Here is a 1,153,433-nt window from a genome sequence, read left to right as displayed (position 1 = left end):
CTACATCAGAGCCACAGCAACGCAGGATCCGAGCCGTGTCTTCGACCTATACCGCAGCTCACGGTAATGTCAGATCCCCAACCCACTGAGCGAGGCCAGGGATCAAACCCACAACCTCATGGTTCCTAGTCAGATTCGTTAACCACTGAGCCACGACGGCAACTCCCTAGAGTGATGTTTTAAAAGCAAATCTGATATGGAGTTCCCATTGTAGCTCAGCGGGTTAAGAACCTCACCACCATGAGGATCTAGGTTTGATCTCTGGCCTTGCTTAGTGGGTTAAGGATCCAGCATTGCCATGAGCTGCAGTGTAGGCCAGAGATGTGGCTTGGATCCAGGGATGTCGTGGCTGTGGATTAGGCCTCAGCTGTAGCTCCTATTCAACCCTTAGCCTGGGAACTTCCATATGCTGCAGGTGTTGCCATAAAAAGGAAAAAAAAAAAAAACTAAGAAAACCCAAAACTGTTCCCATTGCATCTTTACTTAAAACCCTCTATCTCTTCCTGGAGATTTTCATAAAGAGTCCAAAACTCATAACCTGCTTGTCTTTAAGGTTCCAAGTAACTTGACCTTGTCTGCCCCTCCCGTCTCATTTGGCACCACCTTGGCCTTCACTCTGTGTGCTCCAGCAACACTGGCTTACTTTCAGCAGCTTAATTGGGAGGAGGACTCTCTTCCACTCAGGGAATTGGCTCATGCTATTTCCTCTGTCTCGGCTTCCTTCTGATCCTCCTCATTTTTGCCTGGCTATTCTTCTTCAGGTTATCAGCTTAAATATTGCTTAATCAGAGGAGATTCCCTAGCAGTCTAGACATGGATATGTTCGTTCATGTTACCTCTTGTAGTAATTTCTACCTTTCTCAGTAGCCCTTTCCACAAAGGCAATTACTTATTTAGTGCAATCATGACTTATATTTTTTTCTTTCCACTGGACTGTAAGCTCTAGAAGCACAGAGATCATGTCTTTGACATAACATGATATCTAACACAAAATATACTCATGTATGTTGGATGACTTCTTAATGTTATGGCACAGATTGGGAAATTTATAGAATCAAAAAAATCTAGGAGTTTTTATCATGGCGCAGCAGAAACGAATCTGACTAGGAAACATGAAGTTGCAGGTTCGATCCCTGGCTTCGCTCAGTGGGTTAAGGATTAGGCATTGCCATAAGCTGTGGTATAGGTCACAGACCTGGCTCAGATCTGGTGTGGCTGTGACTGTGGTATATAGGCTGGCAGCTGTAGCTCCAATTAGACCCCTGGCCTGGGAACGTCCATATGCTGCAAGTGTGGCCCTAAAAAGCAAAAATAAATAAATAAATAAATAACAAAACCAGAAAATGCATTAGCAGTCATCTAGCCCCTCCTGCTACTTGTATATATTAAGAATATGAAGCAGTGAAAGGTTAATCAGTCATCCAAAGCCTTCTGACTCCAAGTTCACTGTTTTGTCTGGTCTATCAGACGACCTTCCTAAATAACATTTTCAGCTTCTCAATCTGATTTTTCTTTTCTTACTGAGGAAAACAATACCACATCTAGAACTAATGAGCATGAAGGAGGAAATGCATTTGATAATCATCAAAAAAAAAAAATCAGATTTCCTTCCACTGTGTTGAATTTTGTGGCCCAGTTGCATTATTCCAGTGTTCTCCACACATATTCCTTATTTATATTCTGCTAGAGATCATATTAATGAGTATTGTCACTCGGATAATTATCGCAAATAGAATTGGATGCTTTTTTTGTTTGAATTAAGCCAGTGTGGGAGAGGTTATTTGAGGCTTTATTTCTTTGTGCCCTCATAATATTTTGGAATACTGCACTGTAGTATGGAATCTGCCACTGCAAATTTGGCCATGGGTCTATAAAAATATGAAAAGGAAGTTTTAAATCTTCTCCGAACAAGCACATCTCCACAATTACCAAATATTTAGTCTACTGTTGTGGTTCTAAATTTGCTGCTAAAATAAATGATTAGAATTTTACAGCACAGATAAATAGAGGCCAAGGGCATTTTTCATTTAGATAGGACAGATAATGAGGAGTAGTGATTCATTTCCAATCTAACACAGAGCTAGGCACTAGGAAACAACTGCAATTAACAGTTAAGGGAGGTAGAATTTACATTCATTTAAAGCTGAATCATACAACCATTCTTACTTTGTTACTGTCATTATGTGAATTATTTGACTAATAAATGAAAGAAATATGCATGGGTTACCATGTCAGACAGTAGGATAATTATTAAGAATATGACGATTAAGAGGCAGTCCCTTATTTATCAATAAGTTAAGATGTAATGGAAACATTTAGAATGTTAATATGGCTGTGTTTCTGTTTCTCAATATCAAAAATATTCCTCCATCATCAGTCTGTATGTTTACAATCTAATTATAACACTTAGGGTATAGATTAAGCCACTGTAACAAAAGCTCCAAAAATGCAGTAAATTCATCAGGATGGTAGTTTGTTGTTGTTTCTCATATAGAATCCTGGCTGGCAAGGATTTTGCTCTAACTGGTCATTCAGGGACCCAGTTTCTCCTGTTGGGCTGCTTAACTATTTCCTAGAATATGGTCCTAATTCTCCTTATAAAAATTTTTATTGGCCCTTTTTTTTTTTTTTTTAGTCCTGTGAAGGGGGAAAGGAAGAGGAAATGAAATGTAGGTGATTTCCTATTTAGTGAATGTCACTAGAGGTTTAAGACATTACTTTTATGAACATCTAATTGTCTAGAACTTGGTCAGATGCTCTCTTCTTCCTGAAAGGTAAGCTAGGAAATGCAATTGCTTGCTGGACAGCTCACTGCTTAAATAAAAGCCTGGAGGTTATATTATTAAGTGGACTAGGGGAGACTGAATATCCATGGACAGTCTTTGTCTCAATTTTCTCTTCTAGGCACCCAGGTATCTATGTGTCCTCATCTTTCCTCACAAACACACTCAAACCTTCTACAAGGAAGCCCACCTAAAATCCTATCTAGTAACTGCATGCAGCTGAAGATTCAGGTCAATAGGTAGTATTTTGTATCAGGTTCTGGAAGTGGCTCTTTTTAATCTGATAGCCCATCAACTAAACACAACTCATTCGTCATATCTAACTCCAGTATACAATGGTAGAATGGGAACAGGATAACTCAATTTAAAAACCCCAGTTATGATGCCCCAGGAAGGGCTACAACATCACCTGTGGAAGATTCCAATCAAGAATACACACAGGAGTTCCCGTTGTGGCGCAGTGGTTAACGACTCCGACTAGGAACCATGAGGTTGCGGGTTCGGTCCCTGGCCTTGCTCAGTGGGTTAATGATCCGGCGTTGCCGTGAGCTGTGGTGTAGGTTGCAGACACGGCTCGGATCCCAAGTTGCTGTGGCTCTGGCGTAGGTTGGCAGCTACAGTTCAGATTTGACCCCTAGCCTGGGAACCTCCATATGCCACGGGAGCGGCTCAAGAAATAGCAAAAAGACAAAAAAAAAAAAAAAAAAGAATACACACAAAGGAATATTATCAGCCATAAAAAGAAGTGAAATTCTGACATACCCTACAACATAGATGAGCACTGCTAAGGCTGATGCTATGGAATTATGCTATGAAAAATAAGCTAGATACAAAAGGACAATTATTGTATGAGTACCTTGCATGAGCTACTTAGAATAGTCAGTTCATAGAGAAAGGGAGTGCACGGTTGTTGCTAGGTTCTAAGGAGAGGGGAATGGAGAGTTACTGTTTGGTAGATACAGGATTGCAGTTTGGGAAGATGAAAAAGTTCTGCAGATGGATGGTGGTGATGTGTGCACAGCAATGTGAAAGTACTTAATGCCACTGAATTGTACATTTAAGAATGGTTAAAAAAAAAAAAAAAGAATGGTTAAAATGGGAGTTACCACTCTGGTGCAATGGGTTAAGGATCCAGCATCGCCAAAGTCGTGGCATAGTTCATAGTTGCAACTGGCTTGGATTTGATCCCTGACTAGGGAACGTCCATATGCCATAGGTGTGGCCAAAAATAAAAAAATTAAAAAAAAATAAAAAGAATGATTAAGATGGTACAGTTATGTTATATATATTTTACCACAATTATTATTATTATTATTACTATTATTTTGCTGCACCTATGACATGCTGAAGTTCCTGGGCCAAGGATGGAATCTGAGTCACATGAGTGACAATGCTAAATCCTTAACCTCTAGACTACCAGGGAACTCCTGCGATTATATTTTTAATTAAAAAAGAAAGAGGAGTTCCCGTCATGGCGCAGCAGAAACAAATCCGACTAGGGACCATGAGGTTGAGGGTTCTATCCCTGGCCTCACTCAATGGGTTGAGGATCCGGAGTTGCGTGAGCTGTGGTGTAGGTCACAGACGTGGCTCGGATCTGGCATTGCTGTGGCTCTGGCATAGGCCAGTGGCAACAGCTCTGATTCGACCCCTAGCCTGGGAACCTCCATATGCTTTGGGTGCGGCCGTAAGAGGACAAAAGACCAGGAAAAAAAAAAAAAAGGAGAGAGAGAGAAAAAAAACCATCCTTTCAGAAATGCAAAAATGGAAAACTCACAGTAGTTTTGTGCATAGCGGATGTTAAATTATCTTCGCCAGAGTCTGAAAACTTCTTGCTGGTGGAGTAAATTCCTTAGTTGATCCATTTGCCTAGCCCTGAAGTATCTCCTTGTTCATTGGCCCTTGTAGCTTTGTATGTGTGTGGTGGGGGGAGGTGGGGAGATTTTTCCCTGCCCACTATTCATATCAGAACGCAGCAAGAAAGGGTGTGCTCCACTGGGGGCAGCTTTAGAAGACTGAGAATTGTGTTAGAAATTTGACAATCATAGGCTCTTGTACACCAGGCTTGTAATTTCTTTGGTTATAAAATTCCCTCAAAACCTTGATAGAGACATGAAACACTAACTCAAAAAGATATCTGTCCCTTCGTGTTCATAGCAGCATCGTTTACAACAGCTGAGACACAGAAGCAACCCAAGGGTCCACTGACAGATGAGTGGATAAAGAAGTTGCGGTATATAGACACCATGAAATATTGGTCATTTAAAAAAATTTTTTAATTTATTTTATTTTTGTCTTTTTTTTTTTTTTTTTTTTTTTTGCCTTTTCTAAGGGCTGCTCCCGGGCATATGGAGATTCCCAGGCTAGGGGTCTAATCAGAGCTGTAGCCACCGGCCTACACCAGAGCCACAGCAACGCGGGATAAGAGCAGCGTCTGCAAACTTCACCACAGCTCACGGCAATGCCGGATCCTTAACCCACTGACTGAGGCCAGGGATCGATCCTGCCACCTCATGGTTCCTAGTCGGATTCGTTAACAACTGAGCCACGACAGGAACTCCCTTTATTTTTTTTGTTTTTTGTGTTCGGTCTTTTTTTTTTTTTTTTTTTTTTTTGCTTTTTGGCTTTTTGCTATTTATTTGGGCCGCTCCAGCGGCATATGGAGGTTCCCAGGCTAGGGGTCGAATCGGAGCTGTAGCCACCGGCCTACGCCAGAGCCACAGCAACGCAGGACCCAAGCCGCATCTGCAACCTACACCACAGCTCACGGCAACGCCGGATCATTAACCCACTGAGCAAGGGCAGGGACCGAACCGGCAACCTCATGGTTCCTAGTCGGATTCGTTAACCACTGCACCACGACGGGAACTCCCTGTTTTGCTTTTTATTTTATCCACAGGAGATGATGAATGCTGAACATCGCAGGCATGGTTTCACCATATTTGTCAATGAAAGTGTTACGCTGTACACCTTAACCTCACGAAGTGAGGTATGTCAATCCTATCTCAATAAAGTCAGAAACACAAAAACAGAAAAACGTCAGTAGGCTTTGTGACCATTTGTTTCTAGACAGTTGTGCGTGGTATAACCACACTCAAAGACATCTTTTGGACAAATTTCCACTGCGCCTGTAGACGTGTCTCTTGAATTTACTGTCTCCTCTGCTCTGCTCAGCTCTCTTTCCCTCCTTTCATGGCAAGCCACACTAATGCCATCTGAAACTGGAGTCTTGGCAAGTTGGTTGGGAAGTTAATACGCAAACGGATCTTTTCCTCTTGCCTGGCTCTGATGAAAATGTCATATATCATGCTCTTTGCGGAAGAGAAGCAGTTGACTCTTCCAACCCTGTGAAGTCCCAACTTAACGGCATTTTAATCTGCTAAAGTGCAGGTCAAGGGTAGAAATTCTCTCCATGATTAGAGCTATATTCCCTTTCATCTCTCTTTGCAAATGCACCATTTCTCGTTTAACTTTATCTCATGTCTCTTATAGCACTTTGATAAAAATTCCAAGTAGCAGCCAACGAGTACCAAAAATGTGACATTTTTGCAGCCTATTCCCCGAGAGCTACAAGCTTCATAGTAGTGTGGTCTTTTTCCGAGTTCGCATATATTTTCAAATGTCATAACAAAGAGTACTTCTTTCCAGCCTGAATATCTTTCCACCTGCTCCACAACTTTCTAAACGATGCTACATATTTTGATTTTTATGATGATGGTTTGAGCCAGGAGCCAAACTTCTGTAATAACAGCATCCAAGCTAACCTAAGCAGGTATAACCTAAAATACAGTGTTTCAAATAAGGCAGAATTTTATTTCTTTCCCTCACAACAATAAAAAAATCAAGCCATTCAGGGGAGGGGGCCAGCTATGACTCACCTACAAGGTAATCCAGATTCTTAATACCTTATTTCTTCCTAACCACTCAGAGTTCTGTCCTTACCGTCATGTGTGAAAGAAGGGGGAAAGAAGGAAAAAAGAGTGGGGTGCAAGCCATTTCCTTTGTGATAAGGACGTACACATTCTTTCTGCTCACATCACCTTCGCAGAAGCAGAGTCAGTTCCTACTCCCGGCAGCAAGAGAGGTGGAGATGTAATTGCTAGCGAGGCAGGTTTGATCCAGCTGAGACTCTGGGGTGTTTAGTGCTAAAATGAATGAGGAAGTGGAAGATTTGCCACACCAGTGAAATCCCATTCATATGGAAATACTTGGGAAGCAAATATTTGCATCACAGTGCAGTAATCGAATATCTATAAATAAATAAGCATTTGTAAATCTGAACTAAGGACTATGAAAGACCAGGGGAAAATAGTTGCTGCCTTCAGGGAGGATCTGATTCAAAAGAGGCTCCAGATAAAGACTGGATTGAACTTGGAGAAAAGGTAAAAAGGAATGAAGGATACCAACCTTTCCTCTCACCAGAAGTTTCAGTTGTAGCGCCTACATCTGGAACTCCAAGATGTAAGATCGCTTGGGTTTTTAACATTTGATCTCACACAGTGTTTTTCCAAGATATTGATTACTTCTGGTTTCTTCTTTTTTATTTGTTTGTTTTTTTGTTTTTTTAGAGCCTCACTTGCGGCATACGGAGTTTCCCAGGCTAGGGTTAGAAACAGAGTTGTAGTTTCTGGCCTACGCCACAGCCACAGCAATGCAGGATCCAAGCCACATCTGTGACCTACACCACAAATCACAGCAATACTGGATCCTTAACCCACTGAGCAAGGCCAGGGATCGAACCCGCAAGCTCATAGTTAACTAGTCGTATTCGCTAACCACTGCGCCACGACGGGAACTCCAAGATATTGATTACTTCTAATCAGCGAGGCTAAACATAAATGCATACATGCCGAGAGACATTTAAGTTGCTATGTCAGTATAAGCAAGATCAAGTCAATAAGTATGAGAATAAAAACAAAAAATGTTTTTGAAATTTCCATTCTCAGATTCTGGGATAATAAGTAGAGTTTGTCTGAAGGCTAATTTCTATGGCACGTTGTTGAGGAGGTAGGAAAGAAAAAAGTCTTTTTTTTCTTTTCTTTTTTTTTTTGTTTTTTTTATTTGTCTTTTCTAGCGCCGCACCCTCGGCATATGCAAATTCCCAGGCTAGGGGTCTAACTGGAGCTGTAGCTGCCGGCCTATGCCAGAGCCACAGCAATGCCAGATCTAAGCCACATCTGTGACCTACACCACAGCTCATGGCAACGCCGGATCCCTAACCCACTGAACGAGGCCAGGGATCGAACCCGAAACCTAGTTGGATTCGTTAACCACTGAGCCATGACGGGAACTCCTCATTTTTTTCCTTTATTTTCCTGAACTCGTTTTCCATCAAGTCTAGGGTAAAACCATTGCTACACTCTGGACAATGAGAATAAAAATGTAGTAAGTGCTGATTTTCCATTTGGAAAATAACCTAAACTGTTAATGCAGGCTAGAATTTCATTCATTCATTAACTCATTCACCAAATATAAATTTTAAACACTTACCCTATACCAGACTTTAGGTAATGAAAAAAAAAAAAACCCATTTCCTGTCTTCAAAGTGCTCACAGTTCAGTTGGAAAAACAACTTAGAAAATACATCAACAAATTCAGCCTGGTAACTACCCTGAGCCAGGGCTATGCACAGCGGATGTAGGCTCACAAACAAGAGGCTCCTGAGCCCGCTGGGAAGAATCCACGTGGGCCTCTAAGAAAGAAGGATACAGGTCACATGTGCCAGAAATAAATAGCACATACAGGGAATTCCCGTTGTGGCTCAGCGGTAACAAATCAGACTAGTATCCGTGAGGATGTGGGTTCGATCCCTGGCCTCGCTCAGTAAGTTGAGGATCTGGCATTGCCATGAGCTGTGGTGTAGGTCACAGAGGAGGCTTGGATCTCGTGTTGCTGTGGGTGTAGGCTCCTATTCAAACCCTAGCCTGAGAATTTACATATGCCCCACATGTGGCACTAAAAAGACTAAAAAACAAACAAACACATACATCTGGATGACACTGTCTGAAAGAGGATACATTTGGGGAAGAGAAGGAATTCGAGCTGTATGGAATCCTATGTCAGAAAAGGAAATGGTGTGTAAAGATTATAGTGAGAGAAGTTGGGAATTTTATTCTCCTCAAACTAATTACTGAGCATCTGCTCATGTTTTAAACTCTGTCCTTGGCTTTGGAAAAATAAGAATAAACAGAGACAGAAATGTGCTTACCTTTGGGGAGTTCATATTTTATGAGAGACAGACATTTATTAAATAAGCTCATTAAAAAAAATGCAGGCTATCAGTCTGTGCAAAGGCCCAGTGGTATTGGGGAGGGGAGCACAGGTGAGCTCAAAGGACTGAGAAAGGGTTTCAGTCTCCTCACCATGAAATTAAGTGGAAGTTATAATACACTCCAAAGCCATTCCTATTCTGATGTTTTTATGACTCCCAAACTCGTATCATTTAACATGGATTGCAATAGTTACGGCTGAAGATTTTTACAGTATGTTTAGAGACTAGGAAAGAAGTCCAGTCTTATCTCCTCAGTCTTTCAAAGCTGTTTGAGGATGCTCTCAGAAACATAGAAGCAGGTGTTCAGATTATTTCTCTGGTCTCTTGGGACCTTTCTATTTAAAACTTTAAGAACAATAAAATAACACAAACATCCAGGAATTATTCTGTTCATGGCTGTATTCAGGAAATGCCAAACAATAAAATGACAACATAAATAATAGACAAGACAGTCTTTTGAGACAGTACACCGGTAAATCCCTGCACACTTCGGATGACTGGGGAGAGATGCCAACCATGGCTCCATTTGAGGTCTAAAGTTTTGCAGCTCAGGCCACAAGGAAAACCTATTTCAGCAATGACTAAATGATGTCAAGGAAGGAGCGTGGGCACTGGCTTTTCTGGGAATCTACTCCTTAATGCCTTAGTGGCTTTGGGCAAATTTGTTACTCTCCATGTGCCTCAATTTCCTCCTGAAAAAACTCAGGATGAAGGAGTTCCAGTTGTGGCTCAGTGGTAACAAACCTGACTAATGTCCATGACGATGCAGGTTCGATCCCTAGCCTCAGTCAGTGGGCTAAGGATCCTCCATTGCCATGAGCTGAGGTGTGGGTCATAGATGCGGCTTGGATCTGGCTTGGGTGTGGCTGTGGTGTAGGCCAACAGCTGTAGCGCTGATTCTACCCCTAGCCTGGAAACTTCCATATGCAGCACTTGTGGCCCTAAAGAGCAAGTAAATAAAATAAAATAAAATAAAATCAGGATGAAGATAAGAATGGGTCTACCTACCTACCTACCTTGTAGAATAGATTTGAGGATCAAATAATGGAAAATCATCAGAAGGGGGAGAGAGAACGAATGTGGGGGCGAGGGAATCTAATGAGCTTTTATAGAAGTTGAAGTAGTATTTCTTAAAGTTAAGTTTTTGTTAAAAATAAATTTTATTTCATGAGATGGTAATGGTATTTTTGTTCACTTGCTTTCGTTTTATTTTTAAAATCGACCTCCTTTGCAGTAAAAATTTGAATAGGCTGTGTGGGCTTCCCTTGGTACTTGCTTTTTGAAATGTTATTTATCAATGAAATTCAGCAGTTTGGAAAAGTGTTCCAAAGGTTCCAAAAGGGTTTGTAGGGCCATTCGGAACAAAAGGTCGTTACTGTTGAGGGGGATTCAGCAAACTTTTATTAAACCTCTTCAGCCAGGCTTGTTAAACTGCCTTTCACATTTGCAAGCCTTGTTTTCCAACAAAGTGTCTGATGCTTGAGAACATAAGGACCTCTCCCACTTGGGCAGTGTTTCTCAAAAAATTGATGGAGCTGTGAGAGTACATGGTAGACATTCCTAAAGGCCTGAATCAGAAAATGGTCTACACTTGTTTTTGTGTAGAAATGACAATGAGTCACTGTCTGGAACTTGTCCCCTGACTTGTGAGTGTTAAGCCTTTGGGCCATTTCTTACTGGTTCCCTGGGGGGCCCTTCTTCCTTGCCAAGGGGCTCAAGGATAAGGTGTAACCTTTCTCTTTAAAGAGACCGTCAGCTAGTCTGGCCTTTTGGATTCTTTTGCCCATTCTGCCAGTTCTGTTGCCTGTTGGGCAGAATTTCCTACTTTCTTCTTTTCCCTTTGTAAGAAAAATACACAAGCTCTTTTCCATTTTGAGTTTCATACTAATTACTCCTGATAATCAGATATGGGATATCCCAAATAGTAAACTTAATCAAGTCACAAAAGTTAAGAAATCTTACTGAGTTCTCTTGGGTATGAGTCCTGGCCTATAATCTTTAACTTCTTGACAGAAAAGCTAACTAAGAGTTCCAACTTTTTTTTTTTTTTTTTTTTTTTTTAGGGTCTCACCCATGGCACATGGAGGGTCCCAGGCTAGGGGTCGAATTGGAGCTACAGCTGCCAGTCTACGCCACAGCCCTGCAGATCCGAGCCGGGTCTGCGACCTACACCACAGCTCACGGCCACGCTGGGTCCTTAACCCACTAAGCAAGGCCAGGGATGGAACCCGAAAGCTCATGGTTCCTAGTCGGATTCGTTTCCAGTACACTACAACGGGAACTCCTAAGAGTTCCAACTTTTATTTAAGATGAATTTCCTCAAAACTCCTTCTCCCAAGATGGCATATCCCATCAGGAAAAGAAAGTTCACAGCACGGAAGTGACTTGAGATGCTGCAGTAGGCGGAATAATGACCACCCAGATAGATCAGGTCCTGATCCCAGGGACCTGTGTATATCACTAAGGCAAAAAGGAGTTTGCAGGTATAATTAAGTTAAGGAGCTTGACATGGGGAGATTATCTTGGATTATCTGCATGGCCCCTAAATATAATCCCAAGCGTCCTCCTCAAAGAGAGGCTGAGGGAGATTTGATATCCCCACAGATGGAAGAGGAGAGGCTGTGTGATCACTGAGGCAGAGACGGGAGCGAGGCAGCCCCGAGTCAAGGTATGCGGCGGCCAGCAGAATTGGGAAGAGGCAGGGAACAGATTCTCCCCAAGAACCTCTGCAAGGCTCCGTGGAAACAAACCTGACTAGTACCCTTGAGGACATGCGTTGGGTCCCTGGCTCGCTCAGTGGGTTAAAGGATCTGGCATTGTCACGAGCCGTGGTGTAGGTCACAGATGCGGCTCAGGTTCTGTGTTGCGGTGGCCATGGGGTAGATCCACAGCTGCAGCTCCTGTTCAGCCTCTATCCTGGGAACCTCCATATGCTGTGGGTGCTGCCCTAAAAAGAAAAAAAAAAAAAGAATCTCTGAAAGGATTCTGGCCCTGTCAACATCTTGATTTTGACCCAATGGTCTGATTTCAAACCTCTGATCTCCAGAACTCTGAGAGAATAAACACCTGTGGTTTGGAGCCACTAAATATGTGATAGTTTGTTACTGAAACCTCAGGAAGCTAAAATAGGTGCCATTTGTCCCACCTGCATAGCCTATGACCTGTGGTGTAGGTGACACACATTGCAAGAGTCCTTGTCCTATTGGTTATTTTCTGGTAGTTAATTACCAAGCTGAGCAGAAACTGTTCTTACATTACTGTGAAGTTACACCTGAAAAACTGGAGTTTAACAGAGGCACAGAAAGAAGCATAATATGCTTAACGACCATTCTGTTATCAAAAATTCTGTTAGTTCCCACTATGTAAAAAAATCTTTGTCCAAAGGTCTGGGATAAAAATTCTGTAAGTTCCCACTATGTAAAAAATCTTTGTCCAAAGGGCTGGGATGAAAAAATTTTTGTCCAAAGGGCTGGGATAAATAAGACAGGATTCCTGTCCTTGAGGTAGTCAGTTGATAAGAGAAATTATTATTATTATTACTATCATTATTATTATTATTATTATTATTATTATTATGTTGACTGTGCTTGAGGAATATGGAAGTTCCCAGGCCAGGGACTGAACCCACACCGCAGTGGTGACAACAGTGCATCCTTAACTCACTGTACTGCAAGGGAACTCCAATGCTGGGAATTAGACTCACACACCTACAATTAAACTAATACATGGAAAATGCAGTAATGATCACGTGCATGAAATATTATGAAGACGCTGAAGAATGCACAGCCTAATGATGAGTCTGTCTGAGCTTAGAGGTGAGGTGGGCTAAGGAAAGCTTCATGGCAAAGGTGTGCCTCTGAGCTGACACGTAAAGAAAGAGCGTAAAGAGGCAGGCCAAAGGGGGAAACTTACTCATTTTACCTGTGGATTTCATATTTTGAGGGACATCATCCATCCAAAAAAAATTTTTTTCTGTATTTATTAAGTAATAAATAATAGATCAAGAGAGTTTATCATCAATGTAGGGTGATCACTCCTACTTTATCATCATTTCGGCCAGAGGCAAAGGTATCTGTCATTTGATTGTTTTTTTCCTGTGAAGTTTTTTCCCGGTTAAAAGTGTGATTGTTTTTCATGATAATTTTTGGAAAATGATACAGCTACAGAACTCTCTCCTCATTACTTTCAAGGATAGGTTTCTTATCTTGGGAAAGACAGTAACTACTTGCACTAAACAATTTGGCCTAGAGAAAATTATATTGAAAAGCCTTATGAATGAGAGATCCTGCACAACATGGCAATAGCTCTCTTCTCTGGGGACAGCTTGCAGTATTCTTTCTTTGTAAGGCAACATAAACAGTCAGGTCCTGGTCCCTATAAAATAACAGTGATGAATACAATAACCAATGTTGGTATAGAATTCTATCATTTTCTAAAAAAAGTTTTCACAAAAGTATCTGATTATGGATTTTTTTTTTTTTTACCTCTACACGAAATCCTTTTTTGCCATCTCAGGTCCCCAGGGTTCTCTTCTTTCTTTTCTTTCTTTCTTTATTGTTTTTTGTTTTTATTGTGATGTTCTTATTCTTCCAGTTAATATTTTTCCAGCTTTGTTGAGATGTGATTGACAGGTAACACTGTCTGGGTTTCAAGTGTACATGGTGTCCATCTGATGCTCTTACATACAGGGAAGTGATTATCATCCAAGCTTTAGCTAACATCTCTATCACCTCCCATAGCTACCATTTCTTATTTGTGTAAAGAACATTTAAGATCTACTCTAAGCAACTTTCAAGTGTATCATACCATATGGTTAACTATAATCACCATGCCATGTATTAGATCTGTCAAAACTATCCATCTTGTAACTGGACGTTGGTATCGTTTACCCAGCATCTGCCCAGTTGTTACCCCTGCCCCTCCCTGCCCCTTAGGCTAGTTTCTTAATCTCGTTTAGCTTCAGTTTCCTCATCTCTGAAGTAAGGACACTGATAGCCACATGGAGAGGTGTTCTGAGATCAAGGGAGATTTTGTTTATGAAGTACCCAGGACACTGGCTGACACCGTAAGCACGTCCTAAGAGCTGGATCCATTATTTTTGTCTTTTGTTTTTCCTGGAAGAAGTTAAACTTTTCAGAAAATTGTCCTTTTATTCTTCCATTGTTTCATTCCTCCCAACTTATGACCAAACCGAAAACATTTTGCGGGAGCCTCCCCCATCCCCATTTATTGAAATTGTGGCTGGAGGGTGGTTTCCTAAGTGTGGAATTTGAGGACTGCCAATGTGTCCCAGAGTTGATCTGCCTCCAGTGGTGACACTCCTTGGGTTCTCCATGTGCTCTTTTTCTGATCCTTTAGGTATCACATGTCAATAAGAACAGGGTGTTATTTATAAATAATGGGCTCCCTAACCCCAGAGAGACTTGAGGCAGTTTTGGGGATTAGATCATGCATGAAACAGGAAAGTCATTCGTCAAAGGGATGACAAGACTATTGGAGCACTTTGAGAATTGTAACTGGGGTTTGATATGGATTTATGCGTGTTTTGAACTGGGGATTACCATCATTAAGCAGTTCGTAAAATTGAGATAAGTACACTGCATGCAGTAAAATAAGTAAGATTTTTATGAAATCTTAGTTAAAATTTCATAAAAATCTTAGTTTCAGTTATAGATCATACATGTGTTTTAAAATGTATGTCGTTAAAATAGAAAGAGACATTGAAAGCCATGAGATTGGGTTACTAGCGGTTTACTTTTTCTACCACTTATTAGTTGCCAGAGTTGAGAAAGTTCTTGATTTTACAAACCTTTATCCAAGACTTAATTTACATTAAACAGTCTTTCACAGGCATGATTTTTTTTTTCTTCCCTAATGTTGATACGGTGCAGCGTAGGACAGTGGATATACAGCCTGTGAAAATTCCACACTTGAGTCACTCTTCACCTGGCCTCTGGTACAAGTTTGAGAGGATTCTAACTACCAAACAGACTCTGCTACTAGGTAGCAAAACGCCAATTTCTAAAGAGAGTGAATCTGAGCTTCCCTAAAGCCCCTGAGACTTAACGTCAGTTTTAACCATTAACTTCCCTGGACTCTTCATTCAGAAATTTCTTTAAAACCTGGCACCGGTGTGGGTTGGGGTAGGGGCTGGGGGCGGGGGTGGCGGGCGTGGAGAAGAGGGAGATAGAGGGAAGCTTTAGGTGAGGGTGGCACTGGGGCTTTGCTTTGGGGGTAGGATGCCTAGCAGAGGATGCGCGGCAGAGGGGGGACGCTAGGACGCCAAAGGCTATTTCCGGCTCAAATTTCCTCGCTCTCAGAGTGGAACTTTTTTTGAGGAGGGAAACGACCAGCCCCAAAGAACTAGGTGTGTGTGTGTGTGTGTGTGTGTGTGTGTGTGTGTGTGTGTGTGTGGACAAGGGGGCGGCGGGCGTCCCACTCCCTGTCTGAGTACCGTCCTCCTCATCTTGGTGGGTCGTTTGGAGCAGGGCCGGCCGGCCGGAGGCTGCGGGGGACGCCTCCCCATCCCAGCCCAGGACATCCTGAAGGGCGGCAGCCGCCACAACAGACGCGCCCCCAGACAAAGGGGCCGGCGCGGCGGGGCGGACTCGCGCAGCCGGGGAGCACGCGCTCCGAGCGGGGGGCCCGGGCCGCGGAGGGCGCCGCGCAGACCCCTCGCGGGCCGGGGCCGGGGCGTCCGGAAGACCGGGCTCCGGGGCGCAGACCCCGCCCGGGCTGGCGCGGCGCCGGCTCCGGGCTTCCACTCAGTCTTTGACCCTCCGTCCCCACCCGGGCCCTGCCCCCTCGCAGGCCGCAGCACGGTGACCGCTGCCCCGGCGGCCGCCGCTCCTTTTCGGGCAGGCAGGCGGGCGGAGAGCGCGGCGCGGCGGGGCCGGCGGCATGGCTGTGTCCTGGAGGAGCTGGCTGGCCAACGAAGGGGTTAAGCACCTCTGCCTGGTAGGATGGCGGCCGAGGCTCTCCCGGCGTTTTGGTCTCTGGGGCAGCGAGGTGGATTCATTCTCTGAGCGCGCGCGGGTGGGAAGCTGGAAGTTTTGCCTCTCACGCAGACCTTCTCCACTAACAAAACTTTCTGCTGGCAACACCTGGAGATAACCCCCATCCCCTCCCTCGCTTCCTCCTAAGGCTTGGGACGGTCCCTACACTTTGCTGGGAGAGCGGATGTGGAGCCCAGTTAGGGAGCAGAGCTTTCTTCTTAACCCTTTACACATCCTTCTCTCCTTTGCTCTCTTCCCAGGTTGCTTCTGTGGGGTTTGGTGTTTTTACAGCAAAGTGCTGTTTCTCATTAGCTAGTGTTCACGCAACTGATATTTTTAAAGTTGAACAACATACAACGCTTGGGACGTGGTGATGTCAGGTCATTTTGTCCTGCAGGGGTTTTCTGCGGTCTTTGGAAACCTGTCTGCATTCCACCTGCTTAATCTCAGGTGTGCAGGGGCTGAGTGAGGTCAGATAGGTTTTCCGCTGAGTAATTTTCAGTTTGCTGGCCAATTGAGAATACTTTCTGCAATTACTAGTTGAGGTTTGGTTGAAAGTATTGTGGCCAAAGAATGTCTTTCTTTGAGGTTTCCATTCATCAGGTGATGCTTACTGTTAATTTTTGTTTTCTCTCTCCCCTCCTATGATGTAGCTTATCTGGCTCTCCCTGAATGTCCTGCTTTTCTGGAAAACCTTCCTGCTGTATAACCGAGGGCCAGAGTATCACTACCTCCACCAGATGCTGGGGGTAAGTGAGCCTTGGGTGACCTGGTGGCATGGGTTTAATGTGGGCAGACAGTTGTTACAAGGCTTGGTCAGTTTTTCCATTCATTAAAGCAACCCTGGGTCCTTCCCTTCAGAAACAGTGGTTATTCTCTAAAGTGGTCAGGGTTTCGTGATTTATCATTTACATTCGTCCAAGTTGGAATGACTGACTCTTTTAAGAACCAAAGATAACATCTTCTAAAGTGAACTGCCAGACTAGGCTAGTAGCGCCTGAGAAAAGGTGCTACTTACTCCTCACCAGCTGCAAAGTGCCCTGAAGGATCCCCTTCACTAGGGAACCGATACCACGACAGGCTTCCAGTTTTCACTCATCAAGACTTCAGCCTGCCTGTAAGCTTAGCCAGAGGATTTCTGCACCGTTATTTTTCACTGTCAGTTCTCACAAAGTGTGTGTCTAAGGCAGTTATTCATTTCTGGACATTTCTCGGCCACTTGCCCAAAGTTAGTGGTGGATTATGGTTCTAGTGTTCTGGTCTAATAGGAGAACGATACCGTGCGAAACTTTGCTCTGATTTATCTCCTGTTGATGTTTTTCTTTTCTCTATTCCGTGATGTGTCTGTTCTCATTCTTCCTGCCCATCTCTTTCCCACTTGACTCTGAAATAAAAGCCAGTGGCACTGCAGACATCTTACTTTGCATAAGGAGTTAGCTTTTTCTAAGCAACAAGCACAATGTATGAAGAAACATATTGAAAAATCTTATTGCATCTGAAAAAGCAGATTTCGTCATTCCTTTTCGTTGGGGGAAATAAATGCATTCGAAATAGGAGAAGCATGGTTTTTCTTTTTCGTGGTTTAATGACCGTTTACAATTATGATTAGTTTAGATGAATTCGGTGAGTTCAGAAGCCTTCCATTTCCCACTTCACAGTTACAGGTCTCATTTATCTTTAAACCCTCAGCTCTCCAGTGGTGCTGTCACATAGTAGGGGCTCAATAAATATTGATCAGATGAATGAAGACAAAAATGATAAAAGGACTTAATGGAAAACTATGACGAAAAGTGCAAAAGGCAGACGAAAGAAGAGAGAGGTCGTTGTAAAGTAGTTTTCATGGAAACCTGAGAATGATCATAGTGAGTTGACCCTGAACCCATCTAGTCAGGAGTCCACATTTTATGAACAGTCACTGTGGAAAAGAGTGGTTTTATTTCTTGGCATCATGACAGAAGAAGAGAGATGACTTCCAAACTTCCTACTTTTTGGTAATCACCTATGTGAATTGTCTAGTCCTTAATGTATCAGCACCATTTGGAAAGGATACCACCTATCCTTTTCGTGAAAAAGAACTCTAGTTATAGTTTGAGTTTTCGCCTAATGAAGGAGCATTAATTTTATTTGTCCTAGGCTTATCTTTTCTAATCCTTTGATGATTGTGGTATTATATCATGGTATAAGCATTTTTAGGCATTTTTCAATTTGCAAAAAATACAGTATAATAATGAGATAAGTAATTTTAAAGGAAATGTTGCTGACTCCCACATTTTACATGTTTAATAACTGTATCTTATAAACCTAATATAAAAAAAGTTGGAGCAATTTTTCTTAGAACCTATTAAACACTCACGAGAACATGATTCCATCATGACAGAACTGTAGAAACTCTGAAAAGGACATAGGTATTCTGATATTATAAGTCTCTTTTAGGTGAATTTTAAGTTCATAAAATCATGATGGTATTTCTAGAAATAAATTTGATTTTGCTCCTGCTTTAAAACATAAATGGGAACAGTACTTCATTTGTGGAACATTTTGGTAAAAGCATTTAGTCTAAGATGGCTGTTAGTCACCTGTAAAATGTAGGGTAATAGTAAATAGTAAAGTTGAACTAGTTTTATAGGAAGGAAGGGTCCATAGGATACAGCTCATTTGCAGGAAGACATAGACACTGAGAAACAATCAGTTCTTTGTAGTAGCCTGAAATCTCTGCTTTCTATTGAAAAGTGATTTATTCACCTGTTTAGACTGATGATATACTAGTCACTTTCCAAACGTCTTGCTGAAGCGAGGAAACTATTCTTCCCCTTTGCACATGGAGAAATATGGGCTCAGGAATCTGCATGTTTTGTTTGAGTCCCTTTGGCTGATCAGTGTCAGAGCTAGGATTTGAATGAAGTGCTGTCTGGCCTTTGGCTTTTCCTCACACTACACAGATTTTCCAAACCACTTCACTGGCCCATCTTAGGTACTTATGTCACTGATTTGTATTCTCTCTAGTCAGTGCTGACCATAATGTGAGTCATATAGAATTTAAAGTTTTTCAGGAGTACTTTAAAAAAGTAAAAAAAAGCCAGTGGCGTTAACTCTTACAATATATTGTTAATTCATTTACAATATATTTTATTTAAAACAATATACCCAAAGTTTTATAACAGAGTGATGCCTTCGACATAGGGTCAGTATTTTTAAAACATGAATGATATATTTTACATTATTTTGGCCTACTTTTTGAAAGACAATGTATGTTTTCACTATGTACATCAAAATTCAGTCACTAAATTTTCATCAGAAATACTTGACCTGTGTTTAAATTTCATAAAATTTTACAGATGAAAAAGTGGATTCACAAACCCAAGTTTCCCAAACACGTTTAAAGATGTTCCAATAACACAAATGAGTATCAGCTTTTACATTTGAATTAATAAAATCAATAAACCTAAAAATTCAGTTTCTTATTGGCGCTAGACACATTTCACGTGCTGAGTAACCACGTGTGGCTAGTGGTTACTATTTTGGATGGCTGGCTGTGGGAGGAGATATTCCTACCTTCGTGGCCAAATGCTGTCAATATTTTGCTGTAAGACAAACAACTAGCCACCATTCAGCCCAATAAAAAGATATCAGGATGTGTTTGGTCCTTTCGCTCCCCTTTCTCCTGAGCAGGAATTAATATTGGATGGGAAGTTGTAGGCTCTAGTTATTGGTATGTAACTATAAAAATAGCTCTGACTTCTCCCCAGTCTGAGCTTCCTGGAGGTGGGAGCCTTTGAGAATGAAGGTAAAAGTACTTAATTCTCTTTTTATTACTAGTAGGCTACATGACTGTTCTCAGACCAAATTAAGGGCTAAAAAATTACATAAGAACTGACTGGGAAGAGATCTTAAATGACAGAAGATGAAATAATGCTGGGATTTAATATGTCTTGGTAGGAGTTTTCATCATAATTGTTTTTACCCAGACTGGTCTGACCCAGACCTGGAGGCAGCATGGTCACGGCTGGTTTACGCCTGAGTTAATGTGCTTATCAGACTGTGCACTTCCTAGCAGATGTTTAATTATGACATGCTGTGGATATTGGAATCTTAAAATTAGCTAAGAGGAAAAAAGTCTTTTGAAGAAAGCCAAAACACACACCCAAACAAGCAAACAAACCATAACTTTCTTCCACGTCTCATGACACTCTTTCAAATAAAGGACTCCACTTGTTACTTAAGATGAAATCTGTTTTTGATTTATTTATTTTCAAGGAATGGAAAATGTATTTAGTATGTTAATAGAAGGGACTCATGTGTTGTGACCAACTGAGAAATTTAGTTTCCTAAATTTTTTGAAAGATGCTGTCTATATAGCCTTCACATTTATGTTTATCTATTTCTGAGTTCTATTTCTGATGTTTTTAATGATTAAAAGATAGAATTTAATTGATATAAACATTTTAATTTGAGGAAAGAATGCACTTTCTGATATCAGATTCAGTGTGTCTTGGTTTTTATATATTTTTCCCCAAAGCTAACATTTGTGTATGGATCATTTGGTTTCAACCTAGTTTTTCTCCTGGTGCCATGATGAGAATTTAGCTGTTTTGGCTTTGTCTTACAATTATTATTTTATATCTACTGCATGGTCATGAAGATTTTTTTTTTCTTGTTTTAAACTCTTACTGAGATACCTATGCTGATTGGAAAAGAGTTATAAACATTGAGGTTTTTTTCCTCATTTTACAATGATGATCTTTCTTTGGTCAATCATTATCCTTCAAGTGATTTAAAAACATTAACAATTTACCCTCTCAAGAGTCCTAGAAGTTGTATCATAATTAACATTTTTCAGAGACTGAAATTTGATGTCATGTGAGTTTCTTAAGGTCGGAGATTGGAGTCTCAGGACAAATGAACCTGGGATTTTAAGTCAGCAGTGGTTTTATAGCTGGTCTAGGCAGCTTTAATTCTGCTGAGGACTGTATGCCTCCTGTCAGGTTCAGAAAAGGCTTGATTTATTAACTCTTTCCTTTTGTTGCACAGAATATTGGGCTTTCAATTCAGAGGATACTTTTAACTACAGTTGGTGTTTGTGTTTATTCTCAACATTCTGCTCACTGAAAACAGTTTACTTCCTGTTTATTGACAGGCTAAATGGATTGCATTATATTTAATCTATTTACCATAGAGACTCAGAATTTTAGACTTGAAAGAGAGCTTTGAGATCTTTATTTAGATTTCTTCTTCCTTTTCCCAAATAGAAAAGTGAGGTTGAAGTGATTTGCTCATTATCACCCACTCAATTAGTGGCTTGGTCACTACCTTGGCCCATTGGTCCTCTCAATCCAATATTCAGCCTGTTGTAAAGGACAAGTATATAGATTTGTGCAAGACACATTAACCTCATCCTCTATAGACCGTTCTGTAAGCTCTTTATCTTATGTGAAATGCACTTTAAAAACATTAGCATTTAAGAAGTTATGGAAAAATATTTATACCCAAGGTAACGTATATTTCCAGCATTAAGACAAATTGTTTAGACTTGTTTCAGACAAATTGTTCTGGACTTATGAGACTTGCTTTTATTTAAATTTTTTCTGATTCCATGATGTTTGGATGAATTTCAGCTCAACGTTTAACCTCTTTGCTATATTCAGCTAAATGCCCACTGTATAATTCTCTTATCAATACCATCCAAAACAGCTTAGAACTGGAAGTTGGAATTAATTTCAGAGATTTTCAAACCTACCTCATTTCATTATTAATACTATCAATAGCAGATTACATTCATTGAGAACTAAGTACCAGGTATTAATCTAAGAGTTTTGCTTGGATTAATTTATTTAATCTTTTCATCCATCCTATGGAATAGATATTTTTAATTCTTAATTTTGCAGCTAAGACAGTGAATTAGAGAAGTTCTGTCACTTGCCAGTGAATGACAGAGGCAGATCTCTAGCCCCAAAAATCCTGATTCTGGAAGTTGTACTTTTTGTTTGTTTGTTTGTTTGTTTGCTTGCTTTTTAGGGCCACTCCCGCGGCATATGGAAGTTCCCAGGTTAGGGGTCGAATTGGAACTATACTGCCGGCCTACACCACAGACACGGAAATGCCAGATCTGAGCCACTTCTGCGACCTACACCACAGCTCATAGCAATGCCGGATCCTTAACCCACTGAGCAAGGTCAGGGATCAAACTTGAATCCTCATGGATACTGGTTGGGATACTAGTCGGATTCGGGTTCCCCGCAATGGGAACTCCCTAGAAGTTGTGCTTTTAACCATTGGGCTCGTCTGCCTCTAGGCAACGTTAGTATTAGGCTGAACTGTATGGAATTGCCATTTTGATAGAAGAAAAATAATCAAATATCAGCCACTGCATGTGATTCAACCTAATGACAGCCATTACAATTTATTAATCACATGTCATGGACCAGACATTATGCTCTTTTATAATCTCATTTAGTCCTAACATATTTAATTAATCCTTATGCTAACCCTGGACAATAAGGTTATCCCTTTACGGAATTGAGAAACAGATCCCGAGTGGTTAGGTAACTTTTCCCAGGTCACAGAGCTAACAACTGGAGAGGCCCAATTTGAGCCCACACTTGTCACAAACTAAAGATCACACTTGCTCCTCCAGAGAGGTTCTGACACACATAGGGTTAGAACCTGGAATTTTCTACTCTTACCCAGAGTTCTTATGCACCCCACCACAGTGGCTCTAGATAAGACTTTATAAGTATGTTTGTGTTTTTGTATCTATAAGTAAATGTAAGAATGTAGTTTATAGATTATTCTTAAACCTGAAGCAGACTTGTACACCTTCCCCTAACTGATTCCACTGCATTCATTTGCTTGGGCTTCTGTAACAAAGGACCACTGAGGCTGAGTGGCTTCAACAACAGAAATGTCTTTCTTCACAGTTTTGGATGCTCTGTGCTTTCTCTTGGGGAAGAACACTCAGCCTGAGGGAATGGACCGTGTATGTTTTCAGTATGTTGTGGGGAAATGCCTTCGTTAAGGACTTGGTGCAAAGTTAAATATGGACAATAGGTCTATTGAGTCCAGTTAGTGTTTCCAGTTCATCATGGTAATAAACATTGTGTTGATCACGAAATTTATTTTAACAGTGCTCAGGTAATTCTGGGGCAGAACATTAATCATCCCTAATCCCTTATTGACAGTAAGCTTTGGAGCTACATGGATATGGGTTTGAATGGCATTTATCTCGCTTCAAGATTTTGGCAAATTGCTTCCCTGCGTCTGAATTATAACTCATCTATAAAGTCAGGCTTAGGGAGTTTCTGTTGTGGCTCAGTGGTAATGAACCCGACTAGTATCCATGAGGACGTGGGTTCAATCCCTGGCCTCGCTCAGCGGGTTAAGGATGCAGCGTTGCCGTGAGCTGGGGTGGAGGTCTCAGACATGGCTTGGATCCCACATTGCTGTGGTTGTGGAGCAGACCAGTAGCTGTAGCTCTGATTTTACCCCCTAGGCTGGGAACTTCCATATGCCCCAAGTGCAGCCCTAAAAAGCAACAAACAAACAAAAAACAGGCTTAAACCTTCCTCTTGGGTTAGTTGTGAAGATTACATGAGAAAACACAAATGAAATGCTTAGCACTTAGTGCATATGTGCTTAGCAAAGGTAGACATTACTGTAAATATTAAGTAATATTATTTAGCGTTAATAGTATTAAAACTATTCATGGTACTAGGTAGTCATACATTATTTATGTTTATCAACAAAAATATTAAAAGGGATTCAGAGAAATATGAAAATGAAAGGAATTTGCTGAGCATGTGGCAGATGGCTTTAGGACAGAGACTTTTCCTTTCCTTTGGTTGACCTCTGGCTGCCCCTACTCTGGTCCTTCTGGACAAAGGAAGCCTATCCACTGCTATTTGTCGTTGGCACAAGGTCTGTAGCAACTTGGTTATGATTGCAGAGTGGAATTTCAGCTTGAGGTAGAACACATAAAATTCAAAAAAAGGTTTTATTAATCTTCATTGAACCTTGGAGTCTTCAACAGATAAACAAGGGAAATAATACCTATTTCAGAAGATTACTGTGAACCTTAAAGAAAATTAGAAGAAATAATAAAAATAACAACTAGAGCCAACATTCATTGACATGGACTTGTTGGCCAGACACGTTAAATTACATTCAAATCAGAGTCCTGACTAGTCTACAAGGTGGGTTATATTACATAAGAGGAAGCTAAAGCACAGACGTTATAAATAACTTGCTCATGGATTATTAAAGTAACTCACACAAAGCCTATTATGCAATCAGAGTTTCAAAAATGCCAGCTTTCCTCCTCCCCTCCCTCTCCTCTCATCCTTCTTATTCATACACAGCAATTCACTTAACTATTCTGTGGTCCCATTAAAACAGGATGAGACAGTCCTCCTTTTCTCAGGGTGTTGTGCTGAGAATTAAGTATGACTTAACAGATAGGGAACTACTTTGAGGAATTGAAGGCATCATCTCCGATGTAAAAAATAATGATTATTGTTTCATATTATTTCTAGCTCCTATTCAGTTCTCCCAGTTTTTAATGCTCCACCCATTGGGACCCTAACCCTAACCCTAACCCTAACCCTAACAGAGCTCCTTTTGGAACATAAAGAACAGTTTTTGGACAAAGAAATGAGACGATTTCATCTTCGTGACAGAAAAGTGGCAAATGGCTCATAATCCCTAATATGCTTTACATTCACGGTGTTGATTATTGAAGTGGGATCTTGAAGGGCTGTGACATGTTGTAATTAATAATTTCCAAGGCATGAACTGAGGGTGAGTCTTTAGTGTAAGAGTAAATTACCTAGATGAGAAGTGAGCCTACCTCGTTTCTTAAGTATACATGTCTTAATGCAACTTTGTGATGTGATAAAAGACAGTGTAGTAAAGAGTCTTGTGAAATATAGTTTCTTTTCAGTTCTGGGATTAAAGAAAAAGTAGATAGATTAAGGAGAAGGTGGAGTTTTTCAAGATCAATAGAATTTTTTTACATTTTTAAAAATTGGAAAATTGAATTCGACAGCGACTTCTATGTATGAATAAATGAATCTGATTCATATTTTGTAGGGAAAGGTTGCATGCTTTGATGATTTTCATGGATTTGGAAATTTTTAAAAGTCTCCAGATGCATATCAAGAATATCAGAGGTCTTATATAGTTTAAGGCAAGAAGAGATAAGTGATGTACACTAAGTGAAAGCATCTTATATATCTGAGATTGTTAAAAAAAAATGGGTATGTGGAAAGAATGAAATAATGCCATTTGCAGCACCATGGATGCAACTAGAGATTATTATACCAAGTGAAGTAAGTCAGAAAGAAAAAGACATATACCATGTGATATCACTTATATGTGGAATCTAAACTATGGCACAAATGAATCTATCTACACAACAGAAACAGGCCCACAGACATAGAGAATAGACTTGTGGTTGCCAAGGGGGAGGTGGGAGGGCATGGGATGGACTGGTAGTTTGGGCTTAGTAGATGCAAACTATTACATTTAGAACGGATAAGAATGAGGTTCTACTATACAGCACAGAGAACCATATCCAAGCTCGTGGGATAGACCATGATGGAAAATAATATAAAAAAAAAGAATATGTATGTATGACCAAGTCACTTTGCTATATAGTAGAAATTGGCACAACATTGTAAATCAGCTATACTTTAATAAAAAATAAAAACAGATGAAAAACCCAAAGCAGAACAGAAAGATGATTAACTAGAAAGTTACTTAAAATAGTGTCATAAGTTCCTACTGTTAAAAAAAATGGGTACAGCAACACTAAGATAAACTTAAGGAGTGACTATGGTGAATGTTTTTCTAATGATAGTTCTTGTTCCTTGATAGTGTTATCAAATAGCTGATTTCCAATTTCCGGTAATTTTCTTTAATATAATCTTAGAAAACTCCAGTCCATTGGAAGGACCTGAATTGGTAGTGATCCAAACAAGTTTCTTTACATTTTATCCTGAGTGAACTCTGTCACCCCACCTCTTACAGGATCATGAGTTTCAAGGATGCCCTGAGAAGAGACAGTTGTGGAGCGAGAAAATAAGAACTGTCTTCTGTGTACTGATGAGATAGGTGATGAGAATGTTTTTGTCTCTCACTGATTTTTCTTGGCCAAGTTGCTTTTGCTCAGTTACTTTGGGCCTTTGAGCTTTGTTAATTCTCTTTTTGAGGTTTGGAAAGCATGGGCCCCAAAGCACATTTGTAAAGTGCTTGGAGTTATGCAAGCAAAGGTGAAAATGCATTTTTCTTTTCTTTTCCTTTTTCTTCCATAGCTCAAAATATCTAAAGGGAAAACCAAGCAAATATCATCAGTGGTCTATACTAATGGATTCCAACTGGAAAAAAAATGACTCATATTAAACCACAAGAATGTAGAGCTTCGGTATAAAAGTTCTCCCACTTGAGAAATGGCATTTGTTACCTACAATAGAACTTTTCTGGGGGTTGGGCCTTGGTTTGGACTATGTAGGAACCTTCATTGAGCTGTTCAGCTATCTTGATCTGTACTTTTTTTTTTTTTTTTTTTTAATGCAAGAGAGTGAAAAAAATGAGTTCAATGAAAATCTTGGAAGAGTTTAATTTTCTGGATCATAATGGATCTACGAGCTTTCCTTAATTTTAGTTTGCCTGAAGAAAAATAGTGTTAGACTTGTACTGGTTTTAAAGCTTGAGTGTGTCATGCTTAAAGAAGAAAATACACTTTGTTCAGTCCATGGATTTTAGATATATGAAATTTAATTTGTTAAAGTCTCATCTGATATGCATTCTAATTCATGTTAAAGCCAAGTATCTGTTATTGCCTTTTCCTCAACATGGAGCAACTATTAATTTAAATTTCAAATATGGTATTATCTGAAAATTTCAGAGTATCAAGTGGCAACAGTATAATGTAGTGAAAGGAACATGATTTTGTGGATAAATTGACCCAAGTTGAAATATTGACTTCTTAATAACTGTATCTTTCAGTAATTTATCAAAATCTCCAAAGCCTTGCTTTCCTCAGTTTTAATTGAGAATTATATTATTAAATGGAACTGCATGAAAATTCTAATATTGAAACCTTTTAACTTACAAAAGTGGCATTTTGTATAGTGTTAACCTAATTTCTCGCTTATAGAATTATTATTATTTGAGGAGATGGTTAATTAAGATGAGGAAGAAATGAGTGTGAAGCCCACAGATTGTGTTACTTCCCTTCTTTCTTTTTCTTTTTCTTTCTTTTTTCTGTTTTTTGATCTTTTTGTCTCTTTAGGGCCACACCCACAGCATATGGAGGTTCCCAGGCTAGGGGCCTAATCATTGCTGTAGCCACCGGCCTATGCCAGAGCCACAGCAAAACAGGATTCGAGCCACCTCTGCATCCTATACCACAGCTCACGGCAACACCGGATCCTTAACCCACTGAGCCAGGCCAGGGATCAAACCCGTGTCCTCATGGATGCTAGTCGGGTTTGCTAACTGCTGAGCCACGATGGGAATTCCTACTTTCCTTCTTTCTAATGGCAAGTTAGAGTAGACAAATGAATGACATTTGTCTAGACTCATTTCTTTCAAGAAACTGTTTTTTTTTTTTTTTTTTTTGGCCTTGCCCATAATATATGGAAGTTCCTGGGACAGGGATTGAGCTCACGCCACCACAGTGATAATCCTGGATCTTTAACCTGCTGCACCAGCAGAAACCTCCAGGAAATGCTGTTGAAGTTAAGAATGTTTTGCTGTTGAAATCTATTTGTAAATATTTGCTAATGTCTAAAAGTTTCCAGTAACTTAGAGAGGTTAATGCCTCATTTTGTGCAATGTATAAATTCTGAAGTATTTTTAAAAAGATAATGAAAAAAAAAGATAATGTGCAAATGACAATATATATTTTTTCTTTGTTATCGTTTCAAAACCAATTACATTCACAAACCTATGCCTCCCGGCAACTCAAGCTGCTGCACTCGGGTTCTTAACCATGGCGCCACAGCAGGAACTCCTGAAATACTTTTTTTTTTTTTTCAGAAATTGTTTGCTAAGTGTCAGTGTATAAGCTAATCGTATATGATATGATATGATATGATATCAAACATGGTGTGGCACCTGTCACAAAAGAATCATAGGTTGACTGGTATTCATGTTTGGGCCCAGTTATAGTAGTGTTCAAGAATCAGTAACTTTCTCTCTTATGCCCTCCCATCACCCCAATAATTCTTCTTTATGTCATGTGGGGCTCTTTCTTTCCCCTTTATAGCTGTAATGTCATTCATTATAAATTGCTCCTCGTCCCTCTTCCTAGCCTAGTCTATCCCCTTGATCCAGTGCTGTAAACAAACATCTCATTTATCCAAAGCTTGGAAGAAGAGAGGCCAGCAACTTAATGTCCTTCTGAAAGCGTCCACTTTAAGTCATGGAAATATTTGCAAGATAAGTTTTAAAAGTTTATGTATGTATTTTTCAGTATGCAAATAATACATAAAATTAAGGAAAACTGTGGAAAATGTAGAAAAGTAGAAAGGAAAAGAAAATTGCAACTTATGTTCTTTATTTAAAGATAATATGACTCCTCTGATTGTACTTTTAAGACTTTCCCAACTTTATTCTCTTTAGAAAATATGACTTTCTTTTTGCATTCGGTTTTTTGGTTTTGTTTTTTTTGCCTTCTACAGCTGCTTCCCGCGGCATATGGAGTTTCCCAGGCTAGGGGTCTACTCAGAGCTGTAGCCACTGGCCTACACCAGAGCCACAGCAACGCGGGATCCGAGCCGCATCTACAACCTATACCATAGCTCACAGCAATGCCGGATCCTTAACCCACTGAGAAAGGCCAGGGATCGAACCCACAACCTCATGGTTCCTAGTCGGATTCATTAACCATTGCGCCACTACAGGAACTCCTCTTTTTGCATTTGGAAATATGGCAAAATATATTGAAATGCAGTATCTTGGGCCGATAAACAAATAGACTTTAAGGAAATGTTCTATAGTAGGTTCTTAAGTATATCATTAATTTAAGCCAGTTTTAGTAATGACAGTCCAGTTTCTTTTTTAACAAGCCTCCAAAATATCTGTCAGCTTCTTTAAGTCTTCCTTCTGATTTATTCAGTAAGCTCATTCTGCATTTCAGTTTTTTGGGGGGAGGGTTACTTAAGTTTATTTAATTTAAAGGCTGTGATAATTTCTGCTGTACAACAAAGTGACCCAGTCGTGCATATACACATACCCTTCCTCTCTCAGGATCTTTTCCCACGTAGATTCTCACAGAATACCGGGTAGAGTTCTCTGTGCTATACAGCAGGTCCTCGTTGGCCAGTCTTTCCATATACCACAGTGCGCATATGCCAATCCCAAACCCCCAGTCCATCTCTCCCCCTTACCACCTGTCCCCTTTGGTAACCATAAGTTTTGCAGAGTCTATGAGTCTCTGTCTGTTCTGCAAATAAGTTCATTTGTATCCTTTCTCTTTTTAGATTCCACTTTTAGGTGACATCATATGATGTTTGTCTTTCACTGACTAACTTCACTTAGTATGATAGTTTCTGGGTCCATCCGTGTTGCTGCAAATAGGATTATTTCATTCTTTCTTATGGCTGAGTAATATTCCATTGTATATATGTACCACATCTTTATCCACTCCTCTGTTGATGGACATTTAGGTTGCTTCCATATCTCGGCTATTGTAAATAGTGCTGCAGTGAGCTTTAGGGTGCATATATCTTTTAGAATTACAGTTTTCTCTGCATAGATGTCATAGGAGTGGGCTTGCTAGATCATGTGATAGTTCTATTTTTAGTTTTTGGAGGAACCCCCATACTGTTTTCCATAGTGGTTGCACCAATGTGCATTCCTACTAACAGTGTAGAAGGGCTCCCTTTTCTCCACACCCTCTTCAGCATTTATTGTTTGTAGACATTTTGATGATGGCCATTCTGGCTGGTGTAAGGTGGAACCTCATTGTAGTTTTGATTTTGCATTTCTCTAATAATTAGTGATGTTGAGCATCTTTTCATGTGCTTTTTGGCCATCCGTTTGTCTGCTCTGGAGAAATAACTTTTTAGATCTTCCACCCATTTTTTTAAATTTATTTTTTATTTTTTTAATTTGGTTCTTTGTTTTTTGACATTGAGCTACAGGAGGTGTTTATATATTTTGGAGATTAATCCCTTGTCAGTTGCTTTCTTCCAGTCTCTGGGTTGTTTTTTTGTTTTGTTCATGGTTTCCTTTGCTATGCAAAAACTTTTAAGTTTAATTAGGTCCCATTTGTTTATTTTTGTTTTTATTGTTATTACTCTAGGAGGTGGATCTGAGAAGATATTTCTGCAGTTTATGTCAGACAGTGTCCAGCCTATGTTCTCCTCTAAGAGTTTTTTAGTATCTGGTCTTACATTTAGGTCTTTAATCCATTTTGAGTTTATTTTTGTGTATGGCGTTAGAGAATATTCTAATATCATTTTTTTGCGTGTTGCTGTCCAGTTTTCCCAGCACCCTTTATTGAAAAGACTCTCTTTTTTCCATTGTATAATCTTGCCTCCTTTGTCATAAATTAATTGACCATAGGTGCTTGGGCTTATTTCTGGATTTTCTATCATATTTTCATATTTAATATGTATTTTTGTATTTATTTTAGAAAATAAAGTAAAATAGAAAAAATAATTTATATCCTAGCATCTACACATACCTACTGTCATCATTTTAGTGTGTTTTCTAAAGTCAAGGTTTTTTAAAATAATAATATGGTCATTTAGAATAAATAGTTTTGTATTCTTTTAAAATGTAGCATTAAATATTACATCAGATTTATCCCAGTTACCGCAAAGTCATTGTCAAACATGAATTACTTATTTTTATATTTTACTGAAGAAATAAAAACATACCTAACTTAAACATTCTCATATTTTTGGACATCCAGTTGGCTCCTGTTACTTCATTTACCAAGAAAATGCTGTGAAAAACATCATTGTGCAAAATACTCTGCTTTGTTTTTACAGTTATGTCCTTTGGGTGTGTTATTAGGATTTCAAGTTATTTTAACCCATTTAATTTCATTTATTTTGAATTTTTATTGTTTTTTATCCATTTGGTCTTTGGTGCTTAATTGTTAAACTGTATTACATTTCAAAAGAAATACATGCTTCTCTATATTGAATGCAGATGATATAAAAGTAGAAACGTCTCTTTACTTCTCAGAGATAGCCAATCATATTTATAAAAATCTATGTTAATTTCTATATCTATGCCTGTATATGTAGATAAACATTTATATACATGCATGTTTTTAATTCAAATATATATAACAATATTATTTCATTTTGTCCTTTTTAATGCAATTAGGTTCTTACTCTTAGAATTGATAACTTCTTGGGGACAGTGTGTATATATATATATATATTTCTTGAAAGAAAGTCTGGAAGAAATTCAGCATGGAAGTTATGGTTAAAAGATACTCAGCTAGGATTGCTAGTATTTTGAAGACAAAATTAGAACAATTTTATAGATTCAATTAAAAAATTATTAACTAACAGCATTGAGTTCAGCAGTGGCAAAACAAATATGTTGAAGTAGGTTACGCTTGACAGATAGGAGAGAAAAATCTTAATATTGAATATCCTGTATTCAATATATGAGCTTTAATATATGTCATTACGGATCGTCTGTTTAAAATTCTAACCAAGTGAAAGGGTTCTGTTGCTGTGATTGTTGTTTCCTTTCAAGAATTAATCCATATGTTCAAGTTACTAGTATATACGCTTTGTTTTCTAAATTTTAGGAGGAATGTAGAGAAATTGAAAAATAATCACACACACACACACACACACACACACACACACACACACACACAGAGTTCCTGTTGTGGCTCATGGGTTAAAGAACCTGACTAGCATCCATGAGGACGCTGGTTTAATCCCTGGCCTTGCTCAGTGGGTTAAGGATCAGGCATTGCCGTGACCTGTGGTGTAGGTTGCAGATGCGGCTCGGAGCCCGCGTTGCTGAGGCTGTGGCATAGGCCAGCATCTACAGATCCAATTCGACCCCTAGCCTGGGAACCTCCATATGCCTTGGATGCGGCCCTAAAAAGACAAAAACCAAAAAAAAAAAAAAAAGGAAAGAAAAAAGAAAAATGGTTTAAAGATGAGAAAGATACAAGGTTTGGGGATAATCGTTTCTGATGAAAAGTAGCTTAGAGGGGACTCAGTACTCAGTAATTGTGGTCAAATGTGCTGGACCTGTGATGTAGGAGAAATTGGGCCTTTCTCAGCTTTCCAGCCAATCAGTCTCTGCAAAATACATTTCACTCCTGGGCACTTTTCCCTGTGCATGGATCATTTCCTATGAGGAGGAAAATGCAACAGTGATGTACAGTCAAATGCTCTCAAGACCCTTATTGCTGAGCCTTAGAAAGGCGCTGAGGAAAAAAAAAAAAAAAAAAAAGGAGTTCCTGTCGTGGCGCAGTGGTTAACGAATCCGACTAGGAACCATGAGGTTGCGGGTTCGGTCCCTGCCCTTGCTCAGTGGGTTAACGTTCCGGCGTTGCCGTGAGCTGTGGTGTAGGTTGCAGACGCGGCTCGGATCCCGCGGATCCCGCGTTGCTGTGGCTCTGGCGTAGGCCTGTGGCTACAGCTCCGATTAGACCCCTAGCCTGGGAACCACCATATGCCACGGGAGCGGCCCAAGAAATAGCAAAAAGACAAAAAAAAAAAAAAAAAAGAAAGGCGCTGAGAGAAAGGGTTGGACATGAAGGTTGGGCATCTATGACAGGAATGTCATAGATGAATTTTTAAAAAATTCCATTTTAATAATGTTTGTCAGCTAAAGAGGCCAAGTCATTTTCACTTGATATATTTTTACCTTTTAGAACAGTTTTATGACGGAATGTGGAGGACATTTTTATTATTGTTTTGTTGAATTCTTCAATGCTAGACTTTGGAGACAAGTGACCTGGTAGAGGTCACAGGTGTTAGCTGTGGTGAAAATGTCATACCTTTAAATCTGGTGACTGTTCCTTAGACAGCAGTGCCTTTAGAAATCCACGAGTGTGTTTATATGTGGTTCTGACTGCCATTTAAGTTGAACTTTAACTTTTCCAGATAGACACATAGTCTGGAAGTGAACATCTTCTGCTCTCTGGGCTTTTGGCACAGGAAGGACAAGGTAGACGAAATTGGGACAGAACTTCATGTATCAGTCTTGCTTTGTTCTGCTTTTTCTGTAATAGCTACAGTTTCTTCTGATTCATAATAGACTTCTAAGGAGAGACCACATTTCTGCTGAAAATGGAAGTTACTTCATTTCTAGAAATGGCAGCATAAAGGATGATGACATATAAAAGGAAAGATTTGAGTTAAACATAAGGATATGTGGATAAAGTATCAGAATGGACACTATACTTTGGTGGTTCCTTTAGTTACATGCTTCCTTCTTTCAAACTGGTAGCTTCTTCTAGAGGCATTTTTTTTTTTTTTTAAAAAAACAGTTTATAGATGGGAAGAAAGGTCAACTTGAGTCAAAAGTTCCATCATGGTTAAAAATCTCCAGGGCAGTTAGTTGACAGAAACCAGCTTAGGATCATTTGGAATGAATCAGAGTTTTTTTATAATGGCATGAAGGGACATTCATGAGCTTTTGGATATACCCCAAGAGCACTGAATTGGTAGTTTATATATATATTTTTTTTTTTAAAAGAAATAATTACTGAAATTATTATTAAGGACTTTCTGGTTGCTCATGACATGTTATTCATTATTGTTTCCATATGGAACCTTATCAAAATAACTAGGTAATCCACTTTCGAAGTAGCCCTTCATTGAAATGCCTTTTTTCTTTTTTTCTTTTATTTATTTATTTATTTGTGTATTTATTTATCTTTTTTTGTCTTTTTAGGGCTACACCCGCGGCATATGGAGGTTAGGGGTAGGGGGTCCAGTCGGAGCTGTGGCTATCAGCCTATGCCAGAGCCGCGTCTGTGACCTACACCACAGCTCACGGCAACGCCAGATCCTTAACCCACTGAGCGAGGCCAGGGATCGAACCTGAAGCCTCGGATTTGCGAACTGCCGAGCCACGACGGGAGCTCCGAAATGCCTTTTTTCTTAAGTGCAACCGTGCTCCCAGGGAATGTCCACCATATTCTAAATTCATAGCCCTATTGTAATATATAAATGGTACAAACTAAACATTTAAATTAGAACTGAAGTTTTGATTTATAGGTTGAAGAAAAATAAATTGTTCTGATTTTTTGCCGTGGATCCTTTTGGTTACTATAAAGACTATAAAAAAAAATACCTCCTGCTGCTTTGGAAAATCATACAGACTGCTTTACGGGGTTGTCTCTTCTTGTTTATGTATCTATATCATGATGGCTTTCTTTTGGCTTCCACTGCCAGAAGAATATTTTCCCCAAGGAATATTTTTTTGAAATAAGTTTCTTTAGTTTTTCTGGTATGTCCATGCATTTTGAGATTCCCAAGGATAAGAGGCAGTTTGAGCTTTTCCACTTTCTTTGCTGCCACTCACTAGCTTTGTGGAGAAAAAAAGGATAAAATTAGTAAGAAAATCATTGCAGGATAATGGCTTGAGTGTTCCAAAGGAGGCATGGTAAAAGGCAGAAGGGAAGCCTTGAGAAAGATGGTCCAAACTTTTCAGAATATTTGTAAAGGGGGTAAGTTTGGAGGGTATGGATGGGGATGTGGGCCCCCGCAAGGCTTAATGGAGAGAATGACCCTTGGGCTGAGACTTGAAACATAACGAAGGGTTCATCCGGTACTTCGCGTGGAGGTCGGAAGAGGTGGGATGCCAGCACAAATAGGAGAGATGGCAACAGCATGAGCCCTGGAGAGGAAACAGATATGCAGTGAGAGCTTGGGGTAGCTGGTCTGGATAACGCATCCAGGATCTGAACGGAGTCGTGTAATAAATACAAAAGCATAGCTGAGCGAACTTATGGTATCGGCAATTTGGCTTATTTACAGACTTCTAATATAAGTTGGATCGAAAAGAAGTTTGGACTAAATTTTCTATTCAGTCTTGCCAGGGACCTAGAGTGGCCCTGAGGGTTTTCTTAAATGGAGGAGTTCCCACTGTGGTGCAATGGGATTGGCAGCATCTCTGGAGCGCTGGGACGTAGGTTTGATCCCTGGCCCTGGCCTGGGAACTCCATTTGCTGTGAGGCGGCCAAAAAATAAAATAAAAAAATTAGAATATATCCCTGTATTTCTTGGTGATTAAAGAGATAAAAAAGTTTTTTTAAAAAAGAAGCTTTAAAAAACAAACAGGAGTTCCTATCGTGGAGCAGCAGAAATGACTCCGACTAGGAACCATGTGGGTTTGATCCCTGGCCTCACTCAGTGGGTTAAGGATCTGGGCGTTGCCGTGAGCTGTGGTGTAGGTCACAGATGCGGCTCTGGCATAGGCTGGTGGCTACAGCTCTGATTAGACCCCTAGCCTGGGAAGCTCCATATGCTGTGGGTGCGGCCCTAAAAAGACATAAAGGATAAACAAACAAACAAAAAACCCTTTGCAACCAATTAGTATGTTGCTCAGTTCCATAGAGGAGACCCCAGTCTCTAGAATGGTGGGCACTGGGGAGGTGGGGACAGACTTGGTGTCCTGAGAGATGTAGTTTTGATGGAAAGAGCAGGTCCTTACTTCTGATTCTAGATGTGGAGTAGATCTCTTGGGTAAACACTTTTAGGTTTGATTTCTTTTTTTTAATTTCCTAAATGAGGGCATCTCAGAGGTCCACTCATTTATCATCCACCGTATATTTATTGCATACCTGCTAATTACCTAGAACTCTGAATTCTTTGGACACAGTTGAGTGGAATAAAGCTCGGCTCTCATAAGCTCCAACTATAACTAGAGCAGAGGATGGAAAGGCCTGGAAAGAGTGATATTCAGGAAGCTATGCCATAAGAGCATTTAAATTCTGTAACTAGATGTAATGTGTGGATGGCCAGGGACCAGAATGATATAAAATAGCCTCTGTTAACTTCTTACTATATGCCAAGTACTGCACTTAGGATATATATATATGCTCAATAACCCTTTGGAGTAGATGTATTGTTTTCATTTTTTAAAATATATAAGTGAGGAAAATGAGACAGAAATAGTAAGAAAATTGCTTAAGGCCACACAGCTAATAAAAGGACTTCTAATGCAGACTTGTCTGACTTCCAAGTGTGTATTCTCAAACAGTGATAGCCAAGTCTGGTTGTACCTTCTGAGGGGCCCCCCACCCCCCAGGTCTAGAGAATCAGAGTTTCAGGAAGTACAATAGAGATTTGTATTTTTAAATAGTCCATCAAGTGATTTCAAGGTGCAGTCAGATTAGGGAACTCAAGTAGATAAAGATTTACACAAAAGGGACAGGAAAACCTACTGATTGGATAAAGGCTAAGCTACTGATAGAGTAAGAAAATATTATGGTTTGGAAAGAGAACTACACCAAGTGTCTGAATTTGGAGTTCCCGTTGTGGTGCAGTGGAAACGAACCCGTCTAGGATCCATGAGGATGTTGGTTCAATCCCTGGCCTCGCTCAGTGGGTTAAGGATCCGGTGTTGCCGTGAGCTGTGGTGTAGGTTGCAGATGTGGCTCGGATTTGGCATTGCGGTGGCTCTGGTGCAGGCCGGCAGCTGTAGCTCTGATTAGACCCCTAGTCTGGGAAGTTGCATATGCCATGGGTGTGGCCCTAAAAAAAAAGCAAAAATCAAACAAAACAAAACAAAAACAAAGTGTCTGAATTCACATCTCTGTTCTAGGGAGTGAAGTGTTCTTTTCTGTTCTTAGGGAAATGATAGAGCATAAAGGGAGATTTGGGTTCTAGTCCTTGTGTCTTTAGGAACTAGCCATATTAAGTAGGGGCAAAAAGAAGGCTGGATTGGATGACATATAAGGCCCTGTGAAAGAGCTAAGTTCTGTGATTATAAAACATGTAAGAATTAAGTGTTACATAGGCTTCGTTTGGTTTGATTAAAAATATGTCCTTAGAGGAAAAGAGTCAATAAAATTGACCTTAATGAGTACAAATTTACATAATTTTTGACAAACACAAAATATCAAATTATAATATAAAAAATCTTTTAGAAACCTCTATGATAACTTCCATTTTTATTTTTTCCTGGAAATGACTAATCGTTGACTCACCAAGAGTTAGCTAGAGAAATGACCATTTTGTTAAAGCTTACTATTAATACTCTTCTGGCCTTTTCACATCCTTTTGAACATCAGTTTTGCATAGATACATACATGTAGAATGTCATTTTGTATTTCCCTAAAATTGCTGAGAAAATTCCCAGTTGAGAGCATAATGTTCATTTGAAAGTTAATTTAGCAGAAAAGGTATTTTGCGAGTCTTCTCTAGAGACAACTCTTTCACCAGAATTTTGTTACATTTTAATAGCTTTGTCAAGAACTTGGATGACGATGAGGAAAACATGAATGTAAAATTTTCAGCTAAGGCAGAATCGAGAAGGAAATATATCAAAATATAGCATTCACACCCAATGTAATATAATGGGCTATATATAATGCCCATAAATTCTTACATTTATGTGCCTGCTCTCTCACCCTTCTGTTTCTTTTTCTTTCTTTCTTTCTTTTGTTGTTATAGGATAGCTGGATTGTTGCTTAATAGCAGTGCATGTGAGAAAATGGTTGTAGACACAAGATGAGCTATTATGCAATACACTTGCTCCACAGTATAACACAGTCTTAGATTCTGCAGATCTTGTCCTTAGATGTCGATACTGAATTCTGGTGAATTGGGAAAGGCGTCTGAGATGATCATGGAGTCTTAAAAATTATATCAAGCATTTTAGAGCCAACAATTTGTGTTTCGCCTGAAGAAAACCAGATTAAGTTGGGAAACCATCCCACTTTCATCTTTAGTTTTTGAAGGTCTCTTTTAGGAATAGTATTGTCCAGAGTCATCTGGTGGGTAGAAGTTATAGAGACACGGATTTCGTGTAAGTGTAAGAGAACAAAATATAAGTTTTTGACGGTAGAACATTGTGCTGTCTCGGGAGATATTCAACGGAGGGTGGATTACTACCTCTGTTTGGTGCCCTAATAGAAGGAGTTAGACACCGGCTGGACTGTATCACCAATACAGCTGTTGGCTGTATCACCAATTTTATATGTCTATGTTTCAGGAAATTATTTAACAAAGTAAATTTACTGATAAATAAAATATTTAGTCAAAACCGAACCTCTTCTATATGTATGACTCAGCTACGATGGCCATAAAATGTTATTCTTGTCTCAGATAAAATTTCACTTTTGTGATGACTAACCACAGAACGTGCTGTCATTGCCCAGACTGCCACCTCCCATTTTGTTCTCCACACTTCATTCGGGGAGATCATTACCAAATACTCATCTCTTCTCATCTCCTCCTTGCTTAAGACACAATCTGCATTGATTTTAGGATAAAGACACACTTCTTTTTTTTAAGGCCGCATCCGAGGCATATGGAGGTTCCCAGGGGTTGAATCGGATCTGTAGCCCCTGGGCTACGCCACAGCCACAGCCACGCAGGATCCGAGCAACGTCTGCTGCCCACACCACAGCTCATGGCAACACTGGATCTTTAACCCACTGAGTGAGGCCAGGGATGGAACCTGCGTCTCATCCTCATGGATGCTAGTCGGATTCGTTCCCACTGAGCCACAGTGGGAACTCCAAGACACACATTCTGGACCTACAAAGTCCACCAAGGTCTACCTCTACTTGCTTCTTCAGGTTTATGTTGTACCATCCCCCATTTCCAATCCAACCACATTGGCCCAACATTAATTTCTCATGTATACACCATGCTCCCATTTGCCACACATCGGTTCTAGGGCTGTTTATTTTCTGCATATGTGTCCTCATTCCTAGGTGACTTCTGCTCACCTTCCAGATCTCGGTTCACTTTTCATGTAGTCTAGGAAGCCTTTCTGACCTTCCTATTCAGATTGCATTTCCTGTTACAGATGCTCATACTCTGTATTTTTCATTCCCTGCAGTGGTCACTGCGTATTGGTTACAGTTTACATTTGATTAGGCAGCTATATGATTAGTATCTGTTTCCTCTACTAAAACATAACATCCTAAGGAAAAAGGCATTTTTTGTTTTCAGTTCACTATTGAACACTTGATGCCTTGTGAAATGTGCCTATCACAATAAAAAAAAAATGTTAAAATATGTTCAATGAATAATGCAGATGAAACAGATAACAGCTACTATGCAAGTACAGAAGTCAACATTTAGAGAAAAGATGTGATATAGTGACCCTAAGTAATAAGTTAATTTTACATAATGCCTGCATTTTTTCAGACTGGTTTTACTTTTCACAAAAGTCCTAAAAGCTAGCATTATCATATATATTATGCTAATTTTACAGATAAGAACATTTTATCCACCTCAACTTTACAGATAAAGACAGTTAAGTAGCCCAAGATGAATAGTTATTAAATAACAGATTTAAGGTTAAAAAACCAACAATAACAGGCATTTGAGATTTTGGGAAAAACATCTGTTATACCCAGATGTTACAGTCTTTTATAACGTGCTTCAAATGGCACATTTTCTTATCATTTTCTATAGGACTGTCTTAGTTCAGGCTGCTACCGTAAAATGCCATAGACTGGATGGCTTACACAATTATTACACATTTATTTCTCTCAGTTTTGGAGGCTGGGAAGTCCGAGATCAGGTTGCCAGCAGCTTTGGTGTCTGTGGAGATCCCTTTTCCTGGTTTACAGGTGGCTGCCTTCTTGCTGTATCCTCACAGGGAAGAGAAGGAGAGCTCAGGTCTCTTCCTCTTAATAAGGATGCTAATCCCATCATGAGGACTCTACCCTCTTGATCTTATCTAAATCTAATTACTTCCCAAGGACTCCATCTCCAAATACCATCGTATTCAACGTATGAATTTGAGGAGGACACATAATTCAGTCCATAGCAAGTATACACAAGCATCTAAAATATATTTATAATTTTTAAATGACATGTGGAATTCTCTGTTAATTAGGTTTGAGACCTCGACAGGTAGGGTTTGAACCATGAAAGTAACGCTGCCATCTAGTGATAACTAATCTAAGTGAGATTTGAAAATTAGAGTGATGGGCTCAGCTCTCTAGGAATGGTAAAACAGGCCATCCATGTGAAGTGGGAGGGCACATAACTTAGGCATTGAAAGTAGCTGATCCTTATGAAGGCTATGAACCTTGGACACTGGAAGCAGCTGATTCTTAGGAAGGTCAAGAATTAGTGATGACTAAATAAAACAAATCTTAGCCATAGACTAGTACCCATGTAGTAAGGTAGATAAAATGGTTTCCTGTGATTGTGCCACTAAAATGAGATGTCTCCATGTCCTCTCTCTCTTCAATGCTTCTGAATGAGGGAATTTTGTGGTCTAATAAGCTAAGAAAAACAATTTTTCACCTTGGTTTGAAGAACTAAGTATATTCAGGAACAAACATATACAGGGAAATGAGTCCTTAGTAAAATTTCCGGTTAGATTTTGCAAAGTCATGTGGAAGAAGTGGAATGCCAAAATAAACTCCATTTATCCCAAGGGGACACTTAAATCCACTTTGAATTAAATTACTGTGTGATTTAAGGTAAACACAGCAATAAAACACTTCCAGACATGCAATAAATGGTCAGAAAATGCAAAAATAGAAGAATTTTCTTTAAAGACTGAACCACAAAGGACATTTGGATAATTTATTTGTATCTCTTAAGTCCTGAATTTATGGTAGATTTTAGCTGATATATTTTAAGTGAGTTATTTTCCTAGCACATTAAAATTGCAGACAAAATTATCATCTAAAATCCCTTGAGCTAAAATTTTCTTGTCACATGCAGAAGCCAGATCAAAAAAAGATAGCGATTGCTCTATTTCTCTGGAGGCCTAAATAACAAAAACTTATCACTCCGAGATGATAATAATTTTGCTCATTGAAGTGAGAAAATTATATTTAACATTTTTTTAGATAGTCCAGAGAGGATTGTTTTCTTTTGCCCATTTACTGGTGTATTTATTGAACTGTATCCCTGAGGTGCTCAATTCACGATGTAGGAATAGCCTAACTGGAAATATTAATTCCTTTTTCTATATGTCAATGAAAATTACTGCTTTCCTGACATGCCTTATTGTCCCCTCTCCCTTCAGGAATGGTATTTCATATAGTTGACAAGAAACACCATGTAACACGGTTGCTCTTTTGCCAAGAATTAAGTTCGGACTCTCAGGGGAACAAACAATTTTAAGATAAGAAAAGCATCTGACTTACACCCATTTCTTAGTAAAGTCTTAAAGTAGTTTTATGTTTATTTCAGAACAAGTGCACAGATATAACCCCATCTCTTCTTTTCATGTGATACACCATTCCTATGAAGAATGTGGGTGGTACCAGATAACAGCAGGTGTCTATAGCAAGAATTTGATTTAAAATTCATAGCCAAGAAGTTTTGGAATAATACCCAAAGGGACTGATTCTTTGAAATATATGTTGTACAGCGAGGTTGTGGCGAGCTTGGCATGAGGCACAGCTGATCTGGGATTTCTCCTGGGTTGGGGTCAGGGAAGAGCTTTAGAGAGGTCAGATGACCTGAAAGATGAGCAGAGTCAGTAAGGTGAAGAGCTTAAAGACAGATGCTGGCGTGAAGGGAGTTGTGCAGAGGCTCAGACTGTTCTAGAGAGAACACAGATGCAAAACTTCTGTTTGACATTCTTGGTCCCTTGTCAGTGAACAAAGGGTTCAACGCTGTACTGATGTGGAGGTACACAATATGTTGACGCTCTTAGGGCTCTTGAGACCCAGCACAGTATAGTGGGTGTAGAATAAGAAATTGACATTGCACTGAAAGAATGTAGTCAGGTGAATAGAACACTGGTAGCAATGAGAGGAGGCTAAGTTTTATGGCAGTACAGAACAGAAAGAGACCAGTTTCTGGAGTTCCTGTGGGTTAAGGATCTGGTGTTGTCTCTGCAGTGGCTTGGGTCACTGCTGAGGCGCAGGTTCAATTCCCAGCCCAGCCAGTGGGTTAAGGATCTGGCGTAGGTCGCAGCTGCAGCTTGGATTTTATCCCTGGCCTGGGAACTTCCATATACTGCAGATGTGGCCAAAAATGAGGCAGGGGAGGGGAGAAAGAGAGACCAGTTTTTCTTTTGGTGAGAGGAAAATGGAGGGTTATTCATGATTCTGGAAGGAGTTGGCATTTGCCGTGATCCTGTGGGGTGAGGTCTGCACCTATTTGTAGTTGACTTTTGCCCTTGACCGTGTTTTGACCCTTGCCTTTTTTGTTCAGCTAGGATTGTGCCTAAGCAGAGCCTCCGCATCTGTTCTTAACCTCAACTGCAGCCTTATCCTCCTACCCATGTGCCGGACACTCCTGGCTTACCTTCGAGGATCCCAGAAGGTAAGTTCGAAATTCTAGTCGAAGGTTCCCAAATAAAAATCAAGTGTATAAGTGGCATATTACCCCTCCTTAGTTTTCTTCGTCTGACTTTCTGCTAGAGTGGATTTCTTCAAAGATGTTCGTCAAGACCAGGTCACCTGTCAAGATGATCAGTGAGCTAGTGTATAACAAAAGACAAGGCAGCAGATAATAGAAACAGTATTGGGCACTGTGCTAACATATATGTAATTCACATGTGTGCTTGTGAATCCTCACATGATTCTGAGGGTATTGCATATAAAGCACCCGGAGCATAGAGAGTTTAAGTAACAGGACCAAGATCTTGAGACTAGTGAATGTTGGCTAAGATCAGCCCCGGTTCTGAGTTCTTTCCTCTATACTATTCCTCATTGAGATCTTGTATTTTCATTTAATTAAATTCAAGTGAGCAAACCAGAGCTCTTTGGACTTTTTTTTTTTTTTTTTGTCTTTTTGCTATTTCTTGGGCTGCTCCCGCGGCATATGGAGGTTCCCAGGCTAGGGGCTGAATCGGAGCTGTAGCCACCGGCCTACGCAAGAGCCACAGCAACGCAGGATCCGAGCCGCATCTGCAACCTACACCACAGCTCACGGCAACGCCGGATTGTTAACCCACTGAGCAAGGGCAGGGACCGAACCGGCAACCTCATGGTTCCTAGTTGGATTCGTTAACCACTGCGCCACGACGGGAACTCCTGGACTTTTGATCAATGCCCAGGATGACTAATATTGGTGGCAATTGCTTTCTTAAAACACACACCTGGTTTGAGCCATGTAGACGGCTTGCCATAGATGTCTTAAGACGTGATGTCATGTAAGATATCAAGTGCTGTAAAACAAAGGATTTAAGAAAGTAGAAGAGCCCTTTGAAAGTTAAAATTCAACTGAAATTGGTTTTTGTCCTCTCTTATCTGTGTGTGCATGTGTATGCGTGTGTGTTTATTCCCTCCTTCACTTCAGTTTGTTAGGTACTGCTGAATTGATAGGATGTTTTAAAAGGAATTGTTAACATGAGGTCACTTGATGTTCTGTGAGGTTCATGTGAGTGGATTTACTGCGGTAAAACTTCTCAACCTTTTCACAGAATTATATTTAGAAACTCTTTATTTTTAATGCAGTAATTGGGGGAAATAACACGTTCTCTAGGTTGCCAGCTATGGTAAAATGCGAGGATTTGATCCCTGTGGCTGGCCATTGACTTGGTGGGAAGAAAGCGAAGATAAATGGCAGGAAATGAAAAGTGCCCACCTGAGTCTCTCAGTATTTAATAGTCTTAAAGAATTGTCCCCTAATGTGAAACATAGGTTTTCAAAGATGCTTGACATTTCGTTTTTGTATAAGATCAACCAGGCATTTAAACCTGTAGATGCAATTGCTTCTTTTAAAAATAATCTTATTTTTGACCCCCAAAGAAAGTCATATATATTATAAAATTAAAATTCCAGAAATATGCAAAGTAATAAGTGAAGGTTTCTTCTCATACTGCTCTGCCAGAACAACCACAATTGCTGTTTGGGGTAAATGCCTGCAAATATGTTATCATATAATGCCATTCATTTTAAGTAATACAGGATCATAGTGTAGTTTATGTGTTATAACTATTTTACCTAACAGTATATCTTGCACATCTTTCTTCACAATCAGCTTCTCACATTATCTTTAATGGTTTGGGTGTTCCCAAATAGGTATATCATACTTCATCTCAACAATTTTTTTTTCTTTTTCTTTTTTTTTTTTTGCCATTTCTTGGGCTGCTCATGGGGCAGATGGAGGTTCCCAAGCTAGGGGTCCAATTGTAGCTGTAGCCACCGGCCTACGCCAGAGCCACAGCAACGAGGGATCTGAGCTGTGTCTGCAACCTACACCGCAGCTCATGGCAACGCCAGATCCTTAACCCACTAAGCAAGGCCAGGGATGGAACCCGCAACCTCATGGTTCCTAGTCGGATTTGTTAACCACTGAGCCACGACGGGAATGCCCACAATTTTTAATTAATAAGCCTCTGCCAATATTTCCAAAACTTTGTGCATATATCCTATTTACTGCATCATTTTTACCATATCAAATGATTTTTATTTAGGTTCCAAGCAGGAGAACCAGAAGACTGTTGGATAAAAGTAGAACATTCCATATAACCTGTGGTGTTACTATCTGTATTTTTTCAGGTGAGAAAACCAAAACATATTCAATATTATGTTAGAATAGCACATTTTATGAATGGTATTTTTTATTGTTTATAAATCACTCACTGTCACCAACTTGTTTTCTTATTATATAGCTTAGTTTTCTCATCCGTGTGTTTGAAGAGGTTTATCTCGTGGTGCTACAGAAAATAGATGTGTCATAGACAAAAAAATAATGTGTCTATATATATTTTACATTATAGTGTGCAAAGTTTGGCTCTCAAGCTGGTAATAGTTGTTTTCTAAAAGTAATTTAGAAAGTAATTTTCATTTAGAAAGATTGGAAGGAGGCTATAATTTTTAACCTCTAAGTAATGATATGATAGTTCAAATGCATGAAAATTGGAATGTGAAATGTGCATTCATAGGATATGATTCCATCAAAATTTTATTTTTTGAGTGTTTCTTTGATATTAACACTTGGGTAGAAGAGCAAATGTTAAAATTTGTGGAAATTTATCCTGCTCAATTCCAAGTTAAAATATGAAGTGAGAATTTTTTGGTTTTTAAGAGTCACTTTAAAACAAATTTTTTTTTTCTTGTCTTTTTGCCTTTTCTGGGGCCGCTCCCATGGCATATGGAGGTTCCCAGGCTAGGGGTCGAATTGGAGCTGTAGCTGCTGGCCTTTGCCACAGCCACAGCAGCGCGCGGGATCCGAGCCGCATCTGCAACGTACACCACAGATCACGGCAACACCTGGATCCTTAACCCACTGAGCAAGGCCAGGGATTGAACCCGAAACCTCATGGTTTCTAGTCGGATTCGTTAACCACTGCGCCACGACGGGAATTCCTAAAATAAATTTTTATCCTGAGCGTTTATATGGTAACTTTTCAAATTTTTGAAGCAGGAAGTAATACATGTATTGATTAAATGCATGGACTCTGGACTTGGGTCGTGGAGGATCTATCCACAGCTGTCCCTCTGCCTTAGGGTGTGACATAATCTCTCTGATCTTCAGTTTGTTGTTTTGCTTATAAAATGGATTGACAGTAGCACCTACCTCATGGTTTTAAGACCAAAATGAGAACATGCATGTGAGGTTTTTAGGATAAAATTAGTTATTATAATTTACACTCTCGGGGTAAGTTATTTCAATGGTATAGCACTTGACATTTCTATTTGGTCATTATTTGATAGGCGATAGGTGTTTTGATACTAGGGACATTTGATCTGGATATTTGTGGACAGCTATTTTGAATCAAAAGTGTTTTGGTATAGCTGTTACCAGGAAATTATTAAACTTTCAGCTTTTAAAAAATTGCCAAGTGTTGTTGAAAGAGGCATCTTCCCAGGGTTTTATGCCTGAGCATCTTACCATTTGTACTTCCCACCTCTGGAGATGGGAGATGGGAGAGACTCAGGGATGGGCTTAAGACTCCAGTATAGCCCAAGGCTGGGGATGGAGTAAGAGTCCAGGATGAGATGAGGCCCAAGGGTGTGGCAAGGGTCAGGTTCGATTAGAGAGAGGTACAGGTCAAAAATGAAGGAAGAGCAGGAAATGTTGGCACACTTGTAATTTGATTTCTTCTAAACTGTCATTGTGTCCAAATAGTCTGGTCCATTAGAGAAAAACCAAGAGACTGAGATGGTGTCGAGTATTGCCACGAATGATCCAGTGTTTCTAGGTTTGCATTCTGTCACTCATCAGGGGTCTGATCTTAGCTACGTTAACCTTTCTTAACCTTAGTGTTCTTATCTGTAAAATAAGGATGACTCTAACTCCCTCATTCTTTGTTACAAGAATTAAATGAGAAAATCCATACAAAGTGCATCACTTTCTCTCTGCTGCCTATAATTAGAAGCCTTGAATTCTTTTAACCTAATTAGAAACCTGTAATTCTTTTAAGGAAGGTGAATGTGTCCCTTAAGGATGTATCTCATACATCTGTTAGCTAGGATTTTTTTTTTTTGGGGGGGTGGAATTTAGAAACAATGACAGTTCCTTTAAGGATGCTTTTGCACTTTTGAGCCATGAGCTATGTAGTTAGCATGTCAACTTTTCACTGAAAATGAAGGAATCTGGAGTTCCTGTTGTGGCTCAGTGGAAGTGAACCCAACTAGTACCCATGAGGATGTGCGTTTGAGCCCTAGCCTCGCTCAGTGGGTTAAGGATCCAGTGTTCCTGTGAGCTGTGGTGTAGGTCACAGGCATGGCCTGGATCTGGCATTGCTGTGGCTGTGGTGCAGGCCAGCAGCTGAGGCTCCAATTTGACCGCTAGCCTGGGAACTTCCATATGCCATGGGTGCAGCCCTAAAAAGCAAAAAATAAGATAAGACAAGACAAAATAAAATAAAACAAAGGGATCTTTCCCCCTAAAGATTTATTTATCTATCTATCTATTTATTTATTTACAGCCACACTCACAGCATATGGAAGTTCCTGGGCCAGGGATTGAATCTGAGCCACAGTTGTGACCTACACCATAGTATGGCAATGCCAGATCTCTAGCCCACTTTGCCACAGCAGGAACTCTCCTGTAGATTTTAGACATGCTGAAGCTATAGGACCCAGACAGTTTTGCTTTAATAATGTTTTATTCTATTTTATTTTTATTTATGTATTTATTTATTTTTATTTTCCCACTGTACAGCAAGGGGATCAAGTTATCCTTACATGTATACATTACAATTACATTTTTTCCCCCACCCTTTCTTCTGTTGCAACATGAGTATCTAGACAAAGTTCTCAATGCTATTCAGCAGGATCTCCTTGTGCATCTATTCTAAGTTGTGTCTGATAAGCCCAAGTTCCCGATTTTAATAATGCTTTATACCTGTGCCATAGTTGAGTCTCACCTAGACACTCTTTATTACTTTGGAACCCTTTTCCCTGGCCATGCCAAATGAATTTGGCTTCAACTCTAGTAATTTCCAAACATTGTTATCTTTGGTATAAGTTCTGAGTCTGTTGACTGCTTTTTACTGTGCCTCGTAGTTAGGTTATTAAATGGTGATTATTATTTTCCTGAGTTGTTGTCCCATGAAATGGTTGCTGACACTTTTGCTATTGGGTTTAGACCCTATGACTTGAATCTGTGGATTATGAAAAATGTCAACTGGTTAAAGCCTTTTAGTGGGTCTGTATTTTAGGTTGAGTGTTAGTGAGGTATACCAGATTATATAACAGGTTTGGAGCTTTGGGAGAGGTGAAAGATGTAGAAAATTTAAAATACAAGTTTCCCCTTATCCCCTTATACTTTCTAGTGGATGCTTGAAACTGAGCTTAGTACTGAATCCTATAGATACTGTGTTTTTCCCTAAACAAACATACCCATGATAAAGTTTAATTTATAAATTAGGCACAGTTAGAGATGAACAGTTACTAATGATAAAATATGACAATTGTAACAATATACTATAATAAAAGTTACATGAACGTGGTCCCACTTCTCTCCCAAAATATCTTAGGGTACAAATTTACTACCTTTTCCATCTTAACAAACATATACTGTGGCCAGTAACTTCTGCAGTTTGAGGTGGAACAGCAAAGTGAGCAGGAATTTCTTTTTTTCTTCCCAGTTTCCTGGATAGACAATTCATTCCTACCATAGATCTTAGCAACCTCAACATACGGGATTTTTTCTTTCCTTATTAAGAACTTTGACATCTTCACTTAAAGGAAGCACTTTATAGCTTCTCTCTGCATATCTGAATTGCCAGCATCACTGCTCTTGCAGTGTGGGGCCATTCTTAAGTAAAATGAGGGCTGCTCAATGACAAGCACTGGTACCTCCGACAGTTGATCTGATAATCAGGCTGTTTACTACATGACTCACAGGTGGGATGTGCTGGACAAAGGAATGATTTACATTCCCACTGGGAGGGAGTGGGATAGCCAGAGATTTCATCACGCTCAGGAGAGCACAAAAGTTAAAACTTAGAAACTGTTTATTTCTGGAATTTTCCATTTCATGTTTTCAGACGGCAGCTGACTGCAGGTAACGGAAACCTCGGAAAGTGAAACAGTGAATAAGGGGAGCTGCTTAAATAAAAAAATTAAATAAACGCCCCTGTTATTACATACATAAATGTGTGCTTGTGTGTTTCTAACCCTGACTTACTAAGGTTATTCTATTCCCGACTTTGAAAATTCTCTTTCTTTACGTGCTTTCTCATCCTAAAACTGCCTATATTTACGATTCTTTGTGCTTTTAAAACTTCCCTCGTAATTGAACGTTTTATTGTGCATACGGCTGTCACAGTGTGACCCTGTATTTACTTAAGGCGAGGAACTGAGTCCTCTAGCACAGGGCACATCCGGCAACCCCACTGACTCGAGCCTGGTGTGATTCTGTAGGTGTGCACGTGGCTGCCCACCTGGTGAACGCCCTCAACTTCTCCGTGAACTATCGCGAGGATTTCGTTGAACTGAATGCCGCCAGATACCGAGACGAGGTGGGTGGTCTCTGTCTTCTCATCTTCCTTTCACTTGCCTGAGATGACTAAGAAGGGTCTGTGATTTTCATAGAAAATTTGTACCTTGCCGTTCCTTTTGAATGCTTTTAAAATGCACTTGTCAAGTGGAATTTTATTCCCTTTCAATAGAAAATGGAGGTAATTACTGTTTCACAGTCTCTCCTGCTGAAAATGAAAGTTCGGAGAGGGTCTACTTTTTATATTCTGCAGGGTCCTGATGGTTGCCACTCAGGCCTGCTGTCTGCCTCCCAACAGCTTTTGTCTAATTCTTATCACTCAGTGGAGACTGTCAGCAGTGCCTTTTCAGGGGAAGATCCTTCAGTAACTCAGACGCTGTGCTTGGGGGAAAAGGCAGAAAAGAAGATTGATTCTTTGAGGATCCTGGACCATCAGTTGATTTAACTTAAAGTTCTAAGACTTCACTCTGTTTTATTTTGTTTTTATTCCTTAGAATAGGTGATCTTGAACTGAATTCTCTGCGGGGCAATAGCTGATTTAGGGGTGCTTTTCTCCACGTGGAGCTGCCCTTGAAATGAAATTGTCCACGTGGGATGCCAGGCCAGAGCCCAGGGCAAGCACATACACAGCCCTGGTTAGGTCTCTGTGGCTCAGCACTTTTTACAGTGTCCTCAGGCTGCCTTTGATTCCCCAAGCCAAGTCTGCCTCAGCACAGAAGCGGGACGTGTCCTCGGTGATCAGAACCCCACCCTGTTCTGCTAAAGGCTGCTAGTGACTTAATAGATGGCTCCCCATCGTCCCTACTCCATCACAAAACAAAAAGAACAAGCAGCCCTGGACAAATCCCTTGATGATACTAGTTTTTTGTTTGTTTGTTTTTTAAAAAACACCCATGTAATTTCATTGATCTGAGTTAGGGCCAGGCGTTAATATTTTTTTAGAGCACAGCAGGTGATCGTACAGTGCACCCAACACCAAAACCCCAGACAAGCCCAGCTCCTTAGCATGCCAGTGGGAGCTCATCACATGCAATGACTTCAGACCAGGTACCCCACTCTGCCTGTCTCCTACCCCTTCCCCATCGCTCTGTCCCCCTCTGCCCAAATCACGGGGGACCACTTGTGTGCTAGTCCTGCCTTGTAGTTTCCTTTTTTAAATCTTTTCCTTCTTTGCATCTCTCTTTTGCTTTATAATTCACATGTCTTCAATCACTATAATGATTTTTATCATTTTATTGTAATTTATGATTACTTAATATTCCAGTATTTTTAGTCATTTCAACATTTCTAGTTATTAAATTTATTCCACTTTAAGAAATTATGCTCAATGTAAAATATTTTAAAATTCCCAAGTAAATGAAAAGTGAAAGCTTCTCTTCCAGAAATAGCCATGGTTAGCGATTCTATATTTTCTTTTAAGATGTTGTGAGTGGTATTTTATGATACATATTCTTCAGCAATTTACTTATTTCCATAAATATATGTATTGTGGCTTGTTGTATCAGAAAATATACATCTACCTCATCCCTTTGAGCCTTTCCTTATTCACAGATGTTTAGCTTGATTACAAGTTTTGGTCATGAACTGCATGTCAATAATTTTTTTTGGTATGCTTCTGCTAGGCAGATTCATGAAAGTAGAATTTTGGTTTCAAAGGTATGCAGATTTTTTTGGTCTTTTTCTTTTTTTTAAAGGGCCACACTCATGGCATATGGAGGTTTCCAGGCTAGGGGTTGAATCAGAGCTGTAGCTTCTGGCCTACACCACAGCCACAGCAGTGCAGGATCTGAGCTGCATCTTCGACCTACACCACATTTCATGGCAATGCTGGATCCTTAGCCACTGAGTGAGACCAGGGATCAAACCCACATTCTCATGGATGCTAGTCAGGTTCATTAACCACTGAGCCACGATGGGAACTCTTGCACACTTTTTGTTTTGATGGACAAGTTGCCTTCCAAAAAAGCTTCTCCAGTCGACACACTCCACCAATTTTATCAGAATGTTTATTTTTACACCACTTGTTTTTTTGAAAAAACATGGCCGATCTGATGGGTGAAAAATGGTAACTCATTTTCGTTTACATTTTCCCTTTTTGTCCTTCCTTCTTTCCTATCTTTCATATCTTCCTTTTCTCCTCCTCCTCTTCTTTCTTCTAATAAATATTTTCGAGTACCTAGTAGGTACTAGGCCACATGTTGGATAAAGGTGAAAAAATACACGCATACATACACACAGATACTACATATATAAACGGGTATATTCTGTGAATTGTCTTTGAAAAGGATGGGTTAGTGCCATGCACCTTTTTGTTCTTGCTTTGGGTTTCTCTGACTTCTCCGTATCTCCAGTGACCCCTTCATCCTCCAGTTTGTGATGGTGGTGCATTCTTGATGGCCTCATTTCGTCATCTGTGAAACAGTCTCTTCCTCTTATATTTTGTCTTCATTCCTTGGCAACATGAATTTTTCCATCCTCTCAGTTTCCATAGCTATTCATTCACATTTCTGGTGTTACCACTTTGTTCAGCCCATCTTATGTTTTTGCTAGTTATTTATGTATGAGGTTACTCTAGATTAGCCTTTAATCATGTTTCTTACACCAGGGGTAGAAGTCCTTTGATCTAAGTCGAATGAGGAGCTATTCTTGGGCAAATGACCCTTATTCAAGGACCCTGAAATTATATCCTATAAATGGTTTCCTGCTTTGTATATAGCCTGGCCTGACTCCAGATTCAATGGAAACATAAGGAAAGAAATTCTGAAGTTGTATAATATTGGGCACCATTAGGATGAAAAATTAAATCCACCTTCTCCTGGCAGTTGATCTCAGCTTTCCAGAAGATAGAAAGGGAGTTGACTTCAGTCTATTACACCACAAGTATGTATTTTAAAGGAAATATTATAGTAACAATATTAATATTTTATATTTCTGAGTAGCAGGAAGCTTTCCTCTTTATTTAAATATCATTACTATTTCTCACAGTAGCATTTGAGACATTTTAGTTCTCAGTATTCTTTTTTTTTTTTTTTTTTGTCTTTTTTCCAGGGCCGAACTCATGGCATATGGAGGTTCCCAGGCTAGGGGTCTAATCAGAGCTGTAGCCTCCGGCCTACACCACAGCCACAGCCATAGCAATGCGGGATCCAAGCCGCATCTGTGACCTACACCAGAGTTCATGGCAATGCTGGATCCTTAACCCACTGAGCAAGGCCAGGGATCGAACCCGCAACCTCATGGTTCTTAGTTGCATTTGTTAACCACTTAGCCACAATGGGAACTCCAGTTCTCAGTATTCTTTGCACTGAATTTACATGGTATAACCCCCTCTACATAATATTTCATCACTTTTATTTCTCATGTCTTGACACTTTGTAGGTGCATTTTGGCAGTTGTGATAGACAGAGTGTATATTAGTGTTCCCACATTATAGCTGAAGACATGAAGTCTCAGAATGGTCAAAGAGTGGGCTTCAGGCCACTGCCGCCGGCTTATAATTAGCCATTAAGATGAAAGCCTAGGCCTTCTGACTCCTCATCTAACATTTTTCCTCTTTCAGATGGATAAATTTCTTGCAGTTGGATTTTGTACATGTTACAGTCTTCTCTAGCATTGTGAAAACATTATGAAACTCAGGTGGGACTCTCATATTCCATTGGGACAGCAGTATCTTACATACCTAATATACGGCTCTTATCTCTGGCAGACTCCTTATAGAATTTTATATTATCACTGTTTTATTTGTCAATTTTTCCCCCCTTTTTCTCAGGATCCCAGAAAACTTCTCTTCACAACTGGTAAGTTGTTATTCATTGGTCCTTCAGAAGATTCAGGAAAGTCTTTGAAAATAATAATCATCAAATTATACAGCATTTAGATGTAAACATAACATAAGGAAAATTGGCATATCAGAACAAAGGATTAGAGGTTCAAGCATGAAGTTGCAGTGAAAACAGAGGGACTGGGCAACGAGTCAGGGTTCAAATGAATGAAGAGTAAAAGTGAGCAAATGCGTTGGCCTTTCATACATTCTTTCAATGAAGATAACATAATGCCATATGCTTATGGAGGACCCACTATGTGCCCACTGCTGTGGCAAGTACTGTTGGACATAACACTTACAGAATAGGTTTTTGTCCTCAAGGAGCTGGAAAGAAACACCAAGCACTCCGAGTATCAGTGTAGTTCTTATAATTCAGTAATTTAGTGGGATATGTTGTGACATTAAAACCTATAAAGAGGAGGATAAACAGTCATGAAAATAAGTTATTTTTCTTGAAATGTGTCTCCTTTTTCATTAGTGATTTATTTTCCCTTCTCAAGCATATTGTCCATGAAATCTCAGTCTAGGCTCTTAACTTATTAAAGCACCTTTGAACATCTCAAAATTTTGCCCTGATGTTAGTATAGTTCTTAATTATTTTTTTTTCTTTTTCTCAACCTTACATGTTTAATAATGAAAAGTAAACTATTGGGAAAATTTTTAGTATGTATTTCAGGGACATGGATAATTGTATAGAGGAGATGGTCTATCATAAGGCTTGGCTGTACTACTTTTTTTTTTTTTTGTCTTTTTGCTGTTTCTTTGGGCTGCTCCCGCATATGGGCATATGGAGGTTCCTAGGCTAGGGGTCGAATCGGAGCCGTAGCCACCAGCCTACGCCAGAGCCACAGCAACGCGGGATCCGAGCCGCGTCTGCAACCTACACCACAGCTCACGGCAACGCCGGATTGTTAACCCGCTGATCAAGGCCAGGGATCGAACCCACAACCTCATGGTTCCTAGTCAGATTCATTAACCCCTGCGCCATGACGGGAACTCCTTGGCTGTACTACTTTATTAAGGATCAGAATTGCTCATGGAACTGAGGCATGGCTCTGCCAGATGCATTGTGTTCCTTTTGAATCAATTTTTGAATCAATTTTATTGAAAAATGAAAACAATTCAGGTGATTTCTCCTACAGATCACAACTGTATATTCAGATTTATTTATGTATATACATTTCTGTATGATATTTGCCATTTGCAAAGTACACACTTTACCATGTCTCCTTTGGAACACAGTTTAGTTTTGTTTACAGCTTTGCTTATTGAAAACATATTTTTATTTAATCCTTAAGCATTGGATGAGAAGTCGAAGGGACAAAAAGCAGAAAAACAAAACCTTATGTGTGAATCAATGTATTTTTTTGGTTCATATGAATCAATTTAAGGGAAATAAATAAGAACTTTGTTTTCATATTATCTTCTACAGAGAAGAAGAGGTTGAGATTGGGGTTTGGCCTAAAGGACAGGAATAGGACCATAATCCCAGAATATACATACATGCTCCAGGCTGTCTGGGCCTCTACTTCATCTTGAATTCAAACGACTGAGATCAGCTATTTCAGCCTGTCTTTCCAATATGTTTTCCTTGTTCTGCTCTAAAAGGAATGCTCTAGTTAAATGTTTGAGGAAGTATCTGTTCAAATTTAAATTGGTTTTTTGACTTTAGTGCTTCTTTACATTAATGTGCACTGTGGCTATTCAAGGAACGATTGTAGCTTTTTTGAGTAATAGAAATTAATACCTCAAGGAATTAATGTTCAAATAACAGCCTTTGGAAATGATGCCTGTATTCTAAACATACTCCATTTTTTCAGGTGTCCTTCTGATGAAGTGATTTGCAGACTTTCCATAACTAATCATGGCATGTTCAGGACTACCTCGTATGTGGGCACAGTAGACATCCATGAAGGCTCAATAAAATTATTGGAATGGCCTTTCCGACCATAAATTTCACATTATAGAGCCATCTGGGATTCCATCATTTATTTACTCATTTGGTCAAATAAGGATTTTTTTTTTTAATTACTTGAAGACAGGCCTTCTTTTTTTCATCCTTTAATTTATTGTTATAATTGAAGTATTCTAAATTATGTATATATGTAAAGCATGCTATTTGATTGGCTTTGACATATGGATACACATGAGACACTGAGGTCAAAATCCATCATCCTAAAAAGTTTTTTGTGCCCTTCCATAATGCATCTTGCTTTCTATCCTTCCTAGCTGTGAATCTGTTTTCTATTACTAAAGAATACTTTAAATTTTCTAGAGAGTCTATAAAAGGAATCATAGAGCTTATATTCTTTTGCAATTTTTTATGGAGGAGGGAGATCTGACTTTTTACACTCAGTCTGTTAATTTTGTGATTTATCTGTGTTGTCATATATGCATAGGTATATGCATATCAGCATATATGCGTACCAGCAGTTTGTGGCTTTTTTTTAAACTGCGGATTAATTTTCCAGGTTCTAGATAATACCACAATTGTTTATCCATTCATCTGTTGATGGAGATTTGAATTGTTTAAAGACCTTGAATATTAAAAATAAAGTGGCAATGACCATTTTTGAACATTTGGGTGGATAAATGTTTGTGTTTTGGGAGCTGAATAGTTGGGATTGGAAAGGCTTGGTCATTTTGAGGCATGCTGTTTTTTTCAAATAGTATTTTTCTGTGCTATTAGTTCTTTAGTGTGAACTAGTGTAGTTATCTCCCTCTTCTGTAATCGTGGGGAATTAGGTCCTTATCTGGGGCAGTGGGAAAAATGATGGGAAAGAGAGTACCCTGTGAAAGGAGTATAGAGAAAAGATGATTTGGGTTAATAAGCACCTCAGGGGAAGCCAAGTTTGTTAGGTTTCCAAACCTCTGTATTGGAAAGAGTGAAAAAACAGAGAGTACTCAAGTGTTAAGTTCCAAAGCCAACTGCCTTATTTCCCATGTGGCCCTTTACAAGTGGAAACTTGTTTCTACTGCACTGGGGTTTCTAATGTTATTTTCCAATGATTCTAAACCCTCTGTGATCCTAATAGTGCATGTCAGTATTGTTATAGTGTATCCAGCTAGTTGGCTTCTGCTACTGGCTTACAATCCATGATGGCCCTTCTGTTTCATAGGTGGTTCTTTGGCAAGAGGAGTGGGAGGATGTCTGTACTTTTGGAGACAGACTTGTCTTGATACCTTGTCTGCAAAGATTTAAGATGGAATCTCTGAGCTAGGTCCTTTAGTACTTATTGTTGCTTGTGTGATTATGAGAGTCCATAAAGGTAACTTATGGAAAGGATTTTATTTGATAATAATAAGATTAGATGAGAGGAGGCTTTGTGATTTTCACTCTTTTTAATATGGCATATCCCCTGTTTGCTCTGGATGTGCTAGATGACCTCGCGCTAATTTGTCACAATCTATGATGTCCATATGAATTTTGAAAACTGACATGTTCGGACGCTTAAAAATTGAGTGTTACATAATATCAGAAGCACTTATTTCAGCATATTTTTCATATTAAGAGGAAATATATGTCTGTACATGTTCTTGAAACATCAGTACCATAACTTTTTTCTTGAAATTCACCATTTTTTTTTTTTTTGTCTTTTTAGGGCCACTCTTGCTGCATATGGAGGTTCCCAGGCTAGGGGTCAAATCAGAGGTACAGCTGCCGGCCTACACTACAGCCACAGCAAGCAAGATCCAAGCTGCGTCTGCGACCTACACCACAGCTCATGGCAATGGCAGATCCTTAACCTCATGAGTAGGTCCAGCGTTCAAATCCATGTCCTCATGGATCCTGGTCGGGTTCGTTAGTGGCTGAACCCCCACGGGAACTCCTCACCATTTTTTTGTTCTACATTTGAAGTTGCCGTTTTTTAGAAAGGTTTAGATTTTTTTTTTTTTCTTGAAAAGTATTCTAGATAGTGATGCCCAAAAGAAATCTTTTGAAATTCAAAGCGAAGGAGTTACTAGTTCCATCAAAGAGAGGAGGAGAGAGTAAGGCGGGTTTAGTGCTGCGATGGAGGAAACCAAGGCGGGAAGGGTGTTGAGTATCACTCCTGTCGTGTCGAATTAAATATTGACATTTTGGGAGTTCCTGTCGTGGCGCAGTGGTTAACGAATCCGACTAGGAACCATGAGGTTGCGGGTTCGGTCCCTGCCCTTGCTCAGTGGGTTAAGGATCTGGCGTTGCCGTGAGCTGTGGTGTAGGTTGCAGACGCGGCTTGGATCCCACGTTGCTGTGGCTCTGGTGTAGGCCGTGGCTGCAGCTCCGATTGGACCCCTAGCCTGGGAACCTCCATATGCCGCGGGAGCGGCCCAAGAAATAGCTAAAAAAAAAAAGACAAAAAAAAAAATAAATAAATCTGCACTATAAAAATAAATAAATAAATAAATAAATAAATATTGACATTTTGTATAGCACGTACCTGTAAACGTATGCACATAGTCACCATTCTGAGTGGAATATTTGGAAATACAAAAATGGGTCCTTCTGTCAAAGGTGGAAAACTCTGCTTTGTCTTCGTACCTTGACACTAATGCTCATTCAAAAAAGCCTTTTTGGAGAAGGAACATATGAGGAGATACACGACTTGAATCGGGCTTCCCACAGAGCAGCATAGTACTTTGAATTTCAAGGTAATAATTTTTTGCACTTTTTTTCTCTGTTGGGCTTAAGCTAAGACGTACTTATGTACATTTTTACAGTTCCTGGCCTGACAGGGGTCTGCATGGTATTGGTGCTATTCCTGATGATTACAGCTTCAACATATGCCATACGGTGAGTGTCAGAGCCATTATTTTGATGTTTATTTGTCAAATTATTTAGACTTCTTTCAGGTTATCTTCATTTTCATGTGTAGAAACTTTCTTGATTAATCCAAATGCTTAGCCAATGCAATAGGGTGGTTCCTGGACCTTTTTTTTTTTTTTTTTTTTTTTACACAAAAAACTAAGAGGGAGACGGAGGCATTTCTGTGTATCATTTCCTGTTTTTGAAAAATCTCTTTTAGTCAAATATCCTGGGTTGTCAGAAATTGTGTATGGAGACTTTCTGATGATTGGGGAAATTTGAGTTCTTCAGGGTCATCCTTTTGAAGCATAGTGTGTCTGTGAAACTTGAGATTAAATTCAATGTGTATGCACAAGAATATACCACTTAAAATATAGCACACTTCCTGATATGACTTTGTGTTGCTGTAATTTCTTTTCTTTTTTTTTTGTCTTTTTAGAGCTGCACCTGTGGCATATGAAGGTTCCCAGGCTAGGGGTGAAATTGGAACTGTAGCCGCTGGCCTACACCACAGCCACAGCAATGCCAGATCTGAGCCATGCCTACAGCCTACACCGAAGCTCATGGCAATGCCGGATCCTTAATCTACTGAGTGAGGCTGGGGATCCAACCTATGTTCTCATGGACGCTAGACAGATCTGTTTCCGCTGAGCCTGTGTTACTGAAATTTAGTGTAGTATTCTACGCAAACCTTTGGAAGCCTGGTTCATTGATATCTGCTGAAATAATCGGAAATAATTGCATTCACATTTATTCTTCCAGTTAAGAGATTTTGAGGAATTGCAGATAAACATTTTCACGAGCTCTTTCTCATGTTCTTTCTGATGGCTCCATTCTGCTTTTCATAATAATTTCCAGTGTCTTACATTTCTGGTCAGACCTTTTGGTTGAGAAAGCAAAAAGTAAATGCTGTATTTACTTCACAAAAATCTCCAGTCATTTTGCTTATTGAGATGTGAGCTTTAGTGGAAACACACACACAGACACACACACACACTTTTGCCCAACAGCATACTCAAGTGAGTCTCTCCTTGGGCTTCTAAACACATCTCTGCACACCTACACACGTCCCCAAAGCATCATAAAGTAACTCACTACTCAGAAATTAACATGGTACACTTTCTGGTGTTTATATTTACGGACTTAATCCTTTTTGCTCTTGCTTATTCATTTCCCATCTCCCACTTCCACCCAAATCACTCTCTTTCTCTCCCTTTCCTCCCCTGATCTCTCTTTCCCTTCATATATTTATGTATTTTTCCCGAGCAGGATCATTTTATACATACTATTTTAAATCTGCTTTTTAACTTAAATCTGTGTTACGAACATGTTTCACATGAATAAATATTTCTTTATCATTCTCTTTCCTGACTGCACAGCATATAACCATGTAAATATACATATTATTTTCCAGTCCCCTATTGTTGGATGTTTTAGGTTGTATCCAGTTCTGAAACACACGTCTTCATCCATATATCTTTGCATACTTTTGCCATTATGTCCTAGGAAAAAATAACTAGATGTGGAATGACTGGGTCAAAGGGGTAAACATACTTTTAAGAGTTTTCCTAAGAATTAAAAATCACCTTACAGAAAGGTAAATTTCTTTTTTGAAAATAAATTTTATTGGAGTATAGGTGACTTACAGTGTTGCATTAGTTTCAGGTGTACAGCAAAGTGAATCAGTCGTACATATGCTTATATATCCATTCTTTTTCAGATTCTCTCCCCACATAGGCTATCAGAGAGTATTGAATAGATTTCCCTGAGCTATATAGTAGGTCCTTGTTACCAATTAATATTGTGTATAGTGTGTGTCTATGCCAATCCCAACCTCCCAGTTTCTAACATTAGTGCATGAAGGTGCCAATTTTTTTTTTTAATTTTGATTAGGTAAAGACTTTATAAAAATTTTTTTTTTCAGTTTTAGGAGTTCTTGAAGGAAAAGTAAGAATCTGATATATTTATTTATAAGACTGAAGATGTATGAATGTTCTATATCTAGAAAAAAATTCTTAACTGAGAGGTAGTTTTGAAAAATGAAATATAAAGTGTGACTTCGGTTCTCGATTAGCCATTACATTTGTGCTCATAACCAATTTAGTAAATGTCTCTTAATCTTCAGGGCTTTTTTCGTTTGTTTGTTTAAAGGAGATTGTAAAGCCAACTCTTTTTTTCTCCGTGCTTTATTGTGAGAACCATGGAATTCTTAAATGGATCGTGAAGATAATCCTATATTTCTCCTTACCAGTAAGGAATAAAGTGTTATAATGAGGAATTAAGGGAATAAATATCACTCTAATGTTCGATTTCTAAAAGCTGAATATAGTCTAGTAATTCACTGATGGTTCAATATGAGTGAGTCTATTAAAATATGCAGGATATCCTGATAACAAATGAGAGGAATACAAAATATATTTTCATCTCAATAGATTTTAAAATGGCAGTTATTTAACCTGAACTCTAATTCTGGATTAAAATAATGAGTTAAAAAAATTAGTTTCCTTTGTAAAATTAAAGAATATAAAAACCAGAACTGAGATCATACTTACCAGTGAAAAATGACATATAGTCCTACAAAAATTATGAAAAAGCCAAAGTAATATTTAAAATTTTACCATTTACATATGTTAAGAAATGAAATATAATTATTAGAAAGAATAAAACAATAAACTACCATTGTTTTCAGAAAAGTAGATACACTTGTTTAGCCAGAAAATTCAAGAGAATTGTGGGAAAATTAGTGTTATACTAAGTCAAAGAGTTGAAATGCGCAAATGAGTACAAAACAAATAGTTTTTACATATAATAGCTATTACCAGTTTAAGATTTAATAAGATAAAGTGATACCACTCATGATTACAACAAAAGCAAAATATCTAAGAATAAACTTAAGAAATTAAGTGAAAGTAATATAAAAAGACAGGACTTCACTGAGAGAAATGAATAGAGATTTGGGTAAAGACTGTACTGCCAAAATGGAATTCCTCCCCAGTTATTTTATAGTTTTGTTGAAGTTCCAATCAAAACCCAACATCCAAGTACATGTTGCAAAGCAGGATAAAAGCGGGGTGTGGCTTACTAAACACTAAAACCATTATGCTTCTGTACAGAATGGGAAATTATTATGTTGTACACCTGGAATTAAAGTAGTATTATAAGTCAACTGTACGTCAATTTAAAAAAAAAAGCAGAGAAGGACTTACTTGGATAAATGACCAAGACATTGAATTAAATGACAGTTGACAGAAAGCTCTATAAAGGATTTTGCTTTATGTAAGAACCCAATAAGTAATAAAGGTGCCATTACAAACTTATGAGGAAAGTAAGGCTTAAGTGAATAGAATTCTAGATAAATGACCGAGTTAACTAAAAATTATGCCACTAAAAATACAGAAGAAACTTTAAGTGCATATTTATCAGCTTTCATAATGGACTAATGAAAATATAGGAAATATTTAACTATCTAAAAATATGAGAAGTAAAACTCCTGAATGTCAGTATACATTATAAAAATTGCAAGGTAAACGTCATTGGGAATATTATTACACTTCTATGGATAGTACATTCTTAAAATTTGAATACTTTGCCCACAACAATTGAGAAATGTGCTATAGAAATGGGTAAGTCATAGGAGACTTGAAAGTGAGTATCACACAAATGACATAACACCCAATTCCACTTCTGCAAAATACTGAAGATTTGTAGAATGGAGTCTGACTTTGGGGAAACAGAACCTCCTGCCCAACCTTTGGGTTCGTAATTGATAAACATGTTTCAGAGAGCAATGGGCAGTGGGCGTCAAAAGCCTTACAAAATGTGTGTCCCCTGATGTCATGATTCCACTTCTAGAAATTTATTTATTTTTTTGTCTTTTGTAGGGCTGCACCCGTGGCACATGGAGGTTCCCAGGCTAGGGGTTGAATCGGAGCTGTGGCCGCCGGCCTACGCCAGAGCCACAGCAATGTGGGATCTGAGCCACATCTGCAATGTACACCGCAGCTCATGGCAACGCCAGATCCTTAACCCACTGAGCACGGCCAGGGATTGAACCCACAATCTCATGGTTCCTAGTCGGATTTGTTAACCACTGAGCCACGATGGGAACTCCCACTTCTAGAAATTTAGATTCAAAAACATGTATAGAACATGTATGTGTAACATGTATAGAAAGGCACATGTTACAAGGATGTTAGTGACCTTGTTCATGATAGCAAACACTGTGAATGAAGTAATAGTGAATCTATTGGCTATTGCCTACATTAGGGGTTCTAAAAAGTTCTAGGGGTTGTAGCAGAATTATCTAAGCTTTTACAAATACCTGCCCTCACCTCCAAGATTCTACCCAGACATATGAAATAAAGTAACTGTTAATCTTTTTACTTCTCTCAAACATTCTGTGGCTTGTGTTTCTTATACCCCTACTGCTTCACACTCTGTTTATCTTCCACCAGGGCAGGAGCACAAGGTGTTACTTTAAAGTTATATACACTGTCCAGGAACATAACATAAAATTTTAATGAATATCTATTTAATTTCTCTCTATTTGAATTTCCTTTGAACTACTCTCAAAATGCATATTGGGAGAGAAATATTAGTTGTTTCAGAAATTATTTGAAAATTGAAAATATTGACAAAAAGGACAACAGAAGAACATCTTAGCAGACTACTTCTTACTCCTTAGCCTTACATCATAATAACTTTAAAATAAACACCTGAGTTTAGTTCTTTCCATGTATCTTTGTTTGAAATACAAAGAATCATCAAAATGATAAAGTGCTATGTGTAATTTTTTTTGTCAATTCTCTCTGCAATGGTGTGTTAATAAGAGTTTAACATTAATAGATAAATCTCAAATGAACTCATATTTTAACTTTCATTTGTAACATGTGTTTGAAAGGATGCAGGATTTTTAGTGAGATGGAATGTCAAGTGGCATTGAAATTAAGTTATTTGTTTTTTCAGAGTTTCTAACTATGACATCTTCTGGTATACTCATAATCTCTTCTTTGTCTTCTACATGCTGCTGATGTTACATGTTTCAGGGTAAGTTTAAATATTTTTAAAACCATGACCTGCCTATAAATGGAGTAATGAAAGATACATCTATAGAATTTTTCATTGGAAGTGGTAACATTGTTTACTTGGACTTGAAGGTAGTGTCAAAATGGAAGAAACAGTTCTATTTTTGACAGTAGCATGTTTTGCTGAAACTACTATAAAATTGTATTAAAATTGAAAGACAAAGTTACTTCTCCCACAATGTTGCAGTTTAAAAAAAAAAAACCCTTTAGTCATGTTCTGATAAGCTCTAAAATAAAATTAGTAGGAACTGAAGAACTTCAAGAAGATATTTAATGTTTTCCGGAATTCCTTATGTCTTGCTGAGGCAGAGTTTGTAACAGTAGTTACCAGTTGTCAGTTCCAAAAGATCCAGGGGCACTAATGTTTACTGAGAAAGCCAAAGATATACAGAGACAGAAGACAAGGATCTGTCAAAAACACCAGAAAAATCACAAGGACAAAAGAGAGAGTATCTCAAGTTGTTAAAAAGAATAGTATCAAAGAGTATCAATAGTATACTATGAAAAGCACCTGGGCTGGAATGTATGGTACTTAAAATAATTCATTAGGTTAGAGGAGGTGAATAATATCTTTTTGTGTGTGCGTATGTCTGCATGATAATCAGGGTAGACTTGTGGTTTTTGTCTTGACACTCACACTAATATGGCACAATAGGCTGTCTGCCCTCAGGCTCAAATGGATACAGGACAGGAGACATAGAATGTTACTAGGATATTGTCAGGTGCTTCTTCAGTGGGAGTCCCTTTAGATGTTCAGGAAAGATTTTCCACCTTCCCTTTTACCTCCCAAGTGGTAACTTAGTTTTAAGATGAGGAGACCATCTGGATAGACGAGGACCACCTGGCCTTGGGTAAGACTCTTGCTCCACAGGAACCAGTGTCTTATAACAGTCCAAGTCTCCTCAAAGGAAGACCTCAGTGGCTTAGGGCCCACTGCGTCTGAATGCTGAGGTCATACATCCTCCTCCTGGTCCAGATGTGTTCCACCAGTAGTGAACAATGCTGGCTGTAACTCAGCTGACACACCCCATTTATCTTACCCCAAAATGTTTCCAGGGAAACAGTATTTGCAGAAAGGTTCAGACCTGCTGTTACTTTTTTCTTCAGAATGTTTCACAGTGTACTTTGTCAATACAATAAGTCTTACACATAAATTAGATGTTTATTTCATGGTGCGTGTTCAAAACATTTCCCCCCAATTTTGAAGGCCACTGGTTTAGACCGAAGTGTTACATGAGTCTTTATCTCCTATGTTCTGGTTCAATTTGTTCTGTACCATGGTTCCGGAATGTATTTAGAACACTTGAAACATGGCCACATATGATCCTGACTTGCAGCTAGCCTTTCCTTCCATGCAGGGAAGAGGGCCACAGTGGGTGGAAGCTCTGGGTTCTGTTCTTTTCCCCTTGTGGGGCTAACACATTCTGCAGAGCGTTAGGACAAGGAGAAACCCTTGGTGGAAAAAACCTACTTTATGTTCTGTTCTTTAAATGGCCTGTCCAGAGCTATTACCATAAAATGGACTATGAGTAAACAGATGCACTACTACTGATAATACTACTTTAAAACATTTGCATAATGCTTACTATTATTAAAGGATAATCGTTTTATTAGGATAAATAATATTGTTCAAGCCCCTTTACAGTTAGGAACACAGGCTTCAAGAGAGTACATAACTTGACAAAGGTTACTTAAGTGATGGATCCTGGATTCAAAGCTAGACATTTCTGGCTCAAAAACTCATATTGTTTTACTATTAGGCTCTTTTTTTTTTTTTTTTTTTTTTGAGTGTTCTGTACTTCTAAAAATTTTGTCTTAAGATTTTTTTAAAAAAGGTTAATATCTTTACTTCTCTCAGATTGTTCTCTCTTCCTCTGTCTCTCCAGCTGTAACAAATGAGAGAAGAATGCAATAATTTGTAGTATAATTAGTTATACATCATTTTGCCTTTATGTTGTACTAAATTAAAACTCTGAAAAAAATCTCTTTCTTTGTTATTCAAAATAGAGTCATTTTTTTTTTAAAGGTTCAGAAGTTTAAACAGACTTCTGAAGTTGACAGAGTATTAAGAGTTCTTTTTACTATTTTCTTTTGGAAGCAAAACAAGATATATTTGAATTTTGATTTCACTTTTGTAGAAATAAGGGTCGTAAACAGAAAGTGACTTTAATTTATATAAAGAAATCATGAAAGGCCTCTACAGAATAAGTTATATATAATCAATACTACACCAACTGAATTAATAGTTCCTTACCTATTATCGATAAAGATGAAGAAAATTATTCTAAGACCGAAATGTGTTGTGTATGATATAAGCATTCTAGAGTGCACATTTTTCTTTGAAGTTTAATTTTTTATTGAAGTAAAATTGACACATGAAACTGTGTATACTTATTTTTTATTTTTATATTTTTTTCTTAGATGATTTTATTTTTTTCCCCTGTAGTTCGTTTACAGTGGAAACTGTGTATATTTAAAGTGTACAAGTGCATTAGCACATCTATCACTTCATATGTATAGTTACCTCTTTTTTTTTCTGGTCTGACCATTTGAGATCTAGTTTCTTAGCAAATTTCAAGTATATAATACAGTATTGTTAACTGTAGTTACCCTGCTTGTATATTAGATCCCTAGAATTTATAACTAAAAGTTTATAACCCTATGAAGTTTAACTTTTAATAAAGCTAGATAGATTATGCTTCTGGTGTGGGAAAAATGATTACCAATAAATCTTACAGCTTTCTCAAAATGGAGCATTTCTCCAAATGCTCTTTTTTTAAGGCTAAAGGAACTATCTATAAGTAAATTTGTTGAAGTTATTATTTGTGCCAATGTTGAGGACTTAGACATTTATGAAATACCTTGAAAATTTCATTTTTTAGCTTTTGGTTATACAGGTAAAGTGCAGGTATGCAAAACAAGCTTCTTGCATTTACGTTGAGATTTTTGATAAATAGTATGCTTTAGGTTTGAACAGAAAATGACTGCTTGCTTCTTTCTTCATCAGTGCTAAATGCTATAATAAGGTAGAGAAGAGAATGTAATAATATATCATCTTTAGTCTCCTCGCATTGGTAATTAGTTTAAAATTTAAAAAATCTCAGCTGGGGAGTTCCCATTGTGGCTCAGTGGTAACGAACCCGACTGCAGTGCACGAGGACGCCGGTTCAATCCCTGGCTCCTGCTCAGTAGGTTAAGGATCTGGTATTGCTGTGAGCTGCCATGCAGGTCACAGATGCAGCTGGGATCTTGTGTTGCTGTGGCTGTGGCGTAGGCCAGCAGCTGTAGCTCTGATTCGACCCCTAGCCTGAGAACCTCTATATGTCGTGAATGCAGCTCTAAAAAGACAAGAAAAAAATAAATAAATAAATAAAATAAAAAAAAAGTAAAAATCTTAGAAGGACTAGAGGAAATTTTAGATTGCATGTTTTCCAAATGTAAACATATTTTATTTTCAAGAATTCCATTAGTCCAGAGAGGGCTAGAGATTTTAGAAAATTTAGAGATTTTAGAAAATTTTTTATTTCAATGATGAGGCAATCTGAAGTTGTTGACTGGTTTCCTTATATAAGCAGACTTTTGTAGTAAGAAGGAAGAATTACTTCATATAACTTTCCAAGGTCAACTTTGTTTTTATAGAATCTCAAATTTTGAAGGAAGCTCAAAAGATAATCTTGACCAAGGCTCCTTGAGTCTCCCTAAAATAAATAAATTCTGAAAAGCCCATTCTGTTTGGGGAAACTCTAATTTTTACAGAGTCATTCCTCTTTTGAAAGAGAATCTATTTTACTTGAGTCGATTTGAAAGTCTGTGACTCTGGAGGCCATGGAAATTGAGTTCGTCTCCTCTGAATTCTGTTCAAGTCTCAGCCTTATTCTGAACTTTCAGCTTGGAATAAATTGATAGTTAATATTTATCAAACACTTATCTTGCTATTGATTGATCCCGACAACTCTGGCAAAATGCGCAGGTTATTACTACCATCATGGCTATGATTACTGTGGTTGTTGTTGCTACTATTCCCGTTGTCCAGGTCGGGGAGCAGGGGCAGTGAGAAGTGAAGTAACTGGCTGAAAGTCATGGCTAGTAAATAGTAAGAGCTTGGGTTTGAACCCAGGTATCAGATTCCAGAGCCCACATTCCAAACCACTGAATCAAGCTGGCTGCAGTTTGACACGGCCTCCTTGTATCCCTTTTAAAGCTGGAAACCAAAATAAATGCAGTGATCTTGGGGCAAAGTGGAAGTCTTACTGCCTTTGCTCAGAAGGCTGCACTTGGTGTTATTTAGGATCCCATTATTTTGTTCCATGATCATGTGTGCCTTTAGCTTTCATTCCTGTTACTTATGTCTTTGGTTTTTTTAAATTAGTATTTATAAGCAATTCTATTGCATGATACCCTAAAAAACACATTTTATATGCACTAAGTTCAGTTTTCTTCAATGTTTAAATGGGCCTACATCACTTAATAGCTGTATGACCTTGCTAGATAATTTCTTCATTCTTTTTCATCTATTATATGGGATTAGTAGTAAAATAGCTGTATCAAAGGGTTGTCTCAGGTTTAAATAAATGAATGTAGCAATTTAGGCAGAATATAAATATACTCAATAAGTGTTAGCAGGAAAAATTATACATACTAATAGCTGTGTGAGGAAGAAACTTCATATTCAGTTGGTTAAAGAATCATTCTTTTTGATAAGGACGCAGCACTTTGGAAGAGCCCAGATTTTCCTATCAGCAAAGTAATTTAATGAACGTGTAATGAAAACTTCTTAACAGATCAAAAGCATTTTCCTTGAAAGAGAAACAACTTTTATATATTTTTAGGCCTCAAAAATGCAATTGATTTGAACAATAAAAGTTTATCTTGGGACTTGCAGGACCAGCCTTCTCCTGAGGAATTTTTTCTTTTTTTCTGATTTCTAATATATCTTTCTGGGAGGTTGCTATTTGTGCCCTGTATTAAAGATATTTCAATTCAGAAGACATTCTGAAAAAATTTTAAAAAGCAAAACTCTTTCCTCTTTCCAGACATGAATGTAACTGGACGTTACTTTCTTCATTTCCATTTGAAAAACTCATCAGGGGGAGATAGATACTGCCATTCTCACTTACTGATAAAAGGGATATTGTAGGAAAAAGAAATTATGAGTGTCACAGAGCCTCAGCCAAGAGCCTAACCCTACTGCTTTGAAAGGCATGTGGAGGGAATGCATTGTAAATGAGATTTGGCACCTTCGCCTCTCAATTTTAAGACAGTCAACACTCCCACTGGCATTAGCTTGGAAGTGTTGCGTGAGTAGTAATTGTATTTTATTTTTTATTTACATGCGAGAGAAAATATTATATGATAATTCTAGAAGAGATAGGAGATAATTCTGCCTCCTCAAATGTGTGGCTGGCAGTGAGAGTCAAATAATAGTAAATAACTGAGTCAGCTCTACTGGACCTCTCAGACCATATATATATTTTTTTTATATAAATGATACCTGGATTATTCTTTTAGACAGAGCTCTGCCATTTGGGACTACTTGCTGGCAAGAGTCGTTGTAGAGCATGATTTATTTTCTGCTTGAATCATTTTCTTTCAGGGAATTTAAAAGGAAAGGATTTCTATGTGCATGTGCTAAAAGCATGTGTTTGTTAAACCCAGAGAACACAGTGGGCAGGCTTTGTCAACAAGGACAATGAACCAGAGGCACTGTCAGCTTTATAGCAAGTGAAACTCGAGAAGTTAACCTGGAGTAGAAAAAATATTTAGGAGATGAGGCTTATTGTACTGGTTCATCTTTCTACTATGCACTTTGGAGGAGGAATTTAAGAATATACTGTTGGAGGTAGAGGTATTTATGCAGCATAGTTAAGTGTTAAAAGTTGGTGATTCCCAAGAATCTTCTCTTTTAGAAATGCTTGCGCTGAGGGTTCCTTTTGCCTACACTCCTGTGGAAGGAGGAGAGCTTGTGGGATTTTCCTATGGGCACCTGGTCTTCGTAGAATGTCCAATAGGCACCTGGTGAAGCCAAAGGGAAGGAGGGCCCAGAAGCTGTACATTAAGCCAGTTCTATTCTAGCACTGAGGGAGGCACATTTCTTTCCCTGTACGTTCCCTATACTTTCATTTTAGTTTCCCTTTCCTTGCCTCTGGATGTGAAGTGATTATATAATTCATTATCTAAAGCAGACACTTCTGAGAATGAGATGGGATGTTATTAATAATTCAGCTGTGGCTATAGTAAACCAGGACATATGGTTATTCTGCCTATTCTTAGGCGGAGGGAAACGTTCTAGGGAGGCTGATGGACTGGTTTTAAAGTAGGTAGAATCACAAAAGGAGACCTTACCTTGAATAGGAGCTCTCTATAGGTATTGGGAGCCCCAAACCTTAAAATTATAGGCATGGTAGATTTGCGTAACTTGTCCCACTTCAGTGAACGTATTGGGATATCTCTCCCATGGTAGGTAGAGGGTTGAGGATTTGCATGTTCATGATCAAGGCTAAATCTTTTGTGTATTATCTATCACTCTTGCAAGTGATCTGTTCTGAATTCTTTCTAGATGCTTAATTTCTCATGGGTTTGACATGATTACTGCAAGTTTGGTGCCCATTATTTCTTACATTCTTTTTCTTTTTTGGCTGCACCCACAGAATTTGCAAATTCCCACACCAGGGAGCAAACCCACTTGTACCACAGCAGCAATCAAAACTACTGCAGTGACAATGCCAGATCCTTAACCCACTGTGCCACAAGAGAACTCCTGGTGCCCGTTATTTCTATGACGAAATCCTACTTCTCTTTCAATAGAGTAGGAGCTCTCAACTTGGATTCATAATCTCTAGGAATCATTGGATGGATGCAGGGGATCCATGAATTCCTGAAATGCAAACATACATGATATACATACGCATATACATGTATGCATGTTATATATATGCGTATGTATATCCCCTAGCTTTCATTAGATTCACAAAGCTGTTTGTGGCCCAGAATATATTAAAAATTAGCTGAGTGAAACCTCTAGAGCCAGATATTTTCTTAGAGAGTTATAATAATACATTAGCACATTTTATATCTTCTGCTTTTCGGTTTTATTCAAAGTTAAAAACATTGGATTGTGGGGAAAATAAGAACCACTGGGGCAGTTGCTTCTCCCGTGAAGACTAATGTAAATTAGAGAACTTACCTGACAATTGTAGTTGTGACCCTGTCAACCACAGTATCATTTTGAGGATAGTAATGATACTATTCATAATAATTTCCATGGTTTAGATAATATATAATATATGGCAGGCATGGTCCTTAACACTTTATGCACATACCATGAATATATATGTATGTGTATATATATAGTACATGTTCATATATGCACAGATCTTGAGGTTTTTTTAAATGCCACACTATGATGGTAGTACTATTATTGTCTTTTTTTTTTTTTTTGCTATTTCTTGGGCCGCTCCCGTGGCATATGGAGGTTCCCAGGCTAGGGGTCCAATCGGAGCTGCAGCCACAGGCCTACGCCAGAGCCGCAGCAACGCAGGATCCGAGCCACGTCTGCAACCTACACCACAGCTCACGGCAACGCCAGATCCTTAACCCACTGAGCAAGGGCGGGGACCAAACCCACAACCTCATGGTTCCTAGTCGGATTCATTAACCACTGCGCCACGACGGGAACTCCCTGGTAGTACTATTATTATTTCATTTTACAGATTGGAAAAATGAGGCACAGAATTAAATGACTATTCAAAGCCACCCAGCTGGTACCTGCTAGGGCGGGATTTGAACTCCTGACCTGACCCCAGAACCTATGCATTTTATTCCAACCTTTTTCTTGAATTATGGGATTATTTATTCACGGTTTTGGAAGGTACCTTTGACTATAGTATGAATGAAATCTATACGATTTATGTGAAAATATAGGATAGTTTTCCAATTTATCCTGTAAATGGGTGAGAGTGTATGTGTTTAGGCTTGCATGTCTTGAGTATTACATTCAACTGTTTATAAGTTATAGAAGGTGAAATTTAGTCCTCAGAAAACAGAGTCAGATGAAAATGCCTTCTTTCTGGTACTGCTTTATAAATGTTTCTTAAGGTGTATAACCTTGTTATGGCACATAATAAATCTAATAACTATATAATAAATTGAACAATAAATTAGATTTGTGGGGTACTTTAACTTGCAAAATTTCTGCATAACTTGAAAATAACAATGAAAAGGCTAGGTTCTGGAGTAGAGCCAATAAAAATACAGTGAAAAGATACTCTTATCAGTATTTTAATTGCCACACTATGTCTCTGTAGGTGTTCATTCAGCGAATGAGTTGTCCATATCTTGTAGTCTGTTACCAGGTCTTAGAGTGGTGCCTGCCATTGCAAACAGCCCAGATTAAGAAGAATGGGGATTGCATAGAAAAAAGAAGGAAAGAAAGAACCTCTTTATATATTCCTTGAAAATGTCCCTGGGGAAGAGAAATTCACATAAACACCACATAGCCAAAAGTACAGGATAGTACACACTACATAAAACCTTAGGTAAAAGGGAGAAAGTCAGGTTATAGAGAAGTTGTGGTTGGATCGCAGACAATTCCAGTATTCTCTGCTGCCTACCCCCAGTATGACTGAGGTCCAATAAGAATGAGAAAGGAAACTAGCCGAATGATACATGCTAGGTAAATTCGAGTGTTTTTGAGGGCGAGACTGTTTCTTATTCATCTTTATCAATGGAACCCTTTTCACAAGTTATCACTCACTCAGTATTTGCTGGATGAAGTGGAATTGTATTAATTGGCTCTTAGCTAGGAATGTCTTGTCCTTCGGGGCCCTTCCAATTTTGCTCAACTATCAAAGCATTGCAGATAACAATAAAAAAATTATCTGTGTCTTTGTTTGACCATAACTTTGATTGCCATTTGGGGCCTTTCACTTATGTTTAGTGTTATCTAAGTAATAAGTTATTATGGCAACTAGAATGTCAGTTCACGTGCCAGAGGAATTAGCTTTTAAGTCTTGACTACTTTGGTTATCTTGTAGACTGGCAATTTCTGTGGGAGATTTTTGTGTGCTTTCTGGAGCTAAAAATTCTTTGGATCATGGAGGGAAACTTTTTATCTTCTTTTATTTGTTTTCTTTCACTTTTTTGGTTTTTGAATTTTTCACTTAAAATATATGGAGTGAATAAAATTCCTGAGAAATTTAAGTCCTTGTTATACGGTATCCAGACCCCCCTCATATATTTACATATTTTCCATATGTTAATAAATATAATGTTCCGTATGACTGTAATCTTTAGACAGGTTTGTGTTTTTCCCATTTCTAATTTCCCATTCGTAGGATTCGTTTTCATTCTTTTTTTTTTTTTTTTTTTTTGTCTTTTTTTGCTATTTCTTGGGCCGCTCCCACTGCATATGGAGGTTCCCAGGCTAGGGGTCCAATCGGAGCTATAGCCACCGGCCTATGCCAGAGCCACAGCAACGCAGGATCCGAGCCACGTCTGCAACCTACACCACAGTTCACGGCAACGCCGGATCGTTAACCCACTGAGCAAGGGCAGGGACCGAACCTGCAACCTCATGGTTCCTAGTCGGATTCGTTAACCACTGCGCCACGATGGGAACTCCTCGTTTTCATTCTTATGCAAACTATTTTTTCTATGTAATAATTCCTGGCTGAAGTCTTATGATCTGCTTACTTTTGCTGATATTTGCTCCTGAAAGCCAGGTAGGGTTGGGGATTTAGGTCATGGGGTATTTTCTCCCCTCAGGATGCCATATGCATAGATAGATAAAGTAATATACAGAGCATTTTCATGTCCATGAGTTAATTTATACATTAAGCTACACTTATGAGTGAATTTTTTATCTTCTAAACTGTGAGTTTACTTTTCCCCCTCGTTAAGCATAGAAAGAGTAAACTTCAGATGGAATACTTTGTCGTGTAATTTTAACCTCAGTGTTTCCCTGGGATCTTATTTATAATAACAAGTGGTTTTGGCTGGAGGTACCAGATGAGGAAATTGGGGAGGGAGGAGAAGGAGAACAAGGGCTAAATTTACTTTAAGAATTCTTTTCAGTACATCATTGTTTTTCTGGAATATGGAATAATCCTTTTATCCTCACTGCCCTTTTAGTAAAGCCTGAGAGCAGAGGAAATAGTAACAAATATTCAATATTTACATATTTGTTCCTTCCCAAGAGATCAAAGTCCTTTCCTTTATATACCTCCTTTATATTTCCTCTCAACTGAGGAAACTTATTAAGATGACCTGTTTTACTTCACACGCTTAGGGAAGGTTGGAGTCTTGAACCTATGTCCTTAGATTCTAGCTGCACAGTGTCTGTGGCAGCGTACTCAACTGCAAGGCTCAGTGCAAAATGAAAATGCAGGGCCTCTTGATCAGAAATTATTGTGGATTTTAAGATGATGGCAACAGAGCATCAAACCAATTACAAAGCCTTTCTAAGAGCAGGGTCCCAAAAGAACACACAGGTCCCACGCCTACCATGCTGGCCCTGTCTGTGTTGTCGTTCTGGTTCCTTAGGCAACATCATGAGCGCGAGTGAGACACAACACATGCTCCAGTCAAGCTGCAGGATGCAAGTACACTCTGTGGTCTATAGCAAGGGCCCAGGAAAGAATGCAGAGGCAAGAAGATAAAGTGGGGGTGAAGGTAAAAGCTGTGGTTTGATGGGTATTCAGATGCTTAGGGTTTCCTTGAGGCACGCTGGACCCTTAGCTTAGGAAAGCACTCTCTAGATACTGCTAATAAATATCCAAGTCATCTCTCTTGATGACTTGTCTACTTAGGTTAGGATGGGCTTAGGGTCAGGGCAGGGCTGAGATCTCAGATTGGACATAATAGTACTCCAAGGTGAAGAGGGATGCTGAAGTTGCAGATTATTTAATGCTATTCCAAAGCATAATTCTGTTACAAAGGTAGATGTACATACATGGTTTATTTTACTAAATACCATTTGCTGAAGTCTAGACATCTTTATTGAAGTTAGAAGGAGTTCCAACTAAGTCCTGTGTTTGTTGAAACCAAATGACTCCTCAATCATGTGTTTCAACAGCAACCACAACAGAAAGTTTTTTAATATACTTCCAGACATTCTTTCCAGACATTTATTAATACTTTCAACAAATATTTATTGAGCACTTGTTTCAGATTGTAGGCACTGTTCTAGACACCAGAAAAATAGTAGAGGCACAGAACAAATCCTCGACCTTAAGTAGTATATATTTTAGTGGATTCCACAGGATCCAGTGAATTCCAGTGGGTTTTGCAGTATTGAATTTGGGTGTATTTTCTTAAACTCTTTCTATACTGGAAACAGAGTAAAAAGAATGTTCAGAAACAAATTGTTATATCCTCTCTGTAAAGAAAAGAAACATTTTGTATGTTATAGAAAACTAGGTGAAAAGTAGATTCCTCATGGGACAAGGGTTTTTTTTCTCCACTTTAAAAAAGGATTATAATCACCATAAATGTGAAGGTCTCTTAAGTGACACAGCAATTGTTAGACATATGTAACACGCTCCTAAAGAAGAGATGGTTTTGTAATTCTCCTTTCAGCAGGCATGGTGCTTTATAGTATTTAACTTTTGCCATAAAATGTTCTTACGATTTCTATGTTTTAACCTGGTAGGGTTTGTTCTGTGTACGCTATTATTTTCCATAACTCTGCCACATCCAGACATTAAAGAATAACAGTGTGACTATAATACCACTTGGGGAAAAAAGGAAAAAAAAAGAGAAAGAAACTTATTTTGTGGAAACCGTTGAGTGATGAAATCACATCTTGAGATCCTTCTAAGTGCAAAAACAAGAGCAACCACAACCGTGTATTTTGATAGACCACAAAATCCTTGACTTCTCATGATTGAAGAACAGTAGACATTCCAGAGATAACTTCAGAATCTGTCTTGGGGACTTAATGCAATATACCTAAAAAAAAAATGAGTACTAAGCTTTTCTAGTCCCACATAATGTGTGTGTCTGCTTCCCCTACTCACTATGACATGACTGTCTTAACTTGGCACGATCTCTGCTTACCATTCACTAATATCTTTCCCCCTTTTTTCCCTTTCAAATTACTTTTCATCTAATTATGAAAGATAGAACAGTAAATACAAGAAAGCTCCCTTTATTGTAACTTTTAGATTCATGTGCAGTCAACATATTATGTAGCTATTATTTGCTTTTCAAATCAATTCACTAGACTTGCAGTGAAGACTTACTACATGCAAGAAACTTGCTGGAGGGCTGATGAGCTTCGGCAGTGAGTATGGTTATAAGGAGGCTATATCAATGCCTAAGATGTTATTCCTTCTATCGATTTGGGAATAAATGCTGTGCCTTTGTTCCTTCTCCTCTCACGTATTGGAATGCCATTCTCCTATTCTCTAACATTGGAGTCTCGAAATTCTTTGGTTGCTTCCTCCAAGAAGCCCTTCCCAGAATGTCCTAATCAGAGTTTGTCATTTCCATATACTCTCCAGAAGTCACTATACATCTGTATAGCATCACCTATACAGTATGCATCTATACTCGTGTTGTTGTTGTTGCTTTCATGTCTAATTATTCCCATTCACATTGTGCTGTGGTTATTCAATTTAGATTAACTAAAGTGAAATAATATGAAAAATTTAGGGTTTTTTTTTTTGCCTGCACTACCACACTTAGGTAGCTCAAGAGCCACATGTAGTCCTTGGCCGGACAGCACAGATTTAGATGATTTCCACCATTCCAGAAAGTTCTATTGGATAGCAGTGCACTAAATTGTAAGCAGGGGCTATATCATTTTAACTCATAAGTTTTAAATAAGTTTAAATAAATGCGAAACAGGTATATCTCAGTGGTGATGAGGGTCCAGGAGAATGATCAGTGTTGTTTGGCAGATGGACACAGAGCTATGCGTTATTTCAGATGTTAAAGCGGGCTCTGTTGTGTTTGAGAGGTTTGCATTAAACTCTAAAGAAAGACCTGTATGTTATGTCTGCTGAAATAATTCAGGCACTCGGGATTCAAAGAAATCATGAAGACCACAAGGGTATTTTAACTCAATTTTAACAAATGTGGTTACAGTGAAGTAAGTGAATTAAAGAGATGATATCTGATTTTTCTATACTAATCTAAATATCTGTTATTTCTAATATACATTCCTATTCAAAATTCTTCAAAGAAATTACTCTATGGGCTTGAAATATAATTTTTAAAGAAGTATTATATTCTGTTTGCCTGTTCTAAGTTCTGCACCAGTACCAAAGAAATGAACACTTTTATTTTTTTAACCAGTACAGTGAAAACGTAAGTTACTGTGTTTACTTGAACTAGAAAGAGAATATGAAATGATCGGTTTGGTAGAAATATACTACCTCCTTAGTATATAAAATTTTACTCAATGCTTATACTGTACTTCAGTTTCAGAATATTGTTCTGAAAAGATTTATTTATTGCATATATTGTACTTCAGTTTCAGAATATTGTTCATAAGTAGAATGGGGGTGCTGCAGGAGGAGAAGAATCCCTATTCATTGCATAGATTGTACTTCAGTTTCAGAAGTACAGTTTATTCATTGCATATATTGGACTTGCATTTCAGAATTTTGTTCATAAGTAGAATGGTGATTCTGCAGGGGGAGCAGGTCTGTACACAGAAAGGAGCTTGGCCTCTGTGCTCTGACTTGGCCACTGACTGACTCAGGGGTCTTGGGCTTCAAAAGGTCAGTCATTGATCTTTACCACCCAAATGTACTATGAAGTTTGTGGGAATAGGTATTGAAGCATTAGGCACCTGTCTGGCATGTACTACCTGTCCTTCCAATACTAAGTTCAAATCCTGCCAGCGTCTTTCCTTTTGAACCCAACAGTATCTGTACCACCTAAGTTAGCCAAATAACCTGAGATGAGATTCATACTTTTTTTTTTTTTTTTTTTGCTATCATTGTCTGTCTATAGGTCTTTTCTCTCTTTTCCATGTTTCTTCAATGGCAACAATTACAATCTGAACCAAAAAAAATAACATTTCAATAGGGTTTTGAGACAGGGTAGTCTATACCATTCAATTTGAGGATAGCTTAAAATAACATAAAACTCTCAAAAGTAACAGGGATTTTAGAATATTAGATGCTACTTCATATACCAAGAACAGCAACATTGTTTATTCTAAGGACCAGTTAGCATGTGGGGTGATGTCTGCCTGAGCATTAGGACTTAGAAGGAGTAAGTTACATTCCTTTACCTGATATTAAGCATTTTCTTAAATTAGGTCATGCTGTATGTGACCTCATTTCCAGGATTTTGTTCATTTTTTTCTTAATGTCTGTTTCTTTTCTTTTCTTTTTTTTCCTTTTTAGGGCTGCATCTGCGCCATGTGGCAGTTCCCAGGGTAGGGTCTGAATCAGAGCTGCAGCTGCCGGCCTGCACCACAGCCACAGCAAATGCCAGATCTGAGCTGCATCTGTGACCTACACCACAGCTCAAGGCAATGGCAGTGGCAGCACCATATCCTTTAACCCACTGAGTGAGGTCGGGGATCAACCTCACCTCCTCTTGGATACTAGTTGGATTAGTTACCGCCAAGCCACAGAGGGAACTCCAGTTTCTTTTAAACAATTGATTTGCTTTGCATAATATAGGTTTCTGGGGTGAGGAGGATCCAGGTTTCTAAATCCCATGCTTTGAATACTAATTAGTTAATCTCTTTCCTAAACAATAGCCTTGGGTTTCTCATCAGTGTAATGGGAATACAAACACCTTGTATGATTATTTTGTTTTGAAGCTTAAGTGGGAAAGAGATATTTACAAAATTCCTGACATACTTTCTTAATAAATATCCACCTTCCCCTTCCTTACCTTCTTTAAGGGTATGTCGTGGGGAACCAGTAATCCCATGAACTAACATGCTGTAAAATTTGAGTCAGACCTGGGTTCAAACCTTGGCTCTGCCACTTACTAGGTGTATAACCCTGGGGTGTTACTTAATAGATTAAAATCATTTCTTTATTTGTAAAATGGGAATAATAATTCCTATTTCATGTAGTCATGAGGGTAATGTGACTGTACATCGCCTGCTCTGTACTGGACTTGTTGTCCGCTGTTCATTACTAAGCTTTTATTAAATCACTCTACTCCAATTATCATCTCTGGTCTGACTTATATTCAGCTTCTCTAAACTGGAATTTAAGTTCCTGGAGGGTTAGGTGCCAGATTTGACTACGTTTTGAATTCTGTAGCACCACCTAGGATAGTGCCAGTTGCATTATGCCAATGTTTGTTCAAATTACAGCCAATAGAAAAAAATGCTTGAGATGCGTGGCCTACCTACCTGTCAGCTGCTACTTTCACGATGGTCAGTAGGAACAAGTTTGGTAACTTATTACTTGCAATCGAAGCTGAATCGCATTAATAGGTTTTCTTCTTTTTTAATTTCTCAATGAATTTTATTCTATTTATAGTTGTACAATGATCATCACCACCCAATTTTCTAGCATTTCCCTAAATATACTAGGTTTTCCAAATACAATGTCATGACCATTGTATTATATGACCAGATCTCTATAAAGGATTATGTACTTGGATCACATTTGAATATTATCCATTCATTTATTACATACCTAGGTCATATCTATTGCATTACTTTAAAAAAAAATGTGTGTGTGGCTTAGCATGGATATTATGTAACTGCAGCCCACACTTAGAGGTTCCTATTATGGACTCTGTACTCTCTAATGACTTCAGAATGACAACTTATAGGGAAGAAAGTAAAATAAAATGAAGAGAGAAAGAGAATAGAACAGAAGCAAAAGAGGGAAAAGGGAGAATGATGGGGTTGAGTAGATGGGTCTCCACCAAAGACCACCTTGGTGATTGCTTTCCTAACTTTCATTTATTGGATCTACTTATTATTATTATTTTTGTTATTGTTTTTGTTTTAAAATATTATCTTTGTGAAATAACTTATAAAATTATTATAGCTGTGATGTACATAAAGATGCACTTTTAATATCCTAAAATTAATTTTTGGGGGAGCATGGAGAATAATTTACTCTTAGCTGACCAGGAAAAATACTTTCAGAAACCAAATTTTTAATATCTTCAAAGTTAAAATAAATACACTGAAACATTTTCAATGCTTTTCCAAAGGTTGCTTTTTTCTTCAAGATTGGTTTATGCAAAAAAATTTCTGTATAATTTATTGTTTAATGCTCTGTCCCTGTGAGGTAGATCTTACTTAGCTCCTTATGATAAGAAGTACAGAACCCACAAAGTTAAATGGCTTATCTTAAATCTGACAAAATATGAAACAATCAGAATGGGATTTTAGGGTTTCAGGTCTCCTTCCTGATTCATTATTTTGAGCCTTTTATGTGGTCCTGTTTATGGAGAAATTGAAAAATAAACAGGGTTAGAGTCTGACTACTGTGTATTACCTCGCTTTCGGGCCGTAGGAGATGCAAGCTTCCAGCTTCTGTTACTATGTTTGTTTAATATTTCTCTGTAAATCAGCAAGTCTTATTTTGTCTAGTCTTAGCCAAATCAAATATGATCCCTGTACTTTTCCATTTGTGTATGAAAATATAATGAAAGTACTCATCATTATAGTGTTTACTGAAGTGAAAATTTTGTATCAGATTGTATGAATGCCTAATAGACTTGAAGTAAAGGCTGTCAAATTCAAGAATATTTGGAAAGATTGCATGTATCTTCCCGACTATGTATTTGTGGCCTTTTGAGGGGCGTGAACTGAATTCGTTGATTTAGTTCCTTAGTAAAGAGTTTATTAGACATTTTAAGATTTCTCAGTTGCTTTTAAGCAAGATATATGAGATACACTTTTTGGATAAATGCTGTGTAAAGTTAACAAGAAAGAAAGGTTATTTTCTTGTACTGTGTCCTCTGATTTCAATCTCCTTTTCATCTCCCTGTTCTTACTTTTATTCTTAATTTTAGAGGGCTGCTGAAGTATCAGACTAATTTAGATACCCACCCTCCTGGCTGCATCAATCTTAATGGAACGCACTACCAGGATGTCCACTTAGCAGAGTATCTTCCAGAACATGTTCATGAATCTGTCCCTGGAGGATTTTCAGAACCAGACGAGCTTACCCAGCGCACATTTGTGAAGATCTGCATGGAAGAGCCCAGGTTCCAAGCTAACTTTCCGCAGGTCAGATTAATTCTTTGTCTTTGCTGGTCTTTTCAAAGGCATATTCCCATAACAATTGATTAACACTGCATTTAAATATGTTTTTAAAAGTGTAGAAAGCAATTGGTCTTGTGGAAGAGACTGTTTCAGGATGTTTCATAGCAAGCTAGTGCCTGTTGTTCCATTATAGGCAACCAATAGATAGTTCAAGGAGAAAGACCTATGACATTGCGGAATATAGAAACTTCCTGCTTAACTAACACATGATCTTTGCATGCAGGGACACTGGTGCTTATAAGAAAGGTGGAAAAGATACTTTTCTTATGCATTGGGAAAAATAGGTTGAATAAGAAAAATAATAGTGAAAGAACTAATACTGCTAATGATTATTATTATGGTATAATAGTATGATACAGTATCATGTATAATATCATAAACATTAAGTTGTAAAATCAATTTATTGAATGTTTAATATCATTTGCTAGGCGCTGTGCTAAAATGTATTGTATGCATTATTTCTTTTAACATTCACAATGCCTCTTTCAAGCAATTACTATCATCCTCAACTTTCTGATGAGGAAATTGTGGCTTAAAAGCGCAAAATACCCTGACCAAACTTTACAAACTAACACATGGCAGAAGTAGAGTGCAAAACCAGGTTGTTGACTAAAACACTTGCTCTTAGGAAGCTTCTGCCCCAAATACCCCGCTAGTAGTTTGGTAAGGACCCTTATCGCCCCTTGTGGCCATGGCGTTGTCGCCTTGTGGCCATGTCGTACACCTTGAACTTATACCATCTTATATGTTAATTATATTTTGTTAAAAATAAAATAAAATTCTAATCTTGCTCCTGTTTAAAAAAAAAATACCCACATGAGTATTATGCCCTGTACTCTTTGTTTATACCAAATGGAAGTTAGAGATTAGTGATGTTAAATGCTCCGTTTTAAGAAGAAGAAAGAGGAGTCAAAAGGTAGAGTGATGTGTAGGTGTCTTTGGAATGAGTGTGTGAGTCTTGTGTTTATCGTTAGTAATAATCCTCTAGATTTCTGCTAAACTTTGCAAGCTTTTCTGGGCTTCACCGAATGCTACACGCTAAGGAAGGTGGGTATTATGACCACTGTTTTACTTATGCACCACCTGATGGGCCAAGGGTAAGGGACTTTCCCAAAGTTGCAGAGCTTGTCCTGTGACACTTCCTCTTCACACAGTTTCTATCTAAATGTGAAGAAGAGGCATGCTCTGTCTGCATGGAAGAAGGAGGTTCCGGAATCACTCCTTAAATAAGGTTTAAAAATGTGACCATCAAAATCGTTTTGGGTTGGAGGCTTCCAGGTGTTGAGGGAGAGAAAATGTGCAGTTAGAGGAAAAAGGTTGGCCACACAGGCTATGCAGTTATCCTGGAATCTAGTACTGTCCCTCCAGCACACATGCACAATTGTCATGATCTCCAAATTCTAAATATTAGCTTCTGTTTTGTGTTATATTATGCAAAAGTGAGTTGTGAACAACATGCATAGTATATCTCATATTTTATTTTATTTTATTTTATTTTATTTTTTTGTCTTTTTGCCTTTTCTTGGGCCACCCCCACCGCATATGGGAGGTTCCCAGGCTAGGGGTCTAATCGGAGCTGTAGCCGCCAGCCTACGCCAGAGCCACAGCAACACCAGATCCGAGCCGCATCTGCGACTTACACCACAGCTCACGACAATGCCAGATCATTAACCCACTGAGCAAGGCCAGGGACCGAACCTGCAACCTCAGGGTTCCTAGTTGGATTCGTTAACCACTGCGCCACAATGGGAACTCCCATATCTCATATTTTAAAACATAGTGCATGTGCATATTTTATATTGGGTATACATTTGGTATATGTTCATTATGCATATACATTATGTGCAATAAAAATATCTAGGGTTTTATTTTTTTAGCAGATACTCCTCTGGTACATTTTGTTCTAAAATCATCTTCAGATTTATGTGCGCTTTTAATTTCTTCTCTCTTTAAAGAAAGATATTGTATATTACACATGTTTGTTGCACAGAAGGATATATGAAACAAAGTATGTAGCATATACACGCTACTAGATATAACATAAATAACCAATAAGGACCTACTGTATAGCACAGAAAACTCAATATTCTGTAAGAACCTATATGGGAAAAGTATGTGAAAAAAGAATGATTATATGTACATGTATAACTGAATCACTTTGTTACACATCTGAAACTAACACAACATTGTGAAGCAATTATACTCCAATAAAATTATAAAATATATATATATGCTTACATGTTAATGGTAGTTATGGTAGCCTTGGCAATGGCTTGGCGGGGATAGATTTTGGCCTTATTTTCCCTTTTATTTTATACTTTGCTCTTGTTTGAGTAAGTTGCAGTGAGCATCTATTTTTTTTTTTTTTACTCATTTTTCTTTACACTTTGTATTTAAAATATAGATTAAGATTTTATTCCTGTATTATTACTATAACGTGTCAAACAAGCAGTTGGACAGGATATAAAGATTTATACAAGTATTTCTTAAAGTATATTTCAAAAATTCTCTATTAGACCTGGCTTTGGATTTCTGGACCTTTGTGCCTGTATTGTGCCGAAAGACTTTATAGGTGTATCCGGAGCAATAAACCAGTCACCATCATTTCGGTCATAAGTCATCCCTCAGATGTCATGGAAATCCGAATGGTCAAAGAAAATTTTAAAGCAAGACCTGGTCAGGTGAGTCAGTGTCCAGCAACTTTTAAAATACCCTTCATCGCCATTATTGTTTGAAAATTAGCATCACTGGAATATTTGAACTTCTTTCTTCGTCATTTAAAAATTGTTTGTTGCCTTTTAGTATATTATTCTACATTGTCCCAGTGTGTCCGCGTTAGAAAACCATCCATTTACCCTCACAATGGTAAGAAACTTGTTTGTTGATTTTAAAACGTTTTGGATTGAAATGCATACTTTTCTTTTTCGTGTGTGTATTCCACCTCATTCTAAAAAATCATTCAAGGCTGTCGCAATATCCTTAATGTTCAAGTAAGCCATCTTTTTACAAAGAAATGTAATTCTCTATTTAGAAACTTTGTAACTATTTATTGTTTTCTACAACTTTGAACTTTAGGAAGTAGTATATTAAATTTATTAAACCGGTTCAAAATGCAAAAAATTTCTTGGATATTCACACTCTTCCTTTAGTGAAGTGCATACCAAGATGTATGTGTATGATTTTTTTTAGAGAGGTTAAACTTAAGGAAAAGAGGTTTCCTCTGGGTTGAAGTGGAATCATAAGAAAATACTTAGAGAAGAAAAAGCCCAGTGTAATTGGCACCCAGGCTCTGTATGGAGGAGGAAAAGCAAAATAAAGTCAGAAAAATAAAATGAAGCATTGAGAACTATGTCTAGATACTCATGTTGCAACAGAAGAAAGGGTGGGGGAAAAAACTGAAATTGCAATGTATACATGTAAGGATAACCTGACCCCCTTGCTGTACAGTGGGAAAAATAAAAAAATAAAAAAATAAATAAATAAAATAAAAAAAGAAAAAGAAAAATAAAATAGGTTAAATAATGGGGGAATAATAGCATCATGAAGTATTTTTAGCTCATCGTTTAACATTTTGTTTTGCATTATGCAAATGGTATGAGCACATTATGTAAAAGTAAATAATTAACATGTGTTTAAGATCACATTGGACTCTCCTCATATTCCCCACTTCCCAATCCTTTTCTCAATTTTGGTATGTATTCCTTTAAATATTTTCCTATATATTTTGGCATATACAGTCATTTGGCATTTGTTTCCTGGATCATTTGTTTTATAATTTTCTCTTTTTACCCAACAATATATCATAGACAACTTTCCATGTTACCATATTTGCATATGCCTCTTTCTTTTTAGCTGCTGCAAAATATTTCACAGTAGGAAAGTACTGTAATTTACTTAATGTTCCCCATTGATGATGAGGATTATGATTTTATTCCATTTCTAACAAAAGCAACTGAGTCAGGGACCAAATGTTTAAATATATGCTTAAGGAATTCCTGTCATGGCTCAGTGGTTAATGAATCTGACTAGGAACCATGAGGTTTCGGGTTTGATCCCTGACCTTGCTCAGTGGGTTAAGGATCCGACATTGCCATGAGCTGTGGTGTAGGTTGCAGACGCGGCTCGGATCCCGCGTTGCTGTGTGTCTGGTGTAGACCGGCAGCTATAGCTCCGATTAGACCCCCTAGCCTGGGAACCTCCATGTGCCGCGAGTGCGGCCCTAGAAAAGGCAAAAAGACAAAATCAATCAATCAATCAATCAATCAATCAATAAAAATATATGCTTAAGATATGCAAACGAAATTTTACTTAATCGACAATAGCATAGTGAACTCCCACATACCTGTCACCCAGCTTCCACAAAACCAGAGAAGATTATTTACTTTTTAGTTTATATTGCCACCGAAAATTTGTATACTCTCCCAAAACAGGAAATTTAGGAACTTTTCACCTATGGTACACAATGAATAGAATAGAGGCTTCTGGATCTAACCTCTTTGAGTTGGTCAAGGATCCTTTCCGGGGACAAGGGAGAGATGAAGTGATGTGCCTGAAGGGCTTTGTGCAAACGTTCTATGTGGCCTAACCTGCTTCCTGAAAGCTGATTGGATGAGAGCTGGGATACCCCTGTTGCTGGCTTGCAGCACAGATGGGAGGAAAAGAAAAAGGGAAGAAGGACATGTAGGAAGTGGACAGAGGAGCAGGGCCTGGTGGTAGGAGAGAGAGCTGAGACAGGGAGACATATGTGAGGTAAAGGGTAGTTAGTGTTTGCACGAAGGCCGTGAACTTTAGAATTCATTTGCAGCTCTGTCACTGGTTAGTTCTGTCTGTGAGTGGATCTCTGGAGCCCTCTAGGCCTCACTTCCATCATCTGCAAAGTAAGTGCTGATGATACTTCACTGGAAGGGATCTTGTCAGTGTAAGTTTAATAAAATAATGTGTCTAAAACCTTCCCTACGGAGTCCTGCTGTGGCTCAGCGGTTAGGGAACCCAACTAGCATCCATGAGGACGCAGATTCCATCCCTGGCCTTGCTCAGTCGGTTGAGGATCCAGCGTTGCTGTGAGCTGTGGTGTAGGTGGCAGACATGGCTCGGATCCCGTGTTGCTGTGGTTGTGGTGAGGCCAGCAGCTGTAGCTTTGATTCGACCCCTAGCCTGGGAGCTTCCATATGCCATGGGTGCAGCCCTAAAAAGACAAGAAATTAAGAAATTAAAAAAACAAAACAAAACCTTTGTCACATGGTTTGTGGTCAGTACTTGGTATCTGCACTATTAATACTTTCATGTCTCAAAATACATGCTTTTAATTTGGATTATCACCTTCACTTCTGCAGTTATGTTGTTGTGTTTTTGTTTTTGTTTTTTGAGAAACAGGTAGGGAACATGAACATGTGGTTTTTCAACCTGAAAATGAGAAGCTTTGGAGCTATCACAGCAGTCTCAGTCATTTGAAAATCCATCATGTAGATGAAGAATGAAATATGTTTCCTTTGGGATCCCGAGGTGTAGAAATAAGACTAATAGATAAAAAGTCTTAGGGGAATAAATTTTAATTCCATAGAATAAAGAACTATGAGATAAGTCCAGAAACTTAAAAAGCTATCTCATGGGGGAGTTCCCGTTGTGGCTCAGCAGTAATAAACCCACCTAGTATCCATGAGAGTGCAGGTTCAATCCCTGGCCTTGCTCAGTGGGTTAAGGATCTGGCATTGCTGTGAGCTGTGGTGTAGGTCGCAGATGCAGCTTGGATCCTGCTTGCTGTGACTGAGGTGTAGGCTGGCAGCTGCAGCTCTGATTCAACCCCAGCCTGGGAACTTCCATGTGTCACAGGTATGGCCCTAAAAAGCAAAACAAAACGAAAACAAAAACAAAAGCTGTCTCACTCACAGGATTGTTTGTAAGGACTTTTCAATCTAATTATCATTGACATTTGGGGACAGACAATTCTTTGATGAGGCACATTGTCTTGCACATTATAGGGTGTTTAGAGGGTCCCTAGTCTCTAACCACTGGAAACCAATAGTATCCCCAACTTGTAACAGTGAAAAATGTTTCCAGACATTGCCAAAGATGCCTTGAGGGGCAAAATCGTGGGAACCACTGTGCTTGCCCAATGTAGCATAAACTTCTCAAGTGCCCCACAGAGGTTCCTTAGGAGCCACTCTAAGAGGAGAGAATTTAGGAGACAGTAGAGAAGATGAGGGGTGAGAGCACTGAGCATGTATTCTGGGGACTCCAGTCTCACTTCTGCAAAAACAGATAACTTTCAACTGGTTTGCCTATGAGGATTCTGCTCAAATACGCAAGTACTCCAACGAACATCATCGTCTAAGGATAATTTTTGCTTCCTCAGCTAGGATCCTTTCTTGGAAGTCTGTAAAAATTACTTTGGCTACCATGAGTTTCTGAATCCTGTCATGTGGTGTAGACTTCTGAAAGATCATTTCATTGTCAAATTCAGAATTGTTTCCCATTTTTGCTGTGATCGACTCCCAAAGAATAGTGTTTGGATATGAATTTAAAAAGAGAGAGAGGGGAATAGAAGTCTAAGGACTAAACAAGTTAAAATGCCATAAGAATTATCTCAGGGACCTGACATTTTGTCCTGTGAATGAAGGATTATTAAATTTTTCCCGCATGGAATCCTTAGGTCTGAGAATAGGAACAACAAAACATTAATTCTTTTTTTTTTTTTTTTTTGTCTTTTTGCCATTTCTTGGGCCGCTCCCACGGCATATGGAGGTTCCCGGGCTAGGGGTCCAATCGGCAACGCCTGATTGTTAACCCACTGAGCAAGGGCAGGGACCGAACCCGCAACCTCATGGTTCCTAGTCGGATTCGTTAACCACTGCGCCACGACAGGAACTCCAAACATTAATTCTTAATGAATATTGGTTTAGTGACTACTTTGGGAAGTGGGATGTGTTTGGCTGGGCAGGGTAGACCGTCTTCTCAACTTAGTGAGGCTCTGTTAGGTATACAGTCCCCTCGAGTCTCCTATGAGCAGCTTCCTATAAAAAGGACCACCACTGACTCTAGAGGAGGCTGGTGAGTTCTCAGCAGGAAGGCTCCATGTCCAGTGCAGGCTTATTTCAGAAAATTCAGGTCAGGAGAGTGTTGGATGGAGGCCAAGAGGGTGGTTGCTTGGGATTCTATATCCATCATAGGTTTTCTTCTCTCTTACTTACTTCAATTAAGTAAAGCCTTTTCCTTATTCTTTCTACTTCTTCCATGCTACTTCTTCAGTTCTCTTAAAAGAACACCATTCTCTGAAAATTCTCTAAGAAAAACAAGAAAAGACCTAATAGTGCTCAGTGTATGTCCCTTTAAAAAATTCATAGCGCCTCATACCATATTAATGGTTTTGAGATGTTCTTAATCCCATTACATTTTATTCTTATTTATTTAACGCTTTTCTACTTTCCCACTTTTGGATCTTTTTTCTCAACTAATCTTTTTTTTTGGCCCTGGGAACCAAACACTGCTTCTTCCATTTGTTCACACTCCACTAATCTGTCCTCCACCACCTCACTTATTCGTTCTTCTGCCTCCTGTATTCTGCTGATAGCTGCTTCTAGTGAATTTTTTTATTTGAGTTATTGTATTTTGCATCTCTTCTTGTTTAAGTTTTATATCTTGTATCTCTTTGCTCAATGTTTCCTGTAAGTTATCCATCTTTGCCTCCAGTTTATTTCCAATGTCTTACATCATCTTCAGCATCCACAGTCTAAAGTCTTTTTCCTGGAGGCTGAGAATCTCCTCATCGCTTAGCTGATTTTCTGGGGTGTTTCCTTTCTCCCTCATCTGAGTTATAGTCCTCTGTCTTTTCATTTTTATAGGTTTTTGTTGTGGTGACCTTTTTACAGATAATAGAGTTGTAGCCTCTCTTACTTCTGGTGTCTGCCCCCCCCCCTCGTTGGCTGAAGTCGGTATGGGGGCTTGCTGTAGGCTTCCCGATGGGAGGGGCTGATGCCTGCCCCCTGGTAGGTGGAGCTGATTCTAATCCCTCTGGTGGGTGGGGCTTAGTCTCTGGATGGGATTAGAGGCAGCTGTGTGCCTGGGGGGTCTTTAGGGAGCCTGTTTACTGAGGGGTGGGGCTGTGATCCCACCTGGGTTGTTGTTTGCCCTGGGGCTTCTCAGAGCTGCCCGACAGGTGGGGCCAGGTTTTCCCGAAATGGCCACCTCCAGAGAAAGGCAGCTGCTGAATATTTCCGAGAGCTTTGCTTCCAATGTCCTTCCCTCACAACAAGCCACGTTCACCCCTGTTTTCCCAGGAGGTCCTCCAAGAACTGCAGTCAGGTTTGACCCAGATTCCTATGGAGACTCTGCTTTGCCCTGGGACCCAGTGCACGTGAAAGTCTGTGTGCGCCTTTTAAGAAGGGCGTCTCCGTTTCCCTCAGTCCCGTGGAGCTCCTGCGCACAAGCCCCCTGGCCTTCAATGCCAGATGCTCCAGGGGCTCCTTCTCCCAGTGCCAGAGCCCCACACGTGAGGATTTGATGTGGGGCTCAGAACTCTCACTCCTGTAGGTGAGTCTCTGTGAACCAGTTAGTTTTCAGTCTGTGGGGCGTCCCACCCGGGAGGTGTGGGGTTGTTTATATCGCGACATCGCCCCTCCTACCTCTTGATGTGGCCTCCTCTTTGTCTTCTGGAGTAGGGTATCTTTTTTAAGGTTTCCGGTCATTTGGGTAGAAATTGCTCAGCTTTTAGTTATGAATGTTGTTGTTTTTAAGAGAGAAGTTGAGCTCCAGCCCTTCTCTTCCGCCATCTTAGTCCCGTCCTATCTGTTCACACTCCAGATACCACACATTGTCTTGCCTTTTCCCCCATAAGACCCTGTATACTCTCTTCAGCAATTAGTGTCATTGAAATAATCATTTAATGTCTGTCTTCCTCCAAGACCATAAATAAAGCTCCAGGAGACTTTTCAAAGATGCATTTGTATCATAGTGTCTGGCACACAAAGTGACCTGATATGTATCTGTTGAAAAGGTGAATAACACTTAATAGATGGTTAGTGTTTGGGACTTACCCTGAGAAATACTTTCTAGACAGAATGTCTTTTTCTGTCCTCTCTTCCTTGGAAGGTGAAGCCAGAAAATAGGAAAAGCAAGGCGATTTAAGGAGAAAGAGGAAATGCTTATGGCGAAGTGGCTCTCAGTCAAAGGGCAGGCTTCCAGTCAGGTTCTGAGTCGAATCTTTTTTTTTTTTTTTTTTGTCTTTTTGTCTTTTGTTGCTATTTCTTGGGCCGCTCCCACGGCATATGGAGGTTCCCAGGCCAGGGGTTGAATCGGAGCTGTAGCCACCAGCCTACGCCAGAGCCACAGCAACGCAGGATCCGAGCCGCGTCTGCAACCTACACCACAGCTCACGGCAACGCCGGATCGTTAACCCACTGAGCAAGGGCAGGGACCGAACCCGCAACCTCATGGTTCCTAGGCGGATTCGTTAACCACTGCGCCACGACGGGAACTCCCTGAGTCGAATCTTGAAGGTCATGGTGTCTGGTTCCCTTTAGCTGAGAAGAGGAGGGGGGAAAGGTACCATGGCAAAGGTGGTTGAGGAAGAACCAATAAAGACTGGTGACGGGGGGTGGGGGGGCCACAATTTATGGAGACTATCTGAGCAGAGACAGCAGGTCATTTTCCCCCTCCACTGCCCTATTCTCAAGGCTTAAACAGTGGAGAATTAGTTCCTAATTTCTTTTGCTTATTTGATAAATGTTATCAATATTTCTTAGGTTTGCCTAGCAACCCACAGGACGAAATGGATCTTGACTTTACAAGTTTAAGTTTTGTTTTCACATTCATCCTTATTTTAAACATCGTTTTTTGGTATGTTTTGATTATGCCCTATTAAACCCTAGTTTAAGGTTTAAGTGTTTTAAAAAGAATAATATCTCATAGGTATTTTAAATGGTAACAGTAGTTGGTTTCTCAAAGAAATTTTAAGGCAAAGGACATTCTTTTCAGCCCGCCATCTGTGTCCCATGTTCTCTGTGTAGCCTTGGGAAGTGGTTTGTAGCCTTCCCAGATTTGGGGAGATTGCTAGCTGGCCCTCTCCTGCCATCCCCCAAGGGAGTTTTTTTTTTTTTTTTTTTTTCATAAGAGGGAACAGACTTACTGCTGCCTGGAAATGAATTTGAGTAAAACAAAAACATTTCTAAGCTAACTTTTACATTATGTTATTATGTTGTTATTATGTTAATTTACTGCCTTTTCCTGTCATTTCCTTCTTTTTGTCCAATTACTTCTATTTGGCACATACCTGTAAAATGCATGCTTTTCAAACATTTTCACTAGATAGTTCCCTTAAGGGTTCCTTTGACATAGAACAAAGCAAAACAAACTTCTCATATGATGATTCCCACTAAAATTGTGTACACACCACATCTTTGTCAAGCATAGCAGTCCCTCCTAATTAATTTTCTTTTTTTTTGTCTTTTTTTTTTTTCCATTTCTTGGGCCGCTCCCACGGCATATGGAGGTTCCCAGGCCAGGGGTTGAATCGGAGCTGTAGCCACCAGCCTACGCCAGAGCCACAGCAACACAGGATCCGAGCCGCGTCTGCAACCTACACCACAGCTCACGGCAACGCCAGATCATTAACCCACTGAGCAAGGCCAGGGATCGAACCCTCAACCTCATGGTTCCTTGTCGGATTCGTTAACCACTGTGCCACGACGGGAACTCCAGTCCCTACTAATTAAATGCCTAAGAGGGTCCTTCATAATCTTTAAAGATATTATATTAATCAATTCTCCTGGATTCCTATGAGATATGCATTGTTAACCCTATATGATACAGAAAAGAAATGTGACTCACAGATACTAAATAACACACAACTAGTTAATGGCACAGGTAAGGTAGAAATATAGACCTTCCTGGCTGAAAGATGTATTGTTAGATATTCTGCCCTGTCTCTCTTCTGCCTCACTACCCAGCCATGTTCAAGGCATTCCTGTTTCTAAAACTCCTGTTGCTTTTGGACGAACTTGTTGGAGTCAACAACAGTAGCCAAAATTACCATTTAAAGGAGAAATTTACTGAAACCAGAAAATGTATTTTTGAGAGAAACATGCACCTGAAATTTCAGATTGTTCACCCCGCTAAGCTCTTGTAATAGTGTGGAGAGTTGAAAGGCAAATAAATTCCCCTACTAGAAATGTCTAATACATATTTTAATAGACTGTGCCAGTGTAAGGAAAAATCCAATCTATAAAATATACATTGATCACAAATTCAGTCGCTTGAATTTCATCTCATTTTTAAAAATGGAGTCTAAGCTTTTAGACCTGAAAATGCAAAAAATTGGGATGACAAGAAGGCACAGAAGCCCTATAATATTTTTCATAATTTCAGTCAAAGTAATGCTAAGTTTTGAGTACTGATTTAGTTAGAAACCCGAAGGTTGGAGTTTTCATTACTTAAAGTGCTTCAACACTTCTTTTACTTGACCTTGACTTTGCTACACAAGGAAGGCATGCCAATTTAATGGGCTTTTCTAGGAAGTTGTGATTATTTTCTGCTATAGCACTTGCATTCTGTCAGGGTGCAGCCAGCAGGCACATGTTTGCTGACAGAGGTTGACGGAGATCAGAGGGCACTGTGTAGTGTCAGAACATAGATTTTGGAATCCTGCACAACTGGGGTCGGAGACCTGGATCCCCCACTTATTAGTACCGTGACCTTGGACACGATCATCAACACACTTACTTTTGGTTCACCTCTTTATAAAACAAGGCGCGTCCCTGAGGAGCTCTGAATATGAATTAAAAATATAATCAAATGCTAAGCTTGGTGCCTGACATACAGTAAATCCTCAGTCAGTTAGAAGTTGTTATGGTTTTTATTTCCAATTATGGCTGGGTAATCAAAAGAGTATTAAACCGAATTTTTTATTTTGTTTCATTCTTTGACGTACAATAACTGACTCAACTCTGGCCACAGGCTGGTTTAGAAAGAGTCACTTCAGGGACTGGGGATTTGCCTCTTGTGGTTACTAGCCCTTAGGATGATGATGTTTCAGGTTGGGTTTCCAGACCGGGAGTGGAGCAGATCTGCGAGAGGTTTGCTGGGAGGTGTACTTAGACAACACCTGGTAAGGGGTGAGGGGCTAAGAAGGTGAACTGGCACATGGTCTCAGCAGAGGCCTCAGCAGGTCAGACAGGAGCTCTGCAGGTAAAAGAATAGTTTAGGGCTATCCTATCTTGAAGCCAGACGACAAATCTTTGTGCCCCCCAATTATAGTTCTTGGATTTGATGCGTAGACCTGGGTTGGGGAGGTTTTCTTCTGTGGATGGCAGTTCCTGGGGAGGGTGTCAGTTGTGAGCTCTCAGCAGCAGGGAGATTGGGGAAATGGGGGTTTTGATCCTGGAAATGAGCAAGAAGGGGAGAGGAGAAGACCTGAATAGTGCACCAGTTTCTACAACAAATGACACTTTAAATAGATGTATTTAAACGTATATATTTACGTACCTATACAGATATGAAATGTATATTAAAATATATGTTTTGTGAGATAGTTCGATTTTTAAATTTTTTATTTTTAATGGCTTCCCCCACAGCATATGGAAGTTCCCAGGTCAGGGATTGAATCTGGGATACACAGCAATACTGGATCCTTTAACCCACTCTGTCATGGCGGGAACTACAAGATAATTCTCTTTTTAATACCTAAAAAATTTGAGGCACATATAATTTCCAGTTTATCTAAATTCATCGAACTTTAAAAATTTGTAGTCCAAACACCAGATTTATTTGTTTCTTCGGTGATTATTGGGGGAAGGAGGTATCTAAAGCATAAATTGTTTAAAGGATCTAAGATACCCAGTAACACAATTGACAAAGTTGGAACCCAAAATTGGGTTTTCTGATTCTTCTCCTTCTTTATTAGCTTAAAACCTGGTTTGAGTTTTCATTTTGTTTTTCGGCTATGTAGTAGATCTCTAAAAGTTTTTTTCTAGCTGTGTGCTGTAATTGTCAAAGTTTAGATATTCCACCAGAACAAATCTATTAATGTATGCTCTCATCTAATTTAGATATGCAAACCAGAGAAGATTTTAAAAAGTCCAAATTTAAGAAAGCATGAAACCTACTGCTTACTACAACATTTCTTAGTAGTGTTTAGCTGAGGTGATATTAATTGGTTTATTTTTCATGGATTCTCAAATAAAGAAAAAAATGCAGAATCTGCTTTTTTTATAGTAGTCATTGAAGTTTGCATAAATATCTCTACATCCTTCCATTATTATTTTTATTCAGAAACACACATGTGCTTTCCTGACATCTGTATTCTACGTTATGTGATTCATTATTTTTAAACTTGGAGAACCTGATTTCACATATTTTTCCATGAGTCACAGGAAAGTCTAGTTGTTAGTTTGTTATTGTCTGTATTTTTACATAGCATTCCTGCACTTGCCGTCATTTTTCTGCTTTTTGTTTTTAATCTCTCAACCAGTCTCTTTGGGAATAGTCTTTCCAGTTTTCAATGAAAACCAGACAAGGATGACTATGGATTTCTTAAGACTGGCAAACTATTTTTGTTATTATTTATTTAATTCCATGGGTTTAAATATAACCAGGAAGTCTGCATCAGTTGTTTTGATCTTAGGTCTTGATCTCATCTATTTAACTCTTAAAAACTGCTTTTCTCTAGGGTTTCACAAATCTTTTGCTTGGCTGGCTTAGAACTCAGCTGGGATAGATGATAGTTTAGCAAGATGATAGTTTAGCAAGGCAACAGTGTGTCTTAATGTGAGAGCAGACACAGTGGTGGAAATTGCTCCAGAAGGTCACCAGTGTTCAGGAAATTTAACAGGGCATCTGAATTCTCTGAAAATTAGACATTATCTAACAGTTCTAGTTTGACTTTTTTCCAGGAGAAAAGAAAATATTCCTTTGGTGCCTAATGTGAGCCTTCACCATCAATATGAACTTAAGTATTCAGAGCGAAGCTGTTGTTTAATATTAAACTTGATTTATTCAGTTGGTGGTTTGGGATGCATCCTTTTACCAGGGTACCAAAGAGAAAATGATGATTCAAAGCTCCTTTCTTGACTTAACATCTTCTTCCAGCTACTGCCACATTTCTCAGTTCTTAAAGTCCTTTCCTCTTATTCTCTCTAAAATCCACCACCTTCTGCCTATACCACTCAAACATTTCTGAGGTCAACAATGACCATGTTATTGCTAAGTCCAAGGTTATTTATTAGTCCTCAAAAGCATTGACCTCTCAGCACCATTTTGCACAGCCAATCACTTGCTTTATTGACATATTGCTTTCATTTTGCTTCCAGGATCTCCACTCACCTTGTTTTTCTTATAGGTTTCTGAGTACTTTCTGGTCTTGTTTGCAGTTCCTTGTCATACCCTGACATCTAAAGATCAGAACAGTCCAGTGTCCACTCCTTGAACTCCTTTTCCTCTCCCCTGAAGTCATTTCTGTGGTGATCTTATCCAGTCTTAATTGATTTATCTGTATGTTATCATCTCCCAAATTTCTATTTCCAGCCCAGGCCCCAGCTCTGAAATTCCAATTGTCTATATCCAGTTGTTTACCAGAAACTTCCACTTGGATGTCTAATGGACATCTTAAATTAACACGTCTAAAATTGAACTAGTCTTCAGTCTTCCAGCCTCTTCTACCCACCATCTTCTTCCAGTTTGTTTAATGCCAACTCAGTTGTCCAGGTTGCTAGGGCTGAAAATCTGGACATCGTTCTTGACTTTCATCATTTAAAAAATATACCCAGTCAACAATCCACTCCCAAATTTTCTTGGCTCAACCTTCAAAATATGTCCACCATTTCCACAGCTGCCACCCCTGATGGTGTGGAATCTACTACCAGCTGGATGGCCTCCTATCTGATCTCCATCTGTCTGCCCTGCCCTTATTCTCACCTATTGTTTAATCTTAATAAGCAGCCAGGATGGTTATTTGAAAATGAAAATTAGATCATGTTATTTTTCTGTTCAGAAATCAGGCAGTTTTCACCTTGAGTTATACTTGATACCTCCTGACTTGTATCTGTGTGTGTGTGTGTGTGTGTGTGTGTGTGTGTGTGTGTGTGTGTATGAAAAGGGGAGGTCAGAGGTGAGTGTGTCTGGAATACACTGAGGAAAAGGAAGGGGGTAGGAGATAATCTCAGAGAAGTCCTGGGGAGTCAGATTGTGTAGGTTTCATATGACATTGCAAGGGCTTTGGTTTTTACTTTGAATGAGGAAGGAGCCACGGGAGGACTTTTGGTAGAAGAAGGGAATGATCTGGCTTTTTAAGAGAGTCACTCTGGGTGCTATGTTACAATTAGATGAAGAGAAGAAGAAGTAGAAGCAGAGAGACCAATTAGGAGGCTGTTGTGGTCATCCAGTTGGAGTGTGATGGTGATTGGACCAGGGTTGTGACAGTGGAGCTAGTGAGAAGTGTCAGGTTATTAATACATTTGCAAGTTAAAGTTAGCAGGGTTTTTTGGTAGACTGGGTATATGATGCGAAAGAAATACAACAGTCAAGTTGTGGTTTTCTTGGTCTGAGCAACTGGTGCTGTATTAATGGGGGAGGAGGTGCTGCGGGGAGAGCAGGTTCTGATGAGAATTGGTAGAACTCAGTTTCGGATATGTGAATGTGTGGTGGCACTTAGTCTGCTTTCATTAAATATTTGCTGAGCAAATGAATAACATCTCAGCCCTACTTTCCATAGTATAGTTTATTCCTGCATCTTGAGCCCTTTCTGTCCCATCTCTTCTTATCCTTCTTGTCTTTGGGTTTGTAGGGGCGTAGTTGCCTGGCTTGTGCTTGGGGTGAGGTGAATCCAGGGGTCAGTTTGTCCCATATACTGACATGGGCACAATTCTTCCTTTTGTAAATTATTTTTTTTGGCCACACCTACAGCATGTGGAAGTTCTTGGGCCAGGGATCCAACCCACACCACAGCAGTGACCCAACCTTCTGCAGTGACAGTAACAGATCTTTTACCCAGTGTGCTACAGGAGAACCCCATTCTTTTGTTAAAATTGTAAGCCCAACCCTAGCTTTCTTCTGTTATCACCAAGACCTGAGTTTTTCCGATGTCCTGTGGGAAAGATGGGTTTGCCTGTCAAGGTGATCCCCTTTTTTGAAGGTTGTGGGATTTCAGCTTTGGTTATTTTTTTCAATCAGTTCCCAAATCACAGTTCATCTTTTGAAAGGTGTTGACACCTCTCCATTGTTGTCATTCCCTGTTAGCATTGATATTGCCATCTGTACTTTATATTCCTAAATGGATATTCTAGTGTTTTGCTTTTTTGAGAGAATTGTGAAAATGCACACATGTCATTGAAGTAGCAAAAATCTCATTTCCATACTTTTCCAGGATCTTGCTGCTTAATACATAGCATATTTCTCATGCAAATATGCAAATAAACGCTAATTTTTTTCCTTCAAGTAAACAAGTCAGTGTTGGAATGTGATATTTTTTGAAATGTTTAGAGTCATGATGTTGCATTAATTGTGATGGATTTTATGCTCCTGGCTCATTATTTCCTCTCTTACCTTTAGAACAGTCCTCATTTGTGAAATTCCATGAGCTCCTAGTATAGTCTGTGAAACTTTTTAATACTCGCTACATATTTGTTGAATGTTTGAATGAACGGTAGAAAAATTGCCCATTGTTGAAGTTCTATTCATTCTCAGGTTAGTTCTTTAGTATCTTATTATCTGATATTCGGGTCCACACCTATTAAGGGATGTATGATAGAAATAGTTAGAAATAGTACTTGATCTCAAGGCACTTACAGCATATTAATAGAGGAAAAAATTACACAAAATTTAAGAGTTAGACTGTAATGAATGGCATAAAAGGCAAGTAATTTGGAGTTTCAGGGAAGTGAGGAATTTTTGTAATGGGAAATGAGAATTTCTTCATGAAAGTGGTGGCATTTAAAGAATTTTTGTAACAGGGGAAATCAGAATTTCTTCATGAAAGTAGTGGCATTTAAAGAATTCCTAGTGTTCAATATGAGAAAGAGGAATTAAGTCATTCAACACGAGTAGACTAGTAAGTGGGGAAATGAAGAGACAAGAAAATGTACTAGTTGATCCATGTTGCATTAGTTGGATTAGAGAGAATCAAAGAGGGATAATGGAATATAAAATTGGAAAAAATTTGGGACAAATATGATTGGTCATAGGCTGTAGGAAAGAAAGAATGTGCCTGTTTTTCCATGGGAGGACACAAAAGGTTAATCACTAGAAGATTGCTGTGATCAGACATTTTCGTCGGTAATATTATTTGAAAGGGCTTGAAAATTGATTGAATGCTGGCAGGAAGAGAAATACTTGTTATTATTCTGAGTTCTGATTCTTTGTTCTGGTAGGATGTAGGTTCTATGTCTAGACCTAGGGGGATCAAGAAAAGATAATCTGGGAAATAAGGTAACAGCAATTTTAGAGAGATTACATTTAGAGTGAATTTCAGGTGGAAATAGTCTAGCAGGCATAGAAAATGTGAAACTAGAGCTTTGGAAAAGAGGGTTAAAAAGAAAGGCCTGATAATAAAGATTAAAGAACATCGTATTCTGGGGTCGTTTTCTTAGGTTTAACAAATTCGTAACATTGAAAATGTAATATATTTTTTAAAAGTAATATTTAGTATAGTAACATCCATTTTAGAATTGTTTTCATTCCTGCAAAGCTCTTGATCTAAAAACAAACACATTGTGGCTTTTAAATTTATTTTCCACGTTGAATAAATCCTTGTGCAGTGACATCACTTTTACATTTTGTTCTCAAATGTAAGATGATTATGTAATACCTGTTTATATTTCTGTGGAACTATTATAAAGTCATTAGTCATTTGAGCACATTAAAAACCCAATGCCATTTTGAACAAATAATTTGCAGGAAAAGGTTGTTTTTCTCCAGGATATCAAAGTACACATTCCTCCAGGTCTGTTGTAAATTCTGTCACTTTATTTTCTTCTCTTTAAACTAGATGGCTAATATTCTGATATTTATGTTAACATCAACATTAGCCAAATTCCATTCTCTTCATCTAGGAAACTTAGAGAGACTAAAATAAGACTCAACAATGTTTTAATGTTTATATTTCAAATTAAACATTTAAAGTAATAACATTAAAAAGCCTAGGAATACATTTAAAAAAAAGATGTGTATAAAATGAGTTATTTTCTGCCTTCCATTTTACTCCCTAGAAATTAATATTCTTAACAGTGTATTATAATATTCTCTTCAACAATGTATTTCTATGTATAGAGAAAAACACTATTATCTGTTTTTGTTTTAACGTGAACTTAGCTACACATATCACCCTGCAACGTTTTTAATTGAAAACTTAGCATATTTTTATTAATATTCTAAGAGGAACAAGATAGCCATAGATATGAATATTTTATTATTTCTTCCCTTTGAGAAGTTTTCTAAACACTTTTATTTATTTTTTAAAAACAGAGTAAATTTTACTCTTGTAACCAAATGTACATATAAACACTTTTTAAAAGATAGTGAAACAACATTAAATAATCACTACACTGTGCTTTAAACATTAGTGAATCTGAACATTATTTGTGCAAAGCTACTAAATTCCGTTCCTAAGATTTTCAGTCCATGTTTCAAACCACACATGCTGAAGCCATTCTCTGTGTTATTCGGTGCAGGCCCTCCTCCAGTTTGCGGCTGATTGGGTAAAGGCTCTGTTAAAATCTGTCTTCTTAATTCCCAGCTCGTTTGAACAAATACTGATAATTTATAAAGACAGCATTCCCAAGAGTTTGAGAGAAACAACACTGTGTTTTGTCTGTTCACAACCAGATCAGCTTTAAAAGCTGTCCTGATACACTTGGCTAGTGCTTAGAAGAGGGAGGTTTATAGGTTCCCATAACACCTGAGAGAATGTTAAACATCATATGTGATTATCTTTTACAATGTCTGCACTGAAAAAAAAAAAAGAGATATGAATATCTGGCAAAATATACATTTTCCTTTAGAATACATTATAAGATTAAATCAAGCCAGATGCACACTCAAACATACGAAGACTAACACCTTGTTCCGTATTCTGTCGTCTTGGCTTAGATCTTCTTTCCATAACCTAAGATTTAGGTTACAGTAAGGGAGACGTCAAGAGACTGTGGCGAGTCAGACTCCTGGCTTAGAACTCTGTTGGGATTCTTGCTTTCTGGAGCTACAGTGTTGACTGCATGAAGGCTCTGGTCAACCTTAAGCAGCATGAAGTGAAAGCGAAGGGTGGTTTTTACTCATCACCTCATCTTATTTGGAGATTCACTAATGATAAAAACTGATCCTTGAGTTATTAAAAACTAGACTGTAAATAAATAATTAACTATTAGAGTCACGATTATAAAGAAAATAATATTTTAATGATATAAATAATGTTTAAATAATATAATTTTATAGTGTATTTGCTTTATTTTCATATTTTAAACTGCTCTTAGTAGTAATACTCCTATTAGAAACATTAATTGTGGAATAGTAGTTTGGAAAGTCCATGTTACAATAATTCTCAAGCCTGAATATGTGCTTTTTAGTTTGGGATTTGTCATGAATAAATGATTAATACCTAACTTTTAATTTAGGGTTTTCATTGATTTCCAAGCTCTCTTTGGAAGAGTTGTTTACAGATGTCCGTGGTGTCTTCACCTTCCTTTATTTCTTTTCCTTAGAGCATCCTTATTTAACCTATATTAATTGGTCAACACAGTGAGTCTGAGGATCTTTCGCTTTCTTTATGGCATCCATTCTTTATCACAGGGCCTTCAGGGCCATTGCTGTTTTCTTTAATCTGTGCTTCACCTTCAGCCCATATTTCCTCTTAATTCATATTGTTGTAGATTGACTCTTCTCAGCATCAATAAATCCTTTTTTTTTTCCCTACTCCATTTGATTTTTCATACAATCCTTATCCCTTTTCCATGTCTTTACTTTAGTGGAGACGGTTAAGAATGTCAGACAGACCTGTATCCAAACTCTGTCTTGTCTTTTTGCTGGTGGTATGATCTTGGACAAGTTTATATATAGTTAAGTCTCAGTTACTCAATTTCCTTAACCCCAAAATACAACTCTCCAAGGTCATTGCGAACTTTCAGAAACGAGGCACTTAGCCACTGCCTTTGGTACTTGGTCTTCAGTGAACACTGGGCAGTCATATGCACATGATTCCTTACCCATAACCCGTATGTTAGATGTATTTTCAGAATTGAGAATTTCAAAGATTTTAAAAAGGTATGCACATTTAATGTATTCCATAAAATCTCTGGCAAGATATGAGGCAGCATTCTTAAACAAATGGATATTTCTGTAAGAAAATACTTCTGTCTAAACTTTTATGCAGAAGTATCTGCCTCCCCTTACTACCATTCCATCGATTCAAGTCAGGTAGTACCACCAAATGGGTTATGAAAAAACTCATTTTCGAGAATTTTGGAATTGTAGAGAGGGATTGAGATTCTGTAAAATAAAAAGAGATTCCGTATTATTGTGAAATAAAAACTTATTCTCATTTGTACTATGTGGCTTTTTCTATATTTCCTAAACATGGGACCACAGACACGCTTTCTTACCTCTAGTATCACAACTTACTCCTCTCCCCAGGTAGCTTCACCACTTTACTCCAGATTTCTGCTGAGAATTAAGTGAGGGAATGAAATCAAGCTCTTTTTGTAGGAGTTTCTTCATTGGATACAGGAAATTCAGGTCACATTGATTTTTTTTTTCATTTCTCTAAAATTTATTAGGATGTGAAGAGTATAACAATATCTGCAGAGAAAAAGGCACTAAAATCATTAGTCTCCATTTCTTCCTTTGTGGTTAAAAGCTGTGTCCTCTTAAATATTTTAACTCAAAAGATACTTTAAAAAGATTTGTGGTTAGCTTTACTATACTGGCAGTTTTAGACTATGTACATTTTTTGTTTTATATAAATACATATATGTTTTTAGAGAAAACCATGTATATGTATACTGTCTTACTGACTGGTTAGCATCGCTTTTTTTCTCCTTTTAATGAGCATCAGTATAGATTTTTTTAGTTCATTCCTTTCTATTTGCTATTGATTTTGGAGATTTGCTATGAGAATAAAAGTAGTAACTAAACCACACTCCAGTAATACATAATTATTATTCAGAATTGAATCTAGTATTTTTTTATTCTTTTTCAGTGTCCTACTGAAACCAAAGCAACATTTGGGGTCCACCTTAAAATAGTAGGAGACTGGACAGGTATGTAGAACAGAGAGTTTTAAGATGTATGCTTTGAAAATAATGGATCATATAATAATTTGAATGTGTTTGAGTAGTGAAACTACTGGCATGTGTAGAAATGTGTATGTGTTCTCAAAAAGTCATTTTGTTTTTCTTCTTTGCTTGTATAGTTTTGACATTCATGTGCTTTTTCATCTTATAAGATGTGTTTTTGGAGTTTGAAAACCTTGGATAAAAGTAATTGTTAGGGAGTTCCCGTCGTGGCGCAGTGGTTAACGAATCCGACGAGGAACCATGAGGTTGTGGGTTCGGTCCCTGCCCTTGCTCAGTGGGTTAAGGATCTGGCATTGCCGTGAGCTGTGGTGTAGGTCACAGACGCGGCTCGGATCCTGCGTTGCTGTGGCTCTGGCGTAGGCCGGCGGCTACAGCTCCGATTCGACCCCTAGCCTGGGAACCTCCATATGCCGCCGGAGAGGCCCAAGAAATAGCAAAAAGAGAAAAAAAAAAAAAAAAAAAAAAAGAGTAATTGTTAGTAATGTATTACTCACTTGTTGTAAATCGTAGATTTCTACCTGCTTTTCAGATGTACTGGCAGTAGTGGGAACACGGAGATTTTTTTTTTTTTAAAGAAACGTAATTTTGAAATTAGTGGTTGGTTTTATTTTCAAAATAATCAATACTTGGGATTGAAATCACAAGAATCTTCCAGTTCTTACATGACCTTTTTGTGGTATTATCTATATATATATACCAACTCTACAATATTTTGAATAGTGGTCATTTATAATAGCAGGCCTATTGGTGATATTTTACTCATTTATTCAATAAATATTTTTATTATCTGAGAGATGCATTCTATTAAGAGTTCTGAGTACATAAAATAAACATTATTCTTTCTTATATTCCCTAGGCCCAACAGAGTGACTGACAAGTGAGTGCTAAGTAAATGTTAACTTGTTGGCTGGTTGTTTATGTTGGTTACTCAAAGGAAAGGATGCAGTTGTACATTAAAAATAATTTTTAATGGGCTGTTAAACTAAGAGTTGATTTGTGAAAACTATAGGGAGTCAGAAAAAGGCAGATTCAGTGTAACCTAGGGCCATAAGAGAAGCCTCACAGGGAAAGACAGAATTTGACCTGAACCTTGAAAATCAGGCAGATGAAGAAGAAGGTCATTTAAGCGAAATCCACAACACTGTCAAAATTTAGGGAAGGTAATGATTAAACCATACTTGAGAAGGGTGAGTCAACCAGGCTAGCAAAAGCTAAGAAGATACTGTTCTGGGGAGAAGCGTGGAAAAACCATTTAAGGTTGCTGTGGTGAAAATCTTGAGTGCCTTGACAAGATATTAGAACAACTTAGAGATGTTGGGGAACCTTTGAAGGCTTTGGAGCATCGTAATGAAAATGGTAGTGATAACTTGCTCATTGACTGACTTAGGCTGAAGGGAAGACTTATTGGCGGAGGAGAAGGAACCAGAGGAGGAGTGAGGTTGGAAACTGGGGACTAGAAGGAATGTATTTTCAAGCCCAGCTTAAGAAATTAGTACTGGAAGGGAGGAACTAATTTCTGTAAAATTCAGGAAAGGACAAGTTATTATGGAATAGGAAAGGGATATTTTAGGAAGGACAGTTGAAGGAGCTTATGTTATACAGTTAAAAAATAATAATGTGTATAAAATTCTTTGTAGAAAGGACATTCAGCTTGGAATTGGAGAATTGAAGAAAATGGAGAAAATATGCACTGTAGGATTAAATGGCCAAACAATGAAATTAATCCAAAAATCTTTGAGCAGTAATGACCTGTTTGGAATTATGAAAACTCAGGCTTAATCCACATTTTATTCATTTGATAGCATTCAAAAGAGACCATAATAGTCCATTGTTAGAAAAATACTGGTGTGGTGTGGAAATAATTCTCATGATAAGCCCAGTACTAGCTGATATAATCTAAATTGTTTTGCACTGTTTGACAAAGAATGAGTGAAGTTTTTCTCTGGTGTGCATCTCAATATAGTAAAAATTAGCCTCAGTAATGGATGGTAATTGATAGAATTCTATATCTGAAGGGAAATAGCACAATGAAGTCATAATTTAATTCATCAGGATAAGCAGAAACTTCGTCATGCCTTATTACTAGTTATTGTTACTGAGTTTCTTCATAAAATTATTGTCTATTGTCATTAGCTTATTAAAATATATTTTTATCTCATCATTTATTTTAATCTCTTGTGGTGGGAATACCTAACCATTTTAATTTTATTCTCCTGTGTCATTGAGGGAGAAACAAGACCATTCTATTCAGAGAGTTCAGTTCCAGTTAGATGCTTTTCAATTAATAGACTTACTTGGTTGTTGACTTTAAGTATTTGTTGACTTTGGAAAATATGTCAAGTATTCATGAAAAGAACCACTAAATAATTCTACTGCTACTTGGCACTTCAGTTTAAAAGAAGTTTTAGCTGTCTTTAAAAAAAAATGGAATTATAATTATGAAAGGAAAAATGGGAATACCATTGCTGATATCAAAAATTATTGATTTTTTATTCTAAAAGAATTGATTATTAGGTATTACTCAGTAGGAAGAACAATAGGTATAAAAGTCCCAAAGAAGTTGAGTATCAGAGGTTTAGTTCTCTAAAGTGACATAGAAATATTTTACAAGTACTTTTTCTCCCCTGAAATATATTCTCCTGGACAGGTCTAAAGAACAAGTTTAAGACGATTTCATAGGTTTAATACAAGGTTAATCAGCTACACTCAACTGTAGAGTGCCGCAGAAGCAAATGAAGAAGTTACATATAATATAGGACAAGGAGGAATCAAATTACATATTTGTTGCCTAGCTTTTTATTTTAACCAGACCTCTAGTTGCATCTCCTAAGTGTGTGACAGACTCATTAAGTATAGAAGGCTCTTCAAAATTCTTAAACACGATACAGATATTTTCTTTAAAAAATTATGGTAGAGGGGTATAGCGAATTATCCGAGCAGATTTCTCTTTGAATTGAATTAATATTTTGTTGCATTTCTAGAATGAGTCATACTTTCTGACTTAAAATATGTCGTCATATTTTGATTACCAGTTGGCTTGATTATCATTCTAACTATTCAAAATGTCTTGTTACTTTCCTCATTAGCTATCACTACTATTGAATAATGTCTCAGAGTTACACCCGTTATGCCTGTTGGTTATTTTAATGATCTAAATAGCAACTTACTCTAGAGAGATTTGAGTTTTATTGCAAAATATTATATACCTAATATACATATGTAATTAATCCAAAAATCTTATCATTTTTTCATTCAATTATTAGTGGATTAATGATGATTGGATAAACACGCAAAAAGAGCTCTCTGCATGCATCACATGATACTTTTCCTTGAAGCATGATTCAGTTCCCATATTGTACATTGATAAATTTTCCAACAATCAAAGATTATGGTTAACTTAAAAAAAAGTGGGAGTTCCCTCGTGGCTCAGAGGGTTAAAGATCCAGTATTGCCACTGCTGTGGCTCTGGTTACAACTGTGGCTTAAGTTTAGTTCCTGGCCCAGAAACTTTTACATGCCATGGGTGTGGCCAAAAAAATATATATATAAATACGTAACACTTAAGGATTGAAGGTGGGAAAATAGACCATATAACATCATGGATTTCCCTTGATAAAAGAATATATTGATATTCACACTACAAGTAATCTTAGAGCTTTGGTATTTTAAGTATTTTTTTCATTTTGGGGAGCTTTTTCTAAGTTGGATTATGACTTCTCTAAATTATAATGTTATTATTTTCTAATGATGTGTTTTGGAACAATTATGACATCCGCACTGCACTCGACATATCTGTGAATGGCTTTTGGTTGTTACAAAAAAGCAAACCAATAAAAACACTCCTGTTGAAGGACATGGCAAAAGAAGAGATCTATAGTGACTAGAAATACTCCTGTTTCTAGGACTAGCAAATTATAACAGTCATTTGAGGAAGATAACATTTAAACAATTGTAATTTTGACTAAGAATCAAGTATTTGTTAAGCACTTGCTCTGTGCCAGACACCGACCACACTGGTTTCTGGAGATACAGCTTTGATCAAAACAGACAAGGTCCCTGCTCTCACAGAGACTGTGTTCTAGTCAGTAGGGATCTTCAAGAGGCGGCACATAGTGTGTTAGATAGTGGTAAGTGCTATCAAGAAAAATAAAGCAAGGGAAGGGAGTAAGACAGATGGAGGGTGGCAGTGCTATCTTAGAGTGTTTAGTTATGGATTTTCTTTCCTTTTCTTTTTTTTTTTGTCTTTTTGCCTTTTCTAGGGCTGCTCCCTCGGCACATGGAGGTTCCCAGGCTAGGGGTCTAATCGGAGCTGTAGCCCCCGGCCTATGCCAGAGCCACAGCAACGTAGGATCCGAGCCACGTCTGCGACCTACACCACAGCTCCCCGCAACACTGGATCCTTAACCCACTGAGCGAGGCCAGGGATCGAACGTGCAACCTCATGGTTCCTAGTCGGATTTGTTACCCACTGGGCCATGACGGGAACTCCTAGTTATGGATTTTCTGAATAGACATATTAAGTAGATGAGGGAATGTCAGGTGGATTTCAAGAAGTGTGTTTAGGCAAAGGAAACACTAAGAGCAAAGTCCCTGAGGTGGGAATAATTTTGTATATTCAGGGAACTGCAAGGGGCCCGTGGGGCTGGAATCCGGACAGTGAGGGGGATAGTACTGGGAAACGAGATCATAGAGAGGAGTGGGGAGATCAGACTCTGTCGGCTATAGAAGGACTTGGATTTCATCTGATTGAGATAAAAGGCATGATTTTGAAGTCTACATCTGAATTATTTGTTGTCATGCAGATGACCTAGTGTTTGGCAAGCCAAGGTTATTTTTTCTAAGACAGTTTAGGGAGATGGAGAAAAAGATGATTCTCCTGAGCATTGTAGAAAACTCGTGAAAAAAAAAAAAAAAGAAAACAGGTCAAACATTTTTGGTGGAGGGGGAGATGAATCCTCATTTTGAGACCTTGGTAGTGGTTCTCTCTCCTGCTTTATGGCCCCGGTTCATGGGTTCTAGTAGCCTCACCTGCATCCTGTGTCCCACCAGCTCTTACGGATATAGTAGCTGCCAGCACCTCTTTGGGTTTCTCCCCTATCTTGGATATGACTTCCCAGTTCTTACCTCACTTGAGTCACTAGTTTCCTATATCAGATTCCTCCCATTTAAATTATATCGAGCCCTTCCTGGTTTTGGCTGGACCCAGATTATTAAAGAAGGTCAGCACATCCTCTCTGAATGGAGCACAGAATTACTGAGAGGATTGACAGATGGGACAGATAAGAGGAAGTGTAGAAACCCTGAAGCAGTCAAATGGACCAGTGAAAAGTGCACAGTATTGTTAGGACTGAGTACGTGGGACCGTTACAGGGAATAAAGTCTGACAAATACCCATGGACCAGATGTGACAGGCATTTGCAGACTTCAGTTGTATTCTAAATGTTATGGAGAACGATAGGAGAACTTCAATTAAGCTATGATTCATATTTCAAAATAGTAACTCCGGCGGCAATGTAGAGAATATGGAGGTGGGCAAGAATGGAAATTAAGGATGAGTTCAGAGAGAAGTGCTTGCTGATGTTTGGACAAGAGAAAATACTGGTTATGCATAGGGTAATAGTAACCGGGTCTTGAAAAGTGGATGCATTTTAAAGGTGTATCTGACAAGTTTTGTGGATGCATTTTGAAGGTGTATCTGACAAGTTTTGTGGATGCATTGGAGGTGGGGTGTAAAAATACTAGGAATCAAAGGTAATTCCAAGGTTTTTAGTTTAATAAATAAATGGACAGCATTTCCACTTATAGAATAAGATAAAGAACACTGTGTCATATTGGGGGAGCAGAGTAGACATTCACAGTTCTGTACATCTTATTTTATGTTTTTATTTTAAAAACTTTTTTTTTTCCCCTTTTACGCTGCACCTGTGTCATATGGGAGTTCCCAAGCCAAGTGTTGAATTGGGATTGAACCTGCATCCTTATGGAGACTACATCCAGTCCTTAACCTGCTGAGCCAAAATGGGAACTACCAGTTTTGCACTTTCTTTTTTTCTTTTTTTTTTTTGTCTTTCGTCTTTTGAGGGCCGCACTCATGGCATATGGAGGTTCCCAGGCTAGGGGTCCAGTCGGAGCTGTTGCTGCTGGCCTATGCCATAGCCACAGCAACGCCAGATCTGAGCCACATCTGTGACCTACACCACAGCTCACGGCAACGCCAGATCCTTAACCCACTGAGGGAAGCCAGGGATCGAACTCACAGCCTCATGGTTCCTAGTCAGATTCATTTCTGCTATGCCATGACAGGAACTCTCAAGTTTTTTACATTTTAAATTTGAGATGCCTCTTTAACTTCCAGGAAGTCATATTGAATAGGCCTTTGCATATGTGAGTCCAGAGGTCAAGGAGAGGTCTAGGCTATAATCTGAATTTGGGAATCACTGTCGTCATGGATTTAAAGCCTTGAAGCAGATGGGATCACCTAGGGCAATAATTCTCAATTGTGTGAGGTCCAACACCTTGTTCTATGACATTTTTATATGCCCACTTTACATTTTTAAAATGTAATTTACAGGTACTTCATACACAAAATAATTTATAAAAAAAATCAGTATAATGTCCCAACCTTAGTATAAGGGAGCTATGTGGATAATTTATAGTAAATTACATTCCGTATTTAAGTTCAGCATTTACATTTAGTATTTAAAATTTCAAGCGTGACTATACTCGAAGTCATAACTAGGTGACTTGTACCCACGTAGAGAGTGATCGTGAATATGACCAGTTCTAAAAGGAGGCTCCTGATACAGTTCAAATACCGTGAGCACTAGTTCTTTTATGATGTGTTTCTCCAAAATGAAGAGCATATTTTGGTTAAGTTGTAGACACAATAGAATACAATATTATTTCAGTTTACACGGTGGTTGCAATCCTAGAAATCACAGTGCATGTTTTAATGGTGCAAAAATTTTGCCTTTTTTATAATTATAAGTGAGTTTTTCATCTACATGGCTGTCCAGCCAGTCACTGGAAAAGCATGCAGAAGCCAGACAGTTCCTCGTGGCACAGTATTCTCCACAACATTGCAGAGTGGCTGCTCTCTCTGACCCCTCCTCTCTAAACCTCCGTAACGACTTGTTATTATGATGAGAACCAAATTGCCTCCACAAGCTCTCAAAACTGCCTCTAGGAGGTGGCGCTGTCCCATCCACAGTGACCAATTTAAGGAATGTGTCTATAGAGAGAAGAACTCTTACAGAGGGCTGAGCCCTGAGACATCTCTACAAGTAGAACTCAGCAAAGGTGACTACGCAGGAGGGACCACCGAGATGGGAGAGGGATCAGGCAAGCCTGTGTCCTGGACACCACAGGACACAGTTTCAAAACAGAGGAATGGATCCATTGAAACAAATGTTGCTGAAAAGTGGAGTAGAATAAGGGCTGAGCTAATAACCTTAGGAATCGTGTTTTTGATAGAATGGTGGGAACAGAAGCCTGACTGTGGTCATTTCAAGAGATAATAAGAGTAAGAGAAGATTTGGAGATGGTTAAGTATAGACAAATCCGATAGTGTGTTGGGACCGGCTATTATGAGCTCACTGGGTTTTCAAGTGCTTCTTTTCCAACTCTACACTCGGTGAAGTTTGATAGCCTTAAATTATCTACAAGCTGAGTATCTGTTCCATAGAAATTGACAGACACCATAAAGTAGGCATTAAAGCTTTTTTATGAACCTGGCTGTTAAGTATTTGCCAAAGTGCTAGTGGACAGATTCTGAGGCGTTTGTACATAAAATGAAGTTAAGAAAAATTGAGAAGTGGCTAAAGAGAGAGGATATAGGGACAAGGCAGATATACATTTAGAGTACACTTACAGTAAATATCTACATGCATTTTTATATATTTATATATACATACACATATTTAATGGGAACTGTTGCATTGATGTACATCTAGGAACAATACAAATAATAAGAATGAAGTAGAGATGGAAACGTCGATGGTGTTGAAGAGATGGAGAGTCTAATTACAGGAGCAAAGTCCACGAGGGTCTCCTAATGGATTCCAGAAGGACTGGATTCCAGTGTACACGTGGAGGAGTTGACCTCACACCTGGCATCTGGGCAGTTCATGCTCTGTAGGAAGACAGAAGACATGGTTCTAGAGAATGGCCGCAGATTGGCTGGTGGACTTGGAGTGCAAGGAATGGGAATTCTCTTCTGATTCCTTCTGTCCTCTTGGTGGAATAAATAGGAAGATGATCACTGAGAATGGAGAATGGGGAGATCACACTGGATTTTATGGAGATGGAAGAAGGTGTCATGTATCATTTGAAACAGCAAATTGATGAGTGAAGCGTGGTGGCCCTTCTGAGTTGTGCCAAGAGGCCTACGGAGATATGTAGTCCAAAATTTAAAGTGAAACAAGTCGAAACAATTGTGAGATTTTTCCTGGCCAGGTCCACTTCTTCATATTAGCTCTTGAGCAGCTGGGGAGCCATATTTAAGCAGCATTGGTCCACTCCTAATTAAATTCACTGTGGCTGTCACCTCCAATCCATCCTCTGCACTGTAACCGTAGAAACTTCAAAGCATGAATCAAATTAAATCCCTGCTTTTGCTTCAAACACATTAATAGCTTCCCATTGCTCCTAGGATAAGCAAAAACTGCTTTATGCCTAGAGTTGGCCTAGAAGGGCCTCCTTGCTCCGGCCCTGACCTACCTCTCATATTGATTCAATGCGTTTCTTTTTTGCACAGCAGCACCACTGGCTTTTCTGTTACTTTTTTCCCTTGGCTCCCTCCACCCTATATACATCCTGATGCCTGTGTCCACAGCATTCTCCACCACTCCTTCCCACCCCTGCCTGTGCACCTGGGACCTTCAAATCGTAGCTCCGGAGCCACTTCCTCTGAGGAGCCTCTTAAACACCACAGTTTTATGTGTTGTTTCTTATGTGCTGACATCACTGTATTTCTTTCTTTCTTTTTCTACTTCTTTGGCTGCCTGGCAGTATATGAAGCTCCCAGGCCAGGGTTCAGATCTGAGCCACAGTCACAAACTAAGCCGCAGCTGCGACACTGGATCCTTAACCCACTGTGCCGGGCCAGGCATCGAACCCCGCCTCCCAGCGCTCCCAAGACACTGCTGATCCTGTTGCACCACCGTGGGAGCTCCCTATATTTCTTTTCTTGAGAGCGCTTATTCTTATCCCCATAGGTAACTATATGCTCAAAGTGTGATTGTTGGTGAAACAAGTTTTCTCCGATATACATAAGCATTATTGTGATAGGAACCTGTATGTCTGCTTGCTGACCATTGTACTCAAGAGCCCATTAAAACAGTTGTTCCTAGTAAATGTAAATATGTGATAAGTGAAGAGAGGAAGGAAGGAAGGGAGGGAGGGAAGAAGGGAGGAGGGAGGGAGGAAGGAAGGAAGAAAGGGAGGGTGGGAGGGCGAGAAATCTCATAGGGGAGCAGGCAGATGTATCCTGTGCATTACTGAAAAGTCACAAGCAAGGGGAGCAGGGCTCAGACACGACGTAATACTGTGTCCACAGAAATGGAGGCTGCAGATGCATGGGGAGGGAGACTGGGGAGCCTTTCCAGGCCAAGGCGAGTATTAGGGATAAGTAAGACTTGCCTAGAGTAGGAGATTGTTCCCGAGAGAAAAATAGCTTGCATAATAGCTCAAAGGGATGCATTATCATGGAATGTCAGGCAAATGTCATGCTGCTGGAAGGCAGGCGGGGGTTGTATCCAGAGGTCATGTCATGGAGGCGCTTGCAGGAATTCTTAAGAAGCGTGGTCTTTTTTGTCCCCTAAAGGTAAAAAAGTGAAAGGTTTTTAAACAGGAACTGAAATCAGATGTGTGCTTTAGACGGGTACAGATTGGAAAGGAGAAAGACCACGTGAGAAGCAGTCACCAAATTAAAGATTTGTCATCATGTCAAGGAAGCTGAGGAGCACTAAGTTCTGCAGAGGGAATGAGCTAAGGTGGCCAAAGAAATAGGGCTGAACAATAACTGTGAGAGGGGATTACTGCCAGCATTATAAGAATCATCGTTTTGAGAAACTGCGAGGGAGAGGTCTGGGGATGGTACAGATTGCTGAGAATTACTGAGTAAAGCCGAGACCACTGAGTAGAGTCAGTATACAAAGAGAAATAGGCTTATTTCTAAATTCTTCCTATTTCTAAATTCTCTCCGAGTTCTGAGAGTGATTGGATTTATCCCGATCTGACCTGTTACGAGCAGTGCGAGATGAGTAGCAGTTGCGTATGCAGTTGCGTGTGTATCTATCTAGGCAGATGTGGACAGGATGAGGATTAGCATATTATGTCCTAAAGTCTGTGTTATTTGTGAAATGAAACACTACAACTCTATCCTCATGTGAGTCTATGTGGAAATCATTGACAATTAATTAGTTAATTTAATGGAATTTAACATAACTCATTTGCTATCATGATATAATAAATCATTTCACAAATATGAACTGCAGTTAAATTCCATATTTCATAGTCTCAGAATTTCAAGGAAACTTTTCTGTCAGGGAAATGAGACATTTGTATTACTGCTTAAATGCCCATCTGTTCTCAGGAGAGAGGATAAATTGTTTTCCCCTTGGTTTCTCAGTTTATGAACATGAAATCTATGCTGTTGTTTTTTCGTAGATGACAGCTCACTTATAATGCCACAGAAAATAGAGAGACTGCTTAGGAAATGATTGGAATTCACTCCTCGTTACGTTTTATTCCAGTTCACTCATTTTACAACCCCAAAGATAAGGAAAGCACAAAATTTTTGTTTTCTGTCCAATTAAAAAATGCTGCTTTTTATTTTTGAAAATAATCGAATTATAAAGTTTCTGGACTGAAAGATTTTTTTTAGCGAAGTGGTTTGTCTGCATGGATATTTATTATAAACTGTCTCATTCTTAAGTTTGGATTCTCTATTATTTACTATGTTATGCTTGATTTTACTATATAGTTAGTATTAAGGAAAATAAGAATAGTGAGGAATTTTCTTGGTAACATAATATCTTAAGCAATGTCAAAAATATGACAGTCACGAAGTGGGTGGTCAAGAAGGAATATGTTATTTTGCCAAATCAGTCTAGTGGTAATGGACTAAATAATCTCAAAGCCAAAGACAAGGATTTCTGTGCCATTGTCATTATCCTGAGGAACATTTTTAAGTAATCATTCACTTGATGTAATTGCTAAGTACTTTATAAAGGAAACTAAATGAGTGTAGTTCCTGTTCCCTAAACAAATTGTAATTTTTAATTTTAAGCCTAATTATAACTCTAGTCATGCAGTGCTCTTTACTTTCATCCAAATGAACACACCTAAGACATTAAGTATGCTCATACCAAAGGACCGTACTTATCTTCTGTGGATTCGAAGCCCATCAAGTAAGAGAACATTGAGGGGAAAAAGGCTAATAAAAATGCTCTTGCTTTTATTATGATTTTTGAACTTTAGCAAAGGAGGAGGGCGGGATTTCATAAACAGATATAAATAGAAAGGGGAGAGTAAACTCTTCCATGAAATCAAAATTAAAAAAAATTTGGAGATGACAATAAAATAATGAACATGCAATACTAGGAAACCCCAAGAAATGTACCTAGACTGAGTAGTAGAATAGATAATAGAGTTAAGCGAAGAAAAGTTAAAATGGCCTGTGGCCATGTGATGAAGAGCTTACAAATAGAAGGAAATCTTATTTTTTGGCACTGTCTTGAGAAACCAGTAAAATGTCTTGGGATGTAGCTACCAACATAATTAGGAAGGAAGGGAAAGGAGAGAAGATCCACAAGAAAACTTTGCATATCCCGATGTCTCTAGTGACAATACCTAGAAGAAAGTTATGCCTTTGATTGGAGCAAGTAAAAAAATATGTTTTCAGAGTTAGACTGTCCTTCAAGAATAGTCAAGTGATTTGTCCTTTCTTTCTTCTCCTTCTGATTTGTGATGTATTCCTCTGACAATAGGCTCTCACAATATCACTGAAAACCTTTTGTTGCTGCTGCAGTGGTGGATTGTTCAGTGGTGGTGTGGAATAGTGTGTCTTTGCTGGTTGAGATGTATTACTCAACCACACAGATGTCCAGCGTTGGCAGCAAGCATGATGGAAAAGACAGCCAGCGTTAGAATGCAATCCCAATAAAAATGGGAATTTATCTCTGTTCTTTTTTTCAGGCCTGGGAATGAATGTACATAAATGAAGACTCCTATTTTTTTCTTTTGCCACAGAGCAGAAAAGGAGGAAACATTTTCCAAATCATCTCTTAAAAGAGATTCTTAGTTGTCTGTATTATATATTGTACTTTCTTGTTGATTTAGCTAGAGAAGTTGGCCTTTATAATGTAAACTTCTTTTTTGAGGGGGGCACCCATAGCATACGGAAGTTCCCAGATCAGGGATTGAACCTGTGCCACGGCAGTGACCTGAGCCATAGCAGTGACCTGAGCCACTGCTGTGACAGTACTAGATCCTTAACTGTTAACCAGGGAACTCCTTTAAACTTCTAACAAAAATTTTCCTAAGCTCATCAAAGGCATCCACTGGGGTTGCTATTTTTTCCACATTAAGAAGTCACAGAGGGGAAAAAATGATATAACTTTAATGAGAATTGAGAATCAAGTGATATAAAGAAAATTAAAGACTTTTTTTTAAAGAATAGAATATTTAAGAGAGACATGAAGTTTTTCTAGCTTTATAGGCAAAATATTTAAAACTCTTAATTCTTCCCCAAATAATTTATAACTTTAATAGAATGTCCATTAAAATCAGATCTCAAGATCAAACATAATATTATTTGAAGAAAACTGAGTAACAAGAAAATCTAGAAAAATTTGAATAAGACTGACTCTATTAAAACATTAAGTGAAATGGACTTTACAAACTAAGACCTAAATAACATGCCTTGGAACATGAAGCTATTAAGCTGCTAAGTTGAGATTTGATTTCAGGCTCCTCTTATGGTAAAGCCTGTATAACTTACCACACCACCTACTGTAAAGTTCAAGTAGTATGAGGGCTGTGGTACTAGGGTAAAAGTGACAAGAAGTGTATTAGCAAAGGGGAAAATAGCCTAGAAATAGACCCTTTAATTACAAGAAAATACATCCCTTATGATAAATGAAGTGCCATAGATCAATATAAAGTGTTAGTTTATAAATATTCGAACCATTTGGCACTTAACTATTAAAAACATTAAATCTTTACTTCATACGCCTAAAAAATAGTTCTAGATAGGTGAAGTGCGGTAACATAAAAAAATTAATCTGTAGAGGCATCAGAAGAAAATACAGAAATTAAACTCTCCATATGAAAGGCCAACCTAGGGTAGAAGAAGTCACACAGACAATGAAGTAGATTTAATGACATAAAATTTTTAAAATCGTGCCAAAATTAAAAGATAATTAAACAACAACCAAAAAATCACTTATATATGCAGTAATACATATACATAACTCTTTATACATATATAAAGAGTTCCTTTAGTTCAATAAGAAATAAGCTGAAAAAAGAAATGGATAAACTATGTGAACAGAATAAATCATGACAGTCAAATAGATGTTAATTAGAATAACTATAATATTATATTTTACCTATCAGTTAACAAAGATTTTCTTTATTAAGAAATATGCCTTTATTAAGATAATATCTATTGCTAGTGAGGATGCAAAATATTGACACTTTATGCTAAAGGATATATAATTCTTTAAGACAATGTAACTTATTCTGCCATGGGAAATTAGAAAATTTATGTAGGTATAATGAGTTGCATTTGAAAAATGGAGCTTAAAGTAGGAGCTTTCTAGGCAGAAAGGGGCACTGCAGGAAGAAAGAACACATTGCCATAAAAGGCATATTGTCATTAGCAAACAATAAGATGTTAATGCAGCTGAGCTCAGAGTTTATAGTTAGAAATATTAGGAGATAAGGCTGTACAGATATGTAGGAGACGGTTTTTTGTTTTTTGCTTTTTTTGCTTTTTAGGGCCACACTTGCAGCATATGAAGTTCCCAGGCTAGAGGTCTAATTGGAGCTGCAGCTGCATGCCTACACCACAGCCACAGTAATATGAGATCTGAGCCACATCTGCAACCTGCACCACAGCTCACAGCAACACCAGATCTTTAACCCACTCAGTGAGGCCAGGGATCAAACCTGTGTCCTCATGGATACTAGCCAGTTTTGTTACCGCTGAGCTGCAACAGGAACTCACTGTAGGAGACAATTTCTTTAAAGAATATTGAATACCAAGACAAACAAATTGAATCTAATTCTATCCACAAGAGATTAAGAATCTCTCTTCCAGTACCTAAACTTACCATGCTGAAACAAAAGTAAAAATTATTACTGGTAGGCATAATTTGTGAAGGCCTCTTCAAAGAATGGGAATCTGAGTTGGCCCTGAAATCTTGGACAGGGTTTGATTAAAGGGGGGACAAGCAGTCCTGGCGTGGGGAATGCATATGCAGAAGAAAACCAGAGATGTGAGGGGGAACCCAGACCTATCCAATGAAACAACCTCATGGAGGAAACAAATTCATGCATTTGCTTGTTGCTCTTCCCTAATCCATCATTTCATTGGCTTGTTCTTTGACCAGGAGGTCCTGTATTTAAAAACAGAGAAGACTCCCTTTGCAGGGTTGGTTTTGGTAGGTTTCAAAGGACCATATATTTTCCAGGGTATTAGGTGTGAACTTCACAAAAACATAAAAAAAAAAAAAAAAAAAAAACCCTCCAGTTTCTTTGGATCTTGAATAAAATTGCCTTTTCCTTCTTGAATATGTACCCAGGGGGTATTGAGAGTTTGTGCAGAAAGCAGGGTCTGAATTAGTATCAAGCTGAGGCTTGATCACTTTGAGGTGTTTCTTTTGTTGAATGCCAACATTGTCAAAAAAGTGCATTTGCTGTGACAAATGAAAAGAAAACATTTTTCCTTAAGAGGCAGATTGTGAAAAGCTTAGTAGCGATAATGTGCGCATCCGAAAATGCCTCCCTTACTTGCTTTCGCTTTCCTTGAACCTCTGGTTCTTTTTCCTCACTCTGTCAATTTTTGTAGTTTAGCTTCAGTGACAACAGGAGAGAATTTATATTTTATAAGAAAGCCAGTTGTAGACATTGATGCATTGATGTATTTAGAGGCAGTTTTTTCAAAAGCTACTTTTGACTTCTTTTTTTTAAAAAAATAGTATGTTTAGCAAGTAGGAATTAGAGTAATAAGTATTAAAAAGGAATAGACTTTTATCACTAGGCTTGCTCTGAAAATAAAAGGATCTGTTAAATAGTTTTCCTTTGTGTAATATTGCATTGCCTACCCTCAGACCCTACACTTTTGAAAATAGCAGGTATACAGATTGTATATGAACTCGCTGCATTTTTCTGTTATTATGTAATCCTTAGGTAAGAAGAAAATAAAGGAGGAAGGAGGGAGAAAGGGGAGTAGAGTATTTTCTCTTTTGAAAATGATGTAGTGGAAAGAACACTGGGCTGTGAGTTTTGGTGGGGGGGCTGTTTTTTGCTTCTGTTTTTTTGGGGGGGAGAGAGGGGGTTGCTTTGTTTTGTTTTGTTTTGATCTCTTTGCCTTTTGCTAGCCATAGGGCCCTGGGCCGGTGCATCAGCCAGTCTGGTATTCAGTTTTCTCACCTACAACATGTTGCATTGATGAAATTTTCTCATTTCCCAGCTCATTGATGATGCAAAGCTGTGGGATTGTTTTTAGAGAAATGTATCTTACCATGAGGATAATTTAATTCCACAGAAAGTAGGAATGATAATAAATTCACTGGGGGGAGGGTTGAGACGATCTCACAGGGAGTATTGTGGAGGATAAATGCCAAGCATGGGACTTTTAGTTTTGTTTTCTTGCTAGCTCCTATTAGGGTTCATCATCATTGAATTAGCTCTGGTTGTGTATATTGCGCTTTGTGTTCACATCTTCTGAGTTGCAGGTGTGGACTTGTCCCCCCAGGATAAGACAAGATTTTTTTTTTTTTAATATTCCTTTGACATTGGGCTTAATATCTGTGGAGAAGGTAGTTTTATATAACCAGGGCATGCAGCTGATTATATTTTTCTTCGAGAACTGCAGTCCATTTCCATGTGAATTTTACCATCAGGAGGTTTGTCTATTTCTTTAATAGGAAAATATTCTTGCTCTGCAACTAGATTTTCTGATTTTTCTAAAATAGTGTTAATTTGAATGCCTTTGATGTTGCTTTGAAAGCAATATTTTAAATAGAAACTATTGTTATTCAATACTGGGTTACCATGGTAATAAAGAACAGTCACTTGATTTAAACTTTTCAGAAAAGGAAAATTTATACTCAGTCTTTCTGCTTGGTGTGCTGGTCCTCTAAGTCTGCCCTTTAACTCTCATTTTTGAAGTAATTTGTTTTTTTCTAAAATTAGTGTGCATATTTCTTTCCTCGGGAAAATAAAACATTAAATTTTGACAAACCATTAATTTCTTTGAATCCCTAGGAGAACAGCTTTGCTTTTCTTCAGTAAGTAATTTTGTAATTATATTCTAAATTAATTTTCAAGTTGATAGGGGGAGGAAAACTTTTTCCTTCTTCCCTTCTATGTTCTTTGGTTGGCCTACTAATTAATTGACATAAACAGATTAACAAGAAAAAAAATGTAATTTCATATGTATGGGAACCCTCAAAATATAGGGGTCCCTGGCAGTCAGGCAGCTGAGGCTTATATACCATCCTGAGCTAAGGAGAAACCAGACAGTTCAAATTTGGGGGAACTAAACATTGACTTTAAGGTGACACTATTTTTGAGGAACCAAAACGTTATTACCAGTGACACTGCCTCAGAGGAAGTTAACAGAGTTTTGGCTTTAGTCTGTGTCACCGTGGGTGGGCCTGTGGGTCTTTGAATCCAGCCAAATTCCAGAATGCATGCCTTGAATAAATGTATTTAGCCAGAATACATCAGAATCCCCTTATCAAAATAATGTCCTTTTTCTCCCTCCTTTATGTATTTTTTTCCCTTAATCTACTCTTGGTTTTTAGTACTTGCAGGTAAAAGAAACATTCTTCATGTTTTATTGTTAGTCTTAAATTCACCTCTTCATCCGTGACATTGCTTCTTCTTCTTCTTTTTTTTGGTCTTTTTGCTATGATTGCTTCTTCTTTAACTCCAATAGGTAGACCCCACTCTTTTGTATTTGTGTAAAAATTGCTAAAGTGTACCTTCTACATACTTGTGTGTTAAATTATCATCACTGTACATAGTTTCTGTAAAATAATGAAAACTTTAACGTAGATGCTGATTCATCATCAACAGATGTGAGCGTTTTCATGTGTTCACTGAAATGATTATGGCTTCCAGGGTGGTTGGCAGATATTGACAAACATTTTGTTTGTTGCGTATTCATCACCAACTTCCTTGAAAAAGAAAACTAGTTAGTATATACTTTTTTAATTTATAATTATCTTTTCTGAGCTTAATACTATTGAAATGATTTGTTACATTTCATTAAAAAGGACAAAAACACTATAGTAAGAGTGTTCAGGCTACTCTGTACATTTTAGAGTGTTTATCCTCTGTTTCCTATACATTTCTCATATCAGCTTACACTATCATTTTCTGTATTTCCCACTGATGTTGTCACAGCTTCATGGCTGTGTGCATCTCATGGACTACAGCATGGGCCATGGTGCAGCTGGCTGGTATACCCCTTGTTTATTTCTCCTTCCATCAGCCCAGGCTTGTCTCAGGGTATGGCTATCTCAGGGCGTTTCTGAGAGCATTTCTTTTTCACAGTGAGCATCTGTACTGGCAGTGAAGGTGTTAGTTACCTTTCCTCTGGAAAGATCTGGAAACGAAAGGATTTATTCTGACTTAAATCCACACACGTGCATCTTCCTCCATATTAGCCAAGAACATGGACGATCTTTAAATACCAAGTGGAAGTCAATTAAGCTCGCCTCTTGCAGGTTGGGTTCACCAGAAACGAACTCTGTGAAGTAATTGGTAAATATTAAATGCTTGTAAGGGTCAACACCTGTGAATGGAAGAGGAGGGCAGTGGGATTGGGTCAAAGAAGTTCCCAGAAACGCCATGTCACCTCTACAAAAAGTGTGGGAAGCTCTGGCGCATATATTACCCCTCCAAGCTGCTTATGTTCAGTTAAAACACCCCTGCCTTGTTCAGTCACTGGATTCCAGCTGTTCTGGGAAAGCCATTTCCCCTGCACCTAGGAGGCAGACTCTGATGTAACTAACAGCTGGAGGCTACCTGCTGACTGCTTTTTTCATTTTTTTCTTCCTTTTTTATAGTGGTAGGGAGAAGATTTTATTTTCTCATTTCAGGAACATATTTGCATAGTGCTTTTGTTGTTATGTAGATTCTTTTGTGTTTGTTACATTCTGCATCGTGGAGAGAATCACCAATCGACCATTTTTCACAAAGGGGAAGATAAAGAACTTGGGTCCCAGTGAATGTACAAAAAAGTTTGAATTAGAATTAGAGTATTTTATTTTTCTCATCTTTGTTTTCAAATAATTAAGTGTATTGTCTCACAGTTGGTTGTCCAGAGAACCCAAATTAATGTAATTGTGTGCAGCATGTCATCCAGGTTTCAGCATGTCAGAATCCTTCTGTTGATTAAATAAGAGAAAAGAAGAGTGGGTGAAAGGCTGCAAAAGCTTGTGTTAATTAAGATATATTCCCCCACTGGTAGAAAATCATGCTTGGACATTATCACATCATTAGTCAGCTCGTCACAAATATCATTTGGCAAAAAAATCCTCTGATTCTTTTCAGTGACTGTAATGAAATTGTTCTGAGAAACCCTGTGGAAGGGCCTTAGTCTTTGGATAACTGCCATTTTCTTAAGAAATGGACTTTGGGCCTACCGAGAAAGCGGATCATTTGGTGTGACATTTGCTCCAAGAGAAGAAGTATTACTTTAGAAATGTTGCTACTTCATGAAGGAAACATCAATTTGGTTTCTTCCTTAGCATCAGATAAAGAATAGGATATTAATTAAACAGTTGAGATCTAGAAGGCTAAAGAACAACTAATATAAGCATTGGAAACGTTTTTTTTTATTTACTTGGGCTTTTCTAGGGATAATTTTTATTTTTTTTTTATTTTTTTTTTATTTTTTTTTTTTTGGTGTGTGTTTTTGCTATTTCTTTGGGCTGCTCCCGCGACATATGGAGGTTCCCAGGCTAGGGGTCTAATCGGAGCTATAGCTGCCAGCCTACGCCAGAGCCACAGCCACTCGGGATCCGAGCCGCGTCTGCAACCTACACCACAGCTCATGGCAACGCCGGATCGTTAACCCACTGAGCGAGGCCAGGGATCGAACCCGCAACCTCATGGTTCCTAGTCGGATTCGTTAACCACTGCGCCACGACGGGAACTCCCCACTTTTTTTATTCTTATAAACAAAAACTAAGCAATCATACTTCTGCGGGAAAAAATTAATTATTCACATTTAGGAATTTGTCAATATAAAGATAGAAATTTTAAAAAGGATGGTTTTAGGTATTGTGTATATTTTTTGTTTCTGTATATGTGGCCTTTTTTTTTGATAGTCGCAATAGCTATTCAAGAGTCTTCAAGTTCCCTGGTATTCTTTGCATTTATGATATTCAGATTAAAGGGTGCTCCAAATCTAGGAATATTAACTATAGATTGTATAGTTTGGGCGCTTTATGAGTGATCTCATAGGTTATTTTTGCTTGGGGCAGGGGGGAGTTGTTTTTTGTTTATTTGTTTATTTTTTTAGTCTTATCAATGTAGTGTCATCTTCAGAGATTTTCTTCCAGATTTACAATCAATGAGCTTTGTGATTTTACAGGGAGAGTTGATGGCTGTATTATATTATAGTTGTTTATATTAATAATTCTAGTTTTACTTTGCATTGAAATCAGTTTGGGAATCATTCAGTAAAACTTTAACTAATATTAATTTTTAGCACCCAAGGATATATCATATTTAATATAGCTGTTTGAACAGTTCTTTACTTGGTGTGTAAAGTTCATGATTGTTGTGGATTTGGGCTTTATTTTTCAAGACCCACTTTAGGAAATCGGTAAATGAAGGGTAAAAGAAAGAAAAAGAAATATTGCAAATCACTCATTTAATGTGATGCTACGTAAATTGGGAAGCAGACTGAAAAGCAAGGGCCTTATCATCAGAAAAATTTACGAGTCATTTCATTGAAATAAGCATTAATTTGGTTGATGAAAAATAGTATATCAGTTAATAATAGAACATAGCTTTAAAAAATATGAACTCAAAGATTACATGTGCTTAAAGGAGAAAAATAAAGTATGCTGTCATGAATCTGTGGACTCTGGGGGACAGCCACTTCTGTTTAAATCTTCTTTGCTCCTTTCCAAGTGTATTATAAGAACTGTAAGAATGGTAAAAACAAAATGCAGAGTAGAGGTCAGTTAAACATCTGATTTGATATTTTAATACATAAGAACGTAAAATCCACATCTTTACTCTCAGCTGTACATTGTAACCACTGGGCTCACAGGTGTGTAACACCTCGCTGTTCAGTAGCCTGGAAATGGTGATTGTCATCGAGTGTGAATTTTCAGTATTTTCTAGAAATTACTCGCTTTCAGTTAGTGATGGGTTTATTGCAGCTTGGAGTTTCAGCTGTCTACTCTATCTCACCCTGATGGTGTGACTTTGTCAAGGCTGGAGTTCAAGTCCCCTGGCTATTTATGGTGGATGGATGAGCAGTTGGCCTCTTCTAAAAGAATGAAGATTACCCTTGGCAAACAATTTTCTACAGACAGTAAAAATGGAAATTGGAAATAGTCTCTCAACTAATATTTATTTAGCACCTCCATACGTATCAGATAGTGTTGTGTGTCCTGGGGGCACAAAACCCATCTGCTGGGAAGAGACGGAAGGGTCGATAGACAACTGTGTATAACAATGCAAGTGTAATGCAGTACATTCCATGAGAATGTGAGCAGAGAGTGTACTAGGAGTACCCAGTAAAGTCGTCTATTCCAGATTTGGCAGCAAGAGAGAGAGAAAGAGGAGGGGTCATGATTCTAGAGGTAATGACCTAGAAACTTGGGGTCAGGATAGATTACTCACTCTGTCAGTGCAGATAGCTTTGCCTTATAACTATTTTTAAGATAGACCTAAGGATTCTTCCTTCCTCTGCACTCTCTTTTTCCTTCTCTCTCTCTTTTTTTTCCTCCCATTTTCTGGCTCCCTCTCTCCCTCCCTGTCACTTTCTCTTCCTCTTTCTTCTCCTCCTTTTCTCCCTCTTTCCTTCATTATGAATTCATAAGCACAAAATTGTATTAATCAAATTCTTGATTCATGGTCCACTGTCACCATTGGACAATTCCTGGCCGTCGTTCATTCATTTACTGATTTATGATCAATACTTATGAAATTATTAACAATTACTTACACCTACCTTTTGGCTTTTCTTCTGTTTCCCCTCCTTACCCCTCCTAAGAGGTAACCATTATCCTGAACTCTGTATACCATAGCTTTTTTCATTGGTTTGCTTTGTTTCATATGTAACGTACCTAAATAACACCTTGCTTAGTTATTTTTTTTTTGCTTTTTTGGTGGGGGGCATATCGGCAGCATATGAAGGTTCCCAGGCCAGGGGGTGAATGGGAACTGTAGCTGCTGGCCTATGCCACAGCTTCATCTGTGACCTACACCACAGCTCACGGCAACTCCGGATCCTTAACCCACCGATTAAGGCCAGGGATCAAACCTGCATCCTCATGGATACTAGTAAGATTTGTTAACCACTGAGCCAGGACAGGAACTCCAGTTATTTTTTTAACTCAATAAAAAAATAATAATTTTCTTCTCTATGTAATATTCTGATACTTTTTACACTCAATATCATACTAATATAACTCACTATGTTTCTATTTGTAACTGAATTCATTGTTTCACTTTAAGGAATATTCCATTGTGCATATATACCATAAATCATCCATTCTTCTGTTTATAGGCAATTGAGTGGTTTCCATTTATGTTGTTCTGAATGGTGCTGCTATGAATACTCTTTCGCTTGCTGCTAGAGACATATATGAAAGTTTCTGAAGATGATATACCTAGGAATGGAAATATTGGCTTATGGGGTATGCAATGGTTGAGCTAAGTCAGACAGAGAAAGACAAATACTCTATGCTATCACTTATATGTGGAATCTGAAAAATACAACAAAGTAGTGAATATAACAAAAAAGAAGCCAATTCACAGATACAGAGAACAAACTTGTGGTTACTGATGGGGGGCAATATAGGAGTAGGAGAGTCGAGGCACAAACTACTAAGTGTAAGGTAGGCTCAAGGATGTGTTGTACAGCATGGGAAATATAGCCAATATTTTGTAATAGCTGTAAATGGAAAGTAACCTGTAAATATTATGTAAAAATTGTATAAGAATTTTTAAAATTAATTTTAAAAAAGAATACCAGATTGTTTTTCAAAGTTCTTACACCAACTGGCATCCCCACCAGAACCATATAAGAACTTATTGATGTTGATACACACTCTCTCTAATACTTGGTCTTGTGAGATGAATTTCTGTTAATTGAATGTCACTTAATGTGAATGCTTTTTTTGTTGTGTGGTTTTTAATTCTCACTTCCCAGGGAACCAATGAGATGGTGCGTCTCTTGGTATCGTCATTGGTCATGTGTTTCCCTTAATGTTTCATTTATAAAATTTCAGTATTTGTCTATACTAATGAATACTTGCCATTTTTATATAGGCATTTGTTATATCATAATCATAAAAAGACACATGGTCATAGAGTTGAAATAAAGCCATATTTTAGTAGTGTATAAAATGGTGGGTAAGTTTCTAGTAAAAGATGTGCAGTCGAAATAGTTAAAGAGTTAAAAGAATAGAAAATAAATCTATTTTAAAATGATTTTATGGCCTGTTTTTCACAGCTTGATGTTTATTTTTCTTTTGACAGAACGATTTCGAGATTTACTGCTTCCTCCATCCAGTCAAGACTCTGAGATTCTGCCCTTCATTCAATCTAGACAGTATCCCAAGTAAGCAGTAAGAGTGCCCTGGGAAGGGACTGGGCATAGTGATGGGAGAGATTTGGGAGGGCAAAGACCAAGTGTTTCCTTTTTTAGAATTTCTGAAAAAGCCCAAATAACCTGTCCTCACTAAATAGGGCATCTCCTGCCATATATAATGTCTCAGCTGCTCACAGATGGGTCAGAGAAAAAATGTAGACCAGCTGCAGATGTACTCCAGCTCTGGCTGGGGAGCTGCTACTGCCGAGGGCAAACTATAAAGTGCCTGCTTCAGTGTCTGGGGCTGCTTCTTTTTGCTTCTGCTGTATCAACAGGGACGGATACTTTGTAGATAATTGCTCATCTGCTTTCATGTTTTCTGTCCTTTAAAAGTAAGAATTTATATCTAAGAAGTGGTTTTCAAAAACATGCTAGATAGGATTTTAACAAATTCTGTATCTTCTCCTTTAGCATCTTGATAACTCTTAAATGAGACAGACTTTTTCTTAGATGCCGCAAGGGTATGTGTTGGTTAAAGCAGTGTGTCTTCATCTTCCCAGAGAATAAGGAAGTACCAGGTTTTATTAGGCATCCTCATCTCTAAAAGCCGACGTGTGCTAGTATTTTGATCCTTCCTGTAGAAGCTTGAAGCACCCTCTACTTTTTGCTTTCTTTCTTTACTAGCTAGTATCCAGCGAGCTAAAGAATGAATGAACTAGTCTCTGAAGTAGAAAAAGGAAGGTCACCACATTAAAGAACTGGAACTTGGTTTACACATATTTTATCAGCATTGGTCACGAAGTTAAATGATTGATTCTTTGATCAGTAATTTCCCCCCTTCATACTTAGCTTTGGTAATTTTATTTAATTCTGATCAAGAAATAAATATAGAATTCAAATTATCTGTTCATTGTCTCAGATATTAGTCCAGGTTTACTCTCTAGCAGGAAGCTTCCAATCTCCTTGCAGTTCACACAGGGACATTATGGGTGTGGACAAGCTTTGCGGAGGGATGCATTATTCACAAAGTACGTGTTGTCAGGGTTGTCAGGGAGTGTGGAGGGGCCAGAAGAGATCCATGCCTGTCTGTCAGTATTTTTGCTCACAGTGCTACTCGCAGGGGCCAATGGTGCTTGCTTTTCTGCCTCTTTGGCTTACTGTCTGCCTGACACCCTTGCTTGAAGAGGGGCATCTCAGTGGCTTCTCAGCTGGTAATCTGGATGCATCTGTTTTCCTAGGTTTCCTTAGCTCTACGTCTTATATCTTGCTTGTTCTTACCTTTCTTTTTTTTTTTTTTAATTTTATTTATTTATTTATTTATTTTTATCTTTTTGCCATTTTTCAGGCCGCTCTCGCGGCATATGGAGGTTCCCAGGCTAGGGGTCGAATTGGACCTGTAGCCACCGGCCACAGCAATGCAGGATCCAAGCTGCATCTGCAACCTACACCACAGCTCACGGCAATGCCGGATCGTCAACCCACTGAGCAAGGGCAGGGATCGAACCCGCAACCTCATGGTTCCTAGTTGGATTCATTAACCACTGTGCCACGATGGGAACTCCTTGGCTTTTTTTTTTTTTTTTTCTTACTTTTCTGATAGTGCTGTGATCCTTTCTAATATTTAACAGACATAGTGAGACCATCCTTTGTCAGTGGCCAACCCTTGGGGTGGATATTCTTTTTGACATCTGTAGATTAAAAGAGTAAAAATCCTTTATTAATGCCACACTCACCACATTATGGCAATTAAGAGTTTAGACTCTGGGAGTTCCTGTTGTGACTCAGTGGTAACGAACTCAACCAGTATCCATGAGGACATGGGTTCGATCCCTGGCCTCACTCAGTGGGTTAAGAATCTGGCGTTGCCATGAGCTGTTGTGTAGGGCGCAGGCATAGCTCAGATCCTGTGTTGCTATGGCTGTGGCGTAGGCTGGCAGCTACAGCTCCAATTTGACCCCTAGCCTGTGAACTTCCACATGCCTCAGGTGCAGCCCTGAAAAGACAAAAAACAAAACAAAACAAAAGGAGTGTATCCTCTGAAGCAGACTGCTTTACTTGTTGACTTGGTTACCTGGAGCAACCTAACCCTTTGTGCCTCAGTTCTGCTTGTGTGAAAAGAGGGAGCTAATAATGCGTATCTTCAGGAGTGTTGTAGAGATTAACTGAGTTAATAAACAAAAATATTTTGAACTGAGCTCGACACAGAGTAAATTCTGCATTTTAGCAGCAAGTGTTATTTATGGCTATTCATCTAAAATTGCATATAGAATTAACTAGATTTGAATGTTTTCCAAACACTGTAGGAAATAGGTTGTTCATTGATCTTGTGGGATAGCTCTTGTGTCAAGATGCTTTTGTCAACCCACCCTTAGTAATATTTAGGGAAGCACTATTTATTAGTATTTCAAAATCACGGCCAGATGCTGATGTGAGGCACTGCTTAGGTGACCACCTAACGTCTTTATGAGCTTCAGTTTTCTGAACTATCAAATGAAAACACACTAATTAAAGGGTTCTGGGTGTGAATAATATTTATATAAAAATTCTGGGTTAAATACAATTAGTTTATTGGAGTTACAGAATATTAAGCGGTTTTTTGTTGCTGATTTAATGTCTGGTTTGGCAGAATTTTAGGAGGTGCTGGGAGAAACGAGAAGGAAGAATACAGTTCTGTTTGCACTGTGGCCTAGGCAGCGTTGAGTTAGTCCAGGAAAGGGCATAGAGGCAAAAGCTCTGCACAGGAAAACACTGCACATGAAGACTGCTGGAGTAGAAGAAGAGAAAGCTGTAGTAATGGCCAATGAGTAAATACGAGTGGGCAGGGGTCTGTGTTATGTCTAGACCTAATTTAAACTAATTTTGTATTATTCATGATTTGAGATATTCTCATTTATTTTCTCATTGATATTCACTCTCAAATAACTCTCCTTTATTCATTATGGGAAGATAACTAAAAGTCAAGGAATTTATCATTTTGTGACACACCAAAATTTCTGGAATGCTGATAATTAATCAAGCCATTAGTATTTGTCGCTTTCGCTCACAATGCAGTATACTTATTCACATTAAGATTTTTCCGATTCTTTTACTGACTCATTAAATATAGACTCCTTTAGGGAGAGATGTGCTTTAAGAGCCAAAATATATGCATGTGATGTATTTGTCTTCTATAATGTGAAAGAGTGAAATTTACAGAGGACCGTGTAGCTGACATTCTTTAGTGAGACTCACACTGGTTAACATAAACTGATGCATGGACTGTGGTCATTTGGATTGAGGATGGGTTATCTAGTCAGCATAGTGCTTCTATAATCTTTTTTTTTTTTTTTTTCTTCAGGGCTGCACTCACGGCATATGAAGGTTCCCAGGTCAGGGGTTGAATCAGAGCGGTAGCTGCTGGCCTATGCCACAGCCACAGCTACACCAGATCCAAGCTGCGTCTGCGACCTACACCACAGCTCACGGCAATGCCAGATCCTTAACCCACTGAGCAAATCCAGGGATCCAACCTGTCCTCATGGATATTAGTCAGATTCGTTACTGTCAAGTCACGATGGGAACTCCAAGCCCCTATAATCTTAACCATCTTATCAGGAGACACCTAACAGATAGTGAGATGTGGAAAGGGTGTCATTTATTTAAGGGGAAAATATTCATGAAGAGAACTGACTAGTTCTTGAAATGTGTGTTTTAAGGGAAAGCCATTAAAAAAAAAAATCACCTGTGATGGTGCTGGGAGACATTGTTCTAAAATATAGTAACGTTAATTAATCACACTCTTATACCCGTGAACTCGAATTTGACCCATTGCTGAAGTCGGGCACATCCATTCTCATCAGAATGTCATAGGGGACACTGCACCATGAAAATTCTCAGAGCATGAATAGGTGTCAGAAACAGACAGATGAGTGAAAAGAAGGAAATGAATGCATACTCAATACCCCAAAAAAATGTTAATTCATAAGTTAGAGGAAAGAAATGGAAACAATGGAACTTACTTTTTGTTGCTCAAGTCTTAGCTGGCATCATTGTTATTAACTTTGAAGGATTTAGGTTTATAATATATTTAGACCGGAGAGTGGCGGTAAATATTCTTATCCTTTTAAATGCAGCTTGGCAAAATAAAATGGTAAAGGACATGCTGCATAGTTTTACTCCCAAATGACTTGCAGCCATTTTGGCAATTGGGTGAGCAAAACATATTGTAATGGCTCTGAAAGTTTAATCGTGATATGTATAAAAATATTGTAAAAAAATGTGAATAAAATGTTGCCTATCTCTATTTGGTCCTCATAAAGATCAAGTTCTTTGAAATGCTTCATGTCAGAATAGTTTAGAGAGGAGAGTATTATTAGGACCAAATTCAGAGCTCTTTCTTTTTGGCTTGGTTTGGCATCACAGGGCAACCTTGAGTATTTGGACAATAAAAATCAATGTCTCAACCCGATGCCGTTTCGAATGGCCTGCTTAAAAATGACTTCGAGTTGTGATCTTGGGTAATATACTTAAATTGCAGAGCTTCAGATGACCTTAACAGATTTCATCTGTTCTCTGCATTTTCTTCCTTTCTCTCCTCAAAGGAAGTTTTGAATTCCTCTTCTTCCAGAGACCCTTCCTCTCCAGTGATGTTTGTCTAGTCTGCATATCTGTAATATGTTTGTCGTCTCAGCTAAGTTTTTCCCATTCATCATAAAAAAGAACAACATTTAACCCTTTCTACATACCAGGATTGTGTCATGTGCTTTATAGGTGTTATTTCCTTTAGGAAATACCATTAGGTTAGTACCGTTTCCCCGGTTGTACAGATTTTATAGATTAGGGGACTACAGTTTAAAGGGGTTAAGTCATTTACTCAAAGTCACATGGCAGAGCTACGTCTCAAACCCACATCTGTTTGGCCCCCAATTATATCTAATTGCGCTATACTGTTTCTCACTTATTCATCTATCCATTTTTCCATTCTTCTAATATTTATTGAAAAGTTATGTGTCCTAGAAGCAGTCATAATTACTGAAAATACCAAAATGATTAGGATACAGTATACGGCTTCAAGGAACCTAAAGTCCAGTGAGGGGGGAGCAGAATCAGAGTTTAATGGAGAAATTTATAGCTGTACAATCAGTTTTATAAATTAGAGAGAAGTAAACTGAATTCAGTGAGGAAAGAGAATATAAAAAGCCTTCTTGTCTAGATAATTCATGTAAAGTTTTATTTTCCCTTTGGGTACACTCCTGACAAGTGCTATGAAAAGGATGAAGAGGCTTTTTAGATGGAACAAAGAGCATAAGAGCATATGGAGGTGGGTGGTTCATTGAGAGATAATATTTTATATTCAGGAGGGAAGTGATATAGGATCAATTCTGTCATAATAGTAACAGAGAAAAGCAGGTAGATGTTTGAGGATGTTTGGAGGCTCAGTTGGCAGAATGGAATGACTATTGGACAAAAAGAAGAGGGAGGGGGAAGGAGATGAAAAGAGTGAGAGGAGGGAAGGGAAGAGGAAGGACTTCAAGGAAGGAGCTCAAGGGAGTTCCCTTCGTGTCTCAGCGGTTAACGAACCAGAGTAAGATCCGAGGTTGGTTCGATCCCTGGCCTTGCTCAGTGGGTTAAGGATACGGCATTGCCATGAGCTGCGGTGTAGGTCACAGATGCGGCACAGATCCAGTGTTGCGGGCTGATAGCTGTAGCTCTGATTACACCCCTAGCCCAGGAACTTCCATATGTCATGGGTGCGGCCCTCAAAAAAAAAAAAAAAAAAAAGGAGTTTAAGCTTTTACCTACGTGTCACCTCCTGGCTTATTGTCCCCATAACTGGAGATAAGTGGCAGGTCTCTCTGAGCATGATGTTTTTTTCTCTATTTCAAATATAATATTAGCACCATAGGAAAAACTCCCTGCTTCTCTTTACTGTCATATACATATTACTTCTAACACCAGATGTGTGGGAGTTTTTCCCACAGCAGCCAATTCGATACCAGCTAGGTGTCTGGCAGTTCAATTCAGTGCTGACATGAGCCAAAGTTGGTTGTAAACCCCACACACAGGTCAAGGGCTCAGTCTCGTGAGATTTTTCACTCCCACTTCAGATGCCAATCACAAGTAGTAGGTCCCCAAGTTATTCACAATTTCTGCCCACGGTGGCTGCAGATCAGGGTTCCCACGACTCTTCCTTGGATCCTATCACTGGTTAGAACAATTTGTAGAACTCAGGGAAGCACTTACAGATTTTTTATACAATAAAGAATATGAAAAAGCACACAGACGAACAGCCAGATGAAGAGCGAGGTCTGGAAGGGTCCTGAGAGTGGGAGCTTCTGTCTCCAGAGAGTTGGAGTGTGTCACCCCTTGGCATGTCAGTGTGTTCAGCAACGGGGAAGCTCTCTAAACTCCTTTTCATGGAGGCTTTGTCACAGAGGCATGATCAGTTATTAACTTCGTTTCCAGTTCCCCTCCCTTCTTCAGAGAATAAGGGGCAGAGCTGAAAGTTCCAAGTTTCTAAACATGGCCTGGTGTTTCTAGTGACAGCCAGCTGCATCCAGAAATTCCAGGAAATTCCAAGAATTTAGGAACCATGTGTCTGACGCTCCTACCCTTCAGGAAATTATGAAGGTCTTAGGAACTCTGTGTCAAGAACAAGAGTCAAAGAGTAAATACTAGAACAAAAGATTCTCTTAGCACCCTTGTATGTGAGAGTTTTAGAAGCTCTGTGTCAGGAACCAGGGACAGAGACCAATCCATATATTGTGGACAAAGAAGGTCGCCTGCCATATCAGTAAACAAAGGATGTTGCTACCAGCAGCCACTTCAGCCACCTGAATGGTGCACCGTGAGTGGTTTCTGGACAGTGAAAAACAGGATGCTGGCCCTAGATAGTTAAGGTGCATGTCAAAGGAACAATTTCAGTAGGTCCAGACTCTTACATCTTCCCATAAATTAAAAAGTGCTAACTAAATTCATTAACTTCAGATATCTGGTTTTCTTCAATTAGCAGAAATCTTTTGATGTTCCAACTTCCTGGAGTTTCTTTCTTTTCTTTCTTTCTTTTTTTTTTTTAAATGAAACCTCCTTTGATATATCCTGGCTCCTTTTTTTTTTTTTTTTTTTGTCTTTTTGCCATTTTTTTGGGCCGCTGCCACGGCATATGGAGGTTCCCAGGCTAGGGGTCCAATCAGAGCCATAGCCACAGGCCTATGCCAGAGCCACAGCAACGTGGGATCCGAGCCCCTCTGTGACCTACTCCACAGCTCATGGCAACGCCGGATCCTTAACCCACTGAGCAAGGCCAGGGATCGAACCCGCAACCTCATGGTTCCTAGTCGGATTTGTTAACCACTGCGCCACGACGGGAACTCCATGGCTCCTCTTTTAACCTCTTTGGAACAATCTCTCAGAACTGAGAACCTGTCTCCCGAGCTTCAGTCCTCAGTATATCTGCCAAAGAAACCTTAATTCTCAACTTTTTGGTTGTGCATTTTCCCAGTATTCTGCATACAGAATATACATATTAATACTTATACGTATGTATATTTCAAGTACCTTCCTTCTAATGTTACTTTGAGGCAGGCACAGTACCCAGCATAATTCTACCTTGTAAGGCTTTGTGGTCATTAATAAAATGATGTAAAGCACCTGGCCTTTTGCAAATCTGAATTCCCATCACCATCCCCATTCCCAGCTCTAGTCTACCTTTTCCCAAAGCTATGCCTCACCTCAAAGCTGGAGGTGCAGGGTCGGGGGGTGGGGGGGTGAGGTTCTATCACGTGGTCTGCCTTATTGTCTTCATTCCAGTCTAGAGCTTGCCAAAAAGGGCATGTTTTTCTGCACAACAATGAGGGCTGGGCGATGGGATGTGTTTGGAGAGTGATTCATCAGGAAGGCGCTCTCTCTATTGTGTGCCTGCTTGTGCATGGTACACAGCTGCTCTAGTAATTTCTGCAATCGCAGCTATTCATAACATTCTTCAGAATATCCATAATAGTAAAGGACTACTGTCTCTCATTTTCTCATCCCTAAACTTAGGTTTTTCTTTTGTATCATAGGTGATATTCCAACACCTGGCTGGCAGGAGATCTCAAAAAAAAAAAAAAATTATATTCTGGCTAAAATGTGGAATGCAGTTATTAGGATTCTTAATTCTTGCATATTTTAGAATCTACGCAAGCAAAAATGTCAGAATTTAAGCTGATCCTTCCATAGATAGTAGGTCTCAGCCCCATGGGCTGGGATTAACAAGTAAAGATCCTGTCATCAGAATTGCAAAAAGCCAAGAAACCCAAACAGTCCTACAAAAACTGAGGCACTGCTGAAACTGTCAGACTTTGCTGGGACCTATGGTAAACCAAGGTACTCCACTGGGGCGAGTCAAAAAGACAAGGAATAAGGATGCCTCAGTGCTGAGTGAGAGATTAACTCATTCTGGACTCATATGAACTGGTTCAAGGATGGGATCACGATGAGCCTATAGCTGTAAGGTCAGGCAGCTGAAATCTCAGAACAAGCTGAGGAAGTAAACACTTTCTAGGAGATTAAGTTAAGCACATTGGAGTCTCTGTCTAGGGCCTTTGAGAGCTATTTACTTTCTTTGTTCTGCCTCATCCTGCATTCTCGGCTGTCCTACATCTTCTCAGACATCAGTTGTTTTCAGTCTTTTGATTTTTTTGTTTGTTTGTTTTGACTCAGCAATGGTCTGTCGGTTGAAAGAGGAAGTGGCCCGAAATTCTTCCTTTGTTAAAAATCTTAAAACCCTATCTTAACATCCTTGGATAGAAACAAGCTCCTTTTTGAGTAAGGTGATATATAGCTCCTCAATAATATTCTCAGCTCTAGAAGAGTGAGATGTTAGCAGAGTTAAACCATGGTTTTAGAAACAGTTTATGAATTCCATGGTGTAAATGCACATTAAAAAAAAAGTTTAAAATTAACCCATAATAGTCATGGTAGTCTAATTTTGATAATATGCCTGCTTTAAGGGAATTCCTTGCCAAAGAGTTTTTCTCCTCACAGCCCCTAAATTAATTAAGTTTCTGTTTGTAAAGCTTTGATTGGCTAATTCAGACACCTAAGAAACAGACATCAATCAAAGCAGTTTTTCAACTAATATTGCTTTTGTTTATGCATGAGATTGCCTTAGGTAGTGATCATTCATTAATTACAGAGATTCCTTAGCCCTCTGCTGGTGAAGTATCTTTCCTTAGGTTGTTCCTAAAGTCCAAACAATGTGGACCTCCACCCACCACCTCCCACCAAGGCTTAACTCAGATGATAAGGTCTGCCCAGGTCACCATATTTAAAATCCCCACCAGCACCAGCTCACTTTCTACCCTCCTTAAATGCCCTTCTAGCAACGTCAACGTCGTATTGGATATTATCAGAAATACAAATGTTTTATTTTTTCCAAAGCACCTTCACATGTGGCATTTTGTTATATCCATGTATTCTGTGTGTTGCACTTATTTATTGTATAATTTTCTTCTTGTTTATTAAAAGCCTCTCATCAATTGAAGAGTAGCCATAGGAGCTAGAATGGCAGAAACGTAAAACAGTAAAGTGATTATTTCATTCTGTCTGAAAAATGTTGCAGCTGGTAAGCTTCGTCCCAACTGAAATCCAACATTTTGGGGTTCTGTTATTCTAGAATCACTTAGGGAAGAGAAAAGTGATGGCAAGAGAAGGGAAGACAAAACATTAAAATCTAAATACTCGGAAAATATGGTAATACTACATTTAATTCCCTAAGGCTGCGCAACTTTATAGGTTGAGATTTTGTTGATGGTATTTCTCAATTCTTGCTTTCTTGGATTATATTTTATTTATTTATTTATTTATTTTTTATAATTTTTTTTAATTTTCCCACTGTACAGCAAGGGGGTCAGGTTATCCTTACATGTATACATTACAATTACATTTCCCTCCCCCCTTTCTTCTGTTGCAACATGAGTATCTAGACAAAGTTCTCAATGCTATTCAGCAGGATCTCCTTGTAAATCTATTCTAAGTTGTGTCTGATAAGCCCAAGCTCCCGATCCCTCCCACTCCCTCCCCCTCCCATCAGGCAGCCACAAGTCTCTTCTCCAAGTCCATGATTTTCTTTTCTGAGGAGATGTTCATTTGTGCTGGATATTAGATTCCAGTTATAAGTGATATCATATGGTATTTGTCTTTGTCTTTCTGGCTCATTTCACTCAGGATGAGATTCTCTAGTTCCATCCATGTTGCTGCAAATGGCATGATGTCATCCTTTTTTATGGCTGAGTAGTATTCCATTGTGTATATATACCACATCTTCCGAATTGGATTATATTTTAAAATATAGTTCTGTTACATTGTTTTGGTTGTGTTTTGTTTTCAGAGACTACAGTGATGGATGTACTTTGGACATTACTTTCCTAGCTTCCTTTTCAACCACTTTTCCTTTTGTTGGTATTTAATCATTATTTTTCTTCAGCAGTTATCCTCTGTCTCCTGGTCATGCTGAAATTATGGATTATATGTGATTTTATTGGCATTCCTTCTTGATCGTACAATTGGAAGATTTACATCCAGGTAGTAGACATTATCCTCCAGATCTTGAAATAACTAAACCATCACGTTCAAAGTGTTGAACAAGATAATACTCACAGAATAGAAAAGAAAAATAGAGGGAAAATCCACTTTATAATTGACATTAATGGAGTTCTCTGGAAAGATGCACTAGAGCAGTTCTTTTCAGACTTCAGTGTTCTTAGAAATCACCCAGTGGCCTTAGTAAAACAGATTCTGGAGTTCCTGTTGTGGCTCAGTGGAAACAAATCCAACTAGTAACCATGAGGTTGAGGGTTTGATCCCTGGCCTCGCTCAGTGGGTTAAGAATTGGACATTGCTGTGGCGTAGGCCAGCAGCTATAGCTCCGATTCAACCTCTAGTCTGGGAACCTCCATATGCTGAAGGTGTGGCCCTAAAAAGCTAAAAAAACCAAAAACAAACAAACAAAAAAAACCAGATTCTAATTCACCGAGTCTGGGGCCAGGCTGAAGATTCTGTCTTTCTAGCAGTTTCTCCAGTACAATTAATGTTGTTGGTCCAAGAACTACACTTTGGATAGAAATGTATCACATCACATTAGTCAAAGCCTAATGAAGGGCTTTTCATTCCTTTCAAGGTCATATTTTCTCATGCCTGTCACCTGGGATGACAGAAGTGCTCAGCATGCTGAGCAAAAACGAGTAGAATAAAGAAGTCTCTCTCGTCATGGTCACCTATCTTTGTGACAAAGAAAAATCTGAAAGCACACCCAGCTGAATTATCAAATGACTACTAACAACACATCTATAATACTTTATCTGGTCTAAATATTACAAATATTTTGCTTTTGTTTGAATTGGCCTCCTAAATCTTGATCCTTTTATAACTTTCAACTTTTAAGTACCTTTTAAGTGCCTCTCTTGAAAAGACCCACTGCTCTGTTTTTGTTTTCTTATTCTAGTCTGACAGTGTTTCCCTTTGAACTGAAGATTTTAGTTCAGTTACATTGAATTATATTGTACAACATTATTTTGCTCTGATTATTTGTCCCACATTTTCTGTTTCATCCCCTACCCCCCCTTTTTTGGCTGTGAAGACAAGATGCATAATAATGATAGAAGCCATGGTCTATTTTCTAATTGCATCGAGCTCTCTACAGTAATGGAAAAGAAATAGCAAAACAAAATATAGTGCAAATAAATTTGAGGCTTAAAAGTTTACTCCAGCTGAAATTAGCCAGCAACCAAGATAAGACCCCCTTTACACCTTCCTTTCAGGAGGAGGATAAGTTGCAATGTGGAAAAAAGAGGAGAGTTAGGAAAAGATGGAATGATTTCTTTGAGAGGAAAAAAAAAAGACATTTGACCCTAAATGCAAAGAAATGGATAGAGAATAAAAAAGATTCACTGTCATTTTCATAAATAACAATTCAAATGAAATATAATTTTAAAAATAGCACTCTTTTGGAAAGGCTGATTGTAGTATAAAAGTCTAAAGATCTAAACTCAATCTCAGAGTGTTTAACTGAATATACTCCTTCTAAAAGCTTTCAGAGGTAATTTTATTTTAGTATGGCTTGCAGCTGTGTTTAAATATATGTTGGAATGGGGTGCGAAGTTTGGGCAGGTGTTTTATGTGACAATTCACTTATAATTGGTCAGCTTATGATTCATGTTTTCAGTTAGCGACCTAGTGTGTGAACAGTTTGAAGAGTTTGGTAGCTTTTCTTTTACATTATTTGAACTAGTTTTTGCATATTAATAAAAAATCTCAAGTCTTGTATTAGCAGATCAAGCCTACATTAGCCAACACACACACACACATACACACAAACAAAATAAAATCTAAGGACAAAGGAAATTCTCTTTAACTTTCAATAGGAACTAAGTCTAACAGTGGGGATCCATCTATATGTTTATGTATGTGTATGTGTGTATTTAAGAGTGAGAAACTATCATAGTAGCTTCTTAATAATAGTCTAACTAGTACAGAAAATCTGAGCATTTCAAGCACACACACATTAATAATTTTAAATGCATGTTGGAGATGGTAGGAGATGAAAATAATTGCTTGGGGTCCTAAACCATAAGGAAAGTCCTACCTAGATGAATAAATGAAGTGAGTGTTAAGGCTCATATTTGCTCTTAATGATGTATCTATTTATCCCTCAAAAGGTTAGAGCTCGTTTCAACCATCTGTGGGTTATATGTGGGCTGGTACAAATGGCCCAGACATCTCAAGTACTACCTCCTTAGTGAATAAAGAGAGATTAAATAGTCTGTTCTGCAGAAGGAGATGTTGGAGATAATTGACTTATTTTGTCTTTGGTTCCAAGAGGAATTTGAGAAGAAATCTCCCCTGATATTTAGGAATCACAAGTTCCATTTCACTTGGGTTGGAACAGTGAATTCATACTATGTATATAGCCCAGTAAACACAGAGACCAAAATTTAGTTTAAAGTTATTCCAGATTGATGGCATCCTCTTTTGGCTTTGGAATAAGGCAGTATAATGGGAAAAAATTAAAATCATTATAAAAAAAAAGAATAAGGCAATAAAAATCCTCTTTTGGGTGACATGTTTTAATCCTCAAAGGATTCCTGCGCATGAGACACCAAAGAATATAAGCTCATATTTTTACATAAGTGATTTATTTTAAAATATGAGGAATTAAAAAAAAATTTTAATGTGGAAACAAAATACTATGAGTACCTGTTAGGAAAAGTTATATATTTAAAAGGTACAAGACAAATGTTTAATATGTTTAAAGAAATAAAAGAGAGGATTAAGATCATGATTAAGAGACAAGGGACAATCAGATTTCTCAAAGCCCTTGTGAAAAAGAGCCAATAGGGCTTCTAGAAGTGAAAGATACAGTATCATACACTTGAGTAAGTTAATCACAGCCATGGAGAGAATAAATGAACTGTCAGAACCAAAACACTATCCAGAATTCAACACACAGAGACAAAGATATGGAAAATATGAAAGAAAGGTCGAGATATAGTGGAAGGAGTGAGAAGTTCATGCATTCCTTTCCACCAGAGGTCCCAAAAGAAAAAGAAGAGTGAAGGAGATGTAATACTTGAGGAAATAATAGCCCAAATTCAGGGATACCAATAAATCCCAAGCAGTATTATAAAAATAAATTCATCCTGGGAAAAATCCTAATTTACTAACAGAAAAGTAAAAGCAGAGACCAACACTTAACATGAAAGTAGTCAAGAAAAGAAAGGGGCAGGAGAGAAACAAAGTTGGGCAAACAGAGCAAAGTGATATTGTGGTAAGTAATTCAGCATAATTGAACTAAATTCTACAGTTCAAAGGAAAAGGCTGTCAGAATGGAATAAGAAAATAAAATTGGATAATAAGCTGTTTTCAAGAGATTCTCTCACAACATGAAGAAGACAGGCTGAAAGTTAAAGAAGATGAAGATTATAGCAGAGAAATTCTAACCAAAGAGAAATTGTTTCAGAGAAAATACACTTTAAAGTAAAAATATTTTCAGACATAAAGAGCATTCATATTCAGTGAAAACAGGTTCCATTATTTCTCTGACTGAAAGAATTAGAATGAACTCCTATTTGGGAACACAGATTTGGTTTGTTTGGTTTCATACACAGAAATGGAGTTCATTCTAGCGGTAGATATGAACTACTTATCAGCTGTGTGGCCTTGAGGGACTATTTAAACTTCTAGCACCTCAGCTTCCTAATCAATGAAATGGAATAATGCCGTTTAAACTCTTGTTTAATAATTCCAAGTAATTCATCTCAAGCACATAGCTCCGTGTCAATCACATAGCTCTACAGATGTCAGCACAATCAAGGAAAAGATTGATGGTTTTACCTTGTAGTGCATTTGCATAAACGGAAAGATGAGGCCTATAAATTACTTTGGTTAGAAAGATAACCCTTGAACTGTCTAATTTCGTTCAAAGATATTCTTTTATAGAAACCTTGCTGCCCCAGAGGCTTGTCATATTCTGAAATTTCATTAAAAAAATAACATATTCTTTGACATCAACCCAGATAGGCTACGTGGAAGAATATGCCCATTTTTGCCAAACACAGGATTGCTCTGAGATCAAATCAAGGGCTTTGGATGGAAATGTTCTAAAATTAGGTTGTGATGATTGTTGTACAACTATAAATGTAATAAAATTAATTGAATTAAAAACCAAACCAAAACAAAAAAACCCTTTATATAGATGTGTTTTGTAATCCTTAAAACACTATAGAGTCGTGTTTATTATCCACCTAAGGCCTATTAAGAAAAAAAAATTTATGTATCTTTGCCTTTAAAGACTGTCCTCTCACAGCCTGCTCTTTCATTGGGTACAGTTAATAGTCACAAGGTCTTTTGTCTTAGACTAGCTCATTATATCCTTTGTTTATTCTTTAAAAATATCTATTGAGTAAAGTAGATTCTTTTATAATACAATGTTTTAATTCCTAAGAACCTTACATATTTCAAAACGTGTAATTAAACAGTCATTTTATGGTCACAGAGAAATTGGGGACAGAGAATTTCAGCATCATAACAATGAAAACTACTCCACCCCCACCTTCAACCCCTTGCTAGAATCTCCATAATCAAAGTGTTTTATTGTTTAACTTGTAAGTGAATGACTATAAGACTTAGAACACTGCTGAGCAATTCCAGCACTTGACCCCCATCTTGCTTTTGCTGAGAGTAATTGTAGCTCTTAGATTGTGTGTTTTTTGCCCCGGTCGAATAGTCTTTGCAGTGATAGAAAGGAGGCGATTACTCAGAGAGCTGTGAGGAACTGTTCCCAAGAGGTAAGCTCCAGGGGGCAGGATATGAGTGATTTTTGCGGAGGGGTATGTGTGCTGCGTCATGTAGAAGGATGCTGCTAGCCCCAAGGGACAGATATGCCAGTTAATGCTTTTCCGAGAATGCGAAGATGGGAGCATCCAGGTTCATAAAAAATTTCTCCTGAAGTATTTCTAACCATCTGGAGGCCATTTTGCCTCTTTTCCCAGAGCACAAGTTGCCTCATCCTGATCTTGATGCGAGAATCCAGGTTCATAAAAAATTTCTCCTGAAGTATTTCTAACCATCTGGGGGCCGTTTTGCCTCTTTTCCCAGAGCACAAGTTGCCTCATCCTGATCTTGGCCCTGATCTCCTCTCGGGGTGTACTGTGGGTCAGCTCTGCAGCGGCTAACGACTTGGTTCTTGCAGAACGGGATATTCTTTGCCACTGTCCTTGGCAAAGTGTCTGTATACGTTCTTTTCACTCTTCTCACCTGCCTGATGGAGTACATGGCTGCTCAAAGCAACTGCACAGCAATGGTGCTTTTCCTTTCCTGCTTACGTCTAAGCAGTGTGAATTGCAGATAATTCTCACACATAGCCAATGGAGTCACCAAAGCGTATCTTATTTCCAGGCAGAAAGTTGTATTTGGATCTGTGCCTGAGATGCACAACCTAACAGGTTCTCTTTAAGGACCAGATGCTGGTCTATCTCTCCTCATCTTTTACCCTTCCTCAAACCTCATCCCCCACCCCACCCCACCCCAATATTCCATCTAAGAGGCATGGAATATCCAACTGGGCATGGCACTGATCTCAAGTTCCTCCATTGTTATGTGGACATAGTAATACTGTACCACCTCATAAAGTGTTAAAATTATAACATGATATATGAAAAGTACAAAGCATTGTGTGTATAATATGGATATGTAACCCACTTAAGTTACTTCTCAAATTGTGTCTTACTTCATACTGGCATGTGTTTTTGTGTTAACTACTTCCCTTTTTATAACCTCCTTGAGGACTGAAATTGCAATTACTCAATTACTCATCTCTTTCCGATTTTTTTCCTTTTCTTTCTTCCTTCGTTTTTTTTTTTTTCTGCAGCAGATATTCATGTGCCTTACTCAGAGTAACCCTTCTGTTATTACATGTTGAATTACATAAGAGCACATTAATTTCCTCCCATTTATTTAATCTGCTTCCAACCAAATTCTTATCTACATTTCTCATCTCACACTGAACTTAGTTCATTTCTCGTATTGATGCTGGACTTCCCTGGGGGCTTGATGGTGCACTGGCAGAGCTCACTGATGCCATCCATTGAAATAAAACATGTCTGCTCTTTGTGGCCCTCTACAGTTCTTAGTAGGCTTGTGTGTGTGTGTGTGTGTGTGTGTGTGTGTGTGTGTGTGTGTGTGTCTTAACTTGAGTGGTACGTTTTTAGATGAAGAAAATCAGAGTTAGAGAGGACAAGTAACATGCCTGTGATCCCAACCCTAGTAAGTGTCTGGAACCCCAAATTCTTGTCTTCTTGTCCAGAGTTATTTCAAAATACCAAGGAGTAGCTATTTCGGGTGTAGGGTGGGTATGTGTGGGTTGTGTAGGGTGGAAAGAGACAAGTAGGAAAGTGGTGATTTCATGACTCCTCTCTCTCTCTCTCTCTCTGTGGTCAAATAAATGTCTTTGTGTTTGTTATCCCTTTGAGGAAGTGTTGAGGATGAGAAATCATTTTCTCTTTACCCTTCTAGGTTCTTGGCTGGGACCCCTCTCTAGTAAAAGAGAGATTAATGGGATTATCAATAAAGATATTGGCTGTCATAAGGCTGACTATCCAAATTTACTTTTTTGGACAGTTACTTTTTTTTTCTTTTTATGAGGACCTCGCCCACGGCTTACAGAGGTTTGCAGGCTAGGGGTCGAATCAGTGCTACAGCTGCTGGCCCACAGCACAGCCAAAGCAACACCAGATCTAATCTGCGTCTGAGACATACACCACAATCATGGCAACACAGGATCTTTAACCCACTGAGTGAGGCCAGGGATCGAACCCACATCCTCATGGATACTAGTCAGGTCCTTTACTGCTGAGCCACAATGGGAACTCTGGATGGTTACTACTTTTCAAGAAAAGTTTTTCATTTTTTTAATAATAGGGAAAAAAAACTCTAAAATTGCAAGGTCTTATATATATAAGTGTCTTTTTCTAATATAAAGATATCTGGAGCTAGGCTGTCCCTAAAGGGTATGGCAGTTTTGCAGTCATTCAAAGATGAGTGTTTAGACCACCAGGTTAACATTTCAGGCACAAGGAAGGAGGAAAGAAAGAGACAATGATAAAGAGATGTAATTTCAACTGAGTTTCCTTCAAAGAGACTTCCAGTTTTTCTAACGCACTTCTGTTTGTATCATATGAAGCGGAACAAAGCCACACAGCCAAAATAGTTGCAAGGCGGTCTGGGAAATGTAGTGTCTTGGCGGAGTACTTTGCTTCCCTGAATAGCAATATCTTTGTTACTAAGATAGAATGGGTGGATGAATATTGAGTGAACAGTTAGCAAATTTCATTGTAATTATGGATTTCACTCACTCACTCACACACACACACACACACACACACACACATTTGAATATACAATCACAAGTGGAGGAATTGGAGATTCCTTTGAGATTATTCTCCAGCCATGTCTATACTAAATAAACCTAACCAGGGAAAGAAGGAGAACCAGGTTAATGTCTTTTCCGTTCACATGGTAGAGGTTTCAGGAAATATTTCTGCTACTGACTTTACCATCGCGACTACCATTATTGAATTTAGACACAGTAAAACAGGATATTTTAATGTAGTCCAAGATAGTTATATAAAGCTTTAACTCATCCTCAGCTATCCATCATGGTCCTTTCTATATTTCCCTACAGTTTAAATGAATGCTTCCCTCAAAAAAGGCGTGCTTTGAAAGAGATGTACTTGTTTCAATATTGACAGTTCGTAAACACGATTTCTACTTCCTTCAGGCTTATCGCTGTGAGAAACAATAGAACGTGACGTAAGCCATCACGAAGCTTAGACACTAGCTTTAGCATGTTTGCCACATATTATAGACACTTGATTTACTTTCATTTTTCCCACCTTTGTCTGCCTTCTCCACAGGCTATACATTGATGGTCCCTTTGGAAGCCCCTTTGAGGAATCCCTGAACTATGAGGTTAGCCTCTGCGTGGCTGGAGGCATTGGAGTAACTCCATTTGCGTCAATACTCAACACCCTGCTGTATGTCTTTTCCATCCATTTTATTAGTCTGAATAGAGAACTGTCAATATTTCAGACATCTCTCTTAGTAAGAAGTAATTCCAACAGAATTCTTCTACTCGTTGTTCAAGGAACTCCACTGATTTATTGATAAGGAGAATAACTGAGTGATTCTCAATATGTGGTCTATGGCCTTCAGCATGCTGTCTTGTAAAATAATGTCAGTATCACAGTTATGCATTCCTCCAGCCTTTTCCTCTATTAAAGTCTTCCTACCAGCCGCTATTTCTTTCCTTTCTCGTAAGGGGTAAGTAGCATTCCTAATTGATTCAGTCAACAAATATTTTTGAGTACACATAGGTCTTAACAGTTACTGGTAATATAGCAATGACGAAACAGAGTCCCTGCCCTTAAAAAGGTTCCATTAAACTGGGGTAGGTAGAAAATAAACCAGTGAGAAATTCGTAAATATCATTACTTCAGAAAATATTCGAATTCTGATGATGAGAAGAGAAATTAATGGTATATAGAAAAAAAGGGCTAGGGCTATGATAGAAGTCTGGTTGGGGAAACCCTTTCCAAAGAGATGAAAAACGAGCATATCATTCCTTGGTGTATTATTCAGCAAGTTTATAACAGACTGAAGAATTGAAATTTCAAAGGTACGATTGCTTAACCAGGATACACTTTTTCAGTTACTTTAGTTCTAGGATTATAAGTAAAAATTAAATGATTGATAATCATTGTTATGAAACCAAACACAAATGACAGTAGGAAGTTATTCTCAAATCTATTCCATTCACTTTTCAAGAAAACACAATTTGCACTAGAAGTCTGTTTTGAATAACAAGCAGAAGTGATGTGTTTGAGTGGTATTTAATTTCTTTTTTTTTTTTTGCCTGCACTTGCATCACACAGAAGTTCCCAGGCCAGGGATTGAAGCACATCACAGCCACAACCCGAGCCACTGAAACCACAACACCAGAGACTTAACCTGCTGCACCACAAGAGAATTCCTAATTTCAATTTTAATACTTGATATAAATACTTGATATAAATACTTGATATAAATTGATATTAATCAATTTCAGTACTTGATATAAACTTGATATAATACTTGATATAAATTTTTATAGGAACTTTTTGGAGGTTCCTATAAAAATAACTATATTCCAAGCCAGAAATTAGTTGTTTCTGAAAACATTAGACACCTAAATTTTAAAAAAGGGAAGAATGCTGTTTTAACCTCAAGCCTTCCTCAAAGTTATAAGGAGGAATCCACCTGGAATTGTGAGTTGCTGGAATGCATTATATAGTAGGTGGTTGTGAAGTCTCTTTCTTTAATTATGATTAAGAGGATAAATAACCAATTTTCTGGAATGGTGTTGGCTCATTTTCCCTAGAAGCCAGGGCAAAACTGATGCCCTGCTGAGTGATAGAATTTACTGAAAATAGAGAGCTTTTTTTTTTCTTTTTCTGAAATGCAGACCTGACATTAATCTGACCCAGGATTTTAGTTTATTACCTTCAACTGGAAATGGGTAATATGTATATAATATTCACAAGTGTGAACACTTAAGTTCGTGGACTATATCATATCTTTCAGGGAGTATATTGCATTTTAAATTAATTTGGGAGTTAAAGTGCTATGTCAGATGCTAGAATGTAAATGACTGGCTTTTCTATAGGTTGTGTACTAATGAGAAGCAAATTTTCAAGGATACAGGGTTTCTTCATCCTTTTGCCATCCTAATCACTATCATGTTATTTTAATTTTAAAGGGATGACTGGAAACCGTACAAGCTTAGAAGACTGTATTTTATCTGGGTCTGCAGAGACATCCAGTCCTTCCGGTGGTTTGCAGACTTACTCTGTGTGTTGCATAACAAGGTAAAATTAGGCTTGGTTTTACTTTTGCACTTTAAAAATTTTTAAGAATATCTATTTTATGTTACATTATGAAAGTAATAAGTGCTCACTAGGGAATAAAACAGAAAATGTGTGGATAAGTACTGAAGAGGAAAAAAATCCCTCAAACTTAAGAAAACAGAGATAACATCTGTTAATAATTTGGTATATATCTTTTCCAGATATTGGTAAATGTAAATTTGTGTGTATATCTATGACATGTTTTAAGATAGAATTTCTAAACCTAGAAACGTATACATATAGCTGATGATATATGCCTATAGGATACATATGTATGCAAATGTGAATGCAAATGTATGCATACGAGATTATGCCAGAGAACAGATGGAGGAAAACATCAGCAGACAATTACTGCCATACCTTCCATGCTTTGTTCTCATAGCTCTTTTCCCTGATCTCTACCCTCAGTATTCCAAGTGGATCATCAGTAGGCTTTTGGCACGGTTTACAGAATTTCAAAAATCCCTATTTCTAGATTTTATTCCTTTAGAGATGAAAGCAGGCATTTTTGTCTTCCTACGTGTAACCTTTTATTTATCTATTAATATACCTATCTTTATTTTTAAGGTATAAAGCAATACACATATGACTCTTTGCTACAGATTTTTCAAATAATCCACATGAAGCAAAATCCCTACCCAATCTGTGTAACCAGATGTAACTCACGAGCATTCTATCAATTCTATCATCCTCTTTGTGTTGTTCTGAAAATTGCTTTTTAAAACTTTATTACCATGTAACCAGACACAAAAGGACTTAAAAAAATGTGTGATTCCACTGATGTAAGGGACCTAGAGTTGTCTAATTCATAGAGACAGAAGGTAGAGTGGTGGTTACCAGAGTTTTCAGGGGAGGGCAAATGGGGAGTGACTGTTTAATGGGTACAGAGTTTTAGTTTGGGAAGATGAAAATGTGCTGGAGATGGGTTCGTGGGGATGGTCGCACAACCATGTGCATGTATTTAATGTTAATCAACTGAACTGCTTAAAAATAATTAAAACAAATTTTATGCTATGTATATTTTCCCACAATAAAAAAAAAGTACAGGAGTTCCCACTGTGGTGCATTGGGATTGGCGATGTCTCTGCAGTGCCAGGACACAGGTTCAATTCCTGGCCCAGAACGGTGGGTTAAAGGATCCAGCCTTGCTGCAGCTGCATGTGGCTCACAGCTGTGGCTCAGATCTGATCCCTGGCCCAGGAACTCCATATGCCTTGTGGCAGCCGAAAAAAAAAAAAAAAAAAAAGTACAAATTCGTAGGACTCATCAAGGGCCTGCTAAATTAGGAGGGAAAAGGGGGGAGATTTGAGAAGTTACCAATCTTTTAAATTTTTTTTTTTTTTTTTTTTTTGCCTTTTCTAGGGCTGTTCACGTGGCATATGGAGTTTCCCAGGCTAGGGGTCTAAGTGGAGCTGTAGCTTCCGGCCGGCCTACATCACAGCCACAGCAATGCCATATCCGAGCCTTGCCTGCAACCTACACCATAGCTCACAGCAATGCTGGATCCCTAACCCACTGAGCAAGGCTAGGGATTGAATCTATAACCTCATGGTTCCTAGTTGGATTCGTTAACCACTGAGCCACGACAGGAACTCCCTTAAATTTCTACTCCTCTCTTAAACAGTGAGATCTCATTGTATTTTTCCCTGAACGCTGGTGAGATTAAACTTCAATTCCTAAGATTATTAAACACTTGTATTATTTCTCTGATTTCCTAATCCTACCTTTGCCTATTTTTTCTAGTTAAAAAAAAAAAAAACAACAAAAAACTCACTTGAACTGATACAGAGCTTATACTTTTTAAAAAATGTTTATTTTTTGTTTGTTTGTTTGTTTGAGGGCTGTACCTGCAGCATATGGAAGTTCCCAGGCTAGGGATCAAATCAGAGCTACACCTGCTGGCCTACACCACAGCAAGGCAGGATCTGAGCCGCATTTGTGACCTACACCACAGCTCACAGCAACGCCAGATCCTTAACGCACTGAGCAAGGCCAGGGATCGAACCTGCATCCTTATGATGCTAGTCAGATTCGTTACCACTGAGCCACAATGGGAACTCCATACTTTTTTAAAAATAAAAGTCTACGATTGGATCCAAAATGTAGAAAAGCACATTTGAATAACAGTCTTTTTATAAGGCAAGTAGCAGGGCAGGAAAGGAATAGAGGAAAGAAAAAAACATAAGTGGTTGGACCTTTAAAGTGGTTGAATCTTAAGATTTCTTCCTATGCTTTACCCATAGGATTCCACGGAATAAGTAATATGAAAGCCCAAGACTAGTGTAAACAATGTGGTGATGATTATTTTCTACACACACCCCTGCATTTGTGTTTTGATTTTTCACATCAAGAGGATGAACACTGGTCCTTCAGTGGTGCATCTGAGGATGATGTTAAAAAGAAAAGGCTTTTATTATTCTCTATGTTGGCAGCTGCATTACCAAGTTCAGTGTGTGTGTGTGTGTGTGTGTGTGTGTGTGTGTGTGTGTGTGTTTCTTTAGTAGATAGTGCTGCTTATCTTCAGTGAGGGACAGATTAAAATGGAGACATAGGAATCATTAGAAGTTCTTGCTGTGGCTCTGCAGGTTAAGAATCCAACATAGTGTCTGTGAAATCATTAAATACATTATTTAAATTTGAGTACTTCTCTCTGGGGGCTTTGGGCACCCAACACCAGTTGTCAATGTAGGAGTTATTGGGGAGATATCAGAGCAGCATCCTGGTAGCCATTTAAGGCAAAAGTCAGTGCAAGTCATGTGTTTTGTGAGTTGTTATCCATTATTGGCACCTGGAAATTCCTGTTTCCTCACAATTAAAACTCAAATCCTGATTCAGTTCTCAAAGGGCCTTAAAATGAGTGTAGTGTTTGGGTAAAACTCAAAGCAGCTATTAGATGGAATTTAATGATTATATTTTAAGAATATTATGAATGCGAATCATCAGATATCCCTTTCAAAGTAAGATACGTTTTTATTGGGATTTTATAATTTTGAGTTGCTGTCTGTCAGAAGATGTATAATTTTAGATCTGGAAGAAACCTGTGAGATAATGTCATTCAACCCTATTCTTGTCTCAATGAAGAAACTGAGGCCTTTATAAGTTGGGTAACTCCCTAGAAGTCTCAGCGTCAGATTTCAGGGTCTCTTAGTCACCTGCCACGTGCACTTACTGTTATTAGGGGTGCCAGACAGGTGGTGAGATCTCATTTAATCACTTCCTATTTGCAAAATGACTTCTGTTTCTACTTTGAGTCCCAACATATCCATTAAAAAATCATCGCTTTCACCCTACATAGAAATAGCACTTGAAAGTAGTTGATCCTTTTGCTGCAGTAAGGTCCAGCAAAGCCATACCATCTCAAGCAAAGTGTTGTGCCCATTAATGCTCAAGAAATAGGCTGGCTGTTGAAGACGTGCTGGTCTCTTGTAGGCCTGTCCTAGTGTTCTATACATCAGATACTCACCTCCGTTCTCCCGAGCACACCGTGGCTGGCTGTCATGTTCCTTCCCTTCTTCTACTTTTGATTCCCTTTCCTTACCTTTCAGCATCTCCTTATTTCAGGGTGGTGAAAGGAGACTTTAAAAGAATAATGTTTTTTAAATGTAGATGTCAGACATCAGGATTCAGGCGGGGCAAGATTCATTAGTAGATTCATTTCCATCTTCTGGAAAAAAGAAGTGTATGAGGACAATACCCCTTTAAAACCCCCTTTGCTGAATTTATTTTCCTTCAGATATTTTTCTTTATCACTTTATTTTTCAAGGTATCAAAATATCTGAGATTTTTCTCCAGACTCTTTTATTTGGCAGACTCATTTCCTGCCTCGTGCATTTTTATATAAGGGAAACCAGTGCTGAATAGGAAAAAGGTAGCAACTGGAACCAGATTTTGTTTGTTTTATTTGTTGTGATTCCTAGCGTGCAAATTAGACATCACTTTTGACCTTTTATTTATTTAGATTTTCTTTTGGAAAATCATGTTTCTGAGTGAGCTCTTGCGTACAGTTTGGAGACTCTTAAGGAATAAAATAAGAAATAAGCAAGACTCTTAGAGAATAAAATAAATAAGTGGGGAGGCTTTAGGGGCGTATTCATGTAGCATTTAGCATGCATGATTTTGTTTCTATAAAGATCGCAGAGAATTAATCCCTTGCACTGCTGTCATCACAACTAATGAAACCGGTAGGTGGCAGGTAATGTTCCAATCTGCCATGAATGTGGTACATATGTATGTATGTATGTGTATATATCTGCTTGCAGATGTTGCCTGCGATGAGGCAGTTCACATCTTAACCAATTGTAGAATCACATATGTTAGGATAGGAGAGGATCTGTGACTACAGAACAAATGTTACCGTCTATTTACTTTTATGTCCTCTCAGTTTTGGCAAGAGAACAGACCTGACTATGTCAACATCCAGCTGTACCTCAGTCAGACAGATGGGCTACAGGTATGTGATTGGATGCTATTGTAAATTAAACAAGCCTCTTGAGAATAGAAGATTTATCACAGGGGCTGTGCTGGAAGACAATTTCTGCAGGTGGTTTGAAGAGACATTTCCCAGAAGAAGGTCTCTTTTGGAATGTGTTCCACAGACCCGTGGTTTGCCCTTACAGTCAGCTGTACTCTGCCTTTTGCTTGTCCTCCTCTTCCCTGTCGCCTCATCTAGAGATGCACGTAAAAGCGGCCAGTCTTGTGGCTGCGTTCATGGAGGGGAGGTTTTATGTGGAGAGAGAAGATATAGGTCTTCACAATTAAGCCCCTTTCTCTTGGAGGGAAACTGGAAAAAAAAACAAAAAAACAAAAAACCCAGCCGTCATGCACTGTTTACTTAACTGCTGGATACAGTGCTAAGCATTTCCTCCACATTATCTCTTGTGATTCCACCAGATTCGAAAGGTAGATGGTATTGTGATCCCCAAATGATAGATGAAGAAACTGGTATTTCTATCGCTGAAGAGCTGCAGAACCGTATCAACCTGGCATGCATGCTTTCACAAGTTTTATTTTAACATTTTGCCTCATATATTTTCTATCATACTTTGAATACAAAATATCAATGCTTGTCAGTTACTTCCAAACAAATCTAAGCCTATTTTTTTAGTCAGATGTCTACCCTACTTGGTATGTAAAAAATATTTTATTTTATTCCTCTCATGAAGCAAGTCAGTATCATTATCCCTCACGGTTTCGCTGTAATTAAGGTACGGAGCATAAATTACATTTGGTGCTCAGTTTGTCTGCCTGGGAATCAGACACTGTCTCCTCTCTTCTCACTCCACTCTGACTCTTTACCACCAATTCAGATCGAATATTCTGTTAATTGCAAACATCAGTCCATTAGAAGTTGTTTCTTGATAGATCCCAAATTTGGAGCTCTTCTATTTTAGGCTGTCATGTCTAGGATCATTTCCCCAAATTTATGGTGACAATTTATAGTGTTTTACTCACATAATGAACCAAATGACAACTTTCAGTACAGAAATGCCTCAGTGACGCTTATGTGCTGTGCCCTGGTTGAGTAGGCAATTAGAATTGATATTCTCTAACTTTACAGTTACTTAAAAATGAAGTGACTAAACTGAGGTCTAGGAAAAATCATCCATTTGTAATAATGACATTCAAGAAAATAATGGATTTCAAAGGAAAAGAGGGAGGAAATGATGCTTCTAAATGACTGTACTTAGAGGTTGCCATTTGATACTTATATTCTTTATATCATAGCAATTTGGTAGGAAGCCAGAGCACCAGCAAAGATGATGTTAGAGAAATAGATGATTTGTCCAGCTCTATGTCCTATAAAATATAGTGCTTTCTTTTTGGCAGAAGATAATTGGAGAAAAATATCCTGCACTGAATTCAAGACTTTTTATTGGACGTCCTCGGTGGAAACTTCTGTTTGATGAAATAGCAAAATGTAACAGAGGGTAAGTACTGGTCCTCAAAGGAATATGACATGTGGCTAACAATCAAATTAAAATATCCCCAAGCCATGACATGAAGTTTTAAAAGATTACTTAACAATGTGTTTACAAATTATGGTGTCATTTAAAGATTCAATTATCACCACCAAAGGAGGAAGTAAGGCAGAAACCACCTCAAGTGTCTCAAATGCCAACTAATTAAAATTTGGCTTAGAAATGGTCTAGAAAGTGTTTGTGAACTAGACTCTCCCACTTACTTTTAAATTTGCATAGATCCATATTAAAAAGGGTGTTTATTCCCACAGCATAAATCAAGTGATCATTGGAAAAGTTTTTTTATATCATGTTAGCAAATGAGGGAAGTCTTCAAATAGCTGTAACAAAGAATGCACTTAAAAATCAGATTTTTGGTACCTTTTTACCAGAATGAATATATTTTTTAAATTGTTAGTTTTAAAAAAATTCTTAGAGACTGTAATATTAAGTTTGAAAAATATTTAGAAACATAATTTTTTTTTCTTGAAAACTATCATTCTATAAAGGATCTTAGCATGGTAGGCTATATGTCCATGATCTAAAGAGGTTACTATTGAAGGAAAGCATTCATTTTAGGGCACAGACCAGGGAGCCCATTTGTCTTCTGTGAAATTATTACAGTGCAGGGCAGTGGTCTATTAAGAATTCTAAAAGCATTTTGAAAACTATATACCCTATCACACATTTTAAAGTTGGCATTGAAAAAGTTTCACCATAAGTTTAAATAGTTCCAAAGCCTGTAATTTCTAACATATGGCAGATATTGACATTTTAAAATTAATATAACTCTTTTTAACATATCTGCTGGAATCTCAATATAGTAGTTTCTTGATACCAACTTCATACATTTGTATCTTTTTGTAGCTTTCATTATCAGTTGGAAATTTTACATCACTCTTTTGTCTACTTGAACTTGTGTTTCTATCATGTGTAACCTCCAGAATTTTGATAGAATTCAATATAATTTTACACTTGAACTAATCATACTTTTGTTGCCAAACCAAACACCCTTTTGCAGTAGGATGTAAACTGAAGATTTAGTTCTTAAAATTTTCTGCTACTCTAAGACTTAAGTACTTATTTTTTTCTTCTGGATTGAGTTATCCTTAAGTTATTAGCATGTAGTTGATTAATTCATAATTTAAAAAATATATATATATTTTTTTAATGGTTTATTTATTTAATTTTTTTTGTCTTTTTGTCTTTTTTGTTGTTGTTTTGTTGTTGTTGTTGCTATTTCTTGGGCTGCTCCCGCGGCATATGGAGGTTCCCAGGCTAGGGGTTGAATCGGAGCTGTAGCCACCAGCCTACGCCAGAGCCACAGCAACGCGGGATCCGAGCCGCGTCTGCAACCTACACCACAGCTCACGGCAACGCCGGATCGTTAACCCACTGAGCAAGGGCAGGGACCGAACCCGCAACCTCATGGTTCCTAGTCGGATTCGTTAACCACTGCGCCACGACGGGAACTCCTAAAAAATATATTTTGATAAATATGAAAAAGATATCTGATTGTCAATGAATGAGGCAGCTTATTAGATGGAGAGTTTTTTTTAAAAGCCCCACTTTATAAATTTATGGATGGATATGATTTATTGAAAGAATCATGGCCCCTTGGCGCCATCTTCAGAGATTTTGCTTTAGAAATCATAGTATGATGCCCCAGAAGAAAAATCTAAAAGGGAATATAGCTACCCGTGTAATTCAGATCAGAGCCATGTTTGAAAGCACTTCTGTATTTCCTTTCCTTGGTGAAATAATTCAGGGTTAAAGAGGGAAGCATTATTTAGAAAGCAGAGGTTCTCTGTAACATGCAGGGCCCTAGTTAAAGGTGAACTATAGAAAAGAAAAAAGTCAGTGTAGTTTTGATTATATTTCTTTCCCTTCTTTCTTCAAAATCCACCTTAGATGTGATATTCTCTTCATACTCACTTGGATCTTGCCATGCACTGAGGACTCCTCCCTTTATAATGACATTTAACTGATTTCTGACAAGTTTTCAAAGTATAGTGCTAAAAAACTTTGATCGTTTGTGTCTTTGTTTTGTTTATTTGCTTTTGCTCACTTCTGAAACCAAAGCCCGAAACCGTAGAGGATCATTTGCAAGAAATTGGGTTGGGATTATTGGTTCCTTTGGTTCCATCTTAAGAGTTCTCATTTATTACACAGTTCATATTGAGGGGGATTTTTGTATGTTTATTTGGTATGCTTGTAAACAGCAAAGTTGGCTCAAGAAGAGCAGATGTGCATCATCTACTGTTGACATTTCATGCAACACTTGCATTTTGTGTATTTGCTCTGAGCAAGCATCTAAAACGCATTATTTTTTAAAGGATTTTTATGTAGCATAGTTCGGAAAAGAATGGATCAACATCTTAAGGGTTCATTCACTGGAAAAAAGCACTGTTTAAATGGAAGACTCCATTTGAGCTGTAAAATTTTGGTTAGCCGTGTACATAAATTGCTGAGAGACTATAGGATCCTTGACCCACTGAACGAGGCCAGGGATTGAACCTGCATCCTCATGGATACCAGTTGGGTTTGTTTCTTCTGTGTTACAACGGGAACTCCACAGCTCTGGTTTTAATGGTTATCTAAGCTTTACTAAGTGTAAGAATTTATTTTCATACTCCTTTATTATTTTCTTCCTTCTGCCCACTTTGGATTTAATTAGTTCTTCTTTCACCAGCTCCTCAGTGTGAAACCATATGTAGGCCACTGATTTTTAAATCTTAGTTCTTTTCCAATAAAAATGCTTAATACTATAAATTTCCCTTTAAACACCACTTTAGATACATACCACAAATAGTGATACGTTTTGTTATCATTTTTATACAGGTCCAAATATTTTTAAATTTTCCATATGAATGACTGACTTTTTTTGACCCATTGGTTATTTAGAAGTATGTTGTTTAATATTCAGATATATGAGTATTTTACAGATATCTATTTGTTCTTGATTTCTAGTTCAAGTTGGCTTTAGGAAAGCATGCTCCCTGTGATTTCAATCCTTTAAAAGTTGTTACGACCTGTTATACTACCCAGAATATGGTCTGTATTGGTTCATGTTCCATGTGCATTCCAAAAGAATTTGTATTCCATTGTTTTGGGGTAGAATAGCCTATAAATATCAATCAGTTCCAATTGATTGATAGTGGTATTTAAGTCTTCTGTATACTTACTGATTTTCTGTCTACTTGTTCTATCAGTTACTTAGAGAGGCATGCTGAAATCACTAACTTTAATTCTAGATTTATCTGTCTGTACAGTCCTATCAGTTTTTGATACATGTATCTTGAAATTTGTAAGTTCTAGGCTTTAGTTGTAGTGTGTTTATATTACATCTTGTTATTACATTGAGTTCATTACAAAATGAACTCATGAATTACATTTTATTATTGGATTAAAAATACGGTTGGTTTTTTCAGCTTTACTGAGATATACCTGATATATAATCTTATGTAAGTTTAATGTGTACAGCTTAATGATTTGGTATGTATGTGTTGTAAAATGACTAACACAGTAAAAGTTAGTTGACATACCTGCAGAAGTTCCCACCAGGGCACAGCGGGTTAAGAATCTGACTGGAGTGGCTCCAGTCGCTGCAGAGGTGCACGTTCCACCCACCTGGTATAGTGAGTTAAGGATCTAGCGTTGCCACAGCTGGGGCATAGGTCGCAGCTGTGGCTTAGATTCAGTCCCTGGCCCAGGAACTGCCATATGCCATGGGTGTGACCATAAAAAAAAAAACACAAAAATGTACCTATCACCTTACATAATTATAAATTTTGGGTGTGTGTGGTGAGAGCTTTTAAGATCTGTTATCTTCCAAACTTTCAAATATACACTATAGTATTACAAACTGTAGTCACCATTGTGTGCATTACATCCTAGAACTTACTCCTTTTATAACTAAAAGTTTGTACTCCTTTATCAGTCTTTACTCATCCCCTACCTCCCCTGCCTGCCTCTCGAAACCTCTAATCTGCTCTCTGTTTCTATGAGTTTGGGTCTTTTAGATTCCACCTATGAGGGAGATCATACAGTATTTTTTGTCCTTTTGTCTAATTGATTTCACTAAACATGATGCCCTCAAGGGTCATCCATGTTGTTGCAAATGGCAGGATTTCTTTCTTTTTTGTGGCTGATTAATATTTCAGTGTGTGTGTGCATCTAAGTGTCTGTGTTGTGTCTGTATCATATCACATTATATTTTCCTTGTCCAGTCATCCATCTATGGACATTAAAGCTGTCTCCATGTCTTGACTATTCCAGATAATGCTGCAATAAACACAGGGGTGCAAGTAACACTTCAAGAGAGTGACTTCATTTCCTATGGATATATACACAGTGGAGGGATTGCTGGCTCCTATGATAGCTTTATTTTTAATTTTCTGAGGAACCTCTGCACTATTCTCCATACTGGCTGTCCCAATTTACTTTCCCACCAGTAGTGTACAAGGGTTTCCTTTTTTTCCCACCCCCTTGCCAATACTTACCTCTTGTCTTTTAATTTTTTAATTTTTAATTTTTTTTTATTTTTTGTCTTTTTGCCTTTTCTAGGGCCGCTCCCGCAGCATATGGACATTCCCAGGCTAGGGGTCCAATCGGAGCTGTAGCCGTCGGCCTACACCAGAGCCACAGCAATGCAGGATCCGAGCCGAGTCTTAAACCTACACCGCAGCTCATGGCAGTGCCGTATTCTTAACCTACTGAGCAAGGCCAGGGATCGAACCTGCAACCTCATGGTTCCTAGTCGGATTCATTAACCACTGCGCCATGACGGGAACTCCTACCTCTTGTCTTTTGGATGATAGTCGTTAACAGGTGTGAGGTGATAACTCACCATGGTTTGATTTGCATTTTCATGATAATTAATGATGTTGAACACCTTTTTCCATACCTGTCGGCCATTCGAATACCCTTTAAGGAAAAATATCTATTCAAATCTTTTGCCTATTTTTAATTGGATTATTATTTTTTATTGCCATATTGTTGAGTTATAATATTGTATTCCTTTCAGGTATACAACATAGGATTCAAATTTTTTGTAGATTATTCTCCACTTAAAAATATTATACAGACTTCCCATTGTGGCTTAGCAGGATATGAATCCGACACTGTCTCTGTGAGGATGTGGGTTGAATCCCTGGCTTCATTCAGTGGGTTAAGGATCCGAAGTTGCCACAAGCTGTAGCGTGAATCTTAGACACACCTTGGATCTGGTGTTGCCATGACTGTGGTGTATGCCTGGGAACTTCCATATGCCACAGGTATGGTGATAAAAAGAAAACATAAATAGATAAATAAATAATTAATAAAAATATTATACAACATTGACAGTATTCCCTGTGCTGTACAGTACATACTGGTAGCGCATTTATTTTATTCACACTAGTTTGGACCACTTAATCCCCTATCCCTGCCTTTCCCTTCCCCACTTCCCTTTCTCCACTGGTAACAACTGGTTTGTTTTCTATACCTGTGAGTATGTTTCTGTTTTGTTATACTATTCATTCATTTAACTTTTAGATTCCACATATAAGTAATAACACAGTATTTGTCTTTCTCCATCTTATTTCATTAAGCATAATACCCTCAAAATCCATCCATGTTGCTGAAGTAGCAAAATTTTCATTCTTTTTTATGGCTAGGTAATATTCCATTACATACATATACATATATGTAACCTTCTCTATCCATTCACCTGTTGATTAACACTTAGATTGCCTCTGTATATTTCCTATTGTAAATAATACTGCTGTGAACACTGAGATGCATGTGTCTTTTTTTTTCCAAAGGCAATAATTTGCATCTATTAACCTCAAACTCCCAGTCCATCCCCCTCTCTCTCCCCCTGGGCAACTGCAAGTCTGTTCTCCAAGTCCATGATTTTCTTTTCTGTGGAAAGGTTCATTTGTGCCATATATTAGATTCCAGATATAAGTGATATCATATGGTATTTGTCTTTCTCTTTCTGACTTCACTCAGTATGAGAGTCTCTAGTTCCATCCATGTTGCTGCAAAAGGCATTATTTTTGTTCTTTTTTATGGCCGAGTAGTATTCTATTGTGTATATATACCACATCTTCTTAATCCATTCATCTGTCAATAGAAATTTAGGTTGTTTCCACATCTTGGCTATTGTGAATAGTGCTGCAGTGAACATACAGGTGCATGTATCTTTCAAGGAAAGATTTGTCCAGATATATGCCCAAGAATGGGATTGCTGGGTCATATGGTAGTTCTATGTATAGTTTTCTAAGGTACCTTGATACAGTTTTCCATAGCGGTTGTACCAGTTTACATTCCTGCCAACAGTGCAAGAGGATTCCCTTTTCTCCACAACCTTTCCAGCATTTGTTATTTGTGGATTTATTAATGATGGCCCCTTCTGACTGGTGTGAAGTGGTACCTCATAGTAGTTTTGATTTGCACTTCTCAAATAATCAGTGATGTTGAGCATCATTTCATGTGCTTGTTGGCCATCTGTATATCTTCTTTGGAGAAATGTCTATTCAGGTCTTGGGCCCATTTTTCAATTGGGTTGTTGGCTTTTTTGCTGTTGAGTTGTGTAAGTTGTTTGTATATTTTAGAGATTAAGTACTTGTCAGTTGCATCATTTGAAACTATTTTCTCCCATTCTGTAAGTTGTCTTTTTGTTTTTGTTTTTTTTTATGGTTTCATTTGCTGTGAAAAATCTTGTCAGTTTGATTAGGTCCCATTGGCTTATTTTTGCTTTTATTTCTATGTTAAGGTATGTTCCCTTTATACCCACTTTGGTAAGGATTTTTATCATTAATCTTTTTGAATTGATGGTTTTTTTTTCTTCAGATATATACCCAGGAGTGGAATTGCTTGATCATATGGTCTATTTTTAGTTTTCTGAGGAACCTCCGTACTGTTTTCCACTATGGCTGCACCGATTCACATTCCCTCCAATGTGTATAAGGGTTCTCTTTTCTCCACATCGTTCTCAACATTTGTTGTTAGTATTCTTTTCGATGATAGTCGTTCCAGTAGGTTGGGGTGATATGTCATGTGATATTGATTTGCATTTCTCTGATGATTAGCGATGTTGAGCATCTTTTCACATGCCAGTTAGCCATCAGTATATCTTCTTGGGGAAAAGATCTATTCAGTTCTTCTGCCTATTTTTTTCTCATAAATTTTTTTTTTTTTTTTTTTTGCTTTTTAGGGCAACACCTGCGGCATATGGAGGTTTCCAGGCTAGGGGTCGAATCAGAGCTGTAGCTGCTGACCTATGCCGTAGCTACAGCAATGCAGGATCCAAGCTGCGTCTGCGACCTACACCGCAGCTCATGGCAATGCAGCATCCTTAACCCACTGAGCAAGGCCAGAGATTTAACCTGCAACCTCATGGTTCCTAGTCAGATTCATTACCGCTGCACCACAACAGGAACTCCCTTATGCCTGTTTTATTGTGTTGGGTTTTTTTTGATATTCAGTTGAATGAGCTGTTTATGTATTTTTAATATTAACCCTTTTTCAGTCATATAATTTGCATATATTTTTTCCTATTCAGTAGATTATCTTTTCATTTTGCCAGTGGTGTCCTTTGCTGTGCAAAAACTTTTAACTTTATTAGGTCCCACCTATTTCTTTTTACTTTTGTTTCCTTTGCCTTAGGATACAGATCCAAAAACATTACTATGATTTATGTCAAAGAATATTCTGCCTATTTTTTCTTCTAGAAGTCTTATGGTCTGACATTTCAGTCTTTAATCCATTTTGAGATTCTTTTTCTATGTGATGTGAAAAAAGATTCTAATCTCAGTCTTTTCACATGTAACCATTCAGTTTTCCCAGCAGAACAAACCAAATTCAACAATACATTAAAAAGAATGTACCAACACGATCAAGGGGGATTTATCTGAGGGATACAGGGACGGTTCAATATCTTCATGTCAACCAATGACTATGTTAGCAAATCGAAGAATAAAAATCATATGATTATCTCAGTAGATGCAGAAAAAGTTTGTGATAAAATTCAACATCCATTTACGACAAAAACTTTCCAAAAAGTGGGTATAGAGGGAACAAACTTCAACATTAAAAGGCCATATATGATAAGCCCACAGCTTATATCTTATTCAGTAGTCAAAAGCTGCAAACATTTCCTCTTTTTGGATTATTATTATTATTTATTTTTGCTATTGTTACATGAATTTATTATATATTTTTGATATTAACCCTTTATCAGATATGTAGTTTGCAAATATATTCTCCTATTCCTTAGCCTGCCTTTTCATTGCGTTGATTGTTTCTTTTGCTATGCAGAAGCTTTTTTTTTTTTGTCTTTTGTCTTTTTAGGCCACGCTTGCGGCATATGGAGATTCCCAGGCTAGGGGTTGAATTGGAGCTGCAGCTACCGGCCTACACCACAGCCACAGCAATGCAGGATGTTTAACCCACTGAGCAAGGCCAAGGATCAAACCTTTGTCCTCAGGGATACTAGTTGGGTTCGTTAACCACTGAGCCACAATGGGAACTTCTGCAGAAGCTTTTTAATTTGATGTAGTCCCACTTGTATATTTTTGGTTTTGTTGTTTATATTTTTGGTGTCCCATTCATGAAATCATAGCCAAGACCAGTGTCAAGAAGTTTTTATTACCTGTCTTTTTTCCCAAGATTTGATGCTTTAAGGTTTTATATTTAATTCTTGAGTTAATTTTTGTGAGTAGTGTGCAGTTCTAGTCTTTTGCATGTGAATATGCAATTTTCCTAGCATCATGTATTGAAGAGACTGTTTTTTCCTTATTAAGTATTCTTGGCTCCCATTGATTGAGTTTCAGTCCAGCAATTTACTGTTGCCTTTTATTTATCTCATTTGCTCTTTCCCTTTCTTTTTCTTTATTTACCTTCTTTTCAGTTATTTGTCATTCCATTTTTTTCTCTTCTAATACCATATTAGCCACATTTCTGTTTGTCTGACTTTAGTGATTAAAGGAATTGGTTCCCAAACTGCAGTCCTTGAACCAGCATTACCTGGGAACTGGTTAGAAAATTCTCATAGTTTATCTAAGATCTGATGAATTAGAGGCTCTGGGAATGGGGTCTTGCAATCTGTGGTCTATGAAGTCCCTTAGGTGATTCTGATGAAGCTGAAATTGGAGAAGCATTGCTCTAGGTTTACAGTGTATGCCATTAGCTTATCACAGTATACTTTAAATAATATTATACTAACTACCTCATGTACATTCATTCCCTCTGCTTCTCTTTGGCTCTTGTTCTTATTCATCTTTCTCCTTCCCCAAGTTCACTTGGTTTCCTCTCACACAGGAGACAATTAGTACTCAGCCAGAGACTTGGGGATGCTCTTCCGCAGAGCTCCGGAGCTTCTTTCTTTTGATATCTCCTCCTTTACATCTCCTGCTCTACAAGTTCTAGCTGCTTTGGCCTTCATGAACTCCATCCTCTTTAACTCAGTATGACCACCAGTCTTTGCGAATATCTCTCTATTCTGTGTTGCAGCCTATACATTGCCTTCAGGCAACAAGCGGAGATAGTTGCTGGACTCATCCTGTTTTTTCTTTTTTTCTTAGGGATCGCAGTTCTGCACTGCCTGTTGTCTAGCATCCGGAAATAGTTTTTTCACATATTATTTGTTTTCTCCTATTTTTTTTAATGCAAGAGGGTAAAATCAGTCTCTATACTCCATCATGGCTGCAGATAGTTTCTTTTGGGGGTCTTTGTTTCATTTTTCAAGATGAAAAGTTTCAATAAAACTTTTTTCAATATTTATTAAAATTTTGGTCCTCATTTAAATGGAGTCACTGTCTTCTTTTTCAGCACCAGTTATTCTCAGATAATGAGACATACAGTTTGTGCAAGACATGATAAGAATTATTAATCATTTTGATATCCTAGGAAATGCAATGCAAATCAACCTACTTTGGAGGAAATCAATGTGAAATGCTAGTCATTTCCTGGGAATTATTTATTCTGTTTGTTAGGGACATGTATAATGTATCTACTAAAATTTTATGCCATTGAATAATAAATCCTGCTTGACGTATGTTACAATTATTGCAGCACATAAATAAAAAAGAAAGTGTATCCAGATTCATATGCTTTTTGTTTCAGTATGGATATAAATTAGTCACTTAAAAATATCCCTTCAAACTGGTAATAGCTTTCCTTTCTTTTCTCTTATTCACCATGGCCATGAACATCCATGAGATCTTTAGGGGGGAAAAATGTCTGTAAAGCATCTAGTATGGAAAAGAATTAATATGGTCCAGGGTGGATGGACATCCATTCATATGTCAGGTGTGGAGCAATTGACATCTGTCAGTAGCTATTCTTGACTTGGTTTCTGCCCCCACCAATGACATGCAGACTGCTCACTCTGTCTGATAATATGTGCGTATATCTTTGAATTATCTTGATATTCTTTGAATTATCTTGATTTCTGGTATGAAAAGCAGGAGGCAAATAAACTATCTTCCTGGTGGCCATTTACATTTGGAAATGATTGGAAAATTATTTTCAACATGCAGAGCAGCAAGAAATTAATACAGCTCAGTGGGCAAGAACCCAACTAGTATCCTTGAGGATGCAGGTTTGATCCCTGGCCCTGCCCAGTGGGTTAAGGATCCGGTGTTGCTGTGGGCTGTGATGTAGGTCACAGATGTGGCTTGGATCTGGCATTGTGGTGGCTGTGGCATAGGCTGGCAACTGCAGCTCCGATACAACCCCTAGCCTGGGATATGCCGCAGGTGGGGCTGTAAAATGACAAAAAAAAAAAAAAAAAAAAGAAAGAAAGAAAGAAAGAAATTAACTTTGTTAATACCTTAAACATGCCCTTAAAGCGTACTTCGTGTCATGTTCTGCCTAATTTTCCACCTGACTTTCCATTTTCTCCCTTTCTCTTTCCAGGAAAACAGTTGGCGTTTTTTGCTGTGGACCAAATTCAATTTCTAAGACGCTTCATAAGCTAAGTAACCAAAACAATTCATATGGGACAAGATTTGAATACAATAAAGAATCTTTCAGCTGAAAACCTTTGAGATGAAGCAGGACTCTAAGGAAGGAATGAGTGCAATTTTTAAGCCTTTTTGAAATGCAGCTGAATCAAACAGCTGTGTCATGCCAAAGAATAGCAAGGCTTTCTTATTTATGATTATTTAAAATGGAAATGCAGAGAATGTGGCAAGATGACACATCACATTTTGTGTTTGATCTGGAAACCAAAGAGGCCCTGAAGAATAGTTGATGTGATTATTCACTTTTCACTGCTCAAATTAAAAGAAAACTATTAGATGCACACTGTTGATTTTTACGGCAGATTCAAGAACCCCTAGAGAGGAGCTGCACTTGCTCACTGTGAGGCTGATAGCCTTGGTCCTCTTTAAATTGTTTTTGGTTGAACAAATGCAAGATTGAACAAAATTAAAAATTCATTGAAACGCAGATTACATTTTCTACGTGAGTATAAACAGAGAAACTTTGATTTAGAAAAGCTCCAGGCAAATATATTAGATGTTTGAAAATACAGCACAGGACTCTGTATTGATACGGGTACTTTGTGTCAATATCTCATCTTGCTCACTACTGATGCTAATACCCCTCTACTGGGTATCTATCGCTTTTATGCACCATGAACCTTGTGCAGATGTTGATACATCTATTTTTTATATATTTCTTTCTTCTTTATTCCTGTGTCGTGGGAAATCTGCCCTCCCTTGGCATGTGTTAGACACAGTGATTCAATCAGTCCTCATCCCGAATGTATTTAATCAATTACTCTTGCTTTGTAATGAGGAAAATATCATTATCCTAAATTATAAAGGGACATATAGACTAGTTGCTTTTTTCCTTTTTCAGCATTTTGGCCTCTATTATTTTTATTTACAATTTTTTTCCCCAGTGCAGTTTAGCTTAGTGGTTGGCCTCTTAAGGTGCTTTTAGTTTGCACTTGGAAGACCCAACGGTGTTGTGTCTGTCAGTGGTCACTGACATATAAGTTCTCTCGCTTTTTGTCACACATGGGGTTATGCTGGAGGCATTGAAAACGGAGTCACATCTCTCTAGAGGAAACCTGTATTTTACTTTTTACACAAGAGGAAATACTTTATTGGTCATTGAAATTTATTTAAGTGTAGAATCAAGATTATTATTGTTGCACTGTCTTGTTATTCTGGATAAAGAATTGCTGAGTTTCAGGTCCCTGTTGGGACTGTGTGATCCTATTGGTTTTCACTCCGGGGCCATTATATTCTCAGCTCAGAGGAAAAATCCACTTCACTACCTTTTAAGAATTAAGGCATTTTCTTTTTACAATGTAGTGATTTTCTTTTGTGGACATCTATCAACTATCCAATATAGCACATTGCTGGGATCAGCAGCATAGCTTGTCTTGCCTTTGTTAAAATTGTGCATGATATAACATAACATGATAGATGCACCTGTCATTTTTTGCTCTGATTCACCAATAGCAATGGAGCATGTTAAACCATCTAACATTAAACGCCCATAAACATATTACTTACAGCTATTTCTTCCTTGCCCTGGAACTCTTTCTTCTTCTGTGGAAGGAAAGTGAGTCAGAAAAAGATACGGGAAATGTGCAATGTTCCTGCAGATTTAGCTCTGAAAGCATATTTAATAACCAGTACATCTTGGCAACCCTTTCTAAAATAAAACAATTTTTATAAAAAACACATAACAGAAAGAACTTAAAAAGGAACGAGTTAGTACAGGCTCGACATGCAATTTACTGACTCTTTACTAATTATAATTTATTATGTGATTATACTAATACACCTGATTTCAGTAAAACTGGTGGAAGATTTTTCCAGAAGATTGATCTTTCCAAGTAGCTTGGCTATGCTAGATGAGCCTCTTTGCTTATTTTAAATTCCAACTGATGTTCAAACATTCAGTGTTAACATAGGCAATTCTTGCTTCAGTAGGTAGGCATGAAACGCAGACTTCATCATACGTGTGTAAGAGAGCTTTTTGTTTCGTTTGGAGGGATTCTTTCTCCCGGGCTAATTCTTGTCAGTCAGACAGTAATTGTAATGGCAATAAATGTTAAAATTGAAATGGTAGCCTTGAAATCGCTATAAACTTACTTTACATTTGCAACAAATAAAGCAGGCAGAGTTTCTTCATAAGATGACCCGAGTTTAAGAAACTTATGTAACCTATTCAAGTGTGCACCAGCATGAGCAGACGTGGGGATTGGGGTTCTGGACTGTCAGTGTTGCTGGCTAGTGGCGTGACTATGGCAAATTGCTTCTCTCTCTGGGATTAAGATTTCTCATTTGGACTAGATCAGTAGTTATTAGTTCTTTTTAAATAATGTATCTTTGTGAGAACCTGACCAAAAATTAATATTATGACACATCTATAAAATATTACACACAGTTTTGGGGAACCCACAATCTCCAAAAGCAAAGACCCTTTTTTAAGAGCCTCTGAACAAAATCAACATCGCGATAGATTTTTTAAACCTGTGATTTTTCTCTGATTTTTTGGAAGAAACTCACTTTTAATAGTAGGTTTATACTAAAAAATGAACTATGTGGACAAAGGAAAGGAAATTCTGTTTATATGTTCCCAAACAGAGAACCCAATAGACTCTTCCATTCAGTTTTTTGTTCATTGGTTTGTTTTTTGGCCGCCCCAGCAGCCTATGGAACAGTACAGCAGGTAATGGATTTAAACTATAAGGCATTGTCAGAGAGGCTTGCTGGAAGCAAATAGGCCAGGGTTGTCTTCAATAAATAATGTTGGTACTAAAGAATGTTCATTATATTTAAGAGAAAAAAACTTTAAGAAAAAAGTTTTTTTTTTTTCTTTCCCCAATAAGGATGGTTAACTCAGCTGAACAGTGATTTTTCTAAACAAACAATGACACCCATTTGAAACTTCTGCTCATGATCAATAAATCCCTTTCCCTGTTCCTATCCAGTTACAGAAACATAAAATGCTGAAGTTTGGAGTCCTCTTATTTTACAGTTGAGGAATCTGAGGCCCAAAGGGAGATAGAAACTTCAAGTCATCCACTGAGGTTGTCACGATGTGGAAACTGGAGTCCAGCTTTTCTGATCTCTGCTATGAAAGTCACTTCCCCCCTCTCCCCGTGACATATACATCTAATAAGTCACATCTCTTAGTCTGAAATTCCCTTATAAACTTTCTTTAGTGCTAGGTGGAAAATAACACGGGAATGTTAATTCCAGATTCAGATACAGAAAACCACAGTCTTGGAGTCCCTGTCTTGGATACTAGTGGGGAAATGCACCCCACTAGTATCCATGAGAATGTGGGTTTTGATCCCTGGCTCCACTCAGTGGGTTGAAGATCCGGTATTGCCCCAGCTTCCACATAGTTCACAGGCAAGGCTTGGATCTGGCATTGCTATAGCTGTGATGTAGGCTGGCATCTACAGCTCCGATTCGACCCCTAGCCTGGGAACTTCCGTATGCTGCACTTGAGGCCCTAAAAAGGGAAAAAAGAAAAAAAAATCATCATCTTTTTTCCTGTATATTTTCTGATTCTAAATTTGTTAGTCCGTTTTGCTTATGAGAACCTATCTCCAGATAGCAGTTTTAAAATCTGACAATTGTGGTAGAGAGATTATGTCTTCTAGGAAGTTTTTAAGGAAATATACATAATACTAGAGTTTCTGGGAAATGTTAATGTTGTAATTTTAAATTTAAATTCATAGAAATCCTAACCTCACCGGCTTTCTAACCACCCAGGGAAATGTTGATATTAAAACAAACGACCCTTCTTCTCTACTGCGTGCCCCTAACATGCTTCTTGTTCCGGAGAAGAGAGTCAGCTTTTTTGTAAACTCATGAGACAGGAAATAAATGAAATCAAGCATAATGAGACCAGCATTTACTTCAACTCCCACAGAACCATGAGACCACGCCGTTTCCTTCTGTCTAAATCTCCCCTCCATTACCTCAACGTCTTTATTTCATTCTGTAGTATTCTCAAAGGACAGAGTTGCAAAAGCTGGCTAGAGGAGGTTTTCCAAAGAAAGAAGCAGATTTCCACTACGTGACAAAGAAGGGTCCATTAAGGCAGAAGAGAAAAAAGACCATGCGAATCACTTGAGGTCAGCAAGAGAGTTAAGCAATGTTGTTTTGGAACAGACATCAGTAATTTTTTTTGAAGCGAGTATACAGAATTTTAGTTTCTCCCATACAAACGTTTGATGTTCATAGATTCTAAAAAATAGATTTTTTAATTTTATTATAACACTGTAGCACTGTCCCTGGTCATCTAAACGCAGTGTTAAAGCTACAGTGTAAGAACTGGTAAGGGCAAGACGTGCTTCATGGGAGCAAAACCAGGAAGGAAAAAAGGGGAGTCAAAGAAAGAAACATTACTGAACAGATCAGGACACGTCAAGGCATTTTTTTTATAGCGGAGATGAAAATCCGCGGCAATACTAGCTAGTCCTCTGCGTGGGGCAAATGTGAAGAATGTAGTGTTTGTTTTTAGGAATCCTTTCACACTTTCACTGCTGCTAGAATGTTAGCAGAAGCTTTACTTTTGATCAGAATTCTGTCTGGCTTCTGTAAGAATTAGAGCTTTGATGAGCTGCTGCTTGACCTAGAGACAATCCCAACATTTAGATGAGAACCAGAACCACGGAAATGTTCCAGTATATGTGGCCATAAAGAGGGGGAGGCCGCCATGCATTGCTTCAACCGCAGATGCTGAATGTTGACGTTCCCTCATTGCAAGGTCATATTTCTCAGATCTTTTATCCTTCCTCCCAGGGAAGGAAACCTTCCTAACTACACAGATACTGAGGGAGAGAATCTCTCTGGTGTATCACAACAGCTTCTCTGTTCACCTGTATCAGCGCATGCATCTGAACCTAGTTATCATTTTTAGGATGATCATATAATTCATTTTAGTGGTGAGGGATATCCACAAGGCCTGCTTTAAAAAAAAAAAAAAGAAAGAAAGAAAGAAAGAAAAGAAAAACTGGCAGCCAATCCGTTGGCTAGGGAGAAAGCAGTTAAATCTTCTTCCAGAACCTCCGCTCCAGCTGAGCCTTAAGGAATGTAAAATACCTCACCACACACGTGTGGGAACGTGACCCGCGTTGCATTCCATGCTCAGCATTAGATGTGCTGCACAGTTGATTCTTCAGACTCCCAGGGACTATCCAGGTCAGGAGAATACCAGCTCTGGATCAGCTGGGCACCTTTAATCACATTCTGGATACCCAGTAGGAGCAATTACATCCTTATTTGAAGGTGGTGATTATCTGCTTACCAAATGATTTTAGCAGGAAACTGTTTTCTTCTCTTTTCACTAAAATGTCATTTAAACTCAGAGTTGGGAAAAGTAGGTGTCACTTTAAAAAGTGAGAATAATTGGTGGCACTTCTGTTCTTCCTCGAGTGTGCTGATTTCATCATTTTATTCAGGCACCTCCAGGGTGTGGGGCGAACAGGATGCTGGGTTAGAAGTCAGGAGACTTGTAGCCTTTATCCCTGAAAAGTATCAGGCTCTGTGTATAAAAATAGGAATAATATCTACCTCCGCTAAACCTACAGGGATGCAGTGGGTAAGAACGTGGGGGAGAGGAGGAAAGGATGGTGAAGAAAAATATATCTCTTGGGCAAATCTTCCTTAATAGACTTTTTGATGGCACAGTCAAAATAAAACACTAAGAAAGTATAAACACAGGCTCTTGTGAGTTACAGTCCCTTGTAACTGAAAGAATCAGTATTTGTATTTTCTGGGCAAGTAAAAAAGTACCCTCAAGCAACTCAGCACCCAATCTCTCTTTGTTCTTCTGAGATTCCTGTAAGTAAAGTTACCTGTTTGTCCAGTATCAGTGCCTTCAGAGTTCCTCTGAACTATTTTTTTGGTCAGCCCCAATGTGGCGAGAGATGGCTATATTGATCTATGCCATCTGAGCTAGGAATTGCTAGAGAGCGATAGAAGTTACCTACTTAGTTATGATGTGATGGAAAAAAAAACCAAAACAAAACAGCAGGTGTTCTTGAGACATCCTACTGAATTAAAACCAAGGCCTTTATCTTTGAACTAGAAGTAATTCTAAAATAGAAAAAAAGCACTGCATTTTATTTCCTAGATGGAAATAAAATAAATTTATCTTTTTCTTATTCTTAACAAAGATGCTTCATATTATATATTTTCCTCAAAGCCTACCTTATTTTGTAGATATTTATATTTCAATTATGTATGTGTAAGGGTGAGAGATTATGTTTATGAAGGACGGAAGGAAAAATTGCCTATATGAAATGACATTCTGCAGTTGTGTATAATGATACTTTCCAACTTTCACAGGAAGCATTCAGTGGCGGCAGATTCACAGCTGGAGGAAACATAGTCCAATAATCATGATGTGAGACACTCAGTATTTTAGGGGTGGCATTAGATTCTCTTCAGGCTAAGCGCAGGTGTTGGTTTACACAGGATGGAGAAGAAGCACTAACTCAGATTCAATACTTGTGAAGAACTGGAGAAAAAACATTTATTTTTAATGCAATTGTATTATCATAAAGCTATAGTATTTTGTAGAAAACCTTTATTGTTTTGCTAAATGACAAATATACTTAAAATTCCTTTCATTGCCAATTAATCGTTCACCTTTGGCAGTAATAATCAAGAATTTTTTTCCAGGATTTGGGGAATGGGTTAAGGTTGTTTTCATCCTATGAAAAGACCAAATGATCACATCCGTCTTCCTTGTGAAGATATTAAACAAGTAATATTTAAGACATGTTCCTTTGAAAGATTTTGAACCTGATGCAATGCCAGGCTGCTCAACACTCTGATAACTTTTAGTTCAGCGGGATATATAATTAGGAATTACGGAATTCTGATCACTAAAGTTACTATGCTGGGTTTGGGATTTGGATGTGATTTTTGGTTTCATTGTGCTTTGGTATGATTATTCTCAAATCTCCTAACTGTGCTCATTAACACATTGAAATATTTATACAGTTTTTCACATGGAAAACTATTCATCATTTTCTTCACAAAATTTAATAAAATGTAACATGTTCATTATAAATTCTAAATGTTGAGTGTTTCTACTTGATCATTTAGGGTTTCTGTTTTAGCTAAACATTGACTGTACTGTAAATATTTATACCTATATAAAAACACCTGCTTAAAGGATAGTTTTTTTATTCATTATATCAACATCTCCCTTTTTTAAAGTTTGAAGAATTTCAAAATGAAGAATAATAAGAGAGTATCTCATAGATGTGTCTGACATTTACATAGGTGGAATATGAGCAGTTTGCATAAGCTCTGTCTTAGACACCTGTGTTCCAGTCCCATCTGAAAACTAGCTGTGTGATTTCTCCACCAGAAAAATGCAGACCAGAATTCTCTCTGAGATTCATTCTATTCTGTTTCTGTGTTGGCTGTGAACCTATAATTTTAGAGTGGGCAGACGAATAAAAATGCTCCCATATACACAATTATGGTCAGTTTTAGGTCCCAAGATACACCTAGTCAGGCATACAAAATTGGGACGACTTCTTGCACCAGAAGAATGGGAAGATATTTGCTTCAGAGTAAATGACATTATGCTTCACATCTCTAAATATATGCTCTTTACATTGAATTATTATTCATTGTTTTCTTTCAACTAAAAGCCATTCATAGGTCAAATCAGATGCCACAATGCTCTCATGTATGGAGCTATTAGGAGTGGTAATTTGTATATAGGGTTTATGCAGGTTACTTCCCTATGTGGTACTGCACTTTTTTCAATCAATTCCTACCACATTATAATCCTTCAAGTGATTTGTTTTCAGTGAATCTGCTTTCCTGAGATGGTGTCTTGCCTCCTGTATTTTGCCAAGCTGTCATGCGTTCTGTAATGGGCATTCCAATAGGTCAAGTTCAAATGCATTTAAAAAGCAAGATTAGCAGTTATGTGCTTACATTCCCCATGTGCATTATTTGCTTTGTGTCTCATTGGGGTCATGAGTGCATGTTTTAATAGCATTAGTGTTGTAAAATTACTAGGCAGCAGCAGCCAGTGTGGGAAAAGTACAAAGGGTAATTGGGAAAAAATGTTTTTTGGGTGTGTGTGTGTGTGTGTGTGTGTGTGCGCAAATCAAGGAGACTTTGATGCAAACCTCAATTCTGAAGATTAAAAGTTCCTCTCAAATGCCTTCCCTTATTCATATTGATTACCTTGCTGTCAGGAATGTGTTTGCTAGAGCTTAAAAATATGAAAATGTGGGACAATAAAAGTTTCTCATCAGACTTTTTATTAGGCAGTAAAATATATAAGACATCTTAAGTGACTTGTGTTGCAGAGGTCCTCTTTGCAGCCCCGATAAATATGTCATCATCTGGGAGAAATAACCAGGCATCCAAACATGTTTTGCATTTCAAATGCAGACCTTAAGATATTGTGTTAAAAATTCTTTTTGACTTAGAGTGACGGTTAATTGTGAGATTTCCAAGTCACCTTATAGGCACATTGACAAGGTGATTGAATTTCAGTTTTGTTCTGACAAAAGACTTTGGTGGGAGGTTTTGATTAGTCAACAAATTGAGACTTCAAGTTTTGAGAAGAGCTGTCTGTCTACTAGTCTTTTCCTTCATGTGGTGGTGAGGAGTTAATTATTTAAATCTCTAACTGGATACTTGGGGAAACAAGTACATTCTGGTCTCCCAAAGCCGACAGAAATAATATGTCTAGGAATATGTTACAACTCTGTAGGCTTTGTTAAGCTTTGCCTTTGGAGTTGTTACCTGTACCCTTTAGACACTGATCTGTTAGTAAGAAGAAGGGTGTCCTAAATTAGATCAGCTGGCAGACGAGCCCTGGGAATCACAGCCGTACTCTGCAGTTGTCCTGTGACTATAATTTCTTTTTCAGTGATCAGGATAGACTCCTTTCCTCATCTGTTTCCTCGAGCCCAGCTTATTTTTTTCCCCAGAATTCATTCCTTTTTTTTCCAGGATTACATGAAGCTTTATTAAAATGCTTTTAAAAAAAAAAAAACTATTACAGTATAGTGGATTTACAATGTTCCTTCAGTTTCCAATGTATAGCAAAGTGACCCAGCCACCTACTGGGTCACTTTGCTATACTACAGTATACACACTGGTTTTTGGTTTTTTGTTTTTTCCATCAGGTTCTTACCCAAGAGACTGGATATAGTTCCTTGTGCTGTACCGCAGGACCCCATCGCCCATCTGTTCCAGATGTAACGGTCTGCATCCACCCATCCCAAACTCCCCGTCAGTCCCCATGTCTCCCCACTGCCGCCCTGGCAAACACAAGTCTGTCTTCTGTGTCCACAAATCCAGCTTTAACCTGAAACTTTATCAGGAATCCTATGTATATATTTTCCCTATTGGTTCCTTGGCTCAGTTATAGACCTTAGAACCTTGAGGTCCTAGTCTATACTTGGTACAGCCTATTTGTGTGAGTCTTTAGAGGAACCCAGGTTTTGCTTCTGTTTCCCGTTCAGCCTCTGAATTAACCTGTTGTTCTTGGTTCTGGGTTTTCCTTTGCCTCAAGGCTTAGGGGAATCATTCATGTGCTGGCCTTCCCCAGCCACAGCCCCTCTGTGCCCATGGTTGCTATCACTGCCCATCACATACCAGCGTACTACAGAAAGGTGTCTTTATGGCAGGCTTTGTGGTAGAGTTTATTTACATAGGAAGTGATGCTGCAGGTACAATTGAGTCTTGTTTCTTCCTGGTACTTTTGTTCTATAAAGATCACACGCACACACAGAATTAATGAATATTGAATAGTTGCTCCCAATTAAGGTCTTGGGAGCCTCTGATTACAATATATTTATCAACCAATCAATACAAGACCTTGTCTATGTGTGACTCTATTTAAAGACACCTTATTTAATATATAGGGTCAACTCATTAATGGTGAATTCATGGCCAACAGCCCTATAACTCATGCTGAATGAAGCTTGTGATGTATTCTCCAAAAGGCACATCACAGCCATCTCGCACTTAGGGACACTAGATGGGACTTCATGTCACTTGGGGGCATTTAAACAGTGAAATCACCAACAGAAAGCACAAGCATGCAAAAAGCGTGGCCCTACCTAGACCATGAAAAGGATAATTGATTATGGTGGTGAAATCAGGATTAGCAGACACAAACTACTATATACAAAATAGATAAACAACAATGTCCCATTGTATAACAAAGGAAACTATATTCAATATCCTGTAATAAACTATAATGGAAAAGAATATGAAAAATAATATGTGACTTTATGTATATAACACTGAAAGTAACACAACACTGTAAATCCACTATACTTCAGTTTACAAAAAAGAAGGCAGAGTGATGTCTGGTTTGACATTAGCTGGGTTCATAAGCCTCAAGTAACCCCAATTTTTTGTCACTCTGTGTCTGCAAATGACTGTGAAAGTACAGTGAGTATGAATTGGAGGTTATCAAAAATTCAGCTTGTAGATGATTCGGGGGGAATCTATGAGTAGAGAGGCTCTACTGTATCCATTTTTTCCTGGTTCTGATGACTGGGAAGGAAGATCTGTGCTTTTCAATAGTTTTAGTCTTTATTCTTCCATTACTGGTTTTGAACTCACTTGAAGGAGCATTTCTGTAGGGGAGAGAGATGCTTCTCCTTCTTGGTCTGCTTCTCTTCTCATCCTTTTCCTTCCACTTCGAGAATAGATAATATTTGATTGGGTAGACTGTGAAATTCTTATTGGCTCACATTTATTATTAGTAGATATGGTTATTTGGTGTAAAATATTTGTGCTCACTTACGGTCAGAAAAAAGTTAACCTACCAGGTCTGAGATTGCTGCTTTTCTTAGGAAGGCCTTCTTGTAGGATTGATCGTTAGTTGGCATCTGGGAACTCAGATGCCCATGAGCATTTCACCACCCTACCTGCTAGGAATGACTCAGGGTAACTAAATGTGCAAACAATAAGTTTTATACTGAGCACCTGCTTTCCTTCTGAGAGTCTGGAATTTTGATGAGTGCTAGGCAGAGGCAGCCTATGTGATCAACCTCCACGAAAACCATGGACACTGGGTCTCTAATGAGCTTCCCTGGTTCATAACATTTCACAAAGTTTGTCACAACTTACTGCTAGAATAAGTCTCTGTGTCTTATATGGCTTTTCTGGAAGAAGACACTTGGAAGCTTGTGCCTGGTCTCTGGATTTCACCCCACACACCTTTTCCCTTTGTGGATTTTGCTTTGTATCCTCTCGCTGTAATAAATCTTAGCTGTGAATACAATTATATGCTGAGTCCTCTGGGTCCTCCAGAAGAACCAGCAAACCTACGTCATACTGAGCACCCCTGACACAACTTGCATGACTTCTAGTACCTCTGTATCCACAGATTTTGCCTCTGAGGATCCAGCTAACCAGATCACTTCAATTCAAGGTTGGCTGAAACTGTGGATGTGAATTCTGCAGACTTGGAGGGCCCACTGCATTTGTTGTGCTGTCCTTGTACATAAGGGACTTGAGCATCTGCAGATTTTGGTATGGATGAGGTTGCTTGAAACCAATCCTCAGTGAATACTGAGGGACCACTGTACCTTTTTCTCTCGCTGTTCATCCAGATGCCCGGGAGGGAAATGGGTGCAGGACTTTATGCCATACTCTCCGATCTCCCTTCCACTTCTTCTACTCCATGCATGCGGCTGATTCCTTCAAGTACCTTGCTGTCTTCTTTGTTGTGTCATTTTTCTCTCTTTGCTTTCTTTTTCCATCTGACAGGCCAAGGTCAGTAAGTGCCCCAGATTTGCTAACCGTTGAAGGCTCCATTTGAGACTATTTTTTAAGCCTCATGCACCAACCTAGCTTTACCAGAGAATCCCAGATTGGGGTTAGACACTGGTCTAGTTACTAATACAACTTTCTTTTCTCTTTGAGAATTGCGTATTGTATATACCTCTTATACAATACCTGACACCCCAAAATAAGGAGTACCTGACACAAAACAGGCAGGGCAGGATTCAAACCTTCTTTGATGCCCCTTTTAAAGGATCATTAAAACACTACCCCAAACCCTAATGCTCCTCATTCGTTTTTCTCTTTTTGCTACCCTTGTTCAGCGTACGTATTCCAGTCTTTTCCTTGAGTGGATTGTGGTGAATCTGGTTCACTTTGGTAGATGGAGCTGTTCTCTAAGACATTCCTTTTTCTCTTTCCTGCATTTGCCAGCCCATCACTTTTCATCAAATCGCATAATTACAACCATAACCTACAGAACAGGTTATATTCCCCAGAAAAACAAACTTTACTTCATCAGTCATTCTTTAGAACACTTCTGAAAACCACCACTTACCAGTTTTCCGACGAGTATTTGCTTTATTTCAATACAGAAAGTCACTCTACCTGAGATGCAGTTTTAGATTCAGTATGTGACATAGTGATGCTGATGTGACTGCTTATCAGTTTTTAGTGTTACACTTTATCAAGGAGCCTTTAGATTTCTGTAAAGATGAAGACTGATGATTTGTTTCAGCAGACTTCATAAACTGGCATCTTTCTCAACCTGCAGAATTCCAGCATTGGCCATATAATGCAATAGTTTGAATTTCTTTTGAGACAAAACCCCTGAATTTTAGAGAGGCACTGGTTAAAAGTTAAAATCTTGTCATCACTAACGTGAAGTTATGTTGGGCATTTTTTTTTTTTAAATTTATCAGCTTTACTCTTCTGGTAAAATGAGGGTTAATACATGTGAAGTACTTAGGGGCATAGTGTAAGTACTCATTGCTATTAATGATACTGATAATTTTATTATTTTTTTAAATTTTTTAATTTTTTTGGACTTTTTGCCTTTTCTAGGACCGCTCCCGTGGCATATGAAGGTTCCCAGGCTAGGGGTCCAGTCAGAGCAATTGCTGCCGGCCTACACCACAGCCACAGCAACATGGGATCCAAGCCACGTCTGCAACCTACACCATAGCTCACAGCAACGCTGGATCCTTATCCCACTGAGCAAGGCCAGGGACCGAACCCGCAACCTCATGGTTCCTAGTCACGACGGGAACTCCAACAATGATAATTTTAATAAATAAAGATAAGTCTGAAAGTCAGAAGCAGTATGGTCTAGCAGGTAAGTATGAATTCAAAGTCCCGGTCCTACGCTTTTACTTATTTTGTAATCTTTTTTATTATTTACCTGCGGCATCTGGAAGTTCCCAGGCTAGGGGTCGAATCAGAGCTACAACTGCCGGTCTACATCACAGCCACAGCAACGGCAGGGTCCAAACCACATCTGCGACCTACACCATAGTTCAGGGCAATGCCAGATCCCTGACCCACTGAGCAAGGCCAGGGACTGAACCCTCATCCTCACGGATTCTAGTCAGATTAGTTTCTGCTGCGCTACAAAGGGAACTCCTTGTTTTGTAATCTTTAGGCAAGTCTCTGTGCTTCCAGTGTTGTCCTCATAAAAATGAAGATAATATATCCACTTTCAGGGTATATGAGAATGAGCAATTATATAAAAATGGTGTTTAGAGTCTTATTTAGCATATATTAGAGAAAGATGTAACTATTATAAGTATTATGGAGAAATTAGGCCAGCCTAAAGGTATCATGTAGTAGATCATGGATAACTCATTACTTTTTCTGTGTTATGAACGTATGAAAATATGTTTTAAAATGTTGTTCTGAGGTGATTATATTTCCATTACAATTTCATAGTTACTTGTCTGCTGGCCTGTCACCTCCACTAATTGTTCATTTCTTCAATGTAATACACAGTTTTAGGTCTTAATCATCTTTATATTCTGGTTCTTAGCAAAACAGCTTATTCTCAATAGGTTCTAGTAACTGTTTGCTAAATTAAGTCTAATTCTAATTGTGCTATTACAGCTAAGGAGCATAACTAATAGAAATATTGGATATTGTTAGAGGTGCTTACAAGCATAGAAAGACTCTTAAAATGATTGCCCTAAAGAAAGATATATAAAGAAAAACTAGAAGGAATAGGGTGAACATTTATACAATCAAAAGATTATTTTTGGTACTTGTATAGTAACTGTTTGACTAGCTAGGGAAAAGGTATATATTCAAAACTTGAATATTCATTTTGATTATTTCTCTCTGTTAGTTATACCACCAAGTCCTCTTATTGTTTCCTTTTTAGAATCTCTTGCATCAGTCCTTTCTTCGTCCCAGATCCACCATTCCTAGTTGTAGATACAACCTCCACACCAGCTCATTGATTCACTGGCCAAAGTACAGAATAGCATTAAATTTGAGACTGCTTACATTACATAATAGAAATGACTTTTTCATGTGTATTTGAAAACATTGCTATTAAATAAAATCAAAATCTCTATCTCCTGGCCTTCTTTTCTACTTAATACCAGTGACTATACTCAAAATTCTTTTAGGCAGCAACTGAGGATGCATCACAGTGAAAAATTTCACAGAAGGTTCACTCCCTGCCCCCTGATCTCTAGTCACTTGAGGGGCAGGAGAATATTGTTTCTTTTTGCCTTGCTAGAAAACATCTCTTCTATCAAAGAAAACCAATTCAGTATTTTCAAAGACATGCTTTTCTATCTTGCTTTCAAGCCTTGATCCAAGACATATTAGTCATATGAATAACCAGAAAGATTAGCTTAAATGTATTTCCTTCCTTGAACTTTTCTTGATACTACCAAATGCAAACACATACACAGTGTACAATATCACACATGTGGCAATAAGCTATACCAACATGATATGTTAGAAAGTGCATGAACCTGGAGTCAGATGTAGGTTTGGATCCCAACTTTGCACTGGAATTACAATTTGAGCATGCTACTTAGCGTCTTGGCATTCTAGTTTCCTTATTTTTTAAATTTTTATTTATTTATTTATTTGTTTGTTTGTTTATTTTAGGGCAGCACATGTGGCATATGGAAGTTCCCAGGTTAGGGGTCAAATTGGAGCTGTAGCTGCTGGCCTATGCCACAGCCACAGCAACGCCAGATCCAAGCCATGTCTGCAACCTACACCACAGCTCATGGCAGTGCCAGTTCCTTAACCCACCGAGTGAGGCCAGGGATCAAACCCACATCCTCACTGATACTAGTCGGGTTCATTACCGCTGAGCCACAATAGGAACTCCAAGTTTCCTTATCTTTCAAGGAAAGTGAGAATAACACTAAACTCACAGAATTTCAGTGACAGTAGAATGAGATCAAATGCACTAAACACTCAGATTCTGACATGGCACATGACAAAAATTCTCCCTAAATACTAAGCCTATAACATCTTTCAACTTTTATAATTCTTCTCCATTGACCATAAGCCAAAGCTGCTATATTTTTAGTTTGTGCGTGTAGGTACTTCTTACTTTTCTTCCTGGACTCTAAGCATCTCACGGGCAAAACTTCTGTCTATTCACTTCTGTATCCTCACAAATCCAAGCCTGGATATGCCTAATTCAGCTCATGCTTTCACCCATTGCTTTCTACCAGGAGTTGTTCTGAGCTAGACTGTTTTTACAAATCATTCCACTGTTGTTTATCACGAATGGTCTTTTCATCATGATTTATCAAGCTATGGAATATCTAGTGGGAATGTTCACCAGAACACTGTCTTCTAGAGCTGCTAGCAGATTTATCATGTCGTTATGCTTTCAACTTCTGCTGAGGGTTTTTTCCTACAAGTATTTCTCTCTTCTCAGGGTCACTATCTTCACCAGCTTTAGCTCTCCATCTTCCCTTATTAGGTTTCCCGAGTTTAACCCAAGCTTGACTTTTTCCAGAACTATCAGCAGCCCTTATTTTTTAGAAGTCCTTAATATGCTGAGGTGGAGCTGATCTTACTATTTTCTAAGAGTAAAGTGCATTTATTCTATTTTTATTTTTCTTTATTTGTGAGTTTCACTTTCATTCTACCATTTACTATTCATCACATGCCTACAAGGGTCAGAAATATAATGTCTGAAAACCAATACAGGCCTTGTCTTCATGGAGCGTATAGTTACAGAAAATACTTGAAACTATATGTACACAAATAGTATATAATGAAAGGTATAGTAAATTGTATGAAAAAATATGTAATGAGAGGTTATGAAAGAAAAATATGAGTTGTATTAGGAAGGCTGTTTTGAGAAAGCAGCATTTAAGAGGGAGTGGGATGGACTGGGAGTTTGGGGCTAGTTGATACAAACTATTGCACTTAGAGTGGACAAGCAATGAGGTCCTACTGTACAGCACAGGGAACCATATCCAGACTCTCGGGTTAGACCATAATGGAAGATAATATAAGAAAGGGAAGGTATCTATACGTATGACTGGATCACTTTGCTGTACAGCAGAAATTGGCACAACCATTGTAAATCAACTATAACAAAAAAAATAGATGAGATCTAAAATATGAGTAGGAATTTGGGGCAAGAGTGAGGTGAAGACAGCAGGAGGTCCAAAAATTGTAAGAAGAATCACACTTTTAATGAGCTAAAAAAATATTAAGTGGCTGGAGCACTGCAAGTAAGACGCAGAGAGGTACTTGCTTTGCAAGACTACACACACCTCTTTCAACATTCTGAAATTCTCATCATGGACATCAGACCCATAACTAGGGTCAAGTGGCAATATGATCTGCTTGCGGAACTCCCTAGAGGTCAGTTAAAAGATGGAAGGGTTTAGCTAATACCTACCAGGAAGGTCTGAGGGAATATGGATGGGTCTAGATCCTGAGGGAGTTGGTCAAGTGGGAAGAACCACAAAGGTGGATAAAGAAGAACTCATTGAAATGAGAGCATCTCCTATTATAAAGAATTTAACGTCTTTGAAAGAATCCCAGAAGATGGTGGGATCACTTTTGGATGTTTGAGAAATGTGTGGCCTAAACTAAGTAAAAGAGCGATGTCAGATCTTCCATGGTCGATGGAGAAGAAAGGATCAAAGAGCAATTCAGAATGGAAATCATAGACCTGGCTGGGAAAACCACAGGGAATTTCACTGCTTGGTATGGCTTCAGTAAACCTCTGTTTAGCAAAGTGATAACGAATTGCTGATGAGAAGGCCATCAGTACTTTTGAGAAGCTCAGTGGTGTCTGTGCTCTGTTAGTCCTGGCTAATGGTAGGAGATGTAGTTTTAGAACTGGAACCCCTGATTCTAGTGGGCATCATAGGAGACTAGCATATATGGGAAAGAGGATGGAACAGTGGGCGCATGATCATGGGATCCAACAGTTCACCACCAAGAAGCTACTTATTTGTCCATTTGATGGTAAATGAACAGGTAGAGCATCGGTGGCCTGTGAGTGGCTCAGTGTGTGGAGCGTCTAGTCTTACCACGTGTGATGGCTTTTGCTGCGTCACCTTGGCTAGGATGAACTATAGGTCCCTGAGTTGCCTTTCTGGGTATGCTTCTAGTATGGACCACAAAGAATTTTCTCTCACAAAAATAGGAAGAAGAATTTTATAACACACATACCTTTTCTCCAGTTATTACATCAAAGTGCTGCTGTGATGGGATTTTGCAGATATGATGAAAGTTTCTAAATCAGTTGATTTTAAGTTAATCAAAAGGGGCATTCTTCTTGGTGGGCCTGACAATGGGTGCAAAGGTTTTTAGGCAGAATTTTGGCCTTTCCTGAGTAAAGACACTCCCCCTGGGGAACAAGTGTCACCTCATGCTCCTGGGGTTCTAGTTTGCTTATCTTCTCTTCCTAACAGCTTGTCCCAAAGACTTCAGATTTATTTCATCAGCCTCCCATAATTGTGTATGACAACTCCTTATAATAAACATACATATATTTATAAATATATCAATTTAATTAATTAACTAATTTTACTTTTTTGCTTTTTAGGACCACAGGTGCAGCATATGGAAGTTCCAAGGATAGGGGTTGAATCGGAGCTATAGCCACCGGCCTATGCTACAGCCACAGTGATGCTGGATCCGAACTGCATCTGTGACCTACACCACAGCTCACAGAAACGCCAGATCCTTAACCCACTGAGGGAGTCCAGGGATCAAACTTGCATCCTCATGGAAACTAGTTGGGTTTGTTTCCGCTGAGCCACTATGGGAACTCCTATTTATGTATTTATGGATGTATGGATGGATGTATTTTCATCTTGGATGCACAGCTCCGTGTAGGGCTGGCTGAGGGCTGGCTCTATGGTATTATGTTTTCTCTTACTTCCACACCCTGCTTCTCTCACTCCCTTAGAGGTATTAATCCTGCAAGTACTCCCGAACATATCTCCTCTCTTTTTTCAAGACAGTTGTGCTAAGTTAATGTGCTCCATGAGAATTTGTTAAATAACATTTACTGGGTACTTATATATACTATTGGAAATGCTTTGTGTTTATTCTTCGGATGATGCTGAGGAAAATGCTATTATTAACTACATTTCAAAGATGTGAAGGAGCTCCCATTGTGGCTCAGAAGGTTAAGAACCCAACATAACCTTGTCCATGAGGATGTGGGTTCAATCTTTAGCCTCGCTTAGTGGGTTAAGGATCTGGCATTGTTGCAAGCTGTGGCATAGGTCACAAATGTGGCTCGGATCCCGTGTTGCTGTGGTTGTGGCATAGGCGTCAGTGCAGCTCCGATTTGACCCTTAGCTTGGAACTTCAATATGGGGCAGGTGCGGCCATAACGAAGAAAAATAAAATAAAATTAAAGATGTGGGAGTTACTGTTGTGGCTCAGCTGGTTAAGATTCCAACTAGTATCCATGAGGATACGGGCTCAATCCCTGGCCTTGCTCAGTGGGTTAAGGATCCAGCTTTGCTGCAAGCTGCAGTGTGGGTCGAGGATGCGGCCGGGATCTGGTATTGCTGTGGCTGTGGCTTAGGCCAGTGGCTATGGCTCCTACTCCACCCCTAGCCTGGGAACCTCCATATGCCTCGGGTATGGCCCTAAAATGACACAAAACAAACAAATAAATGGTTGTTTTTTTTTTTTTTTTTTTTTAAAAAGATGTGAAAACTAAAGAACAGAGAGGCAAAGCGAGGTAAAGTAATTCAGACAAGATCACACAGCTAGTGAGAGATGGAGCCAGGAATCAAATTCATAAAGTCTGACCTTAGATGCCACTCGTGTAAAAGGTTTTTTTGTGTCTTAAACATGCTGAATATCAGTCTGTGCCATGTTAACCCCGCAGGAAGAACAAGCCATCATTTGGCCAATTCTTGTTCATTTGGGGGTCAATACTGTAGGCAGAATAGTGCTTTTGCCGACCCTCCCTCCAATGTCTCCACCCCAACCCCGAGAACCTGTGACTATGTTACTTATGTGACAAAAGGGGCTTTTCAGATGTGATTGAAGTGAAAGATTTGAGACGGCTTCCACAAGAGTACCAGGTATGCACAAACAGTTTACACGAACGCCTAAAAGCAGGAAAATTTCCCAGCGGCAGTCAGTCAGAGACTGCGGAATAATGATCAGAGTGATACAACATATCTGGCTTTGAAGACAGAGGAAAGAGGCCTCGAGAAAAGGAATGCAAATAGCTTCTAGAAGCTGAAAAAGGCAAAGAAAGGCTTTCCTGGAGTTTCCACAAAGAACATAGCCTGACTGCTCTCTGGATTTCAGCCTTTTGGGACCCATACCAGATTTCTGTTCTACTGAATTACAGGATAACAAATTTGTGCTGTTTTAAGTTGCTGTGTTTATGGTAATTTACTGCAATAGCAATAGAAAACCTATATAGTCAGCAACAAAATTCTCTGGTATCAAGAGAGGAGAAAAATTTTCATTTTTGTATTTTCTGTTTCCCCCTTTCTCTCTATCCACATACACTTACACACTCAAACAGACACATCTCCTCTTTACAGTTCTTCTGGCAAGAGTGTTTAAAAATGATAGAGTTCCAGGAGGTCCTTCAGGCTCAACGGGTTAAGGATTCTGAGTTGTCACTGCTGTGGCTCTGGTTACAGCTGTGTTGCGATTCTGATCCCCGGCCCAGGGAACTTCCACACGCCATGGGTGCAGACAAAAAAAAAAATTACATGATTCCATAAGGAAGACTGACCAAATTCCAGGTAGTGGGTGCAGCCAAAAAAACCCCCAAAAACAAAAACACAATTCCACAAAGAAGGCTGACCAAATTCCAGGCAGGACTGCAGTACTTGCTCAAAAGGTAGTAAAAATAAATTGTTTAAACTCGACATGGACATGGGCTTGGTTTTCAGAGCCTTCCCAGCCTTCTCTGACTCTGACTCTGCTTTGATTCAGACTATTTTGATGCCTATACTTATTCTTCCAAGTGTGGATTTCTGGTTTTGCTGTTTCTAGTCCTGTGTGTTTCTGAAAGGCACTCACATGTTTCTACCTAGCCAAGAAAGACACGTTTCTGAAACTACCTTATTTGGGGACCAATTTACATGCATACTCTTCCCTGTCTTTCTAAGATGGATCCACTCTGTATTTTCTTCTAATTTTAATAAGAGAAGATGCTCATTAAGTAGATATAGTTTGAAAAAGATTTACGAAAGCAATACTTGAAGGGGCATTAAGGGTTCTCGAAGAGAATTATACCTCTTCTCCCTTCTACGTTCTTTACCTTTTCATTTTCTTCATTTCTTTTCATCTGTTTTGTTTAGATTCCACCTCTTTGCATTTTTAAACCTATGCAACCCTTTTCAAAAGCAGTGTGGCAATTCATTACAAAAGCCATGAAAGTATATGCTTTAACCCAGAGATTCTACCCTAGAAAATAATTTAAGTGAAATCAGATGCCAAATGCACCAGGGTATTCATGACTGAACTAAACAGAATTTCAAAACTAGACTAACCTAAATATTCGTAACATGGAAATGGTAAGTTATGATACGTCAACACAATTGAGTAACAATGAAATTTATAACCGTGAGTCATCTAGAAAGAATTGGATTCAAATCCTGGCTAAATTAAGATTATCTAAACTACTAAACAAACATGAAAACAGGCAAGGCACATCACCTATTTAAGCCAGAATCTCCTTATTTAAAATCATTAATAATAGTTATTCTCATATTGATAACATGAAGATTAAATGAATTAACATATAGGATGTGTATAGCACAGTTCTTGGAACATTATAACCTCTCAGTACATTTAATACCTTGGTTATTTATTTTTAAATAAGAAATTAGAAATTGCCATAATAATGATTATGAATATACAAAATTGGCAGATTAACATGAAGTTATAAGAATTTCTTACCCTGCTATTAAGAAAATTCATAAAGTAATTAGATAAACAGGGACTATAGAGAGTTTTTATAAGGCTTTCATTTAAAAGAAAATACTTAAAATATTTCTGTATTGTCATGGTCTGTGCATGTGGGTCAGAAGAAGAATTTCTGGACTTACAGTGAGGTGAAAAGAAAGAAGAGTTTATTGAGAATAGCAACACTGCTAGCCCAGCAGGAAGACTTCCTGGTGAGTAGGGAGAGCCAACTCTGGCTGCCTGGTCGTGTCTAATTTTGTAGCCCAGGGAGAGAGGAGAGGGCTTGCAATACACCTGCTTACCTGCTTATTGGTTGGGGAAAGATGGGGTCTTCTGATACACCTGTTGGTTGCTTGGGGGCATATATTGCCCCTATAGGGGTGGGGTGAGGAGCGGGCCACATGCCTTTCCTGGTAGGGGGCAGGAACGAGTAGGCCAGGTTGCTTAAGGTGGAGGAGTGGGCATTACAACGTTTGGCCAGAGGCTTTGAGTTCTATATCCTTGAGGAGGCCTTGAAATCCCACATACATTGTTTTCAACAGTTGACGGATTCGAAAGCCCTTAAGGCCTCCAGTGGTTATTGAAAGCAATTTTATATTCATTATATTGTACAAGCTGGCAAATGCTTTTGAAAATAAGCAACACGAAGTTAAAAAAAGAAAAAACTCTTTTGACTTGGCATTTTAGCAGCTTTCAGAAGACGTCTAATCAGAAGGCACGTGGACCTTTGTTCTATTGGCATGCCCTCCAAAAGAGCACAAGCTCACAATAGGTGGCCCCAATGAGGCCTTTTTTATGATGACAAAAGAAAACTGTTCCTACAAATCAAAGCCCATATAAACAAGGAAAAGGCTATTTAAAAACATTCACAATCAATGTCAGTTGTCAGCCTGCTAGAGACACTGGCTGAAATGACTTGTACCCACCACATATTTATGTCTACAGATGGAGAGTTATATATTTGACTTGTTGGAAAGGTTGGGTGCTAAAAATACTCTTTTTAAAAAAAATAAAACACAGAAAGAGGAACAAAAAAACGGCAGCTGCTTATTTCTTTCTCTGTAACAAAATGTGACTTGTAATGTAGCAATGAAAAACAGCAGAGCAGAAAACAAAGCAGTTTATAAAATCCACACTATAAAACAATGCCTCAGAATATAATGTTGATTAGAATTTAATGAAACCGCCAAGTTTCTTGAAATATCAGTCATGTAATTTTGGTACCTTATTGAGAAAAATTATGGAATCAATGTGGTGGTGGTTTTATCACAGATGTTGCTGCTACGCACACAGATAACTTGGGCCTCTCGAGAAACAAAGTGGTTTCTATATAGAAGTTCAGTGATAAAGGAGGGAATTGCCTTGTGATAAGGAAGAGAACAACTTTGTACAGATCCTTGTCAGTAACAACGAAAATTCCCTGGGTTGACTATTATTCAAGATGCTTTGTAAACGATTTAAAAAATCACCGGGATTGAAATTTTGCCTTCACAGCAAAACTAGCTCAGTAATTGTTTTGCATTCTGAGGTCAGACTAAAGGCAACTACCATCACCGTTACTGCTTTTCCAGAATCTTCCTCAGGCTTTATCCAAATTTATTTCCCACTCCTTGCTCTCTCAGTTTCACTAGTTCCAATTCCAAACTAAATTGAATCCAGTCATCAAATGCCATTGCTAATTTATTTTAAATCTTGTATTTCTGGTTATGTACCAAGTGGAGGATATAATCATTAATATTTGCCCTCTAATCCCATAAATCTTCTCTGTGTTGATAAATATACTATTCCCATCCTTTGTCTGACTTTTCTCCTCTAGACATCAGAAATTTGACAAACCAGCAAATGATGTCTGACAGCTGAAGTGAGTTAGAAGATGAATCTTGTTCTATTATTGAGTTTATTAACTATTAGTAATCTCTGAGACTTGATGACATTACTTCAGCAGGAACTGTAAGTTCTTAGTTGCTCTAGATGAAAATTAGCCAAAATCTACAGCAGAAATTGGCAGAACATTGTAAATCAACTATACTGTAATAAAGAAAAAAATAAAATTAGCCCAAATCATTTGTCCCATATGGGTCAATAGAGTGATTTTGCTTTTCTCTGAAATCCAAATTGGGACTAAACAAAGTATAATCATTTAAAATTATGCGATCTTGGAGTTTCTGTTGTGGTGCAGCAGAAATGAATCTGACTAGTATCCATGAGGACGTGGGTTTGATTCCTGATCTCGCTCAGTGGGTTAAGTATCCGGCATTGCCATGAACTATGGTGTAGGCTGCAGACATGGCTTGGATCTGGCATTGCTATGGCTATGGTGTAGGCTGGCAGCTATAGCTCTGATTAGACCCCTAGCCTGTGAACTTCCATATACCGTGGGTGTGGCCAAAAAAGCAAAAAATGAATAAATAAAATTATGTGATCTTGATTTTAGGCTTTTCTAGATAAAGGCATTTTCAAGAGCTCAAACTTCTTCATGAAAATCATTTCTAAATGCCTTCATCAATAATCTGAACACTACACTGCAGGCCTTATGGGGATTGTAGGATATTTTAGTTGAAAGGTTCCATAGAGGTCAGTGGGTCTCCTTGAAGATATCAACTGAGAGATGTAGAGATTTAGGTGCCAGTCTCAGGCAGGTTTCTGGAAGCTTGGATTGGACAAGTCTGTCTTAAAAGTTTGGCCATTTTGAAAGAGTGAAAATACAGTATTTACAGATAAGGCTGGAAATATAAGGTAAGTAGTCAAACTGAGGTACATACTTGAAAATGCTGAACAGAGGAATACAAACTACACACAGAGACCTAAAGAGACTTGGGGATACCAGGACAGAGTGCTTTGAGTTTGGATGAGAAGGTAGAAGGGAATCTGGTGAAATGCCCTGAAAAACAGTGGCAGGATCACAGGGAATTGTTAATAGAGCATATCTGGCCTTGCTTCTGAATGGGGAGTTGTTATAAGCCTGAGTCAATTTAAATAAGTATGACTGTAAACTCAATACTTAAATTTTCTATATAGAATTCCATGTCAAGTTAGCCATCCAACCTATATGTGAAGAATTCTAGTGGTAACCACGTAGTATTCTCCAAGTTTGTCCATTTTGGTTTTGAAACCTCTGAATATTGGTCAGTTTTTCCTTTTATTGCACTTCTTTTTGGATCCTCTATAACTTCGACCCACCGGTGCTCATTGTTTATGCTCTACATAGTTATAATACAAATGGAGTATCAATTGGACTATTCAATAAGCAAAATTGTCTGGACATCCTAATTTAAGGTCCTTTAGCCAGGAAAAACAGCAATAAGTTATTTTATTAGAACTTCAGACTGGCTGATGGTCACAAAATTGTTCTCTACTGTCAAATGCTTTGCAGCATTTTAAACACTCCTAATAAAATTAAGTTATTCTTAGACGATAAAAAAGCTCTTAATAAAATTATTATCATCATGATCAACATAGTTAATGAGCACGTCTTGAGAAAGGCACTTGGCCAGTTTCGTTGCAGGGGAAGTGCCCTTGTGTTCAGTGACCTTCAAATATGCAGTGGGACCTATGGCAACAAAGAGCTGAAGACTGTATTCTCCTTGAATCCCATAACACACCTTGGAGCAAGAACGTAAAATGTGGAGGAAGTATTATGCTTTCTTAGGAAAATAAAAATGTATTTCTCAAGCTCACAGGCATCATTTCATATAAATTCATCACTAAAATTTTATTAAAATTAAAGAAAGTAGATAATAAATGAAACATGCCATCAAACAATCAGGAGGAAAATAATCAAAATTGTTTCCATATTTTATGAGAGCACTTTCATTCAGAATACAACTAAGAGTTATTCATTACCAAATGGCATCCTTTCTTTGGAAACAGGGGCTTTGAGGAAAACTGCAAAAGGGATGATCAGAATACAAACAAAGCAAGCACAGGTGGGGTCTACCTGAGTTGAAGGAGGAGTCCGCTTTGCCTTTCATTACAGTGCTGATCATCTGCTGTGTTTCTGCTGGGACACCTTCTGGGGACTTGAACACCATTAAGCTAGAGTGAGGTCAGGTCCTCCTCTATGGCCAAAGCCTGTTACAAATGGCTCTGATACAACAAGCTGTCGTAATCCTCCTTTTCCATAAGGAGTGGCTGCTTTTCTTCAGGAAGCCGCTTTCTCTTTCGACGACAACATAACCGCCTTGTGATTCCTCCCAACACCGCAGTGAGGACAGACCCTACCACGGCTGCCCCAAGGAGCCATGGCCAGATCCTACTTGCTTGTTCTAAGTAGGGCTTAATGTAATCTTGAAAAAAGTCCGGTTCTGAAATAGAAAGACATTCCATCGTTTTTACCATCATCATCACCAGCAGCAGCAGCAGCATCCTTGTCTAGTACTTTGGATTCAGATGCTTGGGTATGAATGCCAGCTCTGCCACTTACTAGCTATGAGAGTATGGGAAAGGTACACCTAATACTCCTAAGCTCCCGTTTCTTCATCAGGAAAATAGGAAAACAATACCACCTTATTGGGATGTTTTCAAGTTTACAGTTAATATGTGATCTGTAAATTGTACAGTGCCTGCCCCCCAAGTCAGCTACTGTAATTCTTTGAGCTATTTATTCTGGTATTTGGCTCCATATTTCTAAATAATAGGCAAATAGTACTATCTCTAAATTCATCAAATTTATCTCTGGAATTCCTCATATATAAGCAATGATTTTAGCCCTCTTATAACTTCCCTTTCAATTCCTCAATCTTTTTACTACAATAATAACATGACTTGGGGGCAAAGCCACATCTAGGATATTCATTATTTTTAGGATTTAAATATGATTCACAATTGAACCAAATATTATTCTATGATTACATTTCATTGTTTTCCTCTTGGAGTTAATAATTGATTACATCCATTTGCTTGATTTTAAAGTATTCATCACTATTTATAAGATACTCTAAGACACTCTATATCCATTTTGCAATATAAAAAAAAGAAGAGAGTGCCATCTTTGGGCTTACCTTGCAGCAAATTATAGCTATGTGATTTCAGTCTTGGGCAAAAGTAATACATGCAGCTTTGGGGCCGTTCTCTTAAAAAGAAAAGGTATGCCTTCTTTCCCCTTTTTCCTGCTTAGCTAGAATGTAGATAGTATGTTGGCGAGCCATCTTGGGTCATGCGATCAAGGGAAAACCTAGGTCTTGTAGAACTACAAGGAAGAAGCAGCTCTGGTCTCTGAAATTATGGAGCTTTGCATTTGACAACATACCAGGACTGCTATTCGAGCGATACATAAACTAACTTATTTAAGCCATGGATATTTGAGCCTGTGTCTGCTCCCCATTCACACCTACCCCATCCTTACCTTCCCACTCTTGCTGATGTGGGAACTCTAACATTTTTCATGACCCATTTCCTTGGCTACAGTTGATTAGTTCACAGTGAACTGCTGGCTCAAGATGAGCCAATCAGAATCACTACTCAGAATTCACTGTGCTGGAATTGGGAATCAGGTAACCTAGGAGCTGATGGCAGCCTTAGCGGTAAAGAGAGGGAGGAAGAGAGGAACAGAGGAAGAGAGAGAGGGAGGGAAGGTAGGGGAGAGGGGAGCAGAGCATGAATCTTTAGGCCCATTAGTCCTGGTTCCTGCTGTTCCTCAGTCTCAGGTGCATTTCTCTTTCTCACATTTTGAATGTTAAATCCTTCCTTGGATTTTGTAAACCAAGGCATTTGGAAGTTCCCTGGCCAGGGATCGAATCCAAGCTGGAGCTGGGACCCGCACCACAGCTGCAGCAACTCAATAACTCAAAACGATTAAAGCAGGAGAGTTTGTTAAAAGTTTACTCTATATTAAAGCCCAATATTGATTCAAAGAGATAAAAGTGGAGCTTCCCTGGCTTTAGTGGGGCTACAGGGCTAAAACCCTGTTCATTTCTCCTGTGTTTTTCTCCTTTTCTGTCCTTGGCACTGTCCTTTTGCCAGCTGTCACTAAGATACCTCTAAAATTCTTAGGATGCATTAAGCATAATGTGAACAATTTGGCAAATTAATGTTTCTTTTCATTAGGAAGGGACAATGAGCTGCAAAGAATGACATTACAATATAAATTATAAGAAAAAGATTTATAACACAGATTGACATTAATTTAAAATTAATAAATCCAAACAACAAAAGCTAACAAAGCTAAAATAAATTTTTAAATGTGAGTTATTTTCATCAAACATAAAAGTTACTGCTTTTAATACATTTTTAAATTATATTGAAAATGAGACTACAAATGCCTAGTTTACATTGCTATTTGTCACTTCAATATATAGTACATTTTAAATGTCTGACAAAACGCAGAGTACACAGAGGTTACATAATAAATAAGGCTTAATTGCTAAGGCTCAGACGAAGTGCTTTCACAGTTTCAAAATATTATTTCTATGTTTATCCTTCGTTCTCCAACTTCTCTTATTATTTCTTTACTTCAATTGATTTTAAGTGGTCTCAAATTTTACTGTCATGCATGGACTCTTTGAAATGTTCTGTATTTCTCAATGGCTTCAACAAAAAAATTAGATTTTCCTTTCTCAGTTATTTGCTTTTGAACCTCAATAGTGCACCTTTATATTCTTTCTTTCTTTCTTTTTTTTGGACTGTGTCCACAGCATGTAGAAGTCCCCAGACCAGGGATCAAACCTGTGCCACAGCAGCGACAAAGCTGGATCCTTAACCCACTGAGCCACAAGAGAATTATTTCTTAATGTCAAAAGTTATCTATCCTCTCTATCTGTGACTCTGCTTCTGTTTTGTAGAGAGGGTCATTTGTGCCATATTTTAAATAGCACAGGGTACTATCTCCAGTCTCTTAGGATAGACCATGATGGAAGATAATACAAGAATAGGAATGCATATATATGTATGACTGGGTCAGTTTGCTGTACAGCAGAAATTGACACAACATTGTAAATCAACATTGTAAATCATTGTATCCTTTAATTTTAAAAAATGTAAAACACGGGAAGTTCCCATCCTGATGCAGTGGAAATGAATCTGACTAGTATCCATGAGGATACGGGTTCGATCCCTGGACTCGCTCAGTGGGTTAAGGATCTGGTACTGCCGTGAGCTGTGGTGTAGGTCACAGATGCGGCTCAGATTTGGCGTTGTTATGGCTATGGTGTAGGCCGGCAGCTATAGCTCTGTTTCGACCCTTGGCCTGCGACCTTCCGTATGTCACAGATGTGGCCCTAAATAAATAAATAAATAAATAAATAAATAAAAAGTAAAAAACAAACAATGCTGCAAACACGAAAAAAAAAATGTTCCATTATTTTTACCTGCTTAAAATTCCATTTTTCTTGTTGCCCATTCTTTTCAGAATAATTACATAGTTATTTTTTGTGCTCTGTCATTTCCAAAGCTTATTCACATGCCCCCACAATAGACACATGAGGTAGTTAGGAATCACTATCCTAATTTAATGAATTAGCGATCTGTTAACCTAGAAAATTTGCCTGTAATATTTAAACTCTACAATGTACGTATAACCTTTGGTATGATGTGCTTCACATAAAAAGTAACTTATAGCTTTGAATGACTCTTCTTAGTCCACAGTAATTCCATCAATATTTCAAATGAACCAGCTTCCTATAAGAGTTTGTCTCTCTCAAAGCTGCTTTGATCATTGATTCATCTCAGCTTCCTTTACTGGATCCCAGACTCCTTCTTTGCTCCTCCGTGACCTTTGGCACGACGGTCTGTGTGTTGTAATTGCTTATCTGTTGCCTTACTTTTCAGGCTTGATCACAAACCCTTGAGAGTAAGTAGTGTGCCTTATGTATCTCTCATTCTTCTATTCATTCATTTAGTCAGTCAGCAATGTTTGCTGAGATACATTACATGCCAGGCAGCAGCTCAGGTACCACATGTGAAAGGAGGAGTGAGCAGAGCCCCTGGCCTGAGAGAAACAACAACTGGAAGAGGAGGCTGACAGATCAATGAATTATTGTTGCAGTGAAAGCATGTGGTAGAAGAAACAGTGGGATCATGGGGAAAAGATCTCTAGATCTGTCCAGGGAGTTGGGGAAGGCATCCTGGGAGATTATCCTACTGAGTAGAAGAGGGAGTTGGACCTTGAGTGTGGGATGCTGATGGCGACAGTACACACCCATGTATGCATGTAGGCAAGCACAACTGAACAAATCCGTGACTTAATAGTCCTCATCGGATCCCATGTGCAGAATGAGACACTCCAGTTCCTGTGAACATGTCTCCTCCTCTTGTTTTTAAAATCAAAAGTCCAGGTCTTTTGAACTATATTGGAAGAAGGACACCCTTAAGAAAGTAGTACCATGTAGAAAGCAGGATTGTATGTACCATCAAAGATGCAACACTTCATGAACAAGGGCTTTTTGGTCTCACCTTTTAATCAGTTATGCAGGCATCAAAATCACCTCCCACTCAATTTTTAAAAGCATCACTAAATTCAATTATAAAAGAAAATGTTTGACTAAGGCAAGAAGAGACATCAGCTGCCCTTTAAAGAAAACACTAAAGTAATTATAAACCCGACTACCTAAAGGATGAATAATTAACTGCCTGAACAAAATTACATCAGGAAATTAAAGAATTTTTTAGTAAGCTTAAAGTTTAGCAGTGAACACAGATAACCTGTAAATTCCTTGAGTGTACAACAGAACAAGCAATAATACATCACATAGAAAATAGGCATTGCTATTGCTTGTTTTAAAGTAAAACTTTAAAAGTAGTGGTGTCAATTCACAGCTGTATGAAAAGTACTCTAGAAAGAGAAACCATTGAAAGTAATTTAAAAACTCTGATTTTTTTTTTTGCCTTTTTTTTTTTTGCGCCTTTTGAGGGTCGCTCCCGCACCATATGGAGGTTCCCAGACTAGGGGGCTAATCAGAGCTGTAGCCATCGGCCTACACCAGAGCCACAGCAACACCGGATCCTTAACCCACTGAGCAAGGCCAGGGATCGAACCCGTAACCTCATGGTTCCTAGTCGGATTCGTTAACCACTGTGCCACGACGGCAACTCCTAAAAACTCTGATTTTAAAAAATTTAACTATAGACTTGTTGTCAAGGGGGAGGGGGGAAGAAGTAGGATGGATGGGGAGTTTGGGGTTGATATATGCAAACTCTTATATTTAGAATGGATAAGCAATGAGGTCCTGCTGTACAGGAGACTATATCCAGTCTCTTGGGATAGAACATGATGCAAGATAACATCAGAAAAAGAATCTATATAGATGTATGATTGGGTCACTATGCTGTACAGCAGAAACTGGCACAACACTGTAAATCAACTATACCCTATTAAAATGTTTAAAGGTTAAAAAACTTATCCTTAAGGAATAAATACCTTCAAAGGCTAATGTGATTCTTTGAGCCTCCTTTCCCTTTTCTCCTCAGTAAAAAGGACCCATTTGGACATGAGGGAAGGAGCAGTGAGGTGGAACATACATGTACAAGATAGACAGCTATAAAGAGAATCCTCTCTTTTGTGGAGTATTGGAGAAAGAATTCATTTGGGCTTCAGTATTTGCCAGTTACGAGCTCTGTGACTAATTCTAGGTCACTTTATCTTCCTGTTCTCAATCTAATTACCTATAAAATAGAATAAAAGCACTACTATATAAGATCATAAAGATTGGCAAAGATGCTAATTTATATGCTGATGTCTCTCATGTTACTATCTGCACGGCAGAATCTCCTCTGAGATTCTGGCTACCAGCTGCCTCAGAGACTAGTCACCCCGATGTCTCATATCACCCCATTCCACTGGGGAACAGATACCGTGGGTAACAGTATACTGGGGAACAGTAACCGTGAGATTCCTCCTTGCCTGGCCCTGCTCCTGTTGTTACTATCTCAGTGAATCCCATCACCATTCATCATGTGCACAGTAGAGACAGGTGCATCTCTAAATAAATGTCATTGGGTTAATAGTGGCTTAAGGCCTTTCTCTTTCACTAGGATGCAAGCTCTGTGAAGACAGAGGCTGCATGTTTACCGCTGTATCCACAGTATCTAAGAGAGTGCTTTGTACAAGGTACTTAACATATGTCTATAGAAAGAGTAAATAAACCAGTAAAATCATCTAGAAAATACCTAGTGTGATAGAAGACTTGAAATGCGTTAAAATATTTTTAAAAATGCCCTGGGCATTAAGAGAAGTGACTTTTTTCTAACAAGCTTTCCTTCTATGTATTGGTAAAGAGACATGATCCTTCATGATGAATTTCACTTGTATACAAGTTAGTTCATTGATTTCACCCCATACCAGATACCCTTTGGTACTCAGACTGGAGTATGGTATCGATTCTGATTTTGCAAGGTATCAGTTCTGATTTTGTAGGGTTCACAGCTTAGGTAAAGAAGGGAGAGGTTCACAAGTAGAAAGATGACTATGTGACTCTAATAAAGAAGTGACTAAACATGACAATGTATATATGTAAAATAAGTTTGTATCTCAAAGTGTGACAGATGGACAGATAGGATCAGAAATTAGCCAGAAAAAATAGTATGATCAAAAGCATGAACCCATGAAAGAGTCTGTTATGTTCTGGAAGTAGAAATTATGAATCCGCAGTGGCGAACCTTTGAAAAACTGTTACCAATATTCTCTTTTCTTTATGTACTGTGGCTCTTTTGGAAGGAAGGGAAAACCTGTTACTTGAGTCTGCCCTTTTGTGGACACACAGGAAGCCCTCCCTTGCCACACCCCCGCCCTCTGCAAAACCCTCTGTTCTCAGTGATCTCAGGATTCTCAAAGAACTGATCTCTTCTACCAGACATTTTAGTATTCCTTCCATTGGTTATGAGCTTCAGATAAAGCCAAACAGGTCAATCAAACCTGTATCTGTCCAACTAACGATTCCCCAAAGGGCAGGAAAACGTTGATGAAATACAGATTCTCCCTTTGCCCTTAAACTGTGGTTCTGCTTTGCCTCATAGTAGCTGGGTGGCCTGGGACAACTAACGTATATTCTTTAAGCCTCTGTTTTCTCATCAGTGATCAGGGAAAAAATAATAGCACCTACTTCATAGGGTCGTTATGAAGGTTAAAGGAAACAATGCATATAGCAAACCTAGAACTCCTGGCGCCTAAAAAGATTCACTATGTGGTAGCTATTATGAAATGACTCAATTTATCTCCTCAGTATACTTTTCCCATTGCTCTTAGTACTCAAACAGGAGATTTTAGCATTCTCCAAATACACAGCATATTTTACACCTCTATTTTTGGTTATTCTATTACTTTAGAATATTCCCTGCCCTTTTCTACCCGCTACCCTTCTGCTCATCCTTCAAAGCCTTGTCTTTCTAGGTTCAACTATTCCAAAATCATTGCTTTCTCCTCTGTGCTCCTGTAGGCTTCTGTTTATGACTCCTTTACTGCACTTAGCACAACCTGATGTCTCACACTTTCTTGCACAATTGTCTGACTTCCACACTGAATTTAGAGGTCCTCAAGGTCGGGAACTATGGTCAGTCAATTATGTGTCACTAAAGTCTAGCACAACAGTAGGAAGCTGGTAACTGACATTCATTAATTTATCTTATTTTACTAATGTGTTTATGTTTCCATGAATTATCAATGCATATAATGAAATGTCAACACTTGTCGAATCCCTCTTATCCACAAGCCACGTGTGGTTTTAACTGTTGTTTAATTGTTGACCATCTTGTGTTACAATGGAGAGGACCCTGTGGTGTTGAAATCTGGCTCTTCCACAGTCTGGTGTTTGAGATTGGGAATGTCATTTAAAGTATTTTAGCATCAGCATCCTCACCTCACTCTAGGTATAATAATACATGCCTAACATCTGGTTGATTAATAGTGCATATATGGTACGTAGCAAATTCTCAGAGATGGGGAGACATTACTCTCTGTTCCTCATTCATCAAGAAGAAACTGACATAGTTCTACTCAGGTAGATTATATAAAGCCCAGATTGAATTACAGTCCTAGGCTTTTATATTACTACCTTAATCATAGTCATAACAATTATTATTATTATAATAGCTGTTATCATTATTATTAATTGGGTTCAACATCACAATGTTCATGAGTTCTCTTGGTAACCCCAGCAGGAAGTTTCAAAGATGATTCCAAAACTGCTAGATGTTTATCTTGTGCTGATTGCACTAGACTCTTTAACATATCACATTCATTGAATTATTACAACATCTCCTGGGGGTATTCTGATCCTAATATTTTAGGTTAAGAAACTGAGAGTCAGGGAATGGAAGTCAAATTTCCAAAGGTCACACCAAAGTCAGTTTATAGTGTCAGATCTCACACCTGTTTTTTTTTCTGATTTTAATTTTAGTGCTCTTCCCATGGTTGCCATGCACAAAATGCCCTGTATTAAGCAGAATGGACAGGAATTTAAAGACGCTTGCAACCTGGTCCATGTAATAATATTTTTTTATTTTTTATTTTGTCTTTTTGCTATTTCTTTGGGCCACTCCTGTGGCATATGGAGGTTCCCAGGCTAGGGGTCGAATCGGAGCTGTAGCCACTGGCCTACACCAGAGCCACAGCAACGCAGGATCCGAGCCGCGTCTGCAACCTACACCACAGCTCACGGCAACGCCGGATCGTTAACCCACTGAGCAAGGGCAGGGACCGAACCCGCAACCTCATGGTTCCTAGTCGGATTCGTTAACCACTGTGCCACGACGGGAACTCCTGGTCCATGTAATAATAAATCAGTGATGAGCTAATGGTTGCAATGCACTTCCCCAATTTAGGGAATTTGGGGATAACACTGTAAAAACCTAGGGTTTTGTGCTCTCTCAAAAGAATCTGGTCACATGAGACTCAGCAATTGTGATGAAAGAAACTGAACTTTACCTGAATCTTGTAGGTAGCTGTAGTCATAGCCTAGATCTCTGGATGAAATAAAGAAGTCACCATTTCTGTAGAGAGGTATAAATGGAACCATGTAAGATTCCCGGTTGTGTCCAATGGGTGCATTGGCTTCCGGATACACTTCAAGAAGAGGGTGGTGCTTTCGAAGCCACTGTTCAAAAATACTGCAGAGGAAAGGAATATTCAGAGTCAGAAACGTATTGTTTGTAAAGAAAAAATGTGGACCTCTCAACTTAAAATAACAAGGCATATCTTAATATCTCAAGCCATGTAAAGATGCCAAATATAGTTTTCATGCTTTGAAAATATTTCATAAAGTACCAGTTCATGCTGTCAGGCCCTGACAAAGCTCACTTACTTGAGATACATATTAGAGGATAACTCTGAAAAAAAGAATTTCTTAAAAGATAAATGAAACTTACATGACAAGTTTAGATGCTTCAGAATGCCACAGCACAAGTGTAATAATTATTGGTTGAGTGACAACTGAGACACAGCTGTAAATTAAATATGTTTCTCATCTCAAAGAAAGTTCACCCAAAGAAAGAACATGTAAAACTAAATTGGAATCAGTACTGGAATTTGGCCATTTGGGGGGTTGTGGTAGCTAGCACTCTTTCAATTATTTCAGCCTCCTTGTTATATTTGGTGAAATGTATGCTTAATGAATCTTGTTGGGATAAAGAATTCATCTTCTATGATAGAAGCTAAAAATATTTACACTTGTGGTTTCTCAACTTTCCTGGAAGCTATAGCATGACCACAGGATCAATACCAAGCCAGTCAGGCAAACCTATCTAAGGCTTGGAAACTGGAGAAGCTGACACAAAGGCAACAAAAACCGTTCTAAGAGTGGGCAATGGCAGTTGTGCCACCAACATCCTGTTTTTAAGGGCAGAGAACCAGAGGTATCAGTAAAGGTATTCACTGTCCAAGGGCACCCTGTGTTCGGCAGAGCAGTTTTAGCAAATGATCTGGTTGCTGCCCTCCTTCCTTGTTCCCACCTATTTCTCAACCTACTTCTCCATGATTTCCTGACCTAGCCAATATCATCTCAGCATATTTATTTCCTGTTTAAATCTGCTAGAGTTAGTTTCTGTTGCATGCAATTAAAAACTCTGACTGAAACCAAAGCTAAAAAACTAAGGGATCAAAAAGGTCCCATAAGAATGGAAGTGAAACTAGGCTATGGAAGAATCGATAGTGGATAATTAAAAGTGTGACAAAGAGAATGGCTTTGTATTATCAGACCTTGTAACAGAGGAAGGAACACTAGGTCTGAAATCAGAGAAATCCCCTTGAGTCCTGGCTCTGTGATTTATGAGCTAGATGACTTTCAACAAATCACTGAACCTCTTGAAGGCTTCGCCTTTTCATCCTTAAAATGAAATTAATAATATCTGTCCTATCTGTTTCCAATGAGATAATCTTTATGCAACTGCTAAAAAGATAAGCTATTGTTACTTAGCTCTAGAATTTAAGCTCAGAGGTAAAAAGTTAGTGAATGATGTGAGGGGTGGTGTCTAAAAAAGAAAGTGATAATGCTTCAAGCAAACAAAAAAAACCCCTTGAAGCACAATAAAAAAGGGAACAAGGAGAGCTCCCTGGTGGCTCAGTGGGTTAAAGATCTAGCATTATCACTGCTGTCGCTGTGGTTACTGCTTAGGCACGGCTCGATCCCTGACCTGGTAATTTCTGCATGCTATGGGTGTGACCAAAAAAAAAAAAAAAAAGAGGGAGAGAGAGAACAAGGAAGACAGATGGTAGCACTGGTGCTCATTTTTTCCATGATGAAAAACAATTCTATTTGCTTAGAGAATCTGGATTTCAAATACTAGCTGTGGTCAAAGTTGTTTTTAATTGTGAATTAACTGAGGGACTAGCAGGCTGCTGTAGACACTGAAAATCTGGTCCATGAATGCCAAATGCTCCTTAAATAGCTCAAGTATTAAATAAGTTTACTGAGTACTTACATATGTTAAGTTTGGAAGAAACATGAACCTGTGTGAAAAGCTGAGTTCTGTGGGTTGTGACAAGGGTAATTATTAAAATGTATTAACCTGTTTAATATCTTTTATTCATCTGCAGAGTGGATGAATAAAAGATATTGTAAGGACTAATTAAGTAACCTAAATGTCCATCACCTGATGGACAGATAAAGAAGATGTCATATATGTTACTTAGTCATAAAAGAAAATGAAACAATGCCATTTGCAGCAATATGGAAGGACCTAGAGATTATCACGCTAAGTGAAGTAAATCATTCAAAGACAGATACCATATGCTATCACTTATATGTGGAATCTAAAAAATGGTACAAATAAATTTATTAACAGAACAGAAACAGACTCACAGACTTTGTAAACAAACTTATTGGTTACCAAAGGGGAAGAGAGGGGAGGGATAAAATAGGAATTTGGGATTAACAAATACTATATATAAAATATATATTAACAGATACTATATATAAGATAAACAACAAGGACATACTGTATAGCACAGAGAACTGTGTTAAATATCTTGTAATAACCAATAATGGAAAAGAAAGTGAAAAAGAATACAGATAGCCAGCTAACTAGCTAGTCAGCTAGATAGTTAATGTATAAATGAATCACTCTGCTATACACCTGAAATATTGTAAGTTGACTGCACTTCAATTAAAAATTAATTAGGGAGTTCCCATCGTGGCGCAGTGGTTAACGAATCCGACTAGGAACCATGAGGTTGCGGGTTCGGTCCCTGCCCTTGCTCAGTGGGTTAACGATCCGGCATTGCCGTGAGCTGTGGTGTAGGTCGCAGACGCGGCTCGGATCCCGCGTTGCTGTGGCTCTGGCGTAGGCCAGTGGCTACAGCTCCGATTCGACCCCTAGCCTGGGAACCTCCATATGCCGCGGGAGCGGCCCAAGAAATAGCAACAACAGCAACAACAACAACAAAAGACAAAAAAAAAAAAAAAAAAAAAAAATTAATTAGGAATTCCCATTGTGGCTCAGTGGGAACAAAGCCGACTAGTACCCATGAGGATGCAGTTTCAATCCCTGACCTCGCTCAGTGGGTCAAGGGTCGGGTGTTGTTGCCAGCTCTGGCGTAGATTACAGACATCCTGCATTGCTGTGTCTGTGGTGTGGGCCAGCAGCTGTAGCTCCGATTCTACACCTAGTCTGGGAACTTCTATATGCTGTACCTGCTGCGCTAAAAAGATAATAATAATAACATTTTTTAAAAGGATTGATTAAAATAAGTAAGATATATGTCCAAGTGTTGGACAAATGGTAAGCAGAAGTCACCATTATTCCCATAGCACTTCTTTCTTTTTTCTTCTCCTCTTGATTCATGTTCTACTGGAAGAACTTTATAACTGGTGAGAGACATGAGACATGCTGTAATAGAAATGCTGAAGCCATGTGCATTCGAGCTGGGTCTTTAAAAAACGGTATTATTCTTTAAGCAGAAATGTGAAAACTGAGGCTTCAAGAAGCTTGGTTTTTCTATGTGTACCTCTATTTCCTCAACTGAAGAAATTAGGGACTGGCTTACCAAATAAATCCCAAATTCTATTCAAGTCTTGTAATTTTATGATTTAGTCTTTTTATTTTAACGTTTACAGTTTTCTTCTTTTCATGAAAGCATTGCTTATTTAGGATATACAATTCAGAAAATGTAAATAAGAAAAAGAAGAAAAGAAAAAATTCACACTTAACTGCTCCCTATTTTTGTTAGTTTTTAAAATATGCAAATATAATAATACATGCTATTTTATAAGACATTATATTTGTATTAAACAATACTTATATGATATTAAATATGTTTAAACAATGTTAATCAGTTTTAAAGTGGTAAGTCTATTTTTTAAGGAGAAGGAGTTCCTATAATAATTGCTCTCCCCCCATTCCTATTAAACTTTGGCTGATTTAGAAACAGCCCAGTAAACAATATGCTACTAGATAAGAGCTTGAGGCAAAACTTGTGCCTTTTATCAACTGAGAAAAATTACTCCGATCGTGCAATTTATAAATAATCTTGTTTCTGCCAAGAAATGAAAAGTCTTTACCTAGGTAGGACAAGGACATCGATACTTAGCACCAAAAGATATAATGGATGAAACTATCCATGTGCTCGCCCACCTTACCAACCTTTTAAAATGAAGGTATTAATCTTGTTTAAATTCTTCTTCAGTGGTTCTCATTTTCAGTTAATTTCATCAAACTATGTCTAGAATGGCTCACCTCGGGATACTAAGGTTTAACTTGGATAATCATACTGACATTTGGGGAAGAAAATTATCTTCTCACCAAAGGTTCATTTAAACTGTATCTAGATGGTTTTCTGGAAGTCTAAGCAACAATTAAATGCACACTAGAGCGTTTAGGAAAAGGTTAAGATGATCACAGATGGAAACAAGGAGCGATGTGTTTTATGCATAAAAGTAAACTGGATGTCTGGTCAGTCCCATCCTTACAACAAAACAAAGGCAGATAAGTGGAAAGTCAACAACTTTTCTTGGACTCATAAGATAACTGAGGTCACAGGACAAACCCCTTCCCCCCAAACTGCAGAGGTAATGCATCCAGAGGAATTCTACTTGCTTTGCTATCAGGAGGAGAAGCAGCTGAATCCATAAACTTAAACACTTTGATGAATGGCTGGAGGTTGTGTATGGACAATTCCTGATGGTAAGTCTTGGGAGCCATCGTCTTGGAGGATTCCCTCACATGTGGGGGTTTTACCTCTAGGAACTCTGCCAGATTTTTCACAGTGAAGATCTGAGAAATACCCTTTCCTGGCTCTGTTGGGGGAGGGAGAGCATGACCACTGCGAAATACCTCCAGAGTCTTCTCTGTAACAAAGCCCTTTAATCCAGGGGAAGTAACTGCTAGAGCCTCATCCCAGTTGGAGGAAGGGAATTTCTCTGAGTCCAGCCTCCGTCAGCCTTCCTGTCTCACCTAACGGGAATTAAAGCATAGGCTACATGGGTCAGAGCCCCAAGGAAATACATAGGGAACTGCAACTAAAAAAAGAGTAGAAGACAAAGGGGGAAAGAAACCAAGATCTATCCCATTGGGGGAATGCTCGCGAAGGTCACAGCCCCCAAACACTGGCCAACTAAGAGACAAATGTAACCAGAATATTGTGGAACATGTTCCCTCCCCTATACTTTACCATAATACCAACAGAGTCTGGTATAAAAACAGTGGCTTAGAGCTAAATGATCTGAAAGGCACATAGTCTCTGAGAAATAGTTTCAACTTGGGTCACAGAATAAATATTGATTATAACCAAAATTATAAAATTAGTATAGGTGAGCCCATACTGATATATTATACATACATAATACATACATACATACATTCAGATATACATGCATACATCTACCATGTGGAAGAATTCAAAATAAGTATGTAGGCATTTTGAGTACGTAAAGCAGCAATATTCAACTCTTTACTCCTTACGTGTGGGCCATGCACAGAAACTTTCTTCCATGGAGTATAGGATGGAGGGAGGATATAGTCATTTAGGAGTTTGAGAAACCTGACAAATATGACATCTGTCAGGTGGTCAAGGTTAACACCAACCCTGGTAAGTGATGTTGAGAGCATGTACCCTTGATATGACATGAAGAGAATGGTGCTTTGCCTCTGTTGTTTTCCTCCCCCAAACATGCAGCTCCAGTCTACATGAGGAAAACATCAGATAAATTCCAATAGAGGGGCATTCTATAAAATATCTCAGCAGTATTCCTCAAAACTGTCAAGGTTTCCTTTCAAGGAAAGTTTGAAAAACTGTCATGAGGAGCAATTTTTTGAAATTGAAATATAGCCAAGAGGATATATTTCAATATTTTGAAATATTGAAAAACAGGCAAGAGGCGGCTCAGGAGACATGATCACTTAATGTAATACAACATCCTAGATGGAATCTCGAAAAACAAAAAAGACATTAGATCACAACTAAGAAATCTTAATAAAGTATAAATTTTGCTTAATAAAAATATATCCATATTGTTTCATTAATTGTGACAAAACTTCTATACTGATGTAGGTTGCTAAGAACAGGGGAAACTGGATGTGGGGGTATATGTGAACTCTGCAACGTTTGTGTAAACAGAAAATTATTCTTAAAATTTATTTGGAGGAGTTCCCATCATGATGCAGTGGAAACAAATCTGACCAGGAACCATGAGGTTGTGGGTTCGATCCCTGGCCTCACTCTGTGGGTTAAGGATCTGGTGTTGCCGTGAGCTGTGGTATAATCAAGTAGGTAGGCCTTAATGTAGTCAGATATTAGGGAACTGATTTGCTTTAGTACATCACTGCTACAATTTAGAATGCATAAATATAACAGAATTCGTTTTCATTCATTTATTTAGCCATTTCATAAACAGTTGAACATATATTCAACTAGATAGTATAGATAGATAGATAGATACATAGATAGATACATAGATACATGGATAGAGATATATATTATGAGCACCTATAATAAACTGATTCTGTGCCAGATATTGAAGTCCTCTGTCCTCGTCCTCCTTGGAGCTAATGGTGGAAATAAACACCGATAATTTCAGAAATGAATCTATAATTACAGATTAGCAAATACTATAGAAGAAAGCAACATGGCAATACAATTTAATGGGGAGTCCCATTGATTCCACAGGCTTTAGGAAAGTCTGATGATGTTGAAGACTGACTATAAGCATACCGAGTATAAGAGTATGGAAGTGTATAAGAATGTTTCTACAAAGGAGAACAGAATTTGCAAGGGCCTTAAATGAGAGGCCCATAGCAAGTTCAAGGACCTAACAAATGACTGATGAATCTATGGAAAGCACAGTTTAAGGTAAGACTAGAGAAGAAATGGGGGCCAAATCCTGAAGGGCAGTTGAGGACATGTGAGAAATATTTGTAATTTTTCCTAAAAGCAATAGGAAGTCACTGTTTCTATCTGTGAAGGTGGAGGTAACAGGATCAGATGACTCTTTAATAAAGAGTGCACAGGTTGCATGCAGGGAAGGGACTGAAGGATAGTCAGAGTTGAGGTGCTAGGAACAAGGGATGAAGAAATCAGTAAAAAAATTATACCCAGGTAAAAAAGATGATGTGTATCTAAACAAGAAGTACAACTCAGGGGTGAGGCAGCATAGAAGACTCCACATTTTTCTGGCTGGATAGATATTTTATTCCCAAAGACACAGATGCGTGGAAAAGCATAGCATAAGGAAGGGATGTTGATATCATGATTTTTGAAGATGCTATGTGCTGATCTCGAAGAGGCTTTTGGGACATTCCGATGGGGATGCCAGTTGGGCAGCTGGATATTTGGACCTAGGAGGTCTCAGCAGAGCAAGATTTGCTCTGTAAATATAAATTGAGAACCTCTCAGCCTGTAGATGATAAGAGAAGCTATGGGAGCAGTGAGACAGATAAGAGAATCTGGGATCATTTTTCTCAGATGTCATCTTGCCTGAAGGCCAGAAGAGATAATCACATTGTCTTTGAGAACCATTGTTTGAGATGCCTCTAGCCAACCAGTCAAAAGTCTAGTCAGTCAAAACGCACTGAAGTGCAGCTATGTAACGTCAAGACCAGTGGTTTTCTATCTTTTCACCCTTTTGGATTTTTTTGTTTCCCAGTTTTGAAATAGTTATCAATTGGAAAAAAACCTCATTATTAAATGATAATAAATGTCTTTGTTTAAACATAATTGTGGGGCTTCAAGGCCTCTCCAAGAAGATAAAATTCAAAAAGCTCTGGCCCACCTCAAACAAGAAAAAGCTCAAATAAACAAGCTAACTTTACATCTAAAGCAGCTAGAGAGAGAAGAACAGACAAGACCTAAAGTTGTAGAAGGAAAGAAATCATAAAGATCAGAGCAGAAATCAATGAAATGGAAATGAAGAAAACCATAGAAAAGATCAATGAAAGGAAAAGCCGGTTCTTTGAAAAGATCGACAAAATTGATAAACCCTTAGCTAGACTTATCAAGAAAAAAAGAGAGAAGACTCAATAAAATTAGAAATGAAAAAGGAGACGTAACAACGGACATCACAGAAATACAAAGGATCATAAGAGACTACTATATGCAACTATATGCCAATAAAACAGAAAACCTAGAAGAAATGGACAAATTCTTAGAAAGGTACAATCTTCTAAGACTAAACCAAGATGAAATAGAAAAGATGAATGGACCAATCACAAGACCTGAAATTGAAACTGTGATTAAAAAACTTCCAACAAACAAAACTCCAGGACCAGATGGCTTCACAGGCGAATTCTATCAAACATTTCGAGAAGAGCTAACACCTCTCCTTCTGAAACTATTTCAAAAAATTGCAGAGGAAGGGATGCTCCCAAACTCATTCTGTGAGGCCACCATCGCCCTGATACCAAAACCAGACAAAGATACCACAAAAAAAGAAAACTATAGGCCAATTTCACTGATGAACATTGATGCAACGATCCTTAACAAAATACTAGCAAACCGCATCCAATAATACATTAAAAGGATTGTACATCATGATCAAGTAGGATTTATCCCAGGGATGCAAGGGTTCTTCAAAATCTGCAAATCAATTAGTGTGATACACCACATGAACAAACTGAAGAATAAAAACCATATGATCCTCTCAATAGATGCGGAAAAAGCCTTTGACAAAATCCAACACCCATTTCTGATAAAAACCCTTCAGAAAGTGGGCATAACGGGAACCTACCTCAACACGATAAAGGCCATATATGACAAACCCACAGCAAACATCCTTCTCAATGGTGAAAGGCTGAAAGAATTCCCGCTGAGATCAGGAACAAGACAAGGATGTCCACTCTCGCCACTACTCTTCAACATAGTTTTGGAAGTCCTAGCCACAGCAATCAGAAAAGTAAAAGAGATAAAAGGAATCCAAATTGGAAAGGAAGAAGTAAAACTATCACTCTTTGAGATGACATGATACTATACCTAGAGAACCCTAAAGACTCTATCAGAAAACTGTTAGAGCTTAATCACAAATTTGGCAAAGTCACAGGATACAAAATTAATACACAGAAATCAATGACATTGCTATACACCAACAATGAAAGATCAGAAAGAGAAATTAGGGAAGCAATCCTGTTTACCATCACATCCAAAGAATAAAATACCTGGGAGTAAACCTACCTAAAGAGACAAAAGACCTCTACTCTGAAAACTATAAGCCATTGATGAAAGAAATCAAAGATGACACAAATAGATGGAAAGACATACCATGCTCTTGGATTGGAAGAGTCAATATTATCAAAATGACTATACTACCCAAGGCAATATACAGATTCAATGCAATCCCTATCAAATTACAAAGGACATTCTTCACACAACTCGAACAAAATATTTTAAAGTTTGTTTGGAAGCACAAAAGACTCAGAATAACCAAAGACATCCTGAAAAAAGAAAAATGGAGCTGGAGGAATCAGGATCCCAGACTTCAGACTATACTACAAAGCAACAGTCATCAAAACCATATGGTACTGGCACAAAGACAGACAGACATAGAGATCAGTGGAACAGGATAGAAAGCCCAGAATTAATCCCACACACCTACAGCCAACTCACCTGTGACAAAGGAGGCAAGAATATACAATGGAGAAAAGACAGCCTGTTCAATAAGTGGTGCTGGGAAAACTGGACAGCCACTAGAAAAGAATGAAATGAGAACACTCCCTAACACCATACACAAAAAATAAACTTAAAATGGATTAAAGACCTAGATATAAGCCCAGACACTATAAAACTCTTAGAGGAAACTATAAAACTCTTAGAGGCCATCCACTCTCTGACACAAACAACAGCAACATCTTCTCAGATCCACCTCTAGAGTAATGACAGTAAAAACAAAAATAAACAAATGGGACCTAATTAAACTTAAAAGTTTCTGCACAGCAAAGGGAAGCCTAAACAAAATGAAAAGACAACCCACAGAATGGGAGAAAATCTTTGCAAATGAATCGACTGACAAGGGATTAATCTCCAAAATTTATAAACACCTTCTGTGCTCCATACCAAAAAACCAAACAACCCCATCAAAAAATGGGCAGAAGATCTAAACAGACAGTTCTCCAAAGAAGACATACAGATGGCCAAAAAACACATGGAAAGATGTTCAATATCACTCATGATTAGAGAGATGCAAATCAAAACCACTCTGAGGTACCACCTTTCACCAGCCAGAATGGCCATCATCAAAAAGTCTACAAAAAATAAGTGCTGGAGAGGGTGTGGAGAAAAAGGAACCCTAGTACACTGTTGGTTGGATTGTAAATTGGTGCAACCACTGTGAAAAACAGTATGGAGGTTCCTCAGAAAACTCAACATAGAACTACCATTTGATTCAGCAATCCCACTTCTGGGGATCTATCCACAGAAAACCATGACTCGAAAAGACACAGGTACTCCAATGCCCATTGCAGCACTATTTGCAATAGCCGAGACATGGAAACAACCTAAAAGTCCATTGACAGAGGAGTGGCTCAAGAAGATGTGGTACATATACACAATGGAATATTACTTAGCCATTAAAAGGAACAAAATACCGGCATTTTTAGCAACATGGATGGACCTAGAAATTATCATGCTAAGGGAAGTCAGTCAGACAATGAAACATCAACCTCAAATGCTATCACTGACATGTGGAATCTGAAAGAAGACAAAATGAACTTCTTTGCAGAACAGATACTTACTGACTCACAAACATTGAAAAACTTACGGTTTCCAAAGGAGACAGTTCGGGGGGTGGGATGTGCTTGGGTTGTGGGATGGAAATCCTATAAAATTGGATTGTGATGATCATTGTACAACTATAAATGTAGTAAATTCTTTGAGTAATTAAAAAAAAAAAAAGCCTCTGGCCAAGCGAAGAGCTACCAGACTCTTATCATTCCACTGCCTCGTTGTAATTGTTACAGACTTCCTGAGCACCCCCCCGCCCCCAACCCCTAGAACCTGGCCTCTCCTTCCTGCTTCCTACTAGGAAAAGTATGTGCCCCACTCCTCACCCTGCCCCTGGGGGCATTCTACTTCCCCAAGAAACCCACAAGTATGTCATAAGACCCCTCTTCCCCCAACCAATTATTAGGTCAGGTCAGTCAGTCTCTCTCCCCTTTGTCTCTGGGCTACAAAAGCAGACATGATCATGAGCTGGAGTTGGGTCTCCCTGATCATCAGGAAGCCATCCTGCTGCCCTAGCAGTCACTCATCTCAATAAAATTATTTTTCTTTTCACCCCACTATGAGTCTGGAAATTCCTTATTCAACCATCACCTACAGACGACACCAATAATTAGAGAAATCCCTCTAAGCTTCAGTATACTCATATGTAGAATTGATATGTACTGTGGTACTATCTACTTTGTTGTTATAAGGACAAAAGTGAAATAAGGAGTAAAAAGCTGAATAATATAAAGGGTAAAATGAGACAATATTCATAAAGCATGTGGCCTAGTTCCTGAAAGCAGTATTAGTTCATGTTTTCTTTCCTTCCAAACCCTTTATTTTACAGAGGAAAACACAAATCTAAATGTCACAGCTATTTAATGGCACACCCAAGGCTATAATGGAGTGGTCTTGACTGCACTCTGTTACTAATTACAGTAAATGCCCTTACCCTCTGTGGGCTCACATAGGGTGATAGCAGTGCTTCTGCAGTTGTAGAGTCTCTTTAGGTACCTCCTTAGGTACTTTCCTTAGGTACCTCCCTAAGGAAGGGGGTCTTCTTGACCTTCCTCTTGAAATGTAAGCTGTCTATTCAGTAGACACCTGCATTAATTGCACCATAATTACCCTAAGTGTTCCTTTGTTTTCAGGATTCATACAGTTTATACTCAAGGAACAGAAACAAGTACAATACAAAAAGATCAGGAGAGGCTGTAGATTAGTATAGCAAATACAACAAAAGAGATAAAGTGGAATCGTAATCAAGAAGAGAGCAGAAAAAAAGGAAATAGCAAACAAAGTTGGTAAGGCGCTTGGGGTAGGTGTGAACCCAGGTCTTCTGGCTGATATACCTGGGCTTCTTCCTCTGACGCTCCACTCATCCCTGCCTGGAATTCTGTTTTCTCCTTCCTTTTTCTCCCTGAGTGAGTCTGAATTACTTCTGTTACTGTCTGAGGCCTTGCATCTGAGGTCAGAGTTTGTCAACAGGGCTAGAAAGGTACAGAAAAACAGCTGCTAGAATATCAGTTAAACACTGCACCTACTTCAAAGATTGACATCACCCTGTTTTCTTTCACTGTGGGAGGGACAAATCCAAACTGAGACAGAGACATTGTTTTCAGAGCAGGCACGAGTACATAGGAGAATATCAGTGCTACCTGCTAGCACAGGAACCACATCTTTTTAATCTTCCTTTACTCTGTGCCTAAAACATAGTAGGTGTTCAATATTTACATGAAAATTGGTGCTGATTATGGGACCTCAAGGCCTCTCCAATGAGATAAACTCAAAGAACTTGAGATAAAAAGTACCAGACCCTTATTGCTCCTTCTGTCCCACTGCAATTGTTACAAAGTTCTTGAGCTCCTCCTTAGTAACCTGGTCTACTCCTTTCTGCCCCCTTCTAAGAAAGGTATTTGGCCCATTCCTCACCCCTACAGGGGACTTATATAGCCCCAACAAACCAGCAAGTTTATCCAAGACCTCTCCTCTCTCCTTTGTCCTTGGGCTATAAAACAGACAGGACTACAGGCTCAGAGTCTGCTCTCCCTGATTATCAGGAAGTCTCCCAGCTGTGCCAGCAAGCATTTCTTATCTCAATAAACTTATCTTTCTTTTTACCCTGCTCTGTGTCTGGAAATTCTTTTTCCAACCCATGCACGGCCACAACACTGCTCTCTTGAGTTTTAATCTAACCCAGGAGAATGAGTTCATAGTGAAGCAATTTCTGTAACATAACTTCTTGATATAGCTTGCTTATTTATTTAAGACTCAGCCTATCAAGGAGTAACTATTTTACTGATCCCACTTTATAGAAGAGAACATTGAGTCAGAGTTGAAGGTCTGCCAATGCTCACTCAACTAGAATGCAGTAAAAAATCTGGTGTTTCATATCAGATTTATGAGAGCTTTACAATTATAACCAGAGCTAGGGCCAGAGCCCAGGTGTTCCATTCCATTAACAAGCAAAAAACTAGTAATAGGTAATTAAAGCAGAAAGATGCACAAAGCTTTAATGCTTTGTTCCAAGCATTTTAGAGCAATACACTAAAGTGGGACCTAGACAGCCTTTGTCATTTTACTTTAGCTGAGAAATGAACATTTGATTACAAAGCCTCTCAGGAGTGCAGAGATAAATGCACGGTTGTTAAATATTAACATTAACATCTAAAGACTTGTGTTTTTTTTTTTCTTTGTGGAACTAAAGCCCTTTTTACTTCCCTCCACAGGCCATGAGCACCAATAGACCAGCACTGGCTTAGTAAGTAACAAAGTGGCAACAGAGAAGGGAGCCAAAGAGAATGGCCTTGACATGAGATAATGGACCTAGGCCTTGACCTATCCATGAGGACTAGCTTAGAATACCTCCTGAGGGAGGCCAGTGAGCACCTTTGAAGTGACTCTGAAAGTGCCGAGTCTTAACTAGACAGCTGACATTCACAGCAAGGAGAGAGAGGCGCTGAGGGAAGAGGTACAGGACATGCTGTGGACACAGGAGAGCCCTGTAGAGTGGGTGAACAGACAAAAGGGCAAACCCCAACTTCATTCTGTTATAAGCAAAATTTATACAAGGAGTCCTAATTTTGATCCTGGTGAGGCAGAATAATAATTCAGGGAGTTAGTGTAGGAACATGGGCTTTGATATATTCTTTAATATGGTCATTAATTAATGTCTGTAACTTAAGGGTTCCATGGAATAACATCCCCACTGGTCTTGTTTACTACAGGGAGTATATCTGTTTTACATCCAGATGAACATTAATCTCTAACCCACCCCTCAACTGATAGAAAAGGAATGAGAGGAATGGTGACTCCCAGCGACTCCCAGTCTAGAGAAAAGAAGAACAAAGAAACCCTAAAGCTTAGGGGGCATGTGCACCTCTAAGACCCCTATTGGTGACAAGGACTGATATAGGTAAGGCCAATGGGAAAAAGAACTGATAGCAGGACCCCATGTTGGAACTCCTGTCTTTAAGAGATTAAAAACCTCCAAAGAATAGAAAGTGGGACTCTTCTTCCCCCTCCCAGTGTCTGTACTGGAAGCTATTTGCTTTCCTGTAATAAAGACTTTTGCTTGCTTGCTACCTGTGTGTTCTCAAAGTTCATTCTTCGGCTTCTGGTAACATCTTTCTAGTAACACTGGGATTTGGGGGTACAAAAAGAAGGCATAAACATAAAATTTCTTCTTGAGAAATCTTGATTCAAATTTCCAGTATTGGTTTTGTGAGAGGATAGGATAATCTCTATAAGCCTCAATTTACTCATCTGTATAATATGGATGATAACAAACTTCAAAGTCCTGTGAGAGAAAACTGCGATGAGGTTTGCAGCACACCTAGAACTGTGCCAACATGCAGTAAGCATCCAACAGTGGTTAACTGCTGCTCTTCTTACACACAGTGGAAAACATCATTTCTGCAATTTAATATGAGGAGCCAATTTTGATTACCTTAGAGGGTTTCAATTTCTGCTCCTTGGGAATTTTGGAGTACGACAAGCAGGGTTGAGTTGTCTTAACAAATAAATATGTCAGTGAATTTTATTTGTCATTTTAAAAAGAAATTATATGAACAGAGTGAATACATGTTAGAGGTTAGCTTCATAGACTCTGAAGCTAGATTGCTTGCATTCACATTGGGGTTGTGACCCTCAATATCTGGGAAAGCTACCTAACTTCTTGTGCGTCAGTCTCCTCCTCAGTATAATGATGACTATGGTATGCTATGGGTTGAATTGTATGCCCCCCTCCTGCTCCAATTCATATGTTGAAGTTCTCAGAAAGTGGTTGTATTTGGAGATAGGGTCTTTAAAGAGTTAAGTTAAAATGAGATCCTTAGAGTGGGTTCTAATCCACTATGACCACTGTCCTTATAAAAAGAAGAAATTTGGACACAGGTACAGAGGAAAGACCATGTGAAGACACAGGGAAAAGAGAGTCGTGACGAAACCATGAAGAGAGGGCTCAGAAGAAACCAACTCTGCGAACACCTTGATCTTGAATTTCTATCCTCTGGGATTGCAAGAAAGTAAATTTCTGTTGTTTACGCCATGTAGTCTGTGGTACTATGTTATTGTAGCCCCAACAGACTAATACATAATAGTACTTATCTGAAGAGATTCTTGTAAGTGTTAGTGAATTAAGATATGTAAAATCATTTAGAATAATGTGTAGAATACAGTAAGAATTACTGTTATTAATATTGAGATTAAAATTATAATTACTGCATTTTTGAGTTTTTCTTCCTTAGAATTTCCCTAAACTTTTATTTTCTATTACCTCTTTTGCTTCTTTAAAGCTTAGGTCAAATGCTACCTTCATGAAAACATCAATGAGACTTACTGTCTCCCTCCTTTGATTGTTACATTTGTCCTGCTGTATTGTAATAATGTGATTATGTGTCCAACAGTGTATGGAGAACCCACTAGAGCAATGAAGTTGTCTTATTGATCACTGCACACCCAGTGTCCGTCCATCACAGTGTTTACTCGCTAATGAGAGGGCAGGATATGTACAGTTCAAAATATGTAAAATTTATGAGGACTGTGTAGTCTTCTTGGGAGAGAGGCCAAATTTTTATCCAATTCTCAAACCAAATGTGAATTAAATATTAAAGAACCATTTACTTAGTGGTTAGCTATTAGAACTGAAAGAAGGAAGAATCCAAGAGATGCTAATGGTTTCAAGTGGGTGTTAATCTCTGTAGATGGTGTTATTCTCTGATCCACATCAGTTAGCACTGTATCTGCCATGTAATAAGCATTGTTACAGGTGCTGGAAATACAAAGTCAAATGAGGACTTGTCCCTATCTTCAAGAGAGTTGGGGTCTGGTCAGTCACACAGCACAGTATAGAATGAATGACATGGGAGGAGAAGGGCCATTAATAGCTTGCATCTTGGAAGAACAGGGAAAGGAGGGAGGAGTTAACATCTGATTAGGTGGGAGATGGGTAGTGTTTCCCTTAAGAGTTCTCCAGAAAAACAGAACCAGCAGGATGTGTGAGTGTGTGTGTGAGAGAGAGAGACTGTGTACAGTTAGAGTGAAAGAAAAACGAAACAGAGAAAGACAAGAGAAAGAGAGAGAAAAAGAGACAGAAGAGACAGAAAGAGGCTCAAACAATTGTGGGTACCTGGCAATTCAAAAATCTGCAGGTTAGGTAAACAGGATGGAGACCCAGGTGAGAGATGCAGTTAAAGTCCAAAGGCCATCTCCTGGCAAAAATCCCTTCTTTCTTAGGGAAATTGGTTTTTTCCTATGAAGGCCTTCAACTGACTGTATGAGGCCTACCCACATGATAGGGGTAATTTACTTTACTCAAAGTCTACTGATTTTAATGTCATATCATCTAAATAATACCTTCATGGAAACATCTAGAATTATAGTTGACCAAATGGTTGGGTGCCATGACCTAGCCAAGTCGACACATAAAATTAACCATACAGGTGGTATCAGGTAAGGTGCCCCACCTCAGGTGACACTTGAACATAAGTTTTGAAACATGAATAGCAGAAGTGGTCAAAATGATAGGTAGGCAATAATAGGAACGTTCTAGGAAGAATAAAGCATAAGCATGAAAAACCAGAGGTATGCTTTGGAGGACTTACAAGCAGTTCAGAAGGGCTGGAAAGAAGAAAGTACGTGGGTACCTACAGCTAAAACAAGATAATGTAAGGCCTTTCTACACATTATGAAAGGTAAAAACTCTGACTATTACTCTGAGTATCTATGGAGGCAGTGAAGGATTTTAAGCGAGGATGTGACATAATCATGTTTAATGAATACATAATTAAATGAACAGCCAATTTGGGGGCCCAAAGGAAGTAGCCAGATTATAGACATACAACCTACTTGTGCTAGAGCCTTTCTCTGAATTTGAAATAAGTGTCCAGGAGTTCTTTACTTCATGTTCCTAGTTAATGATAGAACTCATTTAAGGAGAATTTGGAAATTTTTATTGAAAAGCAATATTGTTAAAAGAAAAGGACACTTTAAGAATATTCGGGAATGAGTAACTACAAATGAGAAGCATGTTAAACAGCTAAGAAATTCAACTGAGAACAACCTTGATTGGCTACAATTTCAAATATATACTATATTCTAACTTCTTAGCTTAGTTGAAGAAAGAGCAAACATGTCCTTGGGGAATGTGTAAGGGAGTGGAAACCAGGTTAAAATCACCTAAGCTCATGATGAAACTTGAAAGAACCTAGTGTGCTAACCAAAATATCAATGATAAGGAACCAAAAAAACCCCAAAGAACCGGAACTCTAAGAATGAGCAAAAGAAGGTATATATGTATGTGTAACTAGGTCACTTTGCTGTACAGTAGAAAATTGACAGAACACTGTAAACCAACTATAATGGAAAAAATAAAAATCATTTATTAAAAAAAAAAAAAGGCAGTTTCAGAGCTTTTTTTTCTTTTCCCATAAACACTTAGGGGTACATTAAGTGGTAAGGCAGCCTGCTATGAACTGCTTCGAGAGGATTCAAAGCCATAGTGCTCCCCATGTGATGATAAGGTACACCCAAGATTGAGAGCCATGGCATTAGGCAGAAATTGACTCAAATCAAATGAGCCAGGCTGCACTCACAGGCCACTGCTAGCTACAGTGAATCTGTGGAACAGTATCCTAAAGGGCCAGCCCCTACATGATGTTCAGTGGGAGGTGGGCTATTTATTTGACTCTCAACAGATGTTCCTGACTGACCTTCAAATTCTCGGTACTCTTACCTGGGGAGTGATGATAACAAAGGATAATCAAGCTGACTTTATTCCCTTCACTGAGCTCCCCATTTACTTATTCACGAAATAATCTATCTTGAGCCCTGTACACACCAAATGCTAAGCAGGGATAAGAATGGTCCCTACCCTCATAGATATAACTCCAAATATTGATAAAAAATACAAAAAACTTCAAAGCCATGTAAATGATGCTCTTGGGAGGATGTGTATAAAACCTATGGGATTACAGCAGAAGCAGCTAGCTAACTACTGGAGTCCAGAAAAGCATCACAGAAGGGATGGTGTTTAAGCTGGATGAGTAGATTATGGGGAAACCACTGCACTCAAAGCATAGACTCATAGGGAGCCTGGGCACAGATGCAATTGAAAATGAAAGTGGTTTTTGTATTAAAATGGAATGTAGAGTAGTGCAGGATCAATAGGAAGTGAGACCAGAAAGGTGAGAAGGGTCAGACAGTGAAAGACCACCTGTCCACCAAGGGGACTCTGGTTATGAGGATGGGGAGGGAGTTTGAATTGATCCTCAGAATTAATTCACTATCTAAGTGCATTAGATAAGGAGTGACCATGATTGAATTTCAATTTTAGAAATAAAATTATAGCAGATGTTATATATTAAATTAAATAATAATGTCAACATGTATTACTTCCATCTTTTGGGGATTACAGTGTATCAGCGGACCAAGAGTGAAACATATGCAGATAATATTAGTTTTCTCAAGATGGCCCTGAAGCCTCTCTTCTTTACAAAATTTTTCTTCCCTTAGTTTGAACTTTTTCATCACTTCCTACTATTCATCATTAGAGTGACACTTCTGAGGCTCATAAAATAATGAAAAACAATGAATGAAATCAGTAATTACTAGGTAGTTATGTATCTGGTACTAGGCTGGGGATTTTGACATACATCTTCATATTATTTCTCCACCAACACTGCACAAGAAGGATTAGTACTAGTAGCAGTAGTGAGAGTTAGCTCACTTTATGTCAGGTACTGTTCTAAGTACTCCTCACATAGGAACACATCTCAAAATAATTCAGTGAGGAACGTTCTGTTGTTCTCCCTTATTTTACAGATGAGAAAACTCCAGGATAAAGATGGTTAAGATGCCCAAGTTTACACAGCTAATAAGTGACAAGTGGCAGGATTCAAAACCAGGAAGCCTAATTGCAACACCTTCTCTTAGCCCTAGTAAAAGTATTACCAATGATGGTATTCACATTAAAACATACAAAAAAACCAAGCAAATAGGAAGCGGGTATTTAAATAACTTCTCTCAGTTCATTTAGTTAATAAATGTACCAGCAGGAATCATGGCCAGTTTTGCTGCACTCAGTGCTTTCCATGACAAGTGCTTCCTTTTTTTTTTTTTCTTTTTTTTTATTACTCAAATGAATGTATCACATCTGTAGGACAACAAGTGCTTCCAATGGTATGTGTTGTGTGCAAGCGTGCGTGCACGCGCGCGCGCGCACACACACACACACACACACACACAGAGTAAACCTGCATGACTTGCACATTTTCCAGTTTAGTCAGGAGAGGAAAAGACTGTTTGGAAAAGAGCTTTTAGGTGGAAAAACCTGTGGCATTTTGCATTAGAAAAGAAAGCTCAATGTGTTCACTGCTACATTCATAAAACTTAGAATAGTGCCTCTACACAGCTGGTACTCAATAAATGTTTGATAAATAACTATCCCAGAGGGATTCCATAATATATCTCCTGGGAATAAGGAGAGTATGTTGTATACATTCACTGTCTAGTTATTGAGTATCTCCCTGGGCAGGCAAGTATAGGCAGTACATATGGTAACGTGGGACATAAAAGGTTGCAAAGGGCAGAGCCCTTCCCATAAGCAATATTTAGGGAGGAAAGCCATTTATACCACTTCTATATGTATCTTTGCATCTTTGGTCAAGGTGCTGGGACGAGTATCTGATGTGGAAAAGTATTTTTAGGTGCTTTATTATTTTCTTTTTGTCTTTTTGGTGCTACTCCCACGGCATATGAAGGTTCCCAAGCTAGGGGTCTAATCGGAGCTGTAGCCATTGGCCTACACCACAGCCACAGAAACACCAGATCCGAGCCGTGTCTGCCACCTACACCATAGCTCATGGTAATGCTGGATCCTTAACCCACTGAGCAAGGCCAGCGATCGAACCCACATCCTCATGGACAGTAGTTGGGTTCGTTACTGCTGCACCACCATGGGAACTCCTTTAGGTACTTTATTTATTTATTTAAGGAATGTGGTTTTTTTTTTTTTTTTTTGGTCTTTTTGCTATTTCTTTGGGCCGCTCCTGCGGCATATGGAGGTTCCCAGGCTAGGGGTTGAATCGGAGCCGTAGCCACCGGCCTATGCCAGAGCCACAGCAACACGGGATCCGAGCTGCATCTGCAACCTACACCACAGCTCACAGCAACGCCAGATCCTTAACCCACTGAGCAAGGGCAGGGACCGAACCCGCAACCTCATGGTTCCTAGTCGGATTTGTTAACCACTGCGCCACGATAGGAACTCCCTTTAGGTACTTTAAAGTCATCATTCATGGTAATACAATAAAATAAGTTCAAGGTGAGGATAATCAGTATCAATACCATTTCACGGATCCAACATTCCTGTGATGAGCACCAGACAATACCCTCTGGTTTCCAGTATTCTCTGTACACTATGCTTTTAATACCATATCTCTAAGCCATAAGCATCAACTTTCAATATGATGTTAACAGCTTTACTGCTTTCCCACAGTCATGCTAGAATTCACCTGATTCTGATGGCTACAGTGGAAAGTCCATCATATTTCTATTACCTGTAGATGGAGACCTCTTTTATTTTGGAAGAAAACTCTTGCCTCCAGACAAAAGGATATTACTACCATTTTGGCATACGGCCCTTCAGACAGAGCTCTAACTCTTTCAACCTTGCAAGGAACTGGGAGTTGTTTAATGAGAACTCAGAGAAGTTATGGAATTATTCCTTCACCTAATAACCTACATCACAACTACAGACACCTGCATTCACAGTTCCATCAAGGCTATAATGCCATTAATCATTTTATTTCCCTTGCCAGTAAGAGTCCCTGCTAATAGAAATCACTAAGAACCTCATTTTTCGTCTTGGATTACTAATAGGACATTGGTAAATTTATCAATATCCGTACCTGGCCTGCATATTTTCTGGTTTCCCTCTCTCCTCCAGAACATATAATGAGAAAGATGAAGAGGTTAATTTGGTACATATGGATAAAAAAGGGGGAAGTAGTAAGAAAAGTGAGCATAAAGGAACAAAATAGCAAAAAAACCTGTGGTGTCAGCCTTAGGTGTTTGAATTGATTCCATATGTAATGAGAGTTACTACTGATATTTGAGAAGGTGAATGACATGAAAAAAAAACAAAAACCCCTGTGCATAGATGGTCTTTTTTGAAAGTGTTGCACTTTTTCTACTTAGAGAAATTAGAAGGTTTTTTTTGTTGGAGAGGTTAGAGATAAGGGGCCAAAATTCATTAATGTAATACACCCACAATCTCCTAACAAAAGAGAATAACGGAATTAAGAAATGAGAGTAATTTTTAATTAACATTAGAAGAGATTCAGTATTACCATAGAGGACTATTTCACAACACTTCAATAAAGCTTAAAAAAAAAAAATAGCGGAGTGTATTTTAAGAAGTTCCAAATGTTTCTCTCATCACTCTTTGAAGTTGGATCAGCAGATACTTTGGGAAAGTGATAGAATTACAGTTTGGAAGAAAATATGTAGAATCACAAGTAAAGCAAGTTTGGACACTGCCTTGGTTTTAGGCAGGTAAAACCCTGAGCAGGGAATCCAGGGATTAAAACATGAGCATTCAAAGGGACGTGATGGACTCTGGTTTGACTTTGACCCAAACTGACCCATCTTGAAAATTCATTCCTTGGACTTATTTCTCCAAATCTTTATATGAATGACATTTCCCCCTAAACCTAGCTACATTAGATACTTCAATACAGTACTATTTGGTACTACTTATATGTTTAAAAAAAATGTGTGGAAGGATCTAATTGGGTGTGAGCTCTGAGGGTCAGGGGCACACAGATGCTAAGGTTACAGTTTCAGGTAGTCTGTCTGCTTGACATTTCTTTAGCTGTGACAGAGGTTTAAATAGTGTCAACCTTCTTGGAAAAAGAGGATAAGAAGAGTTAGGCAAGATAAGAGGGTCCGGCCCAAATATCCTTCACAAGGAATTTGATTCTTAGTATGAAAAATGCTAAGCCAGAAAGAAAAGACCAGCTATGCAGAGAAGAGGTTAATAGAATGCTCTATGTCGGTGGATTTCTGTGTTCTTAAAATTCACTTTTGGACACGTCTGTGGTTATGTAAATGTTGCTAATTCTAACCCAGTCATTAGGAGCAAGAACACAGCAGTTCTCAGCCATTAAAATGCTTATGCCCAGGACTCCATATTCATTAAGTAAGAAGCTCTGTGTCTGGAGGCCCGCATCTGGGTATTTTTAAAAAAGGTCTTGTGGATTTGAGCAGCAAGGATTGAGAACAACTTTCATAGTAGATTACCTATTCTGTCAGGTCTGATTTAGAAAATAAATGAGACAGACATTGAGCAGAACATATTAAGTATCTCAAGCTGAGTGCGGCGGCCAAAGCTACTGCCTAATTGGTTTTTTAAAAAGAATCCATTCACATTTCTCATAAAATTAATAATGTGTAATTGCGTTTAGGTGAAAACAAAATCTCAAGAGATCACTCTAATTATTTCCATGGTATTTATTTTTATGTCTTTTAATTATTTTGAGGGTTTTGCATTGTGACAATGGAATGCATATTGATTGCTATGGTGAAAAGTGAAAAATCTTCTCAGATGGAGACACCACCCGAGCATAGACAAGAAAAGTTTTTTTTTTTTGTCTTTATTTTACTATTTATAACTTTAGGAATTATGACATCTGATATCTAGAAGGCAATGAAGAGGAAAAATTGTGTTTTCATATTAGCTGTCTGCATCAAATCAAGCACGAATAAAAAGAAAATTGATTTCTTGGCTTGAAGTCTGATGGATACAGTAACCTGTCTCAAAAAGGAAACTAAGGAAAAATTTCCATCACCTATATGCCAACATCCAGCCCAAGGAAAATGTGCAAAATGAAAAAAAAAAAACCCACAATAAAATAAGTTGGGGGTTGCTGCTTAGTTGGTGTGAAAAATGAAAAGACTGTAAATACTTTTAAAAAGATTTTAGATACTAAGCTAGAAAAAAATGAGGATTTATGCATCACCTCCTTTGGCACCTTTGATGATGTGCATCACAGACTCTACTGGGGGAAACATTCTCATGAAATTATGTTTGGGATAGCAAATAAATGAATAAATAACTAAACAAAAGCAAAACGTAAGATATTGGAGGGATTTAAGAAATGTTTTTATGGCATACAAAATAATTGTTACAAAGTTAATTGTAAACAGAGTAAATAAGCACTGACCTATTTTTCCAGGCCCCATAAACCCTTTTCACCCACATCTTGCTTTATTTCTCTCCTGGGCTCCGGGTTGTCCCAGTTTTGAGGACTGACCTTGATCTCTATGGGAAGGACTGGCAGATCTCCCCAACATACTTAAGGCTTCCTTGATCATGGACTGACCCTAACCATTTATATCCATTCCAATAACTGTGCTGCTTCTTTTCGGCCAGGTTTCCATGACCTGGCTACTATCTTATTAACTTATTGGTGAAGTTCTTTTAGAATCAAGTCTCTACCTTTAAAAATAAAAGTTCTCTTGACAGTTGGGTGTCTTTCCTCAAGTTAAACCTATTTGAGTAAGCAATTTTTATTTCTAAACAGATTGGAAATCTTTCAGCTGCAGCTAATTGTATGATATCTGGCCATCTTCTGCATAGGATAGAAGCTTAAATCAAGGGTCAGTGTTTGTTAACCCAAAAACTCAAAGTCTCCACTTAAAATTCAGCAAATGTTTCTGCATGGCTACTATAACTCTTGCACATAAAGACCTCAGAAATATTATCTCTGCAAGTAAAAGCACCACAGTCTAGAGGAAGATAGACATGTGACTATGAAGTTCTAATGTATATTAGGACAGAACTAAGCAAAATGAAGTGATCAGCTTTGACTGAAGGGAAGGAAAAAGAGAAGAACAAGGTGTGAGCTGGAGCTCAAAAGGTTGCTAGACGCCTAGGGGGTGAATGAAGACGGAGAAACTGGTTGAGAATTTCAAGGAAGAGATGGCAGTTTGCACTGCACGAAGGCTCCTTGGAGTGGGGAACATGTGCAATGATTCCACTCAGGCATATCTCGATTCTCCAGAGTTGAGGGGTAGATGAGTATACTTTGCCTTCAACTCTCTATGCTTTGAGTTAAGGTATCTACTTTTCATTCTCTTTTCAAAGGATGTATATATACTGCTCTTCTCGGCATTTAGAGGCCTGTAGGCAATAGGAAGAGCTTCTTGATTCAGTGTAACATACCAAAATCTTTTAGGTCTGTCAGTCTAAGAGGGAGTGAAAGACACTTTGGAAAATATCTTACTTGTCTTTCTCCATAGAAAGAATTCTCAGGGGAGGAGTCTCCGAGGGAATTTACACTGGGCGGCGGGGATAGATGCTATAGAGTAAAAGAATTGTATATTAGGAAACTGTGACAGTTGTTAAGCTATTATTTTATAGACCCAAATACACCCTGCCATTTTCAATAATAAGATGGATAAAGTGATACCTTCTGTTGATGTCATTCAGCCTCTTCCCTAAGTTCCAACAATGTTTGCTCAAAAAATCCATGTACGAAGTAGCCGTATTGACAGCAATGGAGGTCAGGCATGTGTTCAATGATATAGTTTTCCTTCTCACAAAGACTGACCTAGTTACCACCGCCATGGAGTGCCAATTCTGCTAATACCGGAGATCGACTATGAGTTTCTGATAAAATAACATCCCTTTCAAGCAGGGGATAATTTACTCACCTAGTACACTGATTATATTGGAGTCCTATCATCATAAAGCATACCTCAATTGCTCTCCCCAGAACAGATGAAAATCTGCATATGGATTTGATTTCTCTGTAATTCTTCTGCCAGTACCATCACCCATGGACCCATGAAATGTTTCTTTATTGTCACATTCTCCTACTTAACATTGCTTCTGACTACTAAACTCACTTTACAGCAAAAGCAATGCAAAAGAACTATTCCTATGGAATTCACTAGTTTTACCACACACTCCACTACCTAAAAGCAACTAGCCTAATAAAACAATGGCCTGGACACTGAAAATTCAGTTAGGGTACCAGTTGGGAGAAAACATCCTAAAGCATTGAGATCTTATAAAAATTGTATATGCTTTGAATTACTGACAAGTATTTCTTCAGCATTCATTCTCTACAGGTGCTAGAAATAAGAGCAGAAATGAGAAAGATTCCTTTCATAATGACATTTTATAACCCATTTACATATTTTTTTCCTGTCACCATAATTTTGAAATTGTCTTGGGTTTGGGTATTATTTTCTAAAATAGAACGACAAGTTTCCCCATGGGTACATAGAAAAACTGAATTGAATTGGAAGTTTAATTGAAGGATATTTTCAATGCTTCATGTCACTGAGCCTATGTATATGAAAGAAGGATATTATGTTGGTTAATTAATATTAGTAATTAATATTGTGCTGAATAATCCTGATTATCAAGATGTATTTGGCTTTCTGCCACACAGTAGTACAGGAAATACTATGTAAGAAATTCAGGGAATTCTCTGGGGAGTTTTTCGTGTTTCCATATTGAATAGCAAAATTTAATGGAAGCCTGTAGCAACCGAAGAATGGCAAAATAACTTAGCATTCAGATCCTCTAGCAATAAAAGTTTGATGCTAGATAGCCAATGGGTGAACTCTGCTAGTTATTAGCTGGTATGGCTCAGTCCTAAAGATTCCCTACTCTACTCCACCTTGTGCTACTGGGGCTGAGACTGTGAGCTGCACGTCTCTTGCCAGCTCGATCCCTGACAGACTGGAAGAACAGGGGTTGCTCCCTCTTGCTTATTTCAACAACTGCTCATTACCCTCAGAAAAGCAGTAGAGCTCAGCCTCCAGCATTGCTTTTTTGTTTTGTTTGTTTTGTTTTTTTGGAAGAGCAGCACTGTTTTTAATGAGTTTTAGTCCAGAACACAAATCGAGGTGCCAGTTTTTGCCTCAGCAGTAGAACAATGGTAAACAATGGCTTTTTCTTCCTCCATTAAGGTAGTTACAAAAGTGTATCAGATGGACAGGATGAGACATTTGAATCTGTCTTTTGAAAAGCACCCAGAAAGCTAGTCATAGTGTTGCAGTTTAAAAGGCTTTCCATGTACCCTTTGCCCCACACCCACCCTATTTATTGATGCAAACTCTGGAACTTTCTTGATTTTTCTGGCAAAATTTCTCCTTTAAGAGCTTTGGCGTGCAAGGGTCATTTTGGGTTTTTTTTTTTTTTTTTTTTTTTTTTTTTTTTGGTTTTGTTGCTGATGTCCTTGAACTTTCCATCACTGGATGAGTAAGAAAGCCAGCATGATTCTTTATGGCTTCTTCTGAGGAACTTGACGGGTTGCACTTCAGTGTACGCCTGCAGCCCATACTCTCCTAGCTCCCGGCTGCTCCCAGACAGCTTGTAGCCTCCAGCATTTTTATCATACTCCCAGAATCATCACTGTCTTTCCCTCTAAGAAGTTTCAACAAAAGTGGGCTACATTCCCCCCACGGAAGCCTGTATCTAGTTCTGTAAAATCCTGCTGAACATCTGAAATATCAGGACCAGTTGATGAGAGCCCCCTATGTAGAGGTTTGAGTTCCTGCTCCATGAGCCCCCTTTTCTAATATCAAAGTACCAGAAGTACCTATACTAGTTAAACAATATCCGCCCCCACCCCTACCAAAAGTCGGAGTCCACTTCTGTGAATACCCTCCAAATGCAACTGGGTTATGATATCACTAGCAATTTCTTATTCTTCCCCGCCCTAGAGGGGGTACTGCTTCCTCCAGTTCTTATCCCTGCATCTTTCAGTTTCTTTTTTCACTTTTAAACTCTTTTATCTGTTTAACCTATTATTCGCATTACATTATTTATATTAAGATAACTGATACGGTTTCTGTTTTCTCTCACGGAATCCTTATGGCTGATATGAAACACAGACACATACACACACCTCTATAATTTTCAATAGTAAACTACAGAAAATAAAGTTCTTCTAGGATTTTCCTGGTGCCCTGTTAGGGATCCGGTGTTGTCACTGCTGTGGCTCAGGTTTGCTCTCTGGCCCAGCAACCTCTGTGTGTAGTGAGTGCAGCCAAAATAAATAAATAAATAAATAAATAAGAAAAGAAAAGAAAAATCATGGGTTGTTTTTCTGACATAAAATTAAAAAAAAAAAAACTAGTAAGTAATTTTAGAGTATACCTTGAAGATGTAAGACAGAGGAAAGTACCAGAAATACTTGAGATGTATTTAGATTTCACACTCTTTACAGTTGAAAACATATACATGCACATACTCAAATTGTTCCAAATATGTTTTTCTACAATAGAAGCACACATTCATTTTTTTCTTTGTTTCTTTTTCTTTTCTTTTCTTTCTTTCTTTTTTTCTTTCGCTACGCATGTAGTACATGGAAGTTCCCAGGCCAGGGGTCAGAGCTACAGCTGTGACCTACAGCATAGCCACAGCAACACTGGATCTGAGCCACATCTGCAACCTACACTGCAGCTTGTGACAACAAGGGATCCTTAACTCACTGAGTGAGGCCAGGGATCAAACCCAAATCCTCATGAATACTATGTCAGGTTCTTAACCCACTGAGCTGCAATGGGAACTCTGCACACATCCATTTTCAAATTCACATTAAAAATGACATTCCTGAGTTGCACTAGTAAAATGCTGTGTGCTCAATAGCCAAATTTGCAGACCTAGATCACTAGCTTTCTTACTCTACTGGCCTCTGATGATAGAACAGCCTCTGAATAGAAAGTTTGAGCCATATGTGGCAGTTGCATGATGCCTACGATTAGAATACAAATGACTGCCACTACTTAATGGTATTTCCATTTTTCACCTTTGTTCTGACTTTACATGTGCCCACAACACTGACGGAGGAGGGAAGCTCAGCTCTCCCACTTCGATCCCACAGTGATAACAGTGTACTCAAAGAATTATTCTGGATGGAAGATGGGAGCACAGCAGCGCTGGAGCTTTTTTAAAAATTTCTTTATTTCTGAACTCTGATACTTTCCCAGGAACTTTGATTTTTAGCCTTATACCACTCCAATTCAGCAGTTCCTCTGACATCATGTCTGTCTCAACATCTGAACACATTTGTATGTCTTAGCCATGATTTGCTGCTCTCTTAGGATCCATGCCTCACTCCCTAGTCTTTGCCCCAAGGTTTTTGGTGGATTATGTCTGTCTTGACACTTAGCACTGACACTATTGCCTTCACTTGGTGACTGAAAGGAGAAAATGAATACTTGTCAGCCATCAGTTCTGTTTCTGCATAAGAGGTAAAAGTGTTGCAAAAGAATGTCATCCCCAACTTAACAATAAGAAAAAGGCGTAATTAAAGAAAAACATATTTTTGCCTCATCAAAGAGCTAGAGTCACCCTGAAACCACGCAAACTGATTTCAACTGGTGACGAAACATGTTGAGAAGAGACAAGATATGCGAACTGTCTCAGCTTTGGCAGATTATGAGAGGGAAGGGGAAAAGCTGTAAAACTCAGTAAGAGGGAAACAGCTGGAATTTTGAAGAATTGATAAAATTATAACAAACTGATTAAACTACATGTGGGCTCTGAACAGCTTAGGATTCCTGAGAATCTAAGACACAGACGAACACATGACCACTTCTCAGCTCCTTTCCCCAGGCCTCCACTGGACACCCACGCAAAGACTGGGAGACCTGGCTCAGCCTGAGGGTGAAGGAGGGTGTCCCTGGAGAGGCCCCATTTGTGCTGCTAAGCACAGGATGTTAACTGGCCACTGGTGAAGGAAGGGCAGAAAACCTGCTCAGACCACAGATCTTTCTTGCCCATTTTTTGTTTTTTGTTTTGTCTTTTTAGGGCTGCAGCTGCGGCATGCATAGGTTCCCAGGCTAGGGGCCAAATCCAAGCTGCAGCTGCCAGCCTATGCCACAGCGACAGGGATCTGAGCCATGTCTGTGACCTACACCACAGCTCATGACAACACTGGATCCTTAACCCACTGAGTGAAGCCAGGGAGTGAACCTGCATCCTCGATGGATACTAGCTGGGTCCGTTACTGCTGAACTAAGACAGGAATTTCGACAGATCTTTCTTTTATATGAAGAAAAGATATCAACCACTGGGAAATGGGAGGTGTCGGTCGGTCTGCAAACCACCTCTGGAAATTCCCAGCTCCCTTAACAGAGGGCAGTGAGAGACAGAAGAAAAAGGCAGACCACCTCTGACTGGTAGGTGGGGTTTTAATAAGCTCGGGAATTTATAAGGGAGCGTGTCTTAGGAGGCTGCAAGATGCACAGATCTCTATACCTGGCTCACCAGAATCCTGAAAGTTTATGCAGATGCTTTAGCTGGGTTCAGTCACATAAGCCCTCCTGCTGATCTCAAGAGCATCTCATGCTCTAGCTCTCCAGGTTAGATCCTTGGGGCAACTCCCACTGTGGGAACGAATGGTGGGCAGACTGCACATGCCAAGGACGAGGAAGGGGTGAGGAGCCTGAGTGCCTGGGTCCAGCTCAAAGGTCAAATCAGTGGTCACATCTTCTTGATGACGTCCTCGAACAAGGGGAAGCATTTGCTCCTCCACTCCCATCCCTGCCTTGAGGCCAGACAAAAATGAGGTGCCCCTGGGAGAGGGAAAAGAACTCTGCCATCAAACTCCATGCTGTACTGATAGAAGGCAAAACCCCGCATTATGAATCTGGAAGCTTATTCTGCTTCCCCCCCACCCCGAAATTAAAAGGGCCCTGCTGTTTCTTTGTTCAAGGAAAAGGACTTTTCTTGAAAACCGCTTTTCTTTGGGGAAATATTTATCTTTCTCCCTATGGATTGCTTTGTATAAGGACACAGCTACAGAAAACCCTTTCTCATCACTGCCATTTCGGCTTCGTGAATCTGGTAATTTGTCTTTCCTGAGACTCCAACAGATCCGCATCCTCATTGTTATTTCTAGATTATTGTGACATTTTGTTCTTGACAGTAGTTATCTTGGGCCTTGTTGATTCCAGGGTGGAAATAACATTTGTATTGTACTTTCTCGGTCTACTCTGTTCTCTGCTTTGCCAATCCTACACGCAGAAATTTTGTTTTGATGTTTCCAGAAACCCTCATATCATCTAAATTACTTTAATAAAACAAAGTCATGAGAACAAGACATTTTATGAATAATTTGATAAATGAGGTTCTGGATATAGCATTTCCAATGGATATTTTATACATCAGTTGTCCTTCTTTGATTAGTTATTCCTTTGGGGGACATATGGGCTACTTTCCTCCAGATAATGATCTTCTAGAATTGAAACCATGTATTTTTGTTCTTAGTTTACTTTTCAAAGAATTTCAATGTGCTTCGCTTTTAGTGTTTTTTTCTGTTTCTTAGCAGTTTTCCCTTAAATTATAAATTCAGTCATGCATCTCTGATTGTTAAAAAAAATTTCCAGAAAACCTTTTTTCTTCTTCCCCTCCAACAATTTGCTCTCCTATCTATTTCAGTTTGTTGTCACACTTTTATTTTTATTTTTTATTTTTAAATTTCTTTTTATTAGAACAGGCACAGCTTCCTTTCCTTCTACTCTTTTCTTTCCTCCCTATAAGGACAAAGAGCTACTTGTTTTTGTTTTATTTTTGTTTGTTTGTTTTGTCTGTCTTTTCTAGGGCCACACCCACGGCATATGGAGGTTCCCAGGCTAGGGGTCCAATCAGAGCTGTAGCCGTCAGCCCACACCAGAGCCACAGCAACGCCAGATCCGAGCCGCGTCTGTGACCTACACCACAGCTCACATCAATGCCGGATCCTTAACCCACTAAGCAAGGCCATAGATCGAACCTGCAACCTCATGGTTCCTAGTCAGATTCATTAACCACTGAGCCATGACGGGAACTCCTGTTGCCACATTTTTAAAACTCTGGTCTAATTTGACATTTTCAGTTCCTAGACTGTCTTCATTCTTCTACTGTTTGATGTCCATCCTCATCACCTGTTACAAGCTGAAACATGCTGTCCCCACCCCAAATTCACATGCCGAGCTTCTAATCCACAGGCCTTAGAATGTAACTATTTGGAGATAGAGTCTTTGAAGAAGTTAATTCAGTTAAAAAGAGGTCATTAGAGTGGTCTTTTATCCAATCTGACTGGTGTCCTTAGAGGAAATTAGGACACAACCATGTACTGAGGGAAGACCACGTGAAAATAGTGGGAGAAGACAGCCATATACAAGCTAAAGAGAGAGAGAAACATATCCTGCAGATATCATAATCTCAAACTTCTAGCCTCCAGAATCATGGTAAAATAAATTTCTGTTGTATCATGTATGGTCCTGGGTATTATGCTACAGCAGCCTTAGCAAAGTAATATACCACCCCACACCCCAGGAAGTGACTACCAGTGATCTCATAATCGGTATAATGATAGAATTGGAAGACAGGGACTTCAAGTAAGACTAGTGAGTTAAAGTCCTATTTCAGTCACTTAATGAGCTCTGAAACTCTGGGTACACATTTCATCTTTCTGAGCTACCATCTTCAAACTTCTAAAAAAGGGGGTAATAAATACTTATTTTAAAGATTAAAAAAGGTAATATATTGAAAATGCCTTGCATAGTACTAAATAGTAATGAAATTCATGATATATTTATTTACTATAGTCTAACCAGAAGGTTTCTTTAACTCAGCAGACTAGTGCTATATTTCATGACATAAATAAAAGGTGATTTATTAGCTAATGTTTTTTCTCAAAACTTCCATAGACTGTTTTCTATTATCCTTCCAGTCGGGCCCTACCCCCCTTAGAGCCAGTGTCCTCTGCTCATATTTCAGCAAGAAAAATAGAAATAATCAGATCAGAATACCTTAATTTTGTCAAAACTACATTTGCAAACACAAACGCATCTACACTCTATCTTTTTTCTCCATCCAGGTATAAAGGAAGGCCCATCTCTCCGAAGGGCTTTGGACCTCAAATCTCAAGAACCTCTGGCAAAATTTCCGTCACTACCATGTCTCTTCCTCTGTCCACTGTCATTCTCAATAGTGTACAAAAGTTCTTTAATATCCTCTAGCTTTTTTTAAAAAAAATTAAAGAGTTCCTATTGCGGCTCAGTGGTAACGAACCTGGCTCGTATCCATGATGATGTGGGTTTGATTCCTGGCTTTGCTCAGTGGGTTAAGGATCTGACGTTGCCGTGAGCTGTGGTGTAGGTTGCAGACGCAGCTTGGATCCAGTGTTGCTGTGGCTGTGGTGTAGGTCGGCAGCTGTAGCTCCGATTCGACCCCTTGCCTGGGAACCTCCATATGCCGCAAGTGAGGCCCTAAAATGCAAAAAAAAAAAAAAAATTTACCTTAAACCATTTAACTTCCCTAGTACTAAGACATATTAATCCAGTAGAAAGTTGGGAGATTCCCCACATTGTAGGAGGACCATTCTTTAGATTATTAGTTATAATACATGACCTCTTTGCCATCTAATCAAGTGCATCACACTTTAGTAAGTATTTAATGCATGTCTCTTTTATGTGCTAAGGTCTTTGTCAGGTGCTTTCATTCTTGTTTAGATGCTACAGATGATCAATTGATCAACGCATAGACCAGGACTTAAAGGAGCTCAAGACTGAGTCAGAGAGACAGACAAACCTACAGATATATTTAGCCAAAGCAGACTGGTATCAAGAGCTAAATCCAGTGATAACAACAACAACAAAATGAGCTGTGAAAGTGTGAATATGTATGATTATAATGGTGTAACTGCTACTTGTTCTAGGGAATTAAATCTAGGGAGTATTTTTAAAGCTGGTCAGAATCCAGCTTTAAATATGAAAAACAAACAAGAAATAGAGAGGGCCTCCTCTACCGTTCCATCCAATTCCTAGAGCAGGAATTTCTCTGGTTTCTGAGTTTACCTCCTTTCTTAACCCTGGGCTTTCTGTCTTTCTGAGCAAGCTTCAGCCTTGCAATCACCAGCAGGCAGGCAATCTGCTGTTCATTCCTGAAGCTCCAGAGACCTGCCTTCTGCCTGGACTATTTCTGGGCTGCCAAGTTGGCAAGGCATTTGGTCTGCAGGCATGTGGGTCGGGGCAGCCTTCTTAGCAGGATGGCCCAGGGGAGGCTTGGGGAATAGAAGGGAAAGGAAGCCTCAGCAGCAATTACAGCCAAGAAGTCACTCCAAAGAGTGTAATTAATCCATAGCTGCAGAGCGAGGCAGGCCTGCCATCCCTGGAATGTTTTGCCTTAGGTTTGTACCTAACCAGGATTCCCCTGCACCCAAGACACAGGCTATAGGAGAACCAAGGAAATGCTGTTGATCCTGTAGAGTGCTTGCAAAAGAGTGAGTACAGAACAAAAGGATTATGAGGCTTTCTAAAAGTCCCTGATACTCTGCTCTCCTTAAAAGAACTAGTCGTCTGATAACATGTTATAAACCATAAACTCCCATTCCTATGAGAAAAGTAGTGATATTACCACCATTTTGCCAGTGAGGAGGCTGAGGCTGGGAGAGGGTCAGGAACTTTCCTGGAGTCACACAAGTTATCACAAAGCAGAGCCAGGACGTGCTCACAGGCCTTCTGACCCCAGATCTCATGGTTCTTCCACGAGAGGACTTCTCATCCACACTTAAGAGTCTAGGAACTAGATGTGGGCTGCTAGAAGCTGGGTGTTCCTTCTGCCTTCTCCACCTCTGCCTTGCTTAGTTCCTGAGTCAGTACCTGCTCCCCACAGTGAGCCCTGCCCACATCAGAGAAGGGTTTAAGAGGAATAAAGTTGTGCTGTATGTACAATGGGATACCACTCAGCCATACAAGAGAATGAAATAACGAACACTGTTTGCAGCAACATGGATGGACCTAGAGATGATGATACCAAGGGAAGTAAGTTGGACAGAGAAAGACAAATGTGATATCACTTACATGGAGAATCTAAAAAAATGATAAAAAAAAATGATAAAATGAACTTATTTACAAAACAGAAATAGACTCACAGACATATAAAACAAACTTATGGTCACCAAAGGGGAAAGGGGGGTGTAAATTAGGAGTTTGGGATTAAAATATACACACTATTATATATAAAATAGATAGTGAGGAGTTCCTGTCGTGGCTCAGTAGTTAACAAGCCCGACTAGTATCCATGAGGATGCAGGTTCGATTCCTGGCCTTGCTCAGTGGGTTAAGGATCTGGCATTGCTGTGAGCTGTGGTGTAGGTCACAGATTTGTTTCAGATCCCATGTTGCTGTGGCTGTGGTGTAGGCCGGTAGCTACAACTCTGATTTGACCCCTAGCCTGGTAACCTCCATATAGAGTAGGTATGGCCCTAAAAAGATAAAAGAAAAAAAAAAAAAGCAAAAAAACCAAAAAGGGCCTGCTGTATAGCACAGTAACTACACCCAATATCTTGTAATAACCTGTAGTGGAAAATAATCTAAAAAATATATACATATAGATTTAGATAGACAAATTAAGTGAATCACTTTGTCGCACACCTAGAACTAACAAAACATTGTAAATTAACTATATTTCAATAAAAAATTTAAAAAATCAGTTAAAACATCTTGTTTAAACTTCTAGGCACTCTAAACGGCAAATCTTACTCCATACTTTTGCCCCGTCTTTGTTCCCCTTCATATCCCCACCCCAGACTGCCTGGCCCCCACTTGCCCCCTGTACGCCCCTTGCCCCCTGCTTAGTTTGAACTTGTTAAATTTTTCACCAGCTTGTTCTCCTTGATCAACTGGCCTTCTGCGGCAGGAACCACGCTGCTTGTCTAGTGTTCAAAATAACTACCCATAGGAGTTCTCTTCTGGCACAGTGGGTTACGGATCCAGCATTGTCACTGCAGCAGCTTGGATCCCTGTCCAGGTAATTTCCACATGCTTCAGGTATGGCCAAAACAAACAAACAAACAAATTAGAGAACCACCTAACCTGTCAGCTCTTGCTCTTGGGTTGGGGTAATGGTATAGTCTCCCTCACACACTCACACACACACACACACTCACACTCACACACACATTCATGTCTTCTGTTAATTCTCTCTCTAAATCCTTTATGAAGCAGCGTAAGTACAGGTTAAGAACACTGGTTCCTATCCTGTCAGGTTACTAATCTCTGTACTTTAGTCCATTTGTCCCTACGATGGGGATGATAGTGGCATTGAATTTAATTGCTGTAACTATCAAACGAGTCAACCCATTGATGCTCTTGGCATTTGGTGCACAGTTAACACTCATACATATGCTGTGGTTTTGATATTTTAGTAGCATTTTAACTATTACCTATTTCCCGGAGTATCTCTTAACCTCACATTTCTGTGCCTTCCTTATTTTGTTCCTCATGAATTGAATGTTTTTACTACCAAACTGCATGAGTCCAAATCCTACTCATTCTTCATAAAGCCACCAGTCATAAAAGAATTCCAAACACTGGAATCTAACAACTATTCATTGACATCCAGTCTGTGCCAGGCCGGATGGTCGGTGGTAGAGATCCAGGGGTCAAAGAGAATCCCCCCCCACCACCGCTGCCCATGGTCCCTGTTTCTTTGATGCTCTTTTCTTCACTGTCACATTCTCTGGCCTATGAAAGCATGGCAGAAGTTACATTTTGTTTTATGTTACTTAGTCTTTTACATATTTGGACCAGGAGGCATTAGGTGAAAAGGAGTAGCACTAGTGACTGCTGCATCCCCATGGCCTTACACAGCACACAGTGCAAAGAGGGGACTTAGCGTTTGTTGGATCAACAGCTGAATGAATGTATGCATGCAGAAGGGTGCTTGCTGTTGTCCACATAAGTCCTCCTTGAGCAATGAGGTATCAAGGAAAAGGAAATACTTCTAAAGTCCTCTTTCTGTTGCTCTGACATTTATCCAGAGTGCACTATGCCAACACTCATCTTCCTTCCTAAGGAATCTAAAAGCAAAAAGCTCCTAATTCCACTGCCAAAGCATTAGCTTTGCTTGATGGATGCTGTAGTGTTAGGTTGGTTTAAAAATTTCAAGTGTCTGTCTTTAGCATGCCCCAAATCTGATCTTCTTAGAGAAAAAGAATAAACAGCATTCCAGTCTATCCTTTCTTTTAGGATGATTATTCTTCAATCCTCTCTCCTTGTCAGAAAGTTTTTTACAAATCTGAGAATAGCTTAAAGCCCCTGTCAGACCTTAATCTGAATAGCAGAGGAAAATAATTTATACCATGAATTGGACTTATCTATTTGTCAGTTACCTATTAATCATAACTAAAAGCATGATTAAGCTGTCACTAAGAAGCCCGCTAAAACCCTGTAATTGTACTAATGCATTCTACTGTCATTTCTTCAAAAACACATTATCCAAAGGACTGTAAAGTCCAGAAAGAACTATGGAACTTTAGATCAATTCACTCTTTTTGCAGAAAAGAATACTGAGGAACAAAGAGTTAAAGACTCTGAAGCTGTGAACAGAAGATTGAATATAAACGATTATATACAAAGATCATATATTAACATCTGAATACCAAGAAACATACCATTAATATTTAAATGATGATTAACAACTGCAGAAAATATGTGTAATGTTTATGGCAAAAGAGCTAACTAAAAAATTATGAAGAGCCTGTACAATTCAATAATAAAAAAGACAAATAAATCTAATAAAAATAGCAAGATTGTAGACAGATATTTTAGAAAAAAATACAATTAATTTATAACATTCACGGGAAACAGAAAAAGACAAATGAATATTTTCCTACTTTTCAGAGTAAAACAAGATGAATAAGTTGGATGATATCTCATGCAAACAAAGGTGTAGGGTGGCTGACACACGCTCATTCTCATCCTCTAGGTGCGGAAATGTAGCTACTAGCACCGTCATGTCTGAAAGGCAGTTTGGAAATTTTAAATGTATTTAACCTCTCATCTTTCAATTCCAATGTGAAAAACGTGTCCTTTAACTGTACTCACCAATGTTCACAGTTTTATACACACACACACACACACACACACACACACACGCACATAAACATTGTTTAACCAAAAACAGAGTAAAAAGAAACAATCAAAATGCCTGTCAGTAAGTGATTAAGTGATTAGAACTATTGGTGAATCCATACAATGCAATTCTTTTAAAAAAAGTATTGATTCACTTAAAGATAAACAAAGCCTATTTTTATTAATATCGATGTTAATAACATTGCATGCTAACAACATCTTAATATTATAATGAAAACAGTGCTGACTTTGTGGAGCCTTTCCAATCTGACTTTTCTTTTTTGACTGCACCTAAGGAATGCAGATGTTCCCAGGCCAGTGAGTGAACCTGTCCCACAGCAGTGACCTTAACCACTAGGCCACCGGGAGTTCCATGAGCTTAGCTTTCTCTAGAAAGCATGTAATTTTCAGGACAGAGGTTAAGTTCTTCCTTCTCTGAATTCATATACTTCTTATACAGACTGTAACACATTGCTATGTTTTCTTGTTCGTTTTGTTTTGTTCCTTTTCTGTCTTTTTTGAAGGACTGTAAGCCTCTGGAGGTCAGGCCTCTTTATTCATATCAATAAATAAAAAGGCATGGTACCTGACATGGTATCTAGAATGTAGTAAGAAAATATGTTTGATGAATGAAATAAGAGCAGTCAGAAGGAAAACTCAAATTTGGACTTTCTAAGAAATTCTCCGTAGCAGTTAAGAACATGGCTCTATATTAAGACTGCAATGTTTTACTCTCAATTCTGCCTTTTACTAGCTCTATAATCTGGAGACAATTACTGAACTTTGCCACGTCTCTTTTTTAATCTAAAATAGGAATATGTTTTGTTGCTCCAAATTAAATGAAATATAACTTGTAAAGAGCTTATAACAGCGCCTAGCACATAGCAAAACTAAATACATATTATCATTCAAAATTTTTGTACTAGATCCATTCTGTCATTTTTCTCTTTTTTAACTTAAAAGCGGTAGAGAACTAAATTGGGTTATGTCTTTATTTACCCAACAATGGTATATTTTGTTGGCTTACTAACTGGCCACTGTAATCTTATCACTTTCTCTGCAAAGGAGCCTTGAGGCTTATTTTCCTGTTTTGGAAGCTAAACTTCTTCCATTTTCTTCTTCAGTTCATATTTTCGGTTTGTGCTTGGTTTCAATGAGGTAAGAGTTATGCTCCTGATCCTTGAATATCCATTCTTGTCTTGTAGGCCTGCTGCTCTTCAGGGCTCCGTTCATATATCATCCTTTTTATGTAGCTTTCCAAGAATGTCTTCTATGATTGTGCCTGAATTATAATGTACTATTGTTGTTTAGTTGTTCGTATTTCTCACTAGACTAAGTTTTTCAAGCCAGTGATCTTATCTCATTATTCTGTTTAATCAGTGCCTAGAACAAGGTCTAATATAAAGATGCTATCTCTTAAAACATGTTTATAACATTGAATGATTTGTATTTTATGACTTGCAAAAATGTTTTAGTTAAATGGCTTCTCAGTAGTTTCCTTTGTAGCTGTGATAAATGTAACTTGTTAAGGTTTTTTTCAATCATTTATTTATTTGATAGAAGTTTATTATACATCTACTAATTACATGCTAGACAAATCACTGTGAGAAAAACAAATATAATTCAAGGCATGGGCCCTGCCAGGAAGCAGCTCACGGATTAGTGGTGGAGACAAAGCAGAAGTGAGTAACATAATCAATAAGAACTATATAAATAATGTGTCCAAAATAAGAAGTAGAGAATGTGCTTTGAGTTAATAGATGGGAGCAGCAGTGTGCTGGCCATTATTTTAACAGCCAGCTCTCTGAGAGTAAAGGCCTCACTTTGTAGCATTTGCCAGTTTCCTGGTGTAAACACTCCCACCGATGCTGGTTTCAAGCTACAACTTGAGGTCATTGAATGTAAAGCTGGGAAAATAGGTATGTAATTTGATCTTGCTAGCCACTCTGGGCGGGCCCCAGCACACCCTGGGAGGGGAGAGAGAGTTTTGGATTGGGGCAGGGTCTAGCCATTCTTTATGGAGGAGCTAAAAATGAAAATGAGTCTTGAAGAGTCTAATACAAATTAGATAATTTAAGGAAAATATGTTCCAGATTTGGAAAGCATAGCTGCAGTAATGAATATTCACGGTAATGTACTCAGCACACAGGAAGTGCTCAATAAGTACATTTGCATACTTATTGAGTGAGTATAAGGATAATTGAACATCAGTAAATTGGAGAAATGAGTCTGTGTAAGAAGAGACCTGAAAGAAAGGCTCAGATGCCTCTGTATTTTGTGGCAATCCACAGATCTCTCCTTCTTTATAATGATGCTTTTTCCTCCCTCTCCATCCCCAGAATCTTCGTTAGCTTGGCTATGTGGGCTGAATGAGAAACTATTGGACATTTGCTTATTATTTTTGATTTACTCTGGTCATTATACAGATATCTAATAGTAAGACAGGATTAACAGAGACTTCTGAGAAAAGAGAAATTTTTAATTTTCAAAGGTGGGAAGAGTGGATTCTAATAGCTTTATCTCTGTTAAGAAAAAATGCCTCCAGATCCTGGATTAAATTATAGCATTTTTCTACAGGAGGACTAGCTAAAGATCAACCTTTTTTTCTTACCTGGCATATAAATATGAAATTCTGTGGTTTGGTATGGGTTAGGAAGCTTTTTCAGTAAAGGGCCAGAAACAAAATATTTTCTATTTTGTGGGCCATATGGTCTTGGTTCAGCATTGCCACTGTAGCGTGAAAGCAGCCATAGACTTTATGTAAATGAATGACTGTGGCTCTGTTCCAATAGAACCTTAAGTTCCAAGTAAGGTAGGAGATTTGGCCTATAAGCCACAGTTTGCATATTCCTTGCCTGGAACATCAAAGTATCTAGGAAATCTAGGTTTCTTTAAAGTTCATGGGATGGCACTAAAGATTTTTAAAAAATGCCAAAAATTCACAAGGACCATGTGCTATAAAAACGGCTTAGTAAAAACAGTATAATCTATCTTCTCTAAGATGTTTTTTCCAAACACTCTTCTTCCCTCCTTTATGTATAGGTTTTATGGTTTTGATGTTATATGCTATCATAATTTTGATGCTTATATACTTAAAAACTGATTTGACATGGATATTCCTTAACTCTTACATTAGAATTGCTAGGAAGGCAATAAAAGTCTGCCTAATAAGCTTTCAAGCTAATGCTCACTTACTTATTTGATATTATATTCATGTTCCTGGGAACATGAGTGAGGTGGAGATGGTGACAACTTCATCCATTCACCCACTGACAGACACTTACATTGTTTCCCTGTCTTGCTCATTAAAATAATGCTGCTATGAACTTGTGTGTGTGTGTGTGGGGGGGCATCCATTTCAAGTTAGTGTTTTGTTTTCTTTGAATATATTCCCAGAATTGGAATTCCTGGATCATATGGCAGTTTTCCTTTTCATTTTTTGAGAATCCCCCAAATTGTTTTCCTCAGTGGTCACACCAGTTTCCAATCTCCCTGGTGGTGTACAAGGACTCCCTTCTCTCCACATCCAGGCCAGCATTCATCTCCGGTCTTTTTGATGATGGCCTTTCTAACAGACATGAGGTAGTATCTCATTTTTGGTTTGAATTTGCATTTTCATTATGATTAGTGATGTTGACCCCTTTTTTATGTCCCTGTTGGCTTTTCATATATCTTCTTGACAGTCACTACATGTAAAACCAATAACCACATAATTTATGAAGAAGTGTCAACCAACCTGTCAACAAATGCATGATGAAGAAGGAAAATGGGATCGTTGGCAGAGCCCTGTACCTGGGACATGGTTCCATTCATGTAGATGTGCAGGGCATTGTGCATACTGCTTTGAGAGGCATCTGCTATCCCAGTCAGTGGGCTAGCAAATCCTGTTGGCAAAAAGAAAATTGAAAAAAAAATTAGTTTGTCTTAATGATTGAAAATCTAAGTGATTTTCTCATTTGGTTTACAACTACAATTGAAAGCCTTACTCAAAATAATGAAATCAATGACAACATTCACTCTGTATCGGGATTCTTTACATTCTAGATGCCCAGTAGGTAGTTAATAAATCTTTGTAGAGTTGAACGGTGTTAATCTGATCAAAATAGATTGATTAACAAGATGGAATAGGCTGAGCTAATCTGTGTTCCATTCTGTTGCTTCTGCCTATTATTCCTCCTTTAGATCCTTAAAAGTAATAAGACCTTTTTACAATAATCAGCACAGTCACTCTGGCTTCACTCTGTAACATCACTTGGAAACAAAGATTTCCAGTCTTTATGTGTCCCTTTGCGTTCCATTTCTGGTGATTACTTTTAATATTTTTCTGGCTCCAGAGAAAGCATAAAATTTGTGACCTTCAACACTACAACTCATTTGCAACAGTCTGGAGGTCATCAGGTAATATGTTTGATTTTGCAAAATATGTATTTCATAAGTTAAGCAGGACTCCATTAAATGACTCCATTCATTGCATTAGGAATAATAATTATAATGAGTTACTACTCTGAATGTTAATCGAGCTATTGCTTTTTACAACATAAGTCCTACAGCCTTTGTTAGTAAGTTTCTTGATTAGAAATTATCCCCTTTGGAAAGAAGAAAATACTGAGGCTCAGAGAAGTTCTGAGTTTCCCAAGCCTACACAGGTAGTGGTAGAGTTGGGATTTTAGCCCATATCAATTAGATTTCAACACCTGAGCTCTTAATGTTTTGTGTTCTTTCCCACTTACTCCCAGGGAAGAGGTAGCATATGATATCATGCTAGAATCCATTCAGGGAAAACATAAAACAGAAGTAGAACTCAGATTTAGAACCAAAGAAGCAGGAGTAACAGAGTTAAAGAGTAAGTAGAAGCCAACTAAAGGGAATACAGCCAAGGCATATTGAATTTCAAAATTCTGAAATATCAAGAAAACAGAAACTGTAAGACTATGATTTTTTTTTTTTTTTTTTTTTTTAGAAAAAGTAGGATAGAAACAGGGAAGGCATTAGGTCTTGGGCAGTGGAACTCTAGCTTCATTTCACACAATTAGGATTATTTTGTTGTCACCCTCTTCATTTTCAAAGTGCAACCCTTGATTTTCACATTTGATGCTTTAAGCCCTCCCACCACTGCGGCTCACAGTATTTCTGCCCCCTCAGCTGATGATTTTTTCCCTTTTTGAGCTTTTTGCACTCATTCTCAGAGACCAAGCCTGACTCCCTCCAGCATCTTAGCCCAAGGACATACACTTCTCTTGCCTCTGAAACCTCTTGTCTAAGACAACTTTTATGACTGAATATACAAGGCACTTACTATGTGCAGGAATTTTTCTAAAAGTTTAATATGATTAATTTCATATAACCATCAGAATGATTCTACAAATTAGGGAGCCTCATAATCTCCATTATGTAGATTTGGATAAAGGAGTTTAGAGAGCTTAGGTAACCTGTCTAAGATTAAAAAGCAAATAAGAGAAGTTAAGGTTGGAACACAAGTTTTATTCCAGAACTTAAGCTCTTGAATGCACTGGTTTACTGTCTTTCCTATTAGCAATTAATCACATATCATGGAAGGAAAAGTTCGGCAGAGCAATGGTCTGTAAGCTTTTATCCTTGAGCAACACCAAATAAAAGTTTTAAAACCATGCTCTATGTATGCTCTCACATAATTTTAAGTAGATTCTGAATTGCTTTAACCATAATTGTAAACAGTTTCAGAAGATAGAAGTTCAGGGATAGATGCTGCAAATAGCATACATTTTAAAATAAAAATTTAATATCACTTTATAAAAATGCATCCACCATAATGATTTGATAGTCACCATCATCCATATCAAAAGTACCTAAACAAACTTATCTATTATAGTCTGAAGTTTTATAGGCTTTCCTTTTTTCACTTCATCTTATGTTTTTATACTATTTTCCCATAGCATTATATGTAAATGTTATAAAGTTATGCTTGAAATATTTCTTAAAAACGCATCAGTCTTTCAAACCTTTCTGCAACAAAAAAGGTATAAAAATTAAAATTACTTTAAAAAATTTAATGTGGCCATTAATGTTCTGGATTATTATCATTAAAGTTTTTGGTAATATACAACTTATTAAAATGACAAACATTATTTTACAAAATAAGCCATTAAGTATATAAGTAAAATTTTATTGAAAGTTTACTTCTGAACATTTATGAAAGATTATGAATTAAAAAATATTGCATGTATCGATGGATATTATTCATTGATAGAAAGGATAAGGCTTAGCACATTTTCTATTTTAAATTTTAAAAAATAAATTAAGTCCTTAAAGACTTCATTCTCATAAAAAAACTAGATAATGAAAGGATTTAATAGGAATTTCACCTAATTACTTGAACTTTTTTTAGTTATATATGCCAAAAATGACATAACTGATTCAGCATCAAAATAGTCTGATCCATCAATGACAACTCAATCAAGAATTCTTCAATGAAAGCAATCTTATAAATTATGAATCTATTTACAAGCACCTGACTTTCAAGACCTTTTTATCTATTCATTAAATTCATTCACTTCAGTGACACTGGCACTAATATTTTGAGTTCTCCACTTGTTTGGTACTTTGTGAGTTTTTGTTCCTTCTGGGAATGTACTGTGATAAGAATGGATTCAGTATCGGTCAGAGGTACGCTTTCTTCTGAAAAGTCAAAGGGAGGTTGTGCAAGGGTAGGTGGTAAAGGCAAACCTTCAGGAATCTTCTCATTCAGATTCATTTTAGAAAAGTAGAGTTGGGAGGAAGATCTGGAAATAAGCTTCCTTAAAACTCTGTGCCCTGTACCCTTTAGAAAGTCAGTGAAATTATACTAGTGTGTCTATCCCAATTTGAAGATACGGCTGTAGAGAAGAGATCTTCAGAGCTAAGGAACCTGGGTTTAAATTCTGTGTTATTACAAAAGTAGTACATTTGTCAAGTTATATTTTATGAGCCTCAGTTTCTTCATTGTAAGAGAAAGAATAATTAATGCCCATTATCTACTGTTCTGGTGAGGATTAATTTTGATAGCAGGTATGATGCACCTAGTATAGAATCTGGCACAAAATGAATGCTTCCTGAATGGTAGCTAGCATTTATATAAACTTGTTGCATTTGATAAACATGTGCCTATCATGAGAACTGCCAACCAAGAATATGGGACATTCCCGTTGCAGAAAAGCCTCTTTTGCCACAAATTTCCACCACCAGGGTCCATCCCAGCCCCATACACCTCTCTCCTCTTGAACTCCACTTCTCTGCAGAAACCTGCCTCAGTCAACATTAGATGCTTATGGTTTATCCTAGAAACTAGGATCGCCGTTCTAAGAGTGTTTTCAGCAAGGCTAGTGTTCCTTTGCTCAACTTCTTTTGCTAACTTGCCAGATGCTGAACTTAGGGAAGTCTCCAATGTTCTTATGAAGGACATCTGAATAAGAAGCACATGGGGTTTGTCAGAATATATTGTGTTCTGTGCTCAGAAACAGTTCAAAGGTACAGGTTGAACAAATACCCAACCTCTTTGTAATAAGTACAGATTGCTAATACAGACAATCTGAATACATTAACAATTTTAAATGAACTATGTATATCATCTCTTAAAATAGACTGCAAATGTCTCAGAAGTAGAAGTATTTCCTAGTCAAAAACAAAGCATTGCACATCTCTGCATTTAAAAGAAAAGTAAACATAAAATACTTCTTGATGTGGTGTGTATACACAAACACACACACATAATGGAATACTACCCAGCTATATAAAAGAATGAAATTTAGCCATTTGAAGCAACATGGATGGACTTGGAGGCCATTATGCTAAGTGAAATAAGTCAGACAGAGAAAAACAAATACTGTACAATATCACTTATATGTGGAATCTAAAAAGTCCAACAGGAGTTCCCGTAGTGGCGCAGTGGTTAACGAATCCGACTAGGAACCATGAGGTTGCGGGTTCGGTCCCTGCCCTTGCTCAGTGGTTAACGATCCCGCGTTGCCGTGGCTCTGGCGTAGGCTGGTGGCTATGGCTCCGACTGGACCCCTAGCCTGGGAACCTCCATATGCCGCGGGAGCGGCCCAAGAAATAGCAAAATAAAGACAAAAATAAAAAAATAAAAAGTCCAACAAACTACTGAATATAACAAAAAAGAAGCAGACTCACAAATATAGAGAAAAAACTAGTGGTTACCAGTGGGGAGAGGGAAGGAGGGAGGGGAAATATTGAGGGAGGGGAAAAAGCGATCCAAACTATTAGGTATAAAATAAGCTACAAGGAGATATTAGGGGAATGTAGTCAATATTTAATGATAACTATAAATGGAATATAACCTTTAAAAATTAGGAATCACTGTGTTGAATACCTGTAGTAACACATAATATGGTACAGCAACTATACTTCAATAAAAAGAAATATCAGGCTTGAAAAAAAATACTTAATCCTTCACTAATATCCTCCTATGAAGACTGGGAGTAGGAAAGATAACATTTCTCTCCATAAAATCTACAAAGGACCTTTGAAGAGCTCTACTCTGCCACTTGTTAAGTGGCAAAATTGAGAAAATGTCATGGATGTGACAAATATAAAAATGTGAATAAATTATTTGCTATTTTACTTCTTTACACAATTCATTTTTTGGAGGCGGGGCTGGTAAATCACCAAAAAAATAGAAATTACATCAGTAGTTTCTCTTGCTGAGAATTATTTTTCTTTTTTTTTCTTCTTCTTTTTTTTTTTTTTTTTTTTTTTTTTTATGGCCACCTCTGGAGCATATGGAAGTTCTCATGGACACTATGCTGGGTTCTTAAGCCACTGAGCTACAACGGAAACTCCTACTTGCTGAGATTTATTTCCTTTTGGAAGAGAAAGTCAACGAGGAAATTCTAGGCACAAATAATAATTATTTATACATCGAACTTTTCAAATATCATTCATGTACCTGATCTTATTGAATCCCGGGGCTACTTGTGATATGAATATTATCATTGTCCTAATTTTACAGATGAGAAGACTTAAGTTTATACAAGTTAAATAAAAGCACACCTAAATCCACGCTAGAAACAGAGGCCATCAAGGAATTGAATATAGCTCTGATTTCAAATCCCACACTCTTTTCTGTACCAGAGTAGGGTAGTATTTATACTGACTCGCTGACACACCTTGAAACCCTCTTTTTATCCTGCACTATGAAATGAATTTACTGACTTGCTATTTTCATCCCTTGAATATCAGCAAGGCACAGAATGTGTTATTGCCTCTCTTGTCCAAGGATTCCCCATGGATGGGAAGTCTAATAAGCCAGCAGGGACCTTGTTAGCAGTCACAGATGCCAAAATGGCTCCAAGTTCTTTGTGAAGGGCAATGACAGTTGCCCAAATTACTCTGTGTTATGCCTTCAAGTCTGCGTGCTACATTCCTGTGGGAAATTAATAAACACAGTTTCAGGCTGATGATAACAACAGGAAACTTCAACTTGTCAATCCAGATCTTTTTCTCTTTTGTTTTTCCCCCAATAGCACTCTGGAGAGTTTTTGTGTTTGGTTGGTTGTTGGTTTTTTGGGTTTTTTTTATTATTTTATTTTATTACTATTGATGCCTATCTCTGACCCCTGGAGATTCAGATTTAATTGGTACAGAGTGGGGCTCAGGCATTTGGAATTGTAAAAACACCCCAGGTGATTCTAATATGCAACCAGGGTTGAAATTCACTGATTTAGGCAAAATCTCTCTCTATCCTCTAAACTTGAACTCACACTTTAAAAACTTTACCTCTGAGTAAATTATTTCCTTCACTTGAAATATTCTCCTTCTACATTCTGACAGCCTAAAGTGCTTCTTCTTTAAAGTTCCACATCATGAATGTCTGCCATGAAATATTTTTCATACCGATAACTGTTCCAACTATACCCTTAAAAATGATGTTGAACAAAATTGAGCAACTACTACATAGCAGGCACTGGGTAGGCATTTTCACATATGCCATCTTATTTAATTCAGTATGTTCCTTTCTAGGAAGCTGGGCTGCAGATGTTGCACTCTATCACGCTTGTTGGAATTTGAAATGTGAAAAAGTACATAGTTAAATCTTCAGAACAGAGTACATTTATTTTATTCAATTTTAAGTGCATCTCTAACCTCTTATAACATTTCATAGAGCTTCAGAGATATAACTGGAGACCAGAAACCTAAAAAAAGATAGAAAAAGGCACACTCGTGCATCCAAAGATTGAAGTAAAGGGTAAAGGGACACTTAGACCCCCCTGGCTATATTCCCTCTAATTCATTCTCCTAATGTGCAATTTTATTCTAGAACTATGAAATGCATAGCCTCAGAAGGTTACACACAATGATTTTATGAGTTTGTATTTAATGGATGAGTACTTTTAAAAAGCTTTTAATTTAAACTACTTGCAGCAGAAATATGATACTGCAGATCAAAAAAGATCCTTGGGTCTAAGCAAGTCCCTAGCTAGGTATAATGGTAACATTAACTTTCACTCCAATTTCAAGTTTTCTCAAAGTGCTAGCTCCACAGCTATAGATATAATTAATTAGCATTTACATTTATTAGAAAATACTTTTAATTTGACTCAGGACATTTTTGGAGTAACAGTTTCCTTCACATATTTCCTTCTGTATGGAGCACAGAGCAATGAAGCAAAGAGAGTGGTGGATGATTGTTTCGGACCATATAATTTTAGGTGACAGTTAAGGTCGCAAATGCTCCACAAATTCTGTGGTTTTCAAAATATTGTTCCCAGAGCCAGTAGCGGCTTCTATAAATTCGTTAGAAATACAAATACACTAGCCCTACCGAAGAACTACTGAATCAGAAAGTCACTGGGATTCACAGCTTGTCTTAACAAGTCTTCCAGGTAATGGACACTGCAGTTTCCATTAGAGAAACTCTGATGGAATTATACTCATTGTTTTATAAAGACAATGGTGAATCAGTCATAATTACAGTCATCGCCATAAACTCAATAAAAAAGAGCAACAGAATTATTTTATGTTATCACCTTAAATTGTTTATTATTTTAAACATCAGACTAATTTCTCCTCTTGGTAACATCAATGTGTGAGTATATGTGTGTATTATGTATGTTTGTAAAGAAAATGATTACATTGTGTGTAATCCAAAGTATATACATGACTTATATCACCCAGTGATTTTTTTCAACATTTCTTAGCTCTTATCTCCAATTTATAAAGATAGCTATAAAGTGATCTTACACATTAAGAATAATGGTCCATTCTTCCTTTAAAATTTATCTGGAAGTTGTTTCAAGGTAAAATTTCACAAAATCTTTCTATATTGTAAGATTAGAGTTGTGTGTTGGGAAGACTCAGGAGTCAGAGCAGAGTCACTGAGCTCACTAAACTGCAGAGACTGAAACAAGCAAAGATCTTTATATACTAAATGTTATTCAAGCTCTCTCTCTTCCCTGTTCTTACTTATGACTGAATTGATAGTCCCTGATGCAAGTGGTATATTTCATTGGTGCAAAAACTTTGATAATATATTAATATTAACGCTAACTATTTTTGAAGGAAAGTAGTCCCTGTTTGCCCCAGACTGTTCTGATTTTGGCACTGAAAGTCCTAGATACAGCCAGCTTCATAAGCATGCAACTGAGTGTTCCCCACCCAGACCTATCCATACTTGGTTTAATGCTTGCTCTTACTATCTTGAAATTTTTAAGTTTTTTTTTTTTTGGCTGTGCCTGCCAAGGCCAGGAGTCGACATGGCACCACAGCAGTGACATTGCCAGATCCTTAACCCACGGAGCCACCAGGGAAGTCCATTAATTTTTGAACAAGGTGTTTTCATTTTGTGCTGGAAACTGAAAATGATATAGTTCATTCTAATCCTGTGACACCCCATGGTCCTGGGCAAATAAGGATGGTTAGTCAACCTGCAAAAGTTCTAACATCCCTTTATTGGTTTGATTAGACAGGGCATTTCTAGAATACACAAGTCAATTAAATAATTTAAATGTGTCCTACAAGCTCATTTATGCCTTTGCTTTTTAATTAGACAAGATCATTTAATGACATTTTCATATGCAAGTCACAGATGCTCCATCTATAATTTTCCATAGTGAATATTATAACATATTTGCATTACATGCTATAGTTCACAAAACACTTTCCGGCACATTTTCTCATTTGACTTTCTCAGAAGTACACTAGCAACAGATTAATAAGCAGATCTCAGAGGGAAAATATGAATGGTGGTGGAGAATATGTTGATTTGTAGCATCCGTCAGTTTCCACGGTGTAACTATTCCCATGATTGTTAATTTCAGGGTATCTACCTGATGTAATTGAATAAAGAGTTGAGAAAAGATACTGTCAACTCTCACAACAAATATGTCATCACACCTTTGGATGTTATGTAAGGAAGATGAGAGTAAATATCAACATGCTTATATTACAAATGAAGATATGGGGATTGGGAAATCTAGGTGACATATTAAATGTCACGTGTCTTCTTAATGGCTACTGCCAAAACCGTATCAATCATCTCATTCTAAATCCTGTGCTTTTCCCTCTATGTCATTCTGTTTTTCTTATCTCTCATATCTATAAATTTGTGTATCAGGGTTATTGATGTGAATGTATAATGAGGGCATACATATTCATGGATGAAGAAATTAACATAAAGTTAGTTCAGAGAAGTATAATTAATAAAGATTCTACTTATATTAAAATAAGGATAATTATTTTTAAGATGCTTTGATTAAAATCACTTGAAAACATGTTCGAATTTTTCAGAGGTGTGTTTGCATTTATAAACCCTCAATTTCAAATAGGGTCTTTCCTCTGCTAACAAATCACAAAGCCTTATTGTCACAGTTTAATTATAAATGGAAATATGATTCATAAGTTTTCTTATTTCTCTTTATTACTACTTAATCTCCACTTAGCAACAAAAATCACTGCTATTACTATACTTTCAATACCTATGTGGTCAGCATTAGGCTGTTTCATTATATTCATATGGAACATAATTTTCATAGGAACTCTGCAAATAAGATACCATTAAAGCAACTTTCAGGTTGTGAAACTAATGCTCAACAAGGCTAGGTGGTTTATCCAAGGTCGCTCAACAGCTAAGTGGCACAGCCGGGACTTGGACTAATTACCTGACAAATTTCTGCTCTTAATCATTCTGTTACACTCTCTTAGTTGGTGGAGCACTATTAGTTGTACTAAAATATAAAATCATTCAGGTGACAACAGCTCTTTTTTTTCTAGTTTCAAGAGTATCCTTGTTTTAATTCTTTTCATGAAAAAAAAATTGAAAAGAAAAAAAAAAACCTGAGGCATCTTATTCAGCCCAGTTTTCTATAATATGCTCTTTCAGGATAGAGGTGGCCCTATTATGGAGGTTCTCACTCTCCCTCCTCTTTTGCATGAGTGCCTTACAAGCTTCCTATCACAGGACTTCACATGCATGCAGTCAGCAGGATCAATCAGATTGCTGTCATAAAACACAAAGAAGGTTGGAATTCCTTGGTAGTGCCACCAATACTTAAGGCCAGATATTTACATTCTGTTAAATTTAATTCCTTACTGAATTTGAAACATCTGTAGACTATAGATATAATTGCATCTCAAAGGTTGCTTTTAAGAGGCATTCTAAGTAGAAAGTACTATTATTTTGTTATACTTTGGATATTGGCTCCATTTAGAACTAATGCTGTTCTGAAACATCTTGTCCACCAGAGGTCTCAAATACTCATCTACTCCATTATTTAGAATTTGGTTTCTATATGGAGCTTGAAAATTAGACTGCGCATTAGCATGCAAGACAGTGACTTTATTATTTAATGAAACTTTTCCATTACAGAGGCTGTTCTAAGTTAATTACAGATATCTATAAAGATCACGTAATCTTTATAACAATAGGTAGGTATTGTGATTATCCTCACTTTGTAAATGAAGAACCTCAAGTAAAGGTAGGCTAAAGTCACCAAAAGTCAGCTGGTGAGTAGTAACAGAATTTTAACCCAGGTAATCTGACTGTTAACCACCACTCTGTTTCCTCTGAAACTGTCTATTTGGAAGACTTGTTGTGTAACCTCCTCTGTTGATGATGTAATTTTGCTACCTTCTGAGAGGAGTAACTAAGATAGGGTGCAGGAGGTTTTTAGGAACTAAAAAAGTAGGGATATATATATATATATGTATGTGTATACACACACACACACACATATATATATATATTTTTTTGTCTTTTTGGGGCTGCACCCATGGCATATGGAGGTTCCCAGACTAGGGGTCAAACTGGAGCTATAGCCTCTGGCCTACACCATAGCAACAGCAATGGCAGGTCTGAGCCGCATCTGTGACCCTACACCACAGCTCACAGCAACGCTGAATCCTTAACTCACTGAGCAAGACCAAGGATCAAACCTGCGTCCTCTTGGATGCTAGCCAGATTTGTTTATGCTGAGCCATGATGGGAACTCCAGCAGTTGTTTTTAACTACAGAGAGATGTTGAGTTCCTCTGACAATAAACACTTGGCTAGGCCCCTGTATAATTCCCTCTTTTTAATCATTTATTTCCTTTGGATTATAATTACCTACTCATGGTCCAGTGCTTAGTTAGACTGTAAATTCCAAGAGAGAAGGATCTGTATCATATTCATTGGTTATTCCTAGTGTAGCACAAAGTCTGCACACAGTAGGTGCTTTATAAACATATGTTAAATAAACCTATGTGGGATATTTTCTTTTCTTTCTAAAACATGTAACTCCAGTTTGCAATTTTAAAATCAGTTAAACTAAAAAAATTTGGAACATGCCCATAATGTTTCAAAGCTTATGACTGAGTGAAATGGATCATGACCCTGAATTTGGCTCTTACGCTTTCATTTAATATGTGATTCTCTCAATATTTTCCTGATGGAATAATTATTTAGAGAGTCCTGGGTGGTTTGTATTAAAAAAAAATAGTTCTGGTATTGCTCAGTATGAAGGGCATGATAACTGACGTTAGGAGAGAAGAGACAGGCAATTCTTCATTCAAACAAAGCATTTTTATAGAAATAATTACCCACAAATTGCAGAATATATTTTCGTAGGTGCCACTGGGAAAGAAGAAGATGGAATGGCTAGGTGAAACAGAATTTCATGGCCTTTTAATATTTGGTGCAAAATGAGATAGAATGGGAAAATTATAGAAAAGGGAGAAAAGAAAATAATGGCAAATGGGAGAAAATCAATTATTTTTCTCTTCAAGAATTGAAGCTTCAAAGTGAGGCATCCTAGCCAAAAACTAAGACTCCCAGCAAAGACTGGATCCTAGAGGGGAAAAAACTGAAAAGGCTCAAACAGAAATCCCTAACACACATCCATTTAATATGTTCACAAAACCCGTTCCTCAAATTCCTAATGCACAACCAAACTCATATTTAGATGGGGCCTGGGAATGAACTGTGGAAAATGGAATGTGAGCAGAAGGTAGATAGACGACTTCCAGGCTTGACGCCTATATTACTCCTCTAGAACCCTCCAAACACTCTGCTTATCTCCCAGAAGGTGGAGAAGATCCATCAGAAAGCTGGGGGATAGCAGAGTCACTAAAAGGGCCATGTAAAAGGCTGCTCACCAACCATGAACATCCAAATGGACATGGTATGAGCCTCACAGTTTTGAAGGCTGCAAGTCAGAAATTAGGGTGTCGGCATGGTCAAATTCTGGGGAGAGCCCTCTTCCAGGTTGCAAACTGCTGACCTCTGGTGGTATCCTCCCGTGGTAGAGAGCAGAGAGGGGAGGGAACCTCTGTTGTGACTCTTATAATGGCACTAATCCTATTCATGAGAGCTCCACCCTCATGACCTCATCTAATCATAATTAAATCCCAAAGGCCTAGGTTCTAATATCATTATGTTGGAAAAGAAAAAGGCTTTTAATATATGAGTTTGAAGGGAACACAGTCAGTCTAACTAACATCCTAGCATGACACTCTGATACATCCCAGTTTCCTAAGTTATAAAATAAATGTTCACAAGTTGAATAAGGTGAAAAGTTGGGAATAAAAGAGTATTTCGACACTTCATTTCCCATTACAGAATAAATGTTGTTTTATATGAAACGTATCAGGCAGAATACTAGGGTAAAGGGGTATGACTTAAATTTGCACATTTCAACAAACACTAGGAAAAGGGATGGTGACAAAAACTGCTACTTTCCTCACAAATACCAATTCTCCTCTTTTTCTTGAATACACTAAATGTCAAGCACATGGCTACAACCTAGCGAGAACATTTTCCAAATTCCCTTTAGAGCTAAGTGTGACTGTTAGCTAAGTGTGACACGGCTGTTTGACCATGGGGATAAAATAGAATTGCAGAGAGACGCTTCCAACCTTGGTCTTTAAAGAGGAATAGGCAAGTACTCCCTTCCCCCCTTTGTATTCTTCCTATTGATTAAGATGAGGACATGCGAATGAAGAACTGGAGATGGAGGCTGGGCGTTGAGGACCATAGAACTGCACTACCAGTTTACTTCTGCAATGTTTCATGACAGCAAAATAAATATCTATCTTTTAAAAGCCACCTTATTCAGATTTTCATTCTTACAATATCTTAACAGAAGGAGGGAACAGTCTAATTCAGCAATATCCCATGAAACTAATGGCATGTGGAATCTTAGAAGGAATCCTCAGAAACACAGTTGCTTTGGGCGATACTTTGGGTGACGGTTCTTTTCCTGATTCATTACCATATTTCAAGTATTTATGAAAACATCCTTTTTAGCAATACAGTCTCTTCTACTTATCTAAGTACTAAAGTTATCATTCCAAGTTCACAAGTTTTCAAAGCTTCTACCGTTTAAGTCACCGACTGTGAGGTCACTGCCACAAGATTCTAAATTTACTAAAAGGATGACAAAGAAAAAGAAACAGAGTTTGGGTTAAAATTATTGACCAAGGGAGTTCCCGTCGTGGCGCAGTGGTTAACAAATCCGACTAGGAACCATGAGGTTGTGGGTTCGATCCCAGGCGTTGCTCAATGGGTTGAGGATTTGGTGTTGCCTGAGCTGTGGTGTAGGTCGCAGATGCCGCTTGGATCCCGTGTTGCTGTGGATCTGGCGGATGCCGGTGGCTACAGCTCCGATTAGACCCCTAGCCTGGGAACCTCTATATGCCGCGGGAAGTGGCCCTGGAAAGGGCAAAAAGACGGAAAAAAAATTATAAATAAATAAAATTATTGACCAAAGATAACAAAATTCTAATATTTTGAAAAAATCCTCAAAAATATTTTCATCTTAATTTAACAGAGGCTGACCACATTGAACAAACATTATCTTATTTGATATTCACATGAACACTCAGATGTAGACACAACAGAAACGTTATTTCTATGTTACAGAGGAAAAAGACGTGCAGTGTGAGGTTAAATAACTTACGCAGGTCTCAGGTCTCACGTTCAAGGGATCCTGTAATAAGGGCGGGGCGGGGCGGGCGCGCAGCCGTGAGTGCGCAGCCGTGAGTGCGCAGCCGTGAGTGCGCAGCCGTGAGTGCGCAGCCGTGAGTGCGCAGCCGTGAGTGCGCAGCCGTGAGTGCGCAGCCATCCTGCTCTGCCTGCCATGACGGGCCTTGAAGTGGTGCCGGAGGTAACCTCCCGTCACAGTCGAGGGACCAGACCTTGGCCCCCTTTTGTGCAGTCACCTCAGAGCGTGGCCACCCACGAGGTGGGCACCATGGCTTTTAAGAGCTCTGGGACAGCGGGAGCGCCCCGGTGCTACAGAGAGGAGCCACCACCACCGAGGTGACCTGTGGTAGTGCCGGGCACTAACCGCCCAGCAGGTGAGCCAGAGCCTGGTCTGACACTCCAAGGATACACCCCTTCTCCAGCTGTTACCTTTAAGAGCATTACATTTTTAGATAAAAAATAACAATAATATTTGTCTTGTTGGAGGTTTAGAGGAACATTATGACCTGACTGTGACCTGACCTAGGTGGACAGCTGCAAGAACAAAGGCTCCAACATTAAGAAGTTTGCAACAGGAGTTCCTGTCAAGGCTCAGTGGAAACAAATCTGACTAGCATCCATGAGGACCCAGGTTCGATCCCTGGCCTTGCTCAGTGGGTTAAGGATCCGGTCTTGCCATGAGCTGTGGTGTAAGTCGCAGACCTGGTTCAGATCCTGCGTTGCTCTGGCTACGGTATAGGCCGGTGGCTACAGCTCCTATTCGACCCCTAGCCTGGGAACCTCCATATGCCATGGGTGCAGCCCAAATAAGACAAAAACTTAAGAAGAAAAAGAAGTTCGCAACAACTAACCATGTCCTTTTCTCACCTTGCCTTTACTTTTTAAAATATTTTATTGGAGTGTAGTTGATTTACAGTGTGTTAGTTTCAGGTAAGCAGCAATGTGAATCGGTTTTATATATATCCATTCTTTCGCAAATTCTTTTCCCATATTATGTTATTACAAAATATTGAGTAGATTATCCTATCGTAGGTCCTTGTTAGTTATCTCTTTTATATAAGGTACTGTGTATATGTTAAACTTTGACTTTGAAAGGGCTTTGCTGCGGAGTTCTCACCTTGGCACAGTGAGTTAGGAATCAACTGCAGAAGCTCAGGTTGCTGTGGCCGCAGGGGTTCAATCCCTGGCCCAGTAAATGGGTTAAAGGATCCAGTGTTACTGCAGCCCTGGTGTAGGTCGCAGCCCTGGATTGGATGCTGCCTGGCCCCAGAACTTCCATATGCCACTGGTGGGGCAGGGGCTGGTTTCAAGTCTTGAGCCATCACTCTCCTTGCATGGTCCTGCAATAAAAGCTTCCATACGTATTTACATTGGTAACAATTGCTCTTCAAGGATCATGGTATCCTAACGGTGTTTCTAAACACTTCCTAATGAGATTATGTGCAGTATTTGGTATTGATTTTGGATCCCAGCTTTTATGATATGTGTTGCTGTAAGCAGATGATTTCACCTTTTGACTTTTTTTTTTTTTTAAATCTGTAAGGATAGTAAATAGAACTTACTACTTAGGATACCATTGATACAAGTTAGGTAAATTGTGTCCTGAAATACCTAACATTTAGTATCCTCTCAGTAAATGTTAGCTATTAGTTTTTTGTTTTACTTTTTAATAGATTTTATACAGTAAAGATACATCACCGTAGGAAGTACCATTTACATTACATTTTATGATAATTTTATTCCCTAGAGCACATACAACAAAATTGGATGGTGTTCCCTACAGTGTTTACACTGCTGTAAACTTAGCTTTTTTTTTAAAGCACATGAATGGCTTTTATCTTGAGAAAAGTGGTATCTCATCACATACTCAGCATTGGAGATAAGCATCTATTTCACACGTATTCTCTTGGATCCAGCTAAAGCTATAATATAAATTTTTGCTGAAATTGATACCTACATAAATAAATAAATAACCTTGGTCCTCCTAAATTTAACTGTAGAGAAAGAATGAAATATTTATAGTCTCTGGCATGAAATTATTCGCTCAAAAAGATGGAGGTGAGAGTTAACCCTTAGTGTTTGTAGCTGTGTTTGAAAACCAGATTTTTCCTAAGTAATTTCCTTGAGATTTACAAATCAAGAATTTATTTTTTAAAATTCAGTGAGGTAACATTGGTTTATAACATTATATAAGTGGCATGTGTACAGCATTATATTTCAACTTCTGTATACATTATAGCAAAAGTTTTGTTCCATCCTTCACCACACAGCTGAAACCCTTTATCCGTTCTGCCCTCCCTCAACCACTTTCCTTCTCGTAAGCACTAGTCTATGCTCTGTATCTACCTGTTTGTTTTCCTTTGGTTTTGCTTGTTCATTTATTTTATTTTTTATTTGTTTTTAGGAAAATCATTGGGTCTTTGTCTTTCTCTACCTGACATGTCATTTAGTATAATACTCGCAAGGTCCATCCATGTTTTTGCAGATGGCAAAATTTCCTATTTTTTTATGGCTAAGTAGTATTCCTGTGTGTACACGTGTGTGTGTTTATCTCATCTTTATTTCTCATCCACTGATGGACACTTTAGTTGTTTGCTTATCTTGTAAATAATGCGGCAGTGAACATATAGGGGTGCATATATCTTTTCAAATTAATGTTTCATATTCTTTACATAAATACTCAGAAGTGGAATAGCTGAATCATATGATAGCTCTAATTTTTTGAGAAATCTCCTGCTTTCCATAGTGTCTGAACCAATTTACATTCCCACTTGCAGTGTAAAGTGTTCTCTTTTCTCCCCATCTTCTCCAACACTTTTGATTTCTTGCCTTTTTTGATAAGAGATATTCTAAAGGTATGAGATGATAGCTCATTGTGGTTTTGGTCGCCTTTCCCTAATTATTACTGATGTTGAACATCTTTTCATGTGCCTGTTGGCCATCTTTGGAAAAATGTCTATTCAGTTCCTCTGTCCATTTTTAAATTGGGTTCTTTTTCTTATTGTTGTTGAGCTGTATGATTTTTATATACTTTGGATATTAATCCCTTATCAGGCATATAATTTGCAAGTATCTTCTCCCATTCAATAGGTTGTCTTTTCATTTTATTGATAGTTTCTTTTACTGTGCAGAAGTTTTTTGGTTTGAGATTTTTTTTTCATTTTTAAAAAATTTTTATTAAAGTATTGTTGATTTACAGTGTTGTGACAATTTCTGCTGTTCAGCAAATCAACTCCATTACATATGTATATTCTTTTTAAAAAATGTATTGGAGTATGGTTGACTTAAAAGTTTGTGTTAGTTTCAGATGTACAGCAAAATATATCAGTTATATATAAATATATCAGATTCTTTCTTCATATAGGTTATGAAGTAGAATTAAGTACATTTCTCTGTGCTATCAGTAGGTTCCTCATTACCTATCTTTTTATATATGGTAATGTGTGTCAGTCCCAACCTCCTAATTAATCCCCCCCCCAACACATTTCCCCTTGGTAACCATAAGTTTTGTTTCAAAATCTTTGAGTCTGTTTCTGTTTGTATACATTCTTTTTTATATTCTTTTCCGTCATGGTCTATCCCAGAGATTGGATATAGTTCCCTGTGCTGTACAGTAGGACCTTGTTATTTACTCATTTTAAATGTAGTAATTTGCATCTACTAATCCCAACGTCCTGAGTCCATTCCCCTCCCCTCCCCCCTTTCCCTTGGCAACCATAAATCTGTTCTCTATATCCATGGGTCCGTTTCTGTTTTGCAGATAGGTTCATTTGTGCCATATGTTAGATTCCACATGAGTGATATATGGTATTTGTCTTTCTCTTTCTGACTTACTTCACTTAGTATGATAGTCTCTAGTGTCACCCATGTTGTGTAAATGGCATTATTTCATTCTTTTTTGTGGGTGATTAGTATTCCATTAATCCATTTCATCTTAATCCATTCATCTGTCAATGGACAGTTAGGTTGTTTCCGTGTCTTGACTATTGTGAATAGTGCTGCTGTTAACATTGCAGTGCATGTATCTTTTTGAACTATAGTTTTGTCCAGATATATTCCTAGGAGTGGTATTTTTGGATCATATTTTAATTCTACTTTTAGTTTTCTGATATCCTTCATATTGTTTTCCACAGTGATTGCACCAACTTACATTCCCTCCAGCAGTGTAGGAGGGTCCTCTTTTCTCCACACCCTCTCCAGCATTTGTTATTTGCAGATTTTTTAGTGATGGCCATTCCAACCAGTACAAGGTGGTGCCTCATCATAGTTTTGATTTACATTTCTCTAGTAATTAGTGATGTTGAGCATCTTTTCATGTACCTACTGACCATCTGCATGTCTTTGGAGAAATGGCTATTTAATCTTCTGCCTATTTTTCAGTTAGGTTTTTTGTTTTTTTGTTGTTGAGTCACATGAATTGTTGTATATTTTGGAGATTACGCCCTTGTCAGTTGCATCATTTACTTTTTAGTTTGAGATAGTCTCATTTTTAAAAAATTTTTGCTTTTGTTTCATTTAACTGGGGAGACATATTCAGAAAGATATTGCTAAGATTGATGTCAAAGAGCAGAAAAGAATAGGGAAAAAATATATCTAATCCACTTTCCCAGAAGTAGAAATCTGTGTACTTTTATTAGTGTATTGACTAAAATTCTTCTGTATTTTTGGCCATCTAAAATATCCATTGTTTTCATGCAAGAATTTCTTCTAAAATTCCTGTATAGAGAGATTATTTCTGGGCCATATAACTAATGCAGGATTGGAAATATATCAGAGATCTAAGTTCTGCTCTGGCAACCTAGCGAAGCTAGAATGGGACACACATATGTAATATTTCTGCTGCATTTTGAAGTGTGATGCTTACCTAGATAAAAAAACATTTGTGCCATTGTTTGTGTTGAGAGCTGAAATAACCATATTCTTCATGGAATGCCATTTTTACCCCTATGCATAAATGAGAAATAAACTATGGTTATTCAGATTTAAGTATTTGGGAGACACTTTTTTGAATGTAAATATGTCACTTTAAAGAACTAATGACACTTTTTGCCAATGAGAAAATTTGAACTTTCAAGCAAAAAATTAAAATTTTGGAACATTTTATTCCATCATAAGTTTGGCAGGCTCTCAGTTTTTAAAGACATTTCTGATGAGATTGTTGATGATATTAATAAATGTGATTTTTAAAAATATTATATAATGATATATTTCAATATCTCTAAGATTTACATATCTCAGTGAACCAGTATTTTTCAAATGACTCATGCTTGATATTATAAATAAATATAGGAACAGTTTATTCCCAGTATAAGATTGATCAATGAATTTTAATATAACAAATACAAAAAGTTTATGAATATGCTTTCAGCTTTGACAGTGCAACTAAACATTTAAGAAATTACCACTAGTCAAGTTTTAATGTTGAAAGAGAAAGAAGATCCAGATTACCAAAAAATATTTTTAAAATACTGATCCTTAGTCTAATTTTATATATGTGTGAAGATGAATTTTCCTCAAGTTCTTCAACCAAACACCAAATCATAATGTATTGAGTATAGAAGCTGACATAGAATCCAGTTTTTTTTTGCAAGTATATAAATCAATGCCAAATCATTTATGATTTTCTGGAAATATATTATGATTATGTTATTTATACCGTATGTAATGATTAATTTTCTTATTTTAATGAATCAATAAATATCTTAAAATCTTCTGTTATATCAGTATAACCCACATAAACAAAAGCTCATTGGAGTTCTCCATATATTGTAGGAGTTGTAAACAGATAATATAACAAAAATGTTTTAGATGAACCACTGTAGAGGATTATAAAGCAGTCCTAATCAGTAGTCCTAAATATGAGGTATAACCAAATTGTCTTTGGTTCCTGAAGTCTCTTTACTCATACTTGTTAAATGAATAAATGTGTAAAATAGAATTCTTCTTTTTCTTTGCAGTGTTTATTGCTAATGAGTAGAGGCATTTTCTCCAGGATTTGTCCCAAGGACGTGAAATCTCCATAGACCTAATGCCTGACTCTACATTTACAAAATGTATGTAATTAATTTATTTCTTAAAGATTTTCTAAGACTTTAAGTCAAATTATTCAAAAATGAGATTATCCTTTCACAAACAGCCATTTTCCACAGGAGTGAATTCAAATGATGAAAAACTAAGTGAAAGCTGCCTATTATGAACAAATATATACCATGAAGGCTGATAACCTATGCTAAATTATAGGGAAAGTTGGGATGACTACTGAAGATTGCAGAGAAGAAAGGAGAAAGGGAAAACGGAGACATATCTTGTGTATCTAGTAGGAGCTAGGTATGCATACATCCTCACAATAACCTAAATGTGTAATTATTAAATACATTTTAGTGAGGGAGAAGAGGCAAAGTTATAATCGATGCTCAAATATAGCGCTATATGCCTTCAGAATTAATATTTCAATCCACTTTAAAGGGTCCAGTCCCAATATGGGATGTTTTTCTCTCTCTGTCTCCAATGTAGGTTTCTAAAATGGTATTTTCCAATACATAATACCAGCACCTTTTAATTCATAGCACAGAGGACATATGCCTTAAGTAAATTACTTTACTTTCTCAACATTCACGTATGGCAAGAACAGTTTGCATGCCAGTGCAGCTGGTAGAAGAAGGAAGAAGGCAAAAAATCATTTTAAAATGTATAACTATATGGGGACTGACACTCTTTTTTTTTAACAAAAAAACACAAAGGGGTCTAGGCTATATCCTGATCACATTGTTGTTAAAAATTTACTGAATATCAAGCAATAACAGCTCCAAACTTTAAACTCATGCCTGCTTTTAAGGGTTTTTTTTTGTTTGTTTTTTTGTTTTTTGTTTTTTTTTTTTCTGATAGAAATATAAAACTGTGAGTTTCTATCACCTGGATAGATGAACAATGTTATTGAGTCTTAAAAACTTGTCTGCAAAATTTAAAATGCTACCTAATTCTCAAATGTTCATAGTTTCCAGCAGGATCCCCCTGCACTCTGACCATAGAGTTTCTAAGGGCCAGATAAAATGAATATATTCTGGTCTTACCACCCTTCAGCTTTGGAATGCAAAGCACTGATTAAGAATTTAAAAGGCACTTGTATATCTAGGAATTATGCTTGGCTCATTTCTTGTGAACCTAGTACATTAAGTATTAACTCTTCCTTGAGAGCAGCTTCTGCTGTAGAAATCCTAAAAACATGCTTACATATTCATAAAACCTTCTCCATAATATAGCACTCTGCATTATTTCAGGCTTTTTTTTTTTTTTAAGTAACATTATATCCCAGTAAAAGAATCACAATTCAAAGCAAACCCACTTAGAACGTAATATGCAGGATACTTGTTTGAATTTCTTACATGTAAAAAGACGGGTCCTATTTTCCCTGAGAACTTTGGAGTAAAAGAAAAAAGGTTATTCTTCAAGTCAAAGGAGTTGAATCAGCTCATTCAACTGGAAGGAGACAGACTGTCTCCTAAACTCCTTGGAATAACAACTTCACTGAAGATGGTGCTTGAGCTTAATCAGTGAGTATTAAAACATCACAGGACTGTTGTGAGGATTAAGTAACAGAATGTGGAAAATGAGAGTGCCTGGCACATCGGAATTTTTATTATTATTATTATCGGGATTATTACCTGTTCAGAATACTAACAAGGTTGGCAAGGTGGTAATTCTGAGTCAACCCAGGCTCAGAAAGTGTTTCCTGGTATGTATGAACTCTTTCCTCAAAACGTTCACTACAGTCTGAGTCAGTGTACACCATCTATACCAAGCTACTCAGCTTTGTGATTCCCTCAGAATTGCTAAAGAAGATGTGCAGGGGAGGGCTTGAGCCTTCCCATTGCTAGACTCTTTCACCCCCCCCCCCCCTTAAACAACCTCCTTGGCATTCTGGTCTACACAACGTCTCATTTAATTTATTTATTTATTTTTTTTTGAGTTTATGTGACCATTTTGGGGTATGCCAAGAAAGTCTATTTCTTAGGCAGGGAGACTGGAAACTAGGTCATCCTTTGAGACTTTATCGTGACTGGGCTTTCTCTTCAAGTATACACACGATTGTCTTAAGACTTCCTTCAGATTTTCCAAACCTTCACTGACTTTCTTTAAAGCCCAGAGCTCAGTTGCTATTTCCTAGCCTGTTCCTCAAGAGATTCTAGCAAATGAAGAGGTAAAATACTTCCCAGGGAAATGTTAGGTAGTCGCAATAAAACAGAAAGGGTGGAAGAGCTTCAGGGGGAAAAAAAAAGGTTCTAGAGAATCATAACAGAAGGATCTTTTTAGAAGAGCTGCTACATAAAGATAAACTCAATTTTTCACTGGCATATAGCTTAAGAGGACAAAACAAGGACCAATTATTAAAAGTCAGTGTTAAACATTCCATAATCACTCTCAACAGGATGCTTACCTTTCTGCCTCGTATTTAGTCACCAAGAGTTTCTGATACTCTATGCTCTAGAATACACAACAATTTCCACACTCATCTTCATCTCATGCCCCCTACCTTGAAGAGACCACACCATTTACCATCTTCCCAAAAGTTCATTGATAAGCCTTTCTGCATTCTGCTAAGAGCACTAGCTTCATACCTTTCTGAAATGTAGATAGAATTACATCAATTTCCTGCTTCAAACCCTCCCTTGACCTCCACTATCTATAGTGGTATTTCGCAAAAGTTACTTAGACATGTTGTTGAAGATATGAACATTATATCATGATTTTTAAACATTGTGTTTTCAAACATACCTCTTTTACAGGGACACTATGAATAACTTTTACAAAGAATAAACTTTGATCTCTTAATCCCCTAGGGATCTGTGGACATATTCTTCAGGTCCTTATTTATTTATTTATTTTTTTAACTCCAGAGAAGACTTAGAAACATGGGTATTCAGAGTATTTTCTAAACTCTCTATACCTCTGTTATTTCCCACTACAAACTTAATATTTTATAGAACTTTTCATTTTGTTGTGTCCAATCTTGTACTTTCATGCGTCTATCCCACTGCATATGTTGTTCCCTCTGCTAGAAATGACTTTCCTCCTCTGCTCTTCTTGGTGAGAAAATTATTGATATTTTAAGATATATTTTCTCACCAGCTTGGGAGATATTTCTTGTTTAGCTTTGGGTTCTGACCTCATTTTATAGCGACCCTTGTACTGTGTTTTCCTAATGGGTTCGTGTGAGGTCTTCTCACTATATGGTGAGCTCCTCAAGGTCAGAAAATGTGTAATAGTCATTTTTGCATATCTTTGTACATCCACAATTTCCCGGAGTGTCAGGCTCCTGGAGAGCTCTTTAAACTGAATACAATTAGATTTTTGTCTTACCCTAAAGAATTTCCTGTTCACCCTTGTGAGTGGGTTGATCTCTGTCTTTGAATGGCCACATAGAGATATTATCACAATGGGCATCTCAGCAAAGTGAGGGATGTTGAACTGAATACACTGAGAATTGTCTTCCAACTATCAGATCCATGGGTCTAGGTTGCACTGTGCTTGGGGGTGAGAACATACCATTAAATTAGATTTCTTTCTTATTGTTATTTTCCATTTGGGTAACAGGAGCTGCCTTTGCTCTTGTCTCTTTGCTTCTGGGAATTCTCCCTGGAAAGCAACAGCAGTTATCTCCAGAAATGCTCTCTTTCTGAGGCAATCTCAGAAAATTTTCTTTTCTATCCTTCCTTCTTTTCTCTACACCTAGCACATCATGGTCTGTTTTCTCAGGACTCAAGTCTATATGAAGTTTCTAAGTTAGTCGTCAGAAAAATTAATGACTGATAATTGAGTTGTCAAACACTAATTCCAGTTTAACATAATAATAGCTGTCATTTATTGAGGAAACGTCACATGTTCCTTAAATGTATTGTATTATTTAATCCTTACATGAACCCTATATATTATTATTCTTATCTACACTTTACAGAAGATGAAATTAAGGCCCAGAGAAGGTAAATAGCTTACTCAGGGTAAAAGATCTAAGAAGTGGTAGAGTTTAGATGAAATCCCAGTCAGTTTGATTACCTCGAAGCACATCGCTAAACTGCCAGTCCACTCTTAACACCCCATACACACAGCAGTACTAATTTTGCATTAGCACTATTATAAACTGTGACATACAGGGCACCGTGGGTAGTTAGAGATTTGCATGAGAAGATCCTTCTTTAAATATAATAGCCCATAATACAGGGACCACCTATCTAGCCTAATAAGAAGACTACCTTTTATTTATTTTTTATTTTATTATTATTTTTTGTCTTCTTTGTCTTTTAAGGGCTGCACCCATGGCACACAGAGGTTCCCAGGCTCGGGGTCGAATCAGAGCTGTAGCCGCCGGCCTACACCAGAGCCACAGCAACCCAGGATCCAAGCTGCGTCTGCGACCTACACTACAGCTCATGGCCACACCAGATCCTTAACCCATTGAGCAAGGCCGGGGATCAAACCCACAACCTCAAGTTTCCTAGTCGGATTTGTTTCCGCTGAGCCACGAAGGGAACTCTAAGACTACCTTTTATAATGCATACTGCTTTGCTTTATCTAAGAACATGCATCTCTTTTACTCAGTTCATAAAATTGCACATCTTCGATCTTTACTTCAGTATTTAAATCTAAAAGAAAAGCTGAGGTTATATACATAGCTTCAGCAGACCAAACAGTAACAGTCCCTCTACCCCAGGACTGGTTGTGGGAATTTGTTCTAGATAAAATAGAAAAAGATAAAATAGAAACGGTAAGTGAATCTGGGTAAAAGGAATACATTATATCCTTCTCACAAGACCCAAAAGAAGAAGGGCAGCAGTAGCTGTGAGGTTCGATCAAAGCTGACAATTTAGTTCCACCTGAGCTTGTTGAGAGCAGAGGGCAGTGTTTGCCTGGTGCTCCTGCTTCTCCTGTCCTGCTCTCTTAGCTGCTGTCCTCACTTGAGCACTTCCTGTAGGCCAAGACCTCCCACATCCCCACGCAACCTTCTAGTTTTGAGATAAAACGTGTCTCGAGAGCAAATGTTCTCTCCGTCTTTGTCTCTGTCCCTCCCCACTGAAAGGAACCAATGTTTCTTGGAGATGTGGCTGATTTTAGGCCTTGATCAGTGTAGGTATGAGGTGACTCTAGAATATTTTGTCGTACCAGAAAAAAAGAAAGCTGAAAAATAGGTTAGGGTCATGAAATAGAGACATGAGAACCACCTTGCAGTTTTGCCTAATGATGAATCTGAGACTGTGCTTGTACAGTGGGGAATCTGGACCACACCTGGAAGAGGTGATCAAATTAACATCACCAAAGTGAGACAGATGGTCATCATGTACTTTCAGATGTTATACTCTCTTAGAAGGATGCAAAATGGAGTTCCCATCGTGGCTCAGCAGTAATGAACCCAACTATAACCACGAAGATGTGGATTCGATCCCTGGCCTTGGTCAGTGGGTTAAGTATCTGGTGATGCTGTGAGCTGTGGTGTAGGTTGCAGACATGGCTCCGGCTTGGATCTTACATTGCTGTGGCTGTGGTTTAGGATGGCAGCTGCAGCTCTGACTCGACCCCTAGCCTGAAAACCTCTATATGCCACAGATGCGGCCCCCAAAAAGTGAAAAAAAAATGCAAAATCCCTTCTGTAAAATTTGGCCTAGGAATACATGACCTTATTTGGATCCATTCTATTAAAAATAGGAACATTCTATTAAAGAATGGGGGGACTCTATTTTCCAAAAACGTGAATTTTGTTAAAAATGAAAGGCTGCGGAAATATTTCAGATTAAAGAAGGCTAAAGAAATATGACAGCTAAATGTTCCCTGACCCTAAATTGGATCCTGTTACAGAGGAGAAAACATTGTAAAGGATATTATTAGTCTATTGAAAAAAATTGCAGTAGATATGAACAGTAGATTAGATTAAAGCATTATACCTATATAGAATTCACTGAAGTTGATGACTGTTCTGAGGTTACATAAGAGAATATTCTTGTTCTTAGGAAAAACACACTGAAATATCCTGGGCGAAAGGGTTCTGATCTGTGCAACTTACCTTCAGATGGTTCAGAATGGGAGAATGAGAAGGAAAACAAGATAAAATAGAAACAGTAAGTGAATCTGGGTAAAAGGAATACATACGGTTTTTGTGCAGTTTTTATTGTAATTTTTTTGTAAGCTTAAAATTATTCATAAATAAAAGCTTAAATAAAAGAGTCAATAAATGTCTCTCTAGTTAGGAAAAGCTCTCGTTGATGGTTTAGATCAATGTTTTCTAACATTTTCCTACTGGTAAATAGGTTTCATACAACAGGCAACAGGTATAGACAAACTAAATGTTGGGTTGGGTACAATTGAAAGAGCCCTAGATATTATTTATATGTTTTCAGTTATCAAACATATTGAACATCTATTATGTGCCAGACAATGTGCTATAATGTTTTTTCTCTCCTTCTCAAGAAAGCATACTAGACTATGTGCAAATATGAATACATTACCGGAATAAAGAAGAAAATGATTCACAAACATAACTTATTAGTATTAGTAAATTACTCACAATAAACCTGATGCTCTCTACTGACTTCTGTGCATTAGAAACTCATTTGAGGAGTTCCCGTCGTGGCGCAGTGGTTAACGAATCCGACTAGGAACCATGAGGTTGCGGGTTCGGTCCCTGCCCTTGCTCAGTGGGTTAAGGATCCGGCGTTGCCGTGAGCTGTGGTGTAGGTTGCAGACGCGGTTCGGATCCCGCGTTGCTGTGGCTCTGACGTAGGCCGGGGGCTACAGCTCCGATTGGACCCCTAGCCTGGGAACCTCCATATGCCGCAGGAGCGGCCCAAAGAAATAGCAAAAAAAAAAAAAAAAAAAAAGAAACTCATTTGAAAGCCACTGGCTGCGATGTCATGGCTCAAGCCACTTTTCTCTTTTGACTTAAGGCTCCGCTACCTTATTTCCATGACCAGCCTGTGACCCTCATGGTCTCTCACTGTTAGAAAATCTGCCTGAGTCACCTGTGATGTACTATAATCCCCTTAAGGATGGAGTCCCACTTTACAGTGTCATTAGGTCAGCAGCTGGAGTCCTGCTGTTAACGCCTGCATAGTCTGACAGGACATCCAATCCTCCCACATGGTGACGGCAACTTGACTGTACACCTTTGTCACAGCCTGTAGGTTCTGAGACTCCTGGGCACTATGCATTGCCTTGTTATATATTGACAGACCAGCCTGATATTGTCCAACTTCAAGAAACTCTTAACCCACTCAAGGTCATCACAGTCTAGAGGAAAAGACTCTTGGATTTTGGCACGCGACAAATCTAGGGGTAGATTTGGCTGAGCCACTTACTGAATGAGTGGTAGCCAAATTATCTAATATCTCAATCCTTATTCCTTTCTTTAAATTAGAAATAATGACACTGTCTTCCTCAGAGGATGGTTGTGAGAATTAAGTGAGATGATACTCTATAGAATCTTTGGTGCATGGTGCCTTGCACATAGTGAATACTTGAAAATGTTAGTTATTTAAGGAAAATGAACATATTTTTAATTTTAACAGCTGCACCAAGGAGCCTCTTTAGGGTGATACTCTCCTTGTTTAAATTGCTTCTGGGGTAGAGCAAGTCCCCAAGGCCTTCTGGATTGGAAAGTCACAGGAAAATTAAAGAAACAGTGAAACTGCTCTGCACAGCTGAGCAACAGCAGTCAGAGGATAAAGCAGGAATCACAATTAACAGGAAAATGGGAAAATAAAGTTAAGGGGGAAGAAATAAGCAAAGAGAAAGTTTCATCTCTGTGGTAGGATGCCAAAGAGTTTTTAGGAGGTAGATTGTTGAGTGTTATATTTTGGGTTATCTCCCTTGCCATGAGTTGGCCCCCCTGTGACTTCGCGGAACTCAAATCTGTAACTTGAGGGAATGTTTTTGTTTTTTGTTTGTTTGTAGGTTTGTTTCTATAATGACAATTGAGGTGGAGAAGATGGGTTTCATGACTGGGACAGTGTTGAGCAGAGAACAAGTGCAAGCAAGGTTGAGAAATTTGCAGGCATAAGTAGGACTTGGAGTAAGACCGTGAGAAGGAATTGCTGATGAGGCACGGAGATACCAAGGGATAATGGGATGGGGCCTTAACCTGACATGGGGATTGTATCCTTCTTATAGTTGAGGGGATGGACTTGCCTCAAAGATCCTAGCATCCAGAATATTTTAAACTAGATAAATACTAAAAGTTGGAAAAGTCTGATAGGTCTGCAGTCCAATATTTCCAAAATACAAAAAGGTCTAAAAATTGTTTTGGCAGCAATATTTTTAGTGGCAAACCTGACTTTATTCTCCATTAGGCTGCCTCTTGTCTCTATTTATTGTCATGGTGGGTACATTCTTACATTTGCTCAAGAGTTATTCATGTTTGGGATTCTCTGTGTTGTGCCACCACACTCTTGCTAGGGTTATTGGCTATATATGTATGTATTCCACATGCCCTTACTTAAATCAGAAAAGTCTGAATTCTCAAACACTTCTGGGCACAGGGTTTTGGATAAGCAATTGTAAACACGAATTCAGGAAAAAAAAGTAAAAGAAAAGAAAATTTAAATGATTGAGAAAAAGGGATTACCTTCCAGTGTATTTCTAAAGCTGAAATTGGCAGATTTATCCATGGAACCTGATTCATACTGGGTCAGACTCAGGCAAAATTCCACATCGGCTGAGGAGGGGAGCCTTGGAGTCCTGGATTTGTCGTGGTTTCCAGGATTGCGCAGTAGAGGTCCCTCGGGAGTCCCATTGCATAAAGCCTGACGGCTGTTGTACTCCTCCAGTCGGCTGCAGATGATCTGCACAAAACACCTCTAGGTTAAAGGAATCTTGTCTCCATCACTAAATCAAAGATGAAAGGTAGGGAGGTTTGGGTTCTTGATTTCAGTATATGGATTTCTAACCATCAGTGTTTTATTAAAGTAAATGGTTAAAGGAAGCAGCTTTCTGAGGGTTGCAGAATCAGCCATGAAAGTTAAAATCCAGAACGGAGTTCTAGTCTAGCATCTACCACTTAAGAAAATGAATCCCATAGCCCTCATTGAGCAAAGGAGAATAATGACTTCAAGTAATTGTTGTCAGATATTTATTTGGTGGGGAAATTAATTTGACAAACATCCATTAAATATCCGTTGTGTGACTTCATGAGTTCTGTGCCCATGAAGCTAGCTCTAACTCAAATTTTAGGTCTGTACCCTCTTATTTCTCTATATATCTTCTTCTTTGCCTAGAATAACCAGTTTCATGGCTTTTATTGCAACTACATGATAAGAACTTCCTATCTCTAGTCCAAAAGCACTCTTCTGAACTTTATATGCATCTCCAACTTCATATTTCAATGTTATCTCACAGGCATCTTAAAATTCAAAAATTGGGTCCTCTCCCTATACTTCCTATCAAACCAACTTTCCTGCAACTCAAATCAGAAGCCCATGAATCTTCATTTTTAAGGCAGAGACTGTTGTCCTTTGTATTTTGTTCTCTTTTATCTTTCACACTGAAACCATCAGCTCATCTTGTCAGGTCTACCTCCAAAAGACATCTTAAATCTTTATTTGCTTACAAATTCTGTGATCCAACTGCTAAGGTCAGACTGGCTACTCTTCCTTGGCCATCACCTTTGCTTCTCCATCCTATGCCTTTGTTCATGCCTAAGCACGCCCTCTCCTTGCCATAAATCTGATATTTCATCTACAAGGCCAAGGCAAAATTTTGAAAAATGGAAATGTATCAACTTTGACTTAAAAAGTAATTCCAAAGGGTCCGACTCTAAATATGAAAGAATTTTAGAAATCATTTACCAAATTATTTTGTTGATAGTTGCACATACATGTGGATAGAAGAATAAACTATGATAAAATATTTGACTAAAAGAATCAATAGGAGCTATTCCAATAAATATAAAATAAAAATGCCAAGTGATTAAAAATATCGCATTTAATGGGCACATTTATTTTTAATTATCAGTGGTATATAAGTTAATTCTTCATCTCAAAATCATTAATGCCCTAGGTTCAATGAGGGTAATTAACCAGGTAGCAAGGTATTCACCCCAAACCAAAACACAACATGCTGGAGAGCCCACCTGCCATCAGTGCCTGTTTGCAACAGGCATTTGGTCCATATGAGGCCTGAGCCCACTGAACAGATAACATTGCTGTTTATCAAACTTGATTCATATAAATTTCCCTTGATAAAAGAGTATCACCTCCTTTTCAAACATGTAATCTCTATGAGAATAACTTTCTTTTTTACGTTATTATTCTTTCTCAGAATCTAGAAGAGTACTCAGTAAATATTTAGTGGGGAAGTCCCCTTGTGGTGCAACAGAGCAAGGACCCAGTATTGCCACAGCTGTGGCACAGGCCACAACTGCTGTGTGGGTTCCATCCCTGGCCCGGGAACTTCCACATGGTTGGAGTGTGGCCAAAAATATAAATAAATAAATATTTAGAGGAAGAATTAAAAAAAATCAAAGGAAAGGAATTCCCTTTGTAGCTACAACTAATACGAACTAATTACAAACCCAACTAATATCCGTGAGGATGTGAGTTCAATCCCTGGCCTCACTCAGTGGGTTAAGAATCCCATGATTGGGATTGACATGTGTTGTGGTGTAGGTTGCAGACACAGCTTGGATCTCTTGTTGCTGTGGCTGAGGTGTAGACCAGCAGCTGCAACTCCAATTCGACCCCTAGCTTGGGAACTTCCATATGCTGCAAGCGTGGCCCTAAAAAGAAAAAAAAAATCAAAGTAAGAACCAGTGAATCTTCAACTACTAACATGTGTCGAATGCTTTTTTTTCCTAGTCCTATTGTCGGAACCATCTTCTGCCCTAGAAGATGGTTCCAAAAATGTATCATTTGTATTAAACATACACTAAGTCCTCACTCTCAATAAGGAAGGTATCTGTATACATTTTTTTAAATTCACATTACTGCCTTGTAGGTTTATGTGATTTTATCCCTATTTTAGTGATGAGGAAACTGAGTCTGCATGTAGAAGAGTATAAAAGGCTAGTAGGATCTAAATCCCTGTATTCTGATTAATGATTTTATGGGCAACAGACAATACATGGAACAATATTTTAAAGGTAAAAAATCTCTTGGTCAACTCGTTGCACCACAATTAAAAACAATCCTGTCAGTCTTCTGCTCCAGTGAGTTGGTGGAGCTATAGAGATGTAAAAGCAAATTAACTCAACATCAAATAGAACTGAACGAGCCTTGTCCCTCAGAAATGGCTGCTTCTATATTAAACAATAGGTACTTAGAGAAGGTTTTACGTTTTGGTCACTAAGATATCACTTATGAATTGAAGCATTGAGTGGTGGAAAGGAATTAGGTTCCAAACTCAGGTATGAGCTTCAATTCTGGCTCAGCTCCGTATTAGCAATGTGTGAATGAGTAGGTTGTTTAGGCTTGCTGAGTCTCACTTTCTTCACTGTAATATGAAAAAATAAACACAATATTATGTCAATATATAATTTATATCTATTATTATATTAATAATATAATACAACACAGTTTCTGGCTCAACAAATGTCAATTTCTAGTTTTCTTCATACTTCATGAGATTCCTCAATCCTTCGATCCATGCATAACTGAGAACTTGAATTGTTGGGGACCTGTCGCAGGTCACATGACATTCAGAGCCATGGATAGAACATTAATTCACAGTCCTCCTGATTCCACAGCTATATCCAATACCTTTATTATGCCTGTAAATGGCTTCTGAATGGTTGAGTAAAGCTAAGATAACTTTAGCATTGAATGTAATATATTGGATTCTTTCATAATGTCGGTTAACTAGACATCACAGACAGTATATAGATGAAATCATTTTCATTCCTGTTTGAATAATATACCTTTTCAGGATATTTTCAAAAGATCCGACTGCCTAAAAGACTCCTACAGCAGACTCAGTTAAATTATAGAAGTTTGAATGGAACTATTTTTGCTGAAATGCCAACTGTCAAGTGACTAAATGTTCAGATGACTGAATATATTAGTAAAAAGGAGGAAATCTACCCCAGTTCCAGAAATAATTTGAAAAACTTAATCTCAAATCATTGAATTTACATTTGACACAGGAGGGGAGGCCGTCTGTGATAAATTGTTAATGCTGCGGTTATGATCATGGAGATGGCAGTCAGACATGGTTTCCAGTACTGACTCTATTAGCTACCTGACCTTGAGTAAATTACTTAAGCTGTCTGAGTATCAGCGTTTTTCATCTGTAAATGGGAACCATAACAACTTTTTCCGAAGGATCAAATACTTTACCTAAAAAAGGACCTCATATATAATATCAAGTACAGAGTGCTTAATAATGATAGCTATTATATTAATACTGAATACAAGATTATTGGGCAAGCCACCAAGTTGTTAACTCTGGCTCTATAACGCTGGATGAATAGTCATTATTGTAATAACTAGCATGGATATATCATATAAAGATATAATATGATAATATCTTCTATACATGGAATTCAAAGAATATGTCAGAGACTAGTCATTTTACATGAACAGATTTCATTTAATCTTTTCACAATAATGCTTGAAGACGTATTATTCTAATTTTAAAGAAAAAAGTTCTCAGAATAAGAAGTAACTTATCCAGGATCTTATAGCTTAGGAAGTTACAAAAGCCCACTGAAATCATTTTTTTTTTATGATTCAAAAGACTATATACCCTTTCCACTGCATTGTTCCTCTTTCCATTCCATTTAGCATTTTCAATAACAAAGAAAACACTCATGATAGTAATTGCACCCCGTTTTTTTTCCATTGAGAAAGAACAAATGTGAAACATTCCAAATGATTTGTCCAATATTATCTAGTAAGTAGCAAAAGTCTTGTGATGAGGAATTTGTTCCTTTTCTGTTTCAATGTAGACGACTTGTCATATATTATGGGAGGGTGTGTGGAATCAAGTGTCCCAAGTCAGGTGAAAAAAAAAGAAGATAGAAAGAAGAAACAGTGGTATTAATGGAGAAGGTGAACTTAGACAGTGTCCTCTTAAATTGAAAGAAATAGCAACGAATGACCAGTTATTAAAAGCTTTAGGAGCAAGGATTCTATTATGGTATTAGAGCTTTATCTTAAAAAAATGTAAACCATACGACATTCCACAGAATCTTTTTCATAAAGAAAAAAGAGAAGCTGTTATTTCACTGAGCTGTTGCCATGGTTACCTAAAACCCATGACTCTCTGCTGAAATGTAACTTTTTTTCCTTCCCACCATTTGCTTCCATGTGATGTGCTTTTCACCTGGTGAGTGAATTCTCTGGCCACACTTCATTCATGTCCATCATCTAGGAAATGTCTTTTCTTTTTTTTTTTTTTTTGATCTATCATGACAGCTACCCTTGATGTAATTTTTCTTCTGATGGCAAGCTTATCGGATGCTTCCACAACCTTAGATCTAATTGTGTTGAGCGTAGGCATTTGTACTTTAATGTTAGTAAAGAACCCCCACCTCCAAAAATAGTGGAATGCTTTAATTGGTGCAAACATGTTTCTAGTTTAAAATCCCTTGGCATTAAACAAACCAAAAAATAAATTAACAAATATACAAAAAAGTATATGATTTCTGAATATAAGTTCTAATAAAATTATATAAAGTATATAATTTTTAATATTTTTTAATAAAAGGCCTTACCAGTAAATATTATTAATCTCACTTAAATAACACTCAAGTTGGTACTTACTTGATTGTCTCTATTTGTGCTTTTTTTTTTTGCATGCATACAGACACACACAAGCCTAGAGAGAGCTAAACAAAATGTTTTATTCCAGACTATAAGTTACTGCTTATTTTGGCATTCATTATTTTGACTGAAGCTCAGGGATCCAGGGCTATAAAGTATGGTTTAAGGTTCTAGAAAAAAAAAATCTAGCTATGTCTATGCAGCATTTTATTTTATATGTATGTTAGTGTTGGAGCTAACATTTCTATGATTTTCAATTTTGTTCAACAAACATTGATAAAGCCCACTTCATGTATGTATTATGTTCCTGGGCTCTGTGGATATAAAGATAAATTAGAAATGGCTTCTACACTGGAGCATCTGGCAGTCTGCAAGACAAAGATAGGTTTGAAAACAATTACATGTACTGAAGAGTCATAGGTGCAATGATATAAATCTATACAAAGTGCAGTGATGGTGAAAAGGGGTGAAAGTTCTACCTGAATAAGGGATATGGATAAATAAACATCTAATGGAATATGTTTATTTTAACATGAATGAAAAAGACTACATCAGAATATCTGCCCCCATTGTCTGTGCAATTGAATTTTAAGAGCATTAAAATGACTCCAATCAGAATGCATGTCCATAAATCAGTGGCTTATTTGATCCTTTATGAGCCTAAATGGCTCTTTATAAGTAGGAAATAACATGGTTTACTTGAAATAGCATTGGAGTCAGAGGCACTGGGATTTAGTCCTCTGCTGTGTGAGCTTAGACAAATCACCCTACCTTTGGGTGCCTCGCTATCATCTTTTACAAAACGTAGGCGCTGCACCACACACCAGTGAAGGTCTTTCAGCTCAGAGTTAATAAAGCCCATGAATTTCTTAAAAAGGCTGTTATTTATGTCAAGTAAAAGATATCTGAAATCAAGGGTGGGAGGGAGGAGGCTTTGTATCAAAGGGGGTAATAAGTCTTACTAATTTGGAAGGTATTAATAAACTCACCAAGTCTGGAACCTATTTGATCTCATCATTTCACACAAAATAGTGTAGTTCTTGATTAGAGTATTCAATTCAGGCAAAAGCATTTAAACTAGTGGTGTGTTTATTATAGAACCTGAGTTTGTAAAGTGAAAGAGATACCAGGATAATTTCCATATTAATTAAATCAGTGATTCTTAGCGCAGGCTGTACATTACAATTACACTGGCAGGTTTTAAAAATAAAGACCCTCATAGTGGACCCGCAGCATATGATTTTCTGCCAGAAGGTAGGAGCGTGGAGTGCATGTAACTTTTTAAGCTCCCTAAGTGATTTAGATAATTAGAACTGCTGAATTAAATCAATATAAATAACTGATATTAAATTTTAAAGGACTGTGACCAGAGGGGCTGTGCAAAGGAATGAAAACAGCCAACTAGAACTTCACAAATGACACCACTCACAGTAGGTGAACAGAGATGCTCATTCATTTCACCTGCCTTATTTAAAGAGTCTTCTACTCATTTTTCTTCATTGATCTTTGTCCACTTTTATGTCCTAATTTTATTTTAAACACCAGTTACTGCACAATAGTTCAATCATAGAACAACTGTTACAAATCTAATGTAACAATTTCAACCTGTGTTTACTTAACTAGACCCAAAAAGTTTTCTTTATAAATAAATTTGGACACCATCATACAGAAAAAAAAAGAGAGAAAAAGTTTTCCACTCAATGATCAATAAATGAATAGAAAAAAAATTACAAACATAATTTGGGTATCACCAAGAAGCCTACATCTCATGTGATTAAATATCAATTAGTATTTATCTATTAAGCTTCAGTGTGGCTATTGTAACTTTTTTGATAATTTAGATAATCCTCCAGTTTTTCTGGGTCAAGCAAAGCTGTACAACTAAGGAAAGCATTATAACTGACTGAAAACTCCACATCCAAGCTTGACAGTATTTTCAACATTAACAGAGGATATAAGAGTTAGAGTTTTGCACTTTATAGATTAAGATAGGAGGTCTGAAGCCTTATTGAAATAGATTTTTTTCAAGCACATTTTTTCCAGCTTTTAATGTCCAAATACACTCCTTACTCTTGGTAAACAGCTGACATTAGTGACACCAGATATTATAGTGGCCATTTTTCAGTGAGCTTCAATAGGCTCCATTTGGAAGGTGTATGCACCTAGTGGAGGGGCCAGGTGTGTGGGAAGTCATCCACATTTCAAAATTGCAGAGCGCCAGGTGAGAATGCAAGATTCTTCCCACCTCACTTAAATATAGGGCTTAGTGCCATAAAGCACTGCTGGTCAAAAGCTCTGTATTAGAAATGTTTAGAATGTAAGCAGAAACACGTTCCTTCCACCTTACAGTTTTAAAATGATGAATAATTAAAAGCATGTTTGTTTAGCTACCTGTTATCCCTAATCAAGAGTGAAAAAAATCAGAATAGGAGAAATACAAATTAAATTTCAAAATAGAAATCCCTTATCCTGTACCTGAAGTTTTCACATATTTAGGGAAAATGCTAAATTCTCCTGTGGTCTAATAAAAAAAAGTGAGACATGGATGGGTGAGATCCTCCGGCCAAAGACATCGTAGCAGTCGTGTCCTTGGAAATAGTCTAGAGTGGTCATGTGGCCAGGCTATCTGAGAACAAATCTCTGCTACTTCCTTGCTCTGGATCTTGTACAAGTTACCTATTATCTTTATACCTCAGATTTTTTTTTTTTTTAATCTTTAGGATGAGGAAAATTTAATGAGAGTATTGAAAACACAATAGGGCCTCACACATGTTAATTTCTCAATGAATATTAACTATTTTCATTATTTACCTGTTTGAACTTCAGGGTCTTCATATAATTTTTTAAAAGAAGATTAAATCTAAGTGATGTGCACTTAGATTACTTTCCTCATGATAATAACCATCACAGGCATTTAGCAAATGATGTCTTCCCAGGACCCTGCTGTGAAGGGAGGAATAGATCTGGGATAGATCTGAATGGGTCTGGGATAGGGCCAGAAATTTTTGTATTTTTACTTTGTGCCTTGCAAGAATTTTATTGTAAGGAAAATTTAAGAAACATTGACCTACATTATTTATTTCTTTAATCATCTAAATATGCCTTCAGCCATTTGTTCCACAAACACCTAATGAGCTCTTAGCATTTTTTCAGGCACCATCCTAGGTGCTGGGAGATACAGGGATGAACCCAGTACTTTTTATTCATTAGCTTTTAGGAATATATAGAGGATATTAGACAAACAACGCCACAAATATTTATGTAACTACAATCGTGAAGTTTACGATAAAGGAGAAGTATAAGGTATATTGAGAGCCCTTAACAGGAGACCTTTCCTGGGCTTGGCAAGGGACAGAGATGAGAAAGGAGGTTGATAAAGACCTGCCAAAAGATGTGATTGTTAAGGGTTCTTTTTTGCCCTGGTATTGTATTTCCAGCGCACCTTACCTGCCAAGAGGAGAAGAAGGATGCTGGGCTGAGTAGATTAGGGTTTGCAGGGTTGCGTCCTCCCATGTACTCATCTGTGCAAATGTCACAATTTTCTGCATCTCGCCAATCCCAGTATGGAATAGTGAAGTTCTCATCCCCTGTCAGCTTCTGGATTTCTTGTTCCCATACCAGCAAGAAGAGTCGATGCCAAGGCAGGAAACCTGGTGCTTCATGAGCAAAATCAATGTCTCTCCAGATTTCAGAGCCCCCAAGTAGTGTGTCCCTAGACACGTAATAATGCATCCAGACAAAGAGGTCATAAATGTTGATGTCACTAAACATGGGTGTTGATCCATTATTCATTTGGCCATAGGTGCCTGTGGGGATGACGAAGTCTGGGCTGGTAGTATGTTTCGCTAAAGTGAGGTAGGCAAGAAATTTGTTCTTCTCTGGCACACTCAAATCAAAGATGTTTCTTCTGACCAAAAGTCGCCTCTCTGTGCAGTTGGGTCCCTGAAAGCCAAACTTACAACTTCCACAGTTAAATCCCATGAAGTTGCCAAAGCACTGGCAGGTCCTGTTGTAAAAGACGGAGGGCCAAGACTCCCGTTCATCCACCCCGGTGAAGGGGAACTGAGGTCCCAGGGGTGCCTTGGACAGAATGATGTCCTGACAGGAACCCCTGCCTGAGAGCTGGCCACAGGGACTCCCATCACCTCCCCAGGGTGGGCAGCATTCCTTCTCCATCAGGTTCTTGGAGGAGGCACAGGCTCGAGGGAAGTGTCCGGCGGAAGTCTGGAAAGTCCAGAGCAGGCAGTACAAAGCAGCCAGGAGCATTCTTCCTCTAGTTCTCACAAGGTCTGTTTGAGCTTGTTAATTGAGCCACACACTTCTCTTTCCAGCTACCCCTTCAGTCACTATCACATGTTTTGGCTAAGACCTATGTAATACCACTCCCACCTCCATCATCAAACACTCTCAGTCTTTATCTTAAGCTTTCATCTTCTGAAATCCACATGACTGACTTTTCTTGGAAGTTGGCATGTATCCCACCAGTGGGATAGGCCTATGTTAAAGTGAGAAACACTATCCACCATTAATAGTTTAATTCTTGTGGTTATAATTAAACCATCATCTGATCTAAATAAACCTTGTTAATTGACTATAAATTAGTGATGATTTGAATTTGAGAATGAAAAGTCGTGTCAGGAATAGAGGTTCTTTTATTAAAGAAGTTCAGGAAATATTAAGAGATTTTGGGTGCAAGATGGTTGTTTCTCAAAGACCATAAATAAGCCACACCATTTATAGAATTCAGTTTTGCAGAAAGAGATACTTTTCAGAGCCTGGAGATTATTTTTTATATATGCAACTTGTTTATTTTATACAAAGTATCAGAAAAAAGATCTTTCTAATACAATTCCTGATTATCTTGATGTTATTTGCTTGTTAGCTGTCTGATCATTCATTTTCTGATTATTACTAAGGATAGGTCATTTTGATAGCTGGGCGGTCTGCTTTATTTGGGGGAACTTTTACTATTTACTATTCCAAAGGAAACTTAAAAAAAAAAATTGAAGGAGTTGCCATGGTGGCTCAGGAGAAACAAACCCGACCTGTATCCATGAGGACATGTGTTTGATACCTGGCCTTGCTCAGTGGGTTAAGGATCCAACATTGCTGTGAGCTGTCGTATAGGTTGCAAACATGGCTCAGATCTGATGTTGCATAGGCCCACAGCTGCAGTTCAGATTTCACCCCTAGTCTGGGAACCTCCATATACCACAGATTTGGCCCTAAAAAGACAAAAAAAAAAAAAAAATGAAGTATACTTGATTTTCAATATTATATTAGTTTCTGGTGTACAACATGGTGATTCAGTAATTTTATAGGTTATAGACCACTTAAAATTATTATAAAATATTGACTATATTCCTTGTGCTGCATAACACATCTTTATTTATTTTATATAGAGTGGTTCATACTTTCTTTTATTTTAATGCTGTAGCCATCTTGTTTCACCCATAAATTCTGGAAATCAGGAATTCATCTGAAATTTTGTTGGTGATATGGTCTTGCAGAGGAGTTCTCAGGGTTGTGAGTGAGTGAACAAGGATGAATATATTTCTTCAAAAATATTGATCATACAAATTTTTTCATTTTTTTTCTGTGTGTATAGTAAGCTAGATAAATTGAAATCCATGAGTAAAAACATTATTTTACACTATGCTAGTTTTCAAACGAGTAGTACAGAAAATAAGAACACCAGACTTTTCGTGGAAGGACGTCTTTGTGAACTGATGTTACTGGAAAGGATATCTTAGTTTTGGATAATAGTATGCAAATTTTATTATGGGGTGCCCCTTGAGTCAAACCAAAGGGTAGATATAAGTTGGAAAGACAAATGAGAATGGAGACAGTACTTCAGGCAGGTCAAACTGTCAAGGGGTGAGAGCTGTGTTTTATCTGCTGATTTAGAGCACTGACTTCAGATAGCCACCCCCCCTTCCCCGCACTATAGGGAATTAAACCTGGGCCCCACCCTTGCAGAGACTTAAAAACTAAGTGGTTTGAGTTAAAGTGTCTTGAAGCACTAGAGGTTGAGCATGATCAAGTCCAAGTTACCTCTGAGAGACTTCCTCCCTTATTCTGCTCCATACTTAAAGCTGGTGGTCCCCTGAACTTGGGGAGCAAGTGAGAGAACGTGTGAGCTCCAAGGAAAGCAGCAGTGTCTGGACTCTCAGTGCAGGGATCCAGGGAAGGTCATTGCTATAGGTGATGCTGGAACGTGAACCTTTCCGCTCTCTTTCCGTTCTGCTGGATTTAGTCTCGTTATTCAGAAAGATCCTTCTGCATAGCACTGGGAACTATATCTAGTCACTTATGATGGAGCATGATGGAGGATAATGTGAGAAAAAGAATGTACATATGTATGTGTGACTGGGTCTCTTTGCTGTGCTGTGGAAAATTGACAGAACACTATAAACCAGCTATAATGGAAAAAATAAAAATCATTAAAAAAAAAAAGAAAAAGAAAAACATCAAGGCTCCTCTCTACAACTCTCTTGACACTCAAAGCAGCCCTTTTAGGTGGAAGGAGCATTGTGTAGGTGAAGAGGAAGAGAAGTTTCCATGGAAATGTGACCTCTGGCTGGGATCAGGAAGTCACCACATGATCTCCACAAGGGGGCTTAATCTTTTTTCTTCCTTCTTTCAGAGGCACAGAGAGATTAACAGAGGGCTTCTTGTCCCTGGGGAGTCTCGGTTCTCTAATACTTACAACCACATGTGGCCTTTTATAATTCTGTACCATCTACTTGCAGGCAGAATTTAACTTCTCATGTTCAATTTAATTAAGAATTTTACTTTATATTTGCCCCCCCCCCCCAAATTCAGGCTTCCCAGTGAATAACTTAGAAAGCCTCCATCACACCATTAGGCTTCTGCGTCTGTTCTGCCAAGTCTATTTTTCATAATATTCAGAGCATGCTTAAGAGGATGCCTAAAATGTACCTTGTCCTATTAATTTCCTTCACCAAGTTTATTTCTTTAAATTGACAGACCTCTTTATTGCTCTCAAATATTGGACACTATCTTCACTGGCCCATTTGTAAGACAGTCTCATGGTTAGTACAGACTTCTTGCATGTCAAACCCCGTTTGGATTCTTCCTCCCTGATGTACATTCTCTAGGTGTCTCTAGTTTACAGAATTTGAAGTTGTTCTTTCCTATCTTGGGAGATTATTGCCTGAGTTAACACCTGAGCTGATGCAAGACTCTATTAGTCAGAATTAGGGCCTCTGTAAATATTCTGCAGGTATTTATGGAGCATCAATTATCAGGCATATGGTAAGAGATAAGAGTGCTCTGGTAGGCACAACAGAGATTTCTACCCTCATGAAGCATATTGCCTATTAAAATGATATTTTAAATTTAGTAATTTAAATAATATTTATAACTATGTGTATTTTAAATCATCTTACATGATTAAATTTACTGTATTTTTTAACCATTTTAAAAATTGAAGTAGTGTTAGTTTACAATGTTGTATTCGTTTCAGGTGTACAGTAAATTGATTCAGTTTTACATATATATGTATACATGTAAAATTTTATATATAAAATTTTTCAGATTCTTTTCCCTCACAGGTTATTATAAGATATTGAATATAGTTTCCTGTGCAATCTATTTTATGTATGATAGTGTTAATCCCAAACTCCTAATTTATCACCCTCCCTTTCCCCTTTGGTAATTATACCTTTGTTTTCTATGTCTATGGGTCTGTTTCTGTTTTGTAAATAAGCTTATTTATAATCACTTTTAGATTCCAGATATTAGTGATATCATACGATATTTGTCTTTGATTTAACTTAATATGATCATCTCTAGGTCCATTTATGTTACTGTAAATGGCATTATTTTGTTCTTTTTTTGTGGCTGAGTAATATTTCATTGTGTATATATCTACTACCTCTTCTTAGTTCATTCATCTGTCAACAGACACTTAGGTTGCTTCCATGTCTTAACTATTATAAATAGTGCTGCTGTGACCATTGGGATGCCTGTATCTCTCAAATTTTACTACACATTTTTAATTTATTAACATCAAACTCCTCGCCAGCAGCATCCTGATTCATGCCTGAATGATGCTTACCTAACATATAATTTCTTTAAGGTGTGTTCCTTGTGGTTAGAAATGCTAGAAACACATAAGCGCCATGCTTGTGGGCAGTTTTGGACCACAAAACCACCAAGAAAAAAGCACAAATGTGGCACTAAATAGATCGTGGAAAGAATATTTGTTTACAGTGTGAGAGGTGAAACAAGAAGGCAATGTGATATCATGCACACTGAGTGACTCTCAATTCTTTGTGGCTCCGGCCATCTATGAATGAGTATAAGAATGTTGTATTGATTTGAGTGTTTCCAATCTTAACAAGTAGGCAAATTTGCTTCTTCAATTGATAGTTTAAAAAATTTTAAACCTATTAAGGAAGATGACAGAGGGACTTATTTCGTTTCATTGAGGCGTAGTTGAGAAATGTTTTCTGGCAGATGTTACATTTCAAGTGACATCTGAAAGATTATTTGAAGTCTGTTTGGTGAAGAAAATAGTGGGAGCATGAGCATTCCAGGCAGAGAGAACACAATATGTAAAGCTTCCAACGTGGAAGCAGCATGGCTTGTTCAAGGGTCCTAGGTAGCTATAGCCTCTGAAGCTATGGAGATTGTGATATAAGTATAGAGGTGTATAGATGCATGAGGTCATAGTCCTTGAAGGGTTGGAAACTGTGTTTTGATATAATCATATGCACATTTAAAATATTTCACTCAAACCACTGAGATGAGAACAGATGTAGGAGTAGGAGCAAGAGTAAATGTAGAAATAATTTTTAGGCGATTATTGCAGTAACCCAGGAAATAATTATGTGGCTTGGACCAGAGTGATGATCCCTGTGATGAATAGAAGTGAATGGATTAAGAGATAGGTAGAGTGAGAGGTGAAGAGAGATATTTGGGGTTGAATTTCTGCCTTGTGCTGATAACTCAAATAAGAAAAAAGAGAGGGTAAAATGTAAGTGGGAATTGAATATAGGCTCAGTTTTAGAATATCGAATTTGAGTTTAAGTTGCAGTCTTCCCACAAACAATTGTCCTTTTTTTCCTGCTGTTTGCACTGATCATTCACCTACCCACGGGTTTTGACCTAGCCAAACTTGCTCTTTTCTCCTACTCTGGTCATTTGTTTTACCCCTTTATTTGATGGGAGTTTGAATCTTCTTCGCCAGCTTTTTTAGCCCCCTTCTCTCGATTTTAACAGTAGCCACCATTTCTTGAGTATCAGCAATGTAATTAGCTCAATTTGAGTAGCTACCATTTTAAAATAAATATAGCTACGGAAATAGTTAAATATACTCAAACTAGGAAAAATAGCATACGGAATTTGCAGGTGCCCATCATCAAGCTTCTTCAACCTTTTTCTTTCTCACAGTATTGTTTCTTGAGTTCCACCTACATAAAAAGCAAAAAGTTCTTTAGTATTTTAAAACAAATCTCAGATCTCAATCTTGTCCATAATGTCTCAGTGAAGATAATTAACAATTAAGACCTTAAAAATATAACCATAGTACCAGTACAACATCTCAGACAAAAGTAGGGAATAATAATTCCTTAATATCATCTTATTTCAAGTCTGTGCTCAATTTACTTTAATTATCTTAAAAGTGTTTTTTTCCAAGATCCAAACATGGCTTATATATTGCTTTTGGTTGATATATTTCTTAAGAGGTTTTGTTTTTTTTTAATTCAATGTTTCTTTTCTTTTTTTAAACGTTAATTTACTTAAGGAAGAAAGCAGATTTTGTCCTATAGAATTCCCCGCTTTTCAGAGTTAACTAATTTTATCCTGAGGCATCATTAATGTTTCTTTATCCTATATTTTCTATTATTTCATAATCTCATATTTTTATAATTGGGGAATTATGTACAGAGGTTTGATTAGATTTAGGTTCAGTTTTGCTTTTGTTTTTGTTAAGAATTATTTCATAGGTGTTTCTGTGCCCTACCTATTCAGAGACATCAGAGGAACCTATTGTCTGGCTTTTGCAATATTAGTTTTTAAAATTGATTGATGGTTTGAGGTGACATCAGATCATCTTTTTTATTGTTAAATAGCTCTCTAACAAACTTTTACCTCATGGTTTTATCATTCACTACTAGTTGTTTCCTACATCAATCATTTCAACCTAAGAGTATAAAAATAGTGAATTTTGTGATTCTACCATTCAATTTGCATTTATTAATTGTGATTCTTTTGTAAAGAATAACATTTCTTCATCAACTATTTGGTTATTTTGAAATACTTCCTGTATGAGAAAGGTGGGATAAATTTTAATTCTTATTCTTTATTTTTCAATTTTTAGAATAATGATTTGGCGTCCTAACAACCTCTACACAGAACCTATATGTATTTTTTAAATATCATGAAGACTCAAAGAGTTTTATGTATTTGGTGTGTTTCTTTTGGGGGTAAAAATTAATAAATCTTTGTCCAATTTTCAGCTGATTAGTGGATATTAGCCAAGCTACATTATGGTATTTTAGGCAGGGATTATTAAAATTGTGTTTCGGTGTATGCTTGTGTGGAGTTGACGGGGTGGGGGGAATGTAGCCACCAACTTTCTTCAGTTTAAGTTTAAACTCATTAATGTATTCAGTAAATATTGAGCATCTATGTATCTAAGGCCCTGTGCGAAACACCTGAGGGATGCAAAGTTGTATAAGTCACAGGTTTCAGCTGCTCCTGGATTTTATGCCCTGGAATCACACTCCGAATTTTCATCTAAAGTCTATGAATTGTGTGTTCTTAGGCTCCACAGGAAGAGAAAAGGAGGAAAAGAATAAGCACATCCTTAGGACTTGTTCAATAATTTCACTTGCCACAGCCTCAGTGTACTCAGCCATACCACATAGGGCTCTTTTGAGTTTTAAATGATGTAATACATGTTAAACACTCAATACAAGGTCTGACACCTATTAAGTACTCAGTAAATGTCGAAACTGTTATTATTAAAGACCATAGATTGGGTACATGTTGTGTTCATCGTTACAGGTTTCTCATTACTTCAAGGTCTTTTCAGTGTAAAGAACTGGGAAATAGCTATTTTATTAGATATAATTAAACATCTTTGTTATAAATTGGCCCCGTCTTCTCTACCCAGCACCCTCCCTTGCCCTTTTACTCCAATTAAAACCTTATTTTCTAAAATACTGAGATGTCGTGTTTCCTTAGGATTCTGAGCTTAGCATATACTCTTTCCCCTACTAAGAATATTCCCTTTTTTTATTCACTTTCGTAATCTGGGTACACTGTTAGATTCAGCTCAGATATCAAGGAAGCCTTTGCTGATTGACAGGCCTCCTCCAAGGATGAGTTGGAGGACTTTATTTTCTTCATTCTCTCATTGTACCCCAGGTTCGCTTTTGTCATTGCATGCATCACAATGCATTGGAGTGATCTATAAGTTTGCCTTATGCTTCTTTCACATCATGAATCCTTTGTGGGCAAAAACGTGGTTTTACATTAAGTACCTGGCACAGTGCCTGGCACATTAAGTATATTTATATTAGATGGAGATTGGAGGGTATCTTTGGATACTTAGCCATATCCTTGATGGGCTTCTAGAGTATAGATGAGTTTTAGCCAGCCCCTGCTCCAGTTTTAAGGTGGTCTTTTGTGAGAGATTCTCTCCATTAGGTACTAAAGCTCCTCTCAAACTGGTCCTCATAGACTGTTGAGTGTTAAGTAAATTGCGGTCCCCAGGAAGCTGAATGATTCATATTTTCTTTGCTTCAGTTGTACTGTCTATAAATTATCCAAAAGGCAGAGGGTATTAATCTTCTGGGTCCCTATTTCCTAACTGTGCATATGTCCACTATATGCAGAACTAGTTCTTCTATTATTTAATTCCAACCCCACTGGTAATTAAATCTTTCTTAGAAATTACCTAAAAACATTAATGAAGAGCAAAATCTGCATTATAAAAATAAAGGGTATAATTTAAGCCACATTATAAAGAAAATGGGTTAGTAGGAAGACACAACTGTAGGGTGGCTTCTGAGAGACAACACAGTCTCTGGTGACATTAAAGCAGACCCAGCCAATGAACAAAATGCAGAGCTAAAATGCATAGCCTTTGCAAATGGAAAGAAACTTGTTCTAATGTCAGTAAATGGTGTAGATCCTCTAGGAGAAAGTATGTCTCTCATTTTTTATTGAATATAAATAACAAAAACTATTGGTTTCATAATTCTCTTACATAAATGTATATTTCCCTTTTCATAGCAGTGTGTATGTACATTTATAAAATACTAAGCATATATGTTCAAGTGACAGAAACTGCTCATTCCACACATAATGTGGGTTATTTTTGAACATTCAGGATGCTAGTTTCTCACCTGGTTTCTTCAAAGGGCTCTGTAGCTAATGATCTGGGAATCGCAGATATAGAAATATCATCCAACATTGTGGGTAGGCTTTCAAGATTAATGTCCAGGAGGACATTGAAACTTAAAACAAAATGAAGGTTCACTTAAGCAATCCTCAAGTGTTATATCAATAAATGTAATCACCTGTTTTCAAAAAACCTCTCATATATGTGTCAAAAACTATCACAGTAGCCAAGACATGGAAACAACCTAAATGTCCATCAACAGATGATTGGATTAAGAAGATGGGTTATATATATACAATGGAATACTACTCAGCCATAAAAAAGAGCAAAATAATGCCATTTGCAGCAACATGGGTGGAACTAGAGACTCTCATACTGAGTGAAGTAAGTCAGGAAGAGAAAGACAAATGCCATATGATATCGCTTACATCTAGAATCTAATATAAGGCACAAATGAACCTTTCTGCAGAAAAGAAAATCATGGACTTGGAGAACAGACTTGTAGTTGCCAAGGGAGAGGGGGAGGGAATGGGATGGTCTGGGAGTCTGGGGTTAATAGATGCAAACTACTGTGTCTGGAATGGATAAGCAATGAGATCCTGCTGTAAAGCATTAGGAACTATATCTAAGCACTTGTGATGAATCTATACATGTATGTGTAACCGGGTCACCATGCTGTACAGTAGAAAATTGACAGAACACTGTAAACCATATATAATGGAAAAAATAAAAATAATTATTTTAAAAAGTGTCAAAAACTAAATAAAGTCATTATAATGGAAAATTAACATACAGAACTCTAAAAAACAAGAAAGGCTTTGGGAAAAGGGCCTATGGTAAAGTCAAATAAACAACTGGGAAACACTGGCATAGTCATCCTGGTAGGGTGGAGAGTACAGAGCCACACATTAGTTCAAATTAGTTTTGATGTTGCCTGGTTCTGTGTGACTTTGGGCAGAGCACATAACCTTTCTGATTTTAACCTTTCATGCTTATAAAATGAAAGTGATATTTCTTGCCTTATCTACTTCCAAAGGTTGTTAATAATATACTGCTGCTTTATTATAGCTTTAGATAACAAAACCTTGATCTCCTTGTGTCTTAATTTTTAAACTATTTCATCCAAATATGAACCCTCATCACAACCCACAATTTTTGATTGGCTATTTTAAACCAGTTGTCTTCCTGAGCAGCTCCTATTGCTCCTGGGTATCCTATGATCCCAGTGATAAATAGAAAATGTAATTCCCAACATCAGTCTTACCCCCACCAAATTAACATTATTAGCATATCTCTTATAGTGAAGAGAAAAAAAAAACAAAAAAAAAACCTAGTGTTGATGCTTCAGGTGATATCTTTCCAAATGGAGGCACCAGAATAATATTTGGTGCAAGAGGATGCTTGAAAAAATGTTTACCTAAGTGATCTATAGAATGCTTTCCTTCTCAATTCACTTTTCTCCAAATAGTTGCATAGATTACTAAGCTAAGTATGGGTTTATGAACATATTCTAATCTCAACTTTTGTGTCCTCTCTGAAGTTCAATGAGTCCTGACTATCATTTTAAATTAATTTTATATGTTTAAACTGATAGCCTGATTTGACTGTTCCCAAGATTAATGTGCCTAGAAACATCCCTTTTAATCATCTTATGCTCTTATTTCTGGACAAATTCACATTCGTTGAAGCAAATATTTATTAATGTTATCCTGTGTGAAGCCATGTACTCAGAAGAATAAAGGGCAGTGCTTATTTTTAAGGGATGAGAATAATATGCACTCCTTACTTTTTTCATTTAATCAAACAACAAACATTTATTGAGTGTTTGTTTTGCCAAGTAACATATGTGACAATAGACGATAACAGTGATAATCCCATGATCCCTGCTCCAAAGTAGTTCACAGTCTGGCAAGGGATTCAGAGAAATCAAGAGAAAATTATAGAACAATTTGTTAAGTGCATATTGTTAATAATATTGAATGCGGTATCTGTCAGGGCCCTGGCAGGAAACAGCTGACACACTCAAGTTGACTCGAGTTGACTTTTTGAGAAGGGTTTAATAAAGGAACCATTTATAATGTCAGCAGCAGGGTTAAAGGAAACGAACATAGGATAATGCAGTACCCTGGGCATTGAGGGCAAGGAAAGGGAACAATTATAGGAACACAGAGAAGGTCACTGTATTGACTGAGCCAGCTGGCAGGTGCCCTGGCCTTGTAGAACGATGCAGGACACCCCTGGCTACATGGCAAAGAAGGACTGGGGAACTAAATCCCCTGACCCTTAACGCCACTTTCCTTCTGTCTTCTGATCTTTCTGGCTGTGAACCCTGTGGATGAAGCCAAACTCAAGCCAGAGAAGCAAGAGACTCATTAATGCAGAGCTTATAAATCAGCTACTAGGGGCCTAGAACAGGGTACAGAAGGCAAAGAATGGCCTGGGAGGCCAAAGGAGTGAAAGCACAAAAGCCTATTCTGTGCTTTCCACATAATGCCATTTATCTTTACATCAAACCTGCATGGAATGGTTGTTCTAATCTTGCAGGTTAAAAAACAAACAAACAAACAAACAAACGAGATTCAGAAGTTATAAATAACTTACGAAAGGGCATGCAACTCATCACTGGTAGATCCAAAGTTTGAACACACCTAGTGTATTTACACTGTTTCTGTTCTTTTCAGCAGCAGGTCTACATGTTGGGATTTATGTGCAGGGAAGGAGGGGAACACAGTGGAGACACATAACCCATGCCATCTTGTGAAAAGGCCTGTGGAGTTAAGATTGTCAGAAAGGCTTCCTGGGGAAAGATGATGCCTGACTTGGGCTTTGAAGGAAGATTGGTGTAAGTAAATTGATGAAGGGAAGCAAGTCTAGTGTGGGGAGAGGGAGCAGCAAAATGTGGATGTGCCAAGATATGATTAACCGATTGTGGTTGAAACAGACAAGGCAGAACCATGATAAAATGTGGCTTATATATAAGCAGTGAAAAATTGATTTGATTTAAGATTTAAGGACTTTTAGGTGAGTTAAAGACTGGATGCTCTCACCTCACCGTGTATAGATATTGGGGGCTCATCTGGACAAATGAATAGGGTGAAAATAAGAGAAAATGAGATCTATAGAGAGGTCATTACAAACAATGGTACAACATGTTTCCTCATTATTGAAACCTAACCTTTCACCATTCTTCAATTCATCACCCTCAGGCACCAGGCCATTGTTTTGTAGAAGTTCCACCATAATAAAATTTATAATTCTTATTACTGCACAATGTAATAATTGTGTGCCAGCAATGTGGCTGACATACCTAACTAAACCCATTAAAATGTACGTGTGTTAAAAAAAAAAAAAAAAACAATCAATAATGTAAGTCTGCAAGGAGATAGTAAGACTTCTGGCCCCAAAATTCTATAGTAGCACATTTGTTATAGCTTGATTCTAACATAATAATGAACTCTATTATTTTTTCAATTATCTGCCTCTTATCCAGTGGCCAATGATAGAGCCTTCCATATAGAATCAACCATGATACATGGCAAAATCCAACAAATAAACAAAATTGACTTTAAAACAAGTGAGTCTATCATCCAAGACCACAGTTTTGTCTTATATAAGCCATTGACCTCATTTTGAGCCTTGGTTTGTTTGCTTGTTTGTTTATGGTGAAATAAAGGTTATAAAATCAATTCACAGGATTACTGTGAGAACTTAGTGTCTTTAAGATAGAAGACTTCCACCTCGCAGATCCTAAAATTCTCCAGACCTTTCCCCTTTGTATTTTACACATTTCTTTTCTGGAAGATATGCCATTATTGACTTCAAAAAGACAGATGCATTTTTTAAAATGTAGAATTCATATATATTCATTTTGTTCCTCTTATTAATTCTAAAAGATTGTCAGACAATGAATATGAAAGAATTATACAGAATTTTGAATTATCCACTTCTCTTTCATCTTACATTATCTGGATTTATTAACAACTGAGCTTAGTAATAAATATATCTTTGTGCTACTAAGATTATACATCACATTTTTTATATTTTATATGCTAGAGAATCAGAGCGTTTGAGGGATTAAGAAATGCTTTCTTGATCCTCTGAGTATTTCACAGTTATGACTGAGTTCCCAGGCATAGAATTCCCCATTCTCTCTGAGTGCTTTGCTCCTCAAGTATCTACTATTTGTAAAACCCTTTGATAGCATCACATGCAAACTGCTACTGTTCACAAAGGCGTATTTATATCATATGATCACAAGCAGTGAAACATGGAGAAAACATGCTTTAAGCCACAGGCAAACAATTCTGATGCGGCCTAAACTTTTTGGCCCTCTCTTGGTCTGGAAGAAGCTGGAGATGAGACAAATGCCTCACATCTCATTTATTTTATGAATTACGTCTGAGGAAAGAGGAACTCTGGAGAATCTGCTGGTTTTCCATAGAAGCAGGAACTTCCACTTACAGCATGTTATCCACACTTCATTTCAGGCGTGTCCTCCCAGTGGCTTGACTGTAAAACCAACCTGCCTCCTTTCTTTCACCCTGCGGAGGGATGACAGCTGATTGTAAACTAGGAATGTACAGAGCATTAACAGCTTTTAGGCACACTTTCACACCAACTAAGTCTCAGTTCCACTTTTTTGAGGACTACTAATTAAATGCAAAGCCAAGGGAAGGCCATGCTCTACCAAGGGCGAGCTAAGGACACGAGGGATATTTCAGGATGTCTGAGGAATGGGCAGTTTTCCTTTGATTTGACCGCTTAGGCCCTACCTCAGAGTCAGGCTTCCTTGTCTACTCAGCTATTTAGTGGTTTAGCATCTTTCCAGCCAAAAGCTGGCCTAAAAGGCTTATCTTCGTAGAGAAAGTCATATTATTTTCTTTTAGTATCTAAATTAAATAAGAAAAGACATCAGACATAAACTTTTTGTTGTTAGACTCCTAGGATATGTGTGATTACTTTCCTTTTTCTTTCCAGATTATAAATGTAATATATATTTATAGAAACATGAAGTAAAAAATTGAAGCAGACTCTCAGCTTGCTTTAAAATAAATTTAATTTTTTTTTTTTTTTTTTGTCTTTTGTCTTTTTGTCTTTTGTTGTTGTTGTTGTTGTTACTATTTCTTGGGCCGCTCCTGCGGCATATGGAGGTTCCCAGGCTAGGGGTTGAATCGGAGCTGTAACCACCGGCCTACGCCAGAGGCACAGCAACGCAGGATCCGAGCCGCGTCTGCAACCTACACCACAGCTCACGGCAACGCCGGATCGTTAACCCATTGAGCAAGGGCAGGGACCGAACCCGCAACCTCATGGTTCCTAGTCGGATTCATTAACCACTGTGCCACGACGGGAACTCCTAAATTTAATTTTGAAAAAATATTTAAAAATACATTAATTGGTGGAAGTTAAAGACAGACAGACAGAAAGAAAGAAAGGAGAGTGAGGGAGGAAGGGAGGACGGAATGCAGGGAGGGAAGGAAAGAAGGGAGAGGGAGGAAGGAAAGAGAAAGAAAGAATTGAACGTAGTGTAGGAAACTTCTCCCCTCTTCCTTTTCAGCTTTTTAGGCTGGTCTAATAATTAAATTGATGTGAGACAGATTAACAGGAGAAAAATCTAATTTTGTGCGTATAGAAGCTTATAAAAATCTCAAACTCAAAGAAGGGATGAAAGCAGGCAGCTTTTATACATTTTAGACAAAGAATCATTTGTGAATATTTGACATAAAAAGCTTTGGGCTTGGCGTAGCAAATTAATATAGAAGTAACAGAGTTTGATTACACAGCCTTCTTGGCCTTGAATTTCCTGTCTCTGGTGGTAAGAATGCCTTCTGCCCCTTGGGTGTGGGGAGAGTACCCTCACCTGGGAGACTTATTTCCTGCTTTTAGGGGACAAAGGAAGGTCAGAGTCTCCTTGCATTGGGTATTCCTTAAGTAACTTTAATTCGAAATAATCAACTTGCCCAATTGGCATGTTTTGGGTGGTGCATTTTCTCCCCCTCAGAATGAAAGAAAGAAAAAGAGGAAGGAAGAAAGGATGGATGAAGAGAAGACAGAAAGGGAAACAACTTCTTATATATAAATTCAATGTTATTAATTTCCATTTAATAGCATCTTATTTGTATAATAAAAATTTTAATTGTGTTTTGTGGTGTAATTTTAAATATTTTACAAGTATACACCAACAAGTGTAAATTCTCTATACTTTTATACTCCCCCCATTTATAGAGTGAGCATTGACCAAACTGAACATTGATGTTGAAATATCCAAAATCATAGCCGGGATCTCTCAGAAACTATTATACCAAAGTTCATCATTTTAGTAAAATATGAAACATAGTAATAACTCACCATCGACTAGGCCAAAAACTAAATCTCAACAAACACTGAATAAACAAAATTATATAGCTGTCCTTTGTGATGATACTGTAATAAAAGTGACTAGATACAAAAAGCCAAAAACACATACCAAACATTTATAAATGTTCCAATTATAGAAGAAATCAAAATAGACATTACCACTTATTTGGAATTGAATACACAAGCTTACTATAACAAAATCTGGAGGATGCCAGAAAAAAAATGCTCCTTAGAAGGAAATTTATGGCTCAAAAATGCATATAATTACAATATAGGTAACACTGAGAATTGGTGACTTAAGTGCTCAGTTGAAGTTCTAGAAAGAAAAGGAAGCCAAAGAAACTATAACAAAATAAGATTTCATTAGTGATTTTTAAGACAATGAAATAAGAAAGAGTATCTTTTTTGAGAACTACTAAATTAGTTAAATTTCTCAGAAGATTGATAAGAAACTCAAATGAAAGCACAAGTTAACTCCACCAAATTATAAAGGAAGCGCAACTATAAATGTAGAGACATTAAACAAAATCATAAAAAGAATTCTATATAAATTATGATTAAAAACTTTGTTATAGATGAAATGTATACATTTGGGGAAATATAATAAACAAAATTCATTTTATAAGAAATAGAGAATCTGAATAAACTCTAAAACCATTCAATAAATTTACTCAGTAATAAAATATATATTTCAATAGTGCTTGAAAAAAGCACTATTCCCTAATAGTTTTATAATTGTTTTGTCGAAACATCTAGGAACACATATCTTCCATATTATATTATAGAAATACAAATGGGAAACAATGTTATAATTTATTTTATGAATCCAGTTCTGTTTATTTTAAAACCAATCCAAGACAATATGAGTAAGAAAGACCATAGGGGAATATCACTTATGCAAAATTTTCAATTTTAGCAAGGAAAAATAGCAAGGTAACTAAAAATAACACATTATAACAGACTAAGACTCATCTTCATAATTAGAAGAAAATTTCAAATTATAAATTCATTACTAGGTTTGGTCAATCATATTTAATTTTACTTATTGCTAAAATCATACACAAATAACTGACCAAAGGATTCTTAAATGAATAAATTCACAAGGATATGACTAAAAGAAGATGAGACAGTGACACATCCAGGAAGCGGGGATGTAAAGGATGAATGGTCAAGGCAGCAGACCAACCAACTTGACTCAAGGCAGAAGAAAGGAAATCAACAAAGCTATGGAATGTGGACTAGAAATTCTGAGGGGTTCAGGAATTGACAGCACAGTGCCCCCTGGAAGTGGGTGTGGAGGGAAAACTGAAAACAGCATGATTGTTTGGAAGTCACTTGAAGATGCAAATTAATTCCAAGATCTTTAACACTAGTTCTGAGAGACCGTCTCCTCTGCACTGCACTGTCCCTCCTGTAGAAGCCAGATGATGCTTCTCTGAGAAAGGCCTCTGAAGCTCCACAATGAGACATGAAATGCACAGCTGAGGATGGAGTATTGTATTGAAAACAGAGGAAGTGGGAAAAGCCCATCTACATATTGAAAGATGAGCCGCAATTGTCAAGCCTTATCCTCTCCTTGACTCATAGATTTCCAGCAGCTTTTTTTTTTTTTTTTCTTCTAGAGAAGAGATTGGAGAAATTATCTGAAAAATCTGAGCAGCCCTAGAAAACAACCCAGTCTTTCCAAATGAAAAGCTCTTTCATTTACTACCTGTGATTAAGTTTACAGACTACAAGTCCCTCCCATGGACTCATGTTTTCCAATTCATTTTTTTTTTTTAATTCAAATTGAGTGCGAGCAAAAATTACACAATACCAAAGAAGTCTTTAGTATTAAAGAGACAAAAGAAAAGAGGTACCAGTAACTATGAACCTGATACAAGATTTTGTCTTCCGGAAACCTTAATGTCGGAAGATTTCTCCATCAGAATATAAAGATGCATAACCACAGACTTCACATATTTGCTTTTACAGAGAAGTGTGAGGGCCACCTCATTTTTATTTCTTTACAGATAACTTATTTCATCTGTTTGGATTCTTACAAGATTTTTTTTTTTTTTTTTTGTCTTCACAGCAAGGATCAGAATTTTGTGAAGATTTTGTAAAAGAGGAAAAAAAGAAATATCATTGAGCATTTGCTAGGGGCTCTTTCAGGAAATTCTTATACAGAAGATCATAATGAAATCTTGCAGTGTAATCTCCCTTTTGCTCCCTCTCTAACATAAATAAAGATAGATAATTTTTAAAGATTTTGACATCGGTTTTTATATTTATTTATTTATTTATTTATTTATTTTTCACAGTCACACCTGTGGCATATGGAAGATCCTGGGCTAGGGATCAAATCAGAGTTGCAGCTGCCAGCCTTCACCACAGGCACAGAAACACCACATTCAAGGCACATCTGTGAGCTACGCCACAGCTTGGGGCAACACCGAATCCTTAACCCACTGATCGAGGCCAGGGATCCAACTCGTATTCTCACATATACTATGCTGGGTTTTTAACCCGCTAAGCCACAGTAAGAACTCCAATTTTTAACTATTTTTGATGGAATACCATGTCTCTAAGACTGTTCAAAAACAGTCCCAGTTATATTTGGGTAACAGGGGTAAATAAGTGCCAACAATTTTTTAAAAAAATGTTTCCTTGGAACTGCCATATCTTTATGGGTATTTTCATATTTGGGGGTTATGGGGAGTAGAACGGTAATCTTGCATATCAGACATAGCCTCCAAGAAGAGGTGCCTTCTCATTTTTCCCTGTGGAAAAAAACCTGTGGCTGTAAATGGGAGAATTCTAAATTGACAGGAAAGAGAGAAAAAATAATTACCTCCCTAGCTTCTTTCAAATGAATAGGAGATGATTACGAAGAAGACACTTGATGATATTTGTTTGTGTATTGGTTTATCTTAACTAACTCTATCAGTCTTATAATTAGCAGAAATTCTTAGCTTTTATACTGTTACTGTCCATTTAAATGATCAAATGAATTTTCTTTATCCAGGACCCTACAAGTACTTTGGTGGTAAGTTTAAGAGGCTGTGTCTGGAATTTGCTAGTCAAGTGTCACTTTAAATGAGAAGTCTAAGTCATTGTTTAGTAGTATTGGCAATTCCAAATTAAACATTCTAAATTAAACATTTAGCTTCTTACTAAAACTCTCTAACTCTCCAGTGGGAGAAAATGATTTGAAGTATTCATCCATATAACATATTTTTTTTTTTATCACCGTGTACCAGACTCTGTGTTTGGCCCTAGGGAAATAATTATTAATATGGTATTACTTCACCTCCCAAAGGGACACCAATCTAATTGAAGACAGCCGTATAGCAGATTAAATCCAACACAAGTGGAAGGAGCTATAATAGAGGTCAGCATGGAGCAGCTTCACACACTCCAACTTAGGGAATCAGAAAAGATTTCTTGGAAGCAATAACCAGGGTCAAGCATGGATAGAGCATTCTGAATTCCCATCATGGCTCAGTGTTGCGGTGAGCTGTGGTATGGGTCACAGACACGGCTCAGATCTGGCATTGCTGTGGCTGCGGCATAGGCAAACAGCCACAGCTCTGATTCAGTCCCTAGCTGGGAACCTCCATATGCGGGCATGGCCCTAAAAAGACTATATATATGTGTGTGTGTGTGTGTGTGTGTGTGTGTGTGTGTTTTCCTATTAATTTAAAAAAAATTTTATTGGAGCATAATTGATTTACAATGTTGTGTTAGTTTCAGGCATACAGCAAAATGATTCAGTTATACATATACATATATCCATTCTTTTTCCATAAAGGTTATTGCAGAGTATTGAGTAGTATTCCCTGTGCTATACATTTATGCCTTATCAGTTATCTATCTAATATATAGTAGGTGTATTTATGTTGATTCCAAACTCCTGATTTATCCCTCCCCCCACCCCACATTCCCCCTTTGGTAACCACAAATTCATTTTAAAAATCTGTGAGTCTATTTCTGTTTTAACTTAACTCATTTAATTTGTAACACCTTTACTGAAATATAATTTATATACCATACAATTTACCTAAAGGGTAGAATGTGTCTGTTTTTAAGATATTCAAAGACATGTGCAACCATCTCTTTAGCCGTGCCCTTTAGCCATTACTCCCCTGTATTCTCCCCTCCACTCTCAGCTGAACACAATCATTAATGTACTTTCTGTCTATAGATTTCCTTATTTTGTACTTTCAAATGAGTGAAATCATACAGTATGTAGTCTTTGTGACTGGTTCCTTTCTTTCACTTAGCATAATGTTTTCATTAAACTGGAGTTACCATGTGACCCAGCAATTTTAATCCTAGGTGTACATCTAAGAGAAATGAAAACATATGTTAACACAGAAATGTGTACAAGAATGTTTATAGCAGCATTATTCATAACAGCCAAAAACTAGAAACAATCCAAGTATGTATTTGTGGACAAATGGATAAACAAAATTTGGTGCAAGCTTACACTGGAATACTATTCAGCCATTAAAAGGAACGATATTCCACCTGCATTCTGAGATAGAGAGGATAAGGATAAGGGATCTAAAACAGGTTAGGACTGCAATCATCACCAACTCCTGTTGACCTAAATTGCATTGTCCACTGGCATACTGTCCCTCCAAAATCTTCGCCCATGTCTCTCAGATCATAGGCGGCCTTCTGAGAAAATATAACGTTATGCAACTGCCTTTGACTCAGAACACTTTGTCATTTAGATGTGTACCAGGTTGAAGAGAAATGTAAAAAAAAAAAAAAAAAAAAAGTGATAATAGGGTAAAAGAAAAGAAATAAGCAACTCCAGGAGATGACATTCAGTTAAATAGAGGAAAGGAACTATTTTTGCTTAAACTTGCTGATCACCAATCCTTCCCACCCCTGGACCATGAAAAGGCCCTGTGGGGATTGTTGGAGGAGGTCATGGAGAGGATGTGACCAGGGTTGACCCTTGAGCTAGACCCGGGCAATCCAAGTGTCCTCATCCCCCTCCCTGGTCCTTGGAATGTGCATTCTGTCTGCCATTCCACAATGAAAGACATTGTCAGGGACAATTTTGAGAGTGCAGCGTGCTGTTGAGATCACGTGGACAGCATGTGACTGATAGTTCATATTAAGGCTTCTGTATCGACATATATATATAAACCTGGCAGGTCTATGCAGAAATCTCCTTGTCTTGCATCCACGCAAAACAAGCCTTGTATTTAAGTTCCCTTGCCTATTAAACATGCCACATACCAGTCTGGAGTGATCAGTCTCTTTCTTCAGCCTTTCATTGACCTCTGTGTACAGGGGCAAACCTTCAAACCAAAAGAGATAGAGAAAAGGAAATAAAAACATCAGTCAGTGCAGTTTGAACAACAAATTCCTTCTTGTTGAATTGTCTGCTTCCAGTGTTTCAAGGTTTTCAAGATTTACGTTATGCTCTATCTTGCTTAGTGCCACAGTACAGATTATCCACTACTATGATACTGTCCTACCATACCATTACCATTACAGTATATTATTTTTGTCACAAGATCCAGAGTTGAATTTGATCTCTTTCTCTCTTTGTCTCTGTTCTGGCTCTGTCTCTCTCTCTTCCTCCCCTAGCCCCTCAGTGCCCCTCTTTGTCTCTATGTGTTCTCTCTCTCTCTGAGAAATGTTTATGCCTATTGGGGTTAAAAGAATTGCTTAAGATTTTGGTGTCCATTTTCAAAAGCTTAGTGACGCATTTCTTATTTACCCAAATCTTAGTTTCATGTACTGCATTCAATATAAGTACCAAAAAATTTTGAAGCATAGAATTTTTTTTTGGAATAGTAATGAAACGTAAAGATGTTTTAGTTCCTTTCACTCTTTTGGAACACGAAAATAAGGGCAAAAGAGGTATAATAAAATAGTCAAAAAATTACAGTCAGATAGGAGAGAGCAAGCAACAGAATCCAGGCTTCTTAACCCTTCCTTACTGCTCCTTATACTCTTCATCTCCACCTGTTGTGAGAAACTAGAAAGACTTCAAGACATGAAGCTTCAAAACTGCCTGTCTCCCATATCTGTAAACCGAGAGCTAATTCCCCATGTGCATTTGCTTCTGAGGCACTTCCAGACCCCATGCTATTGTGAGATTTTTCTCCTACCCCCATTGAGTCCTCCTGGTAACCCATAATGATGGTGAACTCAGTACGCCTGCTATGCAGGCAGGCTTTTACCTCTTCCCAGAGACCTCTCTGCTCACAGTCAGATGTTGGTCTGGCAACAATCTGATTCTACGTGCAGTGGCTATGGCATTGCCACTCCCAACAAGTTTGTGAGACCTTAGATTCAATTCAATTCAATATGATTTTAGAGTGATAAAAAATACGGTGTCATTGAATATCAAAGCCTTCCAAATACCCTCTTCCTTCTTAGTTCCTAGCCTCTCACTGGGACTTGCTGGGAAAACATTCTGTTCAAGTTAACATATATTTATTGGATAAAGATATCTGCTAAAAGCTTTGGGAAATAAGAAACATACTGAAGAGGCACTTGATGGGAAGAGAGAGGGAGTAAAAGCCTTTTTTCAAACTAATAGAAAAAAATAACCTTACTTTAGTTCAGTGATGTACGCCTCTTATATCTGAATGCAGACATGACTGCAAGCATGCAGGAGAGTCACCTGCACAGTATGGCAAAATTCAGATTCCCAGGCTCCGATGTTAAAGGCTCCAGGCTCCAGGAAGAAGTCAGAGACTTTATTTTTTAAATCCCAGATGATGCTGATAGGAAGCCAGAGTTGATTTCTCTCAACAATGCTTTGTGGTTTTGAGCATACAAACTTTGCGCATCCTTTTTAACACATGTTCTGTTAGATTTGTTCATAAGAATTTAATGCATTTGGATGTAGCCATAAGTGGTGCCATTTATTTAATTTTAGTTTTTCAAATGCTCATTGCTATTGTATAAATATTCAACAAATTTTCTTTGTGCAGGTTTGAGCTTTTTTGTACATTCAATCTTGTCACTTGTGGAAAAAACAACAGCTTTTATGCCTTTCTTTTCAATTTGTATGTTTTCATCTCTTTTACTTGCAGTGCTGTACTGGCTCTGATTTGTAGTGCAAGCTTGAGTATGAGTGATGAACGTAGATGTCATTGCCTTGTCTCTGATCTTATAGGAAAAGAATTTTGTCTTTAAGAATTGGGAATGGGAGTTCCCGTCGTGGCGCAGTGGTTAACGAATCCGACTAGGAACCATGAGGTTGCGGGTTCGGTCCCTGCCCTTGCTCAGTGGGTTAACGATCCGGCGTTGCCGTGAGCTGTGGTGTAGGTTGCAGACACGGCTCGGATCCCACGTTGCTGTGGCTCTGGTGTAGGCCGGTGGCTGCAGCTCCGATTCAACCCCTAGCCTGGGACCCTCCATATGCCGCGGGAGCGGCCCAAGAAATAGCAACAACAACAACAGACAAAAGACAAAAAAAAAAAAAAAAAAGAATTAGGAATGGTTTTACCCATAGGATTTTTGTGGATAATGATTTATCAGTTTGATCAGGTTGTGAAGTTTCCTTCTATTTCTAATTATTTGACAGTTTGGGGAGATTTTAATTTTGTTTTGTTTTGGTCATGAAATGGATGTTGAATTTTGTCACGTATTTACCTTTCTATCTCTTGAGATGGTTACATTTTTTTACATAATTTACCAGTGTGTATGGTGAATTATAATATTTGATTTTGAAAATTTGATTAAACCTTATAGTCCTGGGATAATAAACTCCATTTGATCATGGGGTATTTTACTATTTATAAATTACTGTGTTTGATATGCTTACATTTTCCTAGGGATTTTTGCATCCCTGTTATATAAATATGATTGTAGAGTTCATAAGTTAAGTCCTGAGCTAAATTCTGACCCAGAATACGAAATATGATTTATTCTAAGCCATTGCTGTTCATCTTAACAATATTAATAAATATCCTTTGCTTTTATCATCCATGTATGCTTTAATATTTCTTTCTTTCACAAGCATTGTTTCATAAGATTGTCATGGTAACTCTGGAAGAATGTGCTTTTTTTCATTTTTCAGATAAAGCAATTGAAATTTGAAAACATAAAGTGATTTGCTCAAGTTCTCGCAGTTTACTAATTCCATTAGTAATTAGGGGACTGTACTTCAATATAGCTAATAGTTTGGAATATGACATTTGTAACTTTGAATCAGTGTTTTTACATTCTCCCACCCTCTTACAAACACTTTGGCTTATACATTTAGCCAGATATGTTGGTTTATTTCCACGCTCCTGGCCACCATGCTCTGTGCCATTCTCTTTTCGTCGCCCACATTTGGTCCTGAAATCCTGGGTATTGAGGGTATACATAATCTATTTACCAAATCCTCCTGACACACCCCAACACATCTTAACCCTCACAACTCTTCGACCTTTCTTTCATAGCATCTTCAAAAACTGTCTTTCACCAAATCTAAGACACTCCTGGTTATTAGATGCTTTATCGGTAGCAGCATTAGTTTGTGTACTACTAGCAGAGAAAATTATTGTTGCAAATTACACTATGAAATAATGCCTTTTTATTATATTCATTATGATCCCAATAGTGGAAATGTTAAAATGGGTAAAAGGCTGCTTCAGTTATCTATTGCTGTGTAATGATCCACTCCCAAATTTAGTGACTTCATATAAAAATTAATTAGTAACTTTTACAGTTCTGTGGGTTGACTGAGTTCAGCTGATATATGCTCTCTTCAGTTCTTCAAGTAACTGCATTTAAATGAGAGCTGTGACTACAGTAATTCAGGGGCATTGCCAGGATAGGTGTCCCAGGTGGCTCACTCACATGGATGGCAGATGAGCCTGACTGTTGGACACGATCTTACCTGGAGTTATTGAGTAGACTACCTAGTCATAAACTCTCCTCATGGCATGTGCTTCTCACAGCCTAGAAACTGGTTTCAAAGAGAATTTCCAGGGAGTTCCATTGTGGCTCAATAGGTTAAGAACCCAACTAGTGTACATGATAATGCGAGTTCAATCCCTCGTCTCTCTCAGTGGGTTAAGGATCCGGTATTGCCACAAGCTGCAGTGTAGGTTGCGGATGCAGCTCGGATCTGGTATTACTGTGGCTGTAGCATATACTGACTGCAGCAGCTCTGATTTGACCCCTAGATTGGGAACTTCCATGTGCCACAGGTTTGGCCCTAAAAAGGAAAAGAAGAACAGGGAGTTCCCATTGTGGCCCAACGGTAATGAACCTGACTAGTATCCATGAGGACGCTGGTTAAATCCCTGGCCTCGCTCAGTGGCTTAAGCATCCACTTTGTTTGCTGTGAGCTGTGGTACATACAGGTTGCAAGACTTCCCCACTTCAAGTGAATAGAAAAATAGACTGTCTCGAAGGAGGACTGGCAAGTGCGAATACATGTTAAATATGAATATACCTCTATGATTCAATAAAAATTTGAGAATATACACTGAGCTTGTTAGTTGTGATTGCTGCCAGGTAGAGTATCAGAAGGGTCACTGCCATCTTTATAGAACTAAAATTTAAATGTTGGAATTCTAAAAGATTTTCACTTTTTGTGTTTCCCAAATACATTTAAAAGAGTATTAAACACATTTTGAATTAGTGTTGACTAACTGCCCACCCTCAATTTTGCCATGTCTCTTCAAGGAGTAGAAGTGGATATCACTATGGGAATTATAGTTTGTCTGGATATTCCTCAGTTCTTTGTGTTTTTAAAAAAATTGCTTTAGAACACTGTTGTTGCATTTTTGGCCCCTGCCCTTCCACAGGAATCTACCCCTCAAAGAAGTAAAATGTAGTTCTTTATTTTTCAAAGCCCATTGCCTGTATTTTTGGTAATGGAGTCTTGGAAATATAGGGGGAACCGTTGGAAAAATTAGGGTTAGAAATCTTCACTCTTCATCCTTTGCATTATATGGATTTCCATAATAATGAGAAGATGAAAGAATTGAGGGGGACTTTGGTGGTATTATTTAGCTATTTCAACACATTAACTCTTTGTGAAATCTACTCTTTCTCAATTAGCCTTGGTCTAGGTAAGGCCAGGTATCAAGAAAATACCTAAAATCTTCCACATAAATGGCTTCTACTTTCTCTATATTTTTTTTTCATCTAAGAACGTCCCCTTCCCATTCAAAAGGCAGAATCTAATAGAGAACAAACTAGTGGTTACTGGTGGGGAGAAGGAAGTTGGAGGAGAAGCTTTAGGGAATTAAGAGGTGCAAACTACTGTGTGTGCAGTAAATGAGCTATAAGGATATTTGTACAACACAGAGAATATTGCCAATATTTTATAATACCTTTAAATGGAGTATATAATCTGTTAAAATACTGAATCACTATGTTGTGTAATTGAAACTAATATAATATTTTAAGTCAAGCATACCTCAATTTAAAAAAATAATCAATATTGAGGCATATTTTGGGGCAGCCTGCCCTGGGTCCCAAGAGCACATTTAATTTGAAAACAAGAACTAGGATGAGCTATTAAAAATTGCAGAAAATTGGGGAAATCTGAAAATAGACTGAGTATTAAGGAATTACTGTTCATTTTTCTAGATATGAGAATGATACTAAGAATATTCTCTCTTGGAAAGGATACACTGAAATTGTATTAGAATGCCATAATGTGTTCAACATGTGTTGATTATGCCTTTCTTTCTCAAAGTCATGTTTAAAAAATTTAACAATAAATAGTTGAATTAAAAAAAGATTAATTCTGTAAGCACTATTGGGTCACTATAGGCATCAATATTATTATTAAAACAACTTTAATTCTTCATCTTATTTTTAGTAAAATTTCATCAGGTGAAAGAACTGAGCATTAGAAATGGAGGCTTCTGAAGATTTCAAAATGAAATCTCTGAGAGTTTCAAGATTGACATGCCCTAAATCCATCATAGAGGACCCTGTATATATTTTTTTTCCATTTGCTGTGATGTTTTCCCCTTGGGCCACACTACTTTCTGAACTTCTACTCAAGCATGCTATAGCAGTAGACACTGGAAGCAATGGGAAAAAATTTTTGCAGTATTTACAGTTAATTCACCCTTTCCTGGTTTTCTCCCTCCCTGATCATGAAACCTTAAGAAGTCTACTGATCAGAGTGACATTGAGTAAGGTATAACCAGAGTTTGAGCCTGAATTTGTTTAGACAGGTAATAGATCACTTGAAATTCTTACTGTATTTGAGAAGGTGTCAAAATCACTTTTATGACAAGATGATGACAGGTATTACTTTTCCCTTCAGATGACAGGAACTTTCACACTCACCCCAACTTTAGAATGGTTGCTGAACTAAGGACCCAATTCCAATAAAATTTTTATGATATTTCTTGTCATCTGATTTGTGGTCATGAAGAAGCTGGAGTGCTGAAGGTACTGATATTGGGAATTTTTTCATATCTTTTAATCCATAGAGAAAGCATTGTTATTAATCTCATAACTATTCCCTATCCTTTTTTTATACAAAATCCCTTGATATTATTTAATATTTCTCTCCTAGATTCCCAGAGTGACATCACTAGGAGAAAAAAAAAAATCACAGGCCTGTGACCCTCTAGTCAAATACAAGTTAAATTTGTTCAACATTAGCTGGAACTTCAGCGTGCTTATTCAGCTTTCCTCTAAGTACTCCAAACTTTTTTTTTTTTTTGCACTTTTATTTATTTATTTTTTTGATAGTTATTTCCCATACAATTTTTTTTCTACTTTACAGCATGGTGACCCAGTTACACATACATGTACATGTTCTATTTTCACACATTATCATGCTCCATCACAAGTGATTAGACATAGTTCCCAGTGCTACACAGCAGGATCTCATTGCTTATCCATTCCAAAGGCAATAGTCTGCATCTATTAACCCCAAAGCTCCCCATCCACCCCACTCCCTCCCACTCCCTGTTGGCAACCACAAGTCTATTCTCCAAGTCCATGATTTTCTTTTCTGTGGAAAGGTTCATTTGTGCCTTATATTAGATTCTAGATGTAAGCGATATCATATGGCATTTGTCTTTCTCTTCCTGACTTACTTCACTCAGTATGAGAGTCTCTAGTTCCATCCATGTTGCTGCAAATGGCATTATTTCGTTCTTTTTTATGGCTGAGTAGTATTCCATTATGTATACATACCACATCTTCCTAATCTGGTCATCTGTTGATGTCCAACAACATCCGAATTCTCAACAACAAATTCTCCAAACTTTTTAAAAACACACTTGCATCTTCTTGGAGAGGACCTGATCTTTTACTTTAGCTAGAAAATCCTTCCATTTTGAGAGAAAGAGAACTCTGTGCTTTTCTTCCCATTCTTTGATTTCTCTTATGACCTACACTTTTGTTCTTTTGTACCTCCTCCTTAGCCCTGCTACCCTCACCACATCATAGCCTACCCTAGTCTCTGCATTCTGCTCTGAATCTCATCAACTCTTTCTTCCTTCAGTTATAGAAGAAAACACTTGATGAGGTTCAAAGACAAACTTTAGCTTGCCTCTCTTAGATTGCTTTTCCTGGCCTTCATTTCACAACCTGAGTCTCACTTTCCCGCATCCTCTAATCTGACCGTAGTCCCTTCATGGTGGTAAGAAACATCTCTCACAGGTCACTGGTAGAGCTCTACAGTTGCAACAGTGACTTTTTCTTAGGTCTCATTCTTTGGCATCACTCTGTACATTGACTCTCTTATCTTCCTCCTCTCTATAGAGAATCTCTCTGTTAACAGAGAGGGAGCCCTTCCAGGGCCCAAGAGTGGGCTCTTGTCTGACACTCAGAAATGAATTGTCTGAGGAGACACACAAAATAAAAGTCTTTATTAGAAAGGGGTGCTGGAGTGGAGAGCAATAGGGTAAGGGAACCCATGCCGTCTCATGTTTTATGATAATGGGATTAGCTTTCTGGATTGCTTCTGGCAAATCGTCTTACTTGTGCCCATATTTGGCTTGACACAAGGTATTTCTTGGTGGCACATGCATCTCTCAGACAAGATGGATTCCAGTGGGAAGGTTTCTGGGATATTGGCAGGACCTATTATGGGCTGGCATTTCCTCCTGCCTTTCATCCCTTCCTGAATTCTAGTTAGTTTTCAGAGGCAGCACTGTGTTCCTTTTGGAGAACTCCTGTTGTGAGACACCTCATGTAAACAATTACTATTGTGCCTAACCAAGGGAGGAGGTTTCAGTCAACGGTTCCCTAACATGCCCACTTTGGTTTTCTGTAGTTTCCTCCTCCTCTGATCATTCCACCTACTCCTTTACTTTCTTTTCATCCTCTTATCATCACTTATGTAGAGGTTTCTCAAGGTTCTTTTCTCAACCTTTTCCTTTAATCCATTTATTTTCTCTCCCTGGGGGATACCTCAATTTTTATAGTTTTAAGTACCTGTTCTTTAAAAGATATTTCCAAATCTTTATCTCTTAAATTGTTTCTCTTGTATTTTAGCTTCCTAAGCAAAATATCTTAGAGCTATTTGTAAAACTTTCCACTCTCTCATTCTCTCCATTTAGACCAATAAGCACTGATGAGGAGTAGAAACTGCCACCCCAAAATATGTCTCTGTGCATAAGGATTATCTCAAGCTGGCAATTTTTTTTTGGAAACAGCAGACACAGAAAAGCTCTGAAAACCAAGTAGAAGTTATCCTTTTGTATAGGACACTTACGTTATAAGAGAAATCTCCATTTGTAAGGAGATTCTCTCTCTGTAAAGAAAAGAGAAGGATGATAAATTCTCTAGAAAAATCGTATCAATGATGAAGAAAAATCATATCAATCCTTAAACTATGTAACAACCATACTCATGTTAACTGGATTTTCCTGATAGCTTTCCTTAACTGGCTCTCCTCACCTCCTCAACAGCTTCTTTTTTTGTTTTTGTTTCATTTTGTTTCGGATTTTTTTGGTCACATCTAAGGTATGCAGAAGTTCCTGGGCAGGGATTGAACCCATACCACAGCTGCAACTATAGCCACAGCCGTGATAATGCCAGATCCTTAACCCACTGACCCACAAGGGAACTCCTCAACAGCTTCTTTTATTTTTAGCTAGAGATTTTTTTTTTTTTTTGGTGTGTGTGTGTTTTTGCCATTTCTAGAGCCACACTTGTGGCATATGGAGGTTCCCAGGCTAGGGGTCTAACTGGAACTGTAGCTGCCAGCCTACACCAGAGCCACAGCAATGCAGGATCCGAGCTGCATCTGCGACCTATACCACAGCTCACGGCAACGCTGGATTGTTAACCCACTGAGCAAGGGCAGGGATCGAACCTGCAACCTCATGGTTCCTAGTCGGATTCGTTAACCACTGCGCCACGACGGGAACTCCTGGAAATTGTTTTTAAGGTGGTAGTTTAGGCCATTTCATTTACTCAGTTTTCATGGGTAGCTCTCAGTATACAGAAAGTATATATGTTCATAAACCACTGCTCATTTTTCTCCTGTTAATCTGTCTTTTTATTATGGGAGGAAGGAGGATCTTAGCCAAGAACCTAGAAGGGTAAAGGGAGAATTGTTTTTCCTCCTCTACAACATCTAATCAAGACTCTAGCTCAAAAATACTCTTCCTTGACTCATTTCTTTCATCCTGAGTACACAGCTCCTGTTTAAAAAGTCATAATCTCTTGTCTGGACATGTGAAACAGTCACCTAACTATTCTCCAACCCGTGCTTTATCATCCCTGCGTATTTCTCTAACAGATACTTTGCTAGAATATTCCATCTAAAAAATGAGTCTAAACATGTCTTTCTTTTGCTCGTAGAATTTTTTGCGATGGCTCTTCGAAGTGTGCCAAAATGTAAACAAATGTAAGATCTATTTATCTTTCAAATTATTATTAGCATGAGATAAATCAATGTCTGCTTATTTTCTCATTTCTCCATGGGAAAAATGAAACTCGAGAGATATAAGCCTGAGGTTCTTCTGAGATTGTAAAATAGGTCAGAAAAATATGATTATAATCCAGATTTCAATTTTTTGTTTATCATGCTGATTGTTTGTACTTATTCAAACTCATAATTTTCTAAATAAGTAAACAAATTAAAAAATAATTAAATGTCCATAGCATCTGTCATGATAAATGGATACTCATTAAATAAGAGGCAGTAATAATTCAAAACAGTTGTTGTCCATCTGGTTGGATGTTAAAAATCACCTAGGGAGTTTTCTTTTAATTGATGTAGAAGCTTCACCAGAATCTCTGAAGGTGGGGTTTCGAGATAAACATACATATATGTGTGTGTGTATATATGTATATATACATTTTTTAAGATCCCCAGTTGATTCTTTTTTTTTTTTTTTTTTGTCTTTTCTAGGGCCACTCTTATGGCATATGGAGGTTCCCAAACTGGGGGTCCAGTCAGAGTAGTAGCCACCAGCCTACGCCAGAGCCACAGCAACGAGGGATCCGAGCCTCGTCTGTGACCTACACCACAGCTCATGGCAATGCCGGATCCTTAACCCACTGAGCAAGGCCAGGGACCGAACCCGCAACCTCATGGTTCCTAGTCGGATTCATTAACCACTGCGCCACGATGGGAACTCCTGATTCTAATCACAGGCAGGGTTGAACCAACAGTATCCCATGCTCCTTAAAGTGTGATTACATCACCATTTGGTAGTAATGTTATCAAACACAAATTTGTATGCCTGATGCACAGTGAAGCCCAAAGAAACCAAAACATCAGAGTTTGGAGCAGGGGAAAATTTGTTGCTGGACCAAGCAGGGAGAATGGATGGCTTATACACAAAGAAACCTGAATTCCCTGAGAGTTTCCAGGGAGAAGTTTTTAGAGGCAAAATTGGAGTGAGGACTTTCCTGGGATTGGTTGATGGTGAGGTAACAGGATGATGTCCCAGAATCTTATCCCTCAGCCTGAAATTACCATCTTCCAGCCTGGTTGGGGGCCTTAGGTCCTACAGAAGAACTCAAAGATACTGTTATGTCTATTCCTTCAGGAGGAACCAGGATGCTGCCTCATTGCTCTCCTGTTGTTTCTTATCTGCTCCTCTTTTTGTCTGTTTTCCCTCATTTCCCTGATTAGCAACTGCCTGAGTCTGCCCTTTGGAAATCAGGGAAGGTCTAGGAGACTGAATGAGGCCCATTTCCTACAAGCAAGAAATGAGGGTCACTGAAAGGATTTGTACCTGGGAGTCCCCACAGGATCCAGCTTGGTTTAAGTAATAGTATTACTTTTCTTTTGTTTATCATTCATTTACATATATATATTTTTCTACTGTACAGCATGGTGACCCAATTACACTTACGTGTGTACATTATTTTCTCTCACATTACATGTTCCCTCATAAGTGACTAGACAGAGTTCCCAGTGCTACACAGCAGGATCCCATTGCTAATCCATCCCAAAGGCAACATTCTGCATCTCTTTACCCCAAGCTTACTCTCAGAGCTCATTTGAAACGCAAAATCTGGGATATGGTCTCTGATTTCTGAAGCAATTTCTGAAAACGGTCCAGGTGATGTTACAGAGAAACATATTTAAGGAGTATTGAATTTTATAAAGTTAAACAGAACTGTTTAGTGTTTTTAATACGCAAATGTATGAAATGCCTCTCCAAGAAGTGGTATGGTATTCAGAATTGAACAAACTCCCTCATCACAGAACACTGTTATTTTGGGGTTTTGTGTCGTCGTTTTGTTTTTCGTCAAATTTCTTTAGACTAAAATGTTCCACAGAAACACCTTAGCAAATATTGGTATAGCCATATTTCTCATGGAGAACTCCTGGTATTTTGGGCGGCAGAGTTATATTGGCAGTTATTATGAAAGGCCTGTCCTATACATTTCAGGAAGTTTTGCCTCCCAGAGCCCTGTTCACTAAAAGTCTCTGCACTCCCTAATGATTTTGGTAATTTAAAATATCCTGATAAATTACCAGATATTCTCAGAGAGGTGGTATTACCAGGCTGGGAGCTATCTTATTGCTAGTTGGTCATTAGGCACAAAGAACACAGGAAATCACATTTATTAGTTGGGAATGGTTTTCACTGCAAATCTGAGTCTTGTTAACATTGTTCAATATCTTTTTTGTCTTTGTTTGTCCCATTATGTAAAGCATTTGATCCCTGCTAGTGACGTATTTAGATTGGTCAAGCTCTCCTTCAGAGCATTTCTAAGGCTACAGAGGCTTAAAGCTCTCAGAAGGTTTTGTCCTTTGAAAAGATCACAGAACTTCAGAGTTGATGGGGAGAACTGCACCAACAATTCAGATGGGATTACCTGGCCCACGTCACAGTTGTGTTGCAATCACACCTATTTTTGCCTTCCACCCTCAACTTCCACATGTCTACCAGCGGTGTTTTTCCTAAATCATTAGTCAGATTATGTTATTCCTCTACTAAAAATATGTTTTTGGTTTCCCTTTGCTAAGATTAAAATCTGTATTCTTAGTGTGGCACTTTAAAAAAAAAGCATAATGTGTTAATAAATTTCCTTTTGCACATACATTCACACACACACACACACACACACACACACTTTCCATTTCTCTCTCTGTCAATTCTAGTAAAATGTGCCTTTTCTGACTGAACTCTTACTATTTGAAAAATGGCCGTACTCTGTATCTCTATGTTTTTGTTCTTGTGACCTGGAATGCACTTTCCAACTTGACTGCCTAATAAAAACCCCACTTAACTTTCAGAACATCTGTGTTAAATGTCACCTCCTCTGCAAAAAATTCTCCAACATTGCTACCTATCAGTCACTTCTTTCTGCTCATGGCTTCGGACTCATACCACTCATGGCAGCAATCCACTTAGAATTATAATGAATGGTGGATATGGTGGTGTTGCCAGAAGGGAGTCCCTTTCTGGAGCCCAAGAGTGGGCTCTTGTCTAACACTCAGAAATGAATTGTCCAAGGAGATACATGTGCTGACAAAGCAAAAGACTTCATTGGAAAGGGGCCCTCTAGTGTAGAGCAGCAGAGTAAGGGAACCCAGGAGAACTGCTCTGCCGTATGGCTTGCAGTCTCAGATTGTGTGGTAATGAGATTAGCTTTCTGGGTTGTCTTTGGCTAATTGCCTTTGTTGTGCCTATATTTGGTCTGACTCAGGGTCTTTCCTGGTGCATCTTTTTGCCAAGATGGATCCCAGTGGGAAGATTCCTGGGAGGTTGGCAAGACCTATTATGGCTTGTGTTTCCTTCCTCCTTTGGCCCTTCAAATTTTGCTGGTTAGTTTTTGGCAGTGGTAGCACCATGTTCCTTATCTGGACCTCCTATTGTGAGACAACTCATGAAAACGCATTATCATGTCTGGCTAAGGCTCTCGGTCTCAGTCACTGATTTGCTAACAGTAGGCAAAAATCTTTTTCCCTTTCCCACATTCCCACTTGGGCTCTTAGAGGAGAGCGCTTCGGTAGATGGTGTGTCCTCTGGCATCATGCTGAGAAGGCAGCTTTCATGTCTGTGAATGGCTTTACTTCTCCCAGCTCAGAAGAGAAGCGGTAGTTTAACTTATGAGACGCTGGCATGAACTGAGCAACACTGTTCTACTAGCTCATAGAAGTACTTTGCATACATATGAGAAAAGACATGTCTTTTTCCTTGCATTGTGTGTCTCAGATGAGAAGGAAGGTCAGTGGAACAACTCTTCCCTTGTTTCCCTCAGGTGGTCAGAACCCTTGTGTCAAGGTCGTAAAACTGCCTTCTAAAGGTAATAACCTCAATCTCTTCCTGTCTTTCTCTCTGCATACCTTTCTCTGTGTGTGTGTATGCCTGTGTGTGTTGTTCCTCTTTGCCTCCTCTTTCTTCTCGCCTGATTGAGTGTGTTCTCCATTTCTATGTCTTCTTCCCTCCTTTCCCCGTAAAGTAACTGGTTAGTGTGGAAGGCCTGAATTATTTGTAGGTGGTAAAGTCAACGCCTCCCATTGTTGGGTGTTCCAGGGTGTAAATATGGGTGGGTTATAAAAGGATGCTATTTGACTTAAACCTAAGCCACCTTTTTCAGTCTACTTTTACCTTGAGAGACTTGTTCTTTGGGGCCATCGGGGACTTGCTTGGCTGATTAAAAGGTTTTCACTTTCTTGAATCTTGTTTCAATTTTCCTGATGGTACTTGTAGAGAAGCCTCCCACTTTTTCTCCAATAGGTTGGAATATTGATAGTTACAGGGAGTGCTAGGAAGGAGGACGACAGTAGCCCTATTGTGGTTATATTGATTCGGATTCTTTGGAAATGCAGAATAAATGAGAAAGCTTGGGTATTCAGAAAGCAACTATTATAAAGGAAACCATGTTCCTTTCATTTCTTTATTTTTGTCTTTTGAGGGCTGCACCCAAGGCATATGGAAGTTCACAGGCTGGGGCTCAAGTCGGGGCTACAGCTGCTGGCCTACACTACAGCTCACAGCAACACCAGATCCTTAACCCACTGAGCGGGGCCAGGGATCAAACCTGTGACCTCAGGATCTTAGTTGGGTTCATTACTGCTGAGCCACAAAGGGAATTCTGCATGTTCTGTTTAAATAAAACATGCCTTGGATGAGACCAAGAAAAATAAAATATTGGTACTAGAAGACATTTGGGCTTGATGTAGGAAGACACTATCGGGCAAAACGAGTAAGAGCTGGTGTCTAAATGTGACACTATTGCAACTTTTTAGGTTTTGAAGGAATATGAGAGCATTTTGGATTCTTCATATGGTTTTCCTTTCCAATTCTCATCTCCCCAAATATCATCTAAATATCTTTGTTATGATTTTTTTCGTAATGATAGACTGACGTCCTAGTTGCTAGGAGCAAAATTTTGCTAAGTATAATTTTTTTAAGTACTATATTGCTTTTTGTAATTTTTAGAGAGGAAAAGCATGTCTAGTTGTAGAGCTGATTATGCGATATTCTTGTGAGTCTTTTTGACTTTTTTTATTCTTTATAGAAATGAAATTTAACAAGGGTCTTAGAGTAGGATTAATATAACTCAAGATGCTGAAGGAGTTATCTCTATGCTGAGGAATCCAGATATTATTTGAGAGAAATCCTTTGAGTTGAGACTGAGCATATTAAGATATTAAGTAGTTGAAAAGTTCTGATTTGAATTTCTTTAAACCAGAAAGAGTGGGTGATTTCATTTTCTGGACTTCAATTTTCTTACCAAGAAGAGACAATTAATAATATTTAAACATCAATTTTTATATTGCAAAAACTGTGTTATTTTGATAATCTTATGCCACCTCATAGCACTCACTGTTCTACATGCCCTGTGAGACCCACTTGACTACATGACAAAGAAAATTTAAGATTGAAAACTAAATTAGAATAAGATGTAATTAATATTCCTTTTTCACCCATTTTAGATTCATCTGAATATAAACACTGAGCTACATGAGACGTATCCTAGGAGAGTAGAGAGGATTCGTGGTAGATGTGATTAGGGAACAACATGATGAATATGAGTGCAGATCAAGCGTGATTTGTTGTCGGTCTTTTTCCCTGATGGACTTAGAAATATCCCTCGTTGACCATAGATATCGATATTGACGATGAGATGAAAGAAGAAAATCTGAATGTCAAAGGAAACCTCCTTTTTTTCTGATATTCTCACTTTACCCCCTCTACAGAAGTGCTCTATGGGAATTTCTGTCTTACTACCCCACCTTTCCTTCTTGCTCATTCTTGCATATATCAAAAAGAACAAGTAATTGGACCAGTGAGAATCTGTCATTCAATAAGCTGTATTTTCCCTTACAAGTTGATGTTCTATTTCCAGAATCACTGCTCTGGTAAGACAGGGTGTCTTGCTTGGATTATACTGGTTCTCAATCATAGTGGGTACTCACGTGCTCTTGTCTTCTCAAATATGTATTGTTTCCATGAAATAAACATGACATCGGATAAGGATAGATCTTTCTCTTGACTTTACAACCCCCCACCCCCGCCTTAGAATCTGGCCAGGCTTTCTGGAACTCCCCACTTTGCAGGAGCAGATAGATACCTGACAAAGTGGATAAAGCTTGTGCTACAGGTCGCCGGTCCCCATCATTGTGCCCCAAGGTTTAGAGTCAAGGAAAGGGTAAGATGGCCCATTATAATACCAATTTAAATCCATGCAGTCTAATCTGGTATTCCAGAAATCCTGCCTTCAAGGACAATTGAGTACCAACTCGACTGTTACTAAATTTATTCTTTGATCTCCATTCAGACTGCCTCTGTGTTTACAGTTTCTATTATGGGGAACATGGATGAACGGAGGGCTGAAGATGGGCTCTTGATGGTCCCTCTGTCTGAAGTGCTTGTGTCCTAGATATTTACATGGCTTACTCCTTTCTTCATTCTGTTCCCTGTTCAAATGTCCCTTTTTCAGAATGTCTTCATTTGACAATCCTCACTAAATTCATGTTTATCTCTCTTTGGCTTCTTTTCTAATTTTCTAACCTTGATTAATTGGTTGATTTTGTATAGCCATGCTGTGGCATTTTTCTTAATTTTTGTTGCATGTTTAATTCTATAAACACATTATATATATATGTATGTATATATAATTATATTAAAATATATAGTTATGTAATACAGAATATCTAAAAAGAAATCATGATTCATATACTTAAACATATATAAATAAACACATACATCCATGTTTAATCAGTTAAGTTTGAATTGAGAACTATGTACAAAGACCTTAAATAGATTATGCATAGGGTTTGAATTGTTAGTAATTACTGACAGCAGTATCTCTAACTTGCAGGAGGTTATATATAATATATATTACACACTTATATATCAGATTCGAATTTATAGTTTGGGAAGTGGTTTGCAATGTAAGTTATGCCCTATTTAAAGTCTTTGTGCATGGTTCTCAATTCAAACCTATTTGTTTGATTGTGTGTGTGTGTGCATGCATGCATATGTAAGCATGTATATATATGTATATATTACATTTTTCTTTTGACATATATAGATAATGTAGTATATTTCTTATTACGCAATGATTTATTATGAATCATATATAATCTATAATTCACCTTACATAAGTCAACCTTCACCATAGGAGTACAATTTTTTTTTTTTGGAAACATTGCTAAATATTTTTAAAGTCTATGTCGTTCTCACTCAATTTTCACTTTTTATTTGTCATCTCACTATGAGTCTCAGGCTGGAGTCTTTTTGATTGGGTTGACTTTAACTTTTGGTTTTATGAAAGAATTATAGAATTTCAGAGCTGGAAGGCCTTGCTGAAGATTGAAGGACTAGAGCTGCCTATCTTTGAAGCAGTCAGATATTCTTAGACTTGGCCACAGGCTCTGTCCATCCAGCCTGGCTTGTCTGACCTCGTCATCGGGAAGGTTTTAATTCACTTTTGTGTCCTGCTGGCCTCAGACAACTGTTACTTTGTGTTCTTCAGTAGGAAAACAGAAAGAAAAGTAGAAGAAATAGAATGTGGACTCCCATGTGTTTTGCTGCAATGCAAACTCTCATTATCTCTACTAGCTTGTCTTTGCTTTGATAAATTTGAGCAGGTAATTCCAAGCAGCACCTCACAATTCCTGTATTGCTTGGTCTTAGGAGCAGCAACATGACGGTAGGATGGACCAAGGTGGCCTTAAATCTTCACGTGCATAGAATGCACACAGTTTTTATTTAGATTCTGTAATGCAAATAAACGAAAAGGGTACATACACTTTACAAAAATAACTTTTTTCAGTTTTATTTAAAGTTGAGAAAATGTCCATTGTATTTCTAAATTAGTATTTGGTGTTGTGATTTGTGTGTTTTTGGAGACTACTGTGGGTGCTAAAGCCCTCCTCCACAAACTATTTTTTTGGCACCATCACTAACCAAGCAATTTGACTTCAAATAAATATTTGAAAAAGACCTATTTTTAATGACATTTATTGCAATATCAACTAGCAAAACTTGAAATCCAAGGATAATGAGGAATAATTTTTTAGGAAATTTTTTTTTTTTTGCCTTTTAGGACTGAATGTGTGGCATATGGAAGTACCCAGGTTAGGGGTTGAGTGGCAGCTGCAGCTGCCAGCCTACACCACAGCCATAGCAACAGGATCCAAGCCACATCTGAGACCTACACCACAGCTCACAGCAATGCCAGATCCTTAACCCACTGAGCAAGGCCAGGGGTCAAACCCGCATCTTCGTGGATACCAGTTGGATTCAATCTCACTGCACCACAATGTGAACTCTGTAAGGAAATATTTCGTTCATGGGAAAGTCATCCATTATACCAACAACTCTTCACCCGAAATCCAAGTGTAAATGAATGGACTTCAGCTTATCCAGGAATACCTAAAATTTAAGCAAAATTCCCTTGGACATTCACTTTTCTGTAGAGAAGATCTATAATTCCATAGAACCACACTGGATTCTACTGGTTCATAGGATATTTGTAAAGCTAAATATGAGAGAAATCTAACATTTTAAAACCTTAACATGATGAGAACTTATTTCTCCCTCACCTAAAATTCTGAGCTAATACACTGACTTTACATTCTGAAATGGTCACAGACTCAAGATCTTTCTCATCTTTTGTTCCACCATTCAATCATATTTATTTCCAGATGGTTCATAAGTAGATCAGCATTTCAGCCAATCAAGAGACCCCTTCCCTTTAAAGGCCAACATGAATGTCATACCATGCTTTCAGTGAATACCCTATTAATTAAAAATTAAAATATTCATTCTGGGTTGCTACGCATCTAGCCAAATATCAAGCATTCTATTACCTTACAAGAGGAAGAGAATGGATAGCAGGGAGAATCAAAAGTCTTTGTCACAGGAGTTCCTGTCATGGCTCAGTGGTTAACTAACCTGATTAGTATCCATGACAACGTGATGCGGGTTCAATCCCTGGCTTTGCTCAGTGGGTTAAGGATCCCACGTTGCCATGAGCTGTGGTGTAGGTCGCAGACGCAGCTCAGATTCCATGTTGCCGTGGCTGTGGTCAGCAGCTACAGCTCCAATTTGACCCCTAGCCAGGGAACCATCATATGCCATGGGTGCGGCCCTAAAAAGACAAAAATAAATAAAGTCTGTGTCACAAATGTACATTGTAAAGTACATAGAACAATTTGGTGCATAATAAATGTATAATAAATAAATATTTGCCCTTTTATCCATGGGTTCTTTCAAAGAGCTCTATCTTATAAAGGCTGGAAAGAAAGCATTAGTAGCAGAGGAATCAAGAGAATGTGGTTTGGAAATTAATTACTCCACATAGTATTACCTTCTTCATTTTAAACATAATTTGTTTGCTTTCTGCCTTGATAAGAATTACGTAGTAGAGTAGGATCCATAGCTGTTTCACCCACAGTGTTAAGTATGCAATAAAGGACTTACTGGCTGATAAAATTCCAGAATGCTAACTTTAGCTTGTGATCATTGATAAGAATTCTGTCTAGTGGGAGACTTTTTTTTTGGCGGGAGGCTAGGGGGCGAATCAGAGCTGTAGCTGTAGGCTTACACCACAGCCACAGCCACACCAGATCCGAGCCTCACCCACAAACTACACCACAGCTCACACCAACAGCAACACTGGATCCTTAACCCACTAAGTGAGGCCAGGGATCGAACTCGAAACCTCATGATTCCTAGTCGGATTCATTTTTGCTGCGCCATTACGGGAACTCCTGGTGTGAGACTTGAGTCTTACTCATATTTTTCCTCTACTACATGGGAACAGATATTCTATATTTGTACCAAAAAAAAAATGTTCTACACTGATTATTTTATGCCACCCACATTGTTCTATTTAATGCAAGAGGCAGGGTTCCTGATATGTTTTTTAAAATTTCTCAGACCAAAGAAATACAGCTTTGTGTATTTCAAAGCAGAGGTCCAAGGTATTATACGTTAATATTTCTAAACTGTTACAGGAAATTATTATCATGTAAGTATTATTATTACCATATTATTATTGATGTTAATTTTTTCTACATGAGGAATTTATAATTAGCATCTAATCAAGAATAAATTAGCATCTTTGAAGATTCTGAACATCATAAAATCTATTTATGAGCCCCATAAGAAACCAGATCCATTTCTTTCTAAGCATACCACACATTTGGAATCAAATAGCATTACTATTTCCCTTATTTAGTATACTTAGAATTAAACAAAATTTATTATTCCCATCACTATGAAAAACAATGTTATAGTAAACATCGATATTCATTTGATATTTGTTAGAGATATTATCAAAAGCATTCAAGTTTCATATGGGGAATTAGAAGAGGTTTCATTGCTCCTTTTGGCTCCAGAAGCTCATTAACTTGTTATTTTATCAGTTATAAGGCCTTGATTCTAATTCCAGTTCCCCTCCTAACTGTGTGATCCTGGATGAATGACCCGAATTTCCAATTCCCTAAGACCAAATAATCCACTTCTAAAAATCCAAGATTTATAATCTACATTGCATCATTAGGAGTATTAATTTGAAGGAAATACATTTTAAAGAATGCATTAATGAAAACTTTGTAATTTTATTTGCAAGTAACAGAAACACAATTTTAAATAAATTAATAAAATAGGTAGAAGAGGGATTTATTGGAAGGCAATGGAGGCATTTATCTTTGAACACATTTTATGACCAGATGACCATAATGTCTAGGTTCAGGGGATAAAATGATTGGCAAGTCTTGGGCATATGTCCACCTTTGTGCTTGCAGTCATGTCTTGGTCTCTAACCTGAGAAGAAGAAAGGAAAGAAGAATATTAGATGCACTGACTTGTGGGTGACCGTCTTCATGGTCACATGGAATTCTCCCTACATACATGTCCCTGTCCCATTTTTTCCTTTTTATAACACCAGTTATATTGGATAAAGTTTCAACCAAGTGACCTCATTCTCACTTGATTACCTCTGTAACTACCCCATCTCCATGTAAGGCACATTCTGAGGTACTGGGAATTAGGGGTTCCAACACATGAATTTTGAGGGACAAGGACACCCATAATAACTAGAATAGGTCTACATTTAAACTTTAGTTACAGATACATCTCTTTTTAGTAGTTCACTTTTTCCTTTACATTTCCTATGTTAGAAGAAAGTGTACTATCCCTTTTAGTGTAGCTTCCTCCCTTGAGTTGCATAGTTTAAGAATTCCATGATTTATTCAGTCCAGGGGGCCAGTCTGCCTGAGGATATTCAGAGCAAGAAACCTAATGATTTTGGTCGGTCTAGTAGTGGCCTTTTTTCCTGCTGCCATTTGTTCTTTCACTGACACACAATGTCACGGCTGTAAGGAGACCCCGGAAAATAAAGATGTTCTCGTTGCCGCAACTCCAGTTTTCTCTACTGGTCAGGCAGGAGTTTCTAAAGTTATGGGACAGGAAAGAAAAGATTTGTACAAAGTATTATGCTTGGCAGTTGTGGCCATATGGACAGTTTGGGCTGTCAGGTTGACTGTCCTTGAACAGCTCATGTGGATATAGATCCCTTCACAGTCTGAAGTGACTCTTAGCTGGAGAATAGCCAGAATCTCTCTGCCGTTGGGTCTCCAGAATTACTATTTTTTATTTGGCCTTGTATGTTGAGTGACACTTCCCAGAGCACTCCCTCTAGACCAAAGTAACTGGGGTGTCAAGTGTGGGAGCAGAAGGTTTTTTGTCTTATCTACACAGTTTTTGTCTCTGTGATACTCTTTTTCTCCATAAACTTCCGGTCTTGGAAGTGAGCCTGATTCATGTGCCAGCACAATTCCAGGGGCCCTTGGATGACCTTGATGTGCTTTCTGCCAGCCTTCCTTACCTGACTGATTTCAAACCATGGGACCAGAGAGGTTTTAATATAACTGAGCCTTGAAAAGAGGGGGGTTGAATATAAGCTTGAGCCTATGTTTTTCTCTCTTAGGTTCCTTACCTCTATGTAGCTATTTTGACCCACTTGCCAGTGATATGAAATGGATGTGTTATCAAATAATCACCACAACTTACCAATAATGGTTTAGCCTACTTTTTTTTTTGCTGGAGTGATTTTTGCAAGGGCCCCCTTTTCTTTCTGACGTTAGCTGGTGGGGAGCATGCCAGAGATTCTTTCTGGAATAACAGTGACATCAAAAAGGTCCATTCTGTCAAAATGAAAAATTTTAGGTGTTAAAAAATGGTGATTCTTATACAAATATGTATCAAACACGTTTCAAACATTTATTTCTTTGAGGGAGCCAGCAGGGTGGTAAAGTTGGTTCCAAGAACATTTGGTTATCTCATAGATACAGAAAACAAATTCGCTGTTGCCAGAGACAGGGGATGCAGGGTGGGCGAAATAAGTGAAAGGGATCAAAAGATACAAACTTCCAGTTATAAAATAACTAAGTCATCGGGCTATAACCTATAGCATAGTGATTGGCTACAGTCAGTAATACTCTATTGCATATTTGAACATTGCTAAGAGAATAGTTCTTAAAAGTTCTAATCCTAAGAAAAAAATGAGCAACCATCTATGGTGACGGATACATTATTGTGATTTGATAAGTTATTGTGATAAATCATTGTGTTGTGCACACGAAACTAATGTAATGTTATATTTCAATTATACCTCACCAAAAAAGGATTTTTACAATGGGTTCCTACTCGGCAGTAAGAATAAGCAAACTATGATTATACACACAACTTGGATGAAACTCACGTATTTAATGTTGAATTAAAGCAGGTAGGAAAGAGCACATACTCTATGACTATATATATTAATGATATATATGCTCTAGATAATTTGTCATTACATATAATTTGCACTATATGTATGTATGTATATTAATTATATACATGTATAATGCAAAACTAATCTATGTGAGTAGAAGTCAGGTGGTGTTTATCCTTTTGCGTCTAAGCTGTGATTGGAGGAGCTTCTTGGATGGTAACCACCGTCTGCACCCTCATCTGAGTGCTAGTTACATTTGTTGAGTTTGATTTTTGAAAATTCATTGAACTGACTCTTTTTTTTTTTTTTTTTTTTTTTTTGCTGTGCCTGTGGCCTGTGGAAGTTCCTGGTCCAGGGATCGAACCCGTGCCACAGCAGCAACCTGAACACTGGGTCTTTAACCTGCAGTGACAACACTGGGTCTTTAACCTGCTGTACCACAAGAGAACTCTGTGACTCTTATTCTTAACAACTGCCCCAAAAGAAAACCCCAAAGGACATTTGTAGAACATTTGTTGAACATACTTATTTTCTCTTCAGCCAGAAAAGTGTAAGTACATGTGCTAAGTTAGATACAAATCTGGCTGACTGATACCCTGCATATCAGTAATACTATAATCTTTGGGTTTTTTTTCCTACCAAACAATTATTTTTTTTTAATGGACAAAAAGTATTTTCAGTCTAGGAAATTTCTAATAGTTCAGAAAGTTTACAACTTTATTTTACAGAATCTATGAATAGGGCCCTAATTAAAGTAACTAGTAAGTCAAATACACATTCGCTTAGGAAATAAGATAATCCTGGGGTTTGTGTCTAATTTAGCAGTTACCTCTGCATTATTTTCCTTACTGACTATTTGAGTCTATTTCTCAGACACTCTTTGAATTCTTGGATGAGTCTGTTAGACAGTGCCTGAGTATGACATTAAAAAACGTGAAATCATCTTTTTGTGTATTTCCATTTTTGAATGCTTTTATCTTAGTTACTCTAAAGTTATATGCTGCAAGAATAATAGCCTTAGGAAGGAAATCGATCTTCAAAATGTAAAATTCTTTCACTTAAAGATAATTAAAAAAATTTTTACATCACTAGTTGCTCAGCTATCTGTCAGTTATTATAAACAATCAAGGCCTTAAACTTTCTCAGTATCGCCTTATGTTACTACCCTTTCAGCAGGGTAATGAATTACAAAAAATTAAAAAGTTAGTTTCCTCTAAAACATCTACTGACCATCAAAAATATGCCTATTTATTGTGGTAGAAGATTATTAATCCTTGCAACAATTTGTCAAGGTTGGTATTCGGGTGTCACCAATTCACCCAAATATTTAAGTAATTAGCCCAAGATCACTTGACCTATAAGTAGTGGAACTGAATCATAAGTCCTCAGTCTTTTCCCAATATTATCTCAGAGACAACTTCTCAACAGCTTGCAAGGGGGCTTGTTGGAAGAGGGAAATTTAATGAGGTGATTATCAAGAGTTTAGTTTAAAAGCTCTAATAGGATGAAAGCAATTTTGTTTGAAATGGCTAAGTGAGTGTTAAAGAATGTCAACTATTCTAATTCCACATAATGGAAAACCAATGTCTGCTTCTTTTCTGTCTTACAGAAAAGATATGTCACATGTCAGATATGATAAATGTGGAAAAAGAAGGACAGAAGGTGATGTTATTAGGATTAGGGTTACAGTCATTGCTATTGGCTTGAATTGATTGATGATCTTTTAAAATCTAGGAAGAGACCTAATGAAACGAGTACAGCCTGAAGATACAGAATAAAGCTGGAGTCCTAGGTTCCAGTCATATCCTACCATCAAATCTGCGTGGCTTGACCAGGTTAATGATCCTCTCTGGGCTTCAGTTCTTTAGTGTATAAATTAAAATAGTAGAGCTAGGTGGTCTCTAAGGTCGATTTAATTTTTTTTTTTTTTGGCAAAGCCCATGGCATACAGGAAGTTCTAGGACCAGGAATCAAACCTGAGCCACAGCAATGGCCCGAGCCACAAAACTGACAATGTTGGATCCTTAACCCATTGAGCCACCCGCGAACTCTCCACTTTAGCTTTAATATTCCTTGAACCCATTAAGGAGTCAATACTAGAAGACAAACAATATATACACATTAACATCACTTTCTTGCTTAAAACCTTTCAATGACTTCCCCACTGCAGTATAGCATCGTAGTTAAGAAATTGTTTAATTTCTTTGTGTTCCAGTTTTCTTACTTGGGCTGTTGTGAGGATTTAAGTAAGATTAAGTATGGAAAAAAATACCATCATGCTTAGAAAATGGAAAACTTTCAGTAAGTACTCGCTATTACTATTGACTTCATGATTAAGTTAATTTTTCACCTAACTTACCTAACAAATTTTAATCTGGATTTTGCCACCTCACCAGCATTGTCTCTCACCATTGTCTGCCTTAACCACCCTGTGAGAAACACGAGTCTCTACTTTTCAGTCATTTCCGAAGGATCATTTTGCGGAGTAAAGAATTCTACCTTAGTAGTTTTTAATCTCTCAATACTTTAAATATTTCACTCTACTCTCTTCTTGCTTGCCTTGTTTCTGAGAAGTTAGACGTAATTGTCTTTTTCCTCTGGCTTCTTTTAGGATTTTTTTCTTTATCTTCGATTTCCTGCCATTGAAATGTAATATGCCTAGGTGAAAGTTTGGGGCATTTATTGGGCTTGATGTTCTCTGAGTTCCTGGGTCTGTGATTTGATGTCAGACATTAAATTGAGGGATATTCTCGTTGTGGCTCAGTGGTTAACGAACCCGACTAGCATCCATGAGGACTCGGGTTCGATCCCCGACCTCACTCAGTGGGTTAAGGATCCGGCATTGCCATGAGCTGTGGTGTAGGTTGCAGATGTGGCTCGGATCTAGTGTTACTGTGGCTGTGGCGTAGTCCGGCAGCTACAGCTCTGATTCGACCCCTAGACTGGCAACCTCCATATGCCATGGCTGGGGCCTAAAAAGACCAAGAAAATAAAAAAATAAATTAGGGGAAAATCTCAGTCATTATTGCTTCAAATATTTTTTATGTTCCTTTCTAGTTTCCTTCTCTTTCTGGTATTCCCATTACCAATATCTTGTGCTTTTTTATTTGTCCCACAGTTCTTGGATATTCCAGGGTTTTCTCCCCCAGTCTTTTTTCCTCTTTGCTTTTCAGTTTTGGCAATTTCTACCTAGATGTCCTCTAGGTCAGAGATTCATTCCTCAGGGTCCACTCTCCTAAGAAGCCCATTACAGACATTCTTTAGTTGTTGTTTTCTTTTTTTTAAATCTCCGGTATGTCTTTTTTTATTCTTTCTTAGGCTTTCCATCTCTTTGCTGACAATGCCCCATCTATTTTTGCACATTGTTGTCTTTATCCAACTAGAGTTCTTAACATATTAATCATAGTTGTTTTTAATTCACAGTCTGATCATTCTAACATGACTGCTCTATTGGAGTCTGGTTGTGTTGCTTGCTCTATCTGTTAAACATGATGTATTGAAATGATGCGTTAGGTTAGAGAACTCCTGTAAATAGGACTTTAGTAATGTGGTGGTGAGGCTTCAGGGTATGAGCCTTCTATCACCCTGTGATGGGGTTTTGAACTTTTAGTGAGCCTACGCCTCTGAACTGTACACTTCGCGAGTGTTTCTCAGGTCCCCCTGCCCTCAGGTGGGAAAGGATGTCCAGTGTGGGTTGTAGTTGGGTATTTCCTTTCTTCCACAAGGCCAGATAGAAGAATCTGGAGGTAGACATTTCTCTTCTTGTCTGTGGACATCTAGAGCTGGCTGGAGTTGTGAATTTCCCTTTCCCCAGGTCAGTTGAAAACCCCACCACGTTAGTCTCTGGTTAAATAGTTTCTCTGAGGACAGATCATGTTAAGAAAAACAGAGTGCTTTATCATATTTCAAAATGGTAACTTTTCCCCTTCCTCTGCAGAAAGCAGGAGATTTTTCTCTGGCATTTACTCTGAGAACCTGGACCAACTCCTGAGTTAAAACTTATAAAGGTGTAGGGACCTCCCTTCTTCATGACTGGAGCCCCCTGAATTATGGCCTCTCAAACTTGACCACACTGAAACTAATAATTCATCAATTACAGTTTAGGTTTTCCTATCTCAGCGCTTGTTTCCTCAGAGCCTTCTGCTCATAGGTTTCTGCTCTGCTAAGTTGTGATTCTGGGTATGTCCCTGTTTTTCTCTCCAGTTTTGGGGACAATGGTTTTCCCTGTGACTTCACTTTTCTTATGGATATAAAAGGAGTTACTGATTTGTCAGTTCATTCAGCTTTTTACTTATTAGGATGAAGAGATAATTTCCAGGCTGCGTGCATGCCAGACCAGAAATTGGAAGTTGCCTTAGTGAAATTTGAGAGCATTGCTTTGTACATAAGTCAAGATGTCCATCAGATAACTAAAACTTGACACTGAGAGTTCACAGAAATCTGAATGCTAAAGACATCAATGTGGAGAACGGGATGGGAGTAATATGAAGGGGATGAGTTTTCCCAAGTAAAGGGCATAGAAAAGAGATATGGGATGCTAAAGTCTTGGTAAAATTTTTGACAAGGTAACATAACATTCCTTACAGTGTGTACCCTTTCTGTTTTAAAGCTTTGATCCTGAGGTAGTTTGGAACCTGGTATTAAATAAGATATATAAGGCAAATGCACATGTCATTTTAAGACACCATTTACATGGAAAATCCACAACTCTCAGGTAATAGTTTCATCACACGAGACTTAGAAATCTTCTTGATTTCACTGACACTTTAATTATCAAGTGACATGTCTAGCCCTAAAGTAGGAAGTCTGCATAATCAGTTATTTGACTTCACGCACTCTTACTAATCTTCATACTCTATGTGCCAGTTTGAAAATCTGTCCTCTGCCACGTGAAGAGCTCAGACAAGAAGTTTAATATACTTATCACTTAACATTTTGACTAATTCTTTCCCAGTGAATTTAAAACCTGAGAAATTTTGTCTTATGAGAAAATTTTGTTGGTTTGTTTTACAGTGATGTTGGCCTCTAGGTGTGTTTGACTTTGTCATGTCAGAATAATCAACTGTTTGATTTTATCTCTCATGGTCCTTTTAATTTTCTCTTGGAATATTTCTTTCCTTACTGCTATCATTCCATTCCTCTCAGTGATCACTGTTAAATGAGGAAATATTTACCTATTTCCAGGTAATGTACGAATACACATTTGCTTTTATTGTTGGTCATTTTGTACCCTATTCTCCTTCCTCTCCCCCCCCCCCAAATTTGTGATGTCACTTGTGAGATAATCTATTTAAATATGATTCCTCTGGTCTTGGAAAGAATAAGTACTTCCCCCGACATTGAATAGTAAAAAGAATTTAATGCATGGTTCTTAGACATTGAACAACGAAATAGAAAATATTCAACATCCTATCTAAACAACCTATATCTCTTGCATGACACTTGAGCGGCCAACCAATACTACAGAAGGGAACTCCACATTCTATATTTTCTCTGATCCCTAATGTCTTTCTAAATCGGTCACTCCCTTTTTTAAACATTTTTTTTAAATTTCTGTTTTTGTCTTTTTAGGGCCATACCCATGGCATATGGAGGTTCCCAGGCTAGAGGTCTAATCGCAGCTACAGCTGCCAGCCTACGCCAGAGCCACAGCAACGTGGGATCCGAGCTGTGTCTGTGACCTACACCATAGCTCACGGCAACGCCAGATCCTTAACCCACTGAGCAAGGCCAGGGATCGAACCCGCAACCTCATGATTACTAGTCGGGTTTGTCAACCACTGAGCCATGAGGGGAATCTCTGTTAACTCCCCTTTTGCTTGCTAACAACTGAAGAAGCAATTGCATCATCTATCAAAGAATAAGTAAACAAAAGTCATTGTGAGTCATGTGTCCAGACCCTTTACATCTGCACAATCCCCAAAAGAAAATCAATGGGGTCACCACTCCAAATTTCATTTCCACCAAAAAAGCATCAGCCCTGAATTCTCTATGCTAGAAACCCTTGTTGGATAAAAGCTGAACCACTGAAAGCTCTGCAGTGGTGTCAAGAAGGGAACAGAATCCAGGAGAAATTTAAGTACTGACAAGGCCACCTCACCTGAGAAAAGGATTCCTTCTGTGTTAAATGGTTTTACTCTAAAGTAATGACATTACTATGGAGCTATGGAGAATTAACTCCTGAACAGGAATAGGACTGATTTATAATCAAAAAGCTTTCAACATTTTCCCAGAAGGATCCCGAACTTCCAAGAAATAGGACTCCTATGTGCCACTCTGTCACCCTTTTTTGAAAAGAAATGTAAATGTATGTAGAAGTTGTTCTATGCTTATGTTGGATGTATGAGGGCAGATAACTAGTCTCATTAGTTTATAAGACCTCCAATGGAAAGGACCTAAACTTCAGGATTTTAACATATGAACTTATGTCCCAAGATCCTTATTGGCGGAGCCTCCACTGATCCCCACTTCCTTGTACTCAGGTCCTTGTATAGTCCCTACTTACATGATATCACAGATGCTCTGCGTGAGCAATAGAATAAAACAGAAGAGACATTGTGAAACTTCGGAAACTATAGGTCATAAAAGACATTGAATATTCATACCTCTCTCCCTCTCTCGCCCTCTCTCTCCCCCCGCCCCCCCTTTCTCTTTTTCCCTCTAGGGGAAACCATCTACTATGCTATGAGCTTCGCTATGGAACTGATACTTGAATGAGATTCTCCAGCCCAGGTCAAACCTCCAGATGGTTACAGTTCTACCTGACAGCTTGACTGAAACCTCATGACAGATCCTGAATATAAAATATCCACTTGAGCTGCTCCAGGATCTCTGATCCTCAGAAACTGTGGGGAAACATGTTGATTGAAGTTACTGAGTTTGAGAGTACTTTATTAGCCAAAAGGAGATAATTAATATACCATGTAAGCAAAGCAATGGCCTGAGCATAACTTTGTCTTATCTTTTGTCTCACAAGATAAAAGATACAGCAGGAGATGGTAGAATCCATTATAAGCACAGAACAGCAGTGGCATCTAAACATGGCTTTGGTGTATAATTTGCACTCAGTTATTCCTTACAGGACCACAGGAGCCTTACCTGGGTAAGATATACCGTGAATTATTGCCCACCTGCTAAGTCAACTCTGCTTCCATAACTTTCATGTTGCAATCTATACTTTACCTACATAGAATTACTCATTTCCACCCAATGTGTCATATATTTTTGATATCGTTGTGTTGGATTTCCTTTATCCTGTTGTCTTCTTGTGCAACTAGCAAACCTCTCATCCTTATTCAAATATTTCCTCTTTTATCCTTCTGCAATGCTTTCAAGAAAATTGGCTCATTCCTTTGCCTACTCATGTACCTTGAGTATAATTTTTCCTGATATCTATCACACGACAATATCTCTATATTCCCAGTGCTTCCTGTAGTGCATGCATGGAATAGGTGTTACTATTAAATATTTTCTGCATTAAGGAAAGAATGAACAGATAACTCTCAGGATACCTAATGGATATTAAATTTATAATAAAAACTTAATAAGCTTAAGTTCTAGAATAAAGAGATGTAGTCTGAATCTAGGAAGTGACAATTCTTATTATTCTCTTTCTAAATGTGTTGTTGCCTTAAAAATATAAATATTTAACATATTACAAAGACAGGCTACTTGATTAAATAGAGAATTGGATTTTTATTTTTGCAGGAAAAAGGCTGCATTTTCCTGTATTTGCTGGAAAAAGGCTGTATGGACTAGCTGAACATAGTAGTTATAAACTCTTGTATCCCATTTATATTCCCCGAGGTCATAAATTATGTTTCATGACCAGCATATCTAGCAATGGCGAAAGAGAGGCCAAGCAATTGGACTCAGCCAAATTGAATCCCAGATTCCAACGCACTTTATAAAATAGCAAGCAGCAGGGCCAGGGAGAGGGCTTCCGTTAACTTCTCAGTACACATTTACTAAATATCTTCCATGGGCTTGAGTTTAGTAATGGGTATGGACTCTGCCCATTAGGTTCTTACAACTGAATATGAGAAATTAGGAAATCTGGCAAAGGACTCTAAGAAAATGATAGATAAGATGCCGTAAGAGATGTAACAAATAAACAGAAATTGAAAAGAATAGTAGGCCATGGGATAGATGTATACGTATAACTGATTCACTTTGCTGCACACCTGAAACTAACACAACATTGTCAGTCAACTGTACTCCAATAAAATAAAAAGAATAGTGGACCATGAAGAGCATAATGGAGAACATGGGATCTCAAATAGGTTTTGAAGTATAGACACATCCATATAGTCAGTCATTCATTCAGTGATCACAAGAATCAGTATAGCATGGGATTAGGAGTATTACATCGAGAGCCAGAAAGAACAGATCTAGAATTGTGCTTTTCTTTCTTACTAATTATATGACCTTGGATATATGTTGTTACCTCAATTTTATCTTATGTAAAAAGCAGATAACAACAATTGTCCTTAGAATGTCAGAAGGATTATGTAAGAATGGTCAAAGATGTTCACCCTGTTTTCACTGAACGTTTGAACCATGCCATCAGCATCTTACTACAAGATGGCTTGTTATACGAGAGTCACAGTTCATGACTATTTAGCAAATTTGGTTTTCTTGCATCCCAAACACTCCTGGCTGACCTATTAACCATCCAACAAAGCCCTTCTAGATGATTAAGATGCAGGAGACACTACAAGGCATGATGAATTTGGTAGGTGAACATAGCCCCATTCATTCCAGAAGATAATACTCCAAAGGCTCACCTGATACCAGATTGGGAGTAAAGAGGAAGACTGCCTCCTGGATTCAGACTGCAAGCCGCTCCCTCCCTTTCCATTGTCTCCATGCCTATGACAGAATCTGAGTTTCCTCATTGGTAAAATGGAAATAAATAATAAAGACTCTGAAATCTATTGTGAAGAATAGATACAATAATGTATAGAAATTTTCTTCCATAGTGCCTGGCAATAGCAATCACTCATTAATTGGTAGATAGTTATGTCATTATAGCATTATATTATCATTTTCAATTCCCCAGTTATTTACTATGTAATGAACTAGTCTTCTTCTTCTTCTTCTTTTTTTTTTTTTTTGTTTGTTTGTTTGTTCTGCTTTTTAAGGCAGCACATGTGGCATATGGAAGTTCCCAGGCTAGGGCTCGAATGGAGCTGCAGCTGCTGGCCTATGCCACAGCCACGGCAACATGGGATCTGAGCCATGTCTGTGACCTACAACACAGCTCACGACAACAACAGCAGATCCTTAATCCACTGAGGGAAGCCAGGGATCAAACCCACATTCTCGTGGATACTAGTTGGGTTCATAACCTGTCGAGCCACAATGGGAACTCCTTGAACTAGTTTTCGTATTTGAGGTATTAATGCCCCCTAGAGAGGACTCAAATATTTTATTTATTTTTATGTGTGTATGTATGTATGTTCTATTTATTTTTGACCCCTCTCTCATACCCCTAATCCTATCTGCCAACCAGTTAGAGCCCAGCTCAAAGGAAAGTTTATTGAATTGCATATTTCTGGAGTTCCCGTCATGGCGCAGTGGTTAACGAATCCAACTAGGAACCATGAGATTGGGGGATCAATCTCTGGCCTTACTCAGTGGGTTAACGATCTGGCATTGCCATTAGCTGTGGTGTAGGTCGCAGACGCAGCTCAGATCCCGCGTTGCTGTGGCTCTGGCGTAGGCTGGTGGCTACAGTTCCGGTTAGACCCCTAGCCTGGGAACCTCCATATGCCTCTGGAGTGGCCCTAGAAAAAAAGTAAAAAGACAAAAAAAAAAAAAAAAATTTCCAAATCACCTTTAGGTATAAAAGCATCATTTTTACATATTTGAGGCTGCTTCCATGATATAAATGTAAAAAACCCAAGAGTTTTTTGTTAAATAATTCTATCATACTAATTTATCCTTGGAAGTTAAAGTTTCTAAAAGTTAAATAGGAACCTAAGCTTTTCCTTGACATATACATTTAATTCCTAGGTAGAATGAAGAGAAGTTTGTAAACTGTGAGAGAGTTTCATCAGAATAGCTTATTCTTATTATATTTTAAATGGTGTTAATAAGGAAGCATCCCAACTAATGGCTCTATTAGCATATTTCTTGGAAGTCATGTTAGCTCCGTGTGACAGAGTTGAATCTAAATTAATGAATAACTTAGAGATAAAAAGTTTTTGCCTTAACTATAATCATATTTGCAAATTCTTAAAATTATGGAGCAGAACAGTTTTTAAGGTCGTAATCACCAGGATCAAAGAGACCTATCTGATCCTATTTGGATTCTGACTATTTCACATGGGATTTTGAGAAAAAAACCATAATATCTCTATGACTCATTATTCATTTTTAAAATGCTAATAATCATTATATTCACTTAATTGAGTTGTAAGAATTGGATAAACTCATGTATAGAAAATGCATTATATAAGACTGACATATAGTAATTGCTCAGTAAATACTGGCAAGTCATACTGTGGATTGCAAGTATAATCTAGACATCAGTTAGACTCTCCTTTTTTCTTAATATTTGGATTGGATTAGCTTCATCAACCCCTCTCCACCTCCCCAGCTGCTGCATACCAAGTTTTTTCTCTGCTATTTCTGAAGTTCCGAGGGAGGTTGATTTTCATCACATTTCACCGTGGACTTCATGTTCGTTGAATATTTCTCTCTGTTATGAATTTCAGGATTTTTCCCTTTACTGATGTTTAGTGTTAACTCAAGCAAAACAAAACACATCCCCCTGATTTTCTTATGCGACAAATTTAGTTCTTACTTAGCCCTACTGCTAACGTCAGCCCTAAATTCTACTTTCGTATAACCATATCATTAAAAACTCATTGATGTGCTGTGCCAAACAACTGGACTGACCAACCACTTGGTTTCCATGTCTCACCTCCTTATCTAATAATAATTACGTCACTGCCACTTACTTCCCCATCCCCTCTGTACATGTTAGAAAGCAGCAACAACTGTGATTATTTTGTGTTTATTTTTTATATCTTTTCAGCATTTTAAGTAAAGGAAGTACAATTTTATATGTTTCTAATCACCTTATGTATGGGCAGGTTGAGTTGCTGTATGCCCCCGTCTAAGACTAGAAGAATTGATCTTATCTTGCAAAGAAAACATGTTGGCCTGTTCTTAGTTATAATTTGAGCAGCCTGACCTACTTTACGAGGGCCAGGCCATTTGTTTAAGGAAGATAGGACTCACCGTCAAGATTGATATGCTCCTATTCTGGCCTAAGTCTCCTCATCTGCCCGAAGAGAGAATGAGTATTTTTTTTTATCTGTCTAATATGGTGCTTATGATGACTACATCGGAAAATTAGTATTAATGTATTTTATAAATTACAAAACATAATACGTGGGTTACATTGAATTGAAGCATGGCAGAACAGAAAAAACATGGATTCTGCCATCAATACACCTGGTAAGTGACCTTGAATCAGTCTTTTTGTCTCCCTTGACTTCCCTGTCTTCTAAAAATTAGGCAAATAATAATATCTTTCTACAGATCTGTTATAAAAACTAAGAAAAATAGGAGCTCCCTGGTGGTGCAGCAAGTTTAGGATCTGGCATTGGCACTGCTGTAGCTCAGGTCACAGTTGTGGCACAGGTTTGATTCCTGGCCTGGGAGGAGCTTCTATATGCCATGGACACAACCAAAAAAAAAAAAAAAAAAAACCTAAGAAATTTTATAATGTTTTGACTATTTTTTTTTAATACAGCATGGAAGGAAAAAGCCCAGTGAATTATATTCCTTTTCCTTTTTCATATATTTGGCTCCTGGAATCAAGAGTGTTCTGTTGCTTCTTGCTCAGTATTCCGTTACATCTGGTCCTGAGAGGGATGTTACTAAATCTGCTGCACTGACAGGCGGCAGTGTCCTGGCCATCAGGAGCACAGAGGACAGTATTGACCTTTGGCCGTGTCTGCACAGAGGGTCAAGGGAAGATCATCTGAAGAACATTCTGCTTTCCTCCAATGTGTTTTTAGCTTCATTTGTTCAATGTCCCTGTCAGGTTGCTGCACAGAGAGATCAGCAGATGAGAGGCTTCCTACTTGGTGCTGCTGACAAAGGGGGCATCACATCTGGTCTGCCGAACTTAAGGTAGAAATGACATTTGTCATACCACTGTCCCTTCTGAGAAAGAACTTTAAAAACTGCCACCTGGGTTAATTGCCTTCCATAATGATTTGAAGCCTTGCAGTAAATAACAGTGAGCATCCATAAGGTACCCGGCATTGCGCTAGCTGCTGAGGTTGCAGAGAACTCCATGTGGTGTTCTTGTTCCTGCTTTATGTCGTTCTCAAACAAAGGGAGGATCTGAGACTCCAGTCTTAATTCTGTATATGCTCACCTTAAGCTGGAGACTCAACATGAATAAATGTTTACCACAGAAGGAAAAGGTTTGACTCTTGAGCTCTCTCAGCACACTTAGAAGCCATGTTGTTTTTAATGGGGTGGAATTTAACAAGGGTAGAGCAAATTGGCGCACAGTAGGGGCAGACATGTGTGTCATGGGATCCATGTTATCTAGCAAGAAACTCAATGTTTGTGAGTGGGTTAAGAGAGCTTATGAGAAAAGTGCTTGTGAATTGTCTGATACACTCGGCTCCCCCTTTCTTCCAGGGCATGTGTGATTCCATCCTAGTCCCAGCTCTTACAAATGGTGTCACCGAGGCCAATGCTTTCCCCAGTGGACTCACCTTTTGACTTCAGGCTCCCTTCGAACAGAGCTCCATGGGGGTAAGACATATGCCAGCGGCAGCTTTTACTCTGCAACCCTCTGCTACCCTCTTCTGGTGGGAGTCTATCACTGCAATTAGCCCTTCAAATCCAGGTGAATCTATCCTCTCTAGGTACTTTTGGTAATGGTCAAACTGGGGAAATTGACATGAAGCAGGCCTCACAGCCAGACCCAGCTCCAGGCTTTAGGAGACCAAGTCCCATCCCAGAATTTGACATGTGAAGGCTATGGTAAGAGACTTCAGGCAGTGGGCCCAGGCAAACTGTCCGTATCAGGTGGTGCCCCATTAAATTAGTGGCATGCTCTCCAAAAGAGGGTAGACAGGACACTCACAACAAAAAGATTAAATTTCATTAGGCCACATTAGGAAGCTAAGGTAGCAGGTAGACCAACACCTTCTCATGAAACCTTTCCTGATCATTCTATTTAGAATTATAATTTTCCTACTTCTATCTTCTTTTGCATTCCATTTTTTCTCCATAACCCTTAGTCATCCAACAGCCTACGCTTAATTGTCTAATTTTGTTAATTGTCTGTTTGTACTATTAAAAAAGCAGGAAAGCATGACCTTTTCTTTTTCTGTTGTCACTGCTGTATCCCTAACACTAAAATTAGGACCTGACACCTATTCGTTGCTCTATAAACACTTTCAGAATAAAGAAATATCGGGAGGAATCAGAATCTGGTCACTGAACTGAAGGTTGGCACCAGAATCCTCCATTACAAATACAATGAAGTCCCCCATTTCTGCTGCTAAGAAGTGAGAGCCAGGCACAGGGCCATAGATATGAATTGAATGATCAAAATTGGGTTTATGATTAGTCTCACTTTGCTAAGTGGGATAGGTGGATTTGGCAATTGTTCTCAAAGGTTATAAGAATTACCTAGAAAGCTTATTTAAATACAGATTCCTGAATTCCTAGCCCAATCCAGTATGTATGGATTGTGGATCTGGATTTTTTAACAAGCATATCCAAGGTATTCTCATACAGGAAGTCCACTGATGACTCTTTAAGAAAAAAGCAAAACATAAAAATGAGTCCTTCATGATTAAAAATTAAAATTATTCTTAGAGATTGAGGAAGATCCTTCAGGTAGGGATTCTTCTTGTGGAAAACAAGGGTTGCAGAGGTTGCAAACAAATGGAGCCTGAGGGTATCAGAGCATCGATATTAAACACCATTTCAGCACTTGTTAACATATACTTTCTGCAGTCTTATTTTCAGGGGTTACATTTTAATATACAACAGGTGATTCTGATGTTAGAAACACAAAAGTCGTACTTTGAGAAATACTGGCATAAAGGGAAGGGAAGGGGAAATTTTAAAAAAAATCTATTATGTGCAGGTGACAGGCTTTACACAGAGGTAAATACTATGACCATTATTTTATACATGAGAAAGATGAAAACCACACACTATGTAAGACCCTGAGGTCACACTGATAGGAAAGAGGTGAGCTCTGACTCAGATGAAAGAATTCCTGAATTCACGGCCTACGGTCCTTCTACTGCACTTAGTTTTATCAAGTATTAACAGTGATCATCTTGTAGTACTTACATAATTTGGCCAGTGGTAGTCATGCTTTTATATAGTCTTTTGTGTCTTGATTACTGTAGCATCACTGTAAACTAAATCAGTGAGTCTGAATCCTCTAACTTTGCTCTTTTAAGTATCTGCCCTATTCCAGTTCTTTCACTTGTCCAAATACCTTTCAGATTAAGTTTGTAAGTTTCTGCCTCCCCCAAAATGAAGTGGAAAACTAGCTGAAAGGTTGATGTAGCTTGAATTTAATCTATGGATCAATTGCAGGAGAATTTGGTTCTTCTAATCATTGAATTCAATTTAAATCTTCATCCATCAACTTAAATCTTCATTAATTTCTCTTAGCTATATTTTACACTTTTAGCATGTAAATTTTGCACATGTTAATTACATTGCTAAGTATTTCAGACTTTTGGTGCTATTATAAACATTATTTTTCTTATTTGAATTTCAGATTGTTTTTTGCTAGTCCCATAACCCTGAAAAATGAGTGCTTTCTTAAATTTTGTACTCTTTTGTCTCACCTTAATATCCCCTGGCTAGTATATAGAAAGATAACTAGATTTCATATATTGAACTATATCATGGTTTTGTTAAACTCGCTTATTGGTTCTAATAATTTTTGGTATATTTGGAGGGGTTTTCTATGTAGACTATAATGTCATATACAAATAGTCATTTCTTCCTTTGCAAGTCATATGCATTGTTTGTCTTAATCTTTTCATATTGCTTTAGTTAGTATCAACCTCCAGTACAGTAGTCAATAGATTTAGTAAATGAAGAGAGTTTTTACTTGTTCTTGATTTTTAAGGGAGAATGTATTTAATACTTCACTCTTAGGATTTTTCGCAGATGATTTTTATCAGACTAAGGATATTCCTTTTTGTTTTTATTTTACTGAGTGTTTATTATGAATAAATGCTGAGTTTTTGACAAATATTTGTATATATTCATTGAGATAGTTATAAAGTTTCCTTTTGGGGGGTATTTTGTTCATATGCTGAGTTAAATTATTTTACAGTGCTGACATAATGCTGCATTTATGAGGTAAAACCTATTTATCATGATATGTTATGCTTTTTACTCTATCACCAGATTCAGTTTACTGATACACCAGGAAAATATTAGCCAAATTATAACCTAATTGACTTAAGAATAAGTGACAAAGATGGGCATTATATAATTATAAAGGGTCAATTCAAGAAAAATATCTATTAATCCACAATGGGTATGCGCATAAACACAAAAAGCAAAAACTAATAGAACCAAAAGGAAAAGTAAACAAATCCGCAACTGCAGTTGTAGAGTTCTGTACTCCTCTCATAATAACTGATAAAATAAGTTGACAAATTCTTTTAAGAATTTAGGAGACTAAACTATCGACTAACGTGGCCTAATTTTTTTGAATCGAACACAATAAGCAACAAAACATAAATTCTGTGCACATGTTTTCAAGTGTGCACAGAATTCATCAAGATCGATCATATTCTGGACCCCCCCAAAAAAAAGCCTCAATAAATTTAAAAGGATTGAAATCACATAAAGTATGTCTGTAAACCTCAATGGGATAAAACTGAAAAAAATAGAGTACATTACTGAATATTTGAAAATTAAAAGAACACACTTGTAAATGAAACATGGATAAAGAAGAAATCACTGTGACATTAGAAGACATTTTGAAATAAGTCAAAATAAAACAATATATCAAAATTTATTAGACAGTTTAGAGAGAAATCTATAGCACTAAAAGCAGTAGAAAATAAAAAGCCTCAAATCAATGTTCTGTGACATTGACTTAAGAAACTATTAAAAGAAGATCAAATTAAATTCCAAACAGAGAAAAGGAAATAAGAACTGTAAGGCAAGAAATCAAGGAAGTAGAAATCAATGAAATAGAAATAGAAACCTGAAAAATAATAGAGAAAATTCGATGGAACCAAAAGCTTGTTCTTTGAAAAGATCATTAAAATTGCTTAATCTAGCCAGACTGCAAAAATATAAGCTTGCAATATTAGGAATGAAAAAGACATCGTATTTGTTAAAGAAACAGTAATTTATATGAAAAGGCAAAGGATCTGAACAGCTAATTCTTTTTTTTTTTTGTCTTTTCGCTATTTCTTTGGGGCCGCTCCCACAGCATATGGAGGTTCCCAGGCTAGGGGTCGAATCGGAGCTGTAGCCACCGGCCTACGCCAGAGCCACAGCAACGCGGGATCCGAGCTGCGTCTGCAACCTACACCACAGCTGACGGCAACACCAGATCCTTAACCCACTGAGCAAGGGCAGGGACCAAACCCGCAACCTCATGGTTCCTAGTCGGATTCGTTAACCACTGCGCCACAACGGGAACTCCTGAACAGCTAATTCTTATTTTATAAATTTTTTACTTTGATAAGAAACAACACAAAATTTACCCTCTTAACCATTTTTTTTGTATTCAGTATAGTAGTGTTAATTATATGCACATTGCTATACAACAGATCTCTAGAACTTTTTCATCTTGCAAAACTGAAAATCTATACCCACTGAAAAATAACTCCCCTTTCTCCTTTTTCCAAGCTTCTGGCAACCACCACTCTACTTTCTGTTCCTATGAGTGTGACGACTTTAGATACCTCATCTAAACAGAACCAAGCTATATTTTTTTTGCAACAGGCTTATTTCACTCACTATAATGTCCTTAAAGTTCATCCATGTTGTAGTATGAGACAGGTTTCCTTTTTGAAATCTGAATATATTCCATTGTATGTGTATATACATATATATATCTCGCATTCTTTATCCATTCATCCTTTGATGGACACTTTGTTTCCATGTCTAGGCTATTTTAAATAATGCTGCAATGTACATAGATACACAAATATCTCTTTAAAAAATTTTTTTTAATTCTTATGGATGGATATCTAAAAGTGGGACTGCTGGATTTCGTGGTTGTTGGTTTTAATTTTTAAATAAATCTCCATAATTTCCAAAGTAGCTGCAACATTACATTCCCATCAACAGTTGCACAAGGGTTCTGATTTCTCCACATCCTCACCAACACTTGTTATTTTACGTTTTTTGTTGTTTTTTTTTTTTTATAGTGGTCATCCCATTTGGCATGATATATCATTATGGTTTTGATTTGCATTTCTCTGATGATTAGTGATGTTGAGCATTAAAAAAAAAAATTGATATCTTTCAGCCCAAGGGGGATCTAGTACTCCTTCGGCACTGCAGATTGAATCCCTGACTCTGGTGCCACCTCTGTGGCTCTCCTTACCCCCAGCTCTTCCCCGAGAAATATCTACTTAAATCCTTCTTACCTTCTTCTAGTAACTTGAAGGGATGTTCTTGTCCAACTGATCTATCAAAAAAAAATTCTTAGACAAAATTTCCTCTCTGGAGACCACAAATTAGAAGCACCCATACTGTCTTGCTGGCTTCATAAATATCAGCACTCATCTTGTGTGCGGACTGATTCAGAGCTTTTATACACCTACAGTTCTATGCCAAAAATAAGATGAAATCATTGTTTCCTAGGCAACGATTTCATGGAAAATACACAGTTTTCCTCTGAAGGTGTTTTAAATGGCAAAATTTACTATTTACTATTTCAATGTGTTCACCTTTTAAAGAGACAATCTATAAACCAAATGCTTCAGCATGCATGGATTCTTAAATTAGGCGACTAAACTCAGACCAGGTTCTAACTTGTGCACAAAGAGGGCCAGGTGTTATTTTCTGTGTGAATGCTACACCACAGAAAAAATGGGGCAGGGTGTAAGGATGGAAGAAAGGGTGGAATAAATGAAGGAAATAGGGACTGAGGGAGGAATAATTACTAATGAATACCTATGGGATTGTTTTAAAGATCAAAGCAAAATTCTCTTAATGGTGCTAGGCACCTGTTATAGGCTTAGCAAATGATAACATTATTGTTTTTTATGTTGTTAAACTAAAACCAATTATTTCTGTGTCAAAAACTTAGGCAAGCTCTCAAGGGTAAACGTATCAGGACACATGTTCTGCAGCGTGTCTGAGACATTTTCTTTCTTTCTTTCTTTCTTTCTTTCTTTCTTTCTTTCTTTCTTTCTTTCTTTCTTTCTTTCTTTCTTTCTTTCTTCTTCTCCTTCCTTCCTTCCTTCCTTCTTCTCTTTCTTTCTCTTGTCTTTTTAGGGCCACACCCACAGCATATGGAGGTTCCTAGGATAGGGGTCGAATCAGAGCTGTAAGTTGCTAGCCTCTACACCACAGCTATGCCAGATCCAAGCTATATCTGCGACCCACACCACAGCTCATGTCAACGCCAGATCCTTAATCCAGTGAGCGAGGCCAGAGATTGAACCTGCGTCCTCATGGATGCTAATCAGATTTGTTTCTGCTGAGCCAAGACAGGAACTCCTGAGAGAGTATATTTTCATTTATGACATCGATGGAGTTAAGGCATTGATATATTGGGGCAAACAAATCTGTACTTTGTTGACCTAAACAGATGTTAAGATGTAGAGATACGAAGTCAGGGTGAATTTCACCCAATTCTTCCATCTGTTTAGCACCTCATGTCTAGGAGGTTTTATATGAAGAATTTTATATGCAATAAATCTTTAAATTCTAATACCTAGAGAAGAAAGATGTCATTGTTAATACTTTAAAGGTATAAAACAGATGCTCAGAGATTTTAGGTGATCAGATCAAGCTTGCATATGCTAGTTAGGTGGTAGGGTCTAGACTCAAGCTCAAGTCAGATCCTTGATGTCCAACTACACACTAATCTAGAGGTCCTCTACTTTGTCCTTTTCCCCAGGGAATGAAGTGTGGCACTTGAATAAAAAAAAAAAGCAGCTAAATAATATTTGACGAAATGTACTAGACAAATCAGGTATGGCTTATCTAGGAGAGTAAGGAGTTAATACTCCTTAATACTCCAGGCTATGAGCAGGACACACTTCAAAATTATAAATTACTTTGGTAGTACTTTCCCACTAGAGATCTTTAAAGCTATGCTAATTATAGAATGATAAATACATTTCATGTAATTCATGGTGTCATTATTTCAAACCTGAAACCTTCCTAGGTTCATACAGATGCCTCAGAAATACAATTACTACAGAATAGATTCATGGCAAACTCTAGGACAGAACTACATCCTGTCCGCTTTTTTCTTCCTTCATCTTAAGTCACTTCAAAAAAGAAACCTCAGAGGAGTTCCCTGGTGGCTCAGCAGGTTAAGGTTCTGGCATTGTCACCACTGTGGTGTGGGTTCAATCCCTGGCCCTGGAACTTCCACGTGCCATAGGTAAGGCCAATGCACTGAAACAAAACATTGATGAAACCGTTAAATGAACTGGCACCCAACCCTCAGCTAGTTTTATAAACTGCAAAATTATTACTTCATTTAGTTTACATTCGATTTTCTTACTTTGATATATTTATATTCGCATACTTTAGAGGAAATAACTTATAGCAATACCAGGTAAGTTGTCTTGATGTATTTTTCAAACTATCAAAACGTAAGTGTTTTTGTCAGGTAAAAACATATTTTCCTCTATCTTTTTTCCAGAGTTGAGTGCAGTCCTCCTGTAGGCTGATGACATTTGGTGTGTTTTCATTTAAGAGCTGCCATGGACAGAGATATTCAGCTGGTTCACCTTTCCCAGCTCTCTCCCTGGGATAATAGCTGAAAATGTCTCCATTTCCTTTGTCAGTTTGGATCCAGACCATTAGTGCCATGTTGACAAATAAGATGCTCTGGGAAGTTTCAGTTGATCAGGCTCTGAAGCTGAATATGCTTTTGCTGAAAATGAATCAAGCATTTATACACTCTCTTAACCATGTTTTAACCATACTGCCCTGGGTGAGGTATGGGGAGGCCAGCCACAGATCACCAGAGAGAGACTGGAAAGTGTTTTACAATTTTGTCACAGTTCTCTGGGAAGAACCCAGCATGCCACACAGCTCCATTCAGGAGAAGCACCAGAGTCGGTCGTGAGGCAAAAGGAAAGAATGGAACTGCGGACCAGAGTCTTTATTGTGGTTTCTGTAGGAAAGCAGGTGTAGGATTAGCTACTTTGAATAATTTCAGTGTGCTTTAGGGCATAGGGGCTGCCCCTGGTTGTCTGGTACCTGGTTTGGGGAATATTCGGGTTGGGGTCTAGCAGCCCAAAGAGTGAGAACCTGAAGAGGAAGCTGGTTGGGAGTATGGTCTGAATTGTTTACTTAAGAGGAACTGACTGCCCTCCAGTCAGGACCTCAAAATTGGGTCCAGACAGCATTTTTCAAATTACACTACCAACAGACATAGGAAAGAAGTTAAGGTATGTATCTTATTTGGTGTTGCTTGTTATTGCCTCTCAGATCCTTCACTTTTCTTGTGGGTTAGATGATAAAGTTTCCCTGCCAGGTGTTCGACAACTCATTGCATCTTCCTTCTGGGTGTAAAGGAAGATTATGGCTCACCAACATCCCTTATAATTAAGTTGGTCCATTGGACTTAATTCTGGTGAACAGAGTATGAATAGAATTGGTACCACATTCCAGTTGTATCATACACCCCTCACCTTGGCTTTTCCATTCATAGATATTCGGGTATTGAAAATAAGTGCCACGAGGTAGAAGTTGCTTAGGTCCTACATTACTATGCAGCAGCAGAGACACCATTTCCTGAATGGCAATCCCCGACTGCTCTGCTGTCTCTGGAAACAGGAACAACCCACATGTCTTTTTGAGGGTTAAGGATTTCTCTGTTGCAGGAGAGCTGGGCTTAGTCGTGCTAACAATAATTAACTTGTCTACGGGTTCTTGGTCTTTTTCAGAGCAATGACACTGTTAGATGGGAAAATTTATAGTTCAAATCTCATAGAGTAGAAATTATGATGCTGGTAACATATGGCACTAACGTTGTAACATTCCGACATAGTACAATGAAAACAATACTTTTCTCAGTAAATTTAGGAAGCTTGTTTTTTTCTCTCTTTACTATTATCCATTAAAATTCCTTGGTTTTGCAGAAATCATGTTGAGATAGGAATTCTTGAGGCACAGGAAAGCTTTTTCCTGGGCTTTAGATTAGGAGCTTCTGGAAGGCAGGGATTTCTTTTTCTTTTTTTTCCTTTTATCCACACTCTATGCCAACTCAATCTCTCTCTAACACACAAACACACTGGTGCATATAGTAGTTTTGTATTGTATATTTGTGTGTTTAATTTTATGGACACTTTTTTATTGTTGCTCGAGTCATTTAAAGGTCTTTTTTCCATAACTAGCCTGACAAGCATACTTGTGGAAAACACTGCAATGCGTCACCTGTTAGATTTTAAAGTATGAGGCCAGGATGCCCCCATTACATATTTTTGCCATCCAGGGTGCCTATCACTGCTCTTCATGGTTACTTTTAGATTATTAAAAACCTGGAGTTGCCTTGTGACTCAGCGAGTTAAGCTCCAGTATTGCCACTGCAGCAGCTTGGGTCACTGCTGTGGCACGGGTTGAATCCCTGGCCTGGGAACTTCTGCATGCCAAAAAAAAAAAAAGTAGATTATTAAAAAGCTGCTTCCAGGGACTATGCTTATAGTTATAATTGATTGAGCCTGGTAAAGCTAGACAAAAGCCTGAAAAGTATGATAATCGCTTCTCAAGTCTTTGGGTTTTCCTATTACGCAAAGGTTCTGAGAAGCAAAGGAATCCCTGAGAGATTGTAAAACATACTCATTCCCCAGATTTTAAGACAGTTTATGTGTGTTTGTTTTACATGTGGTATATATACATATGCACACACAATAAAATTAGTTTTCTATGTTTTTTTTTATTTATGCTCTCTAGAGTTCCATCTCCATTCTTGTTAGAAATAACACATACTGTGTATTACTGAAGGAACAAAACTGACTAACCCCTAAACATTCCTCACATTTCCTACTATGGCGACTAAGCCAGCCAAACTAATGTCATTTTCATCTGCCTCCAAGAATTCGCTATTTCCTCCCTTGTGCACATGCAATTATCGCTCTGTCCTTTCCAATTCACATGTTGCCACTCCTTCAGAAGGTAAGAGTGTTTTCTGAAAAATGCATCACTCTGGAATATTAATTGGATCTGTAATTTATAAAGCTGTGCTGTTTGGATGCCTCTGCATGTTTCACTGTCCTGAGATGGGAGTCTTGTTCAGAGCAAAATTGTAATGAATGTGCCTTGAATGACTTCAAATCTGCTTCTTAGAAATGTCCTCTGCATGCCTGGTCATGGACATTACAAGGTAAAAACTAACCTGTGTAACTTGCCCCTGACCAGTACCTCAGTCCAGGAGCTTATGGATCATAGACACTTCATTTATTTAGCCTCTGTACTAGATTCTGGAATAGCAACAACAACGTGTTTAAGATATATAAAGCTATATAATAATATATAATATGTACCATAATGTATTAGCTGGAGTCACACTATTTATCCTCATGGCATTTACTCTAGCAGGAGAAGTGAATAAATAACACTACAAAAGCTTATTTAGTTTCTATTGTAAAAAACTAATGACTGGAGTGCACAAGAGTGCATAGTAGGGAGGCTGCCCCTGGCCTGAAGAGTTGTAAATGGTTTCCCCGATGAAGTAACAGTTTAAACTGAGAACTGAAGTGTGAATAGGAGCAAGTCCGTAATTAGTTTTACCTGACTTCAATATTATTCACTGAATTCCTAAATGTGACTTGAATTATTTACTGTCACTTAAATTATTTTTTGTTAGGTAAACCTTTTGGGGCATCAGATAGTTTTTAAATTAAAAATGTGACTCAAGAGTTTCCTTGTGGCACAGTGGGTTAAGGAACTGGCATTATCACTGCAGTGGTTCAGATGACTGCTTTGATGTAGGTACAACCCCTGGCCCAGGAATTTCATGCTATGGGTATGGCCTAAATAAATAAAAATGTGACTCAAGGCTGAAGACTGGACTGCTGTGCAGGAACACAATGTAAGCATTTTAAATTCCTGATTCTTTTCAAAGAACCTCCAACCTAAAGACTACATGTAATTATCCATTTGGTCTGTTTTCTAGTGAATGCAAAAGAATTTGGGGAATGTAGCAAGGTCCCTGTTGGTGCTGCCCTTATGGCTGTGCTATGCTCGCTTGTCTTCATATTAAGTAGATAAATTCCGTTGTTTTTTTGAAAACAAATAGTTAAGAAACAGTTTATTTTTATTGCAGATTATTCAAGTGTGACCATATGCATTGTAATTAGTTACATCATATGTACAAAAATGTACCGCTGTTTACAACAGGCACCCTATATGTCCGACAGGGACTGTTTTGAGCTTCAAATAAGAAAATAAATATGAAAGAATCATGAAAAGGATAAACCAAGTAAAGGACACATATTATATTTGTGATTTTTTTCCCCCACTCTTCTGGTTATTTCAATGTACAAACATGAGAATTTAGAATTTATTTTCATGATATTATTTTAATGAAGGATCAATGTTAATAAGAAAAGAGAAAAAAGAAACAACCTCCACAGAAAATAATTTTAAAAAAAATCAGCTATAGATAACTTCAAAGATTACATTAAATTATGAATACAATGATCAAAGTGATTACAAAGCACAAAAATGAAAATATACTTAATGCCAATTAACTTTAAAATGGTTAAAATAATACGTTTTATGTTATATATATTTATTGCAATATAAAAAGTGATTGTATGGTTGATAATATAAAATTTTAAAGTGTTTCACCAAATACAAAATGGTATTGAAGCAAAAATTTTAAATAAAATATTAATAAATAGAATATGACAGAGTAATAAAAGTATAATAAATCCTTATGAGATGAAACTTATTCCAGGATGAATGTTACCTATTTTACCAAGAGTGACAAATCACAAGTAATCTCCAAAAAATGTTATAGAAATTATCTGAATAAGCATCAGTTTTTGATAAAGTAGCAATAGATAAGAGATATATCATGTTTATTAGAAAACATTATTCTCATTAAAACCAGAAACAAAACAAGGCTGCCCTTTATTACCACTCTTATGTAGCTTTATTCGTGAGTTATTGGACAGTGCAATTGGACAAAAGAAGGAAAGAAAGTTATACAAATTAGAAAGGATACAAAATTCTTGTTCTCTGGCGATCATATAATTATTTACTGTGAAAACAATTTTTTTTCTAGAATTTTTAAAAATCACCTTTATTAGGTCTTTACAAAGGATAAGAGAATGTATTAAGCTGAAAGTAAATTTATAAAAACCAAGCTGTTTAAAAGTACATTAAGAAAATATAATGAAAGTAAGAGTCCTATTTCCATAAAAATTTTAAAAAGTAAATTTTATATTTAATTAATTTGTTGAAATATAGTTGATGTACAATATTGTATTAGCTTCAGATATATATCAAAGTGATTTGGATGTGTGTCTGTGTGTGTGTGAATACATGTATATGTATGTGTGTATCTTCCCTTTTAAAAGTTCTTCTCTATTACAGGTTATTATAAGATATTGAATATCACTATAATATAATGTGCTATACAGTATATCCTTGTTGTTTATATATTTTCTATTTGGTAGTATGTATCTGTTAATCTCATATTCCTAATTTATCCCTCCCCACCTTCCCCTTTGGTGACCATAAGTTTGTACTCTGTGTCTGTGAGTCTGTTTCTGTTTTGTAAATAAATCATTCATACTACTTTTTAGATCCCAAAATAAATGATATCATATAATATTTGCCTTTCTCTGTCTGACTTATCTCGGTATGGTATTCTCTGGGTCCATCCATGTTGCTGTGAATGGCAGTATTTCCTTATTTCTTATAGCTGAGTACTATTCCACTGTGTGTGTGTCTGTGTGCGCGCGCGAGCGTGCGTGCGTGTGTGTGTGCGCACGCGAGCGTGCGTGTGTGTGTGTGTGTTCCACATTTTCTTAAACCAGTTATCTGTTAATGGGTGATGGTCATTTGGGTTGTTGCCATGTCCTGGTTAGTGCTTCTATGAACACTGGGGTGCATGTATCTTTTGAAATTAAAGTTTTCATCTTTCCTGGATACATGCCCAGGAGTGGGATAGCTGGATCATATGGTAGCTCTACTTTCAGTTTTTTAAAGTAACTTCTGTCCTATTTTCCATAGTGGCTGTATCAATTTACATTCCCACCAACAGTTTAGTAGGGTTCCATTTTCTCCACACCATCTCCAACATTTGTTATTTGTAGACTTTTTGATTATGGCCATTCTGATTGGCTGGAGGTGACACCTCATAGCAGTTTTGATTTGAATTTCCTTAGTAATTAGTGATGTGGAGCATCTTTTCATGAGCCTGTTTATTATCTGTATGTCTTCTTTGGAGAACTATTTAGGTCTTCTGCCAATTTTTGACTGTTTTTTTTTTTTGTTTGTTTGTTTGTTTTGATAAGCTGAGGTTTTTTTTGTTTTTGTTTTTGTTTTTGTTTTTAGCTCGAGTTTATTTGAATTTGGTTTCAGAGTTGTGTAGGGGGTGAGAAGAAAAGTGATTATATGTTATCTCTTGTTGGTCACATTGTTTGCAAATATTTTCTCCCAGTCCATAGGTTGTCTTTTTATTTTGCTTATGGTTTCCTCTGTTGTGCAAAAGCTTGATTAGGTTTGATTAGGTTCCATTTGTTTATTTTTGCTTTTATTTCTTTTGCCTTGGGAGACAGACCTAAGAAAATATTGCTACAATTTATGTGAGAGGATGTCTTGCCTGTGTTCTGTTCTAGGAGTTTTACGGTGTCATATCTTATATTTAATTCTTAAGCCATTTTGAGTATTTTTTGTATATGGTGTGAAGGAGTGTTCTAACTTCATTGATGCACATGCCTCTGTCTAGCTTTCCCAACACCTCTTGTTGAGGAGTCTGTCTTTTCTCCAATGTCCTCTCGTGCCTCCTTTTTTGAAGATCAACCGACCCTAAGTGTGTGTGTTTATTTTTGGGTTCTCTATTCTGTCCCATGATCTATATGTCTGTTTTTGTGCCAATACCATGCTGTTTTGATTACTGTAGCCTTGCAATATAAAAATATTTTGTATTTTATAGTTGCTATTTGAAAATAAGTAGGCAGACATCATAGAAATAAATAAGAATCATGTAGGACTTTTTGCCCTGTTTTTATAGACAGTTATTTGTTTGAGTTTTATATGAGTATGTACCTTAATTATTTGATTCTTTGGGGGCCTCTTAATTCATCTTGGAATAAATCTGACCCAGTGTCCAATATCCCTAGATGACATCCTTTCCCTCTTCCTTTATGTCATATTAGTCATATAGTATCCACAATGAAGTTTCTTCTGAGGGTTGACTTTTATGAACCTCCAGCACACCTGCCTTTTAATGAAAACTGCATAACCTGGTCCTGACCTTCTGTTGGAGGCATACAAGATGTTTGCTTCTCTTAGAGTTTCAGGAGATCAACAGGAAATAGAATGTGTCCATTTACCTGACTGCAAGTATCATCAGCCACTTGAGTGCTCTGTGTGTGCCTCCGACTGCTTCCTGTCCATCATGATGCACACCCAAACCCAATTCAACTTTGCTGCTCTTCTTTGCTCACTGCAGACAGCGATTCTGGTTGCATTTACTCTTTGAGGCAAGATCTACGATGTGGTCCTATTCCATAGCCTCTGTGAGTTTGCATCTTGGCTGTGAGAATCCCAGTTGGCATAAGAAAGAAACCTAAAAAATACTTGCAGTAGAAGAGGATAAGAAGAACAACCAGGGGAGTGAGGAGGGATTCATTTGTTTATTCTAAAAATATTTTTTGCTTGCCAGCTCAGTGAAAGCCACTGTTTCTATGTTAGAATCATTGAGATGAGCAAGGCCTGGTTGCTATTCTCAAGCACTCAGATATTATTAAAGTACCTTTCATCAATATTATTGCAAATTTTCATAGAAACTGCCAGAGGCTTCATAACAGATGCTTTCATGCATTTTTAAAAACTCATCAATGGCTATGTTGTATTAGTCTAGGTGTCACTTTTTGATGATGCCTCTTTGATATCTCCTGTAAGTAATTTCTGCAGGATCACTTTGATATCATGAACCACAGGTCCACAAGGCACCTTAAAGAAGAGCAAGGGCTGTTTCAAAATACCTGATAGGATATTTGTAATGGCCCTCTTCTGTGATACTGCTTTTGCATCCCAGTTTTATGTATTTGACTTTTAGTATAAGTAATTATGCGTAACTGTAACTTTCTGACATTTGATCACAAGATCTTAAATTTGTTTCTCCCGGATACTTTCAAAGTGCTTGTAATCTGCCTTCAGGTACCAGCTTTACATTGCTCTATCCTGACACTTATCTGACTATATTGTCACTGTTTTCTCCCTCATGTTGCTTATTGGAACAACACAAGGGTAGTTTGAATATATGGCTTAAAAATAAAATGACCAGAGTCAGTAAAAAATACAAGACACTCATTTAAATTTTAAGTTCAGGAAAATAAAATGTAGTGTAAGTGTGCCCCCATGAAATATTTGAGACATAGTTATATTACAAAAATGAGCCATTAATCTGAAATTAAAATTTAACTTAGCTTCCTGTATTTTGTCTGGCAACTCTACTGCAAAAATATCTTAAAACCTGAAGATCTTGTAATTCTGTTTTAAAATATTATTTAAAAATAAAGGATATGATTTAATCAGAAGCAAGGGGAATTTTAAAAATTACATCAAATATCATATTCTAATATATGTATAATATACACATTGTTTTCAGAAATATTTATACACATATAAATATATATATATATAAAAAATACATATATATGACATGACAACATGGGATCAAGTCTTTACATACAGATGGAAGGATAGCCTTTCACAGACATAGGCTTTTAGAACGCTGGGCTTAGTGCAACATAAAGTAGCCTGCAGAAACACTAATGTTGCAGGTCTGTTAAACAGTTCAAGACACATCACACACACTGGGTATAAGTCCATTCACTAAAAGAACACTGGGCCAAAATTTTCTTTGATATAGCTATAGGCTTAATATTATAAGATCAGTTTTTTGACCATAGTCTTAATGTGTATTAATTTCAGTTTCTTCATGCATTCACAGCTTACCAAAGTAAATGAAAATCAATTCATGTACTCTTCAGTAAAGATTTAAGCTGCTGAAATGGGACAGCCCTCACCCAAGCAGGGTCCTAACCAGTGAGAAGAAAATGAACATTCATAGAAATGAAAATGACCATGTGTTTAGGGAGATAACATTGGATGATCCAAACAATAGCTAATAACTATATTTTGGAATTCTGTGATTATAAAAAAAATTGTGGCACTTTGGGAACAAAATAGGAGGTAAGCTACATACTTCTGAGTGGGGAAGTGGTCAAGCGATAAGAATGAGGTGGAGATACCAAGGTTACATGGGAAAATCTTTAGTTTTTTTAAAATTTCCTATTATTCATATCAAATTCACTGTATTATTTACCTATTTTCAGTTGGTAATTGATTTTTTTTACAACAAAATATATGGGATTGTCAAGTAAAAAAATCAGATTAAGCATTATAACAAGTATGGATACAAAAAATTGAGAGCTTAAATTTAGATAGAGCATGTTTATCATAGAACATGTCAAGGTTTCTAGGGAAATTTCTTAATTGTATTTGGCATATTATTTGATGCAGGAGAGGCATGTTCAGAATGTTTTAAATTAAAAAACCAGTTATAGGCTATTAACTTTATCCCCCCAAGTTATAGGCTATTAACATTATTCCCCTGAAGCACAGCTTATGCCCTCAATATAGTTCTGTTTCCTCACTTGTCCTTTACTGGTGTTACAGTTTCTATGTTTCCATGGAAGAAGGAAATCTAAATTGATATCCATTTCATCGGAGAAATAAACACGATTGTTGCACTCTATCGTCTCTCTATTTATCTAAAAATTTAGCTTGTAGTGAGTGCTCCACACCTCTTGCTTACTTCTCTTTCTCATACTTTAAAAAAAAATTAAGGTGATAATTTATTACCTAAGTTAAGGGTGTTTAAGTTAAAGACAATCTTCCTTGGGATGCCAGGAGGGAGAAAAGATTCTAAGATTCTGAAAGTAAGTGAAGAGAGAAGATAAATTTTTCTTATTATTTAAAAGACTCATGAAAATGGTCACCATGGAAACCAGACATGAGTCCATGGAACATCAAGAGATCAGAAGAGAGGTCTTGAGCTGAGATTCTAAGTCTTAAATTTGGAATGCTGACATAGATTTTAACCCTAATTTGAGGATAACTTCATAAATTGTGTGATTTATTTTAGCTTACACAGTCTTGGGATTTTTTTTTTTTTTTTTTTTTGGTAAAGTTCCAATCTGTGCTATTTTCTCTTTTCATTTCTCTTTCCCTCATTCTCTTTCTCCCATCCCCTTTTCTCTCCCTATTTATTTTTCTTTCTTCCTCTCTTCATTCATTCTTTTTTCTGTTCTTTCCCCCTCCTTTTCTTTTCTTCTTTTCTTCTTCATCTTCTTCATTTTTGATTAACAAGCTACTGGTGAGATATATGAAAAGAAATAAGATGGGAGAAAATGCCCTTGGATTTTCTACACTTAGAATATTACTAAGAGCTGTGGAAAATAGTACAACATATTAAAATCTGAAATGAGAGTGATATTTGGAAAATATATCATCTAAATTTTATAACCAAGTGAATATTCTAGCTAGTTCAGAATGAACTCATAATTTTTTAAATGTTGATCTTTTTTTGGAGAGTCTCCTTATATAATAACATATGAATAAAATAGAATGATGTATAGTAAAAAAAATCATAAATCAGTATACTTATAGGAAATTGTTTAGAAAACAATCTCAAGTAGAACAACCAAAATACATTTATATTTATGTACAATATAAATGTAACTAGACTTTCAGAATGTTGAGGTTATTGCACTTTGTAACCCCTGTATTTAGTGCAAGGACTGACACGTACAGCTGTTCAATCAATATTTGCTTAAGAAATCTATAGATATATCGAAACACACAATACACACATGCACATAAACACACACATAATTTTAAGGAGTTGAAAATAAAATGCTGAAAAATTAAAAGCTACTGTATCTCAAAGTTATTGGTCCATAAAAATTTTTTCTTCATCTCTTTTTCATTTATAATATTGAATCAATAATATTGCCATATTTTGAGCACTTATTCCTGAATATTATTTTCATAAAATTAACTGCTAATATGACTTTATTTTTGCTTTCTTTCACTTTCCTAGAAACGAAGTAACAACCTATTTAGTTAAGAGTTTATAATAAAAATATTTTATTCTAGAATATATGAATGAAGTATGCCAATATTTAAAATTTATACAATGTATGTGTCAAAGGGTAGGGGTGTTTATAAGTCAGCATAATATACTGAAAATAACATGTGAGGGGTTTCAGGATGTTATTTTACTTTTCAGACTTGCTATTTTAAATTTGTGTGATAAGGGCAAACTATTTACCTCTGAGTTATACCATCTACTTCCTACAACTGATAAAAAGAATATTTGGAGATGATAGATGTGTTTCTGATTTAAAGTATGCCTTTAAAGTGTTTATAAATGTGAAATGTAAGAGTTCATTTAAAAATAAAAATAAAAGATTCCCATACTCAGAAGAAGCTGAAAGGACCTTAATCTCATAAAAGTTATTTTACTTTCTTGTGGTCAAGTTATGCTTTACTTAATAACATGGGCACCTACATTCTTATTTGAGATCATTTATGCCATGTGAGCTTAAACACAAAAGGTTTGAAATGGACTGGCAGTTGTTCTGAATATTGGCTGCGCACTAGAATCATCCATGGAGCTCTCTAACAGCGAATGCTTGGGTCCTTGCCTGATACCAATTAAATCAGTGATTTAAAAAGCTGTAGATGATTCTGCTGTGTATCCAAAGTTCAGACTCCGTAAACTAGAAAGTCTACAGATCTGAACTCATTTTAGCTTGCTTTAGAATCTCACTTATGAGAATCTGGATTGATTGATAGAGTGTATTCATTAACTTATGCATTAAATGTATGTCTCTAACCCTGCCTGGCAGGCACAATTCTAGGTATTGGGAATGCTTAAATATATGATGCCTACCCCAAGAATGTTTGCATTAAATCAGAGAAGGTGGGGACCTAAATGAGTAATTATGATGTAATATTGTATATCTTATGCTAGGGATTTTAAGCCAAGTTCAGTGGTGGCACAAAGAAATGATGGGTAGCCCTTCAGGAGGGTCAGGTGTTGTTTCAATGGAGCTAATTTTTTTTTTTTTTTTTTTTTTTTTGTCTTTTTGTTGTTGTTGTTGCTATTTCTTGGGCCGCTCCCACGGCATATGGAGGTTCCCAGGCTAGGGGTTGAATCGGAGCTGTAGCCACCGGCCTACGCCGGAGCCACAGCAACGCGGGATCCGAGCCGCGTCTGCAACCTACACCACAGCTCACGGCAACGCCGGATCGTTAACCCACTGAGCAAGGACAGGGACCGAACCCGCGACCTCATGGTTCCTAGTCGGATTCGTTAACCACTGCGCCACGACGGGAACTCCTAATGGAGCTAATTTTGAAGCATTAGTATGCACTTATTAGGAAACAAGGAGAATTAAAAAAGGAGCCTTTCAAAAAGATTTTTTTTACAAAGTCATGATAAAAACACATACAGTCCTAGGGAATGGCAAGCCAGTTGAGAAGAGATTTAAAAAGAAGATAGAGCCAAACAAGGAGGAGACCCAGGTACTGTGCTTCAGAATTTGAACTCTATCCTATGTGTATTTTAGAAATGAGAGTATAAAGCATTTTTAAAAAAATGAGATTAGTAAGACCTTCTTTCTGAAGGTCCTAACGATATCGGTTCCGAAATAAAATTTAGAAAGCCCAATGGTTCATGGTTCCTTGGATTACAGGTTTCAATACAATTATAGAAAGCTTTTTAAGCCGAATGATGACTGTATCTAAAATACACACCAAATTATTATATGCTAATAATAGCTAATATTGCTTGATAACTATGAGCAAAGCACTGCTCTAAAGACTTAGCAGTAGTCATCTCCTTCAACATGAGCAATGACCTTGTGAAGTAGTTACCACTGCCCTCTGACTATTTACAAATAAGGAGACTAAGGCAGGGAAAGGGGGCATAATTGGTCCACACACACCTGGTAAGCCACAATCAAGAGTCAAATTCATGAAGACTGGCTTCAGCTGTTGTGCTCTTACTCATGTGGTATACAATGTCTCATCTGTAATAACTACGACTAATGGTATTTCAAATGCTTACCATGTACCAAGCTCTGTGCTTTACAAGTATGACTTACTTAGCCTTCACTGTTAACTTATCGAACCAGTGTTTCCCCCATTTTACAGATAAGGAGGTTAAGCAACAGAATTGAATGCCTTTTTACTTCAACTGTAACACATGGGCTTTTGGTCCACCAGTCAGTGTTCTTGAGAGTTCCACGTGGTTAGCACAATTTAACTTTTCTGCTAAATCTTGAACACATGTAAAAACCAAGTACTTACTGAAAAAAGAAGGTATCGGTTAATCCATTTTCAAGTTTTGGGCATGGCACTGATTCCTACATATCTTCAAATTACCTACTTTAGCTCACTTAGTTACTTCTAAGAAAATGAAACATTGAAAAACAACAGAAATTTCCTAAATCACTACAGTGAATGCAAGAGAGAGCATTAGAGTTCAGGTGATTGAGATAAGATTCCTTATAATTAGATGTGTTAGGAATAGTTGAAACAGCTGTAGGTATACCAGTGAGACTGTAATTGTCTCTTATGTATAAGTGCAAAGTTTCCAGGGATTCCGTTAAGCACTGATTCCAAGGCCCTGTTTTGAAGCATAAAATTCTCTGTATAACCTTATTTGGTCATTTAAATGCAAATCAGGATGCTGCTGCCATTATATTTCATCTATCTTTGATTGTAGATGGAAAAAAAAAATCACTGCCTTTGCCAAAAGTATCAATGGAGAATACCACAAGATTTTGCCCTGTAATTTAAACGCACTAACAAAGAGACGAACTCTACTAGACCAGAAGGTGTTTTCAAATTTCTGAGTATCTAACACTAAGAGTAGACCTCAAGTCTCGAGCTCTATGTCTAGTGCCTTGTCTATGCTAATGTATAGGATGTAAATAAGTGGAAATGAAAATAAACTAATCCTCATTCCCATCTTGTCATCACCAAATGTCATGCACTTACCACATTTCAGGGACTCTGCAAGTGCTACACATCCATTATTGGTTATCTTGGCAGCAGGCCCACATATAGATACTATTATTTATGCTTTAGAGACAGAAAATAAGCAAATTCTAGCCAATATGAAAACAAAATTGAGAGGAATTTTCCATTGCTATTTATGATCCTAATAATCCAACACTATTATCAGAATTCTTGCTTCCACATAGTATTGTCCTGGAACAATTCTTTCGATTGTGAGGGAATGTGAGAAAACAAGAACTGTGATTCACCTAAGGTCTAGATAACAAACTGACTGTAGTATATATAACCAAGAGAATTAGGCAATTTTTAAATAATACTTTCCATTTCTTTCCATTTCCAAACATGGAAATGAGGTTTTGCGATTCAATAGCTCGTCCAAGTCCCCTAGTCAAGTAAGAGCCAGAACTAGTTTTCAAATGCCAATCTGTTAGGCTTGAAATCCATTAGGTAAGTCTAGGAACCACACATGGAAATAAAAAATAAATGCAAGAGACAGGTGAGTGTGCCGAAGTTGGCAAAAGTGCTGTCACTTAGTAGTCTCACAGACCTCATACATTCATGTGATTATGCTAGCAGGAAAATGAAGGGCAGCATGTAACACGTATATATCTCTATTTTCATAAACACTTTTGTAAACATTCAAATGTATGTATTTAGTGGCTTCTAGGTGCCAGAATTATCTTCTGAGTGTGTGGAATATATCAGTCAGGCAAACAAAGATTCCTTCCTTGGGGAGTTTACATTCTAATGGAAGGGAGGGGAAGAGACAAACAATAACCATAACAAATAAATACATTATATAGCACATGGGTATCAAGCACACTGTGATTGTGAGCGAGAATAGTCTACAGTATTAGTATTTAATACTGAAGTCTTCATTAGGGAGGTAAGATTTTAGCAAAGATTTGAAGGAGAGGAATTGGCCCAATGATTACTTGAGAAGCAGCGTTCCATGCGGTAGGAAGAGCTAATGCAAAGACCATTACATTGGAGCATGTGAGGTGTGTTTTAAGAAATAACGGTGGAGTCCTGGTGGCTGGAATAGAATGAAAAAGAGGAAAAGTACTAGGAAATGGGTTTAGAAAGGTGATGAAGTGGGGACAGATACTGTAGAGTAATGGTAAAGATTTGGGCTTTGAGTGAAATGGAAAGTTACTGGAGGATTTTGAATTGAACGAACTTCTTAAATTAAACGGACTCTGGCTGCTGTCTTGAATATTAGGCTGTGGTGGAAGAGTGAAGCTGAAGGACCAGTTTGAAAGCTACTGCTGTAACCAGCTAAAAGATGATGGCGGCTTGATTCCACCCCGTTATCTGTGAAGGTGGTTAGAAGTGGTTAAGATTCTGGATATATTTTGAAGGTACAGCCAAAAGGATTTCATGACATATTGTGAGAGAAAGGACTCAATGGGAGATTCCAAGTTTTAAACTTAAGTATAAATAACTTTTTCATTTTTTTAACTATTCTACATAAGAATTACAATATTTTGATCACTAATAGCTCATCCTAAGGCAAAAGTCACATCCTTAAGCAATTCACCATCAGAATTTACTTTGGGGACTTAAAACATTGTTTTGATGCTCCTTTTAATTTTAATTCTTACCTAATTCAGCACTTTACAGTTATGAGATAAAGTTATATTGTTAAATGCCACCAAGTAATTTAAGATTATATAATACTGTTTTCCTTCTCATCTGAAAATATCACCTTTGTTCAACAGGGGGAATGTCCTTTGGATTTTTAGCTTTTAGAGCATAGGAACTGGATATGTCTTGATAAACTATATAATACATTTATGGAGTGCTTTATCATTTCTGGCATGCTTTGAAATATCTTATCGCGTCTCATCCTCTCCACAACCCTCAGAGACAGAAGGGCAGGAAATATGTGTAGGAAATGGAAAGAGTTTAAGTGGCTGAGTAACACCGTGAGAACCCCTTCTTACATAGGCTCTGCCTACTCACTTGAGTGCTCTGAGCTAGTTCTTAATGATGAAAACCGATGGGAAACACTGTGGTCCACGTTCATTCAAAGCTAAGTGCCCTCCCCCCTCCCCAAGGATCCAGTCTATGACTTTGCATGGCCTATGCCCCAGCCAATGGACTAACATTTTATACATCAGACTTAATCACATGGCCAGAATCATCTAGTCATTAATGCCCCTTAATTTTCCTCACTATTTTTGTATTTTCTCATCTATACCACCTTTCTCATCTTTCTTATGCAAGAGGATCAACCAGAGCTTTGCTGGCCTCTCTACAAAGTCATAAAGCTTGCTTTGTGGATTGCAATGGAAGAATCTCAAAAATGAACAATGCCACCGTCAGAGTACACATGAAAACGGGGAGAAGAAAGATGCCACTGTCAAGATCAACAAGGTGTGATAGATCCGTATCTCTTTCTTGTTGAATATTGAAGCTATCAAAGAACAACTTGCCTTGCTTTCAAGGGTCTTGTGGGAAATCTACATTAGCAACGTATACATTATAAACGACCTCCTGACTTCAGTGTCTTCATCTTTTAACCTTTCACCCAATTGCTGCAAGCACGTGGCTCGGGAAACTCTGGTGGTAATAAACATCATATTGCTGCAAGGCCTTTCCTTTCTTTGCATTAAGCCATACGATTAATTTATACCATTTTTTTTTTTGAGGAAGTAGAATGGAAGTCTGCTTTTGAATTCAAAGATAACCTCAGCATTTTTTTTTTTTTTTTAAACAATCTCGGTCAGTTTCAGGGGTAGTAGTGAGAAGGGGAGCAAATCCATTTAAGGAAGTAAAAGATATTTAATTGCTGCGGGGGGGAAGAAATTTTAATGGATGTAGAAAGACTCATTTGTAAGAGGTGCAGACAAATGCAAAATGGCATTATTAATAAGTAATGCCATTAGAGAGACCGTTCTTTCTAACCACTCACACCTCTGAATCATCTTGGGGTTCCCTGACTTCCCGGTACCTTCTCCCCTCCAGCAGAGACGCTCCTTCTCCCAATCATTGTCAGGGGTTTAAGTGCCACCGTCAGAAAGAAGCTGATTATCTACCTGCTCCCCCAGCTTCTCTCAGAGTGACACGCCACCCACGCCTCCCTGCATAGCTCTTCTCCTTCCGCGGCTCCCAGAGGCTTCCCAAGGAGCTGCAGAGGGAGCCCGAGGCTACCCTCGCCCGAACCCCATGACTACTAGGCTTCAAGACCCTTGTCAACCACTGAGTGCGCGCCCCGATCGTTCTCCCGCCCCCGCCGCGCGCTGCAGGAGCAGGAGCCCGCCCGGCGCTGCGCTGCCAGCTGCGTCTGCCCGAGCGCGGCACGTGCTCCCGGCGCTGGCGCAAGAGCGCGGGCGCCGCCGCCGCCGCCGCCGCCGCGGGCCCGGGAGCCGCTCTGCCTGCTGCCTCCGTTGCCTCCGTCGCCACCACTAGCGCTCTAGCTGCAACCCAGGCCGCTCCGAGAGCGCGGGGAGCCCGCGAGGAGCGAGTGGCTGGGGGCGCCAGGTTCCGGGCGCGCACCTGGTAAGCACCGCGCGTTTTTCTTTCTTTTGGCTCTAGGGTCGCCGCGGAGGTAGGAGACCTCCGGGGCCCCTCCCCCAGCGCAGGGATGGAGAGCAGTCCGGCAAGGGGCGGGAGCTTGGGCTCAGGGACCTAGGAGGGCAGGTGGTGGGCAGGTGGAGAACTGGTGGAGCCAGGGACGCTGTGAGGTCCTGCAAGTTTAGAAAAGTCACCCTACAAGGACGTGTGGTGTGTGAATCAGACATGACTCTTTCGTCGGGAGCCCAGGCTACCGGGGCGTCGCTCCAAGGCGAGGTTTATGAAAATCTTTTTGCTTGTATTTACATAAGTGAGGAATTTAAGTGGGCTCGTTTCCATAGAAAACGAACTAAAAAAATCAGAGGAGAAAAAAAAATCAACATCTGAGCCAAAGGGAACGTTTGGACATCTCTCTCTTTCTCGCATACCGATACATATGCACGAAAGGGTGCATTTACCAAAGGAGGGGAGGGGGCTTCTCCATCTTTGAAGCCATTAGGTGTCGGTTCGGGGCTAATAAGAGCATTTGCTGGTGCTTCACCCTGAAAAGAGACAGCAAAAGAAGGACCTGGTTGGGTGTAAATGCCAGTGTTCCATTTCCAAAATGACACTTCCATGACTACACTACTGGGAAGGAGAGGTTTTCTAGAACAGGGGCCATTTTAAGGGGGAACACCTGCAACTCTGGCCCTATTAAGCTCAAGTTTATGTACTCCCAGCGGGGTTAGGAAGACATCCTTACTCTAGGTTCCTTTATGGGACTTTGGCAAAAGGTGGGGTCAGAAAGAGGGATACAGAGGGAGCCGGGGTGGAGAAAGGAGCGGAATGTGACCGAATGGGCTGTGTGGGATGGTAGAAGGAGCAGGAGCTTGAAAGTCGGGTTTGGCATCACTGTTTTCATTTAGTATCACCCTGGGTAGTCCCTGGGCTAGCCTCTAGGAAAATATGTGACCTTGAACAAGTCTCTTAACCTCTGTGTACTGGGTTTCTCAGTCTGCAAAATGTAGAGGCTTTTCTGTGTTTTGGGACATTAAGGTCCCACTCAATGTCTGTCTATGATTGTATGGGTTTGAGGATCTGCATACAAGGGAGGAAGAGCACCTCGAAAATCCAGATAAAGGAAGCTTTGGAGCATTCTCCCTCAAAGTAGCAAAGGCATTTGCAAGCTCCTAGCTGTGCTGTTGGTGTAATGCATGCCAAGAGGTCTGTAGAAATGGGTGAGAAGGACACTCAAGCACCTAGCCTGTAGCCAAGAGAACCTGGAGTTCTGAGTGCTGTTTGGAGAGGTTCCGATCCACAGAGCCTGAAGTCACATGCTTTTTAAAAGGTAGCAATTAAAGAAGGGGGTTTGGTGGCAAGCCGTGATGCTCTTTGAATGAGGGTTTGGGAAGTCATCTGGAATTGATTCTAGCAGAAGGAAAATGAATGGCATCCCTTAGAGGTTGGGTTCTCAGGATAACTATTGTTGAAGAGTGAGATTTGAGAATACCGTAATCTGAACAGAAGGGTTGGGAGAGGGCAAGAAACATTCTAACCAACACAAGGGTCCCTAGACTCCTAGAAGGCTACTGGCATCTGCTCAGTGTCCTTGACACCTCTGCCACTTGTCTGAAGAGGGAACAGGTGCACATTCCCCCCTCCCACCCCCCAACAAGGTCCTCCTTAGAATTTAAGGATCTGAGCCCTAGGCATGGAGATGAGAAAGCATCCGTGGGAAAACCCAAGCCTTGGGGATGTTTCCCAGTCCCCCCACATGTGAACATCTGGCTGTGGAGCTGCTTTACCCATCCGGATTCCACCCGAAGTCTGTGTTCCTAAAGGAACTCACTGTGCCACTTGGTGGCACCAAAAAGTTGCGCTGAGAACTCTGTTCTCTATAAATACAAACTACCACCCCTCCCTCCTCCGCGCTCTCCCCTTCTCCCCTTCCCCCCTTTCTCAGTAACAGGGAGATTGCTGCACGCGCCGCCGCCCTCAGCTCTGCTGTTCTGCGCAGACTGAGCGCAGAAGATGAGCTTAAGATCATCTTGTGGGGGAGCCCGGGACTGGAGAGGCCAGCTCTGCCCCGCTGATCCGAGGGGCCCAACTTTATGGGGGGCTAGCTAGACCGCACTTCACCGCCCGCTGTGCGGCCAACAGGGGGGTAAGCTTGCTAAGTGTCTGTGTGCCCAAGTGTTCCCGGGAGGGGAAGGATGTGGCAGCTATCAGCTTGTTGGGTAGCTCACTGTCTGGTTTGGAGGAGGGGGACGAGGGTGGAGCGGGGGTGGCCAGAGCCTCGAGGCTGAAGTCTGCTCCATTTGTGGATGGCTTCAGTTAAACCTGTTGGGGAGAAGGGCAAGAGCAATGGGATAAAGAAGGGAATGGCTGCAAGGACTGAGAAGGGGATTCTGCATGCCTTCGGATACGAGTTCCCGCTCATTAAGGCCAGGTGCGGGCGTTTAGATTGCAGACTGGCCTCCCGCGAACCACCCGAGGGCTCCGAATTCAGAGGAGCGAAGGTGGAGAGGAAGAGGAAGGAGAACCGCTTCCCGGGAGATCGGTTAGTTGCGGCGACCGGGGCGCCTGCTGCTGGAAGAGGGGGGACAGCGGGTGGTGCTGAAAGCACAGTGCTTTCACTCAGGCTAGCGTACCTCTTTCTGAACCCCAGTCTGCGCCCTCCCGCTCTTTCCTCTCCCGTGTAAGTAGCTTTCCCTTCGGGCACAAAGCCTGCTCATTACCCCGGAGCAGCAGCATGAGCAGCATGTTGGGGAGGGAGCCCAGGGTACAGCGACTTGGGGAAAGAACGGGGGGGCAGGTCCACCAGCTAGCCCGTGACCAGAGCCTACGCTGCACTTGGGACCTCGCAGAGAAAATGAAGCGTCTGCCTGGAACTCGGGAACTGGTGCTGGATTTCCAGGTGCCCCCATGTCCCTCCAGAGCAGGTGCTGTGGGGAAGGGAGATTGAGGAGAGGTTAACAGGTGCTGGTGCTTAGTTAGACATTATTTTCGTGCTGTCTCAGCTCAATCGAAAGCTGGAGTAGCCAGCAGATAGATTCTCCCACACTTTACTTTCTGCTAAGAACCTGACACAGGCCAGTGGGAAGGCAGTGCCTTTCTTCCACCTTCTCCTTGCCTACATAGTGTTTCATTGTTCTAAGTCCCTTGAGACTGAGTTAGAGCTAATCTGTATCCTTAATGCTAACCACTGGCCTTTTGAGGCAGCCAGGGGAGCATTGCCTTGTGCTATGCAGTCCCTTTCCCTCCCACTCCTCATGCCCCATGGGGCTGGGCTGAGTTTCCCGTAGAATCCTCTTGGTTATACAGTATTCTAGACATTCTCTTGAGTTTTGGAGATTCAGGTATGCAACCTCTTATTAGGTGTATTTTGTGCCCCTCATTCCCCTCATGGAGCCCAGAACATTTCCTCCTATAATTTCTATCTTATATCCATGCAGTGACACATTTAAGAATCTGTTGTGACTATTTTTGTCCTTTACCGATGTCTATTTCTGTTTGAAAGGATCTTTGGTTGGGACTTAAAAATACTGCTTCCTGAACTCATCAGGTTAATGCACATCTCACAAAGTCTCAAGCCTTCTCCTGCAGAAACCTTTTCAGCACTCTGGACAGATCCTACAAGGTTTTGGAGGTTTTTTTGTTTGGTTTTGAAGAATGTGGATAGAATATAGTCCTTCCTGCATGTAGTACTTTCTCCATAACTGCGTAACTAATTCTTCAAGGGAAAAGCTTTCCCTGGTAATTTAGACTCTGCTTGACAAAAATATATCATTTAGGTATTTTCATTGCACCCCCTAGATCTCTGCTATCCCATGGTCATATTTTGGCTATTGGCTATGCTAAAAAGGAAACCAAATTCTTTAATGTTTATTTGTTAAAGGGCATAATGGAGTTATTTGAGGGAGAGGGGAGGTATTTGAATATCCAAATACCTGCCTAAATCTTTACTTTCTTAGGTATACACAAGGCTCCACCATTACATCATAGTACCCATGATGAATATGATGACAAATGCCAAGGCGAAAACTGAAAAATTCACTCATAAGTAGTATGTTCAGCCAGTACAAAATATACAGACTTTGGGAGTATTTGAGCAACTACATAATATTCTCAGTTTTTATTATGTTGACATTGGTATTTTCCCTACTTCAATAATTTATCTCACTATACATGTTTACTTTGATGACTAAAGGATTTTACTCATTCTAATTTTTGTACATTCCTAGAAAACACGTTGGGGATGTTCAGTGAAGTCATATTACATTATCTTTTATGGACTCGCCAGAGCATTTTATATAGAAAAGCTAAATTACATGTCAGTGGAAGGTAGGTGAAATTATAGGTAGAAAAAATGAGATAAAGTTAATCATGAAAGATACTGGAGTACCATTCTCTCCCAGGCTTTCTGTCCTCATGAGATGAAGAGACACACCCAACTATTCCTCCTTATCCTTTTTGCTGTTATTTTAGTAGGTACGGTTTAAACTAACTTGATAAATTAATGAAGACCACCTTTTGAAATATATTGATATATGCTAAAGCTGATCCGTTTGGGATATGGATAAATGGAAGGTGTATTACTACAAAGCAGGAACATTGCACAGTTGAGAAATGTGCTATTTTAATATTCAGAGCAATGTTAATCCTCATCCTGAGGCATTATTTAGTCATCATTTTTGTCACTTGGAGTTTGGAGACTAGGAGAGTATAGGAGCATAGAGAAATATATTTTAGTTTATGATGTGCTTATATAACCCAAGAAAAGTGAATTTAAATTTTGATTTTGTATTTTCAACTAGTTGTAACTGAGAACACATTTTCTTGACATTCCTTCATCTCAGTCGGTTAAATGTAGTTCTAAAAAACATTATGCCATAGGCTTTCTTTCATTTCCTTTAAATTCTCAAATAAGAGGAAAACTATCTAGATTCTGCCAGTTCTAATCCCATTTGAATTGTATGTGCCTTTAGTCAGAAGGGGAACCCAAGCCAAAGTCTTGGTGCAGGCTCATCTCTGCTTTAATAACTGTCATTTATTGAACATATCAGGCACCACGCCAAGCACTAGATGTGTTATTTAATCCTCATAACACTCATACAAGGCAATGATTTTTCTGTTGTTAAAATTGAGGGTTTTTTCCTTCCACTGTCATGTAACAGGGAAATGGAAAAAATTATATGCATATATAATTTTATACTCTTATACACATACATCTGATTTGTTTGGGACTCAGATTTATCCTGCTTCCATTTTATTAGCTAACTTTGATCTATGGTGTGTCTACACACCGAGGACTTGTTGCATTGTGGTTTCCAGTGAGTTGTGCTACGGTTGGGAATATAGAGCCTTGCACAGGATTGCCGGAGTTTGAATCCCAGCTCTGTGGCTTATTAGCTATGTGACCTTGGGAAAGTTACTTAACATTGCTCTGCCTCTCTTCCTCATTTTAAAAATGAGGAACAGGTTGTAACACAATTAGCCTCATTGAGGGATTATGGTGAATTAATTACACAAATATAAGTAAAGTGCCAGACCCAGAGTGAACTGTACAGAATTGGTCGTTATGGCTATTAATCACATCCAGGCCTTTGAACATCAGACGTTTCCTAGGTTTCCTGTGTTACTGAATTTAATCTTCTCAACAACCCTATGGGTGATGCATAGTTGCTGTTTCAAATAAATTCTCTTGTTTTAGTCAAACTACTCAAGAAATTTAAAGGAAAGAGTTAGATGCAAGAAAATGCTTTTTATCTAGATGTGATTCTGTTGGTTTTGTAAAGCTATGAGGCCTGAGAATAATTCCCTAATCATTAGTTGTCACAATAACTCTAGGTATAGGCCACTGACTTTAAACTTTTGAGCATAAATGTTCTGAGGAATATTAAAAGTTCATGATGACACTAATTGGCACTGTAATAATAATGCTTCCCATTTACATTCATAATATTTTGCAGAAGAATAATTGAAAAATATTTAAAAAATCCATTTGTTTTAATACAAAGTATTATGTAATACAAGTGATGTAGTAAGTAAAATAAGATTTTGAAAAACCATTGGATAAATTACTATATAAAATCATTGTTCTTTATCTTTAAAAAATTTTGATGAACTTTGTATTTCATGTAGCGTTTGAAATGGCAAAGTGTATTATAGGATACTCTTCTCACATTCATTTTTTGTAATTTGTGAATACTCAGAACTATGCTTATTTAATGCAAACAGCATTTTTGACTCTCACAGTTTAAGCTGTATTTCTCAAGTTGAAATTGCAAGCTTCAAGACAAGATAACGAAGATAATGCAGCCAGAGACAAGTTTCAATGTAAAGAAAAGGAATAAGGCAGGTCCATTCCAAACTACTCTCCTCAGAATTATTAGGACATTTCAGAAAAAGGCTTTGTGGGACTGACATATCCAGATGGCTCTTAGTTGTCCTCTTTTTTGATGATTTAGACCTTGCCAGGATGAGTTGCATGTAAATCAGCAGTTTTCAGTTGGGAATGACTTTGACCTGCAGGGAACATTTGACTGTGTCTGGAGACATTTTTATTCATCTCAACTGGGGGAGGTGTGTGCTCTTGGCATCTGCAGACCAGGGATGTTGCTAAATATCCTCCAATGCACAGGACCAGAACCCCCCAAAACAAAAAGTTGTATAGCCACAATGTCAACAGGTCTAAAGTTGGAAACTCTGATCTATATGATTCCAGGAAACAGTTATCTATATTTATTTGATTGGTTTGAATGGCTTCTGGATGTAGCTGATTGACGTTACACAAGAATTTAGTGGAAAGGAGAGTCTCCAGAATGTTTTGCAATCAGTGCATAAGGTTTAACTAACCAAGCCATTTGATTTGGTCAGATGGGAAAACAATATCATCTGATTATGTTGAGTGTGGGCTTTGATGCCAGAGAGAATTGGATTTGTGTCATGACTCTGCCATTTATTATATGTATGAGACTTCTGGCAAGATTCTTCACCTCTAAACCTCAATTTCTAGAGATATTTATGTAGGTAGTAATCATATCCACCCCACAGAGTCATTGCGAGACGTACATTAAATTATGCTTATATATTATTTAGCACAAAGTAGGCACTCAATAAATATTAGCTATTAATAAGTAACTAGAGATCGAGTTAGAAATGCAAAACCACATTTTCAAGCACCTGATGATAGGTGATATAATATGCACGATAATGCCTTACAGTCTTTAGAGGTGTGCCATAAATAACAAGAAAGCAGCTGAAGGCTGCAGAATGGGAAGAAGTTTAGAATCCCTATTTGATAATTAAATTGAGACTAGTTAACAGTGGCTTACATCATTTTTATTGCTTTGCTATTGAAGGCTGTTTTGGGTCTTCATGGACTACTAAACCAGTTGTTTAATGGTTTACAATGATTTAGTGAGCTTTATTCTACTGCCAGCGCCTTTTAATTAATGCCTAAAATTACAGATTTCACTTGTGTACAGTGTTATTTTATGGCCCCTTTTTTGCTTTAAGGGGATTTCAATTAAAATATGGCATTTTTGCTCTTGTTGTTCTGGGCTAAAGAGAGGGGCTGTTGGACTTTCTTGTTTACAAGGTCACAGATGTGTGCTTGAGATAGCTATGACAATGGAGCTTTCCTCAGACTATAAAGCTTTCAGTATCATTATACCTTGGAGTGTCTCTTATCTATGGGATGCACTTGTTTTCAGGAAAATATATCAAAGTATCCATAGCATTTGCAATAAATATTGACACCCCTGTTTGTGATGAGGCTATTGCTTAAGCAGAAGGAATCATTTTAGTGTCGATGTCCTGAGCTGTGTGATTTGCTTGTGTGGGGATTAAGTTATATAAGAGACATCTGTGCCAGAAAGATGGTCAGCATTTGAGAAGATTGTTGAAAATAAAAGACTATGTGAGCTGTGAATCTGATTACCATGTAAGTTCCCATTTATGGCACATTCAACCCACCATATTTCCTCTTCATATTCATTTAGGGTACATTGTGAGACCATATGATTACCTGAGGCAAAGTACTTTTGTGCATATTAAATATATGTATGTTGTCTTGTATAATGGGGCAGTAATTAATTTTATTATTTTATGAACCCAGGATATAGAATATAAAATATTGAATAAAGCAGCCTAGTGCTTCTGACAACAAGACCCTGGATCAAAATATCATAAAAGTACTATTTATGTAAACTTGTTATCATTTACTACTTTTAACTGAATTAAAGTACCCCATATTTTTAGACCATTGATCTGTAGCATTTTGAAAGCTTTTTAAAATTGTTGTATTAGTTAATTCCTTCTAATTATAGCAAGAATATATATATATATGATATATATATTAACATATATATGAATTCATATATATATACGAATATATATATATATATATATATATATATATATCTACCAACCTATAACCCATACCACATCAGAGTTATAACCTAAAGCACATAATTTATTTTCTTGGAGACTTTATTTATTGATATATGAAAAGAGGATAATCAGACTTATTAGCAGTAATTGTGTTTGAGGTTGAAATGGGATTAATAAAGGGAAAGGCTCTGTACACTGAAAATAAAATAATACGGTTTTACTATTCCCCCTACTTTTTTTTTTTCCCTGCCAGGCCCTCGTAAATGAATAAATGAACCTCCTGGTGAGATAGCTAAGGAGAAATAACTATCTGAACTTGCTATTATGAACCTGTGTAGAAGCAGGAGGGAGCAGGTCCTCATGGAAAAAAGCATTGTGTAGTACCTGGAATCCATAAGCTTAAGGAGAAAGGACTGAAAGTGAAGTTAACGCAAATTTTTACAATCTAAATTGATAGATTGTGAAATGTGGAAACATTTATGTCAGCAATGATACTGTCCTATAGAAATACTTTTGAAATAAGTCAAGCACAACATTGTTTATGATAATAGGGGAACACTATTAATAATCTAAATATCCAAACATGGGAGTAATTAAATAAATTTTGGTGCATTCATATAATTGAATATTCTGCAACTATTCAAAAGAAATAATTGTGGCCCTGCTACTCACTTGCTTTGGAATCTTAGCCAAACCATTGTACCTCTCAGAGTCCCAGATCCTTCACATGTAAAATAGTCATAAAATGATCTTATAGTTTTAAAAATAGTTAAGTGATATTTCAAGTGAAATGTTATCATAGTGCCTAGAACATAATAGCTCTGTGTATATTTTAATCATTATCTCCCTCATCAAAATGAACTAATATCAAAAGGTATTTATGATACATTATATAGAAAAGAATAAAAATATATTGCAATATAGATTTCATACTAACATTCCATTTAAATTTTTTTAAAATCTATGTATAAAAGATTATATGCTTAGAAAATTATAGAAGAGAAGACAATAATTTGCAAAATATGATTAAATCTGGATTTTGAGTTGATATTTTGCAGAATTTTGGCCCTAGGCTTGCTAAAGACCATTTATTCTTCATGCATCTCAGTTAAACTGAATCATCTACAGGATTTTTTCTAGTTCTATGATGCTCTTTTCCTTAATATATTGAAGAACCATTGGGAACACTAAAGGTTTCTTCTTCCTACTTTGTCAGTCCCTGCTTCTCTTTTTGATGTCCTCTGTTGCCTGGATCCACTGGACAAAGGGAGTTTCATTATCCATTTTTCAATTTTCCACAGTGGGGCAGGGGGCACTGTTTCTAAAACTCAATTGAGTAGCTGATCAGAAAGCCAAGTGGAGGCAATTCCTTTTATTGACCTGTTCATTCAGCAGGATTTATTGAATATCTGTTTTTGTGCAGGGATTATACCAGGTGTTGTGAATGGCAAACATTTAATCTTTAAAGGGTTTGAAGTCTGTTGGAAGACAAAATGTATCCATAAATAGCTGTAACACTAGCTGAATAATAAGGATATTAAAAAGTATGGACAGAAATGTTACTTGAATTCAGAAAATAGAGCAAATTCTGCAAAATGAGATACCTGGGAAGATTTTATAAAGGGACTATTTAAAATATGAGTTCATTCAATTTTCATTAAAACTCTTTGAGGTAGGTACGATTTTCATTCCAGTTAGGCTCAGAGAAGCTCACAGCCAACAAATAGCAGTGCCAGGATTCAAACCCAGGTCTACTTGACTCCAAGCTCATGCTCTTAAAAATTCTGCCTTCAGGCCATGAAAGAAGAACACATCAGGGGATAGAAGCAGTGTGAATAGAACTGTTGGGGCAAAGGGGAACATGCCCAGAGGAGGCACACATTTGACTTGACTAGCAGACTCCCAGGACGGGCAGGTTGAGGAGACATAAGACCGCAAGAGAGACTGGGGCAGACCTTTAGAAAGTAGGTCCTTCAGTACCACACTTAAAAATTTTTTTTCACAAATAATACAAAGTTTTGATAGTAGAAATTTAGAAAATAATGCAAATAAAGGCACAGAAGAGATTAAAAAGTATACATATTCCTACCACCCCAAGAACATACCAGTAATGTCATGTGCATGTTTCCAGTTTTTGTGTGTGCAAACATACACACTCATCGTCTTTCGTGTGAAAACACAACCCTGTTTATTTATTTATTTTTGCTTACTATAACGTGAGGACTTCACATTTCAACACCCCCTCTCCACCCTGCCACATTCACACTTTACAAGATTAAGTTTCTGTTCAAGAATTTTTTCAGGAATTCCATTGTGGCTTAGTGGTAATGAACCCAACTAGTACCCATGAGGATACGGGTTCGATCCCTGGCCTTGATCGGTGGGTTAAGGATCTCATGTTGCCGTGAGCTGTGGTGAAGGTCACAGATGCAGCTGGGATCTGGCATTGCTGTGGCTGTGGTGTAGGCCAGCAACTGCAGCTCCGAATCAACCCCTAGCCTGGGAACCTCCATATGCTGTGGGTGTGGCCCTAAAAATAAAAAAAAACCCAAACAAACAATTTTTCAGTCTTTTTACTGGTTTCCCCTTGTCTCAGGGAGTCAGCATTTAAACACTGGAATTTCCTGGGGCTCAATCCCAGAGCTAGTTTCCTTTCTGTTTCCACTTCCTAGATGATTTCATCCAGTTTCCTGGTTTACGAAAAAGAAATACTGATGCCTCCTCCATTTATATCTCTTATGTAAGACCTCACTCCAGAAATTCAGCCTCTTGCATCCAGGTGCTTATTAAATATTTCTTCTTGAATTTCCAACAAGTTTTAAAAAATTGATATATCAAAATTGGACTTCGGTTATCCCCCTTCAGATCGGTTCCTGCACAGTTTTCTCCACCTCGCTCAACATGATACCATCTTGTGTTTGCTCAGACTGAAAATCTTAGCATCCTCATTGATTCTTTTCTTTCCTTCACATCCCAAGTCAGATCTGACAGTAAGCCCTTTCACTCTGTCTTCAAGATTTAGTCAAAATCCTACCAGTTTTCGCCACCTCTGCTACCATCTCCCTAGTCCACTCCTCTGTCATCTCTCCCATCTGAATTATTGCAGGGAGTTTCCTCATTGCCTTTGTCTTTATTCTTGTTGAAAAGTTGGTCCTTCCCTATTGAAAACTTCCAGAAAATCACTCTCACATAATGTTAAAGCCAAAGTCTTTTCAAGTCCAAAAAGATTTAGATCATCTGACTAGCTCTCAAACCTCACTTCTTCCTCTCACCCCATTTTTACTTCACTGCAGTCACACTGGACTCTTTGCTGTTTCTCAACACACTAAGCATAAATATGCCTCAGGGACTTAGCATTTACTTTTTTTTTTTTTTTTTTTGGCTTTTTGCCATTTCTTGGGCCACTCCCATGGCATATGGAGGTTCCCAGGCTAGGGGGTCTAGTTGGAGCTGTAGCCGCCAGCCTACGCCAGAGCCACTGCCACATGGGATCCAAGCTGTGTCTGCAACCTACACCCCAGCTCACGGCAACGCCAGATCCTTAACCCACTGAGCAAGGCCACGGACCGAACCTGCAACCTCATGAATTCGTTAACCACTGCGCCATGATGGGAACTCCTTTTTTTTAAAAAAAAAAAAAAAAAAAAAAAAAAAAAAAAAAAAAAACCTGGAGCATTCATGACTCAGTCTTTTACTTATTCTAGGTATTTACCCAAATTTTACTTTTACAGTTTTTACTTCTTTGGCTATCTTATTAACCATTTTTCTACATCTCTGACTTTCTATCTCCCTTCCCTGCTTTATTGTTTCTCTTTAATGTTTTTATGACTGTGTAGCACATAGTATTTTGCTTCCTTATGTTGTTGATGGTCTGACAAACCAGGTTGGATCACAGGCTCCACGAGGGCATGAATGTGTCTGCTGTGTCTATAATTGAACCCTTAGGGACCAGAAGAGTGCTTAGTACAGAACTGTCACGTAATAAACACTTATTGGACAAATGAGTGATGCTGCTAGAGCTAGGATATACCCTGCCGGTCTGTTTGGCATTTATGCTCTATTAACTTCTTATATTGGGGGAGTACAGGGGATGACTTGTTGTTTAACCTTATAATAAGCTGAGTTGCAGCATGATTCTGTCAAATTTCTAAGTCATACATTATTTCAAAATATTCTTTCCAGGTATCTGAGCTTCTTAGCTAGTGTCAATAAAACATAGCCATTGTGTGCGTTCAAGTCAGATTATGAAGAAGTCGTCATTTTTAATCCGGCAGGTCATAATCTAGCAGGGGATGACAAGGCAGTAAAAAAATGCATTTGTGCTAGATAATCATGCATATTTATACCTTCTTTGTGCTGGGCAGCCCCTCCCACTTTCCAGGGACTTTGGAAATACCTCTCTTGAAGGAAGGGGCAGTAAGCTGACAAGGGATGAGGAAGAGCATGTTAGGGAGTCAGTAGGCATAGGCCTGGGTTCTAGTTCTATCACTCTCTAAGTTTTTAACTTATCAAAACACATTATGTCACTAGGAGGAATAGAGTAATAAAATAATACCTACATCTTAAGGTCGTTAGAGATTATTGGCGCACATAATACCGCATGTAGAGAGACGTGCACGCAGACGCCCAATGCACATTGAATATAATATCTTCTGGGGGAATGAAGGGCATGAAAGCCTTGCATATGTATGTAAATAGAAAGTACCCAGGACATTCTGTTTGCTTTCTCTGTTATCACATGTTCTTACTTCCTCTCCTTTTTGAGCTGCCTCTGTTTCCTTAGCTGGCTTTTCCACACTCACCTCTCTGTGGAGCTTACTTTTCAGCTCTGCCTTTTCTGTATATTTGCTCTCTAGATGATGGCATTCATTCCAAAAAGTTTATCTCTCGGTGACCCTCACTTTTCATCTCTAACCCAAAATGCTATCCTCAGTCCAGCCGTGCATGTCTGCCTTCCTCTTTGACAGCTATACCTGGATGCTTCCAGAGCATCTCAAATTTAACATGTTCAAAAGAGAATCAGTTAAGTTTTCCTCTGCCTCCATTTCTTTTCCAGTCAATCTTCTCTCTTTTAATGGTACCAAAATACAGCTGTAGTTTGTTTGTTTGTTTATTTATTTGTTTATTTATTTTTTGTCTTTTTTGCTATTTCTTGGGCCGCTCCCGCAGCATATGGAGGTTCCCAGGCTAGGGGTCTAATCGGAGCTGTGGCCGCCAGCCTACGCCAGAGCCACAGCAACGCAGGACCCGAGCCGCGTCTGCAACCTACACCACAGCTCCCGGCAACGCCAGATCGTTAACCCACTGAGCAAGGGCAGGGACCGAACCCGCAACCTCATGGTTCCTAGTCGGATTCGTTAACCACTGCGCCACGACGGGAACTCCTTATTTTTTTTTTTTGAACTCAAAACCCATGAGTAGACCCTGATTGATCCCTGCCTTACCCACCTGTAGTCCATCAGCAATCCTGTTGATTATACGTGCAAAATATATTCGATTGTCTCCACTTTTTGTCTTATCCACTGTCACCAATAATAGCCAAGCCACTATCATCTCTTACCTAGAGTCTTATAAGAGTCTTCTTATCAGATTTCCCAAGTCCATTATCCAGTCCAATGAGCAGCTAGGACAATCTTTTCTAAGGTCGAATTGTGCCAGTCATTTGTTTATACCTCCTCAATGGTTTAAGCTACAAATTCTTTTTAAGAGCCTTCGAGATCCTATCTGGTTTGGCCCTTTCTTATCTTTCCAGCCTCATCTTAAACCACAATCACACCCATTCTTTATGCTCTAGCCACACTTTTCACATGAATAACTTCATTCTTCATTTTATTGTTCTTTGCATTCATCAGGTTCCAGCTCAAGTCACCTTTTCTAGTACTGGTCTTTAAGCCCCGTGAGTATAGGGAGCATGTATACCCCATTCTCTCTTGAATGTTTGATTCACAGAAGAGAGTCATGGCATAAGCAGGCCGTAAATATATGTTCAATGAGATAATGAATAAATGTCTGGTGAACAGTGGGTGCTCAGTGAAAGATGCTGGTAATTATTAATGGACTTCTGTACTGCTTTGTTATATTAGTCGCTCTCCTACTCTGTAGTTAATATATAGTTGTTAAATGAGGTAAATACTGTATTCAGTCTATTATAGGAAGAATATATATATATTCTTCATATATATAATATATATTCTCAATACATGTTGCAAGAAACAAATAAATTGCATGAGATTGATATTTTAGTTTCATAAGTTTGATGAGCCACTTCTAGTCTCCCACATCACTTTGATGGTCTTATGTAATAAAAATGAGTCCTGTTTTGTTACTGATTTACTCACCAATGGTGTGGATCTAGTGAAAATTTGTGGCACCTTTTACTTCATATTTTTCTTTTTGTTTGCAGTAGAATTCACATGATCATGAGATTAAGCATTGGTCCCCAGGTCTTTGGTCTAAGCAAAGTGAAGGGAAAGCTTGAGAATATTCAGATAATTTCCCAATGAGAAAATAAATATCAATTTTTATTCCCTTCCTCCATCTACGATGCCAACTTCCATACCAAAACTGTTTTTCCCCTAAACATTGCTAAACATCTAGTTATTCTGAAACATCTAGCTATTTGATGAGGTTTTTAAAATTTTTGCTGTTTGGCTCTATACAGAGGGAGACTTTCTCTGTTTCTGAAGGAAACAGTGAAAATGAGGGTGAAAGTGATTAGAAGTGGGATTTAGATAATATGCATTTTGTGTCTGAACTAGCGTTTTTGCAGATCTGATGAGATTTGAAAACCATTAGTATTCTTGAAGAAGCATCATAATTGCATAAATTCCTGAAGAAACATCATCTGTCTTTGAAAGGTGGTGCTTAGGGAGTTAGTCACTTTAAAACAATTTGAGATCCTTGGCTGGCAGAGCTGATGACTTACAAAATAAGTCTCTTAAACAATCCTTTAAATAACCCAAATCACCTGTTTGTCAGTTCTCTTTTATAAATCATGCTGGACTTTACCGTAGGTAACTTGGGACAGAATTTTCTTCTTTCCGGGAGTTTAAACTGAAATAGATGACTGTGTTCATAGCTCTTCTAAGTTTCTGCTTGGAAGTATAGTTCCAAATATGCACCCTTCCAGCCTTTTAAGTCTTCATGATGTAGAAATTTTTCCTGGGTCAGGGATAGAGAACTGATTGCTGTGAATTGTTTTTTTTTTTTTAAATAACTTTTTAAAAAATTTTCCCTCTGTACAGCAAGGGGCTCAAGTTATCCTTACATGTATACATTACAATTACGTTTTTTTTCCCCACCCTTTGTTCTGTTGCAACATGAGTATCTAGACAAAGTTCTCAATGCTACTCTGATTGCTGTGAATTATATTACAAGACTCTGTAATTACTTTGAAGACTCCAGAGAACCCATTGGGTTGCCAGGGAGTTTTCTGTCTTCCCCACCTAGCCACAGAATGTCCTTAGAAATTGAATAACAGAAAAAAATCATGCCTTGAATATACAAAACCCTTTTCAGTATACAAAACATTTGCATAATGGATATCTCATATTGATTTCCATAAGGGAAACCCAGCACATATTATCCCCATTTTTCAGATGACAAAATTCTGGTACTGAGAGGTCACACAATTTACTAATAGTTCTCAAGAGCAGAGCTGGGAATTTGAATCTGAATATCCTTTTCTGCAAAAACTGATACCCTTTCTTACTATGCCTATGTACTGGGGGGCATTTTACTTCCAACCTCTTTCTTCTGTCCTACAGTTCGTTTATAGAAATACTCATTTGTCTTTATGAAAACTAGGCACATTATGTATTTATTGGGAAGATTATTCAATTTGCTTTACTGTGCACTTAAGGAGAGGATATGAAGGCTTTTTAAAAAAGTAACTCAATTTTTTAAATTGCATGATCGATACATTCCCAATGGTGGACGTTTGGAAAGAAACAAAAAGCATTTCTAAAACAAACAAAAACAACCATCATTATTGGAGATCACCAATGTTTAGTATTTTGGGGGTTTTTTGAAGATTTTTGTTCATGGCATACTTCCTTTAGGATGCTTTTCCTCATCTTCATGTTATAGTTCAGCCTGACACACATAAGATTTGACTTTATGTACTCCAGATAAACAAATGAAAAAAAAATTAACCTAAGCAAAGCAGGATCAAGAAGCTGTATCAGGAGTTCCTGTTGTGGCTCAGCAGGTTATGAAACCCGACTAGTAGCCATGAGCATGTGGGTTAAGGATCCATTGTTGCTGTGAGCTGTGGTCTAGGCCACAGATGCAGCCTGGATCTGGCATTACTGCGGCTGTGGTGTAGGCTGGCAGCTGCAGCTCTGATTCGACCCCTAGCCTGGGAACTTGCATATGCTGTGGGTGTGGCCCTGAAAAAGAAAAATAAAAAAAAAAAAAGAAGCTATATCAGCTGCTTTTATCAGGCCACAAAGGAGACAAAGAAGAGTCTGGAAGATTTTGGATTTTTTTTTCAAATTATCCACATTATAAAGACCTCTCTTTCTCCACTACCATAGATTGTCAGAGGTTCCCAAACTAGTTGCAGTTACATTATTAAACACCTATTCTGCTTTCTTCCCCCAGGTTTTGAAGTTCATGACCACATGGATGTATCTAAGAACTGAAGGATACCTGGGGACATGGTGGTCCTTTAGAGAGCACATCTAAATTGCTGGCTGAGTGTCCAGTTTGCCACTCAACATAGGACATTGTGCGGTTCTGTCTGTCGGGAGGCTCCTGCTAAATTTCCCCCACCATGCTGTCTTTATTAGCTTGAACTCCTTTCCTAAAATGGTCCTTCTGTTGATCCTGTCAGTCCTGCTTTTGAAAGAAGATGTCCGTGGGAGTGCACAGTCCAGCGAGAGGAGGGTGGTGGCCCACATGCCGGGTGACATCATCATTGGGGCTCTCTTTTCCGTCCACCACCAGCCCACGGTGGATAAAGTCCACGAGCGGAAGTGCGGGGCGGTTCGCGAGCAGTATGGCATTCAGAGGGTGGAGGCCATGCTGCACACCCTGGAAAGGATCAACTCAGACCCCACGCTCCTGCCCAACATCACGCTGGGCTGTGAGATAAGGGATTCCTGCTGGCATTCGGCCGTGGCCCTGGAGCAGAGCATTGAATTTATAAGGGACTCGCTCATTTCTTCAGAAGAGGAGGAAGGTTTGGTGCGCTGTGTGGACGGCTCTTCCTCTTCCTTCCGCTCCAAGAAGCCCATAGTTGGGGTCATTGGGCCCGGCTCCAGTTCCGTGGCCATTCAGGTCCAGAACTTGCTCCAGCTTTTCAACATACCTCAAATTGCATACTCGGCAACAAGCATGGATCTGAGCGACAAAACTCTGTTCAAGTACTTCATGAGGGTTGTGCCCTCAGATGCACAGCAAGCCCGGGCCATGGTGGACATCGTGAAGAGGTACAACTGGACCTACGTGTCAGCTGTGCACACGGAAGGTGAGGTTTCTTTAATTTTGTCCTATGCACCTGTTAGCGTCCCAGTTAAACTTTCAGGTTTTGGTGGGCTAAAATAGGCCTCCTTATTAGGGATCTTGTGAGCTGCTCAGTTACACCAGTTATGTAAGAAAGTACTGGATGACAGCTGTCTAGAGCAACATAGATCTAAGCTAACATGAGTGATGATGTGGCCATCATTTGGCAAAAGTGGAAATGTTTGGGATATGTATTGAATTATTTGTATATCTGCTATAATGATGCTAGAGAGCTTTGAGTTTTGTAGATTTTCATTGAACTCACATTTTTAACATTTTAAGGTTGCTCTGCGTGCCTGTTTTTTTGTTTTTTTTTGTTTGTTTGTTTTTTGTTTTTTTTTATAGTTAAAGGGAGATATGCATAAATACACACCAGGACTGAGGGCAGCCAGTTCTGGCCTGGATATGCTGTAGTAGAAAATTCCCAAACAGTTTAGTCTTACAACTATTTTTCAATAGCATGTATAGTTAAATCTGAAATGCAGATCTGTGTGAATTAGTTCTATCCTTGTATAGGACATACTCAGGAAGCATAAGTTTTAATAATTCAACATTGGTTTGCTTTGAAATGTATGCTTCCTTATGCGCAAAACATAGGAAGGAAAATATGGCTTGAGGTTTTACAGCAGATAGTAATAATATTAGCCCTTATTATTACTGATGGTGCTTTTAAAATACTTTTGTGTACATTATTTGTTAGTTTTCAACCAAGACTGTTGAGCGTAGGTTTGGTTTGACCTACAGAGGTCAAGGTCCCCACACTGTGAGGCTTACTTATTATGCAACACTCTTTCTAGGATAACATATTGCATATACTAAACTCTATAGCATACCAAAGAAAGTACACAATACTTTGTGTAGCTCATTAATCATTGTTAGGACTAGTTGAGATTTTAAAATTCTACAACAACACTGTTCGAAACCATCAAATCTTGGGGGTTGAATTATTAGGAAATTAATGAAGTGACCAGAATCAGACTGCTTCAGAAATTGGGTGCCAATCACCAATTAGACACAGCATACTTTTCATTATCCAGGGGCATAATATGAATTTCACTGCATAGTCACTCTTAATAATTTTCACAGCTGCACAAACATAAAATTTGCTTCTAAACTGGACTGAGACTCCTTTGTCTCTGGAAATTTTCATGCATAAATTTATAGTTTACTTGGGTGTTGATACAGAAAGATTTGAGCAATGGCTGGGTGAACTGGGAGACCTTTGATATTTTTTTTTCTAATGCTGAGCTCTTTCTTAGAAAACCACTGTTTCACGTGATTCTCACAACAAGCAGTGATATAGCTAATCCAAATATTTTATGCCCATTTTAAAAGACAAATGTTGTAAGAGTTTAAATAGTTCATCCGATAAATACCTGAGGGCAATTTCAGAGGCAGGAGCAGGGCTCCTAACTTCCTAACTTCTGCTAACTTCTAGTTGACTGACTTATTATAATTTAGTGGAACCCAATAGAATCACACCCAGAGGATACATTGTTGTAATACATATTATTAAGCCCAAATATAGAAGAGGCCCTCTGATGTCCTTATGTTTTACACAGCACTACCCTCAGTGGACATGCAGTCTGGCACAGGAGGTGAATAGATGCACTGATGCTTACATAATGCAAAATTCAAGATGACACAGAGTTACAAATATGTTTCTAAAGTATGGCAGTTCACCAAAAAATTAAAAATAGAATTATCATTTAAAAAAAAGTAAATCGAAGCAGAAAAAAAGTCACATCCTGCTCTGTGGTGACAGAGGCCACGGTGGAAATCTTAAAGAAGGAAATGAACGTGACAGTGGAATTTTAACAGGAATAATACTGATAACGGGTGAAAATTAAGGAGGCATGGATTTCTGGTAAAGGGCATGAGGAAATTTGAGAAGGTGAGAAAGTAAAAAAATATGTTAGCAAAAGGCCAAGGATGAAGCTGTGTTTTGGTTTGCCTCAAATCAATCATAAATTTCATTAAGGACTTCCCTCTAGCTTCCGAAGAGTAGGTCCCAGTCCCATTGTAGGAGATGCTAATCCAAGATTGTGTTCAAAGAGAAACTCATCATCATGAATTTTGAGTCTTGCTAATTTCAGCCGTTTTTTTTTCCTTACCTAAATGTACACCAGTAGTGAGTGATATAATAAGATAAATTATAATGCATCTGTACAATGTATTTTCACACAGCTATTAAAAGGAATGGAGCACTCGATATATAGTGAGATCATAATGCTCTCCAAGATCATTTTAAGTGAAAAAAAGGCAAAGCACAGTTCTGTGTATATGGTACGTTATTTGCATATAATGGAGTTGGTGAAAACCATTTGATTGGATATTCATGGAATTGTTCTCGGAGAGAAGCAAAACTGATAATAGTTGCTCCTTCTGGGAAGCAATTCTAAGGAGTTAGGGAATAGGGTGGTATGGAAGAGACTGTTGTGTAATTTTTACATGCAGACGTTGGAAGTTGTGTATTATAAGCATAGGCTACCTATTGCAGCATAACAATTAAAATAGTCTATTTGTGGACCAAAAAATAAGTCGGAAAATTTGATTGCTAAATTCAGGCAAATTTAATTATTCTTCCAAAAAAATAGACCAATAGAAATTTTGTTGCCATATTTTGTCAAAATATTTGGAATATACCGCCAGGATTCAGGGAGAACAAACTGAATATGGACATTAAGGACTAGAATAAATACTCTTATTGTTTTATGTGGTTTGGTCAAGAGATATTTATATTGCTTGGATCCTAAGCAAGTATGTGGCTAATGAAGTTATGTGGTATTATGTCTTATAGGAGCAGTGTGGTAGGAGGTTTTACAAGGTAAAATTTACCTCTAGGATGACAAAAATGCTTGAGTGTAGCAAGATACAGCTCTGTTGGGTACTGTGGAAGTCTCCATGGTAATTGATATGTGGCTTTCTGTCGCCTAGCCCTTCAGGAAGCCCCTGCAGAATTTTCCGTGAAATGACAAAGCCAGTTCTTACGCGAGCTTCCTTCTCTTGGCTGGATTGGGGCAATTCGCTCTAGTCCTCCATCACCCAATCCCGGTATCTCAAACTTACTCCTTTATCTGTTTAGTTATCTTCTTTTGCTCAGTTGAGATTCCTCTTTCTTGAAATGTATGGGAATTTCCAGATGCTTTCACCCAAAGCATTGAGGTCTATGAAAAGATGTTTCCTTATTTTCAAAAAATGCCTTTCTCCTCCCCTGTTGCCCATTTATGTTATACTTAAACGTGGAAGTATTTTGTCACTCAGGCCTCTGGGCAGCTGTCACAAGGGGTTCCTTCACGAAGGTGTATAGTATCACAGAATTTCAGAGGAGAACACAGGGGGACCTGGGTTTCAGCTTCAAGGTTAATCTCCTATACTTGTTTTCTTCATTTATGTTTTTGGTAGGCTACAGGACTATATATTTATGGTGGCTTGTTCTACAGAAATATTGCCCAAGATTTCAAGACAAAGAGATTAAATGTATGAAAACAAAGAAAAAAAAATATATTTTAAAGGCAGACCATATTAGCTCTTCAACTGTATGGAGGAAAGGAACATGCAATGACTGAGGAGAAAAAATTGTACTCCTTTTAAAGGAGTCAGTCCAGTTGCCACACAATCTGCTCTAAGAAAACGTTGAGGTCCTTTGCTCTTAATCTTTGGAAACCTTGGTGCTGGTGCCTATGATGGTACAGTCAGTGGTGCTTGCCTGTTTAGGGATGTGGCAGATCAATACCTTTGGCTCTGATGACTTCTATTTTTGACCCGTTTGGTTTGTAACTTGATAATTCCCTTCCACTCTCAGGGAGTACCAGCTTTGTGACTGCTGTGGTCAATAGAATTTGGTGGAAATGAGGACTTTCTTCCTAGTCTGTCTGTCTTGGAACCCTGAAATCGCCATGTGAATGATGAGCATTGCTGGGTTTTTCAGATAAGGCTGTCTACAATCACTTGACCTCAGCGGTGTGAGAGCACCCAATGAAGGGCCACCATTGCCTTCTTAACCCTCGGTCAATTTCATTCACATAATAGAGCCCAACTGAAATAGAAACATTACCCACCTAACTGTAAATTCATGTGCAATAATAAACACCTTCAAGATAGAGTCCAGTACAAGCATTTTCATACCAATGACTTTAAACTTGACCCCCCTCCCAAATAGGATACTACTACAGTGTTTAAACTTCAAAATCAAAACAAAACACATGCATTAATATTCTTGGAATAAATGCCATGGGCAAGAAAGAACATTTTTAAATGCTTCCCCTATGCTTCTTGTTCAAAGCTAGAAATTCAATTATGCCTTTAAAGTTGGAATGCTTTAAATAGTCGGGCACTTGCATGTATTCCATTATTACATGCTTCTACCTGATATAGCTCAGTTTCCTTGAGAAAAGTAATTAACAATTGGCTTTTATGCACGAACCATATATATTGTACTTTATGGATGACTTACAGGATGTTCATACTTCACAATTTTTGCTGACTTTAGTTGAAACTTCACTGTACATCCCCAGGGCTTGTCAGAGTGCCTAGCACATAATAGGTACCCAAAGATGGTTTGGTGAATAGATGTATTTGTGCTAAAATAGTACCTGGTGGAGTTCCCACTGTTGAGCAGTGGAAACAAATCCAGCTGGTACCCATGAGGATGCGGGTTCTATCCCTGGCCTCGCTAAGTGGATCGGGGATTCCTTGTGCGGTGAGCTGTGGTGTAGGTCACAGACGCAGCTGCAGCTTGGATCTGGTGTTGCTGTGGCTGTGCCAGCAGCTGTAGCTCTGATTTGACCCCTAGGCTGGGAACCTCCATATGCTATAGGTGTGGCCCTAAAAAGCAGAAAAAAAAATAGTACCCGTCTTACTATTAATAAATATATAGCATGTGGATAAATAGCAGGCACTTGTAATTTTTCACAGTTTTGCTTCTTGATAAAAATGAAGTGCCAGAATGCCTCCCTTGATTAATTGTAAAATGCTATTCACACCCCACTCCTTTTGTTGTTTGCACTCATTCTTGAATTTGTTTTTTCCACCTAATGATAAAGGAATGCTAATTTGTTCTAGCCACAAAAACATCTCCGTGATGCTCTGAGGGAAAGAAATGTACCAGTAAGTTGTATTGGAAATGTGACATCACCAAAACATTATCTTCAGGCTAACTTTCAAATTATGCTATGGTTTTTCCATCAACTATTTAAAAATGTGATAGCAATCAAGCTTTGATTGAAAGACCTTCAGTGTGATTCATAGTCTGTGTGTTTAGTATGCCTTGTAAAAAGTGGGAACACACTCTTCCTATCCTACCTTTTCTACTAATTGTGATTGCATCAAGACCATAATTTAGTTTGGGAAGACGAGACGTGTCATACATTACTGAGTACTTTTTAAAGGGGGTTTTCATTTTGTTTCTCTAGGGATTGAATAGTGTTGAGAGTTGAGATGAGTGTTGAGATGGTCATGATGATAAATGCGACATAAAAACTGCTCTTAGCTTTATAGAATATTAGCACTGGAAGGGTCATAGGCGAGCATTTAATAACCTCTTCGTCTTATATTAAAAAAAAAAGAGAGAGAAACAATGAGGACAAGTAATTTGACCTTACTTGTACATAAGCGTTAACAGAGTTTTGTCTTGGGTCCAGAATTTTGTTTCCATGTCATTGTTGAGGATCGTTACTCTCCATTGTGCCCTGGTATTAACTCTCCGTTCATTGCTTTATTTCTTTTCCCTTCATCTCCCTGATGCCAATCTGCTGAAAGTTTTAATGCCTATTTTTAAATGGTAGCAGGGACACAAATGAATTAGTTGATATAAAAATTAGCTTGGAGACATAGCCTGGTCTCTTTGCTCTGTTTTTTTTTTTTAACTTCTTAAATATTTTTATTTTATTTAACAGCATCAACTTTAAGATTATTATTATTTTTTTAATAGTTATTTTCCCAATACAATTTTTTTTCTACTGTATAACATGGTGACCCAGTTACACATACATGTATACATTCTTTTTTCTCACATTATCATGCTCCATCATAAGTTACTAGACATAGTTCCCAGTGCTACACAGTAGCATCTCATTGCTAATCCATTCCAAAGGCAATAGTTTGCATTTATTAACCCCAAGCTCCCCAACCACCCCACTCCCTCCCCCTCCCCCTTGGCAACCACAAGTCTATTCTGCAAGTCTGTGATTTTCTTTACTGTGGAAAGGTTCATTTGTGCCAGATATTAGATTCCAGATATAAGTGATATCATATGATATTTGTCTTTCTCTTTCTGACTTACTTCACGCAGTATGACCTGTACGTCAAATGAAGTGCTTCTTTGCCTAGGTCATTGCAGGTTTGCAGAAACCTTGAGTATCTTTCCTTTGCTTCACAAAAATTCTGAAAACAGTCCCCCCAAATCTTATAAATATGAATTGATTGGATAATTATGTTGGTTACTGTGGATCACAATACATAAAAATCAGATGCAGAGACTTCTGGGTAGCATTCTTCATTAAATTATATCATGGATCCATAATCTGGGAGACACAGTGGTAACGCTCATAGTAAAAAGCAGTTTTTCATAGTCATTCATCATTGTAGGAAACTTCATTGTTGGTAGTGAAAGAAATACAAGTAGCACCAGGAAGTTGTGTTCAGTGGGGGTGCTACTTCTTATCTTTCCTTCCAGATAGAGGAGCCTGTGGACTCTTAGCTGGCACCCTCTAACCTCGCTCATCTTAGCTGGCACCCTCTAACCTCGCTCATCTTAGCTGGTACCCTCTAACCTCTCTCAGAGATAAAAATGAGATCCATTGACATATCTAGCTGTGGCCAGGGCAGGATCTTCCCTATCTTCAGGATGGTGGTTGTTGTTATTATAAGTTCCTACTTAATCTCTGACTTACCTATAAAAGAGCCATGCCTGAGATTACATGCCCATTTCCACTTTCTCAGGCATTACTGCTGTCTCTTCACTACTGAAAATCCCAGAATTTCCCCATGAATACTCCACACCCAGGACACCTATGGTGAGGGAACTTTGTTTTCAGAGGATGTCACCATACTGCTCCCCCAACACACACAAATAATTGGCTGGGGTGATGTGCAAATGTGGGCACTGCAGTTCCGACTAATCAGGTGCTTCTTTCCATGTGCAGATAATCTCAGAGCAAGTATCCCTGTTGGGTATTTGGGTTGTACCCATTTTAAGGATGGGAACGGCATGAATTGTGTGTTTTTCCTTGGTCTTCCTTATTCCAGGAATCACAGAATGACGTTATTGTCCGAGGTTTAGAATTTCAGTATTCAGAGGTCTGTTCATTCTGTTTATTGAGCTGGTCTGGTGACTCAGTTCTTTGGTCATCATAACCTTATTATTATTTTCTAGGTTTATAATGTTTCATAATGAGTAACAGACATTGCTTTTGACTGAGGAAAGCTGTGGGGTAGGGGGACATGGTGTGAGGTCTTTATGGTGCTAAACAATTTCTGCACAGCAAACTCTACCCTATGTACCTGAAGCAAGCACATTAAAAAAAAAAAGGATAGAGAGCCAAAAAATTCTAGAGAGAGAATCTTTACCCTTCTTTTTCTCTCTTTCTCTCTCTTATTTACCATATTTTCTTCATCTCTTCTTTAGGTACTAGAAGTTTTTATATTTTATAGGCAGTTTGGTTATTCTGGTCAAGAATAATAACCTCGTTGCCCCACTAAATTGAAAGTGGATGTATGAAAGATGAGGATAATATTAATAATATCTCAGAAGTGGAAAAATTAAATGACAAGGACAAGTTTTACTAAAAGAAGTACCACTGATATCAGAGCTAGGAGTATTGCATAACTCTGATAAAGTCACTTCAACTCCTTCATTCATTTGTCGCATTAAAAGGATCTAGAAAGGATGATCCTGAATATTCCTTCCAAGTTTTGCCTTCTGTGACTTGCTCTTCTCATGCTTCCGCCAACCACATCTGGGCTAGACTAAATGTTGGGCATCGCATTTAAAATAAACTCAAAGGAGAGTGTCCAGAAGGCTCATGGGATTTGAAATCCTGTCTTCAGAAGATAAATTGAGCAGAGAGATTGTCAGGGACCTGACTCCTACTTTTAGGTATTTGGAAAATTCAGGTGGAAAGAAGCTGGACTCACTCACTATATGACTGGGAGCATTACAACGAGAGCTAATTTCTGAAATGCTGGTTCAATTTTAAAAAGGATATTTTTTGTTCATTAACGGAACCATTCAGTGAAAGAATTGCCTCTCTTAGGAGGTAGTGAGTCAGTTCTTAGGAACTCCTTTGCACAAGCCTGCAGTACATAACCACAGGGAGGGGCTTCAGAAGGATGAGCTTAAACCTCAGTTGCAAGAGGAGGGAGTTGGACTGTATGTCCTTTATGATAACGCCCATTCTGCGCAAATGTCAGTTAATTGAGATTCTATTATTCTGTGAGTTAAAACATGATCACATGTACTGTAACATTGTCATTACTTTCCTAGTTGATGCCTTTCTCCCATAACACAGTCTGATATAAGCTACCGTTTTTTAGGTTAGAGAACAGATATGGAAAGAGGACGTGATTTTTCACATAATATTGCAGCTCCTCAGTGGCAGACCAAGAATTTGGACCCAAGGCCAGCTCTCTTTAATTACACCCCTCCTTTTATACTGGGAGTAATTGAGGCCTCAAGGAAAAGTAGAATGCACATTTACTGATTTTCTCCCCTCCATAGGAAACCAGAAGACACTGTTCATTTCCCTACTTAGAAAATCTTTTGAGCATATTTCGTCTGTCTTTTTATCTGGCTTTGAAAGCAGTGCCTTTCCTTATTCCCATGGAAGGATTTAATGACAGTAAAAAGTAAATAAATTAAGGAGGAGGCATGTGGCAACAAGTTGACCTGATAGAAGACCTTTTAGTGAGTCTGATGATAAGTACAGACTGTACCTGGTTGTTTCTATTTGCATCTCCATTGCAGACGGCACAGCCACAATCCATCCTTCGGATGCCAATTATGAGAGGAAGCCGTATGGTGCGAATTTTTTAAGAGCAGGAAGACATATTGTGAAATGCTCTAGCCTTATGTATGAAAAACTTCTTTGGAATTCATCAGGACTAGGAGTTATGAAATCTCATTTTGGAACATTTGCAAATACTCCAGAAAGACTTCTCAATTTAACCAAATGTTGAATTGAGAAGACTTTTTTGGCAACAGATGTGATATGCTCATCTTAAGGGACTTTGAAACCAGAGATTGTGCCCCAGTGATGCATTTTAGGCATCAGTTTTCACACATACACAAAGGATTTTTACAAGGAGAGAATGGCTAGTTGGTGTTTTGCTTTGTTTTGTTTTTTTTTTCAAAAACTGCATCACGACCCATGAATTAATTGTAAAAACTGATTTAGCGGGCTGAGACCAGCAGTTAAGATAGAGTAGAATAAAATAGGATAGAGTAGAATAAAAATATCAGCATATTATATGACAGTAAGAGTAGGTATTTCTTGTAAATTTTTATTTTAGTTGCACAGGGCTGTATGTGTACTGTGGTTACCATTTACATTGTTTTTCTTACTATGTCTTATAGCTTAAAAGAAAAGCTTAAATAATAGTTCCCATTGTGCCTTAGCGGTAATGAACCTGACTAGTATCCATGAGGATGTGCTAGTTTGATTCCTGTTCTCGCTCAGTGGGTTACAGATCTGGTGTTGCCATGAACTGAGGTGTGGGTTGCAGATGCAGCTCAGATCCTGCATGGCTGTGGCTGTAGCTGGCAGCTGCAGCTCTGATTCAACCCCTACCCTGGGAACTTCTATCTCCTCTAGGTGTGGCCCTAAAAAGCAACAAACAAACAAGCAAACAAAAAACAGAGAAGAAAAAAGAAAAGCTTTCAAGCAACTTTACTTTTCTCCTTAGCATCATTAATAATTTCTTTTGCTAGAGAAATGCAATTCACATACACAGGTTTATTTCTTTGGTTATATAACTTCTTCTGTGACAGTGTCATTTGGTCTGTCTCTCCTGGATGGATGGGGTTTAAGTTTATCATCAGAAACAAGCAAGGATTCCAAGGCACCCATGGTGGGAAATGGTAGAGACTTAGAGCAAAATATAAGTAATTTACATATGGTTAATGATAAAGAGCATAAACAGCAATATGGGACAAGGTCCAAGACATGAGTCCAGGAATTAGAGGCAACGTCCCAGTCCTAGTTTTAATCAGAGAATAAAACAGGCTTGGGGATGTTTTATTCTTTGAACATCCCCAATACAGTATGGGAAGAAATAAGTGCCAGAATATATTAGTAATTTTGGTATTAAAAATTTGCATATAGCACATTAACACATCTGACCCCCTCTAACACAAATGTACACATAAACACATAAAATACAATATGATTCATTTGTGCTATTTATAAGGTGATTCCTTGGGTATATAAAACAAATCATGACACATACATCATGTGATGTATGTAAGGAGGCACAAGTTTAAACCTATAAAGTGACGGTCGTCTTTCAGTTTTCTCCGTGTTTCCAGTGTTTATATGTCTAATTTCATCTGATATATATCAAATCTAATTTTAAGGTCTCTTTAGAATGTGAAGATCAGGCCAAATACCATTAGTAAAATAAAGTGAGGTAAGATGTGAGGGGGCACCTTTAGCAGTAAAAGTTGTACCATGAGATGGGCAAGCTCCAGTGGAGTCATGACCTTAAATTAAATTCAGTGTGTTGCAAAGACATCTCAGGAATCTGTGGTTCTTGACCCTTTGGAAATATTCCAGTAGGAACGTCAGCAGGTTTGAATGAAAATCCTGGTTAATGTTCTTGCTAGCTGGAGGGACTTTGGACAAGTCACTTAATTTAGTTCCCTCCTCATCAAATTGAAATAAAATAATACTTGCCCCATAAGAGTGTTGTGAAAAGTAAATATAAAGCAGTTAATGTTAAGTTTGGCACCAAAACAACGTACTCACTGAGGACTTTCTGAATTAGGCTGCCAAGGACTTGCCTTGCCTTATCTTGGACGTGAATAAAAACCCATCAATAATGTTTTGGTTTGGCTTTGCTGAGATGGAAAATTAGCCAGGAAAGGGACCAGTAAATATAGGGAGTTTTATATTCTTCCTGATTTTCCTTTTGGAAGGTGTGTCTGGAGTTGCATAACATAGGGTACTTAGTGTGTTGGAACAATTATAACTAGATCCCACAACCTCTCCTCCAGTTGCTGAGGCACATTATGGTGTCGTAAAATGAGCAGGGTCTGGAAAGCCCCAGAGCTTTTAGACTGTTTAACACAGTTATCTTTGTGTGTGTGTGTGTGTGTGTGTGTGTGTGTGTGTGTGTGTAGGGGGTGTGGAAACAGGAGATGGAAGGAGGAAAGCTTATGCTGTACTTTAAGTGCTTCTGAATTGTTTTCACTTTTATAAAAAGCATGAATATATTTTGTAGCACAATGCTTATATAACGTCTTTGTAAATTTCAAATTGGACATGCTCAACACCTCTACTAGACAATACCTGCAATGTTGTTCAGGAAAGCTAAGTTATGGCATATCGAGGCATGTCATAGGCTTGAGCATAGAGATAAAAGGCTATCATTTGGACCTTAGGAAATAAAACAGACTGTATTTAACAGCCATGCTAGTTTGGAAAAGAACCTGATGCTCTCTTACACATCATTGTAGCTCAAATATAACAATGACAATGATAATAACTACTGTTTATCAAATATTTAATGTTATAAGAACTCACATTTTTATAATCTATGAAGTGATATCAGGGTATAAATTGTGGTGCTATTATTAGTATGTGATTAATACTGTCTGAAAGTTAGTCCTTCCTCAAAGCCGCAATGAAAAATAGAACATGGAGGAAAAAGAGTGTGTCCTTGTTCCTTTTCTCAAGGACTCTAAAAACAAGTATTTGTAGCCTTTGACAGTTTCTTCATAAACTTCCATTTCTTTGGTTATATAACTTCTTCTCAAATGTTACGTATCTTTTTTTTCCACTAGATTTGGGTTAGAATTTCAAGCCTCAGCTCTCCCTAATGAGTGTAGAGAGCCGTGTATTATTAAGGAAAGCTGCATTATTGCATTGCCATATGATGGCTTTTTATCCTTAAGAGAAGCTGAAGAAATATAAAAGACATCTTGAAGTGTTATGTCAGTTTAATTTCAATTTCATGGAATTTGAAAAAAAGTAAAGTAAAAATGAAGCCGATCATATGTTTTATTGAAGTTAATTGAGAAAAGAGAAAAACTATATCAAGACACTGAGAAAAATTAAAGATGGCTATATTATTTGTAATCAAACTTAATTTGATTATTTTCACTACTCGAGTTAGTACACTCATCTCTTTTACATAACCATAATTCTCATTTTTTGTTCAGAGGAAATAAAAATGTATAAACAATCATTAATTTTCCTCACATGTAATGTTAAAACTCTTAGTTTTATTAGAGAATACATGCTGAAGCATCAAAGTAACGAAATTAATTATATAAATTATATTAATATGCACTTGAGAACAGTAAACTGTCATATAATAAAATGAAAAAAATCCCCAAATATTGAGAGTTTGGAGGTAATTTGCTTTCTAAATTTCAAGAAGTTATAAAAATAATTAAAAACTGATAGCACCATTTTTTGATGAATTAAGAAAATATTACACAAAATATATTATAACTTTTGGACACAATGCAGTGTATTTCAGTGCAGCTATACAGTATATAAAAATGTACCTAGTAGCGTTTGAGGTCCATGTGATGCTACAACAAATGAATTAATTTATTTATTACTTTAAAATTATTGGGAATATGTTATGCGCTAGACACTATTGTACACACAATTAAAAAATAAAGTAAAATGGAAGCACTTGTCAGCACGTGACTTTTCTCAGATGCGTTCTAAGCCGTGGTCTCATCCTAATATAAAATTTACTTTCATAGAAAGGGTATAGTTATGTGTAAGCACGACTCATAATGTGACACCTGTGTGGCAAGGGATGTGTGTAATAAGCAGCTAGATTGGAAGAAAGACATCTTTATTAAGTTTAATTTAGAAAATGATGGAGCGCTTAAAGATTTTTTTTTTTTCCCTAAGAAAACAGTCCTCCCTTGTCAGTCCTTAGCAAATAATACCCCTGAAATATGTGAGCCTAGAAACAGGATATTTACATGACTAAGGTTGAATAGGGATGGATATCTCTGTGGAAGTAAAGAAAATAAGAAAGAAACAATGTACCATCATTTTAACACAATGTGATTTTATATCTGCCTTGTGTTCATTATTCTGGGACTGAAGGGAACCATGCGGAGCACCATGGTGACCTAGTTACCCAGTACCCCCGATCTAGTATGAAGTTAATAACTATTGTTCCATTCAACATAGGAGGTCAGACTTAGGTGCCATTAATGTATTTTTATATAAAAAGGTAAGATTTTTAATCTTTCTCAATAGTGGATATAGCGGACAACTTCAAACATTAAATTACCAAATACATTATCACTAGTAATTAAGACACTATCTGGCTTAAGAAAATTGAGATGATTTCTTTTTATGAATTTTAGACTTCTGTTAATTATCTATGTATGTGGGACCCTACGAAAACTTAAACATTTTTTCTCCCTTTTAATCATATTGCATTTTTCCTGCTACAAATTTAACATTTTTCACATGTGAAATTATTCACAGTCTCAAGCCTGTCTCTGATTTTGATGTTTCTTGACGTCTGCTTCTTGACATTCTCAAGCCTCTCTCTCTTCTCTGAGTCTCTTCTGAGTCTTAAACTCTCAAATATGTCTCAAGTTCTTTTGAGTAATCAGTAGAATTAATTAATGGTTGTACAGAATTGATTTCACCTACTTGAAAAACGCCTTCGTGGAATGAGGCTATGCTGTTTTGTGACTATAGCGAAGAGTGTTGTCAGGAACGTTCTCTCCCAGCTTCAAGGCCTGTTACATGCTTTTGTTTTATACCTTCATTCTGTCAGAAGATGGCAAATGATTGCGTTGGGTTAGAAGGTTTGGAGAGGCTGAGAAGAGTATTACACTTGTGCCATCAACAGAAAGAAAGAATATCATTTACAAACATGACAAAGAAAAATAAGCTCTCAAGCTTTTCATACACAGTACACTAAAGGAGCCACGAGTGGACTTTTCAGAGAGTGTCCACAGTTTCTGATGAAAGGCAGCTGAAATCACAGTCTAAACCATTCCTGAAGAAGAGCAGACACTCACACTGAAGTGACTGAACTTGAATATGGAAAACTTGACCTCTGATCCACGTGGCGCAGTAAAGAATTTGGTTTTGAGGTCAGTAGAGAGAGCATTAATCTTGGAATTATTCTGGAGACCGTTTTTGATTTCCCACTTTGGGATGACCTTGGGCAGTTCATTGAACCTTTCTGAATACGCGGCGCCTCATTCGCAAGATGACAGATGGCTATATCTGTACTCTCTGTGCTCATGTTTTGTTATGATGGTCAATTGAATAATCAGTTAATGCGCTTTGTAAATCTAAAGCTGCCTGATGTATTAATTAAATATTAAATGAGCAGTCGCTGTGTGCCAAGATCTGTCTGCTTGGACTACACTTTTCCAAATATTGAAAATCAGTTGCTTATCAACGACGTCATTAATGATCCCTTCACCGCAACAGTAACAATAACCATACCAATAAGTGTTTAAAAAAAATCTTGGTTGTTGGTATTTTGTGTTCTTTTTTTTCAATCTCTTCATTGTTAGAAGAGAGAAACTCAGGTTTTAGAAAGTTAAACCACAGATCTCCTGGTGCCAGGACACCGACTGGAAAGTAAGCAAAAAATTCAGAGAATTTTAATTTTCAGGACACTCAGTTTTACAAGCAATTATCTTTATAATTGAAATATTTATTTATGTACAGCTTTTATTGTCGAGGGAAAGGGCTTCGACTCTTCAGTTAAATAGACCAGAATTTGAACAAGTTACTAAGCCTCTGTAAATCTCAGCTTCATCAGTTGTTCAGTGATGGTTGATGGTGATGGGGATGATGCTGAGCAGTTGCAAGCCCTTCACCATGTGTCCTCGTGCTTATCTGAGTACTTGCACACACATGGATTCATTTAATATATACATTTTATGAGGCAGTACTATTATTATCATCTCGGTTTTTTAGACGAGCACACTGAGTCACAGAAAATGAGAATAATGGTAGATCGACACCAACTATTTGTACAAATTAGATGAGCATTTAAAAATACATAAAACAATTTACGGTGAGCAGTTCACAGTATGTAGTAAATAAGTAAAATTATATATATTATTAATATATATTTAATATTAATATTAATATTAACATATCTTATATATAATTATATATTTTATAATAATAAATATAATCTTTGGATACTAATTTGGTTATTATAATGAATTTTTGGCCTCGTCATGGGTTCAAATGTAACTTCTTGGGTTACATTTGCACTTCACATTATTCCCCTTCTATCATTGTGGTGTCTAAAAACAACTTAAGTGATATTAAGTAAGAATAAGGATGGCACAAATGATATATTTTGAAACATATGTATTATTCACAAATTTGAAAGTCATATATAGATGTTATGTTTTACTTTGGAAAAGAAAAAAATTAAAAATAATATTGCGACAGAAATAAAACATGTGATATATTATGTACCATTTTAATAACTAGTTATAACTAAATTTTAATTTTTGTAACTGTGTTCACATGTTAAAACTTAGCATTGTAAAGAGAATATTTTCCTGTATTTTCCATACCCATTATGAACATTATTAATCATATCCTATCTTTTTTCTACAACATTACAGACTTAGGAGCCTGTAGGCTGTTTTCATTTTTTTACAGTTCTAAAAAGCATGTAAATGAACATATTTTATAGGTTGTTTACCTCTGTATTTAAAAAAATTTCTTTGCTAAATTAACAACAACTATAAAAACCATAAATGAAAAAGAAGGTTAAATTCCTATATTAATTTGGAAAGGTAGGAACAATTTTAAGACTTAACATTTATAAGACTTTTAATATTTATATTTAAAACAAATTATGGTTTGCCAATAAATAATTTCTGGCATAGGGAAGTTCAGTGAATAGAAAATGTATATATCTAACTAATAGCTTACTTAGGAAGGAAAACATTCCATTTCTCCCTGCCCATGCATAACCCTATCAGAGCTGTTTTAAAATAAAATCTTTGGTACTGTGAAATCAATTTCAAAGATTTAAATATATAGAGTAAACATGTGCCAAGTATGAGGTAGTTATTGAACTTGTTAGACCTCATCTCTAGGGTAAGTCATCCTTTAATATTCCTTCCTAAATCCCACTTTTAACCATACATATACATTTTATTGCAACTCTTGCGATACTCATTTTTTTGGTAAAGAACAGTTATATTGAGGTATAACTGGTATATAAAACCCTGCAAATACTTCATATTTACTCTGATGCTCTCACACACATACATCTGTGAGACCATCTTTTAAATACGTCTACATTGAATGACCTTCTTCCTCCTGACTACGTTTTCTCCATCTTTGAAGCCATGTTTGCGCCAACTCCTCCATGGGCTACTTAATCAAACCCACATAGAGCATTCTTCTCTATTTTCTCCCCAAACTTTGCAGTGTTTGTCCACATTATTACAATATTTTACTTGTAGTTTGTGTTACTGTCATTATGAAATACAGTAAGGCAAAAAGGCACAGAATTTGGAGTCAGATCTTTCCAATCTAAGAGTCTCAATTTTATACTAACTGTGGAATATCACATAACCCATACTAAGGACTTTGTATATATGTTTTAAAAGAGTTATTCTTTAAATATAAGATTACTTGGGTTGGTGGTTGTTGTTGTAGCTAAAACTGAGTACTTTGTTCCAGGAGCTGTAGTTCTCTTTTGCTTATTCTTTAATGATGTTGTGAGTTAGGTATAATTATTATTACCATTTAACAGATGAAGAAATGGAAGCATAAAAAGGTGAAATAAAAGAACATATTTGTCAAAATGCTCCCTGAAATAGTCACTTAGTAGTTATTCATGGTCTTGTGATTATTGGTGCCTCACTTTTTTTTTCATTTTGCTTGAGATCTTCCCTAGTATGGATGCATGTTGAGACTTTGGTATTGTAGCAAAGCTTTATGGCCGCCAATGGAGACAGAGACAATGAATTGTATAAAAAAATTTATTCGGGCACTCTTACAAAGTGCAGCTATTCTGAAGACACTTCTGTTGAAAAAGTAACAGAATAGAATAATTAGAAATAAGCCCAAATATCCAAACTTTGCCATTTAGAAAATATATCAGGGTTAGCTGATTAAAATGAGTGAGAAGTCTCATACTTGCACCCATTGTGGTAGTATTACTTGGAAAAAGGTGACTTCTGCTTGCTGGATTTTGTGGTATATGTCATGCTCCCTGTGTAATTATTGGTGTCTCTTTTAGACTTTTTTTTTTTTCCTTTTTAGGGCTGCACCTACAGCATATGAAAGCTCCTAGGATAGGGGTTGAATGGAAGTTGTAGCTGCCAGCCTTCCCCACAGCCACAGCAATGCAGGATCCAAGCTGCATCTGCAACCTACACCACAGCTCAGGGCAATGCTAGGTCGTTTAACCCACTGAGCGAGGACAGGGATTGAACCCACGTCCTCATGGATCCTAGTCGGGTTCATTACCTCTGAGCCACGAGGGGGAACTCCCTGTTTAGAATTTTTAAAAAAGCCAGTTAAGAGTAATAAGCTATAGATGACAACTTAATGGGAGTAAAAATTGTCCTATTACATGATAAGATATATACACGGCTTCTGTTGATTCCTTTTCTATCGACTCTTTACCCCCCCTTTTGCCTTCCCTGGAATGCTATCCAGCTTACCACCTTACTGTTATTATTCAATATGGAAATTTTATAGCAAATTCTGTAGGGAATTTTAACTAAACAATGCAGAGGCTCCTTAAAACAAGGCATTTAAGGAAAAAGAAAATGTTTCTGCCTGCACCATCATTACCGTGTACCACCGCGGTGATGTCTACAAAATCTGATTAGGGATGCATCTGGAATAATAAAGTACACATTATTTTGATGATAAGAAAATTAAAAAAAACCCTCAAAGGACTAAATATTTAAATGTTAATTGGTGTACTTTTAACATCAGGGTGTTTGTGCTGGAAGACCAGAAAATTATAAATTTATTGAAATACTTACTTAATATGTATGTCTAGGGAAAAGCAGTTACCACTCAAATACCTCTGGCACAAAAACAGACACATAGGCAGTAGAACAGAATAGGGAGCCTAGAAATAAACCCACATATCTATGGTCAGCTAACCTATAACAAAGGGGGCAAGAATATACAGTGGAGAAAAGATAGTCTCTTCAGTAAATGGTGCTGGGAAAACTGGACAGCTATATGTAAAACAATTTTGTCATGCCATATACAAAAATAAATTCAGAATTAATTAAAGACCTAAATGTAAGATCTAAAACCGTAAAACTCCTAGAAGCAAACATAGGCAAAACACTCTTTAACATAAATCGTAGCAATATTTTTTTAGCTCTGTCTCCTACAACAGAAGAAATAAAAGCAAAAATAAATAATTAGGACCTAATTAAACTTAAAAGCTTTTGCACAGCAAAGGAAAACACTGAGAACAAAAAGACAATCTACTATATGAGAGAGAATATTTACAAATGATCTGACCAATAAGGGATTGATATTCAAAATATATCAACTGCTCATACAACTCAGTATTAAACAGACAGTCTGATTTTTCCAAAGAAGACATAACAGATGGCTAACAGGCACATGAAAAGATGCTCATTTAAGTGGAGTTTTGTCCAGATAGATGCCCAAGAGTGGGATTGCGGGGTCATATGGAAGTTCTATGTATAGATTTCTAAGGTATCTCCAAACTGTTCTCCATAGTGGCTGTACCAGTTTCCATTCACACCAACAGTGCAGGAGGGTTCCCTTTTCTCCACAGCCCCTCCAGCACTTGCTATTTGTGGATTTATTAATGATGGCCACTCTGACTGGTGTGAGGTGGTATCTCATGGTAGTTTTTTTTGTTGTTGTTGTCTTTTGTCTTTTTTGTTGTTGTTGTTGTTGTTGTTGTTGTTATTGTTGCTATTTCTTGGGCCGCTCCCGCGGCATATAGAGGTTCCCAGGCTAGGGGTTGAATCGGAGCTGTAGCCACCGGCCTACGCCAGAGCCACAGCAACGCGGGATCCGAGCCGCGCCTGCAACCTACACCACAGCTCACGGCAACGCCGGATCCTTAACCCACTGAGCAAGGGCAGGGACCGAACCCGCAACCTCATGGTTCCTAGTCGGATTCGTTAACCACTGCGCCACGACGGGAACTCCTCATGGTAGTTTTGATTTGCATTTCTCTTATAATCAGCGATGTTGAGCATTTTTTCATGTGTTTGCTGGCCATCTGTATATCTTCCTTGGAGAAATGTCTATTCAGGTCTTTTGCCCATTTTTCCATTGATTGATTGGCTTTTTTGCTGTTGGGTTGTATCAGTTGTTTATATATTCTAGAGATTAAGCCCTTGTCGGTTGCATCATTTGAAAGTATTTTCTCCCATTCTGAAAGTTGTCTTTTTGTTTTCTTTTTGGTTTCCTTTGCTGTGCAAAAGCTTTTCAGTTTGATGAGGTTCCATGGGTTTATTTTTGCTCTAATTTCGATTGCTTTGGGAGACTGACCTGAGAAAATATTCATGATGTTGATGTCAGAGAGTGTTTTGCCTATGTTTTCTTCTAGGAGTTTGATGGTGTCCTGTCGTATATTTAAGTCTTTCAGCCATTTTGAGTTTATTTTTGTGCATGGTGTGAGGGTGTGTTCCAGTTTCATTGCTTTGCATGCACCCGCATGTTCATTGCAGCACTATTCACAATAGCCAGGACGTAGAAACAACCCAAATGTCCATCGACAGATGATTGGATTCGGAAGGTGTGGTATATATACACAATGGAATACTACTCAGCCATAAAAAGAATGACATAATGCCATTTGCAGCAATATGGATGGAACTAGAAAATCTCATACTGAGTAAAATGAGCCAGAAAGACAAAGGCAAATACCATATGATATCACTTATAACTGGAATCTAATATCCAGCACAAATGAACATCTCCTCAGAAAAGAAAATCATGGACTTGGAGAAAAGACTTGTGGCTGCCTGATGGGAGGGGGAGGGAGTGGGAGGGATCAGGAGCTTGGGTTTATCAGACACAACTTAGAATAGATTTACAAGGAGATCCTGCTAAATAGCATTGAGAACTATGTCTAGATACTCATGTTGCAACAGAAGAAAGGGTGGGGAAAAACTGTAATTGTAATGTATACATGTAAGGATAACTTGATCCCCTTGCTGTACAGTGGGAAAATAAAAATTAAAAAAAAAAAGGATGCTCAACACTGCTAGTCATCAGAGAAATGCAAATTGAAACCATACCTAGGTATCACCTCACACCTGTCAGAATGACTATCATCAAAAAGAACACAAATAACAAATGTTGGCAAGGGAACCCTTGGACACTGTTGGTGAAGATGTGAATGGGTGCAACCACCGTGGAAAACAGTATTGGGGTTACTTGAAAAACCAGAACTAGGACTGTCATAAGATTCAGCAAGTCTGCTCTTGAGTATATATCCAAAGAAAATGAAAATACTAATTGGGAAAGATGCATGCACCCCAGTGTTCATAGCAGCATTATTTACAATACCAAGCTATGGAAGCAGCCTAAGTGTCCATCAAAAAAGTAATGGATAAAGAAATGTGGTTTATGTACACACACAAACACACCCCCTCAACAGAATATTACTCAGCCATAAAAAAAAATGTTCCATTTGCAACAACATGAGTAGAACTAGAGAGTGTTATACTCAGTGAAGTAAGTTAGGTAAAGACAAATATGTTGTATTATCACTTACATGTGGAATCCAAAAAATAAAACAATTGTAAATAACAATAGAGGAACACACAGATATAGAGAACAAACTAGTGGTTACCAGTAGAGAGAGGAAAAGGGATGGAGCAGAACAAGGGTGTGGGATTAAAAGCTATAAACTAATATATATATATGTGTGTGTGTTTGTGTGTGTATGTATACACACATATGTAATATATAAATATATATATATTGGGAAAATAAAAAAATAAAAATAAAAATTATTAAAGGAATTAAGATACCAAGAAAAAATAAATAAGTAAATGGCCTTATGCATTAAAAAAATATATAAATATATAAATTAGGTAAGTAACATGGAATTTTTTATATTTATATACAATTTATATATATATATATACATACACACACATAAAGTTGCACAGCACAGAGAAAAATATAACCATTGTTTTGTAATAACTTTAAGTGGTGTATAGTATATAAAAATATTGAATTCCTATGTTATACACTCAAAAAAAAAACTATAAAATTAGAACTTGGGTTTAGCTTGAGAAAAGTGAATCAAGGAGTTTCCTGGTGGCTAGCAGTTAAGGATTTGGTGTTGTCCCTGCTGTGGTCTGGGTTCAATCCCTGGCCCAGCAACTTCTGCATGCCATGGGCATGGCCGGAAAAAAAAAAAAAAAAAAAAAAAAGGAGAAAGAATCCAAAACTTCACTGATTTTTCAGGCATATTTATTATTGTAAAAGCAATCTGTGTATTTGCATATAATATTCTAAATAAGAACCATCTGCTCATAAGAAAGCTAAGACAAGGCACAGCTCACATCAAACAAAATATCTATTTATTAAAAAATGTTTGCATAAAAATAAATGGTACCTGCCATCAAATGGCACAGAATCTTTGGAAAAAAGTACTAATTATTAAGGTAGCCTAAGTTTTCCTTTAATTTTCCCACTTATTATGGATAGGTTTTTTATATGTCACTAATTCTTTCCACATTGTTTGCTTTTTCTTGAATTATTCCTCAGGAAATACAGCATACTGACAGAATAATCTAAAAATATTTTAGTAGTGCTTCTACCAAATAATTTTTAGCTTTCCTTTCCTTGTCAACTCTTTAGGTTTATTTGTATTATAATTTCTATAATGCTTTGATTAGAAAAAACACCATGAGAGATGTACCAGGGTGCTTTTTAACACATAACATTATGTTATGTGTTTATTTAATGCCACTAAATACTTTCATCATTGTCTTATAGACTAAAAAGTGTAGAAGTTCAATTCTGGCATTTGAATTGTTAAAAAATTAAGTAATAATTCTATTGGAGTAAAGTGTTACATAAATATTAATTATAGTTAGTGAGAATAGAAGCTTCTTGCAGTAAAGGATGAAAAATTTCTTTGATGTCTTTCATAGCATTTGTCATAGTTCTGAGTGTATGCTATCAGGTGAATACATATTGAGTTATATTTCCTCAAAGTTGAATTTAAATATCACCATCTATTCTAATAAGGGCATAAAAATGCTAAATAATGTAGAAAATTTCCCTCTTAGGACCAAGACGTCACAGTATAATTTCATTGGCTAGATTTGACAATTAATTTATGAGAGCTTGACTTGTACCACAACTTTGGGGTTTTTGGTTTCATACCAACATGAAAATCTGAAACTTTGTCAAAGTAATTTTATCTAATACACCAACTGTTCTTGGCTTTCCTTGTTTCAGTAGCCTGTTGGGCACTACAACTTAGTTACTAACTGCTAGACTTTTGGTTAGTTGAATGAGTATCCCGATGTGGTGTGGAACAATTAAGGTTTGCAGGCGCGGCTAGTGAGCAGTCATCCATTATGAAAGAGGAAGTGGAAGGCAAGAGTGAGAGTAAGCTTGTCCCCACCCCTTGAAAGAGGATGACGAAGCCCGTTTCCTTTTGTCCCGTATACAATCACCTAACCATTCTTCATCACTTCTTCTGTGTCACTTGGGTTACTTACAACATATGGCTTTAATAGTATATAGAATATTGGAAGAATATTTATGGCACTTAAATAGTTGTGAATACTAATTTGCCCACATGACTTGCTGTGCTACTTTGTGGATTTCTTTTTTCTTAAATTATGTTTGATTCACAGGGAATAAAATTCTACTTCATTTCTTCCAACAGGGACTGAGAATAAGATAAACGATAACGTTTCACACATTGAATGACAGTCATGTGTATATTGTTTCACATGTGTCATCTCGTTTGATCTTCCCCTTGACTTGTGATGCGGGTACAATGATTGTCATTTTATAGGAAACAAGGAAACTAGAGGGAGAACAAATAATATTGTATGGTTCCAGTATGGCTGCAACAAAATTTTATTTTAGGCATTTCTGATTCCAGTCTCTTTGCATTATTGTCATGCTATATTTAATGTTCCAAATTCAAATGCTGCAGAAGTGTAAAGTGTACCTATGAAACCCTGACCCGCCAGTTCCACTCATGGAGGTAACTACTGTTGAATGTTTTGTTTGTAATTTTCCACTTCTTCCTTATAGCTTTCCAAAATCCGTTTCTTTTTCTTATTCCCTCTTTTTCTCCATACTTGGTTAAATATATCTTTCACAAAAATTCAGTTCGGTTTACTTTCTTTTGTAGCTTAATCTTGAAAGCAGCAATATGTTGTAGATACCTTTTCAATTTGGTATGATCCATCATTAAGCTGTAAATCACGCCCAGGTCATTGTCCAGGTGCTATTGCGTTGCTCGCTTGTAATTTTATTGACTACATTCTTTATGTCTGTATTACCTGTCTCATATTTTCACAGGTGATAAAGTCCTCAGCATTTGACCTCTGCTTTCCTTTCCGCTGTGTTTCTTGTTGCCATCCTCAGCAACTTCTAGACATAAGTTTGTGTCCATCTGAGTTCACAATTCATCTTCACAGTAGGTCCAAAGTATTATCACTTGAATGACTACATTTTTTCCCCCGGAAGTCAGGGACACAACAGAGATTCACCCTTTAGAACAAGGAAGTATTGCTCATGTTCTTTTTTTCCCATAGCATACTACTCTACATATCTTCACATCATAAGAGGTAGAAGGGAAAATGCAAGCCTGTATAACATACGCACAACTTTGTGGATACAGTCTCACTATACTTGGATTTCAGGTTTCAGTGTCTCCTTGCCAATGTCTTATAGATTTCTAGCTGAAGAAGGACATCACGAGGAGAGAAATGCATGTTTCTTGGTATAAGACTTGCCTAATCATGGTGTAGAATTGATTTGATTACTTGTCATTTGAGATCATCACCCAGCGAACAGCCAGTTCAGATTATTTAGGGTTCTACTATAAAGCAGGACTGGGCCAAGTTGTAGACGATAATTTATAAATGAGCATTAGAGCCCAATATTAAGTTACAAGGCTTGATTCATGAATTTCAAGCTTATAGGCCAGGATATTAGATTTTTTCATTTCAGTTACACAAATAAAAATTGAAAATATGTCACTAAAGAGATGAACAAAGTAGAACGCATTGTTTTCCAATATTGTCGGCCATGATATGCTGGAATGGAATACAAATATTTTCTGTTATTTTGATTTTGAGATCTTTGAGGCTAAAAAGTGATATGGAAATATGAGTGAACATGTCTGCTGGTATTTTGTGTTTAGTAAGGGCTATATCAATTGAAAAGCAAAATTCTATTATTTGGAACAATTAAAGAAAAATTACTTTAATGCTGAAACAGGCTGCTTTTTATTTATTTATTTCTTTTTATAATGATTTTTATTTTTTTCCATTATAGCTGGTTTAAAGTGTTCTGTCAATTTTCTGCTGTACAGCATGGTGATCCAGTTACACATACCTGTATACATTCTTTTTTCTCACATGATCATGCTCCATCATAAGTGACTAGACATAGTTCACAGTGCTGTATGGCAGGATCTCATTGCTTATCCATTCCGAAAGGCAAAAGTCTGCATCTATTAACCTCAAGCTTCCAATCCATCCCACTCCCTCCTTGGCAAACACAAGTCTATTCTCCAAGTCCATGATTTTCTTTTCTGTAGAAAGGTTCACTTGTGCCGTATATTAGATTCCAGACATGACTGATATCATGTGGCATTTGTCTTTCTCTTTTTGACTTACTTCACTCAGTATGAGAGTCTCTAGTTCCATCCATGGTGCTGCAAATGGCATTATTTTGTTCTTTTTTATGGCCAAGTAGTATCCCATTGTGTGTATGTATGTGTATAAATTATATATATACACACACACCACATCTTCCTAATCCAGTCATCTGTTGATGGACATTTGGGTTGTTTCCATGTCTTGGCTATTGTGAATAGAGTGGCAATGAACATGCAGGTGCATATGTCTTTTTTTAAGGAAAGTTTTGTCTGGATAGATATCCAAGAGTGGGATTGCTGGGTCATATGGTATTTCTATGTATAGTTTTCTATGGTACCTCCATACTGTTCTCCATAGTGGTTGTACCAGCTTACATTCCCACCAACAGTGCAGGAGGGTTCCCTTTTCTCCATACCCCCTCCAGCATGTTATTTGTGGACTTCTTACTGATGGCCACTCTGACTGGTGTGAGGTGGTATCTCGTTGTAGTTTTGATTTGCATTTCTCTACTAATCAGTGATGTTGAGCATTTTTTCATGTGCTTGTTGGCCATCTGTATATCTTCCTTGGAGAAGTGTCTATTCAGGTCTTTTGTCCATTTTTCAGGTTGGCTTTTTTGCTGTTGATTTGTATAAGTTGTTTATATATTCTAGAGATTAAGCCCTTGTTGGTTGCATCATTTGAAACTATTTTCTCCCATTCTGTAAGTTGTCTTTTTGTTTTCTTTTTGGTTTCCCTTGCTGTGCAAAATGTCGGCAGTTTGATTAGTTCCTATTGGTTTATTTTTGCTTTTATTTCTGTTGCTTTGGGAGACTAACCTGAGAACACATTTGTAGGGTTGATGTCACAGAATGTTCTGCCTGTGTTCTCTTCCAGGAGTTGGATGGTGTCTTGTCTTATATTTAAGTCTTTAAGCCATTTTGGGTTTATTTTTTGTACATAGTGTGAGGGTGTGTTCTAGTTTCATTGATTTGCATGCAGCTGTCAGGTTTCCCACCAATACTTGCTGAAAAGACTGTCTTTTTCCCATTTTATGTTCTTGCCTCCTTTGTCAAAGATTAATTGACCATAGGTGTCTGGGTTTATTTCTGGGTTCTCTATTCTGTTCCATTGGTCTGTATGTCTCTTTTGGTACCAGTACCACACTGTCTTGATGACTGTGGCTTTGTAATATTGCTTGAAGTCTGGGAGAGTTATGCCTCCTGCTTGGTTTTGTGGTTCCATATAAATTTTTGGATTGTTTGTTCTAGTTTTGTGAAAAATGTAATGGGTAATTTGATAGGGATTGCATTGAATCTGTAGATTGCTTTGGGTAGCATGGCCATTTTTGCAATATTAATTTTTCTAACCCAGGAGCATGGAATATTTTCCATTTCTTTACATCTTTTTAAATTTTCTCAATGTTTTTTAAATTGGTAGAGTATCATAATTATTTGTGATATAACAATTTTAAAATCAGAGACAGCTGGGGGCCCAATCAGCACACTCCCTCAGCATCTCTAGCATGGCAGGGCTAGCTGCCTGAGTCTTTATTTGTATAATGTTTCAATAAGTATCACCGGTGTAAGAGGAAAGACGTTTTTTATGAGAGGGGCAACCTTAAGAGTAAGGTAAAGATATATAGATACAAATATAGATATAGATAGATATAGATAGATATTTTTTATATTTATATATATTGTTTTTTTAGGGCTGCACCCATGATATATGGAGGCTCCCAGGCTAGGCATCGAATCAGACGTGCAACTGCCAGCCTATGCCACAGCCACAGCAGTGCCAGATTCAAGCCATGTCTGTGACTTCCACCACAGCTCACACAATGCCAGATCCTTAACCCACTGAGTGGGGCAGGGATCAAACCTGCATCCTCATGGATACCAGTCTAGTTCATTACCACTGAGCCATGATGACAACACCAAGTAAATATTTTAAAATTTATTTAGGAAGCCACCCTAAGGAAAAGAGTACCAAGGAACTGTTGGAACATGTGTGACTGGTCAAGGAAAAACCCTGATATGTCTGGGACTGGAGTTCTAAAATAGGCTGTATGACCTTGAGACTGAAGAGTTTCTAATGACCTCAGTGGCTCTTGATCCCAATTTGATAGCAGTATTCTATTAACATTATGATGGGAAGGATGGGTCTGGGAAATAGAGAGAAGAAAGCAGAAGGTCCATGTTATATAAAATGGAAAATAGGAACGGGGTAACATTTTTTCCCTAGTAGTATAGTATGGACCATTCTCCAACTTTATTCCAATATTCTGCATCTACCCATGTAATGAAAACACACATACATACCACATATCCCTTACATCTATTTTGTTTATGCCCCTTGGAAGAGCAGGGAGGATGCAGTGACATCACCATGGGATACCATATATCACTCTTTGGGAGAAATAATGGAAGACTTTCATGAGAATCACTTGGTGACTTGTCAGAAATACTCATTCTTGGGCCTCACCCCAGACTTAATGAATCAGAAACTTTGGGGGCGGGAGTCAGTGACCTATGTTTTAAGCATTTTGATGCAGACTGCCTGAGAAATTCTGAATTAAGTTTCTGGGAATTTCATTTTAAATGTTATTGTTGAAAAGCATTTGCTCCTACATTTACATTTTTAAATCTTTCCAGATCCAGTTCAAGACCCACCTCCTCCTTCAAACTTCCTTGAACCCTGTTACAAATGAGCTCGTCTTCCTCTTGACCTACTGAGAGCATTTCATATAAGGATTAAGGGGCCTTCTTAGGCACTGTTTTGTATTACAATTCCGTTTGTTCACCGCTTGCATCTTTAGCTAGACTAATAAGGAGAGCAACTTTGTTTTCCCTACTCTTTTTTTTTTTTTTTAATCTGCATCACTCTAGCTTGTGGTGAATCATATTAAATAGTTGCTGAATACTGATTATAGAGTCAAGGTTCTGTAATAATGCTTGCAATTTCAGTTAGCCTGAATAGTGTACACTGAATTCTTGAGGGCAAGGAAACCAGCTTTCACAGGTATAGAAAGAAAATTCATGAAGTGAACTCCTATTGGGAGCCAGGCATGCATTCATTTAAAATTTATGTTGAATAACTGCTACAAACTAGGCCGCATGTGACATACTGGGGAAAAAATAGATGGCATCTGCCCTTAAGAAATGTACAGCCTATCTTTACTTAACATCTCTCATGTAGCCTTCTCAGTACCACTCCATCCATGCCAGGCCACACCCAATCTAAGTCAACCCTGAAGACACTATCTGTCACCTAACCTTATTTTATTTTCTTAAGAACATCTATCATTATCACAAAATTTAATTGTGGTTTTGTTGTTGTTGTCCTTTTGTCTACCCCTCTCCCAACTCCATTAGAGTAGAGACTTTGCCCAGTATATTCACAGCTGTATCCCCAGTGCCTGAAAAAGGACCTGGTACATAATATCCACTCATTAAATATTTTTGAATGGATGAATGACTTCAATGGAGAAAAATGTTGTGAGGAAGATAGTATAACTCCCATTATAGGTAAGGAAACTGAGGCTTCAAGAATTTAGGAGTTCCTGTCATGGTGCAGCGGAAATGAATCCCACTAGGAACCATGAGGTTGCAGATTCGATCCCTGGCCTCACTCAGTGGGTTAAGGATCTGGTGTTGCTGTGAGCTGTGGTGTAGGTTGCAGACGCAGCTCGGATCTGGTGTGGCTATGGCATAGGCCAGCGGCTATAGCTCTGATTGGATCCCTAGCCTGGGAACCTCCATATGCCACAGGTGCGGCCCTAAAAAAGACAAAAGACCAAAAAAAAAAAAAAAGAATTTAAATGATGTAGAGTTTGGAATTCAAGTGAAATCCTTTCCAATTCAAAAGCATGAATTCCTTGTTTGTACCATTAGTCTCCATGTGATTTTTTCCCTGGTAGTGTCTCTGTCTTGTTTTTTTCCAAGGGTGCCCAGGAATTTGAGCTCAGTTCACAATACAGCTTGCCTGTGCTTGAAAACCGTCTGCTCAAAATGTTAGAAAGCTTTAAATTAAGCATTTCTATGAATTAAAATACCTAGGAATGCCACAGTCTTGTAGAGAACTAGTTCTTCCAGTAGTTTTGGTATTTGCAGTCCCAGCTGGTGGAATCTTCCTTGAACTGAATCAAGGAAGAAGAAAGATGGGAATAAGGAAGCAGTTAGCCAGTGTATTTCCAGCCCAGTGAACTGACAGCAGGAAGGAACCATGTCCTAGGCTGCTTTTAAAGAGGCCTGTGCAGGTGATGGGGTGACCTTGGTGGTGATGATTTTTTCCCTTTTCCTAAATAGTTTGCTTTCGGTTTATGATATTGAGGGAAGCAGAAGGCTCATGAAGATAGGAAGCTTTTTCTTTTTAATAGAACTTCAAATGTCCATCGACTCTCATTCATTTTAGTTCTTTTATGGTATAGGCATTTATTTTTTTTCTTTTTATGGCCATACCTGCAGCATATGAAAACTCCCAGGCTAGGGTTGAATCAGAGCTACAGCTGCATGCAGTCCATGCCACTGCCACGACATCACCAGATCCAAGTCCCTTCTGTGACTTATGCCACTGCTTGTGGTAATGCCAGGTCCTTAACCTACTGAGTGAGACCAGGGATCAAACATGCATCCTCATGGAGACTACGTGGGGCCTTAACCTGCTGAGCCACAATAGGAACTACAGTATAGGCATATGACCTTTTTCACATTCACTTCAAAATATTGAAATATTGAGTATCAGATTGTTATAAAAACAAATTCACTTTCTCAATATTACCTTGGTTATTCAGGGTCTTTTTTGTTTCCATACAAATTTTAAAATATTTTATTCTGGTTCTGTGAAGAATATCAGTAACTTAGTAGGGATTGCATTGAATCTGTAGATTGCCTTGGGTAGTATAGTTATTTTGACAGTATTTATTCTTCCAGTCTAAGAGCATAGCATATCTTTCCATCTGTTTTTGTCATCTTTGGTTTCTTTCATCAGTGTCTTAGAGTTTTCAGAGTACAGGTCTTTTGTCTCTTTAGGTAGGTATATTATTCTTTTTGATATAATGGTAAATGAGATTGTTTCCCTATTTTCTCTTTCTGTTCTTTCATTGTTAGTGTGTAGAAATGCCATAGATTTTGGTGTATTAATTTTGTATCCTGCAACTTTACCAAATTCATTAATAAGCTCTAACAGTTTTCTGGTAGTGTCTTTATGATTTTCTATGTATAGTGTCATGTCATCTGCAAATGGTGATAGTTTTACTTCTTCTTTTCCAATTTGGATTCCTTTTATTTATTTTTCCTCTCTGATTGCCATGGCTAGGACTTCCAAAACTACATTGAATAACAGCGGTGAAGTGAAAGTGGATATCCTTGTCTTGTTCCTGATCTTAGCAGAAATGCTTTTGGTTTTTCACTGCTGAGAATGATGTTAGCTGTGGGTTTGTCATACATGGCTTTTATTATGTTGAGGTAGGTTCTCTTTATGCCAACTTTCTGGAGAGTTTTTATCAGAAATGGGTGTTGAATTTTGTCAAAAGCTGTTTCTGTATTTATTGAGATCATAATATCGCTTTTATTCTTCAGTTGATTGATTTGTGGATACTGAAGAATCCTTGCATCCCTGGGATAAATCCTACTTGATCATGTCATATGATCCTTTTAATCTATTGTTGGGATTTGGTTCACTAACACTTCGTTGAGGATTTTTGCATCTATGTTCATCAGTGATATTGGCCTATAATTTTCTTTTTCTGTGGTGGTATCTTTGTCTGGTTTTGGTATCAGGGTGATGGTGGCCTCATAGAATGAGCTTGGGAGTGTTTCTTCTTCTGCAATTTTTTGGGAGAGTTTCAGCAGAATAGGTATTAACTCTCCTCTGAAATCAGGTTCCCTGACTGCAGACTATACTGCAGAGCTACAGTAGTCAAAATAGTATGGTACTGGCACAAAAACAGCAATATGGATCAGTGGAACAGGATAGCCCAGAAATAAACGCAAGCACCTATGGTCAACTAATCTATGACAAAGGAGGCAAGAACATACAGTGGAGGAAAGATAGTCTGTTTAATAAGTAGTGCTGGGGAAAACTGACAGCTACATGTCAAAGAATGAAATTAGAACATTCTTTAACACTGTACACACAAAAAAAATAAACTCAAAATAGATTAAAGATCTAAACATAAGGCTAGATACTATAAAACTCCTAGAGGAAGACATAGGCAGAATATTCTGACATAAATCACAGCACTCTTATTAGATCCACCTCCTAGAGTAATGAAAATAAAAACAAAAATAAACCAGTTGGACCTAATTAAACTTAAAGGCTTTTTCACAGTAAAGGAAACCACAAGATTGGTTTTAAAATCTGTGAGTTCATTTTTGTTTTTAAAATAAGTCCTTTTGTATCATTTTTATTAGATGCCACATATAAGTGATATCATATGATGTTTGTCTTTCTCTGACTTAACTTCACTCAGTATGATAATCTTTAGGTCCATCCATTTTTCTGAAAATGCCATTATTTCATTCTTGATGGCTGAATAATATTCCGTTGTATATTTGTACCACATCTTTATACATTCCTTTGTTGAGGGACATTTAGGTTGCCTCCATGTCTTGGCTGTTGTAAATATTGCTGCAATGAACATTAGGGTACATGTATCTTTTTTAACTAGAGTTTTCTCGGTATAAATGCACAGAAGTGAGATTGATGGGTTGTATGCTAGTTCAATATTTAGTTTTTTAAGGAACTTTCTTACTGTCCTTCATAATGATTGCCCCAATTGAAATTACTACTAACAGTGTTAAAGGGTTCCCTTTTCTCCACACCCTCTCCAGCGTTTACTGTTCATAGACTTTTTGATGATAGGCCTTTTTTTTTTTTTTCCCACTGTACAGCAAGGGGATCAAGTTATCCTTACATGTATACATTACAATTACATTTTTTTCCCCCACCCTTTGTTCTGTTGCAACATGAGTGTCTAGACAAAGTTCTCAATGCTATTCAGCAGGATCTCCTTGTAAATCTATTCTAAGTTGTGTCTGATAAACCCAAGCTCCTGATCCCTCCCACTCCCTCCCCCTCTCATCAGGCAGCCACAAGTCTTTTCTCCAAGTCCATGAGCCAGAAAGACAAAGACAAATACCATATGATATCACTTATAACTGGAATCTAATATCCAGCACAAATGAACATCTCCTCAGAAAAGAAAATCATGATAGGCCTTCTGACTGGTGTGGTATGATACCTCACTGTCATTTTGACTTACTTTTTGTTTTTTTTTTTTTTTTAATAATCAGTGATGTTGAGCATCTTTTCTTTTTTGGCCATCTGTATGTATTTTTTAGAGAAATGTCTATTTAGATATGCTTATTTTTTGATTGGGTTTTTGGTTTTTTTTAATATTAAGATTCATGAGATGTTTGTATATTTTGGAGATTAATCTCTTGTCACTTGCTTTGTTTCTAAGTATTTTCTCCCTTATAGTTACCGTAGGTGAAACCATTGGGGGGAGGGAAGAATTGGGAGGGCGGGAATAACGTATACACAATACTGTATAAAACAGAATGATTAACCTGAAGATATTGTAAAACATAGGAAAATCTACTCAACAGTTTGTAATAACCTATATGGGAAAAAAGTGATATATTTGTATGTATGACTGATTTACTTTGCTCTACACTCGAAACTAATACATTATGAGTCAACAATTTTTTTTTAAAAAAATATAAGCCTACTAAAAGTATAAACATTAGTTTCTGATGCATTCCCACATTCACTCATTTTTGACAAATGAGGTTGTACACCGATAACTATGACAGGAAACATAGATTGTCAAATGAGAATTTCCTCTTCATGGGACTCTCACAGTGTTTTGAGAGGGCATTAGGCTTAATAGGAAGGATGTCCTGGATTTGAGTCCTAGTTCTGCCACCATCAGAAAGCACTCATCCTCACTAAGCCTTAGTTTCTTTTTCAGTCAAATGGGATTCATCAGGTTTACATGGCAGGGATATTTGAGAATCAAGTGAGATAATGATTGTGAAGGTCCTTAGGACTATGGTCAACACATGGTAGGCACTACATAAAGGTACGTTCGACTTACTGTTTTAACACAGGGTAATATGTATTGTTATATGTACACTGAGGTGTCTGAAATGACTGGCCAACTGGGACCTGCTGTAGAGTACTAGGAACCCTACCCACTCTCCTGTGATAATCTATGTGGAAAAAGAATCTGAAAAAGAATGAATATGAATATGTGTATAACTGAATCACTTTGCTGTACAGCAGAAATTATCACAGCATTGTAAGTCAACCATACTTCAATAAAACTTAAAAATGAAAAAAATATATAGTGAATCATCTCCAGGTACAATGGATCAATAACCCTTCAAAAATTAGACTAGGGCCTAAAAGCTGGATCTGATGCTCCCTGAAGTTCTATGTCTAGGTCAGGTAGGCTAAATTATCTTGAAATCGTTACAAAGGCTCCCTACTGGTCTAATTGAATGAGGATCATCAGAGCCATGCTTTGGTTTGGTTTTACTCCTCTAGATAGTAGCACTATAGTTGGATTTTTCTAACTCTTAAACCCACTAATCTTTCATAACTCCAAGAGTCTGTCACTAAATTTTGCTCTAGTTCACATTCTTAATACAAACATTTTTTTTTTTTGCTTTTTAAGGCCAAACATGTGGCTTATGGAGGTTTCCAGGCTAGGGGTCGAAATGGAACTGCAGCTGAGGGCCTATGCCACAGCTGGATCTGAGCAGGATCTGAGCCAGGTCTGTGACCTACACCACAGCTCACTGCAATGCTGGATACTTAACCCACTTAGCAAGGCCAGGGATTGAACCCACATCCTCATGAATACTGGTCAGATTCTTTACCCCTGAGCCGCAACAGGAACTCTTGAACCTCTTTTATTTTTTTCCACTCACTTTTTTCCTGTGAAAGATGGAGGCTTAGCTTAAGAATGATGGAAGTGATATAAAATTGGGTTGTGATGATCATTGTACAACTATAAATGCAATAAATTCATTGAGTAATTTTTAAAAAAAGAATATTTCATTTGGTGAGCATTTTGTACAATTTCTGTGGTGGTAAAAAAGAAGGGCGTATATTATTAAAGTTGGGTCTTTGCTTTAAATATGTTTTGGCACTCTAAACACGGGATCGGGACTCCCAGCACCACTTGCTATCTGGTATGATCTGAGACACTACTCTGCTGTAAAATAAGGCCAGTAATGCCTGCCTCTCAAAATTATGTTGGATCAAATTAAATAAGATAATGTATGTTTAACACCTTAAAGTGAAAAATTAACAGTTGTTTATGCTTTTGCTTCCCTCCTTCCACAAACCATGCAAGGCTGAGTGCCACCCCTCTCTCTGCCCAGATTTTGCATTGATGAGATTATGAGGCACGTCCTAAGGATGCTGCAGCCCATAAAACAGAGCCGTGTGTGTGTGTGTGTGTGTGTGTGTGTGTGTGTGTGTGTGTGTGTGTGTGTAAAAATTGTAGTAAGAGGGCCTTCCATAGTCTCATCACTTCTTTGTTAGCAATGCAACATCTTCTGTTAAATCATATGAATACTTAAAGCAAAGGTCACCAATTCATCACTCTATTGAAACTGTCTGCAGATTCCAGCACCAGATGTAATGTTCCCACGCTGAAATTTGGGAAATATTTGGGAATTTTTTTAATGTGGCATTTTTCTCTGTACTAAGACCTTATAGTATGAAAATTTGGAAAGAGAGGAACTTTACAGTGAGAAAACATAACAGACACTGCTTCAGCCAGGTGATCAAGTTTAACATAAAAAGTCATAAATCATATTGAGAATATGTTCCCTTCATATGACATGATGAGAATGGCTCTTTCTCTAATGTGTCTACTTATCTTTTATTCACTGTGCATTGTTTACAGACTAGATCCCTGGTCATGACCGGGAGTCCAGTAGTTCAACCCTGATGGTCTTGGGAGTCCTTTTAGAACCTGGATGCATTGATGAATTCTTACCTGTCAATAGAGTCAAACACAGGCTTACTCTTAGGTAAAGTCTGTGCTATCGTGATAGAATGTTAAAAGTTGGAAGGGGCTGGAGACCCCTCAGGTTCATTCTCCTTATATCCACCTCTGTGTAGTCATCCACAAGAGAATATGAGTAACTTCTTGGTGTTTATGAATAGTGCTAGTCTTACGACTTATTCCTGGTGGTAAAAACATGTAGCTTCACTTTCTACCAGCAGTTTTAAATACCCTCAATTTATCTCATCAGAAAGCTGATCTGCACAAGGCTATTATCCAGTTCCATTTCCCTGTGAAAAACTGAGTGGAAGCAATATTTGCTTTAGGATGGTATGTTCAAGACTGTTTTATCCTTTTCCCCGTCTAGAGGTAGAACTTGGTATCCATGTACCAAATCTCCCGAGCTTATATATTCCTTGTTGGCTTGGCCTTTCAAGAGGAATGTGTCTACTGAATTATGTCCAGGTGTATCATGATAATGCCTTTATATCCTATCAGCTGATTGACTATACGGAAATCACTTAGCATCAATAAACGCTGGTTTCTTCCTCTCTAGAAATGGAGATAATAGCATTTACTTTTCAGAGCTATTTAAATGACTATAGAGTATATGTGAAGGACTTCACATTGGTCAGCAAATACCATGCCCTCAAAACATTGAAAATTTTTTTCTAATTTCTTTCTATAAGACAGTTATTAGAGATAATATAAATCTTATTCAAAGTTTCATATAAAGGAACATCAGCATGAAAAAATTTTAACTGGAACAAATTTTATAAAATTATGTCTACATGGAAAACCAGTGTTTTTCCAAGCGCATATAAATATATTTATAACAAATATATAAAATAATTGGAACATGGGTGTTATATATTTATTATGTTATATATAAGTACATATGTAAGTATTTAACTATAACATATAAATAATAATGATAGGGAGATGGAAGTTTTTTTCTTTGTACCTAAACTTCCAGGGAGCTCAGTGCTAAAATAAATCTTTAAACATATTATTTTTTTCTTAGGTGACTGATCCCTTTAATTCTCTTTCCTTCCAACTGAATTTTGATTGATCAGTTTTAGAAATCTGCCCCTTTTATTGTAAACCACATTAGATCACTTTTAGAAGCAAGGACGACCTGAGTTGTAAACAGGTCATGCCTTTTCTTTCAAGAGAAAAAAATGAAAGCAGTGAGATTAAATGACATTTTCCTTAAATCAAAATCTTAGCTAAAGGCAGACTCAGGGTGAGTATAGTTAGGTGCTGCCTGGGTTCTTCCAAACTATTCTGTGTAGTCACACTCAAAAGTTTTAGTGAGAGCTCATGAAGCTGTTTTCAATCACATACTTTTATCCAGTCAGGGAAGCTGTTCTTATGGAAAGTTCAGTAAATAGCATCCAAGGTCAATAACACATATACTGGGAAATGGCAGTTAGTGCTAACTGAGCACTTAAAAAATACACAGAAGAAAGTATTGCCCATGTGGTATTTAATAGCTTCAGAGAGAAAAAAAAAAAAAATGAACTGACAATTGCCAGATGCAGAATTAGGCTCTGAGACATCCACATGAGGGCAGACTCATATCCAGAAAACTTTCTGTTTGCCTATGAGCAACTTCCTCGGAATGTGACCCACAGCACACACCTTCTGAATACTGCTGGCTGACCCCCATTGATTTCTTTTCAGTCATAAGTGGCAGGAAGAAACACAATAAATACATTCCCCCAGGGCTGGCACCAAAATGGTATCATGAGTTTCTCACTGTGAAGGAAAATGAAAGTAGTGAGATATTGGCCTACAAGTTTTAAATTTTATGATCTGATATTACTGACTTCAGTATAATTAAGTTTATGAAATTACATAATACAGCGATTTCATGAAGTGGATTTATGGACTTTTAGAATTGTGCTCATTTAACCAATAAGGAACTTGAGGTTTAGACAAACTAAGTGGCCAGTCCACGTGCAAATAAATATTAAGCTATGGAATGATAGAATGTTATTAAAACCCATGTCTTTTGACATCTAGTCCTCATCTCTTTCTTTCCTTTTTTGCTATTCATTTGATTTTTAAAAACTTTTCTGTTGTTTTTTTATTATAGTTGATTTACAGTGTTGTGTAAACATTTTTATAATAATCTTTATTTTTAAATTTTTATACAGTTTTAAAACTTATACTCCATTTACAGTTATTACAAAATATGGGCTATATTCCCCATGTTTTATGGGACATCCTTGTAGCGTGTCTTACACCCAATAGTTTCTCCCAGTCCCCTACCCCTGTCTTGATCCTTTCCCCTTCACTGGTAACCACTAGTTCATTCTCTCTATCTGTGTGTCTGTTTCTTTTTTGTTATATTCACTAGTTGTATTTTTTTTTATTCTAAGTGATATTATACAGTATTTGTTTTTCTCTGACTTGTTTCACTTAGCATATGCCCTCCAAGTCCATCCATGTTGCCACAAATGGCAAAATTTCATTATTTTTTATGGCTGAGGAGCATTCCATTGTGTATGTTTGTATATGTATGTATATGTATATCACATCTGCTTCATCCATTCACCTGCTGATGGACACTTAGGTTGCTTCCATGTCTTGGCAATTGTAAATAATACTGCTATGAACATTGGGGTGCATGCATTTTTTTGAATTAGTGTTTTTGGTTTTAGAGGGTATAGACCCAGGAGTGAAATTGCAGAGTCATATGGTAGTTCTATTCTTAGTTTTTTGAGAAACCGCCGTACTGTGTTCTGCAGTGGCTGAACCAATTTACAGGCCCACCAACGGTGTATGAGGGTTTGTTCCCTTTTCTCCACATCCTCACCAAACCATGTTATATTGTGTTTTGTGTGATTCCATTGACTGACATGAGCAGCAAGCTGTGATTGTTACAAGGGACTGGCCACGCCATGAACCAGCCTTGGTGAAAGATGAAGCTTACGTGAGTGAGCACCTGCAGTGGGCACTCTGCTGGAAAAAAAAAAAAGTTAGCAGAGCCAGAACCAGATGTTCAAGTATAAGTGAAGCAAAGAGGAAGAAGCAGCCCCATCTGCAGGGAAAATGAATTTAGGCAATCACTTCTAAGTCGAGTTAAGATCAGCTTAGCAAACTTCCTTCGTGCTTTTATTATGTGCCAGCATTATTGAGCAGGAACACAAATTACTTTCTATACATGTGTTGTGATACTGTCTCACAGAAACGGTCCATGATCTTTGCCATTTTCTTTCCTTAAGCATGTTAAATTTTTTTATTAAGACATAGCTGTTGAGTTGCTGGCAAAGCAGTTGTGAAATGGTAAGGAAAGATGTCTGTAGTGCTGTGTGTGAGTATATACATGTATTGCTTGTGTGATGCACACAACGCATATGCAGTCCCAGCACGTGTGTGCATGTGGTCAGGGCTGCTATGGGTGACACTGCTGGCAAAAGTCTTCATTAGAAGACCTGATTTGCTAACATTGGCCACTGTGTCTTTTCTGAACTAGAATAAAAATATGTGTAGAGCGTTATAAACTCAAATCTGTCCACACCTTTCACATATAATGTACTTTGTAAGGACTGAGAGATCCCACAAATATGTATCATATAACCTCTGCTCACTAGACTTACTCATTCTAGTCATTGAGCAAAAGCACATGCTTGGATAATTTCAATAATCATCCGTTTATGCTAAGTGCTACAAAAGAGTTACAATTGCTGAAGGATCATAGAAGAAGGATATTAGATTTGCACTTGTGGTATAAAACCCATTTCTTAGTAGAAACAACATTTGGCTAAACCCTTAATTTTGAGTAAGTTGTTGCCATGCAATGAAGAGCAGCCTTCACAGCTTACAGCTATTGCTGCCACCAGAAGCCAAAGGAATCCTGCCTAAAAGTAGTGTGGGGGTAATTCTGCCCTTGTAGAGCAAAGATTTGTAAACACTTGAGAATATTTTGAGTTCTTGGGGGGCTGGAGGGGGTTTTTGGTGTCTGATTTTTATTATTCACTCTCTATAAGTATCCCAACCAAAATATGATACCTATAAAGTGCAATTCAGGGAGTTCCTGTTGTGGCTCAGCAGGTTGTGAACCTGGCATAGTGTCTGCGAGAACACAGGTTTGATCCCTGGCCTCACTCAGTGGGTTGAGAATCAGCCATTGCCCCAAGTTGTGGTGTAGGTCTCAGATGCTGCTTGGGTCCAGCGTTGCTGTGACTGTAGTGTAGTCTGGCAGCTGGCAGCTCTGATTCGACCCCTAGCCTAAGAACTTCCACATGCCCTAAAAATAAAAATAAAAAATAAAATAAGGTTAAGATGGTAAATTAAAAAAAAAAAAAGTAAAGTCAATTCAGAGACCCATAAATCAACTTTATTCAAGCATCACACGGCAGGTTCTACCCTTTCCCCTCTGGTGCTGTTTTTTGGTTTTTTTCTTTTTTTAAAAAAAGAGGAGTTAGAGACAAATATAGATGTCTCTGTCTTTAAAAATTTTTTTTCTATTTATATATTTATTTGGGTACATCCATGGCATGCAGAAGCTCCTGGGCCAGGAATCGACCCCACGCCATGTCAGTGACAATACCTTAACCCGCTGAGCCACCAGAAAAATCCCTGGAAGCTTCCTTCTTGTATCTCCCAGAATATAGCTGTAACTATGGGTGTTTTATCCCCCATGGGCCAAAGCAGTTACATGGCTGAGGAGAGCCTAAATATTTTCCCCTAAAATAGTTGTTGACAAATATAGAAGAATAAAATGGTTGTTTTACTTTTTATTTTTTTCATTCATCTTCCCACATTTACAAAACTCACATGAGGCAAGCTAACATCATCCCAAAGACTGATCTAATCCAAAGTGGAAAGGGAAATAAAACTGCATGTATCAATTTGGTCCACGGGGACTTTGATTCAGTGAAATATGGAGAATGGATCATATTACACTTGTAATGATGCAGCTAATGAATAATGAATGTTCTGATGCTATCTTTGGGTAATCATCTGCAAACATATGTTTTTTTTTCAGGACTTCATGGGATGTTGATTTTATGCAAAGTAGAAATTCTCCACCATCTGTAATGGAAAACAAGTTTTCAGTGCTTTGGCTAATAATAGATAGAGCACCAAGTGAATTTATCAAATTATTCAACAGTATGGGGTGATTTCTTCAAGTTGTTCTTGAGCATTGCTTTCTAGCTCTTTGACCATTTGGGCTGGCTAGAATACTGATGTGCTGGAGTCTTGAATTTTTAATGTTTGGTCTATATAGGGTCTTCCGATTTTTTTCAATTTTGAGTATGCTTTGAGTGCATGTCTCCTACGCATTTCTTTCTTTTTCATCTTAGGGTTTGGGTTGTCAAAAACTTCTCTGCAGTAGTAGCTCTTGCTTCTTTTAATAGACTTGGCCCAAGAGACAGAATTCCATATGTACTCAAGGTAGAATGATAAGGCACTTAGACCTTTCTACGTACCATGGATTGTTCCACATAGGCCTCAATTTGCAAAGAGTAGGATAACCAGTTAATTCTTTTAGCATGCTAGGTTATATGATTTACACTTTGCTCGTGGTAATTTGATGCCAGAGCTCATTGGATTGGACCCAAATGCTCTGACCTAAGGAATGTGAACTAGTTTGTTAAATTCCTTCTACCTCACTAGATATTCACTTGCAAGTATATTTGCAGGCATATTGACCTTCTTTTACCCAAAGCTTCATCATAGCAAAAGCCCGCCTTACTACACTCTTTACTTTGGCGTCAATTTTTTCTCCTTTGATCATAGATTCCCCAATGAGTACATTGTAAATTTATTATAATCTTCCTTTTTCTTTCTTCCTTTCCTTCCTTCCATCTATCTGTCTTTTTAATCAATATGGAAAGTATATTCACTAACTTATGCATTACTGCTGTCACACAGGTAACACGGAAGACAAAATGAAATAACCTGGTGATTAATAGAACTAACTTTGAAATCAGAGTAATTTGGGATCACATCCAGATTCTGTTCCTTCCTAGTTATGTGAGAAGGGACAAATCATTTAACCTCCTTAACTGTAACTTTCCTCATCTATAAAAATACCTATGTGGTAGTGCTATAATGTACGTGTTGACAGGAATAATAGCATCTATGTAATGGCAATGTCATAAATATTACATAGAATAATGTGTGTGATACATTTAGTATACTGGCTCACAGTAAAATCTCAATTAGTGGTTACGATGCTGTGACTGTCATTGCCAGTCTGGTGGTAGCATTGGTGGTGGTTGTGGGGGTAGTGATGGCAAAGATGGATCTTTGTGCTTTGTCAAGGGTATCGTATCCAATATCCTTTGAAAGTACATTGCAAAGTTCAAGTCATCAGCATTGGGGTGCCATCATGACTAAAAGGACAGGTGTAAAGTTCTGGTTTTCAGCAATGATTTAGTATTAATTTTCACATGTAGGCAAGCTGAAGTATTCTCCAGCAGCTCCTGCCTATGTCTTTGTGATTCAGAAATACTCAACTAGACACCACTGAGCTGATAATGGAGATATCATCTCTCCTATAAGTTATCCCTATAAAAGCTCTAATTGCCTTAGCCTAAAAACCTTGATGGATATAACCATTTTTTAAAAGTGCTTTTTCTTATCCCTCTAGCCTCACAAACCAACATCCTAATTAACACTAAAACATTGAAATAAGGCAAGAAACCTAACTGTAAATTACTGAAAGTTAATGAAGGCTAACAGGAGCTGTAAAATGGGGTTGGGGGAGGACTAATGCATTAGGGAAGCTGAGCAGAGGCAATGCGAACATTAATTACAGCTCACTGAGGTTTTGTTTACTGAGGTTAGCAGGTTCTAAGTCATTGAGTTTTCTTAGAAAATGGCCAGAGGTAGCTTTGCACTGTCATTTCTAAAGCAGAGGATATTGTTTCTTTCTACAGATTGGACCGTGTGAAATTGAACACAGATTTTCTTTTCAGTCTCTTGAAAAACAAAAGAAGGACCAAGAGTCCCTTCAGGATACTTAACACTTTCTCATTTCTATGTGCCATCTTCAGCAGGTACCAGATGAATTTCGCAAACTCATGATGTGGGGTATTCCTTGTGGCCTGTGGTGGGGAGAGAGTTCTTGAATAGGAAGGAGGAGACCTGTGTTCTAATACTGTTCTCCCACTTTCCAGCCGTATGGATCCCTTAGTCCAGCTCTCTGTGCTTCTACTTTCTCATCTATGAAAAAAATTGTTTTATATCACTAGTTCTTAAACATTTTCAAACACACCCCCCTCTTGAGAATACCATGGGATCTTAATTTTCATGCCAGAAATACAGAATTTTACAAAAATATATCTACATGCAGTTTCAATAGTTCTACGCCACCCTCAAGCTCCTCCCACTGCATTGACCTACGCTAATAAGAAGCCTTCCTCTGGATCATTGCTGTTGTCCATCCTAACTCTATAATTCTGCAGTCCTTGGGCATTTAAGAATGTTCCCTCAAATAACTTATACCTTTTAGGGTATAGTGGGAAAATGCATGTAAAAAAGCTCTAGTGAAGAGTTCTGAGACTTGGGTATGTCCATTTTGTACTTCCTCTAGCCTTGGATTTACTGTGAGATTTAGGCAAGTTATACATTTCTTTGGGTTGTCTTTATGGGGTAAGATAGTTGTGCAAAAATCTTGGACTTCAGCATCAGATGTCGATCCACATTGTGGTTACTTCGCATATTCATTCTGCAACCATAAGGGAAAGTACTCCGCGGGCGTATTTTCACTGCATGTTAATCGACCTAATAATTTGTGGTCTTGGGGATTAAAAATATTCTCATTAAAAGACTGTGAGGTGGGGAAGATAAATTAGGAGTTTGGGATTCACAAATACACACCATTTTATATAAAATAGATAAACAACAAGAACCTACTATAGAGCACAGGAAACGTATCAATACCTTGTAATAACCTATAATGGAAAAGAATCTGAAAAAAATATATACACACACACACAACTGAATCACTTTGCTGTACACGTAAAACTAACACAATGTTGTAAGTTAACTATACTTCAATTAAAAAAATAAAAAATATTTGCCTAGTGTTTACCTCAATCCCTTTCAACCGATTCCATCTTAAATCTGAGAATGTACGACTTCGGATCCTTCACATATCTAATCCCAGTCCTCTCTCAACGCGTTCCACATTATCCTCAGGGCATCACTTTCTATTTTGGAGCCAGGTGTGGACATAGACTGTGATATGGTGAGCTCATAGCAACTATGAAGTTTCAGATATGAGTAACAACACAGGTCAATGCCATCTTAAGACATTCGTAAGCCGTGGGTATCCTTACATGTAAAATTGTTTTCCCAAAGTAACATTCATAGCATACTTTTACATTCCACATTTTAAAAAGTTATACATTACTACAAATGTGTAAGTATTTTTATATTTTATAATTCTGAGGTTTGAGCTTTAAAGTTTTATTTTTTCTGTGGCTTTTTTTTGTGTGTGTGTGTGTGTCTTTTTGCCATTTCTTGGGCCGTTCCCACGGCATATGGAGGTTCCCAGGCTAGGGGCCAAATCGGAGATAAAGCTGCCGGCCTATGCCACAGCCACAGCAATGCCAGATTGTTAACCCACTGAGCAAGGGCAGGGATCGAACCCGCAACCTCATGGTTCCTAGTTGGATTCGTTTACCGCTGTGCCACGACGGGAACTCTACTTTTTCTGTTGCTTTAATACGCACATATGCATAAGTATATATAGGTGTGTGTGTGTGTGTGTGTGTGTGTGTATAGAGAGTGAGTTGTAGCTAATTGCTTGGTGTATGTCGAATTTGCAGATGTTACATTAAAACTGTAAGCTTTTTGATTTTACCTTTTATTTTATGGACTAGAAGCAATCACTGTTTTTGTTTAGGTCTTAACCTTTTTCTTTTAATGGCCACACCCATGGCATATGGAAGTTCCTGGTCTAAGGGTCAAATTGGAGTTACAGCTGCAGGCCTGCACCGCAGCCACAGCAACACAGGATCAAATCTGGGACCCGTGTCACTGCTTGCAGCAACACTGGATCCTTAACCCAGTGTGAGAGCCAGGGATCAAACCTGGATTCTCACGGTCACTATGTGGCGTTCTTAACCAGGTGAGTCATGAGAGGAAGTTCAAAACTTAAGCATTTTTGACTGTCTTTACAATTTTATGTGTGTTTTATTGTTTTACCTAATGGATACAATGGCTCTGTTTTTTTTACAGCTTTATTGGAGTAGAATTGACAGTTAAATTATAAGAGATTTGAGGTTTATATCATAATGATTTGATATATATGTATACATTATGAAAGGATTCCTTTGTTCTAGTTGATTAAAACATCTATCACCTCAATATGATGGCTATGGTTTGAGTCCTAGTTTGCTATTAAGTCAGATAATTTGGGTACATTCTTGCATTTCTCTAAGCTTCAATTTTCTCAACAAGAGTGCTCTTTGTCATTCAAGGAAACTTAGGTTAATTAGTGATTAAAATATAGCTGAATATGATGATCTAATTTTTGCCTGTTCGATTTTTTTTTTCAAAATTAAAATTAGTTCATTCAATTTGAAAAGTCCTAAATATCAAAGAAGGGAAAGAGCTAAGAATCTAATTTACAATTTAGTGTCGTCCATCTGCATATGCTAACATATCAGTTTACCTTTGTGTTGATGAATTAATTCATTTCATAAGCTTGAAGTCATTTTTTTAAACACTGAGATTATCCTCTAAATTTTGGTTTTGTTTGTATTTTGTTTTTGGTTGGAAGATTCAAAGGAAGAAGAGATACGTAAGGGGGATTAGGCATTGACAGTGTCTTTTATATGGTGCTTAAAATAAATGTTAGGGCCAAAGGCAATTTAGACTCTTAGTTACTGATAAGTAGAGAGATTTCCTTCATCAAATGATCAATATACAACTACAGATGTGATAAATTCATTTGAGTAATAAAAATAAATAAAATTTATGTTTAATGTCCTTAATTGGGAAACTAAAGAAGCAATGAAGACAAATGAAAGTACAGGCATTTTAAAGGAAACTGTGCGTTCATCCCTTCTCTTCTCTAAATGTACTTTCTCTTAATTGCTTTTACTGAAACCCTTATTTGTGCATGACCGGCTGGAAATCATAACTCACTGTATCTTGTGAAGAAACAAGAGTTGTCTTGAGTTTGAATCAGAAATACTACAAGACATCTTTGAACTTAAACCAGGGAATACAAAAGAGTGGAGTAGACCAAGTTATTTTCTCCAACATCAGAAACTATAATAAAATTTTATACTGTGTGAAGCTAGAGAAGTTAAATTTAGAATGAAAGCAATAACAGCCATAAAACTATGGTGCTTATTGAATTTAATTACCATTGAAAGGACTAGCAATTGCTGAATTATCATGCCTTTTCCAGCCGTATGCGCTATTATCAAAAGCAAATATTTTACAGTCTTGATGACTCTGCAATCATAGCCATGAAGAGTATCATTTAGATGGGGGAATACAGACTGTGTAGTGAAACAGTTTTACAGGAAAATAGTCTTTGTTTATTCACATATAATGGAGAGAAATAACAAGGGAGAAAGAAAAATGTGTAACTTATGATAGAGATCTGAGCATAGTCAAATTTGATTTGACTTGGAACATTTGCATAATTATCCAGCTAACCATAACTCTTAGTAAAATCGATGGTTTACATAGTAAATATTTGTGATTTGTTTGCTTATCAGCACTGAATGAGGCTTTTTTTGTAGCATAGACTTTCAAAGAATAAATTTTGATCCAAAGAGATTTCATCTCTGTGCAGTACAGTTTTTCTACAGATTCCTTTAAATCAGGACTCAACCAAAAGAAAAATGTGATTTATTCCATATCTAACAGCAAAAATAGATATTTTCTGAGTATATAGTTATCATACTAAGTTTTGGAATTCTATTTTCTGGAGAGTCCCAGGACTGCTCTTCTTTTATTTATTTTTTTCTTTTTTGTTTTTTCGTTTCACACCTGCAGCATGTGGAAGTTCCCAGGCTAGGGGTCGAATTGGAGCTACAGCTGCCGGCCTGAGCCACACCATAGCAACACGGGATCCGAGCCACATCTGCAATATACGCTGCAGCTTATAGCAATGCCGGATCCTTAACCCACTGAGCCAAGCCAGGGATCAAACCCCCCATTCTCATGGATACTAGTCGGGTTTGTAACCCACTGAGCCACAATGAGAACTCCCAGAATTACTTTTCTTTATTTGAAATTAGGGATGCTTTAATATTATGAGTGATGACACAATTAATGAATGAAAGATTGCCACTTTAACCACCCAAGTGCAGGTATTAATGACATAGCAGTGAATTCAAGGAGACTAGAGAATCAGTAGCCCTAGTTCAGTGACTATTTTTATTTCTCACTTTGATTACATAAGAGACTTCTATCTATTGTATATAGGGTAGTGTGTATATGTGTGTGTGTGTGTGTGTGTACTATACAGCATAATGACTCAGTCTTACATATACACATATGTATATATACATATATACACATAAACACGCACACACATCCTTTTCTCATACTATCTTTCATTGTGTTCTACCCCAAGAGACTGGCTATAGTTCCCTGTGCTATACAGTAGGACCTCATTGCTTATCCATTCTAAGTGCAATAGTTTGCATCTACTAAACCCAAACTCATTGTCCGTACCACTTCCTCCTCTCTTCTCTGTTTGTGTGAATTTGTTTTTGTTCTGTAGATGGGTTCATTTGTGCCATATTTTAGATTCCACCTATAATGGATATTGTATGGTATTTTCTTTCCTTTTCTGACATACTTCCCTTAGTATGAGAACAATGCTTTTCTGCTTTAACCTCTTAACAGCTTCCTCTTATGCGCGTGGATAAATCCCATGTTATGTTGCAAAGCATACAAAATGCTCCATTAGCTGTTCCCTTTCCACTTCCCCAAGCATTATTTTTCCTTTCTCATTGATTCACGTCTGTACTTAATTTATAAAAAATTTTAAACTGTTTAATGTTTAAACATTAAATAACAGCAGAATAGCAGTAACAGTCACAAAAACCACTCCCATTGATCATTACCACCAATGTGATCAATCACTGGATTTGGAGTTTTCGTGTATTCATTCATCCAATCAATACATGCTTCCTGAATGCCTACCATATACTTGCATTATACTTAGCAGAGAGATCCACTGTCAAGCAAAGAACCCTAGTTATACATGTCCAGCAACAGCAAGTACATTCGATGCCCTCCTGGAGTAGCAGTCTGGCAAGGGGCCATGGGTGAGAGGACATTATCCCCCAGGCAAACGCAAAATCTCATTTCAGTTGGGTGTTAAGTCCTGGGAGATTCTATGATGAGGCACATGCCTAATCAGAAAGGATAGGGAAGGTACATTTGATAAAAGAGTTGAAGAGTGACTAGAAATTACACAGGCAAAGTGGGAGATGCAGGAGTGCTCTGTAGAGGTAATACGCAAATACATAGTAGGAGGGGACATAGATGCATGTGAACTGAATGAAGGCCAGAGTGGCTAGACCACGGATTGGAGGAAGGTAAGTCATGAAAGTGACTTTGACAAGGTAGTCAGAGGGCAGATCATGCACAACCAGTAAGCCCATCATTAATAAGTTGGTGTGTGGGGCAATGGCAAGTCATTTGGGGCTTTTGGATGGAAGTGTAACTTTCTCTGGTGTTTATTTTGAAAGGCCCCTCTGCCTGGTGGAGGATAAGTTAGAAGCACCAATTGGGTGTAGGTGAGGGTTCGAAAAAATGGCCAGAGTCCAACAGAGAGGATGTCAACTTATGCTAGTTTGAAATGGTGAGTTTGAAAAAGAAACATAGGAGTCCCCATTGTGGCTCAGGAGAAACAAATCTGACTAGTATCCATGAGGACGCAGGTTCGATCCCTGGCCTCGCTCAGTGAGTTAAGGATCTGGTGTTGCCATGAGCTGTGGTGTAAGTCACAGACTTGACTCAAATCTGTTGCTGTGGCTGTAGTGTAGGCTGCCAGCTACAGCTCTGATTCTGCCCCTACCCTTGGAACTCCCATGTGCTGTGGGTGTGGCCTTAAAAAGACAAAAATAAATAAATCAATAAATAAGAAACATATATTTCTGGAGTCAAATACACCATCTCATTTATGCCTCACAACAATGCTGTGAAGTAGATCTTATAAAGTCGATTCTATTGATCAATTGAGGCTTAAAGGTGTTACATACATTTACTTAGTCCCATAGAAATATGTGGCATAGGTCCCAGAAACCAGGTCTCTTGATTCTAAATCACGTTCTGTTTCAACTGTGCTGCTCTTTTCCCACTTTCCTCCGTGCGTGGCTTCTCAAAGTGCTATACCTTTTCATTTACTCTTTCTTCAAACTGCAGCCCCCTTCCACTTCATGAATTCCTGGAAGTCTTCTCCAATCCTTTGCCCCTTCATGCTCCCAGTCTCTGTTAATATCTGTCCCTCATGATTTCATAGCACATGTTGCTTCCCTACTGTTGCTCATTTCTTTCTCTAATAGCTTAAAAGCTCTTAGAGAGTAGGACTTTTATTTTTATAGCCCCAATGTCTAGCAAGAGGGCAAGTGTCTAGTAGGTGAGCAAAAAAATTTAAAGGAGTGCTCATGATAATCATCTAGATCAAGTGCTCAAATACCCTGTGGCTCCCCTGTTCAACACTCCTGCCAACGAAGGCATGAAAGACACCTGCCGTTACCCTTGCTGATACATTATTGACCACTTCCTAGGTCCCAAGCACAAAACTAGATACTTAGGACATTATCATAGTGAATATTCACGAAGTCTTTATGAAACACTAGGTATGATTACATTCATAATACAGATAAGGTAACTGAGTAACTTATCTAAGGTCACCAGCTTCAGAATTCAATTCGAATTGCTCTGAATTCAGAGATCTTTGAACTCGCTTATAATGCATCCATTCTCATTATACTTGTTTGGTCTTTTTCAGCTATTCAGTCCAGACGGGCGGGCTATCACACCTTGACTTTCCTGACCCTAGACCCTCGTCTCACAAATTACATATCTTCTCCATGCCAGACAAACCTGATAGAAACAAATGATTCTGACCCCTGTTGTTTCTGCTCTTTCCTTTTTTTTTTTCCTACTTCATAGGTTTTTTAATTTTAAATGATTTTTTTTCCCCATTATAGTCGATACTAAAATTGGAGCAATACAGAGAAGATTAGCAGGACCCCTGCACATTTTTTTTTTTTTTTTTTTTGGCCTCCCCATGGTATATGGAGTTCCTAGGCCAGGGATCAGATATGAGCCCCAGTGGCAACCTGTGTCAGCTGCAGCAACACATTTCTGCTCTTTCCAACTCATTGTACTTATGAAATGTGTAGCCTGCTCTTGGTATAAGTGACATGCCTTCAGCTTCTGTTGAAACAATGAGATATCTTTCAACAAGCTCTGAGAACAACTGTTAGAAAGCCACTCCTTTTAAAAATACATTTTATTTTATTTTTTAATCATTTATTTATATATACATATTTTTTTCCTCCTGTACAGCATGGTGATCCAGTTACACATGTATACATTCTTTTTTCTCACATTACATGTTCCATCATAAGTGACAGAGTTCACAGTGCTACACAGCAGGATCCCATTGCTGATCCATCCCGAAGGCAACATTCTGCGTCTGTTTACCCCAAGCTCCCAGTCCCTCCCTCTCCCTCCCCTTCCCCCTTGGCAACTGCAAGTCTGTTCTCCAAGACTCTCATCCTGAGTGAAGTAAGTCAGAAAGAACAAAAGAACAATATAAATGCATTTTAAAAATATGAGACAGAGTAAAATATTTTAAAAACCCATTGCGGAATATCACTCATCAGCAGAAGTCTAAAGATAGATTTTACCTGGGTAAAAGTTTTGCTTAATACTGGCCCTGCTCCCAGAGTGTGAAATCCTGCAGTCCTGGAAGGAGTAGTGTCCTAAACCCAGAGTAGTCTGGCCTGCCAGAATGTTCCAGTTTGGGACATAGAATTGTTGTGTTCTCAACTGCGTGTAACCCATATAGTCTCTCTCTCCAGGATTAACAGCTCTCTGATTGGACCGAGAAACTGGGCAGAGCTCTGTTTGAAAGACAGATCTCTCTACGATAGGCAACAACAGGCTTCTAGGCTCACAACATGAATTTTGCACCCAAAGTATTGACAAATTGCAGATTTGGAATGGATCTTAAGGTTCATGTAATCAAATTCCTTTTCTCACCAACCTCTTAAGTGATTACCTTGGCAATGCTTTATAGAGGAGGAAAATGATTCCTAGCAAGATAAGTAACTTCCCCAAGTTGCAAATGATTCCAGAGCCTAAGCTTTTAAACATTAAGACTTTGTCCTTAAATGTGCTTTCCTTCAGTATCTTAGAACTGCTCTATTTTTCCTTTGGTTTCAGGTTAAATATCCCCAGACCCTATCAGCTTTCCTTACATGATGTATCTTTATTCTGTCCTCACCAGTGGTCCCTAATCCTAGTTAATAACTAAGGGGGGAAAATGATCACCCTCCAACCCAAGTGCAAGAGGTTTTTAAGGGTATCAAAAGGATAACTATTACAAACCATGTATTCTTCCTCAGTGAAATGAGAAACCTACCTTGGAAATGTCTCTCGTGATTTAGCATAAAGGGCAGTAGATCATTTGATCCAACCTGCGGCATTTAGGGGAAAACTGCAGTATATTCATTCATAAAATATAGCATTTAGAACCTACTCATTTGCCAGGACCTCTGCTATTTTATCTAGCTGTATTCCTCTAGCACGCCCAACTCCAGTAAGATTTGGTTCCATCAGGACCTATAACTCATTGACCTCAGTTACCTTTTGATATCCATTATCCTTCTCAGATCCTCACTTGCATCTTATTTAGCCTATATTTCAAGTTCAACTTTAAAAATTAGTTATGGCCAATCTTTATTTTCCCCTGTATATCATCCTTGCCACCATACTTGACTGATACAACTCCAGCCTTGGCTAAGCCTGATTTCTCCTTTTTAACACTTGCCCCTGAACTGCTGAACAGGGCTTGAGAAAACACACAATGATACTGATTGGTTTCACTTTAATTTATGATCATAAACCTTATGAGGCCTCAGTTTACTGCCTGTCAGTCATACAACCACATTTTATTAGGCAATTCACTTTCTCACTGTCCTGTGTTACTATTTCACACCTGTTCCTCAATTCTGAAATCTGTAATATTTCTCTTACTCTTTATACTCGAGAATGACCTTGGTTCTTATTTCACTGAGAAAGTGGGGAAAATCAGGGGAAATCTTAATTCATTCACCAACACAACCATCAAGCTCTCTGGAATTCTACCTGTACATTTTTCCTTCTTTCCTATTGTAATAGATGAGCAGTTTACATGGCACTAAGGATTATAGTTCTGGGGGTATGGCTTGTCTCCTCATGGAATGTACCAGCTAATGGAGGTGTTAGGTATTAAACACCTGACTGTGCGTGACAGTGTCCAAAGAGTTGGGCAGAAGTTGTTCATATTTCATTAACTAGCTATGTAACTTTGGAAGTAGATAAAAGTAAATCCTTTAAACCACAGTTCCTTGTCTTGTAAAAAAGAGGCAGCAGTGTCTGTTACCAGTATTATAAGATTTAATGAGATAACAAACATGAATGTGTTTTGTAAATGATGAAACATATTAGCGTTGTCAGAACCAGTGCTACATGGTCAGTTGCGTAGGCTGTGGCCCACACTAATTGGGTGGAGGGTGAGCAAAGAGGCTTTCACATAGGTTTGAATGTGGCAGCACCAGTTAGACTGGTGCTACATGGCTGCCCTGATGGATCCTTACAAATAACAAGTTGTTTAAATGTTCAAGGAGAGCGTCTCAGCAGCCATCCTTTGCAGCTCTCTCTGGCTTTACAATTTGCAAAGTACTGGCAAAAATGTGTCATTAATTGTTTAAGGCTCAGTTCAAGTATTACTGTTGGAGCCACCCATTCCATCTAGGCAGTCCTTCCTCCTTGCTTCAAGAATCCCTATTTTTTGCATTTATCTCAATGCACACAACATTGTATTGTTTTTCCTTTTATTTTTTCCTCTCTCTCTTTTTGTACCATTACACAGTAGAGTATTTGATCCCATAACCCTTAAGGATTTTAAGGGCTATGTTGTGTTCTGTTGTCTTTCTATCCCAGGATTTAGCGAGAAGAAGCCTGGTGCTATAGTGCATGTTGGACTGAAGTACTACAGTGGTCTGTCTGTTTTTAGTACCCTCCAGTCCCTCACTTTTTTTTTCTGTACTAAGAACCATGAGGGCAAATGCTGTGTCAAGCACGTAGCTGCTTCCACTGCTAGTATGATGCTGGGAACATAATGCATATTAAGCAAATGTTGGTGGAAATATGGCACAGCAAGAAAAACATAAGTTCTTCCATTTATGTAATGCATTTTTTCAAGCACATTATCTGTGCTTAGGAGAAAAGTATTGAAGGTAGAGCAGTGGGAAAAAAAGCAAATAAAAAGGCCTGTTTTTTAGAGTTTGTATTCCAGTGGTGAAGATGGACAATGAAGAAAATAAATGAACACTGAACTATGTTAGCATGGGATAGGCCAGATCAAATGTTAGACACAGTTCCTAGGGCAAGCCTCACTGGGAAGAGGTCTTTGGAGCCTTGAGTTCAAGGTGGTGAGGGAGTGAGGATGTGGCTATCCAGGGGAAGAGCATTCTGAGAAGTGGGGATAAGTGCAGAATCCTTGATAGAGATGGGAAACCTTTGGAGGGTTTTAAACAGAAGAGTGAAATTATCTGATTTATGCTAAAAGCCCTATTTATACACATATGCATATGTACAGTTGTATACACATTTATTTAAATGAAACTATAGGAAAGTACATTGATTGTAAAATATATAACTGATTTTATTAAGTACTAATTACTGTTGCTTCTGTGTATTTTACTGATGCAGTGCACCTGCAAAACAAGGTTGCTCTTGTTACGAATAATCTATTTGGTGCATATAGTCACCAAAGAGATTCGTCATAGAATTGATGAATTTTAGCTAATGAACTTGAATGAGAAGTTGCAAGCGGATGGTCTACCAGGATTCATTGCATAAGAGGCCTGTCTTTATGTAAGAATCAGAGACAACAAAACCAGTTGTTAGCATCAGCACCTTCTCATTTTTGCAGGAAATAAGGATTCCAGAACAGGATTTTCTGCGTCCTTTACCTAATGTTCTTAAATGGCAAGATCAATGCACATCCGGTTGGCTAAATATATCCACCAGCTCTTTCCCTGATGCAAACAGCTTACACATTTTCATAAAATCCTTTAGTTCCTTCAGTTATGACTTTATGTAAAGTATAATCTTTTGGAATGCTTAATTGTACCTACTTTGGCATCTTACGTTTTTCTTAACCTAAATCCAGTTTTTTTTAAAAAAACCCACAATCCAAAAATAGATAAATTTGACATAGAAGTCAATGCTTTTAAGCCAAGAGGTTTAGCAGACAACGTGCACTCCAGGCACTTGCTTTATGCCCACATGCCCCTTAAAGTGTTATCACCGTATTTCCAGAACTCTCCTAGGGAGGAAGACAGCTCCAGTTCCAAGAAATATAGGTGCTTCCTGTTTTAACATAAGGAAAAATCACACTGAAGTGAGAACATGAAGAGCAAATAGATGTGGCATTTTTGTTTTAATAACGACCGTCTGCCTAAAATACATATTTTGGTTTCATTGGCAGTGTTATGATTCATGTGAGGTTATTTAAAGTTTCGAATGCTTTATTTTGAATAAAGCCAGATGCTGATGGTAGGAGCTTTGTAATATCAACCTTTAATTTTGGAATCATTGCAGACTCACATGCAGTTTGAGAGAAATGTACAGAGAGATCTCAGGTACACTTTACACAGTTTCCTCCAACCGTGACATCTTACAAAATTGCAGTACAAGTCATTAACCAGAATAGTGATATTAAGGCAGTCAAGATACAGTGCCGCTCCGTCAGCACAAAATTTCTCATGTTTCCTTTTTCTAGTGCATCCACTTTCCTTCCCACTTTCACCTCCTGGTCCCTGTAAACCATTAATCTGTAATTGTGTCATTTTGAGAGTGTTATATACATGGAAGCATACATTATATGATCGTTTGGTACTGGCTTTTTCCCCATACTTAATGTAATTCTCTGGAGATTTATATAGGCTGTTGCATGTGTCTGCAGAGTGGTCCTTTTTACTAGTGACAGTATTCCATGGTATAGATATAGGTATATCAAGTTCATTTAACCATTCACCATTGAGGGACGTGATCTGATTCCAGTTTTTGGCTATGATGAGTAAAACTGCTGTAAATATTCCAGAACAGGTTTTTGTATCAACATATGTTTTCATTTCTCTAGCATAAATACCCAGAGGTGCCGTTGCTGGGTTGTATGATAATGAAAAGTTTATTTATTTTTTTCTCCCAAGAAACCTCCAAACTGTTTTCCAGAGTGGCTGTACTATTGTACATTCCCTCCAGTAACATATAAATAATTGGTTGTGTCATTACTCATTTTTTTAAAATTTTAGCCACCCTGTGAAGTGTTTAGTGAAGTCTTAAAGTTTAAGAAGTATTTCCCTTGATGGCTGTTGATGTTGCACGTCTTTTCATATACTTGTTTGTCATCAGTATATCCTCTTCCGTGAAATGTCTCAGCAGGACTTTTACCCATTTTCTTTCTTTCTTTCTTCTTCTTCTTTTTTTTTTTTTTTTTTAATGGCTGCACCCCTGGCATATGGACGTTCCCAGGTCAGGGATCAAAACTGAGCCCAAGCCACAGCTGCCACTTATGCCACATCTGCAGAAACACCAGCTCCTTAACCCACTGTGCTGAGCCTGGGTTTAAACTGACCTCTCCGCAGCAACCTGAGCCACTGCAGTCAGCTCCTTAACCCGTTGGGCCACAACGTTACCCATATTCTAATTGGAATATCTGTTTATTTATCTTGACTGTTGAGTTTTGAGAGTTTTTAGAATATGTATTCTAGGTCGTATTCCCTTGTCGGCTTTGAGGTTTACAAATATTTTCTCCAGTCTGTAGCTGTCCTTCTAAAAAACCGTTTTAATAGGATTTTGTGCAGAGTTTTTAATTTGATGAAGTCCCACTCAATGTTTCCTTTAATGTGTCTTACTTTCCCTCTCAGGTTTTTCCCTACCACTAAGACCTGTTTCTTTCTTTCTTTTTTTTTATAGTTTCAGGTTTTAGTTTAACTTAATGATCCATCTTGAATCATTTTTTGGATAAACTGTGAGGTTTAGGTGGAAGTTCTTCTTCCTTCCTCCTTTTTTTGTCTATGGGTGACGACTTGCTCCAGCATCATTTGTAGGAAAAGCTCTGTTTCCTCTTCCTGAGCTGCTTTACCCCTTTCTCACAAGTCAGTTGGTGTATTTGCATGGGTTTATTTCTGAGTTCTCTGCTCTTTCCCATTGATCTATGTGTCTCTCCCTCTGCTGTACCAAGCATGGTTGATTACTATAACTATATAATAGATCTTGAAACCAAGTAGACTGACTTCATTCTGCCTCTCCAAAATTGTTTTAGCTCTTCTAGTTCCTTTACTTTTCATTATGAATTTTAGAATTAAGTTGCCTGTATCTATGGAAATTTGTACGTATTTTGTTAGATCTGTACCTAAGTACTTCATTTTTTGAATGATTATAAAGAATATAGCATTTTTACCTTTTGTATGTATAGGATCATTGCTATTTTTTTATATGTATATCTTATATCATGCAGGCTTGCTGAACACTTTTAATAGTTTAAGAGTATGTTTGTAGAGTCTTCGTGATGTTTTATTTAGACAATAATGTCATCTCCAAATAGGCATAATTTTATTTTATTTATCTTCTCAATCTTCATACTTTTTATTTACTTTTATTGCCTATTGCGTTGGTCAGAGCATCCAGATCTATGTTGAATAAGAATGGAGAGATTAGGAGTTCCCTGGTGGCTTAGTGGTTAAGGCTCTGGCATTGTTACTGCTGTGGTGTGGGTTTAGTCCCTGACCTGGGAACTTCTACATGACCTGGGAACAGCCAAAAAAAAAATGGAAAGGTTGGAATCTTGCTTTGTGCCCAGTCTTAAGGGAAAGCTTTCAGTCTTTGACCATTAAATATAACATTAGCTAATTTTTTTGTAGATACCTTTTATCAAGATGAGGGAATTTTCCTAAATTCTTATATTCTGGAGAGTTTCTTCTTTTTAATGAATTGAAGTTTTGCCAAATGATTTTTCTCATTGAGTGATATGATCATGTCATATGGTGTATTACATTTATGATTTTCAAATATTATACCAGCCCTGCATCCCTACAATAAATACCATTTGATCATGGTGTTTACTTCCTTTTATGTATTGCTGCTGAATTCTATATGCTAACATTTTGTTTAAATATTTTGTGTATATATGCATGAAGGATAGCAATCTTTAGTGAGTCTTTTTCCTTTTCTTTTTTAAAGAAATTTGGTACTAGTTTGGGTATCAGAGGAATACTTTTTCTAGCTTGGGTATCATAGATTATTAGATTCATTAAGCAAATAAGGAAGGGTTTCCTCCTCTTTTCTGGAAGAGATTGTGTAGCCTGTGCTTTAATTGTTTGACAGAATCCTTTAATCAAACTATCTGAACCTGGAGATTTTTTTTTGAAAATTTATGACTTCAGTGTCTCTAATAGTTATAAAATATTCAAATTTTCTATTTGCAGTTGGATGAGTTGTGTTTTTGTGTGTGTGTGTCTGTTGAGGAATTGATTCATCTGAGTTGTTATATTGATAAAGTTGTTCATAGTATTCCTTTATGACCCTTTTGATGTGTTCAGGTTTTATGTCATTATCCCATATTTCACTTACTGCATTGATAATTTGTGTAATCACTTTTTATCAGCCTTCTTAGAGGTTTGTCGACTTTTATTTTTTTTTAAAGAACTAGTTCTTTGTTGCATTGATTTTCTTGATTTTTCTGTTTTCAGTTTCATTGGTTTCTGCTGTTGTTTTATTATTTTCTTTCTGTTTGCTTGCTTTGGATTTACTTTACATATTTTCTATCTTTTTGCTTGCTTTGGATTTACTTTACACTTCTTTTTCTTCTTAAGGTGGGTATTTAAATTACTGATTTGAGACTTTTCTGCTTTTCTAATGTAAGTGTTTAAGTAATGTACATTTCTCAGCCCTTTATTAGCTGTGTCCCACAAGTTTTGCTTTGTTATATTTTCAATTTGATTTTCAATGTTTTTTTAAATTTTCTCTTGAGATTTCTGTTTGGCCCGTAGGTTACTTAGAAGTGTGTTATTTAGTGTCTAAGTGTTTGGAGATTTTCCTGTTATCTTTCTGTTGTTGATTCTAGCTTGATTTATTTATGATCAGACAATAAACTGTGCAGGATTTCAAGTCCTTTATGTTTGTTGAGGCTTGTTTTTATGGACCAGAATAAGGTATATCTTGGTATATGTTCCAAGGCACTTGAAAAAGGAAGTTTATTCTGCCGCTGTTGAGTGGCATGTTCTATAATCGTTCATTAGATTATTGATATGTTCATTGGTGTTGTTCCTTCCTGCTGTGCCCTTACTGCTTTCTGTCTGGTTGTTCTATCAAATATTGAGATAAGAATGTTGAAGTCTCCTACTAAAATGATGGATTCATCAAACTCTCCTTTCAATTCTGTCAGTTCTTTCTTCACATATTAGTAGCTTTATTGTTTGCTGCACACATATTGAGGATTGGATTTCCCTCTTTGTTATTATGTAATGTCCTAACTATCTCTGATGATTTTTTGTTTGTTTGCTTTGGTTCAGGTTTCTTTTATTCAGCTCCTGAAAAACATTTGATACTTCTTTCTGGCCTCCTTGGTTTCTGGTAAGGAATCTCCTTTGAGTCACATTGCCCTTTTTTTGGCTTAAGTAAGGTGCTCTTTCAGCCTTATTTCCTTTGAGGATTTTTGTCTTTATTTTCCTGGTTTCATGGATATGCATTTCACTGGGTTTATAATATTTGGAGTTCTTTCCACTGAGGCATCCTGTTAGTGGAGACTGTGACTCTGTTCTTGGTCTGCAGGCTTCTTGAATCTGTAGGCTTATGTTTCTTGCCAAATTTGGGAAGTTTTAAATCATTATTTTAATACTACTTTTTCTGTTCCATGCTCTTTCTCATCTCTCTCCAGGACTCAAATGACATGAATGACAGGAGGATTAGGTCCCTTCTTACAGCTTGGTAAGAGTGGAAGTGTAACCTCTCCCATAGCCTTTGCTAATGTAGATGGGGTATGGGGAGAAGTTTTTGCTTTATATTTTTGGATGGAGTAGAGTGATTCTCAACTAAAAGTTTTATGTTTTGTTGGGCTACCCCTTTTCTAGTCCAGTGGCTGGAGAGTGCAGGCTTTTGTTAAGGCTTTTTTGACAATGCCTACTGGCATTTCCAGGATGTCACTCTCTTCACATCCAAATCTGGGATACATGAAGCAAAAAGAAAGTCCGAGGAACCCACCACCATGTTTTTCTTTAAGTCTTGATGTCCAACAGCCAATCTTCCTTCCTCTCTCTACTTTAAATATTTTTTAAAAAATATTTATTTTGTATGTAATTCCTGAGGTTTTAGTTTTTTCTAGTGAGATGAGTGAGAAAAATAGCATTATTCCATCTTTCCAGAAGCAAAAATTGGTACTTGGTTTTGAAAATCTTGACAGTTTGAATCATTGAGGCAAATATAAATCTTTTAAATCCTGTACAGTAAGTTCATGTGTAAAACGAAGAATCTTATTTGACTGGGAAGATGAAAAGGGAGAATTAAGCATTGAGAGTTATGTTCTCATAACTGGTGAGACAGTAGATCATAGGATCTATGCGAAGGCACCACTTGGAAACTTTAATTTGTGTACCAATTCTCTTCTTAAAACTCTTCCTTTTTGTGGCGGCTATGAAACATCATCCTCTTATTTCTGATACTCTACTTCATCTTTCACTATTTTTTTGACCCTAGTATCTAGTATAATCTCTAGAATATATTCACTGCTCAAAAAAAGGTAATTAAATAATCTAAACTTCTCTGATTATATAGACCCTGCATTTGACCTCTAATTACAGGTATTTGCCCTGGTTCAGTTGGTTGCTCAGTTTCTTTCGAAGCATTTGTTCTCAAAGCCATCTCCATTTTGATGCTTCTCAAGTGTTCAAACCCATGCCAGCTTCTCTTCTATTTCTAGACTTCTAGGGTCTGTATAATCAGCCTTTACGTTATGAAAACATGGATGAACCTGGAGGACATTATTTAAGTAACAGAAAGAAAAACACTATGTATTTCTACTTATATGATGTATCCAAAATATCTAAACTCATGAATATTTTCTCAGGTCAGTCTCCCAAAGCAATAGAAATTAGAGCAAAAATAAACCCATGGGACCTCATCAAACTGAAAAGCTTTTGCACAGCAAAGGAAACCAAAAAGGAAACAAAAAGACAACTTTCAGAATGGGAGAAAATACTTTCAAATGATGCAACCGACAAGGGCTTAATCTCTAGAATATATAAACAACTGATACAACCCAACAGCAAAAAAGCCAATCAATCAATGGAAAAATGGGCAAAAGACCTGAATAGACATTTCTCCAAAGAAGATATGAAGATGGCCAACAAACACATGAAAAAATGCTCAACATCACTGATTATAAGAGAAATGCAAATCAAAACTACCATGAGATACCACCTCACACCAGTCAGAATGGCCATCATTCATAAATCCACAAATAACAAGTGCTGGAGGGGCTGTGGAGAAAAGGGAACCCTCCTGCACTGTTGGTGGGAATGTAAACTGGTACAGCCACTATGGAGAACAGTTTGGAGATACCTTAGAAATCTATACATAGAACTTCCATATGACCCCGCAATCCCACTCTTGGGCATCTATCCAGACAAAACTCTACTTAAAAGAGACACATGCACCCGCATGTTCATTGCAGCACTATTCACAATAGCCAGGACGTAGAAACAACCCAAATGTCCATTAACAGATGATTGGATTCGGAAGGTGTGGTATATATACACAATGGAATACTACTCAGCCATAAAAAGAATGACATAATGCCATTTGCAGCAACATGGATGGAACTAGAGAATCTCATCCTGAGTGAAATGAGCCAGCAAGACAAAGACAAATACCATATGATATCACTTATAACTGGAATCTAATATCCAGCACAAATGAACATCTCAGAAAAGAAAATCATGGACTTGGAGAAGAGACTTGTGGCTGCCTGATGGGAGGGGGAGGGAGTGGGAGGGATCAGGAGCTTGGGTTTATCAGACACAACTTAGAATAGATTTATAAGGAGATCCTGCTGAATAGCATTGAGAACTATGTCTAGATACTCATGTTGCAACAGAACAAAGGGTGGGGGAAAAATGTAATTGTATTGTATACATGTAAGGATAACTTGATCCCCTTGCTGTACAGTGGGAAAATTAAAAAATAAAATAAAATATCTAAACTCACAAAATCAGGGGCTGGATTTTTGGAGAAGTGAGGAGTTATTGTTCAGTGGGTATAAAGTTTCAGCTATGCAACATGAATAAATTCTAGAGATTTGCTAGACAACATGGTACCTATTGTTAACAGTACTATATTATATACTTCCAATTCTGTTAAAAGTGCAAGTCTCATGTTACATGTTCTTATTGCAATGAACAAACAAATGAAAACAAAAGTGACAAAAGAGAGCTCTGAGAGGTGTTAGGTCTATAACTTTGACAGTGTCAATGGTATCACAGGTTTTGCATTTGTCCAGATTTATCATATTATACACTCTAAAGAGGTGTGGTTATTTTTATATCAATCATACCTCAAGAAAGCTGTTAAAGGGATATATACATTGGATTTCTATCATCATCCCTAAATCTGCATATCGTAACACTTAAGCAATCGTCTCTTTATTAAAAATAACATGTTTGCTTTTGTGATTCCAACTTTAATGTCAAAGATACTACTTTATCTGTGTAATTAGGACTTGAAATATCAGTCAGACTTAATTCGCCTCTCTCCCTTACCCTTTGTGCCTCATTACCAACCAAGTTTTGTCAGTTTTTTTTCATCACAGTGCTCTGACATCTTTGTTCCTTATTTCCATTCTATTTCCGTCAATCATTGGAACCCAGGTCCCTAATCTTTTGTTCCTGGAATACTGTAACTGCCTAATTGGTCTTTCTGTCTCATTGCTGGGTCAGTCCAACCACATGAAATTGCCATATGCATCTTATAAACATAAAATTTCTCCAATAATAACTGCTTGATGGCTTGCTATTACCCACAAGATTGAGTTCAACATGCTTTATCTTGAAATTCTGTGGCATTTAAAATTTAATTCCTGTGCATCCTTCCTTCCTTCTCTTCAAAACTTACAGACAACCACGCATATACACCTAAAGTGGAAAGAGTCCCAGAAGACAGTCAAATTGAGTTTTAAATACAGCTCTGTGATTAACTGAGAACTTGGACAAGTGACTTCATTTGGTGATTTTTTTTTTAATCAGTCAGTCAAGGCTATAATTAGATAATCCCAGGGAGTTCTTTTGTGGCTCAGTGGGTTAAGGACTCAATGTTGTCTCTATGAGGATGCGGGTTCAATCCCTGGCCTTGACACTAAGGATCTGGCATTGCCATAAGCTGTTTACAGATGTAGCTTGGCTCTGGTGTTGCTATGACTGTGTCATAGGCCTGCAGGTACAGCTCCTATCCCAGGAACTTCCATGTGTCACAGGCATAGCCAATCAAAGAGAAAAAAAAGAAAGAAAATCCCAAAGGCCAATTTATTTCCTACATTTGAATATCCAATTTTCTCTTCTTTTAGCCAGTGGAATGCTGAGTAAGTCCCATTGGTGGGTTTAGAGACAATTTTTTTTTTCTTTTTATGGCCACATCTGCAGCATATGGAAGTTCCTGGGCTAAGAGTTGAATCAGAGCTGCAGCTGAGGCCTATGCTACAGCCACAGCAACACCAGATCCAAGCCACTTCTGTGACCTGCACCACAGCTTGCGGCAATGCTAGATCCTTATCCCACTGAGTGAGGCAAGGGATGGAACCTGCATCCTCACAGAGACAACACCAAGTCCTTAACCTGCTGAGCCACTACAGGAATGCCTAGAAACAATTTTATGTACAAAAACAGAATTTTTTTTTTTTTTTTTTGTCTTTTTGCTATTTCTTTGGCCGCTCCCGCGGCATATGGAGGTTCCCAGGCTAGGGGTCAAATCGGAGCTGTAGCCGCCGGCCTACACCAGAGCCGCAGCAACGTGGGATCCGAGCCGTGTCTGCGATCTACACCACAGCTCACGGCAACGCCGGATCGCCAACCCACTGAGCAAGGCCAGGGACCGAACCCGCAACCTCATGGTTCCTAGTCGGATTCGTTAACCACTGCGCCACGATGGGAACTCCAAAAAAAAAAACAGAATTTTTTAATGAGCCAAAAAAGTATAGGACCAAAGAGCATAGAAATATCAGAATGCATTAAATGTAGTGAAAATAAATAATTTTGTTATTCTTTTTGTTCCAAATACACGGACACACACACACACAATGGGCATGATGTAAAACATGATTCTTACTATAAGTCAGTGAAGTTGAAAGTCATAGCTTTGATCCATACACCACACATTCATAGATGCAATGTTTAGGTGATAGCAACTCCACTGGACAGCTTACTAAATGGTAACACTAAGCCTTCCTCCTATTATCCAATGCTTTCAGCCCAAGTAGTATTATCTCTTTCAACCTGTTCCTGACTCAGCTTCAGACCTCAGATGTAATAATGGTCTCTGGCACCCTTTATTTGGTACAATGTAGAGTCATTCTTGGCTTCTAGCATCATTACTTCTTGTGTGACCTGTGATCATTCTCTTAGATCTTGACATTCCATGTGTCTCAATATAGCTGCTGTCCTGATACAGCTCCTGTTACATCTCAGACACTCCCCAGATGACTGGAAATAGACAAAGTAAAACAACTAAGATAAGGGAAGGGGGGAGATGTAACTTTTTTTTAAAACATGTTTTAATTATTAGGGTTAGGGTTAGGGTTTTATTATCTTTCTTCTGAAGCGCAAAGGGAAATAGCACCTCTTTATGGCATTCAGAATCCATCATCATTCAAATTTGTTCAGTTATTTGTTCTAGTCATGCACGGTGTTTGTGTGTATGTGTCTGTGTGTGTGTGTTAAGTATATGTTGTTTCAACCTGAACTATTCTGCATGGGTTATAAAGCTCAGGTGCACCACCAAATGCTATCATTTCTTCTCTTCAGGGGCCCTTGAAGTGGTTTTTTGGAAGCTCATCAGCATTTTCCCTTCTGTTTTTGAATATGAAGTATTTTTTTCCCAAATGTAGACAGCATTTCTCATGGACTTCAGAGACAGACATAGTTGTAATCAAATTTTGTGCATAGAAAATAGGCCATTTTGTAGTAAGACTCTCCCACAGGATTTTTCAAGCTAAATTGAACTGTGAAGCTAATAAATTGAGTGATAATTAAAATTTCCCTGAAAAATGTGAGGCTGTAAGTGCTCACAAAATGTATGTTTACATTAACAACTACATATGATTGTCCCTCTGACTGTCAACTTATTTTTGTTTTTGTTTTTCTGTCTTCGGTTTTAAAGACATGTCTAGGGTAGATGTTAATTTCTGGGACCTCTCCGGATGAAGAATTAGGTGAAGAAAGCAATTGTATGGTTCCTCCCATTTCCATGCCCAGGCTCCAATTTATGATCACTCATGCCTTTGTACATGTTTTATTATTTGGAGTTTCAAGGCTTGCTGGGCACTCTTCCCATATTTGATACAACTTATATACTATTCTTCCTATTGTTGGAAATCAGAACTTGTATTTAGAAAATGAACACTCTCTTGCCAGTGCTTGGGTCTTGATCCTATGGAATCTAATGTACACTTGAGACACGGGTTTAATAAACAAAGCCTTATGACATAAAGTAAATTCAAATCCTAGTCAAATCCTAATCATACCAAGGACACCAATAGAGTATCTTCATGTTTTATATAATTTTATGTTGAATGGCCAAGGATACCTTGAGGGGGCCCAAAGATACCTGCAGAGGATTACAATGTCAAAATTATTTTCATAACAGTACTTAGACATTGTAAAAATATAATAGTGACAATAATTTAAAAGTCGTAACAAAATTAATAATAATGTAATTGAGTTTTTGTGTCAGACATTTTGCCAGATACTTTAAGCATTTTCTCTCATTTAACTTCACAACAAATCTATAAAGTAAGAATAATAGTCACTTTTCCTAATAGAAGAAGAAATTGAGGTCCAGAGTTAAGTGTCATACTCAGGTTACAGAGTTAAAATATGTATGAAGAAGAAATTCAAATCCAAGTGTACTTTAACTCAAAGCCTATGCTTTCTCCCTATACTATTTTACTGCTTTATCAGAGTTTCATGGAGAAGAAAAGCATGGTAACAAATCATCAGTCATGTAAAAGTATGGTATTGTTTCTGTGTATGGTAATGAAGCTAAAGATTCATCAATATTGTCGTGAAGATAATTAAGGAATGATTTATTTTAAAAAAAAGATATTCTCTGAGCTGGGTGTTTAAAAGATACCTAGGTTTTACCAAGTGGAAAGAACGGGAAGAGCAGAAGGTTATTCTTGACAGAGTGACTAGTCTGTATAAAGGAATAAAAGTGTTGACCTAGCAAAACATATTTGAAGAACTGCAAAGCACTCTGTATTGATAAAAATTCAAGGGCAGTAGATCAACTGCTAGAGATGAGTTTGGAGAGGCGACAGGAGCTAAATTACAGAGAACCTTGTTTGTGTAGATAAAATGTTGAGTATTTGATTAGAAACAATGGATAGGGGACAAGTCTTACCCATAGATTTTTGTTCAACTCTATTGGGGAATGATTTTAAGCTTGCAGAACCAGGTACAGAGAGAATAGACGATTTCCCCATACCCTTCATCCAGCCTCCCCTAATGTTAACACCTTACATACTCCTGGTGCATTTGGCACAAGTAAGAAATCAACTTTGGTTTAATACCATTAACGGAATGACAGTCTTTGTTTGGATCTCAACAGTTTTTCCACAAATGTGCCCCCTGCCCCTTTTACCCATTCAAGTATCCAATTCAGGATATTGAATTCCCTTTAGTAGATTTTACTAATGTTGATACCTCCAGTATTTGGCAGTTTCTCAGTATTTCTTTGGTTTCTGTGGCCTTTCCATCCTTTTGAGGAATATTACTTCCCCACAGGTTTTTTTTAAATTAAACCGTTTATTTTGTGATAAATCTGAATTAACAGTCAGTTGTAAAAAATAATACAAACAAAACCTCTGTATCCTTTACCCAGTTTCCACCAATGGTGATATCTTATAAAACTATAGTTTTAAAATTGCCTCCAGGAGTTCCCGTCGTGGCGCAGTGGTTAACGAATCCGACTAGGAACCATGAGGTTGCGGGTTCGGTCCCTGCCCTTGCTCAGTGGGTTAAGGATCCGGCGTTGCCGTGAGCTGTGGTGTAGGTTGCAGACGCGGCTCGGATCCCGCGTTGCTGTGGCTCTGGCGTAGGCCAGTGGCTACAGCTCCGATTCAACCCCTAGCCTGGGAACCTCCATATGCCGCGGGAGCGGCCCAAGAAATAGCAACAACAACAACAACAACAAAAAGACAAAAGACAAAAAAAAAAAAAAAAAAAAAAAAAAAAAAGAAAAAATTAAAAAAAAAAATGCCTCCAGCAATATATGAATGACTGGTATTATCATTTTTAAAATTTTAGATATCCTGATAGTTATGTAGTGATAACTATTATGGTTTGAATTTATGTTTCTCTGTTAACTAATGGTATTGAACACTTTTGATCTGCATATGCTCTTCATATCCTTTGCCCATCTGATAATTGCATTATATGTGTGTGTGTGTATGTATATATGGTGTTCAATTTCGGTTTTGAAATTTCTTTGTATGTTGTGGATACCACTCCATCATCATGTATGGTTTGCACATACTTCCTCCCAGTCTGTAGATTGTCTCTTCATTTCCTTCACATGGGCTTTCACAAAACAAAAGCTTTTCATTTTGATGCAGTTCTATTTATCAGTTTTTATTTTATGGGTCATGCTTTTGGTGTCAAGTCTAAGAACTTTTTGCCTAGCTCTAGATACTGCAGATTTTCTCTTATGTTTTTGGTTTCTTGCCTGAGAGTTTTGTGGTTTCATGTTTGACATGTAAGCCTCTTATCTACCAAATTCGTTTCCATATAAGTCATGAGGTTTAGGTTGAAGTTCATTTTTATGCCTGTGGATGTCTCCAGCATCATTTGTCAAAAAGAATCCTTCCTTTCTTTGAATTGACTTTGCATTTCTGCAAAAAGCTTATTGGGAATGTTTGTGTGGCTCTGTTTCTGGGTTTTCTGTTTCATGACCCACGTGTCTATCCTTCCGCCAGTGCCACTCTGTCTTGATTACTGTAGCTAAATAGTAGACCTTAATATCATTAGTCATAGATTTCTGAAGAGATAAAGCAAAAATATCTTTATTTTCTTCTTAATTGTATATTGAATCCTCACCAAAGGCAAGTGATTTTTACTAACTCTATAAATCTAGAATTGAGACAACAGGGTATTACAGAAAGCATTCTAGACACAAATCTAGGTTGGATTTTGGCTTCTTTATTCTCTGGATCTGTGATTTTCATTATTTCACTTAAACTAGGTCTTTTCCTAAAAATCTGCATCAAGGGGTTGTTGTAAGGCTGAAATACAGTAAACTAAGAAAGCAGTTTTCACATTTTTTGATCTCCACACTTCTTTACATTCTTAAAAAATAACAGGCCTCTAAAGAGCTTTTATGTAGTTTGTATTTATTGATATTCACCATATTAAAAACACTGAGAAATGTTTTTAAATATTTATAGATTAATTTTAAAACAATAATGTAATAATTATATATTAAGTCAGCAACAATTTTTGCTAAAATTTTATGTTCCCAAACAAAAATAATTATTGAAAAGAGTGGGCTTTTTAAATATATATGTAAATCTTTGAAATATCTGGCTTAATAGAAGACATCTCAGCTCTCATAGCTTCTTCAGCATTAAGTCTTTTCAATATGTTGTTTTGTTCTAAATATTTAAAGGACTTCTAGAATCATGCGGTTACATAAATGGAAAAGAGAGAAGTATTTTAATATTTTAAAATGATTATGAATTTTTCTCATTGGTTCTATAAAGAAAGGATACAAGTGGCAGCTTCTAAAAGGTTAGTTGGAGAGTTTCCATCATGGCTCAGCAGTAACGAACCTGACTAGTATCTTTGAGGAGCGGGTTCAATCCCTGGCCTTGCTCACTGGGGTAAGATTCTGGTGGTGTTGTGGCCATGGTGTAGGCTGCCGGCTGCAGCTCCAGTTCAGCCTCTAACCTGGGAACTTACATATGCCAGGGGTGCAGCCCTAAAAAAAGAAAAAAAAAAGTTGGTTATACTATAGCATCTGATAGGCATAAAAGTGAAAATTTTGTAATCTTTGATATTAAATCCATTGGCTAATTTTGTCCTTTGAGTGAACTTTTGCCTTTCTGTTTTTGTAACTCTATCCATTGTTCATTTGGAATATATTTGTGAAGATTTTTCAAATGTTGTTATATTTTATTGCATACTTTCAAATACCTCACTTGTTAATATCACCATTCATCTCATTAGTGTAGTCTTTAAGTGTTGAGAAATTTTTAAGTTCATAGTAGTGTATAAAATTCTCCCCAAATTTATTTTTTTTCCCTCATCTCAAATTTTATTATTGGCCTGAAATGTGGTCGGTTGTTCCTTTGAAACTCTAGTCACTTTGTTGAACTTGAAGAAAATATTGGTTAAATACCCACATCTAAATTACCATCATTTGTATATCAGTCATTCTTTCAAATAAAGTTGCACTTACATGAAAAAGTGACTAGTTGATCTCACAATTCAGCCTCACAAGTGCTGTTCCTGGAGATAACTATCCTACTTTGTTATGTGGCAAAAGTGCCTTATGAGTACCTACCATTTCATCAGACAGAATTTTTAAATGAGGTGCATTGGAAAGAAGGATTGTTATGAGCAAAACCGGAATTTTCTTTTTAATTTTTACTACAGATATGTAGTGGTGAAAAAAAAGTTTCCAGTTTGATACTACTGTCTTGATTCATATTCATGCACCAGCAGTTTTACCAACCACTGCTTTTGTGCTGTCAGCGCAAGTGTCCGTACGGCGGAAAACCACAAACAGTGCCTTAGTAGTATGATGAAAATAATCTCAATATTGTGGATCCTCTGAAAGAGGATTCAGGATCCCCAGGGATCCATGGCCATCCTTGCAGATTTAAGCATTAAATAAATCAATTAAACTGGAGAACACTCTGTGGTGCTCTTAGTTTGATTAGGATTTGATTAAGATTAGGGATTGAATTTACATTATATCAGAAGGCTTTGTTTATTAGAACATTTGTCCCAAATGGGCATCAGTTTCCATGGGATCAATATCCAAGGACTGGTGAAGTGAGGTCTGAGAGCCACAAAGCTCTCCTGTTAAAATGAGTTACAGCTTTAATTATTCATAATCATCCTAGAGAACTACCTTAGTTAATGCTCTGAACATTCACCTATTATTTTATCCACTCCCACAATCATTATTAAAATGAAATAATGTAAAGGGTGTTTATTATGTATCCACAATTTGTGAGAATCTGGGGATACATAAATAAAAAGACTGAGTCCTGTCTTGCTATAATGGCAGAAGGTGGGGCACTTAACATTTAGAAGCTGTGGGCACGTGGACAGTCAGAAAAAAAATTTCCAGAAAAATGATGACACTACAACCAGGTCTTAAAAACATGATGAGGCTAAGAGAATTGAGAGTGAGTGTGGGCTAGCAGGCTGTCTTCCTGGAGGGTAGCATTTATGACTCTGTGTACTTAATCCTTAGGGCCTAGTGTCAAAAGCACTCAATAATTTTTTATGGCTGAGTAATATTCCATTGTATATATGTACCACATCTTCTGTATGCAATTCTCTGTTGATGGACATTTAGTTTGCTTCCAAGTCTTGGCTATTGTAAATAGTGCTACGGTAAACATTGGGGTGTATATATCTTTTCAAATTAATGGTTTTCTCTGGATAGATGCCCAGGAGTGGAAATGCTGGATCATATGGCAGTTCTGTATTTACTTTTTAAGGAACCTCCAAGCTGTTCTCCATAGTGGTTACACCTACAAAAATAGATAAGTAACAAGGATCTACTGTGTAGCACAGGGAAATCTACTCAATATTCTGTAATAACCTGTATGGGAAAAGAATCTGAAAAAGAATGGATATATGTATATATATAACTGATTAACTTTGTTGTATCTCTAAAACTAACACATTGTAAATCAACTATGCTCCAATGATTTTTTTTTATTACTCAAATGAATTTATCACATCTGTAGTTGTATAATGATCGTAACAATCTGATTTCACAGGATTTCCATCCCACAGCCCAAGCACATCCCCCCACCCCCCAAACTGTCTCCTCCGGAGACCATAAGTTTTTCAATGTCTGTGAGTCAGCATCTGTTCTGCAAAGAAGTTCAGTCTGTCCTTTTTTCAGATTCCACATGTCAGTGAAAGCATTTGATGTTGGTGTCTCATTGTATGGCTGACTTCACTTAGCATGATAATTTCTAGATCCATCCATGTTGCAAAAAATGCTGGTATTTCGTTCTTTTTAATGGCTGAGTAATATTCCATTGTGTATGTGTACCACATCTTCTTGAGCCACTCCTCTGTCGATGGACATTTAGGTTGTTTCCATGTTTTGGCTGTTGTAAATAGTGCTGCAGTGAACATTGGAGTACATGTGTCTTTGCAGTCGTGGTTTTCTCTGGATAGATGCCCAGGAGTGGGATTGCTGGATCAAAAGGTAGTTCTATTTTTAGTTTTCTGAGGAATCTCCATACTGTTTTGCACAGTGGTTGCACCAATTTACAATCCCACCAACAGTGCACTAGGGTTCCTTTTTCTCCACACCCTCTGTAACACTTCTTGTTTGTAGACTTTTGGATGATGGCCATTCTGGCTGGTGAAAGGTGGTACCTCAGAGTGGTTTTGATTTGCATCTCTCTAATAATGAGTGATGTTGAACATCTTTTCATGTGTTTCTTGGCCATCTGTATGTCTTCTTTGGAGAACTGTCTGTTTAGATCTTCTGCTCATTTTTTGATAGGCTTGTTTGTTTTTTTGATATGGAGTTGCAGAAGGTGTTTATAAATTTTGGAGATTAATCCCTTGTCAGTCGATTCACTTGCAAAGATTTTCTCCCATTCTGTGGATTGTCTTTTTGTGTTGTTTAGGCTTTCCTTTGCTGTGCAGAAACTTTTCAGTTTGATTAGGTCCCATTTGTTTATTTTTGTTTTTGTTGTCAATACTCTGAGAGGTGGATCTGAGAAGATGTTGCTGTCGTTCCAATGATTTTTTTTTAAAAAGTGCCGAGCCCAGCTCAGCAGGTGAGGGCTGAAGAACAGGTTCTGTGAAACTTAAGAAGAAGTTAACATAAAACAGGACACAGAGACATTTATCTTAATCAAAGTTGGGGACCGGGGGACTCAAGGTCTCAGGCACCAAGAGCACTGCCTCAAGAAACCACACTGCTTTTATTGTGCTCTTTAGGATTACATCAAGTGGGGAGGGGGTTGTAGGTGCAGGATATAGTTCTTTTATTATTTTAAAAGTCACATAGCTAGTAGATGGTTAAGCTTTTATTCTGACCTTTAGGCATTGAACAGTCATTAGCATTGAGGAAGCTTGGCGTTAGCTGACTATGCATAGCATCTAGAGAATCATCACTGTGCTTCCTATCTGTGGCAACCTTAGGTTTGCACCTTGTTCTCCTTGCTGATGCATATTCTGCTAATGACCACTCATAAACCCCCTGGGGCCATGAGGTTCCTCTATCTCTTATTTTAACAGGACATATCATGCTGTGCAAACAGCATGCCAATCTGCACAGGTCTGGCATGCCTAGACCAACACATTATGTCCTCATTCAGCTGACCACATGAATAACTTATGCCTTTTGGCCTTTGTTCTCAAGCTTAAGTTATTTACCAGCACTGTGAGTGTTTTTCAAGCAGGAATATGGGGTAAAGTAATGCAGGACAAGATGGAGTTTTCAGTATAGAAAATAGAAACAGGGAGGCTAAGAAAAGATTGTAGGAGTTCCCATTGTGGCTCAGTGGTTAACGAATCTGACTAGGAACCATGAGGTTGCGGGTTCAATCCCTGGCCTTGCTCAGTGGGTTAGTGATCCGGCGTTGCCATGAGCTGTGGTGTAGGTTGCAGACGTGGCTTGGATCCTGGTTGCTGTGGCTGTGGTGTAGGCCTGCAGCTACAGCTCCAATTGGACCCCTAGCCTGGGAACCTCCATATGCCGCAGGAGCGGCCCAAGAAATGGCAAAAAGACCAAAAAAAAAAAAAGATTGTAGAAATATGTCTCCTGACAGAAAAAGCACTCAATAATTGATGAGGTTGAATTGAGTCAAACTGAACACCAGATTTTTCGTTCCAAATAATCATGCAATCATAAAGAAAATGAGTCAAATTGTTAAAATGGCAATTTAACAGAAAATCTCAGACATAAGTTTAAAATTCCCTTTTCATGATACCTTCAGGCAGGTGTTCTTAGATTTAAAGTAATGAAATGCGCTCTTGCTGTGGTGCAGTGGGTTAAGAGTCTAACTGCAGAAGCTCAGATCACTGCAATGGTGTAGGTTCAGTCTTTGGCCTGGGACAGTGGGTTAAAGAATCTGATGTTGTGGCAGCTACAACCCAGATTCAACCCCTCACCCAGGGAAATTCCATATGCCCCAGGTGTGGCCACTGAAAAAGAAGAAAAAGAAGAAATGAAATGGAAAGTTTCTTTGAGATGCTATGCCCTAGCAAGTAAAAGTGCCTAGAGGCTAACTTTAGGTTTTCCCGCCTGCCTGTACTGCAATTCAAATCTTAGCCTTCCTTTCTGTTGGAGCCTTTAATAAATCATCTGGGTATTGTGTGGATTTTAAACCCTTTGGATTAAATATATAGATGTAGATAATACAGATATAGATATTTCCTACAAATGTTAAGTGAACTTCATTTAGCCTGGTTTTATGATCTTTGTTTTTGTTTTTTTTTTTAATTAAGGGAAGTAACTCTTTTAGAGTTGGAGAATAAAGATATTGCTAATTAGTTGCATCATATGTGTATATATATATGTATGTATATATAATTGCTACACACATGGATGCTTTAGCTGTTAATTAAGATAAATTGGGAAAACAACCAAGGACCAAATTGAGTTTTATTTGTGTGTAAGTCTAGTAGCCAGAGAATTGCTATGAGGCAGACAATTTTATAATGAATTAATCCAAAAGTTATGATGTTCACATTGCAAAGACGTGTCTGTTATTACTGTAGCATACATTTAAAAATGTAAATATGAACTTTTACAAAAGAAGAATTGGAGTTCCCGCTCTCTCACAGTGGGTTAAGAATCCAGCTGCAGTGACTCCTGTCACTGTGGAGGTGCAGATTCAGTCCCTGGCCTTGCTCAGTGGGTTAAAGTATCTTGCATTGCCACAGCTATGGCGTAGGTTACAGCTGTGGCTTGGACTCAATCCCTATCCCAGGGAATTTCCATATGCCATAGATGTGGCCATAAAAAAAAAAAAAAAAAAAAAAAAAAAAAAGAATTGAAAAAGCAGACTATACCATGGTTATAAAGGTTAGCTAAAATTATAAGTTCTTTGGAAGAAGAAAATCAGCAGAGAAAGATAAAGGAGAACAAAATCCTTTGACTCAAACTAAAACAAAGTGTATGAACATGACCTCTATTATAAATTATTCTTGTGTTCAATACGTTTATTGAGTAACTACTCTGTGTTAGGCATTAGTCAAGGGACAGTGCAGCAAGTAAGGTGGATTCAAGTTTCCAGCCTCAGGGTCCCGCCCCCCACCACCAATTGGCTCATGAATCTTTACTCTTCCAAATTGCCCCAAAATTACTTAAAACCAACATACTACAACAACCTAGCTCTATCTCATTTGTTTTCAAATTCTTGTTCACATATGCACTAAAATAAACACACACAATACATACATGCACATTTTTGTATATTTTTATGTTCTCTGAAATGTTATGTTTGAATAGTTACAAGGGATATAATTTATGTTATATTGCATTTACATTTAAAAACAAACCATAACATCATTGATTGAAATGTAACAATTAAGGTCTAAAAACTGTAGTGGTTTCATATATAGCATTGAGTCATTTAAAAATACAAGTACAAATATTTAATTAATAGCCATACAATTAACATTATTCCGGTTCCTCTTGAATTTGTATTTCCATTCTAATTCCTTCACAAAATGTTATCTTAATGTACTATAATTTTAATTTTATCTTAATATATTTTAGTATGTCTCTAAAACAACAAAAAATGCAAATTTTGTGTGTGTGTGTATTTTTCCTGTGTGTAAAATTTATCCTGGATTGAGTTATTCTCATAAATATTTTAGTTTTAAATTTATCATAACATCATAAATGTATTATAAATAATGAACTAAAATCATTACATTTATGAAAGAATAATTTATTGGAAATGTTAATTTTTTAAGTCAGATGAAGCTTTTTGCCCCTATTATTTATGAACTTGTGACTAAATATTACTTAGAATTGAGACTTAGATTAGCAAAAGATTTACATATCACTTTTTTCTTATTTTAATTTTATAAATATCAGGACTATGGAATACTATTTATGTAAATAAGGAGAAAGGCTAGAACTTCTTTTATTCTAATGGCACTAAATTACTGAACTACGTATTTGCCAAAAAAAATCACATGATGATCATAAGAAAGCAGTTTTAATGACCAAGTGATCTGATAAATCCACCTTCAGTTTTGATAAAAGCCAAGATTATAATCCATCTGGGTTGCAAAAATATTGTTTACCGAACAACACTATGATTTTGAAATGCCTTTTGTTTGCATTCCCCAAGGTCTTCATACCTTGGAGCAATACATCACGGTGAATTTAGGAAAGAAAGTGCTCTGTGTCTTGCATTTACAGGAGTTTTTTTTTTTGTTTTTTTTTTTTTTTGTTTTTTTTTTTGTCTTTTTGTCTTTGTTGTTGTTGTTGTTGTTATTGTTGCTATTTCTTGGGCCGCTCCCGCGGCATATGGAGGTTCCCAGGCTAGGGGTTGAATCGGAGCTGTAGCCACCGGCCTACGCCAGAGCCACAGCAACGCGGGATCCGAGCCGCGTCTGCAACCTACACCACAGCTCACGGCAACGCCGGATCCTTAACCCACTGAGCAAGGGCAGGGACCGAACCCGCAACCTCATGGTTCCTAGTCAGATTCGTTAACCACTGCGCCACGACGGGAACTCCCCTACAGGAATTTTAAGGGGAAGAAGAAACCAGCTTGGCTGATCAGTATCAGAATCCAGCTCAGGTTCAAACTTGAATCAGCCTTGACGATGCCCGTTTCTCCCTTCACCTTCCTGATCTCATTTAACCCTCATATTTATGATATAAGAATTTATCCTAATTCTATAGATGAAGAGAGTAAAGCCTACAGAAGGTAACTGCCCAGCAGAAACTAAGGCAAGAGCTAGTTTTGAACCGGCTCTTTTTACTTAAACATGTTGCCACTTACCACTTTCAATTCTTTTTTTTTTTTTTTAAAGCCATTTTCAATTCTGTCATCTTAAAATAAGAACCTGATGTGTGTGTGGTGGTACAGTGACTTGAGAAGTTTTTAGTTCTACATAATATTTGAGGATGATAAATGTCTAAGCCAAATGACTATCTTGATACATTGTTTGGGTAGTAATCCTTTGATAATTCATTCCAGTGTTATGTCTTTAAATGGTAAAAGATCATTGTTAATAGGAATATCTTACATTTGAAATCCATGACATAGAGCACAAGAGAACTCCACGCAATATTCTGTGATAGTCTATGTGGGAAAAGTATCTGGAAGAGAGTGGATGTGTGGACATGTATAACTGAATCACTTGCTTGTACAGCAGAAATGATCCCAACATTGGAAATCAACTATACTTCCAGAAAAGTGTTTTTTTGTTTAAAAAGGTATCCTGGTTCATAACTATTTCAAGATGGGCAGTTTTAGGTCTGAGATTTGAATTCACAAAGCCTTGCATATATTGATGCTTTATTGAATATATGAGGCGCTGGGTGAGTTATCTAATCTTTCTGAGCCTTAGTTTCCTCATCTGTCAAATGCAGCTAATAATGGGGCTCACATAAATTTGTAATGAGATGAGACATCGACAGTGCTATCAGAGTGAACGGAGAGGAGTATTGAAGAGAAGGCCAGGGCAGGTAGGCACTGACAGGAGATGGGGCTAAAAATGCAACAGAAGCCAGATCCCAGAGTACCTTGTATTCCTAAATGCAAAACTTAATCTTTGAGTAGAGATAATGGATAAGGCATAGTTCCTACTCATAGATTAAAATAAAAGAAGACTCATTTATTTGGGAATAATTTTAGATTTATAGAAAAGTTGCAAAGATAGTCCCTGCAGTTCCACTATACCTTTTACCCAGTTTCCTCTAGTATTAAAATCTTAACGTTGTCAAAATAATGAAAGAACGTTGTACAGTACAATTAACTAAACTATTATTGGTCATATCATTTTTTATAATGTAGACACTACTAAGAAAGTCAAGAATCCCTTTCTTCTATCAACATAACTCTTCGGGGATGTATTTCTTAGACCTTCATTTTTCACCAACATTGGGTTGCCATTTCAAATGAGTAGTCAGGACTTTTCTGCCCTGGCTTAATGCTCAGAAGGCAAATTTGGTAAGTATGCTCCTAATTAGATTAAAAATTGCAGGAGTTCCCACTGTGGCTCAGCAGGTTAAGGATCCAGCGTTGTTCCTGTGGTGGCTTAGGTTTCTGCTGAGATGCAGATTTGATTCCCCACTGGGTGCAGTGACTGAAAGGACCCGCATTGCCACAGCTACGCTGTAGGTCACAGCTGTGCCTCAAATTTAACCCCTGGCCTGGGAACTTCCATATACTGTGAGTGTGGCCAAAAAAGAAAAAAAAAATTGTCTAATTATAGTTTACGTCTTGTTAATTAATCAGACAATATGTAAATTCTTTTCTATTTTTTTAGGGCCACACCCATGGCATATGGAAATTCCCAGAGCTAGGGGTTCAATCAGAGCTGCAGCTGCCAGCGTATGCCACAGCCACAGCAACGCCAGATCCAAGCTGTGTCTGTGACTTACACCACAGCTCACGGCAACACTGGATCCTTAACCCACTGAGCGAGGCCAAGGATCGAACCCATATCCCCGTGGATACTATTCGGGTTTGTAACCCACTGAGCCACAATGAGAACTTCCAAGTTTTTGTTTGTTTCTTTTTAATGTAAAACTAGGAGGTAGTTATCAAAAGGTGCACAGAAGGTTTACTCAGTGGATAGAATAATAGATGTGCAGGATTCATACTTCTGCAAAGGGAAAGCCTCTCTCTATTTGCCTTCCAACATTCTTATCTACCGAATCTCCAAATCTTTTACCCAGCATTTAAAATTTCGTAGTCCTTTATCAACCAAATAACTCAGACAAAAGAATGCCTTTGATTTCCCAGCTTTTTGCTGTGGTTAGGCCCATGTGGGCTCCACAGTAAGAGGCTGGATTGGAAAATATGTTCATGTTTGTTATAGGCCACCACGTGTCTGCTTAGTTACCCATTATTTTCAGACCAAATCGCTACCAGGAACTGAGTTTTCCCACAAAAGGACTTTAGAATGGCTCCTCTGTACTGCAGAGCAGAGGAGGGACAGACAGGACTATGCAGAAGCATCCAAGTTGAACACAAAAAAACCAGCAGAACTAGAGTATCAAGCAGATGGACTAAAAGACAGCTTTGAGCAAAGCCGAAGCCCTTTCTGTAAATCGTAGGAAAGTCCCTGAGACAATGCAGAGGGGCTGGGACCTTTAAAGATGAGTGGCAGTGATGAGACACATATGAAAAAGAAAGCCAGCCCAAATAACAATAGTTCTCCCAGAAAGGCTCCTTTTTTCAAAAGTCTGTAAAGAAATGATGTGGAAATTTCTATCAGACTTACAGAACATGTATGTTTGATATGCATATTTATATTTAAGTTAAAAAATAAATGTTTAGCTCCTTATTTCAGGCAATGGTTGGTCCTGGTGTCTCAAAAAACCATTTGGTGTACTCTTTGGAATCATGAGTCAGATCCTCCAGGTCTGTGAAAGCATGATGATGAGACTAGTTTGACCCTCCGTGACTTCAGAGGCTTCTGTTGCTTTAACAGACTGTTTGCTGTCAGGGTGAACTAAGCATTCATCGCAGACTCCAGGGCCCTATTCTCTCGTCACCTGCCTGTGACTCCTGCCACTGCTGAGAGTCATTCATTAGGTTTAGATTATTTAAGAGTGACCAGCAGCATCAGGGGTGAAATTTCATTGCTGATCAGGAAAATGAATTCCAGATCCTTGTGAAATGGATTTTCATTAGAACTGGGACTGTTTTAGAGAACGTGGAGGCCCGTGAAGGATCTTGAGACACCTTATTCTGGTTATGCCTTCTCGACCACAGGAAAGAGCTTGATATTTTAAAGGCCTTGAGGTTAGGAATCGCACATTGCATCTCAGCTCTTCCACTCACTGGGTTGGCATCATGTGATAAGTTACCTCCCCTCTCTGAGCCTCAGTCTCCTCATCAGTAAAATGGGGATAATAGACTCCTAAGAGAGAATGTGAGGGTTCTATAACATAACAGATCTGTAGCTTCCTGTATGGCAATGACACACAGGAGGCACTCAAAGCACCAGCTGATCGCTTCCTTCTCTCCACCATCAAGCTTTCAGAGCAGGCTAATTGCGAGCAAGATCTCTCTGCTACTAGTGAAGGAACTTAACCACGACAAATGAAAATGTGCAGAATTTTCTAAATGATATCAAAGCAGATGATCTAAATTATTATAAATTTAAGGATTTATAAATAGAAATGATAAGTGTGAGGGGAAATTAAAAAATTCTGCCCAAGATTTCTATGAGGTTGAATGCCTTGGTGGCGGAGTTACGTTGATGGACAAGAGAAAGTAAACCTTCTCTCTGTCTTTACCAGGGCATTTTGAAGTTAAATCAAGTGCCATCATAGAGCCTAAGAGTTTGAAGAGAATTCTATGCCTATTAAATGTCTTCCTATGCAAGATTTCCCGCCATGGCAAATGCTCCCTCCTTCAACTCTGAAGGTGACACAATGTGATAGCTTAAATTAAAATCTCCATCTTGTAACTGCAGAAAGTGTTCTTACCTGCTGTGGTCACTTGTTAGGGCTAGTCTCAACCTCTAGCACATGGCACTACTTTCCATGCTCAAGACCTTCATAGCTGATAGCAAGTAGATAATACCTTTGAAATATAAACTTGTGCCTTCTGAGTGAAATTTATTTTTTTTTAATTGAGCCCAATCTTTTAAAAGATTTAGCTACCAATAATTATCAGATATTTAAAGATGTCTTGTATTGAAAGCATCTGGATGCATTTCTCCAATTTATTTAAAATGTTCCTTCAGTGACAGAATGCTCCTTCAGAGAATCGTCACATTCTCTCTTAGGAGTCGGTTAAGGATCCAGCGTGGTCTCTGTGGCCTTACAGGCTTGATCCCTGGCTTGGTGCTGTGAGTTAAGGATCTGGTGTTGCCACAGCCATGGCGTAGGTCACAGCTGTGGCTTGGATTTGATCCCTGGTCCAGGAATTTCCATATGCTGCAGGGGCGGACACACACACACACACACACACACACACACACACGCGCACACACACACACACACACACACGTTTCTTCATTAAGCCAAGGGACTTTTTCACATTTTCAAATGGATCTATTGCTTGAAAATACAGTTGTGCTGACATCTCATTCTGGGCATTCCAGAAATAATATTTCATTCAATCTATAAGAAAATTAAAACGAAGTATGCTCCAATATTGACCAGCTTACTGGAGATGAAATTCTTCATTTACTCGTTCCCAGCAGATTATTTAGGGCAAATACGCTAAGCCTAGAGGGAAAATCAGCATACCTCGGTATTTTTGGTGTATTTATAGGAAAACTTTAGTGGGAATAAGCCTTCACTAGCAGTTCACTGAAAGAACTTCCATTTTTATATCTGAAAAAAAAAAGAGAAATTTGTGTTTGGATTTACTGCTAAATTGCACTGCTGCAATATAAAAACTTACTCTGAATTAAGATTCAGCAAATAATTATTGTGTTGCTTTTATGTATAATGGAGTGCTACTAATCATAAGAAATATGGTGTTGAAACATTCGGCATCATCAACTTCCTCACGGAGCCATTGTGGGTAAAATTTACATAATAACAGCTATTATTGATTCCTTTTGTGCCAAGCCCTGTGTTCACAGCACTTGGATTTTAAGTGTATTTCTTATAACAATTCAATTTATTAGGTGTTATTATATCCGTTTATTAAAGAAACCACGTCTCTGAAAAATGAGATTCAGGCTACCCAAGACCTATTAAAAAAATTAGAATTTAAAGAAGTAGAGGTAATATGAGACTCACAAGACTCATAAGATTAAATTACATTTTAACAAGAATTTAGAGCTTGTTATCCTAGACATTTTGAGAACTCTGAAAGGGAGACAGTAAATAATAAAGTTTAAATAAGACTCATATCCTTTTTAAATACTTGAGAAATGCAGAATTATGAGAATCGGTAGGTATAATACATCTGAATTTTGGCAAGGCAGGTGACTAAGGTAAAATATTCTCCCATCTAAGATGTCAAACTGTGGGATGGAAGATTCAGGGAGATGCGCAACTGGCTTGCTAATGTAATAAACATGGAACGTTTGTAGTGGGTAGGAATTTGGATTCCATATCCAGAATCACAATTGCCTTCCTTGCGGTACCTCAGTTTCTTTGTAAAATTTTGGTACCTCTCTTATTGAATAGCTGTAACACCTTTGTCCTTTTGTCCTGGATTTTACTAAGAATGAATACGTGCGAAATATTATTTATTTAGTTCATTAATTATTTGCATTTTAGGGCCATGCCTGTGGCATATGGAAGAAAACAAGCTAAGTGTAGAATAAGAGCCACAGCTGCTGGCCTATGCCACAGTGACCGCAAGGCTGGATCTGAGCTGCATCTGTGACCTACACTACAGCTCACACCAGTGCCGGATCCTTAACTCACTGAGTGAAGTCAGTGATGGAACCCATATCCTCCTGGATACTAGTTGGGTTCGTAACCCACTCAGCCACAACAGGAACTCCCTGACATATTATTTTAAATTAAATAATCTAGGACAACCTGGAAGTTACCTAGTTGTATACCATAAACTTTAATCTCAGCCATGGACATATTAGATTTGGTTATGGTAGAGAGAGAATGCTGATGAACTGAAAAGATTCAAATCTTTGAGATCCTGTCACAAAAATATTGGCCATAATAGTAACAATAACAATGGAAGTATAATATTATTTGTTGTGCCCCAATTATATGTCAGATACTTTTTTTTTTCTTTTTAAAGCTGTACCTGCAGCATAAGGAAGTTTCTGGGCTAGGGGTCATATTGGAGCTGCAGCTGCAGGCCCATGCCACAGCCACAGCAATACTAGATCCAAGCCACATCTATGACATACACTGCAGCTTGTGGCAGTGCAGGGTCCTTAACCCACTGAGCTAGGCCAGGGATCACACCCGCATCCTCACTTACACTGTCAGGTTCTTTCACCCACTGAGCCACAGTGGAAACTCCCAGGATACTTCTTATACATTATCCCGTAATCATCACAGTAACACAGAAAGGTAAGCATTATTGTCCTCCTTTTACATGTGAAGGACTTGGGGCACAGAGAGGTCAAGGAACTGACCTTCAGTCACACAGCAACAAAGCCCCAGGTCTATTTCACACCAAAGCTTGGATCTTTCTGTTACATTCTGCTGTCCCTAATGAGATGACATTTTATGGATATAAATACACTTTTAAAATTTTAGCTAAAACATACTATGCTTGAATCTGAATGGAATAAGATATCTGTGGCTTCCTAAAGCTCTCATTTAAAAAATATTGAAGACTTTAATTTACTGTAAATTAAACCTGAACCTATAAAATGGTGGTAATTTCATGATAACCATGGAAAACTCTAGGAATTAGAATAGATGTACTCTGTAAAGGATCTATCTACCTTAGGCGTGGATTCATGGGAGACAACAAATAGTAGTAATGATGATGATAACGATGGTTCTTTACACTAAGCAACCTACCCCAGTAGAAGTGTATTGCATTGTGAGTTCAGGGGCACTTATTTAAGAAGGACCCAAACTGGACTTCCTGTGTGATCACAAGAAGGACCCAAGCACACTGGTAATGGCTCAGAGAGGAGAAACTGGACAGGTTTCAGTACTATGCCCCTTAAGGGTGAAGAAACTAGAAATATCTGGCTTCAGGAAGAATTGATTAATGGATGTTATGATAGTATCTACAGAGCTAAGAAAGAGACGGAATCACAAATAATAGTGGGATAATTAAGTTTAAGATTAGAAAGAAAACCTGGGGAATTGAACTGAATTGTCTCATGAAGTAATGAACTGCTCATTACTAGAAACATTCAAACAGAAATCACATGAGTATCAAAAATATAAAAGAAGGTTGAGAGTAAATAAACATTGGCAAGATGGCCCTACTTCATGTTACCTCCTCTCTGAAAATTTGTACATGTGCATGTACCGTTTGTACGTTATACATACACAACATACTCATACAGACACACACATGCATACCAGAAGTATGTATAGAATTAAATTATAATGTTTGACCAGCTTAAGATTGTGGGGGAAAGCAGTGAATTATCAGAATGTAAATTTTATATAGCCATTCCTTCTATATCTTTAAAACTACAGTAGCAAAAAATAATGTATTGAGGAAATAAAATAAATTAAAAATTAAAATAAAAATGAAATAAAACCCATAAGTACCACTGAAAAAAATAAAACATAAACCTTAAAAAAAAACAAACCTAAAAGATGTTCTCCATGAGTTCTGAGTAAAACTCATATCATATCATATTCAAGACCTCAGCTGGCATAATGATAATCTAATACCATGAAATTTACATGCAAGTTATTCAAGAACATGAATAGCTTTATCATGGTTCCAGTGCATAATATAGATGGTGGCTGTGACTGAATCTTTCAAAACACAGAAATAATTTTGGGAAACCCTCCTAGATTTCATTCAATGAGTATAACATCGTTGAGTCCAATAGCATAGGCTCAATAAATTTGTTCTTCAGAGACGTCATCAGTAATCTCATAATCTTGCCCTGCCTTAGGCAATGGTAGGCTTCACTGATCAGGCCTTTGAGCATTTTCCTAATATTAGCTATGTCTATGGTTCCTTTAAGCCAAATAGAGGTTGAGGGAGCAAGTGAAGGCAAACAGCTGCTGAGTCAGTGTCAGCTTTGTTTAACTTTCCCACTAGCACTTTTACTAACTCCCTTCTTAGCTCAGGAGACTTTAAAGCTTATCAACTCATTAGATCTAGAAGGAGCCAGAACTCCTAGATCTTGGGGGTAAATGACCCCTTTCAGGTTTACAATTGGGATCTTTGCCAGAACTGTATTTCTTCGCTGCCCTTCCATCTCTGCTCCTGCTGGTATCTCTCAGACTACCAGAGTAAAGCCTGTCCTAGACTAAGCTATCTTTGTTTTAAATTCAAAGTGAATTTTGTTATATTTATAGCTGTACAATCATCATCACAACCTAATTTTAGAACATTTCCATCCCAAACCCCCAACTCATCCCTCCCCCACAATCTGTCTCCTTTAGTAACCATAAGTTTTTCAAAGTCCGTGAGTCAGTTTCTGTTCTGCAAATTAGTTCATTGTATCCTTTTTTTTAGATTCCACATATAAGTGATAGCATTTGTTTGTGTCTCCCTAACTTCACTTAGCATGATGTCTGGGTCCATCCACATTGCTTCAAATGGCATTATTTTCATTCCTTTTTATGGCTGAGTAATATTCCCTTGGGTATATGTACACATCCTCTTTATCCATTCCTCTGTCAATGGACATTTAGGTTGCTTCCATGTCTTGGCTATTGTATATAGTGCTGCCGTGAATATTGGGGTACATGTATCTTTTCAAGACATGGTTTTCACTGGACAGATGCCCAGGAGTGGGATTGCTGGATCGTCTGGTAATTCTATTTTTAGTTTTTTAAGGAATCTCCATACAGTTTTCCATAGTGGTTGCACCAGTGTGCAGCCCTAGAAAAGGCAAAAAGACAAAAAAAAAAAAAAAAAAAAAGAGGAAATTCTCTCATCATTGCCCTGGTAATGCACTCATCTATCCCGGTAATATTTTCAGTGCCCAACAACAGTGTAAGAGGGCTCCCTTTCCTCCACACTCTCTTCAGCATTTATTGTTTGTAGACTTTCTGATGATGGCTATTCTGGCTACTGTAAGGTAGTACCTCATAGTAGTTTTGATTTGCATTTCTCTGATAATTGGTGATGTTAAACATCTTTTCATGTGTTTTTTGGCCATCTGTAGACTAAGCTGTCTTTAACTCAACCTGTGGTCATCTTTTGTGATTTTACCCAATTATGGGAACCTTCAGTGAAGCAGTATTTAGATATAAACTATTGGGATCTTTGAGCAGGTAAAAATGACAAGACATGGAATGAGATGAGTTTAGGGTAATAACACTTGCAGTATTTAAGCAGAATCTGAATGATCATCTGACAAGAGTAAAGTAGAAAATGAGACAACCTAAAAATTCCCTTTCAACTTTATAAGACCAGAAGAGCATGAGGTTTCGAGCAGTACCAGTCCTTCTTAGCCAGTCCAACTGTGTTCCTTTCTGACTGTTCCCTGTTAGACAACAGGAAGTCAAGGCAGGTGACTCAAGAGGAAATTCTGGAGTTCCCGTCATGGCTCAGTTGTTAACGAGTCCGACTAGGAACTATGAGGTTGCGGGTTCGATCCCTGGCCTTGCTCAGTGGGTTCAGGATCCGGCATTGCCATGAGCTGTGATGTAGGTCGAAGATGTGGCTCGGATCCTGCGTTGCTGTGGCTCTGATGTAGGCCAGAGGCTGCAGCTCTGATTGGACCCCTAGCCTGGGAAACTCCATATGCCACGGGTGCGGCCCTAGAAAAGGCAAAAAGACAAAAAAAAAAAAAAGAGGAAATTCTCTCATCATTGCCCTGGTAATGCACTCATCTATCCCGGTAATGTTTTCAGTGCCATAAATGTGTTAATTAATGTAGCAGTGTGTTCTTTAACTTTTGCAGGGATTTTTGCATAAGAAGAAGCTTTTCTTTGATGGGAGTACTAGACAAAAGGCTTGGAACATTATTTGGCTAACTCTTCTGGGATAAGTGTTTCAAAATACACTTGAGGGGACTAACTAGTGCTTACATTGAGATGTCATGGCAGTTATTTTTCACTGTATAAATTAAAAGTCCACATCTCTAGGAATGGATAGTATGTTAGGGACTAAAGTAGAAACTTGACAGAACACTAACCCAGCTATAATGGAAAAACTAAAAATCATTATAAAATTAAAATAAAATAAAAATATAAGTGACTGCAGAGTTCATCACAGCCCAGTGCTTTTATTTAGGGTTATGAAATGGAACACAGAGAAGCTCAGAATCAGGCTGCAGAAGTAGAATTGGAGAGTGATTTTTAATTTAAATATTAAAGTTTTTAAGTTCTGGAATTAATTGAATACTTTTATTTCCTATTTCTTAAAATCTGTTTTAACGGGTAAAGTCCCATCTCTTAAGTCTTGGAAGGACTTGGACATTTACTGAGGAGTGAATGTGCTATTTGGGACTGGAATAACCTAGCATTTTAAAAAAAATATGATTGATTAATTGGCTGTGTGATTTTATATGTAAACAGGAATTTCCTCAACTACTTTATGTCAACTTTAGTAGAGCCGTTTCCAGACATTAAATCACTCTTAAAATATGGTCAGTTTTTGAGGCAATTGATGTAAAAAGCAAAGATTAAAGGCAGCAGGAGGGGGGAAATCCTATGCATTGCTTCATCAAGAAACAATCAAAATATAGAAAGTTATAAGAGCCTATTATCATGATCACTTCAAAGAAAAAGAACTGCTGAGGGGGTGTATTAGTTTTCTATTGCTGTGTAACAAATTGCCCCAAGATTATGGAGCTTAAAAAACATTTATTTTCTCACAGTTTCTCTAGGTCAGGAACCTGGGAGCAGCTTATCTTGGTGACATGGGCCCAAGGGTCTCTCATGAGTCTCCTATCAAGGGTTTGTGGGAAGAGCAGACTTTCCCAAGCTCACCTGTGCATTTCTTGGCAGGCCTTAGTTCCTCAGTGACTGATGCCCAGAGACCTCAGTTCCCCACCGCAAGGGCCTGGCACAGGCTACCTGAATGTCCTCATAACATGTCAGCCAGTTTCTGGGAGACACAATGTGCCTAATTTGAAAGCCTCAGTCTTAATCACGGAAGTAACAGATCCATCACTTCTGCTGCATCCTGTTCATCAGATGTAAGTCAGTCACCCCGGGCAACATTCAAGCAGAGGGTAACTATGCTCCATTTATTGAAGGAAGGAGTGTCAAGGAATTTGTTGACATAATTTTAAACCTGCCACATGGACATCTTCAGGGAGAAACACTTGCAGACCAGTATGTCTTCATGCAGCAAATTCCAGCATTGGGAGAAACAGTCCAGTATAGAGGAAAAAGCACTGCTCAGGAGAGTGAGGAGACATAATTTCTTTTTCTTTTTCATTCATTCATTCATTCTTTCATTCATTTATCTTTTTTTTAGGGCTGCATCCACGGCATATGGAGGTTCCCAGACTAGGGGTCAAAACAGAGCTGTAGTCGCTGGCCTACACCACAGCCACAGCAACACCAGATCCAAGCCGTGTCTGCAACCTACAGCACAGCTCACAGCAACACCAGATCCTTAACCCACTGAGTGAGGCCAGGGATTGAACCTGCATCATCATGGATCCTAGTCAGATGCATTTCCACTGAGCCAGGATGGAAACTCCTTTTTTTTCATTTATTAAAGTTTCATTGAAATATAGTTGATTAATAATGTTGTGATAATTTCTCCTGTGTAGCAAAGTGATTCAGTTATACACATGCACATAGCCATTCTTTTTCAGATTCTTTTCTCATGTAGGTTATCACAGAATATTGGGTAGAGTTTCCCGTGCTATATGTTGACCATTCATTCCATATACAGTAATGTGCACACACCAATCCCAAACTCCCAATCCACCCCTCCTGCCCTCCTACCTGCTCCCTTCAGTAATCTTAAATTTGTTTTTTAAAGTCTGTGAGTCTGTTTCTGTTTTGCAAGTAAGTTCATGTGTATCTTTTTTTTTTTTAGATTCCACATATAAATGAGCTCATATGATATTTGTCTTTCGCTGTATAACTTCACTGAATATGATAATCTCTAGGTCCATCCATGTTGCTGCTAATGGAATTACTTTATTCTTCTTTATGGCTGAGTAATATTCCATTGTATAAATGTAGCACATCTTCTTTATCCACTGCTCTGTCAATGGACATTTAGGTTGCTTCCATGTCTTGGCTATTCTAAATAGTGCTGCAGTGAACACTGAAATGCATGTATCTTTTTGAATTATGGTTTTCTCTGAATAGATGCCCAGGAGTGGGATTATTGGATCACATGATAGTTCTATATTTTGCTTGTTAGGGAACTCCATGCTGTTTTCCATAGTGGTTGTACCAATTTACATTCTCACCAACAGTGCAGGAGGGTTTCCTTTTCTCCACATCCTCTCCAGCATTTATTATTTGTAGACTTTTTGATGATGGTCATTCTGACTGGTGTGAGGTGATACCTCATCATAATTTCTTGTTCTAATACTAATTCAATGAGCAATTGAAGTTAATGCTTCTCAAACTTTAGTGGGAACACAGATGACCTTGAAGCATTCGTAAACATGGATTTCCGTGTCCTCTGCCCATTATAGTTTAATTCAGTAGGTCTCAAGTAAGGCGAGAAAGATTGGACTTCTAAGAAGGTCTCAGATCACAATGATGCTGCTAGTCTGGAACCAACTTTAAATCTCAAGACTCTAATTGAGCCAGCTTCCTCAAATTGTGACCCTTGGGCCAGCAACATCAGCGTCACTAGGTAGAACTCAAATCTTGAGCCCTAGCCCAGATCTAAGGCATTAGAGGCAGCAGTTTAACAGTATCTCCAGGTGATTCATAGGGACATTAAAGTTTGACAAGCACTGCAATCTAGAAGGTATTGCTCAGCATATCCGGACCTCAGTTTTAGCATCTGTTGAAATGGTGTTATTGATCTCATTTTGAATCCAACTGACTGTGGGGTGAAAAATTAGGATTTGAATCCAGACAGATGGGAGTGAATTGAGCTTCCACTAGCCTTAGTTTCTGACTGGGTCAAATGGGGTCCATAATAGCCTCTTCCCTTGGTTGTGGTAAAAATGAAGAAATGCTGTGAATATAATGTGCCTGGCTTCCGTTGGAACAGTCTGACATTCATTTTTACATGCATATTCAGGATGCAGTTCTCACAGAACTGTTTGTGAAATTGCTTATTTGTTATGTTGGTTCCACCTATTTGATTAGTTAATTTGGTAAATTTAATGATGCTTTAAGTGAAATTATTCCAGTTAATGATTATTGATTTGAACCTCAAGAAGAGGGAAATAAATTGATTCCTAGGTAATTACAACTTAAAATACATACGTTGAGTGTGTGCAGATGCTGACTGATTAAAGAAATGAATATTTAAAAATGAATATAAAATTGGGACCAAGTTGCAGGGAGGCAGATTGTAGCTCAGAGAGTAATTAAAACAAAAATGAGAGGTGACTGACCAAAAATTAAATGGGTTCGCCTGTCAGGTGGGGTGCTCTTCAAGCTTAGATTAGATGCCCTGCCAATGTAAATGGTAGAGAGGTTTTTGCTTTGAGAGACACTTTTAAAATAAATGATTTCCAAGGCCCCTGAAATTCTAAATTCTAATTTGTAGCATCTGCACTTATTTCTCCTCCTCCTGCTCTTTTCCTTCATGTTCAGGGAAGTATGTGTTTCGATCTATAATTATTGTCTTCTGAGAGTTATTGATGAGGTCCCCATACAAACAGCAGGTTGTATTGTTGCGTAATGAAAAGTACATTATCAGGAATCAGTCAGAACAGACTTAGAATCAAAACCCTGCCACTTACAAGCTATGTAACATGGGCAAGTTATTATATACCTGTCAGCATCAATTTCCTCATCTGTTCATAGGTGTGAGAGTAGTGCTTGAGTCCAAGGGTGCTGTGAAGGTCATAGCAAATAAGCCATAGAAGGGATTTAACAGAATGTGACACATGGTAAGCTTTTAATAAACGCTAGCTATTCTTATCTGAAATATTTATTTAGGACATATATCTCTTATCACCTTTCAGATCCCTCACTTCCCTTACTGGTCAGGATAAGGACAACATCATTATAAATGAAGTCTTTCCTGCATTAAACTCTGATGCTAAATTTCACCATGACCTTTTTTTTTTCCCCCCCTGTATCCTCATTTAATATACCAGGTGCCCAGAAATAAAAATATTCACATTTACTAGGACCTACGTATTTGTTTCCAGTGATGGGTTTTATTTGACTTGGAGATTTTTTTTTTTTTTTTTTTGTCTTTTGTCCTTTTAGGGCTGCACACTCGGCACATGGAGATTCCCAGGTGTAGGCTGCAGCTGCCAGCCTACACCGGAGTCATAGCCACGCCAGATCTGAGCAGTGTCTGTGGCCTACACCACAGCTATGGCAATGCTGGATCCTTAACCCACTGAGTGAGGCCAGGGATTGAACCCACACCCTCATGGTTCCTAGTCGGATTTGTTTCCGCTGAGCCACAACGGGAACCCCTGATTTGGAGATTTTTAAAGTTGGTTTGCAATAGGATTTTAGTTGAACAAACATGCTTAACTGAATTTGGGAGCATGCCTTCACTCTTCCCCAGGCCTCTCCTCCTTTCCACTCCCACAAAATATCTCCCTTTCTCTATTTTTCTCATGTATCGTGTACCATTGTTCCAACTAAGGTATTTTACAATCAAATCTATGACCATATGTCACATCTTATCCAATTCAAACCTTAATTCATTTAAATTCCTTTTTGGAGTTTATATAACCCCTTCTTCACATATTTCCAACGGATACTTCATTGGTAAATATCACCAAGGGATTCTGAATTGCAGATCCAAGGCCTTTTTTTGATCATGAATCTTCTGCGCATTCTTGTCCCATTTAATTGGTTAAGAATCCCTAAGCGCTTTCTTCCTGTGGCATTCATGGCCTCCTGTTTCAGTGCCCCTGCTTTTGTTCAAGTAACAATGACTAGTGGAGTTTCAACTCCTTTTCTAACCAGGGATAAATGGATTACACTTTCTTGCGTCTCTCTCCTCACTTGTAAACTAAGATGGCAATAGGAATTTTGTACAGTATATAAAGGAGCCACAGCTAAATCTAGCTTCATGGCGCTTTGCTTGTGCTGGGAAATGGCATCTCTTTTTACTTCCTTACAATTTCTCTTTCAATTCCCTACCTGCCATTAGGGCTTGTGAATCTTCAAGGGTTTACTCACAGGTTGTTTTTTTGTCCCCCCACTTCACACTTTCTATATTTTTGTTTACCTTCTCTGTTCACAAGCTTCAACCACCACATGCAGAAGGATGCCAAATTTATATCCCGTTCTAACTTCTCTTCGTTTAAGGCCCAAATGTCTAATTCTTAACCATTCGTTTGCCAAAGGATGTCCCACAGGCACATCACGTTTCTTATGCCTGAACATCACTCATCCGTTTTACGTAATCTGCTTCTCATCGATTAATCTCTTCTCCTGTGTGATTATTCCCGTCCACTTCGTTATTGAAGACAGAGCCTTCAGAATGGTTATTGATTCCCTTCTCAGTCACTCCTTATGCTTCATTATATACCAAGATTTGCCTTTCCTATTCTCCCTCTCCAGTAAGTGCTTACGTGGTTGCCTCATCTAATGGGGTAAGAGACAAGATAGGGAAGAAGTGAGAGCTAAGAGATTATTTCAACAATTCAGGCAAGAGCTTGATAGAGTTTTAATCTAATTCCATAACAGCGGGCATAAAAAGTGAGTCCAGAGACAAGTCGTCATGACACAAAATGTACATAACAAAATGCAAATGATGGCATAGGCGTAAAAGTATTTGAAATAACGAAGCTTTCAAAATGATTCTGCCTTGGGGACTATGTTCTAATCAAGCTGATATTTATTCACATGGTTAACATGATTTTGAAGTATTAGGTTCCCACATTCATTCATATGTGTACAAATTAATTCTGTAAGCATTTACTGAACACACTTAAAGCATTGTGCTAGTATCTTTAAGTAAATATGTTTAAGGTGCAAACAGTCTTGCGATATCCACACAAGAGCTGGGAAAGCAAATGCTCACCACACTCTCTTGAAGGTACATAGGTATAGTTCTAGCTGTTGAGACTGAAACAGAAATTTTCTGGGCATAGCTAAAAAACTTCTGCTTTTTTGATAAAAAAGAATAGACTCAACTGCAGTGACTCCCTTTTCCTCTTTCACCACACTTCCTTTTTTTTTTTTTTTTTTTTGGCTTTTGTCTTTTTAAGGCCGCACCTGTGGCATATGGAGGTTCCCAGGCTAGGAGTCCAATTGGAGCTGTAGCTGCCGGCCTACACCACAGCTGCAGCAACGTGGGATCTGAGCTGTGTCTGTGACCTATACCACAGCTCATGGCAATACCGGATCCTTAACCCACGGAGCGAGGCCAGGGATCGAACCTGCAACCTCATGGCTCCTAGTTGGATTTGTTTCTGCTGCACCACAGCAGGAACTCCCTCACCACACTCCTTGTCCTGAAGACAAATGTGGTATCTGTAGATATTATAGACACCTTTCAAGGGGGAAGTAAAGAGCTTTAGGATAAATTCTAACGATAAAGTAATAGAAATTTAGGAGTCTGAATCTCTCTAGAATTTTTTTTTAATCTTCATTTTCATGTTACTTGAGAAATAGCTCTTAACCTCTATCAATTTAATCTTCTATTTTTAAAAGTTTTTTATTTTAAAATAATTTGAAGTTTATCAAAAAGTTGAAAAGGTACACAGAGCTCTTGTATATCTTTTCCTAGATGTTTTCTTAACATTGCTCTTACTCTGAAAAAGTTAAGAACAAGTTTCAGATATGATGCCCTGTTTTCCCTTGTGGGGCAGCTGCCAGTGGGCGCCGCAACAAATAGCTACAAACTTGGTGGCTTCAAACAACGGAAATTTATTCGTTCACCATTCTGGAGGCCAGAAGTTCAAAATTAGCATTATCGTGCTGACCCCAAGATGTCAGCAGAATAGCGCTCCCTCCAGAGGCTCCAGGGGAGATCTGTTCCTTGATTCTTCCAGCTCTTCTGGCTGCCAGCTTCCCTTGGCTTGTGTCCACATTGCTCCAATAAATACCTCTGTTTTCACAGTGTCTTTCCCTTTTCTGACTTTGTCAAACTTATCCTTTCCTCTTTCTTACAAGACTGCTTGTAATGTCATTTTAGGGCTCACCTGGATAATCCAAAATAATCTTCCCACCTCAAGAAAATTAATTTAGTTGCATCTGCAAAGACCCTTTTTTTGATTGTAAGGTGGTATTTACAGGTCGTAGGTATCGGGCTTGACTCCTTTAGAAGATCATTATTCTGTCTACCCTACTCCTTGATTCTCTAATGTATACTTTCCAGGTACAAGAACATTTTCTCACATAGGCATAATATATTCATCAAAATGGGGAAGTAAACATTCATTCAGTGTTATTATTTATCCCAAAGATGCTGTTCAGATTTTTATTAGCCTAATTATATCCTTTTTAAAATCTAAAAGCCCATCCAAGATCAGGTATTCCATTCATTGTCATATCTCTTTAATGTTCTTCAATTTGGACCAAGTTCCTTGGTCTTTTGTTTTTCATGGTCATAACATCTTGGAAGCATGTAGTCTAGTTACGGTGTACTGTGTCGAGACCACCACAGAAGTGATCCTGGGCTCTTCTCAGTGCATTGTATCAGGAGGAACATGATACTAATATGTGCTTTTTCTGTCCCGTTGCTGTGCCATCAACAGGTGGATCCTCATCGCAGCCAAATTCCAACTCAAAGAAAGGGCAAGTCTCAACTATCCCTTTCACGTATATGTTGATCACCCTTTTATTGATTTAAGATGCATTTTTTACTTTTCCCATTCTGCTGTGTAATCCGGTAGATGACCTTGGCAGGCAGGGTTTTTCTTCTCTCCCTGTCTGCCTTAAGTGGCATCCACAGGGCTGCCCTTCCTTTGCCCCTGATCTCAGACCCATGGCCCAGACCCCATAACACACTTGGTTCTCTCAGTTCCCAAGCAGCCACTGAGAGGGAACTTTGGTTTCCTGACTCTTCCTATTGTCCCTCTACGCCTATGAATTGCAGTGATGTCCTTCTTATTGTTAATCTTTAATAGCAGTAGAACTGTTCAGCTTATCTGTGTCTCCTTTAGGAAGTTCGGATAGTTTGTGATTTTTAAGGAATCAATTGTGTTTGGCTTCACAGATCTTCCGTCACTGTGTAAAACATTCATTCTATGAAATACTTTTTGATTGAAACATATGGACTGGTCTCTGTTTGAATTGCTGACTTATGCCTGAGAGAGAGCATGATATTGGGTTCCACACATCGGTTTTGCACTTCTGTTGGCCTAGCTGCATGGCCATAGCTAGTTTTAAAAGATGATGTGGAATTCCTTGCACACAACTAAAAATCATGGATCTTATTCTGTGAGAGAAGAAGACACTGAAAATGAAAGACACCCAGCATTACCTGTCATGCTGTGCTCCTTGGTCACCCAAATGTATTTGTTCCCCCTTCCTCCCACATAAAGAACACATCCATCTGACAACCAAGAGGGACAACCTCCAAGTCTCATCCATTTATTGTATCTGGCTTGAAGTTCATGATCCCTAGGTTGTGAGTACTCACCTGTAACAGGTCTGGCTGTGGTTCTTCATGATCCTGTGGCTCATAACATACCCAGAATGTAGCACTTCAGTAGGAATGGGATGACGACAGAAAAACTCTATCTAGCTAGTCAAATTCATGGACACTGAATTGCTCAGTTTTTATTTATGAGACTTTTACTGTCTAAAGACATATAACGACGTCCCTTATTTTATTCTTGATATGTATCTTTTGTTGTTTTTTGTTTTGTCAGCATGACTAGGGCTTCATCAATTTAAAATTTTTTTCAAATATCCTGCTTTTAATTAAATTTACTTTTTCTGTTGCTTTTCTATTTTCAATTTCAGTGGTCTCTGCTCATAACTTTATTATTTCCTTCTTTCTGCTTAGCTTGGGTTTCATTGTCTCTTCTTACTCTGATTTCTCGAGCTGCAACTTAGATTACCGATTTACGATCTTCATTCTTTTCTAAGGTTAAGTGCTTAATGCTATAACAATCTCTCTAAAACTTTGTTTGGCCTCATCTTACAGATTATAATAGTCTTGTTTACATATTCATTCAGTTTTTCCCTTGAGACTTACTCATTGGCCTTTGTCAAACTGTGTTATTTAGAAATGTGTTGTTTAATTTTCAAATATTTAGGGATTGCCCAAAAATCTCCCTGATATTTACTTCTAATTAAATTAGGTCCTAGAATATACTTCATAGGAGTTTTAGTGTGTAAATGTAAAACTTATTGAATTCCTCGATGTATAGTCTATGTGGTGAAGTCTCCATGTGTTTCTGAGAACAATGCATACTCTGGGTAGAGTATTCTAGGATATATACATTAGGTCAAGTAGGTTACAGATGTTTTTGAGGCATTCTACTAGTTTTCTGATTTTTTGCCTACTTGTCCTGTAAGTTATTGAGAAGAGTCCTAAAGTATCCAACTACAATTGTGGATTTGTCTATTTTCCCTTTCTGTAAGAATAGTTTTTTATTTTTGTGTTTTGAAGCTATGTTGTTCCCTGCTACTCAGTTAAGATTATTTTTATGTCTTCTTAGAGAAATGACGCCATTGTATAATTTTTTAGTCCTGATGGTATTCCTTGTTCTGAATTCTACTTCGGTATTAATATTGCTGCACCAACTTTCCTCTGACTACTGTTTCTTCGTTACATCGTTTTGCATCCTTTTACTTTTACTAATGTTTTTGAGGTCTTCTGTAAGTGTCCTGATTTTTTTGGCTACTTGTTCTGTAAATTTTTGAGAAGAGCCTTGGAGTTTCCAGCTGCAGTTGTGGATTTTTCTATTTCTCCTTTTCTGCAACAGTTTTGTGTGTGTATGTGTGTGTGTATGTACTTATATATAAGGCTTTATATTTGAAGCAAGTTTCTTGTAGGTAGTGTATAGCCATATGCCTTCGATTTTTTAAATCTAATTTGACAATTTTTAACAAATTTTTAGAATATTTCCACTTAATGTTATTACTGATATGGTTGAATTAAAATCTACAGATGTGCTAGGTATTTTGTATTTGTTCCATCTGTTCTCTGCTTTATTTTTCTTCTTCTTCTGCCTCCTCCAAGTTAACTGTGCATTTTTAAAGGGAATTTTCATTTTTTTAGCAATTTAAGATGTCACTCTATCATCTTCCAGTTTGCATGATTTCTGAAGAGACTTATCTATAATTCTTATTCATATTCCTCTGTATATAATTTGACTTCACTCTTTGGCTACCCTGGAGAACTTATTTTTGTCTCTGGTTCTCAGAAGCTTGAATATGATGTGCCTAAAGTCGTATTCTGTGTATTTATACTGCTTGTTGTTCTGAGCTTCTCAGGTCTGTGATTTGTTTTCTGTCAATAATTTTGGAAAATCATGTATGGTTTTTTGTTTTTTGTTTTTGCCATTTCTTGGGCCACTCCATGGAGCGCATGGAGCGCTCTCAGGCTAGCACATGGAGGTTCCCAGGCTAGGGGGTCGAATCGGAGCCATAGCCACCAGCCTACGCCACAGCCACAGCAACGCGGGATCCGAGCCACGTCTGCAACCTATACCATAGCTCACAGCAATGCCAGATCCTTAACCTACTGAGCAAGGCCAGGGATTGAACCTGCAACCTCATGGTTCCTAGTCGGATTCATTAACCACTGAGCCATGGCAGGAACTCTGGACAGTCGTGTTCTCCTTCTCTCTGCAGGCATGTCTCTATTTGTAGATTTTGGGACAGTTGGTTTCCCTTAACCACAGCACTTCAATGAGTTCAACAAAATTTGTAAACTTGCTATTTTCTTGGCTTGTTGTTGTTAGATTGGAAGTAGTGTACATTCTAACTCCCTACATCTTTGAGCAAAATGTAGAATTTAGTGTAGTTGTAAGTCTGGGAAATTTCGGCTTTAAAAAAAAAAAAATCCTCTGTTAAGTCCTGTCCATCCTACCCCCTCTTCAGATAGTGTGGCCATCTCAGATTCATCTGAGACAACAGATTTGGATGGAAAGATAATACCTTTAATTTGATTTTTACTACTATATGGCTCCAGCATCTGGCTCACTTTATTTTTTCTTTTTTTGAGGTTTTTTTTTTTTTTTTTCTTTAATTGGAGTATAGTTGATTTACAGTGTCATCTTAGTTTCATGTGTACAGCGCAGTGATTCAGTCATACATACACATATACATCTATTCTTTTTCAGATTCTTTTTTATATATGTTATTACAAGATACTGAATAGTTCCCTGTGTTGTAAAGTAGGTCCTTGTTGATTATTTATACAAAATAGATAACTGGCATGGCTCACATTTTTAAAGTAAAAAAGGCTTGGAATTCTCTGGTGGCACAGTGGGTTAAGGATCAAATGGTGAGCTGTGGTGTAGGTCACAGACACAGCTCAGATCTGGTGTTGCTGTGGCTGTGGTGTGGGCCAGCGGCTACAACCCCGATGCAATCCCTAGCCTGGGAACTTCCATATGCTGTGGGTGCAGCCCTAACAAGCCAAAAAAAAAAAAAAAGGATCCAGAGTTGTCACTGCCATGGTGCAGGTTCAGTCCCTGGCCCAGGAATTTCTACATGCCACGGTACAGCCCTAAAATAATAACAAAAACAAAATGTATTAGATGTTGCACACATCACTCCTGCCATATACATAAATGGCAGTGTTTAACTGCAAGGGAGGCTGAAAAATGTAAATTTAATTTTATGTAACTATTTGCCTGGCTTGACATTTCCCATGGCCTGCAATGATTGTTTCCCTTGCTTTCTGACTTGTCAACTCATATTTCTTTTGAAACTGCATTCATATATCACCTACTTGGAGAATTCTTTTATTGAATTACCTCTTCTCTCCATACCACATAGTTGTTTTCTCCTCTGCCGCTGAGCACGTTTTCTAATTCTTTAAACTAGACTATAAAATAGTCTAGAACAGAGACCATGTCTTATTCATTTTGGTATTATGTGTGCAAGGCTATGCTCCATAAGGAGCTGAATAATAGTAATAAATGAATATATTTTTAATTAATAGATAAATGTGTGAGTGAATGAATGGATAGATTGTAAGTAAATTAATAAGTGAATGGGTGACTAAATAAATGGACAGGTTTGCAAGGGGTCCAATATACAGATGAGTGGTGGAATTAATGAGTTAGGCAATAATTGGATAGGTGAGTAGTTTGATGAATTAGTGGATTGTTTAGTGAGATGAATGGATGGGTTACATGTATGGATAGGTAATGAGTGAATGAATGGATGACAGGGTGAGTGCATATGTGAACAGATGAATACATGGATACCTGAGTATATTGGTGAGTGAATGGTGAATATATATATTGAATTGACTCTTCTGCCTTGTGGTATGAGTTTCAAAGAGAAAAATCTGACTGGATTTTGATCACACCTCTGTTACTTAATCTCTGTGCATCTCAATTGCCTCATCTCTAAAATCAAATTATAATAAATACCTTGAAAGTTTTTGTGAAGGAAAAATAGCATTATGTAATGGTTGGTGCAAAGCATATGCGTATAAATAGTAGTTGCTATTCCAGTCGTCATTATCATCATCAAATACTTAGCCAATTCTTGTTTCCTGCACAGACTTGGACTGATTCCTGGGCATACATGGAAATATATATGTAATATTGGCTCTGCCTTCTAGATCTCCCAGTTACTCTGGGTAGACAAGACATATGCATTAAAGAATAACCATCATTAAAATGAAGGGAATGCTCAGTGCCAGATGATGAATTTATGAAGAACTGGGAGAAAAAAGAGAGAAAGATCATGAAAAGTCAAGCAAGTCTTGGAATGTTATGTTGAAGTTTAGGAGGTAGAGAGAAGGAAGATTAAATTAGCAGAGGTGAGATGATAACATCTTACCCATACTTCTTATTATATTGCAACTTTTCTCAAGTATCTAAAAGGAAAAATGAATAAGTAGCAAGAGTTCCATTTAACTGTGAAAAAAAAAAAAAATTGAGGTCTCAAAATGGTTGAATGAATAGCCCAAGGACAGACAGTGACTTTGACCCTGGCACAGTTGCAAATGGCAGCCGCAATTCTTGGCTGCTGTGTTTCTTTGTATTTGCCAGTATTCTTAAAATGAGCAAAATATTTTTTTAATGCTGTAACATTTTTCTGAGGACAACTTGGCTGAATTGTTTTGACTTTAAAAAGTAATCCACTGGGAACAGCTGAGGTGCTTGTACATTGCACACATTTGTTTACCTACCTGTCTAGATGCTAAGAACAATATTCTAAAACAGCAAATTCATATATGCTTCCCAGTCTCAGAGTTCTCCTTTTATCCCACCTGGCTCTGGTCAAGCCTCCTAGATTAACTTGATTTATTTAGTTAGGTTATTCCTAAAGAATTTCTCACCCAGAGATCCAAAGACTCCTGAAAAACTATAAATCAAAGAGTTACTGATATAACTTAGCAGTTATTTTAGGCCCTGAAGTCAAACCCAGTTGGGTTCAAATCTGAACTCAACAAGATGTAGCTATGTGTACTTTAGCATATCTTCCTAATCTCTCTGAGCCTTATCAGTATCCTGTCAATATCACAGAAAAGCTGTTATCTGTTGACTCACTCTGGTAAGTCTAGAATTTTTTTTCATACAGTAATAAAGAAATAAAAGGTGATTTTACATGAATGCATACTAACTGCTGTTCATAGGCTCACTTGATTTTAGATCTGGGCTCTCATTCTCCCGGATACTTTTACTGCTGTTTTTATCCCATGCTATCAATTGTAACTAACTCTACTAGGTCACTAGCAGTGAAGAAGAATTAAGGAGAAATCAACCCAAACACCTCTCAGTTTCCCAATTATCCCTAAATTCTTGGATATTGTTTACCAAATTGTCTTCCTGTTCCCACATTTGTTCTGCTATTGTCTAATCTCAACATACAGAGTGGTCCCTTTATGTCAGAAATTAGTTCCATTGCATTGAAACATTAGCCAGGAATACCCTTCAGTTAACAGTGGATATTCCTTCCCAGAACACTTTTTCTGTCTAAAGGTGGTTTAGAAAACCAATCTTAAGAACCCTATAAAGCTCTTTTAATGTTTGGCCATATTCTTTTTTAAACTAAAAATTGTATATATTTGAGATACATGATTTTACATATATATATATACACACACACATATATATATTCATATATATAAATGATTACTAAAGTCCAGGTAATTAACATATCTCCTCATTTTTTTATTGTGATAAGAGCACCTGATCTCTACTCTCTTAGCAAACAAAGTTGCAGTTATTTGTCAATATCGTTATAATGCCTGCTTCTTAGTATTGTTGTGAGAATTAGATAAGATTATGGAAAGTACTTAGACAGTGCCTAACACATAGTGATTGTCATATTTGATAATTATTGGATACTGTCTCTGCTCTGTTTACAATCTTTCAGAAAGTTCCGGAACTCATTCATAATAAATGTAAATCAGCCTACACATTCTGATCCCTCCTACTTCTCTGACTTCATGCCCTCACTTCACTCATTCACCCATTTAGGCAAATAGTCTACTTGGTCTTCCTCAAAAACTGTAAGCACAAGTCTGTCTCAGACCCTTTGCAAGTGCAGCTCTGTCTTCAGCATGCTTTCTCCTGGTAGTCTGCTTGGCTTCCTCCCTCCTTTCCTCTGGATGTTTACTCAAATGCCATCTTATCAGTGAAAGCCTTTGTTGAACACCATATTTTGAGTTGAAGATGTTCTATGGAAAATAAGAAAAGAAAGTCTTTCCAAATTCCAACTGTAATTTTTTTTTTCCCGTTAGGAAAACTGTTTGCTTTAATGATTTATTATAACACATCTCATCTAAGCATAGACGTCTGTAGTATGATAATGACACGCTGGCTACTGTGCTAAGGAGGCAACTAGCATAGGCGTCTGTAGCATGATTAATAGCAATACATTGACCTCTTGCCACTTTTCCTCTGTCTTGTCTGGGCAGTGGTTCTATCCCAGGGCTCTATGTTTCCGGTTGACTCAACCAAAGTCAATACCTAACACTTTCCCAGATAAGAGGTAACATCTTGTGTGCTAGGTGTTTCCGTGTGTGTGTGTATGTATGGAGGGAGTAGCGCCTCTTGATTCATTCCCCAAATAAGAGTATCACAAAACTACTTTAAAAGAACGACAGTTTTGATGGGTAGTACCTATTTTTCAGTTCATACCTGTAGGACTGTGTTTTCTCTGGGAAACACCTTCTATCTTAAAATTTACATTTCACATGGATGTCAAATGTAAAATTATTCTAAAAAATCATATTTATGTACAGTAAGGCTAAGTATAAAAGCTCTTTTATATTGAGTACATGAACATTAACAATTGTATAAGCTAAATAATTATTATTGGTATAATTTTATCAGTCTAGGCACATCTGTCTCGAATAGGATCATTCATATTTTTCTGAGTATATTTATTTCAATATAAATCACTATTTTAAATTTTTCTGTAAATTGTTACAGTCATCTCAAAATTGCATTTTGGGTAACTAAAGTTTAAATTGATGGCACCTTCAATTGACTTTTCCATAAAGAGCAGCAGTTACCAACATGTGGCCTCAAAACTTCTGGGGTGTCTCAAAATCCTTTCACTGGGTTAATGAGATCAAAACCATATACATATGTAAATGCATATATAAATAATACTAAACTGCATTTATCTTTTTTATTCTCATTCCCTCATGAATACAGAGTAGAGTTTTCTGTAGGCTTCTTGACATGATATTATAATAAATTATAATTCAATTATAATAAATCAAATGCAGAAGCAAATAGGAGAATCTGTCTTCTCTAAATCAGATACCACATAAAATTTGAAAAATGTACAAAAAGCCTACTCTTCCTCACTAAAAAGTTTTCCTATTGAAATATGCCCATTTTTTAATCAAAATATTTATGTTAACATGTAATGGTTTTATTATTATTTTAAGTAAGTTAATTGTTTCAATTTCTAATTTGGTAAATATCAATATATATCACCCACATAAACAAGTCATTCTTGCTACCCAATAGTATAACCATCAGAACAAATTCTACAAGTGAAGGATGTGTTCAGTTATGTTTGTATATTGAAATGTGTATATATTTATATATATATATTGAAATGTGTATATATTTAAGCCCAAATAGTCTTATAGGTATGGCCTTTTCCCTTTCTCAAGAATATTTTTTAGCAAATATTTTTTCAGGACAAAAATCACCAAATAGGTTTTTTCTATGATTCTTTTAATTATCTTAGCAATTTTAGACACTGAAAAATTCTGTAACTATTTTCTCAGTTTTTGTCCTTTGTGTTATGAAATATAAATTTCCCAAATTAAAATAGGAGCCCTGGAGTTCCCGTCGTGGCGCAGTGGTTAACGAATCCGACTAGGAACCATGAGGTTGCGGGTTCGGTCCCTGCCCTTGCTCAGTGGGTTAACGATCCGGCGTTGCCGTGAGCTGTGGTGTAGGTTGCAGACGCGGCTCGGATCCCGCGTTGCTGTGGCTCTGGCGTAGGCCGGTGGCTACAGCTCCGATTCAACCCCTAGCCTGGGAACCTCCATATGCCGCGGGAGCGGCCCAAGAAATAGCAACAACAACAACAACAACAAAAGACAAAAAGACAAAAAGACAAAAAAAAAAAAAAAAAAAAAAAATAGGAGCCCTTAAAAATATTCTCCCCATAATTTGAGATAGGATAAAACACAATTATAGAATTTAAAAATTAGGACATTATGCACAGTTTAAGCATTCTTTCTCATCTTTTTTGCTTAGGTAGGGTAAACTTAAATATTTTGGGGAGTAAGCTTTATTGTCATTTGCAGTTCTACTAAAAATTTTAAAAGTCATTATTTTTGTACTCCAGTAATTGAATAGTTTGATTACTAATTCTGACTTAACTTTGAACAAGATACAACCAAAATTTATACAACTCATTTATGAAATTCATTCAATATCACAAAAGGAAATAGAGATTTACGTAAAATTAGTTCTTTGAAAGCTGAAATGTTTCTAAATCTGATTGATGATGGGCAGCAAAAAGACAAAGGACATATGGCAACATGCTGAAATTTTAAAAATTCAATATCAGCTACATAACAAATATTTTGAAGTTCAGTTACCCTTTGCATATATAGTTGTGCTAGTGACAACTATAGATTTACTGAAATTAGTAGTCTATAGTAGCTTGTTTGTACTCTTACATTTTATGTGTATATCACAACAACTTGCAAGTGTATTTCTTTTTCTTTCTTTTTTTTTTTTTTTTTTTTTTAAGGGCCACAGCTGTGGCATATGGAAATTCCCAGGCTAGGGCTCAAATCAGAGCTGCAGCCTCTGGCTTACGCCACAGCCATAGTAACGCCAGATCTGAGTCATGTCTGCGACCTATACCACAGCTCACGGCTACGCCAGATCTTTAACCCACTGAGTGAGGCCAGGGATTGAACCTGCATCCTCATAGATACGAGTTGGGTTCTTAACCTGCTGAGCCACAATGGGAACTCCCTAAAAGTGTATTTCTGATGCTTACTTTTCTTTATATAATGAGAATATTGCTTTTCCATGGTACTGTGCTCTATCAAAACTTGTACTTTCATTAGCATTCCAGAAACAAGCCATTTTATCTTCACTGCTTATCTTTTTAACTGAATTTATGATACCATCCACAGTATTGCCAGATATTTTACCTTCAGTGGAAAGAAAGAACTTCCAAAAGTATATTCCATGGAATGGAATAAAAAATTAGAAACCATTAGTAATGGGATCCAGCTGTGTAGCACTGAGAACTCTGTCTCGTCACTTATGATGGAACATGTAATGTGAGAAAAAAGAATGTATACATGTAAGTGTAACTGGGTCACCATGCTGTGCAGTAGAAAAAAAAATATATATAAATAAAAGATTAAAAAAAAATAAGAAACCACTGAGTCTGCTATGAACTTCCTCATTTAACCATTGCAGTTTACCACTATAATTTTATTTTTCTTATCTATACAAGACAATTTGAAATGCAAATGGGCAAAATTAATATAGAACACAGGTATTTGATCTAAATGAAAAGTCATGGACCTTCTGCATCTGTATGTGAACTGCATTTTTATCTCAGGCATAGTGTTCTTAGTTTGACTAGCCTGGAGAGCAGGTGCTGGCTTCTTCAGAGGATTTGTGTCATCAAGTTTTCATCTGGTCCAGCTATGACTAACATGTTAGATGGCAAACGTCCAAAAAAAAAGTTTTTTTTTAAAATTTTTGTTACATATCGATTTCTATAGAAGTGGGAACACAGTAACTTTTCATTAAATGTGCACCTCTATGTTTTAGGTCATTGCTGCTGAAACAGGCTCTTTACAGAATGGAAAAGCATTATAGCAAAATTAAATGCATGCATACTTACAGATTGATCCCATGCACAAATGACTAAACTACGGCATTAAAAGAGTTCAGATTACTTTCTTACACTCATTGACAGGTCTGCTTGATCTCTGCTGAATATATTCCATATTCACTTGTTCATTTTTCACTTTTCCTCTAATATAGTGGCTGACTGGCACACCAGATACCAGACAGCATCCAACATAACCCCTACAGCCACCCCAGACCAGGAAAAATTACCTATCCCAGCCGCTTGTCAAAATATGCCCTGTTTGTCAGCAAGGATCCTGCATGCTACCTTTGAGAGGAAAAGTTAACAAGTTATATTGTATCTGAAAAGTCAGCAGAGGAGAGAGGAACTGTTTTCTTTCATATTTAACCACCTTTTAAAGTGAAAACTGTTAATTGTAGGTTCCTTTAACACATTACTAGATGAGGTCATGGACAAAGGTGGAAGTACACAATGGAGACCTGTCAGAACATCCTACCTCCTTTAATACAGGTGTTTTTTTTTTGTTTGTTTTTTGTTTTTTTCCCAAATGAGAAAGATGTTTTGTTCTCTTGCATGCAGTTGAGAAAGACGTTACAAGGAGGGTAGGCTGTCCAGAGCAAGTAGGGGCTCTGCCCTGTGAGATGACCGGTGGACAGAGGTTGCATCTGTCTGGCTGCCCTCCAGTCTCATGCAGTGTTGCCTTCACCTCATGGTAGATGATAGCTGGTGATTCCCATTCACATAGGAACCTGCAGGAAGAGAAGAGAAAGGGCAAGACAAGCAATTTCCTGTTCAGATACCAAAGCTCTGTGCACTTCCTTTCTGCTGATATCCCATTTGAAAGAATATAGTCATGGACACCATTAGCTGCAAGTAGATGAAGAAATATCTGAGAAATGTTATGGGGAAAATACCACAAACCCATCACTTGAAACCAGGATGGTGCTAATTAAATGAGCTATATTATCAACAGGAAGGAAGGAGAATTCTTACCAGCCAGACCTCAAACCACACAGTATTTTCCTTGAGGTTTAAGGCAATCATTAAAATAATACTTCATTAAAAATGAAAAATCCAGGAGTTCCCTGTTGTGGCGCAGTATGTCAAGAATCTGACTGCAGAGGCGCAGGTTTGATCCCCAGCCCAGCGCAGTGGGTTAAAGGATCTGACACTGCCGCAGCTGTGGCGTAGGTCACGGCTGTGACTCTGATTCAATCCCTTGCCCAGAAACTTCTGTATTATTATTCTCAGTTTCTATGTGAATGAACAGGAAGGGTGGGCGACCTCCACAAAGGCTACACAATTGCTAACAGATTCAGGTCACCAAATTATGCTCTTTCCACTAGGTCAAATCCTCTCAGTTAATAAGTTCTAAATGAATGCTTATCAGAAAATTGAAGAGTATTACAGGATTAGATAATGCTTCAAAAGATTTTTGCCCTTGGGGATAATATTGCTTTTTATTTTTATTTTGAGTTGTCTTAATATTTTATTACTTTTAATATTTAAGTCCTGGTAACCCAGAAATATGTCATTTTTTGTGTTTACTACTTGAGAAAATTCTCATGCAATAGTGTACATAGTAACCAAATCAGAATAGCACTCATCTTATGGGACTAAATTCTCCCTGCTGTCTCTAATATGATCTAGTTAGGTCTCAAACAGTGATTGAAATATAATATTTATTATTAGCACTTGCCATTCATACCTTTGTATATCCATTTTCATTACAGTACGTGGGTGAATATGGCTTATTGAGAAATATACTTTCTTCCAGTGTGTTGCTATGGTGATAGCTCAAGCCCTGTTACCATCATTCCATCATTTGATCCTTTCCTATTTCTCTCTCATGTCCAACTATGTTGTCTATAGCCAAATTTGGAGTTTTGTTGTAGATGGCCAGGGATCACTGAAATCACCTCCCAACTTATTTTTTCATTTAAAATGTAAGCTCTCTGAAGTGTCTTTTGTAGGAGTTTCTGCCATGGCTCAGCAGTAACAAACCTGGTGAGTATCTATGAAGGTGCGAGGTTGATCCCTGGCTTCACTCAGTGGGTTAAGGATCCCTTGTTGCCCTGAGCTGTGGCGTAGGTCGTAGATGCAGCTCGGATCTGGCGTTGCTGTGGCTCTGGTGTAGGCCGGCAGCTGTAGCTCCAATTCAACCCCTAGCCTGGGAACCTACCTATGCCGTGGGTGCTGCCCTAAGAAGACAAAAAAAAATAAATGAATATTGTCTTTTGTAAACTGTAGCCAAACTGATCTTTGTAAAATGGAAATCCGTTTACAGCCCTCCTCTTCTGCATGTTTCTTGGATCCCTTTGCCGTGTTCCACAGCTCCTTCTCCTGTGCTGCTTACAGATCTCTGAATATATCCTTCTACACTTGCTTCCTTCATGGAAAACAGCCATCCCTTTCCCAGTGATGTCACCTGGAACATTCCCACCCATCTTAAAACCTTCCTTTCAACAGTGTTTCTCTGAGAAGCCTTCTTCCACTCACTCTGACAGAATGAGGGCCTTGTCCTTTCATATTTGCAGAGCAGACTCTTTTTTCTGGGTGGGAGGACTTTTCACCTTGAATTGCAGTTATTACTACTAATATTTACAGACACTTACTCAATTCCAAACATTGGGCTATTTTAGGTATCTATATACCTTGGTTTATTTAAGTGAGGGTTGTTCTCTTAGTATCCCCCATTCTAATAGAAGAAGTAGGTGCAAGAGAAGCAAAAGAAATTGCCCAAAGTTAATGATTAGTCAATTATGCCAGGGAAAGAAAGCGTGTACTTGGAGTTGTGTTTTAACTGTGTGTGATTCTGCCTCTCCTATCAGACTTTGAGTTCTTGAGAACAGGTGCGATGTAATATTGATAAACAGTCTCTAGCCTAGCAGAATGCCTACCACATATAATGCGTGCTTAATGAGGTATTTGTGGAATAAATGAAAATGTTTATCAAGTCACGGTAAGTATGTTTTATACAATAATAACTGGGCAACAGAGTGACTCAATTAGAATAAGTTTTACTGTGATAAATGTCACCTATCACTAAGATTTATTCTTTGACTGCTTTACTTAAGAAGTCTGTTAAGAGAGTTGCATTCTGAACACTCTAGTTTTTATGTGCAAAGACTTAAGGCAAAGTGTTAGGTGATTATTTATTCTGACAAAATTATCACGCTGAGGGGATCCTTTGCTAACCTGCTACTCTAAGTTTTACACTTTCTCGTTCTCACTTATGAGTAGTATCAAGATTGCTGGAGTCGAGGTTTGAATTGCTTCTGATGCTGCTTTGGGAAACTAGTGGCCTAGAGTCAGTAAGACAAAAACCAGTGAAACACAAATGCCATTTTTACATCTTGATTTTTAAAAAATTCCTTACAACCGCTGTTATGTAAGAATCAATTTTATAGGCAGGCATCTTGGAGGGATTCAAACGGTCCTCACCTCAAGGTGCATTTTGACTACTAACCAGAAACTCGTGCATTCCAGCCTATATTTATTGTCCAAAACATGATGTCAAGGTCAGAACTGCAAAGGAACCTTCGAGGAGGGAGTGATGAATTCTGATGAAGGAAAAGACTTGCTTTTAATGGGAGGCATCTGATCTAGGTGCTAAAAAATGTAAGATTTAGTAGGTGGAGGACTGGTGGGAAGAGAAACCCCATATATAATGTCAGAAAAGCAAGAAAGTTCAGGGTAAATTTGGAACATGGAGAGGAACAAGGTGTGATTCGCGTGTAGGTGAGAAGTGAAGACATTTGATAAAAAGAATATAGGTTTTTAAACTCATAAAGAAGTTGAGTGTAGAGGAAGAAGTATGACAAATCATTGTTTATCTGCTGGGAAAATACAGATATTTTTAAACTTTGTAATCACATATTATATATGTGTGTGTGTATATAGTTAGCAAGAGGTTATGTATTATGTATGTGTATATATGTACAGTTTTAGTTAGCGAGAGATAATGTACGTGGCATAAAATATTTGCTGATTTTCAAAGTAGGGTAATCGACCATGCATCCTATTCCACTTGCTTGTCAGCTTTTTAGTTGCTATTGTTATTAATATACAATTTAAATGTGGGGAAGGCTCTAAGTCATTCCAAAAGTTGTCCACATCACTTATCTGAAACTTGGTAAATGTGAAAAGGCATACTGTTTTAGAAGGAATACTAGATTAAAGGGTCCTTTTCTCTGTAGCCTGTTAAATTTTCATCCGTCAGCCTTTGCTGTTACAGCCTTCCTTATCCCCAGAGCCTTCTCCCCAGAACACACTATTCGATGGTGAGGCTGGAGAACCGTTATTGCAAGCAGACTGAGCTCCTGACAGCAGTGACAAAACCAGCTGGCTGCTAACAGGACAGATCAAAGAGGAAGTGACCAGTGCCGCTCAGCCCAATACAATAGCGACAAGCCACATGTAGCTATTCAAATTTAAATGAATTAAAACTAAATGAATGAAACATTCCGTTCCTTAGTTGGTCCTAAGCACATTCCAAGTGCACAGTAGCCACAGATATCGGACAGCTCAGATTTATAGAACATTTTCCTCATTGCAGAAAATTCTACTGGCCAGTATTAGACTCTAGTGTTAGGCTTGCCTGCAGTACTAAGTTGTTAAATAATCATTCATCAGTTATTGTATTCCTTATGAGCATCGTTTTTCTTTATATAACATGATAAAAATAATAACATTGGTTTTACTTACCTGAGGGAGCATATGAATAATAACATTGCTTTTACTTACCTGAGGGAACATAAAACCCTTTTCAACATTGTATTAATGATCATTATAGTGTCAGGTGTCACTCTGTCATTTAGGAGGACGCATGAGTTTGATGGCAGCTTTTTGAGTCTTGCACCGATCTCATTTTGGCTCTGCATCACTGCATCTTAAATGGGACATTTTTGGTACAGTTAATATGGAGGGTACCCATGCAGTTTGCTACTGTGCTTTCTTCGCTCTTCAACGGAGAAGGGAAAGCGTTTTAGTTAAGCTGTGGATCCATACCTAACATTGAATGAAACTGCTGAAAACTGGCCAAAATGTGAATCTAACCCTAACAGAAGTTGAATAGCATGTTGATAACCATTCTTTAAATAGTAACTTGGTCTATACCAATTATGACCCCAAAAGCTAAAGTAGCATAAAACAGAATGTGTTTCTTTCAGCAGTGTTTAGAGAAGCCTTTGCTCTATGACATGCACATTTAGGTGAAATACTCTTGAAACGTTGTAAGGCAGGATGCCACATTACAAAGGTCATATGCAAATGGATGCCGAAATATCTTGAGTAGCATAAAACATTCGGTTATATAATTTTCTGCCTCACTGTGAATTCATTACCTTTTTCTTTCTGCGTAAGATGACATTTTGTATTTTTTCCCCATAAGTTATGTGATTAAGCAGCATTGATTTGGGATCAGATTGCCAAGTTAGGCAATGTTGATACCCTGGAAACTGAGGATTCTGGGGATATTGTGCTTGCCTGATGGAGGCTGGCTGACAGTATTTGTTCAGGGGGCCAGAACATCCCACAGAGCCACAACAAGCAAATGAGGGTGCAAGTCCTATGGTCTTAGGGCTTAAAAGAGATCAGGATGTGTGATTTTAAGGAGCCATCAGAATATATATATATTCAGGTTATATTTCTGCTTAACACACTTTCTTGTACTCCTTTAAAAATACTCCATTAATGAAGAGGAATATGATACAAAAGGCTTTTGCAATTTAAAGAAACAAGTTAGTTCTTCTTATGTTCTTGTTCTGAGGGCTTATTCTGAGAACCACTTACAAGCTAGGAGCTTTTGATCTACTTCCAGAGGGCTGTGTGTGTGTGTGAGAGAGCATGCATGCACACTGTGTGTGTATACATCACAGTGAATGAATAAAATTAGTTTAGAAACTGGAGTGTTGATATTCATGTCTCGATCCTCCCTCTTTTAACCATCAATCACTATACATGGGACTCTTGCAAACTGCAAGGTGCTATTATGGGCTGCAGTGCCTTTTATCTGTAACATCCAGGGATTTTATTTTATTTGTAGCAGGGGAAATAGTAATTCCAAAACCTGGGTGCTTTCTTCACTTTCTATTCACTTTATCTAGTACTATAAAGACAATTTAAGATTATAAGAAATTTTAAAAACAAGGAAAAAAATAACCCATAATCCTAACACTCAAATACATGCGACCATTACAATTTTATTTCTCTATCTTCTCTCTCTTAATGTTTAGATATTCTACAGATAAAAATAATCCTGGGATAACAGATGGAAATAGATATCTCTTCCTCTGTTTTGTTTTTATTCTCACGTAAGAAATGGAAGCAGGTGCCCAAGCCTGAAGATTAATTGTTGTGATTTATTTTTTTGAAAAAATACCCATTGTTCTGATTTTCCTTTAGACATGTACATTGATAGGATAGTAGAAATTTTGACACCACTTGATCCCCTTTGACTTTCCAGGTTCAAATTGCTACTGAAAAAGCTCTTTTTCCACACTGGTCCTTTTCCCACTACTATGGAATTTACAGGAGGTAGTTGACTGAGAAGTTGATGACAGAAAGTTTTTTACACATTTTGGAATACTAATGTATTTAGTATACATGTATTTGTGTGTATATTAATGTATTTGTTCAGCCATTCAACCAGTATTAATTGAGTGCGTGCTACATGCCATATACTGTACTGGCAATTAAATGGTGAGAGAGTGAGAAAGTCTCTGATTTTTTTTTTTTTTTTTGTCTTTTTGCCTTTTTTAGGTCCACTTCCCATGGCATATGGAGGTTCCCAGGTTAGGGGTCTAATCGGAGCTGTAGCTGCCGTCCTACACCAGAGCCTTAGCAATGCCAGATCTGAGCCACATCTGCGACCTACACCACAGCTCACGGCAATGCCGGATCCTTAACCCACTGAGCAAGGCCAGGGATCGAACCCACAACCTCATGGTTCCTAGTTGGATTCGTTAACCACTGCACCATGACGGGAACTCCAAAGAAAGTCTCTGCTCTTGAATGGCCTCCAGGCTTGTGGATGAGACATACATTTAAATGGGCAATTACAATCCAGTCCAACCAGTGCTACTCCAGAGACAGTAGAAGTCCAGGAGCTGTATGGGCCCTTTAAAGACTCTAGGAGGTCAGAAAAGCCTTCAGTGAAGGAATGTGAAAGATGAGTAAGAGATTTTCAGAGAAGGGACAGAGACTGGTATTCCAGGAAGAGAAGATAGTATGAGTGAGGTCTCAGGAAAAGCAGAGCATGGCCCATTATAGTGTGTGTGTGTGTGTGTGTGTGTGTGTGTGTGTGTGTGTGTGTGTGTGTGTGTGTGTGTGTGTGTTGGGGGAGGTGGAGGAGGAGACATAAGCTTTGCTGAGAGGTAACACTGGAGATGTTGGCAAGGGCATGACTACAAAGGCCCTCCCATGAAACTAATCACCTTATTAAAAATTCATGCAAAAAAAAAAGGCTGCAAATTTCAGCAAGGTCTAAGGAGGGGAGTGGCAGGCAGGGACCTGCATTTTCAAAATCTCACTCTGCCAGAGGTGTGTGCTCTCACCCCTAGACTAGACAGTGACAGGAATTGTCAATACTGAGCAGTCAAATCTGAATGGACTGAATGAATCCCCGTGCTTGAGAGATGAGGTGATGCATAGTTTATTTAATGATGAATAAATACATACACACAGACATAGATCAAAACCCAAATCAGTAATCATAATAGCACTTAGTTATCGAGCCTCAGTAATCATAATGTCACTTAGAGAGTTATGGCATTTAGTTACGTGCACCAGCAATTACAAGTAGTATATCTTTAGCTTCTCTAGATCCTTGCGGTATAGGTATCACTGTGTATAATTCAGAGAAAACTGAAGCTCAGAGGGCTTCTTGCCTAGGCCTTTCCTCTATTAAATAAATGACGCATGCCTCTCTACCAAAAACCTCTATTGTGTCTGCCAAACTACAGTCCTTCTCTATTTAAGGGTTGGCCCAAGAGAACAGATATGAACCATTGTTGCAAATGCAATACGAGTCAGTTCTTACCTCCCAACATAAAGAGTAAAGAGGAATCAACCAGCTAAAGGGCAGAGACATGCTTTCCAATCCAGGGAGGCCTAAGCATCCACAGCAGGCAAAGGCTCTTTCCTGTTAGCTTCTCATACCTCTCCAAATCTAATTTTTCAATACCCCAATGAGTCCAAAGATAGTTTCCTTATATTCCAACCTTAGCCCTTACCTCACAGTTTTTCAATAAAGTATTTGAAAGCCCAGGATGTTCTGGAAGTGGAATGAGCCTGGAAATATTAATCACACTCTTTCTGGTTTGGATTCAAAACAGTTTTGCCTCCAAAGGCTAAAAGAAATAGATGTGAGTCTCTATTTACTGGTTAAAAGAAAAAGGAGGCAAACTCTTTCTCTGTCTGTCTCTCTCTCTCATTCACATACACACCCATACCCCTGCCTTTTGAGGAAGAGAAATTGTGGAGCAAAAATTCCTAGACCTACTCTTTTCTGTAGTAAATAAAATTCGTTTTCTGGTTTCAGTCCTGGTTCTTTACCAACACGGATGGTATCAAATAGCTGGACTATCATTCATGGGTGCATTCTTACATTCAGACATTTCCCAGTTCTCTCACAAATAGCGTCTCCTTTGATCTTAACAATAAACCTGTGAATTAAATGTGGAGTTAGACTTGTGAGGTGGAAATTCTCTTCAGTGATCGCAATAGCACTGGCTTTGCCCAAAAATAGCTTTTTAGCTAGGTACATGCAAAGAAAATAATGCCAAGGGAAGAGTTTTCTTATATTAGGCCAGGATGGTACTTTGGACTATCTGGTGGAAGCCCTGGTCATTTATTCTTAATATTTTTCTAATTTTTAGTCATGAGTGTCTATCTGCCATTCTAACAAGACTGTCCCATGTCACATGCTATCACTTTATAAATGCTTGTATTGTTTTCAAGTTTTGTGACTCATTTTATGGGTCTTTCTTTTTTCCTTACTGTTAATATATTTATTGCAGAAAATTTAGAAGGTATTTCTGGGTAAAAAAAATAAAATTTCCTTAGGGATAATTTTTCTATTGTCTCTGTCTTTTTGACCCCTCCCCTCATGCACATTATACACAAACATATGTACAAACACATTATACACAAACATATGTACATACAATACATGCATATTGTTACATAAATATTTCTCTTAATAGGCTCTTTTATAAATATTTTATCTATATTTTTTCCATTGACACTACTGCATAGATTTGAGAGAGTTACTACTATGTGCCAGGAATTTTCCTAGACAGTTATAGAACTATAAATGAGAAAGAGCATTTGTTCCAATGGGCTCCAATAGATAACAGAAGAACTACTGAATCACAAGTGATATATACATCATTTTAGACTTCTAAAATATTTCTTCTGATGATTATGTACTACTGTTGTATGAGTATATGTATTGGTTATGTATGTATATACATAGCTATTTTTTAAAATGTTGCAGGAGTTCCTGTTGTGGCTCAGTGCATTAAGAACCTGATATAGTGTCTGTGAGGATGCCGGATTGATCTCTTGCCTTAGTGGGTTAAGGATCTGGCATTGATGTGACTCAGATTCTGTGTTGCTGTGGCTGTGGTGTAGGCCTGCAGCTGCAGCTTGGATTCAACTCCTAGACTGGAAATATGCCTCAGGTGTAGCCTTAAAACAAATTTGCAGTGAATATCCTTCTAGATAACTCTTTCACACATCCAAAATTATTTTAAAAATATTTCCAGCACCACTTGCTGAAGAGACTTTTCCTCATTTTATATTCTTGCCTCCCTTGTCAAAGATTAATTGACCATAGCTGTCTGGGTTTATTTTTGAGTTCTGTATTCTGTTCCATTGGTCAGTGTGTCTGTTTGGGTACCAGTACCACACTGTCTTGATTACTATAGCTTTATAATATTGTCTAAAGTCTTAGAGAGTTACGTCCCCTGCTTGGTTTTTGTTCCTCAGGATTACTTTGGCAATTCTGGGTCTTTTGTGGTTCCATATTAATTTTTGGGTTGTTTGTTCTAATTCTATGAAAAATGTCATGTGTAACTTACTAGGAATTGCATTGAATCTGTAGATTGCTTTGGGTAGTACGGCCATTTTTAGCAATATTGATTCTTCCAATCCAGGAGTATGGAATATCTTTCCATTTCTTTGAATCGTCTTTAATTTTCTTGATTAATGTTTTATATTTCTCAGCATATAAGTCTTTCACATCCTTAGTCAGGTTTATTCCTAGGTGTTTAATTTTGGGGGGGTTACAATTTTAATAGGCATTGTATTTTTATATTCTTTTTCTAATATTTCACTGTTAGTATACAGAAATGCATCTGATTTCTGAATGCTGATCTTGTATCCTGCTACTTTGCTGAATTTGTTGATCAGTTCAAGTAGTTTTTGTGTGGGCTCCTTAGGGTTTTCTATATATAGTATCATGTCATCTGTATAGAGTGACAATTTTACTTCTCTCTTCCAATTTTGATGCCTTTTATGTCTTTTTTTTTTTTTTTTTTGGTCTGATTGCTGTGGCTAGGACTTCCAATACTATGTTGAATTACAGTGGTGATAGTGAGCATCCTTGTCTTGTTCCAAGGATGCTCACTATCACTTTTAGTGGGAAGGCTTTCAGCTTTTCTCCACTGAGTATTATATTTGCTGTGGGTTTGTCATAAATGGCTTTTATATGTTATGTTCCCTCCATACTCACTTTGGTAAGAGTTTTTTTTTTTATCATGAATGGATCTTGGATTTTTTCAATTGCCTTTTTCTGCATCTATTGAGATGATCATGTGGTTTTTGACTTTTTTTTGTTAATGTGGTGTATGACATTGATTGATTTGTGTATGTTGAACCATGCTTGTGAACTTGGGATGAATGCCACTTGGTCGTAGTATATGATCTTTTTTATGTGGTATTGGATATATTTTTAAAACCTCACTTAGATCAGTTGGATAAAATTTTGTTGAGAATTTTTGTATGTATAGTCTTCTAAGATATTGGCCTATAATTTTCTTTTTTGGTAGTATCTTTGTCTGGGTTTGGTATTAGGGTGATGGTGGCTTCATAGAATGTCTTTGTCCTTCCTTTTCAATCTTCTGGAAAAGTTTAAGAAGGATGGGTATAAGTTCTTCTATGTATGTTTGGTAGAATCCACCTGTGAAGATATCTGGTCCTGGACTTTTGTTTGTAGGGAGTGTTTTTATTACATACTCAATTTCATTTCTAGTGATCGGTCTGTGCAATTGATTTATTTCTTCTTGACTAAGTTTTGGCAGGCTATATGTCTCTAGAAAGTTGTCCATTTCTTCTAGGTTGTCAAATTTGTTGGCATATAATTTTTCATAGTATTCTTTTATTATTTTTTTATTTGTGCAGTAGCCATTGAGATTTCTACTTTTTCATTTCTTATTTTGTTTGTCTCTTCTTGGTGAGTCTGGCCAGAGGTTTGTCAATTTTGTTTACCCTTTCAAAGAGCCAGCTCCTGGTTTTATTGATTTTTTTCTATTGTTTTTTGAACCTCTATTTTATTGATTTCCTCTCTGATCTTTATGATTTCCTTCCTTCAACTGAATTTAGGTTTTGTTTGTTCTTCTTTTTCTAATTATTTTAGGTGGTAGGTTAAGTTGTTGATTTGAGACTTTTCTTCTTTTCTGAGGAAGGCCTGTCTCTCTATGAACTTCCCTCTAAGAACTGATTTTGTGGCATCCCATACATTTTGAATGGTGTGTTTTCATTATCATTTGTCTCAAGGTATTTTTAATTTCCCCTTTGATTTCCTCGTTGACCCATTGGTTTTTTTAGTAGCATGTTGTTTAGTTTTCATTTAGTCAGTTTTCTCATGGTTGATTTTTGGTTTCATGCCATTAGTTTGGGGTTAGTAGATACAAACTATTGCATTTGGAGTGGATAAGCAATGAGATCCTGCTGCATAGCACAGGGAACTATATCTAGGCACTTGTGGTGGAACATGATGGAGAATAATGTGAGAAAAAGAATGTATATAAATATGTATAGCTATAACTGGGTCACTCTGCTGTACAGCAGAAATTGACAGAACATTGTAAATCAACTATAATCAAAAAAATAAAAATCTTAAAAAATAACATATTTCAAAGGTTTCTTTAAGGTTAGACCTAAGTGTCTTTAAACTAAAAGTCTTTGTGCCCTGTTATTTTTATATCTGGTAAATCATAAAAACTAACTGGTACTTCATAAATTGTCCATGTTACAGTGCCTCACTTTCAACCATTGATCTGAACAATTGCTTGAAATATTTCTTCAGATAGAATAATATTTCATGATTATACCTTCTGTGGTAAAATTTGTTCATTTAACAAATATTTATTTAGTAAATCTACTAGAGTTGCAGGATACATGCTGGGGATGTAATGAAAATCAAGTAGAAGAGAATATTTCCCTCATTGAGTTGATAGTAGTGGAAGAGACATAGCAAACCAGTTTCAATACAGTGTGATGATGGTATTGATAGAAGAAATTCAGAGCTGAAGGAGCACAAAGGTAGAAAAGTTCAACAGCGAAGGGAAAACAGTTGGGAGAGTCTGAGCTCATGTAGGAAAGAAGGTGAGTTCACTCCAGATAGCACTCAGATTTAAGTTGAGATATGATGCCTTCCCCACTGTATTTTTTTTTTTTTTTTTGCCTTTTTGCTATTTCTTGGGCCGCTCCCGCAACATATGGATGTTCCCAGGCTAGGGTTGGAATCGGAGCCATAGCCACCGGCCTATGCCAGAGCCACAGCAACGCAGGATCTGAGCCACAGCTCATGGCAACACCGGAACGTTAACCCACTGAGCAAGGGCAGGAATCAAACCTGCAACCTCATGGTTCCTAGTCGGATTCGTTAACTACTGAGCCACGACGGGAACTCCCCCCACTGTATTTTTGTTATAAACTCTAACTAGAGTGCTCAGAGATTGCTCATACATCTTAGGAGAGTAGCTTCAGGGGACAGCCAAGAAATCAAGTATCTGCACATTAGTCATCATCCAGACAGTAATAAAAGAGCAAGGAAAGCTGATTCTGGGTTTGATGTTTAGTTGGGCACAAAATAATGTCATTCCAGATAGAAAATGGGAAGGCAGCCATATTTCATTTCCCATCACTTGCCCCAACTGAAAGCAATCATTCTTTTTTTACTCCCCTTTCACTTTATTTGCATGTTGCCTTTATTGCTCTTCTTTTTTCTATCGTATTACTTAGGTCTAAATCTCCTTTTCCCTTTTATTCTATTCTTTGAATGATTTACTTCTATCTCTTTGAGATCTGTTCTTTTACACATTGTAGAAGACCAATAAGTATTTCTTAAATTCATGTGTTCTTTTCATAACAGTGATAATCAAAAAGAGGTGTGTGAATATAGGGGTGAATAATGGTATTAAAAAAAAAGATTGCTCTGTGTAATAGATACTCAGTGCTTCTAAGAACATTATGAGATATTCAAGACTTGGATTCTGTATCCAGCCAGGTTATACCTAGGTTAACCAAGAAGCATAATGCTTTCCCCTCTATCTGGTGCATTTCATTTATATATATAAGAAGGAAAGAATTAATATGGTTTCGTTTTTCACTGTCATGAGTGAAGTTTTATTTCTAGTCATTGGAAAATTGAGTAAACTTGAAGCAGTGTGTCATCCTTAACCAAAGCACTGACACTGCAGCCATCTGTCTTTTGTGAACCACACTGGGAGCTTAATTAAAGAAACCTGCACCTGACTCAAACTGCTTTGAATACCAATTCATTAATTGGGAATAAAACTCCTAATTCTTTGAGCCACTAATAAGGGAAGTCAGAATATTATTAATACTAGTAATTTTGACATTAAAAATAATTAAATCAGCAGTTACCGTCTTTTCTTTTTAGAAAGGGCACCTTATACAGAAGCTTAATATAGAACAGATAAAGGTGGGACTGCTGCGGCTTAGATGGAATTGGTTGTCCAAAGCCCCTCTCCCTTCTCCTTTCCCATCGTGTTTGTCCTTCCTCTTCCTGCCAGTCTCCCCATTACCTTGGAGGCATTTCCATGGTATTGGGGGTTTCTGCTAATCACATTTGAAAGCCGGGGCTGCACAATCTCATTTTCTGGTTCTGGCTCTAGAGCTTAGCCCTTAAAAACAGTTGTTTCCAAGGGATATCTTCATACACATGCAAATTATTGACATGGCTATTGGTAGTTTGAGGGAAAAAGTAGGAGGTTTGAGGTGATTTGTATGTAGTAGACTGTTTATGTACCACACTTTCCTTGGCTCCAAACAAGGTTGTTCAGTAAAAGATGAGCCCTGGTATTCTGTCTCCTCCATCCAGTAACAGCAGGTCTTTTCCTGTGTTATTGACGTATGATATTAATCTATCAATCAACCGAAACTACACCAACAGCAGAATTGGTAGTCAACTTCAAAACAGGAGATGATGTTTGAAAGTTAGAGTAGAGCCTTGAATGACGAGTTCACTCAGCAAAAAGTATAGAAGAGATACTAGGAAAAGAGAATAACAGTTGACCGGACACATAGATAAAAACAACACACTATATGTGGCTAAACCTCCCTGGTGTGCATGTGCCTTGGTAAGTACAGGAGTTCAGTCAGGAGGTAAGGCCTGTGAGTGACTTTATTGTCCTCAGAAGTTTGCACTTATCTCTGGGAGGTGCTGGCATGGGAGTAAATAGGATTTTTTTGAGGAAGTTGACCAGAGTTAACTCAGCAAACATTTTCAGCTGAACAGACATGCTCAAAATAGAGACTTCTATCAACTTTAACATGCAAGAACATCAAAGTATTAATGCAAGAGGTGGGATAAAATGGAAAAATTGTGTATTTAAGTCATACATAAAGCTTCACAAGTGACACGATCACCTTTCATAATTCTAGTTATAATCTCCCATTTAGTCATCCTATTAAATGTTTTCTAAAGTATGTGCTTCCTATTTCCTTGTTTAAAAAATTAAATATGTTGGAGTTCCCGTCATGGCGCAGGGGTTAACGAATCCAACTAGGAACCATGAGGTTGCGGGTTTGATCCCTGGCCTTGCTCAGTGGGTTAACGATCCGGCGTTGCCATGAGCTGTGGTGTAGGTCGCAGACACAGCTTGGATCCTGTGTTGCTGTGGCTCTGGCGTAGACTGGCAGCTACAGCTCCGATTTGACCCCTAGCTTGGGAACCTCCATGTGCCGCGGGAGCAGCCCAAGAAATGGCAAAAAAAAAAAAAAAAAAAAGACAAAATAAATAAATATGTTCAATCCATTTTTAAAGCCAAAGAGTGCTTTACTGATAGAGTTGTAAGATTTTTCAGCGCGTCTACCCATGCAAAGACTTTCCCCGTAGGTAAACGTCCTCACTCCTAGAGGTAATAGAACAGTTAGATTAAGAATGTTCCAGGTGATATCTCATTAATTGGCATTCCATCATAGTAATGTCAGTGCCATCCTGCTCATTTTGCTCCCAGAATCCTGTAGAACCAGATTGAATAACTAACCTAAAGTCATAATGATGATATTTTTTGAAAAAGGTCATAACAGTTTGGACCCTAAAATAATTGATTACTTTGTCTTCATGGACAGATCCAGAATAGATGACATAGAAAATTTAAGGAAGCCATCGTACATAAATTTGGTGTTTGTATTTATTTAACTGATAATTTACAAATTCTAAGCATCTTCATAAATTGCAATCTTTGTTTTGGGCTCTTTATAATTCAGTGCATTTTCTGTCTGGAATTTGAGTCAAAATGGCTAGAAATAGAATTATAAAATTGTTAGAGTAGATGAAGCTGCAAGCCACACACAGCTGTCTTTTTTTTTTTTTTTTTTTTTTGGCTGCACCTGTGGGATGTGAAAGTTCCTGGGCCAGGAATCGAACCCACACCATTGCTGTAATCAGAGCCACAGTGACAAAGCTGGATCCTTAACCCACTGAGCCACCAGGGAACTCCAATAGCTGTTTTCTTTTAAAAGATAAAAGGATAACTAAACAATTTATTTCCCCACTCTGACCCAACACACACACACACACACACACACACACACACACACACACACACACACACACACACACACAACTTGATTATGCTTCTTTCCTACTTAAAAACCTTCATTGGTTCTCTATCATCCCAGGTCCTGAGTTTGTCACAGAAGATTGTTTATAATCTGGCATCTCCCTGTCTTTCCAGCTGTAAGTTTAGCCTGCATGCCTGTGCATCCTTTGCATCTATCGAAGTAAACTTCCTCACCCTGTCACAAGACAAGCCTGTAAGGATGGGACAGTTCCCTCCTAAAAAGCCTTTTTGTGAGTTCACAGCAGTGACCAGTTTAACCTTCAACTATATTTTGTTTTCGGCCACACAGCTTTAGGAACATCTGTTCTCTGCCCAACATCTCAAAGTGCCAAGCATTTGACATTAATTATTCGTAGTTCTTATTCACAACTTCTCGAGGTAAGGTTTGCGATGTCCATTTTAGAAAAAAGAAGGCTGAGGCCCCAAACAAGTGAGGGTATGGGCTCAGTTCAAGATGCAGACAGAATTTGGATCCATATCTATTGACATGATGCCAGATTTGCCAATGTCTATTACGTTGCTGTTTGCACGACCTTAAGCTACTTCCCACAGTGGGTGAGAGAGAGAGGAAGAGAGAGAAGAGATGAAGCGTTCTTACTTGGAAGCCTGGTAAAATATCATTCATTGATGAAGAAATCACAGAAGGGAGAACATTTTCATGGGAGATAATCTCGTTTTTATTTTGAGAGGTTATCAGTGAGTAATAGCAACATTACGTGATATTATAATGCACCAGCAGACCTCGACGTGCACATTTCAGGATTAGTAGCATGTGTGCACTTAGGTGGTGAAAGAAGTGGATGAGAATATCTGATTGCTGCTAAATCTGAAGGTACTTACAGAAGAGAGACTTAGATCCACTTTGTGATGGTGTCCACTTGTCCAGAGACATTTTCGGCATATCTAATTTTCACAAGTGAAAGTTGGCTGATTAAATGACTGCTGTACATTGTAAAACTGTGCAGAATCAAAGTTATTACCTAACATAGGAGAGGTAACCCTGGTCTTTGAGTTCTTGACTCACACCCCCTGTGAGAAGCTGTGTCAGCACGCTGAATCTCTAAACCTCGGAGTAATAACAGTTACTAATATCAACAACTTTTACATGCCCACGGGAGACCGCTTGCCCCTTGCTTCCTAGGGAGTTGTAAGGATTCAAGAAATGGTGCCATATCAGTAGGGAAATTGAGTTGCTTACTTGATACACGGAGTAGCCTAAAATTTTTGGCTGAGGCCTCTCCTTGCATTCTGCAGCTTATGAGAACAAAAAAATAAGAGCCCTGGATGCCAAGGGTGTGGGAACCTATTTATTGAGATACTGAAAGAACAGATGACGTTAAAAAATCAATTAAGCTCTAAACATCAACGGTATTTCAAAGCAGTGTCACATGATGTTTTTGAATTCCTGTAATGTCATTTTAAAGGAAACGTGAGATATCTAGGTCATCAGATCTTCAAATGGAAGATCTTTGTATGCTGTGTTAAGCTTAAAAGTTGTCCTGCAGGACAGCAGAAGTCCTGAAAGTATTTTGAATAGTTCATTGACATGCTCAGATTTAATTTATAAATACGTGATTCTGGAAGAACCTTTGAAGGACATAAATACGGGCAGAGGATTAGTCAGCCCCTACTACCGTGTTCATTCGAGAAGGAAATAGGCACTGAATGTTACTCTGGGTTTTAGGATGGACTCTCGCTGTCACATAGGATCTTTAACGTTACTTGTTTTTCACTTAGAAAACTATCAAACTTACAAGTTGGTACAATGTATACTCATATATCTCTCACCCAATTCCCCATCTGTGAACACCTTATCACACGCTTCCCTTGTGCCATCCATCTGAAAATACAGATGTCATTACATTTCACCTGTAAGTACTTCAGTATGCATGTTTCAAGGATGAACAACTTCAGGAATTCCCATGGTGGCTCAGCGGTAATGACCTGACTCATGTCCTTGAGGACATGGGTTCAACCCTTGGCCACTGGCCCCACTCAGTGGATTAAGAATCTGGCACTGCCATGAGCTGCAGTGTAGGTCACAGATGCGACTCAAATCCTGCATATCTAATTTTCACAAGTGAAAGTTGTGGTTGTGGCATGGGCCGGCAGCTACAGCTCTGATTCGACCCCTAACTTGGGAACTTCCATATGCTGCAGGCATGGCCATAAAGAAAAAAAAAAAAAAAGAATAAACAACTTCAGTCCAGCCAACCTCACCACCCTTACCACACCTAAGAAAATCAACATTAATTTAATAAAAGCACCACTACACAGCACATACAGATTTTCCCAATTGTCTAAAAAATGTTCTCCGTGGCTATATTTTGCTTTTCATATTCTTGTGTTTTTTTCTTTTTATATATATTATCCCCTCACATTTCATATGCTCACATTATCTCTCTCAGCCTCGCTCTTGATCAAGCAACAGTCTCCTTCACTTGCATTGTTTCTCCTGTCGTTGAATGACTGAAAAAGTCCAGGCCAGTTGTCCTGCCAAATAGCTCAGAGGATAGGTGTGCCTTCCTGTCTCTTCATGAGTACATGAAAGGCAAAGATTTCAGGCAGGGACACTCTGTTGGTGATGCTGCCTGTCTCTCCCGACATAACATCACACGCACAGAATGCAGCGCACTCTGCTTAACATTAAGACCATTAGATATCTCCATTGTATAGGCATTTTTTTCCACTTTGTAAAGTGAGAATTAATACTGTGTTCCCCAGCAACATTTTGGGCTACGGTTTAATGATTTTGTCTGAAGTAATTATGACTCCCGTAGTTCCGCATTTATAGTTGGCATTGTTCTGGAAAGGAACTTCATTCTTCATTCCCTTCTTTTCTCTTCTCTTCCCTCTGTTTGTCTCTCACTCATTGTTAGGTATACGTGGTTTCTTTGGTTTTTTTTTTTTGTTTTTTTTTTTTATTCAAATGCATCATATTCCATTATCATCACCATTCTTTCTGATGCTCCGCCGTTCCAGTTGGGTTAGTGGGATCTCTTTTAAACTGGCTGCTATGTTCTTTTATAATGTCCCCATTAGACTTTGGGCATCTCCTGATTTTCTGGTATAACAAGATGTCCAAGGCTCCTCTTGCACTTTTTTCTGCCCCAAACTGGAATCAGCCACTTCTCCAAGAAACTCTGGTGTCATTATTAAAAAATGCTGATCAGAAGCAAAGATCCAAGTTCTGGATATTTATTTCCTCTGGTATGTCTTTGCTTTTCGGCCCTTTCAGGGGTTTAGTTAGGGAAGAAATGTGTATTCATATATGTGTGCGTGTGAGCGCGTGCACGAGTGTGCTTATACCACTGGTTCATGCTGAAATCCAGCACTGCAGGGTTCTTTCTCACCTTTCTCCGTTTGACGTTTACGGTGTTTCTCTTCTGCAGTTAATACTCACGTTCCCTCAAATATCCATGTTTACCTGTTTTTTCAATCCACAAGTAGTTTTCAAATTATACCACCAAGACCACTACAAGGAGGTCATCTAAATAACGTTTAAGATTGTTTTTCAATTCTTTTTGTTCCTATGTTCTATTTCTCATAGATTTTACATTCAAAATACTGTGTTTGTAAATTACTGTTTTTCTCTGTGTGAATGTTTTATCAATTTTGCATGGAATTCTCTGTTTCTATTCACTTTTGGAGTTTGGGATTTTTTTTCTTTCATTTTTGTATTTACTGTATTTTTGAACAACGAAGTTCTCTCCATTGTTAAGTTATAATATATATAACATGATAAACTCGGGGAACTCTCTTTCCCATCCTCATTCCCATCAAAAGATTTCCTTTTTCCCAAGAAAATGAAGTTAAAAATGATTCCTGACTGTCCCTGGAGGCTGAAATGCTTTTAAAAGTTCTCCCAAAAAGACAGAAACCTGGGATGAAGTCACAGTATGTGGGGTGATTTCAGATCAGGAAGAGAAGGGCCACTCAAATAATGTTGCAAATTGAGGCTAAAGCACCGAGAAGAAAGAAAATCACAGTCAGTTCATTGTGGAGAATTTTGGAGTGTGTCAGCTGAGGCCTGAGCCACTATCTGGGCCTTTTCTGGTGTACCCAGACTGGCTTATTTAATTGTGTGTTAAGAAGCTCCAAGTTTGAAACTAGGCCACCCAGGTCTGAGAAATGATAAAACATCCATGAATAGTAGTTGACCAAGTCAACATAAAATATAGCAGACGTTCTGCAGCCTGCCTCCTTCTATTTCTGCATTTCAGCTCGTCACGTTATCTTTACTCTTTCCACTAAGGCATTTTTGGCCCTTTTACACACTCTTTTACTTCTCCTATCTGCTTTCATCCATTGCTTGGAGTGCCCCTACTCTGACTTCTATTTTCAACTGAGAAGCTGCTGCTTCTACATACAAGTATTAATTTAGACCTCAGATGTTTTGTTTCCTTCATGTCTCTCAATGTGTGTTTAACCCACCACCTGCTGAATGTCAGCTGTGCTCTTTTTAATTCACCAAATACACACATACTCGCAATTAGTTTGGTTTTGTGTTTGCTTATCTGTTCTAAATGGTATACTCCTTAAAGGCAGGCCTTAAGGGCCTGGCATAATGCCAACCGCACGAGGGTGTCCAATAAATATTTGTTACCAAGTAAAAATTACTAAAACAGGATGATCATGATTTCTTCCTCTGGAGCCTGCATGTGGAGGTGAAATACACAAACTACAATTTTTAATATTATTTTACTTTTAACTTTACTGGAATATAGTTGAGTTACAGCGTGATGTTTGCTCTAGGTATGCAGCAAAATGAATCAATTATGTATATTCATATATCCATTCTTTTTCAGATTCTTTAACCGTAGAGGTTATTACACAGTACTGAGTAGAGTTCCCTGTGCTATACAGTAGGTCGTTGTTACCTATTTTATATATAGTAATGTGTATATGTTAATCCCAACCCCCTAATTTATCCCTCCTCCCAGTGTTTCCCCTTTGGTAACTGTAAATTTGGTTTCAAAATCTTTGAATCTGTTTCTATTTTGTGAATATGTTCTTTTGTATTATTTTGTGTTAGAGTCTATCTATTAGCAATCTCATTTGATATTTGTCTTTCTCTGTCTTAGTTCACTTAGTATGATAATATCTAGGTCCATCCATGTTGCTGAAAATGGTATGTTCTTCATTCTTTATTATGGCTGAGTAGTATTCCATTGTATGTATGCACCACATCTTAATCCATTCATCTGTTGATGGACACTTCTCTCTCTTGGCTGTTGCAAATAGTGCTTCTATAAACATTGGGGTGCATGTATCTTTTTGAATTATGTTTTTCTCTGGATATATGCCCAGGAGTGGACTTGCTGGATCATATGATAGTTCTCTGTTTTTTAAGGAGCCTCCATACTGTTCTCTATAGCGTTTACATCAATTTACAATCCAGCAATGTAGAAAGGTGTCCTTTTCTCCACATCCTTTCCAGAATATACTGTTTATAGACTTTTTCATGATGTCTATTCTGACTGGTGTGAGGTGATACCTCATTGCAGTTTTGATTTGCGTTTCTCCAGTAAATAGTGATGCTGAGCATCCTTTTCATGTGTTTTTTTGTTTGTTTGTTTTGCCATCTGTTTTCTTTGGAGAAATGTCTGTTTGGAACTTCTGCCCATTTTTTGTTGTTGTTTTGTTTGTTTGTTTTTTGCTTTTTAGGGCTGCACTGTGGCATATGGAAGTTCCATGGTTAGGGGTCGAATCGGAGCTATAGCTGACTGCCTACACCACAGCCACATCTGCAGCCTACACCACAGCTCGCAGTAATTCCGGATTCTTAACCCACTGAATGAGGCCAGGGATCATAGCCGTATCCTCATGGATACTAGTTGGGCTCATTACCACTGAGCCACAACAGGACCTTCCTGACCATTTTTTGATTGAGTTGTTTTGTTGATATAAAGCCAAATGAGATGTTTTTATATTTTGGAGATTAATCTCTTCTCAGTTGCTTTGTTTGCAAAAATTTTCTCCCATTCTGTGGGTTGTCTTTTTAACAAACTACAATTTTTAAAAGTTCTTTGCTTCAAATGTCCTTTTATCATATTTGGCCTATTTTTCTCTAGTGCTATCCCTAGGAGCCATGGTAGGATAAGATTTGGACCTCTTGTTTGTTTGAGCTTCATGAAAGTACAATTAATGTGGGCGACCTTGGCTATTTGATGTGAAGATTGTTTTGTATTCTAAAGATACTGTTTTAAAGTAGGTACACCTGGCACCAAAGTTTTGGTGATTAAAATATAATACAAAACAAAATTGAGTAAACAGTTCAGATTTTAGCAGTGACATTTGGGGAATGAAATTGGAATATATGTTGTGGTGATCTCAAGAGAAGAGAAATTATTTCAGATGTTCCAGAGTTAAAAGGAATTCTTGAGTCATCCACAGATGAATTAGTCATCAACTAAAAATATAGAATATGCAAGGAAAATTATTGCAGAAGATGAAAAATAGAGCAATTGTGAATTTAAAATATAGTGCAATCAAGCACTTTTTAGGCAAATATCAGTAGGGTAGCAAACACAGCACAAATTCACAGTTATGTGGATAAAAGGAAATATGGACTAGAATCCATGCTGGGATTGGTTTATTTTCAAGATGCAAAGCTACTATAACTTAGGAAATCTAAAATAAATTTAAAGTATATATTTGATGCCAACATACAGATGTAACAAATAATCAAATTTTAATGTTGGTCAAAAAATCACATTCAGATGACCAGACTGTTTTGTTGTAGGTGGGATAAGAAATAGTAACTAAATACAGAATGTTTGGTACAGAGATATGTGAGAGTTAGAAAAACTGGATTTGATCCTACCACTTACTGAACGTGTAACTTTAAGCAAGTTACTTGACTTCTCTGAAGGATAGTTTCTTCTTTTAAAAAGAGAAATCATAAAAATTCTCTTATGAGATTATTGTGTGTATTAAATTAGAAAATTTGTGAAAAGCATTAGCACAGGACTTGAAATGTAATACATGTTCAATAATGACCATTTTATTTTCTTGTTGAAGATCAGGCTTTTCCTTTATTATTTTCTAAATAATGGATATTCAGTCCTTCAGAGATCAAAAATATAAAAAAAAAAAGTTTTACATTTAAGTAACAATCTATTTTTTTAAAAAACAAAACAGCATATTGCACACTTGCCTGTCTTCCTAAAGTGAGTAAAAATAGCAAATGCTAATATCTGATTCATAAGGCTCATTTTTATGATTATTTGTAATCATTTTCTTTTATTCCAACCATGCTGGGTAAATTTTTTGAATCATTGCAACTGTTTGTCCTTTTTGGAAATGACATTGATTGTGTGTCATATAGTTTAATTCTTTACTTCTCTTTTTGCCCAGATAGTCATTGCCTTTTCTTGTCCGTATCAGTGTGTGACTCTTCTAATTTTCTGCTTCTGTTCCATGGTATGCTTGGCATGGATTAGTCTTCAAAATCAGTCTGTAAAATTAAGAGGACATGTATTGAATGCAAGTACCTGGAGAGTTCTCTTGAAAGAGATGTGCAGTGTCCAAGGATTTTGTGACACAGACTTGGTTCAGAAACACTTTTTCTTCTGTTTACGGAAGTATATTTCATTTCATTTAGAATTGGGAGCATTTAAATGTTAGATAAAAGAAGCATTCCTATAATTGTTTTCATTTGGTTCATTTATTATACTACTATTCAGTTAGTATATACTGATACATACAAATTCTTATCAGAAAGAAGGCTCTGGTGTCATGTTTTGAATGTGATAAATCTGTCAATTAGATTTCCAAGCCATTATAAACCATCAAAGGAGAGAATTGTTAAGAACACTAAGTGTAAATATTGTTTTATGAGATCCTCAAATTACTTTCCTGGTTTCTTTGTTCTACTCAGAGAATATTATGATAATGTCATTTACTGTTTGATATGAAGCACCTTAAAGACATATATCATAGGTACAATATTTGGTACAATAAATCATAAGAACACCCCATATGTGAAGGTCAAGGCAACCTGGTCCTTCTGTGCTCAAATTCAACTCTTTGAGATTAGAAATTCCAGGAGTTCCTGTTGTGGCACTGCGGAAACGAATCCAACTGGGAACCATGAGGTTGTGAGTCTGATCCCTGGCCTTGCTCTGTGGGTTAAGGATCTGGCATTGCCGTGAGCTGTGGTGTGGGTCGCAGATGCGAGTCGGATCTGGCATTGCTGGGGCTGTGGTGTAGGCCAGCGGCTACAGCTCCCATTAGACCCCTAGCCTGGGAATTTCCATATGCCATGGGTGCGGCCCTAAAAAGAAAAAAAAAAAAAATTGAGATGACAAATTCCAGGTCCAAATAAACATTCTTTTCTTTAGTTGACTTTGAGTATCAGTGTGTTTGTGTGTGTGTAACCACTCATCCCAATTTCATTTATTTATTATCTTCCATAATAAATTATAGTAAGCCAAGATTGAAACTATTCTTCAGTAATCCTGATTCTAACTTCTCCAACTCCCCCTACTTATACCTTAAATTCTAGAAGAGTTAACCATTAATGCTCAAATTGATTATTTAATAAATTATGTCTGAGCTACCTCAGTCTCTCAGAGGTAGGTTGAAATTTAATAGTCCAGTTTGTTTGAATAAAACTGACAGAGATTCTCAAACTAAGTGAGGTCAAGTCAGAAAGAAAAAGACAAACACCACATGATATCACTTACATGTTGAATCTAAAATATGGCACAAATGAACCTATCTACCAAACAGAAACAGACACACAGACTTAGAGAACAAACAGACTTGTGGTTGCCAAGGGGGAGGAGGAAGAAGTAGGATGGATGGGGAGTTTGGGGTTGATAGATAACAAAGTATTAAATTTAGAATGGATAAGTAATGAGGTCCTGCTGCATAGCACAGGGAACTATATCCAGTCTCTTGGGATAGACCATCATGGCAGAGTCTATATATGGCAGATATATATGACTGAGTTACTATGTTATACAGCAGAAATTGACACAATACTGTAAATCAACTATAATTTTTAAAAAACTGACAAAATGAAATGATTGAGCTTGTCAGGTACTTTATATCTTGCTAATGGCTTGGGAACAAATGGATTAATGGTATTTCTATTACTATTCGTAAATATGACTTAAAATTAACAGGGTAAAATACTACAGGTGGGGATCTTTAATTCTGGCTTTAATATCCATAAAAGCTAAAAATCCATATTTTCAGCCTTTGCATAAAGTATTTGTTCTTACCATGTGTATGACCTAGTTATACCAGTTTTCCTTGGTTGTATGTTAAATGTAATTTTATTTCACATTGTTTTTCATGTTTTCACAATGTTCGTTTCTTTCTTTGACACAGTAGTAAACAGTAGAAAGTGTGAGAGATGATGAGAGCGTGCGAGATGACTAAAGTGTGTCCTACTGCTACTGGCCTTGATAGGCAAGCCTATGTTTCCTTCCACCAGTGCATGTATTCATTAAATTTTGACTTAACGCTTAAAATAATGGTCTCCTGACTGATAATAATAGTCTCTATATTTTGACTTCTTGCCAATTCCAGGCATTTGGCTAAGTACTTTCCATATGGCATTTTTCATCTCTGTGATCACCTTGCAAGGAAGGTGTTATTCAGATGAGGAACTTATATTGCAGGGAGTTTAAATAACCTAATCAAGTCACATAGCTACTAGGTAGCTGAGATGAGATTTCTGGTTTTTCTGAAACTGTTTCCACAACTACCTACAGCCTTGATGCGTGTATCCATGAATAATCAGCGTTCCTCCTAACTGTAGGAACCAGAAAAATGAAATGTGGAATTGACTTTGAGGAGGAAGATGTAACAACACAATTAATCTTTATGTCAACTAAATACTGCCCAAGGAAATCAGGATTTGTTGGAGTTTATTTAGTTTTATTTTTAATTATCCTTACCCCAAACATATACTCTAATAATCAGCCAGCCCTCTCTTTCCAGAAATCCTAGAATTTATGCTTTTAAAATACTTTTTAGAAGTATAATTAATAGAAAATAGCATATGGAAAACATGAAATATATAGTTTGCATGTAAAGCGTTATTCATCCTCTAAAATTTGTATTTTCTTGAATGATTTTGACAAGAACATCACCCTTCCTGTTAATTCAGGGAAGAAATGAGCCTTGTAATGAGATCCATCTACTCTTTGCTCTTGGGGAGGAGCATCTGCCCATCATACCTTAGTATTGGGAGAATTTAACACCCACACCTCATTGATAGCTTGCAGGAATCCCTTCTTATTTATTTGGAAGCATATTTGCTCATAACAACTAGATTGCCACTTTAGAGCCAGGTAAGCATGATTGGTAATTCCTGCCATACCTCTTAGAACCATGCAGTTTTTGCAGCCTTGTTCTTTGCTTGCAAAATGAGGAGTCTTTATAAGAATTGGATGAGTGATAATGTAAATATCTATGTATATATTATTTATTACCATCATCAATGTCATCTTCTCTCTTTACTCTTCTATTCACCCTTGTCATCTAATCCATTTCTTTTATTTTTGGCACACTCTAACCTGAAAATTGACAGCCAGCACAGTTCCTTTGGAAAAAAACATGGGGTTGTAGAAAAATAAAATCAGAATCTGAATCTCTCATTTCCTAGATCGGGACCTTGGAGAAGTCACCTAATCTTTCCATATTCCAGTTTCCGCTTTTGTCACATGAAGATGTTAATAGTTGCAGATTTACGGGGTTGATGTGCCAGTTAAGTGAAGTTGTTATTTACAAGAAAAATTAGCACAGTTTTAACACATGATAGACTCACAATAGGTAACTGGCTCATGTTAATTTGCCCAATCCAGATCCTTGGGAGAACTTTAAATTGTAGAATTTGGCAAAGCGTCATGCATATTGCTGATCTGTTTCTATGGCCCAGTTTTTCATACTTAACTTTCAACTCCTTTGAAAGGAAAAGCATTCATCTGGAATCTTACCACTGACTTACATTTTTTTAAAGTTACATAATATTTACATATAAAAGCATTGCATTATGAATTAAATACTAATGTTTAAAATTACTATTCAATTATAAGTAGAGCAGATTTCCAAATGAGGTTTAAATGAAAGTAAACCTTATCATCTGAAAAAATTCAAATAAAATCATTATGACTGATGATGATGTTTTTCTGAAATTAAATCATGGTGTGTTACTTGATTATGATATTAAATGTGCCTTTGCATTTGGCATGATTCTATCTCATTGTTTTAAGGGTAATTTGAGTCTTTTGTTACTTTTTTTTTTTCTTTATTCTTTTTTTTTTTGGCTATACCCAAGGCAAGCAGAAGTTCCTGGGTCAGGGATTGAACCTAGGACACAGCAGTGACAACACAACACCACCAGATTTTAACTACTAGGCCACCAGGGAACCCTACCTGTTACTTTTCTTTAATTATCCAAATTCTTTATTTGTGTACTAGGTCCTAGTATGATTTAATCTTCACTTGGTGCAAATGGATTATCTACGTACAATGTGCCAATATTTCTTTACCTCAAAACACAGCAAATAAGTCATCTGTGGCTTGGGCACTGAACTGCACAATAATATTTGACTGTTAGATTATTATCCAGAAGATAAAGGCCTTTCGCTTTTTTGGGTTATCTTTGAAATCAGTTGACAATGTTTGACGAATTTGTGGACTTCATTGTGAATCCTATTATCAAAAAATAGCTGATCACTGCTTGAAAATCCTTCCTTATTCAAAGGTCAATACAAAAACAAAAAGCCTCTAGCAATTGTTTGGATGACATTATTAAGAAAGGGAAAACTAGACAAGTAGCAAGGGGCAGTATAAAAGGAACAGGCTTTTTGTTTATTTCTTTTGGTTAATTTTTTTTAGTCATGCTAAAGCAAGCATGACTTTTATTGTGTTAAGCCCCTTTTTAAAAGAAGAAAAAGAAGATTATCAGTAAGATAAAAGCCAATCTTATTACCCTTGACCTGAAATACCCTTTCCTTTTTTACTAGTTATCTCAGGGTACATTTTTTATTTTAATAGGTCCAGGTCTCTTTCACTTCTATATTTCCTTTAATGCCTAGTGTATAGATGTTCCAAACCATTTACTGAAGGAAGGAGTGATTTTAATCTCTGAAGAATATTTTAAGAGAGGCTTTATTCTTATCTCCCTAGAGAAGTTTAGGCAGCCTATGTATATTATGTAGAAGGAAATGAATGAAATTATAAATAATACTTTCAAACATGTATGATTTCTAGGTTTTGGGTACTTGAATCTAATGCAAGAGTAAGTAATGCATAAGATTAGGGAAAATGTCAGATTTGACCTAGGTGGTTGTGTGATGTTAGATTGATTTTAAGACTCAAACTAAATAGATCCAACAAGTGAGACTGAATGGAATCTATGACATGGGATGATAAATGAGAACATTAATGAAACTATTTAAAGTTTTAAAAGTGAGGGAAAATGTCCAAAGAATAGCATGTTCATAGATTTTGAGAAATGAGAAAGTATGAACAGTTGAAAAAGAAGTTTGGCGGAGTTCCCCTCATGGCTCAGTGGTTAACGAATCTGATAGGAACCATGAGATTGCGGGTTTGATCCCTGGCCTCTCTCAGTGGGTTAAGGATCACAGTGTTGCCGTGAGCTGTGGTGTAGGTTGCAGACATGACTCGGTTCTGGCCTGGCCTGTGGCTCTGGCAGAGGCCGGTGGTTACAGCTCCGATTAGACCCGTAGCCTGCGAAACTCCACGTGCCATGGGTGCGGCTCTAGAAAAGACAGAAAGACAAAAAAATAAGTTTGGCAATGAACAGTGAGATGGGAGAGTCACACCACTAAGGCAGCAAAGACATTGCACAAAGAGAAAAACTCCAGCTCTTGGACTTTCACCTCAACCTTCATTGCTGTTATTTAACTCTTCGTTCTTGGGCGCTGTATGTAGTTAGATGTTAGCCAAGGGAAAGGAAGACACAGCTCCTTTCTGCTGGCAAAGCAAAGCATGTGCTTCGCTAAAAGAATGGCCCCACACATTTGAATTTCAGAGGTGAGGTATTTTCTGAAAACCTCCCAATTTTCCTGGTTTATTAAAACCTGGGAAGTAATGTAAAGTTTAAATGTTAATTACCCATGAATGACCTTTCTGCCTCGCCCATTTGAAAGCTTGTCTCCGTGACAACTTAAAGGAATCTCAAAGAGTATGTTTTTCCAGATAAAATTGATTTGTAAAAAGGTCATCTACATGATTTAGAGACACATGGGCCAAGGCCATTAGATAAGTAATTGCACATTAAATGTTAACAGTTTAGGTGGGCTTTAACGTAAGCCTACCTGGCATTTTGGCAACATCAGGTTTTAAAGACTATTTAACTAAGGAATTAACGGGGCACGGAAACTTACATGTAACAACTGTTTTGTTTTGTTTCTAGAGTGGCCTTCAATTTGAAGTGAGCCAATGTGATTTAAAAATATCAGTAACCTTAGAAAATATCTAAAGAATAACAGTTATTTATGAAACAAAGAATGATTTTTAAACCACTGTAATATTATGACCTAAGTATAACACTTAACATGTTTTATATATATATATATTTATCTTTGATCATCTTATATCTACAGATATAAAACTTGCTTCTTATTTATATATTACATTTCTTTACTAATAGAACAATAATAATAGCTAAGAAGGATCAAGTGCTCACTATATGCAAGGAACTATACTAAGCGTCTCATACACATATCATGAACATATCATTACTTTGGGATAAGTTAGAGGCATAACTGAATCAAAACACATATTCCATTGAAACATCCATATTTTACCATTGTATCAGAAAGATATAAAAATAGCGAGGTTTTGATATGGTTGATGAATGATCACCCAGTAAGCTCATTCCTGTTATACCCCTGCTAATAGTTCAAGACACTTATTTCCCTGCATCCTTCCTGACACTGGTGTTATCATGTGTTTCTATCTTTGAGAAGGTTGGTCAGCCTTGAAGTCCATCCAGATGGATTTATTTGTGGAGACACTGAATTACTACTCTCTCTCCTAATAGATGGGTTTATCTATTAGGACATCTTAATAGATGGACCAAGTAGTGGCTCTCACTACGCACACAGTGGTGTGCATCTGGAAACAGTGGGAAGATTTAAACAGCGTTATCAATTGAGTTCAAATGTGAATTGTAAAAAAAAAAAAAAAAAAAAAAAGGCTCAAAAATATTTCAGCATACATACACAAATAATGAATGACAGTAGAAATAAGCTATAAGGAGGATGTGGACATGGGTATGATATTATCCACAATGCAATTCTCAAGACAGGGCCAGAACAACACAGAGCCAGGACAGGGGAAGAAAACCACAGCAATAACAATGGTAACTTCTGTCTTCTAGAGCCCAGGTTGGGGCTGATGCCTTTCTGTCTTTGCTGGTACTGTTTCCTCACCATGATTTTCCAGGCCTGATCCAGGTTCCTTTCCTGCCTGTTTACATTCTCCTTATCAGAGGGACCTAGCTCACATACTAGTGTCTGCTTTGGTGCTTTCTTGATTAATTTCATATGGTTCATTGTTAATCCGGTCACTTCTCCTCCTTTGAGGCATCTTCCTTGAGCTAGGAGCTATCTTATTATTCACCTTTGCAGCGTAGCCAGAACTTTGCCTGGCAAAGCACATACTTAAAAATATGTGTTGAATGAATAAGAGTACTTATTTATAATGCTTATTTTTGTATCCTATAATATTCTAAAGTTTTTGAATTTTTTTAACTGAATTATTATCAGGAACAGTTTTTCATTTCTTTTTTGAAAGTAGTCACATCTGTAGCATATATAATAGCATTTTTTCCCATTTTGTCTTTAGAACAATGTCTCCTGTTTTGATTTAGTGGGCCTAAATTTCCACAGCTGGAAGTGCTTTTGGTATACATGGGGAAATTTGAGTCTGAATAAATGAATTTCCTAATTAAACTTCTATAATACCAGTAATTAGTTTATGTTTAACAGTGGTTAAACATTAGTGATGAAGGAAATTGTACATGGTTGTTTGTTTTCTTTAAATCCTGCTTTACAAAGCATCTTTTTTTTCAATACTGGGTTTTATCAGTATGAGTAACTAGTTACAATTTCGCTTTAAAAGGATAATTGCGTATAAGACCTTACTTGAGTCTTACTTGGGTACGTATATCCAGGGAAGTGAAGATTTAACCAATAATCCAGAACAAAGGACCTACTGGAGGTAGGCCGTCGAGTCTAAGATTTGAGCAACTATTCTGCCATGACTTAGTTACTATTCTCTCAATTTCACATGACAAAACTGCAATAAAACTGTTTATTTAGTCACTTTTTTTTGGCTAGGGAAAAAGCTAGGGGTTAAACTTAAGTTAATCTGACACTAAATCTTTCATTCAGCAGCCAAACTAACTAAGAGGTAAACTATTGAATGTATATTACATAGGTACACACCTCTAGATAACAAGAAGGGAAAAGAATATTTCCATCTACAACTCTTAATATCCTCCTCCTGCAATCTCAGCACCTACAAAGGCTCATGCTAGCAAATGGTCTAAAATTTGTAGTGATGTCAACCTATGTTAAATAGAAATTTTAAAATTAAAACACAAAATTATAGGCCCACATTTGGGATATTTAATTATATGTTTAGACTTAACTTATACATAGCTTAGGGGTTATCTGAGCTAGTCCAGAAGTCCTAGAATGAATCAAGGGATGCTTTTTTTTTTTTTTTTTTCCCTTTTACATCCATGTCTGCAGTATATGGATATTCCCAGGCTACGGGTCGAAGCAGAGCTGCAGCTGCCAGCCTGCACCACAGCCACAGCAATGCCAGATCCGAGCTGCATCTGCGACCTGTACCACAGCTCATGGAAGATTGAACTGGCATTCTTATGGGTACTAGTCGGATTTGTTTCCGCTGAGCCAAGACAAGAACTCCAGAAAACATGTAGTGATCAAAAACTGGAATGAATCGTTGGATGCTATTAATTGCTTTTGTATATATTATTTGCAGTGCACCCACCATGTCTTAGAAACATACGTGTGAGATCACTTGTCAGTCCACAGCTGGAGCTTGGTGCATGTACGGATTCACAGATTCACAACTACTCTTTCTGGTGCTGCAGCTGATTGCAGCCCGCCCTGTGGAGTCGCTGGTACAGGCTATTATTCCCATTTCAGAAGAAGTAACTATGGCCCAAAGGAGACGTGATTTGTTCACCTTAATATAACTTGTGAACATCCTGCTATAGGGAGAATCCAGAATTGCTAAATTTGAGTCTTACATACTTTTCCCCCACACTAAAATTTCTCATCGATTTTGGTCATGACCTATTTAAGATTCTGATGGACTGCTAGCCCAGGAAAATGTCCCTATGCCCATCTACATGAAGTGTTATACATAATCCTAAGAGAAGTCACAAACCTGATAGAGGGCACTTGCAAGCCCAGGTAATATTCCTCATCAAAAACCGTCTTCATTTCTGTGTCAAAAACCAAGTAGTATGGGAGGCGGAGTGAGAGTGGACTTCCAGAACCTGGGTCTGAAATGAAATTGCAGTGATTGAGCCAAGTTTTTAGATCATATTTTCAAAGTATATTCTCCCCTGAATTTTAACAGGAAGCATTTATATAGTGTGTATTTATTAGAGGCTTCATTTGGACTATAAATAGGATCTTTAGAGAAGTTTTTTTAATTGAAGTTAGTTGATTTACAATGCTGTGTTAATTTCAGGTATACAGCAAAGTGATTCAGTTGTACATATACATACACATTTACTTTTTCAAATGCTTTTCCTTATAGGTTATTGTAAAGCGTTGAGTAGTAGTTCCTTATAGGTTACTGTAAAACACTGAGTAAAAATTCCCTGGAGAATCTTTTCAGGAAATCTAAATCTCATTCTCATTTCATTAAAATTGAATTATATAATACATTTATATTGAATCTATATATTTATATTGAATTTATATACAATATATTATACAAATATATTTAGATTTACATATAATCTATTTATATTAAACAGATTATATATTTAATAAATTTATAATGAATTTATTTAAATTCTATAAAATTTATATCTTAATATAAATATATTTAATATAATGATCATACTGTTATATATTATGTTTAATTATAATTTATAATTTAATTTTAATATTTAAACATTTAATATTTAAACAAATATATAACATAGTATGATCATTATATTAAATATATAATGATAAATATTATATATTTAATATAAATTATTTAATTATATATTTATATATTTAATATAAATTATATATTTAATATATAAATTATTTATTTAATTATATAATTCCATGTATAAAATTCTATATATTCAATATAAATATGTTAAATATATGTTTATATTATTTGTATATAATATATATTTATATATTATATTTGTATATTATTTGTATATAATAGATTTATTGAATTTATATACTGTATACTTATAGTGAATTAAAATTGAATATACACATACAAACAAAACAAGAGAAAATGGTGAAGATCCTGCCTGCCTAGATTGGTGGCTTAACTCTGAGGTGCTTTCAATAGTAATGCCAGCCTTTAGCTAGAGAAAAGATGGGGAAGTTAATACTGTAGCTCATAAATATTAAGGAGCATGATCTTCCTCCAGGGACCGTGCTTACCAATTCGAGTACATTCTGGTTGCCAAGAGACAAAGTTTGGCCCATTTAAATAAAGTTCAGTGGTCTGACAAATGCCAACTTTATGATAAAATGCTAAGTCTTTTGTGGCAGAAAATATTCTATTTAAAACATTTAGGCCTTTAAAAATAATAATCTTTTTAAATAATGACAAATGGGGCAGCTTTCAAATTGAGGGTTTTTTTTTTTTTCCTCTTTTCTCTTTCTTTTTTTGGGTTAGCATTCACACTGCAAATTCTAAATAATGATCCCTTCTCCCAGATAGTCAAAACAACCTAACACTGAGGTCTTACTTCCAGAAAACATTCTTGCTGCCAAAAATTCTGAAGGCTTGAATTTTCAGTCCTGGGGTATTTGGCTTTGTGCAAAGAACTAGTAGAACTGGGGGAGGGCCAAGAGGAGGACAGAGCTTCCTGGACCATGACACCGACTTCCTTCCTTTTGGTACATCCTCTGTCCTGGTGCACTCAGCTAAGCTCTTCCAAAGCACTGAGGGATAAAGAAGGCTTTCTTTATTCAAGACGCCATGAGCCTGAAAACGAATTAATATGGTATGCCTTAAGGTTCTAGCCTCCTGTTAAAGCGAACACAGAGGCGTCAAGAAATGGGAAAGCAATAGATCATACCGTTTTAGTGTAAATGGTTTAAATATGTAAATAGTTACATCACTATATTTAACTATTAGTTAAATATTAAGTAGTTGAACTGTAAGTGCTGAATTTTTAATTATTTACTTCCAACAAAGAGGCTAGATTCACTTCTTCATTGTGCAATATTTGTAAGTAGCTACCAGGTATAAAGAGCCATTGCAGGCATGGGCTCAACAGCAAACAGAGCATGGAGCTGCCCTCGGAACTTGGGTTTTTTATGGTCTAGATGGAGGTCCTTTAAGGAGGGGACCGTTCCTGTGATTTATGTGTAAACCCAAAACCTTAGGCTACTTGAGAAAAACTTTACAGTGCAGCTTGGAGAACTGCATCAGCAAATAGCTGTTGCTATTTCTTCTCCTCTTCCACCTCCTTCCCCTCCCCCCTTTCCCTCTCCTCTTCCTGTCTCTTCCACTCACATTTCTTTTGCTCTCAACATAATTAGAGAGTCAGATTTTTTTATTCTATCAAGAGTAGGTAGTGCCAGCTGTACCCAGGGTTATAAATATTATAATTGGCAATTATTCTATCCTCTGAAAAATATGGACATTCTCTTTTTTTTTTCTTTTTAATTTTTTTGACCAAGTCTGAGACATATGGAAGTTCCCAGGCTAGGGATTGAATCCGAGTCACAGCTGTGACCTATGCTGCGACTATAGCAACGCCAGATCCTTAACCCATTGCACCGAGCCAGGGATTGAACCCATGCTGCCACAAAGACAATGGTGGAATCCTTAACCCACTGCTCCACAGCAAGAATTCCCCTCTTTTTCTTAAAAGTTGGTTTTTGAAAAGCGATGATAAACCTTATTGAGGAAACTCAATTATCTGGATATTTTCTTACCCTTACTGAACACTGAGACCAATTATAGGTGATGATATCCTTTTTATTTCATTTTAGACAGCTTTCAGTGACTAATTCATAAGAGGTTTTCCATTTGCCTTTTTATTTTAAATTGTCACGACCCTTAGGCAGCTTGTTATAATTTCATTTTTTATGTTCTCAAAGAGAAAAAAATAATAAATATTGCTAAGAAAAAGGAAAATGATTTTCCTTGTCCTTCTGAGATGGTCATTATTGACCTTTATTCCACTCTGCAGTTATTCATACTTTGTTTGAAGTAAACAGGTGAAGTGTGGGTGGAGTATGGATCCTGCCTTCGGGTGCAGTGGAACCAGGCAACAGAGGCCATAGGATGTGTGTGTGGCCCAGAAGTAGCCTTAGCAACCCTGATGCCATTACCTTGGTCTGAGCTGCCATGACCTTTCACCTGATTTTTCTGTTTTTCTTGGATTCTGGTGCTCTGTTCTCAATACAACAGAGTGATTTTTCTAAATAATGTCAGTCATGTCACTTATGTGCTCAGAGTCCTCTGGTTTATTAAAATCTGTCACTCCTAACAAGAATATAAACTCCATTAGGGCAGCAAATTTTGTGTGCTTGTTCATAACTATATGCCGAGCTTTTGGAAGAATGCTTGACATATAATAACTGTTTGTTCATATTTGTTTGAATCAATGGATTGCGGAAACAATTTGTTCTAAAGATAGGGATTTGAGTGTCATTAGACTGCAGATGGTGATTGAAAACATGGAAGGAGACAGATCAGCTACGGAGTGAATCAGAGAAAGTCAGCTTTAGCATTCCAGAGAAATTTCCAAAAACACATGCACGCTGGTCGTGTCAGTTGATGCATGGTATCCACATGCTGTGTGGCTTATCATTTAGGGTCTTGGCAGAATTTGCCTCATGAGGCTCAAAAGTATATACTTTAAGGAAGGGGCTAATTACAGATATCTGATCAGGGTTAAGGGATTGGCAACAATAGGAAACAAATACTACCCACTCGAGCTGATGGAACAAGGAAAGAAGTGTGAGCCAAGTGAGAAATCAAACTGTGGGAAAGGGGGCCAACTAGTGGGACGTCTACTCAGGAAGGGACACAAATTCTATCAGAAGCGCAGCTCTGACATGGGAAAGGAGGAGAAGGAAATATCTTAAACTCTCTCTTGTACACCCACCTCCACTATTGCCTCCCATTAGCCAAAGCCAACTAGAAGCCAGGCAAGAAGAGATCCCAATTGCTGCCCGCTTCGGGGATCAGCCTTCGTGGGCACAGAACAGGGCAGAGAAGTGTAGAGACTGGATCTGGGGTAGGGAGACAGGGAGACACAGCAGATAATCACCAAGGGACATAGTTATGTCTCTGATTTTTCTCACTGATCAAACACACCTGGGACACTGTGCTTGATTCTGGCCACCACCTTCTTACATGAGCATTGACAAACACAAGCTATTTAATGCAAGGATTATGGATGTGGGAACTGAGATTATTGAGTTCGAGAAGGAAAACTGGCTACATAATTTGCAAGGCCCACTGCAGAATGAAATTGTGGGATTGTTGTTCAAAAATCATTAAGACTATCAGGATGGTGACAGAGGTCATCATTCTAAGTCACATTCCCAGGTTGTCTGCCCTTGTAGGCAGCCCTGGGAACATGTTAGCTGCTATCAAACATTTAAAGGAGTGGCATGTGGATGATGGGGTCAGTGGGGAAAGCTTAGGGCGGGTCTTAAAATGGTACAGCCCACATCCAAGGAAGGGCATGTCATCAAATATTCTTTGCTTGTTGTTTTATCGTATTAGACAAGTTTATTTGTTTGATAGCAAACTTCCCTTCCCATAAGCTAAAATTGTCTATGTGGAATTTAGCTACAATCTGTCAGAGATGCTATGGAAAGGATTTCACATTAAGTAAGACGTTGGACAAAATGATCAATGTGGATGCTTCCAACTCTCAGGATTATAAATCTAACATATTCTTTGACAGAAATATTATCAGGAGATATATTATCCTAATTAGAGACAGACTAACTTGAAACTGATATTAAATAGATAGATATCAGCAATGAAATATGCTTTTATGGTCTTTTTCTTATGGGGAGGTCTTGTAGGCCTTTTTCTTCTATAGTCATGATGTCAGAATTTTAGACATTTGCTTTCACATTATTGTTTTTAAAATTTATTATATCCATATAATTATACTATAGCAAAAAGTGGCAATGTACAGAAATACAAGATCAGTGCTTAGAGGATATATGCCAACCTTTGACTGTAGAATTAGTTTAGGGACCCAACACCAGAATCAAAGCATCTAGATTTCCAGCCTAAAGTTATTTTCATGAATGTGGAGAGCAAAGAAGATCCCAAGTCAGACCCTTTTTGAAAGTAATAAAAATAGATTTGTTTGATGATGAAAATTGTCAATATGCCATTATCCTTATTTTAGTTATACTAAAATAAATTTCATAATTTAATGTGTTACCTTGAGGCAAAAACAAACAAACAAACTCAAAACTATTAAAGAATAGAATTAGGACTTGTACTCCACAATCTCAAGTTTTGAGCACTCTGCAGTCTTTGTTTTGGTCCTTTTAGAGAGTTATATAGACACGTGTTCCCCTGAACCCCACTTTGCACACTTAGAGCATGGCACAGCACTTACTTATAACTGTTCATCAGCACCCCCAGCTGGTAATGCCATCTGAACTGCCATTTGACCTGGTTTATATTAAGAAAAGAAGTTCATACTTAGATAACAAATAATTTATTTTTACTGAGTAGTTCATATTTACAAGTTCTCCGCCATGACCTCCAATAAAAGAACTTTTCCTTTGGCTCAAACAAAATTGTGCACAAACTGCAAAAGCATGAAACAAGTAAAAGTAAAACCGATGTGTTTGAAGTGAAGACAAGGAGCCCAGAGCTCCACCAGTTTACCAACCCCTCACGTGTAATTTTAGCTTCTGAACAACCCAACATGTGCCCCCAACAACCTAGTTCAACCTCCTCACTTGGCAAATAAGGAAACCCAGCCCAGAGAGATTTTGTGGCTCATTCAACATCACACAGCCTATTAGAAGCAGAGCTAGGAGAAAAACCCAGGCTCTGAACCTCAGTGCTTTGTAGAGTAGCATGCTCCCTGGGCCAAAGTCCTGGAGGTACATGAATGAACTGCTCACATTGCCAGTCATACAGAGAGTTGAGATTGTTCCTACAGTGAGGGAAGCTTCACCTTTAAGTTCAAACAATCCACATGCTTTCTAATTTGTGTTAATTTCCCATGGCTTATTTCATTATTACGTCTCTTTTTTCAGTAGGAAATGAGCAGGAAACAGGAAAGAAAAATAAAGATACAGACACCCACGCAAGCTATGCAGTTACAGTACTGAGTAGGCGAAGGACTTGTTAAAAATGAATCTTTTGTGTGTGTGAGTCCCCAGAGAGTCCAGCCAGTTTTCCCTGTACTTGGAATTGAGCTGTACAAGAATGGGGACCAGTCCCTTTTTATTGTTATTAGACTCTATATTCTGGATTTTAATTTTTTTTTTCATCTCTTCACGAGCAGGTGAGTCACATGGAAAAATCAAGAAGTGGCTGGGAAAAATATTTTCCTATTTGTAAAGAAATGGTTTTGTTCCAAATATGATGTGAGGTGTTTACCCACTAGTTTATAGTATGTGCTCATTCTGGCAGAGGTTTAATCCTTAAGAGTCAGGAGGACTTTGAATTTTTTTTTCCTTGTCTATTTCCTACCTATCAAAAAGGACAGAAATCAGGAATTCTAAAGTATTTCTTAGATTTCAGTTTGCATGGGATTTTAGGACTTATTTGAAACAAATGAAATATGTTCTGAAATATATACATGTGTATACACACACACATATATGGCTGTGTACTTCTGTGCATGGATATTTCAGCTACTGAGTTCCTGCTTAAAATAGATCTTAAATACTTTTGCTTATTGGTCATGTCTTTGCTTATAACTACGACTGATTTAAATGGCATAGGTGGCAATATTTCTGTTTGTGTGACAATTTTAAATATATATTTGAAGAATTGCTTCAAGCTTTTGTTTAATTCATCCCTTCCTCACAATCTCAGGTAAAGAAAAAGCTAATCTAAAGTACACCCACAAGAATGTAAAATGGTTTAGCTGTTGTGTAAAAAAGTTTGGTGGTACCTTCAAAAGTTAAATGTAGTTTCCACGTGACCCAAATATTCTACTGTTAGGTATGTACCCCAAAGTAATGAAAACAGGGACTCAAAAAGATACTTGTACATCAACATTTGTAAAAGCATGATTTTATAATAGCAAAACCTGTACACAGTTCAAGTGTTCATCAACAAATGAGTGGATAGGAGTTTCTGCTGTGGCACAGTGAGTTAAGAACCTGCAGTGGCTCAGGCTGCTGGGGAGATGCAGGTTAGATCCCTGGCCCAGTACAGTGGATTAAAGGATCCAGCACTGCTGAAGCTGCGACCTACATCACAGATTCAATTTCTGGCCCAAAATGAGTGGATAAACAAATGTGATATAACAAGCCAGTGGAATATTACTTGGCCATAAAAAATGAAGATCTGATACATGCTGCAACATGGATGAACCTTGGAAACATTATATTAAGAGAAATAAGCTAGAGAGTGAATCAAATGTTGGGTAATTCTATGTATGTGAAATATCCTAGAATAAGTATATTGATAAAGACAGAAAGTAGATTAGAGTTTACCAGGGACAGGGAAAGGGGGAATGTAAAATTATTGCTTAATGAGTAAAGAGATCTGTTAGGAGTAAAAAGATTTTGAAGGTGGTGGTGATGGCTATACAACATCGTAAGTGTAATTAATGCTGCTGAATTTTGCACATAAAAATACCAGAATTTTTAAGAAAGAATGACATACATGCATAATCTCTAGAGGAAAAAGAAGCACCAGAGAAAACCTTATTTGTCCTCAAAATGACTATGATTGAAATATCTGGGGCTGCCCACTGCAGGGCTCTGGGACCTTGATATCAGGTGAAAATGTGATTTATTATTATTGTGTCCCCTATCTATGTGAGGCATTGTTGGGGCATGGGGGGACCCGTGGATACAGAGGTAGGTAAGATAGACACGCCCTCTGCTCTTTGGAGCTTATATACCAGCTGGGAAGGTGGAGAAACATCCAGCAAAGAGACAAATGAAAGGGGGAAAAAATGTAAGTTGAAGTAACTGCCGTGAAGAAAAGAAGCTGAGGATTGAAATAGAACGTGGGTGTGTGTACATGTGTGTGCCAGTGGGGACGGGGGTGGAGGAGGACCCTCTTTCTACAGAAATGTGATTCAGAGAGAAAAAAAAATCAAAGAAAACACAAAGTTGGAGGAAATAGGAATGGCAAGTTAGGCCACCCATTCAGCCACATGGTAGTAGCAGGTAAGAAAGAAGGAATAATAGAAACAGACCTTGGGGCTCCGTGTACCGCGCACACCAGCCGCATTGAGGGAGGAGGTAGATGAGCAGGAATAAGACGCCAGCTTTGCTAATATGTTAAGTGTAAGATGAGTTTTAGATTTCTATTAAATAGTATTTGGCCAGAGGAACCCAGGATTGCTAGAATCATGTCTTATAAATCATCCCTTTCTCTTGAGGCTTCCAAGACAATTATATACTCAACGACCAATGATGAATGAGAAATCAAAAGTTCCACTTCAATTTGACTTAAGCTGGTGCCTATAACTGCCAAGGAACCTTGGAAAAGCTGGAGTAAGTGAATTGGACCCAATATTCCCAAGCTCAGCTTGCTACCACAAAGTCCAAGTCTTACCAAGCCAGATCTGGCTGCCAAGTTCAAAGTGATGAGAGTCCTTGAGCACCAAAGTAGTCAGAAAATGCCAAGAAAGCTAAGGTGATGGGCTCCCTTAGGGAGAGGGGAGAAGAGAGAAGCACATGCTCTGGGGTGAACTTACTCTGTTAATGCGACCCATTCACAGGGCATCCTGAGATTTGACCAGTTGGTTTAGAGTCTACTCTTTGGTAACATGTTGGATTAGTCTGAGATATGAAAAGGATATTCACAGACGAATCATAGGGGAAGAATAATGCATACTAGTCAGGAGAAAATGACCAAAGGTTTAGAGATTGTACTTCCATATACCTAGAAAATAAAATACGGTAGTAAAAGAAAGTATAAGAAGCAGCTAAAAATGGAATTTAAAGCCCTATTACTTTTGAAAACTGGGCCAAAAAATGAGCTTGTCTATCGTTATGCTTTGGGCAATCATTGCCAAGTTCAGAGGAAAACAGTTAACCTGATCCGGGCTGGAGGCTGGATGTAAACGATGGGTTGCCGGGGAGCGGGACTGCAGCAGGAAGCTTACAATCGCTACTGACCAGACCCCAAATGAGGATGGTTATTCGTATTACTAGGAAAGAGCCTAATAGTGTGGTTGCTCCTTCATCACATAAGAGGAGATGACAAATCATCATTCAAAACCTGTCATTGCAACCCTAGGCTTTTCTGAAGCAGTCCCTCTTCTTGCAGCTGCTGGATGGAAGGCAAGGAGCAGCAGGTTTGCTTGACTCTGCATAGTACTTCAAGATGAGCAGCGTTCACGTGGGACTCTATTCCCAATTATTTTTTTTGAACATCCCATTTGCTCAGATACCAAAAATACGGTATTTGTAGAAAAATGACAAAATGTGAAAAAGCATAAATAAGAAACCTCGCCTCAAGTGTGATCTCATTTTGACAACCACAGTTAGGATTTTAGGATATATTCTACTTTTATGTGTGTGTGGTATGGTTTTATATAATACACTTCCTGGGAGTTCATGTTATGGCTCAGAGGGCTTCAAACCCAGCTAGTATCCACGAGGATGCAGGTTTGATCCCTGGCCTTGCTCAATGTGTTAAGGATCCAGCATTGCCTTGAGCTGCGGTGTAGGTCGCAGACGCGGCTTGGATCCTGCATTGCTGTGGGTGCGTTGCAGGCTGACAGCTACAGCTCCAATTTGACCCCTAGCCTGGGAAATTCCATATACTGCAGGTGCAGCCCTAAAAAAAAGCAAAAAAATACATAAATATATGTATATATACACATACATACAGGTACATATACACACACACACACACTTTCACTCACTAGTATTGTCTTATTTTGCTTTTACCTCCGATAATATTGTTTCTAGTAGTAGTGGGATTGTGTGTCCGTGGTGCAAGTCACACACAGGAGACAGAATGTGTGAAATGCTTTTGAAGCTGTGAGGACTACCACTGCCAAACTTCCTGCTGTTAGATTCTGTAACTATGTCTCTGTGCTTAAACGATTTTCTTTTTATCTTTTGTCATTCTCTGAGAAACACTTGGTCGCTACTACTCTGCTAATGAAGATCTTAAAGCATAGAGAAGTTAAGTGAATTGCCCAGATTACACAAGTAGTAAATGGCAGAATTGGGATTGAATCCACATCTGCTTGATTCCTAAACTCCAGTAAAACCTGACACAAAAGCTCCCTGTGATGATAATAATGTCACAGAGGTGGATGAAGAAGAACTGTTGCAGAAAAGCTGTGAAGTTTTCAAGTCAGGCAAATATTCAGCGATAAGACGGAGCACTGGAGGCCAGGCCTCAGCTGTGGCTCAGCACTCTACCTTCTCAAGTCTACTCAGTTGTGATGAAATAGCATTTAATTCTTTCTTTCTTTCCTCTTTTTTTTTGTCTTTTTGCCATTTCTTGGGCCGCACCCATGGCATATGGAGGTTCCCAGGCTAGGAGTCGAATTGGAGCTGTAGCTGCCGGCCTACACCACAGCCACAGCAACTCGGGGATCCGAGCTGCATCTGCAACCTACACCACAGCTCACGGCAACGCCGGATCCCTAACCCACTGAGCAAGGGCAGGGATCGAACCCGCAACCTCATGGTTCCTAGTCGGATTCGTTAACCACTGAGCCACGACGGGAACTCCGAGATAGCATTTAATTCTATTTCCACCTTTTTCTCTTCCTTAGTCTTCTCTCTCCCAGTCTCTCTCTAGGTCCATGCCTGGCATGAGCAGCAAGTCTGAGCAGAACTGAAACTCAAAAGGTCAGAGGAGGTTCCTACAGGGCTTTGGTGGAAGGCTGTGCTGTGACCAGCTGTTACCTCCCAGCTGTGAGCAGGGTCTCAGCCTCTTTCTATGATGACTTTTACTAGCTAACGTTACTGGGGCCGGCGGTATAGGCCACACAAGGCTCTAGACACTTTAAATGTAGTTACTTAATTCTCATCAACATCCCCATTAGATGGATGAGCATTCTGTGGTACAGAGAAGCCGAACAAGCTATATGAGGTCTCCCATCTGGAAAATGGAATAGCCAGCACTTAAAGCCTGGCATCTTCTTCCAAGCCAGCATTCTTCAAACACCTCAACTCCTCCAAGTAACGCTTAAATCGCTAGAACAGCTGGACAGAATGAAGGCTGTTATCTGTAACTATGAGTATTCGAAATAGTAGTGAACACCTGGAAATACTTACCTACTTCATTTTATTTTATTTTATTTTATTTCTTTTCTTCTCCTTTTATGGCCACATTCACAGCATGTGGAGGTTCCCAGGCTAAGGGTCAAATCAGAGCTGCGGTTGCCGGCCTACACCACAGCCACAGCAACACCAGATCTGAGCCACATCTATGACCTATGCTGCAGCTGTGGCAACGGTGGATCCTTAACCCACTGAACAAGGCCAGGAACCAAACCCGCATCCTCTTGGACACTAGCCAGGTTCCTAACCTGCTGGGCCACAATGGGACTCCGTATTACTTCATTTTATGAATAATAGCAACTGATTATCTTCTGCCTTAACCCGATCTGGTGCGGATTCCTTTCCACTTTCCAGCGTGGCTCTGGGTTTCAATCCATCTAATTCATCCAGTTTTGAGCAGAGGAAGATGATGCTTAAGCAGGATTAAGTGATTTGCCCAAGGTCACATAGCTAATATGTGACAAAGCTCAAAATTTATGCCATATTTCCCAACTCCAAGCCAGGTGTTGTATTTATCATACCCTCTTTGTGGTCATTTTTAATAAGGATAACTTCCAATATGTTGCCGTGTGTTTATTTTTCAAAGACTTACTAGCATCTATTTCTCACAGGAATGTAGGTTTGCCTCTGCCTAAAAAGGAAAATGAAGACAGTCAAAAAATTTTTAAAAACGTTTTTCCTCCCAAATGGGAAGTATTACTTCTCCAGTGCTGTTTGTACCCCAGCAAGATATCTAGTGAGATAATCTCTTGAAAATAACTCTTGGTTTTATGTATAAATACCCTTAATGTTTTGAGGTTGCAAATAAAGTAATAAAGTATATATCTCACCTGCTAAAAAAAGTCATTTGAGAGACACTCTTGTTTCAGCTTCCCTATTTGTTGTGTCTTTCATCAAAATGGCCCAACATAAATGCTGGAAACTCCAATGTCAGAGGCAAGAGTAGCTGAAATTAACAAGCCAGTAACCTTAAATGCCTTTGAATTAATTATCAGTAAATATCCATCATTTTATCTGCTTTACAGAGATGCTTTAAAATTAATTCATGTTTACCAAACTCAGAGGGCCAATATAATTCAATTTCTACTCTGTTATGTATTACTTAGATTTAAGGGTACTTCAGAATTTTGAATATATTTTTAAAGTTCTCAGCAACCTTTAGATAATGCTCTTTTTTCTACATTCCCTGCCTTTTATTTTTGGTTTTCTGAAAAAATTAAAATGTGATAAGATTGTGTGCTAAGAATGTATGTTTCTCCCCAAGGTTCCACCACCTCCACCCCTTCCAACCCTGCCCACTCCAGGCTTTATGTTCCCTTAGAGACAGGGACTCTGTTGTGTTCATTTGCTCATCTTGGTATCTGGCATTTAATAAGTATCTAAAAATACCTTTTGGAGTGAGTTTTTGAGAGATAGTAAAAGAGCCCTGCACTTAAATATACCATTCAGACAATCCTGCAGGAGAACAAATCCAAAAGATATGTCCACTGCTCTCTGGCAAGTCTGCTTTCAGACCCTTTATAAATAAATACCGCCCTGTTGTTGGGACTATGTACCCAGATGTACTTTTCCCATTTTTCCCTACCTTCTAATCTTGCCCTCACTGGGAATGGCTTATCTGCAGGAGTATCATTTCCTTGCCCCACTAAATTGTTGTAAGATCAATAGATAAGACATAGGAACATAACGGGCCAGCATCTTCTGATTGGATGTAGATGTACGATACATTCCCAGTCCCAGGGGAACCCCTGATTCAGTCACAAAATCGTATACCAATAAAAAATGACAACATTATTAACATAACCACCCTAGATGCTGAACAGGCGATGCAGCCTGGCAGCACTTCTTTTCAGTCCGCTTATGTCGGAGCCAAGTGGTGATCCCCAAAGGTACATCCACACCCTAACCCCCAGAACCTGTGAATGGGACCTTATTTATAAGTATTACGTACATGCTGTGTACATATATTCTACAGATACAGTGTATCATATACATACTACATACATCTGATTTAATAACATATAATTCATGACACAAGACAGCTCATGCAGGTTTATGTGACTATTTAGCCTCAAACCTATAGTTCATAGATTCCTAGGATTCTACCAAAGAAGTAAAGAGAGTATAAAGTTATTTTTAATTTTAAAAAAAACCCAAGAGGAGTTCCCGTCGTGGCACAGTGGTTAACGAATCCGACTGGGAACCATGAGGTTGCGGGTTCGATCCCTGCCCTTGTTCAGTGGGTTAACGATCCAGCGTTGCCGTGAGCTGTGGTGTAGGTCACAGACGTGGCTTGGATCCCGCGTTGCTGTGGCTCTGGCGTAGGCTGGCAGCTACAGCTCCGATTCGACCCCTAGCCTGGGAACCTCCATATGCCATGGGAGCAGCCCAAGAAATGGCAAAAAGACAAAAAAAAAATAATAATAAAAATAAAAAATTAAAAACCCAAGAAATGGCGTATGCTACTTGTGGTCAGATTACACAGGTTAATGAAAATTGGAGGTTCATTTGCTTGTACTTGGATTGCTCTTGGCTAGAATGGTGACCCTGGGAGGGGATGACGTCTCTTTGTTCCCAAGCATCAGAAGTTCAGATTGATGGTCACTTATGGCTTTGGTGCATAAAATATGACAACATGAATTCATTATAACTATTTCTGGTGAATAAAATGTTTTAAAGGATGGGCTTCAAAGGGACACCAAAATAGTCAAAGGTTCTTTAGGTGATGAAGGCCTGATAGTTAAGCCCAGCCCTGCATGCATTCACTCACAATCTTGCATTGATCACAGTGTCTTTGTCTTGATTTTCCTTTACACGAATTCAGTCTCGCTTTCCTTTTAACATCTCCCTTATCAATTCATCACCCTTCCCTGCACTTCATCTCTTTGAATGCAACTTTTTTATTAGCTGGCTACTCGACCCTTGATGGTCTATCTGCAGCTGCTCTTGCTTATTTATTTGGTTCTCAATTGACGCACCATCAGTTCATGTCATAATCTTGTTCCAGACCCTGAAATGGCTTTCCATCTCACTCAGAATGAAATCTATAGCTCTTCCCTGGCCAACGAGCCTGAAAAGTCTGTCACACTCTGGAGATTCCCTCTTTCCTCCTAACATTCCCCACCTAAAGTCCTCCTCCACCCCACGTTATTCTTTTCCTACCAAACCAGCCACTCACTTGATTTGTTTTAATACGTCAGAAGTCCTCTAGCCTCAGGGCCTTTGCATTTGTTCTTCCCCCAGATGGAAATGCAAACTATGATATTTACAGTGGATAAGCAATGAGGTCCTACTGTGTGGCACAGGGAACTATATCCAATCTCTTGGGGATAGAACATGATGAAAAAGAGTGTGAGAAAAAGAGTGTGTTATCTAAGTATGGCTGGATCACTATGCTGTACAGCAGAAAGTTGATAAAACACTGTAAATCAACTATAAAAAAAGAAATACCTATGTAGCCCTCTTTCCACTCAAGTGTGTGAATAAATCATATCATTATCAGAAGGCCATCCCTGGCTACCTTATCTAAATTAACATTGCCTTTGGTATTTCCTATTCTCTTGTCCTGCTTTATTTCCATCCATATTATATTAATTTTTGTGTTTTATATCTATCTCTAAGAGAATATAGGCATTGATGTGCTCACTGCTGCTTTCCCAGGTCTTAGAAGTATACCTAGCATAAAATAAACCTCAATAAATATTTCCTGAAGAAATAAACGGATTCATTTCTTTATTCTTAATTCAAACTTTGAGTACATAGTAATAATAGTAATAACAACATTTGTTGAATTCTCAGAACGTGCCCAGAAATTTACATGGGCCATTTATTACCTTCTAATAGTCACAAACAACTTTTGGAGCGAGTTGTGTTATTATCTACTCTTTCCAGGTGAATAAGTGAAGCTGAGAAATTAAGCAACTCTCCCAAGGTCACACAGCTATTAAATGGCAGAGGCAAGATTTTATTCTAGATCTCCTAGGATGTCCCGTTGCGGTTCAGTGATAATGAACCCGAGTAGTATCCATAAGGACTCGATCGCTGGCCTTGCTCAGTGATTAAAGATCCAGCGTTGCCATGAGCTGTGGTGTAGGTTGCAGATGCACTTAGACCCTGCGTTGCTATGGCTCTGGTGTAGGCTGGCATTTCCACCCCGAGCTTGGGAACTTCTATATGCTGCAGGTGCAGCCCTAAAAAGACACACATACAAAAAAAAAAAAAAAAACACACACACACACCAAAAAACTCTAGATACCCTAACTACAGACCCCCAAGCTCATCCCCATTAGGTCATACCAGAATTGTACCAGGTGCAGAGCTAAAACTGGTTAATAAAAACTCTTCTCTGCTTTTAGGCAGCCTTTAACTTCAGAGAAAAAGGGAAAGCAGCTTGTAATGCAATAGGATGAGGGCTATAACAGAGTTAAAATTGGGACCCTTTGGGAGCTTCTCAGAGGATCATCTAAATAAGAGAATTTAGCTATGTTAAAAAAAATTGAGCAGGGGTTCCTACTGTGGCACAATGGGACCAGTGGTGGCTCTGGAGCACCAGGTCACAGGTTCAGTCCCTGGCCTGGCACAGTGGCTGGTGTTGCCACTACAGTTTAGCTCACATCTGAGCCCTGGCCCAGGAACCCCATGTGCTACAGATTGGCCAAAAAGAGGAAAAAAAAGAGCAAAATGGGACCACTCCCAAAAGTGAGCGCAGCCTGTGTACTTTCCGAGTTGTAGAAAAACATGGCTCATTTATGGAATTCATTTTGCATAGAAGGTGGGAAAACAAATTGGAGCATTTGGCTTTTTTAGCCCTAGGTTTGAGATGCATTCAAAAGAGGAGGTTTCAAAAAATGTTAAGTAATTAAAAATAAACAGCCCAGAAGAGATGAAAAGAAAATATCAGAGGCTTCGGGAAGATCTCTGATGAGAGCAGTCAAGCAAATGATCACTTTTCAAAGGCCAAGGAGAAGACGGACCTCCCTCCTAATTAGTAAACTGGGGAATATTGCTGAAAAGTTAATGTGAAGACTTGAGGGCAGAGTTCCCTGCCATTTCCGGAGCTTATTCACAAGGATGTATGTACCTGACGGGCACAGCCAAGACAACATTCCAAGATGGCACAGAGAGCTAACACTTTAAAGCTAGGAACTCCCTTGCGAGATGCCTAAGAGATTTGATTCAGGAAGAACCAGCTTGGAATTCTACTTCTGTCCATTCTTTTTTTTTTTTTTTTTTTTTTTTTTTTCTTTTTATAGGTGCACCTGCAGCATATGGAAGTTTCTAGGCTAGGGGTAGAATCAGAACAGCAGCTGCCAGGATACCCCACAGCCACAGCAACACTAAATTTGAGCTGTATCCACAGCCTATACCATAGCTTGCAGCAATGCGGGATCCTTAATCCACTGAGTGAGGCCAGGGATCAAACCCACATCCTCATGGATAGTAGTTGGGTTCTTAACACACTGAGCCACAGCGGGAACTCTAACTTCTGTCCATTCTTAATTTTGTGGTTTTATGTAGCTTGTAGTCATATCAAATTTCTTGACTATAAAAAGGGAAAGATACTCTATAGGTATATTGAGAGGACTAAGTGAATTAATGTCTGTGAAAGTCTTAACAACATTGATGTCACATAATAAAAATAGCTGTTATTTTGTTATTATCCAGCCCAAACCTTTTGTCTCCCTGGTAAGGAAGCAGGTAAGGGAAAAATGACTGCGTTTACAAGTGGAACTCTTTAGTTACCTGGTCCACCAACCTACTGCCAAGGCTCTTCATCTCACCATCACCATTAAATGGCTTTAGGCTCATTAAGAATTTTACATATGACCTACAATTCTGATTTTCAGCCTCTATTTATCATCCTTTTAAATCATGGGTCTGTTTCATCTTTAAGTGAAGTCGTCAGATACCACTTCGAATATGGGTGCCAGATATGGTTGGCGATGCTAGAATGACTCTAAATTAATAGAACCTGTTTCATAAAGTGGCTCTGGCAGCACTATTTTCCCCAGAAAGCCGTTCAGAACCAGACTAGGCTCATATCCCTTTTCTGTACTGCTGGCCAGGTGCTTACCTCCATGTTACTATGAGTCCCCTTACCCACTAGAACTACCTGTTTCGTGGCCCTCTCTAGAATGTCAGGGCTGGTGCAGTGCCTGACTCATCTCTGAATCACCCGTTCATAGCACAGTGTCAGATACATAGCATGTATTCTGTGTAATTTAATAGAGCCCAATATGTGTTTGGTTGCTGTTATTGTGAGCTCCACAGAGAAAAGTCATGACTGTGTTTTAATAACATCAGGATCATAAGAACGACTATGCAAATGTGGATGTTTAAAATTATAATTTTGACCAGCATTCTTTTGGATGTATAGGATTGTGTCTCTTGGTTAAAACTCCATAGAGATTATTTAACGTTATGTCTGGCAAAAGGATCATTCACTCTGCACATTTATATTAAACAGTGGTGCATTGCAGCTGGTTCACCCCAGCTCGTAAGAGCCAATTGTTGCGCTTCTCTTCCCAACTCCGTGTTCAACACGTTCACATTGGCAGTTTGAAAATGGCAATGGTGGGAGTGTTTATGCCATGAAAATTAGCAAATGCTTCATATCAGGGCTTTTTATTTTCCCAAGAGGAGGTGGGTGGTACATTTACCAGAATATCACTGTATATAAAATTCTTAATCCACTATGATTTGTATGGTTTTTCACACAGGGTTTTATCTGTCTAAGGTAAGAGCTATGTCTAATTTTCTGGCTCCATCCTATTCTTTATATTACCTGGCTAAATAAATCCTAGAAGAGATGTTTGCATATGTAGAAGACACCTTAAAATAAATTGTGAATTAATATAGAAACAGCCTCTAGAGCTAACTTGTGCTTTTCCTAATATACCTTTTAAAGTCTTGTTGGGTGTATTAAACATCAGTTGGGTGGATCAACTCAAAGTTTAGTGAACTAGACAAAAAAATCTTTGTGGAACTAGTAAACAGTGACATCGCTGAAAGTGTAGATAAATTTAGTCAGATGACCAGACTTTTCTTGGCCTTGTTTATTTGAACCAAAAAAAAAAAAAATGTGGAATTAAGGATTTGGTGGGGGGAAGTGTAAGGCTGAGATTATTTCATACCCCTTTTTATAGGGAAGGGTAGGCTTTTGCCCCTTTAACTTCAGATTTATATGCAAGATCATACAAGATTATTTCAGGCTATTCCAGTATTATAAAAAAAATTGGTTCATGTCCCTAAATGAAGCCTTGATTTTAAACTGTAGGTCATTATTATAAAGCAATCTGTAGTGAAAAATCAGTCCATTTCCTCTGTCGTTACTTCAAGAATATGGGTGTATTTTAAAATTCTATTACAATATTGTTCTCAGTCCTTTTTCTCATAAATAATCAGTGAAACGACTAGGTTTTTTCTTCCAAATATAGTGAAGGAGAAAGAAATAATTTTTATTTCAAAATGTAAATTGGTTCCATATCTCCTCCATCTCAGAGAATGTGAGATAACATTTAACTGCGATTGATAAATGTCTGAATTCTAACCACAACGTCACAGGTGAGATTTCTCCCCAAACACTTTCCAGCCCAGAGTGTTGATATCTTTGCAGATGAAATAACCTGAGAGAACAAATAATTATTTTGGCGGATATTCTAAAAGGAAACTCCTGGGAAACTGCAGAGGATACCATTAGGATTTTAAAAGCCCAAGTTTGTAGAGTAGTGAAAAGATCTAAAGATCACTGTCAGTTAACTAGGAAACTAACAAGTGATGAGGAAAGAACATAAACAAAACAAAATAAATATATTCCTAGGTTAACATTGATACTACCTAAACTCTGACACACTAAGAGAAATTGAGGTTGAAAAGAAATCATTTGGGGAAAGCCTAGGCATTTTTCATCTATCCAACCATTTGTTCATTCCTCCTTCTCTTCAGTCAGTAAATCCTTAACGAGAAAACTAAGTTATGTATTGGGTATCTAAAATTACTATGACAATTGCTGATCTTAAAAATAGTACCAAGCCAAACAGACAAATAGATGTGCTATTTGAATATAATGTAATAAATGGAAATAAAGTTGTACCATGTTTCATGTGAACACCAAGGAAATATAAATATCTGGGAGAAATGTAAATGAAAAGGAAAAATTATATATATTTGAGTGCCTGTGATACACCAGCTGCTATGCTAGTTGGTTTCCCATAGCCTATTTCTTTGCAGTATTATTTGCATTTTTCAGATGAAGAAACTGAGGCTTAAGGAAACTGAATTGGTATTTGGGTTGAGTTGTGTCCATTCCAAAAGCTGTGTTGACGTTCTAACCCTGAATACCTCAAAACTATGACCTTATGGAAAGAGGGTCTTTTCAGAGGTAATCAAGTTAAACATAGGCTATTAGGATGGGCCCTAATTCAATATGACTGATACTGTCATAAATGGGAGAAATTTGGACACAGAGACAGACATGCAGAGAAGGGAGATGATATGAAGACACACATGTAAGGATGTGTGGAGGATCAGAGTGATGCGTTTATAAGAAAAGGAACACCAAAGGTTGCTGTCAAATCACCAGAGGCTAGAAATAGACAAGGAAGGATTTCCCTGCAGTTTTCAGCAGATCATGGCTCTTAATATTTTGCACTTCCAGCCTCTAGAACTGAGAGACAATAACTTTCTGTTGTACCAAGCCACCCAGTTTGTGGTACTTGGTTTCTGGCACCCTAGGAAACTAATGACGTTGGCCAAAAACTCGTAAGTTGTGACTCACACTCATCCTTTTCTGGCTCTAAAGCCCACGTATTTCCTCCTACACAGAGGAAATGATTTTTACTTAAATCTTTAAGGCTGAGTTTAAGGTAGGAAAGTAGGGAAGGTGCTTTCCTTTATTAGAAAACTGAGTTCAGGCTAAATCTAAAAGCCTGGAAGAATGACCCAACTATGAAATCAGCTCATTTTAAGGGGTCTTTGAAATCTCAGTTTAATAGAAATAAGTTGTTAACATGGCTGTTAGTCCCTAGAGGTTTGTTTGTTTGTTTATAATTCATGAAGATAGAGTCTCAGTTGACTGGTATGCAGGTTGGTAAAGCTTAAAAACAAGATGAGCCGTGGGTCTTGCTGTATAGAACAGGGAACTATGTCTAGTCTCTTGGGTTAGAACATGATGGAAGACAGTATGAAAAAAAAAAAAAGAATGTGTATGTGTGTGTGGCTGGGTCTCTTTGCTGTACAGCCAAAATTGAAGGAACACTGTAAATCAACTATAATAAAAATTTTTTTTAAAAAACAAGGGGTATTTTCTGACCATTCCAGGCTATCATAGCTACCAGAGAGTCAGCACTCAAGTACTTACAGACTAAATGCCACAATTTTGACAACTGCATCCTGCCTTGTAACTGTTCTGAAAATGGATGTCTGGCTTCCTTCCACTTCCCTCATCTCAAGTGTTTTACCGAGCACTCCTCCAGTATTTCCAGACTGTACCTATATTATCCATTTTCCTATTCAGAATCCAACATAGTGAAATCTAAAACCCATGTTGATAGTGTGACAACTAGTTGAGAAAATTTTTATCATCAGTGCACTTCTGTTCAGTGTCCTGAAATGCTTATATGATTGAGTGTTCTGAGGTAGGGTTGAATTTTTTCTCCTTTAATCCTATTGAAACGTAGATAAAGCCAAATGCTTCTACTCAGTTTTGCGTTCAAAAATAGAAGAAATTTTAAAATCATATATGAATGAAGTCTTAAAAAATCTTCTATGAGACCACATGAAGGAAATATATATAATTACGTATAAAAAATACACAAGCACAATTTTAGGATCCCAAACATTGGACTAGTACCATGCCTTATATAAAAAACAAAATACTATAGCACACATGCTCTTGGTATTTTGATTTTTTTTAAAATCTTTAAAGCGCAAATATTTAGTAATATTCATGCTTAATTAACATATAAATAATTTGTAAGTGATGAAATTATCACAAGCTCTGCTCTTACTACCCTAATGGATATTGTTCTTTGAAGATAGTGAAACATGTCTTAATATATTGTGGCAGGAAAAAGAAAGACAATTATAGTGAGTTTTCATCAATATTTGAAAATACACTAAAGTTTTCCTTATATTTATTCTTCTATAGAAAAAATGACAACATTTTAAAATAATTTGTTACGTTATCGATTGTTCGTGAGATGTATCTTAACTTGCCCTGGTTAATGTACAGCAATATGACCAGTTAAAACATACATTTTGTTCGTTCTTTTCTTTCTTTTCTGCCATCTTTTTGGTTCTCTGCAACCCTTGCAAAGGTTCTCCACTTATAAGGACTCATATGATTAGATTGGGGTGATCTGAATAGTCCAAGACCAGTCCCTCATCTCAAGGTCGATGAAATGACCTTTAACCACATCACCTGAGATATTGTGGACCAGTGATTTTTCCTCATCTCCAGTACCCCACAAAGAAGTTGCTTGAGGAGTTCCTGTCGCGGCACAGCAGGAACCATGAGGTTGTGGGTTCTAGCCCTGGCCTCGCTCAGTGGGTTGAGGATCCAGCATTGCTGTGAGCTGTGGCGTAGGTTGCAGATGCAGCTCGGATCCCACGTTGCTGTGGCTGTGGTGTAGGCTGGCAGCCACAGCTCCAATTCGACCCCTAGCCTGGGACCTCCGTATGCTGCTGGTGCAGCCCTAAAAAAAAAGAAAAGAAAAGAAAAGAAATTGCTTAAATAGGTAGTTGCCATTCGTTTCTTCACATGGAAGCTGACATGTAACAAGAGGCTTTTTGTACCCAGGTCACAAATTAAATGAGTTTCTGTGTGTTCTACATCACACATTACATTAGGATTTACATGTATCATAAAAAAGGTACATAATCTTTATTTATTTATTTATTTATTTATTTGTCTTTTTGCCATTTCTAGGGCCGCTCCCACGGCACATGGAGGTTCTCAGGCTATGGGTCTAATCGGAGCTGTAGCCGCCAGCCTGCGCCAGAGCCACAGCAATGCGGGATCTGAGCCGCATCTGCAACCTACACCACAGCTCACAGCAATGCCGGATCCTTAACCCACTGAGCAAGGCCAGGGATCGAACCCGCAACCTCATGGTTCCTAGTCGAATTCGTTAACCACTGCGCCACGACGGGAACTCCTATATTCATTTTTAAATTTTAATTTTATTGGAGTATAGTTGACTTGCAATGTATTAGTTTCAGGTGTAAAGCAAAGTGAATCAGTCATGCATATAAATATATTCGTTCTTTTTTCCCATGTTGGTTATTACGAACTCTTAAGTAGATTTTCCTATGCTATAGAGTGGGTTCTCCTTAATCATCTATTTTATAGAATAGTGTGTATATGTCATGCAGTTCTTCCCTGCCCACCCCCCAATGGTTTCAACCTATGATAACCTTAAGATTGGTTTTGAAATCTGAGTTTGTTTCTGCTTTACAAAAAATTTTTTGTGTCATTTTTATTAGAGTCCACATGTAAGTGATATCATATGACATTTGTCTTTGTCTGTCTGACTTCATTTAGTATGATAGTCTCTAGGTCCATCTATGTTGCTGCAAAGGGCATTATTTCATTCTTTTGATGGCCACGTAATATACCATTTTATCTACGTACCACATTTTTTTTCATCCATTCCTCTGTTGATGGACATTGAGGGTTGCTTCCCTGTCTTGGCTATTGTAAGTAGTGCTGTAGTGAACATTGGGGTGCATGTATCTTTTTTGAAGTATGGTAATGTACATATTCTAATTCATTGAATTATACACAGTTTTCTGAGTTGTTCTGGGTACACAAAAGTTTACTACAACCTGTTCAAATGCACTCTTTAATTTCTAAGCAGGTAAAAGAGAACATGTAGCTTAGCTCACCAACTAAAATTAAGTTGATCAATAAGTAATTTGATAAATAGTCCTTTGGGGGAATTCTGTTGGGCCCTGGAAGCTCACATTTTCAAAAACATACAAATCTCAACAGTAGGTGAGCCTGCTTCTGCTTTTACGAGAACCAAGGCAATGAAAGACTAGTGCATTTTTCAGTCAATCTACATTCAGTGAAGATCTACTAAGTATCACAAATTATTTTTAAATAAATTTGTAATCAAAATACTGACCCTTTATTTTTTTTTATTTTTTTATTTCCCCAATTCCTTTTTTTTTTTTCCTACTGTACAGCATGGGGACCCAGTCACACATACATGTATAGATTCTTTTTTCTCACACTATCATGCTTCATCATAAGTGACTAGACATAGTTCCCAGTGCTACACAGCAGGATCTCATTGCTAACACATTCCAAAGACAATAGTCTGCATCTATTCACCCCATGCTCCCAATCCATTCCACTCCCTCCCCCTTGGCAACCACAAGTCTATTCTCCAAGTCCATGATTTCCTTTTCTGTGGAAAGGTTCATTTGTGCCATATATTAGATTCCAGATATAAGTGATATCATATGGTATTTGTCTTTCTCTTTCTGACTTACTTCACTCAGGATGAGAGTCTCTAGTTCCATCCATGGTGCTGCAAATGGCATTCCTTTGTTCTTTTGATGGCTGAGTAGTATTCCATTGTGTATATATACCACATCTTCCTAATCCAATCATTTGTCAATCAACATTTGGGTTTCCATGTCTTGGCTATTGTGAATAGTGCTGCAGTGAACATGGGGGTGCATGCGTCTTTTTCAAGGAAAGTTTTGTGTGGATATATGCCCAGGAATGGGATTGCTGGGTCATACAGTAGTTCAAAATTCTGACCTTTACATACTTAATACCAAGGAAATAACTACATTTTTATTAGGTCGAATTTCTTCAGTCTTGATTCGTCATCATTACTGACATCCACAAATTCTGAGATTATGGTGCATCCATATACATACTGAATGTTTAAGGGTCCCATTTTTACCTATACATTAAAATATTATGACATAGAGGTAATACCGTAATTTCAAAATATAAAGAATTTACTTTTTATCCATCTCAACCTTTTAAAATGCAGCTCTTGTTTTAGTTACATTGTAATATTTTACTTTTAAGTGTCCAAAACCAGTTTAATTTTATACTTAATAAAGTTTGATGATTTCTTTTCAGTTAAATGTAATTCTTTAATAATGAGTTTTCCAGTATGACGAATTTAATCTGACCTAAAAAAATATATGTAACTCTTCTTGGGGTTATCTTCCAGGTATATATACATGGATATGTGTATGTAAATATACATACATGTGCCTCTGCATGTTGGCATTCACATCTTTTATATTCCTGAAAATGCTCTTCATTGCTGTTATAGACCCCAAATCTTATTCAAAGGTGAATAATAAAGCCTAACATTTGTTCTCAAAGAACTTACAATTCTCTGACAACACAGAAATCTTTCATGATTATGTCTTCTTTTTTAAAAAAATACCAAAGTTGTACTTTTTAAAAAAATACTTAAGCCCCTGTTTAATTATACTTTTTTTTTTACTAAATGGCATTATAAGCAAGGCACTCTGCCAAGTCCTGTGCATACATATGGGGGAATAAAAATACCAGATTAGATCCTTTCCTGAAGAAAGTGTGTTATATTTGAGATAACCAGAGATAGCAAATGTTGGTAAGGATGTGGAGAAAGGGAACCCTTGTACACTGTAGATGGGAATATATGTTGGTGTAGACACTATGAGAAACAGTATGGAGGTTTCTCAAAAGTTGAAATAGAACTATCATCTCGCAGTTTCACTTCTAGGTATATACCCAAAGGAAAGAAAACAGGATATCAAAGAAATATATGCATTTCCATGTTTATTGCAGTATTGTTCACAATGGTCAAGACACAGAAAAAATTTATGTGCCCATCAGTGAATGAATGGTTAAAGATGTGACTTATACACACACACACACACAAATATTATTCAGCCATGGGGAAGAAATCCATGACATGCCTATAAATATAAGTAGAACTAACAGCAATTTTTGAAGTGGAATTACTAATACAAAGGTCTGAAGAATATTAAGAATCTTGAAAAAATTTTCCAAATTTTTAAGGAAAAGTCTTGACAATTTAAAAAGGAAAAAGTGTGTTTGCTTTAATTTTATATTTCTTAGATATTCAATAAAACTGCATTCTTCTTACATTTATTTATTCTCAATCTATCTTTCATAATTTTATTTTCCATTTCTACTTTTCTACTGCTATGAGTATGGTTTTTTCTTATAAATTAATGTATCCATTTCTAAATTAAAGACAATCTTTTTGGTATATCTATTCAAAAATTTTTCTAATTAAAAATTTTATTTGTTTGCTTTTTGTTGGTTTTGAGAGTACTTTCTATAATCTGGATACAAGTCTTATCATATTTATAATTACTTAGATACTTTCTCCTAGTCTGTGTTATTTTTAACATAGGAATTTTTTACATTTGGATCCATTTAAAAACTGATTCTATTCCTTTTTATTGTGCTTATATATAGAGAGTCCTTCTCAGTTAAGCATTTAGGGAAAAATTTCCTTCCTTTTCATATTTTTGTCTGTATTAATACAGAAAAGTTTTTTCAGCCCCTAAAAATGGCCTCATGTGACTTGTGGCCAACCTCTCTCTCTCTGTCTCTTTGTCCCTCACAAGCACTTTTCTGATTTCTGTCGTAGTTTTTACCTTTTCCCAGAGTCTCCAATTTCTTTCATTTAGCATGTAACATTTGAGATTCATTCAAATGCATTCATAGTTTGACCCATTTCATCAATGATTTGTCTTTCACTGTATAGATGCCCTGCAGTTTGTGAAATAATTCACACATTGAAGAGTATTTGTGCCATTTTCAAATGTGGCAATTATATATACTTAGTGTAAACAAACATTGCACAAATTTTCTATGAACATAGATTATCAATTATCTTGGATAAATAGAGTGGGTTTACTGGGTCATTTGGTATGTTTCTTAATGATAAACTGACAAACTTCTTTCTAGAGTGGCTGTACCATTGTGTATTCCCATTAGCAATGTATGAGAGTTCTTGTTGCTTCACATTTTGTCAGCACTTATTATTGTTTTTCTATTTGAATTTAGCCTTTCTAATATTTTGCCTGCAATTACCTCTTTGTAAAAACATTGAGTTCCTCTAATTACTAATTATGTTGAGCATCTTTTCATGGTGCTAGTTTACCATTCATAGGTCTTCTTTGATAAATTATAAATTATTTTCCCTATTTTTAAACTTTGAATTGTTTTCTTACTATTGAGTTTTTATTTTCCGTATTTCAATACAAGTCAGAAAGGACTTTTCTGATTTTTTTCTGATTAGCAAATACTTTTACTTTTGTCAGTGGCTTGTCTTCAGATTCTGAGAATATCCTTCATAGATCAAAGGTATTTCATTGTGATGAAGTCCACTATAGCAATGTTGCTTTAATTTTATGAATTACATCCTGATATAATATGTAAGCATTATTCATCTGCTCGTGGTCACAAGGTGTTCTCCTATTTTCTTTAAGAATATTTATAGTTTTAGGTTTTATATTTTTATCTGTGACCCATTTAAGTTAATTTTAATAAGGTATAAATTTTGGATAGAGGTCCATTTCTTTATGTATGGATGCCCAGTTTTTCCAGCACCATTTGTTAAAAAGATTATCCTTTCTCCTTTAAAGTAGCTTTGCAACTAAGTCAAATACCAATATATCAAACGTCTTTGGGTCTGTTTTTAGACTCTCTTTTCTATTCCATTGATATGTGTGTCTATACTTTAACCAATACTGGTTTTCAGTGTAACTTTACAATAAGCCTTGATATCAAGCTTTGTGAGTACTCCTTTAAAAAAAAACGGACACCCATTATGACTCAGTGGTTTAGGAACCCAACTAGTACCCTTGAGGATGTGGGTTCAAACCCTGGCCTTGCTCAGAGAGTTAAGGATCCTGCATTGCTGCAAGCTGCTGTGTAGGTTGCAGATGTGGCTCGGATCTGGAGTAGCTGTGGCTGTGGTGTAGGCCCATAGCTAAGGCTCTGATTCAGCTCCTTGCCTGGGAACCTACATATGCTATGGGTACAACCCTAAAAAAGATAAAGTTAAAAAAATTTTTTAAATGATTTGGATATTCCAAGGCCTTTGCTTTCCATATAAAATTTAAAATGAATTTGTCACCATCTTAAAAAAATTAAAAAAATAAACTATTGCTGGAATTTTGATAGGAATTGTGTTCAATCTATGGGTACTGTTGGGGGAAAATAATATCTAAATGTTGTGTTTTCCAGTTCATAAGCAGATATCTCTGCATCTCTCCATGTGTTTAAATCTTAAAAATCCCTTTAATCCATGTGTTGTAGTTTTCAGTGTATAAATCGTACACTGTTTTGTTCAGATATAATTTATATCTTAATATAAATTATGTAGGGTACTATTATAAATGTCATTGTTTCTAAGCTGTGAATTTTAGTTATTCATTGCTAATACTTAAAAATATGATTTCTTTTGTATAATGATCCTGTATTCTGTTATCTTGCTAAGGTCAGTTATTTATCTAGGAACCTCTTTGTAGACTCCTAAGGATATTTTACTTAGACAATTGTGTTAAACAATGTCTGTGAAAGGATATATTTGTGTTTTTTAATTTCCAATTTAAATTTACCTTATTTATTTTCCCACCTTATTGCACTGGTTAGGACTTGCCAGTATAATTTGAATCATAATCTAAGAACTGACACACTTTCATTGTTCTTGATCTAGAGGTAATGTATTTGCTCTTTTACATGAAGCATGGTGTTATCTGTATGTTTTTGGTAAATATCCTTTTTCATATTGATGAAGTTCCATTCTATTCCAAATATGCTGAGAAATTTTATTATGAGTGGATATTGAATCTTATCTAAATTTTTTCTTCAAATACTGAGAGAATCATATTATTTTTCATCTTTATTTCATTAAAATGGTAAATTATATTATTTTTTAAGGTAAAAGTTTTAATTTATTTTTTTAATATGTATTTTTTATTTCTCCAGTACATTATTTTGTTCTACTTCACAGCATGGTGACCCAGTTACACATACATGTATACATCTTTTTTCTCACATTATCATGCTCCATCATAAGTGACTAGACATAGTTCCCTGTGCTTCACAGCAAGATCTCATTGCTAACCCATTCCAAAGGCAATAGTCTGCATCTATTAACCTCAAGCTTCCAATCCACCCCACTCCCTTCCCTCTCCCCCTTGGCAACCACAAGTCTATTCTCCAAGTCCATGATTTCCTTTTCTGTGGAAAGGTTCATTTGTGCCATATATTAGATTCCAGATATAAGTGATATCATATGGTATTTGTCTTTCTGACTTACTTCACTCAGGATGACAGTCTCTAGTTCCATCCATGGTGTTAAAAATGGCATTATTTTGTTCTTTTTGATGGCTGAGTAGTATTCCTTTGTGTATGTATACCACATCTTCCTAATCCAATCATTTATCAGTCAACATTTGGGTTGTTTCCATGTCTTGGCTATTGTGAATAGTGCTGCAATGAACATGGGGGAGCATGTGTCTTTTTCAAGGAAAGTTTTGTCCGGATATATGCCCAAGAGTGGGACTGCTGGGTCATATGGTAGTTCTATGTATAGTTTTCTATACCTCCATACTGTTCTCTATACTGGTTGTACCGGCTTGCATTCCCACCAACAGGGCAGGAGGGTTCCCTTTTCTCCACACCCTCTTCAGCATTTGTTATTTGTGGACTTATTAATGATGGCCACTCTGACTGGTGTGAGGTGGTATCTTGTGGTAGTTTTGATTTACATTTCTCTAATAATCAGTGATGTTGAGCATTGTTTCAGGTGCTTGTTGGCCATCTGTATATCTTCCTTGGAGAAATATCTATTCCAGTCTTTTGCCCATTTTTCCATTGGGTTGTTGGCTTTTTTGCTGTTGAGTTGTATAAGGATTTTTTTTTTTTTGGTATATTCTAGAGATTAAGCCCTTGTCTGTTGCATCATTTGAAACTATTTTCTCCCATTCTGTAAGTTGTCTTTTTGTTTTCGTTTTGGTTTCCTTTGCTGTGCAAAAGCTTGTCAGTTTGATTAGGTCCCATTGGTTTATTTTTGCTTTTATTTCTATTGCTTTGGGAGACTGACCTGAGAGAACATTTGTAAGGTTGATGTCAGATAATGTTTTGCTATGATTTTTTAACATTGAGATCATCTTGCATTCCAAGAATAAGCCACACTATTGTGATGTATTATCTCTTTTATATATTGCTGAACTTCATTTTTTAACATTTTATTGAGGATTTTTCTTGTCCATGTTCATTAGGAGTATAAATCTATAGTTTTCTTGTAATATCTCTTTCTGACTTTAGGATAATTTTGCTTTATAAAATGAATTGAGAATTGCTTTCTCTTGTGCTATTTTCTGGAATAGATTGTGTAGAAATGGCATTTTATCATCCTTAAATGTTTGAGTATTTCAGTAGTGAAATTATCTGAGCCTGGAGCTTTCTTTTTGGAGGAATTTTAAATATTAACATAGTAATTTTTTTTTACCAGATATAGAACTATTCTGATTATCCATTTTTTCTTGACTGAGTATTGGTAGGTGTGTCTTTGAAAGAACTGTTCCATTCCATCGAAGTTGTCACATTTTTTTTCAGAGTTGTTAGTAGTATTCCTTAAATATACAGATATACCTAAGTATCCCTATAGGATATGTAGACTGTCCTTGTTTCATTCCTGATTATTTGTGATTGTGTCATCTCCATGTTAATTGTTGTCATTATGGCTAGTAGTTCAGCTTTTCGTTTCATTAATTTTCTCAATTGTTTTCGTTTTAGATTTTATCACTATCTGTCCTTGTATATATTATTTCCTTCTATCTATTTCCTTTGTTTTAATTTGCTCTTTCTTTTTATAGTTTATTAGGGTTGAAGCTTAGATTATTGATTTAAGGCTTCTTTCCATTTCAAATTTAAGCATTTAGTGCTATTAATTTCTTTCTAAGCACTGACATACTGCATTTCACAATTTTGGTATTTTCCATATCTTTTTTGTCTAACCAGATTTATGAATGCAAGGAATTCTACTTGTAGACCTTTTGAGTCCATGGAGACAAGGTCAGAAACCCTGTAAACATGGAGCAGACCAAATTAAACATCTCTTCTCTGAATGATGCATATAGAAATAAATGACAGTTGGCTATCAAGGCAAAAGATTGTCAGACCAGTTAGTGTGGGACTAATTCACTCAACATACACTCAACATCCTCTATAATTTGCCTTTACGTTGTGTTTTCAGCCCAGTGGGCTTCTCTTATACTGTGGGATTATTGCATTTCAAACCAAACCAAATTATGCATTGCTCAAAAATAATCTTACACTGTTTCATACTTGTGTCTCTCTCCCTTAATTTGAAATGCCTTGCTTCTTGAATGTCAAGTTTTAGGAAATAACATCCAAAGTCCAGTCTGCTACTTTTACTCTCTATTATATTGAATTGCTATCTCCATTTTTAAATGAACATTTCTTTCTTTCCTTTTTTAACTATAATGTAGACTTCTCAAAATCATGGACTGTCTCCACCTTGTATATGCACCGATGCGTCTCAGTTCCCAGAGCCTGCCATTGTAAATGCTCAAAAAATATTTTCTATTTAATTTTTAATCTATCTTTCAGTTTAGTATCATTTAATGGAAGTCTTTAGGAATAAAGCACTGTAATAGCATGCGTTGCCCTATAAATATAGATTCAATTACCTTAAGATATTTTATATGATCTATTTTGCTTTCATTAGTATTTAAAGTATAATTAACATATGCAATTATTTTGACCCATTCTAAAAGATCCTATATTTAAAATTCAGAGATGTTCTTTTTCTTTTATTTATTATTTCAATTTATTATTTTAATTTTTTATTTTTTAAAAATTTATTAGAGTATAGTTGACTTATAAAGTTATTTTAGTTTCAGGTATACAGCAAAATAAATCAGTTATACATATACATATATCCATTTCTTTTCAGATTCTTTTCCCACATAGGTTATTACATAGTATTGAGTAGATTTCCCTGTACTATACAGTAGGTTCTTGTTAGCTATCTATTTTATATACCGTAGTGTGTATGTCAATCCCAACCTCCTAATTTATCCCTATCCCCCACCACCACGTTTCCCCTCTAGTAAACGTAAGTTCGGTTTCAAAATATTTAAATCTGTTTCTGTTTTGCAACTTCTTTTGTATTGTTTTTATTAGATCACATATTTATGATATCGTATGATCTTTGTCTTTCTTTGACCTCATTCTGTATGATAATTTCTAGGTCCATTCATTTGCTGCAAATGGCATTATTTTACTCATTTTTATGGCTGAGTAGTATTCCATTGTATCTGTGTACCACATCTTCATTTAAATTGAAGTATTGTTATAAAATATTAGTGTCGGGTGTATAGCATAATGACTTAACATTACAAATTAATCACCGCAATCATTCTAGTAACCATCTGTCACCATAAAAAGTTACTAAAATATTACTGATTGTATTCCTTATACTATATTTTGCATCCATGACTTACTTATGTTATAACTAGAAGTTTTTACTTCTTAATCTCCTTCACCTATTTTGCTAAACACTCTATTTCATCCCCTCTGGCAACTACTAGTTTTTCTCAATATTTATGAGTCTGTTTCTCCATTGTTTTATTTGTTCATGTTTTGCTATTTAGATTCTACATGTAAGTGAAATCATATGATATTTGTATTTCTCTCTCTGATTTATTTCACTTAGTGTAATACCTTCTAGATCCATTCATGTTGTCACAAATGACAGGTTTTGTTCTTGTTATGGCTGAGTAGTATTTCAGTGTGTGTGTGTGTGTGTGACTTATTTTTTATTCATTCATCTATAGATGGACACTTAGATTGTTTTCATGTCTTGACTACTGTAAATTATGCTGCAAAACCCATAGGGGTACACATATCTTTTTTTTTTATTTTTTTGTTGTATTTATATAAATACCCAGAAGTGGAATTGCTGGATCATATGGTAGTTCTGTTTTTAACTTTTTGAGGAACCCGCATACTCTTTTCCTTAGTTGCTGCACCAATTTGCAATCCCACCAACTGTTCCCTTTTTGCCCCACTCTTGCCAACACTTTTTATTTGTGTCTTTTTGATAAGAGTCATTCTGACAGGTGTGTGGCAATATCTCATGGTTGTAATTTGCATTTCCCTGATAATGAATGATGTTGAACATCTTCTCATGTGTCTGTTGGCCATCTATATATCTTCCTTGGAAAAATTCTGATCCTTTGCTCATTTCTGAATCAGATTTTTTTTTTGATGTTGAGTTGTATGCATTCTTTATATAATTTATATATTAACCTCTTAGGCATATCATTTGCAAATAAATTCTCCCATTCATAGGGAGCCTTTTCCTTTTGTTGATAATTTCCCTCACTGTGCACAGTCTCTTTAGTTTGTTGTTGTCTCATTTGTTTATTTTTACTTTTGTTTCTCTTGTGTGAGAGACAGATCTGAAAAATATTGCTAGGACTAATGTCCAAGAGCACACTGCCTATGTTTTGTTTTAGAGGTTTTATGATTTCTTGTCTTATAAAACATAGGAGTTTTGAAGAAGAAAAAATTACAGCTTCACCTTAAATTATTATTAATTTACTACTTAGCAGACTCACTTCAGTAAAATAGAAATTTTTAACTATTCCTAATTTCTGTCATTTCTTTGTCTTATAATCCTTGGATAACTGAATTTATCTCATCACATTGTGTTTGTGCGTTGTCTACTGTATCTTAACATGCCTTTCTACCTTGGCTATTTATTTCTCATTATTGTTTGCATATATGATGATATATTATCTCTGGAATATGGAGCTCTCATTAGCCTCACAAAGGTTTCCAGGAATACTCTTGACAGTTCTAAATAAAGTTAATTTCTTTCTTTCTATCATTCTCATTTTTCTTCTAAGTGATAATTTAGATTTTCCTAATAGCAAGATGATAATTGGATTTATAAATTTCTGTGTGATAAAATGGAAATATCACTTGATAGATTCCAGAGTCATAATTTTGATTCCTAATATTTACTAGTTTTGTGGTCTTCAGCAAGATATTGATGTCTTCTGAGCTTCATTTTATCTTTATATTGGGTATAATCATCTCTAACTCGTTTCCCCATGGTTATTATGGAGTTATAACATGTTTAACTGCCAGTAAAATGCAGATGAAGTCATTTAGTTTAAAATTATACCCATTGGTTTAATCTCTCTAATTTCTTTTTTCAGTAAATAGCATTTTATATTACTCTGAAGAATGAAAGTATCACATGGATGAAAGCTTTCCAAAGGTGCTAGGACCTTCCTTTCATTAATTTACCTGATTTAGATTGGTTACCTCTTTCCTTTCACTCCCATATTCTAGAATATTCAATCTATAAAGATTCTGTACCTCCTGTTCCTCATTTTACCTTTGCACCCTGAAGTCTGACCTGTGCTCCCCTGTTCCTTAAATACCAACCCTGTTTTCTTCTTAGAAGTACCTTATTCATCTCCATTTCTGCTACCCATGTCCTATTTCAAGCTCTTGTCATCTCTCAGTTGATTCTTTCAGTAACTTCTCATGAGATCTCTTACTATTCTTGCCCCTAATCATTGCTACAAACCTCTTTGAGAAAAAAAAATTCAATTTGGTTTTTATTCTGGAATTCTCCTGGTGATATATAAATTGGTTTTATCTCTCCACCTGGCTTTGAAACCTTTTTGTATATTAGGGCTTTCTCCCATTATTAACCCACACAAACCCTGGGATTCAGAAAAACCTGATGACAACTGCAAACGTAATTCATATCCATCATCCCTTCCTTCAGTCCCACGTGTTTCTGTCTCATATCTGGAATTTTCTATAATCTACTAAACCATTTCCTTTTTCTAACCTTCCTCTGTGGTTTAACTAACATTCTAACACTTCTATGATATCATTTATTCCTTTATGTTATACTTGTTTCTTACTTCAATTAGAATAACAGTCAGGACCCTATCGTTGTGAATGGAGAGAAATAGAAGTCAAAATAGCTTAACCAATAAAGGGAATTTGTTTATTTAAGGAATTGCGAAGGCCTGTTATGTAGTAGGAGAAACTGACAGTACAAGCAAGAGCCCAATATTGGCAGATTCACTCTCTTCACCTCTTAATCCCTATCTTTTTCATACGGCATTGTTCTCTCTTTTCATTTCCTCATGAGTCTAGAACCATGGCTGCTGACTATGGCTCACATTGTTGCAGAGAATAAAGAGATTCCCTCTATTAGCTTGAGTTAAAAAAAAATCTAGTTTAGGTAACATTTCCCCCTTTTGTGTAATCACTAGGACCGAGGGGCTGAAGAACTCTAAGTTTAAAGAAGATTGTATACTTATCTCAAGTAAACAGAGAGACAGGGTAATCTATTGCCAGGAAAAGAGGCTATGTACAGACTTGGCACTAAGGCGCTTCTTGGAAGCTGGACAGATACTATATTTGTATCAACAAGAATGGTTTCTTATTAAACTTAAAACAAGACCATGGTCATGTCCTTTTTTTCATAGCTGACCTATATTTCCATGAGTTCACAACCCAACCTAGTCATGAATCGCAGGATTACTTCAAAAACTGATTCCCTTTTTCAAGACAGGAGGAGAAAGGACTCCCATATCAAGGACTTTTCTCAGCCAGAAGTGCCCCCTGGAGGCCTGGGAAGGATCAAAGATATCTTGAGGGACAAGGAGGAAATAAGCCACAGTGGCAGCCTCCATATGCTTCAGAGAATAACTTGCTATTGCTGTGTGTTAGATAATCCCAAGTGGCTTACTACACTCTAGTATCCCAAAGGTATGATTAAAGGATTACAGTGTGGGGAAAAGAGCAGACATTAGTGCAACAGAGTGAAGAAAGCCAACACTTTGGTACTATCCTGGGATTTCATTAGCAGCAAAATGAGGACAAGAGAATTGGACCATGAGTGATTTTATTAAAACACTGGGTGAATCCAATCAAAATGCTTACACTATTAAGCTCCCTGTTGACAGAGGTTATGCCTGTTTTAATTTGTTTTCTGAGATGCCTACATAGGCAATAGGGATAAGGATCATGTTTTTAAGAAACATTCAACTGTTATTACTTTGTGCAATACTACTGAACACTCCATGAACCACCCTATCTAATGAACAGCTTCAGTTTTTAATTTCTTGGAAGAATGTGTAGCAATAGCTGAATGAACATTTTCCAGGTACCTAACTGGATATATAAATTGGGAGCTGTAGGTGTTAACTGAGAATTGAGAATAGAAGCAACGACACAGGGAGAGTGTCTATTAAGAGAAGCTGGTCATAGCATGTAAGGAAAAAAAAAAGAACTTATAGAAAAAGAACTTATGAAACTATGATTAATAATAGCAATGCTTTTTGAGTCTTTTCATGTGTCAGACTTTGTTCTAAGCATTTCACATGCAAAGGCATATTTATTTCTCTTGTAGTGTCTGTTCTTTTCCCCACACTGTAATTCACTTTATGAGAATTTTATAGATAAGGAAACAAAGGCTTAGAAAAACTAAGTGACTTGCCCAAACACTGAAATAAGTGAGTGACAGAGCCAGGAGTTGAACCCAGGTTTGATTAATTCAAATGAGATTTAAATTTAACTTTAGAGCCATTTTCTTAAGGTCTATTTTGTGACTGTCTGTTAGGAACAAGAAAATAAGGAAGAGCTAGGATGGAACTAACTTTTGTTGAATATCTGTTTTGTGCCAGGCATCAGTCTGGTGGTTGTCCCACCATATCTGATGTGATTTAAAAAACTAAGACTCGGAGACATTTAAATAAGTTGTCTAGGCTTACATGTCTAGGAATTTGTATATGCAAGATTCAGACTCCATCTGTATATTGCAAAGGCCAATGTCTTTTCCAAATATGATGATGCCTCTGACAACAACATTGTATTAATTTTTATGTTGTCTAAGAATTTGGGTACCTTTTATAACTGGGGTTTGGCAACCTGCTGAGGGCTATGTTAATTTGCTAGGAACATAAACCGGGTGGCTTAAGCAACAGAAATTTATTTCCTCGCAGTTCTGGAGATAAGACGTCCAAGATCAATGTGTTGGCAGGTTTGTTCCTCCTTAGGGCCTTATTCCTTGGTTTGTGGAGGGTCATCTTCTCCCTGTGTCCTCCCGTGGTGTTCCCTCTTTCCATGTCTATGTCCTGATCTCCTCTTCTTATAAGGATGCCAGCCATAGTGGATTGACACCACCCATATAACCTCATTTTACCTTAATTACCTCTTCAAAGGTCATATCTCCCAATACAGTAACATTCTAAGGTACTGGGGGCTGGGATTTCAACATATGAACTTTGGGGACCCACAGTTCAGTCTATAACAAGGGCAGGCAGTGCTCTGGGATCATGATGAAGACTGAACAGCCCATGTACGATGTAACGTCCATTGCCAACACTCTCAAGTTACCATCATGTCTCGTGTGGACTATTGCATTAACCTCCTGATAACAAAGCTTTCTGTCTTCTCTCTTATCCAATCTCACATGAAGCAATAATTTGTCAGTTTTGTGTTGTAAAAGACCACATAGCCTAATTCCAAAGGCCATCGTCATTTACTTCATAATCCACATGAATGTCAGCATCCTCGGAGTTGTATTACCAAGTGGCCCTGAATACCATCATGTCTTTGCTTCCAGTGTCACCATCCTAATTCAGTCCCTTGTTATTTCTAAAATTTGTAATGATAAAACTATTCCTTCTCTCTAGACCATCACTCTACTTTCTTGTCTCATTATTGCTGGTGTAAGTGCAGCTCACCTAATGTCACCTGCTCTCTCAAACCCCTTCTATTGGACCTCTTTATCTAATAAGTTAGGGCCTCCCATTGTGATCCTAGCTGACTTCTGGGCCTCCCTCCTTATAGTCTCTGCCATGAGGAGCCTGGGTCTCCACCACATACTTACCCACCTCAGCCTGTCCGTGTCATTCTGTTTGTTCCATCTGGAATGCTGTCCCCTGATTGCCAAAAGCCACACTTTCTGCAGGACCCAACTTCAATTCTACTTTATGAGCAGTCTTTCTCCTAACACACTCAGAAGCAATATAATCTTCCTCTCTCCAGCATTAAACTTTCATCTTTATTGTATTGGATCTTCTTACAAAGAAAGCCTCTATTCTAACCACTGCAAGCACAGGGACCCTTTAAAAGTCCCAGAGTAACGAAAAATGTGACGGAGATCACTGGCCAGCAAAATCGTAAGGGATTCTATTGGCTTAGTCCAGTGTTGGTGCTGGCAGTAGCTTGTGAAAATATGTACAAGAGAACTGTTAAATTTTCAGTAGATTTTGTTAAGTGCAGACATTATTTTTTTACTATATAAATTTGTAAATAAATTATTTTAAAGAAGTAAAGGATCAGGAAATTAAAAACAAGTTATTACTAATTATTTGACCACATTTTGCTATTTTCTATACTCTTAAAGCTATTTGCAGCTATAGTATTTATATGGTCAATATACTATGTATTGGAGTTCCCATCGTGGCTCAGCAGTTAAGGAACCTGAATAGTATCCATGAGACTGTGGGTTTGATCCCTGGCTTTGCTAAGTGGGTTACGGATCCAGCGTTGCCATGAGCTGTGGTGTAGGTCACAGACTCAGCTTGGATCCCGTGTTGCTGTGGCTGTGGTGTAGGCTGGTGGTTTCAGATCTGATTGGACCCCTAGCTTGGGAACCTCCATATGCCACGGGTGTGGCCCTAAAAAGACAATACACACACACACCTATACGTATGTACATATAAATATATACACATATATACATGTATATAGACACATTATATATTAGTATGCTGTAGTGCATCGTTTTCCAACTCCATGTTCAGTCCCTTCCTGTTGGCAGCTTGAAATTAGTCATGGTGGGAATATTTACTCCATGGAAATTGGCATGCTAAAAATCAAGGCTTGATTTTTATTGTCTAGACTTAAAGTGATAAAAAATATTAACAATTCATATTAAACTTAGGAGTATGTCATGCCTATAACCATCACATTGGGAATAGCACAATGTAAGAATATAAAGAAATATTCTAGTATTTGCAACAATGTTCTGATTCAGCAAAGAAGGTACATGTATCATTGGTGAGCAAAGTTCTGACATAAAACTTATTTGGTTTCACTTTCATCAAACATCTTAACATACATAAAAATTTCAGTCTCCATTCATGTCAGAAATACACTGATTAGTCCATTTTAACCATGCATTGACTATTGATACAAGATTTTGGCAAAATTCAATGAAGGCATTTCATAATAAAGTGGACTATGTATTTTATAATTTCTAAATTGTGCTACGTTTATTTCTTTTATAATCAGTAAATTCGTAACACACACACATGGCCCTCCAGAGAGGTAGCTGTTAAACATTTACTACGAGATGTCCCTCAGATCATGAGAGTCAAGTAAACTCTTTGTCAAAAGCTTTGTTTTACTCTTGGCCAGTGATGCAGTGACCAACTTTGCATGGACTTGAAATCATTGAAGATGGATGCCACTCAGCAGTGCCTTGCCTCCTGTCTACTCTACACACCTCCACCGTAGGAGATACCTTGCTGTGCTAGGGCAGACTGCTTGGAGCCGGTTCACCCTAAGAAAGAAAAATAGGGGAATTAATGCCCTGTGGAGGCAGTCTTTAACAATTGGCCAATAAGAGACTCAGGCATAGTCTCCCTTCCTCCTCAACACAGCCTTGAGAAGCAGTCTTTGTGGCCTCTTAAAGATGGTCCCGTGAATTGAGCAATCAGATAGCCCTAGTTTTGATACTCTTGTATTGACTTCCTCTCCTTCCCTGTCTCACTCCTCAGCAAAAGAAAAACAAAACAAAACAAAACAAAAAACAGCTGGTAAATCTGATATACAAGGAAATGTACATTGCTTCCCCCACAGGATTCCAATGACTATCTGCAAAAAGTTAAATTCCTTTAGAAATACACTTAGGAAGTTTTGTTCTTCTTGGCTTGCTACATTGGGAAAAAATGTATGTCGTGTGTCTGGTGGAAAGTTACTGCCATTGCTGGAATCTTTTAACAAATTGATATGACTTCATGGAGGAGAAAAATAAAATCTTTATCAGACTAAGTAGATCTTATAAAGGGTAGGATATCTCTACAGACCAACTAATACTTGATAGAATGTCTGAGAAATATAGATAGAACAGATAATTGAATGAAACATAGTCATGTAAGTTGCAAAAATTCCCACTTCAACGAAGACTAGTTTTCATAATGTTATCAGACAACTTGCCAGTAACTGGCATTAAGTAGAATTTTTGACTCTTGAAAATTATTTAATTTTACAAAGCAAACTTAGCTTAGGGGTTATCCTCAAGAGTCAAGATACTTATTAAGAAATGGAAACTGGAATTTGAAATGGCGTATATATTGAGAAATGGAAAACTGAGATTGGAGCAAGCACCTGTAAGAAAAGTGAAGAAAATGGCCAAAATCTTTTTATGATTATTACAATTTAATAAAAGTGGAAGGCAGATCTAAAATCCCACTCTGTGGATCCTTAGAGTGTATATGATATTATAGATAAAGAGACAAATTCACAGAGACCGTGCATTTGAAACACTATCTCCTCACTCTGTGCCAGGCACAGGTTACAAAACCGTGCTGCCCTTCCTCGTGGGTCTAAGTCCAGCTTTAGTCCTTTGGGATTACAGTGTAATGCAGAGTAGCTTCAATACCAGAGCTGCTTTGCTCAGCTATTCATAGTAGATGCTCCATCATAATTTATGAATCAAGAGTCGATGAACCCTGAGGGCATTATGCTAAGCGAAATAAGTCAAGCCAAGGAGCACAACAAATTCGTTGACCCTGGGCTGGGGGAGTGGGGGAAATGGGGAGATATTGGTCAAAAGGTACACATTTCATCTTATAAGTTCTGGGAATGTCATGTACACCATAATGACTGTAGTTAGCAATACTATCGTATATAAATGAAAGTTGCTAAGGGAGTAGATCACGAATAGTCTCACCCCCAAAATGGTAACTCTGTGAGATGACGGATGTGTTAACCAACCTTGTTGTAGTAATCATTTCACAGTAAATATGTGTATATCCACTCATTACATTGACACTTTGATTTTACAGTGTTATATGTCAGTTACATCTCTATAACACTGGTAAAAAAAAAAAAAAGTCAATACTCATTGTCTAAAATGCATTTATTTAACAAATACTCAGGCTGCCAAGGCTCTGGAGAATAAAAGGGTAATTAAGATGTAACCCCTTGGAATTCCCATTGTGGCACAGTGGAAACAAATCCAACTAGTAACCTTAAGGTTGCAGGTCCGATCCCTGGCTTTACTCATTGGGTTAAGGATCTGGCATTGCCATGAGCTGTGGTGTAGTTTGTAGATGCGGCTCTGGTCCTGCAATTTCTGTGGCTATGGTGTAGGCCAGCAGCTGTAGCTCTGATTCAACCCCTAGCTTGGTTACCTCCATCTGCTGTGGGTGCGGCCCTAAAAAAGAAAAAAAAAGAAAAAAAAGATGTAATCCCTTTGTTCATGAGCTCAAATCTCTCAGAAAGTCAAACCAGTAAATAATTACAGTAAGACGGGACAAATCTTGTGACATTGAAGTGGGGTGGGAAGTGAGAATAGAGGGTATCTATTTAGAATAGGAGTGTTAGATTTCTGTCACTTTCAGCTGAGTCTTGAGGTGTGGACAAGAACTAGCTAAACAGAAGAATATCTCAAAAACAAGCAGTTTTGTGAAATTTAGAGATGTGAAAAAGCCTAGTGTATTTGGTGGCTTGTAGATTCTTTGGTTTGGCTGAAGCATGTGATATATACATAAAAGGTAGGCAATTGAGGCTGGAGAAAAAGGACAGTTGCTTGATAATAAAAAGTCCAGGATGTCGTAGAGCGTCCTAAGAAGTTTAGATTGTATCCTGCAATGTATAGGCTATAAATCTTCTCTTCATGTGCATAGTTCATTACTCTAAAAAAGATATACCACCCCATATGTGTGATTTTAAGGAAGGGAGAAAAAGTGAAATTAATTTTTAAAACACATTTTATTTAACCCAGTACATCTAGAACTTTATCATTTCAACATGTAATCAATATTGTAAAATATTAACGGGCTATTTTACATTGTTTTCCTCACATTTCCTTTGAAATGTGTTTTGTCTTAGGCCAACAGAGTATCTCATTTTGAATTAGCTGCATGTTAAATGCTTATTTGCCACCTGTAGCCAATGGCTACCATATTGGACAGCAGAGGTTTAGATGACAGATGACAGTCCCTAGGGCTGTAATCCCAGGACACAGCATGGCTGAGCCCCTCCTGAATGGAGCTCAGAATTTGGCAACAGCGGCAACAGCACAGCCACTGCATAACATTTCAGTACTTTCTTCTTATTTCTGAATCCTGCAGGAAGTGATGGTCCAGACAGATATTTCCAAATTGAGCTCCTCCTTCAGTACTGTGGGAGTCACTGAGCCCATCCAGGGGGAATCTAGCAGGCACAGAACCCAGACAGTGCAGATCTCAACTGGAGAGGTGGCGGCAGGCAGGGGAGCTGCTGTCAAAGAAGTTACTTCTTTTTAGCAAGGGCTGTCAAGCTTGAACAGCTTTGGCTGTGCTGCAAAGGATGTTCTGCCTTCGGCCAGTGATGGGAGAATTTCTGGGCTGTCATTAGATCCAGTTAGAACCGAGGATCAGAGGTGACTGGTGAGCTAAAACAGAGGCACAGTGAATAACTCACCGAGCCACCCGACCCAGTGACACACAGTTCCACATAGAGATTTGTCCTTTCTGTGGAAATGGATTCACTCTTAATGAGATATGCACTGCAGGCTTCAGCTGTGAAGCTGACAGCTTACAAAGCAAGCAGAAGGAAGTTGAATTCTGGAGAGGGAATTTGGGTCATAGCTTCTGTCTCAACTTTTTATTTTCCTCTAGGAAGGATAGCCAGAAAAAGAAATGCAGCAAAAAACCCATTATTTTTGAGACGATTACTAAAGTGATTTGTTTTCATTTTGCAAATCTCAATTTATATTAATAAGGTAATAATTAAAATACTGCAGTTTTTTGTTTTGTTTTGTTTTTTTTTTTTTGGGCTGAGCTCCTGGCATGCGGAAGTTCCAAGGCCAGGGATCAAACCTGAGCCACAGCAGTGACAATGCTAAATCCTTACCTTCTAGGTCACCAGAGAACTCCTGAAATACTGCAGAATTTTTAAAGTGAAAATCAAGTTTTCCCCTTCCTTCTGTCCTTCTGAAGTCCTTCCTGTCTTCCCAGCAAAGATTTAGTTAAGCAGTTAATTACAGATGCTATAGCATGTCTATGTCCAAAAGCCTCCTCTTATTTTAACGGGCTTTTGTCTATGGAGAAGCTATATTTAAACACTGTATATTTTGTAGGAGGACTCTGATATTTAAACACCAATTCTCAGCAATGATGTGGATTGGATCATTTAGCACTAAATCATACATGTCTATGATATTTCTAATAACTGGGCAAAAAGCTCACTTGTTAAATAATATGTTTGCTGAGAAGAATTCAGTTTGGTAGTATCTGGAATTGGGTTCAAATGAAAACATTGCATGGTGGGTGAGTGCCTTTGGAAGAACCATAGAGCTAAACTGAGCAATTCTCTGTCAGTGTTTCAAGGGTAATAATATTGTGTTGTAAAAAAGCATGTGCTTTGAAAGTTGACAGATGAAAGATGAAATTCCAGCTCTTCTACTCACTAGCTATCAATTATTTGGCAAATTCTCTCAGCATCAACTCTCTTTATATAAACATGGGAAATAATAACTACCTCCTAGAATTAGTTGGCTTAAATAATGATAATAATAATAATAGTTATTATTATTATTAATTGAATGACTAGTACAGTCCTTGGTACATATTATTATTATACTTTTACCAGTTAACTCCTCAGGATCTGGATAAATGTTGTTAATGATGATGATGATTAGAACTAGCATGTTTCGGAGTTCCCTTCATGGTGCCGTGGGTTAGGGATCCAGCATTGCCACAACTGTGGTGTAGTTCCCACATGTGGCTCAGATTCAGTCCCTGGCTCTGGAACTTCCATATGTTCTGAGTGTCGCCAAAAAAGAAATGAAAAAAAGACCAGCATGTATTGAGGGCTAACTCTGCCCCGTATTCTGGGCTAAGTGCTTTCCCTAAGGTACCCCTATGTAGAAATAAACAAAATCTCTCTTGATTTTCACCGTCTCTTCTAATTGCCATCATACCTCTTCGTTCTTCTTCCCTGCCAAGCATCTCTCAAAAAATTGTGCAAATATATTGTCTTCACTCTCTGACTCCCATTCACACACAGCCTACTCCTTCTTGGCTTCTCCTACGAATGCCAAAATCTGTGAATTTTTTGTCCATTATGCAACTCACTTTAGTACTCACACTGTTAATGTCCAGAAGAAAATAAAAGCATTGTTATCTTGGTTTCCACAATGGTACATTCCTTTGGTTTCTTCTTCTCCATTATTTTTGGTAGATTTTCCTTTGCAATTAATGCGGAAGTATTTGAATTCTTTGGGGTATAATCACAGCTTGCATCCTTTCACGTCCTGCACTTTCACATATTACTGTTGCTATCCATAGTCTGATGATCCCAAATAGTTCCAAGTTAGGCTTCTGTTTTCTTGAGCCAGAATGTCCTTATTCAGCTTCCTGTATGGCCTTTCTATTTGGCTGTTAAACAGAAATTTAAAAATAAATTCTAAAACTTGATTTTTTTTTCTAAATATGATTCTCTTTCAGTTTTGTCTGTCTCAGGTAGTTCAACCCAACTCTATGAACTAGAGTTGCTGAAGGAAGTAGATATCACAATTTTAGATTCCAAGGCTCAGCCACAAGATTACAGAACCAGAGATGGCACGCATACTTGTAATTGACACATGTGACGGTTAAAACTCTCCAGTATCTTATTTCATTGGTTTGATTTCATGTCATTTGCCATGTATGAATTTGTATGGTCAATTTTAATCTTTGTTCCCAAGATCAGACTTCTTTTTCTAGTCCCATTCCTGGTAGCCAGAAGGAAAATTCACCCACATAAATGTCATAATATACCACTCAGCAAAGCACTGGGCACATACTTTCCTGACAATATCTAATACCCTTCTTAGTATTCCCATAAATAACATTTATATATATATATATATATATATATATATATATATATATAGTTCAAAATCAAAGTTACTGAGTTATACTGTACTAGCCTTTTTTATTTTTTATTTTGTCTGAATTAACTATTGAAGTATTGCTCAAATGATGCTTATATAATCCATGCCTAGTGTCGTGTGTAAAGTGAATTTGCTAAATGACGTCCTTCTACTTCCAATAATAAAACACCCTGGATAAGATTCAGTAATGTCCTGCCTCACACTGACTGCTGTGCTATATGGGTCATATCATAGAAAGACTCCAGGGTAAGATTTGAAACAATTGACCAAACTTGGAAATGTATTTGTTAGCAAAGGCTTTCATAGCAAAGGCAGTTGCAACAATTTGTGAAGTCTTGTTTAGAGTATATGACACATGATTATAACTTTTTACTCCAACCCTTGAGCTTTAAATTTTTTCCATTAATCCTGTCTCTAGCATCCAACACCCTTAGTGTGTTATGGCCCTGTTTGAGAGTATTACTTAGGCCTCTTAACTTCTTTCTTTCCATTCAAATATATGTATATATAGTTTGTTTTAAGGACAGAAACATCTGCCTTGAAGAGTTTCGTTAGCTAGTACCAGGAGATAAACATGAACAAATGAGTGCAATATAGAGTTTGAAATTGCTATTGTACATGTGGCTATAATTTGGAAAAGACTTACTTTTAAAAAAAGATGAACATCTTTATAAAGATAGAGTAATAAAATAAGAAAAGATGTTTATCTCTCTGGATTTTCTCCTTCCTGGTTGTTTAACCACTAGTTTCACTAAGGTACAGTCCACTCAATATGGGCAGTTTTGGCTAAGATTCCTTGATGGATATTTATGGCCCCATGAAAGGACGGCAAGTGGTGGTTAGGCAATGACTGATTAATCCTGCCCATGTATATTTGGGGGGATGGTATCATGACAGGCGGTAACTCCCATAAAAAATGGCAGCATTTTTCTTCATTAGTAGTTGTCAACAAAATACATTGTTTATAGTAGCAACAGGATATTAGGAGTAAAAGCCATTTGGAATGTATTTATAAATCATTGTTTATATTGAAAATTTTCATCTCGTTTTTGACAAAAGATAATGTGGGTCAAATACAAAGAGAAAAAGTTCTAATGTGGAAAGCCATGCTCAATGCTTTTTAAAAAGTGAATCATTACCTAAAGTGAATACTTTCTGAAGAGTTGTTTTTACTGGTTTTTTGGCATCCATTCGATGATTATATTTGAACAAATAAATTTACTCCTCCAAATTTTTACTCCTATCTCTCTGTACCATCTTTTCTGTTCAAGAAATCCAAGTACCTGTTATGTGATAAGTGCATTTGGTACCTTCCAGGCTTACAGATTTGGAAAATAGAATATATAAATACACCCAAAATATATTATACATATAGCAAGTAATATAAATATGTGTGTATAATATAGGATAGAGAATTTATATTTTAAATTAAATCCAGTACAGTATAATACTTAGCACCATAATTCATCATCTGACTCTGGAAAATCTCCTTAGAAATCCCCTAATGAAAAACATTCTATGAAGTAGATTATATTTCTCTAAGGAAAAAAAAAAGTTAAAATCATGGGTTATAATTTTAATCAAGTTCTCAATATCAGAATAATCATTAGTATGTTCATCCTTGTCCTGAAGGTGAAGAGCCACAACTATAAACCTTTCTAGCAATAACAGGTAACAAAAATCATGCTATTCCGTATTATAAAAGAGATCAATAGGCTGAAGTGGGTAACTCTCTGGGGTCTACCATGTACCTAGTATGATACTTGTATGTAATTAATGAATTGGCATTTATCAAATGGAGAATGAGGTTATGCTATCCCTGTGAGGAGATCCTTGGAAAGCATGGTGGTGTATGTCAGTTTCATTCCACCAGCCGTCGCTGGCTGGCACTCTGGAAAAGATGTGGTCTCCATCCTAAATGAGTTACAGTCTGGGTAACTGAACTGGACCAGAAAGAAGGGGTAAGATTTCAACACAGAGAAATGGGAAACAGGTATTCCAAGGGGGAAGAATATCATGAATAAATGCAAATACATGGGAACATGTGGCACACCTGGGGTCCATATGAAAGAACGTAATAAGAGGTAAGACTTCTCGAGAGTTTCCTGGTGGTTCAGCAGGCTAAGGATCCAGTGTTATTACTGCTGCGGCACAGGTTTGATCCCTGGCCCAGGAACTTCCACATGCTGTGTTTGCTGCCCCCCCACCAAAAAAAGAAAGAAAAGAAAGAAAACTCAAAATAACCATTGATAAGGTTTGGAGCAATGAAAAATAGGAGATGGTAGGAGGTTATGTTACCAAGTTTCTTTTGTGAGGAATAATGAGGTTCTGATTCTGGGGTGAGAAGTAAGAATACAATGGAAAAAGGGAAACAAATGTCAGAGAAAAGAAAATTATTAGTACCTTTTTAATATGATTCTGTTAATTTCAATTTTATGCTTATGATCTGTTTTCCCAACATATGCAGATTTATGAATTTCAACCATATCGCCAATGGACATTTTGCCAGAAAAATATCTCACTTACTTGATATAGCCTACCTATGTTGTCATGATTTATTATCTTTATCCAAAAAGTATGTTGAAGCCCTAGTAGCACAGTATTTCCTGATAGTGAATTGGTGCCACCTGCAATAGTAGTTGTCTGGTTATTATTGTTCCATATGTTCTTTAAACATAAAGTTCAAATAAGTAATCTCTCTTAGGTTAGAAGAAAGCTTTAAAGTTATTTAGCAAGTCTTGTTCACACTGTGTACTTTGTAGGCAAATAGAGGCAGATGCTTCTGGGCCCCAGCTGACACAATATAGGTCCACTAGTAACAGTGAAAGCAAGTAGCTTTAAATAGCAGTTGAGGTTGAAATATTAGAATCTGTTATTATCCAGGGGAACATTGAAGCCAGGGGAAAAAATCTAGATGCTTTGAGTATTGCACAATTCTGTTCTTCAGGTTTTAAGTAGAATAATATTATATAACCACTCAATAGAGTGATATATTCTAGACACACATGTTACAATTTTGATGGCGGGTAAATGATAATCAATTGGACAGTTATTTTCATCTGGCTAATTCCCGGTAGGTGTTAATTACTTTTTCTGTTCATTTATTCCTTTATTCTTTATTCAATTTATGTCAGTTATCTTCCAGGCGCCTTTGAGGAAATAAGAATACAAAAGTGAATAATGTTCATGTCCTGAAGACATAGACAATCTCAGAGACAAGCAAAGCGATGCATAGGTTAGGGAAGAATTTCAGGGGAGTTCCTTGAGCTTGATAGTAAAGGAGCAGCAAGTAGAAGGTCATTCAACGGGAGGAAGGAGCATTAACTGGACTCTGCTATTTTAATTCAGATGTGTGACATCCTGTGGAAACCATATCAGTTCTAAAGTCTTCTGGCATACTGGAAATGACTCACATTATTTTAAGTAGAGCATCTGCTCTTGGAATAAATGTGAATTAAGCATTCTGCCATGGCTTCAAGATTGCTGTCTCTCATGAAATAAAGGAATAACCCTGATCCTATTTTACATTTTTGTGCATTAGGCTTTCATCCTGCAGATGAAATGAGAAAAAAAAAAGTGTACAAATTAAGCAACTTTGAAAAACAATTGTAGCCAAATCCAGCTGATGTGATAGAAACATTTACCAAAACAAAGCAATATCTAAACAATGTTTGAAATAGAATTTGATCCTGATTAATTTTGTTCTATAACAATGCTGTTTATAAAATTAGCTACTCTCAAATTCTCAAGTTCTTTTCATTATAGAGATTGTATTGGAACAATTGCATGGAGTATATCTCAGCAGAAATATACGAGGATATCTAAAAGCTATAAATTAATATCTATCTTTTGCATTTGACTCAAGGAAATTATAGGAGAATTTTATCCCCCGTATCAGCACGCTGAATTTCTTTATTCAGTGATCTTTACTTGGCATTCCATTTAAAAATTTACGCATCTTCCTTCCAATTTCAATAACTTTTAAGTAAGTTATTTAATTTGTTTTATTAAGCTTTTGCACTTTCATAGTTTTCAAAATCATATAGTGCAGAATGGTTAAAGTAAAAAACATTTTAGGTTTTTTGTCTTATTTTCACCTTCATATTTCCAAGTAGTATGTATATATACTTGCTTTTTAATTTTTTAAATTGTTTTGCTTTTTAGGGCTGCACCCATGGCATATGGAGATTTCCAGGCTAGAGGTCTAATTGGAGCTACACCTGCCAACCTAAGCCACAGCCACAGCAGTGCAGGATCTGAGCCACTTCTGTGACCTACGCCACAGCTCACAGTTTTGCCAGATCCCTGACCCACAGAGTGAAGCCAGGGATTGAACCCTCATGGATACTAGTTGGATTTGTTTCCGCTGCACCGCAATGGGAATGCCTATACTTACTTTTTTTTAATGCCTTCTTTTAAAAAAATAAAAAAAATTGTTATTGCCATACAGTTGACCTACAATGTTGTATTAATTTCAGGTGTACAGCAAAGTGATTCAGATATATGTATTCTTTTTCCCATACAGGTTATTACAAACTATTGAGTAGATTTCCCTGTGCTATACAGTAGGTTCTTGTTAATTATGTGTTTTGTACAGTAGTGTGCCTATGTTATTTCCATCCTCCAAATTTCTCCCTCCTCTCCCATGGTTTCCTCATGGTAGTCATTAATACCCAGTTTTTAATTTATGGAAAATAGAATAGACATTTCTTAAATCACATATCTTCTTATTTCTCCTCAACATCATTGTATTATTAGATCAATCTCATTTTTGCTTCAGATAGTTCTGTTAATAATCTCTTTTGTTTTCTGTATATCTTGACTTTCAGATTGTGAGTAGAGCATTTTAATACCCTTCTCCTTCCCATCAGCTCTGCCTGCTTCCATATCTCAACCTGGAATGCTTTTCTTTAATTTTCATTGTAAAGGTTGATAACATAATTTTTCTATTGCATAATGAGTTTTTCACTTTATATGTGGATTCACATAGTTGAAACTCAGTAATTGACATTTGCATCATTATGACATTAAATAATGAGAGCTAAGAGTCAAGTAGGGCTATGATCACATTTTATTCTCATAATTCCAAGGCCAAAGATCCTCTGCTACTTAAAGAATGACTCATAATTCCTTCTTACTTTTACCAGTTGCTTAAAATGAAGCCAAAGACTCATTTCATATTTTATACCATTTCTTCCTTTTTCAATCACCCATGTTTCTTTCTTTTCTTTTTTTTCTTTTTTCTTTTTTTTTTTTTTTTTTTTGTCTTTTTGTCTTTTCGTCTTTTCGTCCTTTTAGGGCTGCACCTGAAGCACATGGAGGTTTCCAGGCTAGGGGTCTAATCGGAGCTGTAGCCGCTGGCCTACGCCAGAGCCACAGCAACGCTGGGTCTGAGCTGCATCTGTGACCTACACCACAGCTCACAGCAATGCCAGATCCTTAACCCACTGAGTGAGGCCAGGGATTGAAACTGCCTCCTCATGGATACTAGTCACATTTGTTTCCACTGCGCCATGGCGGGAACTCCCATCCTTGTTTCTTTGTTGGAAAAGTAGATCTTTGCTTCCTTCGGTTATTTTCTCTTAGCTTTCTACATATTGCCTGAAATCGATTTTATTTTCTTCAAGAAGCCTAGGAAATTTATAGTTTCTCCTTTATTTTTAAATGTGCAATTCTAAAATATAATCATTGTATCGATTACTGAAAATCTAAATACTTCAAGCTTCCCATTTTATTGGAATACATATTCCCATTTTTAATTCCCAGCTTACAATGGGTTTCTTTTATTGAATCAAAATTACTATGTTACATGTATATTACAACTGTTTCCTGTTTTAATTTTAGAGAATACTGCTTGGGTTTTTCTCTGAGAAAATCATATTTCCCTCACCAGTTTAAGCTTATTTTTCATTCTGATGTTCAGTATTAATGCTATTTCCTCCATTATTTGTATTAGATGCTCTGAGAGAGCAGCTTAACTATGTCTAGAATATTTTTTTTAATCCCAATAGGGCACATAATTCAAGCTACCTGTCATATATTTTACATATGTTCAACATAATGTACAAAAATACCCGTACTTTAGACAGGGTTATCTCTGATTTTCAGGTGATAAAGCTGAGATTTAGAGACAATCTAAGCTGAATAAGAACTCAGATCTCTCTAATACAAGCTGTTTCTATATAATTTAGAGTATAAACAAAAAATGTCAAAACAAGGTTGAATTAAAGCAACAAGAAGTGCTAAAGAGTATAAATTTGTCATATATTTTTTCTTGTTCAACTATGAATGTCTTGAGATAGTCCATTATTGCCATCACAATCATTATGCACCTAGTATCAAATTATTTATGCAGATGCTCCAGCATTAATCAAAGCATTAAGTGCAAGACAGTCAGTTGAAAATAGAGTTAGCTAAAAATAATCAGAGAATAATAGATTACTCAGATTAGCGTGAGACTAGTAATTTAAGACCCTTGGCACATTTTTCAGGGAGAGCCCTTTAAACTCTGTTAATTGCAAAATTGCTACCTTGCTTACCTGCCATCATCACAGAGGCTTCTCATTGCTTTAATTCCAGAGAGGAGGGAAAAATGCAGCTGGCCTACCACTGTTTTTGGCTTGAACTCAAGCTGGCCTGCTCTGCTTTGCCCTTTACAGTTTGTTCAGGAAGATAAAACTACACAAAAACCCACCCTCAAAGTCTGAGGATCTCATTTGCAGCAGAGCACCTGTGCTATGATGGAGCACACACAGGGCCAGCAGGGAGAAGAAGATGTTCAAAGACCCTGCCATCAACTTCATAAACACACACTTCATTTTTATCAGTTGCAAAGCGAAGATAATAGCACCTTTGTCGTAGAGTTGATGCAAGGAGCATTAGCTCATATATATGTACTGACTTTTCAAAAACCACAATGTTACACAGATATAGTTATTTACAAGTTGTCTCTACTGTGATCATATAGTGAATTGTGTGCAATTGAACAACTTGTACTCCCTTATATATTTGTGGTCACCTCTTCCTGAAGAAATTCCAATTCCTAGATCTAGGTGATTGCTAGGCCCATTACATCATTATATGCCCCACAACTTGGTTGTCGTGTAGTCGTCTCTTGTATTCTTCAAATCAATCCCCTTCATGCACCTAGTCTTTTGCAAACTCAGAAAATAAACTTGTCATGATATATAGGGCCTTAAAAAGGCTCCAAAAATATCTAAAATTGAGGTATCATGACCTTTAAATGGGAAAGAGAAATGCAGATATAATTGGACTTGCAAGTCTCCTCAAAGTCAACCATAGCCGAATGGAGGGCACAGAATCTGCTCTTTGTCAGATCTGTGAATGGGATGCAACTTTCCACCTACTGGCTGTGTTAACTCTAGGAAGCTTTAAACCTTACTACCTCATCTTTTTTCCTGTCTGTAGAGGGAGATCATAATACACAGCATATTATTTTGAGAGTTAAACGAGGTCATGTATATAAAGATCTTGATACACTTCTTGGCCTATCAGTGACGTCAGTATAGATCCACACTTTGCATAATTTTAAAAGATCACCATTGGCTCTTAACCCCAAAATTTTGCAAAAGACTTCGGAATCATTCTCCCATCCCACTAACTTATGATGGATATAATAAAACTTTAAATGTTTCAAAGAAGATTATACATTTATCTATGACAAGACTAACATCTCAATCAAGGATCTGGAACTAGTAAACCATATGCATAATATTCTATAAATATGCTTTCTAAGATATTTGTACAACATCTACCCTGCATAAGTATTTGTACTGCATATATGTACCGTGTTTTTAAATACAAAAATGTAAACCTATGGGATGAGAAGATTGTATAATGAGAAACAAAAGGAAATTAGATAGAATGAAAAAACAGCAGATAAATGTTTTGCATCATCTTACACTAGAATATGAGCTTTTTTTTTAGTCAAAGTGGCAGTTGGATGCTCATACTTTGTGTATTATTCTCTCTTAGTGAAAAAATGTTTTTAAGTTCAATGCATGTATGTATAGTGTAGTTCCATTGTAAATGGCCCAAATAAGCAAGTCAGTGAAAGAGCTAAAACTCCCTCAGGTCTTCAGGTTCCAAGTCCAACACTGACAAGTGACCTTCATGCTCCCAGCACTTTTGCCTTCTAGCTCTACCCAGTGAATCCAACACTCTCCCCTCTGCTTCTCTGTTTTCACACAGGCAACTATGGAGAAAGTGGGATGGAAGCTTTCAAAGACATGTCAGCGAAGGAAGGGATTTGCATCGCTCACTCTTACAAAATCTACAGCAACGCAGGAGAGCAAAGCTTCGATAAACTGCTGAAGAAGCTCAGGAGTCACCTGCCCAAGGCCCGGGTGGTGGCCTGCTTCTGTGAGGGCATGACGGTGAGAGGTCTGCTGATGGCCATGAGGCGCCTGGGTCTGGCGGGAGAATTCCTGCTTCTGGGCAGGTAAGTGACAATGAGAAAATTCACATGGAGGTAACGTTAGGAATTTGGTGGCATCCAAGGGTATCTGTTGGTGCCTAAGGACATGCTTTGGAAGCTTAATCCGTGTAGTGGAAGAAGAGTTGAAAAATCATAAAACACCAGGGTCTGGAAATAGTCATGGAAAATAAGTAGACAATTTAAAAATCATAAAACATCAAAGTCTGGAAATAATCCTGGAAAATAAGTAAGCCATGTGCTGATTAGTGTTGATGACAGGAGTCAACATTCGAAAATGATAAGTCCTTAAGTCCTCAAAAAATAATTGTAAGGAAATGAGAACGGTTCTTAAACAGTTGCATAATCCTCTTGAGAAATAAACACATGTCAAACTTTAGGCTGTTTCTTCTGAAACTGATTTTGAGAGCGGCTACCTAAGCTTGTTTTATAGGGTAGCATCATAGAATTTGTTGCTTGAAAGTGAGTAATTTCTTTGAGAAAAAGCATTGGCAATTTGGCTCATTATTTTATAGTGCAAAAGTGTTATTACATTGCCTGATCACTCACATTGTTACCAGACAAGTTTCTAAAAGATTAACTTCGGCAGGGGCTGACTTTAATGACCTGGACAATCCACTTGATTGACACAACTCAGCTCATTTCCTCCTGATCCTGTTGCATCAGTGTATGAGTTAGGGTTCTGCAGAGAAACGGAAACAATGGTGTGTATCTATAGAAAGAGATACCAGGAAAGCCAGTGTTATAGCTCTGGTCTGAAAGCTGGCAGGTTTGAGACCCAAGAAAAGACAATGTTGCATTTCAAGACCGAGAAAGACCCAAGCAATCATGAAGGAGGAGTTCCCTCTTACTCAGCCTTTTTTTTTCAGGTCTTCAAGTGATTGGACAAGGCCCACCCAAGGAGGGAGACTAATCCTCATTACATAGGCTACCCATAAAAACGTTAATCTCATCCAGAAACACTCTCATAGATAGAATGTTTGGCCAAATGTTTAGGCACCCTATGGCCCCGTCAAGATGCCACAGAAAATTAATCATAATCAGTGAGTCAACACGATAGTTTGGACATGTGAATGTAGTTCACCATTTCATACCTTTAAAAAGTTACCTTGTTGTCTCCTATCTTTTCTCAATGGGTAGCCAATTGAAAGAATACAGAAACCTTCAGATACCATCGTATCTTTCTTAGTAGTATTGTTCAAAATAGAATGCCAACTCACTTGTTATTCCCTTTGGATGGCTCATTAAAGAAAACATGCTTCTTTTATTTTCTAAATGCTTAGCTGACCTTCTGTGCTCAGACTTAGCTCCTGCATGGCTACATTTTATGACAGGCACTTTATGTACCTAATTCTTTTCTGTCTGAGATGATGGCAGTAGATTGATGGGACTGTTTTATATGAGGCCAACTCTCCTTCATAAAAATGATATTGAGTGAGATTCCTTTCTCGTCGATGTCATACATTTTGTCTAAAATCACCCCTAGTTGGCAAGAATGATGCATTAGTTAGTTTCATACAACCCAGGAACATGCCCACTGTCAGTGTTCTTAAATTCCAAAGTACAGGGTTACCAGTGGGGTGAAAAGAACAAGAAAGAAAAAAGCTGGCTTTAAACAGTCCTGTGTTTCTTTAAGGGGATAAGGGATTCTGTTGCTCTAGCTCCTATCTGCTGCTTTGCCAGCATTAATAAGACAATCAGCAGCACTTGTTTTTCAGCTGTTTATAAGAAGTTGTTTCCAAATCATTGTATTCATGAAAGTATAGATTTATCACCTTTAATTGGATTTCTTAATCTCCTCATTGATTGGCTAATAGTAATTCAACATTTTCTTGAGCACCAGTTCATTTCATCTTTGAGCAACTTTGTTAGCAAAATCTTCCTCTCTCTGAATTTTAAAAATATCTCTCTATAGTTTCCACATCCTGGATGATGTTCTTTTCTTTGAAAGTGACATGACTCTTTCAAATATTTAGAAACAACAGTATGGTCCTTTGTCCCCTTTTATCTTCTCTTTGAAATCCCTACTTCTTCCATTCCTACTTCATCATAGGTAAACACCACTGTAAATATTAATAAAAGCATTTATCAGGACAATTTATAGGATTGTTTATCAAATGCTGTGTGCCAGTTACTGCCCTAATTGCTTTACATGCATTGTTTTGTCAACTGGAAAAAAAAAAAGCAAAAACGTAAAAGTTGAGAATTATGTTTTATATGTTGAACAAAACTGAGGACTTAAGCCCAGGACATGGCATCTCAGATAACTCTGAGAAACTGCTCCCAAGAGGTAAGGGAGGGAGCCAGAATATATAGGAGTTTTTGCAACAAAGACCAGGTAGATGAAACATGAAAAGATTATTGTTAAAGAAAATCAGATATCTGAAGTTAAGGAATTTAGCTCTTTTCTATGTATGGGAAGATGCAAGGGTCTGGGTTCACTGAAATCTGGGCTTTGATATGCACCTCAGCTGTCTGGGGTCGGAATCCTGCACTTTCTCATCCTGAGTCTCCTCTGGTGCACCCTTAGGGGTGGCTGCAGCAGTTGACTCCTAGATGGCGGGCATCCTGTTCCATCCTGAGTCCCCTCAGGGTCCACTGTTGAGGACGCTATAATGCGATAAGTTGATGGCTGCAACATCCTTTGTTTAATGACATGGCAGGCAATATTTTTTTATTCACGGTTTCATTTAATTATTCATCTGACAAATATTGAGTGGCTAGTATCTGTTAAGATGCTTGGAATACATCAGTGAACAAAATAGACAATAATCATTACTTTGTGGACCTTACAGATGATGAATTAGATAAAAGATCATAAGTGCTGTGAAAAAAATCTAAGAACAACTTTTATCATCTCAATTTTATAGACAGACTCTAAGACTCAATCAATACTGAGTAATAATGATAGGGACAGGGAAATATAGATATATGCAATGAAGGCAAAATTTAAAATGTCTATGTAACTCTAAAGCCTGAGCATTCAGCATTGTGTTCTACTGCTTCTTCGTAAGTTTAAAATATTCCTGTTCATAAAAGTGAAGGTCTAGCATACAAAGCAGAAAAGAAAATTTAATAGTTGTAAGAGTATTTAGAACATCTGTTCACTCTGATTTTACAAATGAGGAAACTGATACCCCAAAAGTTTGAATGACATGGTCAAGGTCACATAAGAGCCTGATGACCATGACTCACAATCTTGTGCTTTTTTCTACTAGCCTGTATCCTATAGCATAGAAATGGGAGACATTAGAATCTGATAGCTAATCTCTGGTTCTTCATAGATCCTTGGTGCATTTAAAAAAAAAAAAACTATCCTAGATAATTCTAATTGAAGTTAGCATTTTTATATTAATGTTCCCTTCTAAAAACTCCTATTCAACTCACCCTTTAACTCCTTCTAGTGTTTTAACATTATTTTGTTTGGAAGTATACTCCCCCAGTCTCTATGCTCCTTCCTTCCCCTATCCCCAGTTCAAACTTGAATGGGTAGTTCTCAGAAGTTAGAAGTCCAAGTTAAGAGAAAAGACCCAACATTCAGAACTTCCTAAAGGTTTCCACGTTTAACAGCTACAGTTACTTAAAAATCTATCCAGCTGCCTTGGGACAGACATGTGTAATAGGTCATTCAACTGAAATGTTCAACAGGACTAAGATAACTCTGCTGCCAAGACAAGCTCATCTATCAGCATATCTCACCATCTGTACTGCACATCTGTAGAATGTTAAGAGTGATATAGACCTGGCCACTGCGTCTTCTCAGTTGAGCTCTGGATATCCTGCTGTCTCACTGCCAATAAAAATGTCCTGTCCAGGTCCCGGAAATAGTCTTGCTAAACACTTTAGCCCTGACAGCAGGATGAGATCAATAATCTGAACAGTAAGGACATTGCTACAGATGATTATTTTTCTAGAACGGATACAGTGTTTTAGTTCTTGACTTGAGAAAATATTATTTGAGATATATTATTTACAAGCTGTAAACGTAAATATTAACTTGGAAGCAGGGACTGATTTCTTTTAGAAAATTAGCAATTTAAACAAGTTTTGTCTTGTCTATGATTAACTAAAACCATTTAGCTATTTGAGTGAAGAATTTCTGTCCTTCATTGTGAGGGTTGTTCCCAGGACAGAAGAGGAAATGTACTTAGATTTCAAGACTATTTGGGAATTATCACCAATGTTTCTTTTTTCCCCCCAGAGGTTATTGATTTCAAGCTATTTGTTTTAGCTTTTAAAATGTTTTTTTAATTGAAGTATCATTGATTTACAATGTTGTGTTAATTTCTGCTGTATAGCAAAGTGATTCATATATATGTGTGTGTGTGTGTGTATATATATATATATATATATATGTATATGTATATTCTTTTCTACTGTGGCTTATCACAGGATATTGAACATGTTCCCTGTGCTATAAAGTAGGACCTTTCTATTTATCCATTATATACATAATAGTTTGCATTTGCTAACCCCAAACTCTCACTCTATTCCTCCTCCACACCTCTTCTCCCTAGGGAGCCACGTATCTGATCTCTATGTCTGTGAGTCTGTGTCTATTTTGTAGATAAGTTCACTTTTGTCATACTTTAGATCACACGTATAAGTAATATTATATAGTATTTGTCTTTTTCTTTCTGACTGACTTCACTTAGTATGATAATCTCTAGGTCCATCCATTTGCTGCAAATGGCATTATCGCATTCTTTTTTATAGCTGAGTAATATTCCATTGTATATATGTACCGTATCATCTTTATCCATTCATCTGTCAGTGAACATTTAGGTTGTTTCCATGTCTTGGCTATTGTGAATAGTGCTACTGTGAACATAGGGGTACATATATTTTTTGAATTATAATTTTGTCCAGATATATGCCCAGGAGTGGAATTGCCAGATCATATGGTACTTCTATTTTTAGTTTTTGAGGAAACTCTATATTGTTTTTCGTAGTGCCTACACCACTCCCACTCCCACTGACAGTGCAGGAAGTTTCCTTTTTCTCTAAAACCTCTCCAGCATTTGTTATTTGTAGACTTTTTAATGATAGCCATTGTGACCACTGTGAGATAGTACCTCACGGAAGTTTTGACTTTCATTTTTCTAATAATTAGTGATGTTGAGCACCTTTTCATGTGCCTGTTGGCCATCTGTATGTCTTCTTTGGAGAAATGTCTATTTAGGTCTTCTGCTTATTTTTTGATTGAGTTGTTGAGATGTATGGGCTGTTTACCAGTGTTTCATAATAGGAGGTCATGCTACATCAATAGTTTTCAGGATGGAAAAGATAAGTCCTTACTCTAATAAATATATTTGTGGATAGAATTACAAACTATTGTTCTAGTAAAACTATGATAGTAGCTGTTACACAGAAGTAAACATTAGTCGTTATCCTTGTATATCACCAGAGTATTTATTCCAAATTTATGCTCTTTGTAAATAAGTATATTTATCTTCCACTGGGCCATTCAGTGTCATTTAATTTTAATATGAAAAAAAGAAGTTACTTTCTTTGTATTTATATTTATAAATATAAAGATATGTATAATTTATTTGCAGCCCCCCCCCCCCCGCAATTCTAGGTACAATGTACCAGTCAGAGGTCATTTTTATTAGAGGCAATAATGCTGGAGTATAGATGAGATTCTACTTTTACCAAGTTGCCAGGAATACAATGCCAGACAGTTGGACAGAAGTTAAATACTCATACAGAAGGGCTTGGCTAATACTTTACCACAGAATATATCACAATTTGTTCAGTGAGTTCCTATCACCATAGACATTTTGGTTGTTTCCAGTCTTTTATTACTATAAGTTATATTGTACTATATAACCACAGGCAGGTGCTCTTTTATAGGTATCTCTTTTATAGAGATAAATCTTCATGGTAGATTCTTGGAAGTGGGATCAGCTAGATCAAAAGACAAATGCATAGGTAGTTTTGTTATATATTGTTAAATTCCCCACCATAAGCGTTGAACCAATGTTGTTTTCCCTTCGGTAATACATGGAATGTAGCTCTTTCTGCACACCTTTTCTGAGAAGATGTGTGTCAAGCTTTCCAATGTGATATTTGACAAATGTTATATCAGTGTAATTCAATTTGTATTTATTTTGTTATGCATAAGGTTAAGCTTTATTTTCTTATGCTGAAGTGCAATTATATACTTCTTTTTAGTGATCCATCACAATATATCTTTTGCTCATCTTTTATTAGGTTAAAAAAAGTTATTTTCATTGAGTTCCTGTTATATGTTACGAGAAAAGGAGAGAGGGTAGCATGGGAGGGTGCAGAAAAGGAGATGATGAGAGGAGCTGAGAGGAAAGGAAGAAGGAGGAGAGGAAAGGGGAGGATTTAATGTTCTAAGCAATATCATATGTGTCAGGTTTTACATGCCTTTAAATTTTGTAATAATATCTCCATTTTATATTGGAGAATAATGAACTTCAAAGAGGTTGAATGACTGAACAAGATCACACTAGTTTCTTATCCTAGTGGCCATTCGAAGTATCATAAAGAGAGAAGTCTTTTAGCAACATAAACATTTGTGCATTTATGATAAGTTCAATTTTATTTTGTTTTACTTTTGTTTTTGTTGTTTTAGGTTATCCTTTGAAAATTAAATAAATTTAGTATAATGCCTTAAAAATTGTTGGAATTTTTATGATGAATTTGTAATTCAAATAAAGCCAGCCAAAGTGTGTCCCACTTTGCCTGGAATTATTTAATTGCTTATCTTTTTTTTTTTTTTTTTTTTTTTTTTTGTCTTTTTGCTATTTCTTTGGGCCAGTCCCGTGGCATATGGAGGTTCCCAGGCTAGGGGTTGAATCGGAGCTGTAGCCACTGGCCTACACCAGAGCCACAGCAACGCGGGATCCGAGCCGCGTCTGCGACCTACACCACAGCTCACGGCAACGCCAGATCGTTAACCCACTGAGCAAGGGCAGGGACCGAACCCGCAACCTCATGGTTCCTAGTCGGATACGTTAACCACTGCGCCACGACGGGAACTCCTAATTGCTTATCTTCTTTTGAGTTGGGAAGACCAGATTAATTGCATAACGTTCAGTCTATAAACAGCCCATTGTTTAGATGCATCAGCCTCAGACCATATGAAAAACTCTGAACCATATGCGTTGAGCTTAGAGAATAAGGAAAGCCTGTGTGAAAAAATTTGGAGAGGAAGCTAAGGGACAGTATTTTCAGCCTTGTAGTATTTTGGTGTTTATTCCATCATTGGAGAAGACTTTCTTTGTAAGTATGAGGATATAATAGGTGTGATTTTTCTAAAAGATAACCCCTAGGGCTGTGGCTCATGGATTAGAAGAGGTAAGATGGATATAGGGGAACCAGTACTCTAACAAAAATTGTACTGCCATAAACTAAGGCAGTGAGGCTGATGAAAAGGTAACAGACCAAGACGTACTAATTACAATATGCTTATTACATTGTTTGCAGCAATGATATCAGGGGTATATGTGTATGTCCAAATTCATCCAAAATGTATACATTAAATATGTACAACTTTTTGTATGTCACCTCAATAAGTTGAAAAAATCTGTAAGAGCTGGTGATGTGTTGGAAATTAAGGAGTATAGGAAAGATGTCAAGGGTGACTCCTAGATTCATATATTGAATAACAAGATAGATGATGGTACCTTTACCAAAATGAAGACAATTGGAAAAGAATCAGTTCTGAGGTAGAGAGCAGATCATGAGTTCAGTTTTGGGGAAGTTGACCTAATGTGCATTTCAAACATAGAAATAGCCAAGAAAGCAGAAAAATATGTAAGTCTAGAGCTCAAAAAAGATATATAGGCTGTAAATAAAAATAAGCCAATCATCCAAACAGTTTAGCTTTATGAATGGAAGATATGGGTGTACAGAATTAAAAGAGAAAGTCTAAGAATGAAGCGTTGAGGGACCTCAAAATCTAATGATTGGGAAAAAAAGGTGAACTCTTTAAAGGAAAAGACAGAGAAAAAGCAAATGCAGAGATGGGGGAGGAAAACTCAGGGAGTATTGTGACCAGTGGAAGAGTATGTTTAAAGAAGAGACCACCGGTGTCAAATGATTCTAGGAAATCAAGTGCAGATGATTTTAAGAGGGCCTTTTAGATTTATTGAAGTGAAAGTAATTGATGATTTTGCTGAATGGAGAATGAAAACAGTCAGAATGAAGTGGCTAAGAAGTGAATAGGTGAGAAAATGAACTCAGGGCATATATGCCACTGCTTTGGGAAGTTAAACTAATAATGATGAGACTGTATATTGAGAGAAAATGAGATCAAGAGAGGGGTTATTTTAACATAATATTTTATTTTTTCCAAAAATATAGTTTATGATCATGACAAATAATTTAAACATTGAACAAAGCTATACAATGAAAAGCACATACTTCCACATCCATAGCAACACGTGGTACTATCAAATTTTTGGTGTTGCATCATAATATTTTAATTTGTAGTTCTTTAATTATGAGTGAGATTGTACCTCTTTTATTTTTCAATCAGTAAGTGATATATATTTATATTTTCTGCTAGCTACCTAATCATGCACGTAGTCCATTTTTTTCTCTTTATTTTTCCTTATTGGTTTATATAAAAGTGCTTTATAAATTCAGGAAAGTGGCTCACTGACATGTGTAGCAAATATTTTTCTTCTTGTTTAATTTTACTTTACTTATGGCATTTTATAAAAATGCCAAACTTTTTTTTTTTTTTAGCTATTTTCTTCACATTTTTTTAATGACTCTTGGGCGAGTCACAGAGGGGTTTCTTGTTTGTTTAATTGGTGGTTTAATGCAGGATCCAAGTAGACTAGGAGGATTTAACAAATGGAAGAGGGGCAATTAGAGTATAAAATCCTTAAAAATGTGGGAACGAGTGACATTTGAAGTGAAGATATAGGGGACAAGCTGAGAAGGTCAACTCCAGAACTGGAAGAGAAATAAAAAATTATGTCGGGGCAAAGGTAGGTATGTTTAAAAGTTTGAAAACAGGAACCTCGCTTAGTAACCCCCCTCTTTCCTTTGTAAATTTGAAGGCAAGAAGGGAGTGTGTGTGTGTGTGTGTACATGCGTGCGCACATGTGTTGTGGGGGGAGCCGGTTGCCAGTCCTCTAAGAAGTTGTCACTAGAGATTAGAGAACCAAGAAAACTAATGTTAGGAAGTGGTTTCACATAATATCCTTATTTTATATTATGCTATCCATTATAAACAACGGGGAGAGGAAGAAGATTTGGCTATACTGTCATGAAGAAGTGCTCTTAACAGCAAATTCAGCATTTGTACATGTGCTGTCACATCAACTATTGTAATGAATTCCTTCCATTAGGGTTTTAAAGGTTGTTTAAACAACAGCCTTGATTTCAAATTAAAAGCGAAAGCGAGTCATTGAGATTACTGTATCTTAGCTAATTGGAGACCAAATCTTTGTTCTGTGACCAAATAGACCTCCTCATGCTGGCTTGAAGCCTCAGAGTCACAGGTAGGGCTGGACAATGCAGAAATTTCCTGCTTTCAAAGATGGCCTTAAGATTGACAATAGGAAAATGCTTAGTTTCAGAGTGACAGATTGCTTCAAAGAAGAAGCTGAGTCACACCTGCTCAACTCTTCCTGCAGTCTTACCTGACTGATAAGTCACTCATTCCCCTGAGCAGAAAGAGGGTGGTGGAGTAGAAAAGCTGTGTGTTTTCCTTCCATGCTTTTTTTTTTTTCTCTCTCCTGGAGAGTTGGGCAACCCTCTGAAATACTCCTTTTTAAAATGTGAAGAGTGGTGGAGTTCCTGTCGTGGCTCAGTGGTTAACGAATCCGACTAGGAACCATGAGGTTGCGAGTTCGATCCCTGGCCTTGCTCAGCGGGTTAAGGTTCCAGCATTGCCATGAGCTGTGGTGTGGGTCACAGATGCGGCTTGGATCCCGAGTTGCTGTGGCTCTGGTGCAGGCCGGCGGCCACAGCTCTGATTAGACCCCTAGCCTGGGAACCTGCATATGCCGAGGGAGCAGCCCTAGAAAAGGCAAAAAGACAAAAATAAATAAATAAATAAAATGTGAAGAGTGAGATAAATTCTCTCTTTCACAAGTCCCTTCTGAAGCAGATAAGATAATATTAACTTCACCTTATAGAGAATGACTTGGAAGCCCAGAGACATCATTTCTCTCATCAATGTCACCATCTGAAATTTAAATGAAACCAGTTGCTTTGCAGATGCTATGGATCTGACAACCAGAAATACCCAGAAGGAAAACAGAAGGTCTTGATATTATTGGTCAAGGAAGGATTCCTGTGTGAGAGATGAAACCAACTGATGTCTTCAAAAGCTCTTCCAGTGTGTGAGCTGGAGCTTTAGAGGCATCTACATCTTAAGGGGTCTGGTAGCTTTAAGGCTGATTGCACCTCTAAAATATGTTGAGATGAAATTGTAAAATAATTGATAATTATAGCTCTTTCTGGAGCTCTTTGTGGAGCAAGCATTGTCCTAAGTGATCGGTTTTCATGTATTATTGTATTGACTTTTTCTAACAATCTGATTTGAAAGCTATTGTCATTAACCTCATTTTATTGCTGAGGAAACTGAGGCACAGAGAGACAATGGATTTGCTCAAGATCACACAGGCAGAAAGTGGCAGAGAGGGCAGTAGAAGGTAGTCTGTATTCTTAACCACTGTGATAAACTATCCAGATATTTGATAATCCTGAATTCCAGTATAAATTTTATCCTTATGGCATAAAGTATTTTTTCTTTATTACTAAAATAGTCTATCTTTAATAAAAAATATTGGAGTTCCCATTGTGGCTTAGTAGTAACAAACCCAACTAATATCCATGAGGATGCAGGTTCAATCCCTGGCCTCTTTCAGTGGGTTAAGGATCTGGCATTGCCATGAGCTGTGGCGTAGCTCACACACATGGCTCAGATCCCGCATTGCGTAGGCCGGCAGCTGCAGCCCGGATTTGACCCCTAGCCTGAGAACTTCCTTATGTATAGCTGCGGCTCAAACAAGACGAAAAAAAAAAAAAAAAAAAAAAAAAAGAAAGAAAGAAAAAGAAAGAAAGAAAAAAATAACAATTAAAGTTTATTTTGAGAGGTTTTGTTTTTTGTTTTTTGTTTGTTTGTTTGTTTGTTTTAGTAAGATACATAAAACCTAGAGCAATCCAACATTCTCAAAGGTTAGGTGGATTATTCAATCTGGCATTACTATTCAATCTACATTACTATTTTTCTGTGCAAAATTTATTATGAAAACACTCTGCTAAAGTTTAGCTTTCAGGAAAGTGAAAAGTTTCAAGTTGTTTATAAGAATGATCAAACATCTGTGAAGAAACAAAAGCAAACAAAATGTTGTTCTGTGGTAAAACCAGATGAAATTCATTTGTTCTTCATATGTTTTCTGGAAGACTAATATGCTTTGGTAGAGTGACTGTTTTATGTACATGTTTCTTTTCGTTGGAGGACACTGGGATAAATCATTCTAAAGCAGTAGCTGGCGAACTAAGGTCCAGGAGTCAAATCCAGCTTGCCTCATATTTTTGTAAATAAAGTTTTATTGAAAAATAGCCACATTCCTTTACACAATGTCTATGGCTGCTTTGAGGCTACAATAGTACAGTTGAGTGATTGTAACAGAGACTATATTTCACATAAAAGCAAAAATATTTACTATCTGGCCTTTGCAAAACACATTTGTTGACCCTTGATCTAGAAGTTGTTTTGGTTTTTTGTTTGTTTTGTTTTTTTTCCATCTATGAATTTGGCTCTCCTTACTTACATAACTTAATAGGACTTATGCTTTGAATATTTATTCAGCAGTGGTCATGGTTTCACATGAATTCCACTTTCTGTTCAATTCTCCTTGAGGTTTTGAGGTGCCAGCTGGGTCGTGGGATCAGAAAGTTCTAGAGGTGTTGGGACAGGTTTAAGAGCTGTGTTTTTCAGTGGAGAGGAGACCAAGAACAAAGGAGCTATTTTTGATTTAAGCATCCTGAAACACAATGTCCAAAGAAATCAGAACATACAATGCATTAGAAATATCTCCTTATTCAATCCTGAGTGATTTAATTTTATCTAAAATAAAAGAATGTGCTAAATTTAATAAGGAACATACTGTTTGTGTGTAACTGTTAGTCTTTCTAATAAAGTTCCTTTTTTTTTCTTCTCACTTGCTACACTGGACTGGATGATGACACAGATTAAAAATTCATCCTTTCTCCCTCTATCCATCCCCCCCTCATTTTCTTGAGAGTTATTTTTCTAAAAAACAAATTTAATTCTATAATCCTTCTGAATAGTAATCTTAGTTGACTCCTCTTTTCTTTTATATTCAAACCCTAATTTGTTATCCATGCCTGTTTAAAATATGACCCAATAGGCCAATCATTACCCTTTCTACTCAGAGTTGATATTAAAATATTTAACAGTCAGTAAGTCATGGATCCATTTAGAACACCATGGGTAAATCCATGCCAATGCCTGTCACCTAAGTATTTGAACTGATGCACTTCAATGCCTTTCCCAAATTTTTATAATTTTCCCAAACGTACCAGGTAGACAGTTATCACCTCCACTGTCTTCTCCTTGGAATGACCTCCTTGTCTTTTACCGATGAAACTCCGTTCATAATGTAAGCCATTCCTCAATAGTTTTGAAGACTCTCTGAACACTACTGAGACTTCCGGAGACCCCTTTAAGACCCCTATGACTTTTCAATTCTGGTTTTCTGTTTTCCTCCTCCTCTTCTCTGCTGGAATGTGAGATCCTTGAAGCATGGGCAAAGGTTTATTAATTTTTGTTTTTCTAGTACCTAACATAAATACTTAAGAATGGCTCTGGCTGAGGACAGTCAAGTGTGGCACTTTTGCAGAAGTAGAAAAAAGATTCCTGCCAACTCCAGTCAAGCCTAAGTAAAATGCAGGTGTCTTAAGCTCTTACAGAGCGGAAAAGGAGAATGAACGCATGCCACTTGGCAAGGAAGCCAACCTAAAGTCCATGGTCAAGGGCAGAGGTAAGTACTTAGGACACACTCTCCAGGATGTTATGGAAGAAGTCTATTCCACAGGTTTTAGTACAGAGTGGTGAGCCTCTGGCCTTCACAAAACACATCATTGAAAAATGAAGCACTTTCTATGAGGCTAAAACACACCATCAACCATTCAATCACTTGCAATGGGAAAAGTCAAATTAATAGTACAGTGGTGAGACAAAGAATACCATGAACATGTTTGAACACATGCCTGTGCTGTTTCAAAGGAAGGCTTCAAAGGTTTTAGCTCCGTTCTAAGGGAAACGAAACAGATTTCGTTCCTTCAGCACTCTGACCTTGCATTCGACTTGCCAACTAAGAAGATGAATGTTGACTAGAAATTCAGAGCATTTGAAAGCTTTATTGTCTTCTATCTTTTAAGACCTAAATGCAAATCTCTCTCAAGGTGATTTATTGAGACTCTCTTAGTTTAATATTTTTGGACTCCTGAATCTGTTTTCTTATTTGCTTTAAAATGTATTTTAATAAACTGCTTTTAGAACAGTTTTAGATTCATAGCAAATTTGAGAGGAAAGTACCGCCTGCAGTTTTCCATATTCTTCCTGTCCACACACTTGGGGGACACCATCGTCAAGTACATTCACTACAGCTGATGAGCCTACTTGGCTACATCATTATCAGCCAGAGTTCACACTTTACATTAGGGCTCACCCTTGGCATTGTACATGCTATGGGTGTGGACAAGTGTACAATGACATGTATCAACCATTATAGTATCACGCACAGTATCTCCATCAACCTAAACATCCTCATTGCTCTGCCTTTTCATCACCCTCTCCCCACTAACCCTTGGCAACCAATAATCTTTTTGCTGTCTCCATAGTTTTGCCTTTTCCAGAATGTCCTATGATTGGAATCATACAGTGGGCAACATTTTCAGATTGCCTTTTTTGTCTTAGCAGCATGAAATAAAGTTTCCTCATGTAAGAGTTCCTATTGTGGCTCGGTGGGTTAAGGACCCAGCATTGTCTCTGTGAGGATGCAGGTTCAATCCCTGGTTAAGGATCCAGCTGTGCACAAGGTCACAGATGCAGCTCTGATTCAACCCCTAGCCTGGGAACTTCCATATGCTACAGGCGCAGCCATAAAAAGGAAAAAAAAGAAAAGTTGTCTTATGTCTTTTCATGGCTTGATAGCTCATTTCTTTTTAGTGCTGAATAATATTCCAGGGTGGTCTGAATGTACCACCACTTATTAATCCATTCACCTACTGAAGGACCTTTTGCTTGCCTCTAAGTTTCAACAATTATGAATAAAGCTGCTATAAACATCCATGTGCAGGTTTTTGTCTAGACATAAGTTTTCAGTTCTTTTGAGTAAATACCAAGAAGTATGATGGCTGGATTGTATGGTGAGAGTATGTTTGGTTTGGGAAGAAACTGCCAAACTGTCTTCCAAAGTGACCTTACATTTGAATTCCTATTAGGAATGAGTGAGAGTTTCTATTGCTCCACAGTCTTGCACTGGGTCTTATAGTTTCTGGATTTTGTATTTATTTTAATATGTTTTCACAGATATTGTATTGATGTAACAAAGAGTGTTTTCTGACATCCAATCTTAAAATCACATATTTGTTTTCATTTCATTTGCCTTTTTAAATTTGTCTTTGAAAGGTGCCCAGGCATCATTTTAATGTGTAGTAGTAATAAGTAGACATTAGACAAATGCATATTTCCCCATTTTTCTAGAATTTCTTTTTTTCTCCTTAGGTCTTCCTTCACACCCTGCCTCACTCCCTTCCTTTCCTTTTCCCAGGTAACAAATATGAGTAACTTGGCTGTTTTCATCCTCACATTTCTTCTTGGTCTTAGAATCATTGACACACACATTTCCTCCCAGGTGTTTTTTTTTTTTTTGACATTAAATTATGTTGAATTTTGTCATTTTTTTATGTACATAATCAAATACAGTTCTTTATAGCTTATAGATTTCTTCTTTGACCAAAATTTTTCTCTGAAACTGGGAGAATATTTTTTTATCTTTATTCATTTAATCCAATTATAATTTTTTAAATTAAATCTATACAGTAAGAGATCCAACATTTTCTTTAAGATAATGGACCTGCATAATTTATTAAATAAATAGCCCTTTCACACTGAAATAACAGTGTTTCATATATTAAATTTTACATTTTAAAAACTATATATTTTCTGTATACCAGTGTATAATTTTAGATTTTCTCTTTGGTATCATTGTTTTGTCTATTCTAATCCTAGTAGCATAATGTTTTTATTACACTGTCTTTCTAATACACTTTAGTAAGTTTTGCCACACTAATTATTCTTATTTCCATAATTTTATTATTTTGGTAAATTTTTTGGTCCATAAAAACTTTAAGATTATTTTCCTGATTATAAAATTAGGCTCCTAAATATTAATTTTGAAGAATTAAAATTTTAATGATATTAAATGTTCTAATCCAAATATAGAGACCGAATTTTATTCATATTTTTGCATCTTTCCATAAAGATAGATTTCTTTATAAAGATTTTGTATTTTTTGCATTATTAATGGACTTCATAGTTTTTCTTAGCATATTTTAAAATGTCTAGGTAGTTATTGCTAGTATTGAGAAAAGCAACTTGATGTTTATATATTTGAATTCCTTTTTTTATTATTTGTAGCTTTTTCCAGAAGGTTTGGATTTTCCTGATATGTGATCATTTTACCAAGGCAAACTACTTGAGTCTCTTCCTCTCCATTGCTTATACTAATTATGCCACTTCCTGAACTTACTGCATTCACTAAAATCTCTAAAATGTTGATTATAATTATAATGATAACAAGTGATACCCTTTTCTGTACTTGATGTTAGTGAGATTAATTTGTTATTTTACTATTTGAAATGAAATGTTATATTTTTGTCCTTAGCATATTTATTTCCTTCTTCCTACATTGTTATTTTAGTAACCCTTCAGATACAAATACACAAATTAAAGGAAACACACACACGCAAACTCAAACAGAACAAATAAAATTAGATGTGAAGTTAGATGCCTAAGTGGTGAATTTATAATTTGCTCTATCACAAAGCATCCTTTTAAAAATTACACTTGGTTCAAGACGGCCATCTAAACACACGCATTTTACCCTTGCTCCTGCTTCAGAATCCATTGAACTGACTTGCCATTTCCCTTAAAGTAAAAGCCACAGTCTTTCCAATCCTTACGCACTTTCAAATGCCATCTAAACACACGCATTTTACCCTTGCTCCTGCTTCAGAATCCATTGAACTGACTTGCCATTTCCCTTAAAGTAAAAGCCACAGTCTTTCCAATCCTTATGCACTTTCAAATGCACCCCTTTCTCCTCCCCACTCGTGTCCTATGACCCCTCTCCTCTTTTACTCCACTCCAGCCACAATCATCCTCTCACTGTTCCTCAAAAAAAAAAAAAATCCTAGTCACATTTCCACCTCAGGGCCTTTGCATTCACTCTTAACTTTGCCTGAAACATCTTCCCTCAGGTGCTTCATCAATGGATCCTTTTTTTTTTTTTTTTTTTTTTTTTTGATTTAAGGATATCAGTTTTATTTTCATTTCTTTCAGCTTTTCTTTTTAAAAAGCTTTCATTTCATTTTTGTAATTGCTCAGTGAGTTTTATTACATTTATAGTTGTATAACAATCATCACAACCAAATTTTGTAGCATTTCCATCCCAAACCCTCAGGGCATTCCCCCCCCCAACCTGTCTCATTTGGAAACCATTAGTTTTTCAAAGTCTCATCACTGGATTCTTTATCTGAAGTCTTCATTCACATGTTACCTTCTCAGTGAAACTTCCCTAAACACTATATTTAAACTTGAAACCTACACTCCCACTCATACTTCCCACTCCCTGCCCACTTTGTATTTGTCAAGTGCACTTATTACCTTCTAATACACTGTGTAATTTTCTTATTCGCTCAGTTTATTGTCACTGTAGTCTGTGTTGGAAGTTAGCTCCAGGAGGGCAGAGATTATAATGTTTCATTCATTGCTCTGTTCTCTGTTCCTGCAAAAATACCTGGTGTGTAATCAGCACCTATTAAAACCATCTTAAGCTGGAGTCCCCTAACCCATATGTTGGCAGGTAGAATTTTTTTTTTTTAATTTCCTGGTTAGGACCCCTAGGAGAGAGGACAGAATTAATGTGGAGGTGAATGACACTGCTGTTAGGTCACTGATTAAGTTATTTGCACAAAATGCTGAATTTGCTAGGGGTTTCTGTGTTTTTAGTGTTCATATGTCTTCATATATCAAACAACAAAAAGACACTTGTTATTTGTACAAATCTCTCAGCCTTAAAAGAGAGCATTATTTTTTTTTAATATCCATTGCAAATAAACCTTTGATCCCCATGATAGAATCTTGCTCCAAGAGTTCCTTTGTGGCTCAGTAGGTTAGGGATGTGGTGTTGCCACTGCTGCTGCTTGGGTAGCTGCTGTGGTGTGGCTTTGATCCCTGGCCCAGGAACTTCCATGTGCCATAGGTGTAGTTGAAAAGAGAAAAAAACAAAAAAAACCTTAATCCAGATGATATGCCGCAAAACTTTAAAAACGGTATCTACATTTACTCTAGTAGTTTTAAGAGGTGGTTATAAGCTTGACACTTCCATTTTTACACTTTTGCAGTTTCTATAGCAGGCTAGATTATGTGGCAAAACAATTGAAAGAGGCAGTGGTGAAAACTCCTGTGGGAAAATTTCATTTCTAAAAATGCTGCATAATCTTGATTTCTAAATAGACAAGGAGGATGTTTTTTTAAGCTTAGAATTTACTACTGTGCCTTTTGAGGTAATATCACAACCATAACAGTGTTAATACCTTATATTTCTGTAGCGCTTTACAGATTACAAATGCTTTTATATGCATTATGCCACTTAATCCTCCTGGCCCAGTAGATGCGTGCTAGTCATCAGTAAAAATATGTCCAGATGGCTGAAAATGGACGTCGGCCACCCAAATAAACACTAGACAAGTAGTTACTGAATACAGACCCCCCCCCTCCCCAGGCCCTTAGAAAGCTTTATTGAATGTTTCAAAGATCCAAAGTGAAATTAAAGAAAGAAAGAAACAAACACTTACATGTACATGCATCCATGTCTCTGTGTGTTTAGTTACTCTGCCCTTCTTTTATTTATTTATTTATTTATTTTTGTCTTTTTGCCATTTCTTAAGCTGCTTCTGCAGCATATGGAGGTTCCCAGGCTAGGGGTCTAATCGGAGCTGTAGCCGCCAGCCTACGCCAGAGACACAGCAACGCGGGATCCGAGCCGCGTCTGTGACCTACAACACCACAGCTCACAGCAACGCCGGATCATTAACCCACTGAGCAAGGGCAGGGATCGAACCCGCAACCTCATGGTTCCTAGTCAGATTCGTTAACCACTGAGCCACGACGGGAACTCCACTCTGCCCTTATTTTTAAGAGGATATTTTTCAGTCATTTATTTCTTCAACAAGTATTTATTTGGTGCCATTGATTACAGGCAGTAGACACCAAGTATAATGTAGCACAAATAACCAGTGTACCCCTGTCCTTCTGGAGCTTAAGGTCTAAGTAAACAACAAGTAAGAACCAAATATTTAATTCTCATTCTGTGGTTTTTTAGCTTTATTGAGGTATCATTGACATAGGAAAGATGGCACACATTTGCTAAAAATCTGTGGACCTATTTATTTATTTCACCATTCAGCAAATGCCGAGTGAGCCCCTCGTGTATGTCCAGGGTGATGGTTCCCTGTGAACCAGACCACCTCCGTGAGCTGCTTGAGCTGCAGTTGTTTCCTTGTTTTGCATAACTGAAACTTTATACCCATTGAAAAATAATTTACTCTTTCTCCATCCCCTAGGCTCTGGCAACCACCGTCTTATTCTCCCTTTCTACAAAGCTGTTTTAGACGCCTCACATGAATGTAATGATGCAGTATGTGTCCCTCTGTGTCTCGCTTGTTTTGCTTAGCGTCAAGTTCTCTGGGCTCATCCGTGTTGTCATAAATGGCAGCATTTCCTTCTTTAAGGCTGAATAATACTGCGGTGAATGTGTATGCCACATTTTATCTGTTCAGCTGGCAACGGACATGTGAGTTTTTCCATATCTTTTTTTTTTTTTTTTTTTTTTGTCTTTTTGTCTTTTTGTTGTTGTTGTTGTTGTTGTTGTTGCTATTTCTTGGGCCGCTCCCGCGGCATATGGAGATTCCCAGGCTAGGGGTTGAATCGGAGCTGTAGCCACCGGCCTACGCCAGAGCCACAGCAACGCGGGATCCGAGCCGCGTCTGCAACCTACACCACAGCTCACGGCAACGCCAGATCGTTAACCCACTGAGCAAGGGCAGGGACCAAACCTGCAACCTCATGGTTCCTAGTCGGATTCGTTAACCACTGTGCCACGACGGGAACTCCTCCATATCTTGATTATTATGAATAATGCTTCAGTGAACGCGGGGCTGCAGAGAGCTCTTCAAGATCTTGATTTCAGTTAGTTTGGATATACACTTAGAAGCGAGACAGGGAGGTCATGTGATAGTTCTGTTTTTAACTTTTTGAGAAACCTCCATGCTATTTTCCAGTGTGGCTGCTCCGTTCTACATTCTTACCAGCAATGTATGGGGTTCCAGTTACTACACAGCCTCACTAATATTTTGGGGTTATCTTTTGGGTTTTTGATAATAGCCATCCTAACAGGTGTGAAGTAGTATCTCATTATGATTTTGATCAGCAATTCCCTAACGATTAGTGTTACTGGACACCTTTTCATATACCCGTTTTCCCTTTGCATGTTTTCTTTGGAAAAATGTCTATTCAAGTCCTCTGCTCATTTTTAAACTAGTTTTTTGGACTTACTGTCAAATTGTATGAGTTCTTCATATGCTTTGTATATTAATCCTTTATCAGACAGATGGTTTACAAATATTTCCTCCCATTCCATTTTATGCCTTCAGTTTTTGTTTTTTGTTTTTCTGTGTGGAAACAGTGTTTAATAGGTGCAGTGAAGAAATCATCTTTTTTACTTTTGAAAGAAAAAATATTCTTTCTTGTATTAAGTAATGACAATGGTAATTTATTTTGCTAAAAATTTTTCAGAAAAAAAAATTGAGTTCCCAATGCTCTGTTGGCTCTAAATTAATTTGTAACCATAATGGTATTTGTAAACCATCATTCAAAGCTGCCAGTGATACACATATACCTTTAAAGATATTATTCGAAAGAGAGTAGTTCATGAGTTAAGAACGAGCTTGACACCTGCAGTGAGACTTGTCCCTTTTCTTTTACAGAAACATACTTATTTCTTACATAATCCAGTAATAATCTGAAAAAATAGAGTAGGGTTCCCTGGTAGTTTAGTGGTTAAGGCCTCAGTGTTGTCACTGCTATGGCTCAGGTTTCATCCCTGGCCCAGGATTGTCCATATGCATTGGGCACAGTCCAAAAAAAAAAAAAAAAAAAAAAGTGTTTGTGTTCTAAATTAGAACAGAGTATGGTTAACTTTTATAATAGTGCTTCAGCCATACAGTGTTAACAGTGCAATAAAGTTAGAATGACTGAAAGTATCAAAGAAAGCATGTAGTGTAATTTGTGCTAAAACCCAAGCTGCCTTAATTTCTTTCAGTGTTCCTTTAGAAATGTAAAAATGGTGACGATCTCTCTTACAGCTAGAGCTAGTATTTGCTCTAATTAATCTTAATTTCGAAAGCTGTAATCATTCCCGTCCAGATTATCTTTTTTTTCTTTCATATTTTGAGTGATTTATTCATAACTGAAACACAAAGCAGCTTTTTCAAATATCTGGCATTCACCCACTTGTGATTTCTGTTGTCAGTCTCATTTTACAGGGATAGTTGAGGTATCATGAGAGAGATCCACAGCTGTATGTCAAATGGTATCTAGCCCCTCATCTTGAAAAGAAGTCAAAGAAAAGGTTGATGTGCTGATTTAAAACATAACTCATTTCTGAATTAATATAATTATGATCATAGAATGGTAAATAAAGCAAATAAACTGCTTCTAGTATTCCTGAACTGACTGAGCTAGTGCTAATGTAATGGTTCTAGAGGGAAAAACTGAAGGTAACTGATAACATAGGTGAAATGGTGAAAGACTTTCAACCTCATTTGGGTGGCACTGACCTTGTTATCACTGGCGGTGTAAGTCAAGGAAGAAGAAACTTAGCAATGCTTAAGGAAAGAACACACCTTAACTCAAGAAAGGAGTAGAGATCCACCTTAGTGGATCTTTATCTTGTTAATTGAAATTATGGATAATGCCAAAAGCAGATTGAACCCACAGAGCAGTAATGAAAACTAAAAGCTGTAGATGAAAATGCAAGGAAAAAACAAATACATCAGACTAAGGCACCAAGAATTGTGTGGGGTACAAAGTTTCAGACTGCACTCATAGTCAGAAGTGGTAGTTTTCGTATGAACTCTTTAAGTAGTAACTCATGTGTATATACTTAAGATTAAAACACGTATTACTTGGGTGTACAGATATGACTCTGCACGCAAGATCCGGAACTGAAAATGAGGATACGATACAGATATGCCACTCCCGAAGGATGGTGGTGGGACGGATGTTCAGTCTAACATGTGCACGTACATACCCACCCACACATATAGGCAGAAGCTCTGCGCGGGCTGGTGGGGGAGAGGGCAGTGCTCAAAGAAATAAAAGGATCCCTCCATATAATCCAGCCCTGTCATCCCTGATGCTTTTATCCAATATTAAATCCCTGTGTTGTACACCTGAAACTAAAATAACATTGTATGTCAATTGTAATTCAATTTTGTAAAAACCTCTATTATCTGAAGTCCTTCTTCACTACTCCAAAACATTCTTTAATGTTCTTTATAGAAAGAATGAAGCTTTAAAAGCCCATTCAAATGGCTCCCAGTACCATAATGAAAGAAGGTTGGACACTGGCATCTAATTCCTAATTTCATTTTCCTCTAAATTGAATGAAGGCATTTTTTTTCCTTAAACCATACATAGATTTACAGAATGGAAGAAGAAATGAGAGCCACACACATTTTAAAATGGGCAAGTGGCAGAAAGAAAGAATTAGAAAGAAAGCCACATTCTTAGCCAACAAGCAACCCAATATGCCCTCAGAACCCTCCCAAAGCTCAGAAAGTTCTGATGATAGTTACCTCTGGAAGCTGAACTAAAAAAAAAAAAAAAAAAAAAAAAAAAGGCAGAAGTACTTGAAATTCTGCCTAAGCATCAAACACCCCCCAGAGTGCTCCCTGGAGGTCTGACAGAAAAGTTGAAAGTTATTCAGAGCATCGGCAAAGGAAGAATCTCTGGATTGAAGGGGCTTGAGGCCAGTTAAGAGGCAAGGCACTATGCTTAAATGAGGAAAGAAGTGTCCACCAAATGCTGACAGCTCCAGTCTTCTTCATTCCGGATTCTAAAATACAGGCACCCAGAGATCTCCCTTTAAGCAGGAGAATGGAAGTACCTTCTTCCCTGAGATGTGTGACCCAGTGAACAGTGCTGTCAGGACTCCTTGAAATGAAGTCTAACTTAGGCAGCCTCCACACACAGACATAGGGTCTCCAGTCTTCTTAATGTCCCACCATTAAATATGAAGGGACCATTGTATACCCCTGGACATCTGAGAAAAGCCTCTAATGTGGAAGTCAGGGACAGAACCCATCAACGTAAAAGTTTGTTTGGAGGAAATAGGCACTCTTCAGGGACACAAGTTCAAAAAAGGAACAGACCGTAGTGTTTTCAAAGACATGGTAAGGTATTGCATCCTTGAAAACAGAAGAAAATATTGTGCAAAGGAATAGAATAAGAAAAAGTCCTAGAAATAAAAAGCACAGGTAATAATAGAAATAAAACATTGAAGAGTATGAATAAACAACTTAAGGAAACATATAAAAGTGTAAAGCAAAAGGGAAGATACATAGGAGAGAAAAATACAAGAAAACTAGATAACTGATCAAGGATATCCCAACATTTAAATAAAAAGAGCGTGGAGTTCCCATTGTGGCTCAGCAGTAATAAACCCAACTGATATCTATGAAGATGCGGGTTTGATGCCTGGCCTCACTCAGTGTGTTAGGGATCCAGCGTTGCCGTGAGCTGTGGTGAAGATCACAGATGTGGCTTGGATCCCACGTTGCTGTGGCTGTGGCAGCTGAAGCTCCAATTGGCTGCTTAGCCTGGGAACTTCTGTATGCCACAGATGCAGTCCTAAAAAGCAAAATCAATAATAAACAATCAAATAGAGTTTGAGAAAGAATAGACAAAGGGAAAATATCATTAAAACCATATTACACAAAAATCTCCCAGAACTAAAGCACACAAATTTCAAGATTAAAATGGCCCTCCGAATAGCTCAATGGGTGGGAATTCCCTGCCCCAAACCCCCAATATTGAAGTATATTTTTTCAAATTTCAGATAACTGGGGGAAAAAAAGAGATGATATATCAAGTTTCCAGTGAGGGAAAATGAGAGAATGGAGTGGGATGAAGAGAAAAGGAGAGGAATAATTGAAAGGATTAGGAATTAGGAATCACTGAGAAACACTAAAAAATACTTAAATAAGTGAGAAGATAGACCACATTCAGGAAGTGAAGAGGCAGTCTTATTAAGATGGCAGTTCTGCTCCAGCCCTGACTGCTGCCATACTTCCTCACCACGTACTGGCTAAGCCATAACCATTAGAGTTCCTAAAATGTGTCATGCCTTTCTCTTGCCCCAAGAGTGTTTGCTTGTGCTGTTCTTTCAGTTTGAATGCTCTTCTTACAGTTTTTAGCTGAGCTAGTCCCTACTTATCCATCAAATATTAGTGCAGATTTTATTTCCTCAATGAATTCTTACCTTGTTACCTAAAGGAATATCATTCCTGTTGCATGATCTCATATGATCTTGTAGTTTTTAATCACTGCACTTATATAATTTGTAATTATATATGAATTGATCTATTTATCTTCAGTTTTATTCACAGGATCATAAGCCTCACTAAGCTGAGTGCCATGGCTTGGACCACCTGTCAAATTATAGTCCCCTATCAAATTATGAGTCATCTGTGCTGAAATTATCTATTTTGTAATCCTGTCTCCAAATAAGACATACATTCCACGGGGGCATAGATTGTGTCTGTTTTGTTTACCACTGCATCCTCAGTGCCTGGCATTTAGTAGTTGCTCACAGAATATATGTTATACAAAGTCACTTAAGTGTTTGATCCAAACAGTGGTCTGAGTGAGGAACTATCAAAAGACGCCTGAGTAACAACTTCCGCTGAAATGATTTCCCATGAAAAAGACATCAAAAAGGGAAAAGCTTCTCTGTAAAGCAATGGGCACAAACTGCTTCATATTAAATTTGTGTATCAAATAAGGAGAATCTATTATTCACTAATTCATTCATCATCAAGTATTTCTTTTTTAAATTGAAGTATAATTGAATTACAATGTCATGTTTCAGATAGGCAGCACAGTGATTTAGTTGTATATACATACACATTTCTTTTTCAGATTTTTTTCCTTTATAGGTTATTACAAAATATTAGGTCTAGTTCTCTCTGCTATACAGTAGGTCTTTGTTGGTTATCTGTTTTATGTATAGTAGTGTGTACATGTTAATCCTATCTTCCCAACTTTCCCTTCCAAATTTATCCTCATTCCCCTTCAGTAACCATGAGTTTGCTTCCTATATCCGGGAGTCTATTTCTGTTTTGTTCATCTCTATCTTTTTATCAGATTCCGCATATAAGTGCTATCATATGCTATTTGTCTTTCTCTTTCTGGCTTACTTCAGTTAATATGAGAATCTCTAGATCCATCCGTGTTGCTGCAAATGGTGTCATTTCATTCATTTTATGTCTCAGTAATAGTCCACTGTGTATATGTACTTCATCTGCTTTATCCATTCAACTGTCAATGGCCAGGTATTTCTTACAGACCTACCACGTGTCAGATCCAAGAGGGAAAAATGAGTTCATGGTTGGGAAGAAGTGAGGTGGGTGGGTAAACACTATGTCATCTCATGCAGATCATGCCTCTCTGTCTGTTGCCTTCAGAGTCAGGTCTGAACTTCCTTCAAGCCCTGGAATTTTCTCACCAGTCATCTTGGTTAATCCAGTCCCTCTATCCTTCAAAGTCTTCCTCATGCCAAAACCCTCTTGAGACGGGGTTTTGTTGCTCATTAACGTTCTGTTGTCTTGCTGCTCTATTACTGAGTTCACCGGCAACACTATCACCTTTGCTCCTCTGCATAATATCTACCTGTCTTTAAAGGGCTTGCTTTTTCAAGTCCAAATTCCCTGTGGCTGGAGAAGATTATAGAAACATATACTAAGTTCAAAATTAGATTTGATTTTTTTTTCCCCAGGCTAATCTTCATCCTGAAGGCAATGGACTTATGGAACATTTTAAGCAAGTGAAATACAGGAGATTTGGTATCTTAAGGATCAGCCCAGGAGTGAAATGCAAGTGGCTCAAAGGAGAACCAGACTATGAGGAGGGATGATAAGCTGGAGTATCATTGCAGTAAGTCAGGAGCTGCTAAGGGTCTGAGATAATAGCAGTAATAGGGAAAGCAGAGAAACTAATGGTCGTAGTTGTACAGCATGGATGAAGGTGGCAGTGAAAAGCAAGTTTCCTCTCGTCTGGGGCTGGTCCTGGGCAAAGGCTACCTGCTCAGGTGGTAAACATTTTAGCCCTATGCCCATTCTTCCCTTACCTTATTCTTCCCTCCTTGGGAAAATTTCCAAAGATGCAAACAATGCTAAAGATTTATGAGCATCTTTTAAAATAGGAAACAGAAAGCCAGTGAATTTAAGGAGCCCAAATTCTGTGCTTTCTCTTCTCTCTTTTTGATGACTTACTTTCAGAAACTTAAAACATCCCTTTTTGAATGGATTCTCAGGACAGATGCTTAATTATCTTGTTATTTATGGCCATTTTAGCACTGATGTAGAGACCTTTCAGGAACTCAGCTGAGGCCATCGGGTCATTACCTTTGCTGACAAACTTCTTGACTTCAGCGATGCATATCTGCAAGCAGTGCCTTCTATTTGTATATATTTCTAAAATGAGATCCTACGTGTCTGAATAATGAGAATTTTTCTTTTCCTGTATGAAGCTAAATTGTCTAGTGCCCCATGGAAAAGGGCTATTGACAGAACCAATTTTGGTGGTTTTGGTGACTTATGCAAATTTTAGTAAAACCATTCTCTTAGTGTTCACTGTATTTCATACTTAGAATATATATTTAGGAAACAATGCCTCCAAAAAGTATACCTGGAAATATTCCATTCTCTTTCAGAGAAGAAAAGGGGAGGAGGGGAAAGAACATAATAGGTATAATATTTGGTGTGAGTTACACATTAACTAAATACTGTGTGCATTATTTCATTTTCATACAAAAAAGACAAATGAAATATTATTTTACGCATTACTATGGATGAACAAGCTAAATCTCAGAGAAGCCAGGTTACTTGCAGGGTTAATAAAATGTCCAAAATGGGTTTAGATCATAGCTTTTAAACTCCAAAGTTCTTTTCCTATTATATAAATGCAAATGAGTCTAACTGACCAGTGAATGTCTCATTTGTAAAAGGTATACAGTTGAGAAGAAAAGGACAGGAATAATAGCATTAATTTGCTAATTATATAGACTTGTTTTCAAAAATTTGATTTTGATCCCTTAAAAAAGTATTATGTGACACCCAGGAATCATGTGGATTCACCAGGAATGACTTAAGCAAAAATAATGTCTTTTTTTAAACATTTTAATGGTATTGCCATTAACAATGTATATTCTTTCAATCATTCATTCTTGAAAAAAATGACAGTTGAGATACTGAATTTAACAAGATATCTAGTAAATGTACAGATATTATTGAGGATAATATAAGATAGGAGTTTTTATGAATAGATAAATGTGAATTTAGATGATTGCATTTCTTAAATAATGGTTATAGATTAATATCAACTTAAAAGATGTCTTCAGTGATGTATCTACTGCGTGATATGAACACCGTCTGTACATTTATATAGTCATTTACAGTTGACGGGGTGTTTTCATATCTTTGCACATTATCTCTGCTTCAGAGGGAAAAGGTATGACTCATAGGGTTGTACATTTTGCCCAAGGTCACAAGCTCAGAAATTATGGCATCAAGCCTCAAAACTAGTTATTTTGATTCCAAGATCTATGTTCTTTCCACTCTACCTAGACTGTCTTTCTTTCCTTTGAAACATTTGTGTGAGTGATTTGTATGAAGTCATGGAAGTATCGCTTATCAAATTTGTCCTCCACACAGGGCTGGAAGTTTCAACTAATGTAACTAATGACAGACTCAAAATCTGAAGGAAAAAAACCTTCCTGACTGAAAAGTTGAACACAAATTAGAAAGCTGAAATTTAGTAGAGATAAGCATAAACTCTAGCAATTAGGTTCAATTAATTGATTCAGTGACCTTGGAGGTACTCTCCAACTATAAGAATTTTTTGAGTCTACAAAATAATTCTTTTAAAATTTCCTTTCCTACTGTATAGAATTGAAATCTACATTTACCTCTGACGTCTAATGTGATGATTTTATTGAATATATAGGAAACTATAATTTAGAGAGATGTAATATGATTATCAGTCAGCTTTGTTCTGCTAATGAACTGATTGGTTTTAGCTACTTGGAGATGAGCAATTTGAGAACTTGATGTAGAATGACTTAGGGTTGAATAATGCCTACATACAAATTGAATATGTCATTCTGTTACAACTCGTGAAACAATAATTCCTATGTAATGAATGTTTAACATCAATGAGAAAATTGTATGAATATCAAAGCAGCCATACTTTTATAAGTCTAATCTTGTTACCAAAAAGGGCAGGACTTAATCACATTTGAAAGATATATTCATCATTCATGAACATGCTTTCAAAATGTAGGTTGACTTGGGAGTTCTCATCGTGGCTCTGGCTCGGGCAATAACGAATCCGACTAGTATCCATGAGGATGTGGGTTCGATCCCTGGCCTCACTCAGTAGGTTAAAGATCTGGTGTTGCCATGAGCTGTGGTGTAGGTGGCAGATGCGGCTAGGATCTACCATTGCTGTGACTGTGGCTGGCAACTAGAGCTCTGATATGACCCCTCATCTGGGAACTTCCATATGGCATGGATGCAGCTCTTAAAAAAAAAAAAAAAAAAAAAAAAAGTAGGTTGACAATACTTCTGCACAGAAGAAGCATTTATAGAATGTCAAAAGCTGATTTTTTTTTTTGTCAGTATCTTGAATACAACCTGCTCTGAATAAAGCAGAGATAATGGTGGCGGTTTATGCTATTCTGTGTTTATGTCTTATAAGCTATCTTACTTTTCAAAGCAAAAAGGAATTGAGGTTTTGGTCTATTTAAATAGAAATGTCAGTGAACCACTTGATCATTATTAAAATAAGCATTGTTAATGCTTAATACTTCTAAGTTACCATGGCAGGTGAGACTTTAGAAATCAAAGAAATGGACTTAGGGAAGTGCTATAGCATTGTGGCTGAAAATACAGACTTCAAGGTAGAATAAAACTGATTTAAGTTCTTAACTCTGTGGATTACCAGTGAGATCTCTGGCAAGTTATTTAATTTATCTGAACCTCATTTTTCTCATGTATAAAGATGGCAATCAATTAATCTCTTATTTTTTGTAGTAAATAGACACAAAAACATAAAGAACTTAACACAAGGCCTGGCACAAAGTAGGCACTCAATAATTTAATAAATAACTCAGTATTACTATTTTTCCCTCAAGGAGCTTCCAATTTGTTTCCTCGTACATTCATAGTTTTTTTTGTTTTTGTTTTTTTTGTTGTTGTTTTTTTTTTTTTTTTTTTTGCTTTTGTTGGTTGGTTGGTAAGTGGATGATAAAAATATCCTTAATTAATTGACATTATTTTAAAAATCATTAGTCAGAGAAATTAGAACCCAATGTAAAAAAATTAATATATGGTAAAACATTTTAACACATTTTGAGTTGATATAATGACACCAAACTAGAAATTTATTCTTCAGGGTTTGGGGATTGTTTTAAGTACCACTGAAAATTGGTTAGATCATAAGTTTAAGGCCATTAGGAAGAAATCTAACAGAAAAATTATAGATAGAAAGGAATAAAAAGTTGCTTAATATTGTCCAATATTAAATATTCTTAAATTAAAAGGACATTTTGTGAACTGGTTACATTTCAGTGGCAGAACTAGCAAATGTATCCAAAATTATTTGCAGAAAATTCCCATCTGTATTCCTACTACAAACTTCCAGGCCAATTTGAAGACATTTTAGGACCATTCAGCTACGAGAACCACAACCACAGAGCATTACAGAGCTAATTTTTGTCTTGATAATTTGATTGTTTAGTTTGTAGTTATATTTCGTCGGCATTAATTTATTTTGTGTATGTATATATTTCCTGGTAATGTTTTATTAATGGGCCTTATTAAGGTGTAATTGACATGCAATTAACTGCACATTAAAAATGTACAAATGAACATATCTGTAATCCAATCTACATGCCCTTAATTACTTTTTATTGTCTTATTTTATTGGCTAGAATCTCCACTTATTGGCTAGAATCTCCACTATAATGTTTAATAGATATGTGGATGCTTTTCTTCTTTCTGATATTAGGAGGAAAGGATTTGGTCTTTCACCAATGAGTATGATATCAGCTTTAACTTTGCTGTGGATGCCCTTTATCAGGTGACTAAGATCCCTTCTATTCCTAGTTTATCGAGAGCATTTTTCAGGAATGGATGCTGGATTCTGTCAAATGCCTTTATTGTGTCTATTTAAATAATCATGTTTTTATTGTTCAGTGTGTTACTATGTGCTGTTGTTACTGATTCTAATTGTATACAATCTCAAGTTACTATAATAAACTCCAGCAGGGAAGCAATGAACTGTTTTTTGTTTGTTTACTCAAAGCAATGAACTATTTTTTGTTTGTTTATTCAAAAAGTTTTAGATTATGAATTTATTTTTTAAATCATTATATCTACTTGAGTTAATCTGTATCTTCTTGAATAATTTGTGAAGGAGTTTTTCCATTTTGTCTATTTGTCAACATTATTAGAAAAGTTATTAGTAACTTTCCTTTTTTATCTTTTAATATCTATAAAGTCCATAATGATGTCACCTCTCTTGTAACTCATATTGGTTTCTTTTCTCTCTCTTGCTTTTCCTTGATCAATCCAGCTAGAGCTTTTTCAGTTTTATTCTCTAATAAGCACCTTTTGTTTCAATGATTTCCTCAGGTTTGTTCTATGTGCTCTTTTATGGATTTCTGCTTTGGTTTTTATTATTTCTGTGTTTTTCTGTTTACTTTTACTTACATTTGTTCTAATTTCTTAAGGTAGAAGACAAAGCTTTTGATTTGTGACCTTGCCCCTTTACTGATATAGGCATATAATATCCTAAATTTTCCCTTAAGTAGTAGTTCTCTATTAATATCCCATGAATTTGATGCTCTGCGCTCTTATTTTCATTTATTTAAAAATATCTTCTAATTTCTATTATTTCTTCTTTGATGCATTATTTTAAGTGTGTTATTTAGTTTTCAAATAATGAGGGATTTTCTCAATTGATCTCTAATTTAATTCCATTCTGGTCAAAAGTATACTCTGCATGACTTAAACTGTTTAAAGATAATTTATTGCATTTTCTAAAAAAAATATTTTGCACCATTTTTAAAGGTTACACTCCATTTACAGCTATTACAAAATATTGGCTATATTCCTTGTGTTGTATAAATGTATCCTTGTAGCCTATCTTGAAACTTAATTTGTACCTCCCATTTCCCCACCCCTATGTTACCCCTCCCCTCCAGGTTTGTTTTATGGCCTAGAATATGGTCCATTTTGGTAAATGTTCTGTGTGTACTTTAATGCTTATTTTTCTGTTGTGATGGAATGTTCTTTTAAATTTCAACTAGTTCATATTGGTTGACTCAGTTAAAGTCATATTGGTTGACCCTTATTATTTTTAGTCAACTTGTTCTATCAATTATTGAGAGAGGTGTTTTGAAATTTTGACTATGGATAGAAATTCATCTATGTCTTTTTTTTAGTTTCATCTATTTTCATTTCATATATTTTGAAGTCATGTTATTAGGTGCTTAAATGTTTAGGATTATTATGTCCAGTCAATGAATTGACGCTTTGATCCATGGTAATACTTTTTTTTTTCCACTGTACAGCATGGGGACCAAGTTACACATACATGTATACATTCTTTTTCCTCCCATTGTTCTGTTGCGATGTAAGTGTCTAGACATAGTTCTCAATGCCACACAGCAGGATCTCATTGTAAATACATTCCAAGAGCAATAGTTTGCATCCAATAACTCCAGGCTCCCGATCCCTCCCACTCCCTTCCTCTCCCCCCAGGGCAGCCACAAGTCTATTCTCCAAGTCCATGATTTTCTTTTCTGTGGAAAGGTTCATTTGTGCTATATATTAGATTCTAGTTGCAAGTGATATCATATGGTATTTGTCTTTCTCTTTCTGACTTATTTCACTCAGTATGAGAGTCTCTAGTTCCATCCATGTTGTTGCAAATGGCATTATGTTATTCTTTTTTATGGCTGAGTACATGGTAATACTTTTAAAATTCTGGCTCTGATTGACTAAATCTTTTTTTCATTATGGGTTGTGTTTTCCATTATTATGCATGCCCAGTAACTTTTTTATTTGGATCTAGATAATGTAAAATTTACCTTTGTGCTGGGTATCTATCTATCTCTCTATCTATCTATAATATAAATATATATATATAATCTGTATTATAAATATGTGTGTCTGTGCACATGTGTGTTTATTGTTGTTGTTTTGGGGATAAAGTTCAGTTAGTTAGAAGCAGCTTTGATCCTTCCTGGTCTTGTTTTATAAATTTCTTAGGCAGAGCTGTAGCTATGTTTAGTTTGTAGGTAAATATTCACCACTATAGAGGCAAGAACTTTCTGAGTACTCTACTCATTGCCTATAAATTATGAGTTTTTCCACTTCGACTTATGGGAACAAGCACTATTCCAGGCCCTGTATATTCATTGGGTACTGTTCAGTATAATACTTTTGGATGGTACATTCCACAGTCTCTAGTAGATAGCTAATTTGCATGTACTGATCAATACCTTACTAAATACTTGAACCAGACCCTCTGTAGATCTCCATCCAGGGTCCCCTTTTCTAGTCCTCTGCCTTATAAATTTGAGCTGCCTCTCTCTCTCCAGATTCCTTTTGCAGTGGCCTGGAAATTCCCTCAAGGCAGTAGACTGGGGAAATTATAGGGCCCATAATGCTTGTTTCCCTTCTCCCCTTCTCTCATGGATCACTGTCATTTATTGTTTGATACATAATTTACGGAAAACTATTTTTGTTTATATTGTCCTTTTTTTTTAATTTCAAGTGGGATGGCATATCTGATCTCTGTTAGATTAGACCTTGGTCAGAACCAGAGTCCAATGGCACTAATTTTTGAACCATTTACTGGTTGAAAAGTACTTCATCCTTGAAGCAACTTGAATTTAGAGAACCAAATCTTACCTTTCTTTATCTTTTGGATTGATGGTGAAATGAGAAAAGAGATATTATTTAGATTCTATGTGAGATATAGAGGCAGAGTCAATTGACATGGAATACAGCATATTTCTTTACTAAATATTTTTCTGTTACTTTATTGAGCATTATATGTTCTTTGTCAAACATGGAATTATCTGAATAATCCAACATATTATAAGAATTATGTATCATGTATGGAAATGTGTATGCACCCATTTGTATTCTGTGTTGCTTAAGTTCTAAGAAAACGATGAATTAATTCAAAAAGTTCACAGTATATTTCACTTTATTATGAAGTAAATGTGTTATAAAATCATGACTTGTCAAGATATATTCAGAAAAGTTGCACTGGAAGGAGCAGAGAACACTAGAAGACGTTCTACCAATATGAGCCTCAAAATGTTTTTAGCATAAGGCAGACTTTTAGTTGACATTTTAAAAATTAGTTGTAGAAAATTAAAGTGAAGTAGATGATGGTGAAAATAGTTGGAATGGAGCAGGTCGTAAAGTGGTGCCTGAAGTGTGCTGATTAAAAGATCTCAACAAACCTATAGGGAGAACTTAAAAGTCCAGTCTGGGGTGCTGTCCTTGGTGCTGTTCCATTATCATTTATACATTAGCCAGTTGTGTGTAGTACCCCCTATTGGCAAGTCACAGGGGACACAAACATGAATGTCAGTGACTTATTAGAGAAATGAAAGACAGTGTTTAACACATTTATGAGTGATGTAAATATGGCAAAAATCACCAATCTATTGAGCAAAAAATTCAGGACTTTATAAGATACTAGAATGCTAAAGCAGTGTACTGAAATAAGAAAAAAAAAAAGATAATATTAAAATGAGAATAAAGTCTCAAACTGGGATTAAAACAAAAATCAAATATAAATATATGAAGTTAGAGATGAGGATAAGGAGATAGAACAGGAAAGCCAGGCTTTACCAGCATTTAGGTAAGTAAGAATGTAAATGATGACTTTAAAATGCATAGACTGGAGTTCCCGTTGTGGCACAGTAGTTAACGAATCCGACTAGGAACCATGAGGTTGTGGGTTCGATGCCTGGCCTTGCTTAGTGGGTTAAGGATCTGGCATTGCCATGAGCTGTGGTGTAGGTTGCAGACACTGCTCGGATCTGGCATTGCTGTGGCTGTGGCATAGGCTGGAGGCTACAGCTCCTATTTGACCCCTAGCCTGGGAACCTCCATATGCTGCGGGTGCAGCCCTAGAAAAGACAAAAAAAACAAAAACCAAAAAACTAAGATTAAGATTCTATGTATTAAAAAAAAAACATGGACTAAGATTCAGAAACCCTGGAGTCATTTATAGCTATGAAACCATGTCTAAAACATCTAAACTATTAGTGTTTCAATTCTCCCGTACATAAAACTGGGTGTATATAGTTGTAGCTTCAAAGGAGGTATTTTAATTCATAGAGCTCAAAGCTGTCTGTGTTAAAACCTAGGTCTGAGGGGCAAATGCAGTTTGACTTTATTAGTGCAAGTTTTCATAGGTTTTTCTTGCATCTTCTTTAAATACTTTCAAAGTAGAGAAGAGTGTCGTCTGTATTTGTATTAATAATAATAGCTTATTGCTGGAAGTCAAAAGAGCTGGTTGAAGACGGTCTCTTATACTTGTTGGACAACACTAAACAAATAATCTCTAGGTACCAGTTGTCTTATCTCTCCAATGGATGCCTTGGAAATGATCCTCTTCAACTAGCGCATTCTAACATTCTAAGATTCTTCTTCATACATAATTGAACAGCTCTCGCCAATGTGCTTTTGGTAGTTGATGTATCACATGTAATTATCTCAAGTTTGTGGGGACTCTTCAAGGCCTCATCACTGAAATGGCTTTTCCTGCTGAGCTAACTATAATATATATGGATATTGGGACAATTTCTCTTGGATATTTATGGAATTACTATTGAAATATAGCGTTTCTTGTGGTAGAAAATGGTTACTATTGTATGTAGATTATCATAAAACTGCACCCTTCAGACTTAGAAAACCTAGCTTCTGAAGCAAGGGAAATTAACTTAACCTTCTCTTACAACCACTTGAAGGCAATATCATTAGCAGTAGCACCTAGATATAGCCTAGAAGTGGCTTAGATTGTGCTCACTTAATGTTGAGTCTTATGTAACTGACCTAATTCTCCCTCTACACTCCATAAAAAAAAAAAAAAATGACTCTTTAGAGAAGGAATCATGTCATTCCTGGCCAGAATCTCTGAAATGTGTTTTAAATTTGGACCACTGGGCTTTGGGTTTTTTGTTTTGTTTTGTTTTGTTTTTTGTTTTTTGGCATATTGTATCCCCGGAAGGTGATAGGCATTGGGCCTGGAAGGGTAGATTTGATTGGAGAAGAAAGGAAATCACCATTTATTGTGTGCCTTTGGTATGCATTGTATAAGATAATACACACAGCAGTGTATACATATATATGTAACATATATACGCACATATATTTTTTACATTATTACATCCCCAACTTGTCAAATCTATATTTTGTTCTATATACACTTAATTACAGACAAAAATATCTCTAGTTCCTGAAAACTCCATTCTACTTGCACTAATCAAGACAGAGAAGACAGGCCCATTCAGTCTGCAGAAGTGCCCAGGGCTGAGGTCGGACAAAAACATTTTCTTCTCTGCTTCTCAGAGAGGCCTCCAGGAATCCTTTCTTCCCATTGTGTCTAGAAGGACCAAGGGTCTGAATTTCTCTTCATGTAAGAGGGAATGTACAGAATGCTAGTAAATACTATGGTCCCCATACAAGGTCTTTTTTAAAGACCTTTGAATATTTTTAAGGCTATAAAATACCCAAAATGGAGTTTGTGGTTCCTTATTCAGTTTATCAGAGTCCTTGCCTTTTTATATTTATATTTCATTTTAAGCCTTTTATTTTATTCTATTCTCTCCATTCCCTTTCTCCAGCCTGCCATATAGTCTACTAAAACTTAAAACATTTTTCAGAAAAAAAATATTTTATTATTTGTCCTAAAGACAGCAGCTTAATTCATGTCAGGCTGGAGACATGTTTGAATAATTGAATTGTTGTCCTTCTTGACCTTCTAAATTATCTTTCTCATCTCCTAGAGAATCAGAGTATGGAAAGGGCAATAGAGGTACTTTATCAATGGCTTTTTCAAAGCAGGGAGTTTGGAATGTTAGAGCTAAGGTAATTTTTGCAAATCATATCTAATTTAGTCTTCATGATCTTTCCCTGTGTAATCTTGTTCCTATTTTACAGGTGAATAAAGTCTGTTAATGTGTTAGTTGCAGAGTCATAGTTCCTGACTCAAGTTCTGTTTCTCTCAAATACTGAGATAATTTTGAAAACCCTTTGAGGGCGAGTAGACCATCTGCCAATATTGACTTCCTTCTTGGACATGGTTGGCCACATAAAGATAAGGAAAAACTCATCTGTGATGATCCTGGATGGCAATAACCACCTCTATATTTATATTTTACCATGAATTCCATCATGGGTAATCTAGATAATAATACATGAAGTTATTGGAACACATATAATCTCTCAATAGCAGTGGTTTCTTTTCTTCCCCTTCAGTCTCTGTTGGAGAAAGGGGAAGATTCATTTTGCCAGTTGCTGCCTTCTGCACCATGCTTACACTCCGAGCCCCCGAACTGATCTTCAGAATCTTCTCCTTTCTGGATTCCCTTGTTTCCAAAAGCCCCCCTCTAACTTGTTAAGTATTTATGAACATTTGCTCTCATCTTAGCTGTTTCTTCTTATGCTCTGGAGCTGTAGAGGAATATTGGGACAGGACTGATGTCTAATACTCAGCCCCGTATCTTTATGTTTGCTAACGCTGTCAGAAAGAGACGGATCCTGCTTATTTCTCTTCATATTCCCCAATCCTACTTATCTTGCAAGGTTCTGCCCAAGTTCACATGAAAGGCTTTCTCAACGACCTTATCCTCATAATTACTGGCTTTCTTGGATCCCAATGAAACTACCACACACAGAAGTCTTCCATTAACTCAAACTTACTGATCTAGACTTCCGGTTTGCTTTGCTCAGAAACCTTTTGCATACTGGGGGCCTCATCCCTGAGATTGAGAGTCATCATATCAGAGGCCTAACCCAAATGCATAAATTGCATTAGATAAGCTCCTCCAGTGGTTTCTGTCCTCACTGGCAAAGGTCTCACTAACCTTTATTTCTTATAAGTGACGTTCCCTGAGTAGGACTGTCAGATCAAATATAAGATACTCACTTAAATGTGAATGTCAGACTTTTTTAAAAAAAATAAATATTTGTTTGGCATCAACGATGCCAAATAGTGCATGGTAAATACTGATGCTATAAATTATTCATTATTTTAATGCCATCCAAATTTAACTAACAAGCCTATATTTTTATTTGCTAAATCTGGCAACTGTATCCCTGAAGAAGCCCCACAACTCTTTTTGATGATTGCATGATACCTGGTCTCAATCAGTCTTGATTTGGTGACCTTACCTGATGCAGTATCTTACATGTCAGTAATGCAGCACTGTTTTCAAAGCACATTTATTACCTATTTGTTCCTCCAAGTTGCCCAAGTATATGGTTACTGTTTTTACTGCTTATTAACTTGGTTGTTTAATACCTCATGGTTTCAATTTTCTGGGATATAACATAGAGTTGATTATATGCACTTTGATGAATGGTTACAAAGATTAAATGGGATGTTCTACATAAAGCAAATTCCGTGGCAGATCAAAGAAAACAAATGATGACATGAACGTGTATAACCTCAGTATTCCTCTGCCATCACCCTCATTAACTTTCTTGAGATCACAGAGCCAGCGCATGGGAAAGCTGGTGGCTTAAACTTGAATCAGCTGGTTACAGGTAAAGACATTTTGTAATACGCTCCACAGTGAGTCAGGAAGTCCAGTGTGAAGGTTAAGAAAATTCACACACTCATTACCTTCTTTCCCCTCCTTTAGATATTCCTCTACTTCATGATGAGACCATTTTCCACATAATTCTTCAATTATAAGAAATATTTGATGTCCTTAATTTGCAACAATTATTCTGAGTTTCTTTTCAGTGACTTGAGAATTTTTTTAAAAAAAGTTTTTAGGAGTCTTGGGTTAAACTAATTAACAGTCTCCACACAGGAACAAACAGGCGATTCAGAGATAAAGGAAGTAGATTGTAAGTCAGTGTCCATTCTTCTCCACGGATATACAGAATGTTAATTAGTCAAACGCTGATGCCAACAAACGCCAAAGAACTGTCTCTGATAAGCCTCTGTGAAATGTGAAAAATAAAATAGGTCCTGGGGAGCTGAATGAATTCACGTTCAGGGATCATATTTCAAGGTACTTGATTAGTATTCATGAACAGGGAATGAACAGAATTCAGAGATTTCTGCCAAGCCAGCAGTTCATCTAGGAAGACTGAGATTAAGAAGAGGAGCTGTTAAAATATCTAATTTTGATGCCCTTACTATTGCTATTATTCCTGTGGTGATATCTTAGATGCCAGTATATCATGCTGACACCTAGGAGTGTCATTTTCCACAGTCACTGTGTTGAAATGTGTTTTGAGAAATTGGTCACTTCATAACAAAATCTAAGAAAACTTACTTTTTTACTTCACAAAAACCATTTTTCACAGTTCCAGCAACTTGGCTCTAAAGATCCATGCCATTCTCTGCTTTTCTTTCCCTTTTAATATGGAGAAGTTAAAATAATGCAAATACAGTGGATAGTTTTAGTATGGTTTCTGTTTAGTTCTTTGTATGTCTGCATATTCTTTCAAAAAGCAGTTTGCATAGTAAATACGCATTCTGTATATTGCTTCTAAAATTCTATGACTATAAAGTATACATATAGAATGTCAAAGGACAGATTCTTATATGTTGAAAGTTTTTAGAGTGTTGTAATTAGAAAATAATGTCACTCTAAAATTTATTTTCCAGTAGAAAGTTCAAGTATATTAGGTAACAAGGCATTAATACACATGTCCAAGTGCACCCCATATTTATGTATGTACTATGTAATATATCTATACCTTAAATAGTTGCCAGTATAGATTGCATATACATAACAACCAATATGATTAAATAGTAGATATGATACAGTGTTATTTTTACACATGGATATTATAGAATAAATAACCCAAACCTAGAAATTCATAAATGAATATTTTACCAAAATATATAAGATGTCCAGTATGCCTTTTCTGGATTATAATTGACACCCTGCAGGAGTTTCTGTTGTGGCTCAGCAGGTCACACACCCAACTAGCATCCATGAGGATGTGGATTCAATTCCCGGCCTCGCTCAGTGGGTTAAGAATCTGGCATTGCTGTGGCTGTGGTATAGGCCCTCAGCTGTAGCTCTGATTCAACCCCTAGCCTCGGAACTTCCATATGCCACAGGTGCAGTCCTAAAAAGCAAACAAACAAACCAAAAACACTCTACAAACCATCACAAATATTGAGGAAAAAAAGTTCTAAAGTGTTATAAAAACTGCATGGCAAGTAAGATATGGCTTGTAAATTGGATCATGTATATGATTCAAGTTCTTAGCACAGTATATTCAAAGGGTCTTACATGAAAGATGCATTTCCTAACTTTCACATTCTTAAAATTTAAGAGAAACTTCCTGCTTACTCTCTAATTACTTTGGGAAACACTAAATAGAATTCGCCTATCAGATCCCTCTTTCGGCAAGAGACTTGCTTAGCAGCCTGATGGCCAATAATTACTTGCAGTTTGTCGGTTTCTCAAAATGATGACAGACATCACTCACTCCTGACACCAGGGCCCAGCCATGAGCGCTTCCCAGAGTGGCGGTATTCTCTGGTGGGAGATATGATTGATGGTCAATGTCACATTAGCCTTGGCAGAGCAGGGAGATGTTTCCCATAATGATAACAGAGAGCTGGTGTCAGGATTATCTCCCCAGGTACCAGGAAGGTCCGTAGTACCTGGGAAACGTAGGTCTTCGTCTTCATTTCCTAGACCACTTGTCCAGGCTAATTGCCTCCCATCTGAGCAGAAGTCCCCTAAACAGTCTCCGTTTCCTGTTTCTTCAGACTTCAAAGGGGCATCCTCATGGTAAACAGGACAATCTTTCTAAAATAAAATACGGCGACAAGATATTATTGAGTGACTGTTTGGAGCGAAGCACAGTGGTCCGTGCCTTAAAGGGATCACTTCTTTCATCATTGCAGTAACTAACAAAGCCGGTTATGAGCTGGGCCTTCAAGTGTGCACGTAACTTGCTTGAGGTGACTCTAAGAAACGGCAGGGCGGATATTTGAATTTAGGTTTGTCTTAGGTGAGAGGCTCTTCTCTTTCTGGTCGTGTCATTTCCTCTGATGAGCAATCTAGTGGTTTCTCATTGATGCCTGAGGATAGAGTGCAAATCAGTTGCAGACCCTCAGAGCTGTACATGACCTACCCCCATCCTACACCGTTCCAAACTTTTCTCCCACCCATGGAAATAGGTATGAACCCCATGCATGCTTTCCTCACCCCCTTGCTTTTGTATGTGTGTTCTCTCTGCTTGGAATAGCCTTCCCAAATTCAAATACTATATTATTTCAACATTCAATTCCAAGTGCGCTTTTTCTTTGATTCCTTCCTCAATCGCTTTCTCCAAATCATTGTAGAACTTACTTTGCACCTGACTTACAGCATTGTATTGCTATTATTCATTTATGTGTTTTATCCTTCCCACTAAACCATCAGCTACTTGAAGGGAGAATCTATTTCAGATTCATCTCTTCATTTAACAGTGCCTATCTTGGATGGGATGAGAGACCCAGTTGGCTTGAATGAAAAAAGGAATGAGCGTATGGATGCTATGTCTTTACCTAAACAATCTGATCATTTGATGATACATTTTTTTCTTCGGGAGACATTGCATACAAATTCACCAAGATATTCAATTGTCAGGGGATTTTTAAAGTTCCCTTTTAAAGGGTACCTGAAGTTTTATGAAACTTTTTAAAAGCTGTCTGAAATTTTCACATTATTCATGCATTCATTTGTTCAACCAGCAATTTTTGAATGCTGACTCTGTTCGGGAATTATGATTAGCAGTGCAGATACAGAGATAAAAAGGCAATGTCTCTAGCATCAAGAGACTTATAGTCTAGTGAGAAATCCATGGCAATGGATAATTAGTGCACATATAAAATGCAGAGTCAGCTCATGGGAAGGAGAACTCTGATTTGCTTGGCCAAGTCACAGAAGATTTCACTGAAGTAACATTTGAATCAAGTCTTGAAGGAAGAGTATTGATGAATTGAAGTTCTTTTTAAAATTTATAGTTCAGGTACAGTTTAGGGTAGGGAAATGAAGAGGTGGCAAGGTAAGAGTATTAGCTATCAGTGACCTTGAAGAACAGTTGATTTATTAGAATCAGATCATATTAAGCCAATATAGGTATAAGAAATGGAGGGTAAGTTTCATAGGACACCAAAAGGCAGTCTGAGACACTGTATTTCCTTCTAGAAACTCAGAACAAGGGTTTAAAGGTAATAACACCAGTGTTGATGGATTTGAGCTATACCCTGAGTAGGCATTAAAGCCAGCTCCATCCAAAGTGACCTGAGTAGCACTAGCCACAGAGCTCTGTCCTGTGCACCATCAGTCAATTCTGGGAGCTAGTAAGTGTTCACAGTGGAAGCCAGCTGAAATGGAGAGTCTGTTTTGCATTTTGCTGCCTTAGCTCCACAACTTGATTAGCTAGAGGCAGAGACCAAAGGAATTAGAATTCATCTGTTAATAGTTAAATTGACCATTAAAATTAATGATTAAGGGAATAATTAAGATTAATGGTTAGATTAATGTTGAAACAACCAATGCATTTCCTCCAGAGCATTAAGAATGTTGTCGAGGAGTTCCCGTCGTGGCTCAGTGGTTAACGAATCCGACTAGGAACCATGAGGTTGCGGGTTCGATCTCTGGCCTTCCTCAGTGGGTTAAGGATCTGGTGTTGCCATGAGCTGTGGTGTAGGTTGCAGACGCGGCTCGGATCCCGTGTTGCTGTGGCTGTGGCGTAGGCCAGCAGCTACAGCTCTGATTCGACCCCTAGCCTGGGAACCTCTGCATGCCATGGGAGCGGCCCAAGAAATGGCAAAAAGACAAAAAAAAAAAAAAAAAAAAAGAATGTTGTTGAATACACGACTGAGAATTCTGGAAGTTCTAGGACTTCAACCTTAGATTTGAAAGAAATTTATGGATCATCTTAGAAATACAGGTGTTTATCCTGCCTCCCTCTCCTCAGACCTACTGAGTCAGCATCTCTGTGGAAGGACCTGGGCTTGCATTTGTTAATGGAGTCCCACAGGAGATTTCAGTGCGCCTTCCTGGTTAAGAACCACAGTTAGAGTTTATTCTCTCCATTGCACAGGGGAGGAAACTGAGGTCCAGAGGGATGCAGTGCATTTTTCAAGGCCATACAGCTGGTCATTGGCAGAGCTGGAGTTGGAATTGTTATTTTCCTTTTCAGTGCTCTTGGCAGTACTTGTCAGCTGCCTCAGAAGGTCTTGATCTCTAAAGACATGGAGGAAGAAGTGGCAACTCAAAGCTAATTACAAAATAGAAGCCCTGATCAGAAATGTAAAGTGACAGTGTCAACAAAGCAGGAAAGCAAAGAGACTACTCCCAAAAGATCACAGAACCCCTAACTAGAACAAAAGTAGATATGAAGATAGATTCCTTCACTGAACAAATATTATTGAGCATTTATTATATGTTAATTCCTAAGAACAGGAGAAAGAAGAAGAAAAATGGTGAAGCCTAGTTTTTCCTCTCTGTGGTTTTAGAATTTTTAAACAGTATTTTTGACTGGAAGGGTGAGGATTCATAGATCAGTAATGTTGAAATTGCTCTGAAGTCTTTCTTTTGCATGAGATGCAGCTGGTTAACCTGCCCTATCTTTCCAGAAGCCAACACTAAGTCTATTAAGAAGCAGTATTTTCTGTTTTCTAGATTTCTATGAACTGAGCTGGACCTCAGAGAGCCTTAAAGCCTAGACTAAATGCAGAAGAAATGTTCTTCTTGGTCCTTTTTCTTCTCTGTCCTTACTCTTAAATCTTGATCCATGATCTCTTACCACTCTCATTGAGAGATTTGGGGGAAAAAAAAAAAAAGATGTAAATTCACGGAAACCAAGCAAAGAGGAGAGAATTTGTCTCCCTAAAACTTAGAAGAATATCCTAAAGCATCCTTCCACTTCTTTCCCCACCCTTGTCCCTGCTCAGCAAAGGAAACTTTTTTTTTTTTTCTGCTTTTCAGGTCATATGGAGATTCCCAGGCTACAGGTCAAATTGGAGCCACAGCTGCCAGCCTACACCACAGCCACAGGTACGCCAGATCTGAGCCACATCTGCAGCCTACACCACACCTCACGGCAACGCCAGATCCTTAACCCACTGAGCGAGGCCAGGGATCAAACCCAAAACCTTATGGTACCTAATCAGATGCGTTTCTACTGTGCCACGACAGGAACTCCTCCGGCAAGGGAAACATTTTTCTGCAGCCTGAGAATAGCCCTGGACCTTACTGCATCAACCATATGGAAGCAACCAGGAAAGGGTTTAACCTCTGCTCAGAATAAAAAGAACTCTGGCTCCTGTGAGCATAGCCTTTAAGAACTTTTCTCCTTATACAGGTTATAAAATTTGACCAAGACTGTATGTCTAGTAAATGGCAGGACCAGAATTTAACTCCAAATTTAGGAATGTCTGTCTCCGTAGCCAACGTGCCTTCTATTTCACTATCCTCATTGTTGGTGTGAAAGAAATATAATTTTTCCTATTTCATGGGTTGCTTGTCTATGCCTTGCTTTCCCTCATTTTCCTCTTGCTACATGCCTTTGGTGTTTAAGAAAGAACTAATGAGCTTTAGACGTCAATTCACAGAATTTAGATTCATTGGTATACTTCGTGGATCCTAATTTTTCTTCCAATAGGACTTGGATGGATGGGTGATTATCTACAACAGATTTATTTACTCCAAAGAACTACATTGCCCGCTGTTATTACAGCAAAATGTTGATGTTCTTGAATATAAAATGTGTAGTGTCTCCCGTGTAAAAGGGAACCCAGCAGTCTGTGATGTGAAGTAGCTTATTGCTGCATTGAGCCGTAAATAGGAATCTCCAATCCAGAGATACAAGGGAACAAGTCCTTTGGCCAGTTACCAAGTACCTTCATGGCAACATCCTTTCTCATCCTTCGTTTGCAATTATTTATGCATTTTAGTTGAAAAGCTTTTGGAATTTAAAGTCTTTCCAGTTTATGAGAATCCCCACATCTGTGGATGTGTCACTCTCCATGTCCCAAGTCGACTGATATGCCTCTGAACTATCATTCTCTCAGGACTATATAAGCAATGAGACTTTGGATTTTTCAGCAATTTTTCAGCAGGGCATACCTGAGACATGCGTCATATACCAATAGAAACAGTTTTAAATAATGAATTTTATCTAACAGGCATTCTATTTGAATGGCGTGCCTTGTAAAAGCCAGACCATGGTTAAAAGCCCTCTGCCTATATCCACATCCTTTCCGAACACTCATGTAACAATTTTCTTTTAATAAAAGAATTTTCATTTCAGATGTGTCACATTTGATCTTCATGGCCACGGGGCATGTAGAATAGCAGGCATCATTTTGTCAAGTTTATGGATGAGAAATATGTTGCTTGGGACACCTGAGAGTCTTGCCTAAAATCTTGCATTTAGGGACTGATAGGGGTGGGAGTTAAATCCAGGGCTTTAAACTCTCAGAGCCAACTCTTTCCATTATATCATGATGTCCCTTGGTCAAGCCATCAGGAGTTCCTCTTCTCACCAGCTATAATAGAAAAAAAATCATTTTCATTTATGAAATATTTACTGAGTGCCTGCTGTACTCTGGACAGTGTAATTGGCACTGAGGATTTGAGGGGAATAAAATATGATTCTTATCCTCAAGGAACACATAAATTGCTATGGGAGATAAATAAATAATGTAATAGTGTATTACAAGTATTCTAACAAAGGTTTAAAAAAGAGTACTGTATAACCATGAAATATTATATAACTCTGCCTGGGATGATCAGAAAGGATTTGATGTGACATAATCTCCTTTTGTCCAGCGCATGACGTGACCCGCAGAAATGGTAGTGTTTTAGCTTAGGTGTCATGGATGAGAACTATACTAGTTTGGGGGTTGGGAGATTTCATTTTAAAGAAGTAATTTACAGTGGCTGCAAACTTTTTCCCCTTTTGGGCCTCAATTTCTTCATCTGTGAAATGAAAGAATTAAGCTAAATAATAGGAGTATTCCTTTCCTGCCCCAAGGTTTTATTTTTATTTATTTATTTATTTAATTTATTTATTTAACTTTTCTCACAGATGTGCATAAACTCCCTGTAGGGCTGTTTTCAGAAATTGCTTCTTAGATTTTTTTTTTTTCAAGTAGAAACTCATTCATGATGTCTGTGTCTCTTTTCACTGGGAGGCTGGTTCTAATTTCCATTGTCTATCGGCCCACAGAGTCTGTTGTTTGCCAGGAAGTCTGGGACCAAAGCCCAGACTGTTTCAGTTGGGATTACTGATATGTGCTTCACTGCATTATCCAGTATTTTGTTTGAGCTGAGCACTTTCTAAACTATTCATGTCAGTCTCATTTATTTAGGTAAAGGATAAGAAAATGTGGATTGAGAGATTTGTTGACTTCTTTTATCCTAGAACTGCTATGACCATAGGTAAACAAGTAAGCCAGCATGACTCTTGAGAAACCCAAGGCAGACGGCCATATATGTCCATGAGCAAACTTAGACCGAAATTGTATCTGCTTTCCATTGAGGTGCTAAATGTCATATATTATGTTTGGATTTTTTTTTTTGTATACACCTCTAATTATTTGTGTTACTCATTTCATTTTCTATTTATCCATATTGTCCATAACCTCATTCCCTCAAAGTCAATGAGAACTAATACTTTGGAGCATAGCCTTCAAAACTTTCCATGTACATACATATGGAGATCATAGTTTATCAAATATATGATAATATATATAATTCTCTTGAAATATACATTCACATGGACATTTATGAAAAGGAGATAACACTCCCTATGCTGATCTGCAGTCTCTAATTATTACTGATGAATTTCCATGTAAAATGGTGAGTTTTAAATATTCACTTTTAATCTTCACAGGCAATTTAGAAAATCAATAATGAAGATCTAGGGTGAATCAGATGTTTACTATTATAAACAAAATGCAATGAAAATTCACATATGAAATGACACAGACAGTTTTCTTTAAGACCAACTGGTAACAGTATATTTCCTGAATTAAAGGCCACTTAATTTTTAGAACTCTTATGCACATACTACCTTGCCCTCAACAAAGGACATGAGAGTCTCTGTTTTCACATCTTTGGCAACACTGGATACTAAACAGCAAGTAATTTTATGAAAGAAAAAGCCTACTTTTTAAAAAAATGTATACCTTTCTCATTTAATATACATGTAGAGCTATCTTAGAGCAAGTGCCAAGGTTGCACCTTTGACTTCTCCTGAGTCTTCTCTAGCTTTCCATATAGAATAAGTTCCACACTGTACTTTTTTCATGCTGTTATAAGATTAATAAAAAGCATAGAAACACAACTTTGAAAAGCCAGGATTTTAAATCCCAGCTCTCTCGCAGACATCCCTATCTATGAAATAATTATGACTGCAACAATAATTTTTAGAACACCATATGCTTTTCAAAAACTTCTGTATTTATTTTCTCATTTATTTTCTATACCCATGTTATTAAAACTGTAGAAAAGATGAGATATTTAAAAATAAAATGGGAGTTTCTGTCGTGGCTCCGTGGTCAACAAACCTGACTAGTATCCATGAGGACGCAGGTTCGATCACTGGCCCTGCTCAGTGGGTTAAGGATCTGGCGTTGCCATGAGCTGTGGTGTAGGTCACAGACTCGCCTTGGATCCCATGTTGCTATGGCTGTGGCGTAGGCCAGCAGCTGTAGCTCTGATTTGACCCCTAGCCTGGGAACCTCTACATGCCATGGGTGAGGTCCTAAAAAGACAAAAAAAAGTGTTCACTTTTGTTGAACAGAGAATTATGAATTTAGTGATGTGAGATAAACCCTATTCTCTGCCCAATTACTACACACTGACCAACTTGCCAGTTAAGATTTTTTCTTTACTATGGACCTGCACCTTTTAAAGTATCCTTGACTTACTGCAAGTTCCTATTCATTCATTCTATAGATCTATTTTCTATGCAGTGTACTGAACTTAGGGTCAAGAATTCCTCATCTCAAATACAGAGCCTTATACATAACAAATGTTCAATAAATGTCTTTTTTTTTTTTTTTTTTGTCTTTTCTAGGGCCACTCCCATGGCATATGGAGGTTCCCAGGCTAGGGGTCTCATCAGAGCTGTAGCTGCCGGCTTAAGCCAGGGCCACAGCAACGCGGGATCTGCGCCGCCTCTGCAACCTACACCGCAGCTCACAGCAATGCCGGATTCTTAACCCACTGAACAAGGCCAGGGATCGAACCCGCAACCTCATGGTTCCTAGTTGGATTTGTCAACCACTGCACCATGACGGGAACTTCAATAAATGTCTTTGGAATGAGTGGCAGAAGGAAAATAGTTATTAAAATGATGTTATATTTAACAGTAAGATTGAGAGCAGAGTCAAATGCCATCTAACATTGATTTAGGTGGAAGGAAAGTGTTTAGTGTCAGGAAAAATTTCTGTTAGAAATTGATATTGGGCCCTCAAAAGCAAAAAAAAAAAAGACAAGAAAAAGCAAAAAAAGAAAAGAAAAGGAATGTATATATGTGTATGACTGGGTCGCTTTGCTGTATAGCAGAAATTGGCACAACATTGTAAATCAACTAAACTTTAATAAAAAATAAACATTCTTTCAAAAGAAATTGGTATTGACTTGGGACTTAAGGCCTGAATAGCAGTTTGTAATTTGCTCAGTGAGAGAGGAAAGAGCAAGCAAGAAAGGAGATTGGATTCCAGTGAGGGAGAAAAGCACAGGATTAAAACAGTGTTATAAAATGCATAGAAGGAAAAAACAGCATGGTAGTTTTTATCATATACCACAATATTTTAGGTTTATTATTTTCTTTGCTTATATCATATCTCCAGTTAAATTTAAAGCTAAGTGGGGCCATGTCAGGGGAGGGGGAAGCGAGAGAGAGCACGGGAGATCCTGTACGTGAATGTTAACCGTTCATGAAACTCTTCACTGAAGTATATGCTATAAGTTATGCTTTCAAAATCAAGGTAGGTATATAGGCATCCTGACACCCAGCTCAAACATCTTAGACCCCACTAGGCTCCTACATTGCGATAGGCGGGAGAATCCAGGAGGTTTAGAACCTGCTTTAGAGAGCACAAGGGTGGTTCAGAGTTCTCTTGTGGCACAACGGGTTAAGGATACTGCGTCGTCACTGCTGTGGTGGGGGTTTGATCCCTGACCCATGCCATGGCTATGGCCACAAACAAACAAGAAAAAAAAAAAAAAAAAAAACATGAAAAGAAGAGACTCTTAGCAGTGTTGTGAAATTAGATTTAGATTTGGTGGCTCCCAGTGGTTCTGGTATGGTCTTAAGTAAATCTTTAGAAGAATTTAATGATAGGATCCTTAGATCATTTAACACATGCTTATTATATTTGGCATTTCTCACGAATTAGGTCTTTGATTTACATTTGTTTAAAAAAAAACTGACTTGATGAAAACCTCCATCTTCTCTTATTGAACACCTACATTTGTAGAGATAGGTGTCCATGCCACTGGAATGAATGTGGCTTTCACTGGTTCAATAGCAAACATTTCTTGGTTGCTTACTGTGTACCAAAAAATAATCCAGATTCTGAGACTGTAATGAAATTATGCTCCTTTCCTAATTACATCTTAGTCACCTAAGTCATCAGGAAAAGAGATGCAAGCATTTGTTTATTCCACATCTTCCCTAGAAAACCACATGGCCCTTAGAGAAGGTAACTTGTGACAAAGGATAAACACATTTGACCCTAACTCAAATCTCAAGGATATTGTTTTCAATCTACCAATATTGTTTTCAATCTATTAAGTTCACATTTTTTTAGGCTATGAATCATGCATATATAAGGTGGGATCAATAAAAGGCATATTCTTGATCTCTCTTTTGTGACCTCTCCCGCAAGATGGCAATCAGTCATGAAAAAAATTCTGGCACTGGAGTTCCCACCGTGGCTCCGTGGTTAACGAACCCACCTAGCATCCTTGAGGACACGAGTTCGATCCCTGGCCTCGCTCAGTGGGTTAAGAATTGGGAGTTGCCGTGAGCTGTGTGTGTAGGACGCAGATGCGGATCCCCCGTTGCTGTGGCTGTGGTGTAGGCCGGCAGCTACAACTCCAATTCAATCCCTAGCCTGGGAACCTCCATATGCCATGGGTGTGGCCCTAAAAAAGACAAAAGACAGAAAAAAAAATCTGGCACTTAAAAAATAGATTCCTTACTGTTTGTGACTTGACTTTTTTCTCATCATGAATTTCTGCAGAAGTGACAATATTGAATTGAAGCCATATGGGATGGGATCCATTTCTCTGTCATAAGCATGAAACGGCTTAAATTCACAAAATAATGTGGTGAGTGGCATGTCTTTTAAATTGTGTCTTCCATAAAATTTGGAAGAAAATGTAATTTTTTTATAAAAGCCAAATTTGTTTATTCAACATATATTTATGTTGAATTTATATATTTATTAAACATATATAAAACATATTAAACATATATAAAAATATATTTATTAAACATCTTTTGTTCTAACAATATACTAAGACTCAGAAGTGTGGTCTTTAAAAAGATAGTAACAGCCCTAAAGAAACCTTAGAGATTGGTGAGTATTTTAAATGGATGATTCCTAAGAATTAAAAGATATAGCAGGAAACCCAAATGCTGGAAACAGTAGAGATACTGACCTTGTTTTGTTTTCATTAACTAACCACATGACTGATTCCTTGAACCACATTTTGCTCATGAATCTTGTCTTTCCTACCACTTCTTTTTAATTATGCTGGAAATGCAGACAGTCCTGAAGATCAGTAATAGTGTTTATGCTAGCAGTAATAGTACACTAGGCAATTTAATTATATCCTTGAGATGATTTTCTGGACCAATTAGTTGAACCCATTTTCTCTGAGTAATTCATTGTAGTCCATTTCAAATTACTAATACATTTCATTAAATAAGTAACAATCCAGAAGATTGGCTAATTGTTTTGTTTTGTTTTGTTTTACCAAGAAAGCTTCTGAAATGTCTCTCTAGGGCCCTTCTATGAAGTAGGGACATGTGTAACTAACTATGAAGTATTTTGTTTTCTCAGGCTAAGAGATCCACCATGGTAAATACTTTGGCAATGAAGCAAAATGGCTAAAAACATGGACTCAGTTCTGAGCCTCGGTTCATACACTTCCTAGAGAAATTATTTTGGGCAATTACATAATCTCTAAGCTTTTGTTTACTCATTTGTAAAATGAGGAGTAATAATAGTATCTAACTGATCAGGTTACTGTAAAGATAAGAGTAATATCCAGGCTAAGAACCTATTACAGAGCTTTGCACAAAATAAGTGTACCATACTATAGATACTATTATTATTATTTTTACCAGTAATTGCCAGTAATTATTTCTAATGACTTTACATATGTCTTCAAGTAGTAATGTCATGAAAAATTATTCATTATTTGCATTTCTTATTATATAATCCATCTTAATAGACTGTCTACATTTCTGGTCAACTTACTTTCCTTTTTTTTTCCAGGCATATTGTCCAAGCCTTCCCTCTGTGGTGTCCCTGTAGGAATCACACCATTGCTGTTTGAACTTGCGTAGCCACTGTTATGTAGTATGGAGGACACTGGGCTGTGAATTAACTTGGATCAGATAGAGTCATCAGCTGTATAACCTTGGCCAAGTCACTTCCTCCTCTCTAGGATGCTGCTTTCTCTTGGGAAATAAGGGCTCCTTCAGTTCTAACTTGCCATCATCTGTCTTATGAAATTCTACAGATGGGGGTCCCCAGCCCTTTCAATTCATTCTCATCTTCCTCTAATGGGAGTCCTACCATCTTTCCACACGTTCCAGCCCTGAGTATTAAAATACTCTTGCTTATTCTAATCTGAAATTTTCATAAAATCTACTCATTGCAGTTTGGGGTTTGGTCATTGGAGCCACAGAGCCAAAATTATTTCTCATAGAATGTGCCTTGGAGGATGGTCATCACGCCCCATCCGAGTCCTCTGGGCTTTGTCTTAGCTGTTGTCCTAACTGTTTCTCATACCACCTGGGCTCCAGACTCATGGAGAATATGGACCTTCATGTAAGCCATCAAGGAGGCAGATCCATGATGATGTGAATGCACTTTTATTGATGCAAGTTGATAAGGCACAACAACCATACAGTGACAGGGTGTGACTTCTCACCTCAATACCCTCCCTTAATGGCACCATTATCTTCTTCATTGTTCAGCCTTGACTCTTGGAATATGCAAATATTTTGTTTTCAAGCTGGGTTGAGTTTACCTGCGTCATGCTTCTCACATCCATCCTCAGAGCCTCACTTTACTTCAGGTGCTTATCACTGCAACTGTAATGAGGTTTTCACTGGTCACTTTGCTCATAGTATCTTGTGGCTTAACTTCTAAGGCTTTAGCAGAATATTCCTCTCAAAATATCATTCATCCAAAAGTCTGTGCTCTGACCCCAACTGATTTTCCAGACTCACTGCACCATACCAGATCTACCCAAGAATTTTAAGCCATGGTAAATAATTTTGACTTAATAAAAGCAATAAGTACCACAGAAGAGCTTTACAGAAAGGAATAAAGTAAAACTATTAGAAAGAAAGGTTGTTTTAATTTCAGTGCAAAGAATTGATGGAATATGGGTAGAACTGGGTGGTATGAGAGGCAGATAAACCATCTGAGAGGTGTTGCATTAATTCAAATAGAGATGCTTGTGCCCTAAAGGAGGGTAGTATAGATAGGAATATATAAAAATGGGCATGCACCAGACAGGGTGAGACTTCCAAGACCAGTGTTAATTATTCCTCCTTCTCTGTCCTTTCCCAACCTGTTCCTGGTTTCTTCAGTTCCTTCCTTCAAGCCTCACTCCCTGAATGTGTCTCTGTTCCAATGTGAGCAGATGTGGTTGGCCCTCCTTGTAGGTTTGTCCTGGCTCTAGTTCTGAGAAATTGGACAATAACTATAAAATAAAATAGAGGGAGATTCCAGGCCTTACTTAGAAATAACATTCTGATTTTTATTTCTGTATCATGATTGGCACTTTATAATTTTTGAGAATTTTTAAATGCGTGCACGTATCCTTAAGTCTGTGAGAAGTTTTAATTCTATGAGAATAGGAAGTGGTACAGTTTCCTAGAAGACCACTGAAGAACTTTTTTTTCAAGAAAATACTATTATATGACAGTACTTTATGATCAAAACCGGGTCTTATACATTTCTCACCTTTTCTAAAGAATCAAAGTGTATCAGGTGGAACAGGCTAAACACTGGGTAGCAACTAAATAGCGATCGAGTTGTTGACAGAAATTCCTGACTTTAAAATTTCCTTCTTTCAACAGAGATGTAAGTTGGAGCTTTTTGAATCTGATATCTGAAAATCCCCCTTATTTTCAATGTCACTGTCATGTGCTCAATACCCAGAAATCAGAGAAGTCCTGTTGTAAACACATTTTGCTTTTTTGAATGCAGTGTGTTAATGGAAACTCACAAAAAGAGTAGTTTCCCTGGCTACCATATCTTAGTTGTTTAGTTATTTTCTTTTTTGAGATTGGCACCAACTGTGCCAATTCCGGTCCCTAAGTAGCCCATGTTAGAATAATGGAACAAATATTCAAGTTACCATGACTGATTTTGCCCAGGTAAGAGTCATACATGCAGACTCAACTAAGCATGAGATGAACTATTTCTGGAGCAAAACAATCTGAGAGATTTGTCAGGCCTCCTGTAAATAAAGTGCTATTGGTTCAATGGTAGGACTCAACCCTCTAATGCCACCATGAAAATAAGAAAACAAATCAAATTATTGGTAATAAATTGGGTGCTGAGATGAAGCAGCCTGAATATCATCTTGTTCCTGGGGTTCTCCATCCTATCCCACTTGCTCTCCCAGCGTTTTTTGATTTCATAGATACCATATTGCCTAGTTTTCACGTGGTCGGCTGGTGTACCCATCAAAGCCTTTGAATCCATTTTACTCTTCTTGCAGCTAAGCTAAAATAGGATGCTACAAATAACTGAATAGGAAATACATGACATAAAACCCCAGAGAAAAACAAATGAGTTTACAGAGCACAGGGTAGACACTAATTAAATAAAGGAATACAAACTTCTGTCCACAGATGAAACATGAATTAGCATCAGTGTCATTTCTGACTATGCTACACAATTGTAAACTTTTAAAAGTTTGAGATAAGGCCTTAAAATAGCTTAAATCTCCTTTATTTAGTGGTACTGTGTGTCCCCATATACTACATATATTGATATTTTGTAACTCTGGGATTATAGTGAAAAAAAAGCAAGTTATCTATAGTATGTCCATTTATTGAACCCTTACTATGTGACAAGAGATTTGCATCTGTTGCTCATCTTAATCAAGGGAGGCTGGAGGTAGAGGGTGGTCTCAGCTCAACATTAATGGAAACAGCTTAGCATTTGTTGAATGTCGAAGACTTTAGGTTTTAAATTAAGAATTCGGAGAAAATAAGACAAAGTTGCTCTTATTAAGCATCTTAGGTTTCCCCCACCTATGTTTTCAACCCACAATTCTATCCTAGGATCTTCACCCACATGTGCAGTTTTCAGTTAATTTCTCATAAGCACCCCAAACTCAGTTAGAAAGAAGCATTATCTTACCATGTAAAGCTCTACCTGCCTTCTTCTTCAGAAGTTTCACTCTTTTTTTTTTCCCCCCTGCTTTTTAGGGCCTCACCGGTGGCATATGGAGGTTTCCAGGCCAGGGGTCCAATCGGAGCTATAGCCGTCCGTCCACACCAGAGCCACAGCAACACCAGTTCCGAACCTTGTCTGCGACCTACACCACAGCTCACGGCAACGCCAGATCCTTAACCCACTGAGCGAGGCCAGGGATCAAACCCACAACCTCATGGTTCCTAGTCGGATTCATTTCCACTGAGCCACGATGGGAACTCCGTAAAGTTTCACTCTTGAAAAATGAAAGACATTGCGGAAACTTAAAAAAAAAAAAAGAAAAGAAAAGAAAGAAAGAAACCTTAGCTGGAAAGTCTAATTCATTCTCGTATGTTCATCCTCGGCGTTTACCCCACTACTGCTTTCAGACCTTCCCCACCTCTGGCCATTGGCTACTGTTCCTTGTTTGGTCTTCCCACATTCATTCTACCATCCTTGCAATTCATTTTCTTTATTGCTGCCAGGATGGTCTTTCCAAAATTTAATTCTAATGTTCCAGTTTCCGGAGGCGCCCCCATTGCCAGCAAGGTAAAGTTCACATTATCTATCACAGCATTGAAAGCTCTTCACAGTCTCGCCCTTGCCAACCTTGCTAAACCCTTTTTTTTTTTTTTTTTTTTTTGCTGTGTTCGTTCTTGCTGTTAAATGCTCCAGCTTCACCTTTTCAAAGTATATCACATCGTTTCCTATATCTAGATCATTACCTCTGTTGCTTAAAATGCCCTACCCCCATCTTATTTTATTTTATTTTATTTTATTTTATTTTATTTTGTCTTTTGTCTTTTTAGATCCGCACCTGTGGCATATGGACGTTCCCAGGCTAGGGATCCAAATCGGAGCTATAGCTGCCAACCTACGCCACAGTCACAGCAAAGCGAGGTCCGAGCCGCATCTGCGACCTACACCACAGCTCACCACAATGCCAGATCCTTAACCCACTGAGTGAGGCCAAGGATAGAACCCATGTCCTCATGGATGCTAGCTGGGTTCATTAACCACTGAACCGAGACAGGAACTCTGCCATACACCCTATCTTTATTCTTCATTTTCACTTCAGGATTTTTTGCTCTCTTCCATCGTAGGCTTCCTGCCCTCTCATGCTATTCCAAAAGTGCATCTCCATGTGTTAGACCTTTAACTCCATATATTTGTTCTGAAAAATGACTTATTACATCTTTTCTCTCATTGATTTTTTTTTATATTTTAAAAGAGAAAGTTTCATGCTTTAAAGTTATAAATCTCTTAGGATGAGATTTTTCATGGAGTGAATATCTCTGGTCAAGGTGGCTGTTTCAGAATAGTAATATATAAAATTATTTCATGTGTAGGTTTTGTGTTTGTTTATTCAATAAAGATGAGTAAGCCAGAAGCTAGGTATGCAATAAATTTAGAATTTGATGGGAAAAGCAGTCACATAAATTGGTAAATACAGTACAGTGTGGTGGTGTATATATGTGTGCAAATAATATGAGTCATATATTATGGGTGAGTTAATGGGTAGATTGATGGGGAAATAAAATATAGAGCCAAAACAAGACAGAAGCACTGGAAGAACACCCAGAAGTTGCCTGGCACATAATAAATAGTCAATAAATGATTGTGAGATGAAATGGTTTTAGACATTCGTCAGTGATTTTAATAGAGTCAAGGAAGACTTATTTGGTATGTGGTAAGAACCAAACCTCGAAGAGTATGTAAGGTTTGAGCAAAAATACAAGGAAAGAGGTAGGTCTTAGGAATGGTATATGCAAAAATACAAGGGAATAAAAATGAGCAGTGTGTATTTGGGAAGGACCCCGGACTCTGACACCACCTACAGCAGAGAACCTACTATAGGGAGAAGTGGAATAAAGACCTCTGTAACTGGTGAACTGTTAACTTTAATAGCCATTCTATAGCTTGTGGAATGCCACTGGTATACGGTTTAAAGGGTTAGAAATGTCCCTTGAGTTTTTAATACGGTACCAGAAGGAGGTAGTTAAAGATTTCTATCACTCCAAAAGACAGGACCCATGATGAGACTTTAGAAATGATTACAAATTCTCTTGTGTATTAAGAAAAAGATATTTTAAAACAGCTAAACATAGTAGACTTGAACAATAACAGTGTTTCAATTTATGACACTAAATTAAAAGTGTTAAATATGGCAAATAGCTTAACTGACAGATAAGCTTTACTTCAATAACTCATTCTTAAATTTTCACTTGGAGAAGAATTTTTTTTTTCTTTTGTGCTACTTAAATGGAACTTTTCCTCTAAACCCAAACAGCTTATCTCACTACCCACAGGTTCCTCCTTATTAAGGATAGTATCCTTCTTTACTTCCTGCATTGTCATTCATCTGTCAATCATCCATTAGAATATAATAGCTATAAGGAATTTTGGTGATTATTTATGCTATATTCCTCCTTATCCAGTTGTTGTAACTGAAAACCTGAGAGGAGAACTAACTTTACTAATTTCACATCTGATCCTGGTTCAGAGTGTGATTCTGTTTCTTGGTCCAGTGATCTTTCCTCTAATGATGTTATTAATCCAAGATGATCCTGGTTTTTCTTCCCAGTTCAATCTTTATCAATATACTCCTCCAAGAGGCCAATAAGAAGATGGATGCCCACACACACACACACAAAAAAAGCCCTGATAATTTATGGTAAAGGTGCCATAGAATCTCCATCAAAATATCAGTTTATCTATACCTCAAACTAAAAACCTCCTGCACAGCAAAGGAAACTATGAACAAAATGAAAAGACAACCTACTGAATGGGAAAATATGGATATATTTACAAACCATATATCCAATAAGGGGTTAATATCCAAAACATATATTAAAAAACTCATACAGCTCAACAATAGCAGTAAAACAATCCAATCAAAAAAATTGACAAAGTGTCTGAACAGACATTTTTCTGGGGAAGACAAACAGGTGGCCAACAGGCACATGAAAAAATGTTCAACGTCACTATTAGGAAGATGCAAATCAAAACGACAATGAAATATCCCCTTATACCCATTAGAATGGATATTATCAAAAAGTGAGGCATAAGTGTTGAAGAGGATGTGGAAAAAAAGAACCTTCTACACTGTTGGTGGGAATGTAAACTGGCACAGCCACGATGGAAGACATATGGAGACTCCTCAAAAAATTACGAATAGAATTACCAGATGAGGGAGTTCCCATCGTGGCAGAATAGAAACGAATCCAACTAGGAACCATGAGGTTGTGGGTTCAATCCCTGGCCTCACTCAGTGAGTTAAGGATCTGGTTTTGCCATGAGCTGTGGTGTGGGTCTCAGACGTGGCTTAGATCTGGTGTTGCTGTGGCTGTGGCGTAGGCCAGCAGCTGTAGCTCCAATTAGACCCCTAGCCTGGGAACCTCCATATGCCACAGGTGCGGCCCTAAAAAGACAAAAAAAAGAATTACCAGATGATCAAGCTACTCCGCTTCTGGGTATTTATCTGAAGACCACAAAACCACTAATGCAAAAAGATACATATGCCTCCACATTTATGGTGGCATTATTTACAATAACCAAGATAAGGAAACAACCTAAGTGCCCATCAAAAGATGAATAGATTGAATAGATAAGGATAGACAAACACACACACACACACACACACACACACACACACACACACACACGCACAATGGAATATACTCAGCCAGAAATAAAGAAGGAAATATTGCCATTTGTGACAGTATAACAAAATTGATATTTTGATGGAGGTTCTATGGCACCTTTACCATAAATTATCAGATTTTTTTTTTCTTTGTGGGCATCCATCTTCTTATCGGCCTCTTGGAGGAGTACATTGATAAAGATTAAACTGGGAAGACAAGCCAGGATCTTCTTGGATTAATAACGTCATTAGAGGAAAGATCACTGATATAAAGGTATCATGCTAAGTGAAATAAGTCATATGGAGAAAGGCAAATACCATATGATGTCACTCATGTGGATTATAAAACAAGACCAAAAAACCCCACAAATAAACAAAAAGACCCACATAGATACAGAGAACAGAGTAGGAATTACCAGAGGGTGGGGGATGTGGGAGAACGAGGTGGATAAAGTGGTCTGACAAATGGAAACTAAACTTTTAGTGGTGAGCAATGCTGTAGTGTACATGGAAGTCAAAATGCAGTGTATACATAAAACTTACATAATGATATAAACCAGTGTTACTTCAACTACATACATACACCCAAACATATATACACACACACACATATATATATATAAATTTGGAGGCTTTTGTTCTTAGGCTATTTTGCATTTTATATATTTTTAATTTTTTCAATTTAATTTTTTATGTTGGAGAATACTTGATTTACAATGTTGTGTTTCAGGTGTACAGTAAAGTAATTCAGTTATACATATACATATTTCCATTCTTTCTCAGATTATTTTCCCATAGAAGTTATTATAGAATATTGAGTAGAGTTCCCTGTGCTATACAGAAGGTCCTTGTTGATTATCTATTTTATATATAGTTGTGTGTATATATTAATCCCAAACTCCTAATTTATCCTCCCTCCACCCGCCTTTCCTCTTTGGGAACCTTAAGTTTGTTTTCTAAGTCTGTGAGTCTATTTCTATTGTGTAAATAAGTTCATTTGTATCACTTTTTAAGATTTCACATATAAGTGATATTGTGTATTATTTGTCTTTCTCTGTTTGACTTACTTTGCTTAGTATGATAATCTCTAGGTCCATCCATGTTGCTATAAATGCCATTAATTCATTCTTTTTTATAGTTGAGTAATATTCCATTGCATACATGTACCACATCTTCTTTATCCATTCTTCTGTCGATGAACATTTAAGGTTGCTCTAGTCTTGGCTCTTGTAAATACTGCTCCAGCGAACATTGAGGTATCTTTACAAGGGTTGTGGTTTTCTTCATGTGGATGCCCAGGAGTAGATTGCTGGTAGTTTTCAGTTTTTAATTTTTTAAGAAACTTCCATACTGTTCATAGTGGATGTACCAGTTTACATTCCCACCAACAGTGTAGGAGGGTTCCCTTTTCTCCACATCCTCTCCAGTATTTCTTGTTTGTAGACTTTTCGATGATGGCCATTCTGACTGGTGTGAGGTGATACCTCATTATAGTTTTATTTATTTATTTTTTTTTCTGTCTTTTGTCTTTTTTGTTGTTGTTGTTGTTGTTATTGTTGCTATTTCTTGGGCCGCTCCCGCAGCATATGGAGGTTCCCAGGCTAGGGGTTGAATCGGAGCTGTAGCCACCGGCCTACGCCAGAGCCACAGCAACGCGGGATCCGAGCCGCGTCTGCAACCTACACCACAGCTCACGGCAACGCCGGATCGTTAACCCACTGAGCAAGGGCAGGGATCGAACCCGCAACCTCATGGTTCCTAGTCAGATTCGTTAACCACTGCGCCACGATGGGAACTCCATCATTATAGTTTTAATTTACATTTCCCTAATAATTAACACATACATACATGTGTGTGTGTGTGTGTGTGTGTATAAACATCTGGAGGCCTTTATTTTTATTGTCTCTGAAAAATTATATCTAACTACTTATATCTCCATTTGTTTTATTTTGTAATATGTTTCCATATACAATTTGAGAGCTGCTTTTCCAGTTCCCCTAGCAACTGAATGATTTTTGAAAACACCATGGATGCTTTACACAGAACTGGAAATTAAGAAGAAAAATTTTTAACCTGCTCCTACCATAGTTGCTTTTTTTTTTTGAGCTCTCATGTAATTAAAAATATTTTTAGGTATTTACTCTCACTTTTACAGCGAAGTCCAGTCATGCCTCTTTCTGTTCACATTTAGAAGAGATGTCATGTAAAACACAGATCCTTTGTAAAACAATGTAAGACGATAATTTCAATATTTTTGGTAAATGGAATTATTAGGTAAGTGTGTCTTTTATTTATTCATAAAAATCCTCTCCGCCACCCCAACGTTTTCATGTACTTTACCAGCTCGCATTGTCTCTGGCTTCTCCCCACTGTATTCTTACTGTTTTCTGTTTCCTCTTAGGATCCTCCAGTCTAAAATCCTTCACATTTTTTTATGCAGATAATTTCGATTATATGTATGATCTGATTTGTTCCTTATAAAAACTTGACATCAAGTTTACTGTATCATATCCAAAGGGCCCATCAGGTTTATTTTATAAAACAAAGGAAAATCTTTTTAAAAAGCTATTCTTAGCTGAAGTGTAAAGAAGAGGTTAAGAAGATGCTTCTTCCAAACCTAACATTCGTCAGACCATAGCTACTAAGATAGCAGGATGTAAAGAGAATAGTAATTTCAGCAACATTTATGAAACACCTACTTTGCCAGAGAAATGAATAAACTGTCTCCCCTTGCGAAATTCGTAGCTTAATGGTGAAGATAGGCATAGATGGAACCTATGCATCTACCTACCTACTTGAAATCTCCGCTTGGCTATTACACAGGCCCTTCAAATTTAAAACACTGAAAAAGAAACTAGATTTCCATCCCTTTCCCCCAGAAAATGGCCAAAAAATGGAAAGTTACCTCTTTTTTTCAATTTTCCAATTCCATTCGCCAGCAACATCTGTTAATTTATCTTTTTTTTTAAGTTAGTGAATTAATTTTACAGATGTTATAGAGTGCACAGATTTTTGGGCATGAGAGTGTGATCATAATGGATGTTTAATTTTTATTTTTTATTTGTTTTATTGAAGTATAGTAAACTTACAAGGTTGTGAGAATTTCTGCTGTACAACAAAGTTTCCCAGTCATACCTATACACATATCCATTCTCTCTCAGATTCTTTTCCCACATAGATGATCACAGAATACTGGGTAGAGTTCTCTGTGCCACACAGCAGGTCCCTGTTGGCCAATCATTCCATATACCTCAGTGTGTGAAGTAGATCTTAAATGTACTAACTTCTCACCATTGCTTCTCTTATCTCTCTAACCCAAACCATTGGATTGTACCTGGACCGCTCTAAGAAGCCTTCCAAGGATGGAGTGGCAAGGATGGAGTTAGCCTAGCTCCATCCTTGCAACAGTCCCATTCACTCACCACACAGAATTCAGAAGACTTATTTCACAATTAATAAGAGATCATACCATGTCCCTAATCAAACCCACCTGACACCTTCTGAAAAGTCTTCAAATAAATCCCAATGCCTTATCATGTTTCCTAAAGCCCTGCCTGATGTAGCCTCCTCTACCAACAGCCTTACTCATCCCCCTGTTATCCACATTCTCTCCTTTTCTGTTGCCCTGGCATTTAAAAAAATTTTCTAACCCTTTCCTCCATGGACACACATATTTGCCTCATTCCTTGTTTTGAATGCTACCAATCCCTGCTCGCCAGCTCTGTAAATCAGAGTTCCATCTTAGACATCAGATCTCAGCTAAAATATCATCTCCTCCAAGACACCTTTCCTGACTGCCCTAATTAAAACATACACACACACACACACACACACACACTATATTTGAGTAAAGACCTCTATTTCCTTTATTAACTATTATGTGTATATTAATAACAATGTGCAATTAATATGTTTTTATTTACTCTCTTGTATACTATTAGTCTCTTTCATCTAAAGGTCCTCTCCCATGGGTATCAGAAACACCGAAAGGGCTGAATATGTATTTGAAATAAATAAACAAATGGTTTTAGTTTTAATTTATTCTACAAACATTTGTAGAGCATTTCCCACATGCCAGGAACTCTTCCTGGCCCATGGAACTCTTCTTCCAGCAAGGAACAAAATAAAAACAAAAGTTTCTGACTTTGGGGAACTTACATTCTAATTTACGGTGAATGGAATTATTGGATAAAAATACAACTTAAAAGTCCTTTCTGCAACCTTAACTAATGGTAAGGAGGGGAGACAGATAGTAAACACAAAAAGTAAAGTATATAATATTATTAAAATAAAGCAGGAAAGGGACATGTGGAGAGCGCGTGTGAAGGTGGCATCTTTAACAAGGTGGCTGGGAATCAGTTTACTGAGAAGGTGATATTTGAGAAGACTTAAAGGACAGGCAGAGGAGGAGCCTTGCTAGCCATCGGTGAAAGAACTGTCCAGGATCAGGGCATAAGAACAGAGGCCCAAAGGTAGAGATGCCCCATAGGGTTCAGGAGCAGCAAGAAGCCCAGAGTGGCTGACAAGGCATGAATGATCATAGGAGACGAAAGAGATGAGTACAAAAACTCAAGGGGAGGGGACTGAATAATGAAAGGATTAGGGCCCTTAGAAGATTTTGTGGTGGTACCTAATTATATCAAACCATGGCAGTGCAAAGCATTAAGCACTCTCTCAGCTTAAAGCCATCACCTCAGATTCAGTTTAGATGGTGCGGGGAGGCCAAAGTCAGCAAAGATCTCTTAGAGGAAGTGATGGCTGAGACGGCTTTGTTTACTCATCAAACTCCTACCCATCATTCAGAATACATCCCAAGTGTCATCTCCTCAGGCTGCCGCTGCATCTTATGCATACCTGCATTTCACTATGCCACTATGCCATGTCAAAAAAGATAAAATATAGATGCTCTTTTCTTATTAGTTCATTTAATGCTAAAATTGTCAATAAAAGTTTGAGACATCACTTCATCAGTTATAGCAAGCCTTTCCTAGACACTTACTATTTGCAAGAATTTTAGTAAAAGTGACTAATTGGATCAAGCAACGGAAGGCTTTGACAGTATAACATTGTGTATTTGAGGATTATACATCGTTTATCAGAATGTACTTTTAACAACAAGTTTACACACACAACATTCTTAGACATGATTATTCAGCTGCCTTAAGTGCTTAATTCTTTTTCTCAAACTGTTGATGTTTTGGAGTCACAAGGAATATGACAGTACAAATCTTCATTCCATCCAATCAATTCATTCTATATTTTTACTTTTTTGTTTTTAAAATTTTTATTGACGTACGGTTGATTTACAATGTTGTGTTAATTTCTGCTATACAACAAAGTGATTCAGTTACACACATACTCAGATCCATTCTTTTTTCAGACTCCTTTCCCTTATGGGCTATCGCAGAGTACTGCGTAGAGTTCGGTTCATTTTTTTTTTAAATTTTAGTCCGTTTCCACTTGCTCTATTCACCGCCACCCTGAGCTTTAGCATAAACAAACCTTTCCTCTTCAGAATGTAGGAAAGCATTTCGAGAGGAAGATCATGCTCTCTACATTTGGAAATTGAGTGAAATAACTACCAAGATAGAATAAAATTCTGGGGAAGTATGTAATTTGTTCACAAAACTATTTACTTGAAGGTCGTTAATTATAAGGGAACATAATTGCAATTTTAATGTTACTAAGTAACCAAATGCTTACCGTGGAATCATTTCAGTTGAGATAGAAAGATAATCCCATACACTCCACCTCCACTGACAATCCTCTGCAGAATAGATTTGGAATCTTTTAAGAGCTAGTAATCAAAATGTCCTGCTTTTTTAACGTGTTAGTTTCCACAGTGTGATGCATTGGATATAGGATTTTACATCTGAAGATCTCCTGAGAATGGTTTCACCATGTCAGCTTCAGTCAGATCTTCTCTTGTGAATTATATGTCAGAGCGAGCTGTAAAAAAATATTTCAAGATAAATTTGCCAGAAGGGATTATGTGAGGGAGATAACAGTTAAATATTTCTAACATGTGACCAGAGATTAACATTCCCAAAGATGGACAGCCCTTTATCTGCTAATCGGGTTTATGGACTCGCCTTGTTGAATAATTCTATAAGCAGAAATGACATTCTGTATTTATGGAATCATTTTTTAAAAAACTTTCATTTCCTAATGCCTTTGTTATCTTCACTCATAAGACAAATAACATCCACCCATGCCAACACAGTTTTGATTCAACAGAATGGGAAAGGGTGTAATACAGGGATAAAAAGCACAAACCCTGGAGTCTAAATACCTGCGTTCTAGCCAGTCACAATCTGTGACATTGGGCTATTCACTTAGTCTCTGACCTTCATTTTCCTTTTGTGTGGAAGGTAATATCTACCACACAGAATTACTGTCCTAATTAAAGGTGATTCAAAGCACTCAGCACCAAATCTGGCACCTAAGTAATAGCAAGCTCAGTGGAAAGAGAGCAGGAATCAAGGAGTCCTCCAGCGGCCCCGAAAGTGAACAGTAGAAGTGCGCTCCTGTAGATGGTTCCACCAAGTGGCTGGGCACCCTCTCTGATGGATGGGTATATGCTCAGCTGACATTACGTTATCTTTGACACCTAAGCGAGCATGAGACTGCTGTGAACACAAACAAGACATCTTGCTTTCTTTCTGGTAGTTGCTTTCCACCCTGCCTGCTGCTCTAAGATACTCTAGATGGAAGACTATGGAAGGGAAATTACGTGTTGTACTGGTGAATGTGTCACAAATGGCTCTCTTGTGGAAAAACAGGGAATGGGGAGGTGACATGATGAGAGCTTGATTTGTAACATTATGAGAACTTGGGAAGAAATGGGCATCGCAGTGGTCTCCTGTAAGCTGGCATGAGGCCGGCAGAGCACTCCACCGAAGATGGGGAATTATGTTTTCCTTTGTGTGTAGACAGATTCACTGCTGGCAGATTTATGAGATCAAAATATGGAATGTAAAAGGAATCAATAATGTTTCCTATGGGCCAGTGTGTAAGGTGCTTTGCAAGCACTAACCCTATGTAGTCCTCCCTAAACCCTGTGAAGTGACTGTTGTTACACATTTTCAATATAAGAGAACTAAAGTTAAGATATTTCCTAATTGCAAATGAAAAAATAAGAAATAGGAGTGCTCCTTTGATTGTCATGTCAGCTACTGCCTCTAGTCACAAAGATGTTCTAGTATTTAAGATGAATATGGGTAGAATTGTCCCTCTTATCCAGAGAGAGGAAAAGGAAAAAAAAAATTAGAAGTCAGGCTTCTGCAAAGTCATGGTTATTGCGTAGTAGACCTAACTCTGGGATCCATGCACTGCTTGAAATACTGCCTCTGTTCATTGCTTCCTTTGTCTTTGTTTTTACTCTAATATCCACTCAGACACACCTGCATACCTGTATTCTTTTTTTTTCTCCTTCTTCTTTTTGAAGTACTTCTAGAGCCTGCAAAATTTTAAATAGTTAAGTTATATTGACAGACAAAATCTTGGGTGACGAACTATTATTATATAATGGAAGCTCAGTCATAATATATATGGGCAATGAGGAAGAGACTCATTATTTAATGTTAGATTGTTTATTGACCCTAAAGCCTCAAGGATGACTCTAATGAGCAAATCGTTTGAACTAAGTCCATCACATTGAGTTTAATCTGAAGAGAGCTCCACATTACCATAAAAGGAAGGTTAGACTTCACTAAGTCTAGCAGACAGCATCCATATCTCTATTGTAAATATGCTTGTCATCTATTTTGAAAGTGTGGAAAGAGACACAGCATTTATAAAGCAATTAGTGTAGGTACGAGTCAGCAGAGTGATTTAGTGTCCAGCCTTTGGAGTCAGGCAGACTTTAGTTTCAGTCCTGGCTCTGCCACAGACTAGCTTGGTGACCCCAGACAAATGGCTTAATCTCTAAACCTCAGTTTCCATCTGTAAAAGGGACACAATGTTAATTTTTGACTAATACATTTATTGACAATAAAAACCACTAATGTCAGCAAAGGGCTCTCTCACTCTGCCTGGCTGCCAGAGTGAGTGGTCCGTGAGTGTCCACAGCCGTTAACAGTACTGATGTTTCCTCGGAAAGCTGTTGGAACCACAGTGGGTGAGTCTTGACCATTTGAAATGGCATTTTAATTATTTGGGCATTATGGTAATAAAGACAGTTTTTTCCCATAACATGGTGAAACCTGTACCCAGAGAGGTATAGCCTCATTTATAATAAGGACAATCTGAAATGAGGCAATACATGTAAAATCACACAGAGGCCTCTGGCAAAAAAATACACATTTGGTAAAAGACAGCCATCACTGTTACGGCTACTCCTAATGCTGCTGCTTCTACTACTACCAGAGTAATTGATGTTTTCTTATTAAAAATTCAATTTTTTCTTAGTTTTTGAAAAAAAATTGACCTAATAATATATATTTTCATAAATATCGTGTGATGTAAGAAAAATCTAAATAAATAAAAATTATAATTTTGTGAAGCACAGTATTTTTTCAATGCATAATTGCAAATTTTTTATCCAAGAGGGACAACATATGAGGAAAGCTTGGAAATGACATGTGTAAATCCAGTACCGTGTTAATGTGATTTTCAGGCTCCTGCTGTCTTACAGCCACGTTGTTGGCAGCTAGGAGTGTCCCTAATTCCTCTGCACAGTGTGGGATCTCAGCTCTGTTGGCCTGTCAGTTTCAACAGGTGCCACTGAGTTAAGAGGCGATTAGACCCAGGGCGCCAGTCCCCCTGTGGGTCCAGAATGCCATGGCTGGGTTCTTGTGTGGTCAGCACCTTGAAGGTTCCCCTCTAAGTTTATACTTTGCAGGAACCTGGGGACCCTTCTGAAAGTCATTGGGCAGCAGAACAATCTCACTATTTGCCTGACAAATGGGCCTGGTTGGAAGCAACCGGGGGACCATCTGTGAGACTCCAATGTAGTTACGATGGCGAGAATCACAGCCAGGAAAATCTAACCTGCGTGGAAATTCCAAGCAAAAGGCTGTACCACACCTTTGCTTCACTTCACTGTACATGCAGTAACATCTGCGCAGAAGCAAGGACAGAGGGGTTTGAATTCTGTGTGTATCTCTGAACAAATGAAAAATGCATGCCTACACTACAAGGGCTCATGTGTGTCTTATGCGGTCCATTTCCATCTATGTAATGTTTTTAGTTCTCTGCTGCTGATGTTCAGAGCATGTTCTGGGACTCTTTGGAGTCAGATATAAAGAGTGCTGATAATCTGAGGGACATATCTTCAAGATGTTGAATCTTCTCTTCCCTTCCACGTTTCCTTTCTTAGCCAAACCTACCCCCGCAAACTCTTCAAAATAAGCCTTGTACAAAAGGTTACATCAAAAGAAAATATAGAACACGGTAGCTTGGTTGCTTCTCTCTTGTCCCATGTATTTGTTTTCCCAGCTTTAAATGTCATATATACAGCTGCTCAGAAAGAGTAGGTTGAGCTTGAAGTGATTTTCAAGAGGTTTTAAGATTTCCTAGTGGGAAAGAAAAAAAAAAAAAAAAAGAACTCCATGCTTTGAGGACTATAGAAATGAGATGTGTGAATAGATCAAAGAATGATGTAAATGTGTCTCACTCTTGAGATTTGCTCCCATTGATAATGGGAATTTATTTCTGAGAAGTTGTCTTAATCACTTTCTTTGTATTTCTAAGAACACCTATGAGATATATTTATATATCTCTTAAATATAGAGATATCCCTAAAATTCAAACTAATTTTTGATAACATTCGTGGTCATTATGTTTGGACCCTCAAATATATTACCTAAATTCACTCTCTTCAATCTAAAAGAAATTCGGTGGTGTTATTATCCCCATTTTCCAGATGAACAGACTGATCTACAGAGAAGACACTTTCCCTGTCTCATACACCTGGAAAGTGGCTTGGTCAACCCTATGTAGATAGGCTAAGAAAAGGAGTCTAAAACCTAAACCATACTCAGAACCATCTGTAGTGGGAGTTAAAAAACAAACAAACAACAAAAACTAAACAAAACAAAAAAAAATAGCACTTTTACTGGTATTTTGGAAATTTTCAAAGATGATCCAATGAAAGTAACAGAGGAAATCCTTGATTAGAAAAAGCAGCATAGTATAGTAGAGAAGCAGCCTAGCATGATGCTTAAGAGCATTCCAGCAGGGAAGACAAGTACTAAAATACAACTGCACAATTAATTGTTATCATTGTAAGTGCTATGAGGAAAACACACAAGATGCCACAAGAGGAACTTACTCATCTTGCTCATTTCCACAGGAAAAGATTCTGCGGAAGAATTGAGGCTTGGAGAATGGGTTAGACTTTGCTAGGGAAGGGAGGTATGGAGAGACCATTCCCGGCCTGGGGAGTAGCATCTCATTTTCTAGGAAATGAAAAACCCAGAGTGGCTAGCACGCGGAGTGTAAGGGGAAGAGGTAGAGCTGGTCCACGAGAAGGTGGGGAAGGACATGACTAGTGTGATCTTCCTGTTCAAGAGGAGGAAGCAGAAGCAAGAGATTATGGAGTTGACATTTTTGGAGTGTTGACCTGTGTGGAGAAGAAGATTGATTTGAAGCTGTGGCTTTTGATCAGCTGTGGCAGATGAGCTGCAGCTTTTGCTGCTGGGTGACTAAGAACCCGAATAAGGAAAGTTTTTAGCTGCCGCGTAGAAGTTAGGGGGAGGAGCAGTTCCAAGGGTAAAGAACCTCTTCCAGAGCCGTATGTGTGGGTGGGCATTAATGCGGGTGTGTGCGGATATTAATTTCTTTAATTCTGAAATTGGAAAGCTCTGATGTCATTTCCGCTTTCTTCTGAGAGAGCCTGGAACAAAATGCTATTATTGAAATCTTCAGATAATTGGGGGTTTTCTAAAGAGCAGGAAAGTTGAACACCAATCCAAACTCAAAACAGCATTCTGCTTCCTTAGCCTCTGTGGTAGTGTGATCCTTTATTTCCAGCACAACCTGATAAAACTTAAGACACCAGAGAAGGAAAGACAGTACACTTTAGAGCAAATGCCACCGTGGCTAGATTCAGCCAGATGAAGAACTGATGGGATCTCAATTGTCGGCTGTTTCCAAATAGCTGCGAAAAGCTAAATTAAGCTTTTGGGGTTCCTATTTACAGCTCCAGCAGCTCAGCTAGACACTTTTCTGTGTAGCCAGGAGGCAGCTAAGAACAGTGGATAGAACACAACTTGAGATGGAACATCCCGGTTTGAGTACCCTGTCCACCACTTTCTGGCTAGTGTGGTTACTTCATTTGCTCTCTGAGCATCAGATTCTTCACCTTTCAAGGATTTTGGTGAGAATTAAACTCCACAAACTCTGCAAGTTATTTATGATACATAGCGAAGCGTTGGTCTAGATAGAGTAAGCACTCAGCAGATGGTGGCTCATTTTATTTAACCCAGAAGAGCTATAGGCCAAGATTTTTTTTTTTTTATTTCCCCAATACATTATTTTTTTTCCTACTGTAAAGCATGGGACCCAGTTGCACATACATGTATACATTCTTTTTTCTCCCATTATCATCTCTACCATAAATGACTAGACAGCTCCCAGCGCTACCCAGCAGGATCTCATTGCTAATCCGTTCCAAAGGCAATAGTCTGCATCTATTAACCTCAAGCTCCCAATCCTCCCACTCCCTCCCCCTCCCCCTTGGCAACCACAAGTCTCTTCTCCAAGTCCATGATTTTCCTTCCTGTGGAAAGGTTCATTTGTGCCATTAGATTCCAGATACAAGTGAAATCATATAGTATTTGTCTTTCTCTTTCTGACTTACTTCACTCAAGATGACAGTCTCTAGTTCCATCCATGGTGCTGCAAATGGCATTATTTTGTTCTTTTTGATGGCTGAGTAGTACTCCATTGTGTATATATACCACATCTTCCTAATCCAATCAGCTGTCAATCAACATTTGGGTTGTTTCCATGTCTTGGCTATTGTGAATAGTGCTGCAGTGAACATGTAGGTGCATGTGTATTTTTCAAGGAAATTTTTGTCTGGATATATGCCCAAGAGTGAGACTGCTGGGTCATATGTTCTATGTATAGTTTTCTAAGGTACCTCCATACTGTTCTCTATACTGGTTGTACCAGGTTACATTCCCACCAGTAGTACAGGAGGGTTCCCTTTTCTCCACACCCTCTCCAGCATTTGTTATTTGTGGACTTTCTAATGATGGCCATTCTGACTGGTGTGAGGTGGAATCTCATGGTAGTTTTGATTCGCATTTCTCTAATAATCAGTGATGTTCAGCATTGTTTCAAGTGCTTGTTGGCCATCTGTATATCTTCCTTGGGAAAATGTCTATTAAGGTCTTTTGCACATTTTTTCAGTAGGGTTTTTGGCTTTTTTGCTGTTGAGTTGTATAAGTTGTTTGTATATATTAGAGATTAAGCCCTTGTCGGTTGCATCATTTGAAACTATTTTCTCCCATTCTGTAAGCTGTCTTTTTGTTTTCATTTTGGTTTCCTTTGCTGTGCAAAAGCTTGTCAGTTTGATTAGGTCCCATTGGTTTATTTTTGCTTTTATTTCTATTGCTTTAGGAGACTGATCTGAGAAAACATTCGTAAGGTTGATGTCAGAGAATGTTTTACCTATGTTCTCTTCCAGGAGCTGGGATGGTGTCTTATCTTACATTTAAGTCTTTAAGCTGTTTAGAGTTTATTTTCGTGCCTGGTGTGAGGGCAGGCCAAGATCTTGCCTCAGTAGAGAGCAGAGAATGTGTTATATAAAATACATTTAAACTTTATGAAACCTAAGTGAAGGGCTAAATGATACTTAATTTGAAACCGCTCCTCTCCCCATTTTTACAGAGAAACGTCTTCGTTTAAAAGTACCCAGATTGGAGTTCCTGCTCTGGTGCAGTGGGTTAAGAATCTGACTATAGTGGTCCAGGTAGCTGAGGAGGTGCAGGTTTGATCCCTGGCCTGGCGCAGGAGGTTAAAAGGATCCAGCATTGCCACGGTTGTGGCTCGGCTTAAGTCTCTGGACCAGAAACTTCTCTATGCCATGGGTGTGGCCATAAAATTACGAAGTAAATAAATAAACACATTAACTAAGAACAGGACTTTGAATTTATCATATAAATTCTGTGGGCCATAGTTTCTTCCCTTATATAAAAAGCAAGCTATTCCATAGAAATATAAGGTGGGGGAAATACAGTGTGAGCTATATGTATAATTTTAAACTTTTGAATGGCAGCATTATAAAAGTGAAAATAAGCAGGTGAGATGTTTTAATCTTATGTATAATTTAATGTATCTAAAATACCACTTCAACATGTAACCAATGTAAAAATTATTAAACTAGTTTGCTTTATCTTTTTTTGGTACTAGGTCTTCAAAAATCAGGAGTGTATTTTACACTTTCAGCACAGCTTAATTCAGACCACTGGTCACATGTCAAATGGCCATTGGCTCCCAAGTTGAACAGCTCACGGCTAGATGATCTCAAAAAAAATCTCTCATTCTATGGTATTAACTACATATGTAGCCATTTGTTTTTCTCTTCTTATTGAATGTTAATTTTCATGAGCACATGGGTTTACCATGTTTCAAGGGATGAAAATCTGATTTAACTGAGTTAAAAATGAGAAAAGGACATTTAAATTGCTTAGCAACTGCTGAGTGGCAATATGGCCATATCTGTCCAGGAATCCATTCTGAGGCTAAGTGACAAATGTCCCTCTGTTATTCTTTTTAGAACTGAATACATTATAAAATGATTATACTTAAATTAACACTCTGCCAAATTCTACTAGTACATGTGTTGTAAATGATTTAAATCATTAGATGCCCCAGAATTGTAACCCTTATCAATTTCTGTCAAGAATACATTTTTTGCTGGAAGCGTATTCTTGTTACTGCTTTCAAGTGATAAAATTCTGTTCAGTTTTAGTGACACATACCATCAATCACAAAGTAATAAAACAAATATATAACCAAGGCAACACACTTTCTGATTTCCATGTTAAAACAGCAACTATTTGGAATTTTCATCAATTAAGTCAAAGCAAGGAATTTTTTCAATAGATTTCTTTATGAATGGACTATTCTTTAGAAGTTTTAGATTTATAGAAAAATTGAGGAAATGGTAGACTTCCCTGTTTCCTCCTAAATACACACATAAACAATTTCACCTATTAACATCTTTAAATAACACATTAATTCTACATTAATATGGTACATTTGTTTAAATTAATTGACACAGCATTATTATTAAGTCAAGTCCACATATTAAGATACACTTAGCTTTTTTTAATTTTATTTTTTTGATTATTTCTCCAATACAGTTTTTTTTCCTACTGTACCTGATGTCCTTTTTCTGTTCTCAGATCCTGTTCAGGACACTGCATTACATTTAGTCATCCTGTCTTCTTAGGCTCCTCAAGGCTGTGGTAGTTTTTCATACTTTCCTATTTTTGATGAATTTGAGAATTTTAATGAGCACGGATTGGGTCTTTTGTAAAATATCCCTAAATTGAGATTTGATTGATGTTTTTCTCATGGTTAACTAGGGTTTTAGAGTTTTGGCAGGTAGATCACAGAGGGAACGTGCCAGTTTAACCACATCATATCAAGAGTACAAACTATCAACACGATTCAATTTATGTCTGTTGATGTTGACCTTGGTCTCCCAGATGAAGGAGTGATCATCAGGTTTTCCCACTGCAAAGTTATGCTTCCTTCCCACTTCCACACTTCACTCTTTGGAAAAAAGTTACTGTACATACTCTCACTTTAAGAGGGCAGAGCTTTGTTCCTCCTCTTTTATGGTGGCATGCTTACATAATTCATTTGGAATTCTTCTGCAGAGGAGATTTGTTGATTCTCTGTCACTTATTAATTTATTCAATTATTTACTTACACTGCATCAGTTGTTATGGTTATTTATTTTATACCTTAGATTATAATCTAAAAATATTTTGTTGCTCAAATTGTCCAATTTTGTCCATCGAGGGTTCTTTCCATTGGCTCTTCTGCCCCTTTGACAAACCCCCATCAGTGTGTGTGTGTGGTGTGTGTGTGTGTGTGTGTGTGTGTGTGTGTGGAGAGAAGGAGAGAGAGAGAGTGTGTGCACACTTCCTTACTTTATGACAGTACTACAGGATGCTCCAGGCTCTTTGTGTAAATATTTTCTGCATCTAGAATCAGCCATGTCTCCAAGCAGCCCTTGTTGCTTTGATTAGAGAATGGTAATAGAAATCAACATCTGGATGCTAGGTGTGCTCATTACCACTGGGCCTTTTCAGCTGCAAAAGCAAAGAAATATATGTGTGTATACTAAGCTGTGTATACACATATCTATAAATATTTCTATGTGTAATGATCTGCATGTCCATGAAGTTAAACTTGAGCGCTTATCCTCACCTTGCTAATTTGTAAAAATCCTACCCCAACAGGGAGAAACCTGGCTTCTCTCAGCTAGTTACTTAATTCTTCAACTGCGGAATACTTTTATATCGGTATCATCATACTTAAGCCACATCACCACAGTAAACGACTTCACTGACCACAGCACAGTATTTCTGTGCTGTTCCTTTTGCCTTACAGACTCCATGTATTTCCAAGGGTACTTAGGTCAGTACCTCCATCAGTGAGGTTTCCTACTTTTTTTTTTTTTTTTTTTTGTCTTTTTGCTATTTCTTGGGCTGCTCCTGCGGCCTATGGAGGTTCCCAGGCTAGGGGTTGAATCAGAGCTACAGCTGCCGGCCTACACCACAGCCACAGCAACGCGGGATCCAAGCCGCATCTGTGACCTACACCACAGCTCACAGCAACGCCGGATCGTTAACCCACTGAGCAAGGCCATGGATCGAACCCGCAACCTCATGGTTCCTAGTCAGATTCGTTAACCACTGCGCCACGACGGGAACTCCTGTTTCCTACATTTTTAATAAAATTAGATACTCTTGTTATAGTCTGCATTCTGTCCTGGTAGTCCCAAAATCCTAAATGATTTTTTTTTACTGTACGCATTGATTCACTTTTTGTGTTATAAATTTCTATAGATTTTTGACAAATGTGTAAAGGCCCATATCTACCAATATAGAATCATATAAAATGATAAGAAAATATAGAAAATAGCCTCACTGCCCTAATAATCCCTGTGTTTCATACATTCATTCCTTCTCCCTTTCCAAACCTTTAGCAAACACTATACTTTTGGGTGTCGCCATGGTTTTGCCTTTTCCATAATGTAATGTAGTTGCAATAATACAGTATTTAGTAATTCAGATTGGCTCTGTTCATTGGCAATATCCATTTAATGTTCTTCCATGTCTTTTTGTGGCTTGATAGCCCACTTATATTTATCATTGAATAATATTCCATTGCATGAATGTACCACAGTTTATTCATTCTCTTATTGCAGAATATCACAATCACTTCCAGTTTGGTGCAATTATAAATAAAGTTGCTGTAAACATTTCACTGCTGGTTTTTATGTGAATGAAGTTCTCAACTCAATTGGAAATATACCTAGGAGTACAACTGGCAGATCATATAGTAGCTTTGTAGGAAACTGCCAAACAGTCTTCCAAAGGGTACTATCGTATAGAGATGAATAAGACTTCCTATTGTTCTGTATCCTCACCAGCAGTAGATATTGTCAGGGTTTTTTTTTTTTTTTTTAATTTTTCAGTCTAACAAGTATGTAGTGGTATCTCATTGTCGTAATGTACAATTCCCTGATGAGAAATAATGTTGAATATCTTTACATATATTTGTCATTTTATACCTTCTTTAGTGAAGTGTCTCTTCAGATATCTTGCCCAGTTTTTAACTGGACTGTTTTCTTACCGTTGAGTTTTAAGAGTTCTTGTCATATCTTGGATACAAATTCTTGATCAGATATGCGTTTTTCAAGTATTTTCTCCAAGTACATGGTATGTTTCCTCATGCTCCTAATAGTGGTGCTCACATAGCAGAATTTTTAATTTTTTCTTGGCTTCAGCTGCAGCATACACAAGTTTCCAGGCTAGGGATAGAACCCATGCCACAGCAGTGACCCCAGCCACTGCAGTGACAATGCCTTAACCACTAGGCTCCCAGGGAACTCCAAGAGTTTTTAATTTTAATCAAGTTGAATTTACCATTTTTTTGGTCCGTGGATTGTATTTTTGGTGTTGTAACTAGAAACTCAGTGCCAAACACAAGATCATCTAGATTTTCTCTTATGCTATCTTCTAAAAGTTTTATAATTTGCATTTTCCATTTATCTTTATGATCCATTGTGAGTTAATTTTTGCAAAGGGTGTTAAGGTCTGTGTCTACATTCAATTTTTAAAGAATGACCAATTGTTCCAGGACCGTTTGTTGAAAGACTATCTTCTCTCCACTGAATTTCCTTTGCTCTTCATCCAAATATGTTATCTCTATTTGTGTGAGTCTGTTTCTGGATCTGTTTTATGTCACTGATCTGTGTCTATCCTTTTACCAATACTATGCTGTTTTGCGGGGTTTTATTTATTTATTTATTTATGCTTTTTAGGGCTTTACCTATGGCATATGGAAGTTCCCAGGCTGGGGGTCAAATCAGAGCTGCAGCTGCCAGCCACAGCAACGCCAGATCCGAGCCATATCTGCAATATACACCATAGCTCATGGCAACGCCAGATCCTTAACCCACTGAGCCAGGCCAGGGACCAAACCCATATTCTCAAGGATACCAGTCAGGTTCATTACCACTGAGCCACAATGGGAACTCCCAATACCATGATGCTCTTGTTACTGTAGCTTTATAGGAAGTCGTGAAGATGGGTAATGACGGTCTTCCAACTTTGTTTTTCTTCTTCACTGTTGTCTGGGTATTCTGGGTCTTTTGCCTTTCCATACACAATTTAGCATCAATTTTTGGATATCCATAAACATCTTGCACACAAAGGCTAAAATCAAAGGAACAGAAAAAACATTCCATGTAAATGGTAACCAAAAGTGATCAGAACCAGCTGCACTTACATCAGATAAAATACACTAAATCAAAAACTGTCACAAGAGACAGTGAAGGTTATTTTATAATAAAGGGTAAATTAATTAGGAAGATACAACACTTATACTTTATAACAATTATATATATATACTTTTTCTGCATCATTTGCTATGATATGATTTTTTTTCCCTTAGTCTGTTGATGTGATGAATTACAGTACTTGTTTTTTGAATATTGAATCAGCTTTGCATATGTGAAAATCATCTAGCTGGATAACTTCTTTTCTAGGGGGAAGGTTATTGATTCAGTTTCCTTAGAAATAAACCTACTTATTTAAATAGGTCATCCTATTCAGATTATTTACTTCTCCTTGTATGAATTTTGATAGATTGTATCTTTCAAGGAATTGGTACAATTCACCTGTTATCAAATTTGTAGACTTTGAGCTGTTCATAATTTTCCTTTGTTATCAGTAGTTATTATCTCTCTTTCATTTCTAACATAAGTTGCCTTCTCTATTTTTCATTGGTTAGCTTGAATAGATGTTTGTACTTTTAATAGTCTTTTCCCAGAACCAGCTTTTAGCTTATTTTCTCTATCAAATCCTGTTTTCTGTTTCATTAACGTATGTTAAAATTGTATTACTTCTTTCCTTCTGCTTTTTAGATTTAAATAATTCTTCCTCTGGTTTTCCAAGGTGAAAGCTTAGATTATCGATTTTAGGTATTTCTTCCTTTCTAGTATGTGCATTCGATACTATAAATTTCTAAGTTCTGCTTTTGCTACCTCCTACAAATTTTGATGCTTCATTTTCAATTTCAATTTTTTTTTTCATTTCCCTAACACTTCTTCTCGGACACATGTGTGGGAAACGTTTGACATTGTATCTACTTACACTCTTATAAAGAGTTTTGAGATCTTTATTTTTTACTATCCAGGCAGTAAAAATTTTTTTTACTATCAAGGCAGATTAGCAGCCCATGGTTTCAAAGAGAAACAAAGTGAATACAGATGGAATTTTCTCATTAAAATATTAAATATGGTTAAAGAAGGCATCTCGGTGGAATCACAGTGTTGTATTGATGGTACATTTACTATATAAAACACTTTAATCTTTAAATTTCAAAAAAACATAACATTTAAAAAATTCTGCTTAAATTGGATAATTTCTTTGCATTTTTGTGGCTAGATTTCTTGATTTCATTATCATTTTAAAATTTTTATATTGGCAACAGCAACCATAATTCTCATTTCTCAAATGCTTACATATTTCTTTCTGCTTGCAATTAGCTCTGATGTGTGAATATATAGAAAATGGTTATTCTTGTGGCCATTTTTACAAAGACTCCCTTTGGCTATACCAAGAGATCAGGAATTCTGAAAACTTGCACTAAAATGCATATGATAAGACTGCCTATCTCAAAAAGTTCTTTTGAGAATTAGAGGAAATGACATCTGAGTCGAAGTGCTTTGGAGGGCATGCTAAAGAGGCCAAAGAGTAGAGGGAATCTGAGGATTATCAAACTCATAGCAAAGGCTGGAAGAAAGGGGGACCATAATAGTCAATATTTATTGAGTGCTTACTATATAGCAGGCTCTTGGCAAAGGGTTATTTCTATGTGTCTGGCTAAATCTGACCACATTAGTGATAATTCTTCATCTTACCATACCAGAGACATCCTACCTATATTTCACAATGAAAACTGGTTTTACCAACTTCTGAACAATACCAACTAAGTATTAAATAACATGATTCTAAAAAATTTGTTAGGTATGATTACATTATGAAATCTATATTTTAAAAATAAGTTAGAAATACTAATATGAATGCAGGTGAAATGCCTTGATATCCAATATTTGCTTTAAAATACTAAGCAAGAAAGAGAGAGAGTTTAGCTGGGACAAGATGATTAGCAAAATTTTGAAGAGTAATGAAGCCAGTTGACAGATAAATGAGAGTTCATTATATGACCCTGTCTCTCATTGTGTAAGTTTAAAACTTTCTATAAATAAAAAATTACAAAGAAAAGTAGTTTCCTTTCAAGATTTTATGCTTATTAGTGACAGCATTAGGTAATTTTATCTCAAACAGTAGGTGTCTGTTCTGCAGATTTCAATTCAGGAAGGTAACTTGAAATGAAGTCTCATTTAACATATATTAAAGCTCATTAAGCACATCAAATATTGAAACTAAGAATACCCATTTTCCATCAAAGCTAGAAAAGTGCAGTTTGCATTATGGTATCTGATCATTTTCAAGGTCAAATTATATAGGATCTTTGTATGTAAGATTAAAGAGGAAAGGAAAATTTTTGAAAAACATGATTTCCTTCAAATATTCTTCTAGTCCCAATGAGAAACCAAAATAAGAACATAATCTTTCAAATCACTTAATTCAAGGAAGTTTCTCTTCAAGCTTGTTTCCCAAAATGAATTTGAATTTATTCTGAATTTAACTCTATTCCTAAATTAGTCTTTGCCCTTGGACCACTGATCGGTGTAATTAAGTACTTGTCTACTTACAGTTTCCATTTTGGTCTCTTTAGCAGAGGAAGATCTATCTGCTGCCTCTACATTTTGAAGTGTTTTCTTCAGTCCTGTTGCCTTCCCCAGGGACCAGGGCTCACTGTCACTGGCTTTTCCTCCAGACCAGGTCCTGGTTGTGGAGTACCTGCACAGGAGAAAAGCAGTTGAGAGAAATGTGATGTGATTATGAGAAAGATAAGGAAATGAGATAAATAAGTGTTACAAGTCTTTAAAAAAAGCAGAATTATTTGAGAGAGTCAGTCAATTGAAGCCACTTGGCTCCTGACTCCTATCCTATAAAGGTTTATAGACATTGGTGGGTTCCAGATCAACTGGATATTATCCTTATGGTTTATCCATGGACCATTTCCTCTAGACCTTGGAAGAGGGCCTCCCTCTTGAATACCTGAGGCAGTTCTCAACATGGGCAGAAACTAACTAATTGAAAAAGCCAGGTAGATGCTGGGAACTCTTTGCCCAGAGCTTGCCTATAGTGATGCTTTGCCACCAGTATCACTAGTGATATGGGCTGTGTCAGCCCACAGCATCCTTGGTATTGGGGAGAATTTAACAAGGTATCCAAGCGTGCCATCTTCTCAGGGACCCAGGGCTAGTACAGAAAAAAAAATCCCCTGGAAATCAGTAATACAAGGTATATAACAAGGTCAAGGTACAAATGAGTTGTTCAGACCGAGAATGCTATGGGGACTTAGTGGAGATTTAGGAAATGTCTGAATGGTAGAGAAGCAGAATAAGGGTTTGAAGGCCTGTAGACATGGGTATAAAATATGGCTTTCCACGTATTGACCATATAGCCTTGTGGAAGTCACTTAACTAACTCTGCAATACATTGATATTTTTTATCTGCAAGGCCTGCTAATAATTATACTATCAAGTATTAATGAAAGTAAATTGCTAGTATAGAACCAAGCATAGTTGGTATTCAATCAATGGAAGACAGCATCATTAATCAATGTCCTCTAGTGGACTTGCTTATTTCTATATTGGCATATAGATTTATGAATATTCTGGGATAGTTAGAACTTCTGTCCTAAAACCCAACAGGTGTCAAATGTTTGCACTTCTAAAGTGTTTCTCAGATATTATTTTTGAGATTCTATAAAGTGTCTCTCTTATAATTGTTGTGGGTTTATCCCTGGACCAAGAAGATAAACAAAACTCCTGAGACCGGAATCCAGCCCCAGCACTGCCACTGGTTCACCAAGTGGGCCAGCCATGATTCCATTCCTCAAGGGCAGCACGGAAGGCTAAGACAAGCTCTACCATTTCTCTGAAGACTCAGTTTTCTCTTAGATGCTCTGAGACAATGACACCTGCCTTTCAAGGTTTATATGGGGATTGAATGAGTGGGGTCTGCAAAAAAGCATAGAAATGTACACTTTTCCTTGATAGATACTTAATCATTGTTAGTTACTTCCCTCCTCTTCCATTATCTCCTCCTGGGCTTCAGCTGCAGAAGCTGTTATATGAAGGGGATAGATTTTGTAACTTTTTAGGTTTCCACCAGCCTATAACTCAATGGTTGCTGAATATCTACTTATAGAAAAGGTGACCTTGCCAAAAATAATGGTTTGCTGCACAAAGTGGCTGGCTGTTAATGTCTCTCTGTCTGTTTGTAATGCATTGCTATTGTCTCAGTATCTTTTTTTCTTGTCCTGCCTTTTTTCTCCCCCCTCTGGCCTTTCATTAATATTATTCAGTTGGGGATATTTAATGTAAATCACATTGCTCTCATTTGGCTTTCTGCTAGGCTGAGGTGAAAATTTATTTATCTAACTATGGTTCTAGATTTATAAGTTCACATCTTAGTAAATGGGGGCTGCATGATTATTCCCCTTTCGTAAATTATGATGTAGAAGAGAATTTTACCGGCATGTTTCTCACTCATATCCATTTCACAGCCTGCAGACAGCTGCCTTGTTCGCCACCCTTTCGTGTCCTTTCAATCTTCTGTTGCAACAGCTTTGAATTTTGCTTTTCATACTACTCTACCCAGTCAATATAACCTTCATGACCATTGGCAATTAACTGTAGTTCCTTCCAGCCTGTGTAGTCAAATCAGTGTGTGTGGTCAATCATCCAGAACTAATTAGAAGTCTCTGCTGCTTCTGGGGCTGCAATCTGCCATTTTTGGTTAGTGATTAATTGTGGGAAATTGTTGTTAGGTTTCTGATATGATGCAATCTGATTTTACTTGCCTCGCATCTCCTCCAGACAGGCTGTTGGGTTCACTGATAATTTGCATCCTGGCAAAATGGCCCAAAGCCTATAGACTAAGGCTTTGTAATCATATCCCATTCACTGCCACTGAATCAGACTGGGGAAGCCCAAAACAGGAAAGGGGCAATGTCCTCAAAGAGACCACCACTGGGGGTCATTTGGGAAAGGCCCAGGCTTTGTCATTTCCGGTCATCCTGAGCATATCCAGCGGTGGAGAGGCAAACTGTTTGGCATGGGAGGTAAAGTATGCATGTCCCAGATGTTTGGAAACTGAGGTGGGGTAAAGATCTAACATTCTCAGGTCATAGAAAGAAATATTATCTGCCCACTACTCTCAATTCTCCCCTAGACTTCCGTGCTGCTAAAAAAAAAAAAAAAATTGTTTTTTCAATTGTGAGACCTGTTGTGTACCCAGAGTCTATGCGAAACAGTGGCATCTTGGGGGATTATTTTCTGTTGGGATTTCCATCTGAGCTTTGCACATTTACTTACCTATCAGAATCCTAAGAGGAAGGTGAGATGGTTCTTCACCCTTTTCCATGAAAACCCTGGATCTGGTCTCATAGCCAAGGCAGTGGCAGATGGGGTGTTATGGGCGGCAATCCCATTGGAAGGAAAGCCTAGGAGACTTTTCTTGAAGCAATATTTGCATAGCAGGCTTCCTTTTATCTGTCTTTTTAAAAGTTGAAAATAGGACATCAAAAAAAAATCTGCATTCCTACATTTATTGCAGCATTATTGATGATAGCCAAGCTATGGAAACAACCAAAGTGTCTATTAACAGATGAATGGACAAAGAAGATGTGATGTGTGTTATACACACACACGTAAATACACACACACAATAGGTGTATATATTATATATCATTATATATAGATAATACTAAGTGAGAAAATTTTATGTAATATATAACCAGTATATAATATTAATATTATATATAAGTTGTATATAATACTAAGTGTGTATACATTACATATATAATACTAAGTGAGAAAAGTGAGAGAAAGACAAATGCTGTATGACATCATTTGTATGTAGAATCAAAAAAAAGTTGATCCCTTAGAAACATAGAATGGTGGTTACTAGGGACTAGGGGATGAGGGAAGTGGGGAGATGTTAGTCAAAGAGTACAGACTTGAATTTGGAAGATAAGTTCCAGAAATTTAATGCAGAACATTTTGATTAGAGTCAACAGTGAGTTATATATTCAAAACTGCTAAGAAACTTGATCTTAAATGTTCTCACCACAAAAAATTATAATTATGTGACTTGACAGAGAAGTTAACTAATGAAAATAACGATAATTATACTGCAGCATATAAATGCATCAAATAAACATGTCATGCATCTTAAAATTACACAATGTCATATGTCAGTTACATCTCGATTCTTTTAAAAAGAAGCAAAACAGGGCCCGTCGTGGCTCAGTGAAAACGAATCTGACTAGCATCCATGCGGACACAGGTTCGACCCATGGTCTTGCTTACTGGGTTAAGGCTCTGGCATTGCCATGAGCTGTGGTGTTAAGTTGCAGATGCAGCTTGGCCCCTGCATTGCTGTGGCTGTAGCATTGACCAGCGGCTACAGCTCTGATTCTACCCCTAGCCTGGGACCCTCCATATGCTGTGGGTGCGGCCCTAGAAAGACATAAATAAATACATACATAAATAAATAACTAGCTAGCTAGCTAGCTAGCAAAACAAAAGGTTTGATAGAATCTGTGGAAGGGTAAGGCCTGCCAAATACTAGTCCTCGATACTGCTTCTGCATGAAGGGAGGCTGAGTGCTACCTCCTCACCTTTCTTCTGCTTCATCTGTTCTGATTGGGGGGGAGGGTTTTTTTCAATTGAAAGATCTTCCAAATCTCTGTGGAAGCAGTTCTCAAATTCTAGTGTGCGTTAAAATTCCCTGATGGGCTTGTTAAAAATGCATTCCTCTCACCTCTAGATTCTCAATTAGACAGGCCTTGAAGGCTAAGAATATGCCTTTTGTGCAAACTCTCGAAGAGATGCTCAGATAGTGTTCCAGCAGGGTCACCCTTTGAAAGATGTCTTCTGATGCTCCCGTTCTCCCTCCTCATAACTTCTCCAGACAGAGGAGGCGGTGAGACACATCGGGAGTCACTATGAGAAAATATCAGAGCTGCCATCGCAAAGTATAAGCTGCTCCTAGATTAAATGGCAAATTGGGGAAGCTGGTATTATAGAAAGAATGCTGGGTGAGAAGTTAGAAACCTTGATGCCAGATTTGGCTCAACTTCATAACTTTATCTTCTCCAGCCAAGACATCTTCTAGCCCCTTCAGTTTCCTCTTCTGGGAAGGAAGGCTTTTAATAATAGCATTTCGGCTTATCTCACAGAAATGTTGTGAAGATCAAATGAGATAATGGTTATGAAAGTGCTTTATCAAGTATTATGCAAATGTAAACAATTACTGTTGTACCTTGTCTTGAATTAGAAATGATCAGAGATTGAACTCCATGACTGCCCAGGTCTGTTGCAGCTCTAATCCCTGTTATTAGGGAAGGGGTTACACAAGTGTCATTCCGTGTCATGCTTTACAGCTATTTAAGGGTCTATAAATACCTCTGGCACAGCCTAACCTTCCTTCCACTTCACCCTGGCTAAACATGCTCCTCAGAGGTGGTAGTGGGTGGTGTGATGATGTTCTTTTACTGGGGCCGTCGTCTTGTTGGCTGAGCCACTTCCTTTTTGTAATGGGTTTGCATTTACAAGTGTGAGCTTCTGTGGGCACTTGTCTCCATTTCGCTGCCTCACTTATCCACACAGTCACACCTGTTTCCTCAGTGAGATCTTCTCTTAACCCTCCTACCCAGACACACCACCACACGTTTGAGACTCTGTTCTCTCCCTTGTGTGCTCTCTGCTTATTCCTGGAGTCCTGCCTCACTGGAACATGAATTCTTCGAGGATGTAGATCATGGCCGGATCATGGTCTGCTCCCTGCGTTTATGCGTGGCTCATTGTACACACCTGATCTAGAGTGGATGCATGAGTGTAAGAATAAATGAATGAAAGAGCCCCATCTACAGGCTCCCCTGTGTCGAGTTCTTGAGACATTTCCTGGCAGAGGCAATGTCAGCAGTCTCAGCCCCACGAAAAGAAGTTCAGTGAGAAGTCTAATCATCCCAAGTCTAACCCTAGCTGTGAAATGACTGCACTATGATACCTACTAGAAGCAAGTGCCTTGAAAGGTTGTGTGGTTTCAAAGCTGCAACATTTCTTTTCCTTTTCCTGTGCTGACCCAGGTGTGGAACTGAAATTTTGCTTTCATTCTCTATTTGGTAGTGAGCCTGCCTGCCTGCCTTACGTCCCCAACCATTGATCTCACTTAGTTTAGACTAGTCCTCTTTCTAGACTCAGATATTAATTCCTTTCATCATGAATATCATTTAGTTACTTACCACTGACCTCTTCTTAAACATAAGTGATTGCTGCTTATTTCCCAACTCTTAATCTGCCTTCTAGATTTGATTAATTAATTGCCAGGGGGGCAGCCATCCTTCCACCCTGGACCCACAGTATATACAGTTCCAGCAACAGTATATCAGTTCCAGCAACAAGCACAGGTGAAGCGAGCACAGCAAGGAGATACTACCAATAGACCATATTCTGGGACATGATGAAACCATCTTTTGTTGTATCTCTGACTGCCTTACCATCCTTGCTAGGATCTGCCTGTGCAGATAGATTTTCATCCTCTAATTTGCCAATTCCCTCATCCTTGTAAGCATATTCTGCCTCCTGTGTCCCATGATGCTGAGATCCTAGCAGGCCTTTTGCACTTACTAATCTTGGCTACATACATGTGAATGCCAAAAGGGAGGAAAAGAAAACTCTTCCTGACTGTCACCAAGTGTTACTAGAGGAAATGTATTGTTTTGGTTAAAAGCATGGGCTCTGGAGCCAGACTGCTGAGGTTCTAATCCTAACTGTGAATGACTTGGGCAAGTTATATTCCTGTGTCTCAATTTCCTCATCTTTAAGGTAAATATGGTAATACTACCTACTTCATAGGGTTACTCTGAAGATTAGTGAGTTGAAAAGTGTGGAACAGGAGTTCCTGTCATGGCGCAGTGGAAACGAATCTGACTAGGAACCATGAGGTTGCAGGTTCGATCCCTGCTCACTCAGTGGGTTAAGGATCCGGTGTTGCTGTGAGCTGTGGTGTAGGTTGCAGACAAGGCTCAGATGTGGCATTGCTGTGGCTGTGGTGTAGGCCGGCAGCTGTAGCTCTGATTCAACCCCTAGCATGGGAACCTCCATATGCCATGGGTGTGGCCCTCAAAAAAAAAAAAGACCAAAAAAAGAAAAGTGTGGAACATTGAATCCATTGAGTACCCATATGAATCCTAACCATATATTCTCTAAAAATATATGTGCTAACATTATCTAAAAATATTTAATTCTATGAAAATGTTAAGTGAACAGTATTCATGAGTCAATAATAATTGACCATAATTGAATATAAATAAATGAGAGCTGGGGTGGAAAGATATTCTTCATGGTAGAATTCAAATTAGTGAGTGTAGAAAGAGTAATGAAAATAGAAAAAAAAAATCACCTGGTTAAATAACACAGTAATTACAGTAGTAATTTTTTCAGGCAAATATCATCAGTGAATGCTAAAATTTGTGTATTAAAGTAATGAGAAATACTCTGGAAGTATCTGTCTATAATGTACTTAGCTATTTCAAAGGAGAAAATTGTAACTTGATATTGGAGAGACTGGACAAAAATCATCTTAACTGAGTGATCAAAATGAACATCATTAATGAGACATATCAAATCAATATTATGTGCTTCTTGATACAGTTCCCTAAGAGGACTCAAAATAACTTCTGTAGTATTCTTACCAAAAATGCATAATCTAAATTTAATCAGGAAGAAACCTAGACAAATGTAAATTGAGCAGTATTCTACAAAATATGTGGCCAGTATTCATCAAAAGTGACAGTCATCAAAAACAAAAGACTGAAGATCTGTCTTCAAGGACAACTAAATGCTGTATATGCTCCTAGATTGGATCCTTGTCTAGAGAAACGTCTTTAGTGGAGAAATTGAAAACACTGGAAAAAAAAAAAAAACCTCAGTAGACTAGTTAACACTTTAGAATTGAAGTCAATTCTCTGGTCTTGAAAATTATACTCACTTATGTAACCTAGTAGCCCTTGGGGAATCTGGATGAAGGCTACATGAGAATTATTTGTACTGCTAGTGAGATTTTTTTTTTTACAAGTCTGAATTTATTTACCATATGCTAAGAAGGGTAGTAGTTCTACTTCTGTGATGGTTACATAGAGCAAACACAGGGATTTATACTCTAGGAACTAGCAGTCTAGTAAAATATATAACATGACACCGTAAAAAGTTCTAACTTCAATTCTTTGCAAATGTTAGAAATCGATAAATCTCTTCCAATAGGAATAAAAATACATCATGAACAAGGAAGTATTTTAGCTGCATTTTGAAATACGTCTGGAATTGAAACATGTAAATTTAGGGAGAGGAGGGCCGTCTGGGCACAGCAAGGGCATTACCAAGGAGCCCAAAAGCTGGTGATTTCAGTGAGAGGTTTATTATGAAGCGTGGGGTATTTGTAGGTTTATTATGGAGCGTGGACATGGCTACTGAAATTTCATTGAAGAGGGTCTTGAATAAAATGACAAAATGTCATAATCTCATCCAGTGGCCAATAAGGAGCCATGGAAGGATTTTGGACAAGATGATGTCAAGATCAGAAAAGAGAGAGGTACAAGGGTGACTGTGTTATGAGGTGGAAGTAAGGGCCATAGCATAAACCACTGGCTACTCTATGTTATTTAAACACACAACATTCAGGGAAGGAAAGGAAGATGAGTCTGCGATAGAAATCAATGAGCATTGCTTTCTTTCTTTTTGGGGGGAGGGGTGGTGGTGGCTGCCATGGCATGTGGAATTCCTGGGCCAGGGATCAGATCTGAGCCACAGCTGTGGCTGTGGCCACACCGGATCTGGACCAGGGATTGAACCTGCATCCCAGTACTCCCAAGAGGCCACCAATCTCCTGCACCATAGTAGGAAATCTGAGCGTTGCTTTCTTTTTTTCTTTGCTTTTTAGGGCCACACCCATGGAATATGGAAGTTCCCAGGCTAGGGGGTGATCAGAGCTACAGCTGCTGGCCTGCATCACAGCCACAGCAAGAGGGATCCCGAGCCACGTCTGCAACCTACACCACAGCTCGTGGCAGTGCCAGATCCTTAATCCACTGAGGGAGGCCAGGGATCAAACCCATATCCTCTTGACTCCTAGTCAGGTTTGTTAACCGCTGAGCCATGATGGGAACTCCTGCGCATTGCTTTCTTAACTGAGAAATAGTTGTTCACATTTAAATTGACCAATCAAGAATTGTCAACTTGGAGATCTTCATATTCACAGAGGCAGATGGTGAAATTGAAAACAGATCTCTTATGCACAGCTATATCACTAACACATTTGCTGCTCCACTATCCCAAACAGTAGATGAGGCAGTTTTAAACAAAGGCTTGGAAGTAGATGAATATTTTATTATAATGCAAATTTAGGGAAGGCAGCATGACAAATGCAATTCAGGAACACAAGGACACCATTTTACTGAGGGTTCTGACCATTGATTTCTCTGTAACACTTCCTAACTCCCCGTTTACTGCCAAATGTAGAAACATAATACTTTGGTTACCAGCTTTACACTATAAAATTATTTAGGTTCTATTCTTATATTTCATATTCAGGAGAGATTTTTTTTAATTATATGAGACTACAGTTGACTTAAAATGTTATATTTGTTTCAAGTGTACAGCAAAGTGAATCAGTTTATGTGTGTGTGTGTGTGTGTGTGTGTATCCATTTTCTTTTCCCATATAGGTATAGACTATTGAGTATATTTCTCTGTGCTATACAGTAGGTCCTTGTTAATTATCTGTTTTGTATACAGTAGTGTGTATATGTTATTCCAATGCTCCTAATTCCCCCATCAACTGTTTACCCTATGGTAGCCCTAAGTTTGATTTTGAAATCTGAGTTTGTTCCTGTTTTAGAAATAAGTTCTTTTGTATCATTTTTATTAGGTTCCACATATAAGTGACATCATATGATACTGGTTCTTATCTGTCTGACTTTCTTCACTTAGTATGATAATCTCTAGGTCTTTCCATATTGCTGCCAGTGGCATTATTTGATTCTTTTTTATTGCTGAGTAATACTCCATTGTATACATGTGCCATATCTTCTTGATCTGTTCCTCTGTCAGTGGACATTTACGCTGATTCCATGTCTCGGCTATTTTAAATAGTGTTGCAGTGAACATTAGGGTGCATGTACTTTTTCAAATTATGGTTTCCTCTGGATACATGACCAGGAGTGGGATTGCTGGGTCATATGGTAGTTCTATATTGAGTTTCTTGGGGGTTTGGGAGTTTTTGTTTTTCGCTCTTTAGTGCCGCACTCATGTCATATGGAAGTTCCTAGGCTTGGGGTTGAACTGGAGCTGCAGCTGCCAGCCTATGCCATAGCCACAGCAACATGGGATCCTAGCTGCGTATGCAACCTAGACTATAGCTCATGGCAATGCTGGATCCTTAACCCACTGAGCAAGGACGGGGATCGAACCCACATCTTCATGGATTACTAGTCAGGTTTGTAACCTGCTGGGCCATAATGGGAACTTCCTATACTGAGTTTTTTAAGGAACCTCATTGATGTTCTCCATAGTGGTTATACCAGTTTACATTCCCACCAACAGCATATGAGGGATCTATTTTCTATGCACCCTCTCCAGCATTTATTTATTTATTTACTTTTGTTTTTGCTTTTTAGGGCCACATCCATGGCATATGGAAGTTTCCAGATTTGGGGTCAAATCAGAGCTTCAGCTGCCAGCCTATACCATATCCACAGCAATGTGGGATCTAAGTCATGTCTGTGACCTATACCACAGCTCACAGCATTGCTGGATCCCCAACCCACTGAGCAAAGCCAGGGATCGAACCTGCATCCTCATGGATACTAGTCGGGTTCGTTTCCACTGTGCTATAACAGGAACTCCTCCAGCATTTAATTTTGTAGATTTTTTGATGATGGCCATTCTGACTTGTATAAGATAATAACCTCATTACAGTTTTGATTTGCATTTCACTAATAATTAGTGATGTTGAGCATCTTTTCATGTGCTTTTTGGTTATTTGCCTTCTTTGGAGAAAAGTCTGTTTATATCCTTTGACCATTTTTTGATTGGGTTGTTTGTTTTTGATAGGTTGCAGGAGATGTTTGTATATTTTGAACATTAATGACTTATCAGTTGCTTAGTTTGCAAAGATTTTGTCCCATTGTGTGGGTTTTTTATGGTTTCCTTTGCTGTGCAAAAGCTTTTAAGTTTAATTAGGCCCCATTTGTTAATTTTTGTTTTTCTTTTCATCATGCTAGGAAATGGATGAAAAAAAGACATTATTACAATTTATGTCAAAGAGTGTTCTGCCTTTGCTTTCCTCTGGGAGTTTTATAGTATCTGGCCTTAAGTTTAGGTCTTTAATCCATTTTATTTTTGTACATGGTGTTAGAGAATGTTCTAATTCTTTCACATGAAGATGTCCAGTTTTCCAACACCACATACTGAAGAGACTGTTTTTCTTCCATTTGATATTCTTGCCTCCTTGGTCGTAGATTCATTTACCATGGGTGGATGTGTTTATATTTGGCCTTCCTGTCCTGTTCCACTGATCTATATTTCTGTTTTTGTGCCAGTACCAGACTGTTTTTTTTTTTTTTAATTTTTTTAAATTTTTTGCTTTTCCTGAAAAGCCACACCTGCAGCATGTGGAAGTTCCCATACTAGGGGTGGAATTGGAACTATAGCTGCTGGCCTACACCACAGCCATGGCAATGTGGGATCTGAGCTGTGTCTGCAACCTAGACCACAGTTCATGGCAACACCAGATCCTTAACCCACTGAGAATGGCCAGGGATCAAACCTGTATCGTCATGGATACTAGCCAGGTTTGTTACCACTGAGCCACAATGGGAACTCAAGTACCATTCTGTTTTGATTACTGAAGCTTTGTAGTGTAATCTGAAGTCAGGAGGCCCATTTTTCTTTCTCAAGATTGCTTTGGCGGAATTCTCTTGTGGAGCAGTGAGTTAAGGGTCCAGTGTTGCTGCTACAGAAGCTTGGGTTACTGCTGCGATGTGGATTCGATCACTGGCCCAGGAACTTCCACATGCTGTGGGAATGGTCAAAAAGAAAAAGATTTCTTTGACTATTGGGGTCTTTAATGTTCACATACAAGTTTTAAAATTTTTTTGTTCTAGTTCTATGAAAAATGCCTTTGTTAATATGATAGGGATTGCATTGAATCTGTAGATTGCCGTGGGTAGTACAATATTGATTCTTCCAATTCAAGAGCATGGTATATCTTTCTATCTGTTTGTGTCATCTTTGATTTCTTTCATCAGCATCTTGTAGTTTTCAGAGTATAGGTCTTTTGCCTCCTTAGGTAGGTTTATTCCCAATATTTTATTATTTTTGATGCATTGGTAAATGAGATTGTTTCCTTAATTTCTTTTTATGATCTTTCACTGTTAGTGTATCAGAATGAATGAGATTTCTGTGTATTAATTTTGTATCCTGCAAGTTTACCAAATTCACTGATGAGCTCTAATAGTGTTCTGGTTGCATTTTTTGGGATTTTCTATGTATAGCATCTTGCCATCTGCAAACAGTGACAGTTTTACTTCTTCTTTTCCAATTTGGATTGCTTTATTTATTTTCCTTCTCTGACTGCAGTGGCTAGGACTTTCAAAACTATGTTGAATAACAGGGGTGAGAGTGGTCATTTCTTGTCTTTTCCTGTTATTGGTGGAAGTGCTTTCAGCTTTTCACCGTTGAGAATGATGTTAGCTGTGGGTTTGTCATCTGTGGTCTTTATTATGTTGAGGTATGTTACCTCTATGCTAACTTTCTGGGTGGCTTTTTCTGAATCATAAATGTATATTGAATTTTGTCAACAGCTTTTTCTGCATCCACTGAGATAATCATATGGTCTTTATTCTCTACTTTGTTAATGTGGTGTATCACACTGATTGATTTGGGAATATTGAAGAACCCTTGCATCCCTGGGATAAATCCCACTTTTAGTGTATGGTCCTTTTAATGCATTGTTGGATTTTTTTTTGTTAATACTTTGTTGAGCCTTTTTGCATCTTTATTCATCAGTGATATCGACCTGTAATTTTCTCTTTTGAGGTATCTTTGTCTGATTTTAGTATCAGGGTGATGGCAGCTTTACAGAATAATCTTGGGAGTATTCTATCCTCTGTAATTTTTGGAAGAGTTTCAGGAGAATGGTATTATTTCTCTAAATGTTTGATAGAATTTGTCCATTAAGTCATCTGGTTCTGGCCTTTTTTTTTTTTTCTTTTTAGGGCCACACCTGCAGCATATGGAATTTCTGAGGCTAGGGGTCGAATCAGAGCTGCAGCTGCTGGCCTACCCCACAGCCACAGAAACGCCAGATCCAAGCTGCATCTGCAAACTTTGCCACTGCACCTTGTGGCAATGCCAGCTCGCTAACCCACTGAGCAAGGCCATGGATTGAACCTACATATTCATGGATAATATTCAGGTTAACCTGCTGAGCCACAGTAGGAACTCCTGTTTCTTTGGAAGTTTTTAAATCACAGTTTCAATTTCAGTACTTGTGACTGGTCTCTCATGTTTTCTATTTCTTCCTGGTTGAATCTTGGAAGGCTGTGACTTAGTAAGAATTTGTGCATTTCTTCTAGGTTGTCCATTTTATTAGCACAAAGTTGCTTGTAGTAGTCTCTCATTATCCTTTTGTATTTCTGCAATATGTAACTTCTCTTTTTTCATTTATATTTTTATTGATTTGAACCCTCTCCCTTTTTTTCTGGATGAGTCTGGCTAAAGGTTTATCAGTTTTGTTGTTCTTTTCAAAGAAGCAGCTTTTTGTTTCATTGATCTTCTCTATTGTTTTCTTTGTCACTACTTCATTTATTTCTTCTCTAATCTTTATGATTTATTTCCTCTACTAACTTTGGGTTTTGTTTGTTCTTCTTTCTCTAGTTGCTTTAGGTGTAATGTAAGGGTGTTTGAGATTCTTCTTTTTTACTGAGGTAAGATTGTATTGCTGTATACTCCCCTCTTAGAATTGCTTCCTGAACTTGAGTGTTTCTTTATCTGTATAAGGAAAGTTTCCAGCTACAATCTCTTCAAATATTTTCTCTGGCACTTTCTTTCTTCTCTTTCTGAGACCCCTATTATGCTGATGTTGGTATGTTAAATATTGTCTCAGATGTCTCTCAAACTCTCCTCATTTCATTCTTTTTTAATTTTCTTCCATGGAAGTGATTTCCACCAATATGTCTTCAAGCTTACTTATTTGTTCTTCTGCCTCAGTTACTGTACCACTGATTCTTTCTGGAGTGTGTTTCATTTCAGTTACTGTATTGTACATCTTTGTTCTTTAAATCTTCTAACTCTTTGTTAAATATTTCTTGTAACTTCTCAGTCTGTGTCTCCATTCTTTTCCTGAGATTTTGGGTTATCCTTTACTAGTATTATTTTAAATTCTATTTCAGGTCATTGAATATCTCCTCTTCATTTAATTGTATTTGTGGGCTTTTATCTTGTTTCTTCATCTGAAATGTATTTTTCTTCATCTAATTTTGTCTAACTTTCTGTGTTTGTGATCTCCTTTCCACAGTCTGCAAGACTGTAATACCTCTTGTTCTTGTGTCTTTCCCCCTGGTGGGTAATGTTCATCCAGGGACTTGAATAGGTTTCCTGGTGGGAGAGACTGGGGCTTGCCCACTTATGGTCAGGGCCATGTCACGGAGTGAGTTTTAGAGGTGACTGTGAGCTCAGAATTATTTTTAGGCAACCTGTCTGGGTTTTAATTTTTTTTTGATGTGAGGTCCATTTTTACTATGGATGCCTTCCACTTCTTTCCTCAACGTATGCTGGCTGTTATCCTCTTGATAGGAAATGTGACTGATGTGGTGGGCCTGCACTGGGTATTGAGTGAGGCTCCTCTTTGCTTTGTGGTTGTCATTGCCCTCGCAGAGGCAGGGTCTGCTCCCTAGTTATTAGGTTAGGAGTACCCAGATCTGTTTCTGAGCTGCATTTCAGCTCTGTGGTGTGAGTTAGGCAGGATTGGAACACTCCCACTAGGAGAAGACCTCTGAGTTTTACTCCCCTAGTACTGTTCATCTGTGAGTGTTCTCTGTTGTGTTGCCTTTCAACCATTATAAGGTTCAAAATGTACACTGTTGTTGGCACTGCTGTGGTGGCAATTGGCCCTGGTATCTCTCAGGCATTGTTTTCACCAGCACAGATCCACTAAGGTCAGGTCCTGGGACTGCAGTAGTCATGCCCCTGGGCCCACTGTGGAAGCTGTAGAAAGCACAGACTCTGGCCTGGACCAACCCCCACATGTACCTGTACACAAAGCCCACAGATGCTAATGCCAGACCAGTTTCAGCTGAAGGAGCACTTGTCTGTTGTGACATTCCATAGGTGCTGTATTTACAAAGCCAACAGTGGAGGTGTCTCTGTGGTTCCCACAGCCAGAAGGAGAGGTTTCAGCTCTTCTTCCTTAGTCACAAGGCCTCTGGGGCCAAGCTTTGCAGCCCCACCTCTGCACATTGGCATCCCACCAGAGACTATTCCCAAGGTAGAAGGAGCACAAGAGCCTATCCAGAAAGGAGGTGGGTGGGGTGATAATCAAGCATGTGGGTTCATTCCAGTGGAAAGGAAGAGAACAGAGTTTTGGGCTAACAAGCCCGCCCAGATGAAGGTGGTCTCCATGGCCATCAGGCATCGGGGAGAGGGGCTCATTTTGTCAGGAAGGGATGGAACAGAGGTCAGGACAAGCAGGCCTCCCCAGGTATGCAGAGGTAGAGGCCTACATGGGAAAAAAAGCCGCAATTGTGGCTCTACCCCTCACGTGCCACTTAATAATGGCACTTACCCTCTGTGGCTGCCTGGGTCTCCTCCCCAAACATCTTGAGTTGGGGTGCTCTATCCTCCAGGCTTCCTCTGCACAGCCAACTTCAGTTATCTTCCTGGGTCTGTTCTCTAAGTCCCATGTTCTAGCACCCAGCCCCCACACAGCTTGGGCTGGGGCACGCAGGGCACACAGACCATACAGACCATCGGTGTCGGTCTCACTCTGTCCTGTCTTCCACAGACCAGCTGTTGCGTTCCCCTCCAAGCTTCCAAAGCTCCTTTCTTGTCCCAGCTGATCTCCCTGCTGGTGAGGGGGCTCCAGTACCCTGGGGAGGGTACTTCTCCCCTTCAGGACCCTCCCCAAGGTGAGGTCTTCACGGGCTTCTCCTTCTTTCTTCCTTTTTTTCCCTTCTTTTTTCCCTTCATCCTACCTCATCCTTCATCCTACATGGAGATCCCTCTTGTCCTTCAGGTTTTGAGTTCTAGTGTTCTGTGGTGTCTTATGAGGATTGCTCCATTTGTAGATGTATTCCTGATGTATTTGTGGGGAGAGGTGAACTCCACTTCTTCTTCCTAATCCTCCATTTTGCGTTTCTTCAGGAGAGATATTATAACTGTGCTAAAGTAGAAATAATAAAATAACACTATAAAAAATCCAGAAACATGAGTTTAAACATTTCAAAAATGCCCTGCGATGTCAAATGTTAATAATAATTCACAATGTTTTGCTTCAAAGTTACTCTCTGAATAACTGAATTTTTAAAAATCTGTTTTCACTAGACAAAACTTTCTGGCTTTCTTCATTCTAGTTTATTCATTTTCATATGCATATTTCAAAATACTATAATTATGAATTTTGCATCATACTTTATCACGTTAATATTTTTCTGTGTGTATGTAATTTTCTTACATACTGGTTTCTGTGACAGCAAAATGTTACAGTATGTGGCTAAACCTTAATATTTAATTATTCTACTATCACTGAAAATATAGGTTATTTTTTACTGATTGTTATAAACAATGCTAGAACAAGTTCCCTTGTGCATATTTTTTTCTAATTAAAAATTAACATTTAGAAGTATACACTTCTACAATGAGCTATGTTCTAGTTCATAAAGTTGCTTTATTTAACTGATCAAAATATATATGGAACTTTTGTAATTGGATTTTAGTTATTGGTAATTAATATTCACTTTGATAGAAATTATTAAAATAATGAATACATTTGTTCTGAAGTCCAGAGAAGGAAATCTTCCAAAGATATGAAGCAAATTCATACAAAAGATAGGAAAGTAAACTAAGGTTCCTTCTTTCTGTTTCACCTTTCTTTCAAAACATTTATTTAACTGCATACCATGAATCAATATCATCATTGCTGTCTCTTGGGTACCACATTGAGTAAGACCATCTTTGCCTTCAAGAAGGTTACAGACTATAGTAGAAAATGGGCAAGAACATACCTTTTTAGTGTAGTAAGTTCTATCAGAAGAACATAGCCAGGTATCATTTTACTGTTATTATTAATATCAGTTTGAGTGTTCAGTATTTGATTTTTGATGTATGATTTTAATCACCATAAAAATCCTATGAGGTATAAGTAAAATTAAGCCTATCTAACAAGTAAAGAAGCCAAGAATTAGAAAGGGCAGGTAAACTGCCAATGGGAACATTAATTGTCAAGATTCAAACCTAAGTTCATGACTCCAAATTCCCTTTTCTTATTGAAAAACCATCACTGTTTTGGCTTGTTTCTTTAAACTTTTTATAAAACTGAGGTATAATTGACACGTAACGTTATCTTAGTTTCACATGTATAACATAATGATTCAATATATGTATACAATGAGAACTATTCACAATAATTCTAGTTAACGTCTGTCATCTTGCCTGATTACACATTTTCTTATGATGAGAAATTTTAAAATCTACTCCCTTAGTCACTTTCAAATGTGCAATACAGTATTACTAACTAAAGCCAAGGTACTATATGTTATGTGCCCATGACTTTGTTTATTTAATAACTGGAAGTTTCTACCTTTTGACCTCCTTTACCCACTTCTTCCACCCTGACCCTCTGCCTCCGGCAAACACCAATCTGTTCTCTGCATATATGAGCTTGGTTTGAAAGACTAGCATTTGATTATAACATTATAATTCCCCTAACATATGTTGACACATGGGTCTCTAATTACCTAGAGTATCTCAGGGAAAGTAATAAATCCATTATACTTCTCCTGTGCACTTTTTTTTTTTTTTCTTATTTGGGCCGTGGTTTTCTTCGCCCAGCCCTGCACTGTCCAGTTGGTGTGTCAACCATATTAGTGTGATGCCACATAGAGAAAAATGGTAATGTTTTCACGGCAGAATGGCTTTAAGTCTCTGGCCCAGGATTTACCCAAGACTGAGAGGATCCATATTTCAAGATGAGCCAACCAGCATAGCCTAGGGTGACTGCTTTCACTTCTGAAAGTGCTATTAATAATGATACCAAGAAAACAGGCTTACATCCAGCCATCTGGGTAAACCAAGACTGTGGAAACACTAAGTAAGCAACAGCAGTTTAAAATTCTGGTCTGTATGGTTATTGGTGGAAGGAAAAAAAGTTCCCAATGGAAATACTGTTCGGTAAAAAGCAAACACTAGAAATTCTCCGTGAATTAAAACCAGTATCTCAGAGTTTCCATTGCGGCTGGAAACCTGACATTGTATCCATGGGGATGTGGGTTCAATCCCAGGCCTCATTCATTGTGTTAAAGATCCGACATTGCTGCAAGCTGCAGCATAGGTCGCAAATGTAGCTCAGATCCTACATTGCTTGGCTGTGATGTAGGCCAGGAAATGTAGCTCCAATTCAACTCTTAGCCCAGGAACTTCTAGATGCTATAGGTGTGGCCCTAAAAAGAAAAAAAAAAAAAAAATGTCTCTGGGAGTAGCTTGTTTGTATAGTTACTTTTGTTTGAAGGGTTCATGGATATGGTAACTAATGCATGGTAACTAATAATGGTAACATGTGCAGTTTGGGAATTACATAACTACTGCTCCCATTTATATCTGTCAAATATAACTTGATACTATTAAAAAATACTTCGAAGCTGAATTTCATTCAGTCTTAAAATCTGTTAAAAAGGAATGCATATCGTGTAGTATAGCTTGATGGTCTCTGAGACTAAAATCATGACAAGATGCCCCCACTTTTTATTTTCCATAGAGCTTAAATAAAATACCATAAGATGTTCTGTACGCATCTCCCATGTGGCTATCTTCTTGTTCACATGCCTCGTATGATATACTTCAATGCTGGCATATCCGTTGGGAGGACAGATCATTACATGTGGAATTAAAAAAAAAATAGTAATTCTTGCTTTACCACATATAAGCATTATGAAATACCTGAGGTGCATTTGTGTGTGTGCAAAAAGATAATATGTGAAAGAACTTAACACATAAAAAAGGCTTAATCTATGTTACACGCCCCTAAGCTTAGTTTTCATCTAACTTTACATGTTTGTTGAATAACTCCTGGATAGAAAGGCACTGGGCCTCCCAGAGAAAGACATCATTCCCAACTTAAACTTAGATGTGACAGCTAGACACGTGGGGGCTACTCAACTCTTATTAATCTCAGTGAAAAGAATGTGACCTAGATGTGCCCTCTTAAGGTACTGTACTGCTTGAAAGAGCCACCAACAATGAAATTTGTATCTAAACAAGAAACAACACTTTATGAGAACTGACTCTTCTCTTAGCAGACATGAAATCTTTTCACAATTTGAACTTAAAGTCGCAGGCTCATATCCCAGCATAATATCTGGGATTCAAATTCTCTCTTTCTCTAGTGGCCTTTAAAATCCTCTTTTTTAAAATCCTGGACTCCACAATCCACTTATTTAGGTATCTTAATGGCCTAGAATTTAATCTGATCTATCCAGTACATTTATTTCCTAGATGAACAGATTTGGTGGCTACCTGACAACGGCTGCACAGCCTAACCATGAAGTCTTAGGACAGGGGCCAGTAGTCTGGCTAAACAATTAGTGTACGAATGATAAATAATTTTGCATCCCTGATGGAATGGCTACCAGTACCATGAAAGGATCGCTCTGATTTCGCCATGATGTATTGTACTGTTGTCATGCAAAGGGATTTAATGACAGAGGATCAGGAAATCATAGTTTGCCCATCCATTTATCCTGCAGAGAAATATGCCTGAGTGGGCCAGCCAAGGCCACCGCGGAAAAGGCTAGCAAAGCAGGACCCTGCGCTCTTCACACTCAGGTGTTTGTAAGAAAGTTGGAAAGGAAGGCAGTGATAACGGAGGTTTCGTGGTGGAGGAAATGGCCTGTTAGAAAGGGGGCCTCCAGAGTGTGGTTGCTGGAAGCAGCCTGTCCGTCTTTGAGCTGACTCAGACCTAAACACCTAGCTTGCTGCAAAGCGATGCAGAGGAAGAGATACAGAGGAAATAAGCCTCCAGGGCCATCAGAACTTGTCTTTCTCCTCCTGTGTAGTTGGGGAGACATAAAATCAATCTGCACATGAAAACACAAAATCCCTGGAAAGGTAGTCTACGAGTCCAAAGTAAATTTCGTATTATTACTCAGTATGGGTAGATTTCAGGAAAGTTTTGTTTTGGTTTGTGTTTTTTTTTTTTTTTAGGTTCCTTGGGGTTTTTTTTTTTTTCTGAATATTGGATGTGGGCCTTATTTTCTGTAGACTGTTAGAAGTGGAAGGATCTTTAGAAATCATAGCATTCAGTCCCTTTGATTGTGGCTGAGAGAGGCAAACAGGTTTTTTCTAAGGATAGAAAGAGAATGACCATGATTGACCATCTAAATCAGTACAGCTTTGAGAGGGTACAAATGCATTATTACTCTGGGAGAACAGGCTGTCTGGTTACTCCAGGCATATAAATAATTAATAACTGTCTTTTGAATTTGGTTATCAAACAGTTTTACAAGTTCACCCCCTTCTGGACCGTGGGGAGGACTGGTGGCTGGATGTGCATACTGAGTGTCAGGAGGAAGAATAGCATTACCCCAGACTCTGTCATCTGCACAGTCTGACCTTCTGGCAGTGTGACTTTGCAGTTTTGAGAATAGGGTGAAAAGGTGATGAACTGATTCCTGGTTATAAACTGGGAGAAAGACAGAAGCATGCACACAGTGTGTCTATGCAAGTGTGAAGCTGCAGCTCGGTGCATACCCAGGGGCCGCCTCCATTGCCAGGATAGGGGGTGTGGAGACGGCAGACACATTTCAGACCCTGTTTATCTGTCAAAAGGAAGGAGGTCCCAGCCTGCTTCCAAATTCTTCTTGGCTCAGGGTCTGGGGAACCAAGCTTGCCTCTGGGCAGGCTATTATTACAGACTGCTTTGTGGAAATAAAGCTGGCAGGGATGAATAGAGACAGGTAAGAAGGGACATGGAACAAAATACAAGTTTTACCGGCATGAAATCAAACAAATTAATGGGCATAGAAAATGTTCATCCTGAGTACTTGTTTTATTTCATTTTCTGGCAAGATGGAATGCTGGCAACACTACATTTTCAGGCTAAGTTTATTGACCACAGAGTGCCAAGAAAGCTGAGAGATTTCATTTCACTGTTAAAGTAACAGTTATCTTTGGGCGAATAAAGGAAAAGCCCATGGGACAAGGGTGAGAATGTGGTGAAGATCAACAACTAAAAAAATACAACTCAAGTTAATATATTTCTTAGAGTTATATAATGAGATGATTTCATAAGAGTGATTAACGCAAGGGTTACAAAAGCAGTGATAGCTTCAAATAGGTTTATTTTGAACGTACACACCAAATGTAGAATCTCCATATTATGAGACCAGCTTCTGAGTCAATTATAAAGTTCTTTTGTTTTCATATACTCATATCTAATTAAATATTAATTTAGTGAACCTAGAATCCATTCCGATGCCTCTCTGTGGTCACTTGGCACAAACACTGTCCCAAATTACAACTCTGGCATCCGTTTCCAAGTTTCTGTACATATCGTCAGTAACAAGCTCTTCAAAAATGCCTTTATTTAGCACCAACTGTACCAGGTCTTGAGTGCTTTTAGAAAAATAATACAGAAAACGTTTGTTTGGGGTTTCTAGCACCTGTGACACTAAAAGAAACGATCCAAATAGTCTCAGATTTAAAGCAGGTTCACATGCTAAGGACGTGTAACTCCTGGAGCCTTTTAGTTCACAAAGGAGGTTGGAAGATAAAAACATGGCTTTGATCAACTCTCGCTATAACTTAGTATTTCTTAAATGTCAGTCACGATTATTTCATTTACCAGAAATATTTTTTTTTGTTTTTATATAGTGATTTTTATTTTTTTCCATTATAGCTGGTTTACAGTGTTCTGTCAATCTTCCACTGTGCAGCATGGTGACCCAGTTACACATATATGTGTACATTCTTTTTTCTTACATTATCATGCTCCATCATAAGTGACTAGATATAGTTTCCAGTGCTACACAGCAAGATCTCATTGCTAATCCATTCCAAAGGCAATAGACTGCATCTATTAACCCCAACCACCCACTCCCTCCCCCTCGGCAATCACAAGTCTATTCTCCAAGTCCATCATTTTCTTTTCTGTGGAAAGGTTCATTTGTGCTGTATATTAGATTCCAGATGTAAGTGATATCATATGGTATTTGTCTTTCTCTGACTTTCTTCACTCAGTATGAGAGTCTCTAGTTCCATCCATGGTGCTGCAAATGGCGTTATTTTGTTCTTTTTGATGGCTGAGTAGTATTCCATTGTGTATATATACCACATCTTCCTAATCCAATCATCTGTCGATGGACTTTTGGGTTATTTCCATGTCTTGGCTATTGTGAATAGCGGTGCAAAAAAATTTTTCATATGCATATGCTACCTATACTATTAGTTTTTTTGTTGTTTCTGCATCAAATCACTTCTATATTGAAATGAGTTTTTTAGGAGAATTTGCTTTACCTCTATAAATGGAAGAACACTTATTTTAATAAGTAAAGTTAATCATAAAAAATGCATGATTGTTGAAATGAAAATACTCATCGGAAAGTACCTAAATCATCTTATTTATTCCCAGTGGTCCCCACACCACACTTCGGTAAACACTGTTCACCCAGTCTTAGAAATGCAGAGCACAGGCATTGGCTGATTTAGAATGTACAGGAAACCTCTAAGCTAGGGATAGGATTGGTTATAGGCAGTCCTTTCTTTTGCACTTTTCTTTCACTAGTGCATTTTGTTCTTACAGAAAGCCCATTGCCTTCTCTAAAGCTTAATTCCCTTGAGCTTCACCAGAACCATAAACATTTGCAATAATAAAATCTCCTCAGGTTCCTGAGAAGTTTCGCTGCTATTATGTAACAGACCAGCAGAGAAAATATCTGCAGTCCTGTGGGGTCAACTCCCAGAAAGCTTAATATCTAGCCACAAAAGCTTTGCTATTTCCGGCTTTTTAATTTTCACTTGTTAATGTGTCTGCAACTGCCATAGTATAAATGGCAGCTCAGTTTCTCTGAAAAGAGAAAATTTTCATAGTTAGAAATCTGCTGGGCTCTCAAGGTATGTCATGTATGACAAACTCCGAGCCTCCAAGATGCTTAGATTGCAAACAGAGGATTCAGAGTCAGATAATGTCACTTCCTCACAATGCATGGTCAAAGGCAAATATTTCATTTCACTGAATCTCCATTTCCACATATGCATGTGTGTGTGTCTGTGTGTGTGTGTGTATATGTGCGTATATCTATGTATATGTGTGTGTATTATATATATACATATAATACATACACACAAATGATGGCCAATTTCCCCATTGTCTATACAAATATACATGTAAATACACAAATGTATATATATTTGTATAGATAATGGGGAAATTAGTCCTCATCTCAAAGTGTCTACTGGTGAGGCAGCTTTCCAAAACCTTCAGAAACAGATGGGAGACTAATATGTATGTTTTAATTATTCAATGACAGACTTTTATTTACATATATTATATTTAGGATACTGTTCTAGATGCTGGGGATACTTAGCTAAGCAGAATGTAGTTTCTGCTCTCAAAGAGCTTACAATACCCAGAGAAATGACACACTATAATACAAAGTATTGCCAGAGCCTATAAAACTAAAAATGTGTCATCTGCCCTTATATTTATTATTGCTAAATAGTTTTATAAGGCCATCTCTATGAAATCTAGTTGGCAGGATCAATTAATTGTGCTAAAATTAAAATGTTCAGGAAATTCGGGGAAAAGAAAAGAGAGAATGCACGTGAGTAATCATGGCTTTAAAAGGATTCTTTGACAAGGATCCTAATTTTAGGCATCTGGGATGTCACTCAATCCTAGAAAACTATAGCCAGGACAGGCCTTCCAGGGTCTGGTAGTGAGTGCTATCCACTTAGATACATAGAGATGGTCAGGTACAGTCTAGGGGATGGAATGAGACTTTGTGTTCTGAGGGCAGCCAGGTCTTATTGCATGGGGAGGATTACTTTGGACCCTTAATCAGAGGTCCCTCAGTCTTCTTTCTCTGTGACTTCTCTCCCATTCTGAATTTGTCTCTCTTTAAATAGCTCTCTCTCAAGAGCAGGAGAAGGAAATTTGGCACCAGGGATTTCTCAAATATATAATCCTGTTCTCCAAACTCATATTCCCTTATCTGAAAAACAGGTGATTGTATCAACTTTGACCAACTATTATACAGATGACACAGGTAATATTGACAGGGTGCGTAGAACCCAGCACAGTGCTCCCTACAGAGTAGACATTCAATACATGTGAGTTCTTCCCCAGACCTGCTGTCAGAGATTATCTTGTATTTTGCAAATATTGTGGATTTCTTGGCTTTTATATATTTATAACACCTATTCATAACACTATATTTATTGTACATATGGCCCCTGGTTCATTAATTCAAAAAACACTGGTTGATGTGTCCATGGAATAGATTCTTGGAATTTAAAGATTAATGGAACAGAGTCCTGCCCTCAGCGAGCTTGCAATCAAACATTTCAACAGGTAGTTTTAATACAACTTGCTGAGTCCTATGATGGAGGCATGTACAGTGTGGCAGGGCTTCAAGAGAGGAATGCTCAAATTTGTTGGTGGGCAGGGATGTTTCAGAGAGGAAATGGGTGAGTACTGTTGTGTTAGTCAGTTAAGGAAGAACTAGGATGCAGTCCAAGAGAACCTGGACAAATCATACTTGTGGTCTCATTTTTGTGAGGTGTCTCTAACAACAGGGGCCTTGATTCAGTGGTCCTAGGTCAGCTTACACTGTAGCTGGGACATAATCACTTTGTTTATCTAGAAGATACCCATGCTGGTAGCTGTTGGGGAAGCCAGCAAATTCATATAATATACATATTCATATAAATACTTATTTTTATAGTATATCATTGTATTATTTACAATGTTGTATTAGTTACAAGTGTATATAAAACTGAATAACTGTATCTATTATTAAAGGCATCTTTTTTCAGATTCTTTTCCCTTATAGATTATTACAGGATACTGAGTATCATTCCCTGTGCTATAAATAGGTCCTTGTTGATTATCTATTTTATATATGGTGTGTATACATTAATCCTAAACTCCTAATATAAGCCCTTAAATTATTGAGGATGAACAAAAGGGATCCTATGATTATTTCGGTAGACTACTCTGGAGCAAATATGACCTTGCTTAGTACCATTTGGAATAGATCACTCAGTTAATGTCAGTAAACTCAGGTCACATGGCTGTCCCATTCCAGACACTGAAGAAAGAGCAGGGAACAAGGCAGTCTCATTACTGACGTCACTCCCAGTCTCAAGGGAAGATAGACACGCAGAAATATTCCAGTGATGTTGGTGTAATTTGGTAAAAGATATTCTGTCTCATTCATTAAATATTTGTTGAACACTTGCACAATATAGAACCACACAGAGTAATGTGGAAGCACCCTTGGCTTGGGCTGGGAGGTCACAAAAGGCTTCCTGGGGAAGATCACACCCAAGTTGCATCAAGAAGAATCCCAGATGGATTTGCCAGACAATAGGGATCTTTCAAGCAGTAAAAGGAGACTGGGCAATGTCACAGGGCTGTAAAACAACATAGTGCCTGTGGGGAATAGCAAACAGTTGAGTCCAGCATTACCAGATCGTCACATATAAAGCAGGTGATGAGGCTGGAGATGTAGCAGGTGAGAGATCATGAAGAACCTTGTACGTGTGGCTACGTGTATCTGATAAAGGACTTTATCAACTCTCTGAAGCCATTAAAGATGGTGATTTTTCTGGAAAATAGAAATTTCTGTTTTCAGTCATGCACTGATAAAGGTTTTCTTTTTAAGTTATAGTTACTAAAAGTATAACATTTATATGAGAGCATAATATTTATATGTTATTATCCATTCATTTACTTAATAAATATTTATTGGTTTCCCACAGTGCCCAATCACTGTGATGGGTTCTGAGAATAAAGCAGTGAGTAAAATATATGCAGTCCTACCCTCATGAGACATGCTGTCTAGAGAGAGAGAGAAATTCAAAGGGGTTATTATGAAATAATTACAAGACATACTGTGAAGAGGCAGTATGGGGTATTAGGAAGCCAGTAATTGTAGAGCCCAGTGTGAAGGTCTCCTGGGTAAAGGTCAGTTTGGTGGGAGCCCTGACGAATGAGTGTGATTTCAGTAGGTGAAGATGGAGTGAAGGGGCAGAGAGGTGAATGGGTAGGTAGAGCAAGGTGGACGTTGAGCACAGTGAAACTATAAGACATTCTAATAGTGGATACATGTCATTATACATTTGTGAAAACCCATAGAATGTACAATACAAAGAATGAAGTCTAATGCAAACTGTAGTGGACTTTAGTCAATAACAATGTATCAATATTGGTTCATAATTGTAACAAGGTTACCACACCGATGCATTATATTAATAATAAGGGTAACCGGGGAGCAGAAAGGGGATAATGGGAACTCTACTTTCTGATAAAAAGTTTCCATAACTCTGAAACTGTCCTAAAAAAAAAAGGTCTACTCATTTAAAACATAATTAAATCATGGCATAGCCATGAATTGCTAGAAAGCTCAGACTAAACAGACAGTGTTGTCATACAAGAAACAATGGAAAATTCCTGGCTTTTTGCCCAGGGATCTCCCTTGTCTCCATGCAGAGAGATTTCTTACTGGTACTTAATGCCAGTACCTCCTGGATAAATATGAGAAATTTAGGAAGTAGAAGCAGCTGCACCCGGAGTTCTGTGTGTTATGGTCTCTGAAAAATACAAAAGCTACCAAGAAGTGATCTCTTGCACTTCTGGGTTTTCCTTCTGCTCAACACTTAGAGCTGTGTCCAAAAGATGGTCACAGCAAGGGCCCTGGAGCAGGATGGAGCAGTGTCAAAAAGCCGAACACATTCCCCAGGAAGCTATTAATGTTGGAGGCAGATGTTCTATCAGGTCATCAGAGCTCTCTGTGGTGATACCAACTCAAATTACCACAGATTTACAGTAGCAGTTTATTAATATAGCTCTGCTCTTCCACACCCTTGCACCCCCAAGAGGCCAAGTCCATAGAAAGGTCCCAACACAATGCCAAATATGGTTATAAGGTGTTAATTGCTAGTGATTCTCAACCACACCATATTATCTTGGCTAAATGTGGACCAAGAGAATATTCAGGTATTTGAGGTTTTTCTTCTCATTGCTTCGCTAATTGATTTAGAAATGTGAACTGACCCAGTACTCAGTGACAGGCCATGTGTTCAGCTTGGGGTAATTAGGTATCACTAGTCATTCAGTCGCATCTTACATCCCTCTTCTGTTTCTCTGGAAAGAAATTAGGAAAGCAGTGAGTTATGTCTTCCTCAAGGTGAACAGTCTTTCCAAATTTGCATCTAGTGTTAAGAACAAAAGCTACCTTTTCTTTTGTCAATTTCTTTTCACATACTTGCATACTTTATCCTCCTGGTACAATAGGACACTCTTGTCTGCATTAAACTTGGAAGCATAAAATTTTCATTACAGAGAGAGACTTCATGGATGCTGTGCACTCATTTCCAACAAACTCTCAGTGGCTGGAAGTCAGTTACAAACTTTCAGTCCCTCAGATGCCCCACGATCAAGCAGTGGATGTGCACTGGTAATAGTATGATTCTGGAGAGGTTTCTTCTTGTTTGGAGTATTTGCTGATATTTCTCTGAAAAGTCTAAGTGTGCGCAATCAATGCCACTTAACAGGAAAGATCATGCTACAGCTATGTTAAACTATGTTTTTTTAGTTGCCAGTTTGCACTAACCATGTCTGTCGGAATGAGGAAGAGAGGCCCCATGTTGGACAGTTTGTAGTTCTACATTCCTTAGTTAATAAAATCAAGAAAATATGATCTCTTATGTTCAGATTCCCAAATGTCACTGAGGTGGCTGTAATGATCAGATTCTGCAATGATCCGAAAAGTCCGTGGACCTTTCTCAACCCCACATTCCCACCAAAAAAAAGTTTAACTCCTAGAAAAAAGGAAAGTTAGTTGCCCTCTCCATGACAGAAACACTATTAAAGCTAACTGTTACTGGGTACCCATCTGTGTTACAGGCATGATGGTAAATGTCTTACATATATTCTCTCATTTAACCTTCTGACAGGTCACAGACATGTTTAGTGCAAACTGGCAACTAAAAAAACATAGTTTAACATACCTGTAGCTATATTAAAGTTTTATTATTACCAAATGTATATATAGCTAAGGAGAAAAAGTTTCAAAAAGGTTAAATAATGTGCTCAAGTTCACTTAGGTAGTAAAGTGGCAATGCCAGGACTTGAACCCACATATTAAAATGCGACATCGTGGCTATCCTGTATTAACCACCATGTATTTGTTTCTACCTTATGGAGAAACACAGCTGAGGTTTTGTAGACGTTACTGAACACCTGTTGCTCTCCATAGTGACCGGTTTTGAGGCAAGTCCGGTTTTAAGCTCCACATGGATCCCCACCACCACCACACACAAATACACTGGGTAATAACTGTTCTATAGAAACGGAGTGAATCTAGGTCCCCAGAAGAGTCTCTGGATGGGGCACCAAACATTCTTCTGAGAGGTTAAACAGAGAGATGCTCTCCAACATTCATTTTAACTTTGTCTACAATGTGATGACTGCATTTTGGAGAAACTGGGTAAGCCTCCTCATCCCAAAGACAAGAATGCCCAGTGGTCTTTTCAGGCAGACAACCTGGCTTTATTAACTACAAATGGGTATGATCTGGGCAAGCGATAGGTCATGTTAGCTTCATAGTGTCAAAGGGAAACAGGGGTTCAGTGAATGGTCTAAAAGAAAATTGTCCTGTGGTATCGCTCCCAGTCTACTGCCCAGGCTGTCAATCAGGCACCCAGCTAGTTATCTCATGTCTGTTTCTCATCCCGTTTATCCTGGTGACTGCATGGAGGAAGCCTCGTGCTCTACAAGGGCTTTGTTGAGATTGTACCCTGTCTAGGATGGTTATCCGGTTTTAACAGCATTAACTCTACTTAGAGCTAAAACCATTTTGGCCATGATTTGTGGGGTACGGCTTTACAGGCTTCTTGAGGGAGGCTGGGTCTAAGCAGTTTTTAAGGTGAATGTCAGGCTGTAGGGCAGATACTCCCTCAAGTGCCAAGTAGGAGAGGCTGAGAGTGGCCTCTTGGTGGGTTATTTACATATAATGAGAGGATGTTCGCCCTTCCCTTCACTTAATTGTCTACTGGGTTCACCGAAGATCCTGATGAGAGCTGCACTCATCAGTCAATATCAGAGACTGCCCCTCAAAGCTCTTTTTTGGGGTGTTATCTTGAATTCACTGGCACTCATTGGATATCAAAACAATATTCAAGAAAAAGGCTTAGATTTTGGATAGCAGAGCCGTGCCATGCTTCCCGCCTCTTGTGCATCTCTCCACAATTTTGTACATGACATTAATTTGTTCCACAAATGTCAACTGGATACCTTCTGTATGCTAGGGCCTGTTTTAGGCTCTAGGGATAGAGCAATGAACAAAACAGACACCTATCTCTGCTTTATGATACTGATATCCTAGGAAGGAGAGAGAAATAATTACAAATTACTTATAATTATTTATAATTACAAATAAATTGTAAATTCATAAAGAGATAAGTGTGTACCAAGTTAGATGGTAATAAGCATTACTGAGAAAAATATTAACAGGGAAGGGATAGACAGTGATGGACAGGGGCTGAGATGAGGCCATTTTAAACAGCTTGGCCAGGGCTGCTTCACTGTGTAGGGGACTGGAATAACAACTGGAAGCAGATGAGGAATTTAATCAAGGGTCACCTTCTGGTTGAGGTCTTTTCCAGAGTGGTGAGTTATCTGAGAAAGGAGTTCTGTGCCTGTTCAGTCATTATCAAATGTATGGTGTGAGTTAAGCTTTCAAGTAAAAAGCGAAGTAGACCTTGCGCTCTTCCTCATGTTAAACAGTCATAAGTAAATAATTGCAATGCAGTGAAGTACGTAGATAGAGCGACCAAGAAAAAGCTACATGTAAAACTGTAGGAGAAGGAAGCAAACTGTGTCCAAGGGGAACACAAGGAGGCTTTAGGAGAAAGGTGGTGTTTGAACGGAGGATTAAAAGATGATAATGTCCAATAGTAACAGCTAATCTTTTCCTTTCTGTCAAACAAAATTTCAACAAAACATGTCTTTTTCATCTTTGTATTTCAATTTGCCTAAGTAGACTATGAATACATTTCCACTGTAAAACTTCCAAACAGAAATGCAGAGACCAAATGTGAAAGCTACATACCACTCTTCCAGTTGCCCTGGCTCTACAGCCTGGCTCTGATCCCTTTATTATGCATCAGTGGCGGGAGGAGCAGGTCAAAGAAGACCACTTCTTTACTCCATAAATATGTACTGAAAGCTTACTGTGCAGTAAGCACTGTGCTGGGAAACTGAACACTAGCCTTAAGACAACATGACACTTGCCTTCAGAAAGGTTACGATTCAGTGATTCCAGGCAAATGGAACCACAGGTACAGGCACTGACTCATGAAGAGATATGGTTTTGATAAGACCAGAATGTAGAATACATCTCACAGAGAGTTTTAGGGATTAAGTCTTGAAAGATACCCATGGGCTAGGTTATAACTCTATAAAGACAGCCAGTGTCTAGCTTAGAGGATCTTATATGGTTAAACTAACGCATTTGGAGTTTAAAAATATTTTCTGTGAAGAGGAGTTCCCGCCATGGTTCAGTGGTTAATGAACCCGACTAGGAACCATGAGGTTGCAGGTTCAATCCCTGGCCTCGCTCAGTGGGTTAAGGATCCAGCGTTGCCATGAGCTGTGGTGTAGTTCACAGACGCGGCTTGGATCTGGCATTGCTGTGGCTGCGGCATAGGCCGGCAGCTACAGCTCTGATTAGACCCCATATGCCACAGGTACAGCCTTAAAAAAAGCAAAAAAAATAATTTCTGTGAAAAATTTTAGAAATTATAAGTAAAAGGTTGGTACTGTTACGTTTGTAGTTCTTTTGCCTAAATAAAAGCCTTCTCATTATTTTGGTAAATTTCTTTATAATATTTCTAATACATTGATATAGTTTAATGAGCAACATATAATTATCCTTCTGACTATAAATAATTATACAAATTATTTAAAAACACAGAGAAGTATTGGAAGAACACAAAAATGCCTGTGTAATTCAACCACACAGACAAAAAATGCTAACACTATAATGTATTTCCTCCAACATACATCCTCCTAAATGTGTATATACTTTTTTTGGTGTGTATGGTATGTAGACATTTTCTTTCCCATGTCTTTAAATAGTCTTCAAAAATACAATTTAATGGCTAGAAAATAATATTCTCATTCACAGCCACCTTTAGGCAGCATTGAATTAGATGTCATATGGAAAGATCTGTTTCATTTACTTGGAAATACTTTAGGATAGAGTTTAAAACCACAGGCTGAGGAGTGAAAGAGAAGTAGGCTTGAGTCCTTGCCCTGAACTTGCCTGCTGGGTAGCTCAAGGAGCTCAGTCTCTATACACCTCAATTTCTTCATCAGTAAAATGGGCTCGCAAGGGGTCTAGTTTATAGCGCTCTTGTGAAGAGTGTATAAATTGTCTAAAATGTTTCAAAGCACAGTGCCTGGAGAGAGTAAATATTCAGTAAATATATGTTAACTAATATAATTGTTAACAATGTTAACAAATGTTCATTACAACTATTTGCCTGATGTTTTCCCCTGCTTATAAAGCAATCGCCTGCATACAGAAAGACTAACAGATGTTTTTATTAGTATATAACACCTAATAGTCATTAATATGGGCTTTCTGTGATAAAGAGACCCGATTCCTATTTAAATGGCTTGGTCTACAGTACAGAGTATTTTTCCTGTGAAAAAAGGAAGCAGTTGTGCTGTGTAGTTTTACTAGTAAGGTACACACATCCGTGAAGGTTTACTGCTCTTCTAAATTAGCAATACAAGCAACTGGACTGGCTTGGTGTTCATCCTTAGGCTGGGTCACTCCAAATGAGCCAAACCTGAGCAAACTGTCTCAGGAATCTACCTCTGGCCTAAGCCACTCAGGATTTGGGCTGGTGCCGACCGAGCTGCCCATGACTTTCCAGACCAAACTCTCCTCCTCACCAATAATTCTCATCCTTTCTTGCCCTGCTGTTCCTTCTTAGAGCAGTGCTGAAACAGACATCATTTTTATTACGCTATTTTTGTGAGAAACTTCTAGAATAACAGGAAATCATAGACCTCTAAAGCTGGGAAGGGATTTTAATAGGCATGTAATTCAGGGCCTCCTAAATGTGGCTGTGAATGAGAATGATCGAAGGCTATGATCAAAACACCATTTCTCTGATCCAACCCCAGGGAGCCTAATTCTGTATTTTTAATACATTCCATGGGTTATTCTTTTATATATAGCCAGATTTAGAAAACACTCATTTGAACCATCTCCCCACCTAAAAGAGAGCCGTGATTCTTTCAGGCAGGACTTATATCTTTCCTCTATTACATCCTGATCTCTAAAACTGCATACCTAATACAAAAAGCCAGACTTGGCACTGATAAATACCTGTTGAAATGAATATTAAACTGCAGTATCTGCTCAGAATTACTTAGTTGTGCATTGGGTTTACTCATCCTTGTTTCAAAAAGGATTTAAGGCAGCTTACAAATATGCAGGTACCATCCCTCTCCATTCTGAATCAGGAAAGGATTTGGTTGTAGAATAATCCAGGAGGGATCAGAAGCTCTTTCTGCTTCCTAGATAAATTCTAATTCTCAATTAGTAACATCTACCTTACTGAGAACTGTATATATTTTTTTTCTTTCTCACCATCATGGAGAGGTATTATGACATAGTTGAAAAATCATGTGTCCTTCAGTCAGATAAATCTACATTCCATGCAGAATGAGTGGCATTTATGGTCATGTTTGGAAGTTTACAACTTGACTGGTCCCAGGGAGGAGCAAGTAGGCAGAGTTCTAAATGCAGCTGCACTGTAGATGCACTCAATATACATCAGCAGGAAACACAAATCAAGACTCATTCTCGGTTCCCATCGTGGCTCAGCGGAAATGAACCTATCAGCCATGAGGACACAGGTTCAATCCCTGGCCTTTCTCAGTGGGTTAAGGAGTTGGCGTTGCCGTGAGCTGTGGTGTAGTTTGCAGACGTGGCTCAGATCTGGTATTGCTGTGGCTGTGGTGTAGGCCAGTGGCTACAGCTCTAATTTGATCCCTAGCCTGGGAACCTCCATATGCTGCAACTAAAAAGACAGAAAAACAAAACAAAACAAAACAAACTCATTTTCATGCTCACGAAGCCCCATTTCACGAAGTTATTAAGTGACTGCAGATGTACTTGCAAGCAGCAGAGGCAAACTGATGACCATCTAGGTAAGGATTCAGCTGCAACTGCATCTCAGAGAAAGGACCACAGTGGTTTGTAAAACTCCTGGCTCTTAATGCTCTGTGGCTGTACTTGTGAGCCGTAACACGTGCTCTAGAGTTCCATCACTGTTTGCTTCCCAGAATGCTTCCATCAAAATAACTTTCCTCCATGTTTATCCTGAATGAATACAGTGCTTCTGAAGTCGGCAATGTCAATGTCACATTTTGAAGCTGACCTGCTAGCTGACACCCCAACCCTGGCGCCTCCATGTGAGCCTAACACACGGCATGCCTTTCCTACTCTCTGAGACATCCTCCTGCCCCTCCTCTCCTACCCATCACCCCTCAAAACCCAGTTCATGACCTTCATCCTTTAGAAAGCCTCCACAGCACCCCTGCAATCCATGATGGTTCCTCCACCCTCTAAATTTCTCCAAAACTTACTGTCTATGCTATCCTTCCCGAGTGAACTGAAACAGTAAAATAAAACCCTTAAATCTACATCAAATTGGGAACAATGACTGAAAGAGGTAAAAACTAAAACTCATGTTCTCTGCACCAAAAAATCCACCTATTTGAAATCTAAAAAGAAATCATTGATAAGTTAATTATAGCCCTTAAGATTCATAAATCTCCAAATTTCAGTGTCACTCTCATTTCTGAATTGTCTTTGAAAAGTGCACCATTTTCGACTGAAAGAAAAAAAGACTTGTTTTCTTAAGTTTTATGGAGAACCATCAACAACTTGAGGGATTTTCAGAAATAATTGGAGGTGTTTTTCTCCTGTAGCATTTTAACCATTTAGGCCCTCAAATGAAACTAAGTCCCCAAGGATGGCCCTGAGTGCCTGAGCCAAGTTGCACAGCCTGCAGAGAGACAAAGTTGCACACTTCTGGGGTCATCAGATACAACTTAGAATAGATTTACAAGGAGATCCTGCTGCGTAGCATTGAGAACTATGTCTAGATACTCATGTTGCAACAGAACAAAGGGTGGGGGAAAAATGTATACATGTAAGAGTAACTTGATCACCATGCTGTACAGCGGGAAAAATAAAATAATAAAAAATTTTTAAAAATTGGACACTTCTTACTGCAGAGAAAGATGACTCCTCTTCCTTCCATAGAACATTTGCAACCTCATGTTCATGGCTCTGAGATTCCTATCTGTGGCCTACAGCAACAAGTGACTGTATCCCAGGACAGAAAATGAAGACAGGTAAAGATTCTTTAGATAACCATACCCCCTCTGTTCTGTCACTTTGCAGCACACGCCATGGTAAGATCTGTTTCTGTACGTGCCTTTCCTAATGAAAAAAAAAAAAAAAAAAAAAAAACCAGCCATCATTAGTTGAGTGCTTATTATGTGACAGACACTCAAGCTTTATCACTATCAACCTCTTTCATCTTCACAGCAACCTTAAGGGATAGACAGAATTATTATCCCACAACATGGGATATAACAGGACAAAAATGAAAGCTTAGGGAGAGGATGAGTTTACTTACCCAAAGCTCTGTAGCCGAAATGCAGCCTCTGTACACCGGTACAAATTAACTCTGAGAGGCAGAGTTTGGGGTGAAGCAGAAAGAACAACTTTATTGCTTTGCGAGGCACAGGAGGTCACAGCAGGCTAATCCCTCGAAACTGTGTCCCACCTTGAGAGGAGATAGAAAGGGGTTTTATAGGTTTAGCTCAGAAGACAGGGTTATTGCTGAAGGTGTCTATATTATTCTCCATCCACAGATCATTTCAGAGTCATCAAGTCCATTGTCAGGTGGTGGACTGATGGTTTCTGTTGTCTTCAGGGTCATCATTCTTTGACTTTTCTCTGGAAAGAAGATTGGGAGGGGTGTTGGAAGTGTTTTAATTACAAAAGAAAACACTAGGCGTAATAGAACTCTAACTATAAAGTGACAATTAGTAAAAGAAAGCAATTAAGTAAGGAAGAGATCATTTGTGAAAAGCTGGATACTAGGTGCAATATAACTCTAACTAGAAAGTAAATTTTAGTAATAAGTTAGTGGGCCAAGGCAGGGCATAACATAATGGAGACTAAAACTAATGGTTTTAAGTCGTTTTTAGCTGTAACAATATTTCCTAATCATTAACTCTTGAGTCAGCCTTTTAAGACTTAAGAGGAGGCCTGGGAGGCTGAAGGAAAAGCCTTTTACTTCAAAACGCAAAGATTTAGGGGCTTGTACACTGTTTCAGCTCTTATTCTCAATTGCTGCACTAGACTTAACAAACCATGAATTCCCTTGGGAAAGATGATGGTTTTTTATTAACATTTATTTAGAGGCCACTTGGCTAACATCACCCGGCTCTTTATACAGGCTTGGTAAATATTTTGGTATTTTGAGTAAATGTTCAAAGCGAATTAGAGGTACATGGTGGCACTGTGCTTTCTGGAATGCAGGTGCAAACTGAGTGTTTCCAAATGCTGCTACTCTCTGCTGAGATCTGCCCAAATCAAGAAGGCAATGGAAGGTAGGCATTTCTTTTTTATTCCAGGGTCCTTTCTGTACCTAGGCAGAGTGGCAAACATTGACCAAATGTAAAAAACAAACCTCGATAAATACCAAGCATCAAATAGGAAAAACTCTATATAACTGTCACGTTTTTACCAACAGAAAGATAACTTTTGGTTTTTGCATTGGTCTTTATATTATTCACAGCATGTCCACAGATAAAACTGCATCTGATTCTAATGCTGTTACTGAGATGGTGACAAGGCAATTTATTATTTTCATTTTACAGTTTAGTGCAACTGCCCTGTCTGATCGTCAATGATCTGACCAAATTCTTCTGACTCCTAGTCTATTTTTCCTTGGGGATTTACTGGCCTTAAAACTATGATTAGGATTAATTCTAAGGCCATTCTAACCCTCAGATCACTAAGTTACCTCTGTTATCTTTTAAGACTCCTACCTCACTCCCAGGCAAGTTAAGACGTTAAATCACAACTCTGGTGCGGCTCTCACAGCCTTCATTTTCTCAGAGAAGCCCCAGGCTGTCCCCATACTCAACACCAGATGAAATGAATAAAACTCCAACGAGACCACTAAAAGTGTCTCAGTGAATGATACACTGAGTCACATGTCATTCCTCTGCCAAACAGTAAAAACCCTGGACTACAGAGAATGTTGGCTCCAGTGAGTTCCTACAAGCTATAGAGCATCTCTGCTTCCTGTATCTACATGGCACGGGGGAGGGAAGAGCTTCAGAAATGGTGACTCAAGTATTTCACCTAAAGTAATGGACCTCAGAACAATCATACAATATGTCGGTTATTTATAATTTATTACCAAATCTCAGTACCTTCTTGAAGAAGCCAAGTTACATTCCGTCATTTATAGAGTTATTTATACAGGACAAGAGAGAAGGATTTTAGGCTTACAAGGGAGGCTCTCCTCTTTCCTCCAGTAATTACTTCTGTACCTTCTGTCACAGTGCTTTATATACTCATTCATCAAATATTTATTGAGCAAAAATCCTGGTGATGAGTTCCTGAATGCAAAGTAATCCTTGCCCGGAGGACTTTCTACCTTAGGGGAGGAAGGTGAAGGGGAAAGTGAACGTTACCATGAGTAGAGAGCTGGTGTGTTGTGGTGGAATCCCTCTCCTCGGTTCTGACATCGACTAGTTGTGCAATTTTTGGAAAAAAAAAATATCTAAACTTCAATTCTTTATTCTTTGAAATGTCAATGATATGAATCAGGAGAGTACTTTTTTTTAATGCCTACTATTTGCCAGACACTGCTCTAAATGCTTTAAATGCAGAATGCATTTAATCCTTTCAAGAGTCCTACTCAAAAGTTACTGTTATTATTTCCATATTACAGATGAGGAAACTGAGAGATTGCATAACTTGCCCATGATCGTACAGCGGACAAGTGGTAGGTCCAGGTTGGGGAGCCAAGCAGTGAGAATGCAGAGTCTCTGAACTGTGGGAGTGAATGCCAATATGAGCACCCTGGGTGCTTTAAGGCAGAGGATTCTAGGCCCAGAGCTTCCATTGCTGTTAAAGACGCATTTCTTTACAGGCAACACCCCTTCCATTTGTCACTCCAGATCCACAGTTGCCTCTTCTCGGCCCCTCCCATGCCCTGAGATCTGAAAAGCACAGACTGCATCAGGGGCTCTTTGGCTGCAGAAGGATTCAGCAAGGGGGAGGCACCAGCAAGAAGCTGGAGGGAAGAAGGAGAAAGAGAACAGGTTGGTTAGGTCTCTGGTGGACTCTCTTTCTGTGAAGGTGTTTTGAACTGATTGCATCCTTTCCCAACATCTCTTGCCAGGGGCCCTCTTTACTCCAGCCTCTTTCTCTCTCTGAGTTTCTTTGAGGTCACTGGTTCCTCCCCTCATTCCTTTGCTTTAGGGCTGGTAACTGGGCCCCACTATTACAATGATCTGGATACAGCACTATCCCTAATGATTTCACCACACCCTGCCTTTACCTTTATAAACAGCCCCTTTGTTAATCTTCCTGGAATTTTCCTAATTATCCTAATCTGGGTGTCCCATCTGTTCCCTCTTGAGATGCAGATAAATATACTGGGTTTATAAGGCACTTAATGATCAGCATCCCTGGCCCCAACTCACTCTTAATAGTACAGTTTTTCTACCTCAATTTTCAGTATTCCTGTAACATGGGCCTTTTCACATCCTCATTGTCTCCATGGACCTTCTTTTTGTGTACCGTTTCCTCTTCCTAGAATGCCCCTTTTAATATCACCTCCTCTCCTCTTCCTGGAATGCCCCTTTTAATATCACCTCCTCTCCCCCCCCACCCCAGCCCTCCTCACACACACTCATACCTACTTATATAAACCTACCTGCCACATAAATAGATTTAAATGGTATTTTGGGTTAATTAATGGAATTAGGGCCCCCAAAAGAGATTGCTTTCTTTAAGACTTTATCAAGTAATTTTGATCCTTTAGAGTTGAATAGCTCAATATACTTTGCAAAGCAGTTTATAATAACATGCTGTATTTTCACCCCCACTTATTCTGTGAGGATGGAGCAAATGAGTTCAGAGGAATTAAAATGACTAGTCCAGGATGGTACCAATAGTAAGTGACAGAGCCATGATTTGATCTCAGGCTGGTGGGACCCCATGTCCTACTGTTACTGCTTTCTTGGGCTCCTGAGCAAGCCAGTCCCAAGCAGCATGGTTATCTGCTTAGCAAAAGGCCCTAAATGTAATAGGGGCTTTGATAAAATTTTTTGGGGGATATGCAAGAAACTATTCTTTTCCAGACCTTTTTCTTCTATTCTGCTGCCAATACGTTCTTTCCATCCACCATTTTTATGAAACCAACAACACTTTCTGTGGTGAGCACAACCACAACTCTGCAAGTGCTTTATTTCTGAACAGATGAAGGAACGATGCCTGTCTTTAGGGAATCTTATTCGAAACCTCTTAATGGCAGAGTACCACAAGGCTGAGAAACATTAGCTGAGGTGGTTCAACTCCTGGGGAAGTTTATTTTGAAATGATAGGAATTGTGAATGCAAGTGTGCAGCATTTCCCCCTCTGGTTTACAGAGGGGAGGAAACCGAGGGGTCTTTAGCAAGAAGCTGGAAGAGGCAGCTGGGTACGCAGCAGAGCTGTTCCTTGCTTTCTTTCCAATTTCATCTGCCAGTTCCAGTGGCACAGTTGTTTTCTGCTGAGAGCAGATGCCATTTGTACAGTGCATGTTTGTGAAGAGAGAGATTTTTAGACACTCAGATACAATGGGGCATTCACACATTCGAAACCTATTTAAATGTGCCCCCAGGGCACATGACAATAATGCCAGGAGCACACGCTTCCCTGGAAATGGGCATGGAAATATAGTCTCTCTCTGTTGACCTAGGGTTGGTTAAGCAAATAACCCACCCAGTTTCTGCCCCAAACAGTCAGGATGACACGTGGGTAGCTTGATTACCTCGCTCCATACAACTGGATTTGGATTCCATTTCCAAGAACACCCTTTCTCATTCTCGTCCTTAGTGTCATTGCCTTTCTTTCATGCCAGTGGTCTGGGGAAATCCATCGATAGTGCAAACCAAGCTTGTCAGACCCTGCTTAAATTCCTGATCACTCATCAGATAAAGTCCAGATCAGTGAACCTAGCTCTACATGATGTGGCCTCTAACTAACCATTAGCCTGCTTCATTCTTCCCCCTGCTACTGCTGCCCAGAACGCCTCAGGGGGCCATGAACATGATTACCAGTCTGTGTCTTTGCACATGCCAGTTCCAGCTCTTGTCCTTTCCACTTTTTCCTTCCTTGTTCCATGCGCTGCTCCTCCCACATAACTAAGCATCTTCTCCTTTGGGAAGCTTTCTCTGAGGTCTAATTTCTCCTACCCTTCCTAGAGCATCCTAGATTTCTTTCCAGGACAGGGATGTCGAGACAAGATAACCTGGACTAGTAGAGGGGAAGTACTAAATGTGGAGTGAACTGCGACGGCTAAGAGACAGTTTCTAAAAGAAATAACACTCTACCCGAATCTTAGAGGTTCAGAGATAATCAATAAATATTTGAGGATCGGGTGAAAGATGAATATTCAAAACACAAGAACAACAAGTGAAATTTGATAAAATATGTAAGGGAGGTAATAATACGTAGTGGCCAAGAAGCACAGGATTTGGGATCAAAGTGTCAGATTCTGAATCCCAGCTCTGTGAAATTCAAACTGTGTGTCTTTGGGAGGTTACTGAACCTCTTTGAGTCTTGGTGTTTCATAGATAAAGTGGCGAATAATGGTATCTAACTTTTAGGCTTGTCAAGAGTTATCAATAAGCTGATATATATAAAAACCTTTAAAAAGTGGATGATACACAGTAAGTGCTATAAAAGATTGGTTATTGCTGCTTTAATAAGACTGAAGAGTGTATGTAGAGTGTATGCATGTGGATACAAGTCGGAAGAGGATGGTAGTATGACGTACCCAAGGACTTTGTTCTTGATCCTGAGGGAAATAGCAGGGAAGGGGAGTGACATAGAGAAGGGTGATATAATCAGCTTAATTTTTGAAAATTAATCTTTCTTGGCAAGTGTTCAGGGTATGGACTGGAGATGAGATTAGCAGGAAGCAGAGAGAAAAGCCACTGCAGTAGATGATGAATAGCAGCAAGGAAGGAGAAAAACACCCCTGTTCTATTTAGGAAACATTTAGGCAGCATCACCTGACTGTACATCAAAACCTTCACTACATTGGGGGAAATCCTCTCCACAAATGCTAATTAACCAAATTAGGGGTGTGGGGATCAGATCTGGGACTGCCACGTAGTGATGCTTTTAGCACCTGTTTTTATAATGGTTATATTTAGAGGTGACTGAATGTTAAAACAGTAAGAGACCAAAAGAAATCCTCAAGAGGAGGGTGAAAAAGATGGTAGCGTAGAGGACCTTGTACTCACCTCCTGTGAGGAGCACATCAAAAACACAAATAACAGCTGAACAACCATTGATAAAAAAGATTGGAACCTCCCCCAAAAGATATTCTACATCCAAGAATACAAAGAGGAAACCACAACAAGACAGTAAGAGGGGGCAAACTCACAATATAATCAAATCCCATACCCCTGGGTGGGCAAGCCACAAACTAGAGATTAATTATATCAAAGAAATTCTGTCATAGGAGTGAGAGTTCAGAGCCCCACATCAGGCTCCTGAGCCTGATGGTCTGGCTTTGGGGGAAGAGCTCCCGAAGCATGTGGCTTTGAAGGCCAACAGGGCTTGACTGCAAGAGGTCCACAGGACTTTGGGCAGTAGAGACTCCACTATTGGAGGGTACACACAAGTCCTTGTGTGCACTCAAAACAAGGGCATAACAGGAGCCTGGGATGGACATACCTGCTGGTCTTGGAAGGTCTGTGGGGGAGGAGAGGGATGGCTGTGGCTCTCCCTGGGGACACGAAACTGCTAGTGGGGACTTGCCAGAGTGTTCAATTCATGAACTCTCAAGGAGGCAAACACCTTGCTTGGATCATCAGCACTAAGACCTATTTCTACCCAACAGTCTATAGGCTCCACTAGTAGGTTGCCTCAGGCCAAACAATGAAAGAGATGGGAACACAGCCCCATCCACCAGCAGACAAGCAGCCTAAAGACTTCCTGCCTCTAGCTGCCTCTAGATCCCCATGACACAGCTCTGCCCCAAAGAAGGCAAAGACCCAGCTCAACATATCAGTAGGCAGGCACCAGCATTTCCCACCAGGAAGCCTGCACAAACCTCTAGCCTCATCCACTGGGGAGGCACCAGAAGCAAGAATACCACAAACAGGCACATGCAGACTTGATTCCACAAACACAGAAATTTAGGCAAAATGAGATAGCAGAAATGAAGGAGCAAGAAAAAAACAAAACAAAACAGAAGAATAACTAACTGTAGTAGAGACAGGTAATCAACCAGAGAAAGACTTCAGAGTAATGACTGTGAAATGTTCCAAGATATTGCAAAAGGAATGGATGCACAGTGTGAGAAATTATAAGAAGTTTTTAAAAATTAGAAAGTATAAATAGCAATTAAATAGAGTTGAAGAATACAATAACTGAAATGAAAATTACACTAGAAGGAAGCAATAGTAAAAAACAAAAAGGGGCAGACAAACAGTTAGTTATTGGAACAGAATAGGGGAGATGAGTGCCATGGAATGGAATGAAGAAAAAAGAATGAAATCATATCAGGACAGTTTAAGAGACATCTGGGACAACCTTAAACATACCAACATTCCCATTTTAGGAATCCCAGAGAGAGAAGAGAGAAAAAAAAAATGCCAGAGAAAAATATCTGAAGAGATAATAGCCAAAAACTTCCCTAACATGGGGGAGGAAACAGTCACCCATGTTCAAGAAGCACAGAAAGTCGAAGGCAGGATTAACCCAAGGAAGAACACACTGAGACACAATAATATTGATGACAATTAAAGAGAAATAGAAAATATTAAAATCAACAAAGGAAAAGCAACAAATAACACACAAGGGAATTCCCATAAGATTATCAGCTGATTTTTTTTTTTTTTTTTTTTGGTGGAAACTCTATAGGCCAGAAGGGAATGGCATAATATACTTAAAATGAGAAAAGAAAAAAAAACTACAATGAAGAATATTCTACCCAGCAAGGTTCTCATTCAGATTGGATGGTGAAATCAAAAGTTTTACAGAGAGACAAAAGCTAAAATAATTCAAAACCACCAAACCAGCTTTACAACAGGTGCTAAAGGAACTTCTCTAGGCAGAAGAGAAAAGCCCGGAACTAGGAATAAGAAAATTAAGAGAGATCTAACCAGTAAGGGCAAACATATAATAAAAAGTAGGAAATCATCTACACACAAATATATCAAAATGAGGAACTGCAAGAGGAAGAGTACAGATGTAGGATATTTGAAATGCCTTTGAACAATCATGTATGTATATAGACTGCTTTATCAAAAGCTGATGGTAATTACAAACAGTATCTATAATATACACACAAAAAAGAAAAAGGAATCCAAACACAACACTTAAAAGTTATCAATAACAAAAGAACAAAGAAAAAAAGACCTATAAAAATAAATCCAAAACAATTAACAAAATGTCAGTAAGAACACACATCAATAATTACCTTAAATGTAAGCAGATTAAATGCTCCAACCAAAAGACATAGACTGGCTGAATGGATACAAAAATAATACCCACTTATATGCTGTTTACACGAGACCTACTTTAGATCTATAGATACAGACAGACTGAACATGAGAGGAGGGAAAAAGCTATTCCATAAATATAGAAGTCAAAAGAAAGCTGGAGTAGCAATACTCATATCAGACAAAACAGAGTTTAAAATAAAGATAGTTACAGTAGATAAAAAAGGACCCTACATAATGATCAAGAGGTCAAGCCAAGATGAAGATATAACAATTGTAAATATATATGCACCCAATACAGGAGAACCTCAATATTTAAGGCAAATGTTAACAGGTGTAAAAGGAGAAATTTTCAGTAACACAATAATAGCAGGGGATTTTAACACCCCACATACATCAATGGACAGACCATCCAGGCACAAAATCAATAAGGAAACACAGGCCCTAAATGACACATCATACCAGAGGTACTTAACTGATATCTATAGAGCTTTCCCATTGAAGCAGCAAGACACACAGTCTTTTCAAGTGCATGTGGAACATTCTCCAGGATAAAGCAAGCCTTGGTAAATACAGGAAATTAAAATCATATCGAGCATCTTTTCTGACCACAACCTTATGAGATTAGAAATCAACTATCAGTAAAATACCACAAGAAAAACAAACACGTGGAGGCTCAACAATATTCTATTAAACAACCAATGGTTTACTAAAGAAATCAAAGAGGAAATAAAAAAAATACCTAGAGTCAAATGACAATGAAAATGCAACAATCCAAAACCTATGGGACACAGCAAAAGCAGTTCAAAGAGGAAAATTTCTATTGATACAAGCTTACCACAGAAAATAAGAAAAATCTCAAACAAACAACCTAAACTTACAACTAAAGCAACTAGACAAAGAAGAACAAACAAAACCCAAAGTAGAAGGAAAAAAATCATAAAGATCAGAGGAGAAATAAATGAAATAGAGACTAAAAAATAGAAAAGATCACACAATCAAAAGCTGGTTCTTTGAAAAGAAAAAAAGGAACTGATACACACTTAGCCAGGCTCATCAAGAAACAAAAGGAGAGGCTTCAAATGAATAAACTTGGAAATGAAAAAGGAAAAAAGTTACAATGAACACCACAGAAATACAAAGGACAATAAGAGAATACGGCAAGCAACTATATGCCTATAAAATGAACAGCCTAAAAGAAATGAACAGATTCTTAGAAAGGATCCATCTCCCAAGAATGAACCAGGAAAAAATAGAGAATATGAACAAACCAATTACAAGTACTAAAATTGAAACTGTGATTTAAAAACTCCCAGCAAACAAAAGTCCAGGACCAGATGGCTTCACAGGAGAATTCTATCAGTCATTTAGAGAACAGTTATTACCTACCCTCTACATACACTGCAAAAAACTGCAAAGTAAGGAATACTTCTCAACTCATTCTGTGAGGGTACCATCACTCTTAACACCAAAAACACACAAAAATACTGCAAAAAAAGAAAATTACAGGCCAATATCACCGATGAACATAAAACAAAAATATCCTCAACAAAATACTAGCAAACTGAACCCAACTATACATTAATAGGATCATACACCATGATCAAGTGGGATTTATCCCAGGGATGCAAGGATTTTTCGACATCTGCGAATCAGTGTGATACACCATATCATCAAATTGAAGAATAAAAACCATATGATCTGGGGAGTTCCTGTCATGGCTCAGTGGTTAACGAATCCAACTAGGAACTATGAGGTTGCAGGTTCAGTCCCTGGCCTAGCTCAGTGGGGTGAGGATCTGGCATTGCCCTGAGCTGTGTTGTAGGTTGCAGATGTGGCTCGGATCCAGCATTGCTGTGGCTGTAGCATAGGCCAGCAGCAACAGCTCCAACTAGACCCCTAGCCCGGGAACCTCCATATTCCATGGGAGCAGCCCTAGAAAAGACAAAACAAACAAACAAACAAAATACCATATGATCCTCTCAATTGATGCAGAGAAAGCCTTTGACAAAACCTATCATCGCTTTACAATGATAAAAACCCTCCCCAAGTGGGCATAGAGGGAATATGTCTCAACATAATAAAGGCCATATGTGATAAACTCACAGCTAACATCATACAAATGGTGAAAAGCTGAAAGCATTTCCTCTAAGATCAGGAACAAAACAAGGATGTCCACTCTTACCACTTTGATTCAACACAGTTTTGGAAGTTCTAGCAATGGCCATTAGAGAAGAAAAAAGAAATAAAAGGAATCCAAATTGGAAAAGAAGAAGTAAAACTGTTGCTGTTTGCAGTTGAGATAATGTTACACATAGAATATCCTAAAGATGCTACCAGAAAATTATTAGCGCTCATCATCATATTGGTAAAGTTTAGGAATACAAACTTAACACGCAAAAATATGTTGCATTTCTATACACTAACAATGAAAGATCAGAAAGAGATAAAGAAAATAATCCCAATTACCATCACATCAAAAAGAATAAAATTCCTAGAAATAAACCTACCTAAGGAGACAAAAGACCTGCACTCTGAAAACTATAAGATGCTGATGAAAGAAATCAAAGATGAGGAGTTCCCATTGTAGCACAGCAGAAAAAAATCTGACTAGTATCCAAGAGGATGTAGGTTTGATCTCTCGCCTCACTTAGTGGGTCAGGATTCTGACATTGGTGGTGTGGGTCGTAGACATGGCTTGGATTCACGAAGCTGTGTCTGTGGTGTAGGCCAGCATCTACAGCTCTGATTCCATCCCTAGCCTGGGAACTTCCATATGCCAAGAGTATGGTCCTAAAAAGCAAAAAAAAAAAAAAAAGAAAAAGAAAAAGAAAGAAAAAAAAAGAAATCAAAGATGACATAAGCAGATGGAAATATATATGATGGTCTTGGATTGGAAGAATCAGAATCATTGTCAAAATGACTCTACAGCCCAAGGCCATCTACAGATTCAATGCAATATCTATTCAAATTACCAATGGAATTTTTCACAGAAGTAAAACAAAAAAACTTTTAAAATTGTATGGAAATACAACAGACCCCAAACAGCCAGAGCAGTTGTGAGAAAGAAAAATGGACCCAGAGGAATTGGGCTCCCTGACTTCAGACTATACTACAAAGTTACAGCAATGAAAACAGTATAGTACTGGCATAAAAACAGAAATATAGATCAATGGAACAGGACAGAAAGCCAAGAAATAAACTCATGCACCTATGGTCAATGAATCTATAACAAGTGATGCAAGAATATACAATGAAGAAAAAACAGTCTCTTCAATAAGTGGTGCTAGGAAAACTGGACAGCTGCATGTCAAAGAATGGATTACAACACTGTCTAATACCATACACAAAAACAAACTCAAAATGGATTAAAGGCCTAAATATAAGACTGATTACCAACTCAGAGGAAAACATAGGACTCTCTTTGATGTAAATTGTAGCAATGTCTTTTTGGATCCATCTCCTAGAGTAATAAATAAAAATTTAAAGAAGAGTAACTAATTAAACTTAAAACCTTTTGAACAGCAAAGAAAACAATAAATGAAACAAAAAGGCTGGATGGGATTAAGACAGCAGAATAGAAGGACTGGAGCTCAACTTCTCTCCTAAAAACAACAAAATTCACAACTAAAGGCTGAGCAATCTTCACTGGAATGGACCAGAAACCTTAAAAAAGATATCCTACTCCAGAAGACAAAAAGGAGGACACATCAAGAGGTAGGAAGGGCAATTTTGCAATATAAACAACCGCATACCTCCTGGGTTGGAAGCCCCACAGACTGGAAACTAACTGGTTCACAAATACTCACCTACAGGAGTAAGAGTTCTGAGCCCCACATCAAACTCTCACGTGCGGGGATCTGGCACTGGGAAAAAGAGCCCCTGGAGCATCTGGCATTTAAGGCCAGCGGGGCTTGTGCGCAGGACCTTCATGGGACTGGGGGAAACAGAGACCCCATTCTTAAAAGGTGCACACAGACTTTCATGTGCACTGGGTCCCAGGGCAAAGCAAAGTCTCCATAGGAATCTGGGTCAAACCTGACTGCAGTTCTTGAAGGATATCCTGGGAAAACAGGGGTGAATGTGGCTTGTTGTGAGGAAAGAACGTTGAAAGCAAAGTTCTTGGGAATATTCAGCAGCTGTGCCTTTCTCTGGAGGTGACCATTTTCGGAAAATCCGGCCCCAGCATCAGTCAGCCAGTGCTGAGAAGCCCCAGGGCAAACAACAATCCAGGTAGGATCACAGCCCCACCCTTCAGTAAAGACCCCTCAGGCACACAGCCGCCTCTAATCCCATCCAGAGACTAAGCCCCACCCACCAGAGGGATTAGAATCAGCTCCACCTACCAGTGGGCAGGCATCAGCCCCTCCCATCAGGAAGCCTACAGCAAGCCCCTGTACCAACTTCAGCCACAAGGGGGGCAGACACTAGAAGAGAAGCTACAAAAAGGTCAACACATCAAAAACCTATAAAAATGAAAAGACAGAGAACTTTAAGTCAGATAATGGAGAAAGAAAAAAACCCAGAAAGTCAGCTACATGATCAGGAGATTCATAGCCTCCAGGAAAAAGACTTTAGACAGTTGATGCTGAAGATGATGTAAGGCATTGGAAATAAACTGGAGGCAAAGATGGATAACTTACAGGAAACACGGAGCAAAGAGATAAAAGATATAAAACTTAAACAAGAAGAGATGTAAACTACAATAACTGAAATAAAAAATTCACTAGAAGTACCTAATAGCAGAATACAGGAGGCAGAAGAACGAATAAGCAAGGTGGAGGACAGATTAGTAGAAATTATGGATGCAGAACAGAAAAGAGAAAAAAGATTGAAAACAAATGAAGAGAACTCTGGGACAAGGTTAAACTCACCAACATCTGAATTATAGGGGTGCCAGAAGGAGAAGAGAGAGAGAAGGGGACAGAAAAAATATTCCAGGAGATAATAGCCAAAAACTTCCCTAACATGGGAAAGGAAGCACTCACTCAAATCCAGGGAGCACAATGAATAGCATATAAAATAAACCCAAGGAGGAACACCCCAAGATATATATTAATCAAACTGACCAAAATTAAAGACAAAGAGAAAATCTTGAAAGCAGCTAGGGAAAAGAAACAATTAACATACAAGGGAACCCCAATAAGGTTATGGGCAGATTTTTCAGCAGAAACTTTGCAGGCCAGAAGGGAGTGGCATGATATACTTAGCGTGATGAAAGGAAAAAACCTCCAACCAAGATTACTTTACCCAGCAAGAATCTCATTCAGATTTGAAAGAGAAATCAAAACCTTCACAGATAAGCAAAAGTTGAGAGAATTCAGCAATACTAAACCAGACTTACAACAAATACTAAAGGAACTTCTCTAGGCAGAAAAGACAAGACAGCAACAGGAAACAAAAATTCCACAAATGACAAGGCTCACAAGTAAAGGTATATATACAGTAAAGATACAAAATCGTCCATGCACAATTATACCACCAAAATCAGAAACCATGAGAAGAGGTGGGTACAAATGCAGGACACTGGAGATGAACCTGCAATTAAGCAAACAACAACTTAAAACAATCTCATATACATATAGACTCATATCAAAACTTCAGAATAACTGCAAACTAAAAATCTACAATTGATACACAAAGAAAAATCAACTCAAATACAACACTGAAGATAGTCATCAGACCAGAAGAGGAGAGAACAAGATGGAAAGAAAAAAGAGCAACAAAAACAAATCCAAAGCAATTAATAAAATGCCAATAAGAACATACATATCAATAATTACCTTAAATGTTAATGGACTAAACACCCCAACCAAAAGACATAGACTGGCTGAATGGATACGAAAACAAGACCCATATATATCCTGTTTACAAGAGACCCACTTCACTTCTAGGGACACATACAAATTGAAAGTGAGAGGATGGAAGAAAATATTTCATGCAAACGGGGATCAAAATAAAGCTGGAGTAGCAATACTCGTATCAGACAAAATAGACTTTAAAATGAAGAATATTTTAACGGACAAAGAAGGACATTACATAATGATCAAAGGATCAATCCAAGATGATATAACAATTTTAAATATCTATGCACCCAACACAGGTTCACCACAATATATAAGGCAACTGCTAACAACCTTAAAAGGACAAACTGACAATAACACAATAATAGTGGGGGACTTTAACACCACTATTGCAACACTTGCAGCAATGGACAGATCAACCAGACAGAAAATCAAAAAGGAAACACAGGCCCTGAGTGATACATTAAACCAGATGGACTTAATAGATATTTATAGGACATTCCATCCAAAAGCAGCATAATACACATTCTTCTCAAGTGCACATGGAACATTCTCTAAGACTGATCACATCCTGGGCTACAAATCCAACCTTGGTAACTTTAAGAAAATTGAAATCATATCAAGCATCTTTTCCGACCACAATGCTATATGACTGGAAATCAACAACAAGAAAAAAACTGCAAAACACACAAACACATGGAGACTCAATAACATGCCACTAAAGAACCAATGTATCACTGAAGAAATCAAGGAGGAAATTAAAAAATACCTGGCATCAAATGACAACGAAGATACGACACTCCAAAACCCATGGGATGCAGCAAAAGCAGTTCTAAGAGGAAAGTTTATAGCAATACAAGCCCACCTCAGGAAACAGAAAAAGCTCAAATAAACAAGCTAGCTTTACAGCTAAAGCAGCTCAAGAGAGAATAACAGACAAGACCTAAACTTAGTAGAAGGAAAGAAATCATAAAGATCAGAGAAGAAATTAATGAAATAGAAACAAAGAAAACCATAGAAAAGATCAATGAAACGAAAAGCTGGTTCTTTGAAAAGATCAACAAATTGATAAACCCTTAGCCAGACTTACCAAGAAAAAAAGAGAGAGGATGAGTCTCTCTCTTAGAAAGGATTGTACATTCTAATCAATAAAATTAGAAATGAAAAAGAAGTAACAACAGACATCACAGAAATACAAAGGATCATAAGAGACTACTATATGCAACTATATGCCAATAAAACAGAAAACCTAGAAGAAATGGGCAAATTCTTAGAAAAGTACAATCTTCTAAGACTAAACCAAGATGAAATAGAAAAGATGAATGGACCAATCACAAGAACTGAAATTGAAACTGTGATTAAAAAACTTCCAACAAACAAAAGTCCAGGACCAGATGGCCTCACAGGCGAATTCTATCAAACATTTCGAGAAGAGCTAACACCTATCCTTCTGAAACTATTTCAAAAAATTGCAGAGGAAGGGATACTCCCAAACTCATATTATGAGGCCACCATCGCCCTGATACCAAAACCAGGCAAAGATACCACAAAAAAAGAAAACCACAGGCCAATTTTACTGATGAACATCAATGCAAAAATCCTCAACAAAAATACTAGCAAACCACATCCAACAATACATTAAAAGGATTGTACATCATGATCAAGTGGGATTTATCCCAGGGATGTAAGCATTCTTCAATATCCACAAACCCATCAGTGTGATAACCACATTAACAAACTGAAGAATAAAACCCATATGATCCTCTCAGTAGATGTGGAAAAAGCCTTTGATAAAATCCAAAACCCATTTCTGATAAAAACCCTTCAGAAAGTGGGCATAGAGGGAACCTACCTCAACATCATAAAGGCCATGTAAGACAAACCCACAGCAAACATCATTCTCAATGGCGAAAAGCTGAAAGAATTCCCGCTGAGATCAGGAACAAGACAAGGATGTCCACTCTCGCCACTGCTCTTCAACATAGTTTTGGAAGTCCTAGCCATGGCAATCAGAGAAGAAAAAGAAATAAAAGGAATCCAAATTGTAAAGGAAGAAGTAAAAATATCACTATTTTCAGATGACATGATACCATACCTAGAGAATCCTAAAGACTCCAGCAGAAAACTGTTAGAGCTCATTCATGAACTTGGCAAAGTCACAGGATACAAAATCAATACACAGAAATCAATGGCATTTCTATACATTAACAATGAAAGAGCAGAAAGAGAAATTGGGGAAGCAATCCTATTTACCATCGCATCCAAAAGAATAAAATACCTAGGAGTAAACCAACCTAAAGAGACAAAAACCTGTACTCTGAAAACTATAAGACACTGATGAAAGAAATCAAAGATGACACAAATAGATGGAAAGATATACCATGCTTATGGATTGGAAGAATTAATATTATCAAAATGAATATACTACCTAAGGCAATATACAGATTCAATGCAATCCCTATCAAATTACCAAGGACATTCTTCACAGAACTTGAACGAAATATTTTAAAGTTTGTTTGGAAGCACAAAAGACCCAGAATAGCCAAAGACATCCTGAAAAAGAAAAATGGAGCTGGAGGAAGCAGGCTGCCGGACTTCAGACTATACTACAAAGCAACAATCATCAAAACCGTATGGTACTGGCACAAAGACAGAAATATAGATCAATGGAACAGGATAGAAAGCCCAGAATTCAACCCACACACCTATAGCCAACTCATCTATGACAAAGGAGGCAAGAATATACAATGGAGAAAGGATAGCTTGTTCAATAAGTGGTGCTGGGAAAACTGGACAGCCACATGGAAAATAATGAAATTAGAACACTCCCTAACACCATACACAAAAATAAAGTCAACATGAATTAAAGACCTTGACATAAGCCCAGACACTATAAAACTCTTAAAGGAATATATAGGCCAAACACTCTCTGACATAAACAACAGCAACATCTTCTCAGATCCACCTCTTAGAGTAATGACAATAAAAACAAACAAATGGGACCTAATCAAACTTAAAGTTTCTGCACAGCAAAGGAAACCCTAAACAAAACAGAAATACAACCCACAGAATGGGAGAAAATCTTTGCGAATGAATCAACTGACAAGGGATTAATCTCCAAAATTTATAAACACCTTCTGCAGCTCCATACCAAACAAACAACCCCATCAAAAAATGGGCAGAAGATCTAAATAGACAATTCTCCAAAAAAGACATACAGATGGCCAAAAAACACATGAAAAGATGTTCAACATCACTCTTTATTAGAGAGATGCAAATCAAAACCACTCTGAGGTACCACCTTTCACCAGCCAGAATGGCCATCATCCAAAAGTCTGCAAACAATAAGTGCTGGAGAGGGTATGGAGAAAAAGGAACCCTAGTACACTGTTGGTGGGATTGTAAATTGGTACAACCACTGTGGAAAACAGTATGGAGATTCCTCAGAAAACTCAACATAAAACTACCATTTGATCCAGCAATCCCACTGCTGGGCATCTATCCAGAGAAAACCACAACTCGCAGACACATGTACTCCAGTGTTCATTGCAGCACTATTTGCAATAACCAAGACATGGAAACAACCCAAATGTCCATTGACAGAGGAGTGGCTCAAGAAGATGTGGTACATATACACAATGGAATATTACTCAGTCATTAAAAAGAACGAAATACCAGCATTTTTAGCAACATGGATGGACCTAGAAATTATCATGCTAAGTGAAGTCAGCCATACAATGAGACACCAATATCAAATGATTTCACTGACATGTGGAATCTGAAAAAAGGACAGACTAAACTTCTTTGCAGAACAGATGCTTACTCACAGACATTGAAAAACTTACGGTCTTGGAGGAGACAGTTTGGGGGGTGGGGGCATATGCTTGGGTTATGGGATGGAAATCCTGTGAATGATCATTACGCAACTACAGATGTGATAAATTCATTTGAGTAATAAATAAAAAAAGAAAAATAAAAAAATAAAAAAAAGAAAAAGGCCATCGACAGAATGGAAAATATTTGCAAATGATGCAATCAACAAGGGATTAATCTCTAAAATATAAAAAACATCTTATACATTTCAATATTTAAAAAAAAAAACAACAGGAGTTTCTCCTGTGCCTCAGTGAGTTAAGAACCTGACATAGTATCCAAGAGGAAGCAGGTTCAATCCCTTGCCTCACTCAGTGGGTTAAGGATCCAGCGTTTCCATGAGCTGTGGTGGTGTAGGTTGCTGACATGGCTCGGATCTAGCATTGCTGGGGTGTAGGCCAGAAGCTACAGCTCCAATTCAACCCCTAGCCCAGGAACCTCCATATGCCATTGGTACGGCCCTAAAAAGACAAAAAAGGGAAAAGAACCCAACATAGCATCCATGAGGATATGGGTTTGATTCCTCACCTCACTCAGTGGATTAATGATCTGCAGTTGCTGCAAGCTGCGGAGTAGATCACAGATGTGGCTTGGCTCTGGTGTTGCTGTGGCTATGGTGTAGGCTGGCAGCTACCGCTCCAATTCAACCCCTAGCCCAGGAACCTCCATATGCTGCAGGTGTGGCCATAAAAAGAAAAAAATAAGTCAACTATATTTTTTCAAAAAAAAGTTAAAAAATTGTTAGAAGATCTAAATAGGCATCTCTCCAAAGACATAGATAGCCAACAGGCACATGAAAATATGCTCAACATTCTAATTCCTAGAGAAATGCAAATCAAAACTACCATGAGGTGTCACTTCACACCAGTAAGAATGGCCATCATCAGAAATCTACATATAATAAATGCTGGAGAGAATGTGGAGAATGTTGGTAGGAATCCTGAAATCCCACTTCTGGGAATGCATCCAAAGAAAAATCATAATTTGAAAAGATACATGAACCCCAAATGTTCACTACAGCAAGACATGGAAGCAACCTAAATACACAATGACAGCGGAATAATAAAGAAGATATGGTACATATATACAATGGATATGGTATAATATATACAATGGAATATTACTCAGCCATAAAAAGAATGAAATAATGCCATTTGCAGCAATATGGATGGACCCAGAGATCATCATAACAAGTGGTAAGTCAGAGAAAGACAAATATTATGGTATCACTTATATGTGGAATCTATAAAATGATACAAAATAAATTATTTACAAATAGAAACAGATTCACGGACACCAAAAATAAACTTACAGTTACCAAAGGGGAAAAGGTATAGGATTATATTAGGAATTTTGATAACATATATACACTACTATTTATGAAGTACATAAACAACAAGGACCTACTGAATAGTGGGAGGAACTACACTCAATATTTTATAATAACCTATATGGGAAAAGAATCTGAAAAAGCATACACACACACACACATATATAGTATACTATATATACATGTACATGTAAGTGAAACACTTTGTTGTACCCTTGAAACTAACACATTATAATCAACTATACTTCAATTAAAAATAATTAATATTTTAAAGAAAAAAGAAATCCTCCAGTCCATTGGAGGATTACCATTAAAATCGCCTGGAAAGATTTAACAAAATAAGAATCCCCAGGTCCCAACTTCATCAGTTCAGGAAGGGTCTCTGGGAGTGGAGCTCAAGCACCTGTGTGTCTTCAAGCTCACCAGGTGACTCTGAAGGGCAGCCAGGACAGAGAACAACTATTGATCTCATCCAAACCCTACTCTGGCACACGTGGAAAGTGAGCCCCCCAAACTTCTTTTAGGATATGAGCAGTAATCGTGTTATCTATTGGTAAGTTGGTATCATCTTACATAACATATATATATATAGCTTCTTATATATTTATAACAAAACTGGAATCTCTTGAACATTTGATACAAAATTATTTTGAAATATATGCCGATGCTAGAAACTGGGAGAATAAATAAAAGAAAATTTTAAAATAAGAACACAAAAAGAGGAAGAGCTTTATGCAAACAAAAAGAAGTGAGACCACATATGCATTCAGCTGACCTAGGGTGACAAAGCTTACTAAGTTATGCATAATTGGTTTCCTCCTGTGGTAGGTTGAGAAAAAGTAGTTAAGAGAGAACAGAAAAAGAAGAAAAGAAGAAAAATGTCCTATGAAAGCAAGGGGCTGTGTCTCTCTTATTCCCTTCTGCATCCTCAGCACCAAGAGCCAGGACTTTCCACACATACCAGTCCCTTGCCCTAGCCAAGAACTAAATAAGTGGAAGAAAGGGGAGTTCCCATCGTGGCTCAGCAGAAATGAATCTGCTTAGCAACCCTGAGGACACAGGTTCAGTCCCTGGCCTCGCTCAGAGGGTTAAAGGATCCGGCATTGCCATGAGCTGTGGTTTAGGCCACAGATGAGGCTCGGATCTGGCATTGCTGTGGTTGTGGCGCAGGCCAGCGGTTACAGCTCTGATTTGAACCCTAGGCTGGGAACCTCCATATGCTGTGGGTGCAGCCCTAAAAAAAAAAAAAAAAGGAAAGAATGTAAGCAAAGGGTCAGGCAGAGTCATGCATCCACTTTTACTCTTAGGCCCATTGAATCTTTCCAAACTGTCTCAGGGATAAGAAAATAATTTTCAAAATGTTCAGTTCCTTTTTATATTCTGGGCTTCTTTTTCTGCCAGAAGCGGCTGTGAATGCAATGGTTCCTGTCCTGGGGCTGACACTTTATGTAAAGAAGACATTCACTAATGCTCTGTGTGTAAAAGTGTGGATTCGATAGAGAATAAGTTCTGGATTTATAATCAAGCCCCAGTGCTTATCATGTGATCTCAGGCCAAGTCCTCAACCTCATTTACCATCAGTTTCTTTAAAACAGATACATCTATGGACCGAATGCTTGTGTGCCCTGTCCTTCACACCCCCAACCCAAATTCATATGTTAAGGCCCTAATTCCTAATGTGATAGCATTTGGAGATGGGGCCTTTGGAAAGTAATTAAAATTAGATTAGGTCATAAAGGTGGATTCCTCATCATGGGATTAGTACCCTTATGAAAAGAGAAAGAGACATGATCGATCTCCCTCTCTCTCTCTCTCTCTCTCTCTCACACACACACACACACACACATGCAATGTATGCCTATGTACACTACATAAAAGCCATATGAGGGCATGAGAAGAAGACAGATGTCTATAAACCAGGAAACAGCCCCTCACCAGACACAGAATCTGAAGGCACCTTGATCTTGGACTTCCCAGACTCCAGACCATGAGAAATAAATGTTTGTTGGGCATTCCCATTGTGGCTCAGTGGTAATAAATCCAACTCGTATCCAGGAGGATGCAGGTTCAATCCCTGGCCTTGCTCAGTGGGTTAAGGATCCAGCATTGCTGTGAGCTGTGCCGTAGGTCACAGACGTGGCTTGGATCCTGCATTGCTGTGGCTGTGGCATAGGCTGGCAGCTGCAGCTCCAATTCAACCCCTAGCCTGGGAACTTCCATATGTTGCAGGTGTGGCCCTAAAAAGAAAAACAAAAAAGAATCCCACTGCAGCGGTTCAGGTCAGTGCATAGGCATGTGTTTGATCCCCAGTCTGGCACAGTGGGTTAAAGGATCTGGCATTCACACAGCTGCAGCTCAGATTCAGTCCCTGGCCTGGGAACTTCCATATGTCACAGGTGAGACCATAAAATAAAAATAATAAATAGGAGATATCGTGACTAAAAAGAAGTTTGTGTCTTTAAATATTTGCTTTAGGAATCTTGATTATTCCATGAAAAGTGTCAACACATGGCATAGAGTGGTTATCTGATGGGACCCAGCCCTTTCTCCTGGTTACAGAGGTCTACCAATGATTTGGAGTTATCCGCAGCAAGATTTTAGACTGAATTCTCCACTTTGAGTTGACCATCTTGAGAAAATTTTTGTTGATGCAATCAAATAAGATAGGTGATCCTCTCACTTAAAACGTCCCTCTATGTATTAGTTTGCTAGGGCTGCTGTAACAAAATACTACAAACTGGGTCATTTAATCAATAGAAAAGCAGGTTCTGGAGACCAGAATTCCATGATCAAGGTGCTAGCAGCGTCAGTTTCCTCTGCGGTCTCTCTCCTTGGCTGGCAGATGACCACCCCCTTGGCTGCCTCTTCACATGGTTGTCCCTCTGCATACACACCCCAGGTGTCTATAAGGATACTAGTCCAATTGTATTAAGCATCCCCCAAGACCTCATTTAATCTTAATTATCTCTTTAAAAACCGTATCTCCAAATACGTTGACATTCTTAGATACTGGGGGTTGAGACGTCAACATACAAATTTGGAAGGGACATAATTCAGCCAATAACACTATTTTTCAGGGCCACCCTGAGGAAGACCTCAGCCAGAGCCCAGTTTTGCCTTGTACCCATACACTAGCTCATCCATTAATCAAACTTAGCTTTTTTTTTTTTACTGGGTCAAGAGACTGCACACAGTTGTTGGTTTTAGTGGGAGAATTACTAATTTAATAATAGTGGATGACATGGAATCTACTTATGTGACACATCAGTGCTTGCTGGCTTTGCTCATGTCTGATCCAAAATGTACCACTTTTTTAATCTTCCAATGGAATGCTACTTCATCCTCCAGAGTTGCCCCCATTTGGAGTAACAGAATCTGCCTTTGTACCTGCACATCTACCAGTTGCTGGAAACAAACTGCTCCCATGGATATTGAGCGCCTGGGTGAGGCAGCTTCCTAGCTCCTTTAGCTGAGGTAACTGCCTGGAGCAGGGCACAGTTGTGCATTGTCAGCAGGCAACACTCTTGGCAGCTGAGAGAATGAATGCCTTGGTCTTAGAGGGTGAGCCTCATGATAACTTACCACAATCACTGCACATATTTTAATGGATAATACTGACAGAGATAAGACCTAAGAAATGAGGGAAGCCTGGTACCTCAAAACCTTGCTTGGGGTCTGATTCCACAATGAGTTTTTTTATTTATATACTCAAAAAAAAAAAAAAAAAAGATGCTTCAGTGAAAAGTCAGATCTAGAACTTCTGTTTCTATCTACATGTTTAGGTCTCTCTTTCCAAAACTGAAACTATCTCAGTTTGCACAAACATTCCTCCTAAAAGCTTTTAGATAACATAATTAAGAATGACCCTGAAAAAATAATAATCTAACTTCTTTATTTGTAAGAATAGGATATTAATACCTAAGAGGAATGGTTTATTTATTCACTGTTACTAAGCCTCAATTTTCTGCATCTGTAAACCTGAAATAACAATAGTTCGTACACATAGGTTGTAACTACTTCTAGAACACAAAGGCTCAGTCACAAAACCACATAGCTAGAAAAGGAATGGAGAGGTCATTAGATCTTAGAGCAAAGAGAAGTTCTGCAATTTATTCAATACATTCTATAGCTATCATTTCTATTTCTAAAAAACTTATAGTTCAGTAGAAGACACAATCCATTCATTCTTTCAGAAAATTCTTATTGATGTCTCCTTTGTACCTGGCACAATGCCAAGTCATGGAAAATTCAACAATAAGGAATACTTGCTTTCATGAAGCCTACAATCTAAGTGGAAGAATTCACACTTGTCAAATAATCACAAAGGAAATAAAACCTTACAATTGTGATAAGAGCTCTAAAGTAGAGAAATGTGGTTTCCATGACTGTGCATATAATGAAACTGACCTAATTATGGGTGTCACAGAAGATTTTCCTAAGGTAATGTCTACTGGATGGAGAAATAAAACAGTAATAGAGTTAACTAGATGAAGGAAATAAAAAGGAGTATTCTAGGCAGAAGGAAAAATATGTACATGGCAGAAGAGGATATGGCACATATGAAGGAATAAAACAAGGTTATCCCAGCTGGAGTATGCAGCATAGTGGGAGTGTAGACATAAACAAGGGCCAGACCATCAAGGGTCATGTTCAGGACTTTTGTCTTTACCCTGAGAGCACTCACTAAATCATTTAATCAGAGAAGGATGTAAATGGATTTGCATCTTTAAAAGGTCCCCTAACTGCCCTGAGCAGAAAGGACTGGCAGAAAACAATACTGGTTGATAACAAAGGGTTGGGGGGCTACTGCAGTTGTTCAGATGAAAGAAGATGATAGCATAGACTAGACTCGGCTGGTAGAGTTGGAGGAAAGTGGATGGATTTGAAAAGTATTTAATAAGTAAACTAAGATTACATATGGGAGAGATGATGTCTAGAATGACTTTCTAGGTTTTTGGGTTATCATAACTGAAAGGAAATAGTGCCAAGATATACACATATAAACATTTCCAGGCAAAATATATGATTAGATATTTAGTGAGTTGACTTTCATGCAAAGAGGGTTCTACGAATATAGAGACTTGTACTTCGATATAGTCCTTTTGAAATTGTGGATCTTGTAAGAAACTGATGAAAGTTATGAAAACTCTGTCCAGACAAAAGCAATTCCCTATTGACTCACAATTTTTCACGTATTTTTATGGGTCAGTTTCATCCATGTAGATTTCAATTCACATGGAATTTATGCAGCCCATGGATCTGAGGCCAAAAATACTGAACTAAATCTTTATACTACGTGCCCTGTTGTGTCACTTGCACTTTGCACCACCCAAAGTTGGAAGATAGGGAGCCTGACTTTGCACAGCTGCTACAGTTATCCATTGATTGTATTTTACTAGTGGTTAACAAATGAGTATCGAGTGGCCACTTGTAAAATGCTATTCTAATCCTTGTGGGGAATCACAAAATGTAAATGCTCCTCTGGGAACAAATACAAAAGTGCATCAACCCTTAATGACACAACCAAACACAAGGGACACCCCGGCACTAGTGTCAGGAAGAAAAACAGCTCTCCCAAGAGAAAAACTATCTTCCATCAGCTCCTCTTCATGTCCCTGGCTTTGTGTGGCCTTGGGGCGGGGGGTACAATATTTCTTTCCCAAGGGAAAGAGTCATCCGGATGCAGCTGCATGTGAAAGAGAACTGCTGACTTAGGATTGGATTCCATGATGAGCATTTTATAAACATACTATATATAGCAATAATATACACTACATACCATATACACATGAGACACAAATTATATGCTAAATCAGCTCCTTTGCCAGTCTAGAATAATGGGGAAAAAAATGAGTACTTAAATTGCAGCTGGCAGGCTTAGGAGGAAAAATATTTTAAAGGAAAATCACATACAAAGAGATAAAGTATCACCTTCTCCAGAGAGCCTTTTAAAATTACACAATCATTTGACATGAAATTTAACCATAATCTTCTCCGGAGTTTAGGGGTAACTGTGATGCAGCTCAAAGATTTCTTCTACTCTCTCCTTCAAAGGTAGTAATTCCAAATATAAACCAAGAGCTACTGCATGCCAAATACTGGGCCTACTGAGGAATACACTGAAGTCATGAATGTTATATAATTTCCCCAGTGGAATTCCATTATCAAATACTAAATGCCATAATCAAACCCTGTGTGTCTGACTTGGACTGCCTAAGTGTGGGTCTTCTAAAGGACCATTTCACCTAAACCACACATCCCACACCTCAGAGGAAATAGCTATGAGTTATTTAATATCCAAATTACCCGTCATTCTTAACCATTATGCTAACACAACTACCAAAGAAATGTGTTGACTCCTTTCAGGACCATTATAGTTGAAGCACACAGAAAAACCATACAAAGAAACTAACAAATATTAAAAGGAAGTGTAGTCTCATTCACGATGGTAGAATCTTATCAATGCTTCTTTACTAATGGGAAAGGTAGAATTACTTGGGATCTAGAATTTCTGGGGGGAAAAAAGTCACTGTAATTTCCTAAAAATACTGACAGGGGCCACTCAAAGTAGTAATATGATCACACAAAGTCAAAATAACCTCTATGTGAAAAGTTGCTTCTTAGTGAATCTCAATACTTTGTCATAGAAAGCAAGTAGGACAACTTCACTGTAGAAATAATGGAAGTACATATTTTGAACTAAGAAATGTACATTTTTTAAGATAAATTCATTCCACAAACAAAAACTACAATAGATACACACAGAAATAAGAAAAAGCAATCCAAACACAACACTAAAGATAGTTATCAAACCATAAGAGAACAGAACAAAAGAAGGGAAGAAAAAAGACCAACAAAACAAATCCAAAACAATTAACAAAATGGCAATAAAAACATACATATCAATAATTACATTAAATATAAATTAATTAAATGCTCCACCCAAAAAACATAAATTAGGAGTTCCCATCATAGCTCAGTGGTAACAAACCCAACTAGGATCCATGAGGATGTGGGTTCAATCCCTGGCCTCACTCAGTGGGTTGAGGATCCAGCGTTGCCATGAGCTGTGGTGTAGGTCACAGATGCAGCTTGGATTTTGCATTCCTGTGGCTGTGGTGTAGGCTGGCAGCTGTAGTTCTGATTCAACCCCTGACCTGGGAACCTCCATATGCCATGGATGTGGTGCTAAAAAGCAAAAAAAAAAAAAAGCAAAAAAAAAAAAAGACATAAATTAGCTGAGTGGATACAAAAACAAGACCCGTATATATGCTGTCTACAAGAGAACCACTTCACTTTAGAGACACATATAGACTGGAAGTGAGAGGATGGAAAAAGATAGTTAATGCAAACTGAAATGAAAAGAAAGCTGGAATAGCAATACCCATATCAGATAAAAGACTTTCAAATAAAGGTGGTTACAAGAGATAAAGAAGGACACTACATAATGATTAAAGGATCAGTTCCAAGAAGAAGATGTAACAATTGTAAATATAAATGCACAGAACATAGAAGCACCTCAATATATAAGGCTACTGCTAACAGCCATAAAAGGAGAAAATGACAATTAAAAAATCATAATTGGGGGCTTTAAAACCCCACTTACAGCAATGGACATATCATCTAGACATAAAATCAACATAGGCCTTAAATGACACATTAGACCAGATGGACTTAACTGACATTTTCAGAACATTCTACCTGAAACCAGCAGAACAAACATTCTTTTCCAGTGCACACAGAACAGTCTCCAGGAGAGATCACATTCTGCGCCACAAATTAAGCCTTGGTAAATTTAGGAAAACTGAAATCACATCGAGCATCGTTTCCAAACATAACACTGTAAGACTGGAAATCAACTGAGGGGAAAAGTGCAAAAAACACAGACACGTGGAGACTAAACAATAAACTTATCCAGGGTTACTGGAGAAGTCAAAGAGGAAAACAAACATATCTAGAGACAAAGGAAAATGAAAACACATCAATCCAAAACTTATGAGATGCAGCAAAAATGGTTCTAAGAGCAAAGTTTACAGCAATACAATCTCACCTCATGGAACAAGAAATATCTCGGAGTTCCCGTCGTGGCTCAGTGGTTAACGAATCCGACTGGGAACCATGAGGTTGTGGGTTTGGTCCCTGGCCTTGCTCAGTGGGTTAGGAATCCGGCGTTGCCGTGAGCTGTGGTGTAGGTTGCAGACGCGGCTCGGATCCCGCGTTGCTGTGGCTCTGGCATAGGCTGGCGGCTACAGCTCCGATTCGACCCCTAGCCTGGGAACGTCCATATGCCCAAGAAATGGCAAAAAGACAAAAAGAAAAAGAAAAAGAAAAATCTCAAATAAACAACCTAACCTTACACATACAGCAACCACAGAAAGAACAAACAAAACTCAAAGTTAGTACGATGGAAATCATAAAGATCAGACCAGAAATAAATGAAACAGAGATGATGAAAACAGTAGAGAATACCTATGAAACTAAAAGCTGACACTTTGAACAGATCAACAAAATGGATAAACCCTTAGTCAGACTCCTCAAAAAAAAAAGGGCTCAAATCAATAAAATTAGAAATGGAAAAAGATAAGTTACAACAGACATCACAGAAATACAACAGATGATAAGAGACTATCTCAAGTGACACTATGCCAATAAAATGGACAACCTAGAAGAAATAAATTCTTAGAAAGGTACAACCTTCCAAGAGTGAACCAGGAAGAAACAGAAAATATGAGTAGATCAATCACAAGTACTGAAAGTGAAACTGTGATTTAAAAACTTCCAACAACAAAAGTCCAGGATTGGATGGCTTCATAGGTGAGTTCTATTAAACATTTAGAGAAGAGTTAACACCTCTACTTTTGAAAGTATTCCCAAAAAGAATACAGAGGAAGGAACACTCCCAAACTCATTCTGAGACCGCCATCACTCTGATACCGAAACCAGACCAAGATACCAAAAAAAAAAAAAAAAAAAAGTAAAGAAAGAAAATTACAGGCCAATATCAATGATGAACATAGATGCAAAGATCCTCAGCAAAATACCAGCAAACCAAATCCAACAATACATTAAAAGGATCATACACCATGAACAAGTGGGATTTATCCCAGAGATGCAAGGATTCTTCAGTATTTGCAAATCAAAACCACAAAATCACTCTGTGGAGTAAGCTGTCCAATCATTTAACATCCCCCCTGATCAATCACTCTGGCAATTGACATAATCACAGCTACTCCTTACTGAGTTCAGTGAAAGGAAGGGTCAGGGAATTTACATGTCTTGTTTAGATGAAGAAAAAATTAGGACTAGACCTCTGTCTCTTGTACTCCACAGAGTGTTCTTAGTCGTTATGCAGGGCCTGCTTACGAAGTTCACATTCAGCTGTTCCCACGCCTGAGATGTCCCTTCCTGATCTTTCACCACTCAGATCCTATCATCATATGTTAGAAAATCCTTTCCTATTCCTAAGATTTCCTTTCTCAGAGGGAGCTTACTTAGTGTGGTTGTAGGCTTCTCTCCGAGGAAGAAGAGTAACTTTTCTGGTAAGTTTTGGAGGGATAATGATCAGCTCACCTTTACCTTTCTTCTGTAGGGAGTGATCTTTTTCTTAGAGCCAAGAGCTGCCCTGGGTTCCTAAATCTTACCTGGGCAGCAAGTCCATGCGGAGAGGTGTGCTCAGTCCAGCACTACCACGTTAGGCAGGTAGGTCCGGGGAACAGTTTCAGCAATCCTATTTGACTCCACATTAGACTTGTCTTCCAGCTTAGTGTCCTCAGTAAGTATGGTGATACTTTGCCCTATGCTCTTTATGTCTCAATTTTTTCAGACTTAAGAAGGGATGAGGGGTTCAGTGTGTGATCCTGCCCACACCACTAGATTCTACACTCCATGTAAAGCTTTTCCTAAATCCCAGTAAGAAATCACCTTTTCCTCTGCTCTTCCCACAATACTTTGTATTTCCATTTAGCCATTAAAACAGGTTCATTTATGTCAGTGACCCCTTCTACTACTCCTAATGTGAAACTGCAGAGGCTTGGAACTATTTCTCATCCATTTATCAGTGGATGAGAAACAGAACCTAGTGTAGTGTTTTATAGATAGTAGGGCCTTAAAAAAAGGTTTGCTGAATTGGTTTGAATTGAATTGTTTCTATACCATATCATCTTTGTATGTAGCTTTAAAGTCTTTTTAAAAAGGTGTACTTTCCTTAATTCCCTAGTTGGTTAAAAGCTGTAGGAAATACAAACTCCATTTCCTCTCCTCTGCAGTAATTCAGATACAGTAAAGAAACTGTAATTTGCCAGCCTTTGGACCGACAGTGAGCCACTCAATTGTTTCCATCAAGAGAACTGCGTGTTTGCCTCCCTTCCTGTTCACTCTGATTACTTAGCCTGCACCAGCCTCCAGGTGCAACCATCATGGAAGGTTGCCCTGGAATTAAGATAAGTGACTTTGTGTCTCAGAAGTGGTGACATTCCCAAGTTTGAGCTGAGGCATCTTCAGGAACAGCTGGGAGCCAGCTGCCTTAAGTCTGTTTCAGGCAAGAGGGAATCTAACATTTTAAACTGAAAATGGAGTATTATTGCCGATCTTACAGTTTTATTTCAAATGAATATGCGTGTGACAGTGTTTCTGAAGCAATGGATTTAATACCTAGCATTTTAAGAGCTTACACTTATTGCGGAAGCACTAATTAAGCTTTCAGATGAGAGACTAAGTGACTCATTAGAGGTCACAGAGAACATCAGTAACAGGGCTTTTAGAATGTCATATGGGCCTTAGGTGAAGGTTGGATTTTGTTCATTCAGCATTTTTATTTGAAGTTCATTCTGCAGCTAAATCATAACCTAGTTCATTCATTTATTCACCTATTCATCTCTTCATGCATCCATGCCTTAATACAAAGAGCCCTGACCCCCTACTGAACACTTGTACTATGCAAAACCCAACAGGAGATGCTAAAGACAGAGAAAAATAAATCATCACTCCTGCTCTTAAGGACCCCATATGGAAGGACAGATGAGTAAAGGGTGCTAGAAGATAAAAGAGGGTCTCTAATCAGCCTGGCGCCTAGGAAAATTTCCTAAAGGAGATCTGGTTTAATCTAACATTTAGGGCTTTCACAGGAGTTATCAAGTAACAAAAGAAAATGATACAGTGCTCCAGTGTCTCCAGAGCAAAGTATCCCTCCAGGAAGAACTGTATCAGGAAAGGATTGAGTAAGAGCTGAGGCCAGATTGGGAAGAGCCGTGTAGGACATATTAAGTAAATAATTTGGGCTTTATCTTGCCGCTCATAAGGGACTGCATCAAACAGGAGGAGGATGTCATCAATTACATCACAAAAATTTCATTGTGGAACCATGGGAATAGATTGTAGGCTGTAGAGTATTCCTGTCTAATCAGAATCAACAGGAAAGGGTATTTATGACGGACTGACAGGACTTGGTTCTAATTAAATGCCTATTTTATTGGAAGTTCATAGGACAGGTTATAGGCAACATAGTATAAGAGAATACAAGAACTATGAATAACCCCTAAAATTCCAGCTCTAATACCCTGGTGGGTGGTAGTATCTATTAGGATTGTTATAAAACACAAGGTGACAAGTTAGTTTAGGGAAATAAATGATAAGTCAAGATGTGGAGTTTATAGTGTCTGTGGAATATCCAGATTGCAGCAGGCAGACAGAGTAGAGAGCAGCTGAGGAGTATGGTCAGGAAGTATAAAACAGTCATCTGTATTGAAATAGTGGCGACTAGCAGATGGATGTAGATAGGATTTATTTTTACATGCAACCATATTGCTAATTCCTTTGACTGTGTAGATAACGATTTTCTTATAATTAGAAGTATAATAAGAAGGTCATTCTTGGGTCTTCCTACATGACCAAGCAAAGTAACTATTATTCTTCTGAAATACCAAACACCAGAATTATGACACGTCTACACATTATTCTCAGGAATGTAGAAAAATGACTACATGGATAAGGAGAGTAATTAAAACTATTAAATGGGAGCCTTCCTCCAGTAACAGAAAAAGAAATAAAATGCTAGACAGAGCAGAAGAGGTATTTGAGTCAAGATCCTATTTAACTTTATTAGAGATATAATATCCTCTCCCACACTCCACACCAGCTTTACTGCTCTCCTCATCCTTCTCCTTTTCCATCCTATCACAATATGCAATTTGCAGAACTGCATGCAGTTGTAGCCCTCTCTTTAAGTGTTAGTGGCAATTTATTTAAAGAAGAGCCAAAGGGCAGGGTCCTCTTTACTTTCCTCAACCTTAACATCAGGATAAGTAAACTTGTCCATATGCTGGTTTTAACTTGGTAGTCCTCCAAATTCCACATATGCAAGTTCCATCTAAAAAGTTAAGCCAGGATTCCGGACAAGATGACAGCATAGAAGGGCTTGAGCTCACCTCCCCTCAAAAACAAACAAAAAACACAAAATCACAACGAACTGCTGAACAACCATCAACAACAACAACAACAAAATGGAACCTACCAAAAAAGATATTTTACATCCAAAGACAAGATGAAGCTACCATGAGATGGTGGGGGTGCTTTCACAATATAATCAAACCCCATACACACTGGATGGGCAACCCACAAACTAGAAAATAATTATATGCAGAAGTTCTAGCACAAGTGTGAGAGTTCTGAGCCTATATCAGGCTTCCCAACCTGAGGAACTGGAATCAGGAGGAGTCCCCAGAACATTTAGCTTTGAAGGCCAGGGGGGCTTGAGTGCAGGAGCTGCACAGGACTTGGGAAAACAAAGACTCCACTCTTAGATGGCACATGCAAGGTTTTATGTGCACTGGGTCTCAGGATAAAGCAGTGATTCCACAGGAGCCAGGGCCAGACCTACCTGTGGGTCTTGGTAGGTCTTCTGGGGAGGCACAGTCAGCTCTGGCTCACTGCAGGGCAAGGACATCAGAGGCAGAGGCCCTGGAGAATATATATTGTCATGATCTATCCCAGAAGTCACCATTATGATACCAAGAACTGGCCTTACTCAACAGCCTGCAGGCTCCTATGCTGGGATGCCTCGGGCCAGACAACCAACAGGGTGGAAACATGGTCCCACCCATCAGCACACAGGCTGCCTCAGTCTTATTTAGCCAAGAGCCAACCCTAAATGCACAACTTGACACAACCCTGCTCACCAGAGGAACAAGACCCAGGTCCACCCACCAGTGGGCAGGCATCAGTTCCTCCCAACCAGGAAGCCTGCACAAGCCCCTGGACCAAACTAACCAACTAGAGGGCAGACACCAGAGGCAAAAGGAACTACATTCCTGCAGCCTGTGGAACAGAGACCATAAACACAGAAGGTTATGCAAAATGAGACAGCATAGGAATATGTTTCAGATGAAAGAACAAGATAAAATCCCAAAAAGTAACTAAGTGAAGTGTAGATAGGCAATCCATCTGAAAAAGAATAATGATAGTAAATATGATCTAGGATCTCACAGAAAGAATGGAGGCACAGACTGAGAAAATACAAGAAATATTTAACAAAGAGCAAGAATATTTAAGAACAAACAGAGATGAACAATACAATAACTGAAATGAAAAATGCAACAGAAAGAATCTACAGCAGAATAAATGAGGCAGAAGAAAGAACAAATGAGCTGAAAGATTGGTGGAAATCAGTGCAATGGAACATAATAAGGAAAAAAAAGGATAAAAAGAAATGAGGAAGGTTTCAGAGGTCTCTGGGACAACATTAAATGAATCATTTGAATAATGGGGTCTTAAGGAGAAGGGAGAGAAAACGGTCCTGAGAAAATATTTGAAGTGATAATAGCCAAAAACTCCCCTAACGTGGGAAAAGAAACACTCACATCCAAGAAGTGCAGAGTGTCCCATATAGGATAAACCCAAGGAGGAATACACCAAGACAAATATTAATCAAAACTGATGATTTGTTTTTGTCTTAAGACAACCTCTCTGTTGTCTTATAGGTGTTTTTACCCCTTAAAATGGGGGCAGGTACCAACAAGGGCCCAGAAAGATATGGTTTTCTCCCATTGGCCTTGCCCAATTACCTTTATCAGTCCTTGTCCAATAGAGGTCTTAGGGGTGGAAATGTCCCATAAGTCTCATGGTTTCTTTGCCATTTTCTCCCCAGGGGGTTAGGGAGTTAGAGATTAATGTGCATCTGGGTATAGGTACACTCCCCACAAGGCCTCACAGGAAAATTCTATCAAATGTCTAGAGAAGAATTAACACCAATCCTTCTGAAACTCCCCACCCCCCAAAAAAATGCAGAGGAGGGAACACTCATGAACTCATTCTGTGAGGCCACCATCACCCTGATACTAAAACCTGACAAAGATATCACAAAAAAATAAATTCAATAAAATTCAATAAAATCACTGCTAAATGTAAATTCAATAAAATTCAATAAAATCACTGCTAAATGTAGAGGCAACAATGCTCAGCAAAACATTAGCAAACCAAATTCAACAATACGTTAAAAGGATCCTAAGCCATGATCAAATAGGATTTCTTTCAGGGGTGTGAGGATTCTCCAATATCTGCAAATCAATCAGTATAATCAATTACACTAACAAATTGAAGAATAAAAACCATACAGTCATATCAATAGATGCAGAAAAACTTTTAACAAAATTCAACATACATTTATGATAAAAACTCCCCATAAAGTGGGCAGAGAGGGAACCTACCTTAACATAACAAAGGTAATATATGACAAATTCACAGCTAACATCCTTCTCAATGGTTAAAAGCTGAAAGCATTTCCTCTAATATGAGGAACAAGACAAGGATGTCCATTCTCTCCATTTTTATTCAACATAGTTTTGGAAGTCCTAGCCATGGCAATGAGAGAAGAAAAATAAATAAAAGGAATCCAAATGGAAAAAAAGAAATAAAACTGTTGCTGTCTGCAAATGACATGATACCATGCAAAGAAAATCCTAAAGATGCTACCAGAAAACGTTTAGAGCTCATCAATGAATTTGGTAAAGTTGCAGGATACAAAATTAATACAGAAATCTGTCACATTTCTATACAGTAACAACAAAAGATCAGAAAGAGAAATTAACAATTCAATTTAACACTGCATCAAAAAAAAAAAAAAGAAAATACCTCAGAATAAACCTACCTAAGGAGGTTTCAGAGTACTACAAGATGCTGATGAAAGATATCAAAGATTGGAGTTCCCGTCGTGGCGCAGTGGTTAACGAATCCGACTAGGAACCATGAGGTTGCGGGTTCGGTCCCTGGCCTTGCTCAGTGGGTTAACGATCCGGCGTTGCCGTGAGCTGTGGTGTAGGTTGCAGATGCGGCTCGAATCCTGCGTTGCTGTGGCTCTGGTGTAGGCCGGTGGCTACAGCTCCGATTCAACCCCTAGCCTGGGAACCTCCATATGCCGCGGGAGCGGCCCAAGAAATAGCAACAACAACAACAACAACAAAAGACAAAAAGACAAAAAGACAAAAAAAAAAAAAAAGATATCAAAGATAACACAAATAGATGGAAAGATATGCCATGCTCTTGGATTGGAAGAAAGACTATACTACCCAAGGCAATCTACAGATTCAATGCAATCCCTATCAAATTACCAATGGCACTTTTCACAATACTACAACAAAAAATTTTTAAATTTGCATGGAAAAACAAAAGACTCCAAGTATCCAAAGAAATCCCAAAAAAGAAAAACAGACCTAGAGGAATTAGGCTGCCTGTCTTCAGACTATGCTACAATTCTACAGTCATAAAAACAGTACTATACTGGCACAAAAACAGAACCATAGATCAATGGAACAGCCCCCAAATTAACCCAATCATCTATGGTCAACTAATCTAGGACAAAGAATATACAAATGAGAAAATATGGTCTTCCATAATTAGTGCTGGGAAAACTGAACAGCTATATGTCAAAGAGTGAAATTATAACATTCTCTTACACCATTAACAAAAATAAACTCAAACTGGAGTAAACACCTAAATGTAAGGCCAGACACTATAAAACTCTTAGAGGAATACACAGAACACTCTTTAATCTAAATTTCAGCAATATCTTTTTGCATATACCTCCTTGAGTAATGAAAATAAAAACAAAAATTTTTAAATGGGACCTAGTTAAACTTAAAAACTTTTGCACAACAAAAGAAACCATTAAAAAAAAAAAGACAACACAGAGAATGGGGGAAAATATTTGCAAAAGAAGTGACTGACAAGGGAAATATACAAACATCTCATGAAGCTCAATTTTAAAAAAAACAAACAAAAATGGGCAGAAGTACTAAATGGACATTTCTCCAAAGAAGACATAGATGGCAAAAGACACATGAAAAGATGCTTGACATCATTATTAAATAAATGCAAATCCAAACTTCAATCTGGTATTACCTTACACCAATCAGAATGGCCGTAATCAAAAAGTCTACAAACAGTAGATGCTATTGAGGGTGTGAAGAAAAGGGAACCCTCCTGCAATGATGATGGAAATATAAATTCGTATAACCACTATGGAGAACAGTATGGAAGTTCCTTAAAAAATGAAATATAGAACTACCATATGATCCAGCAGTCCCACTCTTGGGTATATATCTAGAGAAAACCACAAGTCTAAAAGATACATGCACCCCAGTTTTCATTGCAGCACTATTTACAGTAGCCACAACATGGAATCAACCTAAATGTCTATCATCAGAGGGACGGATAAAGAAGATGTGGTGCATATATATAATGGAATATTAGACATAAAAAGAATGAAATAATGCCATTTGCAGCAACATGGATGGACCTACAGAATATCATGCTAAGTGAAGTTAGGCAAACAGAGAAACACAAATGTCATATGCTATCACATCTATGGAATCTAAAAAGAAGACACAAAATTACTTATTTACAAAAGAGAAACAGATTCACAGACACAGAAAACAAACTTACAGTTACCAAAAGGAAAGGGGGCATGGGAGGGATAAATTAAGATTTGGGGATTCAGATATAAAACAGATAATCAACAAGGACCACTGTATAGCACAAAGAATTCTATATTCTATAATACACCACATGGAAAAGAATTGAAAAAAGAATGGAGATAAATAAAATGGAGCCACTTTGCTGTACACGTGAAACTAACACACCATTGATACTCCAATATAAAATAAAAATTTAAAGCTAATCCAAATCTGTGAACAAAGAGATAGAGATGAGAGGTCAAAATCGAATGTGGGTTCAGTGATTGTGGGATTTGCTTTCAAGGCTCAATTCAGCTTATTCTTCTGTCCCAGAAAACCTTCCAAGGTGCCTCTCACTCCAAGTCCCAGCCTGATTTAGAAAAGCCTGTCATCATAACCACACCAGAACAACTAGTTTCTATTGGACTGCAGTGACAGCTCTCTGAGTACAGATAGGTACCATCTGAGTTCCCCTGGCACCTTGTGTGGCATCAAATATAAAATAGGAACTTAATTATTCATCTACCAATGCCAAATGATGACGAGCCATATGAATTAGGCACTATTCCTTTTAAATAAATTGTAATTCATTTCAGAAATCATTTTTTATTTTGTTTGTTTGTCTTTTTGCCTTTTCTAGGGCCGCTCCCGCGGCATATGGAGATTCCTAGGCTAGGGGTCTAATTGGAGCTGTTAGCTGCCAGCCTACGCCAGAGCCACAGCAACGCGGGATCCGAGCTGTGTCTGCAACCTACACCACAGCTCACAGCAACGCCAGATTCTCAACCCACTGAGCGAGGCCAGGGATCGAACCCGCAACCTCATGGTTCCCAGTCGGATTCGTTAACCACTGAGCCACAATGGGAACTCCCAGAAATCATCTTTTTTAAAAGATAAATCAATGTGAATAAAAATATCATCAGTGAATTGCATACAATATCCTATTTTTAATGAATGAATCTAGTTTATGTCACTTTCTTTGTTCAAGTTTTATCATATGCCTTTCCACAACAATGGAGTTTCTCTTTTTTGCAAAAAAAAAAAAAAAACAGACCGAGTTCCATTCAAAAAAACAAAATGTGAGATATTAAGTTAGAATCAAATATTCTCAATCATATATCTGAAAATCAGGGTCAGGAAAACTCATATTCTAAAACTATTTCTGTACTATAAAAGGACTGATTTAACCATAAATAAAATAGAAAATAATGACACTGTGATGACTGATACATGCATTTGTTTTATATATGCTCACTGACTGCTAGATAAGAATCATCTCTGAGTTACTAGACCTTTGCACAGATTTTCATCAGTGCCTCTCTTGCTGTGCTATCCATTTGTTTTCATGTCATTTACCCAGCTGGATAACCAGCTCCTGAAGGATGGGTTGTTTTGATTCTCCAGTATCTTTGATGGTGTCTGGCATAAAAAAGGAACTTCAAACATATTTCCTCAATGAAGAAGAAAACAAAAAGGTTTAAGGTGAAGAGCGGCAGGACCATTCATACCTCTCCAGCTTAGTCTTGGATGGTGTCTGGTCGTCCACTGTATCACCAGGCTCTATAGCTGAGCCTTTGTCTTCGTGCCAAGAGCAGGGCACAGGAAGCCAGCCAGAGAAGGGTCATGAACTGATGTCAGCCACCAGCAGAAATGGGCAGGACCTCAAAACTGACCAGGCGGAAGGAAAACAGAGCTGGGGATCAGAAAGTGACCTGCTAAAGCTAAGTCCAGGAGCAAGAGAGAACAATAGCGCATTTGTAGCGCATACTTTCCTCACTTTTGCTATACAGACCCGTGATGAGCAGGCCTTCTCTAGGGGGTGACATTGTTTACAGTGATGATACGTTTTTATCACCTCCTTTTTTCTGCTATTTTGGTCCAGGCTCATCCATCACAGTCATTCTTTGAGACGTCTTAACAAATTCGTCAAAAAGTAGGTTGGGTACTTCCTATAACCTCATATTATTCTTTGTGCTACTGAACACATCACAGTGTACAGAAGTTGCCTATTCAGGGATCTGTTTTACCAACATTTCTGAAAATTACAAAATAAAATAAATTATAGAGATTGTATCCCTCTTTGATGTCTTCGGGACAAGTGAATAACATAGTTTTGAAATTTTCTGTCCTTTGGAATTTTTCTATATAACAAAATGATAATCTCAGGATAAGTGAAAAGTTTTCTAGCTGCATATTTCTATGTGCCTTAAAAGTTTATTTTCACTAGGTAATGTTTAATTATTAAATCAAATAGATGTTATTAAAATATAAGATGTCTCACTTTTGGCTAATATTTTATGAATGCTACTGAGTTTGGCACTGAAATTTAGAGACTGTAATTCTGAGTTAGTTCTTCTCTGGGCCTCCTATAGCCTGAGCATCAGAAAATAACTTGTTCATGGTTCAGCTGCACCCTAATTACAATTACTGGGAATAAAATGATTTCAAATTAAACACAGTTAAAGAAACTTGAAAGAGATCATATAACAATGAGGAATTAAGATGTAAACTTCATTTTATCCACTCTTTAGTGTCTTTAGGACATTTATTTAATTACCCAGGGATTTGATGCTCAGAATTTAAGTTTTTAGTATTTAAGTCCAGTCCTGAAGGTAGATCTTTATAAAAAGCTTCACTTTATAGGTCTATACTCCCATAGTCATTCTGTCCTCACACTTCTCATTCATGATTCCTCCAGATGGTCCAACCTATTTGACCACTTAATGTAAATGAGTATGTATATACAAATGCCTGGGACTGTGTGTATGTCAACACATGTAGTGAAGGGAAGGAAAAGATTAAAAATCGAGTCAAGGCTAAGATGAAATATTTGGGGCTTCTAAAGAAGCTGTTAGCATAGAAGGAAGACTCCAATAGCAGGCAGAATTCTGGATTTGACTCGGTATTGTCAAGATCTTATAACTAAGAAAAAATTTTAGAGGCTCCTAAAGGTTATTTTCTCATGTATAGTATGGTAATAATACTAATAGGTAATTATTATAGGAGCTTTGATGATTTAATTAATATTGGTGAAGAGATCTTTCTAAATACAAGGCACCATACAGACATACATATTGAATTGAAACTTAAAATGTTTCCCAGGGAAACCATACAGAATTACATTTAGATGTTAAGCATGTGTAATTCATTTTCTGCCATCATGTGTAGATAGGTGTGAGTACATCCTTTTTAGTGACAAACATCTGATCTGGGTCTCCTTCTCTAGAAGAACTTAAATGTGGAGTTTTACCAGAGCCTCATTTAAACTGAGAGGCTAGGGAAGGTTTGGGGAGGAAAGGCCCTGTCCACTGAATAAGTATAGGCTGGATAAAATGCTGAGGGAGGAGCAGGGCTTGGGAAGGGAAATAACATTTCCAGGCAAACTGAATAGAAAGTCCAGAAGCTTCCAGGGGGAACTCTTGTCTGAGGGTTTGGTAAAACAAAGATAAAACATAACCAATAAAAAGGAAAATGAAGTCAGTACCATGAGAGTGTATGAGACAGGAAAGGGACAATTTGAAGGAAGTTTGAAGAAGGACCACTTCCAGGTGAACCATCAGGGAAGCGAGTATGGGGTTACGTGGAGGGTGGGGAGAAGGAAGAGGGAGGCTTTGTGAAAAGCCAAGTACAGATGTCCTATGCTCTTTGCTTCATATTATCATTTTTTCTGTGGTTTTGAAGGCCATCTCTATTGCTGCTGATTCTGAAATGTACTGTCTCCAGGTTGGACCTCTCCCTTTGAGCTCCAGACTCCTCTCTTCAGCTGCTTTCTCCACATCTCAACTTGAATGTCTAATGGACATTTTATATTTAGCATCTTAATATAAATACCTTGATTTGTGCCTCTAAGCCTTGTTCCACCCCTAGACGTCTCCACTTTAATTCCACTTCTTCCATGCATTCTTCAAGCCAAAAACTTTGGGCTAATCCTTTTCTCTGTATAAACACATCATATCCAATCCAACAACAAACTGTACTGTGATTAAGCTTCAAAATATATATCTAGTGTAATAATTGGTAAACCAACCTTTGTACTCTCAGTTCCAAGCCATCATTACCCCTTACCTGGACCACTATGTCAGGTTACCAAATGAACTCTCAAATTCCACTCTGATTCACCATAGTACCTGCTCCACAGAGCAGCTGGAATAATCTAAACATAAATCAGTCAAGGAACTCCTCTGCTTAAAACATCCAAAGGGTTTCACATCACATTTAGAATAAATGGTCTACAAATCCAATGTGACTGGACCCCTCTCTGCATCATCAAAGGAACCTCTGACCCATTCCCTCCTGTGTTCATTATGCTTCCGCTACATTGTTCTTCATTCTGTTCATTATGCTCCTGCTACATTGTTCTTCATTCTGTTCTTAGAACATACAAAAGTTTATTTCCTTATCAGAGCCCTTGCATATTCTCTGCCCAGAATGTTCTTTTCCCAGACTTCCATGTGACTGCTTCCTTCTCATTATTCAGGTCTGAGTTCAAATACCACTGACTCCGAATGCACTTTCCTGATAACTCTAGCGGAAGTACCACAATCCCCTCCACCATTACTGTTGAATCCATTGCACTTTACCCTCTCTTATTACAGCAAATATAGCTATTTAAAGTTATTATATAAGTGTATGTATTTGTTTCTTCTACCACTCCCTCTGAAAGGCACTCCTAAAAGTAGCCATCCTTCTCATCTATCTTCCCTGATTTGCCAGTGCCAAGGCCAGTGCTTGGTGTATAATAGGGCTCACTAAATATTTTTTAGCTGCTGAATGAATCTGCCTTATATAATCAATTTTCATTTAGCCAATGTAGTTTTTGCATCTTGCACAAAAACACAAAGGCTCCTTTTGAAACCATCAACTATAAATTAATTTCTACAGTTAACTCATTTCCAGATGACATAACTTATTAAGATATTCTGAGTGGGTATTGATGAGTTTGAGGACAGTGCCAACTGACAGACTTCATTCTCATAATTCTATGCCTAGTTTATCACATTATAACTAGGAAATCATTAATATCTTTTAGTCTGGCAGGAGAAAATGAAGTAAATAAAATTAACGGGTGCAATATAAAATGCTAAGGTAATAGAAGATGACTGTGTGCATAGTACATGATATGCCATTAGGCACTATTTTTCCTGTTGACAATTTAGTGGGAAGGACGTCATACTAAAGGGATAGAGTGCATGTCAAGTAATTTGGAAACATCAGGGATTCACAAACACCCATACCTCATGGAGGCATTGACAATAGCATTAATAAACCACAGTGTGAAATTAATGCATGCCTTGTGTCTACAGTGATCCTCCGAGACCCACCTGTGGTGGCATTATCACTATGACTCATTGTCAGAAATTGTTAGGAGGAAAAGAACCTCGAAGACATGATTAAAACATCATGAATAACATAACGTTTACCTGAGTTGGAATGGAAGTATTTTGCTTTAGTTTCAGAGTTGTGAAATTAACTATTTAAGGTAGTGATGAAGTTAACATCCTTGAAAATGTCTGATACAAAATGGTTTGCTAATATGTCAGTTGATTAGTAAGACTACTCAGTTTAAATGTCAGTAAGCTACTGAGCAGCTATAATGAACCAGATATGTGGAAAATATGAAGAAATAAAGAAGACTGAAGGGAGGGAGAGAAGGAGGACAGAAGGAAAGAAGAAAAGGAAAAGAAGGAAGGAGACGGAGGAAAGGAAGGGAGGGAGGGAACAAGGCAGTCTCCTTTAATCCATGGCCAATCACAAATCAGTGGTAGTACACACAAGCAAACACCTGACCACACCTTGTCCAACTGTAATTAGAAATACCTGCATTACAGGCACACCAACAAAGCATCACAAGCAGGTGTATCAAAAATTGATTCACTACTTCAGGAGAGGAAGAGGACTGAGTAAAGTGTCAGGAAGTAATTAATACCAGGATATATCCTTGAAGGGTAAGTAGGATTTAAAGAGAAAAAAAAAAGGTACAAAAACATTTTTTAGTTGTGGAATAACTGGTAGATATTCTGGGGATACTTTCCATATATCTAAATAGATAGGTAGTTCAGAGTTCTATATTTTATTGCAACACATGTTTAGATCTAATGCCATACATTATAATCAATGTTTACTTTTTACTGATTTGAAATGTAAGCTCAATATTTTTATTAAAATAATTATTTTCCAAGGCTAGTTTTTTTTTTTTTTTTTTTTGGTCTTTTCATCTTTTTCGGGCCGCACCCACGGCATATGGAGGTTGCCAGGCTAGGGGTCTAATCGGAGCTGTAGCCGCCGGCCTATGCCAGAGCCACAGCAAAGCCAGAGCCACAGCAACGCCAGATCCAAGCAGCATCTGCAACCTACACCACAGCTCACGGCAACACTGGATCCTTAACCCACTGAGTTAGGCCAGGGATCAAACCCGCAACCTCACGATTCCTAGTCAGATTCATTTCCACTGCGCCACAATGGGAACTCCTCCAAAACCAGATTAATGCTAGGTTTTTATATTATATTCCCAAGAAAGTTGCATGATGCTGCTTGCATCTTTCAGATTCTGTCTTTTTACTTCAGCCAGCTTTCCAGTAACCCTGTGGATGTATACTGATACATTAGGAAGTATTATCTATTCTGGGCTGTGACTCCTAGTTTACTTAAAGTCAGAATACTGGCTTTAAGTCATACAGTAACTATACATTTTAAACTACACTAACAACATTGGTCATCTTGGTGTTCTATGTGAAAACTAGATTTTTCATAGATAAATAGGTGAGAGTACAGTTGGTGGTTACGATTTGCATCAGTGAGTAGGACAAACAATGATCATGAGAATGGTAAGATTTCTTAAGAAAAAGAACAGGTTATATGAATAACACAAAGAGAGGTACTCAACCTCTAGAGTCTGTGGACAAGAGGGGAAATATAACCCAGAAATAAAAAGGAAGAAGAGGAGTCAGAGTAGTGTTCCAAGTCCAGCGGATCCTGAAAACAAAGAGAAGGGGTTTCAGAAGATCACGCTGTGGCTCAGCAATAACAAGCATGACTAGTATCCATGAGGACGTGGGTTCAAACCCTGGCCTCGCTCAGTGGGTTAAGGATCTGGCATTGCTGTGAGCTGTGATGTAGGTCACAGATGCAGCTCGGAACCAGCACTGCTGCAGCTATGGGTGTAGACCAAAAGCTGTAGCTCTGATTCAACCCCTAGCCTGGGAACTTCCATATGCCACAGGTGTGGCCCTAAAAAAGAGAGAGAGAGAGAAGGAGTTTCAAGATCGGGCTCCAGAGAATTCAAAGGGAAAAGGACAAAAAAATTCCAAAGGAAAAAAAAAGTCAATAATTATTTACTTTAACAAAGCAATTTCTGGAGGAAGAATAGAAAGGAAGAAGACTTTTAAAAAGTAAGGAAGCAGTGAAGAAGTGGAAATATAATCTATGTTTGAAACTGAAAAGAAAAAAATGTGACAGAACTCAGGTGGGGATAGGAGGAAGGGAGAGCTGTTACAGTTTCTTAAGATGTTGAGACCTCTACACATTGGAAGATCTAGGAAAGGAGAGACTACAAAGAGAAATATAAAATGCTGACAAGGATTCTGAGAGCAAGTCCACTAAAGCATACTGAAGAGGAGGGTCCATGACGTAGAGATGACAAAGGGCACTGAATATGAGACTTAGTCATGAGGACATCGTACAAAAGCCACGGGATCTTGCAGAAGCCTTATAATCTCATCTATGATTCTCAGCTATCTTTTTCACATTGTGTTTGACCTCATGATGAATTTCTGATTCCCAAATCTGTTGCAACATACCCTCTGCCTTTCGTTAGGTGAAGCAGACCTCATTCAAGGGATCCAGGATTAGAAAAAAAAAAAAGTCGTATTCATAAAGCAATAGACTCTTCAAGGGGTCAAATGAGAAATTTGTATCATGAGGGACTGAGGCAGAGTGGAACCCATATCATCATTCCTCCTTCACCATCTTCCTTGCATACTTCTTTCCAAGTGCTTTTCAGAGTATCAGAAGGCTCAAAAGGAAAACAGTGAGGGTTACATGATGAAAGTGAGATGTAAACATGATGAAAGATCAAGAAGGTGTGAAATTTGGGTGGAATACTGGGAGTATCAGTGAAGTGACTATTCATAGAATACCAGCACCACATCTGCATCTGGAAAAGCCAGGAGAAAGGTAATAGGTTAGGTTCTTGTAAGCAAATGAGTGGTTTGATCTTTGAAACTGTAGAAATTCCCAGGCCTCTGGAGATTTGTTTCTTATTAAATAGATGGAAAAAAGTGAAGAGTAAGGAAGATGCCGTGAAACACAGGGCTAAGGGAGAGAATTCCAAGTTCAAGAATTCAAAGGCAGAAAAGTGTGTTAAAACGGATTTGTCCAGTATGCAGTCAGCCTTGTGTTTTACTGCATTTAATTAATATGAATCAAGTATGGCAAAGCTAAGTGGCATTAATAGAAATGGTCCTCAGAATAACGTCACTTGTTGTTCAACTTATTCACTTTCTACATTCATTCAAACCAATTTAATCCAACTTCCCTCCCAACTGCTAAATTAAAGGAGATTAAAAAATAATTGATACTTAGGTTATAGCGATAATGTGAAGCCAACTCTATGAATGTACTTCCCAGTAACCATAAACATTAAGCACCTTGCCTAGAACACAGTAGGTTCTAAATAAATAGGTGTTTATTAAATGAATGAATTAACTTCAAGTTTTAAAGATTTATTAGTTTAGGAAGTCTATAATTACCACTTTAAAATAAATCATTTTCATTATCTAGCAGCTTGGTAGCAATAGAATACTTAAGTTGATGGTTTCGGTGTGTCTCATTCATTTACTCATTCGAAAATATATCAACTAAATTGAAAATCTACTCTCTGAAATACGCTATTCTAGGTAATAAGTAATAAAGTAATACGTGAGTAATAAAAAGTCATTACTTTTATACTTCCTACAGTATCCTGTGCATATATAAATCATAACACTTATAATGTTTAACTTGTCATCCATTAATTCAATAAATATTTGTTCATGGTTTACTATCTGCCAAGCAGTGGGATATAACAAAGATAAAATACTGTCCCCAAGGAACTTAAGTGCAGGTGGGTTGGGGATGAGGGTGAATAAAGACTGTCTTGTCATTGTAACTCAAAGGATAGCAGAGATATATAGTAGGTGCCTAATAAATACTTGTTGAGTTTACATATAATCATTGAAGACTGAATTAATAATGTCCTTTGGAGAATTTTACAGCTCACTCAATTCTTCTGGAAGGGATTAGAGTGGAACTCCAGTCAATCATGGTTATAAAACCAATCAATTAGGGGACCCAAACACTGAATTAGATAGACTGAATTTTATGAGAGTGTTATAATAAAATTCAAGACATTAAATTAAATTTTATGGAATACTGGTAAATTCTCTAAAAGATAAAATACTCTGACTTTCCTAATGATCCTGCTGCCAAGTTCTTTGTTATAATTAACCTCAGGGCATCTATCCAAGGGTTCAGGAAACCAGAGCTGCAGTTCCCAGAACCTGATGTTTCTAAGTCTCCAAACACTGCTTGGTTCTCTTGCAGGTGAGGATGTCCAGACCCTCAATTATGGCCAGCTAGTCTCTCTGCCTTTCCAGACTCAATCCATTCATCCCTGTGTTTAACCTTCACATGATCACACTGGCCTCCCAATTCTTTCCTTTGTTGGTTCAACGAACATTTATAGAATGCTTATTATGTGCCAAAAACATTACTTGACAACGTGAGAGAAAGAATCTAAGCTCTGAAGTCTGGATGACTTGAAAGAACTCTAGATAGGGCAACTAACTAGGGAAGAAAGAAGATGAGTTTAAGTACAGCTCTTCAGATGGGGATGAGCAACCTAGGTAGAACCATCACACCAAAAAAAAGTTATAATAATGGGATAGAATCTTTGAAGAGAATTTGGATCTTCATGAATGTAATAGTTAAGATGGAATTCTTAGCAACACTAGTGAATGCCATAAAAATCTCCATGCTTGTACCTAATGGTCTCTTTGAAAAATCCCATTTTTCCCAGCCTATACAAAACCTATGGATATATCAAAAGTCATATCAAGTCCTTTCTTTTCTCTATAGCCTGCTCTGCCTATTCTTATTCCTATAAATATCCCCTACTGCTAAACTTCTAGCATGTACCATAGACTCATCATTTGCTTACACATGCCCTTAGGTTGTTCTAAATTAGTTCGTGTACCAAAAGTTTATCAACCAAGAAGACTTTAATTTTCTTGAAGACAGAAAAATATTACTTCCGCTTTCAAATCCCCCATAGGCCTGAAACCTCCGCCTATCTTCCAAAGTCCCTATCCATTTAAATTGCTAGTATATCTCTCTTTTCTGTCTCACAACAAAATCCTTCTTCTTTAACAACTGCCACACTCATTCCTTTTATCCAACACCATGGAGTCCCTGTTTTACTGACAAAGAATGAGTTATGTGCTGGGGCTATAGAACTAAGACACCGTCCTTTTAGAAGGGTTATCATTTCTTGAAGAAAAGTAGCCTATGAGCAAGTGCTATGTGATGCAAGCTGAAGTGGAACTGACCTCTGGAAGTTTAAGGATTTAAAACGCATGTCTCTTTCAGACTGGTTGGATCACAAAGGCCTAGAAGAGAAAACTCTAAAACAAGGTTAGAAAAATGGATAGAAGTTAATAAAATGAAGAAAAGGAGAGAGTGGCTAAGCCATCATGAATAACTATGAAAGCTATAAGTGAATTAAGTCAGAGAGACAAGGACAAGTACACTTTGATTTCACTTATATGTAGAATCTAAAATATGGCACAAATGAACCTGTCTACAAAACAGAAACAGACCCATGGATGTAGAGAACAGACTTATGGTTGGTAAAGGGGAGGGGGAAAGAAGTGGGATGGATGGGGAGTTTGGGGTTGGTAGATGCAAACTATTACATTTAGAATGATAAGCAATGAGGTCCTGCTGTATAGTGCAGGAAACTATATAAAGGCTCCTGGGATTGACCATGATGGAAAATAATATGAGAAAAAGAATGTGTATGTGTATGACTGGGTCACTATGCTGTACAGCAGAAATTAATAGAACACTGTAAAGCAAGTGTATGTGAATAAAAAATTAAATATAAAAATTAAATTTTTAAAAAACTAGGGAGGATTAGTAAGAAACCATGATGTCTTCTAGGGATTTAATTAATGCATACAAAAAGAACAGGAGAATGGTCAGAGATGATACTGAATGAGGACAATATCATGAAAGATCTTATGTGATTGTTAAGGAGTTTGGACTTTATATAAAAGCAAAGAGAACCAAAGAAAATGTTTGCATGGAGATGCACTATCATTAAGTTTGTGTTTTATAAATCCCACTGATAATTGCAAATGAAGACCCACAGCACCTATTCTAAGTGAGAGAGGATGAGTTGCTATATAAAGCCACCGCTGGGATGGTCATGGGAAAATGAATAGGTTTCCAGGATAGTAAGGACATGGAATCACCATGACTTTGTCTGTGGAAGATGATGGCTGGTGAAGAAGAGTGACACTGCCCCTTCCCCAAGCCTCTTGTTTAACAACTAGAGGAACTACAGTAGAATCCATCTAGAAGCATACAGTGGAAAAAAAAAAAAGGCAACCATTTCCTTTAGGGGGAAGTGCTGAGGATTGTAGTTTGGGACAAGCTGGATTGGAGGTAACCTTGGGTTGAGCTGTCTCACTAATGGCGAATCCTCTCATCTAGACCTTTTTATTCTTACGAGACTGGATATAGAGTTTTAGAAGCAATTAGGGAAAAAATAGTAACATGAGAGGTAAACAAGAGACTATATAAAAGTACAGGTAAAAAACTACCAAAGACAGGAGTTCCTGTCGTGGCTCAGTGGTTAACAAACTCAACTAGCATCCATGAAGATGCAGGTCTGATCCCGGGCCTCGCTCAGTGGGTTAAGGATCTGGTGTTGCCGTGAGCTGTGGTGTAGGTTGCAGACGTGGCTCAGATCCGAGCTGCCATGGCCCTGGCATAGGCCAGCGGCTACAGCTCCGATTAGACCCCTAGCCTAGGAACCCCCATATGCCGCTGATGAGGCCCTAAAAGACAAAAAGACAAAAAAAAAAAAATACCAAAGACAAAAGAAAATGTGGTGTATGCACATACAATGGAATATTGTTCAGCTATTAAAAAAATGAAATGTTCCCACTTGCAACAACATGGATGAACTTTAAGGACATTGTGCCAAGTGAAATAAGTCAGACGAGAAAGACAAATACTATATGATCTCACTTAAATGTGGAATCTAAAAAAAAAAATTGTCTTTACAAAGAACAGATTGGTAGTTACCAGAGGTGGGGTGGAAGTCCACAAAATGGGCAAAGGGAGTCAAAAGGTACAAACTTCCAGTTATAAAATAAGTAAGTTGTGGAGATATAATGGATAGCGTGTTGACTATAGTTACAATACTGTATTGCTTACGTTAAAGTTGCTATATATAATGATGGACATAACTAGAGTTATTGTGATTATTTCACAGCATATGCAAATATTGAATCATTATGTTGTACACCTGAAACTAAGTCAATTATACCTCAATTAAAAATAAAAAGATAAAACCCCAGGGAACACTAATACCTAAGGTGCAGGTGTAAGAAGAGAGGCTCTGCCAGAGGATGGAGAAGGCAGGGGGCAGTGAGAAGAGTACCAGGAAGAGTATGGTACCACAGAAGCCACAGGATAAGAGATGTTCAAGTGGTCAACTGTCTAAGATGCAGCAGAGGTCAGTGACCTTCCCCTTTCCCACCTAAATGTAACACAGGATGTCTCCACCTCACTCTAATATTTCTTAGATCCACTATATAAATGACATGCTGCTGCTTCCCCCATATTTCTCTGAATAGTCTCAATACTCAGAGAATATTCTCTCTAAAAGGTCCTCATACCTGCTTGTCTCCAGTACTGCAACACAGTCCCACGTAGATGCTTGGTAATTACACGCTTTATTTAGATAGTGTGGTATTTCTCGGTCTGAAATCACAGCTATTAAACTTTTGGTCCTGTCCACCTCTTCTGTATTCCTCCCTTATTGTCTGGGTTCACATTTTCCACTAAAGATAAAATATACTTCTCTTAACACCTTTTTCACCCTTTCCACTTCTGAGAAAGATGACTTTCACTCTAACTGGATATTCAGGCATGCACAGCCAGTGCATTTAAACCATTTGGGGCAATAGCAACCTAGAAAAATGATTTCATTAACCTAAAAATATCTATAATAAATGAATTTGATAAGATGAGGAAGAAATGAGTCTATTTCTCAGAAATAAATTACTTTTAAGTTGCCAGACTCCTCTGGGGTGGCTTTAATAACTAGACATGGGTTCAGAGCAGAATGATTGAACTGCCTCAATTCACAGTGTTGATTATTTTTTTTGTTGATCCTTCTATATTGAATTGTGACTAAAATCCTGTACTCCTCATTGCCAATAATTTCACAGCTGCAGATCATCATACTGTCCCAGCTATGGAATAAATGAATTTCTGTTTGCCCATTTCCAAAATATTCTATTGGGAATAAGGTCTCAGATGAGGTGAAAATAACAGGTTCTGTTTTTCCTGTGCAAACCTGTATGCATGTAAGTATGTCTGCATACTTTATGTATTGATGTATGTGCACTTGTGTGACTGTGTAAAGCCCTAGCTGTTCTACAGGACAGGTGTCATCAGTGCTTTTCTGTTTTGCAGAAAAGACAAGAGGGTCAAGTATCCAGTTGGATAAAAATATTCTGTCCATCAGATGAACCTTACACTGGCTTAAAGCCACACAATAAATGAACCACAAATAATAACAAACACAATGACCTCCCTGTTATTAAAATGTTGTTCACTGGTGCCTGTTCAAGTAAAATCTATTTTAATCTAACTTGAGAATCTATGGGTGCTTAAACATAAGTTGTTGAAGTGAGATTTAATTGGAAAGAATAGTGTTGCATGATGCGTAAGGAAGATAAAAATCTAATCTCTGGAAGCATATGCATGATGGCACATCCTCAGTTCTCCCATTACCTAGAAATCATAAGTCTAGTATCCTACTCTCTGAATAAGCACCCTTTTATCAGCACTTAATTTGGCTTTTACCATCTAGTTTTTGCTTTTGCCATCTCTTCTTTTCACTGCCCCTTCCAATGCCCTTGCTTTCATAGAATGCCCTTGTTATAATTTCTCCATGTCCTCCTGGTAGCTCAGCTCCTTCCAGGCCAGCCAGACTTTCTTAATGATCCTATGCCGCAGTTAATTATTCAAACCACTTTCTCAGTCAGATCTCTTGCAAACCTGATTATTTAGCAAAATCCATTCCATAATCCACCTTTTACACCCCTATTTCTAACCTGTTTAGAACTATGAGAGAAAAACACAGCTCTGTTCTGTATTGATCCATATCAGCTCTGTCTCCTTCCTCATTTCTTCAATTCTTACTCCACTCAAATCCGGCTTCTGTCCTTACCTCTCCACCAGAATGCCCCAATCATGTCACCAGATCCTAAAAACAATTTGAAGTCCTGGGCTTTCTGCTGGATTTGACATGTTGGCTATATTGTTTTGAAGCTCCTGTCGTTTTGACTATTACATTTAGACTGGATGAGCAATGAGATCCTACCGTACAGCACTTGGAACTATATCTACTCTCTTGGGATAGAACATGTGGAAACCTCTTAATAAGTACACCTGCCTTTCTTCCTTCAAATGTACTTGCATAGAAGAACCATCTATCAGAACTATAATTGAATTGTGTCATGTTGATGTTTCAAATCTCTGTAGAAACTAAACTGCTGACCTGAGGGTCACCATCAGGATGGAGACATAGGCAGTTTCTTATTTCAGCTGTGCTCCAAGACCAGCTAGCAACTATCCACAGACAGGACACAAGTGTGAAAATCTCAGAACCCAGGAGTGAAGTTAAAGCTGCCCCCAGCCCCAGAACACAGAGACTGAGAGAATCCCAACAGAAGGTTGAGAGGAGCAGCAACACTCTGACTGCACCACCCCTTCCCCAAGCTGGCACAGACAGAAACAGAGAGGGTGGGGAAGGAACTAATGCTCAGATCCTGGCAGACCACATTCCTCCTTGCACCTGTGCCCGGGCAGAGATCCCAGCCAGTGACTCTGTCCATCTACAGAGCTAAGCTGGTTGCCCAGTCAAGTCAGGGAGCCCAGTGGGCCATTCTGCGTGGTTCAGGTCACAATGAGCTGTGCTGGCCTTGGAGCTTGTTCTACAGCCCTACTCAGGCAAGGGAGCAAAGTCAAAGGCCTGCCTTCTGCTTAATGTAGTCTCCAGACCCAGCCAACCACAGAACCTAACCAGAGAGCCTGGGCAACTCCCTCCCTACAGCTATGCTTACAGTGGCACCAGAGCAGAAAGCCCAGCCAGTGGCTCTCCCAGGCTGCAGAGCTTTGCCAGTGGCTCTGTCTGGCCAGAGACCTTGGTGGGCAGTTCTGTCTGATTCAAGTCACCACCCAATGTGCCATAACCAATCTTGGGGCCTCTTGTATAGCCCTGCCCAGGGAGGCAAACTTGAAGCTTTGCCTACTGCTAAATATAGTTTCAGGTTATGGTTGATGGAAAAGGTTAACCAGAGAATCCAGGCAGCTGTGGAGGCCATCCTGTAGCTACACACGTTGCAGGGAACCAAGCAAGCAGTCCTTCCCTACTGTGAAGTATAGACTATGGTCCCATAGAACCAGGGAGCCTTAAAACCCAGTCTTCAGAACCACTCAGGCTGTAAAACCCACTGTATAGCCATACCCCACATCAGAGGCCAGCCTGCTTTGCTTCATTGCTAAACACAACCTGTAGCCTTGCCCAGGCAAGAAGTCCAGCCAGTGACCCCGTCCAATCATGAAGCGTAGTCAGAGACTCTGCCCAAGAAGGGAGCCTGGAAACCAACCCCCAACTTCAAACTCCAAGGCAAACCTGCATCCCCGCTTACTGTCAAGGCACAGTCTGCATTTCCACCTGATGGTAGAGCATAACCTAAGGTCCTTTCTGACCATGAAGCCCTGCCTGCAGCCCCCCTTGAACCCAGAGTCCAGTCAGTGGCACCGTCTGGCTGAGGATCACATCCCGAGATTCTACTTGGCCAGGAGCAATTGCCGAGCCAGATCCACAGCCCTGCCCAATCTAGAAATCCAACCAGTGGCACTGTCCTGCCAGGTAACACAGTCAGCAACCCGCTTGACCAGAAGTGAAAACTGTCAACCAAAAATACTAATACTAAGCCAATCTGTCATTCAGAAATGAAGGAGAGATAAAGACTTTCCAAAATAAAAACTAAAGAAGTGCATCACCCCTAGATTCGCCTTACAAGAAATGCTAAAGGGTGTTCTTTAAGTGGAAGTAAAAGGATGCTAATTAACACTGCAAAACATATGAATGTGTAAAATTCACTATAATGATAAATACACAGTCAAACTCAGATTCTCTAATACTGTAATGGTGCATAGTTCACTTACAATTCTTGGTTAAAAGTTTAAAAACAAACGTATTAAAAATGACCATAACTAGAATGATTTGATATTGGATACATAATGTAAAAACATAAAAATCAATAATCTAAAATGTGAGGGGAAAGGTAAAAGTCTAAAATTTCTGTATGCTATTGAAGGTAAGTTGTTTATCAGCTTAAAAGAGGATGTTATCAATATAAGATATTTTATGTAGGTCTTACAGTAACCACAAAGGGAAAACCACAAACAAAAGGTCACCATAAAGGAGTCCAAGTATACCACTGCGAAAAGGTGATCAAATCACAAGAGAAGATAGCAAGAGAGGAAACACGGACAAAGAATTTACAAAATAGTCAGAAAACAACAAAATGGCAAAAGTCGCTACAGGTCAATAATTACTTGAAACACAAATGGCTTAAATTATCCAATCAAAAAAAACAGAATGGCTGGATGGGTAAAAAAAAATATGAGACCCAATGATATGCTGCCTAAAAAAGACTCACTTTTGCTTTAGGGACACACACAAACTGAGAGTAAAGGGATTAAAAAAAATGATATTTTAAGCAAATGGTAACCAAAAGAAAGCAGGAGTAGCTGTACTTATATCAGACAAAATAGACTCTACGTTAAAAATTATCAAAAAGGACAAAGAAGGTCATTATATAATAATAAAGGAATCAATCAGGAAGATATAACAATTTTAAATATTTGTGCATGCAAAATGTATCATGCACCTGAAAGCATAAAGTAAATACTAACAGAACTCAAAGGAAAAATAAACATCAAAACGTTAATAGTTGGGGACTTTAATACCCACTCTCAACAATGGATAGATGATTCAGATAGAAAATCAATAACGAAACAGAGTATTTGAACAACACCATAGATCAAATGGTCCTAACAGACACATATAGAACATTCCTTCCAACAGCAGCAATTTACACACACTTTTCTCAAGTCTACACAGAACACTTTCTAGGATAGGTCATAAGTTAGGCCACAAAAAAAGTCTCAACAAATTCAAGAACAGAAATTACATCAAGTATCCTTATGTATAGTAATGGAAAGAAACAAGAAATCCATAACAGTAGGAAAGCTGGAACACCCGCATCAAAAGGAACCACTGTCTTATTTTCTAACACTTTAGGTTAGTATTGTCTTTTTTAAACTTTATATAAATGGAACAAGTTTTTCTCCTTTATGTTTTTCACTCTATCTTATGTTTATGTTATTTATTTTACTTCATGCAGTAGTTTTTTTCATTTTCATTGCTATCTAGCATTACATTACATGAAGAAGTCACAATCTGTTATCCTTTTTACTGGTGACGAGCATTTCTGGTGTTTCAGTAGAGGGCTACTGCAGATAGCACTACTGTAACATCCTTCTGCGTGCCTCTTGGTGTGTTGATGACATCATTCCTGCTGGGGACATACCTAAGGGTAGAACTGCTCCACCAGAGTGTATGCTTATATTCACTTGTCACAGACACTGCCAAACTGTATACCACAGCGTTTTACACCAGACTGTACTTTCCTATCATTGCTTGAGAACTGCATAAATCCCCAGCAGTGGGATTTCTCGATCACATGGTAATCTATTTCAAGTATTTTAGAAAACTCCAAACTGTTTTCACTGGTAGTTACACCATTTTGCCATATGCTACAACACGGATGAACCTTGAAAACGTTATGCTATGTGAAATAAATCAATCACAGGAGAGTGTGAGACTATGTGAATGGTACACCCTTCCAGAGAAGATTTGCTTTTCTACTTTCCAGCAGTTACAACAGAGAGAAACCATTAAGCAAGTTTCATACCGAGATGATTTAAAGTCAGGTCCCACTTTTGTTGAGGCTTGTCTTTTACTGGTTTGGCCTTACAATTAGGGTGTAGCCTTTAAGGATCCTGAATGAAAGCCTGGAGTGTTTACAGGAATTTTCTTTTTTTTTTTTTTTTTTTTTTTTTTTTTTTTTTTGTGGAGGTTCACAATTCTAACTATTTTTGCTTCAATCCAGTGTGACTGGCTAAAGTTCTGCTAATCTTATCAACCTCTTAGCCATTGTCTTACGTGCAATTTCTAAGCTTTTCAGCAACTGCTTACAAAATAGCAAATGGCTCAAGGGATAAAATAGCACCAAATGTCTGTTTCAAATTTCTGTGTATCTCTCCTAAATATTTGCCAGTCATGCTTTGGATGTAGTATTAGCCCAGAACTTCTTAGCCTCCCATCCTGACCTTTTAGTGAATTTGTCACATACCTCAAAGAGAAGTCTTACCCCAGTACTTTTTTTTTTTTCCCCCTCCAGGATCTTGGTCTCTTGAGTCCTGACTGCCTAAGTTTTCTGATAGCTTAAATAGATTTTTAAAACTTTCTCCAGACTTTATAGCTGTCTTTGGAGGAAAGTTTGCCTCACCTATCACAGCTAGAAATGGAAGTAGTTGTTTAGTTTCTAATATACGACTTAGAGTTTCAGTCTGTTTGGATTCATTATTGGGCTTGTGGCATCTAAATTTTTCAGAACTTCAGGTTTGACTTTTGTCTAGCTTCTTAAATGTCTATTTCTAAAACTTAATTTCATGCCCAGAACAATTTTCGATTATTTACTAGTCTTCTACAGCTTATAAGTGTTCATTTGTAAACCCTATCTGGTAGATGTGAGAAGTTAACAATAGACTATTTTCAGCAGGTTTCATGGGGATAATTTGTCAAGGAAAAACACGTTGCCTCAAAGTGAAATGGGAATTGAAGAGAGTTCATTCGTGTTTATGTGCAGATATCAAGGTCTCTTGAGCATCTTCTAATAGCTCTTTACCTTGTCAGTAGAGAGACTCTTAATAACTTTGCCAGTATACTCTAACACTACAAAGATGAACATTTTATCAGAAGATGAATGCAGTGGCTTAAGATAATTCTTTGTTTATAGTCTCAGAGAGGAAAAGAAAAGAATAAAGAATTCTAAGGTGTATGGGGGCAGGTGGAATGTGGGTATGTCTGTAATAGAAATTAAAATAACTCTTCTCTCTACATTTTCATGGACACAATCAGATAACTCCATATACAGATTTGGATCAAAGACCACACTGATAGGCTGTACTGGTTCAGTTCTGGTTTCTACGTTTAGGTAAACTGAGTTTGAATCCTATTTAACTCTGGGTTATTTACTACTTTTCAAACTGAAGTTTCCTCAAGTGACATGTGAAGATGTAAAAATGTCTATCTCACAGGATCACGTGCCCACACACACACTATATATTAGAATATTGGCAAAGAGTAAGCATATATATACATGCGTATATACAAAAACATAGTGCCTAGGACAATGCCTGCAGACAGCACACCCTAAATATATGATCGCTGTTATCCCTATAAGTTTTCATTTGCCCGGCTCTGATGTAGAGAGTAGGCAGGGAATTGCCAATTTTTCTTTTTCTCATTCCTCATATGTAGTACTCTGCAGGGAAATTGGTGTGTGCAATGTTGGTCATGAGATTTTGCTAAATAAAAGAACAGTAGCAAATACTAGAGAAAGTAGAGAAAAGTATGAAAAAAACATTAGAGTTGAAACTATGAAATCCCTGATGACCTGTTATAAGTGAAGAAAAACTGAACACTGGAAGTTACATTCACCAACGTCATCATAAAGTCTGCCTTACTGCTTGGAATTTACTAGACATCCAATAAATAATTGACTATTCAGCTAAACATCATGCGTAGTTTGACAGCATAAACAGAAGAAATTAGGGCAATTCACTGGAAAGGGGTCTGTGGACTGAAAACTGGAAGGGTATCCTAAGTAAGGAAGCTTCAGGAGAAAACATAAAAAAAGTTAAGTGCTGGCTACAATAAACTACTCATAATATGCTTTCTCTATTTAACTGAATCATTTAGCTCACTATATTGCACATTTTACATAACTGCTGTAATTTTTGCTTTTCTCCAGATGGCTATGATATGACAAGAGAAACAATAGATTGTGTAATTCTCTAAATAATCTATTTACAATGATGTTTCTCAGCTGCTTTGCTGTGAAGGATGTGTATGGTGCAGAAGCATTCCTGGAGGAGGGGGAAACCAGAAGGAGAAATCCCCACCTAATCCTAAAGCCTAACTTGAGGCAGGGTGGATGTTCCAATTACTCTAATATGTTCAATATTCTCCACCATTTTCTGTGATCCCAAAGTCTTTTGAAGTCAGTCTACTTTAACCAAACCCAGCATTAGGTCAGATCTCCTCAGATTATATAAACTCCCAATATTAATGCTGTGGCCTTCCAAGAGTGAGGAAACGGACAAAAGAGGTGGGGAGTAATTCCCTTCTATTGCTGTGTGCAAATGATCACAAATTTAGCAACTTAAAACAATATTCATTTATTATCTCATACTTTTCTGAGGTCAGGAGTCCATGTATATAGCTCCTGAGGTTCTCTATTCAAAGTTAAACAGGCTGCAATCAGGGTGTTAGCTGGGCTGCATTTCTTTCTGGAGACTTTGTAGAAGAATCTGCTTCCAAGCTCAAGTTTTAGTAGAATTCAGTTCCTTTTGGAACTGTGCTACTGTCACTGTGTGTCATTACTTTGGAGGATCTATGAAGTATGGAAAGTACTGTAGTGTTGGAGCTAGTAATATCTGAGTTTAAATCCCCTCTATATTTGCTGTGGGATTTTTGAGTAGGTTACTTAATGCCTCAGAACCTCACTTTCCTCAATGGCAAAAACTAGAGCTAATAATAATTACCTCTAAGGCCTACAGAGAATTAGGAAAGTGATATGGAAATCACCTGACTTACACCAGACACATAGCAAACTTCAGGTTCCTGAATTTCCTTCCTTCTTTTGAGTGGTCTGATATAGCCCCTCCAATTCACATCTACTTATCCTTGGAAATGGGGAAAACTAAGATTTACAAAACCCTAGAGATAAGGTGATTTTCAGTAAATAACCTAACCATGTCCTCAAAAATTCTACATTATACTTCATTTTGGAATTAATTCATTAGTGTTGAGTGACGAATAGTCTTAAGAACTTTTATTTAAAAGCTCAATATCCTTTGTTTTCACTTACTTTCTAGAGACTCTAAGACTTCCTATTCCCTCAAGGAGAAAGAAAACAGGAATATTATATGAAGACAGCCAAGCAGTCAATAGAGACTCCCCTTAATAGAAAAAAAAAAAAAAAAAAAATCCCCAAATATCTGTTAAAATGCTACTGGGAAGAGATTTAGCAGGATGATGATTACATGTGAGTAGAACAGCAGTTTCCATAATAATTATGTGGGTTGTGAACAGATTTTGAAAAAAAAAAAAAAAGCTGGAATGCAGCCTAATGAATGTACTCGTTAACCTTAATGGCATCAGGTAGAGAAGGAAGAGGACCATTTTGGAGGGGGAATGAACTCAGCCTTTCAGAGACATTGTATAAAAGCACATCAAACAGAGTTGTTTTTTTCTATTGAAAATGAATATGTGCAGTTTTCTGAAAAGAATTCTCTATAATTTGAAGTTTGATTTTAAAGCCTAATTTTCCATTAAGTTACATTTAACATTTCCTAGGTCCTTAGGATGCTCAAGGCATTAAAATAAACATAAGGATGAGAAGATGTCCAAAACATAACATTTAGAGTCAGTCGGGGAAGACAGAAATAAATTCACCTAACTTTAATACAATGACAGAAAACATCAAAATATTACCTGTGTGAGAGCAGAAATCTTGTCTCTTGTTGACCACTCTATTCCCATGTATCTAACAAGAATTAGATACCCATTTGTTCAGTGAATAAGAAATAAATGTCACAGTATTTTGGAAGCAAAAAAGGAACTATTAAGCCCAGAGGAGCTTGAGAAAGATTTTAATAAGTTGCATTCAAGTTTGGTCTGCTTGATAGATGAAATGGATTTACCAAATCAGGAAAAAGTGTGAGGAATTGAAGGGATGAGTCTCTTCGCAGAGGGAATAGCCGACGGAAATGCTTAGAGCTGTGAAAGTATGACATATCTGAGGAGTAAGTATGTGTGTGGTTAGTCTCAACACTCTCAATATCATCATGCTAAGCAGGACTAAAGATTGCAGTGATCAAGAACTGTGTGTGCCTGGTATGCCCACACCCACCCCTACCCACCCCGCCACACCTCCCCACTACATACACTCACACCTCCTGACACGAATTTAATGACTGCCAACTGGAGGAGCAGTCCTCTGATGCCTGAGTGTTTGGTCTAGTATTGCTCCTTTTGTCAAAGCGGACTTTGAGATGATTCATTTACGTTATTTGCCCCTGGCAGATGCCTCTCCAGGAACTCTGCAGAGTTATACTAAATAACCATGTTGCCATTTGAGAGTTCAGCTAATGAAATCCAGACCCATTGTATGTGATTAGCCTTCCATGTAAATGAATCAAGAGATTGTAAATGTAAGAGCTAAGAGTTTGGAAACACCCAGAATACTAATTGAGGCTGTGGGGGAATAATCTCAGGAAAGCATGACAGGAATGTGATTTTCAGTAAGTGATGATTCAGTGACTAGAAACCTAATGAATTGTACTGTTAGTGGAAAGACTGAGTAAAAAGAGAAGAGGATATTCAATGTGAAGGATAAATGAGGAAACGACCAAGGGGTAGAAGTCAGCAGTGCCCATTCAGGCAGCTTATGCCTAATGGACTGTTGGCTCCTTGAGGGCATGTTCTGGAACCTACCACCAGTGTCTGAATGCACTCAACATGCTCACTGAATTAATGAGTTGCAATGAAAAGAACATGGAGACTGTGACTAGAGGATCACCCAACGCAACTTTCTGTGCCACATAAATTTCTTTCTGTTTTCCACAGTAACAACTTAAAACATATATTGATGGGAAATAAGGAGAGGAAGGAAAGAGGATATTATCTGCATTGTACAGATTCAGATTTTGATAAGAGAGTCAGAATTTTAAATTATTGAGCTTCTCTGTTCTAACATTTGATGATTAGTAAACCTTTTAATCTTACAAGAATTTTTATGCCCATTAGCATGTATCCTTAGGGGCTTCCACATTCTAGAAATATATTTCAATATTAAATCTACTGATTGGAAGCCTTGCAGTAATTACATTATAACCACAACCACTGGTCTGCTTTAAATGTCTATAATACAAAAATTATAAAAAATAATAATTCTAAAGTTTACATGTTTATAAGCATATAATTGTTTAGAGCATCAAATGTTTTAGAGTTTCATAATTCTCATTTCTCTTTTTTTTTTTTTTTTTTTTTTTTTGTCTTTTTGCCATTTCTTGGGCCGCTCCCACAGCATATGGAGGTTCCCAGACTAGGGGTCTAATCGGAGCTGTAGCCACCAGCCTACGCCAGAGCCACAGCAACGCGGGATCTGAGCCGTGTCTGTGACCTACACCGCAGCTCACGGCAATGCCCGATTGTTAACCCACTGAGCAAGGCCAGGGATCGAACCCGCAACCTCATGGTTCCTAGTCGGATTCATTAACCACTGCGCCACGACGGGAACTCCTTCTCTCTCTCTTTTTTTGAGTCTCAACAGCTATTGCTCAGCATATAAAGCCCTACACATGATAGAAAAGGGTGGGTTAATACGGTACTGGACCACAGACTGTTCACCTGTATTTTTTTAACACTCAAATTAATTTTATATGTAGAGAAAAGATAGAAATCCAGGAGAAAAGAAGTGCTAGAGAGCATACAAAGGGAAATCTGATCATTGCAGACCCCTGTTTGTATTCATTTTCTTCCTTTTTCACCCCAAACCTATTTCCCTATATTTTACGACCTAGCACACATGGAGTTACAATGTCACTTACAGTTTCACTAATGTCTCCCATAAACCATAAACATCCTCCTTTACCCCCTATGCTCCACACATCTACTCCTAGAGACTCTTAGAATTCCTTACAAACAGACTTTTCATTCCCACTGCTGCTCCTTTCATGCAACTGTCCATCAGTTGGCTTGACCACTGTGACACATCTTCTAACTTGATTCGCTAACGCTCAGCTACCGCTCTTATCTGTCACTCACACTGCTACCAGGGTTCATCCAATTCTCATCGTCTCTTCATGTCACTTCCCACTTTAAAAGCCACCAATGGCTCCCAATCTCCTCAAAGATACGTCCAAAACTTTGGGATGGTGCAAATGGCCATTCATAATTGGTCCTCCCCACCTTACTTTTTCCGTAGTTCAGTCACTATTCCCTGATCCACAAATACCGTCTCATCATCTAGAAAATAACATTTCAAAATACAGTTATCACCCCCTTATCCATATTTTTCAAACTCAATTCAAGGAGAGTTAGTTATTTACAGATCTTCTCTCTCATTGTGTTCTTTTACTTATATGTCTGTCCTCTCTTATTCCGCCACTAGACTGTGAGTCCCTGGAGTTCAGCGTCTAAATCCTATTTAACAAATGTTTTCGTCAGTTTAAGGACAATGTCAACAAATATACAGTAAATGTGACAGATTACACTTTCTTTTACAATAGTCACTGAACCTCTCTGTGGGGAAGTTGTACATACCTGTCCACTCAGGTCAGGTTTGTCCATATGACTCACTTTGGTGCATGAAATGTGAGCAAAAGTGATATATGCCACTTCTGAGCAGAACACTTAAGGACTATAGCATGGGTCCAGTACACTCTAGAACTACTGCATAGGCCCAGTACACTCTGTTTTTCCCTTATACAAGATCAGCCTGTCCCTGAGAGAAACTTCTCTTTCGGACTGTGTTTCAGAATGAAGATGACATGGAGCGAAGTTATGTAGGCAATCTGCAGCGAACCTAAAGGCTGAGCAAAAAAAATGAACTGTTCTTCTAAACCACCGAGATATAGAAACTGTTTCTTGCCACAAAACAAGTTAGTCTAAAATAAGTAGATATTTAACAAATCTTGAGGAAAAGAAGGAAAGCTCTAGAGACAAAGAAGATGAATATTGGCTGGAGAAGTCCAGAGTCATTTTTGTTTGAAATAAGAACCTTCTGTGGAAAAAACTAAAAAACTAAACTTTAATGAAGTGCTAATTATGAAAAACAATGGAAATTAGGAGTTGAGAAGAGAAAAAGGAAAGAGTAGATCGTAGAGTCAGAGTACTTATTTTAGTAATGCAATATCGGGAAGAAAAGGAAAGGAAATTCTTGCTAGATGAGCATGTCCGGAAGATGTCTACAGGCAAGATGTAAAGGAATCTAAGGTATCTACTGAGAAGGTGCTTTGACACTGGGTACCTATAGAAGACGTCTCTTTTAATTATGTCGACCTTAGTAAGTTTAAAAATTGTTTCCTCTTTCAAATACTCAAATTACTCTGTTTCTATAGCAAAATAAATAAAATTTAAAAAACTAGAAGCCTGACTATAACGACATCCAAATTAATATATACGCACATACATATACGCATACACCAACACTGAATTAGTAAGTACTGACCATCACCCCATGAGAAATTTAGGTTTAAACAGCCATGAGCCCCTAGTCACAACATTTTCACCAACTAGTCAATATATAACTTTGCTTTATGGGTGTTCCTATCTAAAGACACTTTAATATACATTGTTTATGAGTTAATATTGAATTCACATCAAACAGCACTTTGCTCATGCCTAAATGCAGCTGACTTTCTATGTAAGATATAGCACAGCCTTCTTGCACTTGGGAACTCTAGATAACACATCAGCAATATACTTGGGGTTATTATAAACAGCAAAATCAATTTAAAAACATGCAAAAATGCAAAACCTTGGCATGAAACAGACACAAAAAAGACACTTGTTCACGGAGTATCAAAGATAAAACAAGAAAGCAGAGGGTCACCTTGTTCAACCACAGCTGGGAACATGGACATCGGGACATTCAAATTTTTTGCCATGCTGTGCACATCTGAGAATGACCATAAAAGTGCCAAAAGTATTGATACAGGGATTGCAAATAAATTTTAGCAAGTGGGTGAATGTGAAAAGACAGAATCTGCAAATAATGAGAAATGACTGGATATCAAAGAAAATAACAAAATAGATTATAAAGAGATGAGTAAAATACCCGCCAATAAGAAGAGAAATTAGATGAATGGATTGGTGGATGGATGGACAGATGGGTGGGTAGACAGAGACTAGATCTATAAAACTGTCTTAAGGGTGGTACATTTTCAGTTTCTTTCCTTATCTTCCTCCCTCTTTTTCTCCTGATCTGTTAAAATATATGTCATGCAAAGGCATTAAAGCAGTGCCAGAATCTTGACAGTCCACTGTAATAATGCAATGGAAAGCATTAGATAATAAAAGGTGAGCTCAAGTTTTTCTTGGCTATTCATTTTACTTGTGGATTTATTTCCTTACTTAGAGATACCCTACCATCTTAATGCAAATCGTAAAAGCACATTTTTATGAAAATGTTAATATTTAATAAGCTAAAGTCAATATAGCACCATCTAACTTCGCCAATATGGATTGAACTTTCCTGAGACATACATAGCAAATATTCCCCCCAATCTTAAATAGAACAACCCCTTTTTGTCACAGAGATTGGAAATTTCTGCTTATACTCAAACTCTTTTATGTTTTTTATTTTGCTATTGAATGAAAACATGTGGAACAAAACTGTTTTCTTCAAAATTGCCACTCTGAATGTATAGACTACTAAAAAAAATCATCTTTTGCCAAATTAAATGTAGAGATGTAGATCTGGGGGGAAAAAGCTAAAGAACATGATGAGGAAATTAATGCACACTGGTCCTGACACCTTTTTCTTTTTAATGGAAATATTACCTCCAAAAAGTTTATCAAGACAGGCTTTTTACAATCCCCATTAAATTCAGTGAATGAATTGTGAAGGGTAAATTGGAACCATTATAATCTTACATTTCTTATGTAATATTCATAATCATAGTGTTACATAAGAGCAAGCCAGCATTAACAAAAGGAGCAATTTAAATTCCCACTTCCTTGGAGCACAGGGCTGTGCTTGACAAACAGGCCTTCCTGTCCCATTTGCAGCACGCCCATGCACCTCCTCGAGTGCCAGTGAGACCCGCAGTCTCCTATCAGTGATATAATAAACCCTCCAAAACAGAGCGAGAAAATGAAGCAAATAAGCCCACTTCATTTCAACTTGTCAGCTTTAAATAAAATCTTCTGCAGCTGAAAATGAGAAACCTGGGGGAAGATCATGTGTGAAATAACGACATTCAACATCAGGACAAAACATATTGCATTACTTGTTTTTTCCTGATTTGCCACAAAAGTTTTAAAATTTTCAACATAATTTCTAATGAAATATCTATGTTCTTGTCAAGGAGGAAGTTGAAGAAGAAATGGGGGTTTTTTTGGTTTGTTTACTTTTTTCCTTCTCCTCCCCCTATGATATCTTAATGAGTAATCTATGACCTTTGGAACAATTCTCGTTACCAGTTTTTAAGTCAGAGTTGGTATAGCAGAGCATACTGAAAAAAACACATGCTTTTTTTGTATTTATTCTAATTAATTACTTACAGCTTCCCCCAGCACTGGTTTTACTTGCAAAATACTGGTGCATGCTTTCTGCCTACAAAAACAAAAAAGTATAAAGGACAAAATGCAACAGAAGGAAGGTAAAAAGAAATTAACATTCCTAGGGAGTTCCCGTTGTGGCTCAGCAATAACAAACACAACTAGTATCGTGAGGATGCGGATTTGATCCCTGACCTCGCTCAGCGGGTTAAGGATCCAGCGCTGCCTGCGTCGGCTATGATATAGCTCGCAGATGCAGCTTGGATCCCGCATTGCTGTGGCTGTGGCAATTTGACCCCTGGCCTGGGAACTTCCATATGCTGCAGGTGTGGCCCTAAAAAGCAGAAAAAAAGAAAAGAAATTAACATTCCTAGAGATTAGCATACTAAGTCAAGTAAGTCAGACAGAAAAAGACAAATACCATATAGTCCACTTATATGTGGAATTTTAAAAAGAGTACAAATGAACTTACCACTTATTTACAAAACAGAAACAGACTCAGACTTTGAAAACAAATGTATGGTTACCAAAGAAGAAGAGCAGAGGGAGAGGGATGGACTGGGGTTTGGGGAGTGGCAAAGGCACATCTTTGTATATGGAATAGATGATCAACGGGGACCTGGTGTATAGTGTGGGGAAATCTACTCCATGTTCTGTGATAACCTGTATGGGAATGGACATGTGCACATGTACGGCTGAATCACTTTAGTGGAAGCAGAAATTAACACAACACTGTAAATCAACTCTACTTCAATAAAAGTAGTTTTTTTTTTTTTAAAAAAAAAAGGACAGAAAAGAGAGAAAAAGAATAAAGTTCAAAAACAACACCCTGGTAAGATGCGGTTTTAAGTATATAAAAGTATATTTATGCACAGAAAAAAAAAAAAAAAGCCCAAAAGAATAAACACCAAAATGTATACAATAAGGATGGGAATGGGAGGAGATGATGGGCCAGCATTTTTTAAATCTTTATTTTCTAAACTTTCTACAATAAAAATGTCTTACTTTTGGAATACAAAAAGAAACTAACATTCCAATAAGTAGAAATATCTGAATATCGATGAAACAATGATGACTACTACTGTAAATGCTTTTGCCCCCCCTTTCTCCAGCACCCACTCCCCCACCACAGCTGTCTCTGAACCCTCTCCTGCCTTGCATTCAAAAGGCTCCATTCTGTTCTTCCCCTCAACTCTCTCCATATTTCCTCTTCCCTCTTTGTTGTTACTTTTTTTTTTTTCATTGTTACATTTTCCCTTGACCTTTGCCTCTCCTGAAAGAGTGTTTGCATCTCTTCAAAGGAAGGATAGTAACACTGGGTCCCAGCAGATAAATAGCTCAAATTGTGTATATTCCAAATGACAGAGGGGCAGGAAAGGTCAGAGTTGCTTTCTTTCTGAATGCCCTGAGTGTGTCCAAATTTAATAGAAACATTTTCTCATGTCTTTTATTTTCAATGTTGCATCTTTTGTCTTTTCCAAGTAAGTTTAAAATACTTTTCCTTATTCTATTATACTTGTATCCCATTTTAACAGGAACTCTGATGTCAAACTCTTATTTAAAAATTCCTAGATTACTTGGAGTGATCAGTGCATAGAAGGATATTAATGTTGAGGAGTATAATCCCTGCCACCATCTTTGACAGCCTATTGTTAGAAGCTCTTTCAATCTAATGTAAAACACATAAAACATGATTCCAAATGCGAATTTCAAATGTATTAGAGAACCATGTGATAGGAAAGAGGATATGAACTGTAAGGACTTCAGTTTGCGGCTCTGATGAATCAATATTTAATAGAAGGGCCATAATCAGAAAGTTTTCCTTTTTAAATTTTCTATCACCATGAGTACAATGTGGGGAAAAAAAAAAAAAAAAACACATGAATATCATGTCATAGGCTAGGTAAATCCATGTTAGGTATATTTTAGAAATATTTTTCACATTTTTTGTGTGATCACTATAATGATTATTATTAAGGAAGATGATGTATTTAAAGTTAGTTATCTAGCCATTAAATGTGCAGTAAATACTGTGAATGGTGACATTATGCAGTTTCCCTGAATATACTGTATTTTACAACCAGTAAAATTCTGCCAAAAGCACTCGGTTCTTCTCTGCAGTTCAAGGTAAGTGAGATTGGTGCCTGCTAGCATTCTGAGACGCAAAGTTTCCATTATGTTTTGCACTTTTTATCCTAACAAGCTGCTATCTCAATAATCACATAGTGTAATGGAGGCCCATAGTGTGGCCTGAGTGCCATTTGATAACTAATGTTTTTCAGAAGAAAAGCAAATGGAATCCTTTGCTTAGAAAATATCTGTTCTAAGCTGAGGGGTTTTTTGTTTCCCCACAGTGATGGCTGGGCTGACAGGTATGATGTGACAGATGGATATCAGCGAGAAGCTGTTGGTGGAATCACAATCAAGCTCCAATCTCCCGATGTCAAGTGGTTTGATGATTATTATCTGAAGCTCCGGCCAGAAACAAACCTCCGAAACCCTTGGTTTCAAGAATTCTGGCAGCATCGTTTTCAGTGCCGGCTGGAAGGGTTTGCACAGGAAAACAGCAAATACAACAAGACTTGCAATAGTAAGCAGATTTACTGTTTCATTTAAAGTGGATAGGATGAGGCTGCAATTTAAGGAAACGATCATGGGGATGGTGGCTGTAACCCATTAGAGAAGACACTTGCATAAAGAGTTTGTATTGCTTCTTAGAATAATAAGAAAAACAGGAGTAAATGTTCACTCTGTTAAGATCTCAAACGATTTGATTATTAATATTTAAATCTTCCAAGAAACTGGCATTGTGTTAAAAAGATGATGTGAGCTCCAGAAATGAACTATTCTTCACATCTTTGAAGGCAAGAACTGCATTCTGGTCATTCTGATCATCTTTAGCATTTCACACAGCATAAGGCACAGAGCGAGAGGTTCATGGATGTCTGAAGAATGAATGAGTGAATGATGAAAGAGAGCGCCAATCCCTACTTCCATCAATAAATTATAAAATAGTAGCAAGGATTTGCTATGTGCAATTACGATGTTTATGAAGACACAGAACCTAAGCAGAGTCATTCATTCAGTTGTTCATCAAATAAGGGTTCACAACATGCCAAACACTGCTTTAGTTATAAGGGTACCACAGATAAGAAAACTAGTTCCTCCCTTCAAGGAGTCTGGTGTCTAGTTAGGGAAATAGTCATGCCCACAAAAACTGCAATTCAGTGCTGAAAGTGACATAATAAGAGTTTTAAACAAAAGGTTTAGTTAGTTTTATTTGTAGCACATCCAAGGGGACTCTTAACTCCAATAACCAAGCAGAGCCAGTACCGATCTGTAAGTCAATGTCTGACTTATCCCACATTGTGTAACACGTACTTCTTAGGAATTTACAAAGGAGTGAAATGCTTTGTTTGGTGGTATAGTGTCTTTATCATCATGATGCTGGAACACAAGAGTGTACTGGGGCAGTGAGGCTGAAATCCTGGCCCATGCACTAATTCCATTCCACAGAGAAAATGTCACCAAGACCGAAATAAGGAAAGCAGGAGCAACGTAGTGAGGTTTTTATAATGCATTTTCTCCCTGAGTTCCCATCCATACTATGTTTTGGCTATCAGTTCATTCTTCTGTGAAATGAATGAGGCAGCAAGTGGTCATTTGTGATTGTGTTTAAATGTCAGTACTTGGTAAAATGAGAACTTGGCAACCTTCTGTCAATTCCTAATTTGGCAGCCGTGGAGGAGGGGGTGTTGGAGTGTGGGATGGTTCTGGCCAGTGAAATCCAGAAATCACAGAAGCCTGGTGTGAGACTACGTTTGCTTCTCTTTTGCTTTAGATATTGCTAATGTTTGTCCAAAATCTTGGAATGCTCATTCATTTCCTTTGTTTTTGTTTTTGACTTTCATGAAAAGGTCTGTGTAAATACACAGGGTTGTGACATGTGTTTCACCATTTCCATTTGCATCGCTGATTTCGTATTTTTGCAGTTCTTTCCCATTTCCAAAGGGCACAGTCTCCTTCTCTTGAGATTTGAGGCAGATACGCGCGTCTCTGTGTGGTGATTCTGTGATAACTATACGCAGATACACTGGAAGAGTGAGAGAGGGTAAGAGGTAGATGCAGGCTCCTCTCCAGCTCCCTTTTGCTAAGGAGTTAGTGACAACCCCTAACCAGTGTGGCAAAGTGAATTTCTCCAATTGGTCTTTACCCTCGTTTGTACTTATGTTCTTCCTTCCCTCCTCCTTTTTATCTGAAATGTCTTCTCCTTGAAATAATTCTTTGTTTCTCTTTCTGCTTTTTTTTTTTTTTTTTCTATTGGAGGTCTTAGTGAGATACAGTTCTTAAAAAACGCTTTGATTTCCATGGAAACATTATTTCTATGGAAATTGTTGTGTAATATCCCCTGTTTGAACTTGTTGCCTTAGTCTTTCACAAGCATCCTAATGTGATTTCTCCATTCAGAATCTGTTCCTTACTCCAGGACTGGAAAGAATTCTTTAGCCCCACCTCCTTGGAATCTTATCTGTCCACAGATATAATATTTTACATAAAATTTTTTGGACACATATGTAATACTTGTGTTATTTTTCTCAATGAGTATAGCACTATTATTATCCTTATTTTAGAGATAAGAAAATGAAGATTTAGAGAGATAAGATAACTTTCTCAAGAAAACACTAGAACTTAGAATTGAACTCAGATCTGTCTAGGGTTTAGCCAATATGCTCTCTTAAAGACAGATTGTTATAGTTTTAAAAATCACTATCCAATTTGCATTTTAGGAGTTCTCTGTGGCACAGAGGGTTAAGAATCCGTTATTGTCACTGTGGCAGCTTGGGTTGCTGCTGCGGCACAGGTTTGATCCCTGGCTGGGGAACTTCCACATGGCATGGGTACGGCCAAAAAAAAAAAAAAAATGCATTCTATAAATAATTAACATATAGGTTAACAATACAAAAAAGAAAAATAAATCTTAAAATTACTTGTGTGTAACTATGGAATGCAATAATAGATACCCCAGTATTCACTACTCTTTACTTTTGACATATTTCCTTATGTACCGCAAATATCCTTTGAGTATCTCAATCCCCATCTTCAAAAAGACCCCAAGTAATTTATTTTTATCTGTAACACTACTGAAAATGACTAGCATTTTCCTAAATGTAATTTACTTTCATCAGCAGTGCATAAGACCACCATTTTTGAGTTGGAGTAGTAAGAAATATTAGGAGTTTATAATTCATGGCAGGCAAGAAATCTTTACCTTATTCACTGTCCACAGCACCTAATAGATAGTTCGGTAAACATAATGACTTGACACAAAGACTGGAAATACCCAGAGCTGAATTACTGCTTATTTTTCCTAGACACTTCTTAAAAGGCAAAATATAAAATCTAGGAGAGGTATATGAATCTGGTCATCTAGAATTAGCAGTAGCCTTATAAAAAATGAAGTATAAAAGACAAATACCATATGATATCACTTATAACTGGAATCTAATATCCAGCACAAATGAACATCTCCTCAGAAAAGAAAATCATAGACTCGGAGAAAAGACTTGTGGCTGCCTGATGGGAGGGGGAGGGAGTGGGAGGGATCAGGAGCTTGGGCTTATCAGACACAACTTAGAATAGATTTACAAGGAGATCCTGCTGAGTAGCATTGAGAACTTTGTCTAGATACTCATGTTGCAACAGAACAAAGGGTGGGGGAAAAAATGTAATTGTAATGTATACATGTAAGGATAACTTGATCCCCTTGCTGTACAGTGGGAAAATAAATAAATAAATAAATAAATAAATAAATAAATAAATAAAATTAAAAAAAAAGAAAGAAGGGCAAAGTAACCCCTACACCCCTTCCCAAAATAAAAGCGAGTAGTTGTTAAAAAAAAAAAAAAAAAAAAAGAATGAAGTATAGAAAAGCTCTAAGTAACCAGAAAGTTTAAGGAGAACACTTAACTTTGAAAGTAACAGAGCCTCCTTGGAAACAGACCAGCTTCTAGAAGTTTATCCTGAATAGATTACAGCTAAGTGACTTTTTAAAAATCTGGATGGAAAACAAATGTGGCTAGTAACAGCACAATGTTAATGGCAAAACCACGAATGCTACCTTAGTACCATTTTGCAGGTACAGTTTATTTTTCTTTAGACTAATGGAATGACTAATAACATCTGGATAGCAGTCTTTCATATAGCCTCTTCCAGTTTCCCACTGAAGTACTGATGAATACATCAATAACAAAAGCGAAACAAAAGAAAACTCTTAGAAGAATAATCTTAACCAAAACTAACAGACATCAGAATGCCATTGCCTAGAGGACTTCTACTAAATAGCCATAAAGCCGTAAGAAATTAGATGTTGGGGCAACTAGCTAACTATTTAGAAAAAAAGTTGGGGGACCCTCATGATGTCACAACCTGCACATATGTGAACCCACACGTACTCATATATACACACCCACCTCAATGAGTAAAAGAGTTAAGTGTGAAAAACTACAAAGACAAAAAAAACTACTGTAGGGGGCTGAGGAAAGTTCTACTCAGAAAAAGAACGATAAAGTATATGAGATCAGGAATATTTGGTGAATTTTAATTAAATAAAACATTTTAAAGTCCTTGTGTTAAGAAACATAATAAACAAAGTTAAAAGGGAAAAAAAAAGGCCAATATGACAGTCTAAATATTGATGTACTTACAAGAAAAACTCATCCAACTTTATAATATAAATATTAAAAATAGATAACTGTACAATGGATATGTTGGCAAATGCTTCACAGAACAATTAGAAATGAGTAATAAACATAAAAAATTCACTCTCATTGTTACTCATAAAAATGCAAATGTTCTTTTTATCTTTCTATATTCTCCAAGCATTCTAAAATGAGGATAAGTTATTTCCCTTGCAAAAAAAAAAAAAAAAAGATTTTCAAATTACTATTTCAGAATGTTTCCCACCCACACACACATTTTAGGAAGGCATTTTCATTTATATGTGTATGGTATATGTGTGTGTATGTTGTAGAATGATGTATATATAATCCACAAAATACAAAAATCTTAAGTGAATTTAAGCTTTATGAATATTTTACATAAATATACATCTCTGAACTACCACCCAAAACAATATCAGAAAGTTCTCCCATACCCAATACCAATCAATAATATGCTCCATTAACATAACCTTTTTCAATGCCCATTAGTTTTGCCTAACCTTGTGCATCACATAAATGGAATCTTACGTTATTTACTTTTGTGTGTCTGACCTTTTCCCCTCAAAATAATGTTGTGGAGTTCATCCCCTATTGATACATATATTGTTAGTCTACTCTTTTTTATTGCTGTGTAGTGTTCCTTTGTGTGGATATACCAGAATTATCATTTCTCCTATAGATGGAAATTTGGATTATTGTTTTAAATATTAAAGCTTTTATGAACATTCTCATATAGCTCTTCTGACAAATATATATACTAATTCCTGTTAGATATATACATAGATATGGAATTGCTAGGTCATAAGCTAAGCATATGTTTAGCTTTAGTAGATACTGCTAAGCAATTTTCCAAACCAATTCAACTAATTTAAACTTCCACTGAAGTGCATAAGACGTCAAGTTGCTTTGCATCCTTCACAACACTGGTATTATCTTTTACACTTTAAGCATTCTGTCAGTATTGAGTTATCATATGGTGATTTTTATTGGCTTTTCCATTGCGTGCTATAAAGCTAAGCTCCTTTTCATATGCTTATTGGAAATCTGGGCATGCTCTTTTGTAAAGTATCTATTCCACTCTTTTGCACATTTCTGAGTTGATTACTTTTTATGTCTATTTGAAGAGTTCCTCATATTCTGTGGATAGGAGTCTTTTGTTATATATAAGCACCATGAAAATCACCCAATTGGAGTATAGCTTATTACTATTTCCTATCTCTCTCTGGCTTGCTATTTGTTTTCTATTTGTCTAATTTGTTCTTTAATTTTTATTATTCCTTTCTTACTGTCTTCTTTTGGATTAATCAGTATTTTTATTATTCTGTCACCTCTCTGAGCATTTTTGTTTCATCTTGGTACAACTCATTTAGAGTTTTCAAGAGAAATTACTAAATCCTTAATTTAATACAAACTATACTAAATTGCTTCTTGTTTCCATTCAAAGTCTTGCAAATATTTAAGTCTATTTATCCGTTCACTGTTTTAGATATTGCCATATAATCTACTTTTTATATATACTATATATACTTTGGTTATGATTTATTTGATTTGTGATTATTGTTCTAAATGGTCAACAGTGGGTGACAATGGTCACTAACCAGTTTTCTTCACTCTTTCTAGTACTTCCTTGCATTCATCTCTGATTCTTCCAGAGAGTTCTTCCTGAAGAATTTCCTTTGTGGTTTCTTATAATGTAGGTCTACTGCTAATAAATTATATCACCTCTTTCTCAAAGAATACCTTATTTTTCTCTTTATTTTTTCCAGTTTCATTGAGATACAGCTGGCACAAGCACTGCATAAGTTTAAGGTGGACAACATAATGATTTGATTTACCTACCTCATGAAATGAGTACCACAATAGTTTAGTGAACATCCATCATCTCATATAGATACAACATCAAAGAAATAGAAAAAATTATTTTCTCTGTGATAAGAACATTTAGGATTTACTTCTTAACAACTTTCATTTATAATGTACAGTAGTGTTATCTTTATCATGTTATACAGTATTCCTAGTACTTATTTATCTTACATCTGGAAGTTTGTACCTTTTGACTACCTTGATTTTAACCTCCCACCTCTGGTAGCCACAAATATGATCTCTTTTTCTATGAGTTTGTTTTGAAGAATAATTTACCTATAATACTATGTTAGTTCCTGGTATATAACATAGTGATATGATATTTCTATACGTTTCAAAATGTATTATTTTTGAAGATACATTTCCTGAGGAGAGCCTTCAATATTGGAAAGTTTTCTTTTGTTTAGTTGTTCTTTCTCAGTTCTTTTTTGCCTTTAGAAACAGCATTCCGGGAGGTGCTGTCACAGTGCGGTGGAAACGAATCTGACTAGGAACCATGAGGTTGTAGGTTTGATCCCTGCTCTTGCTCAGTGGGTTAAGGATCCAGCATTGCTGTGAACTGTGGTGTAGGTCACAGACACAGCTCAGATCTGGCGTTGCTGTGACTCTGGTGTAGGCCACAGCTACAGCTCCGATTAGACCCCTAGCCTGGGAACCTCCATATGCCATGGGTGCAGCCCTAAAAAGACAAAATCAAACAAACAAAAAAAAACAGCATTCTATTTTTTCCCTTAGGTCCATGATTTCATTGAGAAGTCAGCCATCATTGTTAATGTTGTACCACTGATGGTAATATGTCTTTTTTTTTCTAGGCTTTTAAGATGGGTTTTTTTTTTAAGTTTTTGTTTACTATGATAAAGTGGATCTGATTTCCATTGCATACTTCTTTTTTAGGGCTTCCAGAGCTTTTTAAACCTGTGTATTACAGACTTTCATCTGTTTTAAAAAACTCCCAGACATTATTTCCTGAAACATTCCTTCTGCCACATTTTTCTCTCTGCTCCTTCTAGTACCCAGATACACCTGTTAGATCATTTGACTATGTCTCACACTTGATGTTTTCTCTGGGCTCTCTTTTATATTATTTTCTCTCTGTATGTCAATAATTACCTTAAATATAAATGGACTAACTGCCCCAACCAAAGGATATAGACTGGCTGAATGGATACAAAAATAAGACCCATGTATATACTGTCTTCGATAGACCCACTTCACTTCTAGGGACACATACAAATTCAAAGTGAGAGGATGGAAGAAAATATTCCATGCAAACAGGAATCGAAATAAAGCTGGAGTAGCAATACTCATATCAGACAAAATAGACCTTAAAATAAATAATATATAAGAGACGAAGAAGGACATTACATAATGATCAAAGGCTCAATCCAAGAAGAAGATACAACAATTTTAAATATATATGCACCCAACATAGGATCACCTCAATATATAAGGCAATTGCTAATAACCTTAAAAGGAGAAATTGACACTAACACAATAATAGCCAGGGACTTTAACACCCCACTTACAGCAATGGACAGATCATTCAGACAGAAAATCAACAAGGAAGCACAAGCCCTAAATGAAGCATTAGACCAGATGGACTTAATAGATATTTATAGGACATTACATCCATAGGCAGCATAATACACATTCTTCTCAAGTGGACATGGAACATTCTCTAAGATAGATCACATTCTGGGCCACAAATCAAACCTCAGTAACTTTAAGAAAATTGAAATTATATCAAGGATCTTTTCTGACCACAATGCTATATGACTGGAAATCAACGAGGAAAAAACTGCAAAAAACACAAACACATGGAGACTCAACAACATGCTACTAAACAACCAATGGATCACTGAAGAAATGAAAGAGGAAATTAAAAAATACCTAGAAGCAAATGACAACAAAAATACAACACTCAAAACCTATGGGATGCAGCAAAAGCCCTTCTAAGAGGGAAGTTTATAGCAATACAAGCCTACCTCAGGAAACAAAAAAAACCTCAAATAAACAACCTAACTTTACATCTAAAGCAGCTAGAGAAAGAAGAGCAGACAAAACCTAAAGTAAGCAGAAGGAAAGAAATCATAAAGATCAGAGCAGAAATCAATGAAATAGAAACGAGGAAAACCATAGAAAAGATCAATGAAACTAAAAGCTGGTTCTTTGAAAAGATCTCTCTGCGCTTCAGTTTAACCTTTTTCTATTATCCTTTCTCTGATTTCACTAATTTTTTTCCTATGTCCAGGCTTCTGTTAACCATAATAAAAATTCCTCAATTTCAGGTATGGTGTTTTACAATCCCAGAATGCCCATTTAATTCTTTTTATAGTTTCCAATTTTCTGTTGACGTTCTTCCCATCCATTTTTTCAACCCTTTACTGTATCTGCTTGAATTCATTGATTATAGTTATTTTAAGGTCCTTTTTTCCAAATTTTAACATCCAAGATCTTCTGTCAGCCTACTTATATTAACTTATTTTTCTTAGTTCTTGATCATGTTAGGTTTCTTGAAACATCTGAAATTATTTTTTTATGCCAGACACTGAGGATAAAAACCATAAAGACTGAATTTTACTTTTTCCCCAGTGATAGTTTGCCTTTTCCAGATTCCAAGAAACTGGTTTGAGTTAAGTTGTAGCAGAAGATAGAAATTGCCAGCCTCTGGTTAGGAATATCTTTACAGGGCAATTGTCATGGAATTTTAATTGAGAGTTTAGCTGGTATACTCCCTGCTCTGAATACCTGACTCAGATTTTTACTATTTTTGAGCTTTGCTCTCTAGCCTCCTGCACCATGCTGTTTCTGAATCAGGCGTGAGAAAAAAACTAATTGAAGTTTGAGCACGTTTCATCCTCAAGTGGTGCTTTGCTTCCAAATATTACAAAAAAATGGGAGATTTCAGTCTTCTCCTTCAAAAACATGAGCTTCTCATGCAGTTTCCAGAATCAGGAAGTGAATCACAAGGTCAAATGGCTATAATGAATTTAGGGCTCCTGTTATAAACTGACATACCAGATTATTTCAATATCCAAAAGTTTTTTAGGTTTCTCTTTTCCCAGCAATGTCATAAACTAGGTGGGATTACACCACCCCCACTTCCAGCCACAATTCATATCTTTTCCCACAACTTCAGAATGTGATGTAATTAGTTAAGATGAGGACATACTGAAGAAGGATAGGACTGTAATCCAATACAACAGGTGTCTTTATAAAAAGAAGAGAAAGGTCACAGAAAGAGAGACATGCTGGGAAAATGGCATGGGAAGACAGCAATAACTTGAGTGATGCAGCAAGAAGCCAATAAATGCCAAGGATTGACAGCCACCACAAGAAACTAGAAGGCAAGGGATATTCTACCCAGCATCACAGAGGGCTTATAGCCCTGCTGACACCTTGATTTCAAATTTTAGCTTCCAGAACTGGGAGAGAATAAATTTATGCTGTTTTAGGCCACATAATTCATGGTACTTTGCTATGGCAGCACTAGGAAACATGTTCCTTCATTTAGACCAAGCTGGATCATCAGTCTGGGTCCAGAAAATATGGATTCCCTGAGACAATAAAGCAACTGGTAAAATCTGTCCACTTTTGCAAGCTTCCTCTCTGTTAGTTGATTTTTCTCTTTGTTCCCTCCATATACTTTCATGGCCTTTTGCTTTGGTTTTTGCATTTCTTTGACCTTTTTATTTTTTATTTATTTTTTTATTTTTTATTTTTTTTGCTATTTCTTGGGCCGCTCCCGCGGCATATGGAGATTCCCAGGCTAGGGGTCGAATCTGAGCTGTAGCCACCGGCCAACACCAGAGCCACAGCAACGCAGGATCCGAGCCGTGTCTGCAACCTACACCACAGCTCACGGCAACGCCGGATCGTTGACCCACTGAGCAAGGGCAGGGACCGAACCCACAACCTCATGGTTCCTAGTCGGATTCGTTAACCACTGCGCCACGACGGGAACTCCCTCTTTGACCTTTTAAACTTATGCAATAAAAGAATTTTCATTTGCCTTCTCTATCCTACTTAACACCTGAAGTTCCTCATTTACTCTATTCTTTTTGTTTTTTCAATGAATTGTATTATATTTATAGTTATACAACCATCATAACAACCTAATGTTACAACATTTCCATCCCAAGCCCCCAGCTCATTCTTCCCCCTCATACTGTCTTCTTTGGTAACCATGTAAGTTTTTCAAAGTCTATGAGTCAGCTTCTGTTCTGCACAGTTCATTGTATCCTTTTTATAGATTCCACATATAAGTGATAGCATATGATGTTTTGTGTCTCACTAACTTCACTTAGCATGAATATTTCTAGGTCCATCCATGTTACTGCAAATGCCATTATTTCATTCCTTTTATGGCTGAGTAATATTCCATTGCATATATGTACCACATCTTCTTTATCCACTCCTCTGTCAATGGACATTTTAGGTGTTTCCATTTGGCTATTGTATAGAGTGCTGCAATGAAGACTGGGGCACAAGTGTCTTTTCAAGACATGGTTTTCTCTGGATAGATGCCCAGGAGTGGGATTGCTGTATCAAGTGGAAAATCTATTTTTTAGTTTTTTGTGCATCCTCCATAGAGATTTCCACAGTGGTTATGCCAATTTACATTCCCACCAACGGTGTAAGAGGGTTCCCTTTTCTCCACACCCTCTCCAGCATGTATTGTTTGCAGACTTTTTGATGATGGCCATTCTAGTTGGTGTAAGGTGGAACCTCACAGTAGTTTTGATTCACATCTTTCTGATAGTGATGTTGAACATTTTTTGATGTGTTTTTGGCAGTCTCTATGTCTTCTTTGGAGAATTGTCTGTTTAGAGCTTCTGCCTATTTTTTTATGGTTTTTGTTTTGTTTTGTTTTGTTTTTTGGTTTTGAGCTGCAGAAGGTGTTTATATATTTTGGAGATTAATCCCTGGCAGTCACTTCATTTGCAAATATTTTCTACCATTCTGTGCATTATCTTTTTTGTTTTGTTTGTTGTTTTGTTTAGGGTTTCCTTTGCTCTGAAAAGCTTAAATTTAATTAGATACCATTTGTTTATTTATTTTTTTTTATTGTCATTACTCTAAGAGGTTTATCTGAGACGATACTGCTGTGGGTTATGTCAAAGAGTGTTTGGCCTATGTTTTCCCCTAAGAATTTTATAGTATCTGGTCTGATATTTAGATCTTTAATCCATTTTGAGTTTATTTTTGTGTATGATGTTAGGGAGTATTCTAATTTCATTCTTTTACATGTAGCTGTCCAGTTTTTTCCACCACCACTTATTGAAGGGACCATCTTTTCTCCATTGTGTATTCTTGCCTCCTTTGTCATAGATTAGTTGACTGTAGGTGTGTGGGTTTAAATATGGGCTTTCTATCCATGATCTATATTTCTGTTTCTGTGCCAGTACTATACGGTTTTGATAACTGTAGCTTTGTAGTATAGTCTGAAGACAGGGAGCCTGATTCCTCCAGCTCCATTTTTCTTAGGACGACTCTGGCTATTCCATGTCTACTGGACTTCCAAAAAAATTTTAAAATATTTTGTTCTAGTTCTGTGAAAAATGCAATTGGTAATTTGATAGGGATTGCAATGAAACTATAGATTGCCTTGGGTAGTATAGTCATTTTGACAATATTGATTCTTCCAATCCAAAAGCATAGTATAATTTCTTTCATCAGCATCTCATAGTTTTCAGAGTACAGGTCTCTATCTCTTTAGGTAGGTTTATTCCTAGGTATTTTAATCTTTTTGATGTGATGGTGAAAGGGATTATTTCCCTAATCTCTCTTTCTGGTCTTTCATTGTTAGTATATAGAAATGCGGTCAATTTTTGTTTATTAATTTTGTATCCTGCAACTTTGTCAAATTCATTGATGAGGTCTAACAGTTTTCTGGTAGCATCCTTAGGATTTTCTAGGTATAGTATCATGTCATCTGCAAACTGATAGTTTTACTTCTTCCTTTCCAGTCTGGATTCCTTTTATTTCTTTTTCTTCTCTGATTGCTGTGGCTAGGGATTTCCAAAACTGTGTTAAATAGTAGCAGTGAAAGTGGAAATCCCTGTCTTGTTCCTGATCTCAGTGGGAATTCTTTCAGCTTTTCACCATTGAGAATGATGTTAGCTGTGGGTTTGTCATATATGGCCTTTATTATGTTGAGGTAGGTTCCCTCTCTGTCCACCTTCTGGAGGGTTTTTACCAGAAATGGGTTTTGGATTTTGTCAAAAGCTTTTTCTGCATCTCTTGAGAGGATCATAAGGTATTTATTCTTCAGTTTGTTAATGTGGTGTATCACACTGATTGATTTGCAGATATTGAAAAATCTTTGCATCCCTGGGAAAAATCCCACTTGATCATGGTGTACAGTCCTTTTAAAGTATTGCTGGATTTGGTTTGCTAGTATTTTGTTGAGTATTTTTGCATCCATGTTCATCAGTGATACTGGCCTGTGATTTTCTTTTTCTGTGGTATCTGTCTGCTTTTGATATCAGGTGATGGTGGCCTCATAGAATGAGTTTGGGAGTGTTCCTTTCGCTGCAAATTTTTGGAATAGTTCCAAAAGCACAGATGTTAACTCTTCTCTAAATTTTTTGATAGAATTCACCTGTGAAGCCATCTGGTCCTGGACTTTTGTTTGTTGAAAATTTTTTAATCACAGTTTCAATTTCAGAACTTGCAACTGGTACATTCATGTTTTCTATTTTGTCTTGTTTTAGTTTTGGAAGATTGTACTTTTCTGATAATTTGTCCATGTTTTTTTAGTTTGCCTGCTTTATTGGTATATAGTTGCTTGTAGTAGACTCCTGTGATCCTTTGTATTTCTGTGATATCTGTTGTAATTTCTCATTTTTTTTTTTTCTTTTTAGGGCTGCACTTGCGGCATATGAAGTTCCCAGGCTAGGGGCTGAATCAGAGCTACAGTTCTGGCCTATGCCATGGCCACAGCAACACCAGATCTGAGCTGCAGCTACAACCTACACCACAGCTCATGGCAATGCCGGATCCCCAACCCACTCAGCAAGGCCAGGGATCGACCTGCAACCTCATGGATACTAGTCAGATTCATTTCTGCAGAACCACAATGGGAACTCCTTTTCATTTCTAATTTTATTAATTTGAGTCCTCTCTCTTTTTTTCCTTTATGAGTCAAGCTAAAGGTTTATCAATTTTGTTGGTCTTTTCAAAGGACTAGCCTTTACTTTCATTGAACTTTTTTACAGTTTTCTTTATTTCTATTTCATTTATTTCTGCTCTGATCTTTATGATTTCTTTCCTTCTGCTAACTTTGGGTTTTGTCTGTTCTTCTTTTTCTAGTTGTTTATGTCTTGGACTGTTCTGTTTTTGTCGTCATTTGCTTCTAGGTAGTTTTTAATTTCCTCTTTGATTTCTACAGTGATCCACTGGTTATTTAGTAGCATGTTGTTCAGTATTCAAGTGTTAGTGGTTTTTGGCAGTTTTTTCTCTGTTGCTGATTTCAAGTCAAACAGCGTTGTAGTCAGAAAAGATGCTTGATATGATTTTAATTTTCTTAAATTTACCAAGGCTTCATTTGTGGCCCAGAATGTGATCTATTCTTGAGAATGTTCCATGTGCACTTGAGAAAAATGTGTATTTTTTGTTTCTCTTCCCAGGCTGCTTTCAATATTTTCTCTTTGCCTTTAATTTTGGTCAGTTTGATTAATATGTGCACTGGGGTGTTCCTCATTGGGTCTATTTTCTATGGTACCCGGGCTTCCTGGATTTGAGTGAGTGATTCTTATCCCATATTAGGGAAGCTTTTGGCTATTATCTTTTAAAATATTTTCTCTGGCCCTTTCTCTCTCTCTTCTCCTTCTGGAACCACTATGATACAGATGCTGGTGCATTTTAACATTGTCCCAGAGTTCTCATAGACTGTCTTCATTTCTCTTCAACCTTTTTTCACCTTCTGTTCCATGTCAGCAATTTCCACCAATCCATCTTCCATCTTGCTTATTAATTCTTCTGCCTCCTGTATTCTGCTGTTGGTTCCTTCCAGTGAATTTATTTCAGTTATTGTATTTTGCATCTCTGCTTGTTTAATCTTTAATAAATCTTCTATTTCTTTTCTCTATGTTTCCTGTAATTTATCCATCTTTTCTTCCAGTTTATTTCTAAGATCTTGAGTCATCTTTACTACCATTAGTCTAAATTCTTTTTCATGGAGGTTGGTAATCTCTAGATCACTTAGCTGTTTTTCTGTTGTTTTTTGTTGTTGTTGTTGTTGTTCTCTTATTCCCTTATCTGAGTCATAATTCTCTGCCTTTTTGTATAGATTTTTGCTGTGGTTCCTTTTTGCAGACAATAGGGTTGTAGCCTCTCTTACTTCTGATGTCTGCCCCCTTTGTGGCTAAAATTGGTGTGGGGGGCTTGCTGCAAGCTTCCTGATGGGAGGAACTGGTGTCTGCCCACTATTAGGTGAAGCTGATTCTTATCCCTTTGGTGGGTGGGGTTTTGTATCTGGGTGTGATTAGAGGTGGCTGTGTGCCTGGGGGGATCTTTAGGCAGCATGTTTGCTGATGGGTAGCGTTTGTTTCCACCTGGTTTGTTGTTTGGCTTGGGGCTTCTCAGCCCTGATGGGTGGGGCCAGATTTTTCCAAAATGGCCACCCCTAGAGGAGTTCATGCTGATGATTATTCCCAAGATCTCTACCTCCAATGTCCTTTCCCCACAATGAGCCACAGTCACCACCTCTTTTCCCAGGAGATCCTCTAAGAACTGCAGGCAGGTCTGACCCAGATTCCTATGGAATCTCTGCTGTGGCCTGGGACCCAGTGCACATGAAAGCCTGCATGCACCTTTCAAGAGTGGAGCTCCTGCACATAAGCCCTGCTGACCCTCAATGCCAGATGCTCTGGGGGCTCCTATTCCCAATGTCAGATCCCCAGGCATGGGAATCTGACATGGGGCTCAAAACTCTCACTCACATGGGTGAGCCTCTGCAATATAATAACTTTCCAGTTTGTTGGCCACCCACTCGGTGGGTATAGGTTTGTTTATATCACATAATCACCCCTGCTACAATCTCAATGTGGCCTCCTCTTTGTCTTCTGGAGTAGGATATCTTTCTTGATAGTTTCTAGTCTATTTTGTTGAAGTTTGTTCAGCAGTTGGTTATAATTTTTTTGCTTTTATAAGAGAAGATGAGCTCCAGTCCTTCTACTCCACCATCTTAATCCCGTCTCCTCATGTGTTTTTATCTCTAGAGATACAGGTGCAGAAACTAAACCATAAAGGCAGCTAGAGATGTACTCAAGGTAACCCACCTGTTCAGTGGGAGTGATGGGAACCAACACCCTTCTCCTGCCCCTGGGGTCAGCAAGGATCCTTCTACCTGACTCTCCTGTCTGCTTATGCCACAGGATTCTGGTCCAGCCAAATCTGGTCCAAGACACCCCACTACTCTTTATTCTTAATTGCCACTACCTTACCATCCCAATTTTAATGTGTAAAATTTGTAGTTTACAATGTCTAAAATGTTTAAACTTTTTTGCTAAGTTTTTGTTTTCAAGCATTTAAAAACTTAAATCAAAATATTACTATAGCCCTTAAATGTTTTAACTATGTGGTATTGTTAGAACACAGATTTATCTACTATTAACAGTGAGCCTTAGAGTTTCTGCTGTGGCTCAGCAGTAATGAACCTGATTAATATCCATGAGGATGCAAGTTCGATCCCTGGCCTTGCTTAGTGGATTAAGGATCCGGCGTTGTCATGACCTGCGATATAGATTGCATACATGGCTCAGACCTAGGGTTCTTGTGGCTGTGGTGTAGGCCACCAGCTGCAGCTCCGATTTGAACCCTAGCCTGGGAACTTCCATACGCTGTGGGTACAGCCCCCCCCCCCCAAAAAAAAGTGAGCCTGATTTACTTGAATTGCACAATTATGTTAGACTTAAATTATAAATTAAATGAATAATAATAAATTAAAAGTATTAAGAATATAATTTAATTCTTCTAATTGTTCATTTAAATAACCCAGTAATAAAAGCTATAGAGAATTAAAATAAAACTGTTTTCTAGTAACCATTATTTGGAACTAATTTAAGGACCTATTTCCTTTATAGTTATACTGCCACCCACTAACATTCACTTAACATCTCCTTTCTATGATTTTCCCGTCACCTCCAGTAACTTCCAGTGGTGTCATTTAGGACATTAACACACAAACATTCTCACTTCAATGTCCCGAGGGCACCTCAAATTTATATATATAACATTTGCCTCATTATAACTCCTCCATCCACAGCCCCAAACTTTGAGTTCCTTCTTCTTGCTTCTCCAATGTAAGTAAATGATACTCATGCACCCTGTCTCCCAAGATGTGGGACTAAGGGATCCTCCTGTATTCCCCTCCTCTCATCCTCAAGGCCAAATGGTGACCAAATATGGTGAATTTTGTTGTTTGAATATCTTCCACATCTGTCCCTCCTTCTCATTTTTGCCTGAATTCAAATCTTCATATTCCTGCTGTCGTTTCATTCTTTATTATCTCTCATCTCCCTGTTTAATCTTTTTGATACCAGCTTCCTCTTCCTCCATTTTTATGCTGAAAACTAGTCCCCAACGTGTCCATCTGAAGACTAAGTCTCATCACATTACCACTATTTTTAAAGATCATCTTTGATTCCACAGTGTCTACAAAAAGGAATCCCAACTCTTTTGCTCCAGTCAAAATGTTTCAAATTCATCATTTACATTTTTCAAATCTCATCTTTTAGTCCATAAACCCATGAAGTCAATGCTCCAGCCACTCCACAGATTGTGCCCATCCGTTTTCAAGTGGCATGCCCACTCCAGTCCCAGGGCCTTGCCCATGCTGAGTCTTACTCAGTGAAAAGCCTGCCTCAAGATGTTTGTCACCTCCACTGAGCTCACATTCTCCTTGTTTCTTTTTCTTTTTTTTTTTTTTTTTTTTTGTCTTTTGTCTTTTTGTTGTTGTTGTTGTTATTGTTGCTATTTCTTGGGCCGCTCCCGTGGCATATGGAGGTTCCCAGGCTAGGGGTTGAATCGGAGCTGTAGCCACCGGCCTACGCCAGAGCCACAGCAAGTGGGTTAACCCTGGCCTTGCTCAGTGGGTTAGGGTTAGGGTTAGGGTTAGGGTTAGGGTTAGGGTTAGGGTTAGGGTTAACCCACTGAGATCCTTAACCCACTGAGCAAGGCCAGGGATCGAACCCGCAACCTCATGGTTCCTAGTCGGATTCGTTAACCACTGTGCCACGACGGGAACTCCTCTCCTCGTTTCTAAATCCAGTCAGCTGCCCTTCACATTTCATTTCCTGTGCATTTTTGTTTTCTTTTTGTCAATACAATCCAGATATTGAACACAGATCCTCCACTTCCTTTACTTTCATTTTTTATTTTATTTTACCAAGTAACCACTCACACAGGCAGCTATGTGTATGCCAAATTACTATCGACAAAATGAGAACCAGACAAATGGGTTCAGTGACATAAAAGTATTTCGGCCCTGAGGGCATTTCTAGGGTTCTAATAATGTTCTATTTCTTGAGCCAGGATCTCTTTATTTTGAGAAAAATTAATGTATAGTTATGGTTTTTTTTTTTCATTTTTCTGTGTTAATGTTTAATTTAATAAGAGTTTACCTTAAGCTTCCCCATCCAAATAAAAGTCCTATGGTCACTATATCTAGTCTAATATTTCTTCCAGTCCACATTTTTCCACAGTAATCTGCCACACACACTCCCACTTCCCCTCCAGCTTTCTGCCACCAAGTTGATTGATTCATCTATTTTTCTTTCTCTGTAATCCTTACTTCTCAAGAGTTCTACAAACCAAAATAAATAAGTTACTTTGCCACACAGAAGGCCAATTACTCCAAAGAAAAACAATGATGCCATTCCCCACAGGGGATAAAGCTGCTACAGCAATGTGATTTTTTCCACTGTATTACACTCACTTATAAATAGAAATTTCACATTGTTACGCCAGCATGTAAACATGCTATGTGCCTCTCTCTCCATTAAACTACACATTTCTGGAGAAGAGAAAAATGTCTTACTCATCTCTGCTTTCCAAATTCCTAGCACAATGCCTTGCATATAGCAAGTACTTAACACATATTGTTAAATAAATGTTCCTTTATTTCTCGTAGACCTATGAGGGTTAAATGGCTAGAGGACCTAGAACAGTGGTTCCCAATCTGTGGGCTGCAGGTGCCAGGGGTGACTGTTGATATGTTGACTGGGTCTAGAATTCTTACGTGGTTAAGCACTGTCATTAGACTGAACTATGCCTTGTATATCCTTGTGAGATACATGTTTATACACACATGTACCTTATTTTTATCCATAAGTTGTTGCAGTTAAGAAATTATAAATTAATTTTTAAATTACTGAAATCATAATAGTTTCTTGTTACCATGTGTTTTCCACAACAAAAGATACTAAAAGTACAAATAACATTTATAAAGGGTATGGTATTTTCTTGATTTAAAAAGGTTAGTTCTACTAGTGTGGAGGTGCTTCTTTTCCCTTTCTGTTACAGTAAGGTTCCATCTGGAAGTGTCCACGTTTTCTCTGATAAAGATGCATCATAAGGATTTAAGGTGGGTTAGTTACAGGACAGTTCCCTATGCATCCCAATTTTTTTATGCCATCTTGTTTGCTTTTAGAATATTTATTAGTGGTTTAGCCATTGCTAAAAATACTTCAGCGTCTCTCAGTCTAAAATACAAATGAAAAAGCCAAAATGGTACATGTAGAGGAAATAATTGTCTGATAAGAGTAGCTAACCTATAGGAAAACTATTACAAGGATCAAACAAAATAAACAGACACAGCAACACCCCCAGACTAGAGATGCCTCATCCTTGGAGTATATTAACATCTTCAAGATTGCACTTGGAAATTAAACCGGATGAAAACAGGATTCTTTAATTAATGTATTAAAATTATTACATTCTTTATCCATTTTTCTAGAGATTTACCATGTGCATCAACATGCTGGAAAAGGACAAATCCCACTGCTATAAAAAATTTAATAGTTCCTTAATTATTTAAATAATTCCTTTTTTTGACTTAGAAAACTCTTTTAGGAGTTCCCGTCGTGCGTGGCACAGTGGTTAACGAATCCGACTAGGAACCATGAGGTTTCGGGTTCGATCACTGCCCTTGCTCAGTGGGTTGACGATTTGGCGTTGCCGTGAGCTGTGGTGTAGGTTGTAGACGCGGCTCGGATCCTGCGTTGCTGTGGCTCTGGCGTAGGCCAGTGGCTATGGCCCCGATTAGACCCCTAGCCTGGGAATCTCCATATGCCGCGGAAGCGGCCCTAGAAAAGGCAAAAAAAAAGACCAAAAAAAAAAAGAAAACTCTTTTATGTGAATAAAATACTGTTATCTCTTGCATACTGGAGTTCTACCTAAGATTCTATTTATTAAAATAGGTAAATAACTCCTTTTTTGTTGTTGTTGTTTTACTATTAACTCACCTTCTTATGTAATGCTGATTAGCACACACATCAGGAAAGACTATGCTGGAACAATATTAATAAGCATACATTGAAGAAGGGATTTCACATTACACTAGTGTATGTGGTAAAATTTGCTGGGAAGAAGACTATGTCAATCAACCAAAAAATTAAGTTAATTAGAATTTGACATGACAGTTTGGCTTAATATAATTCCTGGGTTTTTTACATTTTGATACTTTTCACTGCTAGGGGACATAAAAACTTCTTTATCTTGAAGTCTGCTTTAAGGAAATGGAACACAGAGCCAGATAGTAATATATCAAAGTTTTGAGAAACACAAACTGTCACATTTCTTATTTCAGTTCCAGCGTTTACAAAATCAGAGTAATTATCCATCCAAGTAAGTGTTAGTGCATGTAGTTTTCCATGATGAATATTCACCATCAAAAAAGTACTCAAAGAGATTCCCAGAAGACAGCTCTTTCACTAGAAACTGCAAAGGCTTCCAAACTCTTAATACACTGAAACTGGAACCCAAGACATATGAAAGATATTTTAAAATAAACCAAAGAGAGAACTGATAAGCTTGCTGAATCGGTAACTTGAGGCACTGGACTTAAGATCCAAAAGATCTATATTAAAAAAAAAACAAAAACAAAACCCTTAACCTATAGCCACTGCTAGGTCTCCCTGAGTCTCAGTCTTTTCATATGTGAGATGAGGATAATTATTATGAACAATACCTAACTCAAAACTCTAGAGAGGCTTAAATATGATGATATATGGGAGAAAAAAATGCCTGCTTCCAACAATGATGACATAATAAAGACTTGGGAGTTCCCGTTGTGGTTAGCAGTAACGAACCCAACAAGTATCCATGAGGAAGCAGGTTTGATCTCTGGCCTTGCTCAGTAGCTTAAGGATCTGGTGTTGCCCTGAGCTGTGGCATAGGTCACAGACATGGCTCAGAGCTGGTGTTGTGGTGGTGGTGGTACAGGCTGACAGCTATAGCTCCAATTCGACCCTTAGCCTGGGAACTTCTATAGGCCGTGAAGGCACCCTAAAAAGACCAAAAAAAACCTAAATGAAATTTAAAAATAGAGGCTGGATTTACTCCCCTGCTTGAAATAACAATACCACCAAAATAAGAGAAAGTCTATAAACAGTTTTCAAGACACTGGACATTAAGCAGTGGAGCACAGTTAATTCTTAAGAGACAAGAAATAAATGAAATGAGCCCTCTGAGTGAAGAAGATGGAACTGTGAGTTCACAGAGACCAAAAAAGCCAGAGTTCACAGAGCAGGGCATGAAGAGAGAACTCTGGGGACCTGCAGAGGCTCCCTCTTGAGTATTTGATTGAGTACTGATCACTACCTGCACATGAAGATAATACCTGAAACCTTGGAAAGAACCACCCCTGAAGGATTAGAGAGAATAATGCTTCTGGCACCCATATTAAACAACAAACAGTATCTGTCCCCAGCAATCAGACCAGAAAAATTTACAGTTCACTGGGCTAATACAACACTTAGGAGAATTTTATACCATTAACTTGCTATATTAAAAAAAAACAAAACAAAAACGTCAACTCAATGAACACAGACCCATCTCAAGAAATTTGGAAAAGAAGAACAAAGTCAACCCAAAGTAAGTAGAAGAAAGAAAGTAATAGGTCAGAGTGAAAAATCAATGAAATACAAAACAGAAACACAACAGGGCAAATCAGTGAAACTAACACTTGGTTCCTTGGGGAAAAAAAATCAGTAAACTTAAAAAAAACAATAATAAAGAGAGAGAAAACACAAATTACCATAATGTCAGGAATGAGAGAAGTAACATCACTACAATGTCTACAGATACGAAAAGGAAAACAAGGAGGTATTTTTAAAACAATTTATCCAATAAATTAGTTCACTTAGATAAAACAGAAATTCCTTGAAATGTACAAACCATGAGAGTTCACTGAAGAACAAAAAACCTGAATAGTCCTATATCTATCAAATAAATTAAATTTGTGGTTAAAAATTTTACTGCAAAACAACAGCAGAAAACCTCTAGGCCGGATGGTTTCACCGGTGAACTGCTACCAGATATTTAAGGCAGAACTGATATAAATTCTACATAAACTCTACCAGAAAATTAAAGAGACAAAAATATTTCCTCACTCAATGAGGCCAACATTACCATGATACCAAAACCTGAACAAGATATCACAGGAAAAGAAAACCACAGATCAATTTACTTCATGGACATTGGTGTAAATATTCCAAACAAAATTTTAGCAAAACATATCCAAAGAAAGTAAAAAAGTAGTGGATAGAACTTTGAAGCAAGGATCTGCATGAAAATCATCTCCAGCACTCACCTGCTATGGAACCTTGGGCCAGTTACTTAGCTGTGGCTTTTATTTACACAAGTTAGGTAATACTTATATTTTAGAATCATTATGAAGATAAAGCAAGATGACACATTAAAGACTGTCTAAAAGGATCTTTAGAAATATATTAAACTTTATGCTTACAAAGTTATCACAATAGATTGTGCTTTAGAAAATATCTGCATTGGCATTCCTGTGAAACAGAAATGCACTATGTGGCATTAGTAGATCTATTTTCCAATAATACCCTGGCTAGAAAGGATGATTAGCAGCATATGATCAGACGACAACATGAAAAAAACAAACGGATGTTTCCTCTTCCTCTTGATGGCCCTGGCCTTCATATCAATGTAGATATTTTAGTCTAGTATACCTTCCTTATAACAAGTGCCAGTCCCTGAGGCAATATATAGAGCTAATCTTAATTGTAATCTTATGGCTCAGTGTCAGATGCTATATATGAGTTTACCCACATCACCATGGCAACTGTGTGGGATGGCTGTTGCCACAACCCACATGGTTGGCCTAGTGTTTTGACATTTCAGTAACTGCCAATGTCACAACCTTTAAAAATTGTACAGAACTGGCACCCGGGCCAGATGGCTACTAAATAAAGAAGCTACTGTCCCCTACAGCTGTGATGGGCACTGAGGTGACAGGAGAGTTTCTGTCAAAGACATGCTCACCAAGAAAATGATGTGAAAGGGCTTGATTATTAAAAGATAATGTGCATTAGTAAATTACTGTTTCACCCTCAGAACTTGCCGGGGGAGAATCCAGGGGAAGCATATCATCTGGTATTTGACTTCAGAATATCAATATGAAAGAATAAAAGATCGCCTTCTAAAACTAGATAACTTACTTCTCTCTTCATCAAATACCTACTGAAGGCCTACTATGTGCTCATTATTTTTAGGTGCTGGAACTATAGCAGTCAACAAAACAGACAGAAAGCTCTGCTTTCATAGAGCTTACATTCTTGTTAGAGGAAGACAGATTAAAACAAAATAGATATGTTAAGTTATAATCTCTATTAGATGGTGATAATTGCTGAGAGAAAGATAAACCAGGGAACAGGATTTTAGAGAAAGCACAATTTAACTAGGGTGGTCAGGGAGCATCTTCCTGAGAAAGTGACTTGGATAAAGCCCAGGAGGGGATGAGAAAGTAACAGGGGGCAGCCGGTGGGCATGGGGGAAGACGATGCTGGGAGCAGAAACCAGGCATACAAGGTCCAGAGAGGGGCATGAGCTGTTAGGTTTGAGAGAACAGTTGGAAGACCTGTGTGGCTGGGGCAGAGTAAGTTGGGGGAAACCAGTAGACGATGGCAGAGAAATTACAGAAGGTGAGATCTTGTAGAGTCTTATTGGTACTGCATTGACCTGGCTTTTATTCCAATGAAAAACGAAGCCATTAGAGGATTTGGGCAAAGGAAGGACGTGTACTTGGGGATTTTTTAAAGATCGCTTTGGCTGTCATGTTAAGAACGGATGGTAGATGTGGGCAAAAAAGAAATCAGGGAGATAATTAGACGAGTCTTGCAGTGATAAGATGAGATGATGTCTTGGATCCACACAATAGAGGTGGCAGCAGCAGGGAGTTCACTAATTAAATTAGTGAAAGTCAAGCAGAGGGAACCTCCATTTATTGAGTTCCTTTTGTAAGCCAGGCACTATGGAGGGAGATCCAAGTACAACTGTATCATTTATTCTCTGTATAATTCTATTGGGTAATAGGAGTATAACTATTTTGTTGAACAGGAAACTAAGGCTTGAGGAAGGTCACTAGTTTTTCCAAGACAAGTTGCACCACAAGTGCTGAATTCAGTCTGACTCTAGAATCCATGCTTTGCTCACTCTGCCCCCAAGATCTCTCAGGTTTAAAGCATGACCAGAATGTATGACTTGATTAGTAAGAGTCATGACGACGATGGATAGGAGAAATCGACGCAGGCCAGGGTATCCAAGGATAATTGGAAGGGACGGCTTGGATGTGATATGGATAAGTGGAGAAGAGAGGCCAAGCCAAAAGAATAGCCTGAGCAAACGAGGAAGCAGTTCTGGGGTACAAGAGTCCATCCTGAAGAGGGATTCCACTTGTTTATGGACAAAAATGAGAATATTCCAATTCACAAGTCATGTGACAGAAAGCTTCACAATATGCATCAGACTGTGATGTGGGCCAGAAATAAATTTATACTGTATTGAGCTTCTAGAAATCTGAGGGTTGTCCCAGAAGGTATTATTAATTACTCTGATTTCATATACCTTCCTACTGCTGTTGAGGAGCCTTTGTCATGATGTGTAAATGCTACTCTACTCCAGTGTGACTACAAAAATTAGAGGATGCCTCTGTTTCCATGGTGACCCCCAGTGAGCTGTTGCTTCCAAAACATTCTACTGATTAATTCAAGGCTTCATGGCTATCAGAGCGACATTAAACATGACCTAAGTGGCACATGATTTCTTTTTAGGAAGTAAAGTATTGATACAAATTCAGGGCATTTATTAAATTTCTATTATGGCTTCTTTAGCAAACTGTCATTTTTGAACATCCATCCAGCAAGATCATGAGCTAGTTTAAGAGTTGTAAGAGACAATGCAAAGATTAGCTAGTGGTTGATCACTTCCTTCAAGTATATTATAATTTACCTGAGGATACCTTTAATATAAGGTTACACATGTTAAGAGGAAATGAGTGAAATGAATCTTAAGAGCTCCAGGCATTAGAGAAGGCAGAGAATGCTCGTGTCTGGGGAGAGAAGGGCTTCATGATACAGACAGCACTTGGTTGGGCTGTAACAGGTAAAGTCCGAGGCAAAGTATTCCAAGCTTAGAAGAGTAGAAAAACGGAAGGGCTGAGAGAATACAAGCCCTGTTCAGGGGATGGAGGGTAAACTTGTTCAACCAGAACATCATATGTAATAATGGAGAAGGCTGGCAACAAAAGTAAAGCAAGATTTCTTAAGAATCGTGTATACTTACATGCCATGCAGGGAATTTTCTTTTACACACTAAGTCATTTTTCTTGAGCAAGAAAATTACATAATCAAAATCACATTTAAAATTTTTGTTAATCTGCCAGTATTATTCAGAGTTTTTTTTTTTAATTTTATTTTTTCCGCTGTATAGCATGGGGACCAAGTTACACTTACATGTATACATTTTTTTCTCCCTTTGTTCTGTTGTGATATGAGTATCTAGACATAGTTCTCAATGCTACACAGCAGGATCTCATTGTAAATCCATTCCAAGAGCAACAGTTTGCATCCGTTAACCCCAAGCTCCCAATCCCCCCCCCCGCTCCAGGATCACCAGGTTTACGCCACTCCTCTATCATCCAACAGTAGATGCTTATTACACTCCCACATTCCCAAACTCAATGCAATAAAGTTTATTTCTTGCTCACTTCTAATACTGACCTCTCTTTTAAAGGAGCGGCATAAACCTGGTGACCCTCTGCAGGGCTGAGGAAAGGAGAGGAGTCAAGGATGACGTCAAGACTCAATTATAGGTTATTCAGCAAATGTTGTTAATAGGGAAAATAGAAAAGGGGATAGTACATAGGGTAGAGAAGATGAGATTTGCTTAAAATTATTTCAGGTTTGAAGCTGCACAGGTAGAAATATGTGAAGGAAAAGGGGGAGGGACATCCAGTGCTAATGAAGAGGCCCTGGAGCAAAATCACGAACAGTCAGTAGAAGATTGGAAGCCTGGATGGGTTCTAAGCTAGAAGCCAATGAAAACGGAACTGCTTTCTCGTTTGCTCAGGCTGTTCTTTTGGCTTGGCCGCTCCCCTCCACTCACCCACATCATATCTAATCCTTATTGCCTGTCTCTCAGGTAACTACCAGAAGAAGCAGGCACTATTAGACCTAAAAAGGTTTCACAAAGAAATACGAGGGAAGGACTTACCGTCATAGCTCAGTGGTTAACGAATCCGACTAGCATCCATAGGATGCAGGTTCGATCCCTGGCCTTGCTCAGTGGGTTAAGGATCCGGCATTGCTGTGAGCTGTGGTGTAGGTGGCAGATGTGGCTCAGATCCCCCGTGGCTGTGGCTGTAGCTGTGGTGTAGGCCAGCAGCTACAGCTCCGATTTGACCCCTAGCCTGGGAACTTCCATATGCCGTGGGTATGGCCCTAAATAGACAAAAGATCAAAAAAGAAAAAAAAAGAAATGAAGTAAATGATAAGTTAATAAATGTAACAAATGTGATTAAACTGATGCATGAGCGGTAGGTTGACATAAATGGAAAGCTATCATACTGGACACATCATCATGGAGTAGAGTGGCAAGCCTTGGCATTTAACAGGCTAGATTTACATCCTGGCTTTGCCGCTTAACAGCTTTGTGACACCTGATATGTTGCTGAAACTCTCTTTCCTCACTTTTTGCTGATGTAAGTTTGAGATGATATTAAATGCTTACTTGATAGAGACATTAGGAGAAGACCACAGACCCGAACCTAGGAAGCACTTAACAGCATCTTCATCAGCTCAGGCTCCCGTAACAAAATACCATACTCTGGGATGTTTATATCCAACCAACATCAGGGTGTCAGGGTGGTGGGTTCTGGTGAAGACCTCTTCCCGGCTTGCACAGCCACCCCCTCACATGGCAGAGAGAAAGAGAGCCGGCATCTCTTCTCTAGTATCTCTTCTTATAAGGACTCTGATTTCATGAAGGGGGCCCCACCCTCATGATCACGTAGGACACATCCCAAATAACCCCAAAGGCCCTACCCTAAACACTGACACATTGGCAGTTAGGACCTCAATATGTGAATTTTGAGGGGACACAATTCAGTCCATAGTACCCAGTCTCTGGCATTTAGTTAAATTCAATAAATCATATGATTAGCATTTTTCTTCTGCACAATTTTTTTCTCTAGCAAGTGCACAGAGCTAAGAGTCCCAACACTTCAGAATAAATAAAGGAACGTGATTCTAAGACGTAATTCAGCCAAAATTTACTTTGTATGAAAAATACAATTCGAACAATTATAACCTCTACAGGACACAGTAGAGAGAAACACAAGAGGTTTGTGCATTTATAAACCATGTGCAACTCTTGCTTCCACAAATGTTCACCAGGTTAAAATGGTTTCCATACTCTGCTTGAATTGGCATACGTTGCATCTGAGAAATTCTAGCAAAATGTAAAAATAATATTCAAGGGTGTTTTACGGTTCTAGAACACTTTATCTGGCATAAAGTAAATTACTCAAAGGGGGGATTTAAAAAAAAATACCCTTGATAATTAGTTGTAATCAGACATCCTGTAGCAGATTTGGACAACAAAACTGATATTTAAACTGACATCTCAGAAACACACAGCAAATTTTCTTTAGTAGGAATTCCCTTGATGCCTGAAAGTTTCAGTTTCTTATTCCACTTTGTTGTTCTTCCTTCCTCCTGTCTCTTGGTTTCTTTGGAGGAAATAAAGAAGTAGGCATGGACCAGGGTTTCCTTTTATGCTCTCAGGCAATATTTAATTAAACCTCAATTAGTGATGAGAGAGAAGAAAATTCATCTGGTGATTCTTTCTCTAAACTGAATTAGCTGGTTCAAATAGTCACAGGTAACGGGGGAACAGTCTCCATTGTGAAATCAGCATCTAGGGTGCAATGCATTTGCTCTCCTGGATGATGGGAAACAGGAGCAGGAGAGTTAAATTTGATGTCTGCATTCTCTTTGTCAAATAATTCAGCTCCAGAACCCATGGTTCTACTTTAATATGAAATTAAATTATTTGCCTCTGTTGGACTGCAGGCACCCATACAAACCCATGGAATACTGGATACAGTTAAACCAGTAATTATTATAAAAATTAATGGTAGAATTGGAATTCAAATAATTAGTAACGAGCTGTGCAGCTGATAACGCATTGCTTTTCCAAACAAGAATTTGATTCATGTCAGGATTTGAGCTACAATCACTAGAAACCAATTTTAGCTTGATTCTCTCAAGTAAAATAACTATAAATAAATACTATTATTTGGAAGAATATTGTGCCTCCCAGGATCCATTGGTAGCTGGAGGACTAAGCTTGGAAACCTGGACCAGCTCTCAAGGGCCTTGAAGCAAGAAGCTCAGCTTTTGGCAGTTTGGCCAGAGTATAACTGCACTTGGACCCAGTCCACTCACTTCACTGTAAATAAATTCCAGCCATCCTTTGATTTACTTCACTTTCTCCAGATTCCTAGGAAGGAGCTTCCCCTTTGCTCAGCCCAGGTTACATTCCTATTACCTGACAACCAGGACATGGAGAACGCAGGAGAATATGTCTACTTCTACTTCCCTAATGAAGGGAATATACAGCCTTCTAGAATCCAAGGGCAATTATTAGGAAGGAATTTGGATTCTCTGCAGCCAAATAATGAAGATTACTATAGCTTCGTTCCATAACTGGGAATGATAAAAGTGGTCTCACTACCATCATCACTATCATAATAAACATCTAATCAGCAGTTATTTCCTCGATACGCTCTATTCTTATCCACATGTCCCCAACCCTATCTCATTTTCGCTCCCAACAATCTTATGGGATAGTGTCCTCCTAGTGTCCTTTTATTAAAAATGGAAGAAGAAATACTTAGTGAGGTTAAATGACTTTCCCAAGATTACACAGCAAGTAAGTGGTAGTCTCAGAAACTTCTGGCTGTGTGACTCCAAATATGCTAATCCATGTGCACACACACACAGAACTGACTTCTCTGCCGCTACTAGACAATTTTATAGATTATTAAATACACTAGATGTTTAACAAATACTTGCAGAAAACTCTTGCTAGGACAGCTCTGGTCTATAGTTGGTGCTCAATAAATACTTGTTGAATGACTAAAGGAATATATATTACACGGTTGTTAAAAAACCAGGTACCAAGAGACAGGTGTCCCCTCCCCTCCGCAGCTCACCCAAGCCCACAACTCTGAGCCTTGCACTGAGTTGGTGACCCCACGTACCAAAGGGATTGAAGTCCAGGTTATAATGAAATCAATGCATATTCATAATGGTAAGGCCAACTGTGTACTTAAGAGGTTGCTTAACTCTTTATTACTTTTTATACATGATATTTTAGAAAATGGCTTTTGTATTTTTTTTAATTTTCTTTTTCTTTTTAGGGCTGTACCTGTGGCATATGGAAGTTCCCAGGCTAGGGACTAAATTGAAGGTGTGGCTGAGGCCTACGCCACAGCCACATCTGCCACCTCCGCCACAGCTAGTGGCAACACAGGATCCTTAGCCCACTGAGCAAGGCGAGGGATCAAACCTGCATCCTCACAGAGGCTATGTCAGGTTCTTAACCTGCCAAGCTGCAATGGGAACTCCAGAAAATGTCTTTTTTAGATAAGAGACTGTATACAGTTTAAATGTCTTGGTGAATCATTCAATGTTTTAACTCCATGGATTTCCACTCTGCTGGGAAAAAAAAAAAAAAAAAAAAGGAGTTTCCATCCATCATGCTCAGCAGTTAACAAACCTGACTGGCATCTACGAGGACGCAGGCTCAATCCCTGGACTTGCTCAGTGGGTTAAGGATCCTCTGGCTGTGGCATAGGCCGGCGGCCACAGCTCCGACTGGATCCCTAGCCTGGGAACCTCCATATACTGCAGGTACGGCTCTAAAAGACAAAAAAAAAAAAAAAAAAAAAGTAAAAAAAAGGGATCAATCCTGGAGACAAAGCAGGGAAGAATATTTCTGACACTAGGCAGAGACATCTACAGATGGGCCACAATTAATACAGCCAAGGAGGTCCCACCTTGACCTCCAGCAACAATTAGACTAATGAAGCAGGACTTCTATTCAAAGGACAATAAAGTCTCAGTTCTGAGTTGCTTCACTGTAAATAATTATTAGGCCAGAATTAGCCAGCTCACAGACTTCTTTGGAAAACTGGTATAACTCAGACTTAGGGATTTTAAAATAATAATATTAATTTACTATAATTTTTAAATGGTTCATAGTTTTCTCTTGGTCTTTCAGTCACTTGCTGTCTCTTGATCCTCAGATATTATTATTGTTGTTGTTATTTTACAGATGAGCAAACTAGGGCTCAAATAAGTTTCCTGGCTTACCCACACAAAGACATATAACTGACAAAGAGCTAAAATTTGAACCTATGGTCTTTTAATTATATTGTGCTATCTCCTGTAAATGTAAAACAACCCCCTGGAATACTAGATAGAACCAAACTAGTAATTATTATAAACATGAACAGTTGAATTGGAACTCAGATACCATAATTAGTAAATGGTTGTCCAGTTGCTAACACTGAGCCACCACTGAATCCAACATGGAACTTTGCAGAATGATGGAAAACAAGAAAAATCAGTCTCTCTCTGAGGAGTCTCAAGGAGATTTAGTCTAGGGCTTCTCATGTGATTGGGATTTGACTTCAACACACTGTCCAAGATGCCAATCCACTGGAAAGGACCTGGGGTGTGTTATATCTACTGGGCACTCGGATGGCATGTCTAGTAACACAGCGGCATGGAGTTACATTGGGCCTGAGCCTAGGCAATGAGAAGATTAATGTCTCAAAGAGTGGTTTCTTATGTTATCCCCTTCCGTGATGTTCTATGTCAACACAGCCCTAGAGTGTCTGAAAATGCTCAGTTGTAAGTCAACTATACTTGAATAAAATAAAATTTTTAAAAAAGCTCACTCCAGATGCCAGTAATGCTTTACAATCTGATGTGTTTTCAATCTGTTAATCCTCAGAAAAGTTCAATGTTTACACGTCTCAGTTTCCTTGTGTAAAAAAGAGATTAATGACAGTAGCTACTTACAGGGCTTTGGGAATGTCTAAATTTAGAGACTAACAATAATTTCTCAATAAATATTACCTATTACTGTTAATCAGATTATTTGGCATATAATCTCTCCTTCACTCAAGTGCCATCCTCAGAAATTGGGAGGGATGATTAGCCTCACTTTCAGGTAACGGAAAATAACATGCATAAAAGTGACCTTGTTATGTTTATAAAAGCGGAGGGCAGATACTGCTGCAGAAAGGTTAGTCTTGTAGAGCCAGATCAAACTGAGTTTCAAATTCTACTTTACTAAGTTTTAGCTTTATATTATTGGGCATTTTATTTTACCTCTCTGAGCCCAAATTTTCCCATCTAAATTAAGGCAGAATATAATGCTTAGTTTATATATTTGCTGTGAGGCTTAAATAAGGTAATGAATATAAGGAAGTAGCATCTATCATGTGTGGGATACTTTCTTCTCCCTTCTTTTCTCTTCTAATGACTGCTTTTGAATATTTCAAAATAAAACAGCTCATAGAAAATAATCATCATCACGGCTGAAAGTAACATCATTGTGATTTCAAAGTGACATCTATAATAAAGCTAGTAGAAGTGGTACAGTAACTAACACACTCAGAAGAGGGAGCTTCGTAAGTACTTTGATCCAGTGGCTATCATTTTACACAAATCCTTCTATCCTAATCAAATCCCTTGTATTAGATATGATAATTAATCTCCCATGTGTACAATTCGTGAACTCTGCATTTTGCGGTTGAATGTGCAGGTTTACATACTGCAATGTAATTTTTTCCAATTTTCTACTTCAATTATAGTGCTTATTACATGAGATGGGGTTTTCATTTGACATGCTTATTATTTTTAATTAGAAGTAAAAGTCTTAATGGAACTTAGATTTTTAACATCACTTATTTTCAGAAGCATAAACTCTGGAACATTTTGTGAATAAAAACCATAGTAATTCTCAAATTTTCAAAGGTAGGGAGTGCTAATTTTAAAGATAAAGACTAATCTATGACCTCTTGTATAGAAATTTTACTAGATGTACAACAGCAGCAAGATATGTATATGTATTGTCTCTAGTTGTCACAACTCTGCAAGAAGGTATCATTTTCCTTATTTTCCAAGTGAGGAAGCCCAGAGAAAAGAATTATCCAGTTCTACCTGGGCAACTCTAGTAAAGCTTCACAGGAAGTGATCATTAAACCATACGACAGGAAGCTCGTTACATAGAGAAGGGAAAGTGCAGTCTTTGGGAAACATTATGAAACACAGTTAAAATGGAAAAGAATAGAGGTGATGAAAATGGACAGGTGGATGGTGCCATCGATGCCAACAAGGAAAGGACTGGCCGAGGAGTTTAGTCTTTGTATAGTAAGGGGAATGCGATGCTATGGCTTTTTTACCACATACTCTTTTAAATAATGTCATAACCACCAGCCTTCATAGCCCTGTGGAATTCTTCCCTCATTTATACACCAGATGGAAGTTCCTCAAAATACTGTAATGTGAATGAAAGAGATATGCTATCTGAAATATCATATCCGTCAGAGGGCTGCCAGGCGGCTGTTCATGGTGAATCATTTAAATTTAAAATTTGGTGCTTTGCACATAGAAGTGTACAATCCCTGTTGAGTCGGTAGCTCCCTGAAGACATGTCTTCTTTCTGCAGATGCTGCCTTCATTTGCATTTCAATATGAGCATTTAGGGGTCAACTGCCTGTATTTCAGGCACAGTTATAAGTTGGAGGGGCTACAGATATTGGAAACTGGTGTCTCTCTAGGCTTATGGCTACAGCTCTGGGTTCCCAGTGTTGCCACGCTCCCTGACACAGAAGAAGCACATGCAGTGTTAGGAAAAAGGGTGAAGGCTTTATAAGATGTCATCAGTTTCTTCAGCCCTTTCATAGGTTGTTCTTTCCTTCTTGACATTACTAGGCTCTGCCCAGGCCCTACATCACATAGCCAGTTCTTTATTCATCGTAACCTGCACTCCAAAGCAGCTACCTGCATCTTCATTAAAATATTCATATTCATTTCTCTGTCTGGATCACTGCATATTAAGTTCCCTGAAGTAAGTCTGTTCATATTCATCCATCATTCGTATGACCCACCAATATACTGGTGACAATGTCAACCACTGTTCTGGGTTCGGGAAATACAATTAAGCAAGATCAGTGTGGGCCCAATCTGCATGAAGCTGGCAGTCTATTCTGAACAAATCCCTGAGTTGCATGGTGTGTTTAGAGGCTTTTGCATAAAAGAGGTGCTCAGTACATGTTGAATGAAGAAATGGATTGCTCACTCTATGCCACTGTGTCAGGCACTACGGAGGATACAGTATGAACGAGATGTTTTAGTCTTCAGAGTGCTCATGCTCTGTGGTGGGCACAGACAAAAACATAAATAATTCCAATGCATGACAGAGAGCATTATGTGTCGTAATAGAGGCATAAACACATTTCTGTGGGAGCATGTAATGGCAAAAGATTAATTCTGGCTTGGGGGATGCTCTGCCCTTCTGTCACAGCAGGAAACAAATGATTGCCTCATCCACCGAGCATAGATGGAATCTACTTGGCAAATGCATAAGGAATGAGTAGATTCAGAAAACAACGGAGACCAGTGAGGAGAATTGGTTTCACTGCAGTTTTTTTCATTGCAACATTACAGTATGTCATCAGTGGACCCTTGCCAATTTATAATCTCTTTCCTAAAAAAATACTTGAATCCCTTCCTTTACCTCCTCTTTCCTTTTACTGGTGGGTAGAAAGGAAATCACATAGACGATCCGAAAGTATTTCAGTATCTAGTATAGGACTTAAAACAAAGAACTAACTTGGGAATTTTTTTTTTTTTTAGGGCTGCTCCTGCAGCATACGGAGGTTCCCAGGCTAGGGGTCGAATTGGAGCTGCAGCTGCCGGCCTACACCAGAGCCACAGCAACGTCAGATCTGAGCCACCTCTGTGACCTACACCACAGCTCACGGCAATGCCGGAGTCTTAACCAATTGAGCAAGGCCAAGGATCGAACCCAAGTTCTCATGGGTACTAGTCAGGTTCATTACCACTGAGCCACAACAGGAACTCCCTAACTTGGGATTTAAAAAAAAAAAAAAAATACATTTGCTGCTTTCATTACTCTCTGGTCAAGAGTTCATTTGCCAAAAATAATTTTAAATCATGGTTTCCTTTGCCTCCCATATGAAAAGAGAACTAGGCCAAGAGTTTGGGCACAGCGGGTCTGGGGCCAACTGCCACGAACCAAAGGTATGACTGGAGGAAAATACTTTTCCCTCTCTTGGCCTTATTTTCTTCATCTAGAAAATGAGCATATAGAACCAGATTACAAGGTGCTCAGCTCTGATAAGTACACAGCCAAAGAGGTGACATAAAAGGCAGAAGCAGGTCAGCATGTGCCATGGGAGAACCTGAAGCCAGTATTGTGATGTCTTCTGATTTTTTCAAGAGGGTCTACAAAGCTGGATTTTTATGTGAGATTTCCACAGAATAGCACTAGGCCAAACAAAACATAACTAAAGGCCAAATTCAGCCCAAGGGCTTGCTTTCCGCAGTTTCTAGGACTAGGCGCTTTTTAAAGTCCCTTGTATCTCAGACATTTTCTGATTCTGCATTAAGACGGTTGATTTCTCCTTGTTGAACAGCTACTTCAAAGTTCTGGTTCCCTAGATGAATTAAAGAACATGCTTTTGAGTGCTGTAAAATTCAATTGTAATCACAAATGGAAGGATTTCCGTTTCTGCTAATCCTTTTGGAGCCTTCTGATTTGATTACACAATAGTTAAATTAGGACTGAATGTTCAGGGTTCTAAATCAACTATCCAGTTTTGAAGACAGAAACAAAGAGGGAACAGCCATCCTTTTCTGCTTCCCCTTCCTCTCTCCCAGCTGCTATGAGGCAGACTCGGCCTGAGAGCAGCTGGCACGTTTGGGCTGGCACAGATCCTCCAGCCTACACTGGGCCTGGCCTTTCGTAGACCCTAAAAAATAATCCTGGAACCAAGTAAACAGTGTTGAATGAAGTCTAGTTCTTTTGTGCGTTAACATGCCAACTAACGAACACGCCTTCTCTTTCCTACCCCTTCGTGGATAAGAAAAGAAGGCTGGATCAAATGAGCCATTTCATGTCATGCACTCCGCACTTTAACAGCTTGCCTGATAAGGTGAAAGTCCTTGAACCCGCTGACCTCTCACACTGAGCCAGTACCCCACAGGCCAAGTGGTTGTGAAGAGAGAGATACTATGTTACTCCTGGTGTCACCAACATCCAGCACAGTACCTGACGTACAGTAAGGACTCAATCAATGTTTGTTTCATCAATAACTTAATTAATCTCTAAAATAAATAAATTATCGAATGAGCCAGAATTTCTTCTAGGGCCTAAGCAGCAAGAACTAAGGAAGTGAATCCAATTCTGAGCTCTATTAAGACAGCTAACAAAGGCTGTGTCAACCAAAGGAGAGTAGAGAGTTTGGAAACAGAAGACTAGTAAAAAGTGATGGGATGTTCACAGCATCCCCAAGTGATCACAGATGGTCCCTTTACTCCAGGGGTCATCTCATGATTCTGGATATTTCAAATATAATGTCGTCCTACAGAGAATACTGATATTAAAAAAAAAAAACAGGAAATCAACCCTGTTTGCTTTAGGCTACAAGTTTGTACCTGCGTCCTGAAGGCTGTGGTTCCACTGTCAGGGGAGCTTTCAGAGCCTCTGAGGGGCTGTCAGAGGTCCATGCACATGTGCCTCATTGAATGGGCAAGTCTTGGACTAAGACAGTGTTCTATTCCACAGTTCACTTCTCAAAACTCTGATACGCTGACCAGGGTCAAATCCATGCCCATATAACTCAGGGGGAATCCCCAGAGTTCACATTCAATCCTATGTGATCACTTTCTTCAGCTCCTCCTTCTCCGTGGTTTCCCTGAAACTTTCTAACTCGCAGCCTCTCTCATCCCCTTTCTGTTCATTCATGCAAAAAGCTGAGGCTTTAGTTTCTACTCTGTCTCACACATTCTCTTCCCCAATTGGACTGCCATGAGAACCAAGAGGGGAGAAGCTAGAGAAAGGAAAAAAGCAACAGGGAGTTTCCCTATACTTTAGCAACACAGTTCCTTTGCTCACAGAAAAGGGTTCCCACCCTAAATTACAGGTGCTTGCACAGCCACCATGGCCTTCACCACCACCATCTCTGCAGGGCTGCCCCAGGGTTTGTATAGCAAAACAAACAAATAAAAAACAAAAAGGGAATTTTCCCCATTCTCCTTGACTTGCAGGCTGTCCCTTTCCACTCTTCAGACCAAAAAGGAGGGCTTTTCTTAAAGGTCTTTCTGTCCTCTGCTGAGCTCCATGATTTGAGCTGCCTTTAGTTCTAGGCCTGGATTCTGGAAGAAAAGATCTAAGAATTTCACACATGGCTAAGGAATGTTTTCAATCCTGGTTTCTTTACCCAATCCATCTGCTACCCTTCACTTTTCAGAATCCTCAGAAAGCTGCTCCAATCATTGCACCCAGGTTTGTAGCTGCATCCAGTGGAAGAAACATGGTAGAGAGTCCTTACTCTGCCTTGACTAGATCAGAATTTTTCCCATGAAGTGTTGTTGTTTGTTTAGTTTTTTCTTTTTTGGCTACCCTAAAGCATAAGGAATTCTCAGGCCAGGGATCATATCTGAGCTACAGTTGCAACCTATGCTGCAAATGCTGCAATGCCAGATCCTCTAAGCTTCCAGGCCAGGGATTAAACCTGTGTCCTGGTGCTGCAGAGACGCCACCAATCCTGTTACCTTACAGTGGGAACTCCCCATGAAGTTTTATTAGATGGTGAAAGCACAAAAGATTGCCTGATGTGATTGTATGGTCCACCTGGCAGATTCTGTTGTAAATGGGCATTGATATTTAGTTTTATTTAGTGCCATTCTACAAAGCAATGATTGCTCTAATAAACTGATTTGACATCTGAAGACCAGACCTGGTATTTGGTAACACCCTTTGAGACATCCTGCCACCCATCAGGCCTCATTCATATTCTTAGTATATAATAGTAGTGACAATTATATGTCAGATGCTGTGGTGGACACCAAGGTTACCTCTGTGAGTACACAGAATTTTTGTGCTTGGGGAGACCACAGTGTACTAGAAATCAGCCACAGGTCACCACCAGTGCTATAAGAGACCAAAGCAGAGCCTTAAGTCTAGACTAGAGACAGATGTATAAACAGGTGATTTCATTATAGGGTGTTAATGTATGATAAACGTAAGTACCAGTGCTATAGGAGAACAGAACAAAACCTTAATTCTGAATTGGAGGAGGGTCATTAAACTTCTGAACAGAGGTGAGGCTGAGACACATACCAATTAATAAGTAGAACATCTAAAAGAAATTATGTTCCAGCAGAAACAGAGACAAGATGCTGAGTAGAAGGACATGAGCATACCTCCTCTCATGAAAACACCAAAATCAAACAATCATCAACAAAATAGACTGAAAACTACCCAAAAAAGATATTCTATACCCGAAGAAGCAACAGTGAGATGGTAGGCAGGGTGCTTTAGCAATATAAACAAATCCTTTACCAGCCAGGTTGGTGATCCCACAAACTAGAAAACTGTATCACAGTGGCTCTCCCACAGGAGTGAAGCTTCCAAATCCCATGTCAGGTTTTCCAGCATGGGGGTCTCACATCAAGAAAAGGAATCCCCAAACCGTTTGCCACAGAAATCAACAGGGCTTGATCACAGGAGTTCTACAGGACTGGGAAAAATATGAGACTCCACTCTTGGAGGGGGCACACAAAGATTTCACACGCACAGGGACCCAGGACAAAGCAGGGACTTCATAAAAATCTAGGCCAGACATACCTGCAGGTCTTGGAGGATCTCCTAGGGAGGCAGTGGTCAGCTGTGGCTGTGGGGGCAGCACACTGGAGACAGAGGCCTTAGGGAATAATTATCAGCATGAGCTCCCCAGAGGCAGCCATTTTGGGAAGATCTGGCCCCACCCAACAGCCTGCAGGCATGAGTACGAAGAAACCCCAGGTCAGACAACAAACAAGGTGGAGACAGGCTGCCCAAAGTTGTCCTAAGAACACAAGCATCTCTAATCACATCCATCAATATCACCCTGCTCATCAGAGGGTCAAGACCCAGCTGTACCCACTAGTAGCAGGCAATAGTCCTTCCTACCAGGAAGCCAGAACAAGCCCCTGGCCAACTTTACCCATCAGGGGGTAGACAACAGAAGCAGCAGAGGGCTACAACCCTGCATCCTGCAAGAGGAGACCACAAACAGAAGAAGCTAGAAAAAATAAAATGGCAGAGAAATATGTTCCAGAAAAAGGAAAAAGACAAAACCCCAGAAGAACAACTAAATGAAGTGGAAATAGGCAACCTACATGAAAAAAAAATATCAGAGTAGTGATAGTAAAGATGATCCAAGATCTTAGAGGGGAAAATGGAGGTACAGATAGAGAAATTACAAGAACAAAAGAAATAGGATATGGAAAACACAAATACACAAAGATAAATAATAAAAACTACTGAAAAGAAAAATACAGTAGAAGGAATCAATAGCAGAATACATGAGGCAGAAGAATGAAAAAATGAGATGGAAGACAGATTGGTAGAAATCATTGATATAGAACAGAGTAAATAAAAAGGAATGAAAAGAAATGAAGACAGACTGAGAGACCTCTGGGACAACATTACAAGGTTTGAGAAAGAGAAGACAGAGAAAAAGGGCTAGAGAAAATATTTAAAGAGGTAATAGCCAAAAACTTTGCTAAATGAGAAAGGAAAAACTCAAGTCCAGGAAGCACAGTTAGCCCCATTCAGGATAAACTGAAGGAGGAATACACCAAGATACATATTAATCAAACTGATTAAAATTAAAGACAGAGAAAATATTAAAAGCAACAACAGAAAGGCAACAAATGACATAAAAGGGACCCCCCATAAGGTTATGAGCTGATTTTTTGGCAGAGATTCTACAGGTTAGAAGGGAGTGGCATGATATATTTAAAGTGATAAAAGGTAAAAACCTACAGCCAAGAATACTCATCAATGCTCTTGTTCAGTTTTGACAGAGAAGTCAAACTATTGCAAACAAGCAAAAGCTAAGAGAATTCAGCACCACCAAACCTACTTTACTATAAATGCTAAAATGGCTTCTCTAGGCAGAAAAGAAAAGGCTACAAGTACAAACAAGAAAATTACAAATGAGGAAGTTCAAGGGAAAGGAAAACATACAGTTAAGGTACGAAGTCATCCACATGCAAGTATGATATCTAAACCAGCAATCATGAAGATAAGAGAGTATGATCACAGGATATTAGAAAGGCATTTGAAATTAAGAGAAAAGCAACTTAAAACAATCTTGTATATATATAGATTGCTATGTCAAAAACCTCATGAAAACCACAAATCAAAAATCTACAATAGATTCACACACAAAGAAGAAAAAGCAATCCTCAACCCCTAGCCTGGGAACTTCCATAGGCTGCAGGTGTGGCCCTAAAAAAGCAAAAAAAAAAAAAAAAAAAAAAAAGAAGAAAGAAAGAAAGAACGATACGAATCAAACACACACAAACACAACACTAAAGATTGTTACCAAATCACAAAGTACAAAAGAGAAAGATAAAAAGACCTACAAAAACAAATACAAAAAAATTAACAAAATGACAATAAAAATATCCATTTATATAAATGGATTAAATGCTCCAACTAAAAGAAAAAGTCTGTCTGAATGAATATAAAAGCAAGACTCATATATATGCTATCTACAAGAGACGCACTTCAGACTTAGGGACACATACAGACTGAAAGTGAAAGGATAGGAAAAGATATTCCATGCAAATGGAAATGAAAGAAAGCTGGAGTAGCAATACTCATATCAGACAAAATATCTATCCTTCTGAAATTCTTCCAAAAAATTCAGAGGAAGAAACACTCCCAAGCTCATTCTATGAGGCCACCATCACCCTGATACCACAATAAAAGAAAATTATAGGCCAATATCACTGATGAACATAGATGCAAAAATCCTCAACAAAATACTAGCAAACCAAATCCAACAATACATTAAAAAGGATCATGCATCATGATTTTTTTTTTTTTTTGTCTTTTTGCCTTTTCTAGGGCCATTCCTGCGGCACATGGAGATTCCCAGGATAGGGGTCAAATCAGAGCCATAGCCACCAGCCTACACCACAGCCACAGCAATGCGGGATTCAAGCCACATCTGCAACCTATACCACAGCTTGCGGCAATGCCGGATCCCCAACACACTGAGCAAGGCCAGTGACCGAACCCACAACCTCATGGTTACTAGTCAGATTCATTAACCACTGAGCCACGACGGGAACTCCCACACATCATGGGTTTTCTCCCAGGGATGAAAGGATTTTTCAAATCTGCAAATCAAGCAGTGTGATATATACCACAATAACAAATTGAACAATAAAAAAACATATGATCATCTCAATCAGAAAAAGCTTTTGATTCAATACCCATTTGTGAGAAAGACAGTCTCTTTGATAAAACTGGAAAACTGGATAGCTACATGTCAAAGAAATTAGAACATTCTCCAACACAATACACAAAAATAAACTCAAAATGGATTAAATACCTAAATGTAAGACCATACACTATAAAACTCTTTAACAGGAAACATGGGCAGAAAACTCCTTGACATAAATCTCAGCAATATCTTTTTGGACCCACTCCTAAAGTAATGACAATAAAAACAAAAATAAACAAATTGGACCTAATTAAAATTAAAGGCTTTGGCACAGCAAAGGAAACCATAAACAAAATGAAAAAGACAACTCCAAATGGGGAGACCTCTTTGCAAATGAAGTGACCAACAAGGGATTAATCTCCAAAATATACAAACAACTCATGCAGCTCAACATAAAAAAAAAAAAAAAAAAAAAGACAACTCAATCAAAAAAAAAAAAAAAACCCCCAAAAAACAAAAAAACACCACAGGCTGAACATTTAAATAGACACAACTCCAAAGACGATATACAGATGGCCAAAAAAAGCACATGAAAAGATGCTCAACATTGCTAATTATTAGAGAAATGCAAATCAAAACTAAAATGAGGTATCTCCTCACCTCAGTAACAATGGTCGTCATAAAAATGTCTGCAGACAATAAATGCTGGAGCTGGTGTAGAGAAATGGGAACTCTCCTCCACTGTTGGTGGGAATATAAATTAGTATGACTGCTATGCAAAACAGTATGGAGGTTTCTCAAAAACTAAAAACAGAACTAGCATATTATCCAGCAATCCCACTCCTGGGCATCTATCCAGAGAAACCCATAATTCGAGAAGATACATGCACCCCCAATGTTCATTGCAGCACTATTTACAACAGCCATTACATGGAAGCAACCTAAGTGTCCACTGACAGAGGAATGGATAAAGAAGATGTGGTACATATATACAATGGAATATTACTCAGACATAAAAAGGAATGAAATAATGCCATTTGCAGCAAAATGGATGGACCTAGAAATTAACTTACTAAGTGAAGTAAGTTAGACTGAGAAAGATGAACATGATATAACAGTTATATGTGGAATCTTAAAAATGATACAAACAAACTTATTTACAAAACAGAAACAGCTTCACAGACTTCAAAAACAAACTTATGGTTACCAAAGGGGAAAGTGGGGGGTGGAGTGGAGGTTTAGGATTGGCATATACACACTATTATATATGGAATGGATGGTCTATGGACCTGCTATATAGCACAGGGAACTCTACTCAGTATTCTCTGATAACCCACGTGGGACAAGAATCTGAAAAAGAATGGATATGTGTATATGTAAAACTGAATCACTCTGTTGTACAGCAGAAATTATCACAACATTGTAAATCAATTATATTTCAATAAAGCTTTAAAAATGAAGAAAAACACACAAAAAGAAAGAAAGTATGTTCCAGATGTATGGAGTGAAGTGTACAGAAGCCCAGAAACAAGAGAGAAGAGTTTATTATGTGGCTACAAAAAGTTCCAAACAGCTGGGGCACAGAGTATAATGGATCAGAATAGACAGGCAAGTAGAGGGCAGGATGGGTATCGTCTTGAAGGTCAGGACAAGGTACTTAGGGTATAATCTGGTTACCACCTGAATAGTTTTAATAGAAGACCATCAAAATCAGTTTTGTGCTTTAGAAAGACCACTCACTATATATCTACACTGGAAATAAACAGATTTGAGCAGGGCAAGACTGGAGGCAGTCCAATCTGTTAGGAGGCTGTTGCAGTAACTCTAAAACCAGTAAAAAAATACATAAATAAATCACCCTATATCCATATAAGGGAACAGTATATAGCCAGCAAAATTGGTTCAGCATCTCTGTGTATTTTAAAGGACTGATCAGGAATTCAAAAAGAAATCTAACATCTGAGGCAGATCCAGTCAGTCTACTGGTCACGTCAGTTCTATTTTCCAAATGTGTCCTGAATGCGAACACTTCTCACCATCTCAGCTGCTATCACCGTAATCTAAGCCACCAGTATCTCTTGCCTGGTCAGCTGCATTGGCCACTGATTGATCTCCCTGCTTAACATGTCAGACAGCACTTTTGATTCCATACCCCCACCAACCTATTTCTCACACTCTATGTAATTCTTAAAACTGAAATTGCTTAAAAATGAAAACCTGGACTAAATAATCCTTGATTCTTCTCTTTCCTTAACATCTCATATCAATCCACCAATGTATTCTCTTCTGATATATAATTAGAATCCTGCCCCGTACTAAGCCACCATCATCTCTTAGCATCTTATTTCATCACTCCCTAGGTTTTCCCACTCTCATTCTAGTTTCCATCCTCAATGTACAACTTTTGAAGTGAAAATGAGATCCTTCTTTGATTAAAAACATTCCACAGCCCTCTATCATATGGCCCTGTCTAGCTCTATTACCTCGTACATTCCCTGCTTCTCTTCCCCTTACTGTTTCAGCCTTTTATTCCTCAAAGAACACAGTAGGCAATTTTTACTAGCTAATGCCTTGACGCGGCACTAACTCACTTCTTCCAGTTCTCTGTATTTTGAATGTAAAGAAACAAACATGGTCATTAGTAACAAAATCTGGGTCAGGGACCAAGTAACGTAAATCAATTTATTTCATCAAACACTTTATAACTTCGTTTAATCTTGTATAAATCTACCAGTTGGAGCGGGTGGAGATAGATATCTAAGCCTAAAGAGATAGGAGGCAAAAGAATTCCCTCATTAGCCAACCTCTCCCCCACAGCTACTAATATTGAGTCTATTGCATTAACTACTTTAAATACGGCTACCAGAAGTTCCCGTTGTGGTGCAGTGGAAACGAATCTGACTAGCATCCATGAGAATGTGGGTTTGAACCCTGGCCCTGCTCAGAGGGTCAGGGATCTGGCATGGCCATGAGTTGTGGTATAGGTTGCAGACGTGGTTCTGATCCTGGTGTTGCAATGACTGTGGCGTAGGCCAGCAGCTATAGCTCTGATTCAAGCCCTAGCCTGGGAACATCCAGGCTAAAAACCAAAAACAAAGAAACAAACAAAAAGTGGGTACCAGTCCCCTCATCCACAAAAAGAAGCTCACCAGCTACTGACAGTCCAAATCTTTATCTTTAGTTTCTTCATCTATAGTTGAAATAGCTCCTAGCACATTGAGTTTTATGATATTAAAGTCTGGTAAAGTATAACATTAGCACATTTCAATAGAGCTCTCTTAGCTACCTGGAGGTCAGAGCTCAATCACGAGGTGCTTCTTCTAATGGAGGAAAAAGACTGAAAAGTAGATGCAATGGTATGAGCAGAATTTAAACTTGCTTTTCTCTGAATTGACCCCCTGTTGCATCCTGAATGCTAAAACAGACTGATACCCTCTTTAAAAACACATGCAGAACTCTGAATCACTACGCTGTGCACTGGAAACTAACATAATGTTATAAATCAACTATACTTCGAGAGAGAGAGAAAGAGATGAAATCAGTGGGGAAAGGCACATGCATCAAAATGACTAAGAAGAAATTACAAAGGTTAACTGTCCATTAGTTTTATTCTGGCAGACACTTTTCTTTTTTTGAATTTCAATCATTTGGACTCTTTGGGTGACAAGAGAAAACAGTCATCAGGAGCAAGACCCTAACGTTACCCCGAAAGGCCAATTGTTTCCCAGATGCCCACCACCAAAGGACTTGGCCAACTGTGCAATAACACGTGTCACCTGGCTTTCAAGCTCTCTCACTCACTCTGGGTCAGCTCCTTCTGTTTATTCTGGACCCAGGTCTTGGGCAGCACTAGCAGGCATTATTTGAGGGAACAGAAATGCAGCACTTTCTAGGAAATATCCAATCTTATTACTGGTTTGTTTGCCCTAACTTTATGTCTTAACCAGAATGTTTTTAAAAGATGATCCAGCAATGCCGTTCAGGAAATGCATATTTCCAGTGAAAAGCAATAGAGCAGAGCAAAAAGATCTCAGCGTTAGAAATTCTTGTCTACTTCTAATTTCTGTTATCTGAATGACCCTGGAAAATCTACTTGACCTGTCTATACACCTCCGCTTCTTTTTTCATTTGTTTGTGTTTTTGTTTTTCAGGGCTGCACTTTCTGCATATGGAAGTTCCCAGGCTAGAGGTCTACACCTCCACTCCTTTATCTCCACAGTTGTGGATACAGTATTGATGCACATGACTGATGTATGCAAAAATTATTTTTGAAAGTGCCATACAAATGCAAATTTTCATACTTGACCCATTCAACTCAACAAACACTACAGTAACCAGGCCCTGAGCACTGTGATTTACAAATGAATAGGGCTCCAAATGGCCTTTGTGCCAACTGCTGTCTGAGGTCCACAAGGCATAAAGAAAAATCAAGGAAGGAGCCTGAAAGATGACTGCCAGGAACTCTCCTGGCCAGTACATCAGGGGAGATCTTTGGCTTGCTTCAATTTTCCAAAGTCTTCACCACAAAACCCACTGGCTGAAGATTACTATGATTTACATTTTGGTATAGTAACTATTCATGAAGCTTCTACCTTGGACCAGACTCTGTGCACAGCATGTATGTATGGCTTTTCTATAACATTTCATTTTCACATCACATTTGCAAGTTAAAGGTCACCACTTAACAGATTGTTCAACTGAATTTTAGAGAATTTAAGTGACTTGTTCATGGTACAGAGCTAGGAAGGCATAAAGCAGGAATTTAAACCTAGATCTCTCTTTTCTACTCATCAGAGGAAAAACAGAAAAACGAGACTCAAACTACCACATTTTCATAGCCACAAAAGCTGCTAGTGCTGAACCCTGATAGTGGTTTGGGGGGCTGAGTTGCAATACCTGGCTTAGGCTCAAGGTCAAGTACGGCCTCAAAAGCAACCACTGCCCAGTGAATTTTCTGGAAATTGAATCAGTGAGGTAACTCTGCCTCTATTTAGGGAGTAAAAAGGAGGAACGTAGAGATGGACTGACCTGGGAACTGGAAATTTCAAATTCTTCTTCCCCTAAATATTCCATTTCTATAATACAGCATGCAGGGTGCCTGACAGAGATACAGGCATACCTCAGAGATACTGCAAATTCTGCTCCAGAACTACCACAATAAAACAAATACTGCAATAAAGCAAGTCACACAAATTTTTAGGTTTCCCAGTGCACTATTCCAGTAAAATTATGTTCACACTGTACTGTAGTCTCTAAGTGTAAAATAACATTTTGTCTAAACAAAAAAGATGTATAGACCTTAATTTAAAAATTCAGTATTGCTAAAACATGGTAAACATCATCTGATCCTTCAGTGAGTCATAGGAATAGCAGCTGATGTCACTGATGACCCTCACCATAACAAATACAAAAATTATGAAAAAGTGAAATGTTCTGAGGATTACCAGATGTGACACAGAGACACAAAGTGAGCAAATGCTGTTGGGAAAATGGCGCCTATAGACTTGCTCAACACAGGGTTTACAACAGACTTTCATTTTTGTGAAAAACATAATATCTGCAAAGAGCAATAAAACAAGGTGTGCTTGTATAGAGAAAGTGATAGGGAGTTTGGAAGAGCAAGATTAATTTTAGGATCTGAAACCACAGAGGGCTTCATGAATGGATAGGATTAGGAGCTTTTAAAAATGGACAGGATCAGGAGTTCCCATCATGGCTCAGTGGGTTAAGAACCTGACTAGTATCCATGAGGATGTGGGTTTGATCCCTGTCCACACTCACTGGGTTAAGGATCCAGCATTACTGTGAGCTGTGGTGTAGGCTGCAGACAGGGCTCGGATCCCACCTTGCTATGACTGTGGCATAGGTCATCAGCTGCAGCTCCAATTCCACCCCTAGCCTGGGAATTTCCATGTGCTGCAGGTGTGGCCCTAAAAAGAAAAGGAAAAAAATTTAAAAAATAAAAACAGGTAAGATTAGTGTTAGGAGGAAAAGAAAACAGAAGGAATAGTCTTAAGTTGGAGGGGATAGTTCTTTAATTCACTCAACAAATATTTATTGAGGACCTACTATGTGCCAGATATTGTGCTAGGAACTGTTCTAGATTATGGTAAGGAAAATAACAGTGTGGGAAAGGATATGGGGAGTAGCTGGGGAGGAGCGAGCAGGGAGAGTGGAATAGAGATGAGAGTTAGACAGGATGTCAGAGAAGATCTCCCAGAGTGGATGACACTTGAGCGAAGACCTGAATTGGGAAGGGAACGGCTCTGCATATCTCTGAGGCCAATATTCCAGGTAGAAGGGGCAGCAAGTACAAGGGTCCAGGGGCAGCAAGTACAAGGGTCCACATGCACACCTGGAATGCTTGAGAATCTGGGAGGAGGTCAATGGAGCTAGAAAGGATTTAGTTAGTTATCTATTTCTATTAAAATATAGTTGCTGTACAACATTATCTTAGTTTCAGGGGTACCACATAGTTTACATACATCAGGAAATGGTCTCCATCATCCAGCCCCATGCAGAGTTATTACAATATTACTGGCCATATCCCTTATGCTGTGCATTGTATCCTCAAGGCTTATTCATTTTATAACTGGAGGTTTGTACCTCTGAATCCTCTGCACCTATGTTGCCCAACCCCCCCACCAAAGCCCTCCCCTCTGGTAACCATCCATTTGTTCCCTGTATGTATGAGTCTGTTTTTGTTTTCTTTTGCGTGTTTGTTTTTATTTTTTTATTTTTGGTATTTTTTTCAGGACCGCACTCATGGCATATGGAGGTTCCCAGGCTAGGGTTGAATCAGAGCTGTAGCTGCTGGTCTACACCACAGCCACAGCAACGTGGGATCCGAGCCACGTCTGTGACCTACACCACAGCTCACAGCAAAGCCAGATCCTTAACCCACTGAGCGAGGCCAGGGATCAGACCTGCATCCTTCTGGATAATAGATCCATTTCCACTAAGCCACAATGGGAACTCTAGCTTACTTGTTTTTAGATTCCACATGTAAGTAGCTTTGTATGGCACTTGTCTTTCTAACTTATTTCACTTAGCATGATACCCTTTAGATCCATCCATGCTGTTGCAAATGATTTCTTTGATTATTCCCATGGCTGAGGAATATTCTACTGTGTGTATGTGTATATATATATATATACACACAAGGTATATACCACACCTTCTTTATCCATTTATCTTCTGATGGACATTTAGGTTGCTTCAATATCTTAACTATTATAAATAATGCTGTAATGAACATTGGGGTGCAGTATATCTTGTCAAGTTACTATTTTTGTTTTCTTTGGGCAAATACTGAGAAGTAAAACTGCTGAATGAATAGTAGTTTTATTTTTACTTTTTTGAGGAACTTTGATACAATCTTCCATTACTGACTTAGCACCAAGAAGAATGGAGTTTCCAGTAGTATGAGGTGAAACGTGCAAGTATGAATAGAGTCTGGGTAAAGTAAATCGTTAGATTTGGTTGGAAAGTAGCCTAGGGCCAGTACCAAGCCCTGCGATGGAAATAAGATTCTTCATCTTATATTTATGTCAGGATGAACCATGCCGGTTTCTCTAGGAGTCTCTATGCCTCTACAGTTTGAAAGTCATAAAGAATCACGCCATCTTTAGGGAGTTCCTATTTATCTCTCTTAAAAAACACTTCTCCCTCAATGGCATACCCTGCTTTTACTTCAGCTGTTACTCTCACCTTATACCCATGCTCTTCCTATATGTTTCTGTTCTCTCCATTCCTTAACCACCAGGACTGGTAGGACATTCTACCTCCTAAACAATTCTGTCCAAAACCATGGCCTCTACCCTCAGCAAGGCCATTTTCACCTGTCATTGGGCTGGTGGCATTACCTCTTAATAAGTCTTCATGACTCCACTCCTATGGCCCTTTAAATCTTTCTCTAGTAGAGCCAGACTGATATTTCCCAAATAGAAATCTGATCATGTTCCCTCCAATTTTACACACTACAAAGGATCCCAGTGCCTCTGTGATAAAGGACAGTGATCTCCCACTGGTTTACATTTAAGTAATCTTGCCTTCTTTTCTTCTACTACTTCACTTCTTCCCATTCTCCTACCTCCTACACCATGTTTCCAACATTCCAACCTGCTCAAAACTCCCCAAACACAGCAGCTCTATCTCATCTGTGAACCTTCAAACAAGCTTCCATGCACTCTTCATCCAGCCATACCCAGCCAAAATGCTCAGCTTCAGTGAGTTTCTGGGCCTACTGTCCCTCCCTGTTCAGTCCTGCCCTAGCACTTAGCCTGCTCATCTGCCCTCTAGACTCTAAGTAAACAAGAGCAATTATCATGTTTATCTTATTCCACATGATGCCCCTCAACATTCATCAAGTTCTGAGCAGCCAGAAGCAACAGGCACTCATTCCACATTTGTTTAACCAATAACTCATACCAAATGTTAGTTCTTTAATGAAATGTTACTAAGAGCCCTTCATTGGAAGGGATCTCTCCCTCTTGGGGCCTCCAAAGATTTTTAACTCCACATCTCTTACAAATTTGTCTACTTCTATCTTTCACTGAAGTTACACAATTTATCTCTAGTACTGAGAAAATTTCTTCCTTTTTTTTTTTTTTTTTTTAAGGCCACACTTGTGGCATATGGAAGTTTCCAGGTGAGGGCTTGAATCAGAGTTGCAGCTGCCAGCCTACACCACAACCACAGCAACACCAGATCCAAGCCACATCTGAGACCTACACCACAGCTCATGGCAATGCCAGATCCTTAACCCACTGAGCAAGGCCCGGGATCAAACCCACATCATCATGAATACTAGTTGGTTTCTTAACTCACTGAGCCACAAGGGGAACTCTGAGCAAGCTTCTTCTTGAGTGCAGAATCCATGTTCAGTTCATCTTTGTATTTTTCCCTTGATCACTATACACAAGAGCTTATGTATACTCAGACACAAATAAATCTTTCTTTAATGAATGAATAAGTGAATGAATGGGGCTTAAATATTATATTTCAGCATTTCCAAATTGGTCACTTTATAGAATGCATATGCTTTGTTGGAAGTGGTGGGTGATAAATCGAAATAGGTAAGTTGAGGCAAGGTGGTAGGGAATCTAGTTTGCTCAGCTAAGAAGACAGTAATTTGGAAACTGAAGATCTGTTGAAGATTTCCAAACCAAGGTGGTATATTATCACAGCTACGTACTTGGGAGATTAATTTGTTAAGATAAATTTTGTGGTAAAGAAATAGAGTGCTATCCTGCATCCATCCCCCGAGTTTGGTAATAAAGGGAGTGAATCTTGGTACTGGAGGGGATTCGGGTCTTTCTTCGGGGCTTTGGGGGCAAAAGCCTGGAAATAGAAGGCAACTGTTAGGCATTCTACATTGGCCCCTGTATCTCTGGTTCTAACTCTGATAAAGTGCTCCAGGGCATTCCCTAATGAGTCACAATTCATGGATTTAGTTATGGCAGAATTAAATCTCAAGGCTGATCCCTGATTTGTTTTCCAATAGGTTCTCTGACTCTGAGAACACATCATGTTCAAGACTCCAAAATGGGATTTGTGATCAACGCAATCTATTCCATGGCCTATGGGCTCCACAACATGCAGATGTCCCTCTGTCCAGGCTATGCGGGCCTCTGTGATGCAATGAAGCCAATTGACGGACGGAAGCTTTTGGACTCCCTGATGAAAACCAATTTTACTGGGGTTTCTGGAGACATGATCCTATTTGATGAGAATGGAGATTCTCCGGGAAGGTATTATTACAGTTCTCCTCTAGCCAGTAGAGCCTAGTCAAGCCATCTCTTGATCCTGAGGAGCCTATTTCTCTCTTATCTAGGCTTCCTGGCCATGTACGGCTAGCTCTGACATCATAAAGTGAGTAAACACAGAGAGAAAAGCCCCATTCCCTGTGGCCAGGGAAAAGTATTAATGCTGATGTCCAAAAGGTACTCTTGGAATCATCACATCTCCAAAGCATAAACTTAGAAACAGGAGCCTCACATTATCACAGGTCATTAACATTACCAGTCCAGTGGTTTCTCTGTACACATCTGCCACGTTACTCTGTGTATTCTGATCTCTTCTGGGGTATTAGAACTATTCTGAATCAAGAACCATTCCTGGTAATCCAGAAACAGGGCTGAGGTGCTGTTATATTGTTTGTTGTACCTATAGTTAAGTTATAAGCCATATTTTATTTTAGTATCCTTTAGCTAGAACATTTTCTCCTTTCTTAAGGACTAAGTTGCTTTCTTCTCTGACATTTTACCTTTCATTATTTATAAGGAGGAGCCTGAGAAATATGAACTTACTCACTCAATAATTATAGGTCAGCCTCCAGGGAGGTCATCAAGTACCTAGAACTTACCAGCATTCACATCTATCTCAGACTCTAAATTCTTAAGTGACTCTTCACATGAGACTTTTAATCCATGAGGGATAATGTCATTGAAATGCTATTCTGAGTTGTAACAGTGCTGGGTCTTCAGCCTGCCTGGCATTAGAACAGGGTCCTTTGGTGCCCACTGTAAAACCTCAGGTATTTTTCCAGCAGCTCCTATGCTCCTTGTGCTTGGAGAGGGTATGTTTATACTCTGTTTGCAGCCAATCCTGCCAAGAGAAGGTCCCATGAGTCCCTCCACAACTCACATGCTATGTGCCCACTCATTGCACCAGCCACCTTGGTCTAGCTCATCTCCATACTCCTGATGTGAGCTGGAGCTTGTCCCTGAAGCAGCTGTTACTGTCTCACAAGCCCAACGTTTGAGTGACAGCTAGTTCCAAGTTATGCAGCCAAGAAGAAAGCTGAATATTTTCTCTATCCTAGAGAGCTGAAGAGCATTGCTCCAAGCCGGCTGTTTGCCAAAATAAGACTCTTCTATACAGTTTTCTACTTTCTGGCTATTCAGCATATTCATGGCGGTGGGGGCAGGAATACAAGCATTGCCTCAGAGCCAAAGAGAACTTTACATTTGTTGTAAGCCTTCCTAGGGCGGGCCAATGAATGAGCTGGGTCTTAGGGTCAGGCCAAGACCCAGGGATGCATTAGTCCTGTGTGCACCCCTACAGCACCGACATCACCTTGGGATTTGCTCACAGACTCTGCTGACTGCAGTTCCATCAGTTCAAAAGGTTTTCTTGTCATGTAACCAAGTCAGGTCCACAAACCAGCTAGAGAAGAAACGGCTCAGACAGCTCAGCGCTCTGTTCTAGTGGGAAACCCTACTAGATCAGATCATCACTATCTCATTCACGATCCTCCAAATATGCTGGAATGGGGTACATTTAGGACACTGGTTCCTAACCATTTTTAAAACACAAATCTCTTTAAGACCTTAATAAAACTGGTATTATCTCAAGGACAGTATACATAAAATTTTACAAATCATTTCTAGGAATTTACAGTTGTTTAGAGACTTTTCATGCTTTACTAAGACTGGATCCTCCCCCATTAATAAATGCTAAGAACTGGCCTCTGAGGGCATGAGTCAAACTCAGGAAAAGGTGGCTTGCAACTCTTTTGTTTTTTTCAATTAATCCAGTTAGAGTTACAAATAATTATAACTAATATTGATTGAGTGTTGTGTTCTAGGCCAAACACTTAGCTAAATCCTCTACATTTTAATCCTATGAAGTAAGTAATATTATCTCTCTTTTCTAGCTGAAGGCTCACAAACTGAGGCATACAAAGGTTAAATGACTTGCCCAAAGGTAGTCTAATACATGATAGTCAAGATTCTAATTCAATGTCCTCAGCTTCAACTCCTACCCATGTACAACAGCCTGCCAATTACAGCATCAAAATCAAGAAGCCACTATTCCCCAAGAAACATATGTGTAGATACTGTGTTTTTACTTCTCTGGAGTAAACTTGCAGCTTACCTAGAGCAGGACACTCCTAATTGGGCAGTGAACCAGAGAAAATGGGGTGGTTTGGAGCGCCCCCCAAATGCCAGAGTTACAAGAGGAAGATTTGAAACAGAGGAAGTAGGGGGGGGCAACTTACTCTTGCACACATATCTGTGGATTGTTAGAGCGTCAATACGTCACTGTTTTTGAACCTCAAATCTAACTGACTACTATCAGTCCACAATTCTTTAATGAAATCCTTGGTGCCAAGATGTTATAGAACTCTAAAATTTTGACTTTACAAAAGGCTATACAGTCATATAATGCCTTCAGCCTACTGCAGAGCAGCTCCCTAATCCACACGTTAATATTTCTGCAGCAAAACATATGAATATTCACACAAAGTACAATAGACTGTAAATCGTCCTCATGACCACGCAGATCAAGTTCTGTCACGGACACGTTCACAGGAGTCATGTTTTGCTGCCAAGTGAGTTATGACAAAACTTACAGTTTTCAGTGCTTTAAGGATTTCAGAATTATAGACAAGAAATCTATAGACGAGAAATGGTCCTTTACTGTTTACCACATTGGGGATAGATCACAAGTTGGCAGACTATGGTCTACAGGCCAAATCAGGTATGCTTTCTGTTTTTGTAAATAAGGTTTTATTGGAACACAGTCACATTCATTTATCTAGATACTGTCTATGACTATTTCACACTACACTGACAGTGCTGAGTAGTTTCAACACAGACCATTTCCCAAAGCCAAAAATATTTACTGGCTATCCCTTTATAGCAAGAATTTTCTGATTCCCAATACATAGAGAGTCCATTGAGAACTAAGGTTTAAAGAGGCCTTGGTGCTACCAGGGACTGACCATAATTGGGCTAAAGAAACATAATCATGTCAGAAAACATTACCATTAGAAGTCAAGAAAATTTAGTTAGAAAAATAAATGACAGTTACAAACTCTTAAAATAAAATCAGGAGTTCCTGTTGTGGCTCAGTGGGTTATGAACCCGACTAGCATCTATGCGGATGTGGTTCAATCCCTGGCCTCGCTCAGTGGGTTAAGGATCCAGCATTTCCATGAGCTGTGCTGTAGGTTGCAGACGTGGTTCAGATCTGGCGTTGCTATGGCCATGGCATAGGCTCTGAATGGACCCCTAGCCTGGGAACTTCCATATGCTGCAGGTTCAGCCCTAAAAAGAAAAATAAACAAATAAAATATAAGTAAGAGTATTTTTCAAACACTCACTTACTCTCCCTTTTGATGAGAATAATATCTATATTCTATCTCTGAAAACTAAAAGAATTCATATAAACTGGCAAGAGAAGGGAGGATGGGTCTTCTTTCATCGAGAATTACTCTTAGCTATTTCTTTTTTTGTTTGTTTGTTTGTTTAATGTACTGCTACCAAAGATTTTTACAAAAATGTTATCATTTCACAGCTACAACCATGAGTGATACTATCTCTGTGGTTGTCTGCTAGGCAAGAAATAATTACCAGAAATTTAAAGGCTAATTCCAGAGGGAGGATTTAGTGTCTCTAATAAATTTAAAGTAGTTGATGACTTTGAACCAAAATGAAGGTTTAACTTTTCTTGAAATCACTTCCCTGTCAAATACGACATTTCTATTCTACAGAGTTATCATATTTATTTTTCACAAACCAGATCCCTTGACTTTTTACTTTTTTCCAATATAAAACAGATTTCTGCAATGGTTAGGCAGTGGAAGTTCATCTCTTAGCTCTAGCAAGTATATCTGAAGCAGTCTAATAGAAAAGAATGAACAGAAGACCTCAAGTCTAAAGGTTGAGTTTAGATTTGCACACTCTCCAATCTGGTATCGTGCACTACCTCACCATGCTTCAGTTCACTTGCTGTAAAATTAACAGACTAGACCTCATCACAGTTAACAATTGGTAGAAATGGGTTGGTGGCTCATTTGGGGGTGAGCAATGAAACCCTCTTGATGTCTCTTCAAATCAGTAGCAGCAAAGAAAAAAAATTCCTAACACTGACATTTCGTTTTTTCTCCCAGACTGGAACATCCAAAGGTTATCTGCTCACAGGCAGTCTCACCTTTTAAAGCCTTAGAAGGCCATGTAGCCAATGTGAAGTAGCCAAAGCCAAAATACATGAGTTATTTTCACCTCGGTGCTCTATGTTCTAATAGCTCAACTCAATGCTTGCTTAGTAGCCACTGGATAACTGTGACAGAGCAGAAAGATGTAGGACTCAGTTCCATATCCTATAGATTGGTACTTTTGATTTAGAAGTGGAATTAGACAGTTACTTAAAATTGTTACTGAGTGCAAATAAAACACTACATGATAGTCCTTAAACCACTGAAGAGTTAACCAAACTTAATAATTAATATTTTGACAAAGACACGTGATTGGGAGTGAAAACAGGATGGTATCAATTTACAATTTAGGTCCAAACAGATAGATTTAAGATTTTTCTTAGCATTTCTGTATTGAGCATTGGTCTGCGTGTGGTAATCTGGTCACTTGAACCCAAAAGCTAGAAAGTTTTCCATACACATCAATTTTCAGTTAGCTAAATACAGTGAACATGGAGGTGGAAGGAGGCAGTTATAAGAGACCATCTACCAATCGATAAGCCCTAGGAAGCAAAAGCATAGTGTACAATGTGCAGACCTAAGACACACCTACGAGTATGTCTGCAGGAACTGACAGTAATGGTATTGCTCATCCAATATCCTCAGATTTGAAAATTATTGCAGAAATGCTTTTCTGGAAATACAAATAAAATCTTGTAAATAATTACATTAACTTTCCCTCTTATATCTCTCACCATACTCAAAATAATCATAATAGATATAAAGGTTGAAAACTCACCAGGTCCTCGTAACTTCCAGCATTTTGACATTCCGTGAGGTTCTTTGGAAGTTATCTATTTTCAGAATTATTTTAAACATCATGCTTGAAGTATTTTTATACAGTGAGTTCAGCCATTGATAAAGGGTAAAATAAGAAAGATAAACTCAGGTCCTACCCAAATTGCCTCTACATTCCCTAAAGCTGAAGACAAAATTAAGATTAACCAAATTTCTCACTTGGTTAGCAAAGGAAAATTTATAATTTTATTTGAGTGGAGATGAAAATCTTGCTCTCTTTTCAAACAGCCTAACAGTAGAACCTGTTTAAGCTTCTAGAAGTTATTTCAAAACTGTCTTTCATCATGCTGAGGTCAAATCACCTTCTCACATGGGATTATTTTCTACTTCAGGCGTAAGCTTGAAAGTAAAAAAAAAAAAAAAAGTCTCTGAAGAGAAAGTGAAAGAGACAGTGTTTTCGTTATTCTAAGTGGACTATCATGGAAAATTCCAGTGTCACTAATATGACAATAAGTAAATTCTGGAGGACTGGAATCTATTGCTTTTTTGTAGCTTAATATATATATATATATATGTTTAAATGAATAATTATTATATTTTGTTCCTAAGGTATGAAATAATGAATTTCAAGGAAATGGGAAAAGATTATTTTGATTATATCAATGTTGGAAGCTGGGACAATGGAGAATTAAAAATGGATGATGATGAAGTATGGTCCAAGAAAAGCCACATTATCAGATCCGTGTGCAGTGAACCATGTGAGAAAGGCCAGATAAAGGTAAAATGGAGTCTGTGTTTCTTTAATTTTTGTTGTAAATTCAAAAGTATTATCATTTACCATTTTTGAAAAGTTTAGATACCTGTTTTGCCTTTTCCATTGAAAGCTTCTAATGTCAGAAAATTTTTTTTTAGGGCTGCACCTGTAGCATATGGAAGTTCCCAGGCTAGGGATTGAATCGGAGCTACAGCTGCTGGCCTACTCCACAGCCACAGCAACACGGGATCTGAGCCACATCTGCACCTGTACCACTCACAGCAATGCCGGATCCCCAGCCCACTGAGCAAGGCCAGGGATAGAACCTGCATCCTAATGGATACTGGTCAGATTCATTTCCACTGCACCACAACGGGAACACCCAGAAAATTTTTTAAAAATATTTTCTCATTAATATCTTATGATATGTAGTAAACCCCACAAAAGTATTAGTAGTTGGAGTAGCTGAACCAACTAATGAGTCATGCTTACACCCTTTCTACTCATTTAAGCCTTTAAAGACATGCTTCCTGGGAATAGACAGTTCACAATTGGAAATCACATCAATTTCTAATTAACTTAAATATCTATCAAAATCCTACTAATGTAATAGTTTACATCAATGTGGGCAAAAATAAGTAAGACACATTTACTGTCAGAAGATTTATAGTTTAGATGAGGAAAAATACCATGGCCACAGATAAGCAATACCATGTAAAATGTGATGACTTCATTAAGAAAAAAAAAAAAAAAGAGCTAAATAAATTCATACAAAAAAAAAAGGGAGAGAATGCTTCTGAATAAAATGTCAGATTTTTGACCATTAAAAAATGGATATGATTTCAGAGAGAGATGTAGGGAAATGCTCATTTATGTAGAGAGAATAATAACAGGAAAGGTACAGAAGTGGTTGGTTGAAGACTATCCTGGAATAACAGTGAAAAATCTAGGAGACATTGCTCTAAATGGTTACTGTGAAAGAGAAAGTTGAAATGATAGATTGACGCCATATTTTTGGAGAGTTCTGTATGTCATTCTATAGAGACTGACATCATTAACCAGGAGTCTCAGAATAATTCTGACCAAGATGTTGCCATAAGCTGAAATGTAGTAGGTGAAGATTCATGAGTAGAGTTATGAAATTTGAATAAAGAAAGAAGAGACGGGTTAGACGGACACTGTGACCGTGCTGATGAGGGCTCTGAATTACGGAAGAAACAGTGATGATGGAAAGTGGGCAGGACAGGTATTTGAGAGAAACATTACAGAGGTAGCCTCCATCAGCCCTGGCTACAAAGTCTAAAATTTTTACTGCCTGGTCCTTTGCAGAAAAAGGCTGCTGATTCAATATTCAGTGACAGTCTGCATCTTGGCCAATCATTCTGCAATTCAGCTCACGGGAAATTCTTTTTAGATTCACTTATTTAGAATACCAATTGTTTATAATTTTCATTTCTTCACGCAGAAAGATTAGCCTGTATTAATTACCACATGGGAGGCTGTCTTCACAGCAATACATTTTCAACCTATAACTTCAAAATGATGAATGTATGTTTCAAGAGAGTTCTTCATATATACTTTTCTGCCCCCCTTCTACTGGGAATAAATTACCCAATAGAAGAATTTGACTCCCTATTATATTTTTAATACTAATTAATTTGTAATAATGTTTATATAGTCTTTTTTAGTCCCAAATTCTATTTCCCTAACCAGATCTTATTTTTGCTCCATTAAACATACAGTTGACTACATTTTCTTAATACGGTTTAAGATGGTCACTGCACAACTTCATTAATGATATCAACACCTCATGGCATCGTTCAGATTTGTCAACTTAGTGTCCATGAAAAGACAGTCTGGCAAAGGTTCAAATATGTTACTTACTGTTCTTCATAAAGAAAGCACCACTGCTTCCAAGGTGTTCAAAAAGAATGGAAATTAGTCTGAAAGAGAACTGTCACCACCTCTTGTATTCAAAATGAGTGTGAAACAGAACATATATAACAAATGGAAAAAAAAGAAAACTAGTTCTGAATGATCAGAAAAAGTAAGTTGTCACTATTGATTCAAAAAAGAAGACTGTAATATTGGAATTAATCTTCAAAAAGGGCATGAGGTTATTTTGGTTAAAAAACAAAAAAACTGAAATTTACAAAGCGATTGTGAATTGAATCATAGAAAGCACATTTCTAAGAGAAAAAAAAAATGCAACTGCTTTCATTTGCCAGACTGCTAAGAAAGAATCCTTGAGCATTTGAAATGTGCCTCCTTGTGTTACACAATCTAGTAATTGTCCAATGATAGTTTTACCAAGTATGATTGAAATAACCCTGAAAATGAAATTCATGTCTCTATCTGGATAGTTATATGTATATTACTAAGAAAACAGTTAATATTTTTAAAGTGTTCTACAGTTTACAAATTGTTGTTATATTTTATTTAATCTTCAGGAAACTATAAAGGCAGGTATTATTTAAAAAGCATTACTCTGGGTTTGAAGAAACAGGATCAGCTAAGAGACTGCTCGAGGCTATACAATTATTTAGTGGCTATAAGGAAGACTAGAACCCCAGTGCCTCTTGATTCTCAATCCAGTATTATTTCTTCTACATCTTTCAAAATATCATGAACTCTACACAGACCAATAAGGCTCAATATTTAGGAGCATGGCCTCAAAGTCTAAAAGGCATTTTTTGATCCCTCATTTACCCACGTGTTATGTGAACTCTCTAAGCCCTAGTTTTCTTCCCTTAAAAAATGAATAAAGTAAAACCAGCTACTTTATGCAGAGCTGTTCCAATGACTCCATATGGCATGTACTCTATCACCAGTAAAGAGTCAATATTACTATGAAGAATACTTTAGATAGATGAAGCACGTCTAATTAGCAATCCTGCCTCATTTATCTGCTTATTTTAAGGAAAAGATTTTCAGGCCCTTTTGTCATCATTCTCTACTTGTGTTGTTGCAGTGTCAAGAGATAAGCACAAGGGACAGGACAAAACATAAGAAAGGGGTACCAGCTTACAACTGTATTTGGCTATAGATATCTAGACATTATTATCAAAGGTCATTAACAGAGTCAGCATAGAAGACAAAGAATATAAAGTGTAATCACTGCTGCATCTGGTTATTGCTGGTTATTAATCAGTTTTAATTATTTATAGGCATGTTTAATGAATGCTGTCTCTATTCCACAGAGACTATTCATGCACCAGTGGTGGGGAAAAAAATGAGATGTTCATTTCTAAAGAATAACATCTGGGACTCTTTCAACTGTTAGATTATTTCAATCATAGTCCATTGCCTTAAAAAAAAATCAAAAAGATGAAAAGGTATAAAATAGTCTCAGTGACCTCATTCCCCTTCATCGCAAGCAAATAAAAACTATTAGAATAGGAAGGAGTGGGCTAAATTATTGAACCAGATTTTTAACAGAAACAGTCCAAGAGGTGATCTCCAGAAAAAAACTTCATCTTCTGCCCTTCAATTCAAAACAAAATTCCTAATTACTTTTTAACAGTATGAATGGATTTTTGAACCTTAGTACATATACAAGTATTTTTTTTTTTTTTTGCTAGCAATTATTTAACTAGTGGAAGAAAGCCAAGGTAAATCTAGAGAACAGAAGTTCTTCATCTGAGGCAAAGAGAGGCACAAACTCTAGGGAAAATACAGTTTTTTACACAGACATGGAAATATATGTGTATTTACATAGGAGCATGAACACAGGCACTTAACTAAACACAGGTATCTAAAGCTAATTATCCAGAGACCTGCAGTTAATTTCATTTTTGACCTTGCCACCAGCCAATTTTTGGATACTGGACTGGTTGCTTAAACTCAGCCTGTTTCTTTAATTACAAAATAAGAATATGCATATTTATACTACCTATCCAAAACCATTTGAGATAATTTATGTGAATGCCCTTTCCGCTTTGTAAAGCAGTACATCTGAATAAAGGATTGCTGGATTTTTCTCTATGCGAAAAAATAACCAAACCTTTAAATATTTGTCTCAGGTGATCCGGAAGGGAGAAGTCAGCTGTTGTTGGACCTGCACTCCGTGTAAAGAGAATGAGTATGTCTTTGATGAGTACACCTGCAAGGCATGCCAGCTGGGGTCCTGGCCCACGGATGACCTTACAGGTACATGACATCACGATGGCAGCAAAGGTGCATCCCCCCAAAATCAACTCAAAAAAGGCACAGATATGGGAGAAGGGGTCAGATCTCCAAGCATTTCCCATCCTGGTAGAACTGTTTATGCAACAAAGAATTCCCTTAGCAGCAGAAGTCTCCCCAGCAACTATCTGGGCTATTCATGAAAATCTTTAGATCTCAGCCTATATTCCCACGCTTAACCCCAGACTAGATCAGAATCCCTAGGCTTTCCACTGGGCATTTTTAACCCATCTTTAGGATATTCCCCGAAGTTCCTGAGCAGGGCCTCAGTTAACTGTGACTTGAGGTGGAGAGAAAGAAGGACTAGCCAGGAAGACCCTAAAATATGTCATGACATGCCCAAGAACAAAAAGGTAGCACAGAATTAGGTAGAAGTTGCTCTAAAACTCTATTTCTCTTAGTGCTTTGTCTTAACATAAACCAGAAACCTTCAAATAATGAGTTTTTAAATGATGTCAATAGGAGGCAAGGCTCATCTCTGCTTGGTTTTGGGGGGTTTTGTCTTTTTTTTTTGTTTCTGTGACTTTTTGGTTTAGGAGTTTTTCCCTCCAAAAATGTTGAGTAATTAATTATGTCATTGTATTCGCAAGATGCTATTTCATAGCTACTTTGAATCTTTACAATATGACACAGAATATCTTCTACCTTTCCTTCCAATTTTCCAGTAAACATTAAATGCATATCATATGCCTATTTGCCTACCACTAAAATAAAGATATAGAAATAAAGATATGCCCTCTATCTTCAAGAAGTTAATGAAGGAGGCAAAAAGTAAAAATGTGATTATACTATAATAAAAGGACAGGCAGGAAAATAGAACAGGACATTCCAGGCAGAGGGCCACCGTGCAGTACGTCAGGTCATCCAGTATCTTACAATCAACATGGATTTAGCACAAACTCCTAGAGGCTAGATAGAAGATTCTATCATTGGTGTTCGTCTCCATCCCTCACAGGACTAGAGATTATTCATGGTAGCCGTATTAGCTTATTCCAAAAGACTGGGTCTAAAAATCCTGTGATTCTGGGTTGAGACTAGCTCATATTAAGGCGTTGTTTTCAGTGACTGGTATTTATGCCGAAGACTTTTTTTTCATAAAACTACTTAAAAATCTGATTTAATAAAACATCCAGGTGCCCTGTGATAGCATTTGAGTCCTATTTTCACCATTAGGTGATAAGCCTTCTGACACTCTTATTCATCCTGGTGTCCCCCGTCAGCTCAGTGCTGAACACAGAGTCTTCAACAAATATAATCAAACAGAGAAACCACAGCACGTGTGACTGTGTGTACATGTGTGTGTGTGTGTGTGCGCACGCGCACACACACACACGGTGAAAATGTTAGAAAGAAAGGAATCTGATTGGCTCTCTTGTGAGGGAAATGAAGAGCAGTATTGATGAGCTTCACCTTTACACTATTTCTTGTTTTCTAATTTCTGATTTCAACATGGATTATCATTAAGTTGGAAAGCTCTCGCAGATTCAACTATCTCCATCACCTTGAACGCAGATATACAGATGTAATTTTCTGTCCTGTGTTTTGTAAAACTATCGCAATGAACATGGTCTGCTTTTTCATTTATTCAATGGAAAAGTATTGTTACTATTTACTCTGTAACAATAGGCACTGGGAAAACCGGGGCTAAAAAACAGACATGATTCTTGGAGTTCCCATCGTGGCGCAGTGGTTAACGAATCCGACTGGGAACCATGAGGTTGCGGGTTCGATCCCTGGCCTTGCTCAGTGGGTTAAGGATCCAGCGTTGCCGTAAGCAGTGGTGTGGGTCACAGATGCGGCTACAGCCCGATTGGACCCCTAGCCTGGAAACGTCCATATGCTGTGGGAGCGGCTCAAGTAAAGGCAAAAAGACAAAAAAAAAAAAAAAAAAAAAAAAAAAAAAAAAAAAAAAAAAAAAACAGACATGATTCTTATATAACAGGCCATCTTTTGGAGAAGGGAAATTACACACACAAATACACACACACATACACATGCATGGACAATCTTTTAAGTAGTATGAAGTTAAAAGGACAAGAGTAAAAAAATATGAAAATACTAGGGAAGACATAATTTAAATTTGTGGTCATGAAAGACCTCTCTGAAGAAATGAAAATTGGCTGGGACTTAAAAGATAAATACAGAAATAGCTATCCCCAAAAAGGGATGAGAAGGGCACCTCTGGCTGAGGTAAAAGTTCATATGAAGGTCTGTTTATGGATAAGAAAATGGAAAAATAGTGTCAGAAGAGATCAGAAAGGTAGCACGGGCTAGATCATAGATAGTCTTAGAGAACATGTTTCAGACTTGAGTGTTTAATACTAAGTGTGATAAGAAACCACTGCAGAGGGTGTAGTAGAACGAAGAAAATATTAATGGATAAGTATTTTTAATATATCATTCTGCTTGCTGTGAGGGAGAAAAATTTGGATAGGGATGGAAAGTGGAAGCAGGGAGACAGGTGTGGTGGTTACTGCAGGTGGCCACCACAGGCACCAAGAGTTCTTGGTGTCTTGAAGTAACGAGTGCATTGGAAGAGTGGAGCCATACTTTGCAGTAGAATCTGCAGGACACACATTTGTATTGGCTGCAGCAAATATTAAGCAAGGCTGCCAAATTTTTTGCCTTGAGGACTGTAGAAATACATGCATTCTTTGATAAAGATCAACGCTGGATCCTTAACCCACTGAGCAAGGCCAGGCATCGAACCCACAACCTCATGGTTCCCAGTCGGATTCTTTAACCACTGCGCCACGATGGGAACTCCAAGAATCATGTCTGTTTTTTAGCCCCGGTTTTTAGTCAAGATCAGCTTGAGATGTCTTTGAGATTTTCAAGTATGCAGTAATTAACAAATTAAGGCCTTAGTGTGTGGCAGAAAAATGTAATAGAAACTGGAAATACAAAACGCAGTCTAAGTTTAAAAAAAAAACTTACAGACTAGTGGGAGAAAAGCATGTCAACAGGCAACTATGCAGTGGACCACGTGCTGCAGGTGAGGAAGGAGCAAAGTGTTATGGAAAAATGGAGAAGGCCACACCTAACCCTGGAGAAATTTGAGAAGGTTTAGTCCTGAGGCATAATCTTTAAGCTCATCTTTTTTTTAAGGGAAGAAGGTCATATTAGGAAGAGTGTGCAGCACCGAGGCTAGGAACGGTACCACCATCCTCTTAGTTTCTCCAGATGAAAAGAAGTGCGTCATCTCCAGGCTTCTCTACCTGGCCGCCCATATCCAGCCACCTATCAAGCCTGGCTCTGTGCACTGCTAATACTCTTATCCCTCCTCTCCTCTCCATTTAGTTGCACTCTTTTCCCTTCAGCAAGTTATCATCTCACATTTGACTACTGCAGTCATTTCCCAGTTTATTTCCCCTCTCCCAAATTTATGCCACATGCCTCGAAGTCTGTTTTGCATCTCGTTACTAGACAATGTATCCAAAACACAGATTTCCTCCTTTTATTACACTACTCAGCACTTACCAGTGTTTTCATATTTCCATGGGATATGTCCAAGTTTTCTGACATGGCATACAAAATTCCCTCTCTCCCTCCTGCTTCTATGATCTTTCTAATTTCAATCACCACCACTTTATCATTCTCATTTTACATTCCAGTAGCGAGGGCTGCCAATAATTCTCATCTACACACGACGCTGCTTTATTCCTCCATGTCCATACCTGTGCTGCCTTCCCTGCCCTGGAGTGCACTTACTCTTCTTTGTCTCCCTGAATAATTCCTACCCACTTCCCTTACTCTGCCTAGATACCACCTATCCATGAGACATTCTTTGTTGTACTTAAGCTAATAAGTCCCCTATTTTGTATTTCTAAGGTTAATTCTGCTTCCCTCTTTACATCATTTTAATGGCCTATATCCTTATCTGTCTCCTCTCCTGAATCATTAGTTTCTCAAGGACCTAACCATATCTCAATCATATCTGCAGTCCTGGAATCTAACACAATGCTGAACATGGAGTAGGCACTCAGTACATATGTGTCAATTTGCAGTAAATGATGGGGAATGTTGCAAATGAAGATGAAAATAACTCTTTAGGGCCATCCTCTGAAGAGAGCTTTTCACCAAGGAGTTGAGACTTTATAGACAGTGGGGGGACAGTGAAGTTTTTCAAGCACAAGGATGAAATAATTTTCCTCTGGCTACATGCATACATGTGAGTGGGTTTATGTGAGGGTAGGGAGAAGAGAGTGGGAGGGGAGAAGAGGCAAAAAATGCCAACCCTAGAAAGGTAGCCACACTGATATTATATGAAGTCTAACCTTTAGTTAAGATCTACAGCACTTTTCCAAAGGGCCTATAGCTGTTTGCAACTCTATCTTATTGACTCTCATTCAAAGTAACTTGGCACTTGGCACTGCCAGCTAAGCCAGAAGACTACTCTGATGGCTCCAGTTCCTCCAAAGCCTGCCATAGAGATGTTTGGGGCTGGCTTCAGAGGATACTCTAAATCTTCCACCCACTTGGCTTACAGTTCCCCACTTCAGTCTATAACATGACAGCCTAGGTCACTCTGGGTCAGTGCCCTCACTGTGATAATGGCAACTAACACACACACACATAGTGTTTCCTGCGTGCCAGGAGCTATATGAAGCATCTTACAAATGTTAATTCATTTGATCCCAACAAAACTCTTTAAGATTATTAGCAAAGTTAAGAGCTCTTAGAATTGAATTAATTGTTTAGAAAAACAACTGGGAGGGGCAATCAACTGACATTAATGTCTATATTGTCTATATATATATATATATATATATATTCACCATACACTTGGGTATATATACATAGAAAGATGTCTGACATGAAAGTTACCTACTGTTAAGAAAAGATGTTTATGAATGGTGAGATTGTGGGTGGCTTTTGCACACACACACATATATGTATATAATATATGTATATAATATTAAATTATATCAATAAAGCCATTCAAATTTTAAGCTAGCCATATTTTTAATAACCATCATAAATTGGCAGGATCCAGGGACCCAGAATTAGGAAGAGCAAGAAATAAAGAGAACCTGGTTCAAAAACCAGGAAGAAAAGGAAAAAAAAAAAACTATAAATGGAAGAGAGGGCAGAACATAAACAATAATCCTAATTCAAATTACTTTCACTGGGGACCACAGGTAGTTATTCTTTGTCTAACAATCTTCAGGCATCCGTGTTAGCACTGAATAGTACAAACAGGACCCCGGCCTCAAAGTGATTATCATCCTAAATATCGACAACTATTAATAAGATGTTGAGTGCTAACGGAGAAGACCAGGATGGTGGAGGAGCCTGTATCAGTGGAAGCTACTCAGATGAGGTTGAAAGTTGTCTCGAACTGCGCACATGCAAGAATTAAAGTAAAGATGGAAGATGGCCAAATTCAAATGAAAGAGAAGAGTGTTTTGGACACAGAAGGCAGAAACTGAGGAGGAAATGGGAGTATAGGGACAGGCGAGCCAAGCAAAGGCCAACTCTTGCGGGGCTTTGTAAGGCATGGTAAATATTTTAAAATTTATTCTAAGGGAACTTAAAATCCATCATTTATTCAGTCAGTCATCTAGTCATTCATTCAACTAATACACAACTAGCACTTCCCCTGTCCCAGCCAATGTGCTAAGTGCTGAAAATATTCCTCTGACCAAAACAAAATTCTCTGCCTTTATGGTATTTACATTCTAGTGGAGAGAATAGTTTTAAACAATTATCATCGCCATGAATATCCAAAATTGAATAAGAAAGGAAATGCAATCATAATGGGCTGCTTTATAAGTATTATCCACATAGTCGCAATGAAAAGTGTGACTACTGTGTAACAACAGGAGTAGAAAGGATACTGATTGACAACAGTGCTTTCATCTGGAGAGAGGGACAGGAGGGAGTCAGGTAAGATTTACAAGAAAGGTTTCCAATATACCTGTAAATCGTGTGAGGACTTTGAAACAAATATGACAAAATATCAATAGTCGTTAAATCTGGATTTTTACGCCTGTTCTACTCGTCCCTGAATGATTAACATGTTTACAATTTAAACCACTTCATACAATTTGAGCTATTTAAATACTGAACACTAAAAGATACAATGTAAAAATAAAGGCTGAACTGAGGATTTTAAAAGACAGATGAAAGAACACCAGAGTAAGAAAGTTCTGCAAGTCACAATGTCAATCTGTTGGTGGCCTGGACTACGATGATGTAGGGGGAATAAAGGGAAATGAAGAGATCAGGAATTAGAATCAGGAGGAGGAGGTAACTGTGTCCCCGAGAGAAGAATGCCACTGAAATGTGATCTGTTTTGAAAGAGGAAGGAGGAAAAAAATAGTGGGAGGCAACAATTTGGCGGGGCACTCAAAGAATTCCCTACAGGCTTCTGCCAAGACAACTCTTTCACTACACACCATTCACCACCAGATACATGCAAAAATTGTCCTAGAAAGAATCTTGAATGTGTTTTCTCTCAAAGAATTCAGGATGGGTTACAAACAGCAGATCTTTAGCTGCCCAGTCCAAAGCGAAAGCCATGGAAACCCTTTCAGGTGGGTTTGCCAGCTCTGGTAACCTTCCAACAAATCTAAGTAAAAGGAGAAACCAAAAACAATGTGGCTGTCAAAAAGTAACTCTGTGGGAAGCTTTATGACGGAAAGTCAGAACAGTTTCCTGCTTTGCACTCATAAAGAAATGTATTTTATTTATTTTAAGTGCAAAGCGGTAAATAAATGGAAGAAGGGTAGGGCCAATCCACATTTTAATGTCAGCAGGAACATTCCCTAGGAAGTTCCTTTGGTTCCCTAAGTTACCTAATTGCTTTGGAGGTTGGAACCTTTGTATCTTCTCTTCAGGGAAAAAAAAGGGAACAGAACCAAACAAAAGGCAGTTGGTGGGAACCTGGGAGAGAGTGAAGGATGAGCTCCGAGGAGGCAGTACCTCCGACAAGCTTTACACCTCCTGGCATTTGAGTTCCTCTCTTTTTACAAATACTTACTTCATTTGTGTTCCTCAGTTTGTCCAACTTTTCTTGAGACCGTTTCTGCCTTTAAACCATTTAATAAATAAGTAAAAACATGGGGAGGCTTGCTTTTCATCACCAATATTTTTAAATCATCTTAAGCATTACCCTTTGAATCCTATAAGCAGACATTATTAGTTCACAGCAGAATTGATTAAGACCCATGAAAACTCTATAAATTGCTCAAGATCACAAGACCGATAGAAAATCAAGCCCAGGTATAAAATTCTACCATTTTATACTAAATCACTTGCCTTTCTCTACAAACACATTTTGGGGCCCCATAGTTTCAGGAAATTATAGGAAGAGACAAATTTTAGCTTTCAAGCTGGTCACATGTTAATTACCTCCAGGCTGCTCTGACATTTTTCATTTCAGATGTGTGTAAAATGTACTGCCTGTTTGCTTATTACAGTTCAGTTTGGATGAGGAAAGGGTAAAAATCTTTGCCATTTATTAAATGTGTTTCCGATTCTTTAGAGGAGTATGTGTTTTAATGGGAAATATGTTTATTTTTATTATTACAATCGTAATAAATAATTCCTGTTAATATTAAAAAAGGAACAGGTTTTCATAACGGTGACCTCTAATTTTTTGGTTTCTAGGTTAGGCAATAATCTGAGTAAGAACACATGCTAGACACGCTGGTTATCCTATCATTCATTCATTCAGCAAAGCTGTTTTTTTTTTTCATTGAGTTTTTACACTGTTTTCAACACTGTGCTAGGTTCTAGTGATAAGCTATAAATGGAAGGTGTCTGACCTTTCATTTCTATGAAACTGAATGTCCACAGTAAAAGAAGGCTGACTTAAGTAATTGCATTAAGGGTGTAACGTACGGTGCATACAATAATTGAACCATACACCAGGTACAGTGGTGGCACAAAGGACGGAAGTACTCATGAGCCAGTGGTTCCAACCAGGTACAAACATAAGCACTGGGCACACACTGGTCATGGAGCCACAGTTCTTACCCTCAAGTATCCCATAGCCTGGGGAGACACACACACAGAGAAAGAGGCAATTTCAATATATTAAGTATGCCAGGTATGTAGTAGAAACTGACTTAATGTTTATCTAATCCAAGAATAAAAGAGAGAGGAGGAATAAGAGAAGGAATGAATGAATGAATGAATGAATGACAAACAAAGGGAAGGAGTGAAAGAGGAAGAAAAGAAAGTACTAGCATGAGGGTAAGCACGGATAACACTGAGGAGAGACAATTGACCAAGTCTTGGAAGTGAAGTGGTACCTTCTGGGAGGAAATGGAATCAATGCATGTGAAAATGAGAAGTTAACCAGAAAAAAGGGAGAAGACATTTCAAGGAGAAAGAAAAAAAAAAAAACCCTAAGGAATGTGTATTCAAAAATATTTTTTCCAGTATGACAAGGCTATTTCCAGGCAAGTGGATCACTATTTCACATTCGCTTTTCTATCAAGGCCACTTTATAGAAATCATTCTTTTCTAAAGACCAAACATCATAATGGTCACTGGCTATAAGAGAAAATGACGACTTTGTTTAACAATAAAATTCCCGGTTCCTAAGCACTTTCTAGATTTTCTTTACCTTTGTTACCTAAAGGCTCACTTTCTAAGGAAGGTGAAGTTTATGGCAAATGCAGTGTAAAAAATATAGCTGAGATTTTTGGCTGTGTGCTAGACATGTCTGCAACAATTCATCTTTATTATCTTCCAATAGCATAGTGGTTTAAATCAATAGGGTTGAAGTCAGACATATCCGTGTTGAAATCCATACTCCAGCAATGACTCACTGTGTGACGTTATATAAAAATAAATTTCCTTCTCTAAACTTCAACTTATTCTTACATAAAATGGAGGTAATAGTAGTAACTAGTTCAGAGAACTGTTGGAGAAATTAAATAGCACACAAATAGTTTAGTACCTGTTAATAGTTCAATTATATTAATGATCATCACTCTAGTAGTAAGCTTAAAAAAATATAATGATGAGAAATAGAGAGATTGATTTTAAAACGTATGAGAAATTTTTGAAAAAGTTCCAACTTCGGTTGAATGTGTTCACATTTGAAAGGCAGATATTTTAAGTCAATGAGTGTCCAGCCCAGTGAAGGGCACAGAATCGGCAATGAATTTGCATTTGATGAACTAACTTACTATAAACATCTCTTTTAATATCACATAGATTATCTCAGCTTTCTGATTCTAAATGAATGAATTACACAGGTTAATGTGATTTGGAAACTCCAAAAAGATAGTTAGGAGCTATAACAATACTAAAAGCCATCTATCATCTTTTTTTCAGGCTCTGGAGTGCTAGGTCCAACTAGGGTGCCCACTATTCACTATTTTTTCAGATTATTTTGCTATTTTATTATAAATGGATGCATGACTAGTGAAATAACCTAACTAGTCTTCCTATGTTTAGCCTTGCCCCTACCTACAGCCATTTCTCAATAGCCCAGGCAGAGACACCTTTTATTTATTTATTTATTTTCTTTTTTTAGGGCCACACCTGCAGCATATGGAAGTTCCCAGGCTAGGGACTGAATCAGAGCTGCAGCTGCTGCCCTCCGCCACAGCCACAGCCATGCCAGATCTGAGCCGCATCTGCGACCTACACCACAGCTCATGGTGAAGCCAGATCCTTAACCCACTGAGCAAGGTCAGGGCTCAAACTCACAACCTCATGAATACTAGTGAGGTTCATTACTGCCGAGCCACAACAGCAACTCCCAGAGATGTCTTAAAAAGTTACACCAGGAGTTCCTGCCGTGGTGCAGTGAGTTAGGAATCTGACCACAGCAGCTCAGGTTGCTATGGAAGTGAGGGTTTGATCCCAGCCTGGCACAGTGGGTTAAAGGATCTGGTGTTGCTGTAGCTGTGGAGTAGGTCACAGCGGCAACTAGACTAGGATTCAGTCCCATATGCCACAAGTAGGGCCATAAAAATTTTTTTTAAATTTAAAATTAAAAAAAAAAGTTAAGCCAGACCATGTTATACCATGAGCAGGGCCATAAAAAATTTAAAAAACTTTAAAATTAAAAAAAAAAAAGCTAAGCCAGACCATGTTATGCCATTGTTTTAAGAACCTACAATAGTTTCTTCTCAAAGTCAAATTCATATTCTACACGGCCCTTTGTTATGTACTGGACTGCTTTCCCCTTTACTTCGCCTCCCTCTATCCCTCAACACATTGGTCCTTCTATTCTTCTGTTAGAACATCTGGAAGGCTCTTACATAGGGGCACTGCCTAGCTGTTCTCTCTGCCTGGAATGCTCCATCCCAGATACCCATGCTACTATTATCCTCGCCTCCTTCACATCCTTGCTCCAATGTCTACCTTGACCCACTTGTTTAGTACTTCACGCTGTCCCCCTTTACCTTCTTCGATCTCTCATTTCTCCCACTTCAGACATAAACTTTTACTCTCTTATACTGTCAATGTATTCATTTATTTTTGCTGATCATCTACTGTCAGTCTCCCCCGTGGGAATATCTGCTAAAGGGTGGAGGGGTTTTGCATGTTTTGTTCCCTTGGGAATATAAACTCGATAAATATGTGGTAAGAAATAAATCACAGAAGAGAAGAAAGGAAACAAATCCCCATGTAGTGAATCCCTGTAACTCACTACACTAGAGACTTCAGGTTCTGTCAGCGAATCCTTCTGACATCCCATAAAGGCTGGAATCATTATCTCCACTTTACAGAAAACTGACATTGAAAATAAAATATCCATCCTTATCGTTACATAATAAGTAACAGAAGTAAGACTCAAGCCTTAGTGTAAAAGTCCTTCTCTAAAACTCATGCTTTCTCCTTGACATGAGGCTACAGGCAGTCTGGAAAGGGCCATGAGTCGCTGGATTCCTTCTAAAAGGATTTCTAAAATGCAGTGAAAAAGGTTGTACAGTGGTCATTTTCAAACAAATGAGCTTGATGAAGTGGTTTCAGTTAATGCTGAAAAGAACAATGATTTTTTTTTTTTAATGACGTGCCAGGGCTCCTATACTGGTAATTGTAAAATGCCTTTTTACTCGTCCAACTTCTCATTTCTCATTAAGTGGCAAACTTGCTTATTCCACCAGATGAGTTGAAGAGATGGTATGTTTATAAATGTAAACACCACTTGCTACAGGGGAAAAAAAATTGCTAAAAAGCCCTCTCTCAATGGAACTTTGCAAAACAGGTCCTCGAGGAGAACATAAATGAGCTTTCATCTTGCCAGAAACCAAGCAGTGAAAAATGTGCATTCTGTTCCTCTTCACAATGATAAATCTGGGGTCTGGCTAAATACGACGTCATCATGGTCAAAAACCACGCTGGTATAACCAGACTGAAGAAAATAATGTGGTCTCATTGATTTCAGCTTTTGATAAATATAGCTTACCCAAACTATATTATCACATTGACCCCTAAGAACGTAAAATACTGTAACATGGTGCCTACCACCGCATCATTGAACCCATTTGGAAAAAGCTTCATAATGCAGTGTTATATTATGTGAGTGATATGAAGCAGATAAATGTCTCCTACGTCTCCACCTCTTAAAAAATCACATTAAGTCGAGTGAAAAATTCAGAGAACATATGCACTGCCTTGTACTTACAAGCAACTTAAGACAATATAATCCCATTTACTTGGCAGGGTGTGTATACAAACAGGCTAGAAAGATAAAATAGGTCTGGCTTTTCCCCAGAAAAACATAGGACGATCTAATGAAACACACAGGCAATTTAGCAGATGTTGAGTCACTGCTGTTTTATGCATATACATCTCTTTTCCCTCTTTTCCTCACTTCATAATTATGAGGCCACTGTTCGAGCCACATGTTATTTTATATGGCTCCTCGCTCTAAACCTTGAGATGTAGGCAAGAAGGTATTATTCCTTCCTAAAGCTTTTACTGATTTCCCGCCGGAACGCTCAGTCGTAATTCCCCAAAATGTAGTAATTCTCTTACAGCGCTCTCTTCCAGTGCCTCAGAGCATTCCTCTGCACATCTGACTGCTGCATTTCAGCCGTTTCCTTTACATCTCTTCTCTTTTGTTCCCCCCAAGTCGCTTCTCCTTCTCCTGTGGTTCCTCTCATTGCAAATCCTCCTCAGTTCCAATCCTACCTCGGTTTCCTTAACTGAAAAGGCATGAAATAAAGGTGCCCACCTCATAGGAGGCTGAGGGTCTTAAAGAAGCAGTGCATGTGCAGCGCTCAGCCCGGCGTCCAGCAGAGCAGCCATAGCACTGAGCGTCAAACCCAAACACTGTTCCAAAGGAATAACCAAGTGCCTTTGAAAAGCCATGGCGAGGGCCCGGGGCCTTGGACAGAGTACGTGCTCAATAATGTGCACTCAACTAAGAAGGGAGCGTAATAACACTCGAGTTGTGCCAAAGGAACAATTTTCAGGCACTGACAGGTAGGACAAGGCGTTCGTCTTTCCCCTTGTGCACCTTCCTCCTATGCGAGGGGTCTGTTGCCACATTTTCTTTTCAGAATAAACAGGTGTAGATTTCATTACTTAAATATACACCAGTGGCTTGATTAAGGAATACTTATTACAATCAGGGAAAATTCAGGAACTAGTAGTCTAGGGAAGAGAAACAGGAGGTAAAATCCATGGCAGAGGACACACTGAATTTTTCAACCAAACCTTAGGAAAGGCAACGTAAGCCCAAGCCCTAGAACCATGTGGTGTGTCTCAAAGAGAGAAAAAAAAAAAAAAATCAAGACTGTGTAAGAGGGTCTATGGGGACACAGGAGCACTGTGGGGCCTAGAGAGAGGCTGCCAAGAACTCTGATTCACAAAATCCAAAAGCTTGTGAACATCTGAATGTTCATTTGAATATTAACAGAAATAAAGAGAAATTAATTATAAAACACTCATTACACCTCAAATTATGTCTACAATTCCATTGATCATCTATTGGTTTTCTTTAAAGTGGTGACTTGAATGTTTCATTCTAGTAAAAATACAAAAAATTTTAAAGCATTTTATTTTCTCAGTCTTAAGAAATGGCTTCACTGCTGCTTTTCAAGTAATCAGTTTTTAATTTCTCGTATGTGAATTTTTCTACAAAGGTTTCTCCAGAGTAAAACCCTCATTATACAGAAGGGAGTTCTGTGCTATTTCTATTTTCTGTACAAAAAAATGGAGACACAAATCGAGGAAGAGTCTCACATTCAGAGGAAATCTTTGTGGGCCTGCTGAAAATGAAGGGCACATCTCCTGATTCCTCAATTACTTCTCCAATGGCACAGTCATTCATTCATGCAACCTGTTTAAGGGCCTATTGTGTGCCTGCTACCATGCTTGGCACAGCAGAGCAAAAGGCAAACAGTCTCCAGCTCTCAATTTGCTCTCTGTCTACTGCCTGAAACAGACAAGTGTCGGGGGTCGGGTGGCACACAGGGATAAGAAAACCATCTTCAGAGAGGAGCTGGAAAAGGCAAGAGTAAGGAGTAAGCTTAGTGAAGAGGGACAAAGGAAAGGTAAAAATGGAGCAAAGTATTCCAGTCAGCACACTTTAGTATTTAAATTCATATGCTATGTTTTCCTCTCTTATGCATCTGCAGTATGACTGGAAGTCATATTTTTCAAAGCTCTTTCTTACGCACGGGCATCTGTGATAATCCTTCCCCTTAGCTCTCTGCAGGGCTATTGAATCACTCTTTACGCCTTAATTATGAAATAAATCTTTGCATCCAATTTCAAATTCCCCTACAAAATGTAAAACATAAAAATGAAAATGGTAGCCCTGAATTGTCAGCTCCCTGAGGAACAGTATTCAAGAAATCTAAAACAAAAAATACGTAATAAACCTTGAAGGGCATGAAACAGGCTGGGCCCAAAGACAAATAGTCCTCTATGAGGCCATGTTAGGAAAGTCCGATCATCGACCCCTGTTCTCATATGCTGTGGTATTTGGTGACCACTCAGAAAAAAAATTTTTGTGTACTAGAAAACTCCAGGGACAGAAAAGTAACAACTTACCAATTACTGTCTAGGTAGCAACCCTCAGGACATATAAGACAGGATGAGAACCTTGCTGAAGAATTCGAACTAATGAGATTTCTCAAAAGGGAGCGTGGACTGATGGCAGGAGAACAAGTATGGAATACTTACGTCACCATTAGCCCTTCCTTGTCCTCTGCAGACTTTGCTATTTACTCATGACCCTCCTTTCTACCAAGTCGCCTCAGGGCCCCTTTGAAAGGAGTACTTGATCCGTTTGTTTCCCCTGATGTAGCATCAATCAATCAGTTAATCAATCAATCAAAAATTCCACAGGGCTTTAATCTCAGTGCCAACAAGGGTGCACATTAAACCTCATACTGTCCCTCTGCAAAACAGAGTTAATGATACCTACACCTCACTTGTTAATTATGAAGATTACCTAAAACATCTAGGATAGCGCCTGACCTTTAGTAGGCACTCAACAAATGTTAGTTTCTGCCTTGTTTTTTTTTAATGCTGGCATAAACAGGAATAAAATGGCTTCCCATTGAGGAAGTTTCCAGAAAACCTACCTAACATTCTGAATAGAGACTAAGTTTTAATTTGCAGGAGCAACCATGGTATGTTTTGTTTCATGCTAAGGTAATGTTAAAAATCAATCAACTCTAGAATATTGCTTCCCTGCAGAGGACTTGGGGGCTTTTCATTCTGGCCTTAAGTTTAAAAAAAAAAAAAAAAAAAAAAAAAAAAAGTTGCAATTAATACTCTTCTTGGGGAGTTCCCGTCGTGGCGCAGTGGTTGACGAATCCGACTAGGAACCATGAGGTTGCGGGTTCGGTCCCTGCCCTTGCTCAGTGGGTTAACGATCCGGCGTTGCCGTGAGCTGTGGTGTAGGTGGCAGACTTGGCTCGGATCCCGCGTTGCTGTGGCTCTGGCGTAGGCCGGTGGCTACAGCTCTGATTCAACCCCTAGCCTGGGAACCTCCATATGCCGCTGGAGCGGCCCAAGAAATAGCAAAAAGACCAAAAAAAAAAAAAAAAAAAAAGTCTTCTTGGAAACAGTGTATCTGAACTTTATAGTCAATGATCCTTGTTAAAGAATGATTTCTGTTTACTGCCTCCCTCTTTCTTCCACTCAAATTCCCAAATCCAATGAATTACTCAGAATTAGATTTACCAGTCAATCACAAACATTAATCATCACCAAGTTAGTACCTGAAACATTTCTAATGTGAAACATGTCACACCTCTAGGCAGAAGGAAGCCTCAGAGGTGCTTACTTAGTGTCGTCCTCTCTGGTTTAAAAACCTGACTCCAAAATTCAGGTGAATTTAGATTTCTATTTCTAATAATTAGTACATCACAGTTCTGTAACTTGGGCACCAAAAGGTTTGCTGAGAATGACTTGAATGAGAGTTATATACTTTGATTATATGGTAGATACATCAATTTGTAACTTGCTATGCTAACCGTATGAGATAGGCACTGTGCTCAGTACTGGGGATCCATTTGTGAGCAAAAGAGGCAAAGTCTGTGACCTCAGGGTGCTTACAGTCAAGTAGGGAAGAGACCTGAACAGTATGACCTCTCCCTCAACTTCTTTCTCTTACACATACACATATACACACACAAAACAGATAATTATAGTAAAAGCCACAAGGAAAAATGAGGTACCTAAATATCGCACACACACCCCTTCCAATTCTTCTGAAATATGGAAGCAATTTAAAAAACAACGTAGTTTAGGCTAACTGAAGAGAAAATATTTAAATGATCAGGGTTATGACCAATGCAGAAAGAATTCTCAGTCTGCATCACTCTCCTATCTCAAACCAACAGCCTAGAGATCCAAATCCAGACATGCAAAGAAATTGATGGACCAGATTGAAAGCAGGCATGTGATGTTAGTCCCCAGTCAACACCCATGCTTTGCGCAGATCTGCTGCTCAGGGAGGAGAAAACAGTCCTACAACAGCCACACGTGAGTTCTGTATCCCTGAAATGACCTGACGGCAGCAGGGAACATCTGATTCTCCAAGATTGTCAGCAGCAGCTTCCTTTCCTCCAAAAATATACAGGAATTATGGAGCTCGTTAAAGAGTTCCTGCCTAGTTGACTTCCAGAACATTGGGCAACTATCCCAGGATCTTCAACCGCTCATTCCTTCTGCCTGAACAGACTCTTGGAAGAGGGCTGGAAAATGCGACACTATAGGAACTACAGAAATTTTAATCCTATAAGACCCAAAGAATAAGCAAGAATACCAGTGGTTGCTACTCTTATTTCCAGGTGTCCAAGACATCAGTGAACCACCCATCTCCCATTAGATGTATGGGAAGCAGGGTGGTGGAATCACAGGATAATGTGGATGAGACAGTTTTGGTAGTTCACTTTCCCTCAAAAAAAAAAAAAAAAAAAAAAAAACCGCTGTATTTTCTGCTGGAGAGATGCTGTGTGTATGTATATATAATGGAGTATTACCCAGACATAAAAAAGAATAAAATAACACCATTTGAAGCAACATGGAAGGACCTAGAACCTTCATACTGTTCTCTTACTTTATCATACTAAGTAAAGTAAGTCAGAAAGAGAAAGACAAATACCATATGATATCACCCATGTTTGGAATCTAAAAAATGATACAAATGAACTTATTTATGAAACAGACACAAACTCAGGGACACAGAAAACAAACTTACAAAAGGGGAAAGAGGGTGGGAGAGAGATAAATTAGGAGTTTAGGATTAGTAGATAGAAACTACTACATATGAAATAGATAAACAACAAGGTCCTACTGTACAGCACAAGGAACCATATCAATATCTTGTAATAAACAATAATGGAAAAGAAAAAAATTGTTGTATTTCCAATACATATCACCTCAAGCTATGAAAGGATGAATTATATTGGAGAATCACAGAATACAGATCAAGCATGAAAGGGGAGGAAAATGAGAAGTGGAAAGCCACCTAAATAGATGTCATCAAAAACAGGTCTTGATTTTATAATTTGTGGCTCAAGTGCATTTCTAGAAAGGAATGTAAATATTATGGATCCTCCTAGAAAATTTAATATGCTTGTTAGGAGGGAACTTGACTGATGGGATCAAGATTCTTTAATCTAAAACATAACATATGCTAGATTAAATTTATAATAAAACTGTAAAACACACATTCTTTAGAGTCTTAGTTAACCTCTACATACGCTTGCAGTATGTCATAACTTAGCAGTGCACTAAGCGTACGTCCAATAATTTACTACTGGACTAAGAAGGAAACAGGGATAAAAAAAAGAAAACCGTTCATAAAGAAAATGCCAGAGTTCCCGTCGTGGCTCAGTGGTTAACAAATCCGAATAGGAACCATGAGGTTTCGGGTTCAATTCCTGGCCTCGCTCAGTGGGTTAAGGATCTGGCGTTGCCGTGAGCAGTGGTGTAGGTCGCAGACTCGACTCAGATCTAGCATTGCTGTGGCTCTGGAGCAGGCTGGCAGCTGTAGCTCTGATTAGACCCCTAGCCTGGGAACCTCCATATGCTGTGGGTGTGGCCCTAGAAAATAAATTAAAAAGGGGGGGGACATAGAGAAAATGACAGTGATTCACAGAATAAAATAAAGGACATATTTGGGAAGAACAAGAGGGCATTCAGGTGCCTGTAAAATAATGCGTGTGATAGGGGGAGTAAACAATGAGAATCTGAACTGATTTCCTAATAAGGTGAGCTGTATCTCAAGATTCTGAGATTTGGTAGAACTTCCATGATAGGAATACAGCAACGGAAGGACACCACCTCTGTTCAAAGGAAACAGATCTAATAGCAGTAAAGGGGGGTGGCAGGGGACTATAAGAGATGGATAAGCCACCAGGAGAGCTATCCGGCAACCTGGAGCTCAAAGCTTTGTGCAAGCTCTTTGGGTAAGGATTTTTTTGAAAAAGAGAAACTGAAGTGATATTGTCAGAAGAGGGGATGGTGGGTCATCCAATTAACCACTTTCCTTTGGCTTCTAACACCCTTCCTTCCAGCTGATCCATCGTATGTCTTCCCTGACACAGCCTCTACCTCTGCCATTTCTTAGTTATCAGTGTCACACCAGACTTTGAGGCTCTGCTCCTATTCACAGCCATACATTTCCTCATTGATTACATGTAGTCCCATGTCTCCTTCTTCCACCTATATACAGATGATTCTTAAAGCTCTAATTTCCACCCTGATGTCTCTTCTAAGCTTCTGCTTCCATCTGCCCAGTACATCATAAACACTGCAAACACAACATGTCCAAATTGGAACTAGATATCGTTCCTATAAAATGTGACCATTTTCTTCCAACAGCCCTCATCTTAGTTAATAGCATTGCCATAAGCTTGGCTAGAAGCCTCTCTCTTGACTCTGCTGTCTAGCTCATAATTTCTTTCAGTCCTAGCTCGGAAATGTCTTTACTGGCTGAATGTTTTCTTGGTACAGTGGCATTTAGTTTTCGCCATATCCACTTGGCTGTCCTCTTGCGATATCCTCTAACTTCTGATTCATCTCCAGTCTCTACCTGCCAGGCAGAACTCCTGTCTTTCCAGGGTATCTTCCCCCACCACCAGTCCTGATCATGAGACAGCATAATTCATGGAAAGCCTTAGGCAGGGTTAGGGTGATTACATCTGGGAGTTGTGGGATAAGACATTCACACACTGGATGAGAAGTGAGCCTGATAATCTCTAAGGTTGGGCTGCCAGCTGAGAACCAGTTGTATAGTCATTGAACTTACTTATTCAAAATAAAATTCTCTTGTCTCACCCCAAATGGACGGATTCAAAAATCTCCTGAGTGTAGATTCTTGAATTGTATTTTTGTAGACTCTCCAAGTGATTGCGATGCACATCCATTTTTGGAAACTCTAAGGTCTTAACCAATTATAAGATGCAATGATTATAACACTCTCATCAGAATCCAATTTGCTATTCCAAGAGAATGGTTACAAAAGTATTTTGTGCAATGGCAGCATCATTAAACTAAACATAAAATCTTCTGTGTGGTTCACATTAAATGAAAAAACATTCATTTGAATATCTCAATTCTAGCAAATTTGTGAAAACACATTAGAAGCATGCCTTAGACACATTTCTTCCAACACATAAATCTATTGGGATTTGCTTTCATTTCACACATGATGTTAACAGGTTACACAGGAAGCGTTCAAGAATATATCTGACATAAAAATAGTGGTGAATGTTATATAGAAAACATTTAGTAATTAGAGTACTAATTACATTTAGATAAGAGCAGTTAGGATTTAGCAGAAGAGTGGTGGAGGGGAAGGGAGTAAAGTGAAAACTCTTAAATATTTATACATTTTTTTCAAGGGATTCCCCTTAGCTAATCAAAGAATTCCTGCTTCATGTACCACAGAACATCTTTCCTATATCAGTAAGTTACTGTGGATATTTAGTAGCTCATGGTCTAGCAGGGGAAACAGACCCCTGCAGAATTAACTACAGTAGATAATAAATTTCACTGTCATATCAGTGTTATAAATAAACTGTTGTGGAAGAAGAAAGGTAGGAATAATTGCCCCCTATATTCCTGCTGTAAAGTAGTCTCCACTATTTGCAAATACGTCAATTTAAAAATATGAACCTAAGCCCTCTGGTATACTAAAATCTCAGAAGGTGAATTCCTATATGTATGCAACATGTGTGAACACAGGGGCCTAAACATAGGGATCTAGGTATATTCATTAGCAATGAGATATGTTTATTTATAATCATTTACGGTGTATACATAATGTAATGTCCTATTTTGTCTAGGCTACCTACAGATACTTTTTTTTTTTTGAGTTAAAAGCACAGGTTTTCAAAATAAGCATCCATTTTTCCATAGAAACAATTCTGTAAAGCGTGCTGAGGACCTTAGACTCACTCATAAATCTATCGAACCCATAATGACTCTAACTATAACACTCAGAGTACTCTTTGAAAGCTGAGATCTTGAAGAAAGACTGGCAAGACAGAAACAGGGAAATAAGGAAAAACGTTTCCATTCCTCTTCACCACAGAGCTGCCCTCAGGCATATGCTGAAAGAACCACAGGGCCTGTGGTCATTGTCTGGGAGGATGAAAGTTTCTCTCTCTGTCTGCGTTCTCCTGGCTGGCCGGAGCATTCAACTGCCATGAGTCCTTAGGAGGAGACATCAAAGCAAAGTTTACTAACCTGTAGACAGGGGAGAGACTCTGCAAAAAGGAGTGACGCATCAGAATGGCCAAAGGCCTCACCTTAAAGACCACCTGCAGCTTTAGACCCAAGAGGATGTTAAGGGCGGGGACAGGCAGCTGGTGGGGGACAGCACCCTCCAGGGGAAAGGTTGTGATGCAGATTTAAGTTGCTGCCTTCGCTACTGCTAAGAGTTTCTAGAGCTTTCCGTCATCCTCCTCTTTGGAACAAGAGGGAGATGGCCTTACAAAAGGAGACTTCCCACGTGAAGGCAAATGTTTCTTACAAAAGGGTATCTCTCTCCATTTGGTTTTTAGAGGTTTTCCCCTGCTACTGTTTCTTAGAAAATAACCAGCCTAAAATAATTAATATGTCAAAGAGATATATTTGGGGTGGCAAATTCTGCTCTCCTACACCATCACTATATGTGTTCTTGTTGCTTCCCTTATCTCCTAGAAAGCACTGATATTCAAAGCCACTACACCGACCCTTGATCATGAGATATAGGAAGTTACAACTTGTATTGATAAGGATTTGGTTTGGCTGCATAGATCAGAGAAATAAAAGCAGTTTAAGCAAGGTACATATTATGATCTACATAATCCAAAGCTAGTCAGTGGTTCCATGGTTAACAAGGACTCAGGATCCCTGTATTTTTCTCTTCCCAAACCTGGACTATGTTTTCTGACCTTATTGTTACCGTACAGTCCAAAATAACTGCTGGAGATCTAGCCATCATGTTTATAGTCCAATCAACAGAAGGAGAAAGCAAGGAAGAGCAAAAAAAAGCTTTCCAAGGTGCATCATTTTCCTTTAAGGAGGTCTCTGCTTACATCTTCCTGGCTAAAACCAGGTCACATGGCACATCTGACAGCAAATGTTGGCTGGCAAATGCAACATTTTAGCTGCAACCTTTACCTCCCCAAATGAAAACAAAGATCTGTTGCTGGAGATAAAGGGTGAAGAATGGCTATTTTCAGGCAGTTAGTAATCTCTGCCACATTGGTCAAATGTCCGGCGCTCCAGATGACTCAATTCCTCTCCCATTCTCTCAATGAATTTGTCTCAGTTCTACTTTAAAATATCTAATGGACAGGAACAATCCTTCTAGAGAAGTGGTTCTCAATTTTGGCTTTACAAGCACTTAGAGTGCCTTGTAAAAATCCCAATGCCCAGGCCAATAAAATCAGGAACTCTGGCAGTGGAACCCAGGCCACAGTATTTTAACAAAACATGTAAGTAGGGGTTCCCTAGTGGCCAGGCGGTTAAGGATTCAGTGTTATCACTGCTGTGGTTGGAGTTTAGTCCCTGGCCTGGGAATTTCCCCATGCTGTGGGCGTGACCAAAAGAAAAAGAAAAGAAAAAAAAATCTAAGCTGTTCCAGTGTGGATCCAAGTTTGAGAACCTTACCATTCTAAAGAAATTTTAAAAGGCAGCACACGGCCCAAAGGATGACAAATTGCCACGCTTTTTTTGCAGTGGATGCAAGGATAGCATAGATGATCCAACACTGGTCATCCTTGATACCTTTACCTTTCACGTACCCCCACATCCATTTAAACAGCCTATATTACTTCAAATAAGTCTCAAATCTGTCTACACCTTTATCTCATCCAAAATCCATAGAGCAACCAAAGGAGTGTTTCAAACACACACACACACACACACACACACACGTAGATCTGACCATGTCATTCCTCTACAAAGATCCCTCCAATGACTTCTCATTGATCTAAGACTCTGCAGGATCTCTTCCTGCTACTTCCCAGCCTTATCTTGGGCCACTCATCTCACTACTGGATGTGACCTCCTTTCATGCCTCCAATGTTCCCTAGCTCTTTCCTTCCAATTATTTGTTGGCCAAACCAACCAACTCTCCAAACTCAGCCAAATCAACACTTGCATTTGTTATTCCTGTTGAAGGAGGCTTTACTGCTCCTACAGACTGAGTCAGGGTCCATGTTCTACCTTTTTCATGGCCCTGATCACACCTGTCAGTAATGCTCTGAAAGCCCTCCCTTCCCAACCCCAGTCCTGATTTTTTTTTTTCTTTTTTTTTTCCAGCGAGGGCAGGGAGCATGTTCTTCATCATTTTGTTTTCAGAACCTAGAATAGCTCCTCTCATAGAGTCAGTATTTGATAATCTAAAGACTAACATATGAAAAAACAAGTAGTATGGGATGCTGAGATTAGAACAGCGGACTGGAGACAAAATGATAGGGGTATAAGCACCTGCTTATAACTTAGGCGCAAGTGACCCAAGGCAACATTTCTTGCTTCTTTTTCAATATGTGTCTTTGTCTCTGCAGGTTGTGATTTGATCCCCGTGCAGTACCTTCGATGGGGTGACCCGGAGCCCATTGCAGCTGTGGTGTTTGCCTGCCTCGGCCTGCTGGCCACTCTGTTTGTCACCGCAGTCTTCATCATTTACCGTGACACACCAGTAGTCAAGTCCTCCAGCAGGGAACTCTGCTACATCATCCTTGCTGGCATCTGCCTGGGCTACTTATGTACCTTCTGCCTCATTGCAAAACCTAAACAGATTTACTGCTACCTTCAGAGAATAGGCATTGGTCTCTCCCCAGCCATGAGCTACTCAGCCCTGGTGACCAAGACCAATCGCATTGCGAGGATCCTGGCGGGCAGCAAGAAGAAGATCTGTACCAAAAAGCCCAGGTTCATGAGTGCCTGTGCCCAGCTAGTGATTGCTTTCATTCTCATATGCATCCAGCTGGGCATCATCGTCGCCCTCTTCATAATGGAGCCTCCTGATATAATGCACGACTACCCAAGCATTCGAGAAGTCTACCTGATCTGCAACACCACCAACCTAGGAGTGGTCACTCCCCTTGGATACAATGGATTGCTGATTTTGAGCTGTACCTTCTACGCTTTCAAGACCAGAAACGTTCCCGCTAACTTCAACGAGGCCAAGTACATCGCCTTCACAATGTACACCACCTGCATTATCTGGCTGGCCTTTGTGCCCATCTACTTCGGCAGCAACTACAAAATCATCACCATGTGCTTCTCAGTCAGCCTCAGCGCCACGGTGGCGCTCGGCTGCATGTTTGTGCCCAAGGTGTACATCATCCTGGCCAAGCCGGAGAGGAACGTGCGCAGCGCCTTCACCACGTCGACCGTGGTGCGCATGCACGTGGGGGACGGCAAGTCCTCCTCCGCAGCCAGCAGGTCCAGCAGCCTCGTCAACCTGTGGAAGAGGAGGGGCTCCTCTGGGGAAACCCTAAGGTAAAAGTCGTGGGGGTGCGGTGGGGCCCCGGCCCCTGCGGCTGCAGCGGTGGCATTTGCCTCCCGGGTCTTTTTAGCAGGAAACCCCTGAGGGAATGAAACTCTGGGAGGCAGGGTGCTGGGAAAGGGCTCGGAACAGTCTCGCGGCATCGTTTTTGTGGTGTTAACGGCACAAGGGCCTAAGTACTTCGTCTATGGCTAGGGACACAAAAGGTGAGATAAGGAAAAATAGAAAAGACCGACAGCAAAAGGGAAGTGAGGTCAGACGGGCAGGCAGAGAGTGCAGCTAAGTCACTCAGGCGAGGCAAGGACCCTCGGGTCCTGGGGGGACAGAGACCCTGGGGATTGAATTCTAGTTCACCGCAACAGAGCAGATTAGTGTAAACAAAGAAGACTGTGCTGAGAGCAGAATGCCAAGAGCCTTAGACATCTGACCGCACTGGCATTTGCCTGAACCCTTCTCAATCTCAAGCCCAGCCCACAGCGGCACAAGAATGTGCAATATAAATTTCAGGGGTTTTTTTGGGGTTTTTTTTTTTTGGTCTTTTTGCCATTTTCTTGGGCCACTCCCGCAGCATACGGAGGTTCTCAGGCTAGGGATCGAATCGGAGCTGTAGCCACCGGCCTACGCCAGAGCCACAGCAACGTGGGATCCGAGACACGTCTGCAACCTACACCACAGCTCACGGCAATGCTGGATTCTTAACCCAACTGAGCGAGGCCAGGGATCGAACCCACAACCTCATAGTTCCTAGTCGGATTCATTAACCACTGAGCCATGACGGGAACTCCTTAAATTTCAGTTCTTAATGGGCAATGACATCTCTCTGGGAGATGTCTAAGGAGCTGAAAGGGGCAAAATAACAAAGTGGATTTTGCACATCATCTTCCTCAACAACCTCCCGTTTCCCACTTTCCTGTGGCCCACAGCCCCTTCCCATCCGCAAGGGTCAGTCTCCCAGGTTGCAGTTATTGGCCAACTGCCATCGGAGAAAAATCTGAAGCCAATGGCCAACGATTCCCCCCCCCCACACACACACACACACGTGGGGGACTTTCTTATGTGATAAATGCCCCAGAGGCACTTCAGAAGGCAACAAGACCATCTCATCAGTGGCTTGAGGATGAATCTGGAGGTATTGAAAAGGCTACATAGATGGCTACGGGGAATAATGTTTAAGAGGCACATATTAAAAGAACTAGTCAGAACAAGATCCGCTCACTCTACAGAGGTTTGAGAATTTCCCTAAAATCTAGATAAATACGTGGAGGATAAACAGCTAAACAGTGATGCCTGAACCCTTCTCTTATACTATCATTTAGCCTCCTTGAAAAGCCCTCCTTCCCTATCAGCCCTAATTCTTCGAAGCTTGAATTAGGGGTGGTGGTAAAGATACTGTGTCTGCGGAGGACTAAAAAGGACTCAAAAGACACTTGAAAGTTACCTACTTGGCCCAATTCATTTGCGCTAGTAACTTGTATCCTTGCCTCTTTCCATTCTTCTCTGATTCTTGCCTACCTCTCATCTCTTTCCATGTACACTATTCAAGGTGGTCAACTAAACTGTAAACCTCGGGAAAAATAACCTCCTCTTCTTCTTCAGTAAATCTTGGCAACGTCATGGTCTATACACACAAGACCTTCCACATATCTAACTGCCGGCACATTTTCCATCTGCCTTCCTGACGTCTCTCTAAAACATTGTTTTTCTGAAACTTCTATAAGATCAGCTTAGAAAAATTTATTTTTCCAAACTTTTATTTTATCTGTCTTTCTTTAAACTCTTTCTTCAAATAAAATCTTCCAGGGCATCCTGATAAAATAAACAGGTTGCTGGAGGGATGGAATTGTGAATCTGTCCCTAAGCACCCCCAAAACTCACCAGGGCAGGCTCCTTAGAGAGACAGACAGCATGGAGTGAGGAAGAGCCCCGGCCTTGGGGCCAGGCTGTTCTGAGTCTGGACACAGGCACTGCCATTCCTCTCTGAGCTTTAGCTTCTTCCTCAGCCAAACTGAGATCATATCACCTATGTCGGAGGATTGGAAAGAGGGAATGAAATAGTGTGTGTAAAGAATAAGCGCACAGCAGATACTGTACTGGAGGTGGCAGAGTGCGGGGCTGGGCGGCACTGGGACTGAACAGTGGCAGCACCCCTTGTTAGCTGTGTGGCCAGAGGCAAATCACTTAACCTCTCTATGCCTTCGTTTCCTCCTCTGTGGCCAGAGGCAAATCACTTAACCTCTCTATGCCTTCGTTTCCTCCTCTGATGAATGGAGATAATGAAACCATACTACACGCGGTGGTCGTGAGACTGAGGAAATACATGCCAGTGTATGCCACACAAGTACTTCTTAAGTGTTTGCTATTGTTATTAACTAAGTTAACACCTATCAGTCTTTTTCCACACTTGAAAGTCTCTGTGTCAGGTGTGCAACAAGAAGGATCTCAGTAACAAAGAAAGCTTCGTAAAAGACAGAACAGACCTATAGACACATTGATCAGCTAGCCCAGGCTTTCCAGAGCATCTTCATTCTTATGCTGTCTAGCTCCTTGTTGGGGTGTACGGTGCACCCTTTGTCCCCATTTAGCAGAGTAAGCTTGGGAGGGGAGGCCTTGTCCAGCTTGTTCATCACTGTCCTTTCAGGGCCCAGAAGTACTGAGAAGGGTTCCTTCCGGACACATAGAAAACACTCAATAATCATTCGCTGGTATGTCTGTTGAACAAATGGATTGGAGGAGGAGTAAGGTGATGGCTATTTTTTGTCTGTCTTCAAGAGGGCACGCCACTGCCCCTAGTGGTTCTACTAACTTTCATAAGATTAAGCCCACAGAGATCTGCATTACAAATTTGCCTGGCACTCCTCCGGTCATCAGTTGCTGCTCAAAAATCGGATCATTAATCCCATCCACTGATCTCACACTTTGTTATAATTCTAACACTTCTCTGGGTAACATAAGACTACTATTTTCAACTATTTCATTATCACTTTAGTAAATAAAAGGGCAGCATAAGCAACAAAATTCACCGATAATGCTAACAGGAAACAGGAATTCTAAGGATTGGGGGCAATATTTTAACTTGTTTTCCCTACAGGGTCGTGTAGTTCTTATTGATTGGATTTGGCAGTCAGTACCTTTGGGTATTAGAATATCAAAGAGGGTACAGAGAGAACTTTGGCAATTGTTGGCTTTTCTATATGTGGTCTTGGCAAATGCTGGTCGATTGACGTGAGTCAGCTAAGACGGGCTTATTGTCGGATTATATACAGACCTCCTTTGGCCATTAACCAGGATATTCGGGCTGGAACCTCCTTTTGATATAGAGAAAAAGAAAGGCCAGAGAAAGCTACAGTGCCCTTGCATCACACACAACCCACAGTTACTCCCTGCTTTGAAGCCATAATTCTAAGAAATAAATCAGATCCAAACTAAAATTCCTTTCCTCTATACCTCCCACGAGCTCTCACACTAAGTATTCCTTCTCTGTGATCCAAAATCAAGACGGTGAGAATAAGAACATAGTATTTATCACGTCATGAGACATAACTCTTTCCTATGGGTTTCTCTCTCCTTTCAGTTCCTAGTTTTCCAAAGGCCAGTGTATATGCCATTGCCTGTCACGCTCAGGCTTAATGAATGGGGAACAAGTGAACTTGGGTGGTTCTGATAGTTTCACGTTTTAGTCTAAATTACCTTCACTGGTTGTGTTTCTCAGGCTTGAATTCTATTGTGTGCGTGAGTCCATCTGTTGGTAACTTAACCAGGTACCTCAATCTCTGGATGGAGGCCTTCGGAGAGAAGCAGCTGCTGTGCTGGGCCTCGCCTGGCTCCGCTCCCTTCCATCTGGTGGGTGGAGCAGCAGACTGCTGGGAATCTCGCTCGGGTCTGGGCCCTGTTTCTGAAAAGGCCTATGCATGTCCCTTCCACGTCTCATGGCAGACAGCGAGGGCTCCGTTTTAAAGAGGATGCTAACTGCCTGCTTTAGAGTGAAAAACATAATAACAACTTCTGAGGTTAGGGTGACTGTGTTTCCAAAAGTTAGTACACACCCTGTGAATTTGAACAAGGCGCGTCAGTGGGTTTCCTCACCTGTGAAATGGTACGTGACAATTCATGTTATGAGGAGTAAATGGACTGATATGCGTCAAATGCTTTCTACTGGCGCACAGAACGCACTCCATAAATGATAGAGAAATCTTTCAGAAATGTATTCTGCTGCAAGTAACCCTGATTTTCAGAGACTTACATGATTTGCTGGCCTTTGGTTTTCCTTATGTTACAAGAAATATGGAGATAAACTCCTCCAGGGCTCAGGGATGCCAGAACCAAAGTCTCTGCCACTCTCCAGGCTTTTTACTGATGGACGCCCAGGAGTTCCACGCATCACACCCCTTTAGGAGGGAAAACAAGAGTCTTCTCGGAGTCCCCTAAGAATTGCCTTCATGTCTTATTGCCAAACTGTCTCATACAGCGACCACTCGCTGTAAGAGAGTGTAAGAGAGTATGCATTTAGCTTTTATACTTTCTGTACTGGAACCTGAGAGGGAGAAGGGGGTGTCGAGTGCTGGTTGGGTACATAAACGAAGAGTGTCTACCACGAAAAGCGGCAGTCCCGAAGGCAATAACAGCAACACTAACAGAATTGTCTGGTGGTCACAAAATATTGAAAGGAGAAGCAATAATCATTCCCATTTGTCAGATGAGGGGTCTGAGGTTCAGCATGGTTAGAACACCTGTCTATAGTCTCATGACGACAATTACCGAGCAGTTTTTAAACTCAGGCCTTAGCTCTTTGGCATCAGAAAGAACTAAGCATGTCCCAGAACGTATTCTTTGGAAAGGTAGGCTCACAAATTGCTCCTTGAAGCAACACAGTTACTTGGTCAAACAAGCTTGAAAACCCTCTGCATACTCTATTCTTTTATTGGCAATAAACACCGAGAAGTCTTACGGTGTATAAACCCAATCATTCATTTGTTAATTCTCTCCCATCTTCCTCAAGCTTATTGAACCCAACACTGCATTGTCAAGTAACTCAGCAATCCGGAGAATTGAGACAACAAAGGGGATGTGCTTTGGAAAACATCATCATGGCCAAAAGAGAAGACATGTTTCTGGGATCCTAAAGAAAAGTTCACCTCTTCCATGAGAAGGGGGCTAGAAAGAGCCAATTCCACCTCCGATCCTGGAGAGAGAAGTGCTTTTGTTCTCCAAGCACCTAAGGGAAGAACAGAGCTAATTCTACCAGATCTCGCAGTTTTCTGAGAAGTTAAACAGGCTCACCCTAGAGCACAAAAAAGAAAAGTGCTAGGAGTCAGTCATTCAACCCACTGAAATAGCAAAGGGAGATTTTTACTTAAAAGGGAGTGAGTCACTATAGATTTTTTTTATGTAGAAACGTACTATTTATGCCATCAATGTATAGAGGTCCCTGTGATTAACATTTTGGTTCTAGGCACTAATTTTCCAGCACGACATGGTGCAGCATCAAATCATTGTCAAGCAGATAATGCCAGGCTTCCGTTTAAGGCCTTCACTTCAAGCTGCAAATTGACAAATGAACACAAAACCAGTTCTGACCTAAATAAAGCATGGAATGTGATAAGTCTAAAGTTCTGGCATTACAGCCTTCAGAATTTCCAGGACTGTGAGTCTGAGGTTCTGAGAAGCAATGGGTCTTCCATGGCTGAATTAATGACAGAGGCCTATGGCTCTATAAATTTTCCCAGAAGGTAAGCCCTCCCCAGGGATTCTAGGCAGGTGGCAGAATCATTAGCATTGCCTCCACCTCAATTTTAGAAACTATCATTTGCCGCTTCTGTTTTAATTAACTAATTAACTTTCGCTCTAATTACCATTGTCGTGAAGGCCCACTTAGGCTATCTGCTAAAGCGACTGCTAGCCCTTTCACGTCCACTGCCCCAACTGCAATCTGCCTGGAAAACTGGCTCTCTTGTGTGAATTCCAATATGCTCCAACTATCATCAGAGCTTGATGATTTCCAATTACCGAGATGTCATTAAGCGGTGATTGGTCTTCATGAAGTGAGGTTCCTGCCATTTCTCCCTCTTGAAGAATCCTCTGCCTCTTCCTTCTCTCTTGCCAGATCTTTATCATCTTCCAAAGCCCACGTTCCTCAAAGACATCGTATCAGACGAAACTATCTCAGACTTGCCTTCATCTGGACGCAGAACCCTCAGCACCCACCCCTCACACCTTCTTCACTGATTATTTATTCACGAACATTTACTGGGAACTGAGCATTGCCAGGCACCGTGCTAGGCCCTGGGGCGGGTGGGGGTTGTTTTGTCTGTGTATGCAATAGGTTCACCACTATCCACTAGGGTCTTAAAAGGCTTTCTGTCTCAGTGCCGACACACAGCATGACACCCGGTGGTGCTCAGTGATGGATGGATTATGAATCTGGGGGGCGGCAGCTCTCAGGGCTCACGCTGCCATCACCGTGAGAACCACCACTCACTCCGCTGACATGACTGCCCAGATTTTATCTGCTTTGCTCTAAAAAAAATTTAAGAAGAGATACATTTTTTCTAAAACAAAACTTTTTTTTTTAATCAAGCCTCCATTAAGTGCCTACTCTGTGCTAATATGTACTGTTAGAGATTCTGGGGATAGAGATTTAAAAAAAAAAAAAAAAAAAAAAAAAAAGACTTCAAGGTGCTTTTGGTTTCCTGCGACAGAATTAAAAACAGTAAGTATAATAAAGGGATACAGGACTGTGATAGGCGTCTACAGGGGAACAGAGGGGCCCAAAGGTAGAAGCAGTAAATTCTACATGTTGGAAATTAGCAAAACCTTCCAAAGGCACCAATTCGAACAAGAGAAACTATTTAAACACTTTAATCTCTGCTTGGACATCTTCAGAGCTTCTCCACTGGCTAGGACAGGATAGAGCCAAACATTCTTCCCCAGGCAGCATTGTATCTAGTCAGTCCGTTGCTTTTCCATACCAACCCACTCACAATTCTCTGGCTGAACTTCAGGCCTCTATCAAGATGGTTACTTTGGTATAAAATATACCTGCCCCACTTACCTTTACTCTCGCTTGGCCAACGCATACCCATCTTCCATCTCACTTCTGCTGGAAAGTCTGTCCTGACCACCTGGGGCTGCATTGGGTCCCCCTCTTTATGGACCAAATGAGCCAGGGGCTTCTCCCTGTGGAGCAATTATCATCTTTGTTATAATTACCTGTAAGACTCCCTTACACATGCACATGTGTGCCCACATGGTACACACATACATACCACAAACACACACTCACTACACCAAGAATTTACTAAGCCTATCTTAATTTTCTGTGCCACTCACACCCAACACAGGGCCAGATACATAGACAGCACTCAAAAATGTTTGTTAAATGAATGGACAGATGGACAGATAGACAAATAATGATGTTTAAGCTACACCAGCACTTGACAATGAACAAAGAAGGGCTGAAGACGTTGAATAATTACACTCGTGGAGCACTTGCTATGGGCCAGGCACTGCTCTAAACCCCTTAGATGTGTTCACTCACTCTTTTAATCCCCAAAACAATCCTCATTTTACAGGTGAGAAAACTGAGGCGAGCAGAGGTGCATTTACTTGCTCAAGTGAATACAGAGTATGTAGAAGAGACTGAGGATTAGAAAAAGCAGGCTGGTTTCAGAGCCAGTGCAAGCAACCATTAAGCCGATGTTGCCCATTCCAGCTCTGAAGACACTGTGGCCTGAACTGGGAAATCCCGAGACTAAATGGCTGTGGGGTCCAGTTCTCCCCCAAGGAGTTGCCCCAGAAACCGCTCTCTGTGCTTTACTGCACTGTAACCTCTCGAGCCGGTCAGACCTTCGACTGACCCAAATTTCATTTGCCTCTTTTTTTTTTTTTTTCCTGTATGAATAATGTACACAGAAGCCTCTGAAATAAAATGTGAACATTAAGGGCCACCTGAAGTCTCTTCTATTAGTGAAGACTTTAAAATATTTATATAGGGAAGTTCCCGTCGTGGCTCAGTGGAAACAAATCTGACTGGTATCCATGAGGACACAGGTTCGATCCCTGGCCTCGCTCAGTGGGTTGGGGATCTGGTGTTGCCATGAGCTGTGATGTAGGTGGCAGACGTGGCTCGGATCCTGCTTTGCTGTGGCTGTGGCATAGGCCTGCAGCTACAGCTCCGATTTGACCCCTAGCCTGGGAACCTCCATATGCCGCGAGTGTGGCCCTAAAAAGACCAAAATAAATAAATAAATAAATAAATAAAATATTTATATAGATTTTGTTTATGAGGAAGACAATCTGACCCATTCTTACCACTCCTGCTTGTTATAGTTATTAATAATATCAGTTTCTTATAACTAGGAATTAAAAATGTTTATACTACTTTCCTACATAATAATAATTCTTTTGTGTTTTTGGTATATCTGATCTCATATAAAATCTCATGAAATAGGCAAGGAATCCTGATGTAGGTCCAGGCCCAGGGTAATGCCAACCACTCTTCATCAGTTGTTTGGAGTTTTTTGCTTGTTTGGCTGTGCCTGCAGTATGTGGAAGTTCCCAGGCCAGAGATCACACTCACACATCACAGCAGCCACCTGAGCCACAGAAGTGACAGTGCCACCAGGAAATGCCAACCCGTGTTTTTAAAGTAACTCCTACAAGGTCCATTGCTGAATTGTAGAAGTACAAAGATAAATAAGACACAAACCCTGCCCTTAGGAGCAGCTCACGGAAAAAGTGTGGAACTCCAACCCATGGGCAAATCATTCATTTTTAGGGTGTACAAAATAAAAAAGAAAAGAAGACACAGGGGAAGCAGCGCTCACTAAAGAGAGCACTTTATCCACTCAGGGGTTTCGGGAAGGCTTCCTGGAAGGGTGACACCTGGGTTGAATCCCAAAGGCTGGACGATGACGCGAACCAGGTGAAAATCATGCGACACACTGTTCTGGGGAAGAATATGAGTAACAGCCAGAGGTAGGATCCAACTGGTGTGCACAGGGAATCAGCACATAAAATGTGTGTCATCAGGTAAAAGGCTTAGTCTGGGGGGCTGTCCACTGCCACTGTCCCCCGCCCCCGCTTCCTTCCCATCGCCTCTTTAACACCCACTTAGACAACTGACTTCCTCCCACGCACAGCCACCTCCAACACCACCCTGACGCCCCGCCAGCCTTCCCCAGGCAAAACTTTTATGTCCCCCCACCCTCTTCTCGCTGCTGGAAAACACAGACTGGCATGTGCTTTTATAATCATGATCTTTAGTGACTCGCTTCATTCTTTATGTAGTAAACACTTATCACCAACTACTTGATTACAGAGACTCTTGGAGGTACTTTGATACATATTATCTCCTTGGATCCTCACACAACATCTTCTACGAGAAAGTACTACCTTCATCCATGGAGGAGAAAAAATAATTGAGACATGGAGGTTAAGCTACTTTAGCGCACATTTAATAATTAGTAAACTGAAGGATTCAAACACAGGTCCATATGCCTTCATGGCTTGTCTTCATTCCAATACTGTCTTTCTGACAGATTCGTTTTCTCAACCACGTACCCCATTTTCCTGTTGTTTGTAAATAAGGTCATCCTGAGAGTATTTCTGCCATGAATAAAAAATTCATGTTGCGATTCTGAGTTGTATGCCCAGGGAAATGACCCCAAAGGTGATCTTTTTTGGGAACACAGGCGGACCAGACGAGGTGACATCATGGAGCGAGGTAGCCTATCAGTGCCCCCTTATGTTCCAACCTGGCAGTAGTGGAGGGTGGGCAAGGGAGCCTGGTCGGCAAGGACATGGATTCCAGCCCAGGCTCTGCCACGGACAAGCTGGGAGCTGAGACGAAGTGCTGAGCCCTCAGAGCCCCTGGTGGGGGAGGACAAGAATGCACATTACAGTTACGCTGGGAGCACAACACAGAGTGTACCCCACAGCCCGCGTTCAAGAGACGTGACCCCTAATCACGGGGCCATCTCTGCTCCTGTCCACCCCGAGTACAGCTCTGATGACATAATACGAGGCGGTTCCGTAACATCATTCTTCAGCAAAGTTACTGAAATAGAAATATCTGACCTTGGAAATCTGGCCTGAATTACTATCCATCTCTGCTATATCCTGGGGCCACCAACCCTCCAAATTTCCATCATATTCCTAGGGGACAGGTTAAGACGTTTCTGTTTAAGTACTTTTTGAGAAGTCAGACTTCCCTCGGAGTTTAAAGGCAATCTGCAGGCATTAGCCACTTTTCACATTCTCCTGTGGTTTGGGTGGTGCATTTAGACTTCTTCGTGGGAAAAAAAAAAAAAAATGGTTTTTAACAGCCCAGAACATATGGACCCATTTCACCTAATGAGACATGAGAGGGCGAATCGCCGTGGTGAACTGCATACATGACATAAGAAGCTCTCTTTGGTGAGGCAAGGGTGTACCCACATTGTCTGATTCTGTTTAGGCCAAAAGGGGGACAAAAGCAATGGAAGGAAACAGTCGCCACAGCCCCCATGCACAAGCCCGCTGCCCAGCCTGGCTCTGAGGCTTCTCAGCCCCACGGCCCCGAGGGCAGGAGCTGCCAGGGAACTGACTCTCTCAGCTCGGCTCAGTTAAAACGGCTCGGCCAAAAATGCAAACTAAGAACGCTCTCTTCTCTAATTTGTTATTCATGTGGCTTTTTCAGTTGGAGAGAAAAAGAGAGACCATGACTTTGGTAAACAAACAGATCTGTCACTGACCTTGCGCTTCCCAAACAAACAATAACTGGAAAACAAAGCTTCGTAAACCTAACGAAGCTCCCGGGAAGATACGGAAAATTGCAGTCCGCCTTTGCTAAGTTTGCTAAGCGAGTCCCAACCACCCCGGAGAGGTAATATTGATTCATGCTGATTAAGGTGCTGCTGACACAGGCCTCACACATTGAGAACCACACTCTTCCACGTTCTAAGCTCACAACCACCATGTGAATTAGATCTTCTGCTGCTGCTTCTCTGTTTTAACTGTGAGCAAACTGAAGTGCTGAAGAGGTTAGCTGATTTGTCCAAAACTGCACAGCTATCAGGGGAAGCAGGTAGAATTCAACCCACGGCCCTCTGCCTCTAAACACCACGCTTTTTCCACAACAGCATGACTGCAAAGCTCTGAACAGAATATACCAAGCCACTAACTGTTCCTCCTGCCTGCCTGCCCCATATTAGGACTTTTGCTCCATGGACTCAAACTCTAGGGCATTGCCTGCTCTCACAGGAGGCTTGCTAATGGCTGGCTTATTAAGCACACTTTTTTTTTCTTTTTTCTTTTTTTTTGGGGGGGGGGGTCTTTTTAGGGCCGCATCTGTAGCATATGGAGGTTCCCAGGCCAAGGGTCGAATTGGAGGGGTAGCTGCTGGCCTACACCAGAGCCACAGCAAGGCAAAATCCAAGCCGCATCTACGACCTACACCACAGCTCATGGCAACACCAGATCCTTAACCCACTGAGCAAGGCCAGGGATTGAACCTGCATCCTCATGGATGCTAGTCAGATTCATTTCCACTGAGACACGAAGGGAACTCCAGTTAAGCACACTTTCTCCTCCCTGCTTATCTGAGACACTCCACAGCAGTCTCAGAGATGATTCAAACGTTCTCCCACCTTCTCCCCTTCCACCTGCAGGGCACACACACGTCTGCCCCCTGGAGCCAGTGTCTCCAACCAGGAGATCAGGTCCCATGTTCCTCTGTACCCTGGTCTAAATATACAGTTGCATCAGTGCCAACAGGGGGTTGTGTATTTAACTAACGGGTGATATGTAAAGGCCCTGGGATACAAACTGGCTAGAATTTCAGTAGGTGGTCACCACATAATATTGGCATAACAACAAAAGGAAAGCAAACAAGCAAAGGCGCTTTCTTCAGTCTCAGATGGCATGTCCCCCGTGGGAGGCAGAATGGTGACGTCCCAAATATGGTGACATTCCATTCCCTGTAACCAGTGAGTATGTTACTGTCCACAGCAAAGGGACTCTGTAGGGTGCTTACGTTAAGGAAGAGAGCATCCTGGGTTATCCAGGTGGACCCAGTATTATCACAAGGGTCATTACAAGAGGAAGGCATGGGGATCAGAGGCAGAGAGGGATCTGAAGATGCGGCTCTGCTGACTTTGAAGATGGAAGAAGGATCAGGAGGTCAAGGGACACAGGCAGCCTCTAAAAGCTCAAAAGGGCAAGGAAACGGAGCATCCCTTATTAGAGCTTCCAGGAGGAACAAGGCCCTGCTAATTCCATTCTTTTAGTCAGGGTAATCCATTGTGGACAGCTGATCTCCAAAACTGTAAAATAATAACTCTGTGTTAAGTCACCAAGTCTGTCATCATTCGTTACAGCAGCAAGAGAAAACACACACCCTCTGTTAACATGTGGAGCTCAAACACTGACCACAACACTCCTGAAAAGAGATCTTGGCTCCGGCAGAGAGATTTTGGTCTTTTCCACACAAAACTCCTGTGAAGTTCCATGATATTCTACAAGGTTTTACTCTGGCCACCTCTCTCTCTATTTCTCTTCCTCCCTCCCCTCCCCCACCTCTCTCTCACACACACACATAACATACACACACTCTCTCTTTCTCACACACACACACACATCACTGAGGCAAGAACATTTTCTTATGCATCCCTAGGCTGGCTCTGACCAGGAGCTCAGTAAACTGTCACTATGGTCGCACAGGAGATAAAAAGGAGATCAGGCCCTCCCGAGGCCCTGCTTTTCACTCCTCACAAGGACAAAAGGCCCCCACTGTGTTACAGCATCCATCACAACTTCTCCCTCTGTTACGTCCTGTCCACTTCATTCTTGATCCCACCGGAGTCCCCGTCAGAAGTTGAAGGGAGCAGGGCCCACCTGACCTACTGGTGAGAGGCAGGCAGGCCAGACAGAGTGTTCTGACTCAGACAGACACACTGTGACATTGGGGGTGGGGGAGGGTGCCTGAGGGAACTGAGAGGGCACTTGAGTTCAGCGTGCACTGCGGACACCTCTCTCAGAGACCATCCAGCCACTCGGGACAGCCAAGTGCACAGTCCATCGCTGGAGACTAGACCAGAGCACAAGGAGGCTTTTCTCCTCCAGGCACAGAGCGAGTGGCTGCCAGGTCAGCGAAAAGAGGACCAAATGTTCCGGCCCAAACAGACTGGCAAGCACCTTTCCCTTTCGGTGGTAAACTAATGAGAATATAAGAAAAAATCAATTTCAACCTCCACTCACAACAGGACTCTAACTTTAGGACTTGTTTTAACCCAAAGGAGGTCTGAAATATCTAATGATACTTGAGAAAAACTGAGCAAATCGACCTGAGTGAAGAACTTGCAAAGACACATGGGCAGAATGCTAATGTGCCGCACGGGAGCTGAGCAGACGCGGACCTCTGATGCCTGGCCTGTCTTTTTCACCTTCAAATTCCAGATCCCTGCATCAAAGCCCATGTTATCTAATTTCCCGTTGGACATTTCCAGAGGCTTCCGTTTAATTCTATTCACTGTGCAGACACTGCTTTGTGACTGCTTCTCCAGGGAGAATAGTGCCAGACAGAGAGCGAACCGTGGGCTGAAAGGAGCAGACAGTCTTTAAACTCCAGGGCATTTCTAACCATCCTTAGTGAGGCCAGTGAAGAACCAGCCTCCACGTGTCAACTGGTCACAGACTCTCCTCTTTTTTTCCTCCTTTCCTTGTCCCAGAACCCTCCTCCCCACCCAGCGGTCAGTGGACTAAGTCCCTCTCCTGCCACTAGGTGGCACGCAAGGGTCCCTGGGCAGCTCCAGAGGGAGAGCATTTCTGCTCCGGAGCTCTCAGCTTGGGGAGCAGGGATAGGGAACTGCCACTGCGGGCATGTATAGAGAGCGTGAAGCACACAGCCAGAGGCAAACTTTTGCAGAGGCAGCACTAACCACAGGTGTGCTGATTCCCAGAGGAAGAAGATTCCTAATTCAAACTTGGTTTTCTCATCATGACATTTCCATGCTGATAAAAATGGTTTGGCACATAAAAGCTGGGAGAAATCATCATTATTTCCTAGAATACTGATGCTAGATTTTTTTTAAACCCTACATATTATTCTCACATCATAGAGGAGCCTTGCCTAAATATTCTCCTGCCACGCACACCAACTACTATCCATCTCCAGGTACTGAGGACGAGTGCTATTTATTTAACCCCATTCATTTCTTCCAGCAAGCTGGTTCGGAAGGTTCATTATGCCCATGACACAGATGAGGATTAGAGAGATGAAGACACTCGCCCAAAGTGATGAGTGGCTAAGCCACAGTTTGAACTCAGTTGTGGCAGTTTAGAACGTCAGCCCTAAAACACACTAAAATTCAAGGCTTTCTTTAAAGTTTGACCTTCTGAATGAGAAGCCAGTCTGTCCTGTCACAGGCTTAGTCACACCATTTCTGGAGAGGAACAAAGCATGGTGAATAGACAGGTAGCCTTTTACTCAAGTGAAAATTAATGAGTCAGATTCTGTAGCATTTTACATCTGGGGCTCAGTGCAAGTCAGATGGGTGGGGGTCTGCTGGTGGGAGAGGGAATGAGAAAAGACAAGGAGGATGAGGTCAGGCAGTCACTGCTGCTGGATTTAACATCAAGCTTGCAGGCACCCCAGCCAAAAGTTTAAACAAGCAGAATCTGGAGATGGTGCAGTGTAAGATGTGGGAAAAGGGTAACCACGGTGCTGACGGTGATGATGCCGACTTACCTCTACTGAACAGTCACAATGGGGCCAGCGCGATCATCAGTGCCTTGTAAACATTCACTGAATCCCTAAGACAACCCCATGAAGCAGGTAACATTAGCAGCCTCATTTGTGAGTGAGTGAACTGAGAGACAGAGTGGTAAAGCCAATTGCCCAAGGACAGATATCTGGAAAAGGCTTGGCTCTTGCTTTTTTTTTTTTTTTTTTTTTGGCCTTTTGTCTTTTGAGGGCTGCACCGGGGCATATGGAGATTCCCATGCTAAGGTTCTAATTGGAGCTGTAGCCACCGACCTACGCCAGAGCCACAGCAACGCCAGATCGGAGCCGCATCTGTGACCTACACCACAGCTCATGGCAACGCCAGATCTTTAACCCACTGAGGCCAGGGATCGAACCCGCAACCTCATGGTTCCTAGTCAGATTCGTTTCTGATGAGCCACGATGGGAACTCCATGGCTCTTGAATTCTAATGCAAGCAGTCCATGGCCTTCCTCATTGGAAACTGTAAACAGTATGACTACATTTGAAAGGGTGGTAAAGAGTTTGCAGAAATCAACAACAGGTCAGGATTCAGAGAGACATCTGAGAAAGTGCCATTATCGCTGCAATCTGATTTAGGTTGGACATCCTCCTGTTTAACATATTTAACAAACAAAATGATTATTTGTTGCCCCATTTTCTTCTGTTAACCACTTCCCTTACCTCTTTCTCTTTCTGTGGGTCTTAGACTCACTGTCCAGAGCACTCCACTGAGTTACAATCCAGTTAAGGACCAAAGCCACTCTGGCTTGGTCATCAAAGCAAGAACACAGAAGGAAGACATTCTAATGTCTAGGCTAAAATGCCTGCCTAAGGCAGATAAGACGGACTTGAACTTGCTGCAAAGGAAGAGGATATGTTTCCTAAAGGCAGTTTCAGATTCAGTTTGCGTCTTCGTTTTTCTTGGTTGTGATTTTTTTTTTATGATTTCTTTTTATTGTCTTTCTTCAAATGAAGACTCTAAAGTTGTCAATTTCAAAATGTGTGAGATGGTGAAAGTTTCTTTTAAAAGTGATTAGATACAGTTGAAATTCACCGGACATTTCTTAAGCACCTACTTTATGCAAATAGTTAAGTCAAATTTTTAGAATTAAGTGTATTTGGCATCCTAGATAATTGTAACTTGTAAGACAGGTCATCAGAGAAAAGTATTATTTTGACTGAGAAATGAATAATTTCATCATTGCTTCACTAGCAGTTTGCATGGAAGGTTCTTCTTCCTTTTACATTTCCTTTCTGGGTAAAAGCTGTACCTTCAACCTGACTGCCCAACCCTGTGTCGTTCCTGACTCTTCACTTTCCTAAACCATTTTCTCTACTTATTTTACCTTCTGTTTTGCATTCTCAGTGATCTTACCATGGGTCAGGACCTTATCACTTACTGTCTGAACTTCTGACAAAAAATGTCCTGAATCGCTATTACTTTTTTTTTTTTATAATTTTTTTTATTTTCCCACTGTACAGCAAGGGGGTCAGGTTATCCTTACCTGTATACATTACAATTACATTTTTCCCCCACCCTTTCTTCTGTTGCAACATGAGTATCTAGACAAAGTTCTCAATGCTACTCAGCAGGATCTCCTTGTAAATCTATTCTAAGTTGTGTCTGATAAGCCCAAGCTCCAGATCCCTCCCACTCCCTCCCCCTCCCATCAGGCAGCCACAAGTCTTTTCTCCAAGTCCATGATTTTCTCTTCTGAGGAGATGTTCATTTGTGCTGGATATTAGATTCCAGTTATAAGTGATATCATATGGTATTTGTCTTTCTGGCTCATTTCACTCAGGATGAGATTCTCTAGTTCCATCCATGTTGCTGCAAATGGCATGATGTCGATGGACATTTGGGTTGTTTCCACGTCCTGGCTATTGTGAATAGTGCTGCAATGAACAAGCGGGTGCACGTGTCTCTTTTAAGTAGAGTTTTGTCCGGATAGATGCCCAAGAGTGGCATTGTAGGGTCATATGGAAGTTCTATGTATAGATTTCTAAGGTATCTCCAAACTGTTCTCCATAGTGGCTGTACCAGTTTACATTCCCACCAACAGTGCAGGAGGGTTCCCTTTTCTCCACAGCCCCTCCAGCACTTGTTATTTGTGGATTTATGAATGATGGCCATTCTGACTGGTGTGAGGTGATATCTCATGGTAGTTTTGATTTGCATTTCTCTTATAATCAGCGTGAATCGCTATTACTAATGTACACTCTGCCCCAACAGCTACCAGAATGATCATCTGAAAGTACAAATTTGATCACATTACTTACCTTCAAATTAGTAGGTATACATGCCTGAAAACATAAAAGTCAAAAACTCATTCACTTGGCTCACAAAGTCCTTTAAGACCTGGCCCCTGAAGACTTGGTTTTCTCAACCTGAGGTCCAGCCCCAATCTGCCCCAACAATTCCCCCAGTATCCCCCTATCAGTGCTCCTCCAAACACATACGACACATCCTCCCTATGCCAGATGGCGCATGGTTCCCCCAATTCTCCACGCCTCAGCCATTTTTGTTTGGCACACTCCTGCTGTATAATTCTCTCCTTTCTTCTTCTACTAATATGTGCACTCATTTCTCTTCCTTTTACCAAGAAAACATCTTCTTACTCTCCAATTCTTAATCCAAATACAGTGTCTCTTTTATAAATTGTATTTCCCCAGGACTTTCTGGATCTCTTCACGTGGAACTCCCCAAGTTGTACTCTCGTGTTGTTCTGTGTGTCTTTCTCCCTGCTAGACTGGAAGTTTCTTGTAGGCACTGCCTTCTATGTGTTCCTCACCAGCAACTAATACAGTGCCTGTTTTAACAGATTCTCTAATAAATATGTGTTGAGTGGCCAGCAAAAATTCCCTTCTCTAGTCTCCGGTAAAGACCTACTTCCTCCCCTAATGGTGAATCAGCACTAAGTGGTAGTTCATTTTCCAAAAGAGTAAGTCAACTTTTCAAGTCTTGCTCGACCACTGCCTAACAATATAACATTAAATGTATCTCCGTCTCCTTCTGGGCATGTAGGAAGTAAATGATAAGAAGATTTAGATTTAGTGGGTGATAGTGTTATGAGTGAGATGTTTCAGGTGTTTAAGTTTGAGGAAGAGAAATGCTTTAAATGATTAATTAAATGGTTTGGCTCTGCAATAATTGAAGTATGTTTGTGGAGCTATAAAAGACTATGTCTGGATGATTGTGATGAATTGCATCTAAAACACTCCCTTTGTATAATGAATTGATATTCTTGAATGCTGTGATTACAGTGAATTTCATTTACATGTGACGTTAGTGGTCTCATGTTTTGCTACTTGAATTTGACTAAAATGTCTTTGATTAATTGATATAAACTGTTGGATGGTGGGGTAAACTAAGCATTTTTTTTTTTTTCAAAAATCTGTTTCCAGAAATGTTCCTTCGATTTGCATTAGCCCTGCTTGGAAGTGGCCTAGCTACATGCCATCTGGGGCATGCAAGTCGCATCTCTTACAGACCATACCGGAAAAGAGCATGCCTCAGGCATAATCCTGTGTGTTAGCAATTCCTTCTCTTCCCTCCAACTCTGTTCTCTTGGTAAAGACAGAATTGTTGAGGAAGGAATAAACAATGGGAAGATAAGACTATCCTTTTCTTCAACTTCTTGGCTTAGATGAGTTCTCCCCTTTTCTGAGTCATTTAGCCTCCATTTGCCTGGCATCCCTCCCAACCTCCTCCTCCTCATATGCACAAACAAGAAGAAGAGAACAAACATTGGTCAAGCTCCTTGAGTGTGCTCTGTGCTCTGACATAGGCTATTTAATCCATACAGTTTCCAAAAGATGGAATTATTTTTCTAAGATTATACACTTAGCTTGTGACTGAATCCATGACTGCCAGGTTTCTCCTGATCTCCTGGCACTGGGCCTTGTATCCTTCAGCATCTTTAGCTGGAAAAAGAGCTCCTATTGGTCTGTGAAGGGAGAATCAGATATAGAACTTCAACTCCCAGTGATATGCTAAAGAAACTCCCAGAGGAGGTAACACTGAATAGAAAGCTAAGGAGGAGTGTTTGAGTTGCTTAGGTGGGGGAAGAAGTTCCAGCAGGAGATAATAACAGACACAAAGATTCAGAGCTCTTTCAGGGCCCTTCGGGGCCCCTTCCTGTCTCCTAGCTGTCTGTGCTCACCAAGATCAATCCATGGCCTCGGCCTCCTTTCTCCCTGGGGTCTCTTCTTTGGACAACTCAGCCATCATTGTACTTCCAAGTCTCAAGTATTCTTCCCTGAGCTCTAGTTGTGAGAATCCAAATGACAAATGGATAGTTTCATCTTTAAACCTGGCATCATCTCAGCCTTGACACATCCCAAACTCACTCTTTTATGTATATATATAATTATTTGGCAATGGTTTCTTTTTCACGTTTCTGTTAAATGTAACAAGTGCCACTTCCTGCCATCAAAAGTTAGCCATGCTTAATTTGTCCTTGTCCTCAAACACACTTAGCCAGATAGTAGATGCTACTGAGACACCACATGCTATTTGAAATGTTTTTCAAACAGTTTTATCCTCATTTTTTTTTTTTTGTCTTTTTTTTTTTTTTTTTTTTTTTGCTATTTCTTGGGCCGCTCCCGTGGCATATGGAGGTTCCCAGGCTAGGAGTCCAATTGGAGCTGTAGCCACCAGCCTACGCCAGAGCCACAGCAACGCGGGATCCGAGCCACATCTGCAACCTACACCACAGCTCACGGCAACGCCGGATCGTTAACCCACTGAGCAAGGGCAGGGACCGAACCCGCAACCTCATGGTTCCTAGTTGGATTCGTTAACCACTGCGCCACGACAGGAACTCCTATCCTCATTTTTATTTTTACAACTGCTATACAAATCAATTATTTTATCTCTGTACATCTGAATTACTATAATAGTGATAAACTCAGTCCATTTAACCACCTCAAAAACAGTCAGTGCCTCCTCACTTCCCACATCAAAACTATGCTACTAACAATTCAAGGCTCTTCAGAATGTCTTCAGGTTACCTTTCTTACCTTTTCAACCTTATTTCATGCTCCTCCTGAGCTTTAATCTTCTGCATAAATCAAGCTACCTCACACATGGTCCCCAACATGGCTGCTTCTACAGAATTACTTACTGACCATGAAATTAATTCATCCTCACTCATCTTACCTGGTCCAGCTCATGCCATTTATAAAGTCATTACTCACCATCTACCCCACAGAAGTTCTAAATATACACAGCCTATTATTATTGACTTCACCATTCATCTAGACAATTATTCACTGAGAATGTGCTATGTACCATGAATTGTTCTCTCTCTGATGATAAAGTGGTGACGAAAACAAAATCTCAACCCTCCCTAGAACTTCAATTGCAGTTGGAGAGAATAACAATAAAAAGTAAAAAAAAAAAAAAATACATCATATAATACCATTAATTATATGGAATAATGATTATTAAAAGCAAGAAAAAAGGGAAAGAACTAGAGTGAGCTGGATAGGGAATGATTTTGGACATTTTTAGATATGGTGCCATGAACAGCCTCGCTGAATAAGCTGAACAGAGAGCAAAATGAAGTGAGAAAATAAAATACACAAAGACCAGGGAAGTGGAGGGTAAGTGTTCCAGGCAGAGGGAATAGCAAGTGAAAAAAATGTGAGACAGGAGCTAGATGGTTATTTTAGGGGACAAGCAAGGTCCACTGTGGTTGAGAGAATGGTAAGAGAAGAATGTAGCCTGGCACTTGGAGATCAGATTAGGTGAGGTACAGATTTTGTATTTTCTCCTGAATGTGATGGGAAGCTTTGGCAGGTTTGAGCAGTTACACGATGAGGTTAATATGTTAAAGAAATCCCTCTGGTTTCCATAGATACAATAGAAAGTAGAGTGGAAAGAAGGAAGAAATCAGCTAGAAATCCATTCTGACAGACTAGGTGAGAGACTATGATGGTTTCAAGTACAAAGTATAATGATAGGATTTTCATCATTGTTATGTTGTATGTGAAGGAAAGAAAAAAAAAAACTTAAAAGATGAGTCTTAGATTTTCAACCTGCATAAATGGGAGGATTGGGACCTGTGTGATTCAGACTTGGGGAGGAGAGGTTCGAAGTTCTGGAGATGTTAATATGATGCCTGTCAATTGAGCTCAGAGAAGAAATCCAGGATGGACATTAAAACAGAAGGGTTGGGAGAGCCATTCACATTTTGATAATAACACGGCTAAATGAGCAAAAATTGGGGACCAAGGATGGGGAGGTAAAGGGGAGAGAGCCTGATGAAAAAATAAGCTTGGTTTAGGAATTGTTAAATTTGAATTCTAGGAGACACCTAAGGGAACATATCTAAGAAACTGATGGAGAAAAACTGGTCTGAAGATCAAAAGGGTTTAGAGTTTGAGGTACACTTTGGGAGAAGAAAGGGAAGCTCTCTTGGACTAGATAAGGGAAAGTCTGATGAACAGACAAAGAATTCCTGAATATTAGTATTAAGTACATCCCCAGACACAAGGGATAACACAACAGCAAGAAGAATGATCCACATGTGAATGAGTGAGCAATAGAGAAGTCAAACTGGATAGAGTTAAGAGTCATCACCATTGGATGTGGTAACTAGAGGTGGGTTTGGGCTTGAACAAAAACCCACTGAGGTCCCAGCTTTTTGAGGAAGTTCTTTGTATCCCAGAGGCCCAAGCAAAGATGGAAATCATTGTTCATTCATCAGGTAGAACACTCTCACTAACTGGATCCTGATCCACAGAACAAACTTTGACACAGTATACAAATTGCCAAAGTGCAGGCGGGATACCCACAACTGAGAATCCTGTTGGTACTGAGAGTACTGAGACCCATGGCAGCCTCCTCCAAACCTCCGTTTGTGATGGGTCTCAGTTCCTGGCAGCCTCCTAAACCCATTATGCTGTCTAGCCACATGTTCATAAACCGCGAACTGCAGGAGCAGCCAAAGGAGCTTCGGAGCTTGTCAGTCCTGCCTTGAGCACAGCCATCCCAACCAAGGACTGTGCTGACAAGTGCAGATTCCTGAGACGTGTGTGATGAACAAGGCCCCCTAGAGGGCAGCAGAGCCCCGCAGGAGGGGGCAGAAATGCCAAAAGGGGTGAGTGGGCAGCTTCACTAACGGAGACACAAGGGGGCAATACACACCTTTATGGAGAATGGAATCAAAATAAAACCTAGTGAATTAAAGAAAGTAGGTAATACAAGAGGTAGAAAGATCTAAGCTGTACGCCAGACAACAAAGACAAGTTAGCCAGAAAGAGAAGAGTTGAGAAGACATTAGTTACAGGAAAGCAAGGTTCTCTCTTTGGTGATGTTTATGAACCAAACAATAATAATTAATAGGTACTATTTGCTCAGAACCTACTATACATCATGTTGTCTGCTATGCACCAGATGATATTTTAGGCACTGGAGATATTAAGATGAACACAATACCGTCCTTCCCCTAAATAACTCCTTTCTTCTTAGTAGAGTCAGAGATGTAAGCAAATAATGTCAGCAGAGCGTCGTAGGAGGCTTAAGTCTTTGTAGGGGGAACTGCAGGGGCACAGCAAGGGAAATAATTACATGCGAGGAGAAGGGAAAGGCCTCGAAGAAGGATGACGTGTTTGTATGGATCCTGGTTGTGGTGTTTTTTTCTCTGCCCTCAGATTTCTGTAAGTCTTCCCTGAAATAATCCGTCTTTTTTTTTTTTTTTTTTTCCTCTCATTCATTTATTCTTTTATGTAGCACATTTCTTCACTGGGCCCTACCAGGCTCCAGTCACCTTTGTGGGCACGGAGATACAGAAGGTGTCTCTGACCTGGTATTGATCTGAGAGGCACTAAGCTTGGTTCTCCCCCTTCTCTCATCTTTGCACCCTGGCCCTTCTCTAGGGGTGATGGGGAAAGTCAAGCCCTTCTGTTCTAATAGGTCCTGGCTGAGGAGGAAAGGTAACAGAAAAGGAACATGATGTCTTTCTGCTTAACTATTATCGCTTGGGCATTCAACAAACATCGACTGTCTACAACGGGCCAGGCTTCTGCCCCTCGGGCCAGATGAAGTTCACGTTCTATGACAGCATTTTCCATTTCCGTTCTAGGCCCTTTCCATCCTAGCCACCCAAATGATGCTGTGGTTATCTTCACCAGGAATGTAGGCCTCTCTTCTTTATGGCATCTACCTCTATCATCCCCATTAGAGTTGAAGATCCTTGAGCTCACAGGCTGCGAAATGTATTTTCCTAATGCACCTATAGAACCAAGCACTACGCTGCATCTCTAGAAGACGTATAATATGTGTCTGAGTATATTATCCTTGTATTATTTATAATTAGATTGAATTCCAACATGAACATGCATCAGCTATGTGAACTACAGTTCTCTTTTTTAAAAGGTCATCACTACTTTTCCAGGGTTGTAAGGATGTTTGAACAACCTATTAAAAACCCCAACAGTGCCTGGCACGTATGTTTTCTCCTTATGCTTCGTTTCCTATTCTTTGGCATCCCCTTGATTTTTGTAAATTGAGTTTTCTCTTCCCTTTCAGTCATCCCTTTGGCAATTTTGGTTATTTTCTTTAATCTGGTGTTCTGGAGTACAAGCTTTACAGTCCAACCATCCAGATATATGTCTGGCTTTGCCCCCTCCAATCATGTGACTTTGAGCAAGTCACTTAACTGCTCTGTGACCCAGTTTCTTTCTCTATAAAATGAGGATGATAACAGTACCTACCTCCTAGTGTCTTTGTGAAAATAAATAATAAAATTGTGTTGTGAGTTAAGTAGCATTGCTCTCATTAGTCAAAGATAAAATTTTAGAGAAGTTATATAAAAGGCCCCAAATCATACAGCTAGTAAGTGGTATTTGCTAGGAATCAAACGCATGCTGATTCGCTCCAAAGCCAGTGCACTGAATGACCAGGATGTACTGTCTGCCTCAAGCAAACCAAAGCCCAAGGCATTTAGAAAAATTAGTAAATACATCTGCTGTGATAATACATGATTTTAACAGACCACAAGACATTATCCTAAAACCAGGAGAAACAGAATTCCCTTTATTAAAATGATATTATTAAATCAGTGGGATGAAGAAGGAAGCAAAGTGAAAGGTGGCCCCTGGCCATAGACACGTGATTGATTCCTTCAGTCCAGTACAATGGAATAGAGAGAATTCTCCCGAAGCTCATGTAAGAGCACAACTCGGCAGACCCAAGACTTGCAGAGACCACTTCCCTCTCTTTGAATATTCCCTCCACGTCATTTTCAAATCCAGCCTAAATCACCGCAGCCTAAGTCAGGGCACGTGGGAGCAGACAGATCATGTGAACTGGGTCCGAATGGTGGTAAAAATCAAAGATTCATGAACCCACCAGTTTTAATGGAGTTGATACAGGTCATGTCCCAGAGCCGGACCCATGGTTTCATAAGCACCTGGGGTCGTGTGGAGAAACAAGACAGAATGTTTTGTATCAGAACTGTCTGGGAAACACCTGCCTACACACAGAAGCTATCAGAATGACAATTAGGGGAATAACAATCGCGTGCACCTGCTAAGAGCCGGAATTTTATATAAACGATCTTGCTGATCCCCAACACTTCCACTGTGCAGCTAGGGAGTCTGGAACTCAGAAAGCATCAGCAAGTCTCCTAGCATAACACAGCTGGTTTATGGTATCCTTAGGAGAGAGGAGGTAAACTCTGGGAAGCAGGGGTAAATACAACTATGTGAGACTTAAAGTCCATGCAGTTGGGGGGAGGGTGCACTATTTAAGAAAAAGATCCGAAGGGGGAAAAAATGTGAATACAAAAGTAGGAACATAGACTGCCGTGAGTGAGGGGCCCTGATTCTCTGTGAGCTTCAGAGCAAAGCAGCTTCCATAGAGAAACACGGAGGTATGGGCTCCAACCGACCCCAGACGGAGAAAATCAAGCAGCTAAGTGCAAACTGTCATTGGCGTCAGTACTAAAAAAGGGATCAGGCTGCCAATCTTCCAGGGTCCTAAGGTCAGAGAGCAGGGGCAGGGGCTCAAGCCCAGAGATGAGGAAAAAGACGAAAGGGTTTGGAAAATAGCACAGTTGCCTGTGTGCCTTCAGCCATGTAAAGACAGAACTCAGCCCAACAAACGGCCCAGCTGGTGTCTGTAACCAGCACTTTAGTGAGAAACAATGTGCATCGTAGTTAACCCACCCAGTAATCTTGGGCGAGTTACTTAATCCCCTATCTGTGTCCTAGTTCATCCTCCTTTGTAAAACAGGGATAAGAGTGGTACCTAGTTCAAAGGGCTGCTGCAATGATTAAATCAGTACATCTGGGTATACCATGTGTCTGGTTTATTCCAAGTGCTTAGCAAGTACTGGCTCTTACTGTCATTATTATCCAGCTTGGTCTGACTCCAAAGCTTTTCCAGTTTGCAGGCACAAAAATGTTAGGAAAAATTCCTGTTGGGAAACTACTCATCTGTCTTTAGGAAGAATAAATTACTTTGTCTGAAAATTCCTCAACCCTAAGATAGAAACCAGCAATTTTAAATGAATGTCTGCAACGTTTCTTGCAGCTGATCCCATGCTCTGGTCAACACCTTGCTCCTCTCTGAAAAGCTTTCCCTACTGAGGACGTTGTGTAAGCTCGTACAGCATCTCAGAATTAGTTTTAAAACCTGAATCTTCCCGGGTTGCTACTGATTGTGAAACAAACAGCTTTGTCGAAGGAAAGTACACCATGAAAAGGCACAATGACTTAAGATGATTCATATCTGAAAACAAGTTTTCATCATAAGTGGGATTAAAATATATCCTTTGGGAATTCTCTGGAAGCTAAATGAAAGGCTTTACTCAATACAAATTTTAACACATTTCCATAATATTGCTATGCTGTAATTTATGAAACTGTTCTCCAGTGGTTGGTTGGTTCTTGTTTTGTACGTTTTTGCTATTGTCTATATCACTGAAGGGGGAACAACCTCTACACAGAAGCCTTTGAGCTTCTGTTGAATTATTTCTTTAGAATCAGTTCTCCTGAATAGAATTACTGGGTCCATACAGCTGATTCTTTATGCTGTAATTGCTCATGTGCACTGCTTCCCCACCGGCCAACGTCTACCTTCCTTTTATGTTCGAGGGGAGAGCACACTGTGTTCCCTGGCAGCTTCTCAAATACTTTCACAACTTACATTCATTTCTGACATTACTTCCTGAGCCTATTAATCATGCTCAATTTTTGTTTTTAACCTGAAGACTCTGAATGAATCAACTTGACATTTCAAGTCTGGGCAAGCGCTGTTTTTCTGTACGTGGAGACCACGAGATCTGCCGGAACAGGCAGTAAACCACGCTCATCTATTTATTTCTACATAGGCACGCAGAGGGCAGGAGGATGAGACTGAAGTAGAGAATTACTTTGCAATATTGCTTTGTGCTAATGAACTAGATTTGGCCTTACTCTTCCCCTCTGAACCGAAGCTTCACTCATAAGAACTTCGCTTCTGCTTACATCTAGAATTCTCCTTTGATCACTCTGACTTGAGAGGATGTCGTGTGGGCTTTCCTTCAGCTCTCTTTGCAACAGCTCAGAGTTGGTGAAATATTCTCCCGTTTCATCCTGCCTGTCTTCTGCGATCACACAGCATCCCACCTATCAATGCTGATCTTCTTAGCCGTGCCTCTTTCCCAGCCCTCAGATTTGTGGGTATTCCCGTGTGTGCAAACTGCAGCCAAAAGAATGGCAGGGGGCCTGGGGGGTGATTTATTCCGCTTGGCCACTGTGGAGTCAAATTTGACCTTTGAACAAATAAGTTTATAATGTGCTTAAAGCCCAACTCTACTAAGGACACACTGTTGCTCTCACATATGACCTTTTCATTCTCTCAAATGGGTTCTCAGATTATTTAGATAAGGGGTTTTTGCCAACATAAAATGAAGAAAAAAGTGAGGCATTAATAAGGAGCATGGAATTTGGAGCTAAGACATGTGGTTTCGGCCCCATGTCTGTGATTTACCACGGATGAGGCCTGGATGAGACTGTCAAGCTTTCTGAGCCATTGGTTCCTTATCAGAAGGATGAGAATAATAATTACATTAGTTTGGCGAGAGAATTGAATGGTGTAGGAAAAGCTTTCTGCAATATGTTAAATGCTATTCAAATATATCACAGTTCCTCTCCTTACTTTATCACTGTCAGGATCCAAAATTAGGATGGCCCTAAGTGTAATGTGGCCATAAATCTGAAAAATAAAATGCAGTGTGTGCCCTCTGCCTCATACATTTTAAAATAAGAAACCCCGTTTCAGGGGGATAGTTAATGATATCACCTATGGGTAGGTGTCTGAGCCACACTTTGCCTGGAATCCAAAAGCTGAGGTCTAGCTGGTGTTTGAGGAAACAGCATTGGAACAGGGTTGAATGTGCCCAGAGCTGTTAAACAGGTTGTACTGGTACAAAGAAGAGGTAGGGACGATGACTGGAGCAAAGTCAAGATGGAAAACTAAAGGCAGAAACACCCCGTCCATCACCAGGGAGCCCAAGAGAAAGGGAGAACTAAGAATCAATGCCGATTCAAGTATGATGGCACCTGGAAGAGAATTCCAAAACCATCAGTGAGTAGAGCCAGGACCACTTTTACAGGGATCTGTAACTGCCTAGGTAAGAGAGAAGAACCTAGGGACACTAAGCTTTGTCTTCTTGATTTTGTTTTTCTTGACACGTTCTTAGCCTAGTGACATAAAAGGTAACTGAGGAAACTATTTGGCAAATACATGCTGGCCACTGCCAATTCTGCAAACATATGTGACCATAAACTTTATCTAAGTACTTACAAGTGCTAGGACATATAATGGTTTCCACTAGTTAACCAGCTCTGAGTTAAAAGAGGCTAAATCAGTGGCTCAGAGACACTGCCTAGGACCTACATTCTTTTAATCTTCTGTGCCCCCATGTTTTGTTTGTTTGTTTGTTTTTTGAACACTGGTTTAGCTTCTCTAATGCCTGCAGCTTGATTGTAACCCTGTCAGATATCACATCCAGACAACTATCCATAGCAACAAGGAACCATGTTTTCCAGTATTTTCTCTCTCTTTTTTTTTTTTTCGGTCTTTTTGTCTTTTTAGGGTTGCACCCACAGCATATGGAGGTTCCCAGGCTAAGAGTCCAGTTGGAGCTATAAGCCACTGGCCTACACCACAGCCACAGCAACTCAGGATCCAAGCCACTTCTACAGCCTACACCACAGCTCACAGAAACACTGGATCCTTAACCCACTGAGCGAGGCCAGGGATTGAACCTGAGTCCTCATGGATGCTAGTTGGGATCATTAACCATTGAACCATGATGGGAACCCCCCAGTATTTTCTTGATAAAACTAAAAAACTGTTAGAAAACTCCAGAAGACCATCTCTCGTGATCATTGGCTGAAAATAAGTAAAGTGGGTAACCACTATCATCTTAGTCTAATCAAGAGCTACCTCCTGAACATGAGAGGGGGACAGCTTGATATGAAGAATGGGGCTATATGAAAGAGAGGCAAATACTTTTTGGCCATGCCCACCACATGCAGAAATTCCAGTTCCAGGGATCAAACCCATGACACAGTAATGACCTGAGCCAGAGCAGTGACAAATGCCAAATCCTTAACCCACTGAGCCACCAGGGAACTCCAGCAAGCACTTTTTCAAAAACGAGTTATCCTTTATACAACCTCTCATGTTTCACTGCCTGCCAATCATTTTCCCTATTTTTTTTTTATTATTTCATAAGCTTCCTGCCCCGAGTGTTATTTCACTCTTCTGCTTGTGCTTTCATCTCAGAGTCTACCCACTCTACTCTCATTGATGATCACTCCAACTTTGAGATCTAATGTCATTTATTATGAGCTTGCTAATCTTTCCCCCTCCCTACTGAACATTTTCCCATAACCTGGCTCTCTTTTGACACATGCATTCATGCAAGCATTTCTTCAACAAATACAATTACCTGGAATAAGCTCGGCAATGTCCCAGGCACTGGAGAGACTGCAGTGAAGAAAACAGTCTAAAAGCCATGCCTTCACAGAGCTCACATCCTTGTGAAGATTCTACTGGGAAAAACAGAAAGTAAACGAATAGGTAAAATGTCAATTACACTGGATGGGACAAAAGCAGGAAATAGTAGGAAGTTCAGGAAGAGTGAGGTCACAGTTGCATTTTTAAATAGGGTGGTCCTGGCAGACTAGATAGTTGAGACAAGATTTAAAAGAGGTCGGGAGTTCCCGTCGTGGTGCAGTGGTTAACGAATCCGACTAGGAACCATGAGGTTGCGGGTTCGGTCCCTGCCCTTGCTCAGTGGGTTAACCATCCGGCATTGCCGTGAGCTGTGGTGTAGGCTGCAGACGCGGCTCGGATCCCGTGTTGCTGTGGCTCTGGCGTAGGCCGGTGGCTGCAGCTCCGATTGAACCCCTAGCCTGGGAACCTCCATATGCCACGGGAGCGGCCCAAGAAATGGCAAAAAGACAAAAAAATAAAAAGTAAAAGAGGTCGTCTCTCAGGATACCTGGGGGGAAAGCATTGAAGGCAGAGGAAATGGCCAAAGCAAAGGCACTTTTGGAGGGAGGATGCCTGGTGTCTTCATGCAGAACAAAGCAGGCAAGGGGGAGAGGGGAAGTCAGTTATGGGATCAGAGGAGTAACAGAGGGAGAAGACTGTACAGGACTTTGTAAACCATTCGAAGAAATATAGACTTTACTCAGGGAGATCAGTAACTAGCTAAGAGTTCTGAGCAGAGAAGTGATATGAAAAGATTTTTGTTTTGACGCGATTATTCTGGTTGCGGTGTGGAGACTGGACTGGGTTGGGTTTGGGGGAGGGGGACATTAGTAAGGACAGAGGCAGGACCAGTTCGGGAAGATATTCTACCGTTGGCAGTGAAAGACGATGGTGGCTGGGACCAGGGTAGTAAACCAGGGAGATGGGAAGGAATGGTCAGCTTCTGGGTATGTTTTGAAGATGAAGCCTGCCGTATATGGCGACTGGTTAATTATGAAGTGCAAGGACAAAAAAAGTGAGTTTTTTCTTCCTTCCCAAAATCATTTTATCTCAAAACTTTAGTTATTCCCTTTCCCCAAAGACCTTTAATTTTTTCTCTCTTCCTTCACCTCTTGACCAAAGTCTACAAAGTTGCTTCAGTTTCCATTTATTAAAAACAAAACAAAAACCAAGCAAAGCAGGAGTTCCTGTCATGGCGTGGCGGTAATGAACCCAACTAGGATCCATGAGGATGCGGGTTTGATCCCCAGCCTCACTCAGTGGGTTAAGGATCCGGTGTTGCTGTGAGCTGGGGTGGAGGGTGCAGACACAGCTGGGATCCCCCATTGCTGTGGCTGTGGTGGGGGCCAGCAGCTGTAGCTCCTGTTCAACGCCTAGCCTGAGAACTTCCATATGCCACAGATGCAGCCCTAAAAAAGAAAAAAAAAAAAGAAAAGAAAAAAAAAAAAAAAAACAAGCAAAGCAAGCAACAACAAAAATGCCAACAAAGCCCTTTGGAGATTTGATAACCATTCAAGTTACCTTTCCTTCTTATTCATCCACATATGTATTCACAAGTTTTATTCACTCTGATAATTTTAATTCTCTAGTTTTCCAGGTTTATGCTTAATCTCAGACTCAAAACCCTGCCTTCCTGACAGCAATTTTGGTGTGAAAAGCCCTTACTGAGTTTTCTGTAACATTCAAACTGATTTATTCTATAACTACTTCAATAATTTTTTCTTTTTCTGAATTAATTGGCAAAAAAAAATTCTTCCCTTCCATACCATTTCTCTCTGCTCATACCACACCTCTATTTTGAATGACAGCAAAGAGGAAAAAGAGGATTTAAATGTACTTTGTAAATGGGATGCATTTATAATGGTTTAAATGGGAGATTTCCTTAAAGAATACTTATTAACTCCCCAACCCTTCTTTCCTGCCCCATTAGTGTCTTCTCCATATTGAATGTACACAGAAAATGTACACATGAAATTGCCAATATTTTCCATCTTCCTTTCATTGACTTCTTTTTTTTTTTTTTTGTCTTTTGTCTTTTTGTTGTTGTTGTTGTTGTTGTTGCTATTTCTTGGGCCGCTCCCACGGCATATGGAGGTTCCCAGGCTAGGGGTTGAATCGGAGCTGCAGCCACCGGCCTACGCCAGAGCCACAGCAACGCGGGATCCGAGCCGCATCTGCAACCTACACCACAGCTCACGGCAACGCCGGATCGTTAACCCACTGAGCAAGGGCAGGGACCGAACCCACAACCTCATGGTTCCTAGTCGGATTCGTTAACCACTGCGCCACGACGGGAACTCCTCATTGACTTCTAAGAGACACTATGTTGGGGTTTTCTCTAAATATTTTAAAGGATGATCAAGTGAAATACGTGTACAATGGTTTCTACACATGAGAACACATCTCCCTGTGGTGTTCACGAAGCTGAGTGAATGATACCTAGCGTGGGAGAAGAAAATGAGCTGAGTGCTGCTAAGAGTTCGGAAGAATTAGCTCAGTGCTCCTTCAACCATACACTCAGAGAATTTGCAATATCTATCAGAAAATACCGCTCCAAATGTGCCATGGGCTCTCTACTCAGAACAGCACCAGCATCATGAGCCTCTTCTCTCATGGAAGGGAGAAAATTGGGGGGCTTGGCATAAGGGAAGGTGAGAGAATTCACCAATGCAGTCTTCCTAGCATCTCAGAAATAGCATCCGGCTGGGAAATTCCACTTACAGATAGTGGACCTTTGTTTCACCTACCGAACTCTTCCCTTCCAAAGAACCACTTGAAGGCCCTGTCTATAATCCCAATCCGAGGATAAGGACCCTCCTTCATTGTCAGCCTCTTCAGTGAAGACTCCCTTTGCTGTACTTTCTCTCACTTAAAGCCTGGTTCTCTGCTAAGGCCATCCCTTCCCTGCAGCCTCTCATAAAGTTACTCTTCCTTCCATATCACACATGCCTCAGGACACAGAGTTGAAAGTCAGCAACTCCATGCTGCTTCCAGACACATTCCACCTCTCGTGTGGAAATGAAAAAGCAAAAACAAACAAACAAAAAAAAAAAAAAGCCTTCTTTGAGGCTCTTCACATCTAGTTATCTCTGCACCTTTTACCTTTGTTTAAAGTTACTATTTACTGCCACCTTCTAAGTAAAGAATTTCTGTGTGCCCCAAGGTCTGCTATCATCCTGGGGTTACTTTTAGTGCCTAGATCAAGGAAGGGCAAACCACCGCCATGGGCTCATTTTCCAACTGTAATGATTAAACACTCATGCATCTAGAATTATCTTTTTCGCCGTCCCATCTCTGGTAAGCATTACCTGAATCTCCCTCACTGAAGGAGTTCTTCTTTCTTTGGGGGGGGTGGGGGCAGGGAGGGCACTCTCAAGGCACACAGAAGTTCCGGGGCCAGACATTGAACTCACGCCACTGCAGTGACAACGCTGGATCCTTAATCACTAGGCCACCAGGGAACTCCATGGAGTCCTTATTTCTAATATCAAACTCCTTTCCTCCCAGCTTCAGGCCTCATCCCCACAATACCACTATTTCACTTAATATACACATTTTTCTTTGAATTTTCTCATTCTACTCTAACTCCTCATCTCATTCTGGACTCATTTATCCATTCTGGACCACACAGCCTGCATAGAAATTTCACTAATCCACTGTCTAGTAGGTATTGGTAGAGATGGGGGAAAGGGAGTGAGGAAATGGAATTTTTCATTCAAATCCTTGTGAAGAAATTACATTTACTCTCCGATCCTGAGTGATTACCCTCATATCTGTTAAATTCACCAGATGAACATGGGCTCTCATAGAAGTGAGGAAAGCAGTGGACAAAAGAGGTACAAAAGGAATTTGTTTTAAAAATCTTCACACAAGGCAACTGAAGCTAATTTCAGGAAGAAAAAAAATCATTCTTAAATCTATTAAAAGGATTGTGACAGGTTTTCATGCCAAGGTTATGGCCCAGAAACAGAAGTGTCAAAGTTATATTTAGCAAAGATGTAGAAGTGTAAAGACCATAAAACACACACACACACACACACACACACACACACATATAGATATATAGATATATATAGATATATATAGATATATAGATATATATATATATATATATAAAGACCCCTGAATTCAGTATCTGGAATATAGTAGGTACTCAGAAAGTGTTCTGAGGGAATGACTTAAATGAACAGTGTTACAGAATTTTTTGAACAGAAGAATGAGCAAGTCTGTAATTACAGTAATTCCCTTTCCTCCATCAATCCATAATGGACCCGCTTTCTGTGGGCACTTTCAACCATGCTTGTGGCATCTGCAATTGTCTATACACTGACAACTCCCTAGAACATGGCATTTCCCGAACTTCCAGCCTCTTAAACCCATGTGTCTACTGAATTTGTCCACTTGTATGTACCACCAGCATCTCAAGCCTCCTATTCCAAAATGAAGATTTTACTTCTTTCTCCAAATATACTCCTTTTTTTTTTTTTTTTTTTTTTTTTGGTCTTTTTGCCTTTCCTAGCATGGAGTTTCCCAGGCTGGGGGTCTAATCAGAGCTGTAGCCACCAGTCTACGCCAGAGCCACAGCAACGACGGATCCAAGCCGCATCTGCAACCTACACCACAGCCCACAGCAATGCCGGATCCTCAACTCACTAAGCAAGGCCAGGGATCGAACCCACAACCTCATGGTTCCCAGTCGGATTCGTTAACCACTGCCCCATGACGCGAACTCCAACTTATGTTTTATTAACTTAGGTTTTTTTAGGTTATATCAATTTACCTCACATAAGAACAGCATATTTCAGGCCTACAATTTCCATTTAATATCAACAAACATAATCTGAACAGAAAACTCAAAGCAAACCATATAGCATTATATGTAAAATGTGCAAATAGACTTTAAAGTGCAAGTTATTCTACAGCATTTGCAAGGCAGAACTTAACGTAAATTAAGGAATCTATCTCAGCTAACTAACTTAATAATCCTTTGCATGCAGAACAAACGCAAAGGGACAAGGCACAATTTAGTGTTGGTGCTCGAGTGTGTAACACACACCCTCAGATTATTTGAAGATATTAATAACATGATGTTTGTAATGAAACATTACACCAATACCATATGTGTGGCCAAAACTTGGTTAAATGAACTACCCAAGGTAGTAACTAAGGTTGCCTTCCTCTCTTCTCTTTTAAACTCTTCAATAAATCCTACTCATTTTACCTCCAATATATTTTTGAAACTCTTCTCTAGTTTTCATCCATAGCATCACGACCCCATCATGTCATCATCTTTCACACGAACTATGGCAACAGAAGGCACTAGTTTTGTTCCCTCAAGTCCACAGTATTTTATCTAAATGTCAACTCTGACCAGATTTTTTTTTTTATCCTGAAGATCTTATAGTGGAATCTCACAACCTACAGTCTAAAGTCATCCATGAGTTATCTTTTATATCCCTCTCCATCTGCATCAGGCATTTTACCTGGTCTTATTTTACACTTGATTTCAGCAAAAAAAAAAATAATACCAAGCACTGTTTCACCATGCTGCTAAGCCTTGCCCCATGTTTGCTCTTGATTTTTCTTGATTTTGCTTCTGCCTGCCTGTCTTTTCACACTGCATTCCTACTTATCTTTCAAGATTTCCTCTAGGATCATATCCCACTGATGTTTTTCCTGCCATTCTAGCATGGGTTAGGAGTCTTTCTTGCGTGCGTTTCTATAATAAAACTTCTCACATTGTTTAAAAATGATGCGCTTATATTTCATCCTCCCCCTCCAGACTGTGAACTTATCCATGGCACAGAGTCCCCCACAGGCTCCTTATCACAGTGCCCTGCACCTGGAATATTTAAATGGTTGGAATGCTGTAAATTGAACATATGTAGTCCATACATAGGAACTCAAATGAGGGAACACAATTTAAAGTCCTACACTAGACCCTCCACTGGCTATTTTAGAAACTTATTTGCAAAATGGGGCCAAGGAGAGAAAAGGTAAATAGTAAGCCTTATACTTTTGTTTCTAAAATTACTGATGCTGTTACTCATAGGGAAGCTGAATGGAAATAAGATGAGCTATGGAATCAGAGAGGTATATTTTCTAATCCTGGATTCGCCACTCGTGACCGGTGTGAACTTGGGCTTACTGATGCCGACCCTTGAGGCCTGCCTCTTTGGAATGAGGACAACAGCCCCCACTTTGCAGGGCACGTTAAAGAACTGAGACTGGTACACCAAAAAGAACGTGGCACATTCAATATCCTATTATGTTTATTAGTTCTATTCTGACTTTGAACAAAATAATAAATAAAAATTCCAACTTCAAATAAAATTTTATTTGAAAATATGAAAATGTGGTCTATTTACAAATCTGATAAACAGAGTTAAACTATAAGTACAGGAAGAAAGGTCCCATCCAAAAACAACTGGTAGATGACTTTTTCACCTTACTCTGAATCCAAGAACTACGTGAAAGCTCCAAAAAGCCTCATGTATCTCTGTTTTAACTGGAATAAGCTGGGATTTTTATTTTTTTATTTTTTGTAAAATCCTTTCCCTGAAAGGATAAGGTTATGACAGACCAGGGTGTTTAGGATCAAGTTCATAAGCAGGGGCACCTGGCAGAGAGAGAGAGAGGGAGAGAGAGAGAGAGAGAGAGAGGGAGAGAGAGGGAGAGAGAGAGAGAGAAAGAGAGAGTGTGTGTACATGAGAGACAGTCGAGTTTTTGAGCACAAAGCATGGACATGCCCTAAATTATCTATGAAAAGATGTAAATGAACTGAAGATTATCCTAACAGAAGACACTCAAAAATACTTTAAGGACCCCTTCATAAGGAACCATGAATAATTCCATCATTCTATTCATATTTTAATAATTTAATAGTTAATCATCAATAAGTATTAATATTTAACAATTAGTAATTTAATTAATGTCATTTTAATTTAAGCTATAGAGCAGCATTCTGGTTGTGCAACCCGGTTCACAAATACGCACAAAATACGGTCTGTTGAAATGTGGAATGGCATTCAGCGATTGGTCCTTCACAAGGGATCCTCTTTTAAGGTTTTCTTCGGCAACATAAAGGCTGCTCCATCTGGTTTGCTGTGATGCTTTACCTTCTCTAAGGAAGTCTTTCAGTCCTTTTCCTCTCTTCTTTATGGCCCAGACTTAAGGTTGTTGTGCGTACACTGTCTTCTCCCCTTCCTTCTCCCATGAGATTGTGAGCTCTGTGGGGCAGGACCTGTGGGTTGTTTGTCTCTACTTCCCTAGGACACAGCCCATGGCCTAGAAATTAATAGATGTTCAACTAATATCTACTGAAGAAGGTCATCCATTCCATCCATTTTGCTAGATTTCACGAGCTATTTCTAGTTCACTCACATACTAACTACTCTTAATATCTTGGAAGAGAAAAAAGTGAAGAGGAAGGCTTTTATCCTGGGACAAATAATGATTTTAATTTTGTTAAAATTAAAAAATTAAAATTAAATCATTTTGTTTGATCTAATGTTAATCTTGAGATAGTAGAGAAAGAAACGTGTCTAAAAAGTGACTATAACAAGAGGAAGCAAGTCTTCTGAGAGTCACTTTATCACTGCCTGCTGACTACCAGAACACGGATGAAGTGGCACAGATCAGGCTCCAGCTTTAGAAGGGAAAAAGGTGATAAAGGTAATAAACCTTAAGTCGTGGGTCTCTGCAAGCTATACTATTATTCTCTACTGACCAGGCTTGTGATTTGGGTCAAGTCCGTGAAGTCTCAGTTTCCTCATTTGGCAAATGGGGATAACAGTGCCTCTTTACCCCCTACACTTCACCTGATGAATTAAAAAAGATACTATTTCTGTGACAGTATGTTGCTTCTGAAAACTGTCACACAATTATAAGGGCTCACATTGATGCACCATGTAGCAGACAAATGTTGGGAATCTCCTAACTTATTTTAAATGAAACATCTAGTACCCTTCAGGTGCAGTGAACTGCCAACTCTGATATAGACGCTGCTTGGGCCACCCTCTACAATGCAGGTGGCCCAATACTGACTGCCACACCTCAACCTCATGGTTATATAAACTTCTTACATCCAAGGAACATCTCTTTTCCCTTTTGGCATCACCAATCTCTAATATGCTCAGACATAGTACCACTCAATGAAAGTTCATTAATGATAAGAAAGAGTTTTTTTTTTTTTGTCTTTTCTAGGGCCACACCCACTGCATATGGAGGTTCCCAGGCTAGGGGTCTAATCAGAGCTACAGCTGCCATCCTGCACCAGAGCCACAACAACACGGGATCCGAGCCGTGCCTGCAACCTACACCACAGCTCACAGCAATGCCAGATCCTTAACCCACTGAGCGAGGCCACGGATCAAACCCAAAACCTCATGGTTCCTAGTTGGATTCGTTAACCACTGAGCCATGACAAGAACTCCAAGAAAGATGTGTTAAACTAGCAGGTGACACTATAATGGCTAACACTGGGGGTTCTAAACTTAGATTGCTATGTTCAAAATATTTGATCCTTACAATCTTAGGTTTCTGCTTCAGTAAAATGGGTATAACACAACAGAGGCTCTCCCATGAGTTGTTGCCAAGATTAAATTTAGGTAAAATTCTAGCACCATGTCTGGTACACGGTAAACACTAAATAAAGTCTAAATTACTGATATTCATCTTTTTCTTGGATGCTATGAATTACATTCCTTTTACCATTGTGCTCAATAGACAACATAAAGAGGTGGGTCATCTGTGGCTCAAACGAGAAGTAACAAAACTGCCCCCAGCATTATCCATATAGCATCACGACCACCTGCAGCATCACAGGTCAGCCACTGCAGTGACAGCGGGAGCCCTGTCTGGGCGCAGGGCCACCCTCCGCCGTCCCCACGCTTCCTCAGCCTGGCCAGTTAAGCACCCAATCACATCTTTCTGTTTGCTCCTGTCCTTGTTCATGCTTACCAGGTACAAAGACAGGAGACTGGCCCAGCACAAGTCGGAAATAGAGTGTTTCACACCCAAAGGGAGTATGGGGAATGGTGGGCGAGCAACAATGAGCAGGTAAGCAAACCGTGAGTGGCCTGAGGTGGTGTGAACTAAATGTACGCAAGCTACAGGAACAGGTGGCTCCCTGGTCTGGGCCCTCACTCAACTGTGCCTCCCATGGGGTGTGCCCAACCCGGGCCACGGCTGGGTTTCTACGTGTGTTTGATTTGCAAAACCCATGCCATCCTCATGGGAAGTGAAGGGAGCCTCCTGTCCCAGATGCTGCTGTTCCCCAGGGTTGTGCGCTTTGCATGTCTGAAGCCTTAGCTCACAGTCAGTGCCCCTGTGGATTTTAACTTACTGGTCAAACGTTTCTGTGGAGTTTGCAAAGTGGAAGAGATTGGAGGAAAATCACATTTCAGGACTATCCAATCGCTTGACAAAAATAAATGCCAAAAGCCTAGGACTGGTTTAGAGGGAAGGACTGCAATTGAGGGAAGACTCCAGCCTTGATCCCAGACAAGCCTGGGAATTAATCTGACTTACTTTGAATGTAATGTCATGTCTCAGCCAAGCGCAAATGCCAGGCCGAACGAGTGAACTGTAGAGGCCAGAGGCTTTTCATAAACGGAAATCAGGGAAGCTAGTCCTCCTCTAGCTACCGTAGCTTTGCAGCTCCCTTCCTTCTCTGTGTTTGGTGGTGAACACCCCCTGTCGCTGCGCTGTGCATGTTTCTTCATACCAGGCACCCCCAACCGAGCTGTGCCCAGGAAACTGGGTTAGTTGTTGGAACTGTAAGCATCGACTGAGCTGTGTTGCATGAATAAACGTGCTTTATTGCATGGGATTGGGTTTCAAGAAGACAGCACTGGAGAAAAAAGACTGCCAAGATTGGCATTAGGTGGTTCCAGAAGGCTAGAGGAGCCCAGAGTTGGGAAATCAACCCCCACGAACTAACTCCCCACCCCCAATTTGCTGGGGCGTTTCCCCTTCCACCTGTGGTTCAGAGATGTGGAAGCGGAGACCTTACGAACAAGCCTGGATTAAAGGAAAGGGGAAATGCATAAAGTACAGTGTGCACGCAGTGTGTGCCTGTGCTGAGAGCAGAGCCTGAGACCCGGCTGCAGAGCGAGAAGAGAATCGAATCCTGTTGAACTTTCACCCGGCAGGAGTGGGTTCCTGCCGGTTTTCAAAACAATGTGTAGCTTTCTCCAAGGATAGTTTATAACTTCTAGGGGGCAGGAGTAGGAGAGACATTCACATTGTAGTCTGTGGTGATGCCCTGAACTGTTCAGCGTGTAGCCTGAGCCATCATTCACAGTGGCCTTGGTCTAGAGCTTGGCCGACTTGGTCCATGGCTCCCAGAGACAAGGCAGTGAGAGCAGGTATACATGTGTAGGCACATACATGTGCACACTGGTGTATCTGATGGCCTTATGCCTACAGTCCCTTCATGCAGCTATCTTGGGATCTCAGTGTACCTGGAAAAGCCTTAATAGATCATTGAGGAGCCCCCATAGACTGCTCCTGGGGCTCCTGATTTCCTTCCATTCAGGTACAACAAAGTGGCACAATTCTTTTACTTGAAAGTCAATCAAACAGCATCAGAGATGGCAGGACAAGGTGAAAATGACTGCATCGAATGAGCACAGGGACTATGTCCAAAATGACTTCAGATTTGAGGCAAACCTAGGACTAGGTTTAGGACTGGAGTTCCCAAACCTAGCAAACCCAGCTTCCTGTCAAACATCCTGAGACAAAATCTTGGGCAATACAACCTAGGCATCTGTAGTATAATAGGTCTCCAGGGTCATTCAGACTTAGTCCATAAACCAGAATTTCAGAATGATCCATCTGCCTAAGAGATGACATGGAGCTCTTTGTGGCAAACATTAGGTCTCAATTCTGTCACACAGTGTTCTTGACAGTGTTTCGTCAATGCTTGGAACTCTCAGATCTGAACAGCCCAGCAATTAGATTTGCTTAAGGCAGTCTGGATTGGAAATAGGGCAAGAGGAGACAGGAGACAGTGAGTAAGAGGACCCCAGAGCAAACAGCCCAAGCCTCCCTGGCACAGGTCCAGTCCTCAAAGGTAGCCACTCAATGTGTCTACACTGGGAATGGTCTGTTTCCCTACAACAGTAAGATACCATTTAGCCTTTGTTTCCCCACTTGTCTGGATATCGCCAAGGTAATGGCAAGGCTAATTACACTCCTATGTCCTGGTATGGCCAAGGGGAACAGTGTACCCCGCAATAAAGACAGTTCCGTGGAACAAACACCTGTCCCAAGGACAAGCGAAGGGAAGTAAGAACAAATGATCTTCCCTTCCTACATTTTCTCCCTTCCCATTTCTTTAGCATCAAGTGAAAAACTGAGAGAGAGAGAAAGAACATATGGGGGAAGGAGTCCTTAACATTTGTTCCTACAAATACACACACACACACAACGACACTTCTCCAGCAGAAATAAGCTTAAAATGAATATTAAGAGAAAGATATTAAGATACCAGAGCAGTGACAAGTGCAGTGTAAACTATGTCTCAATAAGGGGTTTGAGTAGTTAATCCCAATTAGCTTCCCCCAGAACTGGATGGAAGGGCTGGGGAAAGAACACCTGTATGAGACTTCATGGATAATTTTAGTATCAGCTGCGAAGGTCCTCTTTCTTATCCACTCCTACTCCTCCCTACAGTTGCTCCCAGGGTCCTAGTTAAGCATCCCCTTGACTCTGCAAACCTCTGGGCTGGTTCTGCAGCCACGGAAGAGCTAAGGGAAGCTCAAATGGTTACAGAAAACCAGGCATGTGGCGCTGCATCTCACTTGCCCGTGTTTTCGACAATAAAACTACAGAACGGACAGGACCGTATGAGCTCACACCAGGGGAGATTCTTCCCGAGCCACACTGCCCAGCAGGAGAGAAGGGGTTAGACCATGCACGCAGTCACAGCACATCAGAACACCAGGACCTTATCTGCCTTAGAGACACTGGCACACCTCCCCCCTCTGATCACCCACCCTCAGATCTAGAAAGGACAGGAACACTGTGTGTACCCATAACACTCTGGCTCCCTCAAATAGTATGTTGCTATTTTCCCTTTATGTGAACCTTATTTTTCTTTCTGTCTGATGATAGCATAACTTATCATATTTTCACAGTGGACAGTCTAAGTGTGTTTCAGAGCAGAGCCCTCCTGATTGCAGAAGTGAAATAGAGTCCTACACAGGGAGGGACCGGAAATTCTCTAAATGCTGTTACCCTGGGAGTTTAGAGCCACACTGTGCAACCTCAGGAATGGCTAAAAACCTCACCAATGAATGCTACCGTCACCTGTCTCAGCAGGGGGATCCCAGCCCAGTGCTCCTTGGAGACTGCATTCTGATGTGCTCAAGGAGAGGCACAGACATTCCGAGCCTCCCAGTGTCTCTTTGAGAAAGGGCCCCCTTAATTAAATGAAAAAGATAGATCCATTGTCCCCATGAGCACTTAAAAGGAGGGTGGCATGGGGTAATTTTTACTGTTGCTACATCACTATATCAATTACGTGAAAGATCAAGCCCCAATCAGTTGAGAAACTGATTTTCACCTAGTAGACACAGCATTTAATTTCAGCGGATGTAAATGTTTAACACCTTAGAGAATCTAGAAACAGTGTCACAATAGTCATTATTAAATTAGTGAGAAATCCAAATGTGACAGTAACCCCAAAATGTGATGTCTGTGTTAAGATTCTTTTGCCTTTCATTTATGCAATCATTTCTTCCTTTCTGCAATGCTCATTTATTAAGCAACCTCTATGAGCCAAGCACTTACAAGAGTCTAGAAATAAATAGACAACAAGTCATGACTAATGTCCTTGAAAATCAATTGTCTACTGAGGAAGAGAGTCAGAAAAACAGATCAATCACTGCAATGTAATATGGAACCCCTCTCCCACTGAACAATTATGTAGCAGATTAACTCATTTAATATCATAAACAATAACCTACGCCAGTGCAAAGAGAATTAAAGGAAATAGAAGCTAAATAATAATAAACCCGAATTGAGTGTTCAGAACAGGCTAAGCACGCAGTTATACAGTTATATAAAATTCAGAGTCCTCAAAAGAGTAAAGGCCAGCTGGTTGATGAGCCACAGATTAGGACAGCTATGACAGTCTTCTCTTCACTGCTCCCCAAGGTCAACTTCAAATTAATGTTCTAATGTACACATGTTCTAAAACAGGTAAGACTAATAACGACAACTGCTGCCATTACTGTAATTACTATGCAACAGACACTGCAACAGGCCCTTCACAAATGTTATACATTAAGTTCTCCAAAGAACATTATAAGCAAGGTATTTTTCCTTTCCATAGTACGTAAGAGATCAGACAGTATGTCTTTCTCTGGCTTATTTCACTTAGTACAATGCCCTCAGGTTTCGTCCATGCTGTCACAAACAGCAGGATTTCCTTCTTTGTCAAAGCTGAATATTTTCTTCACTCACATTGTCTTTATTCATTTGTCCATCAGTGGACTCTTAGCTTGCTTCCATATCTTGGCCATTGTAAATAATGCTGCAGTGAACGTGGGAGTGCAGATGGCCTTTCAAGATCTTGATTTCATTTCTTCTGGATAAACAGCCAGCAGTGGAATTGCTGGATCCAAATGGCAACGTGATTTTTCATTTTTTAAGGAAACTCCAAACTGTTTTCATTTTTTAAGGAAACTCCAAACTGTTTTCTCCATGGCTGCAAGCATCTATATCCTCACCAAAATGTGCCATGGTTCCCTTTCTTCACATCCTTGTCAACACTTTTGATTTCTCCCCTTTTTGACAGTAGCCATTCTAACAGGTGTGAGGTAGTCACTCACTGTGGTTTTGATTTGCATTTCCCTGATGATTAGTTGTGCTAAGCACATTTTCGTATACCTATTGGCCATTTGTATGTCTTCTTTGGAAAAATGTCTACTCATAAGGGATACATTTTCTTTCATCCATTTATCCATCAATGGACATTTAGGTTGTCAGGCTACTGTAAGTGATGCTGCAATGAACAAGGAAGTGCTCATACTTCTTTGAGATCCTGATTGCAATTTTTTTGGATATATACCCAGACGTGGCATTGCTGGATCAGGCAGAAGTCTGTTGTCAATTTTTTAGCAACTTCCATATTGTTTTCCAGAGATGTTGCAACATTTTGCATTCTCACCAAGAGTTTTCAAAGACACCAATTTCTCCATATCCACATACTCACCAACACTGCTGATATTTTGATTTTTTTGATTAACAGTCATCCTAGCAAGTGTGAAGTGATAACACTGTAATGTACAAAAAAAAATTTTAAAGGTTAGGTCTCATTTTAGGTGCCCTTAGCACAATATAAGGAAGGAAGGAAGGAAGGAAGAGAAAGGAAGAACAGTAGGAAGGAAAGAAGGGAAGCAAGGATACATTATGAAGCTTGTGAAGCATCTCAAAGGGAATGGAACTAGAACTGACTCAGTGCCTCAGAGCTGTGGCAGGTACCCATTTTACACAATAAGGAAAAATAATCCAAAAACCCCTTTCTTAAATGAGGAGTTCTGCATAGTTAGCAACATGTTAGTGGTAGATGTCCAACCAGGATTCCAGATTCAAAGCTAAAGTCGTCTTCATACAGCAGATTTAAGATACATGCATTAGCTAAGGTGCTTCATAAGGTCAACAGGCATCCTTCATCTAAACGGCGATCATTTTTTCAGCAATCGCTATAAAATTCCAGGGACATTCTCTAATCCTACAGTCCCTCAGGAATCATCTCTGCAGTGTTCAGATGAAAAGTGGATACAGAACTTTGGAGTTTATTATCGGGTCATTTTACAGACACCAACTTGAGGGTTGCATTTCCCTTGCTGCTCCACAAAGGCATGTCTGGTCAGCCCCTTGGTTCAGTGCACCTTTGCACTTAGCACTGAGATAATACTATGTTGTGGCAGCAATCTGGATTTAGGGTCATATTTGAGGCACTGTTCTGCCTTTTGAGTTGGACTATTTAGTTAAGTTTCATAATCCTCAGTTTCTGCATCCATAATATAGGTTAGTATTACCTGTCTATACCAAGCCTTCAAGGTGACAGAATTTATTACTTCTTTGCCTAACTCTCCCAGGCCACCGTCTCTGCACCAGACTCCACTAAGCACAGGAGATGCGTGCAGTTGCTGCTCTTGCAGTGTTCCAAGTTTAGTGCAGGAAGAGACATGTACCTAAGTTATTAAAAATGCCATTCCACAAGTGCTGTGTCAAACCGCTGTCGTGAAAGTCAAATATAACACTATAGGTGAAAACCCCTTGTTCTATTCAAATGGGAGCTATTATCATACCAGAAACTCTCCCCTCCTTTGCCATCAATCCCAATCCCATGTTTTATTCAAGGTTTAAATCAAGCTGGATTCTTCCACAAAGTCTTCTGGGCAGCTGCTGCAGCCCAGAGGCACACAACAGCTATGTCTTCTTTCGTTCTCTCTTGACTCAACTGCAACCTGGGCAGCAGTATAGTGACTGCTAGGTTGAAAACATCATTTCCTGTTTGGGGTGGGGGGGGTGGAATCTTCTACTCTTAGTTGAAATGCCTCAGCTAAGCCTAGAAATTCTCAGTATGAGGAGGGATCTGGTTTTGAGTCCAGGTTCCTGAATTATGGATCAAAAGAAATAGCTGAATTTGAGAAGAAAACTCCGTTCGGATCCAACACACTGCCTCTGCTGGCACATGCTCCCTCGTGTCCTTCTTAGATGCTGTCTCTTTAGGAGGACTTGGGGGAAGTGGCAGCTGTACCCGATCAGCAGGCACTTTAACAACCCACCCTGCATGGACGGGGAACATTCTGAAAAAGGGCTCCTGCTGCTGTTAGACCAGAGGCCAGAGAAAATAGGGCTGAATGGATTTCATTACAGGCCAGAGACCTACTAAGAGATATCTCCTCTGGGGGAATTTCTCAGGAGCATGCAGCCCTGCTCCCAATCCGGCTACTTGCAAGAGAGGCGGAGGTCCACCACTGGGTTGTTGGAAGGGTTTCATAGGATTAAGCACGTGGAATTAGCCTCTTTGCCATATATGCAAGATGCATATTAACTGAATTTTGTTTAATCCATGTTATTTTAACATTCCCCAGGCATTAAGGCCTTGGTAAGCTCCACTTTACTTGCAAATCCTTCCCTGAAATGTCTTTCTCCCATGAGCAACCTTTCTCCAAATTCCTCTAATACCAACAAGAAAAACACAGCGCATAAGAACAAATGTCTTTTTTTTTCCCCCCACAATGGTTTTCATATCAGTATGTGCCTTTCCAGTCTCTTTTTGGCCACACTTGTTAGTGTTCTAATACTGCATCCCTGCACTGTTACAACAAACTCTTAAATCTACCCTGGGTACCACTACTGCTTGTGTCGATCTTCTTGGTTCCCCGTTGCCGGAAAGACTATCAACTTAAATATGAATTAGGTTTGAACGTTTGCCTGAAGTAGGACTGGGACTGGGGCTGGGGCCAGACGAGGAAGAAACTCAAAAGATGAGAACTGGTGAGGGTTAAAGAAGATACGGGCATGCAGGGTTCCTGCACTCAGTTATTTTTGCTGAGCCTGAGAAAGATCAAATACCTACACTGTTAAATAACAACAGAGAATTCTTACAGTTGAAGAGTAACACAGAAAAGTCAGAGATATTTCTTTATACATTCATTTATTGATTGATCAAGCATATAGACATCTAATAAACAGACCATCTCTCTGGTCTAATATATTAGACCACTCATCTATTCCAGACACCAACAGGAAGTCCAGGGTTAATTACTAATGAGTTATTAAAACAGCAAAAGAAAGTAGAAGAAAGACAATCCTTGTAGGTCAGGCGCAGCCAGGAAGAACTTTTACAGCAGACAGAAAAGTCCAAATCCTACCTCTGATGCCCTAACTTCTTACTCCATCGGCACACAGCCAAACTAAACTACTGGTTATCTCTTGGAAAATTTTGTGGACGCCTGGACTTCTGTCCCTGCTCTCCTTCCTGGAGAGCAATTCTCAGCACTCTCTTTTTGGATTTTGCCATAACCTATGAATTATTCAAGACCCAGATACGCTCTGTCTCCTGTAAGCAGGCAGCATTCCCTGGCCAAGACCCACCTGCTGGAAACAGTGACTTCCCCCTGTGAAGTGTTGAATTCTTTGTGATCTGTACCCTCTAAGAACTCAATGAACCGACTGCTGGTTCCCCTGCACCACGTCCCTCACTCACCTCGTGTTTAGCATCCTTCCACCTGTCCATCCACTTCCTCATTTCAAGGTCCTAGGGAAAAGAAAACCACCTCTGTCAAGATGCTGTGAGTGACTCCTGTTAGCCGTCTTCTACTTGTTGTCTTCTCTCTTGAATTCAATTAAACCCTCTCTGAGAGAAGTCTCCACCATGAATAAGTCTCAACCCACAATTTCAAAAAGCACTGAAGAATCAAAAATCATTTGCAAAGGTAGCACGAACCACTTATTACCAATATTAGATGAAATGCCAACATTTTCAAAATAGGGCAGACTTAATGTTATCCCTGAAATGACACCAATCTCATTTACTGGTATTCCAAAATAAGTCAGAAAAGAAGCGTGCTTTACATAGGACGATTGTCTTTTGTTGAATCACAGCATTAAGGAAAAAAAAAAAAGGCTGAAATTGCTTTACAATATTAATTTATACAGTCGTTAGCTTCAAGTGCCTTCACCATCAAGGCATCCAATCATTAACCTTGACAAATGTAAGTGCTCAATCAACCTGTGCTATTTGATTAGCACCCAGAGAGCGAGGTAGGGTCTTTTCTTGAGACTGCGAAGACATATGATTGAGAAGTAAAGAGATATAGGGTAAGAGGGAATACAAATCAAATTACTACTAACTTAACTATGTGAAAACACACGTCATCACCAGATAACATCTGAGGCTTCTCTTCCTGGAATGAGGAGAGCTCGCTTCAAAAAGCAAATATGGACAGTGGACTCTCATGGAAAATGGAGCTGAAAATCATGGCGTGGTATTAGGGCCCACTTTGCCATTTTCTGTGTAACCTTGGGTAAATCTCCTCCTCTCACTGAGCCCCGGTTTTCTCATTTCTGTAAGGGAGATAAAGACGTTGATCCTGTCTACCTCTGACAATCAGTGTTCCCAAAAGTGCGTTCCAAAGCACTATGCAAACAGGTGGTACTGCTTTATTATGTCTGTATCAGGTAATTTAGTCCTTGACTTCATTTCCATTTAATCAAGTGGTTTTTTTCCCATACATACATCTCTAATGCACACACCATCCTGGCCATTTAAATTGTTTGTGTCAGCAAGATAGCTATGTACATCCATTTATGCTGTGAGCGGGTAAATTTATACTGATGATCCTGCCATTTTCTTCTACATTATGGTGTGTTTCTCAGTGTCGTTGTCAAAATCAAGATGTCGGGTTTCAGGCAAGGCTCAGAAAGAAATTCTTCCACCTAATTTAGAATGTCTGAATATAAACAATACCAGATTCCTCAGCATCTTTTTAAAAACTGTATTTCCATACTTTGTAGTTCAAAGCAAATTATTTTTATTTATTTGTATTTTTTCTACTGTACAGCATACATGTACAGTTACACATACATGTATACATTCTTTTTCTCACATTACGTGTTCCATCATACGTGACTAGACAGAGTTCCCAGTGCTACACAGCAGGATCCCACTGCTGATCCATCCTGAAGGCAACATGCTGCATCTATTTACCCCAAGCTCCCAGTCCCTCCCACTCCCTCCGAAGCAAATTATTGAAAGCAAAATAGACTGATTTAAAAAAAGTTTCATAAAACATGCAGAAAATGGAACTGAAACTGCAAATTTTCTGCTTGTAATATCCTTAATTCTTAAAACGATTTTACTGACCTAATAATGTCTGATATCTTTCCAAAGACGTATTTGCTATTGATGTTACAAGGTTTTTCTATTCTTAAATACTTCTCTATATTAGGAAGCTGCTCATAATCTTACCACAGCTCTTGCGTGGCTACCCCTCAACTCAAAATCACAAACAAAAGAGGTTTAGTAAGGAAGATAATTTTTCATAAAAAGAGTTTGCTGATTTTCAAAGGATATATTTGATTTTTCTCATGCCCTGAAACTATGCAACTTAGGAAGGTATTAATAAACCGTGTAACAAAAGAGAGGATAAGGGCTTAGTTTTTTTTTAATTCAGTGAAATATTCTGAGCATTTTAATTGCTTACATGCCATTAATAAAACCTTAAATGAGTTCTGAGGGGAAAAAAAACACAAAGACCATTCAACAGCCATTAGCAATGAACATAAAACTTCTAAATCCATAGACTTTTTGGACAGTCATACGCACTCTTGATATTAACATTTGCTTTCTAATGATGGTGTGCCATGGCAGTATGCTCTAATTCCTGCAGGTTTTGGCCGATGAATAGAGAAACTGGGAGAGGTCACTGAGCTGACATTCAGAGTCTGCTTGAAATGAATAAATTAAGTGTCTCACATGGAAGAGAAGAAGAGAGAATAAACTTCTGAGAATAAAGGTAGAAAGTGTCATTGTGGCAGACCCAAAATGGAAGCAGAAAGCAAACAAACAAAAAAATCTACTCTCCAATAACATTCCTGAAATGCTCTATTTTGTTGTTTTTGGTTTTTTCAGAAATAAAGAGCAAATCAGCATGAATAAGAGAACAGTAGACTACACAATATTACATTTGGCAAAAAGGTTAATTGGTGCTTAACAAAGAGCAAGAAGCTTTTCTAGTTTTGTTTTGTTTTCTTTTTTTTGGCCAGTCTGTCCTCCTTTCCAGATGGAGCAAACCATTGGTTCCGTCTCTCCCTCCAAATCTCTTTCTTCTTCCTCCTTCTCTAAGGCCCCAATTATTAGCTTGGGAAGGTGAAATACTATAGACAGGTAAGGAGAAGTTCTTTCCTTTTCTTACCTCAGGCCCTAGGACAAATGTGTAATACTGATGCTTGAAAAAAAGAAGCCCTCAGCCTAAATACTAATAAACATTTTACTTCCACTGAATGGAAGGCTGGATGGTGATAACCCCCTGCAGGGGTGTGTGCTTTATAAAGTACCCTAATGGGCAGCACTGTTTTGGTTCCTCCCAGAAATCATGCGAAGTGGGGGAGGGCAGTTCGTTTCTTTCTTTTTTTTTTCTTTTTTTTTTTTTTTTTTAATCCAATAAGAAAGAGGCTCAAAAGTATCAAGTGATTTGCCCAACTTCAATCAGGGCCAGATCTTGGATCCACATTCTGGGTCACCTACTCACAGTGCATCAATAAGCTTTCATCTTTGAGAAGCTTCGCCAAAACAGATATATACAAATTATGAAAAAGGAATCAACATTTCCTTTGTGCTTTTCATGATAGATATCAAAATCTGTGTTTTTATACTTAGCTTACGAAATATCTTTTACCTGTACTCACTGAGTACTAATGATTACAGTGAGTTATGTAAAAAATAGGTGGATCCACAAGAGAAATAGAATTTCATTAACGGTCCTCAGTATCCTTGGGTTTTGCATCTGCAGATTCAACCAAAAGTAGACTGGATATCTTTGGGTTGAATCTGTGGATGCGAAATCTCAGATACAGAGAACCAGCTGTAGAATTTTGTTGTTGTTTTCTGAAACAGTCTTCACATAGAATGCAAAAAATAACATCCTTAGATACCTTCTCTTTACCAGAACCTTTCACCTTCATTGAGTCATTTAATCCTCACAACCATGTTCACCAAATGAGACACTACCTACTTTTTCACACAGGCTTAAGAAAAGTATTTCCCAAGCATCCAGAATGACAGATTCAGGGAGTTCCCATTGTGGTGCAGCGGAAACGAATCTGACTAGGAACCATGAGGCTGCAGGTTCAATCCCTGTCCTTGCTCAGTGGGTTAAGGATCCGGTGTTGCCATGAGCTATGGTGTAGGTCGCAAACGCCACTCAGATCTGGCGTTGCTGTAGCTCTGGCATAGGCCGACGGTTATAGCTCTGATTAGACCCCTAGCCTGGGAACCTCCATGTGCCACAGGTGAGGCCCTAAAAAGACAAAAGAAAAAAAAAAAAAAGAGGAAGAAAAGAAAAAAGAAAAAAAAAAGAATGACATTGAAAATTAGAACCGAGATTTTAGGATACTTTGTCCGTTGCACCTTCCAAGACACCATATGATGGCCCTGGTAATTTAAGAATCCTTTTCATCCATCAAATTCTTATTAAGATCTTGCTGTGTGCTAATGAGCAAAATAGATAAGGTCCCTGTCTTTATGGAAACTACATTCAACGAATAAACAGACTAATGTCATAGGTCCTTTTTTGTTTTTTCTTAAGAATTCCTATTTACTTTCGAGGAAAAAAAAAGACTCCATGACCCAAGAGATGAAATGAAGTGCTCAGATTCAGACGCCTGGGTCCATTTCCATTGTTACTCAGAGTGCCTTGTGCTCTCTCTCTCTCTCAAGTGACCACAGACACTGTGACACTCTGAGCAAAGACCTGACCAGGAAAGATGGCAGTACTTTGTGCAGATTGCTTGGCTAGGATAGTTTCCTCCTCCCACATTCATCCAAAGGTTTTTCAATCAGCTCTCACACGTTAGGGCCCAGCTACATGTAATTCCAATGACTGCCACTGTTAAAGTTATGTTCCATCAAAACCTCTCTGTACTGGGAGCAAGAACTTCCCTGGAGTAAAGCTTGGTAGAATAAATCCAGTTATACTTCTACTGTCTAGCCTATGCTTTGTATCAAAAGTGACCTCAGCTACCTGAAAGACTTATTTCCCTCCTGAAATGTTTCTTACCTTGCTAGTCAGAGAGAAATTGGGTTGTTGGCAACCATTCTCCCAATCAGATCCCACAAATTATCTGGCCCACTTTTTCTGTCGCCATGTTCCAGAAGTTAGTGGACACCTGGGAAAAAGAAAAGTAATGCACTGAAAACATATAAAGGGTGGCAGATCAGGTTCATGCAAAAAAAAAAAAAAAAAAAAAAAACATAAAAACAAACCCTGAAACTCCCTGGAAAGGAAAGTTAATAGGTTGCTACTGGGGATGCAGCGCAATCCTCAAACCTGGAAATAATTTGTTCAGTATTTGCAGGAAAGGGGGTAGGCATGGAGGACATCTCACATTCCAGAATTCTGAAGGACACCAGCTTGCAATATATGGGATAGATGAAATGGAATGAGATTCAGTGGAAGGAGCAGAGAAAGGAGGACAACAGAGTGGAGAGGGACAGATGAAGAAATGCGAAGCAGGTGGAAAGAGCCAGAAAGCATGTGGCTATAGGGACCACGGAAACAGTGGTCTGTTATCAAGGGAGTGGACGTCCTAGGCAGAAAGTAGCTAGTAGTTACAGTTGGCAGCCCTAAGGCAAGTGGGCTCCAAATCCATTCCCTGGCCTGCCAAAGGCTGGCCAGCCTTCCAGCAAGGAGGCCAATGGAGTAATGGGAACCCAGAGAGAAAGGATACCTTTCTGTTCAAAGAGTTTCTCAGTTTGTGAAACACCTGTTGCAGAATCACTTTAGGGAGCAAGAGCTCCTTAAAACGCATCGATCGGGGGAACCCAATCTGACAATCAGATTCTCCTGGGGCCCTGCCCAGGTCTTGGACAAATGCCCCAGGTGAGTCCTATGCACAATTAAATTTATAAAAACCACCACCTGAGAGGATACAATTGGGTGGTCAAAGCCTTTGGTCACAGGCTTCCCGAAGCTATCTCGTGGGCACAGCACCTAGAACGGAACAGTCTGAACTAGCTACAGAGCTCTCACATGCTCACATTCCTTGGTGATGGGATTCCCATCTGGATCTCTCCACATAACATCCCTGAAGGTCAGGCCTCGTCCTCCAACCACAGGTGGGGTTCTAGATAGAAAATCTGTGGTTTCAGAGGTTAGGAGGGTACAGTCCCGCTCTGAGGCTGAGGCACCAGCCTCATTAGAGGCTTTCTTTACCAAAGCCGATTTCAGCTCCCAAGATGGAAACCAAAAAGGACGACTTGAGAAAGAGAAGAGGGAGAAAAGCCCTAGAAAACCATGTCAGTCAGACAACACTTGTCAAGAGCCTAATTTGAAAACACTGTGCCAGGTGCCAAAGGCAATCAATATACCACAGGCTCCCCCAGAGAATCCTTACTCAAGACTTAGGCCGAAAAATAACAGTGCCAGGAAAGTTTCTAGGAAGTAGAAAAGTTCTGATTAATGACACCTTAGTGTCTTTGTGCACGGAATCTGTATTTTCCATAGAGAAGCCAGACTAAGTCAAACCACGTTCGAAGTCACAGGTTCTAACAAAAATCCCTAGTTAAATGCACCAACCATTGACCTGCAGAATAAAAACTCAAGTGGAACCACTCCCTACTGGCTGGTAACCCCTGACTCCTACCCCATCTCCCCACTCTGGCGCTTGGGTTGATTTGAGGTCCCTGTTCTAATGTTTTTTTATCTTTATTAATATCCCCTTGGACACATTTCCGTGGTCCTAAGAAACGGAAGGCCAGATACAAGAAAGCAGCCTTTAACTCAAAAGAAAACAAGCAAGCAAAAGTCACTTCCAAGATCTCTTTTCCCTGGTGTCGTTTGATGCCTTCTTTCCCGAGAAAGCAAGAAAAGCCCTCCCCGGTCCGGCCCGTGTCCCACATCCATCCACCCTTGGGAAGCCCTCCCCGGGACCTCGCGGAGTCACCTCTCGTCTCCCTTCTCTCCGCAGCTCCAATGGAAAATCCGTCACGTGGGCGCAGAACGAGAAGAGCAGCCGAGGGCAGCACCTGTGGCAGCGGCTGTCCATCCACATCAACAAGAAGGAGAACCCCAACCAAACGGCGGTCATCAAGCCCTTCCCCAAGAGCACCGAGAGCCGCGGCCTGGGCGCGGGCGGCGGCGCCGGGGCGGGGGGCGCGGGCGGCGGCGCAGGCGCGGGGGCCGCGGGCGCGGGCGGCGGCGGCGGGCCCGAGCCCCCGGACGCCGGCCCCAAGGCGCTGTACGACGTGGCGGAGGCCGAGGAGCACTTCCCCGCGCCGGCGCGGCCGCGCTCGCCGTCGCCCATCAGCACGCTGAGCCAGCGCGCGGGCTCGGGCGGCCGCACGGACGACGACGTGCCGTCGCTGCACTCGGAGCCCGCGGCGCGCAGCAGCTCGTCGCAGGGCTCGCTCATGGAGCAGATCAGCAGCGTGGTGACCCGCTTCACGGCCAACATCAGCGAGCTCAACTCCATGATGCTGTCCACCGCCGCTCCCGGCCCCGGCGCGGGCGCCCCGCTCTGCTCGTCCTACCTGATCCCCAAAGAGATGCAGCTGCCCACCACCATGACCACGTTCGCCGAGATCCAGCCGCTGCCCGCCATCGAGGTCACGGGCGGCGCGCAGCCCGCGGCCGCGGCCCCGCCGGCTGAGGGCGCGGCCCGGGAGCCCCCGGCGGCCGGGCCCGAGGCGGCGGCGGCCGGCAAGCCGGACCTGGAGGAGCTGGTGGCTCTCACCCCGCCGTCCCCCTTCAGAGACTCGGTGGACTCGGGGAGCACCACCCCCAACTCGCCGGTGTCCGAGTCGGCCCTCTGTATCCCATCGTCTCCCAAATATGACACACTGATCATAAGAGATTACACTCAGAGCTCCTCGTCCTTGTGAATGTCTTAGGAAACCAAGCTGGGTTCCCCGTCGGAGCCGCGACCTCCGGTTCCCACAGTCGCCTGGTTGAGACCCGAGGTGGAAGACGCCAAGGACACCTGTAACGGAAACAAGAGATTAATAGTGCTATTTAACATCAACCGACGAAGACACCAACCACGAATCTTCTGGCAGATTTTCTTCTAGTGGCCTTAGAAAACATGGGCTCTTAGGAAACGCGGCTTCTATTTCTGAGGGCTGACAAGGAGTCTGTTGAAACAGTTACATACCAAGTGCTTTTTGCTCTAGGGAAACAACGAGTGTGAATGAAACAGCCTAATGGAGGGGAAACGGCATAATTAATAAGCAACTGTAAAAAAAAAAAAAAAAAAAAAAAGTTTTGTTTGTTTACTTTAATTCTTTTCCCAGAAGATTCTTTGATTCACCAAACATGAATGTACATTTTCTAACAAACTCAAAAAATCTGGGACCAAAACGTCAACTTTTCTCTGACTTTTTTCTTTCTTTCTTTCTTCTTTCCTTTAAAGACCTTGGAAAGCAGTAAGTCGGGCCCGGTACCTACTGAGGCTTTGATGTGAGGCTTTGCCGTGCATAACACACAGCTGGATGATGATTGTTGCACTGGTGTATGTAGGGCTTTTACCAGAGAGTTTCCTTCCAATTTGATGGTGACATCCTCTTCCAAAAGCCTGCGTCCTGGATTCCACCTAGTTATTTCAGTTCACCTCCATGAACCAAGAAAACCAGTGGAAGATTTCTTGACTATTTCACCATGTTGCCAATCAATACTGGAGTAGCAAAAAAAATATTTTCTGGAATACTGTTTTGTAATTCCCTCACTGGGGTGCGTTGTGTAGCTGGAAATTCTCTTTATAATAATAATCATTCTTGAGCTCCAGCTTGGCTATCTCTTTCATGAAATGTGGCCACTCCTCCTTCAGCATTCATAAATGCTGTTGCGTTGCCAGCTAAAATACTAAAAATATGCGTTTGGGCTTCTTCATTCCTTTCTTTTGAAAATCTGTACACAAAGAGCTCCTCTGTTCAAGTCCCACCACTGGAAGAACGGTCCACAGACCCAATGAAGACACTGTCATGATTGGAGGGACTGTTGTTCAAAAAATTAACACAATCTTAATACACTGGAAATTTTAAACTGTGTCAGTCGGCTTAGCAGAGATTTCGCTATGCCAGTGAGCAGTGATTTTAACTTTTCTTGGCTGCTTAAACAGGGCAGCTATGAACTATGACAAATGTAGATTTTTCAAAGCAATACAGAATACTAAAACAGAGGAACCTTAACGAATATAAACCACACAGTCTTTCTTAGCCATTCCAAAACAAGGCAAAGCAATTATTTTCCTTTTTAAAATAATTATTAATATAATTTTGTGCACTTCATACTGTCACTTTTTAAATACTGCAGAAAAGAGATTTAAAGTTATAATAGAAACACTTGTGTTTGATAGGCTCATATAGGTAGGATTCATAGCTCAAGACTTGCATCCACTGTCATCTCTTTCTTCCTCCCATTACAGCTATCCTCAGGTGCCAAATGTTTCTGATTTTTAAATAAGGATAGTGATAAAAGGAGGAGGTGTCCTATAAATTTAAAGTTCAGTTGACCCAGCCTTATACTAAAGATAGCCTTATGAAAAAGACTTGCTGTGAGGCAGAATTATATTTTTAGCAGAGAGAAAAATAAAAACCTTTTTCCTTTAGCTCGATATCCTTATTTTGCTAAGTATTTTTTATTTCAGATCTACTTAAAAAAAGGAACTGAGAAGTGAGAATATACCTATTAGCGTAATTTATCATTCTCCACTTTTAAAAGTTATAATAAATATACTGCTTCACTTTACTTTCCTGATAACTATTCTTATCTAAGTCAAATCTCCCAATATAAAATATTAAAAGCTAACATTAATTTACTAAAATATAAAATTCTAAAAGTCACACCTCCCATGCAGTTTTGAAAACAGCATCATCAGAGCTCCTTGATCCCAAATATTATAATGAGACTCTTGAAACAGTGAATCTAGCGAAGTTTTATGGTTTCATTGAAAGCAAATGTCTGCCTCTACTTGAAAAACAAATGTAACTCTTTTGAAGTATTAATATCCCTAGATCCTCATCAAAAGGGTGGCATTCACCTGGGGATTACTGTCTTGATTTCTTAGGCATTGAAACTTTTCTCAATATGCTCTGTTATCTGAGTTTCATAAAACCCTTCCATCGGTTTCCATTTATTTTCAAGTATAAGTTTTCTCTGTGTTGACTGGTAGAAAACCATTCTTCAAACTTTCTCCATGATCAAACTCCTTTTCTGATTTTTGGTAACGTATTTCTTTAAAAAGTACATGATCTTATGAGAAAATTCATGAGATTAAAATTGAATGCAAATAAATTGCCATCTGATAATTCCATATGAAATAATAGTCGACTGTAATAAGTAAAATAATTCATCCAATTAGAGGAGAACAAGATGTATTTTACTGTGTATTTATATACCCTTTGCCACTTCATTCAGTACATTGTATAATGCATAATATTATTAGTAATGCATTCTTGGGATCTTTTATTTTGGAATGATGCTAACTCTGTCTCTTTGCCAATTCTAATACCAGGTTCCAAGTAATAAATCTACAATACAAAGAGAACTGAATATTCATTCTAGGGCTAAGATATGAACTTCACAATTCATTTAAGTACCTATTTTCATTGAATTTCCTTGAAAACAGTCTGTTCCTGGTGCCCAGTGCTAACTCAGTCGGGACCAGCATGATTAAAAGGAAGGGGAAAGCACAGTGAAATGCTAAGTTTCAGAAAAGTGACCTAAAGGACAGTTTGGTCCCAGGATGAAAAAAAGAAGATGTGGTTTGATCAAGTTGTATGGATGATCTAAGCGGTCCACCCATTCTTCTCTTGTGGGAAGGAGTGGGGGCAGCCTGAGAAGACCCTGTTTGGAAGAACACACCCATCTCTCTGGGACAGGGGTGGGGAACAGAAAGGGAGGATGGAAAAGAAAACCATAAGAGATTTGACTGAAGCACAGAAAAAAAAAAAAAAAAAAAAAAAAAAAAAGCAGATCCCTGAATGTACTAATCCTTGTTAGTAACAGTCTTTCCCAAGTTTCTGCTGTAACCAGCACGTGAGCAGGAAGACCAGGAGCTATTTCCGACTGTCAATGAATTGTATAATGGCTCTGCTGCAGTGACTTCCAAACCAGGAATTAAACACTTTTTAAGAAAAAATTTAAAAAAAATTCCTGTGCTAGTCTCCCAGAAAAATGTACATGTTTTGGAGACTTCAAAGGTATTATCAGAGTTCACGTTTAGCCACAGCTTATTAATAACCCTCAAGCTGTCAGAATCTCTATAGTTACCATTTACAATTTTATACTGTGAAAAAAATACAGATCAGTGAAAACCATAAAGATAAGTTGGAATTCACGTTGAAGAGGGTCTGAGACCTGGGAGATGCTCTACTCTCTGTTCAAGGATGAGGCATGTAGGAGTTCCCGTCGTGGCGCAGCGGAAACGAGTCCGACTAGGACCCATGAGGCTGCAGATTTGATCCCTGACCTCGCTCAGTGAGTTAAGGATCCAGCGTTGCCCTGAGCTGTGGTGTCGCAGACGTGGCTCGGATCTGGCATTTGCTGTGGCTCTGGTGTAGGCTGGCAGCAACAGCTCGGATTCGACCCCCTAGCCCGGGAACCTCCATATGCCGCGAGTGCAGCCCTAAAAAGATAAAAGACAAAAACAAAAAAACAAACAAACAAACAAAAAAAGAATGAGGCATGTATAAAATAGTTGGCTGAATTTCACTGATCTTCCCAATGTGAACAAATATACTATGTATATTGTGTGTATTTCTAGAATTCAATGGCAGCTGCTGGTGGTGTTGTAATTAGAAATCTATATAGAATATAGATGTTTTAGAGAGATGGTGCCAATCCTAAAAGATTTGTGTGGGCTACAAGTGCTTGTATTTACTTTTTTCTGCACTTTAACTGATTTGGTTTTAAAATGGTGTGCGCGTATCCGTTTTCTTTTTTTTTTCTGTTGTTGCAGCTTGTGCTATTAAAACAATAGAGAATGTTAAATTATTTTGATGTGAATTGCAAATGATTTTTTCATAAAGTTTAACATTTTTATCAGCATTGTTTTGCTTTGTACTTGTATAAATGTGTTTTATTTTAGTATTTTAAAATATACTTGCCTGTTTCTCAGTTGTCTAAATCATGTTATATAGCTGGTGTTTGTGAAGTCAAGTTACTTTTGGAAAAACATTAAAAAAGAAACTATGATATGACTTTAAGATTCTTCCCCTTAAGTGTTTAGAATGTTTCATAATGTTTTCTATGACCCAAAGAGCAATACTATTTATTAATCTTAAATTCCAAATGATCTACACATTTGAGTTAGGGGGGTTGCAAAGCAGCCTGTGGACAAGGATTAACATGAGAACATAAGCCAACCACAAAGCAACCAGAGATCCCCAAAGGCACCTACAAACACCTTTTAAGACACATAAATACTTTTATTAAAACAAGAAAGCATGTGGGTAATATCACTTATTTTCTTTGTGCCTGGAAATACAAATACAAATTACATACATAGTTCCATGATTATCCCTTTTGATAGAAGTAACATCACAAAAAGAATATAGATTTTGTGTGTGTGTGTGTGTGTGTGTGTATGTATATGTATATCTGTCCATGTTATACAAACCTACACACATCTATATAGATATTTCACTTTTGAGTCCATCTATACCTGTGTTTGTATGTGTGTGTGGGCATATGTATATAATTTTGCCAAAAAAAAAAAAATTACTTGTCAAATCACATTTTACTTTGATGGATTCTTAAGCAAGTTAACACTCCCTGAAGACAAATTAACTGAAACATAAAATAACAGTGTAGGAGTTCCCGTCCTGGCTCAGCAGAAACGAATTTGACTAGTATCCATGAGGACACGGGTTCGATCCCTGGCCTCGATCAGTGGGTTAAGGATCCGGTGTTGCTATGCGCTGTGGTGCTGGTTGCAGATGCAGCTCGGATTGCTGTGGCTTTAGTGTAGGCTAGCGACTACAGCTCTGATTTGACCCGAGCCTGGGAACCTCCATATGCCATGGGTGCAGCTTAAAAAGACAAACAACAACAACAACAACACAATGTAGATGAGATACATGATGTGTGGAACAGAAAGACAATGTAAATTTTAAAATACAGCTTCTCCCTGCTTCCTTACTTGCATTATTTATACACATTATATATATTTTTATCTTATTGTACATAGGTAAATTGATACAAGATATGTTTAATCCTAAAAAAGAAAACCAGTTTTTGTCAGACTCTAATTCAACATCTTCTATTCTGAACTAATTCAAATGGGCATATGTTTCTATAAACTTGAGATTGAGGGGAGATAGCTGGACCATATACAGAAAATTATCTTTTAAAGATCAGAAGAGATTTGTAAGACTCCGTAGAACCATGGGAGACCAGAAAAAAAGTAGCTGATGCAATAGAAATAACATTAAGTAGAATTAAAAGTCAGAATATATGGCCCTGTCCCATACAACCTTGGATAAATTATCAGTTCCTCTTTATCTAAATGCAGATATGAGTTATAATAACCCATGAGATTCATTTCTTTTCCAGCATTCCTGGTATATGGTAAATGCTCAACAGATCATAACTATTATTAATGGCAATATAGTATTTGTTATTCAGTTAATATCCAGCCGGCAGCTTAGCTGTGTTATGTCCGATATTACTGGGGGAGCTGTAACAAATTACTGTTCAATCTCAAGCATGTATCATTCTGGGGAAAATCCATTCAGGTTTGAACTCACATGCAACTTTGGAATTGTTCATCTAGGATAACGTATCTAGGTTATCTAGTCATATGTTATTATCTTAAAACACCACAGAAAGAATACTTATCTTCTGTTATAGTCTATGCTGAATGCTAGCTAATTTTTTGGTTATACCATTCATAATCATTTTTAAAAATAAACCATTTTCCTATAAATGTGATAAAATTCATTGAGTATTAAAAATAAAAAATAAAATAAAATAAACCATTCTCAAACATTTACTTTTTTATGATAGCTAGCTATACAGGTATGTAAATAGAAATGTATTAATGAAATTATCTCAAACAATTGCATGGTAATTACACTTTTTCTCAAAATATTTTGAAATTCAGAATCAGTTACTACATTATTTTTGAACAATAATTTCAGTAGATAAATTCTAAGGAAAAAACCTTTAGACTCACCTCTCTGGCCATATTTAGACACCTAAACAAAAATTATAGGAAAACTTCATTTATAATGTCCACAAGAATAAGTATTTTAAATTAGCTTTTACTCCAGACAAAACACTTTTTTTGGCCATGCCTATGGCATGTATAAGTTTCCAGGCCAGGGATCAAACCCAAACCACAGCAGTGATCCAAACTGTTGCGGTGACAATGCTGGATCCTCAACCTGCTGCAGCGCAAGGGAACTCCAAACATTTATTTTTGCCATAACACATAAGTCTTTTTGAGGTTATGACCTAGGTGAGCATCTATACAAGCAAGCTAGTTATATGGTATATATATATATCAGATGCATTTGGTTTATTTATATATAACTTGTATTTTTACTCATTGACATAAAACAAAGCCTTATGTAACTATGACGTTTCTATAAAGGGATAAATGTTTATATAATATTATGACTACTATGTCAATGAAAATTACAATTTAATTAGTAAATTAGCTTTTCTGAACTGCTAAATAGTAAGAAGATGTTCCATAAAGTAAAAAGTTGGGTTTTTTTTTTTTTTTTTGGCCGCACCCACAGCAAAATTTCCCAGGCAAGGGATGTAACCCACACCACCCAAGTGTCCTGAGCCACACCAGGAACAACATCAAATCCTTAACCTGCTGAGCTACCAGGGAACTCCAAGGTAAAAGGTCTTAGAGTTTTAAAAGTTTGGAAATTATAATAATTCCGTATTTCATGGTTGGCTGCCTTCATCTCAGAATCTTAGAACTTGCCACTCCACTTTAAATAGGCTAATAGACAATAGCTCTGAAAGACTTTTTTTGTGTGTGATCAGTCTCCTTGGAGTAGGGCTTCACAGAATGAACTTTGGAAATGGTATGACATAAAATTTATAACTCGTAGACACTTTTTCTTTTAGTCTTGAAAACTAATTGCTATATCCATGATGATCTCACAAGGATTTTAGAGAAGAAAATATGGATTGATATCATCATTTTCAGAGCCATTTATTATTGAATCATAGAAAGCCTTCCTTCATCTTATCATCCATTTTACTCATATTTTCTGATTTCTCAGTGCTCTACAGCACGTTAAATTTATTCCCAGAGGTCAATCTGAGGGTTTTCTTTTATTTTTTCTAATCAACATGTTGGATGATTTCCTTAACTCCAACAGACTCGGATGAAGCAATACGTGGGAGAGTGGCATTAGTAGATGTTAAGTAGCCAGTGAACTGTATTCCAAGAGCAATAGAAGCCTATTGGCGTATTTTCTGGAAGTTATTTTAGAAATGTTTTTCACATTTTTTTCTAATTTATCTAAATAATCAAAATTACATAAGCACATCTAATACATGTACTATCCCAATGCATTTCTAGCGTGTTCAAAATAATGCTTTTCACCTTTTACCTCCCTGTGGGTTGTGGTACTCTCTGTCACATGGTTTCTCTCTCTAAAGAGCTCAGATCTCATCACTAGTCCTAGTACATTCATCCTACTTTTCAAGGAGGCATGAAATGTATGCAGAGAGAAAAGGTGTTTTTCTGGGGATGTAAACATACACTCGAACAATCCAGGACAAAGCGGCAACAAAATTAAGAGAGCCTCCTAGCTTATTACTATTCAGCAGTTCAGAAAAGCTAATTTATTATATTAAATTATAATTTTCATGGATATAGCATTCATATAATTTATTATGTGTCATTCATCCTGTTATAGAAACATGACAGTTATGTATGGCTACATGGAAATGAACTTAATGAAAACCCTGCATATTAAAATTTGCGTAACAACCAGAATGCTCCAAAGAAAATGTTTTACTCAAAATGTATACGTTTAAAAGCAGACTGAAAATAAACTAATTAAACATTCAACTGAAGATTTGAAAAATAAACAATAGGAGTGCCTGTCATGGCTCAGCAATTAAGGAGCCCTACTAGCATCCATGAGGATGCAGGTTCGATCCCTGGCCTCACTCAGTGTGTTAAGGATCTGGTGTTGCTGTGAGCTGTGCTGTAGGTTGCAGGCATAGCTCAGATCCCATGTTGCTGTGGCTCTGGCATATGCCAGCAGCTACAGCTCTGATTGGACCCCTAGCCTGGGAACCTCCATATGCTGTGGGTGCAGCCCTAAAAGCCAAAAAAAGAAAAAAAAAAGAAAGAAAGAAAAATAAACAATAAAAATGTAGAAAATACAATCAATATTAATTAAAACAAATATAAGAAAATAAAAATTTAACAAAAAATTAAAAGTGAAAATCAAAATCTTTCAGTTTGAAAAGACCAACACATTGGTCAAGATTAATCCTGTGAAAGGAAAACCACAATTAATATCAGCAGTGAGAAAAGAGTCATGGCTATGTACATAGAGGACATACAAGAGAAAACACTAGGGGAGGTCCTGCTGTGGCACAATAGGATCCACAGAGTCTTGGGAGCCCTGGGACACAGGTTCAATACCCAGCGGTGCAGTGGGTTAGAGATCTGGTGTTGCCACAGCTGCAGCTTAGGTCGCAACTATGGCTGGGATCTGATCCCTGGCCTGGGAACCCCATGTGCCAAAAAAGAAACAAAAAAGAAAGAAAAAAACACCAGGTAAAACTTTGTACTAATAAATTTGAAAATGTAGATGAAATAATATTATTCTAGGAAAAATATAAATTATCAAATTAAAACAAAAGCAAGTAGAAAATGCAGATAAACCAATAATGAGAATATCATGAAGAAGAATTTAAAAATATATAACTCTAAATAGCATCAGTCTACTAAGCACTATTAAGCATCAGTTGCTTTTGACTGTTTTTCAAACTTAATATTGGTTCAAACATAAACATATCTGATTTAATTTAGAAGCAATTCTTAAACATTATAAGCAATTTGTTTCCCTGTTTTTTGGCTATACCTGCCGCATGTAGAAGTTACCAGGCCAGGGATCAAACCCATGCGACAGCTATAACCAGAGCCACAGCAGTGACAACGCCAGAACCTTAACCCAATGAGCCACAAGGAAACCCAAGCAATTTGATTTTTTTAAACTCCAAATACACTTCCTCATATCAGATCAAGAAAGCAAGCTGTTTTTTCCATAACATATGATATCATTTTAACCTATCTTTAAATTACATTTAATATCTAACCTCTACATGAAATAATCCCAAGTCTTATTTTGCATAAAAACATGATTTTTCTTCCAAAGATAATTTAGAGTAAATGTTAAGAGTCTTTTGATAAATGGAAAAGAAATGAAGTTTGTCTCTATGTATAATTTATTCAAATAACAAATATGGTGCATGAATATGTGTGTTGGTGGAAGAGACAAAAAACGCAAAAATTAAAAAGCAAAGTCTGGTATATATTAGAAAATGGTAAGTGCTGTGGAGAAAAATAAAGTGGGTAAAGGAGATCGAAATTAGGAACGGGAAGTAATTTTAAATTCTTTTATCAGAAAAGATTTCACTTCCACGTAGTATCTGAGCAAAGACTTGAAGGAGGTCCAGAAGCAAGTCATGAACATATCTGGGGAAAGAATATGGCAGGCAGAGGAAACAGTAAATGCAAAGACCTGAGGAAGCAGTCATTCTGGAAACATGAGGAACTGCAACAAGTCTAGTGTAGCTGAAGGAGCCTGGGCCTGGAGTAGGGTAGCAGGAGCTGATTCCTGTAAGCCCAGAGTCAACTCATATAGAGGCTTGGAAGCCAGTATAAGGAAGTTGGTGTTTACAAATTTATGAGTTTATATCTGACAAACATGAAGGGATACGGTAGGACTCAGTATACAGTCCTTATGGGAAAGTATCAGGAAAATGGCTAAGAAGGTAAAAAAAGAGAGAGAAAGAAAGAGAAAAGAAGAAGAAAAAGAAAGAGAAAAGGAAAGAAGAAGAACAGAAGGAAGAGAGACTTAGATAATAAGGTGTTAAGACTTTAAGATAATAAGCCATTGAAGGTTTGTTTTTTGGGTTTTCGGTGGGTTTTTTTGTTTTTGTTTGTTTGTTTATTTGTTTTGGCTTTTTTAGGGCCACACCCTTGGCATATGTAGGTTCCCAGGCTAGAGGTTGAATCAGAGCTACAGCTGCCGGCCTACACCACAGCCAAAGCAATGCAGGATCTGAGCTGCATCTGTGACCTGCACCACAGCTCATGGCAATGCCAGATCCTTAACCCACTGAGCAAGGCCAGGGATCAAACCTGCAACCTCATGGTTCCTAGTTGGATTTGTTTCTGCTGTACCACGGTAGGAACTCCCACTGAAGGTTTTATAGAGTAGATTGGCATGAACAGATTTTGTTGTTGTTGTTGTTATAATGTATGATTGTGAGAAGAGAAAACAATGGAAAAGAATGGAGAAGGCAAGGTAGGGCCAGATGGATCCATTAGGAGGCAATCTACTTGACAAATAACGACAGCCAGAACTGTGCAGATGGTGGAGAAGTGGTAAATTTAGGGAACCTTGCAAAGGAGAATTGATATAAATTAGTGAGTGGCTGGCTGAAGTGAGACGGAGAGGGCTAGGATGACATCCGGGTGTTTGAGGCAGTGGTTAATAGAGAACGGCATCTCTTACTGATTCAGGCAACACATCGGGAGAAGCAGCTTTGTGATGAGTCCTGTTTTGGAGTTGAGATGACTGTGAAACCATAGCTAACATGTCCACTGAATAGTGGACAATAAGGGTAGAGCTCAGGAAAGAGGAAAAGCTAGGATCTCAGCCAACAGCAGGTAGTCAACACAAAAAGATAATTGAAAAGGTGTTAATAAAGGAAGTATTTACAAAGGTACGAGCAGGGTTAGGCAACTGACTAGGGATTGGGAGGGACCAGTAACACTAGGAAATGACCATGACACCTAGGATTGAAGAGGTAAGAGGGACAGGGTTTACTGTATGGGTAAGCCTTAAGCTGTAGGAGTCACCTGAATGGTACTGTGGTCTTTGGGAGCTAAGCAATGCCACATCCCCCCTGTTCAAAGCTGCCCACACATCTCCAATGGGGCACCTAGAACTATGGCAGTTGATGGAGATACACTTAGGAGAGGAATGGTCAGCAGCTGCTGGCCTATACCACAGCCATAGCAACTCAGGACCCGAGCCACATCTGCAACCTATACCACAGCTCACGGCAACACCGGATCCTTAACCCACTGAGCGAGGCCAGGGATCAAACCCTCATCCTCATGGAATTAGTTGGATTCATTCATTTCCGCTGTGCCACAGTAGGAACTCCCTTGAAGTTGATTATTCCCACTTCTCTGGATGTGCAAATATCTAGGAACTAACACATAAAAGAGAGGTACAGGAACTAGAAAATAAACAAAACTACAAGGCATTCATTTTATAATAAAACAATCACACATACATTGTGAGACAGAATGCAAGTAAATCTATGTGAATTTTAAAGAGAAAACAGAAGATGTGAAGTAACTTCATGTGTTCACATTCCTCTTCCATGAGGAAAAATTTAAGAGGCATTATTTCCACTTCTTTCATTGACCTTGATATTGGAGTCCACAAACCCAACTTGGTCGGTTTAAAGTTTGCATGACCTTGGGCAAATTATTAAGATTCTGAGAGCCTTGGAAGTCTCCTTTGTCTCATGATGATAACACCTAAACACAAGTGTTGTTACAAGGATGAAATGAAATCATTTATGTTAAACAGTCTAGCATAGGGCTTGGCAACATAGTGTCTAAATGTGCACTCTTTTCATCATCAGCCTTTTCAGTAGAGAGGTGGTTGCAGAATGTTGCTGGTTTGTCCAATGCCACAGTTATTTCATGAACAAAGACAAGGAAAGACAAGAGAAAGATGGAACACCTGCTATGTGACTGAAACATATGTAATGCCATTTAATCCACACAAAAGCCCCTGTGATTTAGACTGGAACCCACTTCCTAGCTCTCTTTCCAGAGGCATTCTGCTCCAAGCACGCTGATTCGCTTTAGTTTGGTTCCTCTTCTTGCTCAACATGTAATTGCATTAGCTTCCAATGACAGAGAAGCCCAGAAAGACATTCATATCTAATTTGCCCTCTCGCTACAGCCTCTCTCCTGCTTTCCATGCTGACAGGTGGCTTGCAAATCATACATGGTTTGGGATTCTGGAGAAGCAGAACAGAGCAGCTGGCAGGCCAAGGTCACAAAGACACTCAGATTCAAATGATTTATTTATTTAGTTACTTTGCTTTTTAGGGCCACAGGTGCAATATATGGAAGTTCCCAGGTTAGGGGTCGAATCAGAGGAACAGCTGCCAGCCTACATCACAGCCATGGGAACGTAGGATACAAGCCTACACCATGGCTCATGGCAACACCAGATCCTTAACCCACTGAGGAAGCCAGGGATTGAATCTGCATCCTCATGGATACCAGTCGAGCTCATTACAGCTGAGCCACGATCAGAACTCTGGGTTCAAATGATTTTAGAATATTAGAATCAGACTTGAAAATCTGACTTCCTTCCAGCCTCTTTCCTAGAGAGAATAACTTAGGATGGTCCCATATGACTTCTCACTTTTCGTAACTAGAGAATATCATATGCTCATGCAATTGCTGTCTTGGAAAACACTGGCAGTGAAGGAGTGAGACATGATACATGGCAGTATTTCCTTTAGCATTTTCCAGACATGAGTCTGACACACTTGCGGTTCAGAAGCCCCAGCCAAGGGATTATAGCCACAGCTAACATCATCCATCTGTGGACAACATGCTATAAATCCATTCTGCCAACAGATAGGCAAGGCTCAATGGGGTAGCATCTTTGGCATCTCTCTTTTGCAGTGTAGTGGGAGGGGGGAGAAACGGTCCTCTTTCAAGATTATTCCATTACACCCCTTCTTGCCCTCCCAGGACCACTGTGATTAGTTTAAGTCAGTTTGGGCAACACTGCTGCTCGGGAAGGACGTGCAGAGCTTCCAGAGACATTCAGAGTATGCAGAAGCCTGCAACCATCTGAACCAGGAAAACAACCCAATATAAACTCAACTTGCCAGATATCTGGCCTTGACAGAAGTGACAAATTGTGTCTGGACAAAGACTGTGCAGAGAAGAAGTGGGAAAGGATAAAGCTTAGCAAGTTTTTAGCTAATTTTTTTAGTTTAGAGTTTTCAATAGATCAAGGGTTCATGAGTTGTAGCCAAAATTCTTGCCAATGAAAGAAATATAGATTTGACCCAAGTTTCTCAGAGGACTAAGTATGGAAAGTTTTCTACAGAGAGTAATGGACTCAACACGTCCTCAGCTCTGTATACTAACACCATTTACTGATAGTCCCAGAATTCCTGTCAGTAAGAGATCTTCCTTGGTGGGATTTAATGGTGGCTGAAGCAAAATAATGTTTGTAATCAATGTCATCTATGAGTTGTTAGTTACTATTGCTTATTTATTTATTTGGGCCACACCCATGGCATATGAAAGGTCCCAGGCTAGGGGTCGAATCAGAGTTGCAGCTGCCAGCCTATGCCACAGCCACAGCCATGTTAGATCTGAGCCAGGTCGGAGACCTACACCACAGCTCACAGCAACGTGGATCCTTAACCCGCAGACTGAGGCCAGGGATCAAATCCCAATCCTCATGGATACCCACTGGATTCGTTTCTGCTGAGCCACGACAGGAACTCCTATTATTGCTAATTTTCATAGTAATAAATTCCATCCTAAACAAAGATTTGCAACAGTATTTGACAGGAAGACAATCAGACAGCTAATATGCTAAGAGGGTAAAACTCAAACTAGGTCTTCTAACTTTTGGTCTTGAGGTAAGGGCTACCTCCATGATACCCCATGGCTTCATCCTGTTCACTGAACTCTTGCTATCTCAGCAGTTTGCAAAAGAAGTTGCACTTTCAGGTCACAAGTGTGAATAAGTGTGTCAGTTTCTTAGAGAATAAGCACAGTCACACAGTTAAGCATTTTCCTCTCTCTCTCTCTATTTCTCCCTTGGGTCTGCATCGCCTCAGAATGGCATTAGCTGTCAGCTGCTATGGCTCCATAGGTTGGAGCATGAGAAAGCAGTGTGCAAGCAGAATTACTTTCAGTCTGAATAAGCCCTAGATAAACAGCAAATTAAAAGGCAAAGAGGCAGACTGTGACCTGGATTTGGGTCCAACAGACCTGGGTGAAAATTTGAGTCTCATCACCAACTAGCTGTGAGATCTTAGGCCAAGTGCTTTAATTTCCCTGAGCCGTGGTTTTATTTTCTGTAAAATAGGGATAATAGTACCAAGCCTATCTCAAGGTCACTTTGATGATAAAATAATGTAATAATATATTCCAATGACTTTACCATAAAGAATTATAAAATGGGGAGTTCCCATTGTGGCTCAGTGGTTAATGAACCTAACTAGCATCCATGAGGATACAGGTTCCATCCATGACCTCACTCAGTAGGTCAAGGATCCAGCATTGCTGTGAGCTGTGGTGTAGGTCACAGACACAGCATGGATCCCGCATTGCTCTGGCTGTGGTGTAGGACAGCAGCTACATCTCCAATTGGACTCCTAGCCTGGGAATTTCCTTATGTTGTGGGTGCAGCCCTAAAAGACAAAAAAAGACCCCCCCAAAAAAAAAAACTATACAATAATTAGTAGTTAGTTGTTACAAGAGGCATTCAAATGCTAAAATATTTCTGCTCCATCTGCTGTTGACTCCATTCTTCTACTTGCTCAAAAACTGCACCCTTGACTCCTCTCTTTCCTCCCTTCCTTCCTCTTTCATACTTTCATAACTGTCATTTGATCTACATTCAAAGTATATACAGAATCAGAACACTTCACACCAATCTACTTCCACCTGGTTCAAAATATCATCCCATCTGGTCTGGATTTCAGCAATGGCCTTGGAGCAGGTCTCTGCTTTCACCCTTGCCTCTCACAGTCCCCTTGCAATTTTTTCAGCACAACAGCCAGAGTCATTCCTTTCAATACAAGTCATGACACTCTTTTCTTCAAAACCTTCTGGGATCTTCCTGTATTACTGAGAATTGAAACCAAAACACTTAGAATAGCCTTCAAGGTCTTTTTATTCCTTTAAGGCTGTCTTGTTAATGAATCAGAACATATTATGTCAACACAGTGCATGGTCTCTGAAGACTAAGAGGCAATGAAACCACTCACCTGCAGCCTTAACCTCCCATGGGGCTTGAACAGAACTCAAGCCAGTTTCCTATCTGTTTTTATTTCTTTGCTGGTTTACAAGATGTGGTTTCAGACCAGGCTCTCAAAGTTCAGGAAACCAACCTTTTAACATAGGTGGTCTCTGGCACCCACATGGAATTCTCCAAAGCTCAAGAGCATCACCTTCCAGTCAAATCAAGGGAAGGAATAGAGTTGACCTCTGGTCTAGGCCCAAAGAGACCATGCTACAGTTTTAGGCTTCTGTGTCTAGATGCATGGTGTTCCCTTGGCCTGGACTGCTTTTCCCATTTGTCACTTGTCAAAATCCCACCCACCAATCAAGACTGACCTTATATAACACTGCCATCCTGGGTTCTTACGTAATTTATCCAGTCAAGAGTGGTCGTTCCTTCCTCTGCCCCACCAAAATTTCCCCTGCCCCCACCAACTTCTCAGTTTGTCTGTAAATCATTCTCCCACCCTAAACTACTGGGTGAACCAGCTAAGTACTGATACATGGTCAATTCCCTGAAGACAAAATTAGGAACAATGGCTCGTTATAATATTAATTTTCAAGGCAAGTAGGAGAAAGATCCTTCAGAATTTCATAGTGGGGATTAAAGTGTGATGGGAGAAGACAGCACATCCCTACAAGGTAAAATATCCTCTCGGAGAGAGAGCTCTTCACTCCCCTTTCCCACCCCCGTCCTCCCAGTCTCACGTCAGTGCATCGACTACAGTAAGATGCTGAAAGTTGTAGACTACACCAGCAATTCTCACAAGCAGGTCAGCAAGAGTGTCCAGAAGAACTGGGGTAAATTTTAAATACCTGGATTCCTGAGCTACTTCTCTGGAAGTCCCTAGAAATTCAGATTAAGTATAAATTAAGACTAAGGTTAATTAAGATTAACATCCTGAGCCAGGACCTAGGTATATAAGATTCAGCACCAAGTGATCATTCATTTAGGAGTGAATTTTAATACATTTAAGGGAAAATAGGGACTAAATTGATAGAAGAAAAGTAAATAAGGGAAAAAGTAGTAGAAAGTCATCAGTATGACCAGCATGGCACAAGAGAGAAGGTGACCTAGCTAGAGGATGCAATTTACCAATTGAAGCTCATTTTATTTTGTCTTGGAAGTGGAGAAATTTTTGGTTTAGGCTTAGGTTATCACAGGGAATGAATTATGTGGGCCATAGATTATAGTGTCCTTTCCTTTGGAGGTTATATTTCTCAGTGTACAGTGATAAATCGACAGCCTAGTAATGATGCATTAGTCTGCATGGGTTTGTTTACTGTGAGTCTGCTCTAAGAGATACATCTGTTATCATTATGTTAATAAAATTAGGTTCCTGAACACGCAAGCCTCCAGTCTCGAAAGAGAAGACCAGGCAGAGGTGCACCTCATTAAAAACCCACACATTCCAGTAGCTGCTGTAAACCCCTAAGTATTCTCACACATTTCACTCATTAATATATAATTAATGCATGAGAAATTAACAACAGGGAAGATCTGGAAACCAAGATACAAGCCTTGACTTTGTGGCCAACTTGCTTTGTAATATTGGTCACTAGTAAGTATCACTTTCATGCTATGAACTTCTATGTCCCAGGCTTTGTCCTTGACATCTTATATACCTTGTCCTGTTTAATTATCCCACCAGCCCTGCAAAACAGTTATTAGGTGGCAGATACCACTAATTCCTACAAACTAAGCAATTTTCTCCTTTGTACTTAGAGTTTCCATTTTTATAGTTTTTATTTTATTTCCATTTTATTTTTTTATGATTTTAATTTTTTCCATTATAGTTGACTTACAGTTGATTTTCCATTATAGTAGACTCAATTTCTACTCTACAGCAAAGCGACTCAGTCATACATATGTGTATATATATTCCATTTGATTTCAGTTTCTTGATGTACACAAAAACGACTGGAGCTCTAGCACCTGTCTTGGACTCTAAGATGACTTTTTAAGGATGGAAGTCACTTGCTAAGGATGCAGAGTAGAAATAACTTGGGTTCCTGTTACTAGAAGACATTATACAGTCCTGGGATGGTCTCCATCTGTAATTCTTGTACAAAAGAAATAAATAAACCACTACAATTTTGGATTTTCTCTTTTTTTTTTTTTTAATTATTATATTATTATTCCAAGGTCAAGTCAACCTTTTTTTTTTTTTTTTTTTTTGTCTTTTTGCTATTTCTTTGGACCGCTCCTGAGGCATATGGAGGTTCCCAGGCTAGGGGTCTAATTGGAGCTGTAGCCACCAGTCTACACCAGAGCCACAGGAACGCGGGATCCGAGCCATGTCTGCGACCTACACCACAGCTCATAGCAACGCCAGATCGTTAACCCACTGAGCAAGGGCAGGGACCGAACCTGCAACCTCATGGTTCCTAGTCAGATTCATTAACCACTGCGCCATGACAGGAACTCCTGGATTTTCTCTTTATTGCCAAATATAATCCAAAGTGCTGCAAAACTGGATTCTCTTTTTAGATTTAGGAAACCAGGTACAGAGAAGTTAGGTAATTTGCCTGACATCACACAGTTAGTGAATATTGAGCAGAAATTATTCACCCGGCAATATGATTCTAAGGCTAACGTTTTTGAATCTATGCTATAGGACTTAAAAAAAAACAAAAACAAACAAAACGACAACAACAACAAATAAAACCTTGCTTTTATGTCTGGTATAGACGAGGCATAGTATTTACTGACATTTTACATGCTGGCATTGTGCTAGGTATTGTCAGATATATTAAGCTTGAGTTTTGCTAGATCTCAAAATTAGGTGATTTAATTAAATTATCTCTTCTTTTCATCTCTATAAAGCAAAACCAAAAATCTTTTCCTCCAGTCTAGCCAAAGGTTGACTGAGGTCTTTTCTCCAAGTCAGGCAGCTCAACAGCAGAAAATGATCTCTTCTTTGAGAGACACTCATACAGGAGATTCAAACAAGCTAAACTTGTTCTTATCCTCGGCTTCCCTTTCCAAGTCACTCACCTACTGTGGAAGCAGTATTAGAACTTAAGACCCATTGGAAACAGGATAAAAGGAAATAGAAATAAATAGCTCTCCTGCCAAAGGAAAGAGATGAGAATGAAAGAGAAAGGCCTTTTCTCCAAAGCAGCAACTTCACAAGGTTAAATAAAGAAGAAATGTGTGTGCACGCGCACATACACACATGCCACAGAAAAATAGAGCAAGCAAAAACTGAAATTAGAGAACTATGACAACACCAAACACCACTACACTCTATATGAAGTACAATTAAAGTGTCGAATGTAAAATCAATTAAGTAATTGAAATCTTAAAAAAGAAAAAAAAGGATTATTTAAGCTTGGGATAAAAAAGGATTTTCTCGGAGTTCCCATCATGGCGCAGCAGAAACGAATCCGACTAGGAACCATGAGGTTGTGGGTTTGATCCCAGGCCTCGCTCAGTGGGTTAAGGATCCACCATTGCCGTGAGTTGTGGTGTAGGCTGCAGACGTGCCTCGGATCCTGTGTTGTTTTGGCTGTGGCTTGGGCTGGCATCTGCAGCTCTGATTCCACCCCTAGCCTGGAAATCTCCATATACCATGGGTTTGGCCCTAATAAGGCAAAAAAAAAAAAAAAAAAGGATTTTATATGCATTGAAGCAAGGGAGAAATCCCCAAGGGTAAAATATAATGTGTGATTATTCTTTTTTTTTTTTTTTTTTTGTCTTTTTGCCTTTTCTAGGGCCACTTCCCATGGCATATGGAGGTTCCCAGGCTAGAGGTCCAATCAGAACTGTTGCTGCCGGCCTATGCCAGAACCACAGCAACACAGGATCCAAGCCGAGTCAGCCACCTACACCACAGCTCACAGCAATGCCAGATCCTTAATCCACTGAGCAAGGCCAGGGATCGAACCCGCAACCTCATGGTTCCTAGTCAGATTCATTAACCACTGCGCCACTATGGGAACTCCTCCAATGTGTGATTATTCTTAAAAATTAAAAGAAATATAAATGACAAGTAGGAAAAGTTGAGTTTTACGAGAAATAAAAGAATTGCATATTAAAATGATAAATAATCATTTCAAACACATTAAGCAAACATATTTAAATGATAATACCCAATGTCAGGCAAAAGACAATTAAGCAGGCCCCACTGAGCATAGGGAAATAAAATACACAGCTTCTCTAAAAAGAATTTTGGCAATGACTAGCTATTTACCCAAGAATTCAGGCCAAAATTTATATGCAAATATTTTCATTTTGTCAAACATTTTATCAAACATGAACTTTGATTCTTAAAGGAAAAAACACTCTTAAATTATAAATATTTACTTACACTGAAGATACTTATTTAACAAAATGCACAACAGGCTCTGTAGACTTCCAGAAATAATTTGGTAATGCTAGATTTATCACAAGAAACATAAAGTTTCCCAAGAGGAGTACCTGGAATTGTTCTAAAATCCTTTAGAATGTGAATATTTTCATATTTTGGGGGAGCCCATGGCATGCAAAAGTGCCTGGGCCAGGGATCAAACCGTCACCACAGCAGTAACCTGAGCCTCAGCAATGTCAATATCAGATCCTTATCCACGAAGCCGCCAGGGAACTCCTGTTTTTGTATTTTGTATTTAGGACAAGAGTCTCCCTCATTCATTCCCTCCTCCAGTCAAAAAACGGTTTTTGATTGTCTACTACATGTGAAGTATGGTGCTAGGCATTAAGGATGCAACGGTGAACAGAAAATATGTGCAGTTGCCACCCTAGGGGATTAGCCACTGCAGTGATACAGAGAAATTAACCAAACAATTACACAAACTAATGGGAAACTTGCAATTGTAGAAGTGTCTGGGTCTTGAAGGAGATCACACGATACTCAGAGAACAGATAATAGAGAAATGAAGCAATCACAAACTCTTACTTATTTTGTTGTGACTGTAATAGCAACTTTCCATTCACAAATTTAACCCTCTTGATTTCAACTATTCCCTGACATACTTGAAGGTCTTTTATATTTAGCTAATAAATGAGCCTTCCCTATTGTGGTTTGTTGTTCTCTCTTCAAGGCTTTGGGAATTTGTGAAAATCTCTGAACTCAACCCTTATGAATCACCAGGGTCTATCCTACAGTTAGTATTTTTCCCAGGACTGGAAAAGTCTTAAAATTAAGGCTTTAAAGAACCCACTGTCTTTCATTGCCAAGAAATCAGGATCTATCTAATTCATAGCTGTATCCTCCCTCTACACCCAGTGCCTACCATGTAACAGGTGCATAATACATGATCCTTTATTTATGAGCTATTGGAATGGCTGATTTGGAAGAGCTAGAAGAGGGTTCTAAAGAAGGGACTTGCAACCCTGCCTGTTAGTCAGAATTAGCTGGTAGGCTTTAAAAAGAGAGAGAGAGAGACCATTCCCATTACAGCTCAGCAGGTTAAGAACCCAACTAGAATCCATGAGGATACAGGTTCAATCCCTTGGTTCCTCTCCAAGACATAACAAGAACAGAGTCCCAACTGTCAGTTGACCATAAATAATAGGATGAGATCCATCCTCTTGAAAAGGACACAGATAATTGTTCAAACATGACACGCTTAATGCCTTGGGGGCAAGTGTTTTCACTCCAAATCATTATTTTGTTCAACAAACATCTGGGTTCTGGTTTCTTTCAGAGAACGAACATTTGACCTGAAGAGGACACATACACAAAATCTTGTCTTTTTATCTAGTAGAAAATAACTCAGTTTAAACTGTCCAGTGTTCACTTCTTTGCAGCTTGCTTTTGTGATTCATTTTGAGATTTTAAAAACATATGTCAAATCCCTCAGTGGTAGCCTTTTAGCAACATATCAGTTCACCTGACCTGAGAGATGAAGTCTACCCATATAATGTCTGCAAGATTTGCAGCCTACCAGTGAGCATATAAAAGCCAGCACAGGAACGGCAAGTGATACGGATGGCTTTTTCCTCTCTGGATGACTGTCCCTTTAGATAGTACTGAATCCAGCATAGGAGAAATGTCAGCATAGGTCTCAGCTTTCCACACTTTGTCCCTCTCCCAGCTGGCCCTTTTGCTGATCTAAGATCAACTTCATTCTACTCTAAATGCTTAGTTTTGAGGCAATACTTGAAACAGCTGTAATCCCATTCCCAGACCAGTCAAGGCTTGAGGAGTGGGTGTGGGACAAATCAAGCCAATGAGATCCTTGCACATCTCTCCATATAATATCCTCACCACGCCGCTATAGCCCTCTGTCCCTTTATTAGGATGCTGTCAGATGTAAATACCGCAAAGTGTCAACTCCATGTGGCTTACACTAGAAGGATATGCATGATTTTAATGAACAAATGTGCTGAGTGATGGTCAGTACCAGGACTGCTACTCTGCTGCTCTGAGGTTTCTTCTTCTCCAAGAATTTTCTCCTTGGATAAGTATAAGGTGGCTTCAGCAGGGCCCCTTTGACATCCAAAGATGCCAAGCGCCCAGAGAAAGAAAGGAAGTGTGTCTTCCTGGATGGCCCTCTTACTGGCAGATAAGCCTTTCCCGGAGCCCATGGCTGATTTCCCCTGAATCTCATGGGTTTGAATTGTTCTCTTATCAGTTCCTCAAATATTGGTTTGCATAGGAATGGGATTATACTTAGTCCCATTACTTCCTCAAGACAAAGCATTTAAGGGTAAAATGGAGTTAAAAACCAACCACATGACCACTGCTGTCTTCTTACTTTGACTCTTTCACACTATGCCAAAATTTATGTTGTTTGTGTTGATTTGTCTATCAGCTCGTCACTGTAATTTTAGACTCTACCACATAGTTTGCACACAATCGGTATTTGTTGAATGATTATTTAATACTCTCTGTAATGAAGGCCTCTTCCTAATTGAAAGAATTTTCATGACATTTGGCATTCACATGGGTACCGCCACTCTTAGCTTTTGGCAAGTCAAGAAAATGAGGCCACAAATGCATACAAAAGAGGAAACAGTAGAATGGCATATCACCAACCCCGTGCTGAGGGATATAGTGCAGACTTCCCACCGGGTAGCCTTCCGAGAAAGTGGTTCCCTCTAAGGACAGGGACGTGCTTTTTTCTGGAGGCGATTCAATTTGAGTCCATATTTATTCACTGGCAAACAAGAGGCAGTGAGACAGAGAGGAAAGAGCCTGGGTCCTAGGTCTGCCTAGCACTCTCAAGGGGATTTTGGCACTCACTGTAGCATTCATTCTGAACCTCAGTTTCCTCATCTATAAAGTGGGAAAATTGTCATAACTGAAGTGTGCATGCCTTATGGACCTATCCAGAGCCAATTGTGATCAACCAGGGTCATGATGAAAATGTTTCATGGGAGTTCCCTTATAGCTCAGTGGGTTAAGGATCTGGCATAATCACTGCTATGGCTCAGGGCACTGCTGTGGCATGGGTGTGATCCCTGGCCCGGGAACTTGTGCATGCTAAGAGCATGGCCAAAAAATCAAATAAAAATAAAACTTTAATTAAAAATTTTTCTCCTATGAATTATATAGATTCTAGATAATTGAATTTACTTACGCCTCCTTTTCCTGTTTTCCCCCTATATTTGCTTCTGAGTCTTCTGATTTTACATTCATCTAATTCTTCTTTTTCTGTTTTTTAAATTACAGTATCGTTGATCTACAATATTGTGCAAATTTCTGCCATACAGCAGAGTGACCCATACATGTGTATACATTCCCTTTCTCATATTATCTTCTTCCATCATGGTCTATCCCAAGAGACTGGAGGTAGTTCCCTGTGCTATAAAGTAGGACCTCATTGCTTATCCATTCTAAATGCAGCAGTTTGTACCTACCAAGCCCAAACTTCCTGTCCATCCCACTCCCTCCCCCTCCCCCTCCCCCTTGGCAACCACAAGGCTGTTCTCTATGTCTGCATCCATCTAGTTCTTTGTAATTCAATGATTAATTTAATTTTTCCTTGTTTTTGACCTATGGTGCCCTTGTGGATTCTACTTTGACTCTCCCCTCCTTGGCTTGTGGTAACATAAATTGCCTTCTGAGAAACACTACCTGGATCAAAATAACCCCTGACACTCTCTGTACCCTGTCCTCCCAGCTAAGGTAACTTAACTTGATATTGGGGCTGGACCCAGGCAAGTCATATGTGGAAATAGTATCTGTGGCAACTGTTATAAACACTATAGCAGTAAATCTCAAACTTTAGTGGGCACAGAATCACCTGGAGGACTTGTCAAAATACTAATTGCTGTGCCTCGTCCCCAGAGTTTGTTTCGGGAGGTCTGGCCTGAGGCTTGAGAATTTACATCTCTAACCAGTAATGTATCAAGGGACACTATCCTGCTTACTGGGCGACTTTGGGAACCAATGCTCTAATGCCCTTACAAATATTCACTGTAGCTGGGTAAGGAGCAGCAGAGTTGACCTAGAAAGGCTCTCTCCTCTCAGGTTCAGTTAAATCAGCAAACTGAGAGAGGCAACCATGTGCCAGGCATTGAGCTAAGGATAGGATGACAAAGGTGAAAATATAGTTCCTGCCCTCAGGGAACTTGTCATTAAAGACATGAACATGGTAGCAGATGTTGTCCGGAGCACACAAAACAAAAAAGTCTGTGCTATAACTACGTACAGGGTACTATGGGAGAGTGGACGAGGGGAGAGAAGATAGAAGGGGCCTGGAGGAAGAAGATGGCCTAGCGGTCTCATGATGCTTACACTAGCTCTTTAACGGTGGCGAGAGGTGTGTGGACGTGACCACCACACTAACAGGACTAAGAAAGCACATGATGGGGGTTTCTGAGAATTAGGTTCACAGAGGAAGGATCATCCGTCAGTCTGGGCCATTCTGAAAGGCTTCTTAGAAGACTAAGTTCAGAAAGAGCAAGGTTATTACGAGCAGAAACTATCCCAGGGGAAATAGGTTATCAAGGTACAGAGGAACTACATAGATGTAAGTGAATAATCCGTCTAGTGAAGGTGGAGTATAAGTGACGTCAGGCGCGCATTGGGAATGAGAACTGGATACTGCGTAGGGGCCAGACCATGAAGGGCTTCACGCGCTAGATTAATGATCAGTCTCTGTTCTCTAAGCGGAGATCGCAGGAAATAGGAGAACACTTTCCTTTGACTTTATTTTATTTTATTTTTTTAGGCAAGAAACAGATTTATTAGGATAGGACGCGTGTAAGAGATGCAAGCGGGCAGGCAAGGAAGCAGGAGAGCACTTTCCTACCTACGATGGTCACTCGTTACTCAGAGATGGCAGATCAGCCCCATTCCACAACACCATTCTGTGCCTACAATCACCTGCTCTGGAGCTGGTGTGAAAGACATACATCAGCAAGAAGAAGCCTCCTCTTGATGAAATGAGGAGGTATGGCTGAGGACAGCAGCAAAGCAGAATCAGTAGGACTTCGTAACCGATTAGATTTGGGGAAATTAAGGAAAAAGAGAAGCCAGATGATGCTGATTTTTAAGTTGGATTGCTTGGGAGATGATGATATCCTAAACCACTTTAGTTGCTGACCGTTTTGACCTGGCATCAACTCCAAAGGGAAATTGATTATAAGCAGAGTAATAGCTAATAGTGATGGAGCATTTACAGGGCCAGGCATTACTCTAAAAGCATTATAGTTATCTCATTTTCTCACATAATAGTATTGATGAGTTGGGTACTATTTTCATCCCCATTTTACAGGTGGGGAAAGTGACACCAGTGCTTTTAACCAAGGTCCCATAGGTGGCAGAGGTAAGATTTGAATCCAAACAGCCCAGACCAGAGTCTGTGCTGCTAATCACTAGTCAACATGTCCTTGCCATGGCTAAGTTTGTCTTACAAAATACTCCCCATCCCCAAAGGAATATAGCCAGCCAGCTCTCTGGAAGGTCTGAAAACGGAGATGGGAAATCTGGTGGCAAATGAAGTGGTGTTCACATTTCACAGCCACCTAGTGGAGGACCGTGGTACTGCAGGAACATGGCTACGCTGTAGGCGGCTGAGTTCTAGCCACAGTGAGTCTCTGACTCTTTCTCTCAATTTTATTCTTATTTTCACTCTGACTCTCTTTATAGACTCCAAATTCCTAGCAAAAGAATTCTGACTGAACCATGAATACATGCTCAGCTGTGGTTTAGTCCCAGCCCCCGGTGATGGTCCCTCAAGCAGCTGCGTATGCAAGGGCATTTATTCCTTGACAATCACTATAAACTCTACAGAGAATTCCAAAATTTGCCATCATCGAACATCCTTGACTTGACATTTTAAAGCTCTGAATTTAGATGTGCATTATACAATACCATTAACAAGGCATTTTTTCTTTCCGGGTCTTGATTTCCTCAAAAACAAAGGGTCCATAGTTATCCTCGCCCAGCCCACCTCACGAGGCGACTGTGAGAACCAACTAGAATAACTCCTCCTCCCCCTAGTATAGCTAAGACAGGGAAGGCACTTGTCCTATGTAAGAAATGCTATAAGTCCTTGAGGTATTACTGGCTTAATTCTCCCACTAATACTACAAGTTAGGGGCTGCTTTATTCCCATTTCAGAAACAGAGAAACTGAGGAACAGGGAGCGGATAAGAAAAACTTGCTCAAGTACACAGCTATAAGCAATGGAATATAGTTTTTGAGTCCATGATCTCAGTAACCCCTACCATGGATGTGAAAACACTTAGTAGTCTATAAAGCACCCTTCAACATAAGAGATGGCTGTTACTGTCAAGCACTGCACTTTTTTTTTTTTCTTTTTACAGCCTCACCTGCAGCATATGGAAGTTCCCAGGCTAGGAGTCGAATCAGAGATAGAGCTGCCAGCCTACACTGCAGCCAAAGCAATGCCAGATTCGAGCCACCTCTGTGACCTATGCAGCAGCTTGAAGCAACACGGGATCTTTAACCCACTGAGCAAGGCCAAGAATTGAACCTGCATCCTCACGGACACTGTGTTGGGTTCTTAACCCACTGAGCCACAGTGGGAACTTCAGCACTGCATTTTAACACCAGAAAACAGTGTTATGGCCACAGACTCAAACGAATGAAATGTGAGCATTTGGAGCTTTGTTTATACAAGTTTTTCATACTCTGGTATTGCCCTGTTTTTGTAGTTGAAGGAAAGAAATGTTTTCATTTTTGTCTCAAATTATTCCATGGGAGTCTTTTGGAAAACACCGTTTCGGCTTTGTAATAAATATTTTGATGCCTCCATCAGAAAATTTGGGTTCACTCAGTTTCATGCCTTATTAAATTTGTATGATTTATTGCTGCTTTGGGACCCCAGTTTCACTCAGTTCTGGCTCCAGGGCAAGGTCCCATGGCGAAAGAAAAGGAGGGCATGAGAAAAACGGTGAGCGCGACTAAGTCGAGGAGCAAAGAGCCAGAGGACCAGGGCGGTGAGCCAGGGAGGGGAGGAGAATCCCTCCACTTCCTGAAGGCGCATGCTCTCTCGGAAAAGACCAATCCAGGCGTTTTTACTTATAGGAAGGTTACCACACTAAGAGAAAAGGGAGGGGGTGTTGTCAGGATAGGGCGGGGCTCAGCGAGCCAACGAAGCCTAGGCCCCATGGTACTGCTGGGCACCTGGAGACTGGGCCGGGAATCCTAGAAGAGGGCAAGAGTGTTGACCCAAAGGCCCACCACTCCTGTGCCCCAGGGACTGTGTGTGCATCACATGTGCCCCTCTCTCTTCTGCTTCCAACGAATTCAGTTCATCAGTGAGAACGAAGCAGATTTAAACTAGAGCTTATTTTTTGCAGCCGTTTGGATGATCAAACCTTCATTCCGGTGTTCATGCCGGGCCCATCAGCTTCCCAAGTGGATATTCAAGGTGTGCCCACTGTTCACTCAGCTAAAACTGTAGCCAAAGAATATTCTGGTAGAAGAGGTTGTGGCCAGATAGACACACTGAACTATTCAATACCACTCACTCGCCCTGACTAATTCCACATTTATGCAGTTTGAAAGACAGCACAATGCACATCATTTTTCTTCACAAAACTTGAGCTTTCTTTGGAAAGATCAAAATATCCAAGTAAACAATAAGACTGAATTAAAAAAGACATCAGTGACTAATGAAATATGTGATGGTGCCCTAAGGACAGTAGATGCCATAAAAGCCTGGAGAAAATGAAGGCAAATGAACAGAGTGGTAGGAGACGGTTTCCTAGGGTAGCTTGGACAGGACCTAGATCTAGCTTGCTGGGTTTGGAAGGGGATGGATGAAGGCCATGTCATGTAGGAGAGAGCGGGAAAGAGGAGGTTTCTTTGACTCATAGATTCAATTATGCAACAGGTATTAACTGAACTTCTCTTATGTGGCAGATCAGTGCTGGGACATGCAGGTGTAAACGGGGGTTCCACACATTCTCTATGAATGGATGGATGGAGAATCTCTACAGACAGGAGAGATGTGTTAGATAAAGTAGAAGATGCAAAACTGAGATGAGGCCAATTAATATGGAAAGGCTTGAAAGCCAAGGAATGGCCTTTCAGGAAACAGAGAACTATTAAAGACGCGTAAATTAAGAAGAGTCGTGATGAAATTGGCATTTAAAGATGAACTGAGCTGAGATGTACAGCCAGGAGGTAGAAATGCCAGCCAGAAGAACGTGGCCGCAGACTAGGTATGAATTATTGAGGACCTGGTCCAGGGTGCTGGCAGAGCACAGAGAGGAAAAGACTGACATGAATGATATTCTAAAGGAAGAAGACAAGAGGGGATAAATCGAGGATATTTCTGAGGTCTTCCTGCTATAACTGGACATGGTAGACAGGTCAGAACCTGAGGAATTGGAAGGAAGAGTGTGTTTGGGCAGCTTCCTAAACTGATGTGGTGCCAACAGAAAGCAGCAAACACTTAAAGCCCCGATTATGACTCGGTCAAGGACATGGTCGGGGCATTTCTTGTTCTTGCTCTTTTCTATTTTTTTCCTAACTCATTTCTAGCACCTGGTTTCCTGTGGATGCAGAGAAAAGAAACAGATCTAACATCAGGCTTCTATACATCTTTAGTGAATGACAAGACTGCACTTAGAAGTCCTTGTTCAGAGGATGGCCGTCCCCAAATGGAAAAGAGTTCCTGCGGGCTGTGGAACAGCTGGCTGTTTCCTCTAGTTCTTTCATGGGCACCTTGATTTACTAACCTGGGCTCCTTTCAGCAGAGGCCAGCACCCTGAGTTAATGGCTTTGGCTGAGCAGGTGAGAGGGACAGGGAACAATGCCCAGTTACCTAGGATGAATGCCAGCCTCATTTCACCCCACCCCAAAGGAAACATTTGTCTGTTGCTCACACACAAGGTAAGATGCACTCCAAGAAGAGAGCCCCAAGGGCAGAGATCCAGATTGGAGCAGAAAAGTTCAGTCGCGCCAACCTACCAGAAGAAGTAAAATAGAAAAGTGTATTACTCACTGTCCAAACACTACCTTTCTTTCCCCAAAATGTTTCCAATGCTTCAGCCCCTTTCTTTGGCCTAAGGAGAAGACGGCAGCGTCAATGTGTTCCTTCTGACTTTGTAACCCAGCAGGACCCGAGGGGCTTTCCCAGAACAGGCCCCCACCGGCCTTTTGTCTATAGAAAAACTTTAGCCAAAGAATAAATATAATCAGAGAAGTGAGAAAATGCAGAAGGAAAGGAAAAGAGTCAAGCAAGATCAAATAATAATAGTTTAGCCAAGCCAGTTAACAAAGTCCAGGACTTTAGTTCTTCCTCAAGGACTACAGATCATATTCTGAGCCATGTCCTATGAGCTATTTTGCAGCTACTGAAACCCCCACCAGGTGGAAGAAGTTAACTGTATGCTGCCCACAAGCTTGTGGACCCCAGACCAGTGGGAACCCTGAAATCTGATGATGTTGATTCCCAATTACTTCACCAGCAACCTATCAGAAGAATGTCCATGAGCTGATCGCACCCTGCTTCTTTGACACTATAAGGGTCCTCACTACCCCTCCAGGGCAGGACACCCTTTGGAGGGCACTAGCCCGTGGTGGCCTCCTTTGCCTGGCAAAGCCATAAAGCTATTCTTTTCTGCTTCACCCAAAACTCTGTCTCCATGTTTCTATTCAGCACCAGTGAACAGAGGCCGCGTTTCAGCAACAATCTCTATTGCAACACTCTTGTTTTCCACCAGAATGTAAGCTGTCTTCACAGAGAGCCTAACCCAGAAAATCTATCCCAGAGGCAGTGTCTGGGGACAACAAGGGTTGTATACCAGGATCCCCTCCCCAACCACTGCCAGCTCACTGTCAATAGAATATTACATTTTGAACAGAATAATTTTAACCGAAACAGAACTAGGCAACCGTAACTGCTGGGCTATGGCTGGCACTAAATGAATCTGGTGGAAAGAGGGAAAATTCCATCCTGCTGATGTCAAAATTTGGATGATGTCTCTCAGGTAGGGTTTGGAGTCCATAAAGTCAAGGCAGACTGGGGAATGATTGCATGTTTCACTGGATAGGAGATTCTCAAATTTGACCTCATTTGTAGAGTGAATTAAGTACTTCTATCCATGGTGGGTTCTCCTTCTTCAAGTGTTTCCCAATCTTCATCTATCTTGAGTGCAGCTATTAACCCCGGCGCTGCTAACAGCCCACCAAGGCCTAAACACAAAGTCTGGACGTTACCACTTGACACCCTCCACTGCCCAACCCCAACCAAAATTTTGCTTCTTCCCTGGCTTCCATGCTCAGACTGTCTCATCACCTCTCCGTACTTCATGTTCTGTAGGCTGCCTGAAAAACCTTTGCCTCTTGATTCTGAATATTTACATGCAAACTTTATTTCAAAAATCCAAAGTATGGAGATGGGGGAAAGGAGAAGAATCAGCATTTACTACCTACCAGACACTACGCTGTGTACTCTGTATCACCATCCCACGCAATCCCCCCCGCCCCAGCTCTGCCATGCTAGTGTTCCCGTTTTAGAAAAGAAGTGAGGCGTTCCTGTCCTGGCTCAGTGGAAACGAATCTGACTAGTATCCATGAGGACACAGGTTTGATCCCTGGCCTTGCTCAGTGGGTTAAGGATCCAGCGTTGCGGTGAGCTGCGGTGTAGGTCACAGAGGCAGCTCGGATCTGGCATTGCTGTGGCTGCAGTATAGGCTGGCAGCTACAGCTCCGATTGGAACCCTAGCCTGAGAACCTCCATATGCCGTGGGTGCAGCGCTAAAAAGATGAAAGAAAAGAAAAGAAAGAAAAGAGGTGAATGGGGGTCCCCAAGCTAGAGTAATTTTTCTGAAGTCGCACCTAAGATTCAAAACCAGATTGTCCAAAGCTTGACCCATCATTCTCTTTAATGCTGTTTCTCTTTTACTAGCCTGTGCCTGGAATCAGCTGAATCTTCTCTAATCTGGCCCCGCTGGTAGCTGCCGATCGCATACTCAGTTTCCTCCTCACCCTTGAATTCCCTTCCCCACCAACAGCTCCTTGAACACGGAGCCTCTGCAGAAGGAACTTTTATGCTCATAGTCCTTGAAGGTGTTTAAGAGTCTTCTCTTTCTTACCAGTACCCCCAGGCGCCCAAGGAAGTCCATTCTTACTTGATTCCTAGAGTTGTGCTGTTTCAAAGGGCAACCCCAGGAGGGTCTCTAACTAAGACACATCTGACCATATTTGAAAAAATTAACAGAGTGTCAGCCTTGTGTGGTATCAAGAACACGAGTTTCTAGAAATTGATTAAATATAGTAAAACAGGAGAGTACATATCAGAAGTGCAGGCTGAACACACAGATGTGCACCCCAAAAGCCCCCCTCATGCTTCCTTTCAGCCTCTGCCTCCCCCTGAAATGAACACTCTCCTGACTTCTCACGGGCTGGTTTGTTTTTTGCCTCTTTCTGCAACTTACATACATTGAATAATACAATTTCTACTGCTTGTGTCTGGCTTCTATCAATTACCACTATGTCTGCGATACTCATTCACGGTGTTGGAGCATCTGCAGGTCATTGTCAATGCCGTTCAGCCTGACACTCTCTTGATTTGCTTAGTTTTCTATTCTCAGAAATAATGAAAATGCTTCCAAAAGTTAGAAGAATCCCACATATCAAATATGCAATATTTAATACGTAATCTAATTTTTCTAATGTTTAAATTACACTTTTTGTCCAGCTTTATCGAGGTATATGTGACACATAAGAATTGCATATGTTTAAGGTATATAATGTGGTGTTTTGATATATATAAACATTGTGAAATAATCACCACGATCAGGCTCGTTAACATATCCACCACCTCAATAGTTACAAGTGTGTGTGTGTGTGTGTGTGTGTGTGTGTGTGTGGTGAGAACACTTCAGATCAAATCTCTCAGCAAGTTTCAAGTATATAACACGAGAGTCTTCATGCTGTACACCAGGTTTCCAGAACTTACACATCCCTTATTCCAACTGAGTCTTTGTGCCCTTTGACCAACATCTCCTGAGGTCTCCAGCCCTTAACCCCTGGCAACCACCATTCTATTTTCTGCTTTTAGAAACTCAATTCTGGAGTTCCCGTCGTGGCGCAGTGGTTAACGAATCCGACTAGGAACCATGAGGTTGCGGGTTCCATCCCTGCCCTTGCTCAGTGGGTTAACGATCCAGCGTTGCCGGGAGCTGTGGTGTAGGTTGCAGACGCGGCTCGGATCCTGCGTTGCTGTGGCTCTGGCGTAGGCTGGCAGCTACAGCTCCGATTAGACCCCTAGCCTGGGAACCTCCACATGCCGCGGGAGTGGCCCCAAAAAATAGCAAAAAGACAAAAAAAAAAAAAGAGAGAAACTCAATTCTTTTAGGTTTCACCTATAAGTGAGATCATGCAATATTTACTTTTCTGGGTCTGACTTATTTCACTTAGTTTAATGTCCTCCAAGTTTATCCATGTTGTTGTAAATGTTATTACAGGATTTCCTTCTTTTTTAAGGCTGAATAATAGTTCATTGTGTACACACACACACACACACACATAGAACACATTTTCAATCAGAGGATTATATAGTTAGAGAATGACTAATAAAGTCACACTGTTTAAGTATTCATTCACTTGTTCAAAGATTATTAATTAAAAGCATCCTCTACGCTAGAGAAATAGTAGATATTTTGGTCCCACTATTACGATTGTATTATTTTGCCCTCACTATTATGACACTCCAAACACTTTTGATTCTGTGTTAATGTGTACAAACATTTAAAAGATAATTGTGGAGTTCCCGTCGTGGCGCAGCGGTTAACGAATCCGACTAGGAACCATGAGGTTGCGGGTTCCATCCCTGCCCTTGCTCAGTGGGTTAACGATCCAGCGTTGCCGTGAGCTGTGGTGTAGGTTGCAGACGCGGCTCGGATCCCGTGTTGCTGTGGCTCTGGCGTAGGTTGGTGGCTATAGCTCTGATTAGACCCCTAGCCTGGGAACCTCCATATGCCGCAGGGGCGGCCCAAGAAATAGCAAAAAAAGACAAAAATAAAATAAAAGATAATTGTACAGGCGCAGTGGTTAATGAATCCGACTAGGAACCATGAGGTTGTGGGTTCAATCCCTGGCCTTGCTCAGTGGGTTAAGGATCCAGCATTGCCGTGAGCTGTGGTGTAGGCCAGTGGCTACAGCTCCAATTCGACCCATAGCCTGGGAACCTCCATATGCCGTGGGAGCGGCCCTAGAAAAGGCAAAAAGACAAAAAAAAAAAAAAAAGATAATTGTACAAACACCAATAAATTCTTGACAAAAATCACTTTTAATAATCAAGTCCATTAACCAAAGTTAATTTCTTGATCAGTTTTCTATATTAATACACTTAACAATATTTCCAATCTTGTCCTGTGAATTACAATATTGAAATCAAAAGAAAAAATGTTAGAAGACTATCACATGAACATTGTCTTTAGGGAGAAGAGGCCTAAAATTTAGAGCTGATTAAAACTTATGGACCATCTGGAGTTCCCGTCGTGGCGCAGTGGTTAACGAATCCAACTAGGAACCATGAGGTTGCAGGTTCGATCCCTGCCCTTGCTCAGTGGGTTAACGATCTGGTGTTGCCGTGAGGTATATAATGTGGTGTTTTGCCTTGTGTGGTATCAAGAACACGAGTTTCTAGAAATTGATTAAATATAGCAAAGAAAAGAAGAGAAGTGAGGCGTTCCTGTCCTGGCTCAGTGGAAACGAATCTGACTAGTATCCATGAGGACACAGGTTTGATCCCTGGCCTTGCTCAGTGGGTTAAGGATCCAGCGTTGCAGAAAAAGAAAACTTATCTTTATTTCTGAAACCCAAGTTCTTACTAACCTCCACTTTTCCTACCTAAGTCTTAATATTTTGAGCCTAAGTATTCTTAGCTGTTAAATGGGGATATTTTGCAAATATACATCATAGACTTATTGTAGTAACATTCTGCATGCAGAGGTCCTTTGTAAAATCAAGTGCTTTCAAAATATAAATGATTACTTTTACTAGAGAAAAGAGTACAGAGAATCACTGTGGCTTAGGGGAGAAGCCAGAGTAGTTTTAATTCAATTCCTTTCTTTTTAGGGCTGCACCTGCGGCATATGGAAGTTCCCAGGCTAGGAGTCAAATTGGAGCTTCAGCTGCCAGCCACTGCCACAACAACACAGAATCCGAGGCACATCTGCAATGGGTCAGTTTTCAATATTAGTACACTTAACAATATTTCCAATCTACACCACAGCTCACAGCAATGTGGGATCCTTAACCCACTGTACAAGGCCAGGGATCAAACTCCCATCCTTAGGGATACTAGTTGGGTTCATTACCACTGAGCCACAATAGGAACTCCCAGTTTTAGTTTAATTCTTAACAGCTACCCATTACAGAGAATCTACAACATGCCAGTCACTGCTAAGAACTTTATAAACACAGTCACTGATTCACTAAATCCTCACAACTAGGATTTAGCATTTCTCCTCCTTTCACATGAAGAAATCAAAGTTCGAAGTGAAGCAGCTTATCCAAGTCCCCTTGGCAGTGAATAGGACCAAGGCACAAGCCCAGGTCTGTCTGGTTCCAAGGCCCATGCTCTCTGCACCATGTGGCACTGCAACAGCGACGTGAAATACCAGATGCTGCCCAGAGGAAAATTACATGGAGTTGGGGTAAGCAGATTGGCAGGGGCTGTGCAAAGTGGGTGGGACAGATGCTGGGACTGGGCAAAAGTATGTGTACTGTCTGGGGGAACCAGGACAAACCATCCAAGAACGTGCTTATGAAAAAAAAAAAAAAAAAAAACACACTGTTGCACTCAAAATGTTAAAACATTTTAAAGTAGAATCCTCATTTTCCCATAATAAGGCGTAGTCAGAGATTCAGTGAAATATGATTAGTGCCTGGTCTCAGGAAGACCCCCTAAGTAGAGAGTGACCTTTAAGTGGGCTTCACTTAAAGTGTGACTCTTCACTCCATTAACGTCCTTTCATGTCCCTTTGGCCAGTATTTTTAAATTACGTATCAAAATGTCACACAACTACTTAAAAGAGACACGGAGGAGACTTTCCACCTCTTGGTTAACACAGTCATAGAATCTCTCAGGAATACAAGAGTGGAAACTATTGAGAAACAGAGTTCTTTCTCTTTAAATCGTGGGTAAAGGTCCTAAAGCAACTTCATTAATCTAGCTAAAGTTGAATTTTAAAGGAGTAGAGAAACTACTCAGTTCCGTCTATACTACCCGGCTGTACAGTTCTTCCTGAACATATCATAAAACGGAAACTTTAAAAAGGAAATAAAACTATAGGGATTCTCTAGGAAAATCTGCTGTATCTCTCAAGCAAACATTTACAGAAAGTCATTTCCTTTTCTAAATTCAGCCCTTTTGTGTTTTTACCGATCATAAACAAGAATGCATTCTTGTTGTAACTACTTTAAGTGATACCAAGATTATACAGAAAAATGTCATCCATCATCTAAATACAAATATTGTGGAGTTCCCGTCGTGGCGCAGTGGTTAACGAATCCGACTAGGAACCATGAGGTTGCGGGTTCGGTCCCTGCCCTTGCTCAGTGGGTTGACGATCCGGCGTTGCCGTGAGCTGTGGTGTAGGTTGCAGACGCGGCTCGGATCCTGCGTTGCTGTGGCTCTGGCGTAGGCCAGTGGCTACAGCTCCGATTAGACCCCTAGCCTGGGAACCTCCACATGCCGCGGAAGCGGCCCAAAGAAATAGCAAAAAAAAAAAAAAAATATATATATATATATATATATATATATTTAAAAAATAAAAATAAAAAAATAAATACAAATATTGTTAGCTTTTGTTTTTAGGGCCACCCCCATGGCACATGGAGGTCCCCAGGCTAGGGGTCAAATCAGAGCTACAATTGCCAACCTACGCCACAGCCATAGCAACACAGGATCTGAGCAGTATCTGCGACCTTCACCACAGCTCATGGCAACACCAGATCCTTAGCCCACTGAGCAAGGCCAGGGATTGAACCTGCAACCTCATGGTACTAGTTGGATTCATTTCCGTTGCGCCACAGTGGGAACTCCGAACATTGTTAGCATCTTCATGAACATTCGTCTGCACGTATGTATCTTCTGTGTTCCCCTCATGCACGCGCTCATACACACGCACGTATAACCACATAATCCTATATAAACGGAATCAACTGCATTTGTAACATAATTTTATTTATCTTTTTTACATGCTTCCATGGATATCTTTCCAAGTTTTCTATTATCATGTTCAGTGTCTGCTTAGCATTTCATTGCATATGAAGATGAGGCTTCTTAATAGTCCTGATTAACTGCCCTGGAATCAGAGTCAGCTGTTTCTATTAATTCATAACAAATCTCTTTCTCTCAGACATTTTTAAAGTCCTTGCCTATGAAATGAGGACTGTGAAGTAGGTGCCATACCTAAAGCTGATGTTCCAAACTTCTTGAGCTTCGTGAACTGGTCTGTCTAGTTTTATAAGCTCCATCTTCCCTAACCTACCAGAATGAGAGACAGAGAGACAGACAGGGAGAGATAGAGACAGAGACAGAGAAAGACGGTGTGGTGATAACTTCCCTTGGGAATTGAGAGATTCCCACGGAGAGCTTTAAAGGATACTGTGTCTTTGGAGAACTGGTAGGACTGTGCCTGTGGCATGATGTGGATAAAGTCATTGGAAAAGGAGGAAGCAGAAGGAGGGTAGGAACTGAGGCAGGACAGAGTACACTGGTAAGACTGACACAAAAGCTACTTAAAAGGAAACTGACAAGAGGAGGCCAGGATCATTTTACGGAGGAAATTTGCAAACTCGGGGAATTGTGAGAGTGGGAGGGAGGCGGGTAGGTGATGAGAGCTTTTGAAGATTTTAAGTGGAAGAAGATAAAATAATAAGGTCAAAAGAATTTCTCTTGCCCCTGTCTCATCACCTTGTGGTTTGGACGAGCAGTCTTACCAGAGGCAGAAAGACCAGCTGGGAGATTGCAGGACCCTATGGTATGAGCAGCCCTGGGATGGGAAAGCAGCAGAGGTGCCCCAATGTGCAGTCAGTCCTTAGGAGCATGGCTTCTAGGACCAGACTGCCTGGATTTGAATCTTTTTTTCCAGGGTTCAATAGCTGTGTGACCTTGGTGAGTTACTTAAACTCGGCTTCAGCTTCTTCCTTTGAAAAACAAGGATAATACTATCACCTACCATCTCAGGAGCTTTATGAGGATTCAATGTGCTAATGTTTGCGTATAACAGGCACTATCTGTGTTTGGCAGAAGCAGTGCAAAGATGTGACGAATGAAAGAGACATTTCAGACACAGAGTAGGTGGGGCACTTAGGAGGAAAGTTTAATGCCATGAGATAAGGAAAGTAATTATGACTCCAACATGTCTCTATCAGGTTACTGAGAAGATAGCAGAAAGAAAGCTAGGAACAAGGGGAAGCAGTTTTTTAGAGGGAGGTGATGCATGATGTCTGATTGCTCCGAGGTGGATTTTAAGGTAGAGAAAGGATATTTACATGAAATTTACAGCTGGAGACTTGAAACAGAATATGGGACTCAGAGACCCAAGATTTTAAAGTCATGAGCTTCATATTATCATTAGGAGTGATTTTTGGCTTGGGATGTGATCATTAGAAAATTCTATGTGGAAAGAGATACAGTGCATACATCTAACCAATAAATATATATTAGAGGTATCTATATGTACATGGCAGGAATATAGCTTGAACACTGGTCCTGGATTACAAGGCTCCATTAGACATACAACTTATAATGGCCTGTTATTCCCTCCTAGATGACATTAGTGATCCTGTGTTTATGACACTTGAGTGGCCTGTAGTGTAATTTCCAAATAATGATTTTCCAGTTGGGCTGCATAAAACAATGACAAATGCTCTCTTTAATGAACCTTGACGCAATTAAACCATAGACCCATCAGAGAATTCTAATGCATTTAGTCATCAGAGAAATAACAAACAAAACGGCACTGTGATGATTAAATGAAGTTGATAAATCAATTAAAAATTCATTTCCAAAACAGATTTTAGAGGCTACAGAACTCTGAGAAGACATGGTTGTGGGTCGTGTTCCATTCTGACAGGATGAGAAGGAACGAGTGGAAAAAGTACATAGCTAGGATTTAGAAAAACTGGGTGTTTGCTTCCGCTTTCCAACTAATTTCATGACTTCAGTCAAATCGTTAAACTTCCCTGAACCTCACATTTCCTTATATGTGATATCCCCACAGAATCACACTAAAATATCTTTGTGATTCTGTAGTGAAAATAAGTGAGACACTGCAGGTAGAAACTATTTTGTAGTCTGATGGTCAGTTTTGCCAACTTACGCAGGGACCAGATGGGTGGGTTATTAGTGTCTATGCCAAAGAGGGAGCCCTAGGTGCCAAGAAACCTCATCACAGTTTCACTTTCTCTTTGGTGTGTTCAACTTACATGCCTTGAGGTCTGGACCTCAGCGTTGTAGGCTCAGCATGGTGGGGGGGGATGGGGGGAGGGAGGTTGCAGTTCCATTTTTCAGTGGCAGACTCATGTAGCCAAGTGACTAAAACAAGAAAAAGAACAGAAGTCCAGTGTTCTAGTTTATAACGACATAACGATCAATGAGAATTAAATACTTGAAATAAAAATTCCATCATATTCTCTCTCTCCTCTGACCAATTTTCACAAGAGGACAGATATTAATAATGCCGGATATTGATAATTTTAATACATGGAATTTAAAACATGAGGAATTACATAGAAAGCAAAGTATAACTGTAGAAGCACCATGCACGAACCTGCTGCAGGAGCCATAAGAAAGAAAGTCTTGGTGAAGCACCTTGGGTGGTACTTAGACGGTCATGGTCCAAAGCTTAGCCCTGTGATTCTCCTTTTCTAATCGTCAGTGACGGATCAAACACACTCTAGAATCCATCGTTAATTTGTTATTATAATCAAGCAAGTGATGGTGAAGTGCACTGGCCAGGGACCACCACGACTAGGTCTTCCATTTCTGTGATAGGCTCAAGCTGGCATGGATTCTACAGGTTTCTTCTTAGGGAAGCATTGCCAAGTTCTTGAGGAGTAACTCATTAGGCTCCCCCCTGCATAAGTATATGGAGCAAAACTTCTTCCTTTATACCCAGTTAGGTTGATTATGAGATCCTAAGGGGCAGAATGAGATGGACCAGTGTCCAACAGAACTGGCTGTGAGGATGGTAATAATCCATGATCTGTGTGGTACAATACAGTAACCACCAGTCAGTGTAGCTACTGAGTACTTCTGATGTAGCCAGTGTGACTGAGGAACTGAATTTAAATTTTATTTGATTGAGGCAAAGAGCCACATGCGACCAGTTGGCCATGTTATTGGACGGTAAAGGTATTGTGGGGGTTCCCAAAGTCACTGAATCAGAAAACTTTGTGAGTGGGCCTCAGCCATCTCCACTTAAAAGGAAAAAAAAATTGTAAAACAAGACTTCCCAGGAAATTCTGATGCACAACCACCTTTGAAAATTTCTCAAGAAGTAGTGAACTTAGAGCGATCAGAGAAGCCTTATCCTACCTTTGATCTTTTAGTTTTGGACAAGTAACTTAGCTGATCTGATTTTCAGGTTCTTTTTGTCTAGAGAGAAAATTACCTTGGGGGTCACATTAGGTATTATTTAAATTAGTACTTGTGATAAATTGTTAGGTCCACATTCTCGGTAAGTCTCAAAGTTTCTAGCAGAGTAGAAGAAGCTGAATAAATGACTAAGTGAATGATTAAACTGTACGGAGAGAGGGATTCCTACTGTGGCACAGTGGATTAATTAAGAATCTGACTGCTTGGGAGTTCCCGTCGTGGCGCAGTGGTTAACGAATCCGACTAGGAACCATGAGGTTGCGGGTTCAGTCTCTGCCCTTGCTCAGTGGGTTAAGGATCCGGCGTTGCCGTGAGCTGTGGTGTAGGTCGCAGACGCGGCTCAGATCCCGCGTTGCTGTGGCTCTGGCGTAGGCCGGTGGCTACAGCTCCGATTAGCCTGGGAACCTCCATATGCCACGGGAGCGGCCCAAGAAATAGCAAAAAGACAAAAAAAAAAAAAAAAAAAAAAGAATCCGACTGCAGTGGCTTGAGTCACTGTGACAGATTTTGATGAACGGATTACAGTCAGGTACCAAATTCTCTCAATCTTGACATTAGATATTTTACCTAATTTGATTTTGTCCCTTTTCAAAACATCCACTTTCCTCCACCTGAATTTCTCTTCTGTCAAATACTGCTTTGCCAGACATTATGAAATCTTGAGCAGGTTTCTCTATTTATACTTATGCAGCAGTTACAAGAGACTGATTCATCAAATCCTAATTTCTTGCCTGTTTCTGTGGTGGAGGCCATGAAAACTAACTACTCCATGTCCCACTCCGTCCATTGAGGAGCAGCCATACCTCCCCGGCCCAGAGATATAAGCAGAGGTCTAGCTTCTAGGTACCCTGGCTCCTTTCATCCTTCACCACACTCCCACCCTTAGTGGCTGGAAATACAGGAACCATCTTGAGGGAAAAACCATGGAATAGGAAACTTGTTGGTCTGAACTTTCAAACCCATAAAGCTAAAGCCAGCAACCTCCTGCTTGGACATGCTTGTTTGGAGTGTAAGACAGCACTTTCTTTTTCCCACTGTAGTGAGATTTCCAATATGTACAGTTAAAAGGATCCCTAACTGATATAATTGGCTTATAAAATGAAGTGGGGTATTATCCTTCTTTTTCAATGATCTGTAACTATTAACCGTTGGAATTGTGTATATTTTAAAGTTAGATATTCTCTACAAAACCGTCTAATCCTACTATTGTTTAAAATGATACATCTTAGTTATTTTTCTTTGTTTGTTGGTTTAGGGCCACACCCACCGCATATGGGAGTTCCCAGGCTACAGGTTGAATCAGAGCTACAGCTGCTGGCCTACGCCACAGCCATAGCAATGCCAGATACAGATCTGAGCTGCATCTTCGACCCATACCACAGCTCAAGGCAATGCCTGATCTTTAACCCACTGAGCGAGGCCAGGGATCAAACCCTCGTCCTCATACATACTAGACAGGTTCGTTATTGCTGAGCCACAGTGGGAAATCCCAGTTGTTTTTCTTCTCTCTTCTTGATAACTGGTTGGTTCAGATGACATATGGGGGGGGTCATTTTTGTAACATACTTTGAAAATTATCCTTGTCTTCTAGATTTGAAAGTTTGGGGGGGTCCACATAATATTCTTATATATGTTTTCCTCATTTTCAAAATTTTTTTCTGATTACCTTTAATACTGCCTCAGATTTTATTATGTGCTACCTCTCTACTTTTGACTAAGTGAAGAAAATCATTTATTGGATTATGTTAAGTGATGAAGATTATTTATTAAAATATAGTTAACGAGTTGCCTCAATTTTATTAAATTACATTTTACTACTAACCCACAGAGCTTTGTAGATGTCACTGGTCCAACTTTCGGAACTCGATACATTAAAAGAAACACAAAATTTTGCTATGCCTTTCATTTTGTCATCTTACATGCATTTTCATATAATTAAGCAATCTAAGCCTCTAGGAATTATTATTTTGTTTTGTTTCAAATGGCATGTCATAATTCTTCATTTCTAGAGGTTTACTTCTTCATGGATTCTTTGTTTTGATTTATGTGTTCAATTACTTTAACTGTTAATTTAATTTATCTATGAGCTTTATTACTAATACATCCCTTTTTAGTGAAAAGAAAAAAAAATGCTAGCATATTTGTTCAAATAGCATTAAAAAGCCAAATTTAGCTCAAAATTTATTTTTCAAATTTTTAATGACTTCCATTTCATTATTTTCATCATATTGAATATCCAAGGCCTGATACCATTTCCAAATGATTTCTCCAGCTAGAGTATGAGAAGCTGCCAATTTTGCTTACATATATATTCTTCCATTTTCCAATTTTCAGATCCTCGGACATATTATTTATTCCGCTTTGCTGTTTATGTGTTGACTAGAAGTAAATATAAAGTTTATTGAAAAAGATGATTAAAGTGATTTACCTAATTATTGCAGGATCTAGAGATACTTTTATTTGGAGACAGTGCCAATCAAAACATCTGGAAAATTTCAGAATCTTGGCTGAAACTCCCATCTTCTCTCTTTAGCATTATACAGTACCATCTGCACAAAGATTTAATACAGTTTTCAAAGTTCTCAAGAATCCCATTTTTCTCGGTCATAAATAATAAAACTAGATATATTATTTCAGATACTGTCCTTTCCAGTCCACAGGATCAATACAGACCATGCAAATAACTTCAAAGGTATGAATTTTATGTTTTAAGTTAAATTTTTAAAACAAGTGAAACAGTCGAAACCTTGTTGATGATGACTGAATTTTTGACTGAATTTTTAAAAGCATTTTTGAAGTATAACAATACATACAGGGAAACGCACACATTATGAGTTCATAGATCTGTAAATTTTCACAAAAGAACGACTATCACTGACTCTTTTTCGAACACCTTCCCTGACCATCCACATAAAACAGAAACTCCAAAGTCAATGTCCTCCAGAACCCCGGGCCCTTTTTTCTCTATAATACTTAACCACCATCCTCACCTAGAATATCATTCCTGTCTTATTTGCCTGGTCTTTTAAAATAGCCACCTAAGTCCACCCGCTTCCACCCTTATTCTACCTTGGTATTTAAGTTCTCAAAAATTATTTTTACCATTTCGGTGCTGAAATGGCCACACCATTTTGTTTTGCTTTGTTTTTAAGATTTGTTCATACCACTTAGTAAGTAAGGTTCTAGTACTTGCGGTACGCAACAAGGTTAATTAATAATAAAAGTTAGGATTTCAGGAATTCCTGTCGTGGCTCAGAGGAAACACATTTGTGAAAATTTGAGAATTTGTGAAAACCAAATAAGAGAACAGATGTTGGGAGTTCCCTTCATGACTCAGTGGTAATGAACCCAATTAGGATCCATGAGGATGCAGTTCGATCCCTGGCTTTGCTCAGTGGGTTAAAGATGCGACGTTGCCATGAGCTGTGGTGTAGATTCCAGATGTGGCTTGGCTCCCGAGCTGCTGTGGCTGTGGCATAGGCCTTCAGCTGCAGCTCCGGCTGGACGCCTAGGCTTGGGACCCTCCATATGCCATGGGTGCAGCCCTAAAAAAAAAAAAAAAAAAGTTAGGATTTATCGATTTATGCTGATTGTCTTAGGAAGCCACAGAGACGGCTAGGGAATTGGATTCCCATATGGCGGCATCTGTGAAATACTCAACACTGCCTTCCAGTTGGCCTAAATTGTGTTTACTTGCAAGGCTGCTCCAAAGAGTGTTTATGAAACACTCTGTACTTTAGGTAAAGCACCAATCCATCATTATCCTTGAACTATGCTATGACTTAATACTTCTGAGTTTAGATGAACCCTCTGAATCTACAGGAGAGAAAAAAATAACAGTAAAAATGAACTACAGTGTAGTGGGTTTTTTTTGATATTGGGATATTGTGACACTTTTTTTGATATTGTGAAACATTTACAAAAGCCTGGAATGTCTTTTGATGTTGTAGAAGTTAGTGAAAAATGGAAACAAACTAATTTGCATTGGGGGGAAAAATCATTATTTGAACCAAAAATATGAGTGATGTATTATCACTAGAAACATAAAGATTGGATACAAATGACACTCGAAGGTTTTATTAATAATCCCTATTTCTCTCAGGATGACACTCCTGTTCTATTTAAAACTTACGGTTCAGGAGTTCCCGTCGTGGCGCAGTGGTTAACGAATCCGACTAGGAACCATGAGGTTGCGGGTTCGGTCCCTGCCCTTGCTCAGTGGGTTGAGGACCCGGCATTGCCGTGAGCTGTGGTGTAGGTTGCAGACGCGGCTCGGATCCCGCGTTGCTGTGGCTCTGGCGTAGGCCGGTGGCTACAGCTCCGATTCAACCCCTGGCCTGGGAACCTCCATATGCCGCGGGAGCGGCCCAAGAAATAGCAACAACAACAACAACAACAAAAGACAAAAAACAAAAAAAAACAAAAAAAACAACAAACTTGCGGTTCAGATAAAGAATTTGTAATTATCAATGAGGAAAATTTCTTTAAAAGAACATGAATCAATTTCATATAGTAAAGCAACCAAAAAATGAAAAATTGGGAAAAATTCTTAACCACATTGAAGAGGATTTTGAAGGCACCTTCTTCCAGATGAATTTTAGTCTGTCTGAAAGATTCTAGAAAACATTGCCTTACATATTTTTGATGTCTTAATAAAAGATCTCACAGCCATATCCTGATTTTGGTCTTTGACTGGAACATATTTCTTAAATTCAGAACTGTTTGACATCTGGAGGAAGATGGGAATGACACGCAATTCTATTTTTGAAACTAGAAAGTCCTGTTCCTTTAGGTTTAACTTTCTTTTCTTTAGCTCATCTATCTCCTCTCACATTTATTATGGCAGTGAGAGAAAACCAGATGTGACACTTTTAATAGTCTTCCTAGAAATCTCTTAGGCTACAATGTGGAATTCACTAGGTATGTATCTTTTTTTCCAAGTTGTTGCAGGTGACAGTGTTGCCAAACTCTCCACCACTAAGTAAGGAGGGTCCCTTTTCCTCCAACTACCAATAAATATTCCTCACTTTTCCTCAAGCCTTCACTGGTGGCCTCCTCAAAACTCTATGTACATAGAAGCACCATTTACAACAGCCAAGACATGGAAACACAACTTAAATGTCCATCACCAGAGGAATGGATAAAGAAGATATGGTATATACACACACTTACTGGTACACACACACACACACACACACACACACACACAATGGAATATTACTCAGCCATTACAAAGAATGATATAATGCATTTGTAGCAACATGGATGGACCTAGAAATAACACACTAAGTGAAGTCAGAAAGAGAAAGACAGGAGTTCCCGTCGTGGCTCAGTGGTTAACGAATCCGACTAGGAACCATGAGGTTGCGGGTTCGGTCCCTGCCCTTGCTCAGCAGGTTAAGGATCCGGCGTTGCTGTGAGCTGTGGTGTAGGTCGCAGACGCGGCTCGGATCCCGCATTGCTGTGGCTCTGGCGTAGGCCGGTGGCTACAGCTCCGATTCAACTCCTAGCATGGGAACCTCCATATGCCGCGGGAGCAGCCCAAGAAATAGCAACAACAACAACAACAAAAAGACAAAAGACAAAAAAAAAAAAAAAGAAAGAAAGAGAAAGACAAATACCATATGATATCACTTATATGTAGAATCTAAAATACAATACGAATCAACATATCCACCAAACAAAAACAGATTCACATATATAGAGAACAGACTTGTGGTTGCCAAGGGGGGTAAGGGTGTGGTGGAGGGAAGAACAGGGAGTTTGGGATTAGCAGAGGCAAACTATTATACATAGGATGAATATACAACAAGGTCCTACCATATAGCACAGAGATCTATATTCAATATCCTGTGACAAACTATAATGGAAAAGAATATGAAAAAAATATATATGAGTCACTTTGCTGTATAGCAGATATTAACACAACATCATAAATGAACTATACTGCAATAAAAATTTTTTTAAAAAACTCTATTGGCTTCACTCACACTCTTTTTGAGACCCTCTGACTTTCACTCACTGCATAAAAAGTGATCAGTCAATGATCACGCGTTTAGGTTTTTGTTTACAGTAGCACCACAACTTCTGGTACCGAAATCTCTTCTAGTCACTCTTCTGCTGTAAACAACCCCAAATCTAGTGACATAAAGCCACCGCCATCTTATCATAGTTATCAACGCTGTGAGTCAGGAATTCAGAAATGTTACTGCAAGAAAACAGTAGAGTTGCTTCTACTCTAAATGTCTGGGGTCTCAGATGGGAAGACTCAATGGCTAGGGATGGCTCAGTAAGCGAGATCTAGTCATGTGAATGATTGCTCATTCACATGGGTGGTGGATTTTGCTGGCTATCAGCTGGGACCTCATAGCTACAAATGAACACCTAAAAATAACCACTCTCTATGAGGATAAGGCTTTCTCATGCACAGTGACTAAGTTCCAGGAGGGAAGAGTCCCAAGAGAATAAGGAGGAAGCTGTATCACCTTTTCTGACCTTGCTTCAGAGGCCATACAGCAGCACTTAGTTGTCACAAGCCTAGCTAGTTTCAATAGGACAGGACATAAATCTTACTTATCTATGGTAGGAATGCCATGTCAAAGGAAGGGCATGTGTGATGGAAAATACTTTTGTGGCCGAATTTGGAAAATATAGTCAGCAGCGATAGTATCTCCAAACTAAATATACCGTTTCAGCAGTTGAATCAGAGATAGCATACATAAATTACAAATTTTGAAAAGAGTTTACAAGAGACTATTTGCAAACGTGCAAACAGAGTGTACTAAAATTGTGATGAAGAGTGTACTATCCAAGGCAAGGCACTGTTACTACCCTTAAGGTGGAAACAGCCTACCTAGTTTTGAATTACGCTATACACATTATTTCATGTCTTGCTCCTTTTTTCAGCAGTATATTTGTAAGATTCATTCATGTTCTTGCATGTAGCTCATTCATTTTCATTAACTGTATGAATTCTCTTTTCTGGATATACTACAATTTACCCATTCTCCTATTGATGGCCTTTTCTTCCTAGTTTTGGCCATTGCGAACAAGGCTGCTCTAAATACTCTTAAGCATGTTTGCTGGTGCACACACACATGGATTTTCTAGGATAAACATATACCACGAGTGGAATGACTGTGTCCTAGATCCTGTGCATACTCGGCTTTGCTAGATAACGCGAAACAATTTGCCTATGTAATTGAGTCAATTTACAATACCACCAACAGTGAATAAAAGTATCTTTTTTGGTTGACATCCTTGATAACACTTAGTATTTCTAGACTTTACTATTTTTGTTTACCTCTTCGGTTTTTTTTTTTTAATATTTAAAAAAATATTTGTTGATGTTGGTGGCACCCACACAGAAGTTCTCCCGACCAGGGATCAAACCCGTGCCACAGCAGCAACCGGAGCCACAACAACACTGGATCCTTAACCCACTTAGCCAGCAGGGAACTCCTAAAATCTTTATCTTTAGAGTTCAGGTGTTTTACCAGAATATTTGTATGTGCATTTCTTTGCTGTAGCAATCTTTCCCGGAGCATGATGAGAATTGTAAATTTGAAGATTTAAATGTTTTTAAATTCAGTTGAGTTTTTTTTCCCCTACCATTTAACCATCTCCTTTCTAATATCAGCTCCTTTTTCTGCTTTAGTAAGTCCCATTGTTAGCAAAGTAAATCCCACGGGTTTTTCTCCCATGTCCTTTATCTTTTCTTCCTTTGCCAACATTTTCTTATATTTCATTATGTGTTTGGGTCATATATTTCTTTGTTCTTCCAAAACATTAATAATTGTATCATAAAGGCTCACCTTCTCTTTTTCTTCCTCTGACACATTTTCAAATTTGAAAATTATGTATATTTTTTCAACTCACACATTTAGCTTCTTTTTCTATCTATTTTTATTTTTTGATGTGAATCTTTTTTTGTCGTTGTTGTTGTCCATACCCACAGCATGTGGAAGTTCCCAGGCCAGGGATCAAACCTGTGTCACAGCATTGACCTGAATGATAACAGCCGACAATGCCAGATCCTCAACCTGCTAGATCACCAGGGAACTCCCTGGTGTGAACTTTTAAATTCTATTCTCTTAGTAAATTTCAATTTGCTTGTTTCCTATATAGAATTTTTAAAGCTTTCCTTTATTTCGTCTTGTTCAGTCCAAGCTGTCAGTGTTTCTGATGGTATAACATATTCAAGAACTTTGGGGGAGGGGTCTCTCATATATGTCTGAAGGATTCACTCCATTAAACAGAAAATTCTTCCACAGGTCTTTCTTAGGCAATTTCCAGTTTCCAGTTAGATGGCTGAAGGGAATCCATGAGTCACATGCCTAATTTCTATAAAAAACCTTCTGTGTGATTCAATACTCTGATTTTTTTTTTATCTCGATAAGCCACTAGCAAAAAGTTGTTGAACTATGTCCTTGGCTTCCTGTCCAGGGCACTGATATCTGACAGTGAATCTTAAAATTATTGCATTGTTTGCAATCCGGGATGGTTGAGAATGTTCCAAGTCATGAATTCCCGGTTCCTTTTTGCTTAACAATCTATCTCTTTCGTCTCTTATTTTACTAAGCAACAAGAAGGAATCAGGTAACACCATCAATCTTTCGCTGGGAAAGGTACCTGAGTAAATATCCACTTTCATTGTTTGTAGGCTCTGCTTTCCACACAGCTGTAGGATACAATTTAGCTACGCTTTCTGTCACGACACAACAAGGCTCTTCTTTCCTCCGCTTTCCAATAACATGTTCCTCATTTTCTCCTGATCCCTCAACAAAACTCTGTTTATCATGATTTATGTGCTAAGATTAATATAGGCTTTTCTCTACCATGATTTTCACTTCATTCTGTGTCCTCACTAGAACAGTCGTTAATGCCGCATTTATACTGGCATTCTGTTCAAGAGAGTCTAGACGTGCCTCAAAACTCTTTCATCTTCTGCCCACTGCCAAATTCCAGAATTGCTCTCACATGTTAGGCATTTACCTAGTAGCACCCCACTTCTAGGTACCAAAGTCTGTATTAGCTTCCTATTGCTGCTGTATGATAAAATGCCACAGTGACTTAAAACAACACAAATTTATTGTCTATAAGTTCCGGATGTCAAAAATCTGAAAGAGATTTGATTTGACTAAAATCATCGTGTTGGCAGGGCTGTATCCCTCTAAAAACTCTAGAGGAGAATCTGTCTCTTTGCCATTCACAGCTTCTAGGGGCCTCTTGAATTCTTTGCATTGTTACTCCTTCCTCCATCTTCAAAGCCAGCCAGGTAGCATCTTCCAGTCCTTCTCTCTAACTCTTCCACTCCTGCCCCCTTGTGATTATACTGAACATACCTGGATGATCCAGGATAATCTTTCCATCACAAGGTCCTTAACTTATTAATCACACATCCCAAGTTCCTCTTGCTTTGTTAGCTCAGGTAACATAGTGTATTACTCAGGATTCTCCAGAGAGAGAGAATCAATAATATATACATATTTTTTTTTTCTCTCTCTCTCTCTTCACTGGTGGAGGTCAGTTTTTTGTTTTTATTTTTGTTTTTTCTACTAAGTCCTACTCACATTTTAGAGGGTAATCAGTCTACTGATTTAAATATCAATCTCAGGGTAACATGCTTGTGACTCAGGGTAATATGATTTAGCTTTCCAAGTTTCAATTAATTCATCTTTAATATGGTAATACTCACAGTACACATACACCATACCGTGTATACATAAATATTAAATAAGTGCATGCAAACTCTTTTGCTGAAGCCTGACACCGTGCTCAATAAAAGTTGAGTCATTATTATTAAGATTTAAAATTTTCTGTTATTTGCCTATGACAGTGCATAGCAAATAGGTACTAAATAACTACAAGTCTTTTCCTCATTCTATCTCTCTTATAAGCTAGAACACTTTCAATGCTTCCTACTTCATTCTCAGGCTCTTCAAAAAACCCTCCTTTTCTACTCTCACCACGGAATTACCAAAAAAAAAAAAAAAAAAGCAATCTTAAGCTGCAGATTCTTTGAAATTCCCTTGAGAGTCTTTAGTAATGAGAAGCCCCCATCATTTCCTACCAATCAACCATGACATTTTCCCAGAATGTAATCAAATACCATCACTCTAAAAAACATTGCCAGATGCCTACATTATCTTCTAATAACATAATCAATTGTCTTTATAATCACATTTCTATCTTAGATATGAACATACTATTTAAAATGTTTGATAGGCATATTTTTACTGATTTATCATCTTTGACTCATCCATCACCAAGTCTTATTGATCATGTCTCGAGCTTCTTCCCTTTAGTGCCATTGTGACAGTGCTTTTTCAGTCACTCTTCATTTTTCCTTTACCCCCAGTGTTTCACCCTTGAAGTCAAGCTTTCACTCTGGTACCAGAGTGGTCTTCCTTAAACACAGTGATGATCTCATTATTCCCTACTTCAAACTCATCAATGACTCAGAAATGGGCAGTCTCACTGTCCATATCCAATGATCCACTTTAGGTTAAAAATCAAAACCCTTTATGAAGACTAACCTCTTATGTATATAAGCCGGCCCCTGGCTACCTCTACAGACAGCTTTGTTTCTTTCTTATCACCTTTTCTGGCATCTGCGTTCCCATCTATCCCCCCACACCTCCACACTGATAAGGAGTCAAACCAGATCTCTCAGACGCTAATAGCTGCCCACCCCCCTTTTTATAAAGAAAGGCAGGTTCCATCTCTCTTTACTGACGAAGTCTCACTTGATCTAAATAAAGGGCCAAAGAGCAGCTATGGTATAATGTTCAAAGAGCACAATCAATAGATTCAGAGTTGCATCTTCAATCAGGCGATGGCTAGCTGTGACCTTGAGCAAGTCTTTACTCTCTCTGTGACCCATTTTCCTCATCTGCAAATTAGGTCTGTTTTCCATCCCACTGATCCACTGGCCAGTACAGCAAATTGTCTACCCTTTGGTGACTGTTTCTTTCACCATTGATCTCTGTGGGAGTGTGAGGTTCAGACTGCCCTTCTTCCTGACACACAGTCTCTATTCCACCTGGTGGACAGTGATCACCAAGTCCACAGTTTGATTTGGTTTGCAAAATATCAGACAATGGAACCTTGAAAGTCCCTTCCAGATCATAAAGCCTAGTAATGTGCTATAGCTGACAAAGCTTGCTTTTTTTCAACTGTAAATGTATTTAGTCATGAAAAGGAAATACCATTTACAGAGATAATTTTGAGGGTGCATTTCATTTTGTACAAAGGAGAAAGCCTACAGGAAGAAAAAAAAAATAAGGCTAGGGGAAATATTTCTCTAGGGGAGAGATTAAAGAAATGCTAAAGTACATTAAGGACAACAGAGTATAGACAATATAGATTTGTTCCAGAACTTTGCGATGTCTTCATACTCTGGAATTAGCTATAGAGCATAGATAAAAAGAAGTGAAGGCTTCCTGGAGGGAACTCAGAAAAAGTAATTTGCCATTCGCAAAACTTTTTAGGCCTGGATTCCCCAAAGACGAACTGTTTATTTTACTTAGAAATTTAATTTAATTTAGCAATAGCTGCCAGTGACATGGAAGTAGCAGGTGGGCATTTAAAAGTAAACACTGAAGTACAGAAAGCTATTACACCAAGGGAATCACACTCTGTGACAAGCCGAAAAGCAATATCTTCCTTCAGTAGAAGTGTATGACAGGGTTTGGGGCTGTTAAACCATTGAAGTTCTTATAATTGGGAAATTGCCTCTTTCACACAGTCCATCAGACACCCACTTGGCTGTACTTAATGGAAGATGCTGATAGAAAGCCACAAAGGTGGCGCTGGGGTGACATTCCATTTAATGTCATCCCCCAAAAAGACAGTGTGCACTTTCCAAGGGGAGGCATAACCATTGGGCTGGAAGCAGGCAGGATTATAGTGCAGAACCTAACAATGCAGGAGAGAGTTCTACAGCCCAGTGACTTAGGGATGGGACTCAGTGGGTAAGTAGTATGATGGCTGCTTGCAAATGGATTTTATGTCCCTCTTCCCACAGCTCTCCAACCCTACCTACTCCCTAGGGAAAGAATGTCAAATATGGAAGCAATGTGTACTTCTGTTGGAGAATTTATGTAAGAAAATAAGGAGTGGAGAGAAAAACAAAAGTCCTGTGTGATGGCAGGGAAATTGGATTAGAGAGCAGGGGGACCACTATGTGTGTGGCCTCTCATAATGTGACCTCCACTGTGTCATTAATGAGAGTTCCGCTTTAGATAGAGTCAAAGTCAGCCCTAAAAGTTTATTTCTGTGGATTAATCATTGCTTGTTTATTTAGTTGAGGAAAGGAATCTAAAGGAGAAAATAAGAATAAACATACAGGAATTGGGAAGTCCTTGCAAGAAATAAAAAAGAAAATTGGCCTAAATTGATTATGATGATTGGTATTGACATTGAACCTACTACTCCTTTTTTTTTTTCTTGATTTTTTTTTTTTTTTTTTTTTTTTTTTTTTTTTTGCTTTTTAGGGCTGCACCCGTGGCATATGGAAGTTTCCAGGCCAGGGTCCAATGAAAGCTACAGCTGCCAGCCTGGGCCGCAGTCACAGCAACGTGGAATCCAAAACATTCCTGAGATCTATACCATAGCTCAAGGCAATGCTGGATCCTTAACCTATTGAGCAAGGCCAGGGATTGAACCCACATCCTCATGGATACTAGTTGGATTTGTTTCTGATGTGCCACAAGGGGAACTCCCCTACTGATTCTTAAATCTGCTCCCCTGTCTCCTTTGATCAGCTACCCATAGATATTCATTGTCTCACCATTGCAAACTTCCCCTGATTTCCCTGACTATTCTTAGCATCTTCCAATTCATTTCTACACTGCAACTGTTACCAAGTCCAGGCTTATACTTATCCCCGCAGGACAGGCCAATAAATGGAAGATACATTGTTGGGGCAAGAAACGGTAACTTTATTGGGAAAGCCAGCAGATCAAGAAGATGGACTAGTGTTTCAAAGAAGCATTTTACAGTGAGTTAGAAGTCAGGCTTCTTTTAAACTAAAAGGGGAGGGGCCAGTGGCTGGTTGTTGTAAACTTCTTGGTGTAGGAATCCTTTGTTCTTAACAGCTATCCATGTAGGTCTAGACACAATGTGATTGTTAACCTCCAACAAGACAGATGTAACTCTCTGGTCTACAACTTTTTATCCCTGTATGAATGGGAGTGCTATACCTTTAAAGGTCAGATCCTTAAGAATAGACTACGGTGTATATTTCAGGCTCTGGGCAACATTCTCTTACAAAGGTTCACAGCCAGCATAACACAGCACAAGAGTTAGAGCTAAAGGAATAAATCCAGTATGGAGTCAGGTTTGTTCTCTGTCACACAACTGGAGATGTTTCCCCCAAATGCAAATCTGCTCACGTCACTCTTTTGCTTACAAATCATAAAATGTTCACCACTGACCTCAAAATAAAATCCAGACTCCTTAGCATGTTGCATAAAACCTTTTGCAATATGGCCTCGAAGGCGTTCCACCAGTGGTAGGCTAAAGAGGAAGGCTGCAAGGACTAGGAATTGTGCTTATCTGAAATACTCATAGCAGGATCCTAAAGGCAGCAAGAGAAAAGCAAAGCATTAATTATAAGGGAACCCCCATAAGGCTATCAGCTGATTTCTCTACAGAAACACTACAGGCCAGAAGGGAGTGGCAAGATACATTTAAAGCGCTGAAAGGAAAAAATCTGCAACCTAGAATAGTCTATCTAGCAAGAATATCATTTAAAATAGAAGGGGAAATAAAGAATTTCCTCAACAAATAAAAGCTAAAAGAGTACAGCAACACTAAACCCATTCTAAAAGAAATACTGAAAGGGCTTCTCTAAATTAAAAAAAAAAAAAGAAAAAAGAAAAAAAATGAAATACTCTCAGCAATGTTCTTGGCAAATCCTAGGGAGGGTGTGAAGAAAAGTACCCTCCTACATGGTTGGTGGGAATGAAAATTGGTAAAACCACCATAGAAAAACAGTATGGAGGTTCCTCAGAAAACTAAATGTAGACTACCAGCAACCACTTCTGGGCATATATCTGGACAAAACTATAATTCAAAAAGATACATGCATCCCTATGTTGACAGCAGCACTATTCACAACAACCAAGACATGGAAGCAACTCACATATCCATAAACAGATGAATGGATTAAGAAGATGTGGTACATACATAGAATGGAATACTACTCAAGACGTACAAAAGAATGAAATAATGCCATTTGCAGCAATGTGGATGTAACTGGAGAATCTCATACTAAGTGATTAAGTCAGAAAGAAGAAGACAAATACCATATGATATCACTTATATGTGGAATCTAAAATATGGCACAATTGCTGTGGCTGTGGCATAGGGCGACAGCTATACCTCCGATGGGACCCCTGGCCTGGGAATCTCCATATGCCATGGGTGTGGCCCTAAAAAGACAAAAAAGACTAAAATAAAATAAGGCACAAATGAACTTTTCTACAAAACAGACACAGACCTACAGACATAGAGAACAGATTTGTGATTGCCCAGGGGAAGGTGGTAGGGAGTGAGAACAACTTGGAGTTCAGGTTAGTAGATCCAAACTATTACATTTAGAATGGACAAGCAATAAGGTCCTACTATACAACACAGGGAACTCTGTCCACTCTCTTGGGATAGACCATGATAGAAGATAATATAAGAAAGGGGATATAGGAGTTCCCGTCGTGGCGCAGTGGTTAGCGAATCCGACTAGGAACCATGAGGTTGCAGGTTCAGTCCCTGCCCTTGCTCAGTGGGTTAAGGATCCGGCGTTGCCGTGAGCTGTGGTGTAGGTCGCAGACGCGGCTCGGATCCCACGTTGCTGTGGCTCTGGTGTAGGCTGGCGGCTACAGCTCCGATTCAACCCCTAGCCTGGGAACCTCCATATGCCGTGGGAGCGGCCCAAAGAAATAGCAAAAAGACAAAAAAAAAAAAAAAAAAAAAAAAAAAGGGGATATATATATTTGTATGACTGGATCACTTTGCTGTGCAGCACAAATTGGCACAACACTGTAAATCAAGTAACTATATAAAAAAAAAAAGAAAAGAAAAGAAAAAGGAGTTCCCACTGTGGTGTAATGGGATTGGTGGCATCTTGGGTGCGCTAGGAGGCATGTTCAACCCCTGGCCTGGCACAGTGGGTTAAGGATCCAGCATTGCTACCGTTGTGGCTTAGGCTGCAACTAAGACTTGGATCTGATCCCTAGCCTGGGAACTCCATATGCCATGGGGTGGCCAAAAATAATAAAGAAATGAAGAAAGGAAAGAAGGGGGGAAATGAAATGTTCTTGGGAGAGAGAACAGGAGGGTTGTATAGGAGGTGCATTGATGCTAGCAAGAATGTCTAGCATCAAATTTGAAGAGCTGAGGGGAAAAGGCATGAGCCCAGAAACAACTTGGAATGATCTAAAGCATTACAGATAGAACTGATGCCAAGAATGGACAGCAAGGAAGCTGCAGGACAGCTGTGGAAGATGAGGGTGGAGCTCTCCATTCACATGCTACCACTTGTCTGCTGTGGGAGGGAGAATGTAAGGCAAGCGGGGAGAGCTCCACGCTGCACCCCTTCCCAGCCTCAACTCCTGCTACGAGCCCTCAGGTGTGCCATCCTCTTGAAAGAGGAGATTGAAAAAGATTCTGCTCTTTGGCACAACATTGCTCAAGTTGTCCCTACTCTGGAGTAGGCCTTGGGTGTTTGTTTTTTCTTCTGCCTAACTCTTTTTTGGCCTTCAAGACATAGTATAGATTTAAAAAACTGAATGGACCCTTCTACAGGCCCTGACATAGTTAATTGTTCCTTCTCTGTGTCTCCACAGGACTTGCACACCCCTAAGAGAGATCACATATCACATATTATTATTATTTGTTATTGTGTGTCCACCCTAGAATATGAGTTTCTAGTAAGGATATGACCTATTCAATACACTAAATATAGGAGAGAGAGACCAGGACCATTAAAAAAAAAAAGAAAAAAAAGAGTTCCCACAGTGGCACAGTGGGTTACGAATCCAACTGCAGCAGCTTGCTTTGCCTTGGAAGCATGTGTTAGATCCCTGGGCTGGGAATTTCCATATGCTGTGGGTGCAGCCACTAAAAACAAGACAGAAAGAGATCAGGACCCATTCAAGACACTCTTCTTTCTCACTAATTGAACCCAAAGGACTATAATTGAGTTCTATATTAATTTTTTTTTCTCTTTAGGGCTGCACCTAAAAAGAAAAAAAAAAAAATGTGGAAGTTCCCAGGTTAGGGGTTGAACTGGAGCTGCAGCTGCTGGCCTACACCACAGCCACAGCAACGCCAGATCCTTACGCCACTGAGTGAAGCAAGGGATCGAACCCACATCCTCATGGATACTAGCAGGGTTCTTAACCCACTGAGCCATCACAAGAATTCCTATAATAAATTTTTTTAATTAATTTTTTACTTAGTCTTTTTTTTTTTTTTTTTTTTTTTTGTCTTTTTGCCATTTCTTGGGCCGCTCCCCCGGCATATGGAGGTTCCCAGGCTAGGGGTCTAATCGGAGCTGTAGCTGCCAGCCTACGCCAGAGCCACAGCAACGCAGGATCCAAGCCGCGTCTGCGACCTACACCACAGCTCACGGCAACGCCGGATCCTTAACCCACCGAGCAAGGCCAGGGATCAAACCTGCAACCTCATGGTTCCTAGTCAGATTCATTAACCACTGCACCACGACGGGAACTCCTAATTTTTTACTTAAAGTATAGTTTATTTACAGTGTTGTGCCAATTTCTGCTGTACAGCAGTGACTCAGTTATTATACCTGCACTCAGAATATATACACATTCTTGTTTATTACATTAAATATTTTTAATTTTTATGAGTTCAAATAACCTCAGGGATTGTTTTCTTCTGATTTAAAATAGCTATACCAAAAATGTGCTTTCTCCTTACCCATAAGAAGGAGATCTACATAGAAGAAAAAGATGAAGAAGATAAAGGCTTTAGATCAAAATTCTAAAGATATGGAGAAGATTGCAACTTGCATCTGGCATCACACTGACCTAAAGAAATGCTTTTAAGCTGCCTTCCCGAGAAAGATGATTTCGCCTGTGATGGGTGGGGGTGAGTAAATAGCAAAGGGAGATAGAGTTGGATTTCGTACTACTTCTATCATAGAAGTATTATGTCTAGATGTCTACATGTCTAGAAAGCTGGATTTGGGGAGAGAAAGTATCTTGAAAGACATGAATATCAAAAATCTTAGGTTAATTTTTTTTTCATTGCTCTCTTATCTTTCTGGGAGGAGGAGAACATTTCCCAGTCTGGAAGGATTCATTTTAAGTAAATTCAATTCTGCATATAATTATTAGGTTCCTACCAGGATAAAAGTTACTGTACTAAGTTGGAATTATAAAGTACAGATGGAGTCATGTTTGAATGAATGAATGAGGCCATATAGAAGAATGATTAAATGCTTTAGCTTTGAAGCCAGATAGATCTGGGTTCACAGCTCAAGTCTTTTGTTATTCTGTATAATATATTTTGGTGTTATAATAAAAATTGAAAAGCTAAGATGAGTGGATCCATTAGAGTGATTCCGGCTGAAAGCAATAGGCTACCCATCTAAAATTGGCTTAAATCATATGGTAACAAAATGTTTCAGGGAACAGGAAGGTCAAGAGAAAAGGTAGTACTAGGATTAGTCCTACGACCCATTGCTCTCAACAAAAACCATGTCTTTCCACTGTTGTCAGTTGAATTGTGTCCCCTCCCCTGCAAAAAGAGAAATTCTGAAGACCTCCCCCCCCCGCAAGCCTTGGAATGAGAGGTTATTTGGAAACAGAGTCTTAACAGAGGTCATCAAGTCAAAGTAAGGGAGGTCCCAATACGGTCTGACTAGTGTCCTTAAGAGAAGGGGAAATGTGGACACAGAGATGGACAGGCTCAGAGAACACTGTAAGCAAACACAGGGAAAATACCGTGTCAAGATAAAGGACCAGAGAGGTGTCTCGACAAGGCAGGGAAAGCCAAAGGTTGCCAACAAGCCATCGGAAGCTAGGAAAAGGCAAGGAAGGACCCCTGAGCAGATTTCAGAGGCAGCGTGGCCCTGCCGATACCTTGATTTCAGTCTTCCAGCCTTTAGAATTGTGCAGCAATCAGCTTCCGTTTTCAGCCCCAGGGTTTGTGGTACGTGGCTGTGTTGGTCTATAACTGGGAAATTAAAACACATGTTTCAGCTCTGCCATCCGTAACATTATTTCTTTTCCCAATCCCTTCACATAATCACAAAATGACTGCTACAGTCCCAGGCACCATACCCTGTCACATCCAAAAGAGTTTCTCTTGGAGTTCCTGTCATGGCTCAGTGGTTAACAAATCTGACTAGGAACCATGAGGTTATGGGTTCCATCCCTGGCCTTGCTCAGTGGGTTAAGGATCCGGCATTGCCGTGAGCTGTGGTGTGGTGTAGACCGGTGGCTACCGCTCCAATTCAACCCCTAGCCTGGGAACCTCCATATGCCAAAAGTGCAGCCCTAGAAAAGGCGAAAAGACCAAAAAAAAAAAGAGTTTCTTCTAGCGTACCCATTTTTTAGGGGGCAGGGGAGAAAGAGTTTTCTAGGAGTTCCCTTGTAGCTCAGCAGATTAAGGATCCAGCGTTGTCACTGCTGTGGCGCGAGTTTGATCCTTGGCCTGGGAACTTTCGCATGCCAGGGGTATGGCCAAAAATAAAAACAAAACAAAACAAAACCAAACCAAGAGTTTTCTTTCCCAGCAGGAAAACTTTGTTTTAGATTCCCAAGACTTATCCTCAGGTCCCATTCATTAAGAATGGGTCACATGCCCATGCTCTATGTGCAAGGGTGGCTACTGCTGCCAATGTGAATGTCCAGAATAGCAAACCTCAGTCATGAGAGGCAGACACTGCTTTCAAAAAAGAAGAGAGGAAAAGGGCTGCTAGACAGGCAGCCAATCCATCTGCCCTAGTACATTAAAGACTTAGATGGGTGATGACAGCCATTAAAAGTCTCAATTTTATTCCGTTTTGAAATTTCATGTAGACTCTATTTAGGTAGACTCCATTGTGAAATTTTATATTAAAACAACAGCTAGCTAATATCTATTTGGCCATCTACTATGTGTCAGGCCCTGAGATAGATTTTGCATCTATTTCCTAACTTTATTTTAACAAACACCCTACAAAGTCAGAACAGTCTATGTTCCCATTTATCCGATGAGAAACCTGAGACAGAGCGATTAAGGAAATGGTTCAATGTCACACAGCTGGTAAATGGTGGGGCCAAGAAGTGACCTTAGGCAATCTGATTCGAAAAATCCACAGATACAACATCTATCTCCCTGAGAGAAAAAATGACGTGCCCCTCAGTAATCAGTTTCTCTTAGGAAGTTTTATGATGAAGTAGAAATTTTCATGAAACTAAACAAACGCCCTTGGAGATTCTCACCCACTGCCTCTAATACTGTTCTATAAATCCACTTCTTATATCTATAAAAGCCCATATTCCTCAGAGGAAAACACTTTCATCAAAATTCAAAAAAAAAAAAAAAAAGGGAATAGTTAGAAACCAAATGCAAATTGTTTTCTTATCAGAGAGGTCTGATATAGTGGGCAGCTAACTAATTTTAGAGTCTGAATCCCAGCTTTATCGCTTAGAAAATACATAAGTTTGGGCCAGTTACCAAACTTCTACAAACCTCATTTTTCTTTATAAAACAAGTAGAATAGTGATCAATTGGTATGGCTGTTTTAAGGAAGAAATGAGACAAAGTATATAAGATACCTAGCATGTTATGTGTTGCAGAGTATCCACTCAATAATTAGTAGCTCTTATTGGAGTTCCCATCATGGCTCAGTGGTTAACGAACCTGACTAATATCCACGAGGACGTTGGTTCAATTCTGGCCTTGCTCAGTAGGTTAAGGATCCAGTGTTGCTGTGAGCTATGGCACAGGCTGACAGCTACAGCTCTGATTCAACCCCTAGCCTGGGGACCTCCATATGCCATGGGTGCTGCCCTAAAAGACAAAGAAAAAAAAAATTAGTAGCTCTTATTATTAGACATTAGAATTTATTGTCCCGGAGTTCCCATTGTGGTACAGCGGAAACAAATCTGACTAGCATCCATAAGGACACAGGTTCCATCCCTGGCCTCGCTCAGTGAGTTAAGGATCTGGAATTTGACATGAGCTGTGATGTAGGTCACAGACATGGCTCAGATCTGGTGTTGCCAGGGCTGTGGCATAGGCCAGCAGCTCCAGCTTCAATTCAGTCCCTAGCCTGGGACTCTCCATGTGCTGTGGGTACAGCCCTAAAAAAAAAAAAAAATAAAAAAAAAAAAAAAAAGAATTTCTGTCTCAGTTCTCATGTCTTTGTACTGTCGCTGAAATTGGCATCATCTCAATATATATATATATATACATATTTTGGTCTTTTTGTCTTTTCCATGGCCACACCCTTGGCATATGGAGGTTCCCAGGGTAGGGGTCTAATCAGAGCTATAGCTGCCGGCCTATGCCAAAGCCACAGCAACTCGGGATCCAAGCTTCATCTGCGACCCACACCACAGCTCATGGCAACGCCAGATCCTTAACCTACTGCGTGAGGCCAGGGATGGAACCCGAAACCTCATGGTTCCTAGTTAGATTCGTTTCCGCTATGCCACAATGGGAACTCCTCTTAATAATTTTTTAAAAAGGTATCTACATTAGCTAATTTATTTAAGCATTAAGGAATCAAACTGGAAAAAAAAATCCAAAAATTTTATTTGCTTTTGCAATGGAACAGCCCTAAGGAAATATAATGGTTAAGTGACCATATTTCAAGGTAACCACAGTTGATCCTTTTTAAAATTAGCATTACAGTAACTAATGCTGTCATCTGGCAATAGCCTATGAAAAGTGCAAAAAGTGACCAATTTAGTTTTGTATTTAGCAACATAAAAACATTGGGATGTATGTTCCTGTCAAAACCCCCTCTATGGGAGTTCCTGCTGTGGCACAAAGGGATCAGATGCATCTTGGGTTGCAGGTTTGATCCCCAGCCAGGCACAGTGGGTTAAGGATCCAGCCTTGCCACAGCTGCAGCTTAGATCCGATCCCTGGCCCAGGAACTCCATATGCCTTGGGGCAGCCAAAATAACAAACCAAAACAAAAACAAACTCCCTCTGTGGATTTGGTCATTTGGTTATTTGAATTTCTGAATGTGTCTTAGATGTATGTTTCCTTTTTTATTTCAAATGTATTCCTTCTAAATGCTTTTAGCATTTACCGCTGCATAAGATTAAACTTTGACCCGGCAACCACAATTCACTCATTTGGGGGTGTAGCGGTGCCTTACAGAGGATTTTTGAGAGGATTAAATGAAATTAAAACAGTCTGACATAGAGTGAGTATTCCACAAAAACTAGTTATTATCAATATTATTTTCTTTACCATCATATTAATATTCCACTGAGAAGTGAAATTTATGATATATCATTTTCTAAAGAAAATAAGAAGCACATACTATTTTTATTTAGAAAGGTCTCTGTGAATTATTTCATGATTATAATTTCTAAACTTAAATGAGAAATTGTTATCATCATGTATAAGAAAAGCCTTAAAAAGTCTGGATTATTTTGCCCAAGATGGATGGGCATGATAAAAGAAAAGGCACATTGATTTTCTTCTTTTATTCCATTTTTTAAAATTTATGACTATATCCCAGAACTTCCTGATGCAAAAAAAATATATATATTTATTTGTAGAAACAATTTTTTGTTTTCTTTCCTTTTTTTTTTTTTTTTTTTTTTTGCTTTTTAGGGCTGTACCCACAGCATATGGAAGTTCCTAGGTTAGGGGTCCAATGAGAGCTACAGCTGCCAGCCTATGCCATAGCCACAGCAACTAGGGATCCAAGCCACGGCTGTGATTTACACCACAGCACACAGCAATGCCAGACTCTTAACCCACTGAGTGAGGCCAGGGATCGAACCCACAACCTCATGGTTCCTAGTGGGATGGTTTCCACTGTGCCGTGATGGGAACTCCTGAAACAATTTTTCTTATATGATAAAATGTTAGAGATTCTTTTGATAATTTGGAGATATGAGACATATCTAATATTTAGATTGGTATTGTTTTCTATTATATAGATAGTAAATTTATTCCCACTTAAATAATTTAATACTTGTTTTAAAAGTTTATACAGTGGGATTATAAATCCCATGTTTTATAATGTCTTAGAGATATTTAGTTACTCAATAGTCTTTTCTTTTTCTTTTTTTTTCTTTTTTTTTTTTTTTGCTTTTTAGGGTTACACCTGCAGCATATGGAAGTTCCCTGTCTAAGAGTCAAATCAGTGCTACAGCGGCCAGCCTACACCACAGCGACAGCAACGCTTGATCCAAGCCACATCTGTGACCTATACTGCAGCTCACAGCAATGTCAGATCCTTTAACCCACTGAGTGAGGCCAGGGATAGAACCCACATTCTCGTGGATACTAGTCAGGCTCGTTACCACTGAAGTTACTAGTCAGAAGTTCTCACAATGGAACTTCTCAGTTACTCAATAGTCTTTTGATATTGACTCTCAGTTTTATATCAAAATAAATTATCTTAACAAATTTTGATAAATAATTTTAAATATAAACCCTATGCATAGCATTAGGAAAAGAAAGATAGCAAAGTTTCTGCCTTCAAGGAACTCATAATCTAGGATGGGATACATACATAAATAAAACTAAGCATAATATAGTGGGTTAAGTACAGTAATAGGACTGCACAGGTATAATTATTTTGTTGATATGTTTCTTTTTTTAATGAATTTTTATCCTAATGTCATAGTTTTCTTTCCTGCCATAAAAAAAATGTAACAAACTTAATGACTTAACATAACACCCATTTATCATTTTAGAGTTCTGTAGATCAAAGGTCAGGGTGAATTTGAATGGCTTCTCCGCTTAGGGTCACGTAAGATTGAATCAAGTTGTCTGTGAGTCAGGCTATTATCCAGAGGCCCTGGCGAAGAACCCAATTCTGAGTTCACTCCAATTGTTGGCAGAATGCAATTCCTTGAAGCATAGGACTAAGATCCCTGTTTCTTACCCAACTATCAGCTAGATCTCACTCTTGAATGCTAAAAGCTGGTCTCTAGACTGGCAGTTTACAACCTGGATGTTTGCTTTCCTCCAAACCAGCAGAACATGTCTGACTTTGTTTTCTGATTTTCTCTTCTGTCCCTGCTCTGTTTTTAAGGGTTTATGTGGTTATGTCGGATCATCTGGATAATCCACTATAAACTCTCCATTTTAAGTTCAATTGATAAGTAACTTCAATTACATCTACAAAGTCTCTTTAGCCATGTAAGCTGATGTATTCACAGAGGTGATATTTCATCATATTCACAGCTTCCAGGATAAGGGACAAGACATCTTTGGATGACATTATCCTACCCCTCATACCTAATAATGGTTAAAGACAGAAGGGAAAAAAGAAATCCTATACCTCCCCTCATTCTCATTCTGCTCCTCCAAATCAACTGCTTTCAATTATCTTGCTATTTCTTCTAACATTTTTCTCTATGTTTAAAAAATAATAATCTTTTAAATTTAAGATTTACAGTTTCAGATATGAGGGAATAGACTCATCTCTCCCTGCTCCTCCCCACTAAGTACAACTAAAAAACCTGGAAATATTACAGCAGACAATCATAGCAGGACCCTGAAATGTGGCAAGAAATCAGACTAGCTAGAGGAAAAGATAATGGCCAGGCATCAACCACTTGCCCCATGAACAGAACCAGGGAAGGAGGCCAGAGTAGCACATTCTGACTACTCAAGCATCACCAGCAGGGACTGAGAAAAAGCCTCGCTGGTATCTGGTGGCCCAGATAAGAAGTTTCTCCATCAGGCCCAGGAAGCACATTGCTCTCACTCCAGGTGGCAGAAGCAGAAATCAAATGAGAGACCCAATTAGCACCATGTAAAGAAAGCAGGCCAGAATCACACGAAAGGGCTTGGAAAACTAAGATGTCATTGAAAACAGCTTATAAAACCAGACGAGGACCTATATGCTAAGCCTAAAGAGGGTGACTATGTGGTAAAATAAAAGATTTAAATAGAATTCTGAATAGATACTGAATCGCCTAATATCCCAAATTTTGATGACCCAACCAAAAATCACTCAACATATCAAAAAATAGGAAAAAAATCTCAACTTAAAAGAGAAAAAACAATCAAAAGACACAGAGATAGAATCAGGTGTTAAATTACTTGACGCATTTTAAAGCAGCCATAATGAAATATAAGAACATTATATTGCTGAAACAAGTTAAAAAATAGAAATATCACAAAAGAAATACAAGAAACAAAAATTACAGAACTTAAAGTCACAATAACTAAAATAAACTTTCACTACTCTTATTTACTAGAAATTTTAGCCTGCACAATAAGGCAAGAAAAAGAAAGAAGCACACAGATTGGAAAAAGAGAAATAATACTGCCTCTATTTGCAGATTATATGACATGATTGTCCACATGGAAAATACCAAGGCATGTACAAAAAAAAACTCCTAGAACTAATGAACGAGTTCAACAAAGTTGTAGGATACAAGATTAACACATAAAAAATCAATTACATTTCTACATACTATCGGTGAACATGCTGTGAACATCAAAACTTAAAAAAGCACAATACATCTGTTTCAAAGAAAATAAAATATTTAGGTATAAATCCAGCAGAGGATGTATAAGAACTCTATGCTGAAAATTATAAAATGCTAATGAAATAAATCGATGATGACCTAAATAAATGTTCCTGGATTAGGAACCTCAAGATAGTGACGATGTCAATTCTCCCCAAACTGACCTATAGGCTTAACAAAATTCCTGTTAGAATCCCACCAGTTTTTTGGCATGCATGGACAATACTATTCCAAAATGTATGTAAAAATTAAAGGACCTAGAATAGCTAAAACTATTTTGGAAAAGAATAAAGTGGGAGAAATAACTCTGTTTGAGGTTAAAACATTATATAGCTACAGTAATGAAGACAAAGTGGTAAAGGCAAAGGGACAGATGTTTAATTCAAAGGAACCCAACAGAAATAGAAGTAGCCCCACATGGAGATGCCCTGGTGGCTCAGCAGAAACAAATCTGACAAGCATTCATGAGGACACGGGTTTGATCCCTGGCCTTGCTCAGTGAGTTAAGGATTCAGCATTGCTGTGGCTGTGGTGTAGGTCACAGACATGGCTCAGATCCCGCCATTGCTGTGGCTGTGGTGTAGCCTGGCAGCTAACAGCTCCGACTGGACCCCTAGCCTGGAAACCTCCATGTGCTGTGGGTATGGCCCTAAAAAGACAAAAAAAAAAAAAAAAAAAAAAAAAAAAAAAGGAAAGAAAGAAATAGCTCTACATGAGTAGGACCCACTGACTTTTGACAAAGATTCAAAAGCTAATTCAATGGAGATAGAATGATAGCTTTTGGGGGAAAAAAAAAAAAAAGCACCAGATAAATTAGACAGCTGTAGGCAGATAAACAGAAAGTACAAACCTTTCAATTCAAAGAAGAAAGAAAGAAAAATCTTCAGGACCTAAGGATATGTGAAGTCTTATTCTTTACATGAAATGCATGCTCTGTAGAATAGGAAATTAATCAATTAAATTTCCTTAAAAATGAAAACCTCTTCTCTGCAAAAGCTTCTTTTAAGAGGATAAAAAGACAATAATATACAGGCTGAAAGAAAATATTTATAAACCACAAAGGACTGATAGCTGGGATACATAAAGAACTCTCAAAACTCACCAGGAAAAAATATATATGCAATCCGATTAGAAAATGGGCAATAGACATGAATAGACATTTCCCTGAAGAGCATATAGAGATGGCAAAAAAACATATGCAAGGAAGTTCCACATCTTTAGCCATTAAAAGAAGGCAAATTGAAGCCACAACAAAACACCGCCACAGAATGACTGAAAAAAGAGTGGTAACAACAAATGCTGACTAGGATGCAAAAAACCTGGATCATACATGCAATGATGTAAACTGGCAAACATGTAATGATGTAAACATGTAAACTGGTACAGCTGCTCTGGAGAGACTAAGGCAATTACTTACAAAACTGGATGAAGGGTACATGAGGCTTCTCTGGATATTTTGGGACAACTTTTTGTGAATTTATCATTCCAAAGCAAAAAAAAAGTTGTAAGATACACATTTACTATTATCTTTTATGTCATCGTATTTAAACATTTTCAACCTACTTCCTTTTATGGAAAATGAAAATTTCAGCTTTCTTTCATTCTCCCTTCCCCTTCATTCCACATTGTCCCAATTATAGTGATTATCACTATTATTGGGTAAACTTGCATAAAGTGTTTTCATTGTTATGATAATATAAAAATTATTCACTCTTCCACCAAGCGGTCTATTATCATTACATTTCTTTTCTTATACAAATTCTTAGTTTTACAGAAGTAAAAACTTGCCTCTTTTTTTTTTTCACGTGCTGATGTGAATCTATGGCCAAGCCTTCTTTTGACCCTTTTGACAATATTACACATGGAAAACCTATCAGATAATCAATTCCAATTTTTTTCCATTTCCTCTTTGGAGTCTTTTCTAAGATTTTCTGTCTTACATTCCACTCTGGAGACTGTTCTGAATAGGTCCTGCTGCACAGTTGAGGTCTTGGAAATCCTTGTTTTGGTGTGCACTTCTTGCAGAAGTTTCCTGTACGGATTATATTTTTACTGTCTGGATCTATTTTAAATTAACATTTTATCACTTGTGGTTGCAAATTCACAATTTGTTTAGTGAATTCTGCAAATTCACAATTCACTTTAGTGAATTCTCAGTGAGCCGTTGCAATTAGAAATTTCCTGTCCTTAGAAATTTCCTTATATTCTTTGATAATTTCCTTTTTTTTATTCCCTGTTCTTTTCCACAGAATTTCCATTGTTTAGAGAACACCTTCTGGGTTGACAAATTTTATTTCTTCTATTTTTATCTCTGCCTTTCTTGTGAGTGATTTTATTGACTTTATGCCAAACATTTTTCATTTTTGGATTTTATATCTTAATTTCGGGAACTCTTTCTTACTTTCCAATTGTTCCTTTTTAAAGCTGCCTGATCACTTCTCATGGATAAAGTATCTTTCCTTATTTCTATATTAATTTTAATCACTTATAAGTTTTCTTCTACTCTTAATGTTGTCTCTGCTTCTTCTAAGGATCTCTTTTCTTTTTGATTTTTTTGTTGTTGTTTTGATTTGTCTTTTATTTTGGAAGTACTATGTATATATTCAGGGCTTCTTGACTAAAATCTATCACTCTAAACTAACTGGAAAGTATTTCAGTCTTTATATTTGACTTCTTCAAATTTCAATATATGTAGTTCTTTTTTCTGTGTCAGTTATGCTTTTTCCTCTGGAGAAGAATCCTTCAGGCTTCTATCAGGGATATATAAGCCAGCTACAGACATTTTGAAGCTAGATGGACATGGAAGATTAGGATGGGAAATCTCACCTTTTTTATAGACTTTATCTTCATCATTCTATTTTAAGTAAGGAGATTCACCTCTTTGCTAAGTGTCCCCAAATCCACAGGTTCTCTGTTAATTTTTTAAGAAAATGTATCTCCAGGAGTTCCCGTAGTGGCACAGTGGTTAACGAATCTGACTAGGAACAGTGAGGTTGCAGGTTCGATCCCTGTCCTTGCTCAGTGGGTTAACGATCCGGCGTTGCCGTGAGCTGTGGTGTAGGTTGCAGACGTGGCTTGGATCCCGCGTTGCTGTGGCTCAGCGACAGCTCTGGTTGGACCCCTAGCCTGGGAACCTCCATATGCCGCAGGAGCGGCCCTAGAAAAAAGACAAAAATAAATAAATAAATAAAATGTATCTCCAGCGTCCTTCACTGGTGGAGAAAGGGACCTCCATGGACTAAGCTGTTTTTTGTTGGCTTCCAAACAGTCCTCTTGTTATCAGCCCAGCCATAAATCTCAAGAATTTTTTAACTTGGAAAAAAGGAGAATGCATTATTAACCCAGTTCCAATTACATCTCTGACACTGTGTCGCCTCTATATTTACGTTGTCTGGTTTAATTCTTTCTGCTACCTTATGAGACGCATGATCTTGATTTTACAGAAGAATCAGCTGAAGCACAAAGAGGTTTCCCAGTGTCACAGGGTTGGTACATGTTGGGAAAATCAATATAATCTCTTACCGGAGTTCTTTATTCTACCAAAATCTATGCAAAGGTTCCAATGCAGGGCACCAGAGTAATAGCAATGTCCCTCTGGGTTTTGTTTATCAGCCCATGCTGATGACTTATTAGATGCTCCTTGACCTGAAACATGTGATCCCATCCTGTTGATTCCCTGAGATATAGGCATCTTTTCCAACTTGGTTAATGACAGTGGTTGCTACCCATGCTCTTTAGCTGCACTACACAGGCATTCTTTCTGTGGTCTAGAAAGCTTCCTGGAGGGTGGTCATTAGTTGGACAGGAGACCACAGACCACGAGACCAAAGAAGAAACCATAGTTTCTGTCTCCCAATTTTGAAAAATTTAAGGAAGGAGGAAGTGAATTAACTTCACCATTTTTTTTTTAATGGAAAAAGGAAAAATAGTGAACAAATTAATAGTTTGATAAATTATTCTGCCACACACATACTACTTAGAAAAAATCCAGTCATTTCAGCACTCTATACAGTATCATTGATTTTTAAAATTATGTTCTTTTGTTCTTCATTGAGGCTACTTGCAAGTGTACCGTGTGAATTGTTTTGAAGAGTTTTGCAGTATCTCTAGCAGACTTCCCTTCCAAATGTTTCATCATGCTGTGTCATGAATATTTTTTTCTCTGAACTTCTTGAAACCTACTTCCTAAAGCAAACTTTAGGCTATACTGGATCTTCCTCTGGCTATAAGATCAACTAACAGACATGGCAGCTTCTACTCAAAGGTCAACGTCTTTCCTTCCTTATCTGTTGAGGCCCCCCAAATCAGTGCCCCTAGATACTTTATCTTCTTTTCAGGAATGAAATTATTTAAAAGACAGTAAAGAATTTATCAGGAACTCTTCTTTAAGCCAAAGGAGTGTTGTGACAGATGTTACCAGTTGGCTTTATGTCCTTTCTTGTTCGGGAGGTGCTGTTATTCATTTCTATAGCAAGTTCCTGATGTTTATAGTGGACACCCACTGCCATACCACCTCTATTTCTCTCCCACTATCCTCATGAAAATGACCCTTAAAATCTAATATGCTAATTTCCACAGTGTATACACTCTTAATTCTTTTTTTTTTTTTTTTGTCTTTTTAGGGCCACACCTGTGGCATATGGAGGTTCCCAGGCTAGGGGTCGAATCAGAGCTGCAGCTGCCAGTCTACGCCACGGCCACAGCAATGCCAGATCCAAGTCACATCTGTGACCTATGCCACAGCTCAGGGCAATGCCTGATCCTTAACCCACTGAGTAAGGCCAGGGATCAAACCCAAGTTCCCACGGGTACCAGTCGGGTTCATTCCTGCTGAGTCACAATGGGATGCCACAGTGTATACACTCTTGACATACAGAACCCAAAATCCCATCTTAAAAGATGCATTTAAAAAGAAAAAAAAAAAAAAAAGGAGTTTCCTAACGGCCTTGTAGGTTAGCAATCCGCCATTATTGCTGCTGTGGCTTGGGTTTGATCCCTGGCCCATGAGTTTCTACATGCCACAAGTGTGGCCAAAAAATAAATAAATAAGGCTCACACTTAAATCACCATATTCTTTTTTTTTTTTTTTTTTTTTTTTGTCTTTTGTCTTTTTGTTGTTGTTGTTGTTGTTGCTATTTCTTGGGCCGCTCCCATGGCATATGGAGATTCCCAGGCTAGGGGTTGAATCGGAGCTGTAGCCACCGGCCTACACCAGAGCCACAGCAACGCGGGATCCGAGCCGCGTCTGCAACCTACACCACAGCTCACGGCAACGCCGGATCCTTAACCCACGGAGCAAGGGCAGGGACCGAACCCGCAACCTCATGGTTCCTAGTCAGATTCGTTAACCACTGCGCTACGACGGGAACTCCTAAATCACCATATTCTAATCTCCAATTTCAATCCAGAAAGTCTCATAATCCTTTTAAGATTATAAATACCTGAGGTAATAATCCCAATTTTATGACTTAATACGTAGGTATACATTACTATCCTCTTTATTACTTTTACTTTTTAAAGAATTAGAAGCTATTTGATATATTTTCCTTTCTTCTCTTTACCTCAGTGTATTTTCACTCATTCTCTCCCTGATCTGGTGTCGTTTAATTGACAGATAAACTACTGAGTCGACCATAAATTCTCCAAGTTCACAGTACATTAAGAAGCACCTGTAGAATGAATTTAGTGTTGCAAATTCAATGACTTCCATCCCCCTTTTCCTAATGGGCTCAGTGGGGTTATGGTAGGGCCTGGGAGTCGATATTCTAGGCAATAATTCTGATGCAGACTACCCTTTGAGAAGTACTATTCCAGACAAATGTTCCTCCTTTGGTGAAACAGACTACATTATCCAAGAGCCCATTATTCTAGTATCTCAAGCTATTGTCCAGAAATCCAAATGATTGCCAATACCATCTGTGTAGCCAAATGTTCCACTCCAAGACAAGTTCTCTCCTCTAAAATCTTATGGGTAGAAAAATATGTTGAAAATACCACCTAGGATCTGTCAGTCCCTTTACTTCCTTTAATTTCCTACCCAACACTTCAGAAAGAATTCTATTTTCAAATGTCTTTAATCTTGATATAAGTCAGTACGAGTGAGAAGTGGTCAGCCATCTTGCTAAAGCTATCCTCCTCTTATTAAATACATGTTTTGGAAAAACACGACACTTCCTAAATGGTAAAGATATTTACAGGATGAATGCAAATCATCTGCATTTAATGAGTCCCTAGAAAGTTACCAATAGCCATGCCAACTTACCCCTGCCTCCTGTGATCACTGTCAAGTTTTCTTTTTACCAATAATGCTTGAAAAATCAGCCTTACTGGATCATGTCTTTTCCAAAAGATCTGAAATCTCTAAATAAGTGATGCTAAACCAAGTGCAGTTTTGACCCAGGGGACATCTGGCAATGTCTGGAAGAGATATGTGTGGCTGTCATGACCCAAGAGAGAGAAGCTACTAGTGTCTAGTGAGTAGAAGTCAAGGCTGTTGCTAAACACTTTGCACTGCACAGAGAATAAATATAAATTGTATGGATATTGTGAAACTCTGGTCTATGTAAAACAAGCCTCACACCTGCCATGAGTACACAGTAACTATCACATGGTCTTTACGAATTTTTGTTGCTTATTCAATATATGCGTCCTATTAGATGAGTGTCATAATTCCTCAAACTTCATTCTCATGTCAACTGAAGCAAAATGCAAAACCTAACTATGCTTTATTCAGTGGCCTTGCTGAGGACTTAAGTTTAGAAGACAGCCTCTCAGTTCTGAGGGGACTGCTCTGAAGAGATAAGAGATGAGCCAAGATATATAGGCATTCAAATAAACCAAAAACCCCCGAGTCATTGAATGCCAAAAGGTTATTGCTAATTAAAGAAAATGAGACATCTCAAGTTAATGAATTTAGCCCTTTTCCATGTATGGGAAGATACAAGAATCTGGACTCACTGAAGGCATTCCTTTGATGTGCATCCTAACTCTCTAGAGCCAGTATCCTGTTTCACTCCATCCTGAATCCCCTCAGGGTGCACACTTGGGGCAGCTGCAGTGGCTGATGGTTTGAGAGCCACAACATCCTTTGTTTACTAATGCAGCAGGCAGCATTGTTGGTGTACACTCATAACTCGGCTTTTGACTTCCTGATATAATGTTTAATTCCATACATTCCTCTTTTTCCTCACTTAGTAGAAGCATTATTGCAGACATCTGTGTTCTTGTGTGCCCAGCAACACTTTCTTTGGAAGAATATCTCACCTGTGCCATCCAGGTGATTCTTAGAAGTTTGCCATTCATGAATTCCCTGCTCTCCTCAACATATGGGTGATCATGGTCTTTTTCTACTGGGAATGACACACTTATGCACACATATGAGCACAAGAAAGTTATAACTGATTCATCCACTGGCAGCACTCAAGAGAGTAAGTTCACAAATTGCTATGGCTACAAGCTGCACTGATTCTTCCACCTGTAAACTCCGAGGAATCTCATCCACTAAGTATCCTTTCCTTACTTAAAATCATTAGAGACCTACAGGGTTGCTCATAGCCAAAGAGCCTATAGGATACACTTTTATCACTGAGCTGCTGCTACAGAAAAGAAATAGTCTCCCAGCTGCTTTACCTCTTCTTTGGGAAAGAAATGAACTTGAATTAATTCACAGTTGGTTAGGGCTTACCTCTCATGAGGAGAAAAACTTAGCATGCATCCCTCATAGCTCTGAGACGTTCACCTCAACGTCCAGTCAGGAAAGAGACTGTTTTACAGAAGTGCTATTTAAAAGCTGGTCTGCCTTCCAACCTCATCAGCAATACCTGTGGCTTGTTAGAAATGCAGATAAGAAGTCTCTTGGGACTGCAGCGGAGTTCCAATTTCAATATGTGGAAAAGTCACCTGAAACGCTTGTTAAAGATCCTTGGGTTGTGCCCTCGAGATTCAGTAGGTCTGGGTTGGGGCCCAAGAATTTTTGCTTTTCGAACAAATTCCTAGGTGGTGCTTCTATGGCTGCTATTCGTTAGACCACATTAGAGCAGAGCTCAGAGAACCTGTCACTTTTTCTGCTTTATGTTATCTGACATAAAGCTCAGCTGCTTTCAGTTGCAAATAACAGAAACTGGCTTAAATAACAAAGGGAATGTATTTCCTCATACAAATTGTAGTTTAGAGATTTGAGGGCTTCAGCTGTAGCCCAATTATGTTGCCAACTACCTGGCTCTTTCCAAGTAAATGACCTCTTTTTGAATATAATTGAGAACTGAAGCTGCTGGGTGTGGATGTACTTCCCAACTAATTACTGCTACTCAAATTTATCTTCAGTCACACCCATATAGCATTTCTAGCACATTTTAAGGGCCTCAGTAAAAAGTACATGTTAATCTCTGCCTTCCTCCTCCTTTGAAGATGTTTATTTCTACCTGAAACAATTCCCTGTCCCCCCTGCCCCACACATCTGTTAACCACACCAGCGCAATTCCTGTGTGCCGGGTAGAGAGAGAAGAACAAAACAGACATGGTCCTTTTTAAAAAAGCTTTAAGGTCTGTCTCAGGTGATTTTTCTACGTTTTTTTTTTTTCCACCCTCTCCCAAACCAGCCTAGGTATCCTTGCTACTCCAATCTTTTCTCTTATACAACATATCACATTATACTGTGTATATATAATAAATACTGTGTATACAGAAGAATATAAGTAAGTATAAAGTAGGCTTATTCATGTAGAAATGTTACCCAAAAACCAGGTTGGCCTCTTGGTAGGCGTTGAGCCCAAAATTGCAACCAAGTCAAAGTGTGGGAGAAGGAAGGATTTATCATGTGCAGCCAGCAAGAACATTGGGGATCCTCCCCAAAGCAGTGCCTCCTTGAACAGCAAAATTTGGGAAATATTAAGCTATGGGTACATGCATATTCATGAAGGAGCTTGGGTGTAGGCAGAGTCCAAGCTTTAAGATTTGAGTCATGATTTAAGTCACGAGCAGCATCAGAAAAGGTCAGGGTCATCATCCATTAGATTCTGGATGATCTAGTGGATGAGAGGGGATTTAAAGTCTGCAAAATGGCCCAAGACAATGCTTTAGCCTAGTCTTCACCTTTGAAAGAGAACCGGGAGTCTTTTTAGCTGATAACAATATCTTTGTTCTTGTTACTTCTCTTGCCTGATAAGTCCTTTGTTTCTGTATTCTTTTGTCCCCATAAGATCATTAATTACCGTTCCAGGGCAAGCATTGTGGCCCGACTGAGATCACAAGATGGCTTAGGCCAAAAATGGCTTCTCTTACGTCAGGAAAGCCATGCCTGGTTCTCTTTCTCTAGAGACCTCCTACCCTATCTGCTTACAGAAAGAGGTAACTGGGGGAAAGTGACAATGTGGCTATAAAGACTATGGCTTTTTGTAACTTAGATCAGGATCCAATCAGTTGATATTAGTAGGATAGTCTCATTTTGAAATATGAAACACACAGGGTAATAAAGACTGGGAAAACAACAGAACTCCCATAAAAGAAATCATATTATGTTTTATCAAATCCAAATCTTAAAATATCTGATGGTGTCTTGAGAAATCAATAACATTGTCTTCTTTTTTAATAATATTCTTCTGCCTTGGGAAAGTTAACTATATTAACTGTTATTTCTCGATGCAAGCAAAAAGAAAAAGCCATCAGGGCCTGGAATTGGACGTATCTTGAGCTGAATAAATCCTGAAGAGTACAGAGTTGATTTATAACTCCATTTGAGCCATTTGCTTTACTGATGGTCTTTTCTCCTTCCATTCAGCCTGGCACAGTCCTGTCAAAGAAAACAAATGACTTGGACCCTGTGTGTTGTGTCAGTGTCAAGTTTATCTGGAGGCTTTCATGTTCTTCTCTTGCGCATGTCTAACAGTCACCTCTCAAGGTCAAGGAGAGACAGCACACTTGGCTGAGCAAATGGGAAATAAAACCAGTAAAGTTTTTGGAGAAAGGGTAGAAAAGGAGACGCTGTCTCCAGCGCCTGCTTTAGAGTTCTCCTCTTCAAACTTCTCCTCTCTCAACTCATTAACTCAGGCAGAAGCAGAGCCAAGATGGCTTTTAATGGTCACATTTTAATCTGTTGCTATTAACAGTAATGACGAAGAGTGTGATCTGGTGACTTGGACAAGGGCCACGAAAAGTGCCAAGACTGTATAGTGAGAAACACGGCCCATCCTTCTAACGTTTGGGTCATTCATGCTGGATAGATGGGCATACCACAAGTAAAGCAAAGCAGTGAGACACGCGTTGGGCTATTATATAGGAGAGGATCAATATTTTGTGGGATCAAAGTGCTTATAATTTGGGGCACCTAAGAAAAATAACTCAAAACAGCAAATAAAAAATGTAACCAAGTGTTTAGAAAATGGCAAAAGAAATGAGGAAAAGCATAAATGCAAAAGTGCTGGCAGAGGGAGTTCCCGTTGTGGCTCAGCAGTAATGAACCCGACTAGGATCCATGAGGATGTGGGTTCAATCCCTGGCCTTGCTTAGTGGGTTAACGATCCAGCATTGCTGTGAGTTGTGGTGTGGGTCGCAGACACGGCTTGGATCTGGAGTTGCTGTGGCTGTGGTGTAGGCTGGCAGCTGTAGCTCTGATTCAACCCCTAGCCTGGAACCTCCATATGCCATACCTGCAGGCCCTAAAAAGCCAAATAAAATAAAATAAAATAAAAATATGGAGTTCCTGTCGTGGTGCAGTGCTTAACGAATCCGACTAGGAACCATGAGGTTGCGTGTTCGGTCCCTGCCCTTGCTCAGTGGGTTAACGATCCGGCGTTGCCATGAGCTGTGGTGTAGGTTGCAGACGCGGCTCGGATCCTGCGTTTCTGTGGCTCTGGCGTAGGCCGGTGGCTACAGCTCCAATTCGACCCCTAGCCTGGGAACCTCCATATGCCGCAGGAGCGGCCCAAGAAATAGCAAAAAAGACCAAAAATAAATAAAATAAAATAAAATAAAAATAAAGGGAGCTGGCAGAGACCACAAACATCACAAAATCCCAAAAAATAACATAATATCTTAGTAATAAACTATCTCTCCTTGCTATAATACACCCCCCTGTGCCACCACCGCCACTGCTGCCGCCGCCGCCGCCACTGCCACCACCGCTGCTGCTGCCATATGGATGTCCAATTCCTGGTGCTATATATAGAGCAGGTTCTGGAGTGAAAAGAGGCAATAGATTAATTGATGTGGTCAAAATGTATCATGACTGAGAATTTTACAAGGCATATCAATGTATTGATAATGCTCCTGGAAGATGACCCAGAAGGGGCCTGATATAGACTGATGGTTATGTCTCCTCAAAACTTACGTTAAATCCTAACTTAGAGTAGTATTAGTGTGTGGGGGGGGGGGCCTTTGGGGTGTGATTAGATCATTAGGGTGGAGCCCACATGAATGGGGTTAGATTACCTTTATAAAAAAGACCCATCATGGTTCAGTGGTTAACGAACCCGACTAGCATCCATGAGGACTCAGGTTCGATCCCTGGCCTCACTCAGTGGGTAAAGGATCTGGTGTTGCCGTGAGCTGTGGTGTAGTTGCAGATGCAGCTTGGATGCCGTGTTGCTGTGGCTGTGGTGAATGCCGGCAGCTGTAGCTCCGATTCCACCTCTAGCCTGGGAACATCCATATGCCGTGGGTGTGGCCCTAAAAAGACAAAAAAAAAAAAAAAAAAAGACCCCAGAGTGCTCCCTCACTCCTGCCACCAGGTGAGAAGAGTAAAAAGACAGCTATGAAATAGAAAGCAGACTCTTAACAGACATCAAACCTACTGGCACCCTGATCTCAGACTTTTTTGGCATTCAGAACTAAGAGAAGTAAATTTCTGTTGTTTATTACCTACCCATCTGTGATAGTTTGTCACAGCAGCTTGAAAAGGATAAGACAGGGTCCAGCAAGGGAAAGGCCCTGACATTTAAAGTTCGTTATCTTCACAGTAAATCCATCTCATGTGCTAAGTGTACTTGGCTGAGAACTTGACAGTTGGGATTTCCCGTTGTGGCTCAGCAGTAATGAACCCAACTATCCATGAGGACTTGGGCTCGATCCCTGGCCTTGCTCAGTGGGTTAAGGATCCGGTGTTGCCGTGAGCTGTGGTGCAGGTCGAAGACCTGGTTCAGATCCTCTGTTGCTGTGGCTGTGGCATAGGCTGGCAGCTGCAGCTCTGATTGGACCCCTACCCTGGGAACTTCTAAATGCCACAAGTGCGGCCTAACAAAAAAAAAAAAAAAAAAAAAGAACTTGGCAGTTACAATTCAGTGACTCTTTTGAGATCCTATACTAGAAAAACTGGAGAGATTTATGAGGCACATAAATGTGGAAAGGGTCCTATTTGTATACTTTCATCTTGGAATTTTGACCTATGTGAACGCATTGCACATTCAAAAGAATAAATAAATCATTTTAAAGCAAAATTTATTTTATTTTATTTTTTGGTTGTGCCTGCGGCATGTGGAAGTACTAGGAAGGGCTAGGGACTGAACCATCTCTACATCAGTGAACCGAGCTATAGCAGTGACAATGCTAGATCCTTAACCCACTGCATCACAAGAGAATTCCTTAAGTAAAAAAAAAAAAAAAAAAAAAAATCCAAGCCATGTTTCTACTCCCTTGATAGGCTTCTTCAAATTATGTTGCGGTGAAGGAAGAGGAAACAAACAAACAAAAAACTGAGAAGTTTGAGAACTCTCAGGAATCTATCAGGGGTACAGACTCTAGTTCCAGTGAATAAGTCAGGGCCTTTCAACTCAGGCTTAGTTTTGAGCTGAAGGAAGGAGGCTAAAGCTAAGCAGGAGAGAAAAGTAGTCAAGAGGGGCCGCTGTGGCCTCAGGAGATCAGTCCATTCACAAAAGTCCACTCATAAAATCTTGTTTAGAGTAAGAGTAAAGGCCCAGACAAGCCACTTGGTACTAAGCAGGAGTCCTGTAACTGGAAAACCCTTCAAGGCCCAGTTGAATGGGCTGGAGCAAGGCAACCAGAGGATAAAGTCTGCCTCCAAGAAGACCCGTACTGCCCCCTGGCTCGCTCCACACACACTGCACAGACCAACTGATCCACCGCCAGGCAGATGCTACCCTCAACAGGAGATAGCCTTAGGCCGCAGATGTGTGACAGGCTTCCTCGCTCCCGTATCAGCTCCTGACCTACACAATCTATCAACAAAATAATGGTCATTTTAAGCCATAACCTTTGGGGCAGTTTCTTACACTGCATAGTAACCAGAATACTCTTCTCTACTTGTTATAATAAATACTCTTTATCCATTTATTTCTGAAGCAAGGTACCAGGAACTTTGAGCACAAATTATTTTTAACAGAGTTGGATTTTTTTTGTCCGAAGACCTGGAGGAATCCCCTTAGCGTGTGATGCCATGTCGTCAGGTGAGTACCCTGAAGAGCAATATAGCCCTCAGAGGCCAGCAGCTGCTCTGACCTCCAGGAGGAGGGATGCCTGCCAGTCCTACTGAACCAGAGCCTCCTGGGAGTACCCAGATGCCCATCACAGCCTCTCCAAGCTGCTATGCTCAGTTCCTCTCTACCCTCCGTGCACGCTCTTCCTTTCACTGGGCGTCCTGTCCCTCATATCTCATTCCTTCCATCGCTTGCCTCCTCTCCATCACCATTGCCATCTTCATCCATCTCTCTCCCTACAGTATAAATGATCCTTGGTTGCACAGCCTTGGTCATTGTGAGGGACCATCGCATTGCACAACAACTTCCTTTCTGGTCTCCCTCTCACATGATTATGAAACTGTGAAAGATTTCAACCAGAAATGGAACCAGATGATATGAAATAGAGAATCTCATGCGTGTGTCCTCAGAAGAACCAAACTTAAGAACTGAGACTAATTTCTGTATATGCCCTCAAAGGACTCACCTATAACTGGCTACGGCATGGGTGTCCCAAATTGCAATTCCTGTGCTATTTCTTAATAAACTCAATTTCTGGTAATTTGAGCTTGGTCCACTTTACCTCTTTATTCAGGTTGACAAAATCCTTAAAAGTGTGGAAAAATCCTTGTTTGTTGTCCTACCGCTAGGCTCTAGCATGCACATAGAATTTGGTAGAGAGTAAGTGCCCATTATTTACTCACTAAAAGGGTAAATTAACTATAACATGTCCTTTAACTATTGCAGGGGTTCAGTTAAGTGACTCATTACCCCAATTTAGGTTCTTTTAGTATGTGCTGGACCAATGGAACTGGACCTTCATTCCCATTTTCTGAGAAGAGCAAGAACCATTCTGTGAACCAATACCAAGACTTGGGCTGGTAAAAGCCATTGGATATATTGATCTGGTCATATAAAGTCACTGGTCATACTGACCTGGCTCCTCATATCCTATGACCCCCCCCCCCCCAACAATGGCCCAATATAAAGGGCAACCCAGCAGTTCTGTTAGGAGTAAAGAGGACATCCCTCTGTATCCTGGGGTGGGGGGATTAGTTGTAGGACCCTACTGACACAAAAACCCATGGATGCTCAAGTCCCTTATATAAAATAGCATAGTACAGGAAGTCCCATTGTGACTCAGCAGTTAATGAACCTGACTAGTGCCCATGAAGACGTGGATTCGATCCCTAGCCTTGCTCAGTGGGTTGGGGATCTGGCATTGCCGTGAGCTGTGATGTAGGTTACAGATGTGGCCCAGATCCAGCATTGCTGTGACTGTGGTGTGGGCCAGAGGCTTCAGCTCTGATTCAGCCCCTAGCCTGGGAACCTCCATATGCCACAGGTATGGCCCTAAAAAGACAAAAATAAGATAAAATAAAATAAAATAAAATAGCATGGTACAATGAATACAGTCAGCTCTCCTTATCTAGAGGTACAAAACTCATGGATACAGATGGCCGCCTCTACGACTTGAGAAAGATCTGAATGTTGCTTCCTTAAGGCAGCTCTTAGATTAAGCCTGGGCCATGATGGGCCCTGCCCTTGCCCTTACCATAACTTAGACCTTTGGGTAGCATAGTTAAGGGAAAGTTCTGGCCCTACAAAGGCACTGAAAACACCAAGCTGACCTTGAATGAGGCCAGGCAAAACCTATAATCAAATAACCTGGCCTAATACTGGCTCTGCCATATACCTCCTATGTGGGGAGTCAAACTCACTGATAAAATAGGGAAATAATAACATCACAGACATTAATGAGCTGATGAATGGGTAAAATGTTAATCTTTTTACAAATACTAATAATTGTTGCAAGCAAAAAGGTAAATAAAACATAGTAAAAAATCAGCAAAAATTAGAGTACTATCTTTATCAAATAAGTGGCTATACCATTTACCAGTGCCTTGAGCAGGTCATCTAACCTCTTTGCTCAAATGCAGAATGTAGATAAAAGGTGCATTTACCTACAATGTTAATCCATGTAAGGTGTTGAACCCAGCACCTGACAGTCACTAAATTCCCATCACAGATGAACAGAGCATGACTATCTATTCTTACATACTCTTTAGAAGTTTAGGAGAGAGTGTATGTATCTACATATTTCAATGCAGGTTTGATCCCTGGCCTGGGAATTTCATCAGGGCTCCGGCATGGCCAAAACCACTTTTTTAATTAAAAAAAATTTTTTTTTTGATTTGGAAGAATTAGAGGATCCTTCATGATGAGGGAAGTATGTTATCTGGGTTCTGAAATATAGGTATCATTTTGACATAGAGAAAGATCTCAGAATTTTCTTTTAATCCAGAGAAGTAAAGAGGTATATTTTGCCGGCTAGTGTCTTCTAGAAGTTAGGATGATTTTCTAAGCTTTCACCCTAGAATATGTTAGAAAAAAGGCAATGGGAGGAGGAGAGCAAGGGGAAGGAATCAGGATTTCTAGTCTGTCCAGCCCTTAGCATTTCACAACAAGGACCCTTTGAGGCAATGCAGGAACTGGACCCAAAGCCCTTGTTCCAGCGAAATTTCAAATAGAGGGTAAAAAGTAAATTTTAAAATTGTTCAAGGAATCATCAGCTCTGCTTTGAACAACTGGAAATATAATAATATTTCCTAAGTCAGTGTTTCTCTCTCTCTCTCTCTCTCTCTCACACACACACACACACGTTTTACTTGCTCATCAGTGCAGGACTCCTCCGCTGACTCTCATACGCCACCCACACCTCCTCCCTCAGGCAATTTCAGCCACACCCAGAAAAAGACCTAGCTAATAGCAGTGCACCCTAAACAAATACTTTTTTAAAAAAAGAAAGAAAGAGACAAAAGGCAAGAGAAATGGTATTTTATATTCCTGTGGACTTAACCAATGTTCAAACTATGAAGTAAGCTTCATTCTATTTCATTGGCGATGTTTTTTTTTAAAGGAAAATCTGTTAAGGGTGAAGGAAAAAACAAAAAGCCCCCCTGCCCCCAAAAGGAGTATTTATCAAAGGAGACAGCTGCCAGCTGAGCACTGAAAGAAACTGCTGGCTTCTCTGAATCACTTTGGAGCGTGGGGCCAGGGGATCAAGGCAGATGCTCCGGCTCTGCTGACAGGGAGCTCCTTTAGGACTAGCTGGCAAGAGGAGGCTGTGGGCGAGGTGTTTTGCTGGGCAAGTCTTCTCAGAAAAGCGATCCTCCAAGTCTTCAGGTTCCTGGAGGTCATGTGACAGGTTACTTCCTGGTGTCTAATCTGAAGACTTTGGGGCCAGAAATATCTCTCTGTCACCCTATCTTCACCACCTACTGCCACCTCATTATATTTCCTGTGCTTTGGGGCTTTTTGCCTAAAAAAGAATTCTCCCTTGGGTTAAAGGAAATCAAGACACCAAGACACCACCACCCTCCCAAATCCCATACGTGAATGTAGTGCATAGCACATCCCTTTGAAACTCAGAACAATCCTTACTGAAAAAAAAAAAAGAATTCCTGTGATTTTTACCTCTGCCTTTCTTTGCTGGTTCCATCGAAATCCTTTGTTATCCTATTGTGGAAAGCTTACTTTTGTAGGTGCCTCTAAATTGTCTAGGAAAGCTCCAAACCTTTTCAGTCCTCCTGGTCCATGGAATCTAAATGTGCAAATGGAAAGAAACGTAGGAATTATATGAGGTTGTTCAACCCCCTCAGATCTGACCAGAGGTTTGACTTTCCCAGGCAGCAGAGTTGAGAGAGCCCTTCAGAGAAAAGATGCTGTGACCCTCTTTGGGCGTGACGTCAGCGGCCAGATGTCTTAGTACTTCAGACCTCTGAACCCAGGCTTCTGGCATCCTACTGCAAAGCCCCCTTAGGTTCCTGATTTCTTCTTGTATTAGGGCTTCTCTTGCCTCTGCCTACATCCAGCCTGCTAGCAGGAGGGCTGAGATCAGTCACTTACCCCTGGGTTTGGATTTGAATACCATTATTCACTATGTGGATGGAAGAAGGAGATCGGTCTTTACTTGGAAGATTTTAGACATTTCCCACGCACACAGTCAGAAAGAGGAATTTAAGAGAAAGCCTCAAAATCACACCACGAAAGCATTTGTTCATTTGGCGCAAACATGAAACAGAACTTGGATGAGGTACACCATGGGCCAAAAAGAGTTTGGGAATTTATTCTTTCCTGTACCCCATGTCCCTCCTTAGTGTGGCCAGCCAAGCTGTTTCTAACTGCCAGCAAACTTGTCTCGACATCCTGTTCTCATGACACACTTAGGCTGTGTGTTCTCTCTCTTAATTCCCGACTGTCTTTATGCCAGTTGGAAATCCTGCTGTTACAAAACGAAACATGACTCAGGAAAAAAAACAACAACTCCCTCTCTCCCTTCTCAAGTTGCATCTCTTCGCAGCCTGCTGTTGGACTACCCCTGTGGTCACAGTTGCTCATCTGGTCTCATCTGCAGTTTAGGCCAGTAGGGTCCTCCTCCGGAGTCTGACTCAGGCGCATTGCTGTCTCTCATCTCTCCACAGCCTTGTTGTGGGCCAGAGAGCAGCGTTTTCTAATCCTGACCGCCTCCTCTGGGCTTGCAGAAGTTAGACCCAAGCAAAATTATGAAATCTTCCAAGGTCTTTGGGTTTGGCCTTCCCATCCCCTTTGACCCTCTTCTTCCAGTTGTAAACCATGCAGACATATTATGTAGGCACCTAAGTATACTCTCTTACATGAACTGTAGTGTTGCTAATTTAGCAATAGAGTATGACATAGGCAGAAAAGAAACACACCTTAAACCCTTCTTAATTACCTCTGAAATATTTCTCTCCACTCTCACTACGTTGTCCTGGTCCAGACCTGTATCATCTTTTACTTGCACACCAGCATTCTGACAAATCCTCATGCTTCCTATCTTCCTCTGACCTCTTTATTCCATGCAGTCCATTGCCACCACTGTACTCTATAGAAAATGAAGATCTGACTATAATGAGTCCTCTGCTTAAACCTCCGTATTTAAATGCTTCCACACTTAAAGGATAAAAGCTAAGATCCATAGCATGGCATTCAATCTCCATCTCCTAGTCCACCCCAAGGCACATTTCAGGTGACCAGAAGTGCCCTACATAATATTGCTTCTTGACCCCTCCATCCATGCTCTACACACCCTGGGTCCTCCTCCTGGAATGTCATTCCCTAGGTTCTTTCCTAAAGCATTTTTTATCCCTCAAAGTTGAGCACAGAGATTCTACCCAGGAATCACTGAATTCAGAAACATCCATTCCCATAACATCCAGTGTATAACTTATTCACAGCACTTGGCACTTTATATTTTTATTAAAATGTGTTGGGTTACTTTTCTATTTATAAAATGTATTTACTGCATAAAAATTGGAAAACATGAAAAGAAAGCCAAATGAAATAGTCTAGAGATAGCCTACTAATATTTTGAGCCATATTCTCCAATCTTTAGTTCCATGCATAGTTTCATATTTTTTCTCTCTTGCCCCCTCTCACACAGCACACACATATATACAAAAAGACATCCTAGCCCAATATAACATATTTTGCAATCAATTCTTTTTTGTCTTTTTGTCTTATTAGGGTCTCACCTGCAGCACATGGAGGTTCCCATGCTAGGGGCCCAATTGGAGCTGTAGCTGCCAGCCTACGCCACAGCCACAGCAATGCCAGATTGGAGCTGTGTCTGAGACCTACACCACAGCTCATGGCAACACCGGATCCTTAACCCACTGAGCGAGGTCAGGGATCGAACCTGCAACCTCATGGTTCCTAGTCAGGTTCGTTTCTCCTGTGCCATGATGGGAACTCCATGTAATCATTTTATTTTCCACTTAAAAATACATTATGAGCTTGGTTATATAGTCATAAGTGTTCACAAAATAAGCCCCACAAGGGCAGGAATGCATGTGTAGTAGAAAACAAGTATGGAGAGGCAGTTCTATAAGTGAAGAGTATAAGCTCTCACGAATTATTCATTGAACTAATTTAATAAGGAAAATGATGAAAGGAGAGAGAAAAAAAGAATATGAGAAGAACTCGAAACACAGAAGGTAAAGAGATAAAGGGAAGAAAACAAATCAAATGAACAGGGCATTTATGACTTTTAAAGGTTTAATATACGTTATATTTGATTACCACAATAACCTTCTGAAGGAGCTACAGAAGTATTTACGAATCAGGAAAGAGAAACTCAGAAAGGTTAAGTGACTTGCCCTAGCTTGTGCACTGAATAAAGTGGCAGAACTAGTCGTGGGAATCCATCGACTGTCTTTATCTTACTCCACATGACGCTGAAAAAGAGCAGCAGCGAGATCCCTGCTGAGGCCGGGAGCTTGGAGCGGTATCCGTGCTGCCTGGCATGGTGCCTGGCCCAGGGCTGGTGCTAAATGCCTGACTGTTGAACTGACTGACGAGTAGACGAGAGAAAGAACAAACGAGCAGGCGATGGGCAGCAGTCAGGGTTAGGCATCCCCAGTCCACTTTTCGCCCTCCTCCCCGGGGTGGGGGGGGCCCGGACCCGGGTGGGGGGGGGGCGGACCACCTGACAAAGCAGGAGATGCTAGCCCATCTGCCTCCTTCCAGTCTATCCCCCTCTCATCCATTCTCGGTAAATGCAAAGTCATCATGTTAAACAATGTGCTGGATCCTTTTGCGCTTGGAAACATGTTCCAAATAGTCTCCTGGCTTAAAAGGCTCTTCATGATCAGACCCACTCTATCTCCATCTTTATTTCTCATTTCTCTTCTTCTTGTGTATTCCAAACACATCTAAATCCCTGAAAGTGCTGGAGCAATCCTCCTCTGCTCTTCATAGTAATGGTTACTTTGATCCTTACTTTACTGAGTATTAGTATTCGTTTTCTATTGACATGTCACAAGTGACCACACATGTAGAAGATTTATACAAATCAAGTTGTTTCTCTAGGTCAGATGTCTGGCATGGTGTGGCCGAGTTCCCTTTTTAAGGTCTCACTGGGCAAGATCCAGGTATTCACCAGGGCTGGGGCTCCCATGTGCAGCTGAGGTTCCTCTTCCAAACTGACTAATTATTGGCAGAATCCAGTTCCTGGTGGTTATAGGACAGTGGTTCCTGTTTCCTTGTTACAAGGTTCCTTTCTTCTTCAAACCAACAACAGTGCTTCAACTCTTTCTGGTGCTCTGTGGTTTCTGCTTCTGCCTCCTTCTTCTAGTTTAAAGGCTCATGTGATTATATTACACACACTTGGATAATCAAGGCTAACTTCTCTATCTTAAGATCAATTACTTGGAGTTCCCGTCGTGGCTCAGCAGTAAGGAACCCAACTAGTATCCGTGAGGATTCAGGTTCAATCTTTGGCCTTGCTCAGTGGGTTAAAGATCTGGTGTTGCTGTGACCTGTGGTGTAGGTAACAGACATGGCTTGGATTTGGCATTGCTGTGGCTGTGGCGTAGGCCGGCAGCTGTAGCTCCGATTCAACCACTAGCCTGAGAACTTCCATGTGCCACAGGTGTGGCCCTAAAGATACACACACACACACAAAAGATCAACTACTTTATAAACCCAATTAGATCTGCAGAGTCCCCTACTATGTGACATAACCGAGGGTGATAGTCATATGGGGGTCAAATTTCCACCTACTCCAATGATCACTCCAGATTAGGCTTAGTGTCCTTATAGCACCCATGCCCATTCATTTCCGAGCTCTCAGCTTCATGAGGGTAGTGACTGAATCTATTTCACATGTCAGTCGCATGTTGGAGCCAGTTTATAGGAACTAACATGTGCTACCATTAAACCTTTTGCAATCTGGCTGCTAAACAGAGATAATATTTTTATTAAAGTATCGTTAATTACAATGTTGTGTTAATTTCTGCTGTACAGCAAAGTGATTCATTCTTGTTTTTTTTAATATTCTTTTCCGGGATGGTTTATCACAGGACATTGAATGTAGTTCTCTGTGCTCTGCAGCAGGATCTTGTTGTTTCTCCTCCCATGTATAAGAGCTTACATCTGCTAACCTCAACCTCCCACCCCCCCAAGCCCTGCCCCCGACAACCACAAGTTTGTTTGATCTCTGTGTCTGTGAGTCTGTTTCTGTTTTGCAGATAGATTCATTTGCGTCATATTGTAGATGCCACATACAAGGGATATCACCGGGGATTTGTCTTTCTCTTTCTGACTGACTGCATTTAGGATGATAATCTCTAGTTGCATCCATAAACATAGATATTATTAAAACATAAAAGTTTGCAATCAAATACATTTTATTTGCAAAAGGTAATAAGTAACCAGACACATCACTTACTATTTCTTGTCCTCCTATTTACTCTTTTCCTTTGGGGTTATTGTCATTGATTGCCTCTCCATGGTGGAAACACTACTGATGTGCACATTTCTTCCCAACTCCCTGTTCGGTGATGTCATATCGGTAGCTTGAAATCAGCTACAGCGGGAGTATTTATACCACAGAAGTCAGCAAATGCCAGATGATGGCTTGATTTAGCATTTATTTCACCTGTTGTAGACGAAGACAGGGGCTTAGCACGGTGAACAAAGTTGTCCAGACTCAATCAGCTAGCAGAAGATAGACGGCAGTGTAGTTTAAACCCACAGCCTGGACTCTGAACAGCAACACCAAAACTGAAGTGACAACAAGGCTCTGAGGAGGCAGAGTTTGAGGCCTTGCTCCTCACAGCGCATTCAAAGGGCCGGAAGCCACAGCCCTGGGGAACGTGACAGAATGTTGACATGCGAGCCTCAGCCCAAATTTACCAAAAATTCGTCTTTTAAAAATTCGTTTATAAGATACTCTGGAAATTCCCAAGTACCTTAAACTACAAAACCACTGTTTTAGGGGGCAGATGTACAAGCTGGTGACTAGGCTACAGACAGTTATTAAAGTTAAAGAAGGAGAAAAATACTATCAGGGGTTTTACAACATTGAATTGGCTGCTTCCTCTAGCATGTGGCCTATTAAAATTACCTACAGAGCTTTCTTTTTTTGTTGTTGTTGTTTTTGTTTGTTTTTTTGTCTTTTTGCTATTTCTTGGGCTGCTCCCGCGGCATATGGAGGTTCCCAGGCTAGGGATCGAATCGGAGCTGTAGCCGCCAGCCTACGCCAGAGCCACAGCAATGCGGGATCCGAGCCGCGTCTGCAACCTACACCACAGCTCACGGCAATGCCGGATCGTTAACCCACTGAGCAAGGGCAGGGACCGAACCCGCAACCTCATGGTTCCTAGTCGGATTCGTTAACCACTGCGCCACGACGGGAACTCCCCCCTACAGAGCTTTCTATAATCTTAGTGCCTTTGCCATTTAAAAAGAATTCCTATATATGTCCAGGGTGGAGAACGTGTCAGAAGCACCGTGTCAGTGACACCATCCTTAGATGTGCACAGTCCCCTTAGTTATCAAAACAGTGAAACAGGAGTTCCTGTCGTGGCACAGCGGAAACGAAATCCGACTAGGAACCATGAGGTGTCGGGTTCGATCCCTGGCCTTGCTCAGTGGGTTAAGGAAGCCGTGAGCTGTGGTGTGGGTCGCAGACACGGCTCGGATCCCACGTTGCTGTGGCTCTGGCGTAGGCCGGTGGCTGCAGCTCCAATTAGACCCCTAGCCTGGGAACCTCCATGTGCCACGGGTGCAGCCCTCGAAAAGACAAAAAAACAAAAAACAAAAAACACACACACACACACAAAAAAACAGTGAAACAAATGTCTGTGGATCTGACCTTGGATTTTAGAGGTCTCCCCACATCCTCTCTAGTGGTTCCCAGGCCTTGCTCTCTACACAAACAGCTTTGCCTTCCCACCCCAAAGAGACCCTCTGACTCCTAGGATTTCTCTCTCATCACATGCCCCTCACCTAATACATCCTCTTCTCACCACTAAGCCACATCCTTTCCTTCTTCCAGCGCACATTTGTTTTCAGTCTTAAAATGACTTCTTAATATAAATCTTGTTTGCTTTTTTCCAGCTTGCATGACATCATCTCCCTTGCCTGGATCGAATTTTACCACAGATCCTTGGAAACAAACTGTACCAAATAAGCAAAAGGATTTAAGGGAGGCTACAGTGTTGTTTGCTCACATCGAGCATTCTCCTTTTTCTAAAAAGCAGCCGAAGAGAGCTAGTTTCCTTTTGTCTGGGACCTCCGTTGTGCAGTAACAATCCAAGGCCCACAATGGAGGGCCAAGCTCCCTCCCACACGTACTGCTTTTTTCTTCAGTAACAGAGGCTGCTCTGGTCTACCGCAAAGCAACAATAGTCGACTCCTGCTGGCCAGCTTTCACAACAGGGCTCAGAAGAAGCCAGGAACAGGGCAAATTGATGCTTCCAGTTTTCTCCCAACAATCCCTCCCAGGGCTCAGGTTTACACATGGACCCCTGTGATCAACTTTGATCTCTTTAAAGAGGTCCCTTGTTTCCATTTGAGTGATACAGAGCCTCTGGGAGAACAGCAGTAAGAAAGCCTATGATCTTCCCCCTCACATGATCAACGAGCTGACTGCATCTTCTGGTTTAGCAACTTCCTCTTTATTCTCACCAGCTGCCCAACAAGTTGCCAGTAACCCTGATTGAGGATGTAACTGTTTCTTTGGATTTTGTTCCATTCCTAACCATAATTCAAGCTAGTAATTAGGTAGTGGGTTATGGAGACTGAAAAAATGGTTCAGCTGAGGGTAACAGAAAATGTTTACAGGTTATTCTTTCATCCTAAGAACGCTTTAAGGCATGAAAACCCATGTCACTTCCTCTTTTTTTACTGAGAGAAAGAGGTTTTTGTTTTGCTTTGTTTGGGGTGTGGGTAAGTGATGATGGTGGTGCCTCACAGATATTCTAGGAAAATACATGGAAGTGGATTATGTTTCAAAAAAGCAAACTGAAGTAGTCTCTAAGAGGCAAGTCCAGCAAAATTCCTTTCGACATTTGAAAAGTTTTAGTTTGATTTGGGCCCTCACATGAACTTTGTTATTTAAATTTTCCTATATTTTAGATTAGAAATGCTAGGAACATAGATCCTCAGTATCGTTTATTTATTTATGCATACAAACATGTAACCATTGATTCATTTACCCAATAGATATTTACTGAATGTTTGATATAAACAATAGGTTCAGAGTAAACAGAAATAAGAAGACATGATCCCTGCCTTTAAATATCTCATAACCTAAAGGGGTATAAAAGTTTAAGTAAAGATATAAATTCTCTAAAGTTTTACAAATGCTAAAATGGAAATTTCTAGAGCATACAGTGGGATCCCAGTAATAGGCAAACATTGTCAACTCTATAATGGTGGCAATGCTGGGTGGGAAAAAAATTTTTTTTTCTTTTTCTATTGACTGCCAAACATGTAGCACATGGAAGTTCCCAGGCTAGGGGTCCAATTGGAGCTGCAGTCGCAGTCTTCACCACAGCCACAGCAACTCGGGATCCAATCCAGCCCACATCTGTGATCTATGCCACAGCTTGTGGCAAATACTTAACCCAATGAGCAAGGCTAGGATCGAACCCCCATCCTCACAGATCCTCCGTCGGGTTCTTAACCTGCTGAGTCACAATGGGAACCCTGGACAATTTCTTAGTAAAGCAAAAGAAGAAAGAAGAGAAAGGAATTTCTGGAAAAAAAACTTTCAGACCACTTGTCTGCAATCAAAACTGAGGTGGGAGTTCCCGTTATGGCTCAGTGGGTTAAGAACCCAACAAGGTATCCATGAGGATCTGGGTTCAATCCCTGGACTTGCTCAGTGGGTTAGGATCTGGCATTGCTGTGAGCTGTGGTGTAGGCTGGCAGCTGCAGCGCTGATTCAATCCCCAGCCTGGGAACTTCCATATACTACAGGTGTGGCCCTAAAAAGAAAAAAAACAAAAAACAAAACCAAAAAACTGAGGTGCTCAGATTCAGCGTACCCATTTTTTTCTGCAGATGACATCACATCCCCTACCAGGATCAAATTGTACCACAGATCCCTGGAAACAAATTGTACAAAATAAACAAAAGAATTAAAGGGAGGCATATAGTTCTGCTTGTTCACATCAAGTATTCTCCTTAGAAAAAAAGAAGAAGCCAGTCTAGTGCTGTCATTTACATGATACCCATATGTCAACTGGAGTAACCCTACTCCTTGAGCTAAGACTTCCCAGAACTCCCTGCCACAATCAAAGCCATTTCTAAGAGTTCTGTGAATCCCTGGAGGACCCAGGTTTCCATGTCACTTCTACCTCTGAGCCCCTGCTCCTCTAGATTAGTTCTGTTTAAGAATTATTGCATCTTCCTTGCTCAATGCTTCCAATTTATACCGCTTTGACTTAGGTACAGAATTTCAGATCTTTTCCTGGGTCTTAAAAAACACCACCAACAACATCATGTAGGTATAGTGCTCATACTTGTAACAACGCTGCAGGGAAAGAACCCAAATCCCTGTGTGAACCCATGACCCATTTGAACCGGTCCACCTTTGTTCTTGGGCCACCAAGACACAGTGGTGTCCCTTGCTCTTTCTTCATCTTGGTGGCCTGTCCATCTCCCTTTTCCCACTCCTTTTCTCCTTCCAGGTGGGCCCCTGGCTCACTTCTAGGAACTCCAAATTCCTTTTATACTGTGCAGAGTAATATGGCAGTCACCAGCTCCAATCCCAAAATTCAGCTGTAGCACACTATGGCTTATTCAAAATCCTAAAGGGTATGAGTAACCCGGGGATGGTGCCTGTGTTCTAAGGAGAAATTATACCTCTAATACAATCTGTTTTTCTTAGAAAGTACTTATGTTTTTATAAGCAATCTCCTCCTACATTACACCCAGAACTCTTCACATTTGAGGATGACATTACTATTCATCAAAGCCTGCTTTGCTTTTGTTCTGTTTTTCTTAAGAGCTGTTTTGCAAGAAATAAGTTCCATTACTGTACAGCTATGCCTCACTATAAACTCTGAATGTAGATCATGATTTTGTTGAATCTGGATGTCTTAACTCTCTAGACACCCAAAACACCAAGGAACAAATATTATCCACCAATCATGACATTAAAATTATGCTACTGTTTCTGGATTCATTTACTTGTTTTATAAACCTTAATTTAATCTTGTATCATACATTACATTAATCTTTGTTCTGCTCTAGAAGAGTTCAGAGTCTGACCAAATAAAAATTCCAAAATGCTTTAATGAAAGGCAGCATATTTGCAATCAGTGCAAAGCCTCTCAAGGGGGAGACTTTAAGGAGACAATCTTCTTTTGCAGCCTATTGCCCAGATCATCAGTTAGAACATCAGCTGTGCCTAGTACGTCATGCTTTATCTCCTGAAATATAATGGTGGAATACCCTTTGAAAAGAAAAAAAACTGTTGGCAGTTGTGCCTAGTACGTCATGCTTTATCTCCTGCAATATAATGGTGGAACACCCTTTGAAAAGAAAAAAAGCTGTTGTAGAAATGTAAGGTTTCAGATTCTTCCTCTACTCGCAATTGTCACTTCGAAAATCTTCTCCCATGCTTTCATAGAGTCTAGAGCATTATACCTATCTTACTATATTACAACTGGGCTATGATTTGTCTGTCTCCTCTCCTAGATGTGAACCCCTGCAAGGCAGGGTTATGGTTTACCAAAACTCGGTGCCTAGCATAGGAAACAACCTGGCAGTGTACTCACAGGAGCTTTATAGAAGAAAAGGAAAGGAAGGAGGGGGCAGAAGAGAAAGAAAAGAAGGTATTATGTATGACTGAGACTATTCTACCCACCTGCTTCAATGTGGCATCTGGGAGAATCCTCCTTCAGAAGTGTGATCAATCTTACAGCTTCTATATGGCTCAGCACAAGGATCTCAGCTGTCAGCTACACCAAGTCTAGGTCAAGACCTACACCAGTCGAGGCACTGGGATTAGATGTTTTTGTAAGATGAGCAAATAATATAAACGTCTTGTAGGATATTTTATGTCAAACTCTACTATCTCATACTCCAAGAATATCATTGCTGCTGAAGACCACAAGGGGATTCCAACAATAAATTTTGTTTTCTTTTATTAAAATGCTTTCAATTTGTCATATCTTAGTGTTATCAGATGAATTGTGTCCCCACTCCTCAAATGATACGTTGAAACTGTTGCCCTCAGTACCTCAAAATGTGACTGTATTTGGAGATAGGTTTAAAAAGCTGATTAAGATAAAAAAGAAGCTGCAGGATGGGTCATAATCCAATCTGACTGGTGTCCTTATAAGAAAAGAAAATTTGGACACACAAAGAGACACTAGCTGTGCACAGGCACAGAGGAAAGAACATGAGAGGACACACACAAAACTCACCATCTGCACACCAAGGGGAGAGGCTTCAGAAGAGACCAACCCTGCCAGCAGCATGAGGACTTTCAGCCTCCAGAACAATGGGAGAATAAATTTCTTTTTAAATCACCCAGCCTGTGGTATTTTGTTATGGCAGCCCTAGCAAACTAACACACTTAGAACTAGCACGGATTTCCAGCAAAAATCATTAAGACTCATCTTAGTTCTTCCACTAAGCAGCAAATATTCACTTTTTAAAATTTAACGGAAGATTAAATGAATAAGTGAATGGAATAAAGTACAAAGCACACAGATCTTAGAAAAATACTACAAGTTAAAATTTATCTGGATTTATCTCAGATAAATCTTTTATCTTTGGAAAATCTGAGTGTTCTCATTTCTGAAATAAGACTGTTGGAAAGATAACTTATTTTATCCCTTAACTTTAAGAGTCTATAATTTAGTCTTAAGTACATTATTGATAATGGTGGTTCTGATGGTGGCAATGAAAAGTAAAAGGATTCAAGGCAGGATTTCACCAACACTGAGGATACAAAGATTTTATAATCCACATATGGCATGCATTTGCAATGACTGGAAGACTATTGTTAGAAACCATTTCCATCTGACAAGATAAAGATTTAAGGATCTATAATGTGATCTGCTAGATTATGCTTCAGTAACAACCAACCTCTCAATCGCAATGACTTATTTCTCTTTTCATTGTACATTTCTACTGTGGGTCAGCACTGCTCATACTAGTCCCTCAGGAACTTACACTGATAAGGGTTTAATCTTCAACCATTACTTTGGCAGGGAAACGGATGGGGCAAAGTAAGCATGGCTCTTAAAATTTCTACTCAGATGTAGTCATATACCACTTTCATTCAGATATTGTTGGGAAAAGTACATCACTTGAGTATGCCTAATATTAAATTAGGTGGGGAGAGTTCCCTGGTGGCCTAGAGTTTAAGGATCCTACATTGTCACTCCTGTGGCTCAGGTCACTGCTGTGGCACAGGTTTGATCCCTGGCCAGAGAACTTCTGCATAACAACCAAAATGCTTAAAGATACTCCACAAATCTGATTGTATTCATGAGTGAACATGATTTGGAAATTTCAACCTATGATCTCTAGGAAACTCTACTTTAAGCTTGAGACTTCATTTTACCACAAGAAAAAGAAAAAGGAGGTGGGAGGGAAGAGAAAGAAGAGGAAGAGGAAAAAGAAGACCTAGCCCATATACTAGGAGCAAGCTTCTGAACTAATTATTTCAAGAGGTGGGATAGATTGAAAAATGGCTTCAGAAAAAATCTAAATTAGTATATGGAATTGGCTCCATGCTAACCAGTAATGAAAAAAATGTATGATATCCCAATGTCCCTAGTCATTGAGTCACTCAGTTTTGCTTTGTTTTGTTCTAAACAGATGAACTGGGCATTCAAATATTAATATCCAATGTACTAATAATTCAGTGGCAACACAGAAACAAATACAATACATCTTGAAATTTGATTTTTCTGTCAGCTCATGTTTTATTTATTCATTCAGTGAAGGAAGACAGTCAATTTTATAGCATAAAGTACAGTGGTGCCAAAAAATCCAGGAGAGCAACTCAAAATTGTTTAGCATATAAATTGTTATGAATACATATCAGATGGAGTCTCCTCACTGGGCACTTTACATACAGTATAATGTTTACTCTTCTCCTCAATGTAGAGATGTAATATGCTTCACCCTGATCCGTTCCTAGAGGCTTGCAGGGCAAGACTGATGGGCATTTGGCATGAAACCATTCTCTCTTTTGGGGAAAAATTTGGGTTTGATCAACTGTCATTAGTAGGAGTAACCTAGAGTACAGTATCCAAAAACACTTGCCCCCAAAATTAAATAACAAAGAAAGAGAATAAAAGCATGAAATTATCTTGTCTTACCAAATTATGGTTTAAATCATGTCCATCTACTATGACTTGGGCAGATCCAGTCACCAGTCCCTAACCCAAAAAGAGTGCCCTTCCAATACTCCTTGAAAAAAGAAAAAATAAAGTCTCACTAGGGGACAGCCAAGAAACAGATACAGGAGATATATGGAAAGATTCTTTGATGAGATATACCTCTTAAAACCCCAAATTTTACATTATTTTGTAAAAGAACAAATTAGTTAATTAGTCTGGCAAAGGAAAGAGAGTCTCTTCTGACCATTGATCAAGAATCTCTGAAAAATACTATTGGTTCCATTTTACAGATGAAGAAACTGAGGCTCAAAAAGGTCAAACATCAGTTCAAAATCCAACACTGGCCTTCTCTATTCATGTCCTTCACTTTCCGAGCCCTTGCCTCCCTTTTTACTTCTTCCTGTCTACCTCAAATGCCTGCCTTTTTCTTCTTGCTACTAGAATTTCAAAATCTGGGACCAGGGAAGACCCTGGTGGTCTGCATTCTCAAGAAACAATAACACACATCACTTTGGCTTTTTCCTAGACACATTTTTTTGCTTCCTAAGAGATTAAGACTTTTTAATCCTTGTACCAGGATGTGCTTTCTGTTTGCTTTCTGCTTTCAAGTTTGCGATATTGATTGATTTTGATGAAAGAAGGAATACTTCATTATGAACTTCAGGGACAGAGAAATATCAATGGAGTCTTTTCCAGTGTCCCTGAAATCATATCACCACAGCATCAGGCTACAGAAAGGGATGGCCTTGCTCTGATTCTTCTAATCTAGGCACCAGAAATCTGCTAGACAAAAATAGTCATCCTTGAGTAGGTCCCATGAATCAAGAAATTTAAAAAAATAAAAAAGATTTCAAAAAGTATAGGGCATGGGGGAGCTGATTTCAGACACCTAATCCAACCATGGTGTTTTTAAAAAAGGGAAAACCCATGGGTATTTGTGTTCTCATTTGCTCTGAGATAAGTCATCCATTCTTTCATTTTTCTGTCATTCACTCAGCCTGCCATTCTCCTCCAATTAAAACCTCTGGTTACTCCTACAGATGTTTCCAGATTGTCTAGGGCACCCTTCCAGCTTCCTGAATCCCTGTCTTGGAAAAGAGTCTGATCTCTTTCAGTTGGTCCTCAGGAGTACTTCAACACAGGAGTAGCATAAGGATAATTTGAACTGATCAGGAGTATATCTAAGCTAAAGACAATGGTCTGCAAGGGAAATAACTATGTACCAAAATTTGTGTTCTAATCCAGTCAAAGAAAGATAGGGAAATGAAAAAAGGGCTATTTGCCAGAAAGTTCTGATCCTGTCCTGATTTTCCCATTGCTATTTGGCAAACCAGCAAGCACTGTCATTTAGTTTCCTCGTTGATACTTGTCTCCTATTTTTCCCCAGTGTTGCAACTTGCTTACCTAAGCCTTGTCAACCCACTTAAGCAAGCATAAATGGGAATTTCCACGGAACATATTTCTAGAGAACCTCGGCTGTTGGTCATTGAATTGGAAGCAACCGTGTTATCTAGTGGACACAAAATGCTAATTAACCCCTTTGCTACCATCACTCTTGCACTCCAATATTATAATGTTCAACCAGAGACACTAAATGTAGAATATGCCTCTTTTCTGAGAGCTCTAAGTACATCTAAAGAGCTAAGTCTGAGAGATAAAAAGCAGAAACTGAGATGTGACCTGGAAACAGGATTTTTCTGGGGCTCTTCATTAGACAGCTACCTGGGCTCTGGATACCTTAAGTTGATCCACAGCTCAACAAACTCCTCTAGGAACCTATTATGAGCCATTGAAATAGTAACATGGATATAAGGAGAAAAAGTCCCAGTCCCTGACTAATGCTTTTCACAATCTGATGGAGAAGGTAAGTAAAACAATATGCACTAGATGACTCTAGGAGGCAGACACTGCCAACTGGTATTAAAAACTATCCTTAAAGAGAAGCTCTAAGCTCTTTATTCCATGATGTTGATGACGTTGTGTTTCTTAATGTCAACATGGTCAGTTTGTGCATCTATGTGCATTTTTCTATATGAATTATTTCTATACTCTGTATGTACTATTTTAATTTTAAAATGTTAAAAAAAACCCTCCCTTTGCCTAATTACATATACCTGTTTTTATTTATACTTTTTTTTTTTGGCTGTGCCCATGGCATACAGAAGTTCCCAGCCCAATGCCACAGCAGTAAACAGACAGCATTGATAGTGGATCCTTAACCCACTGAGCCACAAGAGAACTCCTAGTTACATATATTTAGCTCTAAATCCCCAGCATTGTTTCTTTTTTTTTTTTTTGTCTTTTTGCTATTTCTTGGGCCGCTGCCGCGGCATATGGAGGTTCCCAGGCTAGGGATCGAATCAGAGCTGTAGTCTCCGGCCTATGCCAGAGCCACAGCAACGTGGGATCTGAGCCGCGTCTGCAACCTAGACCACAGCTCACGGCAACGCCGGATCCTTAACCCACTGAGCAAGGGCAGGGACTGAACCCGCAACCTCATGGTTCCTAGTCGGATTTGTTAACCACTGCGCCACGACGGGAATACCCCCAGCATTGTTTCTAATAAACATCCTAATAAAATTTAACATTTGACCAACTTAAATAGCTTTGTCCAAAAAGGGAGAATAAAAACAAGCAAGGAACAATGACAACAAAAATGGTTTCCTTAGTTAAATACTACCAGGCACTGGGCCAGGCATTGGAGATCAAAAGTCACAATGCAAGGGAGAAGTCTTTAAGCTATTAGAGGTTGGTTTCTTGCTTCCTTCCTACCTTTCTTTCTTTCTTTCTTTCACTTTTTAGGGCTGCACATATGGCATATGTAAATTCCCAGGCTAGGGGTTGAATCAGACCTGCAGCTACTGGCCTCTGCTACAACCACAGCAACATGGGATCTAAGCTAAATCTGCAACATACACCACAGCTCACAGCAACAGAGGATCCTTAACCCACTGAGGGAGGCCAGGGATCAAACCCACATCCTTGTGGGTACTAGTCGGGTTTGTAACCTGCTGAGCCACAATGGGAACTCCTAGAGATTTCAAACTGAGACTTAGACTGTGCTGTTTTCAGGCATACAATGCAAACGGGGCAGATGGACAGAGAAAGAAAAATTTGAACATTTGGGGGTGGGGTATCTCTTTCTGGCTAAATGCTAACCAAACCACTAGCTGGTGTGATGTGTCCACTGCTTCACACATTTATGCCCACTTGCAGGCCCCCAGCCATTTCTAGGCTCTTTTATTCTCTGGATTGCCATCTGTAATTTGAATTTTCATGTCAGCATCAAGCTTTATGAGGAATCACTGAGCAACTGCTAAGATCTACAAGCAGCTATTGCACAGTTAACACAAATCTATAGACCAGGCTAGGTAGTGACACACCAATAAAACTAAAAATCAACCACCCTCTTTATAGGTGGTGTGGAAAGTCCAGTGAATCCCGCATTAAACCTCTGAGTAGCCACAATCACACGGTCAGCACTAAGCATCCTCAGAAAACAAAGGATTAAATGTAAAAATCATAACCAATTTTACTGTTTGTTTTTTTTAAGTGGCAGCCTTATCTGTATTTTAGGAAATTATAAAATGTGTTCTCTTGCCCTTGTCCTTTTCATGTCACCTCCATTCCTCCCTCCCCGCCTCCCTCAGCCATTGCTTCTGCTCCAATTGCCTTTTTGCTGTTTGTAAAGCTACGGCCACCCAAACCTATAAGGTGGTAGACGGCAGTGATTTTTATCTCACCCAGCTTGCTGCCTAAAATGCTGTTCAAATAGTAGGCAGCCACTCAATAACTGTGGATTAAATAATGAAGAAATTATAAAAAGGAATCAAATTATATGAGACTAAATATAAATATGAGACTTAAAACATAAGAATCCATTTAATCTGTTAGAAAAGTCTAGTCCTCCATAAAATGTTAGAATTGGAAAAGATCTTATACATCATTTGGTCCAATATCCTTATTTAGAAAATGAGGGTCATTTGCACAGAAAAGTCACATAGCCAGCCAGGGCAAAGCCAGGCACAGACCTCCCTCTGGGAGCCATGAAAATTTCTCCACCTCCTAAGTAGTCTTTTCTGATTAACTTCCCATTCTCAACACTTAGAGCTTTGGTATTGCCTTAGCCAGCCACTCAAAACCTTCTCATGATTTTCTGTCTGATAGGTTTTTTGTCAGTTACTGTGGTTTGTTTTTTTTTAATGAGTCAGACTCTTCTCACTAACTAACCGTACTGACCTTTTCTCAACCTTCCACTACTTCTCTTTTGTTTGAAATATTGTCTAAGTTGCCTAACTTTTCTCCTCTTTTTCAAGTTTAAAGGGGGAAAAACATGCCTAGGAGAAGGTGGTTTGGAAATTCTGTCCTCAAATATGATGTGACTTAAGGAGGGGAGGGGGGCAGTGAGGGTGTAGCCCAGACTGGTGAGGAAATCCAGAGCCAAAAAAATTCCAAGCCAGGAAGGAAAGGACATGACTGAGAGAGATCCAGTGAAGAGGTCCCTAGAGAACCTTTTTTGCAAAGGAATAAAATAAAAAGATGAAAAATCTCGCTGGGGGTATCTTTCCAAAGAAGTAAACAAGGTGAAAGTGAAACAAAGTCCATAGTTGGTAAATTCTTTCAAATATTCATTTATTCAACTGACATCTAGAAAGCCCTTCATTTGTACCCAATCTCATACTAGATGACTGGGCTACAGTGAAAAGAAACAAACCTCTCCTCGAGGAGCCCAGATTTAAGAGACAAAGGAATGTTAAAGGAAAGTTCTCAGATGCATTGATTTTTTTGAGCAAAGGTCTAAGTTTATTTCAAACTTGCCACAAGGGTACTAACTTCAAAGAAAGCCTGGTCAAATCTTGCTTCCACAAACAGAATCTTTATAAAAACAAAACAAACAAAGCAAAACCACTGTCTTGATAAGACAGTTGGCCTAGGTGCAGAGAGGAACATCTGTTAAAGTTTATTGATCCAGCTCCAAGATTGTTACAAGTTTAAATTTGCAAAACTATGATGTATAGATCCATTTTGCAGGCTAAATTCTAATTTCACTGACCTGGAAGTTAATCAGATACACAACCAACTAGTAAAGAAAGATTGCTCAAGTATCTTATCTAAAAATAATTATATTTTTTTCTCAGATCTGTGACACTTCATGTCCTTTTTTATTCCTAAAATTAATCCTCAGAAAAAGGTGAGACAACATAAACTGAACGTTCTAATGTATACTATCTATCATGAATAAAGACAGCGACACAAATTTTTTGTGACTAATAAGAATTATTAGTAAAAATAAAAATAATAGTAGTAAATATTCAATGTCATCGCATTGAACTATGAAGAGACATGATCAGACCCTACTGAGAAAACTTCAGTGGTTTTCTATCCTTTACCACACTCTAAATGGAATATTCTGTCAACTAACAAATTCTCTCCATTTTGATTTCCATTCATTAAGTATTCTTATCATTATTTGACTAGGTGTAAAAAGCGCTTTGTGGTCAGAGAAACCTGGTTTGAATTATCTGCCCCACCAATTAACCAGCTTTGCAGGCTGGAAAAATTATTTAAACTTTCTGAACATCAGTTTCCTCATTGCTAAAATAGAAATCTTTTCTCAATTAGAAAATAGAATTCTCAAATAGAATTGTTACAGTTACATATGATAACACATGTGAGGTCCTGCTGTGGCACAGTGGGTTAGGAATCTGACTGCAGAGGCTCAGGTCACCAGGAGGTGCAGCTTCAATCCCTGGCCCAGCCCAGTGGGTTAAAAGATCCAGCACTGTCACAGAGGTTGCAGCTGAGGCTCAGGTGCAGCCATAAACTTTTTTTGTTTTAATTTTTAAAAAAGACTAACTTGGAAGATAATGCATGTGAAAGTATTTGGTACAAAGTAAGCATCTAATAAACTATAATTATTTTAATTAAATCACCATCACCATAATTTTTTCCCAGCTAGCATGGGTATACTCTGCCCATTGCATGGCAAAGAAATCAAAGCACTAGATTTGAGTCTTAGCTCCAAATCTTATTACCTATGAGATCAAAATAGATCATTTAAGGTTTCTCATTTGAATTCCTTATCTATAAAATTGGGGTAAAGTAAGAACTACATTACAGAGTTGTGGTGACAACTAATTGAAATAATACAAGGAAGTATCCACTGCCAATATGGGGTAGTTCTTTTTTTGTTTTTTTGTCTTTTTGCCCTTTCTAGGGCTGCTCCCGCGGCATATGGAGGTTCCCAGGCTAGGGGTCTAATGGGAGCTGTAGCCACCGGCCTATGCCAGAGCCACAGCAACGCCAGATCTGAGCCGCGTCTGTGACCTACACCACAGCTCACGGCAAAGCCGGATCCTTAACCCACTGAGCAAGGGCAGGGATCGAACCCCCAACTGGTTCCTAGTCAGATTTGTTAACCACTGAGCCACGATGGGAACTCCTGGAGTAGTTCTTCACTAAATGATATTGCTCTTACTCAGCATGTCCAGATTTTGTATTCTGGCCAATGGAGAGGCATTCCTGTGTTATAAGTGAATAAACTGTCATTTAATTTGTTTGTTCAATAGTTAAATATTTTTAGTGTGAGGTGGTCCTCTAGGCCCTCAAGGGCTACTCATCCCTGGAGAAAGTGATCAAATCACCTTTAAAAACATGTAAAATTGTGGATGAAATCAGATTAGCTCACCAATCCTTTTCCACCTAAGAAGTCCTGCCCCATGAAATCATTTGTTCTTTAGTAAAAATGACTGTAAGCATATTAAAAAGAAATGAAAATTAGAGTACTGAGTTCCATATCACATCTAAGTAGGGAAAAATGGTTGCAAATTTCCTGTGGGTAAAGTCCAATTTGAGGTCCATTAGTTGCTAGACATGAGAGTAGTTTCTCAGGAGCTTGCACCCTCTTGTCGTCCGTCACACCCGACCTCAGCTCTGGGCCACACAAACTGATGTCTGCTCTGTGCTTCTGCCGTGCTGAATTACCTGCACTTCCTTATGTCAACACCACTGTACCATCTAGTCCCGCCCTACCTTTCTTCTACAAGTGCATAAATCTGAAGACTCAGCTCAAGCATCATTTCCTCTGGACAGACTCTTCTCTCACATCATCAATACGCTTCTTCAGTATTTCTTTGGACTCTGTCTTAAAGTTCACTATAGACATCCCAGGGAGTATGTTTTTTATGCTCCATCTTCTCTAAAGCATGAAGTGTAGACACTGTATCTTAGTTCCCTTCTCCCCTGACTTTTCTTATTTTTTACCTCAGGCCTAGCCAATAGTAAATTCCCTCTCTCTCTTCCTCCCTCCCTCTCTTCTTTTTGGCCATGCACATGGCATGTGGAAGTTCCTGGATCAGGAATCAAACCCATGCCACAGCAGTGACCCAAGCCACTGCAGTGACAACACCAGATCTTTAGGCCACTACACCAAGAGAACTCTAGTTAAGTTCTCACTAATACTTAACTTGAGACTGAAGATCAAAAATTGAGATAAAAATAAGCAGTCATAACTTTAATTGGAGGGTAGATGGCAAGTGTTGCGATCTTCCGGTGTGTTATTCTTAGCAAGTTTTCTGTTGTTATTTGTTTTATTTTGGTTTTAGTGTAAAGTACATTTTTAATCTCTAAAAGGGGAGTAATAATTATTATTCAAGATGATTGCAAGATTTGGACATGATAACTCGTAGATGCACATAAGGTAGTACTTGGACCAAGGTGAGGGATAAGTAGGTATTGCTAACCTAACCCAATGATCAGTAGTCTTGGAGTTCCTATCTTGGCACAGTGGAAACAAATCCAACTAGGAGCCATGAGGTTGTGGGTTCAATCTCTGACCTCACTCAGTGGGTTAAGGATCTGGTATTGCCGTGAGCTGTGGTGTAGTTCACAGATATGGCTTGGATCCTGTGTTACTGTAGCTGTGGTAGAGGCCAGCAGCTGTAGCTCCAATTGGATCTCTACCCTGGAAACCTCCACATGCTGTGGGTGCAGCCCTAAAAAGCAAAAAAAAAAAAAAAAAAAAAAAATTATCAGTAGTTTTTCATAAAAAACAACTTAAGCACAATAATCAGTGACTGACATAGACCTTACTAAAGATTTCAAGGGAAAAACAGAGAAAAGTGTTTATGTTTCACTCCCCACCACAAGCCACAGAAAATCCTCAGTGGAAGGCCTCTTCTCGGCAATAACAGTACTGGGGATTTCCTCTTTGACCCTTGAGTAACTACCTAGGGGTAGAATAGTTGGCTTATATAACAGATGAATGCTAAACTTAAGAAAGAAAGAAAGAAAGAAAAACCACCAAACAGTTTTTATAAGGTTTTGTACCAGTCTACATTCCCACTGAGAGTATCTGAGGGGTCTAGTTTTTCCACATCTTCATCAACTTTTGGTATAGTTGGTATTTTAAAATTTTAGTCATTTTATATCATATCCATAATGCTCTTAACATCTCTAATACATAAAGAACTACTTAAACTAGTAAGAAAAGAACAATCAAAAAAACAGACATAATTCTTGCAAAAGTACTTAACTAAAGACAAGATGGTTAATTCATCTGCTGAGAGTAGGAAGAGCCTAAGGAGAAAGATGAATCTTTAAAATAGGCCAAGAAAGGAACGAGAATCACTCATGACTCAGACCACATGACTCAGAAGGATTCCGTGGTAACAGTGGGAGCCCAATTGAGGCATTATTCAATAGGGTTAAATAATTTCTTCAACACTGTTCAGTCTCTTGGGAACAGCAGCAGATAAACAGGGTCCAAATCAGAGATAATAATTATCACAACGAATTATTCAATGAGAAATAACAGGGTGTGAAAACTGCTAAAACCAACAACTCCCAAATTCGAATGATTTACCTCACAGAGTTTCTCACCTGACATTGAAGTGCAGGTCAGTGGATGGTCTCTATTCCACACAGTCACTCAGGGACCCAAGATCCTTTTATCCTGTCTCTTCTGTAAGTCTTTGAAGGTCTCTTCATTCATCTAGCGGATGTAGTAATAATGCTAGGATTAGACATGGGAGGCTTTGATGAGCTAGGTCTGGAAGTGCCACACATCCATTCAAACTTCACGGCCATAACTTTGTCACTGGTTTGATCTAATTGCCAGGAGAAAGGGATAAAGAAATTACATATCCTGCACATGAAGATAATAAACACAGTGATAGCCATGTTCAGTCTCTGACACACAAGGCAAAAGTCAGGTATCAGAATATTTTTCAGTATAAGATAAAATAGAGATATGGGAATTTTTCAAGCTCAGTTTACATAGTGACATGATGTATTAGACACCTTCATCTCCCACTTCTCTTCTGTAACACTAGTTCATGCCCCAGCTCCTTAACTTTTTTAGCACTTAGGCCAGTCTTCCTTTCTGCCTTATTCCTGGCATCATTCCCAGTTTGTACATGAGCATTCATATTCCTCCAACTCTGTGCCAAGAATTCACATTTGTGTTTGAGTTCACTCCCTCTACAGAGATCCATTCTAGCTGCCTGTGGTCTGGTTTACCTTTGTGCTCAGTAGTTGGTTTCCTCTGTTGTTTTCTTCACCGACTCAAAATCCTATTCATTCTTCAAGGCTCAGCATAGTTCAAAGAACATTTCTCTGGGGAGCTCTTGCATAAAAACCGAACACCTGGAGTCCCCATCATGGCTCAGTTGTTAACGAATCCGACTAGGAACCATGAGGTTGCCAGTTTGATCCCCAGTCTCACTCAGTGGGTTAAGGATCCGGCATTGCCATGAGCAGTGGTGTAGGTCACAGATGGGGCTCGGATCCCACCATGCTATGGCTGTGGCACAGGCCAGTGGCTACAGCTCCAATTCGACCCCTAGCCTGGGAACGTCCATATGCCGCAGGTGCGGCCTTAAAAAAGGACAAAAAAGACAAAACAAAAACAAAAAATGAATACCTAGTCTGTAGATATGCTTTTATTTTTTATTTTTATTTATTTATTTATTTATTTTGTCTTTTTGCCATTTCTTGGGCCGCTCCCACGGCATATGGAGGTTCCCAGGCTAGGGGTCTAATCAGAGCTATAGCCACCAGCCTACGCCAGAGCCACAGCAACGCGGGATCCCAGCCATGTCTACGACCTACACCACAGCTCACAGCAACGCCGGATCGTTAACCCACTGAGCAAGGGCAGGGATCGAACCCGCAACCTCATGGTTCCTAGTTGGATTCATTAACCAATGCTCCATGATGGGAACTCCTAGATATGCTTTTAGATTCTAAATCTTCCATTGATTTATTTTACTCTTGGATTGTAAACTTTGAGGATCTTTTTCATTCACTGGCAAAATGGAAAAAATTGTCTTACAGAATAATGGTAACTATTCAAAGTGCAAAGCATCTAGAGTATAATAGATACTCAGGAATTCTAAATGATAATTTTTATTCTGCTCAGAACTTCTTTGGCAATTTATTTTTATTTTTTTGTCTTTTTGCCTTTTCTAGGACCACTTCCAGTGGCATATGGAGGTTCCCAAGCCAGGGGTCCAATCTGAGCTGCAGCCGCCGGCCCACACCACAGCCACAGCAATGCGGGATGCGAGCCGCGTCTGTGACCTACACCACAGCTCATGGCAACGCAGGATCCTTAACCCAGTGCAAGGCCAGGGATCAAACCTGCAACCTCATGCTTCCTACTGGGATTCGCCAACAACTGAGCCACGAAGGGAACTCCTGGCAATTTTATTTTATCAATCATTTTATATATTACCACATTCCTCTTGTGTTGTTGGTGTCTATGTGCTTATCCTCTTTTTGTATTGGATTCTGGATCATGAGCAGATGTTTTTTCTTAAGTGTGTGTGTGTGTGTGTGTGTGTGTGTTCATAATCCTGAGCACATGTATTCATGGCACAGATCCAATAAATATGATCTCATCAGAAAAGTTCTGAGATTCTCATTTCTGCAGTAGATGGTGAAAAGATTTAAACTCATGTGTTAAGTATAAGAAATACACAGATACTCTTTTTTAACAAGAAGGAATCCTGAATAAGCAAGCACAAAATGTATCTCAGTAAATAGGGAAGACTATATAAACTGTATCATGTTATGCAAATACAAAGCATTATTATTACAAAGTAGAATAAAATTAAAGTTACAATTTTGTATGTTCTCCAGTTACCATTAAGAATCCAGTTCATAACTCCGTTTTTTATTGCTTTTCTTAAATTCTCTGTTGGGAGAAATTAAACTCATTGGCTATTTTCCACCAAAAAATTGCTTAATAGAGCCAAACACACTTCTGTAACTGCTCCTTTTTCCTAAATACTGCAGGAAAGCCCCATGGACATCTGGTTTAAGCAAATAGAGGCATATGACCAATTATGCATGCAAAGTGGAGAGAAATGACAAAAGATTCAGAAATTGAGGGTTCACAGCAAAATAAGTGTCCTTTAATATATAAAATATATTTCAGAGATATAAATTTTTTTCTACCGCACATGAAACTGACAAAAAATAAATATACCAAACCCTTTCATTGTCTGTAAGGTTCATCTTTGTAGGAATCTTGTTTACAAATTCGCTTTTCAGGAAGTTGATTTTTAGCTTTGAGGTTGCTATTCCTTAAATGTTTCTAAGAAAGTAAAAGTTACCAAGTTAGTACACAGAATTAAAAACTGAGGCTGAAATAAAGAATAAAGACAACTAAAAATATTTCATGCCCTCATTTTTTTTTGAAGCCTTGAAGTGATTTTTTTTTTTAAGAGTTCATGTTATGACCCTAGTTGAAAATACTTCTCTCTCATTGTCATTTTATTCTGTACAGCATTAAACAACATGGAATCTAGGTTACTTCTGATTAACTAAAGATTGAAGGAGACAGAGTATTTTCAGGTTTAACCATCTCCTGACTATTCTATGGACTTCTATAGTAAAATAAAATGCAAGCAAAATAAAATGAAAATAAAATATAAAAATATTTATATGATTTAACTAAATTAAAATAGATTCTGATAATTAGCACTACCACACAAAGGGCAAAAATGTGTCTGCAGAGAATACACTGGCATTCCTTCAGTAACAACAATGATATATTAAGCATCTACCTCATGTGAGGTGCAGTAAGAGTTGATTTATAGGTTACACCTATTAGCCAGAGTGGAGTCCCCCACCACCTCACCACTCACCAGACAACACATCTGTAAAAGAAATTCTGGAACCAGTCATGTTGGGAAAAGATATGGCCCGCTAAATCTACCACCCTGTTTTTCTTGGTCATGTCCTAAGACTTAAGGTCATCTGCCCTTTTAGGTCCTCAGTCACTCTCATCTATCCATCCATTTATTCAAAAGCATGCAATGACTTACTGTGAGTTAGGCACTTCTTTATGGGATGCAAACCAGATACATTTCCTATTCCCACATTACTTTAGTAGAAGAGACAGTTATCAAATAGTTACCTAAATGCCTAAATAGTTATGCATTAAAATAAGAGCTGTGGTAGAAAGGTATCATATGCTACGAGAAAGAATATTAGTGAGGTCTAATTTAATTTGGGGACTTAGAAAAAAAAAAGAACTTTAAGAAAATAACTTTTTTTTTTTTTTTTTTCTTTTCTAGGGCTGCTCCAGTGGCATATGGAGGTTCCCAGGCCAGGGGTCTAATCGGAGCTGTAGCTGCCGACCTATACCACAGCCACAGCAACACAGGATCCGAGCCGAGTATGCAACCTACACCACAGCTCACGGCAACGCCGCCGGATCCTCAACCCACTCACTGAGCAAGGCCAGGGACCGAACCCACAGCCTCATGGTTCCTAGTCGGATTCGTTAACCACTGTGCCATGACGGGAACTCCAAGAAATAACATTTGAATTGGGTATCTAAGAATGATTAGGAGTTAGTCAAATAAGAAATGGGAAGAGATGGTAGAGTCTTCTGGGAAGAAGTGCTAATATTGAATGTGTCTAAGCATGAGCCTAACTGAAAGAGGACTAGTGAGGCAATAGTACAGTAAGTAGAGAAGAGCCAAATCATGGAGGATCCAATGTGTCTTTCAGTGCTTTTAAACTCTTTCTTAAAACTATTGGTCAGTATTTATGCTATTGATTATATTATATAATATAATATTTGTAATACTTATAACTCATCAGTATTTATAATACTGATGATTTAAAGCAGAGGACTAATACGATCAGATTTATTTTTTGAAAAAGAAAATCACTGGCTGCTGGTAAGGAGAAAATATATGAGTGGGTCCAGAGAGGATATGGATTATTAGATGAGAGATAAATGATGGCCCCTTGGACCACATTGTGGCACAGTTGAGAGATATATTTCATCGAGAATAGAGACACAATGATTATTGTAGCTGCCTCCAAGATGGTTTCCAATGAAGCTTACTCCTGGTATTCATCCTCTTGTATAAGCCACTTCCATACTGAATCATAGTGACTGCTTTGACTAATAGAATTTTATAAAAGTAACAGTGTATGACTACTGAGATTAGATCATTGAATTGCAACTTCCACCTTAGGGTCTTTATCACTCATTAAAGCCAACAGCCATGTCATGAATACACTCAAGCAGCCCTTTGAAGAGGTCCATGTGGAGGAAAATTAGGGTTTTGCATCAACAATAAGGACCAACTTGCAAACCATGTGAATTGGCCTTCTTCAAAGTAGATCTTTCTGCCACAGTCAAGCCTTCAGATCAGTGCAGACTCAGCTGACATCTGAATATATCCTTAGGAGAGACCCCAAGCCAGAACTGTCCAGCCAAGTGATATCTGAATTGTCACAAAAATTGTGAAAGATAATACAAATGGTTATTGTTTCAAGCCACAATTTTGTTACACAGCAATAGATAATATGATAACAGATTGAATTTTGTACCTGAGAAAGAAAGAGATATCAAGGATAGTTCCTAGATTTCTGGCTTGCAGAGCTGATTTGACATGCTTTTAGAGATAATGTAGGCAATGACCCACTTTTTGAGGGTAGAACAAAATCTGTTTTATTTTTGATGAATTTGGAGTGCCTCTGAGACAACTATGATTATAAATATCAGGATTCGGGAGTTTCCGTCGTGGCGCAGTGGTTAACGAATCTGATTAGGAACAATGAGGTTGTGGGTTTGATCCCTGGCCTTGATCAATGGGTTAAGGATCCGGCATTGCCATGAGCTGTGGTGTAGGTTGCAAACGTGGCTCGGATCCCACATTGCTGTGGCTGTGGTGTAGATCAGCAGCTGTACCTCCAGTTGGACCCCTAGCCTGGGAACCTCCATATACCATGGGTGAGCCCCTAAAAAGACAAAATAAGTAAATAAATAAATAAATAAATAAATATCAGGATTCTTAGTTGCAAGCAAAGTAAACAAGCTTTGTCTGGTTTACACTGAAAATAGCTCGCTGGGAAAAAAATCTACATGACCTTGTGGTAGGCAATTATTTCTCAAACAAAAAGCACTGAACATACAGAATAATCTGGTAAATTGGAAGTTCTCCTCTTTAAAAGATTTCTTTATCAAAAGACATCATTAGGAGAATGAAAAGCTAAAAGTAACCCACAGATTGAGACAAGGTATTACATATATCTCAAAGGAATCATATCCAGAAAACATTAAAAAAAAAAAACCTACAAATATCTGCAAGACATAGACATATGTTGACAAAGCAGTACATCCAGAATGTATAACATCTACAAATTAATGAAAAAGGCAGAGATCTCAAAAGAGAAGTTCTCATAGGCTTGATAAGCAGTTCAGAGATGAAGCTATCCAAATCAAAAATATACACATGAAAAGGTGATGAATTTCACTGCAGCTGAACGTTTATGTGGCCCCACCTCCCCCACCTCCTTGCCGCATTCCTTTGTTGACACTCTAATCCTTCATTAACCACTGAGCCAGGATGGGAACTCCTTAATAAGTTCTTTCGACTTCAGCTAACTTTGGGCTGCTTCAGAGGGCCCTGAGCATCTCAGAGAAAAAAAATGGTAAATTAACTAGGATTATTTGGCATGTTAAAGCACATAGAAAACATTATCGAATGAGTGAGAAGCCTCATTAGAATATACAGTATGATGTCAGTACAATAACCAAGTTTCTTTGTCAATTTGTATTGTAAATGAGACTTAAGTCTTCTGTCATTACAAACAGTCAATGGTTTTATTCTGATGCCTTTGCAAAAACGCTTCCTCTTCAAGAAGATCTATAGAAAGGAGTTTTTAAAGAAATACAGGTTTCTGACTTCCAGACTGTAATGCTGAGCTGGGAAAGAAAGACTTCTAAAGGGAAAGCTGATAGCTTCATAAACTGTTAACAAAAAGGATTAATTATATTGGGCTGAGTGAAATGGTGAATGTGGTTGTAAAATTTTTATGGTTTCTATCTGAAATGGTACTGACTTTTAATCTGCTAATTATGACTTAAAGCAATTTGGTAAAATTATACCTCTGGAAGGAGGATTGAAACATTTCTCTCCTATCTGGTCCCTCCAGGGACTGGAAACTCTTAACTTCCCAGCAGCTTTATCAGATAAATTAGGAAGGCCACCTCCTAGGTAGCCTGCAGAAATCTCAAGGTATTTTGGGACTTTGAAAAGGGAGGGAATTTACCTAAAACTTTAAGACAAAATTTCAGGCAAGCCCTTGGCATGACTTTCCTAGCCCTGAGATGCCTTTAAAAGCTTAGTCTGAGATTTCTTATAAAAGTTCTAGCAAAGCAAATTTTTTAGAAAATCCTATATGTTGATTATATTTATATAAATCATCAGGCCAAGTTTGTTGAGACCAGACTTAATTGGTAAATAAATTAGTTTTGTTTGGTTATATTTGATAAAAATGAGAGTAATTTTAGAAAGAAAGAGATGTTTCAATGCCCACCTGTTAATCTGTTAAGCTAATTCTGTCAAAATCTGTATTCACTAAGATTTACCAGATCTTTGCTTTATGTTATATTGTTACAAAGTTTAACTGAACTTTTAAAAGGACATTCTAGGCTGGTTTCTAAAGTTTGTCTCAGTAATCTATTTTGGGATGAAGATCAGATGCCCAGAACCTGTGACCAGGGATTATGCGTAATGGAAAAGGCATAATTTAAAGGATTATTTCCACACCAGATGGAAAGACCCTTACCAGGAACTCTTAACTAGCTCATGTGCAGCAAAACTAAAAGGAATTGACTCTTCAATTCAAATTTTCCTACTTAAAAAGAGGCCCCTGCACTGGACTGGTCTATAGAGAGGACTGATGACCTCAAAATCATCTTAAAACAATACTCACACGGAGAAGAAACTATACCAGGATGAAAAGATGACATCAGAAGTAGACAGCTGGCCCAAGATGCTGGACCTGACTCATGATGACTTATGTTTTCTTGACTTCAGGAACTTTTGAAAATGAATCACATGTTTTTCCATCAGGAACATGATTGTATGCTAATTTTAAAATCAATCCAATTGTTGGGTTTGTGGCCAACTAGCTGTGTTTAGTACTTCTGGGTTACTGTGGTGGATTTCTCCCCTCCAAGGTTCTGTTTGGATAGCCCTTAGGAAATTTATTTTATAAGAAAGAAAATTTAGTCCTGTACAGGCTACTACTGATAGTACTAGACGGATTTTTCTCACTTGGCCAATTAATGATACCTGCTCTGACTCTGATCATCAATATAAATTTCCTTTTAGGGTCACTCAAACTCAGTCAGAACAATGAGCTAAGTCTCAATCAAAATGGTAAGCTCAGAGTTGCCGTTATGGCTCAGCGGTAACGAACCCGACTAGTGTCCACGAGGATGTGGGTCCGATCCCTGGCCTCACTCAGTGGGTTAAAGATCCAGCATTGCTGTGAGCTGTGATGTAGACCGCAAACACAGCTTGGATCCCAACTTGCTGTGGCTGTGGCGTAGGCTGGCAACTGCAGCTCTGATTTGACCCCTAAGCCTGGGAACTTCCATATACCACAGATCCAGCCCTAAAAAGCGAAAAAGAAAAAAACTGAAAAACACAAAAATCCCCAAACTGTAACCTCCTATTTATTAGAAGGGAATCTTCCACAATTGTGCAATGGATTCATATGGTTAACACCAAGCTATGGCCATTTAAGTAAAGACTCCTCCATGTTGGGAACAACTAAATCATACTAAGAATGATAGCTTAGCCTAGTAACATTAGGAAATTAGGCTGGGTACCTTATGAACAACGCCTACATATTATTACCTTTAGAGATAGTGGCTAGTGTGGAACAAACTGGGTCAGACAACCAGAGATTGACTGGGTCAGACCAAAGGGAACTCAGTAAAATCTGTAGTACTAATTTATGGCCTTGGTTTCCACCAAGATGGATAGCAAGATGTACTCTAGGATTCTCTTAGACTCAAGCCTATATACCTAACAATCTAAAGACGATCCCAACCAATCTACCATTGGTACAAGCCTAATGGGTCAAAAGATCTGTATTAGGATAGTATGATAATTTAGCAGCTATTTTTGTACCTTCAATAGGATTGGAATTTGTAATCAGCCATATCAAAGCCTTAACAAAATTCACTCAACAGACTTTAAAATGACAGTAACCAGACTGTTAGCCTACTGAATTCTGAGGTCTCTGTGTGCTCTAAGTGACACACTCCCTAGTTTTGACAAACAAACAACTTCCTTTTTCTTTTTTTTTTTTTTCTTTTTAGGGCTGCACCTGCAGCATATGGAAGTTCCCAGGCTAGGGGTCAAATTGGAGCTACAGGGGCTGGCCTACACCACAGTCACAGCAACGTGGGATCTGAACCACAACTGCAAACTACACCACAGCTCATGGCAACACTGGATCCTTAACCCATGATTGGGGCCAGGGATTGAACCTGTGTCCTCATGGATACTAGTCAGGTTCATTACCACTGAGCCATGACAGGAACTCCAACAAACATATTCTACAATTGGTTTGGTATAAGAAGCTCTTGTCTTAACTATTTACTCATAACTCTATTGATGTCATTAGTTATATTGTTTGTACTTTGCCTCTTTTGCAAGATTATTGTTACTTGTATAACCAAATGTGTAGCTAAGCCAGCAACAAAATAATGATGACTGGGTGACTTGAAACAGTTGACCAAATATAGTTCTTTACCAGAGCAATGACTGTAATAGTGTAACTCTAGATATGGGAAGATGTCATAAGTGAGAATATTTCCCTGGAGCATCACAGACTCGTAAGACAGGTGGTCCAGAGACTTTCAGCTACTGTTAATAAGGCTTAGTCCAGGAGTTCCTTTCATGGCTCAGTGGTTAACGAATCCGACTAGGAACCATGAAGTTTCGGGTTCGATCCCTGGCCTCACTCAGTGGGTTAAGGATCCGGTGTTGCCGTGAGCTGTGGCGTAGGTTGCAGACGTGGCTCAGATCCTGTGTTGCTGCAGCTCTGGTGTAGGCCGGTGGCTACAGCTCTGATTAGACCCCGAGCCTGGGAACCTCCATATGCCACAGGAGCAGCCCTAGAAAAGGCAAAAAGAGAAGGAAAAAAAAAAAAAAAAAAGGCTTAGTCCACTGAAAGCACACTGAGTGGTCTACCAACAAAATCTTTGCCAGACCTCAGAATGAGAATTCCTAGCATGGGATGAAATGGTCATGAAATGGAGTTTGGCACTTGCCATCTGCCTCTGCATGGATTAAGGCATGAGCCACAGAAGCTGCAGACACACAGCACCCCCTGAGTGGAGCTCAGGGTGGATATCAGGAGGGAGGCACTCTGTGCTTTGGGAAAACTGGAACAACAGGTCTTCAGATAGATATTTTTAGAAGTTTTTACGAGCCCAATTCTTGCATCTTCTCATATCTAGAAAAACACTAAAATCCTTCGTGGCAACTAATGTCTGTGACGAGTAGGAACCTTCACAAGACCAGCAGCAAGCTTCTGCAAAACGTGGGCATGGCTGCATGCCCCTCCCCTCCCCTTTATCACTTACATCCTGACATTTCCCCTTTCCTCTTTGAGGCGGTATTTCGGAGCTGTCTGAAATACTGCCTCCCAGACTGTAGTTAAGTGAACAAAACAAAAGATGTCATCTGTGAGGTCATTTGTGAGCGCAGCCACTCCCTAGGGTGAGCCAGTGAGCTCTGAGGGAACTTGGGAAAGAAACAAAGAATGCCGCCCTTAACTGAGGTGTATATCAAAGGATTCCAATAAGCCCAGACCGTTACATCTTACCTTAAAAAACTGGTCTTCTGTATATCTTTTGTTCCTACTTCCTTCCCTTTGTTGCAAAAACTCCTACATATCCTAGCTTCCCCTTACCTCCTAGGAGAGATTTTCTCAGGGCGACCTGAGAAAGACCAGGTGCCAAAAAATGTACATTCTTTATAGAGACATGGAGATCACTGGTGATATAATACATGCTGTTTCCATTGCAGTGACAAGGTAGAGATGGGAGAAGACAGATTAGAACAGATTGGAAAGTGAGAGGGAGGACAAAGAATGGAGACGAGTATAAATAACTATTTTGAAAAGTTTAATGATGAAGGAAAGAAGCAAAATTTTCTTGACGGTCTCTTTTGTCTCCATTAATGATGCTTGTCTTCCTACATTGTCACTCACCCCTGCACTTCATAATAATTTGTAACCCAGGATATTGTTCTTTTTTTTGTAAGGTACTGGCTTCCCTCACTAGAAACTCTTTAGGAGTCATGTCCCATATTCTTTTTTCCATGCTTTTATGTTCTAAGGGCTTGAAACAATAATTTTAAAACAATAAATGAATCAATGTTTTAAGATACAACCTTCATAGGGTTGAACGTAAGGGGTGAGAAAACTGAAACTCATAAGTTTACATAATGTTTTCATGTTTATTCAGCCAAGTCTATGAGTGGAGAAGATGTATGGCAGATGAGTCTGTTACATTATAAATTCTTTTTTTTTTTTTTGTCTTATTGCCATTTTCTTGGGCCGCTCTCGAGGCATATGGAGGTTCCCAGGCTAGGGGTCTAATCGGAGCTGTAGCCACCAGCCTATGCCAGAGCCACAACAACGCTGGATCCGAGCCGTGTCTGCAACCTACACCACAGCTCACGGCAACGCCGGATCGTTAACCCACTGAGCAAAGGCAGGGATTGAACCTGCAACCTCATGGTTCCTAGTCGGATTCGTTAACCACTGCGCCATGACGGGAACTCCAAGAGTCAATTACATTGTATCATGGAAACAATGCCTTTCTGAAAGACCCACCCAGTAGCCTTCTGGTAATATCTTCTTGGTCAAACTACCAGAAACAAAAGGCAGGCTGTGACATCAAATTTTCTGAGTACACTCTCCTGAATAAAACTGAGGTTATGTTAGTAATGAAGAAAGAAAGAACCAATAGGGTAAGCAACCAGCAATACCTATCTCAGCACATAATCGGAAAATCCCAGATAGTGAAAATTACCATTGGGAAGGCTTATGGGAGCCCATCGCAGCTGGTCTCTGTATCTTTTTGACATGTTTCCATCACTTCCTTGGGCACATCTTTCCTTCTGTCAGAACAGGATACTTATTCCAGCATCATTTTGAACTTTCCCTTCTCCAGACCTAGAACCAGCTTTTTCTCCATGAGGTCCTTGGTATTATTTTGGTTTTGGTTTTGATTTTTTTATTTATTTTTTTTTTTTTTGCTATGTGTCTTGATAGGTGTGTTCAGTGTGTTCACTTATATTGAGTTTGTTGCTGCCTTTGGTCCCTTGATGAATAGAACAAGAGAATAAATAGGTACAAAGATAAAGATTAAGATAGAGACACACCACATACAAACTCACGATGACACCTACATTTATATCTACGCATTCACTGGACATCATAAGATCATGCTGCTATCTTCAGTTCAGTTCTGTGCCACAGGTTCATTTCAGTTTTCTCTCTTTCCATACTTGTAACTTCCTTTTCAAAAAGCAACAAGCATGGCTCACATTATCTTCAATCTGTCCACTTATTTGTTTAAGCCCCAGGAATGTCAACAGTCTTCCATCACTATTGCCCACTCTGTCCCCTTGCACATGGCCTCTTTTCCCTGCCTGGGCTCTGACACACCTCCCTGAGCTGCCCCTGAGGACACCATCCCCACTCCAGTTAGACTACATACCTTGTGCTGTATTGCACAGGGCTAGGAATTAGGCGACCTACCTGGTAAGGAAGGGCCTACAGGGGGCCTAGTGCTCCCTGGTTTGACCTAAGAACTGTTGATTCCAGCATGTGGATGTCCTCTTCACTCTGCTCCGGCTCCAGCACCCTGTGCATGGCCATGTCCCCCCACAATGGTTTCTGATACCATCATTGAACACCTTCCGGGAGTTCCCTTTGTGGCTCAGTGGTTAACAAATCCGACTAGGAACCATGAGCTTGTGGGTTCGGTCCCTGGCCTTGCTCAGTGGGTTAAGGATCTGGCACTGCTGTGAGCTGTGGTGTAGGTCACAGACGCGGCTCGGATCCTGCGTTGCTGTGGCTCTGGCATAGGCCGGTGGCTACAGCTCCGATTAGACCCCTGGCCTGGGAACCTCCATATGCTGCAGTTGTGGCCCTAGAAAAGGCAAAAAGACAAAAACCAAAAACCAAAAAAAAAACCCCACCTTCCTATAAAGATGGCCTCCTTACCTGTGCCCCTTCCTGAGCTCTGACTCCCACTTTGTACCACAGTGGCCTTCTTCTCACCACAGATATCTACTACTGGTCGCACCTAAGGGCTTTCAGACGGAATTATTCAGGAAGGAAAAGGAAGAAAAAGAAAAGAAAGGGAAGAAAAAGGAGTTTCTGTTGTGGCTTAGCGGATTATGAACCTGACCAGTTTCCTTGAGGGATTAATATCGATGAGGCTGCAAGTTCCATTCCTGGCCTCACTCAGTGGGTTGAGGATTCAGCATTGCTGTGAGCTGGGGCAGGTCACAGACTTGGCTTGGATCCCACATCGTTGTGGCTGTGGCAAAGGCTGGCAGCTGCACCTCCAATTCAACCCCTAGCCTGGGAACCTCCATATGCCATGGGTATAGCCCTAAAAAGCAAAAAAAAAAAAAAAAAAAAAAGCGTTGGGGGGAAAAAAAAGAAGTGAGGAGAAGAGTAAGAAAGAAGCTAATGAGGAAGAAAAAAATATATAATTTTCGTTACAAAAAAACATAAAATAACTATAAAAAATAATTAAATCATATGGAACCCCTCCTTTGGCACAATAGGATCAGCAGCGTCTCTATAGCTCCAGGATGCAAGTTCAATCTCCGGCCCCGCAGAGTGGGTGAAACAATTTGGTATTGCCACAGCTGCAGTGTAGGTCACAATTGTGGCTCAGATCTGATCCCTGTCCCAGGAACTCCACAGCCCATGGGGAGGGAAAAAAAAAAAAATTAAGTCATATAAATTCAAGGAGCCCTTAAGAGTGAGTATCAGGTGATACCTAAGTCTGGTGAAATACTGAAATCACTTGAGGAACTTTTAAAATTAAGGTCATAAATGTCCTGGTGAAAAGGCTGTTATTTAACTAGGCTTCCTGATGCCCTGTTAATGGACCATTCTAGTGCACGGGAGTTTTTCATCTGCCCTATGCAAGCCGCTACAGTTTCCTCAAGCTTCAGGGGACTGTGTGTGTGTGTGTGTGTGTGTGTGTGTGTGTGTGTGTGTGTGTGTGTGTGTGTTTGAGTGAGAAAGAGAGAGAGAGAGAGTCTGTGTGTAAATGGAAAGGAGGTGGAAGGGAATCTTCCTAATGAAGCTCTCCCCACGTCCACTTCCTCATGGGCAGAATGGAGGACCAAATATATTTTCCTATTTGGCCTCTATGCAGTATTCCATTCAACGGCTTTGCTGGGTTTAAAATGATGGGAAAGCTCTGCATTACAATATTTTGCTTCTCTTAATCACTGCATTTGATCTTTACTATAATAAAGACAAATTCTGGAAGTACTCAAGGATTCTTGTAGAAATATAAGCATTCTTCAGGGCAACAATTACTTGAACTTGCCAATCTCATTTCCTATTGTATTTAGCAAAACATACAGTTTCATAATACTACTTATATAGTCTAATAGGCTTCATTCCTTCATATGAAGGGTAAATTTTAAAAACTCATTCTTTTTATTCATTTTTAAAAATTTATTTATTTATTTATCTTTTTGCCTTTTTCTAGGGCCGCTCCTGGAGGTTCCCAGGCTAGGGCCACCGGCCTACGCCACAGCCACAGAAACGCAGGATCCAAGCCACATCCACAACCTACACCACAGCTCACGGCAATGCCGGATCGTTAACCCACTGAGCAAGACCAGGGATCGAACCTGCAACCTCATGGTTCCCTGTCGGATTCGTTAACCACTGCGCCACGAGGACAACTCCAAAAACTCATTCTTTTTAAACAAATGTAACATTTTAGAAACACTGATGTTTAGAAAACAATGTGCTTTCTAAATCACGGCAATCATCATAGCCATAGCTATTTTTTACACCACTAAGCAGGTGGAGCACAGTGGTATCTTTTCACATCACAAGAACATTAGCAAGTATTTATCCTGTACCTTCTATATGTTCAGCACCATGAAAAATAAGAATAGTCTGTCTCTAAGGAAGGAGCTCATACACTCCCTGGAAAGGCATAGAAAAGTAAACATAAGGCAACACGATCAGTACAAGCCTAAAAACAAAAGAGTGTGCTATGGAGTCCAGAGAAAGGGCATATAGGCCAGTCTAGGGCTTTTAGAAAAGGCTTTCTATAAGAGGTGAGGTTTGAGCTGCAAAGTTTTTTTCCACTGGTTGTTTATGCCCTTAGATGTGGCCAGGATGAACTCCTGCACATGAAATTCTAAATAAAGCCCATATGCAGCATCTACTCTACTGCAAGATCATCTAACAGTTCTCTATGCTTTCCTTAGATAGATGTGAGTGGGCAGGTTCCAGAGCACAGCATCATTCACTCTTTCCACAGCCCAGTTAACGGGCATTAATGGTTTTGTTTTCGGTTTTGTTTTTTTTTTTTTGGCCATGCCCATGGCATGTAGAAATTCCTGGGCCAGGGATTGAACCCACACCACAGCTGTAACCAGAGCCACAGCAGTGACAACACTGGATCCTTAACCTGCTGAGCCACAAGGGAGCTCCACTGTTTCATATTTTTTAAATTTCTGCTTGTCATAAATATTTGGGAAGTAGTTGTAACAGGGCTGGATATTTAAGAGTCGAAGCTACATCGTCTAGATGGTGAAAACTGGGTTCACCATTTGTTGGTAATGTGATGGGAAATTCATATTAGTTTTCACAGTTGCTTCATTTGCCCTGGTGCAAACACATCTTTCCAGATACCTATGTAGCACAATTTAAACAATATAGGATCATATCTTTGTTACATTTACTATAGTTCATAGATCCTAAAATATTCTGATGCTAAAATGTATATTTTCATCATCTTCAAATAATGGATTTCTCCCCCAAAAGAGGAGAAGCTGAGACTAAGTGACAGTAGAGTGTGTACTTCCTAGAAAATGGAAGTGGTCCAATTAGTGGTCAGTCTGTGTGAACATTATCCGCAAGAGTAGTGCACACCTACTACTATGCTTCTCATAGGAAATGAGTGAGCGATGAACCAATAGAGATAATTTGAATTTGAAGACAGTGTAAATCATTTCAAGCAAGGGAGAAATGCTTCCTTCCTGAGTAACATATTTTGTAGGGTGGGTAAGTTTTCAAGCATTGGAACAGGATAAGAAATAACTAGAGACAGAGAAACATATCTTTGGCTGCTGGAAATTTTTCATTGGAACATGATTAAGAGATGAAGTAGATGCACAGATGCTTTTATGTGAACTAGACTCTGAGGACTTAAGGTCAGATCAAGAGGTTTAGATTAAATACAGGAGATAGTAAGATAGCATATTTGAATAGCGGAGTGATAGATCTAGATGTAAAATTCAGGAGAATTAAAATTATCCTGTCAACAGATGCAAAATGATTTAGGGACAGCAGAAATAATGGAGTTTGGGATAAAACTGTCACATTCAGACTACCTATTAAAATATACTTTAAAATTGTTCTTTTATTCATTTGATAAATTTTTATTGAGGACCTCTGATCTTGCAGGCAAAACAGAATATCAATTTGTTTTCATGTCATTTGCTAGTGTATGGGCATTATCTTGAAAATAAAAATAATAGCCCATATCTTGACCTCTAAATATCATACTTCACTGGAGTTCCCGTTGTGGCGCAGCAGAAATGAATCTGACTAGGAACCATGAGGATGTAGGTTCCATCCCTTGCCTTGCTCAGTGGGTTGAGGATCTGGCGTTGCTGTGAGCTGTGGTGTAGGTCGCAGACACAGCTTGGATCTGGCATTGCTGTGGCTCTGGCGTAGGTCAGCAGCTGCAGCTCAGATTAGACCCCTAGCTTGGGAACCTCCATATGCCATGGGTGTGGCCTAAAAAGATGAAAAATAAATAAATAAATAAATAAATAAATAATCATACTTCACTGACTGGGACAAGGGCTCATGGGAGAAATGGTTGGCTCTAGAACCAGAGAAGAGAAAAAACAAGACGTTCCTAGAACATCTATTAGTGACAGAAAGTAAGGAGGTTCCTAAGGAATGATGGGACATATCAAAAGGACACAGGGATCAACTTTAAATGGCTCCTCTTGAACAAATCTAGAAAAATTGAAACATCAAAATAATGATAGCAAAGGATTATATCTCTTGAATAAAGAATCAAGGGGGGAGTTCTCAAGTGGCTCAGTGGTTAGCAAACCTGACCAGCATCCATGAGGATGTGGGTTCAATCCCTGGCCTTGCTCAGTGGATTAAGGATCCAGCGTTGCCGTGAGCTGTGGTGTAGGTTGCAGATGCAGCTCAGATCCTGCACTGGTATGGCTGTGGTGTAGGCCAGCGGCTACAGGTCCAATTGGACCCCTAGCCTGGGAACCTCCATATGCCATGGGTGCAGCCCTAAAAAGACAAAAAGACCAAAAAAAAGAAAAAAAGAATCAATGGGACTCTCTTGATATAAATAAAATACATATACATATAGAGGAACAATGGAAGTTCTTCCTTATAGTAGAAAGCCACCAAATATATGTCTAAGGAAAGATGGAATTAAAAATTATGTCAACCATCATAATAATAATTGCTTCAGGCAAAGCATATCAAAAATGTTAAGGCGTTTCCTTGTGGCACAACAGGTTAAGGATCCAGCATTGTCACTGCAGCAGGTTGGGTCATTGCTGTGGGGTGGGTTTGAGTCCTGGCCCAGGAAAAAAAGATGCTAAAGTTAGCAGGTACATTTTGAAGGAAAATATGGTATCTATAGAGATACACAGTATTTCCACATGGTAACTTTATGTACAAAGGGCAAAGGTATAAATTTCAGTAGGGAAAGGTGATAGACAACCAAGGGACTAGGCACTAGTAATAACAGTAGTTCCTTCCTTTATAAAATTAAAGTTAAAAAATATATATAATTTCATCCCATGGCATCACCAGAAACCTCAGACCTCGCAACATAACACATTCTGGGAAGAAACTGCAGTGGTGGTAGGATACTGTGGACTGACTCTAAAACATCTATCAGTCTCCTATTACTGCAGAGGCTAGAAAACTGAAAATCACTTTATCCAGATGCCCTTGAAGCTAAGATTCTGCATACGTTTATGTACATGTGCACAAGCTTGAAACCTGAATTTAAATTGGCTTAAGTGGGGAGAAAGGTCAGGGGTGAGGCATTTATTCTGCTGGATCACCGCAGAGCAGAGAGGCTATGGAATTGGCTGTTGCATCAGCTTCTTGATTTAATGGGAAGATTCCTGATCAGGATGGAAGCACCAGCACCCACAGAGAAACAGTTCTATGCTGTAGCTTTGGGAGTCACTGCTGGAAATTCAGCCTAAAGTCTGTTACATAATTTATTCTCAGGTTTCTGTTAAGGCACTTAACACATTTTAATAAATCCTTTTCTCTTTGTGGTAGCTACAGTAGATTAAGTATGATGAAACCAGACACGGTATTGATTGACAAAAGGAAAAAAAAAAAAAAACCTGTTAAGAGCTGTGAAAGTAGTTAAGTCAAAATCCCCCAAACTGATCTGCAAATGTTAGTGATCTGGGAGGTATTTAAATAAGGGGTTAAGTATAATGGATTTCTTTTCAGTAGGACTTCTCAAAAACTTTAGTTAATTTGCGCTGTAAATCACACTGTGCACATTCCCCCAATGCATCTGACCAGGAAATTATTCATTTCAAGGGAAACCTATGATGAGCTTGAGAAACACAGCGTCTGTGAAACAGTGGTCTAAATAAAATACCCACCAGTCTGAGCCAACAACCTCTGCTTTTGTTCCAAGTGTGTTTGTTCCAAGCAATCTAGACTTTAGACTTTTTGTTTCTATATATCTTTTTGTCATGCCATCATGGGCAGTTTTCTGGATAGGGATATCACTATCCAACCAGTATAAAAAGTATATCTCTTATTTTATATGTTGGCAGCATTATTTATTTGGACAAAGTAATTTCATCTCAGTTTGTCTAGACTAGTGAAAACCAGATACAAAAGGAAGCCCAGTTTATTTTATGATCCCAAAGAAACCAAAGTGAAAACACTAAGAAGATAAATATATTTTGTCTTTATTTTTCAGTATATGTGTGGTTCCAAATGAGTTCAATGGGGATAAGAATTTTTACAAGAGTTTGAAGGAACTAACTTCTAACTGCTTTTGTGGTGAGATGATATTTGGATACTATATTTGCATACTAGAGCCTGTAAATGTATAGGCTTGGGATTAGCCTTAACTTTGCAAAATTAAAGACATTACAGTACCATGTGATAAACAGCATAATTTTCTAGAATGAAAGGAAAAATTAATTCAGCCTAGACTGATGAGGAAAGACCTCACAGAAGATGCGATGTTAGATATCCAGAAGGCTTGTTAGAACTGATGCTGTCTAAGGTAGAGGGGAATGTAAATAAGATGACTGAGGGTGGGTCAGTGAGATTATAGACCCTGGATATAACTTCTGCGCACCTAATGGATTCTGAAAATCATAATCAAGGCTTACAACTCGCCCATGTATCATCATGTGAATTAAACGATTAGAAAAGAGTCATAACATAGTGTCATTACTATGATTAATTATCATGAATAAACTTCATGCCTCCTTCTTAGGCAATTCCTATATGCCTGGCCTTGGAGCCACGGCTTTTCAGCTTTCCTGACCTTCCATTGGTTTTGCTGTTGTTCTTTTCTATCAATGTCAGGTCTTGGGAAAGAGTTTCCTAACTGTCTCCCAGTAGTAGCCAAACTCTGCTTTGCATCAGTCCAGGAGCTTTTCTTTCACTTTTTCCAGAAGCAGAGGTCTTTTAATTCTACCCTTCTCCCAAAAGGACAGGATTTTTTTTTTCCCTGGGTCCTGGGAAAGGGAGAATTTCCTATTCTTTCTCCCTTACTTTTACTTAAGAGGACATTTCCTGGGCTCTAGACATCAGAGGGGGTGCTGCCCCTCCATCAGCGGCTTAAGATTTCTGTTTTATGTGAGACATGTTTCCAGGGAAGTGATTTGCAGCTTTGCCCCAGGGGAACCAACCACCATCTGAACATATGTACATAGCTGCACCAAGAGGTCTCTGTATGGTCTTCAGCCCCGTACCCAGCCTGACATAAGAACACCTCTGGGGACCTGTGGAACAGAACTTGTGAGTACGGGTAAACTTCCCTCGTGTCTAGGTTCTCGCAGTCATTCTAAACGAAGCTTTCCTACACATGGATTTTAAGCATTTGGTAGCTGATTTTCCCTTTACCTGCTCTGATGACAGCAATACTTTCTCCTCTAATGCCTGTCATAGATGAAATAGTTCTTTAGTCTCATCTCCTCTCAGAGGGGTATGCCATTCATTGGAATTCACCTGGTTTACCTTGCAATCTCAGCTCTCCTACGGTTTCAAGAAAATTCATGATTTTGTAGGTAACCTAATTTTTTCTCATTGTTAAGACAGTATTGACATTTGCTTGCCACTTTCTATATCCTAAATTTTCACCAAGTAGTTTTAACATCAACTGATAGTTCTTGTCTGAAACCACTGTTTCACAAATTTTTTTTCTTTTTTTTTTTTTGCCTTTCCTAGGGCCGCTCCCGCGGCATATGGAGGCTCCCAGGCTAGGGGTCGAATTGGAGCTGTAGCTGCTGGCCTACGCCGAAGCCACAGCATCTCAGAATCCGAGCCGCGTCTGCAACCTACACCACAGCTCACGGCAACGCCGGATCGTTACCCCACTGAGCAGGGGCAGGGATCGAACCTGCAACCTCATAGTTCCTAGTCAGATTCGCTGACCACTGCACCATGATGGGAACTCCAAATTTTTCTTATTTTATCCCTGTCGCACTTATTAACTGACATTTGAAAGCTTTTGCTTGGGCAAAAACAAGGAGGAAAGGGTTATGAGAGTGTCAATGAGTAATAAAGAGGGCACCCTACATTGTGTATTTTAAGCTATATGAATTATGAAGAAAAAGTAATGACTGCTGTAAGTAAGACCTAGGAATTTGGAAACACCACTGACTACTGACTACTGGTCAGGTTCTGTTAATTTCTCTTTAGCTTTTCATCTAAAAAAAAAGGGGGGAATTAGTACCTACATAATTAAGTAGTTATTAAAACAAAGTACAGAATATTTTAAAAATCTGGTATTATGTCTGACCAAATAACTTAATCAACCCTTAGTTTCCTTTCCATTTCATCTTCCGTCAGAGATCTTGATTTACTGCACGTGAAGTGTTGCAGTGTTATGAAAAGAGGTGTAAAAAGTGCTATCCTAACACGGAGGAATTATTTCTTCCCAACAGCACAGACAGGAGGTTAGAGAAAGCTACACCGGGCAAATAAGCCAATGGCGCTAGAAAATGTCTGCTTGAAATGAATGACAATAATCATATCCTAATGCTGACTTTCTCTCCATCTTTTCAAAACACTTCACTCACGTTAGCAGACAGAGCTGATAGTTAAGCCTTGATGACAGTTTTAAAAAGCATTAGGGCCTTGAAACAAGTCTTTTTCCATGAACAAACTTTGTTGGTCCTGTCTTTGTACCCTGCTATCTCTGGTTAATAGAGAAGACCACTCCTAAGGCCACTCTACTTGTCCACTCTTAAGAAACTAATCGATGGGATTTGTGTCCCCTTTAGGTTTTCTTCTATGTCCTGCAAAATATCTCAAAGGCCATCACCTATTCTTCCTATTCTGTACAGTTTATTCCAGAAAGATTCCTTGCAGTACAAGGGGTTGAAAAAAGCATAACTATGACTAATTATTGGGAATACGGGAGCAACTGTGACTATACATCCTGCTTTGGAGAAGTGTACAGATTAGGGAGAAATCAGACAAATGAGCAGATGTTTCTTCAGAGGATTATGGATTCCGGGGCCTTCTTCCTCCATGTTTCCATGTCTAAACAAAGACCAGAAAAACAGGAGCAAATCTCACATTTCGGTCACATTTGATAATGTGTATTAAATTCTCAGAATTTTTTAAAAAAATAGGATATCATTACAGTGAAATTATTATCTCTCAGATCTGACACTAAGATAGCCCTGGTTCTGGTTCAAGAAAAAGCCACAGAACTGGAAAAGCAAATGTGACTAATCCTGCAGAGAAAGAGACAGAACTTGGAGGCAGCAGAGAGCAAAACTGACTGGTTCAGAATGTTTAGATGACAATATAGATCATTTGATATAATCTTAATGCAAAGCCAACATATTTCCTGTTCTCATGATTATGTGAAATATCTTCCATAGGGGAGATGAGATAATTGTTTCTTTGTGTTGTTGTTTTTTTTTTTTTTTCTTTTTAAGTCACTCCTAGGACTCCATTTACTGAATCTCTAAGGACTCAACATTAATCAGTTGGACTCCTTACCAAGTGGTTGTCAGCGTAATTTCAATGAGTTCAGTGGAATTACTTCAATCTCCCTGATCCAGCCACGCTCTTTTCCTTCCCAATCTGTTGATTGCACTGTATTCAAAGAGAGATGGAAATATCCTGGCACATAGTTTCCCACCAGGGAGATAGACAGTTGAGGAGAAATGCTCTTCCTCACTTTGAATATTCTACATCCCTCCCTCATGAAGATGAGACCACGATCCTCTCTCAACGCTTTTCCTGCTTTGCACTCTAGTGACCAAAGGCCACATTTATAAGGTGGCCAGCCAAGGTCAGCAGTTCACTCTGTAACCACAGATTAGCTTTTCTCTCTGTGCATAGCAAAGGAACTTCTGCAGACACCAAACCTTGAAAACATCATGTCTTTGCTCAACAAGATCGTAACTAACTAGCCTGGATTTAACCCCTGGACTACATAGTTATTTTACCTCCACAGCTTTGAAATCAGGAATGATGTTAAGTCCCCCAGTTTGCCCAAAGAAAACTATTTTTAAGTTTTGTGTCAGAGGGAAGGTACTGATGCTGTAAGGGGAAGCATGATTAAATCAACAATTTCAACACTTGGTTTTTTGTTGGGTTTTTTTGTTTTTGTTTTTGTTTTTGGTCTTTTTAGGGCTGCACTGGCAGCATATGGAGGTTCTCAGGCTAGGGGCCAAATTGGAGCTGTAGCCGCTGACCTACACCACAGCTCACAGTAACGCTGGATCCTTAACCATGGAATGAGGCTAGGGATCAAACATGCATCCTCATGGATGTTAGTCGGGTTCATTAACTGCTAAGCCACGACGGGAACTCCTCCACACTCCTTTTCAAGTAGACCCATGCCTCCCTGGACCTCAGAGCCAAAAGGAAAAGATCATACTTATTCCTCAGAATTTTGTGACACTTGCACAAGGAGAGAGCTGAGGGACAGTGTCAACAAAACAGACTTCTGAGAGACACCAAGTAGGGAAGAATTTAAAAGTTAATTTTAGAAATTTAATTTAAAAACTAATGAAAATAAATGTATTTGTCATAATGTATGCATGTATAGTGTTAGGGAAACCCTGAAGTACTAGGCTATAAGGTCTATTTTCATCATCTTCAAGCACGGTTATAGGAAATGTATTGGTTTCCTCACAATTCCTTGTTTGGGGAGATTGCAACCACACATGAAAAATGTGACAAAGGTACATTCAACTGCAGACTAAACTAAAGTTTTACTGAATAGTTTTGCTCTTGAACTCTGTGGACCTTTGATGCCCCATCCTAATTATTTCATCAATGTCATGGATGGCTCATTAAAAGTCATCTTATTCAAGAAAAATATGTGAAACATGTATCTTGTACAAGGCATTATACTAGAATTCACTTAGGAGGAAGATATAGAGATAAATACATATTTATATCCAGATTTATATTATACACACACACACACACACACACACACACGTGTGTGTGTGTGTGTGTATATATATATATGACAGGTAAAGGGCCATAGAAATGATGGAGGGGAAGAAGTTATTACTGCCAGCCTAGCTGGATAAGGAAGAACCTCAGGATTTAAACTGACTCTTGGAGCTCAGCGGTTAACGAATCTGATTAGCATTCATGAGGATGCAAGTTTGATCCCTGGCCTCGCTCAGTGGGTTAAGGATCTGGCATTGCCATGAGTTGTGGTGTAGGCTGCAGACACATCTCAGATCCTGCGTTGCTGTGGCTATGGTGTAGGCTAGTGGCTACAGCTCTGATTCGGTCCTTAGCCTGGGAACCACCACATGCCGCGGGTGCAGCCCTGAAAAGCAAAATAAAATAAAATAAAATAAAATAAATTGACTCTTGAAGGATTTGAACATGGAGAGAATGGGACATTCTGAACAGAGAGAAGACTATGGATGATGACATGGCCCATGGGGCTGAGGCATATATTTGAAAGAAAATACCGAGTGACATGTTTGGAAAGGAAGATTGGGGTCCAAAAATACTGAGCAAAGGCCAGAAATTTCAGCCCTGATAGGAAGTGGAGTTACGCTCATTATAGAACAACTTGACCCTATACAAACACACTGTCTTCTTTTCACCCAGGATCTACTTCTTTGAGTTTATTCTCTTTGTCGGAAATTCTCCCCCATCTTCCTGATGAAATAAAAATTCACATTTTAAGGTAAGACAAGAAAAATTTAAACATGAAATTTTTTCTCTGCCTACAGGGACCTCCTCCCTCCTCTAGTGTGCTTCGTACATCTGCGTTATGCACTAGCCAGATCTCCTCAAATACTTTCTCAATCACAAGGATCACTTTTTCTTCCTTTGGTGTCAGTCATGTAACGCCTTAGAAGATAACGTTTCTTTCTCAACTTTGTAAGAGGTCACGATGATCCATCACTCACCTTTACGGACAGACATCCTTGGTGAACTTTACGTACAATGCCAATAGAGCATTTCCCATAATGACAGCAACCAGTGCAGAACGGACTGGTCAGATGATCTGGGGAGGTACTGGGCTGCACCTCATGGAAGTTCTTAGCTTAAATACTTGCTTATGACCTTATTGATGTCGCCAGCTACCTTACTTGTATTCTGCTGATTTTATAGAATGATTCTTGCATTACCAAGTGTGTGACTGAGCCTCAGGAAAAAATTAATGATGATTAGATACTTTAAATGACTGGTGAAATACATAGTTCTATAAGATCAATAACTGTAATAGTACAACTCTTGATATGTGAAAAAGCAACAGAAGGGAACCATTTCTTAAAGCATAACAGATGAGTCAGACAGAGGGCTCAGAGGTTTTTTTTTCTTTCTTTCTTTTTTGGCCACACTCACAGCCTATGGAAGTTCCCAGGACAGGGATCAAATCAGAGTCGCAGCTGCAATCTACGCCACAGCTGCAGAAAATGCTGGATCCTTAACCCACTGTGCCAGGCCAGGGTTCAAACCCATACCTCAGCAGCGACCCAAGCTGCTGCAGAGACAGTGCCAGATCTTTAACCCGCTGCACCACAGCAGGAGCTCCCAGAGGCTTTTGACTCCTGCTAACAGGGCCCAGTCCAGTAATAGCATGTTGAGTGGTGGCCTATCAGTGAAATCCTCTCCTAACCTAGGATTGAGCGTTCCTAGCACTGTGAGACAAATGGGTCATGAAATGCCTCTGAAACCTTGGCCAAAATTAAGACTGAAAGGGATGAGATTGTAAAACAAAGAACATTTTCCCCCAACCAGTTCTATAAGAATCAAGTCATCAGCCTTTGCAGTCCCTGACCTACAGTACACCCTGCAAGGAGATCAGGGTAAAAACAGGGTGAGGAACTTTGTGCTCTGGGAAACTGAAAGAGTTGGGCCTCAGATACTTAGAGGTTTTCAAGAGAAAATAGTATGAACCTAGTGTCTTGCATCTTCCCATATTTATAACAAGCACTAAAACCATTAACTGAGATATTTGTTCCTTGTGAATAGCACGAACCTTCTACCAAGATGTGTTGATTGCATAAACACACATATATTGGCTTCTCCCAATATCTCACATATATTGCCAAAATCACACATATATTGGCCTCCTCCTTTACCTGTTGGGAACAGTGCTCAGAGCTTTCTAAAAGACTGTCTTCCAGGCTGTAATCCTCAGGTTGGTTCAAACAAAATTTTCCATTTCTTTCTTAGATTCTGCTGATTAAAATTTTCCCCAACATTCTCATCCTCCCACTTCTCCTACTATCCCTGACCATTTTTTTTCCTACCTAAATCATATCCATTCTTTGGCGGTCAGTCTAAATATCATTTCCTCAAGGAAATATTCCTTAACTCATCTGATAAAGTCAGAGTCCCTTTTTATAAGCATTTATAACATCCTGTTTCCTGCATAGCAGATCTCAAATTTTAATTATATGATCTTTTGTTTAATGGTCATGTTTTCTGCTATATTCTAAAGCTTCATCCTCATGAATGGAATACTTCGTTTTACTTCTATATCTCCAGTGCTTAGAACACTGTCTTGTTCATAATGGTCACTCAATAGTTACTTCTGCAACAAATGAACAAAGTAAATGAAGATACAAAGACAATAAGCGGAGTTCCCGTCGTGGTGCAGTGGTTGACGAATCCGACTAGGAACCATGAGGTTGCGGGTTCGGTCCCTGCCCTTGCTCAGTGGGTTAATGATCCGGCGTTGCCTTGAGCTGTGGTGTAGGTTGCAGACGCGGCTCGGATCCCGCGTGGCTGTGGCTCTGGTGTAGGCCGGTGGCTACAGTTCCGATTCGACCCCCAGCCTGGGAACCTCCATATGCCATGGGAGCGGCCCAAGAAATAGCAAAAAGACAAAAAAAAAAAAATAATAATAATAATAAGCAATATGATAAGCTAAAAGCAGAGAAGATAAAAGCTTTAAGGATTCACAAAAGCATAGGTGAACAATTTGATCATATTGTTTTCAGCCAGGGTTTAGCTGATAGATAAGTCTTTAAAGTATGTGATATGAGGAATTCACTCATTTGAGCATAAGTAATTAAGCATGAAACTTGTAATATACATTTGAGGAGGTACTAAGAATATAAGCAACACAACGATAGTTCCATGTAGTAAGAGCTTACTGCTTGCCAGGTAATCCATGCATTACCTCATACAGAGGTGAATTAAGACATGATACCAGCCTGAGGAACTCATCACTGAGAGAGGAAATGGTAATGAGTAATGCAAATCATTATCCCTAATTTAATGTGTAAACATTATCTCTAATTTAGGGTAGAAGTAATTATAGAGAGTTTTGGAAAACAGAGAGCCTGGGAGAGATTAGTTCTGCCTAGGGGCATCAAGGAGAGAGTCAAAGTGTTATTAAACTATGCCTTAAATTCAATAGGTAGATATGGACAGAAGGGTTTAATAAAGGATATTTTGAGAAAAATTGCCTGAGAAAAGGCATAAACATTTGGGAGTGGATGGCATATTTCAAGAATGAATGAATAGTCTTTTGCAAAAGGGAAGAGAATTGGGGAAGTATTATAAAAAAAAAAAGAAGAAAAATAAAACCAGGGCCAATGTGTGAAAGACTTGGCATATGCTGCTAAAGAGTTTGCACTTGACAACATTCCACAAACTGTGGAGACTGCTAAAGTTTCTTTAAGTGAAAGACGGAGTCAAATCAAATCTATATTTTAGGAAGCACTTCCCCTGTGATAATCAAAAGCTTAAAAGAGGAGATCCCAATCAGAAAAAGGATGGGATTGGTTAGCAACCCCCATGGTCATAGAGAATATATACCACATGATTCTGGCATTCAAAGACAGCTGATTTCACATTGATCTTTTATCCATTTCTGCACAAAGATCACAACTACCCTCGTCAATACTACCTCACAAATCAAGAGTAAATATATAGTCACATATCCTCTCCCCTTCTTTTTTTTTTTGTCTTTTGTCTTTTGTTGTTATCTCTCTTGGGCCGCTCCCGCGGCATATGGAGGTTCCCAGGCTAGGGGTTGAATCGGAGCTGTAGCCACTGGCCTACGCCAGAGCCACAGCAACGCGGGATCCGAGCCGCGTCTGCAACCTACACCACAGCTCACGGCAATGCCGGATCGTTAACCCACTGAGCAAGGGCAGGGACCGAACCCACAACCTCATGGTTCCTAGTCGGATTCGTTAACCACTGCGCCACGACGGGAACTCCCCTCTCCCCTTCTTATGTTGGTGAAGTTAACATCTCAAGTTAACAACTGTTAATAAGTATTATTTTTCATGTCTATATTCTTTATAGAATTGTAAGATCTTTAAAGACAGAATACAATTTTTGCAAAATTTGACACATAAAATGGAATTAATATTTTTCTCCTATAGATTCGTTTCAAAAAGAAAACGTGTTTTTAGAATGTTCAGGCAACACATTAGTTGCTTAACTCACCCTCCAATAAAAAGTACAATGACACTTGCTTTAATATATTATCATAGATGATCCTCTGCATAGACAAACACACACACATACATTGTTTCTTTGAGAAATAAGTTTGCCATACCAAACATATTTTACCTATCTAGTTATTTTTTAATTCAACAGACTCATGAAGAGTCAATATTTGCAAATTTGACATACACTTTTATAAATAACTGTATAAAATTGTGCGATATGAACATATTACAATATCAATATAACATAAATATAAACAAACTATTTTTAAATTAATAGATATTTAATTGGGCTTCTAATTATTAACTCTTAAAAGTACATTGCAATAAATATTATTTGACTATATTTGCATACTTTTAAGTATTCATTCAAGTGTTCTCAGCATTGCTAAGTTAAAATGCATCTAAGTCAAAATGCGTCTGCCTTTAATATTCTGATTTTTCCAATTCACTCTCCAAAACAGGTATATGAATTTATATAACCACAAAAGGTTTAATGGACTGCCCATGTTGCTACCTGTTCTGTCACACATGGGCCATGTATTTGCTTAAGTTTAAATTAAGAAGAATTAAAAATTCAATTCTCAGTCACACTAGTTGTATTTCAAATGATCAATAACCGCCTGTGACTAGTGGCTGCCCTATCAAACATCACAGATATAGACCATTTCAATCTTCACAGAAAGTTCTATTGGAGAGGTGCCACCTCAAAACAACTAGTATTAGATATTTTAGATCTTTTATACTTTGGGCAATTTGATAAATTTCATAAGGTTTCATTTTAAACTTTATGTTTTTATTCAAATTTTAAAAGTGTTATTGATTATATTTCTTTTAATAAGTGGCTGTTCATAGTTTTTCTCAATTTTTGTGTAGAATTGTTTGACATTATTAATATGCAAGATAGTTATTGAATGGCAATATATAAGAACAAAATAATTTCAATAATATTACACTGACATTATTTGACTCATAAAAGAGGTCTGCTTCCTAAATTATAAATTATATATCTATTTATCAAAATAATTTTCTAAAGATCCTAGATTGTCAAGACATGATCAATAAACTTGTGATTATGAATTGAAACTAATTAGACTGTTTTGGAGTTCCCGTAGTTGGCGAAGTAGTTAACGAATCCGACTAGGAACCATGAGGTTGTGGGTTCGATCCCTGGCCTTGCTCAGTGGGTTAAGGATCTGGCATTGCCGTGAGCTGTGGTGTAGGTTGCAGACATGGCTCGGATCCTGCGTCGCTGTGGCTCTGGTGTAGGCTGGTGGCTACAGCTCTGATTAGACCCCTAGCCTGGGAATCTCCATATGCCGAGGAAGCGGCCCTAGGAAAGGCAAAAAGACAAAAAAAAAAAAAAAAAAAGAAAAGAAAAAAAAGAAACTAATTAGAGTATTTTTCTTAAAGAATTAAATACAACTGCTTCATCTTAAATAAGCTGAACTTTATTCCCAGTTTTCCATAACTAGGGAGGCTTTGCTGAATTGAAAACAAAAAGCTGTATAAATCATTACATATCTGGAAAAAGACCCTACAATAAAGATGACGTAAAACCCTCTGCCTCAAAATATTAGTAAAAGTGTAACTGCCTGGTGTAGATGTAGAAATGTAAAAGAATTTACTTTTTTTTTTTTCTTTTAGGGCTGCACCCATGGCATGTGGAAATTCTCAGGCTAGGGGTCAAATCCGAGCTACAGCTGCTGACCTACACCACAGCCACAGCAACCCAAGATCCGAGCCACGTCTGTGACCTACCACAGCTCACGGCAACGCCGGATCCTTAACCCACTGAGCAACGCCAGGGATCGAACCCCCAATCCCATGGTTCCCAGTCAGGTTTGTTAGCCACTGAGCCATGAAGGGAACTCCAAAGAATTTTAAATGTTAATGAGGTTTTTAAGACTCTAGTTTGAAAGATCAGAATCGTGTCCTAAGAATTACTAACAGCTGGGCAGAAGACAGAAACAATACCCATTTCAAAATTTCTAATGCACTTTGTAATGTTCAAAGAATTTCAGATAAATCGCTCTTGAGCCAGAATAAACAAAAAAACAACAAAGTTGTGGGAAAGCTTGAAAATTTAGAGTTACAAGGTTGAAAGTTTAGGTTACAGAAAATAGAAAGGTCTTTCTCAGACTCTTATCAGGCTTGCTCTGATTGGTCCTGATGGCCCTCAAGGGAGGCATGGTCGCCCAGGACGCCAAGGGGCAACTGAGAAGGCAGTGTGGTTAGAAGGCCAGAAAAAAACGCCAGGAAAACTGGAGGCATTTCAAAGGAAGTCAGGGGAGATGAGAAATGAGTGAAAAGTTTGAGCAAAAGTCCGACCCTGAGAGTCAGGAAGAACGGACAGTATAACCTAACAGGGGAACTACGGAGGTTTTTAAAGCTGTACGTTAATGACAGTGATGATTATGATGACGAGGGCCACCTGTGCTGGGCAGTCACCCTTCACATTCACAGCGATTTTATGAAAGGTATAATAACAGCTGTGTCATTTTACCAAAACTAGTTCGGAAGTGCAATAAATTGCCAAAATTTAATCAGGAACAGACCAGGGATGGTAATTAAAATCTTGTAACTTGAATTTCTATGCCCATAACCACTACTCTTCTGCTTCTGAAGAAGCAAAGTAGGTTGGCATAACTTAATATGAACTTAATATCCTTAGGCACAACTGAAACGAGTGGCAAGCCTGTCCTTTAACAAGTGAATGTGCCCATGGAGTTCCCTTGCGGTGCAGTAGGTTAAGGATCCAATGTTGTCACTGCAGTAGCTCAGGTTGCTGCTGCAATGCAGGTTCAAGCCCTGGCCTGGGAACTTCCACATGGCATGATTGTGGCCACAAAAAAAAAAAAAAAAAAAAAAAAGAATATGCAGTCTGAACTCCAAGCTTCCAGACCCTGTGGGGAAGCAGTTTTGAATCCTCTTCAGTGAACTTAAAAAATATAGGGGAGCTCTGCAGAAGAGGAGAAAGACTGCACATTCCAGACTATTGCCTTTTGGGGGAGAAATCTGTTCTTCATTTAGGAGTTTTTCAGAGGCAGAACGTGTAGCACTTTGTGTAAGGAATGGGACCTTCTATTCAGTGACAATCGTACCAGTATGCAGTCTTAAAGCGAAGTTTATTCTCAGCCTCTCCATTAAACTCATGCCTCCTCTTTGCCTTTGCTCCCCTCACGTCAAGTACTTCAGCAGTGCTTGGTCCTGTATACTTTTCATCCTTCTAGTTTCCACCAAAATGTAAAGGGAAATTTGGGGCCATATGAAGGAGGAGGAATAACTTGGTCCTCCCTAAACAGAACTAAGGATGTCCATGTTGTAACAGCAACAAGGAAAACTTGCAACAGAGAACTTCCCATCATATACTCATAGCAAGACAGCATCACTCACCAATGCTAACAGCCTGTCAATTGAGTCCCTTTGTGAACCTAAGACTTTGTTTTCGCTGAGTTTCCTCAGCTATAACTTTGAGATTCATATTTAGCTGGGGCTTTTGGAGGATTAAACATAATGATTATGTAATCATTAATCAAGATCCTGAATTGAAAGGGGCAATTTGAAAGGAATTTTTTTTTTTTAAGTAGAAGTGAGTCATATCTCCTTACAAAATCTTTCTAAACTTACTTTTCTCATTGGTAAAACAAGGATACTAATACTGTAGTAGTACCGTGAGAATGAAAGTAGGTGGATATGCAAAGTGCTTGACTAGTAGGAGATACACAGGAAGTGAAAGGTATCAATGCAACTCTTTCCCTTCTAGGGTCCGCCTATGTTAACCCATTAACTGAGAAAGGGGATTTATATATCCTAAATGCTCAATTTATATATCCTAAATGCTCATAGGGCAATAACTATGTACATTTGAGGACTTCTATTTGATGGAATATTCAAAATAATAGTTGCTTCTATTTTTTTTTTTTTTTTTATGGCCATGCCTGAAGCACATGAAACTTCCTGGGCCAGGGATTGAATCCAAGCTATAGCAGTGATCTACACTGCAGCTGTGGCAATGCCAGATCCTTTAACCCACTGTGCCAGATGGGGATTGAGCCTGTGCCTCTGCAGTGAATGTAGCCACTACAGTCAGATGTTTTTTTTTTTTTTTTTTTTGGTTGCAGCCAAGGCATGTGGAAGCTCCCAGGCCAGGGATCGAACCTGCACCATAGCAGTGACAATGTCAGATTCCTAACTGCTAGGCCACCAGGGAATTCCCTGGAGTTGGATTTTTAACCCACTGTGCCACAGTGGGAATGCTTTGAAAATAATTATTATATTACTAATAAAACAAGTTAAGAAAAATAATGACAGGTATGAGTTCTATGCAACAGTGAAGAAAAACATGTATCAGTCTGTTAGCTCTATGAGAGCAGGTGTCGTGTGTGTGTGTGTGTGTGTGTGTGTGTGTGTGTGTGTGCGTGTGCGCAAGTGTGTGTTTACATAGTCACTGAAATTGTTGGGCTAAGCGAATGGCATAGATAAAGTATTCAAATATTTTATGTGGGGGAAATAAAGGAATATAGACACAAAATTTTAATTATCGTAAATGCATTATGGATGAATTAACCTACTGAGCGAGGCCAGGGATTGAATCCACAACCTCATGGTTCCGAGTCAGATTCGTTTCTGCTGTGCCATGATGGGAACTCCTTTTTTTTGGTCATATATTCTTTTACCAAGTAGTTTGTTTTCACATCCTGCATTATTCTACCTTTTCATGTCTATATTTAAAGCTCTACCTTATTCTTTTTTGATCAGCTCCAAAAATAGTCCCTAGTATGGATTTTCCTTAAGTTACTTTTCAATTACTCACCATTTCACTATCATAAGCAGTGTCATCATGAACCCATAGCTCATAGAACATAGAGTCAAAGCTCTACATACACTTAACATTTTTATCAACACTGTCAACTGCTCTTTTTTTTTTTTTTTGTCTTTTTGCTATTTCTTGGGCCGCTCCAGCGGCATATGGAGGTTCCCAGGCTAGGGGTCGAATCAGAGCTGTAGCCACCAGCCTACACCAGAGCCACAGCAATGAGGGATCCAAGCCACGTCTGCAACCTACACCACAGCTCACGGCAACGCCGGATCGGTAACCCACTAAGCAAGGGCAGGGACCGAACCCGCAACCTCATGGTTCCTAGTCGGATTCGTTAACCACTGCACCACGACGGGAACTCCTCCTCAACTGCTCTTAAAGAAGACTAATTCCATTGCTGTGCCTATCAACAATGCAGCAACGTGCCTATCTTCCCACATCATCATTCAATGTGGACATGATCAGTCTATTTATTCATACTCCATCTCTTTTATAGGTAAAATTTGATATCTCATTTTAATATGCATTTGAATTAATTGGTAAGAAGTAAAATATTTTTATTTCACTTAAACTGCTAATTGACTTTCCTGGTTCATTTTTCTATTTGATTTTCTTGCATTATTAATGAAGACTACATATATCTGTTCGAAAGGAGGACTGATGTGAAATCACTAAAAAGTCCTGTTAAATGTTAAGTCTTTTCTCAGGAGAAATAAATCATTTATAGCTGAGGAGTAAAAGAAAGTTCCAAGGGGAGAAGAAAGGCTTCAGCTTGACAATTACAGCAAGAGAGCGAGCTTTGTCCTTATTCCTTTCCTATAAGCAGAGAAAACTCCCTGTGCATGAAAGCAAGTATCTTAGCGCAAAAGCAGAAAGCTGAGGATTAGACTGGGCTCTCAGTTTTCCACTGGGGAAGAAAGCTTGTACCAGATATTTCAGGTTGAAGAGATGTCAGCTCATTTATTCAACAGGTAATTGCTAGTTAACAGGGATGCTGCTGGATAAAAGTTAGGACTTAGTCCCCAAAAGCTGAGAAAGACAATTCGAATTCTTTCTCTTTTCCCTTTCCTTTAGTAGAAGTTGGGGGATAGGGGTAGGTGGACTGTGCTAAATATGCAGACTTAGAAATTTGGGGAAACTTGTCAGAGTGGGGAGAGATAGGATGCAGAGCTGGTGGACATGTTTAGGTTATTAGCAAAGCTAACAACGGTAAAATAGTTCCTAAACTATGATTGTTTTATCTAGTTTTTTAAAGTATTAATTTTTTAAGCAAATGTAATTGAGAAGAGTTCCCGCATTGTTTTTCTCTTGATCTGGTTACATTTTCTTTGAGCTAAACCTCCTTTGTTTTCCTCGCCCCATTCCAGAGATGTTGATGTTTCCATTCTAGAAGTAGGCAATTCTAATAACACTATTAAATTACATAACTATATTCATTTGTCAGGAAAACCAAGAGGTGCTTGCTGCTTTCCATGCTTGGAAGAAAAAGGCCTATTTTTGTCTATTCCTAAAAATGTAAAATGTTTGAAAATGTTTTATAAATTGCCAGCTAAAATAAATTTCTAAATCTAAAACTGTGATTTCAGCATACCAAACCAAAAGAATAAACTTAGTCTAATTCTCCACTTTTAGAGAGAAGGAAGCAAGACACCAAAGATTTAAAGCTCTTTCCCATATAAAAACATCCTCTCCTTTCTTTCAAACCCTTCATTTATATAAGAAAAGATTGAAGTAAAGAGAAAAATAAGTTATGGGAAATTAGTACTGAGTTTGTGTGGCATATGTATTTTGACTGGGCATGTGAAAGTTTTATCAGCAGCTACAGAAACTGTTTCCTCTTTTCTTAAAGCCACTCCTGTGTCAGTTTCTCTTCCCTTGAATCATTCCCCCACTTTCCAGGACTGTTCAGCCCCTCTCACATCCCACAGTACACCCCTGTGAGCTAGGGACCTATTTGGGTGGTAGTTGCTCTCATTTCAAACAAAGGAAGTTAAAAAGGACTCGACTCGCAGAAAGAGGAGAGATCTTGCCTTGTGGTTTGGGAGCTCTGCCAGACTGTTTAGCTTCTTGACTTTGAAGTTTTCACTAATGAAAGAAATACTTGTTAAATAATAGAAATGTTTCTTGGCCTGCTACAGTTTCTCAAGGGATAATCTGCAGAGAGAAGTAAAAGTTCACGATAATGTCAGATTGAACAAGTTTTGGAGAATAGGAAACGTTCCTTTTATTTTTATACAATAAAAAATTGGGTGCCTAATGTGGTATAATGCAAGAGCATGGGGATTGGACACTGACCTAGGTTGAACACTTACTGCTACTTACAAGTTGCGGGCTGTCTGCAAGGTGGTGTATGCACATCGTGATACCTACCTCAGGTTTTTATGAGGACTGCATATTTTATTCATTTATTTTTCTTTTTAGGGCTGCATCTGTGGCATATGGAAGTTCCCAGACTAGGGGTCAAATTGGAGCTGCAGATGCCGGCCTACACCACAGCCACAGCAACACCAAATCCGAGCTGCCTCTGAGACCTACCCCACAGCTTTCAGCAATGCTGGATCCTTAACTTGCAGCTAGGGATGGAACCCACATCCTCATGGATACTATGTTGGGTTCTTAACCCGCTGAGCCGCAACGGCAACCCCGAGGAGTGCATCTTTTAAAAATTAGTGCAAAATATCTGAATTAGCAGGTACTCCCCTGTTTGTGCCGAAACTCAAATAACCAAATTTCAAATGACTGGAATTTTGGCAAGTCTTTATGCAAGTAATTATCACTCCTAAACAAAATTCAGAGACTTTCACAATTACAAAATACTCTTTCCTGATTATTCAAAGCCATATTTGACTAACACAGAACAACTGAGTCAAGGCAGACCCAGTGAGGCAGAGTGACTTGCCTACGATCATCAGCTAGATAGTAAAGTTTGTCTTGAAATTGAGTTTTCTTGGTATTCAGAATACCAAAAGCTGTTTTTCAAGGACAGTATGCAGTAGTCCTTTCCACTTTTTCAAATTTAAAATAACCATTGTATATAATTTTTATTTATCTATTTATTTTTGTGACATGGCCACACCCATATAATGTGGAAGTTCCCAGGCCAGGGATTGAACCTGTGCCACGGCAGTGATTCAAGCCACAGCCCTGACAACACTGGATCTTAACCTGCTGAGTCACCAGGGAACTCCTGCTTTTAAATAATTTTTAATGCCACTGACAACCTCCATTTTACCTCTTTCTTCTTAGAACTATCTTTAGAGTTCGTTGCCAAAGAACATACATTTTGACTAAACATTTCTATAAATTGCCTTACATAAATTTGTATCGTATTAATCAAAACAGGACCTGTCAACTAAAAAAAAAAAAGCACAACATAAAAGCTAAGAGTTAAGTTTTCTTGGGGGCAAAATGAGGACTATAGCCTAGGAGGCAGCATTTCAAATAGCTCTGAAATATCGCTCCAAAGATGTAGGTGGAAATATTGGTATATATGTGGTTTTGGTGAAGGGGGGAGGTACATGACACCAAGCACTCATTTTACAGGTCACTGCTGGTCTCCTAGTGAATGTTACTGCTAATCACGAGGAGCAGACGTCACCATGAAGGATGTCAGTACTTTGCTAGATATGAGGAGATGCAAGAATTGGGTTTATAAAATCTCATCCTGAAAATATCTATCTGGAGACCTGTTCTGCCGGTTTTCCCAGAGCACAGAGTGACTCACCCCTGATCTCCGCCCTGAGCTCCTTTCAGGGGTGTAGAGGGACAGCAGCTGCAGCAGCTCATGAGTCAATCTGTGCAGAGGCAGATGGCAAGTGCCAATCTCCAGTTCACAGACCTGTTAATATGTGCATATGAAAAAGAGCTGTGTGTGGATGTGAGACATATTACCTACTTACATATATTTTGATGCCTTTTGTTCAAATGCAGACACCCCTTGAAATAAAATCATATGATCTGTATTTGGAAATCCTGGACATACAGATATTCATTTTTTTGGTTGTTTTGTTTTGTTTTTTAAAAGAACTTCGTTAAAGGCCAGGAGGGCAGATTCTTGGAAGATATATGAGGAAGGCAGCTGGTGTTTATTTTGCTCCATTTCCCCTTTCCTCCTGTCTTGCTCTGGGGAAACCTCCCACATTTGAAGGCTCTCTTGGTAGGCTGTTTTCTCTGAGCTTTACCCAAATCTGAATCCTTTTTCACCCAAATCTGAATCCTTTTTCCCCCTTTTTCTAGTATCACTAAGAGGCTATGTAGGAAAAATAATTTTAGCCTGTGGTGAAATTAGAAGTGATTTTCATACTTTGTTAATGGAGTGATCATGATTTAGGCAGGTTTTGTTGTAGTTCTCAGAAGTGTTTTCATATCAACCAGGGGTGATTCAACTCAGTAACTCTGTATAGCAAGGTTATAGCCCCTCCTCCACCCCAGGCCCACCTCTAGGGGTATGCTTGGGGGGACACAGACAAATAAATGAGTTAAATGGTCTCTCGGTGGAAGCAGCTACATTATAAAGCAGTTGTATAGAGGAAGGAACGACTAGAGTTGGTATTATTAGGAAGGGCTTGGAATGAATCATGCAGGTGAAATAAAAGCGAAATTTCAGACACCACTGATGAGCTAGTAGGGAAATTGCTAGCAAGAAGCCAAACTTTGTTCTCTTGGCACATGGAAACTTCTTACAAACAAAATACCTCTTTGCCTGATGTTTTCCATCTGCTCAAAGATATACTCCTTAAGTCACTCAGCCTCTCTCTCTCGCCTCATACTTCCTTAATAGGTAATTCTGTATATTAGTTCTACTACCACCCAATTTAATAGTAACAAACCTCTACATTTCTACTGTAGATCTTACAGCTTAAAAACATTTTCCCATGTGATCCTACTAGCAGCTCTTTATGCTAAAAACTATCTTTGTTTTACAATAAGAATATCTAAACCTCAGAGAAATTCCCGAAAATAATAGTAAATGGATGCCGAAGTTCAGTCTTCTAATGCTAGTGTTCTTTCCACAACAAAACAATGAAACCATATTCTTATGACATCTCACAAATTAAGAAAATCATACGTGGGTCTGAATGGAATAATAAACTGCATATTTTTCAACTTTCTAGTTTTCTTGCCTGTTATGTTTCAGTTTACAGTAATTTTTGTCACATCTTGTTAACATCGTCTCTAAAATCACAGCCTTTTTTTTTCTTTTTTCTTTTTCTTTGTCTTTTTTGCCATTTCTTGGGCCATTCCCACAGCATATGGAGGTTCCCAGGCTAGGGGTTGAATTGGAGCTGTAGCCACCGGCCTATGCCAGAGCCACAGCAACTCCGGATACTTAACCCACTGAGCAAGGGCAGGGATCGAACCCTGAACCTCATGGTTCCTAGTCGGATTCGTTAACCACTGAGCCGCGACGGGAACTCCACAGCCTTTTTTTTGTTTCAGAAATAGTCTGTGGAATTAATATGTAAATAGGAAAAAAATACTTGAATTTTATTTTAAAATCTATTTATAGAGGTCTTTCTGCACACAGATTATGTGTTAGATCACTTGAATTGATTAATTTAAATATATACAATCGAGATTATAACTAGAAAAACTGCTTCAAATAAAGTGATTTGAGTTTGATTTTGTTCACTAAGTTATGGGTGCTTCCTCCCATACACACTTACGGAATAATAACATGACAGAATTTAAAGCAGACTAGGGATTAGACAGCAGCTAGTCTTGAACTGTCATTTAATAGAAACTGGAGCCCAGAGACGTTATTACAGCTATTCAGTGGTCAAAACTTCCTCAGACTGGCTAACAAACACATACAGGGAGGAAAAATCTGGGTCATCATGCAGCCAACCTTCCATTTTGCACACAACTATATGAAATATATTATGTGCTTATCATAATCCTTTCTAAAATATTAAGAAGTATTACAGTTAAAATCATAAAAATAATAAAAATAAGGGCTTTGGGGAGACAATTCTTCATGGCATTTTTACAGAGCTTGTAATAGATTATCTTTTCAAGATTGTTCCCATGGCAAAAAGCCTTGGAAGCTAGAAACAGTGTCTCCCTAAATGTCAAAGAACAGATTTGTTTGCTGACCAGCATAGTAAAAATGAGATGATTTCCTCTTCTTCCTGGAAACATTCCAGATGATAAAGATAATATCTTTCTTTGGAGGGGAGGCGAGGCTGATCTACTAGTAACCATTATATGAGACCAGGATATCCTCATCTGAGGGGTCCTAGGTTGTGATCTAGATCCATGGTGTCAGCAGTATTTACCTGGGCCCACCCTGCATCATCCCTGCTTTTTTCTTTTTAGCATTATAAAATATATCATAACATAATTTTTCATATGATTATTATTATATACTCTTCATAGATTTTTATTAGCTGTATGTATGTCCTAATTTGCACACACTATTTTTGCGTATCTTTTTTCCTGATTTTGCTGTTACATATGTACTTTAATATCATTGTTTTTCAATATTTTTCTACATGTCATATAATTTTTAGTAAGGCAGATATCCAGATAGGAAATCATTGAATCAAAGTCTAGAAATATTTTTTGAGATTTTAATTTCATGTTATACCAAAAGACTTTCCAAAGAGTCTGAACCAACTTATGTTCTCACCAGCTATGTCACAATCTGTTCTCATAAGTTTTCATATCTTTCACTTCTTCCCCATCACTCATCGTGATAGCTATTCTGAACTTTTCACACTTCCTCAAATTCTTCCCGCCTTTCTATGTTTCCCTTCTACATAGAATACTGTTGACATATCCAACGCTTATGCTGCAGATCTTAGCTTCCATGTCATTTTTCTCAGAGAATTCTTTCCTGTCTCCCAAACTACCATATATTACCACTGCCTCTGATACTTCCCTTTGTGATACTTAGCTGGGTGTAACTGTTTAATATTTTTGTTCCTGGCTTGAATTTAAGCTCTAGGAAAGTGATAGTCTTATTTGGCATGTTCTTCACCGAATCCCTGGTGCTAGAACAGAGCTTGATACAAAGTCAGCGCCTAATAAATATCTCTTAAATCAATTTATATTTTTCAACGTTTATAAAAAATCCAGCAAGGGAGTTCCCGCTGTGGCGCAACAGGATCAGCAGTGTCTCTGCAATGGCAGGACACAGGTTCAAACCCCAGCCATCGCAGTGGGTTAAAGGATCTCATGTGGCCGCAGCTGTGGGGTAGGTGGTAACTGCGGTTAGGATCTGAGCCAAGGTCTGGGAACTCCATATCCTATGGAGTGGCTAAAAAAGAAAAAAAAAAAAAAAAAAAAATCCAGTAAGGTATCAAGGGAAGAATCCCAGGGATAGTTTGAATTGACTTCCTCAGGATGACTATGTGAGTTATGGCACAGATCTAATTATTATTATTTTTTTGTCTTTTTGCTATTTCTTGGGCTGCCCCTGTGGCATATGGAGGTTCCCAGGCTAGGGGTCAAATCGGAGCTGTAGCCACCGGCCTACGCCAGAGCCACAGCAACACGGGATCCGAGCCGTGTCTGCGACCTACACCACAGCTCACGGCAACGCCGGATCGTTAACCCACTGAGCAAGGGCAGGGACCGAACCCGCAACCTCATGGTTCCTAGTCGGATTCGTTAACCACTGCGCCACGCCGGGAACTCCCACAGATCTAATTATAACCCCGCTTTCCTGGCTTCTGTCAGATACTTTTTCTAATACCATCAATGCTTCAGGAAATTTCTGAATATTCTTATCATTAAAAATAGCATATCTCCTGCAAATTGAGATTTCAATTAGAGGTAATCATAGAGATTCTAAATATATTATTGTCTCTTCAGAGATGTATAATACCTTTGAATCAGTTATTTCTCTATGAATAGATTCAGTTGAAGCAAATTATGAATTATAACCATAAAGGGAACAATGATTTTCCTGGCCTTCTAGAGAGCTAGAATGTTGAACTTAAACATTGTACAGGAAATGAGATTTTCTTTTCTTTTTGACTTTGAGACATGTTGTGAATCAAGTGCAGATGAGTTTAATTCATTAGCTCTTGCAATTACGCGACAGGTCTTTTGCCTACAACTTAAGATTTTCAAAGAAAAATCAATAAAGAAATTTAAGCTTGGCACAGTAATTCCTATTTATTTCTATTTATTCAGGTTCTAAGCAACTGGAAAGTTCAAATCAAGGTAATGCGTCTGGATCCTTTTATAAAGATATGCAAATGATGAGTTGATAGGAGAGAGTGATTTTTTTAAAGCAATTCTCAGCATGTGGCACATGCAGTATAATGGAACAGGGCAGGTTCAAGATGCTACTCAATCTACATAATAGAACCACGAAATATGAGCCAATGCTTGTAGTAATGTCCATCAGGAATAGCCATGCTGCTTAGTTCTCTAGAGGGTTTCAGGGATGTCAAGTCCAAGTTTCTGATCAGTGTTCGAAAGAGCTGTGGTCTTTGCCCTGAACCCAAGAAATAGGACACCAATTCAGCATGTGGTTCTGGAAGGCGAAGCTAAAATAGTCCTGACTTAGGGACAGTTAAACTAATAATTCCATCATTAAATTTTAGACTCACAACTTCCTCTTCCTTGCCATTAGCATAGCACTAACTTTCTTGGTCCTCCTTCTGATTCTCCTAATTTTTCCTTCATGAAATCCTGATCTTTAGCTTAGCCCTTACATGTTGGTAATTGTTTTTTTTTTTTTTTGTCTTTTTGCTATTTCTTGGGCTGCCCCTGTGGCATATGGAGGTTCCCAGGCTAGGGGTCGAATCGGAGCTGTAGCCACTGGCCTACGCCAGAGCCACAGCAACGCGGGATCCGAGCCGCGTCTGCAACCTACACCACAGCTCACGGCAACGCCGGATCGCCGGATCGTTAACCCACTGAGCAAGGGCAGGGACCGAACCTGCAACCTCATGGTTCCTAGTCGGATTCGTTAACCGCTGCGCCATGGCGGGAACTCCACATGTTGGTAATTGTTAAGCTGTCTTCAGCTTCTTCCCTCCACTTTTTTCTGTGTTCTATGGGCTTCCTTTGGGTAATCTCTACTCCTATTATGTCAACTCTCATCTATCGGGGGAGGACTAATAAAAACTGTATTCAGCCAATACCTGAGGTAGTCTAAACACCTTGCAGCTCTTCTCATTGCCTGCCTATGCCTTGAATAGAGCAGATGACCAATTAATGTTTTATGTATCTAAATGACTGAATGATCCCTCCCCTGAGTCCTACAGCAATATTTCCAGCTTATTATTAGATACTTCCCTTCTAATATCTTAGAGGTACTTCAAATACATGTCTCCGTTTGTCTTTACTTTCTTCCAAGGATACCTACTCATTTCCTCTTACTTAGTGGCTGCCAACACTAGTACCATGTTGAATAGGTATTCATTAAATAAATACAGGAGTTCCCGACATGGCTCAGTGGAAAAGAATCCGACTAGGAACCACGAGGTTGCGGGTTCAATCCCTGGCCTCGCTCAGTGGGTTAAGGATCCAGCATTGCCGTGAGCTGTGGTGTAGGTCACAGACATGGCTTGGATCTGGCGTTGCTGTGACTCTGGCATAGGCTGGTGGCTACGGCTCCGATTCGACCCCTAGCTTGGGAACCTCCATATGCCCCAGGTGCAGCCCTAAAAAGCAAAAATAAATAAATACAGTTTTGTGGATAAAGAAGTATTATATTTTTTATTTATGGATGACTATTTTTTCAGAATATCTCCTTAAGTCTGCATACAGGTAAGGTAGTATAGCACCATGGAAAGAAATGGGTGCTAGGACTCAGACAGTTTGGAAATCAGTCAAACTTTCTGGCTCAGCCACTTAACTTGTATGACATTTAGCAAGATACTTAATCCCTCTGTTCTAAACACTTTTCCATAACACTACTTCATAATGCAGCTATAGGGAATAGACCGTGTGGCTGTGTTATGTTAGTGTCTATACCTAGTAGACATTCAACAAATGATAACTGTTATCATAAAACTTATACCTGCACATTTTGCCTCTCTCCATGTTCTCACTTTTCATTCAATTTCTCTGTTCTTCTTAGTTTACTACTAATACTCTTGTTAGCAGTGTCTATTCCAAACCATTGAGAAGGCCTGTTAAAATCATAAAAATCAGGAAAGAAAAGACATATTAGAAATTAAAAGCCTAAAGCATTTAATAGCAGTGTGAATTTGCATTTCAAGCATTTTCTCCCTCTAACCTCAATCTTAACTAGGTCTCGGAACAAGCCCATATCCAGGACAAACAATTCTTAGAAGGTACGTTTGAAGTTGCATGCTTAGTTGGAATTTCTGGAGGAGAAGGCTATTGTGGGACATCTATGAACAGGCAAAAAGCACATGTTTCAAAGAAGATACGATACGTTAAATGGAAATGAACCAAATAACAAAGTAATTAAAATATTAAAAACAAATGATGAGAGAGCTGAGAAGTTCATTAGAGTGAAGTTACTTTGAAATAATCAAACTTCGAGAATTGAAGGATGTAATGGACAAAAAATTAAGCATGGTCATAGAAAGATTTAATCACTTTGAGGGTATATCAAAGTTCTTTTGAGTAGAGAAAAATAATTTTTAATGTTTATTTTATAAAATTCAGCCATAAATTGAGCCAGAAAGAAACTATTAATAAAATTTTAAATGCTTACAACTCTACCTTGTTAGCACATAATCTAATAAAAAAAAAGAAAACAATTTAAATACAATCAGTTAAAATGAGAAATGGGGGAGTTCCCGTGGTGGCGCAGTGGTTAACAAATCCGACTAGGAACCATGAGGTTGCGGGTTCGGTCCCTGCCCTTGCTCGGTGGGTTAACGATCCGGCGTTGCCGTGAGCTGTGGTGTAGGTTGCAGACACGGCTCGGATCCTGCGTTGCTGTGGCTCTGGCGTAGGCTGGTGGCTACAGCTCCAATTCGACCCCTAGCCTGGGAACTTCCATATGCCGCGGGAGCGGCCCAAGAAATAGCAAAAAGACAAAAAAAAAAAAAAATGAGAAATGGGAGGTCCCATCATGGCTCAGTGGAAATAAATCTGACCAGCATCCAAGAAGACACAGGTTCGATCCCTGACCTTGCTCAGTGGGTTAAGAATCCGGTGTTGCCGTGAGCTGTGGTGTAGGCCAAAGACGTGGCTCAGATCCTTTGTTGTTGTGGCTGTGGCGTAGACCAGCAGTTGAAGCTCCATTTGGACCCCTAGCCTGGGAACCTCCATATGTCACTGGTGCAGCACTAAAAAGACAAAAAGAAAAGAGAAAGAAATGGATTCCTAAACAACCCATGGACTCAACTGGAAATCAAACCTAAATTAGGAACTTTTTATTTTTTTATTTATTTATTAAAAAAAATTTTTTTTTTTTTGGTCTTTTTTTTTGCTATTTCTTGGGCCGCTCCCGCGGCATATGGAGCATAAAAAACATAAAACATAAAAAACATAAAAAAATAATATTTAAAACAACTCAGGAAAGAAAGGAAGTATGAGGGGGCCAGGGGACATGGTTGGGGGTGATACAAAGTGGACTCTCTTTGACCTGGCTGATGGAAATGCTATTTGCTAGGGCTGTTCTGGACACTTAATCTTCCAATAGCTATCTGACCCAGCAGCTACTTCCTGTCATTTTCCTATGGAAATAAAAGCAGCTGTAGAAAAGATATATATTCAAAAATTCTTATTGCAATATTTTTTCCAGTGGCCCAAATACCCATTTAATAACAGTTAAATAGATGTGTTACATGCCTTAAGTATTGTTTAAAAACAAAATCCAACTGAGTAAATGTGAGGACCTGATGGCTTTATTCAGGGATGCATGAATCCGGCAGCATTCCACTTAATGAAGAGAAAAGAGCGCTGAGAAGTGGCACAAAATGGAAGGAGAAAGGAGGGTGGGGCAAGAAAGTCATCAGCCAAAAAAAAAAAAAAAGGAAGGGAAGGGTTACCTTGGGCCAGGATATCTTTGGTCTGGGGCAGCAACTGCCACGGGTTTTATCTTGCAGATTGCCTCTTCCTCTGAGGAGTAGACTGGGAATGACCCAGATTACTTCATAGGTGCTAACCAGAAAAATCTAAATTGGTTGATTAAGACTATACTTGGGGGTAAGGTCAAAACAGCAATTAAGTTAGGTATTAAGTCTAGGTTTGGCGTCACAAGCTTTTAGTTCACGTGATGCCCTTTTGGACCTGTGGGCATCAGGTGATTTCGCTTTAGCAGTACTATGCAGCTATTTTCTTAAAGGAATTCAATTTCTTGATGTGAAGAGGTCTGTCTCTGTAACGTATTTTTACGAATGACAGAATTTCATTAAAAATGAAATGAGGCTGAGGGAGAGTGAAAGAAAGAATTAAAATTAGGTGAATGCATTGTGCTAAGCACTTCACACACTAACTCAGTCGAAACTACCTATGAGGTAGGTCCTATTATTCCCATTTTGCTGATGAGGAAACAGAGGCAGAGACGGTGAATAGCCTGTTAAAGTCCCACAGGTGGTAAGGAGTGGCTTCGGGATTCGAAGTCTGGCTTTCTGGATCTAGAATTTGTGCCCTTGAACATTATAGGCCCTCCTTCTGATGCATATCTGTAAATGATTAGGTAACTTTAGTAAACAATTTGTAAGTAGCACACCAGGGAGGGAACATGGGTTCCTTGCTTGGCAGGGTGTAGATGGAAAGGAAAAGGGGAGATGGGGGGAAATCTGTAGAACACCGACAGCAGGTGTTTGGTGTAATTTATTGAGTTTTATTATCTCATCATACAGTAAAAATATAAATATGGTTAAATAGAATGGACCAAAGAAAGAAGGAATAGGAACGAAAATGACAAATTTGATTTCAATTTTTTACTCAAAAGTTGTTACTTTAATTGTGTCTGAACTAAAGTTATTTATTTGTATATTTAACTATTTTTTAAAGTCTAAGGATACCCCGTGTTGTTTAAAAAACATGAGAAATATATGTATGGGCTTGATCTTAGCAACTTAAATAAGCAAAAAGTCATAATAAATATCAACTTATTTTCAGCTTACTAAAATGAACTGTTTTAATGGTTCCCATATCATTATCTGGGTAAGTAATCTGATTCTTAGAAAAGGAACACACCTTCTCAATAGGAGAAACTGATAGTCTTGACTTTTTAATCAGTCCCTCTGTTGTGGTTTTGCTCTCTTCATGCCAAGACTCTCTACAGTTTGCTATTTCATTTTATTTATTTATTTTCTGGCTGTGCCCATAGCCTACATAAGTTCCCAGGCCAGGGATCAAACCACAGCAGTGACAACGCTGGATCCTTAACCACTAGGCCACCTACAGTTTGCTATTTTAGAATTTACCTTGTTTGACTTGATGTTTCCCTTTCAGCAATAACCCATAGAAAGAAGGGAAGTCAAACTGAACTGCAAAACTTTGCAAAGAAAATGCTAAGACATTAGGTTTAGCCTTTCTATTGTCCAACATTGTTTATAACTTGACTTCCTGATAGCAAACCAAACATTTATGAAGGAGTTCTAGGTCAACTTCTACAACTTTCAAACTAATCCACATAGACACATTAACTTAAAATTACAGATGTTCTTGGGGCTGGGAAGTTGGCCCCTTATATTAATCGAATATTTCTCCAAGCATATTCAGAATTTTTTATCCATTTTATACTGATGAGAAATATAAAATGTATCATCTAGTGGCACAATGTTTGCCTCATGAAAATTCACTTCTAATAATCTTAATTCTTAAAGTTAGTATGAAGTTTCAATCAACATTTAGATAATATTTATTGAGCACCTATTAAGTCTAGGCTACAGTGGTAAGCAAGATAGACAAGGCCCAAACCTTATGATGCTTATGTTCCAGTGAGGCAGATACATGATAAACATGAAAGTACAAAAATTACAGGCATTTATAATGGTTATGAAGAAATAAACAGAGTTTTTAAAAAAATGAATAGCTAGAGAAGCCCACTTCGGATACTATAGCTAGAGGAAGCTTTCCTGAGGAGATAAAATATTTATCAGTGAGAATTTCATACAGTGAGAATCAACAGTCATGGGAAAAGTTGGGCAAATTATTTCAGGCAGAGAGGATAGCCAAGTCCAGAGGTCATGGAGACAAAGGCTTGAGGAGCAACAGAAGGCAAGGGTTTCTGGGACAACAGGGGTGGGGGATGAAGGGATAGACTGGACAGATCATGCAGGGTCTTGTAGAATTTTACTCCAAGATGATACAAAATGTAACCTATTGGGAAGTATTCCACTTGTCAGTATTGAGAGTCCCTTGATATGGTTCACATTTAAATAAAAAACCCACAGGAGTGAGGGTAGACTCAGTATGATACACTGGCTGATCAGCTTGGAGAGATGATCAGCTTGGAGAAGAAGAGTCAAGGATGATACTTCAAGGCTCATGGGTTTTACATTAAATTCAAGAAAAAGTGGATGAAATTATAAGGTAATTTTGGTTGACAAGCAAGAAATGAGAGCATATTGGACCAGAGTGGTTTTGGTGGACAGGGAGCAAAGTGGAGACATTCATTAAGTTTATTAGTTCTTTAGGGTTGCTCTTAATCTGTATGACCTTTAGGATGATCCTGGTATATCAGTAAAACAAAACAAAACAAACAAAAACAAATCCAGCCAGAATGTCCATCATCAAAAAGTCTACAAATAATAAATGCTGGAGAGGGTGTGCAGAAGAGGGAACCCTCCTACTCTGTTGATGGGAATGTACATTGGTGCAACCACTATGGAAAACAGTATGGAGGGTCTTCAAAAAACTAAAAACAGAACTACCATATGATCCAGCAATCCCACCCATGGGCATCTATCCAGAGAAAACCATAATTTGAAAAGATACATGTACTCAGTGTTCATTGCAGCATTATTTACAATAGCCAAGACGTGGAAGCAACCTAAATGTCCATCAGCAGAGGAATGTATAAACAAGATGTGGTACATATATACAACGGAATATCACTCGGTCATAAAAAGAATGAAATAATGCCATTTGCAACAACATGGATGGACCCAGAAACTATCTTACTAAGTGGTTAGTCACACAAAGACAAACATCATGATATCATCTATATGTGGAATCTAAAGAAAAAAAAAAGGATATAAATGAACTTTTTTGCAGAACAGAAATAAACTAACAGACTTTGAAAAACTTAGGATTACCAAAGCGGACAGGTGGAGGGGTGGGAGGGATGGACTGGGAATTTGGGACTGGCATGTGCACACTGAGGTATATGGAATGATTGGCCAACAGAGACCTGCTGTATAGCAGAGAACTCTCCCTAGTATTCTGTGATAATCTATGTGAGAAAAGATTCTGAGAGAGAATGCATATGTGTGTATGTATAACTGGGCCACCTTATTGTACAGCAGAAATTATCACAACCCTTTGAATTAACTACACTTCAACAAAACTTTTTAAAAAAGTAATGCTTCTCAAAATTTTCATTTCAAAAACGTGGTTTATGGAGTTCCTGTCATGGCGCAGTGGAAATGAATCTGACTAGGAACCGTGAGGTTGTGGGTTCGATCCCTGGCCTCGCTCAGTGGGTTAAGGATACGGCATTGCTGTGAGCTGTGGTGTAGGTCACAGATGCGGCTCGGATCTGGCATTGCTGTGGCTGTGGCTGTGGCTGTGGCTGGCAGCTACAGCTCCGATTGGACCCCTAGCCTGGGAACCTCCATATGCCGTGGGTGCGGTCCTAAGAAAAGACCAAAAAACCCCCAAAACAAACAAAACCCCCCCCACGTGTTTTATTTAACAAAAGGCAATAGTGAAGTGAAAATGGGATCAAATGGAAGACTCAGCAATTCCTAGTTCCACAGCTGCTTCAACATGTGTCTTCTATAGAACATTTCTTTCTCTTAATTTTATATGTGACTATCATGAAGCAAAGCTTTGCTTTCTCAATTCCATTCTAACAATCCAACTTAAAACCACAAGTCTTTTGCTGGTTATCAGATCTACACTCACTAGCAGTTTGACCACGGAAACTTATCCTTTCTGAGCCCTGGTTTTCTTACCCATCAAATGGGAGTAATATTATCTGGGAGATGACTATCAAATTGACATAATATGTCAATGTACAGTGCAAATGATGATAAGCTACTCAAATAGAAAGCATTAGTATTTTTCTATCTTCATCAGCTCCTGTTTCATCAAATTCAAAGATGTCATTTACTTATTCATTTATATATCTCAGTGAAGTAAGCCTAGAATACTCCCACCCCGATATTAAAAAATGATGCTAGTAACCCACAATCAGCGGAGAATGAGCTTGAGTGGTTTTTCCATTCTTGGAATTGTGTCTGTGGTCATACAACCACAATCTCTGTTTGTCCCTATTCACCTTGTGACCAAGGACACACATTTTTCAAATAGTTGGCAGTGAGAAATCTGAGTCTAAAATTATTCTAATGAAGAAGTTCTCAGAATGTGATCCGAGGAACCAGGGGGTCTGTTGAGACTCCTTCAAGGAGTTCATAGGATCTTCCTTTTTCAAGTACATATCTGCATAATGCTGGATATTCTTCATATTCTCCAACTGACACAACATATTGTTGACAGATGGAACACAGAAGCAGATAATATAGCACTCATCCATTAAGTCAGGCATTAGACAGTTTGCAAAACTATAAAGCAATGTTACTCTTCTCATTAATTTTTCTTATTTTTGAAAATATAGCTAGTTTTTTTTAAAGTATTACTCTCATTTTATTTTCGTTAAATGAATAAGTCAATACTGAATTTTTAAACTTTTAATTTCTAACAGAGTAAGTATTGCCAGATACAATCTATATAAAGTTCTTTGGAGTCCTCATAACCTTTAGGAATGCAAAGGGGTGCTCAGAACAAAAAGTCTGAGAAACACTGGTAGCATGCAATCAGCCAACCTTAGCAGCATTACTAAGCAACCCTGTGATCTTTCCAGGGTAAGCTCTCATTAGCCGAGTTTTCATGCACAGAAAGCTAATTATTTACCCCTTCTGCTTTCCTTCCTGCTTATCTCACTGCCTTCCTTCCTTTCCTTCATACCTTTTGAGAGAATGCAGGAGTAAATATTGACCAGCTCTGACAAAAACCTCGAGGTATGTCCTGATGTCAAGAATGGACGTTAGTGGAAAAGGCAGTCAATCAAATAATTACAATGAATTGTGAACACAGGAACATGAGGTCACAGAAGAGAGAATTTAGACGTGTGATTCTGAGATCAGAAGGACAAAAAGGGTACAGGACTTGGGACGGCACAAGACCTGAACAAATAGTTCAACCTTCTTTTTACTCTTGTGAATCAACCTCTTATTTCAATCAGAAGTGTTGCACTGTAGCTGCCATGGGTGTGCACTGCTCCCACCTCTCTTCAATAGAGAACCTGTAGGAGCAGTGCAGTTTGCTGACATACTCTCACTGTCATGAATTCAGGAACCACCTCCACTTTCCAGTCCAGGCCAATGACTAAGCACAGCATAGATCGCTCTCAGGGCCTGGCCATCTTTGCCCAAGCCAAGTTCCCGTATGGGTTATTGTGCCAGAGTTCCCTGCCGGGCAGGCTAAGACTCAGAGTTGTATTCCTGAGTCTCTTTTTCTCTGATTCCCCCTTCCTTTACTACACTGCAGTCTGGGGCTTTCCCTTCCTATTCCTCTTCTCTCTCCACTTTTTCTTTCACAGGTATTACTCCCTAATAAATTGTCTGAACCTCAGTTTTGTCTCCGATAAAATGGAAATTAGGTAATATCTTTCTCAATCAATTGTGTAATAATTAAACGAGATAATATATGTGACTAACTTTGGTAAAATGTAAAGTCCTAAACAAATGAAATTACTATGGTTGTTACCATGACTACCAACGACAGTGGTGACATCAATACCAAATGGTATTCGACACCGATAGGTTATTTTTTCTCTGTGTCTGTGATCCTTCTTTGTTTTGTTATGCATTCCAGAACAGTGGCTTTCAAACTTATTCACAAGGGAGGGAATATGGCAATCATGACGCTCATTGCCAAATACCATGGACCACAGATATATTTATGTCCACGATACTATTCATTCATTCAACAAATATGTGAGAATTTACTGTGTGTCAGAGATCATTCAGGGTGCTAGGATTACAGGATTTTGAATCTACTGCCTAATTAATAAAGACAGTTTTCTAATGGAAATAAACACATTAATAAATACAGTCAGTTCTCCGCAGAATCTGTATGAACTTGTTCAGTCTTCTCAAAACTGGATGAGATGATCATAGGGCGTAAAATTATGCACATGTTATAGATGAGAAAACCAAGCCACAAAAAGAAGTAAAATAACTTCCTCAAGATCAAACAGCTGGTGAGTGGCAGAGCCATGCTTCAAACTTAGGCCATGTGACTTAAGTCCTTGTGGTTCATCTCTAAGCCAGTGATTCTCAAATGGTAGCTGTGTCAGGACTCTTTGAAAGGGGATTGTTACAACTCAGATTGCTGGGACCTACCTAGACATTTTCTGATTCAGTAGGTATGAGGTGGGGGTCAGGAATTTGCATTTCTAGCAAATTTCAAGGACATGCATATGCTGCCAGTCCTGTGGGTCCTGGGACCACAGTGTGAGAACTTCTGCTAAGCAATATTGCTTCTCTATAAGCCTACTTGTAACAGTCTGAGCCTAGCACCAAACTGTGATTTGCATATAAACTCACTTGCATTTTATATCATTTTAATATAAACTAAATTTTCAGGAATGCAACTTCTGGATAAATCAACAGAAATGTTCTTTGTTTTGCTGGGAACTTGACCAAGAATTGCCTAGCATTAATAATGGAGGTATGATATTTGAATGGCCACCTGACAAGACTATTAGGACATTCATCAAGTTATTATTATCTCTGGATACTCACTTTCCAATAGGAAAATGAATGCATTAGACTAAGAGGTATCTGAGTTATGACTCACTGAAATAATTTCTGTTCTCAGGAAAAAAAGGTCCCTATCAATTGTATTATGACTTTATCATTCTTTTTTATTTTATAATGATTTTTGTTTTTTCCATTATAGCTGGTTTACAGTGTTCTGTCAATTTTCTACTGTACAGCAAGGTAACCCAGTCACGCATGACACTACAATTCTATTTAGAAACATAAAGAGCAAGTACCTGAATCTCATTCAGTTTTCCAGTACATTTATACATGAGCATTTTAATTTTTTTTGCTTTTTAGGGCCACACTTGCAGCATATGTTGGTTCCCAGGCTAGGGGTCCAATCAGAGCTGTAGCCACCGGCCTATATCCCAGCCACAACAATGTCAGATCTGAGCCATGTCTTCAACCTACACAGCAGCTCATGGCTATGCCGGATCCATGACTCACTGATCGAGGTCAGGGATCAAACCCGAAACCTCATGGTTCCTAGTTCAAACTGCTTCCCCTGCACCATGACGGGAACTCCTACATGAGCATTTTAGAAAATGAAATGTACTTGTATTCAAATTTTATTTAAAATACCCTTTTTCCCTGATGATCAACTATAATAAAATTGAGAAATAAATTACTTTTTCTCAATACTTATATACATTTTAAGAAATTTTTAAAACATTTAAATATTTTTTTTTCTTTCTTTGGCATCTGGAGGTTCCAGGGCTAGGGGCTGAATTTGGAGCTGCAGCTGTCTGCCTAAGCCACAGCCACAGCAACACAGATCCGAGCTGAATATGTTACTTACACCACAGCTCAAAGCAATGCTGGATCCTTATCCCACTGAGCAAGGCCAAGGATCGAACCTGCATCATCACAGACACTGTGTCGAGTTCTTAACCACAACCTCATGGTTCCTACTTGGATTCGTTTCTGCTGTGCCACGATGGGAGCTCCCTCTGGTAAAAAATTTTACTGTTTTTTGGAGTTCCCTTTGTGGCGCAGCACAAATGAATCCGACTAGGAACCATGAGGTTGCAGGCTCGATCCTGAGTTGCTGTGGCTGTGGTGTAGGCCGGCAGCTTTAGCTCTGATTCAACCTCTAGCCTGCGAACCTCCGTATGCTGAGGGTGCAGCCCTAAAAAACAACATTTTACTGTTTTTTAACAACCAATGACACACTTTCTCAGAGATTAGGAAAGCAATGTAACGCTGTCAGTGTATCTCTAAACAGTAAGTGTCTTAGCTTAATTATATGCTGTCAGCTTATCATTTTAAGTAAACAGAAATAAAACCTAGAGATAGAGAGTTGGCCCCACCCTTGCCTTTGCAGTTTATGAGGACATTAGAGAGCATTTCCACTGCTAAGCTTTCAAGGGCAACTTCTTTTGCCAAATCAAAATTAGCTTTCAGGCCTAGGGACCAAGATAAGGTTATGAAGTGCATTTATTTTTAACACCCCAGCACGCTTGGTGTTTTCAAGCCAGGATCAAGGGAGATCAAGGTGCATGAGGTGGACTTGCTCCCTTTGAATGCTTACAAAATACTGGCCATACAAGGATTTATTTCTAACCAGTGTGATGAGGGCAAAAGGCACGTGCCCTAAAGGGCAGGGACACAGGAAAGTCTGTTTTGTTCCTCACCTGTCCTTGATGCTGCACAGGGCCTGACGCCTAAAAGATTCTGAAAGGAGCCCAACTTCCAACAAGAGCCAGGAAAGTCAGAGAAGCTCTTACAGAAAGGGTGATACTTACACTGAACAAGGAGGCACCTGGAAATAGGGGTACCTATTAATTACTGGCGATCAGACTGGTCACCCTAGAATCTGCTCCTAAGACCAGCTTTCTCCCACCCGCTGGTTCCCTTCCTCCCCCCAAGTTACTTCCCCCCGCTGGGCCTCCAGCTTTTCAGCTGTAAAACAAGAGCTTTAAGTGCACTTGTGGGTTTGTGCGTGCGCGTGCGCACAACTAAATTCTAGAACTTTAGCAGGGGAAAAAAACACAAAACACTTAATCGCACAAACTGCAAATGAGCACTACGTGTCGAATCTTCCCGTGGCTAACTGGCAAATAACATTAACAGGAAACCGACAAAACCCAGGAAAAAAAAAAAGGTAGTGAAAGTTTTGGGAAACGGAAGGAAGAGCAGTTCTAAAACAACTGGGGTGGCTGGGGGTCGCGCGGAAAATTGTTCCGAGGGAAGAAAAGTTAACCGAGTTGGTGAGGACTAAGTAACGAAGACAAAGAAGTAAAAGCAAACTTGACCAGCTCGCTCACCCTCTGGGCTTTTTGCTCACTTTCGGTCCCCTACCCCCACCCCCTCCCCCTCCCAGCTCTCGGTGTCCGTCTCTCTCTGACCTTTAGTCCCCGCCACCCCACCTCTGTCTCTTTCTCCCTCCCTCTCTCTCTCCTCTCTCGGGTCTCCCTCTCCGTTACTTTGCAAGGAGCGCAGTCCGGGGCGCGCGCGGACCAGCAGTGGCTCCTCAGTCCTCTCTGGAGACATCCCTTGCCAAGAGAACCTGACCCTGGGGTCCCAGGCCGTCTGTCGGGCCGCGGCCAGGTGAGGGGCTCGCGCCACCAAGCCCTTACCTGAGGGGCGGAGCCACGCCTGGGTGCCCAGCCCCCGCCACCCCGAGACTCCGCCCACGCTGGGTCACTGGTTTCCGGCCCCTCGGACTATTTTAAGGAGCGCGCGCGACCGTAGTGGCCTCAGCCCCCAGCCTGCCACGCTCCGGCTCCCGCTCCCTCCCCCACCTCTCCTGTGCTCCCGGCCGGCATGGGTCCCCGGCTGGGCTCGCTGCTCTCTGCCCTCCTGCTGCTTCTTTACGTCGCGGGCACCGCGCACTGTGACACTCCTGCCAACTGCACCTATCCTGACCTGCTGGGCACCTGGATCTTCCACGTGGGCCCTGGTGGTTCCCAGCGCGACGTCAACTGCTCGGTTATGGGTAAGCCGCCGGCGCCCTCGGACCCGCTCTCTTCTCGCGCCTGCCCGGGGCTCCTTCCGTTCGGTCCTTGAGCCCTTCTCCTCGCAGCGCCCCCTCCGAGCTCCCAACTAGCTGGAGGCCAGGGACGTCCTGGCTGGACTTGGGACCCCCCTCCGGGTGCCCTTTCCTGCTCCAGGGCAACGATGTCAAAGTGGAACTGCTGAGAATTTCTAACTTCACTTAGTCCTAGTTATCCCCGGCGCCTCAGCACTTTTTACAAGTACTTTTTTCCCACTTAATTTGTGTTTTTGGTTTGGTGAGGAGGAGAGTTAAGACCGTGCCATTTTATGTTTCCGTCCAATCTGCAGTTTTTTATTGTGCCAGTGAGAAATGAGCTCAAAGACTCCAGAGAATATAGCAATTAAAGTTTTCTTCTTTTAAGTTGTGGGAAAGTGCCCTTATGCCTGGCGATTTTGATTTGAACACGTGTTGTTGCTTCTAGTCTGAGAAAACTTCTGGTACCACTCCACAGTTGCATAGATTGCAGGGAGGTAGTGTATTAGTATATAAAAGTTTTTTTTTTTTTTAATAACTCTTTAGCCAGTAATTGTATTTTGAAATGCTCAGAGCCAAGTACAATGCCTAGCTCATGGAAGGCTCTCAAGAAATATCGAGTGTTTGAACACCCTGGGACATTCCAAATGCCTTCAGATGACACGACTATCCCAAAGACAAAGAATTTAGTCAAGGGAAAAGAAAAAAACACACAACCTTGGTTCAGGAGAGGCACTCTAGTTGCACACAAACCCTCTGCCAACCTGTGACTTGTGCAGAATGGGTGAAGCTCTCGGCTGCAATTTCCTTGTTAACAGAACACAGACTGCCAGGTCATTTGTTACTAAAACAGACTTATAGAACTGTCCAACTCCAGATAACTGTAGCATTTCATAATCCTGGGCATCATAACCATTTTTTCTTTTGAAAATTGAAGCTGGAGGTCCAAAGCAGAAGACCAGGGATTTGCACATTTCTGTCACAGAATCTCCTCTTTCAGAGTATTAATTCCGAAATGTGGAAAATATGAGTCCCCACTTTCTGAAGGCTAAAAGTTTAGTTCCTGTCAGTAGAAGTTAGTTCTACAGGCTAGAAACCACAAGTTTGCTGAGTACTTTAGAAGCATTCACATTCTGAGGTTCTAAACTGTAGAGCCATTTAAAAGAAAGATACCCCATTTCTTCTCTAAAGAGATCATTCCCTTTATTCTTCTGATCTGATAGGTCTTTTTATATTTTTACAGTTCCCCTTTTTGACTACCATTTTGTCTTCTCCCCATTTCTGCCTGTCATTTTCAACATCCCCCCTTTCTCCTTTTCGTCAATGGAAAAATTTCTAAAGTGTTTGTTTGCTCTGGTAATGACTGTACTGTTCTCTCTGCTGCTGGGCTCCTTCATATATCTTTCGAGCCTTCATTTCAGTCTTGCCTTAGATTCCTCTGGGATTATCCAGAGGAAGGCCATAAAATGGGGAATCATAGCTTCACAAGCCAGATCTACCCAAATCAGAGGTAGCAGGAAAGGAAAGTAGCTTAAAAAGATTAGAAATTAGAGAGGGGATTTTTTTTTTCCCCTCCTGTTGAAGTTCAAATAATTTTCCTTTGTTGTGCATTTTCTTTTCTTTAGGACCACCAGAAAAAAAAGTAGTGGTGCACCTTAAGAAGTTGGATACAGCATATGATGACTTTGGCAATTCTGGACGTTTCACCATCATTTACAATCAAGGTTTTGAGATTGTGCTGAATGACTACAAGTGGTTTGCCTTTTTTAAGGTTAGTTCTGTTGGGATATGCATTCATATTTTTAATGATCTGATACCTGAAAACCCTTCTAATAAAGAGACACTTGGTATTTTAACTTTAGATTAAGATGATAGCCAGAATTGATACATACCACTTTTTCCAAGAGAAATTAGATGGTGTAATTTTGCCACTTTATTTGAAATTATGACTTTGATAGCTTTAAAAAAACACATCTGATCTGTGGTTGGTTATTTTGATAAGTATGAGTAGATTCTTAATTTATTTTCTTTATTACTACACATTGATTTCTAAACTTTGATTTAGTCACTTGGTTTGTACTGAATCTGTAGGAAAGAGATTTTATAAATTTCTTTATCTTAGGGTTATTGTACTGTCCTCTTGTTAGCTCTGAGAAATTGATGTAAATGACTCATTGAAGTATTATAATATACTAAATATATATATAACACACTAAAATACTTATAAAATATATGATAAAATATAAAATATATATAATTATACTACACTAAATATATTAATGTGAATAACTTAGTTGACTAAACTAAGGCATTGAGATAGCACTGGAGTTACTCCTTGGGTTAAAGTAAAAGGTAGCCCAGCCAGGCCAGCTTGTTTGCTCTTTCACTAGGGAAAAACTATTGTCCATTCTTAGAGCCTTACTCATTGCTTCTAATTATAGTCATACTCTAGGTTAACATAGTTGAGCACAGATTGCAATCCATCCCTGAAAGCCTTCTGAAGTTGGAATGTTTCCTGTTAGAGAGTAAATTGTTAAACTAAATTGAATCCATAAGCCTGAGAATAGCTGTTTCTTATTACAGAGTATGAATAAATAAAGACAGGCTTTTTCAAAGGATAGGGTCTATAGCCTAAAACATCTGGTAAGAGTTAGCCAATTACAGGGATTCGTGGGAAAGTGAGAGAATGAGTCCATTAAAGATGGTGGAAGACAAAGCACCAGCAAAACACTAACTTCTAAATTTATCCTGATTCCTCACAGGGGTTGGGACTTAATCACTAACTATGATATGTTATTAACATCTGAACCAACTAAATTTCTTAGAATAAAAACAGCAAATACTTTTTCCTATGAGGACCCATTTTTTAACAGGAAAAAAGAAAAAAGAGATAGAAAAAAGTTATCTCCTCTCACCTGGACTAGCTGTTTGATATTCAGCTGGTAGGAACCAATCTTTCTATGCTGGCTGTTGAGGGCCAGCTGTCTGTTTTATTGGTTGAAACCTACGCTTGACCAATTATTAAATATTTTTTAATGTTACTCATAGATACTATGGGTTTTTTGTTTGTTTTTATGGCCGCACCTGTGGCACATGGAAGTTTCCAGGCCAGGCGAGGGATTAAATGTGAGCTGCAGCTGAGAACTCTGCTGCAACAAGGGATCCTTTTAACCCACTGTGCTGGGTCAGGATTGAATTGCACCTCCAAAGCAATCCAAGCTGCTGCAGCTGGATTCTTAACCCACCGTGCCATAGGGAGAACTCCAATATTATGTGTTTTTAAAAATCATAGCAGTATCTGTATGAATTTTCAAAACTGTAGTATCTATGCTGTAGATGAGAGTCCATCTGAGTATAATTCTTGGTCTGCATATTGACGAGCCTAGGCCTTTGCAGACCTCTTGTAGATACTCTCCTACGCCCTTCAAAGGTTCTTTGCCTTCAGGTTGGGAGCAATTGCCCATGGAACTGATGTACAAGGAAAGAGATATTCAAGACAGTCCTTACTGTGTACCCTCCCCTCCTCCCCCTCTTCCTCTTGCCCCTCCTTTTCCCCTCCTTCTCCTTTTGTTGATACAAGATAGGTACTTAAGCAATATTTGTTTAAAAAATGAAAATGAAGTAGAATTAAGTTGAAGAATAGATAGAATACATTATTTAAGTACAAGATAGGGTGCCGTATATAAATAGATGAGTAAATAGTTTTATCCATTTGGCTTAGAAAACTTTTCATTCCTCACTTTTGTAGAAATTGGAAAAATAGTGGGGAAAACTTCTAACGTCATGGTTAACTACCTGAGAAATAATGAGAAATAAGGAAGAGCAGTTACCCCTCTGTTAGTATTTTCCCTGTCAGTTTGTCTGTTTGCAGCTTGAATAGGAGCCTGGAGATGGTGAAGACCGAGGAAATGGCTGGTGGATAAAGAAGGAATTGGAACACTTCTTTGTACAGTTGACCCTTGAACAACACAGGTTTGAATTGCATGGATCCACTTTTACAGAGATATTTTTCAATAGTAAATATCTCATTACCACAAGATCTGAGGTTGGTTGATTCCTCAGATGTGGAACCCTGTCTGTGGAGGGCCAGCTATAAGTTGGTTTTCAACTACTTGGAGGGTCAGTGCCCCAAACCCTGTGTTGTTCAAGGGTCAACCCCTATTTCTCTTTAATTCACAGAGTAAGCAATTTTTTTTTCCCCCATTACTTCAGAACATTAGTTGCAGGTCAATAGAAAACCACTTTTTCAAGCCAAATAAAGTTATCAGTGTACTCAGCCATAAATGGGAAGAGTCCATATATATACTGTTGTAGGGGAGTACCCTACCTGATCCTATGTTTCTGGATGGCGTTCCCTCATTAGGAATAAAAATAGGAAGAGTGTACTTCTGCTACTGATAGCAGTATATATTTTAAAGTGTCAATCCGGTAAGTTCCCTTTGTGGCTCTGCTGGTTAAGAACCTGACTGGTATCCACAAGGATGCAGGTTTGATCCCTGGCCTTGCTCAGTGGGTTAAGGATCCAGCATTGCTGCAAGCTACAATGTAGGTCGCAGATGTGATTTAGATCTGGGGTTTCTGTGGCTGTGGTGTAGGCCAATGGCTGCAGCTCCAATTCGACTCCTAGCCTGAGAACTTATATATGCCTTGGGTGCAGCCCTAAAAAGAGAAAAAAAAGGGTTGATTTGACCAGAACCATTATCAGGACCATGTTTTTTCCTGCTGAAAAATCAGCCACTCTTGTCAGTAGGTAGGCCTTGTGATAAGGATCATTATTTCAATAAGCAGAGTAGAACAGACACAAGATACTAGATTTCATTTGTTTCCCTTAACATAAGTAATTCAAGATAAACATGTTTTGCAGAGTAATAAAATGCCATCTTCTCTTAGCAAATCCAACTGAATATGTAATGAGGAGCAGCAGCATTTAACAAATTTAAGAAAAATGATAAAGTGGAGCTGATTTTACATAATAGGATAGACACTGTGTGACACTTAACTTAAAAAGCTTGCTGGGTTTTACTGTTAGGCACCTGAGTATTTCCTATAGTGGTGCTGGGCAAATCATGCAAATCATGCTGGCTGTGTAACTCAAGAAACCGCATCTAGATAGCGCATCTATTTCATAAACAAAGCATACGGGATTTTTTCCTGTAAGTTTTAGAAAGTATCTTTTACTTTAAAATTTATTTTTAAAATGAAAGAAAATTATCAGAACTTACCCAGTATTTACTACTCGAGTGTCTTATGTAAACTACAACATAACCCACTCAACCTATTTATTGCTGTTGCAGAAGTATCTGACAAATTTTTGCCATTTATACCCTCCACGATTATCCTACAAATCAGTTGGATTTCCAGATCTCTCCATTGACCCATACCACCTCTGAGTCCTTGTTTCCTTTTGCCCTCTTCTGATATGCTTTCAGGAGATTTTTTTTTCTTAGAGTGTTCCTGCTAGAGTTTGCTGAGTAGGTAATACATGCAGGGTATTCCATTCGGCTCGCTCCACCTTGTTCCCCCAGGTTAGCCTGTAGCTCTACAGAGCAAACAGCTTCCACATCATTCTCCCTGCATTCCAGTTGTGAAGCTATAGTGATCCTATTCTCTTGCTAGGAATTTGCTTTATTATGTTATCCTTATTCAGGCCTCACTTGGAACATAAGCAGAAGTTTTCATGATTTGAGGTTCCTAAACCTTTTTTTCCTTGGTTTTAACTGCCTAAGAAATCGGGAGTGGGGGATCTTTTTTTTTTTTTTTCTTTTTTACATGTGACTTCAAGCTAAATAAAAGCTTGGAAGGAAATCTTGACAGTGAAAATTTTTGTATAGTTTTGAGTTAGGCAGGAAGCACTAGGTTTATATTTTTAAAAGACACTTTTTTTCTACTCAACTTCCTGCAGACATTGTGATAAGAACACTTCATGGGGTTTAGAAACGCAAATGAATTTAAGGTTCATGCAGGCAGATAACCTGAGCATTTGAAACAACTTTATGTAAAACAATGAAGCGTAATTCGACCTGTGGCAAAATGGAAATTTTCCTAGAGACATTCAAATTCAATTTTCCTCTAAAATAATGTGCTGGCCAAAATAAAAAGACAGTACTATCTGCAGGTCATTTTTTAAGACGATCAAATTTTAATAGCATTACCATTTGGTTATAATTAGCATGCTCCAACAAATGTGTACCCTTTAAAAGTACCCGTAGATGAAAAACAGCCCATCTCTTATATAAAACACACAATGTAGCAAAACAATATAAAGGACGTTTAACTATGGCTGACTTTTTGATAGGTAGCTAAGTGATAATGTTTTCTTCCTTATGCTTTTATGCACTTTGTTCATTTTTTATCACAAGCATGTATAAAGCTCTTCTACACTATCCTCTATCAGACTGCCGAGGTAAGGAGTGGAATGAAAACAAACATGGCTCCGAAGAATGCCCTTGAGTTGAAGAGGCTTTCTAACTTTTACTATTTTCTCATTTTACTTTCTCTGAGGCTGTAAAAGGGAGAATGAACTCAGATTTTATTTTGAAGACTAAGCTACTCAAGGGCTGAAGATGCATAGAAGGGAAACTAGAATCATTATGGATGGAAATTTTATTTGGTGATACTCAAGCAAACAGTAAAGTTTTTGATTTCTTTCCTTTTTCTTTTTTATGGCCGCACCTGTAGCATATGGAAGTTCCCAGGCCCGGGGCTGAATCAGAGCAACAACCACAGCCACGGCAACATTGGATCCTTAACTCACCGAGTGAGGCTAGGGATAGAACCCACATCCTCACAGAGACCGCACTGGGTCTTCAGCCTGCTGAGTCACAACGGGAACTCGGAACTTCACTGATTTCTAATTAAGTTTTTGTTTGGGACCCACCAACTTTACTACAACTATAAGCTTAAAAGCACTACCATGAATATTTCTAAAGCAAGTTGGTACTCAAAAAAAAAAAAAAAAACAAAAACCAAAAAACAGAATGTTGGAAAATCCGTAACAGGGGATTTATTTGCCCATTTTGTGTGCTAGTAAATTTCAAGCTTGTTGGAACAGCCAGAAATGTCAATCATGGAGTTCCCTGGTGGCTCAGCAGGTAAAGGATCTGGCATTGTCACTGCTGTGGCATGGGTTCCATCCCTGGCCCAGGTACTTCCACATGCCACAATTGTGGCCAAAAAAAAAAGAGGGAAAAAGAAAAAAAAGAAATGTCAATATGTGTTTCTACAGTGGCACAAGACTCCCAAAAAGCACTTCCCAAATCCTTCTTTGGGAGTCTTGTGACATTTTTCCACTGTGCCTTCTGGATTCATTTTTAAGTTATAATAATTCAACTTTTGGAATATTTGCTATTGGGATAGATTTACTTGTTTTACTATAGAGTCAACACAGAAAGATGAGTTTGTCTTTTTAAAAAATAACTTGATGTCTACTTTTAAATGTATTTAAAAAAAACCCCAGAAGTTTAGCACTTATTTCATGCCTAGCTATTTGTTTTCTTTTGATGCTTTATCTCAACATAATGACTCAGTTTTCCATTGTAAACCCTTCATAGGATGTCACTGATTTTATCAGTCAGTTTTTCATGCAACTGGGAACTGTTGGGATATATGATATGCCACATCTGAGGAACAAACTGGGTGAGCTCCATTGAAATATTTTAAACGTTCTTATTAAAAGCAAGCTTCCTTCGTCCCTGGTTGTTTATGCAAGTCAACTTGTTTATTCATCAGGGAGAGGAAGATGGATTCCAGGGAGATTATGGTTTTCATAGAGATTTCTTGCTTGAACCTGCTTATTCGCTCCTTCTTACCTGCCTGCACTATTTTCACTTTAGTATGTTCTGTTGGCACACATCTAATTAGTTTTCTCAAGCACAATGCTCTTAACATAAGTGCACATTAAACCAAAAGCTGGCTCCAAGTTAAGTTCACATCCTTGAAATAGCAATACTGCCCAAGGTTGCTGGTAAAGACCCAAGAGGCACCAATGTGAGGCCACAGTGTTTTAGTTCTGTCTTCATTAGGGAAGGTGGCTCTTCCAGAGAAACTGACATACCTGTCACTAATCCCTATGAGACAACACCCATCTTTTTTTCTTATTTTTTATTTTATTTTATTTCATTTTTAGGGCCACACCTGTGGCTTATGGAGGTTCTGAGGATAGGGGTCGACTCAGAGCTGTAAGCTGCTAGCCTCTGCCACAACCACGCCAGATTGAGCCGCATCTGCGACCTACACCACAGCTCATAGCAACGCTGAATCCCTAACCCACTGAGCCAGGCCAGGGATCGAACCTGCGTCCCCATGGATACTAGTCAGATTCGTTTCCACTGAGCTATGACAGGAATTCCTCATCTATCTTTTTTTAAACTGGTCCCTTCTCAGAACAGATAATGACTAGGGAGAAAAGGATCTTTTTCATTCATTATATTCTCCTCACATTTTCAGAACAGATGTTTAAATCACTGTTCTCACTGGATCCATAAATTTAGGTGTCTAAAATTTTGATGGAAAAATGGGTGATTAGAGAGTAAAGTTGATAGGGACTTATCCTCCCTTGCATTTTACGTAACAATTTTTCTCCTTTCCCTTCTTCTTTTACTTAGCTCTTAAGTAAGGAAGTGAGATATGAAAAAGGGAACTGGGGACAAGTGTTGAAAGACCACAGCCTTATCCTGTATCAGCTTTTTCAAAGTGTTTAGTGGACCAGCAGTGGCCCACACATCTGCCAGGAAGGAATTGCTCATAAGTTCTGTCACTTCATCTTGTTAAGCTTAAAAGGTTGTTCTAGGCAGCCACTAATAACAGATCAAAGTGAAAATTAAAGTTGAAACTAATAAGCTGTTTTTTCTGTATTTATTTCTTACAGTTGAATAAGTTAAATAGATTGCATTAAAATAACATCCTTTAAGAATTTTCTCAGAATCTTTAGTATCCTGTATGGTGGTAGCTGAGGAGGAAGATTCAATAGGAAAGATTTCCAAAATAAGTTTACCATTTTTCCCCTCACAAAAAATAATCTCAGAATGCAGTTTACAAGATTTTTGCCTTAAAACTCATTCTTCCTCCTAATTAAGAAGACACCTGTACCAGTAGAAAAGCTAGGCTTTAGTATTTGCTTTGAAAATGGGATAAATAGCCTTGTACCTGGAAATACATGTTAAAGTAGCATTAAGCTTACATTTAGAATTGGAAAGGTATACATGTTGCTATGTCTGGGTTGCCAGATTAGCAACCTAGACATTTAAGTACATTTAGAAAACTTTACTAGGTTTATTAGGTAGCATTTAATTTAAAATGCATCTGCATGTGCTTCTCGAGCATGTTGGCTGCATGCATGTGTTGCTTAAGCATTCAGCTTTTGAGATTGGCAGCTTTCTGTGAATGTCTTAAACAGCATTAAAAAAAAAAAATACCAGCATCTTAAATACTAATTACTGGTATTTTTTTATTTAAATTAATATGAGTAAACATTTTTAAGAAACAGTGTGATCCTTGTTGGCTTGTAACTCTAGTTTTTATTGTCTTTTAGTTATTAAATAGAGCATCTGTTGAGGGGCTCTTTTAAAACCACAGCCAAAAACAGACCTTGGGGCTCAGAGGGAGAGCAGCATGCAGCCGTGGACCTGCCTACCTCTAACAGCTAGCAGAGGCCTCTAGCAGCTACAGTCCCTTCTGGAGCCTTTATGTGCATGTAACATGCAGAGGAGTCCTGGTAACCTACCTCCAAGGCAGCTGCCCTCCTGAACATTCCTTGGAAAGCAGCAACCACCATTTTGGAATGTGAACAACCAAAGACTACACAGGAAAGAGGAAAAAAAAATCTGGAAGTCTTAGGTGGCTTCACCATACAGCCTTTGAATAAACGCAATCATACCCAACATATTTTTCTCTCCCCCCCCCTCGCTTTTGATTACTCTTCTGTTGAAATGATTTTTTTCCAAATCTTTACTGCTTAAGACGTAAATTATTTGTTTTGTTCTGTTCACAGTGCAAATTTTACTCACAGCTAAATGATCTTCCCGAGTCCTTCTGTAATTACCTTGAAGAACTCCAACATCTATTGTAAGAAAATCAGGCTTCAGAATATTTTGAGATGTAGATACATTATGGGTGGGAAGGTGGCCCCAGAGAGGACACATTTAGGGGAGAGGGCTTTCTCAACTGAGCCAAACTGCTGAAAGTTGTTTTTTTGCAGACAATAGGCCTGCAGTATCCCTATCTAGAAAGATGGTATGATTATTATACTTTTTTTTTTGCTTGTTTTTTGATTAGGTGGCAGCCTTGTGCCAAGAACTTGACATACTCTCATCTTTCAAAAATCCTATAAAGTAGATACTACTAGCTTCATTTTACAGATAGGGAAAAGTATTCTCATTCAGTGCTTACACTCACACAGCTTCTAGCTGTAAAATGATGTGGGCTATTTATCAAGCCTGTTTCACGAAGTATTGATACCTGAAGTCAAATTTGGGTAGAATTTCTGGTGCCTCCCAGTCTGTAGGCATCACAAATGTTCCTTCAATGCACTGCATTGGCTTCTATTGAAATTTTAGGAGAATTGACTTGAAGCTTATGTTTCCTTACCAAATGAGGCCACTTACTTTCTTTCCTAAGCCAGAGTCCCTTTATTCAAGACAAAAATTTACTTTCTCCTTCCCTTCGTAGGTTGCCAAATTGGAAGGAGAGTTTTGGAAACTTCAAATGAAGTACCCTTGCCAAATGGACTTCTCTTAATTACACTATTGTTCAAACTGATTGCTATCTTTTAGCTTTTTCCTGCTAAACAATGGACTAGTTTCCACCTTAGTTGTTTAGAATTGTTTAATACCAGCCTTCATAAACCAAAAATGTGGGGCTACGCCTAATCCATATCACCTGGCAGGACTTTTCCCCTGCATCCCTTGAATTCCTCTGTGAATGGAGGAATCTTCCTCTGCATAGTAGGCTCTCATCATTAATTGGTTTGTATAGTTTTCTATGTCATTTGAGAGGCACTGATCTGTTCTGGGAAGGTTATATCTTATAAAAGATTAAGTAACAGTACATCTGACTACTACTTGGGTATTTTCTTCCATCCTGATAATTCTTTTTTCCTTTTAATGATTTTTACTTTTTCCATTATAGTTGGTTTACATCCTGATAATTATCACTCAGGACCTCAAGGCCACCTCTGTGAAACTCCCTGGCTCTCCATTGGTGGGAGGAATGCCATTATTTTGGTTCCAATTGTACTTTGCAGGTATCTCTGCCCTGGTAGTACTAACTCTGCTGTAAATGGAACTATTTGATAGCATATTTTCTTCTTCCAAACTGAAAATCTGTGTTTCTCCCTACATATCTTCACCTATTGCACGCAGATCTTTATCTTGGGACTTTAGTTTGGAAAATTATCCATATTTCTATTGTCTTTTGAAAGACATTACTTTCAGAAGTAATACCAACTTACAAAGAATTGATTCTGTAGGGCTCTAGAGGCACAAATCAGAAATGGTGCTATGTTTATATTTTAGGTTGTCTGTCCTAAAAAAAAAATACCAGGTTACATGCCTCCAGAGTTCTTTCAGAGTTGTGTGTTTTCAAAATGATTGTCTGGATGTAAATACTGAAAAAACAACCAATGTGTATGAAAATATATTTAACATGGCATTTAAAAACCATACCTACTAAACTGTTGGTGGTGGTGGTTTTTTCTCTTGTTTCTTTTAAGTAAATTTGCATGTAAATGTTTGTACTGATTATGGAAGAGAAGACTTGGGTACAAAATTGTAGGTATATGTGTCAGAAGGCCCCATAGCAGATGACTGTTGAGCATTCTCTGTTGTAATTGTCTGTCTTTTAAACTCCATGAGGGCATTGATCAATTACTGACCATTTTATTCTCTATGTATAGCACAATATGTGATAAATAACAGGACTTCAATAAATATTTGTACGAAAGTGAAAACTGGATAATACATCATTGTTGTGTTATTTTATTGTTGTATTTCTGAAAGAATTGTTGCCTTTGTGTTCTTAGGGGCTATGGTGGACCCTTAGGGCACATTTGTTGAGTGACTTTGTAGAAAACTGATGAGACTTTTAAAGTTTTATTCTGCTTATTTTTAATTTTTGTGTGAGACTACAGAAGCAATAGAAGGCACGGAATTAAAAATAGTAAAGTGCTAACGTTCAGAATTACTGAAAACTAAATTAACTATCAGGGAAAATAGTGATGATTGCAGTGGTTCCCCAAAGCCTGGATAACCAAGGACTCCAACTAGCCTAGAATACTGTAAGTTATACCCCAACCCTATAAAGCATCAGCTAAAGATTAGAGTAGATGAACTCTAAAAATTCTTCAGACCTCACACTTCAAGAGTTTATGAGCAAGTAAGTGAGGGATGAGTCTAAGGGATTTTGGCCACCCCGATGGGTGTCACATTGCTATTTTCTTAGCTAGTATTGGAACATAGATTTTGGTTTAAACTGAATATCTTTTGGGCACCAGAATAAATGGGCACCCTCCATTTTCACATGTAAATCCAACTGCCAATTCCTTTTATAAAATGCTGGAAGATACTCTGTTGCAACCATTGCAACAATTTCCCTGGCAATTTCACAATTCACTGAAATTCAACTTTTTAAATAAATGGTTAAATCTAGTTAGTAGGAAGAAAACTAGAGCTAACCCTTGAAACTGACAGAGGGAAGTTTGTTTCTGAGGAAAGACGTGACACTCTTAGGTGGACTGGCAAAATATCACTTGAGTAAAATGTGCCTTGTTCTTTGTTGTCATCTAATGGCCGTCTTCACACTCCAGACCTAACAGCAGGTGGAAGTGGTTAATCTGCACTTACATACACTAAACAAAGGGCAAAAAGTTGAATAAACATTCTGTTCTTCAGTATTACTCAAATGTAATCTCTGTTCATGTGTTATGTGTCTTTAAACCACTGAACTTTATGAACCATGTTCTTTTCTGACATGGTGAATGATCTTGATGGCTTAGACCTAGCTGTCCGAATTTTTTGTTATGTATTCCACAGTGTGTGTACATATGTTTTAAAACATATGAAATATTAAATGATTAATATTTGATTTATTTATTGTCACAAAAAATGTGTCCTGCCAAAATCTATTTCATGATGATTTCTTTGAAAGTAATATAAAAGTATGTTTCATTATCATGATTTTGTTGCCAGGAGAAATGTAAAGATTTCTGTTACAGATAAGTATCATTACCACCAAGTTTCAACATTTGGAAACAATTTTCTTTTTTTTTTTTTTTTTGTTTTTTTTGGGTCTTTTTAGGGCCACACCCATGATATATGGAGGTTCCCAGGCTAGGGGTCAAATCAGGAGCTGTAGCCACTGGCCTACAGCAGAGCCACAGCAATGCAGGACCCAAGCCGCATCTGTGACACCACAGATCACAGCAATGCTGGATCCTTAACCCACTGAGCAAGTCCAGGGATCGAACCCATATCCTCATGGATGCTAGTCAGGTTCGTTAACCACTAAGCCACGATGGGAACTCCTGGAAACAATTTTCTGATTAAAATCTTTTCAGTAAAGAAGTTTAGTTTTGACATGTTAGTAGAGTTCAGAAGAATTAGTTTGGTGTTTAATGTTAAATGATGACAATTTAAATGGACAAATTTTAAAACAGACATTTGCTCTATTAAAAAAGATTAAATAGTGAATACTGCAGTGCTGGAACTATTTCAAAATATCTCTTTTCAAAAACTTTTTTTTTTTTGCTTTTTAGGGCTGCACTTGTGGTATATGGAAGTTCCCAGGCTAGGGGTCGAATCAGAGCTACAGCTGCCGGCCACAGCCACAGCAATGCAGGATCCAAGCCACGTCTTCAACCTATACCACAGCTCACAGCAATGCCAGATCCTTAACCCACTGAGCGAGGCCAGAGATCGAACCTGAATCCTCATGGATGCTAGTCTAGTTCGTTAACCACTGAGCCATGAAGGGAACTCTTTTTTTTGGAGTATAAAATTTTTTTGATGGCATAAATAAAGTCTTAAACAACTTTGTATCTCCCACTGTAACAGATGGTAGTGTTTATACTGTTATTTGTTTAGTGTTTTAAAACTTTTCAAACTCTTCAAACTTCAGTGTTGTCTTTTATCCTTGATAAGAATCCAATGAAGTAGATATTATTCCTATTCTCAGGAGGCTCCTTAGTTGTGACTAGCTTATGGTTACATAAATGTTAAGTGGCAGAACAGGGATTTAGAGGGTAAAGTCCTTTTTACTAAATTGCATTTTTCTCATAGCCAGTTCATTACTAAAGGAAGTATTCAAATACTTCCTAAATATAATCAAGAAAACAGTGGAACAAACGATATGATTCCCACCCCTACCCCCAGCATCAAAAAGCAGTTGAGTAAGAGATCTAGGATAAATAAAGTTATAAACTATCCAACCTTTTTTTTTTTTTCAATTGGTTATTATTACTAGGTAATTGGATAGAATTGGGATAACTGATAAAGTGAATGAGAAATTGAAGAGGGCGGTTTTGAGAATGTTTGGCAATGGTAGTTTTGAAGAAGCAACTAGATAGTTACTGAATCCTAGCAGTTTTCTAAACTTAAGTGCTAGGGTGTGGAGTTTTTCAGATGTTATGCAGTTATCTACTTGTTGCAATAAAGGTTGTCATAAAGTAATAGAAACTTAAATTATCCCATCTGTGCAAGGCAGTATTCAGAGACTGATGTTTATATAAATAAATGAAAACCCTTAGGAAAAACTGGCTACATTTCAAGCTGGATAGTGTGGCCAAAATTTCAACTTAATTGGTAATAATGTTAGAAATCAAATAAGATTTATCTTACAATACAGGGGAAATGACAGATACTTTAAGAACATTCAAATCAAGGAAGTAACAGGGGCACAGTGTGTGGTCCTCTCAGAATTATGGTCCTGAGCTTCTGGGTGGGAGGCGGGAATGTAAATACCTCTTTTCTACTAAGTTGTAGGCATCCTGCACAGTGTATCAAAGCCCTCTCCTACCTTTCATAAGGTAATTTCAGGCTCTAAAAAACCAAATTGTTTTAGATTGGGAAAACTACAGAATAATATAAGAAATTTTAACGGAGTTCCCGTCGTGGCGCAGTGGTTAACGAATCCGACTAGGAACCATGAGGTTGCGGGTTCGGTCCCTGCCCTTGCTCAGTGGGTTAACGATCCGGCATTGCCGTGAGCTGTGGTGTAGGTTGCAGACGCGGCTCGGATCCCGCGTTGCTGTGGCTCTGGTGTAGGCCAGTGGCTACAGCTCCGATTCGACCCCTAGCCTGGGAACCTCCATATGCCAGGGAGCGGCCCTAGAAAAGAAAGACCAAAAAAAAAAAAAAAGACACAGAAAATACGGAGACAATAGGTTACTTGTTCAGGATCACACAGCCAGTAAGAGAGAGACTGAATCCAATCTAGGTTGTCAGGCCTGTAGAGCATGTCCTTTACCTCTGCCCTATATCAAAAACCCGAAGCAAAAAGGTAAAAAGACCGAACTAGCCAAGATAACATAGGTACCTGAACAGTGGGAAATGACCATGAGGGCTGCTGGAGAATTCACGTGGCCCTTAAAAGGGTCTTGGGCAACAATTTGGATCTGACTCATGAGAGTTTCCAGTTTTTGTTCTGTTTTTCAGAAAATGAGTAAAGCAATGATTTTTATAAACTTTGAACTCATATTTTAATTCTCTCTTCTCCATTTAACTTTGCAAAGTCACTTTCCATGAGGAAAAAAATGCCTCTTATCCCAAGGAATCATTGTGAGGCTCACACATAGATGAAAACCTTTGTAGACTGCTCAAGCCTTCCCTGCATGGTTTCTAGGCATCTCCACCTAGCCAGTGCTTTCGGTAACTGACCTATATGTGTACTTCTCTAGCACTTTGAGAGAAATCAAAGGCTATGAAGAAATGGTGCATGGTATTGAGAAGAACGCTTAGTTCTGGAGTCTTTATAAATTCTGGTCCCACCAGTTCCTTTAGATCTTTTTTTTTTTTTGCCCCTGAGACTGTATTATCTTTATGTTATCTTGCACCTCTAAGATTCATAAGTAATCTGTAAAATGTTTATAAAGTATGATGTGACAGGTAAATGTTACTATGGTCCTATAGTTCTATAATATTGAAGATGAAGGGTACAGAGTCGTTGAACAAATATGAATGGTAAGGGTCTGCAGCACAATTGCTCATCTCCGGTGATTTTTTTTCCCCCTCCAATCAAAATAACAAGTCATCCTTTCCCTCACAGGGGAAGTTATTTGGTGTTAGTGATCATGCCTATAACTGACTAGTTGTGCCAGCTAGGCGAACGAAACCACACATGGGGCCTGTTTCTTCTAACCTGAATGCCCCTAACTCTTTTGCTATGTTGGGACAGTCATTTCATCTGTGATCTAAATTTCCGCTTCGATGGGGAAATTTCTCAGGCTTTTCCAAGCATGGTTAACTTGCTGAACCACAGGATTTTGGTTCAGATAAATAACCACATTATTTACATGTTCATTTATTTCGTTGCAGTCCCAATGTCTTAAGGTCTGGGGCTACATCAATACGTATGTGTGTGTATGCCAGCATCTAGTGTGTGATGCCTGGGAAATGTTACAGTACCAGTAGTATTTGATAAATAAATGAAAGGGCTTAGCAAAAAACAAAATAGGTTATATAAGTAATGATTTTTTTTCAGGAAGTGTAGTCATAACCCCTGACAGATCAAAGTTAGCAGCCTCTAGTAACATCTGGCCATTCCTCATAAATGTCCTCCTCTAGGACTTTGTAGGCTTTGAGTTTCATTCATTCTTAGGAAATAATATTTTTTTAAGTCATGAATTTCACAAAACTTATATAACTACCTCCATTTTGTAAATAACCAAGAAAATCCTACCCGAAGACCCACTTCACTTTTCATTTTCATAAAAACCATATTTCACAAAAATTTTACTACTTGCATTCCACTTAACTACTTACTGTCTTCTAATTGTTTCCTCTTAATAGATCATGGGTTTTCTTTTCTTATTGTTCTCTTGAGAGGGATCCGTAAACTTTCTTACAGGGCCAGATAGTAAATGTTTTAGGCTCTGTGGCAGCTCCTCAGTCTTGCTGCCATAGCACCAAAGCAGCCAGAGATAAGATGCTGTACACACAGAGGCCTGGCTGTGTTCCAGGGAAACTGTATTTATACGTATAAAAGCAAGCAGTCTTCCCTAGACTTAGTTTGCTCACCTCTTTGCTATATCTCATATTTATATAACATTTTAAATGATAAATATGAGGAGGGGTGAGCCAGACTGGTGCTAGTGAAGGTATTCTTACCCTGAGTAGGGAGACAGGCTTCACAGTATCACAAGCCACCAAGATGGAAGCAAAAGTACATATGCATGGTCCACAGTAACTTATGTGGAGCTTAGTGGGCAGTGAATCCCAGGAGGCAGACCTAGGTCTTTTAAGGCCACACGTTTTTAACTCTTTGCCTAAATATGATTTGAATTTAGAGAGATGCAGTAAGGTAGTTTTGCCTTTAAGTTCAGTTTAGCCCACCCATTCCTTTAAATTTAGGGCTTGCAAACTACAGGCCTGTTTTTGTAAATAAAGTTTTATTGGAACACAATGTGGTTTGTTCATTATGTGTATATACCCAGTGCACCTTTCACACTGCAATGGCAGAACTGAGGGGTTATGGCAGAGGCCTTATAGCCTGCAAGCTTTAAAATATTTACTACTTTGCTCTTAAAGAGACATCTGCCACCCCCCTGTGCACAGGTAAAGTAGTATCCACCACAGTAGATTAAGAATCCACAAACAACATCCTGTGGGCCAAAACCAACCTACTGTGTGCTGTTGTAAAGAAAAGCACTGAAGCACAGCTGCCTGCTGTGCTGATTTATTCCTGTTGCCTTTGACTGTTTTTGTGCTTCTGTTCATTAAATTAAGTCAAAGCCTGAAATTGTCTGTACCCTAGTTCCTTCCTAGAGAACTTAGCATCCATTTTTTTCCCTTTCTTTCCTCCCATGCTCTCCTCTGTCATTCTAGATTATGCATCTTTCCTCCATGAGAACATGTTATTACATGAGGGGGTTTAGGCTTTGGAACCAAAGCATCTGAATTCAGATCCTGGATCTATCACTTTATACAGTCAACCCTTGAACAACACAGGTTTGAACTGTGCTGGTCCACTTATATGCAGGTTTTTTTCAATAAATATGTACTACAGTACTACATGAGCTGAAGTTGGTTGATTCCTTGGATGCAGAACTTGGGATAGGGAGGGCTGACTGTAAACTTATACATGGATTTTTGACTGCAGGCTGTCAGTGCCCCTGTGTTTAAGGGTCAATATATAGCTATTTTTCAGTATTAAATGAAATAAGGCAATAGGTCATACTAGTGAAATAGTGGAGAGAATATTTAATAATCAGGTTACTTTAGCTCCTTTTTTGATTTAGAATATCCTAATAAATGAGGAGGCTGACAGAAGAAAATGTAATTCTGTGGAAAATTTTCATCCTTGGTTCTTGTATTTTGCTGGAATGAATCTTCTCAGGGGAAAAGTGTATGTAGTCTGACAAACTGAGTGGAATTTTGTTTCTGTCACTTAACAGCTCTGTTAGGTAGGAGATGCTTTTCCTCTCTGATCTGAACCTCCACTGACTCGCTGGCAAAATGGAGTTTATTGGTGCCTGTTTCCTCATAGGCTTACTGTAAGGATTAAAAGACGTAGCTTTTGTAAAATGCCTGGAATGGGGCAGATGCTCTAAAAATGTTAGTTTTTTTTTTCTTCCTTTTTTCTTAACCCACGGCATATGGAGGTTCCCAGGCTAGGGGTGGAATCAGAGCTACAGTTGCCAGCCTACGCCACAGCAACGCCAGATCCGAGCCATGTCTCACCACAGCTCATGGCAATGCCGGATCCTTAACCCACTGAGCAAGGCCAGGGATCGAACCCACACCCTCATGGTTCCCAGTCATTTCCACTGCACGACGGGAACTCCTAAAAATGTTAGTTTCTTTCCCTGCTTAGAAGTGTTTTGTTGTGTAAATTTTGCTTGGTGCTCAATGATGCTCATCTTAGAGAAGTTTATTTCTCTTTTTCTAGAATAATTCTCAAACTGTAACCTCTCAGGGCAAAGTTTTTGTTTTGGTTGGCAGAGACTGGTCCCTAAAATGAAATGAAAAAGAGCACTTTTACTGTGAATGGGAGACAAAGAATCATACCTGAGAGAGGGGCAGATTCATTAGGCTTTTCCTTTGCTTATTTGATTGCAGTATAAAGAAGAGGGCAGAAAGGTAACCAGCTACTGCAATGAGACCATGACTGGCTGGGTGCATGACGTGCTGGGCCGGAACTGGGCTTGCTTCACTGGAGAGAAGGCGGGAAATACCTTTGAAAAAGTGAACGTGAACACAGCACACCTTAAGAGTCGCCAGAAAAAGTGAGTTGTCATAAATAAAAGATCCACTTAGTTCTTTCTTTTTCGTCTTTTTAGTGCTGCACCCGCAGCATATGTCAGTACCCGGGCTAGGGGTTGAATTGGAGCTGCAGCTGCCGGCCTACGCCACAGCCACAACAATGCCAGGTCCAAGCCACATTTTGTGACCTACACCACAGCTCATGGCAATGCCAGATCCTTAACCCACTGAGCAAGGCCAGGGATCGAACCCAAGTCCTCATGGATACTAGTGGGTTTGTTACCACTGAGCCACGGTGGGAACTCCACTTAGTTCTTTATACTATGTATAAGTATGTGTCTACATTAATTCTTGGAAAATTTAATTATGTAAAATTTATTTGACTTAGAAACATAAGCCATGTTATATATCACGTTACTGGAAAAATACACTGAGTGATGTAACTGTGAGAAAAAAGTATTCTTTCAAAGCACTTCAAAAGTAATGGACCTATGATGGCTTTAAAGAATATTTAAAAGGACCACAGCACAGAAGTGGTTTACACAGAAAAATTATTCTATTTTATTTTTTTGGCCGTACCAGGGGCAGGTGGAAGTTCCAGGCCAGGGATTGAACCTGTGCTGCACTTGCGGCTTGTGCTGCACCTGTGGCAACGCTGGATTCTTAACCTGCTGCACAAGGGAACTTCTGAAAAATCATTTTATTGTTGCTATGTAATATGCTGCACAATACTTTTAGATATATATGTCTATGTTGCAACAAATATAGGCGATGCCAATTGAACATAAATTTTAAACAAGGTAATAAATAACTGAAGTTATTTGTATTTATGTAGTGTATTACTTTGCCAGGGCTGCCATAATAATGTACTACAGATTGAGTGGTTTAAGCAAAAAAAATGTTCTAGAGGCTAGAAATCCAAAGATGAGGGGGTTAACAAGTTTGGTTTCTTTTGAGGCCTCTGTCCTTGAGACCTTGCAGTGGCTGTCTTCTCACTGTTGACCCTACATGGTCATCCCTTTGTCTGTGTCCTAATCTCCATTTCTTATCAGCACTGCAGTCACATTGGATTAGGGCCCACCCATATGACCTTCTTTAACCTTAATGTCCTCTTTAAAGGCTCTACCTCTGAATAGTCACATTCTGATGTCCCAGAGTTTAAGACTTGAACGTATGAATTTCAGAAGGACACCATTCCACTTAGAACGTGCAGTTAATGTTTTTTGTTGAGTTATATCCATTTTAAGTAACTGTGAACCACACAAGAGATTTCAGATTTGATTAGTTTGGAAGGAAAAGATAAATAGCATATTTTGTTTTGTTTGGTTGTGAAATCCACTGAAAGAGCACATGAACGAATCATCCAAAGCTAGGCCACACTGGCAGTGAATCACTGCATCAGAGAAATGGAGAGAACATGAGTTCAAAGAGGACCAATTCATCTGCTCCATTTTGAATTTAGCTTTTAAATTGCCTTTGCTTGAGTTGATGCTAGAGTAACACATTTCCTGTGAAGCTGTTCATGTTTCACCCTACTATTTAGGATATATCGTGTGTGCTTTACTTTTCCGCTATTTCAGACATTGCCTCATTTAGTGAAGAAGCTAATAAACTAGAGTGCTCAGAATCTTTGTTGTCTCACTTGTAAAATAAGTATTTAGGACTGTATTACGTCAGGGTCTCTTTTAGCTCTTACTGATCTGGTTTCAATATATATATTTACAACTTAAAATTTACTCCTGTGTCTTTAAGAAACGACAACTATAATTTGTTTTTGTTGTGTGTTAGTTCTGTCACAAGTAGAATAGAGGCAGCTTTATAATCTATTTAATAAAGGCACCTCACTGATTTCAGACTTTGCAACAAGTAGGAAAGACCTTTGATAAAAACATTAAAACATTTTCAATGTGGTTGCACATTTTTGTTATTATTTTCAGGGCTTCTACATTTTTTGACAAATATTAAAATGCTCTGTTAACCTCTAAATTAAAAGAGGAAGAAAATTCACAGTATGCCCTTAATATTACTCAGGTTAGGTAGATCTTGCTTTGCACAACTGAATGTTAATATAAGTCCCGGATATTGAGTGACACGTAAGTCAGAGAATCCTTTTTAGTAGCATGATGAATTCTATAATTCCTAGCACCTGGCATATAGGTACGATACATAGTTAAGGTAGATGAGTAATCATCTTCCTCAGTTTACTTGCTTTGTAAACATGCTGTGTATGTGTTAGATTTGTTTCATCTATACCCAAGCATTTGGCATCAGGTAAGCCAGTACTTCGCAGATTTTAATGTTATTGTGAATCATCTGGGGATCTTGTTAAAAACGTAGATTCTGATTCAGGTGTCCTGGCTTGAAAACGAATCTGCATTTCTAGCAAGCTTCCAGGTGGTGCTGTAGATAATAGCTGAAGAACCAAATTTGAGTAACAAGGATATATAGCAAATATCCATATGGAACAATTTTTTTTTTTTTTGCATCATGTGGTTAGGATGCTTGCCATGCTATATATACACTGTATGCAGTTCTGCTGTCTTCCCTTTAAAAAAATTTTTTTTAAAGTTTACAAGGTTTATTGCAGAAATTATAGGAGGTAGAGGAAAGGTGATGACCCTCTGTCACCACCCAAGGATCACCTCGGTTGTATGTACTTGTGGTATAAGTATATATGTACACTTTCACACAAATTGGTTAATTCTGTATAAACTCCTTTGATATTCTGCTTTGTTGTTTAATACAGTGTGAATATTCTTCCATATCACTAAATAATTGTACAGACCCTTTTTTTTTTTTTTTTTTGCTTTTTATGGCCACACCTGTGACATTTGGAAGTTCCCAGGCTAGGGCTCAAATTGGAGCTACAGCTGTTGGCCGACACCACAGCCATAGCAATGAGGGATCTGCGCCTGTCTGTGACCTCCATCACAGCTCCTGGCAACACGGGGTCCTTAACCCACTCAGTGAGGCCAGAGATCAAACTTTCATCCTCATGGATACTAGCTGGGTTTTGTAACCTGCTGAGCCACAATAGGAACTCCTCTTCCAGACCTTTTTACTGAATACACAGTAAATGAAGTGCCATTATTTATTCAATCAATCCCTTATCATAGAACATTTATTTATGTTCATAATCTATCACTAGATTGTGCTTCACTGAACATCCCTACACACACATCTTAGTTCACTTGGACTTTTACTTCCATAGGATACATTCCAATTCCAGGCTATTGATAGAGAGAGAGATATATCCAGTTACCTTCCTGAAAGATTTTACCACTTCTCACTCAGGCCCAGAGTATAAGTGCCTATTTTAAATCAGTAAAGAGTATATCTTAAGTTATCTTACTTTTGTTGGCAGGTATTCTAATAGGCTCTACAAATACAACCATGACTTTGTGAAAGCTATCAATGGCATTCAGAAGTCTTGGACTGCCACTGCGTACATGGAATATGAGACTCTTACCCTGAAAGAGATGACTCAGAGAGGTGGTGGCTACAACCAGAGACTCCCACGGTAAGAAAGTGCATCTCTTATCACTAATAAAGACATCTGCGTTGATAGTATCTTCCCTTCCAGCCAGCTTTCCCTGGGTTGCTTATCATTTTATTGGTCATCCCAACTTAAACTTTTTAGGTTATCTTTTCTCTGTCTCCCTCTTCTCCTTATAACATACTCTGATGTTTTCCAAGTCCTACTTATGGGTTTTGCTTTCATAGCATCTGCCACTTCCTTTACTCTCTTTCCATTTCCTACACTTTGGCTTAGGGCTTTGTCATCTCTAGCCTGTATCACAGATCAGCTTCTTGCCTTTTGTTTCTTTGGTCTCTTCCCCTCCCAGACCCCATTTTTAGCCATTATATGAAATGCTGCCAGTTTCATCTTCCTATACCCAGCTGTGGTTTGGTATCTACCTATTATCAAATAAATAAATTTAGCCTGGTAATCAAAGCCATCTAAATTTGACCTCAACTATATTTACTACCTTGACCTGCTTTTAAACAATGTGACCAAAAAATTACTGAAAACTTTCATTTACCTCAATTCATGACACTCCCTTTGCCTCAAATACCCCTGAACTTGGCCATAAAAACTGTTAAATTTGCCACCTGTAAAAATCACAAAATCATTTCATTTTAAGGTCCAGCCAAAAATGCTCCATATTTATCAATATACTTCTATTACCCTCAGCCAGAGGAGCATTTCCTATGTTTAGTTTACATACCCTATGTTGTATTTCTTTTGAAAAATTATATTGTTCTTTGAATTTATATAGTCAGAAATTTGATAGATTTCTTTTGTTCCCTCAAAACTATAAGCTGGATTTAGCAGAGTATGTTGTACCTTAACATTTGTTCAATGGCCAAGCATATTCCTGTGATACTGTATCTTGCTGCAGGAGAATCTGATGGAACTGAAGGGTAGGAAAGCCAATCAGAAGCTAATGGGACTCCATAAATTGAATATAGATAGGTTATTTTCTCTTAGTACATTGATGCATTTTCTAATATTCAGAGAATACATGATTATTTCCTTAGTATCAGTAGAGTCCTTAGCCCCAATTTTATTGTTTAAACAGACCATCGATGAATTAATCATTAACTAAAATGCATTGCTAACTTTTTATCTGCAGACTAGTAATCCCAATGGTATGGCATTTTTCAGCTGTGAGACTGTATGGAGTTTTTTCCTGTCCAACTGATAGCATTCTCTCATAATTCTACCCCTGTCTCAAAAGAATCTTGTACAGTGTTTCTCAAAGTGTATTCTAAGGAATGACTAATCCATGAGATGCTCTGGTTAGGCAGAATTGGGAAAGGGAGCATATGGTATCCCTTCTCAGATTCAGTAAAGCAAAAGAGCCATCCTGTGTCTGTGTGAGGCAGGAAGTTGACACCTGTTCAGTAATAATCCAAAGGAGCACTCAGAGGAGGTGATGTCAGCATTTGAACTTAGAGAGACGGGGGCTCCTATCTGAAAGATTTGAGCCCCCAGACGCTATTACTTTGCCATGGTCATGTGCCATGTTTCTGAAGAACTCTTTTGTGCTTTTCTCCCTCCACCCGACTACCTTGGTTTTAGAGAGGGGATAGCTTTATTAAGGCCTGCTTTTAAGGCTATAAGTCTCCATAGAAGGTTTAAGATAAGGAGACAGATTTAGGTGAAGTGGGAAATACTGAGTCAGACATTGGGTCTAGCTGCCTGGTTTTCAGTAGCATTTAGTATATAAATTAGTTCTGTTGAACGAATCCAATGGCATAACAGACTCTCAACTTGAAGTTTATAAACTGTGAAACTACTTAAATTATAGAAAAATGAATTGTTTATGCACATCTCTTGAGTCCAGAGCTTCCTCCAGATTCTTAAAAGAAACTGGACCTAAATGATTAGAAACCAATAATGTATAGTGGGCCTAAGATGTTTGTAATTCTCACTTCTCCATCTCCCCAATTCCTCTTTCACTCTCTTCATTTTCACACCACTGAGCTTCAGTTGTCACATTGCTTTTATTTCATCTGTGTATGCAATGATGGGCAAACACTCTGCCTTATGAGATGTTAGGAAGAAGGAAATTAACATTTAAGTCATCCAGTGGGAGTTCCCTGGTGGCTTAGCAGTTAAAGTATCTGGCATTGTCACTGTTGTGGTCAGGTTTGATCACTGGCCTGGGAACTTCCACATGCTGTGAGTGCAGCCAAAAAAACAACAATAAAAAAAACATCTAAATCATCTGTTTTGTGCCAGCTAGTCACTTAAATGTATATTTAGTTTTAATGACATAGGTGATGATGCTGATGGTAATCATCCTAATAGCCTAATAATTTATTAAGGACTTATCCACGACAAGGCATTATTTTTAAGCACTTGTTATTCACTATTACATCAAAGTGTCATAACAGTCCTTTGAGGCAGTTATTATTACACCCCTTTTTTTTTCTTTTTACCGCCTCACCTGCAGCATATGGAAGTTCTCAGGCTAGGGGTTGAATCAGAGATGCAGCTGCCTGCCTACACCACAGCCACAGCAACACCAGATCCAATCTGCGTCTGGGACTTACATCATAGCTCGTGGCAGTGCTAGAACCTTTAATCCACTGAATGAGGCCAAGGATTGAACCTGCATCCTCATGGATACAGACAGGTTTTTAACCTGCTGAGCCAAGCCAGGAACTCCCGGATTATACCCATCTTAATAGGAGGTGATCATAGTTTTGCGATACTAAGTTCTTTGACAAATGTCACACAAGTAGTACGCGGTAAAGCCATTGATGGCCATCTTTGTGTCTTTTGTTTGTTGTTTATAGAGCTAGTCTGCCTGTTTCTACTTAGATCTTTTATTTCTCTGCCTTCTTCATGTCTTTTACAACCACCATCGTCACCATTTCCTGGGTCAAACATCAGTAATTCTTCTCTTTTCTTTAAATCCTCTGTAGGCCATCTTCAATTTACTGCATCTACTTTTTTGTTCGAAATCTGCCAAGAGTAAGAGGATGTAGCTATATAAACCTACTAAAATTAGCAAGAGCAATATACAAAACCAGTATGGTTTCTCAGGGCAAAATTACTACATCCTGAAAAAGAAATGGATAATTTATACAACTTAGTTTTATAATCAACACATTGTATAACAGACACGTTACTGTGTAGCAGACACATGGAAACACTGATGGACAAGTGCTCTTTGGATCTGAATCAATATCCTAGCCAGCCAGCTGGTTGAAATCATGGAATTAGAAGTAGGAAGTCATCCTCAAAGGAAGGAATATATTTTGATGTCAGATGTCTGTTTCCACCCTAGGCCCAAACCTGCACCAATAACTGCTGAAATACAGGAAAAGAGTTTGCATTTGCCAGCCTCCTGGGACTGGAGGAATGTTCGTGGTACCAATTTTGTTACTCCTGTTCGAAACCAAGGTAAAAAAAAAAAAAAAAAAAAAAAAAGTGTTAATTTTTACTTAATTCATTCTGAAATATTTATTGAACATATACTATATGTCAGTCTCTCAGAAAGATTCTGAGGATAGAGATGAAATAGATATGATCCTCTTTGGCAAAGAAATGGAAAATGTATAGCCAATGAATACCTACTTCTTCCTTTTGTACCCATGATAGATTTTGGTAACTGATTATCTCTCTGGCTGAGCTCAACATTTCTTCAGTGACTTTCTCAGTATATGTTCCAGGTAGCTAATGAAATTATTAGAGTGATATGTGAGCCAAATTCATTTGCTGTCCTAGTCACAGAGATTTGTGTAGAATCAAAGAATTGCATGTGACTAAAATTAGTCTTTGCAAGTGGTTTATTTAGAATTGAATCCTTTTTTTTTTTTTTTTTTTTTTTAGGTTGAAGTATAGTTGATTTGCAGTGTTTTAGTTTCAGGTACACAGAGCATATACATATACAGCATATAAAAATATATATTCTTTTTCAGATTCTTTTCTACTATAGTTTATTATAAGATATTGAATATAATTCCTTGTGCTATACAGTAGTTCCTTGTTTATCTTTTTGTATATAACAATGGGCATCTGTTAATCCTAAAGTCCTAATTTAGCCCTCTCCCTTCCCCTTTCCCCTTTGGTAACCACAAGTTTGTTTTTTATATCTGTGTGTATTTCTGTTTTGCAAATAAGTTCATTTGTATTATTATTTTTTAGATTCCACATATAAGTGATATCATATATTTGTCTGTCTCTGCCCAACTTAGAGGAATAATCTCTAGGTCAATCCATGTTGCTATAAATGCCATTATTTCACTTTTCATGGCCAAGTAATATTCCATTACACACAGACACATGCATACCCCATTTCTACTTTATGCTGGAATGCTTTACTACCAATCCTCCCACTCCATCTCCTGGCTATCCCCCATCATTTAGTCTTCAATTACTATAGGGACCCAGAAAATCTGTCCTTATATTTTTTTCCTGGTAGATTTTTTTGAGCTATGTAAGGACTTTTCAATTGACTTTACATCAGGATATGACATATAATGGTAAGTATTAACTCAGCTTCCTGAATAGTAGCCTCCAGGCAGAGCCCAGATTTACCAAAATTATCACTATACTTGCATTTTACCAGTTTTTTCCAGACATTAGATATAGTATGAATAGGTTTAATGACTCTTCTTCTAATAGCACTTGATACCACATTATCTTATCCTAAATTTTAGCCAACAATAGTTGGAGAATCATTTATATAATACTCCGGTTTATTATTTCTTGTCTTTTGTCTTTGTTGTTGTTGTTGCTATTTCTTGGGCCGCTCCCACGGCATATGGAGGTTCCCAGGCTAGGGGTTGAATCGGAGCTGTAGCCACCGGCCTACGCCAGAGCCACAGCAACGCGGGATCCGAGCCGCGTCTGCAACCTACACCACAGCTCACGGCAACGCCGGATCGTTAACCCACTGAGCAAGGGCAGGGACCGAACCCGCAACCTCATGGTTCCTAGTCGGATTCGTTAACCACTGCGCCACGACAGGAACTCCTGATTTATTATTTCTTAGCTCATTTTGAAGATAATTGTGGTACGCATGACTGATTTGTATAAAGTGGGTGTAGTATTTGCTGTCTGGAAACATTCTGATTAGTGTCTTCTGAGAGGATTATAAATTAATAACACCCAAAGATAAATTGTTCTTCCCTTTTCCTAAAAATTCAGTGATAATCAGCCTCTTCCACTTCTCAGTATTCACCATCAACTCTTCAATTCATCCTCACTGAATTCTTGCAAATTGTTCTGAATGTATAGAGCTTTGAGCAGGTCTTTTTTTTTTTTTTTTTTTTTTTTTAATTATATTTGAGTTTAGTTGACTTACAATGTTGTTTTAGTTTCAGGTGTACAACAAATTGGTGTGTGTGTGTGTGTGCGTGTGTGTGTGTATCTGGACAGGAAAGAATGAAAATAAAAGAAATTTGAAGATAATTGAGAAATGAATGGAAAGTCAGTTAAAGTTCTAATGTTAAGAGAAGATTTAAATTTGTTCTGTCTTCAAACAGGTTTCCTATCCTTATTGGAGAGGATTAAGTAAATACTGCATGTCAAGTGTTGATTATTGAGGGTCTGGCACAGGTTACTTCCACTGTGTTGCAGTATCTATAAAGTATCTAACATTTTAGGACTTTTTGTGTAATGGCTGAGGATAGAAAGACTGATATGGCTTAGTTCTCCTCCTAGAGACTGCGTTTTAGCCAGATGTGCAAGCAAAATATTAAAATACAATATGATAACTGCTTTAATAGAATGTTTTAAAGATTCATTAGGAGGAGGTTCAAAGAAAAGTTTAGTTCCACTCACTTCCCAAAAGATAAGATTGATTAGTGATAAGATAATAATTTAGGGAAAGGAAATTAGACTTTCTCAAGCCAGATTGTTTAACAACAGTTTTCTTGTAGCTGGTAAAAGCTATTATTGTCTCTAATATTCCATATTCTTTGAGTGTTATAAATATGATTTGAACAGACATGGGCAACTTAAAAACAGAGGGCTTTGAGAGGTTAATTGCTTTTAAATTGAGCCCTCATCTGTAGCATCTTGTCAGATGCTTGAGAAAATAATGTACTTTAGAGGTTCCTCTTTTAACTTCTTTTTGGTTTTCTGTACTTTAAGTTGGGGAAAAGATTATTTTCTCTTCCTACTAACTGGGCTACTTGGAAATTTCCACTAACTTAAGTACACCAGTGTTCTATATAACTGAGAATTCAAAATTACCCGAGGTTAAGGTAATTCACAACTTTTCTCTATTCAGAGAGAAAATGAGATTAATGAAAAATATATATATATATCGGAGCACAAATGAATTCTTACCTTTAAATAGGTTAACATCTCTAAGCACCAGCCTCATAGCTAAGATTTATTTTGATGTGTGAGAGGGAAGAGAGCTAGGAAATGGAAAGAGATGGACTTTCTTTGTTCTTCCAGCTGTGTTGTCTTTATTTATTATAGTATCTTCCAGAGAGAAGGGGAGTGTCTTTCAGGTCACATTAATTAGGAAATGTGGAGTTTTTTCCTAATGTTTAAAATATAGTTCATTTTTGTCTTGTCCTAACTGCTGTTTACACTGTTAGAACTGGAAGACAGGGGCCTTAAACTGTTCCCTCTGTTCCTTTTACACAAAAGATAAAAAGAAATGCCAAAAGGTCAAGTGAATGGCTTCCCCCGAGTCACACAGCTGAGTGGGAAGGGAAAAAACTCCTAGTTCAGTGTGTTCTCCACTGTTAGAAAGTGGAGCTGAATATAGTTAAACTATGCGAAGATCACGTTATCTGTCTGAGGTTGTGGAAATTGAATTACGACAGAGCTCTGTCTGGGCCGGCTCCCCTTCTTTATTGCCCTGTAGTCTTAAGAGATAACAGTTCCTTCAGAATCTAGACTCTGGCCTTGACTTTTGAAAAGAGGCATTAATTACCCAGGCAGCTGACCTTCTGAGAACCGCAGGGGCTTGAGGAAGGTTATCTCCTTTCTTCATTCCTGTGATTTCTCTGTTAACAGAGCACATTCTGAGCCCTTGAATGTACATGTGGCCTGTCCCTCCCATAATGCTTGATGTCACTGATGAGGGTTTAATGGTTAATAACAAGAGAGATTATTTCTGTGGCTGCCGTGGACTGAGATGGTTTAATGGCCAAATGGGGGCCTTTTCTAGACTCATTTACTGTCACTCATCTAATTCTTTGGCATTCTGTCATTTGAAAGAGAGGTCCTAAGGACAGTATTATTGGATTCTGAAACAAACTGTACAAGTTATTTTGGTCCACCTAGTAACTGAATGACAGGGAAGGGAAATTTGAAAATTCTTTAAAGCAGATACTGATCTACAAATGGAAAAACCAACCAACCAACCAACCACTACTTCTGCATTAGGAGATATTTAGATGTTTGCATCAGCTATCCGTTAGTTTTGTGACTTTGGACAGGTCATTGCTTCTTTCTGAACCTCAGTATACACATTATCAAGTGAGTAGGTTGTACACTAGGTGAATGCCAAAATCCAAGTCTTCATCCCATAAATTTAGGTGATCTCTCAGTAGCAAAAGCAGTATAGATAAATCTGAGATGTTTATGGAGAGAATTTGGGGGAACACCAGAAATGGCAGAAGTTGAGGGCGATAGAGCTCTAACCACTCCAGGTCTGGGCCTTGTGGTATCACTGAACTTATAGAAGGCTCACTTTAGGATCCAGGGTTCTACCTCCCTTACAGCTTAAAAACAAGTAAATGTTGACTAGTTCTATTGAAATAACTTTTTTTCCTGGATATAAATATGAATCTCTCTGTTCATAACTTGATTCTTCTTTCTACAAAGATGCATTGAGTTCCTTCATTACATCAGGCACCAAGGTAAAGAAAACAGATTTCCTATAAACACTTAAGGAAATTCACGATATAGTTTGAGGAAAATGTTATTAAGTCATTCAAGTAGAGTTTGGAATATTGGATGCTGAGCACTCAGGGAGGGACATGAATGAACAGTTACCTGGAGAAGGAAAAACACTGCCCCTCATATTTTTAGAATACTTTTCTGAGGAAATTACTAAATTCAGATTTCTTAAAGAGAACAAAGATGGTATTCTCTTTATGTAGAATGAGTTTTTTGAAGTGTAATATTGTCTATTCATTTATCTTGCTTTACGTGCATAAGGAGAGTGATCACCATTCAAATAATTTGGTAACTAATATCTTAGTAAATTGAGTAACAAATCAACTTCATTTAAGATATGCTTTGTACAAGCATATCTCCATGTTGAATTTGTATTAGTGGCAGAGGTGAAAGAAGCTGTATAATAATACAGATATTAAAATTATGTTCATTTCTTTCTAGAATTGTAACAAGTGTTACAATTTGTTTTGTTATATACATGCCATATTTTATTGTTTGTATTTCTTTTACTCTACATATTGAAGAAACATTTAAAAATAACATTTTTCATATAAATTACCTCATAGTATAATATTTTTTCTTCTCCTAAAATAGCAATTGTATTCCTAGCAAATGCTTAAGTGTATTTATTTTGTTTTTGCCAGACCATCCAGGTATTAAATAAAGCTGTTTTCTTTTCCCTTCTCCCCTACCTCCATCCAGCTTCTTTTCAATTTACTTTCACTGCCTCCATCTACTTTGTATCCCTACCTCCTTATTGGCCACCTTAAATACCATATCCATAACTACAATGATCTCTTTCCTTCTCTTACCCTGGTTGAATCCAACTCTCTACAATAATACAGCCATACCTGAGCCATTCTTAGGGTTAACTCCACCCAACAAGTTGCTTTGGAAAATGCTGCTCTGGAGATATTTAAAAGCTCAGCTTATATATACCCTTCCATAGTTTTTTTATGGCTCAGAATGTTGCAGATGTAAATTATTAGTTTACTATTAAGAATACTGTCAAATGCTTTTTTTCCCCCCCTCTCAAAATATTCTTAAGGAAAGCCCCATATAATAATGTTTGCCTTTTGATGAAAAAGCTGAAATTTTATTGTTTGCCTTATTGCTTGTAAGGTCAGTGTCAACAGTATTTGCTGACTGAATCTTCTTTTATTGTGCTTATCCTTATGGATAAAAATAGCAACACTCAATATAAATATATTAATGTATTTCATTCACTCAGGTTTTCTATGATTCTTTTTGAGTGCTTCAAAGGTTCTCTTGGGTTATATATACTTATTTACATATACATATTTCTTTTCCATCACCAGCATCTTGTGGGAGCTGCTACTCATTTGCTTCTATGGGGATGATGGAAGCAAGAATCCGTATACTAACCAACAATACTCAGACCCCAATCTTGAGTCCTCAGGAGGTTGTGTCATGCAGCCAGTATGCTCAAGGTTAGTGTTGTGTCTCAGCTCCTGCTTACCTCTGTGTAGTTGGCCATTGTTGGCAAAGGCAAAAGGATGGGATAGTAGAGAGAGTGCACTGTCTGCAGTCAGAAAACCTGGGTGCAAGTTCTGCCCTATTACTTTTTTTTTTTTTTTTTTTTGGTTTTTTAGGACCACAGCTGTGGCATATGGAAGTTCCTAGGCTAGGGGTCGAATCGGAGCTGCAGCTGATGGCCTAGACCACACCCACAGCAATGCTAGGTCCAAGCTGCATCTTCACCTTACGTTGGAGCTTGTGGCAGTGCCAGATCCTTAACCCACTGAGAGAGGACAGGGATTGAACCTGCATCCTCCTGGATACTAGTGGGTTCTTAACCAGCTGAACCATAACAGGAACTCCCTTGGCTCTCTTACTTATTTTTGACTGGTTTCTCATGGAATTCACTGCACCATCCACAAAATGTCAAGAATCTGTATATTCTGAGAAAAGCACAAGCTCTTAGGAGGAGCCTCTTACATACATTATTCAAAAGGCTCAAAACCCGCAAAGAATAGCTATTGTCTTATTTATAGACAAGGAACAGACATGAAGTTGTTTTACAGTATTTTGAAGGCCATTCAGCTTCTAAGCATGAATTTCAGTTCCAAATAAGGTCTCATTCCAAAACCTAGTTCTTATTAAAATCATACTAACATTGGTTTCTTTCCAGAAAGATTTAAACATTTTGTATCGAGGCTTTTAGAACAGGGCATATGTAAGGTATGTAGAAAGCCCAGCTGCTGTTGATTCAGGAAGAAACAGTCTCATGATTTCAGCCACTAGAAAGTTTCTCAGTTGACCAGTGAAACTGCTGATAAATGATTATTTGTTGTGAGCCTTTCATTCTTTCTGAAATACTAATTAAACACCCACACTGTGACTTCTAGGCCCTAGGGACTGTGAATTATCAAGACAGACCCTTGTGAAGCTTACAGTTAAGTGAGGAAAACAGAAATTAAATAATTATAAAAACAATGAAGAAAAAGTACAGGCTTATGGATATATACATATTTAGATAGATAGGCATAGCTCACTTTACTGTACTTTGCAGATATTGCAGTTTTTGGTTTTTTGTTTTAACAAATTGAAGGTTTATGGCAACCCTGATTTGAACAAGTCTATCTGACATTTTTTTCAACCGCCTTTGCTCACTTTTTATCTCTTTGTCACATTTTGGTAATTCTTGCAATATTTCCAACCCTCCCCCAGCAAAAAGATTATGACTCACTGAGTGCTCAGGTAATGGTTAGCATTTTTTAGCAGTAAAGCATTTTTAAATTCAGGTATGTATATTGTTTTCTAGACATTGTGCAAACTTAATAGACTACGGTACACTGTAAACATAACTTTGAGATACACTGGGAAACCCAAAAATTTGTGTGACTTGCTTTATTGTGTATATTTATTATGGTGGTCTGGAACCAAACCTGCAGTGTCTCTGAGATAGGCCCGTAATAGGGCCAGGGCTGGAGGAGGGATAGGGGGACCTGATTTAGAATTTTCTGCAGGAAGTGGTCAGAGACTGCCTTGAGGAAGTGTCTGGCTATTTAATAATAACAATTATAGCAAACTTTTATTGCTTTTACACAAAGTAACTAATTTAATCCTATCAGGAAAGTACTACTGTTACCTATTTAACAGATAAGTAAACAGATGTGCAGAGAAATTAAATTCTTCACACAGTTTTGGATATGAACCTGCACAGTCAGACTTCAGAGCCTCCCTCTTAACCACAAAGCTACCTTTCACACCAGATGCTGAATAAAGACCTGTCTAAAAATGGGACAGGATAGTTAGCTAGACAGCTGATAGAGAGATGAATGAAGTAGTATTTAAGCTAAGAACAACTTCTAGGGTGACGTAAAGGATAATTAATTCATGGAGTAGAAAAGAAAAATATGAAAGGGGACCACTTTCTCCTGTACTTCTTTCTCATAGAGGGTAATTACTGTGTGTTATTCATTCTCAGGCTGTGCAGGAGGCTTCCCATACCTCATCGCAGGAAAGTACGCCCAAGATTTTGGGCTGGTGGAAGAGGCCTGCTTCCCCTACACAGGCACGGATTCACCATGCACAGTCAAAGAAGGCTGCTTTCGTTACTACTCCTCTGAGTACCACTATGTGGGTGGTTTCTATGGGGGCTGCAATGAAGCCCTGATGAAGCTTGAGCTGGTCCATCATGGGCCCATGGCAGTTGCCTTTGAGGTCTATGATGACTTCCTCCACTACCGCAAGGGGATCTACCACCACACTGGTCTGAGAGACCCTTTCAACCCCTTTGAGTTGACCAATCACGCTGTCCTGCTGGTGGGCTATGGCACTGACTTGGCCTCTGGAATGGATTACTGGATTGTTAAAAACAGCTGGGGCACTAGCTGGGGTGAGGATGGTTACTTCCGGATCCGCAGAGGAACTGATGAGTGTGCAATTGAAAGCATAGCGGTGGCGGCCACACCAATTCCTAAATTGTAGAGTGTACCTCCCAGCATTTCATACTGACCACATCAGTCATCAAACGAGACTGAGTTATTCACAGACTGTAGACTTTTACACTTAACATTTTCAGATTTCAGATAGATTCCTATGAAGATTTTGTGCTTTAAAATTAAAACTGCCCTTAATTTTAATATACCTTCCCATCAAACACCAGCACGTGATTAAGTGAGATTTTTGTGGATGATGGTGAATTGTAAGGTAATGAATTTTGAGAATCATTTGTAATTCAGATGCTATATTTTAAAAAATCTATGTGAAAGTACAGCCTTATTTTTAAATTGTATAAACCATGAGAAAATATGGCAATGATTATTAAAATAAAAAACCTTTTGTAAATATTCAAGTGATATGTATGTATTATAGAATGTATGAAGTGCTTAAGAGAAATTTTTACTTTTGACTCCTTCAGTTATATTCACTTGTCTCACTTATGTAGATACTTTAAAAAGGAAAAATCACTTCAGGGTATTTCAATTAAAAATAACAAAATTATGAATCTTTACAATAGGAGGTAAACTCAAATGTCTAGTGAATGCTAAGATCACCTCCTGGATATCTGATGAGCCAGAGATCATAGAGAAACAGGAGTTTTGATAAGAGTCTGGATATTGGTTACATCTTCCTATGGTGTGTCTTGCATTTGGAAGTATTGGTTAGCCTTTGTTGGGTGAACAGTAATAGCTTAATTAGCAGAACACTAGCAGTTTAGATTTGGTCAGATCTTTGGGATCTCCAAGCAATATTTTGTAGTGATAAGAGGCTGAGTAAATACATAGGATCCATTAGAAATGGTAGATTAGGCAAAATTAGGCAGTCACAGCTCTAAACCATAAAGAACCACAAGCCTTTTGGAGCTGAAAGAGACCTTAGAAATCATGTAATCTAAGTTCTTCTTAACCAGAAAAAAGAAACTAAGGCTTGTAAAGAGAGCAAGTCATGCATCCAAGGTCACACAGCTGGTAAATGGTGAGTTGTGATTAGAACCTAGCTTTTCTAGGTCTGGCTCTCCTTGAGTGCCTCAGACACTGAATCGCTGCACTTTCTCCCAGAGTGTCCAAAATCACTTGGGGATTCTAAGTGCATACTTGGAAATTTCACATTGACATGTTAAATCCTAAAGTTTTATCTTAAACCTCATGTACTTTTACACTGTAATTCACTACGATGACATTTTTACTCTTCTTAAACTGAAATGTTATTCCAGGAATTTGTCTTGTGTTTAAAGTGTGGCTTCTTGGGCCTCCTGGCACCCTGCCACATACATTTGAGTTTTTCACCATATGATGACAAAGAAGCAGACACTGAATGGCAGGCATAGCCAGAGTCCTTATTACTTGGAAGGCCTCCAAGGAGGTATATTTTCTTTGCTACAGACTGAATGTAATTAGCATCCTACTTTGTGCCTAGCCTTCTTGGTACATGAAAGTGTAAACAAACTTTGAAATCAAGCAGGAATTTATTTTTCACTAAAATTTATAAGCTATTACCTGTCAGCTTAATAGCTAAGATTTTATTTAACAGATGGACATGAGCTCATCCTCTGGTTTCTACTTGGACAGCAGTCAGCTGATACATGTGAGAGCAAGTCCTGAAGGAGAAGGGCACCCATGCTTTTGCACAATTTCATGAGGGCTCTGCCTGGGCTCTAAAGGGAAATTATTACTTATATCCCTCATTAAATACTTTAGGAAAGATTGAAGGACTAAATAGAGATATAAACCTAACTGGCAATAGGAAGCAGGTCTCATAAGAATGATCAGTTGAGGACAAGCAATGGTTTGAAGAGGCCCTGTTTTCAGAGGGTGCAAGCAGGACTGCCCAGACAGCTTGTTACACTGCCCTTCAACCTGCATTTTTCTGCTGTGGGAGGTCTGTTTTTCCAGTTGCTCTGCAAAAGAAAGATCATCATCTCATCCATGGTGGCAGGATTTATCCAAGACATTGAATGGAACATCATGGTTCCTTCAAGCCATGTGATTGAACCGTTAAGCTGTACAAAAAGTAGCAAGTTTCATTTTCTAAAACTTGTTTATGTTGGTGTTAACAGCGCATATAATCAAAACCTGTTGAGAAATTGAGCTCTGGGAAAAAAAACAAAAAAAATTGGGTTGGGAACTCTGGCTAACCTCCCAAGGACACTCCTAGAAAAGCTACAGTGGTAATGTGCATGGATGACACCACTGGCCACAAAGAAAAACTACATTTAGCTGGGCAGTCTAGCACCTTAGTGCCTGAGTAAGATTTCTGGCTCTGCCACATGAGCTCTGAAACCTTAGGCAGTTTACTTAACCTACCTTCAGTTTCTTCATTCCTCAAAACAGAGATAATAGTATAGATAGCTCTTACTGTCTGAACTCTCCCTAAACACGTCATTGCAATAAAGGAACCAAGTGGGGTTGCACTTTTTTTTTTTTTTTTGTCTTTTTTAGGGCCGCACCCTCAACACATGGAGGTTCCCAGGCTAGAGGTCAAATCAGAGCTGCAGCCACTGGCCTACACCACATCCACAGCAACGCCAGATCCGAGCCGTGTCTGCGACCTACACCACAACTCATGGCAACGCCAGATCCTTAACCCACTTGTTGTGAGACATGTTTTTATAATATTTTCTTAGCCTCTTCGCTGAAAACTCCATCTTGTCCTTCCTTACTTTGTCCCGTCTTCCTGCTTGAGAAACAGTCAGTGATGGTAAATGACTTAAGCTCAAGAACAAAGACCTAAGGGCATGGGTTATTCGCAGGGTCAGCTGAATGAGGACATAATACATTGGTGTAGGTGCGATGGACCTGTGCAGATTGGCACACCATTTGCACAAGCATGATAAGTCCTCTAAAGAATAAGAGAAAGAGGAACCTCATGGCCAAGTGGTTTATGAGTGGTCCTTAACAGAATATGATTAGAAAGGAGAACCAAGGTGCAAACCTAGGCACACAGGGTTGCCGCAAATAGGCATGCCTTTTGTGGAAGCACAGTGAGGGTTCTCTGAAATGCTGTGCATAGATAGCTAACTCAAATGCTAATGATTCTTAAATGCCCAAAGTTTACAGTAAAAGTTTAACCATCTACCAGCTAAGTGACTTTTAAAATAGTAAAAGAACTTATAAAAAAAAAAAAAAAAAAAACTATACCCTGCACCTACAACCCCCTTTTCACTTGACATAATCCTCAAGAGCACAATAAAAGCAGTGTGGTTTCTTGAGGCAGGGCTCTTGGTCCCTGAGACCTTGAGTCCCCCGGTTCCCACCTTTACTTAAGATAAATGTCTCTGTGTCTTGTTTTATGTTAACTTTTTATCCTTAAGTTCCATAGCACCCGTTCTTCAGCCCCATACTGCTGAGTGGTCTCAGCACCTACTGAGTGAGGCCAGGGACGGAACCTGCGTCCTCATGAATGCCAGTCAATTTCTCTTCCGCTGAGTCACAACTCAAACTTCTGCTGAGCACTTTTGAGTGACATTATTTGCTTTATTTAAAGTCATGCTTTACCCCACCCCAAGTGGGTAAACTAATGTAAACTCAGATAATGGTTTCCCTGGTCATTCAAGCTTGCTCACTGAATTCTGACTTCTAACCACTGACCTCAGGAACTGAACACATTTGGAAAGTAAAGGATATATGTATCCACTTCAGTGAGTTCAGAGGGTTAAATGCCTTCATATAAGAGAAGTATGTACAATAGTCCTTGGAACTTAGTAAGGAGTATATAAGTATTAGTTATTCTAGTCACCTTTTTCTAAATTTAGATTGTAAAATAATCTTTTGCTAAGGGGAAGCAGCTAAGTTTTAGTCTATTAATCAGTAAGCTCTACTCTGAGAAGGTAGAAGGGCTTTGGAGATTTTTTTTTTTAAGGGAGAAAAGAACCAATAGAGGAACATGGCGCACGCACACACACACACACACACACACACACACACACACACACACACACAAAACCCAGAGAAAAATCTTTAAAAACTTGACGAATTACGGAGGTGATTTTGATTTTCTGTTACAGAGGTTTTTACATTCCCTATCACATCATTGCTTCTGCCTGCTGCCTGTGTGGAAAGAGTAACTGTGAGAGGCCATAAAGTTTAGATGGCTACAGCAGAGACGAAAATCAGGGCCCAGCTAAGAGCAAGTAACTTTGAAGAAAAACAAACAAACAAAAAAAACTAAAGGTTAAACTAAGGTTGTAACAATTTGATTTTCCTAATCAGAATTTCAGGATTTTCCTATTAGGATAAGCATAACATATTCACATAACAATAGTGCTAGAAGGGCATCTAGTCCACTTGTGTCATTAAAATAAAAATGGAATTAGCAAGGTGAAATCACATGCCTGGGGTTCCAGCTAATAAAGATAATCTAGACCCCAGAATGTCAAGAACTTTCTAGTATACCTGCTGCCTCCCAATTAAGAAAAATGGAGAAAGAAATATAAATGCTATGACACAACCTGACCTTGTTTTGTAAAATCATTTCTAAGATCCTTTCCAGCTCTTAGAAATCCTATTCTCATCTCCTGGGGGCAAGCGATAAAAACTATAAGATTTAACAATGTGTGGTGGTTTGCAAGGTTTAACCTAACAGTATTCCTCAAAATAGACTGATGTTTATATTTAACTGTAATAAAGATTTATGTTTGGCCCAAACTAAGTAGAAACTTCCTGACCAAGACTGGAGAACTTCAGACATAACAAATTCTTTAGCTCTGATCGGAAGTGTATAGACCTCTAATTGCATATTTGGTTATGGGTTAGTTAGCTTTTGGACCTTAGTTTCATTAGCTGTAAAATACTGACCTCACTGAACAGTAGTTCTGATTGAAAGTGGATTTGCCTAAAACTGCCTGGACTGTGAAATAACTGAATCCTCAGCAGACCTTATGGCTGTACTGCACAATGTCTTCTTGATGATAACAAAGTGAAATTGCTGGAGGTAAACCAGCCCTTGTACAGTAAATGGAACATATGCCTTTGTTGGTGTCTTCCTTTTTCTTTTCAAGTTCATCAAGTCCCTCTACCTCACATGCTTTTTAAGAGCTAGCAGAAGAAATTTAACTTCTCCTTTTCTGATTTTGAGGATGTGATGCTGATACACTTTGATTTTGAACTTTCTGTCCCAAATGGCAGTTTGTTTTTTGAAATTCAATTCTATAGATAGTTAAATAAGGTAAGACTGATAAACTCCAAACTCCCCAGGTTGAGGGGGAAAAAAAAAAAAAAGGCAAACTCGTTTCTTCCTGTAATGCAAAATGTCTAAAGAGATTGAAATCCTAGCAATCAATTGAAAAGAAATAGGTTGGAGAAACAACCTTCCCCTGAGGAAAGAAGGAAAATGCCAGGAAGCTAAGGTTGTACATTAAAGTAATCATTGAGATGATTGTTTTTTTCTCATAATGTATTTTCTGCAGCTTCAAAAATATTGAATAGTTTCAGTGAAGCGTAAGATAAATGATAGAAAATGAATGCTTTTAGTATCAGGTTTTTATACCCATAGTCTTTTGTGGGGTTTGCAGAGAGCTACAAGAAAGCCTATGTTTCTTTTAGGTAACTATTCCTGTGCCATCATAAGAAATGTGCAGTATTCCCAAGAGATAGCAGACACAATTCCAGCTCTTCAGACTAAAATTCAACAGAGTAATACAGGTGTGTTTATGGAGAGAAAGTAAACAAAATAGCATTGTGCCCTTAAAATATCATGGGTCCTGGAATCAGACCTTTGCTTCTCCAATATTTGTAAGTCAGACCTTAGTCCAGTTACTGAACAGAATTTAATAACTCAGTATTCATGTGTGAAAAGTGATGCCAATATCTAGGAGATATATATATATTCATTCAAGGGTTGTGGGAAGGTTTAAAAGAAGCCATGGCTCTTTACATGTCACCTGCCTTGTTAAAAAAAAAAAAAAAAAAAAAAAGGATTTAAAGTGCTTTAAAAAGGTAAAGATGCAATACAAAATAAGTTAAAAATAAGTGGGCAAACTGAAGTAAGAAGATAAAGGTAGAAAGGTAGGATGTGGCTGTGAATAAAGTCAGTACAGAGTCTAGTGCATTACCTGACATAAGGACAATCATGCTTCAACAGTAGTTCTCAACCAGAAGTGATTTTGGTCCCTCAGGGGACATTTGGCAATGTTTGTAGTCATCTAGGTTGTCACACTGGGAAAGAAGATATACCCCATAATGAAGAATTATCCAGGCCCAAATGTCAACAGTGCCAGGGTTGAGAAAGTCTGCACTACGACGTGCTAACTCCTCAGTTTACGCTTTCTTCCCTACCGCCAAATGAACGTTACAGACTTTGGAGGAGGGAGAGAACTCTGAGGGCTAAGGTTATTCTAGAGGTTTCCAGAACTTGAGATAAACTTTGAAGAAATACTATTCAGAGGTGCAGTAAAAGACATGCAAGATCCAGGCAATGGGGGCAAACTGAAGTCATGAGAGAAGGGCACTGCCCCTCAGTTTCAAGATGACAGGCCACTTTGCAGTAGCCCTTACCCAAGAGGAACCCACTGATATAATTTTTTTTAAGTACAAAACTTATTAAATACATAGTCATGACATATAATTAGAATGGGGCTCCTTGATGAATCAGAAATTGGATAAATCCTTATTTTATAAAAGGAGGAGGGGAGCAAATGGGAACATAGATTGGAGGCCCATGTTTGTGAGAAAATTCTGCTATTGAAAAAGAACACACCATTTCAACCCATCAAACATTTGATCAAGATAAGGATAAGAAAAGAGGCTACAGTATCTTTGCTTACAAAAAGCATTTACTTGGGATTTGAACCCAGGTCTCTACCTTGTAGAACCACAGCTCTTAACGACTCTCTCTACTTACTCTCTCAAGACGTCCTTCCTATGTCTTGTGGTGTGTTGAGGTCCTGGTCCCTTTTACTCTTCCTTGTCTTCTTGTAGGTAACTATTATACTTGCTCAAGCCCTGAGAGATAAGAAGATGCCTTCAGCATCTTAAGTCAGGGTGAATAAAAGGGTGGTCTCAGAGATAGAGGTCAAGTCCAGAGAGGAACAGTGAGAAAGGGATGACCTATCCTCTTAAACATGTTGCATTTCAGCTGACCACTGCAAAAGCAGGAAAAGCTTTTCCTTTCAACAAGTGTTCTCACCAGAAATGTGAGACCTATTCTTAGAAAGGATTTGGCAAACCTGATAGTTAGCAGGTTTACAACAATAGCTCTAAGCTCAAAGGGAAGATATTTTCTGGCAGTGCATCCGGCCCTTCGGGGAAGAGTATTTTACTTAGAGTGCAATGATAAGGAATGTATTAAGGGCAGCAATGTCCTTCTGATATAAAATAAAGAAGAAAGATGACTGAGGCTTTTTCTACTGGATTCCATGTGCCTTGGGACGTCAGAAGAAAAGATATCAATGCAGGATGGGTTCACAGAACACATCTGAGTTCCCAGAAAGTTTAAATTCGATTTAGGCACTCAAAGATCTCTTTCTATACATTTGAACTGCCCAACTGTTGGGCTTTTGAAGTTTGGGATAATAAAAAAAAATTCAAAAAGGAAGAGCTCCTGCAGTTTTCGCATACATTTTTATTGAATTCAGTTCAGAGCCCTTTAACATGAAGAGTTCAGGCTTTGGCAAGCATCCAGAGAGGCTCTCTTAGGGGGAGCCAATCTGTTTTTGTTTTGAAACAATTTTGCACAATTAATCATAGCATTATTTATAGTTACAAAAAGTTGGAAACAACCTAGAGCCCCAAGAAATAGGAGATATATCATTTATAGTACACAAGTTGACAGTATATTATACAATATAAAAAATAGCTATGCCACCAATATAACAATATTAAGAAATGTTTATGGTATATGTAGAAAAATAATACTATGTTTTGTTACATAAAATGCGAATCGACATGTGAGCACCTTCAAAAGGTCAGGAGGGTTATGAATAGCTAAATTTATCTCCTTTATTGGTTTGTTACAACAGCTATGTTACAAATAACAGAAAATCTAATCAAAATTTTCATCACCAAGAAGCTCTCACATAAATATGCTCAATTCTTCTTCCCCTCATAAAAAAGCCATCAACTTTTAATCCTAGAGCAAATATTACATTATTCTTTCCTTCTTTCAAGAGATAAGCTTCTTGTAGGCAGCTTTTTTGCCTTCTTTGTGTTTTCTCCTTAATCTAATGAAATCTGCCTTACTTTCTTGAAACTGTCCACATCAAGGTTAAGCAGAAACACTGTGTTACCAAAAGCTGTTTTTCTTTAGCTCAGCATTTGATATTTGATCATGCCTCCCTTAACCTTGCAATGCTCAGAGTTCAGAACTGTTTCTTTGTAGTGCCCTTTTCAGCTTTCTGGTCCTCCACCCACTCCTTGATTTTCTAATTTCTCTAGCTTCTGTACAATCCCTGTTTCTCATCACTACACATATCTCAAGTTGAGCTTTGTCACAGTCAACATATATTTTTTATATGCTGGTGGATCCCAAATCTAGCCTCCATTTCCAGAGCTCATGTATTAGCTACTTATTGTGGCATATCACACTGTACAAAGACTTGACACTTTAAACCAACATGCATTTATATCTTATCATTGTTGTGGTGGAATACAGGTGCAGTTTCACTGAATTCTGTGCTTCACGGCTTCTCACAAGGCTGCAATTAGGTGTCAGCCTGTGGGTTGAAGCCTTATGTGACTGGGGAAGTCTCACTTAAAGATTGTAGGCAGTATTCAGTTCCTTGCAGGTTCTTGGATTAAGGCCTCAATTCCTTGCTGGCTGAGAGGACACCCTCAGTGCCCTACTTACTATACCGGCCTCTCCAATATGATGGCTTGATCATCAAGTGTGCAAGCTGTGATAGCAAGAGGGAATTCACAATCTTTTAATCTAATCATGGGAGAGATATCTCCTCAATGTTCCTATATTCTATTGGTCAGAAGCAAATTACTCAAGGAGAGTCTTACAGAAAGCCTGATATCAGGAGATGAAGATCACTGGGGCCATCATAAAGGTGCCTACCATAACTTTATTTATTTATTTATTTATTTGTCTGTTGTTGTTGTTGTTGTTGCTATTTCTTGGGCCGCTCCCTCGGCATATGGAGGTTCCCAGGCTAGGGGTTGAATCGGAGCTGTAGCCACCGGCCTACGCCAGAGCCACAGCAACGCGCGGGATCCGGCAACGCCGGATCGTTAACCCACTGAGCAAGGGCAGGGACCGAACCCGCAACCTCATGGTTCCTAGTCGGATTCGTTAACCACTGCGTCACGACGGGAACTCCTACCATAACTTTAAATCTCCCTTCCCACTTACACTGAAATGTACAAGTTCCACTAACCAGCACAAAATGCACAAATCTGTATACATCATCGTTTTTCCTTTTCCAAAATAAGCACATTTCCATCCTTTCAGTTACTGGTACCTTCATTCATCAAGTTTCCAAAATCAGAAACCTAGGTATTATTATTGATTTATTCTTCTTCCTCACCTGACCATTCTAGTTGTAACCTCCTACCCATTCTAATTCCTAAATACCTATTAATACATCTGTCTCTTCACATATCTGCCTTAAACTATCATGATCTGTAATTTGCACCACTGCTATATCCTAACATACCTTCTACTTCCAGCTTTGTTCTCTTCCAATCCTCACCACAGCAATGCTGACAATGTCACATCTCTGCTTAAAATTTTTAATGGCATCCCATAGCTCAGGACTATTTCAAGGTGGACAGGCAGGTAGTATACACATTTTAATTCAATAAACCTGTGGTTTTCATAATGCAAACTACAGAAATTTAAACCTAGCAAAACCTTCTTGGCTGGCATGGATACACAGAAGTTGAGTGACAAATATCATGAGGGAAATAGTTTTCTATCTGCATAATACCCCAAACTCCTTAGTCAGAAGAAAGTGATGTAGTATAGTGTCTCAAACATGGGAGATATGAACTCAAAACAGTTATAACTGTTTGCAGTTAAGTGCCATCAATTTTCCTTTAAAACATTATCATTTTGCAAGCCTGAATCCCTTGAGGATATTTCCTATCAAATTACAAAGTCCAATTATATAACTTCCAGGAATTTTCATTTATTAAAAGTTTCATAATATTTCTCAGAAACTCAGGCCTATTCCAACATTTCAATCTCTCAGAGTCTCTGCTAGCCCACAGGATGACAATGTAAGAACAGGAAAATGTTTCTGTCAGTCTTAGCAAAAACAGGGAGTCGTACCTATCAGATCAGAACTCTAATTCCTCCCCAGACCATATTCAATTCTAATTGTTTGGAATTCCACGATATTATAGTTAACAAACCTCCCGCTCTTTTTTTATTCCTGCTTTGACCCTGGGGTAGGGATGACTAAGCGTGAAAATGGCATTTCCAAATCAGTTTTAACATGACTGGTTGTTAAATATTTTCCCAATTATTTTTCCTAGAAGGTGCTGATGCCATTTCAAAAATGTTCATCTGGGACCTGTCTATGCAGAAGCAGACCTGGAGTGCCTACTATAGACTGGAGGCTGAACACCTGCACTTATATTAATCCGCGCTGTTCATATCCTCAAGATATAACTCATAGGATTCCCTCAAGATATTCCTCATTCTTAAATTGTTTAACTGGATCAATTTTCCAGACCTGGAAAGCAGTTGATACTTGTTATCCTGACAGCCCCATTCAGAAGTGAGATATGAAAAATAACATTTTCATAGAGACATATGGGAAAGAACTATAAAAACCCCAAAGATTTCATTTGGCAAAAATATTTTCCCATACAAAAAAATAAGTAGTGTTTCTGGCACTTGCTGTAGTACTTTGTAGCTGGCAGCTTAATTATCCTGGCCTCTGCCCAAAACTCTAGCCTCAAAAGCTGATCTTCAAATCTCCTGTGTTCGAAATGAATTTAAAACACTTAATGACCATCTACATGTCAAAAACATTATGTTAACCTGATTATGAGACACTGTGCCTGTCCAAAGGACTATAATAACAGACAAAATAACTACCTTCTGAATGGAAGTTTAAGGTTTATCGTGTTCTTCAAAATAATCTCTGAGATCGATAGGACAGGCTTTAACAGTCCATTTTACAGATATAAAAACTGAAGTTCTTTGAGAACAAAAGCCTGGTTCATGGTATTTCTAAGAACCAGCACTTGAACCCAGTTTTACACTTAAGACCAAACTTCTATTTTGCTACTTTCCTTCCAATGTTTATTTTCTGAAATGTAATGTATCAGGCATTAAATTAGTAATTCTTCCTTTAACTGTACCTGATAGAAAATTATACACCACTCTTAAACAATAATGACTTGGAGAATTACTCATGCTTTCCTTAGCATTAGTACTTTTAGACTACTTTTGAAGGTAATTATCCTGCCCATGACTGATCTATTATTATAAAATGGGTGTGGGCTCGGTTGTCTACCAACATACCCGTAAATAAATATATTCTGGTTCCATAAATTAGGATCGCTTATATTCTTTTTTCCTAGAAAAACAATTTTTAACCAGGATTCCTTGCCTCTATAAATTTACCATGTTTAATCCATACTCTTATATCATTTAATGCTTTGGGATCTCCATATGGGGGTCTGTGTTACGAGACAAGTACATAGCCTCTCTCCTCTCCATTAAAAGCCAATGGCACTTTCACTGTCTTTCAATTTGATAGTTGAAATTCTGGCTTATTTCAGTCCTGTGCACACTGCTTCCTATCACCCTCTGTTCTTCTTCTCGGAGGAGGAAGATTAGGAGGTGATGAAGGAAGAGTAAAAGGGAAGTGTTACTAACCTATGCTTGTAAAGCAATCTAGGATATCAGAGGTGGGTTGGTGTGTAATAAAGGAAAGCAACAGTACAATAAATAAATTCCAATGAAACATGGTGGTGCACTCTAGGAAGCATTAATATTTAGGGCCAATCAAATATGGTGATGTGATCTAGGCATTGATATTTAAGGGGACATGTTATACAGTTGATGCAACATGGTAGCAAGAGCCCTCCTGGGTACAAATGAAAGCAGTGACATGGTCTAAATTTTGGTAAAAGATTCCCAGTTAGTGCCTGGATGAAGTAGATAGGCACAGTGTCAGGACCCAATAAAATAATAGGTAAGGAGGAGTTATCATTGTAGCTCAGCAATAACGAACCCGATTGGTAACTACGAGGATTTGGGTTCAATGCTTGGCCTTGCTCAGTGTGTTAAGGATCCTGTGTTGCTGCGAGCTGCGGCACAGGTTGCAGATGGGGCTCAGATCTGGCGTTGCTGTGGCTCTGGTGCAGGCTGGCAGTTGCAGCTCCAATTTGACCCCTTGCTTGGGAACTTACATATGCTGCAGATGCGGCCCTAAAAAAAAAAAAAGTAAGGAGGATATCTGGACCCAAGACAATAAATGGGACAGGGCTCTGAGGTAGGGGGAGAAGGGGACTGGAGTACAGTCTAGGTAAGTGTTCAAGGTTCTAGGAAGGAAAAAAGGCTGTAGTTTGGGGTCTGGGTTTCATTCCACATCTTAACAATACTAAATAGACCTACTTTCTGGTGAGGTGAGTGGGAAAAAAGATTTTGTAGTGAAAGGATATAATCAGATCTATATTTTGATAATACTTTTACCTGTTTTTAAGGGACGTTTGAAAGGAAAGGAAGACTGAAAACACGGAGACTAATTAGGGGGCTGTAGATATCTTCAAATAATTGTCTAACCTTCATCTTTGTCAGACTTCTATTTCCAAATATCTGTACCTTACCAAATCTTCCAACACTTATTTTCTGTTTCATTATCATGTTTCCCTAATGAGATTGTAAACTTTGATGCACTGATGAATATTATAAAACTAATGCTATGAATGTCTCATAGCATTAGTTTTATAATAAACAATCAGGAAAATACATGAGTGTTGTTCAGTGGAAAATACAAGGTGTAGCAAAGCAAACATGACATGAACAGAAAATAGAGGTTTAAGATGTTTTATTCTGGGAAATAAATATATCAAAATGGAAAGGCTGATTGGTTCCTATAACAAGGTGTTACCAGGTGAGCAACTTTCTGCATCACAAATCAATCTGACCTTCTTATATTTAGTATTTAAAGAACATATTAGTTTATGTATTTTTCATTTAACTTGTTCATGTTTTTATGTGTTAAACAGTATATAGTTGGGTCATTTTACTACTTATTTATTTATTTGGCCATACCCGTGGCATGAGGAAGTTCCTAGGCCAGAGATCAAACCTGTGCCCCAGTGACCCAAGCCACAGCAGTGAAAACATCAGATCCTTAACCTGCTTAGCTACCAGGGAACTCCTAGTTGGGTCATTTTAGATCCAGCCTGACAACCCTTGACTTTTGTTAGTGTGCTGAATCCATTTACACTTCATATAGTTATTGGCATGATTGTATTTAAGTCTACTATCTTGTTTAATTTCTATTTGTCCCTTCTGCTGGGTATCTCACTGTTCCTGCCTGCCTGCCTGCTTTGGGTGAGCTGGGTCTTATTACTGCTTTAGTAATATCCTAAGCACTACAGTCTTCAAATTTCCCAGGAGTAGAGGGATGTTCTCTCATAATTAGTATGAGGCCTGGACTGCTAGACGGTTTCTGCCATTCATGCCACCTCCTGAATCTCAGGGCCTGTGATGCAGAAGCCTTCTCTCAGTCACCTTTCTTCGCCATCATTCCTACATAGGCATACACCCTTGTGCCACAGAGATAGTCTATTTTATATGCCCTTTTCTGTCTCCAGTGTTTCTTGTCAGTGTTCAGTGAAGACCCAAGAGAAAAAGCTGGTGGGTGTATGTGGAGATCTTTATGTCTCAGCACTTAAAAATTAATTAAAATCCCATCTACTTTCTTCCTACCTCTATCTAGAGCAGCTTTCTCTTCTTCTCAGTGCTCTGCCAAAGGTGACTCTTTCCTCTCATGAGAGACACTTGTCACCTTTTACATTTCAGTTCAAGGTTAACTTGTGCCCTCAGTCCTCTACTAGATTAGACTTTTACAGTTTTGTATGTTATCCAGTTAGTTTCATTATTAGAGTGGAAGCAACATTCTCAACCTTCTACATCCTAAGAAAAGGCATAACTCAGATGATAACATTTTCCACACCTAACACAATTGCTGGCACACAACTGGTGCTCAAAATTTTTTGTTGGTTGAATAATATGAACAGTCCCATTTACTAATCAAAAATCTTAAAATTATTGTTTAACTTCATCTATGCTTAAATACAAACACTGTTTGGGGGAGAAACAGTGAAATAAACTCTAAAAAAATCACTGTCATATCATGTACTTGGATATAAGGGGAAACAAAGTTCTTTTGTTGTGCTAGATGTTAGTAAATAAGGTCAAAGAAGGAGACTTTCTACAACGCAGGTCTTGTGGTAATCAAGACTCTGGGATGACTTATTCCAAATATGACTACAAAATCTAATAAAGAGCAAAAATGCTAATATTGCCATAGTTCCTCTGTCATGGATGATACACCTCTCTACCCTGCCTCACGCACACACATGAAGTCCCTTACTCAGTCACGTTTTATTTCTGGGTCTTTTTTTTTTTTTTTTTTTGCTATTTCTTGGGCCGCTCCCGCGGCATATGGAGGTTCCCAGGCTAGGGGTCGAATCGGAGCTGGAGCCACCAGCCTACGCCAGAGCCACAGCAACGCAGGATCCGAGCCGCGTCTGCAACCTACACCACAGCTCACGGCAACGCCGGATCATTAACCCACTGAGCAAGGGCAGGGACCGAACCCGCAACCTCATGGTTCCTAGTCGGATTCGTTAACCACTGCGCCACGACGGGAACTCCTATTTCTGGGTCTTAGTAGTGAATCTGTGGGGAATAACTGCTATGTAGCCTCATACTGATCTCTGATAACTACACAAACATTCCAAAGTGTGAAGGTTTGGGAAATATTTAGAGGTCATCTAGAGGTTATGTAAGATTCCATATAATAACATTGGAAGTGTAATAAGGGGAAGTGATCAGATCACAGGCATCTCTGAAAAATAGTCTGAGTGCCAAAGAAGGAGAAGATGGACTTCTATTTTCTTGTGACCAGAACAACGCCTTCATGTCCTATAAAAGCAAAGACAGTCTAAAATATTATGAAACAAACCTGGTTTACTAGAAATTAAAAGGCTAGTTTTACCTTTTGTTCTGAATCTATTACTTAGTTATAGAGGTAGACCTTAAGCAGAGAGAACATAAAAAGAAATTATTACATAATACAAGGAACCAAAGAGAATTCTGAGTTCCATGAAAAGGTACAAAAGAATATCCATGTTGACGGGAAATAAATCTGTTTAAACACAGTATACCAAAGGAAAATTAACCACTAAAGTATGCATGTATGTGCATTTAGATATATACACACATGTGTGTGCAAGAGAGAAGAGAAATTGAGAAGTAAAGGCCAAATGCCAAGAGAAATTTGAAGTTTTTATCATCAACTTACAAATGGAAACTGGGGCTGGCCTGATAGGAAAATGAAACACTTTGTGTTGATGAGGCTTTCATCCAGTTACAATTGTTAGGGTGTAGAATTTGCAGCACAGGAATACTTCCTTTGCATGCCTGTGCTTTGGAGATATTTAGACTCAGGCCTAATGCATCCTGCTGGAGCTCCCTCACAATCTGATCCTGGAAATGCTGGATACCTGACTGATCTCTTCATGAGTCAGAAGCTGTTTTATCTCAAGGCTTGACATGCCATCAGTAATTCAAAAGTCCTTAGTCCTGCCATTAAGCTAGATTTTGCCTCACAAGAGAAAAAAAGAGAGAGAACTACGCTTTTTGAAAATCAGTATGTAGGTTAACCTTGGTTGGAACTCTTTAAAATCATCAAATGGTTTCAGGGCTGTTATATATTCATCTGGGTTATTTTGAGCCACATATATTTCTTTCTTTCTTTTTTATTTATTTATTTTTTTTGCACAGTCAGGTTTATTCTTAACTTTACTAGCAATATTAAGAAGTAACCTTTGTCTAGATACTCATGTCGCAACAGAAGAAAGGGTGGGGGAAAAAACTGTAACTGCAATGTATACATCTAAGGATAACCTGACCCCCTTGCTGTACAGTGGGAAAATAAAAAAAATAAAATAAAAAAATAAAAAAAATAAAAGAAGTAACCTTTGTATCACTAAGTATTTCTCTATTTTATCATCTGAGCAATTTTTACAAAACCCAAATCTGTCTCAAATTGTTTTCAAAACTGAACTGGTTAAAACTTTCATAAGATTACCATCCTCTTTGGATTAAAATTCAACCTGAGAGTCAGTGTAACAGAGATCAAGAGCACAAACCCTTAAGTCAGACTGGCTAGCTTCAATTTCAGGTTCTACATGCCTACTTGCTTGTATTTCAGTTATCTCATCTGGAAAACGAGAAGAGTAATAGCACCCATCTCATACATTTGTCAAGAGTATTAACAGACATTAATTGACCTAAGTCCATTCAAAAAGTACCTGGCACACAATACGTGTTTGATGAATGGTAACAAACTAATGCAAGGTCCTTGGTGGTTGGACCCTTACTTTCCTTTTAATTTAGTATGTGTGAGGAACTTTTCTGGATTTCTCCTTACATAATGTTGCCCAATATGCCTAACAATCCAATAGCGAGGTGTTTTCCCAATTTTCAGATATAAAAAGTACACACTTCATCATTGATACGATCATTGATATCAACTGAAATCATTATCAAAAACATATTTTATCATCTATTATGCTTATTTCATTGAGAAAGTAATCCCTGATATGAACCCAATAATGTAAACAAAGGACATCAAGCTAGAGAGAAAGAGAGAGAGAGAGAATGAGATGAAAATATCTGTTAACATGAGCTAAGAGGCCATTCAGTTTCCTAGTCCTGGTTCCAGTATCTTCTAGAGACCCTGCAACACCAAAAATTCTAATATACCCTGCATTCTTATAATGCTTTCCCTCTTTGTTTAAAGTGATTTTTTCCTGTGTAAATTACAAAGTCCTAGCTGCTACTGTATGGGAGAATTCAGAGGATTAAAGTCTCAGGGTTGGTATGATGGATAGTCTTTGAACAAGGAATTAGGTTTGCTGTGGGAAGGAAAAGAGACAAATGCCAGCTCCGTATACCCAAGGTACTTAAAGGGACAGCCTATTCTGAACCTCATGAGATCCTATTCATCTGTCACCTAATTCCATAGATAACACAGCTCTGATCACTTAGCATGTACACATCTAGCAGTTGCTACTGAAAAAAACTCTACCCGTAATATTGAAAACTTATTCCAAGTGGACTTGCAACTTCTAGACATGAATTTTTATTTCTATCTCCATGGACATTTTGCTACATGATGAATTCACATGCCTAGTAAGTGGGCCACATGCTGTTGATGAGATAAATGCTGAGATGAATACAGAGAATTGATAAGGTCCCAGAGGGAATCATGATAATGCCAGAACAAGCCCAGGGTACCCAGGGCACTGAGGTTGTTCTCCAAGTTGACAGGGATAATGAACACTGTAACTGTAAATGAGTCCTATCAGTTTTACTAAACTCACATTCCTCATCCACAGATTCCCATAATAAACCTCTTGTTCTACTTGGTCCCATACAAAGTGTTCTCAAGTTTTATGTCAGGAAAAGGGTTAAGTCTAGACTTCCGTATGGAAAATCATACTCTAAACTAGACATCAGTTTTTTTTTTTTAATTGAGATATAGGTGATTCACAATGTTGTTAGATTTAGGTGTACTACAAAGAGATTCATTTATACAGATACATGTATCCTTTTCTTTCAGATTTTTTCATATAGGTTATTACAGAATATTGAATAGAATTCCCTGTGCTATATGGTAGAGGTCCTTGTTGGTTATCTACTTAATATATGGTCATGTGTGTGTATTAATCCCAAATTCCAAGTTTATCCCTCCCCATCACCTTTCCCCTTTGGTAACCATAGTTTATTTTTGAAACCTGTGAGTCTGTTTCTGTTTTGTAAATAAGTTCATTTGTATTTTTTTTAAGATTCCACATATGTGATATCATATGATATTTGTCTTACTTCACCATATGCTAATCTCTAGGTCCATCCATGTTGCTGCAAATGGCATTATTTCATTCTTTTTTATGGTTGAGTAATATTCCATCGCATGTATATACCACATCTTCATTATCCATTCCTCTAACAATGGACATTTAGGTTATTTCCATGTTTTGGCTATTGTGCATAGTGCTGCTATGAACACTGGGGTGCATGTTACCTTTTTGAATTATAGTTTCCAAGGATGTACAGGAATGGAATTGCTGGATCATGTTTAATTTTTTGTCTTTTTTTTTTTTTTTTTTTAATAAGGGCTGCATATGGAGGTTCCCAGGCTAGGGGTAGATTTGGAGCTAAAGCTGCTGGCCTACACCACAGCCATGGCAACATGGGATCTGAGCCACATCTGTGACCTACACCACAGCTCATAGTAATGCTGGGTCCTTAACCCATTGAACAAGGCCAGGGATCAAACTTGCAACCTCATGGTTACTAGTCGGATTCATTTCTGCTGCCCCACAATGGGAACTCCTTTTTTTTTTTTTGTCTTTTTAGGGTTGCACCCACAACATATGGAGGTTCCTAAGCCAGGGGTTGAATCGGAGATGTAGCCACTGGCCTATGCCACAGCCACAGCAATGCCAGATCTGAGCTGTGCCTGAGACCTACACCATAGCTCACAGCAACACCGAATCCTTAACCCACTGAGCAAGGCCAGGGATTGAACCTGCATCCTCATGGATACTAGTAAGATTCACTTCCACTGAGCCACAATGGGAACTCCTATTTTTAATTTCTTAAGGAAACGCTGTACTGCTCTCCATAGTGGTTATACAAATTTACATTCCCACCAACAGTGCAGGAGGATTCCCTTTCCTCTACACCCTCTCCAGTCTTTATTGCTTATAGATTTTTCGATGATGGCCATTCTGACCTGTGGAAGGTATTACCTCATTGTAGTTTTGTTTTGCAATTCTCTAACAATTAGTGATGTTGAGCATCTTTTCATGAGTTTTTGGGCCATTTATATGTCTTCTTTGGGGAAATGTCTACTGAGATCTTCTGCCCATTTTTTTTTTGATACTGAGCTATGTGAGCTGTTTGTATATTTCTGAGATTAATCCCTTGTTGGTCACTTAATTAGCAAATAGTTGCTTAAATAATTGCTGGTGGCTCAAAATTAAGCCATGCTCTTAGACCTTTTCCTTTGTTCTCATTTTATTTGATCTTTTCCTTTATCCTACCTTTACTTTCTTTGCATATATATATAGATAGATAGATAGATAGCTCGCTCCAAATGAACAAAATTTATGCAAAATAATTTTTGAATTTTGAATGTAAAAAATCTTACTCAAACTCTTTGATACTGAAGTTGAGGGTATTTAATTATATAGATACAAACAGGCTAACAGAGTCAGTGAAGAAAATATTTAATGTAAGCTTTTTTTAATGCAACACACACACGATCTAAAAATACACAGCTTAGAAAGTGCCACACGACTTCATCACCAGCTGTATTTCTTTCATGCACAAAACTACTCGTAGATTTTTCAAACATCCCAGATCTCAGAAAATATAAAATCTATGAATTATTACTGTAAAACAAAAAAATCTACTTGTTGATGAGATCTAGAGTATCAACAAATGTATTTTAAATAAAAGACTCAAAAATGAAAAAATTAGGTAAAAATAATAGCACTGAATTTAACTATAGAACTAAAGTTAAACATCTGTAGGAGCTATTGTTACAGAATAGAATTCATATATTATATACAAAATATTTTAAATATGATATAAATATCAAAATGCTATAAAGCTACTGTTACAGAATTCATATATTATATATAAAATACTTTAAATATGACATAAATATCAGAAGAAAGGGGAGTTCCCGTCCGTGGCGCAGTGGTTAACGAATCCGACTAGGAACCATGAGGTTGCGGGTTTGGTCCCTGCCCTTGCTCAGTGGGTTAACGATCCGGCGTTGCCGTGAGCTGTGGTGTAGGTTGCAGACGCGGCTCGGATCCCGCGTTGCTGTGGCTTTGGCGTAGGCCAGATGCTACAGCTCCGATTGGACCCCTAGCCTGGGAACCTCCATATGCCACAGAAGCGGCCCTAGAAATGGCAAAAAGACAAAAAAAAAAAAAGAAGAAAGGAAGAACAAATAACATAATTGTGCTAATTTCTCACCTATGATAGACAGCAATTAATAGAAATTCTCAAGTTGAAAAAATACTTTAAAAAACATGACTCTAACGTCTCAACTTTAAGTGTACACATAAGAAATAGAAATGTATTTTAGGAAATATATCTTGTGATTAAAAAGACTTAAATATGGAGTTCCTGTCGTGGCTCAGTGGAAATGAATCTGACTAGCATCCATGAAGATGCAGGTTTGATCCCTGGCCCTGCTCAGTGGGTTAAGGATCCAGCATTACCATGAGCTGTAGTGTAGGTCAAAGACACGACTTGGATCTGGCGTTACTATGGATGTGGTGTAGGCTAGCAGTTGTAGCTCCAATTTGACCCCTAGCCTGGGAAACACTATAAGTGTGGCCCTAAGAAGACAAAAAAAAAAAAAAAAAAAAGACTTAAAATACAATAATTTGGAGTTTCCACTGTGGCTGAGTGGGTTAAGAACCCAACTAATATCCATGAGGATGAAGGTTTGATCCCTGGCCTCACTCACTGGGTTAAGCATCCAGTGTTGTGGGAGATGCAGTTTGGATCTGGTATTGCTGTGGCTGTGATGTAGACCAGCAGCTGCAGCTCCTATTCAATCCCTAGCCCAGGAACTCCCACACGCCATGGGTGTGGCCCTAAAAAGGAGAAAAAAACCCACACATACACAATAATTTCTTTGCTGTATTTCATTTTTAAAAAAATTGTATATTTTAAAAATTATTTATTTATTAATTTGTTGCATTTTAGGGCTGCACCTGTGGCATAAGGAAGTTCCCAGGCTAGGGGTCAAATTGGAGCTGCAGCTCTCGGCTTATACCACAGCCACATCAACTCCAGATCCGAGCTGTGTCTGCGACCTATACTACAGTTCATGGCAACGCTGGATGGTTAACCCACTGAGCAAAACCAGGGATCAAAGCCGCATCCTCCTGGATACCAGTTGGGCTCATTATCTCTGAGCCACAATGGGAACTTCCTTCATTTTTAAAAATAGCTCTTTTTCCTGTTAAAACAGTTACACATTCACAGGAAAATAGTGAAGACAGCACAGAGAATTCTCACCCTCTCCCACAGCTAGTTTCCCCTATCATCGTCTTATATTAGTATGGTACTTTTATCAATACTGATGCATTCTTATTAACTAAAGTTCATACTTTAATCCCTTACTCTTTGCCCAATGTTTTTTTCTACTCCAGGATACCATCCAGATGTCATGTCACACTTAGTGATCACATCTCCTTAGGTTTCGCTTGGCTCTTAAGTTTCTCAGACGTCCCTTGTTTTTGATGACCTTGACAGTTTTGATGAGTACAGGTCAGCTATATCATTGAATGTCTCTCAACTGGGATTTATTTGATATATTTTCGTGGTTACACTGGGGTTTTGGGGAGGAAGATCACAGGGGTAAAGTGCCATTTTCATCACCTTATATCAAGGGTCCATACTGTCAACATGATTTATCACTGTTAACTTTAATTACTTGGCTGAGGTTGTAGCTGTCAGGTTTCTCTACTATAAATTTATTCTTTTTACCACTTTTCATACTTTACTCTTCAGAGGGAAGTTAGTATACACAACCTACACTTAAGTTGGGAGTTTTGTTTCACCTTTTTGAGGGTGAAATATCTACGTAAATTATTTAGAATTATTCCACAGAGGAGATTTACTTCTTCTCCTATATCTATCTATCTACCTATCTATCATCTATTAATCTATGTATAACCACCATGGTGAATGGATATTTATTTTATAATTTGGGCTATAAATCCAATACTACTCTCTTTTGTTGCTTAAATGGCTTTGGCCATTGGAACTCTTTCAATTGGTTCCTATATTCCTTTGATAGACCCACATTATTGTGGGGGTTTTTTGAATGCTTACTTTCTGGCACTACAAGATACTCTAGAATCATCCTGCATATTTCCTGCCCCAGGTCTAGGATCAGTCAGTTTTCTAAGGAGCCCTGGTTCCTTTTATTAGAGAGTGGTTTCAGAAAACCACTTTCTTGGCGTGAGGTGTGCTTTTGCAACTGTAAAGTCCTTGCTTCTAAGCCTTCACAGCTGACAGAGCAAGGAAATATTTGTGTCTACTAAGCAGTTTGTCTTGTTTCAATTTTTTTCTGTTAAATTAAAAATAACTTGGAGTTCCCATCGTAGCGCAGTGGAAATGAACACAAGTAGGAACCATGAGGTTGCGAGTTCGATCGCTGACCTCGCTCAGTGAGTTAAGGATCCGGTGTTGCCATGAGCTGTAGTGTAGGTCGGAAACGTGGCTCGGATCCGGCATTGCTGTGGCTGTGGCGTAGGCTGGCGCTACAGCTCGGATTCGACCCCTAGCCTGGGAACCTCCATATGCCGCGGGTGTGGCCCTAAAAAGATGGAAAGACAAAAATAATAATAATAATTTAACACATTAAACTAAGGAAAATATGCATAACTCAAGACCCACTTATTTTAGCATTTTAAATCTATCTTTATTGATCCCTTTATCTGTACATATACATATAGATAATTCTAGGATGATATACTCCTAATATTACTAATCATTATTTTTGAGTGATGAGATATTGTGTTTTACTTTCTTCTTTGTAGTTTTATATATGCATTGAACTTTTAATAATGTGAAAATATTAAAAATAAAGTCACTTATTTTAAAAAGGAAGAAAGAAGGAAGGCGAGAGGGAGGTAAGGAAGGAGGCAAAGAAAAGAAAGGAAGGAAAGGAAAGGGAAAAAAGTTTAGGAAGATAGATTTCTAGGACTGAACTCACAGTCCCTCAAACATGTGACCTGATCAGATTATTTCATTACCTACCCTCAGAGTTGAAAAATCTACTGCTTTTACTTATTAATTTATATATACAGGAAAGTGTTAACATTCATATTAACTTTTTTTTTCAATACTGCTTCCTAGTGTAATATTTTTGAAGACATATTTAGTAACAATAGAGTTCCAAAAGCTAAAATTTAACTCATGGTATAGTGCAAGTAACTAAACTTAAATGGATGTCAGATAAAAGGGTATCTCCTGTCCTTCCCCACCCTCTTTCACACACACACACACACGCACGCCTAAATCCGTGCACCTCTAGACAATAATGTTACAACTTAGGCTGAGCCCTTTTGGCTTTGATTTTGAAAGGTATTTTGATTTCAGAAACACTGAAATGTGGAAAAGGAACACAATCTTAGAATCAAGACACTGGTATTTATTATTTCCAGCCAAACATAAAAATAAATCATGAACTAGGGAAAGCCATATAGATTGGAGAAGTCTACCTATGCAAAAAAAAAAAAAAAACCCTTCCCCCCACCCCAGTAAGGGTTCTATTTATTCATTTCCTGTGTCTATAATTCATTGATAATCTAAATTCCTCATAGTGAATTAAAAGCAACCTACTGAAAACTCTATAGAATATATCATGAAAGAACAGTTAATCAATTTACTGTTAATATAAGCTTCTGCATTTTAATAACTTAAAAATTGGCAATTCATATGAACCCCATTTGAAAAAATCCACTCAAAGAAAGCGTAATCAAAGAAACTGAAGCAAGAGTTCCCTTGTGGTGCAACCGGTTAAGGATCCAGCGTTGTCACTGTAGCAGATCTGGTAGCTGCTGTGGTATGGATTTGATCCCTGGCCGGGGAACTTTTGCATGCCACAGGCACAGCACCTCCCACTGCCCCCACCCAAAAAAAAGAAATTTAAACAAGAAAGTCTTAAAATCAAGTTAAAGTCCTCCTTAAATATACATAAAGAGTAATTTTCTATGAGTTCCCATTGTGGTGCAGCAGGTTAAGGATTTGGTGTTGTCTCTGCGGCAGCACAGGTTCGATCTCCAACCTGACACAGTGAGTCCCTGGCTATGGCTTGGATTCAGTCCCTGGCCTGGGAAAAGTATTTTGGATTCAGTCCCTGGCCTGGGAACTTCCATGTGCTGCAGGTGCAACCAAAATAATAATAATAATAATAATAAAAATAATAATAATAATTTCCACATTCAGGGCAAAGTCAGGTCTCAAATCCACATTTCCTGTTTTCTCCTAATCTGCTAATTTCACACTTCCTACGTCACCCTAACAAAATGCATCTTATTCCTTGACCTGTAACAGATGACTAAAAATCTACAGTAAATAACTCAGCCTGTTATTGAGAACAAACATTTTTTTTTGGTCTTTTTTTTGGTGGGTGGGGGCCACACACCGACGGTATATGGAAGTTTCCAGGCTAGGGATCGAATTGGAGCTGCAGCTGCCGGCCTACAAGACAGCCACAGAAATGCCAGAGCTGAGCAGCATCCGCAACCTACACCAAAGTTCATGCCAATGCCAGATCCTCAACCCACTGAATGAGGCCAGGGATCAAACTCGAGTCCTCATGGATCCTAGTTGGGTTCCTTACTGCAAAGCCACAATGGGAACTCTGAGTACAAACACTTACATAGTTGATCAAAGCCAGCTTATCATGTATTGAATGATATATGAGACATTCAATTTGCCCAAAGACCCCATGATTCCTACCCCACTCCTTTCCAGCTTGACTCTGAATTTATTCCCCCCTTATAGCTTCTTGGCCAGACCTACTTCTATGTATACATGTGGACTGGGAAACAGAATAAATTATCTGGTTTAATTAAAATCAGTATGTATTATCAAGAAAAAATATTATTTTGACCTAAAAGTTTCTTTCTGGGAGCCCAGGAGAGACTAGTATGGAATGTTCTGCATTCTAAAGGCTATGTTTGTTTTCAGTACATTTTAAGTGGAATATTTTTCACCCTTCTGAGTAGGGCCGACAAAGGCTTTAATTAAACAAATGTCACATGGGAACTCTTGCCCCCAAAGCCTTTATTGGCCCTAATTAGCAGATGCAGCTGTAGACTCTATCAATATTAGATGGTCTGTTTATTGTGTCCATTTATATCACGCTCATCAGGGAGCATGTGGAAGGCACCCCAGAATTATCAGCTTTAATTAAAACTAGCTCAATTGGTAGAGAAAATAGCCCATGAAAAATGGGTCAGGTAAAAGAGGAAGATTTTAAAAAAACAAGAGGAGGAAAAAACAGTAACAGCATACTGGGGCTATTAGTACCAAGGCTTCTTCAGGAAAACTGAAGGATAACGGGTGAATTTATTCTCAGCACCTGCCTTAGAGAAGCACAGGCATTTCAGGCCAGGCTGACTTATAGAGACAGGGGTGGGGATGGGGATGAAGCTGATCGGAATATTTCCCTCCCTGGCCCAATGTCCCTGAGTGACTGCCAAGACTCCATTACGTTTCTTTCTAAGGAGACTGGGAAAGAGAAGTGGCGTATTCATTTAGACATATTCACTGAATTCATATTCAAGGAATTATAAAAAGCTAGAGAGGGATCGAAGCCACATCGCTGAACTGACAATGCCAATCCTTAGGTCCTTAACCCGCTGCACCACAAGGGAACTCCTTCAGGTTTACTTTTAAAGGTGGATCCTATGATAAATTACTCAGATCCCTCAATTTAGAGCTGAAGCCCTCCGTACCAGCTTCCCCCCTTTCCTCAGCTGCAGTGAGGGTTGTCTGGTTAAGCATCTCACTTAAATCTCTCTCCAGAAATTGCCCTATAAGGGCACTATCAGGTCTAAAGTCAGGCCTGCCTCCCTTGCCACAATTCAGAACATCCCTAAGAGCCAGCTCAACTCCCTAGCTCCTAGGCAGACATTTGATTATTACTGCATCACAAGTCAACGTTTCTTCTTATCCAGTCCAACCTCCCTCAGCCCTTGTTGGGTGCCATTCCTACAACTCCTTACCAGGAGTCCGTGTTCTGAGGAAGCCAGCCTACGACAGTTTCTTACACTAGCAACTACGAGGCTGCCTTCAATTCTCCCTACATGTTGAATTCCCAAGTTTCATTAGACACCACTCTGAATTTAAATGTGCAAATAGCTGTGAACTTGAAACATCATTGGTATGTGGATATGTAGTCTGCAAAGTGATTATTTCTAATTCAACCAGTTTTAGTGAGAGCATCATTATGCTTCAGGCACTGAACTGTTTGAATGTACATATTTAATCTTACTTGATTTTCATAACAACCACATGATATAAGTATTATCCTACCTGTTTAGGAAATGAAGAACTGAAATCACTTGTTAAAGTCATAGTGTTAGTATGTCGTGAAGTTACAATTTGAACTCAGATCCTCTTTCTCCAAGTCTGGTAGTTTCCAGTCTACTTGTGACCCTTTGTGCTGCTCACAAATACATCCTTGTTCCAGCCTAGAATTCCACCAGAAAATTTCAGGAGTTAGAGTTGTTTACTCATATGAGTTTCGGAAGATAAAGTGTCCTTGCCTTGATTTAACTGGCTGTCACCATACTCATTCCAGAGGCATCTGATTTCAGCTAGTCTTTAATCCCAGACTGTCCCTCCAACCTGATTCTCATCAGCGAAGACTTTTCTAATCTTTGATTTTGTTTGTTTTTACAGATAAGTGCTGCATTTATATCTACTGGTTTAAATTGCCATATTTCACTTTTAGCCTTTTAGTGTGGAAAATCATATTTTACTTTCAATTAGGCATTTGTAAGGGAGTATCTGGTAATAGCTAGGAAATAATTCCATAATTGTTTCATACTCACTGCATACGGATCATTCCTCATCTGTAATGTGCCTCAAATGCAGCTTCATTTTCCAGATACCTTGATGCAGAATAAAGTTTTTCATCATTAGGTGCAAAAAAAAGTCTCAGAGAATACAGAGAAGTGGAAATCAGTTGCAGATGTGCTTTCACTTCCTTCCTTCTGGTGCTTTTTTTGGGAGCCAAATCCACCACCACGGAGTAGAATCTTCCATGGCTTTTACTACTCTGAGTGAACTGGATTATCATTTAGAATGATATCTGGTCATTATAAGCATTTGAGAGTATCGACTGTGCTTTATTCTTTCATGACCTACCTCCTATTGCAGATTCCACTGGCTGCCCCATTCATCACCCTCACCCTCCCTGGCACTCCCCTTTCCAGTACATGGCTACCTATACAGTTATACTGAAAACCCCTGAGATTCTCACCTGCAAGCATTCGCTAGGTTCCAGACACTAACAGCCATGGTGGACGTGCCATGAGCAGATGCACCAGGGAACAGCCCTTCGCCAAAGAGAGATGGGAATAGGAGGATAAATGTACCTCTTCTTGGCTCATGGAGATGGCAAGAGAATAACTGCGCTATGCTCTCCATTGTCTCCCTCAGTCCCATTGGGATTGAGCCCCAACTGTCCCCAACATTAACTTGCTTGATATTATAAACTCACTGGCTTTCTTCCATTTTCTGTCTCCTGCCTCTACTTTTCTATTAGTGCTTCCTGGGATCACCTCCCAAATACACTGTCTGCACACATACATTTGTCTCGGAGACTACTGTAGGAGTATTCAACCAAAGGCAATTCCTTGGGATAGAAGATAGGGAACAAATCTTTCAAGGGGGACTAATATAGAAACTAAAAGTAAAAAATATTTAATGAAGCCATAAAGTGATGGCGGGTTGTCCTACCAAAGAAGGCTGTTGGTTAGCCTCCAACAGCCCTCCTCACTACGAGTCATTGCCTTGGTGAATTTTTCCCTATTTGAGGCCTTGCTGATCTTGTCAGCACAAAGAGCAGATTTATCTCCTGAGTGGGGTCATATCGAGTAAGCTCACAGAACAGAGGGATAAAACTTAAATACCAACTTATGAATTTGCCATAAGAAATAATGGCCACGGGGACTGGAATACTCAACCTCCAAGTGACCACTGCATTCTGTTGCCAGAGGCTGACCTAGATGAGATTCCAAATAAGCACAGAGGTTGCATGAATGGCATGGAATCAGGACAAAGGGAGCCAGAGGCACCCTAGGTCTAAAGGCATTAGTCTCAGACACCCTGATACCCACATCTGCAAGGAAGGGGGAGAGTACCTATGAAAACAGGAATCTCAAACTCCTTGGCAGAAAATCCCTCCAACCTTTCCACCTGGGGATCCCCTCCTGAACTGGACTTGGAAATTACTGGCTAAATGTGAAAATCCTCTGGAAAATGTTTACAAGCGGAATGCCTCTAAGCTTCTCAACTTTTTCTTCTGAGCATCAAATTCTTTCTTTAAATGTTAATAAATTCAATCAGACATGACTAGTTCTGCTGGACTGTAAATTATTCAGACTTGTTCAGTGATTTTGCATATGTCAGCTCCAATTTTAATTTCCAAGGGGCAAACTCATTTCCATAGTATTTAGTTTTGAGAGGACTAACAAACTACAGCCCCCATTTACTAATAACACCTGCCATATCCAGGCTACATTTTCATTTGTTTTCACAAGCAATCTTTTTTTTTTTTTTTGTCTTTTTGTCTTTTTCTAGGGCCGCACCCGCGGCATATGGAGGTTCCCAGGCTTGGGGTCTAATTGGAGCTGTAGCCTCCAGCCTATGCCAGAACCACAGCAATGTGGGATCCGAGCTGCATCTGCGACCTACACCAGAGCTCATGGCAACACGGGATCTTTAACCCATTGAGTGAGGCCAGGGATGGAACCCGCAACCTCATGGTTCCTAGTCGGATTTGTCAACCACTGAGCCATGACGGGAACTCCTTTTTAAAAAAATTTTTATGGAAGTATAGCTGACTTTTAATTTTTATTGAAGTATATTGAAACTATACTTCAATTTTTATTGATTTTAATTTTTATTGAGGTATAGATAATCCTGTGTTAATTTCTGCTGTACATATATATACATGTATTATTTTTCACATTCCTTTCCATTATGGTTTATCATAGGATATCGAATAGAGTCCCCTGTGCTACAGGAGGACCTACAGTTGTTTCTCCATCCTATATATGATAGTTTGCATCTGCTAATCCCAAACTCCCAATTCTTTCCTCCCCCAGAGCAACTACAAATCTCTTCTCCTTGTCCATGAGTCTGTTTCTGTTTTGTAGATTTGTTCATTTGTGTCCTATTTTAGATTCTCCATATAAGTATCATACAAGATTTGTTTTTCTCTAACTTCACTTTGTATGATAATCTCTAGGTCCATCCATGTTGCTGCAGATGGCATTGTTTTGTTCTTTTTAATCTATGATTAATATTCCATGTGTATTTGTACGACATCTTCTTTACCCATTCATCTGTCTATGGATGTTTAGGCTGTATCCATGTCTTTGTCAACAGTGCTCCTATGAACATGCAGGCCCATGTACCTTTTTGAATTATAGTTCTGTCTGGATATATGCCCAGGAATGAGACTGCTGGATCATATGGTGGTTCTGCTTTTAGTTTTTTAAGGAATCTCTATACTGTTCTCCATAGTGGCGGCACCAATGTACATTCCCACAACTGTACAGAAGGTTCCCTTTTCTCCACCTCCTCCAGCATTTGTTACTTATAGACTTTTTAATGATGGCCATTCTGATTAGTGTGAGGTGGTACCTGATTGTAGTTTTCCCATGGGATGTGGAAGTTCCCAGGCCAGGGATTGAACCTGTGTCACAGCAGTGACCAGAGCCACAGCAGTGACAATACCAGATCCTTAACCTGCTGAGCCATCAGGGAACTCTACCTCACTGTGGTTTTGATTTGCATTTCTCTCTAGTAAGTAGTGATGATGACCATCTTTTCATGTGCCTACTGGCCACCTGTATCTCACAATCGGTCTTTGAAGTCAACATTAATTATCCTTATTTTATTCACAAGCAAGCAGAAGTTCAGGTAGGCCAAGTTCCTGGCTGGAATTCCAGCCCAGGTTAGTTTAAGTTTACAACTCCTGCTCTTTCTGCATATTACTCAAAGATTACAATATCAAGCTTCTATTTAAGAGTTGTTTTAAAATGTACACATGTATGTGTAACTGGGTCACCATGCTGTACAGTAGAAAAGTGACAGAACACTGTAAACCCGCTATAATGGAAAAAAATAAAAATCATTATACCAAAAAAAAAAGCCTGTTTTAAGGAAAGGCTTTTAAAGTTTGACAACTCCTAACAGTCCATCTACCTGTAAGAGTGTATGATTCTTTACTGTACCTGGCTTTGTTAAAACTCAGAATTGAGACTTTTTTCTAAGCAATCCTGACAAAAATTACTGTCCTTTGTTATTCAGGGACAAGAAAACTGTGTCTGAGTTATGAGTCAGTTTTACACTCTACTGACCTTAGCATCGTGTTATTCATCCACATTACTCACCACAGCTCCTTCCTAATGCACACCACATCTAATATTGATGTTTCACAAGGAATGAGAGTAACTTTCTAAAGATTTTAAAAGATCTAATTACCTGTATTGACCCTGCCCAGAAGGAACCACAAACAAAGCTGTAATCAACTGAGTTTGGCTATAAATGGGAGACATATGGGTGAGTTTTATTACACAAGAAAAAAGACAAGCTCAGTAAGCTGATGGATAACATATTTAGCATTCTGAAATGTGTTCAATGCTTCTGTAACTGCCTTTTTTTTTTTTTTTTTTTTGACTTTTTTAGGGCTCCACCCGCAGCATGTGGCGGTTCCCTGGCTAGCAGCTAAATCAGAGTTATAGTCACTGGCCTACACCACACCAACACCAGATCCTTAACCCACTGAGCAAGGCCAAGGATTGAACCTGAGTCCTATGGATACTAGTCAGATCCGTTTTCACTGAGCCACGATGGGAATCCTATATCTGCCTTTTTATCCTTCTTCCTTCCTTGCTTCTTCTCTCTCTTCCACTTTTCCTTATTTTAAAAATGTCTGTTTTCCCCATTATGAAATTAAATAATCATTAAAGAATATTTATGAAATTAAAGGAATATGGAAAGATAAAAATATCTTTTTACTATTTAGTATTTAGACTTTATTATTTGGAAATGACTACAGTTAACCCTGTAATATGTCTTTCCTTTTCAGTGTGTGTGCACGCGTGCATGTGTGTACATGTACACATGTAACTTGCTTTTTTTTTTTTTTTTTGCTTTTTAGGGCCCTACCCACAGCATATGGAAGTTCCCAGGCTAGGGGTCGAGCTGGAACTACAACTGCCACCCTATGCCACAGCCACAACAATGCAGGATCCAAGCTGCATCTGCAACCTACATCATAGCTCATGACAACGCTAGGTCCCTGATGCAGTAAGTGAGGCCAGGGAATTGAACCTGTGTCCTCATGGATATTAGTCAGATTCGTTTCTGATGTGCCACAATGGGAACTCCACAAATTTTTTTCTTTTTTTGGGCCACACCCATGCCATGTAGAAGTTCCTGGACCAGGGAACAAACCTGTGCCACAGCAGAGACCTGAGCCACGGCATATGGAGGTTCCCAGGCTAGGGGTCTAATCAGAGCTATTGCTGCTGGCCTACGCCTCGTCTGTGACCTACACCACAGCTCAGGGCAACACCGGATCCTTAACCCACTGAGTGAGGCCAAAGATCGAACCTGCAAACTCATGGTTTCTAGTACGATTTGTTTCAGCTATGCCACGACAGGAGCTCCTTTTTTTAGAAGTAAAAAAACCCCTCTGTTTTAAAGAAAATCAGTGTAGACGCTGTCACTCATACAAGCCTCTGAGAGCTCAAGGACCCTTGCCTCAGTTGATCTGTTTCAAAACCACTTGCTACTTGATGTTTTGCAGCTGAGCTTTCAGATATCCAGGGGTCAATCATTCTGACCCAGCTTGGACTGGACCAAAATAACACACCTGCCCAAATGAGGCCCGGAGGTGTTGGCAAGTTATCTTTGCCTGATTACCATGCTCATATCCTCACTCAAGGTGGGTTTTTGTATTCAGCTAGGTACAATCTGTGCTCTGTGCAATGGAAGACTGCACACACCCCCCATAGCCCCGGACTGCCCCTGGAAATTTCTGCCCCTTTCCTAGAATCCTGATGACAGGGCTGCCTCCTACTGCTTTAAAATTCCCTTTCTTCCCTCTCTTCAGAACAAGGTGCTTTTGGAGAGAACTCTTCCTTCTCCATTCCTTGATCAACGAATAGTTTCTGCTTTGCTATATAAAACCCAGTTTCGTTTGACGGGCATTTGAGACTCCAGGCAAAGGACCCACTGAAGGGTCACCTATTTACTGGGAATCACTAACAATGCCCTTTGCAGATTCCACCTATTCTAGTCTCCTTTTCCCAGAAGAGGTGAGTTTACACCAGGAGGAGACGGCCTGGAGAAAAAAGATAAGCATTCAGTCAAAGCCTGTGAGGAGTGTAAACACAGAGTCTCCAGGAAACAGCACGCAGTGCACCAGGGCTGGAGTATAAGACGCTGGAAAAGGACTGGTCAGAAGGTGAGGAAGGCCAGATAAACATGAGCCCTGAGTGCCAAACTAAGGGATATAAACTCCAACAGGAAGACTATGGGGCGAGGTTAAGAGCTGGTACTGACATAATCAGAGCTCTAGAACAGCGGCTGGCACATAGTAGGAGCTCTGTACATATTTATCAAATGAACAAATGGAAGACTAAATGGCAGCTGTGTAGAGATTAGGGGGCAATAAAATGAGCTACAGGCTGGGAAGCCAGTTAGGAAACCTATTGTCTTTAATTAACAAGGGTCTGGACATAGGTTCTAGAAATGGAGATAATTAGGGAAATTAAATAAGGTGACTCCCTCCTTCGCCAGGTAGGTAGGATACCTCTGCTTTGTGTTCCATGCTGCTCTGCAAAAGCCTCTAAAACCCCACTCCTCACAGTGAATTGAAACTTTTGGTTTACTTAGTAGATGAATTAGTAACTAAATTAACATGCAGAGAGTGTTGGTGGCTTTAAATGCACATACACAGGAGACAAATTTCTACCATCTAGGAATCTAGTCTATTAAATTCCTATAGATCTAAGTTATCTGTCAGGTCCTTGCTTGGATTAGAAATACTCCTATACTGAAGAATTCTGAAATTCTAAGCAAGCAAAAATTTATTCTTTGTGTAATAGAGATTTTTAAAACTGGTTTTATACACTTCAAGCCATAAGGTTATGTTACTCCCTGTGGTTATTTTAAATGCAGTTAATGAGGGAACTGAGAGTAAGGCCTAAGGGTACAAGCATTTTCAGGAAGAAGCTTGCAATGCAAAATTCTCTAAACCATTTAAACAGCCCACACCTTCTTATTTTTTGTCCATTCTATTCTCCATTATGTGTTTTAGATAAAATATTTATGCTCACGTTGGAGTTTCCGTCTTGGCTCAGTGGTTAACGAATCCGACCAGGAACCATGAGGTTTCGGGTTTGATCCCTGGCCTTGCTCAGTGGGTTAAGGGTCCAGCATTGCCATGAGCTGTGGTGTAGGTCACAGATGCGGCTCAGATCCCTCGTTGCTGTGGCTCTGGCGCAGGATTGGCAGCTACAGCTCCGATTGGACCCCTAGCCTGCGAACCTCCACATGCCGCGGGTGGGGCCCTAGAAAAGGCAAAAAGACAAAAAAAAAAAAAATTTATACTCATGTTATTAGAATAAATTTAAGCATCATAATAAACTTGTGATTTCATAGATGACACTGCTAAGTAACAACCAACTTAATCAATTAAGAAAATAATAATACAGGTAATACTCAGATATGGCAAAGATTATCAATGTGATTCATGAATATTAGGAAACAATCAGGTCTCCAATGCAAGGAGTAGGACTGACTGACCCTTCCTGTATTTCTTCGTAAATCCCAGTTTGACAGCAAGACGAAATTAATTTATTATTTTTATCACTATGTTTTCCCTCAGGCAACTGGAGCTTGACAGAAGGATTTGAGTGTGTGAAACCTTTAAAGTCTCCTTCCAGAGCTCCACTTTACCAATTTCTTCCTAGATACAGACAAGGAGCCACTATGCTCTATTATTAGATTATCATATTTAATTTTTTTTTTTTTTTTTTTTTTTGCTATTTCTTGGGCCGCGCCCGCGGCATATGGAGGTTCCCAGGCTAGGGGTCCAATCGGAGCTGTAGCCACCAGCCTACGCCAGAGCCACAGCAACGCAGGATCCGAGCCGCGTCTGCAACCTACACCACAGCTCACGGCAACGCCGGATCGTTAACCCACTGAGCAAGGGCAGGGACCGAACCCACAACCTCATGGTTCCTAGTCGGATTCGTTAGCCGCTGCGCCACGACGGGAACTCCCCTTAATTTTTAAATGTACAAGAAAAGCACTGGCATTTCCATTTTGGAGATAAGAAAATTGAGGAGCAAAAATATTGGGTAAATTTCCCAAGATCATATAGTTAGTAAATGATGAAACTGAGATTTCTACGCCAATCTTCTGAATCAAATATCCATGTGCTTTCCACAACACATTCTCCCTCCTCCTTAGCTCATCCTGCAGAAATCCCAGGATCCTGAGATGGACATGCTATAACTGATTTATTTTTAAAAAACTGACTGAGGGAGTTCCCGTCGTGGCGCAGTGGTTAACAAATCGACTAGGAACCATGAGGTTGCGGGTTCGATCCCTGCCCTTGCTCAGTGGGTTAATGATCCTGCGTTGCTGTGGCTGTGGTGTAAGCCAGCAGCTACAGATCCGATTAGACCCCTAGCCTGGGAAACTCCATATGCCATGGGAGCAGCCCAAGAAATGGCAAAAAGACAAAAAAAAAAAAAAAAAAAAAACCACACAAAACTGACTGAGGAAACACCCAGGACTGGACCCATGAGAAGAGAAATAATATTTAATAATACTCCTTTAAATCTGCATCATACTTCATTGATCACAAGCCCTATCAAACATATAAATATAGCACCTTTTTTTAGGTTTTTTTTTTTTTTTTTTTGTCTTTTGACTTTTTAGGGCCACATTCGTGGCATATGGAGGTTTCCAGGCTAGGAGTCTAATCAGAGCTGTGTTGCCGCCAGCCTACGCCAGAGTCCCTGCAACGCCAGATCTGAGCCGTGTCTGTGACCTACACCACAGCTCACGGCAACGCCAGATCCTTAACCCACAGAGCAAGGCCAGGGATCAAACCCACAACGTCATGGTTCCTAGTCGGATTCATTTCTGCTGCACCACGAAGGGAACTCTTTTTTTAGTTTTAATTATTCTTTTATTCATTCAACTTTTACTGAATAGCTAGTTATGTTTCCAGCACAAATAAATACAATATGTCACACCTGGAGGTCTCTTGGGGCACAACAGGTTAAGGGTCCAGTATTGTCACTGCAGCGGCTCAGATCGCTGCTGTGTTTGGGGTTCAATCCCTGGCACAGGAACTTCCATGCATCAAAGGGGAAGGAAGGAAGGAAGGAAAAGAAAATGTCACATCTGGTGGGTAGGTACTGTGAAGAAAATTAAAGCAGGGTAAGGGTAAGGGAGTCATGAAGGGATGAGGCAGGACACTTAGAGTGTGGCATTTGAGCAGACGCCTCATGAAATTAAGATAAGAACTATAATGATATCCAGGGGCAGAGCATTCTAAGCAAAGGTAGCAGCAAATGCCAAGTTCCCCAGGTAGAAAGTGTGATTGGGATATTTAAGGAACAGCAAGGAGACCACTGTGGCTACAGCGACACAACTCATGGTAGAAAATGATTCTGCAGAGGAGGCCAGATCATGCAGGACTTTTAGGATGTGACACAGACTTCAGAGTTTACAACAAATGGGACTAAAAGCTAAAAAGAGTTCTAAGCAGAGAAATTCCGTAATAAAATTTCCATTTAAAAGATCACACTAAGGAGTTCTCATTGTGGCTCAGCAGGTTAAGAACCTGACTAGTATCCATAAGGATGTGAGTTCAATCCCTGGCCTCGCTCAGTAGGTTAAGGACCCAGAGTTGCCATGAGCTATGGTGTAAGTCACAGACGTGGCTCAGATCCCTCGGTGCTGTGGCTGTGGCGTAGGCCAGCAGCTGCAGCTCCAATTCGAACCCTGCCTGGGAACTTCCATATGCTGCAGGTGCAGCCCTAAAAGTTCTCCCCCCCCCCAAAAAAAAATCACACCAATGTGAGTCAATGATGTTAAACATATGTGCCAAGACCTGAGGTATGCAAATACCCGTAGAAAGAAAAAGACAGTTAAAACTATCCTGAATGCCATTTCTTACCAATTAGATTTTAAACCTGGTCTAATAAACTCATTTCTCAAAATTACAAGTGCAAATTCCGAGTGACCAGTCAAATCTACATGTAAGAGTTTATCTTGCAGATCTACCTGCACACGTGTCAAATGAAATAAGCACAAGGCACTTCACTGTGGAATCGTTTGGAAACAACCTGACCTCTGTCACCGTTAACAAAGAACTGCTAAACAAACTTGGAGGTGTGCATGCACAGCTATTTATAGGTGAAAAAAGCATGGTTCAGAACAGTTTGTGCACAAAACCACGTCTTGTATAAAAAGAAAAAACAAGGGGGATAAAGCTCAAAAGTATCTGAATGAGCTCGTCCATGTGTGAAGAAGCTCTTACAAAAGAACAGCAGTGAAATTGGGGGTAAAGGCATAGGAGGCAGAAGTGAGAGTGAAGCTTTCACTAGACACTCCTTATACTGTTTGATTTTTGAAGTAGGTGATTCTATATCATCTCTTCTGGTTATTAAGTCAATCTTTTAAAAACTGAATCTCTGGATCACCTGCCTCAAAAATCAATGAAGATGCTCATTAAAAATGCAGGTCCTTGGAAACAACCTAAATGTCCATTAACAGATGAATGGCTTAAGAAGATGTGGTTACAGGAGTTCCCGTCGTGGCGCAGTGGTTAACGAATCCGACTAGGAACCATGAGGTTGCGGGTTCGGTCCCTGCCCTTGCTCAGTGGGTTGACGATCCGGCGTTGCCGTGAGCTGTGGTGTAGGTTGCAGACGCGACTCAGATCCCGCGTTGCTGTGGCTCTGGCGTAGGCTGGTGGCTACAGCTCCGATTGGATCCCTAGCCTGGGAACCTCCATATGCCGCGGGAGCAGCCCAAGAAATAGCAACAACAACAAAAGACAAAAAAAAAAAAAAAAAAAGAAGATGTGGTTACATATACACAACAGAATACTACTCGGCCACAAAAAAGAACAAAATAATGCCATTTGCAGCAACATGGGTGGAACTAGAAACTCATACTAAATAAGCCAAAAAGAGAAAGACAAATACCATGTGATATCACTGATATCTGGAACCTAACATACGACACAAACGAACCTTTCCACAGAAAAGAAATGCATGGATCTGAAGAAGAGACTTGCGGTTGCCAATGGGGAGGGGGAGGGAGTGGGATGGACTGAGAGTTTGGTGTTAACAGACGCAAACTACTGCATTTGGAATGGATAAGCAATGAGATTCTGCTGTACAGCACAGGAAACTATATCTAGTCACTTGTGAAGTGAGAAAAAGAGTAGGTACATATGTGTGACTGGGTCACTTTGCTGTACAGTAGAAACTGACAACACTGCAAATCAACTATAATGGAAAAAATTAAAATCATTTAAAAATTAAAAAAAATAAAATAAAAATGCAGGTCCCTGACCCCTCCAGACAGGCAGAGGCTCCGCCCAGGATTCCCAGGGACCCTCCAGTCTGAGGCCCCTGAGCCGGGTCTGTGGACTGAGATGGGAAACTCCTAAGCAGTGGTCCAGGAACTCTCCCCGCGCCCTTCGCACACTAGGCTTGGCCGGTTCTCAAAGGGTGGCCTTAAGGAAGCCGGGACTCACCTCCCCGTGGAGAGGCCAAGTAGAAGGTCCTCTCGACAACTGTGTCCACTGCAGGCAGCGTAGGACAAAGGTGTTGGGGCCCATCTCCTGGTCTTCATCAAGGGATATTCTGTGACAGAAAAGTCGTTGAGAGATGACTGGGGCCGGTCGGGACCTCAGGCGCTCCTTCCATCCAGTGAGGAGCCAACAACGCTCTTCAGCTGGAGGTCCGGGGTCTCCGGGGCTGCTCATGGATTCACCACGCTCGTGAAACCAACTTTCTTTCACGACAGACACCTCGTTCCTGGCGTCAGCGAGGCCTGCTCCTCCTTAACCCCGGGCAGTTCAGGGCCGCAGGACCTGCAGGAGGCCCAGCGGAGAGGGCACAGATGGCCCCCTGACGCCGCCCAGCCTCTCGGGCAGCGTCTGCTCCCGCCTGCAACGCGGCCTCACTTCCGCTTCCGCTCCTTGTATTTCCGGCGGGGTGGGGCGGGGCAGGGCTCCAGCGGCTTCTTAATCACGTTACGTAGAAATAAATACAGACTTAGCTTTACCTTCTCGTTGCAGAATGAAGAAACAGAATTTTATCGGGAAAGTTACAGAGACTTGCCCAAGATCATAGGCTAATCCAAAGCACAATTCTGCTGGAGTTCATTCGTGGCGCAGCGGATTAAGGATCTGGAGTTGTCACAGCTGTGTTGGTTCCATCCCTGGCGCCCCCGAACTTCCGCATGCTCTCGGCTTGGCCAAAAAAAGGCAGAATTTTGTTTAAGAATTTAAGGCAGGATTCTTCTGAGAAGCAGAACCAAGATTGCTGGTTTCTGACACTGTGTGGCTTTCCTGTGTGCCGAGCAACCGCCATTCTTCCCATATTTCAGTAAGGTGGGGCTGTAGATCCAGTCAGAGCAGCCACTGCAGATAGACCTACAGCCAAGGAGAGCCGGACAGATGGTTTACACATTGGCTACACCAGGCTCCATATTAGATTTCTGGTTGGTGGAATTTCAAACATCTTACCTATTCATGTTGTATACCCATTCATTTATTCATCCATTCATCATCATCATTACTATTGAACGTCTACGTTTTGGATATATACTGTGCTAAGAGAAGAAGTTATAAAATCAAATGAGTCTTTGCTTTTAAGGATCTTGCTGTCCAAGAGAAGAGATGCATAAACAAATAATTGTATTATAAAATGGGTAACCTACTGGGATTCTGAGAGTTCTGGGCCTTAAGGATGGAACAAGCGACTAGTGTTACAAACTGAGCAGTGTTCTACCCAGGGCCAACGCCAGCTACCGAGACCTTGGTCTTCTGCCGGAAGATAAAGGCTCTATTGCAGCGCAGCTGACCAAAGAGACAGGAGGTAAAACTCTCAAATCTGTGTCCCTGGTTAAAATGTGAGATGGATGTTTAAAGACTAGGATTTTGGGCAGTGAAGAAAAAGAGAAGGAATTGTAGGAGAAAATGTCCCAATAAAAGTGTAGAAAGGAGAGACCCCGGCCATGATGACTAAGCAAAGTCTAGCCAACTGCTCCAACCACCCCTCCCCCACGCATCTGCTTCTGTAAATTTGTTTCTGCATCTACTACCTTGCCTGAGGTCACTCTGGTCCAACTAGCCAAGCTTGGACCCGGAAGACGTAGCCCATAAAAGCCTTGTGGAATCCTTCTTCCGAGCTCAGACTCCAGGGAGCTATCTCCTCTGACCCCGCCAGCGTAATAAATCTGAGTTCTCCACCTCTCTGAGTGCTCTCTTGGTTTCTCACCTAATAAATCTGAGTTCTCCACCTCTCTGAGTGCTCTCTTGGTTTCTCACTGGGTAAAAGAGCTGATCCACTGCAGCCACAGAGCTGCTGGAGCTAGTACGCTACAACCACAGGGCTGTCGCCATAGCTGATACGCTGCAGCTCAGGGCTGCTGGGTAGCTGCCATAACAGAATGATCAGTTACAAAGTTTAAGGAAGTGTTAAGTTCTTATGTGCAGGCTGGAGCAGGCTTCTTGTCTCTTCATGTGTCCCCAGTGTAAAAATGGGGAGATTTGGTATGCCAAGAGGCAGAAATTTGGACTGTGATGTCAAAGGGACACCTATCAGACAAGTTTATTCTGCACAAATTGTGATCAGCCATATTGTCTTTTTAGGGCCACACCCACAGCATATGGAGGTTCCCAGGCTAGGGGTCTAATTGGAGCTGTAGCTGCCAGCCCACACCAGAGCCACAGCAATGCAGGATCCGAGCCGCGTCTGCGACCTACACCACAGCTCAAGGCAACACCGGATACTTAACCCACTGAGCGAGGCCAGGGATAGAACCCACAACCGCATGGTTCCTAGTTGGATTCATTTCCTCTGGGCCACGACAATAACTCCTATATTATATTTTTAAAAAGTTATTATTATTATTATTTTTTTTTGTCTTTTTGCTATTTCTTTGGGCCGCTCCCGCGGCATATGGAGGTTCCCAGGCTAGGGGTCGAACCAAAACTACAGCTGCCGGCCTACGCCAGAGCCACAGCAACGCTGGATCCGAGCCGCATCTGTGACCTACACCACAGCTCACGGCAACGCAGGATTGTTAACCCACTGAGCAAGGGCAGGGATCGAACCCGCAACCTCATGGTTCCTAGTCAGATTCGTTAACCACTGCGCCACGACGGGAACTCCTTAAAAGTTATTATACCATAAGCATGTTTCACGTTTTTACCTATAAGGATGTAAGGTGGATATATAAGATGGATATAAATATATATAGAGAGATGGATATAGGATATAAATTATGAAGGGATATACAGATACATGTGTATATATATTATGAAGGGATATGTATAATCTATATATATATCCCTTCATAATTTACTCTATATATTGTTCTCCATTATATAAACTTTATTTGGCTTTTAACTTTCACTATTATAAATAAAGCTTTTGCGCAAGTCGCTTTTTCCATTGTTAATTTTCTTAGCCTAGGGTCCAAGGAAGCAAATAATGAACCTAAGTATGTAGTAGTTTGGAGCACAGGTTTTGGAGCCAAACAGACCAAATACCAAAATCCAACTGTGACATTTACCTGTGACACCATTTATTTTTGTTATTATCTTGACATTTTCTTCTGAGTGAGTTAGGGGTAATTCTCCCTAACTCACAAATTTGGTTGTAATAAATGAGCAAAATAATCCTTGTATATATAGCAACTGAAACAACACCTGGAATAAGTAAGTGCTTTATTATTGTCTCCATTTTAATTTAACTAGATTACAAAAATGTTTCTCAAATGCTTTCAGCAACATGGAATGACTCTATCAAAGTATGAGAGCACCAACCTGCTTTGCACATTATCCTCTCTGTAAATGTTAAGGAAGTTTCTTTTTTTTTAAGCCACTTTACTTTGTACTTTCAATTTACAAATTTAAAAAATGAAGATACCAGAAGCCTAATTAATCCTTATGAATGGAACACCTCTAATTAGAGTAGCTATTACACATTATGTGTAAATATTTAACTGACCCAAAAACTCTCTTGTCAGAGGACCAGATCTCTCCCTTTATGGAGATAAAGAAATATTCTCACTTTAGTTTTTCTTTAAATATAAACATATCTGAGAAGAATGAAATGACACAGAAATAGCAGCTTTTTTTTTTTCTTTTCTTTTCTTTCTTTCTTTTTTTTTTTTTTTTTTTTTTTTTAAAGCTGCACCCGCGGCTTATGAAGTTTCCAGGGATTGAATCCAAGCCACAGAACGCAGCTGCAGCAGTGCTGGGTCCTTTAAGTTACTGTGCCAGGCCAGGGATCTAACCTGTGCCTCCGCAGTAACCTGAGCCGCTGCATTTGGATTCTTAACCCAATATGCCACAGTGAGAACTCTGAAGGCATTTTTTTAAAAAACACTGCTGTGTATATGCCAGAGATTTTGCTAGACATTTGAATCATATTTTCCCTAATACCACAATCATCTGTATCCGTTGTGTTTCTGGTTCTTAGAGCACTCTGAGATCTAACTGGTTTATTTGTCACATTCCCTTCTGAGACAGAGATGTGGTAGAATGAGGACAACTGTGGGAAAAGGGACCTGATAGGACCGAAGGCGCATGGAAGTTACCAATGATAACCTGTCATGATCAGTTTTGTCCTATAATTACCTTATTCCAAATCCCCATAACTCCTTGTTCTGACTCTGCTCATTAGGCAAAGCAGACTCCACCATTTCTCCCATGGAAACAATGGGCAGGAAACTTTCTTTTGATACCACAGAGTTTGTCAGTGGAAAAACTAGTCCTTTCCACTCCTTCTGCCCAAACTCCTTTCTATAAATGAAGCAGAACAGTGATATAAGGCTTCTTTGATTATCCAGTAGAAAGAAGCTGAGATACCTTCATTCAAATGCACACTGTTGCAGGCACTGGCCATGAAGCTCACTTTCTTTGGCTAACAGTATGTGACTCCAGAACACAAGTTAATTAATGTTATGCCAATACTGTTTTGCTTCACCATGAGGAGATTGATTAGTCATGTATCCTGTTTTTATTTAAGCTGTACACCTTTTCCATTCACAACTCTAGTGGCAAAATAATTACTGCAGAAAATGCAAAGGTGCAGCCATGCAGACTCTGGGCGCTGATTTTGTGTTTACTACTAATGTTACCAGCTGGAGCCAGAACCGAGCTCAAGTTCAGCTACTCATGGCTCAGAAGTCAATATTTGAGAAACAAGGGTTGGTGGGAAAAGAAAGATGCTTTAATTGGGAAGCTGGCAACCTGGGGAGATAGTGGACTATCATTCCCCAAACCATTTTCCCCTTGCCAGTTAGAGGGAAAAGGGAGTTACAGGGGAAAAGTGGAAGGTTTCAGGGGTGCGCAGACAGACGCGATGTTCAGAATAGAACAGTCAGAAATCTGACAGTCATCTTGGAACTAGTCATGTCGTGCTCTGGTCAGTGTTATCTTAAGATTGTTTTAAACATAGCTAATCTGCAACTTCAGGGTCTGTTTATTCCCATTTCCTTGAGGCCGGTTCCTGGAATTGTGCAAGCCATAGAGTCAGCACTGCTCAAGATTCAGCAGCTTATGTCCTGGCTACCGTCTGGTTATCATATAGTTAGCTTTTTCCCTCTGATGGTGGTTATTATAGTATCTGCAAAACAACTCAGGAAAGTGCACTGGACACTGTTATCTATGTCTTTCAGGGAGGAACTAAAGATTCTGTGACTCAGCAGCTGTACTTCTGCTGTACTAATCTTTAACTGCTTGAGCCTGATCTTTGGTGACTCAGAGGAGGCCTAGGAGACTACAGCTTTTCTACAAACAGGAGACAGGGAGCACAGAAAATCTTTTGTACCTGGAATAGCTCCACAGGGTCCTGCTTGGCTTTACTAATTCAGTGTGTGACCTGGGTTAGTTCTTTCCCTGATGGGCCCCCAGATTTCCCCTCTGTGAAACTGAAGGGATTAGTTCCTTGCTTTCCAGGTCCTTTCCAGCATCAGCATCCCATGGTCTAAAGTGATTCATGGGCAGGAGATGACCATAGATTTTATGGAGCTCCACCTAGTGGCTCTGTCCCATACTGCAGCTCTAAATTCTCCCTGGGTTTCTTAGGCCTTGAGTGAGGCGCCTCAGATAGTTTTGGTTTGCTCATGACCTAGTACGTTCATAAACTGTAGAACAAGGGAGAATAGAGAGGAGTGGCAAAAAGAAGGGGACCAGGAAAAATACTTGTTTTGAGTGTCATATTTAGTAAAACCTTAAATTTAGATCAAATTCAGACTTGGGTACTATCTCTGAAATAATACAGATAGCTATTGAGTCTGTGAATGTGTATGTTTTAAGCATGAATTAATTAAATGTAAACATTTAAAATGTACTTCAGGTTTTGTAGCCATGTATAGATATTGTCACTTAAAATAATTAGAGCTGGAGCCTCAAATAAGCTAAGTAGTTTAAACTATTCTGACTTTTGAGAAATTCCATATGTAGAGAACACGGTTAGTACATGCCAAGCAAAATTCTACTGTGGTAGATTCCTTGAGGGATAAGTTCTTAGGGGAGATGGGGAAAAGCATGTAAAAATAATTAGTCCTATAAAATAATGAAGATGTTTCACTGTGTACCTGCTTCGTGATTAAGCTGAACACAGGACACAGAGTGGATGCAGGAGACGTAGTTCCCATTATCCTCAAGAGACTGATAATTTAGTAGGTGAGGCAGATGTTTATAGGCATGTTGAGAATATTATCTGTAAATATATGAGCTATGATAGAACTTTCTTCAATAACTTCAGTGGTAATACAACAGAGATATCTATTTTGTTGGGAGAGTCAAGGAATCCGTGGAATCGAAGACACAGAATACTGTAGAAGAACAGAATAGCAGGAATTCTTCACAGAATAGAAGCTGGTACTTAAAAGATAATTCAGCATTTTCTAATAGGATGGGGAGGAGCTCTTCAGAGAAACTGAAGAGCATATAACGCCACTCGTTAAGTGGAAAATGATTCACAGTACCAATGTCAAATGTGTCTGAGTGTTTAGAGAGTGAGGAAAGTCCATTTATCTTTTTCCTGTTCCTGTTATTTTCTCAGACAAAAGCTTAGCCCCAGTATTCATTTTTCTTCCCTGAAAGCACTAAAAAGTCAGCACAGCCATGACTACAATGTACCATGAAGCAAGTATGACTTGTTTGTAAAGAATATGGGCTTTTGAGGCTACAGAACTTGCTTTGAGTCCTAGCTCTGTGCTTTCTAGCTAAGTAAACTTGAGCAACATTTTAGCTCTTGGAGTTTTGTTACTCCTTTGCAAGATGTGAGAAAATAATAATACTCACTACATCAATTGTTAGGAAGATTAAACATGAGCACAAGTAATATCAGGAATGAAAGTGAGGACATTATTATTAGATATGAGAGAAATTAAAATGATAGAAATAATGAAAGACATTTGCTAATAAATAGTGAAATTTTGATAAAATTAATGTTACTTTAAAACACAATTTATTGTAACATACTCATGATGCACTATAAAAATTGAATAGTCCCATATCCAGTAAAAAAAAAAAAAAAAGTATCTGAAAATAAAAAGCTTCCCACAAAGGAAACTCTAGGCACAGATAAATTTAGTGGTAACTTATTACAAACATTTAAGGAAAAAATAACACTAACTCTGCTAAACTTTTAGAGGACAGAAAAAGAGGGAACACTTCCAATTTTACTAGCCAGTGTAATCTTGATAACAAAACCTGATACAGACATTATAAGAAAGAAATATTACAAGTTAATATCTCTCATAAACGTAGTTGCAAAAATCCTCATTATATTAGCTGATAACGGCATCAAGTAAGATGGTTGTTTCAATATTTGAAAATCATATAATTCACCATATTTAGAAAATAAAGGAGAAAATCATATGATTATCTCAATAGTTGCAGAGAAAGCATTGATACCTCTCAATATCTATTCATCTTATAAACTCTTAGCATACTAGAAGTAGAATCTTCTTTAATATATTAAAGAACAGCCGTCAAACCCTCATGGAATGCTTCACGATTAATGGTAAAATCTTTGAAGTTTGCAGCATGAGATCAGGAATAAGATTAAGATGCCCACAATTACCTCTTCTGTTTAACACTATACTGGAGATCCCGTTAGGACAAATGTATTAGAAAGGAAGAAATAACTGTCATTATTTGTGGATAACATGATTATAGATGCGGAAAATCCAAAAGAATCTCCATTTAGTCTATATGAATTAGCAAGTAAATTCAGTAAATCGAGCCTACAAATATCCATTTGCATTTTATATACCAGCAAAAAGTGACTAGGAAAAAAACTTTAAAACTATGTAATGAATGATATCCAAGGCCTCCAATGACACAACACATTTTTGAGAGATTTTAAACATACTCCAATGGATCTAGATCAAAAGCAAACACGTTCACAAATACCCATAAAAGATTAGCACTAATTGCATGCAAGCCCCAATAAGGAGACAACTTACTAATTGCTCATCATAGGATGGTTTTCAAAAAAGTTCTGTGAAAACTGTCATTGACTTCAGAGCTTTGTTCATATCTGGCAGGAAAGATTGCGGTATGTCTTATGAGTGTCTGGAACATCAGAGGAGCCAAAGAAGAGAATGCTAATAGTGATCTTCAAACTGCAGATGAGGGAGGGCAAGGAAAATGGGTGGGGGCTGGTGGAAAAAAATAACTTATATGTAGAAAGCTGCCACGAGGATCCAAAGGGAAGCAGCAAGTCACCAGACTTGGCTTTTCAGTTGTTAACAAGGCATTGTATTGACAGTAATTTCTGTCTTTTGACTCAACATTAATATGCACTCAAATCTAGCTTTTTGTATACTAAAAATATGTATTTACACTCTGTCCTCTAACTGGTGAAGCTAAGGTCACATGGTGAGAAATATTAAGACAATGTTATTCAAAGCATGGATAAATTTTGTGAGCCTACCTTTAGGCTTATAAATTTATTGATCACATACTATGCGTCAAGTGCTATGGAAGAGGTTTTACACATATAATATCTATTAGATAATTTGGTACCTTTCTAAAACATAAGGGAATGAGACTCAGAGAGGATATGCAGCTTATTCAAGGCACCCAGATAGAGTGTCAAAAGTCAGTTTTGAACTCAAACTTACCTCTCCCTAAAACATGAGCTCTTTTCATTATACCATGATGCCTACAACTTGAGGTGTGTGATAAACTCAGTATCTGAATACATACTGATACATACTAATGATGTATCAGATAAGCTCAGCATCTGATACATCACTAGTGTTTAATAAGTTCTATTATTATTATGGTGATTAAAATACGACTGAATATCACAGAGTCCCTCTTTTTTACAAAAAAAAAAAAAAAATGAAGTAGAGTCTGAATCTCTTATCCAATAAATGGTTGCTGCTTCTTGGCAGCACACATTATGAAAAACTATATGAATGATAATGCAAAATATGGTAGAGATAGATTTCTCTAAGCTTTTCTCTGGAGAAGTAACAGTTATGATAGTAAGTTGATACTCTGTGAAGGAAGCTAGGATTTAACAAAATCTGTACAAAGGCCCATTATTGTCCCTCTACTATATTCCCTTGGTAACAAACCTTTAAGATTCTGTGACACCCTTCAGAGAGAAAAAAGGTTTGCTCCAAAACTCTGAGGACTGTTTTATCCCTGCAGTGTATTAGTCATCTGATAAAAACCTTAATTTATTTCATAGGAAGCACTCCTGAAAGCACCAAAAATAAACTGTTAATGGAGTTCCTGCCATGGTGCGGTGAGTTAAGAATCCAACTGCAGAGGTTTGGGTCACTGAGGAGCACTGGGCAGGGGATTAAAGGATCTGGCTTTGCCACTAGTAGGGCTTGGATTCAACCCCTGGCTTGGGAGCTTCCATATACTGTGGGTGTGGCCATAAAAAGAAATAAATAAAATAAACTGCTAGCAACTAAATTAGTTCTCCCATCTTGAATGGGTTAGATTCTTTTGGCCAATGCATTTGCAAAAAAGGAATCTTTTCCCACCCACCTTTTCAGTACATGGCAGACCCAAGATAAAATTTCCTTTATATACTAATGTGAACTTTAGGATTACACCTGAGAAGGCATTTTGCAAATAATTGGACGATTTTGGAAAGTTACAACTACTTGTCTTAAAATTTTTATGTAAGCTCGACTGCTTGATAGGGCTAAATAAAAAATCAAAGGAAGAGGGCTGATGTAGGTTCTTTGATAATTAGTTCGTGCAACACATCAAAATTATGCATTAGCTTACTACAAGCAGAAAAATAAAATCTTAAAATTTAACTCTTCATAATTACTCCAATTTTGAGGCAATGCTTCCTTTCCTCACTTCTTATTTCTACCTGTCCCGATCCTATATATCTTCACTGCTGAGTGTGGAATCCTTAGCCCCTTTGAAAACTTTTTTCATGTAGTATGAATATTAAGGCTTGTTTGGTAGTGATTTGTACTCATAGTTTCTGTGTAAATACCTTTCTTCTTCACTGAGATATACTGGCTTTAAAGACAGTGATTGTTTTTAAACTTATTTTTGTAATCCCCAGAGATCCTACAACAGTGCCTTCCATCTAGTAGGTGCTTGACAAATATTTGGTTGTTAAATAAATAGCAGAAATGATTACTTTGAAAAAAAATGCAATAGAAATTAGAAATTGAAAGGAGAAGGTAGTATTAAACTCCCCATGGAAAGGACTATTTTTCTTTTGCTATTCTGAAAAAAAGTCCAATGGAAACCCAAGGAGCAATTTAAGTGTTTACATGATAACAAGTAGGAATGAATAACAACATTGCTAATTCACCAGTTATTTTCAAGGAAGGAGAAAAGCAACTTTTATTTAAAAATACAATTTAAAAAATATCTGCCTGTGACACATTGTGGATTGTCTATGATAAATATTTCATTTTCAGCAATCTTTTTTTTTTTTTTATTTTCCCACTGTACAGCAAGGGGGTCAGGTTATCCTTACATGTATACATTGCAATTACAGTTTTTCCCCCAGCCTTTCTTCTGTTGCAACATGAGTATCTAGACATAGTTCTCAATGCTATTCAGCGGGATCTCCTTGTAAATCTATTCTAGGTTGTGTCTGATAAGCCCAAGCTCCCGATCCCTTCCACTCCCTCCCCCTCCCATCAGGCAACCACAAGTCTCTTCTCCAAGTCCATGATTTTCTTTTCTGAGGAGATGTTCATTTGTGCTGGATATTAGATTCCAGTTATAAGTGATATCATATGGTATTTGTCTTTGTCTTTCTGGCTCATTTCACTCAGTATGAGATTCTCTAGCTCCATCCATGTTGCTACAAATGGCATTATGTCATCATTCTTTTTTATGGCTGAGTAGTATTCCATTGTGTATATATACCACTTCTTCCGAATCCAGTCATCTGTCGATGGACATTTGGATTGTTTCCATGTCCTGGCTATTGTGAATAGTGCTGCAATGAACATGCGGGTGCATGTGTCTCTTTTAAGTAGAGCTTTGTCCGGATAGATGCCCAAGAGTGGGATTGCAGGGTCTTATGGAAGTTCTATGTATAGATTTCTAAGGTATCTCCAAACTGTTCTCCATAGTGGCTGTACCAGTTTACATTCCCACCAGCAGTGCAGGAGGGTTCCCTTTTCTCCACAGCCCCTCCAGCACTTGTTATTTGTGGATTTATTAATGATGGCCATTCTGACTGGTGTGAGGTGGTATCTCATGGTAGTTTTGATTTGCATTTCTCTTATAATCAGTGATATTGAGCATTTTTTCATGTGTTTGCTGGCCATCTGTATATCTTCTTTGGAGAAATGTCTCTTCAGGTCTTTTGCCCATTTTTCCATTGATTGATTGGTTTTTTTGCTGTTGAGTTGTATAAGTTGCTTATATATTCTAGAGATTAAGCCCTTGTCAGTTGCATCATTTGAAACTATTTTCTCCCATTCTGTAAGTTGTCTTTTTGTTTTCTTTTTGGGTTTCCTTTGCTGTGCAAAAGCTTTTCAGTTTGATGAGGTCCCATGGGTTTATTTTTGCTCTAATTTCTATTGCTTTGGGAGACTGACCTGAGAAAATATTCATGATGTTGATGTCAGAGAGTGTTTTGCCTATGTTTTCTTCTAGGAGTTTGATGGTGTCCTGTCGTATATTTAAGTCTTTCAGCCATTTGGAGTTTATTTTTGTGCATGGTGTGAGGGTGTGTTCTAGTTTCATTGCTTTGCATGCAGCTGTCCAGGTTTCCCAGCAATGCTTGCTGAATAGACTTTCTTTTTCCCATTTTATGTTCTTGCCTCCCTTGTCAAAGATTAATTGACCATAGGTGTCAGGGTTTATTTCCAGGTTCTCTATTCTGTTCCATTGGTCTGTCTGTCTGTTTTGATACCAGTACCACACTGTTTTGATAACTGTGGCTTTGTAGTATTTCTTGAAGTCTGGGAGAGTGATGCCTCCTGCTTGGTTTTTGTTTCTCAGGATTGCTTTGGCAATTCTGGGTCTTTTGTGGTTCCATATAAATGTTTGGATTGTTTGTTCTAGTTCTGTGAAAAATGTCATGGGTAATTTGATAGGGATTGCATTGAATCTGTAGATTGCTTTGGGTAGTATGGCCATTTTCACAATATTGATTTTTCCAATCCAGGAACATGGAATATCTTTCCATTTCTTCACATCTTCTTTGATCTCTTTGATTAAAGTTTTATAGTTCTCGGCATATAGATCCTTTACCTCCTTGGTCAGGTGTATTCCGAGGTATTTGATTTTGTGAGGTACAATTTTAAAAGGTATCGTATTTTTGTATTCCTTTTCTAATGTTTCATTGCTGGTATACAGAAATGCGACTGACTTCTGAATGTTAATCTTATATCCTGCCACTTTGCTGAATTTATTGATCAGTTCAAGGAGTTTTGGGGTTGAGTCCTTAGGGTTTTCTAGGTATAGTATCATGTCATCTCCATACAGTGACAGTTTGATCTCTTCTCTTCCTATATGGATGCCTTTTATTTCTTTTGTTTGTCTAATTGCTGTGGCCAGGACTTCCAAAACTATGTTGAAGAGCAGTGGTGAGAGTGGGCATCCCTGTCTTGTTCCAGATTTGAGTGAGAAGGCTTTCAGTTTTTCCCCATTGAGGATTATATTTGCTGTGGGTTTATCATAAATGGCTTTGATTATATTTAGGAATGTTCCCTCTATACCCACTTTGGCGAGGGTCTTGATCATGAATGGATGTTGAACTTTGTCAAATGCTTTTTCTGCGTCTATTGAGATGATCATATGATTTTTGACTTTTTTTTTGTTAATGTGGTGTATGATGCTGATTGATTTGCGTATGTTGAACCATCCTTGTGAACCTGGGATGAACCCAACCTGGTCATGGTGTATAATTTTTTTGATATGTTGTTGGATTCGGTTGGCTAAGATTTTGTTGAGAATTTTTGCATCTATATTCATCAATGATATTGGGCGATAATTTTCTTTTTTGGTGGTATCTCTGTCTGGTTTTGGAATGAGGGTGATGGTGGCCTCATAGAATGTCTTTGGGAGTATTCCTTCTTCTTCAACCTTTTGAAAGAGTTTAAGGAGGATGGGCACCAATTCCTCTTTATATGTTTGATAAAATTCACCTGTGAAGCCATCTGGTCCTGGACTTTTATTTGTAGGGAGTGATTTTATGATCTCTTCAATTTCATTTCTAGTGATCGGTCTGTTCAGTTGGTCTGTTTCTGCTTGATTCAGTTTTGGCAGGCTGTAAGATTCTAGAAAATTGTCCATTTCCTCCAGATTGTCAAACTTGTTGCCATACAGTTGTTCATAGTATTCTCTTATGGTTTTTTGTATTTCTGCTGTATCCGTTGTGATTTCTCCTTTTTCATTTATAATTTTGGTTATTTGGGTTCTTTCTCTCCTCTTTTTAGTGAGTCTGGCCAGGGGTTTGTCAATTTTGTTCACCTTTTCAAAGAACCAGCTCTTGGTTTTATTAATTTTCTCTATTGTTTTTTGAGTCTCTATTTTATTGATTTCTTCTTTGATCTTTATAATTTCCTTCCTTCTGCTGACTTTAGGACTTCTTTGTTCTTCTTTTTCTAATTCGTTTAGGTGGAGGGTTAAGTTGTCAATTTGGGATCTTTCTTCTTTTTTGAGGAAGGCCTGGATTGCTATAAATTTCCCTCTGAGCACTGCTTTCGCAGCATCCCATAGATTTTGAGAGGTTGTGTCTTCATTATCATTTGTTTCAAGGTAGTTTTTAATTTCCTTCTTGATTTCCTCATTGACCCATTGGTTTTTTAGTAGTATGTTGTTTAGTCTCCATGGAGTAGGTTTTTTCTCTTTGCTTTTCCCATGGTTGATTTCTAATTTCATGGCATTGTGGTCAGAGAAGATACTTGAGATAATTTCTACGCTCCTAAATTTATTGAGATTCGCTTTGTGTCCCAATATGTGGTCGATTCTTGAGAATGTTCCATGAGCATTTGAGAAGAATGTGTATTCTGATTTTTTTGGATGTAGTGTCCTGAAGATATCAATGAAGTCTAACTTTTCTATTGTTTCCTTTAGGATCTCTGTTGCTTTATTGGTTTTCTGTCTAGAGGATCTGTCCATTGATGTGAGGGGGGTATTTAGGTCTCCTACTATGATTGTATTCTCATCAATATCTCCCTTTATGTCTGTTAATATTTGTTGTATGTATCTGGGTGCTCCTATATTTGGGGCATATATGTTAACGATAGTAACATCCTCTCCTTGGATGGATCCCTTAATCATTAAATAGTGTCCTTCTTTGTCTTTCTTTATGTCTTTTGTTTTAAAGTCTATTTTGTCTGATATGAGCATTACGACTCCTGCTTTTCTGTCATGTCTATTGGCATGAAATATTTTTCCCCACCCTTTCACTTTCAATCTATATGTATCTTTTGTCCTAAGGTGAGTTTCTTGTAGGCAGCATATTGAAGGTTTTTGCCTTTTTATCCACTCAGCCACTCTGTGTCTTTTGATTGGGGCATTCAGTCCATTGACATTTAAAGTGATAATTGATAGATGATTATTTATTGCCATTTGAACCTCGTGTTCCAGTTGATTCTATGGTTCTCCATTCTTCCTTTCTTTTTTTTTTTTTGGTTGGATGGTCTCCTGTTATTATCTGCTTGAGTGTATTTTTTTTTTCATTTTTTGCAAATGCAATATTTGGTTTTGGCTTGTGGTTGCCCTGTTTTTAAAGTATGCTAACCTCTTCCCATAATTGTGTGTTTTAGCCTGATGGTGGTGTAAGTTCAAACACTTCATTACTATATTCAAATTAAGAAGAGAGACATACATACAAACAAAAAGGGTTATTTATCTCCTAACATCCCTTGCCCACATTTTATGGTTTTGATGACTCTTTTTTATTTTTTTCTTTTTAATTTTATTTTGTTTGAAGCATGTTCATGATTAAATCTGTATGCTGGCTTATTTGAGTGACTGCTCTCTGATTGCAGTTTCCTCAGTCCTAGTTCTTCCTCTTCTTCTTCTTCTTTTTTTTTTTTTCTTTTCTTTTTTCTTCCCTTTCCTTCCTTTCTTTTTGGTTTAGAGAAGCCCTTTCAATATTTCCTTTAACCTCGGTTTTGTGCTGCTGTATTCTTTAAGTTTTTGTTTGTTGGAAAAAATTTTTATTTCCCCTTCTATTTTAAATGATATTCTTGCTGGATAGAGTATTCTAGGTTGCATATTTTTTCCTTTTAGCACTTTAAATATCTCTTGCCATTCCCTCCTGGCCTGTAGTGTTTCTGTAGAGAAATCAGCTGATATTCTTATGGGGGTTCCCTTGTAGGTAACATTCTGTTTTTCTCTTGCTGCCTTGAGGATCCTCTCTTTATCACTAACTTTTGCCATTTTTATTATGATGTGTCTTGGTGTGGGTCTGTTTGGGTTCAGTTTGTTTGGGGCCCTCTGTGCTTCTTGTATCTTGAATCCAGTATCCTTTAGACTTGGGAAGTTTCCAGCGATAATTTCTTCAAATATATTTTCCATTCCCTTATCTTTTTCTACTCCTTCTGGAATTCCTATTATGCGTAGATTGGCCCGCTTTATATTATCCCATAGGTCTCTTATGTTGCTTTCCAGTTTTTTGATTCGGTTTTCTGTCTGTTGACCGGATTGAGTGATTTCCATTATTCTATCTTCCATACCACTGATTCGTTCTTCTGCATTATTCATTCTGGTTTTTACTGCCCTTAGTTCAGTTTGCATCTCTGCAAATGAATGTTCTAGTTTTTCTTGGCTCCTCCTTATATTTTCTAGTTCCTTTCTGAGGGTATCTGCATTACTGTTCATATCTTCTCTTAATTCCTTCAGTATTTTCACTATTTCTCTTTTGAACTCCAGGTCTGTCTGACTACAGAGAGATCTGTTTCATTGTTGACAGTTTTAGGTGAGTTCTCCTGTTGGTTTGACTGGGAGTGGTTTCTCAGCTTCTTCATCTTGCTTGTTGTTTTCTTTCTCCTGAGGGAGTTGTACTCTCTGTAATCGGGCAGTGTTTGCCTTGTCACTGCTATGGAATATCTCCTGAGGGCTGGCGTTGTTGGTCAATCTTTTTTGAGGCAGTGCATTTTCAGCAATCTTTTTATTCATGATACTAGGTATTCAGGTAAGAGGTAATTCCCATTAGAGCACGCATTTCTCTTTAGGAAGTGCAAATTCTTTTTGATTTCAGCTTAAAACACAGCTACAGTTTCTCTGATCATTCATTCATGGGTCCATTTCATGTCTCGCAACCTAATGGCCACTAGTCTTTTCACTCTACACCTCTTTCTCACAAATCTCATTCACTGTTAAGGACTCAATTAACACATTAGGGAGTGTCCCGTTTGGTAAGGAACTCCACTAGCATCCATAAGGACTCAGGTTCAATCCCTGGCCCCTCTCAGTGAGTTAAGGATCCACCATTGCCATGAGCTGTGGTATAGGTCGCAGACAAGGCTTGGATCCTGTGGTTGCTGTGGCTGAGGTGTAGGCTGGCAGCTGCAGCTCCAATTTGACCTGTAGCCTGGGAACCTCCATATGCTGTGGGTACGGCCCAAAAAGCAAAAAAAAAAACCAAAAAACAACTCCAAAACCAGATTCAGATCAAACTGACTTTAAATACCAAGCATCTGCTAGGCGCTTTGCAGACATAGTTATCTCTGTCATCTAATTGCAAAATAAAAAATAAATTTAAATACATAGTCTTCTTTCTGCTCAATAAAATATTCCCCTAGTATGAGAGTTACTGTGTATTGAGCCACCTACTGTGCTTTATATGCTTTACACATTATCCTTTGTACGGGAGAGCTCTTTAATTAAAAAATTAATAAAGGAAGATGATATTGTCATCATCAAAAAATATTCATACTCAGAAAATTTCATGTGCCCAAGATTTCATACAACAGAGAAGGGATTCAAGCCAAAATTATTATGATTTCAAAAACTCTTTCCATTACTCATCAGTGCCTCTGACCTCACTCTCTTATTCTTAAAATATCGTATAGTGGTTAAGAGCATTTACTGGAGTCAGGCTACTTGAGTCTGAATTCTGGATGTTATACTTACTAGCTTATGACCTGAGGCCAAGTTCCTTTATTTTCCTCTGCCTTAGTTTTCTCATCTCTAAAATGGAACTAATAAAAGTACATACCTCACTGTATTAAAAGAATTAAATGAAATATAAACAACCATATAGTAACTGGCGCATCGTAAGCTCTTAATTTTCAAGGTTAGAGACATCAGATTTCCATACCCTTGATGTCAGCAATGTCTTCATCTTGGTCATCCACTAATGATCCCTACCCTTTTCTTTATGAATCTAATGAACACATTTATAATGAGGCTCACCCTTGGACAGTTCATTTTTATTTTGTATTATTTTATTTAGTCTCTTTAAGGCTGTACCTGCAGCACATGGAAGTTCCCAGGCTAGGGATCAAATGGGAGCTGTTGCTGCCAGTCTACACCACAGCCACAGCAACTCAGGATCCAACCTGCGTCTGTGACCTATACCACAGCTCACGGCAATGCTGGTCCTTAACATACTGAGCGACACCAGGGATCGAACCCACGTCCCCATGGATACTCGTCAGGTTCGTTACCACTGAGCAAGGGAGGAACTCCTGGACAGTTTTTTTTTTTTTTTTGTTTTGTTTTGTTTGTTTTTTTTTTTCTGTCTTTTTGTCTTTTTTGTTGTTGTTGTTGTTGTTGTTGCTATTTCTTGGGCCGCTCCCGCGGCATATGGAGGTTCCCAGGCTAGGGGTTGAATCGGAGCTGTAGCCACCAGCCTACGCCAGAGCCACAGCAACTCGGGATCCGAGCCGCGTCTGCAACCTACACCACAGCTCACGGCAACGCCGGATCGTTAACCCACTGAGCAAGGGCAGGGACCGAACCCGCAACCTCATGGTTCCTAGTCGGATTCGTTAACCACTGCGCCACGACGGGAACTCCCTGGACAGTTTATTTTTTAAGAAATCTTCACTGTGGCTCCCTACTATACAATCTTCCTCGGGTCCTTGACAAATATACACCTCCCCCTGTCATCAGGGGAAACTAAATTCTTTCCCAATGTAGATACCACTTTTCATTCTGGCGCTAGGACAATAGACACAACTAGTCATTTTAGATCTCAAATTATGGTTTCTTGAAACCTTTCTCAATATGCCTGAAGTAAGGAGGACACCTTTTCCATTATCTAAGAGCAAGTGGTAAGGAAAAAACATTACAGTGTTCTCAACTGCTTTCCTTTAATATTTCTCTCATCCTTCATCCTCAACTAAGGAGGTGGTTTTTTAGTCATGTTTGAAAAATCTGCACAGGTAGTATGAATCCCTTTGAAATTTTCAGGGAGTAGGTAGGTATTGACATATATTGTTTAGTTACTCTGTCCTCAGACAATACTGGGAAAATTACCTATTTAACATATTATTAGCTTAATAATAAGTAAAATTTCCAAAGAATGATTAACTTAAAAAAAAAGTCAGAATGGATTGTAAATGTTCTTCTCACTCATTTGCATTCTGTGTTTCTTTTTTGTTTTGTTTTGCCTTTGTTTTGTGGATTTGGTGGTGGCAGGGGTCTTGGTGGTTTTTTGTTTTTTGTTTTTCCTGCAACTCCAGGGCCAGGGATTGAACCTGTGCCACAGCTGCAACCCCAGCCACAGCAGTGACAATGCAGTAACCCACTGAGCCACCAAGGAACTCCTTCTCATTGTTTTTTTTTAATTGAGTTATAATTAACATACAATATCATATTAGGTTCCAGTATACCTAGCATAGTGATTCAGTATTTTTATACATTATGGAATGATCACTTTAATAAGACCAGTTACCATCTATCACCATACATAATTCTTAAAATATGGTTGACTATATTCCCTATGTGTACATGACAGCCCCTGTCTTATTTTATACATGTAAGCTTTTACCTCTTAATCGCCTTCACCTATTTCTAACATACCACCAACCCCCTCCAATCTGGCAACGACCATTTTGTTCACTAGGATTCTATTGTTTTGTTTGTATTGTTTATTAGTTGCACATGTAAGTTAGATCATACACTATCAGTTTTTCTCTGTCTGATTCATTTCACTTAGCACAGTACCCTCCATTTCCTTCCACGTTGCCAGAAATGGCGAGATTTCATTCTTTATTATGAAATCTTTTTATAATATTTTATTGTATATATCACATCTTCTTTATCCATTCATCTATGGAGAGATACTTATGTTGCTTCCGTATCTTGGCTATTGTAAATGGTGCTGCAACGAGTAGGGGTATATACATCTTTTAAAATTAGTGTTTCATTTTCTTTGGATAAATACCCAGAAGTGGAATTGCTAGCTCATATGGTAATTCTATTTTTAGGGTTTTTTTGAGGAAACTCCATACTGTTTTCCATAGTGGCTGCACCAGTTTACATTCCTTCCAATAGTGTATGAGGGTTCTCTTTCTACACCTCCTGTCCAACACTTAGTACTACTTCTTTTTGTCTTGAAAATAGCCATTCTGATACATGTATGATGATATCACATTGTGATTTTGATTTGCATGTCCCTAATGATTAGCGATGCTAGACACTTTTTCATATGCTTTTAGCTATCTCTATGTATTCTTTGGAAAATGTCTATTCAGGTTCTCTCTTTTTTTTTTTTAGTAGGTTGCTTTTTTTCTTTGATATTAAGTTATGAGTTCCTTAAATATTTTGGATATCAACCCCTTATTGGATATATCATTTTCTAATATCTTCTCTTTGCCTTTTTGTTTTGTTGGTGGTTTCCTTCACTGTTCAAAAGCTTTTTAGTTAGACGTAGTCTCATTTGTTTTTTTTGTTTTTTATTTTTATTTTTTGTTTTGCTTTTGTTGCCCTTGCCTGAGGAGAGAGACTTCTCAAAATATTGATAAGATTGATGCTAAAAGAGCAAATTACCAATGTTTTCTTCTAGAAGTTTATGGTTTTAGGTCTTTAATTCATTTTCAGTTTATTTTTATATATGGTATAAGAAAATGGTCCAGTTTAATTCTTGTATGTGTAGCTATCTAGTTTTCCCAACATCATTTTTTGAAAAGATTCTTCTTTCCTCATTGTATATTCTTGACTTCTTTATCATACATTAATTGGCCATATGAACATAGGTTTATTTCTGGACTCTCTATTCTGTTTCTTTGATCCATATGTCTGTTTTTGTAGACACATAATTTTTTATTACTACAGCTTTGTAGTACAGTTTCACATCTGGGAGCATGATACTCCCAGCTTTTTTCTTCTTTCCCAAGATTGCGTTGGCTCTTCAGGGCCTTTGGTGGTTCCATACAACTTTCAGAATTATTTGTTTAGTTCTGTGAAAAATGTCATTAATAGATAGACATTGCACTAAATCTGAAGCCTGCCTTTGTAGTACGGTCCCCTACTATTATTGATTGCTCTTCCTCCTTTTATTTCTGTTATTGTTTGCTCTATTTTTTATTTTTTATTTTTGTCTTTTTAGGGCCGCACCCATGGCATATGGAGGTCCCCAGGCTAGGGATCAAAAAGGAGCTGTAGCCACTGGCCTACACCACAGCCACAGCAACAGAGGATCCAAGCTGTGTCTATGACCTTCACCACAGCTCATAGCAACACTGAATCCTTAGCCCACTGAGCAAGGCCAGGGATCGAACCCATGTCCTCATAGATGCTTGTCAGATTCGTTAACCACTGAGCCACGAATGTGTTTGCTTTATATACTTAGGTGCTCTTATGTTCAGAATATAAAATGTTATAATTTCTTTATCATTATGTATTGCTCTTGTCTGTCTTTTGTTGTTGTTTTTGTTTTAAAGTCTATTTTATCTAAGTATTGCTACCCTAGCTTTCTTTCCTTTTCTATTTATATGGAAATTATCTTTTTCCCAATTCTTCACTTTCAGTTCATGTCTTTTTAAATCTGAGGAGAGTTTCTTGTAGGCGGCATTTCGATAGGTCTTGCTTTTTTTTTTTTTTTTGTCCATTCAGCTACCCTGTGTCTTTTTGTTGGAGCATTTAGTTCATTTATATTCAATTATCAATAAGTATATACTTATTGCCATTTCATTTGTTTTCTGCCTGTTTTTGTAGTTTTTCTCTCTTCCTGTCTTCTTTTCTTAGTGTCGTCCCTTGTGGTTTGATGTATTCCTTTGGTGTTATGTTTGGAGTCCTTTCTTTTTATTTCTTATTTTTATTTCTTATGTAGGTTTTTGGTTTGGTTTGTGGTTATCATGAGATTCATATATACATCAACCTGTATATATAGTTGTCTATTTTAAGCAGATAGTTGGTCGTTCCCAATGTGATTCACGAGTAATGAACCTGACTGGTATCCATGAGAATGAGGGTTTGATTCCTGGCCTCACTCAATGGGTTAAGGACCTGGCGTTGCCATGAGCTGTAAGTTGTAGATACAGCTTGGATCTGGCGTTGCTGCCATGATTGGCAGCTGCAGGGCCAATCTGACCCCTAGCCTGGGAGCCTCCATATGCCACAGGTGCAGCCAAAAAAAAGCAGATAGTCATTTAAATTCAAAGACATTCTAAAAGGTAACATTTCTACTCCCCCACCACTTTATGTTTTTGACATTATATTCTATATCTTTTTTATTTTGTGTATCTCTTAACTATTTACTGTGGTTATAGCTGATTGTAACCTTTTGCCTTTTAACCTTCATACTAGCATTTTTAATTGGCTGATTCACTGCCTTCACTATATATTTGCCTTAACCAGTGAGATTTTTTCCTTTCATATATCTTATTTCCAGTTTTTCTGCTGAAAAACATAATTTAGTGTTTCTTGTAAGGCCAGTTTAGTGGTGGTGAATTCCATTAGTTTTTGCTTGTCTGGGAATCTCTCCTTTAATCCCAAATGATAGAGTATTCTAGATTTAAAAATCTTTTCCTTTCAGCATGTGAAATATATTCTGCCACTCTCTTTTGGCCTGTAAAGTTTCTGCTGGAAATTTAGCTGGCAGTCTTATGGGGATTCTCTTGTGAGTAGTTGTTTTTCTCTTGCTACCTTTGAAATTTTCTCTTTCTCTTTAACTTTTGCCATTATAATTATAATATGTCTGGGTGTGGACCTCTTTGAATTTATCTTGTTTGGAACTTGTAGTAATTCCCATACTTGGTTCTTTGTTTCCTTCCTCACAGGGAAGTTTTCAGTCATTCTTTCCTCAAATAAGTTCTCCATCCCTTTCTCTATCTCTTCTTTCTGGGACCCCTAAAATGCAAATGTTAGTATGTTTAATGCTATCATGTTGTCCCAGAGGTCTCTTAAGCCCTTTTATTTTATTTTATTTTATTTATTTATTTTGTCTTTTTGCTATTTCTTGGGCCGCTCCCGTGGCATATGGAGGTTCCCAGGCTAGGGGTCCAATCGGAGCTGTAGCCACTGGCCTATGCCAGAGCCACAGCAACGCGGGATCCGAGCCGCGTCTGCAACCTACACCACAGCTCACAGCAACGCCGGATCGTTAACCCACTGAGCAAGGGCAGGGACTGAACCCGCAACCTCATGGTTCCTAGTCGGATTCGTTAACCACTGCGCCATGACGGGAACTCCAGCCCTTTTATTTTATTCTATTTTTTCTTTTTAGGGCTGCACCTGTGGCAAATGGAGGGTCCAAGGCTAGGGGTCAAATGGGAGCTGTAGCTGCCAGCCTACATCACAGTTCACAGCAATGCCGGATTCTTAACCCACTGAGCAAGGCCAGGGATCCAACCTGTATCCTCATGTATACTAGTCGGGTTTGTTACCACTGAGCCAAAATGAGAACTCCTAAACTCTTTTTTTAAAATTTCTTTTTGCTGCTCTGATTTCTATTATTCTATCTTTTAGATTTTGTCTGTTCTTCTATATCATCTAATCTTCTGTTGATTCCCTCCAGTGTATTTTTTATTTCAGTTATTGGGTTCTATAGTTCTGCTTAGTTCTTATATTTTCTACATCTTTGTTGAAGTTCTCACCAAATTTGTCCATTCTTCTTCTGAGTTTGGTGAGCATGCTTACAACCATCTCTTTGAACTTTTTATCAGGTAAATAAAAACTCTTGTTTCATTAAGGATTTTTCCTGGGATTTAACTGTATTATTTTGTTTGGAAGATTGTTCTCTGTCTCATTTTGTTTGACCTTCAACTTTTATTCCTATGAATTAGGCAAAACAGCTCCCTCTTCTGGTTGAAGAAGTGGCCTTGTGTGAGAGTGTCCCTTTTATAGACTGCTTGAGCCTGGTGGCTTTGGCATGCTGGTTGGAGTTGAAGTGGGCACAGTCCTGGGAGAATTCTGGGGGCACTCAAATAATGGTGCTTACCATTGCCTTTGACCCCTCAGCAATATCCCTTCCAACTGCAAGTTGCTAGGTAAGGGGTAGGATTCCCATGGATACTGCGTCTCTGGCTTTCCTACGGTTTATTTTATGTGCAATAGCTGTTCAGTCAGCCTTTAGCTCTTCTTCATGAGGAACTGCTTTATATGTAGGTACAGATTTGGTGTGTCTGTGGGAAGGGGTGACCTTGGGCTTTTCCTATGCTGTCATTTGTACCGCTCTCTTTTGAGAGATGGTTTTGAATGTGGGAATCTCATTGGTCATGTGGGTCTCTGCAAAATGGTTGTGGAGAGTGTGTGTGGAAGGACATGGAAGACACACCCTTCATGGCAAAACCATCACACATACCTATGCTGGATGTTCATCATGTAATATGAGACAGTTTTGGTCATTTAAAAAAAAAATGAAAGCACCCTACCATACTATTAAAATAGGTGAGAAACTGCTATCAAAACCAAGCAGGGCGCTGTGGGGCTCCTGGGCACAAGCCTTTCTGTGTCCACCATTTCTGTTTTAGGAAATAAGCTTTAGTCTTCATGACCTTCCCTGTGTTGCAAAGGGCAGGTTTGAACAGTTGCTAATTAGGGAAGGGAGGGGATGCAGAGACAAGGGAAGAACAGTCAAGAAATAATAGTGGAGCCTCAGGGTGGAGCCCTGGTTCCTCTTCAAGGAATATGCATAACAGTATCTTTGAGTTCTTCTGCAGAATTAAAACCCCCAACAAATGAAAATAAGAGAGGAGGACCACCAGAACCAGTTCTGGGGCCACTAAGCACCAGGTTTGAAGAAGAATGAAAGCTTGCATCTACCCTGATCCTTATCTGCAGCCCTATTTTCTACTCCCAAACTATAAAACCACTTCCTAATCTCTCCCAAGGGAGGGCTCAGTCTTAAGGACATTAGCCTACTATAGCCTCCTTTGCTTAGCAAAGCAGGAAAGCTTTTTTTTCCCCTCCTTCACCCAAAACTCCATCTCTGTATTTCAGCAACACTGTGAGAGTGGGAGATGTTTACCTTTGTACCTACTTACCCAAAACTAATCAAAATAGCTGATATGACTATGGTAATGGCAGTTAAGTAGACTTTAGAATATGGAATATTACCACTGATAAAGACGGGTTATCACACAATAATAAAGAGGATGATAAACAGAGAACACGTGCTAATCCTTTAGGATTTATCCCGAGGTTTAGACTGAGAGATTGGCAGGTCTTTGTCTATTCAGTACTGAAGACCTGTGAGAGGTCCACCTATAACCCTTGAGAGGCTTCCATATAACTCTTCAGCTTCCTACTTTATACAACTTCAAGATCTGGTAAATGTCCTTGAGGGAGATTTATAGTTAAAGGGGACCTCCTCCCGCGGCTCTTCCTTTGTATTCTGATTACACCGAGACTAAGGAGGTTTTAACTTTCCCATACAGAATCTTTTGCAAAGCACCCAGCCTCTGTGCAGCTCCAGAATTCAGGAACTGGGTTTTTTTGGTTCGGTTGTTTTGTTTTGTTTAGCCCTGTCCATGGCATGCAGAAGTTCCCAGCCAGGGATTCAACACAAGCCACGGCAGTTATAATGCCAGATCCTTAACCACTAGGCCACCAGGGAACTCCTTTAGGAACTGTTTTATAAGAGTTTCGACATTGTGATTTGCAACAAGAAATTTATATTTGGTCTTCATCCCTGGTTCTGACACAGAGCCCCCAAGACCCTTGGAATTTCCTAAACGCAGAGAGAGAGATAAAGGTATCTTTTGTTATGTTAATGAGGTAGAGTTGGAAAGCACCTAAAGATGGGGATGCTGGTTCCCTGTTAAGCCAACCTTGTGATTAGAGGGTTGGGACCTTCACTCCGACCCCTGACCTCCCTGGGAGGGGAAATGGACTGGAGATTGAGTTTAATCACCAAAGACCAGCGATTTAATGAACCATGCCCATGTACTAAACCCTCCATAACCCCAGAGGAATGGGGTTCAGAGAACTTCCCGGTTGATGCACACACAGAGATTCAGGGAGAAGGGTGCACTTGGTGAGGGCATGGATGCCTTGTGCGCTTTTCCCATCCCTTGCCCTGTGCATCTCTTCCATCTGGCTATTCCTAGGTTATAGCCTTTTGTAATAAACTGGTGCTCCAAAAGTAAAATGTTTCTCTGAATTCTGTGAGCTGCTCTAGCAAATTAACCCAACCCAAGGAGATAATGAATAGGATATGAAAACTTCCGTAAGGCACATAAAGTGTAGGGTAAAACAAAGGCATAATGATGCCTCAGAAGTGTCTCCATTCACAGAGGGGTTTTTAATTAATTGTCTGAGGGGTGAGGAATTTCTAGGTAGTTCATTTCCATTTCATAACTCTCTTCCTTCTCTTTCTCCTGGATTCCATTTCTTCTGGTACTTTTCCCGTCAAGCTTGAGAATTTCAGAAATGTAGAGCAAGCCCTCTAGGTACACATTTGCTTAAGAAAAAGTCCTATATGAGATTATTTCTCAAACTTGAGTAAAATATAAACCTCCCTTAAAAGGAAAATATTTTCATGGATAATGTTGGCTTAATTTATTTTTATTATAATGTTAATAAAATATATTTAAGAATAAGAGCAGGTATAAACTCTCTAGCTCTTCTAGAACTAAAACATAAACATTTATAGAGGAAATACATAAATATAGGACTTACATAATTAGAATGAAAATTTCAGTTAAATATGATGGATGTTGTCATTTTTGAAATTTAAATGTCAGTATTGAATCTAACAGTACAAACAGGCATTTGCTTGTTTTACGTTTTACTTTCTGTGTACTTTTTTTTTTTTTTTTTTGCTTTTTAGGGCCCCACTTGCGACATATAGAAGTTCCCAGGCTAGGGGTTGAACCGGAGCTGCACCTGCCAACCTACACCTACTGCCAGCAATACCAGATCCGAGCTGCGTCTGCAACCTACATCATAGCTCACAGCAACGCCAGATCCTCAACCCACTGAGTGAGGCCAGGGATTGAACCCACGTCCTCACAGATACTAGTTGGATTTGTTACTGCTGAGCCGCAATGGGAACTCCCTTTCTGTGTACTTGATTTTGTTCTTTTGAACTACTCAGACTATTGTTTGGATATTTTTCATTGTCATTATCATTTTAATTTAATTTAATTTTATTATTATTATTATTATTATTATTTTTTTTTTTTGTCTTTTTGCTATTTCTTTGGGCCGCTCCAGCGGCATATGGAGGTTCCCAGGCTAGGGGTCGAATCGGAGCTGTAGCCACTAGCCTACGCCAGAGCCACAGCAACGCGGGATCCGAGCCGCGTCTGCAACCTACACCACAGCTCACGGCAACGCCAGATCATTAACCCACTGAGCAAGGGCAGGGACCGAACCCGCAACCTCATGGTACCTAGTCGGATTCGTTGACCACTGAGCCATGACGGGAACTCCTTAATTTTATTTTTAATAGAAGCATTTTTGTAACTACCAAAACATCATTTTAGTGCACCAATTAAATTACAGTTGCAGTATAAAATACAATCCTGGGAAATTTAAAGGCCCATTAAAAAAATTCCTTCATTTCATATTTTCTGGTATACACACTGCCAATGAACCCATATAAGCTGGTATGTAGAACAAATGACCTGCCCAATATATTTGCTTGCAACTTGAACGGACTGTTCTGGCACAGATCAGTGTGAGTTCAACATGACCTATTAACATGATGCTATGACAACTTTCAGCTGTCATAGCACCAAACTGACGATAAATCCAAAAGCAAACTAGGGCACAGAATTTTTAATTTGGTTCGTTAGATGATCTCTTTTCTCCTGTGTTTGGGCTCCCAGATTTAATGAGACTTCACTGCTGCATCTTGGAAGTGTCTAGGAAAACTGCAAGGGTACTATATCCATTGAGACCTTTTTTTTTTCTCTTGGTCATTGCTGGATATAACACACTGCATGATGAAGAAATCACTTCATTTCTTGTCTTGAGAAAAGGAAAGATGGCATAGTTGCATATGCCACCTACATACTTTCTACTCAAAATATAGAGATTGCTGGAGGTTTTTCTCCTTATACCAGCTTTTCCCATGTGGGCCAAAAGAATTCCCTGTCTCCATTTGGTCCTGCAAGAGTGTTGACACACAGTCATCTAATCTTTGACTCTCTTTGTGCTGCATCCCAACTTATTGCATGCATGCAATTAATTATAATTAAAGAAAGTCATAATTACTCCAAGAGAGTTTTATAAGATAAAATTGTATAAGATTTCAGGTAAGTGATATTCCTTTCATTTAGGATATCTGAAAAGGTTTATTGAAATATAACAAATGATGATAGCCATACCAGCCATCATTCACCAAGGTTGTTGTTGTAGTCATTTTCTGTTTTTCCTTGTCAACAGCCAGCATTCAGTTCTCTTCCTTTTTCCAACTAGAGTCTCTCCACTGCACCACCAGGATCAGGCTTTACACAAGGATGCATCGAAGCTTTGTGCAAATGAGAGAAAAGCAGCTCTTTCTTTAGGTGAATGCAGCCCGGCACCAGACTGCACAGGTTGGTTAACAGGCACATGCCTGTTTTGAGCCCCCATTTTCCCCTTGGTTCAGTGCCCATGCTCAGCACAACATACACAATTGTCTGTGATGTCATTGGCTGTCATATTGTAACATGACACTTAGATATTGTAACATGAATTAATTTAGACTAATAAAAATAAGGATTAATGGAGGCTTTGGGAAATAAAATTCTCTTTCTTTTAAGGAAGCTACCAAAAAAAGATACTCTGTCCCATTGGACATGAATAGAAAGAAAGCAATGTAACCTTAGTGAATGAAGGAAGGTTGCCATCATAGGACCATGAGATTTTGGGACCAGCCCCAATAGGAAGCTGTATTAGTTAGGATATAACACACACAGAGAAATGGCTCAAATAGAATACAAGTTTGTTCCTAACTCACGTCAAGTCTAAATTTGTTACTGCTTTCCTTACTTTCAGGGATATAGTCTTCTTACATTTTTAAAAACAGCTTTGTGGAGGTATATGACTGCATGTATTTAGTTTTGAATATGTGTACACGTGTGAAGCTATCATCACAATCAAGAAAATTAACATATCCATTACCCCTAAAAGATTCCTTGAGCGCCTTTGTAATTCTTCCCTCTAAGCCCTTCTCATTCTCCCATCCTCTCTTCAGACAACCACTATTACATTTTGGTTGCTATGCATTTTTTGGTATTTTCTATAATTTTATAGGGATATGTACCACAGTTGTATCTACTTGATGGTTGATGGGCTTTGGGATTGTTATAAGCATATGTGTACATTCACTACAAATCTTTGATGGACATATGCTTTCATTCCTCATTAAATAGAGTAGCTGAATCATATGCTTGGTGTTTTAAGAAAAACTGTCAAAACTGTTTTCCAAAGCTATTTTCTGTCTTACATTCCAATTAATTATTATTATTATTTTTTTGGGGGGGGCTGCATGTGTGGCATATGGAAGTTCCCACACTAGGGGTCGAATCGGAGCTATAACAATATCCATATCCCTGAGCAGAGTCAGCAACCCACACCACAGCTCCCGGCAACACAGAATCCTCAACCCACCAGGGAGCGAGGCCAGGGATGGATTCCAGGTCCTCATGGATCCAGTTGGTTTTGTTACCACTGAGCCATGGCAGGAACTCCCCATTAATTTTTTTTGAAATTCTTTTTTGTTTATGTGTTTTATTTAAGTTAGTTTCTATTGCTATGGCCTCAAATTCACCAATCTATTCTCCTGAAGTTGGTTGTTAATATCATGTAGTGTTTTTTGTTTTTTGTTTTCATTTAAGTAATTGTACTTTTCATCTCTAGAAGCTCAGATCTTTTTATCCTTCCTCCCAGTTTTATTGAGATATAATTAACATACACATTAAGGGAGTTCCCCATTGTGGTGCAGCAGAAATCAATTCGACTAGTGTCTATGGGGATGTGAGTTCAATCTCTGGCCTTCCTCAGTGGGTTAACGATCCAGCATTGTGGTGATCTGGTATTGCTGTGGCTGTGGAAGGTCGGCAATTGTAGCTCTGACTCAGCCCCTAGCCTGGAACTTCCATATGCCGTGGTGCAGCCCTAAAAAGCAAAAAAAACAAAAACAAAAAACAAAACAAAACAAAACAAAACAAAACCCCAAAACACCCATACACATTAAATCAGATCAAGATGTACAACATAATGATTTGATATTGTGAAATGCTTACCACAGGAAGTTTAGTTAACATCTATCACTTCACATAGTTACACATCGTTTTTCCTTGTGATAGTAGCTTTTAAGATCTACTCTCGGCAATTTTCAAATATATGATATAATATTGTTAACTACAGTCATCATGCTATATGCAATATCCCCAGACCTTATTTATCTTATAACTGGTTTTATTGTCTTTTTAATAACTTCCTGAATATAATCAGTACAATCATCATTTTAATGCCTTTATCTGTTAATTCTATTATCTGCATTCTGGGGTTGATCTTCAATTTATTGATTGTTCTCTTCATGCGAATAGTGTTTTTCTGCTTCTTTGCATGCCTGGCAGTTTTTCATTGGATGTCAGACATTGTAGATTTTACTTTGTCAAGTGCTGGGTTTGTGTTCTTGTAAACACTGTTGAGTTTTATTCTGGGATACTCTTATGTTAGTTAGAAACAGTTTATCCTTTCAGGATTTACTTTTAATATTTGTTAGGAAGAACATTTAGTTTAGGGCTAGTTTAGGTCCACTGCTTAGACAAGACCCTTCTGAAACGTGTACCTAATACCCCATGAATTATGAGGTTTTCCAGCCTAGGTGGTGAGAGGAGACACTAATTTCAGCCTTGTGTGAGCCTCAGGTGCCGCTTCTTCTAGAACATTCTTTTTTCCAGGCCCAGATAGTTTCCTCCTACTTGCTGATCAGTACTTGGCTGAACATTCAAGGGGTGCCCTCTGCATATCTCCCAAGTTCTCCCTCTTTGTGCAGTTCTGTCCTTCACAGTACTTTATCTTGTGAACTTTAGCTGCCTTGGCGCCCTCAGACTCCCATCTCTGACTCTTTAATTTAGATAGTGTGTTGGGCCCTGCCTGAAGTCTCAGTCCCTGACTCATATCTCAGAAGCCCTCTCTCGATGGTTGTAGGAGCCTGTCTTGTTCACAGTTTCTCAATGATCCCTGTTCTTCATTGCCTGATGTCTATGACCGATGCCTTGAAAACCACTGTTTCAGTTTTTTTTCCCCTTCAATTTATTGTTTCAGGAAGGAGGGTAAATCTAGTCTCTTAACATCATCCCAGTTAGAAGTGGAAGTGCCCATCTCCTTACAACTCATGGGTCTTCCATTCTCAGCCCTTCAATTTATTGTTTCAGGAAGGAGGGTAAATCTAGTCTCTTAACATCATCCCAGTTAGAAGTGGAAGTGCCCATCTCCTTACAACTCATGGGTCTTCCATTCTCAGCACAAAGCTTGCAAGGTCTTTGTTTTCTTTTCCATCAAGCCATGGAAAGAGAAAGAGCATGAATGACCACATATAAGTAATTTTTATGAGTCATGTCTGAGAGTGGGTTGCTCATGTCTGTAACATCTCTCTGGCCAGACATTGATCATATGGCCACATCTGACTGACAGGTCTAGTGGGAAATAATAGTCAACACTTACTCTGTATCAAGGAAGACAGCATCTAGGTCTTTTTTTTTTTTTTTTTTGTCTTTTTTGTCTTTTCTAGGGCCACACCCATGGCATATGGAGGTTCTCAGGCTAGGGGTCAAATCGGAGCTGTTGTTGTCAGCCTACGCCAGAGCCACAGCAACACTAGATCTGAGCCATGTCTGCGACCCAAACCACAGCTCATGGCAACGCCGGATCCTTAACCCACTGAGCGAGGCCAGGGATCAAACCCATAACCTCATGGTTCCTAGTTGGATTCGTTAACCACTGCGCCACGATGGGAACTCCGCATCTAGGTCTTTATGATCTTCGGATGATACTCTCTCTTTTCCATCGAGTCTGAATATCACCTCTAATTATCTTGCAGCATATGAAACAAACAAACAAAAAATAAGTTATTTGCTCCCATGCATACTCAGTCAAAAGTTTGGAGCACCGGATGGCGCAGCTACAACTCAAACTTCCATTCAGACAAAGAAAAGAGTGGCCACTGCACTGCAGTCAGTGGCCCAGAGCAATAATGTTCTGTCAGGCAGGCACGAGGGGGCCCCACTTCCCTAACAAATGGAGGCCCCTCTCCCCAATCCCCTGATATAATCAGACTTATATTCTGCAAAGAAATTTTTCTGAAAAGAATTTTTTTGTATTTTGTTTTCTATAGACCCAAACTTCTCCCTCTGGGAGGTACTTCCCTATTAATTATCCTCCATGACCTTTTATGGTGACAGCTGAAGTTAGTCTGGGAACGGTCCTTTCTTAGGGATTGTACAGATTTCATACTGTTCATGAAATTTTGGAACCTGTATGTGTTTGAGGCAAGTGAGGTCAAGACATCTGTAGTACTGGTTCATGACTTCTTGCATGTGTAGCCTATGCTTTTTCCTCTACAAGCTATTATATTTTTCCCACTTTTTCTTGAGCAGAACTCAGGCACATGACCAAACCTAACTGTAAGGAAGGCTAGGAAGTCATACAGTGCAGTTGCATTATCAGGAGAAAGAGCTAAAAACTTTGGTAATTAGCTAACCAGTTTCTTCGCAGAAACCAACGCTGTGTAAGACAAAGAAGACTGAAAAAGTGGAATCCCTTCTGATATCCTTGAGCTCCTCAATCAAGTTTCACTATATCACTAGATTTTTCAGTGATGTTAGCTAACATTTCTTTTATTGCTGAAGAGTTTTAGTTGGATATTCTACTGCTAACTATGCCAGCTATTGTAATTGATACAGTTGCCACATGAATTTTCCATTAACATCAACTAACAAACCAAACAACCCCCGATGCCTTCCTGTTATCTGTTTGTTAAAGCTCAGTCTGAGTGTTGAATGCTTGTGTTCCCAATAAAGCATCTGATATATCAGGACTGCATCCTGGGAGATTCAGCTTGGTCCAAGGGATGAGGCTTCAAAATACTTAAGACAGGAAGGCTAATTCCAGGTCTGAAAGGAGCCCTTGGAATTAATGTTTATTTGAGAGTTAATCTTGTCATAGGAAGGTGGTGTGTGATGTTCCTCTAAGGCCTCAAAATCTATGACCACGACTTTGAACTAGAGGAGAAGAAAATCCACAGATTAGTCTCTGGTTCAAACTTGACTGCTGTTTTTTTGTTTGTTTGCTTTTTCCAGCTGAGAGATCAGCTCAGCCCAAACCACACTTCTTGGTTATACCGCATCTGAACACGTCTTCAACTAAATTCAAACCACCTTACTTTCAAGGCCAAAACAGAGCTGAGCATAGTTCTCACATTCTAGTGTCTGTTTCCCTATTTCCTTTAGAAGAAGAGAAGCTTATTTTCTCATTTCTTTTTTCTGCTCTTAGGAATCATTCATTCATTCATTGACTTAATCAACAAATGTTTACTGATGTCTACTGTATATCAGACTCTGCAATGTGCGAGGAAAAAAAAAAAAAACCAGATTGAGGAGTTCCCGTCGTGGTGCAGTGGTTAACGAATCCGACTAGGAACCATGAGGTTGCGGGTTCAGTCCCTGCCCTTGCTCAGTGGGTTAACGATCCGGCATTGCCGTGAGCTGTGGCGTAGGTTGCAGACACGGATCGGATCCCGAGTTGCTGTGGCTCTGGTGTAGGCCAGGTAGCTACAGCTCCAATTAGACCCCTAGCCTGGGAATCTCCATATGCCCTGGCAGCGGCTCTAGAAAAGGCAAAAAGACAAAAACAAAAAACAAACCAGATTGAGCCACTTCCAAACTAGGCAGGAGAAAAGCTCGTAGAGTGTTTAGGCAATTTCTAGAATGATACTGTGATATTATGGGGAAAAAATATAGGCTTTAAAATCAGAATCTACTGAGTTTAATCTCCAACTTAATTACTTACAAATTGTGTTGCTTATGAAATTAAGCTATCCTTTTCTGTGCTTCAATTTCTTCCTTGTAAAAATGTAGAAAATACTATTGTTTAAGGTTATATTAAGAGCTAAATGATACAAATTTAGTGAAAATACTTGGCACAGAGTAGGGATATAATGAATGCTCCCTCTTTTCCTCTTTTTTTTTTTTTCCCTTTCTTCTCTCTCACCTTCCCAGTACTCTTTTTTTTTTTTTTTTTTTTTTTGTCTTTTTGCTATTTCTTTGGGCCCCTCCCGCAGCATATGGAGGTTCCCAGGCCAGGGGTCTAATTGGAGCTGTAGCCACCGGCCTACGCCAGAGCCACATCAAAGCTGGATCCGAGCCGCGTCTGCAACCTACACCACAGCTCACGGCAATGCTGGATCCTCAACCCACTGAGCGAGGCCAGGGATCGAACCCGCAACCTCATGGTTCCTAGTCGGATTCGTTAACCACTTGGCCACGACGGGAACTCCCCCACTACTCTTTTTCACCTTCTCTTCTTCTCTTCCTCATTTTCTATTTTTCCTGCCTTCTTTTACAACTTCCTAATTTCCCAACTACTTTTTTCGGTAAACATGCTAGTGGCTAAATTTCCATCCTGCAAAATAAAATCGAAATCCCAACAGATACTCCTCGGCACAAACATTTTAGATTATATGGTCTTTGAATAGCTAATCAAGACTATAAATAAAAATATCCCTTGTGAGATCTGTATTTCTTTGCTTCCTAGACTGCTGCATGGATAGTTTTTTTCTTCTGACTCTAAAAAGGTAACACATCACTGTCCACTTGGGATGATGTCTATTGCCCCTTCCCAGACATATCACAGAGCTGCTCCTGGTAGAGAGCAATTCAACATCCAAAATAATAGTTGCAAAGGGCCAAAAACTAAAATAATGACGGGGGGAATATTTTAATGAAAGACAGAAAACCATGAGGATTTAGTAAAATTTTTAAAGCTATTTATTTATCTAATTGACCATACTTGATAAAAAAAAATTACTATTTGAATCTATTTCACTTTAGCAAATAATTATAATAGGTAAATAATGAAAATAACTATGTTCCATTTGCTGTATCTTCATCTTGAAATATTCATTTTAGTGCCTTAGAAAATGAATATAGAATATATTATCATATATTATATGTAGCATCTTATAAAGGATATTTTTGTAGAATTTATTTATTTATTTATTTTTGTCTTTTTGCTATTTCTTGGGCCGCTCCCACGGCATATGGAGGTTCCCAGGCTAGGGGTCGAATCGGAGCTGCAGCCTCCAGCCTACACCAGAGCCACAGCAACACGGGATCCGAGCTGAGTCTGCAACCTACACCACAGCTCACGGCAACGCCGGATCGTTAACCCACTGAGCAAGGGCAGGGACCGAACCCGCAACCTCATGGTTCCTAGTCGGATTCGTTGACCACTGCGCCACGACGGGAACTCCAGAATTTATTTGTTGAATATCACCCCAAATTAAATATTTAATTTAAAAAAAAAAGCTTTGAGGAGTTCCCTCTGTGGCACAACAGGATCAGCAGCGTCTCTGCAGCATCCGGACACAGGTTTAATCTCCAGCTCGGGGAGGAGTTCCCATCGTGGCACAGTGGTTAACGAATTCGACTGGGAACCATGAGGTTTCGGGTTCGATCCCTGGCCTTGCTCAGTGGGTTAACGATCCGGCGTTGCCGTGAGCTGTGGTGTACCTTGCTCAGTGGGTTAAGGATCCGGCGTTGCCGTGAGGCTGTGGTGTAGGTTGCAGACTCGGCTCGGATCCTGCGTTGCTGTGGCTCTGGCGAAGGCTGGCAGCTACAGCTCCGATTATACCCCTAGCCTGGGAACCTCCATATGCCGTGGGAGCGGCCCAAGAAATGGTAAAAAAAGAAAAAAAAAAAAAAAAAAATCTCCAGCTCGGCACAGTAGGTTAAAGGATTCTACATTGCCGAAGTTTCAGCATAGGCTGCAACTGCAGCTTGGATCTATTCCTTGGCCCAGGAACTCCATATGCCATTGGACAGCCAAAAAGGAAAAAAATAGTAAAAATAAAAATAAAAAAAAAACTTTGAATCCTTGGTAAAACATGTGAAAAGCTTTGATGCACTCAAGATAAAGAGTGCTAAGTACTAAGTAGAATTAAATGTAGAAAATTTGCATGTGCTAAAAATTATGTTTAGATACCACACTGATTTTTTGTAAAATTCACATCTTGGATGAACTCCCAAAATATATGGATGATAATTTATAAAGCTCAAGAGGACCATATTTATTACTCCCTATTTAATTTGAAAAAAACCACAGATGTTTTATTATTTTTTGCAAAGGAAATGATATTTTCTCAACATGCCATTTCCTGTGACATATCACTTCCTACATATGTTAAAAATAAGGAGAAAACTCATTAAGACTTTAGTGATGTTATACTTAAAAAGCTCTATTTGGGTTCAAAAGTGATAATTTTCTGAGCTTCGTCTTAGATACACTTTTAAACAACAATGCCCTACAATTGTTTGGAAAAAATATATTTCATAATGTTTGAAAAGAGGGACATCCCCATTATGTAAACAAGTAGAATTAAGAAATCAAGGTAAATATATAGCATTGTTGTAACTATATTTATATATCTGTATATTACATATACATTTAAAAAATAGAAATAAATAATAAAATAACATGCGATATAATGTTGGCAGTGATTGTGTTAGGTGCTGAAGTTACGGCTGATCTATTTTTCACACTTTAAATTTGCCAAATTTCCTGGAAATGCACCTATGTGAATGCATAATAAAAAAAGAAAAATTGCTACTATTTGTCTCAAAGTGGTGAATGAAAATTCAGCACTTATTATATATATTAACAGAAGCACTTATGACGTACTAGTAACTCTCCAAAAATAAATTTTCTTTTTTTCTTATTTTTTTAAAAAAATTATTGAAGTTTAGTTGACATACAATGTTGTATTAATTTCTGCGGTAGAGCAAGGTGATTCAGTTATATATATATATATACACACACACATATATATATACATATATATATATTCTTTTTAAAATTCTTTCCATAATGGTTTACCACATAAATTCTCTTTTTAGTAATTATATTTTGTTCCTTCATAAAATGAACAATAGTATATTACAGATTGGTGAAGAGAATTTCAGGAAATTATTGCTACTTAGCCATAATAGTTCATATTTTTTGAGCACCTATTTTACGTACTTTACATGCCTTAACTTAGTACTCGGAACAACCCTTCAAGGTAGCACCATTTTAATCTCCATTTTATAGGGGAAGAAACCAGGGCACAGAAAGGTTAAGTATCTTGCCCATGGTCACACAGCTAATATATGGCAGAAGAAGAATGAACCCAGGCAGTTTGGTTCCAGGGCCCACACTCTGAACGGGCATTAGGCTGCCTGAACTTAGCGGATGACTGCTCTGTCCTCTGAACATCTGATTACGCCTCGTTGCTTAATGGGAAGGATGAATACTTCAGATGTAGACAGTTCTGGGTTTAAATCAATTAATGTATTTACATGTACTGTAAATTCAAATATTTACATGTACTGTACCTAGCCTCTCAGCCTGAGCTTCTTCATAAATAATTGAGAATAATGGTACTAGTCATCTATAAAAAAAAAAAATGGGCTTGAATTACGTATTGGCTATAGAGATGAAAAAAATCTCCAAGACACATGGATAAGTAACTTCCCCACAATTATATAAGTAGAGTGGTAGAGCTACAATTCAAACTCAAGTCTGCTTGATGCAAAACCAGCATATGTTTTAAACTTACAGAGGGACTAGGGAACCACTTCTAGGTGGCAGAGTACTATGATGCTTTCTTGGAGGAGGGCGAATTCTTTGTCTTTTAGGTTTTCAGTATGAGCTATGGAGTTCTTTTAGCCCTGTGGTATAAGCCTTACATTTAGTCTTACGGGAGAATGTTAATATTCAGTCTTACTGCAGAATTCTTTTTCTCTTATAGTATAAGCAATAGGGGTAGTGAGAAATCATATCTTGCTTTTGTATAGTTATCTCCTCTTCAATTTCCTAAACAATTGCTGAATCATTATCTGATTTGATTTTTACAACTAAGGAGGCTGGATAATATTTGTCACATTTTACGGCTAAAGAATCTATCGCTCAGACAAGAGCAATGATGGCCCAAGGTCACACTCCAAGTGAGTTGAAGGACTGAGACTAGACCCAGTAATACGTCTTTTTCAGTGAGATCTGAAGAATCATGACTGCCGAAGTTGAGAGTTACCACTGGCTTCCCAACTTAGTATGTCCCAGGGATCTGCTATCTATGGTTCCTTCTCTTAGCCAAGATGGCCATTCCTTTTCTTGCTGGGACACATAATTACAACCTTTTCAATAATGCTTGTCAGCCCAGTGTTCCAAATCTTGTTTTTCTTACTTCTGCTAACCTCTCTGTATAATAAATGCCAGGCAGCACTAGCTAATTAGCAAACAGCAGACAATGCACCTTGATACATAACTCTTACTCTTCCAGGGCCGCTATTTACTGCCAGTGACTTGTGACCTCACTGTGAACCCAGATGCAATAAAGCTACCACTGTGATTAGGGTTAGAATACATGTAATCTTCTTAGCCTTAGTTGAAACTGTGAAAATCCCTTTCATCTTCAATTATTATTTATTTGGCCCATTTCTCTGGAGGGCAAGGGGCTGTCTAATCCCCCAGGCTGAGCCTCAGGAGTCTGTTGTAGCAAGAAAGAATGCCAGCCTTGCATACCAGGAGCTCGAAGACTGGGCTATGGATCGGGGAGGCCATGACCCCAGTGGGGGTGGAGATGGGGAAGCTTCAGGAACCTGCTTGTCTGATGGATACTTTCCCAGGAAGCTGCTTTAAAAATGACTCAAGAAAAGTTCCTAGTAATATAAAATTTTCCTAAGTGGAAGAGAATTAACAAGCTGTAAAACAATTATTAAAACAACAACAACAATACTTAAACTGAGGTACTAGAGTGACTCAGGAGTCACTGGCTCACAGGATTCTGCTGATTGAATTACTGCATTCCCAAAGAATCTCGTCAGCCAAGCCAAGGTGTGTTCACTGAAGATGCACAAACTTTATCCCAGAAGAGCAGAGAATGTTGGAAGATGTATTTATTAAGACCATATGCCCAGGGAGTTCCTAGGTGGCCTAGTGGTTAAAGATCTGGTGTTGTCATTGCTGTGGCTCAGGTTCAGTCCCTGGCCTGGGAACTTTTATATGCCACTGGCGCAGCCAAAAAAAAAAAAAGAAAAGAAAGAAAAAAAGAAAAAGACCGTATGTCCAAATTGAATTGCCTTGGAGGAATTCATCTTTAATGAGTCAGTGGTAAAGAAAGGCCTAGCTGATAAATTGTTTCATCAAATGGAGGAAGTAGCAGCAAAAACCCCTCAGCAATAGCTGTTACCAGAACCACTAAACAAGGCTGTTTCGCTGATCTACCCCTGCTGTAAACACTTGTCCTTTGGGGCATGGAATTTTAGATGCCTATATAGCCTTGATATTCCTGAGACTTCTGGAGGTGGTGGTACCATTTTTTTTTTTTTTTTTAAACTATCATGAGATTATCAGCTTTAAGAAGTCTAACCTAGATCTGGGAGGCCTCTGGTCCTCCTTGTATCTCTGTTCCCTGTAGGATAGGCCGATTTGTGTGATATGCCTTACCTGGGAAAGATGATCCCAGCCACCTAGATTAGCATCTCTTCCTTGAGGTAAACTAGTTGAAGGAGGTGGGCACCAATCAGTATGGCTTCTGACTCAGGAACACTGCTGCTGACAAAGACCTGGGATCCCAACCCTGATCAACAGAAAGATATTTCCGAACACCTTTAATGGGTAGACTTGGGTCTAAAGAGACCAGGGCTAAGAGGGTTTTGTTTGCTTTTTTTCTTTGTAAGAACAACAGTGAAAACAATCTCCCATCTTTTCTCACTGCCACATAGAAATTTGAGTTCTTTCTAACCCAAATTTCTGAAAAGAAAGTTTGTCATTAGATGATGGGTGGAGGGGTGGAGGTGAGGGGTGGTGAGAGTGTTTTATGGGCAGTGGAAACAAGCCACTTTTCCTTGTCTCCCAGCTTCCCCCAAGTTGAATTTAGCTCAATAAAAGGATCTTTCAACAGTAATACAATCTAAGAATTCCTGCTCCCCACAGACCATCTATTATCCCCTTCACAAAACACCTAGATTATTGTAGGGGCCAGGGCAAGTTAGGGGTTGCAAATCTATAGGCAACCTATAATTCCAGAGCTATTTAACAACTTATGATGTGGTACATTGGGGTGTTAGAAGTGCTGGGTAGTAAATTTTCCAATAATTTTTAGGAAGCTACTATGAGATTGTCATCAAAAATCAACAAAGAGAACTTAATTGATCAAGTAGTATATTTATGGTTTAGGACGCTGTCTGTCACTTTAAAAAAAAATAGGTCACTAGATCTAAACATATCTTGAAAATTGAGTAGCTAATAAAATGCTCAGTAGAAGACTTGGAAAATCAAAGTGAGGAAATCCTCCAGAAAGTAGAATAAGAACAAAACAGTAATTTTTAAAAGTCTTAATAATGATGGTCTAGAGGTAGATTACTTAGAAAAAGGCAGAGAAAATTGTCCTAGAAATAATGTAAGAATGCGTCTGGAAAATGAAGTTCATGAGCATCTAGACGGCAGAGACTACTTAGTGACTTAAAGGCATCTTACTGTGAAATTTCAAAATGCCAAAAAGTCAATAAAAATAAATAGTAAATCCTAAAAGATATCCAAAATGATCATACATTAATTTTCACCAATTTTAAAGTCAATATATGTATACGGTAGAGAATTTTGCAAAGCATAAAGAAGAGAAATCACCATTAAGCCTGTCATTCATATTTTGTTAAGTTTGCTTCCAGCTATATGTATATTCATGCACATATGTTTGCAAGTTTGGAATGAATATATATATATGTATATGCATATATACATATTTATATTTATGGTTCATATGTAATTTTATATCTTGCTTTTTCCAAAATAATATCATATCCTAAACACTACACGGCTCTAAATATTCTTCATAAACATGAAGGTTAGTGGCCGTAAATATTAAATTTTATGGATATGATGTCTTCTTAACCAATTTTCTATTGATTGATACTCAGATTGCTGCTAAAAAAGTGCTGCATTAAATAGCTTGTGCATACATCTTTGAAAGACTGATGATTTCTTTAGGATGGATTCTTGCAAGTGGAATAATTGGTTAAACAGCATTTATTATTTGTTGGATAAGTAGGCCTATATTTAAGACTTTCAGGGAGTTCCCATTGTGGTGCAACAGAAACGAATCTGACTAGAAACCATGAGGATGTGGGTTCGATCCCTGGCCTCCCTCAGCGGGTTAAGGATCTGGTGTTGCTGTGAGCTGTGGTGTAGGTGGCAGATGCAGCTTGGATCTGATGTTGCTGTGGCTGTGGTGTAGGCTGGCAGCTGTAGCTCCAATTAGACCACTAGCCTGGGAACCTCCATATGCCACAGGTACAGCCCTAAAAAAGACCAAAAAAAAAAAAAAAAAAAAAAAGAGAGAGAGAGACTTTCAATGCCCATGGCCAGGTTGTCTTTGAGAAGGTCTAAGCAAGTTAGAGAAGCTATTCAAGGGGAGTTGCAGGGGTGTAAAGTGAAGCGACCAGGCTGACTTAGTAGTTACCAGTAGAGTCACAAATGGACCATAGTCTTTAAAATTTCTGGTCTACAGTCTTTGGATAGTCCCCTCCGCCACCCACTTCCCACTGCTTTCTGAAGAAGCTGGCAGCAATGCTCAAGTTCCTTGTAGAAGAAAAATAGTCAGCTATTAGTACTGAGGACTCAAAGTGATTGACAGCATAAGACATAGTCTCACATCATTCATAGCTTCCATTGTTATTAAAACATGTACTGAGTGTCTGTGCAAATCAGGACATTTAATGCAGTCTGGCCTGAATGAGGATAGAACATGTCTTGAGCCCACAAGGTGGAACATAGCAGAGGCTGTGCTAGGTGCTGGCAGAGTGTCGAATTGTGACTATCTTTCCAGGTCATTCAATATTTTTCTTACACATCATTTATAAAAGTTGTATAATATGCCATCACATATTTCTAACACTGTAATATTTAACCAAATGTATATTTAGAAAGTTCCTATTTTTTTCTATGATAAGCAACACTGTAATATGCATTCACAAAGTTACATTTTTACAAACCTCTCTCTAATGATAGATTATCATAAATTCCTACAAATATAATTTTTAGGTCAACAGGTACATACATTTTTAAGGTTTTTGATACATATAACCAAATTTTTTCTAACAGCTGTTTCTTTTCTTTTCTTTTTTTTTTTTTTTGTCTTTTTGCTATTTCTTTGGGCCCCTCCCGCGGCATATGGAGGTTCCCAGGCTAGGGGTTGAATCGGAGCTGTAGCCACTGGCCTACGCCAGAGCCACAGCAACGCGGGATCCGAGCCGCATCTGCAACCTACACCACAGCTCATGGCAACGCCGGATCATTAACCCACTGAGCAAGGGCAGGGACCGAACCCGCAACCTCATGGTTCCTAGTCGGATTCGTTAACTACTGCGCCACGACGGGAACTCCACAACTGTTTCTTAATTATAATGCCACCAGGATCATATGATAGTGTTTATTTCTTTGCTGGATTTTATTTTTTTTCTTTTTTGGCCATACCTGCAGTATATGGATGTTCCCAGGCCAGGGACTGAATCGGAGCCACAGCTCCGGCAACACTCGATCCTTAATCCACTGTGCCAGGCTGGGGACCAAACCTGTGCTGCCACAGAGACAATGTGGGATCCTTAACCTGCTGTGTCACAACAGGAACTCAAATATTGGATATTTTTAGTATTAAAACATATACTTGTCAATTTTAAAAGTGAAAAATGGTATCTTGTCATTGTTTAAATTTTCTACTGTATTACCAGTGAAAAAATATTTTTTCACATTATTATTGGCTTTCTGTTTTCCTTGTGTGGTCCCCCTTTTTTTTTTTTTTTCTTTTGGTTGCACCTGAGGCCTACAAAAGTTCCCAGACCAGGGATCAAACATGTGCCATAGCGGTAACCAGAGCCATAGCAGTGACAATGCTGGATCCTTAACCTGCTGAGTCACCAGGGAACTCTTGTGGTCCATTGCTTATTCATTTCCCTGTTTGTTCATTTATCTATTTGGATGTTTCATATAAATTTATAAAAGCTTTTTATGTATGTGGTATATCCTGTTTTGCCTGTCTTAAATATCACAAGATACTCCCTATTTTGCATTTGCCATTTGTCTTGCTTCTGGTGATTTACACACACACACACACACACACACACAAAATGTTCTTTCCCTTTTATGATTTCTGCCTTTTGTTTAATACTTAAAAATCTTTTGCCCACAATTATACTGACCAGATATTCACCTCTATGTTCTAATAGTACTTTATGGAGTAGAGAAATTGCACTAAGGGATCTGAGAGAGAATGAGGGGACTCAGGCTGCTGGGATGTGTGGCAATAAAGAGGGAGGAATCGAGTGTGACTGAGTTTCCAGGCTTGTAGACTTCGGGGAGGGTGGAGCCAATGACTAAAACCAGGAATACAGGAAAAGGAACAAGTCTGTTAGGGTAGATAATGACTTCAGTTTTGGACATGCTGGGTTTGAAATGTCCTCCAGAAAGCCTGGTAGAAACGCTCAAAAGGCAGTGGGAACAAGGGAGCAGAATGCAGAAGGGAGGGGATTTTAGGTGCAGGCAGAGAAATCATCAGCAGACATCAGGTAGTTGAACAGCATTTTCTTTTCAGCACATATCCTGAGCCAGACACTATGCTGAGCACTTCACGGCAGTACTTCCTTAACCATCTGACAACTTTAGGAGGGAGAAATTATCATCCTCATTTTATACATGAAGGGACAGGCCTATAGAGGTTAAGTTACTTTACTAAGGTCTTACACCCAGTTAGTGGTGAACCTCAAATATGAAATCAAATGAGATAGACTGATGGCTGGGTTTAATGTCTGGCCTGGTTTGCTGTCTTGTCATAGGATTAGAAGACCTCAAGCAAGTAAAGTCGGAGTCCCAGGGATGGAGAATAGCAGTCTGGAGTGGTGAGCAACTAGGAAGGGGAGAAGCCAGCAAAAGGGTCTGAGGAGAGAGAGGGCCATGTATATGCATGCTGACTTGCACTCTAACCAGAATACCCCCAGCTTCATGGCAGGGGCTTATGCCTTACATGCTCTTATGGATAAATGAGACCCCACTCCTTATCCTGTCCCTCAAAAAATTCTGTCATGGTGTTTTATGCATAAATATTTCTCTCTCTTTCTCTCTCTTTTTTTTTAATGGCCACAACTGCAGCATATGTAAGCTCCCAGGCTAGTGGTTGAATAGCAGCTGCAGCTGCCAGCCTACACCACAGCCACAGCAACGTGGGATCCTTAACCCACTGAGTAAGGCCAGGGATTGAACCCACATTCTCACAGAGACAACAGTGGGCCCTTAAGCCACTGAGACACAGTGGGAACCTCTTTTACACATAAATATTTGATTGACACCCTTATAGTGTATCAGTAACTTCCTTGAGTTATCCTCTGAGTCAGACTATACCAATCCCCTTGGTCCCACGTGTTATGATGAGGGGCACATTCACAAGAGAATCTCAGTATCATTAAGCTGTGAGCCACAGAAGTAGACTCCTGGGTTTACACTCTCTGCACAAGCTGGTAAGATCACTCCCACGAACAGATAGCATGCCATTTTTACTTTGTGTTGCCTTTTTGCCTCAGTTGTTGAATGAGTGTGAGATATATCCTTTTATCTTTGAATCACACATTTTTCTTTTCCTCCTTTTTTTTGGGGGGGGGGCGGCGGTACCAGCAGCATATGGAGGTTCCCAGGCCAGGGGTCGAATCGGAGCTGTAGCCACTGGCCTACACCATAGCCACAGCAACACCAGATCTGAGCCTATACCACAGCTGATGACCTACACCACAGCTGATGGCAATGCTGGATCCTTGACCCACTGAAGCGAGGCCAGGGATCAAACCTGCGTCCTCTTGGATGCTAGTCAGATTTGTTTCCACTGAGCCACGAGGGGAACTCTTCTTTTCCTCCTTTATATTTCTCTACATACTTAGGACTTTGTAAGATACACAACCAACCCCTTTTCCCTACAGCCTGAATATCTAGTCGTTTAGTAGAAACAAAGCTAGAGTAGGAGTCTGGACCTGCGTTTTAGCACATGCTAAAGGAGTGTGGTAGAATAGGAAAAGCCTGGATTTAGGAATTAGGAGTTATAATTTTTATTCCGTCACTTTTGGGCAAATTACTTAAATTCTTTGAGCCCCACTTGCCTCATTTTCAAGTGGGGGTATGTACTAACCAGTGATTGTGAGGGTCAAATTAATTAACCATGTGGGGCCTGGTCCATCATAGTCACTAAGCCAAAGAAGTTGAAAGTCTGAGTTCATATGGAATCATTTTGTTCCACATTCTTCTCAAATGCTTGCCTTTTGCCCATTCTGTAGTTCACTTCCACTCATTCATGTAGGGTGGGTTAGGAGGAAAATGGGTCCTAACTCAGGCAAGATTCTCCAGTGCAAATCTAATGTGTGTAGCTATGGCACATGATTTTATTTATTCATTTGCCTCTAGCATATGGAAGTTCTTGGGCTAGGTGTTGAATCAGAGCTGGAACTGCTGGCCTTCGCCACAGCCACATGGGATCTGAGCTGCATCTGAAACCTATACCACAGCTTATGGGAACGGCAGATACTTAACTCACTGAGTGAGGCTAGGGATTGAACCCATATCCTTATGGATACTAGTTGGGTTCTTAACCTGTTGAATCACAACAGGAATTCCTGGTATATGATTTTAATTGTTAATAAATCTACTGCTGGAAATGATTTAGGGCATAATCTGGTTTTCTTGGTCCAGACTAATGGCGGGTTCAGAAACTTACTTATAATCATTTTTGGATGATAATCAATATATATCTATTATAATTTTTTTTTTTCTGGTGAAAAAGTCCAACACCATTAATCTCATAGACCTCATTTCAAGCACTTCCCATATGGAATCCACCTTGGCCTCTTTCCAAATAATCTAAAAATTGCTGCCTAATTCCAGACAAGTGCTGCACCCCAGAATCAATACTGGATATAAATCCCGTTTCAAGTTAGCACAAGTTTTAGACAAAACTCGTATATAAAAGGGGAACTTTTTGAAGGTAACAGAGAAATGAGCAGTAGCTTTAACTTGGCAGAACTATTTATTAGAAGAGCGATTTAGGAGATTTCTCAAATGCCACCCTTAGTGGTAGATCTCATTTGAGAACTCTAACCCTCTGCTTCAGGAATGAACACTGTAGGATGGTCCTGCCTTGTTCCTGTAGTTTGGTGTAATTATTAATAGTGCCCCCTTACACTCTTAGGAGTCCCAGCTTGAATAATAAAAATTTATCGTCGCCTCTTACAGGGCTTTTCAGAGTAAAGTCCATCTCTTTGAAGACTGCATTAATCTAAGAAAAATTACCTTACCTATCCTACAACAGAGTATTTGGCACGCTCTCTTGCAGTCATTTAAGTATTTCTTCAGAGCAATAATTAAGAACCACATAAGCTAATGAATAACTCCCTACGGCTCTCTTATTGCTGGAAACAAATGAGGTAACTTCATAGGAGCTCACCTAATACAGCAGGCCTGGGAGGGAAACATGAGAGCTTCAAATTTATGTTTGCAAAGCAATTTCCAATCATTTAGTTTTTCTATTTACTATGTGCAAGAATATGTCCCCACACTGGACAACAAGCAAATGGAGTCTTAGAGAAATCTGACTCTGTGTCTTCTGGAATACCATGCATACTTGAATTCTGAGCCCCTTGTGGCCTTGTATACATTTTACAGACTTAAGTCCCCTACTTTCTTGTTCTTCAGGAGAGGGTGTGCTGTGGTTTAGCAATTTGAGGACAGTACGATTGTCAGCAGATCCCCAGCGATGCTTTGAGAGTTACCATGGAAAGCTGATTTCCATGGTGCAGGGTGGCTGCTGGGAGGAGGTGCCACATGGCACAACCCCCAGCCCTTCTCTCTGGAGGGAAGGAGAGCTGGCTTGTCAAGGTAAAGCCAGGCTTCCTTCTGGACAGTGTGCGGCAGATAGATTCTCAAGTTGAGACAGAAGGGTTCTTAAAGAAGCCTCCTATTCTGGTGGCGGAGCAAGGACAGCAACAGTGATGGTCTGCCTGTTTGCTGATGCCCTTTTCATCTCAAGATGCTCTAACCTGGATCTAGTTTATATTCTATCTCCACCTACCTGGCTTCCTGATTGCAGTCTAGTTCTCAGCAAAAGAAATAATTTCAAAGCAAAACAAGGGACAACAGAAAGGTCTGCCCTCCCCCTCAAAAAAAAAAAAAAAAAAAAGTGCTTGGAGAGCCCTTATCTTAGGGGAAAAATACACAGCAGCTGAGAGAACAGAGCCACGAAATCAGACGCGAACTGTGGCATGTTTGTTTTGAAATGGCCCATTCATGCCTTTCTCCCAAATCTCCTTAAGTGGGGGGTGGGGTGAGGGGATGAAGTGCAAGATCAAAAACTCCACCTGTAATGGTGCCATGGTGGGGTGGTTAGAATTGGCTGGGGTGTCCCTCTCCCCTGAAGAGGTCTACAAGACCCAGAATTCTGGTATTTTAGCATCGGGAGTATTCTGCAGAGATCTTGCAACCCAACTCCCTCATTTTACTTAGGCTCTTTCAGGATTTTACTGAACTGCTAGCCTAGGAATCTTAGTCTAAAAGATTTAAAAATTACAAGCCAAGAGTCATTTCTTTCCACTGTGAAGAACTGTCATGGGACCTAAATGAATGACTCTGGAAATGAACCACGATTCTTCCTGCCTCACTGTGACTGGTCACTGTCCCCAGAGAGGCAGCAAAGCAAAGCGGAAGCTTTAGGAGCTGGTCCTTAATTTTGCATTCTTCCCCTTCCCCCCCCATAAGCTTAGGTCCCAGAAAATCTGAATCATGGCCTGCCTGCCCCACACAATAAATCTAAATGTCTGAGGCTCCAACAGGCTCCTGATCGAGAAGAGACCAGGTGAGGGTGAGGATGACTCAGCCCGACTTGGCTGGGAAAACAGGCTGGGGCCTGTGAAGCTGGATCAGGCATAGCCTTGAGGGCTGGCTCACGTGACGTCTCAAACCTCCACCCCCTCCTTTGGTCTACTACCATTAGCTGCTGCTGCTGCTTCTTCTAGACTCGGTCTCCAATCAGTGTAGAATGATTTAGTTTTTCCATTTCTTTTTTTTGGGGGGCGGGGTGGGGGCCACATCTGCGGCATATGGAGGTTCCCAGGCTAGAGGGTGAATCGGAGCATTTGCTCCTGGCCTACACCACAGCCACTGCAACTCAGGATCCTAGCTGTGTCTGTGACATACAGCTCACTACAATGCCAGATCCTTAACCCACTGAGTGAGGCCAGGGATCAAACGCACATCCTCATGGATACTAGTTGGGTTTATTTCCACTGAGTCACAAGGGCAACTCCCAGTTTTTCCATTTCTTTTGTCAGTTTTGTTACTTGTATTTTTCAAGGAAGTTGCCCATGTTCAACTTTCAAGCATATTGACATAAAACTGTTCATATGTTCATTAATTGTTCATGTCTATATGAACTGATATTGACAATTTGTGTTTTTTCAAATTAGATTTTATTTTATTTTTTTGGTCTTTTTAGGGCAGCTCTGGAGGCATATACAGGTTCCTAGGCTAGGGTTCAAATTGGAGCTGTAGCTGCTGGCCTATGCCAGAGCACAGCAACTCGGGATCCAAGCTGCATCTGCGATCTACACTACAGCTCATGGCAACACCAGATCCCAAATCCATCATTGAGCAAGGCCAGGGATCCAACCAGAGTCCTCATGGATGCTAGTTGGGTTTGCTAACTACTAAGCGAACAAAGGGTTACTCCTCAAATTAGTTCTTGATCAGTATTATTGGGTGTTTGTCAGTTTATTATTCTTTACAGGGAACTACCTTTTGGCTTTGATGATTTTTTAAAATATTTGTTTTTTATGTAATTGTTTTGTATTTTCATCTTTATTTTTTATTCTACTGTTAACACCATTAGCTTTTTGTTTATTAGACCAAGCTTATCTTTCAGATCGACAGAGCCAGGATTTTAGATCTGGTGGGATCTTATTTTGCCATCATCATTAATTTTGCAGGTTCTCAGAATGAGACTTGGGCACCTTAGGGTCATGATCTACTCCCCCCACCCCCCCACCCCAATCTGTGAAGCCACGGTGTTAGTCAGTGCTCTAGACA

General features: G+C 38.7%; 5 protein-coding genes and 6 long non-coding RNA genes across 95 annotated transcripts; 7 read left to right on the top strand and 4 right to left on the bottom strand.

Moving 5' to 3' along the window:
• Positions 1-15,189: 15,189 nt before the first annotated feature.
• Positions 15,190-163,719, top strand: NOX4 (NADPH oxidase 4). 26 transcript variants are annotated; one of them, XR_014814878.1, is made up of 19 exons: positions 15,373-15,421; positions 16,703-16,798; positions 42,360-42,466; positions 44,565-44,649; positions 48,967-49,064; positions 52,812-52,839; positions 57,567-57,639; positions 62,617-62,697; positions 79,689-79,905; positions 82,458-82,622; positions 82,744-82,806; positions 101,111-101,171; positions 102,064-102,084; positions 124,176-124,257; positions 142,656-142,775; positions 144,536-144,644; positions 149,065-149,133; positions 150,510-150,610; positions 161,546-163,719. XR_014814878.1 is itself a non-coding variant. In XM_084975630.1 (18 exons), the coding sequence occupies exons 3-18, from the start codon at positions 42,425-42,427 to the stop codon at positions 161,664-161,666; spliced, it is 1,515 nt and encodes a 504-aa protein (XP_084831756.1). In that variant the 5' UTR covers positions 15,190-15,257; positions 16,703-16,798; positions 42,360-42,424; the 3' UTR covers positions 161,667-163,719. The 26 variants fall into 26 exon arrangements, 21 of the variants coding, with proteins under 21 accessions (XP_084831756.1, XP_084831760.1, XP_084831764.1 ...); XR_014814876.1 differs by having other exon boundaries at positions 42,356-42,466; XR_014814877.1 differs by lacking the exon at positions 15,373-15,421 and adding an exon at positions 15,772-16,011.
• A 4,574-nt stretch (positions 163,720-168,293) lies between these two features.
• On the top strand, positions 168,294-285,671 carry LOC110255412 (uncharacterized). 3 transcript variants are annotated; one of them, XR_014814933.1, is made up of 5 exons: positions 205,912-209,102; positions 209,569-209,756; positions 256,156-256,251; positions 262,195-262,302; positions 284,998-285,671. It is a non-coding gene; the product is annotated as an uncharacterized LOC110255412 (long non-coding RNA). The 3 variants fall into 3 exon arrangements; XR_014814934.1 differs by lacking the exons at positions 256,156-256,251; positions 262,195-262,302; positions 284,998-285,671 and adding exons at positions 168,294-173,148; positions 182,916-183,005 and having other exon boundaries at positions 209,071-209,102; positions 209,569-209,925; XR_002335570.2 differs by lacking the exons at positions 256,156-256,251; positions 262,195-262,302; positions 284,998-285,671 and having other exon boundaries at positions 205,069-209,102; positions 209,569-209,925.
• TYR (tyrosinase) lies at positions 186,568-274,250 on the bottom strand. Its single transcript, NM_001025212.1, has 5 exons — positions 273,382-274,250; positions 264,804-265,020; positions 236,505-236,652; positions 195,647-195,828; positions 186,568-187,097 (listed from the first exon to the last, which is right to left on the bottom strand). Exons 1-5 carry the CDS (start codon positions 274,198-274,200, stop codon positions 186,868-186,870), a joined length of 1,596 nt encoding a protein of 531 aa, NP_001020383.1. The 5' UTR covers positions 274,201-274,250; the 3' UTR covers positions 186,568-186,867.
• Positions 196,260-199,486, top strand: LOC146399786 (uncharacterized). The gene is made up of 2 exons (XR_014814938.1): positions 196,260-198,339; positions 198,638-199,486. It is a non-coding gene; the product is annotated as an uncharacterized LOC146399786 (long non-coding RNA).
• A 67,445-nt stretch (positions 285,672-353,116) lies between the features above and the next one.
• GRM5 (glutamate metabotropic receptor 5) lies at positions 353,117-876,911 on the top strand. Of its 8 annotated transcripts, none has more exons than XM_021102328.2 (10): positions 353,117-353,287; positions 370,283-371,150; positions 559,408-559,657; positions 738,400-738,635; positions 788,214-788,460; positions 794,040-794,208; positions 798,207-798,333; positions 820,815-821,754; positions 859,465-859,560; positions 874,216-876,911. In XM_021102328.2, exons 2-10 carry the CDS (start codon positions 370,490-370,492, stop codon positions 875,126-875,128), a joined length of 3,639 nt encoding a protein of 1,212 aa, XP_020957987.1. In that variant the 5' UTR covers positions 353,117-353,287; positions 370,283-370,489; the 3' UTR covers positions 875,129-876,911. The 8 variants fall into 8 exon arrangements, with proteins under 8 accessions (XP_020957987.1, XP_084831749.1, XP_084831751.1 ...); XM_021102327.2 differs by lacking the exon at positions 353,117-353,287 and adding an exon at positions 355,285-355,445; XM_021102329.2 differs by lacking the exon at positions 353,117-353,287 and adding an exon at positions 355,285-355,841.
• Positions 570,608-576,091, bottom strand: LOC146399785 (uncharacterized). Its single transcript, XR_014814935.1, has 2 exons — positions 575,995-576,091; positions 570,608-575,880 (listed from the first exon to the last, which is right to left on the bottom strand). It is a non-coding gene; the product is annotated as an uncharacterized LOC146399785 (long non-coding RNA).
• On the bottom strand, positions 658,162-1,051,604 carry LOC102160855 (uncharacterized). 46 transcript variants are annotated; one of them, XR_014814881.1, is made up of 12 exons: positions 1,031,679-1,031,833; positions 1,020,345-1,020,456; positions 977,681-977,792; positions 932,634-932,727; positions 875,105-875,226; positions 872,307-872,415; positions 867,734-867,784; positions 850,454-850,553; positions 671,995-672,144; positions 671,733-671,795; positions 660,386-662,870; positions 658,162-660,337 (listed from the first exon to the last, which is right to left on the bottom strand). XR_014814881.1 is itself a non-coding variant. In XM_084975645.1 (5 exons), exons 2-5 carry the CDS (start codon positions 850,519-850,521, stop codon positions 736,037-736,039), a joined length of 402 nt encoding a protein of 133 aa, XP_084831771.1. In that variant the 5' UTR covers positions 850,522-852,508; positions 852,810-853,556; the 3' UTR covers positions 732,302-736,036. The 46 variants fall into 46 exon arrangements, 1 of the variants encoding a protein (XP_084831771.1); XR_014814880.1 differs by lacking the exons at positions 658,162-660,337; positions 660,386-662,870; positions 671,733-671,795; positions 671,995-672,144 and adding exons at positions 837,943-840,448; positions 956,100-956,226 and having other exon boundaries at positions 1,031,832-1,031,980; XR_014814879.1 differs by lacking the exons at positions 872,307-872,415; positions 875,105-875,226; positions 932,634-932,727; ... (1 more) ...; positions 1,020,345-1,020,456; positions 1,031,679-1,031,833 and adding exons at positions 664,319-664,408; positions 828,810-828,934 and having other exon boundaries at positions 658,366-662,870; positions 671,995-672,317; positions 867,734-867,786.
• On the top strand, positions 748,617-756,292 carry LOC146399784 (uncharacterized). The gene is made up of 2 exons (XR_014814936.1): positions 748,617-752,349; positions 755,768-756,292. It is a non-coding gene; the product is annotated as an uncharacterized LOC146399784 (long non-coding RNA).
• LOC146399783 (uncharacterized) lies at positions 1,015,551-1,026,032 on the top strand. The gene is made up of 2 exons (XR_014814937.1): positions 1,015,551-1,019,116; positions 1,021,917-1,026,032. It is a non-coding gene; the product is annotated as an uncharacterized LOC146399783 (long non-coding RNA).
• Positions 1,031,948-1,067,334, top strand: CTSC (cathepsin C). Its single transcript, XM_003129741.4, has 7 exons — positions 1,031,948-1,032,190; positions 1,033,849-1,033,994; positions 1,051,489-1,051,655; positions 1,054,997-1,055,152; positions 1,058,436-1,058,551; positions 1,064,338-1,064,469; positions 1,066,470-1,067,334. The coding sequence occupies exons 1-7, from the start codon at positions 1,032,019-1,032,021 to the stop codon at positions 1,066,970-1,066,972; spliced, it is 1,392 nt and encodes a 463-aa protein (XP_003129789.1). The 5' UTR covers positions 1,031,948-1,032,018; the 3' UTR covers positions 1,066,973-1,067,334.
• Positions 1,054,710-1,105,177, bottom strand: LOC146399782 (uncharacterized). 6 transcript variants are annotated; one of them, XR_014814927.1, is made up of 5 exons: positions 1,104,771-1,105,177; positions 1,100,320-1,100,553; positions 1,093,792-1,093,851; positions 1,093,271-1,093,428; positions 1,054,710-1,058,110 (listed from the first exon to the last, which is right to left on the bottom strand). It is a non-coding gene; the product is annotated as an uncharacterized LOC146399782 (long non-coding RNA). The 6 variants fall into 6 exon arrangements; XR_014814932.1 differs by lacking the exons at positions 1,054,710-1,058,110; positions 1,100,320-1,100,553 and adding an exon at positions 1,074,530-1,075,814; XR_014814930.1 differs by lacking the exons at positions 1,093,792-1,093,851; positions 1,100,320-1,100,553 and having other exon boundaries at positions 1,054,723-1,058,110.
• Positions 1,105,178-1,153,433: the final 48,256 nt, after the last annotated feature.

This window comes from Sus scrofa, chromosome 9 (assembly GCF_054392235.1).
Source record: "Sus scrofa isolate SSC_HxYL_T2T_F1_AM1 chromosome 9, Sscrofa_HxYL_maternal_Yorkshire_Landrace_v2.0, whole genome shotgun sequence".
In the NCBI taxonomy this organism is placed as follows: Eukaryota; Metazoa; Chordata; class Mammalia; order Artiodactyla; family Suidae; genus Sus; species Sus scrofa.
Note: the sequence above shows the minus strand (reverse complement) of the source record. Positions and strands in the feature narration are given on the sequence as shown.

Bases quoted from the DNA above. Each gene is read 5' to 3' on its own strand.
- GRM5 (XM_021102328.2), top strand. From the start codon at position 370,490: ATGGTCCTTCTGTTGATCCTGTCAGTCCTGCTTTTGAAAGAAGATGTC. The intron at 371,151-559,407 runs GTGAGGTTTCTT...GTTTTCACACAG, and splicing joins GTCAGCTGTGCACACGGAAG to GCAACTATGGAGAAAGTGGG. The intron at 859,561-874,215 runs GTAAGCAAACCG...TTCTCTCCGCAG, and splicing joins GGGCGAGCAACAATGAGCAG to CTCCAATGGAAAATCCGTCA.
- LOC102160855 (XM_084975645.1), bottom strand. From the start codon at position 850,521: ATGGCTTTTAGACTGTTTTCTTCACTGCAGTCTCTCCAGTGCCTGGGA. The intron at 828,935-850,453 runs GTAATTGTATTT...ATTGCTCCACAG, and splicing joins CATTGCCGAGCTTATTCCAG to GGAGAAGCCCCTGGCTCATT. The intron at 823,782-828,809 runs GTAAGTGGGGCA...CCTCCGACATAG, and splicing joins TTGGCCAAGCGAGAGTAAAG to GTGATATGATCTCAGTTTGG.
- CTSC (XM_003129741.4), top strand. From the start codon at position 1,032,019: ATGGGTCCCCGGCTGGGCTCGCTGCTCTCTGCCCTCCTGCTGCTTCTT. The intron at 1,033,995-1,051,488 runs GTTAGTTCTGTT...ATTTGATTGCAG, and splicing joins AGTGGTTTGCCTTTTTTAAG to TATAAAGAAGAGGGCAGAAA. The intron at 1,058,552-1,064,337 runs GTAAAAAAAAAA...TTCCATCACCAG, and splicing joins TACTCCTGTTCGAAACCAAG to CATCTTGTGGGAGCTGCTAC.
- TYR (NM_001025212.1), bottom strand. From the start codon at position 274,200: ATGCTCCTGGCTGCTTTGTACTGCCTGCTCTGGACTTTCCAGACTTCC. The intron at 236,653-264,803 runs GTAATCCCTTTT...TTTTGCCAACAG, and splicing joins CTTTAGAAATACACTGGAAG to GATTTGCTAGCCCACTGACT. The intron at 187,098-195,646 runs GTAAAGTTCAGT...TTTCTATTTCAG, and splicing joins CAGCTACCTACAAGATTCAG to AACCGGACTTTTTTCAAGAT.
- NOX4 (XM_003357234.5), top strand. From the start codon at position 15,955: ATGGCTGTGTCCTGGAGGAGCTGGCTGGCCAACGAAGGGGTTAAGCAC. The intron at 144,645-149,064 runs GTAAAATTAGGC...ATGTCCTCTCAG, and splicing joins TCTGTGTGTTGCATAACAAG to TTTTGGCAAGAGAACAGACC. The intron at 150,611-161,545 runs GTAAGTACTGGT...TTCTCTTTCCAG, and splicing joins ATAGCAAAATGTAACAGAGG to GAAAACAGTTGGCGTTTTTT.